Source organism: Eubalaena glacialis, chromosome 17, assembly GCF_028564815.1.
Source record: "Eubalaena glacialis isolate mEubGla1 chromosome 17, mEubGla1.1.hap2.+ XY, whole genome shotgun sequence".
NCBI classification, from domain to species: Eukaryota; Metazoa; Chordata; class Mammalia; order Artiodactyla; family Balaenidae; genus Eubalaena; species Eubalaena glacialis.
In genome coordinates this window covers 85,629,063-86,775,043 of record NC_083732.1, presented here as the reverse complement: position 1 = coordinate 86,775,043, position 1,145,981 = coordinate 85,629,063, and the positions used below count along the sequence as shown (strand labels likewise).

Here is a 1,145,981-nt window from a genome sequence, read left to right as displayed (position 1 = left end):
TAAAAGTAACTCCGGGGCTTCCCTGGTGGCACAGTGGTTAAGAATCCGCCCGCCAATGCACGGGACACGGATTAGAGCCCTGGTCCCAGAAGATCCCACATGCTGTGGAGCAACTAAGCCCGTGCGCCACAACTACTGAGCCTGTGCTCTAGAGCCCACGTGCCACAACTACCGAGCCCGCGCGCCTAGAGCCCGTGCTCTGCAACAAGAGAAGCCACCGCAATGAGAAACCTGTGCACCGCGACGAAGAGCAGCCCCCGCTCGCCGCAACTAGAGAAAGCCCGCGTGCAGCAATGAAGACCCAACGCAACCAAGAATAATAATAAAATAAATTAAAAAAAAAAAAAAACTCTATACGGGATTTATCTCAGTGCTTTTATCTTGCTCGTATTTGTGTGATATTAGTTGGTTTCTAAGTTTTTAAGCTTTGTGGCCCAGGACAGCTTTTCTAATTCACAGTGCTCCCTCTTCAGCCTGGCTCCTCCAAGACACGTCATGTGGTATCTGGAAATGTGGCCCCGCACTTTCTGAGATTTCTGAGCTTTACTCCCCTCCCTCGCCTTTCTTTGGACCTTCTCTTTCTTGTCTCTGTTGTCCCCATCCTGCTCGATTTTGACTTTGTGCCAGCAGCTTCTTACCAGTGTGGACCCTGACCTGGAGGGTGCCCTGGTAATTGTGAAGGTTCGAGGCAGCCGAGCCCTCACACCTCCCTGCAGCCCTTTGCACTCACCTGCTTTCGGATGGGTGAGACCCCTTGCAGTTCCAGCTGGTGTCCTCAGATGGCTGCACGTGCTGCCGGTGAATTCGTGTGGCGATTTGGGGCTCACCTGCTCTCAGGTCCATCAGCTGCCCAGCTGTGTCCTTCTTTCTCCTCCCATATAGATGTAGATGCCTGACATGCAAGTCTGGGGTCCTTTGGAAAGGCCTGGCCTACTCATGCCCCAGGCTGAGTCCCACCCTGAAAGTGGGGTGGGTGATGAAACTCCAGATAGATTTAGGTAAACTGAGGCCAGAGGGACCAGAACCCCCTTTCCTGGGTAGAACCTGAAAACCCTAGAATTATCCCTACCTACTCGTACTTTGGGGTTCACGGGCCAGTCTTTAGCCAAGTCTTGTCATAAACGCTGTTCTTTTTTGGGTTTTGCTAGCTAGTTATTCGCCGTGTTCAGACGCCCCTTCCATTTATTCCTCCTGGTAACCCTTGGAGGCAGGGATGATCATACCACGTGACAGGCTCCGAGGCGGAGCAACTTGCCAAGGGCCCTCAGCTGACATGTGGCCGGGTGGGATGCACCTCCTGAGATGACTTCATGGGCTGTGAAAGCACCTGGCACCACACCCGACACCTAGTGAGTCATCAGGCATCCCTAGCTTACTAAGTGCATACTACGTACCAGGCACTGTGCCAGGATGGGTGTAGGGGAGGCACCTGATTCTCTCCATAGCCCAGGCCTCGGCCCCCGCTCACCCGCTGAATCTGCACCCAGATACCTCATCGACCAGCCACTGCCCAAGTTAGGGTCTGCACCCTTTCTCCCTGGACCACCAAATCACCCCACCCCCATCCAATATCCAGGCGGTGACCACAGCGCTCCAGGGGCTCCCTACCCCCAAAAGGAATGGGACTGGCCCCTTGGTGGGGCATTCGGGCCCTCGGGAGCAGTGCCCGAGCAGTCTCTTGTCATCTTTGTCTCTCTGGCCACATCAGAGTCAGTGTTGTAAATGGGCTGATATTCTTGAGATATTAACCACTGTGGGTTTCCCCAGACTTCCTGCCACCCACAATCCTTCCCGGATCTGGCCACAGCTGGGGTGAGTGTTCAAAGCTCCTGGCCAGGGGCAGGGATGACAGAGCGACTCACAGGGAGCGGAAGAGCAGAATCAGGGCTGCTTCTCACTTCCAGGCTCGGCAGGGATACGTGGGTGACGTGTCTGCCCACCACACTCCAAGCCCGCTCCACAGCGATGCTCCAGTGGAGGGAAGGCCAGCCCTGCCCTGCCCTTCCCTGCCCCCAGCTGAGTCCCCAGTGACAACGCCCCAGAAACTCCGGAGGAAACTAGGGCAGATGGGGGCACTGCGCCTGCACTCCAGGCCTGAGGCAGCTCTGCATCTGGGTATGACAGAGCGGGGATCCCTGTGGGCCCAGGAGTGGCACAGCAGGGGGCAGGCCCACAGGGGCCTTGATGTCAAACACAGAGCACACGGCCATTCCCCACGTGGATCGATGCCCAGGGGTGACCAGAATGGGGATATCTCCGCAGATGTCAGCCCGGACAGATGAGACCCCCAGCTCCAGGCAGACCCCACAGCCTGGACCTGGGACAGAGCCTAGGACAGAGCAGTGGCCCCAAGGGACTGACAAAAGCCCGACAGTCAGGAACCACCCAGGCAGTGCTCAGCCCTAGAGCCACATGCGGCACGCAGTGTGGAGCAGCCTCCAAGAAATGTTGGCAAAACTGGAAAACCCACTAGTGTAAACAGAAGGATGGGCTTACTCGATCCGACGGATCAAGAAGCCCAGTGACTCGCCTGGATCATCCAGCAAGAACGTGGAGGCACTGGGGTCCAACCCGGCGATTCTCTGATCCGGGAGCCCAGCTTCCGCCACGTGTCCCCTGAGTGACCCACACACAGCCCCGCCTCCTGGCTGGTCCAGATGTGGCAATATGGTCTGGACAGGCCACAGGGGCTCTGAGGCCAAGACAAGGTGCCTGCTGCTACCAGGGAGGGAGCTGGGGCAGGTGTGGATTTGAGGCTGCAGGCTGCAGGGCTCAGCTTTCCAGAGTTTTCCGGAGAGGTCCTCCCCATGGACCTGGAAGAGGAAGAACCTCTCAAACCAGTTCCCTAAGGCCTGGCATGGTCCTGGGTCCCTGCTGTTTACACTCCCAGCCTGAGCCAGGTTTGATTTCCTGCTGGATGGGAGGGGACCTGGGGCTACCTGGGCCCCTCACACTCTAAATTCAAGCCCAGGCAGGCTGCCAGGGGTGCCTCGTTCATTCAGCAAATTCTGCTAGTGCATCAGCTATTTGGGGACACTGCCTGGGGGAGGGGGCAGCGGAGAGCGGGCTGCGGAGGGCCTCTGCCCTCATGGGAGAGACAGGCAACGGGACAGGGAGAGAGTCGGTATTAACGCTAACAGGTGGGTGACGTTTATAGTAAGTCTTGTCATTGTCCCAGCACCGCACTCTGGATGCACTACTGTCTCCACTCGACAGCTGGGGAGATGAGGGGCGACGTGTGGTAGCTGCCCGGGGTCACGCAGCTGGCGCATGGTTCTTATGGCCTGCCTGCTGTGTCCCCCTAAAGTCCATGCCGAAACCCTAGCCCCCATGGAATGGTATTAGGACACGGGACTTTGGGGAGGTCGCAAGTCAGGAAGGCAGAGCCTCCACCATGGAAGAGGAAGAGGAGCTGGCCTGTCCTGTGAGGACAGAACAAGAACTCTGGAAACTAGGAAGAGGGCCTCACCAAACCTGGCCACGCGGGCACTGACCTCGGACTGCCAGTCTCCAGGACCAGGCGAAATCAATGTTGTTGTTGAAGCCGCCCGGTCTGTGGCATTCTGTTACAGCAGCCCGAGCTGACCGAGATGGTGGCCAAGCCACCCTATGAACCTGGAAAGAGAGGACCCAGAGTCCATGATAAATACATGAAATAAACAGTGTGTTAGATTGTGATACATGCAGAGCAGAAAAGTAAAGCAGGAGAGAGGAGTGTTTCTATGTGCACACAAGTACGTGTGTACATACTTGTATCTGTGTGTATATGTATGTGTCTCTGTGTGTACATATATGCCTGCTTGTATGTGCATCTGTGTATACATATGTGTCTAATGTGTGTGCATGTAGGTACATCTGTGCGTGTGTGTGTATGTGTGTCTAGGTGTGGGCAGGTATGTCATGTGTATGTGCATACGTGTGGCTGCCTGTGTGTGTGCATGCATGTATGTCTGTGTGTATACACCTGTGCGTGTGTGTGTGTGTGCATGTGTGTCCGTGGGCGTGTTGGGAAGGTTGCCAGTTTTGGGAACTTGGTCTTGGGCTGACATTGGCCCTCCAGGGGACACTACTCCGTGCCCCTGCTCGTGCCTGGCGTCTCTCCCGGGCCCTTGAGGCAGGCTCTGCACGTCCTTCGTCTTTCCGAGCTCCGCCACGCCTGGTGAAGGCATCTCACAAGCTCTCCACCAGCCTTGTGCTGGAGGGGCTGCGCGGACGGCCCCCGACAGTGGGGACTGGTGCGGACAAGCATTTGTGGGACACCTGCCGGTCGCCAGGCACTGTGCTCAGGGCCTTAGGGCCGTCTCACTCAATCACCCTGAGAACCCAGGAAACCTCAGCCGGCAGCCATGGCAGCTGAGGAAGTGGAGTAACGTGACCAGGGTTGCAGAGGACAGTCTTCCGGGCCAGCGGCCACCCCACCCAGACCGGGGCACGTGGACCTGGCAGCCGGTCGTCTTCCTGCTGCGGCACAGGAGCTGAGCCCACCGAGGGCCCGCTTGTTCATTCATGCATTCATTCATTCTCCTGAGTGGTGCACCCTAAGCCCAGAGAGAGGAGACCGTGTCGCCGGGACACGGTGGGATCCCAGCTCCGCGTGTGCCTCTGTGAAGCGAAGGACCAGAACGCCTCCCTTGGAAAGTTGCATGGGATTGGGGCTGCGTCTGTCCCTCCCCCTCCCCGGGCATAATCATAACCGCACGTCCCCTTCCTGGCCGCCTTTCAAGCAGCCTGGGCGAAGGCCTTTGACCCCTCCCTCCTGCCCTCTGATATCTGCAGAGGAGCCTTGGGCCGCCCCTCACCCTCCCCGCAGGCCCGGGCAGGGGGCTGCACTGCTGTGTGCCCAGCAGCCCGCCGCATGCAAAGATGAGGTGCCCGGCCGCAGAAGAAGGTGTCCTCGGACGGGCAACGTTGGGAGGGCCCCAGGGTGGGGGACCGGGGCCTACTCACCACAGACTCACCCTGGCAGCTGGGCCTCGGCTCCGGGTCAGATGTGGGGTTGCACCTAAATGGACTTGGCAGAGAAATCTGCCATGTGGCACCCCCTCCCTACCCTTGTCTAAATGACACCCACAAGGAAGGTGCCTGGGGACGTGCCACTTTGAGATACCCCAGTGCAGGCAACCACACCATGACATACTGTCAGGTGAGGTGAATTCATGCCGGAGCCCCTCTCTGTAAATGCACATTTGTTTTGTCCGTAGTCATCCCCCTCCGGACCCGACAATGCCTGGCACATAGTAGGTCCTCACTAAATACGTGCTGAATGAATAAATAAATGAACAAAGGATTTATATCACTGAGTGGCAGTGGGATTATAGGTGATTTTATTTTTGCTTAATATTAAAAAATGTTTGCAATAATTATATAGAATTTCTAATGTGAGAAAAAACCGCAGTTATTGCAAAACCTGCACAGCTGGTGTGGCTACAGGGAAATGAAGGGACTTTTGGCTGAAGGCAGCCCTGCATCTCCCCTAAGGTCACAATGACTAATGTAACCTCCACACGTGGCCAAGATGTGGACAGGGCCCGGAAAGAACCAAGCAGAAGTGGGGCTGGGGTGGGGCTTTTCTTCTTTCTCTCTCTCTCTGATTTCCACTCTGGTTATCACATTGCTGGGCAATCAGTTCAACTCAGGAAGGAAGATGGGGTGGTAATGCAGCTGGTCACGGTGGTGTTGGGCTGTGGGGGTGTGAGGGATGCGGGGGTCCAGGGCAGCTCATTTCACCTCCAGGAGCCTCGGTTTGCTCATCTGTAAAATGGGGTGAAGGCACAGACCTCCAGCTATTATGAAAAATGATGGCTGTCCTCCCCGGACTTGGCACTCACCATGTGGGTGGCCTCGTTTTCTTCCCTTTTTCCTGACCCACTGCTCACAGAGTTAAGCAAGACTTTGCCGGTGCTGGTTTACTGGCTGCAAGATCAGCCCCTGCAGCAGCTGGCACCTGAAAAGGGCCATCACTGAAGTTGGCCCTAAGAGCAGGAGGAGAGGAGTATCCCAGAGAACAAGGGTCCTTGGCCAAGAACAGGTCTTTATCCCACAGCCCGGGGCCGGGTCTCAGCTCCGTCACTTAGCAGTGGGCACTGCACCCTCCGAAAGTGAGCACAGCAGGGCCCACCTCCCAGGGCTCTGGAGGGGGCTCACTCTTCCGATAGGGACAGCACTTGGACTGGGCACCGTGTCCTGAGACCTCACATCCCGAGGGAGGACAGTGCAGGTGAACAGGACCAACAGAAAGTCCCTTCTCCTCCCCGTACCCCAGTTCCCCCAAGTGAAAACCAAGTGCCTCCCTCCAGCTCTGAGAAGCCAGGCTCTGGCCTCCCCTTCCCAACCCTGCCCTTCCTACAGGGGGGAGTGTGCGCCCCCTGGCGGCAGTGGGGAGAAGGGGCTGGGCTGGGTCCCCGCCTGAGCTCCTGTTTGTCTTCCCAAACCTCTCTGGGGCGTTAACTTCCGAGCCTCTATGGAGGGTAAGACAGCAGCAGCTTTCACAGTCACAAATGCATGCACCCTTTGACCCTGCCATCCCACTTCTAGGAATTTCTCGTAAATGTGTCCATAGGCACATGGGCTAGGTGATACGTACGAGGTTATCATTGAATAAATAAGCAGAGTCAGATCAGCACAGTGGAAACAACGGAACGCCATGCGCTCATGTAAATGGAGCCAGCTGTGCCGCGTGGTCTTAGCTCCTGTCCCCACCAGGGCTCCCTGGGTGGCAGAGTGCTCTCAGGTGAGGTCACAGGAGGGCCCGAGCCTGATCCTGCAGGGGACTCTGGAGGGTGAATGATACCTCCTAACCCTGGGGGTAAGTTACATCCTGCCACCCACAACGCAAGGGAGCAGGGCATTTGTTCTCCTCCACCTCTCGGTCACTGGCCTGATGTCAGGGCTCCAATAACAGCTGCAGGTGTCGGCCCTTGGGAGCCTCTCACACTGCTGGTGGGGATGGCTGGTTTCACAGTGGCTGGCCTCAGGAAAAGTCAGCATAAGATGAGCTTTTGAAACCCAAGTATCTTTTTTCATTATTATTGGGGTAAAATACACGTAACATGAAATCTACTATTTTAACCATTTTTAAGTATCCAGTTCAGTGGCATTAAGTATATTCACATTGTTATTTAAAAAAAGTATATTCACATTGTTGTGCGGCCATCACCACCATCCACCTCCAGAACTTTTTCATCTTCCCAAAGTGAAACTCTGTCCGCATGAAACACTAACCCCCCCAGCCCCTCCCCCAGCCCCTGGCCTCACCCTCCTACCTTCTGTCTCTATGAACTTTACTCCAGGTCGCTCATATAAGTGGAATCACACAGCATTTGTCCTCTTGTGACTGGCTTAGCTCACTGAGCATAATGTCCTCAAAGTTCATCATGTTGTAGCATCTGCCAGAACTTCTCTCCTTTTTAAGGCTGACTAATATCCCCTTGTATGGATGGACCAACTATGTTTATCCATTCATTAGTCATTCATTCATGGACAATTGGGTTGTTTCCACCTTTGGGCTATTGTGAATAATGATGCTATGAACAGGTGTACAAATATCTGTTTGAGTTCCTGCTTTTAATTATTTTGGATGTATACTCAGAAGGAGGATCGGTAGTTCTATGTTTAATTTTTTGAGGAATTCCCATACTGTTTTCCATAGCGAAGCCCAGGCATCTAGAAGGCTTCACAGACAGGGCAGCTCTCCCTGGATATTCACAGGAGGGGAGGGGGACAGTCCTCTGGCCGGCTGGTCTCAGCTGGTCACAAACCATATGTAGGGATGAGGACCCATGAGCACGAACTTGGGCATCATGCAGACCCTGGTGCATAGCCTGCTTTGCCGCTTGGTACCAGGGGCTCCGTGGGGCTGTTTCTCTGACCTTGTGCGGCTCTGGGAGACTTAAACGAGCCAGTGTGTGTAGGGGGCCCAGCCAGGCCAGCTCCCTCACTGCCAAGCAGCAGAGCCATTGCTCAGTTTGTTGAATCCCCTTCAAAATTCAGCCAGCGAGACAAACCAACGCCCCCAAAGCAGAAGGTTTAAAAATAATCCGCCCACATGGGACACCTCCAAAGGAGCAGAAACCAAGTCATGAGATATGAACTAAAAGAGGCCACCGTCTCCAGCCACATCTCCAGGTCTGTGAACCAAGAAGAAGCAAAGGTTGTGAAAGGACACAGGTCCACAAATCAAACGTGAAAACCTTACCTTGTCCAGGCAGTTGTGTGACACAGCACACTGGCCTGGAGGTTCAGCGGGTTCAGACCTCAGCTCAGCACTTCCCAGCTGTGGGCCCTTGAGCTTTTCCTCATCTGTAACCTGGAGCAGCCACCTAGGAGGCTGTCATGAGGGTTAGATGAGATGATGCAAGTGACCGATGAGTGTGAAGGCTGCCCCTGAATCAGGGCTCAAGCCCTGGGGCTGGTATGACCCCGTCTGACCTCTCCAGGCTCCTAGCTCACCCCCCTCCCCACATGCCCCAACCCAGGGCATCAGGCCCCTCTGTGATGACCCCCTTACATCTCCAGCATCTTCACTCACCTGCTCCCTCTCCTTTGACTCTCCCCAAACTGACCCCCACTCTCTACTTCCTAAATGTGAACCAGTCTCCCCAACCTCCATACCTTTACTTACTGTTGTGGGTTGAACTGTGTCCCTTCAAAAGATACATTCATCCTAATCCCTGGTACTTGTGAATGTGACCTTATTTGGAAATAAGGTCTTTGCAGATGTAGTCAAGTTAAGATGAGGTCACACTGGAATAGGGTGGACCCTAATTCAATGACTGCTGTCCTTCTAAGGGGGGATTTGGACACACACACACACACACACACATGCACAGGAGAAGGAGAGGGAAGATGGAAGCAGAGACTGGAGTGACGGCTCCAAGGCAAGGAACGCCAAGGATCACTGGCAACATCCAGAAGCTGGGAAGAGGCCAGGAAGGATCCTCTCCCAGAGCCTTCAGAGAGAGCACAGCCATGCCAACTACTTGATTCTGGACTAGGTAATTTTCTGTTGTCCTAAGCCTCCTGGTTTGTGGTACTTTCTTGGGCAGCCCTAGGTTACTAGTACCCTTATCCTGTCCCTCCACAGCATCATTTCCCTCCAATATTTCCCCTGTCCCAATACTACACCTTCTTTCCAGGTAGTTTCAAAAGCCTCCCCTTCCTCCAAGAAGGCTTCCCTGAGCATCTTCCCCCCTCCTCCCTCCCACAGCTGTTTCTGCAAGTGTCTGCCCCACACCCAACATCCCATAGCACTTTGTATCCAGTGTCTTGCCCTAGAGTGAAATGTGCTAGGTGGCCTCCTTGAAGGGTTTCGGAAGAGGCTTCCCTCCTGGAAGAGGTGACCCTAGACAGGGTTTTGAAAGATGAGTAAGAGTTTGCCAATTGGAAAAGTGACAGCCTTGTGCCAGTCGCTGAGTACACTTACTTAGTCATATATTCATTCAACAAGCATTTATTGAGTGACTTTTGCACTGACTTGTTCACCAGAATGTGGCCCCAGAGGCAGGAGAGCACCTCGCTTATCTCTAGCCGGGCCCCCCACTCTCCGGGAGCTCCTAGCAGCCCTGGATCAGCCTGAGTTCATGCCCAGCCAAGGGGTGTGACTCAAGGGCATTTTCCAAGGTGGGTGGGGCCTTAGGGATGGACATGTTTGGCAGAAAGAAGGGAGGACAGAGGGACTCAGAGCCTCCTGGGGTAGCGAAAATGGGGACCACGCATATCGGCTGGGGAGACAGTCCTGATTCCAAATCCAGGCTCTGCTACTTTCCAGTTGAGTGACCTGGAGGCTCTAAGGCCTGGTTCTTACCTATGAAATGGGGATGACGGCGCCTGGCTGGGTTCCTGGTTCATTGGTGAGGACTCTACCTTCCGCAGTAATGGGCACTGGCCAGCAGGGGGCATCAGCCCCTGCTGCATCCAGAGAGACTGGCAGCAGGTGGGCTGCACTGGGTGGAAATCACACCTGGTTACCTTTTGGGGGTGGGGAGGGGATGGGAGGCTGAAAGGCAACTTTGGAGTCAGGTGGTCACTGAGCTGCCCTGGGAGGCCCGTTCTGCCTTGCCACTTGCGGACAGGTCCCCCAGCAGAGCTCCAGGACACAGCTGGCCTCGGGACCAGGCCCTGGGGACAGACCTGGATGAGGCCAGTGTTTCCCCCAGGGGTCACCATCCAGGAGGCGTCTCCCAGGGCCGCAGGCCGTGGGCTCTGATGGCAACGACACCTGGTGCTTTGCAGAACCGCCCACGTCCAAGCACACACTTAACGCGCTTCATCCTCCCAGCAGCGCGTGGGAGCAATCATCCTCCCATGTCTCACATGAGGAAACCGAGACACAGAGAGGTTCAGGAGCTTGCCTGAGATCCCACAGTAAGTGGCAGAGCTGGGATGTGAACCCAGGTAACGTGGCAACAGCACACTCTCACCACCCTGTCTTATACTTGGTAGGAGCGGCCCTGGCTTCTTGGCCAGGTAATGATAATGGACAAGGGGGTGAAAAGGAAAGGAAAGGAGTTCCATCAGAGGGAACTGCATGAATGGAGGCCCAGAGGCATGAGAGTATGGGCAGAGGGGCAAGTCGTTCTGAATTGCTGTCCCAGGGGGAGAGGTGCAGGAAGGAGGGTGCAGAGGCTGACAGTAGCCTGTCAAGGGGAACAGCTGGAGGGCTGAACACAGGGGAGTGAAGAGGTCAGGTTTGGGTTGGGAACCTTCCCTGTGGCCTCGGGGTGGAGAGGGACTGGAGCGGGCCGGAGAGGAGACAGGAAGGCCAGTGAGAAGGCCAGCGTCACCTCCAGGAGGGAGCCCCAGAAGGCTCGGAACCCTCCAGCTGCTGTAACCAGGCTCCTCGGTCAGGCATCTCTTGGTGACCAGCGACAGAAGTCGGCAAAGGGCAATTGAGTGAGAGGCCGCAGGGGTGCCTCCCAGGGCAGCCAGGCAGCTGGCCCGGAAACCGAGATCAGGGTGCAGAAGGCCGTGGGGACCCTCTCGTCTGCCCGGCCTGCATCTCTGCCTGCTGGCTTCCTCCCTCTCTTGCCCCACGGGTGGTCTTTCTCCTTGTGCCTAGAACTGTGCCTCCATCAGGGAGCCGGGACCAGTCAGCCCGGCCATGGCGCCATCTCTCATCAGGTTAATGCAGGAAGTCAGCTGGGTGGTTTGCAGAATCCTGAATCAATTTTCTTTTCAAGGTAAAAAAAACAAAAAAAAATCTGCCAGAGAAGCAGGCAGGCAGAAGCCAAAGAATAAATAATGGTTTTGTCATCTAAGCCACAGATAGAGCAGGAAGCGGGGGGTTCTCCACTCGAGGCCCACACCCCACTACAGCATGGCCCCGCCAAGGTCACCGGCTGGGAGGGACGGGACGGGAGAGAGCAGACGTCCGGATGCCAGGGAAGGGGGTCCCCTTGCTGGGCCCAAGGTGAGGCCTGCTCTGACCCTGGACCCCAATATTTCTGAACCTTTAATGGTTAGGCCAGGCACACATGGTTCATTTTAATCTAACTGTGCTCTTTTCCGTGGCTGAGGCAGGGTCACATTCTGCGCTGGGGGCCAGGAGGGTGAAGCCCATCAGAGCAAGGGCCACAGGGGAGGGAGCACTTACTCAGCGGTCACAGGGAAAGGAGACACGGCCTGGGCAGGTCGGAGTTCCATTTCTAGCCCCGCCCCCCTCGTGTGCCTTCTCTGTACTGCACACAGTGACCTCACCTGTAAACGGGCCGCAGCTGCTCCTCGCAGGGTGTAGAGGGATCGTGTGCGTGCCCCACCTGCCCCGAGGGCTCTCCTCATCACCGCCCCTGCCTCACCATCATCCCCCGCAGCCCAGCCAGCCCACCAGGGACTGCACAGGGTGCCCCTCCAGACCGCTTCCACTGCTTCCCTCGTCTCCTTTCCAAACTGTATTCGTCATGGTCCCAGCAGGAAACAGATGGCACGTGCAACCGATTTTCTGGAAGGACTTTGGCAGAGGGACTGTTGACAGGTGTGAGAGCAGGGCTAGGGAGCCAACAAGGGTGGTGGCACCCCAGAAACAGACCATCCAGGGTGGCCCAGGTTCAGCAGGAGCTGGAGCTGCCCTCACTCTGTGTATAAAGACGAGGCCGTCAACGGATGTTTCACCAAACACATATTTTTAGAAAGTGTATAGTCTGCTTGGGCATCTCCATTCACAGCCGCCGTGTTCAATGAGGAACCTGAAGGTCAGCTCAGACTCAATGCGCTGAAGGCTCTTCTGGGGAGCCTGGTGGCCACCTGGCATATGCACCCTTATGTCACAGGTTTTAGGGATTAGGACCTGGATATCCTTAGGGACCGTTATCCAGCCTACCAGTGTGTGAATGGCCGTGGAGCCCCCATGCCCTTGTCCCTGGCTGTCATTTACAGTGGACTGCAGCACTTTGACCACTGAGCCTGGACGCAGCCTCAGAAGCCTTCTTAACCCACCCCTCCAGGCGGCCATTACCAACAGGTCAGAGTGGGTACACATGATGAAATTTAGGGGAATTCCCCGGTGGTCCAGTGGTTAGGACTCTGCACTTTCACTGCTACGGGCCTGGGTTCGACCCCTGGTCGGGGAACTAAGATCCCACAAGCTGCTCAGTGCGGCCAAAAAAAAAAAAAAGTTGACATTTAGGTGCCTTCCCCACAGTAGGCATTTGAAATCACTTAACTAATCTGAACTGTTAAAAACTTCACTGGGCTATTTTTTCCATTGGTAAAGAGTTTTCCTTACCATAAAAATAATTTAATACATCCTTTCAGCCAAGGGTTGTGTAAAAGTAGAACTCATATCCATCCACCTCCTTGGGGAGGGTGCTCAAGCCTGGGTGTCTTAGAGCTCGTCCAACCGGACGTGCTTCACAGCAGCATGGGGGTGGGGGCCGCCGGGAGACTGGACTGACACCTCGTCACACCTGCTCAGCCCACCTCTCTCACTCAGCTGCCGGGGTGACCAGCTCTGGGCAGGCCTGGGCCACGCACCTCTTGCTCCTTCCTCCGGGTGGGAGGCCCTGGGGGACCCGCTCCACACCCAAGCATGCCAGTGCAGAAGCTCAGGGCAGTCATGCCTGTGTGGCCACCCTTGACCACTGGGCTGGGGGAGAAGCTGATGGGTAAATGCTGCCCCCGGTGGTCCCCAGGCAGCCGGGCGTGAGATGCGCTTTGCAGGCCCCTCGGGAGCTGCTGCCGGACGGAGCCCCACGTGCCTGCAACAGCAGCCTCCCTGATACCAGAGGACTGGTCCTCCCTCCATCCTAGCCCCCTGAGATCAGCCGCCCTGTGAACCCCCTGCCCCAGGTCGGTGCCTCAGGCCCTGCCTTTGATGACCACGACAAAGCAGTCTCCCAGCTGGAAGAAGCAGGGATCTTTGGAGGGGATCTTGGAGGCTGGCCACCAACGTAACAGGGACATTCATGGGACCCAGATGTCTGAATCAAATAACAAGGTGATTTCGACACAACGTGACACTCTCCTATATTTCCACCAGAACTGGATTTCATCAGATCCCTTTTCTCCGTCACTGTGAGTCCCTTCCTACATCTCTCGGGTCTGCCGTTTCTCAGCCGACACTTCTGGGGAGACACCTGGGGTGAGGACGGACAGTGCCCAGGACTGGACTCGTGCTCACGGGCTCCTGTGCCGGTAGATAAAGGGTGCCGCAGCCCCCGGGGGTCCAGATCCCTCCAGACCCGGGCAGGGGGAGTGCCTCTGATGGCCCAGGAGGTGGCTCCGCTGCCCCCTTCTCCTCTTTGTGCTTCTGGGGGTTTCTCCTGAGGAACACTGTCCTGTTTGGTTCTATAAGAAAATATATATGTGATGTTTAGAAATCACTTCAAAATTGCTTATCTATTTTGAACCTTCATTAATAAAGACTAAATACCACTATTTGTTAAATGCTTGTGATTCATTCTTTTTTTTTTTTTTTTTGGCCATGCTGCACGGCATGTGGGATCTTAGTTCTCTGACCAGGGATCGAACCCGCACCCCCTGCATTGGAAGCACGGAGTCTTGAGCACCGGACTGCCAGGGAAGTCCCTCATTCTATTTTTAAAAATTAAATGTTGGACGTGTGAACCGTCATATCTAAGAAATCCAGTTTATGGAGAGTGGCCAGATAAGGAAGTACATTCTAGAGCCCATGCATGTCTCTTCAGAAAGGCACAGTGGTGTCATGGTCACTTAGACTCAGGCACGCAGTCAGTAGGCGGTGGAGTGGGAATTCAGACCAGGTCAGCCCGAGCCCAAGCCCTTGACTTGCCCACACGCTCCCTGGACCACAGCTGCCTGGGAGAGGGGCACTCTGCAGAGAGTTTTGACCCTGGGCCCCGCCGCAGATGTTCCATCTCTAGGACTGCAGCCCTGCTCTGTACTGAGCTGCTGAGTGCCTACTGCATGCCGGACGCTGTGCCAGGCCCTGAGACAGGGAATACCTCGTCCCTGTCTTGGTGAACTTATGGGCAGCAGAGGGGCCCGCAGAAAACAAGGAAAGGCTCAGATATCTTGGGCACATTGCCATCAGGGCCTCCTGGCAGGTCCCTGGATTCTGTGAGAGGGGCTGTGAGTGGGGGGAGACAGGGCAAGGGCTTTCCAAGGAGGTGTCATGCCCGCTGGGACCTGAGGGAAACCTAGGCGTTGGTGGGGCACAGAGCAAGGGGAGCAGAGTGCCAGCAGAAGGGACAGCAGGTACAAAGGCCCTGAGGCTGAAAGACCTTGGCACAGTGGAGGGACTGGGAGAGGCCCACTGGGTTGGCACCTGGGCCCCAACCTCCCGTCTCTGACCCCAATCCCTCCAGTAAACTGGGGACAATAAACCCTCTTCTCAGGACTGCAGGTGCCCTCTGTAAGGACTCCGCAGCCCCATGGGCTCAATGATGAGCCCTATTATTAACAACGGTGGAGACGGACAGTGGAGACAGGCAGTGTAGATGGCGGGTGTGGTGCCGTCCCAGAAGGAGGAGGCCGAGTTTGGGTCCTAAGGCTGGGCTGTCCTCGCCTGCACTGAGGAGCAGTGCCCCGGGAGGCCGAGCATCTACCTTGTGCCGGGCACGGGCTCCATGTGGTCCAGACACAGCCTGCATCTGCCAGGAGAGTGGAACTCAGAGGTGGGTGCAGGAGTGGGACCCAGCTCTGGATTTCACAGGCCACCCTCGCCCAGGCCACCCCCTTCCTGCACACGAACAAAGGAGAGTATCTTTCAGGACCCAGAAGGTGGGCCACCAACACGGGGACAGCAGTGGGCCCAGGGCTGAATGGTGGACTCTGGTGGGGCTGCGGTCACGTCTCCACTGAAGGGTGAGGGGGACCCTGGCCCAGGGGAGGGGCATCCGTGCAGGAGGGGCTGGGTGTGGGGAGGTCGTGGGAAGCCAGGTTAGAACCGGGGGTGCCCCCGGTCCTCCCTAAATGAACTTGGCCCACAAGGGGCCTGGCATCCGGGAGCTGGACCCATGCCGCCCTACTGTGTGTGGGCCATGTCTCTGCCTGGCTCCACGCCCAGCTCCCCAGCTCCCCTGGCCTCCCTCCACCTAGTTCCCAAACCTCCCTGGAGAGGGCAGGAGGGAGGGAAGGAGGCCGTGGGGTGGGCCCGAGCTGCCTGTTCTTGGAGTTCCACGGGGACGAGCCAGAAACTGGGGCAGGAGCAGGGAGGGAGGCCCAGATGGAGAGGAAGGGGAGGGGAGGGGAGGGGACCAGGGGAGGGGAGGCCCGGCACCATGGAAGGGGCTGTTTCTGCACTTGCTGCCTGGGGGGTCCGGCTGAGTGACTCCAGGGAGTGGTCAGTGTGAGTGTGTATGACTGTGTGTGTAAGCGTGTGTGCGAGAGCGTGTGAGAGCGTGTGAGAGGGCGTCTACACGTGCGGGTCAGTGTGTGAGTGAGGGCAGGAGTGTGTGCGTGCGTGCAGTGTGCAGGGCGCCGAGCTGGCGGGGACCAGGGGGCCGGCTTCCCGGGGAGCCCCCAGGGCGAGGGGCCACACCCAGGGCTCTGCCTGCTCAGCCCCGGGAGCTGGGCGACCCCACGCTCTTCGTGCACCCTTTGTTCTTCCCGGGCAGAGCGCTCGCCCACCGTAGCTGCTCCTGGGCTGGAGTCGCCCCCCCGGTCCCCCCCAGCTCCCCACAGAGCCCCCAACCCCTTCACAGCCTTGTGTTACCCCATGTCACTGAGGAGGTAACTGAGGCTCCAGGAGCGTAGCCCGGTGAGGGCACAGCTGAGACGGAGTCTCACCCCATGTCACCCACCTTCTGCCCAGGAGAGGCACCCACATTTCTGAGGCCCAGGGTCACAGGGCAGGTGCTGGGGCCTGGGAGGAGCCTCCAGGGATAGGGGGAGGGAGGTCCTGGGCCATGGTGGGCAAAAGGGGAAATGACACTGCCTTGTGTGTGTGTGTGTGTGTGTGTGTGGCGGGGGGGGAGGTGGGGACAGGGACCCTCCTGGCTCAGTCCCACTTTCCTTCTGCCAGTTCCCCCCCGACTCTGACCCACTGCCACCTGAAAAAACAGACCGCAGCCCACCCTCTGGGACCCCTGATCGCCACCCTGTGGGCCCCTCCCCAGGACCCTCGCTTAACACCGGCCTGGGTCCCCCACCCAGGCTGCCCAAATGGGGCTTGTAATGGGTTGGAGTGTCCCCCCAAATTCATGATCGCCCAGAACCCCAGAATGTAATGGTATTTGGAAACAGTCTTTGCAGATGTCATTAGTTAAGATGAGGTCAGACTGGAGTAGGCTGGGCGCCGAATCCAATGACAGGTGTCCTTGTAAGAAGGGGAGGGACAGAGACATGGGAGGAGGCCACGTGGAGACAGAGGCAGAGACTCGAGTGATACAGCCACAGCCAGGGAACACGAGGCGCCACCAGAGCTGGAAGAGGCAGGAAGGACCCTCCCCTAGATCCTCTGGAGGGGGCACGGCCCTGCTGGCACCTTGATTTCAGATTCTGGCTTCCAGATCTGTGGGAGAATGTATTTCCGTTTTTATAGGCCAGTTTTGGTCATTCGTACAGTAGCCCCAGGACACAGACACAGGGCTCACCCCTCTCCTTTCCCGTCTCCTCAGCTGCTTTGCCTGAGTTCTGGAAACAGCAAGCCCTGTACTTCGGCTGGGGGGACGGGTTCGTGCATGGGGCAGCCACGAGACCCCCACTGAGACCTCCAGCCATGGGTGGCGGACTGGGACCCGGCGGCCCACCCTGAAACCCAACCCTGCGTTCACACTGCGGCCCCGTCTCCCCTGGGCTCCTGGGCGGTGACTGAGCACAGGCGGTGTGGAGGCCAGGGCAGCTCCACCCACCTCTGAGGGACCACGTGGCTCAAGGACTCCCCAGTGGCGACGGCCCCCCTCCCCCGAACGTTCAGATTGCAGAGAGGACCACCCAGGATGCTCCCTGCTGGGGCGTCTGCATCCCAGAGGACCTGGGCTGGACACTGTATTGTTACCCCCATATTTCAGACCCCAAAACTGAGGCTCAGAGATCAGGAGCGGCCCGCCCAGCCCACAGAGCTGCCCTCTTCCTCTCCCTGGGCTGGGCGGGCCAGGAGTGAGAGCAAGAGGTCTGCGCCCCAGCCCAGCCCACCCTCAGCTAGGCAGCTGCAGAGGCTCCCACCCTTGAAGGCAGCTCCCCCAGCTGCCGCCTGGTTACCATGGAGGAGGCTCAGATTCCTGAGACGCAGCCAAAAATACACACCAGCGCCCCTCCTTCCTCACCCCCTTTCTCCAACATCAAAGCCTCCTTTTGTCAGCTGAGGCCTGGGCTACTTCCTCCCAAAGCAGCCAAGGAGCAAAGGGGGTCAAGGAGGCAGAGGGTCCAGGAAGTGAGTCACGGGACCCCAGCCCAGCCTGGGGCCACTTCCTGGACCAAGTCTCCCCATCACCTGCCCACAGAGGAGAGCTGTGGGCAGTTTCCAGGCCAGGCGGGTTCTTTCCTGCCTCTGTGCCTTGGCACATGCAGTTCCCTCTACCTGGAACACCCTTTCCTCATCCTTCGGGGCCCAGCTCCGGCTTCAGTCCACTGGGAAACCTTCCCTGAGTCTTGGGGGCTCCCCCGGCATTCCACACCCGCCTCGATCACAGCTATTTTCTTGTTGCCCTTGGGGTTGTCAGTGGGCCTGACGCTCCCGTGGGGCTGGGAGGTCTTGAGGATACAAACTTCAAACTTCTCCTTTTTATCCCTGTGTCCCCAGTGCCCCAGTCAGGCAGATGCTCAGTGAATACAGACGGAAGGGAGGAAAGAAGGGAGGGAGGAGATGGGAGGGGAGGGGGGGAAGTGACGAGATGTAAGTCCACTGGGTTATCCTCCTACAGTCACACTGCACCCAGGCACGCTGTTCCTGCTTGCCTTTGCCCCTCACACTTCCCAGCACAGATCTCATCCCTTTGCGGCCTCTCAGTTTCCTGGCCTACGACAGGTTCCTGCCTGGTCCCAGCTCACTCAGCTCTGTTCTCTGAGGGTCCAGAGTGGGTGCTCAGGAAGGAAGGAAGGAAGGAAGGAGGGAGGGAGGGAGGGAGGGAGCAATAAACAGGTGATAGGCTCTCACCAGGTTCCGGAGGCTTCTAAAAAGGCACTCATTCATCAACACCTCTCAGGACTTGGAGCACATGCAGGCCTGCTGCTTCCAAGCCTGTCACAGGTCACAGGTGGGCGTGAGGTGGGAAAAGGGAGTAAAAGATGAATATTTATCAAGGTCTGAGCTGGGTGTTTATACCCAGTGCCTCAGTCAGCCCACACGACCACCCTGGAAGTCAGTCTGAGGAGTTACAGATGAAGAGACTGAGGGTCTGGGAGGCAAAGTCATGCTAAATGGGCATTACGTGTTCCCCTCGGAGGAGGCCCCTCTTGCAAGCTGGGCCCCAGCTCAAATGGGGAGAAAAACCAGTCAGACCAGTTAGGCTCCCAAAACTTTCCACTGAAGACAAATATGTCCAACAGGGGTCGCCTCTGAAGATAGAACGGGAACTGGGGTGGGGAGGAGAGGATGCCGTGCACAGCGCTCACTTTGCCCAGTTCTATGATTATCTGAATTTTTACCAAAAGTGTGTATTATATGGTTGTTTTTTTTTAACGAGAAGAAAATGAACATCCGATGATCCTGAAGTGTCTGTCTTCCCGGGAAACGTCTGCACCTTGAGACAGTCATGACAAATCTCCAGAGACTATGCCTGCAGCCAGCCCTCAACCTACCTTGGAAGCACATCCCACAAGCTAGGCCCCAGACCCAAAGTTGGCCACGCATTCATTCCTTTGGTCATTCGTTCTTTCACTACTCTGTGTTAGGCCCCTGCCCTCCGAAAGCCACTGGTCTAATGGGGAGACAGGAACAAGGACACCACAAAACAGAGCGATTGGTACTGAGGAAGAATGTGGTATAGGAGTGTGGCTGTGGGAGCAGTCAGGGAGGGCTTCACAGAGGAGGTGACCTTTGAGTGGGGCCCTGGAGAGTGAGTAGGAGTTCGTTAGATGGGAAGCGTGTGGGGAGGTTTTGCCGGCAGCAAGAAAAGTGTTGAGCACCAATGTGTTATGTGACCCAGGTGCCAGGGGGAGTTTGGGGTGAATGAAATATGGGTGTGGGGCTGAGGGGGTCAGGAGATCAGGCTGGCTGGGGGTGAAACCAAAATCACAAAGTGCCTGGATGACGAGCAAGGGCTTACAGGTGTTCCTTTGGGCTATGACTTTGGGCCTGCTCACCAAGGGCATGACTTTTTGCTCTGGGTTCTGATGCACAGGCCAGGGTTGAAAAGTTCCTGGCTGGTTCTGATGGACCCCCAAGACTGGCATCCCACTGCTGGGATCCTCCTGACCGCAGCATCTGGGCTGGGAGCAGGGCAGGGATAGGTGGCTGCAGCACACGTCACTGTGCCCATCAGCTGTGTCCCCAGCACTGAGCATCCTTCATCCCCTCCAGACCATCCTTACTCCATCTCCGTGTGTGGCAGGTGTCCGCCCGGAGCTCCCTCTGCCCCAGGCCCACCTATGCAGCTCTGGGTGGCTCTGAAATGTGTCAGCCGGGCTGGGCTGCACTACATCTCCCAGAACCCGCGTCCCTGAATGCTTCTGCAGGATGGGCCCCAAAGGCCTTTCCCGGGCGGGTGGAGGATGGAGTGGTTTCAGAGTTCACCCACGTGGTTGCTGAGCTGCTGGCCACCCCCTTGGTGTGAGGCACAGACAGGCTGCCACTGGCCCTCCATTCTCATGTCTGACTCCTGGGCTCCAGGTTCTGCAGGGCACCCACACAGATGAGGTCCCCCCACCCCCTGACCCTGAGAGCTCCAGCTCATCCTTATGGGTCTGGCTTGTTCTTTTCTTGTCTGTATCTCAGCCATCATCCCTCCCTGACTCCCTGTCCTGCGGTCTTAGGGCTCCAGCATAAGCCTCAGGACATGAGCCTCCCCCTGCTGCTGATGGGTCAACCCGTGACCCGTCCCGTGCGCATGTGCATGTGTGTGCTGTGTGCATGTTACATGTTTCTATCTATCCATCCCAGTGGGACCTGCTTCTCTGGCTGCACCCTCGATTATGGCTGACCTGGGCCGGGGGGGTGGAGACACCCCCCAACACCAACACGCACACACAAGCACACACAGCTTTGGGAACAAAAGGTAAATAGAAGCCCAACTTACCATGTTTCCAAACACAGAAAATGACCTTTGCTGCTGACTGGGTCCCTGCTGGGGGTCCTGGGCACACCCCTTAACTGCTGCCGTATTATGGAGGGGGAAACCAAGGCTCCCAGAGAACAGTGATCTACCTGAGGCCCCAGGATGAGGGGCAGAGCTGGGACTTGAACCCGGGTCGCTCTGACTGCAAGGTGACGCCCTGCTCTCGGGCCACACGCTCTCTGCTAGCACCCGGCGGGGGCTCAGTCTCGCCAATGCCCCTAATTCATACACTCACTACCTTCCAGTGCCTGTCTTTCAAAGGTGGCAGGAAGGTGTGGCTGAGCTCCCGGCTCCCGGTCCCACCTGGGGCTGCTCCTGACCTCTTCCCTTCCCCCTCTGTGCAGCCCCAGGTGCCCTCTGGGGCCTGGGGCCGGAAAAGCAAGGACTCTGGCATAAGACAGACCTGGGTTTACATCCAGGCTGCCCCACCGACTTGCATGAGGGTCTCAGGCAATCACGAGCTTCTCTGAGCCTCAGTCTCCTCGTCTGTAAGCGGAATGACACCTCTCGGAGATCCTGAGCGTGACGACCTGGGCTCCAGGCCCAGGGCGGAGTGGCGCCCGAGCAAAGCTCGCTCCCCTCCTGCCGCCTCCACGTGCTCCTGGCCACCAGCACCTTCTGTTAATCCTATTTGGAGCCAGCTCACAGGGGAGTTTCCATACCCGCAGGCCTGTGTCTGCTGCCAATTGGGACGCAAGGTAATTACATCGTGTTACAGACCTGCGCTTCCACTTCTTAGTGAGCTACGTGGGCTTAGGCAGAAAGGTCTCTATTCTCTGAAACTCAAGGACCGTACAAAGCTTCAAGGCTAACCTGGAGGAGTGGTTTTCCGCCTGTTTTCCACCCCCTTGAAACAGATGAAAACAATGAATACTAAACTAGTTGGGTTGAGGTCGGGGTGTTGAAGGGGGGCTGGGAGAAGGGCCCAGAGTCCCATTTGCCCTGCAGCTCTGGATCCTGGGGAGATGGAGTTTGGGGTTGGTTCTGGGGGTGGAATCAGGGTAGCCCCAGGACAGAGGGAGGGCACTGGGGAGACAGTCCACCACCCATATTTACCAGCTGGCACAGAAGGACTTCAGGAGCTTCAGAACTGTGTGCTCGTGCCCTTGTGGTTAGACCAATTAACTCATCTTTCATATCGAGAAGTGAGTCTATAAACAAAAATAAAAATATGTCCTTGAAAAAAGTCATAACGATGTCAACCTTTTAAATTTAGAGGAATATTTTAGGGAAAATATCTTCCCTATAGAAGAAATATTAATATGAATCCAGCAATTCTATTAACTCCCTTTTCTTTTTCTTCTGTTAAAGTCAAGTAAAATTAGATTAAAAATAGTATCCAAGATGTGATTCTTCTGGTTTTATAAAATCATTTCTACCAATCTGTCCCTTACTCATCCTTCTGGTTTCCTGTGTATTTGCAGAGTTGTCCAAAATGATGTTCACCTAATGTTAATGGTTTTTTTTTTTTTTTTTTGGCCGCACAGCACACAGGATCCTAGTTCCCCAACAAGGGATCGAACCCGTGCCCCCTGCAGTGGAAGCACAGAGTCTTAACCACTGGACCGCCAGGGAAGTCCCCTTTTTTTTGAAGAGAAGAATCCCCTGATTTTTTATTTATTTATTTTTTTAAACATCTTTATTGGAGTATAATTGCTTTACAATGGTGTGTTAGTTTCTGCTGCAAAAAAAAGTGAATCAGCCATACATATACATATATGCCCATATCCCCTCCCTCCTGCATCTGCCTCCCACCCTCCCTATCCCACCCTTCTAAGTGGTCACAAAGCACCAAGCTGATCTCCCTGTGCTATGCGGCTGCTTCCCCCTAGCTATCTATTTCACACTTGGTAGTGTGTATATGTCAATGCCACTCTCTCACTTTGTCCCAGCCCACCCTTCCCCCTCCCTGTGTCCTCAAGTCCATTCTCTACATCTGCATCTTTATTCCTGTCCTGCCACTAGGTTCATCAGAACCATCCCTCCCTTTATATTCCATATTTATGTGTTAGCATACGGCATTTGTTTTTCTCTTTCTGACTTACTTCACTCTGTATGACAGACTCTAGGTCCATCCACCTCACTACAAATAACTCAATTTCGTTTCTTTTTATGGCTGAGTAATATTCCATTGTATATATGTGCCACATCTTCTTTATCCGTTCATCTGTTGATGGGCATTTAGGTTGCTTCCATGTCCTGGCTATTGTAAATAGTGCTGCAATGAACATTGTGGTACATGACTCTTTTTAAATTATGGTTTTCTCAGGGTATATGCCCAGTAGTGGGATTGCTGTGTCGTATGGTAGTTCTATTGTTAGTTTTTTAAGGAACTTCCATACTGTTCTCCATAGTGGCTGTATCCATTTACATTCCCACCAACAGTGCAAGAGGGTTCCCTTTTCTCCACACCCTCTCCAGCATTTATTGTTTGTAGATTTTTCGATGATGGCCATTCTAGCAGGTGTGAGGTGATGCCTCATTGTAGTTTTGATTTGCATTTCTCTAGGGAAGTCCCTTTTAATGGTTATTTTTGGCTGATGGGATTTGGGTTGGTTTTTTACTTCCATCTTTGGGATTTACAACGTGTTTTGAATTCTTTATAACGAACAGGTGTCACTTCTTTTTGTTTTTTTTGTTTTTTTTTGGCTGTGTTGGGTCTTCGTTGCTGTGCACGGGTTTCTCATTGCAGTGGCTTCTGTTGTGGAGCACGGGCTCCAGGCACACAGGCTTCAGCAGTTGTGGCTCAAGGGCTCTAGAGCGCAGCCTCAGTAGTTGTGGCACATGGGCTCAGTCGCTCTGCGGCATGTGGGATCTTCCCTGACCAGGGCTCGAACCCGTGTCCCCTGCATTGGCAGGTGGATTCTCAACCACTGTGCCACCAGGGAAGCCTTGTCATTTATTTTTTAATGTGATTTTTTCTTAAAAAGAGAGGTGGGAAGGAAACTTATCAAGATAGTTAACCAGAATTAATTGTGGAAACTGAGTACTGAGACCATGGATGATTGCTATTTCTTTTTTTTCTCCTTTAATTTCTAAAAGTAAAAGAAAACAATTTTACTTTTAAAATAAGGAAGAAAGAAATCATGGAGATTGTGAAACAAAAGCAGTAACAGACAACTTGGCAATGATCTATTCATATTTATTGAACAACTTGATGCCAGGTTCCAATGTTTAGTCATTTTATTTAGGTTTTTGGTTACTACACTTGGTAAAAATTTTCTCATACACTTTCCCTGCAATTATATATGCTGCCACTAGGTAACAGTAGTCATATCAGTATTCTGGGAGGTGTGTGTTTTGCCCACGTCTCAGGTAAGAAGCCACCTATTACAGATTTATAAGTTCGCATTTTTTGAGAGCTTTAAAAAAATATATTGGGAACGTTACAATTGATAACCCAATCAAGACTGCTCAACTTCATGTCTTCTCAAATAAATACTTCAGACACGAGTCAAACAAGTGACTAAAACAAACAAACAGGACGCCTCTACACGTGAGACGGAGACAGACATAGACAGTTGCCTAGAGGTAAAGCACCCAGCTCTGGAAGCAGACAGATCTCTGAGTCCAAATTTTGGATTCACCACTCACTTGCTTCATCATCTTAGTCAAATTACATCACCTCTTTCAGCCTTAGAATCCTCTTTAAATGCTGGGGATTTAACGAGCTCACATCACAGGATTGTTGTAGGAGCTGAGCGAAGTGGTGTAGGTAAATGAATCAGGAAATAGCAGTTCTTATTATTCCTGCTGCCATGTCCACCTAGAAAACTCCTACTCATCCTTGAGGACCCAGCTCAAATACCTTCTCCTCAATGAAGCCTCTGTTAACTTCCTAGCAGCAATTAGTTGCCCATTCCTCTTTCCTATACCCCAGTCCTTAACCCATTATGTTGTCAGTTTTTTGCTTTATATCTTCTGAGTCTACGTTATCAGGTGAGTGCAAATTTAGGATTTTACATCTTACTCTTGGAATGACCCTAGTATTATTTTGAAATGTCCCTCTTTATCTCTTAAGGCCAATATTGATAACATAATCAAGTCTGCTCAACTTTTGTCTGTTACTATTTTAACTACCTTCCCTCCCTCCCTCCCTTCTGTCTTTTTTCTCTCTGTGTGTGCTTTACATAGAAGGAGAAAAAAGCTCAGAGGAAGAAGTGATTGGCCAACAAGTTAGCCGGCCTCCCCCTCCCGCCCCACCTGCAGAGACACTCCCGGGTCCTTCTGCCTGGGGCCACGTTGCTGAGAATATTATTGGCACTTATTTTGTGGCTCTCACCTGCCCCATCCTAACGGCCCCCTCAGCAGTCTCCTGGCTGCCAGGCTCCTCTCTCCTATCCAGTCTGCTGCTGGGATCCTGACCTGTCACTCCCCACGATGGTCAGAGGCCCTCCAAATGGCATTGATCTGAACTTCTCAAGGACCCCACGACTGAGCTCATTTTTCACCCTCGCCCCCTGTCATGGGCACCTTGTCCTCACAAGCACGTGACCGTGTACACTCACACACTTGAGTGTGAGCACATGCACAGACACACATGCACGTGCACAGGCCTACACAGCAATGCTCGTTCCCCTGACCTCAGTGGACCACCTCCAGTTTCCAGGGAGTCACCTGCACACGCTCCACCTTCACCCACGTACTGACTGCTGAGTTCCTCCCCAGCTCGCAGGACGGACGCAGACCCCGCTCTGTGCCCTCTCCTACCCCCCTCCTCCTCTCTGCCTCACTGAGAGCCCTGGCATCCTCCTGGGGACCACGTGCCGGGTGAAAACTCCTTTGCAGCAAGGGGTGGCCACCACCCTGCTTGGGAAGGCAACTGCGTGGGCTCCTGAGCATATGCCGTTTCTTCCTGACAGGAAGCGCTGGCTTGGCTGACCTTTTGCTTTTTGACCTTTACCGTTCCCCTTCTTCCTTCCTGGACTGCAAACCCAAAGCCTAGAGACAGAGCCACTGTCTTGCAAATGTGAGGACAAACGTCACACTCTAAAGATGGTAGAGTAGGGAGTAAGGGGCTCCTCGTCCGCGACCACCCTCCAGCCCGGGCCTGCCTCCTTCTTGTTTTGTGAGAAAGATAAACCTCTGCTGGTTAAGCCAGAGGGCAGTTGCTGGTACGGGAAGCTGATGAAAAATTTAATTGCCACAAAGACAGTTCACGGGACACCTCCTCCAGCAAGCCTTCCTGGATTCCCCTGGCAGATTCCATCCGGTGCTCTGTGTCCTTCTCACGCGGGGTTGGCGCCTACCTCACTGTCTCTCCAGAGAATCAGGTGCACCCGTCCACCACCCACAAGGAAAGACAAACTTCCAGGGGCAGGGCCCATCTTGCAGGCACGGGTATCCCCCTTATTTCTTAGCCGAGAGCCTGGCAGGATGTTTCCGTGGGTGTGGAAGAAGGAGCGGAGGACTCGGACTCCTGGAGCTTGTGTTCTAGTCCCGGCCACCATGTCCCAGCGCAGTGACCTTGAGTTCCCTCTTTAAGCAGCTGTTTCTTCATCTACAAAACTATAAAAATATCCACCTCCTGTGGATTGTGAGGGGGTTGTGAGGCTCAGATGAGGTAATCAATATGGAAAGACTTGGAGACAGAAAAGCACTGCTGTACAAATGGAAATTGTCAACGTCCATGTAAGGGTTGTGGGATCAGAGCCTTGTCGTTCACTCTGAAGCACAAACAGCAACACACACACGTCACATATATACATACACACATGCTCACACTCACACACACGCACACGCACAGAGACATGAGCACGTCTCTTTTTTTAAAAAATTAATCTATTTATTTATTTACTTTTGGCTGCGTTGAGTTCTTTGTTGCTGCGCGCGGGCTTTTTCTCTAATTGCGGCGAGCGAGGGCTACTCTTCGTTGCGGTGCGCGGGCTTCTCATTGCGGCAGCTTCTCTTGTTCCCGAGCACGGGCTCTAGGCACGCAGGCTTCAGTAGTTGCAGCTCGTGGGCTCAGTAGCTGTGGCTTGCAGGCTCTAGAGCACAGGTTCAGTAGTTGTTCCGTGGCATGTGGGATCTTCCCGGACCAGGGCTCGTACCCATGTCCCCTGCATCGTCAGGCGGATTCTTCGCCACTGCGCCACCAGGGAAGTCCCATGAGCATGTCTCTTAGGCCAAAGCAACTTGAACTGCCCTTGGAAGCTGCCCAAACCAAACTTAAGCACAAGCTAGTCCACACTCAGTGACTTGGTGCTGGTTTGAGGACCAGCCAGGCTTCTCTAGGTTGTTTTCTTTGAGCCAAACACGGTGTCATCACCTTAGCGTTTGGCACCTTGTTTCCCGCCCTGAGGCACAGGGGAGGCCTTTACATAGCTCAACAAGTGAGGAAGTGGAAACCAAAGAGCCTTCCCACCAAGGCTGCCTCGCAGGGGGTTTGGAGGAAGATGTGCTGGCCCACTGCCCGCAGCCCGGAGCGAGCAGGGGGACGCTCTCCGTCTCTCTCTCCCTCTCTTTCTCTCTCAGTCTCTGTCTCTCTCCATCCGTCTCTGTCTCTTCCCTCTCTCTCTCTGCACCCGGCACCCACCAAGAGCTGGAAAGCCAGGCCTGGCTCAGGGCTGCTCTAGGTGGGCAACCAGGATCCAGCCACTCTCCATCATGATTTGGAGCTGGTCAGGATCCAGGCTGCCTGTTCATTCAACAGACATTGCTTGAGCACCTGCTGTGTGTCAGGCCCTGGCTTGGCCCTGGGAGCACAGACTGGATGCCCAAGGTGGTGGAAGCCTGAGGAAGGAATGGAAAAGAAACAATCATGCGTTGGGTGCCCTCTCGGGTCAGGCACTGTGGTGATGCCGTCAACATTTGGTTTAATTCCTGCACCAGCCCGTGAGGTATTTACTTACTTAAATAGGTTCCACCAACTCTACCAGCTTAAGGTACAGACAAAGCCTATTTCTAATATTCAAATTATTCTCAGACCAGCAGGAAGGCCATCATATATCTGTCTGTCTGTCTCTCTCCATCTTTGTTTCTGTTGTCGTCTCTCCCTCCATTCCAGCCATCCCACTTCTGGGAACATACTCAAAAAAAGTGAAAGCAGACTCTCAAAGTTATTTGCACCCCTGTGTTCATAGCAGCATTATCCACAATAGCCAAATGGTGGAAACAACCCAAGTGCCCATGGGCCAATGAATGGATCAACAAATGAGGTCCATCCACATAGAGGAATATTCAGCCTTTAAAAGGAGGGAAATTCTGACACCTGCTACAACATGGATGAACCTTGAGGACATTATGCTCAGTGAGATAAACCAGTCACAGAAGGACAAATACTGTATGATCCCACTGATTTGAGGCACCCAGAGTCATCAAGTTCGTAGAGACAGGAAGTAGGATGGTGGGGAGGGGGCTGAGGGAGGCGGTGGGGAGTGAGTGCTTAATGGGGACAGAGTTTCAGTTTGGGGAGATGGAAAGTTCTGGAGATGGAGGGTGGGGATGGTAGCACGACAATGTGAATGTACTTAATGCCACAGAACTGTATACTTTAAAATGGTTAAGAAGGTAACTTTTATGTTATTTGTATTTTTCCACAATTAAAACAACAACAGCAACAGTGGTGTCTGTGGGTGTGGAGTCTCTGTGGGTGTGGGCTTGGGAAGGGCCACCTGGGTAGTTCTGGATGGTTCCGAGTGGTCTAGCCCCGGCGTTTTCCCTCACACCTTTATCTCCGTGAGGGCAGGAACCCCGGTTATCTCAGGGTCCCCAGCCAGTATTTGTTGACTGACTGACTGATGCTTCCACAGTGCAATCCTGACCTGGGGGCCTCTGGGAGAGCCCAGACCCTGGGCGGCTGGGCAGTAGAGGAGGCTGGGAGCCTGGGTGCAGCTCTGGAACCCAGGCCCCCTGCCAAGAAGGAAGCGCCAAACAATAGCCCCCAAGAGGCCTCCCCTCAGCCAGCCGGATTTGCACCTCCACGGACACAAGCAGGCTTCCTCTGTAGGAAGTGATACCCGAGGGAGGGGAGGGAGGGCTTCCGCTGGAGCCAGGTGGAGAAGGGGCTGGGAAGGACAGGCAGGAGGGGGAAGTCCTGGATACCACCACCCCTGGGCCTGGGCACCAAAGGCCACCGCGGGCGGCGCGCTCCCCAGGCCTCTAAGGACCAGCCCGTCCTGCGTGAAGCGCCGACTCGTGAGCCTGGAGGTCAGGGTCAGGACATGAGGGTCGGGGGATGTGCTCTTGCATCCCAGCCCTCCATTCAGGGGCTGTGTGACCGGAGCCCTGGCCGCACGCTCCCTCCCATCACACGGCGATTGCTGTGCACTCGAGATCCCAAAGCACCCAGACCCAGGCCTGCCCTCATGTACCTCATCGCTCTCCCGGGGAAAACAGACAAAAATACGCAGAGACATAAAAAGAAATGGCCGTGAATCCCTAGAGGGGTGGTTGACAGTGGTGACTACTCTCCCCCCTCCCGTCCATGCTCTGAATCAATTAAGAGTCTGCGTCAGGAGACAGATAAGGACTGGAGAGTGGAAATGAGAAGCTGTTGGAGGAGTTCTGACTCAGGACCAGATGGGCCCTTGCTCCGTCCCCTGCGTTCAAGGTAACCACCCAAGAAGGAGCCAGGCAGCTGTGGGCAGGGGCGGGCCCCCTCTCCCAGCTCCCAGCCCCCAGCCCGGGAGGAGACCCCCGCCCCAGGGCCACGGGCAGGCTGGGCCAGAGAGGAAGACAGCTGTAGACTCGGGGTCCCGCTGCCCAGGGGGTGGGGGGCAGAGTCGCTTTGCCTCCATGGAACCCTGAGGAGGGGCAGAGGCTGCCTAGGTAACAGGTGTGAGGAAGGAGCCAAGGGGACGGGGGCTGAGATCCAGAACGGGGGGCCGGGGCGGGAGGAGGTGGCTACTCAGCTGGCGGCTAGGCAGCAGGGCCTGCTGGGGCTGGGGACAGGTGCACAGACTGGGGCCGAGGTGCCTTGCTGAGGTCGAGGCAGCAGAGGGGAGACAAGCCCCAGCTCACGAGACCCTAGTGATCCTGTGGCTCTTGCCGGAGGTTCGGGCAACGGTGCTCTCCGGCCACCCTTCACTGCCATTTGGGGGGGTCCTCCCGAGAGGGTGCCCAGCAGGTGGCCACCACCCTCGGCCTGGAGCAAGAAAAGGGGGAGAGGCCAGGAAGAGGAGCCCACCCACCCGGAGAGGGCAGGGAAGCAAGGAGGAGAGGAGGGACCGGGAGATGAGCCCCGGAAGTTACAAAGGAAGGGGGGACAGTGTGGGAGAGGGGCGGGAGCTCCGGCACAGCTGTACTGCACCGCTCCCCGCCACCAGGAGCTTGCTTTCTTGCTGTGCAGAGAGGCAGGCATGGCGAGAGACGGGCAGCCCTGCGGGGCGGGCAGCCAAGCGCTTGGTGGGCGCTGGGGAGGAGGGCTGCTGCTGGGGAGGGGGAGATTGAACCCCTCACTCTGCCCCTGCAGGTGCAGGGCAGCCCTTCTGCTTCTCTGCCTCACTTCTCCTGCCCCTGCCCCCTCCCCCTCCACGAGGCTGGGTCAGATCCCTGTCCCCACGTGTAGTGGGCTGAACTGTGTCCTACCCAAAAGATATGCTCAAGCCCCAACCCCCAGTCCCTGTGAACGTGACTTTATTTGGAAAAAGCCTTTGCAGATGTAAGTTAAGGATCCTGAGATGGGATCGTGCTGGATTTGGGGTGAGACTTAGATCCAGCGATAGGTGTCCCTGTGCGAAGAGGGAAGACACAGAAGGAAGAGGGCCTGTGAAGACGGGCAGAGCCGGGAGTGACGCAGGCCAGGAGCCCACCCCAGAGCCCGAGCGCGGCTGCCCACAGTTGGTCTCGGATTCTGGCTTCCAGGTCTGCAGGGGAGCACACTCCTGCCGTCTGAGCCCCCAGTTCGAAGTAGTTTGTTATGGCAGCTTTGGAAGTGGATACCCCACGGACACCAAAGCCCACCCCTGGGTCACCAGCCTGCAAGCAAGTGACGGAACACAGGTGGCCTTGACCCTGCTTCCAGCTCCCTTCCCTGCACATCCTACCTCTGGGAAAATCACCAGGAGCCTGGTGGCCAGGGGACAGGGTTGGGGAAGTAGGAGGGGAGGCTGACAGAAGCCGGGTGGAGGTTGACACAGCTGCAGCCCAGTGAGCTGCCAGCTGCGACCCGCGCTTCCCTGGCCGCCTTAGACCTGCCGGTCTGGAGGGGAAGTAATCGCGGTGAAAGTGCTGTCTGCGGTCAGCGGCCAGAGCAAGGAGGAAGTGGGGAGATGACCCGGGCCTTGCAGCCCTCGGGGCGTGCCTCCCTGCACCTAAACCCACAACTATGCTTCTCCCAGGAGAACTACTGGCAGAGGGGAACTTGCCACATTGCCAGTGAAGCTTACCCTTCAGGGCCCCTCACTTCCAAAGACCCCTCTAAAGCCCTGTACCTGTTTTTGTATTCTTTTTGTCCAAAGGGACCCCCCTGCCCAGACTGTAAAAGCATCGGGTCCCAAACACCCTGGCTCCCTCCTTGCTGACACCTGGGCACAGCACACAATGCACAGCTGGCAGTGTGGACGCTTCCCTGGGTTTTCTGTCATCTGACCACCCAGCCAGGCCTCCGTGCCTTCAACCAAGCTGGATTACTGAGTCCCTGCCTTGGATATAATCCTTGCTCTCAGTGTTCATGCTTAGAGGCAGGGGGAGAGAGGATACAGAGAAAAATTAGAAGCAATTAAACTGGCTGCAGCATGATGAGCGTGAAGAAAGTGATGGGCCGAGAGGAGAAATCGTGGAGGGAATGGTTGTTCTACTTGGAAGTTATGACGGCCCCACCAAGGAGATGACCTCCAATTTGGGTTTTTAAGGATGAGTAGGAGTTCACCAGCTGACAAGGGAGAGGGCAGCTTAGGCAGAGGGAACTGCACGGGCAAAGGCGTGGGACAGCCCCAGGCCCTTGGGCACCAGTGTGTGTGACTTAGCCTGCCTGGCCCACAGGTGCTGTGGGATGAAAAGAGAGAGGGAAGGGCCAGGGCTGAGCAGGGAGGCCTGGGGTAGAGAGAGGAATCACGTACGAGGGCCCCCAGGGAATGTGTTGGTTTCCTGTGGCTGCCATAGCAAAGTAACCCAAACATGGCTTAAAAGGAGAGAAATTTCCTCCCTCTGAAGGCTCTAGGGAACGGTGTTTCCAGGCCTCTCCCGGCTTCTGGCTGTCGCAGCCATGCGACCCCCCGGGTCCCTGGATTTGCAGCCGCATCCCTCCAGTTGCTGCCTCTGTTGTCACATGACCTTCTCCCTGTGTGTCTCTGTGTCCCTCCTCTTCTTCTTACAAGGACACCAGTCATCGCAGAGAAGTTACTAATCAGGTAACTTGATTACATCTACAAAGACACTACATTATCTCCAAATACAGTCACATTCACAGGTACCTGGGGTTAGGGCTTCAACAAATCTTTCAACAGCCAGAAGCTGTCCCCTCAAAGCCTAGGGGTTTAGGCAGCAGGTGAGAGAAAACAATCCTTCCTGGGTTGTCTCCCTCTGTCCTGCTTCCAGCAAGTTCTGAGTTCCTAGTCTGGACCTTTAACTCCTGGGTTTTGACTTGGCCATGGGCTCATGGCTACTGGGTCCCAGTTCCCCCAGGAGGATCTGGTTGGCTGCCCCACCCACTCTTGGCACCCAGAGGTGACCCTCAGCAGACCCGCTTCCAGCTCCACACTCAAGACCCTTCCCCACCCCAGGCCCTGGTCTGTGTCTGGCTCGGGTCGGGTGGCCCGGGTGGGGTGGCCCAGGTGAGGTATCTGGACACGTCCAGGCCCTTGGGCTCCAACTTCAGGGTCATTCTCAATCCCCTGCTCCAAACCTTGATATCTAATCCGTTTCCAGGTGCTGCAGATGGGGCCTCCGAGGTGCTTCTCACGTCTGGGTGGCCTCTGCTCTGGGGCCATGTTTCCCAGCGGTTGGGGTCACAGTGCACTCACAGGTCACACACAGGTGTGGGGTTCTCTTTCCGACGTTCTCTCACCCATTTTGCATAAGAAGCTGATTGAGCCCCGGGAGCCCACACCTTCCCACCACCTTTGTCTCATCTTGCTCTGGCAGCTGGAGCAGGACTCAGGCTTGGAGAAAGGCGAAGGGGGAGACCCCCGAGTAGGTCCTGAGCTGGGCCTTGGGCTCCCGGAGAGCCACGTGTGAAAGGACAGGTGACATGATGCAGAGCAAACAGCCGCTGCTGGGAATTATGCCATTAACGCAGTCCCGCGACTCCCATCCCCAGAATGTTCGCTCCAAACCTTACAGCATGCAGTCTAAGGGTCTGCTAGACTGGACTTCAACATTCCAAGATGGCTAGACGCCTCCGTCCACTACAGGGTCCCCCACAGCACGTGGTATAAGAGGCCCTTGAAACACACACGAGAGAACTTCCGATGGGCGTTTGTACCAGTGCATCAGTCAGGCTGCCTTGACCCCATAGTGAAGGTCAAGAGTTCACACTCTGGAGCAGGGTGGACCTGCCTCAGTTCCTTCTTACCTCTCCTACCAGCTGGATGAGCCCGGGGATTTAACACCTCTCAGCATCTTTTCTCATCTTTAAAGAGAAAATAATTGTGGTACCTCCTCATAAGTTTGTTGCAAAGAGTAACTGAGATAATACATGTGAAGGGCTTATCAGAGTTCCCAGCACATGTTACTTATTCTGTAGGAAAACTATTATTGTTGCTAGAACGAAGGTCAGGCCTATGGAAACCCAAGCCCCAGACGGTTGAATTTACTGGGGCCTTTGATTCAAATATACACAGATTTTTGCCTCCATGGAAAGTAGATGAAAGTCGAAGATGGATGGGCTTGAAAATGGAATCATGGAGATAAACTAACTGGACCAATTTTTTATATGGAGAATCCCTCCCCTTGTGGATGATCCAAATTTCCCATCAGTAAAACCTACCTTGTCCCTTAGCGCAAATCTCGTCCCTGTTGGTTCCTTTTCTCAGTCACATTGGGACAGTAAGTGCACACTTTCAAGGGATTTCACGTGCACCCCCTGTTTATTCTTATGCCGCTCAAATGTCGCCTCTGCTACGTGCAAAAGTTCCCTGGATGTGAGCACTTAGATCGGGCAACATTTGGAGGGTTTGGCCCCACAGATGGTCTGCTCTCTGGGTTGGCAAATTCCAGCCTGGCTTCACGAAGTTGCCGTTGCCATGGCGTCTGTGTGTGGGCAGGAGACAATCGTGCATCTCCTCAGCTTCTGGAACACTCACCCGGAGCCTTGGAATCAGGTGGTGGGAAGTCTGCGTGCAGAGAGAAAAAAGGAGGCGAGGAGTGTGGGAAGGAGTCGATCTGGGCGACTTCACCAGTGTTAACAGAGCTGAGGAAGGGGGGGGCGATGCCTAGGCTGCCGATGAACCAGAAGAGATGGATGGAGGCGGAGGGCGCATTGGGCAGGGGTGGCTGCAAGGCATGCTGGGACCTCAGCCACACAGGCCGGTGGGGCGGGGGATCAGATGAGTGCCTTTTCTCCCGCCTCCTGCGATTCTCTGCTGCCCCTCCTTTGACAGCCACTTCCTATCACTGTCTCGAAGTCACTGTAAATGTAGCCCAGGAGTTAAATACTGCTGATTTAACACGTGCCTTTAATAAATAAATGAATAAATATTTAACGAGCTGCCTGCAATGCTCTTTTCCCCAAGTTTTACGTGGCTGGCCCATTCTCAATAGTCTGAGTTTTGCTCAAAAGAGTTATCATTTGAGAGAGACCTTTCCTGACTCCCTATCTACCCCTGCCAGAGTCCTTTGCCATTACAGGGCCCTGTTGTGTTTTCTTATAGCACTTTGTAGTGTCCGAAACCATCTACATAAGCTCCAGTAGTGCCTATGTAACGTGTGTGTAGGTCTCCATAACTAGGTCATCGTAGGCACTAATAATATTGGATAAATAAAGTAGTGAATTGGTATGTTCTGGAATATGGTAGGGTTTCAGAGCAGGTCCATTGGAGAGAGATTTATTTACTGCCATGCAACCCTGGGAGAGTCACCTAGCCTGACTTCCTCGTCTATAAAATGGAGCTAGTGTAATTATTCAGAGAAGGCAGCTCTAAAGCATCCACGGAGGTCCCTGCACAGCGCATGTGCACCCAGCACCCCTCACCTTGTTTGGAGGGAGCAGGGCTCCAGCACTGCTCAACCCCAGGGATACCACTCACACTCCCAGGGATGGAGGAATGTCTGGAGCCAAAGGCATGAGCGAGGAGGGAGTTGGTGGTCACCGGGGGGAGCGGGGAGGGCCTTGTCTGTCGGGGAGGAGCTGGGGGGCCTGTCAGGGTGAGGTCTGCCCCATGGTCTCCCTGCCCTCCCTCCTGGCCTGGTCTGCTCATTGGGTGCCTCAGGTTGCCAGGACCAGGGCCTTACTCAGGCTGCCAAGGGACTGGGGCCAGGATGGGACACGGGAAAGCCAGGAGGCGGAGGCAAGGACAGAACCTTTGGCCTTTGGGCCTGGCTTCTCCAGAACTGTCTCCCAACCATGGGCAGCAGGCGTTCCCTTGACCCCCTGCCCCCTCAGGGGCACTCAGGGTCCCTCTGTCTCCCCCCAGGGCTTCTGCTGCCATCATCCAGCTCAGCTTTGACCTCCTCCCGCCGGGTTTCCTACACCTGTCGGTTACTCACGGCTTGTCTCCCTCATCGTCCTGCCCCTCCTGCCTCAGGGCTGCTTGTGTGGAGCCTTTCAACTCTGCTCCCACCACCAACACCAGCATGGTCTCCATATCTCCAGCCCAAATTCCTGGGACAGATCAGCTGGCCAACTGGCCTGCTTGGTCAGCTCTAGGTGCAGCCAGGTTGGCAGCATGGCCAGCCCACAGGCTTGTTCCTGTGCATGAGCCTCCCACCTTGCCCTGTTCCCGCCAGCTGGGGCTTTGACAGGCACCTGCGACAGTTTCCCTCGGGGAAAGGGAAGGGTGTACAGGCACCATGATGGACGTGTCTGTATGTCCCCTCTACTCGCCTGACGCCCCAGTCCACACCTCACTCTCCCACAGTGCCCTCGCCCTCCACACCTCCACACCTTTGCTCATGGGCTGCCTTCTGCCCAGAATGCTCCCCACTCTTTCATCTCAGCTCAGAGGCCACCTCCTCCATGGGGTCCTCCCAGATCACCACTGCCAGATGTCACCTCTCCCTTCTTGGACCACTAAATCCCTTTGTCCCACTTTGAGACTTCGACTTGTTGTCATCATGAACGTGGTAGACAGTAATGATCCTCCAGAGATGTCCACGTCCTAATCCCTGGGCCCTGTGAAGATGTGACCTTACATGGCAAAAGGGACTTTGCAGATGAGATTAAGTTAAGGACCATGAGAAGGGACGATCACCCACGATTATCCAGGTGGGCCCAATGTTATCACAAGTCTTTATAAGAGGGAGGTGAGAGGGTCAGTCAGCAAAGGAGATGTGACATAGAAGCAGAGGGTGGAGGGATGCACTTGGAAGATGGAGGATGGGGCCACGAGTCAAGGACTGCAGGTGACCTCCGGAAGCTGGGAAGCCAAGGAAACAGATTCTCCCCTGCAGCCTCCAGAAGGAACCAGCACCTTGATTTTAGCCCCTGGGACTCCTATCTGACTTCCAGACCTGTAAGAGAATAAATTTGTGTTGTTTTAAGCCACTAAATGTGTGGTTCTTTGTTACAGCAGCTGTAGGCAACGAATACAGTTAACATACATGGGATTGTTCCTTTACTATAGAATATCAGCATCTCAAGGAGGGACTGTGCCTTGTACACCTTTGCACATCTGTATACATATTTTAAAACACCTATTTATGGCTGCACTGATCTATCAGTTCTCAACTGTATTGATCATTCATTCATCACCCTCCCTCTACCCTCCTCTGGGCTTCTCCCATGGGAAGAAATGTTTCCTAGAAGAAAGGAAGGTTTTTTTTCCCTGGAGCATCTGCATTACTCCGTCCCTCAATGGACGTCTTTTGAGATATTTTTATAATAAAACAAAGCATGATTCTCTTATGCAATACCATTCACATATTTGTCAGGAAACGTTATGAAACTTCAAGGAAATATCTTGCTTCAATAAAGCCACTTTGGCCTCTGTTCTTGGCTGTCTGATAAAGTTTGAGAACTGGCCAAAAAGATAAAATCCAAACTTCCGTGGCTCCTGTGCAAGGCCGTTCAGTCTGGCCCGGTCCTCCTCCACCCCGTCGGCGGCTCATCCCTGCCACGAAGCCTCATTTCTTGTCCTGCCCAGTACCCGATCCCCTGAACGCCAGGACGGCGCCAAGCATAGGAATCTTAGCACAAGTTCCTCCAGCCTAGAGACCACCTTTCTCAGTCCATTGCGGCCCTGCTCTTCCTGGAAGATTTAAGGCAATCGGCATATCCTCTGGGAGACGTCCTGCGCATGGAGATCGGTGGATGGTGGCTCCAAGCAGAGGCTGAGAATTTTGTGGGACGAGCCCCCTGGTCTTCACGCCAGGCTCTTGCCCCGCTGAGCGGCAAAGGGGCCGGGCGAGGCTCCCCTGCTGCTGGGGACAGCGCAGCTGTCGTGGCTCCTCTGTGTTGCCCCAGCCACTCTGGGGCTAAATGAAAATGGGGTGCTCCAGCCCGAGGCCGGAAGCCTCTCTCCCCTTCCCATGGGCCATCACCCCAACCCCACAGGATGTACCCTCAGCACTGGGACACATTTGGTACTTGGATCAGAGGGGCACGCTGTGGTACTGCCAGCTGAGGGCAGGGACAGCCACCACCAGGCCCCACCCTCGGGGGGTGGAGGGCAGCGGCCGTCCCAGGGAGGGGGCAGGAAGGATGAGGCTGGAAGGGGCCCAGGGCACTCAGAGGCAGTGGGGCTGGGAGGTGACAGGGGGTGGGACCATGTGTGAGCCGAGGCTCCAGGTCCGTCCCCTCGAGCGTGCTTCATTGTCCCTGGACTTCACTTACAAAACACGGATTCAAAGGTAAAATTATTAAGGATTTCAAGATGGTGACCGCAGAGCATCAAACCCCCGCCCTAGGTCCCCCCTCTGAGCACGGGGCCCTCTGGGACTCTGCCGGTCACACGCCCAGGAAGCCAGCCCTCAGCCAGCCTTCTGCCCAGACAGGGTGGGCCTGGGTCTGGCTGCCTGCCTCGTGTGGCCATGGCCCTGCCCATCCGTCAGGGTGGCAGCTGCAGGCCAGCGGCCAGTCCCCGGAGACGCTCACAACAGCCTCTGTGAGGGCTCGTCCAGCACACTCTGGGCCGTCACCCTTTCCTTGGGCCACCCTGGCTCCAGGGGAACCACCATGGAGTCTGAGGCCCTGTTGGAAATACTCCTCTTATGCCCCACCCGGTCTGACCGGATTCCATCCCACCCCTAGAACCAGCCTCTCTGGGCCGCACCCTCCAGACCTGAAGGAACAGCGTGAGTCCACAATGACGGCCGGTGTTGACCGAGAGCTGCGGTCCCACTTCAGCAGGCCCTTGGCCCCAGATGGAGAAACTGGGGTTTGGAGGTTCCAGGTCGCAAAGCCAGGGTGTGGCCGAGCTGGCCAGCCTGCACAGCTCTGCCCCCCAGGCCCATCCTCCTTCCTGGTGGGCGAGGCCACAGCACAGCTTCCTTCTTGCTGCAGAGGCTGCGGCCATTCCTCCCCGGCCATATGCATCCTTTCGCTACATTTAGATTAATTATTCAAGAGGAAAGGGGGCATGTGCTTCTGAATAGCTAATCTGTCTCCACGTGCATTAGGACTTCTGATGTGATTGGGATAGAATAGGATAATTATACAGGTAGTTGTAGAAGTCCCAGTAGGGGATTATAGGTAGAGAGGGAAACCTAGGAAACTTTGGGAGACCACTGTTAAGTTAATGATCGCTCAAGAAAGCTATCGGAACATCGTGGAATGAAGAAGTCTTGCTTAACTATAAAGCCATAAATAAAAGCACGAGATATGCCCCAGGTCATTAAGTGAAAGAAAAATGTTACCTCTCTTCTACTGATTTGAATAAGCGCTATGACAGTCCTAGTGTGACCTCATAGGGTCAGACACTCTCCTGCCCAAAAGGAAGGAGGAGCTAGTGATATAAGCCCGACGTCTACTCGAAGAAGGCAGTTCTTTTCCCCTTCCCCCCACTTTCCTTTGATTATAAAGTTGTAGCCCACTTAATCCTCGGGGCAGAGCCTCCTCGCCTGCCCGCTTGCATCTCTCACAAGCGTCCTATGTTAATGAATCTACTTCTTGCCTATCACTTTGCCTCTCACTGAATTCCTTCTGCACTGAGACACAAAAAACCTGAGGCTCAGTAAGTCCAGACACCAGCTGAGTGATGCTAATTAAAAGACCGTGGGTTCGAGTCCCAGTCAGGTTTTTGGCCGGGTTCAAGTCCCAATCTGAGGTGCACGTTTTCAAACGTGCTTTCCTTCAAGGCCGACCGCCGTCCCGGGGCTGCTGGCTCACACTGCCTGCCTGCCTTTGGTTTGTAGAGACATTTTTTCCCCTTCCTCTTTTGGTATGTTTCCATGTGTTTATTAGATTTGTTCGCAGTGGCTCATGTATTTTGATGTCCGGTTAGTAATTTCCGCCTCCAGGCATGCAGACCGGGGCGGGGGGCGGGGGAGCCGCCTCCACACGCTCCTGTGACCCCTTTCAGGCCCCACCCGTCTCCTGCTCAGTTACCCCGATCGGCGCTGATGGCAGGGTCTGCTGGACCCACAGCTCCAGGAAGCACGTGTTCCTTATCTATTTCCTCCCAGCCTCTGCTTTGTCTTAAAATAGGGATAAAGACTAATATATTTTACAGGTCAAAATGCTTGGTGGAGTGAATGAATGTTACAGAAGCCATTGACAGAAGCTACAAGTAAGGCAGCAGCGGTGAAGAGCGGGGACTTGGGAGCTCGGCCACTTATTTAGCTCTGGGCCTTGCGGCCAGCTGCCCTCTCCTGCCCTCAGTGTCCTCATGGGGGTAAAATGGGGGTAATAGTATTCAACAGTAACTACCTCATAGGGCTGTTACGGGGTGTAAATAGGTTAAGATTGGTAAGGTGTTTAGAATAGGGCCTGGCACATGTCAATGCTATCCAAGTATTTGCTAAATCAGTGACACCTTCCTCTTTCCCTCCTGAGTTCAAGACCAAATGAGAGGGACTTCCCTGGTGGCACAGTGGTTAAGAACCCGCATGCCAAGGCAGGGGATACGGGTTCAAGCCCTGGTCCGGGACGATCCCACATGCTGCGGAGCAACTAAGCCCGTGCGCCACAACTACTGAGCCTCCACTCTGGAGCTCGCGAGCCACAACTACTGAAGCCCATACGCCTAGAACCCGTGCTCCACAACAAGAGAAGCCACCGCAGTGAGAAGCCCACGCACCGCTACGGAGAGTAGCCCCCACTCGCCACAACTAGAGAAAGCCTGCGCGCGGCAACGAAGACCCAACGCAGCCAAAAATAAATGAATAAATAAATAAATTTAAATTTAAAAAAAAAAAGACCAAATGAGAAAGACACTGGGGTTTCAAATAGCAGCTTTATTGTAAATAAGGCTGAACTTGAGTAGAAGGCTTGACTCACAGCCGCTGTCATATACCCCAGTACGAATTACACTTGGCCCCTGCCCCAGGCTTGCCAGGGCCTGTCCTGTAACCCTGAGTCCACTCCTCCACCAAGGCTGTGACCAGAGGGCAGGGTGGGCCAGGCAGAGAAGGAGGGTGGGAACCGAGGCTGCTCAGTGCTGATTCCCAGTCTCCTCGCTCCCCATTCGATGAGAAAGGCTGCATAGAGGCCAGAGTCACCTTGCCCCGTCTTTCAAATGCCTGATGGAGGGTGTGGGGGGCAGGAGGGGGACGATGGGGAGTTTTCGCATCTACCAAGGACCACTCCCGGCTGTCATTTATCAAACACCTACTGTGCACATTATACGTGTTTCATTGCTCCCTCCTCGCAATGATCTTACTAATTTTTCAGGTAAAGCAACTGGGACTCAGAAACCTTAGGTGACCTGTCCAAGGTCACACAGTCAGGAAGCAGCGGAGTCGAGATGCACTCTTTCCCCTTTGCCACGCTGACTCTGGCTCCACCTGGACAGTTGTAAAGGGCTGCTCGGCTGTGGTTCTGGGAGGAGGCCGCTGGCTTCGGAACCTGGCACCCGGCACCCAGCAGCAAGAACTGGGCCTTTCCTCTGGGAGAATACGCTTTGGCATTGATGCTCTGTGGGGCGTGATGTGATGTGATGGTGTGATGGGGGTGATGGTGTTTATCCGCTGCCGCCATGCCTTAGGCGTGTCTGGGCACAGACTGGGGAGGGGCGTCCTTGTGGTGCCCTGCTGGGCTCCTGAGAGGCACAGTCCCCCCGCTGAGCCCACCAGGCCGAGTCCCAGGAGCCGTCTGCCTTGGGGACCTGGACACAGAGTGACTGTCCCTGTCCTGTGGAGGCAGGAGGAAGAGCAAGGCGAAGAGTAAGGACCCCTGAATCTACCAGGAGACGCCGTGACTCGCCAGGTGGTCAAGCTCAGAGAGGGCCTGCCATGCAGGGAGACCAGCACTGCACGGGCCGGGGGCCTGAGAGGGGGCCGGTTCTGGTCATTTGGGCACACGCAACAGAAACGGACTCTGGGTGATTTTAGCACAAAAAGAATGTACTGGACAGACATAAATTAGCCCTCGTGTCAGGGGAAGATGCAAAGACCCAGGCCAGGAACCGGGGTGGTCCTGGGGATCCAGGTGGGCAAAACCTAGGGATGAAAACAGCAGGACGGGTGAGAAAAGATTTGGGCAGTAAAAGCGACAGGGACTTGTAACGGGTTGGGTGGAGGGAGCTGGGGTGGAGGGAGGAGCCGGGGATGGGGGCCAGCGCCGTGAAGAGAGAATGTTCCAGGGGCAAGGACCGCCTGGTGGGAGTGGAGGGCTTCCTTTCGGGTTACATGGAGCTCGATATGCCTGTTGGACCCCCAGTTAGGAATTCTGAGCAAAGGGCTGGTCCAAGGTCCAGATGTGGGGGACACGCATCCAGGGTGACCGTGGAGGGTGAGTGAGAATCCACAAGGACAGCAAGAACCACAGAATGAAGGGAGAGGGGCTGGGCCTAGGGCCATGCCCCCAGGAACAGCCCTACCCCCACTCCTGCCAGCAGGCACCTCTGCAGTCCACACAGGGCTTGGGCACTGCTGGCACCTGACTTCCTTGTCCTTCCAAGGCACTTGGCCTAGCGTTCCACACATAGTAGGTGCTCAGCGAATATTTGTAGCCCTTCTCCTGTCGATGGGAAGGAGACAGCTGGATGCAGAAGTTGCTCCAGGTTTGACAGGCCTGATGCCTCCTCAGGATGACATGGAAGGTGGTGTCACAGTGGTGCGTGGGGTGCTCCCAAGTCACAGTTTCTGCTTCCCGACGCTTCAAGGCAAACAACTGTGCTTATCTGAACAAGACCCCTCAATCTGGCATATCGGTGCCTAGAAAGGAGGTACAGTGTGACACATTCCTCCAGCTCTCAAACTCTATGTTCTCTTGAGAAATACAAACAAATCCACATGTTTAAATACAGGCCGCCCACTTGCATCAGAGGGGGCGGATTCCCTGGGTGACAAGTACACACAGTTCTGGCTGGGTTTACATCAAAGCCTTTCCCACAATCCCTCATTCATGGCCTCCTTGGCCCGCCACGGTCCTAATTCAGCATCCTTTGTTCCAGATGGTCTTGTCAAGGCTGCCTTCTCGAAGGCTGATTTGGAGCTCTGGTCTAATCTGCATAAGACCTCAGCTGGTTGGTAACACCAAGTGCCTTGCAATTTGTTTGTCCTCAAAATCTGCCCACTGCCACAAGTCGCTCTATTGGAGGTGTGGGAATTTTCTTCAAGCATTGTTTTCAAGCAGGCAAAATGGCTTATGTATGGAGCACTCATTGCCGGCTTTGTGATTTGTGTGAGAGCAAGGCTGTCCTTGCCCTTGGAGAGCTCCCCGTGGGGGACTGCTAATGCCTGTCACAGACTAAATGTCACCCTTTTGTGAATTCATAGGATTTCAGAGCTAGAGGAGCCCCCTGGGGGCTCACGGAAGTCCTTGGACAGACCAGGAGCGCGAGGCTGAGGTGGGCAGAGGGGCCGCTGGGCAGAAGAGGCAACTGACGGCCCCATTTGCGAGCTCTTTCCTGAGAGGCACACGGGACCCCACGCTGACATCCCACTGGGAACCGGAGCGCTGCCTACTCGTCGGAGCTGGCCAAGGTCCCAGATCTCTTCCTGTCCCTGAGGCATAGGTGGCATTTCCACCTAGCTGAGTCACCAGGGTTTTTTCCAGGTGGAGACGGTAATTACCAACCCAGGCGAGCCCAGAGTTCCTTAGCCCTTTGTGGAGGTGGCTCCGGGCTGCCAATTTAGAAACAAGTCTCTCTGTGTAAAAACGTATCCTCAAAGCCCATTTGTAGAATGTGGTCAGAGTCCTAGACGCTGTGGATGAATTACAAACCACAGACACAGTAAGGTAAGAATGATGGCTGTTAACACTGTGCATTCCTGCATGCTACCAACAGGTATTTTAAGTGCCTCAAATCAGAGGAGTGTCGTGCAAGGGGGATGTACCATGAGGAAACCGCCAGCTCTTTCCTACAAATATATCGTCTACTCTTTACAACAACCCTAGGATGATATCGCTTATACGCGGACTCTAAAAAAAATGTACGAATGAACTTATTTACAAAACAGAAATAGAGTTGCAGACATAGAAAACAAACTTGTGGTTACCAGGGAGGAAAGTTGGGGGGAGGAGGGATAAACTGGGAGATTGGGATTGACATATACACACTACTATATATAAAATAAATAACTAATAAGGACCTACCGCATAGCACAGGGAACTCTACTCAATACTCTGTAATGGCCTATACAGGAAAAGAATCTAAAAAAGAGTGGATATATGTATATGTATAACTGAATCACTTTGCTGTACAGCAGAAACTAACACAACATTGTAAATCAATTATACTCCAATTAAAAAAAAAACAAAACAACCCAGGAGGCAGCTATGACAATGATCTCCATTATAAAAACAGAGGAATTTGATTTTAGGGAGCTCGAGTCATTTTGTTTCTTCTCCAAAGGCGTTTACAGCTTAGGCAAGTCGAGAAATACAAAGTCAGAGCACCAAAGGTAACACACTGTGTCCATAATCATGGGGAGAAGGGAGCAGTTAGGGAAACCTTCAATCAGTCATTCAGCAAACACTGGATTCAGCATGAGGTGCTCCCCATTCTTGGTTGGGTTTTGCCCATAACTCCTGTTTCCCACATGCCTCTGGAGCTAATTTGCTGATGCCCCCAGTGAGCCACAGACTTTGCCAGGCCTCAGCTTCCGTCACGGTGATCACACTAACTACCCATACTGTTGACAAGGATGTTCTAAGAACGAGGGGATGCCATCTGTGAAGTGTGTCTTCCGGGAGTGGATGCAGGCCTTACTCCTACAGGTTAGTTTTTGCTCTGGTGCTTGTGAACCCCTCCCAACCCTGATGCTGAAGTGTGTGCAATGCCTGTGGGTTGTCACACGCATGAATTATCTGGTGAAGGTTAGAGAATACCACTGACTTTGGCTCGATAACTTTAAAGAAAATGCCTTTATCACCATCACAGTTAAATGCAACAGCACAAAGCAGGAGAAGATGAAAAGGAAAAAAGCTCAAACCAAAGAATAAATGACATTTCAGAAAAAGCAGAAGAGGTAGATATGAAGACCAATTGTAATTTAAAGTGGCAACATGTCCGATGACTTAATTGCTGGCTTCTGGGTTGTTTCAGGTTAGAAAGAGGCAGGTACACACCAAGCCAGACAGGAGGCCCTGTGGCAGGGAGCAAAAGATTTGACCTTGGGCAGTCTCTCAACTTCTCTGTGCTTGTTTTCTCATCCATAAACTGGGAGAATAGTAACATCTAACTTAAAGTGATAAAAGAGAGTATGGATTCACATGCCTAGTATCTAATAGATACTCAAAAATTGTAGCCATGATCATCAAGAGTCATAGCAGAGAAAGCAGAAAGTGGGTACAGAATTGGTAGGTGCTTAGAATGAATTTCGTTTTGTTGGACTAAAATGAACCTTTGTTTTAAATGTCCCTGTCTTATTGTTTCCAAATAAAACTGTTTCCAAATAAAACTGACTATGTCACCTCATCAAATGAGACAGCATGCACACAAAGAGTGGCGTGCTGGTAAATATTCAACAACAGGCTCCCAGGAAGGGGGAGAACCTTGACTTGTAGTGTTTGCCAATTTCTATGGTGTGAATATTCCCACCATGGCCAATTTCAAACTTCCAATGTGGTGTCAGGAGACTTGACAACTACATGCAATGTGGGTTCCTACGTGGGACCCTGGAAAAGAAAAAGGACATTAGGTGAAAAATAAAGGAAATCTGAATAAATTATGGACTTCAGTTAATAACAATGCATCAGTGTTGGTTAATTAATTACAACAAATATATCATACTAATGTAAGATGCTAATGTTAGGGGAAACTGGGTGCAGGGTATATGGGAACTCTGTACTATTGTCTCGACTGTTGTGTAAATCTAAAACTGTTCTAAAAATCAGGCCTATGAAAAAGAAGAAATAATGTCCCAGGACACTTTGGGAAGAAATAATAATATTAATATCTATTATTAATTGAGAGCTTACTGTGTGCCCATAATTTTACACGTCGACTCTGGGCTTCTGTAAGGGGAGCCGGAAGGGGGCGGATGCAGCCCAGCCCCAGAACTGAAAGAGCGACGGCAGGCAGGTCAGCTGTGAGTACTCCTCCTCAGCTGGGGCTGCCTCCCTCTCTGTGGGACACCAGGGTTACATTCTGGGAGACAGCCACCTGCCCAGGAGGGAGGGGACCGTAATCCCCAGACCACGTGAAAAGTGGGCAGGGCATGTCCTGAGGGGAGAGTGGGGTCCTATTACCAGAGGAAAGGGCAGAGGAGGGGACAGCTGCTATTTTGGCTGTTCACCATCCCTTCCCTTCCCACCACCTGTAGGTTTGGTTTGGGTGAGGCTGACTTACCCTCGGTTCTGTGGCGGGCGTGGGACCCGGCAAAGCCTGGCCAGCCAGAGCCACTGAGACTTCGGTTGAAACTGGAGGAAAAGGGGCCGACTCTTCTCCAGAGTTTGTTGAGGGGGCAGGACCGGGCCACTTTGTCATCACAAGGGAAAAACTGTGTCAGACCAGACCCTGGAGCTGCAAGGTGGAGATAGGCCTCGTCAGCCTGAATCTGAAGTTTCAGAATCTGAGTCGGTCCCTCTTTTTTTTTGTAAAAAAGTACAATTCAGTGGGTTTTAGTACACTGACAGAGTTGTGCAGTCATCGCCCCTGTCTCAGCATGGTATTCCCAACGGTTGCACACGGCCGTTGAAGAATATTTTGCCATTTTCCACGATTCCTGTTACTCTAAATGTGTGGATATGTATACATGCAGAAATCATACGTATTATACGGATACAGAGGCAACACATGTGAAGAGAGACACCAATTGTTTATATTGGCGACTAGGAGAACAGGGAATATATGTATATTCTTTTTCAGGTTCTTTTCCATTATAGGTTATTGCAAGATATTGAATACAGTTCCCAGTGCTATACAGTAGGTTCTTGTTGTTTATTTTATATACAGTAGTATATATCTGTTAATCTCAAACTCCTAATTTATCCTTTCCCCCTTTCCCCTTTGGTAAACTTAAGTTTGTTTTCTGTGCCTGTGAGTCTATTTCTGTTTTGTTAGTAAGTTCATTTGTATCTTTTTTTTTTTTTTTTTAGATTCCACATATAAGTGATATCATACATTTATATTTCTCAGTCTGACTTACTTCACTTAGTATGATAATCTCTAGGTCCATCCAATTACAGTTTGTATTTAACGTTTTATTTGATAGAACTTTTGGAATAGAAATAAAACAACAGAAACAAAATGATTCTTTTATAAACATATATGAAACTATTAATTTTTTATTGTTTACATTGACTTTAAGGTATACTTTTTTGGTGAAAGCATATTCCACTGTGTGGCTTTGAATGCAATCACATTTTACTTTTTAATCTTTTACACCAATGCTGCTGACGGCGTGGTGTGTGGAACCACAGCTGGCCCGCACACTGTTACCAGTTCACGGGGAGATAAGTACAAGAATTAAGAGTTTTAGAGGCTCTCAAAGCAATTTGACAGAGCTGTTTCATGTTCTTTGAATCTAATAATAAAAAATTAGGGCTTGAATTTTGTATGTCATGGCTTTTAAAAAATTTCACTTATTTCTAATAATTTATTTATTTTTGTTGCACGTATCAGCCCACAATGGACTGGAAGAAAAAAGAGCTGGTCTCACCCTACAGGTAGTTTGGGAAGCGCTGCTCCGTATCACTGAGAATTAGTACAAGTCAAGGTCGTGATGGAAATGGAAAATATGAGAATGGAGCTCAGAAAAGGGAAAAAAAAAAAGCTGAGAAGATGAAAGACATGAGAAATCTCCAAAATGGCAGTTTGCTTAAATTTTAGAAACTGCAAATGAGGAAAGCAAGCAGACCTCTGTGCCGAGGATGACCCCCACAAAATCTGCAAAGAGGACACTGCTTTGATGAGGGTTTACTGCTGATCAAAGCAACGAAAATGATCAAGAAAGTAATTTTAGGCAATTCCACAACTAGAACAGGTCTGATGGAGACCCTTCAGCTGTGGGGTCTTCTCTAAATAAGGCTGTACTGACCAACCACTGACTGTAGAGGGAAGGCTTGTGGGCCTCACTTGGACTCACCCTGGTTGCCCTTGTGTCGGGCATAAGGACACACAGCCTTAGGAGGCAAAGAAGCTCAGTGGCTGAGAACACAACTTCGTTCGGAGCCACACAAGCTCATTTGAATCCTGCCTCTGCTGCTTACTTGCTGGGTAGACTTGAGCTGGGTAGCCATCACTTTCTGGCCTCAGTTTACCCATCTGTAAAATGCACTTAATAGGATTTATCCAAGTTGGTTGTGAAAATTAAATGAGATAATAAATAGTTTGGGGCAGAATTTCCCAGGAAACGCGGCCCTTTTCCTCTCTGGAGGCTGGTGCAGGGGCAGCAGCAGGTGCAGAGTACATGGGAGCCCTGGATGCACTCTGATTTGAGCCCTAGCTGCAAGTTCCAGACCAAAGGGGTATCTCAGGTCAGGAGGGGTGCGGGGGGTGTCCCTGGCCTGGACCTGTTCAGCACCGTACAGGGGAAGGGTGTCCCTCCTGTGTGTGTGTGTGTGCAGGGTGTGTGTGTGTGCATGTGTGTGTAGGGGGCTGGGGGTTGGGAAGTGACCATGGGGCCCAGACCCAGGAGCAGAATCCCTGGGACAGCCCCACAGGTGCAATCCTGTGCCCACTGCTTGTGGCAGGGTCCACTCACTTCCACTCATGGGGGAGGCTGGGGGGCACAGAGTGGAGGTGGGGCCTGGAAGAGGTCCAGCTCGTGCTCTGTGTATCCGAGGGACCTGGAACACCCTGGTGGGGTCTGGGGGGATGATCTGTGTGAGCTGGAGGGGCTGGGGCACCCTTAGCTTCCGCTGGGGACGCTCCTCCCACCTGGGGTGAATTGCTCCCACGTCCCCACAGGAGAGACGTGCCCATTGCAGGTCCTGCTGGTGGGCGTGACCCACCCTCGTAAGCGTTAATAGCCCCACATCCCTGCATCCCTGCATCAAGTTCCATGGAAAGTGAAATTTCAAGCATGTAGTAAAACCTGCAGAAACTGTCTAGTTATCCTGTGAGCCCAGAATGTTCCCTCCCAGGAAAGCTGCACACTGTGGTTGTGGCCCATCTGGTCTTTAGTTGGGCCAGAACGTGAAGGAGGAACTCTGTCTTCTGATCACTCGTACTGTCCCTCCCTTGGCCTGCTTCCCCTTTGGGCATCTTCCCTCGGGGCATCCCCTGACCCCTTCCCTTCTGCTCTTGCAGTCGCCCCCCCCTCCCCCACATTTTACGGATGAAGAGGTTGAGGCTCAGAGGCTGAGTGGCTGCTTAGGGCCACTGGGCTGTCCTGTGCGGGAGCTGGGATTTGAACCTAGGTCTCCCGGCCTCCTTTCTCGTTCCCCTGCTCCTGCTCACTGGTCCCTGCGTAGTCTCTGATTCTTAACACTCAAGGGCCAGCAACCCCGGTGATGTGTCAGGCCCATAGCTCCCTGGGGCACATCTTACTGGACCTAGAGGTGGCCTGGGCACCTGTCTCTTGGGTCCCACTTTCTCTCACTGCAGCTTCTCTAGGCAGATGGCAGACTGGCCAGTGGCACAATGTGGGCAGTGACCTGGGCTTCGGTCATCAGCTTCTGTGCCCTCATTACCGTGCATCCACCCCCCGCCTTAAATGTGTGTTTCTGCTTCCCCACGTGAGCAAGTTCCTCCTGGTGGCAAGCCCTCTCCAGATGAGGTAGGCGAGGGGCTCTTCAAGGGGGACCTGCTCTGAGGGTTGGTACAGCTGCTTTGCCAACACACAGGAAGCCCTTCCTGAAAGCTTCCCATGCAAGGTCAGCGCTCGGCACATCTGGTGCAGCACAGGAAGGGAGAGCCAAATGGTGTTCTGTGTTTTGTTTTTTGTACGGGGCCTGAGTGCAGCAGAGGCTCACGGGGAGAGGGAGGAGCACAGGCTTTGCAGTTGGACAGATTGTGGCTTTAAATTCCAGTCTTGTTGTCTGTCTCATTGTTTTGTTTTTTCTGAGTCACGGTTTTCACATCAATAAAATGGGGACGATGATCACAGTGTACATGGGGCAGGGCTGTTATGAGGTTGAGAGACAATGTCTAAAGGATCTGACCCACAGAGCCCGAGTACAATCAGCCTTCAGTAGCACTATGCTCTGGGTGGTCCTTTGAGTATGCCCTCCATGATCAAGATGATTAGTAATCTGTACAGTAATGCTGCAGCTAATCAAGAACTTACTGAGGGTATACTTTGCCAAGCACTCTGCTGAGTGTTTTACAGGATGGTCCATTTCCTCCCCATCCTCTATAAGTCCCATTTTACAGATGAGGAATGAATCTCAGCGACATTATGCGACCTGCCCATCATCATCAGATGCTGGTGAACAGCTGCACTTGAGTCTCAGTCGGCTCCATCCTTCCTCCATCTCCAGAGGCTGAGCACTTAAGGCACCACAGGTATGCTCCAGGGATAAGCAGGGTTTGTTAGACAACGCGCTCCTCACCTTTTACCTTTCTCCTTTTGTATCTGTTTGCCCTTCTCATTTGCATCACTTCTTCCTCTCGCCCTTTCCCTACTTTCTTCCTCTATTAAGCTAAAGAATAATCAAAGCTGCCCTTCAGGAGCATCAAGTTTAAACATAACATGGTAAAGTTGAGGAAACAAAGTATCAGTTATCTATGGCTGTGTAACAAACTACCCCAAAATGAGAGGCTTACAACCACAAGCTTTTATTTGTTCATAACTCTCTGATTTGGCAGTTTGGGCTGCGTCCAGCTAGACAGTTCTGCTGGTCTCTCTGGGTCTCAGGTGGCTGCAGTTAGCGGAAAGCTTGACTGGGGCTGGGTGGTCCAGTGCAGCCTCACTCACCTGCCTGGCGGTTGGCAGCCTGTTGGCCAGGGTGCCTCAGTGGCCACTCGCTAGGCTAGCTCGGGCTTGTTTAAGAGGGTGGAAACTGCATGGCCTCTTGAGGTTTCAGCTCAGAAGTTGTACATCACTTGAGACACATTTTATTGGTCAAAGCAAGTTACAAGATCTGTCCAAATATGTCGGGTGAAAAAGTAGATTCCATCTCTTGTTGGGAGGAGTGTCAAAGACTTGGTGCCCGTTTTTAGCCTACCACACTAAGCACAGTTCCCTCCCCCAAAGATATCCTTAATATAACCCCTTTTGTTCCTTCACTCCTCTCCCCTGACTCCCATTCCCTCCTTATACTTTCAATAATAATTCCTTACCTCACATCACCCAAAGCTTCATTTACTCACTCAACAAATATTTTATTATGTGCCAGGGACCCCGAAGTGAACAAAACAAAGTTCCTGCTCTAGTGAATCTAATGTTCTAGTGGAGGGAGCAGACAATGCAGAAATAAAGAAGCACACAGTGTAGGGCTATGGTGGACAATGGGTGCTTTGGACAACAACAGAGCAGATGAGGGGGTGGGGAGTGTGTGTGAAAGGGTGGAGGGTAGTCGGTGGTTCCTATTACATACAGAGCGATCAGTTGACATCTAATGAGGTGACATCTGAGCCTGAAGGAAGTGAGGGAGTAAGAAGGTCCAAGCAGAGGAAAAGATTTCCAGGTAGAGCAAACAGCCAGTGCAAAGGCCCTGGGGCTGACATTCAGAGACACAATTCCTTACAGTCTTAAATGTAGTTTAAAAACACCAGCCGTATGTATTTCATGAAAGAATAATAAAAGAAAATATTGAAAAATGGTAAAACTCTTGCTAAGCGAAAGCACTTTATTTTACCGGATTCTGTTATAATCGATTATAGCTCCTGAGAAGGGAACGGAGGGTCACCTCTCTGAGCTTCAGGGAGTTCACCTTTCAAAAGGAGAACTGTGTGCTTATCCTGCCTCTCACCTTGTGGTGAGGATCAAAGTGACACCATGAAAAATGAAAGTTGCTCTGCTTCTGGTTTCATTTCCTACCGCAAGGTTGCCCGTGATTTTTTTTTTTTTTAAACGCAAATCAGGTATCACTTTCGCTTAAAACCCTCAAAGGCTCACTGCTGCCTAAAGAATAAGTGCCAGGCACCTGAGCACGACTTCAGAGGGCCCTGGCCGTCTCATTTTTTACCCAGACTCCCCCCCCCCCGCCCCCGCCCCCGCCCCCGCCTCCGCCCCAACCCCATGCTCCAGTCAAAACCGGCTCTCATCTCAGCCGCTCTCTGCCTGGGATCCTCCTCTCCTTTCTCAAGCCTCAGCACCTAGGGGACCGGCGCCTTGGTGGTTAATGGACCCAGATCAGTGCCCCGCTGGCGCTCAGGTAGATAATGTGTCCACCTCTAAGCCGTTATAAAGCTCTTTCCAGACCATCTTCGAAGATCAAATCTTGGTACCGCACAGCACTAGCTAGCTATGATGCCCCTGAACAAATCCCTGAGCCTGCTTCCCTATCTGCAGAGGGGTCCGGGACACCCCTTAGGTGGGCCTGGAGAGGACACGGGCCGGCGCGGGCACACACCGGGTCCGGACATCCGTGCTTCCGACTCTGGGGCGGGGCTGTAAGGCGGCTGACCGGGGTTGGGGGGGGGGGCCTCCAGAAGAGCAGGGTCTGGGGCTCGGGGCAGCGAAGGGGTGCGAGGGCTTCCCCGTAGTCCGTCCAACCCCGCCGGCCCAGAGTGCGGCCGGAGGGAACCCCGGGACGTCCGCTCGGCGGGGCGCCGCTCCCGCCCCCGGGCAGAGCTTCCCCGCGGCCGTCGCTCGGAGCCCCAGCCACGCCCGCGCGCTGACCCCGACCGCCCGCAGCCCGGGCCTGACGTCCCGGGTACGATCCCAGGAGCAGAGCCTGGCGGCGTGGTGGGCATGCGCGGGCCGCGACGCGCGGCCCGCGCATGCCCGGTGCTCCCGGGAGGCGGAAGCTCGGAACGGGGACGCGGCCGGGCGCGCGCAGCGGAGGGAGGCGCGCGCCTCAGGAGGCCGCCGCGCACGCGCGGCCCGCGCCGACGCAGCACGGCCCCGAGGGCGCGAGCCCGCCGCCGCCGCCGCCGGGCCGGGACTGCTGTGCGCCCGCGGCGTGAGGCGTGGGAGGGAGCGCGGCCCATCAGCCGCGGCGCCGCCCGGTCGTCGTCTGCCTTCGCCTCCCGGCGCTAGCGCGGTCCGAGTGAGTGCGGGGCCGGGGCCGGGGCCGGGGCGCAGGCAGGCAGGCGGGCCGACTCCCGGAGCTGGTTGTTGGCAGGGCCGCGGCCCGAGGGTGGAGGGCCGAGCGGGGCCGGACCGGCCAGTCCCGGCGGCGGATGCGGCGGGGACCGGCCCCTCCCGCGCCGGCCGCGGCCCCGGGAGGCCGGGGACGTGGGGAGGCCGGGGGCCCGAGGAGGCCGGCGGCTTGGGGGCGGGGGGCGCTTGGAGGCCGAGGGGTTCGGGGCTGGGAGAGTCTGAGGGTCTCGAGGCCGGGGGACGTGGGGAGGCCGGGGGCTCCGGGAAGCAGGGGGCCTTGGGGGATGCGAGGAGGCCGGGGACTCAGGGAGGCTGGAGGCTCGGGGGACGCTGGGAGGCCGGGGAGCTCAGGGAAGATGGGGAGGCCGGGGGATTCGTGGCTCGGAGAGTCCGAAGGTCTGGAGGCCCGGGGCCTCGGGGAGGCCGGCCGGCCTCTGCCGGGGCGGGCCGAGTGCCTCCAAAACAAAAGGGGAGAGAGAGGAGGGAGGGGGAGGAGGGAATCCGCGGGGCCGCCGGGGGATCGGCCGGCCCGCGGGGCAGGGAAGGGTGGGCCTCGAGCCCGCGTGCGGGGCGGCGGGGCGGCTGCGTCCCCCGCGGCCCGCGCTCAAGTTTTGTGCAGACCGGAGGCTTTCTCGGCGGCAGCCCTGAAGACCTGGCAGGATTCGTTGCGCTTCCCAAGTTTCCTCCTCTTCTCGCCCCAGCCCCCAACTCCGCGGCGCCCGCCGAGCAAGCTGGAAGCACTCTGGGTCCTTTCCTGGCACCTCATTCTTTCTCAAAGGAGTGTGTGTGTGTGTGTGTGTGTGTGTGTAGGGTGTGTAGGGTGTGTGTGTGTGTATGTACGCTGTTACTTGGTTTTCTTTGATTGCCGGATTTTGTAGCTTAATGCACTAAGGGTAAAGGTTTTTGTTTTTGCCATTTCAACAGTGTCTTATTCTTGCTTAGTTAGCCTGCAGCTGGGTTTTTGGCAGTGAGACTAAGAGAATAGTAATATTGTGGTATTCATGGGAGCTGGTTGAAATACGGTCAAGTTGAAGGCGATGTAAGAGTTTGGGGGTCTGTACTTAAGACGACCATCATTGGGATTCATACTTAGGATGTAAACATCTTCGTGGTTGGAAAAACAGGCCATTATTGTTCGAAATGCAATACCAGAGCCTCACCTTTAATACTTTATTTGTAAAACGGGTAATGAAAATAGTCTCTTCATTGAAATGACACAGCCAAGCCCTCAGGTTAGTTGTCCTGTCTTTGACAATCTCTGAAAAGTGGGAGGAAAGTATGTGGATGAAGTGATTAAAGATTCACAATAAATTAGCATTCAGCGTACTTTGTTGAGGTACAGTGTAGATAATATTTTGGTCCAGTTGTACTATTGAGTTAATGTTTAAAACCCTGTAGTATTTAAACACATGAAACTTTTAAAGGAAGTTTGTGTTTCAACTTTCAACTCATAAAGACAGTATGTCTTAGTATCTTTATGAGTATATTGTTTTATATTTTTGGCTACTGTTGGAGAGGAAAAACTAGTTGAACTTACCATTAGTCTCTTCTGAACACTTGTGTACTAACTGCTGCTGAAACAGCAAGATCAAATATTATAGATTCTCCTCTGAAGAATTTCTTTCAGGTCATTATCAAATAATCCAGTTTAATAATGAGCACTGGAAAATATTGTTTAAAACACATGTTCCCTTGTAAACGCGGCCCCATAAGGCTTCAGGAAAGGACTGAATAGAAGGACTATACATCATTCAGAGGTGATGCATTGAGAAGCAAGTGCTTGGCTAAATAAAGACATTGAATCCAAAACTTAGTATTTATGATGTGGGGCAAAGAATGCTGGGACTCCTACAGGAGACCGTCTGAGGCTGTCTGTCACGGAAAGTGAGTAGTAAGTGTTAGATCAGGAGTGTTAGATCCACTAGTGCAGCGGTCGCCAAGTGTCTGGGGAAAGCGGGAGTTAGTGATGGCAGTAAGGATCATTAAAACGTTTTTAGCTAAACTCTTCTCTGTAACACTCCATGCCCTTTGTTGGAAAGTACAGAAGTTAATGTTCCAATTCTCAAAGCTGGGTTCTTGAGCTAGATAACTTCTCTTACTAGAAAGTTGGAGAAATTGTCTAAATAACAAAAGCGTATCGTTAAAGCGTTCCCTTTAAGAAAAAATACTGATGAGCTCCCTCAGAAGAAATTATTGTTATATTTTGTATATACGTATATAGTCTACGGTGTTATAAAGTGTTATGTGTAGCAAAAGATAATTTTGAAAATTACTATCTTTGCATGTTATTTTGAGTTATAGTGAGGTGGAATCTTAGTTCATATCTCTAAAGGTTTTATGGAAACCTTTTTTTCCTATATTTTAATGTGTCTTAATTTTGAGAAAAATAATTAAAAATTGTCTTAAGGGTAACAAAAGATGCAATTCAAATTGTTAATACAATATGTAAATCTTTAATTTTTTAAATTAAACATTTTCAGTTTAGACATTTTTAGATAGAATAAATCTGGTTTTAAATTTCAGTGGCATTAAAAGTTCTGTTACTTTTGATTACTGTAGCTTTATAGTATAGTCTAAAGTCAGGGAGCCTGATTCCTCCAACTCCCCTTTTCTTTCTCAAAATCTCTTTGGCTATTCGGGGTCTTTTGTGTTTCCACACGTTTTTAGATTTTTTTGTTGTTGTTGTTCTAGATCTGCAAAAATGCCATTGGTAAAAAGTTCTGTTATTTTTATCATATTTGTGAACTGAGTTTTTAAATGAGTTTTTTTTTTTTTGCTAGTAAATTAGAAAAGTTAAGTTTCTGAAGTACTTTATTTTGCTGTAAAGCTCTAGTTTAAGAACATATTTTCATTAGTTTCCTCTTACTGAAATCCCTTAAATAATTAGAAAAAATTACTGTGGGGATCTTTGAGAATTTTCACTGATGTCTGTATTTAAAATGTTAACTTAAAAAATTTGGGCAGAGTAAATGACCTTATTTGAGTCAATAGTAATCAACTCCAAGAAGTTTATGAATGCAAATAAGCATTCAAATGTTAAGTTGCTTATCAACCTTTAGAAGGATCCTTGGAATGGAGAAGGATGGAGAGCAGCTCCAGCTTGCCTTGGGTGCACCTGTGTTTCTCTAGCTCACCTGGATACATTCAGAAGTTATGGTTTTTTTCCTTCTTTTCTGTAAAACAGTGTTTAGTAGTGGATTATTTGAGCCCTTTATTGCTTTTTCTCTGTACTGACATTTTGGCAGAGTTCTTTTTTCTTCTTCATTTCATGACTACCAAAAGGCAACCCAGTGCAAGAGAAATGAAATTCATATGTACCAGTTTCTGGCATTAATTTCTAGGAATTGTGCTAAATCTTATCATTCAGAACTGCACAAATGTGTTTCTGATTGTAAATCAGCAGAGGAACCCCCTCTGTTTCTATCTGTAACAGTTGTATTGTTTTTTACTAGGCTCTGTGATGGAAATGAAATTCAGATACACATATATAGTTAAACTTTCAGTTTAAATGGAATTTTTAGCAAAACTGTTAATTATAGTCTGATTTGCATAAATAGTAAGGAAATGATTTATAGACATAGTAGGAAATAAATGTTTCCCCGAGTGGCACTATTCCCACTCTTTAGCAGTTGGAAGCCTCAGAGAAAAATACTAGTAGCATCACCACAAAGTTTACCTATTTTTAAGGACACGAAGGTGTTTCCTTACAAACTTAGTATTTAATTAAAATAATCCTACCTAAATCTTATTTATGTACATTGCTATTTACTATAAACTCATTTTTCACATCAAGAAGAATGACTGAAGTTACACATTTGAATATTTTCCAGTGGTAGGGGAAGAACATTACTGGGTACCTGTGTGGGTGCCCTGTGCTGTTGGTAGGTGTTATTACCTTTTTACAGATGAATTAAATGTGGGAGAGTCTCTATCCTGTAAGTTGCATTTGTTAAACACCATGTGCCAGGCCTGAGCTGGGTGCCATAGTGCTTTATCTCCTTTATTACTCGCTAGAACTACTGAGTTGTACTGCTGTCTGTATCCTCCTTTTGTAGATGAAACCCTGGAAGCATTGAGTTAGAGTAGCTCGCCCGGGTCCTCAGCCCACAGTGGTGGATGGCTTGGACAGACCCGAGGGACTCTGCAGTGCCAGCTCCTAACAGCCTGCCTGCGGCCTCCCTGGCTGGAAAAGCAGCAGTCTGTAAAATCTTAACCCAGTCTTCTGCAGTAGGAATAAATAGTGTGCTAGTGTAATGACCATGTCTGGGAAAGTTTAGATAATTGTATTTTCTATTTGAATCTAACACTTTCAGATCATGAAGTTCTGATCTGGCCAACATAGTATAGGTAAACATTTTAATTAATATACCAAAATTGTTTAATTATTTGAAATTAATTTAGAATTAGGTAAAGTGTATAATGCATGATGCAGTGATTGATACTTCTTATTTGTCAAGATGTGCTTTAGTAACCTCCACATTTACAGTTTTTTCATTGGTGACTTTTTTGGGGGGTTGATGTTTGAAGACGGTTTTGTGGGAAGCAAGGAGTATGTAAGGGAAAAACAAATTGCACGTTTCTCACACAGGTATGAGCCCCTTGTAGTAATCCTAGTATTTACAACCTCTGGTACATTGCTGCTCTATAAATGTTTCTGAAATGAATGTGCTCATTCTCACCAACTTAAAATTTTCCATTCTGCTTTTTTTTAAATATATTTTTAAAATTAATTAATTTATTTTTGGCTGCATTGGGTCTTTGTTGCTGCATGCGGGCTTTTCTCTAGTTGCGGTAAGCGGGGGCTACTCTTCACTGTGGTGCGTGGGCTTATTGCTGTGGCTTCTCTTGTTGCGGAGCACGGGCTCTAGGCACATGGGGTTCAGTAGTTGTGGCACGCAGACTCAATAGTTGTGGTGCACAGACTTAGTTGCTCCGTGGCATGTGGCACCTTACTGGACCAGAGCTCGAACCTGTGTCTTCTGCATTGGCAGGTGGATTCTTAACCACTGCACCACCAGGGAAGCCCCATTCTCCTTTTAAGAGTCGGCGTATACTCTGCTCCTTTATTTGGGGCCAGTGAACCGAAACCAAGGCTTAGAAGAACCTAAACAGTCGTGTCTGTGGGCTGTGTGTGCCTAGGATCTCCCTTCTGCCCCCATATTCTGTATTGAAAGTAGTCGAAGGTTCTCGTCATGTCTACTGGTGACCAAAGAACCATGCATTTGTCTTTGCTGGCCTAAAGGAAGACCTTAAATGATTTTACACATTACATATTTTTAGTGGCTTCTGTGTCTTCTCATGAGAATTTAAGCACCATGAGGGCAGAAACTTTGTTTTACACACTTTCCCATCTTCAGTACCTGACACAATATTTACTGAGTAGAAGAACCCAGGCTTATTAATTATTGGAGAACAGCTATTACATCAGTTAGCTGTCTGCTGTTTTGTTTGCCTTGGTAAAGGACCTCACTTTAAAACCACATAGGACTTGATACCAGGGAAGAATTGGATTATTGTGTTTTCACCTTTGTCTGCTTTATTTTAGATTGCCGCTGTCATCAGACTTGGGCCAGGGAAAAAATACTGCTCTGCCCCTATACAGTTTTGTTCTTTTTTTCTAGAAACTGATCCTGTATTAATTGATCTTGTGTTCTTTAGGACTCATCCTGAGTTCTGCAGACATAGAAAATTGCTCAAGGTGACACAAAATGAGCGGGACTTGTAAAAGCTCCTTCATTACTGGTCCAGAAGCTCTAACGTGTCCTTTACTAATCAGCTGGATTCATTGGCTGCTTTACAAGAGTTTTCCATTATGCCCTGAAACCATTTTAAAAAACCCATTTTCGTATTGCTGCAGTGCCAATTACATATACAACATGCCAGCTTTCCCTTGCTGTGACAGGTCATTTACCTTTACTTGGGGGAAAGTCAACATTTGGGTAAAAAAGAGCAGTTTGTTCTTCCTCAGCGAGTTCCCCCTTAGTCTTGCTGTAAGGTGTGGGGAAACAGGCACTCTCACAGAGACCAGGAAGCTTCAGGTTGTTGAATTGGTTCTCAAAGTAGCCACAGGTTAGAAGTGCAAATACTCCTGCCCCGCTTTTGACCTACTGAATCTGACTCTGGGGGCGGGGCCAGTGGTCAGTTTCAACTTGCTGTCAGGAGCTTTTGATGCATGCTAATGTTTGTGAACCACTGCTTTAGAGTGTTTTAAAAGAAACGCCAGTTGTAGCAGGCAGACATCAGTCATAAATGGCAGAGGTATGTGTATGGTCTCTTTTTGACCACTTAGATTTGCTGATGAGGTTGCCTTCATGTCAGGACTCTTAAATATGTTTCTAAGGGTTTTTAGAGTCTTGAGAAGACCTCACAACTCCTTTCGTTTAGTAGAGATTTTGAATGTTTTCTGCTGAGACCACTTAATTATTCTGAATCTTGGTGTGGATTTTAAATGAACACTCTTATGTTGAAGTGGCAGTTTGTGTGGCTCCTGGACTTGTGGCTTTTGGCAAATAACAGGAGAGTGTGTACATGTGAGTGCTTAAGACACACGTTCCCTGGTGGTTTTGTTTTGGTGCTGAAAAATTGGCTAGCTTTATACTAGAGTCAGGGTGATTGCCAAGTCTTGGGGTGACTAATGAAGCAGCATTGTGTGAATTGATTCTATGTCTAGCATTACATTCATATCTAAATTTAATGAATTTTGTTTGCCTTTTGTCCTGTCCTTTTTTTCCTAAGAAGGCGGGTAAGTAAAAGTTAGTGTACCAAATGGGATTGGTGACGTGCCTTGTGCAGAATTAGATGCATCTGTTGGTAAATAGACTATTATACGCTGAGGGACAAGGATTCTGTATTATCTTTTCCTCATGCTGCCATAGTAGATGGTCAGTCAGTGATTGATGATTGAAGAAGAGTCTTTCCTGCTGAGGTCCTGGAATTACAGAGACTAAAGCAAATGACGCTGTTGTGGGCCTTCTGTGGTAAGGGGTCTTTTAAGTGTGTGAAAGTTGATACAAAGGTAGAGAAGAAGAACTCGTCAAAGGCAGAGGGAATTAAGTGTAATGTGATCTCAAAACAGTGAGAAGGTTCTTTCCATGTGAATTTTCTCCACCCTCCCCCCCCTCCCCCCAACCACGGTCAAGCTTTCAGTTAACTGTGCAGCTGCATGAAGGCAAAAATAATAGAAATGAGCTGGTGGAAAGAACTATTTGGAACAATTTCTTTCTCCTTAAAATTGGTCAAGTGAAATTAAAGTTCTCATTAATGTGACTCCCATTAAATGTATAGCTGTCTGCCCAGTATTCGTGGGGGATTGGTTCCAAGACCCTCCTCGGATACCAAGTTCCTTGGATGTTCAAGTCCCTTACCTAAAATGACGTAGTATTTACATACATACATTTAAATGCACACCCTCCTGTATACCTTAAATCATCTCTAGATTACTTATAATACCTAACACAGTGTAATGCTACGTAAATAATTGCCAGTGTGGCAAGTTCAAGTTTTGCTATTTGGAACTTTCTGGGATTTTTTCCCCAGTATTTTGAGCCTCGAATGCGGAACCTGAGGATGCGGAGGGCAGGTGCATTTGAGTGTGCCTGGTCCAGAGCAGCTTCTCAGTGGATGTCAGTGGATGGTTCTCCTGGGACACCCCCCCTCCCTAACCATCAGGCTGCATCCCCTGAGCAGCCTTCTCTCTGATTACAGCTTCAGCTCATCCCCGTCTGTCTCTGTTCCCCTGTCCGTCTCCCCTCCCAGCGCCTTGGGGTCGTTTCTGTAGTATTATTACCACCTTGTGGTTTTATTTTATTTTTTTTAAATTTTATTTATTTATTTATGGCTGCGTTGGGTCTTCGTTGCCACGCGCAGGCTTTCTCTAGTTGCGGTGAGTGGGGGCTACACTTTGTTGCGGTGCGTGGGCTTCTCATTGCGGTGGCTTCTCTTGTTGTGGAGCACGGGCTCTAGGCGCGCGGGCTCAGTAGTTGTGGCTCGCGGGCTCTAGAGCGCAGGCTCAGTAGTTGTGGCGCACGGGCTTAGTTGCTCCGCGGCATGTGGGATCTTCCCGGACCAGGGCTCAAACCTGTGTCCCCTGCATTGGCAGGCGGATTCTTAACCACTGCGCCACCAGGGATGCCCCCCACCCTGTGGTTTTAAATAGCCTTTTCTTGGTTATAATGAGGTTGCACATCTTTTTATACATTTACTGGCCATTTGTATTCACTGGTTTGTGAAGTGCCCATATTTTTCTATTCGTTTTAAAGAAATTTATTTGTAGACGTCTGTATATTCAGAACACAGGTCCTTTGTTGGTTATATATTTTGCCACTGTCTCTTCCTGCTTTGTCATGCAGCTTCACTAGCTTGGTGGGTTGTCTTTTTTCTTTTTTGAATGAAGAGAAGTTCTTAAGTCTAATGTAGTGCAGTTTATCAGTCTTTTCCTTTATAGTTGGTGCTTTTTGTGTCTTTCCCTACCCTGAGATAATGAACTTAATTCCTTTTATTTTCTAAATGCTTTATGATTTTGCCTTTCCCCTTTAACTTTATAATTCTCTTGGAATTGGTTTTGGTGTGTAGTGTGAAGGAGGGATCCAATTTCGTTAACATGTGGACATCTTAGTTGTCCCAACACCATTTCTTAAAAAGAATAAATGCTCCTTTCCCCCAGTGCTCTGTGGTGACACTTTTGTTGTAAATGAAAGGTCCGTATATATGTGTGTGTCTGCTTTGGACTCTATTTGATCCCTCTGGTACTAAGCTGCCTACAGTATTGTAGCTTTATAATAAGTCTTATCTCCTCGTGGACCTCTTCCCACTTGGTTCTCCTTCAAGTGTGCCTTGGCTATCCTCAACCCTTTGCAGATCTGTATATGTTTTAGAATCACTTGGCAACTTCCCAAAAAATTCTTCAGGTTGTTGTTTAGGATGACATTAAATGTATAGATCAATGTGTAGAAAATTGATTCTAGATTTGGGTTATTACGGATAAAGTGTATGAATATTTTTATACGAGTCTTTTTGTGGACCCAGGCTTCTATTTTTCCTGGGAATGGTTGTTTAGGATTGTAATGGCTGGATCATATGGTAGGTGTCTGTATAGCTGTTTTTTTTTTTAACATCTTTATTGGAATATAATTGCTTTACAATGTTGTGTTAATTTCTGCTGTATAACAAAGTGAATCAGTTCTATGCATACATATATCCCCATATCCCCTCCCTCTTGTGTCTCTCTCCCCCCCTCCCTATCCCACCCCTCTAAGTGGACACAAAGCACCGAGCTGGTCTCCCCGTGCTATGCAGCTGCTTCCCACTAGCTAGCTATTTTACATTTGGTAGTGTGTATATGTCAGTGCTACTCTCTCACTTTGTCCCAGCTTACCCTTACCCCTCCCCTTGTCCTCAAGTCCATTCTCTACGTCTGCATCTTTATTCCTGTCCTGCCCCTAGGTTTGTCAGAACCATTTTTTTTTTTTTTAAGATTCCACATATATGTGTTAGCATACGGTATTTGTTTTTCTCTTTCTGACTTACTTCACTCTGTATGACAGACTCTAGGTCCATCCACCTCACTGCAAATAACTCAATTTCGTTTCTTTTTATGGCTGAATAATATTCCATTTTATATATGTACCACATCTTCTTTATCCATTCGTCTGTAGATGGACACTTAGGTTGCTTCCATGTCCTTTACATGTTGTAAATAGTGCTGCGGTGAACAGTGTGGTACATGACTCTTTTTGAATTTGTGTAGCTTTTTAAGAAAGTGCCAAACTGTGTTCTAAAGTGGCTGTACCATTTTACATTCTTAACAGCAGTGTATGAGAGTTCCAGTTGTTCTGTATCATCGGGGCAACATGATGGTTAGTCTTTTAAGTTTTTGCCATTCTAATAGGTGTGTCATGGTATTTCATTGTGGTTTTAACTTACATTTCCCAAATGCCTTAATAACACTGAGTATCTTTTTATATGTCTACTTGCCATCTGTATATCTTATTTGGTGTTCAGATCTTTTGCCCATGAAAAAACTTTTTCTTACGGGTGGATTCTTTATATATTCTGGATACAGGTCCTTTGTGAGATACTCTCAATGCTTTCCTCCCATGCTGTGGCTTGTTTTTTGCATTCTCTTAACAGTGTCTTGAAGAGCAGAAGTTATAAATTTTGATAATGTCCCATTTATCAATTTGTTGTTTTATGGATTGTGCTTTTTTGGTGTCATATTTAAGAAATCGTTGCCTAACCTAGGTCACAAAGATTTTCTCCTGTTTCTCCCCCCGCCTCTAGAATATTTATAGTTTTAGGTTTTACATTTAGGTCTGTGATTGATTTTGAGATAATTTTTGTTTGTGGTGTGGGATATGGGTCCACATTACTTGGAGGACTCTTTCGAGGCCTAGAATGAAGGTAGCTCCCTCCAGAGAACATTTGTTTCTTCTTCAGACAGTCTGGGACCACCTTAAACCAAGTCCAAGGTTTGAGGTTTTCTGGACCACACAGAGCTGTCATTCTCTTGGTGAGCTGATTCACTTCTGGCTCACTCTCATCCTGAGCTGTGTAGATTTTGAGGTCCTGCTTAGGGAGGTAGGGTTAGACACTTTGGGGGGCCTGGCTTTGATTCCTGTCCCTCTTTCCCTGCACTGTTGTGAAAAGGAAAGTCGAAAATTTCAGAATTGGCAAATGACTTCCATGCAGAGGTGGTTTCTCTGCTTGTTTCTCTCTGGGTCCCTGATTTCACTTTAATTTTGGTATTTCCTTCTTGTCCTGTCATTTTCTGGTTGCTTTTAAGATTTCTAAAGTATTTTATCCATCTTTTTAAGCCTTTTTCAGGGGAGGGTTGGACCGAACAACATAGCCTGCAGTTAAGGAGCCAAGGAAAGTTCTTTTTCATTTCACTCCAGTGTCTAGAGTCTAAACCTGGACCCGCCGTCACCTGTAGTAGCCGCTAGCCACGCGTTTAAATTAAAATGGAATCAGATTTAAAGTTCTGTCCAACAGCCAGGCTAGCCCCATTTCCAGGGCTCAGTACCCACATGTGACTAGCGGCTCCCCCTCGACGGTGCAGATGGGGAGAAGGTTTTCACGGTTGCAGGAAGTCCTGCTGGGCAGCGCTGGCTGGACCAAGAGCCTCTGCGGGGAGAGCTTCTGCGGGGCCTCGCGGCGGCGGGTCTGCCCCGGAGAACCGCTAACGGAGCTGCCCTTGCTGCTTAAGGTTGGCCATTTTCTGGAATCTGCCTGCAGCCAAACATGGCTGAGCCCCTTAAGGCTTCTGGGGAAGGCTGTCCATGAGGTGGGTGTGGGTCGCAGGCTGTGGCTGTCAGGGTGCGGATGGGGAGGGCAGGCCGCGGGGTGCTCACAGATCTGCCGATGGAACTGGCGTGGGGAGGACGCTCAGCGTGCGCTGAGCTGAGTCCCTGCCCTGAGCGGGTCGTCGTCCAGCGGCCGGGCAGCGGCAGTGCCGTGTGTAGCAGGTGCTGGGCAGAGCTGCGGGGGCTGCAGGACGCTGCCACCCCATCCCCAGGGGTCAACAGAAGGAGCCTGGCGGGGAGGGGGAGAGTGCTCTAGGTGGAAGGAAAGCACAGGCAAAGCTACATGTTGGTGGGAACGTGCAGAGGTTGGTTTACTGCACTGTACGTTGGATTCTAGCATCGAGAGAGGTAGCAGAAACCACGGATTTAAGAAAATGTCACAAAAGGATATTCCATCCATTCACTGAGTATTCGCTGTGAATTGGTAAGAGGATTATTGGTGCTGGGGCTGTGTCAGAAGCTCTCTTTGTAGCGCACAGAGCATTAGGATAAGAGCACGTGCTGCAGCAGCCCCTGCTGCCTGTTTCTGCTGCAGGGCGCCCTGGATGCTCGGCGTGATTCAAGGAACTGGGGGCATGCAGACTTAGCCGTTGTCTGTAGCCTGCTGCTCTGGGAAGAAGGGTTCAGCTGGCTCAGTAAGTGCAGCCTGGCTGCAGGGGCTCTGTCCGAAAGACAGGGTGGTAAGTGGGACTGAGGGTGGGGAGGGGAGAGGTTGGGGCCACAGACATGGGCTGGTCATGTCAGTCCTCTTCGTGGTCACCTGTGGAGTCGCCTGCCAGCCCTCCTCTACTTCATTTTGGGATCAGAGAGCAAGCAGAAGAGGTGAAAGCTCAGTTTAACTGTACCAGGGTATGTATTTGAACTGATAAACTACCTCAAAATCCAGCGTGTGCATGCTCTGTATCCGGCTTCTCAAACTTGAACAGGCACACACATCACCCAGGGATCTCGTTAGGTTTTAGGTTCTAATTCAGTCTGTCTAGGGTGGGGCATCAGATCTTGCATTTCTAGCAGGCTCCCAGGTGGTGCTGTGCTGCTGGTCCCTGGGCCCCACTTGGAGTAGCAAGGTACTGGTTTTCAAAGTATGGGTCATAAGGTGACGTTGCCTCACTTAGTTGGAACGTTGAATAACCACTGGCAGTGCAGTGGTGAAGGGCATGGCCTTGGAGTCAGACTCTGACTCTGTGGTCTTGGGCTAGTTTGTTAACTTATCTAACTCCATTTCCTTGTCCTTTAAATCGGCCAAATAATAGAACCATAGGCTGATGAGAGAACGAGGTGATACGCAGCATGTAAGGTTCAGGTGTTCACTAGTGCGTGACCTTTTGAGATGTTTCACAAAAGGTAATAACTATTAAAAGTAAACATTTACAGTAAAAGTTTGCCAGTTTTCAAAGTTCTCAGTCCTCCCTGCATCATTGCCCATTTTGTAATATTGCAGCTCAAAGAGAATGGGGGTATTTCTTTCATTTACTGCTGTATACACAGAGAACGTAGAGGCACAGCTGATACAGCTTGTTTTCCTGTGGGTGAATGTCCTTTGACTTTCTCAGCTCGTTGCTGTCAGCCTCTTCCTTTCTGCTAGGGTCAGAAGGTGCAGTGCTGTGTCTTCACATAGATTTTGTTTTTTAATTTATTTATTTAATTTATTTATTTTTGGCTGCGTTGGGTCTTCGTTGCTGCGCACGGGCTTTCTCTAGTCGTGGCGAGTGGGGGCTACTTTGTTGCGGTGCGTGGGCTTCTCATTGCGGTGGCTTCTCGTTGCGGAGCACAGGCTCTAGGCGCGCAGGCTTCAGTAGTTTTAGCACGTGGGCTTCAGTAGTTGTAGCACGCGGGCTCAGTAGTTGTGGCTCGCGGGCTCTAGAGTGCAGACTCAGCAGTTGTGGCACACGGGCTTATTTGCTCCGCAGCATGTGGGATCTTCCCGGACCAGGGCTTGAACCCGTGTCTCCTGCATTGGCAGGCGATTCTTAACCACTGTGCCACCAGGGAAGCCCCTCACATAAATTTTTAAATAAGCATTTTTTTTTTAAAGTTGCCAGTAGTAAGGGTGATGGAAAGCCATTTTATACAAAGGATTTTGAAACATGCATAAATGGGAATTGTGTGAATTTCTATTACATGGGTATTATACTTAATAATTAAAGTTAAAATATGAATCTTCAATTTTATTTTAAAACTTTGTGGAAATTTTCAGACATATGCAAAAACAGAATGTTGTAATGAACTCTCTCTGTATTCATCACCACCTTTAATGGGCATCATTAATTAATATTCACTCTAATATTATATTAATATAATATTCTAATATTCTAATAACTAATATAATATTCACTCTAATCAGAGATACTGGCTTATATTTAAAAGATGTGAAGGCACTTGCTTTGGGAACATATATGCTAATGTTGGCCAGATATTGTGGCCCTTGCTAAAATGTGACATAACAATTCATGACACATTTCTTTCAGAAGACTGGAAGGGATCAGGTGTAACTGTACAGCTTTTTTAAGTCAGTGATGCACAGAAGCATCTAATAGTCCTAATGAGCTGGGTGTTAAGCAAGGCTGTGGTTCTCTCCACAGCCTTGGAAACTGGAGTGGAAAAGTCCTCCCTCCCTCCCTCCCTCCCTCCTCCCTCCCTCCCTCCTCCGTTCCTCCTTCCCTCCCCTCCCTCCCTCCCTCCCTCCCTCCCCCCTCCCTCCCTCCTTCCCTCCCTCCCTCCTTTCCTTCTCCCTCCCTCCCTTCCTTCCCTCCCTCCCTCCTTCTCTCCCTCCCTCCCTCCTTCCTTCCCCCCTCCCTCCTTCTTTCCCTCCCTCCCTTCCTCCCTCCTTCCTTCCCTCCCTCCCTCCCTTTCTGTTTTTCTTGTACTTTAGTCAAAATAAACAGTAGCTTGCTTTGCTTTGCTGTCTTGCTTTAATGCTCCTGATAGCAGTACATATCTTGTTTTTTAAAAACTTAGTCATTAGGATGGAGAAGCAGCATGAAGCTTTAATAGAACAAGGTTCATTAGAGAAATACACTTAGTGTATTAGTCTTTTTCAAAAAATGATTTTATTAAACATTGAAGAGGTACAGAAGAACATGTGTAAGATGTGTGTGAGGTGTAGATCAAGAGTGTTCTCATCTCCCAGAGGAAGGTACCCGAGTCCGCAGAGGTGAGCTTCCTCGTACTGGCCCAGACAGGACACATTTGGGCTCTGCAGGCCACCTACAGCTTCTGTCCCCAGTACTCAGCCCTGCCATTCTGGCACAGAAGCAGCTGTGGTAAAGGAGTGAGCAGTCTGTGTTCCAGTACAATCTTATTTCTGGACCCTGAAATTTGAATTTCATGTAATTTCACATGCAACAAAATGTTATTATTCTTTTAATAATTTCTTTAATCATATGCAGTGTAAAAATCTTTCTTAGCTCATGGGCTGTACAAAAACAAGCAATGGGGCCACCCTGGTGTAGAGAAGAATAAAGCAAGCCTAGCACCTACGGCCCAGCTGCAGCAATGGAGCATCCCCACTCTGAAGGCCCGCCTGCTGCCCACCGCAGCCTGCCTCCCACATCGTGAAGCCTGCATAGCCATCCTCCCCTCAGCCCCCTTAGCTACAGCCTCCTTCTTCAAGGCCTGATATCATTTGTATTTTACTCACTTTTATTTTCTTTGTCACTTGGCTGTGACAGAAAATCTCAGGGCAAAATGTCTGTTCACTACTGTATCCCCAGCATTTAAAACAGCAGTCACTGAATGCATGTTGCGTTTATCATTTCTCATTTTTGTGTTAGTTTCGTCTGTGTTGAACTTTCTATTAGGGAATCACACTACATGTGACTTGCCTTTTCCCACTCAGCACTGTGATTGAGACCCGTAGGAGGTGCCGTACGTGATCAGTACGTTCACTTTCACTGTTGTGTAACCTGGTCTCCAGTTGATGGGCATTTGGGTGGTTTGCAGCCTTGCTCTTGCCAGCGCTGCTGACACGTCTTTGGCTGCCCACGTGTGTGGATGTGTCCAGCCTGCCCACGTGGGAGTGCGATGCCGGTTCTGGGCTGGCCAGCCTTCAGCTTGACTGCTTACTGCCAGATTGCTTTTAGAGTACCCCTGCCAATTTACATCCCACTCCTGGTTGCTCTGCATCCTTGCTAGTAGTTTATTTTGTCTCTTTTTCAGTTTTACCATTCTGGTGGTTATGTAATAATATCTTTTTGTGGCTTTAAATTGAATTTCTCTTATTACTAACTTTGTTGATACTCTTTTAATATATTGGTCATATCTTTTCTCTCTTCTGTGAAGGACCTGTGAAAACATTGACCTAATTTCTTCTTATGTTTTTCTTATTGACTTGTAGGTGTTCTTCCTATGTGTGGATTACTGTCCTTTGTCATTATAAGTTGTGAATATTTTCTTCCAGTTTCTAGTTTGTCTTTTTACTTTTGAGGTATCTTGGAACTAAAGTTCTTAATTTTAATATCGTTGACTTTATCAGTCTTTTTCTTTTTTCTTTAAAATTAATTAATTAATTTATTTTTGGCTGTGTAGGGTCTTCGTTGCTGCGCGCAGGCTTTCTCTAGTTGAGGCGAGTGGGGGCTATCTTCATTGCGGTGCGCCGGCTTCTCGCTGCGGTGGCTTCTCTTGTTGCAGAGCACGAGCTCTAGGCACGTGGGCTTCAGTAGTTGTGCCACGTGGGCTCAGTAGTTGTGGCACGCAGGCTGTAGCGCGCAGGCTCAGTAGTTGTGGCGCACGGGCTTAGCTGCTCCGCGGCATGTGGGATCTTCCCGGACCAGGGCTGGAACCCGTGTCCCCTGCATTGGCAGGTGATTCTTAACCACTGCACCACCAGGGAAGCCCCAGTCTTTTTCTTTATGATTCTTTTTTTGGGGTCTCATTTAAGGAATCTTTCTTTGCCCAAGGGCTACAATTTGATGTGAGATATTTTTATTATTTATTCATAAAACATTTATTGTTCCATTCAATAAATATGTTTAATATTTAGGTATATTTTCTTTTCTTTTGGCCACTCTGTGTGGCTGGTAGGATGTTAGTTCCCTGACCAGGGATTGAACCCGGTCCCTCGGCAGTGAAAGCATGGAGTCCTAACCACTGGCCCGTCAGGGAATTCCCCATATTTTCTAGTTTCCATTAAGATTCCTTTGATGACTTATGATTTATTTTAGTGTTTGATAAATTCCAAATGAGTGAATTTTTTTCATGTACCTTGTTGTGACTTATTTCTAAAAGGGGATTGCAGTAAGAAAATGTGTTCTGTATGGAACCACTTCTTTGAAATTGATGTTATCTTTAATAGACCCACATCCTAGTTCAGTTTGGCTGCATCTTGGTCCTGACTCAGAAACTTCTGGGCACCTAGGTACTTAAATTCCAGCTATGCATAATTTATACCTTGGTTTTGTAAAAAGATTAGATTAATAGATTAGACTAAATTTTTTTGTTTAATATAGTTTCTTATATTTCATTTCTGCCTCTGGACATACTTGTTTTATTTCCTGCCTGAAGTTGAGGTGTTAATGTACGTTCTCAGCTCTTGGACTCTGTTCTGTCCAAGCTGAAGCTTGAGGACAGGTGACTGCCTCGACTGCCAGTTTGTTTCAGCTTAGCCGATGGGCAGGGGTTCATGCTGTGCCTGCAGCTGCTTCCTTTCAGTGGCATTTGTTAATTAAGCTGTTTAATTTTACTTTCTTAAGGACTGATTGAAGAAAAGGAAAGAAAGAAAATTTCAGTTTGTGGTTATACCAGGGTCTTTTAGCCTAGTGCTTATTTTGCGTATCCATTTCATTTTTGTTTTGTTTACAAAAAGTAGCATTGACTTGAAAATTATCAAAATTAAATAATGAGTCAGAGATTAAATTTTATCCCTCCCCTAACGTCTCAGGTATTGGTAATTGAAGGGGTCTGGGAATCATGGTTTGTGTGGGGAGGCAGGTCTTTTTAAAAGAAAGAGTATCTCATCTGGGAAGCAGAAGACCTGGGTTCAGATATTGCCTCTCTGCCTTTTGTCAGGTGACTTTTGACAAGTTGTTTAGTTTCTGTGAGTCTCGGTGTCCTTACCTATAAAGTCCAGTATTTATAATCTCAGCCATTGAGGGTATTTGTGCAGCTACTGTGTAAAGTTTGGACAAATGTGAAGTGCTAGGATCAGAATCTTTACCCGACTTACGTAGTGTTTTACTACTAAAGGCTAAGTCTTTACCACTTGTGTGTTTCCCTGGTTTGTTTTTGAGCTGGTCTAGTCAGTTCATTCATTTGTTCAGCATTTATTAAACACCTGTCTTGTGCCTCATACAGTATTAAGCCCTGGTGATACAGACAGGAGGGGAGTGGGACTGGTTCAGGTCTGTGGCTGTGTCACAGCAGGGGCTCTGAGGACTGGAGAGCGCGTCCCCATTGATGGTCAAGCTCTGGTGTTGGCAGACTTTCTCTGTTAAAGGCCAGACGGTGAACACTTCAGGCTTTGCAGGCCGCATATCGCCTGTTACATTTTTTTTTCCCCCTCTTTAACCCTTTACAAAAGTAAAAAACATTCTTAGCCAAGGAACCATACAAAAACTGGTTGTGGACCAGATGCAGTGGCCTCTGCAGGTTCTAACTGTCTGAAAGGATCTGTAGAAGTCGAGTGGAAAATGGGAAGCAGGAAGGGCCTTCAAGACAGGACCCGCCCTGTGCAGCGGTGTGGAGGCGTGAGGGGCCAGGGTTTGTGGAGCTGAATGTCTCTGTCACATCTGGAGTACAGGACAGGTTGGGTAGAGGAGGAGGTGAAGTTGGCGTTATAGGCAGGATCAAAGCAGTTTGTACTTGATTCCGATATAGAACAGATTTGTACGGTTGGAGGAGGTTTGGACTGGATCAGCGTGGGCGGTGTTACAGTAAAGCAGTTGAGAAGGGGGAGGAAGCACACCTTTGTCACTCAGGAAATGGTTGCCCGGTGTCACTCGCTAGTAAAGTGACGGGCAGAGTTCAGATGGTCCAGTTCCACAGCTTGTGTTCTTTTAATCATACAATTATGTTGTACAGATAAATGAAGAAAGCCTTGATCAAGGGCATGACTGAGGAACGGGAGAGAAGGGGACTGATTTGAAGCCCGTTTCTGAGTTAATCTCCAGGCCCCGACCAGGCAAATGACGCGGCACGGCCGCGAGAGGGGTCCAGGGTAACTCTGGGACAGCTCCCAGATTTCTCCTGGGGTGACAAGTTCATGAAGCTCTCTTTGCTCTTGAGTTTACTAGGGATCACAGTTGCTTTGAGAAGGAAACATTGTTTTCTAGGTCCATGAGCCCCAGAAATGAAGTTGTAAGCAGAATTGTGTGTAAATGTGTGTTGTTTTTCCCTGGGGAGAGAACTCTAGGGCTCTTGTTGGATTATTAAAAGGGAGCCCAGCACCCAGGGGGAGTGGCTCCTTGTTGTTAGATTGTATACTTCCGGCACTCTGCAAAGGTTTAAGCTAATCATCCACATCACAGGGGTTTTACTTTAAATGTAATACATCCCAAACTGCCAGGTAAACCCCAAACACATGCAGCCCCTCCGAAGTGGAACTGTATCCCCAGCCTTTCCTCTCCTCCAGAGACAAAACAAGACACGTTTTTGGTACATAGAAGGCTGGCCAGGTGTGTGGGACTCCGACGGTCCTGGAATGTTTTCAACGTGCTATTGTACGTTAGAGCTGAAGCTTACATACTGTTAGGCATCTCTTAATAGTCACATGGCTGTGAGAGATGGACAGGTGTCACCTTTAAGTAGGATTTGCTAGCACCAAAAATGAGTGTAGTTTCTTCCTGGGAATGTGTGACCTCAGGCCCCCAGCTAAATTAAGGAGGCCTAATCAGGCAGGAGGTTCTGAGGGCTCAGAGGTGACTTCCCAGGAGCTGTGTGCGGGCAAGACCTTTCCCTGGGCAAGGTTCATGCTTTACTGCACAAAGCCTAAAGAAGTTAATTATTATTTCTGTCATTACTAGGGAGTTCAAGGAATTATTGCCTTTAGATAGAAGATATATGTTGCAGCCACACGCAGTATAATTCACCACAAAACTGAAAAATCAGAATTTCTACACCAAAGTAAAGATGTCTCCAGAAGTGTGTCATCCTTGACACCTGTCCTAATGTTTTTATAAGGGACTTGAATAAAGATCAGGAGTCATGCTGGGAGACAGCTCATTTCTAGAATCAGAATTTTAAAATATTTTGACAGGTTGTAATGAAGTGCTGAAATCAATAAGGTAAAATTAGAATTTATCAGGAATAAATGTAAAATGCAGACATAAATCAAAAAGAAGATCAACTGAGAAAGTTGAAGATGGGTGAACTATGTCTTAACTGTACCTGTGTGTAGAAGACAGGGGGATTTAGTTGACTAAAACGGATTGGCAAACATTTCTGTAAAGGCACACAGTTTCCATAAAAGGAAATATCTTAGGTTTTTCAGACTAATAGGCAAAATCAAGGATATTATGTAAATACTTCTATAATAAGAGAGAACACAGAATTTCTACAAATTTTTCATGGACAGAATTCAAATTATAACTGAGTATAATTTTTTTATAATACAGGTCCACTAATGAGAAGAATGGAATTCTCTTTTGGGGGAGGAAGGGGATAACACTTTCCTTAATTGGAGTTTTGAAGTTAATGCTCCCTGTCATTGGCGTCAATTACAGATATTCATCTCTTAATGCTGATCTGCCCAGGAGGTTTTATGTGCTTCACCTTTGAAAATGTCTTTATGCCGATAGGTACTCTCAGATCCTGATATCAGTGCAGGAGTATATCATTTTAATTGAGCATATTCATTGCTTGGAAGGCATTTATAGAATTCTATTAGGTTCTTCTTGATATTTGCCTTTTAGCATGTCATTATATTGCAGATTAATCACTTCCAATTGATGGTTAGAGGGGGGCCTCAACTGCATAGTTAAATGGATTTTGAAATATGTAAATTTTCATTATACTTGGCATCAAGGTTCAAAAAATGCTGCTGTAGCTTAAACTCAGAAATGTATCTGCTGTGAATTTGTGTGGGAATGGAAATCTCGCTTGTCGTTGTGACTTTTGATAGCACGGGGAGAGTGTAAAGAAGCGTGGTGTTACTTGTGATTCAAACATTGGCTGTCATTGAAATGACTTTACTGCAGTAGAAGTCTCTCATATAAGCACTGTTGTGCCTTGTAATTTTAGGTTGAATTCATTAAGAAATATTATCAAGTCTTTAGCAACAGCTAATTTCATTGAATATAATTTTTCGATAACCGTGATAATTGAAGGAGGGTCTTTTTCTGAAGAATTTCAGTCATGGCTCTGAGGTCAGCAAGTCACAACAGAACCGACCCCCAGTCATTAGACTGCTGTGTGGGAGGACAAGTCAGGATATTCCAGTGAAGTTCGCTGTTGATGCTGCTGGTTCAGTAACACAGAGCAGATTAAAATACTTTGCACAGAGTCCGTGCTGATGAAGAACACAATGAATAACCATAGTTTAAATAACTATGTTTAAAAGCTTTACAGGTTTTAAAAGCTGTAAATGTACAGCTTACATTTGCATAATCTTTGTAAATTTGTCCAGCCAGCCCTTCTTCTGCTTCCCATGTATTTTTTTTTTTAATATGTATTTATTTATTTGGCTGTGCCGGGTCTTAGTTGCAGCATGTGGGATCTTTAGTTGCGACATGAGAACTCTTGGTTGCGACATGCATGCGGGATCTAGTTCCCTGACCAGGGATCGAACCCGGGCCCCCTGCACTGGGAGTGTGGAGCCTTAGCCACTGGACCGCCAGGGAAGTCCCTCCCCATGTATTTTTACTGTATTCCACTTCAGGTTGTACTAAATTGGTGTTTTCTCCAGTTCTTTGAATATATTCTCACCCGTAGTTCCACATACACTATTCTTGGAGGCTAGTTCCTCAGTACCATTGGCTCCTTGAATAAATAGCCGAGCAGTGTGGGAACCATCTGTTGACGCATCAACAGCCAAGGAAAGCCACCCAGAATCATGTGCCTTGTTCTTTAATTGATTATTGATGTTGTTTCCCATGTCCTCAACTCTTGCAGCAACTGTTCTTGCTGAAAGGCTGATAGTCTTAAGCAGGTTTGTTTTCTCTCAGCACATTTCTTTGGCCGTGCAAACATCCGTGTAAACTGAGGGACTGTCTAGGATCTTGAGCAGAGAAGTGGTGCGTCTGATTGAGAGTCCGAGTCACGTGCGGCGTTGGGAACAGGCGCTGGGGTGGCCAGGGCAGGAGCAGGGAGGCCGGTGCTGCGTGGGCGCGGCTGCTGCCGTCATCTGGGTGAACGCGAGGGCGGCTCGGGTCAGCCTGGTGCCGGGGGACGTGACGCCAAGGGCAGTTTTGGGGCGTGTTTTGCAGGAAAAGCCGACAAGATTGGGTGGGGAGCGTGGGAAGGGTCGTGTCGGAAGGCCGTGCCTGAGCTTTGAGGGGTCTGCTGGGCATTTTACGCCGCTCTCTTTGGCGATGTTTCACTGCTCTGAGCGGGCTAGCAGCTGCTCCCAGCATACAGTGCATCTGTCAAGGGTTTGGTCAGGAAAACAGAAGCCACTCTAGACGTTTTTTCAATGTAGGAACTAGAATCCATCACTTCTGTTGGTATAGGGCGGGCAGGGTTGAAGGTCAAGGAAGCAGCCATTACAGTGAGTGTGTCCCAGGAGCTCATCTGGAGTCAACAGTGATCTGGACAGTTGGAGCCGCTGCTGCTGATCTCAGTGGTTGAAGCAGGTGGTTCCTGGGGTCTCCCTCTGGGGCCACTGGGAATTCTCTGTGGAAGCCACTCTCGCTCTTAGCTGCCACAGTTGGTGAATTCTTTTTTCTCCGTACGCATCAACCTGCAGCTATGCTTCTGCCCACAGCTGCCTCCTGAGAGCACTTTTCTCGTTCATCTTACCAGTCTTGCACAAGTGCCTCTTATTAGTTACCTCCAGCCCTGAGTCGTGGCAGGAGGGGGTTTTGGGAAACCCAGTTCTGGCTTCTCCTCTGTGATGCACAGGAGAAGGTGGAAGGTGGTGGCTGCGATGCAGGGTTGACAGCAGTCCGTCCAGGACAACAGCTGGGCAGCGGGTCTGAACTAGAGACACATTTTAGAGTTAGCAGGAGACAGCATTCAGAGTGAGCTTGCCTGGGAGGTAAGCACAGCTAGGAGGAGAATGGACAGAGCCCTGGGGGCTCTGGAATTGACTGGTTAGAGAGAGGAGGAGGCACCTGTGAGCTGAGACGAAAACAGGGGAAGACGGCATCCTGGGAGCCAAGAGGAGGGGAGAGGAAGTGACCTACTCTTGTCAGGTGAGGCCAGAGTACTGACCACTGGATCGAGCGGTTTGGAGATTATTGGTGATCTTGGATAGAGAAGTTTCTATGGAGGGGTGGGGACCAAAGCCTGTGGGTTTAAGAGATAAAAAGAATTTGTGATATTGAGTATATTGGGTGTGTGCTTGTTTATGGGATTATTTGTATAATAGCTGCTTTAAAGGCTTTGTGGGCTAATTCTAACACCTGTTTCATCTCAGTATTGACTTGTCTTGATTTTCTTTTCCCATGGGAATCAGAGTGTGCCTGGCTCTTCCTATGCCGAATATGTGTGGAGCACATCCTCCACATTTAGGGTATTTTGTTAGGGGCTCTTTGTCATATTTAAATCTGCTCATTTGGTGGTGGTTTGAATTCCAGTCTCCTTTCCTAATCCACCTGCTACTGTGTACTTTTCATTAAATAGCTTCTGCAGTTGCTCCATCCAGGTTTACTTTGCTGTCTCCAGGAGAGACAGGATAGAGTGTGCTTTACTCTTCCTTACCTAGACCTGGGACCCTGCACTTGCACACTGCTTCCATTGTGCAGGTAATGATGGTTTTTGGTTTCATCTGGGCCATTAATGTCCAAATGACTGTCCCTTGATCAGTTACCTCTCTCGGTCCCTACAGGAGATGCTCCTTCTAATTACTTCTTGAAATTGGTTCATAGGTCCTTCTTTTGGTGTCTCTCTCAGGTGGACAAAATGACCCTTAGATACACTGCAATAACCATTAGTTCTTTTGAGTATGATTGAAGGGTTGACTTGTCTTGAATATATTAACTGTGCCTGTTAATTAATTTGAGTAGAATAGTGTTTTGTTAATATATTTAAGCCTTTTGCACAGTAGAATTTTCTGGGGATGTTATTCACAGTGCAAAATAGAGCAGTGGTTAAGAGCATGGACTTTGGACAGATTTTACTTTGAGTCTCAGATCTGATCCTTGCTCCCTGTGTGATGGTGACCAGGTTGCTTAAACTCTAATTTTGTTATCTCATCGGTTAGGTAGAGATTATCATAACTCTCTTACAAATGTGGTATAACATAGTTCGTACATGGCTAGTCATATAAATAAATAAGGAAAGAATCAACCTGATGTTCAACAAATACAGTTCCTAACAATGTAGATATTTCTGTTGTGGGAATTTGAAGGCTAATCTTCTTTTTCTTTTTTTTAAAGATTTATTTTTGTTTATTTAATCTGCGCCAGGCCTTAGTTGCAGCACGCATGCCAGATCTAGTTCCCCCATCAGGGATCGAACCCGGGCCCCCTGCATTGGGAGCGCGGAGTCTTACCCACTGGACCGCCAGGGAAGTTCCTGAAGGATAATCTTAATCATTCTCCGATTTAGTTTGATCAGTTTCTCCAAGAACTAGAAGGCAGTTTATGTTCACCATTTACTCTGCAGGCATAATAGGCAATCTGTTACTAGTGTTGTTGTTAATATTGTTTTTTCTGAATTTAGTAACTTTACTTCTTCTTTCTTGTTAATGTATTCACTTAGTCATTAGTTTAGTACCAGGCATCTCAGAGATGCCTGAGACACTGCATCCCAACCTGTGAGCAGCACCACAGTCTCGTATTAGAATATTTTTGGCTAGAAAATTAGTTTGAAGCACAAAGAAGCTTTTGTTTGTCCAGATGATTTTCATAATCATATTCACATTCTTTATATATTTTTGGTTTTTCAGAAAGTTACTTCTGACCTAATTTTTTTTAGAATACATATTGCAGCTTGCCTAAGTACAAAACTGTTGGTAGACTGAGCTTAGAGGAAGGGCAGCCTACGTGAAATGGTTGTACATTTTGGACATTGGAGACCGTCGCAGTTAACTTAAATTGTTACGATGTTGTGGGTTAAGAAATAGTGGGTTTCGGCCTTATTTAGCACTTAACATCAAACGACCAATTCTTCTCCAGGAGTTCAGCCTACATGCTTAATTCGAGCCAGATATCTTATAATTTGTCAGTGTGTCATGTTGAATGTTACTCAGCTTTAGGAAGAGTTTTTCTGCTGTGCTTGCTTTGGAAAGCCCAGATCATGTTCATTGTTTTAACAATAATATTATCTGGTTAATTTGGGAAACCAGAATAGCATCATGATTTTAAAAGTGCTGTTAAGCTAGTGTTTGAATCCCTGATCTCTCCCTTGCTTGCTGTGTGACCTTGAAAATTTCTTAATTTCTTTCAGACTTAGCTTTCTTATGTGTAAAATGGGAACACTAATAGTAACCAGCTAGAGGCGTGAGGAGCTCGGACTTATAAAGCACTTAGGAGAAAGGCTGTCATTGTGTGATGATTAGGGTTGTTATTGAGACTTACTGAGAGATGGATGTTAGAAAGCTGGCCACGTTGGATTGTGCATTGAAATGAGAACACTATAAGCAAGGTGATGGAAGGAAATATTTTACCTGTTAATGAAACAGATTTAGAGTGTGCAACTGGTGGGACATTTTAGTTTGCATGTTAGAAAGGGAAAGGGGTTCAGAGCAGCCCAGGTGTCTATTTATACCCATCATAAAACACACCATTCATGCCCAAAATGTAGAGAGTATCCATCTTACAAATACCTTCAGGGACCTGGCAGTGTATTTTATTGTATAGTGAGACAAGCTTAGTTTCTGTTTATCTATCTGGAGCAAAATATTTTATTTATGTATTTTAATTATACAGTTTGGGAAATATCTAGTTTTCTCCTCTATTTGAACTAGTTCAAATTTCTATGCTTATATTTTATCAGTTTTGTAGTTAAAATGCATAGCTTCATATTCTTAATAAAGATAGATTGGCTCATGTGATAAACAGGAGTGCTGGAACTCAGCATGCACTGAGTCTCCCACTGCTAACATTTCAAGTGAGCAGGACTCCTGTTGCTTAAAATGAAATGTTGTTTCTTCTTGAATTCTCCTTAAAATACAATATGAAGCAAAGAGCAGTTATAAGGCACTCAGAAGCTGGTGTATCCATTCATTTATTCAGGCATTGTCACTCATGCATCAAGTATATGTTTATTGATTAAGTGCTCTAGGTGTTTGATACAGTGTATACTATTGGGTATATAGTGGTGAACAAAAACCAGACCTGGGGAATGTTTTGCCTTTCACAGCAAGAAGAAAGCCAGTTTTAAGAGACTTGCATTTCAATGAATGAAGTTTTCAGGTTTGTACTCCTGTAATAGAAAAGAGGTCAAAAACAAACAAGAAAAGAAAAGAAAAGAAAAGGCAGAGGGCCTCTAAAGAGCACATGTTACTTACCTCCTGCCACTGACTGGAGTTTTTTTGACCTTAACTTTGGTTTTATTTAGTAGTGTTTCGGTCCTGAGGCTGCAGAGCTGAAAGAGGCTGCCATTGTCCCTAGAATCTTGCTGTTTGGGTGAAGGGAGAGGCTGACAGATCGGGTCGGATTTAACATCCACTCTAGTAAGCATATTAAACCGGAAGCTACACCACAAGGGTCCTTGGGGGCAGGGCCATGTCTCTCCTGTTGACTGATGTGTATTCCAGTGCCCGGTACCATGCATAGCATGTGTCAGTCACTCCAGAGATCCCTCTGTCAGTGGTGGGTTGCTGGGGGAGTGCAGGAGGGAGGGGCGTGGCTCCCTCCAGGTGTGCATCCTGGTTCAGCCAGGGCACGAATATCCAGGTAGAGGGAGCTGCAAATGGCATAGAGGTGTGAGGGAGGGCACATGTGTTCTGTAAACTGGAAGTAGTTTACCTTTGCTGGAGTGTAGGATTCCTAGGAGACCAATGTTGAGAGATGTTAGGACTCTGGAGAGTTAGTCTGGGCTTGATCAATAAGGGCCTCATGTCATAACGTACAGGAAGCCAGATTCCCTAACACCCAGGCTGACACTTTTCATATTACACAATGCATGCCGTGTCAAAAAGCATCATCACGTCTCGGGGTACCAATCCATTAGTGATAACTTGCCTATTGAAATTCTGTAAGCCATTGGTGAACTTTTCATCTTTTGGGGAGGATGAAGATATAGAATAAATATTTGTTTTCTCAGGAATAAAAATAGTTTAAACTCTTGAAGGACAAGCAAAGTCTGTATGTCTTTGACTTCTAGTTCCCTAGAAGAATGCCAGGTATGTAGAGTAGGTACTCAGTACGTGAATAAACGCAAAAAAACCTTTGCTCTCATGTGCACTGCTGTAGCAAGCATTACACTGGGTTCTGGAAAGTGATCGCTGAGAAATGGCCCTCTACAAGGTCTCCAGGCGAGTGAGGGGCAGAGAGAAGCAAGCCATTGGTGATGGGACAGTAGGTGAGTACCTTGTAGAGAGATACACAGGGTAGTGTGATGGATAGTCACCTTCCTTTGACCAGTGAATCCCGTGTTCTTAGTTCTTTTTATGCCTGCTGCTTATTTTCCCCATACTTTCCGATAGCCTTTTAGTAAATCTTCCACAAGGTCAGTCACATACACTCTTCACATTCTCTCTCTGGGATACGATTTCCTGGAGATCTCTGTTTTCTTCTTTTCTGAACTGGTTGCTCCTTACGCCTTTTCCTGTGGTGTTGCCCCCGGACGTTCCTTTGCTCTCATCCTTTGGCTTTTCTCCAGAGTTGAGTTTCGTGTTTGTGGTATCGCTTGTGTATGTCTTTCTTGACTGACTTCGTTTGGGTGGAGCACACCATACAGAGGTGAATCACTTTAGAAAGGTGGTCCAGTGTCTTTGGGCAGGTGCGGCAGCCTTCCACGTTCCTTTCTCATGAGCCACGTTGCTCCGACTGTCCTCTCCTGGCGCACAGCTTCCGTTCTGGAATCTCCTTTCACTGTCATCCTGGAGATGCCCTCATCTCTTCATCAAAGCTCGTGTTTGTCGGTGACTTCCTCCTACTTTGTTATGCTCACATTTTGGTGGAGGACTTTCTCCAGTGGCTTCCTGAGGTAGGATGCTTAAGAGGCAGAAAGTTTGAGAGTGAGCATGATGGAGAAGGTGGTCGGGGGTGTGGCCGGTGTGGAGTTCTGTGTCGGCATCGCTCTGTTCCATTGCCTCCTGTGCACCATGTTACTGGTTTTCAGTTCAGAAGCTTATTCTAATTTTTTATTCTTTGTATGTAACTTTTTTCCTTTCCATCTTTAGAAGCTTGTAGGAATTAAAAAATTTGTCCAAGTCTTTCTAAATGTCATCATGTGTGGGTCTCTTTTCATCTACTGTTCTGCTTATTTAGTGGGGACCTTCATTCTGGTAACTTTTATCCCTCAGTTATGGGAAAACTTTTTCAAGTTATTGTGCTGAAGATTTTCTCCCTTCTGTTTCCTTGTTCTGTCCTTCTGGAAGTCTTGTTATCCACAACTTGGGTGTTGTAGACAAGTTCTGTAATTTTCTTACACTTTCACTCCAGTATACTTTTCTTCCCTCCCTCCCTCCCTCCCTCCCTCCCTCCCTTCTCCTTGCCTTCTTCCCTCCCTCCCTCCCTCCCTTCCTTTCTTCCTTCCTTTTTATTTTGCTTTCAGGGAGATGTCTTCAATTTGACTTAACCTTCTTCTTTAGTTTTTTATTTCTGTGCTCAGGTTCTTTATTATCCAAGAGTACTTTTTTTGTTCTTTTAAAAGAACATCCTGTTTTTGTTTATTGATTGCAGTGTCGTCTTATCTCTAGGTTATTGATTGTATAGTTTCTGTTTCTTTCAAGTTATTTCCCTCCTTGCTTCCTTCCCTCCCACCCTCCCACCCCTGTCCTTCCATCTGCCGTGGACTGGGCCTTTTGACTTTCACATCAGGATATTCTGGGTGGGCCATTTGTTGGGGAATCCCCAGTGTATCTTTAGGTCTTTCTCCTTGGCCTGATCGGATTCCCCAGACTCTTATCTGTAGAATTCTGACTACAGAGTTCTGGGGGCTGAGTGGGTGGGTGGTGGGAAGCTGAAGCATCCACCGTTGAGCTATGTACGCCGATGAAGTCCGCCTGTGTTAGTGCAGCTGGGCAGGGGGACTTCAGTGCAGAGACGCTCTGCTCTTTCCAGGGAGTGAACGTCCGGTCTGTGTCAGAGATGGTGTTGGGGTTCTGGCTGTGGCTTAAGCAGCTTCACCTGCTCCTCTGTGCTCAGGCCTCCACCTTCCTCACCCCCGGTTGTCTGCACTGGTGCTGCCGGTTCTGAGCCTTCTGGGATACCGATGTGTAGATGGAATTGGGTCTCAGTTTTTCCCACTGCGGGCTTAGGATCTGGCTTTCTTGGCCTGCTGAGTCATTTACTGTGCTTACAATCTTTCATAGTTTCCGTTTCCTCCAAGTTTTTTTTCTTCTTTTTTCTTTTGTGTTTTGTTTTGGTCTTTATCTTCCATGTGAGAAACTTTTCTCACAGCTTCCAGAATTCTCTTTCTTTTTCTCCTTTCAGTTCTGCCTGAGCTATGTTTTGTTTTTAAAATTTTCTTATATCTCTTTAGTATGATTTTGGTGGGAGAGGATGAAATAGATGTATATATTGTTGGTGATCTTACCCTGAACTTATTCGCTAACTTTGTGCCTCATTAATATATGCTTGTTGATATGCTTTAATAGTTTTCAGTTTTCACATGTATTTTCTTAACTGGAATGTAGGTTTGAAGACAGGGACTTGATAACATGCTTTTATCCCTCATTCCAGGTCTGGCACAGCATGCGTTGTAGGTAATGAAGCTGACTGTGAGGGGGATGAGCACAATAGAGCTTTGAAAAAGTGGTGGCGAAGGTGGTTTTATAAACGCACGTTGTCTTTTCTTGTCAGGTTCTTTCTGACTGCTATGGAAAGAGGAAAGAGAAACTAGGAGTATTTGTAAATCATCGTTTGACTTCGTCGCAGAGTTATGGTGGCCTTCTGAACTGTGAGTCTGATTCTCTTGCTACACTTGTGTCTTGGTTTTTTGTTTTGCTTTGATTTTTCTTTCCCCTGTCTGAGGGTTTCTTTGTCACACAGTAGAAACAAACAAAAGGTAGTGAATTTTGCAGAGTAAGTGAGAGAAAAAACAGGAGTTATTTAGTATCTTCTCTGTGTAGATACTATGTATATATTTTTGCTGAGAAAATGTAATAATAATGATTAACAACAACAGTAACATCGCATGCTTTAGAATAGTGCCTGGTGCCTTATAAACACCAAGTTATAGCTGCTGATGGGTCCTCACAATAACCCCGTGAGTGAGGTCGCTCCTCTCCCCTCTTTCACGTTTGCATAACTTAAGTACAGAGAGGTTAAAGGTTACTAAGCTAGTAAATGCAAAGCTGGGATTCAGACTCAGTCTGGTTCAGAGCTTGTGCCCTTTACTCTGGTACCTGATTTCTCATGGGCTCTGGATTCAGATGGCAACTTAGCTACTTACGAACTCTTTACTAGCTACCTAAACCTAGCTTTCCCATCCAACAAACGGTGTTTTGATAGCACCTCCCAGGGTGGTGAGAGGTGTGTAAGGTGCTCAGCACTCACAAATGTTAGCAGTTATCATTCCGTGGGAGTTTTCCCATTTTAATGAGAGGAAGACTGGGCTCTTTGTAATTTGTAACTTCGGAATTTGTTTCATGCTCCACCACTGGGAAGTTGTAAACTTGAGATTCTATCCCAGTTTGTCATTTCCAAAGACTGCTCTTTCTGGTTAGTTTAGTGGTAAATCAAGGACAGACAGTTGGTAGACGATTCATACATTTCTCCTGGGGTATTGGCATTGGTAAGCACTTTGTTGTACCAATATGTTGTGTCGGTAAAAGCCTCATGAACTTGGACCTCATGGATTCAGCATTCATGACAATTTATAACTGTGTTGAATTTCACTTTGGCCAGTGTCCTTGTCTTGGATGTCCAAGTGGCGGGGCCCTGGTTGTTTTTCCATTTCCTTCTGAAGGTCAGCTCACTTTCCTCCTTTGTTCTCTTTCTTCCCAAGCCACTTGTGTTTCTACAGAGGCTAGGTATTAGGGAAGGGAAATTATGTCATGCAGTTTCAATTTCCTAGCAAGGCCCGGAAGTCTTACTCCTGTTTTTCCAATTCCCCCTGCTCTTTATTGGCTGCAAGAGGAGCCTCTTCTGCATGGCTGTGCCGGGTGTGATTATGTCGCAGGTCGTGAGGTGACAACCTTGTTTCATTCCCTCCTCCCAGTCCAGATTATATGTTTCTTCCTGTAACTGTAACATTTATTTGGGTGAAAGTCTGTTTCCTAGAGTCTTCGAAATAAAAAAGATTTTATTTCACCTCTGCATCTTTTCTGCTTGACCCGTAGGTGGTTTTTGCTAAATGCTGAATGAAGGAATATTTAATGCTTGACACAAAATAAGTTCTCTTAGTAGATCCAAACAAGAGACAGAATATCAAGTGTAGCTTTTCAGCAGCATTAGTGCTTAAAAATATCTCATCTTGGTACAGCGCAAGACGGTTACATGAGGGGACAATATTTAGTAGAAGTTACTCAAAAATCTTCTTGATATAATACGCAGTGGAAGAAAAGCCTGACGGGAGGGTGGTGAGATGACAGGCCAGCTCCTGATGAACCAAGAGCCTCTTCCCCAGCTCAGTGGAGCTTTTAGCACCAGGACATAATCTACTGATTCTGCGTTGGCTCTTTTTTTTTTTCCCCCTGTATTTGAAAATATATAAGCCTAGGAAAATAACCTTCTAACCAGTGTTCCTGTAATTGTTTCCCCCAGCTCCAGACAAACGGTCAGACCACATGAGTAATTCTGGCCTCCCCCAGAGTGAGTCCAGAGCTGTGATGCTGAGGTCCAGGCCCCTGGCTCTACCTGAGTGCCCCATCTTAAGCCCCTGGCCCGCCTGAGCCCCTGCAGAATGGCTCTGCTCCCGAAGCTGCTTTGCCGGAGCTGGCTCTTGGTTCTTGCTGTGTTTTGGGGTGTTGGGCTAGAAGGCAGGGACTTGGGATGGAGGAGTTTACAACCGCAACCCTAAGAAAGCAAAGCAAAGTTTTGGAGGAGCGGAGTTGCTGAAATATGTATGGAGATCATTTTCAGGGTTAATGGTTTGTGGGAAGGTGGTAGACAGAAGGAAGGCTGCCTTGAGACCCTCTGAAGACCCCCATTTTGTGAATAAAGACATCTTTTAAGCATCTCGTTCCCCCCCCTCCTGGAGGCCCCTGGAATCCTCCGCCTTAGCCGTTTCTTTTAGCGTTTGCATCCGTGTTTCCTAACTATGTTTCTGTACTAGTCAGGAGTCACTGATGCATCAATTTTAGAAAAAGTTACATTTTCAACTTCGCTATATAGTTAAATCACAATTTTTGTTTAGACCCATATTTTAGTTTTTAATTTTTCTTGACTTTGTAAACATTGCTCACTGTTGAGCCAGTTAAGGTGGTGTGATTACATTTCCTTTTTTGTTCAACTTTTTGTTTTCCTGCTTTCTTGGACTTCTAGTGGCCACATTTTTTCCTGTTTGCTTAATATTCTTAAGTCTGGCTAAGAGTTCTCACCTTCTCTACTAGCTCTGTAAGTAAGGCTGGTCAAGTATTTTAATTCTGTCTCACCCCCGGGCACACCTGCCCTTTCCCTGCCTCATCTGGACAGATGTTCCTCCTGCCTGCTGGGAACGGTGCCCGGGTTGAAGAACATAGGGCAGATGGTGCAGGAGCAGGGAGACAAGGTAGAAATGCTGACGGAGAAAAGTATGGTGGGAAGTTCAGAGGGAGGGGAAGACTGTCTTCCTGGGGGAGCCTGCAGGGAAAGATAAGAAGGGCTGGCTGTAGCTGGGGAAGGGCATTGCAGGTAGAGAAAGCGCAAGAATAAACACAGAGATGGACCTAGATTGTACAGAGACTGTACATATTAACTGAGTTACAGACTCTACCCTTAAGAGACTTAAACAGGTTTACATGGAAAATGTGATTCAGATTGTTAAACGTCTGATGTAAATTTTTAACGTTGTCCTAAAACCTGAACATAGGAGATATCAGGACACTTGAATCCAAGTGATAATCTTAAACTGTTGATTTCATGTATTGATTCATGGAGAAAAATTCTTATAGAGCACCTGTCACAAAAACTTAATCAAATTGGCATCTGGCTGTCCAAACCAATCATTGGCGCCGGACTGTGCTGAAGCTCCGCTCCGGTTGTCAGGCAAGAACAGGGCACTTAAGAAGCTGTTCCAGAAACTGTTCCACATTTGGCTGCACTGGGAATGTGGCAAGCAGAGGGGGTGGAAAATGTCACTGAGGTGTGTAAGCACCAGTCTCATTTGTATGGCATAGCTATAGCATCCTGGAGGAAAGTAAGCCGTTCATGACGAGGTCATGTGACACCAAGGGTGATTAGATTAGATCCTTTTGCAAAGACGTGTCACTGCATTTGAAATGCTGAGGCAAAATCGTAAGAAATAAGGTCCACAGAGGCTTTCATGCTTGCCAGCTCCAGGGCACCTCTTATGTAAACACCTGGTAGTTTTCACGTGTGGTCGGGACCCTGCACCTGCGTTTAGTTCAGTGCGTCCCGTGTGTGCACGTTACCTGCTGTGTGAGCCTCCAGTTTCATACGCACAGCTCTGTGAAGAGCGCATCTTTATCTTTCCAGACTCACATTGTGATTCAGGAGCTTTGGGTGAATGTAATAGTCATAATAGCTGCCATTTATGTGTCAGTCGTGTGTGAGTTAGAATATTATTTAATTTTTTATAGTAATTCAGGAAGGTAGCATTTACTATTCACATTTTGTAGATGAAAAACGGGACTTAGAGATGTTAAGAAACTTGCCCAAGGTTTCATATGGTGGTTATCAAGTTTTCAGGTTCCTTTGCAGTAAGTCTTAGCCCTTGTGCTCCTGCATGTGGGTCATGGTTTCATAGCGAGGAGAGTCGTGCTGCCTGCTGAACTGCCCGCGGACCTTCCCTCAGTGCTGTGCTTCCTTTCTGTGCTGTCAGCCACGTGTCGACCACGATGCGTGTATTCAGCGTGTATGTGTCGCGCATGCTGACTTGCGTTACCACTGTATCTGCAGAGCTCTGCAGGTAGTTGCCAATCAGGTGTCCCTGGCTCATACTGAGGAAAGAATGTGGTTTCAGCAAATACTTGTGAAAATAGGGAAATCGGTCCATTCCTGTCCCTAGAAGTAGGGAGACAACTTTTCCTGTGGTTTTTACATTCAGAGTAAGGAGAGGAGGGGATTTTTTTTCTTTCTACCTGTTTTGGCATATCAGAGATATATTTTGGGGGGGTGGCGAGTAGGGCGTTGGGAATTGGGATGGTAGGGAAGCATTTTAGATTTTTGTCTACTCATGAATTCTAAGTGGCTCATCAAAATATGCAAACTTTTCAGCATTTCTTCTTTGATTAACTGTATGTTAAAAAGGATAGATGTCTCATTAAAAAGAACAAAAATTTGCCACTTGCAGCAACGTGAATGGACTTGGAGGGCATTATGCTAAGTGAAATAAGTCAGACAAAGAAAGACAAATACTGTATGTTATCACTTATATGTGGAACCTGAAAAAATACAACAAACTAGTGAATATAACAACAACAAAAAAGCCTCACTGATATAGAGAACAAACTAGTGATTACCACTGGGGAGAGGGATTGGGGAGGGGCAGTATAGGGGTAGGGGAGTAAGAGGTACAAACTATTAATAAAATAAGCTACGAGGATATATTGTACAACATGGGGAATATAGCCAATGCTTTATAATAACTGTAAATGGAGTATAACCTTTAAAAATTGTGAATCAGCGCTTCCCTGGTGGCGCAGTGGTTAAGAATCCGCCTGCGAATGCAGGGGACACGGGTTTGAGCCCTGGTCCGGGAAGATCCCACATGCGGCGGAGCAACTAAGCCCGTGAGCCACAACTACTGAGTCTAGGGCTCTAGAGCCCGTGAGCCACAACTACTGAAGCCCGCGTGCCTAGAGCCCATGCTCCACAGCAAGAGAAGCCCGCGCACTGCAATGAAGAGTAGCCCCTGCTCGCCGCAACTAGAGAAAGCCCATGCGCAGCAATAAAGACCCAACACAGCCAAAAATAAAATAAATAAATAAACTTTAAAAAAATTGTGAATCACTATATTGTAACCTGTAACTTATGTAATATTGTACAGCAACTATACTTCAGTTAAAAAAAAAAAGATGTCTCAGTAAAAATTTCAATTGAAAAAATGGCCAAAAGGTTTGATTAGGCATTTCATCCCTTTCATATGGATAAGAATAAGCACACAGAAAGATGCTCAGCATCATTAATCATTGGGGAAATGCAGATGACAACCACATTGAGATACCATTGCAATCCTATTAGAATGGCTAGCATTAAAACAAAACAAGACAACACAAGGTGACAGTGCCCAGTGACAAAGATGTGAAGCAGTTAGAACTCTTGCTTTGCTGGTGGGAATGCAAAGTGTTATAACCACTTTGGAAAACAATTTGGCAGTTTCTTATAAAGTTGAATATATACTTATCATACAATCCAGTAATCCTACTTGGAGGTATTTATCCAAGGGAAATGAAAATTTATGTCCATGTATATGAATGTTTATAGCAGCTTTATTCATAATCACTTAAAATGGAAAACAACTCAAATGCCCAACAGCTGGTAAATGGATGAGCAGCAGGTTGTGGTCTGCCCCTACGGTGGAATCCTGTTCAGCAATAGGAAGGAATTAACTACTGACATAGGCAGCAAAATGGGTGAGTCGCCAAAGCATTCTACCAAGTGAAAACACAAAACGCTAATATAACTGTGATTCCATTTATACAACATTTTGGTAAAGGCAGAGCTCTGAGAATAGAAATTAGGTGAGTGGTTGCCTAGGGCTGAGGGTGGGAGAGACCTGTGTACAGAAGGGCATGAGAGCACTTCTTGGGGTGATGGAAAGAGGCCATATCTTCCACGGCCATACAACTGAGTATGTTTGTCAGAACTCACTGAACTGGAGGTTCTTCTGTATGGAAATCATACACCAAACTTAAAAAGAAAAAAAGATAGGTGACTTCTGTGTATATACATACAGATATTGCACACACTTGAGCTCAGCTTTTCTTTCAAGATGGATTAAATTTTATTTTTCTGGATGAGGTATCATGGAAGTTTAAGTGAAATAGATTTTAGCATAGACACTACCTTGAAGTCCTTGGCTGATTTTTGTATGCTTATTTATTCATGACCTCTAAAGGCTTTATAATGTGGCTCGTCTTCGTATAATACAATTGTATATTACAGATGTCATGTAATTAGCATAAGTAAAAGTTGTTTTTTTTTTTTTTTTTAAACATCTTTATTGAAGTATAATTGCTTTACAATGGTGTGCTAGCTTCTGCTTTACAACAAAGTGAATCAGTTACACATATACATATGTTGCCATATCTCTTCCCTCTTGCATCTCCCTCCCTCCCACCCTCCCTATCCCACCCCTCTAGGTGGTCACAAAGCACCGAGCTGATCTCCCTGTGCTATGCGGCTGCTTCCCACTAGTTATCTATTTTACATTTGGTAGTGTATATATGTCCATGACACTCTCTCACCCTGTCACATCTCACCCCTCCCCCTCCCCATATCCTCAAGTCCATTCTCTAGTAGGTCTGTGTCTTTATTCCCATCTTGCCACTAGGTTCTTCATGACCTCTTTTTTTTTTTTTTTTTTTCCCTTAGATTCCATATATATGTGTTAGCATACTGTATTTGTTTTTCTCTTTCTGACTTACTTCACTCTGTATGACAGACTCTAACTCCATCCACCTCATTACAAACACCTCCATTTCATTTCTTTTTATGGCTGAGTAATATTCCATTGTATATATGTGCCACATCTTCTTTATCCATTGATCCGATGATGGACATCTAGGTTGCTTCCATGTCCTGGCTATTGTAAACAGAGCTGCAATGAATATTTTGGTACATGACTCTTTCTGAATTATGGTTTTCTCAGGGTATATGCCCAGTAGTGGGATTGCTGGGTCATATGGTAGTTCTATTTTTAGTTTTTTAAGGAACCTCCATACTGTTCTCCATAGTGGCTGTATCAGTTTACATTCCCACCAACAGTGCAAGAGTGTTCCCTTTTCTCCACACCCTCTCCAGCATTTATTGTTTCTAGATTTTTTGATGATGGCCATTCTGACCGGTGTGAGATGATACCTCATTGTAGTTTTGATTTGCATTTCTCTAATGATTAATGATGTTGAGCATTCTTTCATGTGTCTGTTGGCAATCTGTATCTCTTCTTTGGAGAAATGTCTCTTTAGGTCTTCTGCCCATTTTTGGATTGGGTTGTTTGTTTTTTTGTTATTGAGCTGCATGAGCTGCTTGTAAATCTTGGAGATTAATCCTTTGTCCGTTGCTTCATTTGCAAATATTTTCTCCCATTCTGAGGGTTGTCTTTTGGTCTTGTTTATGGTTTCCTTTGCTGTGCAAAAGCTTTTAAGTTTCATTAGGTCCCATTTGTTTATTTGTGTTTTTATTTCCATTTCTCTAGGACCTGGGTCAAAAAGGATCTTGCTGTGACTTATGTCATACAGTGTTCTGCCTATGTTTTCCTCTAAGAGTTTGATAGTGTCTGGCCTTACACTTAGGTCTTTAATCCATTTTGAGTTTATTTTTGTGTATGGTGTTAGGGAGTGTTCTAATTTCATACTTTTACATGTACCTGTCCAATTTTCCCAGCACCACTTATTGAAGAGGCTGTCTTTTCTCCACTGTATATGCTTGCCTCCTTTATCAAAGATAAGGTGACCATATGTGCGTGGGCTTATCTCTGGGCTTTCTGTCCTGTTCCATTGATCTATATTTCTGTTTTTGTGCCAGTACCAAACTGTCTTGATTACTGTAGCTTTGTAATATAGTCTGAAGTCAGGGAGCCTGATTCCTCCAGCTCCATTTTTCGTTCTCAAGATTGCTTTGGCTATTCGGGGTCTTTTGTGTTTCCATACAAATTGTGAAATTTTTTGTTCTAGTTCTGTGAAAAATGCCAGTGGTAGTTTGATAGGGATTGCATTGAATCTGTAGATTGCTTTGGGTAGCAGAGTCATTTTCACAATGTTTATTCTTCCAATCCAAGAACATGGTATATCTCTCCATCTATTTGTATCATCTTTAATTTCTTTCATCAGTGTCCTATAATTTTCTGCATACAGGTCTTTTGTCTCCTTAGGTAGGTTTATTCCTAGGTATTTTATTCTTTTTGTTGCAATGGTAAACGGGAGTGTTTTCTTAATTTCACTTTCAGATTTTTCATCATTAGTATACAGGAATGCAAGAGATTTCTGTGCATTAATTTTGTATCCTGCTACTTTACCAAATTCATTGATTAGCTCTAGTAGTTTTCTGGTAGCATCTTTTGGATTCTCTATGTATAGTATCATGTCATCTGCAAACAGTGACAGCTTTACTTCTTCTTTTCCGATTTGGATTCCTTTTATTTCTTTTTCGTCTCTGATTGCTGTGGCTAACACTTCCAAAACTATGTTGAATAATAGTGGTGAGAGTGGGCAACCTTGTCTTGTTCCTGATCTTAGTGGAAATTGTTTCAGTTTTTCACCATTGAGGACAATGTTGGCTGTGGGTTTGTCATATACGGCCTTTATTATGTTGAGGAAAGTTCCCTCTATGCCTACTTTCTGCAGGACTTTTATCATAAATGGGTGTTGAATTTTGTCGAAAGCTTTCTCTGCATCTATTGAGATGATCATATGGTTTTTCTCCTTCAATTTGTTAATATGATGTATCACGTTGATTGATTTGCGTATATTGAAGAATCCTTGCATTCCTGGAATAAACCCCACTTGATCATGGTGTATGATCCTTTTAATGTGCTGTTGGATTCTGTTTGCTAGTATTTTGTTGAGGATTTTTGCATCTATGTTCATCAGTGATATTGGCCTGTAGTTTTCTTTCTTTGTGACATCTTTGCCTGGTTTTGGTATCAGGGTGATGGTGGCCTCGTAGAATGAGTTGGGGAGTGTTCCTCCCTCTGCAATATTTTGGAAGAGTTTGAGAAGGATAGGTGTTAGCTCTTCTCTAAATGTTTGATAGAATTCGCCTGTGAAGCCATCTGGTCCTGGGCTTTTGTGTGTTGGAAGATTTTTAATCACAGTTTCAATTTCAGTGCTTGTGATTGGTCTGTTCATATTTTCTATTTCTTCCTGGTTCAGTCTCGGCAGGTTGTGCATTTCTAAGAATCTGTCCATTTCTTCCAGGTTGTCCATTTTATTAGCATAGAGTTGCTTGTAGTAATCTCTTATGATCGTTTGTATTTCTGCAGTGTCAGTGGTTACTTCTCCTTTTTCATTTCTAATTCTATTAATTTGAGTCTTCTCCTTTTTTCTCTTGATGAGTCTGGCTAATGGTTTATCAATTTTGTTTATCTTCTCAAAGAACCAGCTTTTAGTTTCATTGATTTTTGCTATTGTTTCCTTCATTTCTTTTTCATTTATTTCTGATCTGATCTTTATGATTTCTTTCCTTCTGCTAGCTTTGGGGTTTTTTTGTTCTTCTTTCTCTAATTGCTTTAGGTGCAAGGTTAGGTTGTTTATTCGAGATGTTTCCTGTTTCTTGATGTAGGCTTGTATTGCTATAAACTTCCCTCTTAGAACTGCTTTTGCTGCATCCCATAGGTTTTGGATCGTCGTGTCTCCATTGTCATTTGTTTCTAGGTATTTTTTGATTTCCCCTTTGATTTCTTCAGTGATCACTTCGTTATTAAGTAGTGTATTGTGTAGCCTCCATGTGTTTGTATTTTTTACAGATCTTTTCCTGTAATTGATATCTAGTCTCATAGCGTTGTGGTCGGAAAAGACACTTGATACGATTTCAATTTTTTAAAATTTACCAAGGCTTGATTTGTGACCCAAGATATGATCTATCCTGGAGAATGTTCCATGAGCACTTGAGAAAAATGTGTATTCTGTTGTTTTTGGGTGGAATGTCCTATAAATATCAATTAAGTCCATCTTGTTTAATGTATCATTTAAAGCTTGTGTTTCCTTATTTATTTTCATTTTGGATGATCTGTCCATTGGTGAAAGTGGGGTGTTAAAGTCCCCTACTATGATTGTGTTACTGTCGATTTCCCCTTTTATGGCTGTTAGTATTTGCCTTATGTATTGAGGTGCTCCTATGTTGGGTGCATAAATATTTACAATTGTTATACCTTCCTCTTGGATCGATCCCTTGATCATTATATAGTGTCCGTCTTTGTCTCTTGTAATTGTCTTTATTTTAAAGTCTATTTTGTCTGATATGAGAATTGCTACTCCAGCTTTCTTTTGATTTCCATTTGCATGGAATATCTTTTTCCATCCCCTCACTTTCAGTCTGTATGTGTCTCTAGGTCTGAAGTGGGTCTCTTGTAGACAGCATATATATGGGTCTTGTTTTTGTATCCATTCAGCCAGTCTGTGTCTTTTGGTGGGAGCATTTAATCCATTTACATTTAAGGTAATTATCGATATGTATGTTCCTATTCCCATTTTCTTAAATGTTTTGGGTTTGTTATTGTAGGTGTTTTCCTTCTCTTGTGTTTCTTGCCTAGAGAAGTTCCTTTAGCATTTGTTGTAAAGCTGGTTTGGTGGTGCTGAACTCTCTCAGCTTTTGCTTGTCTGTAAAGGTTTTAATTTCTCCATCAAATCTGAATGAGATCCTTGCTGGGTAGAGTAATCTTGGTTGTAGGTTTTTCTCCTTCATCACTTTAAGTATATCCTGCCACTCCCTTCTGGCTTGCAGCGTTTCTGCTGAAAGATCAGCTGTTAACCTTATGGGGATGCCCTTGTGTGTTATCTGTTGTTTTTCCCTTGCTGCTTTTAATATGTTTTCTTTATATTTAATTTTTGATAGTTTGATTAATATGTGTCTTGGTGTGTTTCTCCTTGGATTTATCCTGTATGGGACTCTCTGTGCTTCCAGGACTTGATTAACTATTTCCTTTCCCATATTAGGGAAGTTTTCAACTATAATCTCTTCAAATATTTTCTCAGTCCCTTTCTTTTTCTCTTCTTCTTCTGGGACCCCTATAATTCGAATGTTGGTGCGTTTAATGTTGTCCCAGAGGTCTCTGAGACTGTCCTCAGTTCTTTTCATTCTTTTTTCTTTATTCTGGTCTGCAGTAGTTATTTCCACCATTTTATCTTCCAGGTCACTTATCCGTTCTTCTGCCTCAGTTATTCTGCTATTGATCCCATCTAGAGTATTTTTAATTTCATTTATTGTGCTTGTCATCGTTTCTTGGTTCCTCTTTAGTTCTTCTACGTCCTTGTTAAATGTTTCTTGCATTTTGTCTATTCTATTTCCAAGACTTTGGATCATCCTTACTATCATTATTCTGAATTCTTTTTCAGGTAGACTACCTATTTCCTCTTCATTTGTTAGGTCTGGTGTGTTTTGACCCTGCTCCTTCATCTGCTGTGTGTTTTTCTGTCTTCTCATTTTGCTTATCTTACTGTGTTTGGGGTCTCCTTTTCACAGGCTGCAGGTTCGTAGTTCCCGTTGTTTTTGGTATCTGTCCCCAGTGGCTAAGGTTGGTTCAGTGGGTTGTGTAGGTTTCCTGGTGGAGGGAACTAGTGCCTGTGTTCTGGTGGATGAGGCTGGATGTTGTCTTTCTGGTGGGTTCGTCCACGTCTGGTGGTGTGTTTTGGGGTGTCTGTGGCCTTATTATGATTTTAGGCAGCCTCTCTGTTAATGGATGGGGCTGTGTTCCTCTCTTGCTAGTTGTTTGGCATAGGGTGTCCAGCACTGTAGCTTGCTGGTCGTTGAGTGAAGCTGGGTCTTGATGTTGAGATGGAGATCTGTGAGAGATTTTTGCCGTTTGGTATTACGTGGAGCTGGGAGGTCTCTTGTGGACCAGTGTCCTGAAGTTGGCTCTCCCACCTCAGAGGCACAGCCCTGATGCCTGGCTGGAGCACCAAGAGCCTTTCATCCACACGGCTCAGAATAAAAGGGAGAAAAAAAGGAAAGAAAGAAAAAAAGAGGATAAAATAAAATAAAATAAAGCAATTATAATAAAAAATAAGAAAAAAATTATTAAGAGTAAATTTATTAAGAAAAAAAAATTTTTTTTAATTTTTAAAAATAGATTTATTAATTTTTTATACTAAAAATAAGAAAAAAATTATTTAGAAAAAATTTATTAAGAAAAAAAATTTTTTAATTTTTTAAAATAAAAAATATGAAAAAACTTATTAAAAATTTTTTTAAAAATAGAAAATAAGGAAAAAATTATTAAGAAAACATTTATTAGGGAAAAAAAAAATTTTTAAGCCAAAAAAAAAAAAAAAAAAAAAACGGACGGACCTAACCCTAGGACTAACGGTGAGAGCAAAGCTATACAGACAAAATCTCACCCAGAAGCATACACATATACACTCACAAAAAAAGGAAAAGGGGAAAAGTTAATATATCCTGCTCCCAAAGTCCATCTCCTAAATTTGGGATGATTCGTTGTCTATTCAGGTATTCAACAGATGCAGGCACATCAAGTTGTTTGTGGAGCTTTAATCCGCTGCTTCTGAGGCTGCTGGGAGAGATTTCCCTTTCTCTTCTTTGTTCGTACAGCTCCCGGGGTTCAGCTTTGGATTTGGACCCGCCTCTGCATGTAGGTCCCCTGAGGGCGTCTGTTCCCCGCCCAGACAGAACGGGGTTAAAGGAGCAGCTGATTCGGGGGCTCTGGCTCAGTCAGGCCGGGGGGGGGGGGGGAGCGGTACGGAGGAGGCGGGGCGAGCCTGCGGAGGCAGAAGCCGGCGTGACGTTGCAGCAGCCTGAGGCGCGCCGTGCGCTCTCCCGGGGAAGTTGTCCCCGGAACGGGAGCCTGGCCGTGGCGGGCTGCACAGGCTCCCGGGAGGGGCGGTGTGGAGAATGACCTGTGCTCGCCCACAGGCTGTTTGGTGGCGGCAGCAGCAGCCTTAGCGTCTCATGCCCGTCTCTGGGGTCCGCGCTGATAGCCGCGGCTCGCGCCCGTCTCTGGAGTTCGTTTAAGTGGCGCTCTGAATCCCCTCTCCTTGCACGCCGCGAAACAAAGAGGCAAGAAAAAGTCTCCTGCCTCTTCGGCAGCTGCAGACTTTTTCTCGTGCACCCTCCCGGCTAGTTGTGGTGCGCTAGACCCTTCAGGCTGTGTTCACGCAGCCAACCCCAGTCCTCTCCCTGAGATCCGACCGAAGCCCGCGCCTCAGCTCCCAGCCCCCGCCCGCCCCGGCGGGTGAGCAGACAAGCCTCTCGGGCTGGTGAGTGCTGCTCGGCGCCGAGCCTCTGTGCGGGAATCTCTCCGTTTTTCCCTCTGCGTCCCTGTTGCTGTGGGATCCGCGCTGATAGCCACGGCTCGCGCCCGTCTCTGGAGCTCGTTTAGGCGGCGCTCTGGATCCCCTCTCCTTGCGCGCCGCGAAACAAAGAGGCAAGAAAAATTCTCTTGCCTCTTTGGCAGCTGCAGTCTTTTTCCCAGACTCCCTCCCGGCTAGCACCGAAGCCCGAGCCCCAGCTCCCAGCCCCCGCCCGCCCCGGCGGCTGAGCAGACAAGCCTCTCGGGCTGGTGAGTGCTGGTCGGCACCGCTCCTCTGTGCGGGAATCTCCGCTTTGCCCTCCGCACCACTGTGGCTGCGCTCTCCTCCGTGGCTCCGAAGCTTCCCCCCTCTGCTACCCGCAGTCTCTGCCCACGAAGGGGCTTCCTAGTGTGTGGAAACCTTTCCTCCTTCACAGCTCCCTCCCACTGGTGCAGGTCCCGTCCCTATTCTTTTGTCTCTGTTATTTCTTTTTTCTTTTGCCCTACCCAAGTACGTGGGGATTTTCTTGCCTTTTGGGAGGTCTGACGTCTTCTGCCAGCGTTCAGTGGGTGTTCTGTAGGAGCAGTTCCACGTGTAGATGTATTTCTCATGTATCTGTGGGGAGGAAGGTGATCTCCGCGTCTTACTCTTCCGCCATCTTGCCCCTCCCTCAAAAGTTGTTTTAAAAGTTAAATTATTTTAGGATTCCTTCCATGTTGTTCAAGCTCTTGTAGCTCTGGAGAAAATAGTTTTACCAGCTTTAAAAATTAATAAGAACTGTTTTCTCAGATTAATGGGACAAATTTATTTTATTTTTAAAATATTTATCTATTTGGTTGCACTGGGTCTTAGTTGCAGCAGGCGGGCTCCTTAGTTGCAGCAGGCGGGCTCCTTAGTTGCAGCTCACGGGCTTCCTCCTTAGTTGCGTCTTGCTGGCTCCTTAGTTGTGGCATGCGAACTCTTAGTTGCGGCATGCATGTGGGATCCAGCTCCCTGACCAGGGATCGAACCCGGGCCCCCTGCATTGGGAGCACAGAGTCTTAACCACTGCGCCACCAGGGAAGTCCCGGGACAAATTTAATTATGCAGTCTTCAGTTCTTTTGTTTAGTCAGCTATAATTGTAGGGTACAGTTATATTTTACACTGCTAGAAATAACAAGAACGTACACAGAAAATAATACACATTAGCTTTACTGAACTTAAGACTTAATTGTGACTGTAAATACACTTTCTTAAAAGTATGCAAGAGAGTTGCTTGTTATTACTTTGTGGTGCCTTTTGATGTCCTCCAGAGCTGTTATTTAGCACTTTTTCCCAATAGGCCCTTGCCTAGGAAAGGCTTGTATAGGGCAGGGAGGGAAATTAAAGTGGAAAGTTGTGTGTGTATGTGTGTGTTTTAATTTTTATTTAAAAATAAAAGTTTGTTTGACTTTAGAAAATAAGAAGGCCGCTCTTTTAAATGATGAGCTCTTCATAATTTTATGATGGGATTCTGTGTGGTTATAATAGAATCAGTGATAAAATGAGGCTGGTTTTTGTTCCTTTATTGCAGGTGCCCCTCTGTTTTTGAGACCCACCGTACTCTCCCCTAGAGATGTAAACCACTGGGTGCCCAGACCTGCTCACCGCAGCCCCTGCCTGCCGCCCTTTGTATGGTGAGCACACGCCAGAGATCTGCTAGTAGCCTCCTTGATAGCATATTGAGGGACAGAAGAGAGATTGGAATTGTTCTGCTTACATTTTGTTGTCTGGCTCCATCCCTGTGTTTTTCTCTGGAATCTGCACTAACTTAACCCTGGTTCTGAAGGCTGAGAACAGGGCTGGGATGCTTCTTACAGTTAACGGTGTTTCTGGGTGCTGTCAGTGGTCCGTTCGTGTGGACGCGGGAGGGCGGTTTGCCGGGTGCTCCCTCTGGTTGGGATCACGTGCTGTTGCTGCACCACACCTGTGGAGTGTAACGGCCGTGTACAGTGTCTTCTAAGCGGCTTCAGTGTGACTCACTGTTCAATTGAAAGGTTATTGTATATGCAGAAGAGAAAAAAAGTAGTGGAGTGTATACTTAAAAAAATATGTAACCATATTTATTATATTTTTCAAAAGGATACTTAACAGGTCTTCTTAAACAAAATGTACTAAAAGATATGAAACTCAGTTTTAGCTTTTCTGGGTGACTTGGGATCTGCGGTATGAACACTTGTCGATTTCAGTATGCAATAACACAACTTTTCCCTTTTTCGTCAATATCATACCACTAGGTTGGCGCCTCTGAAAGCCCCTCCAGCACCCTTTCTAGTTTGCTGCTCCTTGTTTTGTTTTTTTAATTTTTAAAAATTGAAGTATAGTTGGTTTACAATGTTTCAGGTGTATAGCATGTTTTGTTCTTTTTAATGAAAAAATTTTTTTCTTTTATGGAAAAGTTGTAGGATGTAGTATAGGGAACTCCCAAATACTGTACTTCACCTAGATTCACCAAATGTTAAATTAACATTTTGTTATATTTGCCTGCATGCCTTCCCTACCCCATCCCCGTTTTCCTCTTCTTTCCCTCCCCATCCCTCCCTATCCCTCCCTGCCCTCTCTCTCTGTCCCTCCATATATATACGTGCACATACACACACATATATTTACTTTTGTTTTTAAAGAGGTTTCTCCACATTGTTATCCTTTTTTTAAAAATTAATTAATTAATTAATTTTATTTTTGGCTGCGTTGGGTCTTCATTGCTGCGCACAGGCTTTCTCTAGTTGCGGCGAGCGGGGGCTACTCTTCGTTGTGGTGCGCAGGCTTCTCATTGCAGTGGCCTCTCCCGTTGCCGAGCACAGGCTCTAGGCGTGCAGGCTTCAGTAGTTGTGGCACTCGGGCTCAGTAGTTGTGGCTCGTGGGCTCTAGAGCACAGGCTCAGCAGTTGTGGTGCACGGGCTTATCTGCTGTGTGGCATGTGGGATCTTCCCGGACCAGGGCTCGAACCTGTGCCCCCTGCATTGGCAGGCGGATTCTTAACCACTGCGCCACCAGGAAAGTCCCCGTGTATTTACTTTTTACCAAGGCCTTTGAGAGTAGGTTGCAGCTATCACGCCCTTTATCCCCTTAAATACTTTGGTGAGTATGTGCTAAGAACAATATGACCATGATATAATTCATATAATTATCAAATTTACAAAATTTAACATTGCCTTTGCAACCCAAACACTTATCAAAATGTAGACGATTGTCGTTTTGTTGTTGAACCCAAGTGCGTGTGCCCAACTCACTGTGAGGCCAAACAAACCAAAACGTTGGAATTTGAAGAACAGAATGGTGTATTGCAGGACCAAGCAAGGAGACCAAGTGGCTCGTGCTTAAAAGACCTGAACTCTCCGATGGTTCTTGGGGAAGAGTTTTTATAGGTAAAATTCGGGGGGAGGGCTGCAGGGTGTGTAACCCTACTCTGATTGGTTGGTGGGGAGGTAATAGGGTGGTGTTCAAGGAATCTCAATCATCAGTCTTCTGCTTCCAACCGGTCTGGGGTCTGTGTGCTTCTGCTCATCCTGAAGTTAACATCCTCCACCTGGGTGGGGCCCTTAGTTCCTGTAGAAGCAGTCAGAGATCTGTATCAGATTGTTAGGTATATCTCTTGAGGAGGAACCAGGACCCTGGTTTATCGCTGCATTATTCTTTCTTTTTTTTTAATATATAAATTTATTTATTTTATTTATTTATTTTTGACTGCATTGGGTCTTCATTTCTGTGCGCGGGCTTTCTCTAGTTGCGGTGAGCAGGGGCTACTCTTCGTTGTGGTGCACGGGTTTCTCATTACGGTGGCTTCTCTTGTTGCCGAGCACGGGCTCTAGGCCTGCAGGCTTCAGTAGTTGTGGCATGCGGGCTCCGTAGTTGCGGCGCAAGGGCTCAGTTGCTCCACGGAAATGTTCGGACCAGGTATCGAACCTGTGTCTCCTGCATTGGCAGGTGGATTCTTAACCACTGCGCCACCAGGGAAACCCCTGCACTATTATTTCTTGACTGCTCTTCCTTTGTTTCTGCATTCCCTCACTCTAATTAGTAACTGTTTGAATCTGCCCTTTGGAACTCAGGGAAGGTCTAGGAGGCTGAAACCTTTTTCTTGCAAACGAGAAATGGAGGGCCCAGAAAGTTCCTTCATGCTCACAGTCTCTGTCCCAGCACCTCCCCTGCCTGCCCAGCCCGGGACAACTCCTGTTGTTCTTCCACCTCAGATCAGTTTTGCCTGTTGTAGGATTTCATGTCAACAGAATTGTACAGTATGAATGACTGTGTAAGGCATTTTTTAGCACAGTATAGTTGAGATTCATCTATGTTGTTGTGTAATTGGTTCCTTTTTATTGCTGAGTAGTATTTCATTGTATGAGTCTATCATATCTTGTCTATCCATTCTTTCTTGGTAAACACCTTCATTTTTGAAGAAATTTTTGCTGGGTGTAGAGTTCTAGGTTGACGGTGTTTACTTTCAGCTCGCTGATGAACGTGTTGTCCCTTTGTCCTCTGGCTCTTTGTGCAGATTTCTGAAACTTATTTTCTACAACTTTTTCATCTCTGATACTCTGCCTTGCAAATGTCAGCTTGACTCAGCTTCCCAAAACTTGAAATTTTCTCCCCTCAACTTACTGAAGCTGCAGTGCTCTGCTTCGATTCCCCTTACTGTACTGTCGTCCAGGGTTGCCTTCAGCCAGACAGAGGGGACAGTGGAGATCACAGGCCTGCCATGCCCGTTGTCTCAAGATCTGAAAAAAGTTGTTTCCTGGATTGTGTCCATTTTTCTATTTGTTTACCATGGGAGGACATTTTCCGTACTAGTTACCCCTTCCTGGCTGAAGTGGACATCCCTAGGTCAGTGCTTTTTAATGGCACACAGCTCATGTGCTGTACTTCTAAATTTTCTGGAAAATAATACGATAAAATTGTACTTGTTTTAATATTAAATTAGCTACTGATTTTACTACCTACAAAATCTCAAGTAATTTCCATTTTGACAGAGAGAAGCCTTTCTTTTGGCAAAACTTTCATTTATTTTGTTATTATACTGATGTAAGATATTTGGTTTATTCTGCTTTGTGTTTAATGCAAAGTAGCATTTCTTGGCTGCCTTACCAAATGCTGTGTTGTTTGTCATAAGCACAACTGTTAATCCCCACTCCTTCAAGCAGAGGTCATTTTCTTCCAGTCACTTGCCCACCGTCAGCGATGGGTGGTGTAGTGAGCAGTGGGCGAAGCTGGGACTGGTGAGCGAGCGGGAGTAGAAGGGAGATGCACGAGGGCTGATTTGTTGGTCAGCACACTGCCGAGCGCCCGCTGTGACCCAGCCCTCTGCTCTGCACTGCTGAAGGTCAGTTTTTCCCTCTGATCTTACAGATGATTGGTTGGAGATTTGGAATCATTTTTGGCTCTTCTTCTAGTTTTTGTTGTACATTTTAGTAACTCAGTCTCTCCCTTTACAAAATATTTTTGTTAATTTGTGAAATTGAGATTAATAGTACAGTGTATTTCTTTTTTTTAAAATAAATTTATTTATTTACTTTTGGCTGCTTCGGTTCTTCGTTGCTGCGCGCGGGCTTTCTGTAGTTGCGGCGAGTGGGGGCTATTCTTTGTTGCGATGCGCGGGCTTCTCATTGCGGTGGCTTCTCTTGTTGTGGAGCACGGGCTCTAGGCACACGGGCCCTAGAGTGCTCAGGCTTCAGTAATTGCGGCACGTGGGCTCAGTAGTTGTGCTGCATGGGCTTAGATGCTCTGCAGCATGTGGGATCTTCCCGGATCAGTGCTTGAACCCGTGTCCCCTGCATTGGCAGGTGGAACTCTTAACCACTGAGCCACCAGGGAAGCCCCAGTGTAAGTATTAAAATAATTTTTCTTTATGTAAGCCTTTGTGAAGTTACATATCATGAAATGAAGAAATGTGTACATACTACATAGTTTCTCTCTACTAGTGACAGCTGCTTTGAAATATAAGAGCCTGGTAGAATGATGGTGTTTGGGTGTATGTATGACATATGCTCATAACCTCTGTATGACATAGGTTAGGACATATCCTAGAACGAGGGGTGAATGTGACTTAAAGGCACCATGGCCAGACTATTTCCTTTTTTTTTTTTTTTAATTTTTAAATTTTATTTATTTTTTTATACAGCAGGTTCTTATTAGTTATCTATTTTATACATATTAGTGTATATATGTCCATCCCAATCTCCCAATTCATCCCACCACCACCCCCCGCCCCCCCCACTTTCCCCCCTTGGTGTCCATACGTTTGTTCTCTACATCTGTGTCTCTATTTCTGCCTTGCAAACTGGTTCATCTGTACCATTTTTCTAGGTTCCACATATATGCGTTAATATACGATATTTGTTTTTCTCTTTCTGACTTATTTCACTCTGTATTACAGTCTCTAGATCCATCCACATCTGTAGAAATGACTCAATTTCGTTCCTTTTTATGGCTGAGTAATATTCCATTGTATATATGTACCACAACTTCTTTATCCATTCGTCTGTTGATGGGCATTTAGGTTGCTTCCATGACCTGGCTATTGTAAATAGTGCTGCAATGAACATTCGGGTGCATGTGTCTTTTTGAATTACGGTTTTCTTTGGGTATATGCCCAGTAGTGGGATTGCTGGGTCATATGGTAATTCGATTTTTAGTTTTTTAAGGAACCTCCATATTGTTCTCCATAGTGGCTGTATCAGTTTACATTCCCACCAACAGTGCAAGAGGGTTCCCTTTTCTCCACACCCTCTCCAGCATTTGTTGTTTGTAGATTTTCTGATGATGCCCATTCTAACTGGTGTGAGGTGATACCTCATTGTAGTTTTGATTTGCATTTCTCTAATAATTAGTGATGTTGAGCATCTTTTCATGTGCTTCGTGGCCGTCTGTATGTCTTCTTTGGAGAAATGTCTATTTAGGTCTTCTGCCCATTTTTGGATTGGGGTGTTTGTTTCTTTAATATTGAGCTGAATGAGCTGTTTATATATTTTGGAGATTAATCCTTTGTCCGTTGATTCGTTTGCAAATATTTTCTCCCATTCTGAGGGTTGTCTTTTCGTCTTGTTTATGGTTTCCTTTGCTGTGCCAAAGCTTTGAAGTTTCATTAGGTCCCATTTGTTTATTTTTGTTTTTATTTCCATTACTCTAGGAGGTGGATCAAAAAAGATCTTGCTGTGATTTATGTCAAAGAGTGTTCTTCCTATGTTTTCCTCTAAGAGTTTTATAGTGTCCAGTCTTACATTTAGCTCTCTAATCCATTTTGAGTTTATTTTTGTGTATGGTGTTAGGGAGTATTCTAATTTCATTCTTTTACATGTAGCTGTCCAGTTTTCCCAGCACCACTTATTGAAGAGACTGTCTTTTCTCCATTGTATATCTTTGCCTCCTTTGTCATAGATTAGTTGACCATAGGTGCGTGGGTTTATCTCTGGGCTTTCTATCTTGTTCCATTGATCTATGTTTCTGTTTTTGTGCCAGTACCATATTGTCTTGATTACTGTAGCTTTGTAGTATAGTCTGAAGTCAGGGAGTCTGATTCCTCCAGCTCCGTTTTTTTCCCTCAAGATTGCTTTGGCTCTTCGGGGTCTTTTGTGTCTCCATACAAATTTTAAGATGATTTGTTCTAGCTCCGTAAAAAATGCCATTGGTAATTTGATAGGGATTGCATTGAATCTGTAGATTGCTTTGGGTAGTATAGTCATTTTCACAATGTTGATTCTTCCAATCCAAGAACATGGTATATCTCTCCATCTGTTGGTATCATCTTTAATTTCTTTCATCAGTGTCTTATAGTTTTCTGCATACAGGTCTTTTGTCTCCCTAGGTAGGTTTATTCCTAGGTATTTTATTCTTTTTGTTTCAATGGTAAATGGGAGTGTTTCCATAATTTCTCTTTCAGATTTTTCATCATTATTGTATAGGAATGCAAGAGATTTCTGTGCATTAAGTTTGTATCTTGCAACTTTACCATATTCATTAATTAGCTCTAGCAGTTTTCTGGTGGCAGTTTTAGGATTCTCTATGTATAGTATCATGTCATCTGCAAACAGTGACAGTTTTACTTCTTCTTTTCCAATATGTATTCCTTTTATTTCTTTTTCTTCTCTGATTGCCGTGGCTAGGACTTCCAAAACTATGTTGAATAATAGTGGTGACAGTGGACATCCTTGTCTCGTTCCTGATCTTAGAGGAAATGCTTTCAGTTTTTCACCATTGAGAATGATGTTTGCTGTGGGTTTGTCATATATGGCCTTTATTATGTTGAGGTAGGTTCCCTCTATGCCCACTTTCTGGAGAGTTTTTATCATAAATGGGTGTTGAATTTTGTCAAAAGCTTTTTCTGCATCTATTGAGATGATCATATGGTTTTTATTCTTCAATTTGTTAATATGGTGTATCACATTGATTGATTTGCGTATATTGAAGAATCCTTGCATCCCTGGGATAAATCCCACTTGATCGTGGTGTATGATCCTTTTAATGTGTTGTTGGATTCTGTTTGCTAGTATTTTGTTGAGGATTTTTGCATCTATATTCATCAGTGATATTGGTCTGTAATTTTCTTTTTTTGTAGTGTCTTTGTCTGGTTTTGGTATCAGGGTGATGGTGGCCTCATAGAATGAGTTTGGGAGTGTTCCTTCCTCTGCAATTTTTTGGAAGAGTTTGAGAAGGATAGGTGTTAGCTCTTCTCTAAATGTTTGATAGAATTCACCTGTGAAGCCATCTGGTCCTGGACTTTTGTTTGTTGGAAGATTTTTAATCACAGTTTCAATTTCATTACTTGTGATTGGTCTGTTCATATTTTCTGCTTCTTCCTGGTTCAGTCTTGGAAGGTTATACCTTTCTAAGAATTTGTCCATTTCTTCCAGGTTGTCCATTTTATTGGCATAGAGTTGCTTGTAGTAGTCTCTTAGGATGCTTTGTATTTCTGCGGTGTCTGTTGTAACTTCTCCTTTTTCATTTCTGATTTTATTGATTTGAGTCCTCTCCCTCTTTTTCTTGATGAGTCTGGCTAATGGCTTATCAATTTTGTTTATCTTCTCAAAGAACCAGCTTTTAGTTTTATTGATCTTTGCTATTGTTTTCTTTGTTTCAATTTCATTTATTTCTGCTCTGATCTTTATGATTTCTTTCCTTCTGCTAACTTTGGGTTTTGTTTGTTCTTCTTTCTCTAGTTTCTTTAGGTGTAAGGTTAGATTGTTTACTTGAGATTTTTCTTGTTTCTTGAGGTAGGCTTGTATAGCTATAAACTTCCCTCTTAGAACTGCTTTTGCTGCATCCCATACGTTTTGGGTTGTCATGTTTTCATTGTCATTTGTCTCTAGGTATTTTTTGATTTCCTCTTTGATTTCTTCAGTGATCTCTTGGTTATTTAGTAACGTATTGTTTAGCCTCCATGTGTTTGTGTTTTTTACATTTTTTCTCCTGTAATTCATTTCTAATCTCATAGCGTTGTGGTCAGAAAAGATGCTTGATATGATTTCAATTTTCTTAAATTTACTGAGGCTTGATTTGTGACCCAAGATGTGATCTATCCTGGAGAATGTTCCGTGCGCACTTGAGAAGAACGTGTAATCTGCTGTTTTTAGATGGAATGTCCTATAAATATCAATTAAATCTATCTGGTCTATTGTGTCATTTAAAGCTTCTGTTTCCTTATTTATTTTCATTTTGGATGATCTGTCCATTGGTGTAAGTGAGGTGTTAAAGTCCCCCACTATTATTGTGTTACTGTCAATTTCCTCTTTTATAGCTGTTAGCAGTTGCCTTATGTAATGAGGTGCTCCTATGTTGGGTGCATATATATTTATAATTGTTATATCTTCTTCTTGGATTGATCCCTTGATCATTATGTAGTGTCCTTCCTTGTCTCTTGTAACATTCTTTATTTTAAAGTCTATTTTATCTGATATGAGTATAGCTACTCCAGCTTTCTTTTGATTTCCATTTGCATGGAATATCTTTTTCCATCCCCTCACTTTCAGTCTGTATGTGTCCCTAGGTCTAAAGTGGGTCTCTTGTAGACAACATATATATGGGTCTTGTTTTTGTATCCATTCAGCAAGCCTGTGTCTTTTGGCTGGAGCATTTAATCCATTCACATTTAAGGTAATTATCGATATGTATGTTCCTATGACCATTTTCTTAATTGTTTTGGGTTTGTTTTTGTAGGTCCTTTTCTTCTCTTGTGTTTCCCACTTAGAGAAGTTCCTTTAACATTTGTTGTAGAGCTGGTTTGGTGGTGCTGAATTCTCTTAGCTTTTGCTTGTCTGTAAAGCTTTTGATTTCTCCATCAAATCTAAATGAGATGCTTGCCGGGTAGAGTAATCTTGGTTGTAGGTTCTTCCCTTTCATCACTTTAAGTATATCATGCCACTCCCTTCTGGCTTGTAGAGTTTCTGCTGAGAAATCAGCTGTTAACCTTATGGGAGTTCCCTTGTATGTTATTTGTCGTTTTTCCCTTGCTGCTTTCAATAATTTTTCTTTGTCTTTAATTTTTGCCACTTTGATTACTATGTGTCTTGGCGTGCTTCTCCTTGGGTTTATCCTGTATGGGACTCTCTGCGCTTCCTGGACTTGGGTGGCTATTTCCTTTCCCATGTTAGGGAAGTTTTCGACTATAATCTCTTCAAATATTTTCTCTGGTCCTTTATCTCTCTCTTCTCCTTCTGGGACCCCTATAATGCGAATGTTGTTGCATTTAATGTTGTCCCAGAGGTCTCTTAGGCTGTCTTCATTTCTTTTCATTCTTTTTTCTTTAGTCTGTTCTGCAGCAGTGAATTCCACCATTCTGTCTTCCAGATCACTTATCCGTTCTTCTGCCTCAGTTATTCTACTATTGATTCCTTCTAGTGTATTTTTCATTTCAGTTATTGTATTGGTCATCTCTGTTTGTTTGTTCTTTAATTCTTCTAGGTCTTTGTTAATCATTTCTTGCATCTTCTCAATCTTTGCCTCCATTCTTATTCCAAGGTCCTGGATCATCTTCACTATCATTATTCTGAATTCTTTTTCTGGAAGATTTTGCCTATCTCCACTTCATTTAGTTGTTTTTCTGGGGTTTTTTCTTGTTCCTTCATCTGGTATATAGCCCTCTGCCTTTTCATCTTGTCTATCTTTCTGTAAATGTGGTTTCTGTTCCACAGGCTGCAGGACTGTAGTTTTTCTTGCTTCTGCTGTCTGCCCTCTGGTGGTTGAGGCTATCTAAGAGGCTTGATGGGAGGCTCTGGAGGTGGGTAGAGCTGACTGTTGCTGTGGTGGTCAGAGCTCCGTAAAACTTTAATCCACTTGACTGTTGATGGGTGGGGCTGGGTTCCCTCCCTGTTGGTTGTTTTGCCTGAGGCAACCCAACACTGGAGCCTACCCGGGCTCTTTGGTGGGGCTAATGGCAGACTCTGGGAGGGCTCACGCCAAGGAGTACTTCCCAGAACCTCCGCTGCCAGTGTCCTTGTCCCCACGGTGAAACAGAGCCAGCCCCCGCCTCTGCAGGAGACCCCCCAACACCAGCAGTTATGTCTGGTTCAGTCTCCCCCAGGGTCACTGCTCCTTCCCCTGGGTCCCGATGCACAAACTATTTTGTGTGCGCCCTCCAAGAGTGGGGTCTCTGTTTCCCCCAGTCCTGTCGAAGTCCTGCAATCAATTCCCACTAGGCTTCAAAGTCTGATTCTCTATGAATTCCTCCTCCCGTTGCCGGACCCCCAGGTTGGGAAGCCTGACGTGGGGCTCAGAACTTTCACTCCAGTGGGTGGACTTCTGTGGTATAAGTGCTCGCCAGTCTGTGAGTCACCCACCCAGCAGTTATGGGATTTGATTTTACTCTGATTGCGCCCTTCCTACCGTCTCACTGTGGCTTCTCCTCTGTCCTTGGACGTGTGGTATCCTCCTTGGTGAAGTCCAGTGTCTTCCTGTCGATGATTGTCCAGCAGCCAGTTGTGATTCTGGTGCTCTCGCAAGAGGGAGTGAGAGCACGTCCTTCTACTCCGCCATCTTGGTTAATCCTCCTGCATCCCATAGGTTTTGGATCATCGTGTTTTCGTTGTCATTTGTCTCTAGGTATTTTTTGATTTCCTCTTTGATTTCTTCAGTAATCTCTTGGTTATTTAGTAATGTATTGTTTAGCCTCCATGTGTTTGTGTTTTTTATATTTTTTCCCCTGTAATTGATTCCTAATCTCATAGTGTTGTGGTCAGAAAAGATGCTTGATATGATTTCAGTTTTCTTAAATTTACTGAAGCTTGATTTGTGACCCAAGATGTGGTCTATCCTGGAGAATGTTCCATGTGCACTTCAGAAGAAAGTGTAATCTGCTGTTTTTGGATGGAATGTCCTATAAATATCAATTAAATCTATCTGGTCTATTGTGTCATTTAAAGCTTGTGTTTCCTTGTTAATTTTCATTTTGGATGATCTGTGCATTGGTGTAAGTGAGGTGTTAAAGTCCCCCACTATTATTGTGTTACTGTCGATTTCCTCTTTTATAGCTGTTAGCAGTTGCCTTATGTATTGAGGTGCTCCTATGTTGGGTGCATATATATTTATAATTGTTATATCTTCTCCTTGGATTGATCCCTTGATCATTATGTAGTGTCCTTCCTTGTCTCTTGTAACATTCTTTATTTTAAAGTCTATTTTATCTGATATGAGTATTGCTACTCCAGCTTTCTTTTGATTTCCATTTGCATGGAATATCTTTTTCCATCCCCTAACTTTCAGTCCGTATGTGTCCCTAGGTCTGAAGTGGGTCTTTTGTAGACAGCATATATATGGGTCTTGTTTTTGTATCCATTCAGCAAGCCTGTGTCTTTTGGTTGGAGCATTTAATCCATTCACGTTTAAGGTAATTATCGATATGTATGTTCCTGTTACCATTTTCTTAATTGTTATGGGTTTGTTTTTGTAGGTCCTTTTCTTCTCTTGTGTTTCCCACTTGGAAAAGTTCCTTTAGCATTTGTTGTAGAGCTGGTTTGGTGGTGAGGAATTCTCTTAGCTTTTGCTTGTCTGTAAAGCTTTTGATTTCTCCATCGAATCTGAATGAGATCCTTGCCGGGTAGAGTAATCTTGGTTGTAGGTTCTTCCCTTTCATCACTTTAAATATATCATGCCACTGCTTTCTGGCTTGTAGAGTTTCTGCTGAGAAAGCAGCTGTTAACCATATGGGAGTTCCCTTGTATGTTATTTGTCGTTTTTCTCTTGTTGCTTTCAATAATTTTTCTTTGTCTTTAATTTTTGCCAGTTTGATTACTATGTGTCTCGGCATGTTTCTCCTTGGGTTTATCCTGTATGGGACTCTCTGTGCTTCCTGGATCTGGGTGGCTATTTCCTTTCCCATGTTAGGGAAGTTTTCGACTATAATCTCTTCAAATATTTTCTCTGGTCCTTTATCTCTCTCTTCTCCTTCTGGGACCCCTATAATGTGAATGTTGTTGCGTTTAATGTTGTCCCAGAGGTCTCTTAGGCTGTCTGCATTCCTTTTCATTCTTTTTTCTTTGTTCTGTTCCGCGGCAGTGAATTCCACCATTCTGTCTTCCAGGTCACTTATCCGTTCTTCTGCCTCAGTTATTCTGCTATTGATTCCTTCTAGTGTATTTTTCATTTCAGTTATTGTATTGTTCATCTCTGTTTGTTTGTTCTTTAATTCTTCTAGGTGTTTGTTCTTTAATTCTTCTAGGTCTTTGTTAAACATTTCTTGCATCTTCTCGATCTTTGTCTCCATTCATTTTCCAAGGTCCTGGATCATCTTCACTATCATTATTCTGAATTCTTTTTCTGGAAGGTTGCCTATCTCCACTTCATTTAGTTGTTTTTCTGGGGTTTTATCTTGTTCCTTCATCTGGTACATAGCCCTCTGCCTTTTCATCTTGTCTGTCTTTCTGTGAATGTGGTTTTTGTTCCACAGGCTGCAGGATTGTAGTTCTTCTTGCTTCTGCTGTCTGCCCTCTGTTGGATGAGGCTATCTGAGAGGCTTGTGCAAGTTTCCTGATGGGAAACTGGTGGTGGGTAGAGCTGGGTGTTGCTCTGGTGGGCAGAGCTCAGTAAAACTTTAATCCGCTTGTCTGCTGATGGGTGGGGCTGGGTTCCCTCCCTGTTGATTGTTTGGCCTGAGGCGACCCAGCACTGGAGCCTACCGGGGCTCTTTGGTGGGCCTAATGGCCGACTCTGGGAGGGCTCATGCCAAGGAGTACTTCCCAGAACTTCTGCTGCCAGTGTCCTTGTCCTCACGGTGAGACACAGCCACCCCCCGCCTCTGCAGGAGACCTTCCAACACTAGCACGTAGTTCTGGTTCAGTCTCCTATGGGGTCACTCCTCCTTCCCCTGGGTCCCGATGCGCACACTACTTTGTGTGTGCCCTCCAAGAGTGGAGTCTCTGTTTCCCCCAGTCCTGTCGAAGTCCTGCAATCAAATCCCACTAGCCTTCAAAGTCTGATTCTCTAGGAATTCCTCCTCCCGTTGCCGGACCCCCAGGTTGGGAAGCCTGATGTGGGCCTCAGAACCTTCACTCCAGTGGGTGGACTCCTGTGGTAAAGGTGTTATCCAGTTTGTGAGTCACCCACCCAGCGGTGGGATTTGATTTTATTGTAATTGCGCCCCTCCTACCATCTCATTTCGGCTTCTCCTTTGTCTTTGGATGTGGGGTATCTTTTTTGGTGAATTCCAGTGTCTTCCTGTCGATGATTGTTCAGCAGTTAGTTGTGATTGCGGTGCTCTCGCGAGAGGGAGTCGGCCAGACTATTTCTTAAGACCTAAGTGGGAAAGATTTGGGCATCCTCAAGTGATAGTTTTGTTCTGGACGTGCAGTGTTGATGAAGGCTGCCTGTTGTGTTTATGTGGAAACTGTCGATCCTAAATTTACCCTCTTTTGGTGGACTGAGGGCAGATGAGACTTGGTTAGTCTTGGAGCTGAGTTTTCACCATTCAGGGCTGAACTTTATTGTGTCACACGTATGTCAGTAGCAGGGGTATATTTGAGAAAACTTTGATCACTTGTGTGCTTAATTTTGTCATAATTTCTGTTATAAATTTCTTGAATGAAAAATTTTGAATTAGTGAATATATAAAAGATTTTTTTAATTATTAAAAATGTATTGACTCTCTTGAGTCTGACTTTTAATCTTTAGAGTAAATCTTTAGATGTAAAGACTTGTATTTATTAGGCACTGAAGAGAATTTTCTGTGTGGTGCATACTTCTGGAAGATTAAAGAAAATGTATCCTCCTTTCTCTTTGCTCCCAAACGGCACCTTTTTCCCCCACCTTACTTTTACTCAGGTAAGAAGATGTGAACAGAGAAAAAGGCGGGGTGTAGCTTTTTTTGCAAAATATTTTGATTATGAAAATGGAGTCAGTTCTTAAGTGGATTTTAGCTGGAAGAGGAGGATAAAAAGCATGGTCAAATGTTTGCATGGCATTTATGCAATAATCATGATGGCTGTTTTTATTCTAGGGTATACTGTGGCTGCTGTTAGGAATTCTCCCAAATGGCAGTGCAGAGCAGAGGGTTTCCTTAGCTGCAGTAGCAGACTTAGTGACCGTGCCTTCTTTGTGTCGGCCTGACTCTGTGTAAGGGAGACAAAAAGTGGATTTACTGTAGATTGTGATAGATGCACACAGAGAGGAGAGTGTATTTTGTCTCTTAGATAACTGTTAGAATGAGGTGGAGATCAGCTAAGTTTGAGGATATTAAGAATGAGATTGTCCTGAGTATAGTTTTCAAAAGAAGAAGTAATTTCAGTCAACTACTGTATGGAGAGGTCATATTGTAGTAAGTATAGATTGTACCTTTGAGGTCACATGGAAACAGCTGTAAATGTACTTGGTATATTTTGGGACTAGGAATATGTAGTTACATTTTACAGGAAACTCTGCAGGTGGTAATGCTGTTATTTTTGTGTTCTCTTTTTTTCTTGTTAGATTAATTCATATTTCTATTGTTCACTTAAAGATAATATTTGATTTCCATAAAAAGTTTGGGAAATAAACATTAGGAAATTCCTGTACTCAAAGGTAGTTCTTAGGTGGTAATTCAAGGATGCCAATAAAAGGAATATGCTTTAAGCCACCTGTAGTTATATCCAGACTGTATATGTATTTATAGCAAAAAATAAACGTATGTTCTCTCATAAATAATTTAAATGCGTTTTATACAGACACATTCATTTCATAATTTTATTTTCAGCAAAATCAGATTTGGAGATATTTAAAGCCACAGCTGAAGGAAATTACAATTTCCCCAGGAAGTAACTATAAAGGTATGCAATAATGATTATAAAAAGAAAATTTAAATACTTTAGAGTATTTTTGCAGATTCTTGGCTCTTCTCCTCCCAATCACATAATGGAAAGTAAAATAAATTTTTAAAAATGTCCAGGGACTTCCCTGATGGTCCAGTGGTAAAGAATCTGCCTTCCAATGCAGGGGATGTGGGTTCGATCCCTGGTCGGGGAACTAAGATCCCACATGCTGCAGGGCAACTAAGCTCACACGCCACAACTACTGAGCTCGAGTGCCTCAATGAGAGAGCCTGCGCTCCGCAACTACAGAGCTCACTTGCCCTGGAGCCTGTGCGCCACGACTAGAGAAAAGCCCACGTGCTGCAACGAAGAGCCCGCGTGCAGCAACTAAGACCCGATGCAACCAAAAAATAAATAAAATAAATAAATATTTTTTAAAACTGTGCAAATTAGGTATATATATTTTAAGTAACCCCTGTATTGTAGGAGATCCATGTTCCTATATTTTATAATTAGATCTTGTTTTTTTTCCTGGAGTCAGAATTTGAATGTTTTCAGTTGTTCTTGTTAGTTACCTTTTCATCTGTTTTTGATGTTTAGTTTTCTGTTTTTGAATGAACAACTTTATTAGCTAAAGATGCATGCAGAGGTCATATCCCCAAAAAGCAATAGTCCATGTAACGGCTTTAATTAGCTGAAAGAAGTTTTTCCCTAAAAGATTATGTTTCTAGGAGGTTTTTAAAAAATTTTGTTCTCTCGACTATCTCATGTCTTAATGGATTGAAGAGCTGCAGGTAGAGGTAATTTTTTAGAACTTTTGTGGGATTTAATTTGAAAATTTCATATAGTGTTTAATAGATAGATAGATAGGTACTTTTGTGTTGGGCTTCTTTCACTTAGCATAATGTTTTCAGGTTTCATCCATGTTGTAGCCTGTGTCAGTACCTTTCCTTTTATTGCTGGCAGGAAATATACTACATTTGTGTTTAGGCTTTTAGCCTGCCAGAACCTCTCCTGCTTTCCTGTCCTCCAGCAGCAGTTTTCTGTGGTTGCGGAGCCCGGGGTCTCAGCCTCCTTCTTGTTTGCAGGATTAGCAAATCAATACCAAAGTTCACAGTAGCTACAGTAGATCAGCTGAGCTTTGTGGTTCCTCACGCTCTGAAGTATTAGCCCCTCTTGTTCTCACTGCCCTAGCAGCTTTCTGATTATTGTATTTTATCCACTTCTCCTGTTTTTCTAGAGGAAATGCTGTTCTACTGTCCACTGTTGGATCTGCCTTGGATTCAGAAATCTTAAAAAAAGGGGAAGGAGGAATCTTTGAATAAGTTAGCTATTTACAAACTCTCCTCTTTTCTAGGCTGTCATGCCCTGCCAGCATGGCTTGTGGATTTAAGCCGTTGCCGCTGTTATTCTGGATCTTTGGACTAGAATAAGAAGGGTTTCTGCTGTATCACAGGAGGTGCAAATAGCCATAATCAAGCATGGATTTTGCTCACACATTTTTAGGGCTTGCCTCCTTCATTTAAGGTCAGACATTTATGAATTCAAGAGTTTGCTGGTCCAATGTAAAAAATGCATTGCAACTGTTTCAAGTAAAATAGATACGCTTTGACAGTTTAGTTACTGTGTTTCTGGTCCTTGAAAAGAAGTGTTAAATAGCTTTATTGTTCTCAGAAGGGAACTTTTAAAATTTCATGATTGTATTTGACATGCCTTGGGCAGAAATGTTTCTAGTTTCACAAACCCCCTAGGTGATATGCCCTGGGTGTGGGGAGCCTTGGGGTTGAGGTGGACAGGGCCAGTGGAGTGGGGATGGGTATGTGTGGGCACGACTCTGGTGAGGCATGTCTCAGAGACCCCAGAATCTCAGTAATCAAGATAAGTAATAGTTTTTTTGTTTGTTTTTTGTTTTTTAATTTTTGGCTGCGTTGCGTCTTTGTTGCTGCACGCGGGCTTTCTGTAGTTGCAGCGAGTGGGGGCTGCTCTTCGTTGCGGTGCGTGGGCTCTAGGTGTGCAGACTTCAGTAGTTGTGGCACGTGGGCCCAGTAGTTGTGGCTCGTGGGCTCAGTAGCTGTGGCTCGTGGGCTCAGTAGTTGTGGCTCGCAGGCTCAGTAGTTGCAGTGCACGGGCTTAGTTGCTCTGCGGCATGTGGGATCTTCCTGGACCAGGGATCGAACCTGTGTGCCCTTCATTGGCAGGCGGATCCTTAACCACTGCACCACCAGGGAAGTCCACGATAAGTAGTAGTTTAATGCAGCATTTTTAAAAGTCAGGATTTAATGCAAAAAAATCCCTGATGGATGATACCAAACTTAAATGAAGACAGGATCATTATTACTCATTTTTCCTCTTGCCCCAGCACTGTTCCTTGTTCTATCTTAACTTCTACTAACTTTGGGTTTAATTTGCTAATGTTTTTCTTATTTCTTAAGGTAAAAACATAGACAACTCATGTTTTTAGCTTTTAAATATAAGTGCTTAAAGTTAAAAATTCCTTCTACGTACCCAGCACTCTTTTAGCTGCATCCTAAAGATTTCGATGTTCTGTTTTTAATTATCATTCTATTCTGAACATTTTGTCAATTTCTCCTTTGATGTGTTGTTTGACTGGGTGTTATTTAGAAAGGATTGTTTACTTGCTAAATATTGGGAACTGTACTAGACATCAGTTCTTTAAAATAGTTATTTTTTATGTTCATTTACTATTTTGAACTAAAATATACATGGTACAAAATTCAAATGGGTGGGAAATGAATCCTAACTCTCTCTCTATGTGACTCACTGTTCCCACTTGTGTAACCACCCACAGGTCCTCTGTGTGTGTACAAGGAGGTGCATGTGCATGGATCTTTCTTTTGCTTTATATCAAAATGTATTCTACATACTCTTCCATACATTTTTTTATTACTTAAAATATATATCTTGAAAATCCTTGCATTTTAAGACTGGGAGTTGCCTTAACTCTTTATAGTATATGTTGCTTTTTTTCATTAATGAGTATTTTCCAGTATGAATGAAAAATTTTCAGCAAACACAATTTTTTAATGCTTGTATAGTGACTTATTTTGACGTTCCAAACTTTATTTGCTCATTTCCCTTCTTTTGAGCATGTTCCCACTTTTTCAGTGTTGCAGATAAACCTATGAATCATTTAAGCCTCAAACTGTACAGGAGATTTACTGGGGGTTTCTTAGACCAGTCTACCAGGAGCCGGAACTGTGGGTGCTGGGACTTATGCGCTTGTCCTCTGTGAGCTCTGAGCTCCTCAGCGGCATGGGCTCTGTCCCAGTTATTTTTGGATCCCTGGTGTTTAAGTCATTGCGCCAGCACAGAAGATGCAGAGTAATGCACTGATAATGCTGTACTCTCAAAGCCCTTTGTGTTGTGAGATTTAATTGTCCTAACAACTGTGAACAGTAGATGCCATTTTAAACTTCATTTAATTGATGAGAAAACCAAGTCAGAGAGAGGACAACATTGGGCTTTCAGGCTTAAGGGGGTGGAAAAGATGAAATGATTTGGGCTTTGGAGTCACATGTGGCTTTGACTTTTACAAAGTCTGATCTTACCCCAAGTCCTTTACCTCTCTAGGCCTGTTTCCTTTTTCTTGAAAATGGTGATATTAGTAATTATCTCAAAGTTTATTAGGGGATTAATTTTTTTAAGCCACATAAAGCCCCCTTGTCCAATGCTGGACCAGTATCAGCAGTGCCGGACCAGTATCCAGCCTAGTCGAGGACCGGTTGTTGTCTCTCTTTTTCCTGCCTCTTGCACTTTGAGCTCGTTCTAATGTCTCAAGGCTTTCCCCCTTGTCTGTAAAAGTAGACATAATTGTATCATATTTGCAGTTTCGTTGTAAAATATAAGTGAGATTCACTCTTTTAAAGTGGTTTTAACATTTTAAAAAGTTTTTTATTGGCATAGACAAAAAACACAGAACATAAAATTTACCATCTTACCTATTTTTAAGTGTGTAGGTCAGTGGTGTTAAGTGTATTCACATCACTGTGAAACAGATCTCTAGGGCTTATCTTGCAAATCAGAAGCTCTGTATCCCCTTTTCCCTTCTCCCCAGCTTCTGGTAGCCACTGTTCTACTTTCTGTTCCTGCGAGCTTTACTACTTTAGATGCCTCAAGTAAGTGGAATCATACAGTATTTGCGCCTATTTCACATGTAACAGGCTTTCCTTCCTTTCAAAGGCTGAATAATATTCCACTGTAATATACACCACATTTTATTTATCCTTTCAACCATTCCACTATTGTGAATAATTGCTGTGAACATAGGTGTGCAAATCTCTTCAAGACCCTGCTTTCAGTTCTTTTGGGTGTGGAATTCCCAAAGTGGAATTGCCGGATCATATGGTAGTTCTATTTTTGATTTTTTTGAGGAACCTCCATACTCTTTTCTGTAGCAGTTGCACCATTTTACTTTCCCACCAATGGTATGCAAGGGTTCCAGTTTCTCCACATCTTCACCAGCACTTGTTATTTTCATATTTAAAAAAAAAAATAGTAATCATCCTAATAGGCGTGAGGTTGGTTTTAATAACTTTTTAAAATTGAAGTATAGTTGATTTACAATGCTGTGCCAATCTCTGCTGTCCAGCACAGTGACTCAGTTATACACAGAGACATTCTTTTTTTAATATTCTTTTCCATTATGGTTTATCACAGGATATTGAATATAGTTCCCTGTGCTATACATTAGGACCTTGTTGTTTATCCATTCTTTGTGTTGGTTTTATCAATTTAATTAATTAATTAATTAATTTATGGCTCTGTTGGGTCTTCGTTGCTACGTGCAGGCTTTCTCTAGTTGCGGCGAGCGGGGGCTACTCTTCGTTGTGGTGCGCGGGCTTCTCATTGTGGTGGCTTCTCTTGTTGCGGAGCACAGGCTCTAGGTGCACGGGCTTCAGTAGTTGCGGCTCGCGGGCTCTAGAGCGCAGGCTCAGTAGTTGTGGCGCACAGGCTTAGTTGCTCCGCGGCATGTGGGATCTTCCTGGACCAGGGCTTGAACCCGTGTCCCCTGCATTGGCAGGCGGATGCCTAACCACTGCACCACCAGGGAAGCCCTTGTTTATCCATTCTAAATGTAATAGTTTGCGTCTACCAACCCCAAACTCCCAGTCCATCCTCTCCCTCTCCCCATCCCCCTTGGTGGCAACCACAAGTCTGTTCTCTATATCTGTGAGTCTTGTTTCATAGATAGGTTCATTTGTGCCATATTTTAGATTCCACATATAAGTGATATCATATGGTATTTGTCTTTCTCTTTCTGACTTACTTCACTTAGTATGATAATCTCTAGTCACATCCATGTTGCTGCAAATGGCATTATTTCGTTCTTTTTTTATGGCTGAGTTTAATAACTTTTTTTTGAAGATTTATTTATTACTTATTTATTTTTGGCTGCGTTGGGTATTAGTTGAGGTGTGCGGGGTCTTAGTTGCAGCATGTGGGATCTTTCGTTGTGGTGCGCAGGCTCTTTGTTGCAGTGCGCAGGCTTCTCTCTAGTTGTGGCGTGCGGGTTTTCTCTTCTCTAGTTGTGGCATGCGGGTTCCAGAGCACGTGGGCTCTGTAGTTTGTGGCACGTGGGCTCTAGTTGAGGCGTGCGGGCTCAGTAGTTTGTGGCGTGCAGGCTTAGTTGCCCCACGGCATGTGGGATCTTAGTTCCCTGACCAGGGATTGAACCCCCGTCCCCTGCATTGGAAGGCGGATTCTTTACCACTGGACCACCAGAGAAGTCCCTAATAACGTTTTTTAATGATAAAAATTTTTAGGTAGAGTTGGAAAAGTGACTCCATAAATTTTTGCTAAGTTGGAATAATGTCTGTTGATACCAGTGTGACAAGACCAAAATCATAGAGGAGGCTGATTGACAAAGAAAACCAATCACTACGCAGCTGTGTTTGGGAAGAGAAGCCATCTTATTTGTGCCTCTTACTCAGAATATGATTGAAGAAAGGACAGGATCCATACTGGGTGCTTCTAATGTTTCTTGAAAATGGAGTATAGAGTCACGTTGTAGAAACACTTTCCTTTTCCAGGCCACAGTGAGGGATAATTTAAAATGTAGATGGTTGACGTCTCCCTCTTTATAGCTGAGGAATGTAGGTTGCAGAAGAGACTCATTCACCACCAGGGGTCCCCCTGGCACCAGCGCCCCTTCCAGCTATAGCTGTCTGCTTGCAACCTGCAACCACATGGCCTGATTTCTAGCAGGACCCCAGAGGTTCTCTCTGCTTCAGTTACCTAATTCGGGGAGCCAGTCTAATGTCGCTATTTGCTAAATAAGGTGAGTGGTCAAACTGTGGATAAATTGGATTTATAGGGTAAAAAAATGTATGGTGAGGAAATGATGAGGTAAGTTGGATATGTATATGCATGCCCAATACAGTAAAAGTTTCAGAGTTGATTTGAACAGTTGCAACATTAGAATAAATACTCGATTGCCTTTTGATATTTGTATCATTTTGGTCAATATAAACAGAAAACCCCTCTATAACGTACGTAGTTAGGTTGAAAATTTTGGTGTCTTGTCCCATCCTATGTTACTATACCTCTGCCACTCACTATATTTGAAAAACTAAAGAAGCATTCTTCTTACACATTTCAGGACCCTTTTTTTCCCTCTTAAACTTAATGGCGAGTAACCTCCCAACAGTTTCTAAACCTGGAATTTAGCGCTGCTCTTTTATATGGCAAAATAAACAAGAAATGCCCATGAATTAGTGTCTCTGGAAATATTCTAGTTTAGCATTGTTTTTAAAAATTAATTAATTTGGTTGCACTGGGTCTTAGTTGCGGCAGGCGGACTCCTTAGTTGCAGCTCCAGGGCTCCTTAGTTGTGGCATGTGAACTTTTAGTTGCAGCATGCATGTGGGATCTAGTTCCCTGACCAGGGATCGAACCCAGGCCCCCTGCATTGGGAGCGCGGAGTCTTATCCACTGCACCACCAGGGAAGTCCTGAGTATTGTTTAGATTAATAATAAGTACAGAATTTTCTGCCTTTTAATTTTTTTTATTTTTTGAATTTATTTATTTTTATTTATTATTTTTGGCTGTGTTGGGTCTTCGTTGCTGCGTGCAGGCTCTCTCTAGTTGCGGGGAGCGGGGGCTACTCTTCATTACCGTGCGCGGGCTTCTCTTGTTGCGGAGCACAGGCTCTAGAGCGCACGGGCTTCAGTAGATGCGGCATGTGGGCTCAGTGGTTGTGGCTTGTGGGCTCTAGAGCACAGGCTCAGCAGTTGTGGTGCACGGGCTTAGTTGCTCCATGGCCTGTGGGATCTTCCTGGAGCAGGGCTTGAACCCGTGTCCCCTGCATTGGCAGGCAGATTCTTAACCACTGCGCCACCAGGGAAGCCCTTCTGCCTTTTTAGAAGGCATTTCCCTTCTGTTTCATATATCTCAGTGTGGCTTAATCCAGTGGTATGTTTATCTCCTGGTGGTTTTGATGCATCTCTCAGGTACCAGCCGCATGTCCAGCATCTTATCTGAATTTGTTTTTGACAGGATTGCTGACACCAGGGACTATGATGGGATGTTGTGTAGGGGAGAGAGTGGCCTGTCTGTCTCGCGTTCTTTCCGTGGGCATGTTTCTTCTCTTCCTTCTTTGTCCCTTTGGTCCTCACTGTGACTCAGTCATTCTCTGTAGGCTGGGTGGGGCCTGCTTCCTGACTCTCTCTGGAAAGCTTTGCAGTCTCTGCAGGTAGCATCACTGTAGGTGGTGGTTGAAGTGTGTGTTCTGGCTGGTGTTCGAGTGCCCGTGCATATCCCAGCTCTGCCGCTGACTGGCTAGCTTGATGTTAGGTATGTTACTTAATTTCTCTGTTCCTCAGTTTGTTCACATGTCATATGTGGATTGTAATATCATCTACCTCATTGGTTGTTGTAAGTACTAATTGAGAAAATAGGTGTAAAGCACTCAGCAAATTGATGAGGAACACAGACTGTGGGGCCTGGCTGGCTGAGTTTGATTTCTAGTTTTGCACCTTAGAAGCTCTGTGACCTGGAACAAGTTATCTCTCTGTGCTCAAATTTCTTCATCTGTGCAGTGGGGGTAATAGAGTCTGCCTCGTGGGATAAGAGTACTTAGAACAGGGCTTTGTGCATAGTAAGCATTAACCTGGCATCATCATTATCATTATGTTTTCATTATTATTAGTGTTGCTGTTCTGCTCTTTTGTGATTGACACGTCATCACTGTTCAAGAGGTGATAGGTATTGTCATTGTCCTTGTTTTACAGGTGAACAGACTGAGGTTCAGGATGGTGAAATGATTCTTACTTTGTCTCACGGATAGAACTGGGGCTCCTTTGCATCTTCCAGTTGCAAATTCAGTGCCTTCCTCAGCTTCCCCAGAGTTCCTCCAGAATAACGGAAGGGAGGTATGGTAATTGTTATGAAAGTTGGCAGGGAAAGCAAGTAATACCAATACCATCACCTTTCGGAATATGTTGTGTTTTGCGATCTATTGTCTGTTTGTCTTCAGAAGGTGATTATGGCCATTGTTAAGCTTGAATTTCTTTAGTTCTTACCAAGTCATAATTTTTATTGATACTAAAATTTTCAGAAAATTTTTTTCTGTGTTTGTGGTGGAAACAGTGAGACGCAATGACACAGAAATGGTAATTCTATGAGTCTTACTGGAAGTAAGCTTGGAACAGGATACCCAGCTACAGAAGTTAGGGTATGTTGTAACTATCAGTTGCTAATGGAGGTACCATATTGTGAAAGTGTTGATTTTATTTCAATCTTTAACTTTTGATTAATGAAGATAAATTTTGAATTGTGTGTGTATAATGTGAATCATAGTTTTCTTTTACATTCCTCCTGTTGGTTGACATATAAGCATTTACCAGTGCTTTACTCTTCTAAGAAGTACTGCCCTAAAGTTTTGGTGCTAACTTAAGGCAAACAAGTAAAACCATGATAACTGTATGAGAACTGTGAAAAGTCAGAGTTGTATCTTTGTGAGCTGCTTTTGTGACATTTACAAGCAGTTTGTTTCTTAATAGTTCTTTCCCAATGACTTTCTTATTTAAGGCCAGGTTTCTGTAGGGAAGCCAGATTGGACAAAATTATACAGTGTATGAAGGGTTTTTCTGCTTACTGATCTTGCTTATGGCATTGTTTGCTAGCCTTCTAATCTCGCACATTAGTTTCATTATTGCTCTACTAAAATCTGCAGTGGAAGTTCTGATCGGAGTATCAGAATACTACAGTTGTGTGATTTATTTTTTATGTGGGATGAGGAAGGGCATTCCACATGGTTTTTGTAGAATTTATATCAATTTTTCTTTTTCCATTCTTATGGGGGAAGAAAAGCAAGGTTTACAACACGTGTAATTCACGTATTCATGCAGTAAATATTTTTCAAGCCCCTGTGCTGGGTCTTGGAGGTGAAGCAGTGCCCAAGACTGAGGCAGGCCATGCTGTCACGGAGCTTAGTGTCGGGTCCTGATACCTAGAATCTCTGATGCTTTCTCTATGGTCGTGGCCTCTAAAATAAAATAGAACTTCCCTCTGCCGTGTCCTCATTACCTACAGGGGATAGAGGAGGAATGTGTGGAATACAGCCTGTACATTTTACTGTCCGTTTTAGCAGTGAGGCCCTGGAGACGGCGTGCAGAACCGACGACGTCCTTCCCGCCATGGAGAGTGCATTGTAGTGGGGCAGCCAGACAGTGGACGAGGTGCAGAATAAGGCACGTGGTGTTGTAGAGGGGATCATGCTGTGAGGAGGTGAGGCTGGGTTAGGGTATGGGCTGTGCAATTTTAGATGAGGCGGTCAGGATAGGCCTCGTGGAGTAAGTGACATTTGAGCAAAGGCTCGGAGGAAAGGGAGTGAGCCTTGTGGTTACCTGGGGCAAGAGTGTCCAACCTAGAGGGACAGGCAGTGTCAAGGCCCTGAGGTGTCGTGCATGGCTCGTGTGGGCAAAGGGCAACAGGGAGCTCAGTGTGGTTGGAACTGAGAAGGCCCGGGGGCGGGGATGGTGGTGGTGAGGAGATGAGGGTGTAGACAGTAGGGGAGCCTCCTGGCACAGGGACTTGCAGACCACGCTCGGTGTGCAGGTCACCTGTTCAGGGGAGTTGGGGAACCTTTGGTGAGTTTTTAGCAAAGGAGTGAAATGGTGTGATTGATGTTTTGAAAGGAAGGGTCAGTTGCAGCTGCTGGCTTGAGAGTTGAGTGTGGAGCAGCAAGCCAAAAACAGTGGGGTGGGCGGTGGGGAGGCCTGTGGGTGCCAGACGGCAGCAGACGTGGGGCAGCGGGCGGGGGGAGGTCACGGCCCAGGTGTAGTCTGAAGGCAGGGATGGTGGGTTTCGCTGATGGAATGCTTTGATCTAAGAGACAGAGAAAGAAGTTGGGGTGACCAAGGCTTGGGGCCTGAGCAAATAGTAATCTTTCTATTTAAAGTAAATTTTAATTAAGAGTTTACTTGTTAAGTGGGACTTAACCAGAGTTGCTCTTAGCTAGATTGATACTATAAAGAGGTTGTTTAAATACCAAAGAGCTTTTTATATTAATATATAGAATTTCATGAATCAGAGCGTAAAGGGATTGCTTACTTTTTTCACTTTTGTTGCTATTAACTGTAGGCTCTTCCCATTCTTTTCAAGATGTCACTTGATTGGGAATTTAAAAGCATAAGTTGTTTTAATATTTAGCGAAAAGAAAATAGGAGTCGTCATATCACCACACTGGCTGGTACTCATAGTTTTTCGGCTCTTAGGCCTGAGGCAGATCGCTCCGCCTCCGAACCTCAAGATCCTCTTCTGTAGAAAAGGGGAAGGAAGTGCTTTGTTGGGATCGTGTTAAGGGTTAAACTCAGTTGTTTTATGTGTGAAAGCACCTGGCACAGTGCTGGTCCGCAGGTGCTTTTCTGCTGTGCGCCGAGCACCTGCGTCCTCTCCTGCTCTCACGCCGGCTGCTCTTTCTTTTCAGTCGCTGCAGTGGTTCTTAACTTTCTTGTAGCTGCTGCTTCCATCTGGGCTCTGCTTCGTCAGGCAGCCACTGTTCCCTGTGTCCTGGAGAAGTTTATGCTTCTCTGTATCTTTCCAGCTTTCAGACCCTCAGGACCTTGCACACCAGGAGGTAACATTTGGATATTGAAGTAAAATATAAATTAGCTTGGTGGATGGGAGAGAAAGCTGCCATCCACTGGTTACTTCATTTGGAAACTGGGCTTCTCCCCCCACTCACTTTTTCCATCCTAGAAAGCGCCCAGTTTGCCCCTCGTCCCCGCCTCCACTGCCCTGCATCAGCTCTAGCCACCCCGCCCCCCACCCCCCGCTAGCTTTTCTGCACAGCTGCTGCTGTGGCCTTCTGGGCTGTTCGTGAAGACCCCTGCTTCCCGGATATGGCTGGGCTCAGTGACACTGTGCCTCTGCCTGGTTGAATGGCCCTGTCTTTACTCATCTTTAAAAGATGTGGTGGCACTGATTCTGCTTAGAAGATGTGAAAATGAGATGTAATCAGTATCTGGTGTGTAGGATATGGTTGGTGACAAGGTAGCCTTGATTTTTTAATTTTTGAGAGTCATAGGTTCCAAGAGAGACTCACAGTTTGCTTGGGTTGTTTATACAGTCTGTTAGCTGATGGTTTCAGATTAAGCACCAAGCCGTTGTCATGGGGCTGAACCAGGTACCAGACTTGCCCACTGATGTTCCTTTCTGTCCTGGGCTCTCCTCAGTAATGGGGGAAGCTGGGGTGGTTTTCATGAATTCTGCTGGGTCTGTCTGCTTGTTTTTTCTGTTCTTTTTCTGGCTTGCTTGCCTGTGTTTTCTGGAGCCCCCTTTCTTACCAGTGTTGCCTGAGGTCAGAGTTCTCTGTGGTGAATGATGTGTTTTCACTGGGGCATATGAGGGGTCACTTGAGCTCTGCCTGCAATTAGGAGCCTGAAGGTAAAGCCTGCGGACAAAGCATTATCTAGGGGAGCTGTTAGAAACGGAACACGCTGCCCTGAGGCGTCACTGGACACAGCCTTTGTTCAGCTCTTGTTTTCAGAAGTTAGTGAATTCACAGTTAAGTAAAGTACTTGATTTTTTATTAGCTTATGGGATTTAAGTAAAGTACTTGATTTTTTATTAGCTTACGGGATTTACTACTAACAGAATCACCCATGTATTAGGAGGGCTAAACTGTGCTCAGGCAAAGGCTCCAGGAACCTAGTTACTTACTGTCTTACTGCTAAGATAATAAGTGTGGAATGTGTTCAAAGAGCTAAATTTTTTAGACGACCTTGATTATCTCTCAGTTTGAATGGAGAAAGTAAGTAGCTTTGCATCTTAAAAAAGTTGCTAGTACAGATTATTAGGGTATTTTTCTGTCCTACTTCTTCGGTATGAGTTTATTATTCACTTATATTTTGAAGCTAAAAAAAGAAATGCATCTTGGATCCCTCAGTATTCCCTAAAGCTAATTTTGAAAGTATCTGGCAACCTCAAATTCTTGTTTTTATGTGTTTTCTAGATACTTTCTATAAATTTACAAACTTACTTTTCAAGTATCAATCTGGAAAAATATTTTACCTCAAAAATATTTGGATTCCTATGGACATTTTTTACAGACTTGTTTTTAGTGTTGATCAGGATTTTTTTTTCAGAATTATTCTTATTTCATCAAGGTAATTATTTTAACTGTAAGGTCAGAATTAGGCTGGTAAAATGCCAAAAGCACGACTTTGAAAAACAACAGTGGTTTGAGCAGGCACCTACAGACATGATCTGGGTCAGACTTGATTTGCAGCTTACCCAATTCTAGAATCGTCTGTTAGTTTCGTAAACAGAAGTCTGCCAGATGAATTGAACCGAAGGGTAAGATTAGCATATTAATAAGGTTCTGGCTACCGGCCGCCTTTTTCTCCACCCTGTGTCCTCCCTCCCCTCCTTCTCGCTCTCTTTCCCTGAATGAATCTAGGAACACAGACCCTTGGGGTCACGTTACTTGCTGGTTTCTTTCTGTTCAGTAGCTTAATCTGGCCAGGAAGGTCTGTGTTTCAGGTTGCGGAAGCTTGAGAAGATTCTGTAACTGAGAGGCATTCTTCAGGCTGCTGGAAAACATTACAGAGGGAACACCTCCCAAATTTTGCTTCAAGCTCTGAAAAAAGGAGCGCAGAGGGGAAGCTTAGTCTTGCTTGTGGATCGAAGCAAATTCTGTAGGAGCGATGAACGGGGACTTGGTGTGCGGACTCCTGGCTTGATCTTTCTAGGACTGACTTTATGTTGTTGGAAGTGACGGGCCGAGGGGCCCTGGGACCCGCAGGTGCTGTCTGTATGGAGAAGAGCGGCTGTAGTCCATTTCCAGTGTGTTGGGCTAAAGGTATAAGTAGATTAAAAATCTGTTCGGTTTAAATTTTATTTAGATTCATGCTTTTGCACTAAGAAGGTGGATAAGAGTTTGTCAGAACTTATTTCAAAGAGATTCACAATTAAATTTAAGGAAAAAGGGAAATTACGTGGTATGGGTTTGCAACTATTGCATAAAACCAATTAGAGAGTGTTTCAAAAAGTAAATAAAATTATTTTTATGGAAATGCATTTAAATGAGTAAACTCTTTTTATGCTCTGTCTTATGTCTCTTGAAGTTGCATGTTTTATTTTGAGTTTTAATCAAGACGTCCTACCCATTCTGTGAGGCAGAAGTTTTTAAAGAATAAAGAGACTAAGCTTAAATAAGACTGTAGGAAAAAAGAGTAACATAGATTTTCTTATTTCAAAAATTGGTTTCCTTTCCTCACTGTAAAGACTGTATATTTAATTGGAAACTCCTTGTTACTGTAAGGTGGGCTTATCACTAAGGGTCAGCAATGCTGTGAATAAACAATTTTCCACTGTAATGTTGTTAGGAGTTTTAGTTATATAAAAATAAAAATATAAAACATAGCATTTCATTGTAACACTCAAGACGGTATTTGGGGAGCGTGTTTAGAAGTTAAAAATGCCATATAATTCACGTATGAATAAGACCAAGACAGGTAGGCTGTTTTGCTTAAAGTAGTAGTGAATTGAATATTTAACCTGGGAGGTAAAGTCCTTAATGAAGAATTTAATAAAAATATTTATTATTAAAAAATATATATTTAAATATCATCTTACTCCACTTAGGAAAGATTTTTAAAAGGAGGACTCTGCACTGGGTAAAGAGCTGCAGTATTATAAGTAAAGTTTCAGACTGATTAAATTTAGTGTTCAGGTTAAAAATTTTAGTACCACCAGGATATTTTGATGTGTTAGCACAAAATTAAATTGGTTTTCATTTGAGTTGTTGTCATTACCTATTAATTCTTTTCTAGGCTTTTTTTTTTTTTTTTTTTTTTTTAAGGCTTTTAAACATTTTTAAAACATGTGATATTAGAATCCTTTAGTATGATGAAACAAAGACTGTCATTTTATTACATAATTAGATATTAAGAGTAAAGATTTTGCAGTTAATTCAAACTCTTGAGTTTTAAAGGATGTTGGGTTTGGGAACTTCTTAAATTGCAGATTCTCACCTCAGGACTGTATAGTATAATTGAGCATGATCAGTGCTCAGTGGTGAAGAGTTCTATACTTGTTGAAAATTTTGATCTTTTCCCAGATTTGCTGGGATTCATTTATATAATACCACTTGCATTGTGTGATAGCAAATGATAGCTCTCTGTTAGCACTTATCCTTAACAATGAGGCTCTGATTTCACTCACAACGTCTAGGCTAGATTCAAGATACATGAATCCAGTGGCAATGTGATATTAAATAATCAGCTACTAAGTTTTTAAAAAATTCAAAGTGACTTTAGAACTATGAACTTTGGAAGAGAGATTGTAGTGTTTTTGTTCATCCCAAAGCAATTGATTGAAGCCACTTATTTTTCCATTATGTTTGCTGACTGCAGAGCAAATGAGTAGAGGCGTTTTTAACTGAAATATCATTTTGATAGAGGTGGGCTTGGGCACGAGGGCAGAGCTCGCATGTGTAGAAGAGGGAAAAGGTAGGGATGGTGTCAAGGTCAAAGTCAGTCTGCGTGTAGGGCTGGAACAGGCTGTCTCCTCAGATGGATCCTTCAGGAGCAGATTCTGACAACGCTGGGGAGCTTGCACCCTGTCCCCTTCTGGGGCTGAGCCCGCCGCCCCGTGAGCGCACAGGCACCATCTCAGGACAGGTCCCCTCTGCCTTCTCCGCTTACTCTCTCGCCCTTAGGTGTTTATCCTGCTTAATTTTTGCTGTGTGATAAAGACAAAGATGTTGCTGTGCAGGAATTGTCTGAATTGGTTATTTTAAAGTATAAAATTACTACTTTTAGAGAGAGACAAAGTAAAAAGCTCAAATCCAAAGAATATATATCCAAATCTCTATTTGCAGTTAGACATTCTAAACCTCACATTTGATTTTATCAGTCACATTAACCTCAAAAAACAGCCATGGCCCAATTTAAGAAGACATGTAAAATACTTACTAGAACAGGCTAAAAATAATAGAACAGACCTATATTTGTGTACTTTGAAGTGAAAACTTTTTCCTTAAAACACTCTGGAGTCTTTTCTATAATAAAGTTTATTGTACTGATGAATTTAGTTTAAAGAACCCACCTTAGATTCCACCTGCTGAAGATTGTATTTTAACATATTTAAGAGGACTGTGTTATAAATTGTGTTCAACTATATCATAATTTCCTAAGCTTAAAGACAGTTTTAATTCAGGATATTGAAGTAAGTGTAAATGTTTACAGTGCTGTTAATTGGCTGCAAGGCTACTAAGTGCAGAAAGCCCTGCTTGGAAAGTTCTTTGATTATATCAGTATGTACATTGTTTGTTTCATCTTTTTGAAAGACAGGGAAGGATTGAGAGGTGTCAGATTTGGTTGTTAGGAATAAATGTGTTGTTGATTTTTTTCTGTGTCTTTCAGTGGTAGATTGAGATTGAATATACTATTAATAGTTCATTTGTGTGATTCTGGATCCTGTGGTTGAAGTCATGCTTTTTCTGTATCAGTATTTTAAACTCCATCCATCCACCCACCCACCCACCCACCCACCCACCCACCCATCCATCCATCCATCCACCCACCCATCCATCCATCCATCCATCCACCCACCCACCCATCCACCCATCCACCCATCCACCCATCCATCCACCCACCCATCCATCCATCCGTCTCTGTGTACAGCCCATTTTCTCTTCTGTGTGTCAGACTCCAGGGGTCAGCTGCCTCTGGATACCTACATTTGTATTTTTCATAAGCATCTGATACCAGCCAGAGAGGAGCCTCTTACTTGTTACCCCTGAAATCGGTTCCTCCCCAAATCCTGTGTCTTAATAAACATGTCAAACCCCCATCCACTCAGTTGTTCGTGCCACAGACCCAGGATGCCTCTTTGACGCCTTCTTCCATGTATAAGGGATCCATCTTTTTAGCCTGATGATTCTGTCTCCATAATAGGTCTTGAATTCCTCACCTTCTCTCCCTCTCTGGGCTATGGGAGTTGCTTCCTGTTGGTCTTCCTGTTTCCTCACATGTTCATCCTTCACACACCTGCTGGAGTGATTTTGTAAAAACATAAATCTGATGTTATTCTTTTTCAAACTCCCCAGTGACTTCTCATTAGAATCGGATGGAATTGCAAATCCTTAACATGGCCTGCAGGGCTTCGTCTGATCTGGCTTCTGTCCACTGTCTCCAGCTTTGGGCCCTTGGCCTCTTGCTCATTTTGACTTTTCAGTGCCTGGGGCACCCAAAGTCTTTACTCTTAGGCCTTCTGCAGCTGCAGTTGCCTCTTGTCTCCCTTCTCTGCCCAGCTGACTCCTGCACCTTTAGGTCTCAGCTAAACTAGTTTCTCTCTGGTGTTCCCTCCTTGAGCCTTTTCTTCTGTCTTGCACAACATTTTTTTTTCTTTTTTTTTTATTTCTTGCACAACATTTACTGTTATTTATCATGGTATATTGCACTTGTTTGACCTCTTCTTTGCTAGATGGTAAACTTAACAAAGTCAGGGATTATGTCAGGTTTTTTCCTGCTTGACAAGTAATTGGCACAAATAAATATTACCTAATGAATGAACAAATTCTGTATAGAGTTAGCTAATCCTTAAAAATTGCTCAACAAAAGGAGTGAATTGGTCTTTGGGTTTCCTCTTGTAGCAGCACACATGCTACATTCGGTTCTCTCAACAGATGGGTCTGGGTCAGGCTCCAGGGTCTGATAGCTGCCCTCTGCCACGCCTGTGGGATCACAGCCATCCGATCTGACAGCTTGAGGAGCTAATTGACTTGCGGGGGAGACAGATTAAAAATATATTATTATGTAAGCATATAAACATTTCATAGTTATATTTATGTAGCTGTCTAGATACCTGTAAATTTACAGTCAAAGAAATCCGGTGCTCTCCAGAGGAGTGACTGAGTTTTATGAGCGCACAGCCCAGGGACCAGGTCATGGCGCCTCCACGTAGCGGCCTCAGTGAACGCTGAGCTGAGTTCCCGTCCACCCTCCGCCTGCCCTGCTGCTGCAGTGGTGTCCTCAGGCACTGCCCGCCTCCCCTCCGCCCTCTCCCCCCCTCCCCTCCGCCCTCTCCCCCCCTCCCCTCCGCCCTCTCCCCCCCTCCCCTCCGCCCTCTCCCCCCCTCCCCTCCGCCCTCTCCCCCCCTCCCCTCCGCCCTCTCCCCCCCTCCCCAGCTCCTGCAGGCTCCAGCCTCGCAGCACTGCGTGCACTTAGCGTTCTGAGAGGACCCTGCCGGGTTGTGCCTCGCCTGCCCCTTACGCTTTTGCTGCTCCTGTGTGGAACTTTCCTTCTTCTTCACACGTGAAGCCCTCAGGACTCTGCTCCGCGCGTGGCCCTCTGTCTCTCACCGGCCCACAGGGCTGGGCGCTGCACACACTGGCATAGCTGGCGACTCACTCAGCTCTGCTTATTTGCTTGTCTCCTGTTACCTGGTTGTCAACTTCTTACAGGCCTTATTACTTTTTAAATCCCTCTGGTCGGACATGTTGTCAGCACCCAGTAGTTTGCTGAGTGAAAAGGAAGGCTGAACTGGTAGTCTGGGCCATTTCGATTCAGGCCCAGAGGGTGGGAGGGCGCTCCGTGCTCTAGGGATTTTGCGCGTGAAGGCGCTGAGACCCGAAGGTGTTGGCGTGTCCCAGAGGATGTGGGCTTTCCCACCGACTGCAGCTTGAGTTGCATTGAGGCCGATGGAGAGGGGTGAGTAGGGAAACCTTGCCCTCCACCCTGTTTCTTCGAGGGGTAGGGGTGGGGCTCTTCTTCCTGGGACTCCCCCTGCCTCCGAAGACCGGGACTCCCCAGGTGGGTGCCAGGCCTAGTCAGGCCCCTGTGCACGGACTGGGCGCCGTCTTCCCTCTCCCTGGGAGCCTCATCCGCCGCACGGGAGGCACACCGTGTCTGCCTCTGTCCCTCACCGTCGTCTGTCAGTTCCTTGAACTCTTCCTCAGGTGGGGGATGCTTTTCCCTCCACCTGGGACACCCTTTCCCTTCACAGTTCCCTCTGTGACCCCAGCCACTCCAGCTCAGATTCCTTGATTGTCTCCTCATGGCGCTGGTCCCTTTCCTCACGTCGTAGGGAGTTAACCGTGGGTAAATGTTAGTGCAGTGTATTTGTATCCCTCGCATGGAGCAGGCATATCGAGTACATGAGTTTAGGGTAAATCGAGAATATGAAAGTAACAGGTGTCGCTATCGCTGCAGAGGCGAAGGAGAGGACAGTCAGGCAGCGCTTGAACAGAGATAAGGAGAGCAGCTAGCTGTGTGGGGTCACCGGGAGCTCCCTTTTCTCTCCTGTTTGGAATCTTGTTAGCATCCCTTCCCTCGCCCACAGAGCCGGTAGCGTGGGGATTCAGACACCTTTCTCTCTGATTCTTTCACTCGTCCTCATTGTATCTGGGGAAGAGGCCGCTAGTTCTCCCCGGGGTTCTCTCCACACGCAGTTCTAGAGCTTTAGTTGGACGCGGGGTTTTTGCTCAGATATGCCCTTGTCAGCCAGGTAGGGAAAGTGAGTGCCCCAGTTTATCCGTCTTAACACTCGCCGCCCACCCCCGAGACCCCCGCCAGCTCTCCCGGTTTGGACAATAAGCTACATGAGTGTGTCCTCCTTGGCCCCCCTGGTGAAATGGGGCCCTCCTCCTGCCACCACCATCCTCCCCGCTCCTCTGCTTTCCTTCTCTCTTGCTCTCCTCACCAGCTCACGTACTGTCTGTGGTTCACCTGTTGGGCTCGCTCGCTCTCCTGCAGTGAAGTGCACACCTCGGAGGCAAGGGGCCAGTCTGCCCTGGCTCACTACTGCGTCCGGTGCCTCGTGTGTGGCCGACTGCTGTCGTGAGCAGATGAGCGCCTTAATGGAGTGAGTCCTCTTGTCTGCCTGCAGCGGTGGCGGTCTGAGTCTCTGGAAACCAGTGAGAAGGGTGATGGAGACTTTGTTGGGAAAATTAAAAAACTGTTGAGTTCTTTCTAGCGCTTTAATGGTTAGTGATACTGATTTTTAAAAATAGTGTTCACAAATCTTTAATTTCAGATTCGTCTGTAATTGTTTAAACTGTAAATTCAACAGTTTTCTGTAATTCATAACTTTATCAGTTTTCAGTTAAAGAGAAAAAGCTAATGTTAAAATAATTAGGGACTTCCCTGGTGGTCCAGTGGGTAAGACTCCACGCTCCCAATGCAGGGGGCCCGGTTTCAACCCCTGGTCAGGGGACTAGATCCCGCATGCATGCTGCAACTAAGACCTGGTGCAACCTAAATAAATAAATATTAAAAAAAAATTATCACTGAATATTTTTGTTTTGCATTTAAGTAACATTTGTGTAAATTTACGTAATATTATTGACATGTAGCTCACATAATTTAGGTTTATGATGAGGTGTATATGTGTTATCATCTTTAACTTCTTTAACTTATATACATTTGTATTTTTATACCTTTCTTCCTGAAAGGTTGTATAAATTGAGTCATATTTTAAGTATTTTGTAGGAATTTGTTGAAAAGAAACCAATGGCAGTAAATTTTTTCTTTGAGTAAAAAGACAAACTTTAGTTTATTCTGTGGTTCATGTAGCTTTGGTTCATTTTTTTGTGTTCTTATTCTCAGATGTTGGTGAATTTTTTTGTTCTTTGGTTTTTTGCCTGTTTTCACAGTGTTCAGTTGAATTTGCAAACTTACGGATAGGAAGTTTTACCAGTTACAGCAGTTTTTGGAGTTAATTGTTTTTTTTTTTTTTCTATTCTGTTTTGATGGGGCTGTGTTGAAGCTGTAGATCAATTTCGGAGAATGCCTTATGAACAGTATTGAGATTTCTGGTGTATCTATCCAATATCATACACTAGTGTATAGTAGATCTTAGTGTGGTGGTCTGGACTTTTTTTTGATGCTATTCGGTTTTTAAGTTTATTTTTCCAATTGTTGGCCTAGTATGTAGAAATAGATTATCTTGTTAGCTTATCTTGTGGCCTTACTGTAAATTCACGTATTAGTTCTGGTGGTTTATTTTCACAAGTAGACAGTCCTAAAAAACTATAATCATGTAATCTGTAAATAAAGCTATTTTTCTCTACAATCTTGATATCTTTTGTTTCTTTGTCCTACCTTTTTGCCTACCTCAACTTGAACCTTCATCCCAGGGTTGAGTAGAAATGGCAAGAAGGGATGTCCTTGTCTTGTTCCGACCCTAAGAAGAAAGTACTCAATGCTAAATAGGATTTAGCTCAGTTTTGTCTTTTTTGTTTTTAAGATATCCTTTATCAAATCAGAAAACTTCCCTTTTAATTCCTGGTTTTCTGAGAGGTTTTTTTTTTTTAAATCATTAGAGAGTGTTGAATTTTGTCATGCTCTTTTTCTGTATCTGTTGATGTGATAATATGAATTACATTTTGATTGTTAAACCAACTTTGCATTCCTAAGATGAATCCCACCTGATGGTGATGGGTTATCCGTTACCCTATTTATACATTGCGAGATTGAAGATGTAGGATTCTGTTTAGGGTATTTGTGTCTATTTTCATGAGGGACATCGGTCTGTAATTTTTTTTTGTTGTAATCTTTTTGTAAGTTTTTCATATCAAAGTTCTCATAAAAGTTAGACAGTGTTCTCTTATGCATCCGTTTGTATGATATACAGCACAGCCAGAAAAATCATCTAGTGAAAGATGTGTGCAGTCTGTCTTACTGAGAAAATCAAGGGACAAACACAGGATCTGTTAACCAGGGTGAGGCCAGCATGTTGATCTCCCCCGAGGTCTGTTTTGTTAACCGTTTTTTTTTTAAGAGAAACAAAATTCTGCCAGAATATCATACCTTAATATGAATTTTTTTTACTGTGAAAATCTTAACTGCTTTGTAAAGTTGACAGAATTTCATTGAGAAGATAATAGTCCTGAACTGTTGACTGTTCTTCTTGTTTCAGCTTTTGTGTAGATTCACGATGGAATGGTATACCGGTGGCATGTTTTCAGTGTAAAAAATGCATAGTTGTTTTATAGGACAAGGTTTAGGGGGAAAATCTAAAGGAACACTGTGCTTAATTTGGTTATTGGATTTAACAGTACATTTCAAATATACCAGCTATTATCACGGTAAGAATGGGAATCTGTTGTTTCCTTTTTGGACAAGGATTCATGAAGCTGTGTGTGGTCATGCAGCAGTGTGACCACTAGGAACAGGGATGATGCTGATTGGGGACAGAGATGGGACTTTTGAAGTATGAGTTAAACGGGAAGGTCTTGCAAGGTTTCCACTTAGAGGACAGTCCAGCTCAGAGCTCTCCTTCTGTAGCAGCTGTCGCCTGCTGCATGCTGACTTGGGTTCGTATGTCTTGCTGAGCACTGTATGCTTATCCTCTCCCCCCATAGGGGAGGTACTGTGACTCCCACTTCACAGAGCCTGGCGCGACTGAGAGCCCCAGAGCTGTGAGTGAGCACCGGCCCTTGCAGTATTTTTCTGGCTGCGTTGTTACCAGAGAACACGTGCTACTCCTTCATCAGGATCTTGCCCAGAGGTCCTGCCGAAGCCCTTCCCTGAGACCAGCTTCTTCTGTCGGATTTCCACTTGTCTTCAGTTACAGCCCTGAGATCATACTGGGCTTCTTCTTTAAAGGGTTATTTGTGTGATTTAGGTGAGGTTTGAGCTGTTTGTAACCTCCAGGGTCTTGCCCATAGAAAGTAGGTAAGCTGTTTAAGGGAGAGAGAATTCAGTCTTGCTTCTGAGGGCTGTGCCTGACCAGGGCAGGTCTCCACAGCCATCGCTGCTGCAGTGCTCTTGTCATAATTTATTCTCCCCGTTGTGGGCTGGCTTCTGCATATATTGTTTTAAAAACTTTACTGTGGAAAATTTCTGGTAAAACGTAGTATGTTGAACGTATTCTTGCACTCAGAACGGGGGATTAAATGCAATTAGCCATGCTTTCTTTTTCCTTGATTCCCGGAATCCTGTCAGGAGGTGGAGACGTTCTCTTCTGGAGACGCTGGTCCAAGGGAAAGGCAGGTCCTGACCTTCGGGGATCTCTGGCCGAGTGGCTGCTTCCCTGCTCAGCACAGGGTCCCTGACAGACAACCAGGTATTTAAAGACAGCCTCTGCTTTCAAGATGGGAGACCAGAACAGAGAAACAAGCAGCAAACAGTCTACAGAGATGAAACAACAAGAGAAGGAAGCTGAAAGAACACGATTAAAGTCCCAGTGTCAGGTTTCCAGAGTGCTAAGAGGAGATGTCGCCTCTGTGAAAGACAAACAGAATTCTTTTAAAAAGTACATTCAAGAACAAGAAAATTAAAAGTAAGAAAGCAGAAATAAACTCAGCAGCAGCATTGGGAAGTAATGTGGAAGGTGGCTCAGAACATGGAAAGGAAAGACAAATGGGGGAGAAAAGAAGGAAAGTAGGATGATGAATTCAGAAGGTTCAGTATCCAAATAGTAAAAGTTGCAGAAAGAGAAAAAAGATAAAATCATCAAAGAAATGATGCAAGAGCATTTTCTGAACCAAAGGAGAAGGGTTTCTGGATTGAAGCTTCTCAAATGTTGAAGCCCGCCCCTGGGGCCGCCTCTCGGGCCCCCCCTCCCCCCGCCACCACCAGCGCTGAACTGGTCTTCCTCAGCCCGGCACAGCACGCGCTGCCGCTGTGATGTAATGATTCTGTGATGATTTGGGGCTTTTTCTTTACTGCTCTTACTCTAATTGTAATTTTTAAATAGTACTTGTTAAAGCTGTAATTAAATAACCACACATGTGAGTGTATGTGTATGTGCGTGTGTGTAGCTCTCTCCTAACTAGGCTGAACGCTCTTCAGGTTAGGATTATATCTTTCTGTAATCCATACTAGTCAGTCGTTGGCTCAATAAATGCCTTTAGAATTAATTACTCCAAGGGAGGTGTGGCCTACAGGGACCGGCATGAACAAATGGATGAGGCTGGCTGGCTGTGAAAGAGTGGGCAGTAGCAGTAACACCTTGCAGCTGGCTCACGGCCGAGGCCAGGACAGCATGGTGGCGACTGCAAGGACGGAGAATGGCCACTCGGTGCGTGTTGCCAGTGTTGCCATGCAGCGGCCCGCCCGCTAGTGACCGCAAATCCGGGGCAGCAGGGCTTGCTGAGCAAGGGCGTGGCCTCTGCAGCTCCTCTGCCTGCTGAGGCCCATTTACTAGGCCTGTGGCTTTGGGCCTTGGGCTTCTCTCTTCTCACATCTGTAAAGCAGGGAAAATAAGGTTGTTATGGGGATTAAATGATTTTTAATCTAAGCACACGTTTAAGTGCTTAGAATAGTCCTGGCATGGTAAATGCTGCATGAATAATTAATTAAATAAACCCCTGTGAGCCCCTGGTCTAATTCATACCTTTCTGTCTCATGAGCGGCCTTTATGATAATGAGTTCCAAACCAGACAGCCCAAATCAATCTCTGCATATTAGGAAAATCACTCTTTTTGATGCATAGCAGTTTAACGCCACATTGGGAGTCCTTGCCATTATGCCGTTTTCATTTTGCACAGTGCCCACCCACCCCCCCAAAAGAGTGGCAGTATTTTCCCAAAGGCAAATTGACTTCTCCCCCTTAGGAGTACAAAGATTCATTTGTAGCTGAGAAATTATATATGTATTTTAAAAGGCTTCAAAGAACCCAAATCAAAATGTCAGAGTCATGTGTGTCGTGCCCCGCCCCCTCCCATCCCCAGCCTGAGAGCAACTGTGGTGGCCCGAGGCTTATTCCCCTTTCCAAAGTAAATGTCCAGAAGTCAGGGCTCCCTGCTTCCCCCCGCCCCCCGCCCCGTAACTGGAGGCATGAAGTGCCTCCTTCATCTGGCTTGAGTTCAGGCATTTAGACCTGAGTTGTTCCCAGTAACAAATACCAAACTGAATTGATCCTTTTACTTCCTGCCCATCCCCCTTCCACCAACAAACAGCATCTGCCCCTCCTGTGTTCCTTATCCCAGTGGAATGGTATCGCTTTCCCACTTAGCTGCCCAAGCCAGGAAAATGACTGCTGACTCTCCTGTAGTCTTGCATACGCGAGTTGATCAATCCTGTCCTCTTGGGTTTTTTATAGCTTTCAAATCTTTCTTCTCCTCAGGCCATTTATCCTGTCTGGATTATAACAGGAACCTTCTGATTGGTCTGGATGGGCTGAATTGCTGCCCAGGTGCATATCTAACACCAGTCAGGCTCTGAACCTGCCTCTGCAGCTGGGCCTTGGCCTGCTTCCCTGCGGATGGAATTAAAGGCACGTTGGCTTTGCATTGACTCCCTGGAGCACTCTCACCTACACCAGAGACCTTATCTTTTGTTGGGTATAAGTTTTGATACCCATTCTCAGGATCCCAGCTTGGAACTCACCGTATATCGGAACCCTGACCACGTCGCGAGTCTGAGCTGGACCTTTTCTTTCCTCGCCACGCCCCTGCCCCCCCCAGCACTGTTTTTTTTTTTTTTTTTTTCCCAACTAATTAATTTATTTTTGGCTGCGTTGGGTCTTCATTGCTGCGCACGGGCTTTCTCTAGTTCTGGCGAGCGGGGGCTACTCTTAGTTGTGGTGCGCGGGCTTCTCGTCATGGTGGCGTGGCTTGTTGCGGAGCACGGGCTCTAGGCGCGCAGGCTTCAGTAGTTGTGGCACGCGGGCTCATGTGGGCTCAGTAGTTGTGGCGCGCGGGCTCCAGAGCGCAGGCTCAGTAGTTGTGGCGCACGGGCTTAGTTGGTTCACAGCATGTGGGATCTTCCCGGACCAGGGCTCGAACCCATGTCCACTGCATTGGCAGGTGGATTCTTAACCACTGCACCACCAGGGTAGTCCCCAGCGCTGTGTTCTTAGTGCATTTGTCTGTGGTGGCTTTTCTCATGAGGACCTGTTATCAACGTGTCCTGATTGCCTGGGAGAATGCCTTATACGTACGCTTCTCTAATACATTGGGGGGTTGGGGGAGGTTGAATTGATAGGTGGAAAGTAAATGATATACTAAAGAAAATTATAATATAGCTTGGTAGTTTTGATGCAGGTAGTCTACCAGACTGAACTTGCATAGGATTCACGTGGTGATCTTGGTTCGGGTTGGGTAGGTTTGTGCTGGGGCTTGCACACTCCCCGTGGTGCTGTGCTGCGGGTCGGTGGCTCATCCTTGGACTGGCCAGTATCTGGTGTGGAGGTGAACTCGTAGACATGCAGCTGTGTGATCTGGGGCAATCGCCTAACCTCTCAGTGCCTCGGTGTCCACTTGTGTAAATGAGGTGACTAACGGAACCTACCGTGCAGAGTTGCTGTGTGGATGAGATGAATCAGATGAGTGAGTGGAACCATCAGAGTGTCATGGCTTTCCTGCTGTTTGAAGGACTCCTCTTGAGTTAGTCTTTTCCTAAATAAGCACATCTTTTTGATGCTATATGAGGTACATTTAGATATAAACTTATAAGCACTAAAGTGCTGAAGAAATTATTTAATGTAGGTTTTCTACATTGATATTTAACATCTGCTTTGATAAGTTCTATTTTAATTTACATCTTTAAATATTTAATTGTAAAATAATATTACGGAAAAATACTTTAACCATGTTTCTTTCATCTGGGGGATTTATTGATACACTTAGTAAAAAAGAAGTGTTTGCGAAAGTCTATCATGATTAAGGTGTTCAGTAGTAATGAGGAGTCAGCCTGGCTCCAGGGAGATAGTCCTTAGTGTTGCCCTTCCCAGGAGACCTGTGGGGGATTGTGTCATGTGGCCCAGGTTCACCCAGGCACACATTCCATCCAGCCACACTGCCATCTGTTCTTTTTCATCATAGTAGCTGCTTATTGAATGACACCAGGAAAGACAGGGAAATAGCCTTCCTCCTATTATGGACTCCACCCATGGCCAATCAGCCCCAGAGAAGTTGCAGAAGTATCGTGACAAGATGTGGTGATGCACAAGCTTTCTCCCCGAGATTCCCTGTGCAGGAGTGGAATCTGCTTTAGACAGCGTTCTTCCTTTCATTCTTTTATTCATCGTCTCCATTTAGTGCTTGCTAGTGTTGTTGGGACTGCAGCAGTGGACAGTTGTGTGTGTACGCGCATGCTGAGAAAATGGACTGCTTCACTGAGCTTTAGGATTTTAGGGGCAGAGAATGTTGTTAGGCTGGACTTGATGGGCTCCTTGGTGTTTAGATATACAGTGTACCTGGACTGAAAGAGTTTTTCAGAGCTTCAGTCTCACTCAGTCACAATCCAACCTGGAATATAGAGTGTCTTTCATCTTAGATTTTTATACCTGCCTAACGGAGCTAGTACCACCCACCTCTAACAGTCGTGGTGAAAATGAAATGAAATGAGATCATGTATGTTTGTGCCTTGCATGTAGAGCCACTAAGTAAGTGACAATTTAGATTATTTGTAATGAATGTTGGTACCGGCTGGACTGTTGATCTCAAAGCTGGGGTCCATGTATGAGTTTTAGGGGAAAATGAACTTTGCAATCGTATACAAAAATTTGTTCTTATTAGTATCTTTGCATTTTCTGGAGGACATGTCCATGTTTTTCAATAGATTCTTGAAGGCATCTGTCATCAGTATGCATACATGTGCATGTGTATGTCCATATATCATAAATGCAGTTAAGAGCTCCTTTCATAGAAGATGATAAATTAATAGTAATTTCATATTTGCAGGCATCACACATTTTACTTGTTTTACAGAATAGCACGTGCATGTACAATTAAAAGAGCGGCAGAGGCAGAAATGCAAAAATCAAGAACAGTTGGCATTTATAAAATGTGCCCGTGTGATTTGCTTCTTTGCTGGATTTGTAACTGTGGCTCAGGCAATTAATTTTAGCCAGTGCGCTCTGGCATTGCGTGTTGCTTTTGGTTGATCAGTTGTTAGATAAGAGTCTTAAAGATGTATAACTGAAGTATAGCATCCATACTGTAAAGTGCACAAATCATATGTAGCCTGCTGCAGTTTTTACTGCCACCTTCCATGTCAGTGTTTAGAATGTTACCAGCTCCCAGCAGCCTCCCTCCTGGCCCCTTGTAGTCAGTATCCCTGAAAAGGAAACCAGAGTTGATTTCTATCACCATGACTCGGTTTTGCTTGTTTTTGAATTTTGTGTGTTGTCTTGCCTATCATAACGTCTGTGAGATTCATTCGCATTGTTGCATGTAGCACTTGCTCATCGTTTTTCATTGCTATGTGGCTTTCCATTTAAGAATACACCACAGTTTATTTTATTGATGGCTATGTGGGTTTTTCCGGTTTTGAACTATTATGAATAACGCTGCCATGAATATTGCATGTGTCTTTTGGTGAAGATGTGCGTGTGTTTCTCTTCGGCATATACTTAAGAGTGGAATGGTTGGTAATACTGTATATATCTTTTCACCTGTAGTAGAAACAGTTTCCCAGAATGCCTGTATCACATCACACTCCCGCCAGCAGTTGTATCAAAGCTCTAGGTTGTTCCACATCATTGCCAACAGTTAGCATTGTTGGTTTTTAAAAATTTGGAGCCATGGAAAAATGTACTTAAAAAAAATCAATTTTAAAAATTGAGAAAATTTATTATTTTGGAGTGTACCATTCAGTGGTTTTAATTTTACAGTTGACCTTGAACACGCTGATTTGAACTGCGCAGGTCCACTTATACGCGAAATTTTTTCAGTAAATATGTTGGAAAAATTTTTTGGAGATTTGTGACAATTTGAAAAAATTCACAGATGAATTCTGTAGCCTAGAAATATTGAAAAAATTAAGAAAAAGGTATGTCCCAAAGGCATAAAATATATGTAGATGTACATGTAACATACAAAATATGTGTTGTTTATGTTATCGGTAAGGCTTCTAGTCAACAGTGGGCTATTATCAGTTAAGTTTTAGGGAAGTCAGAAGTTACACATGGATATTCAAGTATGCGGGGGGTTGGTGCTCCAGTCCCCGCGTTGTTCAGTGGGCACCTGTGTACACAAGTTTGTGCAGCCATCACCACTCTTCAACTACATCCCCCCGAAAAGCAACCTTGTACTTGCTACCAGTCACTCCCCTGCTCCTCTCCCCTCAGCCTCTGGCAACCACTTAACCTACTTCCTGTCTCTCTGGATTTACCTGTTCCGCCTGCTCATGTAAATGGAGCCGTACAACATGTGGCCTTCTGTATGGCTGCTTTCACTGAGCATAATGTGTTCAAGGTTCATCCATGTTGCATCAATAGCATTGTCAGTACTTCATTCCTTTTTATGGCTGAATACTGTTCTGTTCTATTCTATGGAGGTGCCACATTTGTTTATCCATTCTTATTACTAAATGTTGTTATTATTCTGTTGGAATAGAGAAGATGAAAATTATTAAGCAGCATCTTTACATTTGTGTTTTAACATGATCTCTGGTTGATTGGCTCTGATTTATCAAACTTTGCCTTAGAGCACATGACGACTGTCAGGAAAGGCGGCTTCAGTTCCCTGTGGGTGAGTGTGCGTGATGTGCTGAGTTTGAATATACACAAGTAGGTTATGATACTCTGAATGCTCTTAACTTTCAGTTTGAAATACATTTATCTTATCAGCACTTTATTAATTTGGGTTTTGTAAAACAAATATGTTATATTTTGCCATTCCTGATTTCCTTAGGATTTTTTTTAAGTCTCCAAAAATTATTCACCAATGACTTACGGTCTCAGTGTTAATTAGAGATGTTAGAAATTAAAGTTGATGTTAAAGACTAATGTTGAATATTATCAGGAATATAACATTAAAAATTTTGGTGATACTTCAAATAAAGTGTCTATTTACATAATTGTCATATTATCTGAAATAAAGAAAACCATATTTTCTGTGAAGATATTAGTTGAATTGTTATACAGGTGGTCCATGTTTTGTATAGTTCCAATATGCACAAATTTCAGTTTCTGTGGTTCAGTTAAAAGTACCAGTTCCTCAACAGAGTGATTGAGAGTTTGGTTACCACGTATGTGAACTATGAGTAATTGCATAAAGTACAAACCCATTTTACCAATGACTACATAAATAACAGGTGTGAATTATAATCCATGACCGGTCATGTCACTTCTCTCAAAGTCTGTCGGTGACTGGTCAGTGCGCATCTGTTGTTCAGTTTATACACAGACAGCAGTGTGTAGTTGTGTTGCCTCCTTGTTTGCCAGTGATAAATCCGTGTGACATTTTACAAAAATAGCTAATCAAAGGAGGAAATTGGCCAAGGAGGATGAAATACAGAATTGAAACAAAAAGTGAAAACACTGGAAGTAAAACTGGGTGTAAGTGAAGATTTGAAAATATTGATAGTAACATGGTAACTTTGTAACAAAATGAGCCGGGTCGTAGATGTGCATGGAGCTGTGGTGTGAACCAGCAACTGTAATCTCATTATTCAGCCAACGGACCAAGGAGTTGTTTCAACTTTTAAAGCCTATAGACAGACTTTGGACAGGCTGTTAATGCTACAATTGGAGATTGAGCAAATGAAAAAATTCAGGCATCCTGGCAGGAAGTAACAGAGTGATAGGTGTGCAGTATGGCGGAAACTTTTACTACACTGTGGAAATAACTTTGCAAGATTCTAATTGAACGTAAATGGAGTTACAGAAAAAGCAGCCAACTCTAGGAATGTTGACTTTGCTGTTGAGCCAGACATTCTAGATGTGCAGCCAAAAGAACTTAGTAAAGGTGGTCTCATTGACATAAATGAAGAAAATAGTTGTGACCAAAAAAAGATGTCACTGAAGAAGTGACATGGCAAAAAAGTTCGCATTAGAGGAACTTTCGGAGGTATTTCATGACACTGAAAGTACAGAGGATAAAACGTAAAAGGAAGGTGACCCAAACTTAGGAAGGAATGTGACATTTTGTCAAGGCATTGAAAAGATGCTCACTCTGTCTGTATCTTTAGTTTAACAATGAGAAGAAGAAGGCAAACACTGTTCAGATGGCTTTTGGTAGTCATTTGATGTCTCCCACTCCCACTCGAAGCGAGAACCGCCTCTGCTCACGTTAGTTGAGCATATGCTCTGTCAGTTGTCTATTGATGAAAACAAGTCACCCCAGCACTTAGTGGCTTCAGATGACACGAGTTATTCGTTGTGCTCAGACGTGCAGTCTGGGCAGGGCTCAGCAGGGACACCGCGTCTCTTCCTGTGTGGCGTTGGCTGAGGCGGCACGACTGGGAGCCAGTGGGTCTACTCCAGGTGGCTCTGCCCCAGGGCTCAGAAGTTGACGCTGCCCGTCAGCTGGAAGCTTAGCTCAGGCTGTGGTTCTTGGAGCTCAGATCTTCTTGGGTTGCTTGAACTTCTGTACAGCATGGTGGTCAGGTTTGTGAGTGAGCATCCCAAGAGCGCCACGGGAACCTAGGTTCCTTTCTTTCTTTTTTTGGTGTTGCCTTTTAGGACTTAACTTAGGATGTATCTTAGCCTAGTCTGAAACCCACCCAGATTCAAGGGGAAGGAAGGTAGACTCCGCCTCTTGAAAGGAGTATCAAAGTCACACTGGAAGAAGAGAATTGGGAAAGGGGGAGTTTGGAAAATATAAACAGCCACACATTGCTATTATAATATTAAACATTTAAGTAATTTAACGTTAGCTTCTCTGTCTAGTAAAATCACTATAGGACATTTAGGATATTCAGGTTAAGATGTTTTATGAGAAAATAAACCCAAATCTTGTGTAAAAGAACAAAATTAAGGAGAAGAAAACTTTCACACTAGTCTAGTTTGTTTAAGGATTTACTTTAGGGTCATTATCAAATTCTTAAAAACTCTTCAAACCTGTTGATGTCTTAATTTTTTAAAAAATGTAGCTGCATCAATTTGCATTCTTTGTTTCTTCTCTCATATTCTGGCAAGCATCTCAAGTTTTATTAAAGGGCCGGCTTATTTCAAGCATAATGAGGTTACCCTCCTGGTGGGATCTTAGTATGTACAGTGAATATAAACTAGGCAGCTCTGGAGTAGGATGCTCGTTGTGGTCCTTGTGCTTTTCTCCCTCTTCTGTATGTGCTGTTTTATGGAGCATTTATATCGGATTGTGGGCTGAGCCCTGGGGTCAGTGCCAAGGTTTGTTAGTACCTGTTTCCTCACACCTGCCTTGGGACTGCACTCCTTGTCCCAAGAAAAGAAGAAGTTAGGCACTGAAGTTAGTATGTGAATGAAAGGGAGACCTGAAGCTGGAAGGTCAGCGGCCACCACTGACAGGCCATCTGCTTTCCCATTTCCCATTCCAGTGCACTGGCCTCTTGCTGTACCAGGCAGCCTGGTGCCCGAGCCTGGACTCGGCCAACTGTGGCCAGCAGACTGGGGTTGGTGCTGGAACTGTTAACAGTGTAGGACAAAGTAAGGGTAGAATTTGGTGTAAGCATCTAGAAACCTCTATAGCAACTTGACAGTAATTTTATGTTCATTGACTCTGATGATAGAAGTTTCGTGCTGGGCTTTTGTAGGCTTTTATTTTGAAATTTCATTTTTCTAGAAATTCCTCTTTATTGTATTTTACAAAAGTGTTGGTCTGTGACAGGTTGGAAATTAAAACTGGTCCTTTACCACAGATAGTTGGAAGAGTAGGGGTCTAAACCACGTAAATAAGCCAACTTTAAAAATCTTCTCATTTCCACGTCTTTGATAGTTATTTGAAAAAGATATTCTGTAGTATGCATAAGTAGCTGATGCCTATGACTGGTTAATCTTGAAAAGTTCTAAAAAATACAACTGGCCACAGATTACAGAGGGCTACAATTACAAAATCCTATAAAAGCCTACCTCTCTGGTAAAGGATGGGGAAGGGCTTTTATCACTTAGAGACACAGAGAGTTGGCAGCCCCAATTGTACAGCTTTAGCCATGGGTCAAAAACAAATAGAGAACCACATGAACAACAGAGAATTCTGTTAATTGTTTGGAAACAGAATAGTCAGTGTAGCAGAGAGCAACGCTTGGGACTTTTCATTCCGTAGTGGACACCATCCCACAAACTGACTAATCCACGGTTTTGTGACCCAGATGCCAGGCTCTCAGAATCTGCAAGCCCATCATAAAGACAGACTGGAACGCCACCACCAGGGGAGTGGGTGGTGGTTAACTGACACACACACGGAACTGTCCAGAAGGGTCAAGGAAGGCTCGCTGGTGGAGATGTTGCCAGTTTGAGAGTTTATAGCACAGATTGGATTTTGACACATTCTGTTTTAGGAAAACTGCTTCGCTCTGGTGACATTACAGCAATGGTTTATCTTTTAAAGAATGTTTAGGCCTACTTTTTGAAGGTTTATGAAGGATTGTTGCCATTGATTCTTAGCCACAGAGGTATATCCAGATTGTGTGTTGTTTCTGGTTTAGCTCCTCCCTTGACACGCTCACTGTTATGTGTCCTGCTGACCCTTGAGCAGCGTGGGCCCCAGGGTGCCAGCCCCCTGCGCAGTCGAAAATCTGCGTATAACTTGTGGTCAGCCCCCTGTGTAAGTGTTCCCCTGTATCTGCGGTTCCGCTGCTGGGGATTCAGCCAACCAGGGATTGTGTGGTACTGTAGTGTTTATTTACTGTTGAAACCGGTGTTGTTAAAGGGTCAGTTCAAACCGGTGGGCAGTTCAAACCGGTGTTGTTAAAGGGTCAACTGTAGTGATTTTCCGTCACTTCATCACTAGTATATCATTTCTTCTGACCACTCCGGAGGTGTGGTGTTTCTTTTCAGGAAGCAATTGATAATATATTTATTCATCCTTACCATCTCATTTGGGGAGCGAAAGAGATAACTAAGATGATCAGAAGTACAGTTGATTTTGTTATGATCCAGCAACCTTGCTAAATTCATTTATTAATTCCATTAGTTTATCTGTAGATTCTTACAAATTTTCTTCATACATAGTCATGTAGTCTGTGAGTAATGATGGTTTTATTCTTTCCTTCATACCCTATGTTTTACCTCCCTTTTTTGCCTGTGGAACCTGGTTAAGACTTCTGGAACACTGTCAAATTAGGGATGGTAATGCTGGGCATTCTTGACTTAGTCCCAGTCTTGGGGGGCGGGGCGGGGGGGAGGGACTCTTTTCCACCAGTATTAATACTTTCATTAGATTAAGGAAATATTTTCCTATTTCTGTTTTGCTAAGAGTTTTTATTATGAGTGTTTGGTAAACTTTATCAGTTGCTTTTTCTGCATATATTAAGATAACTCTGGTTCTCCTTTCTGAAAATATGGTGAATTACATTGATTGCTTTTTTAAAATTAAGACTTTATTTTTCCTAAAGCAGTTCTAAGTTCACAGCAAAATTCAGGGGAAGGTACAGAGGTTTCCCGCGTACCTCCTGCTCCGGTACGTGCACAGCCTCCGCACTGTCAGCATCCCCACCAGAGCGGTACGTGTGGTACAGCTGATGAGCCTGCAACGACACATCATAATCACCCAGAGTCCGTCACTCCCATGGCGGTTCACTCTTGGCGTTGTACGTTCTGTGGGTTTGGACACACGTATAAGGACTCATATCCATCATTATAGTGACATACGGAGTACTTTCAGCGCCCTAGAAACCCTTTGAGGGTTTGAGTTCCTTGTTTGGCTAATAAGTTACTTGAAATACATTGCTTAATTTCCAGACAGTTGGGAATTTGCTAGTTATCTTTTTGTTGGTGTCCAGCTTAATGCTAGACACAACACAGCATACTCTCAGTAATTTTAGTCCTTTGATATTTATTGAATCTTGTGCTTTCACCTAGCACGTGGTCAATTTTAGTAACTATTTCACCTGCAAAGGTGAGTTGCTGTTGGGTGTAGTATGTTATATGTCAGTTAGATCGTTTATTCATCATGCTGTTCAGATCATCTGTATGCTGCCAAAAGGTAGGAGGGTGTATATAATCAGCTGTGCCCCTCGTCCCCTCTGTGTGTCTTGAACTTCCCTCTGCTTTGGAGGTGCCCACTGGGCTTGGTTTCAGGACTGGTGGCTGTCGTCAAGGGACAAATAGCACCGTGTGTGTGTGTGTGTGTGTGTGTGTGTGTGTGTGTGTTAGTGCCTTTTCCTTAGCTCTTCAGGGTCTTGAATGCCCAGAATTGGCAAACGCCCTCTGGGGAAAGGCGGCTGTTGAGGACCTGTTCCTTCTCCATCTGTGTCACCTCCTAGTGTCTTGGGCTCCACACGTCTGGGTTGTTTTCTAATCCGGCTTCTCTGAGTTTTCTCAGTGGGAGTTGTGGTCTTGCCCGAGCTACTCCCTCACATTCAAATGGACGTCCTCCTATCACACTTTATTTATTTATTTATTTATTTTTAATAAATTTATTTATTCACCTATTTATTTTTGGCTGCATTGGGTCTTCGTTGCTGCGCATGGGCTTTCTCTAATTGCGGCAAGCGGGGCTACTCTTCATTGCAGTGCACGGGCTTCTCCTTGCAGTGGCTTCTCTTGTTGTGGAGCACGGGCTCTAGGCGCGTGGGCTTCAGTAGTTGTGGCTCGCGGGCTCAGTAGTTGTGGCTCACGGGCTCAGTAGTTGTGGCTCACGGGCTCTAGAGCGCAGGCTCAGTAGTTGTGGCGCACTGGCTTAGTTGCTCCGTGGCATGTGGGATCTTCCTGGACCAGGGCTCAAACCTGTGTCCCCTGCATTGGCAGGTAGATTCTTAACCACAGAGCCACCAGGGGAGTCCCCTATCACACTTTAAAAAACTTAGTCATATGTGCTTTTTGGTTTTGTTTTGTTTTCAGTTGTGACTGAATTTTCAGTGTATGAAGAAAAAACTTGTATTTCACATAAAAGTTTTCAAAAGTAGGCAGCGAAATTAACATATTTGGCTCTCCAGTGAGATTTTCTCACAAATTTAAAGGCTGTGATTTAAAAGGAGGGTGGTGTTAAGTTATGTTGTTTACAGATAACACAGTGATTTTTGATGGAGCTGAGATAGGGTTCCTGGCCTTTTAATAATTTGCTTAACCAATATTTATTATTCTGCTGTGAATCAGGTACTGCTCTGGGTCTGGGGGTGGCAGGGGGTAGGGGATGGAATACAGTGATTATCTTGGTAGATTAGGTCCCAGTTCTCCTCAGGCTCAACTTCTGCATATAACAAAATAGGGAGAGAATAAAGAACAGTGTTGTTATGTCAGTATCAACAAAACACATTTTAATCAGTAGATTTCAAATATTGTACACTGAAAATTTTTTTTTCCTTTTACAGAATATGACAGATACCTAGCATCTAGCAGAATAATGGCAGCTGCTTACCTTGACCCAAATTTGAATCACACACCGAATTCAAGTACCAAGACTCACCTGGGTACCGGTGTGGAACGTTCCCCTGGGGCCATGGAGCGAGTGTTGAAGGTCTTTCATTATTTTGAAAGCAACAGTGAGCCAACCACTTGGGCCAGTATTATCAGGCATGGAGATGCTACTGACGTCAGGGTAAGTACATTTTCCTAGGACACATCCTCAGTGTATATGTAGGTTAAATGTTAATGGCACATACCAAAAAAAGGCGGAGTAATAATTTTTATTCCCGTATTTCAGAGATGTTAACTTTTCTCTATAGTATTTATTGAGTTAATATGTGACGGACCAGAGTTTTGATTTACGTAATATTTCTTAGAAAAATAGTTAACTGCATCATCTTATTCATATAATGCCATTGACTTGTTTTTCTCTCCTGTTTTTAAAAAAATTCTTTGAAATATGCAAGGAAACAAAGGAATTAAAATAGTCTCTAATACTGTTGAAATAAATTATTTTCTAGAAAGTGTAATTTTGAAGGTATTTGCATGACTCCAGGTAGGATAGATTATTAAAAAAAATATGTGTATATCTTCTATATACCAGACACTTGGCAAGGTTCTGGGGATATTAAAGGTCCTGGTCATACAGCTTCCAGCCTGTTGTGGGCGAGATGCCCATGGCCTTAATTGCAGTGCGGTGCAGGCAGTGCCTCTCGGGGTGTTGCAGATGACGAGGGCCGACAGGGGTGTCACTGCGTGTGACTGTCAGAGGTGGCTGGACACACTTTCCTCTGGGTGCTGATGAGAGTGGGCGGTAGAGAATTGTGAGGGGAGCACAGTGTAGGCAGAGGTTGCTGAGAGTGAGGAGTGAGCACTATGATCTCAGAAAACTGAGTTCAAAATGTAAATTTTCAGGATGTTTACTTTGGTCAAGTGTTGAAGAAACCCCTCCTCCTTCCTGCTCTTTCACTTAGTCCCTATTCATCTTTAAGGAGGACAAGTGTCCAGCGTGTAGGACCATCAGATGTATCTCCCCTGCTTTCAGTAATAAAGAAACAAAGTAATTTGTACTCTTTGACTTATATGCCTTAACCATTTTTAAGTATAATAAAGGGATTGGTAGAGTTTAGATTTAAGGCTACATATTACATATGCATTATATATAATATTCTGTTACCTCTGTGATACTGTAATACTGACTATTCAAACGGACTAATTATTAAAAGGAGAATCATTCACTTAGGATTGAAACATGTGTTAGTATCTATCCATGTGCTACACTTGAAATATAGTAGTCTCTTTTTACAAGTTTTCTATGAAGCTTGCTGGCTTTTTCTAGTTTCTCTATAGTTCTGTTTTATATTTAACCTTATAAACACAGTCACTGGAGAGAAACCTTGTAAAGGTAACGTTTATGGGAAGGCTGTTAGGGTATGTTCTAGTTTTTATAAATTTCGGATACAATGAGAGAGGAAATTCTTTAAACCATTGCATCAGCCTTAATAAACTTCAGAGTATTTGTGCAGGAGGGGAGCCTTTCAAAGATTATGAATTTGACAAGACATTAGCAAATGTTCAGAATTTATTATATCAGAAATTTCACCTGGGAAGGACTCCGTGACAGCTGTGCCATGGTTTTAGTATCATAGGTACTGCACATGAGAGGAATCATACCACGAAGAGAACCAGTGATCACTGACACATGTCCGCCTTTAGCCAATGTTAAAATCTTACCAGACATCAAAACATTCATATTGTGAAGAAAAATTTAAACCAGATACAAATACATAAGTTATGAGAACATATTTGTTAAACTTTTATGAAGATCAATATGAGCAAATCTGTGTGGCCAAAGAGCAAGTTGTTTTATTTCACAGTAATTGATAAATGTTTGAAAATTAGCAAGTCTTAGCAGTTGATGATTGATTTTACAACATGAGGCAGAGAAACCTCTATTGGCATTGCTTGACCCCAGCCCTCTCCTGGAATAGCATGAAATCAACATAGTACTGGGTCACTGTGATGGCAGGTGGGTATTATTCATAACCCACTTCCTTCTACTGCTGTAACATTTGAAAATGCAGTATTTTCATGTAAATTAATTAATGGGTGGATCTAAAAATCAACCATTTTCTGAAAGGAGGTAGCTTATTGTTATCCAGAGTTGATGAATAATTAGATTGAGTCTCAGACTCTGTTGCTGCACTGCCCGATGTGGTAGCCATGTGCAACTGCTGAATACTTGAATGTAGCTAGTGTGAATTGATGTTTTGTAAGTGTAAAAATACAACTGGATTTCAGAGATTTAGTATGAAAAAGAATGTAAAATCTCATCAGTAATTTGTTATAATTTTGTTCTTGACATGCTAGGTTAAAGAAAATATATCATTAAAATTGAATTCACCTGTTTCTTTTTACACTTTTTTAAAGTGACTGCTAGAAATTTTGAAACAACATATGTAGCTTGCATTATATTTCTGCTGGACAGCTGTGCCCTATAGAAAGTAATTATCTGAGAGACTGCTTGACGCAGAAGAACCAGACCTTTGGAGGAGTTGAAAGGTTTATTTTCACCAGGAAAAATCTGGATTCTTGTTATAATTCATTACAGAGGTTTTATTTCTCATGCTTTAATAGATTTCACTCCTATTACATATTTGTGCTAATTATACATTAATTGTATAGAGGATGCTGAAAGGATTCACAGGACTCCACTGGGAATAGGTAGAGTATATACAGCAGCAGTAGGAAAACGGTACTCATTGAAGGGCTTTGGACATCTCAGGCATAGGCCTCGTGGCCTTGGATGCTCTCAGCCATCACTGGCCATGTGTGCAGCACCCAGGTGTGAGGAGGGCTAAGGCCTCTTTATGGTGGGATCTGTGAGATGGGCACAGAGGCACGTTCCATCTCCGTAGCCAGCCTTGCCCTGTGTAACTGCCCAAGTGCCACCAAAATCAGGTGCAAGTTGGAAATCCAGTTATGATTACTAAACAGTGGTGCAGGCTAGTTGTGTCCTGCCCCAAATAATCAGTAGCCCATGGTCGCAAACATCACTTATCTTGGCCATAGCTGAGTGTCAGTACCATGCTTCAGGCAGCTCTGGAGATAAGTGTGGGGTCAGTGCAGAAGAGCCAAGATTAACCCATGGTGGACAATGCTGAATAAGATTTGTCATCTAGAAACATTGTAGTGATACTTCAGAATAATAAGGGTATAGAGAAGATCCAGATTCTACCAGAGAAGTCTCCTACTTAGGAAAAAGAACAACATTTACATCAGACTTTAATCTGCGATGCTGGATGCAGGATAACATTGGAGCAGTGTCCTCAGAGGCTCTGGGGAACCGCTTGTACCTCTGGAGTCTATACCAGATACATTATCAGTCACAAAAAGATGGAGTGAAGGTATCTGTAGAGAAATAAGGAGGTAGGAAGTTCATACCATAGGCTCTCTTTGAAAACACGGCTAGATGACATCACAGAGCATGAAGAAGCGTGGACCCAGAGGGAAGTACTGTAGTGGGGTGCGAGAGGCTGGCTCCCTTGCTGGCCTCGTGCGTCTTCAGAGGCTCTTAAAGCCGTGGCTGTGGTTTCATGCCATGCTCTGCCTAGTCCACAACTGTACCCCGTGCTGATTTGTTTCATTTTCAGTTTAAGACCTAATGCCGCCCAGCTGCATCTGTCCCTCTCTTCTCTGTCTTTGCCTTTCTTTCTCCGAAAGAACCATCAGCGCTTCAGAGGAAGGGTTTCCCCTTCTTTTAGTTAAGTAGGGCCCTTGGCATCATCTTTTACTCCTTTTGCTTAGACCCTGCATCCAATACATTAGCTAATCCTGTCCACGTCGTCCTCAGAGTGTACCTGGAATCCCCCACCTCCTAGGACCTCAACTGCACACCTTTCTCGGAGCCACGTGGTCTCCTAACTGACATCACAACCCAGCAGCCAGAACGGTCCTGTTAACATGAGAGCCAGAGCGCATCACTCCTCCACTCGGAACCTTCCAATGCCTTCCTCTCTATTTGGAGTGAATATTCAAGTCCTTCAGGAGCCCCTAGCCCATTCCTCTCCCTGTCTTGCCCTGTGACCTTCCATCCTACCGGTCACCCACTTTTACTTTCTGCTTCCTGAACCGTTTCTCTAACATGCTGGTCTTCTAATCAGTAATTTGCTCAAAACCCCCAGTAGCTCCCCATTTCTCTCAGAGAAAAGCCACATTCCCCCAGTGGCCCACAAGGACCTACAGGGCCTGGCTCCTTGTTACCCATCCTGAGCTTCCAGCAAGCAGCACACCCTTACTGATGCCTTTGTTTTAGCCCAGTGATACCCATTTCAGACTTGTGATCTACACAACTGGAAAGTCACACATTTGTGTTATTCTGAGCCCCTAAGTTTGTGGTCATTTGTTACAGTAGCAATGAGAAACTAAGAGTGACTATAGATTGTCGAGACAAAAGTGCATGCTTTGTCTTGAGGACTGTTAGGAGGGCCCCTCGTCTGCTGCTGAACCAAGAGCAGGAGGTGATGCCCTGGCTGTTGGAGAGCAGGACTGGATTTCCGCATCTTGTTTTGGTAACTGAATGATGCTAGGCTCCTACCTCTACAGGTGTGATCAGAGAAGAATGGTAGGAACCCATTGATTCCTAAATGTAAGGAGTATCTGAAAGAGAGCACACTGAGAAGAATAACCCCTGGACAGGATAAAAGACAAATCAATTCTTAGGAGGAAGTAAAGAGACGAACAGTGTTAAGAACAATACGTGTGACCTCAGATACCTCCTCTTGTGATAAATGGAGAAATGTTGCAAACTGCTTGTGAGGAGATAGCTAAAAATATGAAATGTCCATTATCATCTCGTCCCCTGCCTTACCTTCCCCACAGATGAATTACTCTCCTGCATGCATTCACTGTCATGTCCTCCTCCTGCTCAACTCTGAGACTTCTCAGGGTCAGAATCGCATCTCATCGTCATTGGGTCGCTAGCACCAGGCGTGCAGCGGGCCTTTAGGTGGTTGCTGAACAGTTGAGGGGTGCACATTCACGAGTGAATGGATGTGAAGGACGCGGCCGTATGAGTGCTCTCCACCGGGGAGAAGGTCACTTCTTTTCAAAGCGCTGTCTAAAAGATGAGTGGCCAGGTTGAACCGAGCAAAGTCATAGCAAGAACTCTCAGAAACAAACACAATTACAGCCTCATCTCACTAGTCAGCAATCAGGGAAACGTAAATTATAACAGCAACCCCCGCCCCCGCCCCCCCCCCCCCCAATTTGGTCCATCACATTGATAAACGTTTTAAGATTGATTTCATCCATTATTGGTATGAGATGAGGGACAGTCTGTCACATTATGTGTCAAGTGTAATCGGTATAGTTTTGTTGGTGCACAGTTTGGCTGTACTTACCAAAATGTCATATTTTAAGTAGCTCTTGACCCAGCACGTCTGTTTCTAAGCAGTGCCTGTACGTATGTATGACGACAGGCTAGAAGGATGCTCCTCGCAGGATTACTTGCATTTCCACCTCCCTTTCCCCCAAAACAAGGAAACAGAAAAGAAAATAACTATCTCCCAGTAGTAAAATGGCTGAATTGCTATGTTCCTGATGAAACACAAGCACGATGCAGACACTGGCTTCTTTTATTTCCAAGTTTGAGAAGAATCCTTTACTGTGAATATCTAACATGAGAATTTAATCAGGAAAAGTGTATATTTCTAAGGCCTGGGCTGTGATATAAATGAATAAAAGGAGTTTTCAGAGTAGCTAAGTGTTGCTTTGTGTATTGTAGGACTAGATTGTCATGAGCCTTTAAAGCCAGGATGAGAAATTTAAATTTAATTTGGATACCATCAGTGGCATATTATGAACCCTTGTCCTCTTAGCTCCCTAGAGACAGTCCCTTTTCTAAATGTACATATTCCGAAATAATATACACATATACTAACGTGTGTGTGTGTGTTATATGGAAATGGTAATGTTTCCATATGGTAGCGTTGAGTTTGCATTTCTCACTAAAAATTTAGTTCTCTAAGTTATTTGTTCAGTTATTCAGAACCAAATAGTTGGTTCTCAAAATTATCAGTACTTTTTACTGAGTACTTATGTACATTTAGCATCAAATATTTAAGCACCTTGTCCACTCATAATCTTGGCTGCTATCCAGACTAAGTCCGAAGTGGCATTTATGAGAGTATTAGAGAATGAGACTGGGACGGAACTCAGTATGGAAGCATCATGGAGAAGCAAAAAGTGAAATAAAAGGGAATGCCTGTGTTTATTGCTTAATTGTTCAGTGGAGAGTGAAATTGCAACCTGGTTTAGGTACCAGGTCCTACAGTTTGGGGACTCTGGTTACGCAAACCCAGACTTGACATTATTCCGGTGTCTTCTGGCAGTGCGATCAAGTGAACTGACTAAAACTCTGTCTATTCCACAAGACTTCAAGACTAGGAACCTGCCTTCCCCCCCTAATCATCACCATGTTTTTGGACTAAGCCCCTCTAATTGATACTGCTTCTCTGCAGGTGGGCTCCTGTGTGTGCCCGTGAGTCAGAGGACATGAGGGTCACCTGTGCTGTGCGAGGGGTCATCAGGGCAGGCACCCAGCGAAGATGGGGTTTCTCCCGGGGTGTTGATGGCACATACAACTATAACGAATGGTTGTGCCCTGCCTTACACTCTACATCTGGGCATGGAGGGGTAGACAGACCAGGACACAAAGATCTGGGGGTGAGGTGGAATCGAGGGGAGATGAGCAGGGTAACTAGAGCCTGTGTGCTCTCGGGAGTGAGCTGGCAGAGCGGGGGCGAGAGACAAAGGCGCTTTTGTGGGAGTTTGAAAGAGGCGCCAGCGCCTGTCCTTTGCAGCTCAGGGATTTGGATGTTGGCAAGGAGAAGCTGCACAAGTCGCCTTTCAGAGAATTAGCAGAAAAAGATGGCCCTTCCTGTAGGCAGATCCCGCACCCCAGAGCACAAGATTTGCAGGCGAGCTTGGGGCTGGATCTGGGCTCCCACTGTCCCCTGGCAGGATGCCCTTGGGTGGTGTTCAGCCTGCACTGTCATTCATGGCGGCCCTGTCAGAAATTCAGGCCTTGAATCCAGAAGCCAAAAAAACGTTTTATGCTCATCCCAGGTACCACCCCAATCCCCCCCGCCCCCCACCCTGCCCCGGAGTTCTGTAGGCTGCAGACATGCCTCCTGTCCCAGTAAGAGTTCATCTTCTTCCTGAAGCTGTTGTCAGCTCTTCCAGCCGGGTTCTTTTTCGTGCTTTCTCTCTGGTGCCACGTTTGCTCCCTCCCTCCATCCTTCCTCTGCCGCTCTCCTGGGCTTGATGCACAGCCTTGTCCTGGGGATTGAGGAGTCAGGAAGGGTGGTCGGCATGTGCAGGTACAGGAGTGCGGCACACGTCCTGCCCGTGGTGTGGACTCGCTGGTTCTTGACAGTTTTTGAATATAGTACATGTTATTATTTATCTGTTCTTACGGGTAGGGCTGGGGACATCCTTAATTGTATTATCAACAGCATTGTGCCATAATAAATACTAGTGTGTGCAGAACTTTTAAGATGTGTCTTACATTATAAGTTATATGTTAGCTTCAGTTAATTGCTAATCTTTAAAAACCAATGATGTTTTTCTCTAGTAGATAGTTCTGATTTTCCATGATAGACATTTTCATGTTAATGTGAGAATCATTAAAAAAAAAACCTTATTAATGTCCTAAAATATTGAGAAGATTGCAATGGATGGTGATTAGCACCTGCTCACCTAAGGGTGGCAGATGGTCTCCATCGTATTCCCAAGGTGTCTTCCACGTGTGCTACCCATTTACAGACATAGACGCACGACTTACACATCTCTGTGGGCACAGGGCAAGAATCAGTTCTAATTAACACTTTTCTTTTCCACAGCCCCAGGGTAAACGCCGCCTTCTCTAGGGAGCCTTCCCTGATGCCCTCCTTCAAAGGTCACCTTCATCTCCTCTGAACTCATGGGGCACACGTGTTAGAAAAGTTGGGTTGGGGGCTATTGTGAATTGCTGCATGTTAACCTATAGAGAGCGAAGAGCAGGTGGCTAGGCCTAACTTGAAGTAGCTTTTCATATGTCATCAGTACTATCAGAAACATGGCCTTAATTATATGTTCCTAAATGTGTGTTTTTAAAAAATGATATTAAGGTTGCAGCCTGTTCTCAACAATATCGTTGGTTCAGAAAGTATAACCTTCCACAGGTCTCATTCTTAGGAAGCCACCTGAGGTGTGGCCGTGTGCTTTCATGAGTTGGGGTGACGCAGAGGTGGAGCTGCAGAAATCAATAAAGAAAGGGGAAGTGCCTCTTTTTGTGGTTTTTAAAAAACTTTTCTTTGTTCATAAAAGTACTTTTTGTGAAAAAAGATTTCTAAGTAAAATTAAGTGATTTATTTAAATTGATACTCTTACCAAAGATTTCTGATAATTAACTAAAAGAAATGAACATTGCATTAATTTTTAGCATGCAGTTTTTTGTTTATAACAGTCGTTTTTGTGGGGGGTATGTTTTAGGGCATCATTCAGAAGATAGTGGACAGTCACAAAGTAAAGCACGTGGCCTGCTATGGATTTCGCCTCAGTCACCTGCGGTCAGAGGAGGTTCACTGGCTCCATTTGGATATGGGTGTCTCCAATGTGAGGGAGAAGTATGAACTTGCACACCCACCAGAGGAGTGGAAGTAAGATTACAAACCTACTTTGGGGTGACTCGAACTTGATTTGTTTTGCATATTAGAGACACACACGAGAGGATGATTATCTATGCTTAATTTTCACACTGATTGTCATTGGGACTCCTGTAAAATAGAGCTGGCCGGTAATTATTAACTAGTGATCTCGTCTGCACTTCTGTGTAGTCCGTCTTGGGGCCCCACTGACTTGGACTTGCTCGAGCCGTCTGACTGATCTCATTCTTCTGTGATGCCCTTTCGCTCCTCACACTTCTCTTGTCAGTGCTGCTCTGTCCAGCCTCTGCTCTGAGGAGGACTCAAGCCCTGGTACTTGTACTTCCTGTTCTGCTGGCACCCTTTCGTGCAGCAGGACTCCCTGTGCCTGAGGAGACCACACCCAATTACCTTATTAATGGGCTGCAGAGTTCGCTTTATTGTGCCCAGTACAGTAATCCACAGCCCACCGAAGAGAGTCAGCGTCTCTTGGATGTTCACACATAACATTGAAATTAGGAAGTAATCTCTTAGTGAGTCATACTGACCTTAATGAAACTAAAACCATTCAAGGTCAGTTAAAAGAATTCCCTATAAATTGTCCTTTTCCTGGTTCTCTCCTAATAATTTTTTTCACGTTTAAGTAAACCAAGATGTTTGTAGGAAATTACACATCTAAAAACACGTTTGAGAGAAGTATAACTTATAGAACGGGGTTCTTCCACAGTGGTTCCCGTTTTTATAGATAATGCTGCAGAGGTAAAGATGGTTATAGAGTGAAGAGAGCATTCAAATGTCAGTAACTTTCAGTTCAAGGATCTAAGTTGAGAAGATTAGAAAGATTAAAAAGAAAAACAAACATGTTTAGGTGAGTAAATCTTTAGTTGAATAAAATCTTGACCCAATTACGGTTTATCAAAAAATATAGTTGTATTTTCAAATTTATCACATAGCTGGAACCGAGCTAACAAAATAGTCCGTGAGAGTATAGTTTGGTTGCTTTTCATCACTGGCTAGCAAAGATTTGACTTCCATCTATTTGGTCAGTTAATTAAATAAGTGTTTAAAAACTAAGAATATCTAAAAGTTACTTGAAAATACCTCCAGGTATTTTTAATCAACACAACTTTGTTACCTTCTGTGTTTATGCAGACATGTCAGAGGCAGCCTTCATTATAGCAATAGTTTTAGTGCTCAGTAAAGTGTTGAATGTAGATCCCTGTGTATACAAGCTTTGCTTTTGTTCTTTTAAGCCAACTTATTTTACCTAATTTCAAGTAAAATTGAGTAGGCTATTTTTTTTAGTGGAGCCTGGATCCTCAAAAGTAAGGAAGATTTGGCTGACCCTCTTCAAGTGAAGGGCGATGAAGATGCTACTGCTAATACTGGTGAAGATGATGACATTGACGTATTGTCACCATTGAGTGGCTGTTAAGAGCCAGGCACTGTGCCAGCTGTGTGCTATTTGTGATTCATATATTTGTAAACTGTATATTTCATTTACCCAAACCCTAGGAGGTAAAGACTTGCTATCCTTATTTTACAGATGAAAACAGAGGCACAACAAAATTGATTTAAGCTTCATTCACATAGATAGTTTGTGACACAGTTTTGATTTGGATTTAGCTATCTGACTTCACAGTGTGGGTTTTTAAAATCAACATGCCTGTCTCAATGGGAATAATGTGATCTTCAAAACTCTGAGAGTGTAGCTAGGCTTATAAGATGAGTGAAGGTGAATGGATCATCGGTAGAGGCGATGAGAGAAGAAAATGTGATCAGAGATACCATTGATACATGCGTGGTATCGTCCAGAGTGTGAGGGTTAATACAGATTGTTCTGAAGTGTCAGTGGGGAACAGGAGGCTGTTAAATAACCAAGCAGATTTGAAAAAGAACAAAACAGAAGTTCTGGAAATCATTGGATAGATAAAGCAGCAGATTAGACATAGCTGAAAACTTAGTAAACAAGAAGGTGGATCTGAGAAAATTTGCCCAAAACGTAGCACAGAGAGATGAACAGATGGAAATTATGAAAGCAGGTTTATGTAACATGGAGAATGAGAAGGTCAACGCTTTTCTAACAGGAACTCTGAAGAAGAGAATAAAAAGAATGAGGAAGAGGAAATAATCTGAAGAGAAAATAGCTGAGAACTTTCTAGAATCAGTGAGTGACGTGCGTCCTTAAATGCAGGATTAACAAAAAATCGCAAACAGGGCGAATAAAACTAGATGCATACTTTGGCAAATTATAGTAAAATAGTGTTGTACAAAAGAAAAAGAGAGGATGTTAAAAGCAAGCAGAGAAAAATTCAGACTTCTTACAGCATGATTGATGCCAAGACAATGGAGGGATTGTACGTTCAAAGTGGTGGGAAAATATAACTGGCAGCCTGTATTTGTTTGCACAGTTAAATTCCCTTAAGAACAGATATCGGCTAAATACGAGGGTAACAGCTCAAACATTAGAAATATAACTTAAATACAAGGATAACAGCTCAAACATTAGAAATATAACTTAAACCGTAGTTGGGTAAGTAGATATTAGAGAAATGTAGGGATCAAAAAGAAGGAAAGAGATAGAGAAAAGGCATGGGAAACAGGATAAGTAGAAATCACAAATAAGATGCAGGTATACTAATGGTGAATGGTCAGAGGTTATCAGAGTGTGATTAAAAAATAAATTCTAGCTCTCTGCTATTTATAGGCTGTATCCAAAACAGTGATGTTCAGACATTTTTCTTTGACTTACAGGAAGAAATGTGTTTTGCCTTGAGATTTAGTGCACGTGTACCTGTTTGTGCATCTCAGAGCTGTTTGTAAATAACGGGCCTACATATTCCATGAAACATACTCAGCCTTATTATTTACACTGAAGTCTAAGGGTTTTCTCTTCAATGTCATTCTGTTTTGTTCTACTTAAGTAAAATAAATTAATAAATAAATAGTAAAAAGAATTTTCCTACCTACTAATGAGTCCTGATTTTCAATTTGAATAACTCTCACATAAAACATGAGTGCAAGTATTCCAGACAAATAATAACCAGGAAAAAAAAAGATTAGTATTATGCTATTAGTATCCTGTGCAAAAAATTTTCAGGCAAACAAGAATTATTATGGATGTAGAGGGCAACTACATAACAATAAAAGGCTCATTTCACCAAGAATTTAATAAGTATAGAAATAGATATAACTCTTAAACTTATAAATTCCTAGACATTCCTCAAAATGTATAAAGCAAAACTAGTATTAAAAGAATAAAACTTACCTCTCCTAATAATTAAAAGGAAGAGCGCAAACAGTAGTAAGTAAACACTAGTTTTAAAATTATGTATCTAACTACTTTTTCTAATGTAGAAATATAGGATCCTGCATGCAACAGTATATTGAGCAATTTAAAAACACGTCTCTACGTAATTTACGGTTCGGGCTTCCCTGGTGGCGCAGTGGTTGAGAATCCGCCTGCCAGTGCAGGGGACCCGGGTTCGAGCCCTGGTCCGGAAAGATCCCACATGCCGCGGAGCAGCTAGGCCCGTGAGCCACAACTACTGAGCCTGCGCTCTAGAGCCCGCGAGCCACAACTACTGATCTCACATGCCACAACTGCTGAGCCTGCGCACATGGAGCCCGTGCTCCGCAACAAGAGAAGCCACCACAATGAGAAGCCCGTGCACCGCAACGAAGAGTAGCCCCCGCTCGCCGCAACCAGAGAAAAGCCCGCGCGCAGCAACAGAGACCCAACGCAGCCAGAAACAATAAATAAATAAAATAAAATAATAAAATAAATAAATTTATTTTTTTAAAATAATAATAATTTATGGTGCAAAGGAAAAGGCCCAGCCTGCTGAGGGCCCGGCTTTGATGGGGTCTGTCCCTTCGCTGTCCAGTCTACTCTCTGCGGTAGCTCACGGCCGCAGTCACGTCCTCCTGTCCACATGCAGCTGGCCCTCAGCACCCGCAGGTTCCCTGCTTCCGCAGCCATGGATTCAACCAACCGCCGATACAAAATTCTGGGGGGGAGGGGGGGAAATTCCAGAAAGTTCCAAAAAGCAAAACTTGAATTTGCTGTGCCAGCATCTATTTACATAGCACTTACATTGTATAAGGTACTATTATAAGTAATCTAGCGATGCTTTCAAGTATATGAGAGGGTGTGTGCTTCTTACATACGCAGACTGTGCCAGTTTACGTGAGCATACGAGGATTTGGGTGTCTGCAGGGGATCCTGGAACAATTCCCCTGTGGATACTGAGTGTACTTCCTTCATTTAGCCTCCTGTATACCAGACTCTTCTGGTGAAGGTTTTCCTCCTCTTTTACTGACCATCACGGTCTGTTTTCTCCTGCTTAGCCTTGACGTTTGGGGCTGCTCCAGTGACCTCTTTTCCTCTTTCTGCCCACCTTAGACCTGCCTTTGGCATTAAATTCACTCTTTATTGGATAAATGCAGGAAACCAATGGACAGGTTATTGCAGTAACCCAGGAAAAAGTCACAGAAGACGATGGCTGTGGGGAGTAGTACTTGAAGGAGTGAGAAGCAGCTGTACCGAGATATGTTTAAGGTAGAGCTCACCGCATTTGCTAACAAATCTTTTAAACTGTGAACACCCGAGGAAATGTGTAGGTCGTCCCTGCTCAGAAGCTCCCGGGAGCCCCCCGTCACCCCTGGAGCCCGCTCTCAGCTTGTGATTACTTCCTGGTCCTCGTCTCCGTCTCCTGCTCCTCCCCTTCCTCCATTTGAGCGACTCTGGTCCCTTTGAAACTTGAGTATTCTGTTTTCTTAGATACTCAGGGTAGGGTCTCATTTGATGGTCTCTTCTCTGTTGCCAGCCTTCTTGCTTGTTGAATACAGTAACGCTTCATCTCACTTCTCCTTTTGCCTTTATCTTTTCCAACTTTTCACTTGCTTGACCTTGGCCACGCTGGCGCTCTTACTGGCTCTCGAACAGACCGAGCGGATTGTTCCTGGCGCCTTTGAACGCGGTGCTGAACTGCTGTGTGTACTCGCCTGCCGTTTCCGGCCCGGCTTGGGCCTCCCTTCGCTAGGGCAGGTGCGCCACTGTCACCTCCTCCCCAGGGCCTTTTCCAGCCTTTCTGTCTACAGAGCCCACTGCCCGCCTGGTACAGTCTCTCTCCCTCAGGGACTCCGTTGTAGTCACTGCTCGGTTCTGGGCGTGCCAGGTATATAGTAGGCACCCAGTAAAAAATATTTTAAGTGGAAGTTGAATCAGTGATAATGAAATTATCAACTAGGAACTGAACAGGACTAGTTTATGTTAGTAACAGTCTTCATATTAACACGCTTCTTGCTGTGTGTCAGACATTGCCTGAGAGGCTTGATAACCTGCCCGTGGTCACACAGCTTAAACGGGTGGCAGAGTAGAAACTGGGTCCATGCACCAGCTCTTTCTTTATTCCTGTGTTAGGTATGTGACTACAAGGAACAGAACATTGACAATTTGCTGTACACCTGAAACTAACACAACATTGTAACTCAACTATACTCCATTAAAAATTTAAAAAATTGAGAAAAAAAGAAAGAGAACATTGAGACCTCCTCTCTCAGCCCATGGGTGGACATGTGACGGCAACTGCAGCTCTGGCTTTAGTTCTGAGAAGTAGGATGTTAATATTCAAATGAAAGTGCCAAGGCTCATCAGAATAATTGGATATTAGTTTCCATTCCTGTGGAGTTTTTGAACATAGATTTTTCTTTTTGGCAGTATCTGCTATAGTATCTCTTCATATTGTTGAATAAACCTGAGATCTAAACTTGTTTAATGGAGTCTTCAGTTCTCCTAAGACCTCAGTAAGCAGCTGCAGCACGCACATTCGGTCGTAACTGTCTCAGGCAGGATGGCCTTACAGAGATGTCATGACGTGTCATTGGGGAAAGGAAGGGCTGATTTGATAAATGGCTATCCTCGTAGGAAGAATAACAACAAAATTAGATCCTACCTTGAACAATACACAGAAATCCACCTGAGATGGATTAAGTTTAAAAAAAAGAGAGAGAGAAAGCTTAATGGAAAATATAGTTGAATGTGTCTTTGGCCCTAGAGTAGGAAGGTTTTCTTAATACTCCAAAAACGTTCACTCTGAAAGACGAGAATAATAAATTTGACTTTAATGAGGTGAAAACATTCTGTTTATCAAAAGATGTATTTTCAAAACTGCAGAAATGGTAATTCCCTGGCGGTCTGGTGGTTAGGACTCTGTGCTTTCACTACTGAGGGCGCGGGTTCAGTCCCTGGTCAGGGAACTAAGATCCCACAAGCCGTGAGGTACGGCCAAAAAAAAAAAAGGTGCAGAAACAAGTTGCAACTAGGAGAAGATATTCTGCTGATCAATATGAAGTCTCAAATTGGCATGAGACTTGAAGCTATTTTCATAAAAGAGAAGACAAGTTTGACTAGTAATCACAGGAAGACACTGTCATCTTTCTCAGTGCTCAGGGAAGTACGAATCTAGGCCATTAGATCCCATCTTACACTGTCTGGTTGGCAAAAAGTAAGTTGTCTGACAGAATTAATAGCAGGAGAGGTTATGGATCTGACAGGATCTTGCCTGCCCTGCTGGGGAGAATGTAAATTGGTAAAACCATTTGGGAAAATGGCATAGCGTCCTCATGACATGCCCTGCTATCCTGCTGTTCCACTTCAAGTTCTGTCCTCGAGAGACTCTTGCATTTCTCTGCTAGGCTAGAGACCCAAGAACGTTCATAGAATAGCCAGTGATGGTTAAGTGAGTTGCAGAATATTCACAGTGGAATGTTACTCTAGTCAAAATGAACGATCAGGACTTGAAACAGTGTGGATAAATCTTAGATAGCATTGTGTGACAAAAGGCAGTCCCAGGACAACTGTGTGAGTGCGCTAAATAGCAATACCATTGAGTTGCACACATCAAAGTGGTTACTTTCGGGGGTGGGGGGGTGGTGCACCACTGGCTTGCAGGATCTTAGTTCCCCAAGCAGGGATTGAACCCGGGCTCTGGCAGTGAGAGCATGGAGTCCTGACCACTGGACCGCCAGGGAATTCCCTAAAATGGTTACTTTTTATGTGAATTTTACCTCAGTTAAAAAACAAAAAGTCCCAGGAGATGACACACAGCATGATATACTTTTACAAAGTAAAAAGAAAAATAAACCTAAGAATATTGTTGGGAACACATCAGATGGGTAAGACAATATTGAACATGTAAGTAAAGGGTCGGGGGAGATGGTCGGTCTAGAGCCTGTGTGGGGAGAGCACCCTGGCCCCTCCCGTCCTCTTAAGAGCCCTCAGGGGCTTGTGTGGACTCCTCGGGTCCTGAGGCAGAGCCCGAGGCCACTGCGCCGCATGCACAGGCACGGGCCCTGCTTCCTTCCCAGTCTTCTGGGGAGCAGGCACTTGCTCATCTGTCCCTGGGGTCCTGGGAGATCTCGGTTAGGTGGATGGTGTTTGCTAGGATCTTGAGTCAGCCAAAAAAGTTTGAATTACAGTACCATACCTAGTTTATAGTGTAGCAAAAGGTATCTATCATGCAGTTTTGAGAGATTTCTACCAAACAGATGTAAACTTTAAAGTTTTGCACCTAGATAATTAAATTCTAGTTAAATTTTGATGACTAAATTTTGGTTATCTGGAATCACCTACATGGACTGGTCTGACTTCTGAGCAGGTTAATCAGGTATTAAATGACCCAGTCCTTTTGGTGTAGGATTCAGGGCTTTGAGAGCCAGGTCTGAGGGGAGGCGCTCTCGTCATTTGAGAGAGAGTTGTAGGGCTTCTGCAGAGCAAGTGGGAAAGAAAGTCCTTTTCTTCGTTATCAGATGTGGTTCACAGTCTCCTGCTCACGGCTGTTGGGCGGCTCCTTGCTCTGCAAAGGGAGGATTTTTTTTTTTCAGACCTTTGCAGGAAAAAAAAAGTCTTTTATGTAGAGGAAAGGTTTCCCTTTTCAAAGATGACAAAAGAAAATGACTAATGATAGCTTAGGAAGTTTTAGATTGTATTTTGATAGTTTTCTATGTTATCTTGAAACGACATTCCGTGTGCCTATACCTTAATTTGAAAAGCTAGTCTTTCATTATAACACTGAATTCAGCAAGAGTTCTTTAGAAGATTTAAAGCTGTAAGAGTAAATAGAGGAACATTCTGACAAGTTTGGAAGTGACCCCTTTAAAAAACAGGATGGACTTCCAAATTTGCTGATTTATTTATTGAACATTTATTGGATGCCTCTGCACCAGACACTGACAGCACAAAGATGAACAGATTTCTGGCCGGTCTGTGGCTACACAAAACTGATGTTTATTGACCAGGCTGGTTTAAAACTCGTTCTGGTGGTTATTTGTTATCACAGCTACAGAATAGTCAGTCTTAGGTATGTGAGAATTTCTTCTTATTCTCAATATGTATCAAAAGTTGCAAAAATAGTACACAGAAATCCTGTGTACCCTTCAGTCAGCTTTGCTAAATGTTAAAATCTTACTTAAACATAGTCCAGATATTGAAACCAGGAACTTAACATTGATACAGTACTATTAACTAATCTACAGACGTCATCAAATTTCACAGTTGTCTCTAATCTGGGACAGGTCCTCAGGCGGTCTTTGTCCTTGATGACCTTGACCCTTTTGAAGAACACTGGCTGGTTGTACCGTGTTCCTCAATTTGGGTTTGTCTGGTTTTTTTTTTTTTTTTTTTTTTTCATGATTATATTGAGTTTATGCATTTGGGGAAGAGCACCACAGTCAAGATGTTGGTTTTCTCACTGCATTTTAGCAGGAAGTCTTCGATGATGCTATGACTCATTTTACTGGCGGTTTTAACTTGGATCATTTGATGTAAGGTGGTGGCCAGGTTTCTCTGTTATAAAGTTATTATTGTCCCCTTTGTAGTTAAGTAATATCTTCTGGGGAAGTACAGAGACTGTGCATATACTCTGTTTCTCACTGTTATTTTCACCCACTAATCTCAGCATCATTGGTGATTCTTTTTTGCAGTATTCATTACTGTAATTTTTGCCAAATGGTGAGTTTCTATTTCTATCCTTCCTTCTAGGGTTTTTAAACTGGAAGTCTATTGTAAGAAAGAGCTGTCCACACCACATTGTTTATGAGGGTCATCTGTGTAGTTTCGTGAAATTGTACGTTTGTTTATTTCACTACTCGCAGTCTGGCTAGCTAATCCTTCTCGCTCTCAGGGTTATCAGATCTTCATCCAACTCAGCTTTTCAGAAGCATTTCCTGCTCCTCCCCATCAGTCGTCCGTTAGCATGTGGGTATCTTGGTGCTCATAGTTGGAGGTAAGACTGAGGCAGTTAGTTGTTGGTGGCATTAATGTTAATGTATTACTTAGTAGAAGCAAAAGGATGGTTTTATTTGGGGCATGTTGTAGTTAGCCGCTGCTCAGAAATCCATGGAGTGGCCTAGAGCAGAGACGTGGACATGTGTCAGGACACAGCCAGGCTCTTACAAGAGTAGCAGAAGTATGAGGAAAACGGTGAGTTTCACGGAGGAGAAGGGAGTGGCGATGCTGGTGCGAGTGGGCCGATAGGCTGTGGGCTTCAGGTGCTGCGGTTTAAGGACTGGGGTGAGGTGTTTGGACTGGAATTAAATTCGGAGGCCTTGAGCAAAGTTTCCGTAGGGTTGTGAGGGGGAATATGCTAGACGGTAGTGGGCTGAAGCAGGGACCAAAACCCTTAATACGATCTAAAGACCTTGCCCACCCCCATGACCAAGATCAACTTACATTCCTCTCTGTTTCTAAGCACAGGTGCCTTCTCTTAGTTTCATTCTGCCTCTGGGCATTCAGGCATGTTGAAGTGGGATCCCAGGTCTGCCTCCTAATAGCTGTGGGACCTTGGCAAAATTACCTAATTCCCAAAATTCTTTTCTCCCCCATCTATGAAAATTGGGTGAAATAGTAACCTGGTCACTATTTCTGGCCAGTCCCCTCCTGGCCTCCGTTTGGTCCCTGGTGTCTGCTCTACCTCGTACCACCTGGCTGGGCCTCAGTGATGTGATGTTACTGCTCTGGCCACAGTGCTCCTGGAGCTTCCTTTCTCTCTGGGATGAGCCCCACCACCATGATGAGCAGGGTCCTGTGAGGTCTGCCAGCTCCTGATCCCACCCCTCCCGGAAGCCCTTTTACTCACTGCCCTCGTCAGTGGGCTATGTCTGCATTTGCCCCCAGGCACCCTCTGGCCTCACGGCCTTTACACATTCTCCTCCCTGCACATAACTGCATAACTCCCTTCCTTACTTCCTTTAGATCTTCCTTCAGGTATCACAGAGTCAGAGTGTCCTTCACCAGTTCCCTTTATAAAATAGTACTTCATCATTTGTTACTCCCCTTATTTGGCTTATTTGCCTTATTTGCCTTTATCACATAATCTACCACCTCAAAGATACTTATGTGTTTGCTGTCTGGCTTCCACCACAAAAATAGAAACTTTTTGAAGGCTGGTACTTCGTGCCTGTTTTATTCACTAATGTCTTCCCAGCCTCTCGAATTGTGCCTGTAGATGATTGGTGCCGAAGTAAATCGTTGTTGAGTAATGACTGATGAGGTAGATAAACCGTCCAGATGGTTGTGATGATGTGCAGTGACGGCTCATTCACTTCTCCCGGCGTCCTGATGAGGAAATTGAGGCACAGAGAGGTGATGGCAGACAGTGAACAAGTGAGGGAGCCAGAATTCAGGCGCAGGCGGTCTTGATCCAGGGCCCACGTTCTCTCTGCTTCTTGTGGGGTTGTTGCTGATGAAAAGAAGTCATCTGGTTAAAATGCTTATCACAATTTCTGTCGTATCCTGAGTAGTCCCTAAACGTTAGTTGATATCGTCATCAGGATGCTAGATGTTAAGAGCGTGGAGGTGGAGCCAGGCTGCCAAATGTTTGACTTTTGGACCAGTTTTTTTTTTTTTTTTTTAATCATTAAAATGGAGTAACATTAATACCAAAGCCTCCTGCAGCCTGTTTGATCCTGGAGCTTCCAGCCTTGGAACTGGTTGCTTACTTTTGCCAGCATCGTTCTCCTGGTCTGCTGAATGTGAATAAGTACACTTTTGTTCTTTGATTATTATGTTGATTAAGAGAAATGGTGCATATAAGGTGCCTGGTAAGTCCTAAACTCAAAATAAATGAAACCTATTGTGCTTCTGTAAATAGTTGCCCAATATAAAATATCTGCAGTAAGTTATTGGAACTCCTTCAGAGAGCAAAAGTACAATGGAACCTCATTGTTTGGCAGTTGTGTATTTTAATAAGACGGACACTTAAAAATCTCAGCAGAACTTGTGTATGTGTATCTTGCATTTTTTCTACCCTTAATTGAACCAAAAGAATTGTACTGATTACTTTGCGTTATTTTCCCTGTGAGCCTAATACATTTTTAAAAGATCAGTTTATGAAACTTCTAGAAAAAATTCATATCTTTATAACCTTTGTGTAGGCAAATATTTTATAAACAAAACACTAAGATAATTTATTAAAAAGAAAAGGAATAAATAGGACTGCATAAAAATCACAAACTTTCTTCCTCAAAAGATACTGTTAAAAAGATTTTTAAAATAATTTTTAAAAGATACCATTAAAATAGTGAAAGGCAAGCCATAGAGTGGGAGAGGATATTCACTAAGCCTAACAAAGGCCTTACGTCCAGAACATGTAAAGAATACCTACAAGTCAGTGGTGGGGTGGGGGGGGATGACACAGATGACTCAGTAAAAAAGGGGCAAAAGCTTTAGCAGACACTTCACAAAAGAAGATAACCGAAAATGGTCAATTTTCAAATGAAGAAGTGCCCATCTGTGTTACTCATCAAGGAAGTACTAATTAAAACCACTGTGTGCTCTTGCTGTAAATATCAGAGGTCCTAAAATGAAAAGGTTAGAAGTACCAAGCAGAGGTGAGGAATAGTGGAACCGGAGCGCCCGTGCTGCTTGTGGGAGTGTACATTGATACTGCTCTTTACCTTTCTCTCTGGTCATATCTGCACTGCCTAAGGTGTGTGTTCGTTAGGATCCAGTGATGATGCTCCTGGTCTACATCCGGCAGAGATGTGTACATACGTTCACCAAAAGGCGTGCATGCGAGTGTTCATATGGGTGGACACACACATACACAGAATGAGGCACAGAGAGAGCATTCTGGTGAAATTCGTTTGTTTTGACCATTCTTGAAGTTTGGCTTCCTGAGCAAAATTACTTTTTTAGAGGAAGATAAAGAGTGCTCGTAACATTATTCTTAATAGCCCCAAGGTGGAAACTACTCAAACGGCCATCACAGTATTGTGGATGAATGATTGTGGTCTATCATACAGTGCAGGACTGTCAGCTGTGAGCAAACGGCAGTTACTGGATAGGGAGGAGTCTCACAAGCATATTGGTGAATGAAAGAAGCTGGACACGCGAGAGTACCTCCTGTGTGCCTCCAGGCATGCAGAGCTCGCCTCTGGGGAGTGGAAGGTGGTGCTGCCCCTGGGCAGTGGGGCTGGAGGGACTTCTGGGCACCCTCTGGGCTTCTCATCATGCTCTGTCTCCTGCAGAATCCTTGAGCTGTAGCATACCCACATGCACGTTTTTGTGCTGAAAAAGAAAACATTTACGTTGACAGATTAATTGATTATATTTTAACTTATTTTTAAAATGATATTTCAGAGTAATTGGCAGTGCCATACTCAAAATAATATTGTAGACTATGAATTGAGAAAATGACTTATTTCTAATTGCTTTATTTTGTTAATTTTTTTTAGATATGAATTGAGAATTCGTTATTTGCCAAAAGGATTTCTAAACCAGTTTACTGAAGACAAGCCAACTCTGAATTTCTTCTATCAACAGGTACAGGAGGATGCTTTAATAACACTTTTTTTCTTTGTTTCTTTGAATCCTATTTATTTCATGGTTTTATTTTAGAATTAGATTAAACCTAACATTTGGGAGAATATAAATTTGTCACCGTAGGGCAGTGAGATTCTTATAATTAGTAGGAAATTATGAATTGTTGACACTGTGAATTTTTGTATGCTTGGGCAAATCTTAAAAGATACTTCTTTTAAGTAGAGACAGGAAGTCCCAAGTGACACAACCATTGTTCTGTCTTTAATTCAAGTGTAATTATCATGCCTGAATATCAACAAATTTGTCAGATGTTTATTCAGAGCCAACTATACCCATATAATCTCAATAGCACTTTGCACAACAAAGCAGAATTGACTTTTTTACACTGAAAGGAGCTTTCTTTTTACCCCGTATTAGTTAGACAATAAATACTTGTGGCATAAATGAACCAAAACAGTTTTCCAATCAAATAAATGTTACTTGTAAGTATTTGTGAAGAGTTCAAAAAAAGTCTAATGAATATCAGCGAGACATTTGTACATACAATTTTGCAATTAAATACGCTGGGAAATTTTTTATTTTAGTAAAATTATTCATTAAATGTCTATTCGGGGTCAAGAATGCAGAAATTAATGACATAATCTGTACTTCTCAATTCCTCAGTCTAGTGGATTTCCTGTAAACAGCACCTTTGTGTTCAATCCTGTGCTGTTGGTAAGCACAAATGGTGTGGCCATGCCTGGGCAGAGGCGCTAACACAAGGGAGGTTTGGGGTCCAGGCGGCTCCCCTGCAAACTGTCCTTTAACGCAGCGGTCTCCAACATTTTTGGCACCAGGGACCGGTTTCGTGGAGGACAGTTTTTCCATGGACCGGGGAGGGGGGGATGGTTCAGGCGGTGATGTGAGGGATGGGGCGCCGCTCACCTCCTGCTGTGTGGCCCAGTTCCTAACAGGCCGTGGGCCCGTACCAGTCCGCGGCCTGGGGGTTGGGGACCCCTGCTTTAAGGAGTCTCCAGCTTTGTAGGTGAGGAAGAGAGGTACTGTAGAAAACATGGTGCATTTAAATCTGAGCTAAAATGATTTGAAAGGAAACGGGTGAGAGAGATGGGACCACATCATGTAAAGAGAGGGTTTTCGGTTTTCTCCTGCAGATAATTGGGAGCATTTATAGAATTTAATTAGCGAATGTCATGATCAGAATTTTTTTTTTAAATAAGACCGCCCTGATGTGATGGCCGTACCAGGGATGGATTGGGTCTTAAAAAGGCTGTAACCTAATGGGGGCTTGTCACCCATTTGGGCAGGAAGCTAGAAACCTGGGAGGTCCAACGGTGTGGTAGGAAGCAAATTTAGTGGATGGATTTGCTAGGACTAGAGACTGAATGAACTGGAGCATGAAAATGAAGAAGAAAGAGGCCGACGGCGTCAACCCAGGCACTCAGTGTCAGGAAGGAGAAAAGGTGGGTGGGATTCGGTAGGAGGGCCAAGTAGATGGTTTCATTTCCCTGTTGAGGTAAGTGGATATTCCTGCTTTTAAGATCCAACCTGTGAGAGCAGCATCCAGCTCTTGGGATGTTTTCTTGTCCGTGAAGTAGAAGTCATATAGGAAATGTAAGGTGTTAGGTGAGGTACTTGTGGGAACTTTTGAAGATTTATAATAATATGGAGTAGAATGGGAGACGGAATTGCGTTCAACGAAGCAGAGAGAAATCCTGTTTGGACTCCAGCTGAGCATGTGTGAGGCCTACTCATTACGGAGCGGTTTCAGTTTACAGGGTGCCTCTCTTCTACGTCCCTGCATCTGGCCCTCTAGCCGTCTGCCGAGCTTCGTATTTTGGTGAAGGAGGCGACAGAGTTTAGTTAACGGATGTATTTATATTGTATTCTTCTCTCTTGTAGATGGTCTATATCACTGGTATCTATAACTATATCTGTGACTCCTTTAGTGACATTGATTTCCAGGATGCATGAGATGGGCCTAAATAGCTCTCAGTTATTCCTTTTTATCATTTCTAGGCTAACCTAAAAGTTGGCAACTTTTATGTTCCTTTCACGCTGTTACTAGGTTGTCCTACTTTTTCCTTTCGGGAAACCTTGCTTCTATGTATATGATTAAAAGCTAGCACACGTACCAGTGTATCCCAGATTTTCTTTTACTAATAGGACGTATCTTACTGCAGTCTGTGATTCGGGTGAGTGGCCTCTATAAAGCCCGAGAAGTGTGAGGTGTCGTTAGCCCACAGACTGTTCCCGTTCTGCGTCTCACAGCTCTGTGACTCCAGGTGCCTCCCTTAGTTTCTTCACACGTAGGTATATAACACCTCCTGCATAGGGTCTTTATGTTGATTAAGTGAGGTCTGATTGTCTACCATATACCTGCCCAATAACACCTGGAATTTCAGTCTGTACGCAGTACCAGGCTTTTGAGGATTCAGCGTTTCCACTTGGGTGTCACAGTACAAACGTGAGCTGCACACTGTGGGACGGGACACACCTCTTCCTTCCCATGTGCTCTGTATGCAAACCTTCCAGCCCCTCCACCCCACCTTCTGCTTTCATCCATTTCTAGAATTTCTCTTCTTCAGCCTGTCCCCTTTTAAATTTTTTAAAATTGTTAAATCTTATGTTACAGTTTTAGAAGTCCAGAAAATATTCTAAAACATCACTTAAATTATCTCTGTCCTCATAATTACTTTCATTTTGTGTATGCTTTTATAATATCCTACCAAGTACTTGTAATTTAAAGGAAATAGAAGTGTGGTCATAGTAACACCTCTTTCCCGTGCTGATGGCCGGTGTTACTGCTTATCCAGGCCTATAACTAGTGAACTGCGGCTCTGTTCATGGGTATGGAAGTTGTGATGTTAAACGCTATTGTTTAAAACAGGCCATATAAAAAATAAAACGTGTAATATAGTTCCATTTATGTGAGAAAAATGTATATTTACCCTCATCTGACAAAGTTTTAGAAATAGTATGATTTTTGCATTGCTGCTTTGGCAAGTAATTTTATATTTATTTGACTTCTTGTGATAATCTTTCAGTGCAGAGTCTATCCTGGTCTATGCATGGAAGTTCTAGAACTAGAATTTATTTATTTATTTCTAGAACTATTAGAGGTGATCCAAACGTTATCCTACCCAGGCAGTACCCAACTTGGGAACAGATTTAATTTCAGTGTTGAAAAATCAGTTAGGAATTCAGAACTTCCTCCTGTTTAAACAAACATGCCAAAAAAAAAAGTATAAATAAAAAATTGGCCCTTCAGCTATTTATAGCCAAAGTCTTTTGAACTGAGAATGCAGCTGAAATATCTGTAAGAACTTGTGTGTGGAAATTTTCACCAAATTCTGAGAGAAATTATTTTATAAGGGCCTCAGAATTTGATGACACCCATTATTTAATTTTAAAGTTATTTAATATTTGATGCAGATATGTTAAGATGCATACACATATGCATACATATAATTTCACTGAATTCCAAGCTAAATTGATCCACTTTTAAGGGGCTCAGGTTTTGATGACATGTTTAGATTATGTAACATCTGATACATGTGTTCTTTAGTAAGGTGTGATACTTAATAATAAAATGAATACCTCTGACCCCACTGCCTAGAGGAAGAGAACATGCCTGATGTTTCCTGGTCCCATGTCCCTGTGACACCCCCCCCATCCCAACCCCTTCACTCCAGGCAGACAGCCATGGTCCTGAATTGTGTATTTATCATTCTCTTACTTTTGTTTGCTAGTTGTCACGTTTTACAGCATACGTGTGCACATCTCAATTCTGGCCTTAGGATAGAAGCTGACTCTAGCTCTCCCCTGAGCCCTCTGCATTCCGTCATTAGTCTGAGTAGGTTTTTTGGTTTGGTTTTGTTTGTTTGTTATTCAGCTCATAGAAGCTTTTCAGAAGACTTTAAAAAATATTTTATTCAGCATTTTTAGTTGTTTTCAGTGAGCACTGTGGCCAGGACATTGGGTCCACTGTGTTGGTAGAAATGGAAGTGATCACATAGGGCTTTAAAATTTTATCCCTTTTGGTTCATTTCCACAATAATTTGCACTTTGGTTCATTTGAACTCGTTCAGACTTTTTGGACTTGTTTCATCGTCTTGCATGTTGAGATTTTGCCAGGGGTTCAGCTTTGCTTGAGTGAACGTGTCTCCTCTGGCTGTGCAGTGAGCTCGGTAGATAACCATCAGTTTGAGATTGTTCATTGTGCTGTTCGCAGCTCCTGCGTCTCTGTTCTGTCTTCCTGCTTGAAGGATGGTGTTGCTGGGAGAACCGCTATTCTGCTTCAGAACCACGTGGGAGTCGTTCTCCCTCAGAACTTCGGCGGTGTTCTCTGCTGTGTACGATCCCTCTGGCTGCTGTTGAGAAATGGCTGTCGTAGTCTATTTTGTAGGTCATCTGTCTCCTCTCTCTGGGTGACTTTAAGACCCTTACTTGTCCTCAGTGTTTTGCAGTTTTATTACAAACTAGGGGGGATTCCCACTTATTTTTCCTGCTTGATCTGTGTTGTGTGGCCAGGACCTCTGGGTTCCTGTCCTTTTAATGGGTCCTGGAGATGTCTTCGTTGGCGTCTGCTCAGATACCGCCTTTTCTCCCTTCTTAGTTATTCCTCCTGAGATTTCAGTTGAGATCTCCATCAGAACTTCTCAGACTGTATCTATTGACGCCTCTTTTTTGTTCTCAACTCCTGTCTCCCTGAGATCTGGATTCACATAAATCTCTCAGATCACCAACCCTCCTCAGCTGTGGCCAATTTGATGTCTAGTGCATTTGTTGGATTTTTTTTTTTTTTAAGTTTTATCTCTCCCCCCACCCCCCGTTCTTCAGTCTGCCAGGCCATCTTTTATGGCCCTTATTATTAACTAATTTTTCTGCTCCCTCCTTTTTTTTATCATTTCCGATGGGGTTGATGTCTCTATTCTGAATCCGAATTGTAACATCTGGAGTCTGTGGGCTTTACATCTGTTAGTGGTGACCTACACTGACTCTTATTCACAGCGGCTTGTTTTCTTGCATGTTTGTTACGAGCCTAGCATTTTGTTGAACTTCATGTGTGGGAATCTTGAGGGTCTACGTTGGGGAATAGTGAATACTCCTGAGTGTTATCTGTTATTTCTGTTTTAGAAGAATCAGTATTTTTATTACTTTGGTTCTTTTATCAGGATAGAAGCAAAAGAATTATGTTTAGATTTCCTCTATACTAGTTCCATCCCATGAAAGAGAAAGAAAACCTATAATAAACTACCTTAATTTTATTATTCCTTATTTTGAAATTTCACCCAATCCCACTACTCATCATGCCCCTTGTTTGGATGGAGTCATGAGGAAAACAACATGTCAGTGGGTGTATTGAGCGTTGGGTTCCTGGTGGGAGATGATTCTGTGGATGCACATCGTTTCATTCAAAGATGTCCTAAATGTGTGACTACCAGTGTGACATGCCACAGATGACTCACTAAATGTTTTTGACCCATTTTAGAATATTCTGAAAGATATTAATCAGCACACTCTAAAAATAAACTAGAATCTTGTTATAACCCTATTCACTGTAGAGCAGGCGTCTAAAAAAATAATTTTTGATGCCAAAGCTAATGGCTTATTGTAAAGCAAGAAAAGTATGTTTTGCCTTGAAGTTGAATTTTGCCTTTGCCATATAACATTTTATTCTTCTTTATCTCTCTGATTTGTTAAAGGTGTATTTGATTGGCAACCTTTTGCAAATAGTAGTGGCCGTTAGTTTGAAGGGCTCTGTCCATGTTTAGTCAAGAAGTTGTCGTATTAACTAAATGTGCGTCGATGATGCTGAACTTGTGTAGGACCCATTTGGTACCACTGACATTTTCAGCTTCTGAGATGCCTGTGTCTGACATGAGGTTGTCACTGTTTTCTCCTACAAATATATTAGGATTTAAAATGAGTATATCCATCGGTTTGCTCTTAAAAAACATTAACTGTAACATAATTCGTGGTTTATTTGACAAAAAAAGTTCCAGTGGGAAGCTGAAGAAGACATTGAGTCCAGCACCCTAACTTTATGGTTTGGAACCTAAACTGCAGAGATGTGTGAGGGGCCAGGGCACACTTATATTTTGTTGGTCAATCTTTCTGTTATTTTACTCCAATTTTTTATTTTTACATGTTTTTATTTAGATAATTATATTATCAGAAATGATTTCTTTAACTGTAGTTTCTTGGCCATAAAGCTTTCTGTCAGTTAAAACATTTTGAAATGGAAGCTCCAAGTGGGAAAGTTTAGTTTAAAACCTGACATTTTCAATGTGGGAATTATTAGCTGTCCTTTTCCAGAAAGAAGTTAAAATTAAATATAGGTCTAAGTCTGATTCATTAGAAGATACATTTTCTGTACTTCTTTAATAGATTTAATAATGTACCTTTTTTTTCTCCTTTTCCACTCCTGTATGGTTTTGGTGATTCAAAAAGTTTTATGGTTAATGAGGACTTAGGTAAACTCTGTCATATTTATACTGTTCAACCCATAGTTTTTTGTTCATCCTTCTCTGTAAAAGACTTCAGAAATGGGAGGCAGAAATGGTCAGTCTCTCACAGTCACTCTTCCCTGCTGCTATTTTAAGTTTGCCTTTAGTCTACCTCAGGGCCTTGGGCAGATTCTTTCTTTGGTAGAAATACTGCTGTCTCAGGATCGCCAACACCACCCTCAAGTTCAGTCGTTCATCAGAAGGATTTACAGGACTCAGAGGTTGTTATATTTCTGGTTTTAGTTTATTATAGCAAAAGGATACAGAGGAAAGGCAGCAAAGGGAAGGGGTCTGCGGGGTGATGTCCAGAGGAAATTAAGTGGAAGCTACCCCGGGTCCCTCCCAGGGGAGTCCCATGGCGCAGCACGTGATATGTGACAGCAGGTGCAGAGGTTCGCCGGCCTGGGACCCTGCTGAGCTTGGGCGTTGAAGGTTTTTATCAGGCTCCATCTCCTGGGCGTACAACACCTGTGTGACCTCAGGCAGTCAGGCTCCAGGCCCCAGGGAGGAAGCAGGTGTTCATCATAATCACATTGTACATATAAATTCTCCAGTCAGACTGGTACTGTGTGGCCCGAGGCTTCAGGTGGGCAAAGGCACTCTTATCAGAACATTTCAGGAGTTCAGGTTCCAGGAGGCCAAGAGCCAGTCATAATCTTGGGAATGTGTAGGGTTTGAGCAACCCAGGCCTGCTGAGTTAACATTTTTCTGCATGACTCCTCTTTCCTTTCCTGGACTTAGATCATTTCTATTCATTTGGTAACTCTTTTTTTTTAAAATTGAAGTATAGTTGATTTACAATGTTGGGTTAGTTTCTGCTGTACAGCACCGTGATTCAGTTACATATATATATATATTCTTTTTCATATTCTTTTCCATTGTGGTTTATTACAAGATATTGAATATAGTTCCCTGTGCTATACAATAGGACTTTGTTGTTTATTTTGTATGTAGTAGTTTGTATCTGCTAATCCCAAACTCCTAATTTATGCCTCCCCCCCCCCTTTCCCCTTTGGTAACCATAAGATTGTTTTCTATGTCTGTGATTAACTCTTAATTTTAAGCAGTGTTTTCTATGTAAAGCCTTCCATGACACCTGTACATTTCTCATTTAACATCTGATTTTTTAAAATATTTTAAAATTAGTTTTACTGAGGTATAATTTTACATACAATAAGAATCACCAACTTCAGTGTACAGCTCAGTGAGTTCTGACAGATGTGTATAGTCGAGCAGTTTCTATTACAATCATGATATAGTACAATATAAAAATAGGGAAATTGACATTGACACAATACTACTAAGTAGACTACAGATCATGTTCAGATTTCACCAGTTTTTACGTGCACTCGTGTGTTTGTGTGTAAGAGTGTGTGTGTAGTTCTATGCAGTTTTATCGTAGGTACAGATGGATGTGACTACTACTGTAATGAAGACACAGAACTGTCTCACCAACACAGAGAAGCTCCCTGGTGCTGCTTGGTCACAGCCTGCCCCTCCCCTAAGCCCTGGCAGTCACGGGTCTGTTGTCTGCACGTTGTATTTCCCTGTTATTATCTGTTGCCCCCACTAATAGAGTGTGCCGTTCAGTGAGAGCAAACGTGAAGTCTGCCTTCACCATTGTGTCCACAACACAGTAAGACATGGGTTTTAGGTACCTAATTGATTCTCTCGAATGACTTATTAGTGATGATTGAGTTTTAATGCTAATGCCCTGATGTTCAAAAATTTGGATGAGATTTATTAGAAGATGTCAAAAAAATCCAAGAAACAAAGGAACTATATGCCTTTGGAATTTGAGAAATCACATTGGTTTGTGTGTGTGCGCGTGCACTCTCAGCATTAGGTCTTCTTTTTAAAAATTGATGTGATTCTTCAAGTACCTCTACTATATTTGTGGTTACTTTTCCATTATATATGGACAAGAAAAAGGAAACGATGGAAACACTTCTTGTCATACAGGTTTTCTAGCTTTGGTCATCTCCTTTTATAGTCTGTTCTCAATGTAACATCCAGAGCAGTCCTTTTCCAATCAAAATTTACCCACCATTATGTCCCTGTAAATTCCATATACAAGTTTTATTCACTGCTGTATCTTGGCACATGGTAGGCATTCAGTAAATATTTGTTGAATGAATACCTGTTAAATGCTATGTTAAATGACTTACTCAGTTGTGGAAAAAGCATTTGACTCAGTAAGATAGCATAATTCTTTAATTTATATATTTTTATAGCTCACGTACGCAAGAGAAAATCAAGGAGTTTGTTTTAATTGAGAACTGCCATTGGGTTCCTTCTGCATACAGACACTCCACTCTGTGATCTCACAGAACTCAGGGAGGAGTGCCTGCCAGTTGAGCCAACTTGGCCGACTGCCTCGGATCCCTCAGGTGGTGTATGATGTAGATGGTTATATACACATTTGTCTGCCCTCAGCCCCATTTTCTTTACACACACTATCGAGGACTTTCAGGTCTATTTGATAAATTCATGTAGCTGACAGAATATTCAGAAGAGACCAAAACAAGGCAAAAGATCTCATGTGGTAGCCAAAGCATTGACTTGGCATATGGAATAAATTATGGAGCAATTTAGGATTAGTACTTTTATTGGAGATGTGAGTGGTTTTTATATTAAAACCTGTGCTTTAGTTCTATTGCAGAATAAGGTGAAAAAACTCATGAATGTAAATACAATACTTGCCCACAGAAGGAAGTCCAGATACATCCTATTTTTTAAGCAGGAATTTGACATCAATATGGAAACAAATTAATTTAATAAAACAAAGAACAACATTCAGAGATCTTTGCTTGAAAGGCTCTTGGAAATTTGCTGGATTTGGAGTTAATAAACAGTAGTAATCCATGGTATAAAAAAGAATACAACACAATGACAGTGGTAAAACAAACTGGGGCATGCATGTGAAGCCGTCATGTTAGATCCTGGGGCTACCAGGGTTATGAGCTGTGGTCCTTACTGGTCATTAATCTTCCTTCTAGTGGAGAATGCCTACACTTTCTGAGAGTTCACAAGAAGGTATAGGAACACACTGAAGCTTGAGTTATGGGGGTCAGTGGATGGGTTTTTGAGTTTTAACTTTAACGCTTGCTGTGTGACCTTGAGTACGTTAACTTTGAGTAATTAAGCTTTCTGGTTTTTATGTATAAAAGAGGACTAAGGCCTATCTTGAAGAGTTATTGTACAGACTATAAATAATGTATCTAAAACAGCATAATACCTAACCCCTGGAATAATAAGTAGCTCCTCTGCTATCATCTTCATTCTTTTTAGGTTCTTTCTAAGGCTCTTAATTGGGGATTATAGTAGGGTCCAACTCACAGTGATGTTGTGAATATTAAATGAGAGTTATGTATAAATCTGTCTGACTTGGCAATGTGAGTATATTTACTGTAAGCAACTATATAGCTATATATACGCACACTTAAATGTTCAATAAATTGCATTTATTTCACAAATGAAAGCATGAAAGTCAGAAATGTTTTATAAAGAAATGAACACTGAGTGTTAAAAACCCTACATTTTGAAGAAAATTGCATGAGCCCAACATCAGGACGTGATGTGCACAGTGGTTCAGAGAACACCCCCTCTGGAGCCTGGGTGACAGGGACCTTGCGGGGGGGTTGCTCTCTGTCCTCACAGAGGGCAGCTGCCACAGGGTGGGGTAAGGAAGAGGGGAGGGTCTGCTGAGATGGCTGGTTCCATCGTGGATCAACACACTTGGCAGAAAACATGGATCACCGCACACAGTGAATGGGCCTCAGGCCGTAGTCGTACAGCTCTGAGTCAAGAGTAGTAGATTGTTGCTGTAAGAAAAACAATTCTCAGAACTTTTAAGTCATGTTCATAAATAAAGGGATTTTCCATAAAGATCGTTAAGTTAATTTTCTCTTTTTTTTCATTTTTGCAACTAATATGAATTTGGTTTTGATGACTGAATAAAGCATGTGATTACATTTTTCCACCTTTGAATAGTGTTTAAATATTATAGTAACTAACCTTAAGATAGTTTTGTAATGATGCATTTTCCTCAACATGTAATTGCTGTTCTGCTCTGGTTGCTTCAAAGTCTGCACCACACCATAAGCTAAGATCCACTGAATGCTTCAGTCAGAACAACTGTGGTGTTTCTCTAACTCACATAAATACAGTCTTTATTTATCTCTCCATTTTTGTGTTTAGTAATAAACCTACTTAAGATGCAAAAAAGTTTTAAAATTTGTATTTATTTTTTGCTGTAGAGGAGAAAGAGCCAATTGAAGTGTAAACAGAGTGATTCTAGAATCAAAGCTTTTTACTTAATTTAGTGGGTTGAATAATTCAGTTCTATTGAATCAGTCTTAAATGCCTGCTATATTTAAGGAATAGAAATTACTATTGCTTGTGACTCTTATGGAAAATAACATTTACACACAGAGGTATCCAAACCCTAGTTTGATGACTTTATTCTTTCATTCATTTGCTCAGTCTTCAGTCAGTCAGTGTTTATGGACCACCTAGGTAGAGGTGCTAATGCAGAAAATAGAGCAAAGGTTTCAGAGGAAATGGCGTTTAGATCAGAAATAGATCACTGCTGGCTGAGCGGGCATCGCCCCCATCCTGAGAGGAGTGAGTAGGTGAGCACACATGCCCCTCAGGTCATAGGTTCTGGTACGTTAAAGAGGGCATCCCCGTCTGAAGACTTTTATTTTCTCTGTAAGAAAGAGATGTGGCTGGTTGACTGGAGAAAGTGTGAATCAGTGTGTTGCCAAGCTTCCTAGGCAGGCATTGCTGAATTTCCAAGCAGTCTCAGGCGATCGTTTGAGGTTTGTCGTCATGAACGTAAAGCGAAGCACAGAGCAGAGTTTCTCCAGTTGCTCAGCAATAAGCGTGGAGAAGGAGGTGGGTGGCTGGTTTCAGTATTTGTTGGTCTGGCCAGGGAATTAAAATAACGGGAAGAAGGAGGTTGGGAGGTTTGGGGGTCTTTTCAAGGGAAGGTTATGAACTATCACTATAAGGTTGGCAGAGTAGTTAACTTGGGACTAGAAATCTTTTGAACAAGTGAACTGACAGGCTAGGTAGCAATAGTTGAAGAACAGGATCTGTGGAGTTTTTCCTAGGGCAGAGGTCAACATACTTTTTTTGTGAAGGACCAGAGAGTAAATATTTTAGGGTTGAGGGTCAAGAGGCCAAATGGAGGGGAGGGTATTATGAAATACTTATATAACAAGAGACAAGACAGATTTCCACGGAGTTTTGTATTGGTGAAATTCATAATGTAATAATTGAGTGCAGTTTTTTTGTAATACAGGTCTACTAATGAGAGGAGCAGAGTTCCTTTTTGGGGGAGGAGTAACATTTCACTTAATCGAGGTTCAGAATGAGTGCTCCCTGTCATCAAAATCAATTGCAGATCTTGATCTCTTGATGCTGAGCTGTGAGATTTTACATATTTCATCTTTGAAAACATCTTCACACTGATAAGTGCTCTCGGATACTGACATCAGCCCCTCACAGTCATTGGTTGGAAGGCCTTTGCGCAATTTGTTAGATCCTTCTCTTTATATCACACTTCAAGCATGTTGTCACTTTGCAGATTAATCACTTATAGTCGATGGTTAGGTGGAAGCACATCAGTTGCAGGATTAAATGGATTTTGAAATAATGTTAGTTTTCTTTGCCTTTGCATTGAGGTCCAAAAAATGGTGCTGGGACTGTAGTTTGAGTTCAGAAAATACAGCCACCGCAAATTTGCCTGGAAATGGAGATCTCCCTTCTTGTTTTCCCTTTGACAACATGGAGGGTAGAAAGCAGCTTGATGTTACTGTGATTCAGATGATGTTTAAGTGCTCATAGATCATATATGTTCTTCATAAAGGAAGACTGTTTGACTCTTTAACTATTCTTTGGTATTACTCATTTTATATCCAGCATCTAGCGTGATTATTGACACAGTGTGTATAAAGCATGTAAATGGCACCCAGTAAACATTTACTTAATGACTAAGTTTAAAACATATTCTCTTACAACAACATTATTTTACCCTTTCCTTTTTACTGTAGGTGAAGAGCGATTATATGTTGGAGATCGCTGATCAAGTGGACCAGGACATTGCTTTGAAGCTGGGTTGTCTAGAAATACGGTAAGGGGGTAACTAGACATTGAGGTCTTCATTCAACAATGTTTTCTGTTATTTTTTCTAGGTATTTTCCTTTCCTGATAAAGATTATCAATAAAATACTGAATAAAACTTGAGTAAAATTTGAAAATATTCTGAATTATGTTGACATTGCTAATTTTAGAATCTTTTTAAATATTATATTTAGAATTGAATGATTTATAAGAGTACAAGTATGTAAGCAAGTCTAAGGCTGAGCTCCCCAGTAGAACCTTCTGTGATGAAGGAAATGTTCAGTATCTGTGAGATCCCATGTGCCAGCCACTAGCCAAGGTGGATACTGAGTACTCAGATGTGCAGCGTGGTTTAAATTTGAACATAAATAGCCATATATGTCTAATGGCTGCCATTATGGGGGATGGGAAACTAAGAATGTATTTCTTATTTCTGATAACATTTGTCACCATTTGTCATATATTCTGTGCCACCATTTAAAACTTTGAGTGAAAGAAATATTTTACCTTTGTCAGGTATAATTTTAATTAAAATTTACCCCGGCTTGTGGCTTCCCTGGTGGCACAGTGGTTAAGAATCCGCCTGCCGATGCAGGGGACACGGGTTCGAGCCCTGGTCTGGGAAGATCCCACATGCCATGGAGCCACTAAGCCCGTGTGCCACAACTACTGAGCCTGTACTCTAGAGCCCGTGAGCCACAACTACTGAAGCCCCTGCACCTAGAGCCCGTGCTCCGCAACAAGAGAAGCCACCGCAATGAGAAGGCTGTGCACCGCAACAAAGAGTAGCCCCCGCTCGCTGCAACTAGAGAAAGCCTGCGGCAACAACGAAGACCCAGCGCAGCCAAAAAAAAAAAAAAAAATTTACCCCAGGCTGCTAGTTTAAGATGTGTTGGTTAAATTAGCTAAAATTTGATTACGTGTACTCAAAACAGTTAGTGATAATTTTCCCGAGAGATCACTGTTTTTTATATTATATAAGACTATCAAATAACGGTTCCTACAAGGACCCAAAGATCATTAAGTATAACTCTCAACTCTTCATTAAAATTTGTTTTCAACCTTAATTATATATCCCAGTAAAAAAAAAAAAGCCATCTCTCACTGGTCTCTTCCTGTTCCTGGCCTTTACAGTTTTTGCTTGGGAAGCAAACTTGGCACTCTTTCCTTCCCACAGACAATGCTGTGATGTATTGCTTGGAAGAGGGGTCCAGAAGCATTAGGTCCCACGCGAATGGCATGCGTGCCTCTCTGGGTTCCCCTCCCACTCTGGCCTCTCCATTTATGTTTATCCTTCTCCTCCTCTCCCCTGTTTGAGGTCACTGATTTTTGAACTCTGAAGGAAAAACTTGACAAAGTAGTCACCCGTCCAGCTACCCTTCCCAGACTCCTCCCCCACATAAATTGAAAACAGGAGAACAAATTAAGTGATCCTTTTTGGGCCCTTTAAAATTTTTTGTCGAAATCTAGTACTTTCGATTTTAAGTAGGCCAAAGAAAAAGTCAAACAAATTTAAAAAGCAAAACCCATATTCATGTTATTACAGACAAGTTTGAAACAGTCTTGTTGATTACACATTCTCCTGGGAAATCACTTCAGATGATTTGTAATATCTGTGTGTTCCAAAGCAGCTCGAGCTAGACCTTGTCCCTTTGTGAGATAACTGTGTACACGCAGAGAATCCCACCCACTTGGGGCAGATTTTGCAGAGAAAGGACTTGGTTCCAGTAAGACCTGAAATTGCTTGAACATGTAACTTGGAATAAGAGGTACAATTCAGACTGTGAACACTCCGCGAGATAGGCCGCACTTCTCTGCAGCGCCTGGCGCCCGTTACCTGGACTAGCCCACTGCGATGATCCTGCTGCGGGTCCCATACTGTTTCCGTGGTAACTGTGGGTCTTCCCAGGAGCAGGTGGGGTGCGCACCGGCCACAGGGGCAGCCTGGGGTTCCTGGCACTGTCCCTTGAGGAAAGGCCAAGTACAAGTAGCGAATGTAGCTGATCTCTTTTACAGCTGGAATCTGGTTTCTCATTTTGCAAAGAGCCAGACCTGCTTCACATCAAAAGGGAACGTGAGATTGTTCAGTAGAGATACGGTCTGTGTTAACTGATTTATGCTGCATTAGGATGTAGGAAAAATGCTGCGAATCAAATTTGTTCTTTATTCGTTGTTTATCAGAATGTTTGTGGCTTAGCCGCGTAGTAGTTAGATACCCCCCTTTCACAGTTTTTAATCATTTAACATCGCAGACATTCCCAATACCAATCTATGAGTGTGTGTATCTTCTCTGCTTTTAGGCGGTCGTACTGGGAGATGCGGGGCAACGCCCTGGAGAAGAAGTCTAACTATGAAGTATTAGAGTAAGTGCGGCACGTCCAGGCGCTGCCTGCAAGCATTCAGAGCTAAGTCACTTTTCAAACTGTAGATTTTACTGGTTTGTCTTTACTTAAAACTTAATATTAAATCTGAAACACTACTGGTTCTAAAACTTTTATATCCGGAAGAGGAAAGTTTTATTAAGAAATGAATTCTTGGTGACGTTGTGTTAGCAAACATTTAAATTTGTTGATCAATGTCGTAAGGTTAATATTCTTTGGCATGTTAACACATAAATAATAAACTTTTCTGTCTCTGTAGATTTAACCATATTGGGATGGAGTTTCACTTCTAATTTATATTGAACTATGAAATTGTTATTATTTATATTCTCTTTATAAGTTTATTAGGGTTTTTTTTCCCTTAGTTAAAAAAAAGTGGAAAGATGGGAGTTATTTGTTGCTCATGTATCAGAAAATTTAGGATAACTGAATATTTTTCCAATAGTGAAGTTAACAGTCGTTAGACTATTACATTAGAGTATTTAAAATGCATATAAGACAAAGTGGGGCTTATGTCTTGGGAGGCGGAAAGTTCTGCACTTTATCTGTTGATAATTAATTCAGCAAAAAAATCACTGATATTTGTTATTTCCAGCTTTATTTTCATTAGCAATGGTGCAACTTTTTGCCAGCACTTTTCCTGGCCATATTATTACTGAAATTCTTGTGCTATTTGGAAGATGTTAACTACAGTGAAGTAAAAGGTTGTCCATAAGTACTCTGCGATAATAGAGACTTGACATGGCTTTGGATTTTATTTGGACTTTCCGGGTCAGCCCAACTGCTGTCACACTGTGAAAGTATAATATCCCACCATTTTGAAAACAAGATTTTACAGGGGAGGTATGGTCATTTGAAAATAAAAGTAGAAGTAAATATTTGGGGGAATTAGTTATGGAGCAGGTCCGACCATTTGCACTAATAACTGGTGGTAGACGTGATAGTTATTTTGCAGTCACACAAGCCTCCTTTGTCCCAATTGTGACAAGTGAGGTAGCGCCCTGGGCAGCCTGTCTCGTTGCGGCGCGGATTCATCCCTTGATTTCTGGACCTACTGTATTAGCATAATGTAAGTTTCGTGACAGTGTGCAGCGTATAAGGCACTCACTAAATATTTGTGGTTGTGTGTTTATGGACACATCCATCACATAATGTTGTGCCTCTTAACAGATTAAATAAGGATAAAACACGGAGTTGTTAGAGTTGAATGAAAACTTTTAGAGATCAACTGGGATATCTTAGTAGGCAGAATTATTTTAAGTAGAATTTTCCCTGCCCTTCAGCTGACAGCATAGAAGCAACAATACCATTAATAACATTAAAAAAAAAAACAAAAAAAACTAACATTCACTGTGGTTTAGGTGGTTTAGGTTTTTGTTGAAAACTGCCACATTCCTCAGCCTGAAAGACTCTTCCTACTGCTTAAAATACAAATTACCAGAATCAGAGGAATCATTGAAGGTCTTGTCTCAGGTACATGCTAAGTTTGTTCTCATTTCAAATGGAGGTTTTTGAAAAATAGGAATATTTGAAAAATATCCATTTGTTTGTTTATTCGTTCATTTAACAAAGATTATTGAGCATCTACTGAGTTCTTGGCAGCTAAGTGCTAGAGATGCAGAAGTGGATAATCCAAAGTTTTCACCCTCAGGAAGCTTACAGCTGGAAGGGAGACTCTCAGACAGTAAGCAGAGTTGTAAAATAATATAGTAGGAGCTGAAGTAGAAGCTTCTAGAGGGTGTGTGTGGGGTGGTACTCCATGTCTGATGTCTGATGGGAGATGTTGTCTAGCCTGAGTGGTGGAGAAGGAGCGTGGGCAGGCGGGGGCTGCTGCTCGGGAACCAGCCAGCCCCGGGAGAGAGCGCAGCATTTGCGAAGACACAGAAACGTGGATGTCAGTTCACTGCGGGTAGAACACCTTGCCCATGGGGGAGGGCGGGGGTGTGTGTTGTAAACAGCTCCAGGCGTTCTGACACGGCCTCCAGAGGACTCGGTCCTGAGCCTGAGCCGTGATGACTCAATGAACCAGGTCCGTGACAGGAGGAGCTTTGTGATGGAGAATTCCATATTCCCAAATTGGAATGATATTAAAGAAAGTTAAAAATGGAAGTAGGGAACCCAGAAACTGTTGCATCTTTTCTTTCTCCTGGAGCAAGAATGAGGCTCTGACGTGGACTCCATAGCAGGAGCAGTGGAGGTGGGAGTTTACCAGAGTCAGGGTCTGCGGACTGGCTGCCTGGTTGGATTGGGGTGAAGGAGGCCAAGGAGGCATCTAGGGACTCTCGGTTTTCTGTCCTGGGCCAGTGGGCATGTCAGTCACAGAAACAATTTCATGTTTGAAGGGAAGGAGGGTAAGTTGGTTGGGATGTGTTGATTTTCAGTTCTGAGGGAATGTTTGTGTTATTTAAATGAAAAAGGAAACAGAAATGTTGGTTTATTTTCTATGTTATAAAATCACTAAAACCACAGCTTAAAAAAAAAATCTCTGATGGTACCCAGTGCCTAGATCTTGGTTTTTAATATCATTCTTAAATGAAAGGAAGCAGGACTCCTGATCCGAGGGGCAGGGGGAGATACATGATGAGCCTAGAGCATCTTGTAGAGCTGGAAAGGAGCAAGTGCTCAGAAAAGCAGATGGTGGGGCTCTGTCAGAGCATCAGATTGGAGTCCCACTGACCAAAGGTAGGGCATTTGGGCAACAACGAATGACTTAGTTTTGGGTTATAGCCCAGAGTATGAAATAAATATCCATGGGCCTATATGAATATAAATAATTGAATAAATAAATATATAGAGAAGTGATAAATCTCCCACATAGAAGAATTCTAAGTAATTTATATAGATACAGCCTGAGGATGCAGATCATAAAATCCCACCCTATAGTGTGGGCTCTGCTTAGTGACATGTGTCTAAAGAATACAGTGTGGAAGGGTGTGTGAGTAACCTGACAGTGGAGCCATCTGACAGGCACTACCTCAGCCAGGTGGTCAAGGTCAGCATCAACACCAACAGTTATGTTGATGGCATGTGTGCCCTTGGTGTGATCTGTTGAGAATGACACTTCGTCTCTGTGGTCTGCTTCCCCAAATCCTAAAAACCCAATCCAGACTTGCGAAAAACAGGTAATTCTCAGTTGAGGGATGTTTTACAATTACCAAACCAGTACTACTCAAAACTGTCAAGATCTTTAAAAACAAGGAAAGTCTGAGAAACTGACACAAGCCAAGAGGAACCTAAGGAGATGTGATGATTAAATTGGATCCTGTGAAACAGAAAAATGACATTAAGGAAAACACTGATGAGATCTGAAAGTGTAGGGTTTGTTAGTAATGATGTATCAGAACCGATTTATTAGTTATGACAGAGGTGCCATAGTAATGCAAGGGAAAGCCAGGTGTGGGCTATTCAAGGAACTCTCTGTACTATCTTTGCATCTTAGAGATGATCTAAACAGGTGAATCATTGTGCGAAGTTGGAGAAGGAGGGCCAGGTCAGTGGCTTGCATTGCAGCGTGCCCGGCCGTCAGAGAGTTGTCCTCAGGGCCACTGTGATGTGGACTGTGTCCCAGCCTGTCGTTGTGAGAGACCCACGTCGGAACGGGAAGGGTAACTGAGCCATGGCAGCTGGGTGAGAGCCAGAGGTGTCATGGGAATGAAGAGAACAGGTACCTGGGGGAAATCTCCGTGGATAATACATTTGCATGTTTTTGGCAACAAGAAAAGTCTGCAAAAAGAAAGAAAATGAAGAAGCAGGTATCCATCAAGATGGATTTGGAGGTATATTTGGAGAGAGGAGCGTTAAGTTCAAGATTTATTTGAAATGAGAGTCAAAAATTGCATTAAAGTTAGTGTGAATTTGGCTTATTTCTAAAAATTACAGAAATCGAGGCGGCAGGAGAACAGATATGTGGAAGAGGGCCCACTGGAGTATTTATTAATCAGTGCCTCCAGAACTTCAGAGTGTCTGTGGGGTCAGTGGCATGGGAAGTGTGGGAATCACCAGACATGAATTAGGGCCAGTGACTATTGCCAACTGCAAACAGAACAAAGCAGTACAGCGTGATTTTGTCAATTAGAGGCCTCTTTAGAGGATATTGATGAAAAACGGAATTATCTGTTATTCCAAAAATGGCCATTTTGTATTAGTTATTCTATATGTAAGATATTTAAATTAAGTAAACATGATGGTTAAGGAAAAGAAGGGGCAGTATGAGAGACTTCCAGTTCCCGGCTGTTACTGTGCTGGTTTGCTGTACCTACTTTCTGAATTCCTCTGCTTCTGCCTCGCCGTAGGGGTCCTTCATAATGGCGTAAGTTGTGTGAATTCACTGCCCCAGCTCAGTGTGAGAAGTGGGGCGATGGAGGGGGCTCTTGCAGCAGGTTGCTCCCCTGTTGGCTGGCTCTTCCACTTACTGTCCTGGATCAGTAAAGCCCTGGGTTTCTGTTTCCAAATCTGTAAAGTAGGGACCATGGTGATACCTACCTACATATTGGGTTGATGTGGGGAGTTAAGAGAGAGAATCATGTCAAGAGCTTAATATAGTGCCCAGCACTGAATAAATGTTGCCCGTAGTTATCATTGGGATCATTATCCAGAGGAGAGAGTTTAAGCACCCTCCCATTTTGGGGCCATTTTATATTCCTTTTGTAAATTGTACTTTTCATCTGTTTTCCATTATGTTTATGTTTTTTTCTTATTGAGATCTTTGTCATACTAACCCATGGTTCGTAATATTTGTTGTATATATTCTCTCCCAATTTGTCTTTTATTTATTTATTTATTTTAAATTTTTATTTATTTTTGGGTGCGTTGGGTCTTTGTTGCTGCGCGCGGGCTTTCTCTAGTTGTGGTGAGCGGGGGCTACTCTCTGTTGCAGTGTGCAGGCTTCTCATTGAGGTGGCTTTTTTTTTTCTTTTTAACATTTTTATTGGAGTATAATTGCTTTACAATGCTGTGTTAGTTTCTGCTTTATAACAAAGTGAATCAGCTATACATATACATATTTTCCCATATCTCCTCTCTCTTGCATCTCCCTCCCACCCTCCCTATCCCACCCCTCTAGGTGGTCACAAAGCACTGAGCTGATCTCCCTGTGCTATGCGGCTGCTTAAAAATATGGAACGCTTCACGAATTTGCGTGTCATCCTTGCGCAGGGGCCACGCTAATCTTCTCTGTGTCTTTCCAATTTTAGTATATGTGCTGCTGAAGCGAGCACTGCAGTGGCTTTTCTTGTTGCGGAGCACGGGCTCTAGGTGCCTGGGCTTTAGTAGTTGCAGCACGCGGGCTCAGTAGTTGTGGCTCGCGGGCTCTAGAGGGCAGGCTCAGTAGTTGCGGCGCACGGGCTTAGTCGCTCCGCGGCATGTGGGATCTTCCCAGACCAGGGGTCGAACCCGTGACCCTTGCGTTGGCAGGTGGATTCCAGGGAAGTCCCCCGTTTGTCTTTTAACTATGATTATATAGCTTTTCATCATACAGAAGTTTTTCTTTTTTAACGTGGTAAAATCTGTCCATTACTTTCATTCTGGTTTTGCGTTTCAAGACCTAATGTTTGTTCTAAAAGTTTTGTGGATTTATTTCTATTTTTACATTTCCAAATGTGTGGATATTTTTTGACTTTTTTTTTTTTTAAATAAATAAATTTATTTATTTATTTATTTATTTATTTATTTATGACTGAGTTGCGTCTTTGTTGCTGCACGCGGGCTTTCTCTAGTTGTGGCGAGCGGGGCCTACTCTTAGTTGCGGTGCGCGGGCTTCTCATTGCGGTGGCTTCTCTTGTTGCGGAGCACGGGCTCTAAGCATGCGGGCTTCAGTAGTTGTGGCTCACGGGCTTAGTTGCTCCGCGGCATGTGGGATTTTCCTGGACCAGGGCTCGAACCCGTGTCCCCTGCATTGGCAGGCGGATTCTTAACCACCGCGCCACCAGGGAAGCCCTGACTTTCTTTTTAAAATTAACTTCTAGCTTAATTGCATTATGATCAGAGAGTATGGTCTCTGTGATAAGAGCTTCTTTGGCTTTTGTTGAGACTTTCTCTGTGGACTAGTGTAAGATCATTTTTCTCCAGTCATTTATTAGAAAGAAACTATAAACATACAAAAAGTTGAAGAATCTCCTGTTTTTGGTCTTTTCTAGTTTCACCATGTCTTAGGCTTGGATTTCTTTTTTATAAGCCCAACTTGGAACAAGATGTGGTTTCCTGATTCTGTGGATTCATGTGTTTCATCTGGAAAATATATGCCATGATCTCTTTAATTGTCAACTGGATGTTTTTTCAGCCTTTATATCTCTTAACATCTTTCATATTTTTCATCTCTATTTCTTGTGGCAGTGTGTGTGTGATTTCTTTAGATTTGTCTTCTAAATCCTTAATTCCCTTTTAAGTAGTGTCTTCTTGACATACCCTGTCCGTTCGGTGTTTCACTTCACCCCTTGTAGTTTTCACTTCCGGAAGTTCAGTTTCCGGTGATGTCATCTCTATCGCTCACGTATGTGATTGTGCCGTTCATTTCTTCAAGCTTCACGCCAGCTGTTTTGTGCTCTGTGTCTGACAGTGACTCTAGGGTTGCTGGGCTGTCTCTATCTGCTGTTCCTCTGACTTCCTGAAGCTCCCAAGTGGCTTGAATCAAAGCCTGGTGGCCCGAGACTGCTGAGGGGGCCTCCGGAGTGGGCATCTGACAAGAGCCAGGGAGTGAATGGCACAACTCACCCTCCCTCAGGTCCCAGCTCAGTCCAGGTCCAGCATCCCCACCTGTGGGCGGCATTGGGTCAGCCCTCTTCACCTCCAGCACTTTGGGTGTATAGGGTGGGGTCCTGCAGGCCTACTTGTTTATTACTGTGTTGGTTAAACATTCATTGTTGTAGCTCAGCCTGTCTTCTGATAGCAGTTCCCTTTTTCTTAAAGTATATTGTTTAGAAATTCTTTTATATGTGTCTTTGGTGGTAAAATTCTGCTCTTGTCATCTTGTAGTTTTCTTTATTTCACCTTGTTCTTGGAAGGTGAAGATTCTTTACTCCTTAGCAATTCTAGTTTAATCGTGATATTTTCTCAGTACTATTCCCTGGGTTCTGTCTTCCACCGCAGCTGTTGAAAAGGCCCACCCAGGGCTGTGGACGAGGTGTGGCTGGGAAGTGGTTCTCCAAGCACACTGAGGCTGTCCTGCCCGGGGACCGGCAGCCAGGGCCTCCGGGGGGTCAGCATTGCCCTTTCCTACTGGTTTTTGCTAGTAGCCTAGAGCCACTTAGAAGTGTAAATATTTTCTCAGTATGGAAAAGAATTATACATGAATGCAGAATATTACTTGTTTCTTGTTAGTTTATTTTAGGGTTCTGGTTTTTCTTGCCAGTAAGGAGAAAAACTGTGAAATAGTCCATATAGTTGCTTAGTTTCACCAGAAAATGTATGGACAGTCTCTGTAATTTATAATGTACTGAAGAAAACTCCTTCAGCTTTACCACATTTCAGAATAACTATTTTCAATTATGCAATAAATGATCAGGCCCAACTTCGGAGAGTGGGAAAAGCACTATCTAAAAACATTTGCATTTTTTCTTTAAACCAACTAAAGAGTTAATTAGTCTCTTTTTTCTATGTCTTTCCAACCCTGGTAGGACCAAGGTGCCTTTTCTGTAGGCAGAGGGGAAGTACTGGCCGTGAATCTCCAGCCGCAGGCCCAGAATGTGGCCTCGCGGGGTCTTACCCTGCAGGGCGCACTCTGGAGTGTACTCAGGTGGCTCTTTTATTCACGCCTCTTGTAAATCAGAGACGGGAGTCAGATGAGATATGTTAAGAAAAATGTTTTAAGCTTAAAAACTGCATTGCTGACAATGACAGATGAAACCAAAATAAGCTAATAATACAGTGTTAAAATTATGGTTCCTAATGTGATATTGTAGAAGGAAGAATCTTATGTACCAATGATTCTTCTTCAACGTACAGAATTATACTGTGAAATTATTTTAAATGAATCACGTAACTTTTCAGTTCTGCTCATTTCCTTATTAAGTGGTTTGCTTTTTTTAAAAATTCATTTTTAATCATCTTTGCATTTAATGTATTTTGCTGTAGTTGTTTGTGTAACTGTGTCTCTTCTCTACTAGAGTAAGCTGTATTGATTGTAGGGACCTCCTGATATTTCCAGCACTTAGCAAAGTGTCTGATGTTTATTAGGTATTCCATCGATACTTCCTCAGTGAATAAATTTGTGATATAAAATTAGCTGAGGTTAATTCTAATTGTGCATTGTTTTCATTCATTTTTAAAATTTTTCTTTCTTGTCAATAATAATCTAGTGCTTTTTTTAGCTGCCTGTAATAATTTATCAGTGAAGGGGATGCTCACAGATTTGGCATGAATTGATTGACAGTGGCTTAACTAAGATAGAAGGTACTTTCTCTTTCACATAAAACAAGTGCTAGGCAGTCAGTGCTCCTCATCACCAGGGCACTAGGCCCCTTGAATCTTGCCACCATCATCCATAGCTGCCACCTGGTAGCCTAAGATGGCTGGTTAACCTTACCTGTCACAAGGAGGAAGAGATGGACCTTTTCTCTCTCTCCCAGCCCCCTTTAAGGACACATATGTGCATGTAGTGCTTTCCCTGAGAGGGACATTGGCTGAAACAGTGTCACATGGCCACACCTGGCTTCAGGAGAGGAAGGCAGCATCACCTGGTATACCTGGCCAAAGATGACTTCTCATTACTCAGGTTGAAGGAGAGGATCATTAAGACGCAAACAGCGATTTCCATTGAAGTTAGAGAATTTTAAGTTTTATCAGTTTTTAAGAGGCTTAAGGTATCATTTTAGAGGTTAAAGGACCTCAGTGATATTCTTAATGATACTCAATTCTTGAGAGTTTTGGGGCGAGGATAAGATAGGGATACTGTATGAAAACGTGCGTTGTAGTTTTATTTTAAAGTCGTTTTTGGTTGCCTTTTTTGCTGGGGCTTTAAATTTATGAGAGTTACGTCCACAAAGTATTAATTAGTTAAAGCCAACAGACAAGGTCTGAATCTTCTCAGAAGTAGTGTCGAAGGAGAGGTAAGTTTATACTTGACCTGAGAATTCACTTATAAGAAGCTTAATGTATGTAAATAAAGCTATTCAAGCCTCAGGCCTCCAAGGCCTGCTGTGTCATGGGTTTTGGGCGTGAACGCACGTGTGCGCAGGACAAGGCCCCAGGCTGGGAGTAGCTAGGCGGTACCCGAGTGCGCTCTAGAAAGATCATCGGGGAGCTGGTGTGGGGTGCGGACCGCTGGACAGTGCCTCTTCCCCCTGATGCGGGGAGTGGCGCCTGCTGCCTGGACCATCTGGCGGCGAGTGTGGTCAGGGGTGCAGGAGGATGGCACAGTCGTGGGGGGAAGGCAGAGCTCTGAGGTTTAACAAAAGGGAAAGAGCAAGACGGCCTCATCAGCCAGCAGTGGTCTGAACGTTTCATTAGAAGGACAGAGGTAAATTAAACGTTAACTAAGAAAATTCTGGTTTAAAATTGATCACAAATACAGTTTTAAGCCCCAGACACCCCAAATCTCAACGAGTAACTTTCCGGGCTCTGAGAGCGTGCTGTCTGATGGTGCCTGTCACGCGCTTGCACAGCTCGGGTCAGTGTCTCACCGGAGGAAGAGACCGCAGGGCAGTGACTCCCCCCTCCCCCTCCCCCCCATACCTAAAGTGATGCCCAGTGTGGGGAAGCGGGGGAGTACAACAGGCTTGCTTTCTTTGAAGCTTCAAATCAGAGTGAGTTGCATCTTAGAGAAAAGTCGGAGGAAGAGTTACTGGGAGATCCTGCTCCCGTGCACGGGCAGCCCCAGCCCAGGCTCCTGTCTGGCCCCCACTCCCTCCTGCGGGATCCGCGGTGGTCTTGCTGAGTGGGCCCCCCGGGAGTCCCGGGCGGTCGTGGTTGTCCCCGTGGGGCTGTGTGGCCGGGCCCACCGCCCTCTCTGAGGAGCCCCGGGGGCCAGGGAGCCGAGGCCGGGGGCCAGGGAGCCAAGGCCGAGATTTCATTGCTGTAAGCCCGCGCCACCATCGCAGCGCCCTAGGCTGTGAAGTGTCCTGTCCGCCCAGCCAGCGTGGGCGCCCTTAGCCCCCGTGGCTCCTGAGCACCTGAAGTGGAGCCGGTGCATCTGGGAACTAGACTGTTAACTGAATCTTAGCTAATTTAAGTGTGAATCCTTCATGGGGCTACTCTTGTGGACAGTGCGTTCTCACCTAATATTAATATCTCGTTAACTGCGCGTGTGGGTTAAGAAGGTTCCTTTGAGCTCACGTGGGAAATCTGACAGCCTGATACTGGGGTCTGGGAATTGGGGGGTGGCTGTATCCTAAAAGTTTCATGAAAGCTAGTTTTAGTCAAATGAGTTTACCTGTATTTAGGATCTACCCTTTGATAACTATTTACATAGTAAAGAATTGCCTCATTATAAAGGCCAGTAATTTTATTTTGTTTGTGCTACATCAGTAGTGTTTACTCTTTTGTTCACCTTACCTCACGGCTGTGCAGACTTTGGGCTCAAGTGAGTTTTATGTCACATAAAGCTGAGAGCTAGCCTGCTGCCCATCAGAGAGCTCATCGTAAGCCAGTGCCCGACACGGGCTGGAGGGAGGTGGCCACGTGTGAAATGGGACAGCCTGTGTGGCCCTGCCAGGCTTCCTGGAGAGTGCTGAATGCAGATGTCTCAGGAGGCTTTCCCTAAAACCGTGAGCGCAGCACCTGAGGTGTTTCCCAGTGTCCTCCACCGCCAAGCCTCATAGATGGGCTTCTTGGTAAAGTTAAATCAGAATGTGTGGAGGGTGGTGGTGGTGGTATGGAATTCTCCCAGCGATTCTGTGTTCTTTAGCCTCATTTTTATTTTCTCACTTGCCATGTGTCCCATTTTAAAGGGTTCTAATGTATGGGCAGGTGTTACAGACTCATTATTACTCAAAAGTAGTTGGAAAAACTAAACTGCATACTTGCTAAGCATTAGTTGGCCTTAGCTTTTTTTTCCTTAAATGGTGTTGTCCTCACCTTGGAAGTAAAAGTAACACCTGGTAATAGGCTTTATTTTCACACAGAAAAATTCAACCCCCTTGGTCCATCTTTAATTTTCCCATTTGTGACAAAAATGAGTATGATAAATTTTCTACTTTCCATTGAACTCTAAGAAAAATATTGGGTTGGCCAAAAAAGTTCATTTGGATTTTCTGTAATAGCTTATGGAAAAACCCGAACGAACTTTTTGGCCAACTGATAGCCGCAGAGTGGTGTTGAGTAGTGGCAGCTGATGGTCTCACCGTGGGGAAGAGGCCATCCCTGGCCCTGGTGTTCCCTGCCCCCCCATCCAAAGACTTACGTGGCCAGCTGCCTCCTTGAGATCTCCACCAGGAGGTCTCGTGCACCCTGCTCGACCCCTCGCCAGAAGCAGAAGTCCCAGGAGACACCCCCGGGCCCCCGGCCTTCCTCTTCCTGGTGCCTCAGCCTTCCGTTGTCACCTTTCATTCAGCGCTGCTGGCTCTGCGTCCAGAGCATCCCTGAGTCTCTGCTGCCCACCCCCGCTCCCACCGCCCTCCTCCGGGCTCCCGGCAGAGCCTCCCTCCCGCCTGCCTTCCAGCCTGTGTCCTCCCCTCCTCCCTACAGCATGTCTGCTCTTGGCAACATCAGGTCACGCCTCCCTCTGCTCAAGATGACGGCTAGTCAGGCCTGTAGACCAGACTCTTGCCAGACAGGAGGGGCGTCCCGGGTGTTTCCGGGGAAAGGGGAACCACCCGTGTAGAGTTCTAGGGACTTAACACATTCTCACTGTCTCCTTAGCACCGCTGTTGGCAGCAGGGATTAGCATCCCTATTTTACACGTGGGTCACTGAGGTTGACAGGCATGAAGGCATAGCCAAATCCTTCCTACGGCAAAGCCAGGATTCCAGTGCAGAGCTCCCTCTATGAAAATAAGTTCTTTTTATTATGGAATAGCTGCCTGCAAAGGAAGATAGGGAAGAAAATGCTCAGGAATAATGCCTCTAAGATTCTAGGGTGTTGGTTTATCTTTTATGTGCTTATTTTGCTACTTCCCATAGTGATTAGCACCCAAATCCTTAAAATGCAAAGTTCCTGTCTTTTTAGGAGGCAACAAAAAGTGGAAGAACTTGGGTGGACACTTTTCCCTGTTCATATCTGAAAAGATAAGGAAGGGAAGTTATAAACAGAAGTGGTTAGAAAAATAAATGGAAAACAAGGAGTTGTATGGATTTGCTGATAAGTAAAACCAGAAAACTGTGTGTCATGGGAGCTGAGGAAGGATTTTGTACGGGTGTAGTGGACATGGCCATCATCATCATCACAGAGTGAAAAAGAGTGTGAGAACTGAGACCAGGGTTTAGCAGGGAGTTCGCCGGTTTAGGTGCTAACTAGTAGAGTATGGGATAGGGGATTAAAACGTTTGGATCTAGAGTCAACCATATAAACTCTGACATGTTTTCTATGGTTTCATTAGTAATACCTGCTAACTTACAGTTACGTGTGAAGAAGTCATCCCTGCTTTATTTTTTTAATATACTTTATATTCATTTTATTTTTTTATGTAATCCTGAAAAGGTACCTGTATTTCGCTTTTCTCCTTCTTGATCCTTTTATATTTCCATGTGTCTCCTGATAATCTTTCATGTGTAGAGGCTTTATTTCATCTTACTAGCTCACGATTGCCCTCTAGTGGCCAAAAGCCTGGCTCACTTAGTACCCAAAGTAAGTAGAAAATGAGAGTGAGCCATTCTTTCCATCGGTTTTCTTGGCCGGAATGCTCTGAGGCTCTTGTTACTAATGATTGATTTTGTAGCTTGATCTAAAGAAAATGACTGGGATTTTCAGCATTTCCACACATTCAGCTTTTTGACCTTAGGCCACTCACTTAATTTCTCTTTTTTTGTTTTGTTTCCTGTGTGAAACTGAGATTATAAACATTGATTAATGTTAATCAAAAAGTTTATTTTTAAAAGCAGTCAACTTTTAGGATTAATCTAAGGTATTTAAACTTCCCTGCTATATCCCAGATCTTTCCCTAATCAGGCCAGTCTATACAAATACAGCATTACCCAGTTGGAATCGAGGTTTATAAGGCTAACCTTCAAACAATGTTCAAAGAAGCACAGTTTGTTTACATGTTGTAATTTACAAAGAGGCAATATTTTAGAGGGTTTGCAATAGTAAGGCTTAAAAAAAAAAGACTTTCTACCTAAACCAACTTGTATCGGTGTTTCCTGCACAGATCTAGAAAATTACTTGTCCCACGTGTTCCATGACTGTGCGGGTACATTGGAGCTTTATTATACTTATTTCCTTCTAGAATAACGTGTGGAAGGGTAAATAATTTAAACTGCTTTTATGTTCTTGCAACAATGTCATGTTATTCATTGATTTGGTGGTGTTATTTGTTAATACACTTCTTTTTATATTTCAGAAAAGATGTTGGTTTGAAGCGATTTTTTCCTAGGAGTTTACTGGATTCAGTCAAGGTAATTAGAGTCTGCTTTATCGTAATAGGTGACCGTGCTAGGCAAACACCTCCCCCGTGGTGTGTGGTTTTCTCCTTTACGTGTAAAAGTCATAATATAAAAAGCTGGCAGTTATTCTAGTCATACTGATGGCAAGTAGATTTTTAAAGGTGTAGCATTCTGCCAGAAAACCATGGTTTCGCTTCTTGATTGTGAGTGCACCCAGCTAAGTACAACACCAAGAAAGTTGCGTTCACAGCGGTCCTCATCACCTAAATCTTCACGGTCTCGGGTATTTTGACACACGAAGGTAAAGAAGCAGTACGTAAAAGAGCCATAGTGGCAGCTGTAGCGCGCGTGCATGCGCACGCGTGGAAGTGTGTTCTGAAGGTCTGTCTTCTCTTGTTTCGACCAAGGGCACTCCTCCCCATTAGTAACTCTTGCAGAACACCAGTTCCTGTCTCTGCCTGTAGCTCCCACTGCAGGGGAGGGCACACCGGGGACCTGAGGTGTGGTTCCTCAGCCCATCCAGAACATGGTCCAGTGTGGTGTGAGGACGCAGCTTTGGATGAAGATAGAGTCCAGCTCAGATGAGCGCTGCCATTTCCTAGCCTCATGGTTTGGGACCTGGTTTCTTATTTCCACGATGAAGAAAATGATATTTTGTAGGGTTGGTGTGGCTATTTAGCAGATGAGTGTGTGTATTTGTATAAATGACCGCCACAAGCACCTGTCACAGTGCAGTTTATAAACCGTGGCTCTTACGGCTCTGACTTTTCATCACAGAGGACATGTTCCACACTAGAGCAGCCATGTGGAAGACCGTCCCACTCACTGAGGCCCAAGTGGGATAAGACAGAACACAGGGGTTCAGAAAACTGGCTTGGAAGCCAGCCTGCCTTGGTGAAAGTTCTGACCCGATCACCTTGAATCACTTGGGACTCAGTTTGACCTGGAGAGTGAGGCCCTGGCGTGGGCGCAGAAGCCCACCCTATGCATCGGCCTGCCCTTTGCTGGGTGGACCCAAGGGGAGACGCTCACAAGTGTAAGACACCGTTCTTCAGGGCATTCACCCCATCATTGGACAGAGAAGTGCACCACCCAGGGTAAAAGTAAAAAGCAGGAAAGGATACGAAAATGGCTGTATCACATTAGCAGCACCATCGGTGCTCAAACATTAGTCCCGGCATGGCCTGAGAATTACTGCGAAGTCTCCTTAGAGCTGTGTGTAGATAAGCAGTTATCACAGGAGGTATGACTGCTGGCATTTGGGAGTCCAAGAAGTTATTCTATATTTAAAAAGGATCCTCAAACTCCAAACAAGCCACCCCAGGTCCAGGTCACAGGTGCCATGGTGTAAGTGTAGCCGAGGTGAGAAGGCCCCGGGGAGGTCCCCCATCGCCGGCTCTTCTAAAGCTCAGCCTCGGCGTCCTCTCCCGTACAGACTGCTCACCTCCCTAAGCGGGGCTGCAGAAACATCCTCTACCTTAGGGTCCTGCTCATGATCTTAATTTTTAATTTTACTTTCTCAGGCTTTAATTACTAGATATTTACTTGTTTGTACTTTGTCTGCCTGCTTCCACTATATTTTAAGATCCATGAGGACAAAGATAACATCTGCTGTGTTCTCTGCTCTAAACCCTGTGTTAGGCATAATCCCGGGCACACAGTAACATTCGGTAAATCTTATTTAAGTGAAAAAATGAATGAATAAGTTTAAGGGCCACTTGAAAGATGACTGGACTTAGAGGAGGCACTTTCCAGGTAGAGGGTACCGTGTGGAAGGAGGCATGAGAATAGCGCAGGTGATACTCCTTCACAAGATAGAAGAATCGGAAGGCTGGAGAAGCTCGTTTCCCTGGGCAGCCCGCTCTGCCCCTGCTGTCACTCCAGAAACGTCCCCCTTCCTGCACAGGACTTGTCCCCTCCAGGTGTCTTTCAGGCTGTCCCTCAGGACCCAGCCTGACCGGCCTTCCTCATCCTGACCCTGCTGCCGACCCTGATGCGCTTCTGCTGCTGTTTGAGCTCCAGCTGGCAGTCAGGTCAGCCCTGTGACCAGAGCTCAGACACTGCGGTCACCTGTGTGGACGTCAGTACTCAGATGAGAGCACGTAGGGGCCCTGGGTGTTCATGGCAGGTTTCATGGCAGGGGAGGGACATGGCCACCTTTTGGACTTTAGAACATAAACCTGACAGCAGCATGGAGGACAGATCGAAAGCAAAAACACTCCAATCAAGAAGGGTTGGAGGTGATTAAGGTAATCAAGGTGTGCAGTGTCAGCCCTGGAGGCAGTGGTAGCTGAGCCTTGTGTGTGCGCGCGGGGAGTGGAGGGGAAGGAATTGAGCCTCGGGAGCTTGAGAAAACTTCACGAGCCAAACAGATAGCACTTGTGTTTTCTGAAAGGTTCAGTTGCTGTTGATTTTGATGCAAGCAGGGAGAACAGAATTGACTTTTAGCTTCTGTTTCTTAGGTACAGATTCGTCTAGTGTTTCATTTCTCACACGCTTTCTAATATAAAGGAAATCAGTATACTTTTGTAAAACAAATTATATATATTTGGCTTCTTAAATAGCTTAATCAGTAGTTCATATCCTTATGCCAAAATTTTTTCACCTTCTATGTAAATTCTTTCAACTGATTGCCATCAGACTCTTGTGGGTATGACTGACATAAACGTATACCCATAGGTGTGTAACAGCTACAGTACAAATTAGGTTGTGTTCAGACAGTCTCCTCTTCAAAACTATTGCCAGTGAAACTTCAGCTAACAAGAAATTCACATCAGCTTCTTGTTTCTCCCGGACTAGCCCTATAGAATGGCTAGACCAATTAGTATTTGCTTTTCCAAAGGCCATTTTGTTTTATATGCCTTTTTCCCTTCATATCTAGATTTCTAGAAGATCATTTGTAGTTAATGCTCACATTGAAGGGTTGAAAGGTTACCTTATATTTGATGGAACTTAAGCTATGATTGATTGATGGCAAAACAGGATTGGGGTGTATGTGTCCGATTACTAAGAATAATTTACAAGATATTTAAATTTTCTGACTCTTTGATCTTAGTAGTGCCAGAGGCACATTTTTAAAAACACTGTACCAGTAAAACAAGTCAATCCCAACCTGAGGATAGTCTACAAAATTGACAGCTGGGCGATGGGGAGACATGAGTAAATGCAGTGTGGGGTCCTGGAGCAGTGAGAGGGCGTCAGTGGGCAAACCAGGGGGTCTGAGTAAAGTCTGAAGCTAGCAAGTACTCTTGTACCAACGTTGGTTTCTTAATTTTAACGGATGTGCCAGTGTCGTGTGAGATGTTAACTTCTGGGGCAGGGGATGGGGGGAGGTGGGCACTGGACGAAGGGCAGGAATTCCATACTGTCTTTGCAGCTCTTCTGTAAATCTCAAATTATGTTGTAAATAAAATAGCCAAATTTCAACTTATTTGAGTATAATTCACAGTAGAAATCTAATTTTAGAACTAGAGATGTTGCAAGATCAATAGTTATCAGTTTTTTGAAGTATCTGTACATCAGAGTAATAGAGTGGTTTCCTAGGGTCCTATCGGGAGCACTTAGTTTAGTCATCATTCCCATCCCTGTGGTTAGCACGGAAGTGCCCGGCTCAGCAGTCATTCAGCAACCAACCCCTGGCGTCCGCTGTGTGCCCGGGAGAATGAAGCCTGGTGTCAGCACGGAAGTGTCCGTCTGGTCTGGGCTCCTGTAAGTAGGGTGGGAAGAAAGCACGCTTCAGACGTACACACACACACACACACACACACACACACAATGGAATGTTTCTCAGCCATAAAAAGAAGGAAATCTTGCCACTTGCAGCAATGTGGATGGGCCTTGAGGACATTGTGCTCAATGAAGTTAAGTCAGACAGGGAGAGACAAATATTGTGTGACCTCACTTATATGAAAAGAAAAAAAGCCAGCTCCTAGATACAGAGAACAGCTTATGGTTGCCGGAGGTTGGAGTGGGTGAAATGGGTGCAGGGCTCAAAAGGTACAGACTCCAGTTATAAGTAAGTCCCAGGGATGTGATGTACAGCATGCTGACTGTAGTTGTCAACACTGTTTTGCATATTTGAAAGTTGCTAAGAGGATATGTCTTAAAAGTTCTCATCACAAGAAAAAGAAATGTGTCACTCTGTGAGGTGTTGGGTGTTAACTAGACTTACTGTGGCGATCATTTCACAGTATATACAAATACTGAATCATTACATTGTACACCCGAAACTAATACAACGTTATACGTCAGTTATAGCTCAGTTAAAAAACACACACTTCGCATGCACTGTTACCGTTATCTATGTTTAGCATTTGGTAGGTGGGGAGATAATTCCTCAATTAATGTTTCTTAGCCTGCTCCTCTTTTCTTGCATATTTTCTTTAGCGCTACATTATAACTTTTTCATCCAGGAGGCCCTCGGAGTCCATTGCTGCTAGCAGCATCTGATAAATATTAGGTTGATTAATATGAAATTATTTTTGTTGTTCAGAAGGCTGAATAGCAGCAATTTCCAATGATTCTTCCTAATAATACTGCCTCATTTTGAGTAGTTTTCTCTCTATATATGAATTGGTTTAAAATTGACTAGCATTCATTGATAGATGCCTTGTTTCCTAAGTCTGGGCAAACACAAAGCAGATTTTGAAACCCTATAAACAGGGAAGTGTATTGATTAATATCAAGAGATTCTAGGAAGTCAGATTTTGTGGATTTTTTTCCTTACTGAGAAAGGAGGAAAGATCTGATGCTTTCTGAGGCATCCTTCTTAGAAACGAATCTGGGGCTCCTTTCAGATAGCGAGGGTTTTCTAGTTCCTGCCCAACACTGGCTGCTGCAGGCCAGAAATCTCAGTCCTCTTGGGTGGCCACATTGAAGTAGAGACCCCGAGAAAGCTCGGGCACTCACTCCCGGCCAGGTGCGCCCGCCCTTGCCTGGCGGGGAGCCGGGGTGTGGCTGTGTCCCAGGAAGTAGCCCTGAATGGGCGCGCTCCCTCCTGCAGCTCCTGCGGCTGCCGCTTATGAGTGTGACCTCCTGTCTTAGCCGGGTGACGTGTAGGACTCGGGAGGGGCCAGGCAGAGCAGCATGCGGAAAACTGACAGAGTCAGCTGGATGACACAGAGGCGTGAAACTGTAGCTCGGGCTGTCTGTCTGCTAACACTGCACAGTTACTATTTTTAAACCTATTTGCCCAGTTACTCAGAAGTTTTCCAGCAGGTTGAGTGGTCAGGTGCACAGTTTAGTTGACCCCGTGCACACCCATTCCACGGGTGCTGGGGGTCGGGGGACAACAGCGAGGGAGGGAGACGCGGAATTGGGAGCGCCTGTGCCGTGGGCTCGATAGGAGAACGAGGATGAGCAGGGACCGTAAGGTGTTGCATTTCATTTTTACACGTACGCGTATTTACCTGTGACGTGTGAGTTACTTCTACATACTTAATAGAGAACTAACTAACTATGTATAATGCTCACATCACAGGTATTTCCATTTCCTTGTTTTTCACTAGTCTCTCTTCTACCAGAATTCTGTATCCACGGGAGACCATCAGAGAAATCAAAGCAAGAGCGGGGCTGCTGCCTGGGAAGCTTAGAGAAAAGAACATGGCTTTTGGAAAAGCACTTTGAGGACGTGGCAGTGCAGTGGGTTTTGAGAGGTGGGCGAAGGAGGTCAAGGTTGCCGCCTAGGTTTCTGTCTCTAAGCCACTGGGAGATTTGCTGAGATGAGGAGGACCAGGCCTGGAAGAAAGTCACAAGTTCTCTTGGTGGCACGCCAGGTTTCAGGTGTCTGGGAATTTCAGGTGGAAAGCTCAGGTGGGCACGTGCACGTGTGTGGGTCTAATGCTCAAGAGGAGACGCAGAGAGTGTTTGCAAAGCCTGGAGTCAGAAGAGCTGTTAAATGCCGTCTCAGCTGTGGTGAGAATGGCCTTTTTCAGTCTCTGGGCTCGTGGCCAGAGCTTGGACGGCTCTTCCCCAAACCACGCGTCCCAGACTTCTCTTTTACAGAGTGTCCAAGGCCAACCACTCATGTTGTAGGTAACATCTGATAGTCAAACCTTGCTGCCCTTGAACCCATTTTGCTTCTCTTCAGTTTAGTTCCTGTGATCTAAAACCATAACTGATTCTCTTCCAATCGCCTGTAGTTCCACACTTGCCTCACCTGTCAGAACCCCAGCCCTGGTTAAAACCAGTGTTGGCCTACCAAGCAGGCTTTGGCCCGCACTTCTTTCCTGCGGCCACTGTATTTGTGGGAGCCATCAGGCCCCATGCCTGTAATCAAGTCGGCTGGAGACCGTAACGTTCTGACCCAGCCCTGCTGTCTCCTGAGCTCGGGTCTATATCCAGCTTTATGCTCAGTGGTTCAGATCGGGAGACTTGCGGATCTCAGGCACGTTCTGAATTAACGTGACTTTATCTTCCCGGAGCCCGCCCCTTCTGTTTGCCCGCTTGTTCCACCCAAAACTCGAGTTGTGTCGACTTCCCGCTTTCCCTGCCATCTCGAGCATCATCCAGGTGGCCATGCGTGCCCGGCGCCGGTCTTTCTGCTTCCATTCTCCCCCACACCTTCTCTGCAGGAGCAGAGCCAGCTTTTGAAATAAAAGTCACCGGCCCTAGGTTATCTAGGGCCTGCTCTCTGCCCGCCGCCTCGCGCCCTGGTCTTCATCTCCAGTAACTGCAGCCCCTCTGGAACTGGATCCCACGCTGACCACAGCTCCTAGCTGTCCAGCTCACTCTGTGGTGTCCCAGATCCAGCAATCCTTTGACCACACTGGCACCTCAGGCCACTCCAGGCAGGCTGTCACTGCCCTGACCCACCAAAGTATGCCACCCCCTCCTGATTCACCTGCTCCCACTTCCCTGACTGCTGAGATGAGCAGGCCGCCATGGGATGAGGTCCTGTCCCTGCCGCTCCGATCCCCGCCCTGATCCTGTCTCCAGTCTCCTGGCATTGCGTCCTGTCTGTGTGCATCTCACACCGAGGCTCAGGCGGCCCCTGCTATTCTCTAAGACCTTCCTCCGCCTTGCTTCTCCCGGTCTTGGCCATTTCAGTTCAGTGGTAACTCTTACCTCTCAGTACATCCTGTTGATTCTGTTTTCAAAACAAGTCTGAAATTTGACTACTTCTCACTCCTTTCTGCTTCTACACTTGTGCAGCAGTGCCTGGGTCCCATCACCTCTCGCCTGGATTATTTTGGTGGCATCTCACTGGATCTCTCCTGCTCCCTTCATACTGTTCCCAACATAGCGGCCAGAGTATTCCTGTTAAAACCTATGTCAGATCACAATATTCCTATTCCAGGCTGCCCCAGGGCTTTGCATCTCACCAGGGTGGACCCAATTGCTTCCTGTGGCCTGCATCCTCTTGCCCCCTTCCCCAGACCTCATCCATCACACATCCTTTGCCCGCTGGCCCCCTCAGGCCACACTCCTCTCTCTGACACACCATGGACTGGGGAGGCTCGCCACCCTCCACCATCCAGATGCTCATGGTTTATAAATAGAAAACTCAGATAAGTGAAAAGGCACCCAGAGATCACCTGTGATCCCACTACACAGAGAAGAGAGGCATGGCTGGTTTGTCTTCACTGTGCGTTGGTGCGTGTGCCCGCCTGTGTGAGGCCCGTATCCTGTGCTCTCCTTTGAAAGGCATCTACACTACAACAGATTGCCTTGTCTTATTTTTTCATGTAGCACTGTGATACGGATTTTCATGGCAGTAAATGGGATGTGCACAGCAGTCTTAGGACATCTGGGTAGCAGACACACTGCTGCGTGCATGGCCGGTTGTGGGGTACTCTACACACTTCCGTGCTGAACCTCCTTGTTGCTGGATCTTTGCATAGTTCTTTCATCATTCCTAAAGAATAATTTCTCAAAGGTTGTGGTTTTAAAGTTTTTGATTTCTTATTGCCAAATTGCCTTCAGAAAGGGTGTGTTGACTTCCCCTCCCAGGTTGGGATGTGTGAGTGCCTTTATGTCCCCTCCTTTGCCGACTCCAGGTCACATGCGAATATAGCCCTTATATTTTTAATGCCTAACTGTTTACCACATGTTCTAATAAGCCAATTATTGCTTTACCAATTTCTGTTTAAGAAATAAAGCTCGGTACTGCTGAACTGTATACTTTAAAATGGTTGCGATGGTATATTTTATGTGTATTTTACTATAATTTTTTTTTTTAAAAAAAGAAACAAAGCTCTGATAAATACAACATTTGGTGAACGGAGGTGGTATTAAGTGGTGGCTGGACAAGAAATGTTCCTTGGTGTTGGCTGTTATTGTTGTGGTCTTTACTCATTGTTGGCTCTAAAAAGATGTTTGTAATTTTATCATGCAGGCCAAAACACTAAGAAAATTGATCCAACAAACATTTAGACAGTTTGCCAACCTTAATAGAGAAGAAAGTATTTTGAAATTCTTTGAGATCCTCTCCCCAGTGTACAGATTTGATAAAGAATGCTTCAAGTGTGCCCTTGGTGTAAGTATGGGGACTTGGAAATAGGGTGGGACTAGGTGTGATTTCTTTTGCTTTTTCTTATCCATGTATATCTAAATTTCTGATTGAAATCTAATTTGTCACATTTTTAACAACATGAGAGTATTTTACAGTGGGAAAAATACAAAAAGAAAATGTGTCAACGTGAGACTAAAACCATCCTTTTTTAATAGCATGCCTAAGATTTTTTTTTTATTCCAGCCCAGCGATTCATTGATTAACTGTGTTCTAAGGGCTAGTTTACCTATTCAGATAATCTTCCCAAAGAAACCATTGGCTTGAGGCCCACGGGCATGAGCGCAGTGTGTCCGTCACGGGCATGAGCGCAGTCTGTCCGTCACGGGCATGAGCGCAGTCTGTCCGTCACGGGCATGAGCGCAGTCTGTCCGTCTCTGCTTAGGCTCGGCAGATGCTGCACCATGAAGTTGTAAATATTTTGTGTTATTTGGTTACAAAGATCAGTAGCAAGCTAGTCCAGCCCCCCTTTGGTCCTTTAATGTGTCCATGGTTCTTTATCTAAAATATCTTTTTCCTTCTGGTACCTTTGCCGTCACCTGTTTAACCTTCAAGTCAAGCTGGATTATTTCGGTGGAGCTGGCGATTGGCCCCGAAGAAGGAATCAGTTACCTCACAGACAAGGGCTGCAACGTAAGTGTGCTTTGGACAAGTCTTGGGAGCGGCCTGTGTGGAACATACCTCCTGTCGGACCTGATTGTGGACAAAGGGGAATCAAAATAAGGAAATGAGGATTCTCTTGGAAAAGCCATTATTCTGCCATTAAAGCTTTCCGTTTCACAGCGTTTATTGCTCAAGAGAATGAAAGGAAGAGACAGCCTAGGTCGAAAGTTTTTGAAATTCTTTAGTCGGGAAGGAAAGGAATCACACAAGTTGCACATATGTTGGTGAGATCTGAAAGGGGTTGTTACAGTTTATCTGGAGAAGTTTTAGATACTAATTTCTTCATTCAGTTCTACATCTAATTTAAGTATATTTGTACTTGTATCATGTCCTTTGAAACAGCCTCTTCTGGCTCTTTCCAGGATCAAAAAAATCACTAAGAAAAGGGCAGCCAACCCAATAGAGGATGTCCAAATAGTTAAGACGTAAGTGAAATGACGTTCAGCCTCATAGTCATCAGATAAATGCACAGTGTGATACTATTACACATCTACCAGAATGGCTGAGATGAAAAAGATGTGTAATTCCAGGTGTTGGCAGGCATGTGGAACAGCTGGACGTTTCATAACACTCTGAGGGTATAAAGTGGCACGACCTCTTCAGAAAGCTCTGTGACGTTATCTGTCTTCTCTTTGATTTGTAGTCTCTCGTATTCTCTTGCAAGGTTTTCTTTGTCCTTTTGCATTTAACCCCTGTGGAATTTTGTGTATGGTACAAGGTGGGCCTGTGGTGTGTCCGGAGGATGGGCTCTGGAGTGTGCAGCCGGGGTTCCCAGTGGGTCACTCTCATGCTGGCCTTGTGACTTTGAGTCCATTTCTTCACAGCCGGATTGTGTTTCCTCGTCAGCAAAATGGCAATAATAATTACAACTCCCTAAGAGGGGTGGTAGGAGGATTAAGTGGGTACTGAGTGTGCAGTGTTGAGGTGAAGGCCTTGCACAGAGGAAGCACTTAGAGGATGCTGGCTGCTGTCATTGCCCCCTTGTTGCTCTTCTTGTCGGTATCCCAGTGAACAGCCAGCCATGTCAGCACAGTAATCGTATCTTTTACCTCTGAGTTGAATTTCTGCCATCTTTGTGATCTAATTCTGGATCCTCTGTTCTGGTCCAAGGACACAGTTCTCTCTTTCTGTACCGATTCCATCCAGATGGGATTGCTGTGGGTTGGTGCTGCATCCCTGTGTCATCTTTTTTTGGTACACTTTCTGCATATATCGTTTTTCCTTTGTACACTTTCCTGGGTGTTACTGGCTGTTTAGTCTTTCAAAACCAAAGTTATAGAATTAGCAGAAAATTCTATTGGGATTCCAACTTGTTTGTTAATTTGTGAAAGTAGATATTAGTTAGTTGTCTGTCCAAGAATATGGTATGTCTTTCTATTTGTTCAGGACTTCTTTTTTTTTTTTTTAATTATTTATTTATTTTTGGCTGCGTTGGGTCTTCTTTGCTGCACGCAGGCTTTCTCTAGTTGCGGTGAGCGGGGGCTACTCTTCGTTGCAGTGCGCGGGCTTCTCATTGTGGTGGCTTGTCTTGTTGCGGAGCATGGGCTGTAGAGCTCAGGCTCAGTAGTTGTGACGCACGGGCTTAGTTGCTCCACGGTATGTGGGATCTTCCCGGACCAGGGCTTGAACCCACGTCCCCTGCATTGGCAGGTGGACTCTTAACCACTGCGCCACCAGGGAAGCCCATTCAGGACTTCTTTTACATCCTTCAATAAGATGTCATAGTCTTTTTCGTATAGATTTTTTGTATTAAGCTAATTCATAAGTATTATAGAGTTTTTGGCCTTATTGGGAAAATTTTTTTTGGGCATTTCCAATTTAAAATTCATACTGTGAGCATAGCAGAATATACTTGATTGTTGTTTATCATATATTCAGCAACCTTGTTCATTTAATAAGTCATTTTTTATTAGAATCTTAGATTTTATAGGTATATAATCATGTAATCAGCAAAAAAAAAGAATAGTTTTAGCTTTTTCTCTAATCTATGCAGTTCTTTCCTGTTCTCATATTCACAGGCACCTTGAAGATCATGTTTAATAACGGGTGGTAGAGGATATCCCTATCTTGTTTTAGGTTTTAATTTATCAGTTAAAAGTGTGTCATAATTTAGGATAATTTTTGATGTTGGGTTTTAGTAATGTATCTTTTTTTTAAAAAAATATTTATTTGGTTGTGTGGGGTCTTAGTTGCAGCACATGGGCTCCTTAGTTGCAGCACATGGGCTCCTTAGTTGCAGCATGCGAACTCTTAGTTGCAGCATGCGTGTGGGATCTAGTTCCCTGACCAGGGATCGAACCCGGGCCCCCTGCATTGGGGGTGCAGAGTGTTATCCACTGCACCACCAGGAAAGTCCCTTTAGTAAAGTATCTTTCATGTTTCTAAATTATGCCTTTCTCTGCTTAGAATTTTTATTAAGAGTGGCAACTAAATTTAACTGAAGGCTTTTTCAGCCTTAATGATATGATCCTGGTTTTTTCTCTTTTAATTTGTTATTATTTTATATTATCTTGATTAGATGTGCTGATATTGAGCCATTTAATAACTCCTACTTGGTTATGCTATATTATTCTTTTGAAATAGTGATTTATTATATTTGCTAATATATAGAATTTTTGCAAATATTTATGTGAGATCAATCTAGTCTTTTCTTTTTATATTAGCTCTATGAGGACATGATATTAGAAGTTACACTAATTTTATCAGGCGAATTAGGGCGCTTTTCATCATTTTGTGGCCTGAAATATTTTAAGTCAAGGTAGAGTTGTGTGTTCTGTGAAGGTGGATAGAATCAATCTATGTAACCACATGGTGCCTTTTTCAATGGTGGGTGTTTAACCATTTTTTCAACCTCTCCAGTAGTAATAGATCTATTCAGGTTTTCCATTTCTTGTGTCAGATTTGGTAATTCATACTGTTAGTGTTTCATCTGCTTCTCTACATTTTTAAATTGTTGCCATGGAGTTCCATCTCGTGATACTCTTATGATCTTTCCAGTAACTTTATTTCTATATCCTTTCTCAGTCCTAAGCTTGTCTATTTGGATTTGTCTCTTCTTTTCAGATTTGCAAAGGATTTATTTCAGCTGCTTTTGAAGGACAGGCTTAGCGGTTAGGGTTATAGCATTAATCTATTTGTCTTTATTAATTTCAGTATTTATCTTCACAGATTTCCTTTTCCTAATATCTTTTGGTTATTTTTATTCTTTTCTTCTGCTGTTCCCTTTAAGTACTTCTTTAAAATTTATTCTTTTTATGTGGCCAACCTTGAGGGATAATGTCAGAATGAGGCAGAAAAACAATGGGTTAAAAGAAAGAATAAAAAATAAGTTAAATACAATAATTTCCATAACTCAACTTTCTTTTTGTGCTTTGGAAATTTTTTAAATTGTAAGATGCCAGTAATGGGAATATTTTAGTATAACCATTTACTGAAACTAATTGAGATATTTCTCATTTCATGTGTCACCACTGACTTAATGATATTTGGTCCCCAGTGTGTTAGAAGGAGCCTCAGGCCTCCTCTATGACAGTGTATGTACCTTGTGCCAGCAACTCAAACATCAGACTAGCATCGCCCTCGGTGATGTCCTTTTCCAAAGTGGTGAGCAACTCATAGTAACACTCCAAAGACAGGAAAGTGTAATATTCCCTGAATTACACCTAAGTTGCACTCCTGGAAAATTCCATGCAGAGCATACTTTGTGTTTTAAAATAGATGTGGGTTCTAGAATCAGATTTTGCACCAGTATGAATAAACACCAGGACGTTTGAAAGCCATTCAGGACACAAGACAGTTTTTCACAATGTGGGAATTTCCTGCACATTATATGGCCTCTCACAGCCCTGGTCCTCATTCATGTTCCTCATTCTTTGGTCAGCTGAAAACAACCCCCAGGGAATGGCCCTGCCCCACTGAGACCAGAGCACATCCCATCAAGACGAGGTCCTGGTGGGGAATTAGGTCAGAGAGGCAGGCAGAGGTCAGATCAGGTGGGTGTTGGATTCCTTTTGGCTAGCATTGTACCGTTTTTACAGGGGACTTAATAGGACCAGATTTACATTTTAAAGTACCTCCCTGGCTTCCGGGGGCTGTCTGTGTAGAGGACGAACACGGATGAAGGGACACTGGCTGGGAAACAATTGCAGGACGGATTCTGAGCACCATGCAAGACGGTGGCTTGTACTGGAGTGGTGGCCGTGGGGATGAGGGAAAACGCACAGATTCTGGGTGTTGGGAGCTGGGCTGGATATGGGGTAAGGGAAGGAGGGGAGTCAGTAATCATGCCTTCATACTTCCACTCAGGAACCAGGTTGAATGGTGATGCTTTTGTTGAAGTGAGGAAGACTGGAGGGGGAAGGTGTTTTGAGGGGGGGTCCCCGTGACTGTGCTGGGTGTGCAGTCAGTCTCTCTCCAATATCCACGCGGGGATGTCATGTAGGGAGTTGGATACTTGAGTCCGAGCTCAGGACTGGAGATGGTACTTGTGCCATAGGACTGGATGGTGTTCGCTGGGCAGGCCTTGCACAGCTGGGGAGAAGAACGGGGCCCAGCACAGAGCCCTGTGGCACTTGAACGTTTGTGGGGTGAGTAGGGGAGAAGCCAGGAAAAGGAAAGAGAGCCAGGGAGGGAGGAGGAAAGCCCATGAGGGCAGAGGCCACAGAGGCCGAGAGAGGGCCGGGCGTGGGGGCCGTGCTGTGTGCTGCCCAGGGGATGGAGGACTGCCCGTGGGCGTCCGTGCGGAGGGCCTGACAGAGCACAGCCGTGCCTGAGAGCAGTGCTGCAGAGACGCTTCGCTGTGAAGGGGCGCGGGGTAGGAGTCCCCTTCTGAACCATAATTCCGGCTCAGTCCCAGTGGCATAATCTGTGCTGAGTGGGGCACTTGGCAGGGAGGGGCTGATACCGGTGATGTTCTAAGAGAAAGAGGTCCTAACGAGGCCGATTGTTTTGGGTAAACCTGTCGGAATCGTCTCACGCAAACCGGTCGTTGTCATGAAATGGTAGAGGATGAAAGACAGATGGGCATATTCTGTCTGCATAAGAAAAAAGAGTTCACTCCTCTTGGGAAAGTGAACAGTGTCTCTCTTGGCCTGTCTGTGTGGGGCGGGTCCTTTGGATACCCGCCGTCTCCCTAGCACGGTTACACTCTGGAACTTGAGAACGTTTCAGAGACTTGTTCGAGCTCAGGGTGCATTGGGAGTGGGAACAGGTCCCTCCACCTGTGAGAAGCGGAGCAGGACGCTCCCCCAGGCCAGGAGTTTCACACGCCCCCCCCCCCCCCCCGGCCAGAGGGCGAGTCAGGTCCGGGACTCCCTTCTCCCCTTCTCTGTCCTGCGTCATGTGGGACTGGCGGCCGCCTGTGCAGCCCCCGAGCATGGAGTGCCCCTCGGCCAGCAGGGGCACAGAGAGCAGACACGTCCCTGACCGTGAGGTGAGCAAGGGGCCCTAGCAGGTCCCTGACCACTCCTCAGAGGGAGAAAGGCCCCCAGGCGACGGGGACAGTTGGCTTCCTCAGACATCCCGTCCCGGGAGGCGTCCTCAGGAGGATGAGGTGGGCTTGGGACCATGAGGACTGCATCTGTGGTCCAGAGTGTTTGCCTTTTCTTCCCAAAGCCCACACACCTGGCCGACTTCAATCAAGTGCAGACCATTCAGTATTCGAACAGCGAAGACAAGGACAGGAAGGGGACGCTGCAGCTGAAGGTCGCAGGAGCGCCCGAGGTAAGGAGGGCTCACGTGCGCCGTGGTGGGGAGACGAAAATGAAGCGCTGTTGTAGAAATGACGCTTGTTTCTGGATGCAGGTGAAGTATTCATGGGTCATCAGAATCACAGCTTTCTCTAATGTAATAAGCGTTACGTTACAAATAGTAATGATTAAATGCCCTCAAGAATAGGAAACAGGTTTAAAAATTAATGGAGCCTTATTGTGGAGGTGCTGGAAGATTATCATGAATTACCAAGAAGATCAACCTCTTAGAATTATATAAATTCTGTAAACTATGTTACAGTGTTATTTCCCGGACTGTGCAGTATGTGGCATTCTCTGGGGGGTAATAATTAGGAAAATAACCGCGGCAGCAGCTGGTACTTTCTGCCACGTATGTCCCCACTGTCCGACACTTGACACAGAAGCCAAGGGCAACACACGGCATCCTCAGAACCCAGCGGAAGAGGCACTTCGAGATACTTTGGTTACCCCCAGTCTGTAGATGAGGGAACCAAGGACAGGATGGTGGCCACGGTCCTAGTAGGTGGTAGACATGGAGTTCATCCCAGACAGTCTGGACCCAGAGCCTCTTCTTAATCAGCACGTGGTGTGGAAAGTAAAGGCAGGCCTGGCACGAGAAATGAACATTTGGCAAATACTGCATAAGGTGACCTTTCTGAAAGACGGACAGAGAATACTCACATACTGAAGAGTCCGCACAACCTGGCGGCACACGCAGGTTTACTCGTGGGTGAAGCCCGTTCTGGGAGCTCGCCTGGTCCCACTCGCACACCTGGGCTCTGCTCTGCTGCAGCCCCTGCTGGGATGGTTTGTTTTCAGTGCTCCTCACGTCTTCTTGCTCCTGCTGCCTTGGAATCGCAGCATTTCTAGGCTCCAGGCAGTTGATTCTCAGAATTAAACAAATGATGCCATGAAATATTGAAACCGTATTGCAAATTGAAATTTCCTGAAAATATCTCAGTAATTTCTTGTTTGCACCATGGTTTTCAGGCTGTCCTCCTTTCTGTTTGCTACCCTCAAATAATACTTAGGATAATGCAGGTGAGATAAGTTGTCCCTTTGGAAGGAGGTTATGAAGACTACATGAGTTAGGACATACTTGTGTTTGAAAGTAAAATACAGCTTTGATTATCTCCTGGATAACATTTAATGATAGGTTTTTAGGAAATTTATCATAATTGCATGTTTAATTTGAAAAGTGTGGTTTCTAAGCTCTTAGGCAGAACATGCTATGCCTGCTCAAAATAATGAAATTCCACTAATTTTCTTTAATGTCAGAAAAATTACGATGGGTGGTTGATAAAAATTTACTCCACGTTTGTCTAGTTTCTAAAATAAGCTCTACTTTAGCTTACTAATTTTCTAAATTCTTTTCTTAATTAGAGCGTGCCTAAGGGACCAGACGTTCTGAAGGGAAGTTTTTTTTTCACCTCTTTTTGTTCTAGAAAGGGAGTCTCGGTTTAAGTGATTTTTCTTTTTTTGCCTGGGTTTGCCTTCTGTCACACATTCTAGGAATAACATCCTTAAATATCAAACTTCCTTTTTCACTCAGACCTTACGACAGATCTTGTTTCGCTCCCGCTCCTCTCTGCGTTCAAGTGTATCTAGAGATCTGATGTCATAGTGCAGCTGTCCCTTTGATTACTGCAAAGAACAATAACGGCTCTCTCCGGGTCTTCTCCCCTGTCCAGCCTCTGACGGTGACAGCACCGTCCCTGACCATCGCCGAGAACATGGCCGACCTGATAGACGGGTACTGCCGGCTGGTGCACGGGGCCACACAGTCTTTCATCATCAGGCCCCAGAAAGGTGAGCTCTCCTTCTGTTCCAGCGCTCCCTCTGAATCGTTAGCCGAGCTCACCCCACAGCCTGCAGTCCTTCTAGATCGCTCTGTGAAAGTGAAGAGTGAATGAATAATTCAGCCCAGTGGATCTGTATTCTTGCTTTTCTAGGGAGGTGATCCAGCTCACAGCCTAAGAGCTGGGTTTGGACAGAGCTTAAAGGAAACATTGTGTTTAGACCCTTTTGTTTTGAGCAACATAATGTATTTTCTAGGTTAGCATTAACATTTTTAAATAAACTTTTGGGATTACGTTCTGGGTCTTTTTTTTTTTTAAGTCTCTTGTAACTCATGATAAATAAAGTCTCTTTCCTATTTTTTCTCATAGATCTCAAAAGCTTAGAGCAGTAGTTCTAAGCATGATGTGATGAACCTTAGAAACATGACTGTGTCTCTAGCCTTTCGCAAGGCAGTAAGATGGGGTGTTTCAGAGGATTTGGATTTCTGAAATAAAGCAGGAAAAAGCTTGGCTTTGGAATTGTATTGACCTATGGGTTCAAATCATGAGTGAATGCCATCTGCATAGTACTTAACTTTCTGTGCCTCAGTTCCGTCCCACAAGACACAAAGAGTGGTCCCTGTCTTGTGTAGTCGTGGGGGGACGGCCTCGTGTGTAGGTGGCTTGGGGCCGTGCTGGCACGTACAGCGTCAGAAACTTCAGTGTTGCTGTTGTTGCAGCGCTGCTGCTAGTTTCAGTGTGATCTTGACACACTGGATGAGCCTTGGCTTGGAGATTCCTCGTCCATAACGGAAGAATGGTACCTACTTTATAGCCTGGTAGGTGGGTCCACAGGATCCTTGCCAGCACTCCCCTCTGTGGGTAGGATGATCCCTGGAGGGAGTCGGGGACGACTGAGCGGTGAGCGAATGGGGAAGCGTATGTGGAGGCACAAGGGAAGCAGATGACAAAGCCCTGAGCTCCAAGTGTAGACACAGCAGAGGGCCCTGCCTGCCCAGCGGTTGAGTTCTCTGTGCTGACAGCAGGTGGAGGGCGTTGAGGGAGGGTGTGAAGCAGAGGCATCATTGGAACCTTTGTTTAAAAGTTAGTGTCAGGGTGTTGTGCTCTGAAAACAGTATCTAAAGCCATGAACCAAAAGGCCAGTAAGTGCATGGGTTCCAGGATGTGGCTAATCTAGCAAAAATGTTTTTCCCACTATGATCAGACCAATAAAGCCTCTTCATTTATTTTTTTCCTAAAATATAGTGTGTATTTATCATAGCTTTCTTTATGTGAAATATAGTAATGAAGTTGCTTTTAGAAATATCTAAAGGCTACTCTCAGTTAAAATTTTTGCATCCATGAGCTTTTGAGTTTTCATTTTGTGCTTTAAATGGGGGTATGTACCTTGCAAACATTATTTAAATGTTTTGGGAAAGTTGCTTCATATAAAGATAGTATTCTATGAAAAATGTTAAATGTGCCATATCGCCTATCTTCTTCTTAGTGAATAATTTTTAAATTTCATCCTGATTTACCAAAATGTTCTTCATCAATTTGTTGGTACACAAAAAAATAACATTCAGACATTAGTCATTAAATGTTTGAAGCTTTAACATCTTTCTGTGTTGGTTTTTAATTGGCTTTTTTTCCCCTCTAGGGAGAAACATTTTGATATCAAATCTCATGAAATGAGATGCATTAAATTTTTCATTCATATGAAAACAGCATAAATGAAAATGCTTCTCATAAAAACCTAGTAGGGCATTGGTTGTTACCAATTTTATGTTGTCTTTATAGAATTAATTATTGAGTCTGATAATTTATTTACTTTATTCTAAATCACAGCATATGTACTTATTACATGACTATTTTATAATAGATACCTAAAGTGAGGTTATATTGCCTAATTGAAATAATATTTTCAGTCAAATGTTTTAATGGATTATAGTCAGAAATACGTGGACAAGAGCACATGTGCATTTTTTAATTTAGTTTTTTTTTTAAATTTCAAATAAATGTGAAACACGTTTTCCACAACTCTAACGTACCATTTTCCTGGGATGTACTTTAAGTAACGATTATGTACGTACCCATCTGTCCTCTCTAGACTATAAACTGCTTAATGGTAAGGAGCACGTACACGTTTGCGAGTGTTAACAGTTATAGTGACGTGTAAGTTCTACACCTGAGGTCTGATGTGCCCAGATGCACTTTGTTAGCTCTGTGATCCACCATAATTGCTTTGAATTTAGAAAGTGCTTTTAAAGGTGGTATCATTGGGGCAGAAAACTAAGAGTCACAAGTCCGATGCCCTGAACCAGGTTCCAGCAGAGTCGCTGTGTGACCTTGGCCCTTATCGTGGGGAGTTATCTGACCTTTCCTTTACTTGCAAGAAAGCTCAGTAGCAATTTTTCAATCTTAGTAAAATTCAATCTTAGTAAAATTCTCCTCAGAGGAAAGAATTGTGCGAATCAGGGTCATAATTTCATCGTTCTCAAGGAGGGTTTCTGTACAGAGGATGATGGTAAATACTGCACATCGTGAGGGTGGGGCTGCTCCTAAGCCTGACACAAAACCCAGAAGGCACGGAGAGCAAATCCGTAGAGTTCATCAGTACATAAGTATGAAAGCGCTTCTACTAGTAAAAGAAATGCTTTTTAAAGCCATGACACAGAAGGGGAAACATCTGTAATACATACAGTAAAGAATTAAAATCTCTTAGTTTTCAAGTGTTCTTCTAGCTCATTGAATAAGAGGGTAAAAATGGGCACCTATAGAAGAACGGACGTACACTGTCCAGTAAGCGTATGGACACAGACAGTGACAGCTAGCATTCTGTGTCTGTTAACCTGTTGTTAGATGGGTGGAAAGACCGTGATACCCATTCTTGGTGGGGCTGTTGCGAAGTGCCCTCCACACTCCACTGTGTCGGCGTGAGTTGGGACAGTGCTTTCGGTTGCTCCTGGCACTGCCGGCCCCTCCTGGAAACAGCCCCACAGAACCACTGATGCGGCGCCCCTGCCGCACTGTCTTCGGTAGCACAAAATGTGGAACGACCCCGGTGTCTGCGGGGGTGGAGCTAGTAGCTAATAAATAAGGGAGTGTGAGATGCCATGCAGCTGTTTGAAAAGACGAGCTGGCCCTGTTTCCGTGCTGAAACCTACATGCACGTGTGTGTGTATAGCCAAACCTGTGTGTGTTTATAAGCATACAAGGAGTCTGGTAGTCTGGAACGTTAAGTGTGGACGATGAATACCCCTAAGGAAGGTGGAATTGTACGTGAAGGCGGGGGGGCTTCAACTTGTCTACATTATAGACCTTTATGATTAGATTTGTTACAGTGAATCTGTATTGATTATTTAATTAAAAAACAGTAGATAAAAACTTTTATTCAAAAATTAAAAGCCTCAGTTCTAAAAATGAAAATAAAAATGTGGGTTAATACAAAGATGTATCCTGAATCCTAAGGAATTTATTCTGAGGAATAAGAGACCACATGAATGCCATGAGAAAGCATGTGTTACTCATTCAACTGATAAATTTAAAGCAGTGTCAGAGATTAGCTCCTAGAACTGGGCGTTTTAGTTAGAACTTAGGGATTTTTATAACGCTGCTACTCACAGTGTCTGTTGCCATTTTTCTCAATATTCTGCTACGTTCTTGTTTCCTGAAAATTGACTCTCTTACGCTCCTTCAGTTGTTAATCACCTCATTTTCAGCCTTCTTCCTACTCCTGCCAAGCTTCTTATAAAGTCTGTATTAACCAAATATTTCATAATCTGGTTCCTTTTTCTCTCCAAGGAAGTAGAAATTTCAACAGAGAGAGTAAAACAGCTAGAAATCACACTGACATGCCATTTGAAAGCCCATATGATTAATTGACAGTGTTGAGTGTGGGTAAGGTGGTGGTGGTAGCATCCATGGGGTAATAAACTAATGATAGGATTTTCCAATTATTCTAAGTTTGGTCTTCATGGTATAACGTGGTTATTTTGCTTGAAATTTGGATGTGAAAAAGTCATAGTGAGGAAATTAGGATGAAATTTCTGCAGTGTATTGGGTATTATGCAGTGGCTGTGAGTGCCAGGTCCTCTGCTGGTGGTGGGGGGTGGCCTGTGGGCGGGTTAAGTCTGACCTTCTAAGTCGTCTGATACGTGGGAAGTGCTCTGCTAATGCAGCAGAAGCACAGGAAGGCCATCCAGAGCCACTTGGGGTGTTCCAGGAAGGGCTTCTTTGAGGAGGTTGAGCTTGAATTGAGCTTTGAAAGATTGAGGGATGAAGCTTCCACCAGAAGGAAGAGAATCTTTCAAGGGATGGAATGTGTGAAGGCATCATGCTGTGTTCAGGGCCATACGGCCTGCACTCACACGGGACCGGGACCGGGGCATAGGAGGAGGGACGGGAGACCTGGACAAGGGTAACCCGTGGCCTGGGGAGCGAGGGGAGTGGTGGGGTGGGTTTACCACCAGATTCATCTGATAAGAGAGATTAAAGCAGGGGCTCCATGCTTCCTGGTTCACTAATGAAGGGGAGGGAGCACATCTCTCCAGCCCCTGAGCAGAGTCCGGAGCTTCCCGGTGATGCGCTGGCCAGAGCCCAGCCGTGACGGGGCGGGGGGTCTGTCACCGTCATGGGGGCCTCAGCACCTCCCGAAGCCAAGTCCACAGGACACTTAAGGCCACGCCTCTGAGGCTGCTGGGCCCCTTGGCTGCCCCTGTTCCTGCAGGAACACAACCTGTGGGTTTGTTTCCTTTGGATTTCTGTGTGTTCCCTGCACAGGTTTTGGTGTTGCCGCAGGACGTTCAGTCTTTGGTAAAGAATGTTGGCTTTGATTATGAGAAATTCTTCATCTTCTAGAGTCTCCTGGGAAGAATATCTTTCATCAGTTTATCCCTTAGCATTTGGTTTTGATTGGCAATACCTTTTATATAGTCTGCACCTGCAGGCAGTGTATATTTGTCATAAATACTGAAAATAAAACCATGGAAACCTAAGATAGATAGGCAGTATACCAACTTCGTTTTAAAGGGTTATTGCTAAAATTCTGAAATAGGACTCATCTTCTTTCTCTGATTTCTATACATAATCTTTTCAAAAGGAATAGAAGGAATCTCATCTCTCTCTTTCTGTTTTTTCCCCAGAAGGTGAACGGGCTTTGCCATCGATACCAAAGTAAGTACTGCTTTGTGTGTCTTGTAATTCCTGTGCATTAGAAACTGGGAGGAAGTCACTATGCTTTATTATCCATTTGCCTGAGTAATCAAATTTCTACATATATGATTAGGAAACTGGAAAACAAATGTTTCCAGAAAGAAATCAAATCAATTGTAAATCATGTATTTAGGTTTAATCAAAAGTGTAGAATGAATTTTCCCTTTAAGTTCAGTAGAGAGCTGAAGAATAGTAGTGATCATATGAGGGAGGTCTGTTGTCAAACAGTCACTTTATAGTCAGTGACAATATTTATAAGAACCTGAAAATAGATACCATTCTGGCTATTTTACAAGTGAGAAAATTAAAGATATGTAGTTTATGTTAATTTTTAAATTTGTTTATGTCATGAATTTCATAGTAGATGTTTCAATCTGTACAAGTAAAAGAATGCCAAAACTTCTCTGTTCTCAGCCATTGTGCTAGGAATTGGGGACCAAATGAAAGTTACAATCTAGACATTCAGATATACAGGTAAATAAACAATTACAGCTGTGTGCTGAGCACTCAGAGAGAGATTTGAAGAGAATCCCAAGGCACCTGCAGAGAATACAGCACCTGAGAGGCCACTGCATATAGGGATGAAGAGGGTAGAACCTGGGCGTCACCTCTCTTCTGTCACTCTCTCTCTCCTCTGTCACCGGTCTACCGTCAATTCCTTCCTTTCTGCTTCCTAACTATAAGATCCATCCACTTCACATTCCCACCATCCCTCCCCGGTTTTTAGCTGTTATCACCTGTCTGGGATCCTCCAGTAGACTCCTGTGTCGAGGTCCCCAAGACTACCCCATTCAGTGATTCTCTAGAAAGAACTCCCAGGACTCAGCACGTAATCATACTCTCAGCTGTGATGTATGGCTGCCAGGGAATACAAAGCAAAATTGGCCAGGCAGAGAGCAATGGCATGAAGTCCCGAGGAAGCCAGGGGCAGGCTCCCAAGAGCCCTCTCTCAGGGACTCAGGTAGGGCACACCTGATCCTCGGGAATGAGTTGTGATGACGTGGAGTGTTGTCTACCAGGGAAGCTAGTTAGAGACTTGGTACCCCGGCTTTTATGGGGGCCTGGTCGTGTATGCACACTTTGCTTGGCATGTACCCAAATTCCAGACTCCCAGAAGGAAGGCAAGAGTTCAGCACGAACCATATTATTTGTACAAACAGTCTAAGGACAGTGAACCACACTTACTAGTTAGGGGTTGGCGGGAACCCTCCTAAACACCAGCCAAGGGCCCACCTCAGAGGATAGCAGTCTCAGGTCTTCTGGGTTCCCATTTTTCTGCACACCTCCTACCCACCTTTGCCTGTCCCGTTTTGCCTACCGTCCCATCCATTCCCTACAGCAGCAGAAGGGACCTTTCCTCGTGAACCCCTTGCGTGACTGCTGCTGCTCTTAGCTTCAGGCCACATCCTCCGCCAGCTGGCAGGAGGCTGCCCGACGGTCCCTGCCGGCCCCTCCGGCCTCCCCTCCCACTCCTCATGCTCACTCCGCAGTCGCATTGAACTTCCTTCAGTTCCTGGAATCCTCCGTCCTTCCTTCCCTCCAGCCTTGTCCTCAGCAGGGCCCTGCTCGAGTCTCATCCTGCATCCCTGCCTCTGGAAACCTCCCACCACCCCAGTCCCAGGAGCAGCCCTGTGTGTTTTCCTATAACTTATCTCACATTAAACAATTACCTCTCTGCTGCTCACACCCTGTGGCCTCATTGACGGCCCGGGTCATGTGACGTGGTAGACCTGACACTGGGCAGTATCTGGCACACAGTAGGTACACAGTAGCTGGGCAGGCGAGTGGAGGGATGGGTGAGACCAGCTTTCTCTTAGCTTTTAGGCCTTGTGTTTCACAAACTCAACAATATTTAATAGATATTTATTAATGTCCCACATCAGGCAAGGAGCTAATGCTCATTGTATCTTCAATTGTGGAAAGTCTTTAAGAGATGACTTTGAGGATTAAAACACATTGGAATCATAAACAAAGATAAAAAAGTGAGGAAGAAGGGAGTAGGTTTGAAGTGCTAAGAAATCCTAGAAAAACTGAACAAATAAAGCAAACTTTAAAAGAGCAGAATTTCCACAAATCATAGAGCAGCAGACCTGTTATTGCCACTGATCAGAGAAGGGCAGATATCCCTGAAGTTGTAAGTTGGTTTGAAGTAGCATCCCAACCCACAGCAAAGGAAGACCCCGGTGTCCTATCAACAGGATACAGAGGCAGATGGTGTAACCTGCTTATTATGAATGTGTGCACCTGTGACCTCCTGATAAACGTAGTTCAGAGATAGTGACAATAAGTCATGGAGCTGCAATAGAAGACGAGCTGGTGATTTGTTAGAAAACAACTTTGGTTAAACTTTTATAATAAAGATACCGTTTCACATATTCAGAGAATTCCATAAAAGGAACTCAGGGCTATGGCTTTGTGCTGTAACCCTTAATTATAGAGGTTATGCAGTTGCATATTGAATATTTCTAGTTCTCAATGGGGATATACTATTTTAAGCTCCCGTATTACCTAATATAAATTCTATATACTAGGAAAAATTCTTACTTAGTACTTCTAGAGTAAAGGCTTATGTAGCAGGAAAAAGTTTTCTTTTATAAAAAGAGCAAAGTAACTTTGACATCTAAAGACTATAGGGTTCTGGGCTTCCCTGGTGGCGCAGTGGTTAAGAATCCGCCTGCCAATGCAGGGGACAAGGGTTGGAGCCCTGGTCCGGGAGGATCCCACATGCCGCGGAACACCTAAGCCCGTGCGCCACAACTACTGAGCCTGCTCTAGAGCCCACGAGCCACAACTACTGAGCCCATGTGCTGCAACTACTGAAGCCCGCACGCCTAGAGCCCGTGCTCCACAATAAGAGAAGCCACCACAATGAGAAGCCTGTGCACCGCAGCAAAGAGTAGCCCCTGCTCACCGCAACTAGAGAAAGCCGTGCACAGCAACGAAGAACCAAAGCAGCCAAAAAGAAATAAATAAATTGACTTAAAAATAAATAAGTAAAAGAAATGCAACAAAAATATTTTAAAAAATAAATAAAGACTATAGGGTTCCTTTTTTCTCTGTTTTACGCTTTTCCAAAAATTTTAAACTGAACTATACTTGGATTTTTTAAAAATGTCACTGAAACCTTTGGCCAAAATGTTATTTTATGTGGGTGTGTATGTAAAACACTAACGTTGTCGAGCCGTTTCATGAAACAAATAACCGGATGCATTAAGCTTACCTTGTTTCAGTCTGTAAATAATAACAATATATGTCAATGTGCTGCCTGCTCTTGGACGTGCTCGAAATTGAAGCAGGGCCAGTCGTGTAACAGTGTTTCACATTCGCACCTCAGTCCCAGGCATCGTTCCCTCTGTGGTATAACTTCGGCTACTCCCTTGCAGTCCAGCATCTAAATTAAAGTTAATCTAAGCCAAGTACACCACTTTCAGTGGTGTTATAGTTCAGCGCTCCTTCACTTCTCTGTCTTAATTTCTGGTCTTTAAAACATTAAAGCCGTCTGGTGACTTTAAGGGCCTCAGGTGGTAGAATCCAGTATTTTACAAAATCACCCCTCTAGACTGTGCAGTCTCCCTGGGAAGTGGCACAGTCATCCTGATTCTGGGCAGCTCACGGTTTGAATGAATGCTGGCGGTGTGGTCTGAAGAGCGTGGCACTCACGGCTTTGCACCTCTGTTCCAGGCTGGCCAACAGCGAGAAGCAGGGCGTTCGGACCCATGCCGTCTCCGTGTCAGGTAAGAGGCCACACAGGCGTCAGGCAGAGGACCCCACCGCCGTGGTAAGAAATCGCCATGTGTTAGACGTCTGCTCATTTTTATTAGGATTACTTCTTTCTAGAATAGCTTATAAAAATTAAACATTAAAAATTATTAATAATTTTTAAAATTTGCATAATTTTACCATCATGAAATAGGTTTAAATATAGCTCACTGATTTTTTTTAACATGAGACATACGTGTATAATACTAGATTACTCACAGGATTGTATAGAATTCCAAGTTATTTTTCAGTTTTAATTCCATGTTAATTATATTTAGAGTGAAAATTTTTACTTTTGAAACTGCCATTATAACTTATCTTTGTAATGCAGCAGAAGTTAACATAATATACTTTATATATTTATTATTTTTTGAAGTTCAGGAAGTGTGAAACATTTTTAAACAGCTTTTGTCTTTCACAATTAACATAAAACAATGTTTGAATATTGCTTTTTTAAAAATATAGTTAAGATGTTGACATAAGCATTATCTTAACTATTTGCTGGTGTGATGAGTGTGGTGTGCTTTCCTTGATATGTTTTCAAAATACATGTGCCTTTTTTCCCCATTTAAAAATGTGGAAAATAGAGGAAAGGTGGGGAAAAAGCAAAAAGCATCATCTGTGGACCCAGGTTTGGTATCTTAAAATATTGATACATATACTATACGTGTATATTTATACATGTATGCATATACATGTATATCCATACACACCATATAATATGTTCTTATGTATGTCACATTTCTAAAATGTAGCTTCCTAAAACTCTAGTATCTGACAATCTGACTTAGAAGAAATCTAATTCCTGTTAGTTTAATTTACCTTGAGTTAATTTTTACCTAAAATTTAGTTTTGTGCTTTTGCCTCGTTGATGACTGAATTATTTTCTAGTGTTCCAGTGTACAAATAGAATTGCTTATTTTTTTTTTTATTGTCCACAAACTTCCCACAGCCCCCTTCTCAAGAAATATCTGTGCTCGTATCCATATGCTTAGCAAAGATGCTCCAGTGATGGACCGCGTGGGGCGGGTGTGTGTGGGCCGGAGTGCTGCGGCTCAGGAAACTGATCCCTTCCTGATGGGGGGAGAGGAGTGTTAAGGGCTGGAGCTGGTACTGCTGGGCAGTGCCAGACGCCCGGCAGGCTGCAGGGTTGCCGGCACGCACTCCGCCTCCACCGGGCTCTCCGAACCCCCGCGGTGACGCGGGGCCGCTAAGCGTGCTCATCTCCAGCCTGTGGCGGGAGCAGGAGGTGCAGCGGACGGAGAGCAGGCCCTCCGGCGGAGCAAGGAAGGCCACCACGTGCCAGAGTGGCGAGGTGGCACAGGGCCCTGTCAGTCGTGGGCATCAAAGGCTGTTCCGTGGCGTGTTCCATAGAAGAGGTGAGATTGAGCCAGCTTTGAGTAATTCATAAGCGCTCTGGTCCTCTCCTTGCCAGACTGGAGGCAGGCACGGGAGTGAGGCCCAGGAGGCACTGGTGGCCGTCACCGCCGTAGCTGCCGCACGCGTGCTTCACAGCTGCCCCGCGTGATACGGAGCTGACACGCCCTGTTGGGCTCATCGTGACCCCAGCTAGTGATGAAACACAACAGGCCTCACAGAAGCTTCAGGTCTTGTTCCTTCCATTTCCTGATGTCCTCAGAGTTTTTTCACAGCTGCTGCTCACAACACCTGCCGGTTTTACCTCTCCCAGCCAACCCCTCCTTTCTGAGTCCGCCTTCCTTGTTTCTCCCTGGTTATCCCTTGACTAGAAGCTCATGCTTCAGCCCCGTCTCTGCAGTAGCTGCCTGATGGCTACCGCCTTTACTGAACTTAAATAGGCGGTTCCCTGGGCGGAAACTTTCAGGAACGACTTACAGTCCATCAGACCAAGTTCCGACTCCTCGGCTCAGCCCCCAGGGGCCTCCCGTGGTCTGGGCACAGCCTGCCTCGCCGGCCCTCCCCCCGCGTTGCTCTTCAGCCAAATAAAGCCGGGTGTCCAGCCCTCAGCCCCACCTCCTTCCCTCCGTCGTTCTGCTTGAGCTGCTCCGCCGTCCGGCATGTCCTTTTCATTGTCACTTGTCAAGGTCTTTCGTTCTTTAGAGTCAGTGATGCCATTTCACACGTGACCACCACTTTGGTGGTTCACCAGGACAGGCCAGGAAGAGCTCGCAGCGTCTTGTGGATATTCAGTGACGGGCCTGACGTCTTAGATTCCTGTTGATCCTTCGTCAGCCCGCCTATGGCTTGCTCCCTTTTGTGGAAGTGGACTCACAGTGTGCTTTATTTGTGTCTTCCACAGAGACTAGAGAAGAACATCTCACCAGCCTGGCCAGCCAGGAGCTGTGCCTTGCACGTCGCCCATAAGTTATTAAGTTGACACCAAGAAAGCCGGTACTGTTGCTAAACCCCGGGGCTCTTCCTTACCTAGCAGCCTGGAGACCCGGCGGCGCGTGGTGTAGTGCTGACACTGAGCGGAGACCACCCCCGCCCGGACCCTGCAGAGCGCCGCGTCTGCTCCCCCACCGCAAGCTGATCTGTCTCCAGGCTGGTGGGGTGGTGGCTGAGGCTCAGTCTGTGTGCCGGCCGTGGTGACTTGTTTCTCTGTCAGGGTCCATCTCGTTTGGCCCCAGCAAACCCTACAAGGTGGATACTACTCCAGTTTTACATTTCCCGTTTTACGGTAATTCCGTCAACAGATACATCTGAGTGCCTGCCGTGTGCCAGGCACTGTTCCAGATGCTGGGGTACGATAGTGAACAAAGCCAGGCCCTCCCCTTGTGGAGCCAACGTTCTGTGGAGGAGACAGACGGACGCTGAGTTAAAATAAAGCAGGCAAATGGAGAGCGAGGGGTGGGACTGTTTAAGGTTGAGGTCAAGAGGAGTCTCTCTGAGCAGGTGACTAAACGCACACATTGCGCGACAGCGAGCGCTGAAGCAGCGACTTGGCAAACCCAGCGCCAGCCGGAGTGGCAGAGAGCAGGGCAGGCGAGGTCGCACACAGCTAAGAGGTGACGGGTCTCTATTAGGTTCTCAGTGTGCTGTGCACAGCGTTAGGTATTATCTCATTAATCCCTACGACGATCTCACAAGGTCTTTGTCGTCTCCCCATTTCACAGATAGGAGGAAAGAAATTCAGAGAGGTGAACACACTTGTTCAGTGTCACACAACTTGAAAATGATGGAGCTAGGATTGAACTCAGGTCATTATTGTCCTCTAGGCTATATTGCCTTTCAATAACAATTTAAGGGAGATTACCCCAGGTACAGATGAAGAATCACTTCAGAAGATGGAGAAAGTGGGACTTGTCTGATTCCCCTATTTACATTCATAACTGAAAAGTTCTTACCTGATCTTCAAGGCTGGCTTCAGATGCCGCCACCTCCTAGAAGCCTTCCCTGGCTACTCCAGGACTCTTCTTCCTCAGAGTTCTCTAGCCCACCCTATGTCTCACTATTGTCGATAGTCTTTAAATAGATGTAATGATTTTAGAAACCTTCTTGTCCACTAGACCCTGCCCCCATCATAGGCAAAGACATGTTTTATTTGTCGTTTATTGTCTGGGACATAGTGCTTAGTGATTGTCTTTAAATGAATCGGATGCCCCAGCAAGGTACCGAGAGGTGCTGGGACTTGGAGGAATGTGCTCCACGCATGGGAACAGGAGGAGGAAAGGCAGGGACCCCCCCAGAGCGAGCAGTGACCTTGAGAGTTGCTGGACTCTCAGACGCTTGCTGTGAGCTGGTCACTGTGAACTGTTCTGGACACACTCCTAGGTGGTTTTGGGTAAGGGGCATGGAGGCCAGCAAGCAGGAAGAATGGGGGTCTAGATGCCTTCAGACAGTTCTCAGCTCGTGATGACGGGGTACCAGGCCCTCCTTCCAATCTCATTGTAGGAGGAAATGTAGTTATCAGATCATCTCCAGTAGGGGCACAGTTACAGTTGATGTTGAATACATGCAGAGTTTATCTCTGAAATCTAGACAAAGTTTCTCTATGAAAATAAGTATAAGGTTAACAGATTTACAAAAATATCTAGCGGAATAGTGCATTTCCTTGGGCACATTTCTCTGAGGGCCTAGAGTAATTTTTTTTAGCCTAAGTGTAAGTTTTTAGGAAACGTGTGAGCACACGTTCTGGAGCTCAGTTAGAACTATAGTGGAGAGGTCGTTGCTTGTACTACAGACAAGGGGTCTGTAAGTGGTCAGAGAGAGGGGTGCCATGATCGGGGCGGGGTAGGGGAGGCGTGCTTGAGCCACGTTCGTGTGGGTGAAGATTCTCCAGGAATATAGGTATTTCCAAGGAAAATCAATGAATAAAGCTGAATTTTAAATATTTCAAAGGTATAAACTTTGGTTTTTGTTTGGTTGGTTTTTGTGTTTCAGGATTCTGTTTTGTTTTTTAATAACCAGGCCCTTAATCAAGCAGAAGGACCTTAAGTGTAACAGAAATACAGGTAACGCATGATGGCCACTGCACTGTGCACGTGGCTCGTCACACATCTGGGTTGTAGTAATGGGATGGAGATCAGAAGACGATTTTCTCTCTTGTGCGTCTGTCATGACAACCAGTGCAATGACCTCTTTCTTTTGTTAGAAATGTTTGGTTTGATTGCGTCTGCTGAGCCCTTGGTTGATGATGAAATGCACCACTTTGTGATGATACTTTTTCAGTATTTATTATAAATTAAAAAAAATTTTTTTTTTACTTTATAACAGATTCTTCTGGTTTAGTTAATCATACAACATCATTGCAGTTATTTAAGATTACCTTTAGGTTTCTCAAGTTAGTGACTAAAAATTGTTCTAAACGAAAACAAACTTAGCAAAATAAATGTTATTTGCGTTAAGCTGCTTCATTACAAATTCTAAAGCAGTTACTTTATTTTTTTTTTTTTGAGATTGAAGTTTCATGTTTTATTTGTTGAAAAGAAAGAGGTCATGTCAGCTAATCAGCTTCAACATACATAAATGCAATTCCCAAGCCTCTGAGTGCAGGGTTTAAAGAAGAGATTACAAAACCAACTCATTAACAAGTACTGAGGGAGGTTCCTTGAATGTCTGGGTAAAGTTGTGTTCTACTAAATACAGGCTGACCACCCAAGTGGCCCCACTATGGGGGCTTACCGGCCCATTTAGGATGGGTCCAATAGACTGATTTTGGAATATTTTACTCTAAGAGTCAGGATAGTTTAATTGCATTTATTTAAGCATTCTGTTTGTACAGTGAAAATGGGAAGTGACTCTAGGGAAAATTGTGCATTTCTATTGTCAAGCAGTTACTTTATATATGCAAAAGTAGTTTGTAAACTGTAAAGTTCTGTAAAATATGAAGTGGTATATGTATAGTCCATAATAATTATTTGCATTTTTTTCCCCCTTTTTTTCTCACAGTCTCTGAAACACTAGGTCTGTTATTCATTCATTTTTCTGCCACTGCTTTGTAAATATAAGTACTGATAGTTATTTACATGTGAATGAGGCTCAGAGATTATGCCAGGCACGTTCACAAGCACTGTCTTGTTTGAACCTCGGGACAGTCTTCCTCATGTTTCCACTTTATAGATGGGCTGAGGTGACGAGACCTGGCTCACGTAGCTAGCAGTGGCAGAGAGCCTGATGGAAACCCAGATCTGGGCTCCAAACCCATCGCCTTTCCGTTAGACCACACCGAGTCATTGGAAAGCTTGAGATGTTCGTGCGTAGAAGGGAGGAGTAGTTTTGAAAGAGTCTGAGTCTGATTTCGGGGTAGTTTTTCTCCCATTTATCAGGAATAGCATAGTCCTGACTCATTTCTGACTGTTCTGTTGGAATCCAAAAGTCTGCCCTGTTTTGAAGTTTGAAAGAGTTTCTTTTGTCTGGTTTACATCCTAGTTTCACTTGTGATAACACTGATTTAGAAGGTAGTCTCTGTCTGTGCTGAAAGCTTGATTTAAACGAAAGCTTTTAGGGATTTTTTTTTAAGCGCCCTAATAGAGTATTGTCGCCTAGTACATGTGAAGTTAATTTTTGTAAATTATATGCCTTATGAAATAATTTAATCAAATTAATGCTACTGGTGATTTTTACGTGCACCAAGTCGAACGTATTGGGGGTTTGACATGTTCATAGTACCTGGCTTACTGGAAATTCTTTTAATTCCAACAGCCACGACTAGCATTCTGTAGTCAGTCTGGCGTTAGGAGAGACATTTAGCCGTCTCTGACCGGGTAGGGGCAGGGCGGTTGATCGTGTTGCACGTGAACAAGGAAGTGATCATGAAAATACACCATCACCACCACCCCACCACCACCCCCGCCGTGCTACTCCCTTCGTCCTAGCAGCCCTTCTCGCACCATTGTCACAGCATCTGAACTCTCTTTGCCTCTTTCGAGATTTGAGGATGCTCCTTGATGATGTCCCTCACCTCTCTGGCTTCTACGGGAGTCGAGAAGAATACTCTGGAGTCACATGGATGCTGAAGCGTCTACATCATGTGTTGTGGAATAACACCCAAGAAGGACCCGGAGCCAGATGGCTTCCTGTTCCTCACCCTGGAATTGGACTGAACCTCTCAGCTGCAGGCCTGGAGACAGGCAGACACTTGTAGGACCCCCAGGGGGGAGTAGCCTGAGACACTTTCAGATGAAAAAGAGCCCGAGTGAGATCGGAGCAATCATGAGCACAACAGAAATTTAAAGAGGATATTTACTTCTGTAAACTCTTTCCAGGCCACATGGATCCGTCCTCTTAGTCCTGTGAACTTAGCGTCCAGACTAGAGTGTGACCACCCCCTCCTAATAGCCTCCGCATAGCAAGGGACAGCGCGGTGCTTCCCTCAGGAGAGCACTTTGAGCAAGGGTGCATTTTTGTCTGTATGAAAGTGTGCTTCACGGTGGCCAGTGTTTGGGTTTATTTAGCTGATGAACCATCTTAATCCTCTTGCTAAAATTATTAACACATTAATAAATAAACTTTAATAATCTTCTTAAAATTTATTACTACAAGAAGCCCAAGTATCATCTTGTTAAACATAAAAACAGATATTGCTAACATCCGAAGACCCAGTTTTTTTTTCCCCCCCCCTTCACAGAGAAAAATTTTAAAGGAAGGCTTGAAACTTTGAAAATACGAATTCTGGAATTTGACCTCACGGGTTTCTAGTAGCATGTCGTGGCTGCATCATATTGTGGAATTTGTCAAAATCAAACTGCATGAGTCAAGATAAAATGCATTTGATATTTTTACAAGCAAGAGGCCATGTGAGTGGGTGGATATCGTCATGCTTTTGAATTCTTAGCTTGTTAACTCTCTGTCATGGGAAGCTCCAGGCGCACACAGAAGCAGAGCGAGTCGATTGTGTAGCGATCCTCCGGGCTCGTCACCGGGTTCAGCAGCTGAGAACCAGCCACACCTCACCTCTGTCCCCACCCACACAGACACACACTCCCCACAGATGGTCTCAAGCGCCTCGAAGGCATATTCCTCTGTAAACATTTCTAAAAGATAAAGACTTTTTAAAAACAACATTACTACACTGTAAGAACGTTCCCAGGAATTCCTTAATACCAGCTGTCTGGTCAGTGGTGCTCGGATGCCCTGGTTAAGGCATTTTCACACTTGGTGTCGTCCCATCTGGGGTCAGACAAGCAGGGCTGGGTGAACTTGGCTGCGTCTCCTGTCTCCTCCTGTCTCTGTGCGCTGCCGCCCCCCTTTTTTTCTTGATCGCAGTTTATCTGTTGAGGAAATCGTGTCCTGTACGCTGTGCCTGACACTCTGGGTCTGGCCAAGTGCCGCTCCATGATGCTGTGTTGAGCGGGTCCCCCTCCATCCCCTGTATTCCTCCTGACTTACCTACAGGCTGGTCGTTAGGATTGAGAGGAGTTTGGTCAGATTCGGACTCAAAGATTTTGTTTTTACAAGACCACGCATAGGTGCTGTGTAACATCTGGCTTCTGTCTCTGTGACGTTAAGCCGATCCGTAGGTTCAGAGAGTCTGTGTTTCACCTCGTGGCTCTGGCAGCTACTGATGTTTGTGCAGGGATTTCATTCGGGGCCACAGCATGGCCACGGGTGCATTCATGTCATCTTCGTTTATTTCGCTGTTATACTTCTTTTTTTTTTTTTTGGCTGCTTTGGGTCTTCGTTGCCGCGCACGGGCTTTCTCTAGTTGTGGCGAGCAGGGGCTACTCTTCGTTGCGGTGCGCGGGCTTCTCACTGCTGTGGCTTCTCTTGTTGTGGAGCACGGGCTCTAGGCGCGCGGGCTTCAGTAGTTGTGGCTCGTGGGCTCAGTAGTTGTGGCTCGTGGGCTCAGTAGTTGTGGCTCGCAGGCTCCAGAGCACAGGCCCGGTAGTTGTGGCGCATGGGCTTAGTTGCTCCGCGGCATGTGGGATCTTCCCGGACCAGGGCTCGAACCCGTGTCCCCTGCATTGCCGGGTGGATTCGTCATCACTGCGCCACCAGGGAAGCCCCGCTGTTATACTTCTAAAGACAGCCTTCGCTCATCAGCTGTTCAGTTGCCCTGAGAAATGGGTGACCGATAAGTATGTTTGCCAACCCCCCCCCAACGCCCCCACCGCACCCCATCCCCGCCCGACCTCCCTGCTCTCCTTGGCCAGTGCCCCAGGCTCACCTCTGCTCTGGAAAGCTTTTAGCAAACGACTCCTTCCACATTTAGAGGTGCAGCCCCACAGGAAAACACTCCCTGTCCTGCGTCTGCTCTGAGTTTTTTCTCCATGGCACTTACATGTTGATGTACCACACAGTTTACTCACTTAATCATCTTTTCCCCAACCCAGAACGTAAGCTCAACAAGGGAAGAATTGGGGGGGCCTGTTTCACTGCTGTAGCCCCAGCACGTACACAGTGTGCTGTTAGCTCATGGTAGGTGTTCAGCAAACATAATTAAAGTAGTCATCTTGGGTAAAATAAAGGGAGGGTCCTAACACTTTTTTTTATGGTGTGGATAATATTCTTGTTATTACTCAAAAAAAGTTATGCTTATATTTTTAAAAAAGTATTTGCCTTTTAAGTTAATATGAAGAATATTCATTACCTTAGTTTAGAAATAAGATAAAAAATTGAAAGGTAGGAACAGCTTGCGTTTACGGAGCGGTTGTCCTGCGCCAGGTGCCCTGGGAGTTCATGGAATCCTCTCTGCATCTCTTTACTTGAGGAAGCTTCTGTTACTGCCTCATTTTACAAATAGGAAAACAGAAACAGAAGTTGGGTAACTTTTCTAATGTCATGGGGTGAGTAGTGGAGCCAGAATCTGAATCCAAATAGAGATTTTTGTATATTTTATTTTTCCATAATTTCACACATAGAGGATGGTCGTAAGAATAGTAAAGTGAAGTCTCATATGTTCTTTACTCAAATTCACTATGTCTATATTTTGGCCCACTTGCTTTCTCCTTCCCTCTACTTTCTTTTTCTTTTTTAAAATTTAAGTATAGTAGATTTACAATATTGTGTTAGTTTCAGGTGTAAAACAAAGTGATTCAGGGGTTTTTTTGCAGATTATTTTCTATTATAGGTTATTACAAAATAGTGAGTATAATTGCTGTGCTATACAGTAGGTCCTTGTGGCTTATCTGTTTTATATGTAGCAGTGTGTATCTGTGCATCCCGTACTCTGAACTTATCACCCCACATCCCCCTTTGATAATCATAAGTTTGTTTTCTGTGTCTGAGTCTATTTGTTTTGTAAGTAGATTCATTTATATTATTTTTTAGATCCCACATATAAGTGATATCATACAATATTTGTCTTTGTCTGACTTGCTTCATGTAGTATGATAATCTCTAGGTCCATCCATGGTGCTGCAAATGGCATTATTTCATTCTTTTTTATGGCTGAGTAATATTCCATTGTATATATGTACCACATCTTCTTTATCCATTTCTCTGTCGATGGACATTTAGGTTGCTTCCATGTCTTGCCTATTGTAAATAGTGCTGGCTATGAACATTGGGGTGCGTGTCTCTTTTCGAATTAGAGTTTTCTCCAGATATATGCCCAGGAGTGGGATTGCTGGATCATATGGTTGTTCTGTATTTTATTTTTTAAAGGAATCTCCATACTGTTCTCCATAGTGGCTGTATCAATTTACGTTCCCACCGGCAGTGTAGGAGGAGGGTTCCTTTTTCTCCACACCTTCTCCAGCGTTTATTATTTATAGACTTTTTGGTGATGGCCATTCTAGCCAGCGTGAGGTAATATACCTCACTGTAGTTTTGATTTGCATTTCTCTAGTAATTAACAATGTTGAGCATCTTTTCATGTGCCTATTGGCCATTTGTATGTCTTCTTCTTTTTTTTTTTTTTTGAAACACTTGAAAGCAAGTTGCAGACATGGTATGCCCCTTTACTTATAAATGTTTCAGTGTGCATTTCCTAAGACCAAGGACATCCTCTTAGACAGTCACAGTGTCATTACCAAAACCAGGGAATTTGACACTGATAGAATGCTCTTATCTTGTCTACAGTCCGTGTTCTTGTTTCATCTCAATGACCTCTATAGCTATTGCCCCTCCACCCCATCCGGAATTCTGTCCCGCCTGGCACAGGGCACTGTTTTCGTGTTCTTAACTGATAAAACACAGGGAGCTGCCCTCTGGAGTCATCACACAGGAAATTGAGTGTGTGCTAAGGGGGGAAGATGGAACAGTGCACATTGTTGGGATAACAGCACACCCTGTGGGAACGTGACCACGTTGTCTGTTTCAGTTCTTCTCATTTCTGTTCCTAACTGATGGCCGTAAGTTGTTGCCGTCTTCGTCCTGACCCTGCTCTCCCTGGGGCCACACCTGGAATCCTTACCTTTCTTGATGGGACCCTGTGGATCTGCAGTTAAGTTGTGCATGCCCACTGCATCTTTTCTGTCACATGGTGTCACCGCTGCATTTTAAAGGGTTATACATCCCTTGTTTTGACTCTAGTTTGACTTGTCTGCTCTTGCCCTTAGCGTACTGCAGTTGTTTCTTCTCTGTTCTACTGTCCTGGGTGCTTGTTCATCCAGCAAGTGCCTCATACAGAGAGAGTTGACTTTCAAGTGAGTTTTCAGCACATGAATGAGAGTGAATGAACAAAGGATGCTGGTAGGCGGGGGAGGGGCTTTGCAACCTATGTATTCAGATGTCCTTATGTTTTTTATGTTAAGGCAGTTTATTTAAGGTGTACACTTAAGGTCTGTGTCTTTGCTGATGATTTGGGGGAAAGTGCTTATAAAGCTCTTTCACAAATCAGGATCTGCTAGTTTTCTGCAATTTTTTTCTTTGTGGTTGAATGTTAGATGTTCACAAGAATCTTGAATTATTTATTGGTCTTCGTTGTTTGTCTCATTTCATTTTGTTTCAGTTTTGTTATTTGTAAAGGTATCTGTACCTTTACTTGGCTGGCTTTGTGGAGCTGGCTGACTCCCTTTATGTCTTGCTAAAAGTTTCTGTGTCTAGTGCTAATCTTTCCTAAGAGGGAAAATTGCATTTTAAAATATTAATATGTTTCTTAAAACTCAGTTCTATTAAGAAATCAAGTGTGCCAGTAGTCACATAAAAGCATTGCAATTTTGTCTTTGTTTTTATAGATATGCCTTAAAATATAAGTTTGCTCTTGTATTAAAATGTGTTTCTGTTTTTCTCTTTCCTCCTCCTGCCTCTTTATAAAGGAGTCAGTCACTGCCAACATAAAGTTAAGAAAGCTAGGCGCTTTCTCCCTTTGGTCTTCTGTTCCCACGAACCTCCTTCTCCTGGTACTGCACTCATCTTTGCACAGACTCTTACTAACCACAGCGCCCCAGGCAGTAGCTTAACCAGATGCTTGTAGATTATCCTGAGCGGGTGTGCCTGTATTGGGGGTCAGTGAGTGCTGTCCACTGCCCGGCAGCGGTACTGTGGGCCGCTCTCCTCCTAGAAGACTGTGTGCCCGTTTGCTGGTTTTTAAATGCATGACAGGGCGAGAAGTCTCTTCCCGGTTTCCCCTGTGGGATCTTAGTGTTTTACCAAAGGGGCCGGCAGGTACCTTTGCCTCGTGGGTTTCCTGACCTGGCATGCGATTAATGGAGAAGGATGGTCCGAGTGAGCCCCAGGGGTCTGCCTTTCCTGCCTCGGGGGCAGATACTCAGGGTGCTGCAGAGCAGAGGCCACGGGGGGAGTTTTCTAGCAAAGGGAAGATTATCTGTAACAATTGGAAGAGTCGTTTCTACAAACACTGTATAAATGTAAGTGGAAGCTCGCCAGCAGAGCCTCAGGTGCTGTACTCCTTAAGCTTCTTTGGAGAGGCTGGAATCCTGGGGAGGCTTGGTGAGGGCTGTTCCCTGCTTATTGTGTGGGGTACACATTAATGACCCATGGTTTTCATTTCTAAGAGGATACAAATTCCTTTTGAGGAAAGTAGAGTCATTTTTAACATTTAACTGTGAGAAGCAATCAAATCAGTTTTGCTTAATGCAGCAGAAACACACTTAAACTGCTATTTACTTGGGGTAACGTGTGGACGGCTTAAAACTCGCATTAATGCCCTTAAGTCAAGTAAACATGCTAACTCGTATGATCTTTCTTTTATCTTTTGAATTAGACTGGGGGGGGTAATTTTTGTGTTTTCCTTACACTTTGATTTGCTTGTCATTTTAATAGCGTTTTCCCTCTCTCCCTCCCTCCCCTCCCCTCCCCCCTCCCCTCTCTCTCTCCTCCCCCTTTCTTTGCATGCCACCCGGATCTGCAGATGAAATTAGTGGGGACGGTAATATTTATTTTCATGTTTGTGTTACTAATATAATTATTTATGGATATAAATATCATTCAGTATTTAATGCAAGGCAAAATATGGCTTAGATCCAACAAAACAAGTATGAAAAAACCATGGTGTGAGTCAGTGATCTCTTCAGAATTATTCAGGGCTTTGACATGGGAAGGGTAACTGTCAGTTTCTTTACCGCGTCTCAGTGGTAAATTCAAGTTGTATCTATTCATAGCGAATTTTAGAGGTGAAGAAAAATTGTCAAAACGGTATCATTCAGCAGTACATGGGAGAAATTTGCACACTTCTCCGCACGTACGTATATAGTGATTGTTAGTTTGGGAGTGAGGTAGTGGAAAGGAAAGAAGGAAAAGTGATTTTTAAGAGTCAAACAGACTAAAATAATTAGAGAACCATCAGCAGGAGTGATAATGAGTATTTTTCAGGCAGCCGAGGTTATCACTTTCATAAACTAGAAATTTAGAAGTCACGTGTAGTGTCTTGTTTTCCATTTCCTTTGTGTACTGCCTGCACGAAGCCTTGTACTCTTCCGATAAGGAGTAAGGTTTATAAACTAAAATGAAGGGGGGCTGCATGTTTCCTCACGATTAATGGAAGAATGCTTTCGCTGAAGAGCCCGTCTGTGCTTGCGTGTGGGTCTGCTTGACGCCTTGAGCCCCGTGAGCGGAGTGCTTGCAGTGAGACGTCTGGACTAAATGCGACTTGGAAAGCGCCTTGCCTGCGGGGACCTCCAGCTCGAAGCTCTGAGCCTCGTTTCCGGGCCGACTCCTTGGTGGTTGCTGGGTGGCCGCCCCCAACGTGCGTGCCCCTCACCAGCGAGTCTCCCGGCAGGGGTTCAGAGCATGATGGGTGTTCTCCTCCCTGTCGTGCGGGTGAGGACACTGGTGACCAGTCCAGGGCCGCTGGGTGAGTGGTCAGGTCCCAGGCTCCAGCCTCGCCCCGCCCTGTCACCAGCTGGCCAGTTGGGTGACCTGGAGCAAAGCACTTCATCTCTGGAGTCTTCATCTGTAAAAGGCCTTGATGGTCGTTGTGAGGATTACTGTGAAAGCATAAAAATTTCAACAAATGTGTATTAACAAGTGGTTATTACCACATTATTTATCTAAAGGAAACATCGTGCATTTTCCCCACATTTGAATTTCCCAATACTATGAATTAGAGTGAGTATTATTATCGCCATTTTACAGGTGAATAAGCTGAGACTTCCACAGACTAAGGCCTGTGGGCCAAATACGGCTCACCTCTGTGTTTGTATTGCTCCTTGAACTAAGAACGATTATTACAGTTCTTAATGGTTGGGGGTAAAATCAAAGAATAGTACCTGGCATCAAAACCATGTGAAATTCAAATTTCTGTGTCCATCAGTAAAGTTTTGCTGGAACATAGTGACACGTTCACTCATGACGTGTCTGCTCACCCCTGCAATCTGAACAGCAGAGTTAAGTGGTTGCAGTGGCGACTTTGTGAGTAGTGAAGTCTAAAATACCTACTGTCAGACCTTTTGCAGAAAAAGCTTGCCGACCCCGGTGCAGGTCACAGAGCACAGCGGGGCCCTTCCTGGCTTCCTGAAAGCCCTCCTGCCCCTGCCCCCACCCCCCAGCCGGTCGCCACTTCCAGGGCTCACGGCAGGGTCACGTGTGTGCAGGTGGGGTGAGAAGCTGTGATGTTGCTTGGTCCCACTGAATTGCTGAGCAATCCCGTGACTGTGCACGTGTTGCCCTGGGGGTGGTGACTCATCAGGCCTCCTGAAGGCAGCAGGGCACGGGCCAGAGGCTGTCGTCAGAAGCGTGTTGGTGTCAGGCCCCGAAGGGCAGGTGGAGGAGGTGGAGAGGGAATCACCGGGCCTGCCCCTCTTCCCCGCGGGGGCTCCTGAGAGCTTTGTGGGCCTGCAGGCTCCGGTGCACTTCCTTTTGTTTACAGCCGAGCGTCCACTGCTCTGTCCCTCTCCAGCTGGAAACTGACCCCTTCATGGTGACTCCGGAGGCTTCAGGCTCTTTGCGTGACGGAGCACGACAGGCGTGTCACTGGTTTCAGTAGTGACTTCACTAGGCCTCTTTTACCTTGTTTTAAAACGAGAACCTTGTACCTTTCTCTCCTAATTTCTGAGCTAAAGGTTTCTGCCCTTTTAACGTGTCTTCCCCTCATTTTTATTTTGCCACGTATTGAGATACCAAACCTTTCAAATTACAGTGTTATCCAAGGTTTCAGAAGTCTCCATCCATTTTTCAAGATGTTTACTTTGAAATATTTGACTCATGGTCCTAGAATTGTCTCCCAAGTGCGCAGGCCCAGATAAGCCTTCCAAGGATGCCCATGTTGGGGGTGAAGTCCCAGAACATCCTTAGGGGAACACTCCGAGGTTTCGAAGCATCAGGTATCTGGTTTCACAAATAAAAGTCCCCAGAAACGTTTTGGGAGATAATAAAGAACGAAGCACAGAACACGGCAGCCCAGGAGCTCTGCTGGAGCGCTGCTCGCCGTGCCAGCCGCCGCTGAGTGGCTGGGGACCGTGAGAAACTTAAGATGCCTCTGGGTGCCCCAGCTTCCTGCCTGGGAAACGGGGATGATGATAACAGTACCACCATGTACGACGTTCCTGAGGATTAAATGACGATATGTGTAGTTGTTTATGACAGTGTCTGGCGTTATGGTGAGCGCTCCATTAGTTGTCATCCTGGTCAAGTGGAGAATGCAGAGCTGCTTTCCTTTATTTGTGACGAGATCTTTGAACCTGTTTCCTTTTCCTTTATATTTTTCTTCTTTTATGTCATTATTTTGGGGGCCAGGTGGTTTCAGGGTGGACTCCAGTTTTTCAGGGGCCCTTGAGTATGTAAAAGTACCTCTCATCTCAGTGTCATACTGTCCCATAATCCTAAAAACCAGGAAAGAAAAAGAGAAAATAGAACCAAATCAGTATCAAGAATTCTTAGAGAAATATGCTGAGCATCCCCACTTGAAAAGCCGTATATAGAAGGTTACAATAAAACCTTTGTAGTTCCACGTGCCTTTAACAGTGTTGACCCTGCTGCATAAGAACCAACTCAAGAAGGACACAGCAGCAAAAATTCTCTGTTCACGTGACATCACGGTACCCATAGCCACACCCACGTGTCGTCATGAGTAATGCCCAGGGAGCTTGGATAATCCCCAAAGTTCTTTTGTAGAATTCACATAGCACCGAAAGAAAAAAACTGCAGGCTTTTTCTTGTGATTGTGTGAATTAATACAAGTGTATGCAACTTGGTTTTTCCCACGTCACTTTTGTGTGTTAGCCTGATACGTGAGCCGTTTTATTCTTACTCCTTGAAGCCGGTTCAGAGTTGGTATCCCTGCTGAGAGTTTTATAAGAAGAGGCAGTCCGGGAAGCCCTTACAGTCCCACCAGGAAGGCTCCTTCCAGAGGCCTCAGCAGGAGGGAACCAAGGAGCCTCCCACCTGTGTGCAGGGCCGCACCACAACTTCATGTGCATCTCTGTAATCCTCACAGCCCCACCAGGTGGACGTGCTCTCATTGGGCACGTGAGGGCACAGCTGAAGCGCAGACAGGTTCAGCGGCTTCTGGGGTGGAGCAGCGCCCAGACGCGCAGCTGTGGCTGGCCTGGCTTCCTCGCCTCCGGGTCACGGGGAGCGCCGTCCCCTCCTGCACTGTTGAAGGGCACTCCTCCCTTTCGTTCAGCAAGTGCTTACTGGGTGCCTCCTGGGCCGGCCCTGGTTTAGACGCTGAGAACACAGCAGTAAACAAGGTACATACAGCAGGGCCCACTGCCCTGGGGGCTCTGCTCTGGATGGGGGCACACGGTTGACAAGGAACCAGAGGACCGTCAGAGGGTTGGTAATGATGGGCCCTGAGCAAAACATGTCAGGCAACGTGATCGAGAGAGATGGGGGTGAGGAGGGGTCTCTGAACAGGTGACACTCAGGTGGCAGACACCATTACCCACAGAGACGGAGGGACAGACGGTCAGTGACCCCAACAGCCTTGGGAAACTTCAGTGCCCGCGGAGTCGATGGGTCCCTGATATCTCCTTAATAGAGCTGAGAGCCAGGTGCAGGGGGTGTTGAAGATTCCGGAGCAAATCTGGTAGCAGGGCGGCAGAGGCAAGAGATCTGGGCAGTTTCACTGCCAGAATCCGGCCCCTCAGGGTCAGCTAATGTGTTTGGCCTCTAAGGGTGTGTGCTTTGCGTGAAAGGGGGCAGCAAGGGTGGGTCTGTGGTTGCAGGAAATTGAGCCTTAGTTGCATGTGCTCTGAGGGAGGGGCGTGAGGGGAGCTCATCCGGCTGCAGACAGAGTGAGTGGCTGAGTGTCCGTCTGTGGGGCCTTAGGCCCGGCACATTCCCCCACTTAGCCCTTTCCTTGCCTCTGCCTTAGCACCACCTCCATCCCCAAATTGCATCTCACATTACACAAAAGCAAGGCTATCAGCCTAGGAACCATCGCTCACTCTTCCTGGTAGTCACTGAGAACAAGATAGGAGGGAGAAATGTAGCAATAAAGAATGTAAGGTTTGGGGTAGATTAAATAATTTTTTTCTTTAATCCTGAAAGTAGTATTACTTATAAACATGTAAGAATAATATAAATTATCCACCTGGCGTACAGGACTCACAAATAGGTCACATTTGCTAAATGTCTAAAGGAGAACCGATTTATTGACTTTACGTTCTGCCAGTTGAATTTGTTTTTTCTTTAATCACTTTTAATGATGATTACAAATTAAGAAATGAATTCTTGGGCTTCCCTGGTGGCTCAGTGGTTGAGAATCCACCTGCCAATGCAGGGGACACGGGTTCGAGCCCTGGTCCAGGAAGATCCCACATGCCACGGAGCAACTAAGCCCGTGTGCCACAACTACTGAGCCTGCGCTCTAGAGCCCGTGCTCCGCAACAAGAGAGGCCACCGCAATGAGAAGCCCGTGCACGGCAACAAAGAGTAGCCCCCGCTCGCCGCGGCTAGAGAAAGCCTGCGCGCAGCAACGAGGACCCAACGCAGCCAAAAATAAATAAATAAATTTAAAAAAAAAAAAAGAAGAAAGAAATGAATTCTTCCAGTTGCTCTTAGATTTGGTCTCAATTGTTACTGTAGCAGTATGTAGAAGAGTTGATGTCTAGAAACCGTAAACTATATGTAGTCTCTATTTTCTTTGGTTTCTATAATTTTAATATCTGAATGGAGTAATAATGACAGCACAGAAGAAAGAACTTTTAGTTCTTTAGCTTTTAGTTTCTCTGGTGTTAAATTTTGAAAACGATCTCTCTTCAGATGATAATTCAGGAAGTACTGCCCCTCCTTTCCTGGCCCATCAGCCTAAACCCTTGTGCATAGAGCTACTAAAGGTTTTCCTCTTTCCAGAAAGAGGAAGACAGACAAGACCTGAGTGATTTTTCAGTGTAATTGTTATCCAAGTGAGTAGGTGTTTTCTACAAAAGGGGTTTTCCCCCCACTAATATGGTGGTGGGTCTTTAAGTTGCTGCGTGACTGAAAGGAATTAGTGGAAACATTGGAACTCCTTGACATTAGGTCGGAAAAGAACTCATTTCAGTATGCTGTTTGTTCTGATTTTAGTCTCTTTGGCACATCTTTTACCCTTTTGACATTAATGCATACTGTTTAAATATCTGAGTGAAAAGTTACAAGAGAGAAATTCCTGGGTTGCTTTCACCCTGAACAAATGAAGTAAGTTAGCCCAGTTAATCTCCTCAAAAGTCAGCCTGCCGTTTTGTTTTCTAAAGGAGAACATCCAGACTGTGCTGTGGAGTCAAACTATGAATGAAATCTAAGCTGTGTTCTGGAGGTACCGGTCTTGTTTGGAGAAATCCCGGTAGACAGCGGTGTGGTTTTAAACGTGTATTTGGTGCAATTGAGGGAGAGCTTTGCAGTCAGTACCGCTTGGTGGGTTTGAATCGTGCAAACAGTTGTTTCATGTCTTTCTGTTTTCCACAAGGGCTTTCTCTGTTAGTCTCTTTGCTCTCTGAGTAACAGGTCTGTGTATTATGACATGTTGGACCATGATGTCACTTTTATTTCCATAAATGACTCACGTGTGAGCAAAAATTGAGTAATAGTGTTTTAAGAATAATGTCAGCATGGTAGGGGGTTTAGGCAGATCATTTTGCCTTTTCAAATTATATTAAAGGCCAGGGGGTTGAATATTTAACCTCTGTTTCCTTTTCTACAGAAACAGACGACTATGCTGAGATTATCGACGAAGAAGATACCTACACCATGCCCTCGAGTGAGTAGACTTCTGATTTTGTTCTCGTGCAGAGCTGACAGATATTTAACTTTTAAATATCTCGTGTTTAAACGGTTTAGGTATTTATTGTCCTTTTAGAACTACTTTTAAGACCTTATTGAGTTCATAACAGAAATATTCTTTTCAGCCTTTAGAATTCTGTATTGTATGTGCCCACTGCCAGGTCGGAAGCCTGAAACTCAAATATCTATAATAAGTCAGTTCACTTATGGGGTTTTTGTAATCTTGTTTTCTGGCTCTATGATAATATAACCTTTAATGATTAGAGCATTTCCTCTCTGTAGGAAATTAGTATTTAAAGTTAAATATGTATGCTCACACATATATACAGCTCTTTAAATACACACATTTAATGAATTGCATTTCCCCTTTGAACTTTCATTATTTTATTGCCCTTGACTAAGCAATTACAAAGAGCATCCCACATCCAGTCCGCCCAGCTCCGAGTTGGAGGTGTGGGGAGAGAAGGACTCTTCACTGACCGCCCCCCCCCAGCAGCCTAGCAGTGTCACCCTCTGCTTCTCTCTGCTGTGCAGCTTGCTGGTGACAGGAGTCTGGGAGCCCCAGCCCTTGTGGTGGGGTGTATATAGTCACAGCTCTTGAGTTGGAGACAACCTTGGAATTTCACTCAGGTTAAAAAAAAAAAGTTAACCCTACCTCTTAAAGAGGCCCAATTAGGAGTCCACCTTACAGCCTCAGAGGCCTGATAATTCAACATCTGATGTCCTGGTTTCAGTAGAGCTCCATGTATTTGTAAAATAAATGTTTCAGGTGCTTTACCCTGTTGTGTAAATATTTTAAAAGTTGTTCTCAATAGATTTACCATATACATTGAGGAGAGTTACCAAAATAAAGAGAAACAGCCCAGCCCTCTCAGGCAAACATTATCCTGGGTGGGCCCCTCCTTTCAAGAGCTCCCAGGTTAGTGATTTGAAACAGAGGCAAGAGCCGAAACTTAAATGTGTTTACTTTGACTTGCAGTAGCAATTTGGAAAAATATTTAAATTTAGGTTTAAAGTTTTAGTTAGCCATTTAGTCATTTGTACATTCCTGCAGAGTATCCAGATTTTCATTCATATATTTTCATAGTTGAGTGGTAAATGTCCAACATGGCTAACTTTTATCCAAACCCCACAAATACGGGTTATCATATAGGAATTTATGGGATAGAAATGTAAACCATTGTATATCACATTGAGTTAGCTTGAGGATATTACTTGTGTTGTTACTTGTGCTTGGTCCTCTTTTTTGACCCATGTTGGTAGTCAAAATATTTAATAAAGTAAATATTGAAACGTACTCTCCGAGTTTGTTGTTGTTAACCTAATTGCTATTAGTTATTTCTAAGCAAGGTCTTCAATTTTTTTCTCTCTTAATTGCAATACAGAAAGCTATGGAATAGATGAAGGTAACAGGATTCCTTTAAAATAACTGCATTTGCTTGCAATTGCAACCCATGGAATGATAACGGGATGTTTCAGTTTTCAGTTAACTTTTATTTTTAAATCTTTTCATTGGTTTACTCATGCTGTTAAATCAATGGAACTACTAGCTAAAGTGATTTTAAAGAGGAAAATAACCATCTAAAATTTGGGTTGAATTTTCTGCATGATTTATAATTTGACAAATTAGAAGAAATCAAAATACCCCGTAGTTAATTGGATTAGAATCATCCACTAGGTTCCTAGTGGGTATTTTCTTTCCATGTGTCTCAACAGCCTGCTAAATAATTGGTTTTGTATAAATCATAACAATTTAATACATTAATTTGAGGCACATGCTCTCAAAAATATAAAATACTCGTAATTTATTATGTGATACGTTCAACCTTGATTCCAAGTCATCTGATTTTGAAATCAGTTTTTAGAAGCTCCCTCTTTAAACTCTTTTAGCTCCGTGAATAATATAGATAGGATTATAAAAAAGTGGAAAACTCTTAAACTTATAAAGCCACTCATGAGACAATTTTTTGTTCCCTCCATATTTGCAGACTTTAGTTACTTGTAAAATAATTGCTTTAAATAACTGTTTTTTAGCCTTCATATATTAATACCTGAACTAATAGCTCATATTAATTAAACATACATAAACTTGGAGCAATTATTTAGAAAACCATCAAATAGATAATCAGCTAAATCAGACATTCAAAAATATGAAAAAAATCTACCTTGTATAAAACTCCTCATTTTGGTAATTCAAGCAGTGCTGTAACAGTTACATAAATTCCTTTAAAAATACTGTTTAAGAGAATTCCACTCTGTTTAAAGCATTTTCATAGAATGATGTGCCACCAATGAAGTTTTTACTCATGGATGATGATGAAATGAAGTGTGTCCAGTGTTTTCTACACTGGGGATGTTGCACTGAAGTATCTTCTGGTGTGTGGATCATGTTTTGCAGCCAGGGACTATGAGATTCAGAGAGAAAGAATAGAACTCGGACGGTGCATTGGAGAGGGCCAGTTTGGAGACGTGCACCAAGGCGCTTACACAAGCCCGGTGAGTCCTGTCAGACCGCCAGCAGCCCGAGCCGTCACTGCTTACGTGTAGACTGCTCCTGTTTGTCTTCATGGGTCCTTAGCTCTTCCGGGTGTTTGCAGTTGTCCTTCATAAAGCTTGTCATATATGTCAACTCACTTGCTATATCCAGAAACCAAAAACTGGCAAAATTAGCTCCTGAGAGCTGGGTCTTTTATTCATTTTAGTCTTTCATCCAGCCTCTGTCGTCAGTAATGGATTCCATAGATGATTGTTCCCTTGGGTGCAATCGACAAAGAGATAACAAATAGATGCAAAGTCAACAGCAGTTAGCCAGCATTCCCAATTACCTGCATTTTCAAGAAAAGAACATTAATTGCCCCAAGTTGCCCTCCAAAAGGGATCAGTGAATTTTTAAAATGATTTATTTAAGAATCATCTCATTGAGATATAGTTCGCATACTATGAAATTCACTCTGTTAAAGTGCACAATTCAGTGGTTCTTTAGTATATTCACAGAGTTGTACGGCCATCACCACAGTCAATTTTGGAACATTTTCTTTACCTCAAAAGAAACCCCATACCTTGGCGAGGATGTGGAGAAGAGGGAAGCCTTGTACACTGATGGTAGGAATGTAAATTGGTGCAGCCACTGTGGAAAACAGTATGGAGGTTCTTCAAAAAACTAAAAATAGAACTACCATATGATCCAGCAGTTCCACTCCCGGGTATGTATCCAAAGAAAACAAAAACACTAATTTGAAAAGATACACGCACCCCAGTGTTCATAGTAGCATTATTTACAATAGCCAAGACATAGAAGCATCCTAAGTGTCCATCAACAGATGAATGGATAAAGAAGATATGGTATGTATATGTATACAATGGAATATTACCCAGCCATAATAAAGAATGAAATTTTGCCATTTGCAACACCATGGATGGACCTGGAGGGTATTATGCTTAGTGAAATAAGTCAGAGAAAGACAAATACTGTTATGTTATCATTTATATGTGGAATCTAAAAAATAAAAGAAATGAACTAATGTAACAAAACAGAAACAGAGTCATAGACATAGAGAACAAACTAGTGGTTACCAGTGGGGAAAGCGGATGGGGGGAGGGGCACGATAGGTACGGGATTAAGCGGTGCAAACTACTATGTATAAAATAAATAAGCAACAAGAGTATATTGTACAGCACAGGGAATATAGTCAATATTATATGATAACCTTTTTTATAATAACTTTAAATGGAATATAATCTATAAAAATTTTGAATCACTATGTTGTACACCTTAAACTGATATAATATTATAAATCAACTATACTTCAGTTTGAAAGAAAGAAAAGACAAAAGAAGCCCCATACCCGTTAGCAGTCATTTCCCATTCCACCCTCTCCCCAGCCCTTGCCAATCACCAGTTTGCTTTCTCTTTCTCTAGAGTTGCCTGTTCTGGACATTTCATATAAGTGAAATCATACAGTGTGTGGCCTTGTGTGATTGGTTTCTTTCCATTAGCATAATGTTGTCAGGTTCATCCACGTGGTAGCCTGTGTCAGTACTTCATTTCTTTTTATGGCCAAATAACATCCCATTGTATGGATAGACCACTTTTTGTTTCCCCCAGTCATCAGTTGATGGTCATTTGGGTTATTACCACTTTTTGGCTGTTATGCACAATGCTGCTATGAACACTCGTGTACAAGTTTTTGTGTGAACATAGTTTTCGGTTCTCTTGAGTATGTGTGTCTAGGAGTGGAATTGCTGGGTCATCTAGCAACTGTTTAACTTTCTGCCGACCTGCTAAGCTTTTTTCCAAAGAAACTGCCCCAGTTTCAGTTCCTAGCAGCAATGTGTAAGGTTGCCCATTTCTCCACACCCCAACCAACGCTTGCTGTTGTATGTCTTTTTTTATTAGATCAGTAATTTTTAAATGACAGTTTAAAATAACAGTACATACTTGTTCAAGAAACTATTTTTAACTAGAATAATCACAGTGAACAGAGATGGCTTTAGTAGGGATATAATAGCACAGATGATTGACCTTTTGTGACCCCCTGATATGGAAACTGCAAATGGCATTTTTTCCCCCTGTGTCTCCTTATCTATCAATTTTCCATATCCTTTACACATGCACTAGGGATACACTGATCATTACTTTTATAACCAGAGGACTGTAAAAGTCTTTCCTTCGAGGAAAATAGATAATTGTTGTTAGAGATTCTGTTTTTTAAAGTTCAGTTTTGAAAGTCTTTACCCTTATTCTTATATAAAACTATATCATTTATTATATATTTTTATCCATTATCGCCTTTTCCAATTTTTCTTTTTTTTTTTTTTTTTTTTTTTTTGCTATATCTGTATTGTTTATCTTCTTAATTCTCTTAACTCTGCTTTTGAGGCAAAATGCATTAGAAAGAGCCCTGGATCTAAATTTGATCAAAAGACCTAAATCTTAGACCTGGATCTACCTGACTGTGAGATGTAAGGGAGGTGAGGCTTCTTGATCTAAATTATTGGACTTGAACCCAGTGGTCTCTGAGCTTCCTTGAATCTCTAAAATTCTTAATAAGCAAGCATTCTGAAGTTCCCGGAGTACAGGGACTTACCGGGATCACACAGCTAACAGCAGGGCTGATAGACTTTATTTCATTCACTTTTAAGTAATTCATTTTAGTTGTAAAAATACAAGAGAACAATTTTGAAAAATATCCGTAGTGTTTAGTAAGTATGTGTTGAATGAATCCCAGCCTCCAGGAAAATATCAGCGTTCACTTTTTTTGTTGAATGTCTTTCTGATACACATCATATGTGAATGCTTGTCTATTTTGTTTTTCATGTGGGAGTCTCATTTTACAGCCAGTTCGTTTCTCTAGGTTTCCATTAAAAATCCTTTTCCCAGATGGTGCTCTTTAGTGTTCTGTAAGATGTAATAACATTTTATCAGGGATTCTTAATAATTGGTCAAGTGTAACTCAGCATAGATTTCATGGGCAAGAACCCAGCACTGGTTACGTTACTTGAGATTCAGTGAATTCTTTTAGCAGTTATTTGTCAACCCAGGTGGCAGCTCGGTGGTGGGGACATTGTAATGAACAAAACGGTCAGGGTTCCTGCTCTCACAGACCTTAAATTCTATCTGAGGCACAAGGGGACAGGCAAAAGCAAACACGCTGAGTATCAAGTGGGGAATCTGTGCTCTGAGAAAAACAAAGCCTGGGCTTGGGGAGGTCAGGGCCCTCTTCCTGTGAGACGCTGACACGTGAGCAGAGACCTGAGCAAGGAGGGACAGTCCCTGAGCTCCCCGTGGGGAGTGTGCCAGGCAGGGCGGCGAACCAGTGCAGGGACCCCAGGTGGAGCCGAGCGGGGGAGGAGGAGGAGGACGAGGAGGAGGAGAAGCGAGCAGAGGGGGCCTGGGCCGGGTGCAGGGGCAGCACATGGGGCGGCAGGGCAGCCTCTCATTCTGAGAGTCACGGGCATGAGGCGTATCTGAAGGCTCCCAGCACACACTTTTTTTTCTTTCTTAGGCCCGGTTATCAGGTTTATTTTTATTATTTGAGCATCGCTGATCATTTGCACATTCTCGCATCATTATTATCCTAGTCTTAAAAACCGTGCTTTAAATCTATTTTCTCTTAATTCATCCCAGAGCAGTCCTTCTCTAGACTCACTTGTTAAGATCTTTTGACTGTCTGCTAGCTGTTACTAACTCCCAGCCTCATCACCTACCCCTCACCTCGGCCTCGTGGACACCAGGGTGGCATTTTCATTCAACATTGAAGAACTGCTCTGTCCCCCTAAACGCTGCTTGTGTTTTAAAGAAGGTAATGAAAATCGTGTCATGAGCAGTTACCTAGATGTGTTTGAATCTGCCCCCTTTTAAAGGCTTTTAGAAAACCCTCTGCTCAGTTCTGGTCTTGCTTGCTGTGGACTGACTTCTCCAGCATCAGGTCTCTGTGACCAGCCGCTCTGACAGCTCGGCACCCCCCAGGCCTCTGCAGCCTGGGGCCACTAGTCACCAGGCCTAGTCCATGGACTGATGGCCGAGCCACTTGGTCTGCTCACGTACACCCCTTTGTAGACGTGCTGCCCATGGAATCTCAGGCTTAGCATCCACTTGAAACTATGCATTTTTAGAGAGCAGTATTTTCCTTGCGTTTCTTTACTATCTTAATAAAGCACCATGTTCAATATTTGAGTTGAATTGACAGGATTTATGATGATTTATGGTCTTACAGAAGTTTCTGTTGTTATTCAGATCTCCTGTAAAATGGGCATTTTGTGTCATTTCTAAAGTATACCAGTCAGCCTTAGGTTCACATAGAGGTAGAATTCATGGTGCTGGTCCTAGAAGTTTGCTGTCTAGTTACAGAGGACAAAGACTAAGTCATTCAGAGCGGAGTGGTTTCACTGAGGTGCCCTGTGTTGCTAGTGACTCTCAGAAGGCCCCAAACTCAGACGTTTAACAGATGGGCCTCTGTGCCAGCAAGCTGCCATCCCACTGACATCTCAAGCCTGTCTTGTCCAGAGCTGGGCTTCTGATCTCCCCCTTCTCTCACCAGAAACCCGAACTCGCCCTCCCCGACACCCAGCCCGCTGTCTTCCTGCCCCCCGCCTCCGTGGCGCCTTTCCTCACCTCCCCTTCCGGGGGCCTCTCACTTAGGGTGGAAGCCACAGGGTCCGACCCCTCCCTCCGCCCTGGCCGGCATCCCCTCCCCTCCAGCAGTTCTTTGTTCTCATCCTCTCTCCTCTCCTCTCGGGGAGGTTACCTTCTAACCCGCTCCAGTCCGCGATGGATGTCTCGTTCACCGTGTTTGTCTGTATCCTCCTCTGGGACGTCAGCTGGAGTAGCACAGGGGTCGCCGGCCCTTGTTCACTGGTGCAGCCTAAGCCCCTACAGGAGTGCCGGGCGCTACGGAGAGGAAATGTCTGTGGAACAGACGAATCGCCTGCAGCGTTTTACATGCATGTCTGTTTTCTGGGGGTTTTCTACAGAGAATTTTAACTGTTCCTCTCACTCTTGAGATTGTACAATTCTGGTTCTGTCTGATCCAGAATCCAGAGTTGCAGAATAAACAGCCTGTCCTCAACATGCCCATTGATTAACATAGAGACCCTCTTGTTGCATGTGTCCCCGTCACAGGAGAATCCAGCTTTGGCGGTTGCAATTAAAACATGTAAAAACTGTACTTCGGACAGCGTGAGAGAGAAATTCCTTCAAGAAGCCTGTAAGTTTCTAGAAATGTCTGTGGAACTCCATTTGACTTTCCGTGAAATCCAAACTGTCTCTGAAGATGTAAGAAAAATAATGTTTTGACTTTTAATGGGACAACTACATTTATTACCTTGCCATGCAATTAGTATCTGTATTTGTAGAGGCACGTGTCTACAGAGTTTCCCAGGTCAGCCGTCATGTTTGGGATGTAAAGGCAGATCGATTTCCTGTCCCTTCATCCTCTGGTACCTTGTGCCATAGCCATCTTCACCCTGGCATTGGGCAGATATAGAGATGCCAGCAGGCCCTGGAGTTGGGGGTGAGCGGGACAGACACAGTCCCTGCGGGATGGAGCCCACGGATGAGTGAGGGAGAGGAAACCCTGCCCGTCCCGAGGGGGCTGCTGTGGAGAGTTGTGTGTGATGGGTCCTCTCTCCTGAGGGCAGACCCTCGGAGAGCCAGGATCTGGTCCTGCCCGTTTGCACGCATCAGGCTCTTTCCCACCTGCCCTCAAGCTGGGTCGTCTTCCTGCTTCCATTCGGCTTGTCCCTTCTGACCACATACTTAAATAGTGTCTCCTTAGGAGGCTTTGTCACAGGACCCTGCTCTTTCCCTTCCTAAGTATCCATAATTAAGTATACATTGTCTAGGGACTTCCCAGGAGGTCCAGTGGGTAAGACTCTGCTCTCCCAATGCAGAGGACCTGGGTTCCATCCCTGATCCGGGAACTAGATCCCACATGCATGCCGCAACTAAGAGTCCGCATGCTGCCACTAAAAAAAAAAAAAAAAAAAAAAAAGATCCTGCATGCCACAACAAAGATCCCACGTGCTGCAGCTAAGACCGGGTGCAGCCAAAATAAACAAACAAACAAATAAATAAATATATATATACACACACACACACACACACACATTGTTTAAGTTACTCTTGTCTCTGTCTCCCTCTAGACTTTAAGCCCCAGTGGGGCAAGGAACGTGTCTGTTCTGCTCACCGCTCAGACCCAGAGACAACATAGGGCTTAACTCATAGAAGGCACTCAGTAGCCACTGGTCATGTGAGTGAGTCTTGGTGTCCTTCATCACATGTACATTGAATTTCAAAAACATTTATCACCCAGTAGTCCAATAAGTAACAAGTCATGGAGTGAGTCATATTGTAACTTCATCAGTTAAGTCGAAGCAAATCCTAATCCTGTTCCTGGATCTTTGACTTAAGTACAAGACAAGGCCTGGTGATGACTTCTGTCTCAACTAGTTTATTTCTTCAGGGCATCTAGGCCAAGAAAACACAGAATATATATCAGCCATCATTACCTAACAGCCTGTCTGCCTTACCTTTGGTGGTAAAGTGTATTATATATTTTCAAAAATGCACATTTTTAAAATTGCTTCTCTTTCTCTAAAATTTTTATCAACAGTTATTGTATCATGATTTTTGTAGGGCTTTGGAATCACCATTACAGAAATCAACTTTAGAGTTTCATAGGCGTAGTCAGTTCAAACTAACCTTGTTCTCTTTTTGAAAGGCCGTTATTTCAGAGAAACATGATGGACGTAGTATACCTAAAATCCTGTAGGGCTTTGACAGGCTCTGTACGTAAGAGGGGAAGTAAACTTTTTCTATAAAGGACCATATAGTAAATATCTTAGGCTCTGCAGGCCAGATGGTCTCTTGTCACAGCTGCTCAGCTCTGCCATCGGGGTGTGAAAGAACCACAGACAGCACATAAAGGGCTGAGCAAGACTGTGTCCCAGTGAAATTTAGTTTGTGAAAGCAAACAGCCGCCCCTGGCCTGAGCTCCTTGCCCTGGGTGAATGAATAACAGGTCAAACAACTACACCTATTGGGTTTTAGTTCAGCAGGGATAGAGTTTCCTAGTGACCACAAGATTCTCCTCTTAGCCCTGCACTGTGTAGTATTTTTAATAATTACTTCTGTAAAGGGTAACATAAAACCAAAAATGATGGTAAGTCAATTGAAAATGAGTGAATATACTGGGTTCCTGAATGTTTATCCAAAAATATCCCATTATACTTAAGTGATGAACTGAATTGACAAGATGAAATTCAGTGATACATTTTGGATTTTGTGCCAGGTGTTTATGTGGGGGGGGGGGGCGGTTTGCTTGTTTGTTTGTTTTTAACTACCAGGTCCTATTTTTGGAATATGTAGGCAAAATTGAGGGGGAGAAAATACCTTAAGGGTTTGAATTCTCTCAAGTGAGTGTGGGGTGACTTTGCAAGAAGCCAGTGTAATCCTTGGGTGTGTTGGTAGGATATACAGTCCTCCATGTCCACAAGTTCTGCATCTGCAGATTCAACCAACTTCGGATTGAAAATATGTGGAAAAAAAATTCCAGAAAGTTCCAAAAAGCAAAAGCTTGAATTTGCTGCGCTCTGGTATCTATTTACATAGCGTTTACATTGTATTAGGTATTACAAGTAACCTAGGGATGATTTAAAGTATAAAGAGGATGTGCGTAGGTTACGTGCAAATACTCGGCCATTTTTCAGAAGGACTTGAGCATCCGCAGATTTTGGTTTCCCCCTGGGGGTTCTGGAACCAATCCCCTGTGGGTACTGAGGGACGGCTGTAGGGTGTCTAGAGTGAACACAGTGAGAGGCCTGTCTCCGCAGACGTACCCAGCGCTGAGTTGCTCCACACCGGGCTCCGCGCTCAAATGGATGCTAAAAGATATTTGCTCCTGCTGTGATTCTCATGTCCTTGCTTGGCGTCATAAAAATCAACCCTGTATTGGTCCCCAAAATTTAAAAAAATTTTTTTCATTTCAGTAGTCTGTGCAGTCCAGGTACTTTGGGGACCACTGCAGTAGGTCACATGTGAAGTCACTTCCCGTTTTGAGGTTCTGGAGTTCTGTGAAGGCTGTCCTGCTTCTCACTAATCCTAGTGAGTGTACTGTGCAGGTGACCTCCTTAGCCCTGATACTAGATATTAGAAATGTATACACACTTAAAAATACGCACCCACACGTAAGTATGTGCGTATATGTGCAGGGCCCTCTTGGTCATCTTGGGCTCAGTGAGGCAGTCAAACTCACGTGACGGCCACAGGCCACATCTGGCATCAGACTTGCTTTGAGGGGAGTACAGGACTGGAAACAGCAGGCCAGCATTTCTCCTGTAGCGAAGTCCTCACAGCAGTCCGGGAACTCGTTTGCTTAGCCCTGATAGTGATCAGGTACTGTGAGGGGATGAGGCCACAGTGGTGGACTCGAGAGCCGCTCGGGTCCGAAGTAGAAGTCTTCACAGACCTGTCGCTGTGGGCTCTGGGGCTCTGCAGGGGACACCAGCCACACCCACGCTCAGGGGAGCTCCTGCTACCCCGTCAGCAACTTACCAATCAGGGGTGGTTTTCACCATGAAGGGTATTGCTTAGAAAATGAATCACACGTTTCAACTTCATGAGATTTCCAGAGGAAAACCTAGAAAGTTAGCCCCAGGTCAGATTTGTCCGTGGAAAATAAGAGGAGGTTTTCTGAACCCTTAACCCTCACAGTATGTCCCCCTGTAAAGTTGCTCACAAGTTCACTGCAGTGGCATCTCGTGCCTCACGTGGTCTGCTTTTTTTGTGCCATTTTATGGCGACTTGTGAGCTGACCTGACTGGTGGAATTGAATTCCCAGTTTCCACATCATTAGCCTTGAGTTTTTTTTTTTTTTTTTAAAGGTTTGCATTTTTTTTTTTTTTTTTTTTTTTTATTTATGGTTGTGTTGGGTCTTCGTTTCTGTGCGAAGGCTTTCTCTAGTTGTGGCAAGCGGGGGCCAATCTTCATCGCGGTGCGCGGGCCTTCTCACCATCGCGGCCTTTCGTTGCGGAGCACAGGCTCCAGACGCACAGGCTAAGTAATTATGGCTCACGGGCCTAGTTGCTCCACGGCATGTGGGATCTTCCCAGACCAGGACTCGAACCTGTGTCCCCTGCATTGGCAGGCAGACTCTCAACCACTGCGCCACCAGGGACGCCCCCTTGAGCTTTTTTTATTCTTATTTTTTGGCTGTGCCACACAGCTTGTGGGATCTTAGTTCCCCGACCAGGGATTGAACCTGGGCCCTGGCAGTGAAAGCGCCGAGTCCTAACCACTGGACCACCAAGGAGTTCCCCATTAAAACGCCTTGAGTCTTATTTGAACTAGTCTTCAGGAAACTGAAATATTTTCAAAAGACTGACCGTGGACCACTGTTTTCCCCCAGTAACGATGCGTCAGTTTGACCACCCTCACATTGTGAAGCTGATCGGAGTCATCACAGAGAACCCCGTCTGGATCATCATGGAGCTGTGCACGCTCGGAGAGGTACCTGCCCCACCTCCGCCTCCCGCCCGCTCCGCCTGCCCCCTCGGGGAAGTGTGCGACATACACCCTAGTGCATATGAGTCGAGCGTCTTCATCAGTGAGTTCCCAAGTAATCCCCTAACTCAGTGCTGGCAGCAGTGTCTTCCCATCAAAGGATTTGTCAGGACTGGAAGCAACAGGTGACCAAGCCGTTCTTTGTTCCCTCTCTGTTGCTGTCGTCTGAAGAACAAGCCCAGGGATTTGAGAGTGAAAGAAGCAACGTTGGTGGAGTTTGGGTAAATTAAGGCTGAATTTACGTAAATCAGAACAGTTGCTTCATCTTTTTGGGCATTCACTTTTCAGTGTCTTTCAGACCAACTCATGTTAGTCACAGTTTCTTTTTAAAACGTGAGTAACAGACTGTGGGCAGATGTCCTTATTTGACTCTCTCTGGAACACAGAAGCTCTTTAGTTGGTGTATCACCACCGCCTGGACGCTGGTCCCACCCGGGCCTGCTGAGCCACGGGAGGGTGGGCAGGCCTGGGCGCCACCCTCAGTCTGTGTCCCCAGGCGGCTCTGTGGGCCCCTGCTTGGGGCAAGCACGGTGATGTCATTTCCAGATGTCTACACATGACTCTGTGGCACTGAAACCTAGTAGTTTAACCTTCTGACACATCATACACGTTACTTCTTCTTTGAAGGACACCAAACAGTCTTGCTTTTAATGAAAATGGGGGTTTTCTGTTATCAGGAACCCGAGGGTGCTTTGGGCCCGTCGTCCTCTTCGTGACGGTGTCAGCCCTGCCTTCCGAGGACAGGCCACTGCCTGGCGCCTCCCACTGCTCTCCTCTTCAGCTTGGGTAACAGAGTTGGCGAGTGAAGTATCTGAGGGCCTCTCCGGTGTCTTTCCTTCCTCTACCATGCCTTGCCAGATAAAATGGAGTGTTTACGGATATTTTTGGTTCACGTTATTTTCTGCTTTTGTTTTTGGAGAATTTGCTCATTCTTCTGGCTTAAATCATCAATATTTCTCCTTTATGTAGGAGATTTTGTAGGATTGGAGTGTTAAATTCATCTGCCTTCTTTGCTATATTATTAGCATTTAGCTGAATTAGTCATGATAGCGGTAGTAAGGACCAGAAGGCCTAGTGCGTAAATACCCAACACGGGACCATTTTATCCTTCTTCACCCAGAACTTCCTGGGGGCAGAGGGAGAACCTCTTGCCTCCCCTTCCTTTTCATCCCCTTGTGCTCAGGTCTGCCTGGGGCATGGGGAGGTCTGAGGGAGGTGGACTGACCATGGCTGTGGAGGAGGCTTGTTTGAACGGTAACTGGAGCTTTTTGTTCTCCAGCTCTCATTATCTGGCAGTATTTTATACTGTGCCTTTATTCATTCCCTGGAAGCATCTTTCTGTATTTTTTCAGAAATGTGTCTAGAATCATGAAGATTCCAATTTTGCAATTGGATCTCAAGTAAAGAATGATTAACCATAATTTCTGAGCTGATATGTTTCTTTCATTATGCTTTTTTTATTAGGGTAGAATTGAAGCCATTCTCATAAAAATGCATTTGGAAATGATCAGCATTGTTTTTGAATATAGCTCTTCTGCTGTTGATTTTTAGTCTCTGACACTAATTCTTTCTCTTTTTTCTTTTTTGGTCACTGTTCAAAAAGCTGAGGTCATTTCTGCAAGTAAGGAAATACAGTTTGGATCTAGCATCTCTGATCCTCTATGCCTATCAGCTTAGCACAGCCCTTGCGTACCTAGAGAGCAAAAGATTTGTGCACAGGTGAGACCCGGGCGTGAAGCTGGTGAGCTGCCTCTGAGCAGGAAGGAGGTGGGGAGAGGTTCTCACTGTGCCCTGAGACCTTTCGTTCCCCCAACTCTCATACACGGACGGCACTAAATGTCCTGCTGTGCGTATCCCAGCCGAGTGTGGTGCCCTGGCGTGGGAACACATGGATTTGAGGGGTTTTTCCTCACATGGAGTATGAAACAGGTCCATTATTCCTTCCACAAATACTACTGACAGCCTCTACGTGGCACTATGGACCTAAAACAGATATTGTCCTGGGACTTTCCAGGACACCATAGCGCCAGGAGTGACATCTGTTGGCCTTCTGCAGAATTTCTGTTCATAATCTGGGTCTCTTATTTGAATACAAGTTAAAGCCCTTACAACTTATTTGCCTTGCATCGTGTTAGAGTTTTGTTATCCGGCACTGAAACGGACTGCATCAGCAAAATCGTTTACAAGTGTTCCAAAGATCATTTTACTTTTATTAATGAGGTTTTTTAGTAACAGTAGAGTTACACACCCTGGTCGTGTATACTGTCTATCAGTTAATGCAGCCGGCAATGTGACTGCATGAAAACTAATAAGTGGTTTCATTATTTGAGAATATTCTTCACCATCATTCAAAATAGTAATCACCATATTAATGAGTAAATATCTGCCAAAAGGAATATATTTGAAGTAAAATAATAAAAGTATTTCTTTTTCAGTGTATAATAAAGCTCCTGTTTGTATTGTATATAAGCTGTCTTTCAAAGTACCTGTATGTCTTTATATAATATAGATGAGTTTGTGGGGTTTTTCCCTTGTATTAAAATGTATTGTCCCAAATTCTTCCTTATCAGGGACATTGCTGCTCGGAATGTTCTGGTGTCCTCAAACGATTGTGTAAAATTGGGAGACTTTGGATTATCCCGATATATGGAAGACAGTACTTACTACAAAGGTAAGAAATCAGAGCAATAAATAAGAAACAGGCTCAGGATCTTCAATGATTTCTAATTCTGAAAAAGGTACATTCTGATATGCTCAGCTGATTTTTGACAGTGGTGTACAGTCAGGTCCGTGGAGGAAAGACAGCCTTCTCAACAAAGGTGCTGGAGCAGTTGGTCATCCCTGGCCAAGAAACGACCCTCAACCTAAACTCACTCGCCATTAACTCAAATGGATCATAGACTTAAATATAAGACATAAAACTACAAGACTTTTAGGAAAAAACATAGGAGTAAAGTTTTCGGATCTAGGGCCAGGCAAAGAGTGCTTAGGCTTGACACCAAAAACATACACAAAAGGGAAAAATTGATAGCTTCTTCCTCATCAAAATTTAAAATTTTTGTTCTGCAAAAGACCAGGCAGAAGGATGAAAAGACAAACTACAGAGTGGGAGGAAGTATTTGCCAACCACATATCTAACAAAGGACTGGTATCTAGACTACAGATAGAACTCTCAAAACTCAGCAGTAAAAAAAGAAAGGACACAGGTAGAAAGTGGGCAGAAGATATGAAGAGAGATTCCACTGCAGCGGGTATTCAGGTGGCACGTAAGCACATTACCCACTAGGGAAATGCAGAGTGAGCCCACGGGGAGGTATCGTGCACACCTGTCAGGATGGCTAAAGTAACGGTAGTGACAACACAAAATGCTGACAGGCACAGAGAACGTAAATTGCTTGTGCAGATGTAAAACGGTACAGCTGCTCTGGAAAAGAGTTTTGCAGATTCTTAAAAAACTGAACATGCACCTCCCATATGACCTAGCTATTACACGCCTAGGCATTTCTCCCAGAGAAATGAAAACTCACATTTACACAAAACTGGTGTTTGTTCATTGTAGCTTTATTTCTAGTAGCCAAAAGCTGGAATGAGCCCGGATGCCCTCCACTTTGTAGACACAGCTGGCTAACCTCCCAGCAGAGCGGTGGGTGCCCTGGCTCAGTGAATGCCGCCGGACTTACAGATCTGCAGTCTGCTGCCTCCAGAGACTTTGATCCTTTAGCTTTGGAGCTGAACTCTAGCTGATGGGATTTTTTCTTTAGTTTTCCCAATCTTGGAATCAGATTGACTTGGTTCTTCAAATTATTATTAATTTTCATATTCCTGGTACTTCAGCTAAGGTTTGGATAATAAGTCCATATTATGCTTTTAGTATATTTTCTAGTTATTACTACCATTTTACAAAGGCCAGTTTCTTGCTCAGTTTGTTTGATTTTTATATTGTCGCAAAATGAGCCCTAATCTTACATACAAAATTAGTCTTTTTCATTTATACTGTAGCTGCTGACTATTCTCTGTCCAAATGCTTTCTGTATACTACAGCCTGATCCTTTGTTATGTGGAAGGAAAAGTCTGGTTGTTTATTCATTTTGATTATGTAGTCATTTAATTTAAAAACGACCAGGCCACCTTTCCACTGTTATAAAATACATTTCATATCACCTCACATCCTGACTAGTCCAAACCCTAGAATTCCACTAAAGGGCTAAACTCCAAACAGCACGGTGGCCAAGACTCTTAATCATCTAGACATCACTTAAAGTGGGCAACTGACGAGTTCACACATTGTTATCTCAGAGAGGTCCGTAAGTCTAGATCCTGCTAGGCTTCAGGAGAACAGCCCCTCGGGGTTAGGGGTTCCTCGCTCGGAGCACAGCTGGAGAGTCATTTGTTGTGAGGGAATCAGAGGCTTTGACCTCAGTTGTCATGAAGGTGCATGAAGTTAAGTGGAAGAAAATTAATGAAACAAATGTAATTGTCTTCTGATTAAAAGTCTTGAGAGGCACCCTTGCTTACAGAAGGAAGTCCAGCCCCTGACAGCTCTGCAGAGCCCGGCACCCTGCTCCGGGGCCTCTGGATCAGGGCCTGTCCCCATCTGGCGCCTGCAGCTCCTCCTGCCCCCCCCCCTCCCCCTGCAACACCCTCTCACTTCCGCTGGATTTGAGAAACTGTTTCTGCCTTTTGGAATTAGGACTCCTTGAGGGCTGGTATCTGGTGAAAGAATGTTGAGGGAGGTGGCACAGAGGAAAGATTTTAGGCCTCTAAAGAGGGCCAGTTTCAGGCTTTCCTAAGCGTGTCCTTTTCATTCTGTCGCCCCCTCCTGCTCTTCACATCCTGGTGGTGGTACAGCCCATCCTCATATTTTGTGGATTCTATTTTTGCACATGCGTCTGCTTGCTGAGACTTGTAACTTCCCGAATCCACGCTCCGATGCGTTCATAGTCAGGTGTGGATGTGCACGGGGCAGTGACAAGGTGTCTGTTTGGGCTGTTGGACAGCGAGGAGAGGGGCAGCACCTCTGGCTCTGGGCCAGTCGGGCAGGTTGGAACCCCAGCTGTGGCCCCTGTGTGCGGGGTCGGGGGGCAGGGAGCAGGGCCTCAGGCAGGTCAGCAGCACATCCATACCTCATTTTCCAAAGAAGTCAGAACCTGCCAGGATAAGTGTTTAGGATTTAAGGTTATAATCTATGTGAGGTATGAATATATATGTACACGTTTCTCCCGGGAGCAATGGTTCGGTGTTGAAAGCGACTTTATAGAGTGTAACCACCGTGAATGAGAATTGACGGTGTGTCGCTACCAGGCCGTTTCTAAAGCCAGGCCTCCAGCCTATAGATGAAGCCTGCACAACCGAGCTGGGAGCTGATGCCTCCCGGTAACCGGGGCTCCCTCCTCCCCTGCTCCCTGCCTCTCCTCTGTCACCCCCAAACGACCCAACATCAGGGAGTACAAGGCAGTTCTCCCAAAGATTTTGGTACTAAAAATCTCATCTAGCTCTAACTGTTAGATTCCTAAGCAGGTGACAGGGAAGTTTTACTTTCTAAAATTAATCTTCTAGCTTCCAAAGGAAAATTGCCTATTAAATGGATGGCTCCAGAGTCAATCAATTTTCGCCGTTTTACCTCAGCTAGTGACGTATGGATGTTTGGTGAGTATTTGAAAACTTTTGTGTTAGAATTACAGTTCACATATTCTCTGAGAGGGATTTAGCTCTGTCTGTTGTCAGAGTCTGTAGGTTGGTTTGCCTTCCCTTGCCTAGCCTCCCTCATTGCTCGCCCGTGCCCTCCTCGGTTCCTCAGATGTGGGCATGTGCCGTGCCCCCAGGCGTGGCCCGCGGGGCCCAAGGTCCTGCCTCTAGCCCCTTCTCACTCCGCCTTCCTCCCTCTCAGGGAGGTGCTATGTCCTCCCTTCTCTCCTGTCTCCACGGCCTCAGACATTCCTTTTATGTGAGTGATGTAAATGGTTAACCTGTCCGTGCGGTTCTGTGATGGCCCCCAGATCCAGCATGTCTGAGATTGCCCTTCATCTCTGTTCTGGAATCTGACCCCTTCCTGACTTGTCTCAAGTCTTGGAAGCGTGACCCTTCGTGTTCTGTAGCTGCTGCTGCTCTGGTGTCCACTGTGTCCCCTCCTTCCTGCTCCGAGTCCGTCCCTGTCGTCGTCCTCCTGCTCTGCATTCTTGCAAAGCCCCCAGTGGAGCGAGAGTGTGGCTCTCATTCACTCTGCAGTACTTACTTCCACTACCTTATCTGGATTTTTAAATCACTCACCTTTTTGGTGTGGATGACACTCCATCCCCGCCCTACTTTCCTGGTGTTACTCCTTCTTTCTGGACACCTCATCCTGACACCTTCTCCTCCAGCTGAAACTCTTTTTAACCTTCAGGAAGAGGTTGGAAAGAGTTTCTTCATTCACCTGAAATATCCGCTCTGCCACGAAGCCCCATGTAGCAGGTGTGCCATCCAGACATAGACTTCCTTTCTCTGCTTTCCCAGCACTTTCTCTCTCTGTCGAGACACTCAAGTGTAGATCTTGTGAATAGTCCTGTGTGCATATTTTCTCTGCCGGATTTTAAACTACTTCCCAGGAGATGCCCTGTTAAGTTTATGCACCTTCTTTTTCCTATAAATAAATATAACTTTATATACATGAAGTACGTGTTCTCATTTTTTCTTCTGCTTCCTTGCTGTTGACTTTCAGTAACCATTTAGTGCCCTAACTGATATTAGGTAAAGGAAGGAATTCAATAAAACAGGAAGCAGTGTGACATGATTGGAGAAGGCGCTGGAGTCCAATTGGCTTCAGATCCCAAGACCTCACCTGTCAGCTTTGTGACCCATAGAGCAGGTTACTTGTCCTCTCAAGAGGACTTCACATTTCAAAGAGTCTAAGATGCCTGTTTTTTCACATTTCTGGAAGTAGGATTTGTCACAAATCAGTGGCATTTCACAGTTGGTGTTAGTCGGGGGTGTGTGTCATGTGGGTCCTTGCCTACACTCATGTAGACTGTTTTGTTCATATTGGTGCTACTTTCTTGTCCGAATGAGTTTAAAACCGCTCTTTGGTAAGAATAAAATAATTCTAAGAGGTAACAAAGGATCACATTATAACTTAGTGGGCAGCATATCCCCCCCCCCTTTTTGGTAATATAAAATAATTGTCTCTTATAATCAGTGGCATCTCAGATTTGATAAAATACAGTTTTTAAAGAAATGTAAGGTGTGAGAATTAAGGATAGTGTAAATTTCAAGGAAAGGTGCCAGAGACATATGAAGGTCTCAAGAAATGATACCCAGTGTTGTTATTACTAATGATGTTGTCATAATTTCTGGTGAGAAAAGCAGAACTAAGGCATTATTTTTGTCATATACTCTTTACTTTGAAGTTGCTGGACTTCTGGCTAATTTCAGATCTAACTCACATTAATGTGATATAATGGCATAATGGTATGCCTTCCTCCTCTGAGGCACACAGCATCTTAGGTGCTGAAGATACAGAAAGACAGTCACCGCCCCTCTGCCCCCAGGACCCGGTGTATGGGGCACACTTGCGATGGGGTAGACGGGAGCTTCCTACGGGGCAGGGCAGGCAGGGCGGGAAACTCACAAAGGGACCTGGAAGAAGAGAACTGGTGGAGAAGAAAATGAAAGGCATCGAATCTAGAAGTCAGCACAAGCAAAGTCACGAAGGAGCGTGTTCAGGTGCAGATCTGAGTGGCCAAAGTGCCAAGTGATGGGAATCTGTAGAGGAATCTGAGTATTCTGAAAGCATAAAGCAGGTTGGACTAAAGTGGAGGGAAATCTAAAATTCATTCAGCTTTTTTTGAATTGGTTCACTAAGCTATGCTATGAAATATCACTGTACCTGGTGGGCCATTTTCTAATGTAGATTTTTTTAGAGAAATAAACCTCTTAGGAAAATAATGGGTTTTTTCTTGATAATACTATTTCATTATTCGCATCATACTAAATTAGTATTCCTGTTCTTATTTGATAACAGAGCTAACTGAATGCTGCTTTATTTGGCTGATGTGCCTGTAATCACACAGCTGGTTCTCTCGTACCAACTATGAAGTTATTCCTGAAACGTGGGAATTGCACTCTTGCTGCTAAGTTCACCGTTGTGTTTTCGTCCCCGCCTCACAGGTGTGTGTATGTGGGAGATACTGATGCACGGTGTGAAGCCCTTTCAAGGCGTGAAGAACAACGATGTGATCGGCCGCATTGAGAACGGGGAGAGGTTGCCCATGCCTCCGAACTGCCCTCCCACCCTCTACAGCCTCATGACCAAGTGCTGGGCCTACGACCCCAGCCGGCGGCCCCGCTTCACTGAGCTCAAAGCTCAGCTCAGGTAGGATGGGGGGCGGGGCCGGGGGCGGGGTGGGGGGGCGGGGCGGGCAGGCCTCTGCTGCTTCTCCCAGGCAGGTCCTTTTATCAGTACATCTGAGGCAAACCTGTTTCTTGGGCAAACGTAATTACTCCTTTATGGATTTGTATTTATTTACACATTGTTAGAACCTTAAGAAGATTATGTCTTCAAGTGTTAATAAACTTCAAATCGTGATCAAGTGTCTCTGCCCTGACTGCTGACCAACGTGGCACAGCCCACAGGCTCCGCATGGTTTAGTCCCAGCCCACTCCCCAGTCTCGCCTCACACCACCCCTTCCTCTGCTCCAGCGGCACCCGGCGCCTCTGCCTTCCCCCGCTTGCCCGCAGGGCGCTTCTCTTCAGTCTTTGGAGCCCAGCTCAGGGTTGCCTCCTGCAGGAAGCCTCCCTCATCTGCCCCACCCCCAAAGAGATAGCCCCTCCTATGGCACCTCTTCAGCGCTTCTGTTGTTATAGCTCAGACATCCACGTTACGTGTTCAGCTGCCGTTTTGTGACTCCTACTTCGTGCCAGACGCCATTAGACCCAAACCTCCAGCAGCCCCCAGTCCCCTGGAAGGAACACACGGACTTCTTAGTGTGCTGGGCCCCCCAGAGGGTCTGCGCAGAGCTGACCTGCTACTGGCCGGACTCAGAGGCCTCGACAGGTGGCCCTCATCCCGTCTTGCTCATTTCTGTAGGCCTGGGGCAGAGCTTAGGACCAGCACCTGGTCAGTGCTCAATAAACACTGGTCGAACTAAAGTCTAGATTGAGACTTAATACTTTAATCAACAAGATATTTTAGTATAATACATAACCAACCAGCCAACGCCATGGTTTAATGTGCTGTTTCATGTTTGGAGTACACTCCCCTGATTTTATTTGAGTTTTTTTATTTGCTATATTTTCGTCTTTTTTCATAAAAATTACCAAATGTCAGGGTCCAAAAGCCCCGGCAGCTGTTCTAGCCCACCCTTATCCCCCGGCGCTTGAACCCTCTCAGCCTCACCTAACCTCCGGCAGCGCCTCCTGCCTGACTGACGAGTTTCCTCCAAGGAGAGTGTTTCCGGGAAGGAGCAGGGCCTTAGTGAGAAGTGGGAGAGATTCGTCCACTCAGCAGCTGTTTTGCTAAGTGTCTCCTTTGTTCTAAGCTAGGTTCTACGGGCCCAGCAGTGAGCAAAACACAGTCCTGCCCCCGGCATTTGAAGTCTGGCCGAGGAGGTGGGGTCGGCGCCACTGGCCGCACGGTGACACCCCTGCGGCCCCCCCCTCCGGGCCTGCTTCTGGGGCCTCGCGCCTGACGGCCCCTCAGGTCTTTCAGGACAGCTTTCTTCAGGCTGGAGCTCTGCAGGTTCTTAATTCTCATGCAGCTGAGTTATACCTGCTGTCCCTGTTGGAGCTGGTTTTCGAACATGCTTCATTTCGTGTTTTGCTCATAAATTTTTTTGTTCCTCCTTGACCTTTCCTCAGAATCTGATAGATTCTGTCCATGAAACGCCCCCTCTGATACCAGTTCCACCCGCCCGCCTCCCCGGCACGTTCTTCCCCGTTACTCGGGGTATCCGCCGGCTTCTGTCCACAGCCTCCTCCCCTCCCCTCAGTACTTCTCCTTGGTTGGTTGCTTAACTGTTCCTGTGGCTTCGCTCCCCACCTCCGTCTGTCTTTAGCTTCAGTCCTGCCTTTTCTCCCAAGTCCCAGACCTGTGTCTTCAGTTGGAGGACATGGTGTTTATCCTAAAGCAAAGCCGTTACCGTCTCCTCTTGCCCCTCAGCTTGTGTAGGTTGCAGTGGGGCCTTTGTCTCCACCTGCATCTGGGAGTCGTCAGTAACTCCTCGCCCGCCTGTGCCAGCTGACCCGCTGGAGCATCCTCACCTCAGTGTCTTCAGACCCACTCCCTCCTCCCAGCTCTCCTCACCGCCCTGCCCCCGCCCCCGGCCCGCATGCTTCATCAGTCAGTCTTACCAAACCGTCGAAGTGGGAGAGTAACTCCCTCCCTCAAGACAACTTTCAGTGGGTTCCTGGCAACCCCTGTGTTAGTTTGAGGCTTCCAGAGTAGGATTTAAGGCTCCTTGAGTTACGGCCAGTGTCTTTCCATCCCTTTCTCACACTGTGGCCAAACTAACCCCACGCCTCTGCCAGGAAGGCCTCCTTCTGCACCTGCTGAAATCAGCCCTACTGTCTTCCTCAGCCTCTTTCCCTGCTCTGCCCGTGGGCTGTCCAGAACTCTTGCTTCTTCTGGCCATGCTCGCCCTGTGGGCCGCAGATGGCCGCATCCCGGTCCGGTCACCTCCACAAACACTGAGCACCACGTAGCTGGGCCTGGTGCTGGTCACTGGGCAAGAGAACCAAACACTTTTCCTGCCCTCGAGGAGCTCACAGTCTAGTACGTCTCATCCCCTACTAGACTGAAGCTCCTTGAGGACAGGGATCGTCATACTCACCTCGGTGTTGCCCACACCCCCAGGCCAGGAGCTGGGCCCAGTGAGGACCAGACAGCTGCTGAGTTCATGCTTAGCTCACACAAAACTCATGCTGACGCTGGCTGGAGGACTGTTGCATTAAGGTGGAGTAGCTCCAAAAACTGTCCCAGATGAAGTCTTAGAACTAAATATAATTATTTTATACATACACACATATAAAAACATCATGTACCTATTTATAGATGCTTTCTTGTGAACAGTTAGTACAGATTATTGACCATTAGTTTGTTCTGTCTGTTTTGTATTAGTCAGAAGTGGAGTTTAACTTTATATTTGGAACATGTAGAATATGGCTACCAAATAAGCCAAATAAAATGTAGCTTTATAGTATACTAGCTGCTTGGACATCTATATGTAACAGTGTATCACAAGTAATTAAACACATTCTTTTATATCCAAGATTCTAACAAAGTAATAAATTTTGGATAGCCCTTACCCCAGGGCAGTTAAAAATGTTCCCAAATCCCATTCTCCTTGTCTATCTAAAGAGAAAATGCTGCAAATAGACTCAGTTTATTGTGGGCTCCACTCATCTTTGGCTGGACCACGTCTTGTTTCTACTGTATCGTAAGTTAAGAAAAGTGGCTCTCGGTGACTCTTGTTAGGCAGAGGGTTGTACTGGGATGGGTCAGTCTCTGTGACCACAGGGCCTGTCCTCCTGCCATCCTGTGTCCTTATTCATAGATGTGCCTCATTGAGGAGAATGAGATTAACCTCTGGGCAGCCTAGTAGCAAGTGTGAGAAATTCCTCAATAGGAAATTTCTCATAACATGAGCTCTAGCATTTCGTACTGTGTGACTGACAGGTTATAAGAGTGCACTAAATATTTTTTGAATGAAAAGTCATTTAATCCCTAGCTAGTCAGTTAATTCTTTGGTAGATACTGTGACAAGGAGACCGCAGTAAAACCTCTTGAGTATTTGCCCCTTTGGAGTTTATGTTCAAAGACAGCGTTTCCCAGCAGTGCTCTGCGTCATTAAGGTGTTTGTTGTTTGTGCCATTATAGGAAAAGATTGTCAGTTTTATCTCAGGGAAACATTTTAAGTTAACGTGTGGCTTCTTAAATCCCTTTTAGACAAATGAGGGTAATAAATAAAATTATTGATTTAAATTTTGTACCCTAATTTTTGTATTTTTCTAACTTTCTATTGACATGCAAAGATGTGAACATATAAACATGCCAAGAAGTAAACAGCTCACTGAATTTTCACAAATTGAGCCCATTCCTGTAACCAGCATCTAGAACAAGAAAACAGCACTGCCTGCACCCCAGAGACCCATGAGAGGCCCCTTTTCCAATTACTGTTCCCCCTCCAGGGATAACCACTCACCGTAGACTGGTTCTGCCTAGTTTTGAACTTTATGTAAACGCTATCATTCAGTGTGTACTTTTTTGTTTATGGTTTATTTTGCTCAACATTTAGTTTGAGATCACCCATGTTACTCAGGTAGTTGGACTTCACTCTCGTTGCTGTATGTGTCCCATTTGTAAATATACCATAGTTTATCCCTTCTACTATTGGTGGAAATTCAGATACTTTCCATCTTGGGGCTCTCAAGACTGCTGCTGTAGGGACATAACAGAAGTGTCATTGGGTGAGCACGTGTACAAGAATGTCTGGTGGATGCGTATTGAGGCGTCCGCAGGTGTGCGCGGCTTTAGCTTTATGTACTGATAGCGCCTGTTTTCCAAAGTGGATGCACCAATGCAGTGTCCCCAGCAGTGATGAAAGCTCCTGTTGCTCCAGCCATAGTTTTTTTAAAACCTTTGGGAATCGATCCTTGTTTCTAAGCATGCCATTTTCACATATGAAGGGTAGGTTAAAGAAAGAAAAAATAACGTAAATGGTATGTAAACAATTTACCTGAGGTTTTCTATTCTAAAGATCACTGACTTAGTAGGTGTCTGCCTGGAAGGCCCTCTGACCCTGAGCGCTTAAGGAAGCCCTTTAAACCAACACCATGTTCACTAGGAGCCAGTCTCCATCCTCTGCCGTCAACCTTAGAAATTACAACATTGAAAACCAGCACTGACTGAGTGCTTTCTGTTGCCACACCTGTGCCGTGAACTTTCACACATTATTTCATCTGAATCCTCACGGTCCTGGGAGATGCAGGTAATATTGTCATCATCAGTTTACAAATGAGGAAACGGAAACTGAGGTTAGGCAGTTGAGCTGGGGTCACAGAGCTGGGATTCAAGGCACGCTCACCTGAGTCCAGGACGCAAGCTGTCAACTGTCACGCTCTACACTTTGTTTGAGCCATGGCTAGACGTTAGTAAGTACTCTGATTACGATTTTGACTAGTGGGCAAGTTGTTAATATTGTTTAGTTAAAAAGGAAAAAGAAGAAAGAAAAGGGAAAAAATACCTACTGTTACAAGGAATTCCTGCAGCTGGTTCTCTTACATTTGCTTGAGTGTCAACCAGAGAAAGTCCCCCAACAGAATGGCAGCATCTCTGGCTTCGGCACAGAGGCCCCCCACCCAAGGGTTTTGATGGGTGACATAGTTTCCACGTGTTATCGCTGTTTTGCTGTCACATCTTGAGTGTGTTGCATTTGGCTGCCGTGGCCCTCTGTAATCCCAGAGTTAGTGGCAAGCAGTTGTGGAAGTTTTCGGCGAGGCTGAGTCTCTCCAGGGGTACTTGAGGCAGCTAGAGGCAAGCCACGCCAGTGTGCGTTGGCCGGCGTCCGCACTTGCCTGCTGTGTACTCGTCCTGTACCCGTAATACATAGCCTTGTCTCCAGCTTGGGTCTGGGGGGAGTTGTGGATGTTGTTTGTTTGTTATTATAACTTGATATCATCATGTTTGCTTCTTAACTTTTATCATACAAAGCTGGCCGTAGAGAAATCTGTTTGACCTAAGTTGACTTTGGGTGAGTGACTTAGCCTCCCTGGGAGAGCAGAATCACAAATCCTACCTGTCCTCTAGGTTTCAGGATTAAATAAAATCATCTAAAATGCATTTAGTTTTCATGCTCGTGGTGGGTACACACCCTTGGTGGCTGCTCTGGTAGTAGCAGTAAAAACAAAGCTTTTTCTGAAGATCCGCAAGGGACCTGGAGGTCTTCGGTACAGAAAATGATCAGTTACTGTTTAGAAAAAAAACTGGTTCTTCAAATGTAAAAGGGGTAGCTGTTATTATCCAGATACCAAAATGCAAGGCACATCTTTTTGACATTTTGTAGATGTCTTATGGACATCTTGTACAGGTTTTTTTTTTTTTTTTGAGTCCTTTCTGATTCTTCATTTATCCTAAAATGTGAACTCTAGATTAAAAACTCTAGATTTGATTAATAACATGAGGTTACTTGTGCTTCTTCGCTGTGCTTTTAAAGTGGTTTAGTATCTGCTCCCCAAATTCCTTTCAAAGGTGGTGTCTAAATTCCTCCTTATTCATCATATCGGCATTTTCCTTCTCACTGCCGTCCTGTTGGGTCTTGGCGTCATCTAGAAGAGTAACCTGTTTCTCAATTACCCCTGTATTTACATCTTAAAATGTTTGTTTGGTTTGGGGCCTTAGTCTTCCCAGTAATAAAAAGTAAATAGTAAATCTAAATTTCATGGGAATTTAATGTAAAATTTAAATTGTTTCCACTAAAATTTATGTCATAACTGTTTCTTACCTGCAGGTAGCTCTTTTTTTTTTTTTTTTTTTAATTTATTTATTTATTTATTTATTTATGGCTGTGCTGGGTCTTCGTTTCTGTGCGAGGGCTTTCTCTAGTTGCAGCGAGCGGGGGCCACTCTTGATCGCAGCACACGGGCCTCTCACTGTCGCGGCCTCTCTTGTTGCGGAGCACAGGCTCCAGACGCGCAGGCTCAGTAGTTGTGGCTCACGGGCCTAGTTGCTCCGCGGCATGTGGGATCTTCCCAGACCAGGGCTCGAACCCGTGTCCCCTGCATTGGCAGGCAGATTCTCAACCACTGCGCCACCAGCGAAGCCCTGCGGGTAGCTCTTGCCCCTCATTGGACCCCCCCGCACACAGATGTTCAGACCTTTACAGGTGCATCTCTACTTGAGCTTCACCTCCAGATTTTGGTTTTATGTGAAGTAAACAAATTTCCGGTGAGATTTAAACTTAAATTTCATAAAAATTAGTCCTTTGTACTTACATGGCTTCACAGATCATTTTCACGTGATTACCTTACTGATTTCACAATAATTCTTAAGGGTGAGATACTGTTGCCCTTTTCACTTAAGGAACCTGAGGCTCAGAAAAACCCTATGACTTGCCCGGATTGTGCAGCTAACAAAGGGTGGATCCAAGACCCTGGGCCCTTTTCTCCGAAGTCCAGGACCACTGCTTTTCTGGGTCTCTTTACCACCATATGCCCCTCCCCACTGAATGGGTTGCTGGCTGCCTCCACCCCCTGTACTTCCCCGCGCTCTGCTCACTTCCCCTCCCTTGTCTTATTTGTAAGAGAGAACTTTGACTACATGAAGTTCACACTTCAGCTGTAATCCACATATTTACTATTTGAAGGTCGCCCTCAGAACCCACAGTGAAATCCTCAGACTCATCCGGTAGCTGCTGTAATTCCTTCCCTTCAGTCCTGTTTCTGGAACCATTTTCCTTCTCTCTCTAGTTGTTCTTAATTCCCCTTTCCTAAATTTTGTCTCCAGGGTTATTATCCCTAAAAACATGGGGGAAGAGTGGAGTAACCATGAATGTCTGTCCTCCCCTCTGGACAGTGAAGGGCCAGAGGCTGTAGGTGGCCCGTCCCTCTTCAGGTTACAGAGGGACGGGGCGGCGAGGTTGATGCAGGGATGCAGGGAACGAGTGGAGCAGCGCTGGCTCCGTCTCAGCCCGGTCTCCAGGCACCTGAGCTTAGAGGGGAGGGAGCAGCAGCCCCCGTGGCAGCGGGTCGGTTCTCATGAAGAGGGTTTGGCGCTGAGAAGCCACTGGCTTACCTTCTGCACCTCTTCCTCTCAACCCCCCAGATTTGCATTTTAGAAATACCTTTTACATTATATTTTTAGTGATTGCGCCAAGTATTACATTATACATCTTTAACCTTGCAGCGTCTACTTAGAGTTAATAATTGTATTTCACTTAAAATGTGGAAGCTTCATTTACCATCACCTTAGTCCTTTTTGCTCTAGATGTCGTGTATATTATATTCATATATGATAGTAACCTCATAAAATAAGATTACACTTTGTGTTTTTAATAGTATTTTGAGGAAAGTAAGGGGAAAATCTTTTATATTTAACCCCATACAGTGCTCTTTATTCTTTTCTAAAGATCTTTCTTCCATTTGGTTTTCCCATCTGTCTGAAGAACTTCTTTAACATTTCTTGTGGTGTGGGCCTGTTGATTAGTTTTGGGTTGTTTTTTTTTTTTTAATCTGAAAATGAATTGAACTTAATTACACTGGATATAGAACTCTGAGTTGACAGCATTTTTCCTTTTCTGTTTTTTTTTTTTTTCTTTCTTTCAGCACCTTAAAGCTTTCTTTCATTATCTTCTGGCCTCTGTTATTTCTAATGAGAAGTCACTGGCCTTTTAAATTATTACTCTTCTGTATGTAATGTGTCATTTTTTCTGGCTTCTTCCATGATTTTATCTTTGGTTTTCAGCAGTTTGTAACTAGGATGTGCTTGGGTGTGGTTTTTGTTGTATTGATCATATTTGGGCTTCACTGAACCTCTTGAATCTGTAAATGTATGTCCTTGACCATTATTTCTTCAGATATTTTTTCCACTCCATTTTCTCTCTTCTAAAACTCTAGTTCCATGTATGTTAAATCTTTTGATAGTGTCCTTCAGGTTCCAGGGGCTCTGTTCTTTTTCTGTTTTCCCCCAATCTTTTTTCTCTAAGTTCTTCAGATTGGATAATTTTATTGATTTATCTTTAATTTTCCTGACTCTTCTCTCATCTCCATCCCACTGATCATCCAATCCTGTGGAGATTTTATTTCAGATATTTTATTTTTCATTAGGAATTTTCATTTGGCTCTTTTTTATACCTTTTGTTTCTCTGCTGGCATTTCCTATCTTTTCATTAACTATGACCAAATTTTCCTTTATGTCCTTGAATATAATAATAGCTCTTCAGAGTCCTTGCTTGCTAATTACAACTTCTGAGTCACCATTGGAGTCAGCTTCCTTTAGATTTCTTTTCCTCTTGAGAGTGGATTACATTTTAATGTTTATTTGTACATCAAGTGATTTTAGATTATGTCGTGGACATTGTGACTGATAGGTTGCAGAAACTCAGGATTCAGTATTATTCCTCTGAAGAGTGGTTGGTTGGTTTGTGGTTGGTTGGTTGGGTTTAGCAGGCAGCTAACTTGGCAGGTCTCACATTGCAAACTCCCTCCGTTCTGTGAGCTCGAATCCCAATTCAGCTGAGCTCAGCCTCAGCTGGGCTGCCTGGAGCCTGCCCTATATGTGCATAGTACAGGGGTCAGCTAGTGATTCAGGCAGAATTTATACTCAGAATTTGCGGTACCCCTCCCTGGCTCTCTTCTTCCTGGGATTTCCCCCCTCACTTTCCACCAGCTGAGGCGACCCAAATTCAGTCCTCTGGTTCTTCAAACCAGTAAGACTGGGGCTGGCTTTCTGGCTAGTGGCCATTAAATTGGGGACTCACCCAGTGCCGTTCCCTTCCTCCTAGTGGCAGCTCCCTCCAGAGCCTAACTGCTTTGTGCTGTCACAGGGCTGTTTCTTCTGTCCTAGTCCGTAGTTGCTATCTGCAAGAGGATTGGTCAAATAGGAGCTTCTCGAACTTGCCAGAAATACAAAGAGGTCACCATTCTAAAGTAAGATTTTAGTAGAAATCACTTTTTTAAAATAATTTTGAGATGTGTAACACCATAACCAAACAAAAGTGCGTTATTTCCTGCAGTTTGAGATACATAATAAGTAAAGAGAGATGCAGTTTTGTTGTATTCGTGAAGCGAGGTGTTCCGTCTGCTGTGCGTGTTTATAAGAGAAGAAGGAGGGAGGCATGTGCTGCAGCACTGGTCACTGCCCGCTGCAGAGGTGCCGTCCCAGCTTTGTCTCAAGCCTTGTTTTCTGCGAAGATACCAAGGGGGGTTGTTGAAGGGTCAGCTCCATTCCTTTGTGGTGAGGCGATGTTAGGTACTTAGAAGAGATCGTGTTTCAAAGCTGGCATTCCCATGAACTTGCCAAAACAAGCCATTTCCCTCGTGGCTTTTTTTTTCATCCAGTTTGTTGCTGCTCTTTCTCTGGATGTTTTTCAAATTAGCCTAAGTAGCTATGAATCCAGACTGATTTTCTGTCCAAAGCAAATTTTGTGATGTCATCATAAAATTATTATGTTTAAGTGATCAAAGTCCAATCTTTTTTTAAAAAGTTTTTCAAGCATAGAAGAAATGTAGTTTCAAAGAAAAGAATAGTATTACTATAATCATTCTCAGGAAAAATGCTACAGAAATGAAATAGATTTAAAAAAACATGAGGCAGGTAAAAGTACAGAACTAGATAGCATTTACTTAGAAGTCTTACTGGGTTTTTTCACCGACTTTATTTCTCCATCCTAACAGTGGATAGGACAGGCAGTATCGTTCCCGTTTATGAAGGAGGACACAAGTTGAAATGGGCCCCGCTGCCCAGCTCAGTGAAGGTGCTGCTCGTAGCTGGTGCCCTTTCTGCTGGGACAGCGGGAACAGCTGGTCACCCACTCGGACTGATCGCCCCGTCCGCTCTAAATCTTGTCTGTGTTGGAGATTTGCTTCCGAATCTTAGCTTGGTACTGGAAATGAAGACGCTATTAGACCACTTTATTGCTCTCCATGAAAATACCTTAGAAGTAAAATCACGTCTTGCTGCTCCAGAACGGAAATTTAGTGAGACCTCTCCATACCAGCTTGTGGAGCCCAGGAGACCAGGTTTCACAGGGAGTGCCTCAGGCCGAGAAAAGTCGACGCGTGCTTGCAAGTTTTTATGTCCTTTACTGTGAATTGATTACTTTGATGACTTTTTCTCCTAAAGTGAGGGAAGTAGTGATAAAAAATAAAACTAACATTAAGTAAATACTCCTTTCCCCTCTTCCCAATTCTCTTCCTAGATGGGGCTCGTGGATAAACAAAGAATGATTCTTACATGTTCTAACGTTTGTTAAATGAAAAGTCTTATTAGCTCTTATAGTTTCATCTCTTGGTGAGTGTGAGACTTAGAAACCACCATCCCAGGAAGAAGCATGAGGGCTCATTGCCAGTTCACATTAGGCAGCTAAAAGCTTTCAAAACAGAATGTATTGCTACTAAAAATACTTGGACTTTGGGAAAATATGTTTAAATTTGACCCCCTTGACACTCTGCACATTCCAGTTTTTTGCTCTGGGTTCCTCAGCAGCTGTAAGGAGGAAAGTTCAGAACTGTCTCCATGGGCCCTCGCACTCCATCTATGGAAGAGCCTTCCCGTTGTAGAAACAGACACTTCATGAGTTATTTGTATTCTGCACTACTCGGAGCAACAACTCACGTTTTCTCCGAAGCGTTCTGACATGTTGTTCTTTGGAATGACACTGAGGAACTCGCTTCCCGGTTACCCCTGCGTTCCGTGTCCAGTGGTAGCAGGTGATGCAGGGCCGAGAGGGAGGATTCAGACAGTGAATCAGTGGGTCAGAGAACAGGGGACAGTGAGTGTGGGCGAAGGATCAGGGCAGGTGGAGCCCAAGAGCGTCTCCTTACGCAGGGCCTCCCATGACCTATTTGGAGGTGTTTGTGGGGAGCAGTAACCTTCAGGTCAGGGTGGCCCAGTTCACAAAACAGCCCATGTGAAATAAATTGCCTTCGTGAGACCTATTTAAAAGAGAGTTCCATTGCCTTAAAGAACATGTCACGCTTGGCCGCGTCATAGCTTGCCTTTATTTTAATGATTTGAAGAAGTTAGAAATAAGGACAGTTTTTTTTACTTGATTTTTTCCTGATTGTTATGGACTTTTCAGTTGTTTAAAACGACGCAGTTTTTGGAAATTCTGACTCGGAGTCTGTTACTTGTTTTGAGGGCCAGGTGATTGAGAGCAGGGCGCTGAAAAGCTCCTAATCGGGGGCAGCCCTCTCTCAGGCCAGGGGTCTGTCTGAACCCCTGCTCCCAGCGGCCACCCTCCCGGCAGCCTGCACCCGTCCCCTGCAAGGCACGGGGAGGTGGTGACCGGTCTTCGTCACCAGCCAGTGCCTGTTCTCGGCTGATGGCGGCTTCACTCCCCTGTCACTACTCAGGCACACTGTGGTCCAGGGTCTGTGCTAGTTCTGGGCGCGTGGAAGGGGGCAGCTCTCAGCCCAACGCGGGCAAAGGCCAAGCAAACAGGCTGTCGCACGCACTTGACCTGTGAATCGTGGGACCTGGGGCCAGGGTCCCGACGGCACTGGCTCGGCGTGCATCTGGCCAGCCTGGAGGGTGCCACCAGAGCCTGCACCGTTGTTGAAGTGTTGTGCTGTTTTCTCATGATTGTCATGAGTGATGTCATGAGCCATGATTGTCTAGATGGAGTGAGAAGAAAAATGAAATCACATTTTGAGGAGGGGGTTGCTTTTCTCTGAAGTGTTGATGTGGTCATTGAGGGAAGCATTCCCTTTCCTTAAAAAAAAACGAAACAAAACTCGCATCTGTAGTAAGGGCTTGCTGACTCAGGGCAGTTTCGAGATGAATTCTGTGTGTCCTCTGCTGCTGTAAGTTGCATGAGTGCAGCTGCGTGAGAAACAGCCTGCCCTCGCCTCCAGGCAGCAGGAATGTCTCCTGGAAACAGTCGAGCCGGATTCCCAGATTAGAAAGAAAGGCTCTGGGGCCGCTGACCTCACTCTCTCATGAGCTGCTGGCGCTGGGAGGTTCTCTGCTGCCCTCCACCAGGAGGCTGGGACTGGGAAGCCCCAGGACGCGGCGGCGGGGCGGCGGGCGGGCGGGCAGCAGAGGGCGGTGGCCGCTCCCGCGATGGCCCAGAGCCCAGGTGCGGAGCCCTGAGCAGCCCAGCGGGTAAGTAGCCGCGTGACCCGGTGCGGAGTTGCCAGTTTCAAGCCGGCAGGAGTTTCAGAAGTGCTTGTAGATACTGTTGCATTTCCTTCCTCCCTGATGAGGCAAAGTGCCGCTTAAAGTGAAAGTTGATAGGAGGTCGTGAGCCATTTGGGAAGCGTTGGGCCGGATGGCTGTTTGGTCGGTCGCTGTGCTGATGTGGCGACACTGTGAGGGCTGGTCTGTGCCGTGTGGAGCGCTGCTCGGGATTTGCTTAGGGAAACTCTGCTGCTTAAAGGAAGCCGGCGTCTGAACCGTCCATCCTGGCCCCTCTTTGGTTTCCCAGCTCCTCCTCGTGTTGCCCGCTGTCCTTCCCTTACCTGAGGCTGTGCCCCTTGCATCAAGGCTATTCTGGAACCCTTTTGTGAAGTTAGAAACCCGATCCTCTTTCCCTTTCTTTATTGGCCTCCGCCGCCACCCGCAGGGCTCCTCGGGTACGTCAGGGTGGGGTCTGGTGTGTGCGAGCTCCCCCGGTGTCAGCTCCCCTTACATACTCTGTTGTCTCTCTAGCACAATCCTGGAGGAGGAGAAGGTCCAGCAAGAAGAACGGATGAGGATGGAGTCCAGAAGGCAGGTCACAGTGTCCTGGGACTCCGGAGGGTCCGACGAAGCACCACCCAAGGTAGCAAAGGCCCCCACCCCATCTCTGGCATTATGCCTACTAACTTTTGAGGTTTATGCTGTAGGGAGGTTTATGTCTGTGGGGAGAAAACCAAATAGCAGCGGGTTATTCTAAGAGTAATCACTGCAACTTCTGTTCCTTGTTCGCCCCGCCGCATACCACCCCAACGTGCACCCGTTTCCCTAATTTTGCAGCTCTGGGCTGTTTGAAATCATGAGTGATTGGATTAGGCCTGACCTTCCAATCCACCGCCCCCCGCCCCCCGCCCCCATCATCAGACTTAAGTGAGCACGCCCGGCTCGGGGAGGTTTCTCTCTGCTGGCGTCAGGGACCGTCCTGATGATCAGATAGACTAATAACCAAGCCGAGAACGCTTTACGTTTTGCTTTATTTTGAAAGGAGTCAACTTCCACCTGACCCGGTTCCTTTTGGGTTTTGTTTTGTTTTGCTGAGAACCTGGTGCACATTTTCTGCCTTTTTCTCATCTGTGGCCAGTGGCTGGGTTGTCAGCATGGGGAGGTCTGCCAGCAGCATCGCAGCCCTGCCCTCCGGCCTTCCGGCCTTCCGGCCTTCCGCAGGCGGCCAGAGCCTTCCCCTCTTGCTCAGCTGGGCTGGGGCTGGACACAGGTGGCCCTTAAACACTCTCCTCAGGTTAGGGTTCTTTGTTCTCCTTTTGCTTTTGACAGGATGGTATTTTCACACAGTGGCTTACTTGCCATGAATAATCCAGTTCAGATCATTTTCTGGATGGTAAATAGATAATAGACTTTTTTGCAGTTAATGGTTACCTGCTACTTTATATTTGATTAGCTAAAAATATATTAAAGGAACTCTGACAATTCTTTACTTCGTTTTCTTTTTGAAAAATGTTCAGAAATCTGTTAACAAAAAGTGCTATTTAAATATTGTACCCATTTTTTAATCATGATGCCTGAAATCTGTTTTCTCGGCCATTGTTTTAAACTATTACAGTAAATATTATTACACATTGAAAGTGAACACAGGTGACTGACCCAGTTCTTCAGAATTTTAGAGGTGAAGGGTTCTGTAGTCTGGCTTCCTCCACCAGTGGGAAAACTGAGGCCCAGAGAAGGAGGAGGGCCTGTGGTCCGTTCTATCGGTGTTACTCTGAGCTGGTTAGTGCTGAGACCACAACATTTCTCTGTCTCTCCTCGTGTTACAACAACAACGAAGTCCCTAGTTACCCACCTAAAAGCTATGCACCCCAGCATCTGCGGCCTCCACCTTGTATACACGGGTTTGCCTGTTTCCTCACTAACTATTGTGGAAGGGTCCAGCACCGGAGAGTCTTGAAGTTAATTTCTCAGGCCTGGAAACCAAGTGGATCTGTTCACAGGTGGCTCTGATGAGCAGGTGGGTTACCTTCCTGTTCCCAGCCTCACTTTCCTCATCTGTGAAGTGAGGGTACTAGTGTTCCCCACCTCTTAGGGGTGTTCTGAAGACCAAATGAGATAATGCATTCACAGCACTTTTTTTAGTCACAGGAGTGTAAGGAACTCTACATAGTTGGTGATTAGCACAAATGATGCAGCATTCCCCTAAAACTCACAGAATTAACCTTTTCCATCTAAACATGATTACATATCTCAATCTGTATGATTTTTAATAATTTTCATGTGGCTGAGTTTTGAAGGCTATGATATTAAGTTCATGGGCGGAGATGGAGGTGGTTAGGCTTCTTTGTTTACAGAACAAGGGTGAGTTCTGCTTAAATTTTTAAATATCCTCACATTTCTTTCTTTAGGATGTTTTCAACGTGTATATTTTGAAGCTCTTTTCTGTAGTCAGAGATGGTTCTACCCTTCAGAATGAGTCAGCAGACTATACCCCACTGCCTGTTTCTGTTGATGAAGGTTTTATTGCATGAACTGCCCCCTTGGCTTGTGTGTTGTCCATGGCTGGGTACCCCCTACACAGACGGACTTGAGTGGTTCCATTACAGTATGGCTCAAAAAGATTAAAATATTTACTCTTTGGGAATTCCCTGGCGGTCCAGTGGTTAGGACTGCACGCTTTCACTGCTGAGGGTGCAGGTTCAATCCCTGGTCAGGGAACTAAGATCCCGCAAGCTGCACGGCGCGACCAAATAAATAAAATATTTACTCTTTGATCCCTAAATTAAAAGGTTGGCAGCCCCCAGATTTAAAAAAAATTTTTTTTTAATTTATTTATTTATTTATTTATGGCTGCATTGGGTCTTCATTGCTGCGCGCGGGCTTTCTCTAGTTGTGGTGAGTGGGGGCTACTCTTCGTCGCAGTGTACAGGCTTCTCATTGCAGTGGCTTCTCTTGTCGTGGAGCACGGGCTCTAGGCGTGCAGGCTTCAGTAGATGCGGCATGTGGGCTCAGTAGTTGTGGCTCGCGGGCTCTAGAGTGCAGGCTCAGTAGTTGTGGTGCACGGGCTTTGTTGCTCCGTGGCATGTGGGATCCTCCCGGACAAGGGCTCAAACCCGTGTCGCCTGCATTGGCAGGTGGATTCTTGACCACTGTGCCACCAGGGAAGTCCCCAGATTAAAATTTTAATGGGTAGAGGGAATTCCCTGGCAGTCCAGTGGTTAGGACTCAGGTCTTCCATCGCCGAGGGCCCAGGTTCAATCTCTGGTCAGGGAACTGAGACCCCACTAAGATCCCACAAGCCGCGCAATGCGGCCAAAAAAAAAAAAAAAAATTTAATGGGTAGAAGATCACCTACATTAGTATATATATGCAGATGCTGGATGTTTTCATTTCTAATAATGTAAATATTGGTAGATATATTCCAGATAAGCAAAGGCTTGTGGAGGCCTCAGTAATTTCTGAGAATGTAAAGGCGTCCTGAGAATAGCTGCCTCAGCATAGTGTTTCTCAGCCCTGATCAGACCCAGCATTCCATTTATATAAAAAATATTGTATAATGCCCCATTTACTAATCCTAAAATAAAATACATAGGTTATAAAATGACTTAATAATTTCAAGATACCAATACTGCCAAGAGACTGTGAACTATACAAGAGAAATAAAAGTAACTTCTAATAGCATTATGCACACACCTGTATAAAATACTCCGGTATAATTACGCTGGGAGGTGTGGTGGAGGAGCCAGGTGCCCGCACCTGTGTGTGGTAGGCTCGCCCTGGATACAGCAGCTACGCACGCAGACCCTGCAGCCACAGCTGACTGTGGATCTCATTCGTCTTGATGATGTGATTTTCTAGAAGGGTGAAAAATCTTGGTAAAGTTCAAACGAAACCAAGTAAAATTGTCCATCAGTATTCACAGTAGTTGCTCTTCCGGAAAGTTCAGTGTCTGATAAACTATGCAAAATATCATTTGTGTTTGTATGTCAGGCGGAGTTGGTTCTCGGTTCAGACTACAGGGTTCCTTGTTGTTGTTTTACCTGTGTAAGGTGGAGAAAGATCTGAACGTAGCACAGGCCCTGCTGTTCAGCCCCGCTGTCCCTCCCGCCTGCCTGCCACCCTCAGTGCCGGGCCCTGCAGGCAGCAGGAGCGCCCTCTCAGTACCCTAGGCCCCCATCGGGGGCACTGCCATCCAGCTGAGGACCACGAGTGTAGGATGTCTTGGGTTTTCCTTTTTCTTCCTCCTCACTTGGGAGGCTTTCGACAAAAACTCCCCTAGCTCCATAGTTTGCTTCATGAAAATCCAAGTTTCTGTCTTTGAGGAGGAGATGCAATCACCCTGCTAAACCTTGTACTTAGTAGCAGGTGACACGTCTGGATACCTCAGCCCAGCTCAGCTCATTCGATCTTTGTGGCAGCCATGTCCCCACTTCACTGTTGAGGCACAGTGGGCGAGTTGCCCCGGCCCGGCGCTGGCCATTTCCTGGCCTGCCCTCTTGGCCGCCACGCTGAGTCTGTGCTTGTAGAGGAGGAGAACAGAACTGTTAGCAATACATCCGTGCTCTCCACAGCGGGTGGCTAACAAAGTTCCATTTTGTGGTGTTCTTGGTGCAGTCGTTTCATCTTCTGTAAGACATGTTTTCATGTTTTTATCTGTTATCTTTATTTTGAAATGGAACCTTACAAGTGTTACCGTTTGCTACCCATGTGAGTATTTGAGCCACTGGAGGATGTTCTGTGGAGATTTTGCCATTCTTTGATCGTTCCTTTTGTAATTCCCCTTTTATTTGGTGAGTCACAGTGTGCTTGTCATAGAGTAGCAGCACAGCACAGCAGACTCTGGAGGCGGGCAGTTCTGCCATTACCAGCTGTGCAGCCTGTTCGCATCGCCTGACCTCTCTTGAGCCTCTGTTTTATCCTCTGTAAGATGGGGTGATAATACTTCTTTGTAGCATTGCTCTCAGACTTATCAGATTGTACATACAACACCTTGCTCTACACGTAGGACACATTGAGTAAAAGTTTTTATTTTTGCCTGTGTTACTTACCTGCCACCTCCAAAATGTAAGCCAGCAGACACAACTGTCCACCTGTCAGATAGCTGTGAATACTGTCCTAATTCCTGGGTCTGCACCCTCCCATACTTGGACTCCAGGAAGCCTTTGCCATACAACCATTGTAATGCATACATATTAACACACACCTTTAAAACGGCTGTTGCCACTGAAATGTCAGAGTACAGAGATAGTCAAACATTTTTGCCTCTTTTTAACCACTTGTTTAAATGAAACCTTTAAAAATATAAATCTGAAGAGTAGTCCCTAGGGCTTCATGGAACAAAATTGCCACCCTAGCACACAAGCAAAGCCCGTGACTCCCCCTTCATGCCCTTCCCTCTTTCGGGGGGTCTTGGGGATCCGTCCTCACATTTAGTTAAGTTTGGAGTAGACTGCACCTGGGGGCTGAAATGCGACAGGGCTAAAGGGGTGGGGGAGCCTTCCCACCCTCAGAGGCTGAACAGGTCCGCACCGCAGGGCGGGAGCAAGTGCAGGGCTGGCTGCAGTCCTCGTGCTCGGAGGAGAGCGGGGGTATGCTTCTGTGTCGGGAGAGGGAGGGGTGACACGGGAGACCCGGGACAGGAGGCGGCATGCATTCCAGGCAGAGGGGGTGACACTGTTTCGAGACTCAGGCTCACTCAGAACTTAGCCGAAGCGGAGTGTGTGTTCATCCAGGACCACCTGTGTCCACGGGAAAGCGACACGGGCACTGAGGCGTTTTCCTTCCTCCCCTGGGCTCGCTGGGCCCCAAGTCTATTTCCTTCAATTCTGGTCTTTATTCACCTGGAGAGCCCTGAGTTTCCACTTTGTTAAATCCCTCAGGTTTAGGAGACTTTATTGACTTATCTTCCATTTCAGACTAGACCGTTCTTTTTGCTCTGAACTTTAAATTCACGTGTCAAACAATGAGGATTTTAGAGCTGGAAGTGACTTCAGGGTCCCTCCAAGTCAACCCAGTTCTATAGATGAGGAAATAGAATCCGGCTGGTTCACCCACGTGCTCCCAGCCGGTGAGGAGCAGAAAGGAAAGCCTCCAGGTTTGCATTTCCGTGATGCTGAATGGTATTGAGCATCTTCTTATGTGCTTATTGGCCATTGGTATATCTTCTTTGGGTCTACTCAGATCTTTTGCTCACTGTTTACTTAGATTATTTGTCATTTTCTTGTTGAGTTATAAGAGTTCTTTCTCTATTCTGGATATGAATCTTATCAGATAGATGATTTGCAGATACTTTCTTCCATTCATGGGTTGTCTTTTCACTTTCTTGATGTTGTCATTTGCAACACAAAACTTTTAATTTTGATAAAGTCCAGTTTATCTTTTCTTTTGTTGACTGAGCTTTTGGCGTCCTAAGAAACCATGGCCTAACCCAGGGTCCCAAAGATTTACTCCTGTGTTTTCTTCTAAGTGTTTTATCGTTTTAGCTTTCATGTTTAGAAATGTGGTCCATGTTGAGTTAATTTCTATGTATGTTGTGAGGAAGGGGTCCAGCTTCATTTTTCGCATGTGGATATCCTGTTGTCCCAGCATTATTTGTTGAAAAGACTGTTACCGCCATGGAAATGTCTTCACACCCTTTATCATTCTTTCCAACCAAGCTCTTATAGAAAATTATCTTTTTCTATTCTTTTTAATAAAATGCGGATTTACCAAAATAATCAGAATATTTATTCATGTGATGCTCTGTTGATTTGTTCACAGCCCAGCAGACCTGGTTATCCTAGTCCGAGGTCCAGCGAAGGGTTTCATCCCAGCCCACAGCACATGGTACAGACCAATCACTACCAGGTATACCGTTCATTACCGTTATAAGATGTGTTATTTTATTCTTCAGCACATTTGGGGGTGGGGAAGTATATATTGTACATATTTATAAATTAAAACATTCATTTTTTTCATCGAACTAATGAATGATTCTCTCCCAAGCCCCACGTTTCCTTACCTTGTAAATAAGAACAGCTATGGGACATTTCCTGTAGGCCTTTTCAGCTAGAAATGCTCATTTGATCCTTTCACGTCGTTGGTGTCATATAGAAAACTGCCTTAGATCATTTGCAATCTCTTTGTTGTGAAAATTCCTAGAAGTTCTCTGGCAGTGATATATCCCTTCTGACCAAAAATAGCCGCTGATACAGCATTTTATGTTTAGTAGAGTTTTTTATTAAAATATTTTCATTCAAATAAACTGTGAGAACTCCCTGTACATCTTATTTGAAAGTTTAGTAATTACATATTGTCAGTATGGAATTTTGGTATAAATCAATGCCTAGAGACCAAACAATGCATGAAATCTTTGTTGAAGGGAATTTGGAAATGTGGATTTGGCTGTGCTTTATCTCATTTAAAAAGTAGCTGACAACCCTGGCTGCCCAGTACCAGCCTAGTGAGTTAGGGAAACAGATACTGATTCCTTGTCTCTCTTTCTCTTGATTGAGGGAGAACCATGTAAAGAAATTCCTCTCACTTTCCTTCTGCCTTGAAATTTTTCTCCATGTCCAACTAAATGTTTTTCTCTGCCTTCATCATCATTGTTAGACTGTGAAGGCCTGCCTTCTCTCACCATCCACCCTGGTTCACTAGAGGACAAGCATTTGGGGGTTTTGTTTGTTCTTTGCTGGTGGAGTAGTAGTGAGTTGGGCAGGAAAGGGACTTGTAGAGAGATGGCTTAGCCATGTTTATGGCCCATTGCTTTTACATCCGAGGATGGTCTGCTCTCAGCATTGTAATAAGTGTAAAATTCCAAAGTGAAGAATTTCTGGTTTCCTAGTGTCTATTTGCATTAGCTATCTACTGTGGCCATAACAGACGACCTTTCTCGAGGCTGCAGTTGAGAGTCCATTTCCTTGCCTTTACCGGCTTCTAGAGGCACCTGCATTCCTTGGCTCATGGCCCCTTCCTCCACTTCAAAGCCCAAGTATCTCTCTGACTGTTCTTCAGTAGCCACACCCCCTTTCTGTCCCCTTCTGCTTCCCTCTTGCATTTTTAGGGACCCTTATGATCACGTTTGGTCCACTCAGATCGTCCAGGATAATCTCCCCACCTAATGATTCCTAATTTATAATCAAATCTGCACAGTCCCTTTGGCATGTAAGCTGCCATATTCACACAGGTTCCAGGGATTAGGACGTGGACAGCCTTGAGGAGCCGTTATTCTGCTGCCACATTATTCTCTGTAATCTCAGTTACTTCCTTTCACGTGGAAAGCAGAACTGTGCAGAAGTCGTACCATGTCAGACCGTGACCTGGCCGCTTCACTCACCCACAGGTCTCTGGCTACCCTGGCTCACATGGAATCACAGCCATGGCTGGCAGCATCTACCCAGGTCAGGCACCTCTTTTGGACCAAACAGATTCGTGGAATCACAGACCACAGGAGATAGCGATGTGGCAGCCCAACGTGGAGGTAAATTGGATGTTCTTGGGCTTTGCATTGTTAACTGATGAGGCTGTGCCCAAGGTACAGGATTTCTAAACGCTAAGATTTCTCAATTTAGATGCCCTCATTCTCGGATCAGATGCTCTCGGGGTCTGTGAATCTTCTTCGCTAAACGATGGAGAGATGCTACCATCATTAGCCCATTCATTTGAAAAGCAGAGCCCTACATGAGGCCAAGGAACAAACAGCCTCCAGCTCTGCGGACCTTGTTAATTTTTACTAAATTTTCTTGGTAAAACCAAGAACCACTCCTATAATACTAAAAGTCATTTCTTTGAATCCAAGAACAACTGTAGTTGTCTGCTCTTCAAGCTCTTTTCCTTGGAGTACACATGCTTTATACTCCGTAATATGTGTGTGTCGTATTTAATCCTCCTCCCATTATTTTACTTCCAGATTGTTTCCACTTTTTCGCTCTAACTAATGATGCATTCTCTGCCTCGTATCTTGGATTACTTCTTTAGAGTAGGTCCCTGCAAGTGAACAAATGCTTTTAAAGCTGTTTCACACACGTTAACTTGTAACCCTCAGAAAAGTTTTTCCCGCCGGCAGAGTAGAAGAGACCCTACTTCCACCACGCCTGCTATTTTGCTTAATTGTTTGGAAAGACACACAGAAAGAAAAAGTAAGAGCCTCATACACAGCCTTCTGAGAGTGGACCTTTTAACTCGTCCTCCAGGACTCTGCCACACTGGACCTGCGTGGCATCGGGCAGGTGTTGCCGACCCACCTGATGGAGGAGCGGCTGATCCGGCAGCAGCAGGAGATGGAAGAGGATCAGCGCTGGCTGGAGAAGGAGGAGAGGTTTCTGGTAACTGAGTCTCAGAAAAGTCTTCTGCCCCTGAGCCTCTGGAGTCGGCTCTACTGCACATGATCGCAGACTTCCTCTTTTCCAAAGCAGGAGCCTTTGTTTTACGTCTGCTTCCTAAAACTTGCAATAGTGGGTCGTTCGCTTTTCTTGAATTACTTTTTCAAGATAAATTTCTGGGATGTCAGTAGTAGCATTATGGGCTCAGATGTAGAACCGTTTCTGTGGTTTTGTGTTACTGCCACGTTTACACAGAAACAACTCCCACTGAAGTGTCAGCTTGCACATGAGACGTTGCCTCTCGCTACTGCAGGGTACATGGCTAGACAGCCCGGGGGCCCCGGGCTTCCCTTCCTGGGCTCCTCTGGTTCGAGGTCTGAGAGATGCAGACCTCCTGCCACATGCCTCTGGGGTTGCGGGCAGCAAATGTCTTCCTGGGACAACTCTTGTCGACAGCCCCTCAGAAGTCCCTGGGGGTAGAGGAGCGGTGACAGAGTGGTCTGTGTGTGTCACGTGGTCCTCAGCCTCAGGACCCCTCCCCTGTCACCCTGCGCAGCTATTTCAGCCTTCCTGAAGTAGCATGAAGAGGAGAAAGGCTGGACGGACCCAGGACTCGGAGTGCTTCCGCAAAGCCTGTACCTGGCTGGTTCAGAGCTGGTCCCCCACGCTTTGACCATAAACATCCCGAGGCCACCTCTACGTCACCCTCTATGCTGAGGGACCAGACACTGATGAGGGGATACAATGCTGTTCAAGGCATCTCTGGGAGTCCTACAGGCACAGAAACATTAAATCAACAACCAGTGGTTTTACGAGACAGCGGTTCATCACCTGTGATCCTGATTTCACTCTTTATATGGGGCTTTCTTTTTGAAGACTGTAGTTTCAAATTAAACAAAGCAAGCTGCGCACAAGTTTGGTGAGGCGCGTTTTAACCTATCCGGGTGGCCACTGCCCTCACTGCAGGGGGCGTGAGGGCCGTCTTGGCATGAACAGGGACCTGGGAGCAGATCATATTAGGTGGAGGCACTTTCTCACCTTTCTTTTCTCTTTCTTTTAAAACTTAGGCCTGCAGACATCACACACACTCCACACTCAGTTAACTGCCAGAAAGGACTAATGCACACAGCCCCGTCACAGCTTAATGGTTAAGATCGTACAAAATACTTATCACGTGTTGGTCACCATCCTACGTATTTCTCATACAGAAAGTCATTCAGTCTTTATAACCACCCTGTGGGGAAGAGACAGGTCCAAAATATTTTATCCGAAACTCTTGAGGGTTCTATGTGCTACACTATTTTTTTGCTTTAGAAAGTTAATGAAGGGAATCCCCTGGCGGTCCAGTGGTTAGGACTCAGCGCTTTCACTGCCAGGGCCCAGGTTCAGTCCCTGGTCAGGGAACTAAGATCCTGTAAGCCTTGCAGTGCGGCCAAAAAAAACAAAAAAAGAAAGAAAGTTAATGAAATACGAAGCACATGCTGTATATTATATAAGTATTCCAATAGCATACAGAGTTAAGAGCACTAACACTCTTACAGCAAAACACAGGTGTTCACATTACCAGCTGTAAAGACAGCCCTCACATCAGTTCAGGTCAGGTTTTGCCACAAAGTTAGTTTCCTTCAAGCTTAAAAAAACAAACTTACCAGTCTTTTAGTACCTTTTAGATTTTGGAAACGAGGATAAAGGAATGTGAGCCTGTCCTTTATTACCCTCGTTTTAGAGCTGAGGAAATTGCCCGAGACCACCGGGTAGCGTTGGCTGAGCCGGGGCCTTTGGTGCCCGCCACTCTGCCAGCCGTGCTGGGTGCCCGGCTGCACACGGCTCGGCGCTGCCACAGCCTGGTGCTCCTCCGCACGTGCATTTATTGTGACGTATACAGAATGGCACTGGGCGCGCTGAACCGTTCGCTTTTGAACAAAAGTTTCATCATATCAAAATTCTAAATTATTTAAATCAGCATATCTTGAGATTATAAGGCAAGCGGCAAAAATTGGTTATTATTATTTACTAATCTGAGCGAATCTGTTTGGATATTATATCAGTTCCAAGAATACAGCTGCTGTTCCCTAGCCCTACATTTTAACCTTTTGTCCAGATAGCCTACTTTCCCACGTGGATTTGTATTTTAAAAAGACAGTGTTACAAACTCTTCAAACTCGAGTTAGTATACTTGAATACCAGTGTCTGGTGAATGATTGCCCTGAGAGTGGAGGAAGGCCGCGGCTGTGAGCCGCTCTGACAGAGCCCAGCCGGCGGCGAGAAGCAGGAAGGGGGCCTGGGGGTGCTGCTCGGAGTCGGGATGGTGTTGGCGCCCAGGCCCCGAGCTAGATTGGAATTTGCAGGGCAGACAGGCTCAGGAAGTATGCTTATGCCTTGGGAAGAGCTTGCTAGTGGGGAAGGTGATCGGCCCGGACCCAGGCTCCGTCTTCCCAGTGATGTCAAGTACTCTGAATCACAGGCTCCAGATGCTGCCGGCTCACCAGCCGTAGGGGTTGTTCCTTTTAATTGAGGTAATTTACAGACAGTGGACTGCGCAGATCTTAAGCGTACAGTTTGGTGAGTTTTTGATAAATGCATAAGTCCGTATAACCCATTCTCCATACGTAGATCATTTCTGTCACTCCAGATGGCTTCCAAGCCATGTTGAAAATCCACTGATGAAGTCGTATCATGAACTCCCCCGGGCGTCCAGTCAGTGCTGTGTCCTGTGACAGCCTCAATGTACCTGTCTCCTCAGCTTGGAACATTTCCATTTGTTCCTGACCCCTTTTGTTTCTCCCATGTAACTTTATAATTTTCTCTAAGTCCATATCTTCCCTTATTAAATTGCTGCCCATTCATTTAGAGCTTCCCGTCACTGATAATGGTATCTCATTTTCATTGAACTTTTTAGTTGTTATTTCCGTATATGCATATGCAGTTGATTTTTAGGAATTTATCTTGTATGTAACAATATTTATCCCATGAAATCTTTCTGACTGATTTCCTTGGATTTTTTTCTATTCATGCACAGTTATCACTTTTTAAAAAACATTTTCTTTCTTCATTTTCAGTTATGTATCTCATATTGCCCCTGAAGCATCTCTTGCCAACTTTTGTATTAAATAGGTTCTTGCCTGCTTTTATTTTTAAAGATAATGTCCGTAATAGTTTTCTCCATTAAGTATAATGTTGGCTCTCTATTTTAAAAATAACCTTTTTAAAGCTTTTAAAAGGCTTAACGTGATGAATTACGTGAAGCATTTTGCTTGGTTTTATGCTGGACCCGCGTTCCAGAGAGAAGTCCCCACTAAGTCGTGGTTGATGATCCTTTGAAGGTCCTGGTGTCTTTTGTTTGTGATGTCTTATTAGAATTTCCTATCGATCTTCATAAGCAAGAGTGATTTATTATTGTCATTGTTAATGGTTTCAAGATCAAAACAATGTTGATGTCCTCAGTCGAATAATCCCTGCCCCATCTGCGTTGGCCGTTGGTCAGGCAGCCGGTGTAGGTGGGGGGCTGAGAGCAAGCGAGTCGTCAGGACGGGCCCACCCCCGGCGTGAGCAACTGGGTGGGCGAGCCACAGCGCCGCTGCCAGGGGAGGGAAGGTGAGGAGGCGGGGGCAAGTAAATGTAAAGGCCGGGGCGTCGTACATGGCGCCTCTGAGATCCTGTCCCCTCCAGGCTGTGTTTCATGCCACAGCCACGGTGGCATTTCTACACCTCGGGTCTGATCCTGGCCTTCTCTGACTTAAAACCTTCCCATGGCCGCCACAGGATGACCACCCGGGCCCTCCATCCTTCCTGTCCTTGAGACGCAGCCCCTCTAAGTCAGCCCTGGTTGTGACAGAGAGGACAGAGCGCAGGGGAGGCCCAGCATGCAGGGCCGTCAGGGCAGGCTGAGCAGCTGAAGAACATGCCAGGGTGAGGGCACACCGAGTGCAGGAGCCTAGGCGCTGGAGTCAGCTAGGGGAGACTTCAAAATTCTAGTTACCGCGGCCCTACGTAAGTTGTTTAACCTCTCTGTGCTGTGCTTTGTTAGTCTGTAAAATAATTATAATTTCCTCTGTAAAACGTGAGAATGCTTTTCCGTAGGGTTGAGTGGAGGATTAAATATATAACATGTAAACAGTGGAAGGGATAAGGAATACACCATTAACTTTTCCAAGGGCTTTTAATCTCTCATTCAGTTTGTTCTCTGTAGCAGCCAGGAGGGCTGCATTGATGAGAATCTAGAATCCTAGATCGTACACGTCGCCCGGAATACCTGCAGGCAGCTCCCAACCCAAGATGAGTGTAATAGATGGGGTGAGAGATTTTAGCCAGTGTCGAAGGGATTCTGCAAAGGAGCGTCGCTGGTATCACGCAGGAGCTGGACACCCTTTCACTGGATTTATTTGTTATCAGTGAACCTTAATTCATTGTTTTTTTGTGTTTTTTGTTTCCTTTAATTCGTTTTTGCTGTTGTTAGGGCTCCCTTCGGTAGGCTATTTTTAGCAGCTGGCTAACAAGACCCTGGCTGTGTCTAACCACCGTGTTTCCCTGAGGAGGCAGCATCTGTGTGCAGGACATGGAGCCTTTTAGGCCCAGGTGCTTCGCTGTGCAGGTTTCTCAAGCTGTCAGTGAAGGAGGACCCGTTTCTATTTTTTTTTCCTAAACCATTGTAGACCTGATGCTCTAGTAAAATAAAATAAAAAGCAGTTACTAGAAAAAGGAAATTTTTAAAAAGGTATACAAACTTTTATTATGAGCTCCAACAGACCTAAAAATTACTATTTTAGACTACTCTAGAAATTTCTAAAGATGCTTATCCTCTGTTTCTGTCTCATCATGACCTGGTAACAGCAAATCATTCCTGACCCGCCCTGGTCCTCGGACTGTGCTGGGAGCAGCCATGCTGCTCCCTTCCGTGAGGTCAGCTTGTACCCGGGTGGAAGAGTCATGTTCTTACTGGAAAAATTAAAGTTGCTTTGTCCGTAGCGATTCCCAGATATTTTCTAACAGATCAGAATCGATAGCTGTTTATTGAAGCCTCCTGTTTTAGGACTTACATCATTGTGTGAGGTTACTTTTTATCGAGCACTTTGGAGAGTCAAGCATCCCTCAGATGCATCCCTCCATCGGCACACAGACGGCAGGCTCTTGCCCTGGGGCGCACAGCTGTGACCTACAGCGCAGGGTCTTTGTGGTGTCCCCACCCCCTTCTCTGATCTCAGTGCAGCCCGAGTGGTTTCTGAGTTGCCTCTGTGCCTGTGAATCCACGGCTGTGAAAGCTCTCTTGCAAACTGGCCAGAGAGAGCCGGCAGCCTTGACTAGAACCTCAGTCCATTGAGAGGACTTTCTTTCCTATTGGGTGCTGCTTAAAGAGAGAGTAACTGTGTTACTTGTTTATTTTTATTGCCATGCATACAGTCATTTTCTAATGCAGGGCTGTGCTGAAGATAGGATTTTAATTTTAAAATGAGAAAGTTTTGAGTATATAAAGCCTGCTTTGTGTCCTGAGAAAGGAAATGAATGTTTGAGCTGTTTTCCCTCTCGCAGCAGAGCCAGTCAGCAGGAATGAAAGATGAACATCAAGACGGGGTCAGAGAGTCCAAGACGGGGCCTCTGCTCTCAGCCAGGCCACATCCCTCCCTTGTGTCTTCCACAGTCCAGATTTGAAGACAGTGTAGTGCAAGGGGAAAGAACTTTGAGTTGAAAGCCTTAGGTTTGAAGTTTTCTAGAGTGATAGCAACATGGGACTAGAGATCAAGCCTGAATGGTTGGCTACTGTGTCCCCAGAACCGAAAGCAGCACCTTCAGCCCCCATCTGTTGCCTAAGAGGAGGGAATACGCATGCCCACATGGAAAAGAACTGGAGATAACCCACCTGCCCGTTAACAGCAGAACGGATGCAACAAGGGCATGTTGCACAACAGTAAAAAGGAACAAACTACTACACACAACCACAGGGCTGAGTCTTAGACACCGTGTTCACAAAAGATGCCAGACACACAAGAGTGCTTCTTACAGGACCCATTTGTATGAAGTTCAGAAACAGTCATCTGGGCTGGAAGTCAGAGGAGAGGTCCCTTTGGCGAACTGGAGCCTGCGGGTTATCTGCTCTGTGTCTTGATTGGGGTGACATGTTAGGCAGGGATACTGACCTTTACACTTAAGAACTGTGGGCTTTGTTGTATACAAGTTATACCTGAATTTGAAAAAAAGAAAGAAAATGCATACCTGATGGGGAAAATAATCAAATAGGCCCAGACATTCTTTATGTCTGTGATCCGTTTCTGTAAGATTTTAAATAGAAATTGCCTCATTTTTGTCTTTAGTATTACTGTCTTCAGATCCAGAATATTTTATTTTGAAGTATAATTGACTTAGAATATTATATTAGTTTCAGGTGTACAACATAGTGATTCAATATTTTTATATATTACAAAATGATCATCAGTGTAGGTCTAGTTACATCTGTCACCATACAAAGTTATTACAGTATTAGCCAATCCATTCCCCACACTGTACATTACATCTCATTGACCCATTTATTTTATAACTGGAAGTTTGTCCCTCTTAATCTCCCTCACCTATTTCACTCATCCCCCCCACCCCTCCCCTCTGGCAACCACCTATTCTCTGTATCTAATGAGTCCGTTTCTGTTCTGTTGTTCATTTGGTTTTGGGGAGGTTATTTGTTTTTTGTTTTTTTAGATTCTATATATAAGTGAAATCATACAGTATTTGTCTTTCTCCGATTGACTGACTTCACTTTGCATGATACCCTCTATGTTGTTGCAAATGGCAAGATTTCATTCTTTTTTACGGCCAACTAATATTCCATTGTGTGTATATGTACCACATTTCTTTATCCATTCCTCTATAAGTGAGCACTTAGGTTGCTTCCATATCTTGTAAATAATGCTGCAGTGAACGTAGGGGTGCATATATCTTTTCAAAGTAGTTTTTTGGTTTTCTTCAGAAAAATACCCAGAACTGGAATTACTGGATTATATGATAGTTCTATTTTTAACTTTTGAGGAACCTCCATACAGTTCTCCATAGTGGCTGCACCAATTTACATTCCCACGAACAGTGCATGAGGGTTCCCTTTTCTCCACATCCTCACCAACACATTATTTGTTTTGTTGATAATAGCCATTCTGACAGGTGTGAGGTGATAGCTCATTGAGCTTTGATTTGCATTTCCCTGATGATTAGTGATGTTGAGCATTTTTCTATGTGCCGGCTGGTCATCTCCATGTCTTCTTTGGAAAAATGTCTCTTCAGGTCCTCTGATCTTTTTTTGATCAGGTTGTTTGGATTTTTTTTTTTTTAATGTTAAGTTGAATGAGGTCTTCATATATCTTGGATATTAACTTCTTATCATATATATGATTTGCAAATATCTTCTCCCAGTCAGTAGGCGGCCTTTTTGTTTTGTTGACGGTTTCCTTCACTGTGCAAAAACTTTTTAGTTTGAAATAGTCCCATTTGTTTATTTTTGCTTTTGTTTCCCTTGCTTGAGGAGACAGATCCAAAAAAATACTGCTAAGATGATGTCAAAGAGCATACTGCCTGTGTTTTCTTCTGGGGGTTTTATGGTTTCAGGTCTTACATTTAAGTCTTTAAATCCATTCTGAGTTTGTTTTTATATATGGTGTGAGAAGGTAGTCCAGTTAGATTCTTTTGCATATAGCTGCCCAGTGTTCCTAACAGCATTTATTAAAGAGGCTGTCTTTTCAACCATTGTATGTACTTGCCTCCTTTGTCATTGACTAATGGATCATGTAGTTCATTTCTGGACTGTCTATTCTGTTCCACTCATCTATGTGTCTGTTTTTGTGCCAGTACTATACTGTTTTTATAACTAGCTTTGCAGTATAGTCAGTCTGAAGGCAGGGAGTCTGAAGACTGAAGTGAGTCTCTTATAGGCAGCATTTATATGGGTCTTATTTTTCTTCAATCCATTCAACCACTTTGTGTCTTTTGATTGGAGCATTTAGTTCATTTACATGTAAAGTAATTATTGATAGTATGTACTTACTGCCGTTTTGTTCAGTTTTCTGGGTTTTGTAGGGTTTTTTTTTTTTTTTTTGGCCGCATTGGGTCTTCGTTGCTGCGCGTGGGCTTTCTCTAGTTGCAGCGAGTGGGGGCTACTCTTTGTTGCAGTGCGCATGCTTCTCATTGCAATGGCTTCTCTTGTTGCTTATCACGGGCTCTAGGCACACGGGCTTCAGTAGTTGTGGCTCACGGGCTCTAGAGCGCAGGCTCAGTAGTTGTGGTGCACGGGCTTAGGTGCTCCGTGGCATGTGGGATCTTCCCGGACCAGGGCTCGAACCTGTGTCCCCTGCATTGGCAGGCGGATTCTTAACCACTGCGCCACCAGGGAAGCCCTGTAGGGTTTTATTGTTGTTGTTTTTCCTTTCTTCTTTTACTTTCTTCCCTTGTGATTTGATGACTATCTTTAGTGTTATGTTTGGATTCCTTTCTCTTTTGTGCGTGTGTAACTATTACAGATGTTTGGTTTGTAGTTACCCTGAGACGCGTATTTAACAACATGTATGTATGTTGTCATATGCATATATATGATATGTATACATTGGCGTTCTCTTAAGTTTGAACACAGTCTAACAACCCTGCGTTTTTACTCCCCTACCTCCACATTTAATGTTTTTCACATATTTTACATCTTTTTGTTTTCTGTATCCCTTAACTACTCATTGTGGATTAGATTATTTTATTACTTTTGTCTTTTCACCTTCTTACTTGCCTTATAAGTGGTTGATTTACTACCTTTACTGTATGTCTGCCTTTACCAATGGGGTTTGTTTGTTTGTTTGTTTTAATACTTTTTTTTTTTAAGGAAACTTTATTACTTTTATTTATTTATTTTTTTGGCTGCATTGGGTCTTCGTTGTTGCGTGGGCTTTCTCTAGTTGAGGCAAGCAGGGGCTACTCTTCCTTGCAGTGTGCAGGCTCACTGTGGTGGCTTCTCTTGTTGCGGAGCATGGGCTCTAGGCACTCAGGCTTCAGTAGTTGTGACACGTGGGCTCAGTAGTTGTGGCTCATGGGCTCTAGAGCGCAGGCTCAGTAGTTGTGCCACATGGGCTTAGTTGCTCAGTGGGGATCTTCCTGGACCAGGGCTCAAACCCGTGTCCCCTGCGTTGGCAGGCGGATTCTTAACCACTGCACCACCAGGGAATTCCTTTCATAATTTGTATATTTCTAGTTATGGTCTTTTCTTTTTTGATTAGAGAAGTCCCTTTAACATTTCTTGTATAGCCAGTTTGGTGGTGCTGAACTCTTACCTTTTACTTGTCTGTTAAACTCTTTATCTCTCCTTCAAAGCTGAATGATAGCCTTGCTGGGTAGAGTATTCTTGGTTGTAGGTTTTTTCCTTTCATTATTTTGAATGTATGGTTCCACTTCTTCTGGCCTGCAAAGTTTCTGTTGAAAAGTCAACTCATAGTCTTATGGCAGTTCTCTTGTACATAACGAGTTGCTTTTCTCTTACTGGTTTTAAGATTCTCTCTTTATCTTTAGTTTTTGCCATTTTAATTATGTGTCTAGTGTGGACCTCTTTGGGCTCATCTTGTTTGGGCTTCTCTGTACTTCGACTTGGATGTCTCTTTCCCTCCCCATGTTAGGGAAGTTTTCAGCTATGATTTTTTTCAAATAAGGTCTCCACCCCTTTCTCTTTTCTCCTTTTGGGACCCCTATAATTTGAATGTTAGTATGCTTGATGTTGTCCCAGAGGTCTCAAACTATCCTCTTTTTTTTTTTTTCCTTTTTTCTGTTTATCTTGGGTGATTTCCACCATTCTGCCTTCCAGTTCACTGATCCGTTCCCCATTCCTCTGTATCCAGTCTACTGTTGATTCCTTCTAGGGTATTTTTTCAGTTATTGTATTCTTCAGCTCTGTTGGGTTCTTCTTTGTATTTTCTAACTCTTTGTTAAACTCTCACTGTGTTCACCCATTCTTCTCCCAAGTTTGTTGAGCGTCTTTATGATCGTTACCTTGAACTCTTTATTCGGTAGATTGCACATCTCCACTTTGCTTAGTTCTTCTGGGGTTCTGTCTTACTCTTTTATTTGGAATTCCTCTGTCTCCTCATTCTGCCTAATTCTCTGTGTTTATCTCTGTGTATTAGGAAGGGTCAGTTACATTTTTTCAATCTTGGAGAAGTGGCCTTGTGTAAGAGACATCCCATGGAACCCAGCAGCACCCTCCCCTTTGGTCGCCAGAGCTGTATGCTTTTGTCCCATGTGTGGGTTGTGTGGGTCCTTCTGCTGTGGCTGGGCCAGCTACCATGGGCAGCTGGTAGGTGAGGCTGGCCCAGCCCTGTTGGCTGCCTGGCCCTGCCTTGTGCAGTGGCTGCCAGCCTGCTGATAGGAGGGGCTGGATCCTGGGGTGGCTGGTTTGGGTCCCAGAGGGCTAGAGATCTAGAATATTCTGTAAGGGGAAAACAGGAGAATTTAGCTTCACCCAGTAGCAGAAACAGTAATAGAATCTCTCCTTTTTGACAGGCTGTCTTTGGCTAGATTGCTCTTTAGTTCCCAGCGTGACATTTTTATTCAGACAGGCTCTGTCGACTATATGAGGAAAACGCTTAAATATTTCTATTCATGGAACACAAGTGGACTTTACATAGATAGGCCTCCTTTAAGATTGAAACTCTGTCTTTGGAAAAGTATATCATTGGGGAATTGTGCACAAAGAAAAATAAGTCATTTCATGTATTTTATATGAAAGTAAAAGTAGATAATTCACGTAAATACATGAAACCCAGCACCTTACTGTATAAGCAAACAATATATGAACTGCTTTGGTTTAAGTAAAAACGTAAATAAAATATTTTCTGCATGTAGAAGATACTCACTAAATATTTGTTGCCTGATTGAATCCAGCTCGTGTCGCCTGTAGCAACCGGTTCTGCCTTTCTAAGCTTCACGTTCCTCCTCTGTAAAATCTTTTCTCCTTTGCACTTTTATTAATGCATTCCTTCAGCACATATTTACTAACCATCTCATATGTGCACATTTCTGTGCCAAGCACTTACTTAATCCTTATAATAACTGTGTGGGTGAGGAAATGGGTTAAGAGAGGTGAACCTTGTCCAAGGCAGCTTAGCATCTGTGAGAGGAAAAACAGAGATGTTCTACTACTTAGGGAAGGGGGAGGGGCAGATTGCAACAGGTGGCATTTTGTTTATTGATTGGCTGCAAGTTTTAAGTGAAGTCCAGCAGTGCTGGGGCACAGTCCATCACGGACAGAGGCAGGAGCAGCTTGGCAGCTGATACGCTCAATTTTTTAAATGTTTAAACCCTGTGACTCAGTAATTCAATTCTTAGAAATCTGTCCCCAGGAACTAATCAGGAATTTAGTCAAAGATTTGTATACAAAGATGTTTACCCACAGCCTATTTATACAGTTGAAATTTTGAAGATGGCCCAAATGGTCAACAAACAGCAGGAGAACTGTTTATTCTACTTGACACGTACGTGGCAGTGACTCAGTACTTTGCCAATATTAACTCGTTTAATCCTGACAAGGATTGGGGTAGTGCTCGGCAGGTGCTGTTATCGCCCCATCTTAGAGATGAAGAAGCTGAGGCCTGGGTCACACAGTTGGCAAGGGTGGGAGGCTGACCTGAGCCCCGATGGCTACTGCCAGAGCCCAGGCTGTTTCCACCTTTCTCTGTATGACAACATTCATGCTCTGGAATATTGTACAGTATTCTAACGTTTTTACCAATTTCCACTATATAATATTATATGAAGGTTATGAAATTATATGACATGGTTTCACTTTTGAAAACACACATTTAAAAGAAGGGAGAGATGAAGCTTGTTTCTCCATCAACACCCCCGACAGGTGCTTGCGGATGGTGTCCTCAGTGCTGGGCCCTCCTCAGGTGTAGAAAGTACGACGAATCTGACGTCAAGACGTTCTTTGTCTAACGAGGAAGTTGTTACTGCCTGATCTCTGCCAAATAGAGGGTCTGTAAGATACAGCGGACTGGCGGAGACTAAGTGATGAGCGGTCAGCCAGTGTGCCTGGCGGGGGCAGGGGGCAGGAGTCGGCGTGGCTGCCTGGGGACTCCGTGAAATCCATGCCATCGTGGGGCAGGCTGGGGCCGCCTCACAGCATTGCTTTCACAAGTAGAAAACCTACCAAGCTCCACACCTTGACAGCATGTGGCCTACTTTGTTAATCTTATGTTAATGAAGTTCATTTACTCTTACTTATATTAAGTCAAGATTTCTCTGTTTGGTTTCTGTATTCTGGATGCAGTGCCGGGGGAAAACTTGTCACTGGACCATTTGCTGCTTTGGCAAGACAGCCAAGTACATATAAGCCTTAACCTGCCAGGAAGCAGGCATTGGTGCCTCCTCCTGGGGTGGGGATTTTCTCGGTGAAGAAAACTCGGTTTGCTGCTAGGAAGAGAGGTGAAGTGCACATCTTCATGTGTCATATGGGACTAGGGCACAGGTGCCAGTCCTGTTAGCTATGCACATGTGCGGAGAAAGGGGCTTTGCTGGGGCAGCTGACCTGGGCTTGTCACCACTGGGCTTTGAGAATTTTTGTGAAACTGGGGAACTTTTAACTCTTCTTATTCAGAGGACAATTGTGTTACAAAAGGAAGAAACTTAGTACAGAAATATGTCAGTGGTTTTCAAACCAAGAATGAAACTGTTCGGTTTGCTTTCGTTTCTCTAGAAACCTGACGTGCGGCTCTCTCGAGGCAGCATCGACAGGGAGGATGGAGGTCCTCAGGGCCCGGTAAGCAGCTGCCCACGTTCTCATCAGGATCTGGACCACTTTGTGTCCTGGGATATCCAGGCTTACTAGCATTTGTCGTATGGAACACAATAATTCATTCTATAACTAAAATCAACGTTTTACCCAAGATTATTAAAACTTACAGTACGCAGCCCGACATGCGTATTTGGCTAGAAAAATTTCTACCCCGTTACTAATACACTCTTTTCAATAGTAAGCTGAACTCTCTGTGTCCTAAAGAAATACGTACACAAATTAACTGTTGCTACAAGTTGTCATCTGCTAAATTTTTATACTCTTGTTTCGTGTTTTATGAAAGTTTCCACAGTCACAGGAAACTTGTTCAAGCAAGATTTTTTTCTTCTGGGTGTTGTAAGGGGAAGTGCCTGAAATTCTCTTTAAAGACCTAGCTTATTATCATTATTCCAAATATATTTAAAGACCTAGCTTATTATCATTATTCCAAATATATTTAAAACCTGCTAGAAATATTCCCTGGTCTTCAGGGGAGAGTAGTTAAAATTGTTAGGATTTCCATTAGCAGATACCTGGTTAAAATAAATGCAGATTTCTTTAAAACTTAAAGAAATCCCCAGTAAAAAGGGGAAACCTGCACTTGCTGGGTAACGGACTTAGGGAGATAAATCTCCATCCACCCTAATAAGGCCTATGAGTAGAAATAAACCATTTCATTTCTAGACACACATGCATACACATACATACATACATGAGACTGTGTCGTCATCCAGCTCCGAGACGCATAGTTTTCCCTAGTCTGTGCTATAAAATCCAGCTCCCCCTAAGATCTGGCCCCTAGAAGATGTGTTCAGTCGCTAGCATGTGAAGGTTTGGCATTTCCCATAAGATATGCTGGCACAATGGGCTCTACAGACAGAATATTAGGCATTCCTTAGTCCATAAGTGCAAAATCACACTGTTCCCCAGTTAACATCTCCACATGCAGTGCTCTTTCCTTATACTGGAAAGATGACATGTAGCTGAAAGCATTCCCTCTAAGATCAGGAACAAGACAAGGGTGCTGACTCTCGTGACTTTTATTCAACATAGTATTGGAAGTACTAGCCACAGCAATCAGACAAGAAAAAGAAATAAAAGGAATCCAAATTGGAAAGGAAGAAGTAAAACTGTCACTGTTTGCAGATGACATGATACTTACATAGAAAATTCTAAAAATGCCACCAGAAAACTACTAGAGCTCATCAGTGAATTCGGTAAAGTTACAGGATACAAAATTAATATACAGAAATCTGTCACATTTCTGTAGATTAAGAATGAACTATCAGAGAAAATAAGGAAACAATCCCATTTACCATCACATCAAAAAGAGTAAGATACCTAGGATTAAACCTACCTAAAGAAGTAAAAGCCCTGGGGCTTCCCTGGTGGCGCAGTGGTTAAGAATCCACCTGCCAATGCAGGGGACATGGGTTTGAGCCCTGGTCCGGGAAGATCCCACATGCCGTGGAGCAACTAAGCCCATGCGCCACAACTACTGAGCCTGCGCTCTAGAGCCTGCGAGCCACAACTACTGAGCCTGCGTGCCACAACTACTGAAGCCCGCGCGCTTAGAGCTCATGTTCCACAACAAGAGAAGCCACCGCAATTAGAAGCCCGCGCACTGCAACGAAGAGTAGCCCCCGCTCGCCGCAACTAGAGAAAGGCTGCACGCAGCAACGAAGACCCAATGCAGCCAAAATAAATAAATAATTAATTTTTTAAAAAAAAGTAAAAGCCCTGTTCTCGGAAAACTAGAAGACACTGATGAAAGAAATTGAAGAGGACACAAACGGATGGAAAGATATACTGTGTTCTTGGATTGGAAGAAGTAACACTGTTAAAATGACCATACTACCCAAGGCAATCTACAGATTCAGTGCAATCCCTATCAAAATACTAATAGCATGTTTTATAAAACTAGAACAAATAATTTTAAAATATGTATGAAAACACAAAAGAACTCAAATAGCCACAACAATCTAGAGAAAGAAGAACAGAGCTGAAAGAATCACCCTCCCTGACTTCAGACTATACTACAAAGCTATAGTAATCAAAACAGTAAGGTACTGGCACAAAAACAGACATATAGATCAATGGAACAGAATCGAGAGCCCGGAAATAAACCCACGCACTTATGATCAATTAATGTATGACAGAGGAGGCAAGAATATACAATGGAGAAAAGACAGTCTCTTCAATAAGTGGTGCTGGGACAGCTGGACAGCTACATGTAAAAGAATGAAATTAGAACATTCTCCAACACCATATGCAAAAATAAACTCAAAATGGATTAAAGACTTTAAGATCAGGAACAAAAGGAAACAAAAAAATTTTAAAAATTTTTAAAGATTTTTAAGAGACCTAAATATAAGACCAGAAACCATAAAACTCTTAGAGGAAAACATAGGCAGAACACTGTTTGACATAAATCGTAGCAATATTTTTTTGATCTGTCTCCTAAAGCAAAGGAAATAAAAGCAAATATAAAGAAATGGGACCAGTTTAAACTTAAAAGCTTTTGCACAGCAAAGGAAACCATTGACAAAATGAAAAACAACCTACTGAATGGGAGAAAATATTTGCAAATGCTATGACTGATATTGGGTTAATATACAAAATATATAAACAGCTCATACAACTCAATGTCAAAAAAAACAAAGCAACCCAATTAAAAAATGGGCAGAAGACCTGAATAGACGTTTTTCCAAAGAGGAAATGCAGATGGCCAACAGACACATGAAAAGATGCTCACCATGGCTAATCATCAGAGAAATGCAAATCAAAAGCCCAGTAAGATATCACCTCACACTGGTCAGAATGGCCATTATCGAAAAGAACGCAAATAACAAATGTTGGTGAGGATGCGGAGAAAGGGGAACCCTTGTACACTGGTGGGAATGTAAATTGGTGCAGCCACTGTGGAAAACAGTATGGAGGTGTCAAAAAACTAAAAATAGAACTGCCATATGATTCAGCAATCCCACTCCTGGGCATATATCCAAAAAAACCCAGAAACATTAATTTGAAAAGATACATGCACTCCAGTGTTCATGGCAGCATTATTTATAATTGCCAAGATATGGAAGCAACCCAAGTTCATCAACAGATGAATGGATAAAGAAGCTGTGGTGTATATATACAATGGAATACTACTCAGCCATAAAAAATGAAATTTTGCCATTTGCAGCAACATGGATGGACTTGGAGGGTATTATGCTAAGTGAATAAGACAGACAAATATTGTGTAATATCACTTACAAACTAGTGGATATAACAAAAAGACTCAGATATAGAGAACAAACTAGTGGTTAACAGTGGAGAGGGACAATACAAGGGTAGGAGATTAAGAGGTATAAACTATTTTGTATAAAATCAGCTACAATGGGAATTCCCTGGCGATGCAGTGGTTAGGACTCGGCGCTTTCACTGCCAGGGCCCGGGTTCAATCCTTTGTCAGGGAACTAAGATCCCGCAAGTCACACGGTGCGGCCAAAAAAATCAGCTGCAAGGATGTATTGTAGAACACAGCGAATATAGCCAATATTTTATAATAACTACAAATGGAGCATAACCTTTAGAAATTGTGAATCACTACACTGTACACCTGTAACTTACAGTGTGCATCAAGATTTCTTCAATTAAAAAAATGATAACATACATTGAGCAGTTGGTCCCAAATTGTTAAGAGGAAAGAGTGAGAATAAGCATGAAAGTAAACCCTATTCAAGGGCCCAGCTATTTATAACATCACTAATAGGAACATTTTTTAGAAAAGGAAAATCCTGTTTGTTCCAAGATGTGGCATGTAGAAGGTACCCAGAACGTATGTGGAGTGAGTGAATGAATGAATGAATGAATGATGAGACAGAAGGATTATTGAGAAACACTTCGTGAAACAGACAACGCATGACGGGGCCGTTTGTGATCTCATAGTACTTGCCGCACGCCAGGCCTGGGTGACAGTAGGCGCGCTTAGTCCTGATGGAGCGGGTGCTGCGCTGGGTGCTTCCCTCCTGTCACCTCATGAGTCCTCAGCACTCCTGTCAGGTCAGGCGCCGTGCCATCCACACGCCACAAATGAGTCAACTGAGGCTCGTAGGAAACTTGCCCAAGGTCGCTGGTCCTCATGCCGGACGCCGGACAGGGCACTCAGCGTGACCAAGCTCCAGCCTGCTCTGCAGGCCTCTCCCCTCCAGGGTCTGGGTTAAGCTGTGGGGCTCATAACACACGCTGACGGTTGCTGGCTTTTCCGCTTTTATCCTTTACTAAGATAACTATTTGGTTTGGCCCACTTCTCAAAGTGCTCCAACTTAACACTTTTGAAAATGGGCCCCAGTTTCAGGAAGAAACGTTTGGCTGGAAAGCAGTGTAGACTGTCAGTAGGTCTGAGCTCGTTAATAGACTCTAGTCACTGCCTCACGGAAATTGGTCCCGTCTGTGTGCATAAAAAGTAAAAATAAAAACTATTTGGGGGCTTCCCTGGTGGTGCAGTGGTTGAGAATCTGCCTGCCAATGCAGGGGACACGGGTTCGAGCCCTGGTCTGGGAAGATCCCACATGCCGCGGAGCAACTGGACCCGTGAGACACAGTTACTGAGCCTGCGCGTCTGGAGCCTGTGCTCTGCAACAAGAGAGGCCACGATAGTGAGAGGCCCGCGCACCGCGATGAAGAGTGGCCCCCGCTCGCCGCAACTGGAGAAAGCCCTCGCACAGAAACGAAGACCCAACACGGCTAAAAATAAATAAATTAATAAATGTATTAAAATTTTTAAAAAAAACATATGTCTAAAAAAAAAAAACTATTTGGATTTTCAAAATAATATGCAAGTTGGCAGCATGTTCATTTTGTGACAACCCCCCCATAGGGGGTAAGTGTCACTAGCCTCCGCGTTCAAACGGGAAAACCAAAGCCTCAAACCGGTGAGTGACTCACTCTTCCAGGGCCAGCACTGCACACGCAGCAGAACCAGAGCCCGGCCCATCCCACTGCCCAGCCCGTCAGCCTCTGCACACAGGGACATACATAACATTTGTTGAACTGATCCAGAAAGTTCTGAGGATAGGATTTTCTAATTGTCGCACTTTCTTGTTCCCTGAGTATCAGGAAATTCTTTTAAGTCTTTTTACTGCTGGCCAGTGAGCACAGCACAGCATAGCCACAGTCTGTCTCTTTGCAGGGTTTTGGCCCACTTCCCACTGTGTCAAGGAGTCCTCCTTCTTCATACCTTCCCGCTCGGAGGGTTTCTCTAGTCTTTCAAATCGGGAGTGTTCAGTGGCCTGGTGGAAGCAGCTGTGATCCTGGGCAAGGAGCAGTTGTGACTGTGTGCCGTCTCATGGTCCTTTATTTTAAAAAAGTGGATGTCTACTCAGTAAAAGTAAAGCACCTTAAAGTATATGTATTTTAGCCAGTTTATTGTTTCAAAATAAGCAAGGAAAGTCCCTCTTTTCAAAAGGATATAGTTTGAAGATACTTTTCATTCAGTCAGCCTAGGATAAGTGGCTCTAATCGTAGCAGCAGGCGTGACGCCCTAGACTAGGGCTGGTCCTATGTGGACCTGCCTTTTTTCCTGTGCCTGGGGTGGTTTGGCTTCCTGGCTTGGCCTGTGGCTTGTCCAGAACGGATGGAGGTGTCACACCAGGTTCTTCAGGTGACAGTGACAACATAGACATCCCAGTGCTAGGAAACCTCTTCTCATCGTCATTGTGCCTGATGGCACTCCTTCTTGTAATCAGAGAAGGAGGGGGTGGGGGAGAGTTTCCGGACACAGGACAGATTTCACACCCATGAAGTTGAACTGGAGACTTCCATGGGCATAATTTCTTTAAAGAAAATTTGAAATTGGTGTGACCACCCCTGACCGTGTTCCCATCGTGATTCCTTCTATCGCAGCCCTTATCCCATACCCCATTGGCATTATTTGCTTATTAGCCTAATCCCCTGTCCCCACCTGAGGCCTTGAAGGCAGGCCCCTCCCCCGTCTTGTTGGCCTTTTTTTTTTTTTTAATTTTTATTTATTTATTTACTTATTTATGGCTGTGTTGGGTCTTCGTTTCTGTGCGAGGGCTTTCTCTAGTTGCGGCAAGTGGGGGCCACTCTTCATCGCTGTGCGCGGGCCTCTCATTATCGCGGCCTCTTGCTGCGGAGCACAGGCTCCAGACGCGCAGGCTCAGTAATTGTGGCTCATGGGCCTAGTTGCTCCGCGGCATGTGGGATCTTCCCAGACCAGGGCTCGAACCCATGTCCCCTGCATTGGCAGGCAGATTCTCAACCACTGCGCCACCAGGGAAGCCCTGGTCTTTGACCCCAGCATTTAGCCCAGGGGTCAAGGGGGTGGGTGGAGAGGGTGGGCAGGGGAGGCCGTTATCCTGTTGTGCGCCCTGCTGCACTGACCCGGCTTTTTCTTTTCCCACAGACTGGAAACCAGCACATATATCAGCCTGTGGGCAAACCAGGTAAATGAAGAAATGAAAGGAGTGTCACAAGATTTGTATAATTTGGAGGGAGGGGGGTTTTGATGTATAGTTTCTTAGCTTTGAAAAACCTCTTGTTGTGTTAACACTCTTCCCCCTACAGACCATAGCAAGTATGATGTTTACCAAATTCAGCCCACGACTAGAATGTTGGAAAACAGACTTTACTGCTCTAATGCATCAGAAACACCTCTGTAGGGTGCCTTCTCCGAGATTAGCTTCTGTTGTAATAACACGAATCCGTGTTTGTTTGTTTGTGGGTTGTTTCCATTCTCTTCATTAATGTACATTACGTAATGGGACTCATTCCTTTACCAGATCCTGCAGCTCCACCAAAGAAACCACCACGTCCCGGAGCTCCCGGGCACCTGAGCAGCCTTGCCAGCCTCGGCAGCCCCGGGGACAATTACAATGAGGGTGTCAAGGTGAGCGCCAGAGCCTGTGCGCAGCCCAGGACCCCACGGAGCCTTTCGCTCTGGGCGATGACCCTGCGATGTGCAGTGGAGTCGGGGCTCGGTGGGATTGGGAGGGCTCCTTGGTCGGCTCCAGACTCCTCTGAGTCAGGACAAACTTTACTGGAGAATTCTCTTTTCTGTTTTCCTCTCATGTGATAGATTCTAGGGCCTCAGTCAGATCTTAACATTCTGAAGACATTTTCCTCTTATCAGACAGAATGTTTCTTTGAGATAAAAGTGCTGGGGTGGCTTCTGGTTTTACAAATGAATCAAACCAGGACGCCTGGGGAAAGCAAGGCCTTCTGTAGGCTCAGTGTCTCCAAGTGTGTCCGTGTGGCCTAGTGGGCGACTTCCATCCTTTGCCGTCTGGGGCCAGCGTGTGTAAAGCAGTGTGTGCTGGGGACCACAGCCACCTCCTCTGTGTGCCCATTTAAGGAGAGGGGTACACTCCACTTTCCATTAGGTCAGTTATCTCTCAAAATATGTCCTACTTCTCAATTCTGATACATTTTGTCTTCACATTTTATTTATTTATTTTATTTATTAATTTATTTATTTATCTTTGGCTGCATTGGGTCTTCGATGCTGCGTGTGGGCTTTCTCTAGTTGCGGCGAGCAGGGGCTACTCTTCATTGCGGTGCGCAGGCTTCTCATTGCAGTGGCTTCTCTTGTTGCGGAGCACGGGCTCTAGGCGCACGGGCTTCAGTAGTTGTAGCATGCGGGCTCAGTAGTTGTGGCTCACGGGCTCTAGATTGCAGGCTCAGTAGTTGTGTCGTACAGGCTTAGTTGCTCCGTGGCACGTGGGATCTTCCCAGACCAGGGATGGAACCCATGTCCCCTGCATTGGCAGGCAGATTCTTGACCACTACGCCACCAGGGAAGTCCCTGTCTTCACATTTTAATATCTCTAAAATCAAGACGGTGTGTTGATTTAACTGGCATTTTTTTCCTTCTTCGTGGTGCATAGAAAAAGGTACATCTTAGAATTCAATAGCTATGGGATCAGTTAAGATAAGCTTTGTTTCACTAATAACCACCATTCATTGAGTGCCACCTGCTGTGGCAGACCCTGCCCCATGTATTTTAAATCCTCACATCAGCCTCACGGAATTGGTGGTCTTACTATTGTTCCCACCTGTGGCATGAGGCGGCTACAGTTCCCAGAGGTTACAGGGCGTGTTCAAGGTTACGGCCTCCCCATAGCTGGACCAGCACCTAGTGGCAGACCTGGCTTTCCGCACACACACACGTGCTGCCGCTCCAGGTTTACCCCCAGAGCCAAGCGGCTGATTCCTGGATAGAAACAGGTGTAGTGCCATCTTAGCGAGTCAGAGAGGTTGTCCCCAGGCAGAGAAAATGTCATCTCCAGTTGCGAGCCATCCTACAGCTGGAGGGCGGTGACCAGTAGTGAAGCAGCTGGCACTGTCTGGGACCAGTCTGCTCCCTGCGGAGCCTAACACAGGAACCATGGCGCCAGAGGCGCCCCTGCACCAAGGGTCGGGCAGTCAGCTCCTGGAAATCAGGGTGCTGGTCCTGGGGGCTGCCTGGGGCTTGGCTCCCCCAGCTTCTGGGCCTCCAGGCCCAAGAAGCCTCCCTGCAGTTCCACTAGCACTACAGAGGAGCAAAGGAGGATACACCCTTTCCCAGTGTGGTTTCTTGACATAAATTTTAAAAGGAAAGAGAGAAATTGGGTTAATGAACTTTTTTCATTTTTCATAAGCAACAGAAGAAACTTTCAAAAGGACTTGTATTGCAATGAAAAGCCAACTTTAAAAGTGGATCAGATACCAGCTTAGAATTCTGACCTATATTCATTTTTTACATTTGAATAAATATAATTGGGAAATACCCTTATTATAGGGTATTGAGCAAGTAGAAATCTTTATGGAAAGGAATCTTTTAAGTGTGCTTACTTAAAGTACACTCAGGAGGGGACTTCCCTGGCAGTCCAGTGGTTAAGAATCCACCTTCCAATGCAGGGGACACGGGTTCGATCCCTGGTGGGGGAACTAAGATCCCACATGCTGCGGGGCATCTAAGCCTGCGCTCTAGAGCCCGCGCGCCACAACTGCTGAGCCCATGCACCACAACTAGAGAGAAGCCCGTGCGCTGCAACAAAGAGCCTGTGCACCACAATTAAGACCCCATGCAGCCAAATAAATAAATATTTTTTAAAAATACACTCAGGGGACTTCCCAGGTGGCACAGTGGTTAAGAATCCGCCTGCCAATGCAGGGGACACGGGTTCGATCCCTGGTCCGGGAAGATCCCACATGCTGTGGAGCAACTAAGCCCGTGCGCCACAACTACTGAGCCTGCACTCTAGAGCCCGCGAGCCACAGCTACTGAGCCTGCATGCTGTAACTACTGAAGCCCGCGCGCCTAGAGCCCGTGCTCCGCAACAGGAGAAGCCACGACAATGAGAAGCCCGTGCACTGCAACGAAAAGTAGCCCCCGCTTGCTGCAACTAGAGAAAAGCCTGCGCACAGCAACGAAGACCCAACATGGCCAAAAAAAAAAAAAAAAAAAAATACACTCAGTAAACATTTTTTAATAATTAGTAAGTGTGAAGTATATGTCTCTACTTTTTCATGACATGTCTGTTTGGTAGAGGTTATCAAATCCAGCCTGAAAGAACAGTACTCTTTTAATACAGAAATGCTTACCTTTACCTGGGTGTAACTGAAGTAGTTCATCCAACTCATAGCCAGAAATCAGTCTCAGTTTCTCCTTGGTGGCTTTACATTTCGGCTCTGAATTATCGGAGTCTTTGAGGACCCCCCCCCACCTCAAGTGGTTGGGACTGGCTGCGTCCCTGCGGGCAGTGGTGTGTCCTAACTGCCTGCCAAGGGGCCTCCAAGTGGTCAAGCTCCAGGAAGTAGGAAGCCAGTGACAGCTGTGTCTGCACACCAAGCTGGTGGCTTTGGGAGGGCCCCTGTGAACGGCCCCTGGAAGCTTTGTGACAGCGCTTCTGTGACAGTTGGGCACAGGGTGAACACAAAAGAGCAGAAGCTTTGAACGGGTTAGAGCAAACCACCCTCACCTCCTGGAGTCCAGAACTGTAGTTCTTCTTGATGGAGCCCCAGCTGCCGCGCCTCCTGAGGAAACGCGGCCTTTTACGTTGATCCCCTTTGAGCTGGCCCTCCTGCCCCATTCAGCATCTCAGTGCAGAAGGTAAAATGCTGACACGGCTTCTCTTGGAAGTGATGCTGCTATGAATAACCTCCCTTTTTCTAGTGCACAGAAAATAGACAGTGTGGAGAGTTGGACCTCAGAATTTAGGATTCTGCTAAACTTCTATACCAAAGGGTATACTTTTTTCAGACAATTCTAAGGAAAGGTCAAGAAATCCATATTTCTCTCAATTAACTTTGCCTATTATGTTACAGTAGAATAGGCTTGGTTTAAACTGTAGAGTAAAAAAACATTAAAATTTCTAAGTTTAAAGTAAAGGAACCCAACCATAAGAACTGGTTCAAATGAAGGGTTTTATGTTTTAGTTTTTAAAATAAGCTCCTGATATCTTTAAACACAGCCCCAAGCCAGGCATCTGTATTACAGCAGGCTGGCTAGGTCGAAGGCCATTTCCAGGGATGTTGGATGTTGGGGCCAGGCCCAGGGAGTGAGGGTGTGCAGTTTCTCCAGAATCACACAGATGTCCAATGGGCAGCTTTCCGTGAATACAAGCATAGATACACTTTCTTTCTTTTTAAAGACCCTTAATTCTTTGGATTCTTGCACGGCTGCCAGATTGTCATTCTCGGGCTTTGCATGTTGTTTTCCTCATTTATTTGTGAAAACAAGCATGGTGCATGGCAGACCCCTACTGAGTGCGCGGGTGCCCTGAACAGACGGCCCAGCGGCTACACGTTGATGGCCCGCGAACTGAGCCGACAGGCAGAAACTCTCCTCTTGTTCTGCTCATGTGTTTTTACGGGGGTTTTGTCTGCTGCCTTTATTAATATTGTTTTTCTTTTTTCCCTTTCTCTGATAAATTTCTTTAACTTGTCCTCACCTTCCGTTCAACAATAGCCGTGGAGGGTAAGCACATGGTATCTGTGTGTCTGTCCAGCTCTCTATCGCACCCCGCTCTGCATGCGACTCTGGACCAGGAATCGGGAAGCCTGGGGAGGGCGCTTTTGCTTGGTTTGTCACCAAAAGCGGCATTTGTATTTGCCCAAGAGTGAGACGTGAACATCTCCGCAGGGAGGGAACGTTCTCGTCCCTTTGTGTCTCAGGGCTCAGGGGTGGGCACCCAGAGTTGAGCACTGGCAGCAGATTGATGGATGAACAACTGTTGGGCGCCGTCATTTAGTCTTCTCCAAGTAGCCGTGTGCAGTCCTTTTCGTGCCTAGCGTGGCCAACTCGACCTTTTCAGTACGCTGAAGGTTCCCTAGAGGCCCTTGTGCAGCCTTCTGGGCTCAGGTTGTCTTGGATAACATTTGTTGAAGTCTCTCTGTGCCCGGGCCCTGGGACGGGCAGTTTTACATATGTTCACCCCCATCACAGCTGCGGGTGAGGGGGCAGTGCCCGCCCCCCACCAACAGAGCAGCACCCGCACAGCTCCCACGTCAGCAGCGTTCTGGAAGCAGATGGTGTCCGTTTAAAGAAGACTTGCATTTGCCCACTTTTCATAACCATAAAAGGAATACACGTTTCCATTTAGGTGGTTTGAAGGCAACTAAGCTGAGCCATACAGGTTTTACTGCAAAATTCAAACTAAGTGGAAATTCTTATAGTCTCAATGTAGAACACTTGACCCCTTAGCCAACTGTCTCTAAATCCTCAGAGAGATGTAAAATATCTGGATTCTTTCTCTTTTGGTGAATGATTTTGGGGGGACAATGAATCACTTCTCTGAATGAATCCGGGGCTTTTAGTATAATGTGTGTGATTCCATCTCATTTCCTTTAACTGAGCTCAAAGTTAGAAAAGTGCTTTATTTATTTGTCACTTGGATGAATTGCTTTGCTGTCATCCTCAAGCTGAACTGTGTCCCCTAAGACAAGAAGATCAGTTATGTGATCTGCTTTGATCTCTTTTAAAGACCCTTTCTAACCTAGTTGCAGTGATATGACGCCATCTGCTGGAGGATAGAAAGATAACCGGCTTCTGTGTTGACAGCTTCAGCCCCAGGAAATCAGCCCCCCTCCCACTGCCAACCTGGACCGCTCCAATGACAGGGTGTACGAGAACGTGACGGGCCTGGTGAGAGCGGTCATCGAGATGTCCAGCAGGATCCAGCCAGCCCCGCCAGAGGAGTATGTCCCCATGGTGAAGGTGAGCTCAGCCCCGTCACGTGGAGCAGGAGGCGTTCCCTGTGCCCTTCAGGCCCAGCCTGACTCTTCAGAAGGTCTGCATCATGTGGTGATCATGGCCATTCCCGACCTTGACCCCGGAATGTCCTGAGCAACAGAGTCTGTCAATAACTGCTGCTCATACATGTGATCTTGAGTGAGGAAAGATGCAGAATACTCACAGTCTGATGCCATTATGACTTAGGGGAGGTAATTACAGTGTTAAAGTGCCAAGACAGATGACACTTGGAGACCCTGCTTTCAGTTCTTTTGGGCATTTACTCAGAAGTGGAATTGCTGGATCGTATGGTAGTTCTATTCCTAATTTTTTGAGGACACACCATACTGTTTTCCACAATGGCTGCACCAATTTACATTCCCATCAGCAGTGCACAAGGGTTCTAGTTTCTCTCCATCCTCACTAACACTTTTTATTTTGTTTTTTTTTTTTTTTTTTTTTGATAGTAGCCATCCTAATGTGTGTGAGGTGGTACCTCACTGTGCTTTTGATTTGCATTTCCCTGATGATTAGTGAGGTTGAACATCTCTTTGTGTGCTTTTTTGTGTTGGCCATTTGTGTGTCATCTTTGGAGAAATGTCTGTTCAAGCCGTTTGCCCACTTTTTAATAAGGTTGTTTGGCTTTTTGTCGTTGAGTTGCAGGACTGAACACCGTTTTTAGTGTACCAATGAGCAATCTCTGGAACGGCTTCTTTTAAACCATCAATGTGGAGTAGCTGCTTGGAAGCCGTGATGTTTTGTGGGCAGCACAGTTAATCCATTCTGGTTTCTTTTTTAGGCTATACTCCCATACACTTATAACCGAAGTTCTTAAGGGTGAACTTGCGTGAACCACAGACGGGTTTTAAAAAAATACTAATAAACTCAACAATATACAAAAGCAATCAAAATTTTGTACATAATAAGACTTTTTATGGTGATTTTATAGAAGCTGCTTTTTTAACCGTATTACTTTGGCAAAATGACACTCTTTTTGTTGATCCAGTGTCAATAACTAGCATGTCCTTACTGGTCTTGTTCATACTGCATGTATAACTTAGCACCTGAGTCATTACATAGTTGACCCTCATAAAAATGACAGCGACAAACATTTTTAACTCTAACGTCATATCGTTTTTAATCACAATTGGTCCCTTTAAGCTCCGAGTGGCAGGGGGAGGGCTATTGTGCTCCGTGTACATAGTGGACGAAGCCCTGGGGTCAGAATGGCCTCCATAGCAGACTGCCACCTGTCGTTCCCACGTGTGGCAGCAGTTACATCCTTTTTGGTGGCCCACGAGGCTTTGGAAAGCACTGGGGAGAGAAGAGAGTCATGGAGCACACGTGGCCCCAGCACCGCCTTCCCCGGGCATCCTTGCGGCTTTTCTTACATGAGCCTCCATTCCCCTGTTCCCCAGACAGTAGAGCAGTGAGTATTCAGAGATCTGAATCTGGGGGAAATTGCCTCATAACTTAATGAGATCAGGCTCAGCACTGTGGAAAAGAAATACAGAAATTTTCCTAAAAAAAAAAGAAAGAAAGAAATTTTCCCTAAAGTGGTGAAAAGGAAATGAAAAATCATGTAACTGGAAGGAAACACTGTCATTGCTGGCGTGAAACTCCTTGACGTGCATCCTAACGCTGGGTGTGGTCCTGTCTGTTAGGAAGTCGGCTTGGCCCTGAGGACGCTGTTGGCCACCGTGGATGAGACCATTCCCGTCCTGCCCGCCAGCACCCACCGAGAGGTAGGGCCTCATCCAGAGGGCAGTGTGGCGGGGGGAGCACAGCGCGCGCTCTGCAGGCGTGACCTCCTGGCCGGGCCCCAGGTCGGGACTCCGGCGCCTGGCCGTCCACCTTCGGGGCCGTGTGGAGCCACCGCACCGCGTGTGGGGTCCTGGCCTGAAGGACGGGGCGTCTGTGAGGACATGTGGGGAGTGCAGGATTGGGGCTGCTGCCGCCCTGGAACCCTCCAGAGAGAGGACGGAGGCTGTGGAAACGGACCGCGAGAGGCATCCTGCCCTCCTTCCTCGAATTCCTCTGGAAAAATTTGAGTTTGCAAGTGACCTTGGTTTTCCACTTAAAGCAACGATATAAACATTCCTCGTAACTAGTAAATAGGCTTAGCGTTGGGGTCTGCACCCAGCCCTGCTCACTTCCCGCGCCTCGCCCTTCCAGCTCCAGCGTCCACTTTTCTGCTTTCTCTCTCGGGGTGCGTGATCTGTCCTTCCCCCAGCAGGCACTCTGCTTGTTTTTGTTCTCTTAGTTTTTACTGTGAAATGATTTCAAACTTGCGGAAAAGCCCTGAGAGCAGCACCGAGAGCTTGCAAGCACCCTCGCCCTGATCGCGCCGCCTTCACCGTCTGGGCCGTCTGCGGCCTCTCTCTGCACGCGCAGGCTTTACTTCTCCAGAGCCACCTGCGGCTGGTTGTGCGCATCTCGCCCTCTTACCTTTAGTGTTTGCGTTTGTGTTTTCGAATAACGGGCCGTTCTCTTACCCTGCACGGTCACCACGTCCTGGAATTTAACACTGGCCAGCGTGCTCATCTGTCAGCAGGTGGTGGTCTGGGTTCACCAGTCACCCCAGTAATGCTTCTCCCTCTGGCTGGAGACGGCCTGGGGCTCACGTGGCCCCTGACACCGCCCAGCGTGTCTGTGCGCCTCTCTCCTGGGGCAGCCCCTCAGCCCCGCGCTGTCTTCTGCGACAGAGTGTAGGCCCCCTGTGTTCCAGAGGCTCCCTGACGTGGAGCTGAGGGAAGTTCTCTAAAGGCTGATGCTTCCTCCCGGTCAGGCTGAGGTTTTACATCTGCGGTGAGGCTGCGTCCTCCTCGGAGGTCGTGTCCGAGGGCAGCACGCCCAGCAGGGTGTCTGGACACGCGGGGCCGTCGGGCACAGCTCCTGCAGCTGGTCCTGTAAGTGGCATCAGTTCACCTGCATGACACCTCTTAAATCATTTTGGAAAATGCCTCTGACTGGTGTCACCACGTAACTTAATATTTCTCTCCAGTTCGGAGATTAGCTAGTTTATCTGCTTTAGTAGAAATTTAATTGGTTTTCCACAATGAGCAAGGATTTTGCCCCCAAATGAAGACGCTCCAGGTGCCAGAGGCAAGCAAGTGGTATCCTAATGGATGGATATTTTGGCAGGACCATTTCTAACTTGCTATGTGAGCTGATAACGGCTGCAGTGACCTCTGTGTACCTGGTTCTTCTGCACGCCGTGTGCTCCTTCCTGCTCCCCTCCCGCCCTCTGGACCCAGCTGTCCCTGACCTCTCTACTGCACCCGCCCAGGGGTCACCGGAGGCCATCCCCCCACCGCCCTGACCCCTTGGCGAGACCCCTGGAGTTTCAGAGCCTTGCCCGCCCCACCCCCAGGCTTTCTTTGCTGCCCCGATGGTGGCCGCCCCCAAGGTGCTCCCCGGACTTGTGTTTTAGAGATGCCTTTTCTCCTTGGCAGGGCTCCCCACGCCCACAGATCCAGATGCTTGAGGCCCTCACCCTCTGTGCTGTGAGCAGGCCCACTCCCTGTGCCCCGGGCGCTAGCTGTCCGCGGGACGTCTGCCGCTGTAGCACATTCTGCTTGCAGGGTCAGTGGGACCAGCATGCACTCACCACCCTGCCCAGCACGAACCACACGCGCGCGCGCACACACACGTACACCGTGCCGACAGCCTGTGTCACCCATGAGTCTCAGGTCGGGCCTTGCTTCTCCATCCTCACGGCCACGTCCGCTCTTCCCTGAGGTATCACAGCAGCCTCTCAGCTGCGTACTCCACCTCTGGGCTCTCCCTGCCCTTCCGTTTACTTTCCGCACTGCCACCAGAGCCCTGTCTCGATTATGTTATTCCCCTTCCTAAAATTCCTTAGGCCTCCCCGTTGCTAAGTTCAGCAGGACCAAGGTGAACGTGGGGGGCTTACGAGGCCCTTCACGGAGGAAGCCGGCCGGCTCTCGCAGTCTCGGCCGCATGCAGGCGAGTTCTCCTCTGTGGAGTCTCCGCCCCTCTCAGAAGGAGTGAACTGCTCCTCCCCGGGCCCATTTCTGTGGCGTGATTCTCCCGTGTGTGATGGGCAGCTCTGTGCGTGCTTCCCCCACACTGGGCTGTGAGCACAGACACACTGGGTCACTCTTGCGTCCATGACTCCAAGGGCCTTGTGTACAGTAAGTGCTCGCTGACTGTTGAAAGAGCACGTGGCTAGATTGCCTCTGGTTAAGTACACAGGTCGGAGGGATCGCGAGACACCCCAAGCAAAGCTCTCCAGCCCTGTGGCTCCTTCCACCGCCCCTGCCCCCGCTTCCCACCTCTGATCCGCTTGGAAGGGTCTAGAGTTTACATCAGAGTGGAGCAAGTGTGTGGTGACATCCTTGAACCATCTCCTGCATAGCAAAGGAAGGTCTTGGAGCAGGTGCAGTAGAGAGCGTGCGGGCCTGGAGGTGAAGACCAGGTTCTGTCTTGTTTAAGGGGAAGGAAGAAAGTTTCTTCTCCTGGAGGCACCTAAGAAAAGCGCCTAAGAATGCCCTGAGTGTTGGCCGCAGGAGGCTCTCCTGACCCTCTTGTCCTTGCAGATTGAGATGGCCCAGAAGCTGCTGAACTCCGACCTGGGGGAGCTCATCAACAAGATGAAGCTGGCCCAGCAGTATGTCATGACCAGCCTGCAGCAGGAGTACAAGAAGCAGATGCTGACGGCCGCGCACGCCCTGGCCGTGGACGCCAAGAACCTGCTCGATGTCATCGACCAGGCCAGACTGAAGGCCCTGGGGCAGACGAGGCCGCACTGAGCGCCGGGGCCTGCTCCCCGCTCCGCCGCCACCAGCAGCGAGGCTCTGCCCGGCCGTGGGCGCCAGCACTCACAGCGCCAACGCTCTGGCTGAGGCTGGTTGAAAATCTCATATAAGTTTAACCGCATTTTGATGTGGGTTGTTTTGGTTTTGGTTCTTTAATCATGGTGTTCAGAAAAGTCCGGGATCCAAAATGTGGCATTTTTCTGAGAATAAAAATTGTACCTGAGAAGCTTTTAAAGAATCATGAAGAACAGATTTTGTTCACATCAGGATGTGCTTTCGTGGAAGCGGCCGAGGCAGTGATGCACTGGTTCCTGAACTGGCTGGACTGGTCCTTGGAAGAAGACAGGAGGAAGCGGAGGATTCCAGGAAACCCAAGGGGCTGAGAATCCCTTTGCCAACCGCAGACTTCCTCTCCAGGCTGGGATTTTTGTCGTTAGAACACTGTTCAGTTGCAATATGCTAATACCACTTTACAAAGAAAGAATATAAAAGCTCTATTTTGAAGACTTGAGTAATTTCAGAAAAAAACTACAACCCTCTTGTCTTTCCTGCCTTTTACTTTCATGTGAGTATGTGAAGCATTTGGTTGGAAACTAGCTGTAGAACACACTAAAAACTTTTGTCTTTTTTCACCAGAATAATGTGCCAGTTTTTTGTAGCGATGTTATTTCTCTTGGAAGCAGAAATGCTTTGTACCAGAGCACCTCCAAACTGCATTGGGAAGAAGTTCTGGAACCATCCCTGTTTTCCATTTTTATATAATTTATAAAGAAAGATTAAAGCCATGTTGACTATTTTACAGCCACTGGAGTTAACTAACCCTTCATTGTGTCTGTCTTCCCAGGAAAGAATTGGGCAAAACAGAGATGTGGTTTCCTTTTGATGTCCAGTTTTACCATCCATTCTGTTAAATAATTTTGAAAAATATGCCCTCTCTTTAGTTTGTTGGGGGATATAAATTATTCTCAGGAAGAATATAATGAACTGTACAGTTACTTTGACCTATTAAAAAGGTGTTACCAGTAAAGTGCTTGGTGTAATATCCTTTCTTTTGGTTTTGTTCCTTCAGATCATTTGAAATTTCTCAGGTGACTTGTCAGATAAACTAACATACAGGAAAGCTCTCGATAATGATTAGTTTCTTTTATTCTTTGTCTTGTTGGCAAGTCAAGAACACTCCCCGTAAGTTAACCTTCTTGTTCCATCTTCATGGTTAAATGCAGAAACCGAGCTAGGGTGATGTCGTCCCTGAAGGACTTCCCTCCACAGGCTTGGTGTCACCGCCACCTGTCCAGCCCCGGGGAACCTGTTCTCTTAAGGGAACCGTCAGCGTGACAGACCCCAGACCCAGCCTCATCTCGCTGAGCCTCTGGCGCGCAGGACTGGGGTCTGCAGCGCTGGGAACCTGGAGGGAGAAGAGCCTGGGCCCAGCCCCCAGTGGAGGGACTCGAGCGTGTCCTGCAGGAAGACGCGCGTCCCCGTGTGCAGCAGAGTCACTCCCCTCTGGGCTGCCTGGTGTCCTCTTCGTCTGAAGAGAAGGTCGGGGATGTCGCCCTTCTGAGCTTCTCTCGGGCTCTCCAGTCTCCGCTTCCTCGTCTTTAGGATGGTGATCATGAGGTTAAATAAAACGAGCGGTGTGAATGAGGAAGCGCTGCACGTGCTCCCGGGGGCTCGACTGCGGGGCTGTGAGCCACGGCCGCAGCGCGTATTCTCTGCCCCGTACCGAGAACTGCAGGTAAGTCTGGAAACGTCCTGTAAGTCAGAGGGAAAGGCATTTTGGTTGTGAGAATGGGTGGAGACAGATAGCGGATGGTGTTGGCTGGCCGGCTCGGTGGCCCCGGGGCCGTCAGAAGGGCCACCCCGTGACTCCGCCACATGCTGCTGCAGACGACAGCTACCCAGTGAGGCATTCGACCCTGTCCACGTTGGCCAGGAGAAGCAGTAAAGAAAGCGAATACGAGCCTGCTCACGACCTCACCCTCTGTCTTTCTCCAGCTCCATATATTTTAACATTATTTTAATTAAAGAGTCATTTAAATAGAGAAAAGGACACATAAATGTTGAGCTTATTGAATTTTTCACAAAGGAGCACACTCATGTCACTGGCGCCCAGACTCAGGAACAGGACAGCACCAGCACCCCAAAAGTCTGCCTGGGGTCCCTCCTAGCCACTGCTTCCCCAGAAGGGTACAGCCACCCTGCTTGCCTTTTATCAACTTTATGGAGATGTAATTCACACAGAGTAAGAACCTGCTGAGTGAACAGCTGGATGGCTTTCTTCAAACGTGTACATCCAGTTCCCCATCAGTCCCCACACCCACCGAGGCAGCCACTGGCCTGGTCTCTTGCACCGTAGATCTGGTCTTACACGCCAGGTTGCTTCTGGAACTACTGTATGCACTCTTCTGTTTCTGGCTTCTTTGACTCAGTGATGTTTTGGAATATCCGTGTTGTTGCGTCATCAGGATTTGTTCTTCTTTATTTCTGATGGTACTTCGTGGTCTCACAGCCAGTTCACCTGTCACCTGTTGGTGGATGGGACATTTGAGCTGTTTTCAATCTGGTTATCATGAATGAAGCTGCCGTGGACATTTGTGTACAAATACACGTGTTTCCATTTCTCGTGGGCAGACAACTATGAGCAAAATCTCTGGAACTTATGGTAAGTGTTCAACTTTATTAAGAACTGCCAAACCGTTTTCCAATGTAATTATACCATTTTACCCTCCAACCAACAACACATAAACCTTCCTGCTTCTCCACATTCTCACCAGTATTTGGCATTGTCAGTCTTTTATAATTTTAGACTTTCTAGTGAATATGTGTTCCATCTCATTTTAATTGTGTTTCTTAATGTACAATGATATTGAGCGTCTTTTCCTATACTTACTGGCCATTTATATATCTTTCCCGGAAGTCTCTGCTCACATATTTTGCCCTGTTTAAAATTGGGCTGTTTGGGAATTCCCTGGCAGTCCAGTGGTTAAGACTCGGCGCTTCCATTGCCGAGGGCACAGGTTCGATCCCTGGTCAGGGAACTAAGATCCCTCAAGCCATGTGGCATGGCCAAAATAAATTAATTAGTTAATTAATTAAATAAAATAAAATTGGGCTGTTCATCATTCTGTTGGGTAGATAGGAATTCCTACCCACTGGGTGGTAGGAATTCCCTCTGTGTCCCAGATACTACTCTTTGTCAGATACTTGTTTCCCACACGTTTTCTCCCAGTCTGGGGCATGGCTGTTCATTTTCTTAACTGCACCTCAGTGTAATTTTACCTGAAAAACTGGTGGAGGGATTGTTGTGATTGGAACTTCATTGGCTTTTTAGGTCAGTTTGGGGAGAACAGATATCTTCAGAATGTTGAGTCTTAAAAACATGAACTTAATATATCTCTATTTCTTTATATCTTTAATTTTAGTAATGCCGTGCTGTTTTCAGTGTAAATAAAGATCTTAAACATCTTTTGTTAGCTGTATTCCTGTTCTGTGTTTTTGATGCTATTATGTTTTAAATTTTTCTTTTTTCTTTTTTAATTTTATTTATTTTTTGCTTAACCTAGGTGTGACATACACTATTTTCTATTCTATTTTTTAATTGAATTATAGTTGATTTACATTGTTTCAGGGGTACAGCAAAGTGATTCAGTTATATATATGTAAGTATATATATTCTTTTTGTACATTCTCTTCCATTATAGGTTATTACAAGATAACGAATACAGTTGCGTGTGCTCTACAGTAGGTCCTTGTTGTTTATCTATTTTATATATAGCAGTGTGTGTATCTGTTCATCCCAATCTCCTGATTTATCCCTCCCCCCCCACACTTTCCCTTTTGGTAACCGTAAGTTTGTTTTCTAAGTCTCATTTTTTTGGATTCCACATGTAAGTGATAATCATGTGATACTTGTCTTTATCTGACTTACTTCACTTAGTATGATAACCTCTAGGTCCATTCATTGCTGCAAATGAAATTGTTCAATTGTTGGTGGCTCAGTACATAGAAGTGCAGTCATTTACACTGTGTCCTTGGTGGGTCCAGCCCTTTTCTGTCTCTGTTCACCTGCCCCAGCCTGGAGTGATGCACCCCAAACTCCGACCCCACCCAGCCCCTCGTGCTGTCCCTTCATGCAGCAGAGGGCAGGACACAGCAGCCGAAACCGAGTGCAAGTGCCGGACACTGTCAACCACCCTCAGGGGAGTCAGGCTCAGTCTCTCTATTTGGGACCCCCCTTGCTGGGTGGGGCTGACTGCCATGCTCTGAGCCCGGGTCTGACCAGGTTTGTGTACCACCAATGAGGGCTGCACATCTTTTAAAACTTTTAAATCGTACTTGACTTTAGTTTGTTATCTTGATGAATTTGACAACAAAAACAGACAATCTTTCTAGTTATTTTCCCCTCTGGGGGAAGAATGCTCTTTAAATTTACCCAAACATTTTTAGGCATTGACTTCTTTTTAAAAATTCATCTTTTTTTATTGCACAAGTGTACAAAGTGGTGCACATACACTGAAGAACATTAGAAAATACAGCCAAGTCAAAAAATTTTTTAATTGCGCCAAGATTAGGAACAAGACGAAGATGCCAGTTTCACCACTTAACGTTCAACATAGGACTGGAAGTTCCAGCCAGAGCAGTTAGGCAAGAAAGTAAATAAAGGGCGTCCACATTGGAAAGAGAGAAGTAGAGCTACTTCTATTCGCAGGTGATGTGATCTTATACACGGAAAATCCTAAAAAAATCCATAAAAACTGTTAAAGATAATTAACAAATTCAGCAAGTGAATAAGCAAGATGTGGTGTGTCCACACCGTGGAATATTATTCAGCCATGAAAAGAAATGAAGTACCGACGCACACTACAACATAGATGGCCCTTGAAAACATTAGGTTGTGAAACAAGCCAGACACAAAAGGCCACAGATTGTGTGATTCCATGTGATTTTGTGATTTATAATAAGAAACAGAAATTTGGAGTTCCTCCCATTCCTGGTACAGAGCTCTCAAAATCCTTGGAATTTCCTAGGAGATGAGAGAGACACCGGTGTCCTTTGGAATTAATTCTTAACAAGCCCCTTTCAGTGGCACCTGATTTTATGTTAATGAGGAGACTTTGGGGAAGGGGGCTGGTTGCTAGAGGAACTGCCCATGACTACAGGGTTGGGACTTTGATCAGTCGTGCCTACGCAGTGGTACCTCCATAAAAAGCCACACAGACGGGGTCCGAGCTTCCGGGTTGGTGAGCGCGCGGAGGTGCTGGGGCGTGCCCGGGACGGGCTGGCCGCTCCACGCCCCTTCCCACACACCTTGCCCTACACATCTCTTCCTTCCGGATGTTCCTGAGTTCTGTTCTTTGTAATAAACTGGTTCTTCATAATAAACTGTTCTTTACAATGAAATCTAATAAGTTAAATGTCTTCCTGAGTTGTGTGAGCTGCGCTAGCAAATTCATGGGACCTGAGGAGAGGGTCAGTCTACGGCATCAGTAGCACAGGTGATGGTGCCATCGGCACTGGAGAACAGGACAACCTGTGGCTGAGCCCTTCGCCTGAGGGGTCTGATGCTATCTCCTGGTAGATGGGGTCAGGACGGAGTTAAATTGCAGGGTACCAGCTGGTGTTGCAGAATTGCTTGGTGTGGGAAAAACACCCACACGTTGAGGGACCAGAAGTGTCAGAAGGGAAATATTGTGAGTAAAGTGTTGTAAGCAATGTAAAGTAAAACGAAAGTTTTTTCCTTTACATTCTATTTATAGGAAATGTCCAGAATAGGCAAATCCCTAAAGACAAAGCAGATCAGTGGTTGCCCGGGGCTGAGGAGGAATAGGGAGTGACTGCTTAATGGATACAGCATTTCCATCTGGGGTGATGGAAAATTTCTGGAACTAGGTAATGATGATGGTTGTACAACATGGTGAATGTACTTAATGCCACTGAATTGTACACTTTAAAAATGGTTAAAATGGTTAATTTTGTGTTGTGTGTATTTTACCACGATAATAAAAAGTATCAAATGTCTTATTAAAAAACATTAGGTACCTACTTATGTAGGAGGATGAATGGTCACCCACGGTGTCTGCAGGAGTCCAGGGGACATGTAAGTGGGGACAGGTGACAGCAGGTCCTGGGTGGTCTGCATCGCGCCGCTTCATTCCGGCTCTCCATCCCCCTCCTTATAGACCCAGTCACAAAACTACCCCCTCCCAACAGCATCTCATCCAGGGCAAAGCCTCACTCTCAATCCCTCCCCCAGATCCTTCTTTCACCCAAGAAAGAACTGACGGCTCCGCCCTTGGTTTTCTCTGAAGACATGCGGAGGTCAGCAAACTTTTTTGATATAAAGCCAGACAGTAACTATTTCAGGCTTTGCAGGTTGGATATGATCCCTGTCGCATTATCTTTTTTTTTGTTTTGACAACCCTTTAAAAATGTAAAAACATTTTTAGCTCCCTGGCCAGTAGAGTATGTTTATCTTTTTAAATTATAATCAGACCGTGTCTCTCACACACACGCACACGCACACGCACGCACACACACACACACACACCACCCCACCCCCACCCCGCTCATAACCTCCAAAGGCTTCCTGGCACTTAAAATAAAATATTAGAATTCAGGCTCCTCCAGGGCCTGGCATGGCCAGACCTGCCAGCTTCCTACCATGGCTCTCTGTCCCCCTCCACCTCAGCCACACGGGCCTAGAACATTCCGGGTCATGTGGACCCGCCAGCCTTTGCCTTGTGGCCAGCCATCACCACGGTCAACTTCAGCACACTTCATTGCTTCCAAAAGAAACCCAGCACCCCTTACCCATCCCCCTCCACCCCCAGCCTCTGGCAATCACGACTCCACTTTCAGGCTCCAGGGATTTGCCTCTTCTGGATCTTTCCATACAAATGGAATCACACAATGTGTGGTCCTCAGTGTCATAATGTTGTCAAGGGTCGTCCATGTTGTAGTATGTTTCAGTACTTCTTTCCTTTTTAAATCACTAAATAATATTCCGTTGTAGGGATAGACCACAAAATCTCATCAGCTGATGGACATTTGGGTTGTTGCTACTGTTTGGTTCTCTGTATGAATAATGCTCCTATGGAAATTTGTGTATGAGTTTTTGTGCAGACTTCTATTTTTATTTATCTTGGGTGTATACCTAGGAATGGAATTTCTGGGTCATATGCTAATTCTATGTTTAACCATTTGAGAAACTGCCAGAGTATTTTCTGAAGTGGCTGCACTATTTTACATTTTCTTTAGCAACGTATAAGAATTCCAGTTTCTCCACAGCCTTGCCAACACTTGCCGTCTTCCCTTTTCTTAGCCCTGTCCTAAGCCCCAGGGGCCCAGGAGTGAGCAAAGCAGGTAAGTAAATAGTACATCCGTGGCCCCTCTGGTCTGCTGTTGGAAAGTCCAGTCCAGACCAGAATGACATAAGCCCAGTTCATTCCAGTTGATAATCAAAATCCAAACTCTTATCTGGTTTGAAATGTTTCTCCTCCCCCAGCTTAGACTGGATGTGGAAGCCTGGAGCAGGGCAGCCCCTGACATCTGGGAGCTGGCCTGGCCCTCACAGCACGGCCTGTGTGCTGCTGAACCCCAGCAATTTCACAGGATGTGGACATCACACAGGTCAGTCTGTGACTGTGATGGACCAAGACAAAACCATGAGTTGTCCAGACAACAAAAGTGGCCAACCATTCCCCCCACCTGCCCCCTGCTGACTTGAGCAATTCCTACTGCTTTACCACCCACAGCTGCCCCTCCCTCCCGACAAGACTGATAAGATGCCCAGTCACAAAGCTACCCCCGCTTCCCAAGAGCAAACCAAGTGTAATGCGGAGCAGACCCCACTTGCTCAGCCCTCGCCCAGATGACCTCACCCCATCCCAGATTCCGTTGTGCTAGAGGCTGAATGACGGCCCCCGAGACGTCCACCCGCTGATCCCTAGAACCTGTGAGTGCTCCCTTTTATGGCAAATGGGACTTTTCGTGCGATTAAGTTAAGGGTATTGAGGTGGGTCTATTACCCTGGACTGTTGGGGTGGGCCTGGTGTAACTCACAGGGACCCTTACAAGAGGGAACGTTTGTCTACAGAAGGGGGGAAGGCAGTGTGACAATGAAGGCAGAAATTGGAGTGATGCACCCACAAGCCAAGGAATGTGGGCCGAGTCCAAAAGCTGAAAGAGTCGAGGAGTGAATTCTCCCCTAGAGCCTCCAGAAGGGGCCGGCCCTGCCAGCCTCGCCTCTAGTCCAGCAAGACTAAGTTCAGACTTTTGGCTTCAGCTGTAGGAGGAAGCATGTGTGCTGTTCTCAGCCAGTGGCGCCAGGACTCTAATGCACACATGTTAAGTCTTTTCTAAAGACGCCTCCTTGGTTCCTCAAGATGTGTGTTCTCCCTCGCTGCAGCGAGCAACAGCCCGACACGTTCAGCTGCTGCTGTGTTCTTGGTCTTGGGCTGGAGGGCGTCATCGTGGGCATGCCCAGGTGGGGGGCAAGGTGTACTGGTGTCACGGTTGTGAGCAGGCATTAGTTCTCCCACACCCGCACCCCCGGCCCCCAGGTGCAGCACAGGTCCAAAGCTAACTCTACTTGGGGGTAATTTTGCAAATTCCAAAGAGCCCTACCTAGCAGGGTCTGGGAGTCCAATTCCCCCGACACAGACCCTGCTCCTCTTCCTCTTCCAGCCACCTTGTCCCACCTGTGCCGTGAGCCCCGCCCCCGGGCTCCTCTGCCCCTCTAGTTGCCCTTGGACCAGCCTTCGCTCTTGGTGAGGGAGAGCGTGGCCCAGCCCTTCCCTCTGTCCCGCCTCCTCCAGGCCCTGTCCCAGAGGGACCAAACCTCTCCTCCCCCAAACCCTCAAGGTCCCCAGGGGTCCCCCGGGACACTCTCAGGTACTCTCGAAAGGGACCCCCTCTCTGTCCTTCATCTTCCCGTCTCGCCCTCACCTGGCCTCACAGCCCTCCGACAACTTGCCCTGATCCATCAGGGAGGGGCACTGGGCAAGCCGGCCCTCCCTCGGGGGCCTCTGCAGACCCCAGCCTCCCCGGGTCTCTCAGCCGGAACGCCTCTACCTCCCGGTTTCTCTCTTGGACACTGGCTAGTTGGTTGCCCAACCGTGGAAAGTAATCTGGAGAAATCAGCTAATGAGTAACTTCCCAGGAAATTATTACAAATCTGCTGCCACTGAGTGAGTCACAGGAAGCGGGGTGGGGGGGGGAATCACCCCCAAACACACACGTGCTTAGTCACTGCAAAGCCAGTGCCAGCGGCAAGGCACCGGCAGCTCACCGTCTGTGTCTAAACGGTGCTGTGTTGTGCTCGTGTTCTGTTTCTTTTGCACCTCTTCTCTGCTCCTAATGGAACATTTTATTGGAGTTCAAAGTCCCACACTTTTTTTTGTTTTTTTAAGTTCTTTAAGGTCAAAAAAACATTGATTTTTCTGTTTCCTTATTCTTCCATTACTTTTAGGATATCCCTCAGCTTCAGAACTCCTACTTGGAATCTTAATTTTTTAAACTCAGTGTGTCAGGTCTTTCCTGGTCTCACTGTGAACATCTTCCCAGAACCCTTCCGTTCTGGTGGTCCTGAGATGCCGTCTCCCGGAGGCTCTGGAGGCTGCTGCCGTGCCTCTCCCCACGCTGGCCCTGCTCCCAGAGGTCTTTCTCTAGGACGCCCCTAAGTGGCGGGCATCTCGGGGCAGGGGCAGGGGCCCTCCTGGGGCCTGTGGGGCACACATTCCCCCCCTCCCCTTCCTCCACTGCCCACAGCTCATCGTTTCACGTGTGGGGCTCCATCCCTGCCTGGCTTCTGGGGTCCCGCGGGGTCGGGGCCGGGTCTGGAGAGGTGAGTGTCATATGCAGCACGCACCGCTCAAAGATAGGGGCCTTAGCCACCTGGAGACTCCAGTGCACTGGGCAGACGGGACCAGACCTGCGTCCCGGCTCCTCCTGGTGAGACCAAGCCAGGCCTAGCCTGACCACGACTGTGGACACAGAACAGCCCACCCTGCTCTCACCAGGCCCAGGTTCCACTCTCAGGGACGGAAACCTTGGTTTGCAGCTTCTTGAGCCACATCAAAGCAGGAATGTCCCTGACGTTTAACACACCAGGTCTTATTAGTAACCAACACCTTAATAAGAAATGATGTGAATCCCGGGCTCCTTGGGCTGAAGGAGACCCAAGCACTCAGCCTGGATCGTTTGCCAGTGTTTACCCTCAAGGAGGCCAGAGAGAGAGACCGCAGAGCTGGGACCCAGCTGGTCCCAGCCCCAGGATGGTGCCCTCGGCCTTGCTGGAGGGGAGAGCCGGAGAGCTGGGTTCCTGGGCTTGTGACAGGGTGATGGGCTTCGGGTGCTGGGTCCCACCTTCACTTCTGCCACAGTTGCACCTGGAAGCCAACAATGGGCATGTTACCCTAGATAAAGGGAACCTCAAAATGCAGGGGATCAAAATTATGCTCAGTGGAAGGAGCCAGACACACAAGGCCACGCACTGCATGACTCCATTTGCACGAGCTGTGCCGAGTGGCAAAGCCACAGGCACAGAAAGCAGAGTAGTGGTTGCCGGGGCTGGTGCAGGGTGCTGCTGAGTACAGGCTTTCTGTCTGGGGTGATGACACGTCAAGTCTGGGACTAGAACAGACGTGGTGATAGCACAACTTTATGAATGTACTGGATTGGCCAAAAAGTTCTTTCGGTTTTAAAGTAAAAGTAAAAGGCACATTTTTCATTTTCACCAAGAACTTTATTGAACAATGTATTCACCATTTTGTTCCACTACCTTCTGCCATTTTCCAGGCAACTTCATAATTCCATCTTCCCAGAACTTTATCTTTTTTAGCAAAGAACTGTTCCAGGTGCCTTTTACAGTCTTCCAGGGAATTGACATTTTTTCCATTAAGAGAATTTTGTAAAGACCTAAATAAATGGAAATCCGAAGGTGCAATGTCTGGTGAATATGGCAGATGAATCAGAACTTCCCAGCCAATCTAACAGTTTTTGCCTGGTCATCAAAGAAACATGCGATCTTGTGTTATCCTGATGGAAGATTATCGTTTTCTGCTGACTAATTCTGGATGCTTTTTGTCAAGTGCTGCTTTCATTTGGTCTAATTGGGAGCAGTGCTTGTTGGAATTAATCGTTTGGTTTTCCAGAAGGAGCTCATAGTAGAGGACTCCATTCCGATCCCACCGTATGCACATCACCTTCTTTGGATGAAGACGAGCCTTTGATGTGGGTGGTGGTGGTTCATTTCGCTTGCCCCACAAGCTCTTCCGTTCCACATTATTGTACAGTATCCACTTTTCATCGCCCGTCACAATTTGTTTTATTTTGTTTTTATTTATTTATTTATTTATTTTTGGCTGCGTTGGGTCTTCGTTGCTGCGTGTGGGCTTTCTCTAGTTTCGACGAGCGGGGGCTACTCTTCGTTGCGGAGCACGGGCTCTAGGCACGTGGGCTTCAGTAGCTGTGGCACGTGGGCTCAGTAGTTGTGGCTCAGGGGCTCTAGAGCGCAGGCTCAGCAGTTGTGGCACACGGGCTTAGTTGCTCCGCAGCATGTGGGATCTTCCCGGACCAGGGCTCGAACCCGTGTCCCCTGCATTGGCAGGCGGATTCTTAACCACTGCGCCACCAGGGAAGTCCCCACAATTTGTTTTAAAAACGAATGTTTTCGTTACATTTAAGTAGAGAATCGCATGGGGAAATACAGTCAAGAAGTTTTTTTTGCCACTTATGTGGAACCCAAACATCAAAGCGATTAACATAACCAAGCTGGTACAAATGATTTTCAACACTTGACTTGCATATTTTGAGTATGTCGGCTCTCTCCCTCGTGGTATAATGTTGACTGTTCTCAATTAATGTCTCGATTTGATTGCTATCAAGTTCAACTGGTCTACCCGACCATGGAGCTTCGTCCAGTGCGAAGTCGCCAGCACGAAACTTCGCAAACCACTTCTGACACGTTCGATCCATCACAGCACCTTCTCCACACACTGCACAAATCTTGTTTTGCGTTTCGGTTGCATTTTTACCTTTCTTGAAATAATAAAGCATAATATGCCAAAAATGTTGCTTTTTTCTTCCACGTTCAATTACATAAAAATTCATCAATTTTGATAAGGTTTTTTAAAATGCATGCTGGTATGACAGCTGTCACATACAATCTAACAAAATTGTTTCGAATAAAGTTAAAGACAACTAAGCGCTGCTAGAGCCATCTTTCAGGAAAAAAACGAACAAACCTTTTGGCCAACCAAATACTTAATGCCACTGAACCACATACTTTAAAATGGTAGCTTTTATGTTGTGTGCGTTGTGTGTTATGTGCATTTTACCACAATAAAAAAGGAAAACAAATGTAGGGGATTGATGCTAACGATCCTTAGTGTCCCATAGGAATTAATTAGGGAACAGACCCATCTAAGCGGTCCAGACCAGGCCCCTTGTCTGTCCTGTACCATCTTGGAACCACTCGGCGTAGCTGTCCCAGCCCTTTCCTATCCTGTGGATAAAGTTGTAGGTGGAAACTTACCGGTTAAATTTCCCGAGGTGCCAATCATTGTAACACACAAGTGCCCTTTCTGCGTCTTGTGTGGAGGACACGGACCACGTTCCCTTCCCGCAGCGATGCAGGAGTGGATCGGAAGCCTGCATCTCTCGTGCGTGGCTCCGGCGTTTCCTGACTCAGGGAGCCCCGTCCAGCGTCTCCAGGTCAGTCGGTCTGAGTCCCAGAGCGTGGATGAACCATGGTCTCCGAGCTGGGGAGGAGCCCCCTGCGTCCCCACATCACCAGGGAGCATGAAGAGCTCCGAGGGTCCCTTTCCAGAGGCCCCACTTCTCCAGATGCTTCTCCCTGTGAGGAAGGAAGGCCCCTCACCTGTCCAAAGTCCACCTCAGGCCTGGACCTGAGCTTGGGAGACTATTCATGGCCAGGCCGGGACCGTGTGCCCTGGGGCCCAGGCTCTGGGCATGTTGGCTGCTGGGATGTTCTGAATTCAGGGAGTGGGGCTGGGGGAGGGGTGACCTAGACTGTTCCCCTTGTGTCCCCAATATGCATCAAAGGCCAGAGCAGCCGTGGAGTCTCATGAGAGCAAAGCAAAGACATTGATAAGAAATATTAAATACCAAAAATACCTTTTTAGATATATGCAGCAATTCTCTTTTTTTGCTAACCTCAGGACTCACCCTGGATGGCCTGTCATTAGGTGGAAAGAGAAAGCCCCTTCACAGAGCTGAAACAGTGACGGTGACAATGACAGTTCTGTGAAATCGAACTGGAGTGTTTTCTGGAACTATCCCAGTTTTCAAGATACATTGGATAAAACCCAGATGAAACTTCTGCACAGTCTCTTTCACCATGGATGAGCATTAATCAGTGAGGTAGTTAAAACCCATTTTATTAAATCATTTCAAGAACTGCTCCAATTTTGATCAGTCCTCATCTTACTTCAGCTTCTCAAATGCTTAATATTTCCCACTCCCAACAACAAACAGTAAATATGACACGTGAGCTGTCAGAGTGATTTTTTTAAGCAGTATATATGCCTTTCTCTTTAAATTCATTAAGAAAATCTGATTGTGATGTTTAACAAAAATGAATGGAATTATTTCTGATTTTTATACTTCATTCTCATTTAATTAATCTCAAAAGCCAAAAAACACACATCAGTACACACATTCACACAGATTTACCAAAGGAATACCGTGCTTCCTATCCAACCCCTTGCTTCATAAGTACCTTATCATGCTGGGTACATGCTACACTGTATTATTATAAATTAAGTAATGTTAAAGAGCATATCTATTTATTTTCTTGGTCTTGAAACACATTGTAAAATAGATACATTAATTACTTTAGACCTTTAGTTTAATTTTGACTGCTTTTAGTAATCTGTCTTACAAAATGCATTCCTTGATTTAATTCTAAGTGGATTCTATAAAATTCCTGGAAACGCGTATTAGCATTTGAATTGTAAAACGAAGTCGCCTTCTGACAGGAGCGTGTCTCTTTGGCTGACAGGTTTGACAAGGAGGACAGGCTCTACAAATCAGATTCTACGCCATATTTTTGCATAAATTGAATAAACTAAATCTGCAGCTCTAAGAGTTTGACAAAAAAATTTATTTAAAGAAGTGATAAAAACTTTCATTTTAAAAACATTTTATTGGCAAAGGTATAAATGAATGAACAATATTTTATGCCCCTTAAACCTTGAGTTAAACTTGGTGCCTCTAAGTGAAAGAATATTAGACATCAATCTCAGGAAAGTACTTTTCTGCCCCGACCACACCACCTTGATGACTGTCACTTTATAATCAGTCTTGAAGTTGCCGGTGTGAGTCATCTAACTTTGTTCTTTTTTCAAGATATTTTCTTTTTGGCTCTTCTAACTCATTTGCAGTTATATATAAATTTTGAGGGAATTCCAGTGGTTAGGACTCTGCGCTTTCACTGCCGAGGGTGCCAGTTCAATTCCTGGTTGGGGAACTAAGATCCCGCAAGCCACACGGCCAAGAAAAAAACATAAGTGAAATCAGTTTGTCAATTTCCCTTTTTAAAAAAAGCCCCTTGGGGTTTTGAATCAGCTTTCGCTGTGTAACATCGCTTACTCATTTCACTGTGCTTCTGTGCACCAGCTGGCAGCCGGCTGACCCAGCTACACTTGGACTGGAGGCTCCCCGGTCACCCAGGGTCCAGGATGAGGAAAGTTCCTCTCGGTGACATGTGTGGGCCATGGGGAGGGGGCCAAGTCCCGGGCCCAGCCCCACAACGGTATCTAAGGCCTCTTAGGGCAGCTCTGCTGACATCCTAGTGGCCTATGCAAGTCACATGGTTGAGCCCAGCGTCAAGGGATCTAGAAATAAACCGTTCCAGTGGGAGAAGAGGCAGGAGCCATGACTTTTGGGCAGCGATTGGATCCACCATGCCTTTCTTGCAGACTCTATTGGGGTCATAAAAGATCCTTGTGAAAGCCAGGTGATTTCCAGCATGGGGCTTTCATCACCCTGAAGGCAGAGCTCGTTGAAGGGTCAGCCGGTCAGCCGTCGATCATCACATGTAATTGTCAGGGGAGGTCACTATGCGACTTTGGCACGTCACTAGGAAGGGTCAGAGCTGCCGCGCTGCAGTGACACAGCCCCTTCCATTCCCACCACCACTGATGTGAACACGGCCCTCGGCACTGACATCTCCAGAAACGAGCCTTGTCTCAATCCGGCCAGCAGTCCTTCCCGGGCCCCCATTCATTACTTTAAAAGACTCATTTCCGGGCTTTCCTGGTGGCGCAGTGGTTAAGAATCCGCCTGCCAATGCAGGGGACACGGGTTCGAGCCCTGGTCCGGGAAGATCCCACATGACGCGGAGCAGCTGAGCCCGTGCGCCGCAACTACTGAGCCTGCGCTCTAGAGCCCGCGAGCCACAACTACTGAAGCCCGCGTGCCACAACTACTGAAGCCCGCGCGCCTAGAGCCCGTGCTCCGCAAGGAGAAGCCACCACAATGAGAAGCCCGTGCACCACAACAAAGAGTAGCCCCCTGATCGCTGCAACTAGAGAAAGCCCACGCACAGCAACGAAGACCCAATGCAGCCAAAAATAAATAAATAAATTTATTAAAAAAAAGAATGAATATTAAAAGATGCGTTTCCTGGGCTTCCCTGGTGGCACAGTGGTTGAGAATCTGCCTGCCAATGCAGGGAACACGGGTTCGAGCCCTGGTCTGGGAAGATCCCACATGCCGCGGAGCAACCGGGCCCGTGAGCCACAACTACTGAGCCTGCGCGTCTGGAGCCTGTGCTCCGCAACAAGAGAGGCCGCAATAGTGAGAGGCCCGCGCACCGCGATGAAGAGTGGCCCCCGCTCGCCGCAACTGGAGAAAGCCCTCGCACAGAAACGAAGACCCAACACAGCCAAAAATAAATTAATTAATTAATTAATTTTAAAAAAAAAAGATGCGTTTCCAACAGAAGTGTACTTTCATGGCTGAGAATTATTCCTCCAAATATGTCATATATTTGTGTTTTGCTCAATTGTGAACTGATAATCATAGTGATAACTAAATCCAGAAGAATTATTTTTAACACTTAGAGCATCGCAGGAAATAAAACAAAATTTCAAAATTTCAATTTATTTACACATTTTTGTTGTAGAGAAGTATGTTGTAGAGTGATCCATAAAACTTTCAAATGTAAAACTATTATTTTAGGATAAATACCTGGCAGCAGTCAAAGGAAAAGATGATTTCTGTGGGTAACAGAAAGATGTGTCTAAGCATTAGAGGTTCATCATGTACTGTTCGTAATGGATCGTGTTGGATATCAAATCGATATGGTATTTATATTCCATCTGGTTACATTTTAAAGTGATATGACAGTTTTATTTTTAAGTGTCAATATTTACAGTATGCCAGAAATTGTATTCTTTGTAGCTATTTAAACTTATGAAATATTTTAGGTGTCAACTTAATGTGTGAGGGAGATAAAACATATTTTAAATTACTTTAGGGAGTATGTGAACAAAACTGGGGACCAGCAATGCCAAGTGCATCAGTGAACTTCACAGTCAGAAGAAACCAAGAGATCAGCTGTGGAACCCTTGGTTTGACAGCCCCCCTGCGCCTGTTGGGAGGTGGCTGGTGTCGAGGTTGGGACCAAGCTGTGCGGGTTCAAAGCCAGGCTCTGTGCTCACGGGCTGTGTGGTCCCCTGCCTGTTTCCCATCTGTAGCCTGAGGACTGAATGGGGAAATACATGTGCGGTGCTGAGAACAGGCACTTGGGCCGGAGGAAGCTAACGATGCCAGTATTCACGCTCCTGCACGATCCTGGGGGGCAGGAGGTTATTCCTCTCCCGGAGCCACTCTCAGCTCTGCTTTTTCAAGAAACATAGAACGAGACTCTTCGCTTCTCAACTTGAGAGCCCAGTAAGAGGGTGGAAGCGGCAGCTCCCTCCACCCCAGACTGATTCACGTCGTTCTCTGCTGTGACTGCACTGGATCCGGATGTGTCCCGGTTCTGATCGCCCCCTGTATGCACGGCCATGGGGAAAGGACAGGATCTTGAGACAGAGGACCTCGGGTGGGTGTTGGGGCGCCATTACAGAGCGCCCGCTGGAGTACCAGGCCCCACAGTAGGAGTGAGACGTGTGTACCCTCACTGCTGACCACACCCAGCCCGGGTTGTCCCAGTGAGGATGGCACGCTAACCCCAGCAGGTGCGGGGGACACAGGACCCATCCCAGAGCAGCAAGGCTCCACCCACTGCCTCTTCAGAGAAGTGAGGCCATCTAGCTTCACCAAGATGGTGTTTATGGGACAGAAGCCCAAGCACAGCATAAGTGCTAGCTGCCCTTCCTGTCTTCCTCAACGCCCCTCGCGGGGTGCCATTCAGAAAGGCAGGTGATGTTCTAGGTGTGGGCAGAAGACAAGCATGTTGGCCTCTGACTCCCTCCACTGTGGACACCTGGGTTTACCTCTGGGTTTGCTCTCCTAACAGCCCTCAGCCCTAGGCTCAGGGCATCGTGAGGACAAGCGATGAAGGCAGCCAGGGTGGCCCGGTCCAGAGCAGGGACGGAAGGGCAGGGCTGTTCCCGAGGATGCAGGCCACACCTGGCTGTGTCTCTACCCCGCGAGCAACAGGATGGCGGGGACGTTTTTCAAGAAGTGACAGCACCTAACGTGCTTTGAAAAGAGAGGCGAGTAGACCAGAGCAGGCCGAGGGGAGCCAGCTGCGGCAGGTAGGGCAGGGGCCTTGGGGGGAGCTGGATGCTCCAAGGCGCTGAAGAGGTAATATCCACAGTCATGGGGAAGGGTTGGCAGGTGATGGAGAGGGACTTACATAAAATATTAAGGGAACTTCCTGGCGGTCTGGTGGTTAGGACTTGGTGCTTTCACTGCCACAGCCCAGGTTCGATCCCTGGTTGGGGAACTAAGATCCCGCAAGCCGTGCCGTGTGCCCAAAAAACAAAAAAAGAAAGAAAAAAGATAAGGACTCCTTTTTTATTGACATAATCAAAACACCATTATCAGAGCTTTAAAAATTTAAAAATTATTCCTTAATATCATCAAATATCCAGTCAGAATTCAAATTTTCCTAATAGTCTCAGGATTTTTTTCTAGTTTTTAAAAAATCAATTCCAAATAAGGGGCACACTTATGGTGTCTTCTGATGAAAAGAAGTTCTTAATTTAATGAAGTTCAATTTTTCTTCATGGTAGTGTTCTTTTGCCTCAGTTAAGAAATCTTTCCCTACCTTAAGGTCATGAAAACAGTCTCCTATATTGTCTTTTTTGTCTTTTTTTTGGCTGCGTTGGGTCTTCATTGCTGCGCACAAGCTTTCTCTAGTTGCGGCGAGTGGGGGCTACTCTTCGTTGGGGTGCGCGGGCTTCTCATTGTGGTGGCTTCTCTTGTTGTGGAACACGGGCTCTAGGCACACGGGCTTCAGTAGTTGTGGCACACGGGCTCAGTAGTTGTGGCACATGGGCTCAGTAGTTGTGGCTCGCGGCTCTAGAGCCCTAGACTCAGTAGTTGTGGCGCACGGGCTTAGTGGCTCTGCGGCATGTGGAATCTTCCCAGACCAGGGATCAAACCCGTGTCCCCTGCATTGGCAGGCGGATTCTTAACCACTGCGCCACCAGGGAAGCCCTCCTGTATTGTCTTATAAAGTTGTTATTGTTTTACCTTTCACGTTTAGTCTAGAATCCCCCTGGAATTGAGTTTTGATGCATTTTTCCCATATGGATACCTAATTGTCCCAGCACTACTTAGGAGAAAGCCCATCCTTTTCCCCCACTGCTCTGAGGTACTTCTTCATAAGTCAAGTGGCTGCATATGTGGGGTCACTTTCCGGCCTCTCTCTTCTCTTCCACTGGCCTCTGTCTACTGACAGGCAATGCTATTCTGTCTTAATTACTATGGCTTCATAATAAGTCCTGATCTGGCAGCGCAAGCTGTGCCACCTCGTTCTTCTTCTCAAGAGCGTCTTAGCTACTTTTGCCCTTTGTATTTTCATACAAATTGTAAAATAAGCTTGTCAAATCCCATCCCCTGCAACCACCCCACAAAATCAAACAAACAAACGTATTGGGATTGCGTTGAATCTATAGATCAATTTGGGGACAAGTGACATCTTTTACACTAGTGAGTTCAGGAACATGCTCTCTTCCTCCATTTATTTAGGTCTTATTAAATTTCTCGGTAATGCCTTATAGATTTCTGTTTTATAGATTTCTGATGTGTTTTGCACATCTTTTATTACATGAATTCTTAGATTTTTGATGTTTTACTCTTTACATTTAATTTTTAATTGTCACTAGTATATAGAATTATGGTTAATTTAAAAATATTGACCTTATAGACAAAAACCTTGCTAAATGATAGTTCATCGGTAAATTATTTCAAAGAAACATCATGCTAGATGATAAAAATGACAGTAGAAAGGAATCATTGTGGAGAGTTAAAAATGAATACTTGTTTACACTTTATATGCTTTATTCCTTTCATAAATAGTATAATGTTTACTTAATGGTTTCTCCCTATATGAAAAATAGCCTTTATTTCTTTTGACTCCAGGAAATGCTACAAGTTGCATACACCACATCCACATTCACCCCCAAGAACTTTGAGGAACATATATTTGGATGAGTTTGTAACTCTTGACCTTACAGCATAAACAAGTTCTTTGTGGCGTTGGCACGTGCTTGGTGGGGGTGGGATGGCCCTCACCCTGTGCTCCAGAAACCTGGGCTGTCCCCAGGCTGGGAACAGGGGAGGCAAGGCCACCCACACCTTGCAGGTGGGACCCCAGTTCCTTCAAAGAGGAAATGGATCTTGAGTTAAGTTTAAGGGTCATCAAGTAAGTGTGCCAGCCTGAAAGGTGGAGATCAATGCCTTTGTGGAAAATGCAGCAGTTTGAATAGAAACAGTTCATAAAACCGAAAAGGACTTACCTTGTCTGGAAAAGCAGAAGGTGTAGCCAGTATTCAGACGCGCTCACAGAGGACGGAATGTGACGTGCAGGCCCCTCTACCCCATCCCGCTAGGGGCCAGGCCATCAGGCCGGTAGAGGATGGTGGTGGCAGATCTGAAAGACGTGGCTGTCACCATGTCACCACAACACCACGTGGTCACCTCCATGGCCTTTCTGACGGCTCACCTCCAGGCTCTGTGGGGTGGATGGAGCTGGGGGCTGGGGCATGGGCAGGGGTCTGGATGGCTCCCGTCACTGCCAACCCTCTCTCCTCTGGTCAGATGATGAGGATGTCTTTTGGCTGCTTCTGTTGCCCCCTAATAAAGGCAGCAGTCATGAGAATACAGTCTGCACAGGATACTAACACCGCGTAACACCTTGGGATGCTATGTGTAAAGGCACGTGCCAAATGTCACCTGAGTCACCGAGCAACTCAGCTGCTAACGTAGTTCTTCCAGGAGAACACGGCATCCCCAGGGTGTTTCAGCTCTTCTTTTCAGATTACCAACAGTTCGCTTTTGACGGGTAATCCCATGAGATATCCAAAGTGTACATTTAATATTTCAATGACAGATGAAGGAAACAAACAAACAGGTGGCGCTTTCCCAGTGCACATCTGTTGCTAATATTTTTTTCTGACGGTCCCTGATGGTGGCGATGGAACCGTCTACTGGAGCACTGGCGGTGGAGGGGTGTGGGATTCACAGAGAACATGGAAAGTACAGGGGTCGCTGGTTGAGCTACAGCCCTCGTGCGTGAACCTGAGGGCGACCACACAGGTGAGTCTCCTCACTCACATAGCTTCAGAGGTAAGTGACCTTGGTTGGGAGGTTGGATTGTGTTGTAACTCCCTGGAAAGCAGTTTCGAACGTCCTAGGAACTGTTTTTTAGAGGTTTAAGCCTGGGACCTGACTTCTCCAGTCAGGAAAGAGACATTTCTTGCAAGGTGCATTGGCATTAATCTAATAATTCTGTCCTAGGGTGTGTGTGTCTGTTTGGGGGTGTGGTTCTGGCACACGAGAGTGTTTTGGTTTTTTTTCTTTTGAAGTATTATTAACCTGTTTGTTTTGAGATAATTGTAGATTCACATGCAGTTAAGTAAGAAATAAAATGGAGGAATCCCAGGTACCCTTTATCCAGTCTCCCCAATGGCAATATCTTGGAAAACTACCATACAATATCACAACCAGGATATTAACATTGATAAGGTCGGGACTTCCCTGGTGGCGCAGTGGTTAAGAATCCACCTGCCAATGCAGGGGACGTGGGTTTGATCTCTGGTCCGGGAAGATCCCACATGCCGTGGAGCAACTAAGCCCGTGCGCCACAACTACTGAGCCCGCGAGCTGCAACTACTGAAGCCTGCGTGCCTAGAGCCCGTGCTCCATGACAAGAGAAACCACAACAATAAGAAGCCCACGCACCACAACGAAGAGTAGCCCCTGCTCGCCGCAACTAGAGAAAGCCCGCGCACAGCAACGAAGACCCAATGCAGCCCAAAATCAATCAATCAATCAATCAATAAAAATTGAAAAAAAAACACACAACATTGATAAGGTCAAGACACAGAACTTTTCTACCACCAGGAGGGTCCTTCATGGCATCTTTTCATAGCCCACCATCTTCCCTCCCATCCACCCCCTTTCAGCCTCTGGCAGCCACTAATCTCTTCTTCATTTCTATTACTTTGTCATTCAGGAGTGGTATATAAATGCAATCGTACAGCATGTAACCTTTTGGAATTGGCTTTTTCTCCCTCTGCGTAACTCTTGAGATTCAGCCAAGTGGTTGTGTATTTCAATAGTTTGTTCCCTTACACTGCTGAGGAGTATTCCATGGTGTGGACCAACCACAGTTGGTTTAACCATTCACCCACTGAAGGACATTTGCGTTGTTTCCAGTTTGGGGTTATACAAATAAAGCTGCTATAAATATTCATGTACAGATTTATGTGTAAACACGAGTCGTCACTCCTCTGGGAGAAATGCCCAGGAGTACGATTGCTGGGTCATGTGGTAGCTATATGCTTGGTGTTTTGAGAAACTGCCAAACTGTTTTCCCTAAAGGCTGTACCGTTGGACGTTCCCACCAGCAAAGCAAGAGTGATCTAGTTTCTCCACATTCTCCTTAGCTTTGTTGCTGTCACTATTTTTTATTTTAGCCATTCTGATAGGTATGTGTTGTTATCTTATTGTGGTTTGAGTTTGCGTTTCTCTAATGATCAGTGATGTTGAACATCTTTTCATGTGCCTGTTTGCCATTGGCCTCTTCTCTATAGTGAAATGTCTCTCCGTGTCTATTGCCCATGTTCTGAACAGATTTTTTGCTCTTTTACAGTTGAATTTTGAGAGTTCTTTCTATATTCTAGATACTAGTCCTTTGTCAGATATGCGGTATGCAAATATTTTCTCCTACTCTATAGCTTGTCTTTTTATGCTTTTAATGGAGGCTTTCACAGAGCAAAAGCTTTAATTTTGATGAAGTCCAGGGTATCCACTTTTATTTTTATGGATTGTCCCTTAGAACTGTTTGCCTAGTAGCCCTAGAACCCAGAGATTTTATCCTATTATTTTTAGTTTTATAGCTTTATGTTTACATTTAAATCCTTCATCCATTTTGAGTTACTTTTTCAGTGTCAGTGGCATCTTGGCTATTCTTTCCTTATCATACGGAGGAAGGAACACACCCTAGAGTAAACTATGTCTCCTGGACATACATTAGATGCCCCCTCCCCTGCACTTCCGTGTTCCAGTGGATGACAGCCTCTGTGCACAGTGGTGTCAACGCCTCCAGGGTGGTGCAAGGAGGTGGCCCTGGTTGCTTGCATATTCAGGATTCTCCACTTAGCCTCTGTTGGGTACACAAATGACAAAGTTATTTATGTATTCAAACTAAGTGGTTTGCATTTAATGTTGGGTTCAGTGTGAAGAAATTGCTTAGGAGTGTCGTTTGTTCCTGATATGAGAGAACGTATCAGGAACATATGGGCTTTTGTCAACTCACAACCATGCTCTTGAGTTTTTAATTCAGGAAAACAGCCAATATTTTTATTCAGAGAATCTTAGAAGCTTAGAGCTGGAAGGCATCATAGAAGAGCTCTACCACAGTGTTTCCCAAAGTGTGCTCCATGGAACCTGGAGGTACCCTGTGATAAAAGGGTTCTGTGATCCAGTGGGCTGGGACACATCCAGTCTGTTCCCCTCCTTCCTCTTTGTAGAATCACAACTCTTTTTTTTTTTTTTTTTTTAATTTTTTGGCTGCCCACGCAGGGATGGAACCTGTGCCCCCTGCAGTGGAAGCACGGAGTCCTAACCACTGGACCGCCAGGGAAGTCACTGGAATCATAACTGTTAATACTGCGTTAAAGGCTCTGAGAAGGTCTTCAGCCAAAAAATCTGTTCAGTGTTGTTTAACTCAATGCTTCCCGGCTTATTTGACCTCCTAACCCCTCGTTTATCACATGCAGAAGATGTTTTTGGAAACTGTTTTATTTCAGTGCCCACATTTTAGTCTTGAAGAGACAAAGGGCCCCCAACATTGAGTGCTTTGTGGGCCCGATGACCACAGCAGCGAGCTGTGTGTTTTCCCGAGTGTCCTTTGCCTCTCCTGCAGGGTTACTGCTCTGGATCCGGTGCGCCCGACATGCAAACCTGTGGGGTCCCTGGCTGTGCTTACAGCCCTGCAGGCTTAGCAGAGCAGAGGGGCCTGTATGGGATCCAAATGCAGAGCAACGGATTGTATCCGAGAGAAGGACTGGGCCCCAGAAGCCCCAGAAGCCCCAGGAGCCCACCCCATGTGGTCAACACCCAAGTGTTGGATGAAGGCCTGGAGAAGCAGAGCAGGGAAGGGCTGGAGAAGGTTCTAGAGGCATTTCCCAGAGAACTGCGTGGACTGGATTGAGTGGGTTAAGTGAACTCACTCCCTGGGGAAGAGGCACACGGCAGAGGGGCCTGGGCTTTTCTTCGGTGGAAGGCGAATGTTGGCAGTGCTTGGGACACCGGTCAAAGAGCGGGTTGGGAGGAGGGGAGAGGAGACGTACGTGGCTTGACGTGGAAGGCCTGGAGCTCGTGGGGGACAAGGCGGGGCGCGCAGAAAGGGGGCGGGATTCCTCGACACTAGCGGTGGAGGGTGATGCCTGGGAGACGCGGGCGAAGGAGGATCCCTGGTGAGGGAGGGCGGGGGGGCGGGGCTTAGGCTAGAGCTGTCTCTGCAGAGAAGCGACGCAAGGAAGCGCTGGGTAGACAGTATCTGGCCGGACTTGCAAAGGAGCCCTTGCAACAAAGTTACCCAACACGAGCATCAAAGAAGCAGAAGGCGAGCTGAAGGGAGGCGGCAATTACAGCGCCTTCGGGGCGCTTTCTGAGGCTCGAGATTACAGGAACACACGGCAGAGCCGTGAGGCCTCCGAGTGATTCAGTGATTTGGGGCGGAAAATAGTGCGGTGGCTGTGTGAGGGAGGGGACCAGGCGGACGCAGAGCAGCCCTCGGGCGTGGAGGGTCCCAAATAGAAGAGGGATAACATTTATGATTATGATTTTTAAATGTCTTTATGGTGAAATATAGCAAAGGTACAGAAAAGTATATTTTTAAAAAATGTGCAGCTTAAGAGACTTGCAAAATGAACAGCTCTGTCATGGGAAGGAGGCTCGTGCCCCCAAAGCCCCAGGCCTCTCCGTGGTCACAGCACCCCTATACCCAGCAGTACCCACCCACCATTCTGACTGTTAGGTAGCCACCTTTTTTTCTCTTCAGCTTTTTACCACTAAATGATGCCTCCCTAAACAATGTAGTTCAATTTCGCCTGTTTCAGAAATGTTATACATGGACTCACGCAGTATGACTTCTGGCTTCTTTCACTCAACCTTGTAGAGATTCATCCACGTTGTTGTACTTTGATGAAGGGTGTTCATTTTCATCGCTAGATTCCACTTTATGAGTATATGTGGCTCTCACCGCCTATTCTAAGACTGATGGACATCTGGGTGGTACCCAGTCCCACCCTGGTGTGCCTTCTTACCCGGACTTCCTGGGTTCCTAAACACACATTACGGCTGAGTAGCTGCCTAGGGTCAAGTGCGGATTTGTGTTCCCACAGCATGAGTGTAAGGTGGAGAGGTGGTCCAGGCCTCGGTGAGGGTGGAAGTGGTGGGCAGAGGATTGGAGAGGGATGGATGGGCGTCTCTGAGGCTGATGCCATGAGACCGACTCCTGTTCATATCAGTGACTTGGTGAAGATCGAAGGCCTTTTCAGCTTCTCCCTGGAGGACAGACTGGTTCTCCTGCATTTATTTAAGAACGTCCTTGAGGACCTGCAGAGACTAGTAATAAACCTATTGGATGCTTGCAAGCAAGACTCCTGTTCATCTTCCTACCATCCTAGGCCGGAGGAACACAGAGTTACTGGCACCCAGTGTGCAGATGAAGGAATGAGATGGCAAATATGTTTAAAAGACAATGGGCAATTTGGGATTGTATTTCACCTTCTGGTTGCTAATCGCCCACCAATGAGGGGAGAAAGGAGTTGGCCTCTGGCTGGCCTCCCTGGAAAAAGCTCCAGAAAACAGCTGGATCCCAGGGGACTTGATCCATGGAGGAGGATTTGGGCTGGAGGGAGACGTTTCCGCACAAGTGGGGCAAATACCGAGAGGCACGGAGGAGCGTGAGGGGGTTGGATAAGGGCCCCACGTAAAGAAACTGGGGAGGCCCCGAGGGCTGGAATGGGGCGTGTTATTTTGATCTGATCACTGATAGCAGCTAAAATTGACCAAAAACTAAAGTTCTTTAGATGGATTATCTGGGTTCTCGGCCGGGAGGTGGCGGTGTGGTAGTGAGCGAGGACCGGGGCGCGTTCAAGTTCAAGCTCCGGGTCGGGAGGAACCTTCGCGACATTCCTGTTTCGTTAATAACTTAAAAAAGCCTGGCGGAGATGCCGGGGCGCCAGGACGCGACACCACCACGTCAACACGGTGCCCAAGTTCACCCGGTCCGGCGGGGGCTAAGGGGGGGGGAAGGGTCCGGCCCGCGAGCAGCCAGAACGGGCTCCCCGCGCGCGCCGCAGGCGGCGGGGAAACAAGGGGTGTGTTTTCTTTTCTTTCTTCCCGGCCTCCGGTGGCAGCGCCGCGCGGCCCGCTCCGCCCAGTCGGAGGAGACGTCGCTCTTCTGAGTGGCTGCGAGGGCCGCCCCCCAGGCCCCCCCGGCCCCGCGCCCGCGCCCGCGCCCCGGATCCCCTGCCCGCCTCCCCCGCCGCCGCCGCCGCCGCCGCCGCCGCGCGGACCCGCCCCGCCTCCCCTCCCCCGGCCCCTCCCTCCTCCCCCGCCCGCCTCCCGGCCGCCCTCCCCCTCCCCCGCCCGCTCTCCCTCGCCCCTCCCCCGCCCGCCCGCCCGCCCGCCCGCCGCCTCCGCCCGCCGCCCCGGCCGCGTCGGGTAAACCTGTTTGGCGGCCGCGCCGGGGCGGATCGTGCGGCCGGCGGCTCCCTCGCGGCTCGCGGCGTCGGGGCCCGTGGCGCGCGCGCGGCCGCCCCTCGGCCCCGGAGCCCCTCGGCGGCACCACCATGTACTCGGGAGCCGGCCCCGGTGAGTCCTCGCGCTCGGGGCGCCGGCCCGGCCGCTCGCGCGCTCCTCCCCGCGGCGCCGGCGGCGGTTGGCGGGCTGGGCGCGAGCGCGGCGCGGCGCGGGCAGCGGGCGGGCGCCGGGGGACCGGGGCTGGCGGGCCGGGAGGCCGGGGGTCGGGGCCGCCGGCCGTTTCCTCGGCCCCGCGGCGGACACGCAGCCCTGGCCTCCTCGGGCCCGAGTCGTCGGGGCGCCCCGCGCGGCCTGGGCCCTCCCTGCGCCGCGTTCCCGCCGCGGTCCGGCGGGCTGGGACCGGGCCGGAGCCGGGACTGGGCCGGGCGGCCCGCGTGTAGGCCCGAGGCCCGGGCGCCCGCCTGGCCCGGCCTCCTGCGCCAGGCGCCTGGGCCCTTGCGCCGCGCGGGGCCGGCGGGGCTGGCGGGGCTGGCGGGGCCGAGGCCCGGGCCGGGCTCTAAGCGCCCGAGGGCGTTGAGGCCCGGGCCGGGGGCGCCGAGCTCGGGGCGCGGGCGGCACAGGGAGGAGCGCGGCTGCTCGGCGCAGACCGAGCCGCGGCGAGCCTGGAGCGCTCTCAGTTTCGTTTTTCTTTTTGCCAGTACTTCTGCGGCCCCTTCTCTGAAGGAAAGTCTGGAAATGCTGAATTTTGGCCAGTTCGTGCTGGTAGTTAGGGCCGTAGACTGAGAGGGATAGGAAGCGGCACCCTAAAACCCTAAAACTGCGTGCGTCTCATTTTCATTCCAGACACGCCGGCTCCTTATTCAAGTACTAATTTGCCTTTTGCAATTTACTAGAGGAAGGTAAGGAGATGTGCTGATTTCCTTAGCCTCCCTTCTTACTAGTCAGCCTCTCTTTCTTTAGAAAAGTTCTAAAAAACTTAAAGCAGTAACACACTTTTTTTTTTAACTTTTTTTTTTTTTTTTTTTTGATGCAGAGTAGAAGGGCGATTAACTTGCTGGGCCAAGAAAATGGTTAAGTGTTGTTAAGCTTTCTCTCTTCTCCCGCCAGGCACGTGGCTCCTAAATTTCCCGCTGGCCCTGCCACTTGGACAGGGCATATCCCATCCCCTTTGTCCACCAGGCTCCAGCGGGCTGCAGGCCCTGCCGGCTCGGCATAGTGCTGCCTTCTCCTAGGGGCCCTAGCCCTCCCCGGCCTCCTGCTGATGGGGCCCTGGCCCGACCTGTTCCGGGCTCTCCTGGTCCATTTGGGTCCCTTGACGTTTCCCCCCACTGCTGTGTCTGTTCACAAACAGTTCTCTGCCTTGTGAATCCTTTTTTTTGATGTCCCTTAGTTAGAAAGGTTCTCCAAGGCTGAGCCTGACCAACTTTTAAATCCTTACGGGCCCTCAGCAGTTTGATAGAAGAATGGTTTTAGACGTAATGGTTTTAACCGTAATCTGGAAGGTGACTCAGCCCTGGCGGGGAAGGGCCGGGGGGCTCTGTATTCACAGTCCTGGGAGCAGACTTGGCTCCGTGAAGCCCCGGATGGGCAGCGCCCACCCGTGACATGGCAGGGTCGGCCCTCACCTCTGTGAGTGAGAATCTCCCCGCTGATCCCTGTAGAGGAGCCCAGCAAGTGTTAGCCACTATGCTCTACATTTTTTTTCACATTTTCAGTTTAAAAGTTGAAGGCCCAGAAAAAGCAAAGAACCTTGAGGAAGGTCAAACCTTTGTGTTGTGTCTGACGTTAACTAATCCATTGGACAGCTTGCTAAGTTGGTGGTGGTCATTTTGAAGATGGACAACAGAGGCTCAGAGAGGTTAAGAGCCTTGCGAAGGTCATATGGCCAGCGAGCATTAGGACGGTCTGTCTGATCCCCGCTGACTCTCCATACATTCTCCTTAGAGAAGTGGCTCTCAGTCCTTTTGACCTTGACCCCCAATAAGAAACACCTGTTACACGTAGACTGGACCCATGTCCTCGCGTTTCGGGTGGAATTGAAACTCGAGCTTCAGGAAGCACCGCTAACCCATGCTGTGTGCTGTGCACTGGGATATTTTCTGGTCTATTTCATTTTCAAAAAAGCTTTAGTTCTCCGGATCTCCAGGCTCATTTTAGGTCCTTAACGGCTCTTGGAAAAATCATGCTCTGATGTGGGCCTCTGCATTGTGGCCTGGTGGGGAGAGGGCCCCTTGTTCTCGGTTCACAGATAAACCTGCCCTGAAATCGGACAGCTTTGGTTGAAAAAATAAATGGGTCTGTAGGATAGTTCTTAGCCAATGGCAGGATGGGAATGAAACCAAATTTCAGGCTATGCACGCGTGCTGTAATTATAAGGCTGTGGTGCTGTTTAATTTTATTCTACACACTAAGGCTTTTAATTTTTAAGAGGAATTTTTGGAATAGAGTCTCTTCAATGAAACTCTTTTTAATGTATTTCCTAATTTAGAATAATAAGACATTTGATCTGGATTGTAGAAAAAATTACAAATGGTTTTGCTACTTCCCATTTTAATACAATTATTAAGTGACTTACTAAGTAAATTAATATAAAAAATAGAGTCCACAGTAAGCCTGCGTTATGCCCGTTACAAATGCTATTACATATGTGAATTGGTGTCTGGACTCTAAAGTTAGGTATGTTACTATTTCTTCGTTGTTTTTTTTTTTTTTTTTAACTATTCCAAAGAGTTAGTGGTTTAGAATGGGTGGACTCCCCAGTGACCCTGAACCTTCATAGATGATCAATCAGTTTTTTTTTTTTAACCACTTAAAGACCTTAAATGGAGTCTCAGTATTGCATGCTCCAAGGGGATTGTTTCTGTCGGTTTCACTGTGCTCAGACTCGAGTGAGTTAATTCCTCACAGCTTTGCTACAAAGTAACTTCAGCGACATCTAAGGATTATGACTCTGAGAATGACCAACTTTCACTGTGGTTTCTAGTGTCATTTAACTCCTCCTGCACCCCGCTTCTTCTCCCTCAGTTATCTCAGTGAAGATGTGACCGGTCTTCCAATAACAGTGCACTGTTGCCAAATAGCAGCCGGCCCTTTGCCCGGGTGAAGCTGCGTCAGGCTGGAGGGTGTGGCTGGGGAGTCTGCTGCCCTCTTGTTTTGTGAACACTCAAAATGTATCACTTGACTTTTAAAATAGTTTCTATTGTGAATTAATTTAAAGTACACATGAGTAGAGTGACTGGTATAATACGGCTCCCATTTATTTATCCATCACCAGCTTCAACAACTATCAAGATTTTCCACATTTGCTTCAAATCTGCCCCTTTCTCCTTTTTCTTTGAGGAAATATTCTTGAGTGAGTTCCAGATCTGTCGTTTCACCCTGAATACTTAAGTACCATGTCTGAAGGATGGGGACATTTAAAACTCAATGCTATTGTCACACTTAACAGTCCATAATCAATTTTTCTCATTATCGCAGAAGTGTGTTTACTTCCCGGTTGTTTTGGATCCTGAATTTTATTAAAAGTTCACACGTGAATTCGGTTTTATGCCTTTGAGGCTCTTTAATCTCGACTCTACAGCTAGCCCCCCCCCCCAACCCACTGACTTGTGAAGACCATGAGATCCTTAAGATCTCTTCTTCAGAGGATGTATATCTTTCCCCCCAGTTTTCTTTAATTGTTCAGGGTCCCTGTGTTTCTTTGGGGAAGGCTGATGAGACCCAGTTGTTCGTAAGTTTAATTCAGACGCACTTATGTTCAGCAATGTTTTGGGACAGGTCGCTTTGCACCTTTAATTTTCAGTGCAGTGGAATCCACTCTTTACGTGGGGCTCTGTCAGCAGAAGGACCACGGTGTGATGTGGAAAACGTGCCTGGGGCTCGTGCCTCTCGTGCAGCTTCTCTCCTTGTCCGACTCGGTGGACCCCTCCTTCCCCAGTGTGTGGTAGGGAGACGGCTCTCGGCGCCCTTCTGTCCTGTTTGCCCCCAGTCATCTCTCTCGACTTTGCGGCCTCACCCCCAGCTTAGCCGCCTCCGCCGCCAGCACCCTTGCCTCCCGGGCCGGGGTTTGGTGCTGGGGTTACAGGCCTGTCCTTTTTCTCTCTAGGCAGTGAAGAGGTCATTAAGTATTTACTATTCTAATTTTTTGTCTGCATTTTTTCCCCTCAAACTTTAAAACCCTGAAACCTCCTCACGCTTTGTGACCGGGCAGCTGTGCCCTCCTAATTTATCTTTGGACAGAGCTGTACCCTTGGCGACGCCACAGTTTATCCTCTAAACTGGGAACTTGTGCAAGTGAAACAGGGCACTCTTAATTACTTCCCTGGGACGACAGGTGTGCACGGACGGCGGCAAATCAGGGTGGATGTCTCCCTAACAGCATTCCCTAAATCTTAGCCTCGTAGACAGGCTCAGAAACAAAGGGCTTCAGCATCGCTGACTTGTCTGACTCTCCGGTGCTTGCCACTTACTAAGGTCCTCATACAACCTGAAGGTCACAGGCGCGGTCTTTGAGGGCTGCTGCTTTGTGCCGCAGGGGTGCGCTGCGTCCCCCTCCTGTGGAACTGCAGGTGGGGGAGACGGCCCAGCCCTGCCTGCTGAGAACTTGAAACCCCACCTTCCTCGCCTTCCTCTCACTTTCCTCAAGGTCATGGCTGGAGCAGTGGGCAGGCAGGGAGCCTGGTCGTGGGCTCCAGCCCTGTCCCCGTCCTGGGCCTCAGGTTCCTTGTCTGGGCCCGGCCGCCTTAGGTGTCTGCGTCTTCGTCCCGTGGTGCATTTGTTCCTCTGTGGACCTCTGATGTGACTGGAGCTGAGGAAGGAGGTAGTGGGCCCGGGGGACAGAGGGTGTGAACGCCCAGCGGCTGGTGGGCAGGTGGTAGGGGAGGCGGCACGTCCCACCAGGAAAGGCGCCATCTGCTTTGGTGGCGTGCGGAGTGTCATGTGATCGCACGGGTCCTAGGAAGGTAATTCCAGCAGCCCTGCAGGTGGAAGAGGCGGCCTTGGCAGAGCAGCATGGGGGCAGGTGTGACGGAAGAGGTGGGCAGTCAGGGCCTAAGACAGTGGACCCCGTCTGGGTGGGATGGCCATGGGTAGCGGGGTGGGTGCCCTGTGGGTATAAGCAGCCAGCAGCCGGCACTCTGGCCCTGGCCTAGCTTTGCATCTCATTGTCTGCACTTACCAGGTAGACTCCACTTGGCAGTGGCATCCGCTAGTGTCTGGGCTCCAAACCACGTCTCACCAGCTCCGTGACTTTGGCGGTTGTGTATCTTTTCTAAGCCTCGGCTTTCGCACTTCGAAAATGGGGGGGACAGCACCAACCTCAGGGTTGCTGTGCGCATGAGATGAGATGTGCTGGCCCTTCGTCTCCGGCGAGAGTGGGTGCGAGTCTGCACAGTGGTCTGGTCCTGCCTCCTCGTGGGGAGAATCAGGGGCCCGCCCAGAGCAAGAGCCCACGAGGGGGGAGTGGGGAGCTGGCCGCATCCTCGCCTTCCTGACCCCATTTGTTGAATGTTTGAACAAGAAGGTGCCGTCGCACCTGGCTTTGTGACCGGCAGAAGGGCCAGCATGCTCCGGGGAGGGGACTCGTGCGTGGCACGTGGACGTGTGGAGTTTGAGGTTCTGGAAGGCTGAGGCGGGCGCTGGAGGTGGAGGACAGGGTCTTGGGCTCAGGGGGACATGGCTTAACGGGCCCGCCCACAGCCGGTGCTCAGTGAGTGGGAACTGGGGCCCTGGGAGAATGCAGCCTGGCGCCCACCCCCGCAGCTGGTCGCAGAATCACCTGAAGGCTTTTCCCCATCTCTGCCCCTGAAGACCCAGGAAATTACATTTTGCAAATGTCCCAGGTGCTTGCTTTTTAGGAGGAGCTTGAGACCCACTGGTGTTGGGAGAGAGGGCGGGGAGAGGAAGCCGAAACGAGCCTCGTGCAGCCCCAGGGAGCAGCTCATGCCGGAAACACACCTTGGAGGGCAGCCCCCGAGAGAGGGGGGTCGCCGGTGGAGGGGAGGGGTTCTAGGTGGGAGTGTGGGTGTTCTGAAGAGGCTCTTGCGATGCACCGTAAGAAGTTAACTGTAGTTTACCTGTGGTTCCCTTCCTGAGAAAGCTTAAAGGTCTGGTTGAATGACAACCACTCCTTTTCAGTGGCTGTAGTTACGGTTCCAGGTTGCTTTGAATACAACTTGTCTACAACTTCACTTAGAACTGGGTCAGAAGGAGACTTCTAAAGGTTATTACTGGGGACTTCAGTGAATTCTCAGTGAAAAGTGTTCTGTATCCATCTGTAAGAACCCATAGCAACCAACAAACAGAACTGTAGCCTGGCTGAAACCAGCCAGCTCAAGAATCTGGGTGGCTGCTCACCTGAGTCTGTCTCGTTGCAGCTGAAGCCCATCTTGACTCTCCCTCCTGCCTCCTGGGCAGTCACTCAAGGGGGCACTGTTTTTGTGGTTTTCCACGTTATTTCTGGGTGTCTCAGCTCTGAGCTGTAGTACTTAGAGAGTTGCACATAAAAGGTCAAAATGCCGAGGTTCGTAGGTCTGAGTCATTTGAGATGTTTCGTCAGCTTTGACTCCAAGTTAAATAATACAGCCATTGAGAGTAGATTCTTACAACGCCACATTGATGCTGGTGGAGGAGCTTGAACCCGGTGGGCCCGTTCCCGCGGCCCAGGGGTAGGTGGGCGTGCTTTGTGCCCTTCGTTTGTGAGCCTGGAGAGTGGGAGGCCCCAGCACTGGGGACTTGCTCACCAGCTTCTCAGGCCCCTGCTTTAACCGAGCTCATGCAAGACGCGACCGTGGCCGGGTGTTTGGCGTGACTGGGGTGCTCTGTAGCTGGTGCCGCGTCTGAGTCTCAGAGACCGTGACCGAGGCTCCCGTCCCCGCGGCACTTGTGTTCTCAGAGTCCTTGCCGCTACTCTTGTGGAGCACGGTCCCATCCGTGCGGCGGGCTGAGCAGAACGACAGAAAACCGAGGACTTCTCCGGCCTTATGGGTAGCAGGAGGTGGCATCATTTGTTTTTTGTAGGAACAAAGGAGCTAACAGAAGTACAAGTAAAAAGTGGAGAGAAGGCAAAGGAAGATGCAGAGCGATAAAAAGGATAACTTTGGACAAAAACTGGGGTGTCAGAGAGTCTGGAGCTCCCGGGAGCTAGGTGTCGCCGTGACTCACCGGCAGACTTCCTCTCGCTGTGATGCAAACCCAGAGCGCGGGCTCCAGGTCAGGCCGACCTCGCTTGAATCCTGTCTGTGTGGCTGGGCACTCGCTCGGCCTCTCTGAACCTCATACAGAGGATGAACACCTGACGGTGGAGGTGCTCTGATCAGGTGACAGAACGCGGGCAGGTTGCTGTCACTTCCCTCTGTGCGTGGCCCCAGGAAGTGCCTGCGAGTTGCTGTGTCCCTCCCTCGGTCACTTTATCCTGCTGTTTACTCCGCACACAGTGGCTTCTCTCCGTCAGACGCGTGCTCCTCTCCTTGACCCTCCTGGCTGACCTCTGGGTCTTCACTTTGTAAGCCGTGAGGGATATGAATACATTTCACAGACCACATCCCTGATAAATACCATTTACCAGGTGCTGTGTATCCACAGCTGCCTTGTACGGCTCAGTACCAGGGAAGTGAAAGGTTGGCCTTGACGCTCGGAGCTCACGTTCCTGGCAGAGTCGTTCAGAACAGACCCAGCTGTGCTGTGCAGTGGGGACCCGCCTGGCATGATCACGTGGTGGCAGTGATGCCGGGGAGCACCAGATTCTGTCTCCAGATGATTAGCTGGCACAGCTGGGTGAACCAGAAGACAGTTTTCTACCTGTGAGTCTATGTGGTGACTGGGGGCGGGGGACATCGCTGGGGACCTTTTGTTCCCGCTGTGTGCTGCTGTTTTAACAAGTGTGCGGTTTGTTCAGTGTGAACACACGTGCCTCACTACAAGAACATCATGTTAGACTTGGAGGGCGTCTCAGTGCCAAGACTGGTAATTACAACTTAACCTTGATCTGGAGGCATGGAGAGCTTTTGGGGGTGAACAGTGGGAGCACATGTGAGGGGAGATGGAGAACCGAAACAAGTCGTGTACAGGTAATGCGGTTGTAAAGTGTGCTGGGGCACCTGTGATGGAGAAGCCAGGTGAGCAGGATCGGGGCCCTGCTGCATGGTGGTCAGTGCAGGTGCATTGAGAAGGCACCTTGGAGCAACTTGGACCAGAAGAAGGGGAGGGAGGGAGGTCATGCTGAGCTTGGAGCCTTTGGCGGGACTTTGAGCCCAGGAGGGACTGGGCAGAGGAGGGCATCAGCCGGCAGGGTTTTTACAGTGATCTCCATGGACGTGTGGAGGCGGAGAGCCGGCCTGGAGGAGGTTAGCATGGAGGGCTGAGCCGGGGGCAGCTGGAGAGCGCGAGCGGAGGGAAGAGCCTGTGTCCTGCCCCCGCCAGTCGCCACAGGCAGCCTTGTTTCATCAGGAACCCCAGTCGCAGGCCTGCCCCTTGCACTTGTCTTTTTTTATGTTTGGCCGCACTGAGCAGCATGAGGGATCTTTTTCCCCTACTAGGGATCGGACCTGCACCCCCTGCAGTGGAAGCTCGGAGTCTTAACTGCTGGACCGCCAGGGAAGTCCCTGCAGCTTGTCTTTTTTTTTTTTTTTTTAAATATTGATTTACTTATTTTGGCTGCGTCAGGTCTTAGTCGAGGCACGTGGGATCTTCGGCACGCGGGATCTTTAGTTGTGGCATGGGAACTCTTAGTTGCGGCGTTCATGCGGGATCTAGTTCCCCGACCAGGGATCGAACCTGGGCCCCCTGCCTTGGGAGCTTGGGGTCTTACCCACTGGACCACCAGGGAAGTCCCCCCTGCTCCTTGTCTTGATGCAGACCCCAGTCATCTCATTTAATTTACAGTATGTCTGAGGGTATCCCTGTGAGATAAGGATGTCTGTCTTTTCCTCCCCCTCCCCCCTCACATAACCCCTAGTTACCAGTGTCCTGGACCACACAGTTAGTCCAGATCTGCTCAGTTTCTCACATGTCATGGATTGTTAACAGCTGACTGAATCGGGATCCAGGTAAGGCCCACATTGTGATTGGCTGATGTGAGTCTTCAATATCATCTTAAAATAAGAGCTTTATTGAGATGTAACTCACGTACCACACAATTCACCATTTAAAGTGTAAAACTCTGCGTGCTTTAGTACCTTCACAGACTTGTGCAGCCATCCCCACAACCTAGTTTTGGACATTTTTGTCCCCTCCCCCCAAAGAAAGGCTGTACCCCTTAGCTGTGACTCCTCATCCCTGCCCACCCACCAGACCTAAACAACCACTATTTTTTTTTTTTAGCATCTTTATTGGAGTATAATTGCTTTACAATGTTGTGTTAGTTTCTGCTTTATAACAAAGTGAATCAGCTATGCATACATATATCCCCATATCCCCTCCCTCTTGCGTGTCCCTCCCACCCTCCCTATCCCACCCCTCTAGGTGGTCACAGAGCACCGATCTGGTCTCCCCTAAACAACCACTCTCTTAATCTCTAGTTTTTGCCTTCTTCTTTCCAACTGCTTACTGTTGGTGGGTTGAAGAACCTGGCTTGTGTGTGCTGTCACGTTTCCCCACCAACTAGATTTCGCTGATTGCATCTTCTTGGTGTAATTCAGCGTGTCTGTCTGTCCTGTGTGGATTTCCTGCAAATTAGTGGTCAGACCTAAAGGCTTGATCTGATGCAGGTTCTACTTTTTTGGGTTTTGTTGCTTTTTTTTTGGTGTGAATACTAGTTGCTGTTGATCGTTAATCATTAGGTTCCATTAATTCAATTCATTAGGGTTTGTACAACACTGATGCTCTGTATCCACAACGAAAACTTCCCCTGGGCAGCTGTTTGGGTTTGGATCTGTCTTGAAGGCAGAGGAATGTAGGTGAACAGCATGAAGGCCCGACAACCTGTTGAGAAGAGAGGCTGGTCCAGGTAGGCGGGCACTGAGCGTGATGTCGGGGGTTTGGAGGTGATGCTGTGGGTACCCGGAAGGTGAGCTGAGGGTGGGGCTTTTTTCTGTTCTGCAGGTAACGGGGACCCTCTGAGTATTTGGCAGGTGTGTGACAGGCTGGGGTGGTCTGGCCGGTGACAGGAGTCTTCACCTATGTTTGGTGGGGACGTGGTAAGGTTCCCTGTTGGTGGCAGGTCAGTGCTGAGGGGAGGAGAGTGGAGAGAGCAGGGAGGCCTGTGTCTGGGGCAGGAGGTGAAAACCACTCCTCCCAGTTGACCTGCCGGCGTCAGCGAGGCAGACCATGGGTAAGGAAGGAGCAGCAGGGGTAAGTTTTCTTTTATAGATATGCTAAATTTAAGGCGATCCTAAGAAATCCGGGAGAAGAAATCCATGGCATTCACTTTGCATCTTTATAGCACCCAGTGCATTTTGCCTGGTGGGGGCCTATTTCCTTCATTCTGTTGTAAACTCCATTTGCTCGCCGCCCAGGACCATCTTGGTTATCTTTTGTCTTTCCAGTGTCTACCGTAGTGTTTTCTTTTTACTCGATAAATCCTTATTACGTTCAATTCTTTATTGTTTAAAAGCTAAATCAATTGAGTTGAAACTTGTGTACACGTCTGAAAAGCCCTGCCCCCAGCCCGGCATGGCGCCTCTTCTCGCTTGGCCCTCCCTTACCCCTGGCGCCCTGTGGTTCTCTCCAGCTCTGCCTGGAGTCCAGGGTGCTGACTGTCGGGCAGCGTGGAGGGAAGTGGACCAGGGGGCCACTCGCCAACTGATCTACTTAGATAGGTAGTGGATGTCCGTGGGAAGGTAAACGCATGACCTCTCAAAGGGAAGGCAGTGAAGTCTTCCGCAGCACCCTGCAACCTCTCCACCGCCCTCCTGTGAGTGAATTGGCCCTCGGTGTTGGTAGGTTCAGCCCGGGCAACCCTGAGCCGGGCTGCTGCTCTGGCCGTTAGAGGCCGACTGCCTCCCTCTTGGTTTCCTAAGATCTTGTCCAAAGCCGTGCCCTCAGGAGACAGGCCTGGAAGGAGGCACCCAGCTAGAAGCTGCATGGGCACGTGGAGGGGGGAGCCTGAGAGAGCACCTGCGCCTGTTTGTAGCCAGTGTCTTCACCTGTAAAGTGGGGATAAGTGCCTCCCTTCTTGTGAGGATAAAGCACATTAATGCATGCAGGTGCACAGGGCAGGGCTGGGCAGGTGTGGTGCTGGGATGGGACTCGGGACCGAGCTGAGAGTTGTGGTTTCACCAGGTACTGGAGTCCTGTGATAAAGGGCTGGTGAGCCACCGTCTCTCAGCGATGGGATTCTAGGGGTGAGTTAAGGGAAAAATGCATGTCTTGGGTGAAAATTCTCTGAGAAATAAATGCTGTGGGCGTCCCTGGTGGTGCAGTGGTTAGACTCTGCCTGCCGATGCAGGGGACACGGGTTCGATCCCTGGTCTGAGAAGATCCCACGTGCCGCGGGGCAACTAAGCCCGTGCGCCACAACTACTGAGCCCTCATGCCACAACTACCGAAGCCCGCGCGCCTAGAGCCCGTGCTCCGCAACAAGAGAAGCCACTGCAATGAGAAGCCCGCGCACTGCAACGAAGATCCAAGGCAGCCAAAGATAATAAACAAAATAAATACATTTAAATAAATAAATAAATGCTGTGACGTAAATAGAAAAGATGGTGAGAAATTTGGTTATAAAACTGTAGGAACTCTGGGTGGCAATTTTTTTTTCTTTTGTCTTTAGAAGAGAAACAAAGAACTAGGTTGACTTTTTGAGGGATTTGAATCTCATTCCACCAGGGAAGCATCTCACCTGAGATGGTGGGCGTCCTGGGTGCCTGGAGCATCGTGTTGAGAAAGAGGCTGAGCCCCAGTCTGGGCTTATCGGAGGAGGAGGAGGGTGCCCAGATGGGTTTATCAGCGTCTGCCACGGGGCAGCGGGCCAGGGTGGTGCCCTCCTGGCTGGCCGGCGAGTCGCCATCCCAGCACGATGTACTTTAAGGATGAGACACACCCTGCTAAGCTATCCGATGGTACCTGGTGTCATTCCAACAAACGTTTATTTGAAGAGCGGTTTATATTTTATTTTTGCATGTTTTTATTGAAATAGGTGTTTTTAAGTCTGTGTCATAGAATGATGGTTGTTAAGGAATCTTGCAGAGTCACCTTTCAGGTTGGGCATGCTCAGGCTGCTGCTGTAAGGTGGGGTTTTATTCCCCTGGTCCAGGTCCCTGGCCTCCTTTGAGGCAAACCTACAGCACTTTCCCCTGCTTCTGTTACTTGTGTGGTCTATTCCAAGTGTGTCTGCACGTTAACAAAGGGAGAGAAAAAAGATCGGTGTTTCAGAGAGGCGGTGTTTTCAAAATGTCACAGCCCCCCCTTTTTTTTTTTTTTTGAGACGAAATTCACATAACATAAACCATTTTAAAGTGAACAATTCAGTGGCATTTAGTACATTCAGTGTCAGGCGACCATCACCTCTATCTAGTGCCAAAACATTTTCATCACCCCAAAAGAAAACCCTGTACCCATTAAGGAGTCACTCCCCATTCCCTACTCCCTCCATCCCTGGCAGCCACCAGTCTGCATTCTGTCTGTGGATTTGCTTCATCTGGATATTTCATGCAAATGGAATCATAAAATATATGACCTTTTACGTCTGGCTTTTTTCACTGAGCATAATGTTTTCAGGATTTGTGTCCTAGTGTGTGTCAGCACTTCATTTTTCTTTATGGTTGAATAACCCATTATGTGGCTATATCACAGTTTGTTTATCCATTCATCTGTTGTTGATGGGCATTTGAGTGGTTTCTGCCTTTTGGCTGTTGTGAATAGCGCTGCTGTGAACATTCCTATACACCATATTTGTATATGGTGTGTGGCATATGTCTTCATTTCTCTTGGGTGCATACCTAGGAGTGGAATTGCTGGGGTTTACTCTGTAACTTTGTGAAAAGCTGCTGAACTGTTTCCATGGTGGCTGCACCACTTTACGTTTCTACCAGCAGTGGTTTGTTTCTCCACGTCCTCACCGACACTGATTATTGTCATCACAGCCTTTTAGAAAGTGAAGTGAAGTTCTTAATGTAATATATCATATCTGGCATATTCTGTTACTTACCAAAGTGGAAAAAGATATTAGATTTAAGCATGTTTTGCCAAGATCTACCTAATAGTTATAAGGCATATCCATTTCTTTGTGCTAGAGTCTAGAGTATGTTTGGAACCTGGACAATTAGATAAACACAGTAAAGCTAAACATACTTTAACAGGGTGGGAAAGAATATGAGAGTCCAATACCCAGGTCAGGCCTGTGTGTCTAATGTCAAAAATGCTCACTCTTTGAGTAGATACTGAGTGCCAGCTCTGTGCTTGGCGTCTTGCTCAGTGCTCGGGGAACAATGATGGATGCAAACCCAGGTGGCTTCTGCCCCCTGAGCTCACTGACCGAGTCGTGAACACAGCCGTGCAACGCGTGGTCGCCACAAATCCATGCGAGATGGCGGGTGTTTTAGTGCAGGCGGGAGGGGGCACATTCCAGAGCGAATGTGGCAGGGACCCTGGCCTGTGGGGGGCCTGGGATCGGGCTGCACCCGGGATGGGGCTGCACGGGCCCAGGGGCAGAGGCCGCCCTGAGCACAGCGCTTTTAATCCAGAATGCTGGGGAGCAGGTGTGAGAGATGCACACATGCCTTGTGTGTTTCTGAGGAGCCCCTGGCTGCCGGGTGGAGAAGAGATGGGAAGTGGCTTGGAAGTGCTCGGGAGTGTCACACTGGAGAGGTCCTGCGGGCGGAGGATGGAGCAGGTGTGGTTTAGGGAGAGCAGAGGGTCTGGAAGATGTCTGATTGATTTGGGGCTTGGATGGGTGGTGATGCAGCGTACTAGTAGAAGTGGGCAGATTTAAGTTGAGTTTTGCAGACTTTGAAAAAAATTTTAAAGGACTTTTTAGTGAAGAAAATTTCAAATGTACATGAAAGTAGAGGGAACAATACAAGGAGCCCCCATGTGGCCGTCACTCCGCTCAGCCATTCAGTGCAGCCTTGCTCGTCTGTTTCTCCCCTGCTCCCCACCCTCCGTTACTTGAAGTATCGTGTCATTGCATTCATAAGTATTCATTTATTTTGAAATAATTTTAGACTTACAGGAAAGTAGCCAAAATAGTACTACAATAGAGTTCCCATACCAGCTCCCCCAATGTTATCATCTTATATAATTAGAGGACAGTTAGAAAACCAGGAGATTAACATTGGCATAGTACTGTTACCTCATCTAAAGATCTTACTCACATTTGGCTGTTAGTCTGACTAATGTCCATTTCCCGGACACCCCCTGTCCAGTTCTGGGCACCCATCCAGCCTCGGGGGCCTACCTTGCACGTCCCCTCACTTTCTCCAGTCTGTGACAATTCCTCGTTCTTTCTTTGTCTTTTGTGACCTTGATGTGGAGCTCTTTCAGGTTGGTGCCTCCGTCTTTTCAACACACCCCATCGTTTTCTAATTATTTCCCTTCTGGACCTACAGGGTACTCCAGTCTCTTCTTGTATTTTTCCTGCCCCAATTCATTTCGTCGAGGAGCCCTGGTTCTTTTTCTTGGAGAAATGGTGTGAGAAGCTGAGACCTGCTTGCCGAGTGTGCTCCTAGCCCCCTGGGGTGCCCTCGCTTCTGGTTCTCTCAGTGTACACGGGATATACATGTATTTGTACTCACATGCCTGTACATACACATCTGTATTTATCTCTCTGTGTATGTATTAGAAACCATGAGTTCACACTTGCATTTCTGATTCCAATCCAATATCACATGGTTTATTCTTGCTTTCTTCTTTCCTTATTTATAACTTCTTCATCAGGTAGTGAGAAGTCTGGGTCTCATTATCCACAGTGTATTTACTTATTTGTTCAGACCTAGCATACACAGAAAGTAGTTTTAGAATGACTCCCCGGCCCCTGGGAGAAACAAGCCTGCTCACTGGAGGACTGATCTGCACATGGCTCCGCAGCATTTGGCCGTGGAGTACTCGGTCAGGGTGCCGTGGAGTACTCGGTCAGGGTGCCGTGGAGTACTCGGTCAGGGTGTCGTGGAGTACTCGGTCAGGACGTCGGCTTCCGAAGTTCCTCCCTCCCTCTTGTCCACCCCCTTGGCTGGGGTTAGCACGCAGTCTTAGGGCGCCCGCTCTGCTCTCTCCTCCCTTCTCTAACAGTTACTGAGAGAGCTGTGCAGCATATGCTACGTTGCGTTATTTTATTTTTAATTTATTTTAATTAAAGTATAGTTGAGCATTGTTGTTTTGTGTCTCTTGTGTCCTTGCTCTGAGTTCTTCTAGTATATGAGAAATTCAGTTTAGGGAATTCCCTGGTAGTCCAGTGGTTAGGACTCCGTACTTTCACTGTCGAGGGCGTGGGTTCAATCCCTGGCTGGGGAACTAAGATCCCACAAGCCGTGCGGTGTGGCCAAAAAGAAAAAAAAGAAAAAAGAAATTTAGGTTAATGTTTGTGGATGGCAGTAAGCAGTCTGGTGTGAAAATGAGACTGTTATTCGTGTTGCAGTTGAAATCTGAAACAAATTGAGGCGACTCGGGACCCCAGCTCTGTTATAGGGTTGCCCTCCTAAACGTTAGGGTTGCTGCAAGTATGTGCCGGAGCCCAGGAGTAGGGACTTGGTGACAGACTTGGTGACAGTGGCCGCTGCCTGGGAGGGCTGGCTGTTTGCTCTGCGCAGATGGACTGTTGGTGCAGTTAGAAACCCAGGCACGCGTGCCGCCCGCTCACTGGCTGCCGTGGGAGCCGATCGGCTGGGGGCAGCCTTCCCGGACGAGGAACAGCAGCCGTGATCTCCAGAACAGGGGCGCCGACCCCTCCCTTCCACTCCACAGGTTTTTCTTACCGTCTGGACCGTGACCACAGGCACTGTTGCCTTTTGGTTCTAATTTAAAAAAAAAAAAATTATTCTATCCTCATGATAAAAGGAATACATGCTCATTTCAAATAATTTAGAAGATACTGAAATAAAAAGAGAAAATATCCACCGGTAATATTCCTTAGAAGAAATAGTTAATGTGTTAACAATATGTATGTGTTTGCTTCCAGACATGTTTTTCTATACATACATAGTGGGGGTTAGCCTACACTTAAAATTTTATGTTGTTTCTTTTCGCCATTATCTTGAGCATTTCTGAGTGCTGTTTATTTGTTGGGGAGGTATGTTTACAACAGTGTTTAAAGTAAATAATGATGGCAGCACACGTGTGTCAGGTGGTGGTCTCCCACGGGACACAGGTAATGAGCACGGGCAGCTGTGGCCTGATTCCTGGTTAGGTGCCACCCAGCTGTGTGACAGTTCTCATGGCCGCTGTACCAACTGGGCATGAGACCGAGGTGCGGGACGGAGAGGACGATGACGTGCCAGTAATTCCCTCAGAGAGTCAGTGTGAAGGTTCGGTGGGTTAACAGGCTCGAGCACTCCTGTAGCTGCTGGTTTCACTATCATCCTTACGTGTACTCAGAGCTCACACTCTTCCTTCAGAGCACTTTTTTACCGTCCCCAGTAAAGTGTTGAGGGATGGCTTGGTGTCCTGTCTCTCACTGACCCTAAGCTGCCAGAGGGCAGGACCACGTCTTGTGGCTGCATCCGCAGCACTGTTGCTAGTGGAGATTATGTCGTCGGTATCCATTTGGTGGAGGGTGTGTGTGTGTGTGTGTGTGTGTGTGTGTGTAGGGGAGGAGACAGGCTGCTTACTAAAAACACACAGGCACTTAGATAGAAACGGTTAGTGCCAAGACATGTCTATTCCCTAGGTGTTAATTACACATGCCCTGTGCTAATAAGCCGACTTCATGCGTAAGGTGGGCTCCGGGACACCTGCTGAGCACCCTCTGGGTGGACTCCGTATCCCAAGGCTGAGAACAGAGAAGAATGGAGCTGCTCCACCCCCTGGGGAGCTCCCCTTCTGGGGGAGCCCAAGGGAACTGGGCAGGGGCTCTGCAGCTGCGTCCTGGGTTCACAGCATCACCTCACTCGCCACGTTACTGCTGGTGCCTGTAAAAGGGGGGTGATGATAGTACCAATTTTTATTATAACTAATAACAATGTAAGATTATGTGTCAGAGCTATCAGAACATTTGTCAGCATAATGTATTTTATATATAATATAGAGATATATTTAGTTATAATAAATGTTGATTATACTTATTCATTGTAATTGTCAATGTTATATGATTGTTAGTTGCATAATAATTAATATAACTTGTTGTTACAATGATCATATTAAACAGTCATTTTATTGTGAAGGTAAAAAATGAGTTAACATGGAAAGTGCCTGCTGATGCCTAGGGCGCGCTCAATGCATGGTACTTATTATTACAGCGATGATTTTAGCGGGTGGAAGAAATGTTGTGGCTTCTTTAAGGAGTATGCCCTTCTTAGAGGAATCTGAAAATTACGCTTAGAGGGACGTTTGTGCCAGTGCTGCCTGGGGCTGGTGAGGGCTGCATGAGGCAGGTGCGGGCTTGGGGACGTCTTGGGGAGGCTCCTTTCTGGCCTGGGCCACGGGGCAGAGAAGTTGTGCAGGGCTTGGTCACAGGGGGTGCCTGTGCAAGGATGTGGACCACCCAGTGCAAACCCTCTGTAGTGCCCCCAGTACTCCACTGAGCGTGCCCTGCGTGACAGCACGTCCGTCAGTCCACAGGATCTTCCATTATATTCCAGAAAGGTGCGCCAACGGGGTGAGCTTTGGTTTAGAGATTGGAGATTACAAATTGATATAGATGAGTGAAGTAGTGTGTGTTTCTCGTAAAAAAACCTTCTTTGAATGGGAACAGCTTTTTCTTGTTCTTCTAAGTGACTGTCCTGGTCTTTGGTCCAAGATGTTTGCTTGGACATTGTCGAAGTTATTTCTAAACAAAGCCCCAGAGGAAACGAAGCAGACCCGTTAGTGCTGTAACTCAATAGTGTGTTTCAACTTGAAACAGGCAACTGCGTGGATGGGATATGTGGTGCCCGGAAGGGGAACACCTCTGCGTGTAACAAAGCTGTGTGGAGAGCTGGAACACCGACACTTCCAAGAAGCTCGTCCAGCTTTTTAAACTAGCAAAACCACTCTGAGCGTGTTAAACTTTCATTTAACTTGTGTTTATCTCCCCACAGCATGCCACAGTCCACAGAAACTACTATTTCTGACCTGATGTGTGGTGCCCTTTTATTCTGTCCCTAAAATATCAGCTGTTGATCCACTAGTGGAGAGGCCCCCTCTTCATTTGGGCTCTTTGGCTTTGTCTCTGCCACCGCTCAGCCGGCTGTTTCAGTGTGGTGAAAGCTGGGCCCTGCGCTCGGCAGACTCCCTGGGGCCAGGGCAGCAGCGAATGGCCACCTGTGGGCCCTGGAGCCTAAGAGCAGGTGTAGGCAGCTGGTGGCGGCTGACCCCTGATTGGCTGCTCCTGGGCCAGTAGGACCTGAGTCCTGTGTGGTGCCCTGTCTCCATCCACTTTATTATATTTTTGCTTATTTTATTTTATTTTAAAATATTTATTTACTTTGGCTGCGCTGGGTCTTTGTTGCGGCACACGGGATCTTTGTTGTGGCATGCGGACTTCTTATTTGCAGCATGCTGCGGGATCTAACCTGGCTTGTTCCCTGACCAGGGATCGAACGCGGGCCCCCTGCGTTGAGAACACGGAGTCCTACCCACTGGACCACCAGGGAAGTCCCATTTTTTGCTTACTTTAAAAGTGGTTTGTTTTAAATGTTTGCATTTAGCCAATCAATACCTGTATCCTTACAGCTAAAAGTGCTATTTACAGCGTGATTACAGGACTTAGGAAGCAGCTAATTGTGGACCGTGCTGAAAGCAATGAATGAGTGAATGGCGGTGACCTGCGGGGAGTGGCCGCAGGTCCGTGTGTGAGGAGGGCGTTAATGAGAATCACACACGTGAAGTTTGAGACTCGGCAAGTGGCTTCAGCTGGCAGGTGTATGAAGACTGCAGGGTGCAGGAGGTCAGTTCAGTGATGGCAGTGGCAGCTCAGTGGGTGTCCTGCTGGCTGCGTGCCACTCGGAGGGTGCTTTTTTTTTTTTTTAACATCTTTATTGGAGTATAATTGCTTTACAATGTTTTGTTAGTTTCTGCTGTATAACAAAGTGAATCAGCTATACATATACATGCATCCCCATATCTCCCTCTTGCATCCCCATATCTCCCTCCCTCCCTCCCTCCCTCCCTCCCCCACCCCTCTAGGTGGTCACAAAGCACCAAGGTGACCTCCCTCCCTGTGCTATGTGGCTGCTTCCCACTAGCTATCTATTTTACATTTGGTAGTGTGTATATGTCCATGCCACTCTCTCACTTCGTCCCAGCTTACCCTTCTCCCTCCCCGTGTCCTCAAGTCCATTCTCTACATCTGCGTCTTTGTGCCTGTCCTGCAATGGTTCTTCATAACCATTTTTTTTTTTTTTAGATTCCATCTATATGTGTTAGCATACGGTATTTGTTTTTCTCTTTCTGACTTACTTCACTCTGTATGACAGACTCTAGGTCCATCCACCTCACTACAAATAACTCAATTTCGTTTCTTTTTATGGCTGAGTAATATCCCATTGTATATATGTGCCACATCTTCTTTATCCATTCATCTGTTGATGGGCATTTAGGTTGCTTCCATGTCCTGGCTATTGTAAATAGAGCTGCAATGAACACTGTGGTACATGACTCTTTTTAAATTATGGTTTTCTCAGGGTATATGCCCAGTAGTGGGATTGCTGGGTCGTATGGTAGTTCTATTGTTAGGTTTTTAAGGAACCTCCATACTGTTCTCCATAGTGGCTGCATCAACTTACATTCCCACCAACAGTGCAAGAGGGTTCCCTTTTCTCCACACCCTCTACAGCATTTATTGTTTGTGGATTTTTTGATGATGGCCATTCTGACCGGTGTGAGGTGATACCTCATTGTAGTTTTGATTTGCATTTCTCTAACGATTAGTGATGTTGAGCATCCTTTCATGTGTTTGTTGGCAATCTGTATATCTTTGGAGAAATGTCTATTTAGGTCTTCTGCCCATGTTTGGATTGGGTTTTTGTTTTTTTGATATTGAGCTGCATGAGCTGCTTGTAAATTTTGGAGATTAATCCTTTGTCAGTTGCTTCATTTGCAAATATTTTCTCCCATTCTAAGGGTTGTCTTTTCGTCTTGTTTATGTTTTCCTTTGCTGTGCAAAAGCTTTTAAGTTTTCAGAGGGTGCTTTTCGTATTCAGGCTTGACCTTAGCGGGACCTGTCACACCCCCCATTATGGAAGTGAGGAAACTGAGGCACAGAGTGCAGGGCACACAGCAGGAAGTGCTGGATCCCCGATTTGGACCTGGGCAGCTACCTGCGGTCCTAGGACCTTGACCCCCCAGTGCCCAGACAGGTGGGTGAACTCGCTGGGGTTGATGAACGCATGGGAGGTAGCTGCAAGGCTTTGCCATTATTATGCAAATGTACAGGACTTCGTAAGGGAGTTCTTTGTAGTAGCACAAACTTCATTACAAAATAAAAGGGAAAAATTGACTTAGCTTAAGTGGGTTTGGATTTTCCAGTGTTTTGATTAAAGAACGTTCAGTTGATTTTGGTGGGGGGAGGGATGCTGTTTTGAATTAGTGAGTATTGACTGAGTTTTACTTTTGCTTTCTTTAAAACCATGGATTTCTGAGTCTGTTTCGGGCCGTGGTGCCCTCCAGTTTGCCCCAGGAGGGGATTTCCATTAACCGTCCTTTGCTGACACCCCAGGCATTTTCTTACCGCTTACTGACGTCTGATCATTTTCACATGCTTTTGTGAAGGATGATGACCAGATGGGGTGATAGCATGAAGGGCCTTGTTAAAGCCTGGCTCCTGGATCCCTGTACCATTTCCCCCCTTTTTACATCAGAATGAAAGGGGCTGCACTTGGGGAGGTGGCCCGGGGAGCCACGGCTGTGTGGCTGCTCCGTGGCCCTGTTCACGCTGCTCCCCTTGGCTTGTGAGACGGCCCTCACCGTTACCCCTTAGTCTGTGTAATCGTAGCGTGTCGCCACCTTGAGAGCCGGTTCCGTCGTGTGGCGTGTTAGTGCAGCAGTGGGGGAGGTGGGGGAGGAGGTGGGGGCCGTTGCTGCTTTTTTTTTTTCAGGTTAAACTGGAAAATAGGCAAAGGAAAGCATGCTGTGGGCTTCGAGAGTCCTCAGGTGATTTCCCCTCTCCTCTGCAGTTGTGTAACCTGTGGCGATCCCAGGGCTGGTGAGGAGCGGGTACCAGCCCGTGGCCCTCCGGCACGGTGGCCGTTGAGGATGCTGTCTGCTCCCTGAAAGTGGCGAAGAGCACCTGTTTGCTCAGATCTTGTTCCCGGTGAAATTTTATGTATTTTGAAGTGAACGATGTTTGCCGTCTCTGACTTGAGCACTTGACAAGTAGTTGTTTAAACTGAAGTAACTGGATGCACTTGGAGGTGAAGTGATGATGTGCCAAACCTGCACAGAAGGTGCACGGGGCACTCGTCCCTGTGTTACAGCGTCCTGAGAGCTCAGTACTTACGCAGACTTGGTGTGCCCACCTTCCTCCCCATCCCTGGTTGTGGGTATTAGGAGAAAACTAACTGTGTTAATTCAAAGACAGTTGTAAATCACTTAAGCATTCAGGTCTGCTGTGGATCATTTCAGTTCCTTTGGAACAAGTGCAGGCTACTGCCATGTTTACTAGTGATTGACTTTGTGTTTATCCTGGTGACATTTTCTGTGTATGTCCGCTTCCCGTTTTGGTGGGTAGTTTCCTAGAGAGAGTGGCTGTGGAGTGCAGTCTTTAATTGCTCACCTCTCATACCAGCAAGACACAGCACTGGTGGTGAAGCCGTCTCTGGTTGACTGGTCAGGCGAGCCACCAAACGGTGGCAAGAGAGCACAGTCACCGGGGATGGCCAGACCGCCCAACTCTTGTTGCTGTTCTTATCTGTTGGGAACCAGATCAGAAATGTCTGCAGTACCTCCTTTACAGTCAGAGTTTCCTTTGGGTCACTGACATTTGCCACCCTTGCCCTTATTCCTGGAGAAATGCAAGGCGGAACCACCCTGGATGGCCAGCCACACCCACAAAATGATAAATTCAGGCGGTGGTTCCGGAACCTTTTGTGACAGGACCTCTTTATATTCTCAAATTACCAAGGTCCCCACAGACCCTTTGTTTATGTGGGTTATACACTGTATAAGATCTTAAAATTGAGGGCGTTAAAAAATACTTAATGTGCTGTAATGACGAATATTTAATGTACTGACAAGAAATCTGATGTGCATTAATATATTCTTATGAAAGAATTGTTTAAAACTAAAAACGATGTAACGAGAAGAGTGGTGTTTCACATTTTTGTAACTCTCCTTTAGGTTTGGCTTAATAAACGCAGCAGTTGGTTTCTGCCTTCAGTCTGCTGGGATATGGTGTTTTGGTTGAAGTATACGTAGAAACTCTGGCCTCACACTGACCTGTGGCTGAGAGGGAGGAGTGTTAGAGGCCTTTGCAGGTTGTGGATGCTCTTCTTTGCCACCACACCAGAATGCAGCAGGTCGTAGTTTCTTACAAGCTAGTTGCCGTGCAGGGTCCAGAACCGCACCCGTTGCTGCGTGAATCGATCTGTAGCCAGGTGACTTAGTGACGTCCCGCGTCGTCATTGGAGGACATTGGTTTGCAGAGTTTTCAGGTCTTTCAAACACAGGGAAGAGTCACACTCGGGGACATCACATCACTGCTGCTCTCGCCACAAGTCTAAGTATTTGGAGGCTTTAAGCTCGTGGCGGCGAGTACAAGTTTTCCACAATTCTAATTGTCACGTTAAAGCTTGAATTTTATCATCGCAACAAATACTGGCAGCCGTGTTCTTGGAGGGGCAAGCCCACTTGGTTCAGTTTTGAGACGGTGTCTGCCCAACTCCCAGCTCCAGTCTCCGTTGAAAAAGGAGGTCAGCTCACAGCTCACACTGACAGAATCGCTCTCCCTCGGCATTCCATCGTACCTTGGGATACGAACATTTCCTGCTTCTCACACGGATAGTGAGAAGGCCTGAGAGTCAGTGTTTCATGAACGCATTCTACTGCTTTGTTAAGGACATTTCTAGGTAAACTGGGTTTTCCCCATTCTGGTGATGGATCCGGTAAGAGCACAGATCGGCACCGCTGCCTTGGTTGGTGCTGAGGCACCTGCAGTTTTACCTGCCATTGAACCATCAGTGCAGTTGTCAGCACAGAAAGGGCAAATGACATCTCAGTATTAGATGAACATAGTTTTGACCTTGGGAATCCCCTCAAAGGGTCTTAAGACCCCCCCGGAGTTCCCAGGACCGCTCGTGGAGAACTGCTGAATCAGGAGAATCCTGAGTTCTGTTCTGTTTCAATCTACCGAACGATCTGTGTGTGAATACTTAATTCCACAGTGTGTTAGAGAGATGTTCCACTTTAATTAAATTGTATCATGATTTACAAGCATGTTTTAATAAAACTACCCAAGAAGACAGTCCGATTTGGAGTTTGAATTCTTGTTTGCGTGGCCCATCTGGGACTGCAGGAGGGGTTTGGGGCTGGAACAGACCTGGATGGACTGTTCCTTGGAGCAGGTGTAGGTGGGAAGCCGTAGGATTGACTGTGGGACGGAAAAGGGACCCTCGTCTCTGCTGCGGAAGGAAATGGGGTCAGTGCTTTCTTTTGGGTTCTTGGTGAAGGAGTGTGGCTCTCCCTCAGGTCTCAGAGCTCTTTTTGAAAATCGGCAACTTAAGTGAGTGGTGTCTTTAGTTTGCCGAATTCTATTTGTGCTTTTTGTGAGGTGTTTATAAAATTTGTCCTGTTAAGAAAGCCTCTGTCTTCGCCAGCAGATGCTGATGGAATTTTCTGATAATCTGAGCACACTTTGAGTTGGGATGTTCTTCTGAGGTTATCAGTCTGGAAGTGCTTCCATTCCTGGCTGGCATCCAGAAGGAGTTTAAAACATTTCTGTGGGCCTAGAGAAAGACCCTCCCCCCTTCCCTGCCGCCTGTCCTGCTTGTTCTTTATCACCACTGTATTTAAAAATAAAGTGTATCCCCCCTCCCTCCCCAGGAAACAGCCTGGGGCCCTCTTGGAGATTTGTTGCCAGGGGTGCTGTGTGAAGCACCATCGCTTGGCTGCATCTTCGAGTGGTTTTTAGGGGCTTTTGCTCGTAGCTTCTGACCTGCTCTAGAAAAAATACGAGTGAATGGTGTGACCTACATAGAGGAAAGTGTTCTAATTGATTCCTAACGAGCAGGCAGTCACTTCCCCGTGTGTGAAAATTGTTGGTAAAGAGTTGTGCTGACTCACCTGCTGTCCTGTCACAGCCCTGGCCCAGGGACAGGGGCAGAAGCCCCCATCTATTGTCAGGACCAGGGCCGTGTCCCCCCGCTGCCCTCTGCGCCTGATTGCTGTCGCTGTACCCGCCTTCCTTCCGGGTGTGGAGCGCTGCTCTGGGGCTGGGCCCTGTCCTAGATGCTGAAGAGCAAGTGGGCCAAAGCAGGTGATTCCTGCTCTCAGGGAGCTTGGGATCTGGTGGGGGAGACGGGCAAACAGTCAGTGGGCAGAATGTATGCCGCGCTGGATTAGGGCAGGACTCTGGACAGCAGGTTCCTGCCGGAGCGGGAGCGTGCAGCCGAGGAAGAACCTGCGTGCCGAGGCCTGAGCACGGCACGGTCCTGCGGGGCTGCGGCCGGGGCCCTGCTGTGGCCACTCTGCCTACTTGGACACAACCAAAGGTTGCCAGCTATTTATAGACGGCGTTCTAAACCCTGGAGCGGGTCAGGACCGGGACCTCGCCCGCCCCGCCCGGCTCCCCTCCCTCTGCCCTCCTCGCCCGCCCCCCTGCCCCGCACTTCTGGCCACGTAGGTCCCGGCCCCCTTTCCTGCAGATGGAAACTCCTTCTTCCCAGGGTCTGCTCAAAACGGTTTTCCTGTGAAACCCTGCCGGATAGCTAAGTCAGAATGCCTTGGTGTTCCCCCACGGCCCACAGGCAGTCGGCTTGTTCCCCAGCGTCCGTCTCCTTCCCTTCAGGGTGTCCGTGACCAGCCAGCCCATCAGGGAGCTCACGGTCCCGCCAAGCTGGCACATGGTTAAGAGGGTCTGGTGGGCGTCAGTCCCTGGAGGTGGTGTTGGTGGGACCCGCAGGGAGGTCCCGGTGCAGTGGGAGGTGCCGGGTGGGCAGGAGGAGCACTGGACACTGGATGGATGGATGGGCAGGTGGACGGACAGACCTGGCAGTGGCCCGGCTCCCCTGCCGTGCTGATCCTGCGTGGGGGGACGCTCCTTGAGGCCACCGCAAAGTGCCCGTTTAGGTGTTCAGACGTCCAGAGCGCTCTGTTCTGTGACCCGGCAGGTGACCATGGTGTCACTCTTTGGAGCGACTGGAGAGCAAAAACCTGGCAGAGAAGCCCCTCCCTTACTGCTTCCATCTAGCCCCTTTAGCGTTTAGTGCTCCTGGCATTTTCTAGGTCTGGTAGATCGCTGGCCCCGAAGCACAGAAACTCTGCTGGCCGAGAGTGCAGGGCTTGGTGGTTTTCCTGGCACCCGTGCCCGCTTGGGTAGCTGCAAACAGCTCTGCTCGGGTGAGGTTTCCAAATAACACGCTGTATGCCACCAGCCATGACATTCCCCCCGCCTGTGCTGCGCCCGCCCGGCCTGCGGGCAACCCGCTGGACCTGAGCAACTCCCAGGATGGGGGGGAGACCGTCTGTTGGCGTCTCCACTGACGACTGTGGAGAGGAGGACGAAAGGGGGCACGGCCAGTGTGCCCAGGAGCTGGTGGTGTAGCACTGGAGAGAGGCGGGGCCTTACCAGCGGCCACGGCTGAGTGAGAACAGAGGTGGTGTATCAGTATTGTCAAAGAAACGTGTAAAAACCCAGGTTCCGATTGGTTATCTCTGTCTTGTATGACACTAATAGTCAAAAAAACACAACAGTTTTATTTTCTCAAGATACAGCTCACAAAGCCCCAAATTACCACTGTATTTTTATTTTATTTTATTTTATTTTTTAACATCTTTATTGGAGTATAATTGCTTTACAATGGTGTGTTAGTTTCTGCTGTATAACAAAGTGAATCAGCTATACCTATGCGTATATCCCCGTATCCCCTCCCTCTTGCGTCTCCCTCCCACCCTCCCTATCCCGCCCCTCTAGGTGGTCACAGAGCACCGGGCTGGTCTCCCTGTTTACCACAGTATTTTCATGTGTTGTTGCTGAAGATCTGAAGAATCTACTGGTGCTGATAATTCATGCAGTGAGTGTGTTCTCCACTGGAGACCCCAGGGGAAGGCCCCAGTTCCTCTCCGTGGGGCTCAGGGGCTCAGTGCCAAGAAGATACATCCAGGAAGTATGGCGTATATGTGTATGTATATATGTATATATATTTGTATATATGTAGGTAGGTGCATAAAATACATGTGACATCAAATTTACTATTTTAAAGTATACTATTCAGGGCATTAAGTACATTCACAGTGTTTGCAAACCACCACCTCTTACCTGGTTCCAGAACTTTTTCATCACCTGAAGAGAAACCCTGCACCCATAGCTGTCCCTCTCCATTCTGCGTTCTCCCAGCTGCTGGCAGCCGCTCCCCTGCTTTCTGCCTCTGTATCTGCCTGTTCTGGATGTTTCGTATGAATGGAATTATACGAGGGGTGGGCTTTTGTATTTGGCTTCTTTCGGCTAGCAGTGTTCTCAAGGTTCATCCAGGTTGTAGCAGGTGTCAGTACTTCATTCCTCTCTATGGCTGAATAATATTTCACTGTAGGGATAGACCATATTTCGTTTTATCCATTCATTTGTTGATGGAAATTTGGGGTGGTTTCCAAATATTAAAGTTTTAAATTATAAAATTCTTCATTTGCTGTGCCTTCGAGCCTTACCAGAATTAAAATGTGTGTGACTCTTTTATCAGGGGACACACAGGCCCGTCTGGCTCATCTTCCACGGTGTGCTGAGAGCGTCGGCTTTTGGAGGACGTTGCCATTGATCCCTGTTTGCCTTGTGGGAAGGGAGGGCAGTAGGTGGGAGCTACAGGTGCCTGCTTGTGTGTCTCACTGAGCCCCTTCCTTAGGGATTAGAATCTACCTGCTTCCTTCGGGCGAATTAAAACGCAGTTGATGTTCTGAAGAACAGCGTTCTTCCTCTGTGTATATTATTTTGGGGAAATCTTACCTAATTTTTAGTAAACCTTTCTGAGCTGTAAGGTTTTTGTTCGTTTTGGTTTTGGTTTTTTGGCCGCACCGTGTAGCATGTGGGATCTTAGTTCGCCGACCAGGGATTGAACCTGGGTCCCCTGCAGTGGGAGTGCAGAGTCTTAACCACTGGACCGCCAGGGAAGTCCCAGATGTAAGGTTTTTTAAGTCAAACTCAGTGAGCATGACTGAGCTATAAGCATGAAAAAGCAACAAATTCTGCATAATTTGTTTATACTATTGGTCATATTTAGTACATTTCATGACTTGAAGGCACGGAGTATTAGACAGAGTGGGGAGAACAGTTATTTCTGACACTCTGCTTCGTTTTTCAGGAGTTGATTGACATGTCCCTTTGCTGAGGACTTCCGCAAGCCCGGCAGTTTTCCCTGCACGAGGGCTCTTAACTTGCCCATCCTCACTTTGCTCCTGGGCTGACTGTGAGGCCTCTGAGCAGGCTGGTAGCTTTCCCCTCCTTTCTGGAAAAGTTCCCTTCACTTAGCTTCATCGGCCGTGTTTGGGGTCATTCATCTCCCTGTTCGCACCTGCGGTCAGGAGGAGGCTGCTGGAGGGCCTGTGAGCCTGACTCGTGTGCAAGGCTGCCACCAGCCGGTCAGCTGGCCCCGGGGTCACGGCTGACTCAGAGCCCACCGCCCTCACGCAGCAGCTCCAGCACCACCGATGAGCGCTCCGCACCCTTCCTGGGAGAATGCCCATGTGCTCGCCCACACCGTCGCGAGCGGTTCCAGGCACATGTGCCCTCTGGTTCAGAGCGGTGGCCCGGCCCTCGTGCGTCCCTGCCTGGGAGGGGGTCTTCCCTGCCTGGGGCACCGCTTCTGCAGCTGCCCTCAGCCCCACTCACTTCTTTCCTCTGGGAATCCCATCCACCGTGATCATCCCCGCATTTGCTGTTACGTGTTTCAAACTTTAAAGGTACTTTTAACTTCCTAACATGTATAAAAGGAAAGTCTAGTGGTCCCTGGGTATTCATCACTCAGCCTCAGGAAGTACCAACACGTGGCCTGTCTTACTGGTACGTTTTGAAAGAAATCCCACATCGCATCATTTATCCACACATACTTCAGTGTGTGTCTCTGAAAGATGGGGACTCCCTCTAGAAACAGGGTCACAACACTGACTCTTGAGGAACGGCCCCTCCTTCGTATCATGACGTATACAGTAAGCGCTCAGATTTCCCAAAGGCATGTTTACTGTTGGTGTGTGTGAATCAGTATTTGTGCACAGAATTAGTTGTTAATTCTACCGTACCTAAACATTTTTGCCTGTGTGATTTTCAGGTTCTTGAGAGTTAACTCCCAGCTCCCTGCCCAGCAGAGGCCGAGTCTGCTTCTGACTTTTCCCGCAGTGCAGGGCACGCGCTGGCCGCTCACGTTTTAGGATGTTTTCCATTGTTTCATTTGCCTGGTGCTCCCCCAAGCTCTGGCTTCAAACAGCGTCTCCCCTTGGCCTGAGCCTCCAGGCCCGCTGGGTGCGCCTGGGCCACCGCAGGCTGGCTGGACAGCTTTGCCACCTTGGCTGGTCCCCTCATGGGCCTGGACATCCGGCACTTTCAGCGCTGCTCCCGTCTCATTCCCCCCCCCCGCACCCCCCCCCCCGCCCGGAAGGCAGGGTCCTGGAAGAGTGAGTGGCAGAAACACACCAGCTCCTCTGACAGCCGTGTCGTTGTGGAAAGTCGATGGCAGGCCGTGCACCTGAGGTGGGAGGGACCCCAGATGCAGGCCATCAGCCCTATCTGCAGAGCTCCTTGTGGAGACAAGCTGCGACGGGGGCTGAGTCCATTTGTACGAAATTCCTGGGACAGGTGAAAGGACTGAGGCAGAGCAGATCAGTGGTTGCCAGGGGCTGAGGGTAGGAGGGAACGGGGAGGGACTGCTTAATGCGTACGTGGTTTCTTCTTGGGGTGATGAAAACGTTCTGGAAACACAGTGGCAAAGGTTGCCCAACATTGTGAATGTACTAAAAGCCACTAAATTGTACACTTTAAAATGGTTAGGATGGTAAATTTTATGTTATGTGAATTTTAATATGGTAAAAAAAAAAAAAACTGGGCTTGATCATTTCATGCATATTCATGATCCTAGATTTCCAAACTTGGCGTTGAGCTTGAAGGCGCCAGCATACTTCACTCTGAGGGATGCCTTTTTGGTTGAATCATGACCAACCAAAAATGACATTTGTGGTTCTACCTTAAGCTCAGTGAGGCCCACCAGGGTGCAGGAGACCCTGACTCTTGTCTTCACCAAGCTGCAGAGGGCACTGGGCATGCGTAGAGCTCTAGCTAATGGTGGGGCCTGGTGTGGATGGGAAAATGCCACAATTATGTCATTTCAAGATAACAGTCAGCACTCTGCATCTGGCACCATCCACAATCCAAGATGTGGGCAAGTACCATTAGATTATTTTTCAGTCTTCTGAAAAACTCAGAAACACATTTCTATTTATTTTAAATTGTGGGCTTGTTTCTCTTATAGAAGAATTGATTAAAGAGGCCCAGCAGTCCTGGGGTTTGATCTGCTTGATTTTCAACAAATTTACTCCTAATTAATTATTCTGACGCAAAAAAAATTGTACCTCTACGGGGTGCCACTATTTAGAAGTGACGTTTCAAATATCTAGTTGTACAGATTTGGGGAATTTTCCGATTTCTGTCGTTTGGTAAATTTGCTTTTAAGTATCCCCTCGGGGAGTTGCTTTCATTCCAAGTGTGGGGATTACAGTCAAATTAATGCTCAGTTGAATTGGATTGAGCCACGGGTATCGGCCACAGGAGCCTTGCTAAAGTGTGCAAGGAAATTTTACGTCTTAGAGCTAAAGCTTATTTTATTTAGTCTTTTCAGATACTTTTCTTGGTATAAGGAACATTCTGGGATCTGTTTGTTTGGTAATAGCACCATGATATTTGCTATTCAATGTGTGCCTTGTTTTAGTAACATTTAAAGTAACATTTCTTTTTAAAGTATCATGATTATAATTTAAAGTAAACATGGGAGTATTCTTATAACAAAATCTGAGTTGAAACGCTTGGTTTCTAAATATATCACTGAGGAGAGGAAGTATTTTTTTCCTTTACAATGGCAGTGTTGCAGACATGACCCTGTAGATATCCAGGCTGGGAATAGTTTGATGTGTAACAAGAAACCATGTTTACCTCAAAAAAGATATCATAAAGAGAGGCTGAAGTTTTTCCTTTGTAATGTTTATTTTTAACCTCTATTTTATTCTATTAAAAATAAAAAGACTTGGTGTTCATTGTAGAAAAACATAGTGACTACAGAAGGATGCGTTAGTTGGGGCACATGAAGCTCTTAAATAGATCTAAACATAATGGCTCCTGTAGGAATCCAAACTCATGGAGGTTTATTTTTCCTCTGTATAAATTTCCAGGGGTGTGTGGGGTTCATGCCCTGTTCCGGGAGCATCCTGAGAGCAAGGCTGAGTGCACCTCCACCCTGAAGGCGAGGGGCCTGGAGGGGAGGTCTGTGGGGTTTCCAAGGGTCCGCCCGTAGCCTACCTCCTGCCTACACACACCTAACCCACCGTTGCCTGCACAAGCCGTGTAGCTGGGCAGCACATGCCCACTTGCCATAGAGGAACAAGCAACCAGAGCACGGCAGACAGCCAGCAGACTGCCATGGTGAGGGAGCGAGAAGAAAATTAGCATCTACCTGAGCTCATTCATCACAGCCACTCACACCCGTCAGCGTGCTCTTTGCCGGGAGTTGCTCTAAGTGCTGGGGTAGAGCAGTGCACGCTGCCCTCGTCGGGTTTGCCTGGTGCAGGGAGGACTCGACGCGGAACAGGCCAGGCAGCAGGTGCTATAGAGGCAGATGGCGCACGAGGTGGCGGAAGGGCAGATGCTGTTCTTGACCAGGCGGTCGGCAGTGGTCTCTTCCAAGAAGGTGACGCGGAAACAAAGACCTGAAGGAGGGAAGCAAGCGAGCAAGCCACACAGGCCTCTGAGGAAAGCGGGTTTCGAGCAGAAGAAGTGGCAGGTGCAAAGGCCCTGGGGTGGGAGCCTGTCGGGCAGAGAGGGGAGCCGTAGGAGATGCGAGAGAGGTTGGGGCAGTGGCAGGACTCCGGCTGTTACTCTGATTGAGGTAGGGGGCCGCTGGGGGTTTGAACAGTGACGTCGTTTGCCCTCCAGTCTCTGGCTGCTGTGTGGACACAGAGGGGACCCGTTAGGAATTGTGGGGTCACCCACCAGGAGATATGACGGCTTGGACCTGTGTGCCAACGGTGGAGATGGTGGAGCTGAAGGGGTCTGCACGGTACAGGTGTTGAAAGGTGGAGGGCAGTCGGATTCAGTCGCGGGCTAGGTGTGAGATGTGAGGGACAGAGTCGGGTGACACCAGCACTTCGGCCTGAGCCGAGGACACCGGCGTGGGAGGTGTTAATAATGCAGGGTCTTAGTGACCCTGTTACGTGGGTTCAGAGGAGTCGGAGGAGCAGCCAGTGCAGAGGGGTTGGGGGGTCAGCAGAGGGTCCTGGGGAGGGTGGGGTGGGCTAGGACGCGTCAGACCCGGGGTGCCTGTTGGGCGTCCCGGCGGAGGTGTTGAGAGGGCAGCAGGGGGCTCGTGGGACATGCGAGCCAGAGAAGAGCCCAGCAGAGGTCAGGGGGCTGGCAGCGCGGGGCCGGGCGTGATCACCGGGGCGTGCTGTGGCTGGACGTGTGGGGCAGAGCTGGTGCGCAGGGCTGGGAGGGCAGGAGGGGAAGGCGGGCGGAACTGGCCCTGCACAGAGGAGGAACAGCTGGGGAGGCAGGAAGGGAAGCTGGAGGAAGCAGAGACTTGATGCAGGAGGAGCGATGGGCTGGTGGGCGGTGTGATGGGGCTGCTTGGGGCACAGGCCTGACTGGGGAGAATTAGGAGGAGAGCAGCAGGTGCAACCGGCTGATGGGTAGTTGGAGGGGGAGGTGGGAGCCCAAGATTGCTTTGTTCCTCAGGTCTGCTGAGGGCTCGCTGTCTGAGAACATCTTTGTTCTCATTCTTCAGGGAAAGTTTCTGAGTGCACGTTTATAGGTTGAGAGTTACTCTCTTTTAGCTCGTCGCTATTCTTCCTCTTTTTTGGCCATACGTTGTTGCTGTCAAAGTCGGCTCTCTGTGGGTGCTTTATAGCTGATCTGTGTTTTTCTCTCCAGTGTCTTAGAAGACCTTTTCTCTCTCTGTCTTGTTTAAGACGGGAGTCATCACAGCGTGCTTCTGTGCTGCTGGGAGTGAGCGGGCAGAGGGAGAATCGTGGCGCAGAGAGGAGGAGGGGTTGCGGGAGCGCGGGCCCCGATTTCAGCCCCTGGTCTGCCACGGGCGCGGGGTGGTTGGCCTCGGGAGCTCCCTCCTGATGGCTGTTATTCCCTCTGCGGAGAGCGGGGAGCTGGGGGCAGGGGGGCAGGAAGCAGGTGGGCAGGTGTGGGCGGGAGTGGGCCGTGGGAGTGCGCGGAGGGGTCCCGGGAGGCTGGCGGTCACAGAGGACCGGGGGCCCAATGAGCAGATTTTTTCTGTCCCCCACGGGGCTCCGGTCAGACCAGCGTTGCACAGTCCTGGATCCCAGGGGAGCCCTATTTCTCCGAGCTGACCAACTTTGTGGTTTGCTCTCTGCCCTCAGAGACGTCCTTGCCCAGCTCTCAGTCATCGCAAGGCCTGCTGCCTCCAGCCCCTCCTAGTGTCGGGCTGACTGGGCTCTGGGCACCCGGAGCCCAGACTTGTGCCATTGACCGCCACCCCCGCTTCCTTGAGTGGGGACATGACCGGCAAAGGACCCCCCTCGGACCCTGCCTCAGCTCCACGTGTGCTTCTTCGAAGACGCTCATGTTGCCTGTTTACCAGATGCTGTTTTTAACCAGGCGGTCGGCAGGACTGAGTAGGGGGTGGCACTGCTCAGAAATTGGTGTTTGTGCCTGTTGCCTGTTGCCGCCCGTGGCCTCGCTGGGTCGGGGTCCGGACCTGGCATGGAGGCTGTGGTGTCCCTGCCCCACGAGGCCGTGGCTGGGAGAGAGCGCGGTGGCTCCGGGCTGGAACCGTCTGGGGACGTCTCCACTCTCACGTCTGGCACCTGGGCTGGGGCGACGCGAAGGCCGGCCTCAGCTGGGCTGCCCGCGGGGGCCTCTCACGTGGCCCAGGCTGGGCTCCCCGAGGAAGTGTGTCAGGAGGACGTGTCTGGAGAGCAGACGTTTCCAGAGAGGGCGTGGAAGCGCCTGGTGGTTGTGACTCAGCTCACAAGTCCCGGCGTCATTTCCCCTTCGCACCCCACTGCCGGTCCGAGCCGTCACAGGCCTGTCCGGACTCAGAGGAAGGGGACGTGGACCCTGTCTCTCAACGTCGAAGGATTTGGGCAGTTTTAAAACCGCTAATGTGTTGTCCTTCCAAAAAACTTGAAACTCCGGCAGCACGGCAACACGGTTGGCTGTGTTGTTGGAGGTGGCCGTCGAATGCCAAGAATTCCTCAGTGACAGCGTGTGGGAAGCACTGACCGCACGTGCTCAGCTACACATCAGCCCACGTTGTAGCAGCTAGGAACTCCTCACCCTTCCCGACGCCCCCCCACCCCCCACCCCCCGTCCCCACTCAGCCGGCTTGGCTGGAGGAGTCCGGGTCCCGCCTGTGCTGCCGGCTGTGTGACCTCGGGCAGGTCACCTCACCCGTCAGTCTCGGCCTCTTCTGCAAAGTGGTGATAATCCCTGCCTTGCAGAGGTGTCGTGAGCGTTCCAGAAAATGTGAGGTGCCAGTGGTCCAGGCCCTGGAAGGTATTCCTGCGAATAACCTTCTCGTGCTCAGCAGGACTGTTTGCAGAGGGTTACATAGTGCACCTGTGTTGGAACGTGAGACGGCCCCCCGGAATCTGGTGTCCTTTCCTCTGAGTGAGCGCGCGCTCCCGGGGTCTTTCAGGCGGCCGTGGCGTGGGCCGGGCTCTGAGGGGAGCGGGTACTCAACCCCGAGGCTGACGGCGGAGGCTCTCGCCCAGGGCAGTGCTGCTTCCCCGAGCTGTCTTTCAAGGCAGTTTTATGCCCGCGCCTCTTTCGTGCCTTACGGTTTGACCATGTTGTTTGTAAATGGCGTCTTTGTAAATTAACTTTCCTAATTAGTAGTTGCTCACGTACAGGGGTGCAAGGGATTTCTGGAATCTTCTTTCCAGCAAGCCTGTTGAGTTCTTTTTAGTTCTAACAGCATCTGTGGATTCCGTCTTAACTTTATGTAGGTGGTCATGTCGTCTGTGTGTGGCAGTTTTGTGTCTTCATTTCCAGTCACATTGCATGTTTCTTTTTCTTTTGTTACCGCCCTTGCTCAGATCTGTTCAAGTGGTGATTCCAAGCCTCGTGGTTTGGTTCTGTCCTCAGAAGAAATGCTTTGCTGTGTGAGTGATGTTTTCAGGAGGTTTTTATTAGATGATCTTTATCAGGTCCAGGAAGTCCCTTATGCTAAGTTGGAAGGGCCTCTTGTCTGTTTTGTTTGTTTTTATTTTCTAAATCATGAGAGGATCTTGTTTTCAAACAAGTAAAAACTTACAAGCCATATAAAGAATGTCTGTATACATGCCACCTAGTTTAAAGAAATAGCTTTAAAATGGCTAGAAGCGCTAGGACCACTTTTATGTGTGTAGTAAGTGTCTCAGTTAGGGGCTGCCCAGGCCTCCAGGTCGTGGGCCTTCAGGGCCCTGCAGATGCAGGTTCCCAGGGCAGACGCAGCACCCCCAGCTGGCTGCACAGCTGAGTCCCCTTTGCTCCTGGCTGACTTTGGGGGCTGCACTGTCACTGAAGATGTGGAGCCTCAGAATCCTGCAGGCTTTTGCTTCAAAGCCCAGCATGCCTACCTTCTAACTGTGGGACCCTAATCATTAATTTCAACCCACTCCGTCTATGAAATGGAGCCAGTGATAGACCACTTTATAGAATTCTTAACACCGGTTGGGCAAATGAATGCAGTGCCCTTGTTCAGATGCAGGCTCGTCGGTGGGATTACGGACATTGTTACAGATGCTGAATTACGGTCCAGTTTCAGTGAGCGCTCACCCAGCATTGACGACCTGCCAGGCCCAACAGCGTGCTGGGGTGGCGACGTGAGTCAGCCTCAGGGTTGTGGGAAGACAGATATCTTGGCCTGTGAACTGCCAAAGCACAAGGTAGAATGGGCCCTGGCAGTGGACGCATACACAGTGCGGTAGAAACATCACAGGTGGAGAGGTCAGCTGGGGAAAGTGTTGGGTTATTATCGCTTTCCTCTAGTTGAGCAAACAGCAACAGCAGAGCCGGGGGAAGATGTGCAGTGAGGCGGGCTCGTGGGCCCAGGAGGTCTGTCTGCAGGATTTCCTGTTTTCAGGGAGGAAGTGAGGAACAACAGCTCACAGAGAGGGTGAGGGACGCGCTCAGAGCAAGGGAAGCGGAGCTGAGGCAGGGAATGAGGACGGGCTGAGCCTCGTCTTGGGTAAAATGATTTTAAAAGATAGTAGGTTAAACAGGAAGAAATGTAGAATCACTCCCGGTGAAGACTTCAGCAGTGTTTGGTTTGACAGTTGATTAGAATGAACTGCTTTGGAATGTCACACCTCTGGGGACCAACCCAAACTTCTGAATGGTTGAGTCCTCCTGCCTTGGTTGGTCCAAAATAGTTCTTTTTGTGCAGTGACTTCAAAACATCTGGCCATCACCCCCGGAAGTCATCCTTCAGGCAGGGACGGGCGCTCTGTTCCCATGAGGGTCGGATGCGGAAACCCTGGAGTTCGTCCCTCTCCCACTGGTGTTGCCGCATTGGGCGGCTGAGCTGCGTTGTGGGCACCTGGGCCTGTCCATGCTGTCCCATCTTGTTCCTTCCTCCTCCTCCTCCTCATCCTCTTGTGCTGGACCACGTAGAATAATTCACTCAGTGGTGGATGGACGCCCTGCAGCCTGGGCATCCAGGGTCACCTGTCAGTTCCCCAGGCGGGCAGATGACATGGCACCTTGGTTCTGAGTGACACGGGTGTGTGTCAGCAGCAGCCCAGCTGGTAGAAATAGACATTTACTCTTTTCAAGGCAGGCGAAAGGCTAAGACTTCATTCAGTAGCCCTGTGGGACAGAACTAAAATGTTGGTTTTTCATTCTTGATGTCGTTTTTTTTCTTCCTGATTCTCTTTCTCTTAAAATTCATCAGGCCTTACAGGTAATACTGATAGGTCAGGTTTTAGGGGATTTGCATTAGCTGGAGCTATGTGAATGCTAATTTATCCTTAGTCCATTACCGAAATTAAACTTAAGGCTTGAGGTCAGCAGGTAGTTCCCAGGGAAAAGGCCCTGGCTCAAAAGCCTGTTAGCGGCCAAGCCTTTACTGCCTGAAGAGCCATTGGGGGGGTGGGAGTGGGGCGAGGCCGCCAGCCCCTCTCCTTTGCTGCTCACCTGCTTGTGTGCAGATGGCGCTCAAGTAGTTAACAGAATGGTACCTGCCCTGAATAGGTGAGGCGCGCCCTCTGTATTGGGTTTTATTTTCCATTAAAAAAAAGAGAAAGAAATGCCATCCGTCCGTGGGTGGCCCCCTGCCGTTTGGCGTCACTGCTCCAGCGAGTCGTGGGCTTCCCGCGCGGACCTCGCCCAGCATTGGTGCAGACTCGCTCCCCCAGAGTGGGCCCTCCAGCGTCGGGCTCCCCTAGTGCTTGCACGTACAAGGCGGTGGTTTCTTGCCACCTCAGAAGATGATTCAGTGTGTGTGGAGGGAGAAGGGGGACCCCAGCCTGAGTCAGAGCTCTGGGTGGGAGCAGGCCCGCCCCGTGTGCCGAGGGCCACATTCCGACATGGGCAGAAACAGCGTCTGAGCTGCTTTTTATCTCGTGTGCAGTTCCAGTATGGGTTCCCCTTATCTGGGCTGTAAAACCCAAACTGTGGCTTTAATCTTGTGTTTCATATAACACGTGTGCAGGCAACAGTGCAGAAGCGCGTGGTGAGCTTGGGGCGAGGACATCTAGGTTTACACCCTGCCCTGGCAGGTGGGTGCCCTTTGGCGGGTCCCCAGGCACTGCCCGGCACCTAGGGTCCTTCCAGGCCTCCTGGCTGCAGAGGGAGGCGGAGGCTGCCCTGTCTTCCAGGCGATGGAGCTGGGCACCTGCTGCCTGCCATGGGCGAGGGGCTTAACCTTCTCATCTCACTCTGTTCATCTGTAAAATGCAGACGGAAGTCTTAACAGGCCTGCCACAAATCCTGAATTAGGCAAGTTTTAAAATCAGTGTGGTTATCTATTAAATGGGGGTAATGACTATGCCTATATCTTGTAGGTTTTTAAAAAATTAGCCTTATTATTATTTTTCCAATAATAGATATAATATGCCCACTTAAAAAATACAGAGGCATAAAGAAGACTAATCATAGTATGACCATTTGGGAATAATCACTGTTAATATTTTGTTTTTCATCCTTCCTTGAGTTTTCCCATTCATACATCAAGCGTGTGTGTGCGTGTGTGTGTGTGTACGCACACGTGTGTAAATAGAGGACAAATGTGATTGCATCAAACGCTATTTTGGAACTTTCTCCCACTTGGACATCTTTCCATGTAATAATTGTAGATGTGTTGTGTCAGGAAATTACTGCAATGGTTTATTTAACCAGCCCTCTACTGATGGACGTTTTTGTCATTGTCAGTCTTTTATTATGATATACTACGGTAAATGCTCTTAGGTATACGTATCTGGGTATTTTAGGATAAACACCTAGACGTTGAGTTAACTAGGTCAAAAGGCACATGATTTTAAAAGATTTCTGAAGCATACCTTCAAAACCACCTAGTTTGGATAAGCGTGATTTTTTCCCCCAAGCTCTTATAAATGCCAGCTGGGCAAAAAATTACTTACAGGTTTTTTTTGGGGGGGGTGGGGATTTCTTTGACTAAAGGCTGAATGTATTTTCTATGTTTGTTGGCTACTAGGGTTTCCTATGCACACTCTCCATTCATAGATGTTGCCCGTTTTCCAGTTGGAGTTTTTAATCCTTAGAAATTTAAACTCTATATCCAGGTTTATATTTTTAGGTTTGTGAGTTTATTATGTCAAAATTTTCTGAGTTTATCCAGTGATTAGAGAAGTCTTAAAAAATCTCATGTACTCAAGTTTGCCTCTTGTGACCTCTGCTTTTGGCTCCCACCCCATAATTATAAAAGGTTATTCAATTTTAATATATTTCTTTGGATGTTTTTGTTTCACTTAAAAATGTTTATTTACAGTTTGTATCCATTTGGAATTTTTTTTTTAATAAATTTATTTGTTTTATTTATTTATTTTTTGGCTGCACTGGGTCTTCGTTGCTGCGTGCGGGCTTTCTCTAGTTGCGGCGAGCGGGGGCTACTCTTCGTTGCGGTGCGTGGGCTTCTCATTGCAGTGGCTTCTCTTGTTGCGGAGCATGGGCTCCAGTAGTTGTGGCGCATGGGCTTCAGTAGTTGTGGCTCGCGGGCTCTAGAGCGCAGGCTCAGTAGTTGTGGCTCGCGGGCTCAGTTGCTCCGCGGCATGTGGGGTCTTCCCGGACCAGGGCTCGAACCCGTGTCCCCTGCGTTGGCGGGCAGGTTCTTAACCACTGCGCCACCAGGGAAGCCCTGGAATTTATTTTTAATAAAATATAAGGAAGCTCTCCTTAATTTTTTAATATTCAGAAAGCTGTTCTTGTCCTCCTGTCCCACTCATGGACGTGCCACCTTCGCCCACCCTGACCTGCCATAGCGGCCTGCTTCCGGCCTCTCTCTGACGTTTCTGCCCGCCCCCTTCTGAAGGTGGGCGCCCTGAGAGCAGGGGAGTCGAGGGTGCTCAGGCGATGCCCAGTGAGTGGAGTCGGAGCCGGTGTGTGGAGGTGCTCAGCGTAGGGCAGGGCATGCGGATCTCGGGGAGGGCACTGAGCGCTGTGCAGTTCGGCTTGCTAGCAAAGCTCTCGTGCTGTGAGGGCAGCAAGACCTGTGTCTGAGTCCCGGCTTTGCCTGTCACTCACCTTCTGGTCACCTCGGTTTCCCGTCTGTAAAGTGGGATCATGTTTGCCTTACCCACAGGGTGAGGACTAGACGAGATGATACGCATGATACGCAGTGTATGTGCCTGGTGCGCTAGTGGTGGCTATTACTTCCTGAATTATTATGGGAGCTCAAAATAATAATATACATATTACAAAGAGAAATCACACGTTTTCTGTAGGTACTGAGAGGTGTTCCAGGTAACTAGGATGAAGTAATTAATGTAAAAGGGCACTAAATTGAGTTTTCTGAACTTTCCCAGCTGCTTTAGAAGGATGATAGATTCCTGTATGTTTGGGGTGATGAAAAGGATCTGGGTTCTGTGGAGAAAAAGACTTTCCTGAAGTATGAGAGATGTCATGTGAACTCTTCCGTAAGGGAGGCTGGGGGAGTCGAGGGATTGCGTTGGCGGAGGGCTCAGTGGGGACTGCTTTGGTGTCGGCCCTGCGGTCGGCGGGCACGGTGCCCTCTGTGCCGCCCTGGTTCCTCACCTGTGGAGTGAAGACAGTGTCCGAGAGGGTGGACGTGAGAACGACGAGGAGGCGCCTGAAGTCTCGTGCCCGGAACGTAGCAGTTGCTTGATCAGTGCCGGCCTCTTGAGTTGAAATGGGGCAGGCTGCTCGCCCAAGACGGAATGATAGTCCTCACATGAATGCCTCATGTTTTTGCCACAAAACACTTGGCATTGAGTTATAAATCAATAAAGACGTTTCTACTAAGAGTTGGTGTGACACTGAGCTATTCTGTTTTCATCTGTGCACTTGTTTGTTCAGCCATTCATTAAACAGTTGCACCAAACCAGACCTAACCTCTGCCCTGGTGATGCTTATGTCGGTGGGAAAGGCGGTTACTAATCAGAGAGTCACAAAATAACTAAAATCAGAGCTAGTAAGTGCTGCAGAGAAATGTGTGGGAGAAATGCACATATAAGATAGTTTTCCTGTTTTCACGGGGCTTTTTTGTAAAGCGCTTCCAAACTTTCTGACAAACGCTTGAAAGAACCACTAGTCCACAATAATGTCATATCAGCCATTTGGGGGACATTTCTGTAGGAGGTAATTTGCATTTTACAAGTATTTCTTTAATCCTTCCTTGTGTTGATTATAGTATTTCTGATATCGTTGAGTAAAGACAGATGGTGAATCAGAGGGGGCATTTTTAACTTAAGAGGGAAAGTTCATTAAAACATTTTCTATGAGAAAAAAAGTTTTCTTTTTACACATCACAGGGGTGGCTTTGGGGACTGTTCCTCAAAGAAGATTGTGTTTTAAATGCTGGTGGGAGTTTCAGGTTAACCACAAAAGCCCACTTAAAAACCCATTGTAGGACTTCCCTGGTGGCGCAGTGGCCAGGAATCCACCTGCCAATGCAGGGGACACGGGTTCAAGCCCTGGTCCGGGAAGATCACACATGCCGCGGAGCAACTAAGCCCGTGCGCCACAACTACTGAGCCCACGTGCCACAACTACTGAAGCCCGCGCACCTAGAGCCCGTGCCCCGCAACAAGAGAAGCCACTGCAATGAGAAGCCCGCGCACTGCAACAAGAGTAGCCCCCGCTCACCACAACTAGAGAAAGCCTGCGCGCAGCAACGAAGACCCAACACAGCCAAAAATAAATAAATAAATAAGTAAATTTATTTTAAAAAAAAACAACCAAAAAAACCCCATCGTAGACAAAGTTCTTTGAGTTTGCAACAAAAATAGAGACTAACGTTAGTCACTGACACAAGGGTAGCTGGGTGCTTGTCTTGTAATTAATCCTCAGTGGTCCGTCTGGCTCGTGGCCTCTTCCCGTGCAAGCTGCATGCTCCCCGGGAGAAGGCTGAATATCTTCAGGGTTTCGGGTCAGCAGCTGTCCTGGCGCTGACCTGCCGGGCCTTTGGGGCCGGCTCTCACCTGGGCGCATCTGCCCCTGGGGTCAGCTCCCTGTTCAGGCCACTGTCGGGGCCCTTTCTTTGCATGTTACCAAGAACCAGGTGGGAATTTCCACCGAGAGAGGAAGACGTGAAAGGCTTACAGGAACGGTGGCCCGCGCGAGGGGGTGACACATTTACAGAGAACAGGTCTGCAGACCACGGCTGGCTGCCTTCCTTGCAGGGCCTGTCCCCATCCCCTCCCCGGTCTGGGGAGGCTGCCAGTGTGTCACCGGGCTCCGCCCAGCCCGCCCTTCCTCTTCATCTAGCGGAGTTGCTGTGCAAGCCTGCCCAAGGGCGCGAGGAGGAAGCGAAAGTCCTCTGGGTGCTGTGGGCACGGGGGAGGGGAGGCTCACGGCCTGGGCTGGGACCTGCAGGCCTGGGGGCGTCAGCGGGGCTTGATGGTCAGCCTCGTGCCGTGCGGTGTCCCCAGAGCCCCTGCGCTCTGGGCTGACGTTGACTATCCCATCGGAACGCCGGTGGCACCAGACGCTGCTGAGAGCAAGTCCTCCTGCGGTGACCGGGCCTGGGTCCTCCCTGCCCCGAGCTGACTCTGAGCTCGCGGGGCAGCGGGAGCGAGACCCGGGCCAGGCGGAGGCGTCTGTGTCTTGGCTTGGGTTCCATCCCAGCTCCGCTTGGCGGGGCACTCAGGCCGGACGTGCGTGTGGGCGAGCGTTCCTGGGTCCTTGTGTCTGGTCAGATGGTCCGTTTCTCCGGGGACTCGGCTGGGTTTGGTTTGTTTCCCTGCTCTCGGTTGGCTGTCGGACGCCCGGGTCTGACGCTGCAGTCATGTTTGACTTGATCTCCAGCTGAGAGCAGGTGTGCCTGTCTGCATTCTTAGTGCTTCGTCCTGAGGCTGCTTCCACTCACGTCACCGAAAAGGCTGCTGCAATTGTTTAATGCAGTTCAGTCAGTTTCGGTGGCCACAAGCGAGACCTGCCTGTGTAGGCAGCAGGTGGATTTGGTCAGTGGTAACCGTGTGTCCTGGCTTCAGCGGGAGAGTGCTGGTCGGTCGGCATCTGCTTTCTGGTCTGTGCCTGAAGAGCTCTTCTAGCCCATGAGGAGACACACAGACCCAGGCCTGGCCTGGGGAGCCTGACACATCACTCATCCCCGAAGCCTCCGTGTCCTCACAGCGACATCCAGAAGCATCAAGAAGCTGATGGCCACACCCGACTTGGCCCCAGGCATGGCGTGGAAGGGCTGGACAGCCCTGAGCTGTTTTTATCACTTTCTTTTGCCTTCATAGTTTCTGGCTGTGATACCCAATATAATGAAAACAGAATTCTAAAAGGAAAATAGAGGATGCATGGCTTTGAATACTAACGCTTACTTTGAGATTCTGGAAGGAGCTTTACAATGGCCTCCTGGTATCTGGGTGGCAAATCTTTGATCCCAGCCCCACTAAGACGTGGGTGCTGGTGGGCTGGGCTCACTTCCTGGAGGAGTGCCCCACCCTCCAGCCTCCCAGCAAGGCTGTGGCCCAAGTTCAAGCAGCACCGAACAGCCAGTGAGTACAGACAGGAACGTAATTTAGACTTTTCTTAAGGAACATTTCAGTCACCCAGGAGTGAACAGTCACGCAGATCTTTTTGTTCTTGAACGTCAGATAACTCACAGTAAGATGTGGTGGAAGGAGTGGTGTCGGAGCGGGGGCCGGGGACGGGGCAGGCAGCACTGTGCCCCTTCTGGGAAGTCCTGGTGCTTGCCGCTCGGTTCCTTTGCGCTGTTTCCTGGCCCTCCCCGAGACCAAGCCCCCAGACCTGCCTTGGCACTGTGGCCCCAGCACCTGCCCAGATCCGGCTCACAGTTGATGGCTTAGAGCAGGTGGGGGTGAGTTGCTGTCTCCTCTGGGTCTCCGAGGTTGTCCAGGGTGACTCCAGCCTCCAGGTTCTGTGATTTATTTCAAGTCATCCGTGGTCAGGAATGCTGTTCTCGGCCTGATGGTATAAGCTGGCACCCAGACCTTTGCGTTTGTGCTTGTAACAGCAGACCCGCCATGAAAGCTGGAGTGAAGGGGCAGGGGCGGAGGCCAAGCCCATTCCAGATCCGGGTGCCTGACCTAATGTGGTTTGCAGTTTTTTGAAAGTTCAGTTCCGTGTGCCTAAGTACTTAGAAAATAGCAGAAATGAAGAGCTTCTCTGAACAATTGTGCTTGTCCCCTTGCTCACCCCGGGACAGCTTGATTTCCACGCTGGTCATCAGGGAGTTTTGCCTTGCTTCTTCCCAGGATCCACTGCCATGGCCCTAGGTGGACAGCAGCAGAGCCGTGGGCCCTGGGGCGCTACTGTCAGGCCTCATCAAGATGTCTGATTTCTGATTCCCAGCTCAGCCGCGTAGTAGGCGGCCTGTGTGATGAGCAGAAGCCTGGAGAGCCTGTTGTCATGGCAGCTGGTAAATCGTGAGCTCACGTCACGTCAGGGATGGGTGATCGCAGGGCAGCCATGGAGACAGAGCCCCTGTTGGCCTGCAGGGCGTGGTGCTGTCTGCGGGGCTGCTCCTGGGGGAGGGACGTCAGACCTGCCCACCCTCCACACCGCCAGGAGACCACGGAGGCTTTGTGACGTTACCGGCAGCCGAACCGCCCTCCTCCCTGCTTAGAGACGAGGCCTCCCTGTCCCCATAGAGCAGGTGGTTCCCAAAAGTGTGCAGTCATGAACCTCTTTGTCAGTCTGGTGACGCTTGTGGATGGATCCCTTTCCAGAATAATGTTTTTTAAGGCAAAGAACAAAATACATAGGATGACAAAGAAAACTGGTTGTATTGAAATAGTTATCAAAATACCAAACCAAAAGGGTGACAGAGTAACAAATGGGTCCTTTACCACCTTTAATAACAAGGTCCAGCAGCAGGTCTAATATCATGATTTTGAAGGAGCTTCAGGTTTTAAACGTACATTGTGGCGTCTGTGACCGCTGTCACGTGACAAGAGAGCTCTGTGTTTTCTGCTTGTCTGGTACACAGACCTCAGTAAGTGGCAGCTATGATTATGCTCTGAAATGCTAATTGAATGAACTTGGTGAGGCTAGATTATTATGCACTGTTAGTGCATCTCTCTTATTAGTTTTGTCTGTTTTTAAATATTTATTTATTTCTCTGCGTCGGGTCTTAGTTGCGGCATGTGGGATCTTTCGTTGTAGCGCGCAGCTTCTCTAGTTGCGGTGCACAGGCTTCTCTCTAGTTGTGGCGCACGGGCTCCAGAGCGCACAGGCTCAGTAGTTGTGGCACACGGGCTCAGTAGTTGTGGCGCACGGGCTTAGTTGCTCTGCGGCATGTGGGATCTTCCCGGACCAGGGCTGGAACCGGTGTCTGCTGCATTGGCAGGCGGATTCTTAACCACTGCACCACCAGGGAAGTCCCCCGAGTGTATTTTTTAAAAATATTTATTTATTTTTTTGGCTGCATGGGGTCTTAGTTGCGACGCGCAGGCTCTTTGTTGCAGCGCGCGGGCTTCTCTCTAGCTGTGGTGCATGGGCTCAGTAGTTGTGGCGTGTGGGCTCTCTAGTTGAGGGGAGTGGGCTCTAGAGCGCGTGGGCTTAGCTGCTCCGTGGCATGTGGGATCTTAGTTCCCCAGCCAGGGATTGAACCTGCGTCCCCTGCATTGGGAAGTGGATTCTTAACCACTGGACCACCAAGGAAGTCTGTTAGTCACCTTCTGGCATAACAGATGATTTAAATTTTCTTTGTATTTTTCTACATCTTCTGTAATAAGGGTGTGTTTTGGTAATCAGAGAGAAGACTACAGTATAGGAAAGATTCACCCAGTCGCCCACGTCTACCATCATGGGTAAGGAAACAAGACGGCTTTCTTGAGTGGAAGTTACCCACAGGTGCTGCTTTAGGGAGTGCCCCATGATCTAGTCGGTGAAGAAGGGCCCCGCCGCGAGCTCTTGGATACCTGGCACATTCGGAAGGAGACCAAACTTCCTTCTCTTGGAGGGGGTCTTAGCTGACTGTGAGGTTGCCTTGTGTCTTGGGGCCCTGCCAGTGCTGGTCCGTATAGGCAGCAGTCTCAGGGTATCTCCTTGGCTCCTCGGGTGTGTGACCTGCGTCCCCAGTTCCGGGTGGGAGAGAGGAGGGGTGATTGTCTGGGTTTGCGTCCATGTGCCTCCATCCGTCGCTCAGGGGGAGGGCTGGGACGAGCGAACAGCTCTGGCGAGGGGCTGCCAAGAGATGGTGAGGGCAGGTGTCCCACAGCCCTGTTCTGGGACCTTCCTCTGACAGGCCAGCGACAGTCCAAACCTTGGGGGTGGGTTTCTGCAGGACGCCCAGTGCAATGACAGGCTCGCCTCCCGTGGAATCTCTTGAAAGCTTTCTGGTTTCTATGACCCGGTTACTCATACAGGAAGTCGATGACTCATTCACTACATGTTTCCCTTTCACTGATTGAGCTGTGGCTCTAAAGATGGAAATGCTGGATGATCAGCAGCAACTCTGCAAACACTCGGTGCCTACTTTGTCCCTGACGCTGTGCTGGATTCTCAGGCTCGGGGACTCCTGCCCACAGCACTCTGGTCAGGAACAGGGGCGGGTGGCCGAGTCACTGAAGTGCTGGGGCTGTGCTGGCAGTTGCTGTGGACGAGTCCTTTCCCGCCGTGACAGCCAGTGTTGCTGGACGAGAAAGAAGGATTTGCCTTCCCGATCCCAAAGGTTTTGCCCCGTGCAGAGGCAAACCTAACAGCGGGAAATCCATTCCAAACAGAACTGTTTGATGAGTTGCTGGGTGGGAAATGTGCTGTGTATGCTGCCTGGGGTTGGGAGGAGCGAGGCTGGGGTGTCTGCCGACAGTTTTCACAGGAAGGTCAGACCTGAATTTCTCCGTGAAGAGGGGAGGAGATGTGAGAGAGCTTGGAAGCTGGGGGATTGCTCGCTCGGCCTGCCGGCATGGCAGGAGCAGGGGAGGTGAGGTGGCATCTTAAGGGGGGTAGGCACTTGGGGCTAGGTCCCTGCTGAGCAGGCGGCCAGCGCCATGGCCAGTTGGCTCAACGCCAGCTCCGTGAACTCCTCCCCAGATGCTGCCTCTTGTTGGGCTGTTCCTTGGGCTTCCATTTATTTGTAGATGTTGGTGGCACCCGCTCCTGGGAGCCCAGGATAAGAAGGTCGACCAGGGAGCTTGTGCTCTGGGGTCTCCCCATGTCCCCTCCTCATCCTTTCCCTCCGACGCCCCGCCCGTCCGGTGCACCTGTGCGTGGCAGCCCCCATTCCTGCTGCAGTGTGAAGGGCCGCGAGCTGTGCGAGGGGAGCGCCTGGAGAGCTCACCTCTAGGTGGTGCTGGGCTGGATTTTCGGTTCCCCTGTGTCACACGCGTGTGCACGCATTCGTCCCTTCTTTTGGCCTCGGGGCCAGGAGCTGACACCTCCTCCCTCTCCCCTGTGTCCCGCGTCCCTTCCCCAGCGTGGGCGGAGCTCTGTCCTTCCACTGCTCCACTGCATCCTCTCCGGAGCTTTGTTTGTGGATCTTCCTGCTTGTTTCGGCAGTTTACACTTGGGACTCCCTGCGCATCAGAAAAATAGATCCAAGGTGTCTCAGGACTGAGGCCCGGCGCAGTTTTCATGTCCCTCGGTGGGAGAGTTTCCTTCCCGAAGGTATGAAACACAGGTCCTGGGCTTCCCTGGTGGCGCAGTGGTTAAGAATCCACCTGCCAATGCAGGGGACACGGGTTCGAGCCCTGGTCCAGGAAGATCCCACATGCCGCGGAGCAACTAAGCCCGTGTGCCACAACTTCTGAGCCTGCGCTCTGGAGCCCGCGAGCCACAACTACTGAGCCTGCGTGCCAATAGCCTGTGCTCCGCAACAAGAGAAGCCCATGCACCACAACAAAGAGTAGCCCCCGCTGAACGCAACTAGAGAAAGCCCGCGCGCAGCAACAAAGACCCAATGCAACCTAAATCAATCAATCAATCAATTTATATTAAAAAAAACCCACAAACACACAGGTCCTCACCCTGTCCCCTCTGCTTAGAGGGCTTTAACTTGTGACTTTATATTCCATACGCCTCCCCACGAACTGTCAGTATTTTCATTATTAAAAGCTAGAAGCAAGGAAGAAATATCTTATGAAATTATATATTTTATGAATAATTTACCATTGCATTTCCCCCATTGCTATTATTAATACAGGTTAGTGACGCAAACTGGTGAACTGTTCTCCTTGTTTCCCGCGGCTTATCGTGTCCAAGTGGTGGGTGTTGGGGGTATAGGAGGCGTAGGCTCAGCCTGAGAGGTGGGCCCCAGGCCTGACCCTGCCTTGCTGAGAGGTAGGTAAGGCTGGGGACCTACGGCCGGCGGGCGGGCGGGGGCGGGGGCAGCCTGGGGAGTGGGATGGAGTGGGCACGCCAGATGTGTTACTCTCTGGGCCTTGGCCAGCTTCACAGTTCACAGGCGACCCCTTTGCTCCGTAGCTGTGAGGCGCAATTAGGAAACGTGAACCAGAAGGGGCCTACTGTATAGCACAGGGAACTATACTCGGTATTATATAATAACCTATAAGGGAAAAGATTCTGAACAAGAATATACATGTGTATAAATATGTGTGTATATGTATAATGTATATATGTATGTATAAAACTGAATCACTGTGCTGTACACGTGAAACTTACATGATATTGTAAATCAACTGCAAGAAAGAAAACTGTGAAAGCACTTTGTAAGCTGGGACTCCCTTCAATGTGGATCGTGCTCCGGTTCCTGAAGTTGCCCTGGGGGCCAGATTTCTGTGGCTCTGTGGCTGGATATTTCTTGGGACACAAAGGTTTAACCTTGACTCTACATTCACAAGATTCCTCTTGCCGGGTGGGAGTCCATCTGAGGACAGAGACCTCGTGTCAGTGGGCACTCAGTGCTGAGTGCAGAGACTCTGCATCTGTCCCCAGGGAGCAAGCGGTGTCCCCTCCTTGGCGTGGTCAGGACCCTCAGTGCGAGGACCCCGTGTGACCTGCTGACTTTGGAGAAGTAAACACACTAATCCACTGGATGTCCTGCACTCAGACACTCTCCTGGGAGGTGATGTGTGAGCTGCTTGAGAACTCTGTTTAGTTTTGTATCTTTGGTCTCTGGCACGCTACCCAGCACGTAAGGGGCACCCAGGCGTGCTTGCTGAAGGGATGGGCTGCTGTGCAAGGCTGTGAATATGTCATCTATGAAGTCATGGTAGCTTAGTGGCGAGAGACCCGAAGGTCTCCAGATGGTTTAGCTCAGTGAGATTAATAACCTTTAGACCTTTTCTCATAGAAAAGGTCTAATAACCTTTTCTAAAAGGTTATTAACCTAAAAGGTTATAACCTGAAAGGTTATAACCTAAAAAATAACCTTTTCTCATAGAAAGAAACCAAAGTATAAAACAAGTAATTCAAAGACTCCCTGAGTTTTTCTATGTCAGAAATACAGTAAGAACAGCTTCTATTATTTTTTGTAGAGTACTTTTGTTTCCAGTGAGTGTCAGTAGGGATTGCAGTACATGGAATTTTTTTTTAAATGAGAACTTTTTTGAAACAAAGATATTTGAGTGAAAATTAAAGGTACACTGTTAATCGGAAATTTTTTTCATTGGTTTTTTTCCTAAAACGAGTTTGAATTTTATTAATGGAATTACTGAAAATTCGAGTTGGGACGAAGCGTTTTTTTGTTTTGTTTTGTTTTTGTTTTTCTTAACTGTCTATGGGGGGAGAAAAGCACTCCTCGATTAAGTTAATGGATTTAAGAGTCACGGAGGAGGGACAGTGTCGTGATGATCTTGGTCCCTTTAATTCCGTATGAGTCTTACCCCTTTGGCTTTGTCTCGTTTGCTGACAATTCACACTGCCCCATCTTTAATCTCTCATACGCAAAGAAAGAGAACAGAAGTGTGCATGGCAAGTATGGTAACCAAAGAGGGATTATAAAACATTTTTAAGTAACGAATTGGTTTACTGTTGAGACTCCTTTGTGGAAAGGTGATCTTGGTCTGTTGCAGAGAAGGGGGTGTTGAGTCTTGGCTTCCAGGAGAGAGATGGCCGGGGTAGTTGAGGACCATGTTGACCCAAGCACAGCTGTCGGAAGTCCCTGGAAGAGGGACTGTGGTGTAGGAAGTGGTACTCAGGGGCGCAGTGCCAAGGTCTGGGCGTGAGTGCTGGTGTTGGGAGGCTCGGCGTTCTTGACTCTTGATGTTGCAAACACCTTCCTTCGTGACTTCGGTGGTCCGTGGCAGAGGACACTTTGTGGGCGACTCTGGCAACCTTCCTTTGCCTGTGTGAGCTCGGGCTTTCCCACGTGTGAACGGATAGGCTGGCTCCAGTGCTTCCGGGCTCCTGTGCGTCAGGCGCTCCCGCAGACCTTGACCCGCAGCTGCTTGTGGTCCAGCTCGCCAGGCGGAGGGCCAAGCGTGATGACAGCGCATGGCGCGGCAGACTCGTGCTGCAAATGCGAGCAAAGGGAGCTGGACGCACGAGGGCTACAGGAGTGAATGGGTTCTGCGGGATTCTTGGGCAGGAGCTGGCATGTGCAGGGCTCTGAAGTGTGAGGCTGGTCCTTGGTGGGGAGGGTCCTTAGAGCTGCCGAAGATAAGGCCGAGACGTGAGTGCCTAAATGTCGGGGCTATGTGCTGGGGGGCCACCAAGGTATCTGGCCGGGGTGAGGTCAGCCTGTGTGGAAAGTGGGTGAGGGGCCTGGAAGCCGAGCCCCCACTAGGATGAAATGGGAACCCGAGCTGAGGCGGAGAGAGATGGATAGGAAAAGAGGCGTTAGAGAGAAAAGCGGGTAAAGTGGTGAGCATTGTTGAGCAATTGGCCGTGAAGAATGTGTGGGAAGGGTCTTGACAGTGGAGTAGACCACAGCCTCACCGATGGAGGCGCAGGCCTGGGGGAAGGACTTTGAACTGTGGGCGCAGGGCTGGAACTGTGAGCCTGTCAGAAGAAGTGAAGAGGGCCGGTGGAGAAAAGCCGAGCGAGGGGGGACCGGGGAGGGAAGAGTTTGAGCAAGGAGGGGAGGTGCAGTGTCGAGGCCGAGGTGCAGTGTCGAGGGCGAGTGGCCGAGGAGCCGAGGAGGGCCGCGCTCTGGGGGACCTTGAGCCTGGCACTGGGGGGCTCTGTGATGAGGTGGCCCCAGGCAGGGTGGGGGGTGAGTTTCAAGGGTAGGAGGAGGAGGGGGGAAGGAGGGAATGGCAGTGCCAGCAGGGCCTGTGATGGCGGGGTCCAGGGAGATGGGGAGGGCACTGTGCACGGGGCAGGTGCCAGGCCCCTCTCAGCGTGGCCCCTGGGTAACAGGCGTTCTCTTTGCCGTTTCCAGTGCTTGCCCCTCCTCCACCGCCACCGCCACCCGTCCAAGGGTATGCCTTCAAGCCTCCACCCAGACCCGACTTCGGGACCTCCGGGAGAACGATCAAGTTACAGGCCAACTTCTTTGAAATGGACATTCCAAAAATTGACATCTATCATTATGAGTTGGATATCAAGCCAGAGAAATGCCCAAGAAGAGTTAACAGGTATTCTGTTTTGTCCTTTATTTTAAAACGAATCAACCCTTCGATTCTCAGCAGATCCTTCTGACCTTTTCCCCCCAGGAAGCTTCTGTTGCATTTTTTTTTTTTTTTTAAGTGTTCTTGTATTGAGATACAAAGAAATATGCATTGTAAGTGTGCCGCTCGGTTGGTGAGTTTTGACGAATGTTTAGCCACGCCCATCGCCCCCGAAAGTTGCCAGTGCCCCCGCCCCCCACCAGCAGTGCTGGGATCCGTCCCTGGAGGCTCGTTTCCTGCCTGTGTAAATGGAGTCGCACGGCCCACGGTCCACGAGAGCCGAGAGCTGCCCCTTCATCCTGCTTCTCTCAGCATGTTTTTGAGCTTGACCTGTTCCATTGTGTGTGTTAAGAGCTTCTTATTTTTGTTGCAGAGGAATGTGTTACGATACAGTTATTTCATGGTTCATTTACTCATCCTCTCATTAGGTGCTTAGGCGCTCTGGGCTTTGCTGTTATGAATGAAGCTGCTGTGAACTGCTTGTTCAAGTCTTTTGTGAACATACGTTTTCATTACTCGTAGATAAATACCTGGGAGTGGATCAAAGGGTAGAGTAGGTTTAGCTGTATGAGACACTGCCAAGTAGTTTTCCAACGTGCTTGTACCATCTCACGCTCCCATCCCACATCCTTGTCAGCACTTGGTATGGTTAGTCTTTTTGATTTTTGCTATTTCAGTGAATGTGTAATGGTTTCTTATTGTGGTTTAATTTTCATTTCTTGATAACTAATGAGTTGAGCACCTTTTCATGCATTATTTCCTTTTTCTTTTTCCAATGAGTTGTTTGACTTTCTTCTTTTTAATTTGTTTGTTTGTTTATTTATTTATTTTTGGCTGCGTTGGGTCTTTGTTGCTGCATGTGGGCTTTCTCCAGTTGCGGCGAGAGGGGGCTACTCTTCCTTGCTGTGCGTGGGCTTCTCATTGCGGTGGCTTCTCTTGTTTCGGAGCACGGGCTGTAGGCATGCGGGCTTCGGGTAGTTGTGGCACATGGGCTTCAGTAGTTATGGCTCACGGGCTCTAGAGCGCAGGCTCAGTAGTTGTGGCACGTGGGCTTAGTTGCTCCACCGCACGTGGGATCTTCCTGGACCAGGGCTTGAACCTGTGTCCCCTGCATTGGCAGGCGGATTCTTCACCACTGCGCCACCAGGGAAGTCCCTGGAAGTGGTTATTATATTGTGTGTTCTAAGAAACCTTTGACTTCCTGAAGGTTACAAAAACACTTGTCAACTTTTGTTTTTTGAACAATTATAGTTTTAGTATAATTCCTTTTGCTACTGTTGTCATGTGTTTTACTCCTACATATGTTATAAACCCCATGGTACAATGTTGTTATTTTAAAGAAATTAAGAAAAGAGAATAGTCTGTTTACCCACATATTAACCATATCTCGTTCTCTTTATTTCTTTCTGTTGATCAGTGTTTATACCTGGCATCATTTCCCCCTCAGCCTGAAGAATATCTTTTATCCTTATTGTACAAACCTGCCAGTGATGAATTCTCCCACCATTTTTTAAAATCTGCAAATATGTTTATTTTCTCCTCATTTTTGAAAGATTTTTGCTGGATGTAGAATTTTAAATTGACAGTTTTTTCCCTAGCACCTTAAAGATGTTATTACATCGTCTTTTAATCCTCATTGTTTCTGATGAAATCTGTTTGTTGTTGTTGTTGTTTGTAGTTCTCCCGTATCTGTCTTTTTCCTTTCAAATACTTTCTAGTTAATTTTGCTTTTCAGCAGTTTGACTATGATATGCCTAGGTGGAGTTTTCTTTGTATTTTTCCTTCTTGGGATCCTTAATGTTTATATCTTTCATGTTATTTGGGTGACATACTGGCAGTCATTTCTTTAAATTTTTTTCCTGTCCCATTCCTTCCTCTACTTCCAGGATTGCAGTTATGTGTATGTCAGACCATTTGATACTGTCTTGTGATTGTGATTAAAAAAAAAAAAAATTGTTCTCCCTCTTTTCTCAGTTTGGGTAATCTTTATTGATCTCTCTTTAAGATCACTTTATCTCCCCCCCCCTCCACCTTTTTTTGGTAATATCCAGTATTCTGTGGTAACCATCCAAAATTTTTTTTCATTTATGTATTGTACTTTTTCTAGAATTTGCATTTGGTTATTTTTCATGGTTTACATTTCTGCTGAGATTTCTCATCTGTTCATTCATAGCTGCCATCTTTTTTCTTGATGACTTTGAATGTATTTATAGTAATAGCATATTTATGATAGCAGCCCGTGTCTGCTAATTACAGCAGATGGGTCATTTCAGGGTCTGTTTCTATTGGCAGGTTTTCCCTTAGATTACATGTCACCTTCCCTTGCTTATTCACATGCATAGTGAATTTTTTGTCTGTTGAACATTATGTATGTCACGTTGAGGGAGTCTGGCTTTTGCTATCTTCTCTGGTACCCTCCCCCACAAATTCCTACCTCTTCTGCCCCCGTCTCTGCAGCACAGCAAGACTGCTGCTCTCTCACACGCCTTCCCCATTTTGTGATTTGGAAAGTGTTCCCAGCGGAGTGAATGTCTGTTCTCCTTCCCTCGGTGGTCACAGTCCTAAGCTGCCTGTTTTCCAATGTCAAAAACAGCTCTCGGGTTTTCTCTAGTTTCTTTAGCTTTTTTAGGGCAGGAGGAGAAGTCTACTTACTTTGTCATGGTCAGAAACAGAATTCTGAGTTGCAGCTTGATAGTAAGTCAGATTGGTTACCCAGTCTGTGCTGGTGCTCTATGAAGTGCTCTTTGCTGTAAATCTTTTCCTGATCACAATCTTTGTATGGGAAAGAATGTTTGGGGGTTCATTTTCCTTATTTGTAAAACTAAACAGTTGGATTCACTCAGTGTGGCCAATATACATTGGTCCAGACTTTTTAGAAGGTGGCTTGGTGTATATGTTAAAATAAAAATAGCATATACCCTTTGACCCACCAATTCTACTTCTGAGTATTTATCCCCAAAAGACATGTCTCCAAAGAAACAATACTTGACAGTTATATGAGGTCCTTTAAATATGTGCTTACTAAAAAATGTGTTTGCGAACCAAAACTTTGGGCACAACTGGTTTAAACAGCTTTATTTACTAAAGGTCTTCTGAGATCTTTTAATATGCCTTATATGCTCTGAGATGCTCAATGAATGGGCTTGTTTGATTTTGAGTTTCCTTGGGACAAAATCCTGTGAGAATCTGATTTGGATATACTCTTAGAGCTGGAATGAAGGCATGAAAAAGCACATTTTCTGGGCTTTTGATTGGCATGGTGGCAGTGGGCTCTTATTATGCCATCAACCACAGTGTACAAGAAGCTTTCTTTTATGAAAATAGGCATGACTAAGGCTTTGTCATCTGGCAACAGAAAAAGGCTGATGGTGACTAAAATGCGATGTTTTTACCTGACCGTATTCCCACAGTCCTGTTGTAGTTATGACTGTAAGGTTCTAAAGTTACCCAGTGTTTAGAAATTGCCTCGTGAAACAGAAAGCAGCAAAGATGGGTCTTGAGCTGCATTTTTTTTTCAATTTATTGCTAGAATTTTATTTGGTTGTTACAAAATCTGCAAGGGTATGTATAAGCGGGGCGGGGGGGGGGGCATGAAAGGCAGCCAGAAGAGTAAGTTATCTTCAAGTTACCTAAAGTGCCAGGCTAATTTTATACTATATTTAAACCTTTCCAAGAAAGTAAAATAGCATAAGTAGGCAAAGGAATTGTTTGAGAGAGGGAAATAGAGCGAGAAGCCTAAGCCGTCATGAGGTAAGCAGACACATTCATGGGAGAAGACTTCATCCCACTTTAACTAAATTTTCATATTTCTAGAAAAAGAACCAAGGTTAGCCAGCACCAAGCTGAACATCATATAAAGAAAAACAACAGCCCTTAAATATTTAAGGGTGTTGAGCTGCATTTTGTGGCAAGGCCAGGCCGCATGCTGGCATGCCATGCTGCTCCCCTGGGTTTTGAGCCAACCTGAGAGTTGCTGCGTAGTTAAATGTGTGAACCTTCAGGGTTCTTCATTTTACTATTAATTCTGATGGACTTTGGCCTAAGGTCCAATCTCAAAATTGTAATCATTCATAATAGCTTAGAAGAATGTTGGAAGTAAAGTTTTTGTGCTAGCAAAACCCACGTGCTAAAACCTTGACTTAGTCCCTCTCAGCAACCATGCTACCAACCGGCCGACATTAATGAAACCTCCGCTGTGTGGTAGGCACTGTGCCGGCGGGCGTACGGTGGGGGACAAGGTAGACGTGGTTCCTGTCCCTAGTTGGGAAGAGAGAGTCAGAGCAGTGACTGACAGTATCGGGGCGGCGCTGGAAGAGGGGACCCGGAGTGGAAGGGGAGGTGGAGGAGCAGGCAGCTCCTGCCGCAGACTGTCCCCTGGCACTGACGCTGTCCAGACAGTCCTCGACACCCCGTCTGCTTCCACACTGCAGCCTCTGTTAAAGCAGTGTCTTAATTCTGAGTTCCCCAGACCTTGTGCAGGGCACATGGTAGATATTTAATAAATTCAACCCTGAGCCTTCGTGCAAGACTGAGAGAAAAATGCCATCTGCACACGTTCTGATGAGTCATTGTGAGTCCCGGCCCGGTGTGCCCTTAGTCTCGATCGCCATTCTGAGTGGCTTCTGTGGGAGGGGTTCAGTATAAGGCAAGGTCCCTCTTCTCAGGATGCCTCCAGTATCATCGTGGCTGCAGTTGGTCACACACAACAGCCAGTGCCCAGAGCTGGTCTAGGCTGTGCAGGCCTTACGGCCAGCGCTAGGAAACCTTGCCAACGGGTCAGAATTAGCGGTGCTGTGCTCGGAAGCGCGGGATGGGCTACTGGAAGGAAGAAGGTGTGCTCCTCACCTTTTGTCTGCACTTTCCCTCTTGTTCCTCCCGCGCTCTGTCAAGTGGCCCTAGGAGAGCACTGCACAAGTGCTCACGCTGTGCTTGGGAAGAGCGGGGCAGGGCAGCATGACTGTGTCATTTGCAGCCTGCTGCTTACGGGCGCTGTCCGCTGGAGGAAACGTACATTGGTCCAGGCTTTTCAGAAGGTGGTTTTGTGTATATATGTAAATAAAAATGATACCCCATATACCTTTGACCCACCAGTTCTACTTCTAAGTGTTTATCCCAAAGAGAGATATGTACAAGGATGTCTAATATTGTGATGGCAAAAAGCGAGAGAGGAAAGAAGTCATTTCTGTGTCAACTAATGGGGATGGTTAAGTAAACATACTGTGGAGTACTGTGAAACAATGAACAGCAATGAAATGGAGTTTCACAGTATGAATACCATGTCTGGAAACATAGACAACTGTGTGGTTTGTTAATATTACATTACAGTACATGATACAATAACATTTCTATTTCTAGACTTGATGCCACTTTGTATATAGTGACAAGGAAAGGTGTTAAACACACATCCTGGGAAAACAGCAAGCTCCAGAACCATGTGTGTTTAAAAAAATAATACACTGTATTTTTTTTATGTACCTATGTATTTATAAGTGCATAGGTTTAAAAATAATAAGGTTGCTTCTGAGAAGAGAATTGAAGTAAAGAGGTGGTCTAGGCGGACTTGGAGCATTATTCATGTTTGAAATTTACAATGAGAATGTATTAATGAAAAAATCTGTGTAATTAGAAATTACCAAAAGAATACATTAAAAAATGTTTAGTGATTTATTTATTTTATAACTGGAAGTTTGTATACCTCTCAATCTCCCTCACCTATTTCACTCATCCCCCCCTGCAACCACCTGTTTGTTCTCTATGTCTATGAGTCTCTTTCTGTTTTGTTATGTTTTTTCGCTTGTTAAGTGAAATCATACAGTATTTGTCTTTGTTTGACTTCTTTCACTTAGCATAATACCTTCTAGGTCCATCCATGTTGTTGAAAATGGCAAGATTTTGTTCATTCTTATGGTTGAGTAATACTCCAACGTATGTATGTGTGTGTGTGTGTGTGTGTGTGTGTGTGTGTATATATATATACACACACACACACACACACACACACACACACACACACACACACACACTACATCTTTATCCATTCATCTATTAGTGGACACTTAACACTTAGTTTGCTTCCATATCTTGGCTATTGTAAATAATGCCGCCATTAACATAGGGGTGCATGTATTTTTTATATTGTTTATCTAATCAGTGTTTTTGTTTTCTTCAGAAAAATATCCAGAAGTGGAATTGTTAGATTGTATGGTACTTTTTAACTTTTTGAGGAACCTCCATACTGTTTTCCATAGTGGCTGCACCAATTTACATTCCCCTCAGTAGGGCACAAGGGTTCCCTTTTTTTCCACATCCTTGCCAACACTTTTTATTTGTTGTCAGCCATTCTGATAGGCGTGAGGTTGTATCTCATTGTTTTGTTTTGCATTTCCCTGATGATTAGTGATGTTGAGCATCTATTCATGTGTCTGGCCATCTGTATACCTTCTTCGGAAAAATGTCTACTCAGGTCCTCTGCCTATTTTTAATCAGGTTGTTTGGTTTTTTGATGTTGAGTTATATGAGTTCTTTGTATATTTTGGATGTTAACCCCTTATCAGATATATTGTTTGCAAATATCTTCTCCTATTCAGTAGCTGGCCTTTTCATTTTGTTGATAATTTCCTTTGCTGTGAGAAGTTTTTTAGTTGAAAGTAGTCCCATTTGTTTATTTTTGCTTTTGTTTCCCTTGCTTAAGGAGACAGATCCAAAAAAAATACTGCTAAGATGATGTCAAAGAGCATACTGCCTATGTTTTCTTCTGGGAGTTTTATGGTTTCAGGTCTTAAATATAAGTTTTTAATCCATTTTGAGTGTATTCTTGTAAAAAAAAAGTAGTCCAGTTTGATTATTTTACATGTAGCTGTCCAGTTTTCCTAACACCATTTATTGAAGAGGCTGTCTTTTCCCCACTGTATATTCTTGCCTCCCTTGTCATAGATTAATTGATCATGTAAGTTGGGTTTATTTCTGGGCTCTATTCCGTTCCACTGATCTGTGTGTCTGTTTTTGTGCCAGTACCATACTGTTTTGATTACTGTAGCTTTGTAGTATAGTTAGAAATCAGGGCGCATGATACCTCCAGCTTTGTTCTTAAGATTGTTTTGACTGTTTGACTGTTTGGGGTCTTTTGCATTTTCATATAAATTTTAGAGTTATTTATTCTAGTTCTCTGAAAAATGCCATTGGTTTTTTGATAGGGACTGCACTGAATCTGTAGAGTGCCTTGGGTAGTATGGTCATTTTAACAATATTAATTCTTCCAATCCATGATTGTGTCTTTCCACCTGTTTGTGTTGTCTTCAGTTTCTTTCATCAGTGTCTTATAGTTTTCTGAGTACAGGTCTTTTACCTCCTTGGTAAGATTTATTCCTAGGTATTTTACTCTTTTTGATGGGATTGTTTCCTTAATTTCTCTTTGTGATAGTTCGTTATTAGTGTATAGAAATGCAATAGATTTCTGTATATTAATTTTGTATCCTGCCCCTTTACCTAATTCATGTATTAGTTCTAATAGGTTTTTGGTGGCGTCATTAAGATTTTCTATATATAGTGTCATGTCATCTGCAAACAGTGACAGTTTTACTTCTTCCTTTCCAATTTGCATTCCTTTTATTTCTTTTTCTTATCTGATTGCTGTAGCAATCAGATAAGACTATGTTGTATCAAAGTAGCAGGAGTGGACATCCTTGTCTTCTTGTTTCTCTTCTCAGAGGAAATGCTTTCAGCTGTTCACCATTGAGTGTGATGTTGGCCGTTTGTCATATTATGGCCTTTGTCATGTTGAGGTATGTTTCCTCTATACCCACTTTGTTGAGAGTTTTTAATCATAAGTAGATGTTGAATTTTATCAAACGCTTTTTCTGCATTTATTGAGGTAATGATGATTTTTATTCTTCAGTTCATTAATGTGGTATATCACATTGATTGATTTGCAGATATCGAAACATGCTTGCATCTCTGATACAAATCCCACTTTATGGTGTATGATCTTTCTAATGTATTACTGAATTTGATTTGCTTACATTTTGTTGAGGATGTTTGCATCTATGTTTATCAGATATCAGCCTATAATTTTCTGTTTTTTGTGATGTCTTTGTCTGGTTTTGGTATCATGGTGATGCTGGCCTCATCAGATGAGTTCGGAAAGCACTCCTTCCTCTTCAATTTTCTGGAATAGTTTGAAAAGAATAGGTTTAACTTTTCTTTAAATGTTTGGTAGAATTCATCTGTGAAGTCATTTGGTCTTGGACTTTTGTCTGTTGGGGTTTTTTAAGTTACAAGAATGCATTTTTTTAAAAGAGGAAACTTCTCAGAATTTTGGTAACAAGGCAAACAAGCTGCCAGGGAGCATTTCAGCCTCTCTGGATTAGCAGACATGTCCTGTTAACCACGAGGCAGTTTCACATCTGGCCACTGACACTCTCCAGTGTGTGGCTTGTGCCTCTGTGTCCTTGTGTGTAAAATGGAGGTGGTGTTGACCTCCTAGGTTACTGTGAGGACTGAATGAGTTGTTCCATGTGCAGCCTGGCAGAGAGTAGGTGCCAACACGTTTGCCATTGTCATCTTCACTCTACGTTTTAATATGTGGATCATTCTGTAAGATACTGAGCACGTAATGAGTCTCTAGAATGTGTACAGATAGTATCTGGGGGCTGTTGCCCTTTGAGTGAGGTCAGGATCATAGCTTGAGAATTAGGTTCAATAAAGGTGTTTGTCCAGGGAGCCAAACTGATGTAGTACAGGAACTTTGCTTTCCAGTGGTCAAACTTGATATGAAGAAAGAACTAAATACGGGGACTTGAGGAATGACATGTGCCCAGGTGGTTCTGCTCAGACATCTCTCAGCAGTCACTGGGGAGAATCTGGTCCAAAAAAGTCCTTGGGCCTGGAAAGGGGTGTGGGGGTGGGGAGAGTTACTGTTTAATGGGAACGGAGCTTCTCTTGGGGAATAAGAAGTAGTTCTGGGCATGGATGGTGGTAATGATTGTACAACAATGTGGATGTACTTGATGCCCCTGAACTATACATGTAAAAATGACTGATGACAAATTTTATGTTATCTGTATTTTACCACAGTTAAAACAGAGAGAGAAAGACAGGAAGGCAGTGACCAGCCTCTGGGAGTCAGTCTGGGCTGATAGAGAGAAGGGACCTTCACATTTTAGAATTAGTTGCTATCAGGTCATAAAAGTTAAGCAGTAAGATCCCTACTTACGTTTTGCAAAAGATGATACAAGGTGATCAAGTGGGCCATCGAGGCATGGGGACATCGTGTGGGTAATGAGGATGCTTTCTCTTGGTCCATGTGGTGGTCAGGGTTGTGTACCATTAGTCACCAGAGCAGGATTGCTTCGTAGTCCATCAGGGTGACTCCAGAGGTAATGACTGAACAGCCTCCTTCTTTGAACAAATATTTACTGAGCCCCTGGTGTGCCAAACTGCCAGGTGCTGGATGTTCTTGGGTAAGACGTGACTCCCACCCATAGTTTGGTGTGTAAGTGGAGCCATCATGCCAACAGTTGAATTCAGCTGAGAACAGTAAGTGTCAGTGTAGATAAACGTTTTGTGTCGCGTGGGCTCCATTTATTGCTTTGAATGCTAGATGCCTAGTTGCCTCAGCACAAGGTATTGAGAAGTATTCTCTGTCCTCTCTCTTCTCCTCCTTCTGTCATAAATGGAACGTCTGTATGTCCGTGGGTCTTTTTCTGGGCCCTCGATTCTTTCCTGAGTTCTGCTTGTCTGTTCCTCCAGCACCACACTGTCTCTGTCATGGTAGCTTTTACGTCCACCAGGTACCTTTTCCAGAGTGTGCTTACCAGCCTTTATCCTTCGTTATTTCCAAATACATTTTAGAATGAGTTTATTAAATTCCATCATTTAAAAATTAACCCCTCTGGATTTTCATTGGGATTGAAGGAATGAATTTGTTTGCAGAATTGAATATTCCTTTCCATGAATATGGTATATCAGTTTGTTGTTTTGTTTCTATGGTGTTTCCAACTCCCAAATAAAAGAGTTGTGTATGCCACTTGGAACTAGTTGTCCCCTATCCCTTATTACCTACACGCTTAACTGTGGGGCAGTCCATTTCTCATCGTAATGTACTTTACTGGTCCCTTTAGGAAGGACCACATTGGTTTGGCTGATCTACTCCAATCTTGGGGGAGAGAGGAGCAGTGGAGGGTGGGGCTTTCTCTTATTTTGTTCTGCATCTGTGTTTATAAGTGAGATTGTCCCACGATCACCTTGTTGTGTTTTGAGATAACAGTTTTTCTAGCCTCATAAAATGAGCTGGGGCATGTGCCCTCTTAATTCTGTTCATGATAAATTTGAGTTCAGTTAGCTGATTTGTTCTTTGAATGTGGGCGGAACTCCCCAGTGGAGCCATCTGGACCTTGAGTTGACTGTGAAGTCTTGACCAAGAAGATGGGGTCCTTGAAGCTTGGGGAGGAGTGGTCTGGAGACAGCATGGAGGAAGGTGGCCCAGAGTAGTGTGTGGAGCAGCAGGTGAGATTGCACCCTGGCTACTGGTCAGGGGCGGCGGGGTTGGAGGTCAGAGCTGCACTAGCTGTCCTTGAGGCTTTATACCTGCTAGGGCTGTGATCTCCCGGTTGGTATCAGAGGCCTGGTGCCTTCTTGGTGAAGCCAGCAAAGCAGAGGCTCCGTCTGTCCCAGGGACTCCCCAGGCAGTGGGTGTTTGGGGCAGGATTAGCTGGATCCCCAGAGACCCACCTCCTGCAACTAGCACAGTTGAAAGTCAGCTGGGCAAAGCCAGTTTGAATAAGCAAACCCTTCTTAGGCCCGCTTTTCTCATTCAAGGAAAAGAATGGAATGAATTTGTGGTTCTTGCGTCCTGAAAGATGACCAAGGCTGTGTCTCAGAGAAATACCCTTACGGCAACAAGGCTGAGCTCAGATGTGCCTCCCCCTCCTCTGCCCACCTCCCCTTTCCCTGCTGTCAGAATCCATCTCCCTCCTTACCACATCCCATGAGCTGCTGTTTCCTGATAATGGCTGAGATTTTGAGCCTCTAACAGTCCATTTGCTATCAGTCCTTTGCATGTTTCCCTTACGAGGACCTTCGGGGACCAGGCAGGCATCACAGCTTTTCCTATCTGTACTTTATCAGAGTCGGGTGAGTTGACGTGACATGCTGACAGAGATGTTCCAGGTGGGGCTCCCTTGGAGCAGAGAAGTGCGGAGAGGGTGGTTGGTGGGCCTGGCGCTTCCCTGGGCCTCGGGGCCCGCAGGAGAGCTGAGCTGGCCCTGGTCGTCGCGGTGTGTTTCTCTGCTGAGCCGTGGACAGATAGGCAAAACGGGGCGAGGTAGGGCCACAGGTCTGCTCGGTCCTCGGAGCCCCACAGCGGAACAGCTGCTCCGTGCTCGCCGGGCTCCTGCCGCTCCCGTTCACGCCCGAGGAGCAGACAGCCCCAGAATCTTCGTCGCTTACGGTAGCAAACCTCCACTGCACGTTCAGGGTCTTCGTGCCGGAGCCCAGACTGAAAGGGCAGCAGTACCCAGGGCGAGCTGTACAGCGAACCACAGGAGCCCGAGGCCCCGGCCGAGCCAGCCCGCGGTGTCGGCGGGGTGGGGGGCGCTCTGTGTGCAGGTCACACGTGGCAGCTGGTCTTCCGTGGATGCAGCGTGCACAGTGCTGGGCGGGGAGGGGGTTCTCCCATGCTTGAGTCACTAAATGAGGGAGCGTAAGCCCACGGAAGGTTCTACTTTGATTTCTTATAGAAGGAAGTTGAAAGTCACGTTATTAAAAGGAGCCACGGGGCTTATAAAATTGCTTAAAAACCAGTGTTGGAAGAATGTCGTCCTTGTGTGCCATTTCGCTGATTTGATTGATGTTTTGCTCGAATTCTGTCTCGTTTCAGGGAAATAGTGGAGCACATGGTTCAGCACTTTAAAGCACAGATCTTTGGGGACCGGAAGCCAGTGTTTGATGGAAGGAAGAACCTCTACACGGCGATGCCCCTTCCGATTGGGAGGGATAAGGTGAGCTCACAGAGGTGGGTTGGATCGAGCAGTGGGCGAGAAGTCAAGTCCGTTGTCCTCTTGTCACACACTGAATCACTTCACCAGGAGGAAAGAGCCGCTAATCGGTCGTGTGCTTCATCGTGAGATCCACAGAAACTGCCTTCTGTGTGCCGCGGTTTTCAGTGGCAGAGGGTTTAGTTGTCTAAGTGCAGAGAAAGACATTGAGAACTTCTTGAAACCACTAAACTTTTAAATGTAAAGCACACACGTGCACGCACATGCCCCAAACCAGCACCAGACAGGTGCCTGGATGACAAGGCGGGGCTGTAAAGACCTACGGAGAAGTATGTTTGCACAGGTGAGTGTGTGTGGGACAAAGGCGGTGAAACACAGCAATCATTCAGCCGTAACCAGTGAGTCATCTGAAGTGATGATCATGGTAATTAATCAACCTGGGAGTAGTGGTTGTTTTAAAGTGTCGCCTTTCCTTGTTGTCTTTGTCCTTACCGTGGTTTTATTTAAAAAGCAGTGAAATTTCTGCCCAGAAGCTGTTACTTCTTGGCATATCTTTCAGCCAATGGGCTGCTCTGGGATGATGGGTATTGTTTATAAGAGAGGAGGACCAAAGACGGCTTGGAAATCATTTTTACCCGTACTTTAAAAAAACCCCAAACTAGTAATTTAACAGTTATCCCAACGAGACTGTAGAAGCTGATTCCCTTCAAGAATGACCTACACAATTAGCTTCTTACCCCCAGGGTCCCCGAGAGGGAAAACAGCTCAGAGCTTAGAGGGTCTGAAACTGCTGCCCCGTGACCTGCAAGTTCTCCACAGACGTGTTTTTGCTCTTGCATTTTAATGATGATCTTAAAACCACTAAGCTCCTCTCGCCGTTCTGAATGGCCATTGGGGTCAGTGGTTTCAGCTCCCAGCAGCACAGCGGCTGGGAAGTGTGATGCTCAGATAGGAGGAGCAGTTAGGGCCGAGGGCAGGCCGGTGGTGATAAGGGCTCTGTCCTCGCAGGGCCTGGCGGTGATTCTAGGAGATAACAGTGGCGCTCCGCCCAGCCCTGCCTGGCTGCGGGGGATTGACAGGGTTTTGAACTTGAAGGAGCCCCAGGACCCGGTGCCTGTCAGCTGAGCAGTCACCCCTTGCTAATTAACATGCTCTGCATTTGAAATGTATGAGTTACAAAGTTTTGTGTTTAATTTGCACATTTGTTTTTGTTTAAAGTTCTATAAGAAAGAAAAGCATAGGGAGTTTATTCACAGTTTTGTCTGTACATATTTATAATTAGATACTAGGAGGGGCTAAGGAGTGTTCTTCCTTCCGAAGGGGTGGGGAGGGTGTATGGTGTTCAAATTTGAGACACATCGTTGTGGACGTTAACACGGGCTCTTGGGTAATAATAAGTCTGATCCGAGGCCTGGCTTCGCCCTTAACTCGTGGTGGGACCTTGGGTAAGCTGCCTCACCTGCCACCCCTATAAAACGGGGAGATGGTATAGAAACTACCTCCCAGGGTCCTTGTGACAACTGAATGGGTGAACACACCCCAAGAAAAGCTTCTCCACCTTCAGTGTGCTTCCTGCAGCCCTGGGGCCTCTGTGAAGCGCTGGCTCTGGTTCAGGGTCTGGGGTGTCTGCATCTCCAAGCCGCCCTCCTGGTGACGCCCGTAGGACACCTGGGACACGGCGCACACTTAGCAGAGGCTCACAGCTGCTGTTGCTGGTCCAAGCATTCGCATCTGTCGTCCTGACCCATGTCCGTGTGGACGCCCTGATGCCCACAGCAGCCCTTCGTACGTATTGCCAAGACTCAGTGGGCATCAGTGTCTCTTAAACTGAGTCCCACCCATGCTCATCCTTTTTTCAGGTGAGCTGAGAGGACCTAGCCAAGGCCACAGCGTTTGGTTAGCGTGGGTCTCCAGATTCCAGACCCCTCCTTCCACTCATCTTTAAGGTTCTGTCAAATATTCGTGAGATGCAGAAATTAATCTCTTCCGTTTGAGAGCTAATGTAAGATGTTAACCTTTTCTATTTCCGTATGTTCACATCTTGTAGCAAAGTGTCATCCTTTTTCTTTTTCATTTTACGTTTGCTCTCTTTTCTATACGGTACTTTTCTTTGTGTCATGGGCACTTTTGTAGTAAGAGAAGAAATCCTTTAATGTCCCAGTAACCCTGTGTCTGCTAGTGGCTGCCCGGGGGCCGCAGGTGGCTCTGGCCCAGGTCTGTGCACAGAATGTGGCCCCGGGCCCTTACTCAGGGAAGGCAGCTGTTGTGATCTACTCCTGCTTTCACACACACACACACACACACACACACACACCCCTTGAGCCCAGCCCTGCACACACACACACACACACACACACACGCACACACACACACACACACCCCCTTGAGCCCAGCCCTGCACACACACACACACACACACACCCCTTGAGCCCAGCCCTGCGCGCACGCACGCGCACACACACACACACACACACACACACACACACACCCCTTGAGCCCAGCCCTGCCATGGCTGGAAGACCCGGTGCGCCAGGCCAGCCCCCCGCCTCCCCGCGCAGGAGACTGAGGAGGCTGTGAGGGCTGCTCACAGGCTGGGGTTTAACTTCTGGATCCTCCTCAGCAGGAATGGGACGTGAGTTGCAAATGGGAATGTGTGTCATTTGTTGTCCTTGGTGCTGGGTCCAGCCCTCCCCCATCGGGTCTGCAGCTTCCTGGACCTGCAGCCTCTCTGCGTTTATTCAGGGAAGGTGTGAGCGTCTCCTGAGTAGGAAGCGTCCCGTGAGGCCAGGCGCGCACTCGGATGGGTAGCGGACCGTGCGTGCAAGGCATTCCAGCCTTCAGAGTCCCCGGCGCTCCTTCTCCCCCCGCGCCGTGCCCCGGACCGCGAGCCGGGCTGCCTGTGCCCCGCTGGCGACTGCTGACCTGGGGTGACGGGCTGCAGAGTCTGAGCAGGGTGGTGAGGCCTCTGCGCTTGGAGGGTCGGAGGTCTGAGGAGGGGCAGGAGGGTAGGGCAGAGGTGGTGGGGGCCAGGGAGCTGTCCTTGGGGCCCCCTCCTTGGCGAGCCCACAGGTGGAGGGTCTGCTCGGCCTCGTTTGCTCCTCAGGCAGTCCTGCTGCCTTCGGACTGAGGGTCCCTCCGGTGAACCTGCGGCATTTTTTTTTTTAAATAAATTTTATTTATTTATTTATTTATGGCTGTGTTGGGTCTTCGTTGTTGCGCGCGGCCTTTCTCTAGTTGCGGCGAGCGGGGGCTGCTCTTTGTTGGGGTGTGCGGGCTTCTCATTGCGGTGGCTTCTCTCGTTGGGGAGCACGGACTCTAGGCGTGCGAGCTTCAGTAGTTGTGACCTGCGGGCTCAGTAGTTGTGGCTCGCGGGCTCTAGAGCGCAGGCTCAGTAGTTGTGGTGCACGGGCTTAGCTGCTCCGCGGCACGTGGGATCTTCCTGGACCAGGGCTCAAACCCGTGTCCCCCGCATTGGCAGGCGGGTTCCTAGCCGCTGCGCCACCAGGGAGGCCCGGGCCTGCGGCATTTGTCAGCGTGCTTTGGCCCGTCGGCGGGTGGAGGTGCTCGGCAAGCGCGGCTTCCTCAGCAGCGCAGCCCCTCCCTGGACCTGTCGTTCTCCTGCCGCGGTCACTGAACTCCCGGCCGTCTCCCAACGCTTTGTCCCGGGTCATCTGGGGACAGGCTGCTCGTTGACGGGATCTGTTGCTGTGCCGGTCACAGAAGACCTGCGCTCCGAGCGCCCTGTGCGCATGGAGCCTGGCAACCCCGAGGCCCTGCCAGCGCTGTCACGCCTTCCTCAGGGACGGATGGCAGCCACATCTGGACAAGCAAAGCCCGCTGGGCGCCGTGGCTGCTGCTCCCTGGCTGCGCACGCCTCTCCCTGCTCTTGTCGGTGCTGCTTCCGAGCTGCACGGTGGCACCAAGCGGGACTCTTCCTGCCCCAGTTCCAGTCTGTCGCCCTGGTGACGTTCAGCCAGAAGGGACTGAGTGTGTGGCCGTGGTCTGCCTGGAGACGTTGACTCTCACATCTGCCTCACCGTTTTCCAGGCCTGGGGTGGCGTCCCTGCTAACGCTGTCCATATTCAAAAGCTGGCAGTGGTCGCCTTCCTGTGTCACAGCTTCTGAGCTGCCGGCGTCCTCGGTTGGCACAGGCATCTGTGTGGCGCGTGGGCCGCCCTCCTGTCCCGTATTACAGACGAGACCCAAAGGAGCCACAGAGGTTACAGAGCTGGGAGCCCGCACACTGCCCTTGGATGCTGCGTGGTTGGGACCAAGAGCTTCAGGATGCTCAGAGGTTGAAGTGTCTTGGTGTATGGAGCGAGTCCAGTGGCTGGCAGCCCAGACGGACATGAGGACTGCTCTTGGGCTCATGTCACAGCTGAAGCCCGGTGCCACCCTGCCCCTGGAGTGACATTTCTGTTGAAATCTCCATCATCCCTAAGATAATAGATGCCTGTACCAGTTGGCCTCTTGAGACGTGACTGACAGAGAATGTTGTAGAGCCTGGAGCTTATTCTGTTCCCTTTTTATGGGGGCCAAGAGGAGGCTGGTCTAGAATCTATTTAAAAATAGAGGACTTCCGTGGTGGTGCAGTAGTTAAGAATCCACCTGCCAATGCAGGGGGCACGAGTTCGAGCCCTGGTCCGGGAAGATCCCACGTGCCGCAGAGCAGCTAAGCCCGTGAGCCACAACTACAGAGCCTGTGCTCTAGAGCCCGCAAGCCACAGCTACTGAGCCCGTGTGCCTAGAGCCCATGCTCCGCAACAAGAGAAGCCACCGCAATGAGAGGCCCGCGCACCGCAACGAAGAGTAGCCCCTGCTCACCGCATCTAGAGAAAGCCTGCACACGGCAACGAAGACCCAACGCAGCCAAAAATAAATAAATTACAGAAATAAATAAATAAGTAAAGGAAGGGTGTTTTAAAAAAATAAATAAAATAAAAATGGAAGTACCTTTTGCTAAAGGAAAATACGCCCCTCTGAATCCCACTCAGTTGGATTATAGAGGCATTTTTAAAGAATGACATTGACAAGCGTCTAATTAGCTCCGGTTCACAGAGTTGGTCTTTAGATACGCCAGGCGCTGCTGGGTGGAGACGTGTGCGGTAAGCGTGAAGTGCCCGCTGTACACGTCGGTGTGTGAGATGGAAACTAGCGTGCCGTTTCCACCCACCTGTTGGCCGTGTCCTTGGTGCACCATTTCTGAATAGGTGGAAGTGCTTACCCCCTCTGCTGACGTGCGAGCAGGTCTCTGCTGGTCCACACTCAAGCCCTCCCCCATGGCCACCATCCTGATGACCTGGGTTAAATGGACCCTTTCTTGACTGGTTTTATCAGCTGTGTGTGCATCCTTAACATGTGTTTTGCCCCGAGATGAATCATACTGCAGTGTCCCTCTGTGGCTTGCCACTTTTATTCAGTATTAGATGCTTGAAATGCATCCGTTGTGAAGAACGTGTTCCTTTTTCACTGCTCTGTTCTCCCTTCGATGGACCTCGGGCCGTTTCCATTTTGGGGCCGTCAGGCTTGGTGTGTGGGCCTGTGCTGGAGCACACCTCGGACACAAGTGTGCAGGGGGCTTCAGTGCAGTCTAGTTGCTGCCCCGGTGATGTCTGAATGGGGCGTAGCAAGTGCATGAGGGAGGGAGCCCCTGAGAGTGGAGAGTGAGCAGAGGAGCCGAGCACAGGCTGCCGGGTGAGACGGGGGGAGGAGGGCGTGAATGAATGAGCGGGGCTGGTGCCAGGACCTCTCAGCCCCCGCCCCCCCCCCCCCCCCCCGCCCGGTCATCACGTGGTGAGTGGAAGGGCCTTTGACAGCAGCCCCGCTGGCTCCCAGTCCCACGTCTGCCCTTTCATGGTTGTGTGGCCTCGGGCTGGACTGTCAGTCTGAGGGTCTATGTTTTTTGTATAAAGCATGGTGAACAAGTCTCCCTGGCTGGGATTTTTGGGTGTTTAAGGATAAAGTATATAGTCTGTGCCCTACCAATAGATGTTCCATAAACATGGGGAAGTATTATCAGCAAATATCAGAATTGCTTCAGTCATCAACTGAGTGGGGTCTGTGTGTGTGACGCTCAGGATGCATTAGTCAGTCACCAAATAATAATTTAATGTTTCAGTGGTGGAGTGAAGGGACTGGGTAAAGGTGGGTCTGGGCATCATGTGGAGCAGGGTGGGTGGGCGTGATGAGGGGCGAAGGACCTACTGGGAGGCGGGGAGAGGAGTGGATTTGCTGTTCATCAAGCGTTGGCTCCAGAGGGCGCACCTTGGACCATTGTCCTGAACACCCGCCACTAGCTGCACGCGGCTATGTGCACTCAAATCTACTAGAAGTTAATAAAGCTAAAACTTTAGTTCCGCAGTCTCACCAGCCACATTTCAAGTGCTCAGTGGCCACAAGTGGCCAGTGGCTTCTGTCCTGGTCAGCTCAGGAAAAGACTGTTTCCATTATCATAGGAAGTTCTGTTGGAAAGGGCTGTTATAAACATTGAGTGCTATTGTGTAAATATTCTGAGAATTTAAATTTCTTCCCAGGAAATTCTGATTGGTCTTGTGGTAGTTGAAGCTACTTTCTCCGCCGTCTTGAACCTGGCGATGCTGGTACCGCAGCACTTTCCTGTTGCACAGATGGGCATAGACAGCCCTTGGAATAGCATCAGGGCTTGTTTGCCTGGGGAAGAGCCTGGCTTGTCCCCACTGCCCACATGCTTCATTCAGTGCCTGTGATCTGCCCACGTTTTATTGTGGACAAGTTTAATCAGACAGAAACGTCGAAGGCATTGGAGGATGCACACCCATCTAGGTTGTTGTTAGCGTTTTGCTCTGTTTTACCTCATGTCTGTTCTGAGAAGGCTTTTGTTCATGATTTACTCACTGCAAAACTAGCTCCTGGACTCTTAAGGGACCTAGAAAACAGGAACCCCCAGAGCCACTGCAGTTTTCTCAGTCCCACTGGAGAAAGAGTAACTCCCCAGGACCCCCAGTGAGCTGCCCACGTCCCGTTCCTCTGTCCCAGGAGCAGCCTAGGCTCATGCCTGCGCCCTGCTTTCCTCTTCCTGGGGTGCCCTCCTCAGAGAGGCCGACCCAGGCCCCAGCTGATCAGCTGCTGTGCAGCCTCAGGACGCCTTCTTGGCCCCTCGCCTCTCCTGGCTGCCACCATGTGCAGGATCGGGCTCGGGAAACACTAGACCTCCGTGGTGGGAAGGACTCCCGTTGTGCTTCAGTCACTGGCTGCTGGAGGAGGGGCTGAGTGCGCCACCCCCCCCACCCCCCCCCCCCACCCCCCGTGCTTGGATGAAGGACTGGCTGAACTTCCCTAGCCTGGGGGTTCTGGAAGCTGACCCACCACCCTTGACCTCCCTGTAGCTTCTTAAGAGGGAAGCGTGAGTAACTGTGCTCTGGATCCCCTCCCAGGTGGAGCTGGAGGTCACGTTGCCAGGAGAAGGGAAGGACCGCATCTTCAAGGTGTCCATCAAGTGGGTGTCCTGCGTGAGCTTACAGGCATTACACGATGCACTTTCGGGGCGGCTGCCCAGCGTCCCCTTTGAGACGATCCAGGCCCTGGACGTGGTTATGAGGCATTTGCCGTCCATGAGGTGAGGACCGTCCACGAGGTGGGAACCGAGAAGCCTGAATCCTCTGTCTGAGGAGGTTCTGGTTCTCGGGGACAGGGCGGGGACGGCCGTAGGCGTTTCTATGATGAAAGCAGTGGCGACGCCAGCTCGGGAAAAGCTGTAATGTAAAAAGAAATCGCTGGAGTTCTCCGCCAAGCACACAAAGGTTGCCTGCCTGTCTCTGGGTGCACCGTTCACTCCACCCAACGTGCGAGCTTGGTCCTGTTCCTCAGTTGCCCTCGCACTCAGGAGTCATGTTGCAGGTTCTGTGCTTGCCTGGCTTCCGCCACGAGGAGGAGCCTTTCAGGACTGCAGGAAGCACGCACACCCACACACTTCGGCTTTATTCGGTGGGATTACTTTCCACTAACCACCACACTTGAACTTGTTGAGGCAGAGGGTAGGAGGACACTTTGATAGCTTGTGATTGACCAGATGGAGGCGCAGGGCCACAACGGCTCCCCACGTGACAGCCGTGTGCGAGCCACACCCACTGCTCGGGTTTCCAGTGTGGGACGCCTCTTCCTTCCCCGGGTGTCGTGCACAGTAGGGCCTCAGGAACTCTTTGAACGATTAAGTGAAAGGAGGAGAACCTAAAACTGAAACGAACCTCCGTACTGAACTCTCCCAATACCGACCAGAACTCTAAGGTTTGAGGGGAGGGTGTAGTGTAAGAGGAGTCTCCTTGAAGGGCCGTGTTAGATTTAAAGGGGACCCTGGTGTTCTCGAAACACAGGGCAGGCTGTCACTCCTGCCAGGGTCCCCGGCCCCTGCATGTAGTCTGTCACTGCTTGGAACTGTTGATGTGAGGAAGGCAGGTGGGTGCAAAAAACCCCAGCTCTTAAGGATTGTTGCCAAAATGTCGAATCCATTCTTTAAAAGAGTGGCAGGAATTACTGTGATTTTTTTTTTTCTGAATTCCTTTGCATTAATCACCATGTTACTTTTATAATCAGGAGGAAAGTCTTTCGTTTGGGGGAAATAGAGAAAGAGGCTGGGGGAAGCAAAGAGTGTGCGTGTCCTGGTTGGTGGCTTGGCCTGTAGGCAACAGGGTCTTCCCTCGGGGAGCCTCGGTGATGCCGCGGCCGCTGCCCTGGAGAGCGTGGTGGCCTCCGTCTCTGAGGTCCATCAGTCACCCCCCCGGGAGGGCGTAGGTGCTCCCTCACGTGGACCTCGCTGCCCCCCGAGACGGGGTCCGAGCTCTGCACCCCCCTCTCCCCCCTATAGAGGAGCCGGGTGGAAAGGGAACGGGGCCTGGGTGCTTGGTCTCCGCGAGGTCCTTGGCCCTCCGTGCCAGACGCCCCGAGGCCCGGACGGGACCGGCCCGGCTGGCTGACTGTGGTCGCCCGCACCTGCACCCCTGCCCGCCCCATCCTAGAAGGAGGTGAAGTGCTGTGTGCAGACCCGAGGGCTGCGGGCGAGGCATCGCGGTGGGAGGATCGCGTGGGGAGCACGAGGTGCGACCAGACCCCTTTGTCCTCGGCTCACGGGAGGAAGTTCTCCTGCGTGCCCCCTGCGTGTTGGCCGTGGACACAGGCAGGAAGCTTGAGCGTCTGCGGGGTGTGTGCCCGCCGGCCTCCCTAGACAAGGCTCCCGTTCCAGGTACACCCCCGTGGGCCGCTCCTTCTTCACGGCGTCCGAGGGCTGCTCCAACCCGCTGGGCGGGGGCCGAGAGGTGTGGTTTGGCTTCCATCAGTCCGTCCGGCCTTCTCTGTGGAAGATGATGCTGAATATCGACGGTAAGCGGAGCCCCGGCCGCCATCGGGGGGTGAGGGGCTGCGAGGCCCCTCCACACGCGCCCGGCCCGCCGCACCGCTCGTGCACGGAGGGCAGTGGCGCTCACGCTTGACCGTCAGAGCCTCCGCGGGGCCCCCTCCACAGACACAGCCTGCGGCTCAGGGGCCGAGGGGGGTTCCCGGCTGCCCCTTTGTGTTGGACCCCGCGTGGGAACGGTAAGCTTCAGGGAGCCCGAGACCAGAAGGTGGTCAGAAAGTGCCAGAAAACCCAGGCTTGCAGTTATCACCGGCTGATGGGTTTTGTTTTTAAACCGCAGCGTTTTCCTCAGAGGGTGACTTTAGCCTCTGCCAACCCCTCCCGCTGCCCCTCGGAGTCCGCGAGCCGGGGGAGCCGGGGCGGCCGCGGGAGTGGCCTCGCCAGGCAGGCCCGGTCACGTCTCGGCTTTTGTCTCTTCTTTTCCCGCCTATAGTCTCGGCAACAGCGTTTTATAAGGCACAGCCAGTAATCGAGTTTGTGTGTGAAGTTTTGGATTTTAAAAGTATTGAAGAACAACAAAAACCTCTGACAGATTCCCAAAGGGTCAAGTTTACCAAAGAAATCAAAGGTAACTAGCTGCCCGGCGCAGTGGATGAGGGACGCGACCTGGATGGCCCCGAGTTTCCCAAGTTCTTGTTCCTTCGTGTTTCCGAGGGGAAGGGGCAGGGGGCAGCGGGAGGAGCCAGCCCTCAGAGACACATCAGCGCAGGACAAGGACACCCGCTTCCCAGAACGGGGCCGATTTCTAAATGATGACTTTCTGCGTGGGGTGGCCCGGCAGTGTCCGGGCGCGGCTATGAGGGCCAGGCAGCTGCAGCACGAGTGTAATCAATTTCTCAGGACGTTCCGGAACGTTGATTCCTTGTCATTTAACCGAGCCTGGTTTCCACTCAAGAAAACGCAGCCCAGGGTTCAGTGACCTGGCTGTGTCCTTCTGCCCGTTGTCGGAGAGCTGGCAGGCCCTGTAGGCTTGGCCCCTCTGCACCTGTCCTTCCTGGGGGGTGTTCAAAGGCCGGCAGCAGTGCTCGTTGCTAAAAATAACCCCAAAGGAAGCACGGAAGGCCGAGGCGGCTGACGGCCCGCTCTCAGCCGAGCCCACGTCGCCCCTCGTCTTTGAGAACACACCCTGCCTCTGACCCGGGCATCCCTGGGGCAGGGGGCGTCCCTGGGGGTGAGATGGCCCAGCCCGAGGGTCACCCGGAAGGCCCTCGCCGTGGGTCTGTGGGTGAGGTTCCCCTGAAAGCTGATGGGCTGACAGTGGGGCGTGCGCTGCAGGCCCAGGCGAGTCTTGATGCTGAAGCCCAGCTGCTGTGTGTTCTCAGGTCTAAAGGTGGAGATAACGCACTGTGGGCAGATGAAGAGGAAGTACCGCGTCTGCAACGTGACCCGGCGGCCCGCCAGCCACCAAACGTAAACGGCCTTCCTGTCAAACGCTTATCAGCTCTGACCTTCACTGTCACTCAGATGTCCAAACTCTGCAGCAATCACTTCTGCAAAGGATTTTCATGCTAGCTGTAAAATTCCGAAAGCACACTTCACCTCATGAAATAAAATAATGAAATTCCCCTTGTATGGGCGGGAGGGGGCGGGGCTCACCGTCAGTTTTCCTTCTTGAATATGACAGGCGAGGGAAGGTCTTTTTGGTTCATTTTCCAGTTCTCCGTGCTGAGTGGCGTCCAGGGAGGGAGTGGGGATCAGTTAGTGCTGCCTGGATCCACAAGCGTGGCCCGGCCCAGGCCAACGCTGCGGCCTCTGTCTTGAGCTCCCGTCACTTCACAGACAGTTTGGGGTCCAGGTCCGTGTAGTAAGTGTCCTGGCCGCACGGATGCAGTGCTGTCTTAGGTTGTGTGGCCCCCCCACCCCACCTTGAGGCCTCCTGGGTCCAGTGAGGACTCGTTAGTTTATTTCGCGGTCGCTCCATGGGAAGTGCCTGGTGTGTCTCTGGGTACTGGTTATACCAAGACGCCCAGGGTCCTGTGCAGCAGGAGGGGCAAGGTGAGCCTGTGTCCTTGTCCCCATGACCTCCTCCCACCGGGCAGAGCAAAGGAGTCGGCAGAGGTCCCCTACCCCTGTGCCCAGCGCCCTCGGCCCCATCCTGCATGGGGGCTGCCCCCCGTGAGTGCAGGATGCCACTGTGCTCTCCCGCCCCTGCACGTGGGCCTCTCCTGCCTCAGCCCACCACATGTGGCTGCGGAGGCCTGAGCAGACCCGGCTTGTCCCTTTCACTGTCCTGTTCTGGAAGGTTTCAGGTTTTCTGGGGCGGACACTTGGAGCACTCAGGCGGTAAACGACTTTCAGAGTCAGTGCGAGGTCGGCTGGAAAGTGCACAGGCTTTTCTTTCTGGGTTTGTCTTCATTTGTCCTGAGTCCTTTCCATGTACTCTAGATGTATGTGTCATTTGTGATTATTGCATATTGTAGGCGTGCGGGTGTTTTTTACTTCCCGACTCCAGAGATAAAACGAAAGTTTAGGGACTTGGGAATGTTCAGATAAGCCAGAGGGCATGATTTGGTTTTGAACCCCAGGGAGATGCTTTGAATCACCCTCCACCTTCTTCAACCCTAAGAAAGCAGACCCGCAAAAGCATCCCTGTGTGAGCGGGCACGTGGGTCTCGGTCACCCGTCCCCTGGGGGCCTGGGACGCTCCAGGCCTGAGCCGCCTCTTTCTTGCCCAGGTTCCCGCTGCAGCAGGAGAGCGGGCAGACGGTCGAGTGCACGGTGGCCCAGTACTTTAAGGACAGGCACAAGCTGGTCCTGCGCTACCCTCACCTCCCGTGTTTACAAGTCGGACAGGAGCAGAAACACACCTACCTTCCCCTAGAGGCAAGTCCCCCTCCCTCCATCTCTGTGGGCTGGGAGGAGAACTTCCGGGGCAGGGGCCCCGCTGGCACCCCGGGCCCAAACCTTGTTATTCCTGCCACTGTGGGACCTGGGACAGGTTAACAGATGTGGTCCAGCCTCAGTTTCTGCATTAATAAGATGGGTTTGGTAACTTACAGGATTCGTGTGAAGGTCGAGACCATATGTGTGTGCCCAGCAGGCCCCTGGCACCCAGGAAAATGTGCTCAGGAAGTCTAAAATTCACTTCTGGTTTGAAAAATCCTTGCCTGGGAAAAGATCAAATGCTGAAACAAGGACACAAGTTTTTAAGTCTTTTCTGTTAGTGTTTTAAATTCTCGGTATTTGTCCAGTTACTGAAACACCTGGCCCTTGGTTTGGCTTTTCCTGTGCTGTGTGCAGAAGGCAGACTTCCTTCCCATCACCGGCAGCTCTGTATTACACGTACCCCGTGTCTGAGGACGGGGGGTCCGCACAACCCATGGTGAGGACACAGGCCAACCCCGCCCCGCTGCTGGGTGGTCTCAGAGGCTGTGCTGCTTTTAGCGGCGCGGCTCCCGGCTCACGTTTCTGTTGTGCTGGGTTTCCTCGGGTGGTTTCTGCCTCGGACCAGAGGGCCTCCTCCCGCGTGCGGTTCCTGGTGGATCTCAGGAACAGCCTCCACACTGGCGTCTGCGTGGCGCTTCACGGTTCACTCGTGACGAATAGATGTGTCACGGGCAGAGCTGGGCGCCAGCTCCCGCGCTTGGCCTCAGACCCGTGCCCGCTCCCCAGCCCGGTGCTGACACCTGGTTCTTGCGTTTTTTCGTAGGTCTGTAACATAGTGGCGGGACAGAGATGTATAAAAAAGCTGACCGACAATCAGACCTCAACCATGATCAGAGCGACTGCCAGGTCAGCCCCCGATCGGCAGGAAGAGATTAGCAAATTGGTGAGCGTCACATCCTCAGGCCAGTCCTCGGGTGGGAACACCCTGGGGACGCCAGCTCAGGGTGCCCAGGGCAAGGCCCCATGATGCTTTGGACAGACTCGGCTTCTGGAAGGAAGCAGAGTCCACCCCTGACTCCGTGCCTTTTCTTTCTTCCCTTTTCAAGATGAGAAGTGCCAGTTTTAACACAGATCCGTATGTTCGTGAGTTTGGAATCATGGTCAAAGACGAGATGACCGATGTGACCGGGCGGGTCCTCCAGCCGCCCTCCATCCTCTATGGGGGCCGGGTAGGTAGACGGCTGGGTGGGGCGTTTTGTGGGTGTTGGGAGTATGTGTCTGAACGTCAATGCTGGGGCGCAGCACCTGACCCCCACACACACACCCTCAGAGGTGTAGACCATGGTCAAGGTAAAGAATTCTTCCTGCCCCAGTGTGAACCTGTAACAGCTCTGGGCCTTCATGAAGGACTGGTTTCCTTAACCCTTTTAAAGTTTTCTGAATCACCCCTTTTCTTTTCAAAAGGTAAACTTTATTATCTCATCAAAATTTTAAAAGCATCATTCTTTGTATGATAGATACTCTGCCAGTGACGAGTTATTCTCCAGAAGTTCATGCCGCTTTTCTGCTTTCTAACTTTTGTTTTGGAGGTATGTGGGAGCAAGTACATCAGTTTAGTCACGGGCACAGTTCTGTTTGTTTGTTTTTGCCCATTTGACCTCTGGTTCTGGTCAGTACGGTCCTGACCCTTGAGCCCCTTAGAGCTCACGAGAAGTTCTTCTCTCCTTTCCTCCTGGCACCGCCCCCTTAGCCACAGCACAGGTGGTGGGGCTCAGCTTCCAAGGTCACAGCTTTGGGAATCCCCTGGCCGTCCAGTGGTTAGGACTCGGCGCTTTTGCTGCCAGGGCCTGGGTTCAATCCCTGGTCAGGGAACTAAGGTCCTACAAGCCGCGGGGCACAGCCAAAAAAAAGAGTGAGAGAGAGAGAGAAAGAAAACAAAGGTCATGGCTTTTGTGGGTCAGTGAGCACCTGTGGGAGCCTGCGTTCTGCATGACTTGACACCTTTTTACCTGATGGAGTGGGACTCCAGTCCTCAGTGCCTGTGGCAAGCTTTAGTTTTGTTTTTTTGTTTTGTTTTGTTTTTTTGGCTGCGTTGGCTCTTTGTTGCTGCGCACGGGCTTTCTCTAGTTGCGACGAGTGGAGGCTACTCTTCCACTGCGGTGCGTGGGCTTCTCATTGCGGTGGCTTCTCTTGTTGCAGAGCACGGGCTCTAGGCACGTGGGCTTCAGTAGTTGCAGCATGCGGGCTCAGTAGTTGTGGCATGCAGGCCCTAGAGCACGCGGGCTTCAGTAGTTGTGGCTCGCGGGCTCTAGAACGCAGGCTCAGTAGTCGTGGCGCACGGGCTTAGCTGCTCCACGGCATGTGCGATCTTCCCGGACCAGGGCTTGAGCCCGTGTCCCCTGCATTGGCAGGTGGATTCTTAACCACGGCACCACCAGGGAAGTCCCTTCAGTTTTGTTTGCAGGATTTTTTCCTTTCTTATTTTAAAATATAAGTTCTATTTTTTTAAGTGTTTCAAAGTTCAAAAGATACAAAGAATTAAAGGGAAAAAAATCTCTTTCTCCTCAGATCCTGGTTACTTTCCCAGGAGGCAATTCTCCTTGTAAAATCGCTCCAGGGATGATTCACATATTTTTTTCACCCCTTCTTGTGTAAATAGCTGCATATTAAATACACGTTTGTGCCTTGCCTTTTTTTACTTAATATTTTCTCTTCGATCCCATGGAGATCTTGGAATGTGTGTGACCTCTGGCTTGTTGTTTTTGACTGTTGCATGGTATTCCTTTGTGGGGGGAGCCCCACCCTAGCCAGTGGGCACGGGGGCTGCTCCCCGTTCTCTGCAGGATGTCTTCTGAGCAAGGCCTCCTGGCTCCTTCTCAGCCCACTCGTGCACCTGGGAGCTCAGACACTGCAGACACAGCACCTTCTTAACCCTCCCTGTGGCCCTAGGAGGGGGAGGGGGATTCGCCTTCACAAGTCAGTGAGGAGATGCCCGAAGTAGTGAGACTTACCTAGTGAAACCAACATGGCATATCCAGCGTCTTTCCACCTTTTAGTAAAGACAGGAGTCATCTGGAAAACAAAGCAGCTCTTGTAATCTAACCTTGCAAGAATGTTAGAATTGTAAGGATCCAAACTTTTTAATGCTTCTAAATGAATGAATTTTTCCAGATGTCTTAAACATTGTAATGGGAGCAAACACTTCTCATCACCTGCCCTACCCATTGTCCTGTTAGACAAAACATTAAATGTCCCCCGGGGATATCCAGCAATGTCTGGAGGCTGGAATCTGATGGGCAGCGGCTGCTGGCACCCTCCAGGGCACAGGACTGCCACAGAGCAGTCAGCCAGCCACGTGTCCACGGTGGGACTGAGGCTGAGAAACACTCAGACAGTACGAGTGCATTGCAGTGTAAACTCCGTGTGTGTGTGTGTGTTTACTTACTGAGTCCGGAACACCACACTTGGCGGTGGCTCTGTCTTATAGAAGGAGGCCGGCAGGAGCTGGGTAGTAGTTTAGAAAATATAGGAAACAAAAACATTCATTTCTGTAATGTTTGATTTTTACAGTATGCTTATTTTAGTAGGAAAAACGTGTTTTTCATTAAAAAACACTTTTGCAGAGTAAATGACAGCAACTCAGGCACAGCCCTGTCCTTCAGGGCCTGCTGCCCACAGGCCTGGGATTACAGCTCTGCCCCCTCCACATGGCCCTAACTAAAAACGGAGGCCAGTGACAAAGACTTCTCTCTGACTCAGGCCCAGTCTGTGGGACTCAAGAGCTTCCTCTGTAGGGCACACAAGGGTCCAGCCAACACAGCTCCAGTCACAGTGTCCCTCCCTGACCATCCCCTGTGCTCCAGAATCACTTGAAGGCAGTTCAGAGATTCCTTCGGTGACAGTGTTGAGACCTGGTCCTTTCTGGTTGAGAGATGACAAAATTAAGTGGATGCATTATCTGCTGTTTTTTTCTTCCCAAATGGGAATAGCTTGAACAACTGCAGGCAGTGGCGTGTGGAGCGGGGCGGCAATGGGCTCGGTCCTAGCTGGCCTCTCTGCTCCCAGGCACAGGGCTGGGAAGAAACACCTTGCTCCCCTTCCCTTCCCTTCCCTGACTGTCCCACTGATAATGGATGAGCTAAAATTAACGGAAGCGTGTTTATAAGACAAGAAGCCTTCCTGTAGCGTCATGAGGCACTTCTTTTCCTCCAGGCTACCCGTGAGATTGAGTGGAGCTCTGGGCCCTCCCTGCTCAGCCTCCCGGGCCTCCCCCTGCTCCCCACAATCTACTTCACCCCTCCATCCTCCCTCCACCTCTCACCCCTCCATCCATCCGTCTGTCCGTCCTCCAACCACCCTCTGCCCACTGTTCACCCCTCCCTCCTCCACCCACCTCCTCCTCCCTCCATCCATCCTCTGTCCTTCCTCCACCCATCCATCCATCCATCCATCCATCCATCCTGCACACACCTGTGGGACCCCTGCGGTGCCAGGCAGCTCAGAGATGGGGGGTCTACACAAAGGTTCCGTTCTCAGCCTCAGGAGCTGCCATCTGGTCAGGGGACCAACAGCAGTAGGGACAGTGACAAAATCCAAGGTCAGAGGAATATGTTTTCCATTTTCTTCTCACTCTGAACTTCTCGCCGTTTGCAGAATAAAGCGATTGCCACCCCTGTCCAGGGCGTTTGGGACATGAGGAACAAGCAGTTCCACACGGGCATTGAGATCAAGGTGTGGGCCATTGCGTGCTTCGCCCCCCAGCGCCAGTGCACGGAGGTCCACCTCAAGTAAGGCCGCCCGGGAGCACAAGTACCTGGCCTTGGATGGGCAGGGGCAGAGGGGCCCCGGGGAAGGCCCGCTCCGCCAGGCTGGGCAGGGCGTGGGCTCCGTTTGGAGGGCAGGGGTTGGCAGCCTTTCCCTGTCGAAGGGCACTGCCTGGGGTGGCCGGGCCGGGGAGTGGGGGCCCCGGTGCTGCTTTGCTTCTCACACTCGCTGTTGGAGCGAGTGTGGAGAGGTGGAGCAGGTTATGTAAGAAGCAAAACAGCAAATGAAGAATAAGTGTACAAAGGAGAGGCAAAGGAGAAGACTGAGTTCAGTGAACTAAAATTATTTTTAAAAAACACTTTAGGTTCATATTTCTGTATCAGCCCAGCCTGGCCCAGTGTCAGACCCTTTGAAAGCAGCTCCATAAACATGCAGCTTGGTTGCTCATGCTTTTGTGCCAAACAGACCCAACAGGGAAAGGAAGGCTTTTGTCTCCTGCCTCTCTCGGGTGGGAGCCCGAGGGGGCCTACACAGCGGGGGAAGGTAGCAGGTGGGCGTTGCAGCAGAGAGCGGCTCCGGAGGGCTGTGGCTGTCTGGGTTCTGGAGAGGGGCAGGGCCTCTCCTCCACGCCACCAGCGGCACGAGCTGGCTTCTCCGCTGGGAGCGCGGGGTGTCGGGGGACAGAGTGGGCTAGAGTCCGACCTCGGGGTGCCTCCCCTCTCCGTGTTCTGTCCGTGGCCCCCACTTCACTTTTCCTGGAGCCAGATGGCCCCAGGGTACGTGCACGTGTGGGCGTAGGTGCAGATCCGCACTCGTGTGTCTCTTCAGCTGCGCTGACTAACGTACTGGAGGTCGGGCACTAACTGGCCGGAGCGGGTCGGCGTGTCCTTACTTTATTGTAAAAGGCGGTGATGTTTTTATTCCTGAGCTTAAAAGAGAAGCCGTGGACCTGTCTCCCCAGCCCCGCCTGTGATTTCACAGGGCCTGTCGGCCGCAGCTGTTGGTGTACCCTAACTGTGGGCTGTTTTGTTTTCTCCCGTGATTACGTCATCCAAGTCCAAGTTGTGCACACAGAAATAACGGGGGGGAAATCCAAGGGGACAGTCAGCTCACAGTTTTCCTCACCCTGACAACGCTCGGCATCCACAGGCAAGTGGGCGGCAGCTGCTCACGCACGGCTTTAAAAGGACAGCACTTGTCACTGCCCTGGGAGTGTCACAGCTGGTGAGGGGGCAGCGTGGCCACGATTTGAAGTCTCCTGTTTCATCGTGACTTTTCAGTAACCTGCGTGGTTAGCACGAATGGCCGCCTTTGTTTGTTACCGTGTTGAAAGGGCCTTGTCCAGGGCTTCAGCTGGGATTTGGATCTCAGTGAAAATGGTTTGGGGTCTGGATCTGTTAAAACTGTGCCCTTTCCTCGGGGCCTCCGGTTGGTCTGAATCACTGGCGCTCTCGGTGCTTCATGTAATGAACCTCCTCCTTCAGGTCCTTCACGGAGCAGCTCAGAAAGATCTCGAGAGACGCAGGAATGCCGATCCAGGGCCAGCCGTGCTTCTGTAAATACGCCCAGGGGGCAGATAGTGTGGAGCCCATGTTCCGGCATCTGAAGAACACGTACGCCGGCCTGCAGCTGGTGGTGGTCATCCTGCCTGGAAAAACCCCCGTCTATGGTAGGCCTCGGCGCGCACACGGCCTCTGGCCGCTGTCGGTGGCACTGTGGGTGTGCAGGGCAGCCTCGGCCCTTTGTGTCTCTGCCACACCGAGGAGCTGCCTGTCTCTGGCTCACTCGAGAGCTAGGAAAGACCAGGTGGTTTCTGATTGCGGCCGCGCACGTGCCCAGGGCCGCCCTTGGTGGTCTCGTCTGGGGCCGCGGTTCCCGGAGGCCAGCCTCCTGCGGTGGCATAGGACTCGACACGTGTGCAGTTACCTTGTCCGCCGCCCGACGCAGACGTCGGCCGGATGGAGAAGCAGTCAGGCGAGTCATCCACTCGGAGCGCCGTCCTCAGCTCCTGCCTGGGACTCACTTCTGCACTTGTGAGCTGTGCCCGCCTCAGAATCCTCTGGAAGTTGATCCGAGTCCTTTCTGCCAGAAGGGCAGTTGCACTTTCCCTCGGCTGAAAGTTACCAGGACCCTGTGATGGAGTCCCAGGCCCTGGTTCGGGAAGCTCTGGGGCGCTGGTGGTGTAGACAGGTGGCGGCGGCATGGGGAGGTGGGTGCCGGGTGCGTCTGCCGGAAGCCCCCTGGGAACCAGAGGCCCCAGTGCGGGAGGCGTGTGGGTGCCCCAGGGCAAAGGGAGCAGAGAGGCATGTCGGTGTCGCCGACCGGATCCCCCGTCTGGGCGGTGACAGAGCGCTTGCTCCACGTCCAGGGAAAGGAGGAACGAGAAAGCCCTCGGAGTTCCCATCCTACGCATCTTCTCCCAGGCCCGCCCAGGGAGCGGCTGACCAGTTGCTTCATGAAGGAAGCCAGGAGTAGAGGGAGTGTGGGCCCAGAGAGGTCTTGGATGTGGGATTTGCGTTTGCCGAGGATTTGAGAACGCCCGTGTTTATCTTTTAACGACTCGAGCATTGGCTTGCTTGCCGTCCTGAGCACTGTGACGGAGGGTGGCCTTCGGGATGCAAGCCCCGGGTTCCAGCCTGGCTCTGCCCGCACCGCCCTGCAGGCCTGGATAAGTCGCAGAAACGCTCCTGACGAGGACTGGGCTGCACCCGCCTGGCCTCCCTGGGCGAGCGGGGGACACGCCCCGCAGCTAGCGCAGGCCTGGGCGAGCGGGGGGCAGAGCTGGAACCCGGGCTCTGACCCCCTCTTGGGCCAGGCCCCTCTTCCACGGGCTTGGCTGCACGTGGGGCGGGGGAGCGCGGGGCGGGCGGAGGGGAGGCGCCGGGGAGCCATCCTGAGGGCACCGTTCCCTCCGCAGCCGAGGTCAAGCGCGTAGGAGACACGGTGCTGGGGATGGCCACACAGTGTGTGCAGATGAAGAACGTGCAGAGGACCACGCCACAGACCCTGTCCAACCTCTGCCTGAAGATCAACGTCAAACTGGGCGGCGTGAACAACATCTTGCTGCCCCAGGGGAGGTGAGGCCGGCCTTCCGCTGCGTGCGGGGCAGCTGGTGCGCGACTCCCCGGGGTGGGGCCTGCCGGGGCCGGCGTCCGCTCCCCTGGACAGTGGGTGAAGGAAGTGAGGGGGACGCGGGTCTCGGCTGCTCTCGGTCTAGGCGACCAGGGCCACCTGCAGGCCACTGAGGACCGGGTGCAGGGGCCCGAGGAGAAGGGACTTCTTACCCCACCCAGGGCCGGGGGTCCCGCACGTGAGATGTGGTGGCTGCCCTGGGAGGGGGTGGCTCTGCGATGAGGGGTCGTTGGACTCGCTCAGTTCCCTCAGCGGCAGGTTCTGTGTTTATTGAGTGCCTACTGTGTGCAGGAGTCCTAGCCCTCCAGCGCAGGCCCCGGTGAGAGGGTCCATAAATGCGCTGCCCAGGTGAGCAACAGTGACACAGCAGAAGGGGCAGGAGCTCAGAAGGGTGAGGGTTTCACAGGGGAGGTGGCACTAAGCAGACTGCAGGCACTGTGGGGGGGGGGCAGGATCATGTAGACGCCTGGGAGGAGAGCGTTCCAGAGGGCACAGGCCGTGCAAGGGCCCTGTGGTGCAGCCTGCCAGGAGTGTGGCAGGTGTTCCACTGAGAGACTGAGGGGCAGAGGGCTGCTGGGGGGCCTGGCACTCCCTCCGGGGGAGCGCATCCATGGGAGGGAGGTTCACGAGTGGAGGTGTAGCTCCAGTGACCTCGTTCTAAAAGGCGACTCCAGCTCTGGGTGGAGTGGGGACCAGGCCCTTCTGCGTTGTCCCAGGAGAGGTGCTGGGGCACGGCAGGGGCAGGATGGTCTGTGAATGGAAGAGGAGACTCGAGAGTGAGTCCAAGCCTGTGCTTCTGGAGGGTTAGGCAGCACTGGATGAGGAAGCTGGGCGGGTGCGTCAGCCTCCCAGGGGAGATACTGGGCGGGGGGGGGGGGGGGGGGGAGGAGGGGAAACAGAGGCCTGGTGTTGGTGAGGTTTGTTTAGGGATCCTCACGTGGAGGTGGTATTTAAGGTCTCTAGGCCTGAGAGAACCCCCAGGGCAGGGTGTAGATAGGAAGGATGTCCAAACCCTCAGCCCTGGGGAGTCCAGGGTTAGAAAGGTCGTGGAGGTGAGGAGCCAGCACTGGAGCCTGGTGGGGTCGGTGTTGGGGGGGGGGGGAAGAGCCAGTGTGTGGCTGTGTCACTCGGTGCCAACCAGCCAAGTGCGATGAGGTCCGAGGCTCCACCATGGGACTGGGGGACGTGTGCAGGTCGTCGGTGACCTTGCAAAGAGGAGTCTTGTTGCCATGGCAGCACGAGACCTGCTTGGGAGGCAGTAAACGGGTTCCGTTAATTCCGGGAGCTTTGCCACAAGGCGAGCAAGGGAAGCTCCCACAAGGCGAGCAAGGGAAGCGAGGGAGGGAGCTGTGGGAGGAGAGTGGAGTCCGGAGGCAGGTGTGGTTTTGCTGGTTTAAGGTGTGAGTCATAACTGCGTGTGTTATGCTGCTCCGGGATGCTCCCGGGACCAATCCAGGATTGGGGGAGGGGGCAGCAGGGAAGAGCCGCGGGGTTGGGGGGGCCAGGCGCAGGGTGGGCGGGAGAGCACACGCGGTCAGGGAAAAGAGGAGAGTGAGGCATAGAGAGAGAAAGCTCCAGAACGCACAGCCGGTGAGTCTGGGAGCCGCTGGCTGGCTCGAGAACCGTGCCCGCAACGCTGGCGCTTCAGGGTTGTGACCGCTGGAGTGCAGCCAGCGGTTAGAAGACCCAGGGAGAGAGCTTAGAGCAGTGCTTCTCAACTGGGGCGGTGTCGTAGCCCTGAGAGTGTGTGGTCATGTCTGGAGACGTAGGGGTGTCAGGACGGGGGCTGCTACTGGCCTCTAACACGTAGAGAGCAAGGATGCTCCTGGGCACCCTACAGGGCGTCTGCAGGTCCAAGGTTGGGTAACAAACCATGGGACTCTTTGTATGTATCATTATCTTGGAATTTTCAGCCGTCTACGTGGATAGAACCCTCATGTCCCTGCGCCCAGCCACAGCAGCCGTCAGAACCTCAGCACTCTCGTTCAGTCTGCACTCCACCTACACCCTCTCCCCCACCGCCTTATTCTGAAGCCGATCTCACACCAAGCAGCTTTTCACCTGCAAGGTTTTCTGTACATGTGACTGAAAGATAAGGAGTCTTTACAAACACGGCCACAGTACCCTTAGCACACAAAAGTAACGCTGGTGCCAGTACCCTGAGAGGTCCGGGCAGTGTCCCCGAGTCTTGGCCTCTGACGCTCCCGCTTCCCCTCACAGGCCGCCGGTGTTCCAGCAGCCCGTCATCTTTCTGGGGGCGGATGTCACGCACCCACCTGCCGGGGACGGGAAGAAGCCGTCCATCGCCGCCGTGAGTATCACCTCCTGCCGGGCCCCCTGTTGGTCTGTGTTCCTGCGTAATCAGCATCTCCGTACTTCTTGGCCCTTTCCTTGTCTGATAGCATGAAGAGTGCAGCAGGGTGGCCCGGTGGGGTCATGTCCCTGGCACTCGCCGTCTGGTTCCCTCTGGGTGGCACCTGCAGGCGACTGGTTTCAGGCCAGCTTGCCTTTGGGACACTCGTCGCTCTTAGGGGTCGGAATCTTGGAGTGTCGTGTGTGGAGGTGCACATGGCTTTGGGAAAACAGTGTGCTTGAAAGAATTAGGGACACTGTCACTGTCACTGTCGCCAGGTACCTTCTCTGGGCTGATGTAATTCAGCCACATCTAGTCACAAGCAGAATTAGGGGTTCAGAACAATCGTTGATTTTTTTATTAGGTCCCTCTGGCAAACTTTTATTCCTCGGAACACGTTTATAAACACTACAGCCACGCACTCAGGAGAATCGTAAAGGTGGTGGGTTTGCATGTGATGAGTCCTCTCCTGGACCCCCTTCACCCCCAGAGCGGGGGCCCTCGGGGCTCCTGCTGAACCCGCGTTGCCCCGCAGGTCGTGGGCAGCATGGACGCCCACCCGAACCGCTACTGCGCCACCGTGCGCGTCCAGCAGCACCGGCAGGAGATCATCCAGGACCTGGCGGCCATGGTGCGCGAGCTTCTCATCCAGTTCTACAAGTCCACACGCTTCAAGCCCACCCGCATCATCTTCTACCGAGACGGTGTCTCCGAGGGGCAGTTCCAGCAGGTCGGCCGTCTCCCCCCCTTTTTCCCTGCCCTCTTCTCGGTGTCTTAAACTCATCTGTTTCTCGGCAGGACAGCTTCTTGGGTTCGCTAATGAAGACAGTGGTGTGGTTTTCGTTTTGCCCCCAGGTTTATCTGGTCACCGCGTGGGCGGTAGTGATGGGCTCCGGGTTGTCAGGACCCTGCGGCAGGTGGGGCGGAGAGGCCTGTCCCGGCGGACTCGGTCCAGCACACGCCAGCCAGGGGCCCTTCCCGGCTCCAGGCTTTGCCTTGCAGGCTGTGGGGAGTCTCTGTGGGGCAGGGACACCGCTGTGGCTTGGGGGTCACCTCTGTCCGCGAAGGAGGGGGCGGGCCGGAGTGGGGAGAGCGCAGAGCAGGGTGAGGACAGTGGCCGGGAGGAGGGTAGGTGGGAGCCCTTTGGAAATAGTCAACAGGACCCAGCCACTGTTTGGATGTGGAGGGAGAGGCGGCACCTTAGGTGACGTGTGGGGCATCGCCTTGAGGAAACGTCTGGAAGGCAGGGGAGCCTCTTAGACACCGGGGCACTGGAGGCGGGGCAGGTGAGGACAAAAGAGGGTTTGTTGCTATGCTCCAGGTGAAAGCACCCGCAGCATCTCCAAGTCGAGGGGACTGTGGGCAGCAGTGAATCCATCCGAGCCTGGAACTCGGGGGATTGATGCCCTGAGTGTGTCCATATTTGGCCAGGGCTAATGCCACCTCCACCCTCTCCGCGTCTCCAGTGCACGCTTTGTCGAGAGATAGTAGCAGGGAAGGCAGAAGTATCCGATGCTGCAGGAGACCCACCCAGACGGGAAGACATCCTGAGAGGCACTCCAGCGTGTCCAAAGGCCCCAGGCCACCTTGCTAGACAGGCGGGGTGGCACGTGACAAGGCGCGGGTGCCAGTGCCTTCCTGGTCCAGAGTAGGAGCAGCTGAGGCCACAGCGGGCGAGGGGGATGGCTTCGAGGTTCCTTGACCGTCTGGTAGCTCCTGGGCAGGGCCCCTGATTCGGAGCTTCTGTGGGAACCTGGGTTGGGGGCTCCTGTGCCGCCTCTCGGGTCCAGATCCAGCGTGTGCCAGCCGACCTCGAAGCCCCTCTTATACAAAACCGTCCGGTTCCCTCCGCTGGGAGATGCTCTCCCCTCATCTGAGCGCCCGTTCACCCTCTGTCACTGGCATTCTTACTACAGAAGAGGGTTTGCATCATCCTCCGTTTTCTCTCTCTGTGAACGCACTCCACACCTTACAGAATCACCACAATGGGGTTTCTGGACCCAGAACCCAAGACATATTTTTGAGACATCGCAACACAATATTTGGTGAGGGCAGTTGCTGAAACCCTGAGGTGTGGGGTCCCTGTAGCAGCCATCACCACCCCGGGCCAGGCTGTGTGCCTGTTCATCTCTGACACAGGTGGGGGGGCAGAGACAGTGCCAGCATCCTTGTACCCTAACTCCTCGCGCTTCGCAGGTGACTTTAGTCTTCACAGCAAGCTTGCAAGGTGCAATGTTCCCATTTTAAAACTGAAAAAACTGGGGATCAGACAGGGTGCATGGCTTTCCAAAGCCACACGGTTGCTTAGTGGTAGAGCTAGGATTTGAACTCAGGTCCAGCTCCTAAGCCAGCGGTTTTTTGGTTTTTTTTGTTTTGTTTTGTTTTGTTTTTTACTAGAGTCTCTCCGTCTTCTCCAATCCAAAACTAAGTTGTTGGATTGATTTGTTCATGTATGTGTTTCCCACAGTGCCTCATGTCCACGGTGGGTGGTAGCACTTAGAACATTCCAGAGACCGTGCTCAGCCTGTTTCTCCATTATCTAACCTAAACCATTTAACCACGAAACCTGGGTATCGTTTGCTCCATGATATTAATGAAGAAACAGGCTCAGAGAGTCAGAATCACACAGGTAACAACAAGCTAGTGGAACTACAAGCCTTAACATAAATATGTATCAAACATACACATGATTATGGGATTCGTTCCAAGGTAGCAAGAGGCCTGAAAACATAATAATGATCCTCAAACGTGTTCTTCTTTCTTTCCATAGGTTCTTCACCACGAGTTACTGGCTATCCGAGAGGCATGCATTAAGCTAGAAAAAGACTACCAGCCGGGGATCACGTTCATAGTGGTCCAGAAGAGGCACCACACTCGGCTCTTCTGCACCGACAAGAATGAGCGGGTGAGTGTCCTCGACCCTGGGCTGTGCAGCCTCGAGGGACACGGGTCTCACGCCCTGCACCACCTCCCAGGCTCTTGGGAGACCCGGCCCTTCGTGGTGACCCAGCCTGAGACGTTGGAGAAGGGCTCTCCTCAGTTTGGTGAGAAGTTTGAACCTGCAAACCCCACAGGTCCGGGATAGGTCCAGGCAGATGTCATTTATCCGAAAAGGAAATTACCAAAGGTGAGGTTTCAGGGCCAGTTAGCAACCATGGTCATAGACAGCATAGTGTAAAGAATGCGGTAGAATGCAGTAAAGTGGGGAGCCCACAGGGTGGTTGGAGTGCTGGAAGAGGGCCTGGGGAGCTCACTCAGGGGTCTGGTCTGGAGAAACACTGAAAGACAGCGGTGTCCAAGCTCCTCATCCCTCTCCTGGCTGTTCCAGAACAAGAACCACGAGCATGCAGGAGACTTAAGACTTGTAGTTGTAACTGCTGAGAATTGTCCACAGTTGGAGAAAGATCAGAACCCTTAGGTTAAAAGCCCTCTCCTGTTCCCAACAGGATAAATAAAAATAAATCCATACCTAGACGCATTGTCCTAAAACTGCAGAGCGTCAAGGTAACTGCATGAGAAAAAAGACCTCCCGGAAGGGAAGGACGTTCCACCAGGCTGTCCACCGGCAGGGCTGGAAGTCGGGGGTCAGTGTCCGCGCGGTGCAGCCCGCTGATGCCACAGCGGCACCACAGCACCGAAAGTGCTTCTTGCCTAAATGGAAGGCAAAATGCAAATTGAGAGTCAATAGCAAGGAAAAGGGATACTTTGTCACGATCACCTAGAAGATATAACAGCTGTGAGCGTGGATGTACCTCACACCATGACCTAAAAATATGTGAAGCAAAAACAGACAGAATTTCAAGGAGAAATTGACAAACACACCATCAAAGAGGTCTGTTTTAACAGACCACTATCAGAAAATGAAACAGGCACAAGTTAGTAAAAACTGAAAATGGGAAGAAAGGAATGAGCCAGACCTGACAGACAGAACTCTGCCTGTGACATCTGAGCTCACGCTGAGGGCTTACATGAGCTGGCGTTGTCCCAGATCACAAAAGAGGTCTCAGGAGATTGCCAAACCTCCGTATTCTACAAACCACATTTTTTAAAAAAAATTAATTTATTTTGGAGGGCTGCATTGGGTCTTCGTTGCTGCACGCGGGCTTTCTCTAGTTGCGGCGAGCGGGGGCTACTCTTCGTTGCGGTGCGCGGGTTTCTCACTGCGGTGGCTTCTCTTGTTGTGGAGCACGGGCTCCAGGCACACGGGCCCTAGAGTGCTCAGGCTTCAGTAATTGCGGCACGTGGGCTCAGTAGTTGTGCTGCATGGGCTTAGATGCTCCGCAGCATGTGGGATCTTCCCGGATCAGTGCTTGAACCCGTGTCCCCTGCATTGGCAGGCAGATTCTTAACCACTGTGCCACCAGGGAAGTCCCCAAACCATATTTTCTGTTACGTAGGAAAAAGCGTAAGACAACTTAAAATTTTGATTTCAAGCCCACTGCAGGGCTTCCCTGGTGGCGCAGTGGTTAAGAATCTGCCTGCCAATTCAGGGGACACGGGTTCGAGCCCTGGTCCGGGAAGATCCCACATGCTGCGGAGCAGCTAAGCCCGTGCACCACAACTACTGACCCTGCACTCTAGAGCCCACAAGCCACAACTACTGAAGCCCGCGCGCCTAGAGCCCGTGCCCCGCAACAAGAGAAGCCACCGCAATGAGAAGCCCACACACCACAATGAAGAGTAGCCCCCGCTCGCCGCAACTGGAGAAAGCCCGCACGCAGCAACAAAGACCCAGCACAGCCAAAAATAAATAAATAAATGTATTTATTTAAAAAAAAAAAAAAAAGCACTGCATTAAAAATGTAAAGAGAATAATCAATTGTGAAATGATCGGAAATGAACAAAAACGAGAATTTCATATCAAACCTTGTGCAGTGCAACTAAAGCAGGCATTTACAGGTAAGAGTATAGACATAGGTGCTTTTGTTGAAAACAAGAAAGAGAGCCATGAATAAGTCTGAAGCTACAGGAAGGATGTCAGTCCCAGTGGTCAAGGGAAAGCTGAGGAGCTGGTGTGCATAGGCCCCCTGCCACCTCAGCCTGCAGACCTCTCTTGCCAGGAGTCAGGAGGGCTCAAAGTCAGCTTATTCCGGCACCCCACTTTCTCTCTCAGAATAGAAAATAGTGAACTAGAAAATGAAGAAGCAATAGAGCAGATTAACACAAGCAAAAGGTACTTCTCTGAAGATAGATAAACCCAGCAAGACTCAACAAAAAGAGAGAACACTTGTAATTGTGTTGGGAACAGAAGGGGAATGATGGCTGCAGAGGGAGTGTGTGTTATTTGAATCATAATGGAATGATAACAACTTCATGACAACACATTGGAAAACTGAGAAGAAACAAACACTTGTTTGTAGAATTACATAAGTTACCAAAATCAGCTGAGTAGGATAGTCCAATCATTGTTCCAAAAGGCATCAGGCCCAGAGAGTTTTACAGGCAAGCTTTACTAAAGCTTCAAGAATAGATTATCTTAAAGTGTGGCAGAGCATAGGAAAAAGGGGGAAACTACTTAGCTTATTTTATGAAGTTAGTCCAGAGATTTTTATAGTCAAGTTTTACCAGACCTTCGAAGAATAATCTTGTATAAAGTATTTCAGAGAATGGGAAAAGTCGGGGGGACTCACATTATGAGGTTAGCCTGATAAATACCAAATGTTGTCAAGGATGTGGGTGCCGTGATGTGGAGCAAAGGGTCTGGAGCCAGATAACCTGGCTCCAATCCATCCCCTCAGCATCCGGGCTATGTGACCACAGGCTGTCAGCCCCTCTACCTCCTGGACCACCTTCTGAGGATGTTGGGAGGGTTGGCTGAGCTAACACGCAGAGCACTTAGCACAGAGTAAATGCATTATTATGAGGAGGATTCTCCTACACTTTTGATGGGAATACAAACGGATAACCAACTTGGAACACTGTTTGGCAATTCTAGAGATCTACCCTGGAGGAACTCACACGCTTGTGTACAAGAAGACATGTATTCTATAAGAGTATTCTGGCAGTATTGTTTATAATAGCAAAAAATTAATCTGTCTGTTAACAGGAGAAAAGGTTGTAATGTATTTATATATTGGCACTTATACAGCAATGAAAAATAATAAACTCTCTCTCCCAAATGACTACATCTCAAAATTGTAATACGGAGCAAAAACAGAAAGTAGCAAATCATATAGGATACATGTATACAGTTTTTTTTTTTGGATAAATTTATTTATTTTACTCATTTATTTTTGGCTGCATTGGATCTTCGTTGCTGCGCGTGGGCTTTCTCTAGTTGCGGTGAGCAGAGGCTACTCCTCGTTGTGGTGCGCAGGCTTCTCATTGCAGTGGCTTCTCTTGTTGCGGAGCACGGGCTCTAGGTGCACGGGCTTCAGTAGTTGTGGCTCGCGGGCTCTAGAGTGCAGGCTCAGTAGTTGTGGCACACGGGCTTAGTTGCTCCGCAGCATGTGGGATCTTCCCGGACCAGCGCTCAAACCCACGTCCCCTGCATTGGCAGGCAGATTCTTAACCACTGCGCCACCAGGGAAGCCCCTACAGTTTTAAAATCTGCAAAGTAACACAATATAATGCTAACGGAGACTTAAATATGTAGCAGAGAATAAAAGTATGTGTGGGAATAATAAAGTCTAGATTTGAGACTGCAGCATGGAAGGGATACAAAGGTAGGCACTCTTTTCAAATATTTTACTTATTTTAAAAATCGGGAATTCCCTGGCGGTGCAGTGGTTAAGAGTCCGCCTGCCAGTGCAGGGGACACGGGTTCGATCCCTGGTCCAGGAATATCCCACATACCGCGGAGCAACTAAGCTCGTGCGCCGCAACTACTGAGCCTGCATGCCTAGAGCCCGTGCTCCACAACAAGAGAAGCCACTGCAGTGAGAAGCCCACGCACTGCAACAAAGAGTAGCCCCCGCTCACCGCAACTAGAGAAAGCCCACGCGCAGCAACAAAGACCCAACGGAGCCATAAATAAATAAATAAATAAATGAACAAATAAATAAATAAATAATCTGAAGGTATAAAAAAAGGTTGAGAAGAAGTAAAAACACACACACACATCTGAAGGTGCAGCGGGGTTACACTGGAGATTCTCTTTTTTGTATGTATATTTGAAATTGCACGACTAAAAAAAATCAATCAGTGACTTCGTGACTGATTGGGAGTTTTGCTGTTCCAGTAGCGTAGCTGGATGTTGGGTGGTTTTTCAATGCTAGAGTGTAAGCTGAGAGTTAAGTGGTTTGGTAGAATTTGTAGTCCTCCCACACCCCAGCTCCTTGGATGGCCTCTGGTGGAGCAACCCGCCCTCCCTGGCGGTGGTGATTGAACCCCCGGTAGAGTGGGGAAGCTCTTGACAGCTGTCAGGGTTTTCTAGCTCTTCTGCCTTCAGTATTGTGTGTGTGTGTGTGTGTGTGTGTGTGCGCGCGCATGTGTGCGCGCGTGCTGGCGCACGTGGGCAGGTGACGGCTGTCACGTGTCCGTCATCTGGTCTTAGATTTGTTATGTTGGTGACAGTTTCCATCTTGGCCTCAACAATAGTGAAGACCCTTCAGGTGGTCCACGCAGATGCTTCAGTGAAGGGAAGACTCTGCATTTCCCTCAGGGGCCTTTATGAGATGGCGAGAAATAACCCCAGCCCAAAGAGAACAGGAATTAATTTGATTTCAGTTGTTAGTACATGTTAAATTTTAATGCCATAGCACTGAGCAAATGTATTGGCCAATTTAAAGACTTCAGAGCAGAAGGCAGTGTGGCTGCGTCTTGCCTCTTGCTTGCTTTGCCCTGTTGCCCCCTGGGCGTGTCTAATGGACTCCTGTGTTGCTGAAGGTGGGGAAGAGCGGAAACATTCCAGCAGGGACGACCGTGGACACGAAAATCACCCACCCGACCGAGTTTGACTTCTACCTGTGTAGTCATGCTGGCATCCAGGTAAGGACAGAGGGTCCACTTTGCACAGTCTTGGTGTCTCTGGGGTGTCGTCCACACATTCAGCAAACACTTGCAGAGCACAAACCTTGTGCCAGGTGCTCCAGTGGGCACTGGGGACGTGGTGGTGAACGGCACGGATGGGGCTCCAGTCCATCCCGAGGGGACGCAGGCGGTTGACCAGTGAACTGTGGAGGCTGAGAACCATCAGGTGTTGGGGACGGAGGACCCACTGGGGTGCTGTGCTGGGGCGGGGGTGGGTTCCCATTTTAGCCGAGATGAGGTCCAGGAAGAAGGAGCAATGAGTGCGAAGGCCAGGCAGCCTGGCGGGGACAAGTGGCAACCCTGTGTGCTTGGAGTTTGGCGAGCTAGATGGGGTCTGAGAGGTGACAGAGGGGCGGGGTCAGCCTTGCGTGCCCACCACACACGGGCACTGGTGTACGGGGAAGGTCACCATGTGGCATTCCTTGTCCCTCCCAGCGAAGAGACCCACAGCTTGCCAAGAGTGATTCTGAGAGAATGTTGCCACCTCAGAAGTGCCATGTCCAGCGTACCTGTTGTCAGAGCTGAGCCACCAGGATCTGCGAGGCTGTGCCCCTTGGGACAGGAGGAACTTAGCTCTGGGTGCCCGTGCTGCTTCACCACAGAGGGGCTTTTGGGTGTTTCAAGTTATAAGTGAGGACTTAAATATCCATCCCCAAGGGATTTGAACCTAAACTTGGAGGGCTTACCGTAAACTTTGTACTTCTGCCACGGGAAATACACCTGCACGTCCTTCACATCACCGTGGCTCTAGAACAGGGCTTGGCAAACTGGCCTGTGGGCCGCATCCAGCCTGCAGCCTGTCGGGGTGCAGCCTTAGGGCTGAGTGGTGTTTACATTTTTAAAGGTTGTTAAAATGGAAGAAGAGGAACGTGGCTCAGAGAGGACGGAGGCTTCTGCAGTGTTTCCCGGGCACGTCTGTCCCCGTGATGGCTTCCGTGTCGGGCGGGCGCTTTTTCTGTACAGGCCACCCCGGCTTCCATCACAGTCTGTCTTTCCTGGCTTCCCTCCTGGTGGGTGGACCCCTCGCCCCCCGGGGCCTCTGGTTTGTTTAAGGGATAAACCTGTCTCCCTCCATTTTCTGCACAGGCACTTTCTAATGGGGGAAATCTCACACTGGAGACATTTAAGTGCTGTGACAAAATGGGCCTCAAGGGGTCCTGCTCTGCTGTGGTTGCCATGTCCTCGGCACACCCTCTGATACAAAATACCCCACTGCCCGCAGGCCCCCATGACAGCCACCGATTAAATGCTGAAAGGGGCGCAGAATGTGTGCTTCATCAGAGGATAAGAGCGTCTGCCGCCCGCCAGTCCCCGGGAGCCTGAACACAGACAGAGAGTCAGGAAGGGCCCGCTGGCTGGCTTGGGTTGCGTGGCAGGGAAGGCGGGTGGGGAGAAGCCAGAGAAAGGCCCTTCCCTCAAGCGCGCTCCTAGCTGACCGGTCATGGGTGCCCCGGCGAGCAGTGCAGCGGCCGTGCCGGCACCCGAGCCCCAGTGGGCACTCCGCCTGGGGCATGGGCCAGGCGACCAACCCCACCTCCTTCAGTTTTGAAAGATTCCAAACTGCATACACTGCACAAAATAAATATATGTTCAAACGCCCATTTTAAAGGCGTTAATGTGTAACTTATTAGAGATTTCTTCTTGCCTATATAAATAAAGCATTGTAGAAAACCTAGTATATACAAATGGCATTATCCTCCAGACAACCATTTCTGTATTATATCTTTCCTATGAGTTTTCTCTACACAAATAAATGTGTGTGTATAGTCTGTTATTTTACCAGTAGGGGGTCATAGAATATGTGGCTCTGATGCCTGTTTATAATGATACATAATAGGATAATATAAATACCTTCTTGTCGCTGAACGTCCTCCCACTGTATCCTCTGTGAAGGATTCTACTGTGGGGTGGAAGCACAGCTTCTCTCGGCAGCACCCTTTTGCAGGTGAGTTCTGGACTTCTCTCTTGCATGTTTACCTCTCTGACCCTCTGATCTGCTTTTAGGGAACAAGCAGGCCTTCCCACTATCACGTGCTTTGGGATGACAATCGTTTCTCTTCCGATGAGCTGCAGATTCTCACCTACCAGCTGTGTCACACCTACGTGCGCTGCACGCGCTCCGTGTCCATCCCGGCGCCAGCATACTATGCTCACCTGGTGGCCTTCCGGGCCAGGTACCACCTGGTGGATAAAGAACATGATAGGTGAGTGGCATGCCTTTCCTGGCTGGGGTCGTTTCTGCAACAGGCTTTGGCAGCTGCTTTTCTGGAATGGGAAGCAGTGGGGTCCCAGTGGCTGGAGCCGACCCTGACACAGACACCCAAAAGCTAACATCTTCGCCGCCATTTGTTAGCTGTGTGGCTGCCTCCCCAGATGGCTGGTGCGTGGTCCTAACTTAGCTATCAGTGTGCTGCCTCATGGTGCGTTAAAGGCTGCGCTCTCTCTCTCTCTCTCTCCTCTCTCTGTCTCTCTCTGTCTCTCTCTCTCTCTCTGTCCCCCATCCCCACAGTGCTGAAGGAAGCCATACCTCCGGGCAGAGTAACGGACGAGACCACCAGGCGTTGGCAAAGGCAGTCCAGGTCCATCAGGACACGCTGCGCACCATGTACTTTGCTTGACATGTTTTAGTGTTTACGATTGTGTACCGAGTTGGATTCACATGAGACCAGCTACACTCAGACCAACAAATGCCCAGCCCTTCCGTGACAGCCAGCATCGAACATGAGACGCCATTGATTTTAGTAGATTCTCCATTTTCCAGAATGCCTTCCGTCCCAGATTTCAGACTTGGATTTTGAACTGCAGACCTGTATGAGACCCCATTGTCGTAGGAAATATGGTTTGCCAAAATCTTATAAGCTGCTTATTAAAATAGAGTCCCGTGTTTCCTAAAAAATCTCCTAAAACCAGTCTATGAACTCAGGGCTTTAAAACATTTTTAATTTATTTGGTCGTTCAATTTACTTGTTTTTAACACATGATTCTATATGAAATTGATGGGCTCAAACTAGCTGTGAACGTTCTGTGAGAGTGAAAGCAACATAAAACACATTGTGGTTTTAAAGCCTTGAACATTCTGATGCTGTCACTAAAGTTTATTTCAGAGTGACACCTGTGTGCTCCTGACCTGGCTCCCACCAGCTGTCCGGGATCCGAGGGCAGGGGCCAGGCGAGGCGCCCTGGTGTCTCTCGTTCTGCCACTGCCCGCCTTTCACTCAGCCCGAAGGAAGGAGGGGTGGCAGAAGGTGGGCTGTGTGTGTTTACAACATTTATAGGTCCAGAGGGATTGGCAGACAAGTGCCATTTTAATAAAAATTTATTTAAAAAAAGAAAAAAGACAATATGCCGACAGTCTAATCATAAGATTTGTCCTATAGGACTGTGACATTTATTTTCCAAAGTTTCTAAAGAATACGGGTCTGTGGTGATAAATACAGTACAATCCTTTTTCACTGTTATGTCTTTAATGTAAGAGAAAAATATATATATCTGGTTTGCAGTATTAATGTGATAGATAGATGCTGTTTTTCATTTTACTGACTACGGGGTGCTTCTTGTGATCTGTTTAGCATATCAAGAGTGTTTTGGAGCCTGGAGCCTGGACCACCCTTGTGGTTTCTCAGTGCTTAAGTACAGGAGTATGCAATTGACTCAGTGTGCCCGCGGCCCACCCCCTCGTGTAGACCGCGCAGCCTGGACCCTCAGGAGGACCGAGTGTGCTCCCAGCGGTCACTCCCCCTCCCCGCCTCATCCCCGTGTGTCGCTCAGCCAATTAAGCACAAATGGAATGTATGTATCCTTCCACTCCTGGGAACGAGTCTGCGTATCAGCGTGCACTTCTCTCTGCGTGTGGTTTGTTAGACAAGCGTCATAGGATCTATGCACTGAAACACAGAGAAGGCTGTCGGTGGTGGCGCTCTGCGGGATGCGAGGCCAGCGTTCCGCGAAGGAGCCCAGCCCTTGGGAGGATGGCTGATGGCGAAGCCAGCAGGAGAGGCAGACCGTTCTGCTAGGATTTGCGTTCTGGGCCCCGGATGTGGGTTTGCCAGTCTAGAATCCATTGCACTAAGAATGATGCCGTGGACAGCTCGACAGGGGTAACAGCAGAGAGCTCTGTTTGTGCTAAATGGGCTTTTTGTCCTTGTAGGCGGTTTTCTAAGAATCAAATCCACATTCAGTACAGAGATTCTAGGAAGGAGATGAACCTTTCCCTAGTGCTGCTTCGTGCTCTGTAGGTTTCCTCTGGCCCTGCTGATGGCCCTCCCATCCCGGCCTGACATTTACCTCTGGCGCTGTGGTGGAGTGAGGGTCCCAACCAGGGTGCCTCGTGCTGGGGTAAGCGCCCGCCTCGGTCTTGTGTGAGGGCTCCGCGGGGGCGGGGAAGCGCCGTCATGGACACTCGGCCTGGATTTTGGCGGCAACGACAAAGGGGTGACTATTATTTGTGACAATATATACTCAAGAGTGGTGTGTGTGTGTGCGCGCGTGTGTGTGCATGTGGGTGTCTTATTAATGGCATTAGTCTCCTCTTGCTGTATCTTTTTTTTTTTTTGTCTTTTTAAATGACAGAAGCCTCTGCTCTAAGAAATGTTGCAATTCGCTGTCATTTTAGTAGCAAGTGGCACTTTCTCCTCTTCAGAAGGATACCAGTACACTCTTGGCTTAAGTTCCCGGGAGCATTCAAGCTAAGGAGGGAATCTTTTCACTAATACACTTTTAAAATCTGAACTTAGGTTAGTTTTCAGTCATTTTTAGGATCATCTAGAGCCGTGTGTCTCGAAGGTATGTTTCTACCACTTGCAACAGTATCTCGGTGGTCGGGGCGGTGGTTGGGGCATTGGCCGTAAAAACGCTGTGACTCCTGTGCTCGCTGCGGCCTCCGGGGTGGTGGCTGGGCATCTGCGTTTTACACCATCAGCTGGGGGCCCAGGGCTGCCTGGAGTCTGAGAACCTCTGATCTAGAGCCTTCTGGAGAGTGTGCTCCCTCAAGCACTGAGGGCCTGGCAGGGAGGGACTCCCCAGCAATGCAGGGGAACGTTTTCTAAGCGAATACACTGGGCAGGATCACAGGCTGGCAGAAAATGAGACCTACATTTTAAAAAAATCGTTTTGAAGGAAAAGTTTTCTTTCTAGAGGGCCAAAGTACTTTGAGAAAGGTACTTGTTACAGCCCTGTGCTTGTTTTATAAAACTTTTACTACTTAAAAGCATTCATAAACCAAACGTCTCCAGCTGGGTTAGCTGCATACCTTTGTACATGTCTGATGGTTCAGAATTCAAATGGCTGTAGTTACAATTTCTCAGGTAAAGAACTGTTTTCCCAAATTTCTACCAATCCCCCCCATTATTCGGATAAATTTTGAGACAGCGTAAAACCTCAAGGTGCAGTAGAATAAGTCCAAGCCCTGTTCACGTGGAAGCCAAGAGGGGCCCTGCCCGTTCTGTGTGGGTCACGCCCGCCCAGGGCAACCTCGTGGCCGCCCGAGAGGGGCTCCGGGCACCTCCGGCCTCTGCCTGCATTTGACAGGTTTCCTGAGGCCTGTGCAGGGCTGTGCAAATTGCAGAGGTGTCCACTCGCCGCCGGCTTTGCCCAACCCCACTAAGTAAGGTGTGCCTTGCTTTAAGCAAACTGAATGTGAAAGTTATGAAGTAGAAATCTGGATTCATTTCAAAGAAAAACTGGGATTTATCTTATCTCTTCAGAAGAGGTCTCCCAATTAGATCCTTATCCTGGTACTCTTCCTAGTATATTTTAAAATATTCACAGTAAGAAAAGTTAACATATTCCCATCCCTTCACCACTTCCTATTACGTTCGACAAGCTCTCACCCTAATAGCTAAGTGATGAAAGAAACCCGGGGGAGCTGCTTCAAGTCGCCGTTTTGTAGGAGAGCCCTTTGGCCCTGCTGAGATTCCATCCTGCTGTTTGTGTACTTATTATAATAAGCTCAGATGTTCCTAGTTCAGATAAATGTTGTAAAACTGGGCATACCTATACTTTTAGAAAGGGATTGTTTTATTTTGGTTTTGGTTTTCTGTTTTGAGAAAACTTCACATATACACTTGATACTACATTTTAGGGTCTGCTTTTTCTTTTCAAGATTGTGTTGCTTTTTGGTAGTGTTCTCACACTCCCGTGCATGAATGTTTGCACTCTAGAACCACGAGCGATCCCTGGCCACTGCGCTGGCTTCCCCAGGAGGGACTTGTTGGAAGTGGAGTGATTTCCGCGCTGTGTGAGTTTGGCCGTAAGCAGTGCTGTTGTGATGTTTACCCCAGCGTGTGCTCATTAGAAGAGACAGTTTAAGTTCAATTCCTACAGCAGGGTTGTGGGCGGGTGGGTATCGATGTTATATTGTATGTTATTTTTATTGTTGTTAAATGCAAATGTTGCTATTTATTTTTTCCTTTCTGCTCTGGTTTGATTTGGCTGATATGGATATTCCAGTGCATGTGGTACCTGATGAATATGATAGAAATTATTTTCCCCAACTTTTATAAATTACCTAATGTTTACCTTCAAGTTTGCTGGATGATTTATTTTTGAAAGCCACAAATGTAATTTTTCTGGATGAATTGTTTTTCTTATATATGCAGCAATGTAATTTAACATTGATCTGCAGGGTGACTTAAATTTTATTTTTACAAGGCAGTTTTTCAGTCAGATTATATATTTGATACAATATGTTAAGGGTAGACCAGCCAAGCGTCGTGCAGTTGGGACACCAGACTGTCTCGAGGAGGCCTCTGGAGGCTGGGACGGCTTCTTTTGGTTGCTTGGCATCATGGAAGCACTAGGCTGTTTCATGGAGCCACCCGTCAGGATCTGGATGGAGTCCTTGAGTGGGACTTTGATCTGTTGGGCAGTTCAGAGGATTTTTCATGGGCATTTTCCTACACCTAAGGCAGTTCCATTAGGAGGAGCTTTAGAAGTTGACATAATCCAGACAGTGGACAATCCCAGTGGCCCAGACAAGCCATAGAAATTTCCCCGTGACCTCTCTTTGACTCATCTCTCACGCTCATGAGAAAAGGAATGTACAGTGAATAGAAACTTCCTCAGTGTTCATACGCCTCACTTTCAGAATGCAAATACTTTGTATTTTAAGCCCTCCCCCAAAGTAACCAAGAATATTCTCTCTAGCTGCCGTGCCAGCAGTTTCGGCTGCTGTGACGTTTCTCAGTGTAGACACAGTGCACGTGTGACTTCGTAATAGGGCTGTCCGTGTTACACACACATGCTGACTTTTTTTGTAAGGAAAATTTTCAACTCGAAATAATTGCACTGATTTTTTGACAGCTTCCTTTTTATTATGTCCAACTTTGCATCTGCTGTACTTGTTTGAAATGATTGTAAATAGATTTAGGATAGCAGAAATGATGTAATACAATGCGTTGCTTTGTTTTAGTGATCCTGCCACGTTTTTCAGTATTATGTGTTAGAGCCGTGTGGGCTGGCCGCTGCCCTTCCCCCTCTACAGCCATGTGTATGTGTGTGTGTTGACCATTCATGAAGGACAGATTAGCCTCGTTGCTGTCTTTTTCTGGAAGGAAGTTTGCAGTGTATTGGAAGAAGAGTGTGCTCTCTCCTTGCGGTCTGAGGTTTAATTCTAAGAGGATTAATTGTAAATCCTTTGAATACTTCTGGTCTGTTTAATTCCTCGTTATTTGCCATGACTCCCTAAAGCATTTGCTGCTAGCTCCCTCCAGCATTTGACAGCTTGGATAGGAAGCATCTGAACGGCCAATGTTACTAGAGAGTCAGGGCCTCCCTTGCTTCTCTTTGGTCACCTGTCATTTTAAAGCCATGAGGTCGCTGTTATGTCAAAACTGTCATTTGTGGCTTAACCCATAGATGCCGGGCAGACCTGAAACGCAGTGCTGTTCCTTTAGGCCTCGTGATTTGGCCAGATGAGAAGTAGTGCTCCAGCCCACAGTGTGTAATTCTGTTTGTGATCAGGCTACACAGTATCAGACACACAAAGGAGCTTTTAAACCCAAACCAGTCATCTGAGTGTGTGTTAATGTCATGTTGATGCCATCTCGGTGCCCTCACTTAGTGCTTTTTTGGATGTTTTGCCATTTTATTGTCTAAAGTGAATGTATTGGCTTAGCCATATCACTACAGAAGGTGGTTTCTAATACCTTTTAGTTTAAAAATAAATAAATAAGCGCAGATAAAGGCTACCTCTGAATTCTTAATAGATTCATGTTTGCTTTTAAGTGTAGCTATCCACACTGAAAATAGCCAAAATGTTGCCTGAATCAACTGAATTGTGAACATCTCTCTGTTCAGTTCTGGCTTGAAAATTTGTGTGCCATACTGTGACCCACGGGCAGTCCCCTCCTCCCTCTCTGGGTGTCCGGGGTGGACCAGGGACTCCTCAGGGCTGCCCGGCTCCGAGATGTTAGGACTCTCAGTGGCCAGCAGGAAGGAAACGCAAGGGCCTTTCTGCACCGTCCTCAGGTGCAGGGCCGTGTGTGGCGGGACCTGGAAGCGACCCACTGTCCTGGCTTTTCACTTTCCTATTTGACATAAGAAAGCACTTTTTTCCTCTGCTTTACTTATGAATGGGTTGAAAGTGTCTCCTTCTACTCTCTTCTCCCTTTTTGTACACTCTGTAAGATCACAAAGGTGCTTAAACACCGACTCTCATGCAAATAGTACTTCAGTAGCTGCATGGTTTCAAAATGCAGTGCAGATGTCATTGACCTTTGACTTGGGAACCTTGAGTTACTATCACTCTATACTTTAAAGTGAGCTAAGGTTTGAAAGCAAAATGTTCTGTTCAAATCCAAGGCCCTTTGCTTGAAAGGAGCACAGGGTCCAGGGCGGCAGCGTCTTGAAGTAGGGGTTCCTGCTGCTGGCGCCCTGGACCAGGATGCCAGCCTGCGGGAAGGCTGGCCTGGGAGAGCTCGGCATCACGTGTCATGAACCACTTTGCTGTCAGAAATCTCGTCTGCCCACACACTGCTGTGGGTTGATCAGTGTCGCCCCCCTGCTCCTTCGCGTCTTTTCTTTAGGTTCCTCGTGTTCTCCCGTCTTCAGAAGGTGAGCATTTGCTCCAGATCACTTGCACTGGTTTGCTCCTAAGTTCTGGAGGGACAGTTGGGCGGTGTTGTGGTTGCAGGCGTCTGGGTGTGAGGAGGCGGCTCCGCTCTCTTCTGGACGCTCATCAGACCTTGACTTTGGCCCAGAGAGGTTCCAGGTGCACCATTACGAGGAAGTCCTTGCCTTCAACGCTGCATGCTGCGCTTTAATTCCGAAAGCGCCAAGTGTCCTTTGCAGTCTAAGAATGTGTAATTCTGCAGTCACGCTGTCCTATAGACACAGACCACCCTAAGAAGCGTGGACATTGGGGAGTGTCCGCCACGTCTGCTGACCTGCTTCTGGGGCTGCTGGGCTCTGAAGTGGCCTCGTTTTCAGCCAGAAACCCATACAGTGTTTTTCAGGGGCCGCCACGCAGCGGCCGGCTCCTCGCTTTAGTGATGTCAGCCGTTGACTCAGATCTCCCACCTGCTTTCTGCACTCATGTCCCCAGCGTCCCGACGTGGGCCTCCCCCGGCATCTCTGCGTTCATGAAAGATTATTAAAGATGAGGGAACTGAAGATTACTGGTGCTTTTGTTAACACTTTTCTGTCTTATTGGTTAATGTGAAAAATTCAGGTATGTTAGATCTTTAAACGCCCTTGGTGGTGTGACTGTAGGCTTGGATCCTCACCTCACCCCCCTCCTTTAGGCGGTTGGAGGAGGCTGAATTATCTCCTAGTTACAACTTCCTTGGCCTCAAGTAGTTCAGAGTTAAAGCTACAACACCAAATATTGACTCCCCACCCCCACCCCCAAGTGTCTCCAGGAGCTCGATGTTCAGGCCAACCTCATTCGGTACTTCTGGAATCTTCAAGGTCCTCAGAACCATGAGTTGATGCTAGGAATATGCCCCCTCACCACCCACCACCACCGACCAGGCTGGGGGGTGCGATGCGGATGGGCTGCCCGGCCCCACTGGACGGAACTGGGGGGGGCCCAGGGCTCCTCTGGACTCTGGAGATGCTGGGAATGATGCTGGGGGGTGGGAGAGGGCAGCCCCTCTGACCCAGGAGGCAGGCGGTGCCCAGGCCTCCCCTGGTCTCCAGAGGCCAGGGGTGCCAGACTGAGCGTGTTCTGGAGACCCCATCTCAGCCTCCGTGCCTTTCAAGTCCGGTCCTCAGTGTCCTTTCGAAATCACGTTGGGGCTGCGTTGTTGGGAAGGAAGCCTGGCCCGACGCACGGTCAGTCGCTGGCCCTCTGCCTTTGAAGCCGCCTCCGCTCCTCGGCTTCTGAGCACTGTCTCCTGTGGGAAATCGCTGGGTTCTGGCCGCGTGGCTCCTCCCAGGCCCTGAGCACGTCCATCCACAGGACCCCTCTCTTAGTCAGGTGCTGACGGTGACCACCGGCAAACCTGGGGGTTTTGTTCTCAAGGTCACTCAATGAGAATGTTGAGTGTAATGGAACTAGATTGTTTTCAAAAAGGAATTGGAATTGGAGTCGTGTCTTTGTAAAATGCGTGGGAAGTCCTCAGATGTCAGGTGCTATTTCAGTTGTTGGCGTGCCCCGCGTTGTTGTTGTTTTGTGACATGCTGGGAAACTGCTTCCTCGGGAGTGGTGTCACCTGGAGCTGTGCACGTAGGACTCGGGTTTCGACGTCTCAAAGATGCAGGTTTTAGCTCTGACTTTTCCAAGCCAGGTATTGAGTTGAGCAGTTTTCTTGGCTGACGGTCTAGTTAAAAGCCACCCTCCTCTGTCAGTGGATGGTTTTAAGGGGGGAAATAACCCAATGTTACTTATTTTAAACTGTCTAGAAAAGCCTTCGAGGTGGCAGCTCTTGGCCCTTCCGTCTCCCCCTACCAGGCACCGGAGGGACTGCGGGCGGCTTTGGGGGGCCGTAACACAGCAATGATGTGGGCTCCTCTTCAAAGCCAAATAGACACGTGACTAAAATCCTGGAAGTCTGCGGTTTAGCACTGAACTGAAATTCGCCTCCTGAGTTTGATAGTGGATTTTACATGTAGTTGTTGAAGGTATAAAATCATGTTTTGTAACTGTAGTGGCAAGTGAGTTTTTACTTTTTAAAAAGTTTTAAGGGAATAATTGTAAGTTTCTGTGCAGCAAAGTGGCTAATTATTCATTAAATACAAGAATGTAGTGTCTAAATCCAGATTTTTTCTTACCTCTGGTACACTTCAGATTACTTACCTAATATGTATTGAGGGGTTTTAACCCTGAGTTTTATCGACTTTTCTAGTTTTATTTTATTTTTATAAAATAATTGAAAAAAACAAAAATGAATTCAAAAGTTCCATAGGTAGATCTTGACCCTTCTTAATTTTCTCCCACAAAAAAAATTTTAGAAGACATTTTGAATCAAAATGTATTATGACCATTTAAAGTTTACTGTTTTCTAAGAAGCTGAGCAGCTAAAGGGCCTCATTTCAGGTGGTACTGCGCGTACTGTCTGCGGACTCGTTTACCTGTGCGGTGGGTCTACGTGACGATGTCTTGTGCTTGCAATATAGAAACCGTGCAGTGCTGTTGTGTACATTGACAGTTCCTGTATAAACTAGTATTTATATACATTGGCCTCTCTGTATAACTTTTCATTTGCTTACATGAATTGTAAAATTAAATATAAAATTATAGTACCTGCTAAATACAAATCTGAGGCTTCCTGTCCTTGTCTTTAGTTTAATACCATTCTGTGTGTTTTGAGGATGTCCAATGCTTGCATGATGGTAGGTGGTAATGCCACTTTAAATTAAGCCTTAATCAGATGTTAAATTTGTAAGTTTCACAGTATGCAAAAATATTAGGCAGAATGAGTTTAAACTGTTCAGATCAAGATGCTATATCATAATTCAACAAGTCTCTTCTCCGGAGTTATAAAGGGAAACTTTCAGTGATACAGATCTGTCTCTCTCTCTCTCTCTTTCTGGTCTGGCTTGGCTGTTGCCATTGCTTGATGAAAATGGACCATTGTGCATTTCTGTGGCAGTCAGTCAAAAAGACCTGTTCTAAAAGTCTTGAGACTTTTTCAGGGTTATTTTTAAATGTTTGATTTTTTTTTTTTCCCTCCAGTCTGAGATGTATTTATGGCTGATGGAGAGTATGATTTAGGCATAAATCTTTGCAAACCTGCTCATGTTCTAAGCTTTCTTCAGGTAGTGCCACCTGTCATTGCTTCTGCATATGATTAAATGGATTTTTGTTTTTGTAAAAGCATCTTAAATTTAGACATAAAATGGAGGGGACCCAGCTTTCTTTACAATGTGGATCTACCTCAGTTAAACAGTTGGGTGCTATTTACTAAGTCTGTCAAATTAAATTGGAAAAAGTAACAAAACAGTGAAATATAACTCCACACAAAGCTTGAAATCATAATTTCCGTTTATTTAATAATATCTATTTATTTTGTGCCTTTTGTGTTGAATCCTAATGCATTGAAAAAATCAGTATGAAATTAAATATTTTATATTGTACATGGGGAGAAAAAGCCCAATTGGCCATGGAATTTGATAGATCACCCCAGCCAACTAAACACTAACGTATACTGGAATCCCAACTGCCCTCTTGTGAAAAGAAACGTAGAATCATGTCCAAGAGCAAATTTGACATTTTACAAGCAAATTCCAAACTCTTCTACGCATATATTTGTAGCTATCACTTCATTTTCTGTGCCAATGAAGGGGCGACCAAAAACAACTCACAAACACTCTTGTCATTGCTTTTTCACCACACGTGCCCTCCCGGCCTTCCTCTGGCGTATTTTATAAGTTTATTTCCTAAGCAGCGAATGGACTATTGTTGATTTCATCTCTCCCACCCTCCTGGTGTGGGTGTTGGTGACCATCGACAGAGGAAGGGAGGGCCGCTGGCCGTGGGGGGGGGGGGGAGGGGAGGGGTGCTGCCTGCAGCAGCAGCCCCAGGGTTTCTGTAAGTTAGGAAAGCTTTCTGGCAGGTGAGAAAATCGGATAGATCGATGACTTTCCATGCTTTTATATTTGGCAGTTTACAAGTCTAGACTTTTCCTACTATGGCAATCTTTTTTAACTTAATTCTTTGGAGGTAACAATATTTTGGAGTCTTAAGAATTTGATTTTATACCAATAAGAAATAAAAATTAGGGATCTTTCCTGTAGTATATAGTTTTACTATTTTAAAGAGATCTCTGAACTTTACAAGAGAACCAACATTCCTTAGTGGCATAACTTTGAAAGTTGATTTGGGAGGCTTTTCGCTTCAGGATCTCAAAAAAATTGGGATGATTCTAGTTAAATGTTTTTAATTTTTAAAATTCCATCAGGTCAATACTTAAGCTATATTTTGTAAAGAGTAAATCATCCTTTAGTATGCTGCATGTAAAGATCAGCGTTGTTGCACTTTCTCAATAATAATAAATGCCCTACAATTGGCTCACCAGTAAGCATTTTGTTTTTTACCTAACAAGAGTACTTTGGGGCAGGTGATTAAATTTATATAGGTACCTCAAGAAAAAGAACCTGAATATGCTGCATTTTGTTTCTTTAGCTTTTATACGTAGCATTTTGTTCTGCTCTTATGATTTTGTTTAGATATATGCTTTTTGGACCCCAGTAGACTGTTAAAAGAGATTTTAAAGTTACTCTTGTAGGGATACAGTATCTTTTTTTTTTTTTTTAACGTACTGCAATATCTGGTTCAAAGGTTGCCCACCAGGAGATTAATACTTTACCCAAATACACCTGAGAAAAAGGATACCATGTTTATAAGCAGACAATAATGTTCCCAATCCTTTCTGTTCATGCTGCTTTCTTAATTCTTTTCTCCATATCATCAAGAGGTTGGACGACTTATTTCTAAGGTCAGACTTAAACATCATAGCATCTTAATGTTTTCAACACAGACCTCACAAAATTGCCATTGAGTAAGTAGCATGATCCTAAAGGTATTGCTGGCACTAGGCAGCCGGATCCATCTGGGCTCTGAAGAGCCGGTCTTCACACTTCTCTATTCCCCAGCACTCACCCCAAACTGAACAGACGGGGAGTGGTCTTGATTGACAAAGATTAAACTGGTGAAGAAAGCTAAAGGCTGAGACACTGAGCATCTATTGTCGTGTTTAAGCTTAGCTGGGTCCTTTAGAGTTTGTTTTACAGCTTACTAGGTTAAGTAGTTTGCACTATTTTTGCAATAAATTCATGGAAAACCTAACAGTTAACTTGTTTTGTTTCTTACTGTGTGTATATAAACTAATACTAAAAAGTTTGGCATAGTGTTTTTTTTCACCTCCTTACATAACCCTTAACATGCACAGAATGCTGTAAATCTGATACAATATGATGTGAATGATATTTTATAAAGTTATTTTGTATGGTGTCAATTTTGTTTTGCCTCATAGTATGTCAGCAAAAAATAAAATAAAATTCCTCGTATTTACAGCTGCCTCGCCCAAAGATCTTCTGTTTACTCACATATTTATTTGGGGACTTCCTTCCATACGGGTTAAGATTCCAGGCTTCTGAGGTGGAAGCACACCTTTGGTGATAGAAGTCTAGAGCCTTATTCCATATGTTGGGCCCCTGAGAATTTGGGGTCTGGGGATAAAAGCGTCAGGAATGAACTGAAGAACAAATGTGGTACCTAGGATGAGCTGGGTGTTCCTACTCTAGCAGCCATGAGAAAAGAAGAAGAAAAAAGCCATTCAGCTAAACCCCAATCGAGTGCAAAGCCCTGAGCTCCATGTTGTGTGGGAATCAAAGCTGACCATATCTGGGGTTCTGGGCCTGGTGACCTCCCTCTGGGCGGTGTTTGACTTCTGTCTGTACTTAAAGAATATGTGGTATTGGGAAAGGAAAGGAGGGTTGGGTTAAGAAAACCAAAAAAATAGCTGAAAATCCCTAGGATGCACATTGTTGCTAAAGCAGGCCAAAGTTTTTGTTTTGTTTTGTTTTGAAACAGCCAAAGCTATTTTCTGATTTTTACGGAAAATGTTTTTAAGAAAAGAGTAGGGCTTCCCTGGTGGCGCAGTGGTTAAGAATCCGCCTGCCAACGCAGGAGACACAGGTTCAAGCCCTGGTCCGGGAAGATCCCACATGCCGCGGAGCAACCAAGCCCGTGCGCCACAACTACTGAGCCTGCGCTCTAGAGCCCGTGAACCACAACTACTGAAGCCTGCGCGCCTAGAGCCCGTGCTCTGCTACAAGAGAAGCCACCACAATGAGAAGCACGCGCACCACAACGAAGAGTAGCCCCTGCTCACTGCAACTGGAGAAAGCCTGCGCGCAGCAACAAAGACCCAACGCAGCCAAAAATAAATAAAATAGAGAATAATGTGTTCATTATAGAAAATGTAAAAATTCAGATAAACATAAAGATAGAAACTGTAAATTATCTGTAATCACAACACTGAGAGGTAGTTACTCTTAGCACTCTGGTGTATTCTGTTCCAGGCTTTTTTTTTCCCCTAATAAAATCAAGATGTAGTTCTCTCTTTTTTTCTTTTCCCCTTAACGTATACAGGACCTAGTACTTCTTCCTTCTTCTTGGTATCCAAAACCACAAAGCCTCTTGGTGCCCACAGGCCCTGGGACATGCTAGCTGAAACTGAAAGAATACACACAAACTGCTGAGAGACCTACAGTATCCTTACTTCATAAATATGGCCTTACTTTGTTACATTCCCGTTATCTCACTATCATTCACTGGATGGCCAGAAGCAGTCATGATCTGACTGTGAAAACCTAAGTGTAAAAACAGAGTACGATGATGTGACGTTATGTGAATTAGGAAAAGATTTCACAAAAGAAAACAGCTCCTTTATCAGAGGATGTACAAGGGATCTTTATGCTCCATAGAGGACAAGGAGCCCATCTCAGCAGGAATGGAAGGTTCGTGTAGGAAAACAGGCTATAAAGCAGAGCAAGATCAGTGTCCAGGGCCTCGACTGCCAAGTTAAGAATTGACCCCATTGACAGTGCAGAGAAAACCACACTTTTTTAAGCTCCAGTGAAGAGTGTAGTCTGGAATTTGAATCCTAGTTCCACCACTTCCTAGGTGTGCCTTGGACTAGTTCCTTAACCTGAGCTTTCATTCTCTTCTTTGTAAAATACGGATACTTTGCAAGTTGTGAAGATTAGATGAAAGTGTGCACAGTGCACACAGAAGAGGCTCAGCCCCCAATGGCTACTCCAATATCAGCTGTTTTTAACGCTTAACAGGAAAAAAAGATTAAATCTTCATAAAATTGTTTTGATAATCTGACAGCAGCATGCAAGATGCGAAGAGGAAAGAGGCTATAAAGATGGTGAGGAAACCAGTTAGGAAGCTACTGTACTAGACTAGCATGTGGTTTAAGGAGGAACTGAGAAGGACGAAAGCTGTCTATATAATTGGATCTGAAGGACTTATGATAGGTTAAGGATGTTTCAGCTGGTTACACACAAAAACCATTTTTCCTGGGCATTTCTTAAACAGCATCACGTTACTATAGGCAGAGGTACTGAAGGCAATGCGGCATTTGAAAGATACTGACACAGGAGATCTTTGTGACTCTGGGTTTGGTGACAAGTTTTCATATACAACAAGAAAGGCATGATCCCCAAAGGAAAAAAGTGATAAAATGGACTTCCTCAAAATTAAGAATTTCTCAAAAAAATAATTTCTGTTCTTTGAACAATGCTGTTAAGAGAATGAAAAGACAAGCCACAGGCAGGTAGAAAATATTTGCAAATCACATAATCTAGCAAAGGACTTGTATTCAGAACATATAAAACTCTGAAACCCCAACAAAAGGAAAATAACCCCGGAAAAAGATGAGCAAAAGATTTGGACAGTTCAAAGAAAATATATAGACAGTAAACAAGCAAATGAAAAGATGTTCAACATTATTTGTCATTAGAAAAATGTAAATTAAAACCAACACCCACTAAAATGGCTAAAATTAAAACAAAAAAAACTGATACCAATTTTTGCAGAGGATGCAGAGCAGCTGAAGCTCTGGTTCACTGCTGGTGGGAATGCAAAATAGTACAGACACTTGAGAACACAGTTTGGTGGTTTCTGGTAAAATGAAATATGCAATTCCACTCAAGTGAAATGAAGTCGTATGGTCACACAAAACCTGTACCAAAGGCTTATAGGGCTTTATCTGTAATCATCAAAACAGGAAACAAGAAAAATTTTTGAGAGTTTTAAAAGGAAAAAAAAAAAAGAGAAAAAGAAAGAAAAAACAGGAAACAACCCAAATTGGGAATTCTCCATTCACCTGTGGAATGGATAAACAAATGGTACATCCACACAGAGGAATGCTACTCGGCAATAAAAAAGAACAGACTGCTGATGCCTGCAACAACATGGATGAACCTCAAACGCACTACGCTAAATATAAAAAAGTCAGGTTCAAAGGCTACTACTATGTGAGTCCATTTATATGACGCTTTGGAGAGATGGGTGGGCAAACCATGGTCTGTGGGTCAAATGTGGCCTGCTGTGTTTCTGTATGGCCTATAAGCTAATAATGGCTTTTACATTCTGAAATGGTTGAAAAAAAGGCAAAAGATTTCATGACACATGAAAATTATATAAAATTTAAATTTCAGTGTCCAGAAATAAAAGTTTTTTTGAAGTACAGCCACGCTCATTCCTGTATGTGTTGACTGTGGCTGCTTTTGAACTACAACAGCACAGTTGACTAGTTGTGACAGAGATTATGTAGCCCATAAAACTTCAGATATTTTCCACATGGCCCTTTCCAGAAAAAATCTGCTGACTCCTCCTCTGGGGGCAGAGAATAGCTAGATCAGTGACTGCCAAGGTAAAGGGTAGGAAGGAGTTTGACCATGAGGGAATTTGGGGGAGGTGACAGAACTGTTGTATCTTAATTGTGGTGGTGGTTACATGACACTGCATCTGTCAAAACTCAGAACTGTACACCAAAAAGTAGATTTTAAAATATTTTAAAATAAATTTTAAAAACAAGAGGGACAGAAAACATCAGTGATTGATTGCCTGGGGATAAGGGAAGGAACTAACTCCAAGCGTATACAGAGGAATATTTGGGGTGATGGAACTGTTCTATATATTGATTGCTTACACGACCAACAGTATGGACATTAAAGGGTGATTTTACTGGATGAAAATTCGAACTCAATTGGAAAAAAAAAGAAAAGGCAAAAGCCAAAATTTACCCTACGTGAAAAAAAATAGGGCTTACGGTTTTCTCTTGTGGACAGTAAAAACAATTACTATGGGTGTAAAGAAAGGAACAGTAAAATGAGAGAGATCTTCAATATACAAAATGCTTTATAATTTTTTAAGAAAAACGTGCTTACGCAGAGGTAGTATTTCTTACTGTATTTGATCTAATAATTTGACTTGAAATTTTTCTCCAGGAATAAAAGTGTTAGAAAGTGCTCATTTTTGGACCTCCCCGGCGGTCCAGTGGTTAAGACTCTGTGCTTCCACTGCAGGGAGCGCGGGTTCGATCCCTGGTTGGGGAGCTAAGATCCCACATGCCTCACAGCGCCGCCAATAAAAAGGAAAAATAAAAAGAAGAAAGTACTCATTTTTAAATTTCACAAATGTTTCCAGATAATAAGCAGGGCATTAGAATAATAGAGGGTTCTAAAACTAGTTCCATAAAACATTTCACTATAAAAATATATACAGCTTTTAAAAAAGAAAAATTTATTTCTTTACAGTTAAAAAAAAAAATGCAGTATTTGGACATATACAAAGCCAGAAATTTTCTTCAAATACGAAAATTCAAATGTAACATACTACCCAGAGACTACACATTTAGCTAAAACAGGATCTAGCTGTTCACAAGAACTAATTTCAAAATATACATATGTGAATTTACACAACTGATATTTAGACGTTCTTCAAAATCTATCCGTAAACTAGAAAGTTAAGCAAAGTTGTCTTTGCCTCTATAGCTTACACCTGCAGACTGGCTGTGTCTCACGGTACGCAGCCCTTTCTTGGTCCTCTCCCACTCCAGCTGCAGTGTGGGCCTGGGGAAGAGAAGCTGCTGTCTGGGCTCCTTTCCTTTTGGCTATTTATGGCAGAGGTACATTATGCTTGGGCTCAGCCAGGAAAGAACGTAATGTACGTGAAGTCTCTGAAGAGTGAACAGACTAATGCCTGCTCCAGAGCAAAGGTGCTGATCCATGAGGGTCCTCACCAGGCTGATCTCTAAAGCACTTCTTGGTTTAGGATTCCGCTTCATCGTCATCACTCTCATCATTGTTGTCATTCTCCTCCTCCTCCTCTTCTTCCCTCTTCTCTTTAAGTGTTTTCAGATATTTACTAGCTAAAATCTTCTTTGGTAATATATCTTAAAAACATAAAGCTAACATCAGCGATGCAAATTTCAAATGTGCTAGTTCCTGCTCTGACCTCTAAAACAGGTTCCAAGACAAGTCAAAATTCAGACTACACTTCTGAGTAAAATAGCAGGAAACCAGCACTGCCTCTGGACGAAGGCTCAACACCTGTATCTATTCCAGTGGCTGCAAACCACACTCTGCTCTGTGCTGGTACCCACTAGGAGCAGCCCTGCCCAACCCACCTGACACAGCGGCTGGCCCCAAGGATCACCGGAAGCCCTTTTTTAGCTGTGGTGCACACAGCCTGTTCCACAGCAACAACTATGGGTTTCTGCTTCCCCAGCCAAGTAAGGACGAGTCTGAGGGGGTGGGCTGCCCAGACAGCCCCGTGCAGGTGCCAACTTAATTCCTGCTCTAGGTGAACTGCATTACAAACATGCTCCAGTCAACAAAACTAAAACTCTCGCCCCACGCCAGGTAAACTCTGACACCTGGAGAAAGCAGCAAAAATGTCATCTTCAGTGAAAGCAGAAAAAGAGCAGGGAAAAAGCTGTTTTTTAACCAGAATGTTTCAAAGGCTAAGTACCTGCCAGAAACTGAAACGTTTCCGATTCCTCTGCGGTATCTGATAAATCACTGTAAGTGAGTGCTTTCTTTTCTTTTCCACTGCCATGTCTGTAGGAATAGGTGGCGAGATATTGAACAAAGAGTTCCTAAAACAAAATGAAAAAGTTAAGATGAAAGGTGTGCTTTGAAAATTTACCACAGACCTTACTTTTTAATTACATTAAGTTTAGATGATTTCAGATTATCTTGGTTCATCGAATTGCAGAAAATCACTGGAGAAAGGAGAAATACGAGGTCGGAAAGAAAGCAAGGCTGAATTAAAATTGGCAGGGCAGCAGGAATTTCCCGAAAGTTTATTTTAGATTTCTAACTTACGAAAAATATTAAAAGCCATACAACAAGGAATCGTGTTTGTTTAATGCCCAGTCTCTACAGTTAGAAAGGCGGGCAAGAGACCATGCAAAAATTCTATGCCAGGAACAGACTTTTAGTCTTGTATTTGACTACATTGTGTCTAAGGTGGTCCGCCTACAACTGTAACAGTCACTAGCTTGAAGGTAAAAAATGGTCAGTTTGCCATTCTGCCCGGACACCTTTCCGAGGGCAGCCCACCTGAGCTGAGCCCCTCTGTTTTACTTTAACTCCATCTAAATTAGTCAAGAAGGGATTAAAGAAGTGCCTGCAAAACTCTTAACTCCTTAAGACCTACAGAACGAAACTGTACAGCTATCCGAAGACCATGTGACTCCCCCCCTCCCTTAGCTCTGACCAACGCACCGCACCGGACACCGTCTACCGAACTAGCCGACCTGGGAAACAGACTCGAAGGGAAGTTAAAGCAAGTGAGACTCTGCAGCAGAAACCCGGCCCAGAGTAAGAACAGGAAGGTCTGGCCTACCTAGACCAAATTAAGAGACAAAATCATCTATCTGGACCTAAAAGGAGGCTAAAACTGAGGTCCCCGAAATTACTTCAATTCTGACCCAGGAGACTGGGAGAGGGTGGGCGAGCGGCTGGGCCGGGCCGTACCTCCTGAGGGAGCCGCCGGCCCTCTCAATGAACCGTTTGAGAAGCTGGGGCCCAAAGCCGCGAAACAGGCCGGAAGCGACAAAAGGACAGGCTTTGGGGCCCGGAGTACGGTGACTCTGGAGGAGGAGGAAGAGACACCAAAGAAGGCCCGCGCGCCTCCACACCACCGCCCAGGCCAGACCCGCGCGAGGAAGGGCGGGAGCGGAGTGGGCGTGGCGACCAGCGCGCGAGGGAGGGCGGGAGCGGAGTGGGCGCGGAGACAGGCGCGCGAGGGAGGGCGGGAGCGGAGTGGGCGGGAAGACGGGCGCGCGAGGCGCCGCATGGGCGGGGCGAAGAGCGCGCAGGGGAGCTGGGGCGCGCGCGGCGTGGGAGGGGAGTGAGGCGGCTCTCAAAAGGACGCGCGCGCGCACGCGAAGGGGACTGGGCAGCTCGGTGGGGCCCGGCGGGGCGCGATGGTTCCGGGTGGCACCCACCGCCGCCCCACGCTCCTCACTCCTCCCCGCGCTGCCCGCCTCACCGTGGCCTTGGCCGTGAGCACCAGCGCCTCCTGGTTGATGCTGGACACCTCGGGGGAGCTCTTCATGATGACCCGGATGCGGGACAGGGGCAGCGACACCAGCCGCTGCTCCCCGCACTTCTCCTTGCCCACGACCACGTCCGCCATCTCTGCGCCCCGCCCCCGCGGCGGCAGCCGCTACCCGCCGCGAGGTGGCCGGCCTACACGTTCGGTGCGGGAGCGGCGTCCCGCTGCCCCGTGGGAGTTGTAGTGTCGGGAGGCGCGGCCGCGGGACGGACTACAAGCCCCGTGATGCCGCGCGCCCCCGAGGCTGCGCAGACGGAGCGGAAGGGTGGCCAGCAGATTCGGCGGGGCGGGAGTGGGGGGCGACCGTGGGTGGGGGTTCTACCTGTGTGATGCTGAGAAGTACCATGAAGGAAAACAAAGCAGTGTAAGAAGATAGAAACAGGGGCAGTAAAGGAGAAGGCTGGGCAGCGAAGAGAGAAAACAGCCCTGTTTATGAGAAAGCGCTTTGCCGGAGAAAGGAGCGATAGGCAAAGGCCTTTCAAGAAGCTCAAAATGACCGCTGTGTGGACCAGGTGTGCTAGGTGAAGTCTGAGAGGTAGCCAGGGGCTAGGTCTTGTTGGATTTTGTTCTAAGAAAAATGGGAAGTATCAGAGGGATGATGGGCTGTGTCTTAAGTTATCGAAAGATCCCTCTGGCTGCTGAGTGTGAATAGACCAGAGGGGAGTCGTGAGGATAGGGAGGTTGTAAGGGTGGAAGCAAAGAGATTGTAGAGTAGAAGGTGATTGCAGGTGATGAATTGGATGCACAGTGTGGCTAAGGCGAAATGAGCTAGGAGAAGAATGATGAGAAGTAGCCATGGGCCAGACCAGATAGGGCCTTGTACGTCATGGAATTCTTTCCCACAGAGTTGGGAGGCCTGGGGAAGAGTAAGGTGGTCCCACTTAAGCTTTACAAGGAATACTCAGGTTGCCGTGTGTGAATAGACCGGAGAGGGGCGAGAACGGAGGCGGGCAGAGAGTGCAGTTAGGAAACTGTAACGGGGATGGAGGGAGACGATGGGTTAGACTACAGTGGAGGTGGTAGAAGTAGGGTAGGATTGGGGATCTAATTTGTAGAGCCAACGGTTGTCGACGAAAATTCAATTAACTATCAAGAAGAAAAAAAGGGATTTTATTCGAGCCAAACTGAGGATTATCACCTGGGAAGCAGATTCTCAGAAAGCTCTGAGAGCTCTTCCTCCTGTTAGAAGTCGAAGGTATAGTCTGTACATTTTTGAGACAAAGGATCGTACATCAAAATGACATACTGGGGGCTTCCCTGGTGGCGCAGTGGTTGAGAATCTGCCTGCTAATGCAGGGGACACGGGTTCGAGCCCTGGTCTGGGAGGATCCCACATGCCGCGGAGCGACTGGGCCCGTGAGCCACAACTACTGAGCCTGCGCGTCTGGAGCCTGTGCTCCGCAACAGGAGAGGCCGCGATAGTGAGAGGCCCGCGCACCGCGATGAAGAGTGGCCCCCGCTTGCCGCAACTAGAGAAAGCCCTAGCACAGAAACGAAGACCCAACATAGCAATCAATCAATCAATAAAATAAATAAATCTTTGAAAAAAAAAAAAAATGACATACTGATGTTTTACATAAAGTTCACCAAGGATACATAGTCCAGGTAAGCACGTACAAAGCGGGCAGCAAGTCACCATGACCCCCTACAGAGCTGGGAAAGAACAATGTTCTTTTAAGAAGTTACATTGCTAGCGTCAGAAGAAAGAAAAAAAAAAAAATTGATCTTTACGGTTGAGCAGGCACTCCCATCTTTGAGGAGCTCTGACGTGTAGTGCAGGTGCATACTGCACATTAGGGAGAGAGGGAGGAGGCCCAAACAAACAGAGGATTTTATGATTAATTTTTTTCCTTGTCCTGCCCTAAAATAGAAGTTTTATTTCATCAGGGTCTTGCTAATGTGATGTGGAATATGAGTGAAAGGATGGTAGTGCTGTTTACTGAGATAGGGAACCCTGTGGGAAGAGCAAATTTAGCAGAGGCGTAGTTTGGAGCAAGTTAAGTCTCAATTGCCTGTGAACACTCGTGGCAATGTTGAGAAGCCAATTGACTGTTCCAGCCTGGGCTTCAGGCTGGAGCAGTGAATTACAAGCCACCCTTGTCTAGGTGGTAATTAAAACCAAGGACCTGAATGAAAGTATCTGGGAGGAGAGTGTGGATAAAGTAGAAAGATCTAAGGACCACGAACTGGGGTACTCCAGCGTTCTGAGATGGAGCGGAGAAGGAAAAGCCAGCAAAAGAAACTGGGAAGAAGTGGCCATTGAGTAAGAGGAAAACCAAGAGATCGTGTGTCCATAAAGTCAATCGAAGAAAGTTTTTCTGAAAGGAGAAACTGATCAACTGGATTGAATACTGCTGGGAGGTGGAATAAGATCGTCCCACCATTCACAACAGCATGACCCCGGGCAAAGCAAGTACTCTCTCTGAACCGCTGTTTCCTCATTTGCAAAGATGAGACAGGAGAGTCGCACCTGTCTCGGGGTCGTTAAAAGGTGTGAACATGCCTGGCACATGAAGATTAAAGTCGTCCCCCCATCCATCCAGCACTGCCTCCCTCACAGGTCAGCAGGGAGCATCAAAGGAGCTGAGAACGAGAAAGCTCTTTGTCAACTGTACAGCACCCTGCAAAAGCCTAAACTACTATGTAAAGTCTCAGGGTTCCTGCTGCAAGGTCCTGTCACTCCAATCAACTTTGATTTCAAAGTTCATATGAAAGGAGTCTGGAAAATTAAAAATAGATCTTGTTTAACCTTTCTGATTTCCATTCTGTCCATCACTTAGGTAATGATTACAAAATATAAAATGCGTACTTGCAGAGCGTGTTTCTGCAAGTTTAGTGGGTTCTGAAAATCACTGCTCTTCAGGCTTCCTGAGGAGAGGTGCGAAGGCCAGAGAGCCCAGATGACCCAGATTGCTGACGTTTGTGGTGCCAGAAAAGTTTTCCCATCTACCTGCAGCCGTGATGACCCAGTCGTCTTAGCACCTGCTGTGTGCTTTGTCACTAGAAGTTGAAGGCCGAGAACGCAAGGACTGTCATCTTCACCATTGTGACCTCAGGTCTTGGTCCAGTAGCACCCAGTACATGTCAGGCACTTCTAGGCACAAAGGAAAGGTACAGGCAGCGAGCAAGACAGCTATGGTCCTTGCTCTCACGGAGCGTAGTTTCAGGTACAAGCAAGACAAGAAAAATAACACCTCCCGTGGTAAGTGCTATGAGGAAACAGACCAGTGTGAGAGTGATGAGACAGCCTCTCTGAGAAGTGAGATTTAAGGTCGGATCTGGAGGACATGCAGAAGGGCTGGGACAAGATGAGCACTCTGAACAGAATAGCCTGTGGGAAAACACCTGAGAAGGAAGACGCCTTGGCAAATCTGAGGAATAAAAAGGCCAGTGTGGCTGGAGCTTATTGAGTGAGGCAGAGAGCACCGGAGATGTGATGAACAAGGTAGGCGCCACCCGCTCGGGCAGGCAGGTGAGAAGCTTGGCTTTCGTTCTGAGAGCAATGGAAAGCCATAAGAGTCTTGAAGCAAGGGAGTGGATCCAACTTAAAAGCTCATCCCGCTTGCCGAGGGATGACTGAATGGCACCATGCCCTGTGCAGAGCAGAGATAGAAGGTGCTGCTTCAGCCTCCAGGATTCAGCTCCAAAGCAAAGGAGTGCCTTTCCTCCATAAGCTAGCTGTGCAAGAGGGTCCTTGGGTCCACACGAGAAGCAGGCTGACATTTTTCAATCTTTAGATGTTTTGCTTCTCGAGCAGGTTACTGCTTTTTGATCAGGTTTGTCATTCTCTTCTGGCATGTTTGAGAGCAGGATGGGTTAAGTTTAGGAAACAGGACAGAAGAGGAAGGCTCAGAAAAGAGCCAGAAGAATTCAAGGAGACAAGGAGAGTGAGAAGCTCAGGTTGCAGAACTGCCAGGGCATCTTGTTGTCATTAATCATTTTGAGAAGTAAGGAGTGCGGCAAAGACAAATCTGCAGAAAAGGGGGAAAATGCTCAGCATTCAAAAAAAAGAAGCTTCAAACCTAAGACAGTGGGAGAATGAAGGAATCTATGATCGTCAGAGCTTCCCTGCACTAGAAAAAGCACAGTGAGTTAGCAGATCATCCTGTGGTTGGTGCTCTTATCCGTCAGCCCACTTACCCTCACGACGTCTCAGGTGTGCCCATTGCTTCTGCTGCCTTCCTTGTTCCCTGCTGTATCTGTACCCGGGGTGCTGGGAGGCGGGTATCTACACTTCCCAGAATCTTCTGCCAGCTGGCTTCTGGTTAGATTCTGCCAGTGGGAGACCCAGGTGAGAGAGTGCAGTTGCGGATGGAGGAGGAGACATCGTTTTACGGTTGTGTGAAGGCATTGGCAGCACGTGGGGACTCGGGGTGGGGGGTGGTGGGGATGGGGGCGGCTACAGTGAGTCATCCGCACTGGGTGGGGGGCGTCTGCTCCGCAGCGACACCTTGGGCAGTCTAGTGGGGAGTGTGGGCCCGGCCCCCAGCCAGGAATAGTACCAGCGTCCTGATCTCCAAGCAGCGCCTCAGCACCGGCTCCCTCATGCTCCTGCAGCTTTTCACACCCTTGAAGTCAATTCTCGGCATTAAATCCCTCTCTGTTTGAACTATCTAAAGAAGTTTCTGCTTTCCTGGTTGAATGTTGAAACATGTGTACTTTGTCCCAGGAAACAGACCCACGAAAATGGGAATCTGGGGCTGGTTATCTGATCTGATTGTGCTGGTGCAGGGATGACCTCCCTGGCAGCGTGCCCTGGCCAAACAGTCACTTAAGTTGTCACCTGCCATTGCCTGGATGGACGGCTCGCTGAAGACAAGGCTGCTCCAAGTCGGTGGAGCCTTGTGGGATGGGCTTCTCGTGAGGCTGGGAGAGATTTCAGAAAGAAAATTGAAAGCTCAGACTATAAATTCTCAGATCAAGCCCTAAGCCATTCCTTATCTTTTGTAGCCTCAGGGCTAATGGGGCTAAAGGTCACACCTGCCTTTAATCTTACCTGAGGCATAATTATGACAGAAGTTGAATTCACAGCTTCACTTGGGCTCTTCTGTGAAGTTTGGCTGTTTATTGGGAAGAGAGGGGTCCTGAGAATTAGAAAAGGGATGGTTGGGAGGATACAAGCAAACTTTTAACCCCCCATCCCTCTGAGCCTCTTTGTCAGTGGAAATAGCCCCCCTGCCTGCCTGAGATCAGTCTTCTCCTGCTTGAAGTCCTATTAATGAGCTTATCTGTGCTTACCTGGCAACAGGGATGCTGAGTCTTCTCAAGACTCGCCCCCTCATTAACTCCAATCCATAACCAGAGTCAGATCCCAGCATGCCCCAGGGAAGCAACAGCAAAGCTCAATTTAGGAGATATTCACACAGTGAAAGAATTGCAGCATATTCATGCATTTATCATCAGAAACTTGGGGAGTGTGAGGTGAATGGATTCTAACGGCACCAGTCCAGGTGGACAGAGCTTAATGTAGGTTTGGGTTGAATTTATCAATATAGCCGATTTACCAGAGATTCTGGATTCGGTGTGTGTTCGCTCCAACAGCTAGGAGGGGCTTGATCAGTTTGCTTAGCTAAGCCGGCGGAGTGAGGTTTGGAGTGACCTGCGCTGGTGGCTCTCTGACTTTTAAAGACTACTTGAATATCACCTGAGTGTGCTGCTCTGACCCATTCACAAGATAACTCTGCAGATCTAGGCCAGGGTGTCTGTGGTAAGAAGTTCTGGCAGATCCCAATAACAGAGTTATAGCACAGACTCTCAGGGGCTTGGAGCAAAGATATATCTTCTGCAAATAACTATTCCCCATTTGAACCACAGCTCCAGATTTTCTGCTGGACACTGGTAGAGACCAAATGCCAGACCGCACGTGAGTGTGTGAGCTGAGCTGGGTGTGACGTGCTCCACTGAGCCACGTGCCACACTCCACCATCAAGGGGAGGTCGATGTGGACGATGCTATCAGCCTTGAGCAGGTCCCAGAAGCACAAGTAAGTCACATGACCAGGTGGCTGAGACTCCCAGGGCACCTGCTCCATCCCCCCACACCCCACAACAATGGCCTCAGTGGACTCTCTGTGGGCAGAAGAGTGAAGAAGGAAAACGCAGACCCAGTTAATAGATTGCTTTGTAAATATGCTGGCACCACGCAGACCTGGAATGCTGTGCAAAACAGCTTCCCCCAGTGTGCCCAAAAGGTAGAGGTGAAGGGGTTCCCCCAGAAGGCCACCTGCCTGGGTGGAGAGAAAGCCAGAGGTCCAGGATCTACAGCAATGCAGGGGCAGCAGCTAACAGATGGTCTGGGAACTTGGAAAGAACAAGGTTGGAGACTTAAAGACAAAAAGGTCTGGGGAAGGGGTTTGTGGATGAACTTCTCAGAATGAGGAGAGATGTGAGGGTAGGTGTAGCCAGTGTCCATACTCACCAAAGGGCTCCTACACGGGAGGCCTCTAATAAACAAGTGGCAGGATGCCTCACTTGTACACGTCATTTGTTCTCTTTCTCCAGCCACCCTCTGGCACTACCCAGTGCTTGCTCTATTGAGCTTATGTATAGTGGCCATGGCCGCATCTGGCGCTGATGCAGCAAGGATGTCATCAAAGACCTTGGGTCTTTCCATCTTTCTGCTCTGTCGTTCTTGGCATGTTGGTTTTAGGCCTCATGCTTATTGCCTCATGGTTCCAAAAAGGCCACTGCTGTTCCAGACTTCATCACTGCATTAGACAGAAACAAGGGGAAAGGGCCATAGGCAAAAGGCTCTTTCCTCATTAGGTCTCAAGCCTTTGTCTTTTTACTAAGGAAGGGGAGATCTCCTTAGCAGTCTTCCCCTTAAATCTCATTTGTCAAAATTGGGACCTGGGACCAATTACTGGCCGAAGGGAATGAGACTGCTAGGATTGCTTTATACCAATTAAGATTTATCCCCTGGGGCTATCTTCCTGAGATCAAAGGGTATCTGATCCCTACTGACAAAAATTGAGGGGGTGGGAGGTGAGGTTTGAGGCAGGGAATGGTTGTAGGTTAGACAATGACCAGTACCTGCCAAAGTTGCCAACATTTAAAATTCTGGAGATTTCACTTATAAATCTAACTGGAAGAGTGGGAGGGGCAGACAACCTGACCCCACATTGCCTCATGGCAAAGCTGGCTGTCGTCGTTAGATGAGTCACATGCTCTTGGGTTGGCCACCGTCCCCACCACTCTCTATCACTCACCTGTCTGCTTCACCATTTCCACTGCCTGCTTGGCTCCTGTGAAGATTTGAGTTTGTGACCCCCGACTTAGGACGTTGTTTTAGAAAGATCTGTTTACTTGTGTGTTTATCCCACTGGGCTGGCGCAGTGTTTGGCATGTAAGATGTAAATAAGGCCAAAAAAAGAAGCCCTTCCTAATAAGCCAAGCTATCACATTACATGAGAGGAGTGGTAAAGGCTTTGCCATCACAAAGACCTAAATTACTAAATTACTAGCTCCCGCAGTCTGACTCTCTTGTTTCTCATCTGTAAGATGAAGCTAATCACATGTGCTCCCCAGCATCACTGAGAAGCTTATATGGTATAAAGTTTATATGCATATAAAGCCCCAGGCAAAAAACATAGAAGTTCCCTGTTCCTTCTCCAAGAAGGAGGAATAACCAAAGTTGAAATGAATTTGGGATGGAATTCGGAAGGGAGATTTTTAAGAGCTGAGGCTACCTCTTATTAGGTTTGCATGGGTAGAAGTGCTTAATAAATATTTTATAATGATAATAATGATCATTTAGCTCAATAGAATATAGTTATACAAATTGTAAAAATATAATTATGCCAGGTTGTCATTATAGATAATGGCCTGAATACAGGGATAATGTGGGCAAACCAGAGCCCACCGTGGTGATGGCTGCCAGCAGGCAGGCAGCTTGCAGAGATTTTCATGTGGGGAGTGGAAGGGGAGGGGCTGGCATCTGGTGGGGGGAGCAATCTGGGCCAAGGGGAAAGGTTGCCGGGAGCCAGACTGTACAGAGCCTCAGGGTCCCGGTTGGAGTAGTGGGAAGTCATTGGAGAGTTTTCAGTGGAAAAGTGACAGATGAGAGCTGATATATGATTTTTTTGGATAAATTTTTTATGATGGCAAAATATAACAATTTATCTTTTGAACCATTTTTAAGTGTACAGTTCAGTAGCATTAAGTACATTCACACTGCTGTGCGGCCATCACCACCATCCACCTCCAGAACTTTTTCATCTTCCCAAAGTGAAACTCTGTCCCCATGAAACACTAACCCCCCCAGCCCCTCCCCCAGCCCCGGGCCCCACCCTCCTACCTTCTGTCTCTGAACTTTACTCCAGGTCGCTCATATAAGTGGAATCACACAGCATTTGTCTTCTTGTGACTGGCTTAGCTCACTGAGCATAATGACCTCAAGGTTCATCATGTCGTAGCACATGTCAGAACTTCCTTCCTTTTTTTTTTTTAGAAGGATTTCTTTTTAATTTATTTAATTAATTAATTTATTTTTGGCCGCATTGGGTCTTCATTGCTGCTCATGGGCTTTCTCTAGTTGCGGTGAGCGGGGGCTACTCTTTGTTGCAGTGCAGTGGCTTCTCTTGTTGCGGAGCATGGGCTCTAGGTGTGTGGGCTTCAGGAGCTGTGGCATGTGGCCTCAGCAGTTGTGGCTCATGGGCTCTAGAGCTGCACTCAGTAGTTGTGGCGCACGGGCTTAGTTGCTCCACGGCATGTGGGATCTTCCTGGACCAGGGCTCAAACCCGTGTCCCCTGCATTGGCAGGCGGGGTCTTAACCACTGCGCCACCAGGGAAGTCCTTCCTTCCTTTTTAAGGCTGAATAATATTCCATTGTATGGATGGACCACATTTGGTTTATCCATCCATCCATGGGTGCTTGGGTTGCTTCCGCCTTTTGACTATGGTGACTAATGCTGCTATGAACATGGGTGTACAAATATCTGTTCCAGTCTCTGCTTTTAACTGTTGGATATATATATATATACACACACACAGACCCAGAAGTGAAGTTGCTGGATCATATGGTAATTCTGTGTTTAATTTTTTGAGGAACATCCGTAGTTTTTTCCGCAGTGGCTGCACAATATTCATGTTCCTACCAGCCATGGATAAGGGTTCCAGTTTCTCCACACCCTAGCCAACATTTTTGTTTGTTTGGTTTTGATAATAGCTCTCCTAGTCGGTGTGAAGTAGTATCTCATTGTGGTTTGGATTTGCATTTCCATAATTAGTGAGGTTGAGCATCTTTTCACAGGCTTATTGGCCATTTGTATATTTTCTTTTTCTTTTTCTTTTTTTAATTTTATTGGAGTATAGTTGCTTTACAATGTTATGTTAGTTTCCACTGTACAGCAAAGTGAATCAGCTATATGTATACATATATCCCCTCATTTGTACATTTTCTTTGGAGAAAAGTCTATTTAAGTCCTTTGCCCATATTTTAATCAGTTGTTTGTTTTTTGTACTTGAGTTGTAGTTCTTTATTCTAGATATTAACCCCTTATCAGATACATGATTTGCAAATATTCTTTCCCATTCCATGCCTGCCTTTTCACTCTTGATTGTGTTCCTTGATGCACACAAATTTTTAAGTTTGATGTAGTCCAACATATTTATTTTTCACCTTTGTCACTTCTGCTTTTGGTGTCATAGCCAAGAAATCATTGCCAAGTACAATGCTATGAAGCTTTTTCCTGTTTCTTCTAAGAGTTTTATAGTTTTAACTCTTAAGTTGTGGTCTTAGGTCCATTTTGAGTTAATTTTTGTATATAATATAAGGTGAATTCAACCTCATTCTTTCTGCAGGTGGATGTTCAGTTTTCCCAACATCATTTGCTGAAAAGACTGTCCTTTCACCATTGAGTGGTCTTGGTACTCCTGCTGAAAATCATTTGACCTTGTATGCAAGGGTTTATTCCTGGGCTCTCTATTCTATTCTATTTGTTAGTGTGTCTGTCTTTATGCCAGTACCAACACTGTTTTGATTATGACAGCTTTATATTAAGTTTTGAAATGAAGAAATATGAGACTTCCAACTTTGTTCTTCTTTTTAGAGATTATTTTGGCTATTCAGAGTCCCTTGAGATTCCATATGAATTGTAGGATGAATTTTTCTGTTTCTACAAAAACAAGTCATTGGCTGATGCGTGATTTTAACTTGGGGGTGTAGTAATCATGGAAGCAGTTAAGAGGCAGTTCAGACAAGAATTGCTGGTGTCTCTGAATGGCGTGGTAGCATTGGACATACAGAAACCTGGAGGGATTTGGGAAGTGTTTGGATGGTGAAATCAATAGGATTTAGTGATAGATTGGATGTGGGTGAGGAGGGAAAAAGGAATCAAGAATGATTCCTTGGTTGTGGATTAGAGCAAACGGTGGTGCCCATTTCTGGGATGGAAAGAATGGAGAAAGAACAGGTTTGGGAACCAGGGGTGTCAAGAGTTCCTTTGAGGGCACAGATGGCTGGGAGACAGCCAGATGGAAAGAAAGGCAGCTATACCATGGACACCCAAGCTTGGGGCACAGGGGAGACTGCAGGGCTGGGGAGAGAAATATGAGTGTCAGTACTGGATGGGTGATGTGTAGAGCCCAGAGGCTGGTCAGGCGACCAAGGAAAGAGAGTAGCTGGAGAAGGGAGGTCCAAGGAGCCAGCCAACCTGGTTATTCAGTGCTTGGGACCCGGAGGAGGAGGAGTCAGCAAAGGTGGCTGCGAGCTCCTGGGGAGATTGTGCCCAAGCATGGACACACCCAGGGGCCCACCCAGGGGCCGGGCTCCTCCATGACTCTGCGTCCTGGGCCGGTGCCCTGTGGCTGCAGGGAGGCGCCCAGCATTTGAGGAGGCAGCGGGGCAGCAGGACCAACTGGGCAGCATCCTCCTTAGCCTCGGGGTTGGGAAGTCCCAGCCACCTATGAGCCCACTTCCGACCACCGCTGTCCACCAGGCCCCCCGCATGTCCCTTCTTCATGCCTCTCCACCCCCTTGAAGGCTTTCCTCACCGCCTCCCCTGTGTGCCCCCCTCTTCTGGCTGACCCCATGTGTGGCCCCTGTCCAGGCAGCTGGAGCCTGTGGAGCCCCTGCAGACAGTCAGTGTGCTTTATTCATCTTTGTTTTCCCAGTGCCCAGTATTGAGCCTGGAACATGGGTCTCGGGATGGAGAGATTAAGGGGTAATTTTAAAATTATTTTTTCACTACTGTTCTAATTTCTATACCCTGAGCATGTATTATTTGTGTAATTATTAAAAATAACAAAAGATTAAAAAACACCCAGAGGGACTTCCCTGGTGGTACAGTGGTTAAGAACCCGCCTGCCAATGCAGGGGACACGGGTTCAAGCCCTGGTCTGGGAAGATCCCACATGCCGTGGAGCAACTAAGCCCGTGAGCCACAACTACTGAAGCCTGCGCGCCTAGGGCCTTGCTCTGCAACAAGAGAAGCCACCGCAATGAGAAGCCTGCGCACCGCAACGAAGAGTAGCCCCCGCTCGCAGCAACTAGAGAAAGCCCGCGTGCAACAACGAAGACCCAACGCAGCCAAAAATAAATAAATAAATAAATAAATTTAAAAACCACCCAGAGCAGTGGAATAAACATTGGTTTGAAAATGCTAACAAAATAACAAAAGCAAAGTGCATTCACTCATGCATTCTGTAGTGATGGATTGAGTTCCTTGGTGGGCAGCACTGGGCCAGGGGCTGAGGATGTGCACTCTGCAAGAAGAGGCACGGTTGAGTGGTTCCCCGTGTTGGAGAGAGTTTAGCAACCGCCGCTCACCCACGATGCTGCTGACGAAGGAATACGGTACAGACACTGTGGAAAACAGGTTGGCAGCTCTTAAAAAGTTAGCCATATTATTACACGTGACCCAACAGTTCCAGTCCCAATATTTATCCAAAGAAACAAATGCATATGTCCACACAGATGATTGTTCCTGAATGTCCATATCAGCTTTATTCATAATGACTAAAGATGGAACCGACCCAAATGCCCACAGACAGATGGAGCCTAACAAATGGTGGCTCCTCCGTACAAGGGACTAAGCAATAAACAAAGAGCCACTGAGCCACACAGCAACCTGGCTGGAGCTCAAAAGCATTATGCTACAGAAAGGAAGCCAGACACAGAAGAGGACACGCTGCATGACTCCACCTATGTGAAATTCCAGATCAGGCAAAACGAATTCATAGTGACAGAAAACAGATCCTTGGTTGCCTGCCAGGGTGGGGACAGGGCTGGCCGCAGGGAGCATGGTGGAAACGTTGTGTATCTTGCTTGTGATGGTTGGTTACAAGGGTGTATACGTTTGCCAAAACTCATTAAACTACACTTAAAATAGATGTCTTTTATCGTATGAAATTATATCACGATGAAGTTGATTTTTTTAAAAAAGGAAAGACACTGTCCCTGCTCTGATGGAGCCAGTGGGGGTGAGAGATGTCATTCAAGTAACAGCAGAAATGCACGCAGTCACGAGCCATGATCAGCCTCCTGAAGAAAAGGCACAGGGGGCCCCGAGAAGTAAGAGGCCGAGACGCTTGGTGGGGCAAGGTGAGTTTCACAGTAGAGATGAATCTGACCTGGGACTTGGCATCCTTTTTTTTTTGGCTGCCCCGTGCCATGCGGGATCTTGGTTCCCCGACTGGGATGGAACCTGTGGCCCCTGCAGTGGAAGCGCGGCGTCCTAACCACTGGACCACCAGGGAAGTCCCACTTGGCATCCTTATCGTCATCATTACAAGTAATCTTTTTCTTTCTCAAAAGCGACACTTCTCGAGTATAGAGGAAAATGAGAGGAAGCAGTTCTGTAAAAGGAAAATGAGGTGAGACCTCGTGTGTACAGCCACCACCCTGCCTCACCCCGATTTCGGCCACTGCCCCTCCAGACCTTCCGCCTGGAGCTGGGCCTTGAAGGACAAGCAGGAAGGAGTTCCCCAGCCGCGCAGAGAGGGAAAGGCACTCCGGGCAGAAGGAACAGCCCATGTGAAGGCGGGGGTGCCAAGTAAACTCCAGGCAGAAGATCCAACTAGGAATCGTGCTCCCGAGGCCGGCTGCGTTTGCGCCCACGTTGGAGAGGACGGGAGGGACTTGCAGCTGTGGTCAGGGAGGGGGGCCCTGGGCCCAGATTCCTGATGGTCGGGGTGGCAAGGAGGTGCAAAGGGGTAAGGGTCCAGCTTTGGTGTAGAAATCTTACCATTATCCCCATGGCCCATGCCCTCCCTTGGGCTTACAGAATTTACCTCTTGATTCACAAACCATATAACTCTTCATTCCACGCGTCAGCGATTAGGCTCAGAAATAACGGGGGGGAATCAGGTCCCCCAGGCCACGCATGTGTTGCCCACATGGCCAGATTCCGCTCCAGGCGGCCCTGCTCATTCTCTGCTGGGTCACTAACACCCCTATTGTCTGTCTTCTTTTGTGTTTCTCATCAGAACCCAGCACTTTCCTGGGTCTGGGTTAAGGGCAGGCTGGAAACCTGGAGTGGCTTGGTTTGTAGGCGGGCCCTGGGGGGCCAGGAGGCAGGAGCCTGGGGTCTGTCCCGCTGAGAGCTGGCACGGGGAGGGGGAGTTGGGGGGGTTCTCCCTCAGTGAAGGTTGCGTGGAGCTTTCACGTCACAGATCAGCCTGCACTGTGAGCCTTCCGCCCCAGCTCCCGGGAACTGAGCTCCGCCCAGGCGGAGGTGTTGACAGAGCTCTCGGCCTCAGACTCAGCAACGCGCTCCGGGGTCTGCACGCCTCACAGCACAGGGTCCTCAGGGGCCCGGGCCCCGGCCCCGGCTGGGAGCACTTTTTGTCCTGCTGCTCATTTGGGTGCCCAGTTTCATTACTTCCCGGCGGAGGGGCGGGGGTTGCTTGTGTGTGTGGCACTGGGCCAGTTGCTTTGGCTCTCTGCCCACGCCCCTCCCCAGCCGTGAAAGAACAGCCCCCATTTGGCGGCTGGTGTGCGTCTCCAGCGAGCCAGCGTGAAAAGGCACTTCCCCCGTGCCTGGCACCGAGCCTGCAGTAGATCAATGTCTAACCAGCCATCCATTCATGCATTTCGCCCTGTGATTAACCAGATGAGTGTTTGCGTGTGTCCTGGTTTGCAGAGAAGGTCCTGGTTTACATCTTTTGAGCCAGAGTAGTAATTAACAAACTTTCCTTTCACTCTCAAAAGTGTCCTTATGAGGGCGACAAATGATATTGTTGCCATAGCACGAACCAACCACCTTGACCCTTTCTCATCTAGGAAGGAAAAAGGAACCATCGGAAAGCTTGTTTCATGTCATTTTACAGACTGGGAGTGAGCCAGCATCCCACAACGAGAGACAGATTCCAGATATGTTTCAGGGCTAGATTGGTTTGCCTAGAATGCACGCCAATTAGTTTACGTTTCTTATATGACAAGATGTTTAGCCTTTAGGGGGATCCTTACTTTTTAAATTTTTTTTTAAGAGGTCTTTTGTCTTTTGAGCAATAAGTTTTTGTGTGTGTGTGTGTGTAAGAAAATCTCTCTTGAGAGATTTTGCCTTAATTTCAAGACACGAGCAAACATTCAGGGAACTCCAGCTGACATAGCGGGCGCATTCAGGAAAAGCCAGTCTGGGGCAAAGAAAGCACTGTTGCCCCCACGTAGAGTCAGGGAAGGGCCACGTCAGCATCTCGAGCACTTGTGTCATCAGGTTTGCCCATCTTCCCGTGGGGTCTGAAGGAGGCTTGAGGCCCAGCACAGGGGCTGTGAACCCCGTGAAATGCCACAGACCTCCCTTCAGCCTGGAATTGTGTCGGCTCAGTGTGGTGACCCTGTGGGAGCTCCTGCTGATTGGAAGCTCTTGGGGCGATTTTCAAAGAGTCTGATTAATAAGGATGATGAGATGAAGCAGTGACTTCTTAACGAATGTGGATTGTGTGGAAGGGCTCTCAGACACACACCGCGGTGGGTGCAACTGTGCCGACTTACTGAACTGTTCTCTGGCATATGTATCTGAGGCCTTCGAGGGCCTTTGCCTTTGACCCAAGAATTCTGCCCCTGGGAATGTCTCTAAGGAAATCACCCGAAATTTGGAAAGATCATTATGTACAAAGATGTTCATTGCAGTGTTATTTATAACAGTAAAAATGGGACAATTCAGCTGTCCAATGATAGGCATTTGGTTAAGCACACAGTGGCATAACCCTGATGGGATCAAGTATAGTCATTACAAATGAGATGCAGGGCTTCCCTGGTGGCGCAGTGGTTGAGAGTCCGCCTGCCAATGCAGGGGACACTTGTTCGAGCCCTGGTCTGGGAAGATCCCATGTGCCGTGGAACAACTAAGCCTGTGCGCCACAACTACTGAGCCCGTGTGCCACAACTACTGAAGCCCACGCACGCATAGAGCCTGTGCTCCGCAACAAGAGAAGGCACCACAATGAGAAGCCCACGCACCACAACGAAGAGTGGCCCCCGCTCGCCGCAACTAGGGAGAGCCCGCATGCAGCAGCAAAGACCCAGTGCAGCCAAAAATAAATAAATAAGTAAATAAATAAATAAATCTATTTTTTTAAATAATGAGATGCATACACACAGAATGAGGCACACTTGTCCCCTGCCCTCCACTATCTCTTGTCATTAGTCTGGCTGAATTTTCTTTCTAGGGTTGTAAAGGGGGGGAGAGAATGGAGTTATTAATGTCAGGAATAAAAACTTTACATAAAGATTTTGAAAATGATCTTTATACATAACTGGCAACAGCATGAGAAATGCTTTTGTTAAACAAGAGCAGGCTATGACGTCGTACACACACTGTGATTATAACCATATTAGCTGCAAACTTGGGGTAGAAAAAGCTTCGGGGAAATAATTTTCCATGGCTATCCCAAGTTTCTTTGTGAGTTCAATATTAAGGAATCAACAAGACATATTAAAGAAAATGTCTTTACTACTGTATTTCACAGAAAACTATATTCAATATCCTATGATAAACCATAATAGAAAAGAATGTTAAAAAATAATGTATATATATGTATAACTGAATCACTTTGCTGTACAGCAGTAATTAACACAACCTTGTAAACCAACTATACTTCAATTAAAAAATAATAATAATTAAAAAAAAGAAAAATTTGGGGCTTCCCTGGTGGGGCAGTGGTTAAGAATCCGCCTGCCAATGCAGGGGGCACGGGTTCGAGCCCTGGTCCGAGAAGATCCCACATGCCGCGGAGCAACTAAGCCCGTGCGCCACAACAACTGAGCCTGCACTCTAGAGACCACGAGCCACAACTACTGAGCCCATGTGCCACAACTACTGAAGCCTGCGCACCTAGAGCCCATGCTCCACAACAAGAGAAGCCACCGCAACGAGAAGCCCGCGCACCACAACGAAGAGTAGACCCCGCTCGCCGCAACTAGAGAAAGCCCACACGCAGCAACGAAGACCCAATGCAACCAAAAATAAATTAATTAATTAACTAATTTTTAAAATGATAGTTTAAAAATTTTTTTTAAAAAAGAAAAATTTGCACATTTACAGTCATGTAATAGTAACTTCTAGTAATTTTGCATCATGGCTTAAAAAATATGTTTTTAGGGACTTCCCTGGTGGTCTAGTGGTTAAGACTGTGCTCCCAATGCAGGGGGCCCGGGCTTGATCCCTGGTCAGGGAACTAGATCCTGCGTGCCGCAACTAAAGATCCCGCACAACACAACGAAGATCCTGCGTGCCGCAGCTAAGACCCAGCACAGCCAAATAAACAAATAAATAATTTTAAAAATATACGTGTTTTTAAAAGACAAATGAAATATGTTCAGTGAATTAAAAAAAAAAATGTCTTTAAACTGAAACACACATAAGGCAAAGTTATGTACGGTGGTTATGAAAATGTGACCAGGGGTTCGCAGGAGCCTAGCCCTGTAGGTTCCAGAGGAGCAATGGCCCAGGATTTGCTAATTCAGTCTTAGCGGTGAATTAAAAAACTACCACCAATAATGAGTGTCAACTGTATTATAAAGCAAAAGGAAGCAGTGGTGGTCTGGTGGTGAAGTTGCCAAGCCCTGCTCCAGGGCCCTTCTGTGAGATGGTGACGTCTCCCACTGCCAAACGGGAGCCACTCGCCTACCCTGCAGCTGGCCATGTCCTGCCACTTCCTTGGGCACATTCCTTAACTCTGTTGCCTCTGTGTCCTCACCTGTAAAATGAGGATCACACATACTTAGTGGAGAGAGAGTTGTGTAACCACCCCCATCCCCCAGGTGCCCAGCACTTACTCGTGCTCAGTTGATGTGCCACCTACCACGGTGTCACCTCCAGAACAACGATCCTCTCTCTCTCTGTCACCAGCTGTCTTAGCCCTACTTTCTAGATGGTGACACAAAGCCTCAGAGCAGCCCTACAGCTTGCCTGGAGTCACGTAACACAGAAGAGGCGGAGTTAAGTTTCAAATTCAGGGTTCGCTGACTCCGAAGACTGGATTCTTTCTACTAGGTGAGTCTTGTTCTTTCTGCATCTTTTTTTGACTCACTCACAAGCTTCACTCTGTGAAACTTGGCCCCCAGAACACTCCCTTGTCGCATCTGAACTGCAGCTGTAAGGCCCACACCTCTACTGCGAAAGTTTGGGAATTTAAAAAAATTTTCCATATTCCTCCACTATCCCAGCCCCATGATTTTCACATGTGTAAATTCCCTCCCAAGCATTTACCACTTGCAGATATATTTCATGTGTTGCCTTCTTGCTCTTTGCCCAATTCAGCATCCTGCCTCTTTGCTTAATATTAGAGTATTTCTCTTGCTCCTTTTAATGGTTGCTCTCTTCCTTAGACTAGTAGAAGGAAATACATTTAATTGCTAGCAGTGGTTGTGTTATAGAAGTGCAATTATGGAATATTTTTCTTCTTTCTCTAATTTTTAGATTTCCCGCAATACATTTTAAGATTTAAAAATATGGCTTAAATGTCAGCCCTTGCTGTTCGGTGTATTTAATTCTTATCCACCCTTCTCAGCAGGCTCCCCTGGCTGTCCTGGCCCAAGTCACATTTGAAAGAAAACACTTGTAATCCCTCCCAGGAGGGCACCCTGGATATTTTCAATCTGAAGGGAGATAAGCATGGTCTAAGTCATACCCATGTTTAAGGGAAGGAAAAATGTCCTGAAAAAATCTCATCCCCATTTCTTTCCTGATGCATTTAACAAATGCAAGGCCACCCTTGAGTTCTGGAAGACAGGGACCATTTCTTGCTCATTTGTTTCCCCAGTGCCGGGCCTGGCACATGGTAGGTACCTAGTAAATACTCAGAGAATGGGAGTGATTCACTTAAGATTCACAGTGTCCCAGGGGGAAGGAATTTAAGGCTCATCCAGAGCGTGTTTATTTCAAGGGCCCCAAGTAGAAATCAGAAAAATAAGCCTTTCTTCTTCTTTCTTTCAATCAACAATCAAATGAAAAATGCCAGGGCCACAGTGCCTGAGAACATCCTTCTTTGAATTACTAAATTGATCCAAGCAGGGCTGCTTTCAGAAACCATCTCCTCCCATTTTATGAAATGAACTCTGTGCCTTTTAATGAGAAAACCCATTAAAAAATTCAGGGCTCGCTGACTCCGAAGACTGGGTTCTTTCTACTAGGTGGGTCTTCTTGTTCTTTCTGCATCTTTTTTTGCCAAAAAAAAACCTCAGCACTGAGACAGAAGAACACAGGGCCCAGGCTTAGCTATGAATTTTCTGTGGAAATAACACTTTTTTGAGTGTTCTCTCCTGAATCTATATTGAAGATATCGACTAAAGTAGATTTATTTCAGGAGTGAAAAAATAAGAGCATAGATCCTCCCAGACCCAGGCTTCGAAGGGCTGCAGCCCCTGCTGCTCCAGGAGGATGCAGGGTTATCTAGGTACCTGGAGGGGCCTCCAGATATAAGTGGATGTGCCTGCTACGTGTCTACTAGTTCTTCTTCACACTGTGTGGTAGGCTGAATTATGGCCTCCAAAGATATCTCCAGCCTAATCCCAGGAACCTGTGAATATGTGAGGTTGTGTGGCAAAGGGCAATTAAAGTTGCAGATTAAATTAGGGTTGCTCATCAACTGACACTAATGTAGGGAGATTATCCTATATTATCCATGTGCCCAGTGTAATCACAAGGGTCTTTAAAGGCGGAAGGAGAACTTAGAGGCAGACCACAGAGATGCTGTGGGTTCAGCTGTAGACCACTGCAATCAAGCAAATATGGCAACAAAGCGAGTCACACAAACTTTTTGGTTTCCCAGTGCATGTAAACGTTATGTTTACACTGTACGGTAAAAGTCTATTGAGTGTGCAATAGCATTATGTAAAAAAAAAGGTATCTATCTTAATTTAGAAATGCTTTATTGCTAAAAGTGCTAACTATCATCTGAGCCTTCAGCAAGTCATAATCTTTTTTGCTGGTGGAGGGTCTTGCTTGGGCGTTGACGGCTGCCGACTGATCGTGGTGATGGTTGCTGAAGGCTGGGGTGGCCATGACATTTTCTTAAAATAAGACAACAAAGAAGTTCACTGCATTGACTGACTCTTTCACAAACGATTTCTCCGTAGCAGGCAGTGCTGCTTGATAGCTTTTTACCCACAGAACTTCTTTCAAAATTGGGGTCAGTCCTCTCAAACCCTGCCACTGCTTTATCAACTGAGTTCATGTCATATTCTAAATTCTTCGTTGTCATTTCAACAACCGACTAAGTTTACCATCTTCTATGGGAGCGGTTCGTGGTGCCCCAAAACAATTACGATAGTAACACCAAAGATCACTGGTCACAGATCGCCATAATGTATATAGTAATGAAAAAGTTTGAAATATTTCGAGAATTACCAAAATGGGACACAAAGATACAAAGTAAGCAAATGCTGTTGGAAAAATGGTGCCAATAGACTTGCTCTATGCAGGGTTGCCCCAAACCTTCAATTTGTAAAAAATGCAACATCTGCAAAGCATAATAAAGAGAAGCACAATAAAAAAAAAGGTGTGCCTGTCCTCACGATCATAGACACAAGTAGTGGTGTTTGCCAGGGGCCAAGGGGGAGGAGGAATGGGGAGTTAGTGTTTAATGAGTATAGAGCTTCAGTATTGCAAGATGCGAAGAGTTCTGGATATGGACGTTGGTGATGGTTGCACAACAGTGTGAATATACTTAGTGCCACTGAATTGTACATTTAGAAATGGTTATATACTAAATGCTACTGAACTGTACACTTTAAAATGGTACATTGTATTTATGCGAATCATATCTCCATTTAAAAAAAAGAAGTCTGAGACAGAACAATCTCTTTTTCCTGTCTCTGGGTTTGATATATAAGGGTGTGAGGCCTGGAGCTGCTGCGACCAATCTTGCGGCCATGAGGGACACTGGTCACACAAAGAGAAGCCAAGCACAAAGACGGGAGGCCCCTGAAATAACTGGCCTGCACCCGACTTCTGTAATGTGATGTAGTGGAGGTCCTGACCGTGAAAGCCAGTTCCTAGGCTTTTCTGTTCTCTGTAGCAGAGAGCATCCCTCCAGAAACTCCTGAGCACCCTGTACACCATCAGGGGTCTCTCCTACCGGAGGAGCAAGTCTCACTCCCAGTGGCTGGGAGGAAGTAACATGTTCTCCTTGTTTTAATGCTGCTGTGTCTTCTCCTCTGTTGCTCCTGGCCCACCCACACTCTTCACCCACCAAGGGCCAACACTGCCTCCTTGGTTGTCCTTTCTGCACCCTCTGTGAGCCTCTGCTAAGCCCCCGATACAGCACTGGCCCCAGGGATTAGAGGTGACTAAATGTCCCTCTGCCCCCTTCCTGGGCGGCAAGGCCTGGGCCTGATTAATTAGGCCTCCTTGCAGAGCCCAACACAGGCCCCGGCACTTAGTGGATCCCCAGGAATTGCTTATTGTGTTGATCACAGAGGTGAGAGTGACTTAGTCAAAGTGCACGTGATGAGATAAAATCAGCCTTGTTAGCAGGTGGGGAGAAGAAGGTTGGGCAGTAGCAGGAGCCCCTCCTGTTCAGGCTCTAAGGCATGTAATCTCCACGGCGGCCCCTGAGGTCAGCGTTACTGTCTCTATTTTACACATGAAGCAGGGAGGCTCAGACAGCTGGGGTCACGTGCTAGCGAGCAAGCTGGGACTCAGGCACAGTTCTTGCTGACGCTGAGCTCTGAAAAAATAACAGTAACAGCTAACCCGTACGTAGTCGCCACTACTTGCCAAGCTCTGCTTTCCCTCGTTGGCCCTCCTGACAGCTCTATGAGGCGGTGGTGTCATCAGCTCCGTTGTATAGAGAGTAGAAGTCACCCAGCAGGTGGGTGGCAGAGCCAGCACTGGAGGCTGGTGGAGGCTCCAGAACCCCTGCTGTCCCCACCTGAAGTGTCCTGGTTCTAGGTCAGGACCTGGAACATTCAGAGCCTGAGCGGGAGCTGGCCATCAGGCAGCGGTGACAGTGACAGGGACAGGTTGTTGGCCAATCGTACACCCCATCCCACTGCAGGCTCTGGGGTGGGTTGTGCTGGCCTCACTGTCTAACTGTAGGCTGACATGACCCCTCTGGTCCTTGAATCCCGACAGCCCTGGGCTCTGCCTCTAACCAGCTCTGGGACCCTGGGCACACTGCTTCCGACCTCCGAGCACAGCCTCCTGGAGGTAATGTGTGCGCACAGGGCGGGGCAGGGGTCAGGAGAAAACGGGGACAGTCCAAACAAGCTCCCTGATGGTGGCTGTCAACCTGTCACTGAGTCTGCTTCTTCCTGCGGTGGGCCGAACAATGGTCCCCGTTCACATTTGCCTGTGAATACGCTACTTTACACGACAAAAGGGACTTTGCAGCCATGATAAAGTTACAGGCAGTGAGTTGCAGAGATTATCCAGGATTATCCGGGTGGGCCAATTATAATCACACTGAGCCCTTAGAAGAGGAAGAGGAAGACAGAGAGTCTGTCGGAGAACCTGGAGGACAGAAGAAGAGGCAGGAGAGACTCACAAGAGAGGGCCTCAAGCAGGCATTGCTGGCTTTGCCAATGGAGGAAGGAGCCTCTGGAAGCCGGACTTCGGTCCCAGCCGACAGCCCGCAAGGAAATGGGGGCCTCAGTCCTACGACCGCAAGGAACTGAATTCTGCCAGCAACTCAAATGAGCTGGGAAAACGGACTGGACTTCCAACTACTGTGAACTGTGAGCTAATAACTTTGTATTTAGCCTGTAAACTTGTAGTAATTCGTTATGGCAGCAATGGAAAATGATACTCTCCTCAAACTCCCTCTCCACCGGAGTGAGCATTGGTCCTCATCTCGGCCTTGAGTTGATCCTCAAGCGTGGGGCCGCCAGCCCCGGTCTCCTGAATCAACGTGCAGGATCACTTTCCGTGGTCTCCAGCTGGAAGGCAGGCAGGACGGTAGAGCCCTGCAAAGGCCAAGTTCACTTGGCTTTGTGCCCAAAATAAAGCTCTGGATATGAGTGTACTTGTTTAAAAAGAAAAAAAAAAAAAACCAAATGCTGACCCACTTTTTCCTGACTGCTCTGGCTCAGACATGTCCCTCTAAAAGGCAATTTATTTCTAGTACACGCTGTTCCCAGGGCTGACATCACCAACCTCAGTTGGAAGGAGGAGCAGTACTTACGAGAGCTCTCAGGGGCTGGCATCCAAATCTGATAATGTAGCAAAGTTCTGCAAAAAGCTGGTGTTTTTTTAAAAAAATGGAGGGGCTGGGAGTTTGGCCCTAGTTAGAATCTCCAGCCAGGAGAAATGCTCGAGGCGTCTGGTCCCTGGAGCTCCAGCCCTCCTGCACAAACCCTGGCAGACCACAAAGCAGCAGCGTGGCCTGGCTTACGGCAGGGGTGACCACCTTGCAGCCTGACATGGGGGCTGCTTTGAGGGTAGACAGCCTCCCTTGGGAGACCGGGCCTTCCCAGTGGCCACACGTCTCTGAGCCACACAATTGACTAAAACATCATAAATATATTATCTATTTTGATAATTATTAAATTAATATAAAGGTAAATTTTATTGGAAATATATCTCTTATTGAAATAAATATTTTTAAGTTATTTTATGGACCTACAAATATTGATATTTATTGTTTGCTTGAATGGGAGAGATTATGCACTAAACGTATCCCGAGTTTTAGCTTTTGTGTGTAAGTGCTGAGGCTCTTGTTCACATTAATGTAGATGGGAATAGAGAAAATTATGTTATAGCAGTGTCTCTCAATTCTCCAAACTTTTATAACAAAAATCAGATGATGACATAAGATCAAAAATCATTTTGAGTGATTTTCAACTAACAACTCAGCAGGTCTTCCTTTGATTTTGCTGAAAGAAAGTAACTGAAAGAGTTAATTTGCAAAATGATTTGTTACCAAGTTGTTAGAATCATTCATGTTCTTAATTTCTGGGCAGTACGCTAAAAGTTCAAAATTCAGGGCAGTAATACCAAGAATTAGCACATGATGCTTAAATATACTTGTTACTCTTTTGCTTAGAGGCACCTCGTTTAACCCAACATGCTCAGAAGAGGCTGGGAAAATGGAAGTATTGTTAATTCCAGTTCACCTTTGCCAAGGTAAAAAAATTAGTATACATTTACAATAGCCAATGATATTTTGGGAAATGTTAATGAAAATAATCATCTTATGAGTCTGAATAATGGTCTTGAAAATTTTTGTAAGGTAAAAGTATGTATGTCCAAACGTAACATTGATTTGTCAAAAGCAAAAGGGAATCTTTTTTTTTTTTTAAAGGAAACTTTTGATCTCTTCCTCCCTCATTGAAATCATATAAAATATGCAACTGAGTTACAGACTGAGCTGCAGGAAAGTGAAAATACTCACAAATCCTTTCTCATTGCTGAGAACAGTAAAAATGGAGGAAAAGCTTCATAGAAGATTGTTTTTTCCCAGCATGCTTTTTACACATGTCGAGGATTCTAATTGTAAGGAAAAATTGTCCAAATTTTAGATATGAGGCAGAGAGATTACTGTGTCCTGCTGAGTGTTTTGCAGGGTTAGTCTGGTGGTGTAATCTGGGGCTTTTATAAAGTTAGGCATTATATTCTAGAAAACTGATTATGATGCAAGATTCTTGAGCTATAGCAAAGCAAATGAATATTATCCTAGAGAGATGCAAATGAGAAGATTACATTCCAAGACTCATAGCTTTATTTTGTATTCATCTTACAGTCTTATTCTTATATTATTTCTTTCAGGGAATAATATATTTGCTTCTCTCTCTCATAGCTTTTTGTTTGTTTGTTTGTTGGAAACAGCTTTATTAGCCTGCTGTTTACTTCATTAAGGAGTTAAGTTTGGTACGGGTTCATTTTATATATTTATTATCAATTTTATTGAATACATTATTGCATATACTAACTGCCCATTTTAGAAGTAGAATTCAGTGAGGTTTGCTAAATGTATATACCTGTGAAACCACTGCCACAGTCAGAGTATCAACCCAACCACCGTCGACCACCATCAACCCAAAGAGTCTCGGTGCCCCTTCCGAGTCAGCTCCCGTCTGGGCCCCAGGCAACACTTGATTAGATTTGCCTTTTCTAGAGCCTCATAGAGATGAAGCCACTTACTCTTCTGTGCCAGACTTTCCTTTACCAGCATGTCTAGGAGAGTGTCAGAGCGGGTCCCTGTTCAGTGCTCTCTAGTATTCCCATCGCTCTGCTGATGGAAAAAGGGTTATTTCCTCTTTGTGACAATTATGAATGAACCGCTGTGAACATTCATGGACATACAGTTCTGTTCCTCTTCCTCAGAGGGGAATTGCTGGGTCATATAGTGCATGGATGTGTGTGGAGTGGAAACTGCCAAACCTTATTCCAAAGTGTTTATCCCATGTGACATTCCCACTAGCAATGTTTCTCTCCTTACTCCGTCTTTTGTTATGTAGAGGGCCCCAGCCGGAGAACCTAACGTGGGTAGAGGAAGATTTTTTTCCCCTCCTTTCCACGTGCACACGTGGGTGGGGAGCCCAGGAGCTCACACACAGCTTTGTGGGTTGGCTGCCGCTGGCTCTCTCCTTTCCAGTCCCCGTCCGCTCAACTCAGTGACACTGCTGGTCTTTGAGTGACTTCTCTCTGCCATGGATCAGACCTGGACTCCCGACACAAAGCTCAAGTGGTCACAGAGCTGACCTCATTTGTTTCTCTTCTGTCAGGACACAGTCCTGAGCTGGCTGTTGTCCAATGTCTGAAAACCATTTTCTTTTTCCTCCCAGTTTTCTAGTTGTTCACAGTGGGAGGGTCAATCTGGATGCTGTTCTTCTCCCTACATTTGTTTTTCACCTTTTCAAAATTATACTTTTACATAATTTTAAGGTAGATAATAGTTAAGGCATGGGGCTTTGCCGTGAAATTTGTTGTGTGGGTGAAATTAATATCTCCACTTTTGATATTATCTGCAGTTTCTCTCTTGGCTCTCACAGACTCTCCTTTAGGTGGGAAAGGAGATTCTGTGCTTCACTGCATATGGAGTCTAAGGTGGATCAGTTTTAGGAAAGACTACGTGTGGACATTGGGACTTTCGGTGGGGAAAATGAGTTCCATAAAGCAATGAGACAGTACGTATAGTTCTTAGAATAGTGTCTGTCATATTTTAAGTGCTCAATAAATGGTAGCTATTATTAGGACAATGCAATAAAGGAGGTGAGCTTTACATTAAAGACTGCCTCCTTTATAGCATGCTACTTATTCCCTTGAGGCCCCTGGGATCGTTATGTTATCCTTTTTTTTTTTTTTTTAATTAATTTGTTTATTTTTGGCTGAGTTGGGTCTTCGTTGCTGCGCGCGGGCTTTCTCTAGTTGCGGCAAACGGGCTTCTCATTGCGGCGGCTTCTCTTGTTGCGGAGCACGGGCTCTAGGTGCGCGGGCTTCAGTAGTTGTGGCTCGCGAGCTCCAGAGAGCAGGCTCAGTAGTTGTGGCGCACGGGCTTAGTTGCTCCGCGGCATGTGGGATCTTCCCGGACCAGGGCTCGAACCTGTGTCCTCTGCATTGGCAGGCGGATTCTTAACCACTGCGCCACCAGGGAAGCCCCGTTATGGTATCCTTGCCAGCCCAGGGTTCTGATCCAAGCTTGCTTTCCTGGGCTGTGGCCCATATTCCATTATCATTTCTCTTTTTACTCATACAACAGCCTTCCATTGAAGTCCTTACCCCGTCCTCGTTCCTGTGTTGGAGTTGAAACTCATAGAACCGTGAGTGGGTCAGATACGAGAATGGGGTAGGAAGTCTCAGGACAGAGAGATGCAGAGGGGGTTGAGGAAGCCCCGAGGACAAAGGAACTTCCTCTGCTTGGGGAGTCAGGGTGGCTTCGCAGAAGATGAAGGACTGAAATTAAGATTCGAAGAGCGAGTAGAAACTTGCCAGATGGGCATGGTAGGGGAGAGAAAGAGCAGAGTATCTGCAAAACTCAGAGGCATGGGAAGAGTGATGTTCAGAAAACGGTAGCAGGGCAACCTGGCCGAACCACGGCATGAGGGTGGGATCGCAGAGGGTGAAAACGGTAGCAGGGCAGCCAGGCCGAACCACGGCATGAGGGTGGGATCGCAGAGGGTGAAGCTGCACTGGCAGGCAGGAAGCAGTTTTTTTTCAACAACTTTATTGAGCTGTAAGTCACATGGCACACATTTCACCCATTTGAAGAGCACAATGCATTGGCTTTTAGTATGTTCAGAGTTGCATGCAACCATAGGAAGCAATTTTTGAAGCCTCTGTATGGTCCTATTGAAGGTGGCCTACCCAGGACTTCCCAAAGTGTCTTTTGGGGGTTGTGTGGGTGCATAAAGTCTAGGGGAAGCTGGAGCAGTGTTGGATCCAGGCAGAAAAGAAAACAGGCAGCAGTCCTTGTGCCGAGCAGAGCAGAGCTCCGTCAGGTTACCTGTGGGTCATGAGGGGGGAGAGGAGGCCCCCTGCAGGGCCCCCACCACGGACCACAGCTTCTGTAACCTGGGGCTGTGTCTTAATAGTCAGAGAAAAGGGGACCGTAAAATACTGAGAGTGTGGCCCTGGACCAGGCTGAGGCTCCCAGAAGTCCTGCTTTCCTGACAGATACCAAATGGAGGCCAGGTGCCCCAGAGCTTATTTGGGAAGTGCACTGAAATGAACACTTTTCAAGAAGTTCTTAGTTTTCTTGTTAAAGGTAGTCCTTTTTTTAATGGGAGAGAGGGACTTCCCTGGTGGCGCAGTGGTTAAGAATCCGCCTGCCAATGCAGGGGACACGGGTTCAAGCCCTGGTCTGGGAAGATCCCACATGCCGCGGAGCAACTAAGCCCATGTGCCACAACTACTGAGCCCATGTGCCACAACTACTGAAGCCTGCGCCTATAGCCCATGCTCCGCAACAAGAAAAGCCACCGCAATGAGAAGACCGCACACCGCAACGAAGAGTAGCCCCCACTCGCCGCAACTAGAGAAAGCCCGTACGCAGCAACAAAGACCCAACACAGCTAAAAATAAATAAATTACTTAATTAATAAAAAAACAAAACAGGGCTTCCGTGGTGGCACAGTGGTTGAGAATCCACCTACCAACGCGGGGGACATGGGTTTGGGCCCTGGTCTGGGAAGATCCCACATGCCGTGGAGTGGCTGGGCCTGTGTGCCACAACTGCTGAGCTTGTACTCTAGAGCCCGCGAGCCACAGCTGCTGAGCCTGTGTGCTGTAACTGCTGAAGCCCGTGCGCCTGGGGCCTGTGCTCTGCAAAGAGAGAGGCAACTGCAGTGGGAGGCCCGCTCACTGCAACGAAGAGTATCTCCCCCCTGCCCCCCCGTCGCCGCTCGCCGCAACTAGAGAGAGCCCTCATGCAGCAACAAAGACCCGATGCAGTCAAAAATAAATTAAAAAAAACAACAAAAAGGCAAAAAAAAACGGGAGAGAGTCTCCAGTTTAATGTCAGGAATGGAAAACAAACAGGTCAGAGATGGGTGGAGGCTGATTTTAACCAGTCAACTTGTAAGGAACAGTTTTTTATGAGCTGCCCCAGTGACTGTCTGGATGAACGGTTGAAAGGAAATTGGTCTGCACATACAGGCTGTTCTTCTTCTTCCCGGGCCACGGGAGTAGCTGCTTTCCAAACCTGGCTGTGTTTTCACAAACACATTTCAAGGCCACACCTCCGGTGTTCTCATTCAGTACCTTTGAGTCAGGCCAGGAAATCGTGATGTGTTTTTAACTGCTTTGACTTCTTTTGGACTTCTTTTGGAATTCTCTTTTTGATGATTTTTAAACAACTGCAAACAATTTTCAAGTACAGTACAAATACTTTATCTTCCTTAACTGCTTTAGCGTAAGTGGCTGCCCCAACACCCCTAGCTGGGTGTGGATTTTCCACAAACGAGGACCTTCCCTTGTAGCCCCACAAGGCAGCCATCCAAAGTGGGAAATTAACATCGGTACATTATTACCACCTGATCCTCAGGCTCCATTCAGCTTTCACAGCTGTTCCAATTTTTTTTTTTTTTTTTAAGCAAAATGATCAAGTCCAGAGTCACGCATGACCTTTAGTTGTCCTGTCTCATCAATATTCTTTAATCTGGAACAGTTCCACAGTCTTTCTGTGACTTGCAGGAACTGGACATGTGCTTTTGAAGATTGCAGGCCAGTTATGTTGTAGCATGTCCCTAATTTTGGTTTCTCTCTTGTTTCTTCACAGTTAAATCCAGGTCATGCATCTTTGGCAGGAGTATCACAGAAGTGGTACTTTGTTCTATTGATTGCATCCTATCAGGTGGTGCATGATTTAGATTTGTCCCATTACCATTGATTCAGTTTGACCCAAATCCTCTTTTTTTTTAATTGAGATATAATTGACATATAACATTGTATAAGTTTAAGGTGTACAACCAGTTGATTAGATACATTTCTATGTCAAAATATAACCTCTTCAGTGTTAGATAACACCTTCATCATTTCACACAATTTCATGTATTTTTGGTGGTGAGTACATTTAAGATCTAGTCTCTTAGGAACTTTGAACTATATAATACAGTATTGTTAACTATAATCACAATGCTGTGCACTAGATCCCCAGTTATTCATCTTCTAACTGCAAGTTGATACCCTGGCCAAATCTCCCCTTTCCTCCTACCTGCCAGTACCTAGTAACCACCATTCTCTTGATACTTTGTTTCTTCAGGTGATTTGAATCCTCTTTCTCTGCTTTAGAGAAAGAAGGACAGAAATGGCAAAAGTATGGATAATTGAGGTTTGAAAAAAACCCTTCCACTTAATCAATGTCATTTGAATAATTTGATCTATGTTATTTGAATAATTCAGATAAATCCTGTATCGAGTTGGCAGATAGCAGAGATTTAGTCTCAGTCTTTCCTTTTAAAAATTAGCTTTAATGCTGTAATATTTGACACACAAAAGTCATAAAGAATAACATAACTTGAATTGCAATAACTTGATATGTAATATATAATATATATTTCCAGTTGGATTATTATTTATTACTTTATATGTAACATATAAGGTATATAATGTAGTGTCATATACATAAATTGAATTCTCAAGAATTAAGTCACTGCCAATTTAGCTAAATCTCTTTTGTGAATTCCTTTCTAACATCAGTCTACTCTGAATTTGCCCAGAACTGACTGACCCAGGCTCACCTGACAAAGTGACAAAATCCCAGGTCTTGGTGAGAGTTGTTGAGGCCATCCTAATTCAGACCAGACACGGATGTTTGTTTTCCCATAGTAGCTACTTAGCTTGTTCCGGCATCTGGTGGTCACACATGGGATTGCAGCTACCCGCATGTTACCCTTCTCAGGATTTTTTTCCTTTTTGAAATTTTTTTTCCCATTTAAACTTAAATTTGAAATGTAAGATCCAGTTTTAATAAATTGGATATATTATAACTTATATTTACAAATTTCTGGCTCTACAAGTGGCCACAATGCATTGGTGAGAACTCATAATTTTTCAGTCTTTGTTTCTTGGGGTGTTTGTGTGTGTGTGTGTGTGTGTGTGTGTCTGTGTTTGGGGATGTTTTTCCTTTGTTAATTCTAAAAATTTATTGCTAATATATGGCAGGCACTGAGGTAGATGCTGGCAGGGAAAAGAATAATCTGGATGGCAAATTAACCTAGTGCTTCTGATTATACTCCATGAAACAGGAAACCTCTTGCATGTGCATTGTTTGAAATGTAGTAAATAGTAAGTTACAATCATGACTAGGCTGTTAGGTAATCATTCTGGAGATATCTGTGGATGTTAAATTCACTGGTGAAAGTTTGATGAAGAATAGGTTATTTATGCAATTTCAAAGTATCTTCAAAAGATCCACAAGTTACTTATTAATTACAATGGGAAAAAATAGTCACTTTATAGTGGAGAAACTTGGCAGACTGCACATTAACCAAGGGATCAAAGTTAACATCACAAACCAGACAAACCAACCTCATGTGCCTCCTGAGATGATACACTAAGGACTCACATCACTTCTGTGGCCTGTTTTGCAAAAAACACATAATCTGAATGTAATCATGAGAAAGCATTAGACAAACTCAGAATGAGGAACGTTCTACAAAATAACTGAACTGTATTCTTCCAACATATTAAAGTCATGAAAGAGAAAGACTGAGAAACTGTTCCAGATAAAAGGAAACTAAAAAACATATGACAACTGCAACTTGTAATCCTGGACAGGGGAAAAATAGCTATGAAGTGCACAATTGGGAACTATTTACCTAGAGAATGATAAAACCAATGAGGCAAAAATGTAAGTAATTGGTGAACATGGATAAAGTGTGTATAAGAGTTCTTGTTACAATTCGTGCCGTTTTTCTGTGTTTGAAATTACACATAAAAAAGTTAACCCCAAAAAGTGTTTCCAAAAGTAACAAGCTCTTTAATGACAAAGAACTGGTCTCTTTAAAAATGATTTATTATTTTTCACTATGAAATCAATGTATGTATGCTTTTTATTTTATTATTTTAAAATTTATTTATTTTTGGCTGCGTTGGGTCTTCGTTGCTGCACGCGGGCTTTCTCTAGTTGCGGTGAGCGGGGGCTTCTCTTTGTTGTGGTGCGCGGGCTTTTCATTGCGGTGGCTTTTGTTGCGGAGCACGGGCTCCAGGCACGCAGGCTTCAGTAGTTGTGGCACGCAGGCTCTAGAGCGCAGGCTCAGTAGTTGTGGCGCAGGGGCTTAGCTGCTCCACGGCATGTGGGATCTTCCTGGACCAGGGCTCGAACTCGTGTCCCCTGCATTGGCAGGTGGATTCTTAACCACTGCGCCACCAGGGAAGCCCTGTATGCTTTTTTTTTTTTTTTTTTTTTTTAAGGATTATAAAAGTTATATTTATTCACGATGCTACATTTATTGCATTCCCTTAGAAAAATGGAGACTATTTATGTACCCAATTTGCACATATAAAACTTTATACAAATTATGTGTAGCACATAAAGGCCTCTGGTACAGCTAAAATCCTGACACTACAATTTGGGTAATCCTGCTTCAGGGTCTCCAGTTTATCAAGTCTGTCCACAGAAAATAAAAACTGGAATTATAGTCAGTCTTGCTGCTCACACTTAGAAATTATTTTAAATATAATAAAATAAAATGTTCAATTACTCTAAAACCCAAAAAAGTAAACTGGAAGGGGATACATTTTGTTACCAATTTCATTTTAACAGTATGACAAATTCACACCTTATTTTGGCTGGGTCTTTTTTAAAAAAAAATCACCTTCGTTTTGACATTATCTTTCTAAGCTGTGGCTGCTTCAGAAGGTAATATGTCAAAAATATTTACCAAACAATTAAAAAAAGTAATAATAATATTCCTTTTACAAAATGGTACAACAACACCTTAAAGAACCAGAAAATACTAAATGTCTTTGGCTATATAACTAAAAGGCCATTCTTCCAAACAGAATAGGGCATATTCACCTCAGAACCAACTACAGAAACAGAAAGCATAACAGAAATATGCATAGAATTTAATGAGAATTTGTCTTGCCTTTTTTTCCCATTCTACCCATATAATAAGCAAGGAGAATGCAATTTACATAATCTTCCCAGATGAGACTCAATAGCACTACAAAGATACCCAAACTTCTGCAAAGGCAAAGTGAATTAAAACAATTACACAACTAAGTGAAGACTGAAGGGACAAATGTTATTTGCAATTTTCTGTTTTTTAACTTGTTTGCTTCTTTTTAAGCCTTACAAGTGTAGAAATTATAGCTGATAAACAAAAGTCACAAGCCTCACAAATGGAACTATAATATAAAAATAAATCAAATGAAACATTTATTAATAAATGAAGCCTATTTTATTACTTCAAGTGTTAATGATAAAAAAATTTCAGCACAGCTGTTGCATTTAAAAAAGTGAAACTACATACTATGTTTCTAGCTTGGTAAACAGATGAACCTGATGTCTTTGAATGACATAACAATTGAGCATTGTACAGTACATCTTATGAAGACCCGTAAATTAAAGAACTACTGGTTTAAAGTTAGTGATTATGAAACAAATATGTATTCATAGTTTCAGTTTCTTTTTTCTTCCTCGGCCATCAGGTGCTCCATCCATTTTACGTTTCTGGGTTGAAGGTTTTGGTCCTCTTTTCTTTTTCTCTGCCTTCTCCTTTTCTTCTAGTTCCATGTTTTCTCTTTCAATCAAGGTAATTAAAGTGTTACACCTCCTCTGGAGCTCCATTGCAGTTCTGGACTTTAGAAACCAGTCAAATCTGAACTGAGGAGAGTTGCGAATACACTGTCGCAATTCATCATAAACATTTTCTTTGTCAAATCCAAGCTCGTGAAGCATACAGATCAGAAAACGATCCTCTTCTTCAGTGTAGTTTTTTCCTTTGTTAGTACCATAAGATATTCTCAGCTGATGAAAAGGTGCTTTGTACCGTCCAATCTTCGTGTCAAGTGCTTTTTTGATACTAATTCTTCTTTGAATTCTTGCCTCTCCCCTTTCAATCTGAGCCATAATCTTCTCTATGTCCTGCAGCTCATTGCATCTTTCCCAGAACACAGCTGAGTATTCAATGACTTCTTCTGGAGTTTTTCCTTCTACTTCTCTTGCTATATTTTCAATATCATCACGACCCCACTTCTCATTGGCTTTGATAAACTGGTTAAAATCTCTCTTATTCCAATTGGTAAATCCCTGTGTTAGAAGCTTCTCTTTTTCCTCTAACTCTTCATCATTAAGGGGTTCAGCTTCATCAATTTTAAGCTGTTCTTCTTTTTGTGCCTGTGCTGCATTTGGTAGGTCAGGATTTCGAGGCACCTTGTACCCAATCGTTTTTCTGTAATATAGAATTTCTTTTTCCAATAATTCAAATAGACGTGGAGGAAAGAACTGGAAATCCTGAACATTAGGTTGTTTTGGAGGTCGAGGAGCCTTGGGTGCTTTAGGTTCACTGACACGAAGAGCTTCCCTGAAATAAGCATCAACAGCATAGTTGGCTTTTCTTTCTCGTTTAGGTGGTTCAATCCACTCTGTGAATGCAATCTTTTGTTTTTCTCTATAATCTTCTCCTTCAAAGTTATAAACACTCGACTCTGTATCCATTGTGAAGTTTCTAAGTGAGCTTTCACCCATCTTGGAGAGCTTTTCATTCATCTCTGCAGTCTTCTTTGCACCTCTTTCCAAAATACCATCAATATCCTCATCAGTAATCTCGCTTTCCTTTGAAGCAAATACATGTGTTGCCCCATGCCTTATCATTTGAAGCATTTCATCTTTCCCAATTTTGTTCAGATTCTGATCCACAAGTCTTCCTTGCTGGATAACTATTGAGTCCAGTCTGAGTTTCATCTCAGCACGTTCCACTATTCTTTCTTCTACAGTGTTATCCGTTATGAAGCGGAACACTCTGACTGTCTTGGTTTGTCCAATTCTATGGGCTCGATCCATAGCCTGAAGATCTACTTGGGGATTCCAATCTGAGTCATACAAAATTACTACATCAGCGGTAGCAAGATTGATGCCAAGACCACCAGCACGTGTGCTTAACATGAAAACAAACTTTGTGCTGTTTGGTTCATTGTATGCATTGATGGACTCTTGTCTCTCATCATGGGGTGTCTGCCCATCCAATCTACAGTACTCATAATTTCTCCACATGCAATAATCTTCCAAAATATCCAATACCCTCGTCATCTGACTGAAGATTAGTACTCGTGAACCTTGTTCTTTTAATTTAGGGAGCAGTTTGTCTAACACCACCATTTTGCCACTGTTGGTAACCAGATGCATGTCCGTTGTATAAGGTGGACCAGGTTCAGCTCCATCAAAGAGATATGGGTGATTACAGCATTTCCTCAACTGCATCAGGATGTTCAGTAGCCTCATTTTGTCCATCTTCCCTGCAGAGTTTAGTGTATCTATATCCTTCATTAATATCCGAGTATACCATTCCCTTTGCATTTTGCTGAGACCCACGTAGATTTTTACTTCCTTCTTTGGAGGCAAACTCCCCTGTATGCTTTTTAAAGGAGAAAAAAATATATAGAAAAGTTAAAAGAAGAAAAAGCATTAATCACCCACGGGTCTATCACAGACCAACGCTGCCTAGGAAGATTGTTTGAAAGGAGTGCAGTTTCATGGTGCAGGGATGTGCTAGATGGAGGGCATTCTGGACTGAAGGAACAATACAGAAAAGACAGGGAAGCGTGGAAAGGCATGGCTCAGGGGAAAATGAGAAGACAGCATTGGGTTTGCTTTGAGGTGGGGAAGCTGGGGCTAGAAAACGAAGATGAGTAGGTGCGGTAGGACTTCCCAGGAGGACCAGTGCTGGAGGGGGAGATCGTGCAGGTTCGATTCTCCCCCGGGCCGGGGTCCACGATGCCTGGCACATGGTTCGGGCTAATGAAGGAGTGCGCATGAGGCAGGCCCTAGGTCCCTTCCTGCCCCGTAGCGTCCCCTCGCAGCGACTCCCCCGTCTGCTCGCTGCTCGCCATCCCTACTTCGCCGCCTGCGGGCTGCTGACGCAATCGGGAAGCAGGTGCAAGGCTCGGTTTCCAGGGCAACAGCAGCCAGGCCTCCATCCTTCCGCTCGCACTCGTGCGTCACTTCCGGCCGCTAGCCGCCAGTCGCCGCCGGCCTGTGGAGTGGCTCAGGTTGGGGCTACTTCTCTTCGTCTAGTTGGGGCGTTGTGCTGGGGATGGTGTTGGCCAAAATGATTTTTCGGTTCTGCGGGAGGAGCTGGTAGGGAGGCAGGTGGAGCTTAGTTTCCGTCCCCCAACCAATCGCTTTCAAATCCGCTCCCTGAGCGCAGGGGGGAAAGGACGTCTCGTCGCTGCCAGACCTAGAGCATGCGCACTTGCACCGAGGCAGCCTCGGGTATCCTGTGTTCCGGGATTTCAGGGCAGCCGGAGGGAATCGAGGGGGCGGGGCAGCGGTGGGGGCGGGGTGGGCGAGCGAAGGCGTTGATTGGCCACTAGGAAGCTCGGCGGTGGAGCCGCCGTGGACCCCTGCGGCGGGCTCTGGAGTTTCGTTCATTCACTCACTCGCTGAATGGATAGACTCACTCAGCCTTCACGGAGAGTACGCGGAGTCTGAGCTTGTGCTAAGCGCTGGGGATTCGGATCCCACGATTTGGTTGACACTCTGCGGTGTCCCCTCCTTTCTTCCTGTGCAATCTTATCGCCTCTCCTCTCCATTCAAGCCTAGTGTGGTGTACTTCTTGCACAGGGAGGTGACACCCGGCCTCTCTTACTGCAGGCACCTTTCCTGAAGGGTCCCCATCCCTGAAAGCAGCCGCTGAACACTGGAAGGTCTGAGGTGGAGTTCTGGTTAGCGGCTCAATTACTGAGGCACTTCCACCACTTGACATTCACCTCTGAAAGAAGAGTATAGTTATTTTCGGAGGGGTTGTGAAGTTTAAAATGAGCTTTGCTGCTTATCTTGGGGTTGAATCCCTGCTTTGCCCCTGATTAGGCTGTATGACTCTGGGCCATTGCAGGGAGGCCTGTGTCCAGCACTGGCTGATACTCAGGTCTGGCTAATTTTTTATTTTTTTAATTGAAGTATACATAGTTGATTTACAATGTTGCATTAATTACTGCTGTACAGCAAAGTGATTCAGTTATACATATATACTTAAAAAATATTCTTTTCTATTATGGTTTATTATAAGATATTGAATATAGCTCTCTGTGCTATACTGTAGGGCCTTGTTGTTTATCCATTCTGTATATAAAAGCTTACATCTGCTGACCCCAACCTCCCACTCCATCCCTCCCCTAAACCCCCTCCCCCTTGGTAACCACCAGTCTGTTCTCTATGTCTGTGATTCTGTTTCTGTTTCCTAGATAGGTTCATTTGTGTCATATTTTAGATTCCACTTATAAGTGATATGGTATTTGTCTTTCTGACTTCACTTAGTTTGATCATCTCTAGTTGCATCCATGTTGCTGCAAGTTATGTTATTTCATTCTTTTTTATGGCTGAGTAATATTCCATTGTATATATGTACCACATCTTCTTTATCCATTCATCTGTTGATGGACATTTATGTTGTTTCCATGTCTTGGTTATTGTGAATAGTGCTGTTATGAGCATAGGGGTGCATGTATCTTTTTTTTTTAAATTAATTTATTTTTGGCTGCATTGGGTCTTTGTTGCTGTGCGCGGGCTTTCTCTAGTTGCGGCGAGTGGGGGGCTACTGTTCGTTGCGGTGTGCGGGCTTCTCACTGCAGTGGCTTCTCTTGTTGCGGAGCACGGGCTCTAGGCGCGTGGGCTTCAGTAGTTGTGGCTCACGGGCTCTAGAGCACAGGCTCAGTAGTTGTGGCGCAAGGGCTTAGTTGCTCCGTGGCATGTGGGATCTTCCCGGACCAGGGCTTGAACCCGTGTCCCCTGCATTGGCAGGCGGATTCTTAACCACTGCGCTACCAGGGAAGCCCTCTTTTTGAATTATAGTTTTGTCTGGATATATGCTCAGGAGTGGGATTGCTAGATCATATGGTAATTCTATTTTTAGTTTTCTGAGGAACCCTCATACTGTTTTCCACAGTGGCTACACCATCTTACATTCCCACCAGTGTAGGAGGGTTCCCAAGGCTGGCTAATTCTAAGGTGAAGGATTTAGTAAACCTAAACCAAACTTTTGGCTCCAGATCTAAAGCACCCTCTTCAACCGACATATTGGTAATAAAATTGACTTGTAAATATCCATTGTCTGATTCTTTTGTCTTATTTCTCAATTGCTCCACACTCAGGAAGAGAAAAAAGTGTTACTGCTTAGTCCCCTCCATTAGAACAACCTACCTTATAGGGCCATTGTGAAATTATATGAGAAATTAGTACCAAGCACATTGTATTTTACCTGCTGGGTAAATGGTAGCTACCATGATTTTGTTATTTTGAGGTAGTAGATGTGAAAGCCTGCTCAAGTGGCTGGTTCTTCATGGTGATAAATAAGCAAATCTGTTCCCTATTGGCTTGGGCACTAGAAAGCCCAGGTGAGACATGGCCCTATGGAGAAGTATCCAAGTGGACTGCATGGTAGAAGAGAGCCCTACAACATGGTGGATCAGAAATCCTAAGAGGTGATGGGCTTTGCCCAAAGTGGGGTGATCATATCACCCAACCAGAACACTTTTAGCCAGGACAACAGGCATAAATTGGGGTTGTCCTAGGCAAATCAGGATATATGATCACCCTATCCCAAGGCCATACAAGTAGCATTTGAAAGAATTGAGACGGAACTTAGATCTATCCCACTCTGTCTCAAAGTGCTTTCTCATACTTGCTTTTATTAATCCTGAGAGTGACCTTATGAAGTGATTATTCCCATTTTATATGTGAAGATATTTAAGTTATATAGTTAGTGAGTAATGGAGTTTATGCTCTGACCTGCACTTTTGACTGGTTTCAGTGGTAATTCTCAACCCCACCAAGCCTCTTTGGGCATTGGTCTTCATCTTTGAGATTGCATGCCTGATTGGATGTTTCAGGGAAGTAGATTTGCCTTATGAGAGAACTTTCTAACAGGGCTCTGTATCACTGTATGAAACTTTCCACCTCTGTTAGGACTTTTTATAGAGGGGTTCTGGTGTGGGTGTGAGGTTGGACTTGATGATTTTAGATGTTCCTTCCAATCCAACTTTAAGTGTCTAAAACTCCTTGAGAGCAGGTTTGGTATATTTGTTGAATTCTCAGCATTCAGAGGAGATGCTCAGGAAACGTTAAAACTATGTAAGCAACATAACTCCAGAAGCAAGATATACCTGGGACAAGTCTGGACACCTCTCTCTGATGGCTGGGGGGCTGCGGCTAGCCTTTACATTCTCTGAGCCTCAGTTTTCTCATTGGTCAGAATGCAGAGTAGTCTCCTCCCTCCCTCCCCCACAGATTTGCTGGGACAATAAAATAAATTAATGTGAGTACATTGTAAACAGAAACATGGTACAAAAATAACAATGTATCCTTTTGCCAGCTTTCAATTTTGCTTTCCAAATTGCTTCTCTTATCCATTTATAGAGAGAATGAGAACAAAGAAGGACTATGGAAAGAGCGCAGGCAACAGAGTCAGACAGCCTGGGATTTGAATCCTAAATAGCACCAGCCGCTTGTGTGCCAAGTGGAGTGTTCTTTCTGGACCTCAGCTCTAAGAATAGCTACCTTGTATTGATCTTATGAAGACACCGTGTGCTAAACAGGGAGCTCTATTCCTGGCACTTAGACCTCCATAAAGGGTGGCCTCTTTTAATGTCTGTTTTCTGTGTTCTGTAATTGTCAACCTGTGCTCTTAGCGCCACGGAGAAGCCACCTTGGGCGGCTTTTTGTAGGGTCCTGTAAGCGTTCTCTCTTAGCCTCTGGGCGCCTGTGTTGAAAATCCTTCCTGGCTGTCTGGTGTGCTGGAAATCCGTTCCACCTGTTTTGCCCTGAAGATGTGTTCTGTTTATAATTCATTCCTACTCTTTGGAAAACAATTCAATAAAAACTCATTTGGTTTTCCATTGGCCCAGGGCAGGGATGAGGGATAGCGCATTATTATTTTATAAAAAAATATAAATAATAAAGTCATAAAACACCACTGGTCACAGAGCAGAGTCAATAAATGCTTGCTGGAGTAAAGTAAAAGTGATGGCTCAAGTTTTTCCGTGGCTGCTGTATTGGCTGAACTATTCCTGTCCACCATTACACTTTTTTTTTTTTCTTACTGAAAAAGAAATACATGCATATGGTAAAAAAATTCAAACAGAACACAAAAATACACAAGGGAAAGAAGGTCTCCCTCATCCTCTGTTCTCTCAACCCTCTCTGGAGATGCCACTGTTGACAATTACTTGTGTATTTTTCAAATATGCTATGCACATTCCAACCTATGTATGTGAATTCCTTTTTAAGTTTTATTTTTTATTTTTAACCTGGATAACCCCTTCTGCCCCTACCTAGCAAGCTGGGCTCTGGAACTAAGGACAGCTGTCCCACACCAGGGGGCCTATTCGGAGCCGTAGACGGGACCCCCAGAGTCAGGAGTGGTTTTCCAAGGAGGAATGGGGACCAAGCACCAGCCCTCGGGCAGTCTGCTTGGGGCTCAGGCTCTGACCTTCTACTTCCCGGCCCCGCCCAGCCACTGTGACCTTGCACATAAGGCATGCCCTGGAGACACGCGGCCTCAGTTTCTCAGCCTGTAAAAAAGGGGAACTTCTACTCTCCCCAAGGTAGTTCAGAGCACTGGCGACAACGCCTGCGGGTGTGCGACACGAAGCCCGGCTCGGCGCGTGGGCAAGGAGCGTGATCCCGTAGGGGTTTTGCAGAGGCCTGGGCTGGAGGGCTCCACCACGGAGGTGAAATTTGAGCTGCGCGCCTTGAGGGCTTGGAAAGGCGCGCGGAGGCAGGAGTGGCATCTCTTTCGGGGTGCGCGGCCCCAGGAGCCAAAGCTTTTCTTTCCGTCTCAGCTGCTCTCCTTCCCCTTTTCTCCCTCTGGGTCCCTCCATCTCCCTCCTCCTCCCTGCCCCTCCCCGCGACCATCTAGCTCCCTACACTTTTCATCACTCCTCTCCTCCCCCTCCTCCTTCCCTCGCTTCCCCGGCGTCTCTTCCAAAACCCGGAGCGGATCGCCGGCCCGGGACGGGCCCTGCGCATGCGCAGGGGCGGTGCCGGCTCAGCCGCTAGTCGGAAGCTCCAGCTCTGAGCCGGGGGAGCGTCCGAAGAGGCTGCTCGGCCCCGCCGCCCGCCAGGCCGTTGGCTCCGGGCCCGGGGGTCCGGCTGTGTAAGTGCAAAGTGGGGGGCTCCCGGGCAGGGAGGGTGTCGAGTCAGCTGCGGGAGGGCTGTCCGTGTGTCACGGCGCCCGAGGGCGCCAGCCAGCGTGTGTCCCGCCGAGGGGCTCGCCTCAGCCCACACCTGCTCGGGCCACCTGCCCCAGCCCCGTTACCCTGCCCGGAGCCCGGCCACACCCGTCCAGGGCCGCGTCCGCACCTGCCGAGGGCCCGGCCCGCACCTGCCGCCTCTCGGGCCCGGCCCTGGCTCTCCTTAGCTCTCTGCGGTCGTCCCCTTCCCCTCTTCCGCCCGCGGGTCCCCTCCGCCCGGCCTCCCTCTCCTCGGCCCCTGCCCCCGGGCCGGCGGGTCTGGGGACCCGGCTGGGACCCGCGGCTGGGGCCGGCCTCCGGGCGGCGCTGCAGCCCGCGCCCCCGGCCGCCTTCCCCTCCCCGCGGTCCCGGGAGGCCCTCTTCTCCCTTTTCCTCCTCCTCCTCCTCTTTTGGATTCAAAGTGTCTCAGATCCCGCTCGGCGGCGGCAGGCGCTGATTCCCGGGGATGAGCGCCTCGAATTGCAAAGTCCGGCTTCTCCCGGCCGAGTCTCGGGAAGAGAGAGCACAGTGCCTGCCTTGGTCTCTTCCCCCCGCTCATTTGCCCCACGTCAATGCCCTTTAACACGGAGTTTTCTGGTGTTCGGTGGGGTGCTTGTGGATTTCACGTGTTTTTATAGAGAGAGGGATTACAGTGTTGAAAGCAGGGCTCGGTTTAGTTAAAGATGAGTTGAGGGTATGAGGCTGTGACATCCTCCATCATCTCCCCGCCCCAGTTTAAACGCGACTGGCGATTTTTAAAACGTAGTTTTATAGTCGTTTCCTAGTCCAGCCCAGCTAGTATTCCTTAACACGAAATAGCAGCACTAGAGGCATGATATTGGAGAACCAGGAATATTGCAGTCCTAAAGATGTCCTGGCAAGGTTTTTTGTGTTGTTTGTCTTAAATTGTGGGGCAGTCCAATAGTATAGAGGGAAAAATAGTTGTCAAGAAATATTTTATCAAATAACAGCGTTATTGAGATAATGTTCACATACGATAAAGTCCACCCATTTAAATTGTACATTTCAGTGGTTTTTAGTATATTCGCAGTTGTGCAACCATTATTATTCCAGAACATTTTCCTCACTTCAAAAAGAAATTCCGTACCCGTTGGCAGTCTCCCCTCCTGCAGCCCGGGGCAGCCACAGATTTACTTTCTGTCTCTAAGGAGTTGCATATTTGGGGCATTTCATGTAAATGGAATCATACAGTATGTGGCCTTTTGTGCCTGGCTTCTTTCACTTAGCATAACGTTTTCAAGGTCCACCCATGTTGTAGTAGGGTCAGTACTTTGTTCCTTTTTATGGCTGAGTAATATTCTATTGTTATGGATAGATCACATTTTGTTTATGCATTTATCAGGTGATGGACACTTGCGTTGTTTCCACTTTTTGCTTCTTAGGAATAATACTGCTATGGATGTTAGCATACTAGTTTTTGTGTGGACATGTATTTTCAAATCTCTTTGGTATATACCTAGGAGTAGAACTGCTGTTTATATGGTAACTCTATGTTTAACTTTTTGAGGAACTACCAAGTTGAAGAAATATATTCTTGATGTTTTAATATTTGTATTAGATTAGTCTCAGACACCAGAGCTGGCTCAGTGCCAGGGCTTATTTCATCAGATTCTTTCTCCCTTGAAGAAAGTAGTGGAAAAGCATGGACTCTGGAGCCTGGCTCCAGTTTACCTCTTACAGATTAGGAGACCTTGAGCAGCTGACTGAGCCTGGTTCCTCATCTGTAAGGTTGAAAATGGGAATGCTTGTTTCTTAGGATTGTTGTGAAGTCTAACTATGATAAGTTGTAAAGTGCCCAGTGCAGCCCTTTTCCTACCTTATATGAGACAAATTTCCTCCTGTGGTACTTGCATATTTTGAATCTGGGGCAAAAGTGAACAAGAAGTTTGCTAATACTGAGTTGCTTCAGGGAAAACCCTTGCCTGAGGTTGTAAGGTTTATTGAGCTGTGGCATGGATTTGATTGCTGGTCTGCTTTTCAGGGCCTAGTTGGAACTGGAAGGGACTCAGAGGGGTCTTTTAGTCCAGGGTGACTTCATTGTTTAGATTTCATAGATTGGTAAGTGCTAAAAAGCTGGAGGGCCAATCATAGGCTTGTCAATTTTTATTTTTGCCCAGATAGAATAATGGAAAAACAAGCCCCATCTCCCCCCCACCCCCCACTGTTTTATAAAAGCAAGAATGTTTGGGAATTCCCTGGCAGTCCAGTGGTTAGGACTCGGTGCTTTCACTGTGGTGGCCCGGGTTCAGTCCCTGGTCAGGGAACTAAGATCCTACAAGCCGTGGGGCGCAGCCAATTAAAAAAAAAAAAAGAATGTTTTAACAGCAAAAAATGAGACAGTTCATAACCTAAAAATAAATGATAACAATAGTAGTTAATATTTATAAAGCACTTACTAAATTTACTTTAGTTTTATGGGAAGCTTAATATACATTGTTCATATTTTTCTCATTTTACTTCAGACTAGAGAAATTGAACACCTTCTGTCCTCAACCTGTGTCAGAACCACAGGCCACCTCTGCACCTGTAACATACTTGCCTTTTTGGTGCATCAACTTTTTTGCTTATAGAAGAGGGGTGTTGGCAGGAGCAGTAGCACATAATCTCCTGATAGATGAGAAGGGCTGGGGCCAGGCCCTGAAACTAGCCAACCTGCTGAAACACGCACTGTAAGCTTTTTGAAGTTCGACCTTCTTCCTTTTTTTTTTTGATGTGGACCATTTTTAAAGTCTTTATTGAATTTGTTACAATATTGCTTCTGTGTTATGTTTTGGTTTCTTGGCTGCGAGGCATGTGGGATCATAGCTCCCTGACCAGGGATGGAACCCGCACCCCCTGCATTGGAAGGCGAAGTCTTAACCTCCAAGGAAGTCCCCCTTCTTCCTTTTTTAACTCTTATGTTAAATGTTTAACATGTATGTACAGTTTAAAGAATGGCAAAACAAGCACCTCTGGATCTACCATCTAGCTTAAGAGACAGAACATAACTACTACTTCTGAAGCCCACTGCTTCCCTTTCAAACTGCATTCCTCTTTGCCACCCAGGTAACCACTATCCAAATTTACTTTTTCTTTATAATTTTACCATATGTGTAAACAAGATATTGTTTAAGTGTTGCCTGTTTTTGAACTTCACATAAATGGAATGGTGCTGCTTGTATTAATCCACAACTTGTTTTATTTGTCCATCATGTTTTTGAGATTCATCTTTGTTCCTGCAGTGTAGCTCTAGGTCATTCATTTTCACTGTTCTAAAGTATTTCATTGTGTTAAACGACCACAGTTTAGTTACCCATTCTCCTGACCGTGGACATTTGCGTTCTCTTCAGTTCTTGCTTCAGTGAACCTGCCAGCCACATGCCAGAATACATGCCACCTGTCAAATAGGAGAGTTACCTTTGGTCTACATTTTTGCAAACATGTGGTGTTTTTATATTTAAAACATTTTGTCTTTATACCCATGTTCATAATAGTATTATTCATAGTAGCCAAAGCTAGAAACAACCCAAATGACCTTCAACGAATGAATAAATAAAATGTGGTATATATATACAATGAAATATTATTCAGCATTAAACAAGAAGGAGATTCTGATACATGCTACAACACTGACGAACCTTGAAGACATTCTGCTAAGTGAAATAAGCCAGTCACAAAAGGACAAATAGCATATGATTTCACTTATGTGATGTGCCTAGCGTGGTCAGATTCATAGAGACAGAAAGTAGATGGGGGTGTGCCGGGGGTGGGGGGATGGGGAGCTAGTGTTTCATGGGGACAGAGCTTCAGTGGTGAAGGTGAAAAAGTTCTGGAGATGGTTGCACAACAATGTAAGTGTACTTAATGCCATAGAACTCTACATTTAAAAAGGTAAGTTTTGTGTTATGTATATGTTACCACGATAATTTTTTTTTTTGGTCAATCGGGTGGGTATGAAATGGTCTATCCCTGTGGTTTTAATTTGCTATCTCCTGATCGCCATTGAGGTGGAGCGTCTTACTGTACACGTCTTGGCTGCTTGAGTTTCCTCTTCAAAGATGTCTGTTTGAGCAATTTGTCCATTTTCTGATTGGGTTATGCATCTTTTTCTTACTCATGGATTACCCATTGTGCCAGTACTACTATGGGAGAGTCTGTCTTTTCCTACTGTCCTAGAATGGCACCTCAGCTGTATTTCAAATTACCATGCATGTGTGGGTCTGGTTCTGGGCTTGATGACATTTCCATTTTTCTCTCTATCCCTGTGCCAATACTGTGCTGACTATAGGTTGTTTTTTTTTTTCCCCTACAGATTTACTGAAATATAATTCACATGCTATACAGTTCAACCATTTAAATATACAGTTCATTGGTTTTTAATGTATTCACAGAGCTGTACAACCATCACCACAATCAATTTTAGAACATTTCATCACCCCACAAAGAAACCCTATGTTCCATTAGCAGTTATATCTGGTGGGACAAATGTCCTTCCCCATTGGTCGTTCCTCGGGAGTTTCTTGGCTATTGACCATAAACTAACTTGTTACATTCCATGAAAAATCTGATAGGAATTCTAATCAGAATTGTGTTGAATCTATATATCAAAATGGGGAGAATGAACATCTTTATGATATAAACTTTTTCTACCCATGCATATATCTGGGACCCTACCTTTTCATCTGTACAGAGCCTGGCACATGGGAAGTCCTCATTAGATGTTGGGGATGTGAATGATGAGATTTTATACATCTTTAGTTTCAACCATAGCCTTGCACAAAAGAGAAAACTAACCTCAGTGAAGCTACGTGACTCACTTATGGTCACAAAGAGTGACAGCCAGTGCTGGAGCCAACCCGATGCACGTGGTGCTTGCCACGAGTTCTCTGCCGCCTACTGCTGATGGGGAGCAGCGTGCTTTTTGCGAATAATATATGCTGGTTGGCCGCTTTCAGTTTCATTGGTTCCATCTTATCTGTAGGTGTTTTTCTTCTGGTGGGCCTGTGTGTGATGTGTGACACGTTAATAAAGATCTGTGTCTGGGAGAACTCTGGGCCAGGGGCAGGGAGTGCCCACTGAGCACATGCTTGAATTGGGAAAAGCCACAGTAAAGGTTGGAATTTCTATTACGGTTCAAACTTCCTGATTTCTATGACCTATTATACCTTGATTTAGCCCACCTTAATTTTGGATGCACAAGTATGGAATAACTTGATGAAACGTCATTGTACGGTATTGTAGAGAGAGGACCTTGTATGATTTTTCTCTTTCTTTTTTCTAACACCTCTTCTCCTGGGCCTTACAGATCCTGCACAGATCCTGCACCCATTCAGCAGTGCCCAGGGCTTGCTCGGTGCTGCACTGAAGCAAAATTTGTTTATAAGGGCCTTTCCTCATCTACTCTGGGCCTCCGTTTTCTTCTCTGCACAATGAAGGCTTAGACTAGATAAGGGTTTTTCGATATCTTTGCCACCTTTTAGAAACAAAAAACTCTCAAATCCCCCCCCCCACCCATCCCAGTGCTTAAGATTTTGATACGTCCCCCAAGGGGTGACATCCCTCTTTGTTGAAAGTTGATGTGCTTTTGGTTCTTTCCAGGAGATGCAGAAAAGACTGCAGAGAATTATTGCAGGGAGGGGCCGGGGGGCAGTGTATCACACTTTACAGTGTGAGTGCCGGGGCAGGGGCTGGGGTGGGGGGTGTGCGGGAGCGCCTGCGTTTAAATACTACTGCTGACGTGGCCTCTCTGTGATCTTGCACAATGTGACAGACTTCTCTTTCCCTCAGTTTCTTCATGTGTAAAGTTGGGGTGATATTATTTAGAGGTTTTCATGAGATAATATACACAGAAGCTATTTGTGTCCTGGGTAGAAACAAGACCTGTTAGCGGGTCAGAGGTTTCTTAAAAAAAAAAAAAAAAATCTTGTCCTTGCTGCTCTGTCCAGGTGTGTTGTGAAGTTCCTGGAGGGTGAGGGTTGACTCTGAAGTCCAGCATGGGGTAGGTGGCCCCAGGATCTGCGTGCCCCAAATTGCTCCCACCTCCCTCCCCAGTCCTCTTCCTCTCAGCCCAGGATGAAATCCCTGCCATTGGACTTACTCAGAGGTCTAGTGGAAATGGCCTTTTATTTTTATTGTTTCATCTGGGAGGGCTGCTGTCATGATCTCTGTAGTCAGGTTCTGGTGACCCGAAGGCTATGCAATTTGGAGTTCCTAGTCAAGAAAAAGAAAGCACAATTACAAATACAAAATTAGATATAGGGCCATGGAAGGGGCTCTTGCAAGTGGGGGCCGTTAGCTCTGTTAGCTTCACAGTACAGCGGCCTCTGGCCGTGAGTACCCATCCCTGTACTCTGAAGTAGGAGAGACCAGTGGGGTCAGTGGAAAGATTTACTGAGTGTATCTCACGGGCTAGGCGTTTCCCTATTTGTGCGGTGTATTCCTTATTTGATACAATGAGCTCATTTAATCTCAATAGCCTCTAAAAAAAAATTAGACCTTTCATTTTGAGATGTAATGTAGATTCCCATGCAGTTGTAAGAGATAATATTGAGAGAGCTTATGGACCCTTTGCCCAGTTTCCCTTGATGGTACCGTCTTGCAAAGTTATGGTACAGTATTAAAACCAGAATATTGACTCACTAACCCTTTGAGGTTTGTGTTATTATCCACATTTTAATTCATGATAAAACTGGGGTTTAAAGAAGGACACAGGCCTGCCCCAGGTCACTGACGTTGTTAGTGTAGAGTCAGGGGTGGAACGTGGGCTTCACATTTCTGGGCAGTGCTGTTATGATGGTCTGTGGAAGGGGGCAGCATTCATTTGCTTGTTTGTTCATTCATTCAGCAAACATTTATTAACTCCTATGGGCCAGATGCTTTCCTATGGGTTATCTAATTGAATTAAACAGTACTGAGAATCAGGTAATGTTGTTTTCTTTCTTTCTTTCTTTTTTAATTTTTATCGGAGTATTGTTGATATTGCTTTCTTTTTATATCTAACAAAATTCACTCAGAGAGGTTATTAAAACTCTCCCAAGGAAACACAGCTCATAAAGGAGGGGTAGTAACCGTGTATAGCCTCTCCTTCTACGTCAGGCAGTATGCCCGGCACTTTGCATTTGCAGCCTTCCTCAATCCAGATATCTTCTTAGAAAGCAAGTTGTATTATCGCCATTATTTTTCAGTTCAGGAGCTCAAGTGGACTGGAGTTCAAGTCCAGACCATCTGATTCCACTGTGGTTCTTTTCATTCTGTTCTGCTGAGGGGCTGGGGAAGCAGTTCCTTCCGTTGTTCATTCATTTATTCAGCTTTTTGAGCACTGACTCCACATCAGTGCCTGGTGCCTGGCTAGGTGTTGGAAACAGAAAACAAGAGATGACCCCTTTTCTGCAGGAGCTCCAAGCCTGGTGCAAGAGCAGGGGATTGGGATAAGAGCGGTGATAGCCACATGCAGAACTCCGAGGACAGACTGTTCCCCACAGCTCTGCTTGGGGCTTACCCTGCCTTCCAGCTGGTGGGCGCCGGCATCACCACGTCCCCGAGTGCGCTGGCAGCCTGCAAAACCCGGTGCACCTCAAAGTCTCTTCTTCTCTCTGGGCAGGGTCTTCACCATGAGTGTCCCTGACTACATGCAGTGTGCTGAGGACCACCAGACTCTCCTCGTGGTGGTCCAGCCCGTGGGGATCGTCTCGGAGGAGAACTTCTTCAAGATCTACAAGAGGATCTCGTCCGTGAGCCAGATCAGCGTGCGCGACTCGCAGCGCGTGCTCTATATCCGCTATCGGCACCACTACCCGCCCGAGAACAACGAGTGGGGCGACTTCCAGACCCACCGCAAGGTCGTGGGCCTCATCACTATCACAGACTGCTTCTCGCCCAAGGACTGGCCGCAGACTTTCGAGAAGTTCCACGTGCAGAAGGAGATGTACGGCTCCACGCTCTACGACTCGCGGCTCTTCGTCTTCGGGCTGCAGGGGGAGGTGGCCGAGCAGCCGCGCACCGACGTGGCCTTCTACCCCGGCTACGAGGACTGCGGGACGGTGGAGAAGAGGATCGAGGACTTCATCGAGTCGCTGTTCATCGTGCTTGAGTCCAAGCGCCTGGACAGGGCCACGGACAAGTCCGGGGACAAGCTCCCGCTCCTCTGCGTCCCATTCGAGAAGAAGGACTTCGTGGGACTGGACACGGATAGCAGGTAAGTCTGTGCGGGTAGCTCTGTCACTCCTGGCCTTGGGCCCTGGGCCCTGAGTCTGTCCTCCCCGCTCTGTACAGGTCGCACGATGGTCTCCCAGGTGAGGATGGGGGACATGGCGTGGGTGCCTTAGTGCCCGCTGCAGAGCAGGTGCTCAGGGTTTCCTGAACTTACCTAAGGTCAGACCCGACTTTCTGGTTGTTGATAAGTTAGAGGAGAAGGTGTCACAGAGTTGAGGCAAAAGGTCCAGGCAGCCCTACGAGTGAGAGGCACAGAGTCCCCGAGCCACTCCTGCAGGTGGTGCCTGGCAGGGTCTGGAGGAATTTTCATTTCCTCACCCGGACACGTCTGTGTGGTCTAAGGAAAGGGTGAGGCATGTCGTACCCACGATCCGTACTTAGTTTTCGCATGACCCTGTGATCTACATGCCAGCGCTCCCCTTCTGCTCCTCGGAGCCGAGGTGGCAAGGTTTAGGAGCCCAGGCACCGCCGAGGGGCAGAGCTGCCAGCACCAGGCCCGCTCCCGGCCAGCTCCTCGCCTCACTTGTTGCCTCCTGCTGAGCCCCAGGCGTCAGGTGGGGTAGATGCCGTGGCAATCATCCCTCAAGGTGGGGCCTCACAGGCACACAGCGGCCTGCATTTCCCGCATCACGGTGCCTGCGGCCTCGGCAGGGACTGCCTTCCCCTCCCTGGACAGACTGGTGGGTGAGTGGCTGAAGCCAGGAACCCTGCCCTGACCCCATGACCAGTGCCTTATCCTTGCCAAACGAGGCACTGGTGACATTTCTGCTCATCAGCTTCTTGGCTTTGAGGTTGCAGACCCACGAGAGAAGGCCAGTTTGTTTTTGCCTTTTGAAATCTGTGCTCACAATTGGGCAGGAATAACTAGTTTCAGGATACTGTGCTTGGTGCATGGTGGCTGATCCTGTTCCCAAGTGTTTACGCAGAGTGAATGAAACCTCCCTCCTGGTGGGTCCATTCTGTTCTCGCCGGTACCATAAACGCTCAGCCATCGTATGCACTTCAGTGAGATAATGATGCCAGTGACCTCAACTCAAACACATTCTCCTCCAGTCGCTGTTCATCCCTTGTTGCTTTCACTAGTCTCAGTTATCTAATTTTTAAAGCAACAGTTAGGTGCAGGGACAGAGCCTAACTCTCCTGCGGCTCTTGGTAGGGGTGATAAAAAGTGTCCAACCTGAAATGAGATTGCATTTTGTGGCCCAAAAGGAAATGTGTAGATGTAGGTGGAGTTTTGGTTTTAGGCGCTGACAGACTCCACGGCACGTGCCGCCAACCTGAGGCCCCAGCCTTCCCAGGGGCCGTAGGTGTGGGTGGGCTTTACTGAACGTCCACGTGTGCCCCTGGCCTCATCAAAGCCCACGTCAGTTCTTGACCATGCCGTCAAAGTTATTTTTGTTCTGGTGTGTTTCTAATTTTTGCTTGTTCCTCTTTCTTTTCTTTTCCTTTGTTCTTTTTCTCTCATACCGCCCTGTGAGTATGTTGTTGGGTCTGAAAAGGTAGGCTGTGAACATGTTACATTGAAAATAGCTAGATTTCCCTCTGTGCTGCCTTCTTACCGCCTTCATCGCTTTAAAAAACAAAAACTTAACTGCTGCCTTGATCCATGTATTATCCTGGTCATCTTTTTATTTTCTAATTTTTTCGAATTTTCGCTTTTTTAGCACATAACCCACTGGTGTTTGATAGCTATTCAAACACTTGCTTTGGGGAACCTGTTTGGTCTTCCTTATATTTGGTGACAAATGAGCCCTTATTAATTTTTGTTTGTTTGTTTTGAGGAAGTGAGATGCTAATTGATTTAAGCGGCTGCCGAGGGGTTTTCACGGGATATTTTAACTTGGAAGTCAAAGTCTGCCGCACCTTGCTTGATTCTGGCTTTTAAATGAACGCATTAGGCCTGCGGTTCTTGGCTGTCGCTGGTAATGTGCATGGTGGTGCTTACTGGCCAGTGGTCACCGGTGAAGAGGTGACCGGCTTGGGGGTCTGCTGGCCGTGGAGGGACGCTGTTGGAGGAGCGGACACCAGATTTCCTTTTGCTTTCACCTTGACCATGCCATTTACTTTACTTTGTCCGAGCAACTTTCCGTCATAAAGGGGGAGAGGCTAGTCTAAAATCTATGCCACTCTTTTGCCCCCTTTATGAGGGCAGTTTTTCGAGGTATCAGAAAAATATGTCCTTCTCCTAAATAGCTAGTTCGTTTGGATCTGGTGGACACAAGGACCTCTCTAAGTGACCATGGCTTCCTCTCTGCTTTAGCCAATAAGCGTTCAGAGCCAGGTCTGTGGTTTACCTTAGCAGATGTATAGGCCCTACCTGCACCAGCCTTTACTTTTAACCCATGTTGGCAAGAAATAGCTGATTCTTTATTTGTTGAGGCTAATGTCCGCCACCGATGGGCATGTCATCAGTTTGCAACTCCATCACCCAAGGTCAGCTGTGAAGGGAGACGCTTTGGCTGACCTAGGACCTCGCGTTCTTCCCCCCGGTTCATCTCACCCTTGGGGAAGGGTTTTGCCACACCACCATGCTGGTCAGGAGGCCTTGTTTCTCCTTTAGTGCTCTGGTCCAAATGTGGGCCCTTCATCTTTCATCGAGATAGGCCAGACTTTCTGCAAGGGTCCATCACATTCTGGGGTGGGGGGACAAAACAGAAGTAAGTGTAGCAAGTGCAAGAAGTTGAGGCCATCTGGGTTGGAAAACATAGGGTGGGATCCTGTGATGGCTGGGCTGTGCCCTGGATGCAGGGCCTTTCCCATGGCTCCCTCGACTCAGAAGCTGGAGTTGGAGTGGCGTGGGAGTGGGGAGAAGATAGGGCCACACTCACCTTTGAGGGAGGGGGGAAGGCCTGGGGTGGTGTGGAGCCCTGCCGGTCCAGTGGACTGTCTTCCCCACGGACACAAGGCAGATCAGACAGGGGATCTGAGGACGGAGGGGATGGGCATTGGGAGGAGGGGCTGACATGTGGAAGGATTGTTGGATAGTTCTGGAATAGTCTTTCCCCTCAAAATAGACTTAAAAAAATCCAAATCTCTTAAGAACATTGATAGTTACTATGCAGGAAGCAGTTCTGTTTTGATCCTTCTAAGGGTAAGGCACTACACTGGTGGATACAAAGAATAGGACAGTCTATCCCAGGGGCTTGATACTTATTAGGGGGAATATGCAAGTTTATAAGGGGAGAAGGGTGGGGGAGGGAAACTAGCAAGGCTCTGTATCAGGCATCAGTCAGCCTCCCCACCTACATATTTCATTCATGCCACATCGATGCCATCTGAGGTGGGTGGTAGCAGCCCCCTTTTCCAGAGTGGGAAGCCTTCTCAGAGAGGTTAAGTCATCAGCCCAGCATCACAGGGGTAGTAAATGCTGTAGCAGGATTCAAGCACGGCCTTGTCAAGCTTTCAAGGACATGTTCTCACTACTAATTCTGTTACCACCCTGTTACATCTGGAATGGTAAAGTGGATCAGTTTTGGAGCCTTTCAGAAAAAGTCTCTGACTTAAGTGCTGCAGGTCTATTTCATGAAGCTCAGACTTGTCTGATGGTTAGGAAGCATCAGCGTGCTTTACATCCCAGAGTTGAAGGTCTTCATTTCACTCCAATGATGACATGCTTGCAAATGACGCACAGGTGCAAAATCAGACTTAGAAACTTCCGAACTTGTAATGGAAACTGTCCAGCCCTCCCTTGATCTGCTTTCCTCAGCAGAATGTAACTGTGCTGCAGGGTAGGCCTGGGCTTTCTTTATGGAGTGAAGGTTTAATATCCAACGTTAGCATAAAACAGTTCAGATGGAGGAAATCGACATTGATGATTTATTGGAAGATTTCATAAGACAAGATGCAGAATCAGTTAATGGCCCATATACCATCTGAAATTGAGTACAGAACATTGCATTTCTTATTTTCTATTTAGAGCTGTCTGACAACATAAAGTTGTCTACTTTGGAACTTCAGCTCCGCCAAAGGGGCGCCTGTCGGTGTGTTTATGCACGATGCACGTAATCTAGGTTTCCTCAGTCCATAATATGTTAGTGCAAAATCATGGGCTGTAGCTATCACTTAATTATGCAAATACCTTTAAAACTATATAATACCAAAAAGAAAAGAAAAAAGAGATTACCTTTATCAAAGTTCCTTTGGATTTTAATTGCAAACTGTTGTTGAGCAGCTCTGGTTTTCCTTTGGATTTGAATATATACATTCTTTGCATGTAAATTGGTTTTTGGATTAGAATATACCAAGCCCTTTTTTTCCACAAGCCACGTAAATAGTACCCAAATCGCACACATATGAAACATTTTCTTCTTTTATCTGATCAGAAGTCATGAGAATAATACAGCGTATATCTTTAGTTGAATTGTACTTAGTGTAAAGTGCAGTGTGAGTGCCTTCTGTGACAGTGCTTGCGGCTGTGTGTTAGGTGTTTTTGCACAGCTTCTAGAAAGGATACCTTTCCCTTTATCTGGGGAGGCTGGCAGGTCTTTGCCTGTCATTTAGTTATGACTGATTTGAAGCCATTATGACTTAGGGGTTATCGGGTCTTTAATTTTTCTATCAATCCTTATTTCCAATTCCTTTAACCCAGTGTTTATAACTTGTAAGAATAATGAAATAATGTGAGTCACTCTTTGAAGTATTTAGAGCATATTCACATTTTTGGCTAAGTTTTGTTGCTCATGGCTTTGAAATTCACCATTAGTTTTGAAATTAACAACAAATTATGGCATATTTTGAATATTTGCATTTTGTGTTAATGTTACATTTATTTGCTACTGTGGCTTCATGTTGTATTTTTCTTTGTCATACTGTTTGCTCGTATGTTTTTTTTCCTTATCCATAAGCATATTCAATGGTCACACAATGTGACAATTCTAATAATGTATATATAAGAACTCTGAACTTTTAGAGAGACTTAAAAAATGTGACATTACCATTTTCAAATGATCCGTGAAAAAAGGATCCATGTCTTTTTGGAAAAAGAATTTTGATGAGAAAGCTTATATTCTACATTCCAAAATTGGCTTAAAATATTTTAGTTTAAAGTATTTTGTAGTTTAGCTAACTACAAATCGAATTGTCTTAATTCCTTTATCTGTTTCTTACTGTGTTTTCAAAGGATTGGAACAGAATTGCTCATAATCTTGAGATGACCCAGTCTTGGGGCATATAGTACTTTGAGAGTTAAATACTTTAATTTATATAAATCTGTGGTAGAATTTTGTTTGTATGGTATTTTGGAGATTTTCTCCAAAGTATTAGGGTTCATTCTATTTTTATATAATTTAGAATATTTTATATTGTTTTGTTGAATCGTATGACCTTAATATGAAAAACTATGAGCATATTTAGCTGACTCCTTTTTGTAAAAATCTTGTATTTTCAAAACCAACTGTTTCTGATCACAATGATTGCACTTTTTATTTTTGAAAATGTTCTGGGCTATATTTTGCTACAGCAGATGTGCACCTTTGTAAGTTCATACGAAGATGTAATAATTTACTTTTTTTGGAGAGTTAAGACAGGATGCTTTAAAGCAAATTTTAGTCTAACAGGATAGGAGTAGAGTCTACTGAAAAAAAGTCTAATTCAAAATCTATTGAGTCAACATCATGGTGGTATTTGTAAACTGAGCCACGTATTAAAAGTCCACAGTCGTGGTAATGGAGGAGGAAAATGTGCATTTGGATGCTGAATTCTTTTCTGGTTAGAACAGGAGGACACAGCAAGGAAGCAGGCCAAGCACTGCCCACCTTTGGGAGGGAGAGGCCCACAGGTGCAGAGGTTGGAGGCAGGGAAGGCTTCCTTGAGAAACTGAGTTGAAATGAGCCCTAAGGTGAGTGGGAAGTAGCTAGACCGAAGGGTCAGGTGGCCCTTGCGGTCACTGGGGACCTCGGTACTACGGTAAGGCTGGGGAATGCAGGGGGCAGTGGGGGGGGGCCAGAACTGTACTGGGGAAACTTTGAAGGCGTTGAAGTGAGGGAGTGACCTAATCAGATTTGTGCTTTGGGAAGGCCACTCTGGCTGTGTGTGAGTGTGTGTGTGTGTGTGTGTGTAGCAGGGATGAAGGGGAGGGTGGTACAGGGTGGGAGGGTCATTAGAAGGCCATTAGAGGGCTGTTGAGGTTACCAGTGGGGGAGAGATGGCAGAGTGTGCTTGGGGATGGCGGGGCAGTTTAGATGCAGTATTTTCTTATCGGGAGGGCTTGTTGGCGGGGGCCATCCTAGCAGCGCCTTGTGGCTGGGAAGAAAACAGATGGAGGCCAAGCCGACTTTCCTCTTCTCTCCTTCTCTGTGTTATGTGATGATCTTAGTTCAGCGAACATTTGGAACAGAAAAGCTACATTCCAGGGTTAGATCTGATGGGATTTAAGTTTGTATTGAGATCTGTACATTCATTTAGCTAGAAACTTCACATCCTTTGGATTAACATAGGGGTTTTTATTCTTGATAAGATTGCTTTCTTGGTGAGAGGAAATTTAATACAGCTGCTGTTTTTCTTGAAAAATCTTATCTTTTAAGAAATTTAATATTCACAAGAATAGGAATATTTAAAAATGATAAAGCAAGATTTTGGTATAGTTTCTTTGGTTTCTGAGTTGATACAGAGTTAGAAGCTTTTGCATTATTTAATAGCACATCCTTGCCAATATTTAAAGAGCTGTTAGCGAGGGTCCGAGACCCCACCTCTCAAAGTATCATTAAAGCTTGCTCTGAAATAGTGACGATAAAGGTCTTGTTTGCAAAAGCCAAACAGTTGGCTTATAATATGCAGCATAGCTCTCTTTATAAAATAATAATAAGTTTGAGGTTAAGAAAGTGGAAGATAATTGATTTTTTTTAAAAGCTGAAACATAAACTTTCTTGTGCTAATGTTGTGATTGGAAAATTTGAAAAGAGAAAGCCTGCTCTAATATTATCCACGTGAAATACATGTATCCTATTAGGTTTAAAAAATAACCTTGCTCATAAACTGGCAATGATGGTGGCTGGCTTTCAACTGTGGAGCCTAAGGTTGCCTTCTTAGCTTTTTTTTGTAGTGAGGGAATTGAAAAGTGCTTATTAGCCAGTGTGCTTTTGGGGCAGAAGTCGGGCATTATCACTGATACATTTCCGTGCATTTTACTTTATAGACATTACAAGAAGCGGTGCCAAGGGCGCATGCGGAAGCATGTGGGGGATTTGTGCCTGCAGGCCGGGATGCTGCAGGACTCCCTGGTCCATTACCATATGTCCGTGGAGCAGCTTCGCTCAGTGAATGACTTTCTGTGGCTTGGAGGTAAGGTTATCTGATGAAGATGATCACATATGTAATTACAGCAACTGCTACTTGAAATAAGAGAAAACCTAGAAACAATGGCTCTAAAAACATATGGAGAGGGAGGGGAAGCAGTCAGCTGAGCTGGTTGCAGTGGGGAGTCTTCCAGGGTAACTGCCTCACCTTATCTCCTGCCACTTTCCCACCCAGCCCTGCACTGCAGTCCTGCTGAACCAAGCATGCACTTTCCTCAGAAACACACTGAATTTCCTTGTTGCTCTGTTTTTTTTTTTTTTTTTTTAAAGCACATCTTGCCCTCTGCTTAGAATGCCATTCCCCATGTTAGTCACCTCTTACACTCGTTCTTCAAAACCTCATCCATAGGTCAGATGATGAATGGATGAACAAAATGTTTCTCCATATAGTGGAACATTATTCAGACATAAAAACAAATGAGAGGGCTTCCCTGGTGGCACAGTGGTTGAGAGTCTGCCTGCCGATGCGGGGGACGCAGGTTCAAGCCCTGGTCTGGGAGGATCCCACATGCCGCGGAGCAGCTGGGTCCGTGAGCCACAACTACTGAGCCTGCGCGTTTGGAGCCTGTGCTCCGCAACAAGAGAGGCCGCGATAGTGAGAGGCCCGCGCACCGCGATGAGGAGTGGCCCCCGCTTGCCACAGCTGGAGAAAGCCCTCGCACAGAAATGAAGACCCAACACAGCCAAAAGTAAAATAAATAAATTTATTTAAAAAAAAAACAAAAAAACAAATGAGATACTGATACCACTACAACGTGGATGTACCCTGATAACATCATGTCAAGTAAAAGGAATCAGACACAAAAGGCCACATATTATATGATTCTGATTATCTGAAATGTCCAGAATAGGCAAATCTAGTGGCAAAGAGCAGATTACTGGTTGCCTGGGGCTGGGCAGAGGGGAGAATGGGGAGGGACTGCTGATGGGCATGGGGTTTCTTTGGGGTGATGAAAAGGTTCTGGAATTAGATAGTGGTAAGGGTTGCACAGCTGTCAATATACAAAAGCTCCCGAATTGTACACTTTTAAGTGGGTGAGTTTTGTGGTATGTGAATTATATCTCAATTTAAAAAACTTAAAAAAAAAGAAAACCTGCTTCAAAGGACAGCCTCTTCTGACCCCTCCACGCAGTGGGTGCCCACGGGTCTTGTACAGAATCCTGCCTGCATGGAGTTTACCCTCTGTGCTGGGACTGCCTGTTTGTGTGTTTTTCTCCTTCAGGGGCTATGTCCTGGAGGTGGGAGTGAGAGGCGTGGTCTGTGTGTGTCCATCATCTAGCATATTGTAGATGTTCTGTGAGTGCTTGTTAAATAAACGTGGCGTGAGTGAGGGCTGAAACAGGGTCCTTTCCTGGAAGAGGTTGACAGCTCAGTCAGAGGGCCCGTCAGCCACTGTGGTAAATACAAGTCAGAATGAAGTAACCAGGTTCTTCAGTGGAAGATCAACAGCGTCCTATAGGACACACAAAATATAAATTCTTAAAATGGACTTAAATTTCATAATTTGGCTTCTTAAAGAGGATAGGGAGATAAAAGTGAGGAAGAGAAGGAATAGATGGAAAAGAAACAAGAAACAGATAAAGGATTAAGTAGGAGGGGAAAGGCGAATAGGAGTTTTACTTCGTTTTCTTGAAGGAGAGGTCTATAATGACTTGCTGTGCACTGGTGGAGTAGAGCTGAAGGTTAGGTGCTTATCCGGGAAGAATGCCACCGGGCACCTGACCCACCCAGTGATAATGGGCAGGTCGGGTTCCTGTGAAGGCGGGGTGGAGTGGGTGGTGCCGGGTGCTGCCAGCTTATTTCACTCTTGGTCCCTCAGAAACGCACAGTGGGGTTTCCTGGGGGCTGCAGGACGTGTGACATCACAGCAGATTGAGGGCAGAAGCAGGTGTGAGAATCCAGCACACTTGTCTCGAGCCAGACATGAAAGAAATTTCATGTAAAATTCTAAAAATGCAAACAATGCCCCTCTTCCAGCATATTGTTTTTGTTTTGAAACGTAGTTGTTGTTCATACAAATTTAACATGGTTGGGGCTTCCCTGGTGGCGCAGTGATTGAGAATCCGCCTGCCAGTGCAGGGAACACGGGTTCGAGCCCTGGTCTGGGAACATCCCACATGCCGCGGAGCAGCTAAGCCTGTGCACCACAACTACTGAGCCTGCGCTCTAGAGCCCGCGAGCCACAACTACTGAGCCTGAGTGCTACAACTACTGAAGCCCGTGTGCCTAGAGCCTGTGCTCCGCAATAAGAGAAGCCCCAGCAATGAGAAGCCTGTGCACCGCAATGAAGAGTAGCCCCGCTTGCTGCAAGTAGAGAAAAGCCTGCACATAGCAAGGAAGACCCAACACAGCCAAAAAAAAAACCAAAAAACACCCCTTAAAAAATTTAACATGGTCAAGATGGTGTACTAGGAGGACGCGGAATTCACGTCTCCTCACAACTAGGGCACCTACCAGGCACTGGTGGGGGACCACGGACACCTAAGGGGATGGGAGGAACCCCCAGCTACCGGGTAGGATGTGGGACGTGGGGGGAGTGAAGGGGGAGGAGAAGTGGAGGTGGGACGGGACTGGAGCCCCTGAAGGGTGGCTGGGGGAGGGGAAGGGATCCCACGCCCGAAGGGGGAAATTGGGGAACCATTGGGAGGGCAGAGGATCAAAAGGGAGCGTGGCCAGGTTTCCCCTGCCCACTTGGGCCCCTGGAAACCTGCTGAGATCCTGGGCCTGATCATCTGCCCACTGAGGCCCCCTCCAGCCACATGGGTCCTGAGGGAGTTGGGGGGGGGGAAGGGGGAGGAAAAGTAAAGGCCGGACCTCTGGGACAGCACTGCTGAGGGGCGGCTGGGGGAGGGGAGGAGTTCCTACACCCAGCGGGATCCACCCACGGTTAGGGGTCCAGCGGGGACAGGGGAGACCCTGGGGGAGACAGTGGGGGAGGGGCATGAAGGAATGGAAGGGAACGAGGCCAGTGCTTTCCCTGTCCACTTAGGCACCGGGAAGCCTGTTGGGCTCCCAGGCCTAATCCTCTGCCCTCGGAGCCTCCCTCCTGCTGCGCAGAGCCCAAGCCCCGCCCCTACATCCCCACCCAGGGCCCCACCTCTACACTCGGAGACCCTCTCCAACTCGCTGGGCCTAAACCCCACCCACGCACCCGTACTCAGGGCCCCACCTCCGAACTCCTGGAACCCCACGCTCCAGAGACCCTCATTTCCACGTGCTGCCTCTCCCCTTCTGGCAGGTCCTAAGGAGAGGCCCCGCCCCACGCTTGAACATCATCCCCCACCCACCTAGGTCCCGCCCACCCTAAACCCCACCCCTGCTTAAGTTCCACCCCTGCCTAAACGCCACCCCCAGAGCCAAGAGTTTTTTTTTTTTTTCCTCTTTTAGATTGGGGTTCTGTTTTACCTTGTTGATTCATTGTTGTTGATTCTTTTATATTTTTATTTTTCCTAATAAATCTTTTATTTTTCTAATTTTATTTTATTCTTTATACTTTGTTATTTTTCTCTCCTTTTGGCTTGTTACCCCCCTTTTTTTTTTCTTCTTTTTTCTATTGTGGTTTCATTTTACCTTGTTGCAGTTGTTTCAATTATAGTTTTATTTTTCCTAATATGTTTTTTATCTTCCTAATTTTGTTTTTTATTCATTGATATTGTACTGCTTCTATATTTCTTTCTTTTTTTTTTCCTAACTGCGCCACGAAAATGGCAGGATCTTGGTTCCCAGGCCGGAGGTTGGGCCCGAGCTCATGTGGTGGGAACTCCGAGTCCAAACCACTGGACTAACAGAGAACCTCAGACCCCAGGAAATATCAGTTGGAGTGAGGCCTCCTGGAGGTCCTCATCTCAGCACCAGGACCCGGTCCTGTCCAACTGCCTGCAAACTCCAGTGCTGGATGTCTCAGGCCAAACAACCAGTAAGACAGGACTACAACACCACCCATCAAAAAAAAAAAAAGAAAAAAAGAAATGACAAAAAAATATGTTACAGACCAAGGAGCAAGGTAAAAACCTGCAAGACCAAATAAATGAAGACGAAATAGGCAAGCTACCTGAAAAAGAATTCAGAGTAATGATAGTAAAGATGATCCAAAATCTTGGAGCAGAATGGAGAAAATACAAGAAACAAATAACAAGGATCTAGAAGAACTAAAGAGCAAACAAACAGTGATGAACAACACAATTACTGAAATTAAAAATACTCTACAAGGAATCAATAGCAGAATAACTGAGGCAGAAGAACAGATAAGTGAGCTGGAAGATAAAATGGTGGAAATAACTGCCAGGGAGCAGAAAAAAGAAAAAAGAATGAAAAGAATTGAGGACAGTCTCAGAGACCTCTGGGACAATATTAAATGCACCAACATTCGAATTATAGGGGTCCCAGAAGAAGAAGAGAAAAAGAAAGGGTCTGAGAAAATATTTGAAGACATTATAGTTGAAAACTTCCCTAACATGGGAAAGCAAATAGTGATTCAAGTCCAGGAAGCACAGAGAGTACCATACAGGATAAACCCAAAGAGAAACATGCCAAGACACACATTAATCAAACTATCAAAAATTAAATACAAAGAAAAAATATTAAAAGCAGCAAGGGAAAAGCAACAAATAACATACAAGGGAATCCCCATAATGTTAACAGCTGATTTTTCAGCAGAAACTCTGCAAGCCAAAAGGGAGTGGCAGGACATATTTAAAGTGATGAAAGGGAAAAACCTACAACCAGGATTACTCTGCCCAGCAAGGATCTCATTCAGATACGACAGAGAAATTAAAACCTTTACAGATAAGCAAAAGCTAAGAGAACTCAGCACCACCAAACCAGCTTTACAACAAATGCTAAAGGAACTTCTCTAGGCAGGAAACACAAGAGAAGGAAAAGACCTACAAAAACAAACCCAAAACAATTAAGAAAATGATAATAGGAACATACATATAGATAATTACCTTAAAGGTAAATGGATTAAATGCTCCAACCAAAAGACATAGACTGGCTGAATGGATACAAAAACAAGACCCGTACATATGCTGTCTACAAGAGACCCACTTCAGACCTAGGGACACGTACGGACTGAAAGTGAGGGGATGGAAAAAGATATTCCATGCAAATGGAAATCAGAAGAAAGCTGGAGTAGCAATTCTCATATCAGACAAAATAGACTTTAAAATAAAGACTATTACAAGAGTCAAAGAAGGACACTAACGTAATGGTCAATCCAAGAAGAAGATATAACAATTGTAAATATTTATTCACTCAACATAGGAGCACCTCAATACATAAGGCAAATGCTAACAGCCATAAAAGGGGAAATCAACAGTAACACAATCATACTAGGGGACTTTAACACCCCACTTTCACCAATGGACAGATCATCCAATATGAAAATAAATAAGGAAACACAAGCTTTAAATGACACATTAAACAAGATGGGCTTAATTGATATTTATACGACATTCCATCCAAAAACAACAAAATACACTTTCTTCTCAAGTGCACATGGAACATTCTCCAGGATAGACCATATCTTGGGTCATAAATCAAGCCTTGGTAAACTTAAGAATATTGAAATCGTATCAAGTATCTTTTCCAACCACAACACTATGAGACTAGATATCAATTACAGGAAAAGATCTGTAAAAAATACAAACAGATGGAAGCTAAACAATACACTACTAAATAACCAAGAAATTACTGAAGAAATCAAAGAGGACATCAAAAAATACCTAGAAAAAAATGACAATGAAAACACGATGACCCAAAACCTTTGGGATGCAGCAAAAGCAGTTCTAAGAGGGAAGTTTATAGCAATACAGTCCTACCTCAGGAAACAAGAAAAATCTCAAACAGCCTAACCTTACACCTAAAGCAATTAGAGAAAGAAGAACAAAACACCTCCAAAGTTAGCAGAAGGAAGGAAATCATAAAGATCAGATCAGAAATAAATGAAAAAGAAATGAAGGAAACAGTAGCACAGATCAATAAAACTAAAAGCTGGTTCTTAGAGAAGATAAACAAAATTGATAAACCATTAGCCAGACTCGTCAAGGAAAAAAGGGAGAAGACTCAAATCAACAGAATTAGAAATGAAAAAGGAGAAGTAACAACTGACACTGCAGAAATACAAAGGATCATGAGAGATTATTACAAGCAACTGTATGCCAATAAAATGGACAACCTGGAAGAAATGGACAAATTCTTAGGAAAGCACAACCTTCTGAGACTGAACCAAGAAGAAATAGAAAATATAAACAGACCAGTCACAAACCCTGAAATTGAAACTGTGATTAAAAATCTTCCAACACACAAAAGCCCAGGACCAGATGGCTTCACAGGCTAATTCTATCAAACATTTAGGGAAGAGCTAACACCTATCCTTCTCAAACTCTTACAAAATATAGCTGAGGGAGGAACACATCCAAACTCATTCTACGAGGCCACCATCACCCTGATACCAAAACTAGACAAAGATGTCACAAAAAAAGAAAACTACAAGCCAATATCTCTGATGAACATAGATGCAAAACTCCTCCACAAAATACTAGCAAACAGAATCCAACAGCACATTAAAAGGATCATACACCATGATCAAGTGGGGTTTATCCCAGGAATGCAAGGATTCTTCAATACACGCAAATCAATCAATGTGATACACCATATTAACATATTGAAGGATAAAAACCATATCATCTCAATAGATGCAGAAAAAGCTTTTGACAAACTTCAACACCCATTTATGATAAAAACTCTCCAGAAAGTAGGCATAGAGGGAACCTACCTCAACATAATAGAGCCCATATATGACAAACCCACAGCCAACATTGTTCTCAATGGTGAAAAACTGAAACCATTTCCTCTAAGATCAGGAACAAGACAAGGTTGCCCACTCTCACCACTGTTATTCAACATAGTTTTGGAAGTTTTAGCCACAGCAATCAGAGAAGAAAAAGCAATAAAAGGAATCCAAATCGGAAAAGAAGAAGTAAAACTGTCACTGTTTGCAGATGACATGATACTATACATAGAGAATCCTAAAGATGCTACCAGAAAACTACTAGAGCTAATCAATGAATTTGGTAGAGAAGCAGGATACAAAATAAATGCACAGAAATTGCTTGCATTCCTATACACTAATGATGAAAAATCTGAAAGAGAAGTTAAGGAAACACTCCCATTTACCATTGCAACAAAAAGAATAAAATACCTAGGAATAAACCTACCTAAGGTTTAGACCTGCATGCAGAAAACCTCCAAAGTTAGCAGAAGGAAAGACCTGCATGCAGAAAACTATAAGACACTGATAAAAGAAATTAAAGATGATACAAACAGATGGAGAGATATACCATGTTCTTGGATTGGAAGAATCAACATTGTGAAAATGACTATACATCCCAAAGCAATCTACAGATTCAATACAATCCCTATCAAGCTACCAGTGGCATTTTCCACAGAAGTAGAATAAAAAATTGCACAATTTGTATGGAAACACAAAAGACCCTGAATAGCCAAAGCAATCTTGAGAAAGAAAAACGGAGCTGGAGGAATCAGGCTCCCGGACTTCAGATTATACTGCAAAGCTACAGTAATCAAGACAGTATGGTACTGGCACAAAAACAGAAATAGAGGTCAATGGAACAGGATAGAAAGTCCAGAGATAAACCGACACACATATGGTCACCTTATCTTTGATAAAGGAGGCAAGAATATACAATGGAGAAAAGACAGCCTCTTCTATAAGAGGGAAAACTGGACAGCTACATGTAAAAGAATGAAATTAGAACAGTCCCTAACACCATACACAAAAATAAACTCAAAATGGATTAAAGACCTAAATGTAAGGCCAGACACTATGAAATTCTTAGAGGAAAACATAGGCAGAACACTTTATGACAAAAATTACAGCAAGATCCTTTTTGACCCACCTCCTAGAGAAATGGAAATAAAAACAAAAATAAACCAATGGGACCTCATGAAACTTAAAAGCTTTTGCACAGCAAAGGAAACCAGAAAGAAGATGAAAAGACAATCCACAGAATGGGAGAAAATATTTGCAAACGAAACAACTGACAAAGGATTAATCTCTAAAATATACAAGCAGCTCATACAGCTCAATATCAAAATAACAAACAACCCCATCCAAAAATGGGCAGAAGACCTAAATAGACATTTCTCCAAAGAAGATATACAGATTGCTGGCAAACACATGAAAAGATGCTCAACATCACTAATCATTAGAGAAATGCGAATCAAAGCTACAATGAGGTATCCCCTCACACCGGTCAGAATGGCCATCATCAAAAAATCTACAAACAATAAATGCTGGAGAGGGTGTGGAGAAAAGGGAATCCTCTTGCACTGTTGGTGAGAATATAAATTGATGCAGCCACTATGGAGAACAGTATGGATGTTCCTTAAAAAACTAAAAATAGAACTACCATATGACCCAGCAATCCCACTACTGGGCATATACCCTGAGAAAACCATAATTTAAAAAGAGTCATGTACCACAGTGTTCACTACAGCACTCTTTACAATAACCAGGACATGGAAGCAACCTAAGTGTCCATTGACAGATGAGTGGATAAAGAAGGTGTGGCACATATATACAATGGAATATTACTCAACCATAAAAAGAAATGAAATTGAGTTATTTGTAGTTAGGTGGAGGAACCTAGAGTCTGTCATAGAGAGTGAAGTAAGTCAGAAAGAGAAAAAGAAATACCGTATGTTAACACACATATATGGAATCTTAAAAAAAAAAAAAAGGTTCTTATGAACCTAGGGGCAGGACAAGATAAAGACGCAGACGTAGACAGTAGACTTGAGGACATGTAGAGGGGGAAGGGTAAGCTGGGGCGAAGTGAGAGAGTAACATTGACATATATACACTACCAAATGTAAAATAGATAGCTAGTGGGAAGCAGCTGCATAGCACAGGGAGATCAGCTTGGTGCTTTGCAACCACCTAGAGGGGTGGGATAGGGAGGGTGGGAGGGAGACGCAAGAGGGAGGGGATATGGGGATATACGTATGCATATAGCTGATTCACTTTGTTAGTCAGCAGAAACTAACGCAACATTGTGAAGCAATTATACTCCAATAAAGATATTAAAAATAAAGTTTAACATGTAATGGGCTTATTATTGTTTTAAAAGGAAGGAGCACATAAATATTTAAATCCTCTTCTAGTTCTATTTTCGAATATGGTAAATATCTGTAGATGTAACCTGCACAAAAAAAGCACTCTTTATTGTGGGCCTCAGTGACTTTTCAGCATGAAGGAGTTCTAAGACCAAAAAGTTTGAGAACCACTGAGCTACTGGGTAAAGATGAACACTGCAGCACAACTTGTGAGGCGAGTAGCATAGCCCAAGGTTCTTAGGGTTTAACTGCCAGTGATAGAAGAATGAAAAGTTGCCGCAACTCAGTGTGGCTGCCTTTGAGAAGGAGACAGGCCTGCTAGGTGTTTGCTCGAAATGGGATAGATGCATTCAGGGTGAATGATGGGGATAGGTATTCTGGTCCTTCTTCCGGTGGTATGATTTTAAAAATATTTTCGATCCAGGGCACTTCTACATCGGTCTGCAGTGTCAGCATCTGGCACAGAGCCTGCCACACAGTGTGAACTAAACTGTTGGTTAAATGAATGAATGAACAGCCTGTCTCACATGTGCTCAGCCCTTCAGAGAAACGTTGAGCATCGTGAGAGTTTTCTGCGCTGCCAGCTTTGACACGGGCCTGCAAAACATAGTAGGGGCCATGTTCCTGTTTGTAACAAAACCAGTGATGTGTAGGTTTGATCTCTGTTTTGTGGAAAAATTGGCATTTCCACATCATCAAGCCGTTCAAATCATTCTTAGTCACTGCAATTTTTGCTAAGGGTGGGCCACTAACTTTATTAATTGAACTTTTATTTTAATGCCCAGCTGCCCTTGAAGGGTTATGTTCAGCTTCTGTCATCTATCACTATCCTGGTGGAACTGGTGGTAAAACTGGAGCTCGAAGGTTCCAGGGTAGCTCACTTCCTGCTGAAGCAGCCAACAGACATCGACCAGGTAAGCTCTGCTCTTGCCTCCATCCTGGACTCAGTTACAGACCTTAAGCAAGCAGGAGTAATCTATTCCTGTTCCCTCTGAGTGAAGGTTGAGTAATGTTTAAATAAAATATAAAATCTGTTGAGTCAGAAATCCTGCACGTGAGACATTGTCTTCTGATTCTATTGAATATGTATTGATCTTATTGAGTCTTATCAAATGATATTAATGGATTACAGTGATGGGTTGATTTCTGGACCACTTGCATAAAATTTCATGGTAGGCTGTCTTTGAAGTTCTCTGTCTGGGTCCTTGTCATAATTTCTGTGTATTTGGTGAAGTTAGTCCCAGATGTCAATTTTAGCAGCTAATTCAGGGCCTGGGGAGCTGTTTCTTATTTTTCTGGTTGATGAAGTTCTCTTAATGCGTGAAGTTTGATTTGCTCATGTTTGTTAGCACCTATGAAGAGTAAAAATGCATCTTTGGAGGAGCAGAACCACAGATGCTTGTTGAATGAACCTGACCCTTTTGAGCCTTAATAAATGAATTTGCCTTAAATGTTCAGGATGTAGTTGTCATACCGCATAGGTCACGAAGATGATAACAAAGAATGCAGAGATCAAGGCTATACACAAAACTACTAGGTGTTTTTTGAACCATGAGATTTTTACAGATTTTTTTCCCCCCAAAGAGAAGGCCCACGGCCGTTGATGTGTGTTGGATGGGGAAATGCCTTCAATGTCTTTTTCCCCTGAATTATACCATCCCCGTCACCAGCAAAGACTGCAGAGACCACCTCTATGAGCCAGTCAGTGTAGCCGCGCAGCCTGAATCTGGGTGCACTCTTTGTAGACCTGCTTAGATGAATCTTTGGTGGTCCTTGAAGATGTTTTATCATCCTTCAGCAGACCGTTCCTAATGGTTTTAGTGGGGTCTCAGTTATTGGAGAGGAAAGTAAAGCGGGCTGAGAAGTGATAGAGAAAGTCCTCAGACTGGAATGTCTCTGCTTCCTGCTCTCCTGGGCTTCCATTTTGACTTGAGATGCCTCCCGTCGGTGCTCACCACCTGTGTTTATCCCGTGTTGTTGTAACTGCTGTCTCTGCTATGAGATTCCAGCATTTCAAGTCCTCTTGTCGCCTCGCGCCAGCGGCCAAGTGCTAAAATAGCCAACACACAGGTGACAGCTGTTTTATCTTCTCCTTAGAAGAAAGTGCTCTCTCTCTGGGGTGCCTTTTGTTGGAGGTTGTTTTATTTTATTCTTTCCCTGCTCTTTGAAGAGTTATAATGTGTCGAGACTGTTCTACTCATGTGATTAGTGAGACTCTGGCGCCTTTTTAGGGTGATGTTTCACTTTCTCCCCTTGCTGAAGATAGGCAAAAAAGTTTTAAGCCTGAAACAGTGCTCCGTCTGCAGTAGAGAGATGTCTTTCTTTAGCTGTGCATAGTGTGAAACACTTGAGAACTTTTCACTGTTGAAGACAGTCTGCGGAGAAGGCCATCCAGTGAAGCTTGGATGAGAGCTGAAAGAGCAGCGCCGATGGCATTTAGATTGGAAATGATTTTACCACCTTCCAGGCACTAAAGGGTCCAGAGCCATGATCGGATTTGCTATCATGAGTATATATGTTGCTTCATCCTGGATATTAATTTCAAGATTAGTCAGCTTGTAGTGGCAGCCTCATCTCACATCCGGAGTTTATGGTATCCACTCTTTGAGGTGAAGACCAGACAAACTGATTATTTAACATTCTCCCTTGAATTTATATCTCAGATTCCTTTTTCACCAGCAAAATAGCAGGCTACAGATGTCATTTAATGGCGGTGTGACCTGGAACAAGTTTAATCTCTCTGTGCCTCAATTTCCTTATCTGTGAAGTGGGGGAGATAATAATTGTACTTACCTCGGAGGGTTCTTGTGAAGGCTGCATGAGATACACACATAAAGGACCTACAACAGTCCCAGCCAGTGCTGGATAAATGTTAGCAGCCATTATTATTATCAATATTATTATTGTTGATTGTCAAGTAGTTTTAAGACTTGGTAATGTGAATTCATGAATAGTGTTAAAAGACTCTAGACATCTCAGATCCCCTTTACATAGTTTTCAAGATTTCCTCTGAGAAAAGGGAATTTTCCCCCCTCTTAAAACTGAATTTAGTTTCAAAAAAGAATTCTGTACTCTCTACCTCTTTTTGCTTTAATTCTCCTTTTGTTTAAATTTTTTTTTAAAAACTTCACTTTCTTAGTATTCAGAGTATTCAGGGTTATTCAAAACTTGGTTTATTAAAAAATCAATAGGACATTCTACAATCAATCCAAAAGAAAATGCTTATTGACTTACACATGTTTCTCCTTTATGGTTATTTGTACTTTTTGGACTAGCTTAATTTATTAATAATAAGCATTATCATCCCTAATTATTGAAATAGCTATGAATGATTTGGCATCTACCCTAGGCCAGGCTGTGCTAAATGCTTTCCTTACGTTTTACCTCCTAGCAGGTGTTTGAGGGTAGTTATCAGTAACTCCTTTTTGCAGGTGAGGGATTGAGGTTTAAAGAGATGGGGTAACTTGCCCCAAATCATGCAACTGGCAGCGGCAGACTCGGGGCTGGAACCAGCCTGGGGTGACTGCACAGTATGCATCCTTAATTGCTCCTCTAATCAGCCTCCCATTGACTGGTTTCCCAAACTCCTGTGAGTTCATAAATGACCGATTTTAGTGACCTCAACCTGATGAGGCCTTAAAAGAAGAGGTGTCAGTGAGAATATGAGACAGAGTGGCATAGATTAACATTGTACATTTTCACAAATGTTTTATTCTCAGCTAATGACCTAAAAAGTTAGTATTTTTTATTTTAACTCTGGAAGCACTAAAAAGAAACGTAAAAAATGATTACAGTGCAAAAGAGAAGTGAGCTTTGAAAATCCAACCATTACTAATGACTTACTGCTTGTTTTTCTCTAGTGAGGCTTGTCGAGAGAAAAAGTTATAAAGACTGAACTGCTTTTATGTAGTCTTTAGTACGGAAGAAAAGATTAAGCCACTGAAAATTGAGAGAAAGTAAAAATCTTTACTCTTTTCTTTCCTTATGATGAATATGTTAAGTTGGTTTTTATGGTTTAAGTATATATTTCCTCATTTGTGAAATTTGAATAATGTTATTTACCTAGTCTGACTGTGAGTTAGATACCTTGCACAAAGCACCCAAGAGATTCTCGGTAAAAATTTGCTGTCACAATGACAGATAGTTTAGAAGGATCAGCTCTGAATACTGAAGAGGGTGGTTTATTTCTGATGCATATTCAGTGTGTATATACATATGATATATATGAATATCACTTAAAGTGATAAGGATTCGGTTACTTTTTTTTAGTGCAGTATGAAGTTTTGATGAGTGTCATCCTAGTAAGATAGGGACTAGCTAAATTGTCTTCAGCTGAAGAATTTGAAGAGTATGTGTACAGAATGTATATTTTTACAGCTCAGAATTCATATTGCCATGTAATCATCCACTAGAACCTTTAAATTGCTAGGAATTTGACCACAGCCTTTACGTTTAGAAAAATCAATATTGATTATTTTCAAAGAATAAGCTTATCTCTTTTGTGATTGAAGAAAGTTTTGATTTTTTTTCCTGTACCCTTAATAGGTTTTATTTATTTATTTTTTAAGAAAGAAAATGGAAAATTTTATTCAAGCCAAATTTGAGGATTTTATAAAACCTGGGAAGAGCATCTCAGAAAGCTCTGAGAACAATTCTGCCTGTTAGAAGTCAAGGCACAGGTATATGAGTCTTTTGAGACAAGAGAGCTGTACATTTAATGACGTGTTGACAGTTTACACAATCCAGATCTGAGCGTCATCATGGCAGTGGGTCATGTGTCCTCTTACGAGATAAAGACGAAATGTTATCTTTTAAGGAATTGCCTTGTTGATGCTAGGAGAATGCTGCTTTTTTTGATTGAGCAAGTATTTCTGCTGCTGGGGGAGGTAAATAATCAAAACGTTGATTTGACATCTGTCACTTTTCCTTTATAGAGGGAATAAAAGTGGAGCTCATGCTATTTTATTTATTTATTATTTTTAAATTATTTTTAAATTTTTAAAAATTTTTATTTTTTAACATCTTTATTGGAGTATAATTGCTTTACAATATTACGTTAGTTTCTGTTGCATAACAAAGTGAATCAGCTATATGTATACATATATCCCCATATCCCCTCCCTCTTTATTTTAATATATAAATAAGTGTTTTGTATTTCAACAAAATTGTATGCTTTGTAGTTAAATGCTCTTTGGGAAGTATTTTGCAAGACAGATTATCTACTGTTGGAAACATGCGGACATGAGTTTTATGAATATAGAGCTAGTACAGCCAGCTAGTGTAAAACAAAAGGACTAGGAGAGCTTTGCTGCTGATTGCTAGAAGGATGGATCCTGGGTCTCAGTCTCCCTGTCTGTAAAATGAAGAGGCTGGACTGGATTCCTTCTTCTAAGATTAGTTTCCATGAGCCTATGTCTTTTGTTTATATTCAGGAGTGTTAACAATTTCAGATTACATACTGAATACCACTCCCTTCCCTGAAGCAGAATTCAGTTATGAGCTAGATAAGCTTTTAGTTATAGGCTCTGAGCATCCTATTTTTAAAAACCTTACTGATCGTTTCTTATTATACAGGCAATTTTTGTATTGTATCTTTTACAGCAACCTGGACAGCCTTTTTGGCCATAGGTGGCACTGTTGCACCTTTTAAAAGTCTTAATTTTCCTGTTTGTGGAAGAAGACTTAACCCACGTTCCTTTAATTTGACTTCTTTGTTTAATGCTTAAGGATAGCACAATGTCCATTATGTCTGGATACCTGGACAAATTATTCTAGTTATATCTTATTTTTATTCTGTCATCTCAGTGTGAAAATTTCAGACTTGCTGTGCAAACAATGGCGAAATTGTACTTTTCTTCCAGTATTAGAAACCAGTAAGCCATGATTTTATAAAACAGATAGAAGTGGTCCCTGGAGCACCTTAAAGGTGAAAAATGTATTGAACTCCCTGAGTATTGAACCCACTGCTGTGTGTTAATTAGTGGGAGGTGATTTGGTTGCTGTACGAAGGAGCGTAGTTTTTTGATTTGGGTTTGAATGCACATGCTACCACTTAGCCATGCGAACTTGAGTCAGTTCTTTCTGAGTTTTTCCCTTGTCTGTAAAATAGGGACGCTAATATCTGCTTTGTAGAATTGTGAGAATAAGAAATTATGTAAAGTGTTTAGCACAATGGTTATCTCAAAAGAGCTCAAACCCTTAGCTATTGTTTTGTATGAAGCCATCATTTTATATAGTCTTTAGCAATTACTAAGGAATTAAAATAGAAAAAGCTGGTTTTATGACGAAAGATCCAATTAAGAAATGAGTAAAATATTTGAAGAGGGTCAGTACTTCCTGTACTCATAATTTAGCAGCAGCATCAGAATTAGGGCTGTTATACAGTCACCCTGAACGTTAAGCCACAGAATTTTTGGCTAATTAGTATATGTTGGGCCTTAAGTGGGCCCAGTAATTGCGCTCCTCTTTTCTCCACCGGCCAACTGAGAGACGAGACGAGAGAGCAGGCAGCGGGAGGTAAACGTCTCCTTTGTTACTGGTAAAGCCACGTTCTCCATGAACTTTAGGGCTTCGGGGAAATGGGTGTCTTCATACTCTATCCCGGAACTAGAGGGACTCACCCAGTCGCAGGCAGCTCTGGGCCACAGTGGGCCTTCCTATGAGGGGACCTGTCCCCGTCATGCTCAGGGCTGTCATGTCACGAAGCTGAGCGTCCTGGGTGCTTCCTGAGGGTGGCCAGCCCCCGGGGGGGAGAGAATGGTTTCCCGTGCCCCACTTGTCTCCCGGACTCCCTGAGCCCACTGCCCACTCCATTTGTGTGAGGAGGGCTAGCCGTGGGCCAGGGGTCCGGAGTGTTGAGGGAGAAGGCCTCCTCATGGCCCAGAGGAGTGGGGAGGAAGCGTCCCCTCCCTCAGTTTGAACCGGTCGTGGAGTGGAGCAGAAGGGTGCTCCCCAAGAGTTTATAAGCCGGGAAATAAGGATGTCCTCTGGGACTTAAACTAGCAGGGAAACATTGAAGATGCTTAGAAGGGAGACAGGCGGGGCGTGCTTCATAGTTAACAGTTGTTGGGCACCTAAAATGTGCTGCCTACTTTTCTAAGCACTTTGCAGAAACTAATTTAATCCTTTGATCCTCACAACAGTCAAGTGAGGTGGGTTTGATTATTTTCCCAACTTTACAGATGTGGAAATTGAGGCACAGAGAGGGTAAGTAATTTGACCAAGGTCACAGAGCTAGTAAGTGGCAGAGCTGGTATTTAAACCCTGGCAGTCTGGCTTCCAGGCTCTCAGAGATGGGCTTTGGGTTTTTAGAGATATCAGCCTGTCTGTGGATCTCTATGTACATCTGTCCATCGGTCAGCCTGGAAAGGGTGGGAAAGGGAGAGTTACACAAGTGTTCACAGCTGTGCCTTGGCCACTGTCCATGCACCGTGACCAGCATTCATTGTGGTCTAGGCAGCAGGTCTGTCCCTGTAACAGAAATTTAGTCCATCAAGTTAATCTAGGAAATCCCTCTTGCTCTGCATCTGTCCATGCTTGCCATGTGGCCTCCTGCCTGTTATTGGGCCGTTGGGGAGAAAATGTGCTGATTGTTGAACTCCGATATTTTAGTCTGATCGATAATTTTATGTCTCCTGTTACATTAATAAGTTAAATCTCTGCTTCTTTTTTTTTTTTTTTGGCCACACCCTGCGGCATGCATGATCTTAGTTCCCCGACCAGGGATCGAACCCGTGCCCCCTGCATTGGGAGCGTGGAGTCTTAACCGCTGGGCTGCCAGGGAAGTCCCAGCCTCTGATTTTTTTACGTCAGTCTCTTATGAATTTGGTTAGTGTGAAATCAGTCCATTGCAGGCTGAGGATGCTGATGATGTAATTTCTGAGCACATGGAGGTAGCCGTGTCTGTGGAGACCTGGCTGGAGGGTGCCCCTTTTTCTCACTGTGATTTCTTCAGACAGCACCAATTGTTATCTCCCCACCCCTCACACACACAATGAGGTGGGAAGCCCTCTGAGTAGGCCAGATAATCAGATAGCAAAGTCGACCAGTCAGAAGACTGTTACGTACCTAGAAGTGGGTTTAATAAAAGGAAAGGGCTTCCAGGGAGTCCAATTAGATGTTAAAGTTCACTTGGTAAAAGCTGTCCATTTTTTGTGGTTGAGCTTGTTCTTTGCTGTTCGAAAAGATTGGATTAGATGGATTAGCTTAAAAGGCAGAAAAGGATCGTTTCAGGTGGTATTAATACATCCACACCAGTGAGAAGTGCTAGTTGACCGCCTGTGTGAGGCATGAGACAGAAAGATTTTTACAAACTTCATTAAACAACCTTAAAAGCTCTGCAATCTCAGTGTACTTAGCATGGGGCCTGGTTCATCCCTGGACGCCCTAAGAGGTCGAGTAATTGATGATTGTGATTATGACTCTGAGGCATCGAAAAAGTCTCAATCATATTCCCTATTCAAAGGACATGGCACAGTATAATATATTTGACCAGGTTTTTCACTGAACAGGAAGTTTTTACCACTATCTGGAAATCTCACATTCCCCAAGGTTCCACGCAGCTCAGTGTCCCCTCAGTGCACATCTGTCAGCACTCGTCGTGGGCGTGTTGTGGAGTGTGTGATGGTGCAGCATCCCTGGCTCCGCATCCGCACTGCAGGCTTTCTCATCCCCATCTACCTTGTAGGGTTGCCCTGACAATCGCACATGATGGTTGTCAAGCATTGTGTTTGGCATATAGTCAGTATCCAATAGAAAGCACCTGTTTTTTATTATAATCGTGGCTTCTAGATTGCAGTGATTTTTAGTCTGCATTTAAAAATGGAGATTGCAATACACAAAGTAGCTCTTAAGTAGCATCATGGGACCTATTCTCTATGGACGATTGAAAACATATGCTATTTCAGTAAGAATATATGTTATTGGGACATAGCTTTCTGAATCTTGTTAACATGTTTAAAAATGATCATAGCTAATGATAAGCAGGACTCTTGGACCCAGTTCCTCTTAGGGTGTGTTTTGCCATCATGGGAAATTACATTCTATAGAGAAGGCTAATTGGGCCTCATTGATATTTGGATGGTTTAACAGATGATCAAGGCTTTCAAAAGCTTCTTGATAATAATGAAGTTAACTGTTTTGTGTCGTAAACTAACTACAGAACTACCTTCTAGAAGTTGGAAATCCTTAGCTTGTGAAATGTCCAGTAAATCAGTGTGTATGTGTGTCTGTGTCTGTGTGAATGTGTGTGTGTGTGTGTGTGCATGTGTGATTTTAGGAAGGAGAAATAAGTTCCATATAGCCTTCTGATACCTTTCTCCTCCAGGCCAAGGTGTGGGTGTATATTTACACAAATAAATTGATATTCTTCTGTCACTTGGCTTATTTGTGGGAAAAGAAATTCTCATACTTGTTTCAGAAGAGTTAGGGAGCATAAGCTTGGAAAGTGGGAAGGGAGAGAGATAGGGAAGCACTTTACAGTTTGTGCAGGATATGAGAAATAGTTTTCCTTTTCTTTTTTTCCTTCTAAAGCATAAAGGCACTGAATTTGTAACATACTGTTACTCAGAATTGCTTTTCTGATGAGGTACAAGTGTCTTAGATTTTTTTGAGGCTATGTGAATTATGAAATGTGATTTAGCAGAGTTATCTTTAAAAGTAGTTTTGATTTTCAAATAAAAGACCATAATCTGTTCTTTCTTCCAGGGGCACAAGAAGTTCTCATTGATCCAGGTACATGATCTATGTGCTTAGTTTCTTTTGGTTATTTTTTTAAGTGCTTGTTTCCTGGTGGTGTGAATGAATGGTTAAAATTTCTGGATTATGATCTTTGGAACATACTGATTTAAGTAACTTTAAATCAGAACTGTTACACACCTGATTGTTGTTTGTTCCTTGTTTCATGGGGCACCCTATTGATTTATGTTTTTTGTCGAAGAGGGAAATTCTTCCTCTAGCATGGTTAAGTGAATGATTTGCAGTGTGCCTTTAAAATTCTCTGAGTGCATTGAGCATGCCTGTCCGGTTAATTCTGAATTTACTCATAGTAATGACTTCGCTCTGATTCTGTGGCTTACGCTCCTCTCAATGTGAATTTGAATCCTCTGTTGCATTTTGTATGTGTGTTCTTAACAGGGAAAGACATTTTGCATTTTTTACAGAGGTGGGTTTTCCTTTCCCCGCTTAATGCCTTCTGTAATTAATACAGCAAAAATCTCTTTTATTGCAGTGCTTAATTATTTCGTAATGAGCTCTATTGTTTTCTGCCTTAATCGGACAATGACAAAGAATAATAATAAAAAATGAAAATCCTCCCTTCCTTTGAAGGCTGGAAATCAGATGGTCATGCTTACACATGCTTTGTGACCAACACATTTACTTTCATCTCATTGTGTATCTTGATTTTGAAATGAAATTGCTTCAGGTTTGTAGATTTTTGTTTTAACATTTGTGTTGCATTCTTTCTCTAGGCTGATGTTTCCTGATGGAGCTTGTGGAAAGTGTTTTCCTTCCTAGAGGAAGGAAAACAAATGTTTTGCTTTGATTTTAGGAGACCTGAGTTGCTGATGAGAAAGCAGTTGAGGGTGGGCTGAGGAACTGAATGATACTCCCTCACCTCCCGTCCAAAACTGATGAACGATGAAATCAATGTTAGATGTATTGGTATTCGAGCAACAGAAGTTATCCAGCCCAGACTGGCTAGTTATGCCTGATGGAAAGTACGGGGTTCACTTGCAGGAGAATTAGGTGCTTTACCAAGTAGAAGTAGCTTAGGGCTGTCAGAAAAATCAGTCATATGTTGAGATTAAAAAAAGAATATAATATTTTTTTATTTCTGAAACTTTTCAAAATAAGGTTGTATAGAGCTGAAATTGAGTTTCGAGTGCTGGGAGTAAAGTGAGGGTGATTCTGTGGGGCTGTTGTTCAGGGAGAGGGTGAGGCTGGCAGGAGAGGATGCAGAGCCAGGGTTTGGCATCCCAGGACGCCCTCTATCACCGTTCCAAGTGAGAAGCATGAAGACTCTATCTTCTTCCCCGAGGGAGAGCAAGGAGAGAGTTGAGATTCTTCCCGCCCACCACCCCCCCCACCCCGCCCTCCCCAGTTTGCCTGGAGCCCTTCTAGCCTCTGCTCACAGGGCTTGTCCCAGGACTGGCCACAGCCTTCTCTTCACTTGCCAACGTCTCATCTGCCTTTCAGACATTATAGTCTCTTCTTCTCTGCCCTTTAGACCCTGGCACATGTGTTGGTGGGGAATCACTTCACGACTCCTGGGAGCAGTGTGCTGTGACTCTCTTTAGTCTCTGCTAGTGTTCTCTCGGGGGTGGCAAAATCGTTCGGCTCTATAGAAAACCCAGCACGAAATTTTATCACTTTCATTTTATTTTTGAACTTTAAATGGATAAATTATTTGAAGCAAACTGTTTCAGAGTTTTTGCTGCCTGCTTTCCCCACAACCATTTCAAAGGCCAGAAGGAGGAGTTTGACCCGTCTTTGGCTGTTTGGTGCGGAGGTGGGGAAGAACTTCTCCCATCACTTCTAGCAGCTCAGCTTCCGAGCCCTTGATGGGCATTTGAAACAGAATGCTTCTTGGTGTCACACTGGTGTTTCTTGTCATTTCTGAATATTGCATGTACATTCAACAGCTGTTTCAAGTGAAGTGATCTTTTGTCCAGTTTCAGTTAACTCAAATTTGCTTTTCCCATTTTAATGTTGACGGGAGTTTCTTCTTCCTATAATGAAAATTAGCAATTTGCACCTACTACGTGAAGGCACTGGTCCAAGGTGCTTTTTTTTCTTAACAGTTTTAATACAATTTACCCATTAAAATATACAGAGGTTTTTACTCTATGACCAGAGTTGTGTATCACCATCAATCTTGGACATTTTCATCACCCCAGCAAGAAGCCCCGTAGAGATTATCAGTCACCACCCATTTCCCCCATCCTCCCCCAGCCCCAGGCAACCACTCTTCTGTCTCTGGATTTGCCTGTTCTGGACATTTCATATAAATGGAATCATACAACTTGTAGTCTTCTATGACCGACTTATTTCACTTAGCATAATGTTTTCAAGGTTTGTCCATGTTGTATCACGGATCACTACTTCATGTTTTGTTTTTGCTGAATAATATTTCACCATATGGATAGACCACTTTTTGTTTACCCCTTCATCAGCTGATGGACATTTGGGTTGTTTCTACTTTTTGGCTGTTATGAGTAATGGTGCTGTTAACATTCATATATGTTTTTATGTGGACATATGTTTTCAGTTCTCTTATGTATATGCCTAGGAATTAGAATTACAGGGTCATACAGTAACTAAATGTTTAACTATTTGAGGAACTGCCAGATTGTTTTCCAAAGTGGTTGTGCTATTTTACTTTCTCAGCAGCAGTGTATGAGAGTTCCAGTTTCTCTATGTCCTCATCAATGCTTGTTATTAACTTTTCTTTTTTTTGGCAGTTCTATAACTTTACTTAACAATCAACAGTTAGTTTTCATCCACATTAACTGTCTTTAGGTTTTTGATAATGGTGACAGGTACATAGGTAACCAACGTACAGAGCTTGTTTGGTGCATCTTCATCTTCATTATGTTTTCTGGACAACTGCACATGGATACAATACGGGACATTCCTTATTCCTTTGGCCCAGACAGCTTTGTTGAGCCTGGTGTCAATGCGCACATCTGGAATTCCCATCTCCTTCATGGCAAATTTCCGGATTTCTCTGAGTGCCCGAGGGGCACGCTTCTTGAAACCCACTCCAGGGATGCTCTTGTGAACATTGATAGTGTATTTTCTGGTCGCCACCTTGTTGACGGCAGACTGGCCCTTCTTCTTGCCACCCTTCTTTGCGGGAGCCATCTAAACCCAGTCGACGAGAAGGCTCAGAGTGGAGTGGGACAAAGCCAAGCCAAGTCCTCCCTCTCAGCCGGCCTCATGCAACCGCGCTCGGGGCTCCTGGAGCCCCAGGTCAGGGTGTTATCATCTTTTTGATTATAGCTGTTCTAGTGAGTGTGAAGTGGTTTCTCCTTGTAGTTTTTTTTTGTTGTCGTTTAAAATGGAAATAGAATTTTTATTTGTATTTGTAAGTATTTGTGTACATTTACTAATGTTAAAATATCATAAAAGTTTGCCATAATATATATATATTTTTCTTTTTTTAAAATTTTTATTGGAGTGTAGTTGATTTACAATGTTGTGTTAGTTTCGGGTGTACAGCAAAGTGAATCAGTTACACATATACATATATCCACTCTTTTTTTAAGATTCTTTTCCCATATAGGCCATTACGGAGTATTGAGTATAGTTCCCTGTGCTACACAGTAGGTTCTTTTTAGTTATCTATTTTATATATATAGTAGTGTGTATATGCCAATCCCAAGCTCCCAATTTATCCCTCCCCCCCAGCCCCTGGTAACCATAAGTTTGTTTTCTACATCTGTGACTCTACTTCTGTTTTGTAAATAAGTTCATTTGTACCCTTTTTTTAGATTCCACATATAAGCAATATCATATGATATTTGTCTTTCTGTGTCTGACTTTACTCAGTATCACAGTCTCTGGGTCCATCCACGTGGCTGCAAATGGCATTATTACGTTCTTTTTTTATGGCTGAGTAATATTCCATTGTCTATATGTACCATCTCTTCTTTATCCATTCTCTGTTGAGGGACATTTAGGTTGCTTCCATGTCCGGGCTATTGTAAATAGTGCAGCAATGAACATAGGGGTGCGTGTATCTTTTCAAATTATGGTTTTCTCCGCCTCCTTGTAGTTTTGATTTGATTTCCCTTATAGCTATTGATATTGAGCATCTTTTTCTTTTTTAAAAAATTATTTAATTAATTTATTTATTTCTGGCTGCGTTGGGTCTTCGTTGCTGCCCGCAGGCTTTTTCTAGCTGCGGCGAGAGGGGGCTACTCTTTGTTGCTGTACGCGGGCTTCTCATTGTGGTGGATTCTCTTGTTGAAGAGCACGGGCTCTAGGTGCGTGGGCTTCAGTAGTTGTGGCACGCAGGCTCAGTAGTTGTGGCTCAGGGACTCTAGAGTGCAGGCTCAGTAGCTGTGGCGCACGGGCTTAGTTGCTCCGCGGTGTGTGGGATCTTCCCGGACCAGGGCTTTAACCCGTGTCCCCTGCATTGCCAGGCAGATTCTTAACCACTGCGCCACCAGGGAAGCCCTTGAGCATCTTTTTCATTGTGCTTATTGGCCATTTGTACATTTTCCTTGAAAAATGTCTTTTCACATCCTTTATCCATTTTTTATTTTTTTATTTTATTTTTTTTTATTTTTTTAAAATTTATTTATTTATTTATTTATTATTTTTGGCTGTGTTGGGTCTTCGTTTCTGTGCGAGGGCTTTCTCTAGTTGCGGCGAATGGGGGCCACTCTTCATCGCGGTGCGCGGGCCTCTCACTGTCGCGGCCTCTCTTGTGGCGGAGCACAGGCTCCAGACGCGCAGGCTCAGTAGTTGTGGCTCACGGGACTAGTTGCTCCGCGGCATGTGGGATCTTCCCAGACCAGGGCGCGAACCCGTGTTCCCTGCATTGGCAGGCAGATTCTCAACCACTGCGCCACCAGGGAATCCCCTTTATCCATTTTTTAAAAAATATCTTTATTGGAGTATAATTGCTTTACAATGGTTTGTTAGTTTCTGCTATATAACAAAGGGAATCAGCTAAGTGCATACGTATATCCCCATATCTTCTCCCTCTTGCGTCTCCCTCCCACCCTCCCTGTCCAACCCCTCTAGTTGGACACAAAACACCGAGCTGATCTCCCTGTGCTATACAGCTGCTTCCCACTTACATTTGGTAGTGTATATATGTCAGTGCCACTCTCGCACTTCGTCCCAGCTTACCCTTCCCCCTCCCCATGTCCTCAAGTCCATTCTCTATGTCTGCATCTTTATTCCTGTCCTGCCCCTAGATTCTTCAGAACCTTTTTTTTTTTTTTTTTTGATTCCATATATATGTGTTAGCATACGGTATTTGTTTTTCTCTTTCTGACTTACTTCACTCTGTATGACAGACTCTAGGTCAATCCACCTCACTACAGATAACTCAATTTCGTTTCTTTTTATGGCTGAGTAATATTCCATTGTATATATGTGCCACATCTTCTTTATCCATTCATCTGTCGATGGACACTTAGGTTGCTTCCATGTCCTGGCTATTGTAAATAGAGCTGCAGTGAACATTGTGGTACATGACTCTTTTTGAATTATGGTTTTCTCAGGGTATATGCCCAGTAGTGGGAATGCTGGGTCGTATGGTAGTTCTATTTTTAGTTTTTTAAGGAACCTCCATACTGTTCTCCATAGTGGCTGTATCAATTTACATTCCCACCAACAGTGCAAGAGGGTTCCCTTTTCTCCACACCCTCTCCAGCATTTATTGTTTGTAGATTTTTGGATGACGGCCATTCTGACCGGTGTGAGGGGATACCTCATTGTAGTTTTGACTTGCATTTCTCTAATGATTAGTGATGTTGAGCATCTTTTCATGTGTTTGTTGGCAATCTGTATATCTTCTTTGGAGAAATGTCTGTTTAGGTCTTCTGCCCATTTTTGGATGGGGTTGTCTGTTTTTTTGATATTGAGCTGCATGAGCTGCTTGTATATTTTGGAGATTAATCCTTTGTCAGTTGCTTCTTTTGCAAATATTTTCTCCCATTCTGAGGATTGTCTTTTCGTCTTGTTTATGGTTTCCTTTGCTGTGCAAAAGCTTTTAAGTTTCATGAGGTCCCATTGGTTTATTTTTGTTTATATTTCCATTTCTCTAGGAGGTGGGTCAAAAAGGATCTTTCTGTGATTTATGTCATAGAGTGTTCTGCCTATGTTTTCCTCTAAGAGTTTCATAGTGTCTGGCCTTCCATTTAGGTCTTTAATCCATTTTGAGTTTATTTTTATGTATGGTGTTAGGGACTGTTCTAATTTCATTCTTTTACATATAGCTGTCCAGTTTTCCCAGCACCACTTATTGAAGAGGCTGTCTTTTCTCCATTGTATATCCTTGCCTCCTTTGTCATAGACTAGTTGACCATAAGTGCGTGGGTTTATCTCTGGGCTTTCTATCCTGTTCCATTGATCTATATTTCTGTTTTTGTGCCAGTACCATACTGTCTTGATTACTGTAGCTTTGTAGTATAGTCTGAGGTCTGGGAGCGTGATTCCTCCAGCTCCGTTTTTCTTTCTCAGGATTGCTTTGGCTATTCGGGGTCTTTTGTGTTTCCATACAAATTGTGCAATTTTCTGTTCTAGTTCTGTGAAAAATGCCATTGGTAGTTTGATAGGGATTGCACTGAATCTGTAGATTGCTTGGGGTATTAAAGTCATTTTCACAATGCTGATTCTTCCAATCCAAGAACATGGTATATCTCTCCATCTATTTGTATCATCTTTAATTTCTTTCATCAGTGTCTTATAGTTTTCTGCATGCAGGTCTTTTGTCTCCTTAGGTAGGTTTATTCCTAGGTATTTTATTCTTTTTGTTGCAGTGGTAAATGGGAGTGTTTCCTTAACTTCTCTTTCAGATTTTTCATCATTAGTGTATAGGAATGCAAGCAATTTCTGTGCATTAATTTTGTATCCTGCTACTCTACCAAACTGATTGATTAGCTCTAGTAGTTTTCTGGTAGCATCTTTAGGATTCTCTATGTATAGTATCATGTCATCTGCAAACAGTGACAGTTTTACTTCTTCTTTTCCGATTTGGATTCCTTTTATTTCTTTTTCTTCTCTGATTGCTGTGGCTAAAACTTCCAAAACTATGTTGAATAACAGTGGTGAGAGTGGGCAACCTTGTCTTGTTCCTGGTCTTAGAGGAAATGGTTTCAGTTTTTCACCATTGAGAACGATGTTGGCTGTGGGTTTGTCATATATGGCCTCTGTTATGTTGAGGTGGGTTCCCTCTATGCCTACTTCCTGGAGAGTTTTTATCATAAATGGGTGATGAAGTTTGTCAAAAGCTTTTTCTGCATCTATTGAGATGATATGGTTTTTATCCTTCAATATGTTATTATGGTGTATCACATTGATTGATTTGCGTGTATTGAAGAATCCTTGCATTCCTGGGATAAACCCCACTTGATCATGGTGTATGATCCTTTTAATGTGCTGTTGGATTCTGTTTGCTAGTATTTTGTGGAGGAGTTTTGCATCTATGTTCATCAGAGATATTGGCTTGTAGTTTTCTTCTTTTGTGACATCTTTGTCTGGTTTTGGTATCAGGGTGATGGTGGCCTCGTAGAATGAGTTTGGGCGTGTTCCTCCCTCTGCTATATTTTGTAAGAGTTTGAGAAGGATAGGTGTTAGCTCTTCTCTAAATGTTTGATAGAATTTGCCTGTGAAGGCCTCTGGTCCTGGGCTTTTTTGTTGGAAGATTTTTAATCACAGTTTCAATTTCAGTGCTTGTGATTGTTCTGTTTATATTTTCTGTTTCTTCCTGGTTCAGTCTCAGAAGGTTGTGCTTTTCTAAGAAGGTGTCCATTTCTTCCAGGTTGTCCATTTTATTGGCATATAGTTGCTTGTAGTAATCTCTCATGATCCTTTGTATTTCTGCAGTGTCAGTTGTTACTTCTCCTTTTTCATTTCTAATTCTGTTGATTTGAGTCTTCTCCATTTTTTTCTTGATGAGTCTGGCTAATGGTTTATCAATTTTGTTTATCTACTCAAAGAACCAGCTTTTAGTTTTATTGATCTTTGCTATTGTTTCCTTCATTTCTTTTTCATTTATTTCTGCTCTGATCTTTATGATTTCTTTCCTTCTGCTAACTTTGGGTTCTTTTTGTTCTTCTTTCTGTAATTGCTTTAGGTGTAAGGTTAGGTTGTTTATTTGAGATGTTTCTTGTTTCTTGAGGTAGGATTATGTGGCTATAAACTTCCCTCTTAGAACTGCTTTTGCTGCATCCCATAGGTTTTGGGTCGTCGTATTTTCATTGTCATTTGTTTCTAGGTATTTTTTGATTTCCTCTTTGATTTCTTCAGTGATCTCTTGGTTATTTAGTAGTGTATTGTTTAGCCTCCATGTGTTTGTATTTTTTACAGATTTTTTCCTGTAATTGATATCTAGTGTCATAGCGTTGTGGTTGGAAAAGATACTTGATACGAGTTCAATTTTCTTAAATTTACCAAGGCTTGATTTGTGACCCAAGATGTGATCCATACTGGAGAATGTTCCATGAGCACTTGAGAAGAAAGTGTATTTTGTTGTTTTTGGATGGGATGTCCTATAAATATCAATTAAGTCCATCTTGTTTAATGTGTCATTTAAAGCTTGTGTTTCCTTATTTATTTTCATTTTGGATGATCTGTCCATTGGTGAAAGTGGGGTGCTAAAAGTCCCCTACTATGATTGTGTTACTGTCGATTTCCCTTTTTTGGCTGTTAGCATTTGCCTTATGTATTGAGGTGCTGCTATGTTGGGTGCATAAATATTTACAATTGTTATATCTTCTTCTTGGATTGATCCCTTGATCATTATGTAGTGTCCTTCTTTGTCTCTTGTAATAGTCTTTATATTTTAAAGTCTATTTTGTCTGATATGAGAATTGCTACTCCAGCTTTCTTTTGATTTCCATTTGCATGGAATATCTTTTTCCATCCCCTCACTTTCAGTCTGTATGTGTCCCTAGGTCTGACGTGGGTCTCTTGTAGACAGCATATGTACAGGTCTTGTTTTTGTATCCATTCAGCCAGTCTATGTCTTTTGGTTGGAGCATTTAATCCATTTACCTTTAATGTAGTTATCGATATGTATGTTCCTATTACCATTTTCTTAATTGTTTTGGGTTTGTTATTGTAGGTCTTTTCCTCCTTTTGTGTTTCCTGCCTAGAGAAGTTCCTTTAGCATTTATTGTAAAGCTGGTTTGGTGGTGCTGAATTCTCTTAACTTTTGCTTGTCTGTAAACGGTTTAATTTCTCTGTCGAATCTGAATGAGATCCTTTCTGGATCACTGAAAGGTCTTTTCAGATCCTCTATCCATTTTTAATTCAGTTATTTGTCTTTTTATTATCGAGTTGTAAGATTTCTTTTTATATTGTAGATACATGTTCCTTATCAGATATATGGTTTACAAAAATTTTCTCCTATTCTGTGTGTTGTTTTTTCACTTTGTTGATGGTGTCCTTTGAAGCATAGAAGTTTTAAGTTTTGATGAAGTCCACTTTACCTAACTTTTCTTTGTTGCTTGTGCTTTTGGTGTCATATCTAGGATCTGAGGTATTTTAAAAGCAATTTAATTCTTACAACAGTTCTAGGAGATAGGTACTGTTGTTATCCCCAGTCTGTAGATGAGGGAACTGAGATGCAGAAAAGTTCATTGACTTGTCATGCGTACAGCTAGTTAGTGGTGATGTGGGAATTCACACCCACACGTTTGTCTCCAACATCTGTTCTCTTAACCACCATACTCTATTCCTTTCTATAGGAATGGTTAATTAAAAAGCCTTTACTTCTTTGATTTCTTATTAATTTTTTCTCATTAGGGACCTCATCTCTTCCTTTATAATACTTTGCAGAACTCAGTGTAGTTTTATTTTAGGTCTAATGTAGGCGGAAGCATTGCTATCAGTTAATACCGCATTACTTACCCTCCAGTGATGATTGTTGCTAATTGACCTAATAAAGTCATACTTAACTCTTTTCTGGTCATTACACTAAAAGAAGAGTCATGGCTACAGAATGCTCTAAGAAAGTATATGATTTATCTTATTTTGCTAACCAATGAAAGAAAAACCCCAGTGTTGACATACGTTGTAAATTTTCCAGAATAGGGTCATTGTCTTCCTTATATTTCATTTTGTTTGGTCACAGTGTCTAGATAGTGCCTTATTGTCTGGCAGATTAGTTAGAGCATGGTGCTCATGAATCATAGTAATGACAGAATTTTGACAACAGTATCTGTTGTTTCACAAGAAAAAAGATAATACAGAAATACTGCTGAGATTTATTTTAAAAACCTGGAATTTTGAGAAGAGTTCCACAAACCATACAAAGGTATTTTCATTAATTTTAGCTCTATCTTAGACACGTTATGGTTACATAGCAGAGTAAATTTATGAACTAGATTTGACAGGAGAAGTGTAATATTGATTATTTGTTTTAATTAAAATATTATGCCTTGGATAAAGTAATTTAGTGCCCATGAATGAACAAAAATAAGTTTGCATTTATATATGACACGGGGGCAGCCTTCCTACATATATATGTTTTGATCTGTTTTTTGGAGTATTTTTATAGCTTTTCAACAATGTTCTAACTTTACAATTCTATTCATTTTTTGTTATTATTTTTTAATATTAATTTTAAAAAATTTATTTATTTATTTATTTATTTTTGGCCACGTTGGCTCTTCATTGCTGCTTGCGGGCTTTCTCTAATTGCGGTGAACGGGGGCTACCCTTGTTATTCTCCTCTTTTTATGGTTTTGCCTTTCTTTCTCCTGCATCATTTGTCTCTGTTTTATTCCTTCTTATTTCTTTTAAATTTATTTATTTATTTTATTTATTTTTGGCTGCATTGGGTCCTTGTTGCTGCACGCGGGCTTTTCTAAGTTGCGGCGAGCTGAGGCTTCTCATTGCAGTGGCTTCTCTTGTTGAGGAGCATGGGCTCTTAGGTGCGCGGGCTTCAGTGGTTGTGGCTCACGGGCTTAGATGCTCCGCGGCATGTGGGATCTTCCTAGACCAGGGCTTGAACCTGTGCCCCCTGCATTGGCAGACGGATTCCTAACAACTGTGCCACCAGGGAAGTCCCATTCCCTCTTATTTCTGCTTCATTTTACTTTTGTTGACTTTCCAGCTTGTGCCTCCTATACAATCTTGCACATAATAGGAACTCAGTAACTTTCTCTTGAATGAATTATTAAACTGTTGTTAGACTGATACTGGGGAGCCCTTGTGATGATTTTGTTTTTTTTCAGCTTTTCCCCACTTCTTAACTATGCTCTTTCTTTTCCTTTCCTCTAGCCTGGGTTTCAGCCCGCCTGTGGCATTGATTTTTCCTGTCTATAGACTCCTTGTTTCACTGGTTCACAATAATGTTACATTGTCAAAACTTTATAGGTGTCAAGAAAGATCAAATCCATTGCATACTAGTATTTTTAGAGTGTGTTATTCTTTTATTGAGTGAAATTAAATCAGTCTGACCCACTAAGCTCTCCCGTGAGCTATGCTCTTTTTACCTTCTTACAGGTTATATTCTTCCGAGTTTCTGCATATGCTTTTTCCCCCCGGCCTCTGTACTGGAGTTAAGTAAATCATTAAGGGAACGCCCATTATCAGTGGTGTCTTTTTTTTTTTAAAGATGGAGGGAACATTTGCTCCTTCTCCCTGGTTGGGGCTTCTTGGATGAGGTGAGGTACCATAGGAAGAATGAAGAGCCCACCTCATTCTGACTCCCACTCTTTCCCTTCCATTCTCCAAGGGAAAAGAGTAAAATTCAACAATATGAAGACACATTATTAGAGCTAATGAGATAAATCAAGATAACCTATCATCTATGAAATATTATTTCATGCCAGAAACAAAGGTATTGTAAACATGAAAAACACACAAAGCAGGATAGTACTGTGGTTAAAAATATAGGCCCGGGTTCGAATCCTGCTCTGGAGCAACCGGCTCTGTAATCTGGAGAGCCAGTAGGAATGCTCAGCCTCTTTAGGACCTGTTTCCTCCCCTGCAGAAACGGGGTTCACTAGGAGTCCCCCCCGCATAGCGCTGCCATGGGTTGTAAATGAGGACACGCATGGATGTCCCCACATAGGTTCTGATTCCTCGTTAGTGCAGAATAACATAGCTTTTGCTGTGATGGCCTTATGACCACCCAGTGTAGATTCTCAGTGCTCCAAAGGGTTGCCTTGTGGCTTGGAGATGGACTTCTCAATTCTGTAAGGACCCAAGGATTGTGTCATTGGGCCTTGCTGATTTGAATCTATTCTTTAGAAAGTAAATATTTTAGATTTTTTTCAGGCATGCATGCCCTTTTCTTTTATTATTTGTAGTTCTATCCTCTTATCTCTTGCTGTGATTTTTCACAAAATCTGTAGAAACACAAAATCCTAAGCCACCTGCCTCTTCCCAGTTCTCTGTTATGGTTCTTTCTTCCCTGACTAGAAGAGGATTTTGCATAGGAAATGTTCTTTGTTCCTCCTTGCTTAGAGTCTCTCTGTCCGTCTGCCCATCTTTCACCTGTCCCTCTGTCCATTTATCTATCCACTCATTCTTCTGTCTTGTTCCAAAAAGCATTTGAGGCAGCATACAGAATAACAAAATACCAAGTGAGCAGGTGAGAAAATGGGACCAAGTTTAGACAGCAAGGTGAGGAGATGACCTTGTGTGAAGGTTGCGGGCCGTGTGAGACACACCCTTTGCCCCGTGAGTTCTAAGATCAATGGCAAATGTGTGCCTGAGTCTCCCAGTAGACATGAGGGAAACAGAATTTGTCGGAGATGCTCAGTGTCCCTGAAATAAACAAGTGGCTTAGGAGAAGCCCAGCTTTTCCTGCTGTGGGGCTTACGAGAGTATTTTTTGAGTGTTCTCTGAAATCAAAGAGTATTTCATCTTTTTTTGGTCAGAGTTCTATGTGTAGTTGGTTACATTCTATAAATGGAAATGTCTCCAGAACTCTTGCCCCTGTGAGTTTGATGGCTAGGGAATTAGGTGGTTCTGCTTATTGACAGGGGTTGGCCAGAAATAGAAAATGACAGCCTCAGAAAGGATGCCAGTATTTGTAAGTTATGTTTTTTTAGTGCTGTATAGTTCAGAAAATACTTTCACATAGTTTTTCTCCATTTGAGGGTGCAGTGTGGTTTCTTGCTAGCATTAAGAGAAGAGCTTAGTGCTGGGAGATAATGCACACTGACTGCATTGCTGTCAAGACAACTAAGCTAGTTATTATAGACATGTTACTTTTATATAATGCATTTCATGTTCTTTAATAAAAAGTTTCAACAGGGAGGAAAACTTATGCTGAGTTAATTAACATTTAATACAATGCTTTGATGGTAAGACTATTATAGGGAGTGTATAAGCTGTGAAGACTTTAAAAATGATTTCATTATTTAAATTTCAGTTGGGAATATTCAAGCTTTATCTTATTTGTGCCCTTGTTTTAAAGTAACAAAGAAACAAGACGGAAAAAGCAAAAGATTATTTCTTTTCTTCCTCTCGGTTTGCAGGTGCCCTCACCACCAATGGCATCAATCCAGATACCAGCACTGAGATTGGACGGGCTAAGAACTGCCTTAGCCCTGAAGACATAATTGACAAATACAAGGAGGCCATTTCCTATTACAGCAAGGTGATTTTACTCTGTAGATCCTTTATGTAACTGTGTTGTTTTAATCAGAAGTTCCTGTTTTACATTGTGTAATGCTGCTGCAGTATCTCCTAATTATTGGTTTCTGTAAGTATTCATGTATTATTCCCCAATGCATAAAACTATATGCCTAAAAATGGTTTTTGTTGATTAAAAATAATGTATATTTAATTTAATAAGTCTGAAAATAGGAGAAAAAGAGGCTATCATAGCCCTGCTACTCAGGGATAATGTTTAAAAAATTTTTTTAAATATTTTTTATTTAAAAATTTTTTTAATTTTTTGGCCGTGCTGCACGGCATGCGGGATCCTACTTCCCCGACCAGGGATCGAACCTGCATCCCCCCACTGCAGTGGAAGCGTGGAGTCTCAGCTACTGGACTGCCAGGGAAGTCCTCAGAGATAACATTTTTAAAAAAACGTTAATTAATTAATTTATTTATTTTTGGCTGTGTTGGGTCTTCCTTGCTGCACGTGGCCTTTCTCTAGTTGCGGCGAGCGGGGGCTACTCTTTGTTGCAGTGCGTGAGCTTCTCATTGCGGTGGCTTCTCTTGTTGCAGAGCACGGGCTCCAGGCGTGTATGGCATAGGGCTCAGTAGTTGTGGCTCGCAGGCTCTAGAGAGCAGGCTCAGTAGTTGTGGCGCACGGGTTTAGTTGCTCCGCGGCATGTGGAATCTTCCCGGACCAGGGCTCGAACCCGTGTCCCCTGCATTGGTGGGCGGATTCTTAACCACTGCACCACCAGGGAAGCCTGGAGATAACATTTTAATATCTATTTTCTGTTCTTTTTGTCAATGTATTATATCATCTAGATCATAAAATGGTGAGCATTCTGTACTTACTTACTGTGTGGAGACCTACATTTTTCATTTGGCAGATTATGTGTTTTTCTGCGTTATTGAATCTTCACTTTTTCACTCTTAGAAAAAATGTTTGAACATTCTTGTACATATATTCTTTTGTTCTTGTATGAGTATTCCTTTAGTTAAGATTTCTGGAAATTTAGTCACTGGATATGACATTTACATTTATCATAGGTTACTTTCAAGTTACTCTCCAAATTCCTTCTCCAACAGGGAATGAAAAGATGTAGAATTACTCATTTAACCAATTCTCTATTACTGAATATTATTTTCCTTCAGTTTTTTTTTCCACCATTGTAAACAGTGCTGTGATAAATGCCCTGATGGATATATCTTTTTGGACTGATTTTTTTTTAAAAAGGAAACAATTCCCAGAAGTGGACTTGAGTCAGAAAGTGTGCATATATTTTTTAGAGTTTACGTATACATTGCTGTATTGTCCTCCAAAAAGCTTTATAATAGTTTGTTCTCCCACAAACAGACACTATCCTTTTAAAATATTTGCCAATACGATGAGCGAAAGTAATTTTTCATTGTTTTAGTTTGCACTTGATGACCAGTGAGGTATTCAACATTGTTCATGTATTAGCCAATTGCATTTTTAAAATGAATTATCCGTTTTTGTCCTTTGCATACATTTAAATTAGGGAGCATTTCTTATTGCTTTGTGATAGCTCTTTGTAAATCATGGATATTAGCCTCTTTTCTGCCATCGACATATATTGCAAATCTTTTTCTTGATGTTGCTTGCCTTTTGTTTTGTTTATGAGGTTTTTCATTTTGGTTGTGGTCAAAAATGTTTTTAATATAGTAAATCTTTTCCTTATGGGTTTTCTCTTTGGTTTTATTCTTAGAAATACCTTCTTAGAGAGCTTTTCTGCTGATCTGCTGACACTTTGTAAATAAGACCTAAGAAATTACTGGCTATAAAATCCTTATTGTTATAGGTTGTCCTCGAGTTCCCTATGTGTGGGATGCTAAGGCTATATAAGGCTATATCTGAACAAAGATAGGAGGATTGTCTGTGGTGCTGGACCCTCCCTAATGGAATGGGATTTCCACCTTAGTTTTGGAGTCAGACAGACCTGAGTTCAAATCCTGCCTTCACCAATTACTAGCTTTGTGACCTTGGGCAAGAAACTTTACTTTTTGGGACCCTATTTCCCTTATCTGTAAATAAGTTCCGTATTTATTTTAGGGGTTTGTTTTAGAATTGAATGAGATAATTCCCTCATTTATTTCTAAAATATTGATTGCATAGTTCTATGCTGGTGCCTTGGTAGATGATTACTAGGGACTCAGCAGTGAAAATGGGGGCCCCTGCATCAGAGAGCTTATGTTCCAGGAGAATGCTTGTAAAAGACTAGGTATGTAGTAGACTTTTAGTAAATGTCCATTCTTTTCCTAATTCCCATTGATTCTGTATATCTTTCTACTAATATATGAACAGTTTTTTATGATTGCAATTTAAATTTCATTGTAATATTTAAAATATTTAACTATAACCAAAATATGTGAAAAAAAACCGAGTTGACTTCTATTTTCACTTCAGTAGAAGTTGTTTTAAGAGTTTTGAAGGAAAGGAAATAATTATATTTCAATGGAATCAAGTCCCTGTTAGATTCTTTTTGTTGTGTCATTAAATGGTATATAAAATTGATAGATTTTGACTTCAGTAATGGTAGTTAGGTAAGTATAGTTTCTTTTTGTGCTGTCTTTGATAAATTACATGTAATATATCACAAATTCTGTGCCTGTTACATATTGGAAATGAGGAAACAGTGGAGACCTGCTCTTTCTGGCACAGTAATTTCTTTTTCCACCTTACAAATAATTTTAGTAAGAAACATGGGCAATTGGATATTTTTGCTTCTTAATAATTGATAAGTGGGCAGACTGCATTTTCATGAGCGGTTATGCCAGGCAGGCCTTGGGGTCTCAGCAAACACTTGCTGGGGGACGGCTGACTCCGCAGCACGCTTAACGCCTCAGTGAGTGTTGGTGGGGGTCTCTCGGCCTCGGGCGCTCTTCAGGCACCAGAATACATGGATTTACCTCTAGAAGCCTCTTCCCCAGCTGCAGGAAGTCTTTTCAGATACATCAGATGAAAACCACTCCAGCTTGGGATAATTAGAAAAAAAAATAAAAAGAGCAGGGAGCATGGAGGGCTTCGAGTTGGGGCCTTGGGAGAGAGGAAGGCACAGAACAGGGGGGCCTGGGCTCCGGAACCAGCTTCTGGGCCTGTCCCCGCGCCTGAGCCACACAGCTTTCAAGTGGGCAAGGGCAGCTCTCCTGGCTGGATGTCACCTCGTGCAGAACCTTGAGAGGTGAAGGTGAGATCAGAGGAGTTCTCGCCGGGATCATTACTGAGTGGCTACGTGAAGTCCATGGTACCTTTTCTGTTCATGTATCTTCATTTGTCCTTCAGGATCTGAGAAGCAGGAACAGGTAACTCAGAGAGATAACCAGAAAGACATCAGACGTGCTGAGAGAGGACAGATATACAAGGAGCTAGAACGTTTGTAACAAAGTAACATGAATTGACAACTACTGCATCAAAGCTGCAGGTGTGAGAGAGTCTAAGAATGTTTTTGAGCATGAGATTAAGTGGACGTGAATAGCAAAGTTTCCATTGATAACATTTTGAAATTTTGTAAAATATCCAGCTACTGTTGGTTGTATTACTTGAATGAATGCAAACATATCTATATGGGCATTTATAGGTTCACTCAGTCCCACCAACCCCTTTTGCCCCCTTAAGGGATAGACTTTCTCAAACACAAACTCCCCCCCCTTGGGTGGGCGGCGCTGCAGCTCCTCGTGTGGGGACGTGCTGCTCAGTGTCACCGAGTTCCTGTGGTACAGCCTGCACGATCTGACAGAAACACCTCTCCTCTTCTCTTTTGACCCTACAGTATAAGAACGCCGGGGTGATTGAGTTAGAAGCATGTGTCAAGGCCGTCCGTGTCCTCGCCATTCAGAAGCGGAGCATGGAAGCTTCGGAATTTCTTCAGAATGCAGTCTACATCAACCTTCGACAGGTGGGTGTGTGTCCTCCTATGAGTGGAAGAATTAACGCGGTTTTCCTGGAGCTTATTCACCAAAAGACCATCTGATTTTGCTGTGCTAGCATTCAGTATGGCACGGTTAAAACTCTGGAGTCAGAACTTGAAACTTTGATTAAGGGAGTTGTTTCACCTCTTTGTATTACGGCCTTTTACCCTCAAAATTCAGAATTCTGTTCTTTCAAAATTTTTTTTGATTGGAGAAACAACTTTGCTCTCACCAGCTTTGCGACCTTGGACGACAAGCTTTATGCCTTGTCACCTTACTTTTGTCACTTGTGAAGCGATTCCATTTGTGACCCTATCTGGGTTGTTCATGTTATAAAACATGAAGTGTGTGAAAGTACTTTGTACAGCTCCTTTTACACCTAAGGCATTCCACAAATATTACTTGAATCTGGATGTGTTTTTAATAAGACAAAGTCATCAGAACATTTAGTTGCAGGTTGCTACTGCAAAATCCCCAAATCAATAATCTAGCTAAACGTCTACAATCTTTCTAATCTACCTTGGATTTTTATGGCCAGGGCAACCAAGACTCAAAAGTGAAGCAGCTTGGTTAAGGACTCAGGACTAGGGTTAGAATACAGGTTACTGTGATCGAGCAGGTCTTGACTGAGCGTGGCATTGTGCTGGGAGGGGGCGTAGAGGTGGAGAAGGCAGATTCTTCTCTCACTGAGCTGACAGTTTCGTGGCAAAGATAGACATTCACCAGGTGAAGAACTCGGAGTTTATTCTAAGAACAGTGGGTTTTAAAAGAAAGGTCTTAAAAGCATGGGAATGATGGGATCCCCTTTGTCTGGAGTAGGGTAAGCATGGTGAGGGAGGCCAGGTGGGAGGCTCTTGAGGAGTCCAGGCGGGCAGTGTAGGTGGCTTCACCTGAGTGGTGGTGGGACGGTCAATGGAAAAAAGCCAACAGATCGAAGACATGTTTAGGGGGTGAAAAGGAAGGGATTAATGACGTATGTGAGGGCAGACAGAATAACGCCCAGGTTTCTGGCTTGATTAATTAGATAAATGATGGTCATGCTGTGCTCGGAGAAGGGAAAGCTGCAGAGGGAGTTTGGGGGGAACGCTGATGGATTCAGTTGTGGATATAATGAAAAGACTTAAATATGCGGGTCTGGGAGGCTCAGGTGAGAGAGAGGGTAGTGGGTGGAGGGGAGGGGAGAGAGGCTTTACAATCATTTTGTATTTTGAACATATAAGAGAGAATGAGTAATAAGACACACATGCCTCTATTATCTAGGTTTAACATATTAACATTTTGCCATATTGACTGCAGAGGTTCTTAATTTTTAAAATAGAAATAAAGCCATGGAGTTAATGAACATCTTAGAGTTGATGTGTATGCTGCTCATACATATTTTGACACCTCATATGTTTATAACCACAATCTATAAAAAGTTAAATATTTGAGCATAAGAGTTTAGCACAGGGACTCGGAATACACACTGCTGGGGCCTGAATCTGGCTTAGCCCCTTGGGTAAATCAGCCTCTCTGTGCCTTGGTTCCCTCTTCTGTGAAGGTTGTTACTGCACCCCCCGGACCCTCCCCACAGCTAACTTCCTAGATGGGACACTGGGAGGGAGGCAGCTGAAGGGAGTGAGAAGTGGCAGCTGCCAGCCTAGTACTGAAGGGGAGACAAAAACAGAATCAAGCGAATAAACCGAGTACAAACAAATAAACCAAAAAGAGAAAAAAATCCCACAATGTTTGGAGCCATTTAGTGTAAGGGAAACAACGCTACGTGGACTCAAAGCTGCTGAGCATGGCAGTATCACGGATGGGAATGCATCATCAGGAAAGGGTTGAGAAAAGGTGTTTTGGTTTCCCTTGACGTTTCTGGTAAAGATGGGCAGGAAAAGTGAAAACCCACCACTTGACGGGGAAGCTTCAGTTTTATGGGAAACTGACCGAAGGGTGGAAACCAGCCGTCAGCAGTGCTGGCAAATGAACGGACATCTGGGTTGGATCCATCACTCACCACGATTTCCGGGTGACCTGCTGGGCGTGAGCTCTGAGCTGGGCAGTACGTTTGCAGGGATGACCAGGGTGTAATCCCTGGCTCTTAGGCTGCTGGTCCAAAGAGCAGCCCTGGGCACATGCAGACCTAGTGGGACAGCTCGGGATGCGGCCCGGGGACCTACTGTGCTGAGGGTGAGAGGAGGGCTCCCCAGAGGGGTTTCCCTGCAGAGAGCGGAAACAATCCACCTACAGGGGCTGAAGAGCCTCTGAGCAGGGACCAGGTGCGAAGGCATGACCTGGCTGGAGCACGGAGGGCTTGGGGAGCCGGAAGTCGTTTGGTGGCCTGAGCGGTTTTGTTGCTGAGGGACAGTGGACGGAAAAGGTGCTTAAAAGGCAGACCTGTTATAGGTCATGAGTGAAAGTAAAGAAACGTGGACCTGTCAGGCAGGCACGAGAGAACCCTGTGGGTGTGGGGATCCCAGCGGGGGGCGTCATGCTGGAGTGAGGAGCAGAGTCATGGGCTTGTGTGCAGACCCCGCTTTGCCAGTTATTAGCTGCGTGACCTTGAGCATAATCCTCCATATCTCTCGATATTTTCATCTGTAAAATGATGGAATAACAAACTCATGGTGATCAGGAGTAGTTCAGTTCAGCTGCTCTGTGTCTGGTCCTGTCTAGTGTTGCCCTGCAGTGACCCAGCAGCCGCTCTTCTACTCAGGCCAGAGGGCGTGGAGGGACATCTGGGGGGCAAGGGGATGCTTTTAAATTTAAAAGCATTTAAAAGCATGCTGAAGGACTGCAGGCAGTTTGGTGGAGGGCTGGGTGTGGGAGGGACTTGGAAGACTTAGTGTCCTAAGAATTGCTCGCCCTTACGGACCGGCTTTGGCTTTGCAAATTAATGTTGAACATTTAGGCTTTTGGCGAAGCTGTTTTCACAGGTGGGTATATACACAACATATTTTATAAGATCAAATGCTTTTATTTGATGTGTGGGAATTTGCAGCTGTTGGGAACAGCCCCTTCTCTGTTGGCCTGGTCTTCGTAGAACACTAGGGGTCAGCAGAGCTGCGCGGAGGGTAAGTGGCCTGCCTTGCTGCAGCGGGTGTGGGCCTTTAGAGTTCTCCCCAACTTGATGCTCTGCTGGAGTTGACTCATCTCCGTGTCTAGTTGCCAGCTGAGCAGACAGCAAAATAATGAGTTCTGGTGGGATTTTTCTTTCTTTAACTTTAATTTTTAATTTTTAAATTAAAAATTTTTTAAATTTTATTATTTTTTAATAGATCTTTATTGGAGTGTAATTGCTCCACAATACTGTGTTAGTTTCTCTTGTACCACAAAGTGAACCAGCCATATGCATACACATGTCCCCATATCCCCTCCCTCTTGAGCCTCCCTCCCCTCCTCCCTATCCCACCCCTTTAGGGTCGTCGCAAAGCACCAAGCTGATCTCCCTGTGCTATGCGGCTGCTTCCCTCTTCAGTAAGTGGTGCTGGGAAAACTGGACAGCTACATGTAAAAGAATGAAATTAGAACACTCCCTAACACCATACACAAAAATAAACTCAAAATGGATTAAACACCTAAATGTAAGACCAGACACTATAAAACTCTTAGAGGAAAACATAGGAAAAACCCTCTTTGACATAAACCACAGCAAAATCTTTTTTGACCCACCTCCTAGAGTAATGAAAATAAAAACAAAAATAAACAAATGAGACCTAATTAAACTTAAAAGCTTTTGCACAGCAAAGGAAAGCATAAACAAGACAAAAAGACAGCCCTCAGAATGGGAGAAAATATTTGCAAATGAAACAACGGACAAAGGATTAATCTCCAAAATATACAAACAGCTTATGGAGCTTAATATCGAAAAAACAATCCAATCAAAAACTGGGCAGAAGACCTAAATAGACATTTCACCAAAGAAGACATACAGATAGCCAAGAGGCACATGAAAAGATGCTCAACATCACTAATCATTAGAGAAGTGCAAATCGAAACTACAATGAGATATCACCTCACACTGGTTAGAATGGGCATAATCAGAAAATCTACAAACAACAAATGCTGGAGAGGGTGTGGAGAAAAGGGAACCCTCTTGCACTGTTGGTGGGAATGTAAATTGATACAGCCACTATGGAGAACAGTATGGAGATTCCTTAAATAACTAAGAATTCCTTAAAAAACGAACAGTATGGAGGTTCCTTAAAAAACTAAAAATAGAATTACCATATGACCCAGCAATCCCACTACTGGGCATATACCCTGAGAAAACCATAATTCAAAAAGACACTGGTGGGATTTTATAATGACAGTAACAAAGAGGGATCTATAGTTTTTCTGAACCAGGACAAGGTTTTGGTTCTTGATCAAGTGTGTTCCATTGTAGAATTGATGAGTTGTGTCTATTCTGGGACTGATTTTGGCTAATCTGGAAACTTTGAAAGGAACCAAGATGGAATTATTGCAGGTGCCTTCTGCCTTAAGAAGCCCTGTGCAAATGTAAAAAATGAAAAAGAATACGTTTGGATCTAGTGGTATTGGGAAGGGTTTCTGCACGTTGCAGGAGCATTCAAGGCAGAACTTCTCTTTGTGAGCAGGAACATGGATCCACCTGTCTTGTCTTTAGTTGTTTACGAGAGTAGTTTATGGTAATTAGCACTGACACACGGCTGCACGCATTGCATTCAACAGCTGGCTGTCTGCAGATTTGTCTGTCGAACACGTAGATTTCACAGGCACGTGGTCAGGTAGAAGTGAGAGAGAAGGAACGCGAACCTTGGCAGCCTAGATTCAGGTTTCAATCGCCGTTTCCTCTCCGTGTGACCTTGGACTGGAATGTAACCTCCCTTAGCCTGTTAGTGAATCTGTAAAATGGGAATGATAATATTCACTTCTTCCTGGATCTGTTGTAAGTTGTACCAATAAATAGTATTATAACACACGTAGAGCACTTCACACACTGCTTGGCACTTAGAAAGCGTTCACTGTCTGCCCCACTGGTGATGTGTCAGAGCAATAAAGGCAGCTCGTGTTTGTTGGACCACTAGCAGACACTTGATTAGGTTGTGAATTTGGTTATTTCCTTTAACCTTTGTAACTCTGGGTGCTAAGTGCGTTTATTCCTGTTGATAGAAGAGGAGCCTCAGGGTAAAGAAGATTTTGTAATTTGTCCCAAGTCAGACCATAACTTCGGGTGCAGGGGCCTAGTTAAAGCATGCTTGTTTGGGTTTTCCCTTCTGTACGTTCTGTACTGGAGGCCGGGTGCTAGGCCCTGGGCCCACTGTCTTGTAGCCCGAGAATATTCAGCACGCAGCCAAGCAGACAGGGTCCTGCGCTGCTTGAGCAAAACATCCGGAGGGAAACACAGGTGCTAAATAGATAAATGTAAAAACAAACGACTACAAAATGTGATCAGCTCTGTAGAGGAAAAGAACATGCCTTGCCCTGCAAAGCTGGGGAATTTTCTAGTCGGTGCTGCTCTGGTGATATTAATCTCAGTAAAACAAGTTCTGTTACCAAAGACAAAACGGCAAAGCATCTGTTCTCAGGTAAACTAAAACCCGCTGATAATACTTACTACTAATTAAGCAGCCAGCTTGTTGCCGGCGCTTACCTAGGGGTAAAAAGATTGCGGCCATAATCATCACGGCAACTGTGCTCACTGGTTTTATTGAACCCAGTTTTAGAGGTGAGGAAATCGAGGCTGGGGCGTTTGCTGCGTGCCCGTGATTACCTTGTGAATGCGACCACTGGTCTTCAGATCTAGTTTACCATGGCTCCAAAGTCTGAGCTCTGTGAACTGCGTCGTGTAGCTTCCCCCCAAACAACCCAGATGACTGAAATTAATTTTCTTCAGTAGTAGGGAATGTAAGTGACCATAAGAGAAAGAGGTCATAAGGAATTGTTTGGAAATCTAGAGAAAAGCCCAGCACTTTACCAGCTGTGGGAGCATGCTCTAGGACCAATGTATATTCAACCCAGCACTCGGCACCTCCTGCAGATATGATGTTCAGGAATGACTGAGCCATTTGATAACATTTTGGCTCATGACACTGTTGGTTAGAACCTGCGGCCTCTTTGTCCCTGGTTAATTTTCTCTTCAAAGCCATTTACATGTCCTGCGGGCTACTCCACTCAGATGTAAGAATAGCCTCTTTAAACTTCTTGATGCAGTTCCTTAATGAAGCTTGTTGCTAAGGAAACCTAGCAAAAGCCCGGTAGATATGCACATAATAATGTTAACCTCAGAACTTTGTCAATTTAAACTCAGAATCAGAGGGATGGGAGATTCAGGAAAGGCTTTCTGAGATAGAAGGGGGAAAGTGTAAGGATGCAGCCCAGGTTAGACAGAAACATCTCGGTCTTAGCCGGCAGGGTGCCTGGCTTTCAGGATGGTGTGTGGGGAATGCAGAGCTCTCACAAAGAAAGAAACGGTTGGATGGGAAGGGAGGAAAGTCAAGTTCTTTATTGGAGAAGGAAAAAGAGAGAGGGAACTGAAAACTTACTGGTTGAACAGGAGTCTGGAATATGGCTTGACATCCCTGCATTTAGGAGAGAGGAGTTTTGTGGGGACCACCGTAGGAAGGAACCTCTCTTGGTGGGAAGCCAATGCAGCAGAGAAATGGGCAGATCCAGGGGGCCCCAGCTGGGTGAGCTGCCCACCAAGCCAAGGTGTGGGGCTGCCTCCATCCTTAATCTGGAGCTTCAGGCCTGGGTTTGCAGCCCAGCACAGTGATGAGAGAGGGAGAGGGCTGGCGGGAAAGGCAAGGCAGAGGCCGGGGCACGGGCTGCGGGCATGTGCTTGTCGCATTTAACGTGGGGGGTCTGAGAATGATGCTCGATGGTGAGAAGGATGTTTTGGATTTTCTGCATGGGACGTGCCAGCAGCTGACGCAGATGTTTATCCCACAGGCGTTATGGCTCCTGTAGCTCATCATCTTTTACTTTTTGCTTCAGCTGCCAGAGATCTTAGAGCTGAATCTATAGTTGGCCTCTGTTAATTACCCCTACCTCATGGCGTTCATTTTTGTGACTTCACCTGCCCCTTGTTTCATTTAAGTATTAAATCCCCATTTTTGACCCTCATTTTTGTTTTTTTGTTTTTATTGTTGTTGTGTTTAAAAAATTGATTTAGATCCTCGTTTAGAATGAGGCCAAAAGGAAATAAATGTGTACACAGACTATATCACAGACACGGCTTTTAAAAATTCTAAGGTGTTTACCTAGTAGTTACATTGCTGGCATGTAGTCGTGATTAAACAGAAGTTGTTATTACTACATCATGGGGTGGTTGGGAAAATACGGTTAGGTTGTAGATGAAAGAAAAATTTTTGTAAGCCATGAAGTCTTAATTTAAGTCCAAGTTAGGTGTGGTTATTATTAACAGTTCTTTGTCTAGTTACCTGGTTCTATATATTTTGTGTTTTGAGAAGTTAATGTATTTGATGAAAGTTCCTGCCCAGATTCCGGTGTCTTTCCCTTTCTCTTTCCCTTCTCTGCATCTTATGTGCTAGGTAGCAAATACCTTTGTTCCAGAGAATATGGGCCTTCTTAGCAAAAGGACAGGGTGAGCTTGGAGAGATGGGGCTCAGTTGAAGGCCTTGGAGCTTCCGTGTCGGTGCTTCTCTGGATCCTGCCCTATCAGTGCACTAACTCAGCTTCCCTTTTCCTTCATGTTTCATTGGGCCTCTGTTTTATGAAAAAGCTTTTTTATGTTTCCTTTTTCACTTGTAAGATTCTTTCACATGCTTTTTACTTTCCTCTGTGTGCTTCAGCTCTCCGAGGAGGAGAAGATCCAGCGGTACAGCATCCTCTCTGAGCTCTACGAGTTGATCGGCTTCCACCGCAAGTCCGCCTTCTTCAAGCGCGTGGCCGCCATGCAGTGCGTGGCCCCGAGCATCTCAGAGCCTGGCTGGAGGGCCTGCTACAAACTCCTCCTCGAGACGCTTCCTGGCTACAGTCTGTCGCTGGATCCGCAGGACTTCAACAAAGGTACTAGAGCTGAAAGTTGCTTCAGTCCAATTAATGGTGCGTCCAATTAATGGGCCCTGCTCTGCCTGTCGGACACGATGACTGGTGCTGGCATGCAAAGGTGACTAAGCTCTCCTGCACTTGGGTACTTTTGATAGATTACAACAGAACGTAGCGGTGCTCTGCATGGGGGCTGGCGTTCTTAAATCTGTGTGCCGGTTGGAAATCTCCCCTGAGCTCACTGACGTGTGTCATCCTTGAAACATCTTAAATACCTAATGAATCCTACTTACCTCATGTGATTTAGCCAATTAGCAAAAATCAACCAATCTAGAATAAATCCTGGGGTATATGTGTACAAATACAGGTATGCATTTGGTGATAAATCCTTATCCTGCAATGTTAATGCAGGGTAGTACATGTTAAACATAAGCTCTGAGTCTAATAACAAGTGTACACAAGTGTGGTGCCCAGTGTCAGGCAAAGGGTGATTAGCAGGAGAAAAAAAATCGTTGATGACCGTTTTAGGCAGGACATGCAGAGCACTTTCCCCCAGCTCACGTCCAGAGCCAGCAGGCCTGGCCTTCTAGATGGGGAGAGAACTGAGGGGCCGTCTCCGTTCTCATCCCACCAGGGCAAAGACAGTCCTCTGGCACGTGTTTTATGCGGTCATGTGTGCCGACCTGAGGAGCCCACGGTCCGAATGATAAGTCCATTCTGCTCTTGGGTAGTTCTAATTACTAGGGCTCTCCCTGAAAGAATTAAGATTCCCCTTCCTGCTTGCTTCACCTCCCGGGGACGGTGTGTCCGCTTTCCCTTTGTGTCCACCTCCTCAATAATGATTTGTCGCTCTCTTGCCTGGTGCCATGGGATGTGTGAGGTGAGCGAGTGAAGCAGTGGGAAGAGGACAGCTCCTGCCCTCCAACGTACAAACAAGCAGTTCTCGCATGTGTCGACCTTCCAGGTATTTGCAGAGAGCTCTCGGGTCCTTCCAGAGCCTTCCTCTCCTCCTTCTCCGTTGCCCAGGTGGTTCTTGATGAATTACTCTGTCTGGACTTCCCCCCATTCTGACCTTCTCCCCAAAGCATCACTTACATTTGATAGAGTCATATGCTCAGGATGAATTCTGAAGCGCAGAGCAAGGAGTTGGCAAACTTTTTCTGTCAGGGGGCCAGGGAGTAAACATTTCAGGCTCTGGGAGCCCTCTGGCCTCTGTTGCAGCTCCTCGGCTCTGCTGCTGAGGTGTGAAAACAGCCAGGGATGAAATGTCCGCCGACAAATCTTTACTTACGGCACGGGTGGGGCCGGGTTCGGTGTGCGGACTGTAGTTTGCCATAGCCCTGGCTCAGAGCACAGCAATATCTAAGATCACTTTGGGGGGCCCAAATTACTTAAAAAATTTTGTCCAAAGTGTTTTCCAAAATCATTTAAAAGGTGGGACCTGGGGTTTGGAAGAGCAGAGGGAGACTGAGTGAGCAGCGTGGCAGGTGGCCTTTGAGGAGTGGAGGGAAGCTGGGACAGGACACAGTCCTTCATCAGCCCCCGCCTCCTGTGGAGGCCAGAGACCTGCTGCTGGGGGCTTGTCATGTGAGCACACGTGCTCAGGAGGTGTTGATAGGAACCGGGCAGCCTGGATTTTGGGCTTTAGATGTCCTGCCTCTGTGCAGCCACAGGGGGAAGATTGGTGGGCCCAGTGCTGATCGGGGCAGTCTGCATACTTCTCCTGTTTATGCAGTGTTCCCTTTCTAAAGCCATCTCACATAATAGAGCCTGGTCACATGACCTTGCCTGATCTCCCTCATCCTGTACCCTTGCTGTTGATTTTTTTAAAAAGTTAAACAAGGGGCTTGACGTTTGTCACTGCTGGATAGCATCGGTGATGGGGCTCGTACTGTTGATGGAGTGATTTTGAACCTGAACTCTGTCGCTGCCTTCTGTCCCAGCCATTGGTGATGGTATTAAGTGCAAGGGGTCAAGGGTAGAACTGGGGACCCTCTCTAGGAGGTCTTGCTATTAGCAGACGTTTCTTGGTTCTTGCTTTGTGCTGGACACCGTGCCACATGTTGAGGGTAGATGCATGGACACTCAGCCACGTCTGAATTCATTCAGTGGCACTTTCTTCCAGATCTTTCACCATCTCACCCAAACAGAGATCACGACAAATTTTTTTCATCTGCCATGTCATCTGCTCTTCCTTTCTCTAATTCCTTTTTCCTCTGTGTTCCCCCAAGAGATGGGATGGAATGTAAGGTTTGCTGAGCGCTTGTTTCACGACTGGCCCTTTTGGGTAGACTGTGAGTTCTGGGTAAATTAGTACTGGTGGTCCTGTGATTTCAGCCCCAGTGTCTCTCTGCTGCAGATAAGAACCTCAGGGCAGTGGCAGTCAGCTGCTTCCCAGAGACCGTTTTAATTTCTTCCTGGCCTCTCTTGTGGGCCTCTAACTGGCCTCTAAGGGCTGCTTCTACTCTCTCTGGACGGCTTTGCCCCAGCTGTGGTCACAGGACTGTCCTTAGTGTCCTGAAATACCGAGACCATGTGGTGTTTAACTAAAAGTCATCTTGGAGCCTGAGGACTAAAGGGACTCACAGCCAGAAATGAGAACCTTCTGGTGGGACCCGTCCCTGCAGATGGGATCCCTTGGCTGGCCTTCTGCGTGAGCTCTTTGCCCTGGGCTCCCAGCCTGTCACCTCTTGTGGGGGGGGTGGGGGGTGGGAGAGGGTGCGTGCAGTGAGGCCCGAGCATATTTGTTTGCAAAAGTCTCACATGATTCTGAGAAGACTGATCTAGCTCCTGCCCTCTCTTTACAGACGGGAAGTTGGGATCCAGAGGGGAGGGTGCACTCCACTTGGTGGTGTTTCTGCTGGGAGCTCTCACTGCTAATGGAGTCAGGAAGGGGAACCTGAGAGGGAGGCTGTAGGTCCAGGTGACCCTGGAGGGCAGAGGACAGTTAGGGAAAGAGAGGACAGGTGTGATGCGTGATTCGGGAGGTGCTGGATTCGGGGCGCCAAGGTCAGGCCGAGCCAGGATGAGGGATTCGGGATGCAGGTCACATTTGCCATTGCCCTTGCGTCTGGTGTTGCACAGGGAGCTCTCCCGGGACACAGCCAAGTGAGGAAAGCAGTGAAGAGACCACGGGGCTTGCAGGGGAGCTTGGCTCCCGGATCCTCACTGGTCTGCGTTTACTTTGCTCGTCTCCACGGAGTGAGCGGCCGCGTTCCGGGGAGGCCCTTTCTGAATTCTCGGGCTCTGTGGCTGCTCCACAGTCTAGCTGTGAGCACCCTTGCGCTTCTTGGAGGAGAGGGCAGAGAGTGCAAACCGGACAGCACTCTCAGGGCTGTGCTGCGTGCCCGGGGTTTGCTCTCAGGGTGGAGGTGCCGGGAGCTGAAAGGCTCTTCTGACACAGCTGGCGGCTTCCCTTCTCAGCTTCACTCAGCGCTTAATGGCGGAAGATTAACAGCAACAGCAAAGGAGCCCCTGGGTGGCGCTGGCGTGGCAGGGTGTCTACGTGTGTCCACACGCGAGTCACGGGAAGTGGTTCCACCAGTACGCCCGTTTACCTAGGAGCTTGGACGGTGCTTATTCTTCTAAATGGAAATCATGTGATAATGGATTTTATCACATTCCTCCTACCACCACACTTTCCCCTGTGTGATCTTATTATTATTATCTTTTAAGTAGACTTCATTAGAGCAGTTTTAGGTTCACAGCAAAATTGAGCATAGGTATTTACCGCATACCCCCATCCCCCTGCCCACCCCCAGCCTCCTCCTCATCAACATCCCCGCCGGGGTGGTGCCTTTGTTACAATGGATGAATCTACACTGACACATCATCACCCAGAATCCATAGTTTACGTTAGGATTTATTCTTGGCAGTGTCCATTCTGTGTTGTTGGGTTTTTTTTTGCCATTACCACACTGTCTTGATTTTTGTAGCTTTACAGTACATTTTGAAGTCAGGGGTGTCTTTATTTCTTTAAAAAGTTGTCCTTATATTTCCCAGTATTTTAAGTGACAAATATAGAGCAACCTCCTCGCCCGGTAGGGTCAGTGCCTGGGAGGGTTGCCCGCACAAGGGCGCTGCCCTGGGTGCTGGGTGTGGGCGAGGCCCGGAACCCAGAACCTGCTGCTCAGGCCCAGCTGTGCCCCTGGCCCAGGGCTGGAGGGTCAGGTGATGGAGCACCTCGTCTGCTTCACACGGTCTTTCTTCCAGCACACCTTGCACTTGCACTTGCCTTATGCTGCTTGTGGCCTCAGGGAGAACGGTTTCATACGTGTACCGTCATTTCTCACGGCTTGGTGAGTGGGTGCAGTGGGCCCTGTACCGCACTTGAGGGAACAGAGAACCTCCTTGGGGAGGTTAAATGCTATTCCTCAGGTCGAACAGCTAGTGAGAGGGTGACACCATTACCGACTGGCTGCGTGGCCCCCGTCAAGTCCTCTGTCCCTCATCTGTACAGGGAGGCTGCTTTTAATGTTTCACGGGAAGGTTGTTACAAGGACTGAGTGAGTCAGGCCCTAGAATGTGCTAGGACAGTGCTCAGCAGATACTGTCAGGTGAGGTCAAATTCCATCTGTCCCTCTGAGGCCACGTGGAGGCTGGAATAAAGTGCCCTGAGGGCCAGTACTTCAGGCCTGGCTCCATCGGGAAGGAGTGCGTGCTGGTGGGGTGGCCCCCTGCCTTGGCCCTGGTAGCAGTGGTTGAAGTTAAGGGCAAAATAGCTGGACAAGCCCTAGAAGCTTTCGGGGTTTACATTGGAAAGGCTGAGAGTTGCTGGTGTGAGAGACGAGATGAGACCTCCAGGCCTGTGGAGTGGACAGTTGAGCATGCAGGCTCCGTTAGGCCATATTCGGGACAAATTTTGTGGGGCAAGTTAGTGTCTGGGAAGGGGGTTTTTCGAGCGGTTACACTGTTGCTCTGCAGAGAGATGGGAAGGGGGATTGAGTTTCCATGTGCTTGGGACCGGGATCCCTGTTAGTGTGCTTCTGAGAGACTTCTGGAAAGATCGCAGTTGCCTTCCAGTGACCCCTTTTGTATCCCTCGAACATAACTGCAGGCTGGCTCCAGAGTAAATGCAAGCCTCCTGGGCTTTACGCAGTTACACTGGGCTGGCCTCAGCCTTTTCTTTCCGTGCTGGGCCAGTTGTACACGCCATCCAGGTGTCCACTGCCGGGTCTCCTCCCGGCTCTTGCGTCCTCAGGAATGCTCTTCCCTGCCCTTCACCGCTGCACCCCAGGCATCCTTCAGGTCTCCGCTGAGTGTCAGCTCTTCAAGAGGTCCCCCGTCGTCTCTCCACCTAAATGCAGTCCTTTTATTTCTCTCTTTCACGTACTCCTTTCTAAACAGCATATCCCATAATTTGTAAGTACATTAAAAAAACTGGGCAGTGATTTAGCTTCCCCCCCCCCCCACCAGGCTGTATGCCCCGTGAGAACAGAGACCCTGCCTCTCCCTGTGTCCCCTTGCTGGCACACAGCAGGCGTGCCTGTAAATATGTGTAACGTGTGCCCAAACCTGATGAGCAGCTACATGACATGTGCTCATTGCCATTTATTGAACAGAGTTTGTTTCTTGATCTTAATTTTTAAATCACATGGATGAAACATGTTTCTTTTGAAAAATGAAACAGATAAGCACACCTCCATGTGATTTGATACTTTTTACTTAGCCTTCTGTTTCGGGAGGGGACATTCACCGTCATTTTGTGAAAGAGGTGGGGAGGTAAGGTAAGAGATCAAATAAGGTAAAAATGATAAATGTCAGCTGGCTGTATTTTTAATAAGAAATAAAAGTTACTTTAAACCCCATCTCCACTGTTGCTCTGGACTACTTTAAACATTTCTCAGAGAATTAAATGGAATTCTACTAAATCCCTGTACCTGTGAATGAAAGGGAAATTGTCTGTATTCTCAGGACCTGATATTTCTATCTGTTTCTGGAAATGAACATTTTCCCTAGCTGGTTATGGAAAGTCGAGGTAGGAACACAGAAGTATACTGTGTGTGTATTTGCCAGCTTAACGGGCTACTTATTATCACTTTAATCTTACTTGTGTTCCTATATATGAAGATTTTTTGATCATACCTTTTGCTTAGTCTTTTCCTGAACGAGAGATTAAATTTTCGCCAGCAACTCTTATGAAAGAGAGAGGCAAGGCACATGAGTTTGCTAAAAGGCAGTAGTTGATGTAATAAACCCTCACATTGCTGAACTTTTTGAATACAGGAGTGTTGAAAATTTTATCACTGGCTCATATACTGCAAATCTGTCTTAAGAATAAAAAGATTCAGATTTTATAGGAGGAGCAGTTTGAATCGCATAGAAATTATGATTTGTACACTATTTGGTGTTAAGAAAATTTATACTCAGTCTTACCGTAATTGCCTGTGGTAGGAACTGGATCCTTATCTATTAAAAAAAAATCTGCAGAGTGATATATGCCCCATTCTTGGTATGGTGGGGTGGAGATTAGTTAGGTCAGGTCATTTAGAATTCTGGGCTAGGTTAGTCATGACATTGATTTCAGCCTTGTCATCCTTTTCAGAATCTCTTATTTTGTTTTGGCCTTTGGTCTTTTGACAACGTGGAAATACTGCAGGGACTTGTCCTTCCCTCCTCTCCTGTCATTTTATTTTATTTTATTTATTTATTTTTTTTAAAGATTTTTAAAAAAATTATTTATTTATTTATTTATGGCTGTGTTGGGTCTTCGTTTCTGCGCGAGGGCTTTCTCCAATTGCGGCAAGCGGGGGCCACTCCTCATCGCGGTGCACGAGCCTCTCACCATCGCGGCCTCTCTTGTTGCAGAGCACAGGCTCCAGACGCGCAGGCTCAGTAGTTGTGGCTCACAGGCCTAGTTGCTCCGCGGCATGTGGGATCCTCCCAGACGAGGGCTCGAACCCGTGTCCCCTGCATTGGCAGGCAGACTCTGAACCACTGCGCCACCAGGGAAGCCCTCTCCTGTCATTTTATGAAAAGATTTCTGTAAGATAAAACTAGTAGGATATCAAGGTTTTTGTGTGTGGGTAAGTTTGGTCAGCTCGAAGAATTTCAATTCACAATTATTAGTAATTGTTATTGTTAACAGTTTAAAAATTATTATGAAATAATTTAAGTATACACAAATCAGAGAGAATAGTACAGTAGCCCATCACCCAGATTAAGTAATTAATACGATTTTGCCATATCTGGCTTTATTCAGACCTTTCTTTTTCTTTTATTTGTTCTTTGTTGAAATATTTTACAGCAAATCCCAGAAATCATGTCATTTTACCCTATATACTTAAGTAGGCATGTCTGAAAAATAGGGGCTTTTTCTTTCATCAGGCTTTCAACTTGACCCACGAGCCTGTTAAGGACCAGCTGTGTATCAGGCATCTTACTAGGCAGTAAGGATATTTGGGTGAATAAGACACCATCCTGGCTCCCAAGGAAATTAAGGACTGATGGAAGAAACAAAGACACTAGCTTACAGGTGCCTCACTGTATGTGCCCGATAACGCCTATGGGACAAGATTTGTGCAGGATTCAGAGGAAATTCACAAAAGGGACTGGCCAGCCTTCTAGGGTGGGCAGTGAGGGAGATGGTCAGTAGGCCTATGAGAGGAGGAATCCTTTGGTCAGAGTCTTAAATCCTTTCCCCCAACCTTTCTACCAACCCCCCAGGGCCCCTGGGCACACAGCGCTGGGTGGTAACTGTTTTTGAGCCCTATTTCCACATCTTCATTAAGAATTTTAAGGTGGAAAATATTTAAAAGCAGTAACTGTTGCCAAAAGGGACTTGGAATAAATAACTCTAAAATCCTGTGATCTTAGAAAAATACTTTTCGATGGCTGTGCAACCGATTTCTTCCACCTCTAATTTCAAACACGCTAAGTTATGTTGGAGGGAGCAGCCACAGTTTTGTTGGTAACCTTTTTTCTAATTTAGCTTTCTGCTTTTCTGTTCTTATACTTTAGAGAAATGCTGTGCTTTTTAATTTTATGGCCTTGGTTGTTGATAATGAAGGCTCATCAGATATCAGTATTTTCTTGAAAAAAAAAGTATGCTGTAACTCAAATACATGCCATTGAAAACATAATCTTTTGTCATAACCTTATTATAAGTATTTCAAAGTGGGTTATTTTAAAAATTGTGTCTTTGCAGAAGAGAGAAAATATTGGGTTGGCCAAAAAGTTCGTTTGGGTTTTTCTCTAACATCTTGTGGAAAAACCCGAATGAACTTTTTGGCCAACCCCATATAATATAAAGCATTTTTTAAAAACAAAAAAAACAAAAAAACATGTGAACAAGCGTATCATGTGAGTGTTCTTCTCCAGGATAAACACAGGGGAAATGCTTTGGTTGCCCTTTGCACGTGGTGGTTGAGGCATTATCTTGAAATCACGAGTTTTACACATTAGACATGGCTCCAGAGGGCTCATGTGTTGGCCCTGCTGCCACTGCGCCCCTGAAGCCCTGCTCTGATGTTCTGTGTCTTCTGTCGCAGGCACGCACCGAGGCTGGGCTGCCGTCCAGATGCGTCTGCTTCACGAGTTGGTCTACGCGTCCCGGAGGATGGGGAACCCTGCTCTCTCTGTCAGGCACTTGTCCTTCCTGCTACAGACCATGCTGGATTTCTTGTCAGATCAAGGTGAGTGGATTCAAACTCCAGTTTTCTCCCAGGAAAGATGAATGAGTGCACTCTTGGTGCTGGCCCCCATCCACACCGGCCCAGGATCGGGTGGGTGGTGCCCCCGGCGCCCCATCCTCCATGCCCTCACCTCCCTGGGCCCCTCACTATTACTGGCCCTTCTCGCTGCTCTCAGCCTCCGGCATGGGCTCCCCTTGCCTTTGCTTACGTTTTATAAAATGTAAGTGTCAAAGTGTAACATTTATATGCAGAAGTGCACGATTCACAAGAACACTGCTCAGTGAGTTTTCACAAAGTGACCACGTGGTACCCGGCACCCAGGTCGGACACAAGACCAGAACCCCAAACACCTTTGTGCCCCTTTTGGTCACTGCTCCCCTCGTGGGCAGCATCCGTCTTGACTTTCTGAGGGATCGTGCATATCTTTGCCCACACGTCAGGGCAACTTTCTTCTAGGTCCTTGCCTCTGTCACCTTCTCTTCTCACACAGTTCCTGGGTGTCACGTGTTTTTTGGGTTTCAGTCACAATCCGTTTATCTCCAGACCAGGCCCCACCCCGAGCCCCAGGTGTTCTCCTGCTGCCTGGGTGCCGCACAGGCCCTTGGGAATCAGCCCTCCGCTGCCCCTGTCCCAGCGCCCTGTCTGCCTGTCCATCCCGCCGGGTTAGCATGTGCTGTGAGTCCCCTGGGAAGCACTCTTGGATGTGACGCATGTGCGGGGCATTTATTAGAAGTGCTCTTGGGATCGACACCCACTGAGGGGAAGAGGAGGAGGCAGGTCTGGTTGGGCAGAGGGAAGCTGGGCCTCGGTGCAGAATCTGCAGGGGCCTGGGCGGCCCCCGGGAGCCCTGGGCTGGGGTGACCCTGGAGCCGTCCTGCATCATCCCGCAGGCCGGCCTTCTGCCCCCTCACCGAAAGGTCGTACAGGTTCTCTTGGCGAGGTCCCTATCTCCTGTGGAGGGCACTGTCTGGAGAGGACGCTGCCCAGAGCCTTGGGGATGAGGCCTCAGCGGGGCCTCTGGCACTGGGATGGCCGCGCTGTGTGGTGAGGAGCTGGGTCTCTGTAATCACACACCCAGGGGCTGATGCAGCTGCTCCCAGGGAGGGGAGCACATCCCTTCCCTGAGCCGCTTCCACCTCCCCCTGCCTCACCTGCCTCGTCCTGGACTTTTTTCTCACAGATACACATCTTCTTCCCGCAGAGGGCCTTTGCTCTCACCCCTTGCCTGCACCTTGTCAGCCAACTCCCCTGGGTCTGCACTTCCTCTAGGCTGCCTTTCACAAGTCCCAGGGGACCCGTCCTCCTGCTGTTCGGTCTCTCCCCTCACGCACTTCTCACGTTGCACTGACAGAGCCGGTGTGTGTTTAGTCGGCCTGTTTTCCCTGCAGAAGCCCCAGGAGAGAAGGAACTTGGTGGTTATTTAAGGTCATATTAATTAGTGATCTGAAGACACTGGGTCTAGAAGGAGAGAAACTTGGGATATTTGACCCTGTTGAACAAACCGCTGCCTCATAAGGGCCTGTGTGTAATGGTATTTGGTTAATTGGAGTCTTCTGAGAAGAGGACTGAAGTCAGGAGGACCAAGGGTTGCTTCCACTCACCCCAACCTCTAATTACCATAACCTCAGATCAGTAATTAAATTCTTCCTGGGCCTTCATTTTCTCATTTGTACAACTAGGATATTACAGATTGTGTGGTAGTTTGTTATTATTTTAATGATAGTATTTTAATTGATTGGGTGACCTTTCTCCTGGAGAGCTCATGGTACCATTCACAGAGTTGATAATTAACATTTCTAAATATCACCGCATTGAAATGAAATACGGAAGAGAGGAGTAGCCTTCTCCTTGCACGGGAACCCGTCTGGGTGTTTGCAGATGGAGGTGGCACAGTCTGGGGGTTCTTGCCTGCCCCTCCTCCTTGGTCCCCCCACCCCCACCCCTGGTGTGTGCCAGTGCGTGGGAACTCACAAGATGGGTTCTGGGGCCAGCTGTTTTTTGGTTTTTTTTTTATGACGAATTTTATTCCAAAGTGGCTCTAGTAGTACCAGAGACATTGATGTAGAGTTTGAATATTGTTTCAGGTAAAGTGAAAATGGATAAAAGCAGTATTTCTAGTTAATATATTTTTAGATAATGGGATTTTAAATGTGTGAGTTAAAAATGTAATAAATATTAATGAACTTATTTACAAAACAGAAACAGACTCATAGACAATAGAAAACTAACCAACGGTTACCAAAAGGGAAAGGAGAGGGGAATAAATTAGATAGACAACAATGTCCCACTGTATAGCACAGGGCACTATATACTCAATATCTTGTAATAAACTATAATGGAAAAGAAATGTAATAAATATTAAAAATAGGTGTTTTACTATTTTATCTATTTTGAAAGATTTATCTATTCAGAATTATAGGGGAGATTTTTTTTTTTTTAAAGGAGAACCACTTTATTTTGAGTAGTAAACAAAACTGCATTTATAACATAATAAACAAACCTTCCTTCAATTTCTTCACAGTTAGTCCAAAGAATAAAACCTCTGACTTAATTAGAATTTACATTTAACCTTAAATATTCTAAAATCCATCCATGTCAACTTTGGAATTTTAATCTTGCCTGATACTATGAAAGAGGGCAAACCTTGATTGATGGTCAAATTCCTAATGTTTGCTGTTCAGCCACTTTTCTTGATCTTGCTCTCTGATTCCGTACATTCCAGAGTGTTCAGTGGATTTGTAATAAACTTTCAAGATGAAGCGGAATTTCTTGCTCATTGTTTGCCTGAAATCTTGGCTTGCGTTCATCTTTTTAAACAAAAAATATGCTCCAAAAATGCCCACAAGTTCAGCTAGTAAAACTCCTTTAAAGATCTTCTTTGCCAGTGGATCCAGAGTACAGGCCATCCTGAGGCACGTACTCGCGGGGCTGCTGGGACCAACTGTTGACATGAAAAGAATAGGGTGTGGGGAGGATGCCACGGTTAAGCCTACAGAGGAGTCCATAGTAAATGATGGATATGGGAGCATCGTGGGGGAATTGACAGTTCTTTTCAGAGGTGGGAGAATGGTTTGGGTAATGTTCCATGAAGGAGGTGACCTTGACCTTGAAGAACAAATTGGTGTTTGCCAGACCAGACTGAGCAGGAGGAATAGCTTCAGGTAGGAGGACTTTCTCCAGTTGTGGTGGAGTTAAGAGGGTTTGGTTTATTTGGGGAATGTTAGATACAGTGATTTGTGTGATTCTGTTGTCTGGGATTTGGGGAAGGAAAGTAGACGATCAACAGTAGTACAATACAACCCTGCAATTCCACTCCTAGGTGTATACTCAAGAGGTTTGAAAACATACACCCACATAAAAACTTGTACGTGAGTGTTCCTAGTGGCATCACGCATAATAGCCAAAAAGTGAAAGCGGCATCCATCAATGTCCATTCACTGATGGATGGATAAAGAAAGTGTGGTGTGTCCACCTGGATTTCTCATTCTCTTCCTCTCCCTCATCCCTTCTTCCTTCCCACTTTTCTTCCTTCTTTTGGCTAACATTTGTTCATCCTTCACATCTCAGTGTAGATAACCACTTCTGTTGTTTTCTACAAAGCCTTTCTTGGTCCCTCAAGACTACCTTGTGTTCCTTTGGAACATTCCCGCTGGAGTATGTGCTTACCCATCGAGCACTTTCACCCACTGTATTTCGATCGCTCAGTTAATTGACAAGCTCCCCACTCAGGCTGCAAACTCTCTGAAGGTATCTGTCTGACTTGCTGTTTTTGTTGTCCCTGTCACCTAGTGGCTTGTACTGGCATCCACATATGGCTGAATGCATTAATAATAAATGCTTTTCCTTTTTTTAAAAGTAACTTTATTGAGATTTAGTTCGCAGACCACACAATTCACCTGTTTAAAATGTGCCCTTCAGTTTTTTAGTGTATTCACAGATATGTGCACCTGTTAACCACAGTCAATTTAAAACATTCATCACTTCAAAAAGAAACCCTATTAGTGGCTAGTTAAAGCCACTGTGGCTGGTTAGTGGCACACTTCAGTACTCACATCCTGTTGAATGCATTAATAATAAATACTCTCATTTGCGTTCTTTCTTTTTTTGGTTTATTTTCGCTGTTACTGGGAATGCTATGGTGAGCCTCTTCAGCGCTTTGGCTTTTTGAGCAGGAGGGAGATGTTTGTCAGGAGAGGGATTGCTGGGTCAGCCATTTTGAACACTTTTATTGCTGTTGAAACATATTGGAAATTGCCTTCTGAAAGGATTGTTCTAATTATATCTCAGGCAGCAGTGCTGCTAATTCAGTATGTAGAAAATGTTGCCTTATTGTTTTAATTTGTATTTTCTGGGTAAGTTGCAAGTTTGGATATTTGTTCTGTGTGCCTGTTTACTAATTGTATCTCTTTTATGTGAGACTCTTTTACAGTCTTCTGATTGTTTCCCTGTAGCTTGCCTCAATTTGTTTCTCATTTCTTGGGAGGCAGAGAGCATCAGGCCACTGTGCTGAGGTCTGTCAGGCTTTGAGATGCTAATGAAGTCCTTTGCCCAAAGTCTGTCTGTTACTATGAGAGATACTCACACTCTGAAATGTATCTTGTGCCCTAACATACCTGGGTGGTGTACAGCAGGTTTGAAAGAGTTAAGACACCTCCTGAAAGTGCTTCACTTGTTTTTGAGCTAAAGCTGAAAGTAGCAGGAAAACCTGTTTTAAACATTTTATGATAGATCTCTTTAGCGTAATACGAAACTTGAAACTGTTGCTGGAACTCTGAGAAACACATTTAACATTACAGAGGATTAGCTCCGACTAACAGTGTGAATTTAACAGAGAGTATGAAGCTCACTACATTTGACGCACATTGGCCATCCTTTGGTTTCCTGAATATGTCAGGATTTTTGCTTTTTGGTGTTTTCTTGCCTCAGGACATTGGCTACACTCTGGCCCGCCTTCTACGTGGCCAGCCTTCCCGCCTTCCATTCTGGGGTGGGTCTGTGCAGGTGGCCTCCCCATCCCCGCCTTCACAGCGTCTTCTGGTCGTGTCCTGACTTTTCTTCAGGGCGGGCAGTTTTTATGGCTGACCCTCCACTTCCTCTCTTGATAAATCCCCCTCTAGGAGAGTCGGGCCCCTCAGGGACAGCAAGGCTAAGTTACGGGACGAGGGGCCGAGCTGCCTGGGAAGAGAGGGGTTTCCTCTTTTTTGCTGGGAGAAGCGTGAAGCCCCAGGAACTGCTGGTGACCACCCTGGGTCGTGTGGAGAAGAGTCTGGGAGTGGAGCGGACTCTTCCTTGTGTGGTCTTCTCCGTCCCAGCAAGCACACCGTAGTCCAATCCCTAGAGCCCTAGGGCCTCCCTAACTAGAACGTGCTTTCTAAGAAAGCAGTGACTCTGCTTGGCTCACTGTACCTTTGTAGCATCTAAAATAGTTGTAGGTGTGCCGGAAATATTTGTGGAATGAGTGAGTGATGTGTGTGGCAGTGATCGGTGACCGCTCAGGAAGTACTCCGGGAGGGGAGTTGTGGAGGGGACGTTGGAGTGCAATGCTAGGACACTTGTTTTGAAGGTGCCTTTAAATAACATTTTACCATGGCATTTGTTCATATTTTAAAAGTGATATGGAATGGCTGATAGGAATTATGAGGTGATTGATCCCTCCTGCTCACCCACCCCCTCACTCCTTGTCAGAGCCTCTGGCCATATGATTTACTTGTATGGATTTAGGGTTAAGGAAAACCCAGAAGAGGGAAGAGATGGAGTCTCCCAGGGAGGGCTGAAAAAGCTTTCATCAGGAGGTAACAGGTGCTTGAGATGCGCCCTGGAGAATGAGCAGGTATTCAGCAGGTGTGTGGCGGACACAGGTGAGGGGGAGGTGAAGGGAAGGAGTTTTTAGGGAAAGGCTTGCATGAATGAAAGAGAAGGTGCCACTGTGCTTGGGCTGAGGGATGAGGCTCAGTCCAGACCTGGGTCTTCTGCTGCTTCGGGCGTGACAGTGCCTGCCAGGTAACGCATCTCATCCGTAAAGCGGGAATGGGCGCCCGGAGGACGGCGTCCTGGCGTTCCTCCCCGGCACCCCTGCGTTCCCGTGCTGCCCGGCTGCAGAAGGCCACAGCCGAGTGAGGCCCGTTGCAGGGGTGAACACCGAGGTCCTGCCCGGTGAAGCGGCCTGTCCCAGCCCCACAGCCAGTGGCAGAACAAGCCTGGACCCCTAGCCTCTCAGCTCCTAATATGGGGGAAGGGGAGCCACTTGCCCGGACCCCTCTTGACAGAGACGTTTTCGTTTAACTGCCAAATGACTGCCTGCTTCCACGTGGCCATTCGAGTTGCTGATGGCAGATCCATTTCAGCACAGTGCTACAGCCCCCTGGCCGTGGGACGGTGATATGTGTGTATTTCCTCAGAGGAAAAAACACTCACTGAGCTTGGAAACAGTTTCAAGGCAGCCTTTGGTGCACAGAGGACCTTGTTTATGGAAAAGGATGAAGTACTGCTTTGAAAACAATGACAAAGCTGTGAAAACTGCAGTTCAGTTAGGGTTCTAGATGCACGCATGCATACGTAGTACACACATACCATTAAACATAAATTGTCCTGACACTTGTTAAAATGGCAAGGAAGACTGTTCCAGACAGTTGCAGTAGGGTCAGCTCTATTGCAGTAGGGGAGAGAGACCGAGCTCCCTCCGAATACAAGGACAAGTGGGGATTCAGAGCCAACAGCAAAGGGAGGGGGGAGTGGACAGAAAATTACTCAGAGGAGACATTGGGCTGGGGGATTCTGGCACATTTGGCCTAACAGGATTCTCGCTGAAGGCAAGCCAAGGACTTAGACGTCAAGGGGGGGTGGTGTGAGGCACTTGATCAGATATTGAGGGTGATCGGATATCAAGGGTGGGGGGGGACTCTCGCTAACCTGATTAAGTGGGATCCTTGCTGCAGCTGGGCTAGGCGGGGCGAGGACAGGGCCTAGTCCGAAGTAGGGCACTGAGGAGCCTGCATCAAGGAGAGGTTCTCTGTCATTACGCACACAGGTACATACATGCACGCGTGCTTTATGACCGGGATTTGACTGTACGCAGTGTGGGAGCTGGCTGCACAGTATGCGGAGCAGTTGCTTCTGTGTATGCTGCCGGATCCTGAAGCCCTCAGGCAGGCAGTCGGAGAGGCGGTTGGGAAGGGGAGGTGGGTGGGAAGGAAGCACAGACGAGCGGGAACTTGCGAGGCTGGGCTGGACCCCACCCCACGGGGATGGACGGGAACGTGCTGGTTTCTCAGTACCTCCCAGCCCCCAGCTTTGACGATGGGAGCCCCTGGAGGAGCGGCCACCTGGCCCAGGAGCTGGAGAAGCTGAAACAGAGGGCCTGGGGGGGCTGGAGGAGCTGCGGGAGGGATGCTGCCTCCACCCCCCACCCCAGCAGTGTCGGTGGGCATGCCTGTGCCTTCCAGGTCCCCATGCACGCTGGCTCAGAGTATGCAGGGAAGGGGCTTCTGGGAAGTGTGGCTTCAGCTTAGCTAAATGCACACACTGGTGAAGATTTGACTTTGTGGTTTGAAGTGCACGTCCCCTTTCAGGAAGCAGGAGATGAGTCCCCATTGAGAAAAAGCATTCCTATTTTATTTTGGCTTTTCTCGCTATCATAGTTGACATTTTACTTCTTGTTTTAGTACCAGGAACAACTTTTTGTTTTGATTTCTCTTTGATGAGCCCGTAGTTATACATTTAGATGGGCTAGACAGGAATAATTCCTCCCTGTTTCCTCCCCCGCTTCTTCCTTCTCTCTTTGAAAACTGTTGATCTGAGATTACGTGATGCTTTTTGAACGAGAGTGAATTGTACTGTGAAGAGAATAAGAAAAAATAGGATTGCCAATTCCTTTAAAAATTTTGGTTTTTACATGTAAAGTAGATAGGTTTTTGAGTTGTGAGTGCAATTGCAGTAGAGCCTTAAGGCTCCTGAAGGTGTATTTTAAGGGTTCTAGGAATACTGTGCAGACGATGAGGGACAAGGGAGAGGTAAACGACGACATTGGGGAGCTCTCTTTATCTCCTTTCTGAAAGTGTTTATTGATCATCTCCGTGAGTTGGACACGATGCTGGGTCCATGCAGTACCAGAGGTGACTTTTGGGCTGAGCTGGAGGCCGAGGGACAGCGGCGGCAAGGCTGTGGGGCGGGGCATTGCGGCAGCCGTGTGGGCGGGAGCGAGGCGCGAGGAGTTCGGAATGCTCCCCGTGTCTTTTGGCCGAGCAGTGTTTAGTGTAGGATGCCCGCAAAGTGTGGGGTTCAGGGATGGCGGGAGATGCAGCCAACAAGAGAGACTGGGTGGGGTGAGGAGGCCCTTGGTGCCAGTCCTGTGGGCGGGGTAAAGGGAGGCTTATCTGCACGGTTGTCACACGTCACCTCCTTCATCTAGGGGAAGGAAAGAAGGAGGGACAGGATGGAGGGGTTTCGGGAGGAACTGGAGAAACTGGGTCGGGTATTTTGGACTCAGAAACCAGCTAAAATGGAAGAAGCCAAAGCTTGTTACCTTCCACCCCAATCCCTAACCCTCCCCTAAAACAACCTGCAGGGATTTTTAGATTTTGTGGGTTCCTTAAGTAGAATGGTAAATTTATGTTCGTTACCATCTACCTTTTATCTCTGAGCATCATTTTTGGAGGGGGGGAGACCTTGGGTTCAAATGCCAGGATTATCACTTCCTGCTTTTGTTTCCTTTACACTCTCAGCCCCTTCGAGTCCCTTTGGGTTGTCCCTTTGAGTCTCCCCCTCCGCCAGGTGTGCCCAGTGCCCCTGGGCTTCAGCTGCTACCTACTTCGTCTCCCAGGGCATCCTTCATCACCCAGCCTCTGCATCTCGACCTTACCCGAGGTCCAGGCCTGCAGGTCGTCCATCGCCTTCAGACTCTCCTCTCTGTTAGCCTCTGTACTTCCAATCAGGGCTCGTTTCCCATCCCTTCCTGCTCTCATGACCTTCCGCTGTGACCTCAGGAACTCATGGTCTGTCATAGCAAAGTCCCCTGTTTCATCTCAGCCTCTTTTTTTCCCTGAATGTTCCAATAACCTTGTACTAAGGTAGTGACTCTTTACCACAGAGTTTGCAAATGTGTGGGAATGTTTCTGGTAGAACCTTGACCAAGAGGTGTCATTTGTGTTTCGCAGGAAGGAACAAGGCTGCTAAATGCAGGTGTAACGCAGGTAAATAAAGCACAGAAAGCACTGTCCTGCTCAGAATGGCGGTGGTGCTCCCACGGAGCCACAGTGGGGAGGGGGACCAGCTCATTCCTGTAGGCACTGCTTCCCCGGCCACCCCTCAAGATGCTGCTGTTTTTTCCTCCTGCGCCCCAAGTGCCTCGGGTCCTAGAGGTGGCAGAGAAGCCTTTCCTACTGCTACTTCCAGGCAGTCCTCCTTCGAAACCCCAGCTCCTTACAGCAGGTGTGCTTCTCCTTTGGCTGTGGTCACTGACGCGCTCTGGTCACTTCTCCCCGCTCCTGGCTCACCCTGTCCGGCAGCGCTGCCACTGTCTGTGTCCTCGTGGCTTCGTCATCCACATGGAGGGTCCAGTCAACACCGTCCTTATCTTCTCCGTCTATGTTTCCTCCTGGTGAACTCACAGGCCCAAGGCTCCAAGAACTCTCTGCACACATGGCTCTTGCATTTATTTCTTATACGGAGCTCCAGACCTGAACGCCTGACTGCCTTCCCATCCTTCCCTGCCCCATCTCAGCACGTGGCACCACTCTCCGTCCAGTTGCTCAGACCACAAACGGTGAAGTCAGTCTTGATCCCCTTTCCCCCCATCAGACCCCATATCTAAGTCCTCATCAGGCAGTCCTCCAGGTTTTACCTCCCAAACATCCCCATACGGCCCATTCTCCCCACCTCTGCCCTTAGAGGTGCAGTCTGAAACCACCCCCCACCCCCATCACTCAGCTGCGTGTGGATTTGGTTATTTGGTTCAAATAAGGCTTAGCCCTGGGGGAAATACATTTTGAAAGAAAGTAACGCTCAGCCAACAGTCAACTCAGAATTTACAGGCCCAGTTCCAGACCCCCACCCTGGACCCAGGAGCTTGCATTTCACAAGAACCTGGGGAGGCCAGTGCAGGAGGTGTGCTCCGTGGGCTGAGAGACGGGCTTTGATAAGAACAAGTTGTTGGTGGGGAGTTTTTCACTGGGGCCATTTCAGGGTCTTTGCCTCTTTCTGGAAAGCAGCCTCCCTTCTTTCCCCTCGGTAGCCACCATTCATTGGGTTCGGAGTAAAATGCATAGAGTCACTGTTGCTGCCCTGGCTGCCCTCAGAGGAGTTTCTGCCTTCTTTAGTGCCCCTGCTCGTGGGTAGCAGATTCGTGACTTGTGGGCCAATGAGATTTCTTATGGATTTTACAGTTATTCGTATGAAAACTCATGTAAAGCGATGTAAGTTTTGTCACATTTAGTTAGAGATGTAGTGTAACGTTTTTACTGGAAAGAAGGACCCTGAGGCTGGCGTGGAATCTGAGCTTGCTGATGCCCTGTGTGTCGGCCCGACAGCCACCTATGAGGGCGTGGAGGTGGTGACACGGCGGTGCAGCATCGGGCGCAGGACGGACCGGACAGATGGACACACCTCCTCCACATCCGCCACCCCCCTGCCCTTTCACTTACCGTCGTTCTAGACTGTTGTGAATTAAAATTACTTTTCTGGCCATTTTTTATAATCCTGGGTTTTAAAATATCTGTTCTTCACATTTTTTTGAATTTCAGTAAATTGTAAAATGGCATTGAAAATAAGAATGCATTATTTTACTAGATTTTGGTATCAGACATTATGGGTAAAATAACATGGCTATAATAATTGAAAGTCTCCTATAATATGGACCAACTTGAAAATATACAGGGTTTGGGTTTAAAGCCCTGTGTGTTGTGTCTTGTTCCCGCTATGAAGAACATACAGGCTTAGATTTGAATTTTTGTTCTTTGGCCTCATAGCAAAGCATAAAGAGCTACAGCATGAACCCTGCCCAAAGATGAAGGCCATAGTTTTTATACTGTGAAGGCAATATGTGTTATTCTGCTTCTTGCTTTCCATCCCTGACATGCTCTTTCCCCCTTGCGTTTTTTCCCCAGATGGTATATGTGGTTTCTTCTGGAGCTTTGAGTTAATATGTTCCATTTTTCACCTGGGTGGAGGCGAAGGAGGGCTGAGCACATGAACTGTTCCGTTGCGGAGTCCTGGCGGGAGCTCTTCTGTAAAGAGCTGTAATTTGTTTCCGTCGCAATTTACACAATCCCTTTTGTTTGTTCAGAAATAGCAGAGGTTGAACAAAAACCCAGCAGAAATGAAGGGAAGCTTTTGACTTCCTTTAAGTTGTGTGTTGAAGAGATAAATGCTATGTAGGGCAACATAATAAGTACCTGCTAATAAAATGCATTCTCAGTAGAGAAACCACACATGTAAAATAATGAGGTGAAGAAAAACTATCAGTATGTCAAAATCCCAAATATATTAACTGCGTTTACTAGTTATGGGAAAATACTAATTTGCCAAGTCGTAGGTGAACCAAAGTAGAGCATCCTGGGGTGGTATCAAAAAGGGCACTCTGCACCTTCTCGAAGAATTGAGTCTTGTGGGGCACCGTGGTCTAGACGGTATATGCTTTTCAGCAGTGGAGTGGGGCCTGCTTTGCTGCTCACTTGCCCACCATCTGCTGCACGAAGTGCCAGCCTGCCACTCTCTCGGGCAGGCTGCCGTTTCTGGTCCAGGATACGGCGACACATTCTAAGGACGCACCTTGTCTCTCAGGTTGTCCTTTCTCATCTCTCTTCCACACAGATTATAAAGTGATGTTCCCAAAGCAGATATTTATCCATAGCAATCTATGTGTGAAGGCTGGACAGCTGGAATTGAGACTCTTTTTTTACCCCCCAAACCCCAGCCTAGCATAAAGTCTGGCTCATAGGGGCTCAGTATGTGCTTGTTGAATCGAATTGCTTGTTTTCTCTGCGTTATTTCCTCATCAGGAAAGTGAGGATTATGTCTACCTTGCTGTGCTGGTGTAGGGAGTTGAGACGCTGTATGTAAAGAGCCGGAAGCATAATATATGCTCAACACATCGTAATTCTTATTGTTTATATTGATTTGTTTCTGACTTCTGAAGCGTTTCAACATATGCAGGTCTTAAACTGGAGAACCGTACAGTTTTCTATTTTGATGGTATGTGTGTATCATTCATGGGGTAGTTGAATGGCCTTGGACAAGATGCCAGTGTCCCTGGCCTGGGCTGCTCTGTGTGTAGAATGGAGACAGCACAACGTTGTTTCAGCAAGGAGAGCAGTGCAGGGAAATGTATGGGTTATGATCCTTGGATTGAGGCAGACCTGGGTTTGCCTCCTGTGTCTTCTACTGATTAAATGTAGCCTTTGACAATTTACTTACTTTACTAAGCCTGCTTTCAACTGTAAGGTTAAGAAGATAATGTCTGTTAATGTCTGGAGGATTATCAGAAATAATGTGTAGCAGCCACTTGGCATCCTGCCTGCAGTAGTAGAAGCTCGATAAACATTAGCATCTTCCCTTACTTCACCTACTTGGAAAGTCGGTGTTTCTCCCCGTACTGCTATACAGTTCTTTCCAGCTTAAAGAGCTTTTGGTGGATGTTATCAGAAGTGTTAGCAGCAGAGTAGCCTGTTAAAGTTATAAAAAGAGAGTTTCTCTGCAGGATTTTCATAGTTAGATGGGAACAGATGGGGGGAACCTTTTGGCTGTGTCTGACTCTAATCTTTGACCAATTTTCTCTAAAAAATGGTTATCTTGGCAGGTACTTATTTATTGCTAAGGATGACTTGAATGATTAAAATGTAGGTTTCTCTGTATCTGGAATATGTCAGAGTAAGAGAAGAGGAATTTCTGAGTATTAAATTCAAGCCAAAACGGAGCAGTACGGTTTTCACATGGAAGTATTGAGTCTGAAATTTGAAGCAACTGGGAAAGGGCGTGCAGACTACCTGGCCCAGGACCGTGGGTTTGGCGTAGATTTCCGGACAGGAATCAGCACGAGGAGTGGGGAGGGTGGTCGGATTTCCCAGGTGTGACCTTGGGCCAGTCACTCCTCTGATCCCTGGCCTTCACCTTCCTCTTTGGTAAAAAATGAAGCAGTTCGACTGAATGATCACTCATACGTGTATATTCATTTATCAGATTAGCTCTGTATTAGGTATTGCATCTCAGAATTGATTGAGAATTTTGAATCTATTAATACTTTCTGTCATTTCAAACGAGGAGTTGAAGATGTGCTCCAGTAACTTGCTGAGCACCGGAGAGGACAGCTGACCTGGAGCCCTTACAACAGTGGCCCTCAAACTTCTCGATCATGGCCCATAGTAGGAAGTACACTGCGTGTGAAAAACCACACGTTTCATGAAACGACACCCATTCTCACTGTGTGTGGGGTCCCCCTATTGGTCAGCTTGGGCCACCGTAACAAAAATACCACAGCTTGGGGGCCTCAGCAACAGACATTTATTGTCTCCCAGTCCTGGAGGCTGGAAGTCCAAGATCAAGGTGTCGGCAGGGCTGGTTCTTCCTGAGGCCTCTCCTTGGCTGGCAGGCGACCACCTTCTCCCTGTGTCTTCACGCGGTTGTCCCTCTGTGTGTGTGTTGCTGTGTCTTAATCTCCTTTTCTTATAAGGACACTGGTCATATTGGATTAGGGTCCACGCATGTGAGCTCATTTTACCTTAACTACTTCTTTAAAGGCCGTCTCTCCAGATGTAGTCGTATTCTGAGGTACTGGGTATTAGGACTTAAACAGTATGAATTTGGGGGGTGGGGAGACACAGTTTAGCCCGTAACATGGACGATGACCCATCCCCTCCCATCCCCTCCCATCCCCCCCATTCCCCCCATTCCCTCCCCTCCCCTCCCCTCCCGTACCCTCCCGTCCCCTCCCCTCCCGTCCCCTCCCGTCCCCTCCCCTCCCCTCCCGTCCCCTCCCCTCCCCTCCCCTCCCGTCCCCTCCCCTCCCCTCCCCTCCCGTCCCCTCCCCTCCCCTCCCCTCCCGTCCCCTCCCCTCCCCTCCCATCCCCTCCCCTCCCATCCCATCCCATCCCCTCCCCTCCCCTCCCCTCCCCTCCCCTCCCATCCCCTCCCCTCCCATCCCATCCCATCCCCTCCCCTACCCCTCCCCTCCCCTCCCCTCCCCTCCCCTCCCCTACCCCTCCCCTCCCCTCCCCTCCCATCCCATCCCCTCCCATCTCATCCCATCCCCTCCCATCTCATCCCCTCCCCTCCCCTCCCCTCCCCTCCCCTCCCCTCCCCTCCCCTCCCCTCCCCTCCCCTCCCCTCCCCTCCCCTCCCCTCCCCTCCCCTCCCCTCCCCTCCCCTCCCCTCCCCTCCCCTCCCATCCCATCCCATCCCATCCCATCCCATCCCATCCCCTCCCATCGTATCCCATCCCATCCCATCCGTGGGATGCTGCTCACTACCCACTAAACTGATTTTTATGACCCACAAAGAGGTCAAATAGCTTACAGTCTGTTACACCCTTACTTCTCTTTTAGAATTGGCAATGGGATTTAAATGGAATGGGCTCGTTTGAAATGAGTCACTTGCAGACTTCCCCAGTGTCCCCTGTGACCTGTGCTCCGCATTTGTTAGCTTCATTTACATGTGTCGCATGTGGACGGAATCAAGCTGTTCGGCCCGTGCAGCCATCACATCCTGCTGGTATCCTGCTTTGTTGATCTGAGAGAGAAAAAGAAGGCACCAGTTCAGGCTTTTCTGGATCTCATTTTTAAAAAGAGATTGAGATAAATTCACATTAATATTTATTAAGCAGCCTCTCAGTGGCAGAGAACTATTTTAGTGGAAGAGATGGCATATTCCTTAGCAAAATGAATGCAGAGACCCTTGGTAGGGCATTCAGGGTTTAGCTCTTTTCTGGGTGATGACCTCTACAAATAGCCCCCAGCTTTCAGGGAGGAGACCCTGGATGCAGCCCACAGAATACAGACGCCAGGGAACAGAGTGCCAGCCCCCTGGCTCCTTGGCTTTTTCTACTTGTGAACATCCCCGGGGTCTGTGTTACGTAGGCGATTTGAAGCTGTGCCGAGGCCGGACTGTTGGATGGTGCCCACCTGGACTCACGTGGCTGAAGGCCGACCCTGGCCGACTGTGGCCCCTGCACGTCGGCGAGTCTGTGTTCCTCTCTAATTGTCACTGTGTCCACGGCTCTCTTGACATATCAGTCATGTTTTATGCACGTAGGGGGGTAATTTTAGTGGCACTAGGGAAGGTACAGAGGTCCAGGGGCCTGTTTCTTCTGATTTCAAGGCTCTGCTGTCTGCATGAATAACCCCAACAGTGGGAGAAGGGACAGATCTGTGGGTGTGGGGAGAAGGGTGGTGTTTGATGTGGCTGTAGATGGATTTAGAGGAAATAAAACAACTACATAGAGGGAATTCCCTGGCGGTCCAGTGGTTAGGACTCGGCGCTTTCACTGCCATGGCCCGGGTGCAGTCCCTGGTTGGGAAACTTAAGATGCCGAAGGCTGTGCAGGGGAGGGATGCTCAGTCGTGGCTGGGCTTTCCCTCTCGTGGAGCGAAGACGGGATGGGGCCGGCGTGGCAGCAGAGGGGGCGGCACGAGCAGAAATAGCTCCTCACCTGCCCTAAGACTGACTTTGTTCATCTCTGAAGTGGGGGTGATTCAGTGATGGAATGAGCCACACTCCATACCCAGCAGAGCACCTGGCATTACAGGAAGGCAGTTAGTATTGACTCCTTCCTTACCGCTTATCTCAAGCCCCCTTTGTTCTGATGTTTTAGACTCTAGCGAGACAAGTTAACAGTATCACCAGCGGCGCCCTGCATGTTGGCTGATGACCATGTGCCTCGTGCTCATGGGACCCAAGCAGCCCCTGTGCTGCTGAGGAAGCAGGCCCGGGGCGGGGTGGGGGGGGGGGAAGGCGGGTGTCACGGGCACACACCTGTCCAGCGGGGGGCGGGGCAGAGGGAGGTTCAGATGCAGGCGTGTGAGGCTTCAATCCACGCGCCCTCCTCTCGTATGTGTTCCCACGTCTCTGATGGCCTGATCCTCAGGCTGAGCTCTCAGCTCTGCTTTCCAGATGGAAGAGTCCTCATCTTCGCATTTGAGCTGGTGCTCATATGTCACAACCCCGGACTTCCAAAGCTAGATTAGTTCATTTTCTCACTTGCCCAGCCAGTATTTGTTTTTTTAGAGTGTCTGCCTCTTATATCTTTCCTCAGTTTCAGCACCTTCAAGGTGCAGACACATGACCGGGCTTTGCCTTAACAAGGGTTTCTGGGTCCTGAGAGTGTGTGATAGTCGTTGGCGTGCACTTTCTGTACTCTGTGCCCTTACAGGGGTGAATTGCCCTAATCCTCACAATTGCCCCAAACGGGTAGCTACTGTTCTTAGGCTTATTTTACAGTGAGGCAATTGATGCATAAGGAAATTAGCTAGAATGCCTAAGGTCTGCTGTGTGGTATTTGGAGGACCTGGGACTTGGACCCTGGCCATCTGGCTCTGGAGTCCATGCTCTCGTCCGCCGCTGGCCTCGATTACCTCCTGTTGCCTGAGTGCACGCGTTGACGGTTGATCTTGTTGCCCTGCACTGTGACAAGGGGCCAAACCCGCCAAAGGTTGCATCAAGGGCCATCAGACATCACACTTCTGGTTTGTCTCTGTACCAGGGTTATCTACCAACTTAGATACAGTTGTCATTTCTTTGAAAGACAAAGATTGGATGAGATAGATAGAGAATGTTAGATTGAATTTATTCCGTTTCTCCTTCATTTTATCGCCAGCTCATTACTTTGCTGCTCAGCCCAAAGAAAATGCATTAGAAATTTGCCATTGTCAGTGTCAGAGTAGATTGAGCCTTGGCCTGGGGAAGGTGCTCTCCTGGGGGTTTCATCCTGATGGGATGGACCCTCAGACTCTGGAGCCGAAGGAGGGCAGGAAATCCGAGAAGTGATGCATTTTCCAAACACTGCCAGCACTCCTTGTTCTCACATTGCCGTTCTCTGCCTGCAGTTCCGCATCAGCTCTCACCTGCTGCAGGGCAGACAGTGGGCAGCCGGAGGAGCCTGGGACCAGGAGCCTCGCTGCACTGCAGCTGCAACCGCAAACGTTAGGAGTATCTGCAAAAGGAAATCTTTTGTTACGTTGTAACTTGCGATCGTTATGTCATAAAATCAAAAAGGTTTTTTTTTTTTTAGTTTAAATGCTGTGATACGGAAGTGCATTTATTTCATGCACATACTTCTCCTTGGGGAAGAAACCAGAGCAGCTGGAAAAGAAACTTTGCCTTAAAAAATTATGGAATTAATGTTACCCCAAAGGTAATTATTTGAGTTATGAAAAACAAGGTTATTAAAAACTAGAAATTACAAAGTGGGTCAATGAGGGTGTACATTTAAAAAATTCTGTGAAGATTTGTGGTGGGGATTTAAGAGTTAAGCTCTTGGTGTATTCAGTATGTACTTGTATTCAAAATAAAAATTTGCTCTTGATTTCACACAGTTATACATCCAGTCCTGACTTCTGAGCTTCAATTTCCAAATGAAGGTGGGATGTGTCCTTTGAATGGCCTAGGACCCTCAGTTGAATTAATTCTCTCCCTTGAGGGTGTTACTGTTTTCTTACTCTTGGAGGCTTGAAGCTTTTGGAGTCATCCTCTAATTGTCCTCCTCCTATATCCTGTGAATTGCTTGGATGTATTCCGTATCCGTTCTAATGCTTGAGCTTTTCTCCCATGGGATTCCTCCTCCCCCTTCCGCCATCACTGTCCTGGTTCAGACTTCCCTCCCTCCTTCCTTCCTTCCTTCCTTCCTCCCTCCCTCCCTTCCTTCTTTTTAATTTCTAATGTTCATTTGTTTATTTCTTTTACATCTCTTATTGTTTGGCCTGTACTGTTTTTTGTTTTTTGTTTTGTTTTAGAAAAATAGTTTTAATTGCAGAAAAGTTTTTTAATATTCATTTTTAATTAATTATTTATTTATTTATGGCTGTGTAGGGTCTTCGTTTCTGTGCGAGGGCTTTCTCCATTTGTGGCAAGTGGGAGCCACTCTTCATCGCGGTGCGCGGGCCTCTCACTATCGCGGCCTCTCTTGTTGTGGAGCACAGGCTCCAGACGCGCAGGCTCAGTAATTGTGGCTCACTGGCCTAGTTGCTCCGCGGCATGTGGGATCTTCCCAGACCAGGGCTCGAACCCGTGTGCCCTGCATCGGCAGGCAGATTCTCAACCACTGCACCACCAGGGAAGCCCTGCAGAAAAGTTTTTACATAAAAATAAAATAAGCCTCAGACAGAATAATGGCCATAGACGCAAAAATGCTGCCTAGTGAGTAGGTTAGATTTTTTTTTTTAAACATCTTTATTAAAGTATAATTGCTTTACAATGGTGTGTTAGTTTCTGTTGTATCACAAAGTGAGTCAGCTATACGTATACATATATCCCCATATCCCCTCCCTCTTGGGTCTCCCTCTCACCCTCCCTATCCCACCCCTCTAGGTGGTTGAGTAGGTTAGATTTTAAGGAGAAAATCATTCGATTCATGCCAAAGGCTACAGAAGTATCTTAAATAAAAATTTAATTAATAGAAATTTTACGAACTTTATCTCCTTGAAAACAGCTCACTTTTCCAAGCTGATTTCAGTAATACCCTCAGTGGTCTAAGATTTGCAAGATATACTGGGATAAACTGAGTTGATTCAGACTCATTCTGAATGGGTCCTTTTCTAAAATAGTATTTATTTACCCAAGTCTGCGTTTCTTTTTTCTTTAACATCTTTATTGGAGTATAATTGCTTTACAGTGTTGTGTTAGTTTCTGCTGTATAACGAAGTGAATCAGCTATATGCAAACGTATATCCCCATATCCCCTCCCTCTTGCATCTCCCTCCCACCCTCCTTATCTCACCCCTCTAGGTGGTCATAAAGCACCGAGCTGATATCCCTGTGCTATGCGGCTACTTCCCACTAGCTATCTGTTTTACATTTGGTAGTGTATATATGTCAATGACACTGTCTCACTTCGTCCCAGCTTACCCTTCCCCCTCCCCGTGTCTTCAAGTCCATTCTCTACGTCTGCGTCTTTATTCCTGTCCTGCCCTTAGGTTCATCAGAACCATTTTTTTTTTTTAGATTCCATGTATATGTGTTAGCATGCGGTATTTGTTTTTCTCTTTCTGACTTAACCTCACTCTGTATGACACACTCTAGGTCCATCCACCTCACTACAAATAACTCAATTTCGTTTCTTTTTATGGCTGAGTAATATTCCATTGTATATATGTGCCACATCTTCTTTATCCATTCATCTGTCAATGGACATTTAGGTTGCTTCCACGTCCTGGCAATGGTAAATAGAGCTGCAGTGAACATTGTGGTACATGACTCTTTTTGAATTATGGTTTTCCAGGGTATATGCCCAGTAGTGGGATTGCTGGGTCATATGGTAGTTCTATTTTTAGTTTTTTAAGGAACCTCCATACTCTTCTCCATAGTGGCTGTATCAATTTACATTCCCACCAACAGTGCAAGAGGGTTCCCTTTTCTCCACACCCTCTCCAGCATTTATTGTTTGTAGATTTTTTGATAATGGCCATTCTGACTGGTGTGAGGTGCTACCTCATTGTAGTTTTGATTGCCATTTCTCTAATGATTAGTGATGTTGAGCATGCTTTCATGTGTTTGTTGGCAATCTGTATATCTTTTTTGGAGAAATGTCTATTTAGGTCTTCTGCCCATTTTTGGATTGGGTTGTTTGTTTTTTTTGATATTGAGCTGCATGAGCTGCTTGTATATTTTGGAGATTAATCCTTTGTCAGTTGCTTCTTTTGCAAATATTTTCTCCCATTCTGAGGATTGTCTTTTCATCTTGTTTATGGTTTCCTTTGCTGTGCAAAAGCTTTTAAGTTTCATTAGGTCCCATTTGTTTACTTTTGTTTTTATTTCCATTTCTCTAGGAGGTGGGTCAAAAAGGATCTTGCTGTGATTTATGTCATAGAGTGTTCTGCCTATGTTTCCCTCTAAGAGTTTTATAGTGTCTGGCCTTCCATTTAGGTCTTTAATCCATTTTGAGTTTATTTTTGTGTATGGTGTTAGGAAGTGTTCTAATTTCATTCTTTTACATGTAGCTTTCTAGTTTTCCCAGCACCACTTACTGAAGAGGCTGTCTTTTCTCCATTGTATATTTTTGCCTCCTTTATCGAAGATAAGGTGACCATACGTGCGTGGGCTTATCTCTGGGCTTTCTATCCTGTTCCATTGATCTATATTTCTGTTTTTCTGCCAGTACCATACTGTTTTGATTACTGTAGCTTTGTAGTATAGTCTGAAGTCCAGGAGCCTGATTCCTTCAGCTCCCTTTTTCTTTCTCAAGATTGCTTTGGCTATTTGCGGTCTTTTGTGTTTCCATACAAATTGTGCAATTTTTTGTTCTAGTTCTGTGAAAAATGCCATTGGTAGTTTCATAGGGATTGCACTGAATCTGTAGATTGCTTTGGGTAGTATAGTCATTTTCACAATGTTGATTCTTCCAATCCAAGAACATGGTATATCTCTCCATCTGTTTGTATCATGTTTAATTTCTTTCATCAGTGTCTTATAGTTTTCTACATACAGGTCTTTTGTCTCCTTAGGTAGGTTTATTCCTAGGTATTTTATTCTTTTTGTTGCAGTGGTAAATGGGAGTGTTTCCTTAATTTCTCTTTCAGATTATTCATCATTAGTGTATAGGAATGCAAGAGATTTCTGTGCATTAATTTTGTATCCTGGAACTCTACCAAATTCATTGATTAGCTCTAGCAGTTTTCTGGTAGCATCTTTAGGATTCCCTATGTATAGTATCATGTCATCTGCAAACAGTGACAGCTTTACTTCTTCTTTTCCGATTTGGATTCCTTTTATTTCTTTTTCTTCTCTGATTGCTGTGGCTAAAACTTTCACAACTATGTTGAATATTAGTGGTGAGAGTGGGCAACCTTGTCTTGTTCCTGATCTCAGAGAAAATGGTTTCAGTTTTTCACCATTGAGAACAATGTTGGCTGTGGGTTTGTCATATATGGCCTCTATTAAGTTGAGGTAAGTTCTCTCTATGCCTACTTTCTGGAGAGTTTTTATCATAAATGTGTGTTGAATTTTGTCAGATGCTTTATCTGCATCTATTACGATGATCATATGGTTTTTATCCTTCAGTTGTTAACATGGTGTATCACATTGATTGATTTGCGTATATTGAAGAATCCTTGCATTCCTGGGATAAACCCCACTTGATCATGGTGTATGATCCTTTTAATGTGCTGTTGGATTCTGTTTGCTAGTATTTTGTGGAGGAGTTTTGCATCTATGTTCATCAGAGTTGTTGGCCTGTAGTTTTCTTTTTTTGTGACATCTTTGTCTGGTTTTGGTATCAGGGTGATGGTGGCTTCGTAGAATGAGTTTGGGCGTGTTCCTCTCTCTGCTATATTTTGGAATGGTTTTAGAAGGATAGTATTAGCTCTTCTCTAAATGTTTGATAGAATTCGCCTGTGAAGCCGTCTGGTCCTGGGCTTTTGTTTGTTGGAAGATTTTTAATCACAGTTTCAATTTCAGTGTTTGTGATTGGTCTGTTTATATTTCCTGTTTCTTCCTGGTTCAGTCTCGGAAGGTTGTGCTTTTCTAAGAATGTGTCCATTTCTTCCAGGTTGTCCATTTTATTGGCATGTAGTTGCTTGTAGTAATCTCTCATGATCCTTTGTATTTCTGCAGTGTCAGTTGTTACTTCTCCTTTTTCATTTCTAATTCTGTTGATTTGAGTCTTCTTTTTTTCTTGATGAGTCTGGCTAATGGTTTATCAATTTTGTTTATCTACTCTAAGAATGAGCTTTTAGTTTTATTGATTGTTGCTATTGTTTCCTTCATTTCTTTTTCATTTATTTCTGATCAGATCTTTATGATTTCTTTCCTTCTGCTAACTTTGGGTTCTTTTCGTTCTTATTTCTCTAATTGCTTTAGGTATAAGGTTTGGTTGTTTATTTGAGATGTTTCTTGTTTCTTGAGGTAGGATTATATGGCTATAAACTTCCCTCTTAGAACTGCTTTTGCTGTATCCCATAGGTTTTGGGTCGTCATATTTTCATTGTCATTTGTTTCTAGATATTTTTTGATTTCCTCTTTGATTTCTTCAGTGATCTCTTGGTTATTTAGTAGTGTATTGTTTAGCCTCCATGTGTTTGTATTTGTTTACAGTTTTTTTCCTGTAATTGATATCTAATCTCATAGCCTTCTGATCGGAAAAGATACTTGATATGATTTCAATTTTCTTAAATTTACCAAGGCTTGATTTATGACCCAAGATATGGTCTATCCTGGAGAATATTCCATGAGCACTTGAGAAGAAAGTGTAATCTGCTGTTTTTGGATGGGATGTCCTATAAATATCAATTAAGTCCGTCTTGTTTAATGTGTCTTTTAAAGGTTGTGTTTCCTTATATATTTTCCGTTTGGATGATCTGTCCATTGGTGAAAGTGGGGTGTTAAAGTCTCCTACTATGATTGTGTTACTGTTGCTTTCCCCTTTTATGGCTGTTAGCGTTTGCCTTATGTATTGAGGTGCTTCTATGTTGGGTGCATAAATATTTACAAGTGTTATATCTTCTTCTTGGATTGATCCCTTGATCATTATGTAGTGTCCTTCTTTGTCTCTTGTAATAGTCTTTATTTTAAAGTCTATTTTGTCTGATATGAGAATTGCTACTCCAGCTTTCTTTTGATTTCCATTTGCATGGAATATCTTTTTCCATCCCCTCACTTTCAGTCTGTATGTGTCCCTAGGTCTGAAGTGGGTCTCTTGTAGACGGCATATATATGGGTTTTATTTTTGTATCCATTCAGCCAGTGTATGTCTTTTGGTTGGAACATTTAATCCATTTACCTTTAAGGTAGTTATTGATATGTATGTTCCCATTACCATTTTCTTAATTGTTTTGGGTTTGTTATTGTAGGTCTTTTCGTTCCCTTGTGTTTCCTGCCTAGAGAAGTTCCTTTAGCATTTGTTGTAAAGCTGGTTTGGTGGTGCTGAGTTCTCTTAGCTTTTGCTTGTCTGTAAAGGTTTTAATTTCTCCGTCAAATCTGAATGAGATCCTTGCTGGGTAGAGTCATCTTGGTTGTAGATTTTTCGCTTTCATCACTTTAAATATGTCCTTCCACTCCCTTCTGGCTTGCAGAGTTTCTGTTGAAAAATCAGCTGTTAACCTTATGTGGATTCCGTTTTATGTTATTTGTTGCTTTTCCCTTGCTGCTTTTAATTAATTTTTTTTGTTTAATGTTTGATAGTTTTATTAATAATGTGTCTTGGCATGTTTCTCTTTGGGTTTATCCTGTATGGTACTCTCTGTGCTTCCTGGGCTTGACTATTTCTTTTCCCATGCTAGGGAAGTTTTTGACTATAATCTCTTCATATATTTTCTCAGACCCTTTCTTTTTCTCTTCTTCTTCTGGGACCCCTATAATTCGAATGTTGGTGCATTTAATGTTGTCCCAGAGGTTTCTGAGACTGTCCTCAAGTCTTTTCATCCTTTTTTCTTTATTCTGCTCTCTGGCAGTTATTTCCACCATTTTATTCTTCAACTCATTTATCCGTTCTTCTGCCTCATTTATTCTGTTTTTGATTCCTTCTAGAGTATTTTTGATTTCAGTAATTGTGTTGTTCATCATTGTTTGTTTGCTCTTTAGTTCTTCTAGATCCTTGTTAAATGTTTCTTGTATTTTCTCCATTCTGTTTCCGAGATTTTGGATCATCTTCACTATCATTTCTGTGAATTCTTTTTCAGGTAGGTTGCCTATTTCATCTTCATTTATTTGGTTTTGTAGGTTTTTACCTTGCTCCTTTGTCTGTAATATTTTTTTTGTTGTTTCATTTTTTTTTTTTTTTGGATGGGTGGTGCTGTATTCCTGTTGTACTGGTTTTTTGCCTGAGACGTCCAGTGTTGGAGTTTGCAGGCATTTGGATAGATCTGGGTCTTGGTGCTGAGATGAGGTCCTGCGGGAGGCCTCACTCCAGTTGATATTCCCTGGGGTCTGAGTTTCCCTGTTAGTCCAGCTGTTTGGACTTGGAGCTCCCACCACAGGAGCTCGGGCCTGACCTCTGGCCTGGGAACCAGGATCCCGCAGCTTGAAGACAATCTGGGCAGTTGAAGTAAGGACAGGAAATTCCTGTACTGTGTTTTTTAATCAATATTTTTTAAAGTTGAAGTATAGTTGATATACAGTGTTGTGTTAATTTCTGCTGTGCAGCAAAGTGATTCAGTTATACATATATATGCATTCTTTTTTTAATATTCTTTTCCATTATAGATTATCATAGGATATTGAATGTAGTTCTCTGTGCTCTACAGTAGGACCTTTTTATTTATCCATTCTATGTATAAAAGCTAGATTTTCAACACCTATTTCTTGGATTGGTGCAGTAGACTCCTAACATCATGTCCTGTTCCTTCCTTTGCTCCTTTGATCTATTCTTCACACTGGATCCAGAATTATCTCTCTGAAACACAAACTAAATCACATCCTTCTGCCCCTTAAGAAGCTTGCGGTGGCTACCTGTCCTCCATCTAGTAAATTCTCAACTCCATCTCAAGGATGCTCAGGATTTGATTCAAACCATCTTTTTAGCCTAATTTCATACTTTCTCTATCTACATAATCTGTATTTCATATATATTGGGACTTTTAAAATCATATGTTTTTTCATGCTGTTCTATGGTAGCTTGCTCTGTCCTTGTACTTTTCCTGTTTCCCATGTTATTAAGAGGGTAATAATTCCTTCCTCTTCACCTCCTCATTACCTTGTTTAGTTCTCAATTAAGCAGTGTTTCATTATGTCCTGAGATCAATTTCGCCATCTGGTTCCCTCACTAGATTACAGGCTCCTTGGGGATCAGACTGTGTCTTACTTATACACCTTTCATCTTTTGTCATTTTGGACAATGCTTTTACCAAGAAGATAGTCAATAAATGTGGAACTGAATTAACTTGACACTACCTTTCCTGAATTTTTTCTTAGTATGTATTTGTTGAGACCCCACCAGTTGTAGAATGAGGCTGAGGAGTTAGGAGATCTTGTTGTCCTTGAAGATGTGGGGATCCAGCTGAGTGCTTTAAGGTAGGGCTTTTCCTTTTGTAGGACGGATACTTGATATTTGTTAAAGGAATGTTGAGTGAAATATGAAATAGTTTTAGAAGAAAGGGAGCTGGCTGAGCCTGGCAACTGATTACAAATGAGAGCCTGGTGGGGAAGTGGAAGGCACACTGACCTAGAATAAAACCTTTCTAAGCTTCGGTTTGCTAACCTGTAAAACAGGGAGAGCAGGGGCACCTCTTCCTTTAGGTTTTCGGATGATTTAATGAGATAAGACGTGGAGAGTGCTTCGCACAGTGTCTGGCATGTAGTAAGTCCTCATTAAATGTCGGTCGCTGCTGCTGCTGTGGTTTCTGAGTGTTGCCAAGGACAGCTGTGGGGCTGGGAAGGGCTGTACATGTCCTTACAGTAAACACCTCTGTCAGAGTGGGGAACCTCAAAGGCTCCTTACTCCATTGATGTTGTAGGGTGCTACTTTCTTCACTCCTATGTAATGTTGATAAATAAGCCCTGATTTTTCTATAGAAAACTTTCTGAAAACTCAATTTTGAGTAGTTTTGGAATAATTGTTATTATACAAATAATGTATGTTCCTTTTAGAAGTCTTGAAATGTATAAACAGAAAGGAAAAAATCGTGTATAATCCTACATGGGCAAACACACACACTGTTAACGTTTTAGTGTATTTCTTTCGTTTCATTTTCTATTTAAAACAAATTGGATTGATTTTTGAAATTTCATTTATTTCAAAAATATTATCTTGAATTCTGATTTTCCATGTATCGTAAGACATTTTTCATATTATTGCAGACTCTATAAATGCCGTTTTTAATGATTGCATAAATTTGCATTATGTTTCTGCACCATGGCTTATCCAACCATTACTTCATAATTGGATGTGCAGATTCTTTCTAATTATTTATCAAGTGCCTATTCTTAAGATCATTTTCCCTTCTGGGAGTTATATTGAGATCTTGAGAGATATTTAAAATTTTTCTAGGTAGCGTTTTAAATAGATGGTTAAGTAAAAGCTGATGGCTTAACATCATTGCCTTTCGTTTTGGTAGAGCATGTTTATATACTTGAAAAGAACAAGGGAAAATATTTAGTCTCCTCGTCTACTTGAATGATTGCTTCTCCGGGCCTCTGAACTGTCACTATGTAAATTAAGTGAAAAACAAGTATAAAGCAACACTGATGGGAAGCAGTTAATGTGGCTCAGTGCAGGTTTATCTGATTCAGTCAGTCTCCTGTTACGGAGAGGCCTGTTTTCTTGGTACGTGACAGGGCTTATTCTGTATCTGCTGGTTTGGCAGGATCATTCATCTTTGTAGTGGTGGCACGTGACTCTTTCAACCTTTGTAGTTGGACCATTATGCTGCCTGGATATATTTGCAGAGTGAAGAAAAGCCAAGTTGATTTTTCTTGCTTGTCAGGTGCTTAACTTGCTGGATATCACGTTTCAAGATATCTGTGTTTTCTTCTGTATTTTTACATATTGAGGCAATCTGGGTGGGCAGCGCAATGAAATGGAAAAAGCAAAAAGTTTGAACTCATAGCTCTAAGTATGAATATAATTTAGCCACTTATTACTGGCATGACCCCAGGAGAGTTCACGTGACCATTCCAAGCCTCAAATTCCCTATCTGTAAAATGGGCACAGTGATGCCCAAGGAAGTCACTGTGAATGGTGGGAAGAGCACTAGGTGTGAGGACCCCGGACTTGAAATCTCAGCCTGCTCACTGGCAATGTGACCTCAGAAAAGAGATCTGGGGGACTTCCCTGGTGGTCCAGTGGTTAAGACTCTGTGCTCCCAATGCAGGGGTCCTGGGTTCGATCCCTGGTCAGGGAACTAGATCCCACACACAGCAACTAAGACCCAGCACAGCTAAATAAATAAATAAATAAATAAATAAATAACAAAGCCCAAAAAAACCAACACCACTATCACAGCAAAAAATGATAATTCTTTAATAACTCATTAAAACATTAAAAAAAAAAAAGAGAGATCTGGGATCTTGGCTCCTAAGTGTTCTCATCCTTACAGTAGGGCTAAGGGTAGCGTGTTGCTTACTGGGTAAGTGGTACTGTTGAGTGGGACGATGCAGGGGAAGCCCCTCTTGGGCACCTGGCTTTTATGCTGCTGCCTGTAGGTGCTTTAACTTGCTGCCCAGGGGACCAGCCATCGCCTACTCACTTCCCGCCTGATTCTTAATTTGTTGCTGTTGGCTTCCTGCACCGCTAGTTTCTTTTGAAGATGGCAGATGAGCATGTAACTCCCACATGTGGCGATGGGTTTTTAGTCTCATCCTAATTGACCTTTCTATCCCTTTCACCTCCATTTCCCTTCTTTCCAGAAAAACTCATCTTTTGGCTTCTTGAGTCTCATCCTGAACTTCTAGGATTGTTTCTTTTCAAACCCATTTACTAGTTCTTCTTTTCTCACTGCCCTTAACCTCTGTGCTCCCCAGAATGTTGTCCTTAGACCCTCTGCTTTCCTTCCGTCACCTTTACACTTCACATAGGAAATGTTATCTTTGCTGATTTTTGTGGTGCTTGGGATTCCATCTTGTTCTGAGTCTACTTTCCTAATCATCGTCCGACAGCTTTTTGGGTCTTTTCATCCTTCTGGGTAGTACCTGCATGCTTCACATTCGACATGTCTAAACCACTGTCTTCAGATCAGATGACCCCTGACTCTTCTCTTATCCTGGGTTTGCATCTTGGTCAATGACCCTGTCCTCCACCTGTCACTCCAGAGCCCTTCCTCTTGGTGACAGGCTTGTCTCCCACATCCTCTGCAGCTCCTGTGTCCATTCGGGCATCAAATCCTTTTTACTCTAAATCATAAATAATACGTAGAGTTAATTAGATTGTGGCATCCTTGATCGTGTCTAAATATCTCTGTATCTACAGGACCTTTTACCATGCCTGGCACATACTATTATTATTTTTTCATTGATATTTTAAAAAATTGTGGTAATATAGACATAAAATTTACCATTCTATTTTTTTTTTTTTAAGTAATTTATTTATTTTTATTTTTTTTTTCACACACACTGTATTTTATTTTTACAAGAGATAAATAGACTGACACCAAGCATTGTACATGGATGACCACAACAAAAGCAACAATGATTGCAGTTACCAAACATGAAACACACTCATACTATGTCATAATATTGACATTCAGTCCAGTAATCCTCCACTGCAACAGCTCCTTTACTTTGCAGTGAAAATTGATTTGTATATTCTTTGCCTCTGAGTTCTTGTGGGATTTTTTCTTTCTTTAAATTCAACCAGAAAGTCACAAAAATTATACTCATCCTCATCAGTTCACTCAGTCCCATGTAATTAATTTTTTTTTTTCATCTTGATCTTTTGTTAGCACTTTTATGAGCTCGTCAGTTTTTCATTAGAGTTCTGAAAATGCTTATTCATTCAGTTCAGCAGTACAGTCAGGTACCAGCAACCTGTACTTGTCAGAGTCTTTTCCATGAATTTCCTGAAGATGAAACTCTTTTATAGGAATATATTTACAAAAGCATCAGAGTACACCCAGAACTGTCTGTAAATGACAAAAGACTTAAAAATGACCACGGTTAAAGATTTGATGAAAGTTCATAATAATGCAGTTGACAAGAAAATTAGTTATTTCTGAGATATACATTTTAAAGTAATAACTAGGATTATGACTTATAACATTATACCAGAACATATAAGATTTTTAGAAATTTCATGTAATGTCTGAAACATTTACATTAACATATTTCCATACAAATAACCCAATGAAAGTTTAGTATTAGTTGTTTTGTTTGTTTGTTTATACTGCAGGTTCTTATTAGTCATCAGTTTTATACACATCAGTGTATACATGTCAATCCCAATCGCCCAATTCAGCACACCACTATCCCCACCCCACCGCAGTTTTCCCCCCTTGGTGTCCATATGTCTGTTCTCTACATCTGTGTCTCAACTTCTGCCCTGCAAACCGGCTCATCTGTACCATTTTTCTAGGTTCCACATACATGCGTTAATATACAATATTTGTTTTTCTCTTTCTGACTTACTTCACTCTGTATGACAGTCTCTAGATTCATCCACGTCTCAACAAATGACTCAATTTCGTTCCTTTTTATGGCTGAGTAATATTCCATTGTATATATGTACCACAACTTCTTTATCCATTCGTCTGTTGATGGGCATTTAGGTTGCTTCCATGACCTGGCTATTGTAAATAGTGCTGCAATGAACATTCGGGTGCATGTGTCTTTTTGAATTACAGTTTTCTCTGGGTATATGCCCAGTAGTGGGATTGCTGGGTCATATGGTAATTCTATTTTTAGTTTTTTAAGGAACCTCCATACTGTTCTCCATAGTGGCTGTATCAATTTACATTCCCACCAACAGTGCAAGAGGGTTCCCTTTTCTCCACACCCTCTCCAGCATTTGTTGTTTGTAGATTTTCTGATGATGCCCATTCTAATTGGTGTGAGGTGATACCTCATTGTAGTTTTGATTTGCATTTCTCTAATAATTAGTGATGTTGAGCATCTTTTCATGTGCTTCTTGGCCGTCTGTATGTATCCTTTGGAGAAATGTCTATTTAGGTCTTCTGCCCATTTTTGGATTGGGGTGTTTGTTTCTTTAATATTGAGCTGAATGAGCTGTTTATATATTTTGGAGATTAATCCTTTGTCCGTTGATTCGTTTGCAAATATTTTCTCCCATTCTGAGGGTTGTCTTTTCGTCTTGTTTATGGTTTCCTTTGCTGTGCAAAAGCTTTGAAGTTTCATTAGGTCCCATTTGTTTATTTTTGTTTTTATTTCCATTACTCTAGGAGGTGGATCAAAAAAGATCTTGCTGTGATTTATGTCAAAGAGTGTTCTTCCTATATTTTCCTCTAAGAGTTTTATAGTGTCCAGTCTTACACTTAGGTCTGTAATCCATTTTGAGTTTATTTTTGTGTATGGTGTTAGGGAGTATTCTAATTTCATTCTTTTACATGTAGCTGTCCAGTTTTCCCAGCACCACTTATTGAAGAGACTGTCTTTTCTCCATCGTATATCTTTGCCTCCTTTGTCATAGATTAGTTGACCATAGGTGCGTGGGTTTATCTCTGGGCTTTCTATCTTGTTCCATTGATCTATGTTTCTGTTTTTGTGCCAGTACCATATTGTCTTGATTACTGTAGCTTTGTAGTATAGTCTGAAGTCAGGGAGTCTGATTCCTCCAGCTCCGTTTTTTTCCCTCAAGACTGCTTTGGCTATTCGGGGTCTTTTGTGCCTCCATACAAATTTTAAGATGATTTTTTCTAGCTCCGTAAAAAATGCCATTGGTAATTTGATAGGGATTGCATTGAATCTGTAGATTGCTTTGGGTAGTATAGTCATTTTCACAATGTTGATTCTTCCAATCCAAGAACATGGTATATCTCTCCGTCTGTTGGTATCATCTTTAATTTCTTTCATCAGTGTCTTATAGTTTTCTGCATACAGGTCTTTTGTCTCCCTAGGTAGGTTTATTCCTAGGTATTTTATTCTTTTTGTTGCAATGGTAAATGGGAGTGTTTCCATAATTTCTCTTTCAGAGTTTTCATCATTAGTGTATAGGAATGCAAGAGATTTCTGTGCATTAATTTTGTATCCTGCAACTTTACCATATTCATTAATTAGCTCTAGCAGTTTTCTGGTGGCAGTTTTAGGATTCTCTATGTATAGTATCATGTCATCTGCAAACAGTGACAGTTTTACTTCTTCTTTTCCAATTTGTATTCCTTTTATTTCTTTTTCTTCTCTGATTGCCGTGGCTAGGACTTCCAGAACTATGTTGAATAATAGTGGTGAGAGTGGACATCCTTGTCTCGTTCCTGATCTTAGAGGAAATGCTTTCAGTTTTTCACCATTGAGAATGATGTTTGCTGTGGGTTTGTCATATATGGCCTTTATTATGTTGAGGTAGGTTCCCTCTATGCCTACTTTCTGGAGAGTTTTTATCATAAATGGGTGTTGAATTTTGTCAAAAGCTTTTTCTGCATCTATTGAGATGATCATATGGTTTTTATTCTTCAATTTGTTAATATGGTGTATCACATTGATTGATTTGCGTATATTGAAGAATCCTTGCATCCCTGGGATAAATCCCACTTGATCGTGGTGTATGATCCTTTTAATGTGTTGTAGGATTCTGTTTGCTAGTATTTTGTTGAGGATTTTTGCATCTATGTTCATCAGTGATATTGGCCTGTAGTTTTCTTTCTTTGTGACATCTTTGTCTGGTTTTGGTATCAGGGTGATGGTGGCCTCGTAGAATGAGTTTGGGAGTGTTCCTTCCTCTGCAATTTTTTGGAAGAGTTTGAGAAGGATAGGTGTTAGCTCTTCTCTAAATGTTTGATAGAATTCACCTGTGAAGCCATCTGGTCCTGGACTTTTGTTTGTTGGAAGATTTTTAATCACAGTTTCAATTTCATTACTTGTGATTGGTCTGTTCATATTTTCTGCTTCTTCCTGGTTCAGTCTTGGAAGGTTATACCTTTCTAAGAATTTGTCCATTTCTTCCAGGTTGTCCATTTTATTGGCATAAAGTTGCTTGTAGTAGTCTCTTAGGATGCTTTGTATTTCTGCGGTGTCTGTTGTAACTTCTCCTTTTTCATTTCTGATTTTATTGATTTGAGTCCTCTCCCTCTTTTTCTTGATGAGTCTGGCTAATGGCTTATCAATTTTGTTTATCTTCTCAAAGAACCAGCTTTTAGTTTTATTGATCTTTGCTATTGTTTTCTTTGTTTCTATTTCATTTATTTCCGCTCTGATCTTTATGATTTCTTTCCTTCTGCTAACTTTGGGTTTTGTTTGTTCTTCTTTCTCTAGTTTCTTTAGGTGTAAGGTTAGATTGTTTACTTGAGATTTTTCTTGTTTCTTTAGGTAGGCTTGTATAGCTATAAACTTCCCTCTTAGAACTGCTTTTGCAGCATCCCATAGGTTTTGGGTCATCGTGTTTTCATTGTCATTTGTGTCTAGGTATTTTTTGATTTCCTCTTTGATTTCTTCAGTAATCTCTTGGTTATTTAGTAACGTATTGTTTAGCCTCCATGTGTTTGTGTTTTTTACGCTTTTTCCCCTGTAATTCATTTCTAATCTCATAGCGTTGTGGTCAGAAAAGATGCTTGATATGATTTCAATTTTCTTAAATTTACTGAGGCTTGATTTGTGACCCAAGATGTGATCTATCCTGGAGAATGTTCCGTGCGCACTTGAGAAGAACGTGTAATCTGCTGTTTTTGGATGGAATGTCCTATAAATATCAATTAGATCTATCTGGTCTATTGTGTCATTTAAAGCTTCTGTTTCCTTATTTATTTTCATTTTGGATGATCTGTCCATTGGTGTAAGTGAGGTGTTAAAGTCCCCCACTATTATTGTGTTACTATCAATTTCCTCTTTTATAGCTGTTAGCAATTGCCTTATGTAATGAGGTGCTCCTATGTTGGGTGCATATATATTTATAATTGTTATATCTTCTTCTTGGATTGATCCCTTGATCATTATGTAGTGTCCTTCCTTGTCTCTTGTAACATTCATTACTTTAAAGTCTATTTTATCTGATATGAGTATAGCTACTCCAGCTTTCTTTTGATTTCCATTTGCATGGAATATCTTTTTCCATCCCCTCACTTTCAGTCTGTATGTGTCCCTAGGTCTAAGGTGGGTCTCTTGTAGACAGCATATATATGGGTCTTGTTTTTGTATCCATTCAGCAAGCCTGTGTCTTTTGGCTGGAGCATTTAATCCATTCACGTTTAAGGTAATTATCGATATGTATGTTCCTATGACCATTTTCTTAATTGTTTTGGGTTTGTTTTTGTAGGTCCTTTTCTTCTCTTGTGTTTCCCACTTAGAGAAGTTCCTTTAACATTTGTTGTAGAGATGGTTTGGTGGTGCTGAATTCTCTTAGCTTTTGCTTGTCTGTAAAGCTTTTGATTTCTCCATCAAATCTAAATGAGATCCTTGCCGGGTAGAGTAATCTTGGTTGTAGGTTCTTCCCTTTCATCACTTGAAGTATATCATGCCACTCCCTTCTGGCTTGTAGAGTTTCTGCTGAGAAATCAGCTGTTAACCTTATGGGAGTTCCCTTGTATGTTATTTGTCGTTTTTCCCTTGCTGCTTTCAATAATTTTTCTTTGTCTTTAATTTTTGCCACTTTGATTACTATGTGTCTCGGCGTGCTTCTCCTTGGGTTTATCCTGTATGGGACTCTCTGCGCTTCCTGGACTTGGGTGGCTATTTCCTTTCCCATGTTAGGGAAGTTTTCGACTATAATCTCTTCAAATATTTTCTCTGGTCCTTTCTGTCTCTCTTCTCCTTCTGGGACCCCTATAATGCGAATGTTGTTGCGTTTAATGTTGTCCCAGAGGTCTCTTAGGCTGTCTTCATTTCTTTTCATTCTTTTTTCTTTAGTCTGTTCCGCAGCAGTGAATTCCACCATTCTGTCTTCCAGGTCACTTATCCGTTCTTCTGCCTCAGTTATTCTACTATTGATTCCTTCTAGTGTAGTTTTCATTTCAGTTATTGTATTGGTCATCTCTGTTTGTTTGTTCTTTAATTCTTCTAGGTCTTTGTTAATCATTTCTTGCATCTTCTCAATCTTTGCCTCCATTCTTATTCCAAGGTCCTGGATCATCTTCACTATCATTATTCTGAATTCTTTTTCTGGAAGGTTGCCTATCTCCACTTCATTTAGTTGTTTTTCTGGGGTTTTTTCTTGTTCCTTCATCTGGTATATAGCCCTCTGCCTTTTCATCTTGTCTATCTTTCTGTAAATGTGGTTTCTGTTCCACAGGCTGCAGGACTGTAGTTTTTCTTGCTTCTGCTGTCTGCCCTCTGGTGGTTGAGGCTATCTAAGAGGCTTGATGGGAGGCTCTGGAGGTGGGTAGAGCTGACTGTTGCTGTGGCGGTCAGAGCTCTGTAAAACTTTAATCCACTTGACTGTTGCTGGGTGGGGCTGGGTTCCCTCCCTATTAGTTGTTTTGCCTGAGGCAACCCAACACTGGAGCCTACCCGGGCTCTTTGGTGGGGCTATTGGCAGACTCTGGGAGGGCTCATGCCAAGGAGTACTTCCCAGAACCTCCGCTGCCAGTGTCCTTGTCCCCACGGTGAAACAGAGCCAGCCCCCGCCTCTGCAGGAGACCCCCCAACACCAGCAGTTATGTCTGGTTCAGTCTCCCCCAGGGTCACTGCTCCTTCCCCTGGGTCCCGATGCACACACTATTTTGTGTACGCCCTCCAAGAGTGGGTTCTCTGTTTCCCCCAGTCCTGTCGAAGTCCTTCAATCAATTCCCACTAGGCTTCAAAGTCTGATTCTCTATGAATTCCTCCTCCCGTTGCCGGACCCCCAGGTTGGGAAGCCTGACGTGGGGCTCAGAACTTTCACTCCAGTGGGTGGACTTCTGTGGTATAAGTGCTCGCCAGTCTGTGAGTCACCCACCCAGCAGTTATGGGATTTGATTTTACTCTGATTGCGCCCCTCCTACCGTCTCACTGTGGCTTCTCCTCTGTCCTTGGACGTGGGGTATCCTCCTTGGTGAAGTCCAGTGTCTTCCTGTCGATGATTGTCCAGCAGCCAGTTGTGATTCTGGTGCTCTCGCAAGAGGGAATGACCATTCTATTTTTAAGTGTACAATTCATTGGCATCGAATATATTCATAATGTTGTGCAGTCATCACCACTGTCCATTTCTGGAACTTTTTAATCATCTCAAACAGTAGCTCTGTACCCACTAAACAATAACTCGCATCCCTGCTACCAGCCCCTAGTAACGTCTACTCTACTTTCTGTCTGTATGGATTTGACTGTTCTAGGTACCTTGTATAAGTAGAATCTATATAGTATTTTTTCTTTTTGTGACTAGCTTATTTCCCTTAGCATAATCTCCTTAAGGTTCATCTATGTTGGAGCGCAGATCAGAATGTTCCTCCTTTGTAAGGCTGAGTAATATTCCATTTTGTGGATATACCAAATTTTGTTTATTCATCCATTGACGGACACTTGGGCTGCTTCTACCTCTTGGCAGTTTTGAATAATGCTGCTATGGACATGGCATACAAGTATCTGTTTGAATCCCTGCTTTCAGTTCTTTTGGGTAGATCCCCAGAAGTGGAATTGCTGGATCCCATGGTAACTCAGTGCTTAACTTTTTGAGCAGCTGCCACACTGTTTTCCGCAGCGACTGCTCCATTTTACAGTAGTGCACGAGGGTCCTACAGTTGTCTTCTGCGTCACTCCATCATGTTTCTTTTTATGACCAAAAGAGAAAGTAAGTAATGCACAAAGTCATCATTAAGGATGTTTTCTGACTGAATGGAGAGAAGTTGCTGAGACGTTAGCATGTTGGGAACCGTTTGCCATGGGTGTCAGAGCATGGGGTTGGGGGACAGGCAAAGTGATCACCTGATCATAGTGGTTGAGGTGCTTCGTGATCATTGCTGCTGAGGAGGCATACGGGCCACCTGTATGTTATGTGCCCTGCCTCTGAACCAGCAAACCCAATATGACAGAGCCGAGCACCACGTGGAGGCACTGGGAAGTAATGACTGCAGTGGTCTTGAGGGCCTTCCTACATTAATCCCCACCTATTAGAAACTACCCTGATTTCTGTTTTCTATTTGTGAATCAGTGCTTCCCTCCTAGTGGCCATTGTACTGTAGAGGAATCTGAATCCAGGCCTAACCTAATCAGGGGAGTATCATTCTCCGGGCATGTTACAGTTTGGCTGGTGAAACAGGAGGACAGGCTTGCTTGGTGCTTCTGAGAGACGCTTTCTTGCCTTTTTTTTTTTTTATAAATTTATTTATTTATTTGTTTTAGCTGTGTTGGGTCTTCGTTTCTGTGCGAGGGCTTTCTCCAGTTGTGGCAAGCGGGGGCCACTCTTCATCGCGGTGCGCGGGCCTCTCACTGTCGCGGCCTTTCCCGTTGCGGAGCACAGGCTTCAGACGCGCAGGCTCGGTAGTTGTGGCTCACGGGCCCAGTTGCTCCGCGGCATGTGGGATCCTCCCAGACCAGGGCTCAAACCCGTGTCCCCTGCATTGGCAGGCAGACTCTCAACCACTGCGCCACCAGGGAAGCCCTTTCTTGCCTTTTTGAAAAAGCTTCCCAAAGCTCCCCGGGCCTCTCTCTCACACACGCCGTGGACATGCATGAGCAAGCATGTCCTTCCTGGGAGTTGTCGGCAGCCGTCTGCGTCCATGAGGAAGAGCTGACACCACTGCAAGTAGGGCGGAGAAAGGGAAAGAAACTGGGTCCTTGATGATGTCCCTGAGCTTCTGAATCAGGCTGACCCTGAAGCCTGACCTTGCGCTGGACTTACAGTTCATTGAACAAAGAAATCCCCTTATTGTTTAAGCCAATTTCAGTTACATTTCTATTACTTGCAATGTAAAAATGTGAAAATTACAGACCTTAATCTTGGTAATGTCAATTAATATGTAAAATGGATAAATGACTTGGATCTTTAAAATAGCACATTGGTGTAAATTCTATCTATGAGACCCTTTTTTTTTTTTATTTTAGTTATTAATTTTTGTCCGTGTTGGGTCTTTGTTGCTGCGCGTGGGCTTCCTCTAAATGCGGCGAGCGGGGGCTACTCTTCGTTGTGGTGTGTGTGCTTCTCATTGCAGTGGCTTCTCTTGTTGCAGAGCACGGGCTCTAGGCATGCGGGCTTCAGTAGTTGTGGCACGTGGGCTCAGTAGTTGTGGCTCGTGGGCTCTAGAGCGCAGGCTCAGTAGTTGTGGTGCACGGGCTTAGTTGCTCCGCGGCATGTGGGATCTTCCCGGACCAGGGCTCGAACCTGTGTCCCCTGCATTGGCAGGCGGATTCTTAACCACTGAATGGTGGGAAGCCCCAGTGAGACCCTATTTTTGAAGTAGGAAGGTCTGGGAAGAATTAGTGAACCTCATATCACAAGAGCAAAGGGTTTAAAAAATGTTTCCTGGGTTATGATTTTCTATACACTGATTTAAATTTACCATAACAATTATTCTTTCAGACTAACCCAGTGAATTTAATTTCAGGTTAAAGGTGTTGACATTATTTTAGACTTTTAAAAGCAATTGTATTAACTTACAAAATAATTGTGTTTGGTATTATGAATTAAAAATGTAACAAGGAGATAAGACTCAAGATGGAGACTCACAGCCATGTTACTCTCCTATCCGGTTAAAGAGTTTTGAGTTTCCACAGAATACAAAGGATTATAGCGATTTTCTGATCAATTTATTTCTTTGCTCCAGGCTTAATTTGGGTTCATTTTGTTTCCTGGGTAACTTTTAAAGCCCATCTACCACGTTACAGAACATTTGAAAGTATGCTGTGGATTGGACCTGAAAACAGCAGTTCTTTGAAGAAAAAAATGTACACCTTGTAGGTGTTCCTACCTAACTTCTCATTAAAAAGATGAGAAGATGTAAATATGGTCGTGTTTTACTGACCTTTCTGCTGTGTCTTAGCTGCTTAGATCCATGTATTGGTCTCTTAATTTAAGTCATATCTTTTATTCCTAGAATTCCTGTTTGATTATTTTTTGTAAGTATCAATTCTCTAGTGAAATTCATCATCTTATCTTTTTTTAAAAACCATATTAATTACTTATTTTAAAGTTTGTGTTCGATGACACCAATATCTGGGTCACTTCTGGGCCTGTTTCTATTATCTGTTTTTTTTTTTTTAAATTGGTCCCGTTAATTAGTACACCTAGTCATTTTTAAGTTAAATGTTGGATATTATGTGGAAAACTGCAGGGTTCTTTATGATGTCATCTTCTTTCAAAGAAGCTTTCTCTTCTCTTCTGGCAGGTAGCAGGAGGGTGGATGACTTCAGTCTAATCAGGCAGCAAACTGGCTTGAGGCTCCTTGCAGCAGTTTTTATAAGGTCTGGGCTTACCCCCCTACTCTTATTGTGCAGCCCATTGTGGGTGGTAACCGAGAACCTGGGAAGTTTCCTGGGGTCCCTTCTCCTTGGTGGGTCCCTAACTCTCTCATCTGTCTCTTTAGTTCCATGAGATTGCTGAAAATTTCATGCTGCTTCTGGTATATAATTTGATTTTCTTTTAATTGTTTGTCAGATTTTTGGTATTGGGGCTATGCTTGCTATATAACACAGGTTGGAAAGTATTCTGTTCTCTGTTTCCTGAAAGAGTTTGAAAGACTTTTTTATTTCTTTCCTAAATGTTTGATAGAATTAATGAGTGAAGCCATCTGGGATAGCAGTTTTTGTGGGATAGTTCTTGATTACAGATTCAATTTCTTTAATAAATATGGGGTTATTAAGATAGTTTTTTCTTGTGTCGTTTTTGGTTATTTTTCCCCTAAGGAACTTGTCTTTTTCATCTCAGGTGTCAAATTTGTTGGCATATGGTCATTTATGACATTCTCTTGTTATCCTCTTAGTGAATGTAGGATATGCCCCCTTCTTATTCTCCAAAATGGTGATTTATGTTTTTCTCCTTTTTTCTTGATCAGCCTTGCTAGGGGTATATAAATTCTATTAATCTTTTCAAAGAACCAACTTTTTGGATGATTTTTGAAAATCGTTCTCTGTTTTCTATTTCACTGATTATCTCCTTTCTACTGACTTGGGGTTTAATTTTGTGGTTCGTTTTTTTTCCGTAGCTTTTACATTGGAGACTTAACTTATTTTGGGCCTTTCTTCTTTTCTAATATCAGCATTTAAAGCTATTAATTTCCCTCTAAGTGCTGCTTCAGGCATATCTTACACATTTTGATAAGTTGTATTTTTATTACCATTTAGTTAGAAATATTTTAAAACATTTCCCTTGTGTTCTTTTGGACCTACGTGTATGTTGCTTAATTTTCAAGTATTTGGAACTTTGGTAGATGTGCTGTTGTCACTGATTTCTGTTTTAATGATGTGTGGTTAAAGTACATACTGTGTATGATTTCAGTGTATTTAGATTTGTTGAGAATTGCTTTATGGCCCAGCATATGGACTATCCTGATGAACTGTCTGTGAGCCCTTGAAAAGAATTTGTATTCTGCAGTTGATGGGTATAGTGTTCTATAAATGCCAATTAGGAGAAGTTGTTTGATAATTTGCTCAAATCATCTACATCTTTATTGATTGTCTGCTACTTTTAATTATTTTATTGGAGGGGTGTTAAAGCCTCCAACTGTAGAAAAATTGTGAATCTTTCTATTCCTTTAGTTCCATCAGGTCTTGCTTCATGTATTTTGAAGCTCTATTATGGAGTACATATATATTTAGTATTTTTTTAAATTGAAGTATAGTTGATTTACAATGTTGTGTTAGTTTCTGGTGTACAGCAAAGTGATTCAGTTATACAAATATATTATTTTTCATAGTCTTTTCCATTATGGTTTATTACAAGATATTGAATATAGTTCCCTGTGCTATATAGTAGGACCTTGTTGTTTATTTTATATATAGTAGTTTGTATCTGCTAATCCTAAACTCCTAATTTATCCGCCCCTCCCCTTTCCCCTTTGGTAACCATGTTTGTTTTCTATGTCTGTGAGTCTGTTTGTTTCATAAATATATTCATTTGTATCATATTTTAGATTCCACATATAAGTGATATCATACGATATTTGCCTTTCTCTGACTTCACTTAGTATGATAATCTTTAGGTCCATCCATGTTGCTGTAAATGGCGTTATTTCATTCTTTTTTATGGCTGAGCATTTAGTATTATTATACTTTCTTGATGAATTGACTCTTTTTTCCATTGTGAAGTGTACCTATTTATCCCTTTGCTTACATTGAAATCTCCTTTGTCTGATATTAATATTGCTACAGTAGATTCATTATGTTTATTTCTTGTGTTTGTGTGGTATGTCTTTTTTCCCCATTCTTTTATTTTCCCTGTATCTTCACATTTAAAGAATGTTTCATAAGAGTGTAAAGTCCATGTGGTTAGGTCTTGTTTTTTTTAATCTAAGTCTTATATGGATGAGTTTAAGTCTACCATCTTGATATTTGTTTTCTGTTTGTCTTATCTGTGTTTTCTTCTTTTTCTCCTTTTCTGCCTTTATTTAGGAGAATAAAATATTTTCTGTGTTCTATTTTGTCTTCTCTATTGACTTTAAAGCCACATCCCTATTTTTTTCTTGCTTGCTCTAGAGATTAGAGTGTGCATCTCTGACCACAGTCTACCTTCAAATAATATTATACTACTTCCCTTTTTGTACTTGGTGTATTAAAGAACAGTGGAGAGTGAGGTGAATAATACTGACCCTCAGAAAAAGGCGCTGCCTCTTCTGTCGGCTTCACTGTCGGATCCTTGCCAGTCTAATGTGTAGCTGAGCTGGGGGCAGGCTTTGCTGTGGCTCACTGATAGCTCATGGCGTTTGGAGGGTGAGGTCAGGACTAGACCTTTTACAGGGCGTGGGCTGTGGGTGCAGGGGAGACTGTGGGGGTCCCCCTGTGCTTTACAGCCAGCCGCCAGCTTTCCTACCACAGGCCATCGTTCTCTGCTCTAAGCCAGGTGGCGTGGTTGGTGGGTTTAGGGGGGCTCTCTTTGGTCTCCAGTCCCACCTCTGGCTTTCTGCATTCTGTGTGCTTCCTCTCCACCCTGCCTCAGCTTTCTGTAGGCCACTTTCTTGCACGCAGTGAATGTCCCTGGTGCCTTGGAGGGATTTCTTTCAGCTCCTCTGTCCTGCTCCGGCCTTTGATGGCCTTGGCCTTGGAGGAAGGGGTCCCCCTCATTCTCCTGCCCTGGGCTCAGCAGGCCTCTCTCCTTTTACTTGGAGAAAGTGCATCGCACCTCAGTGCACCTCTCAGCTCTCCTGGCTTGCCCAGATTTCTGCGGGCAGCTGCCTTACATCTGGGGAAGGTTCTGAGCACCTCAGGAGGGGGTCTTCCTCTCAGCCCCCAGCCTGCAGTGTGCTACATCCTCTGCGAAGGCCCAGGGGAAGGATGAGTGTGTAGACTTGCTTGGTGACTGGGCTACTGTGAGTTGGAATCCATTGTCCCCACCATGGGCAGTTGGGAGTAGTTTGTGAAAAGTTCAGCTCTTTTCTCCTTCCCTTCCTCTTTGTCTGACTCCCCATTTCCTCCTACTGCTCTGCCAGGGACGAAAGCAGCTGTGGGTCTTCTCTCCTGGGAAAGGCTTGCCACTTTCCAGAATTTAGTTCATTTACTTTCCCCTTCTGATGGGTTTTTAAAAGGCCCCTATTATAACTCATGCAGCTGTTCCCATAGTGTGGCAAGGCCATCTGGTGTCACTCTTTCCGTTTGAACTGCCCTCTCTTCTGAGTCACTTTCAGATGGATTTGGCAGCCTTCTGTCCGGCAGAGCTGATTGGAAAAAGCCCCAGGGGAACCCGTGCAGCGAGTCCGGGGACCCGGCTCCTCCCGGGCACCTGGCTCCGGGCCTGCTGGCTCGGTGACATGCAGTTGCTCTCCCTGCCCCATGAGGATGCCGCCGGCTCTGCTGGCTGCTCAGCCTCTTGGCGGTGGTTCTCTCCATGCCTAGAATCCACACACACTCCCAGGGATGAAGTGGATGCAGGAACGGGGTTCATCTTCATGAGTGTCCCTTCCCTCTGGACTCTCAAATCTTTGTTGCCTTGACAACTCTCCAGTGCCCCCTCCTCTTCTGTAATACTTTTCATTAGCTCTTTTACTTCTTGGTGGCAGTGTTGTTTGCCATGAGCTACTCCAGAAGTGGAAGTTGTCACAGTGGTGTTTGTAATGGAGATTAACTTTTTCACGGCAGTGAGGTGCTGTTGGATGAACAGGTGTAGTGTTACAGAGATCCCGGATTGAGGGTGATCCCCACCTTCCCAGACTACTAGTTTTGTGGCTTTGAGCTCATCACTTCCTCTTCCTGAAGCTCACTTATGTCTTAGTAAAATGGCATAACATACACTTATTTGTGAGTGGAGAATCATAATCTTCACAATCCCTAATGTCCCTTTCCCTTGAAGGGAACTCAGAGTGAGTGCAGGCCTCCCCACTCCATCCCTGGAAAGGTAGAATGATTTACCTGATGGCAGGATTGGTCCCAATAACCAGTGTGATCCGCTCTGCTCCGCTTCCTCTCGGGAAGTGCTTCTCTGTGCTCAGTGCTGGAGGTCAGGCCTGGCCTCCCCTGGGTGGGTGGTAGGGGCATGCCCAGTTCAGCACAGCCTGTGTCTAGGCAGGAAGGTCTATCTGCCCAATTCTTGGTGTCAGCAAAGAGTTGCACTTTCTAAGAAACCGTGTTGTGGCCTTTAGCATGGTCTGTACATGGTAATAATGGTGATATTTTAGCCTCTATCTTTTCTCTTTGTTTTGTTGTCAACTTATTTTTAGAAACGAGCTGGACAAGAGGGGTCCTGCTTACTGGGACCCTCTAAGACATCTCAGCATTATGATATGGAAAGATCAATAATATTCTTATGAAAGCAACTCAAAGACTAACTGTGTTTTTTATTTCTATAAGTGAAGGTGTCAGAATCGATCCTCAAAGTATCATTTCAGACTCTATCAGGCCATACCTGTACTTTTTCCTCTGTATTCTTTTTTTTTTTTTTTCCTCCTCTTCCCTGTATTCTTTTTTTTTTCCCCTCCTCTTCCTTTAGTTTTCTTATTTCAGATTTGGAAGAAAAAATGTACTTTTTCCTCTTATTTCTATTCTCTACCTGTTTTTAATATCATAACTGACTTAATGCGCACATGGTTGTCTCAGATTATTACTTAGAAGAGACAAGAATAGACAAACTGTAAAATCATGATGTGCTGGTTTTCATGTCAGGGTCAAGTCTTGAAATGGCAAATGGCCTATGATCAAAAGTTTTGGTGATCATATTTTCTGCTTCTATAAGGAACAATCTAGTTTGGTGGCAACTAGGCGTTTATTAAAAATGTTCTGTTTTCGTGATTTCTTCAATTTCTGGGTTGGAAAAAACTCTCAAGTGCATTAGGTGCTCTAGATGGGCTGAAATAATTGTTGGATGTTTTGTTTGGAATTGAATAAGATCTATTGATGTTATGGGCTAAATGTTTTTGTCCCCTCCAAATTCATGTATTGAAGTCCTGACTCCCAGTGTGATTGTATTTGGAGGTGGGGTCTTTGGGAGGTGATTGGGTTTAGATTAGGTCAAGCGGGTGGGACTCTCACGTTGGGATTAGTGCCCTACAGGAAGAGGAGGAGACACAGAGCTCTTTCTCCCTCTGTGCCCATGCACCTGAGGAAAGGCCAGGTGAGGACGCAGTGAGAAGTGGATGTCTGAAAACCAGGAATTGAATCCACTGGCACCTTGATCTTGGACTTCCCAGCCTCCAGAACTGTGAGAAGTAAATGTTTATCGTTTAAGCTACCATCCATGGTCTTTCGTTATGGCAGCCAGAGTAGACAAAGACAGTTGATTTTTAGTGAAATTAATTAAGGAGTCATCACTTCCCACTGACCAAATCACGTGCTTAGGAGAACGTTCATATTGATCACAGGCTTCATTCCAGTTTCACACATGGAACAAAGGTTAGCAGCCACCATGGCCTTGAGCTCTTTCATCTGTTTTGGTAGCTCCGGCTCTCTGTGGTCAGGCCTAATCTGTGGGGATGGGAAGACTCAGTCAGCTGGGATCTGAGTCTCAAATCTGTTCCTCTCTGTATGACCTCGAGCAAATCATTTCACTTCCTCAAACTCGTTAAATATTTTTACTATGAAATCATTTCAAACATAGAGGTGTAAGGAACAATAAAATGAATCTGCATGTAACAGTCACCCAGATTCGATGGTTATCAAGATCTTTATATATTTACTTCATCTCTTACTTTTTCTATTTGTTGAATTATTTTAAAGAAAATCCCAGAGGCATCATTTCATTTTACACCTTCACTCTTTAGTATGCATTGCTAAAAAAAAATGGATGTTTCCTAATATAACCACAATGTTAATGTTATACCCAAACATTAATAATTATTTTTGGTAGCATTTAGCACTATTCCACAATCAAATTTCCCAGGTTGTCCCTGAGTTCATTTTTATCACCTTTAAAAGGGAGATAATAATGCCCAAGCTCTCCCTCCAGGACAGGAATTTTGTGGGAGGGTATACCTATTTCGCATGAAAACATTTTGAAGTTCTGCTGTGTCGCAGGATCCCTTGCCTTGAAGATTTTATACTCTGGAGAGCCTAGTACGAGATTCGGTGCAGAGCACGTGCTCAGTATGTGTAATTGTGGGTAAGGACTGCAAGTATTTCTGCAGCGCTGTGTGCTAAGAACAGTGCTGGTCCCCGTGGACGTATTGTAGAAGTGAAAACTGCCTGCAGCAGATCTGAGCTTAGTCTGTCATTTTTTGTCTCTGAGTGTTTCTGCATTTCTTCCCTTGGACACGCACGAAGCCTCCTTTTCTGCCCAACAACCGTGTATTCATCATCTGTTGTCAGTAGTGAAATTTCTACAGCAACTGTCACAAGTCTCTGAGGAGTCCTATGTTCCAGAGAAGGTCCCGCATTGAAGACCTGTGTAAAGTATCAATATTTGACAGTCAGTGTACCGCAAAGCCAGTACCGTCCTTTCCCGCAGCAGTCCCCTCACCGTTCCCACGCAGGTCCCTGTGCTGCCGCACCATTCAGCCCTTGATGTCCACAGACGTTACCAGCCTTAGCCGATTCCCTCTCGCACGTGCCTCAGACAGCTTCTCTGTCAAGTTCTGTTGTGTACGTACAGCTTATAATGATATGTCCTTATTCATCCTCTGTCCGTATTTTTGTCATATTTTCCTTATAACATAGCAAAACGTCCAAATAACGCACTCATTGTTTTTGCTCTGAGTCCCAGGACCCTTGGCAAAGACCAAATGTTGCCTCTTCTATAAAACCTTCTTTGGCCAAATTACATGTCCCATGTGCTCTTCTCCCAGACTTTGATCCTGCCTCTGTAAAGTCACTGATAAGGAGTCGTAATGTCCTCTTTTGACATCGTGTGCTCTTTCAACTTGGGACACCCCAAAAGTAGAGCCTGTCGTGCTTCTGTGTGCCTGGTGCTCAATGCTGTGGGCGCATAGTAGGTGTTTGATGAAAGCTGAGTGGATGAGGGCTTGAATGAGTAAAGTCAGGTAAGGTTAAACGAAGAGGAAGGAAAACAGTAACTTGATGAGTGAAGAAAAAGTGATACAAGTAGTAGTGAGTGGTGGAATGCATCACATGATTATTTCAGCTGCTTGTTGAAGTAGAAAACACCTGGAGAAGAAGCACCTTGGTGGGGGCCACGGTCCTTAGTGTCGACACGTAGCACCCAGAGCTCCTTTGTGGTTCCCACCGCGTAAGGTGCACAAAGAAAAGGTGAGGAGGTGGTCAGCCTGCACAGCCTGGCTTCTGTTGGTGAATCAGCGGCTGTTACTCTGCACTCTGTGGACGGAGCATCTGTGTTCATTTTATTATTTTATTTTACTCTTGCCCGCAGATTGATTCTGTCCTACCTCTTTGGGTAAATGAGGCCAGCCAACTAACACATAGCTCTTTAACACCTTTTGTCATCTAAATACTCGTGACAAATTAGGGGAAAACCAAAAAAGGTGACAAGATGCTCTCCCTTTAAGGACCTTGTAGTCCAATGACCTTGATTTTTAGCTGTCAGAACTTAAACAAAATTTAAAGAAAAAATCCCAGTCTCACCACTTAAAAAATTTGGTAAGCGGACCTGTGTTTTGTCAAGACCTAGAGAGACAAGGAGAATCTGGTGGCGTTGAGCACCCAGCCTCCAGATTCTGATCTCTAAACACTGAAAGGGTCCTGCGCCCCTTGGAAAATGGATTCTAGGCCTGAGGCTGGAAATGAGCCAGAAAGATAGCAAGCTGTTGACAATCTTGGGCCTTCTCTAAAGACATAGGAACCAACCTGCAAGGGCTCCCACTGGCCGAAGATGGGACAGTTTGAACATCAAAAAAGAATGTGATGGAAGCCAAATGAAATACCAAACATATAAAAATCCACCAGTGCATAGTGATACTGAGTCATATACGACTTACTGGTCATCATTGGAGGTGGTAGGGACGCCAGTTCTCTCTCCAGTAAATGAAAGGAAAGACTCATTTGTCAGCCCTCCTTTCTGTGTCGTCTGTTTCAGGATCACCAAATGGTTGATGAGGGAAAATCCTTTTTAATTAGAGAATTAAAAAATTACCACTTTGTAATCCTTGATAAAAATAGATCTGGGCAACAACGTACAGCAGATGCTCAAATCCGTCAAGAGAGAGGTTGATGAGAACTTTCTAACGGATGGACCACACTGACAATTGAACATAAGCATTTAACCCTGGAAACCCCACTAAAGTGACAGTGAAGTTGTCAGGTAGTGGGAAAGCAGGGAAGAGGCCCCAGAAGGCAGCGGTGCTCTGGGGGTGATGTGATGAGGCCCATGGCGGTGGGAGAATTAGCTGTAAAGCATCTCATGAGTTGATTGTATCCCCAGATCTCCTTCTCTGCTCCGGAAGCAGGTGGCTGTCCCTCTGCCGTCTCCGCAGAAGATTAGTATTTCACCTGATGGAGTAAAAAGAAAGCATATGTGCTGGAGTCACAGGCACAGCTGGAGAGCAGGGCCCTGTTGAAACCGAGGGGAATAAATGCATGTGGGGTGTTGACCCCTTCACCTGGCTTCCACAGCCAGTCTTATACCCAACATGGGAAAGTCTTCCAGGGAACAGTGCCCAAAAGAAGAGGCTAAAGCACAGACACGGGAGGTTCCCAGTAGGAGATCCTGCAGTGAGGCCCATGGCTGTCTGCGTCCCCGCGTGCCCATCCTGTTCTCTGCAGCCAGCTGAGCAGGACACCCCGGGTACTGTTCCCTCTTGGGTAACTTTGCAGGTGGCATCGGGCGTCATTAATAGGTTCATTCCTTTCTTCATTTCAGCAGGGTTTACTGGGAGAGCGTAATTCAGCCTTATAATAAGGTACCTAAACCACGAGTGCTCTACCCAACATTAGGCAAATTAAGTCACTTACATGTTATCAGCGGGAGCCCCTTGGGAGATTTGTCACCTGTAAATTGAAGATGATTTGATTATTTAAAGAATTTTGTTCATGCTGCAAATTAACATTACTGTGTCATATCCAGATTAATTCTGGTTGCTTTTCTGCCCTCCTGCTCTCTAAGGAATGATGCTTAGACACAGAAGAGCCCTGTGGCGCAGTTAACCCGTTAATATATGTGCCTGAGATCTAGGCATTCTCTGCCTGGATCTTGTTTTGTATGGTCACCGGTCAGTGGAGCCTGCAGCCTCACCGAGCAGCCCTGTACCACTCTCTGTGACATCCTCGCATTCCCTGCAGGCACCGGTATGACGGTGGTGACGGTGTCATCGTTCCTCTGAGCTCAGTCTCATGTCCACCAGCCACTGTTTTTAATTCACCCTTAGAAATTCTTTAGATGGGAGGTTAAGGTTTCCCCTCAGGTGGTCACACCACGGATGGGGAAAGACCAAGCCGTGTACTGGAACCTGGTCTAACTTCATGGCCCGAAGTCTCGCCCCCATGGCTGCGCCCCTCTGTCCCTCTTCTCTCCAGGTCCTCCACCCTCCCTGCCAGCAGTGACAGGAAACAGGCCAGGAGCGAACCCCCGATTCCTGACTCCTTAATTCTTCCAAACAGTGTGGGAGTGAGGAGACCACAGGCTGAGGGCCAAACACAGGATTTTTGACACGACCTTTAACTTCAGTTGGGCTCGGTTTTCTCGTTTGCAAAATGGGCACAGTGATGCCTGCCTTCCCGAGTTACTTCGAGTTTTCCAGCAGGAAGTGCCCTTGAGCTCCGGAGTGTTACAGAGCCCGTGAGCACGTGTCTAGGGTGCGTCATGGGTGATAAGCAAACATTATTCACTATTACCTGCATCCTCTTCTCCTCCTTCCTAGTGAAAGGGATGGGGATGGGGTGGAGAAAACCAGCCTTATCTCACAAAGCTCTACTTTTACATAAAAATACTGATTTGTAATTATTTGCTTAAATATCTGTTATACAGATGGACTGTACACTCCTTGGGGACAGGGCCTGGCATTTTGCTTGGTACCTAGTAATTGCTGGAAAAATATTTATTAAGTAATAAAATATTCTCCAGTCCTGCCTGCCCATTGACCTTCTTGGAATTTGATAAGGATTCATTATCTTGGAAAATGAAATCTCCTAGAAGATGGTAACTTAATTTCCTTTTTATCCACAGGCCCTTAAATGGAGCAGCTGCTAGTGATTATTTAAATAAATTGAATAAAGCTGCTATTTTCTTTTTGTCTCTTTTGGTCACTGCCCCTTTATTTCTGCCAGAAGACTGGACTCACTGGACTGTTAAGGATTTGGGTTAAGAATTTTATTTTTGCTCAAAAAAATAAAATAGAGCAAAACAACCCCCCTCCCCCCGTTTTCTTTGGTTTAATTAACCTTTATTTTGTTTTTATTTTCTCATCAGAAAAAAAGGACGTGACGCAAAGCCTGGAGAACTATACCTCCAAGTGTCCCGGAACCATGGAGCTCATCACCCTTCCCGATGGCCTCACACTGCCCCCGGTGCCCTTCACCAAACTTCCCATCGTCAGGTAGGACAGGCTGGCTGGGGTGCGGAAGGTGAGCTTCGCTCCCAGCGTCTGTCTTTGGTCTGATCAGGGATGCAGATCTTTAGAAGAGTTCCTGGTTTGGGTTGGCTGTGTATCTGGTCCGTCATCTCGTTAAGTCGCAGCCATCGCCTGTGAAGTGTGTTTTATAGACCAGAGAATCAGGCCAGGGCCATCGGAGAACTGCCATGGTCACGTGCCTGTCTGCCGGCAGAGCCCCACAAACCCGTGTCTGCCCGGTGCCATGGCCGAGACGTGGCCCTCTGTGCAGTGGAGACCAATCAGGCCTTGTGGCGCTCGCACTTACCCGCATCCGGTAGGGCCCACTTCCCTAGACTGCTCACCCCTGCGCACAGGCCTGGGGGAGCGCCTCCACCTCGCTTGCGTTGTGTGGCTTACAAGACCATCTGCGGCCTGCTCTGTCTCCGGACTGACTGTGAGCCCCTTCCTTATTCCCCGGGACCCCAGCCCTGCACAGCCTTCTGGAATCACTGCGTAGGCAGAACGTGCGGCGGGGTTCGTTCCTCTGCTCAGGCTCTGCCTTCTGCTTGCTGTGCCTTTCCCTCCCTTGCTCTGCCTGGTGACATTCAGGCATCTTTCAAGATTTAGTTCAAGGATTATCTCCTCCATAAAGCCTTTTTCTAGAGCCACCCAGATAGAAATAATTACACCTTCTGTATAAATTACCAATTATTTCAGTGCAAAGAGTAGAAAACCTAGCAGTGGATCACAAATAAGGGGTGATTTTTCTTATTTATTAAGAACTTGGAAACAGGTGGCCTCTCTGCAACTCTGTCTTTACTTCCTGATGACCAAATGGCTGCTGCAGCTCCAGATAACACATCTACATCCAAGACAGGATGAAGGAAGAAGGGGCAGGGCCAGGGAGCCTATCTTTTGTTTACTAGGAAAGCAAAAATGATCTGGACAGATTCGTAGTAGGCTTCTGCCCCAGTCTCCTTGACCAGGAGTGCATCTCGTGGCCACCGCTAGTTGTAAGAGAGGCTGAGGAAATACATGTTTAGCTCTCCCAGTCTCTGTAATGTAGGTGGGATAGGGAGAAGGGGGTCAGAAATGGTGCTGGGCTAGCCAGCCAGCAGTATCTCTTATGTCTTTCTTCTGTTTCATTTACAGAACTTGATTGTACGATACGTCTTTGTTCTTTTTGACTGAGGGCTACCTGAAGAGGGCTTTGTCTTTGTAGCCCTTGGTTGCTCATGTGTGTTGAGCGAATGAACAGATCTATCCATCAGAATTCTTTGCATAGCAGTTGGCAGAATACCTACCTGACCCAGACTGTCTTAGACAAAAGGGAATTTATGGCACATACACCTACAAAGTCCAGGAGAGGGATTCAGGCAGGGCTGGAGCCAGGCTTCCGGCCCCTCATCAGAACCTGTCTTCTCTCCTCTCAGCTGTGCCCCCTGCAGTGAGGCTTTAGTCTCAGGCCCCGGGTGGCATCAGGGTGGCAGCAGCAGCTCCTCATCCTGCAGCATCCAGGAGAAGAGAGAGGTGACACCTGTGGGAGAAAGACGAAGCTTCTTTCTCTCAGGAGCCTCCACAAGTGCCCTTTGCTCTCCACTGCCTCTGCTGGGGTTATGGACTCAGATCTGAGTCCCTGCTCCCAGCCCTGCGTTAGCCATTTCTTCCAAGAGCCCTGGTTCTTTCAATGGAGAATGGAATTTAAGTTAGGATCTGGGTGCTGTGTGTGCTCCTTACTATCGGGGTGTTGCTGCCCGCAGTGGATAGAACTAGGCAGTATCTACTTATATACATACGTTACTCACTGCACGTTCATGTCCACGGTTATTTCTGCATCTGTTTCTGCGTATTGGAAACCGTGAGTTCATACTGATACCTCCAATTCTACCCAACATCTTAGGGGGTCCTTCTGTTTTTCTTATATCTGTAACTTCCTTCCCAGACTGGGGGAAACCTGTCTCCCATTAGCCTCAGTATGGTTACTCATTTGGTCAGTTCCCCTGCTGGTTACCAGTGGTTATCAGGTTGACCTCCCTCCCCATGGGGAGCTCTGATGGCCATGCTGTGCTGCTGCCGCAGCCCCCCACTCCGGCCAGCATGCCCTCTGCCCTGTCGCCTGCTCAGATGCGTACCTGGCTCTGCCCTCCCTAATGGACTCAGGGCTGAATTGCTGGGGCGGGAGGGAAAGGGGAAGGAAGCTTCTTTCCCATCTATTCTCATCAACAAATAAGCTTGCCCTTCAGATCTTAGTCTAGCGTGAACTGGGCTCACCCCAGAATGGTTTCAAGTAATTGTGATGCAGGTACACATTTTGCCGTGTTTTCATAAAACATTTGGGGCAGCTCATAGAAATGTTATGTTAAAAATAAAGTCACCAGAGTGAAAGGTAAGTAAGGGTCCTACATAATGGCTGAAGATGGGGAAAAGCATGATTCTGTTAATCATATGTCAATAATATAACTAACAATGGGTATAGGAGGAAATGTGATTGGTTACAAGACTCTCTGTCTCATAAGCAGACACAAACCAGTCACACTGGAGAAATACACCTCTTCACAGTAAGGAGGCTTGTGGAAACCCCTCTTGTGGGTTCTCTTAAAGAGAACGTATTGAATAGTGTCCTCAAAAATATCCCTACAAAAATCTGAAGCAGGTTCTCATGGTTGTTTTGTTCGTGGCATTCCTCAATGCAGACTACAGGCTTGATGCCAGAGGGGGTTGAGTACACCCAGCTCTCCCAGAGGACAGAGCAGTGTGGTCCAAACATGCAGCTCTGCTGTGGACTGTGTGTATGTGTTCCCCCAAAATTCATCTGCCAATGACCTAACCCCAGTGGGATGGTATTTGGAGGTGGGGCCTTTGGGGGCTGATTAGGTTTAGATGGGGTCACGAGGATGGGGCCCCCATGATGGGATTAGTGCCCTTATAAGGAGATGAAGGGACCAGAGCTCTTTCTCTTCTCCACATGAGGATACAGTGACCATGTCTGTGAGCCAGGGAGAGGGCCCTCAGCAGAACCCGATCATGCCGGCACACTGATCTCAGACTTCAGCCTCCAGACTGTGAGAAATGAGTATTGTTGTTTAAGATGCCCGGACTATGGTATTCTGTTAAAGCAGCCTGAGCTAAGATGAGCACTCTAATACAGCAGTCTGGACTGTCCCAGCCATACGTAGCGTAATGGACGGACTGTTTATACATCAAGCACTCCTTCATGAAGGTGATTTCTCGTAAGTCAGCTTTTGGCAAGAGTCAGGCAGCAGAGAATTCAAAGTTATATTCTCAGGAGAAAAAAAAGGGTGATGGTAGGTGCTCTGTGATGCTTACTGAGGATGGCAGACCCATATTACTGGTGTTCAGTCAGGACCTGGAGCAGGGTAGGTGTTGTGTGACTTTGTGTGGAATGGTTGTGTCCACACTGCGTGTGGGATTGTTCCTCTCTCACACAATCAGTGTTCCTCATCTCTCTCTGGAGAGGGCTGACACAGTACCCATGGACCTGGCCAGTGTTTTTTCTTAGAAAACTAGTCTGGGACTATTTTAATGTTCTAACCAAATGTTTCAAGGACCTATGCCTGGAAAACATGGACTTAATGTTTAAGTCAGTTTAATTCAAAAAAAAAAATCAAGTCAGGCATTGCAAGACACCCCCTGTAACTATAGGAAGGGCTTTGAAGACCGAAGCTCCTGAAAAATGTCCACATTCATGAGTAAATGATCAGACTTGCTGAATAGAATTGTTAGACATGAGCTAATTTAATGTTAGTGGTGCCTCATATTTAAACTTTTGGTTTTGGAAGAGATGAGTGGAGCCTTTTTCTCTGGTGAGGACTTTCCATGTTTTTGACAATAAAGGCATTTCATCAATTTATAGGAAAATATTTACTTGTTCTATGTAGCATGGGAGCATGAACTGGGTTCACCCAAAAACTGTGTCAAGTAATCACGATGCAATTTAATTTAAAAAAGGGCCAATATAGATCCCTGTTTTAATTCTATTCTAAAATTCAATTAATCAGGTATTTATAGAGTGCCTAAGATGTGCTTGGCTCAATGCTAAGGGCCAGGGACTCAGTGATGGTCAACATGCCAATATCCCATGTGCCAGGAGGCTGCCAAACCCATATCCGTTACTACTGTCCAGAGTTAAAGCAGAGGGAAGTTCATGTTACTCCTTACAGAATTCACAAAAACAATAATGTACACAAAAGCCACTAATGATCATGTAGATTGTTCACACACTACAAGTTGTGAATTATTAAAGAAGAAATTGGGGTAGAGTTTAGATGCCATTTACAGGAAACCAGTGGGTCTTTAATTTGGGGCGAGACAGGGGTGGGGTGGGGATGAACTGATTGTTTCTTTGATGAACTGACCTTGAGCTTCAGCCTGGCAGAGAGCCAAGGTTGATGAGGCTGCTTTAATTGATAAGGATCGAAACCCTCCAGGATGAGCTTGGAGTCATTTTGAGTGGCCTTGGTACTTTTAAAACTTCAACTTTTAAGTTAATTGTATTTGAGGAAGGATTTCAGGTGTTCATTCAAAAAGGGGCTTAGAGGCCACGCCATCAGGGCAGTTTTTCTTGGTTTGTGAAGCAGGGCAAGGCCAGCCTCCCGGATGCCGACCAGGATGCAGCTCCGTGATCTCACCTGGTTCACAGCCACGTCCTGAATCTTCTATTACACTTGGTGTAATCGCCAGGCCCACACCCTCCTTACGAATTTCTCAAACCTGAGCTTCTCGAAGAAAATGAGAAATGTGTGGTGTCGTTGGGGAGTCTGAGCGTGAAGCCTTGCACTACTGCCCTGGCTGGCGTGGTGGGTCCTCTCCAGCTGTCTCCGTCATGCCCGGACTCGGGACAGTGGGTGACCTTCACGTTGTTCCAAATGTGGACAGGTGTGGCCAGCTTTGGCCATTGCCCATCTGTGCAGAGATATCCAGGAGGTTCTTAGATATGTTTCCCCTGTGAATAAGGTTGAGGAATTAAAAACCAAGAAAGAAAAAGTGAGCTGTTTTTTCCTGTGTCATTCTTCTCACCAATGTGTATAATATCACTTTCCTAATTAGTGTTCCACCACTGCTTTGCATGGTCCTAATTAGCCACGGTATACTGAGAAGTCAGATTTTAAAATGTCAACTGTTTCCAAGTGGAATCCCTAAAAATAATCCTTGGTTTGGACACTTCATCCCTGGAATTCTTCTTTACTGTTGGCAACTTCATAAACCAAATATAATATTATTAGTTCCACAGAAATTTATGCTAAATGAATTATATTTCCTTTAGGTCAGGTGCCTTGAATGATTGTTTTTCTGGGTGCATTTTATAAACAGACGTTTGATGCTAGATTTTGAGTTATAAATGAATGCCATGACTGCTTGTCGGGTTACTTTTCTGGCTGACCACCCCCTCAAAATTCCTCTGCATATTTTAATAACCTTTTATGTGATCTGGAATTTCCGTGCTTGTGTACATGATTCCTAGAATCACAGATGACATCTCATTTTTAGGTGGCGACGGTGGCACAGAGTAGAATGTTATTTGTGTTGCAAGAAAATGGGATCATTTTTCAGATGAGTAAACTTAAAGGCTCGAGTAGGCGGTGCTGGTCTAAGGTTCCCAGGCTGCTCTCAACATCACTGGGACCAATGCTTCGTTTCTTTGTCCCGGTGCAGTGTTGTGATCTTTGCGCAGGGACTTGGCTCTCTGTGCCTGTAAACGAATGTTGTTTTAGGGAGGAAAGAGAAAGGCTTTTGTGCACCTGCTAGGTGACAGGCACTATTACAGGTGCTTGACACATATTAACTCAGTCCTCAAAGTACCCTGCGAAGGTTCGAAGGTCTCTGCTTCAGACCACTCCCCTTCTCTGCCTGAGTTTGGAATCAGCAGAAAGAAACGTCTGTCTCAGGTGGATAGCAGTGGCTCAGAGCTGTCCACCTGTTCCCCAGTCTCTGGCAGAGCCGGGTGACGGTATGGTTTTTCGTGGGACAGGCCCTGTTCCGTCTGTGCAGAGAGCAGGACTGAATACGTGCTCTCGGGAGGGCCTGAGCGGTGCACGCGCTGGTTCTCCTTCCAAATTTACCACCTCCCTTGGGGGGAGTGAGGGTGGGCAAGAGCGAGGTTAGGACCACTACCCTAAGGATGTCCCTCCTCATGGAAACATGGAACCGGGGAAAGGAGGTGTCCTCCTTCTGCAGAGCATTATCAGGTACCTATTATTTTTCCTATTTCGTAAGTGAGAGGGTTGAGGTCCAGGGAGATGAAGCCATCTGTGCCCGTTGCCCAGCTGGTAGGTCCTTCAGACTGCAGTCAGGTCTGTGTCTGTTGAAGCTGCTTCTCAGGAGCAGGCGAATCCCCCTGGGTTGGATGTGGTGGGTGTTAGATGCACATCAGACGTGGCATCTCGGCCACTGCAAGGACTTGCCCACCCTCGTCCCAGTGCAGCGCAGCTGGTATTTTTTGAATGTGCACAAAGGGCTGGGATTTGCAGCTGTTAGGGATAAACTGCGTAGCCTTAAATATACGGTTTTGGAAGATTTAGAAGCTGAGGTTGAAATCCAGCTTTTGGGAGTTCATTCATGCAACATTTATCGAGAGCTCTGCCTTGAAGTATCGCACCAGTGCTGGAGAGACAAATGAGGCCCTGGGTACCCTGGTACCCTGGCCAGCTGATCGATCCCAGCGTGGGTATCGATTAGCAGACATCCACAGCTGGGAAAGCAATTTAATAAGATACAGACTGTGCAGATGGAAGCCGACGGTGCTGCTACCCTTCACTCGTGGTACCTTTGGGTCGTACGGGTCAAGGTCTGCACTCCTCTTTGCTGCGGGCCTGCCCTTCAGGAAGCGGGGAGGCAGAGGAGGGGACCAACTTCTGCTGAGCGGTGGCCATGGTACCCAGAGCGCTTTGTTGAGTCCTCACAGTGGTTCTGTGAGGGAGGGCGCGTATCTGCATCTTACAGACCAGGAGCCTGAGTGTAGGGGAGGCAGGGCCTGTGCCCAGAGGCATGCAGCTGGCAGGTGCTGCAGTCCAGGCTTCCGCTGGCCCCTCTGGCCCCAGCGCAGTGGCCCAGGGGCGCGGCTGCTGCCCGGCCGTGGACGTCTTCTCTCCCTGGGATGGTCTGGAGGGGTCGTGTGCAGCCTCCTTCTGCTTTGTCCTGCGAAATTGAGTACTTTTCCTCCCCTCAGTTTATCTGCTGCTTGATTTACGGTCATTCTAACATCTGGTATCTGGTCGTATTTATGCTGAACCCAAGCGAACAAGCAGCTGAAGTATTTTTGTTCCCTTTGAAACCACAGGCGTGTGAAACTGTTGAACCTTCCTGCCAGCCTCCGGCCACAGAAAATGAAAAGCTTGCTGGGCCAGAGCATGTCGACCAAGAGCCCCTTCATCTACTCACCGATCATCGCACACAGCCGTGGGGAAGAGCGGAACAGGAAAATAGGTAGGCCGTTCATCCTGGCTTTCTGGCTGTGCTCTGCTGCCCAGCTCCTGGTGGCTCTTCTAGATTTTAAAGCATGAGGCTTGATTGCAGTTCATTCGTGCATGTGTGTATATACCCTCATACAGGTTTATTCAGTTTGCTACCTTAGCCAGGCCATTGCCTATAGACCTGACTTTTTGGTATCTGTTTCGTAAAAGACAGTTTTTGTGGAAGTTCTAGAAACCAGAAGACCTCTATTATCTGAGACTTATGTAAACTACAGAAGAGAGGTACTTGGAGATTAGGGTGATTTCCCAAGGCCTGGAGTAACTTCTGAATCATCAAAGGAGATTAAAGGTTGACTTACGTTCAGGACTGACTGGGGCATAAGGACATCGTAGCATTTTCCCTTTTGAGCGCCGGCAGCGCCGGTTTTGTAGTGCGCTAATGATCGCCACTTCTGAGATGCCTGGTGACTCAGCAGGGAGAGATGAGCTTGTCTCGGGGCGGACTGGGAGCAGAACGCTCGCTCCTGAGACTCTCCAGCGCGCTTTTCTATGTGCTCGGCTCCCCGGCCGCGTCCCAGCCCACGGCCGCTCCTTTCCTTCCTCACCGCGGACCCCAGGGCTCCCTCCGTGCCCTTGCCAAAGCCTGGCCGTGCTGCAGGCCTCATTCCTGGCCAGCTTTCCCCTCTTCGGGCCCCTCGCATTTTGAGATTGTGGTGCCTGCAAGTCGCAGTGACAGAGCTAAAGGACTGAGAGGCCCGTCACTGGTTGGAGTTTCAGTAGAAGACCTGCGAAGCTTTTGCAAGTCAGTGCTCGCTTCTCCTTCTGTCTTCTTTTTTCCTCCTGTAACTTCTTACCCCTGATGTAGGCGAAGGCGTCCTGACTTCATGAGGCCCCTCTTCCCAGGATGCCCGTGTCCTGTCACACCCCGTAGCCGGACGGCGGGCTCTCCTGGCAGTGCCAGCCACGCTCCTTCTGCCTTTCCCGCTCACCTCCCACCTTTCCACTCCTGCTCCTCGGCTCCAGCCACACGGCCGCTTTCTGGTCTTTGGACATGCTGTCTTGTTCCAGTCTCAGGGCTCTGCTCGCTACGCCTCTGCCTAGAGCTCAGCCCCCTGCCCACCTCGCTCAGTCTGCGGGCCCCGCTCAGAGAGGCCGCCTCTGACCCGCACCTCGCAGGCCGCTTCTCCCCACTCTCCCCTCACTGCCGGTTGCCCTTCACAGCACCTCGATGCGTCCCTCTGTTTATGTTCCCGTCCTCCCCGTCTGCCCCCTGCTAGAACAGTGTGGAGTGAATGAAGGAGTGGCGTGGATGGTGTGACCCCATTTTACAGACAAGGAAGCTGAGATTCAGGATGTGTAACTGACTCCACAGCAGAGCCTTTGCCCTGTACCGTGGAGCTCAAGGCCAAGCACAACGCACATCCCATAACCTTGGTGGAGATTCCTTACATTCACGCCAGCAGGAGAGTTTCTTGGAGTCTATAAAGATCTCATAAAAAACCTCATTCACAAGTATTAAACCACCTGAACACCTTGAAAAATGAGTGTTTCTAAGCTGTTCCCTAAGACAGAGAGCATAGTGAGGGTAAGAGCACTAAAACGACCCTGTGCTTTCTGGTAATGCTCACCATTTCTTTGATTCAAGTTGTGCTTTGTAAAATGCTGTCACATTTTAGCTCAGTTAGTTTTCGTAGTATTTTTGGAGGAAGTAATTTTTACCTCCCTTTTCCAGATGAAGAAACAAACTCAGAGAAATGAGAAACTCCCAACTTTTCAGATCAAGTGTGCTGTTCTAACCAGGGCCCTCCAGCTTTCCCTGATGTGTGCAGCATGCCTGGCATGGGCCTCAGTCAATGACAACACACAGCTGCCCACCTCCCCCATCCTCCAGGTCAGCTTCGATAGCAAGGCAGTAATACCCGGGAAGTTGAATATCCTAGCACTCTGAAACTAGGTCTGCTGCCAGCAGCACCTGGGACTCACCTGTTGAGTTTGGGGAGATCATATGCATGGGACGAGCTGAGACTTCGGAAGGCCTCCCGGAGGCTCAGGAAGCAGAGCTGGCTCTGAGGAGCAGGTGGGCTTCTAAGGTGTGGCTCGGAGGGCTCTAGTTAAAACAAGAAAATAAAGGAAGAAATGCGGGGTGATGCCCTTAAAAAATAGCATCTGATTGTAAATTCTGGTACATTTCTGAAAGCAGGCGCCCTAAGTATATAGCATCCTACAGCCTCAATGTGCGTGCATGCGTGTGTGCGTGTATGCGTGCGTGTGCACGTGCGTGTCTCTTGGTTCAGTCCTTCATTGGTTCATTGGTTCCTTCTCTCATTCATCAGTAAACTCCCCCTGAGTTTCCCTGTGTGTCAGGCATGTGGCAGCCCAGCCCTGTGGGTTCTAACGGTGAAAAGTGCAGGTGTGGTCCCTGCTGTCGTGAGGTGTAGGTAGAAGTTAGAGGGAAGTGACAAGTAGTAACTAAATATATTTAAAACGACAGGATTTTGAACTTTCTCTGATATTGTTAGAACGTTTTCCATTTGCATCCTGGGAAATGATTTTGCTCTTTTGTTCTCGCATCCGTCACGTAGGCATGGCTGCCCCTATCACTTGTCAGGCATTGTAAGGGGTGAAAAAAATCAGTGTACACAGATGTATATCGGAGGTCAGGTACTGCCTCTTAGTCCTCTGACCCCTACCCGCCATTCCCCCTGTGCTGCTTGGGCCGAACATTTCCCTGACTTCCCTGCCAGCCGGCTTCCATTAGGGTCTCCCCGGTGGGGGTGAAGGTGCAGGAGGGCAGGGGCCATTCCGCTCCTGGGGGTCCCCTGGGTGGTGGTGGTGGCGGTGGTGGGGGATGACCACAGCTGTGGCAGCCTGGGCTGCGGTGGTGGCAGCGGCAGGGGCAGCGGCCCCCTCTCCGTGGTCCAGCAAAGGACGAGCAGTAAATGTCCGTGAAAACGAGCGAGTGACCAGCTGCAGCTGTTTCCTGTTGTCAGGGGGGCAGGCCCGCAGGCACTCTGGTGTGAAGGCAAGTCTTTGACGTTCTCGTTTCAGTCTGTCGATTTTGAAAGACAGCTCCAGCCTCCCTACTGCTTCTCTGCTCTGGAGAGCGTGCTGGGGAGTCTGGGAGCAGGGGAGCCGGGGGGACGTCGTGGTTGAGCAGGGAGGGCGGGTCCCGGGCCCGCTCCAGCGCATGCTGGTGAGCAGTGCGTGTCTGCCAGCGCGGGTGCCTCCTTTGATCTCTTTGGAGGTGGGGGGGGGGGGGGCTTGTTCCAGTCCGAGTCTCACTGTTTCTCGGTGGTGGGCAGGTCACTTTCTGGGCCCCTTTTCCCCTGGGTGGACCTGGACCTGTCATTACAGAGTTAATGAGGCTCGTCTCTTAGACCTTCTAGGAGTCTCTGGCTGGTCTTTTTGGGTCTCGTTAGGGTTGATGATAAGCTTTCTCCCCTAAAGAACATGTTAGGAAACTTTCACCCATTTTGTTTAGAGAAACTTCCAGAGGCGATTTGGGGGACTGGAAGAGTGAGACTCCTTCTCAGGACCAGCTGCATGATCTGTGGGGCCCCCTTGTTAAAAAATTATGAGGAAATCGGAGACAGAGACAGCGTTAAGCAGCATGTGGGCCCCGAGCCTGGCACAGTGTGGCTGCAGGGTCACTGCCCGTGGAGCCGGCCTTTCCTCTTGATTTTCTTCCTCTCTGATCTTTAGAAACTGCTGAGGCTTCCTTTTATGAAAAGAATACCCTGCATTTGCTGCAGAGGGCTTCCACCTTACCCAGTGATTCTTATGACCGTGTGATGCTGCAAGTGTTGTGTTCCCAACTTATAGATGAGAAAATTAAGACTGAGTGATTATAAATTCCTGCCCTAGGTCAGGGAGCTAGTAAGGACAGAGCTCAGGCTGTGTCCCTGCTTTGTGACTCAAAGCCCAGGGACCTTTTCCTTTAAATACGGCTCCTCATAACAGTGAGAAGCACCTGTTCATCTGGGCTGAGGATAAATTCAGTGGATGAGGCAAGATTTTGGGGCATATAACAGAAACTTCAGCCGAAATGCATGCTATTTGTTGAAGACCCATGGGTACGAACGTGTAACTTACATTCGGGGCTTCTGATATCTTTTTAGCAGCAGACTCATCAGCGAGGACCTGCCTGGAGCTTTGAAGAATCGCATGTCTTTAACCTAGAGTCCCAATCTCTATCAATGAATCTTATAACTGGGGGAGTTATCACAGCACGGGGCACAGAATATCAGAGAAGAAGAAACCCTTGAGGGCAGTTCCTGAGACCATTTTCCACGCCAACTTGGAATAATTTACCAGTCTTTCCATCTGTGTGTTGCTAGCGTCTGTGTCGTCCGAGTTAAACTCTGCGCCGAGGTGATGGCTGTGCACGTCCTGAGCATAATTTGCGCTAGGACTTGGTGGTGGAGCTGGGCTTCTTGCCTGGGTCGACAGCTGCCCCGGAGGAGGCTTGGTGGCCTGGCCAGGCCGGAGCTGTCAGATGGCCTTGGGCTGCCGCGGGCCTCCCTGGGCTGCAGTTGTGCCGTCTGCAGAGACCGGGCGCCAGAAGCTCACTAGGAGATTCTTCTGAGGGTCAAGTGAGATAATGTTCCTAAAGTATCCAGCAGCCTTTCTCGTAAGGCTCTGAGCAGTGCTGTGTGCACTGTCCAAGGTGCTGGGGATGCAGTGAGAAATCAGGAGTGTCACCTGCCAGCTGGGTCCAGCCCGTGTGGTGGAAAGAGACGAGCTTGTCAACAAAAGCCCCCGAAAGAGGCTGTTTGTCCACAGCTAAGAACACACACGGGGGCCGTGCAATACAGTGTGGGGAGGGCCTGATACAGAAGGGTGTTTAATAGCCTTCAGTGCTGTTCCTTCGTGTGGTTTCTGGGACAAAATATCGAGGAAGGGGCCCCACCGTGTGCTTTGACACACTAAGGCTTAGGAAGGAGATGATCTCCTCTCAAACATAAATAACTATTCCTGTAATCAGGGATTTATCTTAGGTTTACCTTTAGTGACTAGGACTGTGCAAGTATAAACGATTCCTTTCAGAACCCCAGGAAAATGAATTTTGAAATGATGGTTATTTGACTGTGGTAGAGAAGACAAACAGTTCCTTCGCTATCAGGCATAGCAAGCTGTTAAAACAAATGACATTTTCATCGGCCGTGAGGAAGGGCTGGGGTGCTGGCCGCTGAGGCAGTGATGGGCTCAGTGATGCTGCTGAAGGTGGGGATGGGAGCACCATGTCTCTGCAGAAGGACTTCTGTGACCCCTCCCTCCCGCAGAGGTTCTCAGCCTGAGGCTGGGTGAAGAGAGGTGGGTTTCTGGAGCCAACGGGGGGAGAGCAGCAGCCTGGGAGCAGCAGAGGCTTTGGGGCCAGGCACACGGGAGTTGGACTCGGCTGCCTCATTCATTAGGGCCATCGATGGTGGACGGTTCCGTGTTCCTTGTTGGTGAATGAGGGTGATATGTGCTCTGCTGACCACTTCACTGTATTGTCAAGAGGCTCAAATGGGTACCTGCTTGTGCAAGCATTTTGAAAACTAACTCACCTGGTGGGCTCCTTCTTCATTGCATGCAATTTCAGGATGCCAACTCTGGGTCACACTGCATGCAATTTCAGGATGCCATAGGTTTGGTGCAACCTGTCTTAGTCTCTGTGCAGGGGACCTGGTGTGAATTGTTTGGGAAAAATGGTGTCTTTATGAAAGCTGAAGAATTCTAATCAGTAAACCTTAGTATCTACTGTAGAAAAAACCCTTTAACCACCACTGTCCAGTCTGGATACTTCTCCGAGTTCAAAGACCTGGGCTTGAATCCCTGCTGCCCCACTTACTGGCTGTCTGATTCTCAGCACATTTATTAACCTCTTTGGACCTTGAGTACCTGCCTTGTAACAGTGGGATTGTAATATCTACCTCACCAGGTCATTATGAAGAGTGAGAGACAGCCTTCCAAGGGCTGGACAGTACCTCCTGCCGAACACGTGTTACTTGGTTCTGAAGCCCCTTCCAGTTTGCCTAATGGAGAATCTTAAGGGGAGGAGAGAGCAGTGGAGTGGGGATGGGGACCGTATTAGTTTTCTTTTTGTGTAACAGATGACCACTAATTTAGTGGCTTAAAGAACACAAGTTTATTTTCTCACTGTTACTGTCATGAGTCCAGCATGTGTTAGCTGGGTCCTCTGCTCAGAGTCTTGCAGGCTGAAATCCAGGTGTCAGGTGGGGCTATGTTCTCATCTGGAGGCTCGACTGGGAAGGATCTGTTTCCAGGCTCCCTCACGTTCTTCGTCCATTCCTTGTGGTTGTAGGACTGACGTCTCTGTTCTCTTGCTGGCTGTCAGCTGGACCACTTTCAGCTCATAGCAGCTGCTCTTGGGTCCTGGCCACATGGCCTCCTCCGTACATCCTCTCATGCTTTGAATCTTTTCACTCAGGATGGGTATATTCCCTTCCAAGGGCTCACCTGAGTAGGCCAGGCTCTCCTAGGATAATCTCCCATTGATTAAGTCAAAGCCTACTGCTTGGGGGCCTTCATCACATATGGAAGCCTCCTTCCCCTTTGTTATATAACATAGCCTATCCTCATATCCACACTTGGGGGGAGAGGATGACACAGCATGTACACCAGGGGCCAGGAGTCTTGGGGGTCATCTCAGAATTTTGCCTCCCGTAGGTGTTGGACTGCAGCTGACCTGGGAGTGGACAGGGAAGAGAAGCCACCGTCTTCTCTCACAAACTTAGGGAGGGGAAAGAGAAACCACGCTATGTGCCACTTAAAATTGACCACAGTGCCATCTTCCTAAGTACCAGCCTCTGGGCCCGCAAAGGTCTGTGTGACGTATGGCTCTACACCAAGAATAGTGCTGTCTGGATTGATTCCAGTTTCGTGCAGCTGCGTTTGGCACTGAGGGAGGGAAGCATCAGTCACAAGGCATCCAAGTGGCAGGGATGATGTGCTTTGCATTGGAGAAAGCTAGCAGTAAAATAGCTTTAAACTGTGTATCTCAAGATGATCACAATGCCCACTGCTTCACTGGAAAAATAAATTGCCAGAGGAGTAAATCTGAAACCATGTGAAACATGCAAAAACACCAGCTAAAACGTGGATTCTTTTGTGTGTATGTATTTCTAGATTTCCAGTGGGTTCAAGGAGATGTGTGTGAAGTTCAGCTGATGGTATATAACCCAATGCCATTTGAACTCCGAGTTGAAAACATGGTATGTATCATGAATCATTTGACCCTTTTGGGCTAAACATCAACTTACCATTAAAGTAAGTTTTTTACTTAATATTTGAGGCATACTGCCTATAATCTATGTCTGTTTTTAATATTTGTTTTGCCAAAGATTATAATCTTTTTGTGAGTGAAGACTACGTCTTGACATTCCTGTGTCTTTAAGGCTGGGTACTCAGTGAGATGTGTGAGTCAATGAACAAAGACATCTCGGATTTGAACACACACAGAGCTTAGTTGATTGCATATAAGATTTGAAATAATTATATTGAAATTTACATGAGATTAGTGAGGTTACAAACCCTGTACTGTGCCCACCACTCAATATCACTGTTACTGCACTGCTACAAGATGATAAGATGATCAAGGCCTAAGAGAAGAGCGAGCTCTTTATTCATAAGAGAATAAATGACTGCACTGTGAATACGAAGTTTCCCTCGGGTTTGAAATCTGATGTTCTGTTTCTGTGTTTGTGTACGGCGTTAGAGGCTCACTTTTTGCAGTGCTGTCCATTGGAACTGCTCCCCTAATTCTGCAGTGAGCGGGAAGGAGATTCATATGGCTCTCCAAGCTAGACCTAGTGTTTCCAGAGCAGAGCCCTCCGCCAGCGGGTGGATTCCAGTCCTCAAGTCTTCTCTATGCTTATTATTGTATAGAACCGCTTTGTAAATTTTCGGCATTGTGCGAAGGATGGTGCTGAGCTGGGTGATGCCTTCCTTTGGGGTTTTATGACTCGTGTTCAGGGTGGGAGGCGGTCTGTCCGTACAGGTGTCCTGCTGAGTGCCCGCGCCGCACGTCAGGCCTGGCCCCTGCTGTGACCTTGGTCAGAGCCGTGGTGGGGTGCACGAGGGGCTGCAGGAGCTGCGTGGAGAGTTAGGGGAGGCCTCACTGCGGACACAGGGTGAGTGGGAGCTCAGAGGCAGACTGGGAGTTATTAAAGATGATGTTTAGGCCTCCGGCGTGAGGCATGGTTTTCCCAAATCTGTTGGACCTCTTAGAAATTCAGCTGAATATTAAGCTTACCACCCTGAGGTCACTCCAAGAATGACCTGTAAGGATGAGTGTTCCCTCCTCCTCCTGTTGCACAAGAATGTGCCAACCTTAGGTTTTAGCTCTTAGGTCAGGCCCTTTAGTGACTTTCTGTCTCTTGGCCTAAACCAGGAATAATAGTTGTTTAGAGAATTTCCCCCAAAGTGGTTAAAGTATCATATGCCTGCTGTTCTTTCTTATACATATTTTTAGTCTTAAAAAGAAGCTTTCATTTATATCTGGTTGAAAATTAATATGTGCTTTTTATGAAAAATGAGGAAGAACAAAGAATAAAATAAGTTACCACTAGGAGATAGCCCACAAATCATGTTCAGAATTTAAAAATTAAATTATGGAATATTTCAAGCATATGAAATGTTACAGGGAATAATAAGCCCTTGTATATCCACCATTCACATTTAGCAAATGCTCACAGTTGGTCGTATTTGCTTTAGCTATTTTAAAAAGAAATCAAATGCCAATATATTTTGCCTGGAGACAATAGCTATCTAATCGGTTTCTCTGCTTCCATTCTTGGCCACGACATCTGTTTCACACATGGTTAGATCATTTCATGCTTTTGCTCAGACTCTGGGCGCAGGTGTGCTCATTGTTATTGGAGAGCCTTTGCTTCTGGGTGCTTTCTGTAGACAGAGTTAGGAAAGGTCTGCATGCATGCACACATAGACACGTGCTTACACACGTACCTACGTGCATACATCTGCACGTGTATGTACATGCATATACATGTGCCCTTAGACATGCATATACACAATCCAAGTACAGACTTCATACATTCTGACTTCACAGCCATCCCTCCAATTCTAGTCGGTCTCCGTAGGGTTCTTCTCGCCTTCCTCCATTCCACATCGGCATCCTTCCCTCCAGTGTGAGAACCTGGGCTCACAGCAACATTAGCACGCTTCTTGTCTGCTTGCTCCTGGGATAGACCTAAGATAGTTTCAGGATTGCTTCGACCATAGCACTGCAGAAAACAGCCCCCGTGGGAAGAATCCAGGATCCCTCCTACATTTAGGTCTTCTTTAATGTATCTCAGCCATCTTCTGTAGATTTCAGTGCGGGAATCTCACAGACCACTCATTAGACTTATTCCAAGATAGGAGGTGTTTTTGACCTCTTGTTAATGGTATTTGTAATATTTTATTTTCTAATATGTTTTGTTTATTGCTAGATTATAGAAGTACTTTTGCTTTTTTAATGCTGACTTTGTTACTTGGCTAAGTGCTCTTGTTAGTTCAGTTTTCCTCGTAGGTTCCATAGGGTTTTCCACAGTTTTTGTGTGTGTGAATAATTGTCTTCATGCCGTTTCTTTCTTCTCTTGGCTGTTGTGCTGGATGGGGCCTCTGTTACAGTGTTGAGGAGAAGATCCTGAGCGCTGAGAGGTCCTGCAATCATGGGCAGCTCCTGGAGGCCAGGGAGCCTGTCTCATTTGCCGTCAAGCATAGGGCCTGGCGCTTAGTGAAATGAACTGATAATTCACAGGTGCACTGGTGGAAGGATATTAACTGATGATCTATTTCCACACTTCATGTTTTTCATGTTGTTTGTAAATAAAATATTTTATTTTTTCTTTTTATTTACATTCCAACTTGGTAAAACAAGAAAGCAGAACAAATATTAAAAATACATCGAGCGGGGCTAATATTAAAGATGGAATTGTTGTTCAAGCACCCACAGTGCTGTCCATTTCGAGATTGTTTTGTGTTCATCGCACTTTGAGGACATCTCTACAATTCCCTGTGGACTTTTATAAGAGCCGCTAATGAGCCTTTTCCTTCTGAGAGTCCCGGGGCTCTCCTGTGGGCGAGGCACGATGCTTGGGGGCCGATCGGGGACTGACCAAGAGCGGCGGCTTTGGGATTGGGTTAGGGCCGTGCTCATTGCCGTCCTTTGTCACCTGCTCCAGGGGCTGCTCACGAGTGGAGTGGAGTTTGAATCTCTCCCCGCGGCGCTCTCCCTCCCGGCTGAGTCTGGTCTTTACCCAGTGACGCTTGTTGGGGTCCCGCAGACGACGGGGACGATTGCTGTGAATGGTAAGCAGGTTTGGGGGCTGCTGGCTTCTGTGCCGCCCGGCATTCCGGTCTTCGCCCGTTAACAGGTCACGGATGGATGGTGGTGCTTTGGGACACGCCACGAACCATGTAGAGCATGCGGGATGTGGAGGGCACCCCCCGCGCTCCTGTCTGTCTTCCCCGGAGCCTGCAAACACGCTCCAAGGTTCTCCCACTGTGGTTAAAACCCCCTGCCACCCCCTCACCCCGAGCCTACGATTTCCTCTTGCTGTGGCCTCATCTGCTGTCTCTCCTTCCGAGCAGACCTCTTCAGAGAGCTGTCTGTACACGCTGAATCCACTCTTCCACCTCTGTGCTGGTTCTCTAACCCACCACATCCTGCGCATCCAGCCATCACCTCACCAATACTGCTGTCACTGAGGCCACTGGCAGTATTTTTCCGGCTAAATCCGGTGCCTACATTTCAGATTTTGTCCAACTCCACTGCTCAGCAGCCTTTGGCACTGCTGCCCGCCTCCTTCCTGGGTGCGCTCGCCTGGTCACCCTCGCGTCTCTGCCCCCTCTCCTGCCTGTCATTCTGGGGCAGGGTCTTCTGCAGGCACTTCTTCTTCAGCCGGACCCTTCAATCTGTGCCCAACTCTGTCCTTCCCTCCCTCCCTTCTGCTTCCCCTTGCCTCTCCTCCCTCCCCCACCCCCTCCCGCCCTTCCTCTCTCCTCCCCTCCTTTCTCCACCTGCTGTCTCTTGGCAGTCCCATCAGACTCATCTACTTTCCTGGTTTCAGGTCCCATCTCCATGCTGCTGATTCCCAGGGCCACGTCTCCTGTCCAGACCCCTTTCCTGGACCTGCACATCCAGCCGCTTCCCACCCATCTTCTTTGCTGTCTCGTGGGCACGTCACATACAGCATGTCCCAACCAGAGCCCGTCAACCTCATCCCCCAAGCTGCCTCTCCCGCTGTGGTCCCGTCCCAGTGAGGGCATTGCCGTCTGGCCAGTTGCCCTGCCCGGGCACTGGGAGTCATCCTTCCCTGCTCCTGTCTCCTCCTCACTCCCCCCTACAATACTGACTGTGTCATCAGCGCCCTCTCCACCTCCACAGCCGCTCTGGTCTGGCAGAACATGACCCTCTTCTAGAGTTTGTCACAGAAGCATCAGGACTGGTGTTTCCGCCCTCACTCTTTCCATATTGCAGCCACGTGACCTTTGCACAGGGCAGATCTGGTCCTGTCATCTCTGGACGGGAAGTCTTAGCGCCTTCACCACGCGCTTTCCATCAGGGCTGCACGCTTACCATGGCTGCGGAGCCCTGTGCGCTCGGGCCCTGCTCATCTCTGCCGGCTCATACGGCTCCTGTCCTGGAAACACGCCATGCTTTCCTTCTGTTGGTGTGCCTCCAGACTTGGTGGCTCTGGTGCTTCTCCAGTGCCTAGCCCAGTCTTCCTTTCCCCCTGGAGATCGTCCTCAGCTTCCCTCTGCTGGATCGGGCCCCTCCTTCACGTCACTGATCGCGGTGGCTTGTTGGCCTTTTCCTTGCCAGCCTCGTCTGTCTTGCCCAGCTGGATCCTCACACCTGGCACGTGGTAGCTCTTAGCTATTTGGTGGCTGAAAGAACAAACATTCACTGGGAAAGGTGCTCTCTCTCGAGCGGTGAGGCAACAACATCCTAGGTGAGGGTGTTTTGCAGGCAGTGCTGAGATGGGCCGAGCCCCGGCTTGTGGGCAGTGGGGGAGGGGTGACCCAGAACAGGAGGTGGGTGGAGAAGGACTTCTCCTGAGAAGTGACCCTGAGGTTTGGAGGCGAACTAGGGGTTATCCGAATGAGTGGGATGGGGAGTAAGAGGGATCCAGGCAGGAAGAACATCTGGTCCAGGCTCTTACCTGGTGGTAGGAGAGAACAGGGTGCAGAGGGAGCTGGAGGGGGGCTCAGAATTAACTGGTCTAAGGCAGAGGGGTGTAGTGATGAGGCTGGGAAGGCAGACAGAGGGCCGACCCAGAGGGCCTTGTAAGTCTTGCTGAGGGCAGTGTGGGCTGCTGCGTTATTTGAAGAGAGGAGGGATGTGGTCTGACGGGCGGTTCAGAGCCGCTCCAGGCTGCTGTGTTGGAGAGCGGGCTGGAGGCGGGCAGGACAGGAGGAAGGAGACCAACTAGGAAGCTCCAGCCGTAGTCCAGGGAGAAGATGTCAGACATCGGACCCCAGCTGCGGCTGGGAATAGAGCAGAGGAGACAGATGAGAGAGAAGTAGCCAGGACCGAAAGGCTTGATTCAGAGTGACACACGGCCGAGGACTAATATGTCCGCGGGTGAGTAGTGAAGCCTCGGTGACAGAGGTCCCTGGGACAGACTAGTTGGTGTCCATTGTTTGGGGAGCCTTATGTGTGAAGTATCACTGGACATAACACCCAGGATTGTCATCAGATTTTCAGTTTATTTGCAGTCACCTTCAGCAATGGGCGAGGAAAGGAAAATGATTGATTTTAATTCAGAAACTGGAAACAAAGATTGCTTAGTAGACAAAGCCACATCCTATCAGGTTTCATAGAAAGAACAGTATGACAGGGCATTGTGCCAGTTGTGGGTTTCTGGGGAGGAAAATGTTCACAAGTTAAATTAAAGGAGTCTTAGAAGGAACATACTTTAAGAAAAAGGAAATGCGGGTGCCGTGAATTGGAGTTATTTTAAGTTGAGGGGCCAGTTGGAACTGGCAGAAGGTAAAGGGGAGCCTTGATGAGGCTGTACCAGGTGCCAGCTTGCTTCTTGTTGAGTGTGTAGCCACTTAACATGAATGCAAAAGAATTGTCACCCTAGGCATTTAGCCATCGAGTATTATTTGATTTTGTTACACAGTGAATGTTGTTTATAATAATTATCTCAAAATTTCAAAAGCCATTTTAAAGCTTTGCTTAAACAATTTCAAGTGCTTATCTAACCCATGGAGGGTTTTTTTTTTCATGGAAATTTTGCTAGTCTTATATTATAGTACTTGTACACATTGAGCAGACTTGCCATATCACGTAACAGCTATAAAAACAATAATTGACTCTTGAACTTTCATCTCTCAACAGAAGATTTTGAATCATTTTTTTCAAATACTTATTAAGTTACATTATGTCCTGGAAAGGAATACAAGCTATCACTTTCATTTTAGAGATGGATAAATTTGAAAAGCAAATTAGTAAAGGGATGAGGCACTCATTATTAAGTTCTGTGAGATTTACAGTTTATACACTGTCGCTTGGACGCAGCCAGCCTTGTGAAGTGGGCACACAGGTGCTGCTGGCACCTCTGCTCAAGGAAACGGAGGGTCTTGGGGTGGAGTGTGGGAGCTGTGGGCGAGCCTGGCAGGCGACGGGGCCTAAATCTCAACTCAGGTCGGAAAGGGACCCTGCGTTCCTGTCACCCCGGGGCTGCCTTGAGGCGTGGGTGTCTCATGAAGCCTTTTCAGGTGGTGAAGCTTTGCGTTTTGTCCCCAGGTTACCACACCACGGTCTTTGGTGTCTTTAGCGACTGTTTGCTGGACAACCTCCCGGGATTAAAGACCAGCGGCTCCACGGTGGAAGTCATCCCTGCTCTGCCCAGACTGCAGATCAGCACGTCTCTGCCCAGGTAGAGCACGCGCCGCGCTGGGTCTGCTTGCTGCCAAGAGGGGCACCTAGGAGTGCTTGCTGTTCAGTACACCTTCTCCGGTGGCCCCAAGAGTCTGAGTTAACCTGTGATCCTTATGACCAGAATAGAGGCGAAGGGTTTCTTCGAGGTAACCAGTAGGCGGTGTGCTCTGCTTGCAGCAAACTGGAATATAGTTGAAGTGTTTCTTACCAAGGTCAGAACAAAATGTGAAATTAGGCTTTGGAATCATAATTTTGGTGAGAAACAGTTGAGGTTTTAGAGAACTTAAGAAAAAGTCTTATCTTCTAAAAAATAGTCATTTTTTTTTTTCCTTTAGCATTATAGGAAAGCATAAAGAAGAAAGGGAAATCTCAGAGTGAATTACTATTAGTGCTTTCTGGTGTTTCCTTCCACTGTTTATCCATTAAAAAAAATGTTTGAATAGTTGAGATCGTACTACATTTTATATACTATCATAGATTACTTCTTGCATAAACGTATAACATAAGCTAAAAATTTCTATTTTAATTGCTTAAAAAAAATTACATCATAAAGGTATCTCAAAATCTCATCACCATTCATTTCCTTGCTTTTGGAATTTGGGATTGTCTCAATTTTTGCTCATATGAATAATGCTTTAATGTTTATCCTTCGGGCTGTTTTTATAAAATGTATCTTGGTATTTTCTGAAATGTTTCAAAAACTCAGTCACTTACTTAATGGGCCCCTTCTCAGTGCCAGCCTCGTCTCATCCCAGCTCAGGGCTCTGACGGGTGGGACGCTGTGCTTTGGGACAGTCAGCGCCTGTGTCCGGGCCAGGCCTGCGGCCAGGCTACATGGTTCTCTGCTTTCTCCCTCCTCTTTTTCCCACCGTACCGGAGGGGCTGGCATCCTCTTTGCTTGAGAGGCAGAGTAATTTGTGTCGACTGTGTTTTAGTTTTCCTAAACACCTTCTCTGCAAATTCAAGTTGACTACAAACAGCTTTCACTTGAGAAGTACTACCTGCTAAAATGTGGAAAGAAGTCATTTATAGTGAGGACGGGAGTCACTTTTCCTTCCTTGACAGAGGAAGTTTATTTCTTGACTCATGAACAACTTTAAAGGTATAAAATGCAAAGGAATTCACATTGATTCTTTATGCTGTTATTTTCGGAAAATGTGGTTTGGATGCACTTTTTAACCCCACCTCCCGCACACGCACCTGCCTCGTTGTTGGCTGGCTTTCGTCCCCACTGTGCCTCTAGAGCCCTTTCCCTGTGGTCACCGGTCCCTCCTTGCCTGGAAGTGGGTTTGCTGCCTGTGGGTTGGGAAGGAGATACCAGGGTAATGAGCACTGTGGATTGAGGGACAGTCAGTAGGACTCAGGCTGGAGCTTCAGACCAGGGCTGTAGTGCTGGAGCCTCAAGGGAGTGTCAGGCGAGGCTCGGGGCCTCTGGTCCAGCACCCCAGCTGACCAGCGCTGAGGACCCGCCAGCTGCCCTGGGTCCCATCAGGAGCTGCCAGCATTGCTCGCCGATTTTACTTGTGATGTGGAGGCTGTTGTATGTGCTTTTCATTTTTCTTCATTTTCCTCCACTTCCCGTGTTATCATTTGGAATGGTTCATTTAAGTTTTCTTCTTAAATCAGTGGATTTTCCCAGGCCATTTCTGAGCATGAGATTTAAAAAAATTTCAGAGAGAGCAGCACGCTCACGGATCATTTGAATTAATTCATTGTTTCACTTTTGTCCTCACCATAATCCAATCATTAAGAATTCTTTTTGCTTCACACACGCTTGAGAAAGTAAGGCCCAGTGAGAGCGATCCCGTGGATGACAGGTCGGTGACCCAGGGCGCGTCTGCATGTAGACAGCGCTCATGATGTGGCAATTTGCCCTTGAGTTCCTGGACGCTGGGTACTGATTCCATGTTAGAGCCAAGGCTCCCTAGTCCCTGTTTCTGAAATGTTTAAGTGTGGTGATGTGAATAATTCTAAAATGCCATTGGTTTTCTTTGTTTTTTTGTGCGTTTCTAAAATTTATTGTAATTATTACTATTATTTTAGGTCTGCACATTCACTGCAACCTTCCTCTGGTGATGAAATATCCATTAACGTGTCAGTCCAGCTTTACAACGGAGAAACTCAGCACCTTGTTGTGAAACTGGAAAATATTGGGATGGAGCCACTGGAGAAACTGGAAGTCACCTCAAAAATTCTCACCACCAAAGGTAGGGAATTTAAGTAGGTTTGACCCCAGAAATGTTTATCTTTTTTATTTGCAGAAGAGACACATTAGATAACCAGTGTTCAGAAAGCCTAAAAATTTCTTCCACTTTTAATTTGACACCACTGTGAAATTTTTGTCCTAATCATGCGTGAAGAACACGCAAAGGAAAATAATGGAGCACAGGATGCACCTTTGTATCCCCTGTGCTCTTAACAGTGATCAGATCTCAGGAAGCGTATCCTGGAATGAATGAATGAAGAGAAGCATTTGCAGGTTCAGAAGCATTACCATCTAGGATCCATCCATCCAGCCCAGTGTTTTCTGTGGGTTCAACACTTAGAGCCTGTGCACTCCCTCTTAAAGACAGATGCTGTTTCCTAGTTCTAAGGCACACATAGCTTGGGTGTCATAAGACCTGTGTTAAACTTTGGCTTCACTGTTTACTCGCTGTTTGTCCTTCACATGCCTCAGCTTCCTCCTGGGTAAGCAGGGGAGGTGGTCCTTAACCATGAAAAATTGTTCTAAGAATTAAGTGAGGCAGCATGCGGCAGAGGACCTGGTCTGTTTGTGGTTAGTGAGTGGTACTGATCAAAGGGGGGATATATTGTGCGTGTGTCGGGGGGAGGGCATCGAGAGTAGTAAGTGGAAATAAACTCAGGTCATTTAACAAAGTTAGAGAAATTATACCGTCTGGGGAGACCAAAGACAAAGACAAAACAGGGAGAGCAAGCTGGTGGGATTTCGGGATGTTTACATGCTTTTGACGTAGGAGTGAGGTGAGCCAGGCAGCCAGCGGGAGCTGGGCGCACCCGGGCACTGCTGAGGACGGTGCTGTCCCGGGGCTCCTGGCACTGGTGGGCCGAGGCCGCCATCTCCGTGAGGGTCTCCAGGATCGGATGCTGGGCCGTGGGGCCACAGGCATTCGGCTTCAGAACTACTTTTCCAAAGTCCAGTTACACAGTCATCGTGTGAGAGTGACGGCTGCCCCAAGTCCCCTCTGCTCTGTGGCATCGTAGTCATTTTATCCACGGTAGCGAGGTGGGGTGTAATGCTCTAACACCAGGGTTTAATTTGCATTTCCCTGATGACCAGCGAGGTTGAACACCTTTCGTGTGGTTTTGGATACTCAGGTCCTTTGTCGTACCAGCCCTTTGTCCTTTTTTTCCCAGTGGGTGTTCTGCCTTCTCTCTGTCTCTGTTTCTCTCTGTCTCTGTGTGTCTGTCTCTTTCGCTGTCTCTGTCTGCCCCTCTCTCCTGACTTGCAGGGTGTCTTTGATCCTAAGTGTAAGTTCTTTGCTGGAACTGTGTGGTGTGAATATCCCCTCCTACTCTACCCGGCTGCCTTTACACTCTCTCAGCCATGTCCTTGGATGAACAGAAGTTCTTCATTTCAGTATGGTTCACCTAATCATTCTTTTCTTTTATGGTCATTGCGTTTTGTGTCTCTGAGTCTTTGGGGAATTTTGATGATCCTACCTTAATCGCATCCTTTCTTCCCTTTCCCTCCTGTTTTCAGGAGCAAACACATATGGATTAGGTAGAAACTGCCTCCCTGACATGAAATACCTTCATCTGGTATTCTGAAGTTAATTAAATGGTTAAAGGAGTTGGTTGATGTTTGAACAAGCGAACTAACATTGAATGACAGAAAATTGCAGACTACATAGTGGTAAAAATTTTCACATCTCCTGTGATTTACCTTGCCTTCACAGCTTAGCAACTGGAAAATATCTCTTCCTTTTCTCAAATAAACCCAAACGGTAACCACGTGTCCATTATTCATCACAAACTTGCTTCTTCTTTCCGAAGCACAGATCCTCAGGGTTCTCCTTTGGAAACCCTTGCTGTCCCTGCGCCCCAGGCCCCGTATCCCTGGCCTCTGCCCCAAGCCTCAGCTTCAGCCACCTCTCCCCTTAAACTCTCGTCACGTTGACCGTTAGGAACTAGTTTCAGTTTCCTGGATGTTCGTGCTGTCTCTCTAAACTTGAGGATAAACCATCTCCTCTCACTAGGAGCCGACTTGCTAACTTCTGTTCCTGCCTTTGCCTCCTCTTCTGCAGTTAACGTATCCTGGGGTTTCTGCTTCGTGGTCACTCTGGGAAGCCTTCCTAGACTGGGTGACTGGGGCCCCCCTTTGTTGTCTCAGAGGCCCGGGTGACTTCTCAGGAGCCCCTTTCACTCTGAGTCGTCGATTGCTTGTGTTCTGGTCTCCCTCCAACCAGGTGTAAGTCTCTCGAAGGCAGCGAGTGTGTTCCCCTACCTTTGCTGTTCTTAACGCTTTTGAACTCTTCTGGAACTTATTCTTTGTATCAGCCATTCCCTCCCTCTCCAACCTTTCATTATAAAAATATTCAAACATACAGAAGAGTGGAGAGAATTTTACAGCAAACACTGCAAACCCACCGTCTAGCTTCTATAATGTTTGGCTATCCAGCCTCCTATCCATCCATTGATCCATCTTGTTTTTTTTGCGTCGTTCAAAATAAGTTGCAGATTTCTGTGCATTTTACCCATTAATACTTTAGCATGCATATCATTAATTAGACTTCAAAGTTTGTTTACTTTTCTTTGGTAAAAAGTATATGCGGTGAAATACACAAACCTGAAGTTACCATTTGATAAGTTTTGACAAATACATGTGTCTCACCCAAACTCTTATCAAGATATATCACAGACCATTCTCATCACCTCAGAAAATCCTCTCATGGCCCTTTCCAGCCAATCCCTGCCCAACCTGAGAGGTGGCCACTCTCCGTATTTACCTGGTCAGCCCTCGGTCATCGTTTACTGGCAGTGATGCGGGAGGTTGGAAACGCTCGTGGGAACCGGGCAGAATCCCTGGAGAAGCCTCCGGGGCTGGGTCCTTGCAACACTGTCAGCAGTCACCTTCTCGCCCAGCTCTCAATTTAGCCTCTTCGAGGGCAGGGGGTCAAGCATTATTACCCTCACGCTATGGATAGGGGAGGTGAAGGCAGAAGAGGTTAAATGACGTATCTGGGATCACACAGCTGGTTCCATCATGTATAGCACGGGCTGGCCATTCAAAACAACACGTTTGCAAGTGAAAAATTAAAGCTGTCATTCTTTTTTAATTCTCATCCCGAGCTGCCATACATTTACATGTGGAATTAAATTAATGAAAATAAACCATCTGCTTCCAAAATATACAAAGGGAATAATTCCTGTCACTTATATTCTACAGTACCAAAAAGCTGTCAGTATCAATAAATGATGTAATATAAATGTGAAGATGGGAAAATGTCTTAAACCGGGAACATGAGTGAGCTCCCTGTGAAGCTCTTCCACAGGGAATTAAGCGCTCCCTCCTCCGGGACCCGTGTTATTTTCTTTGTAGTGCTGTTAGGGTTATTTTATGTCTCAGCAGTAATAATAACTTTTACTTTCTAGCACTCACCACGTGCCAGCTGAGTGGTATTTCAGGTAGTTTTTTCTCATTAAGTAATCACGACACCTGTAAGAGGTCTTTCTGGGGTAGGGGTGGTCTGTTTACCTCCCTGCTGCAGCGCCGGGGCCCGGGAACTAAGAACAGTGCTTGTCACAGAGGAGGTGCTGAGTGAACCTGGCGCGAGTCCCCACCACACAGGTTGTTGCGAGGCTGGCGTGTTAATGCAGGACACGGGAGCGCTGAGGACGACCCTGAGCACGAGGTGCCCACGTCTTGCCTGCTCCGAGGATGCTGACTGCTCTCGGTGTGTTCTGTCTGCAGGTGGTCTGCGTGCCTGGGGCCTTGGCTGCGTGGGAGGCCTGCCTGCAAGCCCCACGTCTTCTCCTCCTCTTCCTGCCCCCCGTCAGGGGCCCTCGCAGGTCTCTGGTCACACCATCACTCCCCTCTGATTGACCCCCTTTTCTTCACATAAAGAAAAGTTTCCTGTTGTGTGTGTGTTTTTTTTTTTAATGATGTTTGCTGTGGGTTTGTCATATATGGCCTTTATTATGTTGAGGTAGGTTCCCTCTACGCCCATTTTCTGGAGAGTTTTTATCATAAATCGGTGTTGAATTTTGTCAAAAGCTTTTTCTGCATCTGTTGAGATGATCATATGGTTTTTATTCTTCAATTTGTTAATATGGTGTATCACATTGATTGATTTGCGTATATTAAAGAATCCTTGCATCCCTAGGATAAATCCCACTTGATCATGGAGTATGATCCTTTTAATGTGTTGTTGGATTCTGTTTGCTAGTATTTTGTTGAGGATTTTTGCATCTATATTCATCAGTGATATTGGTCCATAATTTTCTTTTTTTGTAGCATCTTTGTCTGGTTTTGGTATCAGGGTGATGGTGGCCTCATACAGTGAGTTTGGGAGTGTTCCTTCCTCTGCAGTTTTTTGGAAGAGTTTGAGAACGATGGGTGTTAGCTCTTCTCTAAATGTTTGATAGAATTCACCTGTGAAGCCATCTGGTCGTGGACTTCTGTTGGAAGGTTTTTAATCACAGTTTCAATTTCATTACTTGTGATCCGTCTGTTCATATTTTCTGTTTCTTCCTGGTTCAGTCTTGGAAGATTATACCTTTCTAAGAATTTGTCCATTTCTTCCAGGTTGTCCATTTTATTGGCATAGAGTTGCTTGTAGTAGTCTCTTAGGATGCTTTGTATTTCTGTGGTGTCTGTTGTAACTTCTCCTTTTTCATTTCTAATTTTATTGATTTGAGTCCTCTCCCTCGTTTTCTTGATGAGTCTGGCTAATGGTTTTTCAGTTTTGTTTATCTTCTCAAAGAACCAGCTTTTCGTTTTATTGATCTTTGCTCTTGTTTTCTTTGTTTCTATTTCATTTATTTCTGCTCTGATCTTTATGATTTCTTTCCTTCTGCTAACTTTGGGTTTTGTTTGTTCTTCTTTCTCTAGTTCCTTTAGGTGTAAGGTTAGATTGTTTATTTGAGACTTTTCTTGTTTCTTGAGGTAGGCTTGTATTGCTATAAATTTCCCTCTTAGAACTGCTTTTGCTGCATCCCATAGGTTTTGGATCGTCGTGTTTTCATTGTCATTTGTCTCTAGGTATTTTCTGATTTCCTCTTTGATTTCTTCAGTGATCTCTCGGTTATTTAGTAACGTATTGTTTAGCAACCATGTGTTTGTGTTTTTTACGTTTTTTTCCCTGTAATTCATTTCTAATCTCATAGCGTTGTGGTCAGAAAAGATGCTTGATATGATTTCAATTTTCTTAAATTTACTGAGGCTTGATTTGTGACCCAAGATGTGATCTATCCTGGAGAATGTTCCATGCACACTTGAGAAGAAAGTGTAATCTGCTGTTTTTGGATGGAATGTCCTATAAATATCAATTAAATCTATCTGGTTTAATGTGTCATTTAAAGCTTGTGTTTCCTTAGTAATTTTCTGTTTGGATGATCTGTCCATTGGTGTAAGTGAGGTGTCAAAGTCCCCCACTATTATTGTGTTACTGTCGATTTCCTCTTTTATAGCTGTTAGCAGTTGCCTTATGTATTGAGGTGCTCCATGTTGGGAGCATATATATTTATAATTTTTATATCTTCTTCTTGGATTGATCCCTTGATCATTATGTAGTGTCCTTCCTTGTCTCTTGTAACATTCTTTATTTTAAAGTCTATTTTATCTGATATGAGTATTGCTACTCCAGCTTTCTTTTGATTTCCATTTGCATGGAATATCTTTTTCCATCCCCTCACTTTCAGTCTGTATGTGTCCCTAGGTCTGAAGTGGGTCTCTTGTAGACAGCATATATATGGGTTTTGTTTTTGTATCCATTCAGCAAGGCTGTGTCTTTTGGTTGGAGCATTTAATCCGTTCATGTTTAAGGTAATTATCGATACGTATGTTCCTATGACCATTTTCTTAATTGTTTTGGGTTTGTTTTCGTAGGTCCTTTTCTTCTCTTGTGTTTCCCACTTAGAGAAGTTCCTTTAGCATTTGTTGTAGAGCTGGTTTGGTGTTGCTGAATTCTCTTAGCTTTTGCTTGTCTGTAAAGCTTTTGATTTCTCCATCGAATCTGAATGAGATCCTTGCCGGGTAGAGTAATCTTGGTTGTAGCTTCTTCCCTTTCTTCACTTTAAATATGTCACGCCACTCCCTTCTGGCTTGTAGAGTTTCTGCTGAGAAATCAGCTGTTAACCTTATGGGAGTTCCCTTGTATGTTATTCGTTGTTTTTCCCTTGCTGCTTTCAATAATTTTTCTTTGTCTTTAATTTTTGCCAATTTGATTCCTATTTGTCTTGGTGTGTTTCTCCTTGGGTTCATCCTGTATGGGACTCTCTGTGCTTCCTGGACTTGGGTGGCTATTTCCTTTCCCATGTTAGGGAAGAGTTCGACTATAATCTCTTCAAATATTTTCTCAGGTCCTTTCTCTCTCTCTTCTCCTTCTGGGACCCCTATAATGCCAATGTTGTTACGTTTAATGTTGTCCCAGAGGTCTCTTAGGCTGTCTTCATTTCTTTTCATTCTTATTTCTTTATTCTGTTCCGTAGCAGTGAATTCCACCATTCTGTCTTCCAGGTCACTTATCCGTTCTTCTGCCTCAGTTATTCTGCTATTGATTCCTTCTAGTGTATTTTTCATTTCAGTTATTGTATTGTTCATCTCTGTTTGTTTGTTCTTTAATTCTTCTAGGTCTTTGTTAAACATTTCTTGCATCTTCTCGATCTTTGCCTCCATTCTTTTTCTGAGGTCCTGGATCATCTTCACTATCATTATTCTGAATTCTTTTTCTGGAAGGTTGCCTATCTCCGCTTCGTTTGGTTGTTTTTCTGGGGTTTTATCTTGTTCCTTCATCTGGTACATAGCCCTCTGCCTTTTCATCTTGTCTATCTTTCTGTGAATGTGGTTTTTGTTCCACAGGCTGCAGGATTGTAGTTCTTCTTGCTTCTGCTGTCTGCCCTCTGGTGGATGAGGCTGTCTCCCTGTTGTGTTTTTCTCCTCCATCTTCCTTGCTTTCCTGTCTTGTTCTAATCCCTGCTCTTACAGACTCACGGAGTGAAGTAAGTCAGAAAGAGGAAAACAAATACTGTATGTTAACACATATATATGGAATAAAAAACAAAAAAGGTTCTGAACAACCTAGGGGCAGGACAGGAATAAAGACGCAGACCTAGAGAATGGACTTGAGGATACGGGGAGGGGGAAGGGGAAGCTGGGACGAAGTGAGAGAGTGGCATGGACATATATACACTACCAAACGTAAAATAGATAGCTAATGGGAAGTAGCCGCATAGCACAGGGAGATCAGCTCAGTGCTTTGTGTCCACCTAGAGGGGTGGGGTAGGGAGGGTGGGAGGGAGACGCAAGAGGGAGGGGATATGGGGATATATGTATACGAATGGCTGATTCACTTTTTTATACAGCAGAAATTAACACACCATTGTAAAGCAATTATACTCCAATAAAGATGTTAAAAAAAAAAGAGAAAAAAATCCTTTTGCATTTGCAGTATATGGTAGGGATCAGGGACACTTAAGAGTCACACAGGCCTTTGTGGGCCTCTCAGGGGTCTGAGCTGCCATCTGGGCACTTATGGGGCACGTGTGTTCCCCCATCACAAGCTCCTGACCTGGAGCTGAGCATTTACAATCCACCGCATCAGGACAAGGATCATCCGCCCATGTCATGGAGTGACTCTAATGACAGTCCGTTTGTGAGCACGTCTTTATTTGTAGGTTGTCAAAGAGGCAAACTTCTGCCTTTACTTAAGTAATCATAAATTTTATTATAATTAAGCCCCAATTGAGATGAATTTCTTGTATTTGCTTTTCAACAAATCTTCTGAGATACCCGTGAGTGTGTGTACAAACACAAATATACACATACCTGTGTACATAAATACATATACACATCCCTTCATTTCTTTATACTTCCAGCTTAATTTTTTGACAAAAAGCAATGGCTCCATGTGGGTATAATGAACAGCTCCTATGTGTTTTGACTGAGGTGCCGTTCCCTGCTGCTTCCTGCTCTCATCAGCATTGTGGCAAAGTCTCTGCAATTAGAAACACAGATGAAAGGTCCTCAGATGTTGAAGGTCAGCAGCAGTAACGACTCCTCTGGTAGTGTCAGTGTCAAATAACCAGTTTCACTTGACTGCATGAAACTAAACTCTAGCATTAAAATAATGACTATTATTTCTGAAACGAAATTCCACAGGGGGGAGAATTAGTGACATATACTACTCTCTTGGTTTATGTTTATCTTGTTATTCCTGATAGTTTATCATTATATAGGATTTTGAAAGGCCCCTCTGGACATTCCATTTTGTAGCACAGTAATGAAGGAAAGAACCAGAAAGGCCCACTTTTGAGGCGTAAAAACATATTAAATCCGACAATGAAGCTATTCGGCTTTCTGTCCTGCTGCAGCTGGAGGAAAGTCCATGCGCTGTGAATTCCTTTGTGTCGTTACTTAGCTTTAAATACCTTAGTTGTTTGGCCGCAGAAGGTGAATAAGCTGTTCCCCACAAGTGGACTTGCCTGTTGTCTGAATGTGTCACTCTTAAGCCACGGAACTTAATACAGAAATAAGCAGTGCAGCTAGCACCCTTTCTGAGTATACCCTAAGCTTGGAGGCAGTGGGGTACTGAACACAGGACTTTGAACCTTATTTAGCTACTGGCCTTTTCTGGGGCTGGGGGCGGGGGTTGGGTGGCAGTTTTCAGGTCTCTTCTTGAGCTGTGCTGTTTGCCTGCGCACGTAGCGGGAGCGGCCAGCGCGGTTCCACGCGGCTTGCGTGCTGCCCTTGTCCCTTTCCTGCTGCTCTGCTGTTCCCTCTGTCAGGGCAGGTGGTAGCACGGCCTCTCTTCAGCCGGCGACTTGAGAGATGGGTTTTGGAGTCGGATGGGTTTGGCTCCCAGCCGCTTGCTGTTAGCGACCCCTGTGTGGCTGCCCTGAGCAGGCCGCTGAGTGCTTGCGGGTTAGTGTTGCAGCCTGGGCACCCCTGGCCCAGCCCTGCTCTCATCTGGTGATTCCAGAAAGAGTGGTAGTGCCTCTGGGGTGCCCAGCACAGTGCCTGGCACGTGGTGGGTGATGGGTACCTGCTAAGTTCCCTTCCCTTTAAGTGGGGAAATGAGCTGCTGCTTTTGCTTCGCGATCGCTGCACCGGGGGAGTGTCTGCAGGGCTGGGAAGCCAGCACTCAGCGTGGGCAGGGCTGACTTGAAATACACAAACTCATGCCCCGCCTGAGGCAGGCAGGTGCCTGGGTCCACGTTTCCTGGGTTGATCTCTCCTTGAGCTGTTCAGAAGCCATCTTAGCTTTCTCTTTGCTCTCAAATTTTTCCTGGAATGGTGAAATTTAACGATCCCCCAGATGAGCAAGGGTGTTCTGGCATTAAACCCTGCTCATCACACAGCGAACGAAACCAGAAGAGGTGAGATGGTGAGAAGCAGCCTGGGAGGCCGTGGGCAGCTCTGACAGTGAGGAGCTTGCTGGCTTCTCTGTCCCTGGCCACCCAGGGGAACCTGTTAGCTGATCGATTCTCAGGACCCAAGGGGCTCGGTAAGGAGCCCGCTGAAGGCCCAGGAAGGAGTTAACAGTAAGAGTTACCCTCCCTGCCGAGTTTTCTAACTTTCTCGGCCTGGTCTTTTTTCGAGTTGCTTGTGTTATGGCATTTTTATGTAATTCTTAAAAAAAACCAGAACACAAAAACACTTTGTGGCAATACAGGGCAAAACTTAAAAAATAAATCTCGTAAAAAAGCGGTTTTTTTCCTTCTTAGCACGGTCAAAGCATACAAGCGTCTTGGGGAAAACAATGTCTCCTTCAGTGTTCCTGCCACATCCCGCCTGCACGTTTGGGTGAGGACAGAAGCAGAGGAGAGCTGGGAGGAGGTGGCAGCGGCCGCACGGGGTTAGTGGGCCAGGCGCTCCCGGCAGAGGGGGCAGCACATGTGGGTGGTAGTAGGGGCACAGCGGGTGAACGTGGGGAAGGGGAGGAGGAAAGGCAGGGGTGAGCCCGGACTGTTCTTCCCAAGGCGTTTCAGTCCTGTCAGGACCCACGTATGCTGGTGCAGCAGGAGATGCGCTGAGAGCCCTCACCTAGTTTCTGCCCGTCCACAGGAACAGAGCTGAATGAGTGCCTGCGTCTTGGTGCCTGTGTTTCAGAAGTGGCCCAGTAGAAGCTTTGGGAGGGGGCCTTTGCGGGGCCTCAGTATCTTGGCCGGTATTGCCATTTCATAGAAAGGTTGGCCAGAGCTGCTGTTGCAGATGGAGAGGCTGTTTAAAGAAGTTAGCACGCACTGCTATAGTCCTGGGGCTTTGGGATCTGGGCTTCCAGCAAGCAGGGCCCAAGCGGTTTTCTGCCCTGGCTTCATGTCGCCTCATATGTCATATACCCTTCTATCCCAAATTAATCTGTGGGATTGAAAAATAAAGACAAAGAATTTATTAACCTGGTTCACACATACTTATAGAATGTGAGTTACTGGGTCATCGAGAGGATTTTGGTACCATTAGTGCTTTGGGAGGGAAGGCAGTAACTTCCGTTGTAGAGTCGGATGCTGGCAAAATACCCAGAGAGTAATATATCCAGCAGGACTAGAGGTCAGGTCAGTTTGTAAAACTTAATCAGATGAGGCTCCTGCCACATACTCAATAATTGCCAGCAAACATCTAGAATCTGTGTGTTCCATACAGTATTCATTCTATAGGAGGAGGGTGACAAGACCAGTGTGTGTGTGAGGAGTTTTGAGTGTAACGGCCATTAAATGCGTCACACGCACAGGAGGGTGTGTAGACACATACACGCCAAGTCCAGAGTCAACCCCACGGGTCCCACTACTCTTTAACCTGCCTGGCCTCTCCTCATCTTCAAGTCTGGTCTGATTAGCAGTCTCTCCCGGAGGTTTTCCCTGGATCTGTGGTTAACTGTCAGGCGCCCAAGTATCCCGGCCTACAGTGATTAATCGTTCACGTTGTCCTTAAATCTTACCTCCCAGGAACCAGCACTCTCAACAGTCCCATCATCCTTTTCCCAACTGCCCATCTGTTTTTAGATCATTCTGAAATAATGTAGTAATATCAGTCTATTAAAAAATCTGAACACCCTATAAACTAGTGGAATCGGTATTGCCACTGTGCACTGGACACTTAATTGAGCACCTATTGTATGCCAGGTCCTCTACTTCCCAGCTGGATGACCACCAGCAAGGACGTGCACTTCCTTGGTTTCCCAGGGGGATAATGACGACAACTCCGCTGGGTTACTGTGAGGATTAAGTGAGATGACTCACATGTGGAAAGTGTCTGGCACGTTCGAGGTTCGGTGTTCAGTGAATAACTAAGTAAATGAATGTGATGTGGTTTCTAAACACCTTTCAAGGATGCCACCCCTGATCTGTTCCTATTTAAGGATACCCTGAGGATAAATGTGCTCTATTAGACGTGTTCTAATTGGAGCTCAGCCAGTTCTGGAGGGAGCACACCCCGGACAGGAAGACATGAACTTATTCTGCGTTTACAGCACAGTTTGGCCTCGTGTTCTTGCAGTTAGCAAACCTCACAGGTCTTTCTTCTTCAATATATGAACCTCGATCAAGCTCTCTGTCTTCCACTGGACTCTTGCAATGTTGATTTCTGGGTCCCAAGAGGATGACTTTATTTTTTAACCCTACCTTGATGTGCCTTCATGCAGGAAGTGAATGTCATGGCTCTAGAATCATTTGGATGTAGAATTCCGGCACTTTTCCCTAGTTTTGGACCATGGGCAAGTTACTCTCTCTAGGTGTCCATTGCCTTATTCTGACGGAGGGGATTTAGCACAGAGAGTCGGTTTGTTTAAAGGGAGGTGGTAAGGTAACCCTTAGGCGGGAACAGCAGCAGGTTGCTCCCCTGTCTGGGACTGAGGGACAGCAGGAGGGGGGATTAGCGAGGCAGATTAGGGGACAGAGAAGTACAGTGGGAAGGCCTCCCGTTCACCTCGCTGGTGTGGAGGGATTCCCGCCCAAGGGCCAGGAGGATGGACACACACGTAGCGCCCGATGCTGGATGGATGGGATCACAGCCCGCCATGCAGGGGACAGAGGGAAACCAGAGGCCGTGGGGAGGCAGGCTTTGTAGTGTCAACGATGTGGGGTGCCCCCTGGTTCCCACAGGGGGCTGTGCTTGGCTGGCAGGGAACTGAAACCCACCCTCAGGGCTAAGCGGGAGCTTCGTCTGGTCCCCCGGATACGGAGGGTTGTTTGTCAGGGGACCGTATCCCCGGGAGCAGAGTCAGGAGGAGAACTTGCGGTGAGGTTGTTCCAGGCCCTCCTGGTTTCACCACGTGTCAAGGCTAATATTGGACTTGATTCTAGGCCCTAAACACCCGCTCCTCCCAGTCTGTAATGAAGCAGGGATCGTCTGGCAGGAGGGGGAGCCACACAGGTGACACAGCTGCTTCCAGATGACACAACCGGTGCCCCCCCTGCCCCCCTGGCTCCTTCCTGGGCCCCTTCCTCCTCTCAGCACATTTCAGCTTTAGTCTATACAGTGCTTTACAGACACCACCCAGTTTAATCTGTAAAACAGCCCTGTGATGTAGGAGTTGTCACCCCCATTTCATACACGAAGAAATGTTGACATGGACGAATCATCACTCCCCATCCAGCTCTAGGTGGTCAGAGTCAAAAAGGCGTCAAACCCAAGGCCGTCTGACTCCGGAGAGCTAAGGACGCCCCCCGCCCCCCAAAAGGCCCTTTCTGATTTTGTGTTCCTGTTACCTGAAGAGGGTCTCTCTCCCCCTAAACGTGGATCTGTTTCTCTTTAAGGCGATAGAACATAGAAAGTACTGGTTGAGCTCTGACTCTGTTCATGAGAACAAGAGTGCACGGCTCTTGTCGGGGAGAGAAAGCCGCTCCACGGGGGCAGTGCTCATAGACACAGGCCTTGGAACAGCCGTGATTCTGGAATTCTCTGGTACTTTGATCCATCCCATTTTAAATGGTTTGCATCTTTCTTTGCTTTTCTTTCCGAATTTTCTAGGCGGATAGCTAAGTCTCCTGCTGCCTCAGTTGCATCCTCATTATCACCTTTATTACTGTCATTGTAGAAAAATTATATGGTGACTTCCTGAGCTGGAAACTAGAAGAAACCCTTGCCCAGTTTCCCTTGCAACCTGGAAAGGTGGCCACTTTCACCGTCAGCATCAAAGTGAAGCTGGATTTCTCTTGCCAGGAGAATCTCCTCCAAGACCTCAGTGACGGTAAGTTCTTCCCCAGTTTTAATCAGCACATCGCGGTCCCCAGTCACACGGTAGCGATCCCCATGCCTCGAGCCCCGCTGCTCTCGTGGTAACGTGCTTGTCATTCATTAGCTCGAGCGGTTGAGACTTCTCCTGGGCACGTACTTAACGAGTGAGTTACTGTGCACGGGGAAAGTGATAAAAGTACTTTTCCGTTGAACGATTTCTTAATTCACACTCTTTACTATTTTGTGCTCGTTTGCCAGGAGGTCATCCTAAATTAGTGGAATGTAGGAATTACTGCATTCTTCTTCAAGCATAACTGCTGTGATCCCTTAGACGTCTCATTAGCTGTGATTATGAAGTTCTCCTTCAAAGTCTAATGATTTCTATAAGGAAATGGAGTGTGGAGAAAAATGGGAATTTATTTTTGTTATAACATTAGGACTAGCTGATTAGGGGTAAGATTTCATAGATTAATTATGTCCGATTACGCAGCATGCATCCATACTTTCATTGGGAGTCATCGTGGGGTGTGTTAGTTAGCTCAGGCTGCCACAAGAGAATACCACAGACAGCGTGGCTACAATTACAAACTTCTTTTCTCATAGTTGTGGAGGCTGGAAGTCTGAGATCAAGGTGCCAGCATGGCCACGTTCTGGTGAGGGCCCTTTCCTGGCTTGCACACAGCTGCCTTCTCACTGTGTCCTCACGCGGCAGAGCAAGCCTGGTGTCTCTTCCCCTTCTTAGAAGGACGCCAGTTTTATCAGACTAAGCCCCCACCCTGTGGCCTCATTTAACTTTTGTTACCTCCTCATGGGCCCTGTCTTCAATTATAGTCACAGTGGAGGTTAGGGCTTCAACATATGAATTTGGGGGGCCACATTCAGTCAAAGGGTGTTATTGGAGACGGTCAACAGATTCTGTTACTAGAACGTAGCAACTATGTGACTTTGACTTCTCTGTGCCTTAATCTGATAAGATGACAGTAATACCCATTTCTACAGTTGCTGTGAGGATTTGCCCTTCACCTGCAACATGGTAAGGGGTCAACAAGTGTTAGTTATATTCCCCACCCCCACCCCCCACCGCCGTCACAGATTTATGGCATTACAAGACATTTAACCACCTCTTATTAGAGACAAGCACTTGGCCGGGCTCTTGGAAAACAGAGATGAATGAGTCAAGGTCTGTCCCCTGGGCAGTAGTAATAACAGCAGCTAACATTTAAGAGGTGTGCCTAGATCAACTCACTGAACCCTCACAGCAGCCCTATGAAATAGGTGCTATTAATAGCTCCGTTTTACAAATAGGGACAGTAAGGCATAGAGAGGTTGTACAGTTTTTCCAAGGTCACACAGCTAGGAAGTGGCAAAGCTGGGTTGTGAAGCCAGGCAGCCTGACTCCAGAGTCTGTCCTCGTAACCATTCTGTGGCCTGTTGTTGCCCAGAGGGTCAGCCAGAAAAATAAATACGTGATTGGAACACCCTGAGACTCAGGGGTGTAACTGAGATGCAGCTCACTTTATCAGTAGGGTCCTGCAGGGAGGGCCTCCCAGAGCTGGTGTGTGACTTGGGCCTGAATTGGGGAGGATCCTAGAAGAAGAAAAAAGCCTGTGCTCCACAGGCCTTTCAAGGAGCAGCAGGTACAGAGGCCCGGAGATCTCTGGCCAGTGACGCAGTGGGATTCACCTCCAGAGACTAGATGGACATACGTGTAGACGCAGACCTGATTATTCAGATCTCATTTCAGTTGTCTCCCCGGTGGAGAGGCTACCTGGACCGCGTCGGCTAAGTCAGCACGCCCCGCCCACTGTCATTTTTGTCGGGTCCTCCCCGCATTATGGACTGCTCCTGTTCCCTGGAAGTGTCTTGTTTGGTTTTTCCTGTCCTGCTCCCTCCGTCCTTTACCTTAAAAGTTTCACAGGGAGAAGGACCTCATCTGTCTTACTCAGGAGGCCCTGTGTTCACAGTACCTGGATGGTGTACCTGGAGGGAGGGGAGTGGATGAGCTCCTCTTCCCCTCCCCCCTCGGTGTGGAAGCTCCTCCCTCCTGACCTCGTCTGACCCTAATGACCTCCCAAAGGCCCCGCCTCGTAGTGCTGTCACATTGGGGTTAGGGCTTCAACACAGGGATTCTGTGGGGGACACCTACTCTAAGTCCATAGTACACTCCATGAAATTTCTTCTCCTGTACTCTCTGGAGTGTTTAAATAACCATTAAATTTTTTTTTTTTATATTATTAAGGCAGGTAGGAAAATAAGTTTACTGTTGGACACACTAGAAATGGAAGATATCACGTGGATTTAACATTATACCAGAACTCAAAAAATATCAGATGAAATGGATATTCTTTTCTGTCTCTAAATGGCTTTGTACCACTGGACTGCATCTTTCTGTAAGTAGACAGAGGGTTACAGACAGAGTTTCTGACTTTTCTTTTTCCCAAGAAGGGAGTTTGGCAGAATCAGTGGTGCCTGACACCTGTCGAGGGAATGCTTGATGAGTTGTTATCCCGGGGGTATGTCTGGGCAAGTGGACGCCTAGCTGAGATCATTTGGATGTGAGACGTGAAGGAAAGCTGGTTGTTACTTGTGCTGCTGACCATTTGGGGCAGGTCACTCCTGAGAGAGAGACAATGGAAGGCCTCCAGGTGGAAGCTGAAGCTGCTTTTATTTTGGCGGCTCCTTGAGTTTATGTGTTCAATGTGGACATATTTTGTTATGTTTCCGCCTTTAGTTACAGAGTTCTGGAGGATTGTCTCTGCCCTTCTGTGCTGAAAGTAAAATTGCAATTTGGGATTTATAGTCTGAAAATACGTTCTTCTGTCTTTTAAAATAAAACCAAAGAGAGCTAGAAGTAGGTTTACCAAGTGGTTTGTAAATGAAAGGCTGGCCTAGGTTCCCGTTAGTTAGATATAGCACAGGTGTGCAATAGAGCATGGTTATAATTAATTAGATGCCCTCTTGGGCTTCCCTGGTGGCGCAGTGGTTAAGAATCTGCCTGCCAATGCAGTGGGAGACGGGTACGAACCCTGGTCGGGGAAGATCCCACATGCCGCGGAGCAACTAAGCCCGTGCGCCACAACTACTGAGCCTGCGCTCTAGAGCCCGTGCTCCACAACAGGAGAAGCCACCGCAGTGAGAAGCCCGTGCTCCGCAATGAAGAGCAGCCCCCGCTCGCCACAACTAGAGAAAGCCCGCGTGCAGCAACGAAGACCCAACGCAGCCAAAATAAAATAAATAAATAAATAAAAATTAGATGCCCTCTTTATTTATTTTTGTACTGATATATGTGTTTTTATTTTTGTAATACAGTATCATAGATAATGGCATTTGTAGTAGAACAGAATTAGAATATACTTTTTTTTAGATTTTTCTTTTTTTTGATGTGGACCATTTTTTAAAGTCTTTACTCAATTTGTTACAATATTGCTTTTGTTTTATGTTTCGGCTCTTTGGCCATGAGGCATGTGAGATCCTAGCTCCCCGACCAGGGGTCCAGGGATCAAACCCGCCTGCATTGGAAGGCGAAGTCCTAACCACTGGACTGCCAGGGAAGTCCCAGAATATACTTTTTTATTGTGTGTTAAAGTAATATACTTTTACATAAATTTGCATTAATGTATCTAGTGGTCTGGCAAATACAGTATTCTAAGTGAGATGCCCTCTCTATTGATAATGGTTAATAGACACTCTGGCTGGTCATTTACATAGCAAATCGTAGAGTTTGAGACACAGAATCTTAATGTCCACACCCAGGCAAGTTCTATAGAGGAAAGAAAAAGTTGGACACCAAGGCCCACAAAAGACTTCTGCAGAGTTTGGTCGGTGGATAATGCATTGCTCCGTGTAGTTCAGTCTGAGCAACCGGGAGCCTGTGACTTAGCCCTTATTTGGAGACAGCTGTACACTCAGTGGCAGAGGCTCATTTGTGGCCTCTTGCAACTGGGAGATGCCCCACGGGTGGCACTTGGTCCGACAGTTTCAGAACCTCCAGCCGGGGACCCCTGTGGACCCGATTGGCTTTTTAGGCAGGCACTCACATTAACTATGGTTACTGAAACTAGATGCCATTTAAAAAACTTACAGAAATAAATGTAACTGTCACGCAAAGCAGGACACTGGATCCAGTGTGGCTGTAGACAGATGGAAGAGAATTAATATTTGTTGAGCATTGTCAGATGCTGCATATCAGGTCTGGACCAGCGACTTTATTTGCATTATTTCTATTTAACCTTCCCAACAACTCTATAAAGTAGATGATTCCATTTTGTAGAGACAGGTGGGAGGACTATTCTGGATTAGAGGACATGGAAGAGATCTAACAATCAAATGCTATGTGCAATCCTTAATCGTACCCCGGATTAAAAAAAGACCCTGAAGACATTTTTGGGGCCTCAGGATGCTGGCTGGGGCAAGAGAGAATCGGGTGTCTCGGTACTCATCCCGCACAGCGGAGGAAGTACGGTGCTCGCTCCCACGTGCACCGCCCCCCGGGAGGAGCCCTGGGCTGACTCCGTCTCTCTGGGCACTGAGCTGCCGCCTTTGGGGAGGGTGACGTGGGTAGAGTCAGGCGGTGTCCCCGACCCTCTTCAGTGCATCCAGTCTCAGAGTTTTGTGTGCTGGGCCTTCTCTGTTGGACCCCTGGACCCCCCACCGAGGCCCTCTCGTGTGTGGGTGATGGTCCAAATTGGCGTTCTTTGCGGAGAACATGGCAGAAAACTCTTATTCTGCCATGATGATGATGCCACTCTCTGCAAAAGCGATTTTAAACTGTTTTCAGTGATTATTGTGGCAGAGATAGTGTTGGTATGCTGAAACTGTGTGTGAATGTGGAATTAAGTAAATGATCAATTCTGTGATAATCTAATTCTAGCATCTGAATCTGGTCCTGAACGAGGGTTCTCATTTGGAAGAGATAACTGATATAAGATGATAGAGACGAAGTAAAAACCTTGTAGTCTGGAATTTAAATAAAAGATATCAGTAAGAAATTATGGGATATTTAAAGATCTGTCTATCTATCTATCTATCTATCTGTCTATCTATCTATCTATCTACTCCAAGGCCTGGAAACCCAGCAGCCCAGCAGCAGTGAGCATTCCTAGCGCCCACATCATGGTGTTGAAAGAAACCAGGGCTTCTTGGAGAAGTGGCCACTTGCAGGTCTGGAGCAGGAATTGTCTGTAGTGAGGTGATCTGGGAACATCCTGTGAAACCTACAGCAGGGAAGCTTTCAGAGTGGATTTACTAGAGCTGTGTTAGGAGGACCCAACGTGAAGAGGCAGCCGCTGGCATTCTGAGCACCAGCAGGGGTGATACCTGCGTTTCAGCCTTGGGTGCTTAGTGCTGTTAGAAAGAACTGTCAACCTTTGGCGAATGATGGGGAACCAATTCATTATTTTAAAAATGATAGGTAATGAGTATTCTGCCTCTGCATACAGATGTACGGTCGGACAACCTAAGAGTTGATGAGGGCAGTTTCTCTTTATAGAAGTATGCCCGCTAACACTTGAGAAGGGACGATAGAATTAGAAACTCTCCACTTTGCAGCTCCTAATAGATTATGGGTTGAGACCATGAGCATCCACACAGCAGAATAAGAGACAGGCAGGCATTATGTTCTTCCTGATGGGAGAGCGCACACCTCCCATGAGTTAGCGTTGCCCCGAATCACACCTGAGGCTGATCAGCACTCCAGCTCTCACTACCAGTTCACAGGAGTTCTGCCGACAGAAAAACCTGTGAAGCTACTCCAATTCAGACTACGGTTAACTCTGCAAACAGCGTGGTTTCTTCAACAAGTAAATGGCAAGAGAATAAAAGGGATGAAGTCCTGGAGATGGATGGTAGGGATGGTTTCTAGCTGTGGGACGCTGCCATCTCTCACGGCCATTCTGAAACATCGTGTCGGGCCTGCGATGCTGCTTCTCTCCGCCGGCGGTGTGTGTCCATCCTTCGTGTGCCTGCCGATCCCCACCTTACCACTTCCTCTCTTTAGCCCTCACGGCCCCTCCCTCGTGCTCGCTCATGGCCCGTGTGTCCCCTCGACACCTCTGAATGCTGTCACAGTTTCACTTCACGTCTCTACTCCCAATACCCAGCACAGGGCCTGGCTCAGAGAAGATCCCAGTAAATATTTATTGAGTTGAGGAGATGAAAGGAATGTTGTGAAGCCAGATTGAGTGGTCCTGACCCTGAGTTCAGGGAGGGGAGAGCCGTCTGGGTGGGGACAGACAGGTGCTGGCTTCTGGATGCGGGGTCCTCGAACAGCGCCTGACTGCGGGGTGAGCTGGACGCAGTGGGCAGGGATGGAGGCAGTGGGGTTGGGTATTCAGGAGAAGGAGGGGATCCTGGTTGGAATGGTAGGTTCAGGCAGGCTGTGGAAGGCCTGAAACTCCAGGGAAGTAACTCAGACTTTATTGGAAGATACTGGAGAGTCCCTGAAAGTGTTTTGAAAAAAGGTTGATGTGATGGAGACTGTTGGGAGAAGGTGGGTGGGCAGATTGGAGGGGTAGCCCGAGATTCACCTGGTGCGGTAGGTGACAGGTGTGAGGGTTCAAGGGTGAGGCACGTAGGTCTTAAGCAGGAGAGAGCCAGGTGGGCAGGAGAGGAGGGGATTCAGAAGTCTGGCCGCTGCGTCTCTACCTGGAGGGCGTCCTTCCCGCCCTTCCCTGCGGCCGTCGCTGGAGGCCTCCGGGTGTTTGTAGCACAGGATTTAGGAGCTGGTTCAGCATTTGGTGAGCTATTGGAATTTGTTCTGCTCCCCACGGAAATGCTTCTTGCCTGAAATGTCTCTTGTTTGTTACGCTAAAGACAAACTCTGCCTGTGGGAAGTTCGATTCATTTCAGTTTCTTTGTCCAGAGTTGGAGATTTGGGTTTAAAAAAGCCATGTTTACATTTGGCATTTCATTATGTTTTGCTTCTTCATAATTTGATGATAAGAGATGCTTTGGCTTATCATTGTGGCCGGGGATTGGTTTTATTTGAGAGTCGTTGCTGTGGAATCTTCTGTGTTCTCTCTCCTACCTTGTCTCGCTCCCCGATGACTGTGCCTGAAACCAGGGCGTCACTGAGTGTCTTTGCCCTGGTCTGCCGCTCTCCTCAAAAGGAAATACTAATTTTTGGGAAACTCCGTCTTACTTTTTAAGGAACAATGACTCATCCTGAATTACCCAGAAACCAAAGACAAAGGTGGTTGGAATCTTAATGTCAGAAGATTTCTCTTTTTCTTTACAATTCCTAGATGCCCGAGGCTTTCATAAACATGTGATTTTAAAGAAGATTTTCTTGAAACCTGGGTTTTTTTCTGCGGCTACAGAGTACGGAGGCTGGAAGGAGACGAAGCTGTACTGAGTGGCCCCCGCGTTTGGGCGTGTGATGGAGGTGCTGACGGTTCTCTCTCTAGCCCTGAGAGGTGGCTGGACGGTGACCCCCGAGTTTGGGCTCTGTACCCCCAGCTCTGTGGTTCCCCTCGGCTGTACCAGCTCCCAGCTGCTGAAATGTTCTGCCTTTTTGGTCTTTCTCACCATAGCACACCCATCCTGAGGGCAGGGCCAGGGACATCTTTGTCTTTTTTTTTTTTTTTTTTTGGCCGCGCTGTGTGGTATGTGGGATTTTAGTTCCCCGGCCAGGGATTGAACCCACACCCCCTGCACTGGAAGTGCAGAGTCTTAACCACTGGACCGCCAGGGAAGTCCCCCATCTTTGTCTTTTAATTCCAGCTCCTGGCTCCCAGCCTGGAGGTTGGCTCCTCCCTCCTCATCTTGCTTTTCCTTCTTCCTCATGGCAGCTCTTGGTCAGTTCCATTTGCTGCTTCCTCCTTTCCCTCTTGACCATTACAGAGCGGAGTTGCTCAGGGCTCCAGCCAAGATCCTCGTCTTCTTTCCTTCCAAGTTTGCTCTCTCACAAGACTTTCTCATCTTCCAGATGGAGTCAGTGACTGTCTCCCGCACCCCACCCCCTGTCCAGACCTCTCCTCTGTACTCCTGGTCCGTGGATCCGACTGTGTGCTCCGAAGGCTCTCGGTTCTGGGGAAAAAGCGGCAGGTGAAGCTGGGGGGAGGTTTGCTTGGTGGCCGCCATTCCCCTCCCCCAGCCGTGGGGGGCTTCCATCCCTGTCCTCGTGCTGCAGTCTGTGCTCTTCCCCTGCAGATGAAGGCTTGGACCCCATAGGGAGAGGGGAGGGGCTGGTGTGGGGCAGTGGCTCTGGTCCCCTCCCAACCGGCCCCAAGAGGAGCCCTCAGGATCCTTCTCCTGGGGGAGAAGCCTGCATGGCGTGGACAGCAGCCCCCAGGAGACTTCCTGGTCTCATAGCCCGTGCCAGACGTTTAGCAGTCCATTAACAACGTCTAGCTGAACCTTCCGACTGGCTTTCACGGCCCACATAGGCACGTGTGCTGGGGTCCTGCTTCTCCCTGTAGGTGCCTGTCCACAGATTTCAGGTTAGTTTTCCCTGTGACTTCATTTCTCTGATCAGTTCAGGAAAAGTTAATTTCCAGTTTATCCAGCTTTTTTCTTAAGGATGGAAGCAGTGCTTTTCTCAAATCTCAACATTTCCAAGCGGTAATCAGAAGCCCACATCCTTTATTTTAAATCAGACCTCCGATCATTTTTGGACTGTGTTGGCCATTTGTCAGACTACACACTGCTTTTGTGTTCAGTGGGTTATCTGCTTTTGTTCTGAAGGAAAAGGTTAATGATGCACCTGACAGCCTGCCCATCGTTATATTTAGCCTGCATCACCCACCAGCCTTCTGACTCACAAACCGTAATTTCACAGCACGATGGCTCAGCTAAGGGAAAGGTCAGGCTGCTTCTGCTCCCTGGGGCTCTCGGGAGCATATCTGAGTGAGACAGAAAGCTGAGTTCTTGCCCCGCCATCTAATAACCTGTGGAGGGGCGCTGATCCCGTGGTCCCTGTTAGTCTGCAGGTGGGATGGTTGACTCAGCTCTGATTTAAATTCAGCTTGGAAAATAACTTGCTAAACCACCAGGAGAGAATGAAAATCCAGGTGTTTGTCATTCATCAGCAACAGGTGATCCTATTGCAGGCAACCAGGGCTGAGGTGTTCTGGATCATTGATCTCACTGTTCGCATTACTGCCTTTCCAGTCAAGCTGGTGGTGACTCACTGGGAAACAAATTAGGTAGGTGTTCAGTTGAGGTGATTTAAGAAGGTTTTCCCCCTGCAAAGAGAAAGGGGTGATTTCTGTGGATCGCCGCAGGCTGGTATACTTCGAGCTCATGCTCGTGATTGCACCGAGTCTTATCAATTTTGTTTTCTAAGTCTCTCCAGCCCTTCTCTACACATCCACCATCACTGCTCGGCTTAAAGCCCTGATAATTTCTCATCTGGACCATGCTGGGAGCCTTCTGACTGGTCTCCCAGCAGCTCATTTTGCGCCCTCTTCGCTGTCTTCCATATTTTCCCTGCAGTCCTTTCTCCAGAGCAGAATCTGTTATGTCCTTCTTCTGCCGTGCACCTTCCAAGGGCGTTCCATCGCCCTCAGATAAAGCCTCAAGTCTGGCTTGTGTGGTCTTGCCCTGGCCCGCCTGTTTGGCCTCCTTGCCCACCCGTCTCTTCTCCCTCATTTGGTTTATATTCCAGAAATACTGAATGACTTGTATTTCTGACTTGCCATGCCCTCTTAGGCTTCTTGCCTTTGAGTGTAAGCCAATAGATTCAAACTCTGCTGCACATTGGAATCAGCTGGGGATCTTTAAAAGCTCTGCCTGGCTTCCACCCTAGACCTCGTGATTTCATAGGCATGGGGTGTGACCTGGGTGTCAGGGTGTCCTAAAGTGTCCCAAATGATTCTTATAAGCATCGCAGTTTGGGAACCATTGACATAGACTGTCTTTCTCCCTAAAAAACTTACTCATTCTCTGAGTCTCCTGGCCTTCTTCAGGCAGACACAATTGCTGCTTATCTTCTGTTTCCTCTGAAAAGCTTTGCCATCTGGTGGGATTGCATCACCGTTTAGATGATTGTTCAGGAGCTTTTTGGATATTTTCTGTCCTTTGGTCTTAAATTTTAGAATCAGTTTGTCATGTTCCTCACGGTAGCCTGTTAGAATATCGATTGGGACTGCATTGAACCTGTGGATCAATTTGGGCGAAGACTGATACTTTTATGAGACTTAGTCTTCATAACTATGAATATTGCCTCTTCATATATTTGTCTTCTTTCATGTCTTTCAATAACGTTTTCTAATTTTTCTGTGATGGTCTTATAGTATTCTTCTAGAGTCATTCCTAAGTATCTTTATTATAAATGGTATTTTTGAGTCCTTTTCAATGGAAGTATAACTTATATGCAGTCATGAGCATAATCGTGTACAGCTTGATGAATTTATTTTTATTTATTTATTTAACAGATCTTTATTGGAGTATAAGTGCTTCACAATACTGTGTTACTTTCTGTTGTACAACAAAGTGAATCAGCCATGTGCATACACATGTCCCCATATGCCCTCCCTCTTGAGCCTCCCTCCCCTCCTCCCTATCCCACCCCTCTGGGTCATCGCAAAGCACCGAGCTGATCTCCCTGTGCTATGCGGCTGCTTCCCACCAGCCAACTATTTTACATTCTGTAGCGGATATACGTTGATGCTACTCTCACTTTGCCCCAGCCTCGCCCTCCCAACCCATCTTCTCAAGTCCATTTTCTATGTCTACCTCTTTATTCCTGCCCTGCAACTAGGTTTATCAGTACCATTTTTTTTTTAGATTCCATATATATGCGTTAGCATACGGTATTTGTTTTTCTCTTTCTGACTTACTTCACTCTGTATGACAGACTCTAGGTCCATCCACCTCACTATAAATAATTCAATTTCGTTTCTTTTTATGGCTGAGTAATATATTCCACTGTATATATGTGCCACATCTTCTTTATCCATTCATCTGTCGATGGACATTTAGGTTGGTTCCATGTCCTGGCTATTGTAAATAGTGCCGCAGTGAACATTGTGGTACATGTCTCTTTTTGAATTATGGTTTTCTCAGGGTATATGCCCAGTAGTGGGATTGCTGGGTCATATGGTAGTTCTATTTTTAGTTTTTTTAAGGAACCTCCATACTGTTTTCCATAGTGGTTGTATCAATTTACATTCCCACCAACAGTGCAGGAGGGTTCCCTTTTCACCACACCCTCTCCAGCATTTGTTGTTTGTAGATTTTTTGATGATGGCCATTCTGACTGGTGTGAGGTGATACCTCATTGTAGTTTTGATTTGCATTTCTCTAATAATTAGTGATGTTGAGCATCTTTTCATGTGCCTCTTGGCCGTCTGTATGTCTTCCTTGGTGAAATGTCTATTTAGGTCTTCCACCCATTTTTAAACTGAATTGTTTGTTTGTTTGTTTTTTGATATTGAGCTCCATGAGCTGTTTGTATGTTTTGGAGATTAATCCTTTGTCGTTTCATTTGCAAACATTTTCTCCCATTCTGAGGGTTGTCTTTTTGTCTTGTTTATGGTTTCCTTTGCTGTGCAAAAGCTTTTAAGTTTAATTAAGTCCCATTTGTTTATTTTTGTTTTTATTTCTGTTACTCTAGGAGGTGGGTCAAAAAAGATCTTGCTGTGGTTTATGTCAAAGAGTGTTTTTCCTATGTTTTCCTCTAAAAGTTTTATAGTGTCTGGCCTTACATTTAGGTCTTTAATCCATTTTGAGTTTATTTCTGTGTATGGTGTTAGGAAGTGTTCTAATTTCATTCTTTTACATGTAGCTGTCCAGTTTTCCCAGCACCACTTATTGAAGAGGCTGTCTTTTCTCCATTGTATGTTCTTGCCTCCTTTGTCGTAAATTAGGTTCCCATATGTGTGTGGGTTTATCTCTGGGCATTCTGTCCTGTACCGTTGAAGTCAGGGAGCCTGATTCCTCCAACTCCATTTTTCTTTCTCAAGATTGCTTTGGCTATTTGGGGTCTTCTCTGTTTCCATACAAATTGTAAGATTTTTTGTTCTATTTCTGTGAAGAATGCTATTGGTAGTTTGATAGGGATTGCACTGAATCTGTAGATTGCTTTGGGTAGTATAGTCATTTTCACAATATTGATTCTTCCAATCCAAGAACATGGTATATTTCACCATCTGTTTATGTCATCTTTGATTTCTTTCATCAGTGTTTTATAGTTTTCTAAGTACAGGTCTTTCGCCTCCTTAGGCAGGTTTATTCCTAGGTACTTGATTCTTTTTGTTGCAGTGGTAAATGGGACTGTTTCCTTAATTTCTCTTTCTGAGTTTTAGTTGTTGGTGTATAGGAATGCCAGAGATTTTTGTGCATTAATTTTGTATCCTGCAGCCTTACAAAATTCATTGATTAGTTCTGGTAGTTTTCTGGTGGCATCTTTAGGATTTTCTGTGTATAGTATCATGTCATCAGCAAACAGTACAGTTTTACTTATTCTTTTCCAATTTGTATTCCTTTTATTTCTTTTTCTTCTCTGATTGCTGTGGCTGGGACTTCCAAAACTATGTTGAATAAGAGTGGCAAGAGTGGACATCCTTGTCTTGTTCCTGATCTTAGTGGAAATGCTTTCAGTTTTTCACCATTGAGTATGATACTTGCTGTGGGTTTGTCATATATGGCCTTTATTATGTTGAGGTAGGTTCCCTCTGGGCCCATTTTCTGGAGAGTTTTTATCATAAATAGGTGTTGAATTTTGTCAAAAGCTTTTTCTGCATCTATTGAGATGATCATATGGTTTTTATTCCTTAATTTGTTAATGTGGTGTATCACATTGATTGATTTGCGTATACTGAAGAATCCTTGCATCCCTGGGATAAATCCCACTTGATCATGGTGTATGATCCTTTTAGTGTGCTCTTGGGTTCTGTTTGCTACTATTTTGTTCAGGATTTTTGCATCTGTGTTCATCAGTGATATTGGTCTGTAATTTTCTTTCTTTGTGGTATCTTTTTCTGGTTTTGGTATCAGGGTAACGGTGGCTTCATAGAATGAATTTGGGAGTGTTTCTCCCTCTGCAATCTTTTGGAAGAGTTTGAGGAGGATTGGTGTTAGCTCTTCTCTAAATGTTTGATAGAATTCGCCTGTGAAGCCACCTGGTCCTGGACTTCTGTTTGCTAGAAGATTTTTAATTATGGTTTCAATTTCATTGCTTATGATAGGTCTGTTTATGTTTTCTAATTCTTCCTGGTTCAGTCTTGGAAAATTGCACCTTTCCAAGAATTTGTCCATTTCTTCATGGTTGTCCATTTTATTGGCATATAGTTGTTTATAGTAGTCTCTTAAAATCTTTTGTATTTCTGCAGTGTCAGTTGTGATTTCTCCTTTTTCATTTCTAATTTTATTGATTTGTGTCCTCTCCCTTTTTTTCTTGATGAGTCTGGCTAAGGGTTTATCAATTTTGTTTATCTTCTCAAAGAACCAGCTTTTCGTTTTATTGATCTTTGCTATTGTTTTCTTCATTTCTATTTCATTTATTTCTGCTCTGATCTTTATGATTTCTTTCCTTCTACTGACTTTGGGTTTTCTTTGTTCTTCTTTCTCTAGTTGTTTTAAGTGTGGGGTTAGGCTGTTTATTTGAGATTTTTCTTGTTTCTTAAGGTGAGATTGTACTGCTATAAACTTCCCTCTTATAACTGCTTTTGCTGCGTGCCATAGGTTTTGGATTGTTGTGTTTTCATTGTCATTTGTTTCTATGTATTTTTTAATTTCTTCTTTGATTTCTTCATTGATCTCTCGGTTATTTAGTAGCACACTGTTTAGCCTCCATGTATTTGTATTCTTTATAGGTTTTTTTCCTGTAATTGATTTCCAGTCTCATAGTGCTGTGGTCAGAAAAGATGCTTGATATGATTTCGGTTTTCTTAAATTTTCCAAGGCTTGATTTGTTACCTAAGATGTAATCTATCCTGGATAATGTTCTGTGTGCACTTGAGAAGAAAGTGTATTCTGCCACTTTTGGGTGGAATGTTCTATAAATATCAATTAGATCTATCTGGTCTGTTGTGTCATTTAAAGCTGGTGTTTCCTTATTTATTTTCTGTTTGGATGATCTGTCCATTGGTGTAAGTGGGGTGTTAAAGTCCCCTACTATTATTGTGTTAACTGATGATTTCTCCTTTCATGGTTGTTAGCATTTGCCTTATGTATTGAGGTGCTCCTATGTTGGGTGCATAAACATTTATAATTGTTATATCTTCTTCTTGGATTGATCCTTTGATCATTATGTAGTGTCCCTCCTTATCTCTTGTAACAGTCTTTATTTTAAAGTCTATTTTATCTGATACGAGTATTGCTACTCCAGCTTTCTTTTGATTTCCACTTGCATGAAATATCTTTTTCCATCCCTTCACTTGCAGTCTGTAAATGTCCCTAGGTCTGAAGTGAGTCTCTTGTAGACAGCATATATATGGGTCTTGTTTTTGTATCCATTCAGCCAGTCTGTCTGTGTCTTTTGGTTGGGGCATTTAATCCATTTACATTCAAGGTTATTATCAATATGTATGTTCCTATTACCATTTTCTTAATTGTTTTGGGTTTGTTTTTGTGGGTCTTTTTCTTCTCTTGTGTTTGCCGCTTAGAGAAGCTTCTTTAGCATTTGTTGTGAAGCTGGTATGGTGGTGCTGAATTCTCTTACCTTTTGCTTGTCTGAAAAGCTTTTGACTTCTCCATCGAATCTGAATGAGACCTTTGCTGGGTAGAGTAATCTTGGTTGTACGTTTTTCTCTTTCATCACTTTAAGTATATTCTGCCCCTCTCTTCTGACCTGCAGAGTTTCTGCCGAGAAATCAGCTGATATCCTTATGGGGATTCCTTTGTATGTTATTTCTTGTTTTTCCCTTGCTGCTTTTAATATTTTTTCTTTGAACTTAATTTTTGTTAGTTTGATTAATAAGCGTATTGGTGTGCTTTTCCTAGGGTTTATCCTGTATGGGACTCTCTGTGCTTCCTGGACTTGGGTGACTATTTCCTTTCCCATGTTAGGGAAGTTTTCAACTCTAATCTCTTCAAATATTTTCTCAGACTCTTTCTTTTTCTCTTCTTCTGGGACCCCTATAATTCGAATGTTGGTGCGTTTAATGTTGTCCCAGAGGTCTCTGAGACTGTCCTCAATTCTTTTCATTCTTTTTTCTTTATTCTGCTCCTCGGCAGTTATTTCCACCATTTTGTCTTCCAGCTCACTTATTCGTTCTTCTGCCTCAGTTATTCTGTTATTGATTCCTTCTAGTGTATTTTTCATTTCAGTTATTGTATTGTTCATCTCTGTTTGTTTGTTCTTTAGTTCTTCTAGATCTTTGTTAACATTTCTTGTATTTTTTCAATCCGTGCCTCCATTCTATTTCCGAGATTCTGGATCATCTTTACTATAATTACTCTGAATTCTTTTTCAGGTAAATTGCCTATTTCCTCTTCATTTTTTTGGACTTATAGGTTTTTACCTTACTCCTTCATCTGTGAGATAATTTTTTGCTGTCTCTCTCTCTTTTTTTTTTTAATGAGTGGGAGTCTGTTCCTGTCTTACTGGTTGTTTGGCGTGAGGCTTCCAACACTGGAGTTGTAGGCTATAGGGTAGAGCTGGGTTTTGGTGGGTAGAGCAGGGTCTTAGTGCTGAGATGAGGAATTCCATGAGACATCACTCCAGTGAATATTCCCTGCAGTCTGAGGTTCTCTGTTAGTCCAGTGGTTCAGACTTGGAACTCCCACGTGCAGGAGCTTCAGCCCGACCCTGGGTTCGTGAACCAAGATCCTGCAAGCTGCCTGGGGCGGCAAAAAAACCAAAAAAAAACAATAACAAAGTAAATAAAATTAGACTAGGAAACTAACAGATATGTTAGGAAGAATGTAAAAATAAAAATATAGATGAATCAACAACCGGAAGGTACATGAGTACCATAATATTAAAAAAGAGGAGGAGGGAAAAGAAAAAAAAAAAAGTGGGGGGGGAGTCCTTGGCTGTGGAGCATGGGACCTAAGCAAGGGTGAGGTTTTGGTGGTGGGCGGGGCCAATGCTCAGGACCATGGGGCTGGAAAGGCCCTGGGGGCTGTGGGGGGTGGGGCTTAGGCTCAAGGAACAGAAGGGGCCCAGGCGTGCCCCCCACCCTTGGTCTCAGAGGGCGGGGGACCTCACCTGGGAGCCCAGCAGGCTCCCTGTGCCCGAGTGGGAGGGGCAATCACCCTCTGCTTCTCTCCCGCTCTTCCCGGAGAGTCCCTCCCGCCTGCCTCTCCTGATCTCCCAGCCTCCCTCCTGTGCCCCCAAGGACCTACGTGGCTTGGAGGGGGCTTTGGGGGGGTCTACCAGCCTGGGATCTCAGCAGGCTCCCCGGCCCCAGTGGGCCCGGTGATCGCCGTCCGCTCCTCTCCTGCTCCTCCCGGAGGGCCCCTCCACCTGCCTCTCCTGATCTCCCCGGCCTCAGGGGTGCCGATCCTGTCTGTCCTCCACTCCTCCTCCCCCGCTCAGTCCCCCTACATCCTACCAGTTCACTTTGGGGTTCCTCCCGTCTCCTTGGGCGTCACAGTCCCCTACTAGTGCCCAACAGATGCCCTAGTCGTGGGGAGACGCTAACTCCGCACCTTCCCACACTGCCATCTTGACTCTGCCTCCGAATTTATTTGTGTATTCATATTCACCCTTGCACCCACCACCCAGACCCAGATGGGGGTGATTTCCAGCACCCACCAGTCCTCTCCTGTCCTCTCCCTGTTGATGACCCTGCATCAAGGTAACTGTAATTGTGACATTGATCATCATAGATTAGTTTTGCCTGTTCTTGTCTTTCATATAGAAGAAATAAATACAGTATATGCTCTTTTGTGTCTTTTTTTTTTTTTGGCTTTAAACAGCACAAATTTATTCTCTTACAGTTCTGGAGATCAGAAGTCCTATGTGTCTTTTTTCCCACTCAGCATTATACCTGAGATTCATGCATGTTGTTGTGTGTTGCGTTTGTTTGTTCCTTTTTATTGGTGGGTGATATTCCACTGTGTGAAAATACTGCAGTTTATCCAATCTACTCGTGATGGACATTTGGGTTGTTTCTGCTTTTTGGCTGTTATGAATAATAAGCTTTCTTGTACAGGTATTTGGTGGACATCAGCCCACATTTTTGTTGGGTGTGTGCCCAGAAGTGGTTTTACTGGATCATAGGTTATGTGTATGTTGAGCTTTGATAGCTCTACAGTCATCCAGATTTTCAACCTGCTTATTTTGATTTACACACACCATCTGCATGAGAGTTCTCTGGTGTTCCAGATCCTCACCACCGATTGGTAGGGTCAGTCTTTTAAATTTTAGCTGTTCTTGTTCATGTGTAACCTCATTGTGTTCTAATTGGCTTTTCCCAGATAACTAATGATGTTACCCAGTAACAAACGAAGAAAATATTTTAAGAGACCCCTCACAAAAGTGTATATCCAAACAGTAAGAAATGAAAGGTGTGCAACATCATTAGTTATCTGTTTTGCAGCTTTATTGAGATAATTGACATAGAACATTGTGTAAGTTTAAGGTGTACATTGTGTTTATTTGATACATTTGTATATTGCAGAATGATTATCACCATAGCTTGGCTAAGACCACCATCACATCACTTAATTACTGTTGCTTTTTTGTGGTGAAAACACTTAAGATCTACTCTCTTAGCAACTTTCAAATATATAATACAGTGTTGTTAACTATAATCATGATGCTGTGCACTAGGTCCCCAGGACATGCTCATCTTCCAACTGCAAGTTTTTGCCCTTTGACCAACATCTCCCCATTTTGCCTGCCTCTCAGCCCCTGGTAACCACCATTCTCTCTCTGTTTCTGCAGGTATGGCTTTTTTAGATTGACATATAAGTGATACCATACAGTATTTGTCTTTCTCTGACTTATTTCACTTAGCATAATGCCCTCAGGGTCCATCCATGTTGTTGCAAATGGCAGGATTTTCTTCTTTCTCATGGCATTATATTCCATTGTGTATATATATGTATCACATCTTCTGTGTCTGTTCATCTGTAGATGTATGCTTAGGTTGTTTCCTCACCTTGGCTATTGTGAATAATGTTGTAAAAATATGGAGTGCAGATATCTCTTTGAGATCCTTTTTTCATTTCCTTTGGATATGTACTCAGAAGTGGGATTGCTGAATGATACAGTAGTTCTATTTTTTATTTTTTGAGGAATCTCCACACTGTTTCCACAGTGACTGCACCAATTTACATCCCCATCAACAGTGCACAAGGGTACACTTTTTTCTTTGTCTCCTCATGTTGCCTACACTTATCTCATGTCTTTTTGAGAACAGCCATTCTAAAGTATGTGAGATGATATCTCATTGTGGTTTTGGTTTGCATTTCCCTGATGATTAGTGATGGTTGAGCACCTTTTCATGTAGCTTTTGGCCATTTGTATGTCATCTTTGGAAAAGTATCTTACTCAGTTCCTATGCCTATTTTGAAATCAGATTTTTTTTATTGAGTTGTATGAATTCTTTATACATTTTGATATTAATCCCTTATCAGATAGATGATTTACAAATATTTGCTCCCATTCTGTAGGTTGGCTTTTCATACTGTTGATTGTTTCTTTGGCTGTGCAGAATCATTTTAGTTTGATATAGCCCCACTTGTATTTTTGTTTCTGTTGCTCAAGCTTTTGGTGTCAGACCCAAAAAATTGTTGCTAAGACCAGCGTCAAGGAGCTTTTCTCTGTTTTCTTCCAGGAGTTTCTCAGTTTCAGGTCCTATGTTTAAGTCTTCAATCTTTTGAGTTAATTTTTGTGAGTGATTTACGATAGGGGTCCAGATTTATTTTTCTGCATGTGGTTATCTAGTTTTCTCAGCACCATTTATTTAAGAGGCTGCCTTTCCCCATTGAATATTCTTGGCTCTCTTGTCAAAGATTAGTTGACCACATATGCAGCAGTTTATTTATGGGCTCTCTATTTTCCATTGGTCTGTGTGTCTATTTTTATGCTGTTTTGATTACTATATAATATTTTGATTACTATGGCTTTGTACTTGGCTCTCTTGTCAAAGATTAGTTGACCACATATGCAGCAGTTTATTTATGGGATCTCTATTTTCCATTGGTCTGTGTGTCTATTTTTATGCTGTTTTGATTACTATATAATATTTTGGTTACTATGGCTTTGTAGTATAATTTGAAATTGGGAAGTATTCAATATGATACCTCCAGCTTTGTCCTTTTGTCTTAGGATTGCTTTGGCTATTGGGGTCTTTGTGACTCCATACGAATTTTAGAATTGCTTTTACTATTTCTGTGAAAAATGCCATTGGAATTTTGATAGGGATTGCATTGAATCTATAGATGGCTTTGGGTAATATGGACGTTTTAACAATATTCTTCTGATCCACAAACACAAGATACTTCTCCATTTTTGTGTCTTCTTCAATTTCTTTCATCAAAGTCTTATAGTTTAGTGTTCAGTTCTTTCATTTCCTTGGTTAAATTCCTAACTATCTTATGTTTTTGATGCTATTGTAAATGGGATTGCTTTCTTTATTATGTTTCAGATATTTTGTTGTTAGTGTGTAGGAAAGCAACTGATTTCTGTATGTTAATGTTATATCCTGCAACTTTACTGAATTTATTGATTAGATCTTGCAGTTTTTGGTTGAGTCTAGGATTCTATATAAGATCATATAATCTGCAAATAAAGATAATTTACTTCTTCCTCTCTGATTTGGATACCTTTTAATATCTTTTTCTTGCCTGATTGCTCTGGCTAGGATTTTCAGTACTGTGTTGAATAGTGGTAAGAGTGGGCACCCTTGTCTTATTCCTGATCTTAGAGGAAAAGTTTTCAGCCTTTCACCAACTGAGTATGTTAGCTCTGGGCTTGTCATATATAGCCATTATTATGTTGAGGTATGTTCCTTTAACACCCAATTAGTTGAGGGTTTTTATCATGAAAAGATTTGGAATGTTGTCAAATGCTTTTTCTGCATCTATCAAGATGACCATATCATTTTTATCCTTCATTCTGTTAATATGTGTGTATCACATTTATTGGTTTGTGTATGTTGAACCATTCTTGCATCCCAGAGGTAAATCCCACTTGATCGTGGTATATGATGCTTTTAATGTATTGTTGAATTTGATGTGCTAATATTTTGTTGAGGATTTTTGTATCTGTATTCATCAGGGATATTGATGTGTAGTTTTCTTGTAGTTTCCTTGTCTGGCTTTGGTACTGGGGTAATGCTAACCTGGGAAAATGCGTTTGGGACTGTTCCTTCTTCCTTAATTTTTGGAAGAGTTTGAGAAGGATTGGCGTTAATTTTTTAAATGTTTGGTAGAATTCACCTGTAAAACCATTTTAGTTACCTGTTTTAATCTATAGTTTTTGAGCTAATTTTGTGTGTGTATATATTAGGTACTTGTAAGTATTTGAATGGGAGTGGATATTATAGAATATTTGAAGTTATGTCATGCAATTTTAAGTTATGGAAGTGTAACTAATTACTAGTATTCTGTTCTAATCAGGTAACAGGACTTAAATAATTTCTTTCTTCTGGGTTTTACAATGTGGTGTGTGGTGTAGTAAAGTTAGCAATTAGGGTGTGTACTTCCCCCCACAGCCCCTTCACAGATATTTATGGACTGTCTACTTTATTCCATGTACAGGCATACCTCGGAGATACTGTGGGTTCAGTTCCACACAACCACAATACAGTGAATATTGCAGTAAATCGAGTCATGATTTTTTGTTTCCCAGTGCTTATAAAAGTTGTTTACACTATACTGTAGTATATTAAGGGTGCAATAACATTATGTCTGAAAAAAGCAATGCACATACCTTAATTAAAAATACTTCATCGCTAAAAAATGCCAAAACAGACAGCTACAATAGTGACATCAAATATCACTGATCACAGATCACCATAACAAATATAATCATCAAAAAGTCTGAAATACTGTGAGAATTCCTGAAATGTGAGACAGAGACACCAAGTGAGCAAATGCTGTTAGAAAAATGGTGCCGATGGACTAGCTTCACACAGGGTTGCCACAAACCTTCAATTTGTAAAAAGTGCAGTGTCTGCGAAGTACAGTGAAACGAGGTGTGTCTGTACTGTACTTCTCTTGGGATTGTCCTGAGTAAAATGAGACGCAGTCCCTGCCCTCAAGGAGCTTAGTGTCCAGTGCAGTGGTGTCCATCAGAACTCTGTGATAGGGCAGTTCCTGTTCTGAGCCGTCCAGTAGGGTAACAGTGGGTCACTTGTGGCTTTGATCACTTGTGATGTGGATGGTGCATCTAAAGATCTCAAGTATTATTATTATTATTATTTTTTAAACATCTTTATTGAAGTATAATTGCTTTACAATGGTGTGTTACTTTCTGCTTTATAACAAAGTGAATCAGTTATACATATACATATGTTCCCATATCTCTTCCCTCTTGCATCTCCCTCCCTCCCACCCTCCCTATCCCACCCCTCTAGGTGGTCACAAAGCACCGAGCTGATCTCCCTGTGCTATGCGGCTGCTTCCCACTAGCTATCTATTTTACATTTGGTAGTGTATATATGTCCATGACACTCTCTCACCCTGTCACATCTCACCCCTCCCCCTCCCCATATCCTCAAGTCCATTCTCTAGTAGGTCTGTGTCTTTATTCCCATCTTGCCACTAGGTTCTTCATGACCTTTTTTTTTTTCCCTTAGATTCCATATATATGTGTTAGCATACTGTATTTCTTTTTCTCTTTCTGACTTACTTCACTCTGTATGACAGACTCTAACTCCATCCACCTCATTACAAATACCTCCATTTCATTTCTTTTTATGGCTGAGTAATATTCCATTGTATATATGTGCCACATCTTCTTTATCCATTCATCCGATGATGGACACCTAGGTTGCTTCCATGTCCTGGCTATTGTAAACAGAGCTGCAATGAATATTTTGGTACATGACTCTTTGTGAATTATGGTTTTCTCAGGGTATATGCCCAGTAGTGGGATTGCTGGGTCGTACGGTAGTTCTATTTTTAGTTTTTTAAGGAACCTCCATACTGTTCTCCATAGTGGCTGTATCAATTTACATTCCCACCAACAGTGCAAGAGTGTTCCCTTTTCTCCACACCCTCTCCAGCATTTATTGTTTCTAGATTTTTTGATGATGGCCATTCTGACCGGTGTGAGATGATACCTCATTGTAGTTTTGATCTGCATTTCTCTAATGATTAATGATGTTGAGCATTCTTTCATGTGTCTGTTGGCAATCTGTATATCTTCTTTGGAGAAATGTCTATTTAGGTCTTCTGCCCATTTTTGGATTGGGTTGTTTGTTTTATTGTTATTGAGCTGCATGTGCTGCTTGTAAATCTTGGAGATTAATCCTTTGTCAGTTGCTTCATCTGCAAATATTTTCTCCCATTCTGAGGGTTGTCTTTTGGTCTTGTTTATGGTTTCCTTTGCTGTGCAAAAGCTTTGAAGTTTCATTAGGTCCCATTTGTTTATTTCTGTTTTTATTTCCATTTCTCTAGGAGCTGGGTCAAAAAGGATCTTGCTGTGATTTATGTCATAGAGTGTTCTGCCTATGTTTTCCTCTAAGAGTTTGATAGTGTCTGGCCTTACACTTAGGTCTTTAATCCATTTTGAGTTTATTTTTGTGTATGGTGTCAGGGAGTGTTCTAATTTCATACTTTTACATGTACCTGTCCAATTTTCCCAGCACCACTTATTGAAGAGGCTGTCTTTTCTCCACTGTATATGCTTGCCTCCTTTATCAAAGATAAGGTGACCATATGTGCGTGGGTTTATCTCTGGGCTTTCTATCCTGTTCCATTGATCTATATTTCTGTTTTTGTGCCAGTACCAAACTGTCTTGATTACTGTAGCTTTGTAATATAATCTGAAGTCAGGGAGCCTGATTCCTCCAGCTCCATTTTTCGTTCTCAAGATTGCTTTGGCTATTCGGAGTCTTTTGTGTTTCCATACAAATTGTGAGATTTTTTGTTCTAGTTCTGTGAAAAATGCCAGTGGTAGTTTGATAGGGATTGCATTGAATCTGTAGATTGCTTTGGGTAGCAGAGTCATTTTCACAATGTTGATTCTTCCAATCCAAGAACATGGTAGATCTCTCCATCTATTTGTATCGTCTTTAATTTCTTTCATCAGTGTCCTATAATTTTCTGCATACAGGTCTTTTGTCTCCTTAGGTAGGTTTATTCCTAGATATTTTATTCTATTTGTTGCAATGGTAAACGGGAGTGTTTTCTTAATTTCACTTTCAGATTTTTCATCATTAGTATATAGGAATGCAAGAGATTTCTGTGCATTAATTTTGTATCCTGCAACTTTACCAAATTCATTGATTAGCTCTAGTAGTTTTCTGGTAGCATCTTTAGGATTCTCTATGTATAGTATCATGTCATCTGCAAACAGTGACAGCTTTACTTCTTCTTTTCCGATTTGGATTCCTTTTATTTCTTTTTCTTCTCTGATTGCTGTGGCTAACACTTCCAAAACTATGTTGAATAATAGTGGTGAGAGTGGGCAACCTTGTCTTGTTCCTGATCTTAGTGGAAATGGTTTCAGTTTTTCACCATTGAGGACAATGTTGGCTGTGGGTTTGTCATATATGGCCTTTATTATGTTGAGGAAAGTTCCCTCTTTGCCTACTTTCTGCAGGGCTTTTATCATAAATGGGTGTTGAATTTTGTCGAAAGCTTTCTCTGCATCTATTGAGATGATCATATGGTTTTTCTCCTTCAATTTGTTAATATGATGTATCGGCGGGTCGCAGCAGCTCGGGCGGCGGGAGGAGCGGCAGCGGCCAGGCAGCCCAGCTTCGCGAAGGCTCTTGGCGCGCCGCGGCCCGCAGGCACCCGGCACGCGCCCGCCCCGCCGCCACGATGCCCAAGAGGAAGGTCAGCTCCGGCGAGGGGGCGGCGAAGGAGGAGCCCAAGAGGAGATCGGCGAGGTTGTCAGCTAAACCAGCTCCTGCAAAAGTGGAAACGAAGCCAAAAAAGGCGGCAGGAAAGGATAAATCTTCCGACAAAAAAGTGCAAACAAAAGGGAAAAGGGGAGCAAAGGGAAAACAGGCTGAAGTGGCTAACCAAGAGACTAAAGAAGACTTACCTGCAGAAAATGGAGAAACTAAAAATGAGGAGAGCCCAGCTTCTGATGAGGCAGGAGAGAAAGAAGCCAAGTCTGATTAATATCACACACCTGGTCCTATCAGTGATCCCTGTTTCCCTTCTTGTACAATCCAGAGGAATATTTTTATCAACTATTTTGTAAATGCAAGTTTTTTAGTAGCTCTAGAAACATTTTTAAAAAGGAAGGAATCCCACCTCATCCCATTTTTTAAGTGTAAATGCTTTTTTTTAAGAGGTGAAATCATTTGCTGGTTGTTTATTTTTTGGTACAACCAGAAAATAGTGGGATATTGAATATGGGAGGCTTTGATTGTCTTGGGTGTCAGCTGAACATTCCACAGATGGGGGGTAGCTTTTCTATCCTATAATACAAAGCATACTAAATGGCAGTTTGGAGTCAGTTGTGCATTTAATGTCTTAAACACTTTAAATTACTTCTCTTCCCACGTTGTTTTTGGTAGAATTGTTTCCTAAAGCAAACCACTCACCCCTTGATCTTGGCTCACCTGGGCAGAATTTTGTGCACTCTGTATGTAACAACTTTGGTCGTGGTAGTCCAGTTCTTCTAGTAACTGTTAATGTGCTGTGAACGATTGACAATTTGAGTATGTAGTGTATATGATATTAAATTGTGAATTAGTGGGACTTACGATGTAACAGCATATCAATATTTGAAGATATTGGTACTTGATATCCTGCGAAGGAAAATTTGCCCCCAAATTTTAAGCTGGAAAGTCACTGGAATAACTGTTCAGAAAAGAATCACAACTACATGATTTTTTAGGTTTTTGGTACGTATGTTGAGAATTGTGTACAAATTGAAATGTCTGTGTACTGATCCTCAAAACAACCAATAAAATCTCAATTATGAAAGAAAAAAAAATATGATGTATCACGTTGATTGATTTGCGTATATTGAAGAATCCTTGCATTCCTGGAATAAACCCCACTTGATCATGGTGTATAATCCTTTTAATGTGCTGTTGGATTCTGTTTGCTAGTATTTTGTTGAGGATTTTTGCATCTATGTTCATCAGTGATATTGGCCTGTAGTTTTCTTTCTTTGTGACATCTTTGTCTGGTTTTGGTATCAGGGTGATGGTGGCCTCGTAGAATGAGTTGGGGAGTGTTCCTCCCTCTGCAATATTTTGGAAGAGTTTGAGAAGGATAGGTGTTAGCTCTTCTCTAAATGTTTGATAGAATTCGCCTGTGAAGCCATCTGGTCCTGGGCTTTTGTGTGTTGGAAGATTTTTAATCACAGTTTCAATTTCAGTGCTTGTGATTGGTCTGTTCATATTTTCTATTTCTTCCTGGTTCAGTCTTGGCAGGTTGTGCATTTCTAAGAATCTGTCCATTTCTTCCAGGTTGTCCATTTTATTGGCATAGAGTTGCTTGTAGTAATCTCTCATGATCCTTTGTATTTCTGCAGTGTCAGTGGTTACTTCTCCTTTTTCATTTCTAATTCTATTGATTTGAGTCTTCTCCCTTTTTCTCTTGATGAGTCTGGCTAATGGTTTATCAATTTTGTTTATCTTCTCAAAGAACCAGCTTTTAGTTTCATTGATTTTTGCTATTGTTTCCTTCATTTCTTTTTCATTTATTTCTGACCTGATCTTTATGATTTCTTTCCTTCTGCTAGCTTTGGGGTTTTTTTGTTCTTCTTTCTCTAATTGCTTCAGGTGCAAGGTTAGGTTGTTTATTCGAGATGTTTCCTGTTTCTTGATGTAGGCTTGTATTGCTATAAACTTCCCTCTTAGAACTGCTTTTGCTGCATCCCATAGGTTTTGGGTCGTCGTGTCTCCATTGTCATTTGTTTCTAGGTATTTTTTGATTTCCCCTTTGATTTCTTCAGTGATCACTTCGTTATTAAGTAGTGTATTGTGTAGCCTCCATGTGTTTGTATTTTTTACAGATCTTTTCCTGTAATTGATATCTAGTCTCATAGTGTTGTGGTCGGAAAAGATACTTGATACGATTTCAATTTTCTTAAATTTACCAAGGCTTGATTTGTGACCCAAGATATGATCTATCCTGGAGAATGTTCCATGAGCACTTGAGAAAAATGTGTATTCTGTTGTTTTTGGGTGGAATGTCCTATAAATATCAATTAAGTCCATCTTGTTTAATGTATCATTTAAAGCTTGTGTTTCCTTATTTATTTTCATTTTGGATGATCTGTCCATTGGTGAAAGTGGGGTGTTAAAGTCCCCTACTATGATTGTGTTACTGTCGATGTCCCCTTTTATGGCTGTTAGTATTTGCCTTATGTATTGAGGTGCTCCTATGTTGGGTGCATAAATATTTACAATTGTTATACCTTCCTCTTGGATCGATCCCTTGATCATTATGTAGTGTCCTTCTTTGTCTCTTGTAATAGTCTTTATTTTAAAGTCTATTTTGTCTGATATGAGAATTGCTACTCCAGCTTTCTTTTGATTTCCATTTGCATGGAATATCTTTTTCCATCCCCTCACTTTCAGTCTGTATGTGTCCCTAGGTCTGAAGTGGGTCTCTTGTAGACAGCATATATATGGGTCTTGTTTTTGTATCCATTCAGCCAGTCTGTGTCTTTTGGTGGGAGCATTTAATGCATTTACATTTAAGGTAATTATCGATATGTATGTTCCCATTACCATTTTCTTAAATGTTTTGGGTTTGTTATTGTAGGTGTTTTCCTTCTCTTGTGTTTCTTGCCTAGAGAAGTTCCTTTAGCATTTGTTGTAAAGCTGGTTTGGTGGTGCTGAACTCTCAGCTTTTGCTTGTCTGTAAAGGTTTTAATTTCTCCATCAAATCTGAATGAGATCCTTGCTGGGTAGAGTAATCTTGGTTGTAGGTTTTTCTCCTTCATCACTTTAAGTATATCCTGCCACTCCCTTCTGGCTTGCAGAGTTTCTGCTGAAAGATCAGCTGTTAACCTTATGGGGATGCCCTTGTGTGTTATTTGTTGTTTTTCCCTTGCTGCTTTTAGTATGTTTTCTTTATATTTAATTTTTGATAGTTTGATTAATATGTGTCTTGGTGTGTTTCTCCTTGGATTTATCCTGTATGGGACTCTCTGTGCTTCCTGGACTTGATTCACTATTTCCTTTCCCATATTAGGGAAGTTTTCAACTATAATCTCTTCAAATATTTTCTCAGTCCCTTTCTTTTTCTCTTCTTCTTCTGGGACCCCTATAATTCGAATGTTGGTGCGTTTAATGTTGTCCCAGAGGTCTCTGAGACTGTCCTCAGTTCTTTTCATTCTTTTTTCTTTATTCTGCTCTGCAGTAGTTATTTCCACCATTTTATCTTCCAGGTCACTTATCCGTTCTTCTGCCTCAGTTATTCTGCTATTGATCCCATCTAGAGTATTTTTAATTTCATTTATTGTGCTTTTCATCGTTGCTTGGTTCCTCTTTAGTTCTTCTACGTCCTTGTTAAATGTTTCTTGCATTTTGTCTATTCTATTTCCAAGATTTTGGATCATCCTTACTATCATTATTCTGAATTCTTTTTCAGGTAGACTACCTATTTCCTCTTCATTTGTTAGGTCTGGTGTGTTTTGACCCTGCTCCTTCATCTGCTGTGTGTTTTTCTGTCTTCTCATTTTGCTTATCTTACTGTGTTTGGGGTCTCCTTTTCACAGGCTGCAGGTTCGTAGTTCCCGTTGTTTTTGGTATCTGTCCCCAGTGGCTAAGGTTGGTTCAGTGGGTTGTGTAGGTTTCCTGGTGGAGGGAACTAGTGCCTGTGTTCTGGTGGATGAGGCTGGATCTTGTCTTTCTGGTGGGCACGTCCACGTCTGGTGGTGTGTTTTGGGGTGTCTGTGGCCTTACTATGATTTTAGGCAGCCTCTCTGTTAATGGATGGGGCTGTGTTCCTGTCTTGCTAGTTGTTTGGCATAGGGTGTCCAGCACTGTAGCTTGCTGGTCGTTGAGTGAAGCTGGGTCTTGATGTTGAGATGGAGATCTCTGAGAGATTTTCGCCGTTTGGTATTACGTGGAGCTGGGAGGTCTCTTGTGGACCAGTGTCCTGAAGTTGGCTCTCCCACCTCAGAGGCACAGCCCTGATGCCTGGCTGGAGCACCAAGAGCCTTTCATCCACACGGCTCAGAATAAAAGGGAGAAAAAATAGAAAGAAAGAAAGAAAGAGGATAAAATAAAATAAAATAAAGCTATTATAATAAAAAATAAGAAAAAAATTATTAAGAATAAATTTATTAAGAAAAATTTTTTTTAATTCTTAAAAATAGATTTATTAATTTTTTATAATAAAAATAAGAAAAATTATTAAGAAAAAATTTATTAAGAAAAAAATTTTTTAATTTTCTAAAATAAAAAATATGAAAAAACTTATTAAAAATTTTTTTTTAATTTTTTAAAAATAGAAAATAAGGAAAAAATTATTAAGAAAACATTTATTAGGGGAAAAATTTTTTTTTAAGTTAAAAAAAAAAAAAAAAACCACAACGGACAGACCTAACCCTAGGACTAACGGTGAGAGCAAAGCTATACAGACAAAATCTCACCCAGAAGCATACACATATACACTCACAAAAAAAGGAAAAGGGGAAAAATTAATATATCCTGCTCCCAAAGTCCACCTCCTAAATTTGGGATGATTCGTTGTCTATTCAGGTATTCAACAGATGCAGGCACATCAAGTTGTTTGTGGCGCTTTAATCCGCTACTTCTGAGGCTGCTGGGAGAGATTTCCCTTTCTCTTCTTTGTTCATACAGCTCCCAGCGTTCAGCTTTGGATTTGGACCCGCCTCTGCGTGTAGGTCGCCTGAGGGCGTCTGTTCCCCGCCCAGACAGAACGGGGTTAAAGGAGCAGCTGATTCGGGGGCTCTGGCTCAGTCAGGCCGGGGGGAGGGAGCGGTACGGAGGAGGCGGGGCGAGCCTGTGGCGGCAGAAGCCGGCGTGACGTTGCAGCAGCCTGAGGCGCGCCGTGCGCTCTCCCGGGGAAGTTGTCCCCGGATCACGGGAGCCTGGCCGTGGCGGGCTGCACTGGCTCACGGGAGGGGCGGTGCGGAGAGTGACCTGTGCTTGCACACAGGCTTTTTGGTGGCGGCAGCAGCAGCCTTAGCGTCTCATGCCCGTCACTGGGGTCCGCGCTGATAACCGCGGCTCGCCCCCGCCTCTGGGGTCCGCGCTGATAGCCGTCTCTGGAGTTCGTTTAAGCGGCGCTCTGAATCCCCTCTCCTCGCGCACCAGGAAACAAAGAGGCAAGAAAAAGTCTCTTGCCTCTTCGGCAGCTGCAGACTTTTTCTCGGGCTCCCTCCCGGCTAGCTGTGGTGCGCCAGCCCCTTCAGGCTGTGTTCACGCCGCCAACCCCAGTCCTCTCCCTGCGATCCGACCGAAGCCCGAGCCTCAGCTCCCAGCCCCCGCCCGCCCCGGCGGGTGAGCAGACAAGCCTCTCGGGCTGGTGAGTGCTGCTCGGCGCCGAGCCTCTGTGTGGGAATCTCTCCGTTTTTCCCTCTGCGCCCCTGTTGCTGTGGGATCCGCGCTGATCGCCGCGGCTCGCGCCCGTCTCTGGAGCTCGTTTAGGCGGCGCTCTGAATCCCCTCTCCTTGCGCGCCGCGAAACAAAGAAGCAGGAAAAAGTCTCTTGCCTCTTCGGCAGCTGCAGTCTTTTTCCCGGCCTCCCTCCCGGCTAGCACCGAAGCCCGAGCCCCAGCTCCCAGCCCCCGCCCGCCCCGGCGGCTGAGCAGACAAGCCTCTCGGGCTGCTGAGTGCTGCTCGGCGCCGATCCTCCGTGCGGGAATCTCTCCGCTTTGCCCTCCATACCCCTGTGGCTGCGCTCTCCTCCGTGGCTCTGAAGCTTCCCCCCTCTGCCACCTGCAGTCTCTGCCCGCGAAGGGGCTTCCTAGTGTGTGGAAACCTTTCCTCCTTCACAGCTCCCTCCCACTGGTGCAGGTCCCATCCCTATTCTTTTGTCTCTGTTATTTCTTTTTTCTTTTGCCCTACCCAAGTACGTGGGGATTTTCTTGCCTTTTGGGAAGTCCGACGTCTTCTGCCAGCGTTCAGTGGGTGTTCTGTAGGAGCAGTTCCACGTGTAGATGTATTTCTACTGTATCTGTGGGGAGGAAGGTGATCTCCGCGTCTTACTCTTCCGCCATCTTGCCCCTCGGTCTCTCGTCAAGTATTATTTGATTTTAATTACTTTAAAGGCGCACTGTCTTGCGGCCACTCTGTTAGACCACGCAATTCTAGTGGGAGAGATGGGCAATTTAATTAATAATTAAATAATTGAGATGGGCAATTTAATAATTGTCACTTAATTTAATAATTTAATAAGTGAAATGAATTTTTTCACAAATAAATGAAAAAGTGCAACTTTGCTAAGTGCTGGGTAGGAGAGGTACATGATGCTATGACTGTATCACAGGGAGTGGGGGAAGGCTTGTCTTTGGAGGTAAAATTTACAGAATGAGCGGGACCTTAGAGGATGAAAGAGGGAGGGGTGGGGAAATTAGTTTTTCATGCGTGTGTAGAAACTGTGGCAGAAAGGAAGTTCCGGGAACTTAGGTTTATTTTGTTTTTTGTTTTTTTATAAATTTATTTATTTATTTATATTTATTTTTGGCTGTGTTGGGTCTTCATTTCTGTGTAAGGGCTTTCTCTAGTTGCGTCAAGTGGGGGCCACTCTTCATTGCGGTGTGCTGGCCTTTCACTTTTGTGGCCTCTCTTGTTGCGGGGCACAGGCTCCAGATGCACGGGCTCAGTAGTTGTGGCTCACGGGCCTAGTTGCTCCGCAGCATGTGGGATCTTCCCAGACCAGGGCTCGAACCCGTGTCCCCTGCATTGGCAGGCAGATTCTCAACCACTGCGCCACCAGGGAAGCCTGGGAACTTAGGTTTTGAAAAGTGTGTGTGTGTGTGTGTGTGTGTGTGTGTGTGTGTGTGTGTGAGAGAGAGAGAGAGAGAGAGAGATTCTAACAGTTATTCCTTAAGAGAGTTTGCCCCATAAGTATCAACAACAAATTTGTTGGGGAGGAAAGGTTTTGGGGGATGATGCTGGCATGAACTTTTTCTTTAGATAATTCCTAAAATTAGTGTTCTGACTTAAAACTGTCATCTCTGTGATTTCTGTGATTTGGCTGACTCTTTAATGAAGAAATAATGACTCCCAGTCTTTTAGGGATGTGCAGTGCTTGAGGACAGCTGTGAAGAGGGTTCAGACATTCAGACTGTACTTTGAATTTCTTGTTTCTAAAAGAACAAGCATGTGTCATTACTTGACCTGGGACCATCGCTCTCCCTTTGTTATCTTGTGGAAAAGGCATCCTATTTCCAGTTTCAAATTGGCAGTACTCTGGTTTTGTTTTCCTGATTTTATCCTAAAATAACATATGCTAATTGAGCTATTTCTGTGGCTTTCTTTGGAGAATTGATGTTCATTTATTTGTGTTTCTCTTTAAGTAGAGATGGAATACTACATGTAAACAAGATATAAAAGATGTGTAAGATCCAGAGTGGAAACGTGAGAGCAGCATTTATCAGCGCTGCTGGGACCTTTCCTATTGATCAGTGATCAGTCTTTCCCAAGGCTGGGGGCGGGCGGGGGGCAGGGCCAGGGCTTTTGTCTCCACGTCCAGTGCTCCTTTAAGCAAATCGGTTCTGGACAGACAGAAGGAGCACATCTGGGATTTGAACACATGTCCTCACGTCTCTTTTGTTAAAAACTTTTTATTGAAGTATAGTTGACTTACAATGTTGTTAATTTCTGCTGTACAGCAAGGTGATTCAGTTATACATATATATACATATATATATATATATTCTTTTTCATGTTCTTTATCATGGTTTATCACAGGATATTGATTATAGTTCCCTGTGCTCTACGGTTTGTCCTCAAGTATCTTAATCCTTCACTTCCTTTGAAGATTTCCAAAGAAAAGAAGGTGCCACTTTTGGGCTCCCATTTCAGGGCTCTGTCGCTAGGGGTCCCTGAGATCCTTCAGCCAAGTGTCACCTGCTTCGGTTTCACTTGCTTCTTTTTTTCTTTTTCTTTTTCTTTTTTTTTAACATCTTTATTGGAGTATAATTGCTTTACAATGGTGTGTTAGTTTCTGCTTTATAACAAAGTGAATCAGTTATACATATACATATGTTCCCATATCTCTTTCTGCTTCTTTTTTTCTTAACCATCTTTAGAGGGGGAGAAACTCAGTAATGTCCTGAAGCTAAGAGGACCGTCAGATGGTTTAAAAGTCCACCGTAGTTGGCTTCCTGTGTGGCCAGTGACTCAAGTGGTGTCACTTTTCAGCAAAGGTGATCATCAGCAACAGGCTCCCAAACAAGATCTCATTGGAAACTGGCTCCTGCAGCACGTTGTACACCTTGTCTGCTGTGAAAAAGTATGGATTTCACACTTAGCCTTGGAGGTGACAGCTGGACGTTACTGTGAGAAAGTGTGCCTTGTACGCACAGCATTGTGGAACTAGACCTTTGTTTCTTGTCTTACCTGGGACACCAGAAGGAGATCCTGCTCTCAGATTTTAGGGCTGCAACTTCAAAACACTTTGTCTGGGTGATGCTGCCTCGTTCATAGCATAGGCTTCATGGCAGAATTTCATTCTTCTTTATGATTGAGTAATATTCCATTGTGTATATGCACCACATCTTCTTTATCCATTTGTCTGTTGATGGGCACTTGGGTTGCTTCCATGTCTTGGCTGTTGTGAGTAGCACTGCTTAAGAACATCAGGGTGCATGTATCTTTTTGAATTAGTGTTTTCGTGTCTTCTGGATATATACCCAGGAGAGTGGAATTGCTGGATCATAATGGTAGCTATATTTTTAGGTTTTTGAGGAACCTTGTACTGTTTTCCATAGTGATTGCACCAATTTACACTCCCACCAACAGCGTATGAGGGTTCCTTTTCTTGTTGAGTTCCTTTAGTGAGGATGTGTTGGTGGTAAGTTTGCTCAGCTTTTGTTCTGAAATGTCTTTATGTCACCAGTTATTTCTAAGAATAGGAAGTTGTGCTGTGTACATAATTCTAGGTTAGCAGTTAAATTTTCTTAAATACTTTGAAGATGAATTCATACTGTCTAATGGCTTCCATTGCTGTTGAAGTTAGCTGTTGGTGTAATTATTGTTCCTTTGGATACAATCTCCATTTTTCTTTTTTTTTCCCCCCTAAGTATTTATATCCTTTAATTTAAAAAAAAATGGATACAATTCACATACCATAAATTCACCCATTTAAAGTGTACAATTTAGTAACTTTTAGTATATTCAGAGTTGTGCAGTCAACCAAAATCAAAACATTTTTATCATCCCCAAAAGAAACCCCAAACCCATTAGGAGCCATTCACCATTCTCCCCTCCCCTGGTGACTAGAAATCTACTTTCTGTCTCTATGGATTTACCTATTCTGAACATTTCATATAAATGGAATCATACAATCTGTGGCCTTTTGTGTCTGGCTTCTTCTGCTTAGCATGATGTTTCAGGGGTCATCGATGTTGCAGCCTGTGTCAGCCCCTCATTCCTTTTTTTTTTTTTTGTATTGTTATTATTATTATTTTTTAACATCTTTATTGGAGTATAATTGCTTTACAATGGTGTGTTAGTTTCTGCTTTATAACAAAGTGAATCATTTATACATATACATATGTTCCCATATCTCTTCCCTCTTGTGTCTCCCTCCCTCCTCATTCCTTTTTGAGGATGAGTAATATTCTGTTGTATGGACAGACTGTTTTTTGTTTATTGGTTCGTCAGGTGATGGATCTTTGAATTGTTTCCATTCTGGCTGCTATGATTAATGCTGTTATGAGCATCTGTGTACACGTTTTTGTGTGGACATGTCCCTGTATGTTTTTTTTTTAGAATTTTATTTATTTTTTATACAGCAGGTTCTTATTAGTTATCTATTTTATACATATTAGTGTATATATATCAATCCCCTGTATGTTTTCAAAAAGATCTTTTTCTTATTTTTCGGTATTCTGCAGGTTTACTGTGTCATTTCTAGGTTTGTGTTTCTTTTTATTGGTCCCGTTGAGTTTTTTTGTGCTTTTTGAATTTGAGGATTCACATTTTTCCATTATGAAAAATGTTCAGTCTGTCTCTCTTCAGATACCAACTTTCCCCAGTTTACTCTCACCTGCTTCCCTAACTCCTGTTCACCTGTGCAGCTTCTCACTCTTCCATGGCCTCTAATGTTCTTTCACATTCCTCATCTTTCTCCATGTGCCACATTCTAGATAATTTCCACTCCTCTTTTTTCCAATTCACTAACTTTTTCTTTTTGCCTAATTTTCTGTTTGGCTCTTTAAAGAGTGTTTACATTATCCAATTTGTTTTTCACTTCAAGAGGTGATATTTTGGGAGTTCCGTGGCAGTCCAGTGGTTTGCACTCGGCTCTTTCACTGCCGTGGCCCAGGTTCAGTCCCTGGTCGGGGAACTAAGATCCCCCAAGCCATGTGATGCTGCCAAACAAAACAAAAGACAACCAAAAAACCCCAAAAGAGGTGATATTTGTTCTTAAATTGCCTGCTTAGTTTTTGATAGGCTCCTCTTCCTTATTTATTCCTTTGAATTCCTTTTTCTTGTTTGCAAGCATATTAACAGCTCATTAATAACTTTCTTGGAAAATCAAATATACACTTAGCATATGACCCAGCCAACTTATTCCTGGATATTGAACCAGGAGAACTGACAGCATGTGTCCATACAATGACTTGTACACAGATGTTCAGAGCAGCTTTATTTGTAATAACCAGAAACAACCTAAGTGATCGTCAGTAGGTGAGTGGAAAAACAAATTGTGTTATAGCCACTCACTGGAATACTGTTGAACGACAGAAAGGAGTGAACTATTGATATGCACAATAACTCAGGATGATTCCGAGATAAGTACGCTGAGTGAAAGAAGCCTGACAGAGAAGAGTAGATTAATGTACAATATGTATAATGTATAATGTGTTAACTTCTGGGAAACGCACCCTCATGTCTGGTGCCAGCAGTGGGTATCTGGCCAGGAGGGTGGCAGTGAGGATGTGCGAGGATGCACGGGGAACCTGGCAGTAGGTGGATATGTTCACCGTCTTAATTGTGTTGCTTGTTTTAGGAATGTCAGAACTCCTCCAATTGTACAGTTGAAACATCTGCAGGTTATGATATGCTAACTGTGTCTCTGTAACGACGTTAAAATGAGAAGCCCTGGTACTGGGTGAGGGTGCCTGGAATGAGAATGCGCGGAGGAGGGAGAGGCTGCAGACATCCCGGGAGGCCGTTCGTGGGGCGAGAGCAGTGAGGGACCGATTGGGCCCCGCAGGAGGGGCACTGCTCCCCCTACTTTAGCAGGAGGGAAGGCCAGGGGGATGGAGGGAGGGCTGTTTCCGTTTGAATGGTATATGAAGGCCACTGTTTCTACATGACTTATTTTTTCTTCCTAAGCATATCCCAAAGTTTCTGAATGAATAAACACACCACTTTCTCTATGGAAATTGAGGATGAGTATTGTCTAATTTCTGAGCCAAATGCTTCTACTTCTTTGGTTTTCTTGAGGATATGTTATGATAACCAGATGGGCTCTTTGGCACCCACGGACTTCATGAATAATTGAAAAAGCATCTTCAAAATATATTCTACCTGGAACAGCATACCCTGACAAACTCCCACGGGGAGATGGTTGTCTCCTTTGGCCTTTGTAAATGTATTTTATTCCAGTTTAGTTTATTTCATATACCTGTCACCAGTGAGAAAAGTGTGTATTCAGCCTTCAGCATTTGTGTCTCTTTTGAAAGTGCACAAAAATGGACACATTTCTGGAGTGGCCCCCTCACCGGAGACGGTTGCTAAGCCATTGTGAGGGGCCTCGTGGTAGGTTTCGTGGGATGGTGCACTGCAGAGCAGCCTGGCTGGGGAGGTTTCGTAAGCTCACGTTAGGGCTGAAGCATGTTGTTTGTGCCAGTTTTGCTGGGTCATCACACATCCGACAGTCCTGACTTCTAGTTCTGGCTGTGCCTCTGATGAACTACTAAGTTACTTACCTTCTCGGGATCTCAGCTTCCTCATCTGTAGAACTGATAAAACCATGCCCACCCGGCAGGGTGTGAGGAGCAGTTATATGACATGTCCTAAGTGCCCAGTGCTGTGCTGAGCATGCAGTAAACACTCAGCCTCCAGCCCTTCTTAGTTGCAGTATTTTTATTGCGACTGTGCTTTTTCTTCCCACCATACACATCCCACTTTCAGCTGTCATTTCTACCAGTTGTCACCGTGGCTGTGATAAAGCTGACTTCGAGAGACAAGTACTATTTTAGCATACAAAATTGTATTTCTGAATTGCCCACAGAGATGCTCTTAATAGAAAAATTGAGCACTATAAACAGCAACTGTGAAATTCTCTCTAAAAGCTCACTTTGATTCATGATGATCTACCAGGCTCATCCCATTCTTAAATACCCTCTGTCCTCATAAATCCACTCAACTCTGCGGTCTTCCTACGAGGCTGCCTTCGTCTGTCTGTAACTTTTTTGGTCTTGTCTTCCTATTACTTGTCATCCCAATCTGTTCTCTGTTCTATTTGTGGCAGCCTGTGTTGGCAGGAAAATTGGCCGAAATGGTTGAACAGAATTTGCTGCCCTCCACCCGCCCAGCTGGGAGCAGCCCCTTCCTTGCTCGCTCCATTGGCTCCGTCCAGCCTCTCGCCACCCTGTGTGGCGGCCTCCTCCTCTCCAGCCCTATCCTTATATGGCTGCAGTGCTCCTCTTCCGGCCTTCCCAAGGCTGGCTTCTCCCTCCCATCCCTCTGTCTCCCATGGGGACAGAGCTGCTGATATTCTGTCCCCATTTATAATTTATACATAGCTTGTCTTTTCCATTCTCAATTGGATTAGGGGGCAGAATTCTTTAATCTATAAAGAAGCCGGAGGGTAGCTATTTTAGTATATTTTTTTTTTCCTGAGCTTGAAGATTGCAGGTTTCTGAGGTTTCTTTGAGGCTTTGAAGTCATTGTCAGAAAAGGAGGCAAATTTCAGATGTAATTTTTAGCCTTTTTGGCTAAGTGCCCACATCCTAGATCCCCCCAGTTCCAAGACGTTGCAGATTTGTACTTTTCACTGATTCCCTTGAGCTGGTCCCCATTTTAGAGTCAAGAAAACTGAAGTCACAGGGTTGTGTGACTCACTCACTCTTGCAGTGTGGTGGGAAGGATGGCTGCAGGAAGGCCCAAACGTGTATCTTGAGAACATATGATTCAAAGGAAGATCCACCCCACTCGCCCCGCCCTTCGTAGACCAAATCTCAGAAAGACTCCACGAGACCCTTCTGGGGTCTCATGTTCGTCCTGTGGATCAACCACTGTTGATGGAACATTTCCATCTCTCACCACGGCTGGATTAGAGCCACCCCTGATCCCACCAGAACAACCTGGGGTGGAGAAGGAAGGAGCTGTTCCACAAGGAAGGCAGACAGACCAACCCGCTGCTCAGGACATTTCCCACTACAGCCCCGAGCCTCTGGACCCCTGCAGAAAGGAGGCCTGGAGCACTATTACAAGTGTAAAACAGGATCAGTATTTCCAAGGCAGAAAAGGACCTCAGGCCTTTGGGAGCTAGCAGCATTTGCGTAATATGCTAATGATGGAAACTTTCTCCTGGGAAGAGTGAAGTACGCTGTACTCCAGGCTGTGCGTGGGGGAACGAGAGATGGCATTTAAAATCCGTTGGGCACCTGCCTTAACTCAGCAGGGGTGACCTTGGGGCTCACTTACAGGCTCCACGTGACCTAGTTTCTAGCTGAAGAGTGTGGAGTTTGTGTTTTGCAAATGTCTGTGTTCATAATACTAGTTCCCTCACAGCAGGTACTGTGGTGTAGTGGAGAGGTTTTACAGATTATGCCCATGATGCTGGGAGAATGAGAAAAGGGAGAGAAAAACCCATCCAAATCTCACAGCTTTGGACTGACTTTTGCAAATGGGTCTTTGCACAGAGACACATGATGAAATTTTAGTTAACCATGAATTGAGTTGATTATTGAATGTGACTTTGGGATGATGGAATTTTCGTTGACCATGGTGTGTAAACTACCAAATTTGACCCTGTGATTTATTCATTTACTTAACGTTTACTGTGGGTTTATGATTTGCTAGAGCCTGTGCCAGCTACTGTGGGGGGTGTATGAGAGGGATATTGATAAGAATTCTGCCCTCAATGAGTTTATAGTCATGTAAGGAATCTGGGACGTGCATATAGGTTGCTATAATAACAATAGCTGTTTTTGCCGAATGTTTGCCAGGTACCAGGTCTTGTGACAAACACTTTATATGCCCTGACCCGTCTGAGTCCCCACCACAGCCCTGCCTCGCAGCCTGTCTTCCTGGATACGGGGCCAGCTGTAGTGAGCGCGGGTCTCAGTGTAGATGAGGTGCCCGGACTCGGAGGAAGGAGTATTTCCAGGCAGGGCGGCTGCATGGTGAAGAATTGGGGATATTAGTATCCACAAAGGTGGTTGTCAGAGGTGCACAAAGGTGAGAAGACACAGGACAGAGTAGGGGCGACAGGGAATGTGTTTTGGCAGGAGAACTGCCTGAATCCGGTTGCAGGTACTGACCTGATTCACAGTTGGGCGCTGGTCCCTGGGCGGCCGCTTTATTTCCAGTCTGTCCTTCACTTAGTGTGTCGTCCTTTCGGGTCCCACCCAAAGCCTCTAGGGCTTACCATCCACTCTTTTTAGGGGACACAGAATGTCACTGTTTTCCCACCTGAGTGTGAAAGGCTCTGCTCAGATTCTCAGCCTCTTGGTCAGTTCTTCAGGGAGCTGCAGGCACCTCTGGGGAAGTTTAATGCCAGGCCTGTGTCCCTGTATTTCCTTCTTCTGCCGGATCGTGGTCCTGGAGTTCTTCCCTGCCCTGTTAGCCCTCCAGTACCTTGTCTGCGTTCTCGAGTTGTTCTCAGCGGCTGGGTTGGTCTGAATTGTCTACCTGCTGTTATGAGAAGTAGGAGCTCCTGAAGTGCATTCGGTAACTATTCAGCGTGAGTTGCTCGTGGGCTCTTGGGGGTTTGTACTCACCTGCTTGCCTGTTGGATGATGCGTTGGCACCTGGTTTACTTGTAACTGAGTTTTGGTGTTGCTCTCTGCTGCTCGGTTGACTTTCTGTTGGGATTCTGAGGGATGCATAAACTGTCCTCTAGCCACCATCTGGAATTGTATTTTGGGTTTGCGTTTTCTCTGCTTAATGCAAGTCATTTAAAAATTAACTTTTGAGACTTCCCTGGTGGTGCAGTAGATAAGAATCTGCCTGCCAATGCAGGAGATACGGGTTCGAGCCCTGGTCTGGGAAGATCCCACGTGCCGCGGAGCAACTAAGCCCGTGCACCACAACTACTGAGCCTGCACTCTAGAGCCCGCGTGCCACAACTACTGAAGCCCGTACGCCTAGAACCCGTGCTCTGCAACAAGAGAAGCCACCGCAATGAGGAACCTGCGCACCGCAATGAAGACTAGCCCCCGCTCGACGCAACTAGAGAAAGCCCAGGTGCAGCAACGAAGACCCAATGCAGCCAAAAATAAATAAATAAATAAACAAATAAATAAATAAAATTAACTTTTCATGGCGATGTTCCTAACAAATGTTTCTTCATAATTGGTGGGCACCTCCATCTAATTTAGAAGTGGTTCTAGTTGATAATTGAGTCAGTTTCTTTTGGGGTGCAGAAGATACTTACTTACACTGTTGTCAGCAGTTTTTACGGTCTGAAAATGCGTTTTTCTTCAACCTCATGCAGCCATTGTGCTGTGCAAAGGGCCCTTGAGTAACAGGAAGCGTCCTGGGAGGGGCGTGACCTGATTTACATTTCTGTGGATGGAAACGAGCCAGAGCGGCATGGGGGGGAAGCCAGGAGGCCTTATTCTTAGTCCTGGAGGGGCTGATGGCGACCAGACCAGGCTGGTGGCCTTGAAAGCCATTTCTGGAAATACTCTGAGAGCTAACAAGAGTTCCTTTTGGATTGGATGTGGGGTGTGAGATAAAGGACTTAAGGAGGAGTCCTGGATTAGACTGACAGGTAAGATCACCAAGTAAGAAGAAGAACAGGTGGCAGTGAGTGCTCTACAGAGGTTTACATATGGTCCTGTGACACAGTAGTGGCCTCCTGAAATTGGAAGAGGAATGGGCTTTTAGACTAAGTTCAAGTGGCACGGTGAAGCCACTGCGTGAACAGAGGCTGAGGGAGCAGCTCGTACAAAGGCTGGAAGGTAAAGGCGGCTTGGCACTGTCTGAGCACAGGAAGCTGGGGGCTGGTGCAGGTGACGTGGTGCTGCGGCTGTGCCTCCTGACAGATGGTAGGCACCTGGCGTTTTTCGGAAGTGGTACGTCCTCAACTTTGATCTGTGGTAGGTGTGACTCTGCGTTCGCGGGAGATTCACCGGGCGGTTGTAGTTAACACGAGCTAGAGTAGTGAGCGCAAACGGGTGCATTACTCCAGATACTAGTGGTTTTTGAATAAAATCTCCTACATTAAAAAAAAAAATCCGGTTAACTTCTCACTTACAATTTTATTCTCATCTTTCAGATAGCATCAGTGTGAGTGGCTTTCCGCTGTGCAGCCCCTTCCGCCAGGTCGTGAGGCCCCGGGTGGAGAGCAAGCCCGTGAACCCAGCTGAGGGCAGCCGGCCTGGGGACCTGGGTCACGTGAAGGTGAGTCGGCCCCCCGGGGCAGCCCGCCAAGGGGCTTGGCGCTCTGGGTTTCTGCCGAGCCTCTGGGAGGCAGAGTGCTGAGTATTTTTCAGAAAGGAAAGGAAGCGTGTATTTGATAACAGATCTGTGTTTGTGGAAAGCTGGTTTCTCAGTATTTCTGCTTCTGTGTGAGGTTCGGGAAGCGATTACACTGAAGCTTGAGTGCCTCGTGCGGTGGTGGTCTCTTAATTTCCTGAAGTTTCGGGAATTTGTGGGTTGAATCTAGGACTGTCCTGATGAAAGTAGAACGTCGCCTGCTTTTTTCTTGTTCATTTAAAAAATTTATCTATCACATCATTATTCTTAGTGCAGATGTTTATCCCGTAAACTTTCCTTAATCCTTAGGCGACTCCTTCCACTTGTTGGTTTATGAGCACCAAGGCAGCGGAATGAACACACAAGTAACGAGTGAGTGTTGGTGCCCAGGTGCCTTGGGCCGGAGCCGGGGCGGAGACGAGCTGCCTCCTCCGAGCGCGAGGGGAGTCGGGGCAGGGCTCTCGGTCGTCAGCGACTCGTCGGCACCTGGAGAGCTTGGCTGGGACGCGCTTGCCCAGGGAGCGTGTGTAGAGCGAGAGGTCGAGAGGTCTCAGCAGCTGTGACTGGGGAGCAGGCAGCAAAGTCGCCAAAAATGACGTCAGTAGGCGTGTGTTCGGGCCCAGGCTTTTGGGGCACTGCTTACGTTCTTGGCGTTTAACAGGGTCACTGACTGATTAGACCCATCAGAAGAGCTTGGCCAAACTGGCTGTGAGTCAGTGGGACAACAAATTGTGAGCCATTGGGGCTGCGCTTGACGGAAACAAGATGACGGTGGAAGGACCTGGACGCCGTCCACCGTGAGGCTGTGGCGGAGGGAACGCGCCAACCTGGGCTGATAGAGGTTGCGTCGGTGGGTTGAAGTGCTAAGGAGCTGGGTTTCGGGGGAGAGTCTTCTCCATTGAGGGCCCTGCGGGAAAGAGGAAGGTGGCGTAGCTGGGAGTCTCCGTCACTCAGATACAGAAACTTGATGGCTGTGCATCAGGGCTGTAGTGTTGGCCAAGGGCCCTGGGATGTGGAAGAAGAGTCCCGCCAGAGGGAGCGAAGGCATAGAAGTTCCGCAAGCATAGATGCTGTTGGGGTGGATTGTTGGCAGGGAGCCATGGAGGAGAAGCTGGGAAAGGGACTTCCTCCCAGGCCCCGGATGTCACTTCCCTGCCGTCTCAGGTGTTCCTCCTCCCGAGTCAGGCCCCTCAGCATTGTTACCTTTGCCTCTGCAGTTGGCCTTGTGGCCTCCCCCTCTCCGTCTGCTGTTGATGGCAGCTGTGGCACGATTTTCTTTTTATTTATTTATTTAATTTATTTATTTTTGGCTGCGTTGGGTCTTCGTTGCTGTGCGTGCGCTTTCTCTAGTTGCGGTGAGCGGGGGCTACTCTTTGTTGTGGTGCGTGGGCTTCTCACTGGGGTGGCTTCTCTTATTGTGGAGCACGGGCTCTAGGCACGCGGGCTTCAGTAGTTGTAGCACGTGGGCTCAGTAGTTGTGGCTCGCGGGCTCTAGAGTGCAGGCTCAGTAGCTGTGGCGCACGGGCTTAGTTGCTCTGCGGCATGTGGGATCTTCCCGGACCAGGGCTTGAACCCGTGTCCTGTGCATTGACAGGTGGATTCTTTACCACTGTGCCACCAGGGAAGCCCACAATTCTCTTTTATCCGCATCCACACACACCAGTCTCCTTTTAGAGCTGTCAGGAACGCTGTCGGGTGGATGTGCTGACCTCGTGGGAGCCTTTGTGCCGAGAGGGAGTCACCCGGTTTGTCTGAGGTCTGTTGGCGAGGGGTGCAGTGAGTCCAAACCTGTGAAATGTCGCAACTCTCCCTGGTCGTCCAGATGCGTCCTCGTGGTTCAGTTGAACTTGTGAGGTTCGGCGCGGGAGTGGCGTCTGCGAGCGGCTCCTGTGCTTCTGGTGCTGTCACGTGGGAGCCTCCTGGCGCTGCCGAGCCTGTTACATCAGCCTTCTCCCCAGAGCAGGGACGGCTTTCATTGGGGACGTGCCAAACCTGGAAACCTCGCTGAGGAATGGTGTAGCCATGGAAACAAGTAATTCAGTGAAGGTGGCTTCTGGGGAGCCCCTCAAGAAGTGGGAAATGATAACATGTGTTTCTTCGGATTTCCCAGAAAGATTCCTTCCCCCGTTTGGTTCGCGGCATGTCTGTCCGCATTTATGCCCAGCTTTTCTGCACACCCTGAAGAATCTTCTAGGATTGAAAACAGATTGTGTGAAGTGGGTGCACATTAGACAGAATATTCCTGTAAGCTAGACTCCGCAGTATGGCCTCTCTGACCGTCAGTTTCTCCATCTGTAAAATGGAGTAATCATGCTCCCTTCATGGGGTTGTTGGGAGGCTTAAATAATAGAAGAGCTGGGCAGGGAGGAGAAACAAAGCTGATCAAATCAAGAACTGGTAATGGACTGGGACTTGATTCCTGTATTTTGAGAGAGAAATGAGACTTGGTGAATGAGCCCTGCTGGCTGTTACGGGGGAGCAGCCCCGGTTAGGCTGGGCACTGGGTGGCCGACCTGGAGTCTCTCGTTGACCAGTTTCTTGGCGCTGCTGAGCCAGCTCCCCAGTGACAGCAAGGCTCGGCCCTGCCTTCTGAGTTAATACCGTGTGCACAAAATGTGGCCGCGTGCCTGGAACGTGGCAGGGCTGCACTGAGAGCCTGCCCGGGAGGGGCTAAGCTCGGGGACCGCCTGTCCTGGGCTGGGGCTGCATAAATGGGGACGCATGGACGGATGGGAGGCCTCTTGCCTGTTGGCTGGGCCATGTCCCGCTCAAGGCTCGCTGCGGCTTTGCCTGATGGAGGCATCCAATTTACAGCCTCCAGAGCCAGACTACCCAGAAAGATGGGGGCTGCATGGTGCCCTGTCCTACTCGGGCCTGGAGCGTAAAGCACTCAGAGAGGGTGGAGGGCCTGTCCCACAGCCAGAGCTAAATCCAGCCAAGGCCCCTGCCATGTCCGGCTGCTAAATACACCGCAGTTTCCCTCCATCGACAGCAGTGCTCTGTAAACGCATCACACCCGCTGGTAGCCTGCCGAGAAGCACTTGGAAATCCCAACAAAACCAAAGTTCACCAGGAGGCAGGGCAGCCGGGCCTGCCCTTGGGCTCTGTGCACATGTGGTTCTGGGGAGCTTGCTGATATGTGCCCACCCTTGTCAACAACACCTTGTCTTTAAAAACATCAGGGAACAGGCCTAACAGCCTCGGCCATCAGGGTAACAGCTCCGCCCACGGGCATCTCCTGTGGGAACCAGTGTCTTGCCGGCCGCTTTCCGGATGGTGGGGGTTTGAGCTGAGGCTGTAGGTGCTCCTGCCCCTGCATGTCCTGCCGTCTCCCTGCTGCTCTGACACCTACACAGTCCATCCAGGGGCCCCAAGCACTCACTTAAAACACCCGAGCCCCAGTTTGATCACCTGCAGGTTGGGGAGAAAGTCCTTTCTCACAGGTTGTTAGTGAAGATCTATTGAAATAATACTTGGGCAGGTGTTTTATTAAAAACAATACACAAGTTGGGGAGGAGGAACAGAACTGGGGGTTGCCTGAACGGATGAGCTGAAGGGTGTGGTGAAGGCGTCCCCTGGTTACAGAGCAGGCGGAGGCCAGGCCTCGTCTCGTCCAGGCGGTGTTGCCCACCCAGCCTGGACCCTGCCTGCCTGTCCCAGATGCGCCACATGGCTGCCTGCGTCCTGTCGTGTGGCCGTGCCGGGGTTGTCGTCCCTCTCCTGCGTGCCTATTGTGTCAAAATAATAGATGATGACTGTGTCCACTAATACATGCACATATGAGAAAACTCAGAGGAATCTTCAAAATTAAGTAGTCAATCTTAAATCCAACAAGACTTTTCTAAGTAGATGTTCAGATCGTCTGTGAATAGAAAAATTTACTTCTTCCTTTCCAAGCAGGCTAACTTATTCCTTTCCCTGCTTTATTGTACTAGCCTTGTTCATGATTGTAGAGATAAACCATTCAGTCTTCCATCATTAAGTGTGATGTTAGCTGTAGATTTTTTATACCTGCCCTTTATCATATTAAGGAAGTTCCCTACAACCATTAAAAAAAAAAGTTATAGCAAATAAGCCAATGAAGGAGGTAGAAGTTGAAGCATAAATAATATTCAGTTAGTCCAAAAGAAGGAATAAAGGGAGGACAAAGGAAACAAAGGAAAATGGGACAGATAGAAGACATAGCAAGATGATGGGTGATAAACTTAACCGTATCAGTAATCAGATCAAAAGTAAGTAGTCTAAATACTCTAATTGCAGGTAGAGAATGTCAGATTGGATAAAAAAAGCAAGACCCAACTCTAGCTACTTCCAAGTAATGAATTTTAAATATAAAGACAAAAATAGCTTGAAACTAAATGGATGGAGGAAGGTATACCATGCTTACACTAATGAAAAATCTGGAGTGGCCTTATGGAGAACAGAGAAAAGTAAACTTCAGAGCAAAGAATATTACCAAGGATAAAAAGGTCTTTTCACAATGGTAAAGGGCTCCATTCCTCAAGAAAATGTAAGCCATAAATATTTATATACCTAATAAGAGCTTCAAGATACATGAAGCAAAAACTGATAGAACGGCAAGAAGACATAAATAAATTGAGAGAGTTCAGTATCCTTCAGTGATTGTTGGAGAAAGTAGACAGAAATGAGTAGAGATAGTATCGTTGAGATCTTCTCTGTCAATCAATTTGACGTGATCAACATTTATAGAACACTCTGCTCAACAACAGCTGGGTACAGAGTACATGTTCTTTTCAGGTGCGCATAGAACAGTTACCAAAGTAGACCATGTTGGGCTGTGATGGTTAGATTTCGTGTGTCAACGGGACTAGGCTGTGGTGCCCAGTTGTTTGGTCAAACACGAGTTTAGATGTTGCTGTAAAGTGATTTTGGAGATGTGATTAACATTTACCACCAGTTGATTTTAAGTGAAAGAGGTTATTCTTCATAATATGGGTAGGCCTCATCCAACCAGCTGAAGGCCTTTGAGCAAAAATTGAGAATTTTGGGGGGAGAAATTTCCAAAATCCCTTTCTCCAAAAATGGAGAAGGAATTCTGCCTCAAGGCTGTGACATAGCTCCTGACTGAGTTTCCAGCCCATCAGCCTGCCCTACAAATCTCAAACTTGCCAGCTACCACAATCACACTGGCCAGTTCCTTAAAATAAATCTCTTTGTACATGTGTACACACAAATATTGCCAACACACGTGCCCTGTTGGTTTGTGGTTCTGTTTCTCTGGAGAGCCCTGCCGGATACAGAGGGCCACAAAACAAATCTCAATAAATTTAAAAGGATTCTCATTTTATAAAGTATATTCTGACAGTAATAAAATTAAGCTAGAAACCAATAACAAAAATCTTTGAAAAACCCTCAGACATTTGGAAACAAAATGACACTTATAATTAACTCGTGGGTCAAAGAAGAAATAAAAAATTAGAAAGTATTTTGAAATGAGTGAAAATGAAATCACAGTATATCATTTGTGGGATGCCACTAAAGCAGTAGTTCTGGGGAAGTTTATAGTACTTAATGCATATGTCAGAATAGAAGAATAGCCTTCAATCAATAAACCTCAGCTTCAACGTGAAGAAAGTAGAAAAAAATGTGGAAGTTAAACCTAGAGTAGAAAAGGAAATAATAAAGACCAGAGCAGAAATCAGTGAAACTGGAAACAAAAAAACCCGATATTGACAAACCAAAAGCTTATTCTTTGAGAAAAATCAGTGAAGTCTACCAACTTCTAGTCAGATGGATCATAGAGAAAAGACATAAATTAAAAATATTAGGAATGAAAAAGGTGGCATCACTACAGGTTCTACACATATTAAATGCATAACGGATATATTATGAACAACTTTACAATAAATTTGAAAACTGAGGTGAAATGGACAAATTCATTTTTAAAAAAATTTTTATTGAAGTATAGTTGATTTACAATGTTGTGTTAATTTCTGCTGTACAGCAAAGTGACTCAGTTTTACATATATATTCTTTTTTCATATTCTTTTCAATTATGGTTTATCATAGAATATTGACTATAATTCCCTGTGCTATACAGTAGAACTTTGTTTATCCATCCTATATATAATGGTTTGCATCTGCTAATCCCATACTCCCAGTCCTTTTCTCCCCATCCTCATCCCCTTGGCAACCACAGGTCTGTTCTCTGTATCTGTGAGTCTGTTTTTGTTTTGTAGGTATGTTTATTTGTGTCATATTTTAGATTCCACATATAAATGATATCATGATATTTGTCTTTCTCTTTCTGACTTACTGAGCTTAATATGATAATCTCTAGGTCCATCCATGTTGCTGCAAATGGCATTATTTCATTCTTTTTAATGGTGACAAATTCATTGAAAGACTCAAAAGTATTAAAGCTTACTCGTAGAAGGAAGTAGATAATCTGAATAGCCTTATATCCATTAAGGAAACAGAATTTTTTGTTAAAACCATCCCACAGAGAAAATATAGGCCCAGGTGGCTCACCCATGCAGCTTACCAAACATAAAGGGAGGAATAATACAAATTTTATGTAAGCTCTACTTGCAGGAAACTTGAGAAAGAAGAAATACTGCTAATTCGTTCTATGAGGTCAGCATTACCCTGATACCAAAACCAGACAAAGATTATGAAAACAAAAACAAAGACTCCTGAACATAGATAGGAAAATTTTAAGGGAATTTTTTTACCATAATATTGACTGAGTGACATTTATCTGAGGAATGCAAGGTTGGTTTAACATTAGAAAACCAGCAAACGTAATTCTTCATATCAACAAACTAAAAAAAGAAAATGATATAAGCATCTCAGTAGACGAAGAAAAAGCATCTGACAAAGTACAATATCTATTTCTAATAAAAACTCAGCAAACTTAGAAGGGAACTTCCTCAACCTGATGAAGTGCACCCACAAAACCGCTACAGCCCCCTTTGAACTTAAAGGTGAAAAACAGGTTGTGCTTTCCCTAAGGGGAGCCACACCGGGCCATGCACCCTGGCTCCCCAGGTGGACCCTCTCACTGTGCTCTTCATTGGCACTGGCTGTTCACTTTGATTGGAGGTTCTCTCTCAGTTCCTTTGATTTCTGGCATGTTCTCCAGTCCTCCTCCAGGGCCACGCTCTGATGTTACCTTGTCTGCCAAGCTGTCAGTGGTGGTCCCGTGCCCATATCCCCGAGTTCTCCATAGCTGTGAGCTCCTCATGGCCGTGGCCTGGTCCGTGCCTCCTGGCACAGTGCTCAGCCTTTGGGAAATCTTTCTGGACCCAGATATTCCAGATAGCTAGGTCAAATATTCCCTTTCCACAGGAATTCTCCTTTCTCTAAAGAGATTCTCTCCATCAGTGAAGCAAAGCAGGGCAGTGGAGTAAGTTTCTTCTCACTCAGAGTAAAGTCTAGTTTTGAGATTCTTCAGAAGCCCAGCAACATTCAGATGATGTCTTATGTCCTATTAAATATTTTATTTTACTTTAACCTTTACAGTAGAGAACCATAGGATGTTCATGAAGTTCTTACATGCTTTTACGTTTTAATAATTGTATTTATAAATGGACCGACTGGAAGAATCTGCTAAGAAAACTTAAGAGTAAATGTATTCGAGTTAAAAACAAAAAAACCTATGTCATGGAATAGCATATTTTCTTAATCAAGCTGTGTTACTAGGGGAAAATGGTTTCATGAGCCTTTTGGTGCCTCGGGGCAGCAGAGTGAAGGTTCTCATTAGCTTGGAGGAGAAAATGTATTAGACCGTTTGTTCATTGATCATTCACATGCTCAAGGATGGCAAGCAGGTGGGCGGCCCAGGCTGGAGACTGTGCTGGCCAGAGAGGCTTGGAACGTGGCAGCAGAGAGATCGAACTTTTTAAACAGTATTTACAGGTTACGTCTCTCATGACTGCAACTTCCCAGTATTTGGGTGGGAATTACTGAACAGCTCAGAAAGATTAAGCAACATGCCCAAGGTCAAGCAGTTTCAAAGTAGAAGCTAAAATTCAAACCCAGTTAGGGCTAAATCCAAAGCTTGTATTGTTTCCACAATGTCATGCTTCCCCTCTATATATACTTTGTAAGTTTCCAAACTTATTATGGAATACAAAACATCCTCTATTGATTCAAGCCATATTTATAGAGCAGTGAATATAAGCTTTTCGCCTATCTGACCCTCAGTTTTCAATCTTTGAAATGCAGATCATAAGCCTTCCTCCTGGGCTATTGTAAGGAGGAAAGCATCTGCTATTAGCCCTGGTAGATAAGAAAAGCTTACAAAATGGCAAATCCAATTCAGTTCCAAATTATTTCTAATCTGTCCCAGTAATAGTTACAGAGACAGTTTAAACTCTACAAAGTTTAAGCATAAAGGCATCAAAAGAAACCTTTAATCTGCTCAACAATTTCAAAACTTAATAAGAAATGTAGCAGTAAGAGAAGTGGAGAGTCCACTGCATGTGGAATTCTAGACAGATGTCAGGGAGAGGGGCCAGAAGAATGCTCCTTGAGGTTCCATGACACGGTGAAGGCTTTTGTCCACCATGATGGTCACTGTTTACCTGAACCCCTGTAACATTTCATCCACTCCACCCATTCAACTAGCCCCTGGTGGACAGCCCCTGTTCAGTGCCCAGTTCTGGGAGCTGGGGCTGTAACAGAGCAGGACGACGTCCTGGAGCTCACCTTCTGGCAGAGGAGACGAACAGTAAGCACACACATGTCAACTGGTGAGAAGTGCTGTGCGGGAGGGTCAAGGAAGGAAGAGGATGGGCCCTGCTTGCCCCGTCGGCAGAGGCCTGTCTGCAGAGGCACCATGGCAGCCTGAGATGCATGTGCACACACAGTCTGTGTCAGATGGTTTCCTGTATTGAGGTAGGACGTGACTTAGAACATGACCACAGCTGCCGTAACTATTATATAAGCCAGCTTTTTCCCAGTAGAGTGTGAGTTGGTCCCAGCTAAGGATGATACCTTACTAATCTTTGCCTTTTCAGCACTTGGTACCAGGGCAGGCACATCACAGGCTCCCGGTTAAGTGTTGAATACTGAACAAGAAAGAAAAGGAAATGGCTTCTAAAGCGTTGCTATGCGCTCTCATTCCTTTCCTATTAATCATATGCTACGTTTGATCATAGCAGGACCTTAACACGTTGGTTCGTACACGGTAGCATGCATCCGAATCACCTGGGGGCTTGTTAAAACAGAGTGCTAGGCCCCATCCTCGATTTCTAATTCGGCAGGTCTGGGTGGGGGCTGAGAGTGCATTTCTAACAGCTTTCCAGCTGCTGCAGCTGGCTGTGGGCACCATGCTTTGAGGACCACTGCCTTAAGGTAGGAAATGTTTCCGATTTGTTTAGCATGTTTTACTGTCTGTAGCACTGGACTGTAGGCAGTTCTGGGCCTTTCTGCTGTGCCTCGTGACCTGTGATGTAACTCATAGGTTAGCACATGGGAAACTCTCTAAGTAGCTCAGTTTGAGGTACCTCAGTGACTGATTTATAGCACCTGGATGCCTGGGAAGGCATTTGCATAAACATTTGTGGTAAAATCTTAACATAAACATACAGTTAAGGTTAAATCTAGGCATTCAAATGCTTATTTTGGGGACAGTCAAGAAACACCTGTCTAGGAACCCATAAACCCGCCAGCCCTGCTGCAGCCCAGGGCCTTTCCACGGGATGAGCCGCATGGTGGCACCATGTGGGGTTCACAGAAGCCCTCAAACCTTTGAGCACCTGGCCCGTCATGAGAGTGCCTGGTGGCTCACCAGCAGGACTCGCGGATTCCCAGGCAGACAGTAGAGGAAAATGGGTACTTTCATTGCATTCTTGCCAAACAGGAAAATTGAGTTAGATCAGCTTTTCAGAATGACTGACAGAAAGCCAATATGTTTGCTTTGGGTGAGGAAATGGAAGTTTCACACCACAGACATATGGGGTCCAAGAGTCATTTCACAAAATGTCCTGCCATACAGATTTAGGTGATCTCATTAGTCCCTAAAAAACCCAAAACTGTTTAAATAGTGGCCACATTAAACAAAAGAATCCTGCCCCCTCTCCCAACCCGGAAACATCTACACTATTGAAACAAGCAAAATGGGGGAAACAATTACTTGTCATCAAACAGCCATGGATAAACCTCAGCGTTGTCTCAGTGGGTGGGTTACTTCACTTCATCTGTGAACGAGAGATCATCCTTAGTCCTCAGGGGAGTTCTGAGGGTGAAGCAGCTCACAGAACCCAAGTGTGGAGACCCCCCAGCTCCCTCTGCCTTCTGGTTGGCACATCCCTCTGTCATTTCTACATCGCTTGGATGGCGTTGTCGGCAGTAGGCTTGTCTGTCACCCCATGTGACCCCAAGCTCCACGAAGGCAGAAAACGCTCATGTTTCCTTATCCACGCTCTGCAGGATATCTAGCACATGTTGGGTGCCCAATCGATGACCGTTAGACTGGGAGAACCACAGAAAGCTGTGGAGGAGGCAGGCGGAAGGAGGAGCCTTCTTCTTTATTTTTTAACATCTATATTGGAGTATAATTGCTTTACAATGGTGTGTTAGTTTCTGCTGTATAACAAAGTGAATCACCTATACATATGCATATATCCCCATAACCTCTCCCTCTTCGTCTCCCTCCCCCCTCCCTCCCCCACCCCTCTAGGTGGTCACAAAGCACCGAGCTGGTCTCCCTGTGCTATGCGGCTGCTTCCCACTAGCTATCTGTTTTACATTTGGTGGTATATATAAGTCCATGCCACTCTGTCACTTCGTCCCAGCTTCCCCTTCCTCCTCCCCATGTCCTCAAGTCCATTCTCTAGTAGGTCTGCGTCTTTATTCCCGTCTTGCCCCTACGTTCTTCAGAACCTTTTTTTTTTTTTTTTTTAGATTCCATATATATGTGTTAGCATACGGTATTTGTTTTCCTCTTTCTGACTTACTTCACTCTGTATGACAGTCTCTAGGTCCATCCACCTCACTACAAATAACTCAATTTTGTTTCTTTTTATGGCTGAGTAATATTCCATTGTATATATGTGCCACACCTTCTTTATCCATTCATCTGTCGATGGACACTTAGGTTGCTTCCATATCCTGACTATTGTAAACAGAGCTGCAATGCACACTGTGGTACATGACTCTTTTTGAATTATGGTTTTCTCAGCATTTATGCTCAGTAGTAGGATTGCTGGGTCATATGGTAGTTCTGTTTTTAGTTTTCTAAGGACCCTCCATACTGTTCTCCATAGTGGCTGTATCCATTTACATTCCCACCAACAGTGCAAGAGGGTTCCCTTTTCTCCACACCCTCTCCAACATTTATTGTTTGTAGATTTTTTGATGATGACCATTCTGACCGGTGTGAGGTGATACCTCATTGTAGTTTTGATTGCCATTTCTCTAATGATTAGTGATGTTGAGCATGCTTTCATGTGTTTGTTGGCAATCTGTATATCTTCTTTGGAGAAATGTCTATTTAGGTCTTCTGCCTATTTTTGGATTGGGCTGTTTATCTTTTTGATATTGAGCTACATGAGCTGCTTGTATATTTTGGAGATTAATCCTTTGTCAGTTTCTTTGTTTGCAAATATTTTTTCCCATTCTGAGGGTTGTCTTTTCGTCTTGTTTATGGTTTCCTTTGCTGTGCAAAACCTTTTAAGTTTCATTAGGTCCCATTTGTTTTTATATCCATTTCTCTAGGAGGTGGGTCAAAAAGGATCTTGCTGTGATTTATGTCATAGAGTGTTCTGCCTATGTTTTCCTCTAAGAGTTTGATAGTGTCTGGCCTTACACTTAGGTCTTTAATCCATTTTGAGTTTATTTTTGTGTATGGTGTTAGGGAGTGTTCTAATTTCATTCTTTTACATGTAGCTGTCCAGTTTTCCCAGCACCACTTATTGAAGAGGCTGTCTTTTCTCCATTGTATGTTCTTGCCTCCTTTATCAAATATAAGGGGACCATTTGTGCATGGGTTTATCTCTGGGCTTTCTATCCTGTTCCATTGATCTATATTTCTGTTTTTCTGCCAGTACCATAGTGTCTTGATTACTGTAGCTTTGTAGTATAGTCTGAAGTCAGGGAGCGTGATTCCTCCAGCTCCATTTTTCTTTCTCAAGATTGCTTTGGCTATTCGGGGTATTTGTGTTTCCATACAGACTGTGAAATATTTTGTTCTAGTTCTGTGAAAAATGCTACTGGTAGCTTGATAGGAATTGCAGTGAAACTGTAGATTGCTTTGGGTAGTATAGTCATTTTCACAATGTTGATTCTTCCAATCCAAGAACATGGTATATCTCTCCATCTATTTGTATCATCTTTAATTTCTTTCATGAGTGTCTTATAATTTTCTGCATACAGGTCTTTTGTCTCCTTAGGTAAGTTTATTCCTAGATATTTTATTCTTTTTATTGCAATGGTAAATGAGAGTGTTTTCTTAATTTCACTTTCAGATTTTTCATCATTAGTGTATAGGAATGCAAGAGATTTCTGTGTGTTAATTTTGTATCCTGCTACTCTACCAAACTGATTGATTAGCTCTAGTAGTTTTCTGGTAGCATCTTTAGAATTCTCTATGTATAGTATCATGTCATCTGCAAACAGTGACAGCTTTCCTTCTTCTTTTCTGATTTGGATTCCTTTTATTTCTTTTTCTTCTCTGATTGCTGTGGCTAAAACTTCCAAAACTATGTTGAATGATAGTGGTGAGAGTGGGCAACCTTGTCTTGTTCCTGATCTTAGTGGAAATGGTTTCAGTTTTTCACCATTGAGGACGATGTTGGCTGTGGGTTTGTCATATATGGCCTTTATTATGTTGAGGAAAGTTCCCTCTTTGCCTACTTTCTGGAGGGTTTTTATCATAAATGGGTGTTGAATATTGTTGAAAGCTTTTTCTGCATCTATTGAGATATTCATATGGTTTTTCTCCTTCAATTTGTTAATATGGTGTATCACATTGATTGATTTGCGTATATTGAAGAATCCTTGCATTCCTGGGTTAAACCCCACTTGATCATGGTGTATGATCCTTTTAATGTGCTGTTGGATTCTGCTTGCTAGTATTTTGTTGAGGATTTTGCATCTATGTTCATCAGTGATATTGGCGTGTAGTTTTCTTTTTTTGTGACATCTTTGTCTGCTTTTGGTATCAGGGTGATGGTGGACTCGTAGAATGAGTTTGGGAGTGTTCCTCCCTCTGTTATATTTTGGAAGGGTTTGAGAAGGATAGGTGTTAGCTCTTCTCTAAATGTTTGATAGAATTCGCCTGTGAAGCCATCTGGTCCTGGGCTTTTTTGTTGGCAGATTTTTAATCACAGTCTCAATTTCAGTGCTTGTGATTGGTCTGTTCATATTTTCTATTTCTTCCTGGTTCAGTCTCAGAAGGTTGTGCTTTTTTAAGAATTTGACCATTTCTTCTGGGTTGTCCATTTTATTGGCATGTAGTTGCTTGTAGTAATCTCTCATGCTCCTTTGTGTTTCTGCAGGGTCAGTTGTTACTCCTCCTTTTTCATTTCATATTCTATTGATTTGAGTCTTCTTCCTTTTTGTCTTCGTGTTTCTGGCTAATGGTTTATCAATTTTGTTTATCTTCTCAAAGGACCAGCTTTTAGTTTTATTGATCTTTGCTATTGGTTCCTTCATTTCTTTTTCATTGATTTCCTATCTGATCTTTATGATTCCTTTCCTTCTGCTAACTTTGGATTTTTTTGGTTCTTCTTTCTCTAATTGCTTTAGGTGTAAGGTTAGGTTGTTTATTTGAGGTGTTTCTTGTTTCTTGAGGTAGGATTGTATTGCTATAAACTTCCCTCTTAGAACTGCTGTTGCTGCATCCCATAGGTTTTGGGTCATCGTGTTTTCATTGTCATTTGTTTCTAGGTATTTTTTGAGTTCCTCTTTGATTTCTTCACTGATGTCTTGGTTATTTGGTAGTGTATTGTTTAACCTCCATGTGTTTGTATTTTTTTACAGATTTTTTCCTGTAATTGATATCTAGTCTCATAGCCTTGTTGTTGGAAAAGATACTTGATATGATTTCAATTTTCTTGAATTTACCAAGGCTTGATTTGTGACCCAAGATATGAGCTATCCTGGAGAATGTTCCATGAGCACTTGAGAAGAAAGTGTATTCTGTTGTTTTTGGATGGAATGTCTTATAAATAGCAGTTAAGTCCATCTTGTTTAATGTGTCATTTAAAGCTTGTGTTTCCTTTTTTATTTTCATTTTTGATGATCTGTCCGTTGGTGAAAGTGTGGTGTTCAAGTCCCCTACTATGATTGTGTTACTTTTGATTTCCCCTTTTTATGGCTGTTAGCATTTGCCTTATGTATTGAGGTGCTCCTATGTTGGGTGCGTAAATATCTACAATTGTTATCTCTTCTTCTTAGATTGATCCCTTGATCATTATGTAGTGTCCTCCTTTGTCTCTTGTAATAGTCTTTATTTTAACATCTGTTTTGTCTGATATGAGAATTGCTACTCCAGCTTTCTTCTGATCTCCATTTGCATGGGTTATCTTTTTCCATCCCCTCACTTTCAGTCTGTATGTGTCCCTAGGTCTGAAGTGGGTCTCTTGTAGACAGCATATATATGGGTCTCGATTTTGTGTCCATTCAGACAGTCTATATCTTTTGGTTGGAACATTTAATCCATTTACATTTAAGGTAGTTATCGATATGTATGTTCCCATTACCATTTTCTTAATTGTTTTGGTTTTGTTATTGCAGGTCTTTTTCCTTCTCTTGTGTTTCCTGCTTAGAAAAGTTCCTTTAGCATTTTTGTAAAGCTGATTTGGTGGTGCTGAATTCTCTTAGCTTTTGCTTGTCTGTAAAGGCTTTAATTTCTCTGTCGAACCTGAATGAGATCCTTGCTGGGTAGAGTCATCTTGGTTGTAGGTTTTTCCCTTTCATCACTTTTAATATGTCCTGCCACTCCCTTCTGGCTTGCAGAGTTTCTGCTGAAAGTTCAGCTGTTAACCTTATGGGGATTCCATTATGTGTTATTTGTTGTTTTTCCCTTGCTGCTTTTAATATTTGTTCTTTGTATTTAATTTTTGATAGTTTAATTAGTATGTGTCTTGGCTTGTTTCTCCTTGGATTTATCCTGTATGGGACCCTCTGTTCTTCCTGGACTTGATTAACTATTTCCTTTCCCGTATTAAGGAAGTTTTCAACTATAATCTCTTCAAATATTTTCTCAGTCCCTTTCTTCTTCTCTTCTTTTTCTGGGACCCCTATAGTTTGAATGTTGGTGTGTTTAATGTTGTCCCAGAGGTCTCGGAGACAGTCTTCAATTCTTTACATTCTTTCCTCTTTATTCTGCTCTACGGTAGTTATTTCCACCATTTTATCTTCCAGGTCACTTATCCATTCTTCTGCCTCAGTTATTCTGCTATTGACTCCTTCTAGAAATTTTTTAATTTCATTTATTGTGTTGTTCATCATTGTTTGTTTGCTCTTTGGTTTTTCTAGGTCCTTGTTAAACGTATCTTGTATTTTCTCCATTCTATTTCCAAGATTTTGGATCATCTTTACTGTCATTACTCTGAATTCCTTTTCAGGTAGGCTGCCTATTTCCTCTTCATTTGTTTGGTCTGGTGGGTTTTTACCTTGCTCTTTCATCTGCTGTGTGTTTATTTGTCTTCTCATGTTGCTTAACTTACTGTGTTTGGGGTCTCCTTTTCGCAGGCTGCAGGTTCGTAGTTCTCGTTGTTTTTGGTGTCTGCCCCCAGTGGGTAAGGTTGGTTCAGTGGGTTGTGTAGGGTTCCTGGTGGAGGGAACTGGTGTCTGTGTTTTGGTGGATGAGGCTGGATCTTGTCTTTCTGGTGGGCAGGACCATGTCTGGTGGTGTGTTTTGGGGTGTCTGTGACCTTATTATGATTTTAGTCAACCTTTCTGGAAATGGGTAGGATTGTGTTCTTGTCTTGCTAGTTGTTTGGCCTAGGGTGTCCAGCACTGTAGCTTGCTGGTCGTTGAGTGGAGCTGGGTCTTATTGTTGAGATGGAGATCTCTGGGAGAGCTTTTCCCATTTGAGATTTCGTGGAGCTGGGAGGTCCCTGGTGGACCAGTGTACTGAACTGGGCTCTCCCACCTCAGAGGCTCAGGCCTGACACACGGCCGGAGCACCAAGACCCTGTCAGCCACACGGCTCAGAAGAAAAGGAAGGAAAATAAATGAATGAATGAATGAATGAATGAATGAATAAATATTATTAAAATAAAAAATAAAAAATTATTAAGAATAGAAAGTTAAAGTAATAGAAAAGAAAGGAAAGAAAGAAGAGAGCAACCAAATCAAAAAACAAATCCCCCAATGATAACAAGTGCTAAAAACTACACTAAAAAACAAAACAAAACAAAAAAAAACGGACAGACAGAACCCTAGGAGAAATGGTAAAAGTAATGCTATACAAACAAAATCACTCAAAGAAGCATACACATACACACTCACAAAAAGAGAAAATGGAAAAAAATATATATATATATAAAAAAGGAAGAGAGCAACCAAATCAATAAACAAATCTACCAATGATAATAAGCTCTAAATACTAAACTAAGATAAACATAAAACCAGAAAATAATAAGATGCAGAAAGCAAACCCTAAGTCTACAGTTGCTCCCAAAGTCCACTACCTCAATTTTGGGATGATTCATTGTATATTCAGGTATTCCAGAGATGCAGGGTACATCAAGTTGATTGTGGAGATTTAATCCGCTGCTCCTGAGGCTGCTGGGAGAGATTTCCCTTTCTCTTCTTTGTTCGCACAGCTCCTGGGGTTCAGCTTTGGGTTTGGCCCCATCTCTGCGTGTAGGTCACCTGAGGTTTTCTATTCCCGCCCAGACAGGAAGGGGTTAAAGTAGCAGCTGATTAGGGGGCTCTGGCTCACTCAGGCCGGGGGGAGGAAGGGGTACGGAATGCGGGGCGAGCCTGTGGTGGCAGAGGCCGGCGTGATATGGCACCAGCCTGAGGCGCGCCGTGTGTTCTCCCGTGGAAGTTGTCCCTGGATCATGGGACCCTGGCGGTGGCGGGCTGCACAGGCTTCCAGGAGGAGAGGTGTGGATAGTGACCTGCGCTTGCGCACAGGCTTCTTGGTGGCTGCAGCAGCAACCTTAGCGTTTCATGCCCATCTCTGGTGTTCACGCTGGTAGGTGTGGCTCGCACCCGTCTCTGGAGCTCGTTTAGGCAGTGCTCTGAATCCCGTCTCCTCGCGCACCCTGAAATAACGGTCTCTTGCCTGTTAGGCAGGTCCAGACTTTTTCCCGGACTCCCTCCTGGCTAGCTGTGGCTCACTAGCCCCCTTCAGGCTGTGTTCATGCAGCCAACCCCAGTTTTCTCCCTCGAGCATTCTTCTTGAGTGGGAAAAAGGCATTTGAAGCTGAGGGACCAGCCTAGACAACAGCCAGGAGGAATTAGCTTCTTTTACATGTGTGGAGCACTTCTGCTAAAGTATGGCAATAAAAGATGAGCTAGGAGAAGGTTAGATGAGACCGCATGGTGAAGAGTCCTGAATGCCTCTTGAAACATCCAGCCTGTCTAACTTCGGCGGTGGGGACCACTTTGAGACCGTAACAGAGCAACAGTATCGCTGTGGGCGGCCTCAACCTGAAATCGCTGGCTTTGTGAACCAGGACTTGCACCTTCTAGGTTTTGTTCCTTGCTCTGCCAGGGAAGTCAGTGTGTGGAGAATTACCTGATGGCTATCTCAGAATAGGCATAAGGTGTATATATATATATATATATATATAGATAGATAGATAGATAGATAGATAGATAGATAGATAGATAGATAGATAGATATAAGTAACAGCCCCTGAAGGAAATTGTGAGAAAAGGAAGCAACGAACAGAGTACAAGACTAGATACTTAAAAATAGTTATGAGAGGCTGTAGAAAAGGCCTTGCCTGACTTTATTTATTTATTTATTTTATTTAATTTTTTAAAATTTATTTATTTATTTTTGGCTGTGTTGGGTCTTCGTTTCTGTGCGAGGGCTCTCTCTAGTTGCGGCGAGTGGGGGCCGCTCTTCATCGCAGTGCGCGGGCCTCTCGCTATCGTGGCCTCTCTTGTGGCGGAGCACAGGCTCCAGACGCGCAGGCTCATTAGTTGTGGCTCACGGGCCCAGTTGCTCCGCAGCATGTGGGATCTTCCCAGACCAGGGCTCGAACCCGTGTCCCCTGCATTAGCAGGCAGATTCTCAACCACTGCGCCACCAGGGAAGCCCCTTGCCTGACTTTAAAAACGGTTCCATAACTTAGAGGACTATTATTTTACCGTTCTGACCCTTCTTATTCCCATTTTGTTGAGAGTCTTAAAAAAATCAGGACTTTCTCAAATGCTTTTTGTATGTGCTTTGAGTTGAACATATGGTTTTTCTTTTTTAATTTGTTAATATAGTGACTTATACCGATAGGATTTAGAATGTTAAAGCAACCGTGTGTTTTTGGGATAAGCCCCACCTAGTCTTGCTGTAGCATCCTTTTTAGCCTCAAAACATTTGAAATACTTAAGAATAAATCTGACAGATGATGTGACGGACCTGCGCCCTGAAATAGTCAATAAGGGAGATGATGAAGGTCTGACGTCAGAGGAAGTGGGGGCATGCAGGAAGGAAGGTGCCTGTGTTTCAGAGGCTCCTCCAGGGATATCAGTGCTACTTTGTGACAAGAATCAGTGTTGAGAGCGTGAGGTGAAATCACAAGACTGGCTGCGAGGTTTGGGTAGAGGGTGACTCCCTACCTGAGATGGAGCATGTAGGAGGAAAGGGAGCATGTTGTCCAGACCTACCAGAACTGCCGGGCAGGATGGCCATCAGCCAGGATCGGTCAGGACTCCTGGGCTGGGACTCCTTTTACTCATCTGTATTCTCCCCAAGCTGTTGGAGTTGTTCTCTCTGATTTTTAAGATAGGACATAGAGTGCATTCATGGTTTAAAATCTGATTTCCAGGTAGGCCGTGAAGTGGCAGTCTTAGAATTTGTTTATTTACGTTAAAGTTCTTAATCTTAGACTTCCTCTGATCATGGCATTTAAACAACATTAATTCTATATTAATGATATTTACATAACACTGTCTTTCCAAATGATGCTTTTAGTGACGAATGTTTCCCCTCTTTCTTGCTTGCATGGTTTGGGTTTGTTTTCTTGCAGGGCTAAAAATAAACGAGCGTATTTGCTAGAGCCTTCAGGACGTGACTTCGTGTGTTGTGTGATACAGCTTTTGCTTTTCAAGTGACTTACCCATGTTTTTGATAAGCTTTGTGTCTTCTGAGTACCAGTGATGTCTGATTTAACCCCTGGTGACACTAAGAATTTCTAGGCCGGATAGTTTTGACATTAGAGTTGTAGGTGACAGACTTCAGGATTGCTCCTCAATGGGATCACTTCTGCATCTGGTTTCGGTTTCCTGCATACTGACGTCTCTCTTTTCCTTTCTTTTTTTTGGTTAAACTGACATCTCCGTAGATGATTTTTGATTTCTTTAAGCAAGCTCTTCCTGTTCATTAGTTTTGTTCAGTTTCTTCTCCCTGAACTTAACCTTCTAGCATCTGGCTTAAATTCTCAACATGTTGATGAAATAGCTTTCTCTGGGATTCTCTGCGAATTTTTTTCTGTTAATGGAATCTAATTTCTTTTCACTGCCCTCATTCCTCTTCTGTCTTTTCACCAGATTTGACACTACTGGACACTATAATTTCCTTTGTGTACCTCCTGTCATTTCTACTTTGTGTGTGATAGAGGTCTTCTGATTTTCTTTTTTGTTCTTAGTCTTTGAAGCTTAATACCCTGGCCTTGTAAGTGATGCTTCCATTACCCCCAGTACCCAGCGGCCAGGAAGTCCTACAGAGTCTTCTTGATCAATGTCTCTTAGGCCTGTGTGGTCTTTTCATGACCACAAGCACCCACTACCTTAGCTGAGCCCTTCTTGCCTCCAGCCGAATCCTTTGGTCTTTTCCAAATGGGCTTGTCTGTTTCTTTGACTCTACCTTGCTCTCACCTGGTGGCTCAGCCTTCCCCCAAGCACTGATTGAGAGCCTGACATTCATCAAACGAAGTCCAAAGCCATTGGCAAGATTTGTAATGGGCCCTCACATAGGTGTGAGCGTTTAGCAGCAGCGCGGTGCTGACCAGCCCTGGGAGGTCATTGGAGCACGGGGACGTTTCAGACTGACAGACATACGTTATCATTAGAGAAGCAGTACCAGCAAAAACTGATTCAATAATGCAGTTTACACAAGCAAAAATGAAAGTGAAATTTCACTTTCCCACTGCCCAGAGGTTACCACCGTGAAACCAGAGTGAATGTTCATTCTGGGTCCCCTAGATCGAAATAATACTGTAAATATTGTTTTATAACTTGCTTTGTTCAATTAGTGCTCTTCAATTTTATATTTCAGTAAATTTTTATTGCCTTGAATATGCAGATGATACTAAAATTTCTCCCATTTGACCCCCAAATTCTATTATGACGATTAGTCCGCCTAGAGGGGTGGGATAGGGAGGGTGGGAGACACAAGAGGGAGGGGATATGGGGATATATGTATACGTATAGCTGATTCACTTTGTTATACAACAGAAACTAACACACCATTGTAAAGCAATTATACTCCAATAAAGATGTTAAAAAAAACAAAACAAAAACCAAAACAAAAAACCCCCCAAAAAAAACCAACAACAAAAAAAACATTTAGTCCGAATCAGTATATGATCTAGGACCACTCATTGCGTCTGGGCAGTGTGCCACTTAAGTTTGTTTTAATCTAGCACCATCCTTTGTTTTTTGTGTTTTTGTTTTTTTGACTCTAACTTGAAGAGACCAGGCCATTTGTCCTGTAGAATGTCTTATCTTCTGGATCTCCCTAGTTTCTGCCTCACAGTGTTATTTGTTTCTTCATCCACTGATTTCACTTAAGCTGCAGATTGTGTGTAAAGACTTGGTGGATTCAGATGAAAGGTTTTGGCTGGAATACTTCAGAGATGAAGTTGGTATTCTCGTTTCATCACATTAAAGGTGCCTGATGTCTAGCTGTCCCATCATCAGTGAGGTTAAGATTGACTGCTGGATAGGGTGGTGATGGTCTGAGCCCACCGTGCTTTTCCCCTTGCAACTAGAGACTATTCCACATGTCAGTACTTTAGCAGTATTACAGAGGCATCAATAATGCATCTAATGTTTTTTAAATCAGTTGATAATCCTTGCCTGATTCAAGTGTCATTAAAATTTTATGAAATGATTTTCTATGTCTATTATGTCTTCTGCATTTATAAAGTGGCCTTCTCCCGTAAAGTAGCACTTATAGCTCAACTGCTGGGACTATTTGATTACCCAGAATTACAACGCCTGCTAGAAAAACAGAAACAAAATGCTTTTTTTCCTTTCAATTTCTAACTTTGCATTAAGGAACTGTTTAAAAACTTCAAATGGTGAGAAATTAAGGTTGTTTTCCCTCTTCTTTCTTGAGTCCCATTTTAGTCTCGGGTTTTTATTGATTTGGTGTGTTTTGATCCCTTAAAATCGTTACTCTGGTTGCTCCACTTGTCACAGCTTTGGCCAGTGATAGCTTTCTTGTGCCCTTTTGACATGACTCATTAATCATTGAAAGATTGATTGCTTTTTGTTACAAGGAGTTGTCCCAGAGCAGGGGGATTGGACCTGTTTTATTCTTCGGGAAAATGGGGCTGAGGGAGTTGAATGACCCCCTGGAGCGGTTCTGTCTGGCGGTGACAGAGGGGGCGCTCACATCCCAGACTCTGTGCCCAGTGGGCTCTCCACTCAGCCCGTCTGTGTTTAGCCTTGATTGGACTAGTTAGTTGTCACTGCTCCCAGTCTGAATTCACTCTTTCATTTGGACCAGTTACCTGCTCCCACCTTATTCCACATCGTTCCCTAAACACGCAAGCAACTGGAGTATCATTTCTTCTCCTTGGCAAGCATGTCTGACACCAAAGTCTACGTCTACCTTTCCACGTGCTGCACCGGCTGCCACAGGGGGAGACAAAGATGACGAGGTGTGTTTCTGGCTCTTTGAGAGCTGGCAGTCTTGGAGGGAGGCAGACGGACACACAGGTCACCAGAATGCAGACCAGAGAAGGGAGGCGGAGGAGAGCTGTGTGTATTGGCTGATGGTGGCGTCAGCTTTGAGGTTCCAGACCAGAACCCTGAGGTCAAGGGGGGCATACATTTCAGATATTAATTAAATTAAATTAATTAAATTTGATAGAGTGGAAAGAGTAGGGTTTTGGGGGTCTAAAGCTGGTATGGGTCCAGGTCTTGTTCCTTATGCTTTGTGATCTTAGACATACTATTTTACCTCTCTGTTTCTTTAAACTTCAGTAGGGGAATCATAATATCTTCCCTTTTTTTTTTCCTCCTGGTGTAGTTTTGAGAATGAAGTGATATGAGAGAACTTTTAGTTTAAGGTCCCACCAAATGTAATTAGTTGTTATTCTATTTGCTAGTAATACAAATCTTATTGGGCTACAGAGAAGCAGTGGTTAGGAGCATGGCCTTTGGCTCCGTAACTTATTGGCTGTGCCACCTAGGGTAAGTTACTTAATCTCTCTGTGCCTCTGTCTTCTCATCTATAAAAGGGGGACAGCAGTAGCACCAGTCTGGTAGGATGACTGTGAGTGAAATGGAGAGCAGCGCTGAGCCCGGCACTTAGATGTAGGACGTGCTCAGCCTGCTCTTATTACTCTGAAACTCAGTGGCAACTCTGTCTCCTATGCAACCTTATCCCTTTGCTCACCTCACCTCTCTCGGTAATTCCATTTCATTTAAAAACTCTCCCAGAGGACAGCATCCGCGCTCACTCTGCTGGGCAACTCTCGGCGCCCAGAGCACTAGACGGGGGTGTGTGTGTGTGTGTGTGTGTGAGTGAGTGAAGAAATGCTGCTCCCACACTAGCGGGGTCTCTCTCAGCTGTGTGGCTTAGGACACCAGTTTGCATCTCACTAGAAGTTAGCTTAAAAGTGAGAATACAAGTGAAATTTAGAATTTCTTATGGCAACAATAGAGAACGGAAGAACCGAGACACGCCAGTGTTTTGGCGTGCTCTGGCAGCCGGTACAAACCAGCTCTCTGACATTTCCAAACACCTAGAAGCGCAGTGGAGAAAAGGTACCCTCTTTGAAACTTGTTCAAATTGTCATTTCCCCCGGGGAGCTATTAGCTGCTAAGGCTGTGGGAATTTGTTAGGCAGCAGTGGAAAATTAATCCAGCAAAGATGGTGCTGCGTGCTTCACACAGAATGCGCTCTTGACATCTTGCCAACAACCTGTAATCTGTCAGTATCTCCATTTGAAATGGGGAAACTGAGACTTAGAGCACACGCTTCCTAACAGTTGATACAGCTGATAAATCGTGTCACTGCAGGCTGGTCCAAACCAGGCTTGTCTAAGTCCACAGTCTTTACCCCCAGTGTTTTTTCCTCAGTGCCCTCCCCGCTCCACCAGCTCTGGTGGTGCTGTGTTGGGTTGGGTTAGGTGTGTGGACTCCCAGTGGACCCAGAGCACTGCTGTGGGCCTGCGTGCTGGTGTCCTTGGGGGATGCGTGCCCTCACCACGCGAGGCCATCGTCCCCTGAGCCTCACCCCATCCATGGCTGCTGCCTTTTTTCTCTTCTTCCCCTTGGATAAGCTCTTGAGTGGGAGTCAAATGCAGTGAGGAAAAATGTCACCAGCATCAAAATGACTCAAAGTATGACTGTATTTTCACAATAAATATCAAGAGCCGTCATCTGACAGAATGTATAAATGACGAGATACAATGTTTGAAATTAGAACTGTTCTGGGGAATCAGAGATCCTCTGTAACAGTATCCACAGTGGGCATTGAACAAGTGAATGGAAACTAAGTCTGATATGTTTTCTGGAAGAGGTGTAAATAAAATTTGTCAAATATCAAGTGAGTGTTCAGGGGGAAAAAAAAAAGAAATCAATGGGAGGCATCCTTACAGGAATCCAGGAGCAGTTTTGTTTTACATCAAGCCAGATTGGTGGGTCAGCAGTGTTTACCTAGAGAATGGGAGACAGGAGCCTAATGAAAGTTAGTCCTCAGCTCTCCTCTAGTTTGTGACCATTTCTCAGTCTTTCCTTGTTTTGCATGACCGTGACAGTTTTGAGGAGTGCTGGTCAGATATTTTGTAGACTGTTCCTTAATTTGGGTTCCTTTGATCTTTTTCTTATAATGAGACAGAGTTGACTTGCCCGTCTCATTGCATGTGTCACTGATGATGTTGACCTTGATTGCCTGGCTGGTGTAGCATTTGCCAGGATAGTCTCCATACTCAGTTCTCTGGAAGCGAGTCACTGAGTGCAGCTGGTGATCTAGGGGTGGAGTGGGGGGAAGGGAGGGTGGGAATTAAACTCCACCTTCTGTTGGGGGAGTCGCTCTAGAAATGATCTGGAATCCTCTGTAAGGAGGATCTCCACTGGCATGGCCTTGCTTCTAGGCCCCCTCAGCCAACAGAGCAAGGAAATGTGTGTGTGGAGCCACCCACATATCTGCATATGTCTGTAATTACTTATGTATGTATCCAGCTGTTTAAGTTAACATCTATTTAAGTTAAACAAGAGTTCTTACCAATGTCTGACTTAACCCAGGCCCACTGAGTTTGTTCTAGCTTTCCTCTTATCTGCAGCTTCCCTCCACAGTAGTGAAACATCTGGCCACACTACCATTTACTGATTTGTTTGGCCCCAGTATACATGTAAAGCAGTTAAAGCAGTTTCAGAATTGTTAACTCATACTCGTGAGAAACAGTACTCCCAACTAGAGTTCCTATGTGGTTCCTTCTGTCTGTAGTCCTACAGTTTCCAGTTAGAACAGTGTCTTCCAAAGTTACTGTCTCATCTTTTGAATATTTTTTCTTTGGATATATAGGTTGTTTCCATGTCCTGGCTATTGTAAATGGTGCTGCAGTGAACACTGGGATACATGTGTCCTTTTGAAGTATGGTTTTCTCAGGGTATATGCCCAGTAGTGAGATTGCTGGGTCATATGGTAGTTCTATTTTTAGTTTTTTAAGGAACCTCCATACTGTTCTCCATAGTGGCTGTATCAATTTGAAAGGCTTTTAAATAGTCCTGTTTGAAATGAACAGGATGTTATTGGAAGAAATGAAACCACAAGTATGAAACGAAAGCAGGCAGATTTGCAAAAGAACCAAATAGATATTATGAAAATTTTAAAATTAAAAAAACATAACTATTGAAGTAAAAAAAAAAAAAAACCAAAACACAGAGGGGACTAGATGCAACTGAAGGCTGAAGAGAGAATAAGTGAATTGGAAGATAGATCTTAAGGAACCTCCCAGAATGTGTCCCCATAAGACAAATGGAAAATGTGAAAGAGGAGTTAAGAGGCTCCAATATACGTCCAGTAGGAGTTCCAGGAATAGAGAACAGGGAAAAATCCTGGAGAGAAAAATATTCAGAGATTATGAGTGACAATTAGCTTAGGAAGCACTGAGCCCTTGATCGAACAAGTACGTCAAGTTTTTAGTTTTCAAGCTTAATGAGAATGATAAATCCTCAGATCCAAGAAGCTTAACAAACACAGGATAAACACAAAGAAAATCACATCATAATCAAATTGCTGTAAACTGGTTGTGCTGGGAGGAATCTTTAAGGCAGTTGGAGAAAAAACATACATTCCATGGAAACAAAAGTAATGATTGTAGACATTATGTAGTGTACTTAATGTAGACATTAAGTAATGAGTGTCAGAAAAGAATGCAACCAGAGACAGTGGAATTTTATCTTTCACTTGGCAAAAAGAAAATAACTGTTAACTTAGGATTTTATATCCAGCAAAAATATCCTCAAAGAAAGAAGGTGAAATAAAGATGCAGAGACACATGTTGAGAGAGCTTATCTCTATTTAAGACTTGCTCTGCACGAGTGCTTAAAGGAAGTTCTTAAGGTGGAAGAAATCAATGATTCAGATCTTGAAATGTGTTGGAAAGAGTAGAAATATTGGTAAATGTGACAGTAAATATAAAATGCTTATTCCTAGGAATTTAAAAATTTCCTTAAAAGAAAATTAACCACATTTTAAACAAAAACATCTGTTTTATTGTTTCAAAACATATATAAAATATGACAGAAATAGAGTGGAAGGGAGAAATGGGAATATACGGTGGTAAATTCTTACACTGTGTATACAAATACATAGTATTATTTGAAGATGGATTAATGTAAGTTCAGGATGCACATTGTAACCATAGAAAAACCACACAGCAAAACTAAACAGTACAAAGGGTTATAGCTAAGTCAATAATGAAGACAAAATAGAACCCTAAGAAAAATATTCAATCCTAAAATACAGCAGGAAAAGAGAAGAAAAGGAACAAAAAACAGATGAGACAAATAGCAAGATGGTAGAACTAAACCCAACCACATCCATAATTACATTAAATATAAAGAGTCGAAAAATTTCAGTTTAATGGTAGAGACTGCCATATTGGACAAAAAAATAGAGACCGAGCTATGTGCTTTTTACAGAAAATTCATTTAAAATATAAAAACAGAGTAAATATGAAAGGATTGCAGGAGATATACCACGAAAACACTTGTAAGAAAGCAGGAACAACTATATTAATAAGACAATGTAGACCAAGAATGTTATCAGGAATAAAGAGGGACATTTCATAATGATGAATAGGTAAATTCTTTAGGAAGGTGTAACATTTCTAAATGTGTAGGCACCTAAAAACAGAGCTTCTAAATATAGGAAGCAAAGAACTGACAAAATTGAAATGATAAATGGACAAATCCATAATTAAACTTGGAGATTCTACCACTCCTATCTTGGTAACTGATAGATCAACTAGAAAGAATATCAATAAAGATATACAAGACTTCAATAATGCAACCAACTTGATCGAACTAATGTTTATAGCTCATTCCACACAGCAACAAAATAATTCACATTCTTTTCAAGTACATGTTGAACATTTAGCAAGGTAGACTTTATGCAGGGCCATAAATCAAGTCTCAATAAATTTAAAAATATTTAAATCATACAAAGCATGTTTTCTGACAACAAAATTAAATCAGAAATAAATAACAATAAGATGTCTTGATTAACCCCAACATTTGGAAATTAAGTAACACATTTCTAAATAACCCCTGAGTTACATGAAGAAATTACAAGGGCGATTTGAAAACATTGTGAATTGAGTAAAAATAAAAACAAAGTATATCATAATTTCTGGATGCACCTAAAGGATTGCCTTGAGGGAAACTTGTAGCCCCCATTAGGAAAGGAAAATTGTTTGATTAATGAACTATACTCTATCTGAAGAAACTAAAAGAGAAGAAAAGAAGAATGAATTAAAGCCAAAGTAACCAGAAGGGAGAAAATAAAGACTAGAAATCAGTGAAATTAAAGACAAACAATAGAGAAAAACCAATGAAACCAAGAGCTTGGTCTTTGAAAAGATCAATAAAATGCATAAACCTCTAGCCAGACTGATCAAGAAATAGGACATAAATTATCAGTATCGGGAATGAGAGGGGGACATCAGTTTTCCCTACAGACATTACTAGGATAATAAAGGATTTTAATGTATATCTTCATGCGACTGAATTTGATAATTTAGATGAAATGGAAAAATTTCTTGAAAGACACTCTACCAAAATTGGTTCAAGATAAAATAGAATACTTAAATAGGCTCTGCCTATTAAAGAAAGTCAATTCATTGTTTTAAAATATTCCCCTAAAGAAAATGTTGGCCAGGCATCATCACTGGTCAATTTTATCACATTGTAATGAAGAAGAAATAGCAATTTTTCCAAAAACTCTCTCAGAAAATTAGAGGAGGGAACACTTCCCAGTTTATTTTATGAGAATAGCATTATCCTGATACCCAAATCAGACAAAGACATTACAAGAAAACTACAGACTAATACCCTTCATGAACACACATACAGAACCCTTAAAATTATTAGCAAGTAGAATCTAGCAATATACTTATTAAAAGAAAAAAAATCCAGCAATATATAAAATAGGTAATCATGACCTGGTGGGGTTTATTCTAAGAATGCAAGGTTAGTTACATATCCAAAGTCCAATTAGTTTAATTCACTATATTAACAGAATAAAGAATAAAAACCATGATCATATCAATAGAAATATTAAAAGAGCATTTATAAAAATCACACATTTATGATACAAAAACACCCAGTAAGCTGGATGTTAAAAATGATGGACTCTTGTTCAATTTGCTAAAGGGCATCCACAGAAAAATCTGTCCTTAATGTGATACAAAATGGTGAATGCTTTCTTCCTCAGGTTAGTAAGGTGGCAGGAATGCTTATTCTTACTGCTTTTATCTAACATTGTACTGAAAAGTCTAGCTTGTGCCATAAGGAGTGAAGAAGAGCTAAAAGTCCATAGACTGGAAATGAGGAAATAAAACTCTTTATTTCCCTGAAACATTTTTACGTACACAGAAAATCCTAAGGAATTTATAGAAAGTATACTAGAATAGTTAATTTAACAGGGTAATAGGATACAAAGTCAATATACAAAAATCAGTTTTATTTCTATATATTATTAGGCATTCAGAAAATGAAATTAAAAATACCATACCATTTATAAAAACAACAAAAAAATCATATACCTAGGAATGTATTTAAGAAAAGATGTGTAAGAACTGCACATTGAAAATTGTAAGATTTATTTTCTTTCAGAAAAACACTCAAATAGAAAGATATGGAGCTGTGCGTATTCGTGGGTAGTAATACCTAGTATTAAGATGACAGTTCTTTCCAAATTGATCTGTAGAATAAGATCCAGCAGGCTTATTTTACGAAGAAATTGATAACTGGATTCTAAAATTTATGTGGAAGTGCGTTGGACCTGACACACCCCAGACAACAAAGCTGCAATAATCAAGACAGTGTGGTGTTGGCATAAGGATAAATGCATAGATTAATGGGAACGAAATGAGCCTAGCAATAGGCCTATATATATATATGTATATATATATATATATATAAATTCAATTGATTTTGGATCAGTGTGCCAAGGTAATTGAAAGGGGAAAAGGATAAACTTTTTCAACAAATGATGCTGGAACAATTAATTATCAGTAAGCAAAAAAGTAACTTCCCCCACATATGCATAAAAATTAAATCGAAATGGATCATGGACCTGGAATATAAATGGTAAAGTGGTAAAGTTCATCGAAGAAAAACATTGGAGAAAATCTTGGTCTTGGGGTGTGCAAAAATTTCTTAGGACACAAAGCATGAAATGTAAAGGACAAAATTATAAATTAGACTTTGTGAAAATCAAAAACTCTTCAAAAGTCACTTTTATGGAAATGGAAACATAAGCTTTAGCCTTGGAGTAAGTATTTGCAAAACATACATCTGTTAAAGCACCTGTATCCAGAATATATTAAAAAACTTTTACAACTCAACAATAAGGAGACAAAGTACCTGATTTTAAAATAGGCGAGAGACTGACCCGCTAATTCATCAAAGAAGATACATGGATGGCAAATAAGCACATGGAAAGCTCAGTGTCATTTGTCAGTAGGGAAATGCAAACTAGAACCATGATGATATACCATTATACACCTATTAGATGGCTGAAATTAAGAAAATTGATTATTCCCAGTGTTGGTGAGGATGTAGGGGAGCCGGAACTCTCCTCCATTGTTAATGAGAACGTAAACTAGTACAAGTACTTTGGAGAACGATTTAGCCATTTCTTACAAAGTTACCTTTAGGACTCGGCAATTCTACTTCTAGGTATTTACCCTCGAAAAGTGAAAACATAGGTCTGCACAGAGACTTGACTGTGTTCAGAGCAGCTTTATTCATAATAGCCCCAAGCTGGAAAAAACACAACTGTCCGTGATCAGGTAAATGAATGAACAAACTCTGACATATCTGTACAATGGACTATCACTTGACTCTAAAAGGGATAAACTACTGATAGGCCCAACAAGACAGATAAATCTCAGAAACCCTCTGCTGATGAAGCCAAACACAAGAATGCATACTGTATGATTAAGGAATTCTGAGATGTGTAAAACTAAGCTGTAATGACAGGAAGCGGATCTTTGGTTGCTGAGGACTGTGAGTGGGACACACACTGGCGTTGACAGGGAGGAGGCGAGAGCTTTGAGGAGACGTGGAAATATCCTACGTGTTAATTGTGCTGGTGGTTACACCAGTAAACTCATTTATTAAAGCTGTTGTTCTGTCTACTTAATGTGGCAGCATTTTATTGCATGTTAATTATTGTCCGTAAAATTGATTAGAACAACTTTGCTGCGCTCAGAGAAGTCGTCTTTGACTTTGTTTCCTCGCCATTCATCCCGCTGTTGTGTTCGGTAGCACCCTGCATTTTTATTTATGGAATCACTCAGCTCACACTGAGTTGGAATTGCCTCCTTTCCTGCCTCCCCCACCAGGCTTTCAGCTTCTTAAGAGCAAGGAATGACTTTTATGCGTGTGCCTCCAGAGCGTAGCCCGACAGTGTTTGGCATAGGTACTTATTGCTTCATTGAAGTGTGTATTTAGTATAATAGTGTTAGTTTATTGAATGCCTCCCATGTGCCAACGATAGTGCTAAATGCCTTTCACTTATTATTTCCCATCTGTAGTATATGTTTGTTGTGCAAATGAAGAATCATCAATACATTCCAGAAGTTACAGTAGCATGGTTGCACACTATCGCGAAGTATATTCTCACAAAAAGGCCGAAGTCAAATGATTTAAATATTTGTTTAAGTTCATTCAGTTGTTTAATGGCAGTGTCATGATTAAAACCCAGGGAAGTCATTTGATTCTGTTTTTTCACATATAGATCTTCAACTATTGTCTGCATGTATTTAAGACTCCAGTTACCTCTCTGTTTCTTAGAATTGGTCTTACCAGCAAGTGGAATTTACTTTGAAGATGCGAACCTTAAATTTTCTAATCTCTTTAACATCAGTTTCTTCTGTTTGGGTGATGGATTTAAAGTAGGAGATATGCTGGAACCAACTTCCCTTCAGAGGCTAGCCAGGCATTTAAGTTGAGCAGCATTATTGCTTGCTTAATTGCATAAGAAATGAATTAATTATGCTATATAAGCCTAAAAACCACTCGTGACAACTCTGGTGCCAATTTCTGTTTGCTCCCTTTCCCTCAAGGAAAAAAATCCCTTACTCTCAGCATAATAGAAATTCATAATTCAAAAACCAGTTATTTTGGAAACTATTGGATAAATTTTCTTTGGCATCCTTTTGTTGGCTGATTTCTCCTGTTAGCTGTGTGTGCTATTTTTCCATAGACATGTGGAAAGTGGTTATCTGCTGGAAATTAATTGTGTTGGGTGGGTTCTGAGATTTGATGATTGAAACCAGGGCACCACCAGAACTACTACTGCCACGTTTTTCTTCTTCTATTAAATTCTAAAGAGATTTTTAAATGTCATTGACTTTAGATTACAGTCAAAAACAACCCCTCGCTGTATTGGAAAACAGTTTGGCAGTTCCTCAAAAAACCAAACATAAAGTTATCATATGACCCAGCAGTTCCACCGCAAGGTATATGCCCAAGAGAATTGGAAACATGCATCTGCACAGAGACTTGTCCACAAATGTTCATAGCAGCATTGTTCATGATATCCGAATAGTGGAGACAACCCAAATGTTCATCAGCTGATGAGCAGAGAACCGAACTGTTGGGTATCCACGTGATGGAATATTACTCAGCCATAAGAGAAATGAAGTTCTGATGCATGCTGTGACATGATGAATCTTGAAAATATTTGCTAAGTGAAAGAAGCTAGTCACAAAAGGTCACATGTTGTATGATTTCATTTATAGGAAATATCCAGACTAGGCAAATCCTTAGAGACAGCAGATTTGTGGTTGTCAGGGGCTTGGGGAAGGGAGAGGCAATTTGGGGTGACTGCTTAATGGGTACAGGATTTCTTTTGGGGGTGGTGACAATACCCTGAAATTAGATAGTGGTGATGGTTGCACAATTCTGTGAATACACTAAAAGCCCCTGAATTGTACAGCACTTTTTTTTTTTTTTTTGGTACAGCACTTTTGAAGGGTGAATTGTATGGCATGTGAATTACACCTCAATTTAAGAAATCCCTGAGCTAGACATTCTCTCCCCTTCTCTTGTCTTGCCCCCTGTTGCACCCCACCCCCACTCACGTCTTTTGAATAATAATTATAACAGCGGGTTGCATTTACTGGGCTCCTACCACGTCATCTGCTGTGCTAGGCGCTTCGTATTTGCCATTTTTATCTAATGCTCCCCATAACTCCATTTCACAGATGTTGATACCGTCAGAGGCTCAGAGATGCTGAGCCCCTTACCAATTTCACATAAGTAAGCAACAGAGCCAGGGTTTGAAGCATGTTCTGTCTTCTGGCCCACCATATACTCTTCTGCCTCATTCAAACATATCTTCCTGGTGTATATTCTCAGTGAGTGGATAGCTGAGTTTAAGCCCTGATCTACAGACACACCCTGGACCAGGGTTAGCAAATGCTTGCAGACAAGCAGGTTTCCTACTGCAGGTGAGTGGAAGACCGGAAGGTCTGTGCTCTGACTAAGGCATTTTAATCACTGATTTTTATAAGACAGGGAGAGGCCTAAACAGGAGATGGCTTTAATCCAAGGGCTCTAGTTCGTGGTTCTGTTTCCTCCCACTTCCCTCCTTTCTTGCAGTTAATTGTAAAGTATTAATCAAAAGTCTCATGGATTAGTGGATGGTGTAAATGTAATAAGACTGCAGACTCCATAGAATGTCGCATTATCCTTGCTTGTCCAGCGTGGGAAGTGACTTCTCAGTGTGTCCGTCTCTGCTGTCTCACACGTTAGGGCCCCATGATCTTTGGCTCTAACAATTGTGAGCCTTTTAACTGCCCCCGCCCTGGCTTTAGGTTCTCCCCTCTGGTCCATTCTCTGACCCACTTCCAGCAGGCGTAGTGGTTTGGAGGCAGTTTCTGCAGTCAGATTGTTGGACCCAACCACTTTGTAGCTGTTGACCTTGGCCTGTAATGTTAATCTCAGTTTAGTTGTCTGTAGAATTGGGAATGATAGTACTTTCCTTGTAGGTTTTTTTAAGGGGATTGGCTGTAACGATAGTAGGAGCTCACTTTGTTGCATGCTTACCATAGGCTGGAGACTTCCTAAACTCATGGAAAACAGCACAGTGCTAAGCATTTAGCTAAGTACCCAGAAAATGTCAACTGCTGTTATTATTATTGTATCTCCTATAAAACTAAAATCTAATTAGCCTATTCCTTTCTTAAATCTCCTTCCATTGTCTGCCAAAGATAGTTCAAACTGGCATCGAAGGTCTTTTTTCAATCTGATATGATTCTGGTCTCTCAGCATTATCTCTTGTGGCTGTCATTTCCTCTCTTCTTCATGGAATCCTCTCATCTCAGAATGCTGTGCTGTGTTTTGCAATTTTTCGGATGGACTCATGCTTCCAGGCCCAGCCCAATGTCACTTCCTCAACTTGCCCTTCCATTCCTGAACAAGGAAACACTTCTTCCTTTGTTTCTCCCACAGTAGTAACTGCATTGAGTTCCCATTATTTGTTCACTTGCCCTTCAGATAGTCACTCAACCTTTCTCTAAGTCTGGATTCGAGCCTTTTCCATATGGCACCTGCAGCAGTTGTCATTTTTGTTAATTTTCTGTCCTCCTGACTAAACCAGGCTCCTCTTGAAGACAGAGACCTTATATTTTGCATCTTTGATCCTTGGCACGGAGTGTCTTGGTTTGGTGTGGTCGTACTCCACACCAAAATCTCACTTTTAATGTATTACAAGGTATAGATATTGCTTCCTGCACCAGGACACAGCACAGGTGATGTCCCAGCTTGCGCCTGCAGCTCCTGGGATCCCTCTGTCCCTCCAGACGCACTTCCAGGCATTGCCAGGGTCAGGAGTTTGTGTGAGGGGCATCATGAGGGAGTGGGAGAGCCTTCCTGGTGAGGACCTCAGCTCTTTTATGTGCTGTGACTCTGGGGGTTACTTTTATGTCTGGCTATTTATGGTTCTTGCTATTAATAACTCTTAAACGATTTAACAAGACACAGCTGTAAGCATAGATAATCACAATCACCTTCAATGACTTATAAGTAAAGGTTTTTAGATCTATTCCTCCAGAGGAATTAATCTTCAGCAGTTGCCTACTTAATTTCATATATATATATATATATATGTATATGGTAAAAATACAGTGTTTTCAATGGATGGATGAATAAATGAGTAATATTACAGTCTTTATTTAGTAATTTTTCTTTATTCTTTTGAAAGAGTATTTTCCCTCTCCTATATATACTACCACCTATCTATTTATGTCTACTAGTAGTGATACAATTTTATTTGTTCCTGTAATATTTCTGTGTAAGAATGTTAAGACTGAGGAGGGCATTTTGATCGTGTAGCCAGAGGCCCAGAGTGCCCAGATGACCTGCTAATCACCTCTCCCTCCCTGCCTGAGGTCCCGAGCAGGCTGTGGAAGCACGAAGGTCCAGACGGGGCTCAAGGAGCCCACCAGTGGCTGTGGGAAGACCCCGTAAGCCACAGGATTGAACTCTTGGTACAAACAGGCTTGGGGCCCAAAGCTTGGTTAGCTGGAGGCCTCAGTTGGGTTCCCATCCTTTCTGTGCTTTCCCCCCTCCTGATTCTAAATCTTACAGCTCCCTCTGGCCCCAGCTCTGTGGAGGGGGTGGGAAACAAATGCCTGGGTCTGTAGGGTGGACCCTGGTGCGTTCCACTCTCCCAGCTGTGTTCCTGGTGGCAACAGACACACACAGAGAGTAGAAGGATGCAGTGCGACTCACCTGCCAGCACGGCCATCCGGTCCCCGCTGCAGGTGCGCACCGGTCGGGACAACTTGTCCTTTAGGAGGTGTAGGGAGGCGGTGTGCATGCTCCCTCGTGTGTGTGTGTGTGTGTGTGTGTGTGTGTGTGTGTACCTCGTGTGCCCAGGAGGGGTGTGTGTGTGTGTGTACCTCGTGTGCCCAGGAGGGCTGTGTGTGTGTGTGTACCTCGTGTGCCCAGGAGGTGTGTGTGTGTGTGTGTACCTTGTGTGCCCAGGAGGGGGGTGTGTGTGTGTGTGTGTACCTCGTGTGCCCAGGAGGGGTGTGTGTGTGTGTGTGTGTGTGTACCTCGTGTGCCCAGGAGGTGTGTGTGTGTGTGTGTGTACCTCGTGTGCCCAGGAGGGGTGTGTGTGTGTGTGTGTACCTCGTGTGCCCAGGAGGTGTTTGCTTCCACTGGCCCTGCTGTCTGCAGCTGTCTTCTCCAGTGGCTGTGTACTCATTCCGAGTCCGGATTTCTGGAGCAGGATTTTTGATGCCGTTGATGGCAGAAACCCAGCTCTAAGTGGTTTTCTCAAAAGAGGTAATTAATCGGCTCATTGCATGGAAAAGCATTGGTGTAGTTTTATTTTCAAGTTCAGACTTCATCTCTTAACTCTCTCTTCTGTTTCCTGCAAATTGGCACCGTTCTTTGCTTCTGTGGGGCAGAAACGTGGCCGACCTCACGCTGGGCCTGTGTCAAGATGAGGGAAAGAACGTGCACTTTGCTTTGTTGGCTGAGAAATCTTGTACCTGCCTCCCCAGCACCCAGTCACGTGCCCCAGATTAGCGGAGGCTGGCGTGGGCCACGGTTGGGGACGGGTCCTTCCCAGCAGGGCACGTGCATTCGGCTCCGGGGCTGGATGATTCTCCAAGGAAAATGGGGACTTCATTTTCAGAAGAGGAATGAATGGATGTTGGGCTGTAAAACAGCCCGTGTACCCCTGCTATCCTTCAAAGATTCCTTCTGAGTCTACTTTTCCAAGGTCTCTGACTGTTACCAGATTTTTCCCAGGGCTCTTTCCCCACACTCTATGCTATGTTACTGGAGCCTCTGTAACTCATTCTACTGTGCATCAAAGTTTGATGTCTGTAGGTTTCCGTAATTGGATTTTGAGTTCCTGAGGGCGAGGATTTTTTCTACCGTTTTCCCACACCCCCTGGCACGTGTCAGATGGTCTGCAAAGATTTCAGTGGGTCAGAAAGCAGGGAGCGTGGACTTGGAGGCAGACATGCCTGGCTTCCTGCTGGGGCTATTCTGTTTATTAGCTGAGTGGCTTTAGGTAGGTTATTTTGCTTCTGTGAACTCAGTTTCCTCATCTAGAGAACAGGCATAACGATGTCTCCTTTCGTAGAGTGACATGATGATACATAGAGCGTCTAGCATGACATCCAACAAAAATGAGAGACGATGGCTCTTCTACGTGTGAAGTAGAGGACAGTCACAGTGCAACTCCTGCTGTCCCTACCCCACTGCCAAAGGACAAATACCGTATGATTTCATGTATATGTGGAATCTAAAAAAGAAAACAAGCGAGCAAACAGAACAGAAACAGACTCCTAGATACAGAGAAGAAACAGGTGGTTACCAGAGGGGAGGGGGTCGGGGAGTGGGCAAAATAGGTGAAGGGGTTTAAGAGGTAGAAACTTCTAGCTATAAAATAAATAAGTCATGAGGATGTCATGTATGACATGGGGACTGTAGTTAGTAATATTGTAATAACTTTGTATGTTGACATATGGTTACTAGACTCATCTGGTGATCAGTTCATAATGTTATCAATGTTGAATCACCATATGGTACACCTGAAACTAATAGAGTATTGTATGTCAACTATACTACAATAAAAAAGAAAAAAATCACAGTATTCTGATAGGGCTTCTATTTGTTAAAACATCAAAGAGAATTCATATAGTTACTTTGTTGCTTTCAAGAAAAAGCTTGATAAAAAGTTATGTAAAATATTTGAGCCATTTTTGTTTTCAAATCTGTTGGGTTCGTTTGCTTTGTTGCTCTGTTCCCGTATGTTTCCAGAATTATGTTCTGTGCTGCTCCTTCTGTTCCTCTGCTGAAAAGGTTTCCCGGGTGCTGGTCTGAGCACTCCTTCGCCAGCATGGACGTGCACCCGTGGGCGGTGCTGTTCGCTCGGACCAGGGGCCCTTGGAAATGATGCAGGAGCAGCTGCTGCTAAGAGTTACGAGGGCTCCTGGTCGGCTCCTCGCTGCTTTCAGAGTGGAGTGCGTGTTCCTCTGTGTGGCGTTTCTTGCTCTCACGTCTGGTCCTCCCTGTAAAGCCAGGACAGATGGATTGAGGACCGGGAGAGGAGGTGCTGCCCGAGGGGAAAGCGTGTGGGGGGCCCGGCCAGCCGGCCCCTGGGTGCGTCTCTCTCCTGCTCCACCCTCTGCCCCCGCATGCTTTTTCTTCAGAGCCCTGGACTCTGCCTGTTATGTTGGAACATTTCATCATGGGTCTCCTTCACCAGAATGTAAGTTTTACCAGGGTGAGGACAAGGTTTTGTTCGCCGCTGTGCCCCAAGTGTCTTGAATGGCGCCTGGAACATTAAAAAGAGGCTTTTAATCAACACCTGTTGGATGAACTACCAGACACTGGAGATACTGATGCTCACAGCCCCCGGAGGAGATGGGCAGCTGAGCCAGCGAAGAATGAGGGCAGCACGGTGTGAGGCATGGGCCCAGAGCTGCACGCCCCTGCAGAACCTGGGAAAACTCATTCATTTTTAAGTAAGTAAAAATAACATTACTTGTTAGTGTTTTAAGGTGAATATTGATGAGACTTGCAATCAAAAATAGTTATTGAGTGCAAATCAAAACCATGGCGAGAGGGACTTCCCTGGTGGCGCAGTGGTTGAGAATCTGCCTGCCAATGCAGGGGACATGGGTTCGAGCCCTGGTCTGGGAAGATCCCACATGCCGTGGAGCAACTGGGCCCGTGAGCCACAACTACTGAGCCTGCATGTCTGGAGCCTGTGCTCCGCAACAAGAGAGGCCGCAATAGTGAGAGGCTCACGCACCGTGATGAAGAGTGGCCCCTGCTCGCCGCAACTAGAGAAAGCCCTCGCACAGAAACGAAGACCCAGCACAGCCAAATAAATAAATAAATAAATAAATAAATTTATTTAAAAAAAGAAAACCACGGTGAGAGGGACTTCCCTGGTGGTGCAGTGGTTAAGAATCTGACTGCCAATGCAGGGCACACGGGTTCGAGCCCTGGTCCGGGAAGATCCCACGTGCCACGGAACAACTAAGCCCATGCACCACAACCACTGAGCCTGTGCTCTAGAGCCCGCGACCCACAACTACTGAGCCCGAGTGCCACAACTACTGAAGCCTGTGCGCCTAGAGCCCGTGCTCAGCAACAAGAGAAGCCACCGCAATGGGAAGCCCGCGCACCACAACGAAGAATAGCCCCTGCTCGCCGCAACTAGAGAAAGCCCGCGTGCAGCAACGAAGAGCCAACACAGCCAAAAATAAAATATAAAGTAAATAAATAAATTTGTAAAAAAAAAACAGAAAAAAACCCACAGCGAGGTGCCACCTCACACCCACTAGGATGGCTATTATCAAAAACATGGAAAATGATTTTTGGGGCTAATTCCTTTTTCCTTCTTCACGATTTCATGGCTACAAGATTCAGTCTTACTGTAGATCTTAGCAACCTCAGCATGTGATTTATTTATAAATGGAGAACTTTCACCTTTTTACTTAAAGGAAGCACTTTACGGCCTCTCCCTGGCGTGTCTGAATTGCCCACATCACCACTCCTGCATTTGGGGTCATTATTAAGTAAAACAAGGGCCACTTGAACACGAGCACTGCCATAGCGATGGTCCATCTGACACCCAGGACGGCTACCAAGTCACTAACGGGCAAGATGCGCTGGACAAAGGGATGATACCCGTGGTGGGGCAGAGTGGGATGTGCGAGATTTCATCATGCTCCTCAGAACAGCACGTGATTTAAAACTTATGAATTGTCTATTTCTCGAATTTTCCATTAATATTTTTGGACTGAGGTTGACCACGGGTAATTGAAACAACGGATAAATGGGGGTGGGGACTACTGTACGTGGATGTGTCATTGCCATTGACGTAAATTTGGCATATTCATCCCCTGAACCTGAGTGTAAGTTTTGTTTTTAAGATGAGGAACTGTCACTTAGATGACTCTGTCTTGGGTGACCTGGTATCCTTGTGAAAATAAAGGCAGCTGACGGCCAGTACTTGTGTTTGGTTGGTTCAGCGGCCTGCATTTTTGTCTCAAGTGGAGACAGTGTGGAGATGGAGTGAGCGTGGCTTTTGGATTCAGATAAGCTTGAATAGCAAGTGTCGTAGCTGGGAGATTAAGCACAAGTGGCTCTCGCTCCACCTGCTGAGTGGAGGTGATGCCAGCTCCTGGCTGAGTGGGAAGGGGTTTGGGAAGCCTGTTAAGCACAGGAGTTGCACCTGGACACCCTGAGGCCTGGCCCCTGTGCCTGGAGCACAGAAGCGTGTTGTCCAAACGAGTCCAGGACTCAGGGGACAGGTCTGAGCCAGAGATGGAGACCCGGCATTGAGCGCAGGCAGAGGGAAGAGTGCCGTGGTGTTGCGGCCACCACTCAGGGTGTGACCCTGGGGGAGAAGAGCTGGGCCGAGCCAGGTTCTGCACCAGCAGTGTCCTAGGGATGATAAGGTGGATGGATGTTCACGGAAGACAATGAAGAGGCAGCAGGAGGAAGGGTGGGTCACAGAAACCAAGGGTCATCAAAACAGGTGAAACAATTGATAGCAAGGAGGTCTGGTAGGAAGAATGTGGAAAATATCCCCTGAATGTGGCAACATGGGCGTTGTGGACAACTTCAGGAAGTGATGGAGAGGTTTCGATAGCGAATGTGGGAGGAAGCCAGCCTGTGAAGGGTCGCAGAGTCACTGGGATGAAGGAAGCAGCAAGTGGAGTTACTTTTATGAAGTTTGGTTGTAAAACTTAATGAGAAATGAGTCAGGACTGAGAAGGGAGTCTTGTGCATCTTGTGTCCCCACTGCCTAGAACCCCGGGCTGGTGGGAGCTGCCTGGTGGTGTCTGCTTTTCCCCACTTGTCTCACATACTTGATGAAAGACACAATGATTTTACTCTTTCTCAGTTCTACATATCTTTTTTTGGCTGCATTGGGTCTTAGTTGCTGTACCTGGGCTTTCTCTAGTTGCGGCGAGCGGGGGCTACTCTTTGTTGCGGTGCGCGGGCTTCTCATTGCAGTGGCTTCTCTTGTTGTGGAGCACGGGCTCTAGGCGAGTGGGCTTCAGTAGTTGCAGCACACGGGCTCAGTAGTTGTGGCTCACGGGGTCTAGAGCGCAGGCTCAGTAGTTGTGGCGCATGGGCTTAGTTCCTCCGCGGCATGTGGGATCTTCCGGGACCAGGGATCAAACCCGTGTTCCCTGCATTGGCAGGTGGATTCTTAACCACTGTGCCACCAGGGAAGTCCCAGTTCTACATATCTTATCTTCATTCAAGATTTAAGTGAGCAGCTCTTTTATTATTTGAGATAACTTTAGTTATTAGGTGAGATAGTTTTAGTTTCTCAAAAAATTTCTTTTTATTTGTTAATTAATCTGGAATCTTCTTTTAAACATGATTTCTAAGTCAGTTCTCTTTTCACAAGTCTCCTTCTGGGCCCAGAGCTAATAGGCTCTTGCATTGACCTATCCATTCCTTGATGTCTGAACTGGTAATTGTATTCTGAGCTCTGTCTCTGTCTCTGTCTCTGTCTCTCTCTCCCTCTCCCTCTCCTTTCCCCATCTCCTTCTCCCTCTACTGTTGATTTTCCCTTTAAGATGCAATGTATCAAAACAGAGGCAATGAATTATTGGAAAATATTGATGTATTATATAAGAATAGTCAGATTGATGTGATTTTAAGACTCGGTTCCTAGGATGTGGGCTTCCATGTAAGATGTGCAGTGCAGCTTTGTAAACCCTCTGGCCCTGCTGCCTGCCCTCTCCATTTCTTACTGAAGTCATTCATTCAGTGCTTCATTCATTTGTCGGGTCATTCAGCACTGAGGTGGCATCAGTCTTGGATTTGATTCTCCTTATTGGGAAACAGCAACAATAGCGTCCAGGGAACTTGACACACTGTCTCTGCTGTATGTCTGGCGGCTGCTGTCCTTCTTGATTGAACACCTCCTGGGTGCAGGACTCTGCATAGGGTTCTGGGCATTGGAAGAGGTTAGTCCATCCCTTTAAGGAGCTCACAGCCTAAGTTAGATGCTGGAATGATTTGATTTTGCCTGTCGTTGTGAAATCGATCCACCTGGTGTGCAGGTGGGAGACGCTACCTGCTGAGGGTCCTGGATGGGGGGCTGCGGCTCTGGCGGGGACAGCACACCTTCCTCGTCCCTCAGCCCTGCCTCACTGCTGGGAGCAGGCAGCTCTGGTGAGCTGAGAGAGTGCAGAGCATGGACCCTGTTCTTTAAAAATAATTATTTAGTTTATAAAATTGTGGTAAAATGTATGGAACATAAAATTGACCATTTTAATCACTTTTAAGTGTACAGTTCAGAGGCTTGAAGTACATTCTCATTGTTGTACCACCATCACCCTGTCCAGCCACAGAACTTCACGCTTTTGATTCTACCCTCCTCCCGCAACTGAATTATTTTGAAGTGGTGGCCCCGCTACATAGTTTATTCTTTTATTCATTCATTAAATATTTATTGAACACCTGCTGTGCCTTATGCACTGGGCTTAGTACTGGGAAGACAGAGCACGAGATCAGTCCTGTCTCTATGGATCTCAGACTAACAAGGAGCACAGTAATAAAAACCAATCACAGACGAGGTTGGAGTGCATGGAAAAGCCTTCCACGCAGAGGGCACAGCGTCTGAAAAAGCACAGAGGACTGAAAACGGCAGGCTAGTCGGGGAGCTCTGAGGGGTTTCATGCGGCTGGGGCTGCGGGTGGGCGATGGAGCCCTAGAGCATCGTGTGGTGGCAGGTGAGGCAGGTGGCGGGCTGGGCCATTCTGCATCTTTCATTTGGGTTTTTCCCGCACCAGCAAACAGAACATTTCGATCACTGTCAATTTCACGTGGATCCTCTAGGTACAGTGGAGAACAATGAACAGGTTGTACTCAGCGGCAGGCCATGAACTTGGGGCAGGTAGACAGTGTCACACGGTGGGGCTGGCGTCATAACAGAGGGCTAGTGAGGGCTGGTGGGCAGCCCTGTGCAGAGAAGGAGGGCTGCAGTGGTGCAGAGGGCGGCGTCTCCAGGGAAAGGCCCCTCTGAACTCCGTGCTGCCGGAGCTCTCGGACTTGGCCTTGGGAGGCTGTCGTGTCAGGAATCAGGCTTCCTTTGTTGGTGTCTCTGCATTGTGGGGTTGCTCTGGACACCCTGGTGGCCTGTTGCAGCTGGACTCACATCTGCATCCCCCTTCTCCCTGTCTCTGCCCATCGGCCTTGCTTCTCGCGGGTTTAGAGCTTGAGCCCGCTGTCGAGCCTCTGTGTGGCTGCATGAAGTAGCTGAATGAACGGTTACGTCTGGAGCAGCAGGGCAGGGGTGTGTCCTGGCTCTGCTCCTTGCCAGCTGTGGCATCGTGGCCAAGCCGCTTTGCCTCTCAGAGCCGCAGCTTCTACGTCTGTAAAATTAAGATGAGATTTACTCTGAGTGTTGTGCAGAGTAGAGATCATGTTTGCAAGGTGCTTGGAGCACAGCCAGGGCTCCGTGAAGCATGCACACGATACTTTATTCTGTGTCATGAAAGGAAAGAGTGGAGGAAGGGTTAGGCCTGCTGCTTCTGATGAGGCCCATCTGGGTTCCAGGGAACTCTAGGGATCCTCAGTTATTAGCTGTGAGACCTTTCAGCAAGTCATTAACTCCTCCGAGCCTCAACTTCCTCACCTGTAAAATGCGATGATAATAGCCACGTATGACCAAATCAGACAGTGATTTAGGCCCTGGACACATAAAATGGCACATCCTGAACACTCAGTAATTGATGGCTGCTCCTAACTTGTGTTTGTAGTGATAGTACTTGCTCTTGTTTCAAAACTCAGGATAGTCTGGTTCCCTGGTATCTGCTCCTCTTCCTTGACTATTAAATAGGGTAGCAGTTTCTAGAACAGAGGCCAGGAAACTCACGTGTTAGAAGTGAACGAGGCATCTGGGCAACGTACAGCATTGCAATTGCTCTGTCTCACCACACAGGGCTGCCCTTTCTCAGCGAAGTGCTGAGCTGCACTGCTGTCCGTGGGCACCCAGACCTGAAAAGAGGATTATTTTAGAAATAGTATCGATAGTTTGATTTGGGGTTTTTTTTTGTTTTTTGTTTTTTTTTTTAACATGTAACGCTTGATTTTCTTTGGAGTTGCAGGGTGAGAGACCTGATTTCCCTCTTTACTTGAGCTGAGTGGCTAGGATGAGATTCAGAAGAACTTCTGGCATTATCCATGGAATTCTGCTTTATCTAATGGGCAGACTCTTTTCTCTTGCCTAGTATGCTTTCCTTGTGGACATGATGTGGAGGCTGATAGGAGGCAAACCTTTGCGGGGAAGATACCTGCTGCTTTCTGTGTTAAATAGAGTGGGTGGGGGACTTGCTCCCTTGCCTCCTGGTGTCGCCGCTGGGAGGGCAGCTCCACTGAGGGCAGGGACTCTGGTTCACTTCAGTGCCTGGTGATAGTAGGTGCGCTCTCAGCATTTGTTGAATAGTTAAATAAGTAATGAATCTGGGGGAGTCACTTGACCTTCTTGAGGGGTCGTTGTTGATCTGTACACTCACATTAAGTAGGTCCCTGCTTCCAAGTTCAGGAGCACAGTACTTGGCACACAGCTAGCGGGAGAGGAGACCCGGGCTCCCTCATTCCCAGCCCCGGTGCTTTTCACCTCTCCACACGTTCCTTGTAGGCCATGAGCAAAGGCATTGCCTGCTGTGGTTTCCAAGGTATGCCCTTGAACTTGCAAAGTGGTGGCTCCTCAGATAAGCTATTTTCAAGGCTTGCAAGTATCTCCAAAAAAAAGCGAGATGTCTTTTTTTGTTGTCATTATTAGAACATAGCCCCTTTTCCTGTTAGGCATTGCCAGTCAATTTGGCAACTGTTGCAAGAACCAAAGTATACACTCAATTGGTTTAGCTAGCCTGCTTTTTTGGGCATTGACACTCAGGGGTCATGTGTCAATAGATCCACAGAAATTTATCTTTTTGGACAAAGGGTTACTTATTAAAACAAATCGGACTGTCCTTTTAATTTATTATTATTTCTTGGGATCTAAGGGTCAGAAGCAATCTGAACAGTCATCTGCAGGCTCCCTGGGGGTGCTTGGTGGGTCTTCTCTGTATCTATTTCCCTTGTTCCTAGCATTCATGTAATAGGTGTCCAACAAATATTTAAAATTAAATTAATTTATTTTAAATTAAATAAATTGAATTAAAAGAAAGAATTTCAGTCCAGTCTCGACCAAATACAGGGATTTTTTCTGCAGCATGTGAGCAGTGGCTGTGAGCTCTCAGTGTGGTCACGCCCAGTGGCGGGAGCTCAGGTTCTTCCTTACATTGCCCCCCACAGGTCCCAGCCCCTGCCTTCTGGAGCCTCTACCTTAGAGGCTCCTAACAGGAAAGGGGCTCCCCCTTTTCTGAAGCTTTGTATCCTTGAGCTAAACAGTCACCATTTGGAAACCCATCTAGATCTCCTTGCCCTCGTGTTTACCAATGAGAACTTTTGCCCTTTTAAATCGTAGCACCCAGGTCTACCCGTCCAAGGAGTGAACCCTTCCATCATGAGATATTTCTTGAGCATCAGTTAAATGTCAGGGATTGTAATGAAAGAGCTTCCTACCACGTGGAACGCACAGTCCAGCAGGGGGAGATACATCAATACAGAATCCTAACAGCATAGCGGTCTAATAGCGTAGCCCGGTGCTGTGCTAGCCTTCCGACAAGGAACAGTGGAGCCTAAAGGCGGGAGGAGGTCATTTCTTCCTGAGGGTTGTGATGAGTAAAGACTTCATGTACATTTACTCACTTAGCAGATACTCAGTGAGTGCCTTCTCTGAGCCAATGTGTGCTGGACCGCAAGGCATAATGACACGGTCCTTCTCTCACAGGGTTTATAGTCTGTACAATAGCCCTCCAATTCAAATAACTGGGACAAAAGCTATGAAGAAAAGGAATGTGACTCTATGAGGTCATAGACTGACCTAGACAAGGGTGTCGGACAAGATTTTCCTGAGGAGGTGCTGAGATCCAAAGGATGAGTGGGAGCTTGGCAGAGGGATGGGGGCGGAGTGAATGTTGAAAGCAGGGGAAACAGGGCGAGGGGGTAGAGTGGTGGTCAGGGGAAGCTGGCCGTGCAGCCCGTGGGCCGCGGTGAGGTTTGGTGTTTGTTATCAGGGTAGCAGAAGCCTTTGGAGGACTGCAGGAGGGGGAGGGACAGAGAAGTGAGATGTAAGATCTGCACCCCGGCTCAAGCTTGGGGAGCAGTGTTGGAGGGGAGGCCAGCGTGGAAACGGGTCAATCAGGACACTGTTAACAGTAGTCCAAGAGAAACACAATGATGGCTTGGATAAGGTGATGGCGTAGAGCCAGAGAGAAATGGATGGATTTCAGAGATATTTGCAAACAAAAAGGCTGGCACTTGGTGGTGGAGGATATGAAGAGAGGAGATGGGGTTTCTGAGATGGGCGTTTGGATTGACAGTGGAGTTGTGGCCGAGCGGGAAAACGTGGGACAGGAAAGGAGTTCTCTTCCTTGGCAGAGGCAGGGTGGACCTGGTCATGGGTTCACGCTCAGATTCGAGGAGTGTGGGTGCCTTTGAAATAGCCAAGCAAAGTAGACAGCTGTATAAACAGATCTAGAGCTCGGAGGCGATGTTTGAGCTGACTCTTGAAAAAGGGGTTGGCTGGTTTCCAGGGGAGCAGTGGAGAAGGACATTCAGGGCAGTCCAGCGTGCAGGGTATGACCCGGCAAATGTGGGGAGGCTTGAAAGAGCTCTGGTGTTAGGGGGTCGTAATGGTTCTTGGGGGTTTAGGGAGTGGGGTGTGTAGCGGAAGATAAGAATGGAGAGATGTGGGGCTGGGGCAGGTCGAGGGGAATCTTTTATGCCACGAAGGAAGTTTGGACTTCATCCTGATGGGTATCAGCAGCTATTGAAGGGATTTCAGCAAGTGAGTATATGATCAGATTTGCACTTTAGAAAAGCCACTCTGCCAGGAAAGTTGAGGATGGGCTTAATGAATCATTCATTCATTCATCCCCCAAGGCTGCACGTTACCCGCTCTGTGCTGAGCTCTGGGTCAGATGCTGGAGGGACAGAGGTCAGTAAGGCGGAGATGGTGCTTTAAAGGGTTGGTTGTCTGTTGGGGAAGACAGGCCCATAAACATGCGGTTGTAATGTGGTGACTGTAAGGACGCACATGCACATAGAGTATTGGCAGCGTGGAATAAAGGGAGCTCGCCTAGGCTCTGCTTACAGAAGGTTTCTAAGATGCAATAAAACAAAGTTTTAAAAGAATTGCAGGGGAAATGGGTGGTCATAGAAATTGCATTCCAAACAGAAGGAAGGGAGAACAAAGTCATGGAGGGAGGAAGTAGCAGAGAGTGTTTGGTAATCTCCATCAGTTTGTTGCCAGAAGGCAAGAGCAAAGCGAAAGTGGTAAGAAATGAGGGTGGAGATGTGAGGGGGTCGGAGCTCCCGAAAGTCCTGGAGTCTGAGGAAGAGGCTGTGATAGGATGAGCTCTGCGTTTTAGGAAGATCACCCTGACATCTGTGGGGAGAAGGGATGTGCAGATGAGATTGTGAGGAACCCTTCACCATACAAAACAACCCCCCAAACACAACAACCCCCATCAGGAAGAGAGTGAGCACCCTCAGGGGTGGCTGTGAAAGGTCACTGCCGGTGTCTTCTTATGGTGAAAGTCAGGATGCTCCCCGAGACCAGGAAGGAGACACTCTTGCCGTTCCTGTTCAACGTTGTACAGGAAGCTTGAGCCAGATAATTGAGCTAGGGAATGAAATGCAAGGCCTCCAGTTTAGAAAAGAGGAAGTGAAACTACCTCTGCTGGCAGATGACGTGATCTCATGTAAGTCATTCACTAAAACACTATTAGAACTAATAAATGAGTTCGGCAAAGTTGCAGGATATTAAGAAAATAATTCTTTTAATAATGGTGTTAAAAATAATAAAATAATTAGGAATAAACTTAACATAAAGAAGTGTTAAGACTTGTGTACTGAACACTGTAAAACATCATTGAGAGAAGTTACAGAAGACCTAGATGAGGGGAAAGATGTCCCGTGTTCTTGGATCGGAAGGCTTAACTACTGTCTGCACGTGAACCTGCAGGCGGCCACCTCTGGGCCAAGGAGAGGGCTTGGGAGGAGCCAGCCCTACCCACACCTTGTTCACAGACCTGCAGCCTCCAGAACTGGGAGACAATGTATTTCTGCTGTTTCAGTCACACCCGTTTTGTTACTTTATTTTGGCAGCCCTAGCAGACTAGTCCAGAGAGGAAGGAAGGACGTTCAGTAGGAGGGATTATCCAGCAGCTGGTGGAATCCAGGCCTGTCCGCCAGCTCCGAGCACCTGAGGTCACCTAGCCCTCTGTGCAGGGGCCCCTGTGTTGGTTAACGTGACCTGAGGGCGTGTCCATCCCCTGCTGAGTGTCCTCCTGGCCCTCCTCCGTCCCGTCATCTCCGGTCAATCTCCACCTCCGCATATCTGTCCCCGTGCAGTTGATTCCTTGCAGCCTAGATGTGGGAGGTCGATGAACCTTTGCTGAACGCCATCTCACTGGTTTTGATGCCATATGTAAGCCAGTAGAAGTTGCTTAGAATTTCAGCTCTGCTGTCTCTTGTGTTTGCTCTCCCTGGAGACCGTGGTGTCCAAGGGATTGAAATAAACTTGCTTATTCTGTTCTTACTTAAGTCACTGATGGGAAAAAAGCTGTAGGAGACAGTGCCGAAGGTGAGGCACCCCAGAGCCCCAGCCATGCCCCTGGGGCCTTTCTCTTGGCTCCAGGACCCCACGACAGTCTCTGCACCCCTTCTACCCTCTTCTTCCTGTGGGGACGGCTGGGGTTTGATTACCAGCCAGTCGGTCTCAGTCTCTGTCTTGATGGTATCCTCTCCTGGTCCCAGTTACCACCTGTGGCTACTGGTGATTTGGGGGACCAGTTCCTTTGATCCGGCTGGCATCCACCCCAGTAACTCTTGGGCTTCATTTTCCTCACCTATAAAGTGAGGGCCATGATAATCATCGATTCACGTGAGGTCGTTATGATGATTAAAGTGAGGTAACAGAATGGAGAGCTTGGCAGTAGTGCCTGATACATGCTAAGCTGCAGTGTGTGTGCATCACTCCCGCTCTGCCTGGGCACGTCTTCCTCATCACACACGTCCTGCCGCACACATCGCGTGTCATGGCGTGGTGGGCTCTCCTCCTTCCTCTGGTCGTCCAGTTGGAGTCCTCTGGGATGTATGTAGTGTTACACATGCATACCTACATAGATACATGCATACTTACGTGTGTGTGTGTAGTATTATACGTGTGTGTGTATGTATATATGTGTGTGTGTTATATAGAGTCCTCTCATGTAGTTTCCTCAGGCCTCTCGGGGTTCATATTTGTGCTTCACGTACTGGGTCAAGTTGAGCAAAAACTTGGATGAGATGAGCAGGGAATTAATAAATATTTGCCCGGCACCTTGGAAGAAGATGATTTAGATACATTTTAATCAACCCAGCAACCCTGTGTGTAGATACTTTATCCCCGCTTCACAAATAAGCAATGTGAAGCCCAGGCACTAATCTGAGAGAATAATATTCTTAATCCTATTTAAGAGCCCAAGGAACCTGCACTTGCTCTTGACCTTCCTGGTCTGTTTGGGATTGGCTGGCCGTCTGGGATACACTGACCATGCTGGGGGCCCCCACTAGTCTTCGTTTGCAGGGAGACCAGAGCAGTGGGGACGAGATCAGAGGTTGACGGCACCATTACTCTCAGGAGTGGAATAATAATGATAATAATAGTTCCTGCCTCCTGGGAAGTGTTTTCATATATATTACCTTATTTAGCTTCACCAGACAACTGGTTTAGCCCAGCAAAGTACAGACTGAAAATGTAAAAGACTTAACCTGTGCACTTTTTCTGTTTTGGAGACTGTGAACTTAACTAGAAAACCACTCCCAAATGGGTCAGCTCCTTCTGGAAACATAATCAAGAGAACGTGGCTGTAAATAGTGTCTGTAAATTAACAATTTGCAGTCCTCATAAAGCACGATCAGATTGCCACAATAAATAGAAAAACTGAGCTCAAAATGAGACTAACTCTATTCATCTTGCTCATTCCGTCATTCGTCTCGTGCTCAGAACTATGAACGTACTGGTTCCCAGAACCTCTCCAGGCCTTCTGTTGCAAGGTGAGCATAAGTATTTTTGGGTATGAATCACTAAATGAATTGCCTGAAGTGTTCTCTGAATTGCTGCAAGATTGTTGGAAGGTACAGGCCTGAAAGGAAAGCCTTCTGGAGGAACCCCACGGGGTCTGAGTCAGTGTGGACACAAGGTTTTCGGCGAGGCAGGTTGGGACGGTGGGGTGGCAGGCACCCTGTGGTCCTGCCATCCTGAGCCTCCTTGTGGACAGTTTGTGGCATCGTGGTACATTGAAACGACCCTGGGCAGTACGAAGGAGATGCTAAATGGACCATCCTCAAGTTTCTTCCCAGGTAGTGAGTCCATGACAAAAACTGGGGATTCTTTTCTCTGACAGCAGAAAGCTTGTTTTAGAAGAGAATTCAGGGTAATAAGGTGGAGTCCAGAATCCAGGTGTGAAAGTCAAGTGAAAATGTGGTTGATGGCTCTGAATGGAGAAGGGACAGCATCATGACAGCATCACAAGGGCATCATTTTTATTAAGATGGTCTGAGTGTGTCAGTGCTAAGTGTGCAGGTGTCTCTGACCCCCTCCAGTGGTCTGGATGTTTTCTCCCCTCCCTGCACACACTCCCCTGGCTCTGGGCCTCACGGCTCGTTTGTACGACCACTTGAGGATAAGCTCCCCTAAGCCAAAGCCAAAGGGCAGGGCTTTGGCTGTCTTGTTCATTGCGTGCCCCTGGGACCTGAGCCAGCACCTGGCACAAAGTAGTATCTCGATAAATATTTCCTGATGAAGTGAACGAATGCACGGCTGCTTTTCTTCTGTGTTGAACGTTCTATACGAGAGGCTGTGTGTGCTTCCCTCCTGCAGCCCCCGAGCCCATGGCGCTGGGCACAAGGCGTGTGTCTGGGCCTGGGGGCCTGGGCACTGACTCCGTGTGCTTTTCCTGGATGATGGTGTCACTGTGCCTGTTCCAGCTTCACTGTCCTCTTCTGGAAATGAACTCGCTGTGGTTTGAGAATCAAGTGAAATAATACATATAAAATGCTTTTTAAAAGCAGGAAGCGTTGTTGGTGATTGAGCTGTGTCTTTCTGTCTGTCTCATCGAGCATTGTAATTATGCAGATTTAGGCCAGAGTCTGAGAGTAATGTTCACACTTAAGATAAAAATAACTCTGATAATGTTAGTAAGTTCTGCTTTATTCTTTGATTTCCCATCTTCCTGCCATGAAGTTATCCAGCTATAAATAAATATTATGACTCTTTTACGATGAAGGAAGTGCTGTTTTTCTGACACAGCCAGCTTATCTTGACAGTGTTAGCCCAACCAACTGTGTGCCTCCTCTAATTATTGATTATGCCTTGCTGTCTCAGGCCTAGAGTAAGGCATCAACCAAGACATTAAGACGTTGATGAGACGTGGACTTCTGTATGTCTGCTGAGACCATACGTGCTGCCCCCACTAAAGGAAAGAGTTCATTTACGAATACAGTGAATAAGAGGGATGTGGCATTGTGGCTGGCGTAGGGGAGGGATTCTGATGTAGACAGCTGTTGCCTGTGGAGCACTTATGCTTTATTGGATTTTCTGCTTAGGTTCATCCTAAAGTGGGTAGTTAGCTGTCCACTGCTGAAGGTAGAGTAAAGCATGGAGGACCCCAAAAAGGGAGACAGGGAGGCAATCATACAGAAAGAAAAGAGGAAGTGGGTATTTGAATAGAAATGGAAGGAAACTTGTCTTTATTGAGCACCTGTGTTACCTAACGGGTAATTTCACATACTTTATTGCATTTAGTTACCAAAATTATACTGCAACATGAGTGCTCTTATCCCCATTTTTTTTTCCTGTAAGAAAACTGAGCCCTGTAGTTATTAAGCACTTGCCCAAGGTTATGGAGTGTATTAATGACAGGGCAAGTGGTTTCAGAGCCTGCTGTGTGAGAAACTACGAGAAGCTGGTTAGTGACTATTCATTATAAAGTAGAAGAGGCATGTAATATAGGAGAGAGGCTGGCAAGAGCCATGTTATCAAGGTGGAGGTAACACTTAAAAGCTCAAATTAATGACACAATGCCACAGGGCTGGTCTTTAAAAAAATAGTTTTAAATAGAGTTGATTTCTAAGAGCATGCTTTTTTAAATATTTATTTTTTATTTATTTTCCTTTTTTTTTTTTTTTTTTTGGCTGCGTTGGGTCTTAGTTGCGGCACGCGGGATCTTTCCTTGTGGTGCGCAGTCTCTTCGTTGCGGCGCTCGTGCTTCTCTCTAGTTGTGTCATGCGGGTTTTCTCTCTCTAGCTGAGGCGCTCGGGATCAGTAGTTGTGGTGCGCAGGCTTAGCTACCCCGCGGCATGTGGGATCTTAGTCCCCCGACCAGGGATTGAACCCGCGTCCCCTGCATTGGAAGGCAGATTCTTTACCACCGGACCACCAGGGAAGTCCCTAGGAGCATGCTTTTTTAATGGGGATCCTTACATTGGCTTGACTATAAGTTGAGGGGGAAAATGTGCATATGTATATACGCACATGAACACACCTCCCCTCCCCCCGCCCCTGGATGCACAGTGCCTGTTGACATACATTCTTGGAGGTTGAATGTAGAATTTAGCCCTTCACCAAACCCTTGGAACCTGGTCTGGTAGGGGCGTGCAGACAGGTGCTTGCTGTAGCAAAGGGCGCACACGTCTCGTGGCCACACAGCTGCCCCTGTGTGTTCAGCGTTGTGTGAAGCAGAGAAGGGATTTAGGAAGTCCAGCACGTAGAAGAATTGAGTAGCTGGTGATGAATTTACTAAGTATATCCTCATAAATTCCTTAAATATGTAACATTTCCAAATTATCTGTTCTTGAAGAAAGTTGGTTTTGAAAGTTCAACTAGTGTATTGAACATTTAGCAATTTGTTAATTGGATTGAATCAACTCTGTTATTTGCTGGATACCCTACCAGGACCTTTAATATGCTTGTGCCATTTAAGGGAATAAGTACTGAATTTAGGTAAAGGTTTAGCAAAGGAGAGACAGTGAAGATGGACTTGCAGACAGGGTGTTAGTGTGGAATTCCAGGTCTGGTCAGGTCCTGCTTTGATTCATTCTTGCCAGAAAAAGAGCTTAGGCAATAACAGAAAAAAACTGAAAGGAGAAATCAAAAATACCTCTGTGAGTTAAAATATAAGATAAACATTTTAAAAAATACAAATCAAAAAATATGAAGCAGTTAGGTGTGTTCTGGGTCCCAAAGTTTCATGGGTGGCTAGGATTTTAGCACAATGCAAAAAACCAAAATAAAACATTAGCAAATCAAATTCTGCCCGCTATAAAAGGAATAAAAAGTCACGACCAAGTAGACTTTATCTTAGAAATGCGAGGATGGTTCTATGTCAGAAAAATCTCTCAATGTTACATGTCATACGAGCAAGTTAATTGAGGGAAAAACAAATAGATACAGAAAATTCAATAAAATCCAACATATATTCATAATAACAGCTCTTAGTAAACTAAGACTTGAAGGGAGCATTATTAGCTTAATTAAAGGTGTCTATGAGAAATCCATAGGAAACGTTACGCTTACCTGTGAAACTTTTGACACATTACCGTTTAAGTCAGGAGTGAGACAAGGATGTCTGCTCACTGTTTCCACTCGAAATTACCCCAGTTCTAGCTGATGCAATAAGAAAAGATAAAAACATGAGAGACATATGAATTAGAATGGAAGAAACAAACCTGTCTTTATTTGTGGATGATCGGATCATTTATAGGGAAAATTCAGGAGAACCTGCAGACAGCTGTTAGAATTGATGAAAGAGTTCAATAAGCTTTCTTGATTCAGGATAAAAAATTAATAGCATGTCTCCATACCAATAAAAAATAATTAGAAAATACAATTTAAAACATTCTTATTCACAATAGCCATAGATACTCCAAGGTACTTTGGGGGAAAAAAAATCTGCAATGTATGCAAGACCTTTATGTAGAGTACTACAAAGCTTAAAAGCAGACCTGATGAAACCATGCACTGTGTTCCATGTTCGTGGATGGGAAGACTCAATATTGTGAAGATGTCAGCTTACTCCCAGGTTTATCTGTGTTATATATCATCCCTAGCAAAATTCCTAGTTTTAAAATCAACCCGACAAGCTAATGTTAGAATTCCTATGGAGGAAGAATGAGCCAGGAATAGTCAAGACAGTTGAAGCATGTGAGCAAGTTGTGGCATCTTGCCCTGTGAGGTACTAAGGCTTATAAAACCAGAGTAATTGAAACAGTCTGATAAACTGTACAGGGACAGGTAGACATGTTTTGTAAAAGGGAATAGAAAGGTCCAAATCAGGTCCATAGGTATAGGGAAAATTGACACGCCCAGTTTCATTAATTCTAAGAAGCACCTTTGTTTTATCTCTGAAATACAGATTCATCTTACAATCTATGATGTTTTATAATTGTTGTCAGCCAGATGGCAGACCTAACACAGTTTTATAAAAACGTTCTGATAAGAATTTTAGAATTGATGGAATATGGAATGACCGGGGTCATCGTAAATCAATGGGAGAAAGTCAGAACCTTTTCATAAATGATGCTGGAACATTTGGTTATCCATGTGGAGAAAAAAAGAGAATTGGAATATGATAAACAAAATTGGTATCAGGCAGGATAAAGACACAAGTACGAAAGAACAACATGTTTACGACTTTACCATTTTAGGGAGGGTTTCTTAGGCTTGGAATATAAAGCACAGATCATAGAGGAAAAGACTGACCAGTTCGATTATGTTAAACTTATACAAAATTCTGTAAAGGAGACTGTATGAACAAAATTTAAAGCTAAGTCACATGTCATTACATGTTTTGCATCTTTTAGTGTGTATGATATACCCCAAGTAAAGAAAGAGTTAAAAACACAGAGAGCGAAAGGATCCACAGAAAGGGAGGTGTGACCAGCACACATCACCAACAGAGGACTGGTCCCCAGACTGGAGGAGGGATTTTCATGGATGTGGGAATCAATAAGAAGTTAGAGAAATGGGCTGTGGGGGTGAGCCGGCCCTTCCCAGGAGAGGAAGCCTGAGCTGGTGAGGGTCATGCTGCCGGTGCCCAACCCTGTGATTAGATTCTTAATGATGCTTTTGTAAATACTAACCAGGGAAATGCATCAGTAGCGGCTCCCTCATTCTCTCCCCTGTTGTCCTGCTTTAGTGTTCTCCATAGCACTCAGGACCCTCCTGACGTTCCATTCGTCATCTGTTTTATTTTTATTTTATTTATTTTATTTTTGGCTGCATTGGGTCTTCGTTGCTGCACACGGGCTTTCTCTCGTTGCGGCGAGCGGGGCTACTCTTCGTTGCGGTGCGCGGGCTTCTCATTGCGGTGGCTTCTCGTTGTGGAGCACGGGCTCTAGGCGCGCGGGCTTCAGTAGTTGTGGTGCACGGACTCTAGAGCGCAGGCTCAGTAGTTGTGGCGCACAGGCTTAGTTGCTCCGGGGCATGTGGGATCTTCCCGGACCAGGGCTCGAACCTGTGTCTCCTGCGTTGGCAGGCGGATTCTTAAGCACTGCGCCACCAGGGAAGCCCCATCATCTGTTTTATTTCTATGTATTGCCTGCTCCTCCAAAAGGGCAGTGATTTTGTCTGTCTTTTAACTGTGTCTTCAGTGTTTTTAGCAAAATGCTTGGCGTATGACAGTTTAAATATCTGTTGAGTAAGTGACTGGAGGGACAGATGTATGGATGTGTGGGACAGTTATAGTTTCACAGTTGTAAAATGTACCCATCAGATTGAGAAAATAAAAGCAAATTCTTTAATACCAGAAACTGTAAGGACGCAGCAAAAGAGGAACTCTCATACAGCGTTGGCCAAAGTATAAATCTGTACAATCATTTGGCATTTTTAATAAGGTTGAGGCTGCGTATATTTTTGAGCCGTTATCCCCACTCCTTGGACGATACATCAGAGAAGCTCTTGAGCAAGGAGGCAAGCACCGGGTTTCCTGCAGCACTGTCTGAATAGTGAAAATTAGAAACCCCCTGAATGTCCATTGATAGGGGGCTCTTAAATAAAATGTGTTAAATTCATATACTGAAATACCACACAGTGGTTAAGATGAACTAAATCTACATTTATCAGCATGGTTAAGTCTGGACATGATCATATATTGAGTGAAAACAGTAAGTTTCAGAATAAAGTGAGTATGATTACATTTCCATCATGTTTAAAAACATGGAAAACAGTGCTACATCTACATACATGTAGTAAGCATATAAAAATATATGTGAAGAACACACACCAACTTCACAGTAGTGGTTACCTCTGAGGAGGAAGGCAGGGGCACTGGGGGGCTTCACCTGTAAGTGAATATGGCAAAATGTTAAGATTTCTTATAGCCCCGTGGGTTTGAATGCATGGATGATGGCTGTATATTCTTTACTATTCCCCTCAGCTCATGGGTTCTTAACATTTTTACCATATTGCCAGTCGGCCTGCCTGCCCGCCCTCCTTCTGACGAAAGCAGACATCATAGGTACCGTTGAGTTAGTACAGAATACAAGGAAACCCCTGACCGTACCCCTGTCCCGCCCCCTCACGGGTGTTTGTCCTTCCAGCGCCTGTTGGGATGGCCGTTTGGTTAGCTTGTTCCGGAGGTGCAAATTGGAGGGACGTGTCTGGGAGTGCGCGTGTGCGCGTTCGTGTATGTATACGTAAAGCACACCTGTGGGCACAGTGTGCACGATCGGGGTCTGTTCACCAGGAGCTACTGCTCAGTGTCACACACGTGTGCCTGCCAAACCCGACCGCGGCTTCAGGGTGAGCTCTGCAAATCCTACACTCACCTCTGAATTCCCTTAGTGAGTTAGTTTGGTTTTGAGGTTTTAGAAGACTCTCTCCTTTATCGTTTATGTCTCCCCTTAGGATCCCATCATAAAAAGGAAAATGACCAGAACTCGCTGTATTTTCTACCCAGTCGGGGGATTGGGGGTGGTTGAAGGGATTTTAAGATACTTCTGTTTTATAGAGGAGTAGAGATGGGCAAACTTACGCAGAGTTTGTAATTTTCAGAGAGCCCCCCAAATCCGAGACATCTCTCTTCCTCTAAGGGGCAGGCGGTAGGGAAGCGAAGGCCAGCGCCTCTGGGGGTCAGGGTCCGAGTGGGGCGGGGCGACAGGCGGCATTTGTGTGCGGGCAGGGCCCTCAGCAGCTGGCAACAGTGGGAGCTGTCAGCCCCTCTAGGCCTGCGGGGACCGAATGGTGTAACCAGAGCCTTCTGAGAGCTACAGCCATGGAAGCATGGCTGGACAAGGCTCTGGGCACAGGGGTCCCAGCCCCACTGGGCTAGGGAGACACCCAGGCCCCCCTCTCACGCCCTTGGGTCTCCGGCCTGTCCTCCTTGGGCTGAGCCCAGCCAGAGAGAAGGGTTCTAGGGGTACGGCCCAAGCAGCGGGGAAAGCAGACCCAGCGCTTTCTGTGCTGCTGTATCTCAGATAGCTTCACCACACCCCTGTGAGGCAGGTCCCGTGTCTCCTTCTGAGAGAGGAGAGAGGGAGGCTTACGAACAAGGTGAGCGAAACCCGCTAGACTGAGAGTCCTCGCGTGGGTCCCCGTTTGCTGAGGGGCCTGGGGCGCGGGGCCCTCAGGTCCAGAGCTCCCTGCTGGGGCCCGAGTTGCTCTTTGAGGGCAGTGGCATATGTTGGCGCTCCCCTGTTTGTGTAAGTAGATCTTTTCCTTGCCATGTACATTCTACTGCCCACGTCCTTAGGACTGGAGCTAGAACATGGTCTCATCTCTTCCCTTTGACTCATGGGTGATTGAGGAGTTGCGACAGCTGGCAGCAGAGGGGAGTTAGCCGGGTGGCGGTGCGATTCTGTGCTTGTGTCCTCGGGGCCAGGACGGAGCTACAGTCACTCGTTCGTTCGCTCCCCACGCAGCTGCCCCTACACTGGGCACCAGGCTACGTGGATGCAGAGCTGGGGTGATGCGGTCCCTGCCTTCCGGAGGGTTGTAGTCTGTGGGAGTAGGTAAGAGAGTGAGGAACACAGGAGGAGAACTCACCAGTTGAGTGCCCCCAGGTGCTGGGCGTCTTTCTTTTACTCTCTGATTTATTCCTTAAATCTCTGGTTTAGGCGTTTCATAATCCCTCTTTATAAATGAAGAAATGAAGGTTTGGAGAGGTTGATTTATTTATGCAAGTAAACTGACAATGTGGCTGAGCTGAAATTCAAGCCTGCCACACTCTGGCTCTGAGCTCCCTGCTCCTATGTGGAAAATGACCCGTATTTTAGGAGCAATGTGGGTAAGATGTCCCTCCAGATAGAAGTAGCAGAAATTAGAGAAGACTGCACGGACGTGGCCTCTGAACCTGGGCTGGAGCAGGGGCAAGGGCGGGATACCCCTTCTCGGGAGCTGCTGTTCACGCTGCCCCGTCCTCCTGCATGCGGGCTCACTGTAGGAGCAGCCTTCCCGGTGCGCGTGACCTGTGCGGCCCGCTGGGGAGCCGCCCTGCTGCGCAGGGTGCTTGGGCGGTGGCTCCAGTCAGCTGGTGAAGCTGGAGCCCCCTTTCCGCTTTAGGGGCTGCTTTTTGGAATGTTACAGTGAAAGACAAAGGTCATAAAGTGTCACATAGTCTATTGTGTTCCTCCAGTGTTCACGTCTTGGCACTTGGGAAAAAGAAAATTGAAACTCATTCTGTGCGTGTGTGAATATGTGCACGAGACGCAGTGTTTCTGAGGACACGTCTTCAGATGCAGTCGTGTGGAGCTATTTTTAGGTATCCCTTCTCCCAGCAGCGCTGCTTAAAGATTCAGCTCAGGCTGCTAATAGGTATATTTATAACCATTCTGTCGACCGGCCCAGCATGAATGCTGCTGCAGATGATGCTATTCTTGGAAGTGGTTGCCATGGCTACCATTAACCCTTTTGCCTTGGAAGAGTCTATCAGTGGGTGTGCTTTGTTCCCCCAGGGCTCTCAGTAGCATTTGAATGCATACATGTACTCTGAAATGGAAACAAAAATTGAGTGCATTTTATGCTTAAGCAGTGAATAAACTCGATAAATGAATGGGCAGCATGAGTGATAAGTATTAGTAGAGGCTCCTCCCTTGCCCTTAAAAGAAACTAGAACAATAAAGTTAGCTTTGTAGCTATTGCTGAGCACTGGGGTGCTAAAATCATCTTTTTTTAGAATTTTTTATTTCTTTTATTTTTGGCTGCATTGGGTCTTCGTTGCGGTGCGCGGGCTTCTCGTTGCGGTGGCTTCTCTTGCTGCGGAGCATGGGCTCTAGGCATGCGGGCTTCAGTAGTTGTGGCACGCGGGCTCAGTAGCTGTGGCTCGTGGGCTCTAGAGCGCAGGCTCAGTAGTTGTGGCGCACGGGCTTAGTGGCTCCGCGGCATGTGGGATCTTCCCGGACCAGGGCTCGAACCCGTGTCCCCTGCATCGCCAGGCAGATTCTTAACCACTGCGCCACCAGGGAAGTCCCTAAAATCATCTCTTAAATTTGAATATGGACTCACACGTGTAGAGAAAGAAGACTCAGTCCCTTAAGATACATTGTTCCTGCTTCACTACCTGTCATTTCTCTAACTTTGCAACTTATTGGTTTAAACAATGCAAGTATCTCTTTATTAATATTCATTCGTTAACTGGAACACCACTACAGCAAGCTCTAAGACTGGCACCCATTGGGATATAAGTCCAGTCCTGATTTACCTAGAGGAATTCATAGGTCACTGGGTTCAATGTACATAGAGATATAATCCGATAAGTAGACTTATTCCCCCCATTTTTAACCAACCCTCATTGTGCTGTGTTAGAAATGGGGCTGCCTCTCCTACCCACAAGTAGCTTATAGTTGGAAGAGGAAGCAAGCAGTTAATTACTCCGGAGTGAAGAACAAAATCAGTGTTACAAAAAGAACAGAAATGCTCCATAGAAACAGAACAGTTGACATTTGGGCTGATCCTCAAGGATTAATGATGATTAGCATAGGTGGAGAAAAATTCTTGGCTGGGGGGAAATGTGCGACAATTCTTGGCCTGTAGGGGCAGTGGTTGTAGCATAAGTGAATCTTTGGAAGCTATCTAGTGGGAGTTGAGGCGGGAAAGATACCCTTGGCGGGACCGAGGGAGACAGAGAGTGCCAAGCTGAGGGATTGCTATTGACTGAGGACAGAAGTTGGCTTGGTCTGCCTCCTGCTTTGTGAAGACAGCTACGTGAATAATGTGGCACGATTCTGGAGGCAGAAAGATAGTGGGATGTGAGGCATTGCTGCGGAATTCTGAAATGCATTGAATTTTTCTTAATTGGCATATAAGAGCATCGTTTGTGGAAGTGACTTGTCTTTCATTCACATTTCTACGCTCTGGTTAAATGCTGGGCACAGTGGGAAGCAAGGTGTTAAGTGGACACAAACGTACACATACCAATAGGAAAAGAGAGATGATCCTCGCTAGTTAGAACTCACGACTTAATTGGAAGACACGCATCTCTGGAGGGAACAATTTAGCTGAACGAGTCAAAGGTGAAATGAGATTTGGAAGCCTGGAGTGAGTGGTTTGAGGACCTAGTGGAAGGGCCCCGGCTGGACCTGGGACGTCTGAATTCCAAGTTCTGCTCTTTGGCTTTCATTTCCTTGTGTAAAATGAAGAAAGAGAGAACAGCTGTGGGTTCAGTGAGTGGTCCGTCCGAGAGTGCAGGTCTACTTCCGGGAAGTCCTGTAGTTTCTGTCCCTCTGTGCCCGCCTCCTCGCCTGCCCAGCACTGAGCTGGTTACCTGTCCCTGCACGTGAGCGCCCCCTTGTGGTACCGCCTTCACTCGGCGTGGCCTTTACCCTTCATCGTCCCTCTCTCTCCACCCTGACTCTCCCCAGACTCTTCTTCGCCTCCTCTCCCACCCCCAACATCAGACTGTAAGTTCCTCCAGGGCAGGAACTGATCTTAGGTACATGTATTCCCCATTCCTACGGTGGAGGTTGGCTTACAGTAGGTACCAAGAATGTTGAATGAATGAACAAATGAGAATAAAACTAAGAAGTGACGGACGGTTTTTTGGTGGAGTGGGTTTTGAAAAAATTATTAGGAACTATTTGCGATATACCAAAAGGTATAAAGAGTAACGTAATGAGCAGTCGTATATCTACCGTCCAGCCAAGGGATGGATTGTTTTGATGCCTTTGAAGTCCATGTGTACGAGGACCCAGCCAGAGCCTTCCCCCTTCCATGGAGGGAAGCCACAGTCCCATGCATCTCTCTCTACTTCCACTAAAAAGGTATCGTTCACTTAACAGTATCTAACAGTGATTTGTGTGTTTTACCTTTTCGTACATTGAATTGTGTGTGTTGGAGTGAGACCAGCTTCCAGGGAACGTTGCACACACATTTGGAGGGGACACACGAGAGGCAGAGAGCTGAGTCTTGGAACCGACAGCTCACTGGCAGGAATGGGCCAGGGAAGGGAGCACAACCCAGTGTGGGTGCCCGGAGCCAGGAGGGAGGTGGCACATGTCCGTGTGGTTCAAATAGTGAGGAGCCCTGACTTGGTGCGGACTCTGGGCTGTACAAGGCACTTTCACATTCGTTTTCTCTTTTCATCTGTATTTGAGAAATAAGCATGACAGATACTCTCCTTATTCTCTTGAATGAGGAAACTGAAACTTAGGAATGTTAGTAATGCAGGAATTTCCATCAACCACACCTGAAAACATCCCAGAAAACTGAATTCCCAAGAAACTGAGGAAATGCTGGGCTTTCCTTGGACACTGACTTTGAAACATAATGCTGTAGACTCTACTTACTCATTTTTATTTGTAAATCAGTCACACGAGTCAGACTTTGCAGTATATTTTTTGTTAACCACAAAAAAAAAATAAGCGTGCTGTCCAGTATGTCTTATCATTGAACATGCTGGTGGACTGCAGCTATGGATTACAGACCTCTGGAGAAGCTTCTAGAAAATAGAAAATACAACATTGTCTTCTCAAAAATCTTTTATTTAAAGAAAGAAAAAAAAAATGTGTGCCATGAGATGGGTTTCTGTTCTCTCTTTTAAAGGATTGCCTAAATTGTTTGGTATCAGTTGCCCAGGAAGTAACCAAAATGTCAAACAAATTTCAGAAACAATCTAGCACTTTCTGACATTACATACTTTAGAAGTGGATTTTTGAATAAAGATTCCATTTAAAGAATGCCATATAGTTGGTAAAGAGACTACACTATCAATCCTTTTTTGGTGTCAGCTTGATTACCATTTCAAGGTGGATTTAGAATAAGCTCATGTGTGCCTTCCTTGTAGGGTGGTTTGGGGGCTCACCGGTTTACCGGTTTACCTAGTTTGAAGGGAGGTAGCTGGCACCGTTGGTGGGGGCATAAAGAAGCCTTTGCTTATGTCATGTCCTACACGGAACGCCCTCATGGCTGGCGGGGCTTCTCTGGCATTTAAAACTTCAAAAGAGGAGAAGGTGGAACCAATTTCTACATTAGTTGAAAATACGCTCTAACAGGGAACTATTCACTGGAGCAAGCAGGAACCCGAGGGTTGAGGCGGCTACACACTTTGGAAGATGCCCCGGGCCACTGTGTTCTCAGGGCTGTGGCTTATTGCCTGGGGTCCTGGGGAATGCAGGAGCCCTTACATTTCATTCATTCTTTCATTCATACATCCAAGGATATGTGTCTTCACCCCCTGCATTTCATCATCAGTAAAGTCGAGATGATATTAGTATTGACGTCAGAGTCATGATGAGGATTAAATGAGATACTCTAGGAAAAGGCTCTCAGCACAGTGCCTGCCCCTAACTTAGCGCTCCATCAGTCTTGGCTGTTATGTGGTCCCCACTTATTCACTGCACCATCTAGCCTGTGCTGGGTGCTGAGGACACAGAGCAGAACAGTAGGCAGGTTACGGTCTGTCAAAGAACTCATGGTCTAGTTAGTGAGGTCACTGGATAGACAGATGCTTACTGGTGTCCACAGTCTAGTGAAACTATCAAACAGGCTTTACTGTGAAAAATCCCTTGGTTTAAATTTTGGTTACTGAGTGCCGGAGGCCACCCATCACAGTGGCTCTGAGCCGCAGGTGCCCATCTGGGAGACGAACATGGCACCGACCCGGCAGGGCTGGTGGCGACGCTCGGTGAGATCATGCACGCGGGCACTCTGCCTGACCCCCCACTGTTCCGTGATATTTGCTCAGTAAACGGTAGCTGTTTTTTTTTTTTAAATGAAGTTTATATTGAATTAAAACTTAAGGTGAGAAAAATGCACAAATCATAAAGCAGCTTAATGAAATAGTGAATACCCTTGTATAACTGTGAGATTTTGAATCCTTTCATGTAGCCACTTCTAAGATCAGAAGTGGAAGACCAGCAGCGCCCAGGGAGGTCCTCGTCATGGGGGCCCTGCTCAGTCCCCACCCCCTTCTCCCCGAAAGTCACCACTATCCCAGAGTCTCATACCGTAGATTGTTTGGCCTGTTTGTGAACTTGACATAAATGACTTTGTACAATACGCGTTTTTTTTGGTATCTGGCCTTTCCTCTGCATCATGCTGGTGAGATTCATCCACGTTGTTGTGACGGTAGTTTATCCGTTTTTCGCTGGGGTGTAGCATCCTAGTGTATGAATATACGGTGACTTATTCATTCGACCGTTAATGGGCCTTTGGGTTTTTTCCTGTTCGGGGCTATTATATAAGAATGCTGGATGGATTTTCTTGTGTCTTTTTGGCGCACATATTTACGTGTTTTTTGCTGGATATAAACCTCAGAGTAGAAATGCTGGATTCTAAGCTCTGTAGCTGTTTTTGTGAGAAAATTGTTAGGAGCGCAGTGCAGTGTAAAGGTAAAACCGGTACAAGGAGGGGAGAGTACCTACCGTCCCTGGGAGGGTGTTAAGGAAAGCATCACGGAATCTGAGTGGGCCTTACGTCTGGGTCCGGGTGCACCAGGAAAGGCAGGGCCAGACCTCCCCAGCAAGGGAACAGGAGCCACCGGCACCCACCGAGCCTTGACTTGCCATCCTCCCTCAGACCCCTGTGCCTGTTGAATTCAGGAGTTCAGGGACGCTCTAGCTGTGCTGTCCTTTGCTTCTGGAACCCTTTCTTTGGCTGCCCTCTCTAGAGTGTGTGCTCCATGGACTTCTGTGCCTGACTCCTGTCCCCAGGTGTCCTGCGTGGCTGCCCCTGGTCTGTGATGCCATCGAGGCTCTGTCTGGGAGTCAGCACGCTGGGCTCCTGTGTGGTCCAGAACGGCCTGTGTGCCGACCTGTGCTCTGCATCTTCAGACATCGCACCTGGCCCTGTGCCCTGGGCTACAGCTGTCACCACCCACCTGGGTCAGGGTTGACTCTGCTGCTGTGTCTGAAACCAGTACCCCCTCCCCCTATTTTTTCTTTGAATTGTTTTGTTTTTTGTTTTATAACCACTTGTCTCTTTCTCGTTACGGCAGAGCATACTAGCTACATTCCTGTCATTCTATATTTCTGCTTGTTTAGACTCTTAGTGGACAAGGCAGGAGGTGCTTATTGTTCTGAGCTGCTGCTCTCATTCGGGGCAGCGTCAGCTGCGGGGGAGAAGCTGGTCTCTCACCCTCTGGAAGCAATCTGGACCTGAACTGAAAATTACCATTAATTCCAACAAGCACATAGAGGAGCCTGGAGATGCACTGAGAGAATGTCAGGCAGATAATAGAACCGGCGAAGGCATGGTTCTAGAAAGGGCCTTCAGGGCGTGTGGTGTCCTTTTGGCCTCTCCCAAGCTTTCCTAAAATAGCAGAGAGAGGCTGTGTGTCCAACTGGAGAAACGGCGCCTCCTGAATTGGTCTGTGCTGCCCAAGCATTAGCCGCTATTTTAATTATTGCCTTAAGAATGTGACAATGATAGTGTCATGTATATGCCAATATTTCAGGGAGATTTGGTTACACCACATGATATGCTTAAAGCACAGATTTCAGAATCAGACATACGTGGATTTGAAAGTCAACTTATTTACTATCTTGGACAAAATACATAATATCACTAAGCCTCCGTTTTTCATACTCAAAGTGGAGATGCCAGTACCTACTTCACAGGAGCTAAAAGAGATACTGCAGTGAAGCAGGTTCTTCCCAGATGTTACTGAGCATGAATCCTCTGAGGGTCCTGTTCAAAGCAGAAGATTCAGCAGGTCAGGGGTGTGGCCCAGGCTGGAGACTGCATTTCTCACAGGCTCCCAGGGGATCCCGGTGCTTCTGGTGCGTGGGCAGCGCTCTGGGTAGCCTGGGGTGAAGCACAGGGCGGGTCTGCTTGCCGTAGGCGCCCAGGAAATGTTCCGCCGTGTCTGGATCCGTGTGTGGTCCCCGCATCCATACAGCCACAGCCGAGATCCTAGCGTGGGCCCTGCGCTCTGTGCCGCCATACCCCGAATCCGAGTATGGACCCGGTGCTCTGCCGCCTCCCTGGCTGTGTGTGTGCTTCCTGCCGCTTATAATGTTCCCTTTCATCTGCACCTCGGGGTCCTACCCCCCCTTCTAGACTCAACTCAGATACTGCTTCTTCCTGAAGCCTTGGCCGCCTAGACCCTTGGCTTAGAGTTCCTGGAGTCCAGGATTAGAGTTGTGATTCATCTTGGTCCTTCCCAAAGTGCCTCACAGGTCCTTGCCCGCAGCTACTGAGCAGTCAGTGTATAGTAGGAAGCCACGATGGAGCTGTGAGCAGGCACTGAGCCCGGGTTCATCCCGCCCACGCCGCCAGGCAGCCCTGCTTTGCCCTGTCCTCCTGTGTGGGCTCCCGCTGGTCACCTGGTTTTGTGCAGCTTTGCTTTCTCTGGTGGGAACCTGATTTATCCAGACCAGGTTCCTCCCCCTATTCTCCCTTCCAACCCTGCCCAGCTGGCCTCCTAGCCACCAACCCCCCTGTGTCTTTAGGGCATGATGAGCGTAATTGCCTTCCTCTCCACGTTACAGAAACATCACAGATAGGAAGGCAGAGAAAGTGATCTGTCTCCTTTTCTTCGCCCCCATCTCCCCCCTGCAGTAATTTATAGTCTTCCTGATTGAAATTTAGTAGTTTGTCACTTTTGTTTTATTATCATGATGTATCTTTCCAAAACAGCCGATTCTGTCACTCTTCTCCTTAAAACCCTTGCTTGCAGAATGAAAGACTCCTCCCCTGCCTTCCCAGATCCCCCACCCTACCCACCCCACTGCTTACCCTGCCTGCCACTCCCACTCCAAGTGCAGCAGCTATTTAGAATTCTATTTTAAAAATTTTATTGCGCTGTATGTGTGTGTGTTTATATAGATACTTTTTTTTTGAAGTAGTACCAGATTGTTTCCCACATTGGTTGCACCATTTTAATTCCCACCAGCAACATACAAGGGTTCCAATTTCTCCACATCCTCACCAATGTTTGTTATTATTATTATTTTTTTTTTTGTTATAGCCATCCTAGTAGGTGTAAAGTGGTATCTCTGTGGTTTTGGTTTGTATTTCCCTAATGGCTAACAATGTTGATTATCTTTTCATGTGCTTATATCTTTCTTTGGAGAAATAGTTAAGTCCTTTGGCCATTTTTTAATTGGGTTGTCTTTTTGTTCTTGAGTTGTAGGAGTTCTTTATATATTCTGAGCATTAAGCCCTTATCAGATATGATTTTCAAATATTTTCTCCCATTCTGTAGGTCGTCTTTTCACTTTCTTGATAAGTCCTTTGATGCACAAGAGCTTTTATTTATTTATTTATTTATTTATTTATTTAGCTTATGCTTTTGATGTCACATCTCAGACTCCATTGCCAAATTCCGGGTCATGAGATGCTACTGAACATGTGTGCAGGTGAGTGGTTATCTTTGACCCCTGGAATGTCTGAATGGAGAGGACCACGTGGGCAACTGAGCCTGGGCGACCCAACCTCAAGACTTTGTTCCCTAAAGATTTCTGTGAAGGAGCAGTTCTTGGGTGTGATTGCTGGGAGAAGAAAAAGTCAGTTGGCTAGGAGACAAAGTTGGCTAGGACAAAAGGGCAGGAGATTTCCACCGTAGAGAGTGCAAGTCCTGTGCAGCTCCAACCCTTGCAAGCTTCGAGGCCTAGAGAAAATCACTTGATCCACTGAGCTTGACTTTCTCAATATGTAGTTAGAGGTTCACACTAATTTCTTTCCTTCCTCGGAGCATTGTTGCAGAGGCCAGATGAGCTATGTGTGTCTAGGAGAAAGCCTTCTAAGTAGCTAAGCGCTGGGCAGATGGTGATTGTGTGAAAATCCAAAGCCGTTTTTAGCAGATGCTCTCAATATAGTTTGTGTAGTATAGTTCAGTATAATGTTTCTGTGGGGCAGTTTGGCGGTCCTCCATGTATCAAGAGCCTTTAAAAAGTCTATATCCTATTACCCAATGATTCCACTTCTAATATACCCTAAGGAGAAAAAAATCCGATACGCAAAAGGCTTTGTGTGCAAAGAGGGTTATTGCAGTGTTATTTATAACAGAGGAGAAATTGGAAACAATCTGAGTGTGGTATAATAGAGGATTGATTAAGTGAATTATTGAACAACTTTATAATGGAAGAATATGCAGCCACTGAGAAAGTTGAAAAAGTATTGGTACATTATAACATATGTTTACAGTATAATTTCAGTTTATTAAAAAATCTATGCATACAAAAAAGACTGAAAAGCTGCATATGGAATTCATAGCTGTTACCTTAGTGATGGAATAATAGGCTATTTTAATTTTCTTTCCTGTTTCATAAAATTTTAATGATGAGCATTTACTATGCTTGACAAATTTTTTGTGTAGTTTTTATTTTGAAACAATCACAATCTAATAGAAGTTTATAGTACAAAGAACTTTTTTTTCTGAGCAAGTTGTCAACCTGATGCCATCACCCCTAAATTCTTGACTATGTATTTCCCACAAACAAAGACATTCTTTATATAACCACAATATAATCATCAGAATAAGGAAACCCCCAGCCCATCCTTAGACCCCATTCTCATTTTGCCAGCTGTCCCAGTAGTGGCCTTTATGACAGAGTGTCCCGCTTTGGAGCACTTGTGTCTTCAGGGTCTCCTTCCCTCCTGCAATCTGGGTTGGTTTTCCTTAGACTGTCTTTGAGTTTCATGACCTTGACGTTTTAAAAGATTATAATGCAGTGATTTTGTGGGATGTCCCTCCATTTGGGTTTGCTGTTTCCTCCTGATTAGATTCAGGTTGTGTGTCTTTGGCAGCAACGTCACAAAAATGGTGCTGTGTTCTCACTGTATCCGTCGGTGGCTCACGATCTCTCTTTGTCCCAATTCTCACGTTGTTCATCACGAATAGTTGGTTCAGGTGATGCCTGCCAGAATTCTCCACTGGGGAGCTACCTTGAAGTTCATGGGTGCTTTGCAGGGAGGTCCTGTGAGTCTGTGTAAGGACCCTGTTCCTCATCTCACCCGATCTACTCCCTCATTTATTCGCACCAGTGTGAGCTCACGGTCTCATTCTGCGCCATGCGGTATAACCCATTACTGTCACTGTTTACTTCGATGCCCACATTTTCTCAGATTTGACCAGTGGGAGCCCCTTCAAGATGCCTTTGATTTTTTGACACATGTCCATCACTTTTTGATGCTTCCTTGCTTTCTGGCATAAGATATTCCAAGCTAATGTTGTACTATCTTTGTTCCAGCTCTGTAATCGACTGTTTCTCCAGGAGCCCTGGTTCCTTAGAAGCCAAGATTTGAGAGCAAAGTGTGCCCAAGGCTATTGGCGTGTCACTGCTTTGAGGCCCTCTCAGTGGGCAGGTTATATATGTACACATGTGTGCTTATATACACACTTACCTCTATTATTATTTCTCTCTCTCTCTATTGAGAAACATGAGTTCTTGGCAGTATTGCTGGCTTTATTCCAGTTTTTTCTCTCCATATTTGTAACTTCTTTTTCTCTCCGGGAGAAGTCTGGCTCTCGTTGTCCTTTGCATATTTACTCATTGTTCAGTCCCCGTGTGTGACCTCCTCATCCCGTTTGGGTTCTTGTGCCCTGTGCCAGGCTGTCCCCGCCCCTCCTGTGGACATCCTTCTCACCCTGCCCAGGCTCCATCCCCCAGACTGCTTCACACCCAGGTGTGGACGCCCTTTGTAAACGCCCCCCTCAGCCCCTGTTCAGATGCCCCAGCCCACTTTGCCCTCCACTGGGATCCCCTCCTGTCCCAACATGGCCCTTCACACGGGGCTGCTGGGCTCCACCAACCAGGACAGACCACTCCTCCACCGAGAGCCCCTTGTACCCGCAGGCCGGCCCCACCCACGGATGTCCTCCTCATCTCCTTTGGGCTCTTACTCCTTACACTGGATGCACCTTAGTTGGTGCCACCAAGCTTGCTGCCTTTTTGGGCTCAGTCACCCCACACCCAACCTCCCTTCCTCGTGGGTGCCTGCCGTGCCCACCTCAGCCGGTAACGTCAGGACCGTACTGCTCAGGGGGAGATGGGGTGCCACTTGCTGCTGCTGCTGCTGCTAATGAAACTGGTTCAAGTGGAGAATTTGAATAAGATTTAGAGGTGACTTAGGAAGGAGGACTTGGCCTTCTGTTAACTGAAAATCCCGTGAAAATCCACCTTGCTGGCAGAGAGGCAGAGATCTACGCAGAGGGTGCTTTTGAATGGGGAGCTTGGTGGCTGTGGAGTTGCCTGCTTCCAGCACTAGCCAGTCCCCCGTGTGCACACTTCACAGGACAGCACTGACTCGTCGTCAGAAGGACTTGGTGGAGGCAGCGTGGACGGGGAAAGGGCGACGGATTTCAGACCTGTTCCCAAATCTAAGCCCTGCCATTTGTTGGCTAAATCCTGTTGGCCCCTTTGGCAAGTCACACCATCTCCTTGAGCCTCAGCGTCCTCTTGTGTAAAGTGGAACGCTGATGGTCCCTGCCTCGCAGGGTGGTTCTGAGGATTCACAGTGTGTGGCCGCAGTCAGTTTCAATTAGTGCTAGTTCCCTGCCATCACCGCTTTCAAAGAAAATGATTTTGCCTCCCCCAACTTTCAAGTTTATCATCCTTCTGGATGCAGAGGCTCCAGACTTGTGATGAGAGGATGATGGGTCGAGGCACACGTTCCCTAAGATGCTTCCTTAGCATCCCTCAGCTCTGAGGTTACTAGCCCGTGTCCCCGTCATTGGTGTTTAGCTGTGCAGCCTCAGACCCTTATTCACTGTTTCCTGAATCCCAACCACCCATTCTGGGTGAGCTCAGGGTGACAGAAGGCCCACCACGATCACTCTGAGTGCCAGCCGTCTCCTTGTGGATAGCGTGCTAATGCTGGAGCTGTGAGTGGTTTCCGTGAAAATTTTTTTTTTTTGTCCTGTTTCAAAGTAAATGAAGCCATACTTAGGCCGTCTCAGTATCAAGCATAATCTCAACTGAACTATACTATGGTGATTGGAAATAAGCAGTGACTAAAGAGCCATAGGAGAGTAAGATGAGCATTTCTTGCCTTTGATGTTGATAAAAACAAATTAAACAAATGGTGAACGCTAACCTTTTCTGTATGTCATGGTCTGTCCCATCTTTATTTCTGGCTAAAAATTCAATTTAAATCTTCACTGAGTCATTTTAGTATGTTGGGTAGATGCTATCTTTTTTGGTTTATTACTCACCCTGCAAAAAATGCAGTACTGCCTATTCTTTCATAATAATGGTGAATTTGGGCTTTAGCATTTATGACTTCAGGCTAATCTAGTGAAACTGCCTGATCTCTTATTCAAGGCCTTCAGTTTTGGCAAGAATCTGGCGAAGCAACAGACAGATATTTGTAAACTTAGACTTTTACTATCATAGTTTTAGACTTTTGCTAGTTTATGTGTAGGAGCAACCCTTGTGGATATGGTGGGTCTTTCCCATGATGGGATTGCCTTTGCCACCAAGAACTGTCTCCTTTAAATGTTCACTGATCAGAGGAAATCATTTCTGGAATATATTTTTTATCATCAGTGAAATCTGTGGCTTAAAACCTCACATTGTTAAAATGGCTCTTTAAATTGAGGCCAAAAGATTCTTCAGTTTATTTAGCTCATTGGATGTTTATTGAGTGCCTGCTGTATACCAGGTACTAGTCTGTCTGCTGGGGATATGGTCACGCATAAAACGTGGCCACTGCCCTCGAGAGGTTTACTGTCTCACTGGAGAGAGCTGCGTGATGATGTAATGACGCATTGTATAGGGTATGGCACGTCATTACGGAATTGAGTTTTTCCTTCCGGTAGCTAACTCATTGAAAATCATTTTATTTCTGCTTCTTCACTTTGTATTATATTTCGTTGTGTATGTGTGTGCTCACGGTCCTTTTCATTCGTTTGCTTGTTCATTGTTAATGTACAAATACATACGTGTTGAGCCCCTGTCTGTCACGCCGGGAAGCCAGCCACGCTGACTCAGTACACGCCCTCAAGGGGCTTCTGTCTAGACCCCCGTTTGTTCCGAAGGAGACGACTCTGACATCTGCTTTGAGAAAAGCAGCATACTAAACAGTTGTGTTTTGTTTTTTTTTTTTGCACGGTACCATCTTTCATTCTCACAGCCCGCTGGAAAGGGGTGTACCTCTCCCATGGTTTACAAATAAAGGACTGGTGGTTCCAGATGTACTTGTTAGGGAGGCACCAACGCGGCTATTGGGGAAAGGGGGCTCAGCTGCAGACCCGGCTCGGCCCGCCTGCCTTCTGGTCTGTGCGTCGCGTGGCACAGAGCCGGGCCCCCAACTCTGCAGGGCGTCCCTCACATGCTGGCGGTTGTCGGCTGGGCGACGGGGTTTGGCAAAGTTAGCCCGGCTGAGCCACTTCTCACCGCTTCTGCTCTGGCTAAATACATTGTCCTAATTAAATGTTGCTTTTTCATTTAAAATTCCACACTGCTGTAATTCAAATGAGAAAGCTGCTATTCTGACAGATGATGTCATTTAATTTGGGGATCATTGTGCTTCTTGTATTCAACCCCAGACTAAATTGGACCCTATCTTGGAGCTTTTATGTATTTATAAAACGTCACGTTTTTATGAATGTCTGCTTAGCTTGGCTTGCCGGGGTGCTGATACTTTCTGAGAGACCCCCCTCCATGCAGGTCGGGGCTTGATTACTTAATTTACTCGTTTGGAACCTGGTACCTCGCAAGTCCAGTTCTGAAATAGACCCGTAAGTTTTCACTTGTCTGGTGGCCGCAGACTGTGTCTCATGCTTAAATAAGCTCCAGGTGGGACCCACTGTTTTCCCTCCTCTGTGAGCCTTCTTCCTTCACCCCCCTTCTCCTGGCTCACACCCGACCGGGAGCCCAGGGAGGCTCTCATTTCTCTCCTCTTCCCCCGGCTGATAGCCTCCACGTCCTCCTGGCCGGCTCTTTTAAATCTCCTTCACTGCGGTGTAATTTACATACAGTACAGGAAAATGCTGGTTGAGGAGTCCAGAGGATGACTTTTGACAGTTGCATACACCCCTGGAACCACCACTGCCATCCAGATTTAGAATATTTCTCCTGCCCCCAACCCCGGGTCCCACGGCCCTGCCTGCCACTCCTCACTCTCATCCACAGACCATCGTCATTCTTTGTGTAAGCGCAGGTTACATCTGCCTTGTCTGGAGCTCTGTATGCGTGAGCCGTGATCTCTCTCCAGTCTGTTTGGGTCATCAGGTCTCTGCTGCAGTCCTGGAGGTGGGCTCACTTCGTTTCTTCCTGGGTCAGCGCCCTGGTCTCCTGTGCATCCCTCACAGCCTCTCGTGGGAGCTTTCAGAGCAGCAGCCCAGCCTTGTGATCCCCGCTTTGGACCCTCTGGGCGGCTGCCTGTTCAGCCTCAGGGAGCGTGGTGTCCTGCCCTGGGCTCCGCATGGCCTGACCCCCGTGTCAGCACCTGCCCCGGCCTCCCACTCCTGTTCCTGCTTCACGGCCCTCCCAGGCCCTGTCAGGAGGCGGCAAAGGGATACAGTCATCCAGTGGTGAGAGTAACAGTGTCAGGATTGATCTAAGAGCCCGGCTGCCGAGCAGCGAGGCCTTCCACCTTTCATCCAGGGCTGTCTTCAGCTCTAAAAATGACAAGATTCAGACCTGAGGATTCCGAACACCTTCCCTTCCAGCTCTGCAAAATATAAAACTGTGTATTCCCGAGAGCCAAATAACGGAGACAGTTTTCTCCAAGAGATCGCCCACCCTGTGGTGTCAGGCTTGGTCTTGGGATTTGTTTTGGCCTGTGTGATGGAAGGGGCTTTGTGGTAAATGGAAGAGTGTCTCCACAGAGATGCCCACGTCCTAATGCCCAGGCCCTGTGATACGCTCCCTCACACAGCTGGGGGCTGTGCAGATGTGGTTAGTTAGGGAGCCCGAGATGGGAGGTTACCCTGGATTGTCCCGCTGGGCCCAGTGTAATTGTCAAAGGGCCCTTATTAGAGGGAGGCGGGAGGTTCAGGAAGAGGAGCGGGAGATGTGACGATGGAAACAAGAGGTTGGGGTGATGCCAAGATGGGGCCCTGAGCCAAGGAGCGCAGGTGGCTCTGGAAGCTGAAACTGGCACGGAGCCAGAGTCCCCCTGGAGCTCCAGGGGGAGTGCAGCCCTGCCAACACCTTGACCTTGGGACTTCCGACCTCTGACAGGTTCATCAGTGTGTGTGGTTTCAAGCCGCTGAGTTTGTGGTCCTCTGTCACAGCAGCCACCGAGTCTAATACAGGGCGCCTGCTGCTTCTGAGCGGCAGTTGGAAGGGCCGTCATGGGGGGTGGCCTCTTCCTTGTGCCTCCGCGTGGGGCTAAGCAGTGTTCTGGGCAGGACAGCGCTTCAGCCGAGGTCCAGCGTGCAGCCCAGAGCCTGCCCCGTAGGATGTGGGCCCTGTTGGAAGCCCCTGAGGTTTGGGTCGGGGGGTTGGTCATGGGGTGACCTAGCCTCTCCTCATTGACCCACTTTCCCAGGGTACGTTACATCCCTCGCAAGAGCGAACGCCTTCCATTCAGTTAGCAAATGCCTTTCCGTGTCGTCTGATGGCCAGGCCCTGCATTAGCCCCTGGCATACAGCAGGCAACACACAGACATCATTCCTATTCTTGTGAAGCTTGTGGTCTTGTTGGGAGGACAAAAAAAATACATCAGTAGCAAATGTATGTGGAATTATACTTTCTGATGAGTGATATGACAGAAGTACGTGAGGAGTGATGACCGAAACAGTGGCGTGGTGGGGTGTGGCGAGGCCCCGTGGGAGACCACAGTGAGGCGGCCCGGCAGGAGGAGGGCAGCCCAGCTGTGTGCAGTGGGGTGGGGGAGGGCACCAAACCTGGGGCGACACGGTGAGGAGGGGGTCTGGCTGAGCACTGGGGAGGACAGGGAGAAGCGGATGCCAAAGATCCAGAGCCAGCGGGACCAGGTCACACAGGGCCCCGTCGGACGTGGGGTCAGGGGCCTGGGTTTGACTAGAAGACTGTGGACAGCAGGGAAGGGTTTTTAAGCAGGGAAGGGTTTTTAAGCAGGGAAGTCAAATTTGCAATTTTACTTAAAAAAAAAAAAATAACCGCTTTGGCTGTAGCATGGAGAAGAAGTTGAAGAGGGCAAATGGAGCTGCAGGAAGGCCAGCCTCGAGTTCGGGCAGGGGTTGGGGTGCTTTGGATGACGCTGTGATGGCAGCAGCGGGGGGACGCGGGGGCCTGCAGTCCATTTCGGGGCAGGCAGCCAGATGTGCGGCGGCATCAGGGGTGGGGGGAGGGACTGGGGCCGGTAAGCGGTGACCGGGTGGAGGGGGGCCTGGGGGGCGGTCAGATTTTTCGGGAAAATGAAAAAATTCATTTGCGGAGGCCCTAACTTTTAGATACCGGGCTGATGTACAAGGGGAGGTCAGGCCGGTGGTTGTGTAGGTGAGTCTTGCCCGGTATGTAAGATGGAAGAAAAATCCTACAGGGCTCAGGACACCTTTTCCAGGTGTGCGTGCGGCAAGCACACCGTGTGTGCAGACTGTTGAGTGACGCTGGGCTTGCTTGGCTGCAGGAGGCGGCCTCCGAAACCGGTCCTGTCCTTCCAGGCCAGCTCAGCTGCCCCTCCACACGGCTCCATTAGCAGCTGCGTTTGTGCTGGGCTGTGTGCTGTCCCCGGGGGCCGGCTCCCTCCTCTGGCACTTGCGGGGAGGGGCGGTGTTCCGTCTGTCTCTTCCTACTCAGCGCCTGGTCTTGCAGGTACAGGAGAGGCCTGGAGTGATAGTTGATTGAGTTCCTCTTTGTGTCTGATCTAGTCATACACTTCCTAAAAACTTCAATTCTCACGGAAACCCTAGCACGTAGGCATTATTTCTCCTAGAAAAGAAAGCGAGGCTCAGGGAGCTTAAGTGTCTTGTCCCAAGTCACAGAGTTGATACGTAGCAGATCTGGGAACTGACTTAGGTCTCCCTAATTCTAAGATTTTTGTTTATCCATACTGTTTATATTAGTTACCTCTTACTTGTGACAACATACCACAGACTTAGCGGCTTACAGCAGCATAGATTTATTATTACACAGTTTCTGTGGGTCAGGAGTCGGGGCCTGGCTTAGCCGGGTCCTCCCAAGGCTGAAGTCCAGGCGTTGGCCAGAGCTGCAGTCTCATCTGGGGCTCTGCTGGGGTTGGGTCATTTCCACGCTCCCTCAGGTGGTTGGCACAATCCAGTTCCTTGAGGTTGTGGGACTGGGAGCTTCCATTTTTAGCTGGCTGTCAGGTGGAGACTGCCTTCGGCTTCTAGAGGCTGCCTTGCAGGTCCTTGCCACATGGGGGTTCCCCAAAGGGCTGCTTGCTTCCCCAGAGACAGCATGGGGGAGGGGGAGAGGGGGAGAGAGCCTCCAGCAAGACAAGAGCCACAGTCTCCTGTGACGTGATCACACACAGCCCATCACCTCTGCCGTGTTCCCTTGGCCAGAAGCAGCTCACGGGTCCCACACCCGCTCAAGGGGAGGGGACCCCACAGAGTACGAGCACCAGAAGGTGGGGTCATGGGAGCCACCTGAAGCGGCTCACCTGGGGCCGTCATACCGACAGAGGACCTCGTCTTATTTATTACTTAGCCCCTGCTGGAAGGAGCACAGAGCTCTACAGAGGAGGCCTAAGTAAGTATTGGCCGAAGTGAAGCCCTTGGTTTTCCATCAGAGGACTTACAGTCGAGTCTACAGGAGGATAGGCACACAGTTTTGCCTTCGGTGATAACTTCACAGTGTGCCTATAAATAGAACACTGGCGAGAAAACTGGGGCATCTCCCTTGCGTCCATTCTGTGCTGCCGTTGCTGCACCTCCCCTGGCCCTGCCACTTCCTCCTGGGCCACTGCAACACCTCCCACGGTGGCCTTCCCTGCCTTTGGTCAGGCCTGGCCAGTTACCAGGGTATCTTCCTTCAAGGAAGATCTGACTGTGGCTTCCCCAGGGCCTCTGGAACAAACCCTGAGCTCCTTGGATAGCCAAGTCCTCTCGATCTTTCCCGTTCTTTCTTCTGCAGCCTGTCTCTCGACACCATTCCTCTTGTGTCCCAAGGTCCCACAACACCTTGGGTGCCCTCTGGTGCCCTCCAAGACGCGAGGCAAAGCTTCCTCATCAGTGGCGGCCTCCCTGGTGTCCTCGGGGGCAGCTCACCCTCTTCGCTTTACCATGCAGTGCCATGTAGACCCCCCTTCCAGGATTCCATGTGTTGTGTAGTAATTTGACTTTTAAAAAATTTGCACCTTTGTACGCTCAGAACCTTGCACAGTATTTGTTAGCGTGTGCTCCATCAATTTTGATCGGATTAATGAAAAGGATGAGTGAGTGAGTGATGGAAGAAAAGTAGTGCAGTGAAGCTGGGTAGAACTGAAAATCTTAAAAGCAAAATCTATTTGGCATTCCTTTCTGGGAGAGGCACGCTATATTGTATTAATTAACTCGGAAGCTTGCAAATCAGGGCAGTGCTAACGATCTCTTTTTCCAGTTACTGAAGAGAGGAGCTGGCAGAGTCCCTGCTTCATTCATCACTTGGAGCTTAGGTCTGGCTGTGCTTATTTTTCTGGTAAATAAGGAAAAGACATTACAGCATAGTTTGAGTTGGAGGGAGCATCTTTGGAGTCCAAATTTGCCTTAATTTCTGTTTTGTGGGTGTGTATGGATGTTACCCAGTTCAAGGTTGGGCCATGTTGCCTCCTCGTGTGGAACCCATCCTAGCACCTAGACCAGGGCTGAACATCCACGTACTGAAAACCTGGGGGTTTCCTTGAGAAACAAGTTCATGTTGATCTTCACCCACTTCCTGAACGTTTACTGAGTACTCATTACATGAAGCGAGGCATCAAGGAGTCTGAATAAGGCTCGAGCCAAGGAATTGTGTCTCCATCCATTCTGATTGGATTAATGAAAAGGATGAACGAGTGAGTGATGGAAGAAAAGTAGCGCAGTGAAGCTGGGTGGAACTGAAAATCTCACACAGGTTGCTGAGATGGGTGTGGGAAGAGGTGCAGGTAGAGCCGGCAGGGCAGGTACATCAGTTCTGCGGGAGCCCAGCTGAGAGGAAGGGGAGTTCCCATCCCGCTTAAACGAACATGGAAGGACATGACATTTGGGAGGCCTCATGACATGAGGTGAATGGATTTGGAGTCAGAAGACCTGGTTAAACACTCTGATTTATTTCTCAGCTGAGCTACCCTGGAGAAGTTACTGACCTCTTCTTACTGCAGTTTCTTAACATCTAAGACGGGAATATTCATATCTACCGAGATGTGTCTATGTGGTGATCAAATGATGTGACAGTACCTGAAGGGATTACATTCATTTAAATTACTGTGTTGGAGCTGGACCCTAGGGGTTGGGTGGGACCGTACATGAAGAAGCCAGGATATGGCAGCCAGCGGGGCAGGCTGGGGGCCGCTCTGGGGGTGGGGCCGCTCTGGGCGGGGGGGCTGAGAATGCCCAGCCTGGTGGTGGCTGTTTGGTGGGGACCCAGGGTGGAGAGGGACTGAGGAGAGACATTCTAGGGGTGATCCTGAAAGGACTCCTGTTTTGCTTTATCATGTATTGCATTTTTGCTCAGCCAATTCATCATCCTGATCAGTTTTCTTAGGCTGTGGATAAAATTAGCCTTGGTTTCCTAAACTCATTCCAAATGACAACCCTCCTGCCACGTGCTCGCTGGCTGCAGGCTGACACTGCCGGCATTGCTGGGCTGGCCTCCTTTTTGCCCTTGCCCACCCCACTGTGTGCTCTGGCTCCCCGCTTCTCCCCTGTATCTTCCAACACAGCTGTGCCCCCCTGGGTCTCCTGGAGCCCCTTAAACTTCAGACAGCTTTGGTGTGACTGCACCTGGAAGGGGCTTGTCTAAATTAAGACTCTTGATAGTAGTTAGCAAAATCGCTCTCAAGCCATTCTAAGCAAAAGAGGGAATGCACTGGGGGACAGACTTGGTGTCTCCTGGCATCCAGGGCAGGCACACTGCGGAGCTGGGCTGCAGGTGGGACCCCAGGCTGGAAAGCTCTGAGACCAGCCTGCCGGGCTTTCGGCTCCAGTGGGCCCCATCCCTCGCTCTTGCTTTCTCGGTGGTCTCTTGTCCCTCCTTGGTCTTTCTCTCTTCACCGGCTCCTCTGCTTCTCTAAACCCATGGTTCCCCGCAGTAGACGTCTAACACGCCCACAGGTGAAACCAGCAGCGCTGACTGATGATTCTCTCAGCCCCGACTCCATAATTCCAGGAGGAGGCATCTTCTTGGCCCAGCTTCTCTCACGTGACTTCCCCTGGTCCTGTCACCTGGGGCCAGTGGGGTGCAAGACTGTTAGTGACAAGCATGACTACTGGTGGCCTTGCCCACGGACAGGAATACAGATTCCCAAGAAAGGGGCGATTGTGGGCCGGGCAGAGACCGCAGACAGTATTGATGAAGGTATTGGAGGTGATCGAATCCTTGGCCTGCTGAGCTGGGGTCCCAGGACCCCTTCGGAGGCCGTAACAGTTGTAATGAAGGAAATTCATTCACCCAGCACTTACTAATCTCCTTCAGTGTCAGGTGCTGCGTGGATTCTGAGGGTAGGATGTGTGGGTTTCTTTGATCATTCTCCAGAAGCCTGGTAGAAATCTGGCTTTACCTGTACTGAAGCTTTTGTTTTGGCTCGACTTTGAACTTCATGTCCGGTGCCCACTCCTGGCTACCCTGCTATTCTGTGGACAGTCTAGCCATCAGGGTCCCGCTCCTTGGGAGAGGGGAAGCACCTCAGTGCATCACACAGGGCTTCACCTCCAGCAAATCTTAGTTCCTAATTTGTAAAATGGGATTAATAGTAACCATCTCGTGGAATTTTTGTGAGAAAATAGGTTTTTATGAATTTTGTAAGCACGGAAATTATTATGCAGATGTGATTTCAAATTACCAGTGATTTCAGGTAAATAATGTAGCTGAGTCACAAGAGATGAATTACCTACCGGTGCACGGTTGGTCTTTGTAGATCTAAAGCTTGGGAGGAATCTATTTTTTACTTTGTAGACAATGTGCATTTGATGTTGTATCTCTTAGGACAAATATAGTGCTGAATCAGAATCTATTTTCCAAATTCCTTTTAAGAGAAAAGGTATCAAGCCTACCTTTGCTACTCGCTGAGTCCTGTTAAGCGGCATGTTGGAGGCTGTTTCACTTCCTGTAGGGTTATGCTTTTCACTGCTCGGCCCTAAATAAAGCTGCCACGGTGTTGCGGCTATATGTGCCGAGCACTTCATGTGCCTCATCTCATCTGACCCTTACGCCAGCTTACAAGAACACGTTCTCTCTCGCCCCTACAGATGAGGAGACTGAGTCTAAGTGAGTAAAATGACCTGTGTAAGTTAAGTTAGTAAGACCCTCAGGCTCCAAAGACCCCCTTCTCCCCACGGTGCCACACTGCCTCACAATGTAGAATGAGGGCACATTACAGCTTCCGGCAAGAAGACAACCCACCCCCTTCTCCTTATGTGGACTCTGGCAGCATCTGAGTGACGTGGGAGAGCCCAAGCCCCGCCTGCTCAGCCCCCCTCGGCCTGTCCCACCTCCAGGGCACCCCAGGAGCCTTTGAGCACACTTGGAAGCCATGGCTCTCTTCCCCTCCCAGCCCACCAACTCACACGTTTTATATCCTGGCAGACTGAGTCCGCATCAGCCAGCAGCCCTTCCCCTGAGAGCCAGCACGCTTGTCAGCTGCTGCCAGAAGGGTGCACCCCAGATCTGAGCACAGCCTGGGGTAACTTATCCTCACAGTCACAGCAGGCACTTATTGCCTTTAAAGAACAGTAGCGTTATGAATCAATTTTTAGTGCCTGAGAGAGAGCTGCGACTCTGTAATGGCTCCCCAAATTTGTAAATTACAGGCATCAGCGTCAGTAAAATAATGACAACACCAAACCAATGACTCATCGGCTCCCTCGGGTTCAGTACAATTCTACTCTCAAAGGAAGAAAAACGAGTGTTTAGTTGGCTGCTTAACTGGATTGTCCTGAAAGTTTCACAAGGAGACAGAGAACACGTCATATGTATTTAGCTTAACCTGCCCCCAGGGGGGTGACGATCACTTTTAGGTGTGAATTTCCTGCCTCTGAAAGTTGGCCAGAGTTTCTTCCGACAGGTGCAGAGTGAACCCTCTCCGCTTTGCATCGTGGCCGGCGTAGTCTTTCTAAAACGCAGACAGGGCTGTACCTCCCCCTGCTCTAAACCCTTTCATTATTCCTCACGGCCCTTGGAATAAAAGCCCACCTCCTTCACCCGGCGGGCGTGCATTCCGCCTCTGCCTCTGCCTCTTCACCCGCCCTTGACCACATCCACTGCATGGTGGGCCACCCCTAACTCATGGTGTCTTGTCACCGCTCGTGGCCTGGCGCTTCCTGCCGCTCTGCCTAGAACCACCTTCCCCCACCTCGTGCACCCCGGGGGCTCCTTCGGATTCCAGCTCAGGTTCTCCCTGCTCCGTGGTCTTTCTTTCCCCCCCAATAATATTCATAATCTCACATTTCATGAACACCCTGTTGGTGCCCGGGGCGGGGGTGGCTTGTAAACGTGTCCAGGCACTGCCTCACCCAGCCCCACTGCCCCTGTCCCTCCAAGGGTATCCTCCGAAGGAGGCGGGGCTGAGGGGGCTGCGCGCCCTATGTCCCCGCAACCCAGAAGCGTGGGACTGGTTTTTAAACCCACCTTTGAAAACTTGATGCTCTCCTCTCCAGGCTGCTTTTCTTTCTTTTTTTTTTTAATTAAAATTTTTTAAAAAATATTTTATTTATTTATTTATTTTATTGGGGGTATAGTCGCTTTACAGTGTTGTGTTAGTTTCTGCTGTACAGTGAAGTGAATCAGCTATATGTATACATACATCCCCTCCCTCTTGGACCTCCCTCCCTCCCTCCCTCCCCCCCTCGCCCCCCCTACCCCACCCCTCTAGGTCACCCCAGAGCACCGAGCTGAGCTCCCTATGCTCTACAGCAGGTGCCCACTAACTGTTTTACACATGGTAGTGTATACACGTCAATCCCAATCTCCCAATTCATCCCCACCGCTAACCCCCGCCCCTGCCATGTCCACACGTCCGTTTTCTAGATTCCTTTTCTAACATGATTAACTAGTCCCTTCTCGGTGCAGTCCCTGTACTTTTTTTTTTAATGGATCTTTATTGGAGTATAACTGCTTTTTAAGCTACAATTAGTGCACTACCGTGTTGGGATTTGTTACTTTCACATCTGTGCTCTTGGTTAGAGTGTAAGCTTCCGGCCGTCAGGAGCTAGCCTCTCGTTCTTCTCTTTCCCTCCACCCCTAGTGCAAGTCTAGCTCCCAGGAGGCGGTCAGAAGACTCGTGGCTGAACGTAACCGAGTGGATTCCATTCAGTGGATGGGTTTTGCATCTTTTTCTTCGAGTCCTATGTATATATGGTCGCCTCACCTGGAAAACAGCCTTATTTCTGGATCATCAGCAATTCCCTCCCTTCTTCTTGCCTCTTGACTACTTTTGCTTCCCTCCTGTTCCAGAAGCTTTTTCTGTATCCACGAAGTCTTTGTGGGGGACACGGTTCTCCAGTCCCCTCCCGTATGCTTTCCTGTCCCTGGGCCTCTTATTTGCTCTCCTAATCACGACACTTCACCGCTTTCTTCCTCCTTGCTCTTTAAGGCTTGAATGTAATGACCCAGTGTGTAAAAGCAATTATGAAACGTTTTGCATTGCATTGGTGACGGATGGTCCCATTATGATTGCAGCCTGTGCTGGGATTGAAGATCTTACCGTGAAGTGCCAAGAATGACTACATTAATGTCATCTTTTTGACCAAGCTTAACTCTGATTTTTGTCAATGAGAATAGTCAAATTAATGACACCATGATAACAGATTTCTACTTTAGGCTATGTGGCCCTAAAGGACCATGTGTCTTTTGCAGTGTCAGCTGCTGGTGTTCAGAATATCTTCTTTTTTGGAAAGAGTTTTTTAATCTTTTCATCATTTTCATCCTTATAAACCCAGTGCTGGGCACGTTTCAGACACCCGTGCTTGCTGGATGCATGACCCGAGGTAGCATTCAGTTTACTCCACACATGGTCGAGGAGAATGTCCTTCTGAAGCCAATGCTGGACCAGGTGACGGGATGTGAACAGGAACGAAATACAGCCCTTGCTCCAAAGGAGGATGCATTCTATGGGGGATTCACACGACTTAGCAGCAGTACCAGCAGAGGACCATGAGGGTGCCATGGTGCTCGGGGGAGGGCCTGGGGAGGGATGTCGGAAGTGATGGTTACTGCCCGGAGACTTTAGGGCAACTCCTGTGGTCCATATGCCCAAATCAGCCAGTCTGCAAATGAACCAGAAATTCTGTAGATGAGTGGGCCTGACTTGAGGATGTGGTGGAAAGCTTGGGCTCTGGTGTGGGGTCTGGGTTTAAGCGCATTCAAAGGTAGAAATGAGTCAGGAGATGAAAATAACCCCTACATTACCAATAAAGTCGGAAGTAGAGGTTTGGCTTGGTCCTACCAGCCACATGGCCTTGCGAAGCCACCCTGCCCTGAGTTGAACTTATCCCCGAGGCCTCCTCCAAGGACCTGCCTCTTTGTGACGACTTATGGCACAGAAAACAAATGTGTGCTTCCTACCGTCAGAACTCCCAGGGGAGCAGTGAGTGGGGTCTGTACCGAACAGGCCAACCTTCCTTCTCCACTCGATGCCCACAGGACTCTCCCAGCGACGAGGGCCCCGCCGGTGTTCCTCTGTGGAGCAACCGCCACCATTTCTAGGGTGGGAGGACTTGTCTGAGGACCGTACACATGTTGGGAAGTTACTTCAAGGTTGAGGATGGAGAAGCGACAGCTCTTCTCGGCTGCAGGCTCTCAGAGGAGGCGGTGAACACGCGTGTCAGGCCGGCTCATCTGCGGACCCCGGCAGCCTGGAGAATCCCCCGACATCCAGGCTCTGCTCAGCGGCCCTCTCTATGGGCACACCCCAAACCAGGACTGTTCCGACCCGTGCATCCCCAAAGGCCCACCTTCCATGCCGCTCACCCCTGGCATTATCCTGATGTCCAGCCGGCAGTGCCCTCCGTCCCGTGCAGGCCGGGAGTGGCGTCAGCCTCCACCTGCCACGGCACACGCTGCCCGGGATGCTGCTGCTTGCCTCTTTGTTCCTAAGACCAAGCTCCTTCCGGGCAGGAGCCACGTGCTCTGTGTCGTCATGTCTCCGTGGTTCATAACTCAGTGTCAGGCCGTGGTGTTGCCTTTCCCGTCCTCCTCCCTGCTCCCCAGGTGACGCTGGGCTTACTCCCCGTCCTGCAGTGGCCTTATATATACGTATATAACATTTACTGCCTGCTCAGTAAATACCACATGAATAAATGACTAGTAAATAATGAACAGGTGAGTGGAAAATTACGTGGAAGAATGTGTCTTATTACATGTCAACACAAGAGGAACGTAAACACTGAGGATGTGTCTAAGCTACAGCAGAATGTGGTAGAGAAGAGGAGGCCTTAGGGTCAGACACCCCTGGGGGTGAGCTGTGGCTCGGCACCTGCCGCGGCGGGGCCTCGAGGCAGGATGTCTGTGCCTGTGAACGGGAGGACTTGGTGGGGGGGACAGCTGCACCCCTGCAGCTCTGACTGCGGTTCCACGTGTAAAGACTGGGGCAGCTCAGGGCCTGTTGAGAGGATTAAAGATGATGCGTGGAGGGTGTCTAGCTCAGAGCCGGGCGTGAGGCTGAGTGTGGCAGCTATGCCAGCATCCAGAATTCTCCATTCCCTCATGCCTGCGAGGCAGAACCAGCCAAAGCTTCCTGTGGCCACGTCAGTTTTATTATTACCTCTCTGTTTATAAAAATGGCCAACTTGAGGAAGGGGAGGACCACCCACAAATGTTCTTTCTAGAGAAAGCTGTGAATGTTTCATGAAACACCACCAAGTCCTCCGTGCCCTCCGCCCCTGCGGAAGGCACCTTATTAAAGTGTCCCCATGATGAAGTGTCCTGTGTGTGCGCAGGGAAGCGTGCTGCTTTTGAGCCACTTAAAGTCATAAATATTTTAAGGAGTTTTGTCTGCTCACTGTTTCTGTGTATCAGTCTATCAAATGGATCACTTTCAGGACAGAGCGCCTTGCCTTTGTTCTTATCAGGGCTTCACAGCTACTGTCGTCAGTTTCCTTCTTTCTTCTGTTTTACGGCAGTTTTGAAGTAAGTTTCCATGTTGTCCTCATCCATATGTTTGTGACCTTTAGGGAGTTCCTGTCCCGAGGGAACATGAACGTGGCTGGTCGGGTGTGTCTCGGGGCCTGTGGCTGTGTTCCTCTCCCGCGCATCGGGTCGGTTCTACTGCCGCTGAGGGCCTGTGTATCCTAGGTGCCGCCCTGGGGTGGGGAGGAGGGCAGGCTGTCCTCTAGGCTCCCCCGCTCCCCTCCTCCCTGAAATCCACGAGGCAGCCGCCAGGCAGGAACAGGGCTGGGGCTTGGCCCTGGAGCCGAGTCTGGACTGAGGCGGGCCGGGGGAACGAAGAGCTGGGGTGGCCTTTTTGAAGGCGGTGGCCTCCGAGCTTGCTGACCCCTCTGGCGCTCAGTTCCCCACCCGTGCCAGGGACCGGGAGGAGGTCCTGCAGGTCACCATGCTCACAGGTACCTGGTGCAGGGTAAGCCCAGACCGGGCCTGATTGTAAATGAAAAGGAAAGGGGCTTCCGATGGATGGATGTGTCCTCAGGGTCCCCACGCGAGGCAGGCAGTACCCTTGGGTAACTGGGGGTGGGGGGTGGAATAAAGGGAGCCTCTGTGCTCGTGTGAGTGAGTGGCAGGGCAGGGCAGGGCCTAGCAGCAGCGGGAGCCTTGAACGCTCCAGGCGGAGGGGCCAGGAGAGGGAGCCACAGCGAAGAGCTGCCCCCTGCGTGAGGGCTCCGGGGTCTTCCTGCAGGACGGGACGGCAGGAGCCCGGCAGGCGGGGTTCTCTGGCCTCACTCCCTCCGCCTGCTCATCTCCTGCTGGAGCCTCCCATCCCTGAGCCCAGCTGGAAGCTTGGGCGCGGAGCGGCCGCTGCTGTCGTGTGGGCCCACCGCGTGGAGCACGGCAGGGTGGGCAGCGGATCTGGAGGCTCCCCAGAGCGTTTCGGGCAAGAAGGGCTTCTGTGTAAGGACTTTCCCAAGGCTCTGATGTCAAGTCCACCCAACCCAGAGAGACCTTCCTCAGCACCTGTGAGACCCGGGGCAGACCGGCAGGGTGGACGTCTGGCTGTGTCTGTCTCCTGCTTCTGTGCCGTCGGGGGAGAGGTTATGGGTTGGCTCACGAGGAAGCACACTGTGGGGAGGTTGGAGAAGTTGCCCCGCGTCCCTCAGGATTTAGGATGTGGAGTCGGGGGCCCAGTGGGCCTCTCGGTGGCTTCTCACCGTGCCTGCCACCCTCTGTGCACACAGGCTGGAGTCCAGACGGAGTCCCACCACCTTTTCTTCTATAATCTGTAACCCTGTGAGGGAAGTCGCACCGCGACTAGGTGGCAGGTCTGGAGTTCACACCCGGATGTGTTGGCTCCATTGTACCGCGGGGCCTATTTTCTCATTAGCAGTTTTCTAGTGGCAGCGCATCTCGCTAGACCCTGACCCGGTTCCTGACCAGGTGATCGCCGTCCCCTATGTGGACACGTGGTAGCTTGTATTGGTTATTACTAGAGTGACCACACGCCCCAGATTGTCCGAGACAGGCCCTGTCCACTCCCACTGTCCCCTCGCAGAGCTGGCCTGGAGCCCCTCAGGCTGTCCTCCGGGCTCCCCAGTGAGGGCCCTCAGCCTTGTGTCTGTGCGGCCCTCGGACAGTCAGGGACTTGGCTGACCTCGCCTCCCCTCTGCTGGTGACGTGTCCCTTTCAGCACATAATTTTTGTAAAATTTGAACACGTATTTCGAGGCGTTTTTGGAATCACATTCGCTTCAGAACTGGAAAGGAAAAGTAAAGTATTTTGGGTAGTTATAAATTACCTCTGTTTTGGTTTTTGGAAACTCCTTTTCTATGGTGCTTTCTTTCAGTAAGTATAAAGGCTTCTTGCAATAAGGAAAAGGAAAGAACCCTACCCTCTCGATAGTTGCTTTAAATGTGTTCTTAGCGATAGGACGTTGTGTCAAGTGAGAATCCCCGAACACAGAGCAGCTGAAGCTGGAGCTGCTGTCGAAGCAGAAGTCCGCGGAATCTGGGGCTTCGTTAACTCCACACGTGTTTGTGGAGGGTCTGCCGCGAGCCGGGCGTCGTTCTAGGCCCTGGGGACACAGCAGAACAAAACAGACAAAAGCCACGGCTGGGAAGATGATGTCCTGAGGTGGGGAGAGGCTGAGAACCGCTGTTCCCCCAGACTTGCTCCCTGAGCCCGCCTTCCTGCGCGTGCACTTGGGAAGCTGAGGGGCGGGGCTGGGGGGCCGTGTGTTCTAGGTGGGGGGTGTGCAAGCGGAAAACGCTGTCGAGTCGAACCCATACATGTGCTGAAGCCCCTTCTCTGGGCCGGGCGCTGTCTCTCTCTAGAGGCTCAAGACCAAAATAGCTCATGAAAACTGAGGGAGCACTGGCCATTGACCGTGAGAAGCCGTCAGGGGTGCAGGCAGAATCCCAGAGGGCTGTGCCCCTGAGAAATTCAGGGCTGGGAATGTGCAGTCTGGGTTCGAATTCTGGTTTTGCCAATAACCAAGCATCTAATTTGGTAATTGTATAGTTGGTTATTTCTCCTCTCCAGGGTATGGTTTCCCTGTTTGGAAATAGAGGGTTGGGCTGGATAAACTCCTTACCCTCCCTTTTCCCGATTCATCCTTGTAGATTTGTGAATCAGTGATTCATCGTTGAGTTCAGAATTTACCCAGAGGATGTCTTATTTATACATACATACATACGTACGGGCACATATATGTTTCTTTTTCTTCCTGTTTTGAAAACCGAGTGCCTCACACTTGCCCTTCCTGGCCTAGACTGGGGGCGAGATGAAGAGCTCGGGCATGTCTTAGTCTTAATTTGTCTCCACAGATTCTGTACCCGCGCTGCCGCGAGGAGGCCGGTCAAAGTTATGCGTCACCCGCCCCCCGATGCACTCCCACGCCTCCTCCGGCCACGTGCTGTACAGTCCACACACTTACCTGTCTGGCAGCACGTCTCACCTGGCGGCCTCATCTCTTCTCCGGGCGACTGCGTGGCCTGGCCAGGATGAAATGATACCATTTCTCTCGCCTGTGAACTCCAGGGAGCGCTTGCCTCCTGCCTGCGGGGCCCTTCCTCTCCCCGCCCGCCCTTTGCCCTTGGTTCCCTTCTTAATTCTCCAGTGTCAGCCGAGTTGTTAGTTCCCTGAACTGAGCACCCCTCCCACCATACCGTTGGCCTCCGATGATTCCGACCCCCTGGGTGCTCCCATAGAACCCGAGGTTCCCTTGTAATGAATGTGTAATCACCACCGGGTTAGGGCAATCACCTTGAGGCCGGGGATGGCACCGTTCTACCTGCTGTTGTGGTCTCAGCGGACAGCACTGTGTCTGCCCATTGTAGGAGCCGAGGAGCTGAGTGGAATGTTCGAGTGAAGGCGGGAACGGCTGCCGGAGGGGCCCTCCAGTCCCGCCTCTGTGTGTCTGGGGGTCCATAGTCACTAAGGACTTGTGCAGACGGGAATTGCTGGAACACTTCAGAGGAGGTGGTTGAACTGACCCAGGGCTTGAAGCCTTGAGTAGAGGGGAGGAATGACTGCCTGATGGTGGTTTCACTGCCTGTGTACGGTGGCCCTTACTCTAGTCCAGGCCAGGGGTGCCTTTGCATCTCTAAGAAAAGCCATGGATCATTTCCTCAAAAACAAAACAAAACTACACACGAGGAAAATCTCCCTTATGATGTCAGGAGGATCTTGGACCCCATGGAGTTCAGGATAACAACTGTTTTGGACAGAGGCACCTATGAAACCGATCAGAACTTTTGCAAATGTTTATTAAGACTGGACTACATGCCAGGAAGACGAGTTTCTGGGGATAGAAAGATAAGTAGCACTCAAGGAGGGAAAGGGGAAAGGGATCTATTTCTTGAGAGTCTCCTTGGAGGCTGGCAAGGTCCAAGTCCTTTATATAGATTATCTCATTTAATTCTTATAACAACCCTTAGGAAGGAGGCATGGTCCTCTTTTTTTTCGTAGGAGGAAATGGAGTCTCGGAGAGGTGAGATGACTTTTCCGAGGTCATCCAGCTAGTAAGGGGAAAATTGGAGGTCACCGTTTTCTCTTGCTCCAAAGCCTGGGCTCTTCGTTCCATCTCACAACTTCCCGAGGACGTAGCTCACAGTGATGCTCTGGCTCTTTCCACTTACGGTTGCTTTGAGTAGCGATCTCAGCCCAGCTCGCCCTGCGACTTGAGTCCTGGCATCACTCACCTGTAGGCATCGCGGTGAGGCCTACCTTGGCCGCCTTTCTGCAGGACAGACATGGCACGAACAGACATGGCGCGGACCCAGGAGCCCCTGTTCAGGCGTCTTGTCTGCTCTTCTAGGTCTGACGGTTGGGAAATTCTTCTGATCTTGTGTCATCAATTTCCCAGGCACCTGTCTCTATCAGCAGCTTTTCCAGCCTTCTCTGTGAATACTGCCTGGCCCCCAAATGCAAGCCTGGGGCTCATTTTGTGGGAGCCGGAGCCTTGGCTCCGCAGGCAGCTCGGCCTTTGTCTGGGGGCCGAGAGGCTCTCATGGAAGCGCCGCTGACCTTGCCTTTGTTCTGAAGGTGGAGCGGAGCCCCGTGTGATTCATCACCCAGAACTTTGTTACGTGTGTTTCTTTTTGATCTGAGCAGCAGACATTAAAAAAAATTCATCGTTACAAAATCTGCATTCCAGTTGGTGACTGAACTTGGCTTGGCCTTTTCATTGCTCTTTCCCTTCGTTCCTGCTTCCAAAGGGAGGGGAGGGACGTGCCCTTGTGCGGCACGTGTCTGATGTCACGGGCAGCCCAGCCCTCAGGGGATGCCGCCTGCTGGCTCTCTGTCCATGGGGAGAGCCCCTCGAGGGGGCCTCTGCCTCAGATCACGTGCCGTCTGGCTCCTTCCTGGCGGGTTATGTGGCTGAGACGGACTGGAGGACAGAGGTGGCATGCGGGGAAGTCCCGGAGAGAGAGATGAGAGATGAGGAGGGACTGTCGCGGTGAAGTCTTGAAGGAGGATGGCGCACTGACCGGGTGGGTGGGGAGAGGTGGAGGGAGCAGGTCCCAGGAGGTGGACAGGCGTGGAGAGAGCGTTTGTGTACCCAGCTCTGTGTCTGTGCCAAGCCTGTATCTCTGTGAAGTGTAGCTGTAAGCTAGGGAAGCCGGATAGTTGCAAAGAAGGAAGAGCTTGTACCAGGAACAGGAGGGATTGGGCTGATCAGCGTGGGAATCACACCCAGGAACAGGACAGGGAGATGGATTCAGTACAGTCAGCCGACGTCGCAGGGAAAGAGCTGACTGTTGAGAGTAAACGACCAGTCTGCGCGACAGTTTACCACGTTCGTAGCGCATCGATTACACGCCAGGCACTGCTTCAGCACAGCCTTGAGTTGGAGCCTCTGGGTGACCCTGCTAATTATGATGCGGTGCTAGCAAAGCAGAACAAGGAAACAGGAGCCGAAGTCTTCGACTTCGTGGTCTTGAGTTGGCAAAGGGGAGGCAGTGGGTAAGGGGTGCAGAGGAGGCAAGGCGGGACTGCGTCTGGATCCGTGTAAACCTGCGTGGAGCCTCGGGGCATGGAGCCCTGACCAGGCTGCGTTGCCCTTCATGTCGCACGGGTGCTGGCCTTGCATGGCGGGCGTCAGAGGAACCGTGCACATGCCCATCCAGGCTGCGTCAGAGGCCAGGGAGTTGGAGCCCTGGGGCGTGGGTGTGCACAGGGTACTGGCTTACTGGCTCGGGGCAGGTGGGGGCAGAGTCGGCCAGCATGCCCATGACATCTCATCACCCTCCCCAAGAGGGTTAGACAGAGGCGGGGAGGCTTCGCTTCTCTGCGGTGACTCTGGGAAGCACGCTAATCACGAGAGAGATGTTTAAGAGGTACCTGTGTCAGGTGGGCTGGGCGGAGGGGACAGCCCCTCTCATGGCACCAGGAGCCCATGCTGTCATCCTCCAGCCTCAGAAACACTGTGTTTCAGTCACCAGGGCCGAAAACCCTTGGCCTTGTCCCTCTTTTTCCATAGCTGGTTCTTGTCTCCTCCCGTCCTGCTGTCATTCTTCTTGCCTATTCTTGGTGTGACCTATCCTGAGTGTTCATCTATGTATCTGACTGTCCACTAGGTGGTGAGTGTCTCAAGGATCCCAGGGTCTAAGTCACCTTTGTTCCTGATGGTCCCCCGTGCTGCTTCATGCTCACCCCCTTCCTGGAGTCTGCTCCCTCCTTTATCTGCCTAGGAAACTCCTCAGTCTTTGAGACCGGTTCAGAGAGGAAGCTTGGGTCCTTTCTGTGGCCCCCGAGCCCTATGCCTGTATGATTCTAGCTCTGGCATTGCATTTGTATTAGACTGTCATTCTTTGTTTACAGAGAGGCCTTCCCTAGACGATTTCATCCCCGTGTCTCCAGCTCAGTACAGTGCTCGGTACACAGGAGAAGTGCTAAGTAAATGTTAAGAGAAGGAATAAACGTACGGAGCGAAGGGATGGTCCAGTGCCGGAATTTAGAGGTGCAAGCTAATACGTGATTTACTCAGAGAGCTTCATTCACATGCTGAAAAGCACACATTCCTGTAGCCAAGGAGTCAGATGCTGGTGTGCACTGCCTTCCCCTCCTGGACGGGAGGGTGGGATAGTGGGGAGTGGGCTGGCTCTGCAGCTGGTTCTGTCACTTACTTGGCAAGTCATGTTGCCTTTGGGAGCTTCAGGACCTTCATCTGTAGAAAGAGAGTCGTCGTAGCACATCTCAAACTGAGCTCGCAGCTCTGGGTGTCATCAGTAACATTGTGCCGGCTATTACTTACTGCTCCTTGGTAGCGGTGAGGCACTGACGCTTCACATCAGGCTTTCTCGACAGCAGCCCCGCTGAGGTTTGCTGCTAGGTGGTTGTAGGGGCCACTTACCAGCATCCTGTCTTCCACCCTCCAGTTGCCAGGAGCAAACCCCACCCTCCCCGCCCCCAGTCAGTTGTGACAGCCCGATTGTCTCCAGATACTGCCAGACGTCCCCTGGGGAGGGCCCCAGCCTTACTGTGTCCTCTCCTGGGTCCTCACAAGTCTCTGAGGTGAGTCCTGGTACTAGTCCTGGTCTACAGAGGGGGAAACTGAGGCACAGGGAGGTTGAATAATTGCCCCCATCGTGCCGTTAGCAAAGCTTCTGCGGAAGGAGAGTTCCTAATGGTTCTTCTCGCGGCTCACCCTCCTCTGCTGCTGCTGTGCCGGCTTCTTGCCTCTCGTCACCTCGGTCCCTCTCTTCGAGGTGGGGTGGGGCGGCAGGGGCTCGGCCAGGCCCCTTCGGCCGTGGAGCCTGACGTGTAGCTTTGCTTCATTTCTTTCCTGGCTGTGTATGTGGGGCTTGCGCTCCACCCTGGCACGTCAGGTACAGTCCTGGCTCCTGGGACACGTCCAGCACAGTCGCTCCATGGAAACGGGAGCCATGGGGATGTGGAGGCCGCTGTCCAGCCCAGGCCGTGTCTGCAGGCGGATGGAGAGGTGCACGGGAGCGAGGGGATTGGAGATGGCATCAGAGGTGAACCCGGCCTGGCACCCTGAGTCCTCACCTGCGCTCTTCCCCCCCTCCCTTTGCAACTGCCCCCTAAAAGATGGCTCTGCTCCCCATCTCCATTTCCTCTCCCTCCAGCCTCCCTCAGTGAAGTGGGCAGGAAAAAACCCAAACCGAACCAAGAGTGTGTGTTTGAAAGACAGGGAAGGAGGAGAGAGGGACGGGAGACGCTGGGTCCCCGCTCGACCTTGACCTCTTAGCGTAGGAAGGTTCCAACCCAGTCCTGGTCCTCTGCTCCGTCCACACCCACTCCTTCGGTGGCCTCGCCCACACTGCAGACACTCACATTCCCTTGCCGTCTCAGCCCCTCTGCTAGACATCTCCTAGGCGTCCTAAACTCCACGTACTTGGAGGTGACCTTCCCTTCAAACCGGCTCTGCACACGTCTTAGCAGATGGCAGCTCCATCCGTCCCGTTGCTCAGACCAAACACTTTGCAGTCTTTCTTGACTTTCTCTCTTGAACTTCATACTTAATCCTTGAGTAAATTCTCTTTCTCTCTCTCTCTCTCTCTCTACCCAGTATCTGGGTACTTCCCTCCTATCCCACTGATGAAGGCACCATTAACTCTCACTTGCATCATCACAGTGATTTCCTAACCCATCTCCATGTTTCTAGCTTTTCTCCCTGTGGTCTGTTTTGAGGGGTCCTGTCCCCTGGTGCCTAAGTGAGGCACATCACTTCTCTTTAGTGGCTCCCTAGCTTCTCAGAGTAAAATCCAGAGCTCACCATCGCCTGAAAGGTAATCCATGACCTCCTCCCCCGAGCCCTGGCCCAGCCTGTTTTTGCTGTCGAAGGAACAAGGCAGGCACACTTCTGCCTTACTGCCTTCACACAGGCTGTTCCCTTTTTCTGAAATGCTCTTCCCCTGGACATCCACATGGCTAATGCCCTCACCTCCTCAAGTCTTTGCTGAAATGTAAGCTTCTCCGTGAACAAGGTGTATCCTGAGGCTTCACGGCCCTCTCCTCCTGCCCCCTGCCCCCTGCCCCCGCGGCCCACCCCCTGCTTTGCCCCACGTTCTCTTCCTTCCACGCACTTTCAGTCTCCCATGTGCTGTGTGATGTGCTTATCTGTTAGGTCTGTTGTTCACTGTTTTGCTCTCCTTGCTTGAAGTTACGTTTCTTGGGAAGGGGGGCAGCGAGTCTTCGTTTGGCGTATCACACCCTTCCGTAGGTACATCTCACAGGTGTTCCTCCTGATGAGTGTCCGGAACTTCTTTTGTGTTTGTTTTGTCTTCTTCCTTGCCGGGTAAGAAGTGCCGCAAGGTTTCTTGGGGGCCTCTCTGGAGGCCTTAAGGGGATGCCGAGCTTATAAGGAGTGGCTCCCCCTCCTCCTGCCTCTCTCCTTCCTGTCATCTCTGTTCCCTCTTTCTCTATTTGGAAACTGTTGCTTGATAAAGATACAACTTTTCATTAACGTAGCTATTTCAGGATGACAACCAGTCGTCAGATTTCTGACAGGTGCCCCGTAGAGCAGTTGGAAGAGCCTTGCCCTTCTGTCGGCTGACTTTCTGTTCTCTGCCCCGGCCTCGCCCGTTGTGCCGCATGGCCAACGCCCCTGCCAGGCACGGTGCTCAGAGCTAGAAGAGATACAGATGTTTTAAAGACCAGGTCTTGTTCTTGAGGAGTTCCCTTCCCTTCCTACACACCTGTCAGGTCACCAGCATGCACCAGGCCTGGGGACTGAGGGTGCACAGCCGAGCAAGAGGAAAGGCGAGCTGGGGGGCTCTGGGTAGGTGTCCGCCGGAGCAGCCCTTCCTTTGGGCCTCTCGGATGTGGTCGTGGTGGGAGCTGGGAGGGGAACGCTGGCTCCAGGCCTGGAGTGAGGGCGCGTGGCCTCGGAGCCAGCCTGACCTGCCCAGACTGTGTCCTCGCCCGAGCCCCGTCTGCTGCTGGTGGAGGCCGAGCCCCGCGTGTCCTCTGCGTAGCGGAGATGGCACCCCGGGGCCTGGGCCAGGCCTAGCGGTGCTGGGTGGCCGCCCCCTGCATGTAGCAAACACGCCCTGTCACGGCTCTCGGGTCACCGCGGTCCTTCCAGCTGGACAGTGCGGTGGGGAGTGACAGGCCGGTCCACAGGGTGACCTGGCCCGGAGATGACGGGCCAGAACGTGCCCAGTGGTGGGAGCGGGGATGAGCAGCTGGGCTGTGCACGAGGGGCCACGCCGAGGCCAGGTCAGTGTGGAGCCTGTGCTGGGCCGGCTTCATGGTCTGTGCAGACGTGGACTCCGGGCTGGGGGCTGTGGAGGAAAGCGGGCACGGTGAGGATGACTGAGGGTCCGGACAGGGGGTGGCGGTCCCGGTTGGGGCTCTGATTGCAGGCTTCGAGTCACTGCCAGGCGGCCTTGGGCAGGCACCTTTGTCTCTGGAGGGCGCGGTGTCCATCTCTGCCCAACGAGCAGGTGGGGTCGGCCTCCCAAGTCTGTGCAGCTTTAGTTCTTCCGTCTGAAGCCTGGTTACTGGTTGCTGGGCTTGTTCTTCAGGTAACAGTGACGTGCCGGTGAGGAAAATGGGCTAAGCTTACGGCTGACGGGGACCCAGAGCGACTTCCTGCCCAGACTCTACCTCGGGGAGTGAGAAGGACGCGGATCTATGCCGGGGCGTGTGAGAGGTGCTGCCGCAAGGACGGGGGGCGCGCTCCTCGCCCAGACTCGGGAGGTTCAGATGGGCAGGGTTTGCAGGGTCTGGGCATGGCTTGCATGTGGGCTGATGAGAGAGAAGGGTGAGCAGGGGGACGTTTGGAAAAGCTTGTTGTCTCCATGATGAAAGCAGCGGTAATTACCCGACAGATGCTGTACCAGGCAATGTAATGAGTACTGTGTGCACACCACCTAAGTTGATTTCCTGATAGTCTCGAGGTGAATGTCTTAATCCCGTTTAACAGATTAGGGAAATAAGGCTTAGGAGTTTAAGTAATCTACCCACGTTCTCATGACTGCTAAGTGGCAGAACCAAGAATTTTTGGCTCTAAATCCCTTACATTCTATGTTCATATACAAAACCAAAAACATGAAAAATATAGAAATACGTTGCAAAGTCACCATTGTTTCCAGCAGCCAGAGATGATCACATTTTGGGGTGTTTGCTCTTCGTCACCCCTCCTTTGCTGAAAGGAAGGCGGTGGTCACTTTGGGTTGGGGTGGGGTGGGGTGGGGTGGGAAAGGGACGTGCTCGTGATACTGCAGGGGTGCCCAGCCTCTCGGAGGGTGTGCGGCTCGCTTGTGGAAGGAGATCGGGGTGCTCTAGCGGACCAAGTACTGAAGAGAGTGTGGAGGAGGGGCTACTGGTAGCAGGGCCTCTGACACCGGTCAGGTGCTCGAGGAACAGTGCTCCCATTATTATCGTGGTAAAGAAGCGTTTGCTGAGTCTTGGGGGCTTGCTGAGGAGCAGGAGGCCGGAGCGGGGAGGCCCCACTAGACGGAGGAGAGGGCCGAGGCCTGGCAGGCGGGCCGCGTGGAGGCCGGCTCAGGGTCGTGGGGTGAGTCGTAGGGTAGCTCGTGGGGCTGGCAGGAGGCGGGTCTGCGGGGCAGGATGGGCCAGACCTCCGAAGGCCTTGAAAGCCACGCTGGCGGGTCGGCCTCTGTCCCGAGGCTGCGGAGGGCCACTGACAGCCGAGGAGAGACTGCCGGTCAAGCAGTCCCGGGCTGAGAGCAGTGTGTAATTCTCTGTTATTTTTGTAACTGAACCGCAGCGGGCGGGACAGCAGATCAGAACCCTTTGAAGCCGACTTCAGAGGCCCCTTGTGCCCTGCTTCACTGCGGCCTGCCTCACGTCTTTCATCTCTACGCTTATCTACATCACGGCAGTTAATTATCTCCCCCAATAGTAACTCTACCCATAACTTTATAATGCGATGTTCCACCGTCTCCCAAAGAAGACCTGCTGGTTTCTGCAGGTAACACCGTTGGTAGTAATGTTTTGGCGCCCAAAAAGCAGAGGCAGCAGAGTAGCTGCCCAGAGGCAAGTGATGCTAAAAGGGGCCTCCTTTGAGCAAACTCGGTGAGAAACTCCAGCAGACTGTCTGCCTCTATCTGCTCAGTGCCGCGGGCTCCCTCCACCCCGCTCGGCCTTGCTGGTCCGTCCTGCCATCTCCTCTCCCACGGCGTTTGTTCAGCATTGGCCCCGGGGTTGTGAAGCCGGCAGAGCTGTCGCATGTGACGGGGCGCTGACAAGTGGACAGACTCACAGGGAGGTGCAGGGCGAGTGACAGGAGAGCGAGCGCCGGGGCAGAGGGCGAGGGCCGGGCACCTGGGCCGCCACCAGGTGCTTCACTGCAATGCCTGGTCTTCAGTCGGAAGGGATGTTGGCTCTTACCTGGCATTTCAGCATTAATGACTTATCTCTGTATGTTCATGCTTTGTTCCTTCTCCCTCCGTGCTGTCTTCTATCCAGCCTTGAAGGCTGGCTCAGCTTCTCAGGCTCCGAGACTCCATCCCCTCGTCACTGGGTGAGCTGGCATCTCTGGGCAGAGCCTCACTGGCCCAGCTCTCAGAGGCCAGTGGGCTAATGCGCTGCCCAAGGGGGTTTTGTGTACACGCGCCCTTCCCCTCCCCACCCACACCGCCTGCAGGGCCCGCCCCCCACGAGCAGCTGGTGGGGAGCAGCCTGAGAGCAGAGCTGGGCCCGTGCGGTGTCTGGCTGTTGGCTCCCTGTGGGGGGGTTGTCTGCTGCGCCTTGCTCCAAGTGGACCAGACACCTGGGGGGCTGAGACAGGGCTTGGAGGGATGCTGTGGGCGTGGTCCTGGTGATCGTCCCCTCACTGTGTTTCAGAGGATCATCAGTCCCACTTGGGCTTAGCTGTATTAATCTAAAGAAAACCACCGCGACCCCAGTAGAGTGAAATTGTGTCATCTTGAACGCACTCCCTGTACAGCAGCCTCGTGTGGCTCAGTTCAGGTCCACCCTGTGTTACCCGAGAGGGGGTCTCAGGAGGTCGCCTCATTCCCCCCCTTCTTTGAGATCGCAGCAGTTTTATCCCCACTGCATCCCTGCAGAGGCGTCAGGAAGGAGCTGAACTCGGGCAGGCTCACGGCCCTTTACCCGCCGCTCCGACACCCAGAAAGGGCCCAAAGAGAGGTGTTTTCGTGAAGAGGACGCCAACCTATTGGCTGGTGAAACCTGCCCTGAATTCGTGTGAGACCTTTTAACGCCTGTCTTTCCTTCACTCAGTAGCCGACTATTTGCAGATTTTACTGCAGACTTACCGTGTCTGGTTACAGGGTGCTGCCTGGTAAATGGTGTGTGTACCCCATGGCCTTTCTAAACCTGAGAAGTCTCTGCTCCATAAAGCCCCTGGCCCCAGGGGCCCTGGACCAGTGCCTTTCTAGCTTCTGACATAGAGAAGCTGGCGCGGAAGGAAGGGGGAGCAGAGGAGAGACGGGTGATGTGGGCGAAACCCTTCAGGAGGCCATGGGGGCTGACAAGCACGCGCGGGGAGTGTGGTCTCCAAGAGCCACCGGGATGCTTCTGCCCTCCTGAGAGAGGGCAGGGCGGGCTGGGGGTTGCGGTGCAGGGGCAGAGGGGTTACTGGTGGGAAGACACGTCACTCTTGGCCTCTCCGCTCTTCGCTCCCTCTCCCTTTGTCTCTCTCCCCCAGTCTTCTCTCCCCCAGCCTTCTCTCCCCCAGCCTTCTCTCCCCCAGCTCTAAGCACTCTCTCTTCCCTTCTCCTCCTCTCTTCTCTCCCACCTTCTCTCTCCCCTCCCCCTTGCCCCCCACACTCTGAGCCCCTGTTGCGCTTTCCTGATGCGAGCGTACCTCAGAATCTGTGTGTCCCCCTCAACCCCCTTACCAGCCACCTCTCTAACACATCGTCTAAGCCATGGTTAGGTTACGGCTGAGTTTGGCTGCATCCTTTTAGTCTAAAAGCGGCGGGGAGCTCTGACAGCCTGTCAGGTCCTCTTGTGCTTCTGGCAGGGGCGTCATGGGTGAAACTGGAGTCTGAGGGTTGCCCCTGCGAGCCTGGACAGCCTTCTCTTCCAGACATTGCAGCACTTCCCAAGGCAGTGGGGGGAGGGAGCTGTAATGCAGCAGCTTTGGGAGAGAGTTCTGGTAGCACTTTGAAAAAGAAATGTTTATTTTTAACAGTGCATCAGAGGAATAAAAGGCGGTTCATTGACAGAGGCAGGCTGGGCTCCCACGTGGAGAGCGCCAGTCGGGTCATGGTTACCCAGAGCGGCTCTCTCCTCTCCGCCGTGCGGCTCGGGGTGGGTCTCAGTGGGGCCTCGTGGTGAAGGACCTACCCCTTCCCTCTCTAAGTGGACCGGGAACAGAAGAGAGACGTTTGCTTTGAAACAGAGCAGAGTTGTCACCCGGTGAAGTCAGAAGCCCTGTGCTTCCCTGGGCCTGTCTGCGTCCACGGAGTGCGTGGCGGGGTGAGCCCGTGGTGCTGCCCTGGCGCTTTCATTCAAGGGACTTGGTGATTCTCACTTTATAGCATAAAGACCTTCTGCGTGGAAGAGAAAGGATGGCTTATTTAAAGAGAGATTTTCTTAGAACGTTGAAGCTAGAAGTTGAAATTTATATTTTGTACTAATAGTACAGTCTAGTGGGTTTCATACTTAAAGAAAATCTAAACAGCAGCATCCTTTCTGCAAACAAAACATGCAGAGGGAACCTGAGATATAAACAGTCACAACTGGTGTCGCCCACTAGAGGTGGGTGTGTGGGCTGTGGAGGAGCCTTCATCACGGGGCCCCCATTGTTCTGAGACAACGCCAGCTCCACCAGACTGGGGGAGCCCCGCCTTCTAGAAGTCGCGGGACTTTGAAGGGAAACATGGCTCAGTCTCTCCGTGTCTCTCTCTGTCCGGTATCCGTGTTTTGTGGATGACTCGGCTGCAGGTCCTGCCGATGCAGAGCCAGCGCAGTGAGGAGGTGGAGAGCACGGGCTTTAGAGCCCAGCCCGGGCCTGACCCCAGCCCTGTCATCCGGGCAAGTGACAGAACCTCTCCAGGTGTCTGTTTCCTGTCTATCAAATAGGAGTAACGACCCTAATAGAGGGCTTAGCACCGCGCTTGGCTCTGAAGCATGCTTGGTGAGTGCTCCAAGGTGGGGAGGGTGTCACCCAGACCCAGTGCGCTCAGGGGGGCAGGTCGTCTGGCTGAGAACGGGCAAGAGTTCCCTGGACCCTGGGCACCAGTTGGAGCCTTATGGGGACCCAGTGCCGCCGAACAGTCAGGGAGCAGCCCCAGTAGAGCTCAGAAGGCAGGGTCAGCCCTGGTGACGTGATACATTCGGATTTGCATGTTGGCCTTTGGGAAAGGTAGGTTGGGCCAGGCATTCATGGCTTGGATGCAGTGCTGCAGGCCACTTCGGAGGCTTCTAGACCGGAAAGGAACATGATCTCAGCAAGCTCCCCACTGGAGTAGCCATCACACGGAGATTAAAGGCTGCTAAATCAGAGGAGGTCTGAAAGCAAGGGTACCAATAATACTTCTATTACCTTATCCATTTAAAGTTTTTAGTGGACAGTTTTATGTTTATGGAGATTTGTTTTCATTATAATAGCATAACAAGTTTACTCTAGAAAATGTTAAAAATATTAAAATGTTGGAGGAAAAAATCAATCATGGTTCTACCACCCAGACTCAATCACTGTTTTTTTTTTTTTCGTTCTTTTTTTTAATTAAACTTTTTATTTTGAGAGAGTTGTAGATTCACATGCAGTTGTAAGAAATAATACAAAGCGATCCGTGCATCCTTCACCCCGTCTCCCCCAGGGGTGACATATTGCAAAACTGTAGCACAGTATCACAACCTGGATACTGGCATCATGGTACAGTCAAGAGACAACAGATCCATCACCCCAAGAACCCCTCATGTTGTCCTTTTAGAGCCACACCCACCAGCTTTTCCTTAACCCCTAGAATCCACTATTCTGTTCTCCATTTCTATATTTTTTCACTTCAAGAGTGTCATATAAATACACCATACAGGCCTTTTGGATTGGCTTTTTTCAGTCACATAATTCTCTGCTGAGTCATCCAGGTTGCTGGGTTCGTTCAATAGTTCATTCCTTTTCATGGCTGACTATTATTCCACAGAATGGATGTACCACTGTTAGTTTAACCATTTACCCACTGAAGGACGTGTAGGTTGTTTCCAGTTTGGGGCTATTATGAATAAAGCTGATAGAAAATTTCATGTACAGGTTTCTGTGTGAGCAGAGGTCTTCATTTCTCTGGGGAAAATAAGCAGGAGTGCAATTGCTGGGGAATATGGTCATGGCATGTTTAGTTTACCAGCAAAAAAAACCTGTCAAAATGTTTTCCAGAGTGGCTGTACCATTTTACATTCCCCCCAGCAATCTCTGAGTGATGCAGTTTCTCCTCATCCTCATGAAAATTTGATTCCATCACCGTTTTTATTCTCTTTCCTACACACTATTGTAACAATCACAGCCACCATTTATCAAGTGCCTACTGTATGACAGATATTATTCTAAGCTTTTCATTAGAACAACTCCCAGAGAGGGTTTACTTTTCCCCATTTTACACATGTGGAATGTGAAGATCAGATAAGTTTGAGACGTTGGACCAAGCTGGCATGGCTAGTAAATGGCAGAGGTCAGATGTGAGCCCCTGCCCGTCTGTTGCTGTGGTTCTTTCTCTTTCCATTTACCAAGTTATATGGATGTTTTTGTATCCTGGCTTCTCCACTCAGTGTTAGTACCTTTTAGTCAACATCATTGTCATTGTAATTTTAATGGCTATATGATACTCTATTGCACAGTGTTACCAGAATATTCTAAATATTTTTTCCAAGCGTTGGATGTTTAGGTACTGACCATTTTATTGTTAATTTTTTAAATTGAAGTATAGTTGGTTTACAATATTGTATTAGTTTCTGGTGTACAGCAAAGTGATTCAGTTATACATATATATATTCTATTTTAGATTCTTTTCCATTATAGGTTATTACAAGATATTGAGTATAGTTCCCTGTGCTGTCCAGTAGGACCTTGTTGTTTATCTTTTTATATGTAGGGGTGTGTATCTGTTAATCCCAAACTTCTAATTTACCCCTCCCTCCCTTTCCCCTTTTGGTAGCCATAAGTTTGCCAAACTTATGGTTACCTTTTATTGTTAATTTAATAGACACTGTTGTGATAAATGTTTATCTCCTTGGAAAGATTTTTTCCGAATTCCAGATCATATTCTTAGGAGAGATTCCCAGAAGTAGAATTGCTTTGTGAAAAGGTGTGAACGTTTGAAAGTCCCTTGTTATCTGCTGTCAAATTGCTTTCCAGCAGTGCTGTCCCACTTTATCAGCACCAGCTGTATGAGAGGCTGTCTACCGTACCCCACGCTCCGTAGCAGTGGACGTTCTCGTTGTTATGACCTCAAACAAATGTGAGCTTAACTGAAACATATTTTGACCTGCGCTCATGTGATCTCAAAGCAAATCAGAGCATTTTGATTTGTTTAACAAATGCATTCTTTTTTTCCTTTTAACAGTCTTTTGCAAAAGCTTTATTTCTAGCAGAAAAGTTAATTTGAACGTCAGACTGGAAAAATATGAAGTTAATAACAGTTTGTCAAGCACCGGCCTATTCAAAGCAGTATGTTCAAGTAGAACAGTTTATAATCCTTGACTTCTTAACCCCCTTTCTTCTGTGTATCTGTCACCACCTTAATGTTAATTAGGTTGTTAAAATGCATGAAAGCATCAAGCCCTGTAACACTCTGCTCTTGGTCTCACCTATCTCCATTATTTGGCAAATCAGAACGCTCTCTCTGCCAGAGCTTTCAGGGCATCCTGTCACCACGCAGCCTGGGAGCCGCCTCCATTGAGGCATCCCTGTGTGGAGGAAAACAGTGATGCACTGGTTCATTCAGGGCATCTTTCATCCCGAGAAGACACACTGCTCTCTAATGTGACGTGTTAGATTCTTTCTTCCTTTGAATCCTGAGAAAAAGATTGCTCCTGGGACCGGGTCATAGGAACACGTGGTGTTCGTGTAGCTGTTGGGTCTGATAACAGAAACAGGAGGCTTTCATGTGAGCTGGATAAAAACTCAAATTTCAGATAAGGAAGAAATGGGTCACCAGATTTTAAAGCTTTTCCTTCCACTGACAGCATCCTTCCCTTGTTAAGCATTCTTCAGTTTCGTTTAGTTTCCAGGCTTGTTGTGAGGACGTGCTGTGCGTTAGAGAAGGCTGGGCCCTGAGAAGTACAAAGTGAACAGTGGCACCTGTGGTCCCTGGGGAGAGGCAGAGCTGTTGCCGGATACCTGGTAAATTCAGTAAGTGCTGTAAGAAACGTTGATGGAGTTCCTCCTCGGGGCCAGGCCTTGGCTTGGGTGTCAAGGATGGAGAGAAGCACGGAGATGTGCGCGGACTGGGGGTGGGCAGCTGGTCTGGCCGGTCTAATGATACGTTTATGACCCCGACCGCTTAGGATGTTTGTAGTGGACAACTTTACAGTTATTTTCATTATAATAGAACATTGACTGAACACGTGCGTATGGCCATCTTTCCCAAACCGAAAAAAAAAAAAAAAAGGGGAGGGGGGTGGGACACCCAGGAAGGAGTTTTCCCTGATTTGTGTCTTTATGTAGAATATCTTACAGCAGCATCAAGTGTGCATTTTTGAACGCGTTGATTTTCTTCTTCACCTTGACCATGTCGGAGTGAACCCAGAATAAGGGAGAGGAGGTCCGGGCAGTCTTCTCAGAGGAGGGCACTTGAGCGGGCTTTGAGGGAGGAGGAGTGAATAGCTGGCCATGTGGGTGTTGGGGGAGCGGCAGGTGGGAGCAGCCGCGCAGGGGGCCGTGCCCCGGGGGAGGCAAGCGGTCCGTCCGCTGGAGAGGCATTTGGGAACAGACGGCAAGGGACAGTTCCGTCTCGATGTTAATCTCGCTGCGCAGTTACCTTCTCTGAGAAACCCCCAGTCACACCCGCAGAGCCAACAGGTGCCTTCCTGGAGGAAGCGGCTTTCCCGGCTGGTAGCGCGCAGGAGTCTGGGATGTGACCGTGGACACAGTGGGCCCATCGCAACACCTTCCCCGTGGCCCAACGTGAGGACCTCAGGAGGTGATGGTCGTGGAGCACCTTGAACTTTCTTGTTTGGTGCCTGTTTTGTGGAGGGACTTGGGACTCTTTGCAGGGTCGACAGTCACACGCACATAACTCGTCTATCTCCGGCCACCGCACGGGAAATCACAGTCAGGCTTCCTGGTTGTTTGTATTCTTTTGTATTTTTCAGCCTGTCTGTTCTGAGTTGCACGTGGAAGGCAAGTTACTAACGTGGTTTCAAATCTTGCCAATGCTGAGTGTGGAGTGACAAGGAGAAATATTAAGGACCCGTGCTTGGCACCACTGAGGGCTGGCTCATTGTCAAAACCCTTATTTCGGACCATTTATGTACTTTATTCTCACGGATTGTCCGGCGGCACTTCCGTTTCTGGGAATTTGGCCTTTTGGTGAAATAGAATTGATCATTACAAGGAGAGACTTCTTAAAGCAAAAGTTTGACATGCAACAACATCTGACCAGATGAAAGTGGTACCTTTGTGCTGCGATGTGTGTGTAGGCTTTGTGGTTACCTGTCATGATAAAGGGGCGAGGTGGTGTATCCTCGGCCCCCTGGCCTCGGGGACAGCCTGTGATCTGAGGTCCCCGCACACAGGCTGCCGCCCCCTGGGCTCTCCTTTACGCTGGGTCTCCCTCACTTCTCTGGCGCTCCTGAGGTTGAAAAAGAGGTTAAAGAATTTGCCAAATTCACACGCCTCGTAAGGAGCAGAACCGGGGCTTGAAGCAGGTTTGGGCACGCAAAGCCTGAGCTCTTCTCAGGTTCTTTTTTGTCACTTTTGGCGTCCAAGGCTGAAGAGCTGGACGGCTGCTCCGGGGACTGTGGCGCTGACTTGAGTGTTTGGAGTGTCCTGAGCGGTCATGGGACAGGCCTCCTGCTGACTGCTGGGGGCCGGGGGCCGGGATGTGGTAGCCTATCTGGTTTAGGGCCCGGCCTCGGAACCTGGGGCTCTGTCTCGCGTGCGCCTGGAGGGCCGTCCTCTCCACACCTAGACGACCTCCGTGGGGGGCTGCGCGCTCTCCACCCTGAGCTGCTGCCTCTTAACGCGGGTTCAGTTCCTGGATCCCACCACTCTGTCCTGCGATTCAGGGCTTTGCCCAGGTGGTGACCATTCCTGGGGGAATTGCCTCTCCCCACCCGGGAAGCTCTTTCCTCTCATTGAAACCTCGCGCCAGCCGTTGTCCCACCTCCAAGCCCTCCGTGACCCCAGCCCTTCCCCCACTGAGACCTCGCCCCCATCCACTGCTGCTGTCACCCCTCCTTCCCCACCATGGCCGAGATTTGGGGTGGGGGGGTGACAGAGGGCTGGAGGGCCTGGGTGGGAGTCGAACTGGCCGGTTTTGTGCCATGCAGCCTGAGTACGAACGGTGCCTTCCCCACGGCGTCCAGGGAGCCACTGCCACGAAGGGTCTAGCACTTTTGCAGTTTTCTTCTTGCCTTTTGCTAAATATAATTGTGAAAAACTGTTTTAAAATTCCATAAAACTCTGTATTCTTGCAAGTGACCATGTAGAGAGATTTGAAAGCAAAGAAAGCAATGAGGAAACGCTTTGGAATAGGTCCTTCTTGACTGTAGGCTGATTGCGGGACAGTGTTTTTCTTTCTCTGAGAGCAGTTTCCAATTAAATGGAGAGAAACCGCATGCTTTGAAGACATTTTGTGTCAGTGTTTCGACCAGTGTTACTGGGTTTTCACATGCTTCCTATCTAGTTATTTTAACTCCATGACAGATGAGGATAAAGCATTCACTTTTCTGATGAAAACTGTGTGTTTCTGTAAGGACCATGATGATTGCACAGGTCGGGCTTTTCTCTCCCCATCCGAGGCTGTCCTGGACTGTCTCCTGTCTCTCCGGGTTTCCCTTCTTCTGGCCTTCAGTCTTACTGCAGCTCTGCTGCCTCTCAGTTTTCTGCACGGTAATTCCTCTGCCTGCCTTAGGAATTTTGACAAAATGATACATGTAACCACCACCACCAAAATTAAGATGCAGAACAGTCCCTTTTCCCTAGAAAGTCCCCTCGTGCTCCCTTGTAGGCAGGCCTGCTCCCTTTGCCACACCCTTGGCAACCACTGATCGGTTTTGTTTTTCCTGAATGTTTCCTGAGTATATGGAATCATAAAGTATGTAGCCTTTGCTGTCAGGCTTCTTTCACGTGGCATGATGCATTTGAGCTTCATTCATGTTGTTGTGTGTATTGGTAATCTGGTCCTTTTGATTGATGAATAGCGTTCCATTGTCTGGATGTACTACAGTTTGCTTAGCCATCACCAGTTGAAGAACATTTGGTTTGTTTCCGGTTTCCGGTAGTTATGAATAAAGCTGCTTATAAACTTTCTCTTATAGTTTTTGTGTGAACATGTTTTCATTTCTCTTGGGGAAATACCTAGGAGTGGGGTTGCTGGGTCACATGGCAAGTGCATGTTTATCCTATATGAGAAATTGCCCACCTGGTTTCCAGTGGCTGCACCATCTGGCATTCCCACCAGCAGCGAACGAGAGCTCTCGGGGCTCTGCACCCTTGCCAGCCCTCAGTCTTCCAAGTTCTGTTCGTTTTCCAGCGATTCTAATGGGTGCGTGGTTTTAATTTGTATTTCCCAGTTACTAATAACGTTAAACACCTTTTCATTTGCTTATTTACCACCAGTATGTCTTCTTTGGTAAGAGGTAGGTTGCTTATTTTCATATTATTGACTTTTGAGAGTTTTTGATATACTTTGGACACAGAACCTTTACCAGATGTGTGCTTTACAAATACCATCTTCCCTTCTGTTATTTGGTGTTTTTAATTTTCTTAAGTGTCTTTTAAAGATTAGAAGTCTAATATTTTGATGGAGTAAAATCTACCGATTTTTTTTTTCTTTTATGGATCATGAATTTGGGGCTGTATTCAGCAAACCTTTGCCTAATCCAAGGTAACAAACATTTTCTCTCGTGTTTTCTTCTGAAACTTTTGGAGTTCTAGGTGTTATGTGAGCACCGTGATTAATTTTGGTTTTATTTTCTCTTCTTATGGAAGGGATGAGTTGAGACTGACTGACCGGTCAGTGTATGAATGTCCAGTTGCTCCAGCAACGTTTGTTTAAAAGGCTTTTCTTTCCCTGTTGAATTGCCTCTACACCTTTGTTGAAAAGCAGTTGGCTGACGGGTGTGGGTCTGTTTCTGGACTCTCCTCTGTTCTGTTGATTTATGTGTCTCTTTCGCCATGTGTCTCGATTATAGCAGCTTTAGAGTAAGTCTGGAAACCAGGTAGTGTGAGTCTTCCAACTCCTTTCTCAAAATGTTTTTCTGTTCTCGTTCCTTTGCCTTTCCATATCATGTTTAGAATCAACTCATTGATTCCTCCCAAGCATCCTGCTGGAACTGTGATTGGGATTGCAGGCATCTGTAGATAAATTTGGGGGAAACTGACGTCTTAACTGTACCGAGTGCGTCAGTGAAAAAGGATTCTGCTTTTCCCATTGAATCACTTTGTTGTTTTTTTCAAAAATCGTGAGTTTGAATCTGGCACGATCACTTTAGTAACTGTTATCAGCTTAGAAAAGCTGCACCATCCATCTGAGCCTCAGTTGCTTCATCTGTCAACTGGAGAAAAAAAATCCTTACTTATGTTTTAGGATGGTTGTGAGGATTAAGTGGGATAATATGGGCAAGGCGGCTGGTGTAGAAGCCGGCCCCGACGGAGCCCGTGCGCTGGGACCTGCTCTGGGGCAGAAGCTCTGTTCACGTTTCTCCAGCGTGTTTGCCACTGAGGCCTGCCCATCGTTTTTAAGTCTCATTGCAATTACTAATTGTTCTGATTATTCAAAGAAAAACTCATATATCTTTGAGCCATCATTACATACGTATGTCTGTGTGTATTATGTATGTGCCTACGTATGTATGATGCATGGATTAGTCATGTATGTGTATATGTGTATATCAGGTATGTGCATATGCACACACATTAGGCATGTGCATACGTACATATGTATTATGTATGCATGTGTATGTGTATGATGTATGCATTAGGTATGTATATGTATTTTGTATGTATGCACGTGTGTATGCATAGTCTTTAAAATGTTAGGTCCAGTGCTGGCAACAGTATGTGGAGACTGGTATATTAACATGTTTCTGTTGTCAGTGTAAGTTGGTACAACCTCTTAAGAAGGCCGCCTGTCAGTACATATAATCTATGCTATGATGATGACCTTGTCTTTTGCCTCTGTCTTCACATAATTCAGAACTACGGGAAAAGGCACGCACGGAGATGTTGTCCCGAGCTTCATCTGTACTAGCAAATATGAGAGCAACTTGAATGCCCACTGACAGGGGCCGTTTTTGGTGGTTTATGGTCCATTTAGGTAATGGTATATGATGTGGGCATTAGAGGGTAGATGCATGTGAGTTACCTACGTTCACTGAGATTACGTCCATTTATAAATTGTGTGCGTGTGGACACGGCCCAGAGGGGACTAACCACAGGAGAGTAATAGTGAGGCCATTTCAGACCGCTTTGCCGAGGCTGGTGCTCTACCCATGTCCACCAAATATCCTCACCCCAGCCCTTCAAGGTGGGTAGCACGATCCTTTCTTTTCAGAGGAATGGACTGAGGCCTTGAGTTGGTAATGTGCCCTGGCTGTGTGGGCAGTGAACCTTGACGATGAGGTCTGACTTTGGATTCTGGGCCCTCTGCACCAGTGCTGTACTGGGTGGTGCTGGTAGAATAGCAAGATGGGGCTGAATTTTTATTTCTTCTGTACAATTAAGTAATTCTGCTATTATGCTCACATTCTTTAGAAGTTAAGTGAGCACAGTGGCTTCAGGAGGGGAGTCGGGTGCTCTATCTTCATAGGCATAACTGCGTTCAAAGCTTGGGGCTGGTAGGCATTCTGTGTGTGCTGGGCCTGGCCTCTGCAACGGCCAGTTGGCTTGTGCACTTCAGAAAGTAATGTTTTCCGACATCATTATAAAGTCTTGTTTTCCTTCTAGTGTTTTTTTATCCTCAATATATTGTGAATGCAAGGGAAATTCAAGGATGAATCACTTAATATAGTAACACAGATAAAATAATCATATTTGCATTGACAGTGGAAAGGTTCATGCATAATTCAGGTAGTTAATACTCGCTGATTTAATTTACTAGGCAACGCGGTATTGCTGTGCCAGACGAAGCGTCGCTATTTGTTATGAAGGATCGAACAAGTGTCCAGAGCAGCGCTGTTTGCGGTAAACTGATTAGGCTTTGATGGCTGCCTGCAAAATACAAATGGACTAATTAAGGTGTTTTGATTCAAGAGTTTCATAATACAGCTGATCACCCATTCTCATTTTATCCATTAGCCTGTTTCCATTAGGTCAGCTGAGGTTGACATGTTCTTTTGAGTGAGGAATATTGTCGATGGAAATGTCCTTGAAAGTGAAAATTATTTAATTTATAATTATGTAAAATTTCCCAGTGAAAGTCTCTTCCAAATATAAAATTTTCTGTCACTTGTGCACCTGCTCAGCAGGCTTTGCCGTGATGTGCGGTGACCGCAGCGTCTCTTGCAGTCCCCGCGGGGGTTTGAGGAGGCTCCTTCTGGTGGCATTTGGTGTCTGTGACTGCAGGGCTGCCCTCAGCCAGCAGAAAACAGGGCACAGGCTGTGTGCCTTCACTTGTGCTGTTTCTCTTGCCTGGAAAGCCACCTGTCCTCTCTCCATCCCCTGAGATGCCAGCCACCATTTCTTTCCTAAATGGCTCAAATGTCATTTCTCCGTGAAGCCTTGCCTACTTTTCCAGGCAGCTCTGTGCTATGACTGAGTGCCACATACAGCACTGGAGGTGTAAAGATGGATCTGTCACAGTCCTTGCTTGCAAGGAGCTCAGACGTAGAAGGAGGCTGACAATTCCCGTACAAGGTGGTACACACACACACACACACACACGTAATATCGGTAAGTGCCAAGTACAGGCAACCAAAAAAATAAATGAAGGAGTGCATAAACACACATTTTACTTGCCTGATGAGAAAGCTCTTCCATATGTGCACACAAATATGCCTTCTTAGACATTCTACATGTGGATCCTGGGTCTACTACTTGGTAAGTGTGATCCATGCCTCCCTCCTCTTTCCACATCCTTTAGAGCTTTGAAGATGGCGACCAAGCTTCCCTGGAATTCCCTCCTTCCTTCGTGTCAGCTTTTCCTGTTATCACATGGGTTCAGGCTTCTCACTGATTTTGTCCTTTCTCTGCATGGGCTCGGATTGGTCTGTGTCAATAGCATCTGCTTATTGAAAGAACAGAGAACTTTTACATTTTATACGCACCTCCTTTCATGTACTTATACTGTCCATTTACTTACTCTGTGACCTTGGTGAAGACACTTTTTTTCCGGATTTTCATCTGCAAAATGAAGACATTGGGAAGGATGCCCTCCACATGGCCTTCTAGCTCTTCCCGTTGCTTACATTAACCCAAAGGCCATGCCCTGTCCTCACCTCAGTGGACTGCAGTTTTCTCACGGAATTTGAGGGAAATCAGACGGGTGGTCTATTGCCAAGAGCCAAATTTGACTGTGAAAAAACTTAGAAGGTTGAGTTAGAAGAAAAAGGTCTTTCCTAAGCCACTGCATAGGAAAGCAGTGGCTTTTTTCTGAATGACTCCTACATTCTGTTGAAAGGATATGAGACTAAAATGCTTCAAGGAGAAGAAATATTTTTACACTATTCAAGGTTCCTCTTACCTGTCCTTCTAGATACATATCCCCCAGACTTCCACCTGGAGCCGTGAAGAGGGTGCCTGTCACCAGGTGGCTTGGATTGCCCGCGCAGGTGCCTTTCTTTCTCTGATAGCTTTCTTGCAAGCGCTCCATGGAGACGACAGAGCAGCCGGTCACCAGGCAAGCCCGTGTGGGAAGTCGTCGGGCATCGCCTGCCCCTGTCATGGCTCCCTTAGGTTCTCTATTCCCTTGTGTTGGTACCAGGGAGCTTTGATCTCTGTCTGCTTTTCACACTTTAAAAAAAAAACAAAAAAAAACACAAAGTGGCTGTTCCCTAGATGTTGGTTTTATATGGGCTCTGCACATAGTAGGTGTTAAGTAAATCCTTGGTAATTTAGTTGAGAATTGCACCGTGCACATAATTACTCACAGATTCATTCCCTTTTCATTGACCACCCATTCTGGTGGTAATTTTCTCAAGGAGGCCACCTGTTTTCGGAAACTCGTGGGTCTCGCCCCAGCCCATACGAGTTCAGCTCAGCTCCCTGCAGGTCAGCATGTGTTTTCTATGCAGACCACGGGGGATCACACTGAACACAGCGAGGTCACCTCATCGAGGAGCTCACAGCCGTCTGAGACCATTCCTGCCTCTTCAGTCTGTCCTCGCCTAGGCCCAGGTCTCTCGCGGTTTAAAAAATGATCCTGCCTTCCCAGTACACCCAGTTGACTCTGCCTCTGAGCTGCCCCCTATATCAGACCATTGCTCAATGAGTGCTTTCGTTTTACACTGGCTTTCTCTATTTGAAAAGGAGCCACAAGTTAAGTAATCAAAAAGCAAAGCAAGTGAACAGGAGGCAAGGAATATTAATTCAAGATGTATTAACCATTCATATATCACTTCTTTCTTTTTATCACAGGGGGACGATATCTAACTGCTGAAATCACCAACCACTGCCTTGGCACAAGGTCGTGCACATTAGAAGGGAGAGTTGACAGTTATGTAAACTAATGGGATCATTCCCTCCTGTGTGGGGAAGATGTGCTATGACTTTAGGTTCCACGGCAGACATTTCAGTGGGCTCCTATGGGTACAGGCCTTTACAGCCCTGCAGAAAGCGGGGAGTCTTCCATGTACCAGCAGGCACATCCAGACCATAATACTGTCCCTTTTCCATAATCTGATGTCCAAACCAGTCCCACTGAAACCCTTTATATAGGTCCTGTTGCCCGGGGTTCAGGTTGTTGCCAAAATACATGGAGCAGTGTTTGCAAAACTGCAGGACAAGCGTCTACAGTTTCTCTTCTCACATAGCTTCCTGCCATCCTTTTAACCGTCCAGCGTTCAGGCCTCTAGAACGTGCACGTCAGTTTTCCTGTGATCTTTCAACTCTCTCATTTTGCTGAGACCCTATGCGGAGCACAGAGGGAACTGACAAGTCAGACGTGGCTCTTGGCCTCCAGGAGCTCGGGAAGCCTGCGTGGAGAGCCCTCTGCCACAGGTAGCCTCTCATCCTGTGTCTTGTTTTCTATGAGCCTTCACTTTTCATCAACGCAAAAATGTATTCTTATCCCTCCGTATTTTTCCGCCCTTCTTATTTTGCCATTATAATTGAAATCTCCAACTCATATTACACAGAATTCTAGGTATAGATCAATAAATGTTACTTTGTAGAATGGGATAAACTAAAAGAAATGCTGACCATTTCACACAGCCCATTATTGTGCAAACACAGTGAGATGCTATTTTTTAGGAAAGGGTCATGTGGTTTAGTGTGTAATTGGCACAGGAATTTGTTACTCCTGCCAAATATATCAGTTGAGTTGGGAAAATGGGCTGTTGGATTATGTCGTAGAGAGGTCTGCTGTTAGGATATGCAGAGTCACAAAACCACACTAGAGAAATGATGACTGAAATACACAGAGAAACAGGAATTCATTTTCCCCAGGAAAGGCCTCACTGAAGGACTGCCATTTCTCCTCAAAAAAGAGTAGAACTTTGGCTGGTAGAAAAGAGGGACATGGCATTAACAGAGGTGCAGAAGCGTGAACGTGGCCCAGGACGCTGGGCTGTGCCTTGAGGGCAGGGCGTGTGAGGGTAACCCAAAGGGTGAAGCTTGGAGGGATCCGGCTCACACCCCACCCTCAGGTTGCTTCCTCTTACGATGATGTGAGATAATTCTTTGAAAGCAGAAATGTTTTTAGTTATTGTTAGTTCAGCATCCTGATGAGATAAATCTTTTATGAAGAAAGTATGCACTGAATGGTCTGAATACTACTCAGGCATCATTTTTATCCAGTATCAAAATCTAAGTGTCCTTTATGACCACTCTGCTTGTTCTGTTCATCCATCCATTCAACAGACATTTTTCCCGTACCTCCTCTGGCCGGGTAGGGTAGTTTCCCAGAGGTAAGTCACTGTAACTGACTCATGAAGGGTCTGTCGGAATTTACTAGATGGATATGTGAGGTGAGTGCGTGATAAGCAGAGAGCCACATGTACAAAAGAGTGTGAGTCAAAAATACCACATTTGGTGACTTGGAGAAGTACCTTGTTATGTTATGGCTGGGCCGCGGGGCATACATGAGGCCAGATTAGGAAGAGCCTCGAAGACCCTCCATTCATTCCTCACATGTTCACTGAGCACTGCTGCGTACCGGGCACCCACACGTGTATGTTGGGGACGGGGCAGTGCACAGGTGAGGTCCGTGTCCCCACGGCATGGCCCCTGGCCACCGCCCTCTTCCTGGCCCTCCCGCCCAGGCTCCTGGTCTAGTCAGCCTCGTATTCCTCTCGCTTTAGGCTGAGAGCACATGCCGGACGCTTCCACTTCCTTCGCCCTGCTGACGCCACCTGAGCCTTGAGAACCCAGCTCAGACACCCGTCTTCTGGGGCGGCTTCCCGGACTGGCTCCCCGGCGTGCCGCCAGCCCCTCTCGGAGCGCCCCAAGCGCTGTGCTCATCTGCTGCGGCCGTTCGCTTCTCGTTTCCCCCCCGACCGCGGGCTCCTTGAGGGCAGAGACCAGCCCTGTCTGTGTCCACAGCCCCAGCTCCTCGGGGTGACTGTGGGGCCTAGGGGTCGGGATTGAAGCTGCGGCCCCGCGCCGAGAGGGCGGCCTGGAGCCCGCAGGAGCGGACAGAACAGGCCGTCGGACCGTGTTCCTGTGGGCGACTTGCCCGTCGCTGAGCTTGGGGATGGTTGTGAATCGAGGGATTCCACCAGCTGCCAGATGCGACCGGATGGTAGCCTCGCGGTTTGTGAAATCTTTCAATGGCTCCCCAGTGCCTGTAGATCTGGTTCTCAATTCTGGCTTCAAATCAGATCTGAATCATCCGGGGATATTAAAAAAAAAAAATGCCCGCGTCTCATGCCAGGCTGACCAAATCGGAATCTGAGGTGGGGTCTGTACAGTCTCCCCAGGCAGTTTTAACGTGACTGACAAACGTTGGCCGGTACTGTGCGGCCTCTGCCTTGCGAGGCCCTGTTTCTCTGGCTGGCTGAACATTGGTGTCACCTGGTGACCTTACAAACTGCCGACACGGGCCTTCCCGTAAGTTCTGATTCAGTTGATCTGGAATGTGGCCTGTGCGTTGATTTTTTTTTTCTAAAGGCTCGCCAGGTGAACGCCAGCTTCTGCCATGATGGAGTTAATTGGTGGCAGGCTTGCCCTCCTGCTGTAAACCACTAGGAAATTGGGGAAAAAATGATTTAAATAATAGTTGTCAGACCATAGAAAGATGACAAAAAACCGGCACAGCGCTGTGTGACCCCTGAAAGAAGAGAAACAAATGAGGTGAGCCCCATGATTGCCTTGGCGTCCTGCCAAGGTGTGTGGGTAGCAGGAGCTCAAGCCAGGAATATGGCAGTTTTGCTGAGCTGAGGAGATGCAGATCAGAGTTTGGGAAGGCTGAGGTGGCTGAAACCGCAGGGCAGAGGACCAGGAAAGGATCTAGCAAAGAGAGAGCTCCAGATCTGCATAGGGGTCACCTTGAGCTCACTGCTGAACCCTAGGCCTTACCCATGGAGGCAGAGACCCCCGGGAGCCAGGACAAGAGCCACCAGGGGTGTGAGCTGGACGGCGCCACGGGCTCACTCTCGCGTGGCCGGTGGCAGTCACGATGAACACCTGCGGCTTCTCAGGTGGGGCCACCGCCAGGTGAGGGCCACCCCTCACGCCTCGGGCCAGCCCGGCTCGAGACTTGCCCGAGAGAGCTGAAAAACAAGCCTGGGAAGGAGCAGGCTGAGCTCCTTAACTGCCAGTCGAAACTGGCTCCAACACTCTTGAAAGGAAGATGAGAGAGACCCAGACATCCGGGTCTCAACACGAAACCCGCCAACACCTGAAAAGAAGGAGAAACACAGGAAGCATCACATGGAGAAGAGTCCGTGCCTTGCAACAGACTCAGAAATGATTAGGCTGTGAGCGTGTTGGCATACCCGGATGCGGCCACAGGTATTAGAGCGTGCTCAAGGATTTAATGAAAAACAGAAATAGAATGAGGAAAGAAACGAAAGAAGAAGAACAAATGGGAACTTTTATTGCTGAAAATACCATTGGAGTTGTTTCTAGAATACATAAATAAATTACATAACTTAATAAAACCACCCAATTAAAAAGGACGCAAAAATTTGGCCCACCAAAAGAAGGTATATGAATGGCCAGCACACCTGTGAAAAGATGAGGACGATCATAAATTTTCGGGGGAATTAAAGGCGAAACCACGATGAGACACACCTGCACAACCGCTGCCCTGGACGGTCAGTGAGGAGTGGAGGAAATGAGACACGTGTGCTGCTGGGGACAGCGTAAAATGGTCCAGCCACTTTGCAGGACTGTTGGCGGTTTCTTTGCAAGTTAAACCTGTAGTTCCCGTGCAAGGAAGCAGTCTTCTTACTCGGTACTTACCCAGGAGAAATGAAAACTTGTATCTCTGCAAGACTTATACATGAGTGTTCATCACATTTGTTCAGGACAACCCCAAACGGGAAATAACCCCTATGTCCAACAGCACATAAATCGATAGTTGTAGGATTGTGGAGTACTCTTGGCGATAACAGGGAACAAGCTGCAACGCACTTAGAAACAGGAATGGGTTTCATTACGACGCCAGACACAGAAAGTACATACTGTGTGATTCCACTTGTGTGAATTCTAGAATAAGCAAACCCATCTAGGGTGGTAGAAAGCAGATCTCTGTTTTCCTGACGGCTGGGAGCGCTGTGAACTGCCCGACAGGGGCAGAAAGGAACTTTGGAGGGGCAATGATGGACAAGCTTTATCTTTTTTGCTGTGTCAATTATCCGAGTGTACATTTGTCAAAACTCTTTGAACTTGACACTTGGATGGATATAATCTGTCTTCTGGAGATGATGCTTCGCTGCCATAGATTTAAAGAACAGCACCACTGCCCGCACAAACTTGTCTGGGAGTATTCGGTCTGCAGCAGAGTTTGAGAGCTACTGCCTCAAGATTACGAAGGCCCTTCGTAATCTGGCCTCCGCCTGCCTCTCCATCTCAGTTCCTCCCTCTTTTTCCATCTGTCACTCTTTCTGCTCTGGCCAGAAGCCCACCCGGTATTGCAAGCAACTCCCCGAATGGGGCATCCCGTGTTTGTTTGCTTTGCCAAATGCAGTTCCGTTTGCCTGAAAAGTCTTTTCTTCCACACCGTCTGCTTCCTCCCCAGCCCTTCGTAGAGACCCGTTGCCGTCTTGCGTGTTTCCCTAGGGCCCTTCCTGCCTGGCTTGTCTCTGTCTCTGTCTCTGTCTCTGTGGCATCTTTTCCTACCATTTTGTGAGAACTGTGGTTCCAGGCCCTGCATTTCCATCCCTGTATCCTGGTGCACAGCTGGCCCAGAGCCAGAGGTGTCTAGTGAGCAGGAGATGCTGAATGAATGAACGAACGAACGAACGAACGAATGGATGGATGGATGGATGAAGGGGTGAGGAAGCCTTCACGGAGGAAGCCGGGAAGATGGGGCTCAGAGAGGCGAGGGCAGCGTTCTGATACAGGGAAAGAGGAAAGTCGGGAGGGAGTTGCAAGGAGGTTTCATCAGTGGGTTTATATTCGCATCTATATGCTCTTGAGTTGACACTGAGCCCTGTGAATGTTTATAGGGCATTTGGAACTAGCCATAAAGTGACATCAGAGTGCACAAGCCCACCCCTCCCCGGCACCTTATATATTAAAGGTTCTGAGAAGTGACTGGGGGAAAGGAAATTAATTTTCCATTGACACTGATTTTGATCTCAGCTCATTTAAGGGCTGACCCAGGAATCTTCTACAACCAAGCAGGGCCAGCATCCTGGAGACTGGACTAGACGTGCCCTGTGAGCTGCCACATTTGCCAGGAAGTTCCCGTATGCGCTGTGCTTAGGAAGACAGAAGCTGGCACACAGTGTGATGTGAGGCCGCCCATGGCATGTGGGCCATGGACGTGGCCGCTCCAGGAGACGCGACGCCGCCCTGGACGCAGAGGGTGGGGGGAGACTCGCTTGCTGGCTCCCTCCACCCCAGCCCCCTGCCCCGCCTGTGGTTCGCTGCGCTCTTCCCAGGCGCCAGGCTAGGCTTGCTGCTGCCGCACGTGGGCTCCTAGACGTGACACCGCCGGCCCAGCATGCCAGGCCCACCTCTCCACCAGGGGAAGCTGAGGCCAGCACGGTTGAGAAGCTGACACACTGCATTCGCGTGGTGTGTGGGTGTGGAGCCCGCAGGGCCTTGCCTGCCACCTCTGATTGCATTTAAGTTGTCTTGAGTATTTGAGCGGTTGTGCTGCTTGCTTCTCTTTGCTCTTTCTGACCCAAACTCCTGCTTGAGATGATGTTGTTACCCGACAGCATTTAGAGAAATTTTTTTTTGGTAAGAGAATTCTCTCAGTCTAAATGAGGGGGGCTAGATGTGAGTGCCCAGCAGACAGTTGTGGTTGTTTGTGTGTCTCTAGGGGAAATCGTGAAATGGAGACACACCTGGCTTTGCTGGGGCAGAGGTCGTTTCCAGCTCCAGCTGCAAGGACTTCGTGCCTTGACCTTTGCAAATCTCTCTTCTCATCTATAAAAAGCAAATGTAATACAAATCTTGTAAGGCTTCATGATAATCAAGTGAAAGCATGTGCGTAACCTTCCAGCAGGTGGGTGGGCTTCACATCACACAGATGATCAGAGGGTCGTCTCCTTCCCAGCTCTGCTTTGCCCGGGTCCAGTCTTTGTGTTTTCTGCACTCCTGGGGACCTTAAGCTTTCAGCCTCACTGCGGACTGAAAGGATGACTCTTTAGTCACTTTTGTGGCCACATTTGGGCCGGTGCCAGTGCTCCCTGGCCGGGGTAAAGAGACCCCCATGATTCCCTTTGAAGGTGAGAACCGAGAGGCGAGGGGCTCGTGAATGGGCCCAGGCAGGACAAGTGCTCAGGCCTTTCCCTGCCCGCGGCTCCCAGAGCTCTCCCGCCTCCCTCAGGGCACGGCCTCACCTTGGGAAGTGCTCCAGGAGCTTTCTTCCTGAGGGCTGTGCAGGCAGAGGCCCTGGGTCACCGTCATTCACCTGTGATGGCAAAGCCAACCTGTGGTGTTACTGGTGTGGGCGCCTCTCACCTCCCCGTCCTCCTAACCCCGATCCACCGCTCGGCACCTGTGGGACCTTCCTCCCTGTGCCTCAGTCTCCTCATCTGTGAAGTGGGCACAGTAGGCTGCAGCTGGGAGTGCACAGGCTGGCGTGGGCCCCGCCATCGTGTGTTGTCAGCACTGAGAAGGTGCTCGGTGTATCATAGCTGCTGCCAAAGCTGCTCCTTGCTCACCGTTAAAACATTTTCAACTTTGTTTTTTGAACTAATTTCAGATTTACAAAAAAGTTGCCAAAATAGTACAAAGAATTTCTTCCTACCCTTTCCCTGGCTTCTCCAAGTGCTAATGTCTTACATAACCACAGTAAAATTAGTGAAGCCAGGAAAGTAACATTAATACAATACTCGTAACGTGTAACCCTGTTGTGGTTTTCCGGCCGCTTCTCTAGCTTCCATTTTCTGGGTCAGGATTCGGTGCAGGACGGGGCAGTGCGTCTGGTAGTCAGGCATCCTTCATCCCCTCTCATCCGGGATGGTCCTCAGTCCGTCTTTGTCTCCCATGGTCTTGACACGTGAGAAGAGTACCGGCCAGCTATTTTTTTTAGAATGTCCCTCAATTTGGGACTGTCTGATATTTCTTGGTGATTAAATGGGTGTGATGCATTTTGGGCAAGAATAGCTCAGAGCAATGTGTGCTTTTCTCAAGGCATCACCCAGGAGGCACTGGTGCCTTTATGTCTTGTTCCTGACGATGGCAACTTTGATCCCATGGCTAAGGAGGTACCTGTCAGGTGTCTCTGCTCAAAAGTTGCTAGTTTTCCTCTTATTGAAAACTAAATATAAATATTGGTGGGAGGTACTTTGAGACTCTCAATATGCCGCTTCTCAGCTTTCACTCACTAATTTCAGGATCCATTGATGATTCTAACCTTCAGTGTTTATTACTGTAGCGTTTGATACATGACAGTTTTTTCCAGTTCCATTGTTCCTCCTACGTTCGTTGGTGGGAATTCGTCCATAGGAAAGAGAAGTCCCTTCTCCTCCATCAACTTACTATTGTCAGTAGAGGGTCACGGATGTTTGTTTTATTCTACGAATTATAATCCGTCACTGCCATTATTTATTTTATAGATCAAATTATCTCAGACTTGACCATTTTGTTTTCCTCCCTGTTGAAGAGGTTTTTCTAAATTTCTGTCCTCTTATGATAAAGGGCTGTTTTCTCCTTTGCCAGAGAAATACTGTGTGCTAGGATAACTTTGCTATTCTGTCTTGCTACGGTGATTTTGCATCAGCATTAGAAAACCTCTGAGCTGGAGCACAGACGTCTCCGCCCTTGCTTGCCCAGTCCTGGGAGCCTTGCCTGCTCTGCCCTGGGGCCCAGGCGGTCACTCGCTGCCCTGCCACGCCAACCTTCCTCCATCACTTTGCTGGAGAAAAGCTGCAACCCTGATTACAATGAAATAAAGACTGTGGATCCATTGACACACATACTGTGATCTTTTCTTTTTTTTTAGTGTTTATTTTATATTGGAGCATAGTTGATTAACAATGTTGTGCAGGTTTCAGGCGTACAGCAGTGATTCAGTTATACATCTACATGTATCTATTCTTTTTCAAATTCTTTTCCCATTTAGGTTATTAAAGAATATTGAGCAGAGTTCCCTGCGCTATACAGTAGGTCCTTGTTGCTTGTCTATTTTAAATATAGCAGTGTGCACATGTCAGCCGCAAACTCCCAATCCATCCCTCCCCCCGACACTTCCCCCCTGGTAACCACAAGTTCATTCTCTAAGTCTGTGAGTCTGTTTCTGTTTTGTAAATAAGTTCATTTGTATCATTTTTTTTTTTTTAGATCCACATGTAAGTGATATCATATGATATTTTTCTTTCTCTGTCTGACTTGCTTCACTTAGTATGATCATCTCTAGGTCCATCCGTGTTGCTGTAAATGGCATTATCTCATTCTTTTTAATGGCTGAGTAATATTCCCTCATATATATGTACCACATCTTCTTTATCCATTCCTCTGTTGACAGACATTTAGGTTGCTTCCATTTCCTGGCTACGGTAAACAGTGCTGCAATGAGCATTGGGGTGCACGTATCCTTTCGAACCATGTTTTTCTCTCGATATACCCAAGGGTGGGATTGCTGGATCATATATGGTGGCTCCGTTTTTAGTTCTTTGAGGAACCTCCATACTGTTCTCCACAGTGGCTGCACCAGTTTACGTTACGTTATGTGAAAATTAAAAATATGTAGTCACTAATAATGAGTTTAAGTGTGGGCTCTTGTCATCGGTTTTTCCTCTGCACATGCTCCCCCAGAAGTGTCTCAGGGCCACGAAGAATCTCTCTCTCATGTTGTGGAGCAGCCATCCTAATTAAGCATCTTTACATAACTGCAAATGTCCTTCACAGGACACTTAGTGTAAAACCTTGGAGAATAAAACTTCCCCTTTCCTGAGAATACGCTGCGTTATGCTCCTAAGGAACAAGCCATACTTGGCGGTTCAGCAGGTGGAGCCAGGCAGCCTCTTTCTCCAGATCTCGGCAGAAGGCATTGGCGGGCGCCGGGCGGGCGCTGTGTCCTGTGCCTGCGCATCCGTTATGTCGGGGGACTAAGACCGGCCTGGAAGGGGAGAGGGACTGATAAGATGCCTGCTGTAGAAGCAGACAAACGTGTAACCGTCAAGGCGTCTGCATCTAGGGTGTGGGAGGGGGGTCGGGCAGTCCCACGGGAAAACCGACAGCAGAGCATGCAGGGCCTGCAGGAGCCCCTGGGTACAGACCCCAGCCTGCGCAGGCTGCCCCGCCCGCCCGGCGGCTCCCACGGGGATCACAGGTCTCGCTTTGCTCTGCACCTCCCACTTTTAAAGCCCTCACTGTCCCTTCGGCTCTCCTAGTGGGAGGGAGGGAGGGAGGGAGGGGTTCACCCAAATCTCTCCTGTAATCCTCCGGTGGTCCCGGATGCCTCGGGCAGCTAAAGGAAGTGTCTGGACTGGGAGCTCCTCCTTCTCGTCACCACATTGTACAGAGTCCCTGTGTGTGAGGCCGTGTCTTCACAACAGTTGAAGATCTGAGAATAGCAATCAATAATAGCAATACTGCAATAATCAATAGCAGTTTTCTGCACGAGCTGTTCGTATATTTTGGAGATTAATCCTTTGTTGATTCGTTTGCAAATATTTTCACCCATTCGGAGGGTTGTCTTTTCATCTTATTTATGGTTTCCTTTGCTGTGCAAAAGCTTTTAGGTTTCATTACGTCCCATTTGTTTATTTTTGTTTTTATTTCCATTACTCTAGGAGGTGGGTCAAAAAAGATCTTGCTGTGGTTTATGTTGAAGAGGGTTCTTCCTGTGTTTTCCTCTAAGAGTTTTATAGTGTCCAGTCCTACATTTAGGTCTTTAATCCATTTTGAGTTTTATTTTTGTGTACGGTGTTAGGGAGTGTTCTAATTTCATTCTTTTACAGGTAGCTGTCCAGTTTTCCCAGCACCACGTATTGAGAAGACTGTCTTTTCTCCATTGTATATCCTTGCCTCCTTTGTCATAGATTAGTTGACCATAGGTGCCTGGGTTTATATCTGGGCTTTCTATCCTGTTCCATTGATCTGCATTTCTGTTTTTGTGCCAGTACCATACTGCCTTGATTACCGTAGCTTTGTAGTATAGTCTGAAGTCATGGAGTCTGATTCCTCCAGCTCTGTTTTTCTTTCTCAAGATTGCTTTGGCTGTTCGGGGTCTTTTGTGTCTCCATACAAATTTTAAGATTTTTTTCTTCTAGTTCTGTAAAAAATGCCATTGGTAATTTAATAGAGATTGCACTGAATCTGTAGATTGCTTTGGGTAGTATAGTCATTTTCACAGTACTGATTCTTCCAATCCAAGAACATGGTATATCTCTCCATCTGTTTGTCTTATGTTTGATTTCTTTCATCAGTGTCTTATAGTTTTTTGTGTACAGGTCTTTGACCTCCTTAGGTAGGTTTATTCCTAGGTATTTTATTCTTTTTGTTGCAGTGGTGAATGGGATTGTTTCCTTAATTTCTCTTTCTGAACTTTCGTTGTTAGTGTATAGGAATGCAAGAGATTTCTGTACATTAATTTTGTATCCTGCAACTTTACCAAATTCACTGATTAGCTCTATAGTTTTCTGGTGGCATCTTTAGGATTTTCTATATACAGTATCATGTCATCTGTGAACAGTGAGACTTTTACTTATTTTTTTCCAGTTTGTATTCCTTTTACTTCTTTTTCTTCTCTGATTGCTGTGGCTAGGACTTCCAAAACTATGTTGAATAATAGTGGTGAGAGCGGCCATCCTTGTCTTATTCCTGATCTTAGATGAAATGATCTCAGTTTTTCACCATTGAGAATGATGTTTGCTGTGGGTTTGTCGTATATGGCCTTTATTATGTTGAGGTAGGTTCCCTCTATGCCCACTTTCTGGAGAGTTTTTATAATAAATGGGTGTTGACTTTTGTCAGAAGCTTTTTCTGCATCTATTGAGATGACCATATGGTATTTATTCTTCAGTTTGTTAATATGGTGTATCACATTGATTGATTTGCATATATTGAAGAATCCTTGCATCCCTGGGATAAATCCCACTTGATCATGGTGTATGATCCTTTTAATGTGTTGGATTCTGTTTGCTGGTATTCTGTTGAGGATTTTTTGCATCTATGTTCATCAGTGATATTGGTCTGTAATTTTGTTTTTTTGTAGTATCTTTGTCTGGTTTTGGTATCAGAGTAATGGTGGCTTTGTAGAATGAGTTTGGGAGTGTTCCTTCCTCTGCAATTGTTTGGAAGAGTTTGAGAAGGATGGGTGTTAGTTCTTCTCTAAATGTTTGATAGAATTCACCTGTGAAGCCATCTGGTCTTGGACTTTTGTTTGTTGGAAGATTTTTAACCACAGTTTCAATTTCATTCCTTGTGATTGGTCTGTTCATATTTTCTATTTCTTCCTGGTTCAGTCTTGGAAGGTTATACCTTTCTAAGAATTTGTCCATTTCTTCCAGGTTGTCCATTTTATTGGCATATCATTGCTTGTAATAGTCTCTTTTGATGCTTTGTATTTATGCAGTGTCTGTTGTAGCTTCTCCCTTTTCATTTCTAACTTTATTGGTTTGAGTCCTCTCCCTCTTTTTCTAGATGAGTCTAGCTATAGGTTTATCAGTTTTGTTTATCTTCTGAAAGAACCAGCTTTTAGTTTTGTTGATCTTTGGTATTGTTTTCTTTCTTTCTATTTCATTTATTTCTGCTCTGATCTTTTTGATTTTTTTTCTTCTACTAACTTTGGGTTTTGTTTGTTCTTCTTTCTCTGGTTCCTTTAGGTGTAAGGTTAGATTGTTTATTTGAAATTTTTCTTGTTTCTTTTTTTTTTTTTTTTTTAAGATTTTTAGAAATTTCATGTAATGTCTGAAACATTTATATTAACATATTTCCATACAAATAACCCAATGAAAGTTTAGTATTAGTTGTTTTGTTTGTTTGTTTATACTGCAGGTTCTTATTAGTCATCAATTTTATACACATCAGTGTATACATGTCAATCCCAATCGCCCAATTCAGCACACCACTATCCCCACCCCACCGCAGTTTTCCCCCCTTGGTGTCCATATGTCTGTTCTCTACATCTGTGTCTCAACTTCTGCCCTGCAAACCGGCTCATCTGTACCATTTTTCTAGGTTCCACATACATGCGTTAATATACAATATTTGTTTTTCTCTTTCTGACTTACTTCACTCTGTATGACAGTCTCTAGATTCATCCACGTCTCAACAAATGACTCAATTTCGTTCCTTTTTATGGCTGAGTAATATTCCATTGTATATATGTACCACAACTTCTTTATCCATTCGTCTGTTGATGGGCATTTAGGTTGCTTCCATGACCTGGCTATTGTAAATAGTGCTGCAATGAACATTCGGGTGCATGTGTCTTTTTGAATTACAGTTTTCTCTGGGTATATGCCCAGTAGTGGGATTGCTGGGTCATATGGTAATTCTATTTTTAGTTTTTTAAGGGACCTCCATATTGTTCTCCATAGTGGCTGTATCAATTTACATTCCCACCAACAGTGCAAGAGGGTTCCCTTTTCTCCACACCCTCTCCAGCATTTGTTGTTTGTAGATTTTCTGATGATGCCCATTCTAATTGGTGTGAGGTGATACCTCATTGTAGTTTTGATTTGCATTTCTCTAATAATTAGTGATGTTGAGCATCTTTTCATGTGCTTCTTGGCCGTCTGTATGTCTTCTTTGGAGAAATGTCTATTTAGGTCTTCTGCCCATTTTTGGATTGGGGTGTTTGTTTCTTTAATATCGAGCTGAATGAGCTGTTTATATATTTTGGAGATTAATCCTTTGTCCGTTGATTCGTTTGCAAATATTTTCTCCCATTCTGAGGGTTGTCTTTTCGTCTTGTTTATGGTTTCCTTTGCTGTGCAAAAGCTTTGAAGTTTCATTAGGTCCCATTTGTTTATTTTTGTTTTTATTTCCATTACTCTAGGAGGTGGATCAAAAAAGATCTTGCTGTGATTTATGTCAAAGAGTGTTCTTCCTATGTTTTCCTCTAAGAGTTTTATAGTGTCCAGTCTTACATTTAGGTCTGTAATCCATTTTGAGTTTATTTTTGTGTATGGTGTTAGGGAGTATTCTAATTTCATTCTTTTACATGTAGCTGTCCAGTTTTCCCAGCACCACTTATTGAAGAGACTGTCTTTTCTCCATCGTATATCTTTGCCTCCTTTGTCATAGATTAGTTGACCATAGGTGCGTGGGTTTATCTCTGGGCTTTCTATCTTGTTCCATTGATCTATGTTTCTGTTTTTGTGCCAGTACCATATTGTCTTGATTACTGTAGCTTTGTAGTATAGTCTGAAGTCAGGGAGTCTGATTCCTCCAGCTCCGTTTTTTTCCCTCAAGACTGCTTTGGCTATTCGGGGTCTTTTGTGCCTCCATACAAATTTTAAGATGATTTTTTCTAGCTCCGTAAAAAATGCCATTGGTAATTTGATAGGGATTGCATTGAATCTGTAGATTGCTTTGGGTAGTATAGTCATTTTCACAATGTTGATTCTTCCAATCCAAGAACATGGTATATCTCTCCATCTATTGGTATCATCTTTAATTTCTTTCATCAGTGTCTTATAGTTTTCTGCATACAGGTCTTTTGTCTCCCTAGGTAGGTTTATTCCTAGGTATTTTATTCTTTTTGTTGCAATGGTAAATGGGAGTGTTTCCATAATTTCTCTTTCAGATTTTTCATCATTAGTGTATAGGAATGCAAGAGATTTCTGTGCATTAATTTTGTATCCTGCAACTTTACCATATTCATTAATTAGCTCTAGCAGTTTTCTGGTGGCAGTTTTAGGATTCTCTATGTATAGTATCATGTCATCTGCAAACAGTGACAGTTTTACTTCTTCTTTTCCAATTTGTATTCCTTTTATTTCTTTTTCTTCTCTGATTGCCGTGGCTAGGACTTCCAGAACTATGTTGAATAATAGTGGTGAGAGTGGACATCCTTGTCTCGTTCCTGATCTTAGAGGAAATGCTTTCAGTTTTTCACCGTTGAGAATGATGTTTGCTGTGGGTTTGTCATATATGGCCTTTATTATGTTGAGGTAGGTTCCCTCTATGCCTACTTTCTGGAGAGTTTTTATCATAAATGGGTGTTGAATTTTGTCAAAAGCTTTTTCTGCATCTATTGAGATGATCATATGGTTTTTATTCTTCAATTTGTTAATATGGTGTATCACATTGATTGATTTGCGTATATTGAAGAATCCTTGCATCCCTGGGATAAATCCCACTTGATCGTGGTGTATGATCCTTTTAATGTGTTGTTGGATTCTGTTTGCTAGTATTTTGTTGAGGATTTTTGCATCTATATTCATCAGTGATATTGGTCTGTAATTTTCTTTTTTTGTAGTGTCTTTGTCTGGTTTTGGTATCAGGGTGATGGTGGCCTCATAGAATGAGTTTGGGAGTGTTCCTTCCTCTGCAATTTTTTGGAAGAGTTTGAGAAGGGTAGGTGTTAGCTCTTCTCTAAATGTTTGATAGAATTCACCTGTGAAGCCATCTGGTCCTGGACTTTTGTTTGTTGGAAGATTTTTAATCACAGTTTCAATTTCATTGCTTGTGATTGGTCTGCTCATATTTTCTGCTTCTTCCTGGTTCAGTCTTGGAAGGTTATACCTTTCTAAGAATTTGTCCATTTCTTCCAGGTTGTCCATTTTATTGGCATAAAGTTGCTTGTAGTAGTCTCTTAGGATGCTTTGTATTTCTGCGGTGTCTGTTGTAACTTCTCCTTTTTCATTTCTGATTTTATTGATTTGAGTCCTCTCCCTCTTTTTCTTGATGAGTCTGGCTAATGGCTTATCAATTTTGTTTATCTTCTCAAAGAACCAGCTTTTAGTTTTATTGATCTTTGCTATTGTTTTCTTTGTTTCTATTTCATTTATTTCTGCTCTGATCTTTATGATTTCTTTCCTTCTGCTAACTTTGGGTTTTGTTTGTTCTTCTTTCTCTAGTTTCTTTAGGTGTAAGGTTAGATTGTTTACTTGAGATTTTTCTTGTTTCTTTAGGTAGGCTTGTATAGCTATAAACTTCCCTCTTAGAACTGCTTTTGCAGCATCCCATAGGTTTTGGGTTGTCGTGTTTTCATTGTCATTTGTCTCTAGGTATTTTTTGATTTCCTCTTTGATTTCTTCAGTAATCTCTTGGTTATTTAGTAACGTATTGTTTAGCCTCCATGTGTTTGTGTTTTTTATGCTTTTTCCCCTGTAATTCATTTCTAATCTCATAGCGTTGTGGTCAGAAAAGATGCTTGATATGATTTCAATTTTCTTAAATTTACTGAGGCTTGATTTGTGACCCAAGATGTGATCTATCCTGGAGAATGTTCCGTGCGCACTTGAGAAGAACGTGTAATCTGCTGTTTTTGGATGGAATGTCCTATAAATATCAATTAAATCTATCTGGTCTATTGTGTCATTTAAAGCTTCTGTTTCCTTATTTATTTTCATTTTGGATGATCTGTCCATTGGTGTAAGTGAGGTGTTAAAGTCCCCCACTATTATTGTGTTACTATCAATTTCCTCTTTTATAGCTGTTAGCAATTGCCTTATGTAATGAGGTGCTCCTATGTTGGGTGCATATATATTTATAATTGTTATATCTTCTTCTTGGATTGATCCCTTGATCATTATGTAGTGTCCTTCCTTGTCTCTTGTAACATTCTTTATTTTAAAGTCTATTTTATCTGATATGAGTATAGCTACTCCAGCTTTCTTTTGATTTCCATTTGCATGGAATATCTTTTTCCATCCCCTCACTTTCAGTCTGTATGTGTCCCTAGGTCTAAAGTGGGTCTCTTGTAGACAGCATATATATGGGTCTTGTTTTTGTATCCATTCAGCAAGCCTGTGTCTTTTGGCTGGAGCATTTAATCCATTCACGTTTAAGGTAATTATCGATATGTATGTTCCTATGACCATTTTCTTAATTGTTTTGGGTTTGTTTTTGTAGGTCCTTTTCTTCTCTTGTGTTTCCCACTTAGAGAAGTTCCTTTAACATTTGTTGTAGAGCTGGTTTGGTGGTGCTGAATTCTCTTAGCTTTTGCTGGTCTGTAAAGCTTTTGATTTCTCCATCAAATCTAAATGAGATCCTTGCCGGGTAGAGTAATCTTGGCTGTAGGTTCTTCCCTTTCATCACTTGAAGTATATCATGCCACTCCCTTCTGGCTTGTAGAGTTTCTGCTGAGAAATCAGCTGTTAACCTTATGAGAGTTCCCTTGTATGTTATTTGTCGTTTTTCCCTTGCTGCTTTCAATAATTTTTCTTTGTCTTTAATTTTTGCCACTTTGATTACTATGTGTCTCGGCGTGCTTCTCCTTGGGTTTATCCTGTATGGGACTCTCTGCGCTTCCTGGACTTGGGTGGCTATTTCCTTTCCCATGTTAGGGAAGTTTTCGACTATAATCTCTTCAAATATTTTCTCTGGTCCTTTCTGTCTCTCTTCTCCTTCTGGGACCCCTATAATGCGAATGTTGTTGCGTTTAATGTTGTCCCAGAGGTCTCTTAGGCTGTCTTCATTTCTTTTCATTCTTTTTTCTTTAGTCTGTTCCGCAGCAGTGAATTCCACCATTCTGTCTTCCAGGTCACTTATCCGTTCTTCTGCCTCAGTTATTCTACTATTGATTCCTTCTAGTGTAGTTTTCATTTCAGTTATTGTATTGGTCATCTCTGTTTGTTTGTTCTTTAATTCTTCTAGGTCTTTGTTAATCATTTCTTGCATCTTCTCAATCTTTGCCTCCATTCTTATTCCAAGGTCCTGGATCATCTTCACTATCATTATTCTGAATTCTTTTTCTGGAAGGTTGCCTATCTCCACTTCATTTAGTTGTTTTTCTGGGGTTTTTTCTTGTTCCTTCATCTGGTATATAGCCCTCTGCCTTTTCATCTTGTCTATCTTTCTGTAAATGTGGTTTCTGTTCCACAGGCTGCAGGACTGTAGTTTTTCTTGCTTCTGCTGTCTGCCCTCTGGTGGTTGAGGCTATCTAAGAGGCTTGATGGGAGGCTCTGGAGGTGGGTAGAGCTGACTGTTGCTGTGGCGGTCAGAGCTCTGTAAAACTTTAATCCACTTGACTGTTGCTGGGTGGGGCTGGGTTCCCTCCCTGTTGGTTGTTTTGCCTGAGGCAACCCAACACTGGAGCCTACCCGGGCTCTTTGGTGGGGCTAATGGCAGACTCTGGGAGGGCTTACGCCAAGGAGTACTTCCCAGAACCTCCGCTGCCAGTGTCCTTGTCCCCACGGTGAAACAGAGCCAGCCCCCGCCTCTGCAGGAGACCCCCCAACACCAGCAGTTATGTCTGGTTCAGTCTCCCCCAGGGTCACTGCTCCTTCCCCTGGGTCCCGATGCACACACTATTTTGTGTACGCCCTCCAAGAGTGGGGTCTCTGTTTCCCCCAGTCCTGTCAAAGTCCTGCAATCAATTCCCACTAGGCTTCAAAGTCTGATTCTCTATGAATTCTTCCTCCCGTTGCCGGACCCCCAGGTTGGGAAGCCTGACGTGGGGCTCAGAACGTTCACTCCAGTGGGTGGACTTCTGTGGTATAAGTGCTCGCCAGTCTGTGAGTCACCCACCCAGCAGTTATGGGATTTGATTTTACTCTGATTGCGCCCCTCCTACCGTCTCACTGTGGCTTCTCCTCTGTCCTTGGATGTGGGGTATCCTCCTTGGTGAAGTCCAGTGTCTTCCTGTCGATGATTGTCCAGCAGCCAGTTGTGATTCTGGTGCTCTCTCAAGAGGGAGTGAGAGCACGTCCTTCTACTCCGCCATCTTTTTTTCTTGTTTCTTGAGGTAGGATTGTATTGCTATAAATTTCCCTCTTAGAACTGCTTTTGCTGCATTCCATAGATTTTGGATCATCGTGTTTCGTTGTCATTTGTGTCTAGGTATTTTTTGAATTCCTCTTTGATTTCTTCAGTGATCTCTTGGTTATTTAGTAGAGCATTGTTTATCCTCCATGTGTTTGTGTTTTTTATGGGTTTTTTCCGTGTAATTTATTTCTAATCTCATAGCTTTGTGGTCGAAAAGATGCTTGATATGATATGATTTCAGTTTTCTTAAATTTACTGAGGCTTGATTTGTGACCCAAGATGTGATCTGTCCTGGATAATGTTCCATCTGCACTTGAGAAGAAAGTGTGATCTGCTGTTTTCGGATGGAATGTCCTATAAATATCAATTAAATCTATCTGGTCTATTATGTTATTTAAAGCTTGTGTTTTCTTATTATATTATATATTTATATTATATAAATATAATAATATATATTATATTATATATTTATAATTGTTATACCTTCTTCTTGGATTGATCCCTTGGTCATTATGTAGTGTTCTTCCTTGTCTCTTGTAACATTCTTATTTTAAAGTCTGTTTTATCTGATATGAGTATTGCTACTCCAGCTTTCTTTCAATCTCCATTTGCATGGAATAACTTTTTCCATCCCCTCACTTTCAGTCTGTACATGTCCCTAGGTCTGAAGTGGGTCTCTTGTAGACAGCATATATTCAGGTCTTGTTTTTGTATCCATTCAGCCAGTCTGTGTCTTTTGGTTGGAGCATTTAATCCATTCACATTTAAGGTAATTATTGACATGTATGTTCCTATTACCATTTTCTTAATTGTTTTGGGTTTGTTTTTGTAGGTCCTTTTCTTCTCTTGTGTTTCCCATTTAGAGAAGTTCCTTTAGCATTTGTTGTAGAGCTGGTGTGGTGGTGCTGAATTCTCTTAGCTTTTGCTTGTCTGTAAAGCTTTTGATTTCTCCGTCGAATATGAATGAGATCCTTCCTGGGTAGAGTATTCTGGGTTGTAGGTTCTTCCCTTTCATCACTTTTAATATATCATGCCACTCCCTTCTGGCTTGTAGAGTTTCTGCTGAGAAATCAGCTGTTAACCTTGTGGGAGTGTGCTTGTATGTTATTTGTCATTTTTCCCTTGTTGCTTTTAATAAGTTTTCTCTGTCTTTAATTTTTGTCAGTTTGATTACTGTGTGTCTCGGCGTGTTTCTCCTTGGGTTTATCCTGCCTGGGACTCTGTGTGCTTCCTGGACTTGGGTGGCTGTTTCCTTTCCCATGTTAGGGAAGTTTTCGACTATGATCTCTTCAGATATTTTCTTGGGTCTTTTCTGTCTCTCTTCTCCTTCTGGGACCCCTATAATGCAAATGTTGGTGCGTTTAATGTTGTCCCAGAGGTCTCTTAGGCTGTCTTCATTTCTTTTCATTCTTTTTTCTTTATTCTTTTCTGCAGCAGTGAATTCCACCATTCTGTCTTCCAGGTCACTTATCCATTCTCTGCCTCAGTTATTCTGCTATTGATTCCCTCTAGTGTAGTTTTCATTTCAGTTATTGTATTGTTCATCTCTGTTTGTTTGTTCTTTAATTCTTCTAGGTCTTTGATAAATATTTCTTTCTTTTTTTTAAAAAATTTTTTATTTATTTGTTTATTTATTTATGGCTGTGTTGGGTCTTTGTTTCTGTGCGAGGGCTTTCTCTAGTTGCGGCAAGTGGGGGCCACTCTTCATCGCGGTGCGCGGGCCTCTCACTATCGCGGCCTCTCTTGTTGAGGAGCACAGGCTTCAGACACGCAGGCTCAGTAATTGTGGCTCACGGGCCTAGTCGCTCCGCGGCATGTGGATCTTCCGAGACCAGGGCTCGAACCCGTGTCCCCTGCATTGGCAGGCAGATTCTCTGCCACTGCGCCACCAAGGAAGCCCGATAAATATTTCTTGCATCTTCTCGATCCTTGCCTCCATTCTTTTTCTGAGGTCCTGGATCATTTTTTTTTAAATTATTTAATTATTTATATTTGGCTACATTGGGTCTTTGTTGCTATGTGCTGGCTTTCTCTAGTTGCAGTGAGTGGGGGCTTCTCTTCGTTGTGGTGCGCGGACTTCTCATTGCAGTGGCTTCTCTTGTTGCGGAGCACGAGCTCTAGGCACACGGGCTTCAGTAGTTGTGGCTCGCAGGCTCTAGAGCACAGGCTCAGTAATTGTGGCGCATGGGCTTAGTTGCGCCGTGGCATGTGGGATCTTCCCGGACCAGGGCTCGAACCCATGTCCCCTGCATTGGCAGGTGGATTCTTACGCTGCACCACCAGGGAAGTCCCTCCTGGATTATCTTCACTCTCATTATTCTGAATTCTTCTTCTGGAAGGTTGCCTATCCCCATTTAGTGGTTTTTCTGGTGTTTTATCTTGTTCCTTCATCTGGGACATAGTCTTCTGCCTTTTCACTTTTTCTGTCTTTCTGTGATTGTGGTTTCCCGCCCAGCTTGTGCTGGATTCTTTAGGAAGATGCAGTCAGCTCTTGGGGCTGGTGCTGTGTGAGGCCTCATTTGGGTTCTGGTTGGAGGCCTGAGGCTTTGGCTGGGTCTCTCCTAGCAGGTCAGCACATCCCTCTGGCCCTTGATGGGCCCTTTGCTTCCTGGTGTGACCCCTGCCCTCCCTGGGAGCTCAGCTGGGGACTCCTTCCCCAGTCTTTTCCTCTGCTGCCATCTGGGCAGTTACTTCCCCAGGGCACTGAGTTCCTAACTCTCCCACCTCTGTCCCTGCCTGTAGCGGAGTGATGAGGAGTGGTACGTGCCACCGTTACCGCTGGAGTCTGACTGGAGTCCAGTCCCACCTCCTGCTAGAGGTGGTGGTGGAGCCCAGTAGACAGGGCATAACTCACATGTCTACACTGAAGAGTTTTCAACACATCTGAACTGTGTCAGTGCCTCGCTCTCATGAAGAACTCGGAAAGCACAACTATTACTGATTACTGTTGTTCTCTGTGTATTTCTCAAACAGAGACTGAGGATTTGACGACCCCAAGGCAGGCACGCAGAGAATCAGGAGGAATTAAGTAACACGTTGGAGCCCCTCCAGCCCCTCTTGTCTCTTTCTTCATAAGTGGCACATTTTCTCTTTCCTTTGTCCGAAGGCAGGCACTTGTTTTGTTCTTTATTCTCTAACCTCTCATCTGGATTTGAGGTGACCCACGCCCCAGCTCTCCAGAGGCTACTTGGGCCTTGGGCAATGACTTGCATGCCCGCTGCCTTTCGGCTCTTACTCTGACCCAGGCTAGCACAATCTAATTTCAGACCTACCCGTGTGCTGGAGTGCAGGGTTCACGGGGCTCCTGTGTGTGTGTGTGGGGGGGGGGTGTGTGTGTGTGTGTGTGCGTGGGTGTGTGTGTGTGTGCGCGCGCGCGCGCGTGCTGGAGGAGGAGATACAGCACAGGTGTGTGACTCTCTGCCCTAGAGTGTGCGCAGCTATCTTTAGCTGCTTCTACGAGCCTTGCCCCTGGAAGGTCACGTGGGGGGCCCACAGGCCACCAGGCCGAGCCCTTCACGGAGGAGGTTTGGTCCATCTTTGCAGCCAGTTCTGTAGTAGAAACAAGAGCAGTTTATTGCAGATGTGACAGGACCCTTTGTAGACTTTGTCTATACACATTTCTGTCCCTCAGGACAAAAGCCTAAGAATAAGTGACATTTCCCTCATTTTAGTGCCAAAAAAAGTACAAAATGACCATCTGAAGGCTTTGTGCCCTGTGGCAGATGTGGGCCCCGCCACGTCTGAAGAGCTTCTGTGAGTTGTTTTCGGGAAGAGAGATATCAGAGACGTCTTCCAAGGCTGTGGACGGAGTGACGGGTCTCTCTGTGGTCTTGGAACAGAGGCTGGGGACGGCGAGCCAGCAAAGCAAGGACAGAAGGGGGTTCAGTGGCTGTGAGGCATCGGGGGAAGTTCCCTCTCACGCTGCCTGTGAGGAGCCGTGGGGGCGGCACGGCTCTCAGCCCGCCCACACCCGTCTTTTTAGTCTCCCCTTCCAACCCCGGGACTTCTTATCCTGGTGTTCCTTACGTAGAAGGTGGGCTTGCCCCATAATGCGGTCTGGATCCCGCCCCACATTTTAGGTAAAAACAAGCCCCGAATTCCTTTTGCTTCTCATTACAATTCTACCATTGTTTTGAAAAGGACAACCCATCTCTGGAAAGCCAGTACTGCTAGAACATTAACTATCGATACGTTCACATCGTCGGCTTGGTGATAGCTGCTTTTCACTTGTCTTGGCTAAGTAGAGTAACACTGAGTCAGAGCGGCTATTTGGAGGAAGGAAGGAGTCAGGGACACAGTGGATCTGGGGCTCCTGGCTGCGTGGCGGTTGAGCGGGCGGCGTCCTTGCGCTTGGACCGTTGGTTTCATCTCCCCAAGAGGCCGCGAGCATCTGCCTTCATCTTTGTCAGGAGGGAGATGTTCTCCCTGAGGAAGCAGAGGGAGCAGAGGCTTGTTAAACCCACCGCCCTTGTTCGTTTTCTCATTCATTGCTCACAACCGCCCAGCAGGCAGGGGGCCCTCATCGTGTCATCGCGCAGAGGAGTCCGAAGCTGGAGTGAGGCCGCCTGCCCCGGGCACCCAGCCAGCAAGTGCATGGCGGCATCTGACCACGCATGGGTCCTCGGGCTCCTGGCTGCCACCTTTCTCTTCCTCACCTGTGCCCCTGGCAGGGTGGCCAGAGGCAAGGACTCAAGTGAGGCGGGAAATCAAATGCCTTGGCGGCGGCTTGGCTTTTGTTTTGGGGGTGAAGTCCTCAGCCCTCATTGTGCATCTGTTTTGTTTTTAATACTAATGATCCTTTGCGATGACTTATTGACTGTTCACTAATCCTGGCTTACCTCTGGCTTAATGTTTTCAGCCGACACAGAATGTTACTCCTTTGTAATTTATATTATTTAGCTATTCTTAGCCTTTAGAGTGAATGCGTCTTAGGTGAGTGTAATTAGAAAGGCATATTTAACACACAAGGGATAATTTTCTCTTATGCAGCTGTGCATTAAGAAAAAAAAGCATCTGCGGGACTATAAGGTTTCCATTTATAATAGAGATTTATTCTCCCAGAGGCTAGGAAGCCATAATCCTCTGAAAGCTCTTTATATCAATGCTGAAGGTACTCCTTTCATTCATTTATTTATTTAATTGGTAAGCGATGATTGAACTCCTCCATCGGGCAGTGTGCCAGGCTGTGAGCCAGCCCTGGGGGCACCGCCGTGCCTGGAGGGACTCTCGGGGCCGGAGGGGGGAGCCTGACATTTAAGTGGGTTATAATGACTGTTTCTACAGCGGTGCCATGGCTGTCTATTACAAGGAGTTCGGAGCTGGGCAGGTGTGGCATTAAATTCTGCCTTGGACAAGCTTTGGGGCTGGCTGGACAAATCACAAATCCAAGTCACAGTTTCTTTTTTTTGAATTCTTAAGTTGTATTTATTTTTCTGTACAGCAGGTTCCTATTAGTCATCCATTTTATACACATCAGTGTATACACGTCAATCCCAATCTCCCAATTCATCACACCACCACCCCACCCCGCCACTTCCCCCCCTTGGTGCCCATACGTTTGTTCTCTACATCTCAAGTCACAGTTTCTTTATCAGCATATGGGAGGCTCTGTAGGCCAGTGGTCTTGAGAGGTGAGGTCTTCAGAGTCAGTGGCTAAGTGTAAGTCCACGTCTGGGTCTGTTGTGACTTGTTTCTGTCATTGTGGTTCAGCTGCTTGTGGCCCAGCACTCAGTCACAGGCCCTGAGGGAGCTCCGGCCAGAGCTCGGCGGCTGGCCTGCCAGGGTGCCCTGCTTGTCTCCACTGGTCCGCTTCCCATCTTTCCTGCCTTCATGCAGCTGGGGTCAAACGTCACACTGGAAAAGGGTCAGCCTGGTTTCCTCTTGTCTCCAGCCTCTTCCGGAACAGTCTGACCCCCTCCTCATGCTCTCGGCAGGGCATGCGGCATGGTGGACAGCCCAGGACGGGGCTCAGTGGACGTCTGATGGACAGTCGGGGTGGTGGCTCTCCCTGGCCTGCCGAGGAACCGTGGAAGGAGGGTGGTGTTAGACTGTCAGCCCCGGGCTGTCTTCACATGGGTAACAGAGTTTGAGAGGAGCCCAGCTAGCACCCTGCTTGCACAATCTAAGTTTGGAACATCAGAGAGGTGTGTGCAGGAGTGGCATAGTCAGCTCACCAACCCGGAGAAGCTAGGTGGGAGGGCCGGCCTGGCTGGGGCCACGTGGGCTCCCCAGCGCCTCACCGTGGAATTAGCGTGTCTACACATTCAAGGGCAGAGCTGAAGTCCATGATTCTCACCCACGGGGCCGGCTCTAGGACTCGGGCCAGCCTGCAGGGCCAGTGGAGGACAGGGAAGGGGTGGAGCCCACAAGACCCATCCTTTCCCATCTCACCAGTTAGGGAGGCTGCCCTCCTCTCCCCATCTGCACGTGGTGGCTCTCAGAGTGTGGTCTCTGGACCAGTAGCTTCAGCATCCTGGGATCTCCTTAGAAATGCAAATTCTCGGGCCCCTTCTGGACCTGCAAATCAGAAACGCTGCTGTGGGGCCCAGCACTGTGTTGAAACGAGCTCTTCTGGGGACTGACGCGAGTTCTGGGGCAGAGCTCCGCAGTCAGGAGAGGTGCCGGGCAGAGGTGGGCTATAAAATCCAACCAGAGAACCCCGGTATTGGTCTCTCAGGCCTCAGGGTGGCCAGTGGGAGTTGGGGTAGCCAGTGTTTTCCATGTGAACCAGGGCATGGAAGAGTGAGGGAGAGAGTCCTCAGGGAAAGTCCTTCACGTGGAAACAGAAGAACGGAGAACAAGCGCTCTCCGCAGAGGGGTGGTCTGGGACATGGTGCTTAATCCTCCTTAAGCCTCCTTCCCTCACCTGCAAAATGGGGCTAATGAGCTCTTCTCTGAAGGATTTTGAGGCTTAAACTACACGATGCATAAGGAAAGTGGAATTCAATGTATAGTAATAGATGGCCATTAAAATGCAGTTTTATTTCCTTAACCTCTTTTCCTATTGGCCAAGATGTTCTAGAGGATCTCAGAATGGGAGAGCAGATTATAGACCAGAAGAAGAAATTCTAGGTGCCAGAGTCAGCCTTTGCTATTGGGGACAGAAGCCCAACAGAGGGCTTACAAGGGCACCCCTCAGTCTCAGCTGCTCAGCTTTCATCCTGGGCGTGGGACCCCTGAGGTCTGGGCAGGACAGGCGGCTGTAGTCTTGGCCTGTTGTACCAACTGAGCTGGAAAAGAATTCTGTAAAGCAGCTGTTAAATTGATTCCCACTGTGAAGATAAAGGGTGAAGGTTCCAAGGGAGGTGGCATTTACCAGGGTCACCTGCTCCGAGGACCTAGAAGTGCCATTGCTGGCCAAGCAGGCAGAAAGTTTGTTTTCTATTTAAAGAAGGAAGTTTGCTGGAGTGAGAAAGGGGCAAAGGCCACAGGCTAGAAGAGTTGTTGAATAACTGAAAACATCAGCAGAAATAAATTAAATCAGGAGCAGCCCAGCTCCAGAGAAAGCAGAGCCTCGTGAGATGCAGGCTTTGCAGTGATCACTGCCTTGTATCCTGAGTAGCCTCGTCGGGCTTTGGCAGCCTCTGATTCTTGTACGTCTCTGGAGTAAAGCCATAATTTCATCTCAACCACCTGAATGAATGAATGTCCATGTTTCCAGCCCTGGTTAACAGACCACGTGGCCCCAGGCCTATCAAAGAGGCAGCATACAGCGAAGGTGGACCTGACTGTAGTTCCACACTTGAGGTTAGAATGCCATTAGGTGCTTAATGAAGGTGCAGCAGTGTGAGTCTAATGAGATCAAAGACAGACCTATTGTCACGGATTTAACGTTGGATGGGATCTTATAGTGCACTTGGCCTTGGGCCCGGAGTCTTAGAGGTGGGCTTGAGCTCTTTGTCCCGCCCATACCTATGTACCCCGCTTCCCATGAAGACCAGGTGCCAGGTCTAATGGTGGAACACCGGGCGTCCTCTCTCTGTGGGCCCTCGGCTGAGGTGGGGACAGACCCCACAAGCACTGACTTGTGTCCTATGGAGGAGGGTGCAGGATGCACCCTACGTTTCTCACATTAGAGAAGGTTGTCACAGGTGTGGGAAAATGAGAATGAATCTTGTGGTGTAAATTTGGAACTTGAGGTATCACTCTAAACTCCCTGTTTGTGTTTATTTCTGTATCTTTGTCCATATATATACTTATATCCATATCTATCTATAGCAAGATGCCAATATATATGTATGTATGTATGTATGTACAGACACATATTTCTCAGGTTTGTTCACTGGAAAAACCTTGAAGCAAGAGCATCTTAGTAGCAAAAGAAAATTGTCTTGTGTTAGAAAATTGTCAATGGATGCTAAAGCTAGTGAGTAAGAATTTAATGAGGAATAAGGTATTTATCACCTCTCAAAGCATCTCCACACAAATTGCTTGTTAATTACTAATGGAAAAATAGGAACAGAACTTGCAGACACCATTATCGTCATTATTTCATTATCTATCTATCTATGTATCTATCTATCTATCTTCTATCTCTATCTGAAGAGAGGGAATTTAAAAATGAGAGAAAATGTGAAAAGTTGTTGAATTGGGTAAAGGGGTGGTTTTTGTACTTTCCTTTCAAATTTTCTGTCACTTTGTGATAATATTGAAGTTAAAAGTTTAAAAGATAAACCTTAAAGTCATAGAGGAAAACAGGGGAGAATAATATTTTATAACCTTGGAGTGTGGAGAGTGTTTCTAATCGTGATTCAGGAGCCATGGAAAAGGTGCAAGGGACATAAAAGAAAAGACTGATGCATTAACTGCAAAAAAATTAAACATTTCTGCAAGGCAAAGAGCATCATAAATAAACCCAAAGATACTATCCAAATGTGAAAAAATATTTGCAGCTTATATCACAGGCAAGGAGTAATTTCCTTAATATATAAAACCTCCTAGATATCTGGAAGAAAAAAACCTGACAGGTCAATTAAAAAAAAAAAAAGGTCAAATGATATGAACATGTACTTCACAACAAAAAAGATGAAACGGCTGCTTTTTTTGGTACCAGAAATCAGATTTTTGACTTGGCCTTTTAACAGTCCCCAGACACATCTTCCTCCATCTGGACCTCATGTCCTGACCCTTCTCAGTCACCAAGGGACTTCCGGGCCTCTTGAAGAGGAGCTGCTTTGATGGTGTTGCGCAGATCCATTCCTACATTATTGTGGATGTACCATTTAATTTGTAGTCACTTGGCATCTTTAAGGCATAATTAACACTGAAGAAAGACTTTGGCCAAAAGTGCTAATTAACTGGAAAGTAGTGGTAAGGCTTTCATTTGTGTGTTTCATTGACCTTAAGTAAGCTGGAGGACTGGCCTCTTGGGGTATGAGCCCCAGCTGGGACCTGTGGTCCTGAACGTTTGACTTATTAAGTGAATAACATCACAGCTGTTAATCTTGTGTCGTATCATGGAAATAGAGCAGAAGGAAATCTGCAGTGACAGGTCCACTTGGGGTCTTTAAAAATTAGAGGTCTATTTCTTAGACATATAAATTAGTTATGACAGTGTCCAGGGTGATTGTTTTTCTCTGGCAATAGCCTTAGTTAGATTAGAAATCACGGAACATTAGACTAGTATTACAGAATGAACAGTAACAATTCATATGAGAACTGGTAAGAACCTCAGGCAATATCTGGCACAAGTCTCAGATTTTACAGATGAATGTATTGAGGACTAGAGAAAGGACATGACTTTTCCCAGGTCATGTGAAGTTTTAATTACAGTAAATCATAACCTCACTTCCATGACCCTGCTGCAGAACCTGGGGATCCTGAGGCTCCACATTCGTCCTCAGACATAGGCTGCCCTCCATCAGTGTGGCCCACGCTATGACTTTGGAGTCTTCTGTTTTAATGTTTGCAAGTGATTTTGTGCCTATTAAGGATCAGGATCAATTTCTAAAATCAACTTTATTAAATATAATTTGCATTCTGTAAAATGCAGCCACATTAACTGTACAGCCATCAAGATATAGAATATTCTCATTATCGCCCGACAAGTTTCCCTGATCCCTTTGCAGTCAGCCCTCTCCTGCCCCCAACCCGGGCAACAACTGATCTGCTTTTTGTCCTAAAGAGTAACCTTTTCTAGCATCTCATGTACATGCAAGCATACGGTATATATTCTTTTGTATCTAGCCTCTTTCACTCAGAATAATGTCTTGGGGATTTCTGCATGTTGTGTCTATCAGTAGTTTGCTTCATTTCGTTGCTGAGTAGTATTCCATAAAATTTGTTTGTCTAGTCACCTACCTCCTGTTGGACATTGAGGTTATTTTCAGTTTGGGATTAACCTGTACTACGAATAAAGTTTCCAGGGACATTGATATGCACGTCTTGGTATGGATATATGTTTTTATTTTTCTTGGTAGAAGTTTCATTGCTAAATAATATATTAATTCTATGTTTAAATTTATGAGGAATTGCCTAGTTGTTTTCCAAAGTGATTGTACATTTTACATTACCACTAGCAATTTCTGAGAGTTCTGGTAGATTCGTTAGGATTTTTTGGGGGCACATGACTGTCATATATGAACAGACAGTTTTACTTCTTCCTTTCTGACATGTAGGCCTTTAATTTCTTTTTCTTGCCTTATTGACTTGCCTAGGATCTCAAGTACAGTGTTTATAGCAGTAATGACAGCTAAGTCCTCGCCTTGTTCTGGATTTTAGGGGCAAAACATTGCTTATGATTAAGTATGGTTTTAACTGCAAGTTTTTCATGGGTGCACTTTGTGGATTGAGGATGTTCCTTTTTGTGCCTAGTTTGCTGAGATTTTAAAAGAAATCATAAATAGGTTTTGAATGTTGTCAATTGCATTTTCTGAAGCTATTGAGATGATCCTATGGCTTTTCTTTCTTTTTCTTTTCTTTTTTTTTTTTGTCTGTTAACGGTCTGTTAATATGGTGAATGACATTGATTGATTTCTAATGTTAGACCAAACCTTGCACTGTTAAGCTTACTTGGCCATGATGTATTACTCATTTTAAATATTACTGAATTTGACTCAGTAATAATTGTTAAGGATTTTTACATCTAAATTCAGGAGGGATATAGGCCTGTAGTTTTCTTTATGAACTCTCTGCTTTTAGCATTTGGGTAACACTGGCCTCATAAAAAGAATGGGGGTATTTTCTCCCTCTCTTTTCTGAAGGCGTTTCTGTAAACTGGTATTGTCTCTAACATTAAGTTTTGACAGAATTCAGCTGGGAGACCATCTGAGCTTGGGGTTTCTTTTAGAAGGGTGTTTTAGTTTATGAATCCAATGTCTTCGCTTAGCAGGAGGCTCTTCAGGTTTTCTATTTCTTGTTGATTTCGTTTGGTAACATGTGCCCATTTTACCTAAGTTGTTGAATCTATTGGCACTAAATTGTTTACACTCTTTCTCTACTGTCTTTTTCATGTGTGCACGATCTGTACAGATACTCGTTTTCATTCCTGATATTAGTAATTAGTTTCTCACTTCTTTTTTCCTTGATCAGCCTAACTTAGAGGATTGTCACTTTTATTGATATTTTCACAAAATAGGTTTTAGCTTAATTGATTTTTTTCTCCCATTATTTGTCCAATTTCTATTTAATAATTGCCCAATCCTCCCTTCCTTGCTGGGTTGTTGGCTCTTTGTATCCAACTCCACACCTGACACACACGGGCTTTTTTTCTCCTGTATCCTTGTATATACTAGGACGCTTCTCTGTGATGTAATATATCACAACTGTCTTAGATATCTAGGGGCTTGTGTCTTTGACTAGACCTGAGCAAGCCCTCAGAGGTGGCATTATGTCATCTGCCATAGTCCCTTACACTTAGTAGACATTCATTCAGGGTCAGTGAGTGAATGAGTGGGTGGATGAGTGAATGAATGAATGCTGCTCTGAGCAGTTTGCATACATGGAAGAGAGGGCTGTGCAGCCATGCAGCTCTGCATTTGAATCCTGGATGTGCTACTCCCTGGGTGTGTGGCATAGGCCAGTCACCTAACTGCTTGTTTGCGAAAACTGGACTTTCCTTGTAGGGCTCTTAACATTAGAGCCCATGTGTGAAGACAACTTAGCATTGCATTTGGCACTTAGTAGGTGCCCAATAAAAGGTAGCTCTTGAAAAACCTTTCATTTTAGCTCAAATAATAAATTATATTGATAGTATACCTAGAAAGTAACTTTTCTCTAATTCTTTGCCCATTTCTGATTTTTATAATAGTCTTCCCTCAAAGTAAAGACCATCGCATGTTCTAAGAAGGGAAAGTCTTATGGCAGAGTACTGCACTGTTTCTCCTCATATTTTGATTGAAATAAAGCTTGGAAATCCTGTGTCTTTTATCACCCCACTTTATGGCTTTATTAAAATATTCTAATTTTTTGGGACTGAGGTTTTTTTTTTTTTTTAATCAAGGAAGAAAGGCAGTAATACTCAATTTTAGAAAATCTTTTCTGTGCTTGATTTTCATAAATTACATATTTCCCCCCATAATTATATCTTTTCCTTGCTTCTCTACAGAGTAAATAAACAGCCAGTTCCAAGAAGATAGAAACACAGACTGTTTCTTCTTTGTTATATGGTACTTGACAGTTATCTATCTCTGTGTATTTTTTGCTCATTTCCCAGGTGATTTCTACTCTATCACTACCTGGAGACAACTTTTAAGTTTACCTTAAAAAACAAAAAAGACGGTGTGACATTTTTATTACTTCACAGATTTTGGCTTTTCAAGGCCATAATTGAGAACCTGTTTATTTCCTTGACCACCATGCTTGGAATTTGTGGAAGCTGCCATGTATGTGTTGGGTGATGGATTGGTTTTATTTGCTTATTTATCAGTTAATTTATTCAGACATTCATTGACTCAACATTTAGTGAGCTTTCTGAGATCAGGGCCCATACTGTATTCATTGTTCTAAGCACAGATCCTGGCACTCAGAAAGTACCCAGGAAGTGATTGAAAAGATGAATGAAAGAATAGACCAAACAGATGAGAGTCAGCTGGACTGAGAAAGTCGTTACAGAAAGGTTTATTTGGATGTGTGTGTGAGGGGGTCTTACCTTCTACTCACAAACAAGGGTTTTCAAAAGTATAAGACATAAAGTTGGCAATCCTTTTGAGATGACAGTACAGTGCTTTATGCTATGGGAAAAGAATTTGGGATTTTGGTGAAACCAAAATATGATCCTTGAGTATTTTTTAAAAATCCGTATTTCACGGAGTCCTTTTAAAGTAAGGCAGTATAGCCATCTTACTGGAGAAGGCATGGCTTTTGAGAGGCCATGAAGAAGGAGTAACATTTATACAGGTTGAGAGAATTAGGACCAAAATTCAAGGGAACCTGTAAACATATAGACCTTGAGGAGTGGTGGGAGGTGAGTTGGAACAATGAGCTTTTAAAATGGGACTGAGGAACTTGAATAGACATTTCTCCAAAGAAGATGTACAAATGGCCAGTAAGCATATAAAAAGGTACTCAACATCATTAGTCATTAGGCAAATGCAAATCAAAACCAAAATGAGATACCACTTCACCCCCATTAGGATGGTGATTATTAAAAAACAGACCAAGCAAACAGGAAAAAAAAAACAAGTATTGTTGAGGATGTAGAGAGATTGGAGTCCTTGTGCATTGCTGGTAGGAATGTGAATGGTGCAGCCATTGTGGAAAATGGTATAGTGATTCCTTAAAGAGATTAGATATAGAATTATCATGTGATCTAGCAGTTCCACTTCTGGGGATATGCCCAAAGGAATTGAAAGCAGGGTCTCAAACAGATATTTGTACACTCATGTTCATAGCAGCATTATTCACAATAGCCAAAAAGTGGAAGCAACGTAAGTGCTTGTTGACAGGTGAATGGATAAACAACATGTGGTATATCCATTCAGTGGAATATTATTCAGCCTTAAAAAGGAATTAAGTTCTGATATAAGCTATAGCACAGATGAACCTTGGAAACACTATGCTGAGGAAATAAGCCAGTCACAACAGGACAAAAATGCAATGATTCCACTTACATGAGGTATCTGGAGTAGTCAAATCCATGGAGACAGAAAGTAGATGGTGGGTGCCAGGAGCTGGGGGAGAGGAGAGTACATTTTTTTGTGTAATTTGTACAGAGTTTCAGTTTGGGAAGATGAAAAATTCTGGAGATGGATGGTGGTGATGGTTATACAACAATGTGCAAGTACTTAATGCCACAAAACCATACACTTAACAATGGTTAAAATGATAAATTTTATGTTACGAGTATTTAACCACGATACGAAAAATGTTAAATAAAATAAATGGCATTGAAATACATTTCACATTTCTTCCTATTTTAAGCCATGTTGCCTTAGGGTGTCAGATGGTGAGGTTGCAGAAGGAGAAGGGAACCTATTTAGTGAGTGCATATTTGTTCTGCTACTTAGTTTTCTCACCGAATCTTCATTAAAGTCCAGTGAGATAGGTGTTAATTATTGTCCCCACTTAACACTTGAGAAACCGAGGCTGAGAATGGTGAGATACTACGCCCAAGGTCTCACAGAGTGTCAGGCTGAGTTTATCTGGCCTCCATACCTGCTCTCCGTCCACTGTACCAGGCTGCCTTGCCTGTCTCTGGAATTTCTGTCCTCTGGCCTTCCCAGAGGAAAACCATTCTCCACCTAGGATGGCCTCTGACAGCATGCATACACAGGTGGTTTTCTTTAGTTCTAAATAATTGTGTAGCTGTGGCTGCCTCTTTTTTGGAGAGGGGAAACCGGTCAGTGAAATTCAGCAATGACTGAGGGCTAAATGCCGTGTCTTGCCCGGAAGGCTTATTGAAATGTGACTCTTGAAGCATAGGGAAGAGAGCAGGAGGGCAGGTGGGCAGGCACCTGCTCTGCCATTTGGGAAGTGTGGCTTCTCTTGGCTCTTGCAGGTGGGAATGTGCTTGAGTCCCCACCTTGAACACGTGGTTTTGAGGCTCCTGTCCGGCACTGTCAGCCCCAGACAATGCTCTGAGCTCACCCTCACTCTTCCTTTTCTGGAAAAGGCTTCCACTAGGGTCTTTAGTGACCAGTTCATCGCCATTAGTGTGGTGGACGCTTTCTCAGACCCTTTTTACATGGATTGGCTGCAGCAATGGACATTCTGGCCCTTCTTCCCAGAGCTCTGCCCTCCTTGGGTTTCCACGACACCAGCCTTTTTTCTCTTGTTGCTTGTGCTTTTGGTGTCATATCTACGAAACTATTCCTAATCCAAGGTCATGAAGATTTCCTCCTATGTTTTCTTCTTAGAGTTTTATCGGTAAACTTTTTATGTAAAGGACCATATAGTAAATATTTTAGCTTTGCTGGCTGCCTATGGTCTCTGTTGCATATTCTTCTTTGGTTTTGTCGTTTGTTTTGTTTTACAACCTTTTAAAAATGTGAAAACTGTTATCAGCTCCAGGGCATACAGAACCAGGCTGCGGGCCAGATCTGGCCCTTGGGCCATAGTGTGCTGACACCCGTTTTAGGACCTTACCGGGGAAGGCTGAGTCATTTTAGTGAGGAGTTGAGCTGGGTTTGAGATTTCCTGTTGCTATGGTTACTCTTGGTGCAGCACAGGCTCCAAATTGTGCTGGGGGAAGGGGAAGAAAGTAGGGGCTGCTGAGGTAGGTACCAGGGGTTTTTCCCATAATGGTCCTCCATCCTCAGCCCTAGAGCCCTCCCTGCCCACCAGCACCTGGCCGGGGTCTCTCCACACCTTCATGCCACCCCCAGAGGCTTCTTACCAGGTGCCTGCTAGGTCTGTGCCAGGAGCAGATGGGGCCCTCTTGTTCTCCTCGTGCTGCCTCAGTCCTAGGTCGGAGCCGTGCCCCTGGATCCTGCATGTGGGCTCTCGGCGTTCCTGCCCTTCCTCCAGTAGCAGCCATCCTCTGCCTGGTATAGTGGTGGGCAGTGTGTATGAATGGGTTTCCTGCCTCTGTCTCTAGTGGCATTGCTGTAGGATCCTGGCTTGGGACCGGCTCCTGGCCCTCCCAGCAGCGTCTGCCCTCCCCTCACTAGAACGGATATTTACCCCTGTCTTTGTGCCCTTGTCATTGGCTACCCCTCCTCCAGAAGCTTAAGATTTTGCTTTAGAGGAGAGAAGGGTCTGGATGGGGTTGGGATGGGGGTAGGGGATTGGAGCTGTGGTTCCGGTTTCTTTTTCTTCCTCTGGTGGCTCCTGACCCCCTCTTCCAGGCCTGTACCCCCAGGGAGGCTCCCCTGCACTCCTGCCCCTGCCCGTCCTTTTTGTAAGCCCCCAAGGAGGTCCTTGGAGAAGACCTGGAGCGGTGGGAACTGTCCTTGGGTCTGGAGAGTCCTCACTATCAACAGAGCCCCTACTCAGCCTTTAGCAGTTCATTAACGTCTGAGCTGATTCCTTCCTGCCAGCTTCTATGGTGGCTGGCTCTGCCCCTGGTGAGATGTGTCCCCACCCTGTCCCTCCTGGAAGGACCTTGTTCCTCCTTGGCCTTCTGGCTATGTGGTTGCCCTGTGACCTTATCTCTGTGGGTTCAAGGAAGTGTCATGAGTTTGTAGTTTGTCGGCCTTACTCACTGTTAGCCTGGGAACCACGTTCTAGCTCCTTGATGGAAGTCCCTCCTCCCCCCCAACCTGATCTGTGTGTTTAAGTGATGCTGATTGAAATGCGTTTTTCTCTCTGAAATGCTATATCCCGTCACAGAGTAATTCTGGAGCTCCTTTCCATTCGTGGTTCCAGGCTGAGAATTGTAGGTGTTAGATACAGGGCATCATCGGAGGAAAGATGGTACCAGATGTCAGGTGCCAGGTGACAGCCCTGGGTGAGAGCTGCCCGTGGTAATAACTTTACCAGTTGGGATAATCTTCAGCCTTATCTGAGTGAAGTCTGCTGCCTGGGGGAATGGCGATCAACTTAGGGGGTACTAACTTACCATTTTTTACATCTTTTTAGACCCTGGAAGCTATCCTGAATTTCAAATACTCCGGAGGCCCGGGCCACATTGAAGGATATTACAGGAACCTCTCCCTGGGGCTGCACGTAGAGGTTGAGCCATCTGTGTTCTTCACACGAGTCAGTACTCTGCCGGCAACCAGGTAAATGCACCTCTGCTCTTGGACCACCTTGTTCTAGAGCCTGAGGGCACTGCGTTTGGAATTCTGACCTTGGTGTTCGTTTTGGTCCCATTGTTCGCTGTGCTGAGTTATTTAACCTCCCCGGGTCTTCATCAGAAAAACAGGCAGTGTAGAGCAATGCCGCTTCTGTTAGATGGGAGTGACTGGACTTCACACCTTCTACCGTGCTGTAGTAATGTTGTTGGCGGTGCAGTATGCTTGCTTGTGGTTGTCATCCTGCAGGACACGGTTCCCGCCCGTTGTCCCGAGCCTGGAACTCACTCCAGTCTGGTTCAGCTCTCCTGCTAGCAGGGGCGCAGCAGACGGCTCCCTGTCTTGGAGACCCCTGGAGGCGTCCAGCCTATCTGTCTGTGTCACTTCGGGCGCCCCAGGAAGACTGTGCAGGCAGGGCCAGGCTGCCCAGCGTCTCAGCCCCATCTTTGCGGAGCTCCCAGCCATCTGGAGCGTGGGGTTATTTCTGCCCAGAGCACCCTACTTGCAGGAGGCTTTCTCTCTTGATCACTTCCCCAGGCCTAGTCTTCCTTTAGGGAGAAAGAAACCAGTTTGTCTACTTCAAACCCGGAAGTGGTCAGAGATACTAGAGGTTACTCCTCCCTTAGGTGGGAGAATGACAGTTTCTCACCCCCAAATTTGACCTGTGATGAACTGGGAGCTGTAGGGTCTGAAGCACTGGGTGGGGCTCCAGCCAAATGGAGACCCTCTGGGGTCAGATTCCTGCCCAGGTGGTGAGCAGCCTTTGGAAGGCAGGTCCTGACCACCCCTGGGCATGTCCACATTCTCATGTCCAGGGGCACATTACATCTCGGGGGAGGGTAGAGTGGGCTAGTGTTACTTTTTGTTGTTGTTGTTGTTAATAAATTTATTTATTTTTGGCTGCGTTGGGTCTTTGCTGCTGCGCGCGGGCTTTCTCAAGTTTCGGAGAGCGGGGGCTACGCTTCGTTGCGGTGCGCGGGCTTCTCATCGCGGTGTCTTCTTTTGTTGCGGAGCACGGGCTCTAGGTGCGTGGGCTTCAGTAGTTGTGGTATGTGGGCTCAGTAGTTGTGGCTCGCAGGCTCTAGAGGGCAGCCTCAGTAGTTGTGGCGCACGGGCTTAGTTTCTCCGCGGCATGTGGGATCTTCCCGGACCAGGGCTCCAGCCCATGACCCCTGCATTGGCAGGCAGATTCTTAACCACTGTGCCACCAGGGAAGTCCCAGTATTACTTATTTTTAATGGAGTTAAGGCTATACTTACCTGTCTATCCTTGACCGTGGGGGAGAGACCATCACATGCAGCGTCCCTCTCCCCTCCACCAGTGGGCTCTATAGTCCACACAGTATAATAGAGGGACGTTAATGTCGATATAAAACTCTCTTTAGAGTGATACAGCCCCCAGAAGTAAGGGTAGTTTCAGTTCATAGGAAAGACTGCTGTTCTCCCCAGCCATTGGAGAATGGCTTCGGCAAGAATTAATGTCTTTCCTTTGGGCTTTTCAGCCCAAGCACATTTTGATCACATTTCATCATCTATCACTTTTTCAACCCACAGAGTAATGGTCTTTCTTGCCAGCGCTTGCCTCTGTTTTGAATTTGTATAAAGCGTCAAAGCACTTGCCGGCGGGAAGCTTTGGCAAGGATGCCTGCCAGGTGCTGTGAGAGTTTTTCAGGCCCTTCCTGTGCTTTGGTCCGCTCCTGGTGTGTGTTCTTTCTCATCCCCTCATCTCCTGCTGCCACTGCTCATATAAATAGGTCTTAGAAGCAGCACAGGTTGTCACTGAGTTGGATTATTTTCGCCTTATTGATATCTGGCTTCCATGTCATGGCCCCTGCAGTTCTTAATGACAATTTAAGATGAGAAAAATGTTGCCTTGTGGTTTGGTGCACATGTACACTCAGAAGAGTTGGTGGTTAGCTGACGTGCTGTTCGGCTCCTGGTTACCCGCCTGTTGACCTCACTCTCTTTCTTTTGGCCTACGTGTTTCTTTTCCCTGCTCTTGGGATTGAGATTTGATTTCCTCTAATCCTCCCTTTCCTTTCCTGCTAAGTCTAACTGAGCCCCAAATCCTGTGGGTGGAGCTGATGTCCCTGCATTCCACTGCACGTCTTTGCCATCTTTCCTTGGGACTCTAGAAATACTTGCCTACTCAGTCCCCCTGCCTCTAACCCTGCTCCGGCATCGTCCTGTAAACACACGTGAACGTTCCCACGTCACCGTCTGGCTTAAAGACTTTCCCAGTGCCTACGGGATAAAGTTCAAAGTCCCCACTCTGATATTCAAGGTACTTAAAATTTTGATCTAGGCATTTCTCTTCAGCTGTTTGTCCCCAGTCCCGCCACACTTCATGTGAAAGACACTTTGCTTCTCACCATCACCAGGACGTGTCAGGACAGCTTACTCCAGTGTGCCTTTGCATACCTCCTTTTCTAAAACTGTTCTTTTTCTTAAACTACCATTCCTTCACTTAACCTTTTGGAAAATGTCTGTTTGCCATTGATATATGTTACATTTTTATAAAATTTTCCTGACCATGACTAGGCATAGTTGGGGTCCTTCTGTGGGTTACCCTGTACATTCTTTGTATGTCTAATAAAGCACTTAGCAGACTGTAAACCTTTAAACCAACACCTCCAATGTTTTGGGTGCTATGTGAAGCACCCACTGGGATCAGAGATGGACAGAGAACACAGTCCTTGTGTTTTATCAGCCTGGTAAAAGCTCATCAGGCAGAGATAATACCAGATGGAAACTCGGATCTACATTAAGGAATGATGACTCCCGGAAATAAAGTGAATAGGTTAGGTATGAGATTTTTTATCCTCGCTTTTTGATTTCTTTAAAAGACTACTGACTGTCTAAGAAAGAAATAATAGCATTTAATTTTGTAGTGCATATCATATAAAGAAGTAGAATATGTAAAAAAAAAAAAAAAGTCATACAAATGGAAAAAGAGGGAGAAATGGACATTTTTATATGCAAAATGTTATATTATTTGAAGTTAGAATGTGATGTTAGAGACGCATGTTGTAAAGCCTTGAGCAATGACTTAAGGTATGGATAGTATACCAGGAGAGATAAAACAGAACACTAAAAAATAACCCCCCAAAGGGGGAAAGAGGTGGCAAGAAAGGAGAAGAAAAGAACCAGGAACATATAGTTAAGTAGAAACAAATAGCAGTGTGGTAGATTTAAACCCACTGTACCAAGAATTACATTAAATGGAACTGAACTAAATGCTCCATTTAAAATCTTTGCCCCCCGAGTTACAGAGATACTCTGCCACTTTTTCTTTGAGGAGGTTTATAGTTAAAGTTTTTCCCAGAATCTGTCTCAAATGAAGTTTTGTGCATGATGTGACGTATGGATGAAAGACTTAAATAGTTGGGGAGAGATACCATGTTTATTGATTGGAAGAGTCAGTTACTGCTAGGATACCAGTTTCCCCAAATTTGATTATAAATTCAATGCAATCCCAATTAAAATCCCAACAGGAATTTTTTGGGGGGGGTGGTGGTGGAAGTTGACAAGCTGTTTTAAAAATTATTTCACAATGGAACAGATTATTGCCAATGGAATAGGCAAATGACTTGACAGAAAAACAAAGTTGGAGGACTTAGGCTATACGACTTTAAGACTTAACATAAAGTTACAGTAATCAAGAGAGAATGCTATTGTTGTAAAGATAGATCAACGGACCATAATAGATGGTCCAGAAATAGACTCACTCATGTATGATCAATTGATCATATGACCAACAAGGTATGAAAACAATTTTATGTGGAATGAAAATCTTTCCAACAAATGATGCTGGAAGAACTGGACATATATGTGGTGGGAAAAAATGTGGAAATTGTCATGCTGTATAAAAATACAAGAGCCAACTCTCTATGTTTTCTATAAGAAACTCACATTAAATATGCACAGTTTAAAAGCAAAAATATGGGGGGGGGAAAGGCATGCCATGTTAACAGTAATCGTAAGAAAGATGGCATGGATATATTATCAAATAAGTAGACTTTCAGGAGAAAAAGAGAGAGTAAGCAGATAATTTGTAATGATGGAAGGGTCAAGTCATCAAGAGTCCCTGACAATCCTAAATGCAAATGCACTTAGAAACATAACTTCAAAATAAAACCGACATCTGAAGGGAGAGATGGAAAACAGATAATTATAGTTGGATATTTCAACACTTGTATCTCAGTTTTTGACAGAACAAGGAGACAGAAAATTAGTAAAAATATAGAAAGCTTGCACAGGACTAGTAAACAACTCCAGCTAACTGATATTATAGAACACTAAATGCTTACGCTAGAAGTTGAACGGCTTAAAATCAGTGGTATAAGTGTCTATGTAAGATAAAGAAGAACCAAATGTACCCAGAATAAACTGAAGTAAAAGAAAATAATAATAAAGAGTGGATAGGAATGAAATAGAAAATGAAAAAATAATGTGTAAACTAAATGGAACCCAAAGTCGATTCTTTGAAAAGATTAATGAAATTAGTAAACTATAGCCAGGATGTTCAGAATTTAAAAAAAGAGAGTGAACACACAAATTACTAATAATGAGAATGAAAGAGGGGGGCATGGCTAAATTCTGCAGACGTTAAAAGAATAATAAGAGTGTACTGTGAGAAATCATATTCCAATAAATTTGACAACTTAAATGAAATGGAAAAAAATTTTGAAAGACATGAATTACTAAAGTTGGTACAAGAGAAAATAGAATCCCTGGGATAGTAATATCAGTTAAAGAGTTTAATTTTTAGTTTTAATTAGTTAATTAGTTTTAATTCTTAATTAAAATTTTTCCATGAAGCAAAGATTTCTCAGATGGGGTGAGAAACTACTAACCATAAAATTAAAAGTTGATAAGATGGTTTTTATCAAAATTAAAAACTTCAGCTCATCAAAAAGCAAGCTCCATATTGGGAGAAAATATTTACAATACACTTATGCAACAAAGGTCTGTATCCAACATGTACCATGAAGTCCTAAAAATAAATACCCAAGAGACCAAAAATGGGTGGAATTTAAACTCCAGAGAACCCTTTGAAGTCAGCATTGCTGTATGGAGATGTTAAGTAACTCACCCTGGTTGCACATTAATGAGAAAAAGAGATTAGATTTGAATTCTGGCCTTCTTGGCACCAAAACCCATGCTCCCTGCCACACATACTCTGAACTGGGATTCTAGAGACCTGGGTTTCCCTTGGCCCCCTGTGTCTTTGCAAGCATCTCTGTATCTCTCGCAGCTTCAGCCCTCCTGTCCCTCACTGGAGTGATCACCGGCTCTGCTCACCTCATGGGGGATAAGAGAATCAAATTAAACAGTAGAGGGCCCAGTGTTTTCTCAAAGCCAAAGCACAATATAGATGGGAGGTGGAATTCTCATTGCTTTTTTTTTTTTTTTTACCATTCTCCTTCCTTCAGGGGTGTACCTAGGTTTCAGCTGACTTTTATTTAGGAGATCAATTACCATTAAGATTCACTTTTTACACCAAGCTGCCTGGTAATGTTGTTAGGGACCAGATTGAAATGGATTGGGCCATGCCTCCCTGTCTGAGTGCCTGGCCTCCCCCACTGCAGGAGCAACTTCTTTCTAGGCTGCTAGGATAAGTGGTCCAGTCTTACACATTGCTACTCTGAGCTCTGTGGAAAATACACTCCCCTGAGCAGGGCATAAGGTGTGGGAGTTGTTACATTCTGAATGAAAATCATACAACCTGACACACCATGGCGCTTCTCCCCGGACATTTAGAAGAAAAATTCCGTTTCCCTCATGGAGTGGGACCGCTCCACGCTGTAGGGAGCCTCTGCTCACAGACATGTAATAAAGGCAGTTTCAATGTCGGATTTCATCACGGTTGATCTTTTTCAAGTTGCTGTGTTGATTTAAGTTGGTTTTAAATTTAACAACAATTTAGAATTTTAACAAGCACAGGATTCAGAACCCATTGTACCTGTATCTAATTTCAAATTTTGATCCTCCCACTTATTTGCCCTGTGGTCTTGAGCAAGTCATTCCTGTTTCTTTAAGCATCATTTTTCTTCATCTTGAAATGGAGAGAACACTGATCTTGCAGGGCTGTGGTAAGGTTTAAAGAATGCATCAATACACAGGGCGTCTAATACAGTGCCTGACACAGGTAGAAAACTGAGAAACGGCGGTTGTCAAGGGCAAGGTCAGGGACTCCCCCTCTTCCATGTGGCAGTGGCACAGGGACAGCCCAGCTGGGGACTCACGTCTGGGTGGCTGGTACGAAGACCAGGGCTGTGTTACTCAGAGGGAAGCCCTCGCCTGCCCGGCAGCTTCACCCTCTTCACAGCCGTCACTGAGGCTGGGCTGTGAGGGGCACCCTGGGGAGGACAGAGGAGGGGAGGTGGACACCTGCACCGAGACCTGCTTCTGTGATGGGCGGGGGCTGGGTCTGCCCCAGGGCTCCCATCTCTCTCTAACCCATTCATCGAATCTTTGGTGGGAGGAGCTTAATGACAACGCATTTGCTCCATCCCTTCCTGCTCCTGTTGACTTGTGTTCCCCGAAACGATGAGCACGCTTTTCATCGTCTTTCCAAGCGTTAACATAGTGTAGGTCTGCACAGGCAGGAGCTGGGACCCCGCCTCCCATGGCAGGAGCAGCTGGGCATGTTACTTAGGTTGACACAGCAGCTAACACCCTCTGGTCCCCAGTGTCACCAGTTAGGAGCTGCCCAGGCGGTGAACCATCTCCCATTTTTCTGTCTCCACTCGCACAGCTGTACCTTGAAGGGACCTATTTTACGTCTCAACCATACATATTATTAAAGTATTACAATCAATAATTTTAAGTGATCTGTATTTTATTTTGAACTGTTACATTATTGAATGTTATGTGTTAATGTTCATTTAAAAATGCTATCAATATTCATTATTTAAAGACAGATTTAAAGATTGCTCTACTTAACAAGTAATATACACTAATTATGTTAAGAAGTATGATTTGTAAACATCAATTAAAAAGGCCCATGTCATACTTGATTTAGGGATTGAGCGTATGTTAAAAGGTAGATTGTCTATCATCAACAGCTGGCCAGAGTTTTTTGTGACCTTCCATTTAGAATTTTTGCGTTTGGCATTTTCAGAGTTTTAATCATTATAGAGTTAATTGCAAATGATGCTACATGAACCATGATGTCAAGTTATTTTTAAGTACGTTTCCATCCTTTTTGAATTGGGCTTGTCTTCATTCCCAGAAAGTGAAAAGCCAAATATGACATAGTTGTCATTATATGTTATCTTTTTAACCTTGGATTTTGAGGCACAAGTGTCTTGGTGCTCATTTTTGTGCCCCTTTTAACATGTGGTCTTCATGGTTCTTTTCTCGTACCTGTGGTCCATTATGAGTGCAAAGTAGACAGTATAACAGAGAGTAAATGATGTGTTCATCACGACCACGGTGGCGCTGAGCGCTGGGCCCTGGTGAGGTGGCGCAGTGCTGTGGCTGAGCCAGGAGCGTGTTGGTCTGACCTCCACCACCCCCGGGCACTCTCGCTGCATGTACACACGAGCTGTATGGAAACATTGTTTGCATACCACACAATTCACCCACTTAAGCTGTATAATTTAGTGTTTTTAGTATAGTCACAGAGTTGTTCAACCATTGCCACCATCTAATTTTAGAACTTTTCATTCTCCCGGTAGAAACCCTGTACCCATTAGCAGTCCCTCCTCCCCCTCCCCTACACGACCACAAATCTACTTTCTGTCTCTAGATTTGCCTGTTCTAGAAATTTCATGTAAGTGGAATCATACAAAATGTGACTGGCTTCTTTCACTTAGCATAATGTTGTCAATGTTCACCCACAAGGAAGTATCAGTATGGCATATCTTTTTATGCTGAATAATATTTCACGGTGTGGATATGCTACATTTTGTTTATCCATTCATTAGTTGATGGGTTGATTCCACTTTTTGGCTGTTGGGAACGATGCTGTTATGAACATTCACATACCAGTTTTTGTGTGGACCAGTTTTCATTTCTCTTGGGTATACCTAGGAGTGGAATTATCAGATCATGTGATAACCGTTTAACCATTTAAGGAGCTGCCTGACCATTTTCCAGCTCGGCTGCACCGTCTTACATTCCCACCCAAACCTTCAAGCAGTGCTTGAAGGTTCCAATTCTGCACATCCTTGCCGATGCTTGTTATCCTATGTGTCTTTTGGATTCTAGCCGTTCCAAATTTTTTCCTCTAAAGGGAACATTTTAAAACATTATTTTAAAACGTACTCATTACTAGAAGAAAATAACAACAGTTAGTAGTAGATTCAATATCTACCATGTGCCAGGTCTACGAAGGACTTTCAACAACCCTATAAGGTAAATTCTATTGTTACTCCCATTTTATAGGTGAGAAAACTGAAGCACAGAAAGGTCAAGTAACTAATTTTTAAAGACAAATAATAATAAGTAGTAAAGACTCAAATCGAAGATGTGTCTGACTTCAGAGTCCATTCATTACCTTTCACAGTTATTATGTATGTCTAGGTGATGGGATAATGGAAGATGATTTGTTCTTTTTGTTAGTTTGATTGGTTCTTAGTAATTTCAAAATCTATTCAATAAATATGATTTGATTTTTTAACCAGGGAAAAAAGTTAGTGAAAGATAAAATTGGAAAACATGTATAAAATAATTGTTAAAGATAAATTTGCAAATCTGGTAATCCTCCATGCCGGTCATTATATTTCGTTTACCTTCATGTTGACAAAGCATTTTTTGGTATCCTTTTGCCAAAGCATGATAATCTAAGCAACTTACAATAATCTTTCTCTGCATAAATGGCAGTTTTACTTAAGGCTGCCACCAACTCCAGAACTATTACATTAAGATGATGAATCAGGAAATTTGCACAAGTAGGCTGGTGAGTTTATCATTACCTAGTAATAATGAAAAAATGTGTTCTAATTTCCCAAAAGCGCTAAGGTGAATTTTTATTTATTTAGTATTGATTTGTATAGGGAATTTTATCTGGTACTTTATGAAAGATAAATTAAGCAAGATATTTGCAAAAAAAAAAAAAAAAAAGAGTACTCATTAAAAAATCAGAAACAGAGGCCCTTCCTGCCTTCATTATGTGCAGCCCCCCAAGACCCGTCAGAGGCCAGGTTGTGTGTCAGCCGTCCACAGGGAACTGTTCCCACATTTCAGTTGGTCACCAGATCTGTCCTTTCCACTTCAGTAGCTCTGCATTGACTCAGGCGTGTCACCTTTGTCCCTTGGGCCAGCCTCTCCCTCCCTTTCTTGGACAGTTGCTACAGCCTTTCAAAGTCTCTTGCTTTCGTTTTCTCTTTCCAGTTCTTTCTCCAAATAGCTGCTGAAGTGTTTGTTCTAAAACGCAAGCATGAGTTTGTCCCTCCTTTAGGGTCCTTCCACGAGTCCCTGTCGTCTGTAAGTCATGTTTCGGTTCCAGAGCTTGGCACACAAGGCTTTGCACAGTCTGACCCAGCCTGTCTGCCTTGCCTTTTCCTTTCCCCACCCCACGCGCCTCCTCACTCCGCGGAGACCCCTGCAAGCTCCCCGCACAGTCCGTGCTGCTCCAGCCCTGTCTGCTCGCATGCTCTGCTCTGTCCGCCTGCAGGCCTGCTCTCAAGCCTTTGGTGCCTCAGCGAATGCAAGAGCCGCTTCCTTCCAGAAGCCTCCCCTGCTTGTTTCCTGTGTCTCTGTGCCACTGCCGCCCACTTGTCTTTCTCACCAGTAAGACTCAGCTTCTTCCAACCCCAGGCCCGGAGGACACCAGAGCCCTGGGCGTGACCTCCGAGGCGCTGATTCGTTGTCCCCTGCAGAGCCAGGGGATCTGTTTCAGGTGGTCCTCACATCACACTTTGGGAAACCCAGTTCTAATGGACAGTAAATCTACTGTCAGAGTCTTCAGCAAGATTTGGAAGCTCCGTAATCTGTGTGGCAGAGGTGAAGATGAGATGATATCACCCGAAGAACATTCTGATTGTTTGTTCTATTTTTTTTTTTTTGTCACTTTAGATTGAATAAGCTCCCTGGCTTTCTTAAGACTTACAAGAAAGCTCTCCATCCTGAAACTGACTACTAATTTTTCAGGAAAGAAGGCTGATTGATAACAGGCAGGCTTATGAAACTTTAAAAGACCACACGGGTTTGGCCAAAGGTGTATGTGACCGTCACTACCGGTCTGGCTGTGTCTTCACTCACTTTACCGCGCCCCTAGGATTTATGGAACGGTGATGTTTGGACCCTGCAGGGGCTGGGAGAATTCGGCCAGACTCGGAGAGAAAGAGCCCCACTTAACTTTCTGGGCATGGTGCCATGGTTTTTAGACAGACTCAGACCTTGGCGTGGGAATTTCTCATAGTCACTTTTAGCTGAGTCAGTATTGAATAATTAGCTGGGATTGCTTTGTTGGCAGGGCTGTGTGCTTTCCCTTTTGCTGCTCCAGTGACTGCAACCAAGCTAATAATAATCACCACCCCTCACATTTATGTAATATTCTGCTTGTAGTTTTACAAAGCACTTTCACTTTTTTCCCCATTGGAGCCTCCTAATAATTCCATGACATAGGCATTCTTGTCCTTGTTGGGGAAACTGAGACTCAGAGAAATTAAATGACTTACATAAGATATTATATACCCATTAAGCAACAAAACTGGTATTCTGATAAGAAATCTTCAGACTTCGAATCGTTTCCCTTGTACCAAATGCCTTATTTGCTCAGGCTGCTTTCAGATGGCTTCTTTCCTTTTGCTTTTTAAAGTTTAGTTTGATTAGGATGTCTCTGGGCATAGATTTTTAAAAATTTATGCTGCTTGGGGTTTGCTGAGCTTCCTGAATCTGTAAGTTTATGTTATTTGCCAAATTTGGGGAATTTTCAGCCATTATTTCTTCAACAGCTGTGTGTGCGTTTTGTTTTGTTTTGTTCGTCTCAAACTCCTATGACATGACTTTTAGAGCTTTTCTTGTCTCATAAGATTGTTTTTATCCCGTTTTTTTCTCCCAGCTGTTTCCATTGGATAAATTATTAATCTGTCTTCAAATATATTAGTTTAATTCCTGTGTGGTTCAAAAAAATACTTGTGTGATTTTTACTCTTTTAAAGTTGCTAGGGGTTTTTTTCATGGCCTAGAAATGGTTTATTTTGGTAAATGTTGCATATAACTTGAGAAGTATGGATATCCTACTTTTCTGGGGGGATGGAATGTTCACTAAGCATCAGTTAGATCCAGTTAGTCAATGGTATTGTTTGTTTTATATCCTTTCTCATTTTATGTCTACTCATTCCCTCAATTACTCAGATAATTCACTACCTGGTGAATTTTTCAGTTCAGTTTTTTCTTTTCTAAAGTGTCTCTTTGTTTCCTCTTTATATCTTCTATTTCTTTGCTGAGATTTTATCTTTTCATTTGTTTCAAGTGTGTTTGCCCTTACTTTGCGGAACGTATTTAAAGTCTTTTTCTGTTAAGACTTTCATCTTGAGGTTGTTGTCTGTTGATTTTATTTTCCTTTGCAAGTTGGCTTTTTCCCGGGTTCTTCCTGTGCTGAGTAGTTATAGACTATATTATGGACATTTCAAATATAATGTTGTGAGATGCTGAGGTCTTGTTTGAATCCTGCAGAGAATGCTGATATTTTTGTTCTGGTGGGTGGTCCACACCATGGTCCCGTAGTGCCTTCTGTGGGCTGTGCTGCGGTTCTGGTTTTAGAGTCTGTGGTTCTCCTTGGATCAGTCCTGTGTGTGCCACCCACTGTTCTTCCTTGGAGCTCAGTTACCAAAGCCCATGGTTTGCTCAGGATCCAGCCCCTCGTGCTTGCTCCACAGTGAGCCCAGGTCAGGTACCACTTTAGCAAATTGCTCTCTTCATCTCTCTCCTTTCCATAGTCTCCCCAGCTCTGTCCAGGGGCCTCCCTTCGCTGTCTGCCCACAGCAAAGCCAAGGTTTGAGTTCTTCCTCTGTGTGTCTCTGTGTGGGACTAATTGGTCAGAGGACAGAGAGGAAAATAAAAGTGATGGGGACTGGCCCTGTGCTTATGGGACCTCAGTCCCTTGGATCAGAGAGGTGGTTTCCTGCCCTCGGAGTTGTATGTGCCGTGCAGCCATGACTGCCATCGTGGCACTGTCGCATAGCAGTACTGCCCAGGGGCTGGGCTAGGAGAAACGGAGGAGAAAAAAGAAAAAAAGAAAAAGCCCAGAGGGCCCCCCAACACACCTTCATGGTGCCCTCTCCCACGCCTTGGACCTGGGACAGAGGCAGCTCGCGGAACTCTGCCTGTCTATACCTGATGGGCACCTCCGAGCCGCCTTTCAGGACGGGTAGGACTGAGGGAGATGGAAACTCACTCTGAAGTTCAGAGAAACTTCGATTTCAGATCTCCTTCCCAAATCCACCTTCTATAGTTTACTTTTCGAATCTTCAAATAGCTGCTCCGTGCATTATATGTACGATTTATAGTTGGGTTCAGTAGGAGAGACGCAGTGGATTATTTGTACTTAACGCCATCTTTTCCATAATAGGAACTCGTCATTGTTTTTAAAACATGAACCAATTCATGTCACTCATCTGCTTAAGACTCTAAAGATAGCTTCCCATCATACTTAGAATAAAATCCAAACTTTCTGTCACGACCTTTCCTCTGTCATTAATTTCATACCACTCTCCTCTTGGCTCGTTCTGTTCCTTGATGACACCATGCCTTAAGATTTGGCCTTCACTGCTTTCTCTGGAAAGCAGTCCTCCAAGACCTTCACATGATTGCCTTCTTGTTGTGTGGATCTGAAATGAAATGCTATTTCATCAGAGAGGCCCTCCTTTGCCGTCACATCTGAAGTCAGTTTTTAATCTCTGTTTATGATTTCAGGAGATGCACTTAATTAAAAAGAAAATTTGTTATCCACGCGTCTTGTTCTCTGCCTCAAGTCCTAGCCCACGTTTTACACCAGCCATCTCTGTGGCAGCCAGATTTATGCAGGGGTAACTTGACAGCACCTCACCTCAGCTGTGCTGTGTAGCTCTCGAGTTCTGGAATGTCTGAAAGCCTTCTCCAGGACTGCAACACAGGTGCACACGCCGCACGGTGTGGGGAGTCGGAGAATTGCCCCCTTTCGGGGGGAGCTTGACCAGGGAGGGCGGGGGCTGGTGGAGAAGTAATCCCCTCTCCTCTGCCTGAGGTGCACACTTCAAGGCACAGTCCGTGACTCTTCAGAGGGACCAGCAGGGTGAGCGCCAGCGGTCCACACGGTAGCCAGCTCAGTAAGGCACCGTGGTGCTGCGTTCTCACCGCATCCCGTGCCCCCGCCCTGCTCCCCTCAGCATCCCCTTCCCAAACACCTGCCCCACTCCAGCCCTCTTCTCAGGCTCTGCCTCCTGGGGGGAACCCCGGCTAAGACAACATTCTAAGTGACTTTAAAAATACCTCTTATAAAACATGTCTTACATCTTATAAGCAACATATAAAGAAAAGTCAAGGGGATGATAATCTATCCAACCACACAAATTTGTCAAATTTTTACATTTCACTGTATTTGCATCTGTTTTTCTAATTTAAAGAAAGAAAAATGAAACTGTTAAAACTCTTGTGTGCTCCTCTGTGACCCTATTCTCTTCCTCTCTCACCAGGAGTGACTACTACCCTACAGTTGATTATTATAAGCAATATAGAGTATTTTTAAATATTTTAAACTTGATATAAATGTGTAACTATCTCCTGCAACTTGCTATTCACTCAGCCTTATTAACATGAGACTTAACCTGTAGTGAGGTTTGTAGTTCTTAATTCATCTTCGCTTATATATAGGTTTCCAGTGTATGACTGTTACAGATTTATTTATCTGCTCTCCAGTTGGGTGCGCTTCGTTAAAAGCAGTTCTTTGATTTTATAAATGAGGCTGCAATGCACATTTTAGGAAGCATCCTTGTGCCGAACTCTGAGAGTTGGTCCAAGATACATGCCTACAAGTTGAGTCGTTATATCAAAGTTGTGCCAACCTGCCCTGTGAAGGGGTTGTACCAGTTTACACCCTTAGCAGCACTGAATGAGGATTCCCATGATTCTTGCTGATCTACATCTTGGCCAACACTTGGTCTTAGAGCACATTTTAAACATTTCCAATAGGTTGGGTGGGAAATCATACCTGAGGGTTTTCTCTCCATTTCTCTGACTACTAGTTGTATTGAGCTTCTGTTCCTATATATTGGCCATTGGATTTCCTCTGCTTTAAATTGTCCACTCTTGTTCTGTGCTCAATTTTCCATTGGATCATTTCTTTCTTATTGATTTACAGGAGTTCTTTATCAATTCAGAATTCTAACCCTTTGTCAGGTTTATGTGTTGCAAACACCTTTTCACAGCTAGCTTTTCTTTGCTTTGATTTTAATGTTTTTCCTTGTACAAAAGTGCTTCATTTCAGTGCAGCCAAACATTTCAGTCTTTTCCGTTATATATTTTTCCAGCTTGATTGAGGTAAAATTGTATATATTTAAGGTGTACAGTGTGATATATACATTGTGAAATGGTTAACACAGTCATGTCACATTTCATTTCACATTTCAAGCTCATTAATGTATCTATAACCTCTCATAGTTACCTTTTGAGTGCCTAGTGAGAACACTTAAGATCTAATCTCTTTGCAAATTTCAAGTATACAACGCAGTATTCTTAACTGCGGTCACCATGCTGAATATTAAATCTCCAGGATTTACTCATCCTGCATAACTTAAATGCGTAACTGAAACTTTGTATCCTTTGACCAACCTCTCCCCCTTTCCCCCACCCCTCTACCCCTGGTTAACCACCATTCTGCTCTCTGCTGTTATGAGTTCAACTAATTGAGATTGTACGTATAAGTGAGATCATGCAGTATTTGTCTTTCCGTGTCTGGCTCATTTCACTTAGCATAATGTTCTCTGGGTTCATCCATATCACAAATGGTGGGATTTTCTTTTTTCTCATGGCTGAATAATATTATGGTGTGTGTGTGTGTGTGTGTGTGTGTGAAAGGGGGAGAGAGAGAGAAGGGGGTAGAGAGAGAGAGAGAGAGAGAGAGAGAGAGAGAGAGAGAGATGGGTTTTTTTATTCACTCATCTGTCAATGGACACTTAGGTTTTCCCATATTTTGGCTATTATGAATAATGCTGCAGTGAATATGGGAGTGCACTTATCTCTTTGAGATACTTATTTCATTTCCTTTGGATATATACCCAGAAGTGAGATTGCCGGATCATATGGTAGTTCTATTACTAATTTTTTGAGGAAGTTATACACTGTTCTGTAATGGCTATACCAATTTACATTCCCACAAGTGCATGACAGTTCCCTTTTCTCCACATCCTCACCAACACTTATTGGTCTCTTTAATAGCCATTCTAACAGCTGTGAGGTGATATCTTATTGTGGTTTTGATTTGTATTTCCATGATGATTAGTGATGTTAAGCACCTTTTCATATAGCTGTTGGCCATCTGCACATCTTCTCTTGAGAAATGTCTATTCAGGTCTTTTGCCAACTTTTTAATTGGATGATGATGATGATTGCTATTGCTATTGAGTTGTTTGTGTTTCTTATGTATTTTGGGTATTAACCCCTTTTGAGACCTACTGTATCCAAATATTTTTTCTCATTTTGTAAGTTGCCTTTTCACTCTGTTGATTGTTTCCTTTGCTGTGCAGAAGCTTTTAGTTTGCTACAACCCCACTTAATCTGTTTTTGCTTTTGTTGCCTGTGCTTTTGGGGTTATTTCCAAAAAGTCATTGCCCAGACCTATGCCAAGAAGGTTTTCCCCTGTTTTCTTCTAGTAGTTTTACAGTTTCAGATCCTGCAGTTAAGTCTTTAATCCATTTTGAGTTGATTTTTGTATATGGTGTGAGGTAAGGGTCCAGTTTCATTCCTCTGCGTGTGAATATCCATTTTATCCAACATCATTTATTGAGGAGACTGTCCTTTTCTCATTGTGCGTTCTGGTGCCCTGGTTGAAGATCTCTTTATATTTTGTATGTCTTGTAACTCATTTGAGAAATCTTTCCCTCTTTCAAGGTCAGAAGTTGTTCACCTGTATTTTCTTCTATAGGATTTTAAATATTACTTTTTACATTTATATATTCAGTCTGTTTGGAACTTATTTTTGTTTATGGTGTGAGGTAGGGATATCATTTTCTTTCTATCTGCATAACCATTTTTCCAGCACTGTTTATTGAATCTCCTTCTTAATAATCAACACTGCTACTTTGGTCACATATCCATTACCTTATTATATTCATGGATCTGCTTCTGGGCTGTTTTTCCCTTCATTGATGTGTTTATCACTGCCCCACTGCCTTCATTTTTACAGCTCTGTGACAATTCTTGATATCTGGTTGGCCAAATGTCTTCCAAAAATTTTCCTCGTTGTTGTTTTACATGTTCTTGGCCCTTTGATCTTAGATATAAATTTTAGAATCAGTGTATCAAGTTTGACCAAAACCAGAACAATGTTGGGATTTTTTATTGAGTTGCATTAAATTTATATACATTTGGAAAGAAGTGAGTTATTTAAAAATACTGGGCTTCCCTGGTGGCGCAGTGGTTGAGAATCTGCCTGCCAATGCAGGGGACACGGGTTCGAGCCCTGGTCTGGGAGGATCCCACATGCCGCGGAGCAACTGGGCCCGTGAGCCACAACTACTGAGCCTGCGCGTCTGGAGCTTGTGCTCCGCAACAAGAGAGGCCGCGATGATGAGAGGCCCGCGCACCGCGATGAAGAGTGGCCCCCACTTGCCACAACTAGAGAAAGCCCACGCACAGAAACGAAGACCCAACACAGCCAAAAATAAATAAATAAATAAATAATTAAAAAAAAAAAAATACTGAGTTTTTCTATCCTTGAACATAATACATCTCTGCATTTATTCATCACCTTTAATGTCATTTCATAAAACTTCAGAATATTTTTCACAAACATCCTGCATATATTTTGTTAGATTTATTTCTAGGTACATTATTATTGTAAATATATTTTCTTAAAAATTATATTTTGTAATTGTTTTTAGTTGATATATAGGAATGCTGTTGTTATTGATTTTGTGTGTGGATGTGTGTCTTAACCCTGTATTTAGCAACCTTTTTGAACCTATTTTTCCTAATTTTATCAAATATGACTAAATTTTTTTCACTTTTAATTCCTCTTATCTTTCCCAGCCCTGTCCCCTCACAAGAGTGTGAGTTCCGTGAAAGCAGAGATCCTGTTTCTCTTGTTCACTTCCATATCCCAAGTGCTTAGAATAGTACCTGGCACACAACAGGTACTCAGTAGATACTTATATTTGTTGCATGAATTAATAAATAAAATTAATTGTCCTAATTCTAGGTAGGAAATAGTGCGTACTAACTATATAGATGTGGCTTCACGCGCACTGTTCGCTGTGCCTGGGCTGTGCCTCTCCTTTCCACCTGGCGGCCTCGTCTCCTCCCTCCAACTTTACTCCAGATTCTTTCCTGCTACTGGGCACCCCACCCCGCCCCCCGACCAGGCAGATGGATCTGAAGCCTTTCTCTGGTCTCAGTTCTTCTAGGAAGCTTTCCTGGGCTTCCCTGTACTTCAGAAAGATGGATCCAGAAAAACAAAAAAACAAAAATAAAACCAAAAAACAAATAAGAATTAAAAGTAAATTATATGCTCAAACACAGATTAAAACTTAAGAGAATCATCCAAAGAGGTGTGGAAACATGCACAGAGTAAATGACATGATGGTGGGCACACGGCGCTACTACAGTTTGGGAAAGGGAATTAATTTATGAATAATAGATAGAAAGCAAAGATCCACCAGCATCTCATCCTGCCAACAATTAGGAGGAACAGAAACACTGGATCAAGCGCCCCCATACGCAGACAGTGAGTCAGAAAAAACAGAGAACAAAAAAGTATTACATTCCAACGTTGTTCGTTCCTGTGCAGTTTTCTAACAACTGTATTCCGTGGGTGAAAACAACATGTATTTGAATCTTTTCTTTCCTGCTTTTAAAAATCACTTCAATTTTCTGCCTCTGATAAATGTTTTATGAATTTCCTTTTCTGGTGAGAGATTTTGCTGTGATTAAAGATTTCATCAAGTTATGACAAAGGCGGAATAGATCTTCATTCTCGAAAGCTCATTTTCCTGTGAGCTGAGTGAAGAGGCCTCTTGGAGGCAGCTGTCAGAGCTAATGAATGTTTTTCCAAGTGCTGAACCTCTGGGGAGGACACCCCGACCCACAGAACCCAGAATCAACTAAAGACGTGTCGTGCGACATCTCGTAGTGTGTAGCGGGATGATCAGGCTGCTACTTTACCATCTCCCTTGAGAGTAAGTGCATGTATGTGTTTCGAAAATCTGGTATTTCACAGATGCCCAGTGGCCTTTGGATGCTGTCAGTCTTTGTGTATGTGAGCGCGCGTGTGTGCGTGTGTGAACCCCTGGGCACGTCACTGCGCCCTCTCCACCTCAGTTCCCTTCTCTGGAAAGAACAGGGGACGCAGTTTGGATTGGAATACGCGTCTTCGTCCGCTGTGAGCACTACAGGATTTCTAGCTCTATGTCTTGAGTCTCGGTCATCTCCTGAGCCTCCCTCTCCTCTCCTGTCCATCAGTGGCTCTCGGGAGGACAACCTTGCAGGGCTTTTGTATGAAATAAGCAATGCAGGCAGCCGGCACATGTGGGTGTGAGTCCTGTCTCCTCTTTGCTTAACAACCAGCAAAATCTTCCCTCTTCACACTTTGGGAAACACACCTGAGAATTCAGATGCCCTATGGAAGGTCATGTTTTGAAGAGATGCTCAGCTGAAAGAGACCCAGAGCACAGATCCTTTTCTGAGGCTTTTTTTTTCTTCTCTGAAAGTCTCCTTACCCTGTTCCTCCAGGAAGGAGGATGGCTGCTGCCTCTGTTGCGCTCTGCTCCTGTCTTAGGTCTGGGTGTCCCGTTTTGATGAGCAGACGCTTATCCATCCGCTGTCATGCGCCAGCTGCGACACTTGGTGTTTGAGATGCTGTGTTAGTTTTAGGCAAGCATTGGACCGTAATGGGGACCTGACAAATAGCAGCTAGCACAAACGAAGCGTACGTGGCTGGAATTCTGTTTTTCACATGTAGCTAATGGGTCTGTGCCATCATTTCCCAGGGCCCCACTGTGCCCTCCACAGCCGTGGCGTTCGTCCCCATCGCCCCCTAGAGTCCCTGAGCTTCCTGGCATCCTGCTCCTCCCTGGGGAGGAAGCAAAGGGAGTCAGGAGGTGGAAGGGTGACGCCTTCCCCTCTCAAGGGCTTGTCTTCTTATTTGGCATGAAAAGTCTCCAGAAGCCGGTTATTGGCTGGAACTTTGTTCCATGGCCCTCCCCTTGGGGAAGGGGGAGGCGGGAACTTGGTTACTTCGGTTTTACTGTCTGCGGTAGAGAAGGCCAGGGAAAGGAGGTTTCAGGTGGGTGGTGAGTGACCCCACGGTGTCGCCCACAGTTCTGGGGGAGTGAGGGGTGGCCCCCATGAGGACTCTCGGTGGACATGTGCACAGACAGCATGGGCACGGCTCTCTGTGGACCCCTGCCCAGCACCTGGCCTGGCACCCGTAGAAACCCAGGGCCATGATGCGGTCACTTATTGAATGACACTGTATGCCGAGTGCTTTCCCGCTGGGTCAGGCGTCCTAGTGGTCACACGTGTGAGGCTTGGAGAACTCAAGTTACCTTCCCAAGGTCACTCAGTGTGTAAAGGGCACAGCTGGGTTATAAGCATGTGTCCCAGGACCGAGGAGGACCTCCTGTCCAAACCCACTGTGTAGAATTCACGGTTAGTCCAGAATGAGTCTTCGTAAGCCTTTGTGTCCCGGGGTACGTGACATTTTGATAAATTGTACTTCTCATGTCCTCCAGTGGTGTAAAATCTTTGGGGATGGGGGGAAGCAGAGTCACTCTACTCTTTGGCTGTCAGAAGATGCTGAACTTGGCTTTGTCTTTGCACCGCAGTACCCGGCAGTGCCACCTGCTCCTGGACGTCTTCAACTCCACGGAGCACGAGCTGACAGTCAGCGCCCGGAGCAATGAAGAGCTCATCCTGCACGCCGGCGAGTGCCAGCGGTGAGTGTCGTCACGGCCCCACGTGCTCCCTGGCCCTCCTCTCATCACCCTGCTTGGGAGGTGCTGAAACAGTCCAGCCTCGAGACCTTAGAGGGTGGGCAGTCTGGTCCCCCTTTCAGAGGCATCACAGCCCTTACTCAGGTTCAGTGACAGGATCGGTAGTGGTTGCAAATTGGAGCCAAGTGTAAAGTCAAGGTAGAAATGAATGGTTTCCATCCGAGGAAGCAGCACCTCAGCTACAGATGCTTTCAGGCACCATGTCTGAGGATGCCCAGACGTCTGGGCAAGACCTTTCACTTTTAAATTCTTAAGAAAGCTGTATCTGGGGTCACTGGGTGTTGACCTGAGGGACGCATATCAATGTCAATGGGAAGTTCCTTGGAGGAATTAACGTCACAGGAGACAGGCCAGGCAGAGGTGCCTGGAAGAGGTGCTGTGTCACCCGAGCTCAGCCCTTGGAGGGCAAAGAGAGGTGGCCCCAGTGGGCCCTGGCCAGGGTCAGCCGCAGGACATGCCCTGGTCCAGCAGAGGCGAGCAGGGAGCCAAGGTGGAAGTGAGAGCCGACCAGGAGCAGAGCCAGGGCCACAGGGGCAGGTCCGGAGGCAGGTCAAGCTCGGTGACTTTGGAAAGAAGCTCTTTGCTGTGGTGGGGATCCCTTCCCCAGGGCCTGGCCCACTCCCACTCATTTGGGCCTCTCTCCAGACCAGGAGCTGTGCCCCCAAGCGCAGCTTGGATGTTAGGGCCATACCCTTATAGGTGGAATTATAGCTGGAATAAGATATAGGTGAAATATAATTTTTATTTGTAATTGCAAAATACTTGAAACCTACAGAAAATAATTTAGATACTAGCATACCATATCTCAGATTTCAGCGTTTTGCTATATTTGCTTGAGATCTCTCCCTCTCTCTCTCCCTCTCTGTTTCTGTCTCCCTCTATCTTTCTGTCTCCTCTCTCTCTCTCAAGGAAATAAAATGTTAAAAAAAAAATAGTGGACGTTAACACCATTGGTCAGTGGGGAGGAGGGAATGCAAATTTAAATCACAATGAGACAGCACTACACACTCATGAGAATGCTTAAAATGACAGACTGACAATGTCAAGTGTCCACAAGGAGCATGCAGCAGCTGGAAGGTTCATGCCTGGGTGGGAATGTGAAACAGTGCAACCACTTTTGCAGAGGCTGCTGCAGTTTCTTACAAAACTAACCATACACGTACTCTGCCCAGCAGTTCCAACTCTAGTTATTTATTCAAGAAAAATTTAAAAACGTATGTTCACAAAAAGACCTATAAAGAATGTTCCAAGCCAAAAAATAGAGCTCAGGTGTCTGTTACAGGAGAATGAATTAACAAATGGTGGCATTTTCCTAATGGGATATTACTCAACAACAAAAACTGACAAACTCCTAATACATCACCATGGGTGAGTCTCAGGAACCTTATGCTGAGTGCGGGGAGCCTGACCCAAAATAGCATGTATCGTGTGGTTCCGTTCATCTGAGATCCCAGAACCAGCAAAACTCTTCTGTGATGGTGAAAACAGAGCATCGGTTGCTTCTGGAGAGGTTGGGATGGGCTTTGACCAGGAAGGGGCACAAGGGGATTTTCTAGGTGATGGCCATGTTGTATAACTTGATATTTGGGTGTGGGTTCCACAGGTGTTTGCCATTGTTAAAATTTAGCCAATGTGTACTTAAGATTTGTGCATTTCTTTGAGAGTCGATTTTCTATCAAAAGAAAAACTGTAAGCAGATGTTAAACTCTGCCTGTTGAAGGACTTGGGGGTGGTGTATGATATCTGCACTAGTCTTTGAAATGCCTAAAAAACTAGATTCCTGGATGGGTGGAGGGATGGGAAGATGGACAGACTGAGTTGATAAAGCAAATAGAATAAAATGCTAATTATAGAATGTACCAATGTGTATATAGAGTATCCTCTGAGGAATTCTTTCAACTCGTAAGGAAATGTTGGGAAAAAATAAGCAAATGAAAAAGCAGCGAAGCCCGACAGCCCCGCCCCCGGCCCCCGCCCCCACCTTCCTTTCTCTTCCTCCTCCAGAGTCTGTGTGTCTCGGAGGCCATGGCATCATCCGCTCCACGCTTTACTACTTTATTGTATTTATTTATAGCCACAACAAACACTATGTTCAGAGTTTTTTTTTTTTAATGACATAAGTGGTTCCATATCATATGTCTTTTTCTGCGTGTCTTTTTATAACTTTAAATCAGCATTGTGCTCTGGAGCTGAATATGAATCAGGTTTCTGCCTCCTGACTGCTCTTCGTGATTCGTTCGTGAATGCACCGTTTATCCATCTCCACGCTGATCCGCTACGAGGTTGCTTCCAGGGTGTGGCTGTTTAATGTCATTATGGATGATGACACATATGAATGCGCAGTCGTATTTGCTGTCTGGGGCTGATATTGGGAGGGCGTTTATGGCCTAACCCTTGAGAGGACGGAAACACTCCCTCTCAAGAGCTCCTTGTTGTAGGGGGTTCTTGCTGTGCGGGCGTGTGCAGGGCTCACGTGCTCGTGCACGGAGGCCGTGGCGGCCGTGCTGAGCGTTCTGGCTCCGGGGCGCGAGGACAGGCTCTTTCCTGGCCTGCTGCTGCGTCCTTGGTGCTCTAGGCCACTGGCAGCGGCCTGGGCCCCTTGCTGGTCCCCAAGCTGTGAAGGAGACCGTCTGCCCCCTGCCTTGTCTGCCTTGTCTAGATGTTTTGATGTAGCCTGGGATCCCAGAGGACATCCTTCTGGTCGTCTTATGACACCAACGTAAATTCTGCTTTAAAAAAATTACAAATTGCTGAGCTTGTTCTAGACTTGACTCACTGTCAGCCGCGGAAGTCTGAGCGATGTTCGCGGCCCCGTTCGCAAATGAGCCCAGTTCAGTCTTGTGCTTCTTCCTTGTTAAGCTTCTTGCTTAAATTCTCATTTCTTGATGCATCTAACTCGCACATTCTTTATTCATTCATAAAATATTCATTCGATAAATATTGATGCTTCGAGAACTTGCTCTGGGGTGCCTGCGTCAGGCTCCAGGAGCTACAGGATGAGTAAGCAAGGACCCCTCATGGCCGGAAGTTGGCGACACTCCCGCGGCCGGGGCGGCCCTGCCACTCCTGCCTGATGGGCCATCCTGCTGTTTTGGGGTGGGGGGTAAACCGGAGGTCGTGATGCTCCTTTCTGTCTGGGGAGTCAACTTGGGCGCTGCTCCCACTACCCCGCTAACCCAGGGGTGACCGCCGGGCATCCCAGCGTTCGCGGGGATGCAGGGAGTCACTGCGCTTCCCTTTCCAGACCTCTCCAGCCTTGCCTGGTTTGGACACACGCTCTGCCTCCATGGAGAGGGCCCAGGTCTTTGGTCTGACGGAGCAGGTCGGGGGGAGGAAGCTGCGGTGGGTGGACCTTGCCTGGCAGCCCCGGGAAGCCCCTTGAGTCCTGGGCTGCTGTCCCTGTACCTCTAGGTTCTGTCTCCTCGGAGCCCTGTGTCCTTCCGGAGTCCTGAGCTCAGCCTCCCCAAAGCCTGTCCCTCCCCCACCGGCGCCATCCGCACCACTCCTCGGGCTTCCCTAGGCGCTCACGAGGGCTGCCCTCGGCCAGGCTCGGCCACTCTGAGGAGGGCAGGGCGGGCCAGCTCTCCCCGGTGGTGAGGGCAGCGGTGGTCCTCAGACTCCAGCTGTATCTCCCAGTGCGTGGCAGGCCACCTTCCCCTGCTCCCTGGGGAGTGGCAGATGAACCATGGGTTCGGCCGGGTGACGCAGCCTCACCTTCAGTGAAAAGCCGCATTCCTGGAAGCCACGTAGCTGTGAAGCTGCTCTTCCCGGAGCCCTGGCATCCTGGGTCACAAGGCATTTGACGTCCTTTTAAGGGTGACCTGCAGTCCAGGAGAGGGACCAACTCCAATTAGACTGTTGGGGGCCTGCATCTGTCTCCCCCTCCCTCCGGGTAGAAAGGCGTGCCAAGTACAAGAGAAACGTGTCCTTGGAGTCACAGTTTCTGAGCCCCGCGTGTTTGCAGGAGGTCAGGCACTCAGTCCTCCTAGTACCCTCACACAGGAGCTTCTGTCCGCATGTTATAGACAAGCAGACTGAGTACAGAGGTCAAAGGCACTTGGTGGGACCCAGGTCTGAATGACGCCACGGCTGAGCTTGGAATGGCGATTTAAGATGGGCTGGAGATGCTAACACATATATATGGAATCTAAAAAACAAACAAAAAAATGGTCATGAAGAACCTAGGGGCAAGACGGGAACAAAGACGCAGACCTACTAGAGAATGGACTTGAGGATACGGGGAGAGGGAAGGGTAAGCTGGGACAAAGTGAGAGAGTGGCCTGGACATATATACACTACCAAACGTAAAATCGATAGCTAGTGGGAAGCAGCCGCATAGCACAGGGAGATCAGCTCGGTGCTGTGTGACCACCTAGAGGGGTGGGATAGGGAGGGAGGGTGGGAGGGAGACGCAAGAGGGAAGAGATATGGGGATATATGTATATGTATAACTGATTCACTTTGTTATAAAGCAGAAACTAACACACCATTGTAAAGCAATTATACTCCAATATAGATGTTAAAAAAAAAAGATGGGCTGGAGGGGGCGGGGGGAAGCAGGTTCTATTTTCTCCTCTTTCTGCTCTGTGCAGCCTTAGGTAAGCTGCGACCAGCACTGAAGTCCATTGTCAAGCGTACAGACCAGCAGAAGACGGGGAGGCGGAGGAGCAGGCTGGGTCTTTGGCTTGCAAGGTGTTCATGAATTCATTCAACAAGCACTTCCCGAGTGTCGAGCGAGTACCACGCCCTGCCAGGAGATGACATAGTGAGTAAGGTCCTCACTGTGTCCTCACTGCACTTATGTTGAGTGTGGAAGAAAGGCGGGGATTGTCACACAGGGTGAGGAGAATCCAAAGCTGAGAGGAAGAAACCCAACTTGGGGCTGGGAAGGCTTCCTGGAGGAAGTGGTGCTAATACAGAACAGGACACTGAGTAGGAGTGAGGTAGGGCTGGAGTGCAAGGGAGAGCAGCCCAGGTGAAGGAGCAGCACGCCCTGGAGAGGGGAGTGTGCGTGGGGTGGCGTGAAGGACTTCTTCACAGGCTGAATATTCAAGTTTTTAAACTGGAAATACCACTCTTATACCCATATTTCCTAGGGATATCTAGTTCATCTTATAATTTAAAATACAACATTTCAGCAAATGGATGTAGCAAGTACCTTTTCACCTTCCAAATCTTTTCTGTGAAAGGTCCTTTGGAAATCAGTGACTCATCTCTCTTTCTGTGGCCTGGTTGATGCATCAGTTCTGTAATTAAGCACCATTAGTTAACTTCACTTTTGCCATACACGATTTGTGATGCTTGGTCTGTGCTGATTGCATTTCCTGGGGCTCCACACCATCGCTCGTGACATTGAGAATGTCCTCCAGACTTGCAGCTAGATGCCTGAAGTAACATTCATTTTTACCCGAGGGGTGGTGTAAAGAAGAACCCACTTTCACAAGCATTTCTGCCTTTAATCCTCATCCTCAAGGTGTGGGCATTGTGCCCATCTCTGCTTACGCGTAAGAGAGCTCGAACTTGCCACGGGCCACGCAGTTAGTTGTAATTGGAACCCGGGGCTGCCCAGTTGCCACCATACCCCTCCGCGGGAGTTACCTGCACTTCTTTAGGCTATGTCCCCGGAACTGGGCATCCCCCCTCCTCCAGTTTCAAAAGATGACCAGAAACAGTAGAACGCTTTTCTGAGTGAAACAGCATGAACTTCCTTAAGAAAATACAGTGTCGCCAGCAGCAAATGTACTGGAAAAATTAAGATATGATAATTATTGTGTTTTTGCTTAATTATCAAACCATTAAAATTAAATTTCATGACAACCCTCATTTATGCACAATCTCTCTTAATTTACAGTAACAGATGCTGTCTCATCCTGTGCTTCAGGCTACCCCGCCTTGTCCCGCCCTCCCTCACAGGGAGCCACTGCCTGCTTGGCAGGCCTGGCACGTCTGGTCCAGGCGTCTCCTCGCTGGGGAGCCTCGTCGCTGGCTGGCTGAGAACAGGTCAGCCCTGTCAAGTGTCCGGATGGATAGTGCACCACACGGGTCCTAGAATGGCTGTCGAGCCAGAGGGGCAGGGACGGGCTCCAGAGCAAGCACACCTTCGGAACTCGGAGACTTTCCCCTTGACGCCGTCCGGGCCGTGGGGAGGGCCGGACCCTCACATCTGGAGGGTCCTGGCGGGGCTCTGGGGTGGGAGTGAGAAGGCCTGGGCCCTCCATGGCATTCTGGTTGTGTTTCTAGGGTTCTCCTGATGGTCTGAGTGGGGCCCAGCCTGTGGCACAGCGCTGCATTCAGCCGGCAATTTGTTTCTGTTGAGTGGCTTTAGATAAGCCTTCTCCCTCCTCTAGGTTTTAACTCCTTCCCTGGTCCTGTGAGAGGCTCAGACAATGTTTCCTGTAGGAGTGAACGAGCAAATGAAGTGATCACGTGATAAGCGATGACTTGTGATTGGTTACTTGCTGTGCTGCGTGTTCTGTCTTCAACGTGTCTTTTGAGGTCGCTATCGTGATCATCATCTCTATCTAGCAGATGAAGAAACTGAGGCTCAGAGAGGTGACCAGCCAGGTGACCACTAAGGTCCCGTCCTCCTCTCATTTTGACTTTGATCTTCTGTAAGTCCCCGCAGAGGGGTTTGGGGAGCAGCCTGTGCGTCCTCTACCCCCGCAATCATTCACCTGTGTGCAGGCGCCCTCCCCGGGAACAGTGAGCGTGTAAGCAGTGATTTCCGTGCAGGCCCGCCTCGGGGGGTGTATGCCGCTGTATCACAAATTGCTGTTTATCCGAGCCCAGAACAGCCCCAGCCCCAAATACCTAGCTCCTGCTACCAACTGTCTCCACGTTTTTCTCTTGTTCAGTTCCGTCGAGCACTTCATTGCATCCCGCGAGGAAGCCCTTGTTGTTAGGAGCCCGATGTTGTTGCCCTTTGCTGTTTAACCGCAGCTGGAATTTGCGCACGGCCTCCTTCCACGGGTGGCCTGCCCTCCTTCCACGGGTGGCCTGCCCTGCCCCCCGCAGTCCACAGGCCTGTGCCCCCAGCCCGGTGGTCTCTTCTACAGCCGTTCTGAGTCAGAAGACTTTGTGGATTTTCTTTGTTCCTTTTTCAGACTGGGAGGAAAGTGGGAGAGTCCTTCAGAAACTAAGCTTATGGAAACCAGGAGAAAGCACCTTGGTGTGTTCTTGTCCTTTCAGCTGACCGATGGGGAAACTGAGGCTCAGGTTTGCTTCGCAAGCCCCGGGCAGAATGACGTTGGTGCCGGGCTCCTCACTCCCTGGCCACAGTGTCTCCGCCACCCCACTCTGCATCCCTTCCAGTTAGCGGTTTTGCAAGTCTCCTAATAGAAACCCAGATGGCGCCAGAATCAATAGGATCCCATAATGATTCATAGGCAGCAAGAAGAGGGGTCACAGCTCAGCCTGGAGAAGCATCCAGGTGACAGAGATTCGATGCCTGGAAGATGCTGCAGTTTGCAGACTCAGACGACAGGAGAGAGTCTCTCCTCTTCGTGAGAAAAGAAAAACCAGGTCACTCGCTTGGGCTCCATATGCCGGGCAGCTTTGTGTGGCCTCTGTTGTCCTGAGCGACTGGAGCCTCCCTCCTGCAGGAGCTGGTGCCCCCTGCACCCACGCCCTGGCTGCAGGCTGGTGTTCAGGCACCCACCCCGTGGACACAGGCCTAGCGGGCGCAGACCTGGGGCCACACGGAGCCCAGGCCCGGTCTCGCTCGGCCGCTGGCTGGCTCGGCTGTCTGGGTAAGTCGCTTGGCCTTGTTGAGCTTTCAAGTAAAGTGGGGATACTGATGCCTGTCCTGCAGGTCGTTATAAGTACTAAAGTTAGTCCAGGCTGTGTGCCTAGCACTGCACGTGACCCCCGGCAGGTGCTCCATGACGGGCAGGTAATGTTATTTTCAGCTGTGAGAACGGCTCCCGCCATCCGAGCCGCCAGGCCTAGGGAAGAGCGTGCGCTTGGGGTCTTGTGCTTCCTTTCTGGGGAGATGACTATGCGGAGTTTTGCTCAAGTGCTTAGTTATGACTTGGAGCCGCATTGCCCAGGCTCCTGGGCGGTGTCTGACGTGGGGACAGAAGGTCCTCCTCTGTCAGGAGCCAGAGGCCACACAGCCGCTTCACAGGGAGGACTTACTATGAGGGCTTGTTAACGAGGCCTGACCAGGGAACTGGTAACCAGGTAACCAGAAGGGTAGAGGGCGACACTGAGGCATCCGGTGTAGCAGACCTGCCGCCCCTGGGTCTGGGAGCCGAGGTTATGGGCCGGCATCATTGCAGTTGGGAGCTGGGGGTTGGCGGGACGCCTGGGGTCTGGGGTCTTGGGGGAGGTGCACCCACGGGAATCTCAGGCAGATGACCACCCTTGGGAAGTGACAGGAAGGCCCGGAGGGAGCAAGGCCATCCCCTGGGGCCCCTCGGCCTTCGGCGCGGATGGGAGAGCAGAACATGGCCCGCAGGGTCAGCACTGGGGGACCTCAGGCCGTGACAGAGCCGCCCCGCCGGGTCCTCCCCGCTCTCCCCCTGGAGCCGTGTCCTGCTCCCCTGTGCGTCCATGGGCTCCTGGATGGTGTTTGGTATTTTCTACCTCGCGTCTCGCTCTTGCCAGACTAGAGGTTCCCAAACTTTGCCTCAAATTGTTATTACGGGGCTCCCCCCGCCCCACCATATCCTGATCTGATTGGTTGGGTGCCACCTGGGCCTCGGGACCTGTCAGTCTCCCCTGGTGACTCTAACGGGTGGCCCTGTGCGGGGACCACGGGGCTCGACTGTGGGGTCTTTGGGGGCAGCGTGTGTGTCTTGCTCAGCTCTGAACGTCCCTACCACCGTGATCCACTGTCAGGCACACAGTAGGTGCTCAGGTAATGTGCACGAGTGAGTGAGTTAGCCGTGGGCGTGCTGAGTGTCATTCACAAGCGTTCCCCTCCTCCTTAGGGGTCCTGCTCAGGGCGCTGTCAGGCACACAGTAGGTGCTCAGGTAACGTGCATGAGTGAGTGAGTGAGTTAGCCGTGGGCGTGCAGAGTGTCATTCACAAGCGTTCCCCTCCTCCTTAGGGGTCCTGCTCAGGGCGCCTCCACTCACAGCCTGACTCAGGCAGGCTTTAAGCTGACCCCCATCGGGGGACATGGTGGTGATTATCCCCCTGGTTCAGTTCACCAGGAAGAGGTGGTGGGTAGTGACACGGGTCTTGTGTTCTCTTTGGTGCTTATCCCTCACACTCCCAAGCCCAGTCTCCCCCAGCCGCAGTGCTCCGGTTGGTCTGGAGCTAGAAATTCTGGGAACTCATCGTTCCCTTCGTAGGGATTGGAGTCTGGCCGTGGAGCCCCATGCGCAGACCTCTCAGGGCCCTCAAAGGTGTCTGCCCACATGTTAGGGAAAGGGTCTCATCTTATCTGGTGGGAAGAGGAAAGTGCCCTGGACCGAGCCGAGACGTGCGCTGCAACCCCAGCTCGGCTGGTCCTTGGTCGCACCCTTGGCTGGTCCTTCACGCTCTCTGATGCTGATGCCTCATCTGTCAGATGGGCGGGGGGGAAGAAGCCCAGCCGTGCCCACCTCGGCGCTGGGCCACTTCAGCGAAGGTGCCGAAGGGAAGGGGTGTGTCGTTATTCATTCTTTTACTTAAAAACTTTATGTGGAGAATTCAAATATATACAAGAGGTGCCGTAATAGTACTTCTCACCCAGTTCTGTAACTAGTGACTCATGGCCAATCTTTTTCATCTCTCCCTCACCAACTGCCCCATTTCCTGTGTTATTTTGAAGTAAATCCAAGACGGCATATCATTTCATCTGCAAATATTTTAATAGTCAACATTGGAGCTCTTTTTAAAAACATAACCGCAATGCCATATCATGTTTTAAAATGAGCAGTTCCTCAATATCAATGTTTAAATTTCCAATGATCTCGGTGTCATGTTTTTTAAACATTTTTTGGAATCAGAATTCAAGAGGTTGATAAGTCGCACATCCGTTTTTAATCTGTAGGCTCCCTGTGCATCTCTTTTTTCTCACACTTGTTCATTGACTAAATCAGGTCCCCCAGTTGGGGATTTGGCCAGTTGGGTGCCTGTGGTGGTGGTGACCTTGCTCTTCTGACTGACTTCTCTTTCTTTATTCCTTATTAAATTGGTAGTAAGCTCTAGAGGCTTGATCATATTCAGTGATAGTTTTCTTTTCTTTTTGCAAAGAATCTCCATCAGAAGGCACTGGTGTCTGCTTATCTACTTTCTGTGATGGAGCCATTATTATTAGATCTTTTCCTTTTATCTAACCTTACACCCCAAATGCATGCCTTTTCATCCCCAACGGATGAGTAGACATTAAGAAATTCTCTAACACTTTTTCATAAGCTCAAAATGAAACACACAAGCATTTTCTGTCTGAGGTTTGGAAAATGAACAGATGAAGAAGTGAAGCCGTTTCCTGTGTCTCTCCGCTCTAAAGCATCCTGCCCGTCAGATAATTAAGGCTCATTGTTCTCAGCAGCTGCCCAGCGGGAGATATCGGGGTAACGCTGGGGCTGCTTAGGGCTCTCAGAGGCCCAGCGGGATTGGGAAACCTGCATCCACCTCTGGTAGCTGACGCAGCCCTGGAGCTGAGTGGCTCTGGGTCTGGCAGGACCAGGCTGCGGCCCACACGGGAGTGGCAGCATCCTGACTGTCCACGGGAACTGGTTTCAGGGGCTGGTGGGGAGAGGAGGGGAAGTAGAGTTCGGGATGTCTGGGTGTATTTGTCATACGTTATGCTGCTTCCTCTGAAACTAACTTAAGCTTGTGAATGTTTGTGTTTTTCCAGGGCCAGGGTTATTTTTCCCATTTGACGAACAGCTCACTGCAACTCAGGATGGGAGAGCTGGGTGTTTCCTGTGGCCCGAGTGCAGGGGTGGTGATGGGTGGACTGGTCTGGGCCAGATCTTAGCGGACCTTGGATGCCGATGAGTCTTAATACATTTTTAATGAGGGATACATTTGAAGATGTCTTTGTCTTTTGGGTTTTCCCCGTTTTCACCTTCAGGATAAATGACAGCTTCACCCTGGCTTGAAATCCTCCCGTGAGAGCCGTGGTCAAAGCCACGTCTTTGGAGGGGAAGGGGTGGTCACAAGAGAGTTCGAGGCAGGAGAGTGTCAGCTTGACCTTTTAGGAAGTGTCTGGAAGGGGTGACAGCTGGTGAGAGCCTGGGTGGTCTCAGGCAGGTCATGGCGGCTGCGCCTGGGGGCACCCTTTGGAGCAGAGAAGAAGGGTCGGGATCCGGAGACCCTCAGGAGGGAGGAAGGATAGAGGGTTGGTGGGTGTGGGCTGTGGAGAAGGAAAGGGAAGTTTCTAGTTTGGGCAGCTGGGTGGGTGGTGGTGCCATTTGCTTGCCCAGCAGATGCATGGCCAGGGCGGGGTGGTGAGGTTCTGAGGGCACCAAGGCTATGGCCGCAAGGCTGCTGTCCTCGCAGGGGCAGCCCACTTCCTGCTGCACCAGAAATGCCGCGCTGTGACCTTGGGCAAAGAGCACAGCAGTGGGAGCCGAAGGTCTGGCTTCTGGTTGCGTCTCTGCCAATGCCTGGCTCGTGCCCTTGGGCTTGTCATTCAGGCTCCCAGCAAACTGGGGGCTCGGTTAGGTCCTGTGAGGAAATAGCAGTGGAGCTGACTGAAAGCTGCAGGACACTTGGAAGACTTGACCGTTTTATTCTCCTCCCTCCTGGGAGCGAGACCTTGGGGAAAGGTGGGGCAGAGGCGTGCTCTTCCCCGTCTCCTGGAACAGGCGTTCTGTACAACCGGTGCCTTTCTCTGGGGCTCCACAAGGGATCTCAAGCTGCTGGCACCCGGTTCTCCCGGCCCTGATCGGGCTCGTAGCCAGTGAAGCTCAGAGAGGCCTGCTGGGCCCCTGCGGGACTCCGGGGGCTGCCCTTTTGTTTGGGCCCAGCTAGCCCCTCTGTTCCCCAGCTTAGGGAAGCTCTTCCCGTTCAACCCCATACACCGCCTTTGGGCCTGGGAATGGGACGCAGATCCCACCGTGGGAAGAGAAGTGAAAGAGGAGGGTTGGGATCCTCATCCCGGCCAGCAGTGTGGGGCAGCCTGAAGCCGGGCAGGCTGGTCCCAGGCCCGAGGCTGCAGGGGTCGGCAGGGCTGAGGCCAGTGCAGGGACCCTCCTCTGGCGGGGGGAGTCTGGTCCACGGCATGCTTATCAGCAGACTGACCGACGGCCCAGAAAAATCGCTGCGTCCTTTCTCGGACTGCCTTACCTAGCATCTTTCACATAAGGAAGCATTTCAGGGTTGGAATTTGGCTGGAACTTGGATAACAAGGCAGCCTCACAGCAGAGTATTAGAACCGCTGGTGGCAAAACCGAAGGGAAGTGGGTGTTGACATGATGGAGTCGTTTAATCTGTGTCAGTTCAGAAGGTCTCCACGAAGGTACATTGACTCAAAAGACCCGTTAGCCGCTGGAACCTGCCCACGATGGACACAGTAAAACCCGCGCTGGCAGAGGAGCTCCCCTCGGCTTCCAGCGCATGAGACCTTGTGCCCCTGGCCTTGGAGGGAAGGGGGCGTCCGAGGCTTCCTCCCGGACCACTTGCTGACGCCTCTGCGTTCTACACGGTCACGCTTTCTAGCCTTCCCCGTCAGCAGGAGGCTTCCGGGCCTCTCGTGTCATCCCCCCACCAGCCTGTCATCTCTGCGTGCCCGTTGAGGAGACAGGCTCAGCGGGAGCAGATGACCCGCCCCAGGTGACACTGCCCATGGGTGTCCGAGCCAGGGTTTGAAGCGGGCTCGTGAGAGGCCTCCTGTGGTGAGCTCCCTCCCGTCGGTTCCCTGGGTCGTTCTACCTGTGAGTCGAGAGCTTCCCAGGAGCCTCTCCAGGCACCAGAGATGCAGGTGTTACAGGACAGTGGATTGGAGGACCCCAGAGTGTGTCGGGAAGGAAGGGCCAGCGACTGGACGATCAGATAGATCAAGGGCAAGGCTACGTGACAGACCTGCGCAGGAGGGGTGCCATCACCGCGTATCATTCCCGAGGCCGTGACGCGGAGCATTTTAGCACGATAGCGGGCGTCCGCCCATTCAGGGCCATCTTATCAGTTGCCTTCCCTATCTTTCAACTTGAGAATGAATATATTGCATAGGTATTATATGCACACAGTATGTGCACTGTGTATATACATGTGCTCAGGTGTACTTAGACACACCTGCACACACGCATAAAACTATGAACGTTATCCTTACTATCTTCAAAATACGGTTACAGCTCCAGGGGTTTATGTGAAGTGCAGCCGTAGCTGAGAATCTCTCCACTTCAGAACTAGTGGAAAAGCCGTGGCTTCAGGGTTGCAGAGACCTGGGCCAGGTCCTGCCTCCTTGACCTCTGCCTGTGGCACGATCTCGGGCAAGTTGCGTACCCTGCCTTAGCGTCAGTGCTGACATCTGCACGCCCGGGCTGATGGCGGTACCTGCCTGGGGAGGTGGGTGAGAAGGTTGAGTGAGTAGCTCTCACGTACCTGCAACTGCTCCAAAAATGCCAATCCACTTGTATTACCTCGGAGACACGTGGAGTACTCTGCTGTGTCAGTCACAGGCCATCCTGAAGCGAGAGAGGCAAAGGCCCTGCGAGGTGAGGCTCACAGAGAGCACACCGTGCCTCCCTTCAGGAATGTCGCTTTGTTAACATACGGTATCAGTTGTCCGCCAGCTGCCGGATTCCAGAGGCCAAGTCCAGTTGCCCCCTTCTGCTGTGTCCTCCCCCCTGACATCAGGGTCGTCTTGGAAATCCCTGAGATTCAAGGAAGACTGGGCATCCCATCCTGGGAAAGAACTTAAGACTCCTGATTGTAGGAGCCTGTTTCCAGGGGTTTGTAGTGACCAGGGGGCACATAATCAGAAAACAGGCACCTGAGAGCTGTGGGAATTGTTAAGGCCATGGGGCAAAGGCTGCGAGTTTCTCCATTTAATGTATATATATAAAAAAGAGTGCGTGCATATGTCATTGTGTACCCTCCATCCACCTACACCAGCTTTTTATTAGGGAAAGTGTTTTTTGGTTGTTTTTCACTCTTGCTGTTGTATATTCTGTGGGTTTGGACAATGACGTGTACAGTGACGTGTATCCATCATTCTAAAACCCCCCGTGCTCCGCCTGTTCATCCTTCCCTCCCCTCCAGCCCCTGGTGATCACTGATCTTTTTACTGTCTCCTTAGTTTTACCTTTTCCAGAATGTCATATAGTTGGAAGCATACAGGATGTAGCCTTTTCAGGCTGACTTCTGTTATTTAGTGATACGCATTGAAGGCTCCTCCATGTCTTTTCATGGCTTGATAGCTCATTTCTTTTTAGCACTGAATAATATTCCATTGGAAGTACCACAGTTTGTTTATCTATTTACTTACTGGCGGACATCTTGGTTGCTTCCAAATTTTGGCCTTCATGAATAAAGCTGCTCTAAGTACCCATGTGCAGGATTTTGTGTGGATGTAAGTTTTCAGCTCCTTTGGGTAAACACCAAGGGACATGACAGCTGGATCGTATGGTAAGAGTTTATTTTTACCAGAATCATTGTGCATTTTAAAAAGCCAAAAACAATGCATACTTTTTTACCTCTTTCATCATCCAGTTTCCAAGTACTGTTCCATAGCAATAGGAAAAGGAAAAAAAGGAAAGAAAAAATGCTGAAGTAAAACAACACATAGCATGGTGCGGGCTTGGGGCATCCCGTTCTCTGTCTGCAGCGCCCCGCCCGACCCAGTCGGCCGCGTCATCTCCTCATCCTAGGGGACTTTGGGCTTCCCCACTCCTCCCGCCTTTCATCCACGCGTCCTCTGCATCTCATGCTAGGGTGTCCTTATTTGCTTGCATGTCTCTCTCTGCCCTGGGAGCCCCCTCTGGGCAGGGGTCACGTTCTCATTATCTCAGTGCTGGCTCCTGGCCTAGTGCCTGGCCCAGTAGGACCTGAATTGAATCACTTTCTGTATCATTCAGTTTAGGCTGAATTTCTCTGCAGTAACAAAAGACCCAGAATCTTAGTTACTTAGCACCACAGGAAGATTTGTTTCTTGCTCACGTTTTGTGTGTATCACAGGTTGGTTTAGCTCTGCTCCGTTTTGCTTCCATGCGTGGCCCGTGTCCTTGGGAGACGTCCTGGTTTTGGGGCAGAGGGAAGAGAAGGGGACAGGCCACATGATAGCTCGGGAGCATGCTGCTTGGATGTGGCCTGGATCACTTCCTGCACATTTTGTTGGTCAAAGAAGTCACAGGGCAGCCTGAGATCAAAGAGGCGAGGGTGGGCAATCCTATAGGAAGGGCACCAAGATTTGGACAGTGCTGGAGTCCAAGTACTTTCTTTGCATTTAAAGGGAAACTACCATACTTCTTTGGGTCTTCATCTTTCATTTTTTGCCATCTTTAGAGGATGGTTGCTTTTTTCCTATATGAACATATAACATTACAGTTGACTCTGCATTCTTTCGTTCTTTCCTACGTTTGTTCGGAAGGCATTACTAGAATACCCATCATGTCCTAAGCACCATGCTGGTGCTGTGTGGAGAAGGGCTCACAGACATACCCACGTAGCCTGGTGTGATGCACATGTGTGCTAGGCGTGGAAGTGAATCCCTTGTTGTTTTAACTGAGGTTTATTGAGCACCTGTCAGACTCAGGCTACTCTGGCTGGAAGCCCAATCTCTGCTCTCAGGTTTTGTTACACGAGACCAGAAAGGGACTGATGTGTGTGACACCCGGCACGTGCTGGGCACCGTGCTGCCAGCTTTATAGACTCACTTATTGAGCCTCAGCAATCTGAAGAGTGGGCAGCCTGAACCTATCCAGTAAAGGGGGAGACTTGAGACCGTGGCTGCCCCATCCCCCGTCAGAGAGATTCGGGTGGGAGGGGCCAGAGTCCTCAAGTGTCCCACCCCGCACTCCCACGAGGCCGAGTGAGGACTGGAATTTGGGGCACCTGCTCTGGGGTGGCATGGCACGGCCTCTCCTTGTGTCCAGCTCCCCTCTAGGACGAGACAGTCCAGCCAGGGACCTCATCCCCCCTGCCCAGGAACCCTCTCCCCTTATGCAGGGCCTAGCCTGGAGGAAGTGCTCCTTGGTATTGGTTGAAATCAGCTGTCTTCATCACTTCATACTAGCATCCTGTTTAAAGTTTTTGTTTGTTTGTTTGTTTTTTCAGAATTGATATGTACCAAGGACCTTTTTTCTCTTTAAAAACCTCCCTCCGAGAGAACTCGGGGTGTTGTGCTGGAAAGCCTCGTGATGGAGGCTGCACGGCCCCCAGGATGCCTGTCTGCCTTGCTTCCTTCATGGCTGTGTATTGCTGGTTAGGTTAGAGGGAATTCTTTTATTTCCAATTAATCATCTCTCGCGAACCTGTTCTGCATTCAGCACACAGCAGACTCCCTACTTAACATGTAGCTTCCTCGCTCCGGGACTCTTCTTTATTTTTTATAAGTAATTGCATTGTTTGTGTTTGCTTCTTGTGTTTTGGAGATGTTTCTGGAAGAGGGAAGCAGAGGTTATGGCTCCTGAATGCTAATGGACACCTTGAGAGGGGTGTCCAGAGACCAGGAGGTGAAGCTGCTTTGCTTTGGGAACCTTTGTTCTTGATAAGTAGTTCTGATGATAAAAAATTCATGAAGGCACTGTTTCTGCTAAACGGGACCTGAGGACCACCTTGTCAGCCTGCATTCCCAGCTCTGTGCCCAAGAGGTGTGTGCAGACCCCAGTCTGTTCAGAGGAGACAGGGCGGCGGGTGGTCTGGAGGACCTGATGCTTCTCCCCCCAGGTGTTTTGCCTGACAAAAGGCGATTTTCAAGGGTGTCATGTGGGGAGAATCTGTAACCTCGGGAAGCAGACAAGCCAGTATTGCAACTACAGAAGGCATATTTCAGACCACACGAGAATATTCTTAACAACCCTTTCTAAAGGCCCGAATGTCGGAGGCCCTGTGCTAGGTGCTGAGGGTCTGCAGACGAATAAGCCGTACACTCTGCACTGCAGTTACAGGTGGTGCAGGAGGGAGCCCAGATCTAGGGAATGAAGGCGGACAGACTGACAGTTACCGCCAGCCTGGGCAGCTCAGAACAGACATGGCCCTGGGGGGCCCTCACCCTGCCCTGCTGTCCTTGGATCAGTATAACGTGATGCTTCCTTCTGTGCTCAGTCCCGGGGAGGAAGTCAGTTGCTGTTGGGATAATTTTAGGGACAGCTTTCCTCTGCTGCTTTCACTGAATAGTCTTCTCAAGGGTGCCTATTAATAGCACTGGGGTCAAAGCTCCTTGTTAGAGATGTTTAGTATTTTAGGGAAATTAAAAATCTAGCCTCTGTCAAACATTATTTTTCCCAGAATTTGCTGAGTGCTTGAAGTTACACAGTCTTGCCATGTTTGTTTACCTTATTTAATCTCTTCGTGTTTTCTTTAATAACTATTCTTAATGTTATTTTGGAGATGCGGTTCTTCTGAATATTTGTAATGATTGTTCTGAAAAATACCTCTTAACTCCATCAAACTTTGGAACCTTGAAGTTGGAAGGGGGGTCTTTGAGATCGTCAGAGCCCTGATCCCTCATTACCGGTGGGGACCCTGAGGCCACCAAGAAGGCAAAGTGGCCTTTTCGGGATCTCACAGCTGCCTGGAGGGAGAGCCAGGCTAGACTGGGCGTCCTGGCTTCTAGATCCCAGGGCTGTGGCTTCCTAGTGGGGGGTTGAGTCAGGGTGTCTGAGCGAGGGAGCACACTCGGAATCAAGTGTAGGCCGGTGCTCTGCCCCGCACCCTTTCCCTGAGGGAACAGATTTCTCTCTTCGGTCCACCTGGAGAATGTGTCCATTCTCCCAGACCCAGTCCAGCATCCTGTCTGCCGGAGGCCTGCCTGACCTCCTGAGACACGTCCTTCTTCTCTGTGTCCCGCGGTTCCTGGCACCTGCCCTGCTGTTAGACTCCGCTGTGCCGTGACTGTGTCTACGGGTGTCTCTCCCCAGTGAGTGGTGACTCTGGGAGCAGCGGCCATGAATTCCTTGTGGTCTCGCCCCCTAGGGTCCAGGGCAGTACCAAGTGGTTGACAAGGGTTGTAGGCAGGACAGTGCCCCCCGCCTAAGAGACGTCCACGTTCCAATCCCCGGAACCTGCGGATGTGTTCCCTTACGTGGCAAAAGGAACTCTGCAGATGTGATTGAGTTAAAGACCTTGAGATGGGGAGATTTACCCTGGTGTCTTCGGGCTGCCATAACAAAGTACGACAGACTGGGTAGCTTGGAAACGATAGAAATTTCTTTCTCATAGTCCTGGCGGCGGAAGTCTGAGATCGGCTGGTTGCTCTGGGGACGGGGTTTCACACCCAGGCCTTTGTGGCGCCAAGCACTCCTGGCACCTTCCCGGCATCTGAAGCTTCCAGATGCTTCTGCTGGTCCTCACATTGCTGGAGGTTGTGCCTCACAAAGTGTGCTTTGAGGACGTTGGTCAGGGTCAACTTTTTTTCCCATTTCCTCTTTGTCCCCTGGTGGGCATGGCTCCCTGTGGTCCACAGGGATTTATGAACTTTTAGAGGAATGGGCCTCAGGTCCTGTGGGTCCCTCTCCCTTCCACGTCTGGATCTTCTGCCATGAAGTGTTAGGGTTTCCATGAACATAAACGCACCTTTGTGCTGCAGCCTGACTGCAGAGCCATTTGAGAATCTATAACAAAGAGCCTTGAAAGCTTTTGAGCCAGTGAGCGAGTCCCTCCTGGGAAGCTGTCCTGATGAAAATAAATCTAAACTACAGAGTGAGGGTTGAACACAAGGGTGTTTATTTCTATGTTATTTTTAGAAACCAATATGTCCGACCATAGGGCATGATTAGTGAATTACGGTACATTTGTATAATTGACTGTTATGCAGCCATCAGAGATTGTGTTTTTATAGAGTTTGTAATGCCGAGCTCCGTTGTCACAACGAGGATTGTGATGCCAGCAGACACAGGCAAGGGAGACACGCTGCCTAGATGAGAGTGGAGGAAACGCCACGTCTGGAGCAGGTGGCCCTGGCGCCGTGGTCCGCGAGGCTGGGATGTCCCCGAGCTGCTGCTGAGACCTGGGGCGGGGGGTTGGGGACCCCTGCCCAGGTGCTTGCCAAAGCTCTTCGGCCGTCCCTTGGGACTGTGGATCCTCCTGGCCCCAGTCACTGTACCTGACCCACTGGCTCTGTGTCTGCCTGTTCACCAGCTGGTGGGCAGCCACCGATGCTTCCACGAGGCTGGGAGAATCTGAAGTCCATTTCCCAGGATCAGGACCGATCACCCCCGCTCCAGGCCCAGACTGCAGAGGAGCTGAAGCTCATGCCTGCAGCGTGGATACATGTCCACCGCTTCATGTGTGGGGGAGACAGGACATAGACTGGTATTTGTAGTGTGATACACAGTGTGTACAAATCAACTAGCACGCTTAAGTAAGACAAGCACGGCAAGTTCATGTGACTGGAAGGGAATGCAACACAGTGTGCACGGGAAGAGAGTCGTGGGGGAATCTTTTCCTCCTGTTTTTCAGTGTTTATGATGTGCATGTAATAATATTATTCGAAATATATACAAGTTATTTTTTTAAAAATCCTCACCACATTGCATGACCAGGTGCGTTTCAGTTTTCCAGAGCCATGGTGTTCGCCTACCCATTTTATTGTTGGGTGTGCGCATTCAGACGTGCTCACTTTTTGTCCACCGGGAGTGCTGGGTGTCTCTGGGGACGTGGTGGCCTCGTGCTCTCTGGGGCAGATTTGAACTTGACGCTTACCCCCTCATCTCAGCCCCCCTTGCCCACCCAGGCACCTTCCAGAGTTCGCCGTCCTGCCAGGGCCTGCGCTGTGGGAGTCTTTGTCGGAGACCCAGGCTGCCCGTTCCTGGCCCGCAAAGAAAATCAAGCGTGTCTAGAGAAGCAGCGTTGGGGCCAGTGCTCCCTTGAGGGGAGGCTGAAGTGCTGCGGTGAGCACCCCGTGCAGCTGGTGATCTCGCTTTTTCACTCCACTTACTCCCCCTCGGCAGCTGTGGAGTCTTTTTCCCTTGCGTTTGCAGCCACCGAAGCCGTCTCCAGCATCCCAGGGTGTCGTAAGAATGTTGACTGGCTTCCTGTGTGTCATCTCCTGAAGCGTTGAGGGTTGCTTAGCCTGCGGCGGCTCCCGTCAGCGCCTTTGGTGTGTGTAGGCGGCTTTCTGCAGCGGTTTCTGTACGGCCCCGCACCTGGGGGCCAGCACCCTGCCTCACCCCTCGCCGCTGCACTGGCCTCCGGGACGTGCTCTTGTCTCCAGCCCTCCGGCCGGCCAACACGCTCACCTTTAGGCTCCTTCCTTCTGTTGGCTTCACGGGGTGCTCCTCCACCGGCTCTGCCCTCCCGTTCAGGGTCATCGTGTAGAGCCTCTCTGCCCGTGCAGTGAAGTCTAAACGCCTTCGTGTGGCTCACGAGCGCCCCACCTTCCTTCCCTCCTCCTGTCTGTTCCTCAGACACGTGTTAAGAGGGTACGAGGTGCTGTTATGGACTCAGTAACAGAAGATCCCGTCTCTGCTCTTGAGAACTTGGCCGGCTGCTAGGGGGCGGATCGATGCCAGATGTTGGGGTACAGGGTGGAAGGGTCCCCTGGCTTCATCTCTTACATCATCTTCCTTGATTCGTTCCTTGTTCATTCGTTCGTATACGTGTGTTTGCCTCCTTGCGTTTTGCATCCTAGACACACCACGGTGCATCCTATTCACACACACGCACGCGCGCGTGCACACACACACACACACACACACACGTGTGTTCCTTCTGTCCACAGCACGCGCCCTCCCCTCACCGGCGAGCTCATCTTCCTTCCTACATTCCGTGAAGTCTTTCTTCTGAGGGGCCCTGCCTGACAGTCCCAGACATAGTGCATTACTTCATCCTCCCATAACTTGTGAGCATTTTTATGTTTTGGATTTAACCTTTTACAGTCTATCCATTTGTTTCCATGTTTGCCACCTGTACCAGGCCCTAAACTTCTTGACATAGGGAACTTGAAAAGTTTTTTGTAATCTTCATATACCTGGAGCCCGCTCAGCACGTATTTGGTCCTCAGTGTATGTTCGTTGAATGGATGAAGGGACGAGACATACAGCGTATGCTTTTATACCTCTGTGCCTTTGCTTCTGCTTCTCCAGCTTATGGAACATCTGTAACTTCTATTGTGTTAGTGTTAAAATTACAGTTTCTTCTGCTCCTGATAGAGAACGAACCCCATGGTCCGTACAGTCCTTAAGTTCAGAACCTGTGTTCCCACACCTGCCTGCAGCTCCACACAGCGGGCGCAGAGTAGAAGTTTGCGGGCTGCACGTGTGTGCGCTCTTGTGTTGGTCTGTTCTGGGTTTTAGTGTGTTCCTGCTACTCTGTGACTATTTAAACGTCATCTTAAATGTATGTGAGGAAGGAGACGGACGTTCACTACTAGAATCTGATGTCCCGTAATCTGCCTTGCTTGTGTTTTTTTTTTGCTTTTCTTGCTGGTCTCTGACTCAGAAGGGCTTATAAAAGGAGGTGTTTTGCTGCTGTTGGCTTGTTTTATAGACCTTGGTTTTGGGAACAGTTGGACCCAGAAGGCAGATCTTAAAAAGTTAGGGGTTAAGCCTCCAGGCAGCCTGTACTCCTCCTGCCCACCTCAGGGCCTCACTGGTGACGGGTCTCCTTGTCACTGAGCCCCCGGGACATGCAGTCATGCAGCAGGGACAAGCAGAAGTGACAGGCTGGGCCCCAGGCCAGTGCTGGGGGTCCCGCACCGCTGCCGTCCTCTCCACAGCCCTGCATGGAAGCTGGTGTCCTCGACTTCCAGTTGAGGAAGCTGAGGTTCAGGGCCGCTGGGCAGTAAGGGAATGTGTTAGAAAGAGGCAGTCAGGATTGACACCTGGCTTTTCTGGTGCCGCGGACGGTGGCCGTGACGTCGTCTGGCCTTCGGGGAGGCCACAGACACAGGTGGTATGTGGAGCTGACCCGGTCAGGTTTAGAGGCATAAGTAGCAGATTGGCGGGAGAATCCAAGGGCAGGAGGCAGGTTCAGAACAGGTGCAGAGGTAGAGGCCTCTGCCCGCAGGATGGAAGTGGGCTCGGGGGCCAAGTTCACCCCTCGGATGGCGTCAGCAGGCAGACTCGCCCTGACGGGAGCCTCACGGAGCGTCTCACCACGTGGGTGTCCAGACCCTCAGGAGCTCGGTGGTGGTCAGAGGGGCCTCCTCAGGCGACGGGGTGGGTCACAGGCCTCCAGTGCCGGCGGCTTGCTCATCACACATGACGGGGCCAGCCAGAGTGATATTTGAATCCCAGCCCTGGCGCTTGTCTGCCACTGGTCTTGGGCAAGACACTCAGCCCCGGACGTCATGATGTGCACATCTGGAAACAATTCGTTGTGAGTAGTGCATGAGCTAACGTATATGCGTGTCTGCTGGAGTGCCTCACGTGTGCTCGGTCCGTGTCCCCTTCCACCACCATCTCCTCACCTCCGTCACCCCACAGCCCCTGCCCTTCATCCACAGGCGAGGGTCTTGGTTGTGGCTTAGCTTGGGGCTAGGCTGGGACCCCAGGTCTTGGGGGGTCTGCAGCGACGGCCGCGTGGCCTCGCTGTCCTTTTGAAGCGCTGCGTCTCGCTGGGGTGAGATCCACAAGGGGTCCCGAGCCGGCTCCTCCGTCCCTTCCCCTCTGCAAGGCAGCCATTGCGAGGTGGCGGTGGGGGACGCCACCTGACGGCCAGTACTTGTTTATTGGCTGGGGGGCTGTCTCCACTGCAGTCGTGGCTGCGGTCGTGCTCCTCCCGTGAGGTGGGGTTTCTCTCGGCGCTGCTGGTCTGTGGACACTCTGGTCGGCCTTCCCGTTCTCCTTCGTTTGTGCCTGTAGTAAAGCTTGCAGTGCCCAGGGGGCCAGGTGGGCAGGGGTGCTGGCTGTGGAACAGTGGCCATTGGTGGTGGTGTCCTGTGAGAGGGCAGGCCGGCTTTTGCCAGACAGTTCTAGGTTCAAGGCTTGGTTTCACCTCTTGCCAGCTGTGGGGCTTAGAGGAAAATCATTAACTCTCAGAGCCTCAGTTTATCTGCCATGAAATGGGGAAAACGACCTTTTTGCAAGCTCTGCCCAAAGGCCGTGGATGTGTGGAACTTGTGGCAGCCGAGAGTCCCTGACACACAGGAAGCGCTCAACGAACGCCGGGGGAAGTGGTGTTTAAAGCCCTCGGCGTGTGTCGGCGGCCTTGGACCAGGTGTTGCTCGCGGACAGGTCACCCGGCGCTCCTGACAGCCATGACCGGGATGCCCATCTGGCCTCCTCCTACAGGTGCGGTGACGACGGTTCAGTGGTTTGCTCTTGGTCACCTACCCAGCAGGTGCCTCAGCTGGGAGCCACCCCCATCTGTCACTCAGACCTGGCATCTGGCCCGTTGGGACCCTTACGGGCTGGTCACCCAGGGTCAGCTCGTCTTTTCCGTCAGGCACGTGCTCCCAGGGCAGTGGTCGTGGTGTCCAGACTGCTCCGTGTGTCCTTGCAGAGGGGAGAGGGCCCTTCCTTAGGGACGAGGACGGTTACCCTGCAGCTCCCCCCTTCCCGGGAAGGTGAGTCTGTGTGCGGGGCGCTGCTTGCCGTCTAGAACCGCCGTCTGTGGCTGTGTGACTGCCCCCTTCAGGCGCGGGGGCCTCGGAACCCGTGTGTCCCTAGTGGGGCAGCACTTTTAAAGAAGGGTCCACATCCCTTTCCTTCAGACGGGTTGAACTGGTAGCTGTGGGCTGCGGGGTGCTATCGGGGTGTCAGAGGTTGTTCAGAAGTTGGCCCTGCCCCCGTAAAGCCTGCTGTCCAGAAGAGGAGACAAAACGAGACACGTATACAAGCAGCAGAGAGAGTGACAGCTGCCTAGAAACAAGTGTTGGCAGGGACTCTGGGTTCCGCGGGGAGAGCCGTGAAGTGCTGGGAGCGAGGCCCTCGCAGGAGCCGCGTGGCGGCATCTGGGCTCGGACTCGTGGAGTGGCCGGGTTTCACCACGCGGAGACAGTGCGGGGGAGGGGGTCACGGAGTTTAAACAAAGGGGGCTGCTCAGTCGCAGGGCTACATGGGTGTCGCACAGGCACGCCCACGCCGGCTCAAGAGGTTTACGGGCAGGAAGCGGGCGTTGTGGGGAAGCTTCTGGGACGGGGAGAGCCATGCGGGCCCGCGATGGCCACTCTTCCTCCCTCTGCCTCAGGCATCCCGTCTTGGTTGCCTTCTTCCCGCCTGCTCTGTTCTCCCTGTGATGGGGTCCCTGCCAACCTGCGGCTGTTCGTGAACCCGACTTTGGCCTGCGGGGGGCTTCGGCGGCCACGGTCCTGCTCTGCTCCCCACCACAACTGTCTCGAGTCCGTGGTCGGCCACTACCTGCCACTGAGGATCTGTGTGTTCATAGGGCTCCCCTGGCAGGGCTGTGGATGGAGCTGGAAAATTGGGAAAAGCATCGGGTTCGGTGGGGAAAATAGGTCACTTTGATTGGAACGCAGGGCCTTTGGAGGGGACGATAGGAGGCACTGGGGCCTGTGGGTGGGACGGTTGGCTGGCCCTTGGGTGCCAGGCTGGCTTTGCCTGCAGATGGTTCAGCCCACGAGGACCAGAGGGGTTTGCGGTGCCTGTCGGGCTTCTCCACCAGCCTAGAAGGTGAGCGAGGGGGCAGTGTGGCTGGGACTGAGCTCCTGCTCTGAGCTGCAGCTGACACCGGGCACCTGCCGGTCCCTCTTCGTCTTCTCTCTGAGCGGGCACAGCCGGAGGGGGAGGGGGAGCATCTCATTCTCTGAGCCCCGCAGGGCATGGCCCCTGGTCACACGATATCCGTTTGTTTCTGAGGAACCGTCCGCCTAGGTCCTCGTGGTCGCTGTGGAGGAGGTCCGTGACCCCGCCTGCCAGGCTCCGAGTGCTTGCTCTCCTACACCCCGTGATGATCTCAGTTATTTTAAAAAGGAAAGGCTGACTTCGATGTTAGAGCATTAGGTCATACGCTGTTCACCTGGGACAGGTGTCTGGAGGGAGCATCTGTCAAGAGAGTCTTAGTGCCCTGCCCCCTGTCCGGCGCCCGGGGTGGCCTGAGTCCCCGGGAACCTTGCGCGTAGAGGGGCTGAGCCCTTCTTGCCCACGCACCGTCCTAGCTGTGCTGTTTCTATGGCAACCAGAGTTGCTGGTTGCTGTTGGGACTAATTGGACTTGTGTGCGCTATTTTTAGCCCTCGTGAGGGGAGTCTTTTGACTTAAGAGCGTTACAGGACGGTGTGTGTGCAGGGCGCACCGGCACCCTCGGTCGGAGCGAGTTTGCTCTCTCCGGGGAAGCGGGCTCCTGTTGCCGTCTTCTCTCACACTCAGAGGCTCGCGCCAGAAGTGCCCTTCTGTTTCCCCTGCGTCCCGTCCGCTGGCTCTTTTAGCTCGGAACCCCGCACACCTTTTCTGGGCTGACTAGAAGAGGAGGCGATCCTGCAGTGACTTGGTACAGCCCGCTGTGCCCAGCCCGTGCAGACCTGAAGACAGGGTGCTTTCCTCCCAGGGTGAGGGGCCACCCCCAACGCCCCGACGCTGGTCTCTGAGCCTGGGCCGTGTGCAGACACGGCCAGCCTGCAGGTTCCAGTGTGGGATGTCGGGGCCGCCACAGTACCGTGTGACCCCCCCTGACCCTGGGCCCCCTGTCACCGGTTAGCTGGGCACAGAGGGCGGGCCTCAGCTGAATCAGGCACCGGCCCCTGCGTTCTGTAGAGAGACTTGGAAGGATGTGAAAGCCGTGCCGGGGGTGGAGGGATGAGGCTGGAGGGGAGGACCACGTCTTTGGGGTTTCTTTTCCCCAGCCTATTCAAGAGCAGAATTTATTCTTTCTTGAACGAATAACTTACATTTTCGTTTCATGTGTTTAAGTAAACCGCAGTTCTCTGTGGGTCCTTTAGGCATGACTGATAGACTGAAGTGGTGTGGTTAGCTTCTTCACTGCCACATGTAACCCAGTTTTTGTGTCCAAAGTGGCTCATAGGGAGCCATTGGCGCCGGAGCCCACCAGGGACAGGTTCTGGTGATGCTAGGGCACCTCCCAGATCATCTGGCTCTGCTCCAGTTTGATGGCCCATGATCCAGAGTCCTATCTGTACTTACTGGTCCGACCCTCCTCTGGCCACTGGTGAGAAGGGTCCTCGAGAAAGTGCCCTCTTGGGCAGCACAGCACCCTCTGCCCGAGCTCCTGACTAAACTACAGCTGTTTCTCGCCAGGCCTCTGTGCCAGACCCCCCCGGCCCTGCCCTCGGGCTTCCCTGTGCTGCCCCCAGGGCACTCTCCCATGGCACGACGCTTGCCGTCCTGGGCGGCTCCTCCACAGCAGGTGACGATGCCCAGAGACCTGGTTCTTCTCCCCTAACCCTGCAGTGCTCTGACACGACCTTCACGTCCCTCGAGATCCCTCTGCAGAAGGCCCCGAATTCAGACCCTTCCCCTCCCAGGGCTCCTGGAGCAGCGGGTAGATGAACTGACGCTCCCCTCCTCTGCACTGTTCACAAGTGTGAGGCTCCAGCGAGCTGAACAGAGCTCACCAGGCACACGGGTCTCGGTCCTTGTCCACGGAAATGGCCTGTCCTGACCTCAGACAATGCCTGTGAGGCGCTGGCTGCACGAGGCCCCACGGTGGAGGATGGAGACACAGGTCGGGCAGAGGCCCTCGGGCCAAGGAGGTTCTGTACAAATACTAGAGTAACAAGAATCCACATGGAGTCAAATATATGAGAAGAAGGCAGGTGCTGGGGTGTGGGGGTGGGTTTGGGGTGTATGTCAAGCAAGGAGAGCCCCTCCCTCGCCTGCTCGCTCCATGTTAACCAGTGCCTTCCCTGGCGCCAAGCAACAGGAGAAGCAGAGGGGGGAGTAAGGAGGACGCAGGTGCGTCCTTTACTCCAGGTACTCAGTGCAGTGATGGAGGAGCACATGGGAGGCCACGGGACCTGGGGGACCACACCCAGAGAAGCAGTGGGACCTTGGCAAGTTAACTGACCTCTTAACCTTCCGTTTCCTCATCTCCACAGCGTGGTTAGCAACAGAGTGTACTCGTTAGGGTTGACAGAACTGATGTGATATTATATCTGATGCTCTCAGCACAGGGTCTGGTTCACAGGAGGTGCTCAGTGAATAGCAAAGGTGATGTCCTTACTGCCACCATCGCCCCGTGTGGTGGACGTCCACTGCCTCAGCTGCCCTCGGCCCCTCTCCAGTGTCCTGGCCTGTCTTGTAATATCTTGTCCTCAATGTAGTCATGCCCGAATGTTCACGACTCTCTTTTTATTTCCTCGTGTTCCATTTTCTTGGCACATTGCTCCCCCCGCCCCCCCGTTCTGTTATCTTGGCACACTCTTTGTTCACTGTTCCTAGGGAGAGCCCTCACATAATCCCAGCTGCTGGACGCCTGTAAAATCTCACCATTTTGGGTCCAGTTTTGTTTATTCTACTTTAGCCTTCCATGATTACGTCACTTATGTAACTGTTTGGCTTGTCAAGTCACTTAAACCCCCTGAGCTACTGCTGCTGCTTCTGCAGTAAGAAGAAAAAGAATGATTTCATGGGATTTTGGTGAAGGCAAGATGAGTCCAGGCATGGCGCTCCTGGCTTGGGAAGGGGAGGGAGAGGGTCAGTAATAATTATCAACTGCCTACTATATGCCAGACATTGAGGTAGGCTTTTCACATCCCTGGTCCCGTTTAGCCCCCAAATAATCCCTCAAGTAGATGCAATTATTGGCCCCATTTTACAGATGATGAAACTGAGGCTCAGAACGATGAAGTAATTCCACAGTGAGGATTCAATGGAATTGGAATAAAAATCAGGTCTACCTGACACAAATTTTGGTTGGGCCTATTCTGCTATACCAGTAGAATCTTTGGCCTCCTGTTCCCTTGAGATCATCCTTAAAAGGGTATGGGGTGGGGGTGGTTCTTGAGATGGATAAGTTGGGGAAATACTACATAGCCATTTCCCCCTCTTAGAGATTTACAATGTACAGTAGTGTCTTAAGTATTCTGAGACTTCCATTTAAAAAATAATTGAATTTTTTCAATTTTTATTATGAAAAATTTCAAATATATAGAAAAATTAAGAGAATTTTACAGTGAGTACTGGTATACCCACCACCTAGATTCTATCATTAATATTTTGCTATACTTTATCGCATATATATTTACATTTTTATCTTTTTACCAGTCTGTTAATTCATATTTTGTTCATGCATTTTAAAGTAAATTGCACACATTAGTACATTTTCCCCTAAAAACCTTGGCACATATATCATTAACTAGGGTTTAGTACATACTCTGTGTGATTTCAGTCATTTAAAATATATTGAGACTTGTTTTATGGCCCAACATACGGTTTATCTTGGTGAATGTAGTTGTGCACTTGGAAGAAATGTATATGCTGAATGTATACGCTGAAGTTGTTCGCTGTAGTGTTCTCTAAATACCGGTTAAGTGGTTGATAGTACTGTTCAACTCACTTATTTCTTCACTGATTTTTTTTTTTTTTTTTGTCTAATTGTTTGATCAATTCTGAGACATCTTAAAATGTCCAGTTATGATCGTGGAATTGTCTGTGACCCCTTTTAATTGTAGACAGTTTTTGTTTTGTGTATTTGGAAGCTCTATTATTATGCACATTTATGATGATGATGCACTGCTCATGGATTCACTTCATACCATTATGGACTTTCGTCTTTATCTCCGGTAATACTCTTTGTCTTGAAGTGTATTTTATGTGATAGTAATATAACCACTCCAGTATGGTAATATAACCACACTGTTTGCATGGGGAGGTTTTTCAATCCATTTACTTGAACCTACTATGTATTTATATTTAAATTGCATCTCTCCTAGACAACATACAGTTGAATTTTGCGTTTTTGTCTCTTATAACAATCTCTGATTTTTATCTCTCTCTCTCTCTCTATATATATATATATATGCACACACACATATAAATTAAATTGATCTGTTGACATTTTACCTATACCTCTTTATATTTTTTAGTGTAATCTAGGGATTAAGATATAGAATCTTAACTTTTCATGATCTACTTAAAGTTAAGATTGTATCATTTCATATAAAGTGAACCCATACGGGTTCATTTGCCCCACCTCTGTCCTTTATGCTATCCTTGTCACTGATATTAAATTTATATGCACTGTTAACCACACGACATTGTTAACAGTTTTTTAACTTTAAGCAGTCCTATGTATTTAAAAGAAATAAGAGGAAAAAGTATTTCATAGTTGCCCAAGTATTTAGTATTTCTGATGATGCTCACTTTTCCCTGAATAACCAGTTCCATCTGGTACTGTCTCCCTTTAACCTCAAGAACTTGCTTTAGCGTTTCTTGCAGAAGAGGTGCCAGTTTCTTAGTTTTCCTTCATCTAAAATGTTTTTATTTGTTTCATTCCTGAAGGATATTTTCACTGGGTATAGAACTTTGGCTGACAGCTCTTTTCTTTCTGTACTTTAAAAGTATTGTTCAGCACTGTGTTCTGGCTTCCATAATTTATGATGAGAAACCAGTAGTGATTTAAATTGGTGTTTCTCTGTATGTTTTTGTGTTGTTTTTCTCTGGCTGATTCCAAGATTCTCTTTATCCTTGCCCTTTAGCTGTTTGGTTACGACATGCTTTTGTGCATGCGTTTGTCCTGCTTGGGCTTCACTGAGATTCTTGAATCTGTAGATTTATGTATTTTACCAAATTAGGAAATTTTTTGGTCATTATTTCTCTCTCTCTCTCTCTCTCTCTCTCTCTCTCTCTCTCTCTCTCTGTCTCTCCCCCTCTCATACCTTATTCTCTCTTTCTTCTCCCTTTGGGGCTCTAAGGACAAGTATGTTAGAATTTTTGATACTGTTTCAAGGTCCCTGAAGCTCTAGTCTTTTTTTTTTTTTCTCATTATTTTTCTTCTTAAGATTGGATTACTTCTTTTTATTAGAGATACTTTTCAGTTTCAGCTTTTCTACTTGGTTCTTTTTTGAAATTTTTATTTCTTTGCTGAGTTTTCCTATCTATGCATTTATTGCCGTGGTATTTTCCTTAATATTCTCAAGTATAATTTTAAAAACTTTAAAAAATCCTTGTCTGTTGATTGCAATATTTGCATCTCAAGATGAATATCAATTTATTGATTGTGTTTTCTCTTGAGAATGTGTCACACTTTTTGGTTCATCAAAAGCCAATTAATTTCAGATTGTATTCTGGACATTGTAGTGTTACGTTTTGGAGTCTCTGGATTCTGTTATAGTCCTCTGAAGAGAATCTGTTGTTTTTATTATATAGCAAGTGTTTATCTTTGTTGGCCTCAAATTGAAAACTCCGTCTTCTGGGCATCTCATATCTTAGCATTTTCTTTTATAGCTGGCTGGACTGCCTTGAGTCTGCTCCATGCACATCTGTTTCAGGAGTTAGCCAAAGATTTGGGCAGAGTCCATGCACAACATTTTGGGCTCCTACTCTTTGGCTTTCTCCTTTCCTGCATCCCCCTGCTTCACTGTCCAGTTGCTGTGGTTTCCCTGTACTCTGTCTTCTGATTCGTTGGCCAAGAAAGATGTAGGTTCTCTACCAGAGTTTTAGCTTCTATGTGGTGTTGACCTGAGCTCATCCTCAGGCCAAAGCCATAAAGAAAGGGTAAAATCATGTTTTTTCCTTCTTCCAAGTGGCTGTTCTTCTCAGTGTTTGCCTGTCTTCCTTCACCTTCCAGTGGTTTCAGATTGTTGTTTTTAAAAATATTTTGTCCGGAATCTATAGTTGTTATCTATAGGAGCAGTTGGGGTTTACTGAAACATGCTAGATAGAACTTTTCTTTTCTTTAAAATTTCATGTTTCCCAATGAACAATTAGTTGCCCAAATACAGTGATCAAATTCCTGATCCAAATAGGGTCCTTTTGGGTCACTTTCTAAGCAATCAATAAATGGTAACTATTGTTTGTTCATCCCTTAATTGACCCCAGGAAGATAGGATGGCATAATGGGGGAAAACCCCAGAGTTGGGCAAACAGATAGGACCACCCTCTAAGGACTGAAGAAGGGATGCCACATGGCCAGCACTGTTGCCACCATGCAGTGTCCTCAGCCCTCTTTACTGTTTACACATCAGGGAGGCTGGTGGTTAATTAATAACAGATGAGGAACCTGAGGCACAGTGTTTCAGTGACGTGGTGGGGAGTTGGGTTCAAACCCAGGTGTGTCTGCTTCTGAAGCCCCTGCTCTTGGTGCATCCCACCTGCCCCTGTGCTTCCTGCACGCTGGTCTTCAGATTGCTTCCTTGAAACCAAGGAAATGCACCTTTAGGTCTGCTCTGGCATTTTCTCCACTTTGCTTTGGGAAGAGGTTTGCTAAGCGTCTGGCAAACCCATGCCCCGAGCCCGGGTGGGCCACAGTCCAGCCTGGTGCTGCAGAGCCACGTTCTGCCACCATCTGCCTTCCGCTCGGCCAGTCTGCCCTGTGACCTTCACTGAAGTCGTCACAGTTGGTCACATTAGGGACCACCAGCCTGATGATCTACCCCTGCTCTGATGCCTCCATCTTCACCCTGCCAGGGCCTCTATCCCTGGGACCCCAATGCATGTCCTGTCTCAGCTGGCAGCCCCCTGAGCAGGGCTGAGGGACATGGGGGATGCCCCTTTCCACCCCCCGGGGACGAACTGATAGCACCCCCTGCTGTGGGCACTGTGCTGGCCTCCGCACCCTGTCGCAGTGCCCTCCGGGGCTGAGGCCCAGACAGATGCTCCCATTCGCTGCTCCCCTGCCAAGTAGGCTGGGCCTGCCAGAAAACCAGTGATGTGAGTCCCACCTCTGTCATCTCTTGGTGAGGACAGGGATGAGAAGTGCCACCCCAGGGCCCCTTCACTTGCTGCCGTGAACACCCTGCCTGCACACTTTCCTTCTGTGGGTGCTTGGGGGCAGCCACAGCCTTGGCCCCTCAGTGGCTCCTTTGGCCTGGCTGCTCAGCTGGAGCGCAGCCTCGTGGACGTAGCACGGAGCGAGTGCCTCTGAGCACCCCGCAGCCTGGAGGCAAGAGGCTCTCTAGAGCTGTGAGGCTGGGGAAGGGAAGGGGGCCTTGTCAAGGTGCTTGCCACCCCCCTGGGCTGGTGTGGTCCTGGCTCCTTGGGTGACAGTGGAGCTGCCTCTCCTGCCCTTGGTGTGGAGGCCTGGATGGAGTGTGGTCCCGCTGTGTCCCCGCCAGCCATGCGCCCTGACGCAGCAGGGCAGACCACGGCCCCCTTAGCTCATCTGAACGCGGGTCCGCAGTTCCTCTGAGTCTGGGCTCTCCTGCATCGTCTGATTCATTCACGTTTTTTGTTTTTATTTTTTTCCCCCATTTCATTACAATGTTTCCTATCCTTCCATCTGGCACTATGAGACTTTCACAGTATGAAATGTAAAATGAAGATGATGAAGATGATAATATTGGTTGGAGTAGAAAATGGCGAAAGGCTCCCCAAGTAAAATAAACTTTAGTTTTGGTTTCTTCCCCATTTCTCTGTCCAGTGATCTGTGTCAACATACAGAGAGGTGGCAGAGGAGACGTATTAAGAAAAACATGACTGACAGAGCTGTTCAGAAATGAGAGACCTCCGGTCAGTAACCGGGCTCCCCGTGCTTTGGTGGAGCCTGCGGTGGATCCTCAGAGGGGGTCACGTGCCCACCAAGCACCCTGTCAGAGAGTCCGAGGTGGGGACCAGCAGGCCCAGTCCAGCTCACAGATCTATTTGGCCTGCCTCGTGTTAAAAAATCTTGAGCCACTGTTTTAAAAATATGGACATTTTAGATTCAGTCTAGTTTCTGATTCTCTTGACAAGTCAGGAGATCAGGCAGCACGGTGGGAGCCACGTCCTGAAGGTCACCTGTCGGCCGCTGCCCCGCTCCTGTGACGTGTTTCCTCCCAGCTCCTCGCAGGGGAGGTGGTCACCACCCTCAGTCCGCCCCTTGCTGTGACCCTGCCTCCTGGGCCTTGGGGCATCGTTGTTGCCGCACTGAACTTAGAGGTTTCTTTCCAGTTCCAGGACTTAGGACTTGAAAATATGCTGGCAATGCCGAATGAACAGTTACTAGATGTGGTCAGACTGATCTGGAATCAGGATGTGTGAGCACAGGCCCGCCAGGGGCCACGATCTGGAATCAGAGTGTGTGAGCACAGGCCCGCTAGGGGCCACGATCTGGAATCAGTGTGTGTGAGCACTGGCCCGCTAGGGGCCACGATCTGGAATCAGTGTGTGTGAGCACAGGCCCGCTAGGGGCCACGATCTGGAATCAGGGTGTGTGAGCACAGGCCCGCTGGAATCAGGGTGTGTGAGCACAGGCCCGCTAGGGGCCACGATCTGGAATCAGGGTGTGTGAGCACAGGCCCGCTAGGGGCCACTGCGGGGACGGTGGCCCCGTAAGGTTGGGGTGACGTGGGACAGATGGCTGGGGGCTCCCACACCAGCCCGAGTTAGCGGGCCTCTGTCCTCCCTACCCCTGCAGGCCCCGAGCCTGAAGAGAAGCCTCCGGGGGTGGGCAAGGCAGACCCACCCTAGGAAGGGGACTGGGAAGCTGGGTGACGGTCTTGGCTGGCACGCACTCTCCTGGCAGCCCCATCTGGCCTCCTGTTTGCCCCCCTGCTCCTGTGGCCGCTCCCGCCTGGCCCCCTGGCCGTCCTAGCACCTCCCTCCCCACTTCCCCCTGGGCTGCACTCACTCAGCTGTGTGTGCTGTCCATCCGCGGTGCCCAGCCCAGGCGTCACCTCTTCCAGGCCTCCATCTGGGCTTTGCTAATTCTCCGGCTCCCAGGACTCGTCCCCTCCACAGTGTGGCATAGTCAACTGCCCGCTTGTCCCTCCGTTTCTCTCCCCAGTCCTTTGAGCATAGAGATCATGTTTGATTGGCCTCTCTTGTCCCAGGGCCCAGAGGATGGGGGATGCTCCTTACCTGTACCTAGAGGCTGGAGGTTGCCAAGGGGTGGGGAGGGAGGAGTGGGAGTTTGGGGCGAGCAGATGCAAACTGTTATATGTAGGACAAACAACCAGGTCCTACTGTAGAGCACAGGGAGCTGTAGTCAGTATCGTATGATAAACCATCGTGGAAAAGAATATGAAGAAAGAATATGTATACGTGTATAACTGAATCACTTTGCTGTACAGCAGACATTAACACAACACTGTAAATAAACTGCACTTCAATAAAATTAAAAAGAAAAAAGAGGCTGTGGGGAGGGATGGAGGGAGGGAGGGAGGGAGGGAGGGAGGGAGGTCTGTCTGGGAGACAGGATACTTCACTCAACTGTAGTATTTCTCCTTTGGCCTCCAAAAAGTAAGGTGGGATAACACTACATGTCTCAAGGGGTTGCATATTTAAGAGCTTTCCCATAAAAATAGGCTGTTTCAAATGACCAGCTCATCTTTGGCGTCCTCCTAGGATTTCCGTGGAGGGACCACTGGATGAGGCTTGGAGGGCAGCTTTGCTCCGCTCCCCAGAGAAAGACTTGCAGGCGGCATGAGGTGGGGGAAGGGCTCCTGCTTTATTGTTTTCATTCAGGAATTCCTTTGTTGCCCTAATTGCCAATTCCACATTGTTGAGGACTTTGTCCTTTTCGTTTTTAAATGGCTGTGGCATTTTCAACCTGCAGCCAGACTGCTGAAAGATTTTTCTGGCTGAATCGATCTTCCGCAAGGTTGATTTCTGTTTTCAAATCCCCAAAGATGCACAAAGGCTCAGGAAGCCTACTTTTCTTCATGCATCTTCCGAACGTATCTTCGCCTTGTCTGCTTTCTGATCCGCACGGGCACTGAGTCAGATGCAGGGCCGCAGTGCTGACTGCAGCGCTGGCTCTGTCACCTGTGGTCAGTGGCTCCATCGCCCCACGCCACGGTCACTTAGAAAGTGTAGTGGCGGTGGGAATAATATGGGACATTTATGTTAATGTTTCCACTTCACACTCTGCCTTCTGAGTGTTTTCATCCACGGCCCTTCCCTTCTGCCTGGAGCTGTTCCAGCATTGCCTCCTTTTTCTCCTCTTCCAACCCGACCGCGTGCAGTTTTCCGCGTGGACGATGCTTGTCCCCGCTCGTTTGCACACAGGGGTCCTGTTTGCTTCGACCGTGGCCCTCATGCCAGCCCCCAGCCTGCACCGTCGCCGTCACCGTGCTCGGGGGCTCTTCCCCTCTGCTGTCATCCCACCCGCTGCCGCTCGCACCCTGCCGTCCAGCTTCCCGGGAACAGGGTTTTCTTTTGCTCTTAGAGATAGCATCCCTTACCCCCTACAAAACGAACACATGTTCATTTTAGAAAAGTCTCAAGAAGATGATTTTTAAATTGCACTCCTCCCGCCTCCCAGAGATGACACCCTCGCCACCCGCGTCCTCGTCCACAGTGATGGTTGTGTCTAGTTTACTGACACAAAACCAGGACTGCGTTGTGGCCGCTCTTTTGTAGCCTCCCCTTCCGCCACAGCGTCACAAGGGCTTGTTTTGTTACCCTTCAGGAGCACACGTTTTCACGGTCTCACAGTACCCATACGCCCGGTGTATTAAAGCAGCTCCCTGCTGGGCACCCAGCATGGTGTCATCTGAGCCTCTCCCACCTTCCCACCCGAGTGGGCCCCTGCCACTCTGCGCTCACACTGTCACTTGCCGAAGTGCCGTGAGTCCCGTGGGTGCCACAGGCTCGCCTCCCTGAGCTCGTCCTGGGGTGCCCTGCTCTTCCTGTCGGCCAGGGGGCTCCCCTCCACCTCTGGGAGGTGGGGTCTGGCGCTCAGCTCCGTTACCGCATCCGTCGCGCGTCTGCAAGTACCTGTCTGCCTCCCACTAACCATGCGCTCCTGCATGTGGGGCTGCGTTTCATCTGTCTTCGTGTCTCTGCTGTGTGGTCCAGTGCTTTTTACAGGGCTGGACCTTAGGATACATTTTACCAATGAGTAAATATACTGCCTAGGAAGCACTTTGGATTGCACATCTCTGAATCTTCCTCTAGCAGGACTGGCGAGGCCTGGTGCCAGGTGCCAGGTGGTCTGTTAGCCTGTGGCTCTCCTGGCCTCTGCCGGGTCCAGTCTCAGCAGGGCAGCATCTGGGGATTCCTGAGTCTTACATGTGAGGGACCTGAGCGTCTTGACAAGCCAGCAGCGTGCGGTGAGTGTCTGCGTTGATGGTTGTGGAGTCCCTGTTTCAGACAGATGTGAAAGTCAGAGCAGTCTTCGCTGGGGCATGTCCTCAGGGAAATTCCCCTACAGCGGGAGAAGGAAACCTGGGTCATGAGAACCGTAATGCAGGGGGAAAAAGTGATAAAGCTCACAGGTGACGGACAAGGGGCTGGGGGTCTTGAGAGGAGAAAGATGGCTCCTGGCTGGGGGATCAGGAGAGGCTTCCGGAAGTGGTGGCCTTTGCCCTGCGCCCTGCGGCTCAGCGTTCATCTACTGTGGCAGAGTGCACAGGCGTTCCGGGGGGAGAGCTGGTCAGCTTTCACGGGATCGTGCTGTGGTAACAAACTACCCCGAAGCACCACTGAATCAGAGTCAGGCGTTCCGGGGGGAAGAGCTGGTCAGCTTTCACGGGATTGTGCTGTGGTAACAAACTACCCCGAAGCACCACTGAATCAGAGTCAGGCTTGCCGTCGTGCTCACATCCCACGTGGAGGAGAGGTCAGCCGAGGCTCGGGGATGCTGCCTCCCACGCCTTTCCCACTGCAGGAATCAGAGCGCCCAGCCTCACCTGTGCTCGCGTCTGGGAAAGAGGACGGGCCGGCCACACCGTGGTCCTCGAAGCCCCTGGCCCAGCATGGACGTGTCACTGTGCACGGGGCCAGTAGCCAGGCCTGGTGGTGTGCAAGGCCCCCTGCGAAGGCCCGGGGCCACCGCCCTTGAGCTGCCCATCTGGCTCCTGTGCCTCTTGCGTGTCCAGGCAGCGCTTCCGAGCTCCAGGCCGCTGACTCCGGGGTTGCCCCAGACCCGAGCTGTGCAGCCAACCTTCTTCAGCCTTTTCTTTCGTTTTGAATCACATCGCTGCTCTTAGGTGCTCCTGTAACGCTTGACAAATTCTCTGTGAATAAAGGAAAAAATTGAAGCATAAATCATCCGGAGAGGAGCATTTTCTAATTTGGAAATGTGGCAAAACAACTCTGGGTGATTTTTTTTCTTTATTTTCAGCAGAGTTTCTCTGACGGGCCATCGTCATCTGCTGTGCAGCGATAAATCGCAATCATATTTTCCGGGTGAAGCAGGTTTCAGTTCTCACCGTTGCGTTCATGTTTCCCTTCCTCCTCTGCTTCTTGGGACTTGTAATCCTTAGCAACTCTGTGATGAGACATGATGGTCAGAGCCTCAGTCTTACACTGTGGGTAGATGAGTGATAGCGATCTGAGCGCCTCGCGTTGGCGGCCTGTGCTGAGGCTGGCGGAGGCGGTTTTGGTTTCGCCGCCGACGGGACTGTGCCGAGCCCACAGCCCCATCCAGACGAGCAGGCTCGGGGCGAGGGCACCCCCCAGACCCCGGGGCCCGGGGCTCAGGCCCGGGGCTCTGTGCAGCCTTGTGGAAGCTGGGGCTTGGGTTCGTTTAATCTGTGCAGAGAGAGGGATGTGCTTGTCCCCTTTCAGCTGTAAAATTCCACACGCTGAAGACTGGGTTGTGGGGGCGGCTGTGTGAGCCACGTGTTCGAGGGGCGAGCCGGACCCGCAGAGGAGCGTCCATCCTTCTTTCTGGGGTTCAAGCCGCACGTGGTTCCACTCGTGAAGCCTCGTGTTTGGAAACTGCCATTGTGTGCGTTTGCCCTGCCGGTAACCCCCGAGGTCCTCGGCGTCCTCCTCTGTGGAGTGGGGGGCGTGGCTGCCCAGGGCTGTGAGGTTTGGGGGCAAAGCTGACCTAGTGCAGCCGGCGTCCGGTACGTGGCAGTTCACCTACAACCGAAACCTTCACGGTCAGGTCAGAAGGCTGAGCCCGCGAGGTCGAGTTGGCTTCCAGTCATCTCATGCTTGTAATTGTAGACGTGGGGTTGGAATCGCCTCCAAGCTCTCGCCCTCACCCTGCTGGGGCGGCCCAGGAGGTGGGACAGTGAGGGTCGGGACCTCGGGCTTGCTTCCTGTGCAGGACAGCAGAGCTGTGGAGGGAGCAGGCTCGGCGCCCCAGGGCTGATGCCAGCAGGGGTTTATCCTGCCCGCGCCTCAGTCTCTGCATCTGTGCAAGGGGGGCATGTGCCTGCCGTCCGGTGAGCACTGCTGCTGTCTCCGCAGTGGTTTCATCTCAGCATAACCCTGTGTGGCCTCCTTCACTCCTGCTTCCTCTCTGAGCCTCTCCCGGGGATGTTGGGGTCTCTCAGGGACCGCCAGTCACCATGGCTGACTAAAAATGAAATCTAAGTTCCCTCCTCCACGGGGCCAAAGGTGGGAATGCCTCTTAACTGGATTTGACGGGTCTAGAAGAGTTGAAATTGTCTTTGAATGTTAATCTTGTCGCTGTTACCTTTTTGTCCTTTTAATGTCTTGGCTGGAAAAAGGAGGGTATAAATAGCTCTAGTCTGTTCCCTTAAAGGCCTGCACTGTGTTTGCTACTTGAATGCAAAGCAGGAGCTGTTTCCAAAGCTTCGATCTAATCGTTAGCTGCCTGTTTTCCAGTCTGATTCCAGCCAGCATCCACCCGACCTACCGTAGCTGCGGTTGCCGGAGAGAGCTTTTGGGGAGCTCTTAGCTGTTCTCGCCACTACTCACCTTAGCTCCGTCCTGCTCCTGGTAATGTCAACTCCAGGTGGGCTGCGGCTCCTGCCCCCGCCCCTCATGCCTGGCCCATCCCAGGAGTCGGAGCGGAGGGCGAACGCGTGTTAGGGCAGCAGGCTCTGTGGGGCCCGCCCTCCGTGAGTACCGTCCCTTCCCCGACCACGTCTGTGACGTCCAGGTGATCCCAGAATATAAGGGAAGTGAAGTTGTGCTTGTCCAGCACCTGTTACATGCCGCCCACCATGCTAAGTGTTTGTTCATGTCACCTGTGCGTACTGGAGAGGTGTAGAGACACAGGGGACCGCTCGTGGCATCGTTCACTTCCACGGCCGTCGGAGTCGAGTACTGCTCCCAGGGCTGGGGAAACCCTCCCCCTCGAGGAGGTGGTTATTCCCCCATTTTACAGGTGAGCGTGCCGTGGTTTGGACCCTCGAGGAGGTTGGAGTGGGTGAAGCAGAGAGCGCTAGGCTGGAAACGAGGCTGGAAAGGCAGCGAGAGGGTCCCAGAGCCCCCTCCTTGGCTCAGTCCGCTCTTAAACACCCTCTGCTGACCCGCGCAGCCTTGCTGGGGCCACGGTTACAGGGAGGGGCACCTCCGACCCCCGTCTCCTACTCCCCGCGTGTCAGGCCGTGGCTTTGTGTTCCCGAAGCTGCAGGCCACTTGCAGAAGCACAGTTCGAGAAGATCAGCAGAATGATGCAGGGCCACGGAAACCTGCCAATCTGGGAAGAGAAGCAGGCAGCCTGAGGCTTTAGAAGGAGGAAAACAGAGCAAGATCCAGTGGCTGCCCGAGGTGTGGAGGGGCTGAGCAGGTTTTGTCTGTTTGTTTTTTCCCTCAAATGTGAGACCAGCACCGTGTTTGAGACTGGCTGTGTCATCGAGTTATTTAAAGGCCCCTTAGCTCAGCTCATGTCTCTCAGATGTCATGCTGTGTTACGGTGACTCTAGGTTTTAAGCTTGTTCGCTTACTGGCAGGTGGCTCTGGCGAGTGGATCGTCTTGGGCTTGGCATCACTGGTTTTTGAGGATTGGTCACATTTTCCTGTTTTCTTGCATGGCAGGTATTTTACATTGTTCTTGGACACTGTGAACATTATTTCTTGTAGACTCTGACTCTGAGGGTTATTTTTTATGAGCCTCTGGAGAGCACTGATGGTTTGTTTTGGCAGGCAGCCTGTCCAGTGAGGTTCCAGTCATAAATCCTGCCTCGCCTTCCTGGGCTGGAAGTCGAGATCTCTCTTCCTTCAGCTCAGTTCCCCAAGCCTCTGCTTCGCTGGTTTGGGTCTGTCCAGCGTGACCTGCTAGGTTGTTAACAACTCATCCTGGATTGTTATGTTTGCCAGATTCTGTGGTGCAAATACTTCCCCTGCAGCCAGATTCCAGCTCCCGACGTGACCTCACTGGATGTGGGGTTGAGAAGAGAGGCCAGCAGTGGCGCCCTGGGCCGCTCGGGCTCAGGCTGGGGTGCCTGTGTCCGCTCGGAATCCCAGCCAGGCAGCCCTGCCTCTGCCCTGCCAGCTGGCGCCTGTCCTGTGCACCCACAGCTCAGGGGCGAACGGAATCTGAGGCTGGTGCGCGGGTGCGGGGGGTCAAATCCCAGGGCTGTTCTCGAGGCCTTTGCTGTGTTGGGTTAGGGGGTCCCGTGCCCTGAGATTCGCCCCCCCGCCACACACACCCACACACACCCACACACATACCCCCGCACCCCCACCCCCATACCCACACACACCCCCCACACACACACACACGCTCTGCCACCTCCAGGGACCCCCTTTCCTGGTTTTCCTGGCCAGAAAGATGGCGTTTCTATCCGAGTTGCATCCACTGGGGCTGCTGCCTGCTGCTGTCTACTGGGGGCGCCGCAGGCCGCTCCGTGGAGAAGAGAGAGGGGGACGTGGAGGCCCAGCCCCTGGGGGTGGCTAGTCCGTGTTACTCCCCATCACACCTCCCGCTGTGTTCTCCTCCCAGAGGGCTCAGGGGGCTGCCTCTGTGCTGGTCCAGGCTTTTCCTCGTAGTCAGTGGGAGGGGTGGGCTGTCCCACAAGGGTGCAGAGGGCTCCGCGTGACTTTAGTCCCTCCGTCCTACCCGCTGGGGCCACACAGAACAAAGCTGGCCGCTCATTCTCATCGCATCGTTCAGCTTATCAAAGGCAGTTTTCAGTAATTCATTCAGCAGAGTCTTGTTGAACACCTAAGTTCTAGGTCTATGAAAGATGGATAAGAATCCATAGTGAATCCACTCTGTGAATTCATAGCCGTGTGTGTGTGTGTGTGTGTGTGTGTGTAACAGGCACGTGAAGCCACCAGGGTCACGAGTGTGGTTAACCACCTATTAAACAGTGGGCACAGTGTTCAGGGTAGTGAGCGTGTACTTCTCGTGGGCCGGAGGGGGGACAGGTCAGAGTAGCCTTCACAGGGCTGATCCCTGAGTGGGAGCCAAGGCCCAGCAGCCTGACTGCACTGCAGGCCCCGGGGCAGGAGGCACGTAGGTGAGTCAGGACAGCTAAGGCCCGGAGGTGCGTGGGCTTTGGGGGCTTTGCGTGCCTTCCTAAGGAGTTTGCATGCTCCGTGCCCTCCTGGTTCCCTTCTGCTCCTCGTGGCCGGATCAGTGCCAGGGTGGGTGATGTCGATGGTGGGATATGATTCCAGGTAGCCCCGCCCTTGGAGTGCATCCTCAGTGCTCAGCACGTGGCGCGAGGCCTTTTAAACCTCACGACTATACTCTGAGGTTAGCCTCCTTATCCTTATTTTTACAGCCAGAAAATGCTTCAGAAAGCCAAATGACTTCCCGAGATGGCCCAGACATGGGGCAGAGCAAGGATGCGAGCCCAGGTCTCTGCGTCTCCGCAGCCCTGGCCCCCTCCGTGCCCTGCACTGACTCCGGGGGGTGAGAGGCTGGGCCGCACCCCTGAGCCCCCTCTCCCAAGCTGGGCACACTCGGGAGATCTGACTCCTTTCAGTCCCTGTTTGCTTTCCTCATTCACGTTAGGAAGTAGGACGTTTAACTTAGAGTTGATGAAATGTGCAATTAGATGTAAAAGCACCTTTTTACTAATGGCAGCTGACTTGGTATGATTGAGGCATTTTGTTAATAAAATGGAGGCATTTAGCTGCCTTAAAGTCCATCAGCTCATGGTTCCTTCCGGGCGGGTAACGCTTCAGTCACACGAAAGGCTTGTGGGGTGACTCTTAGTTCGGCGTACATTTTCTTCAGCCCCGACTGCGTGCCAGGCCTTGTGCCAGGCGCCAGGAAGGCGAGGACAGGCAGGCTTTGTCTCTGCCCTCCGAGCACTCTGTCAGGTGGGGCGGGAGGCCTCCAGTGTGCGCTTTACCAGGGCGGCTGCTGGAAGCACGGGGGGCTGAGGGGAGGTGGGTCCAGGGTGAGCCGAGCCGGGTGAAGGGCCGGAGGTGCAGAGTGCTGAGTGCAGCTTGGACGCGGCGTGGGGACAGTAAGGGCTTCGTGGTGCCGGCGGCAGGAGGGGGCTGGAGACTGGCGGGGCAGGTCACGGAGGCTGGTGCGGCCCCATCCACGCGGACTCCCTTCGCTGGTGTCGGGCGGCACGTGGAGGCTGCCGTCTTGGTGGACGGCTCTGGGGCGGTCACATGAAGAGGTTTATCAGAAGAGCCGGTTGTTGACGTGAGGACCCATGTAGGTACCTCTGGAATGAAGGCCAAGGCCCCCACTTCCTCCTGCCCCCAGCATCCCGCCGACTTCCTTCCACTCGGGGACCGTGGCTCACGGGCCTCCACCCTTGCTCCCTGACTGTGTCCCTCTGGAGCCCGGGGGTGGCTTAGGAGCCTCAGTTTCCGCATCAGTACAGACGGGATCATCCCCGTGCTCCTCTCAGGGGCTTCCTGGGGGTTAGATGAGAGCCGGGTCTCAGAGCGCTCAGCACAGCAGGCGGCTGTGTCTCCGTGAGCCCTGAGCGCTGAGGGGACAGAAAGGCCCAAGCACAGCACCTGGGGCAGGGAAAGGCCTCGTACGTGGTACGGGTTCTCACTGTAAAAACTGAATTCCTCCCTGGCACTTAGGCCTCTTGGAAAGAATATTGACCTTCTGGAAATGTATTCTAATTTTTATTTTCCAAAGGAATCTCCCTTAATTCTATTTCTGTGTGTATAAGTATATTCTGTAGGTACACTATTTGTTGATGGTTACAAAAATGTTATTTGCACACAGATGATAATTGGGCAATTTCCAATTTGTAAATCCCTTTGAGAATTCCATACCTTAGAAATTTTGTTCTTCTGATGGCGGTTTTGGTTTGGATTTGGGCCACTGCACTAGCTTCCACACGGGCTCGTCACCGGTCTCTTCCCCCTCCAGCCTTCCCCCCGGCTGCTGCCTTCCTTCTGCTAAACCTCCTTGGCCCCTTTGTCTAAAGAAAGCTCTAGAAGCTCTAGGAAACCACTTAGCAGGACACTGAGGTCCCTTGGATTTTGCATCCACTTTTCTTAGGCATCATCACCCTCATCCCCAGTTCTGTTCTCCGGGTGGCAGGAGCCCTTTAGAACCAGGGCAGTTTATATACACTGTGATCGAGTTCTGCACACAGGGTGCAGAGGGCAGAGAGGGGAGAGGCTGGGAGTTAGAATGACATGGCCGTCAGGTGGCCCACGCAGAAGGGGGCAGGAGGCCTGAACTAGGGCGTGGGGAGGGGGCGGGGTCAGTCCACACAGCCTGCTGCCCAGGCCTGGAGGGCAAAGGGAAGGGGGATCGCAGGCCCAGTGTGTGGGGTGATGCGGGAGTGAGACGGGCCTGGAGGGGAGCAGCTGGGAGGTGGCATGCTTCTGGTTTTGGATGTATGGAGCGCTAGGTGCTGGTGGGAGGGTATTGTGTAATAACCATGGCAATGAAAGAACTAGGATTTCTAAAAGGCTTTCTTATTAAGAATACACTGTCCAAATTAATCCACAGATCACCTCTTTTTAGCTAGATCACTTGCTCATTTTACAGATGACACACTGAGGTCACAGTGTTCAGGACGCTCTCCGGGGGTTACCTTGTCTGCTGGTGAGAGAGCAGAGTCCAGCAGAGGCGACTCACCTGCCTTTGGACTCCACCCTGGAGACTGGTTGGCATCTGCAGGGCGCCTCTGACCCTTTCTGGACACGCTGTGATGGGAGGAGGCTTTGCTCCAAGGACACAGGGCCACGTCCGCCTTCCAGAGCGCCCCACTCCTCTGCCCCCCAGGGCCACACACGGCTCTGAGGTTTCCTCTTCTGGAGGATTCGGACACTGATCGTGATAACATTTATCGCCGGGGTGGTTGTGAGAATTAAGAGACGTGATTGTAGAGAACCCAGCAAGGAACCTGGCTGTGAGCAAGGTCTCGGCAAGGGAACCACCCCCCCTCCCCAGATGCAGATTCAGTGCCAGATGCCCCGTCCCCTACCTGAGACCCTCCCTTCCTTGATCTAGTTAGGTAGAAGCAGGCACGCGTCCTGTGGAAGGTGGGAAATCTGCATCTCAACTTAGAAAGATTTCTGTCCAGAGACTGATACAACACGGTAATGTTTTGTAGGTTCAGCTCCACTTAACAGGGGCATTTTTGTACAAGGGAACTTTAATTTCTGCGGAGGATAATTGAAGTGTTATTGTCCTTCAGCACATGCAGTATATTTTCCCTTACCTTTCACACTGGCAATGTACCAGGATCCTTGCACTCCATTCTGATCGTTTTAACTGTCTGATCCATCTGTAACTGTTCTACAAAAGCTATTTTAGGGTTATTTAACTCTGTTGGTTCTTTTGCTTCTGATTAGCTTGATGAGGGAAACTGCCATGGTCTGTCTTAAACCCAGATGTCAAAAATACTTCCACGTATTTCTCTCACGTCCTTTCTTTAGCAGCATCTGCCAGGAAAAAATCTGCCAGCGATGTTCCAATTTGTTTCCCTCTTTCTCTTCATCTCCCTGGGCCTGGGGTTGAACCTGTGAGCATCCTGGCTGCGCCCCGTGTTTGCCGAGTGGAGTGGGTTTGAACCCCACCCCCCAAACAGCAGCAGCCCCCCGCCCCCACGCCTTGTGCGACCCCGGGGGATGCAACGAGGAAGGTTGCCTTCTCATTTTTGAACCCTGGACCCAGGCCCTGGGCTCTGGCTTCCCGGCAGCCTCCCTCCTGGGTGTCCCCTGGACAGGAGGGGGGAGCCAGTGCCTCACCTGTGGATGCTCCTGTGTGCACAGGAGGCCTCTGGCTGCCAGGGGCCAGTGCAGCACAGGGAGGAAGCTGCTCCGGGCTGCCATCCCCACCTGGGCTGTGGAAGGACGTTTGTGTCCAGGAAGGCCTGACCCTTGGTGACCACACCATCACCTGTGCCTCGGTTTCCTCATCTGCTTTGTGAAGACAGTAAGACCATTTGAAGGAGGGTGTGTGTGCTGACGGCAAATACTCAGTAATCGTTCTCTCCCTCTGTAGTTTCCTCTTCCTCTGCCTCCTTCAGTTTCTCCTTTTTGTACTATTTAAAAAAAAATTTTTCCTTTGTTCTTAAAACTAGCCTTTGACATTCCTTGCAGCGTGGGTCCACCTGCCTGGCGGTGTGGCCATCTACTCGGCCATAGCGAGCAGGGGATGTGCACGCACCCTGATGAGGCCATGGGAGCCTCCGTGGTCTGCCCCTGCTTACCCCTCTGGCCTCGTCCCTCCCAGGCCCCTCTGAGCAGTCGGACGGGCGTCCAGGGAGCCGAGCTAGCGTTCACGCGCCATCGCATCGTGCTCTGCCACTTGTGATGTTCCCCGCGCCTGGGATGTTCCCTCCTCACCTCACCCCGACGCCCAGCCCGAGCAGCTTCAGGGGCAGTGGACAGGCCTGGTCGTCCCCTTTCCACGCTGAGCAGCACCGAGCATCCCTGTCGCATAGCACTTGCCACAGCTCGTCACAGACCTCACAGCCCGTCTGCCCGAGGTCCCTCTCCCACGGGGAGACGGGGGCTGCTTCAGATTCGCCCATGTCCCTGAATGCCAAGCGCAGGGCCTGCGTCGTGCTGACCGTTCTCTGAGTACCATCGCGCTGGTCCCAGGTGGCTGCTCCCAGGTTCCCCTCTCAGTCTGGCCCGGCCGGCACCCCACTTGAACCCTAATGTGGCTCACAGCACATCCCACCCTGGCACGTTGGCTGGCGGAGCTGTGGAGTAAGGTGACTAGGGGACGACAGTGAGGTGTCCCATCAGCTCGTGTCCCTCGGGCGCAGTCACTGACCTGCAGCTGCCGTTCGGGATCCCGACTTCGTTTGGGGTGATGGGGTTGCCGGCCGGGACCCGGGCTGGTGCCCACACCCTTAGGTAGAGGCCGCCCCACAATGCAGCCACGTCTTCTGCAGGGTGATGGGAGTGAAGCAGGCTCCACGATGGGGACGCTGCTGCCTTAGATCTCCCTCCCTGGCCAGCACGTTACTCTGGGAGAACTCACAGGAGCCGGAGGAGCCCGGGCGTGTGTTAATGCACCCACTTTTCACTTAAGGTTGCATGGCGGCCATGGCCCACCTGCCCCGGCGGAGGCTGCCGCTCTAATCTGAGCTCTTCGGTGGCTTTCCCAGCCCACCCGAGCGGAGCACGGCCCTCGGGGAGAAGCAAGGACTCACTCACTCATACAAGGCAGAGTGGGTCCACCTGCCACTTGAAAGCAGCTCGTTTCCTACTACGGTTGGAAGCAGGCGGGAACTAACCCTGATGACGCGCCAGCTGCACCGTGGCCGGACCCTTACTTGGGTTAACTTGCGTGTCCCCCCTCCCCCCCCCAGGAAGGCCCCCCACGTCGGCCCAGGACGGAGGCTCCCAGTGGGTAACTCTCCAAAGACACAGCTGATTAGAGGCAGGCCTAGGCAGAAGCCAAGTCTTTCAGACTCTAAAAGAATAGCAGAAAACCGGGAGAGCATCTGATAGGTATTTTGATCTTCGTACAGACTTCCCCAGAGTAGTCAGTGAGGAGCATTGGAGAGAACCCCAAGCTCCCCCTTAGAGACCCAGCAAATCCAGGGAACTGTTGGCATGATTTCTGGTGCTCACCGGGGAGGGAAGGCCCTGCTTCAGCCAAGCTCGTGCTGTGCTGGGGGACCTGTGAGTCCGGCTGTGGAAAGAGAGGGAGAAAGGAGATGAGGGTAGACGGGCAGGAGCTAGTGGGGTCTCTCCACCAGCCTGTCCTGTGCGGGGCCTCTGGGAGCAGGCGGGGAGCTGTGGAGGATGCAGGGCTGAGGACACAGTGAGAGGCTCAGGTGCTTTCGTGTTAGCCTTGGTGGAATATTCTTTGTGATTACAGGATAGTGAAAAGAATAAATAAAGTACCTAGCATTTACCTGGCGTTTTTTACTTCATAAACGCCATTGTAAATGCTTTCCTGTTTTGATCTCAATCCATTCTAGAACTTTTTTTTACCTCCCCCCAAAAGTAATAGCTGTAATTTTGATCACCAATTATATGCCAGGTGGTCCAAATTCTCCACAATCCTGACTAACCCCCAGGTCAGATAGCCATTTCCTATGTGAGTTCTTAATCACCACAGGTAACTGGGCTGCCAGAGGGACCTTACAGCCCACCTTCCTGGTCACAGCACACACCCCAGAGGACAAGAAACTGTACTGTGCTCCCTGTTCATTTGGCCTAACTGCTTTGTACAGCCTCTGGCCACCAGGCTCCTAGGTGACCAAGCGTGGATTTAGAATCCAGGTCTGTGTGGCTGCAAAAAGCCCACGCTCGTTCCTCCACACAGTTCTCCGTCCCAGAGGGTACTCTGAAGTCAGGTGACCCGCCCTGGATCCCACGTCCTGTCAGGAGCAGAGTCGGGCTTGAGCCCCTGCCCGCTGGCCTGCCATCCCGCCCCTTCCCACCACACCACAGAGGCCCCAGCTGTCCCCACCTCTGCCGAACCCTGTGGCAGGGATCCAGCAGGCCGGCCAGCCCTGTTTAGATGGCAAGGCCCCCCCTGCAGGAGGCCTAGCGGAGAGAAATCAATGAAAAGTGACCCCGGAAAGCAGGGATCCAGCCCTCACTCTGCTTCCCGCAGTTTCAGGGGGGTCAGCCGGCAGCTCAATGACGTTAGGAGTAAATCTCATTTTATTAATTAAGCTCTATCTTCTGCGCCGAGGAAGGTACTTAACGGGTCCCAAAACAATTGTTCATGTACAGAAACGCAAGGTACGGGGTTGTGCTTCCACAGAAACGTTGGCTGAGATGGAAGGGGACACTCCTGATGCTTCAGAGCCAGCGCCTCTGGACATTAGAAGCATTGCTTTGTTTCTTTTTCTCTAATACAGAATAAACTCATATCAGTTTTATACAGGAGGCGTCGGCGTTTAGGGGGTGATTCGGAGGCTGTACGTATGCCTGTGGCGGAAGCAGCCCTGGGCTGGAGATGGGTCGGCAGAGCCCTGGCCGCCCTCGGGGAGGAGGAGGGCAGGACGCTGGGGACGACGGGGGCACGGTGACAGGGGGGTGCCCCAGCCGGCCTGAAAGGCAGCATGGGAGGCAGGGAGGCTTCTCAGGGAGGCTGGATCTTGGAGCGGGGGGTGGAGTTAGCTGCCTGGAGGAAGCGGTGAGGACAGGCGAGAGGCCCCAGGAGGGCAGGTCCTTGGGGGAGGAGGACTGTTTGCCCTCAGCTCCCCCCGTCTGTAAGATGGGGCAGTGCCCTGGGGTCCCCGCGTGTGGACGACGGGGGAGCACGTGTATGGGGGAGTGTGACGGGGGATGCCACGTGGGGTGACGGGGGATGCCACGTGGGGTGACGGGGGATGCCACGTGGGGTCCCTGGTCCTCTTCTCCTGCGGAACCAGCTGGTCCCTCGCCCATGATCACGCCACGCGGTCATTCTTCCGAGAAGCTGTCTCGGCAGCAAGAGGCCCTGGTCCCCACTCCAGTCCCCACCCTTGGCCTTCGCTGAACTCACAGAAACCCAGGCAAGAGGTTGGTGGGCCCTGGACAGCCTCCAACTCACAGATGAGGAACTGGAGATTCAGACAGACTGGAACCTCAGAGGCAGACTCGGCGATCAAGAGAGGCCGGGATCCTGTCTGACGCGGCATCTGCTCAGCTTTCTCCCCTCCAGGTGGATCCCAGCCTCTGCGTGATGCCAGCTAGAGGGTGGAGCCCTGGCCCCCAGGCCTGTGCTCGTGTCTGAGCTGCACTGACCCTGCCGAGCGCTCCGTCCGTTAGCTGCGTCAGCCCGGCATGTGCCCGGAGCGCGGGGAGCAGGGACACCTCTTGGGACCCCCGTCTTCGCCTGCCGCGGGCTTTGGGCCGTCCAGGCCGGGTTAAGAGTCCTCTGCCCCGTTTGCCTTCCCTGTGGCCTTGGGCAGCACGTGGGTGTGATCCCACCAGGGCTGCCGTGGGGACGGACGTAGGTGGTGGTGGTGAGGCACATGCTGGGCCCCCCGTGGCCATGGGTGCTGCCACTCTCGTGTTTGGTGCCATCCCTGATGGTGCTTTGATTTTAGAATACAGTTCTCTTCAATTAAAAATAATAATACGGAAGGTTTTGTTTTTTTTTTTTAAACCATAACTGATCTATGAGGCTTAAGGTGAAAATGATCTTCTTGGGCGTGATCCAGGTTGTCAGTGTTGATGCCATTTTCTTGTCTGCCAAAAGTTCTTCTCATTCAGGATGGATGACTCTGGAAGGTTGGCCGCTTCCCTTTCACTTGGATTGTACTTCATTATAAAACAGAGAAATAGGCTGGCGTTCTGCATAGTCAAATAGACTCCCGAAGGATGCGCCACATAAATTTAGAATACCATCTTATAACTATCAATTATCTCCCAATGAAAGTTCAATTTAATTATATGTGGATAGTCCTTCTAAATCCGACTCCTTGATTTGTATTTAAATGTCATCATTATGACTTCCCTGGCGAGGTTATCAGCTGTTCAAAGGCTGAATCATATGATATGGTATTTTAAAAACCACCGCTTTTTTATAGACTCTTCAAAAATCACAGCACCTTTTTTTAGTGCCAACTCTTGACTATTATTGTCACATTTGGCCATAAAATTAAACGTGAAAATTGGCATTCAATGGCAGTATTAATTCTCTTTCACTCCGACGCGGCAAAGATGAAGAGGATTGAATAGCGGTGGGGGCTGCACGGTTAGGAGGCTGGGGGAATCCACTAGGGCGCTGGGTCGGCACCAGTAACTGCATTCGGGTCCGAATCTCAGCTCTTCCACGAGCAGCTCAGGTTATTTCCTTAACTTCCCAGCCCCTTAGTCTCCCCATATGTAAGGTGGGATTGATCATCGTTGACAGTGGCCACTGTTTGTAGGATGCTATGTGTGTGCTGGGCACTTGCGGACCGTCTTACTTAATCTGCACAAAATCTTACAAGACGGGGCTTATTAGCCCCAGTTTGGGTGCAGGGTTTTGCACTGTGAGGCAGTGCCGCCCTTCCGGGAGGGTTTGTGCTGTGGACGAGCCTTGTGGCAGAGCTGACCTCTGATGGCATGACCATTGGCACTGAGTGAGAGCGCTGACCTCTCACCCACCCTCTAGGTCACTACTGCCGACTGCATTCCGCAGAGGTGCTCAGGGAAGTGGAGGGCCACGGCCAAGGTCGTGTTCATGTCGGGGCAGAGCTGGGGGTCCAGCCCAGGTGGTCTGCTCCCAAGCCGGGGCTCCCTGCTCTGTGCCCTCCGCTGCCTCGGTGCCCATGGGGTGGACGTGGCTGCCGTCCGGGGCCTCAGCTCCCTCCCCTCCGGGGGCCGCTGCAGTAGATGGTCTCCCTCCCTCTCCCCCTCCCCCCCTCCCCTAGGCGGCTCTGGACTTCCCGTCCTCCTCTCCACAGGGAGTCCCAGCAGCTCCTCAGTTCCTCCATAAGCGGCCCTGACGGCCGTGGGGCCGCCTCCTCTCCGAGCAGCTGGTTTGTGATGGGCTCTGGACCTGCTGCGTCACCAGGGAGCACTGCTGCCCCCAGTCAGGGTGGACCTGGAGCAAGGGTGCCTCCCAGGGCACCAGGCTGTGGCTCCCCCTGTGACAGTGCTGGCCCTCGGGACCGGTGTGCGTGTCACGCGGGCGGAGAGCTCACGTGTGGGGACTCGGCTCTGGGAGAAGTTTCCCGGCCTCGCTGCCGGCCCCTCCCTGGAGGGGAGGAAGGAGGAGGGCAGCGGGGCTTGGGACCGTGCGCAGGTCCCACGGAGAGAGAGACGTAGAGGTGGACAGCACCCCTCTGCCGTCTGGGGGAGTAGTCCTCGGGTCCTGGGGTTGCCACCCTAGCTACAGGATTTTAAGCAGGGTGCCCCTGGGTGAGTCACTCAACTTCTGGTACCTCGATTTCGTCATCTGTGGGAGAGGAGGGACACTGCCTTTGGGACACCTGCTGGCAGCACGCATCCTGGGGCCACTGGGGCAGGAGGGCTGTTGTAAGTTTGGGGGTGCGCTGGTTCTTGTGGATGGCAGGCCCGCGGTCACCGGGTCTGTGTCCCACGCCGGCTCTGAAAACAGCACGAGCAAAAACCATTACCTTTTAGGTACTCTGCCTAAGCAAGGGAGAACCAGATACGGCAAAAAACAGAGCAGCGCTGAGTCTGAGCGGCAGGCTCTTGATGGGACTGCCAGCTCTGTGACATTGGCAGGTGGCTTATGCCCACAGAGCGTCATTGCGTCTGTAAAAGGAAGCAAATCACACTCATCCTTAGGCCACAGTAATAAAAAAGATGAATGTATATTTAAAACACCTGGCCCAGGGCTGGGTATGCGATGAGCGTTCGTTGCATTTCATTTTTTTTCCTCTCCTGTTCTGTGGGCACACCTGGCTACACTTTCCTGAAGGGTGGAGATGGGTCATATAGTATGACACTTACGCAGTCAGAAATTGTTTGAAAGAGCTCCCCCGCACACGGTCACACAAATATAATCCTGGTGGCCAGTGGCCAGTGTGCGTTCTGACCCTAAGGCTGCTGAGAGCCGGGCCTCTCTCCCTTCTTGCATTCGACCAGAAGAGAGCTGGGCATTGGGATGTGTCCACACCCATCTGACAGGTGACAGTTATTAGTTCTTTTTGAGTTATCAGACGATGAGCTGAATTTGGCCTTTTTAGTGAACCTTAGGAAATATTCTGACCTCTTGTTTGAAGAGAGCACTAGTTTGCTCCGGGCTAGCTTGGAAGTAGGAAGCGCTTCTGCCGGGTGGGAAATTAGAAGCACTCCGGCTGCACTCACAGGGGAAGAAAGATAAATGGCTAATAAGCTCCTGAAAAAATGTGCAACCTCAGGAGTAATTCAGACAGACCTGCAAATTAAAGCATCAGCGAGGCAGCATTTTGCCTCTTACTAGCACAGATTAAAAATTGATCATCGTCAGTATTGGCAAGGGTGCAGAGAGAGGCGTGCCCGCCCGCACTGCTTGGGGCATGTACCTCGGGAAGAAGCTCTCTGAGAAGGAACTTGGTCCTCTGCCTCCAAACCTCAAAGGTTTTCACATCCTCAGATCAGTAATTCCGCCTCTAGAATGGAGTCTAACAGGCAGTCATAAAGGCAGAGAACAAATTTAAGCACAAAGATGGTTGTTACGATTTTTTTCACCAGTAATTTTTTAAAGAATGGAAAATACCTGAAAGTATGAAAAATAGGGGAATTGTTAAGTAAATTATGATACTGCCATATGGTAGAATATTCTGCAGACTAATTTTTAATGATGCGAAATTGCTCATCCTATATTAAGAGAAGAAAGCAAGTCTTAAAATTATGTATATATGTATGTGTGGTCACATATATTTAATACTTACATAATGACTTATATGTATGCTTATATAATGATTTAAACTACATTAAAATACAAGTGCTTAGAAAAAAGACTATAGAATTAATATATCAACCTTAGAGTATAAGATTGAGTGCTTTTTCTTTTGTATGCTTTTCTCTATTTTCCAGCTTCTTACAGTAAGCCTATCTACTTGTATAATCCGAAAAGAACAGTAAATGTAATTTTTTGAAAGTGGTCCTTGCTATGAAATGCACTGTTTCTGCACTTACACAGAAGTGCCTCTAACTCTTGAGTAGCTGACCCTTAAACGTCAAGCTCCCGGCCAAATGCTGTGGATTTACCAACGTTCCAGTAGTCCTTTCCAAGCTCTCAAGACCTCTTCCTTGGGTTTAATCTTATGTTTATACACCCTGAATACCAGTTCCTGGTTGTTGAAGAAGCTCCAAAGGCCAATTAGAGCATGCTGGGGCTCAGCAGAATATTTTGGCCACAGCACAGGCTATGAAATAAAAGAAAATGCCTACTTTTATCCGTTGAGTGACAGTCATCTTCAGGGCCTGACACGAAGGAGCCCCCCTTTCTCCCCCTCTTTCTTTATCCATCCATGTAACACATTTTTGTTGAGTACCTGCTGTATGCCTGATTTCGTGCCAAGAGGTGGGATTTCAAATGTCAGTAGGACATAGCCCCTGGCTATGTGACTGTCAGGGGCATGGGAGTGGGAGTGGAGGCAGGCTGCGGACGGTTAGCTAGAGCCCGCCTGCCTTCTAGAGACCAGGGCCTGTAGCACCTGGGGACGCAGCTGAACGTGGATACAGGTGTGCGGGCTGGGCAACAGTGGCGGTGGGCGGGAGGTAAACATTGGCCTGGGGTGTTAGGGAAGGATCTTAATTCACTCATTCATTTCTTCTCTGAACCGGTTACTACAGTGTGCCAGGCAGGCATTATTCCAGGCCTGGGAAACACTGGTAAACAAGACAAGAGGATCTCTGCCCTCAAGGAGCTGAATTTTGGTAGGATTGATAGACAGTTAACAAATCCAGAAGTAAATATTTACAGCTCATGGTAAATGCTATTGCAGAAATAGGTTGAATGCCGCAATGGAGAATGGGGCGAGGGGAGGGATGAGATGGAAAGCTGCTGTGGAGAGGTGGGCTGGGAAGGCCTTTCTTAAGCTCAAATCTAAAGGATGAAAGGCTCCAGCTGTGCCAAGGGTCAGAAGAAGAACATTCCCACGTGGGGAGCTGTGGGCACAAAGACTAAGGGAGGAAGAGCCTGGTGTGTTCTGGAAACTGCCAGAAGGTTGCGAGTGCGGGACATAGCAGCAGTGTGGGAGGCTCTGTAGAGGATGTTGTACTTGGGCCAAAACCTGAAGGGAGGGTGGGGTCCTGGGCTTATGGGCTGGAAGTGGGCGGGTGGGGAGCTGTGCGACTGGCGGGGCACGCGGCGTGTGTGAGCAAGTCCATCTGGCCAAGGGTGAAGTGCAGCACGGCAGGCAGGGCTCTGATGACAAGGCTGCAGTTCCCCCTGGGCTTTTGGGGCCCCAGGGGTAAGTGATTGCCAGGCCACCTCGCTGCGATTTTTCCCTTGCTTCCTCTCTGCCTTACCCTATTCCAGAATTCAGATTTCCTTCTGGGGTTGGACACTCTGACTGTGTCTTCTGTGCTAAACGGTGTTGAGCCAGCTCTGAAGCTGTTACTACCCTGGGAGTCAATTATTTCATTTTCTTGGAATGAATCGGTTATGAATTACTAACGATAATGATTCATTATCCTGTCTCATGCTGGCATGGGCTGCTTCTCCAGCAGCCCACAGAAGAAATTGCCCTCCTGATTAATTCTCTGCTCTGTTTCCCCGTTCTCTTAGAATGGCTATTCAAGTGGACAAGTTCAACTTTGAGAGTTTCCCAGAATCCCCTGGGGAGAAGGGGCAGTTTGCAAATTCCAAGGAGCTGGAGGAGGAGAGGCAGGAAGCCCGAGGCCTGGAGATCAACAGCAAGCTGGACATCCACTGGACCATCATATCCTTTTCCCGGTGCCCACCCCGACCTGCGGACCCCTGAGGAGGACCCCAGAGGGGTCAGCTGTTGAGCGCTAGCCACAGATAACTCAGAAATGGCATGGCAGGGAGATGCGGACCAAAGAGTGGGCATTTTCTTACCCTTCCACCACGTCCAGGGCCCCACGAGTGAAGTATGGGTTCAGGATGAGGAAAGGCCTCCTTGGGGCCGGTGCTGCTCTCACTTGGATCACGTCTTTCCTGTCAGCGTTGAGATCTGTGTGAGTGACCGGTTCTAACGGCCACCTATCAGTGCTGGGCTTGGGGTCGGGGGGTTCCACATACTGACAGCTGAACACAGGATACGATTGTTGGGGAAACTGAAATCGGGCTGTACAGCTCAGCAAGGCACGCGGATGCCATTTGGAAAAGACTGGGGTGGGGGCATTAGGAGGACTGCACTAAAGAAGACGGCTTCATAAAATAAGTGGCCCTGCCTTGAGCTTCCAATCAGTGCCTGGCTTGTGGTAGACACTCAGTTGGGTGAGTGGGACTCTGGAGAAACCTCAGGTTCACTTACCTATTTACGTGTTTTTTCCAGCAGTCTTTACTCGGTGCCTGCTTTGGGTTGGGTGTGTGGCAAGTCGCCTGAGGGACTGCAGTGCGGAGGCAGGGCCTCATGGGGTTGCCCGGTCCCGAAGAGGGTATGCATCATCTGAGGATTAAACGCACGGCTGGGGAGCAGGGACAGAGCGTTATGCCAACTGCTGTGAGGTTCGGAGGATGAAGCTGCCGGGCGCAGGGCAATCAGGGGTGGCTTCACAGAAGGGGTGTCGCCATGGTGGGCTTTTTAAGGGTGAGTAGAAGTTTATCAAGGGGACAGGGGTGGGAGATGCCCCACAGTTCGCATGGTGCGAGAGGATGGCTCGCTCAGGGTGTCTCCCAGGAAGAGGCAACTCTGATGGGAATGTCTGTTGATTACCTTGTTCACACACTGGTTCTGTGCAAGTGGGATGGTCACAGGCTGTTGTGTGGTCTCGTCGCCCTGGATCCTGGAAGCACCCTTAGGCTGCAGGAGGCGTGGCTTCCAGGACCGAGGCAAGTTCCTTTGTGCCAGCTAACGTGAATCTGGGCTTGGTAGACAAGACCCCTGTCTCCGAGGAGCTTGTGACAGGAAAAGCGCTGTAGATGGAAGGCTTTGAGAACCAGACGCCAAAAACTAGAGCGCTCAGGAGCTCACGGAGGGAGCCTGGCATGCGTGGTGGAGTTAGGCATTGGTCTTCTGTACAGAGAGAAGTGAAAAGGTGGGGGGCCGCGGGAGGGGCCCTTGGTGACCCCACTTCTCAGCAGGGTCAGGGTCCAGCCAGCTGGCGCTCGTTGAGCGAGCAGAGCGTCGCAGCACGGAGGAAGGCGGCACCCGCGCCGCGTCCCAGGCTCGCTGCATCCGTCACCTCTGTCACCTCTTCACACCTCTCTGGTCGGCACCTCTCACGGTCCGCTGGGGAAACGGGATCTCAGCAGGGTGAGCTGACTCACCTGGAGTCCAGCCAGGAAGTGGTGCAGCCAAGGGCCCACCCAGGTGGGGTGGCCGGCGGCAAAGCGCTTACCTGCCAGTCCGGGTCCCCACGGGGAGCGTGGTGAAGGTGATCATATCCTGTGGCGGGGAGGGGGGCAGGGGGCGGGGCGGTCGTGAAAGGAGGCCATTAGCGCTCAGTCCTGGCGTCTACGTCCTGACACGAGCTGGGAGGGTCCTTTCTGGGCCTTGGGTTGCGGAGGCTCCGCACCTCCTGCGTGGAGCCCATAGGGTCCCTGTGGAGCCGGAGGAGCCACGCTGGGTCCTGGAGCCTTGGCTTCACGCGGGAGCTCGTGCAGAGCCAGGCAGGCCTGGCTGGCACCCGTGGGGGAGGGGCGCTGTGCTCGGGGACCCAGTGGGAAGGGTTCATCCTTCTGAGGGGTCTCATTCTGGGACTGGGGGGCCTTGCCTCCCCAAGTTTCACGGAGACTGGGCCTCACTGGGAGCCGGGGTGCACGGCAGCACCTGCGAGTGTCATTTCCTGGGTGCTGCCCCCAGGGGTCCCACATGGTCCTCGGCACCCGCTCAACAGCTCCCAGGGCGTTTCTCCCCCCGTCTTGCTGATGCAGCTGCCTCTGAGTTCCTGCAGAGAATGGGGAGGAGCCAGCCCTGAACCCCTCAGCCTGCTTGAGCCCATGGTCCTTGCCTTCTAATGGGGTTATATTGACCATCAAAACTCTTAACGTGCTTTGAAAACTATTATTGAAAACGTACTAAAATGTCTGGGTTTCTGTCCTTTTAGCCTTGATTCTTTCAAGAAGCTGACTTCCCTATTTTGTGTTCGATTAATAATTCAGGCCGTAAATCCTTATTGAATGCCTACCATGTGCCAGGCACACCTGTCTCCCAGTTTACTGATTGGAAGACTGTCCCCAAAGGCGAATTTGAGTGAAGAGAATTAGCATTACGGACATTCCCTCCCTCCCTGCTTCCCCTCCTATCTGGTAATGACATCTGGCATGGGATGGATAGCAGACTTTTGCTATTGTAAACCTAAATTCAAGCAGATGGAAAGACCAAAGATTGAATTGGCTAATTATTTCATTATGCATTTTAATATTTTCTCAATATTTAGACTTCATAAAAAATTTGAGGCTAGTTTGACACCCATCCGTAGTAATAAAAATGGCCCGTATGTAGCACGTAAGGCTGGATAGACGTGTTTTAAAGGAGACTGTGGCTCTTGCAGTAGGTGTGTGCACACCTGTCTGGGTAATATCTGCAACATCCAGATAAGTGGCAGGGACACCGGGAGCTCCAGACCCACTCTGTACCTGGCTAACAGCCTGTACGTATTGTTTCCGTGTGCTGAGCCCTGGAGATGCCCCCAGTCTGCAGGAGGGGCAGACGCAGAGACGGGCACTCACCGTGCAGCCCGGGAGGGCTGAGACAGAGCTTTCCTGCGGTGAGGACCGGCAGGGCTGGAGTATTCTAAGCACATTCCAGAGCCTGACACGCACTGGGGACCTCAGTCGTCCCCTGTGACTGGTTGTACAGAATGCAGACTGGGGCAGCAGGGGCCAGGCGTCTCTCAGGCTGTTGTGAGGAGCCGGGCTGACCTGCCTGCCTCCTTCCCCCTTCCCCTCCTCCCCTCCTCCCCTCCTCCCCTCCTCCCCTCCTTCCCTCCTTCCCTCCTTCCCTCCTTCCCCTTCGATCTCCCGCCTCCCTTCCTGAAGACAAGGGTTAGGCTCTGTGGCCTCCTCCTTCAGGTCCTGCCCGAAGCAGCCTGTGAGCATCGACCTCCAGGGCTCTCCAGCAGAGCCCAGCCTCCCTGCAGGCCGTGAAGATTTGTCCCTCCCTCCCAATACAACCCAGCTGTGCTTTCACGTCCCTCCTCTCCTCTGACCTCCCCCCCACCCCGCTCTGTGAAAGATGCAGGGCAGGCTTTATTTTTATTTTTATTTTTTAATTTATATTTTATTGAAGTGTAGTTGATTTACAATGTTGTGTTTATTTCTGCTGTACAGCAAAGTGACTCAGTTATACACATATATTCATTCTTTATATTCTTTTCCATTATAGTTTACCCCGGGATATTGAATATAGTTCCCTGTGCTGCACAGTAGGACCTTGTTGTCTATTCATTCTGTATGTAACAGTTTGCATCTAGTAACCCCAAACTCCCAGTCCATCCCCCCCCTTGTAATCCCTCCCCCCCTTATAATAAAGGGCAGGCTTTATTACAAGGAGCCTGGTAACTGGCCGAGAGCCAACACAGTCCAAGGGTCCCCGCAGGCTGCCTGGTGGGTCAGGAGACCCACCTCTGCAGGGACAGGGTGACCTCATGTGGAGGAGGTGGTGGAGGGCACCTGGCCATCCAGGAGCGGTGAGCACCAGGGGCCTAGTGGTGTTTTCAGCCCTGGCGTTCACTAGTTCTGAGGTGGGATTTACACGCTGGCCCAGCCAAATGAGCTCACGTATTGAATACTTTTTTCCCTTAGATTTACAATACCTATCTCTCTTCTGTTTATCACTTCCATCATCATCACTGCTATGAAAACCACTGCTTGCACGGCTCCCGTGTGACAGTTACTTAGTGTGTTGTCTGTGGGGCTGGGGAAGGGATGCCGGGCAGCGGAGCTGGACATGGGACCGGCAGGCACTCTCCCCCCGCCTCACCCCTCCCCGCCAGCCGCCGGGTCTCAGCCTAACCCCTCTGTTTCCCGTTCCTCCTCGTGTAGTGGGGGGAGGTGACGGTACCACGAGGAGCCCCGTCGTGTGGCGCCTGCAGGACCAGCGCCCTCCCCGCCATCAGGCTTGCCCCCGTCACACCTGGGGCTCTCCTGTCCTTGCGCTTTGATCCTTATTCTGCCTGGGATGAAGCACTCCTCACACTCAGAAACCTGTCCTGAAGCCCGCCCTCTTCCCTTGCCTGTTCCTTGTGCCACCTCAGCCTGGTGACTTTGAAAGGGAATGTCCTCCTGAGCGCTCCCGTCTCGCAGGAGGAACTCGCCTGGGGGTGACGTCAGTGGGGCTCCTGGGGGCGGGGAGGGGCGGCCTGCACAGAAAGGCCTGTCCGTGCTTTCCGGATAAACACGCCCTTGCTTTCCATTCTTCTTCTTTTAACCTTCTTCTTCCCTCCAGCTGCCGCTGTTGGACCATTTTTACTGAAATTGGGAAACCTTAATGCAGCCGACTCTCCCGGAACTCTGTCAGTAGCAGGTAGTAGCCCCCGCACATGACCCAGTGACCGTCTGCATTTGCCTGTGGGCTGGGACCAAAGACGCTGCATCGTTGGGGGCCGGAGCCCCGGCTCCGAAGGTCTGGCTCTGCTGTCTCCTGCATCCGGCAGGCAGGTGGTGACCTGTCAGGCCCGTGTCTCCATCTGTTCAGCACCGTGAGGACACCTGCTCCGGGGTTGCCGGTTGCCGTTAGGGTCGGTTCTGACAATTGTATCTGCCCTTCTGATCCCATACCGGGTGCCAGACAGGATATTAGCATTTTCCCTCAAACCTACAAAACAAGTGATACCTACCTCTTTTTAAAAAGTAAATAAGTAAATTTTGGAAGTTAAGTAACTCACCTGAGATGGTGCCGGGAGCTGGAGAGCCAGGATCCCAGAACGCGTGTTATTTTCCTGTTGACTGAAGTCAACCTGAAGTGAGGCCTCACCCTGGTGGTTCCGTCACGGCCCCTGACCCTAGGAGGTGTCAGTACAGGGGGCACACTTCCTGCTGGAAGACCCGGTGCTGCTCAGGTGACCCGGCCTCAGATGAGGCTTCTCCTGGACGGGAGACGCTGGGCCAGACCTCCCCCACGACTGTCCCCTGGCGTCCTCACCTCCACCTCTGCTGGGGCCTGCCTGAAAGGGGCTGGGTTGGCAGTTCTGAGAATCATCCAGAGCATCTGGTTTGGGGACGTATGGAAGCTGACCATATCTGTTGTCACTTTCCACGGTAATTCAGAGAAGGAGAAACAAGCATCAGCATTGGAGCAGGTGTGGGTCGTCCTTTATGGTTGGCCTCACGTGTTCCATCTTCCACGGAGCCCTCTGCCCCCTCTGCCATCTGGCCCCGGCTGGAACCGCCCCTCCTCTGGGGTCCTGCAACTCTCAGTGCTTAACTCTTGTTTGGAATAGTGCTTACAGAGCACAGGAAGGTTTGTTTTCTTCCCAAGACTGTCTCCCTTGCCAGGCTGTGCTGTTCTTGAGGTCAGGTCGTGTCAGCAGCTATTCCCTGATGACCTACGATGTGCTGCGGTTTGCGCCCAGCACCGGGGACGCTGCGGTGAGCAAGATCGGGTGTGGACTCCGCCCGATGGAGCCCGAGCGTGTGCTCTCGTCCCCGCCCCGGTGCTGCCTGTAATCCTCCCATGTAGCTACTGAAACCTTTCGGTGAATCGGTGGTTTCCATTTGATTGATGCAGCCGATGGTCACCAGCTTGGTTGCACTACGCTGAGTGCCGTGTTGAACGTAGGAAGGGAGTTTGCAACCAGCACGATTCGTCTTAGTGGAAGCCCGTCTCCATTTCCAGGGGGCAGCCCTGCGCAGGCTGTCTGCGGTGGAAACAGATGCGGGAGACGCTCGGAGCAAGCTTGTTGTCAGCGCCCCTTCTCGCTTTCCTCGTTTTTGTTGCAAATCTCTCTTCAGAGAGCATTTCGGGGTTCGGTGAGATGCTTGCTGACCTATTAGAATCCAACCCCATATAGGTTTCCCGACAAGGACTGGGTGCCCAGTTCAGCTGGTCCCCACGAAGCTGGCGGCCTGGACCATCTGGGCTGAGTCTCTGCCAGGTGGCCTGGTCTGGTGAGCACGCGTCTCCCGCCTTCTGTCTGGAGATCGTTTGTAACCATCTGGCTGCTTTGAGGGTGAGGCAGAGGCTCAGGGACCCCAGTGGCAAAGTGGGCTTCAGGTGCCTAAGAATCAGCAGCCCAGAGTGGGGGCTGGAATGTCTTCGGGGGGGACACAGAGGGCACATAGTCCTCAATAACTGGGAAGCGGAAGGAGGCGGAGCAGTGTGGCTCTTCTCTTGAGAGCACGGCTGTGCCCCCCGGAGGGGCTGCCTTCCCAGGGCTGACCCCGGGCCGTGCCGCTGACGGTGGCATGTTTGGCCTCACAGACACCAGTGGCCCTCTATAAATCCCAGAAGCGCAACAGCGGCTGTGACATTTGTCATCAGTCTGTACTTGAGGTCAACCCTGTAAGACTCTAGGCACGACGTCCCCAGTTTGGTTGGTCACCACCAGGACAGGCAACCTGGCATACGGCCACACCTGGCTTCTCAGTTTCCGAGACCACATCCCCGCCAGTGAGGAGAATTTGCCGATAGCCAAGCCCTCCTCCTTTCATAGACTGAGGCAGAGCTTTCGCTCTTTGCACTGGATCGCCTGAGATGGCCTCTCAGCCTCTCTAACTGGCTTCTAGCTAACTCTCAAAGATGCTTCTGGTGGAGCTCTATCTTCTCATTCCCTGAGAGAAATTAAGTATTTTTAGATAAGACTCCTTTAAAACAGTGCACTAGGTTTTTCTGATAGTCATGTTAGGAGAGAGAGTTTTATCTAAATGAATTTTAATACAAGCAGCTCCCTTTATCGGTACAGCTGATTCCTTGATCATCTTCAGTAACATGCAGGGTTGCATCTTGTATTTGTCTTTAGGGAGTGAGTGTTTATAGCTGTGGGTAATCACTTGGTTCAGAGGCCTTTAATCCTCATAGTGGGGAAGCCGTGCCAGCCCAAGAGAAGCGTTGCTCCCGACCTTCGAGGATGTAAAGTTGCCCTGGCCCTTTAGCCTTCAGGGGACGGAGGGAGTGAGATGGGAGGGACACATATTTGATTCTTGACTCCCCCGAATCCAAATATGTATACCTTGAAGTTACTCTGAATGGAATCAGCGTTTGGCACACAGAGAGCATAGATTTCAGGTTTGGCCGGCTCACGAGAGTGGGGAAGGACTTTTCCCTAGTATGCAAAGCAAAGTTCCAAATCTGTGTGTGTATGTGTGTGTGAGTGAGTGAACATGCACACGAATCAACGTGCAGTGTGTTCATGTGATTGGGCTCACGCTGGGCTTTTACACATTCTGTGTACTTTTGGCGTGACAATTATTGTGAGCATGTGTATCTTATATAATAGAATCATAAAATTACAGAGCTTAAGTAACAGCTAACACCTTATGGCACTTACTAGATGCCAGCACTGTTCTGAGCAATTTACCTAGATTTGCTCACTTTTTACAAAAACCCTGTGAAGTAGTTTTTATCCACATTCCACAGATGAGAAACCTGAGGTCCTGTGAGTTTACCTAACTTGTTCCAGGTCACCCAGCTAGTAAGTGGCAGAGCTTGGATTCTCATCCAGCTGTCCGGCTTCAGAGTCTGTGCTCTTATTAGCTCTGTGTTGGGCAAAAGAGTGAAAGAGCATCTGGTCTCTGCCAAGGCCTTCAAATTATCCCCATTTTTCAGATGAAGCCAAAGAGACGTAGCGTTCCTCGGGCACGCTGCTGATTGGCACACCTACCCCACAGGGCTCTCTCCGTTTTGCCTGCCCTCCATCCTCTGACTCGACTACTCTCCCCCGGCAAGACTTGCAGCCCCGAACCGCGTGCAGACTCTCCCTGGCAGTTCGTGGCGCTGTCCAGGGAGCTGAGCCCAGACACTGGCGCCCCTGCTGGGATGAGAACAGCCCAGCATCAGCATTCTCAAAGTTCACGAAGCAAATCGGAGGACAGACTCATGGGAAAGAGGCTCATTAATCACCTAAAGCAGCCTTTCCATTAGCGTAATTTCTAGTTGTGACAATTTGCTAATTGATCTGAGCTGAAGTGGGGCTGGGCTAAGTCCCTGCACCTGGGGTTATCACTCCAGAGCTGGCACGTGGGGGCGCAGGCAGCCCATCTTCCTGGCGGGGGTGGTGCCGAGGTGCAGACCTGCTCCTCAACGAGCTCCCCACTCCGGAACACTCACCTGGGAGCCCGTTTAGAAACATCTGCATCAGCTGCCCTCACGGGCTGGGTCTCAGTAGACCACTTGTAACAACCAGGTGTTCAGAGCACGGTGCTGAACTCCCCTGTGAGAGGACCCAGGCCTGCCACCCGCCAGGCTGCATGTTCCCCAAGGGAAGAGCTGATTAAACAGTCATTTTTTCTAGAGCATCAGGCTGGGTCATGGTAAACTTCAGTCCCTTACACACAGGCAGGATCTCAAAAACTGCTCCGTGGTTTTAAACGGTCCTTTGATTGCAGCTCATGACTGAATATTTCACCACTAATGGGCTAGCAGAAAATGAAAGGGAAGGTATTTTATTAACTTACTGCATTTTCCTTGCATATGGTGGTGTTTTTAAGATTTGGAAGCAAATATCCATGGTTCCCAAGACTCGCAGAAGATTAACTGAGACAATGTGCATGAAAACATTTGTAAACAAAAAAGCTCTGCACAAATACTGATTAATTGAATGTAATTAATAATGATGGGTGACTAATAATACTGAGGTATCATCCTTGCACAATAGGCTGGGCTTCTTAAAAGTAGGAAGGATCTCACCTGGTTGGTCTTTCTTACTGGTTTGCAAAAATAAGCAGCCAAGCAGTCGTGACGGCAGAGCTGCCCACTCATCAGCCCGGCAAGTTTGAGTCGGGGATGGCAGTGGAAGTTTAAACTGAGCAAGGGCCAGCCCGCACTGCGAGGCTCGCCACCTCCGAGAGGCGTGCGTGAACTGTGGTGGCTCCGGGGAGCTCAGCTGTGGCTTTGAGGCAGGAAGTGGCAGGCGCAGAGGGCGCTGTGAGAGGAAGGCGTGGCTCCTTGGGGGGGAGCCAGAAGCTGCCTGTGGGAGGCTCCAGAGGCAGAGCGAACGTGAGTTGGATGCACTGAGCTGGGCACTTGAGTTTTCTTACGTTCCAGACGCACAGGGGTTGTCGATGATCATTACTTGTGGGTGTGGCTAGGAGACTTGCAAAGCCTGGTTGGCACCCACAGTGGTCTACATTCCCCATGCTGCAGTGTCACCACCCCTGACCTCCTAAGGGACAGGAGTCTATGTTGGGGGCAAGAACCCATCGGCTGACCTGGAAACTTAATTTGCTGCGTCCCAGGTGACTAGGAAGGGCTTGAAGGGGGAGACAGGTACTTCAGCACCACGGAGAGCTCCCCGTGGCCCTCCCTCAGGGCTGGAGGAAGGAGGCTGGCCACCACGCGCCATGCTGGGAGCAGGCGGTGACTCTGCCCCTGGCAGCGCTGGGGTCCTGGCCGGGCCCTGGCCCTGTGCACGGAGGATCCTCGTTTGTCCAGTGGGGATCACGGGTCCTGGCTTCCAGGTTTATTGTGAGGAATCGATACTGTGTTCATAGTAAAGTGTCTGAAAGTGCGGGCTGCAGTGTGGGCTCCAGGGTCAGACGGCCTCAATCCTGCCACTTCCTGGCCGTGTCTGCTTTCTTGTTATCCCCATGGGCCTGAGTTTTTTAAATCTCTGCAATGGAAATAACAGTCCCTATCTTATACCCACCACATTCTCAATTTGAAAATAGTATTAAATTGAGAAGATACATGTTAAACACTTAGCACACAGCCTCTCTCATGGGACTCACTTTGGAAATACTCTTTCTAGCAGAAGTAATGATAGGAATTATTGTCCTCATCATCATTCTTTATTGACCTCTTGCCCCAAACGCCAGAGTCCATGTGTTTAGGAAAGAGAAGCCACTGCCATGTCCACTGTCCTCACTATAACATTGTAACCTGGGCTGTAAAAGTGGCTGATGGAGCATCTGCATAGCTGACTGGTCAGCCAGGGTTGCGTTCCTGTGTCCAGGCTCAGACACAAGACTGTTCTGGTGGCTCATGGGGCTGAAGGGGAGGGGATGTGCGTGCAGGTAATTAGCTTTACTAGCTCAGCTGTATAATTTTATGGCTCATGTCCGAAAGCAAATGAATACGGAAATATGCTATTGGAATGGTTTCCAAAGCCCCAGTGCCATTTGGCAACTTTGTAATTACTCACATGCTAACTTGCTCTTCTAACTAATCATTTCAAAGGCTCCTCATCCTGGCCATGTTTGTTAGGCACTATTTCTGTTCTTCAAGCACCGGGGTGCGATCAGCCTCAAAAGCCTGGCATGATTTTTTTTTTTTTTTTTTAACAAGAGGGAGTAATATGCCATATTCTGAAGTCTTCATTTCATACAAGTGAAAATAACCCCCAGAGAGAGTCAGGAAAGAAAACAGAAAGAAACACACACACAAATGTGGCCCCTGCACCACTTACCTGGGATGTTGACTCATGCCAGCATTCATTTAGTCATCAGACAATGTTCATGGAGCAGCCACGATGATCCAGCCACTGTTCCAGGCCCCAGGATGAGGGCTCTGCCCTCACCCAGCTGACAGGCTAGCGGTGAAGCCAGACGATGGAAGACACACACATCTAGTGAGGGTTGCCGAGGGGATGCCAAGAGCCTTCGGAGCAGAGACAGTTCAGAGAGGCCTTCCTGGAGGAAGTGAGGTCTGCGGTAAGAGTTAAAGTATGAGTACAGTGAGGAGGGGGAAGAGGGCAGGGAAAAGCACTTCCAGGCAAAGAGCACAGAAGGTGGAGGGTATGGAGTTCTGAGAGAGCACGTTGTGTTTTGGAAGAACTGAAACAGGGCCAAGGCAGCCAAAGCAGGGCCCGGGGCTGGAGAGGTAGGTGGGCGCTCCTGAGCGTCCTGGACGCCAACAGCTTGGCCTGTGCCCTGGTCTGAGGCCCGTTGCCGTGTGCGGCCAGCTGGCTCTCCTGGGCAGCCCTCTTGTCGGAACAGCTTTCCGTGGATGCTCGGCTGGGCTGTTTGAGGGCTGGGCTGTCCCTCTCTGGCAGGAGGGACCCGGGAGCTCTGGTCTTCATTCCCTCGGGGCCTCGGCACCCCTCGCTCCCTGCCCCAGCCCGTTCTACTCTGCCTGTGTGGCTTTATCCCAACCCGGCTGTCCTCAGGCTGGGCAAGTGCAATGGTCTGTTCCTATATTGTCATCTTTGTTGGAATGTGAGCCTCTCAAGTTCAAGGTTCATGTCCAGTCATTTCAGTGTCCTCAGTGCTTCTCACCATGCCTGTCTTGTTTCAGACACACTCTGTGTTTGTTGAATGCAATTAACTTGCTAATGGAAGAAAGTAATGGGATTTTCCCCCACTTCCTCAGTCACTAGAGAATGTCAGGAGTGACATTCTTCCCTTTTGATTGCAACCTAAGTACTGGGGCTTTAATTTATGTAGGAAAAGGGAGAGAGGTTTATAGATCTCTCTCTGAGGACCACACTGGCTGTTTAACATTAGCGCCTTGGAGACGTCTATTTTCTGCATTTCTAAACCTAATTTCTTCCTCCACCGATACTTGCTGAGAGGCCGTATGACTTCCTCGATTATGAACTCGCATGAGTCCGTTTGTAATAATATGTGTAATTACATCAAGATGTATAACAGGGCAGACGTGAAACCAGCATGAAACTGACACGTGTAGAGAGACGCACTTGGTTGTATTGAACAGTAAGCCACAGTTTGCATCCTTTTTAGGAAAAACAACCTTCCCTCTTCTTTATTTCCCCCAGCAAGAATAGCTGTTGGATTGAAATTATCCCAGTGGATTTCCCTTCTTCACATAACAGCTCAATTTACCAGATTTGGGGGGGGAGGGGGGGGGGAGGGGGGAGGGGGGAGAGGCCCTTGACACATTTACGTACCTGTTTCCCACACACTCAGGTGAGATCTTGTGGTTGGTTAGACCATCCCTGGAGAGGAGGGGCACGTTCACCTGCCGTGGGAGGTTTCCCGTCTGGGAGTCTGTGGAGAAACTTCTAGAACTTCTCCCCCTGGCCCGGGACTTGGAGGCAGCGGAGTTTTCCTTAACGCGGCTCACCCCTCTCTGAAGCGCACAGGTGAGGCGAGTGTGGAAGGACTCCTGAGCCAGCTGGTCCTGGAGCACCTGCAGCTGGCCCCTCTCCTGTGGGGTGAGTACCACTCGTCACCTGGGGGGCGGCACGCGCTCCTTTTCTCAGAACGCGCAGGCTCGCGCTTGGCGGTGTGTGCTGACGTCACAGAGAGCCGTGGGGGGAGGGAAGCTCGCCGCCGTGCCGGCCTCTGCGTGTCTGCCGAGCTCTGCCCGGGCACAACCTCGTGAACGGGCTCGCCGCGCTCTGAGCACAGGTGTGGCAGTGACGTGGAGGTGCCCTCAGGGTCCGTTTGCTGCAGAGTCGGCCGTCCTCCGCGGGGGTGCTTGGTGTCCGCACAGGCGTGTCTCCTGCCGATGTTTCTGCATCTCCCGTGACCAGGGAGGTGGGCGGGAGCGAGGCTGCGGTTAGCCCCTCTCTCCTGGACTAGCTCTGACTTAGTTGGTTTGGTAGACACCCTAACTCAGCCTGGCGCTCAGTCCGTGAGCGATCGCCCTGAGGTGGCGCTTCGAAAAAGGTATTTGAACGTTCGCTGCCCGTTGCATCTGGAACTCTCACCCCAGTCTCTGCCTTCCTAAATAGCAGTGACAAAATTTTGTTGAGAAAACAAACTAAATGTAGAATTTTTGTTGAAGTGAGAGTGTTTATTATTCTCTGGAAATGATTCCATCCTGTAATCTGTGTTGGGTCAGATGCAAACAATCATATACATGTACCTTCTTTCTTCTCTTTGCCCCAGAAACCATTGTAAATGAGTATCTGGTATTTCCTCCACTGAATTAATTAGCTTGACCTCCCCCTTTTGCATGCTAGAGACACAGGAAAATTATCCCAGGGGTCTGAAGAGCAAAACAGGCCTTCCTTCTGGCATTCCCTCACTTCCCCTTCAGTCTGTGAGAGCCCCTGGCGCTGCACGGGGGCCGCCCACTCCGCTGGGCTCCCTGCTCCCGCGGGTGAAGGTTGTCGGGAGGCCTGTGAGGGGCGCTGACACGGCAGCTGTGACTGGACTGTGGGCTCCACCTGGGGCTCCTCCTGTGGAAGCCGCCCGCCTCGCTGGTGCAGCCCGAGGGGAAGGAGGCGGGGGTGTTTCTGCGGGATGTGTCACTGCTTGCACCTCGGGGGGTGTCCCTCGCTTTCCTAGTTTGGAATGTCTTGTCTCTTCATGACCTGGGCTCAGCCAGCTGCTTCCACCGTATGCGGCAGCTGAGGAGGATGAGACTCCCAGCCCCAACCAGCCCGAGGAAACACAGTGACACGAAGCTTGTATTAAGGCATCATGTCAGTCAGAAGAAATTCCCCAAGGCCCCAGCAGTCTGGGAGTGCGCCCTGGAGGGTCTGACTCATTCCAGAGATTGGGGGGGGGGTACATTGGGAGAGGACCCTGGGACTCTGCGGGGAGACGTGGCCCAACTCCTGCAAAACGTCATTTCATCAAACTGGGTAACATGGAGGCCTTGGTGGGGGAGACGGTTAGTTTGTTTCTAGCGTGAGATTCGTGAGGAACGATGGCAATACTTGTATCTTGGATGCGTGTGGCGCAGGCCTCCCTGGCAGGTGAGCTGCCCATGGACCCCCGCCTCCTTCCCAGGGAACTTAGCAGTGGCGCTGGGCTGTGGATTTCTCCCCCACAGGCTACGTCTCCAGACAGCTGCTCCCGGGCCAGAGTGTTAGCGCTCAGGCCCACGGACCAGGCTGGGTCTGCTGGGCCAGGTGAATCGGGTGGTTTCGGTGAGTCCCAGCGGCTGGTCAGCCTGGTCTGAGGACCCCTCCCTGTGGCCCAGCCGTGGCGAATGGCCACTGGTCTGAGGCCCAGCTGGCCCGGCAATGGGTGCAGGGAAGCCAAGGGGCTGAGTCACTGTTCCTTTGGCACCTTTACCAAATATATATATATATATATATATATATATATATATGTAAACTGATAAAATTTAAAAAAGGAAAAAAAATTTATACAGGATATAAAAAAGGAAGGAAAAAAAGTGAAAACAAAAAACCCATATACAAAGAAAAAGCCCCAGGCCACTCCTGATCCCCCGCCGGGGAATGGCCCTGTGGGATCAGCCGGTCCCCTCCTGCCCTTTCGATGGTGGGTGGCAGCCCTGCTGTGGGCCCCTCCGTGCCAGGCGTGTTCTGTGAGCTGCCCTCCCCCTCCTCGCAGCCACTGAAGGCAGGCACCACTGGCTGACTGGAGCCCCGAGAGCCTCGGCTGTGCTGGGCCCCCCGCTGCCTCAGAGCCTGTTCCTGCCCTTCTGCAGGGCCTCTCCTCTCCCCTCTCCCCTCCCACCACCCACTCCACCCTGCCCCCCATTCTTCTGTTTGGTCCCAAGCATTCTAGTTTTAAAATCACGTTTGGGAGCCTGCTTTATTGTGATAATCTTTCCCAAAAGAATAGCTGCATTTGGGGAGCACTTACTGCATGCAGCGTGTCCAGTAACTGTCACCTCGTTTATTCTTCATAACTACCTGCTGGAATAAGCATTATTCTATGTTTTATGGAAGAAACTGCTGAGTGAAGAGATTACATGATTGGTCCCCCAATCTGCTTCCTGCAACCTGGGGTCCTCCCTGCAGCCCGCCCAAGTGACCCTCCCAAATGTGACCCCGATGATGTCACTCTTAAACACTTAAAACAATTCCTTGGCTCCCGTTATCGCTGAGGATGGACTGGGGCGTCCTCAATGAGGCTTAGAAGTCCCTCCCTGACCAGCACGCCTGCCCCTCCAGCCTCCGTCCCCCGTCTCTCTGTGCTCTCCCAGCGCCATCCTCCCCGAGGTGTGCACCCCGGGCTCCCGCCACTGCTCTCCCTTCTGCCAGGAAGTTGCCCTCTCTTCCAGGCCTTTTTCCCTGTGCCCCGTGATTTCTCCTAGTCCTGTCTTTCCTTCTTCGGTCCTCCTGGAAAGCCTTGCTGCCCACACCTCCATGCTCTCACACCCCACCACCGAGCTTCATGTCCTCCTCTGTGTCCCCTCCTCAAGTTCTCGTGGCCTGTAGATGGTGTCCCCCACTCCCAGTGAGCGCCCTGGGAACAGACAGCGTTGACCGCACCCACCGGGTCTCCATGTTTGCTGACCACGTGGAAGAATTGGTGGATGAAGGCCATCCTCCTCACAGGGTCAAGGCCATCCAAGTCCTAGTCCTTAGACATCCTTCTTCCACATGACTTAAATAGTTCCATGTTGACGTGCCCAAGTGCACTTAGGCAATCCCTTCTGGCTGGTTATTAATGGTTTCCAGTTTTTCCATTCATAAGACTAAGGTGGACATTCTTGGCATCTGCCCTTCTGCCCCCGGATCAGTCCCAGAGGGCCAGTGTCCAGGGCAGGGTTACTGGTGCTTTGTGAAGGCGTTGCATGCTTGTGGCCAGCTTGGCCTCCAGGGCGGCCGTACTGATCCACACTCCCCCTGGCAAGGAGAAAACGAATTCACCACGGGTCACTCTGGATCCTCTGTGACGCAGCAGCCGGGAGGGCCAGCTCCACCCCAGGCGTGAGGGTCCAGGCTGAGTGAGGCCCAGCCCTGCCCTTGTGCTACCCCAGTGCCAAGAACCCAGGCAGCCTGAGCTGGAGTTTGCTTCTGGGGCCCAAGAGTCAGAACAGGGGTTCTGATCCTGGGCCAGAGGGTATGTCTCTCTGAGCCAGGTCCCTGGAGAAAGCTCAGGGACAAAGGACAGCATGTAGACCAGGTGGATTAAGAGTTTCCCTCAGCCCCCGGCTCCTCCCCCTGAAATCACTGTGCTGGACCCCTCAGCGCTCTGCTCAGACATCCTCCGTCCCGGCAGGAAGGCTTCGCCTCTCGAGTTCCCACCCCACGTTGTCTTTGCCTGTTCACTTGTCTGTCTTGCTCCCGAGACTGGGAGCTCCGTGTGGGCAGGTTAAAGGAGGTGCTCGGTAAGCTTCCTGCGTCCAATTGAGAGGGACCTGGCCCTGGGGGGAGCAGGTGCAGATACCAGACCTGCAGCCTCTGGCCTCGGGGACAGGGGTTGTGGGCGCCCAGGGAGGCCCACGTCTGTGACTGCCTCGGGGCCCCTTTCCTCGGAGGGAAGGTGACAGGTGGACCTGGAAGCAGTGGGGTGAGGGTGCTGTGGAGAAGGGGGTCCTGCCCAGCCCGGGAGCTGGCCGATTCCCGCCAGCTCTGTTGTGGGTGTTCATTGTTACTCTGGGCCTCCAGTGAAGGCCATGGGTGATGCTTGGTCCTCCTCTTTCTACAAAGGGGCACCGTGAGGCTTTCCATGATGGGAAAGACTACTGCCCCAAAATGGATCCTCTGTGCGGCATGCAGTCAGTGTTTGTGTGATTTGCTTATTTTGTGAAGATAAAATATGCACAAACTGTGTATTTTCCTCCTTGGGTACCACGGGAGAGCTTCCTGCCACTTTCCCTTCTTACTTAATGACATAGGCTGGATCCAGTCTCATTCCATATTGCTGCCACAGTCTTCTTAACCACAGCATAAGATGTATCGTAATTTATTTACTCTGTATCTTTTGATGGGCCCTTAGTAATCTTTTGCTATTATAAACTTCGTTGTGACAAATACCCTTGTAAGTATGCCAGTCCTCCCAGGAGTGAGTCAAGCTGGAAGATACTTATTTAAATTTAACAATCTCTTTAGAAACAAACAAACAAACAAAAACTTTGGTTTTGTATCATACTCAGACTTTCCTCATTTAGCTTACATTTTAAAAAAATTCTCTTAATGCTTTCATGGGCTTGGTTGTTTTAACATTTAAATCTTTTATTTATCTGGAATTTATTAAGGTGTGAAGAGTGAGGCATGGATCCACCTTTTCTTTTTCCAGAAAGCTATCTAGTTATCCCCAAGTCACTTAATAAATCATCTATCTTCACTAATAAGCAATGCCATTTTCTCATATGTTCAGGAAAATCTTGGGATTCTCTTCCATTAATCTGTTTATCCATGGGCCAGTATCACCCTTGTAAGTATATTATGGGTTTACAGTATATTTTAATACTTCCTTGGGTAATCCTCTTCAATGTCATTTTCTTACATTCATTCATTTGTTTATTTAAATATTGTGGTCAAAGCACATAATACAAATTTGCCATCTTAACCATTTTTTTTTTCATCTTAACCATTTTTAAGTGTACAGTTCAGTAGTGTTAACTGTATTTATATTATTATGCCAAAGATCTGTAGAATTTTTTTATCTTGTAAAATCAACCCTATGCCCATTGCACATCTTTCATATTTATTTTTATGACTTCAGAAAGAGCTTGTATAGCTCATTTTTTTAAAAAAGAAAACTTCTATAGGTATTTAACTGCCTCTTTAACAGAGGGTTTTTTCCCTGTTTTTGCTTCTTCTTTTATATAAGTTTGCTTCCTCTTCTTCTTCTTGTTTAAGTGAGCTCACACATGATCTACTTTCTTCATTAATTCTATCCCCCTTTTCTTTTCTAATTCAGTGATTCTTCTATCTTTATTAATTTCTTCTTTCTGCCTTATTTGGGCTTATTATATTATTTTTTCCCTCACTTACTGGGTTGGACATTTAATTCATTCATTTAGATTGCCCTATTATTGGTACAGTTTTATGAGGCTATGAATTTTCCTATGATTACTGCTTTAACCACATTCTGGCATTTAGATTTTTCATGTTTGATATTTTTAGGCATTCTGCGATTTTAGTTTGTTTCATCTTTATCCCAAGAGTTGTTTAAAACATAGTTTTTTGTTTGTTTTTTCTCATTTTGTTATGACTTTCTAATGTAACAGCAGTGGAATCAGTTTAGTACTATTCTCACCTCTTAGAATTTACTGAGATTTCTTTGTGGTTAGTTTTTGTTTTTTGGTTTTTTTCTTTATGACTACTCCATGGACATTTAAAAGGAAGGCATATTCCTTGTTTTAAGTGTATTGAGTTGAAATGTATCACTTAGCTATACCTTATTACTTTGCTTAGGTTTTTTAAGATCCTTACTTATTTGATCTACCCATGGACTTTGAGAAGTGAATTACAATTACTGCTAACATGGGTCCTCTTCACCCTGATGGACTTCTGTCCATCGATGTGATACTGTCTGTCCTGTAATACATGCAGTGTGAAGGCTGATGGTCTTTGGTGCATAGATGTCATAATTATTCTCACTTTGTTGTGCCTTCTACCATTTAAAGTGCCTTTCTCTGTCTCCTCTAATGTCTTTGCCCTTATTTCAATCTGATCTGATACTGTAGCTCTCATGCCTCCTTTCTTTTGGTTTGGCTGATGTACCTTTTTTTTCTTTAAACTTTGGGTTTATTTATTTATTTATTTATGGCTGTGTTGGGTCTTCGTTTCTGTGCGAGGGCTTTCTCTAGTTGCAGCAAGTGGGGGCCACTCTTCATCGCGGTGCGCGGGCCTCTCATTATCGCGGCCTCTCTTGTTGCAGAGCACAGGCTCCAGACGCGCAGGCTCAGTAATTGTGGCTCACGGGCCTAGTTGCTCCACGGCATGTGGGATCTTCCCAGACTAGGGTTCGAACCCGTGTCCCCTGCATTGGCAGGCAGATTCTCAACCACTGCGCCACCAGGGAAGCCCCTGGCTGATGTACCTTTGCCTCTTGTTTTGTTTTAAACATTTGAGAATTTTTTTTTCCCCTATGTGGTTCTCTTAGATGAAGCATAGAGTTGAGTTTTGTTTGTGATCTAACTTCAGTGTCTTTTTCATTAATTAGTGGGTTTAGACCAGCTACATTCCTTGATATGGCACATACGTTTGGTCTTATTTCTGTCATGTATTCTGTTATGCTTTTTATCTTGACTTTTGTGATCTGTGTCATCTTGGTTTTATTTTGTGTGATGATTTTATTTTTTCTTCCTTTTCCTTTCTAAGCTCTCCTGCTTCTCTTGTCTGACCTCCCCATCCCCACATCACCTTCTAAGGCCTTACCTGCTTTAGTTTTCTTCACAATTCTTATTATTCTCTGAAAGTTCATTACATATACAGGTTTTTTTCTTATTTGTCTCTCCACCCCTGCTAGAGTATAAGCTCCACAGAGAAAGAATCTGGTCTTCCCTGTATTCTCAGAACCTGGAACTGTTGCCGGAACATTTTAGTGACAGCTGAATACGTATTTGTGGAAGGAATTAATAACGTAACCTTCACAGTCTTGTCTCTGAAGTAGGTAGTGTTATTCCTGTGCTTTAGGGGAGGGAAATGCAAAGCGTATGCAGGGTTATTCAGCCTGTGAGTGGCAGAGTGAAGACTAGTGCATGGTCACTATGATTCGAAAATCCACGTTTTCCCCATTATTGTGCCTCCCAGAATCATATAATGAGCTAGTGGCCTACAGCTGGATTTGAAGCCTGGGTCTGCTGACTTCTAACCAGAAATTCCACAGTACCATAGTCTTTTAGAAGTAAAGATAAGCAAAAAGAAAAAAAGAAGGAAGTTATCGTGTTATTACTCACAGACTTGCAGGAAAGTTGCACATACAGTGGTTAGGATTTTTTCTGAGCCATTTTAGAGTCAGTGCACCATCGTCCCAAATTCTGTGTATTTCCTACAAGCAAGGACATTCCCTTATTTAACCACAACACAGCCATCAAAATCAGGAAATTAGCGTCCGTTCTACCATCCAGTACTGAGACCCCATTCAAGTTTTGCCAGTCATCCCAATAGTGTCCTTTGTTCCTAAAGGATCTAGACGTGGTTCAGAACCACTGTTGCCTTCAGTTGTTTCATGTCTCTAGTCTCAGTCGGTCTGCAACAATTCCTCAGTCTCTCTTTGACTTTTTTTACCTTGGTGCTTCCAGATGTTATCAACCAGCCATTGGTGGAGTGCCCCTCAACTTGGGGCATTTGTGTGATGTGTCCTCATAATTAGATTCAGTACCCGTGTCTCTGTCAGTAGTCACAGAGGCAGTGCTGTGTCCTTCTTTCACCTCTCAGATGGCTCGTGAGTTGTGTTTGTTCCACTACCAGTGGTGGCCACCTTGATCACTTGACAAGGTGGTGTCCGCCAGCCTTCTCTGTGATCAGGTTCCTTTGTTTCTCTTGGTAATCACTAAGTATTCTGTGGGAAGGTGCTTTGAAACTTTGTAAATACTGATTCCTCCTTAAACTTTCCTTTGTTCGTTTACTCTGAGTGGATTCGTCATTTCCTCTTTTACTCAGTGTGTTAAAGTATGTGACTGTCATTATTTATTTTGATGCACAGTGGGAGCTCTTTCAGGCCGACTTCTGTGCCTCTCGACACGTCTCCATCGTTCTCTGGACACTTCCTTGCTTTCTGGCACTAGGTGTCCCAGATTCATCATGAACTACAGCTGCGACAGCATCCATTTTCCCCAAGAAATCTTGGTTCCCTTTAGTGAAGATCATTATTTAGAAACCAAGATGCAGATGTGAGAATGGTCATTCTTACTGGGGGAGTTGCTACTCCCTGGCTTTCTCAGAGAACACAGCCAGGGAATATACATGTACATATAACTATAAATACACACACGCACACTCAACATCTCTTTCTATACGTATTGACAGCTACCAGTTCTCTCTGATACCTCTACTTCCAGACCAACACGGCAAGGGTCCTTCAGGTTTGTCCCCTATCCTCAGTTGTACCTCACTTCCTTGGCATTGAGAAATTGGCTTTTGTTATCTCTAATGTAATTACCAATTTGTCAATCCCCCCACTGTAACCAGTCTTCCATCTCTGCCCCAACCCTCCCCCACTCTCAGCACGTCAACCTCTCACACTGCGGGGGCGGATCCCACATGGGGTGGCTCTGCTGTGCAGATGCCCTTCACCTCCTCCCTGGCCCCCATGCCCCCCTGCCCCCAACCCCTCCCTCATCCCCCAGGCCCTCCTGCCCCCACCCTGTGGCCTTGGAACTGAATTTTCCAGGAGGGGTGCCTGACATGAGGCCCTGCCTTTGCCCATGGCACCCCCTTCCTTGCTGTCTTTTCACACCCTTTCCTGGCTGGTTCCCTGTCCTTGTTCTCCGGGCCCTGTTCTCCCCTCTGTCCTCCATCCCCATGGTGGCTCTTTCCGATTCCCCTATGAGGGTCTGTGCCTGTCTCTCATTCTCCATGAACTCACGGGGATGAGGTCCAAGCTAACGTCCATCTCCCTGTCTCCAGGGCCTGTTCCTTATGGGACCCAGAGGAGGCACAAGGCAAATGCTTGTTGAGTGACTGGTAAATAAACAGTAAGCCTTCAACAAACGTTTGTTCTGTGAATGAAAGAATGAATGAGAAAAGTCCGTTTCCTGAAGGAGTTCATGGGCTTGTTGGGGAGAAAGGGTGTGTTCCTACTGGACAAAAATAGATGGGCCAGAAGACTTCCACTGGGGAAAACATCTCTGTCCGTTCGTAAAGGTGCCTCTGGTTCTGGGTTCTGAGAGAAGCTTCTCAAACCTCTTCGTCATCCCCAGCACCGAGGAGCCTTAATCGTGACGATGCGCCTCCCCTCGGGCTGGGCCTGCTTGAGTTCTCTCCTAATCACAGTGAAAACTGAAATCGGGAGAATCTAGACGGCTGGTTTGAATGGATGCTAATTAGTGCAGATGTAGGTCAAGTCCAGGTCTCTGTGAGCTTCTTAGTCCCAGAGTTTCACGGGAGCTTCCAGGCAGAGCTCGCACGCGTGTTTCCTGCAGCACTTACTCCGTCGCTCCTGGACCTGTTGATGATCGGCGTCCTAGGATGCTGGTACCCACGGGCCCTCCGCTGGCTCATGTAATGACAGGCACTTCACTGCAATTGAACAACTGCTGACATAAAGCACTTTGTCCCAGTGTGTGGGACAGCCCCGGTGCGAAAGTGACCCACCTCAATCCAGGCTGCAAGGGGGGGTTCTGCTGGACTGGGTGGTCCCAGGCCCCTTCTGTTTGCTGAGATTTCACCTCCAGGATCAGGAAAAGAGCATCGGGGATCTTTCCAGTGCTGTGGGAAGATCCACTGTGTGAGGCTGGAGGTGCTCACAGCTCTGCAAGGCTTGCCCACAGCACGCCCTCTGCCACCTGCCCTACAAACACCATCTGCCTTGCCCCCCCGGGGCCCCTGGAGCAGCTGGAGGACCCTCACCTCACAGAGCCGGCGACGGGGCTCTGCAGAGACAGCAGTGGGTCTCCGGCCAGAAAGTCACAGAGCCGGCGCTTGAATCGACCACAGGATTCAGCTTCTGTCACATTGTTGTAGGTGTTTTCCGTTTCTTAAATAAGAAAGTGATTTCAAGGTATGCAACATGGTAAAAACAAGTGATGGAGGTTTCAGTCTTTCTCTAGTTTTCCCATTGTTTCTTTACAAGATAAAAACTTTAACCCCTAGGGCTTCCATCTTGCAGGAAATTTGCTCTCTGGATGCTGCACCCTTTTCAAACATAAGTTGTGGTTAGAGAGAAGAGTCGTGGAATGGGGGTCTGGATGTGGATCAGCTGGGACTCACTGTACCGGTGAATGGGATCTCTTGTTTTTCTTGATGCTTCGTCCAAAGACAGACAGCACAGCAAAGAGCCTCGGGTGCCGGCTGAGGAAACGGCTCCTTGGACGAGCCAGCCCCTGGGGCTTCTGGCCGGGAAGCTCCCTCAGGAGGAGGAGGCGTCTTCTGACTGAGTCTACAGCCAGTCGAGCTGTGGGAGCACGGCTAGCGAAGGCCGTTAGACAGGACCTGGCTGAGACCCTGGTGTTCGATGCTCTGTTAATCGGAGCCGAGGCAGCTCAGAGCTCTGGCTGGTGGAGGCCGCCTACCTGATAGGTCGCGTCACTGCTGGGCGGGGTGGCCATGGCTGCTGTGGGCTCCCCTCGGACTCGGGTCCAGGCTGGCTGGGGGCCAGCACCTCCCCCACATCCCAGCCCCGTCCCTCACCCTCTGCCGTCCATGGCAGAGGCCTCCCTGCTGGGCTGCCTGCGCCACCGCCACCCCACCGCCACCTCCTGCTCTTCCCGCCCCTCCTCCTTCTCCTCCAGTCACCGCGTTCTGTGCTGCGGCCCAAAGGTGTCCTAATAGCGGGGCCCTTCCCTGTCTCAGCTCGTCCTGCCGGCCTGCGTCACCTGGGACGAAGCCGGAACACCAGCATCTGGGGTGCAGATTCCTCCCTCCACTCACCCCGTGGCTTCCTCACGTCACGCAGGGTGCCTCGCAGCTCGCAGGCTGCTTCCCATCCGGGGGGGCTGTGGGAGTCCCCGGGGGGGGTCACGTCCACTCCCGTGGTGGCCCATCCAAGCAGCCTTGCCTGTCTTTCCTCCGCTTTTCCTCCAAGGCTCCGGTCCCCTTGTGGAACTGTCCCCCTACTGCCCGGCCACGTCACCTTTCCCCTGCACTGGCTATCCTTGGCACAAACGCAGCGAGTGCCGGCCCGTGTGCATGCGCCGAGCTCCTGTATATGTTGGCCATGCCAGCTCTGCGCCCTTGAGCTGGTGGTGCCTTATATTCTTCTTAAAGTACTCTCTGTCTCGGCATCTGGGATAGAAGCTCTTTGAGTACAGATACAGGATCAGCTTTTCTTATTTCCCCTGATTCATTTGAGAAGATGCTGGAGGGTGTACATACCTGGGTTTTCAGTTTACAAAGTGCTTGCATGTCCGTGTTGCATCAGAGCCTTGGAAAGGCCCTGCTGGGGTGATAGCGTCACTGGCCCTGCTCTACAGAGGAGAGCCCTGGGGCACACAGCCAGGCTAAGTGACTTGCCCAAGGTGTCGCGCCCAGGACATCAAATCCAGGCCTCTGACTGCCTCTGCTGTGCTCATCCACTCCCTGCAGCTGCTCCCCTGAGACCTTGTTCCTGGGCATCAGGCCTGGCGACAGCAGTGTGTCTTCTGCAGGGAGGGAGTAAGGGCGCCTGCCAAGATCTGGACTTGGGGGGTGGGGGATGCCCAGTTCCACCAGAGAAGAGCAGGTAAGTGGTCAGCATGCTTGGGCTGTCTTCACACTGAGCCGGGAGGCGGGGGGAGCCAGGGAGGAGATCCGCGGTTCCAGCCCACTCGCCTCCACCTCCCTGTGGACTTGGGAGGCAGCTGCCCTGGGCTGGAGTCCCGGCTTCGTGACCCTAGTGACTGTCTTGACCTGAGGCCTGGGAGGTGGCTGTGAAGACCAGCAGCCAACCCGTAACAAACGTCAGCCCGCCTTTCTCCCTTGGCTCCACAAGGCATCTTTTAGGAAACTAAGGCCTGTCCTTGAGTAGTTAAAATCCCAGCCCTGTGCCCCATGCAGACAGGGCGCTGTGTGTGGCCTGCTGGGGCTGTGCCTGGATGGATGGATGACTTGGGTGGCATTTCGACCCCCCTTGGCAGGCAGTGCTGTCCCCAGGGCCTCTGATGCTTGAGTCCTGGTGGGGAACTACTGGGCTTCCCGGCAATCCTGGGTAATGTCGCTGTTTCCCCAAATCCTGGATTCTGTTTCCAGCCTGCCACAGGGAGAAAGCTGCTCACTGCCCGTGCTGGCAGGCCCCTCCTTGTCTCATTGGCGGCGCACGTATTTTTAGCTGCAGCATTCAAACCAAAGCTGCAAATGAGCCAGTGCATGCGGCGTGCATGTGGTTGTGGTGGAGTGGGGTACCTCGGCCTTCTCCAGGTTGACAGGTTTGCCATCTCAGCCTTTCTCAAAGGCAAAAACATCTTTCCTAGACATGCCAGTGGAGGGCCCACTCAGAACAGGCCTGCTGCGGGAGGCATGAATGAAGGATCGGCTTGAATGGGGAGCGGCGCCTTGCCCTGCCCGCCTTCACTGGGTTGGCACTCCAGGCGTTGGGCCGGGCCCAGGTCTCAGCAAGAGCTGAAAGGGACCTTGGAAAGCATCTCATTTATTTATTCTCCCACTTTGCATTAAATTCAGCCAATTCCTGTGGCTTTTTCTCGTGGAGAAGAGGAGCCAAATGACCTTTTATCTGTGTTTTTGGAAGTGTCTGCTGAGATAAAGGTCTAGGCTTCAGGTGAGGCTTCTGGCTTCCCGGCCAGAGGAGGGGCCCTAGACCTGTGCTGCCGGCTTCCGTGCTGCTGGCGCTGCCAGCGGGGGAGGCCCCTGGCAGCCTGTCCCTGCTTGGAGGCGTCCCAGCCCAGATCAGACTGAGTTAGGTCTGCTCAGCACACCCGACTGTGGAAGGAAGGCCGGGCGGGAAGAAGGGGCCACTCCGCACGTGGTTGCATCTCAGGAGGCCGAAGGGACGGTGGGGTCACGCAGAGTTTGGTCCTCCCCGATGGGTGGGGTGGTCAGGAGGCGGAGGGTGGGAGGGAGCAGGCACTGGCCTTCCCCGTGTGCTCGAGGCCTGGCATTTGGGGACCACCCAGGGGCACAGGCATTTCCCTTTGGTGGGTGGAGAAACAGCTCATGGTTCTGACAACTCGCCCAAGATCAAGCGTCAGGAAGTAGGGCCGGATCCGGGCCCCGGGCTCACCATCCCAGCACTCCTCGTACCCTGTCCATCGGCCAGCAAAGAGATAGAAGTGCCTTTCCCTGGTGGTGGGACAGCTGGATGCCCCACACCGACTGCCTCCACGGCCTCGCCCGGAGCTGTCCACCGGTCCCTCCGTACAGCCGAGCGGACCGCAGGCCGGGCAGGTCAGGCGGCCTGACTGGGTCTCCCTCCAGTCCACGTGGCCCACGGGCGCTGGTGTCTGAGCCAGTGCCACCGCAGCCCAGGAGCCGTCAACGGTGATGGGCACGTGTCCGGACACAGGAGCTCTGGCTTCAGTTGTGGGCCTGCGTGACCTTGGATAAGTGATTCTGCCCCTGAGTGCCCACTCCCTCCTCCCTCCGACAGTCCTTCCCCGGGCCGGGCTGAGGGTGGAGTGAGGTCCCGAGTGCATGGGCCGTGACTGAGGTGATGCCCTCAAGGGGAGAGCTCATGGGAGCATGGATGTGGATGGGGCCTCCCAGGTCACCTGGCCTCCCGCATGGGGTCCTGTGTTTGCAGGACCAGAACCAGGTTCGCCTCCTTCTGGTCTGTCCCTCTCCCTCAGCCACCACCAGACAGGGCTATTGGCCTCGCTCTACTTTACCCGCCATTTTTGTGTCTTACCCACGTTATTCGGAACGTGCTAAGTGAGCACAGAGCAGATGCTTAAGGGAGAGTGTGTGAAATTAAGCTAATTTCTTAGGAAGGAGAAGAGGTCTGGAAGCAAATGTGGGTCAGCTTGGGCTGCAGTGCTAAGAGGTTTTGGGGGAAAATAACTCCTTCCCATTTGAGGAATCGACAAAGGAAGCTGTCCTTTAAAAGGTGCTGGCCTTCGGGCCACTTTGAAGCCAGACCTTGAGCCTGACAAGGCAGCTTCAAAGACTCAGCTGCTGACCTTTTCCAGGCGGCTCCTGACAACATCCTTCTCCCCGAGGCCTTGCCTGGTGATTCGTCACCGGACGGTTGATCCAGTCCAACAGCTGGAAGAAACCAGCCGAGTGACCTTCACTCTTGGAGATGTCAGTTTTGTCAGAGGATCGGCCCCTTAGCTTGAAACGAGTTCACCAGATCTCCCTTGGTGGGGGAAAATGTAAAGATCCTGGTGGAATAGAAAAATGCAGGGCACCGCCCTGTCTGCCAAAATCACAGCAGATCAGGAAGAGCATGGGCTTCGGGGCCGTGTGCCCTGGGTCCTCCTCCTCCTTGGGTCCGATGCTTTTCCTTGCAGAACCTTAGTCTCTGGATCTGTAAAGGGACCACAGTCCCAGTTTATGTGACTGAGCGGAAGGTTAAATGACACAATGTATCCCCAGCATCTGTCGAGCAGGAGAGTGTGGTGCGTTACCTTCTCAACAATAGTGAGCCGTATCGAACAAACAGATCGGCCGAGCTTAGCCATCGTGTCGAGAGCCCCTGGGAACCTAATGATAAATACACACTCGAACGAGGCTTTACGGCCCCTTTTGTTAAGAGCCGACCACTTCCTGCAGGTGTTTCACCCCTGTCCACCCAAAGCACGCTGGTTCTTGCGGAAGAACCCTGATTTCTCGAGGGTGGGGCAAAATTCCATCATAACAAGGCAGCCGAGGGCGGGGCAGCGAAGTAGACGCGATCGCTTCTCTCTATCACAGAGGAGGCCGGGGCTCAGAGGCTCAGAGCATCTGCTCACAATCCCCAGCGTGTAGGTCCCATAGGACCCAAAGCACATCCCCTCCTCTAGTTTGGAGTGGGCAGAAGCAGCCACTCCAGGCATGCGTGGAAACCAGCTCTTCCTGACAGCATATGTGGCTTGACAGGAAGTACAGGAGTGCAGCCGTGGGAAGGTGCCAGAGAGCCACTTCCTGCCAGCCTGCAAGATGCCCACTCTGCCGTAGCCACGTGGTTCCCGGGATCTGCAGGCTGTGGTGTTTATCTTATTGCAGCCTTGTCAAGAAGCAGCTCTAAACGGGGGGGGGGCCAGGTGGGGGGCAGACCCCACAGCAGGAACCTGCGGCTCTGCCAGAGGCCTGGAGAGAGGCCACCCGCCGTGCCAGGGACTGCATCAGTCAGCAGTCGCTTTCTGGGCGCATACTGTGAACCCAGCTCTGGGCCTGGAATGGGGTCCGGGGGCGTGGGCTGGTAGGAGACGCTGAAGGCCGTGGGTGTAGCCTGGCGTGATGGAAGGAGCTGGGCCTCAGGTGTCCTGAGCTCATGTCCCGGCCTAGCAGAGGACCTTGAGCGTGTCGTGAGGACTGTTGGAACCTCCGTGTGCTCGGGACACGGCAAGGCACAGGAGAGGCTCAGAGCCTGGCTTCGGGGAGCTGCCCCTCTTGTGGAGAGACAGACCCTCACTTACCTGCCTGTCACTCACGTAGCTCGGCAGTGCGATGGCACCAAGGCCTGTGGGCGATCATGGAGCAGGGCGGGAAGGCAGTAGGGGCTGGGTTTCCTGGGGAGGGGGCTGGAGGAGGTAACGTCTGGGCAGAGATAAGAAGAGGCGGGGAGCAGTGCGGGCCTAAGGATACGGTGTGCCAAGGTCGGGTGCGCTTTCCATGGGGCCGTGTGCCTGGAGCCCGGACGCTGAGGGGCAGCTGGAGACGGGCGAGCAGCAGCCCCTGCAGCCTGGACCAGGGGGCTGGTTGCTACCCTTCTCCAACTGGCTGGGTGGGAGGAGGCCAAGCCCCCACCTCAGCAGGTGCTGAGGCACCTGGAGAGTCCAGATGTGGTGGGGCGTATGTTTCGTAGCAGGAAGACACAGGGGTCCCACTTGTGGTCTGTTTTCCTTGTGAAACAGGAGGGGAGATCATGTCACAGGATAGGATTGGGGCGGTGTCGTGGGTGCTGGAAGTTTGAGGGGTACGGAAGAGTTTACCTGTAGTACAGGGCACGGAAGGAGCTTGGCCGCAGTCAGAACTCATGACGTATACGCTGAATTAATGCAGGAGGAGGAGAGGGAGGGAGGGAGGGATGTGGTCAAGAAAGGGGAGGATTCCATTTCAGGAGGGAGGATAATGTAGGGAAGGGGGAGGGAGGCGGTCCCAGCGGGAGCCGAGGCTGTTGAGTGCCACGCCTGACAGACAGAAGCTTCTTCGCCGTCCATCCAAGCTGCCAGGAGTGCATGGGCGGGGCCGGGAAGGACCAGGGAGCGGGCGGAGGGCCTGGCGCAGAGGAGTTCGCCCTGGATTGTGTTTCCAGGGGGCTGTGAACATCCGTGCCTCCAGTTCCCAATTCTCCTTCTTCCCCAAACCTGAAACCTTAGGGGGAATACAGACAGGTCAGTGCAGACTTCTCAGCGGTGTTTACAGTCAGGGAGACCGGGACACAGCTGGCATTGAGCAGGCGGGTGGACGTGTGGTTCCGAGGACAGAGGTCAGCCCAGGTATGGGGCTCCAAGATGGAGCACCGAGCAGGTGTGGGCAGAAGGGACTAGGGAAGCGGCGAGCTGATGACAAAAGCCCGGAGGAGGGGGAGGGGTCTCAGTGGACACGTGCCCCAGAGCGCTGGGATGACAAGGCGGTGCCGTGCTCTGTGGGCCCCTCTCTTCCTGTCCCTGCGCCCGTCATGCAGGTGTTCTGTGCACCAGGCTCCTCCCGGGTGGTTTCGTGGTTCCTGCTCACAGCACCTTACCCCTCCCCCTGAGAGCCCGACATCTTTCATTTTGGGTGGTAGTTACTCATGTGGGTGTTTCATCCTCCAACGTAATCTTCCTGAGGTCAGAATCCCCCCTGTCATTTGGCTCCCAACCCCTCTCTGCGACGCCTGTGGCTCTGGACACAGACTGTCACTGTCCGTGGTTTCTGAAGTGCAAGTCGGGGCCCGGGGCTGACGGGGGACCTGGTGCTTCCGGGTGTAACGGGCAGCCCGGGCACTGGAAGGCTCACTGCAGACTTGGAAGCACGGGGTCTTCTGGGCGTGGGGACAGCTATAGAAAACTGGAGCTCAGAGGTCGCCCTGATGTTTGTGAAGTGAAAGACCGGCCAGGGGTGGGGAAGGCAGGGTTGCCCTGAGTTGACATCGTGTTCTGTTGGCAGTATGTCGTGCGGGGTAGATTGGTTTGAATTACCTTGGCTGAGTTTTGTTAAAAATCCATTGGAGCTTTTGAGAACCCACAGGGAGAATGTCGCAGCCTGCATTTCACCCTGGGCGTCCTCCCCCGGCGCCCCCAGCCCCGGCCCCACGCTGGCCTTTTGTGCGAGTAGAGCTGGGGCGGCCACTCTCCTGAAGCACAGAGGCCCGTGGCGGAGCGTCGTCGGGCCACCCAAGCGCCTGGCACAGGAGCAAGCTGGCTGCCTGGGCCACGTTGCCTCCCCCACTCCTGGGAGCCTGTGACAGTCTCACCGGGACCTGGGTCTGCAGGGAGGGCGGTTCAGGAGCTTGTTCTGCGCTCAAGGAAGACGCGGACCTTTCTCTCAAGCCCGTGTGTGCTCGGTCAATGCCCATGCACAGCTAGCGGGCCGTCGGCAGTGTCACCGATTCGGTTGTTTGTTCACTCAGCAAGCATCTGTTCAGCGCTGCGGCGTGCACCAGGCGCTGGCCTAGACGCTGGAGGCACAGGGATCGCAAAAGGCTTTGTCCTCAGCTGCTCATGTTCCACTGAGCAAGTGTGTCAGCCGCGAGCTGGCGGTGAGCTGTCCTCAAACGGTGCAAAATTACACGCACTGTATGTGGGGATTCGTTTCTCTGGGAACGGGGTCTGTAGTTTTCGTCAGATTTTCAGAGGGTTTTGTGGCCCTACGGGGGGCGGGGTGTCTACTGAGAGCACTGACGCGGGGTCCCCTCCCGCCTCCCTTTGCTCTACCTGGAAAACTTAGTCCGTCCTTCAGGGCGCAGCTCAGCTGTCACCCCCTCCCGCCGCGGACCTCAGAGCTCCCTGCATGAGCTCTGGGAACGCATCCCGCACACGTGTCCCCCGTGTCCTCTGGGTCCCAGGCCCAGGCCCTGGCTGGGCTCCCCTCCGTCCCACGCGTCTTGCTGGCTGCCTGGGGGCGGTGCTGGCATCAGGACCCTTCCTGTGGGCGCGAGGCTGACCGCCACAGGCAGCACTGCCACCGGCCGGGGAGCAGAATCGCCCTCGGTCATTCTCTTTCTCAGACGCGGAACCTGCCAAGCTGTCATTAGGAGGAAGCATTAATTTCCCTGCTTTCTGAAGCTATGGCACGTTATCACCCACATGCCTTTTCTATTTCTGGAAGCGTGAACTTTATTATGCAGAAATCCAGCTTTGCTTAGTAAGCAGTAGAAAGCCCTGCTTTCCACTAAATGTCCCTGTGGGTCATGGGGACGGTGGACAGCATTGATGGCTGCTTCTAAAACTGGAAGCGCAGGACGGGCTTGATGATGGGGAGGCGGCGGCTGAAGGCGCCTGTGAGCCCCGAGCCAGGGCTCGGACGTCAGGCCACACGGCCGCGTGGGCCACCTGGGCGTCGGTTCAAGTTAGCGTCACCTCTTGAGTTTGACTCGGGCCGGCGATCGGGGCACGGGGTGGGGGAGAAGCTCCCGACCCGGGGGTTCTCATGCGGTGCTGAGAACACGGAGCAGTGCCTTGTGTGGGGCTGAGCAGGGAGAACGCGTGGAAGAAGTGGCGTGTGAGAGAGGCCTGAAAGTAGCAAGAGGATATCAGCCCGCGAATGCAGAGGGAAAGCTTTCTAGCCCGAGGCGGCAGGATGAGCAGGGCCTGGGTGGGCTGGTGAGGCGGGTCCGCGGGCCGAGGGTGCGGGGTGATGGAGGTGCAGGCTGGGTGCCCGGCGTTCCCGCCCCCGGGTCTCGGCTCCGCCGGCTGGCTCTGGCCTTGGCAAGACCACTGATCTTCCTGACTGTTCAGCGTCCAGGCCCTGCAGATACAGGGGTGTCCCAGAGGTCACACGAACGGGCTGACCTCAGTACAGTGGGTTCCCCCGTACCCCCTCCCCCACCCCACATGGGCACTTGTCTCCCGCTGTGGAGTCCCTGCCCCCGCCCGGCTGCCTGCTGTCCATGACACCTGACAGGACAGCGCAGAGAAAATGAAGAGCGACGGCAGAGTCCATCGCAAATCTTGGAGAAGGTGCAGCATTTCCTGACGTTGGTGCAATGATCCAGGAGAGCCTCCTTTGGACCCCGAGCCCTGGGCCGAGGAGGACCTGGGGGCAGAGCTGAGAGCTAAGGGTAGGGGGCGAGTGGGCCAGCGCGGGGCTCTCCAGGAGGTGCACGGAAATGACCCTCCTGTGCTGCCGCTGCTGCGTGGAGTGAAACAGCGGGCACGCTGTGCTCTCATGCGCGCTCTCAGAAAAGGACAGGAAAAGACGATCCCAGCTTGACTCTCTCTTTGCTCTTTCAAAGACTTAGTACCTCTGGCAAATATAACCTGGGTTGTATTAAGTATAACCTAAAATGAACTTGTTTTCATACTTCTTTTCATTTTATTTCCAAAGTAAAGCCTCAGTTTTACCTTATTTTCACTATTTGCCGTGACAATTTGGTCCCATTTGTAAGTGGATTCACTTAAAAGTAGCCTTCTTTCGAGCCGTTCTCCTCAGCGGCAAGGCCTCCTGTCCTCAGGACAGCTGCCTGTTCAGTGGCCGGTCGATGACGTTTGAAAGGCGGGTGGGTCCACGGGCCAGGCCACTTGGGTCCCTGGTGCCTTTGTCTCCTGCTCCCTCCACCCGCCGCGGGCTTCGTGGCAGCTGCTGGGGAGAAGCCCACGACCCCACGGCAGTGTTTCCTGGTGGGAGAAGGGCTTCACCTCTGCCTGGGAGGTAGCAGCCAGCCGAAGGGACCCCATGCCGGCTCCTGACTCTTGCGGGGAGCGGCCGGCAGGCCCCGTGGCTTCCCTGGCTGGCCTGTCGCCGTGTGTGGCCCTGGACGGGCATCGGCCGGCAGGTTGGGGTCCCTGCTGCCCGGCTCGCCCACCGTGTGGCCTTCAGTCTCCTCACCTGGCAAATGGAGGAAAGTGGGCACCATCCCTTAGGGCCACGGTCAGGATGCCGTCTGAGGTTGTGTGTGAGTTCTCTGTGGAGACACGGGCAGCGGTGGTGTTTCTCACCCTCTTCCGTGGCTAAGGTCCCGGCAGCTTCAGATGCCCGCTGGGCCCGTTGTGCTCAGAATATAGACTCCTCCCCAGCAGGGCCTGCCAGGCCCGGTCACCCCTGCTGGCCTCTGGCCTCGCCCCTCTGCCACGCTGACCTGTGTCCGAAACCTCGGGCGATCACCCCTCCGTGCCCTTTCCTTCTGCCCGGAGTGCCCTGTGCGCCTTCCTGCTCTTCTTTGAAAACGCAGCACAGGCACCGCATCCCCATCTTAGCTGGCTGCCCCTACCCTGGGTTCCAGAGCATCTTGACTGACTTTCCACTGCCCTTCCCACTTCCTCTCGAAGACTGCAAGCCCTCCTGGAGAGCAGGGGTGTGGCTGAGTCATTTGTGACCCCACGCCGCCGAGCACCGCGCCAGATCCGTGACGGTACTCGGAGAACATCTGAGTGAAAGATGAGTGAATGAACAGCCGGATGAATGCGTGAGTGGATGACGGCGCTCTCTTCCACCCGGGCCGGCTTTGCCTGCGCTTTCCCTCAGCCACCTCCCCTTTCCTCCGTCAGTCCTTTTGGGCCAGGTTTTGACACGGGAAGAAATTAATTCTGAAAGCAAGCCTGTCACATTTACAAATGGAGACCGTGCTCAGACACAGTTAATGCGGTCGCTGTTGAGAAAACAAGCCCGCCCGCCCCCCACCCCCAAGTCTGGTGCTTTGCTGTTGGCCCGCGTTACAGGGGAGCCCTGGGGAGGCCGAGGTGAGCCTCGGGAGGAGCCCTGGCTGCACAGCCTCTCTTGCTAGAGCTCAGGCTGCCGTCAGGAGTTGTGGGTCACTTCCCTGCCTCCTGGTCCCAGAGCTGGGGGGCAGAGGAGGGAGGGGGGTGCCCAGGGCTCTCTGAGGTCTGTCTCCTGGGGGAGCAGAGATGGCTTTGGGACACAGGCCCCTGGGAGGCTTGGCGTTGGTCCTGAGAACGTTCCAGGTAGAGGTGGCTATTGGAAAAGGCACGTTGAGATGAGGCTCTAGGCACATAGCTGCCCCCAAGGTAAGACTCCTCCCCACCCCCCGCCAACCCGATCTGCAGCCCTGCCCAGTGTCTGCACGCCCCTCTTCCCACAGACCTCCCCAAAGTCCCAAATCTTTATGGTGCCAAGGGTATGGTGGAAGGGATTCCCACGTTGGAGTGAGGACGGATGAGGTCACCGCTGAGAGAGGGAAGGGGCCACTGCATGTTCTGAGTCTGAACTGAGTCACTACTCCTCGTAGACACTGTCTTGTTTCATCTTTGATGTAACCCAGGGAGATGGAGAAACCATTCCCATGTTACTGGTGAAAAGACTGAAGGACGGGGACTTGGGGAGCTGGGGTCAAGTCAGACAGCGTGTTTGGACCCAGTTCTGTTGCGCTTCCACCAAGCACACCGCCTCCCAGTTCTCTGGTTCTGTAGGAGGCTGTGCTGGCTGGGCCCGGTGATGTGCAGGGGATGCTTGGAGGTCACCCGAGGGAATTGCCCGTCTTACAGGCTGTATAAACCGTGCATCAGCTGGTGGCCCCAAGGCACAGGGTCAAGCTGGGCCTTCCAGGAGGAGAGTACTGTTTTCAGGGCAGCTTCTGGGTACCCCACACCCGACGGGGCTTCTCATCAGCCATTCCCGCAGGGAGGGTGCAAGGTACTGGGTTGGCCAGTTCAGAATCACCGACCCCCTGTCTCCTAAGGCTCCTTATTTAGAAGGTCAGGAGCAGAGCCCAAGTCTGCGTGTGTAACGGACAGCCAACATGATGATTCGGATAAGCCGAGCTGGGGACCCTGCCCTTCACCGTCCTGGATCCCCACGGGACTCGCAGCTTCGAGGACGCCACTGTCATTTGAAGCTGCCAGATCCGAGGCTCAGGGAAGTGACAAGACTTGGCGAGGCACTGGAGCTGGGATGCAGACCCCGCCAGGGCCCCAGAGCCGAGGCTGGCCACCCGGTGACCCAGGGGCCCTGCAGTCACAGCTTGGGATTCTCAGCAGGATTCTCAGGCCTGGAAGGTCCAGCACCTGCTTCCCGGGTTCCGAGGAGAACCAGTACTGAACCGCTGTCTGCTCACCTCCGCGCCCAGTGGCTTCATGGTCCCGATTCAGAATCTCTGGGCCTGATTGTTTGTTTGTTTGTCTGTCTTTTGATCAGCGGCCCAGCTCCTGGTTACAGGGTAACCAGCTAGGCCCAGTGGTCTTCCAGGCATGTTTGTGGAGGAGGCAAAGTCTCCCGCCTCCCGGAGACATGAACAAATAATGGTTTAATAATTGACGCTCCTACCTCAGAACACCATGCCAGCTGCATCTGAAGATGATTATCACCCAGAGAAGGAGCCAGGTAGCCTATCCAGAGCCCGGGGGCCCCGCTGGCAAGGGGGGGAACCAGGTCGGTGTGATTTGCAGGGGGAAGGGGCAGGCCAGCGTGCTTCCCAGTGAGGGTCCCAGGGTGCCCAGCACCGGCCTCAGTGCCCACTTGGTGCCCCCTTTGCTGGGCTCTTTCAAGACCCACCACTGCCAACGAGTCTTCTGAGAGATTTGAGCAGGAGAGAGAAAGGAGAGAGCAGTTCATTAGAGCAGCGTTTGTTCCGACCTGACTATGTGCTGGGGATTATGCTGAGCCCTCCTTGTGAAGGTGCTGCTGTGATCCCTGTGACTCTCATCCCCCCGAGGCTCAGAGAGGTTACGTTCCTCTTCCAGAGCCACACAGCCGGGAAGTGGAGGAGCCAGGTTTGAGTCTTGGTGACTGGCTAGGCTACCCTTTACCAGGGGCATCCTGTACGCCGGCCGCTGTGCCAGGTGCTCCCACACATCCTCCCCACTGCCAAGGGAAGGTGCGCCAGGAGCACTCGCACCTGGGCACAGCCCAGGTCGCTGAGGGTCGAGTCACTGCCCAGATGGAACGGGACCCCAGCCAGGCCTGGACTGCACTGAGCTCCTAGCTTCTTTCTGGAACTAGAAACGTCATTAACGGCGGCGTCTGAGATCTGAGGCTCCGCGGAGCAGAGCCAGCCCTGTCGAGTCTGACTCGAAGAGAAAGAGATGATTTCGGTGTTGGATGCTCCACAGTCGTCAGGAGCGTGGAGAGACTTTTCAGGTGTTGGAAGAGCTCAGCCTGCAGAGATTTCTGAGCACAGTGAGCCTCACAAAGCCCTCCAAGGATCTGATAAGCTGGTAGAAAGTGATGAGCCTTCCACCCCAGAACGCTCAAAGACACAGCGTGGTCAGATGCGTTCATTGTCCTTGTTTATATTGTTTTATTGCAGTGAGACCATTTGCCCTGAGAATTAAAACAAAACAAAAATTCAAAACAAAACCCCAAAGAATATCTGCATATTTTGCATATTCATTGTATAGTTGTATATAATCTGTATATATGTAATAATTACATATAATTACAATAATTAGGTGGCATATATAATATTAAAATATTAAACATCTCCATATTTATTTACAAGTAAAAATAAGAAAACCAAAACAAGACCCCTCTGCCTCCTCTTGAAGGTTACCGCTGTCAGCTGGCCATCACCTTGCCACCACGTGCCCTAACCACTGAGGGCGCCTGTCCCCAGGCTCTGCCCCGGGTCCCCAGCGTCAGCGCTCTATGCCAAGTCCCATGCTCCACGCTTAGCTGTTCTCCAGGTCTGCTCCTCGCCCCTTGGGCCGGCCCTGCCTCCTCCTGTTCCTGACCGTTGCTGACCCGGAGGAAGCAGTCCCAGCGCCACGGCTTTAGAACTGACTTGCACCCTTGGGGAGACCAGTGGTTGGCGCCCCGTTCATTTGCTCGCTGTTCATTCATCTGTGTGCTCGCCCGTTGATTCAGCAGGCGTTCCGTGAGCCCCTGCCTTGTGCTCAGCGTTAACCAGGGTCTGTCCCTTTTGTCCCAGCTCTCCTAATGGTGGGGCAGACAGACTCCTGAGTCACGGAATCCACGGCCCGTGGTGAAGATCAGGAGGGAAGCCCAGGGACGCCTTCTTAGCTCTCTCCGCAGTGGAGGAGATTTGGAAGGTGCTTCTGAGGGACGGTGCGCTGATCCCTAGACTGCCCCCTGCTGTTCACCCCAGGGGACCCAGGCTGCTCAGGAAGACCGCGTGTTCCTTTTGCCCAGAAGAGGCCCCTGCCCATCCGCGTTCCTGCCACGGGGGGCTCTGTTGGTGGGTACTGAGTGTGGGGCTCGCTGACCACACAGCTGTGACGGGCAGGCCTTCCCAGGACGGAGGGTGGCGCTTCGAGGTGCTGACGGGACAGGAGTGTCACCTCGGAACATTCCACAGGATGCCTAGGTCGGAACCATTCCTGGGAAAGAAGGCACAGAGAACGCTTTGGAACTAAGAGCACGTGTGGCCTGGGCAGCAGCTCTCACAGCTGCTCGGAAGGTGGGTGTGGGCGGGGGCCTGCGGACAGCCGTGTCTCTGCTGCCTCGCCTCCGAGGATCCCTCCCCCCAGGGTCCACCCACGTTTTGAGAGATTGTGTCCCAACCTGTTCAGTGAAGGACGATGAACTCACTTTTTCGTCTCAGTAATCAAAGCCACACCGCTGTCAAGCAGAGCTGCTGCGGGCACGTGGGAACCCTTATAACCGCGCGGAGCTGCGCGCCCGAGCCCGGGGAGGAAGTGTAGGGTTTTCTTTGGTTTGTGCTGGTTTGGGGTCAGATCTCAGGGACCAGGTGTTCTGTTTCCTGGGCGCTCAGCAGCATGTTCTCCCCCAGGAGGGCCTCCAGGATGCCGGCTGTGCTTGGTAACCCAAACCAGCATCCTCTCTCCTTCACCCGCTTCACATGCACAGAGGGCGGCCGGACTGTTTGCAGCCTCCTGACCTTGGAGAGCTCTTCCTGATGCCACCGCACAGTCTCTCCAGAAATCTCACAGTAAAATTATTTTCTGCAGCCACTACATATGCTCCAAAATCATTAAGTATGAATATTTCCAATAAGTCTATAGGAAGTCCTTTCGTTTCCTGATTGGTTTGCTCATTGAATGGTCATATTCGGTTTTCTGGCACTCTCCAAGCTTCCCAGGTTGCATTACTGTGTCGAGGACCCTCTTGCTCTGCTTCCTCTGGAGATCCAGCAGTGGTGTCTGGCCAGACCGGAGCCTGGGGACCTTCTGCGGAGCCGTCCCAGGTGCCCTTCCTCCCAGGACACGTTTTCAGGAAATCTGCCGCTTTTTTTTTTTTTTTTTTTTTGAGATTTTTTTTGATGTGGACCATTTTTAAAGTTTTTATTGAATTTGTGACACTCCTGCTTCTGTTTTAATGTTTTGGTTTTTTGGCCGCGAGGCATATGGGATCTTACCTCCCCGACCAGGGATCGAACCCACACCCCCTGCATCGGAAGGCGGAGTATTAACCAGTGGACTGCCAGGGAAGTCTCGAGCTACCCTCACACAGCGCCTGGAATCAAGATGGGGGAGCAGCTGGTAGCATTTGGGGGTCAGCATTTGTACTTTCTGAGTTGCTTTGGGCCTGAGCTTCTGTTCCTATTGAAAGCAGATGGTAACATGGGACGGGTATGAGCTTTTGAATCACGCTGACTTAGGTTTGAATCAGGCCAATTTCAAATAAGGTACAGTATTCTCTTACCCTGGTACAATGTGCTCCCAGCTCCCACAGTACCTCGTTCCTACCTCCCTTTAGGACTTAGTACGTTGTTGTGTGGAAGTTCCTCTACTTACCAACAGGTCAGACCCCTGAAAGTCTGTTCACTAGCCTGTCCCAAAGTAACACCATGTGAGTGACCCATTACGTCGTCTGTTGTTTGGGGGTTGAGCTGATGTGCATTCTCTCCATTATTTAGCTTCCCTTATTCTCGTCAATGTTCGTAAAGTGAGAAGTGTGGATGGAGGAGCTTCCGCAGTTTGTTTTTACGTGCCGGGGTCCTCTTTGCGACTGAGAGTTCCTCTGAAGGAGGGAGGATATCTTATTCACCTTGGCGCTCCCGTAGCTGCCATGGTTCTTGGTGTGTGACAGGACTTCGATAGGTGATGTTCGGAGAGGTAGATGGGCCTTCGGGCGGGGGGAGACGAGTGCACAGCTGCGTGGTAAATGCTTGGATGGGCCAAGGCACCATTGGGTGAGCGGATGGGTGAAGAGTGGAGTGACTGGACTGTTGGTGGGTGGAAAGGATAAAGAGTGCCTGCCTAATGGACGGACAGATGGCTGTGTGCCTCTGTGCATGGATGGGTGAGCTGGTTGCCCAGCTCATTGACGGACCAAAAAGCCTTCCTGTGTGACTTACATCCCTTCCAACAGAAACTTTTACGGCCCAGCTTTTGCAGATGGGTTTGGGAGGTATATTAGAGTCTCGCTCTTTCTTTTCTTTGACAGTTATGGTGACTTGTGATTAAAACGTTGTCGCAAGTAACCCCGTTTCTCAGCAGGACAGAGGCAGTGCCCCTGAGGGTACTGCTTCTGGGGGCTGCAGGGAGGAGCCCCTGGGAGTCAGGAGCCCCAGGGTCCAGACTTGGCTGTGCCTCGTGAGACCTGCCCACCCTGCATGAGTCGTGAATGTGAGACGGTCGCCACTGTGATTGGCACATAGTGAGCACTCAAAAACTCTAGTTTTTCTTCCATCTTCCGCGTGTGTAATGTGTACCAGATGGGGTGACGGAGGCTGGAGCACTGTGTCAACGGTTGAGCCTCCAGGGGTTCAGGCTCCGAATAACTGGGCTTGGGGGTCACTGGGGAGCTGGTCCAGGAAGCGGGAAGCGGAGGGAAAACTGTTGGAGGCCCGGGCACTTGTGGGCGAGGAGGGGAAGGGCGCACAGGCCCTCAGGCCACGGGCTGCAGACCTTCCCAGGCCCCCTCCCCCAGAGGTCAGGGGTTGCTGGCGCTGAGCCGGGGGGAGCCAGGCGCTCTGGCAGAGCTGGCCCTTGACGCGGATGGACTCGGCGGGGGTCCCAACAGGGGACCCCGAGGAAGCTCCTTCACCTCCTGGCCTGTCCAGGAGCAGGTGGTGCCCACCTCACAGGGCAGCGTGAGGGTTCAGCGAGGCGGAGGGTGAGGGGCCCGCAGCGGGCCTCCTCGTATAGAACACGCTCAAAAATATTCATCCCCTGGGGAGGTGACCACGATCGTATTCACTGTTGTGTTGGGTTGGCCAAGAAGTTCGTTTGGGTTTTTCCATAAGGTGTTATCAGGTTATTGAATGCTATATACCGTAATATATAACTGAGACTGTATTATCTATTTAATATGACAAATAATGTGTTTGTATTATAAAATTAGAACAATTACTAGGCAGTTCCCTCGTAGTTATTAAGAAATTCTTAACGAGGAGTATAATGAAGCTGCAGAGCCGGATCAGAGCAGGGTTAGAGGAGACAGCTTGACATTCCCGTCCCTTCCTGGTTCCTGACACGCTTCTCTGACACCAGAGCAGGCAAGGCTGGCCAGCGGCGAAGATCACCAACACTCCTGGTCTGCGGTGAAGCTCTTCCCGTGATGGGAGCGGCATCCCTGGCGTGGCCTTGCGTCGTCTGCTTCCCATTTCCTCTGTGCTCCGCGTGGGGCCCCTTGAGTGTGCCCTTGGGGGCCCCAGGAGAGCTGTCTTTTCCTCAGGGATCCTAGACAAGGACAGAGGAAAGAGGCCACCCAGGAACCTCCTGCTGGAGACGGGGGCCAGTGGGCACTGTGCAGGTGCACCCTGAAGTCCCTCGTCAGAGTGGGAGGGGCACTTGCTGAGCCAAGGGAAGGCTACTTAAGGAAAAGAAAATGGCTCAGCGTGTGGTTAGTCTGGAGCACGGGCACCTGGGTCTGGACTCTTCTGAAACCTCTGATTCACCTAAGCATGTAGATTTCTATTTCAGGGGCTTGGAGCTATATAAACACATGTACGTATTTATATGGAGAGGGCTGAGTCTATACACTTCTGTGTCTACGTATAGAAAGAGATCCAACTTTAGGCGCGTGTGACATGTGGATTTTGCAGAGTTACGTGTGTGTGTGTGTGTGTGTATTCCATACAGCACATCCTACTTCTCTAACGTCAGTAGAGGATTTTCTTCTCCAGGTTATTTACTAGGTGATCGATCAATGTGTCAGTGGCCCTCTGGTGTGTGCGGGTCTGTGTGCGCACATACAGGCGTTTCACTTACCTTCTCAATTGTTAGAGGCAACGTGGGCTTCAGATCAGGGAGGCCAGATGATGATGTTTCCTGGGAGGGCTGACGGGCAGCTCGCGGAGTGGGTGCGGCCCCCGTCCCTCGCAGGATGCCTACGCGGGCCGGAGCTGCTCGCCGCCGGCAGTGCAGTGGCGGTTTGGCTGGCACCCCAGGGGCCCAGCTGCCGAGCACGCCGTCAGCTGCTCTGTTCTCATCGCCTGTTTCTGTTCTCTGCCTCCTCCCTCAAAGCCTCTTGAGAAAGCCATTTGCATTGAGTGACCTGCCTGAAAGCTTCCCGGGCAGGCCCTGTGGAGTGGCTGAACTCTCCACGGGGGGCCTTGTTCGCTTCCTGGAGACCAAAGCCCAGGCCCCTGCTTGGTGACAGGGGCCCACGCTGGTGGGCCGGGAGGGGCAGTGCTGTGTCGGTGGTGGTCTTTCGTCTGGAGGGGTCTTTAAACGTGCTTCTCTCCCCGACGCCCTTGAAGGGGCGCACGGGTACTCACTCTCCTCCCCAAGGTCGTCCGGAGCCGCTGTTTCACTTCTTTGCATTTGTATTGAAGGGTAACACAGGGCTGAGCGAACCCGACCGCTGGCTGCAGGGTCCCGTGAGTGCGCGCGCATGTCTGTGTCATCCAGACGGAATCGGTCCATTGATCCCATTCCTCGTCCAGGATGAACACTGGTTCCGCTCTTTCCTCACCTCAGCGCTTCCGGGCGTTCATGGAAGAGTGTTTGCAGTGCGTGTGTTTCTCCTTCTCAGAAACTGCTTTTTTTTTTTTTTTTTTCCGTTCACCACGAGCCACATTCGGCTTTCTTGGCAGAAGCCTCGGTTTTGGAAAAGAGGTGCATTTGCTCCTGAGGGGCCCTCTCTGGTCCACTCTGAAAGCTCTGCAGCGTCTTCCTTCCCGGTTGGGGTGGGCTGCATCCTCCCGTGTGCCCGCCAGTGACCGGCATTTGGGGACCCTGCCAGGCAGGGACAGCGGCAGGCCTGGATCCTGGCACAGAGTCGCCTGTTAATAAGTAATCATTGAGTGAATGAAACCACGAATGTTTTGATTGACTTGACCAGATAGTTTCAATAGTTTCTTAATGAATTTGGATAATCTGATAAAAATGATAAAGATTTGACGTTGTATTGGACTAACAGACTGCATCGTGTATTCAGATTTCTAACCCGCTGTGCTCACCCGTGGCCTCCCCAGCAGGAAGTGCGGGGGGCAGCCTTGGTAAGTAGCATCAAGGACCGAGTGGAAGGGGAGCTAGGAAAGTGCCCCGTCCGCGTGCTGCTCTGAGCCTGTGCACGAGGGCCCTTGGGGCTTGGTAGCCTGGAGTCTCTCAGGTGTCTGAACGCGTCAGCCAGCTTCCAGTGTGTCTGGAATTGTGTCCTAACCCAGATTCACTAGAACTCAGTGAAACAGTTACATTTTCTTTCCAAGACCATCGTAATTACGTGTGTGTAAGAGAGTTAATTTCTTTGAAGTGCTGTGTAAACATCTGTCTTCATTATTCACTGTGTTCCCACGGTCATGTGTTCATTGCACCTACTCCGCTGATCTGGGATGTGGTTCACCTTAGCCCACCAGAGTCGTGGGGCTTGGAGCCCGAGTTTTGCAGGCTGGTGAGACTTTGGTGGGGCCTGGAGCTGGGCCGTTGATTGGAAACACAGCAGCAGAGGCGACCGAGTGTCATCCCGTCACCACCCCCCTGAGGTGCCGGCTGCTGTCACGGGGATGTAACGAAGAGCTCCATTCAGTTTAGGATTGATAGTTGGCTTCTGTGGGGGGCCCAGGGTCTCATCCCTTCTTGCTGGGACTTTTACAAGACTCCTCCCGGTCTCCTCCAGCTTCAGGCCTTCAAAGACTTTCCTGAACTTTCCTTATGACTCTCAGGGCCCATCACAGCCACTCCCTCGAGGTCTCTCTGTTGGTCAGGTCCTACCTAAGCAGGTGATGCTAGTGGTTGCCATGCCTCCGCCCACCCCTTTCCCTGCATTCCCTGCTTGCCCTTTGAGCTGCTGTTGTCTCTTCCATGAAGCCTTCCCCATCCCCTGGTCCTTGGTGTGCCCTCGTCCCAGCGCTCCTTCCCCCGGCCTGCCACTCGGGGGCTGACTCAGCTGGCCCGCACACCAGCCAGCGAGCCCTAGAGAAATGGAACCGCGTCTGTGACACACAGAAACTGCAGGTTGTGTCCTGTAGTCTGAGGTTTGGCTACCGTAGCAGAAGCCCCAAAATGAGAGCGGCTTAAGTAAAGTTCACATGTCTCAGTCACGCAAAAACCTGGTGGCAGGCAGGCCACAGCTGGTGTGACGCGCTCAGTGCCAGGGACCTGGACCCCCTCCACCCCATCCTGCGTGGCTGCGGTAGTGCTGGCTGTTGCTGCTGTGGATTTCAGGGGATTTCGGCCGGCGGGAAGGAGGAGGGGAGGGAGGAGGCACTGCCGGCCCCCTTCAAGGAGACTTCCACTCTTTACATTCCACTGGCCCAAATTTACAGGAAGCTCGGAGGTATGGCTTTATTGACGGTGGCCAAAGGCCCATCTAAATCTCAGGACCCCTCACTGTAGAAGGGAACGCGGGTGTTAGGAGGCAATTAGCAATCTCTGCCCCTCGGGTGTATTTCAGATTTTCAGACTCCGCTGGATCACCCTGTACATTTACAAGGGCCTGGGGCAGGAGGAGGGGGAGCGGGCATTTGTAGACATGGGCCTCGCCGGGGCTTTCCCTCTAGATCTTCTCTACTCCTCCCCACAACCCTGCAAAGCAGGGGCAGCGTCAGCCTCATTTCTGAGACCCAGAAAAAGAGAATTTGCCCAAGTCATACAACCAGAAAGTGATAAACACCACACACTTCCTAGTTACCTCTAACTGGAGAAAATTAACTCATGCAAGACAGAGTAAGTGTCAGTTGAGTGGTGAGGCCCAAAGGAGACCACGATGAGCCTGGGTGGGACGTGCCGGAGGAAGTGATGCTCACGGGACGTCCGAGGAGACAGGGCGAGCCGGGAGCGTGCGAGAGGCTGAGGCCTTCGGACCAAGGCTGGCCAGCGGGTCACGTTAGCCACCTGGGGTTCGCGGCCAAGGCATCTGCACGTAGAACAACCCAGACCCGGTTCTGAAACAGGGGATCAAGACCTACCTGACTGGTAAATGAGGGCTCCTTGCCTTTTTCAAGATGAAATACACTGTTTTCTTCTCCAGACCATCTTCCAGAAAGCTTAAACCAGTTTACATGCAAGCTGGTCACCTGTGGGAGAGAGCCCTCCCTGAGGTGTGAACGTGGAGCTGGTGGCCGTGTGCACACAGGCAGTGCCCTCACGGCTCGTGTGGGCGTGCGTCCGGCTCCATGACTCGCCTGTCGGAAAAGTAACGGCCCCTCTAGTTTTTATGGAGGCAACAATAAAGAAGTGTGGGTGAGACGGAAATGCCTCGCCCTCCGTCTCATCCTATGATGTGTTTAAAGCCCGGTTATTTTATGTGGGGGAGAAGCGGGGAGCCGGCTCGGCTGACTCCCTCTATGCCAGGCAGTTTGCTGGGCGACGTATGGGGTTGTCAGACACAACCTTCGCAACAGCTGGGTGTGATGTTAGTTGCCCTGTGTGACAGATGGGGGAAGTGAGGCTGGCGGAGGCGCTGTGAGCCCTGCTGGGGGTAGGGTTTGTGTCTTTGAGTTCACCCTCACGGTGATGGGGTCTCCTTGCGTGCGGGCCACTTCAGGACTTTGGTGGCATGGGTGGGCCTCTGGGCAGGCGCCCATGTTGGGAGGCGGGGTTGGGGTCGGGACGCCATTGAAGCCTGCAGGACCCCAGAGGCCATGCCCTCTAGAGCTTGGGCGTGGGGATGGAGGGCAGGTGACCAAGGGGACAGTGAGGAGAGCTGTGCAGAGAGCACGTACCCAGTGCTGAGCTCTGGCTGAGGTGCTGTGTGCGTGTCCTGGGACTGCTGTAACGAGCGGCGACAAAAGTGGCTTAAAGAAACACAAATGTGTTGTCTTACAGTCCCGGAGGTCAGAAATTGAAAATGGGTCTCACTGGGCTAAGATCAAGGTGTCAGCAGGGCTGTGTTCCTTCTGGAGCCCTGAGGACAGCTCCGTTGCTCAGCTGTTCTAGTGTCCAGGGGCCGCCCACGTTCCTTGGCTCATGCCCTCTTCGCCTCCAAAGCCAGCATTGGCTGGTCCAGCCTTTCTCCTGATGCCACCTCTCCAGTTCTGACTTTTCTGCCCCTCTCGTCCACACTTGAGGACCCTGGTGATTATATTGGACTCACCTGAACAATCCGGGCTTATCTCCCTATCAGACAGTCAGCTGATTAGCAACCTTAATTACATCTGCAACCTAAATTCCCCTTTGCCATGTGATCCAGTGTATTTACAGGGTCTGGGCATCTGGGGGCGGGGCATTATGCTGCCTGCCAAGCCTGTTAAGACTTACGGAAATTTGGAGGAGTTCAACTTTACCCCATGTGCAAAATGGACGTTTTAGGACTTTTTTCACCGGAGTCTACAGGAGCCTAGAAATCAGAAAGTGGTGAACTGGAGACTGGACCCCGGGTTCTGGTCCCAGGCCTGCCACCAGCTCACTCTGCTGCCTCACTTCTCCGAGCCTCAGTTTACTCATTTGCCAAATGAGGACAACCATCTCTGCCCTGTTCACTCCACATGCTTGTTTAGATATTTGAACACTTTCAACGTGCTACTCATTCTTTCCCCGATTCAGGATTTGTTGAGTGCCCCCCCGCCATGTGCCAGGCATGGGGTTGGCCCCAGGTCTGTACCAGCAAGCAAGATAGACCACCCCGCCTCCAGCTGCCTGTAGTCCGACTGCAGGCCCAGGGCTGGGGGGTGGCTGGACCGGCCAGGATGGCCAGAAGCATCCTGGCCCAGGAGGCCCAGCCAGCACTGCCACACGTCTGTCTCTTCACCCCGAGGGCCTCAGCGTCCTCGTCCCTAAAACAAAAACGCTCACACTCACCTGCTGGGTTATAGGACGTTAGATTAGATGATGCCTCTCCCAGGTCCTGGCCCCGGCAGGCACTCCACGGGGATGCTAAGTGTAGATTACAGAGCATCACCCAGTTGACTGGGCTGCGTCCCCAGAGCACTTGTAGGGACGAGCACTTTGAAAACTGTTGACGGGCAGGACTGTGAACTACAGGACGGAGGTGGTGGTGGTGCCTCTCCGTGCTGTGTGTTGAGGACCCTGCTGCGATGGGGCAGAGCCAGCGCCCGCTGCCCCCTCGCAGGGATCAGCCCTGCGTCCTGAGCCCACCCCTGCCGGTCCCCTCCCACCTCCTGGTGCAGGGGGATCTGTGATCACGGCCCTGGGCAGGAAAGCAAGAGAAACTGTTGATTCAATTTACCAGCACGATGGATCGCCCGCTGATTGTGTTTATTGGTCAAGGCTGCAGTGAGGCTGTGTCTCGGGGGTGGTATCTGCTCTGACAGAACGAGAGGTGGGCTTGCTCTCGCCTCCAGCGCTCCCTGCTCACTTTGAGTGAGGCCGGCAGGTGGAGGCCTGGCTGGAGGGCTTCTCTCAGGACAGAGCTGGCTAGTAGCAGATTATAAAGCAGCTTGCCCCAGGCAAGACGCCCCAGGCCCAGGCAGGAGCGCTTAAAAGGGAGAGGAAGGAGCTGCCCCAAGGCCGAGTAGGAGCACTTGTTCAGTAGCCAGGAAAGTAGCTCTCCCCGCGGCTGTCCCCAGAGGCTGCAGCCTGGCCAGGTTGGTATCAGGCCAATCTTTTAAAAGCACAGTGTGGCACCTGGGGCTTAGAAGACACCCAGGAAGTGGTAGTTGAGTTTGAATTCATCTGTGGGTTTCCTGGGCTCTGGATAAAGTTCATTTGTGTTTCTCTGACCCCCCCGCTGACCGAGGCCCCAGGATCCCACCCTGGATGAGGATCCTGGTATGCCAGCCATGCCTCTGGGTTAGAGGCTGAGGGAACGAGGGCTCTGGCCCCGTGGGTGCCAGAGGAGGGCACCGTTGTCTCACAGCCTCGCCAGGGGCCTGTCCCCATGCTACAGGCCTAGAGCAATCAGGTGACTCCCCCAGGGTCACCGCCTTGTCAGGAGCACAGCCAACAGCCAGTGGAAGACTGGTTCCCAAGCTCACGTTCCTTCCGACCTCAGACAGAGCAGGAGGTGACCTGGGGTCCTTCAGCAGAAAGCAGGGTGTCAGGAGGGCCTTGAGGACCCCTCACACGGCCAGGCCGAGGTCAGCCAGGAACGGTAGTTGCTGCGAGGTCCTGCCCCAAGGGCACTCTTGGCCCAAGACCAAGGGCAGGAGGGTCGTTATCAGTTCCCAGCTGGCTCGCCGCTTGCTCTAGGGCCCTGCCGCCTTGCACCAGAAGGGCCCTCAGGGATTCCTAGGTCGGCCAGCAACACCCAGGCCCCTCAGGCATTCTTGGGGAGCCACGCCAGGTTGTCACATCAATTTTAAGAATCTGCATTCAGGTTTGCCCTGGTGCCATGACTACCACATTATATGGCATTAAAACACCTGGTAAATGATGACTAGCGTTCTCTCGATTATTCATTCAACAAATATTTATCTGGTGCTGTTTGCCAAGCCCTGAGTGTGTAGTAAGTAGTACACGGTCCCCTGGCCTTTCCATGGCCCCTGGCCTGAGGTCCTCCAGGCGAGGGATGGGGGCTGGGAGCCATTCCCAGCACTTCCGAGGGCCGTGGTGTGTGCACGTCTCTCTCTGGGCTCAGGTGGCCCAGACCAGCTGAGAATTCCATTTCCCTTGCTTTTGATGGCAAACAGCCACCCTGGGGACCAGTCACTACAGAAGCAAAGTAATTGTTAATGGCCGCACTTTCTTGGGTGCCAGAGTTTCTCAGAAAGTGGAGTCCATTGGAGACAGCACAGGGCACTGCCATGGAAGCTTTGGGCCCTGGGAGGGAGAGGCCATTTGTTTTTACCCCGTGTCTCCAGGCCTGGCACGGGGCTGGCACTTCCTGTCTCTGGAAGGCACCCCTCCCTCTCCCAGAGCACAGGCTGGCCGTGTGCTGTCCTGGGACGCTCCTTCCTTCCTCCTTATCGTGTTCACCAAACAGGGGAGACACCCAACAGAGCTGGCGGCTTCCTGGGGGAAGTGGCATTTCAGGGGGACCTGCAGGAACGAGGAGTGGGAAGAACCCCCATGGAGCGCAGCCCGCAGGGTGCAGCTGAGGGTGGGTGTGCAGAGTGAGTGACTAGTGTGAGGGGCTCAGCCTCCTCTCTGATGGGTCACTTTCAAGTGGACACAGACGTGGATCCCGTCAGCACAGGGCCTCGGTCCCTCCACTGATCTTTGCCATACCCCAGCGTCAGCCCCTTATCCCTGCGGTGGTGGTCTGTCTGGTCAATCCCTCAGTGTGGGCACCACTTGTTGAGAGCTGTCCCCAGCCCCCGGGGTGCATGGGACATGCCCTGCCCAAGCCCTGCTCTAGATGCACTCACTGCCTGGCCTGGTGTCTCAGGAGGCCAAGACCATGATGCTCACATCCCCTGATAACGTCCCCAACATCAGGCGCAGTGTCGGGCAGGTAGCAGGTGCTCCGTGTTTGCTGGATGCGTGAGAGAGCCAGTCCCCGAGGCCTTGCCTGCAGGAGTGGCAGGCAGGTGAGGATGGCAGAGCGTCTTTAGGCCAAGGTAACAACTTGAACAAAGGCCAGGGGTGGACTGCCCATCTTGTGGTGCATTTGGTATTATTTGGTAGATGATGGTACCGAATGGGCCTCCCAGTATGGGAGAAGCTGCCCCCAGAGAACCTGGCAGTGTGTATTTTTACCCGCCTGGTGTGTCAGCTCCCCTGTCGCTACAAGGCTGGCTGACCCGGGGCTGCAGCTGCCCGCCCGCCCGCTCACCCTTCAGCTGGTAAAGGTTCTGATCTCCCCATAGCAGGGCTGGAAGTGGGGGAGGAATAAGAGGAAGAAAACTGATGATCAGGTTCCCAGGCAACCCCTGGACATCAAGCCTCATCTAAAGGAACCATCGGTCAGAGGCAGCCGTAAATGTGCCTTTGATGGGGCCGAGAATGTCCAGTGGTCTCCAGCCGGGCAGCAGCTACCAGGCAGAGATTGCTGTGGATGCCTAGGTAGCAGTGACATGTCTGTCATCACAGCCAGCAGCCTGGTTCTGCAGAGTCCCGGCCCCCAAAAGAAAATAGGCTGACTTACGCCGGCCAGGACACTGGCACCGGGAGGTCTCTGAGGCCACCAAGTCCAGCGGCAGAAGGAAAAGGAGGCTGTTCCGGAGCATCTCTGAGCAGCTGCGGGAAGGAGCCTTCCGTAGCACAGGCCCTCAGGCTGGGCCCCCAGCGCCGCCCCGTGTGCCAGAGGACTCTGCCTTCCCCACGCGCTCGTCCCTGCAGATGTGGTCGCTGTGCTCACAGAGCTCCCAGCCCAGCAGAGAAGAAAGGCGACCAAGTACATAGGATGGCGACCAAGTACATAGGATATCAACCAAGTACGATAAGGGCTCAACGGGAGAGCAGGTTGAGCAGATGCGAGGGCCCGGAGACCCCTTGGAAGAGCCACGTGGTGCCGTGGGGCCCTCGGGAGGGGTCTGGGCAGCTGCACGCCCAGGAGCGGCACCCCCATCCAGCTCTCCTGACACGCCTTGGCATCCTCGTCTGGAAATGGTGACGGGACCCCCTACTTCCCCTGCCTACCTCGGGGCTGTCGCGGGGCTCCATGAATGCAGAGTGTGACACAGCCCTTCTCACTGTCACTGCCAGCAGGACACCGTACACTTACACTGTGGTGATAATAAGGACCATGGTCTGGCTGGCGACCTTGAACAGCCTTTCTGTTCTATGCAGATGTGTTATCTTGGGCTTTAAAGTTTACAGAGTATTTTTTCTGTCCACTTTCTCACTGGTTCCCTGTCCAAAGCCCACTGTTGGGTGGACACTCAGGGCCCCGCCGTGGACTCCACTGTCTTTGCTCCTTGGTCAAGGTCTCACAGCTGAGTCTGGACTTGAACCCAGGTCTCTAGGCTCCGAGTCCTCATCATTGTTTTTCTTTTTAAGGAGGAAAAAAAAAATACAGAGGCAGAAGAAGCAGTTCCCATCAGGCTTTCTGACTCCCTGGGGAGGTGGGGCTGAACCACAACCTCCTATTTTTAGTGACAGTAGCAAATGTTGGGGGTTTTAGATGATCATGTTCTTTAGTTTTCCAAATAAAATACCTCCAGTAAGAAGCACCCTCGTCAAAGAGTATTTGTTCCTTCTCAGAACAAATTACAGGTGTGCCAAGATTTCTCAGAGCCTTGGTCTCCACTCAGGGGAATTCAGCAGAATGTTCCAGGCTTTCAGGAAGCCCAGCTTCTCTCTCTTCCGGCATCCAGATGAATTGTGAGTTCTCAGCCCTTAGCTAGGTCATACGTCCTGCAGGCTGCAGCATCTCCACTGTCGAAGTGGACGGAGCAGCTCTGGGATCAGACGGCCTGGGGCTGGGTCCTGGGCCTGATCCAAACTCTGAGCCCCTCCAAGTCTGTCTGTAGGAGGGGCCTGGCGGCCTCTGGCGTGTCTGGACCTGGGGAGGATTACAGGAGCAAGTGCACGTCCAGCCCAGGGGACAGAATCAGAACGTCTTCCAGTGTCTGAGAAGGGCGAGCGTTTCTTTGTCCAGGAGCGCTTCCCTTGGTGAAAAGTACCATTTACCCAAAAATAAATACAGTTTGTCCAAGTGGCTGGCGAGATCAGGCCACCTCCCCTGCTGGAGACTGGGCAGTGGGATTAATTCTTGAGCATCACTGGCTTTTTCTGCTGCCCCGTGAGCCCTATCCTTCCTGTCACTACTTCTGTAGGCTTTCTAGGGAAACTTTTATTGGATTTTTCATCTTCAGCTTCTTATGTCTCAGCAGACCAGGGAGGCTTAGAGTCTCTTCATTTCACTCTGACAGTCTTATTAATCTCCTCCTTAATTAAAGCAAGCAGATTTGGCCACACCGCCTCTTATCTGCTGTCAGCTGGGACTCGATCCATTCACAGCAGCAGTGATTGGCCTCTCGTGCTGCCTTCCACTCGTGTCCCCAGGGTTATGAGTTAGGATGTTTCGTGGATGTAAAATAGATGCATAGATGGATGGGTGGATAGATACACACAGAGAGACAGACAGCGCACGCCAAACAGCATCAACCGCAGGAGAGAGAGGATGATAAGGACGCTTATCACAGAGCCGTGGCGTGCAGAGCCCGGAAGGGCCTGCAGGATTCTGCTCGGTGCTTTCAAAATCTGTTAATCAAATGCAGTGTGTTTGCAACCCAACATATGAAACAAATCAGCAGCCGCTCTGCTCTGGTTGTAGGGGGTGAGGAGGCCAGGGGACTGGTCAGGTGGGTGAAGACTTGCCCCACCCAACCAGTTAAAAAAAAAAACCGGTGCTCTAATGAGCGTAGGGCTCAAAGAGGGGAGATAGGCGCTCATGGGTCACGTTCACATCAGCAAACCCCCGTCCGCAAAATAGCCTCAACGCCACAGACTAGAGAGTAGACCCCTCTTCACAGGGGGTACATTTATCTTTGAAACCCTCCCCTCAGCGTCACCCTGTCCAAGTGAGCCAGCCTGGAATAAAAGAGCCCACAGCACCTGGAACGGAAACGTCCTAATGTAACGACTGCTGGGCTGCTGGGCCATCACTGGGCCTGGACCCCGGGAGAGCCAGCCCACCCAGCAGCGCTGCTCCTCGGGCCTGAGACTTACATTGTCAGAGCTGCGGTTTCACGTCTTCAAATAGGGATGCTGATGGCCAAGCCTGTGCCCGATGTGACCTACCTCGAGCTTCCGCTGCACAGACTGACCAGGAGACCTCCGTGTGTGGAACTGGCCACACCAAGGATGGGTGGGAAACATGGCACTTTGTAGCCTGCGGACCTGAGTCCGAGTTCAGGCTGTTCTACCGACTCCTGGGTCAGCCAGGCCAGCAGACCTCTCTGGCTCCTACTCCCTCAACTGGAGGCGGGGGTGACGATAGTGCCGGCTGCTCCAGGGGGTCCCCGGGGCTGGCCAGGTGGCTGGTGGATCCCCACGTGCGCCAAGGCTTTTGCTCTCCATCTTCATAAAGGAGCCACCTTGCGCTCTCAATGCGCATGGCACTTAGTGAGCACCCTCAGTCCTCCGTCACAGATTCTTAGCCCAATTATTCCCCACACAGCCCTCTGCTGTCCGTGGGGCTTTTCCCTAGGTTATGAATGTAGCATGGATTGTCCAGGGTCTCTGCTACCTGTAGATGCACGTGTACCAGGAGAAGAATAATGCCTGTTTGGGGGAGTTGCTGCTTCCTATAAGGAGGAGAATTCTTTGCTCTGCTGGGCATGTGCATGGCTGACCTCTGTTTCTAAGCCAGAGTAGTGGAGGCTGGGGATCACCGAGGAGAGAGGGTCTGAGATGGGAAGGGGAGGGGTCAGCAGCCTGCCCAGGAGCACCAAACAGTAGGAGAATGCTCTGAAGAAGATACCTGCTATTGGCAGAATCTTGAAAGCTAAGGAGAGGTCAGCCAAGAGAGCTTCAAGAAGGTTCTCTACTCGGGGTATCACCAGGCTAAAACCTAGGTGTTCGTTGGGTGGAATTCTCTCCTGGAGGCTCTGGGGAAAAGTCTGCTTCCACACTCTTTCTTGTTGTTGGCAGAATTCTGGTCCTCGTGGCTGTAGGACTGAGGTCCCTGTTTCCTTGCTGGCAGTCAGCAGGGGTCACTGTCAGCTCCTAAGGCTGCCCCCATTTCTTGACATGTGCCGCCTCCATCCCAAACCTGCAGTGGTGTATTGAATCCTTGTCATGTTTTGAAGCTCTGACTTCCTCTTCTGAGCTCAGCTGGAGAAAATTCTCTGCTTTAAAGGGCTCCCTGATTAGGTCAGGCCCACTTAAAACACCTCCCTTCTGCCAGATAACATATCCACAGGTTCTAGCCAGACTCAGGAGGGGACTGTACAAGGGTGAGTAGAATTCTGCCTCCCAGAGGGAGGGAGGGACAGCTGATCCCACTTGCAGGCCAGACTGCTTCCTAGAGGAGGCCGCCCTGGGCAGAGTCGTGAACACTGAATAGAGCCTGGTGGGTGCTCCAAGCAGGGGACGGACCCCTTTGCTCACTCCGGTTGGCCTCACTTAGGAACGTTTCCCCAGAGCATTAGGCCCACCCTTAGCCTAGAGCCCAAGTTCAAGATGGCAAAGCTGAGGACCAAGGAAGTCCGGCGTAAACGGTGAGGTCAGAGCTCCAGGCCCATTCCGGCCTCCCCGGGGCCCCCTGCCAACTTTGCATCCCAGAACTGACCAGCAGCGGCCCACGGGCAGGCACGGCAGGTCTCGCCGGCTACTCGCATCCTAGTATCTTGAGCACCTCGTCTCCGTGCGGCGTCAGTCAGACCTCGAGTATTAAAAACAGACTTCAAGCCGGATGGCAGTCAGATGTTATCATGTAAATGCTGCTATTTTTACAGGAAACCCAAGGAAGAAAGAGGCCGTTCTGCACTTTGATTAGGAAATGCGCTCGCGAAACAGCAGATTCCACCTGAGGAGACCAGGGAGTCTGGCGGGGCAGAGAGAGCCTTGCCCGAGAAGCTCTGGAGCCCCAGTGACCCTGCCCTCACCCCCTTCATAACCTGTTACTGGGTCGGGGGACGCCCGTGCCAGCCTAAAGGAAGGATGCCAGCGCGGGCACCTCTGAAGTGTAGCCAGGACGACAAAGGGCCGTTGGCAGAAACCCGATGGGCACGTCGGAGCCGTCACAGAGGCTCCTGCAGGCGAGCTGAGCATGGGCCCTGGGGCCAGAGCTGGGCCGAGACCCCTCCAGCAAGTGATTGAACCTTTGGAGCCTCAGTTTCCTTCACTAAATTGACAACATCAGTGCCTTCTCTGCCACAAACTTGCTTTGCATCAAAATGAGACTGTTTAAAGCACCTCCTGTGTCCTGCCTGGCCCCTAATCTGGCGGCCCACGCTGCCCTTTCCCCCCAGCCTCTCTCCATTCCAGACCTGCGAGTCCAAAGCCTTGTCCTCCTCCGTGCCCCTGCCCACAGTCCCCGCCCCCGGCTCTGGCAGGGCCTGTGCCGTGTGTCCGTCTAACCCAGCGCCGCTCGCCAGACTCGGCAGGCCTCTCCTGCAGGCCCCGGACCCATGAGAAGCCCCGCCCACCTTCTCTGGACCAGACCGTCTCTCACTCTCCCTTTCCACCTCTTGTCTCATCCTTTCAACCCAGTGTCCACGCTGCCACACCCCCAGCCACCCCTCCCTGGGGACCACCCCTCCCTGGGGACCACCCCTCCCTGGGGACCACCCCTCCCTGAGGTTGGCAGGCGCTTGCACAATCAGTACTCAGACTGCAGTGTGGGAGGGAGGGAGCCTGACCGGGGCCCTTCAGCCTTGAAACCCGATTCCATCTCATGGTCTTGGAGCTGCAGCTGCCCTTCACTTGGCTCCCCAGGACCCTCCATGGGGCGTATGTCGCCAACCCTGTCCTGCAGAATGCCTGACTGAAAACAAGCCGAGAAACGCAATCTCCTGGGGGTGGAAGTGACCTTTTCCTCAGAACTTATTATGGAAATTAAATTTCCATTTTCATTGGGAACGTTAATTGATCCCATAGGGATCAAGGGCAGAGATTCTGGGGACAGAGTTTCAGAGGTGCCTGTGCAGCCCCTCCCAGCTCCTGCAGCTCTGCCTTCACGGCCCAAATCCATCCTGCCAGCATGTCCAGGGACACCTCTGCAGCACTGCCCTGAGTGACGCATAGCCGGGACAGCGGCCTCAAGGGACTCGGTACCAGCCACGCCCCCCGCCGTCGCGCCTCCTTTCAGGGAGGGAATGAGCTTCTGGACCCAGCTGGGCCGTGGGCCCCAGAGGGGAGGCTGCATGTAGGAAGGCCGAGCTGCCCGCCCTGCCTGGCCCTGCAGACTGCAGGTCTCGCCTCTGGTCCTTCCAAGATCCCAGCCCTCAGTAACATCTTTCTAGTCCCTTCTCATGGGCTGCCCCATCCCATGCCCCCCACTCCCCCCTCAGCCCAGGCGACTCAGCTGGGGACACTTGTACCTGCTCCTTCACCCACCTGGCCTCACTTGGAGCTTAACAGCTGAGTTTTGCTTAGAAACAAAAGAAAAAAGAACCCCACGATCAGTGTTCAAAGTGCCTGTCTGGGATGGGGGAGCTGTGCTGTGGGCCTGGAGCTGAATTCCCGGTTCCCCAGTGAGGGTCCCTGACATCTGCAAGCCAAGGGGCGAGCCCTCACCAGACCTCAACCCTGCCAGCCCCTCAATCTTGGACTTCATCCTCCAGAACCGTGAGAAACAAATGTCCGTTGCGTAAGCCCCCCGGCCCGTGTTGTTCCAGCAGCCCCAGCAGACCAAGCCAGAGGGAAAGAGGCCTTGAACATGTTTCTGTCACCGGGGCTTCGTCTGCCTTCTCCCCGTGGGGTCACGGCAGAGCCCTGTGCCCACCCTACGGTTTCCAGTTCACACGCCTCCTCTGCGGGGCGGCCTTCTCTAACACCCATGTGGAGCCTGGCCCCTAGACGCGCCCCCTAACAGCGCCCTTCCAGCACTGCACGGTTTGTAAAGGTACACCAGCGGGGTCTCCAGGGCCCCTCTTCTCCCCCGGGCTCTGAGCTGGGACAGGCCTGAGTCTGTTTTCCCTGCGGATCCAGCACCTGGTGTTCCCTCTGGGCACATGAGTGCTTGGGCTCAACCCTCTTGTTTCACATGTGGGAGGGCTGCCCTGAGAAAGCTGTCGAGGTCAGCTCCCTGTGTGTCACTGACCCCCATGACTTGGGAGCCTCTGAGGGGCAGGGTCCCTGTGTCTCCCCATGTCTTTTTCCTCGGGGCCCAGCGCTTGGCCTGGATTATGAATAGACGGAAGAAGTCACCTCTACATCCCCAGGACCCAGCATGGGTCTGGCCCAGATCAGCTCCAGGCATGGATTTTTAGTTGAGCTGATGAACTGGCCTGTCCAGAGCCTCAAGGCTACAGAGCTGCCGGCAGCTGAGTGTGTGTGTTACGGCAGTGTTGGGGGCTTGGTCTCCTGCGTCCCACGTCCCACGTCCCACGACCCGCGTCCTGCCTGGGGCTCTGGCAGCACACGTGGCCCCTGATAGAGCCACTTTGACGAGGGGGCAGGAGTCAAAGCCCGGTGCCGGGGAAGAGCTCTCAAGTCTCTCAGCCTGATTGCTCAGCCCCGCTCGACTCATTCCCCGAGTGAGGGGCAATTTGGGACCAGCCAATAGCCGAGCACGGCGCTGCCATCCGCGCTCTCCCTTGAGCTCCGCGGGGAGGGCTCCAGCTGCTGCCTCTTTGATTCCTATTTACCAGGCTATTACAGTGCCGAGCATCCTTGATCTCTCTACTCGGAAGGCTTAACAAGCTCACGGGCCCTGTAAGCAATGATCACGCTTGGACCAATGACAAGCCTGGGCGTTGGGATTGGTTTTCAATCTAGAAAGCACTTAAAAACCATTTATTAGATTCTTTAAATTATACAAGTAATCCCTGTTCATTTTTACTAGTGAAATAATACTGAATGGTATGAAATGTATTCACCTGCCTACCTTCTCCATTCCTATCCTCCGAGGAGACACCCAGTACCAGCACCCTGATATAGATGTTTATGTCCTTTTACACGTTTCTCCAGGCTCATGTAGCTGCATACACACATGTTTAAATATGAAATGTGTTTGTTCTCCCCAGGTGGGATCCTAGTGTTGTTAGACCCCTCTAAGAACCACGTACTGGACATGTTATATGCACCCCAGCACCCTTGCCCAGAGGGCACTGCTGTAGGAGGTCACATGCCCATCTGCCCACATCCTCCTGCTTCAGCCTGACGGCTTCCGTCTGTACCCTGATGGGCAAAGCACACCATTGTTGCTCTGATTTGCTTTTCCCGGACAACTGGCGAGGTTGGGGATCTCCTCTATTTACTGATCCTGTAGATTCCTCCCCCTGAATTCCCTGTGTACTCCCTCCACCCCTTCTCCTATGAGATCCTGTGTCTCCTTCTTACCCATGCATAGGAAGCTGTAACCTGGCCGTGAGAACCGACTGTCTGCTGGATGTGCCGCGGGTACCTTTTCCTCGACTGTTGTTTCTTGTGACTTTGTCTTTGTGGCTTTTGCCATAGAGTCCCTTCATTTTCCTGTAGTTCAGTGTCCTCTTAGGAATGCCTCCCCCACTTCCTATTATATACATGTTCTTTTCGTTTCTTTTTTTCATTTAGAATGTTAATCTAACTGGAATTTATTTGTGCATGTAGAACGAGGTGGATCCCGGCTTGTCTTAGAGATGTTTAGTCGGTTATGCCAGAGCCAATTTATTTTTGAAAACCATCCTTTTCCTCTGAATTAGCGTGCCATCTATGTAATATATTTAGTTCCTTTGTAAACATGGATCTACTTCTGGATTGTCTTATCTGTAGTATTGAAAAGATTTGTCTGTTTCTGCACTAATACCATGCCCTTCTATCATAGTAGAAAAGACTGTCTGGGGCTGTGCCCGTGTAGGATAAGTTTTAATATCTGGCAAAGCATGCCTCCTTCTCACTATTCTTCTTTTACACTTTTCTTAGGAGTATGTCCGTATGAACTTTAAGAGCATTTTTGTCCAGTTAAAAGTTAACATTCTAATTAGAAATGTAACAAATTCATATATGTATATATTTGAAAATGTAAAATATTTTCTTTATTATAAAAACAGTTCTTATAATTTAAATAGTTTTCTTCTATTTTAAGAGGATTTTTGGGGGGCGAAGTTCTCTAAATTTTTTTCTATCAGATGACTTTTGGCATTTATTAATGTAATCCTAATTTTTTCCCCTTTTAAATGTTGTGGTGAGTTAGGCTGATAGATTTCTTGGTGTGACCCACCCTTAGGATAAACCATTCTTGGTCACGGTGAGCTATTTTAGTGACACACTGCTTGATTTGACTTGCTAATATTTTATCTATAGTTTTTGCATCTATAGTCATAAGTGGAATTTATTTACGGTTGTCTCCGAAGTGCTGTCTTCCGGATGTCACCTCTGTGCCCTAATGAGGTGGTCCCTGTCTTGGGGGGGCTCCCCAGGAACAGCGATGGTGCTGGGGAGTAAGTGCTGTGATTGAGACGGGTTCGAGGGGTCGAGGGGTGGGAAAACAGTGTGAGGGGCTATGCCCGAGGAGGGCAGGGACGGCTTTCTCAGGATGTCCGTGTAGGGGCCGATCCTTATAGAGTGACTGGGACGTCGCCGAGTGGCAGAAAAGACTGTCTGGGGCTGTGCCCGTGTGCCCGTGGACCCGCTCACATCTTCAGGAATTTTGTGAATTCAACTAACTTCACGTTCGTAGCTAGAAATCAGTCAGGTGGAAGTATTTACACCAGGGAAATTGGCCAGTGACAAATCAGTTTCGTTTTGCCAAACAGCAGATTGTTAAACATTTCCCAGCACACCACTTACCCTCAGCTCCTCGTCGCCACTCCTGCCCTCCACCCCGAGGGCAGGGTCCTGCCCTCCACCCCGAGGGCAGGGTCCTGCCCTCCACCCCGAGGGCAGGGTCCTGCCCTCCACCCCGAGGGCAGGGTCCTGCCCTCCACCCCGAGGGCAGGGTCCTGCCCTCCACCCCGAGGGCCGGGTCCTGCCGTTCCTCAGTCTGCGGGCCTGGCGCCCAGAGACAGGAAGTGCTGTAAAGCTTCAGAACTGGAAAAGCCTGGGGTCAGTCTCCTTCTAGCCAAGGACAAGTCACCTGAAGTCCCCAACCCCACAGCCTTGTCCATGAAATGCGAGTAATCCCCGCACGCGTGTGTAAGCAATGTATGTGGATCGCTCAGCCTGTACTAGTACAACTGGCAGAAGAAAAATAAAACGGTGAGACAGATTCTACATTGATTAATGCAGCACGTTGTTGGGATCCCCCTGTCTGCCTGTGGGGATCTCAGGCCCACCGCCGGGGCCGGATATCAGAGCTCCGTGCGTGCCGGCAGCGAGTCCAGTGCTGCTCTGGTCTGCGTTTGGCAGATGGAACGGGACCTGCAGCCTTCCGTCCTCCCTCCCCTGGCCTCACCCGCCCCGACCAGGCCGTCTGCTCCGGGCCTGGAGGGGCCCGAGGCCCCTGGCCTTCCCCTCCTCTGCTCCCCGGTCTCTGCCTCTGCATGGCCAGCCCCACAGCTCTGGACGGTGCCCCTTGTTGCTGGAGCGAATCCTCCCATCTGTCAGACCTGCTTTCCAGGGCTCAGCGTCCCCTCCTTCGGGAAGCTTCCCTGGTCAGCAGGTCTGCCCCGAGTGCCCTGCAACTTGTCCAGCGGACAGACTCCAGCCGTGACCGTTCTTGCCAGCTTGGCCAGTGGTCGGGAACCCAGGCTTGGGCTCAGATGCCAGCTGGGCCGCCCGCTGGCATCACCGGGCCCATGTTCCGGAGCCTCCCTGGCCTGTTTCTCCGTCTTGTCTCGAAGGGTGTCTGAGGCGGTTCAGTGAGGGACAGGAGTGGTTATTAATGAGAACGGGGTCCATCGTTGCCCTCACTGTGTGTCTCCTGCTGGCAGCTCCCTTGGGCCATGCGCAGCGCGGCCTCCTCCTGGGGGGGGCTTCCGGCAGGCAGCCAGCGCTCGGCCCGGGGACGTCTAGCGGGTGAATGGGTGTCGCCCGTGAGCGGAGCACTGGGTAGTCTTGGTGGTCTAGAGATGGAGAGCATTTGAATCTCGGGTCAGCTGTGTGACCTTGAGCAAGTGCTTACCTCCTCTGCGCTCCAATCTCGTCCCTGACGCGGGGTGATAATATTCGCCTCTGCGCTGGGAGAGCGAGGACCCTGGAGCCTGAGGGGCCGTCCGAGGGCTGGAAGCACGGCTGTGGACGCTCTGCCTCCTCTCACAGCTGCCTCCCCCTTCTGTCGGCGGGAAGATGAAGCCAGTTGGCAGCGCAGCTTTTGCCAGCCTGACCCTGGTTTTGAAGCTGCCCCAGGCTGAGAGGTGTGGGAGCCGCCAGCGGCAGCCGGAGCACGTGGGGTTTTGCGGCGCAAGTGGCCGGGCCGCGCCCCCCGCAGCTGCTCCCCTGCGGAAGCAGTGCCCGCTTTCTGGCTGTCTTCTGCGCCTCTCCACGTGTTCAGCGTGGGAACACTCGGAGTTCTCAGTGGCCGTTCTCTTTCTTTCTAGGCCAGCTAGCAGAGTTTAGGGGGGAGTGGAGCTTAAATTCAGATGTGGATTCAGAGTCTAGCTCTGCTACTTGTTAGCAGAAAACCCTGGAAGAGTGAGTGTTCTGAGCCTCCGTTTCATGTCTGCCTGGACCGAGACCTGGGAACTAAACACGGACGTCAAGCTCAGCTCCCGGTGAGGCTCCAAGGTCGACTTACCGCAGGTCAAACAGGTGTGAAGGCTCGTAGGCATGAGTCCCCATCCTCTGCTTTTCTGTCCTCGCCAAGCTGCGCTCCTCTTGTTGAGCAACAGAGAAGACGGCAGGAGTGAGGCCAGAGGAGGGGAGACGGCCGCCTGCCAGGGACCCGCTCTCCTGCGGTGCCACCACCCAGCAAGGGTCTGTGCAGCCAGGCACGGCAGGCCTGTGGCGCTTCCTTCCCCACTCCTCCCAGCTGGCGGGGAGAGGAGCTCATTTTGGTCCCATTTCATAGTTCACACCAGCGACAACAGGCACCCCAGGGGACAAAGCTCCCCTAAGGATCCAGACTCTAGGCTCTCATTCATGTGTTCCACAGCTCCCAGAGCAGTGCCCCTGCCGCTGGGCCCGAGGTTGCATTATCCTCGGGCGTTGTTCACCGGGCGGTTCCTGCCCATCCCTCCCCACGCTGGTCCTCCTGAACCCTCGCCTCCCATCAGCTGCTCCTTTGTCCTTGGCATCTGCGGGTCTCTGTCCACTACTCTTCACTTCTTCCCAGGACGACCGCCCGCTTCCCCCAGCTGTCATGGCCTCTTTCTGCGTGGCCTCATGCCATATCTGTTCCATCGCTGTCCTTTCCGTGGGTTTGAGGCGGCAACAGACAATCGCTTGTATTCCTCAGCCCATCTACACAGACTCTCCCACCACCCCTGTCTTTCCAGTTCCCCAGTGACTCTGCACCCAGGGCAGGTGTGCTCAGGTGCCAGGCGCACCTGCGGCAACCTCTGCTCTGGGAGTGCTGGGGGAGTGGGGGGGGGCAGGGGTCGGGGAAGGCGGGAGGGATTGGGAGGGTGCTCGGTGGTGTCTGCGGGGGAACGCGCTCGGTCAGCCTCGGGGCTGGCACGTAGGGTGTCGAGCCGCTTGTCTGTGGCTGTGCCGTGCTTGTGGAGGAGGCAGTCAGGGCTGCCGTGTGCTGGGGGCCGTGGTGGTTTCGGGTATGAGCGTGCTAGTGGGGGTGACGCTGGTGTTCTCTGGTGACAGAGGAGGGAAGCCCCAGCAGGGAAATGAGGAGGCACAGGGCTGGAACAGCAGGTGGGCTGGTTTGTGGAGGACCCCGTGTGCCCGCGGGCGAACTCAGATTTGCCCAAGACAGTGGAAGGGCGTCACAGTGGGGAAGAGACAGAAGTGTAAGGCGACGGCCCAGGATTCATTCCCCAGAGCGACCTCCGCCTGCCTGTCTCATCAGCATCGACCGACTTCACGGCCAGCCTCCCTTCTGGAGCAGGGCATCGCCCGGTGGCTCTTGGGGTGTTTAGCGCAGCTTCTCAGCTCCCGCCCTGACACTGCCAGCCTTTAGGCACACTTACGGGGTGGCCTCACTCCCCGCCCTGTGCCCGTTTCGTCAAAATGTTGCTGATGCAACGCGGGGCAAAGTGCTGAGTCCGCCTTTGGAGAAGACTGTACCGTAAAGTCAATTTTAGAAGCGGCTTCTGTACAATTCGAGGTAACACTTTTTTGCTTTGGGGGTAAATGCTAAGTGGGACAAGTTAAGTAGATTATCTGGGCTTTGCATTTGTCTCCCTGTTCTCAGAGGGTTATCAAGTTAGATGTTTTTAGTGATGAGATATTACAGTCTATGGAGATTTATTCTCGTTTTGAACTAGGTTGGGTACAGGAACACAGGGGTCTAAAGCAGGCACAGCCTCTCCTTGGCAAAGAGAAATGAAAACATATGAAGGACCAGCCAAACCCGTGCATGAGTTGTAACAGCTGAAAGTGGGAACAGCCAAGCTAGGTGTCCACCGGCGGATGGCTCAGCGACTCGGGGTCTCTGTACGATGGAACGTTGCTCGCCAGTAAGAGGAACAGAGTACTGATGTATGCTGAAACGTGGACGAGTGTTTAACATATCATGCAAAGTGAAAGAAGCCAGATGTAAAAAGTTATATATGTCTGGTTCCATTTATGTGAAACGTCCGGAATAGGGAAATCCATAGAGGCAGAAGGTAGATCAGTGGTTTTGGGGGGCGAGGGGGTGGGAGTGACAGCTAGTGGGTGTGGGGTTCCTGTTTGGGTGATGAAGTGCTCTGGAATTAGATGGTGGTGATGGGTGCACACTGTGAATGTACTAAACACTCTGGAATTATTCACCTTAAAGGGGCGAATTGTGTTGTGGGTGATGTAGGTCTCAAAGATGTTGAAAAATAATACTTTTTTTGAAGAGTCAGGCAGAACCCTGCCTTCGCCACCCTCGGGCTCTGCGACCTTAGCTAAGCTCCTTAAACTTCCTGTGTCTTGCCCTCCTCTTGTGTAAAATGAGACTCGTGACACCCACCTGTACGTGGGGCAATCCCAGCCCATCAGGGCAAAGCCAGAACTCAGTCCCCACCCGCAGGAGCCACCGACCCTGTGCCGGCACGTCTTCCACCCAGCGGTTCTGCTGTGCGCCTGCTGTGGGCTGTTCCCAGCCTGCTTGCCATCAAAGGCTTTCCTGGGCATCAGACAGAGAGAGCTGGGAGACAGGAGCCCTGCTGGGGGCACTTCACCCAATCGTGTGGGGCCCACCTCAGTCTCCGTGGAACATTCGTTCTCCAAGCCTCTGCACGGCCTGGAGTTTACAAACATTCGGGCAGGAAGGCGGCACGAGCACCGGTACTCCCACCAGCTCCACGTTCCCCAGACCCGCAGAAACTCCCAAGGGAACGCACACCTTTGGGGGGGGGGGCGTCTGCTCTGCATCTGGGCTGAGAGCCAGGAACCCTGCCCACCTGGCGAGGCCGGGGGGCGTCTCTGGAGAGTTCAGTGGGGGTTTGACAGCTTGAAGGAGGCAGGGAGAGAGCCTTGGCCTGACTCACCACCTACCCAAGTGCGTACCCAGTTAGGAGGTGCCTCTGGGCCCCCAGCATGAGAGGAGCCCTCCCTGGACGGGGTGAGGGCCTACAGGGATGCTCGGTGCGTGATGTGTGATGCGTGATGCGTGAGCTCCTGCACGGGACACGCCGGGAGCGCTACTGCTCCAGATGGGCACGAGCAGGCAGTCAGAGGAACTGGCTGCCGACCCAGCTCCTGCCGCCCGGCCGGTGGGGCTGGCCGAGACCTTTGCTGGTTGAACTTCAGGCTCCCGCCCCGCACGAGGGGTGGTCTGAGGGCTAGGGGTGTCTGTGGAGCACACGCGTGCGAGCCCTGGGCAGGAGCCGCTGCTGCCCCCGTGGGCTGGTGGTGCTCTGTTTGCTGACAGGCTCCCCGGGGAAAGGCACACAGGCACATCTTGGCTTCACAGAGGGTGAACTCGCTGACCGTTCAGACCACATGTTTGGATGGCATTTACTTCGGGTTGTTGCCCAAGCGACTGAGATAAAAATCCTCCCAGCTGCTCGGTGGGCCTTGAAACGTCCCTTCTGGGGAGAAAGGGCTTGAAGTTCTTTGGAAAACCTTCCACCAGTGAACGCGGAGGGGAATTAGCCTTTGTCGACGGGTTGAGTGTGCAAGTCACGAAGATGGCCCCTGGGAAGGGTGGGTGCTCAGCTTTTTCGGGGGGCCTCGTGTGTGACTGTGGGCCGCTAGAGGGCAGAGGCCACGTCCCCCGGTCCGAGGGCCCTCTCAGAGAGGATTTGGGGCCTGAGGGTCCCCTGCGTTGGCACCGCCTGGGGTGGGCTCCTGGGTGAGGTGGCCACGCGCTGGCCCTGCGTGTGGTCCAGCACGGATGGGGTGCCCTGGCCACCTCCCCCGGGGCAGCGGCGTTGGTCTCTGCACGAGGGGTCGGGGTCATGGGCAGAGTGTGGGCGAGGTGCGCTAAAGTTTCCTTCTGACGCTGCCTGCTAAGAGGCCATGACCTTGGTGAGAGCCTGGGAAGGGCCCTAGCGGCACACACGCACGCAGAGACACGCACCCTCACACAACACGGGTGCACAAGCACACAACAGCACGCGGACTCTCACACTCACACAGGACAGACAGATACACAAACACACACAGCAGCGCTCAGACGCTCGTACTCGCACGGAGACACAGACACACCGCTCAGACACCGCGCAGCACGGAGACAGATGCCCAGACACGCTCCACGTTCTAAACCCTCTGACACTTAGAGTGCGACGCTTCAGTTCCCAAGTCGGGGAACAGCTCCTTATTCTAGACGCAAAGACAGTCATTGTTTTCCAAACAGCATGTTCTGCTTCGAATATGTTCCCATCATCATCAGAAGTAAATACTAGTTGACATGTTGCCTGTAAGAAAGGCTGTTCCTCAGTCTCTCTCCATGGGGCTAATGGAAGCATCTTACAGGATTTGACAGCTTACACATTACTATTATATTTCTTCTTCACAGCACTCCTGTGAATGATATGAGGCCATCCCCATTTTAAAGGTGAAGAAACTGAGTCTGAGGGCCAGGGGCCGCCCGAGGCCTGGCTGGGGAGGGGTGGGAGCCGGGGCGGGGAGGGGCATCCCTCTGACCACACTTGATGTCCTGCTGCTGCCCAGCGGCCCCTCACGTGACCAGGATCTCATATCGCCCTCTTCTCCCAACAGCAGCCCCTCTCCCTGTTCCCTCCACCCCTTCCTGAGGGCCAGTCCCCTGCCTGCTGGTCCCGTCAAGCCCTAAAGCCTCCCCCAGGGCCGCCCCACAGGAGGCGTGCCCAGAAGCCAGCAGGAGGGCATCCCTGCCCTCCTGGGGTGAGCTGGGCAGTCGTGCTCCTGTTCGTGCATCTGTGCCCGGTGGGAGAATCAGCACCCGGCAGGGTGGGCGCCCAGCAAGCCCACGTGGGTCTCAGCCAGACTGTGGGGTACAGAGGGTCCCAGCAAAGGCCCAGGGCTTGGCGGGGGGGTGTCCGCGAGGCACGTCCGCAGGCCTCTGGTGCTGCCGCTGGGTCCTGCAGACCGGTGCCAGGTTGGGAGGCCGCCGAGATGCTGGTGCTCAAAGGCAGAACTGCCGCTTCCTGCTTGCATGCCCCCAAACCCCGTGTCTTAGCCAGTCGGCACTTGAAAGGTTTCAGGACACAGGACAGATGGAGGAAAGGAGGTAACGCAGCACAGCTGACGGGCTGGCTAGCGTGGATTCCTGGCGGGTCCCTCGGCCACAGCTGGTGGCTGTGCATTTGGGAACCAGAACTCCTGACTCCATGGTGCTTTCTGGGGAGGACGCCGCCTCCTGGCTCGGACCCCTACGCTGTCCCCACAGAGCTTGTCACAGCTCGCGGCGCCGTCGCTGCCCTGCCTCGTTCACCTGACGGTGGGCACAGCCCAGGCTGGGCGGGGGACGCCCCGCAGAAGCACCCCCCGCCCCGTGCACGGCATCCACGCGCTCCTGGTGTCCTGGCCACCTGGCCACGTGGGGATGTGCCTGCCTCTTACAGCCTCTTCACTACGCCAGCCAGACGTGACAGCCCGGGCTCCTGCCTCTCCTGTGAGAACATCCAGACCTTGTCCATCCAATCTTATTCAATCCCGTGGCATTAAGCGCATTCACTTTTTTGTGCAACCATCACCGCCGTCCATCTGCAGAACTTTTCATATTGTAAAATTGAAACTGTTTCTGTGAAACGGCTCCCCATTCCCCCTCCCCCAAGCCCCTGGTGAGCCCCATTCTACTTTAGGGACCTTATGTAAGTGGAGTCATATGGTATTTGTCCTTTTGTGACTGGCTTATATCTCACTTAGCCTGTTGTCTTTAAGGCTCATCCACATCATAGCCAGTGTCAGAGTTTCCTTACCTTCTAAGGCTGAATGACGTTCCCTTGTACGGATACACCGCACTTGGATGCCCATCCATCCTTCCGTGGACACCTGGGTTGCTTCTGCCTTAGTCCACACACATTGTAACAAACATGTATCAAGTGCCCACCCCTGAGCTGATGAGACTGCCTTCAGACCCTTTGGAAGCTCGGTGGACGGTGTGTGGACGGTGTGTGTGTTGATACAGGCATAAGTAACCGCCTCTGCCCCTGGACCTCTGTTACATAAGTAACAAACCTTACCCCCTGGGATGGCAAGGTGTGGCGTTTGTTAGTTATTTGGATTATTCCAGGCCGACTTGGTGCCAGCCCTGCCAGAGGGTGACTTCACAGAAGGGGAAGGACTAGGCTGCCTGCACATCCCGTGCCCACCGGGGGCCAGGCGCTGTGCGGAAGGAAAGTGGCCGTGCCCCCAGTGTTACCAGCGCGACCAAGGCCTGGGTCGGAGGGACCGGCTGGGCACACAGCCAGGCGAGGAGGGGGGGCCCTGCCTCCCCGACACCCACCCAGTGAGCGGAGTCCCTCCTCCTGGTCCTGCTGCTTATCTGGCCTCTCAGAGACAAGACGGCATGATTCCTAAATGTGAGGCTTAATCATCTGACAGCATTACTTTTATGCTCTGTTCTTTCAGTGAAAATAACGACGCGCTGAGCTTTCATCTCGGTAGTAAATCCCGCCATCATCCTCCAGCCAGGGAGCCAGCCCTGACTGCGAGTCACTCCCTGCACGTGTCCCCATGCACCGAGGATGGATACATTTTCCGTTCTTGGAGTCATTTAATTCATTCTTTTGCTGTGTATTAAACACCTACTGCGTGCCAGGGGTAGAGCAGGGAGCACGGCAGGCACAGCTCCGCCCTCCGGAGCCCACTTTCCATCGGGGAAGATGGCCCAAGACAAACGCTGGTTGGTGCCAAGAGTCAGGCGGGGGCCGGAGGCGGGTGGGCAGGGAGGGCCTCGCTGAGGGGTGACACCCACAAAGACCCCAAGGGAGGGGGGCCAAGCCAGGGGCTGTTACAGGAGGGACATTCAAGGCCGAGGAGGACGCAGTGCCAGGTGTCTGGGTGGAAACAGCCGACCACGTTCAGGGGCCAGCAGGGGACCCTTGGGCTGCAGCGGAGTCACGGGGGCTGGGGAGCAGGCCGGCCACTGAGGGCCTCTGAGAATGGGTTAGTGTTCGGTCTTTGACTGTAATTCTCCTTCAACACATCTCTAAGAGAAGAAGAAGGGGCTTTGGGGTCAGGTGTTGAGAAAGCTCAGCCAGCAGTTGCTGAGGGCCTACTGTGTGCACCAGGCTGGGGCTTCCAAGTGCGGGAGAGTTGGATGCGGCTGGGAGGGAGAGAGAAATAAAGAGACAGCGAAACAGCGCTCAGGGGCTCCGGGAGCCCAGAGAGGGTCACCGGGCAGGCCTTCCAGAAGAGGGACTCTCGGCTGCAAGGACGGATGTTGTGGGGATGAAATGAGAGGATTTTCCCAGAAGCCCCGTGTAAGCACCAGAGCTCCCTGAAGGCCTTCGGGCACGTTCTTGCCACTCGGCACCGACCACTCAGTCCACAGACAGCGGAGCAGGTGGTCACGAGAGGACAGAGGTATAGAGGGGACGAGTGACATGCTTGAGGCGCCACGGCCCATACGGGTGCAGGTGGCAGAGGGCGCTGAATAAGTGGGATTGTACCATGAGGGTGTCCCTGTGCCCTGCACAGAGCCAGTCTCAGTAAACGTTTGACAGGTGACTGCCTGAGCCCCAGCCCGTGGAACTGCAGGGCCTTCCGAGGCTGCCTGGCCCTGCTCCTTCCACTGAAAGTCCCTGCAGGAGGTTCTGGCTGCTGCTGTAAGGAAGAGCTCCCAGGAGCACCCCCAGGTCCCTCGTCCAGGGCCTCAGTGTGGATGGTGGGAGACAGAGTGGAGCTGCCATGGTGACGACATGGAACAAGGAGCACAGGTTCTGATAGTGCCCCCTGAGATTGGACAGAAATTGCAGCTGTGGGGAAATGGACCCTTTTGGAAGCCAGTGAGGGGGGTGGTTTCAGCAGATTGATGGATGTGGTTATGAGGATTCCACTTGTCTGCACACACAGCAGGGGGTAGGCTAAGAAACGGCTCTCCGGGGAATTCTCTGGTGGTCCAGTGGTTAGGACTCGGTGCGTTCACTGCTGGGGCCTGGTTTCCATCCCTGGTTGGGGAACTAAGATCCCGCAAGCCAAGCAGCGCGGCCAGGGGGAAAAAAAAAAAAAAAAAAAGCTCTCCAAAAGAGATCCAAGTTCTAATCCCCGGGAACTTGTGAATGTGACTGTACATGGCCAAATGGAGGTCTTTGTAGATGTGAGTAAGTTAAGGAACTTGAGATTATCCTGGATAATATGCATGGGCCCTAAATGCAGTCATGTGTGTTGTTATAAGAGGGAGGCCAAAGAAGATGTGACATGCAGAAGAGAAGGCCATGTGACCCCAGAGGCAGAGATTGGAGCAGTGTGGCTACAAGCCAAGGATTGCCAGCAGCCACCAAAAGCTGGAGAAAACACGGAACAGAATCTCCCCGAGGGCCTCTGGAGGGAGTGCGGCTCTGCCAGCACCTTGACTTCAGCCCAGTGATACTGATTTCAGAATTCTGGCTCCAGAACTGTAGGAGAATAAATTTCTATTGTTTTAAGCCGCTCAGTTTGCGGTAATTTGTTAAAGCAGCTGCAGGAAACTCTTCCAAGCAGTATTGCTGGGATCCCATTATGTGTTTCCATATTGGCTTGTTGAAGTGATGGCCAGGGTCCAGAGTTTCGGAAGATAACCATTTGGAGCAGCAGCTCACACAGTCTCCCATGGATCGGAGTTAATTATACCCTTTCTAGAGCACAGATCCTGATGTAGCCACACCTTGGGCAGCACCCCTCCAGGCCTCCCTACCACCCCTCTCTTTGAAGAAACCAACCAAATGAACAATCAGAAGCATCTACTGCTATAGTTCAGGTCCGCATCTTCTCCTGGGTTAGCACAACAGCCCTCTTCTGGTCTTCTGTATCTGCAGAAGCTTCTCTTTAGGATGATAAGGTAATATTTCTAAATCCTAGCTCTGATTGAAAGTCTCTGTTTCCATGCAAGATTGGTATAGCAATTATATTTCTATACACTAGCCATGAACAACCCCAAAGTGAAATTAAGAGCACAACTCCATCTATAATAGCAGCACAAAGAATGAAATATTAGGAATAAACCTAACATGAGAAGTGTATGATTTATATGCTGAAAATTACAAAATATCCTTGAAAGAAATTAAAATGTTTAAAAACCTAAATCTTTAGAAAGAAATCCTTTATTCATAGATCAGAAGACTTAATTTTGTTGAATCAGTACTCCCCAAATTGATCTACAGATTCAACACAATCCCTATCAAAATCCCAGATGGTCTCTTGGCAGAAATTGACAAGCTGATCCTAGAATTCAAATTCTAGGTCAAGGGACCCAGAATAACCAAAATAATCTTGAAGAAGGAAAAAAAAAAAAAAAAAAAAAAAAAGGAACAAAGTTGGACAACTCACACTTCCCAATTTCAAACTTACTATAACGTCACAGCAGTCAAAACAATGTGACACTGGCATAAGAATGGACATACAGATCAATGAAATAAAATTGAGTGTCCAGAAATAAACCTTCACATTAATGAACTGATTTTCAGCAAGGGTGCCAAGACAGTTCAGTAAAGAAAGAATAGTCTAATTGACCCTTGAACAACACAAAGGTTGGGGCAAGAACCCCCTGCGCAGCCAAAAATCAGCATAAAACTTCATAGTTGGCCCTCCGTATCCATGGTTCCGCATCTGTGGATTCAACCAGCCTCGGGTCATGTGGTACCGTAGCACCTATTTATTGAAGAAAATCCACATGTGAGTGGATTCAAACCCGTATTGTTCAAGGGTCAACTGTATTTTCAATAAATGTTGCTGGGACAACTGGATATCCATAAGCAAAAGAATGAAATTGGACCCCTTCTTCACACCATACGTCAAGATTAATTCCAAATGAGTCGAATACCTAAAAATAAAAGCTAAAACTATAAAACACTTAGAAGAAAAAACATAGGGGTAAATCTTTATGACCTTAGATTTGGCGATCTTTTCCTAGATAGGACACCAAGAGTACAACAATAACAGCAACAAGAAAAGATAACTGGCACTTCATCAAAATTAAAAACTTTCGTGCTCTTAAGGACTCTATCAAGAAGGTGAAAAGAGAAGCCACAGAATGGAAGAAAATATGTGCAAATAAGGGGCTGGTATCCAGAGTGTATAAAGAACTCTTACAATTCAGCAATAGAATGAATAAATAAGCCAGTTTAAAAATAGACAAAGGACTCGAGTAGACATTTCTTCAAAGAGAAATCAAATGGCCAACAGCACACGAAAAGATTTCCAACATCATTCGTTAGTCATTTGGGAAACGCAAGTCAAAATCACGATAAGATGCCACTTCTCACGCACTAGGATAGCCAGTGTTGACAATGATGTGGGGGAATTGGAACCCAGATGCACTGCAGGTAGGAGTGTAAAATGGTGCAGCTGCTTCGGAAAGCAGTCTGGCAGTTCCACAGAGTTAAACATAAGATTACTGTATGACCCAGCAGTTCCACTCTGAGATGTGTATACCCAAGGGAACTGAAAACATGTTCACACAAAAACTTGTACACGAATGTTCACGGCAGCATTTTCATAACAGCCAAAAACTGGAGACAACACAAATGTCGGTCAACTTATGAATAGATACCAATAAATGTGGATCATCCATGCAAGGGAATATTACTCAGCCGTGAAAAGGAATGGAGTCCTGATCCATGCTGCAACACGGGTGAACCTGGAGGACATCGTGCTGAATGAAAGCGGCCAGACACACGCGCTCACCTGTTGTCTAATTCCACTCATATGAGATGTCCAGAATAGGCAAATCTATAGAGACAGAAGTAGATTAGTGATTGCCTGGCCAGGGAGGGGCGGAGGGGGAGGATGGGAACAGTCTGGGAAGTGACTGCTGTCACCCAGCTCCTGAGCATGCGTCTCAGAATCGGGGTCCTGGGGCTGGAACAGACCTACCAGGTGACTGAGGTTGACTCCTCTCCCTGAGCCTCAGCATCACTGAGTGACCTGTGGCAACGCCCCAACAGTGCAGAGCTGGGCTCTGAGCACGCGGAGAAGCCCAGGGCTCTGCTCACGGGCGGACTCTGTGAATATCACCGTGAGCAGCACGGAAAGGAGAGGGGGCGTCCTGAGCAGGCCTCCTCCCCCATCCATCTCTGCTTGTACTGAGGATGTCAGGCTCTTACTGATGCAGTTTGAGCCCCACCGCCTTCTCCTGTGTTGGGTTTGCTCAGTGACTGTTCGCCACGGCTGGTGACCCTGAGCATCACATGCCGGGGCCCCTGTTCCCTCCCCGTGCTGTTTTGCGGAGGGGTCTCGAGCTGCTAATTGGCTCATGCTTGGCTCGTTTTCAATTCCAAAGGTCTGCTTCCCACCTCTTGCGTCTCCCCGGCTGGGCGAGCATCGTGATCTCTGATCGCTTCCCGACACTTCAGTTGTGTACTCTGGGTTTCAGGTTAGTCGTGGATTGTTTTTCACGTAATTGAAAAGGATGCTTTCAGATGCTTGTAAGTGCTCATCAAAGTGTCCACTTGCTGGTGGCTTCACCTCTCCCACCGCCTCCACCACACTCCTACCCAGCGTTGATCGCAGATCCTATCAGCCGCATTGCCTGGCCATGAAGCCAGGTGAGCCCCAGGGGAAAGCTATGTCTGAATCATGAAAACACGGCTACTCAAGCTAGAAGGGTCCCTGGGGAGGATCTGGCCAACTCCCCCATCTTCTAGGTAGTGTTTTGAGATCTCTGTGTCCAGGAGAAGCCTGGCGTCTCGCTGAGGGGCCCACGGAGAGGTCACTGCCGACACAGGGTGGCAGCCTGGCTCTTCCAGCTTGTCAGCAGTGGCCTTTCTCCTACTGCAAGTGTTGGGTGGGTGGAGCCATGGGCAGCATGCAAACATGGCAAAGAAGAATAGGCTCTGCACTGGAGCCAGGACACCTGGGCCCCCATCCCTGTTTCACCGTGGCCTGTGGGGACCTGGGCCGGGCCCTGAGTCTCCAGTATGAAGAGCCCGACACGATGCAAAGGATCAACTTTTGTGCCTGTCCATAGCGCTTTTCATGTCTCCCACCAAGAACCCAGCCGGTTCTTTCTTCCCAGGGCTCTGAGAGGACTAAAGGAGTTAGGGTATGAGACATGCTCGGCACATAGTAAGGGCTTCATAAATCCTGGTTCCTGTCTTTTTATTCCCTTGCTGTCTTCGCCCAGGCTTAGGAAAGGAACGATGTGCTTTCTCGGGCCGTGGGCCTGAGGTCAGATCCCTCTCGGGATGGATGCGGCCTCTGTCACATGAACAGCTTTAAAGTGCGATGAATTCCCAGCAACCGCTGCTGCTTGTTTGGAACGCGGGGTTGCGGTCAGTTTGCGGGTCTCTATTTAGCACCTGTCCCTGCCAGACCCCCCCGAGGCTCAGCCAGGGGAGCCGCCAGGCAGAAGCAGCGTCCGCCCAGCGATGTGCATGAGCATGCCCTCTGCGGCCCCAGCCCCGCCAGAGAATAGGGGGGTGAGTGCGGTCTGTGGGCCGTGGGCCAGGACCGGACTCCCCAGGCAGAAGCAGCGTCCGCCCAGCGATGTGCATGAGCGTGCCCTCTGCGGCCCCAGCCCCGCCAGAGAATAGGGGGGTGAGTGCGGTCTGTGGGCCGTGGGCCAGGACCGGGGCCGGAGAGGACTGCTGGCCATTGTCCTGCTCCTGGGGAGTGCACGGGCGTCAGGCAGCTTTCACACCGGGGGTCCCAAAGCGCGTCCCCCGGGTGGGCCTGGCCTGGAGAGCTGTGCTTGCGATGCTGCACATCGACCGAGCCCCTCTTGGGGACGCGCTGCCCCTCTGCACAGTCGTGGCTCCGAGAGGTCCCCCGTGTTACGGGTGTCGCCCTTTGGCCTTGGAACCCTCTTTTCCTGTCCGCCTGCCTGACAGCAACCTTGGGCAACAGTGCCTGGGTCATGCAGTAGTTTGGGGACCCCCTGGGTGGCGAGAGCCCCGTGGCAGCCACGCTGGTGGGAGCTGCGGGCAGCCGGGGAGGGCAGGGTGGGTTGTGGACAGGGCCTGGTGCCAGCGGGGGCGGAGCTCCTGAACCAGCCTCTGAGCCCCATCTCCGTGGCTCCCGAGCTTGAGGCCCCTCCCCTTGGCCGCTGCCTCCCTAGACGCAAGCTGACCCTCTGCCGTCTGCAGCCTTGAGGGGGAGTGCGGTCTCTTCCCTCCAGGGATCCACAGTGTGCAGACCCTGTCTGATGGGACCAGCCATAGAGTGACAAGCTTGGCAGCAGAGGGGGCTGGCTGGGCGGCAGTCAGGTGATGCCACCGCGTGGGGTCAGGGGCGCTCTGCAGAGGCGGGCACCACGCAGATGGACGTGGTAGGGATGGAGCAGAGTCGAGTTGGCTTTTAGAAAGCTCCTCTGCCCTGGAACCAGCTCTGGGCCAGGAGAGTCACCATCCAGGAGATGCTCCCCCTGTGCTGGGCCCCCTGAGCCATCGCCCCACTTCCTTAGGAGGTGGGGATTTTGTCCCATTTTAAAGGGGGAGGAAACCGAGGCTCAGAGAAGTTAAGCGTCTCGCCCAGGGCACACAGCCTAGTAAGTGGCACAGGCTGGTTTTGAACTTGGCTCCTGGGCCCCTGACAGCCTGGCTGCCTTGGACCCCCGGCTGGGCGTGCCGCACACTGCAAAGCCAGACCCAGTGAGTCATTTGGCCAGCAAGCCTGTCCTGTTGGCTCTGAGACTGCCCAGAGCTGCCCTGCCAGCAGCCAGCTCCCGTCCCCCTGACACACGACGGCCCAAGGAAGCCCTTTGTCACTCTGCTTTCCTGTGAATGATGGTTTTATTCAACTGCTGTTGATTGTCGACTCTGGACAAATAGGATTTAAAGTCCCACCAAACAGTGTCACTTTGCCGCAGAGGTGGTACAGGCAGAGGCCCACCCTCGTTGGCCTTTGGATGTCAGCTCTGCAGGGCACTGTGCAGCGGGAGGTGGGGCGCTCAGGCCTGCATCCACTGAGCTGCACCTCCCGAGTGGGTGCCGATGTGCTGAGCACTTGCCCCCTTGGGGGTCTGGAGTGGGGCATCTTCACAGGACAAGCAGGGCCCCTGCGGCCAGGCCCCGCGTCCAGGTTCCTGCCAGCAGACCGCTGCTCTGCTCAGGGGCCGTGGCACCTTGCTGTCTGTCTGACACATACACATCACCACACGTGAGCGCGTGTGCCTGTGTGCGTGTGTGCATGCGGGCTGCAGAGGGCGCCTGCGGCTGGCCAGCGGGAGACACTGACGGGCAGCCCCCGAAGGTTTGAGACCCCTTTCTCGCAGGGTGTGTTGCTGCCCTCCTCCAAGCCCCGTGTCCATCTCCTGGGGCGAGGGCTGCCCACCTGGGCGCTGTGGACGTACGGGGCCGTATGTGTCTTTGTCGGCCATCCGCGCGCTGTGGCCTCCACCCACTGGATGCCCGTGGCACCCCTCCCCCAAGTGCGACAACCGGAACTGTCTCTAGACGTTAGTGTGTCCCAGGGTGGGGGCAGGCAGAGCCGCCCCGTGTCTAGAACCCTCGCTCTGTGCTCCCCGCACCCTGGCGGCGGGGCCTGTCCACCGGTGGCGCTCGGTGAGTGTTGGCTCCTGGGCCTTTGCACCCCCTCCCCTGCTCCTTCACTCTCCCCACGTGGCACCTCTTGCTGGAGAACAAAGCAGGCCTCCTGGTGTCATTTATTCTCAGGTCACAGTTTTGAAAATCTAGGCGGTCGATTCGGAACGTCTGAATTTGATTAGCGGAGCTGAGCTCTCTCGCGTCAGCGTTAGCAGAGCTCTTGGGTTCCTGGTTCAAACAGGGCTAACCTTATCTTTGGGAAAATAGAGTGTGTTTGAGGCCTAATCATAGGCATTAAAGCCATTAATTAGTAATAAGATTCAATTTCCCAGTGTCCTTGCCCGTGTGTGTCCTGATGCAGAGATTGTGCTGCGAGCATTTTCCACAGATGCATCGACAAACACCTGCTGTCCCAGTTCAGTGGCGACACGTCGTAATGTTCCCCAGCCCGGCCAGGCCCCGAATAACCCCATTACCGAGAAAGATGATCCATACCAAATGTGCTGCCTGCAGCCGGGAGGGGCGGCAGAGGGGAGGAAGCGGGAGAAGGCCCGGGCCAAGCCCTTCTTAATCAGATTACCCATTTCAGTGTTCCAGTTGAGGCCCGTTAGCAAAATGGATAAACTCTCCCTCAACAAGGCTACCTTTCCGTCCTCCCCCATCAACACGGTTCTCTCCGTTTTGCTAACCTCTGCCACCCACCATCGCCTGCCTCCCTCTGGTTCAGGGTCAGAGGTGTGCTTGCCTTTTATCCCAGCCCCGGACACCAGGGAGCAAATAGCCAGGAGCACGTGCTGCGTCCGGCCAGGGCAGGAGGCCACGTGGACGGTCAAAAGTCGGGGAGGTCTGGGTGCCCTGGGCTTCAGGGCCATCACCCCCAACACCGCCCGCCCCCCACGCTGGGTGAGCTGTGGCGTGGTATTGACTCACCTCTCGCCTCCATCTCCAGCCAGCGAGGATGGGCACGAGGATCCTGATCCCGCAGGCGTGCTTCCAGGTCACGTGAGATGACAGACACAAAGCGCGGGGCCTCTAGGAAGCCCTCGTGAGACACACAGCCTCTCCCGTTGTAAAGTGTGGCTCAGCTGGGCTAAAATTCAAGCAGCCTGGGGATGATGAGGCCGAGTGTGAACAAGTGTGTGAGGGCAGGTCAGGTGAGCGCCCTGTGGACTGGGCAGCGTGCACAGCCCGGCCAGCCTGGGGGGCGGGCAGGGGAGACTGTGACCTCACCCCGAGCACCCCAGCTCCCTGAGGGCAGCACATTACACCTGCGGTCCTGGGCTCTCACCTCCGTGGGTCTCCCCTCCAGCTGAGGCGCCCACCTGGAGGGGAGAGAAGAGGGGAGGTATGGGGAACCAGTGCTTAAGTGAGCCCTGCACTTTCCCAGGCAAGAGCTGCAGACGTCATGTTTCTGGCACGTTTTGATCATTTCACGACTTTTGGATTAACGTCCATGCTGATGATCTTAGCTGCACTGCTCTCTTAACTCCTGGGATTTATTTGCATCTTAGTGTGTAGAAAGTTTCTCATATTAGAGACAGTCAAGTGTTTGTCTTTTGGCTCTTTTAAAACAAGGCGCCCTTCACTTGGACTTCTCTTCCAAACCTTCTGCTCTGACCCAAGACTGCTGGCAGAGGGGCCCCCAGATCTAGTTGTGTCCCTTGCAGAGCCCGGAATCAGCGCCCCCGGAAGGCAGGCAGCCTGGGTGCGACTTGTGGGTTTGTCTGCTCAGAAACGTGGTGGGTTGACCTTGGGTTGGGCGGGTGCCGTGGGCCGTGAGCTCTGCCTCTAGGCTCAGCGGTTTGAAGCTGCCCTGGGTTTCCTTCCCTCTCTTCCCACTCCCCTCTCTGCCGGGTCTGTTCTTTCCCCGGAAAGGAAGGTGGGTAGCAGACGGAGCCTAGGCCCAGGCTGGAGTGTCCACAGCCACCCCCTCTGTGTGTGGATGGCCACCCCAGGACCTTTGGGGGGAGCCAGAACCCATTTCCACAAGCTCTGGGGACCCTGGTACACGGGAGGCATCGCTACCAGTGACCACAGACCTCACAGACGGGCTGGGTTTGCGGTCACTCGGCCTCGGTCCAGCTGGGTTCCAGCCTGCCCCCAGTGTCTCTGAGCCTCTGTCTGCTCCGATGAAGGTGGGGTCCTTGTAGGCCTGTGAGGGGGAGTGAGGGAGAGCGAGGGAGAGCGAGTAAAGCATGCGCCCCTGGCCAGGCAGCACGGGGGGGAAGCGTTTGACACGGGTGGTCCTTGCTGTTACCTCCACGGTGGTGGTTGTCTGGAAGCGCCCGAGGGGTGGTCTCGGCCCCAGGACAGCGCGCTGCCCACTGGCCGCCGGGCCCAGCAGGTGTCAGCAGCGGGAGGCCCAGAGCTGGGAGTCCTCACCGCTCCTTCCCCAGCAGCCCGGCGTCTGTGCCCGGCCTGATGGTTAACAGTTCTGACAGGCCAGGCTATTTTTAGAAACCTGTTCCCACATCTTTTGCCGGTGGGAAAAGCAAAGCAAGTTAAATTTTAAATTAACCCACCACCCCGGCCCTCCTGCAGCACGCCCGGTGGCCACCCGGTGGGTGGGCCCTGCAGGAGGGGCTGGGGGGAGGGGGCGTTTGCGGAGGCTCCTCTGCCCACCAGGCTCGGTGAGGGGCACCTGCGTCCGAGATCGGGTGACGCTGTCCTGTCTGGTGCCCATGCAGCCATCACCACGGTGCGGCTCAGGGACGGGGAGCAGCTTGTCGGGTTACACGGCCGGGAGGGCCGGGGCCCGGCTGGAACTGAGCTGCCTGACTCTGAGTCCAGTGCCCTGTGTTGTACCTGGGAGTGGGTTGGCAGCAAAGGGGAACCCCGTGGGGATGGGGGGCAGTGCCCACTGCAGGTGGGTCTCCCTCTCACTTCTGAGCAGCCCTCTGTGCCTTCCAAAGCGCTTCTGCTCCCAGCTTCTGTGGTGCTGACAGTAGCCCTGGGAGCGAGGCAGTGTCCAGGTGTCATCCCCACGTTACCAGCCAACCTTAAGGCCCAGCCATGGGGTCACAGGTCACTCCCAGTCACACCCCGGAGCAGCTTTGCTGTGGGGCCCGGCCAACATACAGGGGTCCCTGGGCAGGAACTGGCGCAGGCGCAAACAAGCAGGGAAGTGTTAGATTCACAGCTTGAAATACAGCGGAATTGATTTGAAAAATAAATTTAAAGTGGACATTAAACAGTCACCAATTCTTAGGTAGTAACCTGGTAAAGATTTAGAAAAAAACTTAAGACATATATCAATGTCTTTGACTTGATCCACCTACACTGAAGTTTTCAGCAAGGCCCTTTCCTGTTTTGGGGGTTGATAGTGAGGCCCCAGGGAAGAAGTCAGCTCAGAACCAAGGTCCTCACCCTCAGAGCGGGCCCAGTAGCTCTGCTTTGGGGCTGTGATGAGATGAAAGACACTCCTGACAGCCACGTGCCCGGCGGGACCCAGCCAGCGCTGGTACCCTTCTCCCCTCTCTGCTTGGGCTGTAACACAGACGTGAAGCAGCTCAATCACTCTGAACCAGAGTTTTCCTCCTCAAACTTACATTAAGCAGTGACTAGACGTTCCCCCAGGCTGTGACTGTACTCCTCATCCCGTCACGTCAGTGCTCTGCATGGAAGAGCCATGGCCTCCCGGTGCGCCCTGGTTGAGTCAGGTTCCGGATTTTGCGCAGCTTTGTTGAGGTCTAGTTGACACACAGTAAACTAAACATATCTAAAGTGTACTCATGTACGCGCTGGTGAAGCCATCGTCCCCCCGAGTTGCCTCTTGCTCTGTAGAATGCCTCGTTTCTGGCTCACCCCCGCCCCTCACCAGCCCTCCCATCGCTGATCTGCTTTCTGTCACTGTAGGTTCGTTTTATACGAGTGGATTCTTGCACTACATACTCTCTTGTGACTGGCTTCTTTCATCCAGAAGAACCATTTCGAGATTCCTGCATGTTGTGTATATCAGTAGTTTGCTCCTTTTTGTGGCTGGGCGGCATCCCATCAGATGCACTTACGTTATACTCCTTATCTGCTCGCTTCATAGACACTTGGTTTGCTTCCAGTTTGGAGCTGTTAAAAAGAAAGCAGCCACAACCATTCCTGTAAAAGTCTTTGTATGGACGTGTGCTTTCACTTATTTGGCATCACTGCCTAGGAGTGGAGTTGTTGGGTCACGTGATAGGTGTTTGTTCATCTTTTCACCCTTCTCATTCCTGATACTGGTCATTTGCATTTTCTCTGTTTTTTCCTGATCAGTGTGGCTAGAGGTTTTCTAACTCTATTGAGCTTCTCAAAGAACCAGCTTTTGGTTTCATCGATTTTCTCTGTTGATTTCCTGTTTTCCATTTCATTGATTTCCACTTTGCTGTTTGTTTCCTTCCTTTTTTTTTTTACTTTGGATTTAATTTGTTCTTCTGTTTCTAATTTCTTAGTGTAGAAGCTGAAATCCTAAATTTGAGATTTTTCTTTTCCTCTAGTAGGTGTTTAGTGCTATAAATTTCCAGTAAGCATTGCTTTATTGACATCTCACAAATTTTGATATGTTTCCATTTTTACTCAGTTCAAAATAATTTCTAATTTCCCATTTAATTTCTTTCTTGACCTGAGGGTTATTTGGAAGTGTGTTGTTTAGTTTCTAAATAGTTGGGGATTTTCCAGATCTCTTTCTGTTATTAAATGCTAATATAATACCATTGTTGTCAGAGAATATACTTTGTATGACAGTCTTCTTAAACTTACAGTTGGGAATATGGTCTGTATTGATAAATATTTCATGTGCACTTGAAAGTAATGTATGTTCTGTTTGGGTAGTATGCTCTAGAAATGTTAATTAGGTCAAGTTATTGACGGTGTTGTTCAAGTCTTTTATGCCCTGGCTGATTTTCTGTTCACTTGTTGTATCAATTATTGAGAAAGAGGTATTGAAATACACACCTGTAATTGTGGATTTTGCTGTTTCTATTGGCAGCTCTATCAGATTTTACTTTACAAACTTTGAAGCTCTGTTACTAGGTATCAATACATAAACATTTAGGATTCTTATGTCGTTTTCATGAATTGACCCCTTTATAACTGTGAAATAACATTCATAACTTCATAATATCACTTGCACTGATATTAACATAGCCACCCCAGCCACTTTTACATTAGTGATTTCATGATATACCTTTTTCCATACTTTCAATTTCAGTGTATTTGTTTCTTTGTATTTAAGGCACATTTCTTTTAAGCAACATATGGTTAGGTCTTGTTTAGTTTGGTTTTATTTTGCTTTTATCCTGGCAATCTTTGCCTTTTATTTGGGTCCATTTACGTTTAGTCTATTAACATTTAATGTGATTATTATTAAGTTTAGCTTTAAGTCTGTGGTATTCTGTTTGCTGTCTGTCTATTCCAACTGTTCTTTGTTCCATTTTCCTATTTTACTGACTTCCTTTGGATTTGTTAAGTATTTTTTATGATTCCATTTTTAAAAGTAGACTTTATTTTTTACCACAGTTTTAGGTTCACAGCAACATTGAGTGGAAAGTACAGAGAGTTCCTATATACCCACCACCCCACAGTCTTCCCCACTGTCAATATCCCCCACCAGAGTGGTACATTCGTCACAATCAATGAACCTACACTGACACTTGAGTATTACCCAGAATCTACAGTTTACATTAGGATTCAGTTTTGGTGTGGTTCATTCTATGGATTTTGGCAAATGTATAATGACATATATCCACTGTTAGAGTATCATAGAGAAAGAGTAGTTTCAGTGCCCTAAAAATCTTCTGTGCTCCACCTATGCATCTCCCCCAAGACCTGTGACAACTACTGATGTTTTTACTGTCTCCATAGTGCTGCCTTTTCCAAAATATCATGTAGTTGGAATCATACGGTGTGTAGCCTTTTCAGATTGGCTTCTTTCACTTAGTAATATTCATTTAAGTGTCCCCCATATCTTTTCATGGCATGATAGCTCATTTCTTTTTAGTGCTAAATAATATTCCATTGTCTGGATGTACCACAGTTTATTTATGCATTCACCCACTAAAGGGCATCTTGGTTACTTCCAAGTTTTGGCCCTTGTGAATAAAGCTGCTATAAATATCCACATGCATGTTTTCTTTGGACATACGTTTTCAAATCATTTGGGTAAATAACAAAGGGCATGATTATTGGATCATATGGTAAGAGTTTACTTTTGTAAGAATTCACCAAACTGTCTTCCAAAATGATTGTACATTTTGCATTCCTATCAGCAGTGAGTGAGAGTTCCAGTTGCTCCATATTCTCATCGTCATTTGGTGTTGTCAGTGCTTTAGAATTTGGGTGTTTTAACAGGTATGTAGCTGTGTCTTATTTTAAATTGCAACTCCCTAATGACATATGATGTTGAGCATCTTTTTATACGCTTATTTGCCAAATGTTGTCTTCTTTGGTGAGATGTCGGTTCAGGTCTTTTGCACATTTTTTTTTTGAGTTGTTTGTTTTCGTATCATTGAGTTTTAAGAGTTCTTTGTATATTTTAGATAACAGTCTTCTACCAGATATGTGTTCTGCAAATATTTTATCCCAGGTTTTGTCTTCTCATTCCCTTGATGGTATCTTCTGCAGAGAGGAGTTTTTAATTTTAATGCGTTCCAGCTTACCAATTCTTTATCTTATGGATGGTGCCTTTGATGTATTTTAAAATTTATCACCATACCCAAGGTCATCTAGATTTTTCTCTTATGTTATCTTCTAGAAATTGTATAGTTTTACATTTTATATTTACATGATCCATTTTAATCTAATTTCTGTGAAGGGTATAAGGTCTGTGCCTAGATCTTTTTTTTTTTTTTTTTTTGGCATGTGGATGTCCAGTTGTTCCAGCACCATTTGTTGAAAAGACTGTCTTTTCTCCATTGTATTGCTTTTGTTCCTTTGTCAAAGATTGGTGGACTATATTTACCTGAATCTATTTCTGGGCTCTCTAGTCTTTTCATTGATCTGTTTGTCTGTTCTTTCACTGATACTACACTGTCTTAATTACTGTAGCTTTTAGTAAGTCTTGAAGTCAGGTAGTGTCAGTTCTTGAGCTTTGTTCTTTTCCTTCAATATTGTGTTGGCTATTCTGTCTTTGGGTTTTTTGTTTGTTTGTTTGTTTTTGCCACTCCGTATAAACTTTAGAATCAGTTTGCCAATGTCCAAAAAATTACCTTCTGGGATTTTGATTGCAGTGACTCTATAAATCAGGTTGGGAAAAACTGACATCTTGACAATATTGAGTCTATTCACAAACATGGAATCTCTCTCTCTATATTTATTATTACTTTGTTTACTTTTATCAGAGTTTTGTTCATTTCCTCACGTAGATCTTAAAGTATTTTGTTAGATTTCTACCGAAGTATTTCATTTTTGGGGGGTGCTAATTGACTTTTGTATGTTTACCTTGTATCCTCCAACCTAGCTATAATCACTTGGTTCCAGGAGGTTTTTTGGTTAGTTTTTTTCGATTTTCTACGTAGACCATCATGTCATCTGTGAACAAAGACAGTTTATCTCCTCTTTTGGCTAAAACTATGCCTCTTTTACTGTATTATGTTAGTGGCTGGTTTAGGGTTTATAGTATACATCTTTAACTTATCTTAAAGTGACATTATAAACTTTATATATACTTCAAGGACCTTATAACAGCATAGTTCCAATTCTCCTCTCTGAGTTTTAATACAACTATTATCATGCATCCTATTTGTATATAAATTATAAACCCCACAAAACGTTTTTATTATTTTATAGAGTTTTCAATAAAAACAAAATCTTATCTATTTACCCATGTAGTTACCTTTTCCTGTGCCTTTGTTTCTTCTTATCAATCCACGTCTCCATCTGGTGTCATTTTCTTTGTACTTGGAAGACTTTGTTTTAGCATTCTGAAAATGCAGGTCTGCTTCTGCTAAATTCTTTCTGCTTTCTGTTTTTCTGAAAAAGTCTTTGTTTCACCTTAGTTTTTGAAAAAGTTGTTTTCTGCCTGGTTTCGAATTCTAGTTTAGCAGTTCTGCACGCCACCCCATCCAGCATTTAAGATGTTGCTGCACCGTCTCCTCCTTTACATTGTTTCTGATAAGAAACCACTGTCATCCTTACCTTTGTGCCTCTATATGTAGTATTTGTTCTCTGGCTGCTTTTAAGAATTCTTTTCTTTATCACTGGGTTTGAGCAATGCGATTATAGTGTGCCTTGGTGTAGTTTACTTCATATTTCTTGTGCTTGGGGTTTGTTTGGCTTCGTGGATCTTGGAGTTTATCGTTTTTTATCAGTTTGGGGAAAAAACTGGCCATTGTTTCTCATTTGCTTTTCCTGTGTCCCTACATGCTCCTCTCCTTCAGGGGACTCCACCTGCAGATAGGTTTGGCCACTTGAAATTTTCCAAGAACTTACCGATGCTCTTCTTTCTGTAAAATTTTTAATCTGCATATTTCATTTTGGATCTTTTCTATTGCTGTGCCTTCAAGTACACTTATTTTTTTCTTCTGCAGTGTAGTCTGCTGTTAAGTCCATCCTGTTTCTTTTCATCTCAGATATTGTACATTTCACTGATAGAAGTTTGAATTGGGTCTTTTTTGTACCTTCCATGTCATTGCTTAACTTTTTGAGCATCTGGGATTATGACAATTGTTTTCATGTCCTCCTTTGCTAATTCTCGTGTTAGTTCTGGACGTGTTTTGATTGTTGGGGTTTTTTTCTTCTCATTGTGAGTCATATTTTTCTGCTTCTTTGAACGCCTAGTAATCTTCCATTGGATGGCAAACATGATCACTTTTGCCTTTTCGGGTGCAGGATATAAATACTCTTGAGATTCTGGGACACAGTTTTATTACTTAGAAAAGGTTATATCATTTAGGTTTTTGCTTTCAAGATCTTTTAGGCAAGACCAGAACAGCGTTTAGTCTAGGGCTAATTTTCCCCCACTACGAAGGCAAGAACTCTCCAACTAGGCTAACACCTTATGAATTCTGATGTTTTGTTGTCTGGCTGGTGGGAACAGGTCTTGTTCCTGGGTCTATGTGAGCAACAGACACTTTTCCCTACGAACCTTTTAGGTGCTCCTTTCCCTAGCCGTGGGTACTTTCTGGATGTCGCTGACTCCTTAGGGGCCCCTCTGGACCTCCGCAGTCTCTCGCTCGCCCTTGCTCTCTTCTCGCCAGTGTTCTGTCCGATGAGCTCCAGCTGCCTTCACCTCCCTGGACAACTCCATCTTCTCAACTCACAGAACCTTCAGGGTCCCCCTAAGGTCCCCATTCCCTGTGTCCTGACCCAGAAACCTCTCAAGGCAGTAAGCTGAGGTATCGTAGGCTCACTTCGTCTCTCAAGGGGTCACTGTACTTTGTTGCTTAATGATCAGCATGTTGAAAACCATTGTTTCATGCCTTCTGTCCAGTTTTTGTTGTGCCGCGTTGTGCTGGGGGAGGGTAAACTTGTCCCTGTTGTTCCTTGGCCGGAAGCGAAAGTCTCTTTCACTCTAGTTGTTTTCATGTGATTTTGTTTCACCAAAGTGCACGTTAATATGTGAGAAGTCTCATGGCCAGCGTGAATAACTTACTTGTTATTATCAAGGAGAAAATCATTCATTCGTTCATTTGCTCATTCAGGAAATGTTTGCCTAGTCCCTCCAAGGCCGGGAGGAGAACCCAGGAAGAAAACAGGCACACCTGTGGGGCTTATTTGGAACCACTTTTAACAACTCCCTTGGGAAAACTTAAGAAGAATAAAGCCTTCCATCATTCATTCAGCTGACATTTACTAAGTGCCTGGCATCTGCCAGACCATGTCGGTGCGGCCCCAAGGAGCACGTAGGCTGAGTGGTAGATGTACAATCGGAAAACAATCTGCTGAACGCTGAGACAGAAATCCAGAGAAAAGGTGAAGGTGCTGCTTTCGACCATGGGGTGGAAAGAGGACCTTTCCCAGAAAAGGTGGCGGTGGAACTGAACTTTGAAAGATGATCAAGGTGGGGGCGTTGGAAGGGGAAGGATCAAAGCGGCATGTTCAGGTGGCGGGAAGCAGAGCATTCGGGGCTCAGCGACGAGGCTGGTGGGGGTCACATGCAGGCTCGGGGTTGGCGCTGCGGGAGCTGCAGAGGGCCTAAGCCATACCAGATCTGTGGTTTAAGAAGAAATGATTGTATCGTCATTTCATAAGGATTCCAAGGCATGATGGACTTTTGGTTTTATTGCCAAAACCAAAACCAAAACCAAAACCAAATCATTTTTGGTTTCCCTAAAGGAACTTTATGGTAATTTCTCAAGTAAAATTTATAATTACTTTAGTTGAAGGCGGCACCGCACGTGCCTTTCCATGACACAGACATGTGCCTTTCCACGCATTCGTGCGTGCACACAGGCAGCCGGATGGGGCAGACAGGCCTGCCTGACGGAAGCCACTTTGGAGGCCGGGTTCAGGGAGAAACCTGAAGGTTTCAAGGCAGCTTGGCTGCTGCGTGGTCAGCTGCGCTTTCCTGATCAGGTGATCGATCTGGTAATTAAGATCCTATTACCTGAATAAGTGGTTATGCGTCCCCTTTCTGTAAACAAGCCGCGTTGCCGTCCTTACCTCCGTGCCACCATCCTTTCCAGTAGCCCCGCCTCTCCTTGGGCCACAGAGGGCACACTGGTCAGTGCTGTGTTGCGAAAACGGGGTGACGTCAGCTGGCAGTTTAGTTCCCCTGCTTGGCCTGCTGGCCCCGAGCAACAGGCTTTGCTTGTGCAGCTGAGTGATCGTGTACTCCGACATCTGGCCCGCCAGGCCCGGCATGGGTGTGTAGGCCAGTAGCCTCGTAGGGTAGAGAGCACTCCACCTGGGAGCCGAAGACATACGTCTGGATCCCGAGTCCCCATTGAACTGACTGTGGTCCTGCCGCGTCTCCCCAGCCTGGTCCTCTTGTACTCAGTCAGGCAGTGGCCAGGCTGGCGGCCAAAACACGCCCAAGTCCCCTGAGAGTGCCTGGTTGGGGGTGGCGGGGGCGTGTCAGGGGACCGGAGCAGCGTAACTCAGGGGGCAGGGGCCGGGATGGCTGCATGTCAGGTGCGTGTCGCCGAGACAGTGTGGTAGGGAGGGGTCAGGAAGAGACCTGCCTTTGGGTAGACCCCAAAGGCAGAGCTGAATGCCAGGGGCCTAAATGGAGAGGACGTTCCATGTGGGCCCCACCATGTCGAGGCCCAGGCTCCAGGGCCAGAAGGACAGACAGCCATGGAGGGCAAGACAGAGCACTTGGTCCTGACTGGGGCTTTATCTGGTCCCACAACGCGGGCAGGGGGACCCAGCCTGTCAGACTCACAGCCCAGGCTGTGCTCACACCCGGCTGGGGCCGGGCTGTACTGCCCTCTGGGTGACCCCCTGCCCGCGCCAGCTGCGCCCTCCCTCTAAGATGTGACCTCGGCCCTCGACCTGCCAGCACCCAGGAGGGCAGCTGGTAATTTCTAGCCTGCACGGCATGCTCAGTGCCCAGCCTGGGCCAAAGGCCCTCTTCTCAGTTTCTGGGAAAAGCAAATTTATCAGTTCATGAAAAGGGGAAATGTTTACAGGAAAGGAAGACACAAAATGAATGAATAATTGCAGCCCCATTCCTGGTCCCCAGAGACCCATATTCTAGTCTCTTGCTTTTATTAGAAAAGTGAACCAAAGAGAGAGCTCCTCTAGAGAGCTGGGAACCGACCCCCCTACTCCTGGGCTGAGGGGTGGGAAGGGGCCCTGAGGGCCTCCTGCCGGGTCCCCTCCCTGTAAGATGGGGGGCAATCCCAGCTCTCCCAGGAGTCCAACCCCAGGCGCGGCAGCCACCAAGATGCCTCTGGGCCCACTCTGGCCTTGGGTGTGTTGGGGACGAAGCCCCTGTTGGCCCTTGGATCACAGCCTTCAACCTGCCTCTTCACCAAGCATTACCCTAAGGTCGCACGATGCCATTGGGTCGTTTCCCTCCGTGCCCAGCAGACTCTGCTGTTAACTGCGTGTTCTCCGTCGCTCCCGGGGTCCCCAGAGTGTGTGCCATGGACGGGAATGGGGGTTGGGCTCTAGCAGCTGAGGTCACTTCCCAGCTCTGTCCCTCACTTGTCAGTCAGGCAAATCCCCTCCCCTTACCGAGCCTTCCGTGTCCTTATCGGGAATAATCTTCTCAATAATTAATGGTAATGAGCCGCTACTCGGGGGTTGACAGGAAGACCATGTTCCTTCGGTAAATGTTCTGAAGCATTCTGCCTGTTTCTGGCCTGGGGAGACGAGGGAGTGCAGTGCTGTCCCGAAGCGGGCAAGGTCAGGGCCCGGGGAGGGGGGGAGCACCCGCCTTGCTGACGGCCCCGGGGGGAGGCCGTGCCCAGCTGGATGGTGACATCTTTGAGTGGACATCAAAGGTCACACTGGATGGGGCCCTGTGCAGGCAAGAGGGAGAGGCACCCAGTTTGCAAACACACGTGCTCACATGTGCGCGTGCACACATGTGCGGCCCCAAGGCTGGCAGCTTTCCCAGTCGTCCCCCCCACCCCCCCGCCAAGTCCAGGCCGCCGGCATCGTGCTTCTCTTGGGCCCCTTCTAAGGCCTTCCTCTGGCCTCTTCGCATCACCGCCACCATCTCTCCTCACGGCAGCCGGGTGACCCTCTACACCCGTGCATCAGGCTGTCACTCTTCTGCTGAAACCTCCAGTCACCTCCCATCTCCCTCCAGCCCCCGTCAGGCCTCTCCGGCCGCCTCTTTCCCTCCTCTGTCCTGCCTGCCCAGGCGGGCCCTCGCCTGCCCGTCCTGCAGCCCGTCCTGCAGCTGCCCGCCCTCCCCTAGCACCCTTTCCAACACAGCCCACGTCCGTCTCCCCCCCACCCGTCCCATTTCCTTCCTAGAGCTGATCCCTCACCAACGCGGGATGTGCCAGCCCGGTGTTTCTGCCCTCCTTCCCCATGAGAACCTGTGCTTCAGGGAAGCAGTCCCTTGGTTTGCCTTTCTATTTTATTTCTTTCTAGAAATTTGTTTTCTTTCTAGAAGACTATCTGACAGGTAGGGGGAGCTGAGTGAAGGGTAATCGGAAGAATGAATGCATTAATTGGTTGGTTGCAGGCGACAGGGCTGCCATGGCCACAGGTCCACAGAGAGGGCGGGCATCCAGCCGAGTGGGTGGTGACGGGCACCTGGGGGCACTGGCACAGCTGAGCTGGGAGAGGGCAACCAAGGGGCAAAGGGATGCGTGAGCGGGAAGCTGTCGTCCCATCCCCGCCTCCGTTTCCCACTGGTGGATGGTGCCTTTTGGGTCTCTGATTCCCATCGACCTCCATCTGCTGCTTTGCCTGATGCCAGGGGGCGATTTACCCTCAGGACAAACTCCTCTGTTGTAGTCAGGGCCTCTGGCTGCCATTGGGAGCTTTATCTTCATTTACTTTAATTTGAATGATCCCAATTAGCACTAAGTACTGTCTAGCGTTTACTTTGGATTTTAGTTAAAACCTATTCAAGCCACCAGCATGTGGAAAGACAGAGGCAAGGACCTGAGTGTGCCAGGCCTGGGCTGGCATGGCCGACCTCACCACGCTGCCTGCCACGTGGGCACAGAGCGAGCGTGGGCGCTGCTGAGGGAGCCAGCGCTCCATCCAGAGCCAGACCCCGGCCCGTAGCCACAGGGCTCCTGGGACGTGCCATGCTGGGGACGCAGACTTCAGGCTGGAGGAGACGTGGTCACCTCAGCCCCGGCCCTACCTCTTGCACGACGCCACTCTGCAGAGACTCACTTGGGCTCGGCCGTGGCCCTGGGACCCCCCGAGCGTCATCGGGACGTGGGACAGATCCCAGGGGAGCTCACGGGACCCTGGGAGCCTGGGGCTGAGATGCGGTGGCCATGGAGATGGCTGGAGTGGAGGGCTTTGGGGACTGTTGGGTGGACCCGTCGTGAGGCCCCAGCCTAGGCTACCTGGCTGTCTTTCCCGACATCCTCCGCTTTCTTCTCCAGCACGACTGTAGCTCCTGGGGGCGGGGACTGCACCGCGTGCTCTGAGTCCCTGAGCCCCCCGTGGGCGCCCGATCCCTCTCCTTCGCCCACGAAGAAGGGCACCAAGGCTCCTCTGGGCCCCCGGCCCCCTTCTAGAGCCAGGAGTGGCTGCGCCGAGTCTCTCCTCCCAGAGACGGGCTGTCCACTCTTCTCCTCGGCCACTTCCTGGCAGGGCAGGAGCCTGTGGGCAGGTCTCTGAACCCTGAGCCTCCACTTCCTTGTCTATAAAACTATCAAAGCCCCTTTGCCAGGCTGGGTCCCCGTGGAGGGAGGTGACATACACGCAATGCCAGGCTCCACGAGGGCGCCCCATCGAGTCCTCTCCCCTGTCCCCTGAGTGCACAGACCTACCCGCGGCCGTGCTCACCTGTGCTCGTGCACACACACGAGGGCCATTTGGCTTGATCAACGGTCACTTTCCGTTTGGATCCCAAGTGATTTTGTGAGCAGGCTATATATAGGCCTCGGAGACTGGCAGGACAAATCAATAGCCATTAGCAACGTTCAGGCAGCCAGGGCCCCTGCTGTCCCTCCAGACCAGACTGCAGCATAATTACGTTTCCACCGACGGGGCTGTCACTGATAGCGGAGTCACCTTCCTACCCAAGCCACCCGGGCAGCCGTCTGGACTCGTGCCCGGGGGAGACTTCCCAGACCCCAGCTCTCGGCAGGCAAGGGGGCTGCGGGAACTGTGTCCCGGGACCCACCTGGCCCGGATGTTGAAGCTGCAGGGGCAGGTGCGGTCGGCCATCTGCATACACCCAGGCTGGGGTCACTCATGTGCACACGTCACGAATGTCCCGTGGTCTTCACGCTGGGCCCTGGGGTCCGAATCAGGAGACGTGTGTCCTCCTCGCCTGCCGCTCCTGAAGGGGGTACTTTGAGGCGGTCACCCCACCTCCCGGAGGCAGTGGGTGTAGGTGGTCAGCGAGGTCCCTCCCAGCTGCCCCAGTCCAGTCCTCAGTGGCCCGGGCAGAGTTCCGTTTTCTCTCGCTATGCGTTTTTTATTGGAAAGCATATACTTAAGCCCCTGTTTCAGAAGAGCGGGCACATAAGGATTGCTGCCGTGCCTCTATTGAAATCTGTTACTTTCCCACCCTAGGCGGGGCCTGTGCGTCCCTGAGGCTCAGATGAAGGATGCCCAGAAGCCCCCGGGTCCAGTATGGCCCCTGACTTCAGCCGCCTGCTGTTTCTTCAACTGGCACATAGCTTACTTCCACTGGTCATGCTGGACTGGGGCCCACCCTCAGGACCCCCTTTTAATTTAATCACCTCTTAAGGGCCATCTCCAAATAAGTCACATTCTGAGCTGCAGGTGGTAGAGTTTCAATATATGAATTTGGGGAGACACAATTTAGCCTGTAGCTTTAGATGTGGCCTACATTGGCGTACACTTAATACAGATTGTACAAAGATAAGAATTAAAGTGGGCTATGAGCTCTCTGTTCAGATAACCCTTACTGACAAATTAAACAAAAAAATGTATGCTCGTTGTAGAGAAATAACAATAATAGGTGAACACAAAGAAGTTACATGTTAGCAGTAATCCCATCATCCAGAGGTGTTAACTATTAACAAAGAGGTTTGTAGTTGTCTAGATTATTTCTTACGTACATCTTTTATAAAAATGAGATATAACTGAAAATATAGGTATATAAGTACGCTTTTCCTTAATGTATATAGTCCTGTCTTTCCGTACCAGATGTACATCTAAAACGTGACTTTTCATGGCTGCGTGATGTTCTTTTATTCCAGTGTCTCCTAACCTATGTAGCCCGTCCCCTCTGGTTTTGGACTGGAGGTAGTTTCTGGTTTCTCGGTGTTATTATTCCAAATCTACCCACACCGATAACCCCCTAGAACTGAAACCACCGAGTCATAGAGTGTGTCTGTTTGCTACTTACTTCGAGATCGCCCTGCATCCATATTACAGCTTCTAGGTGATAACCAACCGTGTATGTAAATACCCATTTCCCTTGACTCTTGCCAGCAGTGGCTTTCATTTTCCATAGAAACCTTTGCCAGCCCACTGGGTCAGCAAGGAAAGGCACCGCGGGCCTCCACTTCGCTTCTTTGATCACTGGCCAGGCTCGGCTTCTCGCTGTGTGTGCGTCAGCTGCTTGCGTTTCTTCTTGGATGAAGCCCCATCGTGTCTGCTATGTCCCTGTCTCTGTGCGGGATCTGGGCCCGGCCAGCTCATACCACCTGCCCACCTCTGCACTCGGCTCCCGCGTCTCCTCCATCTGGAAGCTTCTCCCCGTCCTCCCACCCGCACCTGCCCGAATTCCCACCTGGGTCCATCTGTCTAGCCCAGCCTTCGTCTCGTGACACCTTGCATTTCTCCCTGCTTGGAGTTGACTGACCGCACACCTCAGAACACGTGGCCGGAGTGGGGAAAGCAGGGCTATGGAATCGGGCAGAGCAGGTGTCGCTGTGTGGTTTGGTCCTGGAGCCTCTCAGAGGCTGCCTTCCATCTGTGATCTGAGGACTCGTCCTTCCCACCTCGTGCCGCTGTTGTGAGAAGTGAGACAGGTGATGTGTAAAGCCCCCGGAGGCAGTTGAGGCCGTGGTCATCACCGTGGTCCTCAGCGGCCTCAGGAGGGGCGGCAGCAGTGGGGACAGTGCTGTGACTGTGGGCAGGCTTGTGCCGGGGTCTCGCAGTCGTGTAGGGGACACACACGTGGAGTAGGGACTCAGGACATGTGACAGTGCTGAAACAACGAACGCGTGGGACGCCCAGACGAGCCGTCTCCTCTGGAGAAGAGGACGCTCCCCGAGGATGCGACGCAGGCTTGGCCTTTCCCCTTGAGGAAGGTGCTCTCGGGAGGAGCCAGGCAGGGATGCTGGGCCAGGCAGAGCCGCAGCCCTGAGACCCCTCTGTGGTCTCCTCTGGCGGGGAGCTTGGGAGCGGAGACCCCAAGAACAAACACTGTGGGTTGAGTGCCTTTGCAGGGACTAGCTTGCAAGTCCCCACACGCTGCCAGGTAAGCATGTCACAGAGAAGGAAACGGAAGTGCCCCAAAGTGGCGTGACCTCTCCAAAGTCCAGTTCTTGGTAAATGTGAGAGCCCTGTTTTGAGTGTCTGCCTGATACCAGAGGCCCTGGTCCAGGAGTCAGTACATATTTGTTGAAGGAAGCCTTTAGGTGGGACCACAGTTGGCATTTGGAGAAGAAGTTGTCACTTTGGGGACTCACGAGCATGCAGCCGTCACGCTCACCGTGGGGACGGGAGCTCAGAGGTGGGCTGGGGAGGAGGCCTGGCCCAGCCAGGGGCCGCCGGGGTGCTGCAGGTGCCAGATCCCAGTCTGGCGGGGCGGGGCCCTTAGGACTCTGGCCCCCTCTGTTCACAGCTGGGGGCGGAGCCTGAGAGGCCACCTGCCCAGGGATAACTGCCCCCCGCCCCCCGCCCCATAAGGCAGGGAAGCTCCTCCTCTTTTCCATCGCTATTCCTTGATGTTTGGGACCAAAGGGATTTGGCAGGTTCCCTGGGGCCTTGTGAAAAAGAAGAAAAAAGCAAAACATTCCGCTATTGAATTGCTTTGTGCGTTAGATGTTGTGTCTATGAAAATTGCTCCGTGATTATTTTTGTACTTGTAACCCTTTTGGGGATAAAGAGTTCTGTGTCCTTAAAGGGGGCCACTGGCAGTTTCCAGGCTCCGGATCAGATGCCGGAGAGCCCGGCTAAGCGAGTCTCCCACTCCTGGCCCTGCCAGGGTCCCTGCTGGGAGCAGTGCAGGGAGGAGTGTGATCCAGGCGGGTCGTCTTCATCCTGTGGGTACAAATTCGCTTGTGGGAAAAGAGCTCTCTTGGGTGTAATTCACAAGCAGATCGGTGTGGGCTTTGCATTTCAAGGACACGTGTCTCTTGTACCCATGCCCACAACTCTTGCATTCAGCCCCCAGAATCTCCCCCTGACTCGGCACACAGGGCCTGCCCTCACCCCTGGGGATCCCGGCTCCTCACCTTTCCCGAGGGCCTTCAGTAGCCGCCATTTCTCCTGCCAGCACTTGATGGGGATTCTGACCCATGAACGAATCTTGAGCCCTCCTTCATTTTCTTTGCCTGTCTCTTCCTCTTAACTCAGAAACTCTTTCCCTCGCCTCTCCTCCTCCTGCCTGGGTCCAGCCCATCCTTTAAGATACTGGCTGTTAACCCCTTGGGGCCCCAGAGTGTCTCAAGGATCCAATGGAAGCTTCGAACCATCTGTTCAGGAAAGTGTAAACTCACATGAGTACACACAACACGCCTGTCCTTCCAGGGCGTCCAGGACCCTGCGGAGGTGGGCTGAGCTTTCGGAAGCCCCTCCCTCCCATGGAGTCTTCCCAACTTTGCCCGGCCTTCCCTCCCTCCTGCTCCCAGAACTTGGGCATCTACCCAGGGCCTCATTGCTCCTGGCTCGCTGACCATGCTACTTCTGAGCATGGTCAGTGAGCCAGGAGCAATGGGATGGAGAACAGATGAACCAGCCGGAGGGAGGGAGGGCCGGCCGGGCACTGGGAAGTGTGCACTGGACGTGGGAGTGATGCTGCAGCAGGGATCTGCCCTCCTACAGCTCCTGGGTGCATCCGGGCTGCCCTGAGCAGGGGCTCAGTAAGTCCTCACAAGGGAACCGAGGCATTCACTGGCAGAGACTGACCACAGAGGGCACCTTTTATTACGAACAGGTGCCATTGGTCTTCCATTGCTGAAGACCCGCCATGTGCCAGGTGCTAGAGATGAGCGGGGAGAGAAGACAGAACCCCTGGAGGGGCGCCGTCTCACGGGGGAGGCAGCGGAATGCAGCTGTGGGGCCAGAACCCAGCACGCTTTCTGCCAGGCGTTGGCATCTCCTTCCCTTCACTCCGAGGTTCTTTGAGCCCATCTGAAGGATCCGACGCCCGCAGCCCTCCTGCACGAGGGAACGCGTGCCTGACGGACTCAGATCCTGCCGTCCTTCCTGCTCTCCGCACAGAACCCCAGGGGACGAGGGCTCCTCCGCAACGCCAGCCGTGGGACTGCTGTGTCCTGGGCACTTAGTCTCTGGGAAGTACACACACTGGAGGGGTGAGCAGCCCAGGCTGAGCAGGTGTCTAACCCAGTGCTGGGAAAGGGGGGGGCAGCAGCCCCAAGACAAGGGCTGTGCTCGTGCCTGTGTTTGAAGTGCGGCCGGGGGCCTGGGCAATGGGTGTCCTCTCTGAGACCCACCTCCTCACAGGGCCATCCCTCTGTGACGTGGCTCTCTCCTGCTCTGACTGCCATCCCCCTCACTGCCTGGCGTCACCCGTCCACCCCTCCCTCCCGAATCGTGCCCATCTGCAGAGATGCTGTGGCATCTGCAGTGTCATGGCCTCCTGTGACCCTCGTCCTCCTCCTTCGCAGCCGTAACTCTAACGAGCTGTCTTAGCTCACCCCTCCCTCCCTCCCCAGGCCCACTGCTAGCGTCCCCACCGCTGTCACCTCTCCTGTCACTACATTGTCACCGTTGATCATGCCCTTCTCCTGACACCTTGTCCACTTGGCTCCTGGGACACCTTGCGTCCTGGGGTCACGCCGTCCACTCCTCTGCCGTCTCTCCTCGAACCCCGCTTCCACGTGTCGTCGGGCCCCTGGGCTCTGTCCTCAGGTGCCGACGTCTGCCTGCTCTGACCTGTGCCCGGGTTCTCATCCAGTGCAGTTTCAATTCCATGCCCTCAACTTCTTTCTTAAAATGGAGATATGATTCACGTGTCATAAAATTTACCCTCTTCAAAGAGTTCGATTCAGTAGTTTTGGTGTTTTCACAAAGTCACGCAACCGTCACCGCTGTCTAGTTTCGGAACGTTTTCCTCACCCCACAAAGAGGGTCCATACCCACTAGCTGTCGCTCCCAGTCTCCTCCCACAGCCCCCGATCTGCTTCCTCTCCCCACCGTCTGTCTGTTCTGGGCAATGCATATCAATGGATCACCCAGCAGTGGCCTTTGCGGCCAGCTCTCACTGAGCGTGGCGTTTTAGAGGCCCGTCCGCACTGGGGCGCGTGTCCGTGCTCCACGCCTGTCCTCAGCCTCCTCGCACACCTCCCTGGGTGTCTCATGGGCACTTCAGCTCAACAGGCCGAGATCACGTTCTTCTTACCCCAGACTCCCTGGCACCCCGACCCGCATTTCATGGTCAGCTCTCCCAGGGCTCAGGCTCAGCACCTGGTACCTTCCCCACCGCTCCCGTGCCCCACGAAGCCTCCAGAACACGGCCAGGTCTGACTGCACCGCATCTTACATCACCACTGCTCCTTCCTCTCCCCGAGCCGCCCGCGGGAGCCTCCTGACTCACCTCCCGATTCCTCACTGCCTGCTCCCCAGCAGCCCCGGTGAGCCCGCAAAGCCGAGGCCAGCTGCCCAGTCTCTCTGCCCAAGGCCCTCCGGGGTTTCCGTCTCACCCGATGGAAAGGCCGAGCACCTCACCTCCCGGATGCAGCCCGACCCATCTCCCAGCACGTCTCTGCCTGGTCCCTCAGGCCTCCGCACCTGCCTGCTCTGCCGGCACTTGCTCTCCAGGTGTCTGTCTGGCTCCTTCAGGACTCGACTTAAATGCCACCTCGCAGAGACTGTCCGACGTAAAACAGCCTCCCATCCCGCCCTCATCCTTCACGCCTCAGGACCGCCTGCGACCGACTGAGACGTGTGTGTACGCACGCGTGTGTGTGTGTGTGTTCACTTGTTTGCTGCTTTCCTGTGGGTGCTCAGTGAGAACATCTGAGCTGGATGGATGGATGCGTGGAAGGATGGACCTAAAGGGCTCTCTGGTGCGGAAGACAGGCTGTAGCTTCCATCAGATTCTGTTTCCTCAGGAGTCTGTAAGGGCATTTCAGCGCAGTCGTTTTCCTAGATGAATCCACGATATTTCTCATTCCTCTGGAAGACCAGGCCTTAGTGTGGTTTTGGTGAAAGATCATGAGCTGTGTGCTCAGACAGAGCCATGTTTCAATCCCAGCACTACTCGATGGCTTTAATCAAATTACTTAACCTCTCTGAGCCTTGATTTTCTTCCCTCTCTCAAGCCTTGCTTACAAGGTTACTGAGAAGACAAAAGAGTTGTTTGAAATACGCCTATTGCCATAGGTCTACACCCCGTTAGTGTCAGATCAAGGCCCTCAGTAAATATTATTCTCTTTCCTATTTGATCAAGGAATGAAGAAAAGTCCCCGCCAGTCCCATTACTGAGACCCGTCCTGCTTTCAGGAAGCCAGCTGTTGGGATGGGCCCTGGTGGGCTCAGGGTTCCGCCCCAGCTGTGCAGCCCCATGACCCCAGGAGCCTGGGGCTGGGGTTTTCATCCCCATTTTCCAGGTGGGGTGCAACTCAGGCCTGCAGGGGAGGCCAAGTCCCACAGAGAAGAGGGGCCGCCCCGGGGCTTCTGGCCCCAGGGACCCTGTCCTGACTTGCCCACCCACTTCCTAAGCAAATACATGCTGCTTAGAAGGAGAAGGAGATGGTGGTGGGGATGATTAAATTATTCAAGAGAACAAACTGTTTTGAGCGCCCTGTTTTGCATACCAGATCCTAATGTGTTCATTACAACCATTCTTCTGGGTTCTCTAAAGCAACGGCCCTCCAGCCAGCCCTCAAGGGGGCTGCCCTGTGTGCAGTAGGGGTACCGCAGAGGTATCCTCAGCCGTAACCCAGCCTGTTCAGACCTGGGTCTCCCCTTCCGATTAGCGTGTGTCAGGGTGCGGCCAGGAGCCTCCCGTCTATGGCTCCTCACAGCTTTGTGCCCGCCGCAGAATCTGTTTCCCTCAGTCAGGAACCTTCATCTGAACTTGGTACCAGAGCATAGGCAGAGGGGGCGGGTAGGAAGGGGAGACAAGCAAAAGAAGCAAAGGTGCACGGTGGGGACAGGCAGGGTGGGGAGGGGAGGGCCTAGCGCTGGAAACCGCAGGGGTCATGGCCCCCGGCTTTGGAGAGGGGCCGTGGACCGTGGGAGCGAGGGCGGAGCGAGGGCGGAGCGAGGGCGGAGCGAGGGCGGAGCGAGGGCGGAGCTCGGCGGCTCTGGGTTCAGGGCCAGGGTAACTGTCGGGGGCGTCCCTGTGGAGCCGAGGGGCGGCCCCGCCCAGAGAGCAGGGGGGGATTGAGGACTGGCCAGCAAGTCACCTGGCGGAGGTACAGAGGCCCAGGATCCATGGGTCTGGACTCAGAATGGGGCTCACCAGCCCCAGAGGTGGTGGAAGGCATGGGAGGGAATGAAATCCCCTGTGAGGGTGAGCAGGGAGGAGAACCGCCAGGGTACTGGTGCTCCCACGGCATCACATCCCAGCCCGGAACTCCAAGGGGCCACAATTCTACATTTGGACTCGGCCTCCCAGCCATGATGGAGGTGTGTTTGTCACGCTAGGAGGATGAAAAGTGTCTTATGTCCTTGTTTGTTAGCTTGGTCTACGGCTCCTGAATATCTGGCCCTGCGGCAGGTGGTCGCCCCTTGTGCTCTCGTCCTGAGTCCCACAGCTCAGGACGTGGGTGGGCCCGGCTGGCTGGTCTCTCCGCAGCCTTCACCCGCAGAGGCCGCCGCGGCCAGCTCCCTCGTGTCGGAAACCTTGGTCCCCTGCCCAGGGTGCTGCTCTGTGACTGAAATTGCTTTCCTGCTAATTAAGCGGACAGCATGGCAGGCAGTCAGCTTCCAAGTTGCTTTTAAAAATTCCATTTTTCTCCTGGAAGCGATGTTGTTGGCCCAGAGAGGTACGTGCTCCTTCTCATGTGACAGTAGGAGGCTGATCAGCCAAACCGGGAGGGTGCTGGGTGGGGCAGACAGACTGATGTAACCCCCCAGTCTCCCCGACTCAGCGGTTCAAGGATCCCACACTAGCTCCTTCACATGCGTTCACTGGGCCGGAAGTCACCTCCTCCGCGCTTCCCCGAAAACCGCCCCCAAAGCCCTCCTGCCAGGGGTCCACACCCTGCACGGCCTCCTCTCCCACCGCACTTACCCCACCCCGCCCTGACCCCAGCCTGGGGGCTGCACTTACCCCCCATCATCGGGGCCTCTCGAGGTGGCGTGGAGTGGGGTTGGGTGGAGGTGGGAGTGCAGAGGAGCGTCCAGTCATGTCTGCAGGTCCATCAGACGCCCATGTGGGGCTGCCAGGGAGGCGGCGGGCTGTGTGAGCTCGAGCAGAATGGGGGGTCCTGGAAGGAACTTGGTGTGGAGGCCAGGCTTCAGAGGGGACGGGCTGAGGGGCTTACAGCCTAGAGGAGGTGGTTCTGCGAGCGCATGGCAGCCGTGTCCCTGTCTGGGGTTCAGGTGAGCATCGAGAGCCCATCCCGGAGGCCAGGTCAGACTTCCCAGAGGTGCGCTGAGTCTGATGGGCCACCGGGACTAAGCAAAGGTGTTTCGAGCACAGACTCAGGTGGGGGCCGCCCAGGGCTGTGGACCTGGTGATGTCAGCCTTTCCTTAACTTTCCCGAGCCTCAGCTTTCTCATCTGCAGAATGGCAACATTTATACCTTCTCTGCAGCACGGAGACCGGGATTAAGGGAACATGCACGATGTGCCCCCGAGTTTCTAACAGGCGCCTAGCGCAGTGGAAGTGAACGGGGAACCATACCACACTAGGAATAGCGCCAGGATAGTTGGCACATCAGCTCTGGGGTCTCCAGAACCCACAGCGAGCTCTGCAGTGCGATCACCCTGCTGAGTGCCCTCCCCGCCACCCGGGCCAATCACCAGGGCCCGGGCTCCGGGGCTCCCCAACACCCAGTGCTGAGCGAATTCGTTTCCCAGCTGCTTCCTGGTCTCTGGCCCTGTAGACAGTGAGCTGAGCCGGGAAGCACAGGGAGCTCCTTGTCTCTGGGCTTTGGGGCTGAGGGGCTGTGAGTCCGCAGACTTGCTGTTCAGGGTTGAGGGGCTCAGGCTCTGATTTCGGTGGGCCCGGCCCTGAGAGACGCCACCTACCGTCTATGGCAGACGGGGCTCCCGGGGTACCTAGGGCAGACGCGTGCGCAGAAGAGGGGAGCGCTGGGGGCGCGAGGGGGGTTGAAAGATGCAGAGAGGTTTGCTGCGTGGGCAGGGTGGGAGCTGGCGAGGCAGAGGCACCGTGGGGCCCCCCGTGGAGGGCGGCGCCCACTCCTGGGCACTGGGCCAGGGTTCTGGGGCTGAGCCGTGCGCGCCCATCCACGCTCTCGAGCACAGGGACACGTGTCCAGGACACCCATCTGGCGAGGGCTGGCATGGGGCTTTGAACCCAGGCCTGGGGTCCCCGGACCCACACCCTGAGCTTCTGGGCCCTCACACCTTGGGGCGCTTGGAGTGAGATTTAGGCCGTAGACGCCGCAGGCCCTGGTGGTGAGGGGTGAGGGAGAGAGCAAGTGACCCGGGTTTCTTCTGTGCCGACCTCGGGATGCTGGTGCCACTCGCTGAACCAGTGAACGTGGAGCTTCTCAGGCTCAGCCAGAGCTCACAAAGGGCCCCCCCGCCCCGTGCCGGCTCCCAGACCAGAGATCCCCCAGGGAGACAGGGATCTGACAGCCCCTGCAGGTGAGGTGTGACCCCCAGAGGAGACCAGTAGGAGCTCAGGGCTCTAATTAAATCTCCTGGTTGTCATCCCCCCAGCTCCCCACGGAGTAGGCTGATCCGCAAACCGCGGCCTGTCTCCCGAGCCCGATTACGGAGGGTAAGTGGCCCTGGGCAGATGGCAGCCTGGCGAGCCCCTCGCAGGCGGGCAGATGTGTACCCGCTGCTGCAGAGCAGGGAGGGCCGGTTGCTGGTCATCAGCAGGGATTTCCTGGGCACCTGCTGGGCCAGGCCCTCCCTGGGTCCCGGGGACACAGGAGCAAGCAGACCCGCTCCCGGCCTCGCTGGGCCTTTGCCGGTGGGTAGTGAAGGTTGAGGAGAGACACGGGCCGGTGCGAGGGGGCAGGGGTGGAGTCTGGGGGCGTCACACGGGCCTGGTCTTGCTCCAGCCCTGCCCCGCCCCGGCTGCAGACCCTGGCACGGGGTGTAAGGAGGTGACTGTGTCCGTGGAGTGGTTGGGACCCAGCCCCCAGGGGGCATCCGCAAGTCCCTCAGCCCCACCCCTACCCCTCCTGCATCTCTGGGGACTTTCTGTCTTTAATTTTTTATTTTCAGTTAATGAGAAACCACTGGGCAAACAACCAGTGAGGCCCTCATCAGCTTTTACCTCAGGCTCAGCCCCGTTTATTGGAGCAGAGGGCGTAGATGTAGCAACTGTACCGAGAGGCCTTCTCTAGGAGCCCCCAGCCTGGGAACGAGCAGCTTGCTCACCGCAAACTTAAATGCAGGGCCGGGGGCTAGGGAAAGGCCTGCTGCTTTCTGTGGCCGGGCCACAGCTGCAGGGGTCGCCAGCAAAAAGCTGAGAAGCACTGTGACCCGGAAGAGATTCGTGTGCTCATCCATTCCATCAGCAGGCACTGATCAAGGCCGCCTGGAGGTCTGAGCAGGGGCTGAGGGTCGGGAGCTTCCCCCCCCCGGGGGTCGCTGAGCCCAGCGTGTTCACGGTGCCCTGGCCGACCCTGGAGATGCTCACACCCTGCCTGGCGCTGAGAAAGAAACAGTCACGGCTCAGAGCTTTGTGCTCAGGGATGGGGAAGAGGGGGCTCTGGGGGCTCCTGCTCTACTTGCGCAGGTCCAGGAGGGCTTCTCGGAGGAGGGAGCAGGGGCACAGGGGCCTGCAGGGTGAGGAAGGAAACCCTCTTTGCTATGGGGCCTCTAAGGGCACCCTGGGAGCTTTGCCCGGAAGCTGGTGTCCTGTGGGTGCTGGGCCGTGGGAGCCTTCTGAGCACAAGGCCGCTGTCGTGCCTGCCTTGAGACAGATCACCCTGGGGAGGGAGGGGCCAGGCAGAGGGCGCCCCGCCCCCCGAGCCCCCACTCGGGTGGGCCCTCCCCGGGCCGTCTTCCTGCCCCCATCCTCTCTCTCCTTCCCTGTTCTTTGCTCTCTCCGTCTGATACCGCGGGGACAGAGGAGGAAAGGATCCACGTTGACCCCCAACCCCAAGCCCTGGCCCTGCCCTTCCCGCACAGGCATGGCCTCCCTTTAGCCTCAGAAGCCTCTGGAGCAGATTATGTGAACTCACCCCACACACCTGCCCACGCACACACACGTGCAGGCTTCAAGTTGTGAGGAAGGCCCGGGGTCAGCCCCGTGCAGCGTGGAGGTCCAGGTGGCCTGCACGTGCAGAGGCTGGGTTGGGATTTGGACCCCCTCCCAGCATCCCAGAGTGGCTCCGTGTCCTCTCTAGGCCTGGGGACAGCATGCATTAATCCTTCAACCAGCGTCTGCGGTGGGGACAAGAAGCTTTGTGCTGTCAAAAAATGATTCTGACACTTGTTCAAACAGTAAGGGGACTTTATTCAGGACTGTTGTGACAGGGGTTAAGCCTGTCCACTAGCAGAGAGAGGTCAGACTCTGCTGTAAATGCAGCAAAGACGGCTGGGGGTTTAGAGCCAACGAGCAGAGTGAGGGGTCAGTGGGTGGAAAGTCACTAAGAGGAGAGACATCAAGGGTGGCGGATTCTTGCTGAAGGCAGGCCAGGCGCCCGGACATCAGGGGCGGGGATTCTCGCTGAGCCGACTGGGCAGGATTCTTGCCAGAACTGGGGGATGCCGGCCAGCAAGGCCAAGTTCCGAGAGTGCTGTCCCAGCGTTCCTGCTGTCAGCAGCCCAGCACTGCCAGGGTGGCTGTCAAGGGCCTGGAGTCACGAGCCTGCAGCTGGCCTTTCGGCCTCTACCCCTCACCTTCCTCACGAAGACAGAACCCAGCTCAGATGACTGTGCGTGGCTTCCATGGGCCCAGGCATGGAGACGCCCAGTGCAGCGCCAGGAACACCATAAATACTCAGCGCTGGCCCACCATCTTTCCTTCCCTTCCCCATGCCACAGCCTGCTGCGGAGGTTTTAAAGAGCCGCCTGGGTCCAGCCTCCAGCTCTGCCACTTACTGTGCAGCCTGACAAGTGACCAACTTCTCTGCACCTCAGTTTCCTCATCTGTAAAATGAGGGCAGTAAGGGCTCGTAATGCGGAAGGTAGCTGTGAGGATTAGAACAGGGCAGGGCCCATGGAAGGTCCTGGTAAATGCAGCTGCTGTCACGGGCAGCGGCAGCTCTGTTCGCTCAGAGTCGGGGCAGGAAGAGGCCCCGCTCGAGTGCACAGCATCTCGGGTTCAGTCTCCTCCGCAGAACCCCAGGCAGTGACAGCACCACGTGCCAGGAAGCTCTCGGGCTTCATCTCACTTACTCATTGCAGCCACGCTGTCTGTGCCTAGTGCTTAAGCTCATTTTGCAGATGGGGAAGTGGAGGCTCGGAAACTCATCCAGTTTTGTAAGTGGTGCAGCCAGGGTTTAAGTCTCTCTGACCCGAAAATGAAGGCCGGTTTTTAACAGCAGGAGGCCTCTTCAGCGGGGAGGGAGGTGTACTGTTCAGCTCGCGCCACAGGTTGGGGTCCCTGGGAGACGCTCGGGTGGGGACTGGCCCTTGGCGTTCTCAGGTCAGCCCCTGTGGGAGGGAGAGGAGGGGGAGGCCGGGCTGCGACGCAGGCCCTGTGAAGGAGCTCCGGAGCAGCGGTGGCTCTTTGGGACTAGGGGTCTGGGGCTTGATGCCCTGTGTCAGCCGGTCACCGGATGTGGGCCCCCCTGGAAAGGGGCTGTGACCTTGGGCAAGGCAGCCTCTGAAGGGCTGCCCTCAGGTACTGCTCCCAGCGCCTGGGGGCCTGAGGCCTCCCTCCAGGAGCGGCCCCCCGAGCGGGCATCACAGCATCCATGGCAGACTGTCTGCACCCCTGGAGGGGTCAGTCCTGTCTCCGTTGAGGGCAGATGCGGACATCCAGGGTTTATGCCATCAACCAGTCCTTGGTGGCCTTTGCTGTTGATTAGGTGGCTGAGACTAGGCAGTCGAAGGGGAGGTCCCTGGTTTGACTGCCCCATTTTACCGAGAGGGAAACTAAGGTCCAGAGAGCGCCAGGGCAGCCTTGGCTGTCCCGGCTGAGGGTCAGGTTAACCAGAATGAACTGAGAGTATTCCAGAACATCTCTCTTCTTGCAGTTCTAGGTTCAAGGGTTCAGACCTGCCGTGATGAAGTCAGTTCAATGCAGTAAGTGTTTCCTCAATTCCTACTAAGCGCCAAGGGATGGGGTTGGGACGTGCAAACCATGATTGTGCTCCAGCCGAGGACATGGACCAGCCCACAAGGAACCGTCCTATGAGCCATAACGCAGCGTGAGGAAAGGGGACTGATGTTGTCTGACTCCCCCACGTGCCGAGGGCGGGCCCTTTACGTGTCCGTGTCCTTTAATCCTCAGTCACCATGGTCTGTATTCCAAGTGAGGATTCTGGGGCTCACGAAGTAAGTGGGTTGCCAAAGGGCAAACAGCTCATAAATGGCAGAGGTACCATTTAAGATGGCCTATTTAACTCCGGCAGCTGAGTAAAAGTTTGGTCAAGGCCCCCAGGAAGTGTGGGGAAATCTGGAAGGAATGGAAGAGGCTTGCGGTGAAGACTTTAGTGGGTTTAGGCCTCCAAGGCTGACCGAGAAGTCTGCGGGCACTGGGGCTGTCCCACCCTGAAGGAAGAACAGGGCAAATTAGCAAAGTGGGAAAAGGCAATCGAGAAACTGTATGGAAAGCGAATAGAGGGAGGGAGGGAGGGAGGGGGGCAGGGGTGGGCGGAAGGATGGGCAGGTGGTGGGTGGGAGATGAGTGGATGGATGGGCAGGTGAGTGGGTGGGTAGGTAGATACACGGATGGATGTTGGATGGGTGATGTGTAGTCCAGTGTTGGTTGAGTTTGTGACGGCAGAAGACGAAGTATCTAGATCCCTGTTCCAAGGCTGGGGCACAGGAGCCCAGATAGGTAGGCAGATTAGGAGCTGTGGGCACCACCCTTTGCCACAAAGCCAGCATCTCCAACTTGAGTAAGTGGAACGGGGGACCCTGCCCCTGTTGCCAGTGGTTACAAGCTAGGGTTGGAAGCAGGCGGGCAGTGTGCAGAGACAGAGAAATGAGTCAGGGCCAGGGCATGGCCCTGATACCTGAAGCATGGATGCCTATGGGTGACGTGGTTTCTGGAAGGGCCAGGTTTATCTGAGAGCCAAGGTAGAGGTCCATGCCAAGTGCTATGGGCTTGGCCCCTGAGCATCCCTGGCCTCTGGACCCTCACAGGGATGTATTCTGTTCAGTTCTGGCTGCTGGTCACTTCAGGGCTGCGGACTCCACTGTGATTTCCATCGAACATCTGACAGAATTGGGCCAGAGATTCAGATGTGCAGCCGGGTAGGCCGACTGGGTGGGCTGCCCTTAACCTTTCCCTGGGCTGGGCTGGGCTGGGCTTGTTTCAAAGGGCATATTGATCGGCTCAGCGGGCAGCACGGCAGGCTTCCTCAGGAGGCTCCTCCCCTCCGCCCCTCGCACTCGGCCTTCTGCAACCCGCGAGCAGGCAGCGACCTGGCCGGACTGCCTGGTGGGACGGCAGGAGCTCTTGTCCCTTGTGCTGGAGCTGCACTTGGTTTCTCCGTGTCCGCTGGGGTCATCCGTGTCCGCTGGGGTCATCCGTCCTGCCGATGTCACTTGCTGCTACTGCAGGGGACAAAGGAACTCGTGTGGAAGGAAGCAGTTAAAAGAGTGTGAGCTCTGCAGCCAAATCCCAGCTCAGGCAAGGACCCGAGCTCTGTGTACCTTGTCCATAAAATGGGGACGGTGATACCCTTTGTCATAGGGCCCTGGTGAGGAGGAACGGGACCATCCGCGCAAAGCACCGAGAGCAGTGCAGGCGCGTGGGAAGTGCTCAGGGGCGGGGAGTTAATGGTGCTGGCGCTGCTGGTGCCAGGGGTCGCTGGGAGCTGGAAGGCCCAGTGTCGCTACAGAAGGGGCCACCGCCGCTCACCCCGTGCACTGTTCAGTCACAGACACCCACTGGGCAAGACGCAGATAGACCTCAGCCCCTGCCCTCTGGGCTCCCAGCGCGTAGGGGGAGCAGCAGGGACGGGTAGTGGCAGCGCAGGGGGGTCCGGGCTGGGTACAGGCGTAGCTGCAGTTCTGAGGGCTTCCGGGAGGGTGTGCCATCCGAGCTCGCGGCACAGCGCACTCACGAGGGACATTGCAATGCTCCTGCGCCTTCTATCTTTCAGCATCCCTGCCGGGCAGGCATCACCGTCTCATCTTAAAGGTGAGAGACTGAGGCTGGGTGAGGGCCCCACGAGTTAGTGGCCCGGCAGCCCCCCCGTCCCCAGGGCCCCGTCAGCCAGCCTCCCCGCCTCGTGCCAACTCCAGTCCTGGGCCCTCGTGGTGCATCGTTCCTCCTGAGCGTTCCCCCCAAACCTGCACCTGCCTCAGGTGTCATCTGTACAGTCACAGGACGAGGGACAGCTGGGGCAGTCTTGATGTCTCTGCAGGAGGCTCAGTTTGGGAAGCCGGGTCGGCCTGGAAGGATTCTCCGTGCTTGCTCTGGGGTCAGTGCTCTCTCGCGTTGGCACTGTGTCGGTTGGGAGGACAGGAGTGCGTGACATGCAGCAGCCACCTCGTGTGTTAGGACAGGGCCCCCCCGGGGCACACTGCCCGAGTGTTGCAGGGGACAGGCACCTGGGTGACAGGTGCGGTTTGAGTGGCCCCTGGGGACTCATCCCAGGGCTCCTCGATCTGGCCCTCTCTGGCTGGAAAGTACTTTTAGAGAAGCCACCGGTCCTTGTAGAGAGGCAAGAGGCCCGGCCCCGAGAGCAGAAGGTCACGAGCCAGCTGCGGGGCCCTGGGCGGGGCCTTCTTTCCTGGCTCAGGGCTGCCCAGACAGCCCCTCAGCCTGTGCCCAGCACTGCCCCGGCGCCTTTCACACTCACCGTGCGGTGCAGGGCTGCTGCCTGGCCCCGAGCTCTTCCTCTGCAAACAGAGGACCCAGCCAATGCAACGGCAGCGGCACGAGGGCACCTGTCCCCTGTGCCGGGAGCAGCTCAGGTAGAGGGCAGCACGGAGGGCAGCAGACGGGAGCTGGCGCGGGCCCCGGGGAGGCGGCCCTCCAGGAGCTGCTCCGTCCACACTCGTTTGCAGGGAGCCCGCCTGAGTCCGGGAGAGTCTGGACTCTCGTGTGGGTCGGGCCCCCTGGAGCCTCTGCGACGCTCAAGCCCGCGTCAGAGAAGCCCAGGCGGGGGCCTCATTCAGCAGGGTCACCTCTGGTGAGGGTCTGCGGGCCCAGGGCACAGCCCGCGCCGCACGGACAGCCGGGGCCCGTTTCCCTGGGGCTGCTCTGCTCTGACGCCCTCCCGCGTCCGGCGCCCTGCGCCCAGGGTGGGTGCAGCGGGGCCGCTCCTCACTCCGTCCTGGGTTTGTGCGGGCCTCCGCCCCACCCCTGCCCCGTGCCGTGAGCTCCACCATGGGGCCTGCTGCGCGGTGCTCGCCCAGGGCAGAGGGGCCGTGAGGGGCCCCCTTACTGCATCCTCACGAGCCTCTAGCCCACCTTCCAAAGGGCCAGCGGCAAAGTCTCGGCAGGGCAGTGCTCTCTGGGGGCTCAAAGGGTGCCCTTTCTCATGGCCGGGAGTGACCCCAGTTAAGCGCAGGGCAGCGGGTTCATCACCAGCCTGTTTGTCCAGCTGCCCGGCTCCCATGGTTCGGGCGCGCGGGCCGCTCAGAAGCTTTTCTCGTGGCCCGTGTCCTTCCTGAGTGATCTGAGTGTGCTCTGGGGTGTTCCACTTCTACGGGAAGCTTCAGCTGCCACCACTTCAAGAGTCAGTTTGACGTGGTAAACGTTGACCGAGCACCAGGCAGGTGTCAGGCCCTGGGCTGTGTGTGGCGGGGTGAGGGGACGGTCCTGGCGCAGGGTCCGGACGCTGAGGGAGCCAACATGCCACCTTGGATCAGTAGAAAGAACGGTGTGAGTATGGACTTAGAGGGCAGAGCCCAGGCACGAGCACCATGAAGTAGTAGCCCGTTCTGAAATCATCCAGCTCGTTCCTCTCAAGTTATAGATGGGAAAGCAGAGGCCCAGAGAAGTTAAGTGATTTCCCTAAGGTCACACAGCAAGCCATAGTCGGGCCCTGTTCATTCGTCGGTTAGTTCAGTGAGTGAACCCTGAGCCCTGCCCTCAGAAGAGCTCACCTCTATCAGGGAGACATTTTGTCAACGGAAAATTCCGGCATGAGGCTGTACATGATATGACAGGGGACTTGTGCGGGGCTGGGTATGATTCAGGAAGTCTTCCTGGAGGAGGTGCTGCTCGGGCTGAGTTTTGGAAAGGCCTAGAGGAGCTGGCAAGGCGGAGAGTATGAGGGGCATTGTGTGTGGCTATGAGGGGGTGATGGATGGCGGGAGGGGTGTCACAGGGTGCTGGGGGAGAGTGAGCAGAGGAGAGAGGCAGATGGCCTTCAATTGGGTCTAGAAAACTCTGGAGGAGCAGTCGAGGGCACCAATTCTATATCGACATCCTTTTACATTTTCTCTCTGGAAACCCTTTTTCTTCTCCTTGGCTGTCTCCCCGCCTGGACAGACCCCGGAGTCCAGAGACCTGGCTTCTAGGCCTGGCCCCACTACCTGCCAGCAGAAGGTCTGCAAATCCTGGGGGCAGCCCCAGGTACTCAGGCCCTGCTGGGCGCCAGGGGATGGAGGGAGGAGTGCCCATGTCCCGCCCTCCGGAGTCCGTGGTGGTGGCAGGACCCCAGGTAAACGCAGGATGCCGAGTGCAGCCCCCGAGGCACCGGGGAGGGGAGGCTGAGCTAGACAGGCGGACAGGGCAGGCTCCCAGGCCCAGGCAATGAGCCGCCTGCGCAAAGGTCCAGCGGCATGAAACCAACTGCACAGCCCCTTCCCGTGTCCGCTGGGGCCCTCCCATGCTCCTTCCCCTCCGGCCCTCAGCTTCCTCATCTAGGAAAGGAGGGTCCTGAGATTCCTGCATGTCCTCCTGGTGCCAGCAGTGCCAGCCGTGTGACCTGACCCTGTGGGTGAGAAGGTCTGCGGCTGGGACGACCTTGTGTGGTGACGACCAGCCTGGACGCAGAGCCACAGGAGCAGCGGAGGGGCTGCCTGGGTGGCAGCAATCTTTATTTAGAAAGTCCTGAGTGAAGAGGAAAACTGAGAGATTGAAAACATAGGGACACTGCTCGGAGACAGAGAAGTCATTTCAAATTCTCTGCTGTTCTCAGAATGATGTCTTTGCATAATGCTACCAGCCAGCAGGCATAGCTTTCATTCTTCCGTTTTTTCCTGGTTTATCTTCAGTTGTCTGAAGTGCTTGTCCAAAAAGAGAAGGTCGAAGCAGAGGGCCTAAGAGAGGCATTGTCTCCGCTAAGCAAGGTGCTCCCTGTGCAAAAGCAGTTCTGGTCCCTTTGGGAAGGGAAGGGCACCCAGGCTCCAGTGCCCACGCCACCGCTGATTCACACCATGGTCCTGAGCACGTCAGCTCCGCACTGGGTTCCAGTGTCGCTTCTGAAAGGGAACAGTTTGGAGAGATGAGCCCCGGAGGCCGGTAAACGTCATAGCTAAATGCCGTAACAAACAGCCCCAAATTTCAGGGGCCCAACACAGCAGCCTTACTTTATGTTCTCATGGTGTTGGTAGTGGGGCCTGTCTGGAGCCCACTGGGGGACCCTGGCCCCGCCCACCCTGGGGCCGCCCATCCCCCAGCTTCCCTTATCCCACGGCTCCTCCCTGGACCCTTCTCAGCTCCTGCCTGGCAGCAGGCAGATGGGGGATTGTAGGAGGGATGTGTTTGTGGTCCAGCTTTGGGGGGATGTCATTTTCCCCCCAGCTGTCCACTGGCCGGGCCTTAGTCCTGCGTTCACGCCTCACCACTGCGGGCACTGCACTCTGGCTGTGTGCCCAGGAGGCAAGGGAATGGTCTGGTGAACACGCAGCCAGCCTCTGCCGCCAGAGCCTCCCGAGTTCAAGTGTTCCATGAGGGAAGAGCAGGGCGGGCCCCCGGGTGGAGGGGGCGCGTGAGCAGGGCCTTGAGACCTGGGGCAGGGGGACACTGCTAGGGAGAGGACAGTAGAGGGCCGGCCACCAGCATGGAACCCTCTGTCGAGACCCGGGTTCGAATGTGGCCGCCCCGAACTCAGTCTCTTCAAACTGAACCGACCTTGTAGCTCCGCCTGCACCGCTGCCTCTGGTCCCCGTCGTGAGCCCTTGCGTTTGTCGGGCACTTCTCTGCCCCGGCTCTGCACACCAGCCCTCTGGCTGCATCACCCCCTTGCAGGCGAGGAAGCAGAGGCTCTGGCTTCTCAAGGGGCTCTCCCGGAACCTGGACTTGGTCTGAGCTCCGCCACCCTGCTCGCCTGGCCCGAGAACCAGGACGACCGTGGGCAGGGGGACCCCTGACCTGGTGGGTGGTGTTGGCCGTGTGCGTCTCTCCCCGTCGTTGAAGCAGGTTTGCACGGTCCACAGGCAGCCACTGGGCCGCAGGATGCAGCCGCCGGGGGCTCCCCTCCACTGGCCTGGTCCCCGCCCGCCCCGCGGGTGCTGGCCCCCAGGTGGATGTGCCCGGGAAGCCAGAGGACATTCCACGAGTGAGCTCCAAGCCACACGCATCTCCCCTCCCACTCCAGCTCGCCTTCATTTTAATCTAATTTCCTTTAATCTTTAATGAAAAGTTGTAAAAGTAAAGTATTTACCCAAGAGAGCCAAATGGCTCCTCAGGAGCTGTTCTCGACTGGAGGGTAATTACACATGTGGGTCTCACGCGGTCTCCCTCCCCGGATGCTGGGGAAGAGGCATCCTGGCTTATGAACTAATTATCTACCTTAGTAACTGTTAAAAACGCGCGCCATTTAGCACATTGAGAGCAGGGCTCAGGCCTTGTGTGGTGCCCGCCTTGACGGGCGCCCGGCGCGGGACCCGGAGGAGCCTGGGCAGCCGAGCCGAGCTCTCAGGAGCAGTCCTTCTCCCGGCCCGTCACTCTCCTGTCGCATCCCCCGGCCTGCGCCAGCACGGCCGACAGAAAGACCCCCTTCCCCGCAGTGCGGGAGGCTCGGAAGGTGCGGGGAGGCGGGAGGCGGCTGTGGGGCTTGATGCCACCTCCCCAGATGCCCACTGCCTCTTTGCGTGTAAGACCCTTGCCCAGAACACCGTCACTCCCACCTCCGGGGCATCTCCGTGCTCCTGACCTCTTTTGCAAACTCTCTGTCAGTAAAGCAGCAAAATAAGATTTGAAACATTTGGACTAAGGGAAACCATATTTGGCACAGGTGGTCAAGACTTGGAGGAGTGGGCATGCAGGAGAGGCCGTGTGTGCGTGCGTGCGTGTGTGCACGTGTGTGTGTGTAGACTGAAATACGGCTGCTGAGGGCCCGCACGGTGCCCTAGGTTGGTACACTCTTGGCTCTGAGCTCCCTAACAGCCACAGAGAAAAGGTCAATTACTTGGCTCTCGTCGGTAGCGAGGGAAAACCTGCCGCCTTGGTTGCGTACCTAGCGACTAGCTACGTTGGCATTAGAGAAAGTTCACCACTTTTTACTGGCTAGTCGGGAACTGCAGGGTTTTCTACTGGACCTACCTGTGCCTTCTCCCAAAGGACAGCCAGCGCTGGGGGGAGTGGGCAGCACCAGCAGGCCGGGGCCCCTGGCCTTGGTTCTCTTCCGCATCCCCGAGGCTCAGCTATTGTATTTTGTTCCCACTTGAGCTTCTTTTTTGCTTCATTTAAAGGGTGACAAAGCTCCTTGATAAATTCCCGAACCTAGCCTCGCCTAAATCAAATTTGGCTCTAAAATTTAGGCCCACCCAAGATTTATGTCAACTAGAAAAATGTGTGTGTCTTGTGAAATTTGAAATTTAAATGTGCTTTAGCTGAAGCAGTCTTGGTAGAGCCTCGAAAACTTGACTCCCTCCGACTGTTTTGGAGTCTTCACCTCATTAATTCCTACTGCATTGTTCCAAGTCTTTAAAATGTTTTGTCCACAATTAGACCTAGAGTCTGCTTAGCCGTCCAGTTTTATCAAAGAAATGAAAGGCAAGGAAGGTGGAGCTCTGGGGTGATGCCGGGAGGGTGTCCTTGATGGGGGTTTGGGCTCCGGGGAAGAATAAGCCTTCCACTGCCGGCCCTGGGAGCTGTGTCCTAAAGGAGGAACGAGCCGGCCGTCCACGACTCACCCCTCTTTGCCATTGAAAAGTGACTTGCGCGTGACCTTGGCGGGGGACCTGCTGATACTTTCCGTGTTTCCTTCAGCCCCCAAGGGAACTGTGCTGTGCAGGCTCCACCCAAGATCCCACCTCACCTGTCTTCCAGTGCCTCTCAGAGCGAGACCGTGGCCTGGGACACGCACGCGTGCGTGTACACACACGCACACGTCAGAATCGACCTAGGAGGCCAGACTCCCGGGAGCCGCCAAGCAGGTCCCTTTTGAAAAGTCCACAGTGGTTTAGAACCGCTGGCCTGTCCACAGCCATTTGGCAAGTGTCTCCCAAGTGCCAGGACCGTCTGCCCGCCCCTGACCTTCACGCCCTCCCACTCCGTGGACCAGACTAGAGACGGCTGTGGAAGCCGCAGGGCCGGCCTGACCACTGGCCCATCCCTGACCTCGTCCTCAGGCTCCGATCTCTACCCGGCCCTCGTCTTGGCTCCAGAGGCCCTGCTCCCACCTGCGCCTCTGAAGTTGGGGTGCTCTGATGCTCTCTGCTGGCCTCAGACTCGCCCAGCCCCCTATTCTCTGCCGTGCACGAGGGGAGAGGAACCCACACTATGCCCCAGCCCTCTGCCCAGCCCCAGGCTCCAGGAGGACGAGTGGGGTTAGGGGCTTGGGATTCCAGAAGGTTCTCAGCCAGGGATAGATGAGTAAAGAAGACCAGACAAAAGGGCCTTTGCAGACTCCTGTCCCGGCAGGCGGAGGCGCACGTCCACCCTGTGGGGCGCTGAGGGCCGCAGCTGCCTGGCCGGGCGTGGGCACAGCAGGGAGACGCTACCGCACCCGCACTAGGATGGCTGGGACAAAGAAAGGCAGGCGCTACAAGCGCTGGGAGGGACGTGGAGAACCTGAACGCTGCGAGTAGGGCTGTGAGATAACGCAGCTGCTTCAGAACACAGCCTGGGGGTTCCTCAGCAGGTTAAACGCAGACCCACACGACCTGGCAATTCTGCCCTGAGGTGTGTGTCCTCGAGAAGTGAAAACCTGAGTCCGTACAGACACTTGTCCTGGAGTGTCCACAGCAGCACTGCTTACGACAGACAAGGGTGGAAGCACCCGAGGGCCCATCCACAAATGAAGACAAGCTGTGGTGTGGCCACACGACGGAACATCACTCCAGCGTGAAGAGGAGGGAAGTGCGGGCTCCCACAGGGCTGAACCTTGACAACGTCACGCTCAGGGAGGGAAGCCAGTCCTTAAAGACCGAATATATATGATGGTACTCATGTGAAAGTCCAGATCTGGGGCGTCTGGAGAGCTAGAAACTCGATTCGTGGCTGTTCAGGGCTGGGGGACGGGGAGAGGGGCAGGGATGGTGAAGGCGTATGGGGTTTCTTTTTGACGTGATGAAAATGCCCTCACATTGCCCGTAGTGATGGTTGCACAGATCTGGGAATCTATGGAAAGCCATGGAATTGTACACTTTAGTAGGTGAGCTGTGTTGTTTGTGAACTAAATCCCAGTAAAGCTGTTTAAAAAATAACACAAGCCCCTGTGCCCAGGGTTCGGGTGGGAGCTGGGCGCTTGGCTGGGCGCCTCTCCACACCGGGGCAGGTTCACCTGTAAAGTGGGGCAGTGACAGCGGCAGCCTGATGGGGTTGGTCTGAGGACTGTGTGAGGCAGTGCCTGTGAAGGCTTAGAACAGTGGCCAGGGTGCCACTGGGAGCTCCTGTCACCAACAAGACTAATCACAGTGAGAAGCGCAGCGGGCTAGTGCCCGCGGGGGAGGGCGAGGGGGGCGCCTGGGTGCAGAGGGCCGCGCCAGGACAGGCCCCTTCCACCGCGCTCTCCACCTGCTCCCAGGCTCACGTGGGCCCGGAACCCTCTGGAGTGCAGTGGGCATGAGAGGTTGGCAGGTCCCCAGGGCGGTGTCTGCCTGTGTCCTGGGCACCGAGAAAGGCCGGCCCCCTCCAGGCGCAGCGTGCAGTAGGGGCGGCATTTGGCGAGGCCAGGCGGGGGTCTAAACCGGCCCCGCATGGGAAAGCGGAGCTGTTGCAGCCCGTCCTGGGGCAAGAGGGGAGACCGAGGCTGGAGGACAGAGCCGCCCCCTCCAGAAGCAGGACTCCAGCCCCCATGCCGATGCCAAGCCCTGGATGACGGGCACTCCGTCGGGGCAGCGTCTGGGGCGGGCCAGAGGCCCCGGGCCCCGGCAGCCCCATCACTTCCCGGACCTCAGCCTCCCTGCTCAAAACCTGCTAAACCCGCCCCTGTTCTCTCTGCCCTCCAGGAGCACATGGGGGGCGGGGAGGGGCTTGGCCCCATGCGGGGCACCGGGGAGGGTGGGGGGGAGGGAGTGGGCAACGGAAGACTCACCTGACCTCCTGGTGGCGCCTCGGGGTGCGGGCACCGCCCCTTTCTCAGCGCACTCTCACTGCGTGAACCCCCGCCCGCTGTCCGCAGGGTGGCTGCCCTTGGCCAGAGCGGAGGCTGGCACCACCAGCTGCCTTCCTCCTCGTGCCTTCCTCGCCAGCGTGGGCCCCGCAGGCCCTTCCCTCACCGTGCCTTCTATTTATAGCATGGGTTCCTGCCAGAGCCTGTCAACGTGCTATAGCATAAACGTGGCAGCCGTTTCAGGAGCCATTCTGGGCCAGATAAAATTAAGTCCGTGACTCTGGCTGGTATTAAAAGTGAAGGAGAAGCAGGGCCGGGGGCGGCGGGAGAAGATGAACTGTGGCCCAGTTTAACGCTTTGAGGGAAGACTAATCCGCTCCCCGGAGATTTCTTACGATATGAGATTCTCCCGCATAAATAATCTCCTCCACGAAAGCTGGGTCTGCGAGTCAGGACCAGAGCCGGGCAGTGGCAGCTTGGTCCTAACGTCCTCTCTGCAGGGGCGCTTCGGGGACGTGGCCCCGTCCCCTCGAGTCCCAGGGGGCCCAAAGGGGGCAGGGCACGGCCGGGATTTGAGCCCAGGTACCCCAGCCCCAAAGCCCACTCACCTACTCCTTCATTCATCCACTCATTCACTCAACAAATATGAACTAGAAGAGTGCCTGCCTGGCCTGGGTGTTGGGGCGAGGAGGGAGGGACACACAATGGTTAAAAAACAAATGGGTAAAGAAGAACTTCAGATAAGATGTTGAGGGTCACGAGAAAATGAAGAGAGTGGAAGAGTGACGGGGCAGGAAGGCTCTTTCCTGTGTGGTCTGAGACAGCCTCCCTGAGGAGAGGGCCAAGGTGGTGAGAACAGCAGGTGCAAAGGCCCTGGGGCAGGGATGTGCTGGGCCTGCTGGCGGAACAGGGAGGAGGGAGGCAACGTGGTTGGAGTGCGTGGATGGGGGAACCTGGCTCAGGGCCGTGCAGGGCCCTGGAGACCAGGGTCAGTGGCCGTAATGTGATCAAAACACCCTTTTATTCTGGGACCGGGCAAGGGGCGAGCGAGGACCTGACAAGGTGGGACCACGGTTCACGCCGCTGTGAACCGTTGGCTGCTGTGCGGGAAGCTGGCCTGGGCTAGGATGGAGTGGGTTGGGGCGGAGATGGGGATGGCCGCCGGGCGGGCCGGTGGGCTGGGTGTGGGTGCCCGGGGAACACCTCAGTGTGACCTTCGGGCGCCAGGCGGGCCTGCCGGGTAGGGCCCCTTCTGCACGGAAAACCCTGGGGAGGCGGGGTTTCAGGGAGAAAGTGGGAGGGTTTCGTTTGGGCCAAGTTAAGGGTGAGAGCCCCCTGGACACCTGGGCGAGGAGGTCAGGGCTGCCCAGAGGAGCCGACGCCTGGTTGCGGCCCTCACTGGGTCCTGAGCCCCTCCTGCTCGGTCCTGCAGGGTGGCCACCTTTCCTGTCCAGGAGTCCCTCCCACCTGGAGCTGCTGGAGGGCAGGGCCACATCCAGGGTGTTCCACAGACGCTCGTTAAGATAACGAGTGCTGTGGCCTTGGCCTCGGGCCTTGGGTTTCAGAAACTGGGGGCTTGGGGGCAGGTCGGGCAGAAATGAACCCGAACCTTTGAGCACTTCCCTTTGGCACTTTTCACAGAGAGTGTGACACTCGCTGCGTTTCCAGGTGAGGGACGCAGGCAGGGTTCAGACCGCACGGTCCACCTGCCCTTCCCTTGGGCCTGGGAGGCGGCGGCAGGTCTTTGGTCCCTGAGAGGCTGCCAGGTTGGGCTCCTCAGCCACTCTGACAAGTGAGCGCCAGCCTAGTGGCTGAGAACAACACGAGCTACTACCCCACAGTCCTGTAGGCCGGTCTAAGAGGTGGCGGCAGGCTGGGGGCTGGGGAGACCCTGGTTCCCGCCTTCTGGGCTCCAGGGACGCCTGCACCCCTTGGCCCTGTCCTGTCTTCAAAGCCAGCCGTGCAGCTCCTCGCAGCCTCCCTCAGCCCCCATGGTCACGCAGCCTTCCAGGCGCTCTCCTGCCCCCTCTTGCCCTTATAAGGACCTTTGTGACGACATTGGGCCCACCCAGATACTCCAAGATACTTGCCGTCTCAAGGTCCTTAACTGAATGTCACCTGCAGAGTCCCTTTACTGTGTGCAGGAACACGCTGCACGGGATCCAGGGATTAGGACGTGGACATCTTTGGGGGTGTCATTCTGTCTAGCACACCACCCCCTCTGGTGGCACAGACTCAGGGTTCTGGGAGCTTCTCGGGGACAAGGCTGGACCTCACAGAGCCAGAGTTCTGTCTCTCCCGCCCACCGCTCCCGAGGAGCCCCCAGGTCGAGGTCCCCCGTGCGCAGCTCCCCGGCAGCCTGGGGGTCAGGAGATGGGCTTCCAGGCTGGGACCCCCCTCCCTGCCTCCCCGGGGGGGTGGGGGGATGCCCCTCCGCTGAGGCTGGGACATTCCAGGTCGCGATGTGGCCCACCTGCAGGTTGGCTGTGGGTCTGCATCCCTCCTGGACAGAGCGGCCAGGAGAGGCTGAAGGGACTCGTCCTGCTGCCTCGGTCCCCTCTGTCCATCACATCAGTGCCGTGCTGGTCATCTTTCCCCATCAGCATTCAGGGCCAGCCTGCGGGTGAGGAATGGCCCTGGAGAAGCTATATAAATGCAAAGTGTCCTCCTCGGCTGGGGATTAGAGCTGGTCAGGGACCTGGCCCGCCCTGCGCATTCTCCACTGCCCAGGGTGGATGTGAGCGTAATGGTGATAATGATCCAGCCGTCCCGCTGCGGCCGCTGTGTGCCCCGCCCCCTCTGCGTGCGCGTTTCCAATTCTCACAAAACCTCTTTGAGGTGGGCTTTCCTATCAGCCCTTCTAAAGGTGAGGAAACTGAGGCTCAGAGAGGGCAAGCAGGGGGGAGTGAAGGAGAAACTACTCAAAACTGCGCAGCAGCAGGGATCCCTCTACCCAAGCCTGGAGATGGGCAGGGGAGTCACCACCCCAGGAAGTGGACAGTGGCAGCGGCCTGACGGGCCGACCCTGGAGGCCAAGGGGAGCAACTAGACCCCGCACACCCGGACATCAGACCTGGGGTTCCCACGGGGGTCTTAACGAGCCCACCCTGGATGCTGCGGGAAGGCTCCCAGGGTGATTGTGAGGAATCCTCGGGGCGGGGAGGCGCCAGCTGCACGGGACACACTCGGACTGGTGTGCCCACCCCGTCCCTGCCGCTGGCCAGCCTGCTGCGGACACAGAGGGAGTGCTAACCCGCCGTCCCTGGCGGGGGCCCCGGTCTGGCGATTGAGTGGACGCGGCGCCCACCTTCCCCACCTGAGGGCGGAGGGGCCGGGCCAGGCGGCCCCCGGGGACGGTGGACGGGAAGTCGAGCTGAGCCCTGCACGTGCCACAGGGCGGCTGAACTCCTGGCCGTGCCGTGATTTAACATGTGGTTCTCATTCCTCTGGGCAATTTAGAAACGGCTCCAACACAGCTTGCCTTTGAGAAATTTTTAATTATTTCTTCCCTGCTCCTTCCTAGTGAGTTCTGTGACTCTCTGGTGGACGGCTGGGGCTTCTCCTTGCTGGTCTCAGCTGCTCCTTCCAGCCTTGCGCAGCGGGGCTTCCACGCGAGAAGGGTCCCCTCTCCCCAGCATGGGGCGCAGCTGCCCTGGTCCAGAGTCAGAGAAGCGAATTCACTACAGCAAGGGGTGTGCTGGGACATTCGTGCCGGTGGAGTTACAACCCCCGACCTGAGCACAGCCATCACGGTCACCGTCACCAGTTATCTCAGAGGCATTTTCACTAGATTTCTCGCCCAGTACCCCGTGGGTCCCAGGAGAGGCCAGCCCTGGCATCCTTTTCGATTCAGGAAGCATGTCATATTCTCGGAGAAAACGGGCCCCTGCTGTTTCCTCCCAGTGAGGGACGTGGGAAGGTTTGGTGCTCTCGGACCCAGGTTGGAGGTGCTGGAGCTGCAGGGTGGAGGGAGACAGCTGCTTGCTGAGCCCAGAAAGTCGTGAGTCTGGCGGGCAGTTACTGTGGGTGCCAGGCATGGGTGTGGCGTGACCAACTCTCCCAGTGTGCCTGGCACTGAGGGGTTCCCGGGACGCAGAAGTTTCAGGACTAAAGCCAGGATGGATGAACCATGACAGTTGGTCACCTGTGACTGGGGACACATCAGGGAGCAAGACAGGTGGGTCCTGCCCCTCTTGAGGGTCGCCCTCCTCCCCGGGGAGGCAGACGAGGAAGCAAGCAGCTCTCCCCAGACTAGGGCAGGGCAGGCCTGGCTGGGTCCTCTGTCTGCCTCTGGGTCATTACCCCGGTTTTGCAGATGAAGTGAAGGAGGCTCAGTTCGGCAGAGGGCCTCCTCCAGGATGAAGGGTTAGGGCAAAGCCAAGATCCCAGCCCGGCCTGCTGCTCAGCCAGGGCCCAGCTCCGTCCCCCATCCCTGCCACCCTGGCTTGACCTCGGGACCATGCCCCTGCCCCTCATTTAGAGAATGCCAAGGAAAGAGTCCCACTGGGAACTGTGTCCACAGCCTCATTTCCCCTCTTCGTTGCCCCAGGGGCCAAGTAGAGCTGGGCATCAGGGAAGGGTTAAACGGGCACCACCAGGTGAGCTGGGGGCTGCTCTGCAGATGAGCCATAGGCCAGTGCCTGTGGCCCACGCGGTTCTCTACAAGGGAGGACAGAGGGGGCAGAGATGCAGCGAGCCGGCCACCCTCCGCTGATTTGCAGATAATCCTGTCTTCCCCTTAATGGAACCATCAACCGAGGCTCTCCTACACCTGCTCTCTCCACACGAGGCTCAGACTTGCCTGGCTGGGTTCATTGTTGAGCACGCATTACTGGGGCCCGGCCTGAGCAGGAGAGGGACCCAGGGCTGTCATTACACCCACTTCTCAGGTTTGAAACAGGCTCAGGATAGAAGCCAGTGTCTCTTGTTCCTGATATATCCTCTCTGCACACTCACACACACACACACTCTCTCACTCCGAGCCCTGGATGTGCTATGGAAAGGTCAGCTGAAGAGATTCCAGCACTCCTCGGGGATATCCACCTGCCTTGGAGGGAGGGTCTGCATGGCCAGTCCAGGGCTGGCCACCTCCAGACCCGTGCCTTCCAGGAACCCCAGTGAGGCGCTGGCCTCCTCCCATGGGCACCAAGGCCCCATAGCTGTTGGGCAGGAGGGTCTTCTGTGCAGTCGCCTGGTGTCTAGAGCAGTATCAGTGACTTAGGGGGTGTCCCCGACTAGCCTCCAGTGCGGGATGCTGGTAATGGCGGGGTCAAGGTTGAGACACATGTGACGAGTCCTTAAACAGCAAGGTGGGCAGGCGTGAGGAAGTACACAGGTGACACTGTCACATCATTACTCCTGTCACATCATTACTCCAGATGTGACGAGGCCAGGGCTCAGGGTCGGCGCTTGGTAGCCCCACGGCCAGTACCGTGTGGTGTGAAGTCCCATTGCAGGTCTAGGACCCCCTTCCCTGGCCTCCGTGGCCGGATCAACAAGCCGGTGAACTTCTGGTGTCAGGAAGGACCCTTACTGACCGTATCAGCATCCAGCACTGCCATAGCAAATTACCACAGACTGGGGGCCTCGAGACAACAGGGCTTGACTGACTCTCTCACTGTTCTGGAGGCTGGAAGTCCAAATTCAAGGTGCGGGCGGTGCTCTGGGGGAGGATCCCCAGCTCCTGGAGCTGTGGCTGCATCACTGCAGTCTCTGCCTCTGTCTTCACCTGGGTTCCCCTCTGAGTCAGTTTTCTCCTCTTCTGCCTCTTTTAAGGACACTTGTCACTCTCAAATCCCAGCCCATGCCTCGCACCCATGCTTGAAGGCGGGTCCCCCAGACTACCCACCCTGCCATCCTGCTGGGGTGTCTGGTGGTCTGAGGAGAGTGGGGGTCACAGCACAGCCTCTCCAGTCTACCTGCCCCATCACCCCACCCCCTTGCTGCCCCTTGTTCCCTGTTCCCTGCCTGACGGGCGCTCGCCCTGCTCCGTGACTCCCAGACCTTCCCCCAGCTAGCGTCCCGCCTCTGTGGTGCCCCAGGGCCACCCCGGCCCTCACTGCGGCAATCTGGACGGGTCGGTCTGCAGGTGACTTGGTAGAGGCCCAGCCACATGCCTGTCGGCTTCTCGGCCCCGGCCTGTGCACGGTCCCCGCCAGTTCTTAGTCCCTCCCCTGGCTGTCCTCCACCTGCAGGAGCCCCTGGGGTCCGGGCCAGAGCTCAGCCCTTCCAGGCGGGGGCAGCTAGGAGGCCCTTCAGGACCCCCAGGTGACCCTGGGGCCCTCTCGGCCTCTCCAGCATGGCACAGACCCCCCTGGGGTACAGCTCCGGCCCCGACGCCTGTCTCTGCTGGCCTGCACATCGGGAGAGCAGGAACTGGGGCCCTTCATCTGTTTTCCAGGAGGCAGCCTTGGTGGGTGAAGGAGCGGGGAATGAATGAATGAATGGAGGGAGGGAGGCCGGCTGGGCGGTGCCCTGACAGTCTCGTGCCCCGTGTCCCTCACAGACGTGCTGGTGGACGGACAGCCCTGTGACCGCGAGGCGGCGGCCTGCCGGGTGGGCGACCCCGTGCGCCTGGAGGTGAGGCTGACCAACCGGAGCCCGCGCAGCGTGGGGCCCTTCGCGCTCGGCGTGGTGCCCTTCCAGGACCACCAGAACGGCGTGCACACCTACGACCTGCGCCATGCCGTCTCCTTCGTGGGCTCCGGCACCTTCTACCTGGACAAGGTGCGTGTGGCCCCCGGTCACTGTCCCCTGTCCCACCCCTCCCCCAGTGGCAGACTTAGGGGTTGGTAGACGTGGCGGCCTCTCTGCATTGACCCTCATCCCCCTGACTCGCCCTGAGACCTCAGACGAGTTCACGTCTCTGTCCCTGAGTCCTGGGAGCAGAGCTAGGATGGGGACACCGGCCCCCGAGGGTTGTTAAGGAGCCGAGACGAGTGTGTCGGGGGAGCGGCAGGGCAGCGTCAGATCTCTGCCACTGGCACTGTTGCCCTGGCCCACGTGGCCGGCTCCTCCCTGCTCGCGGTCACGGCACACAGGCCCGAGGGACTGATGGGGTCACAAGGCACAGTCCTCATTCTCCACTTACCTGTTGAGATGGCGCCTTTGCCCCAAACGCTCCCCACGCTCCCCGACCCCCAGACAGCCCAGGGAGGTAAGTGTGATTAGCGCCATCCTAGGATAGGAGCTGAGGCCCAGAGAGGTGCAGTGACTCGCCTGGGGCAGCACAGCAGGGAAGCCCTGGAGGGCCACGGGAGCAAGTCCTGGGGGCCCACCCGCCCCCGTATCTAGGTAGGTTCAGGGGTCTCCTGGAGGCTCTGGGGGTCCCTGCTGCTCCCGGCTGATGCCCCTCCTCCTCCCCTCAGGTGCAGCCGTCGGGCCAGTCAGCCTGCCTCGGGGCCCTTCTGTTCCTCTGCACGGGCGACTTCTTCCTCCGCATCCGCTTCCACGAGGACAGCTCCAGCAAGGGGCTGCCCCCCTCCTGGTTCCGCCTGCCCAGCGTGCACGTGCGCGCCCTGGGGGCCCCGGCCTGAGCTGCTGCTCCCGCGGGGAGAGGTGACCAGAGCGCCCCCGGGCAGGGGACAGGCCTTTGCTGCAACTCCTGTCCACTCCTCCCACCCCTCACCTCCCCTCCTACCTACGGCGTCCTCTCTGGGCTTTGCAGGGGCCCCCAGACTTGGCAGCCGTGCCCCTTCCCACACTGGCCATCAGGGATCCCCTGCAAGAGGCCGCTGCTAGGGTGAATGCTGACCAAACCCCAGAGTGTGGCCCTGGGTCCCTGCACCTGTTCTGTGACCTGGGGTTCACAGCCCAGCCAGCAGGAAGAAGAGGTGAGCGTGAGGGAGGGGCACAGCCGGGATGGGTCTGGGGAGCCTCCCTCGACCCCCTCGGCCCTTGGAATCCCCCGAGGGCTGGCTCTTCTCCCAGGGGCCCCGAGGCAGCCCAGCCAGGAGAGATGGCACCGTGGTTGACTCCAAGAGGAGCCACCTGCCCCCAGTGGGTAGACGGTCACCTTTGTCAGCTGTTCTGGCCCCTGGGCTGGTTCTAGGCTGGGCTCTGGGGGGCCACGGCCTTTGTGTGTGTCTGTGTGTCGGTGGCAGATTCTCCAATAAAGGGCCTGCCTCGCTTCTCTGCTGATCCGCCTGCATCCCTGTCTCTGCTGGTCCGGTGCGGTCAGGGGGCCGCCCCCCAGCTCGTCAGCCCCCAGCGCAGGTAGGGACTCCCACGACCCCACACAGCACACACGGCTGGTGGCCGGCAGGGTTGGGCCTGTGTCTGTCTGTCCCTGTGGCCCCCCCAGGCCCCTCCCATGCGTGTGCTCTTTGGGCCTCTATGCCGCCCCTCTCAGAACACCGTCTCGAGTCCCGCACCATGGTCCTCAGCCCCCGCGATGGCTCTGGCCATCTCGGCCTCTCACTTTCTCTCCTGAGGTCCACACACACTCGGGAAGATGTTTGGGGGTGACACACGCATCCAGAAGTCAAAGTGCAGATTGGAGGTGGGCGTTCCGCAGCCGCCCTCGGACCCACCTACCCACCCACCGCGAGGGCTGCCTCGCCCCTACTCCCTCCTCGCTCCCCTCCGGGTCGCCCAGCCCCCTGCCCCCCTGCAGCCTCACTCCCAGCCCTGGAGGTTCAGACCACCTCTGCCCAGGCATCCTCAGGCCCTGTCTAGTAAACTCCACCTCCTGAGCAGAGTTCTGGGGCCAGAGAGAGGGCGAGGGTCCCAAGGCACAGAGCAGGGTGCGGTAAAGCCGGAGGTGTCCAAGGCTCCCGGGTCACCCCGTTTAAACGAGGCCACCCGGGCAGCAGGCGCGTGGCCAGCCCAGACACAGGGACAGAGGAGGATGGGCAGTGAGCGGGCTGTCATGGGCCTGGGGCGCATGGCCCGTGGGATCCCCACAACTTCAGAGATGGGTGCCCTTCCACGCGTACCGGCACACCCCGATTAGAAAACATCTCAACGAAAGCTCTGGGCTCAGGGCAGCGAAGAACTTCCCAGGCCCGCCTCACGTGGGCTGCACGTGTTCCTGGCACGCCTCCCAGTGCTGGGACTTCACCCTGCTGTGCAGTCCTCAAACCCTCTGGGCCCTGGGGCACTGCCCCATCACGGGGCCTGGGGGACTGGGTCTCCAGGTGCCCGGAGCACAGAGCCAGAGGCGGCTGAGCAGAATTCCTCCCCTGGCAGGGTCACCCCAGGAGACACCTGGGAGGAGCCGCCTTCTCCCACACTCCACCTCTCTGACGATGTTTATGGCCCCTCGCAGGCTCTCAGGGCCCAAGTCCAGGCCTCATGGGCCAGGCTGCCACCCGTGGCTTTGCAGGCTGCTTGTCGCCCACAGAGAGGTCGAGTGAGGGCCAGAGCCCTGTCTTGCCCCTCGTGGGGCTGTGCCGCCTGGGTTGGGGGGGGGGTGCTTATTCAAATTGCACAAGCTGCCACGTGGCCTGGGGTAGCCCGTTCTTCCCACTCCAGCAGCCTCCACCCTCGCGGACCTTGCTTCTCCCAGAGCCCTGCCCTTAGCCGGCCCTCCCTTCTGCCCAGGGCGCACACACCTGGTTCCTCGCAGAGGCTGGCCCAGGGAGGCTCTTCGTTTGAGTGCCCCATGGCAAACCCTGAATCTGAGCACAAGTTCATCTGGGAGATGGGGGTCCCCCGCGGGGAGTGAGGGGTCGGGGCGGGGACGAGCCAGTGCGGAAGCATTGTTGGGCCCCCGGGCTGAAATCCTCGTGGGACTTGCGGGGAGCGAGAACACAGCCTCAGACTCCTGCTACCAGCGGCGAGAGCTGGCCCGCGTGTCCCCCAACCTCAGGGGTTCATTCCCGCCATGCCAGCTGTTCTCGGACCTGAACAGGTCAGATGCCAGCCTTGGGAGCCCCAGGGATGCTGGACATTCCAAGGAATCTTGGGGGCTGGGAGTGAGGGCTCGTTCACAGCCATTTTCTGGGACTGGCCGAGTGTAACACAGTAGGTATTTGGTCTCTGCCCTCAGTTCCTGACAGAGCTGTTTCATCCCTTGGAACTTCCTGGGTGACAGGAGCATCTTTTGTTCGAAAAAAGGCGGCTCTGGGTGGGCTCCTAGATGGCTTCAGGATGGGGGCTGGTCACCAGAAAGGCCCAGCATGACTGGAAGCTTGGGCCTCCCTCTCCCACCCTCATCCTCCGGGGAGGGGAGAGGGACTGGAAATTGAGTTAATTGATCATGCCTACAAGATGAAGCCCCCGTAAAATTCCCTCAGCTGTGGGGTGTGGAGAGCTTCCTGGTTGATGAACACGCCCACGAGCTGGAGGGCGTGCACCCCAACTCCACGGGGACAGAAGTTCCTGCACCCAGGATCCTCCCAGACCTCACCCTGGGCGCCTCTTCATCTGGCCATTCATCTGTATCCTTTATGACGTCATTTATCATCAATTGGTCAACATAAGCCGTAAGTAAAGTGTCTTCCTGAGTTCTGTGAGCTGCTCTAGCAAATTATCAAACCCGAGGAGGGGGTCATGGGAACCCCATGTGTTTTTTAGTTTCCAAAACAAATACAACAGTTGCCAGAGAAGTTACTGAATGCACCGAGAGAGGTCTCAAAGGGCTTCTTGGGGGAGGGGGTGTTGGAACTAACCCGGGCACCCTGAAAGGTGACCCAGGTGAGGCCTGTGTCCCGAATGCCCCCCACGGCAGAGGAGATGAGCTGCATCTGGCCCAAGGACACCCTGTGTGGACCGGGAGCATTTGGAGCTTTCTCGGAGGGTCAGCGGGAGCCCGGGAGCCGTGTAGAGCAGGGATGTTACTGTCGGCCGTGGCATGGCTGGATCGTTCCAGCGTGGAGGTGTGTGGCCGAGGCAGAGAACCCAGGCGCAGGTGTCGGGGTGACAGCTCGGCGTCCTGGTTCTTCAGGTCCCGTGCTGTCGGCTCCTGAGCACGACAGTCCTACAGCTGCTGTGTCTGCAACCCTCCTCCCCCCACAAGGCCAGAAGAGGCTAAGCCCGGAATAGACTGTGTCCTTTTCATTTCACTAGCTGAGCTGGCTTGGGTTTGCCTCCTGACATTGTTCCCTTTGGCCAGGACAGGCCTGCAATGACCCCATAATCACCCAGCCATCACACTCTTGTCATCCAAAATTCACCAAGCAGAGCCCGGATCCATGGGAGGGGGTCTGAGGAGCTGAACTCCAACTCAGCCACTTGTCAAATCTGCGACCTCAGACACGTCACTGAAGACTCCATTTCTTTTCATCCGAATAAATGGAGATAAAAATACTTATTTCATGGGCACTTTTACGCTAAGAGTTTGGTTTGATCTCCTCAACATTCCTACACATGAGGGCAACTCCTCGTGAATACTGGTTCCCTCCTCGTACCCCTCCCGTCACCTGTGTGCTCCCATCCACATCCCTGGCGTGTGCCTGGAATTCCACCATTCCCCTGGGAAGCTTAACAAGGGATATTGCTGTTTCCCATTAGACCCCTGCACAGGTTAATTTATTAGGTAACATGAAATAATATAAGGCAGGTATTTCTAATACAAATGCTCAAATGGGAAAGGGATTGTCTGACAAAGGAGTGAGCTCTGTGACTCTTTGTAGTCAAGCAAAAGCTGGAACTGTGGATGGTTTCAAAAGATGCAGGTGTCGGATGAGGCCTGTGAGCCCAGAAGCCACTGTCATTAGATGTCTTAAGAGCCAGCCTGGTCCCAGTAAGCAGAGAAGAGAGTGAGGTGCATGTGATCACCTGGCTCCTGGGCCTCTGAGCAATGTCTTAAGGGATTAAGACAAATAATAAGTAAAGATCAAGAGAGGGTGTCAACATGATGGAGTAGGGGCCCAGACTAAGCTCCTATTGAAAACGACTAAAAATGATGGTAATTATATAAAAACACATTTGTGAGTGCATCCACAAAGCTGGCAGGGGAGTAAGAAATACTCAGTCCAGTACCTGTGTGTAGGCAGAATCCAAAAAGGCAAGCAGTGAACTGATGCCAACTTTCATTTTGAGGGTTTTTGCCAAAGCAGGAGCATCAGTTTTTTGCAGTCTCACAAAACAGGAAGGAGGAAGACAAATCCTAGGACCCGTCAGGTGGGAAGTCTAATAGAAGACCACTCCCCAATAACTTGGGAGCCCTACCATACTTAGAGAGTGGAAATAAAACTACTCTGTCTCAACCCTTTGATTCCAACCCACATTGGCCTTCCCTTGAATCTGCAGTCCCAAGGCACAGTCCCTGAAAGCCGCCCCCAAACTTCAGTCATTCATTAATTTGAAAATGACCCTAAATATACACACCCCTACCACCACATACCAGACATTTTACAGAAGTAAATGCATCCTTTCTGGAGGAATCTACTCTTGTCCCAAGCTCCAAGGGTTTCTACAAGGAAAATGAATAATTCAGAGTTTCAAAAGAAAGAAAGTCATTAAATACACAAGGAAACAATGCATCACGTGTGAGAGCCAGAAGAAACAAAAGCAGCAAACTTGGGCTTGAAAAGGAATCGGACATTGGCTTTATCAAACATAGACTACAAAATAAGTATGCTTTATATGTTTTGAGAAATGAAGAAGAAGATTAAAATGGGTAAAGACCTAGAACATCATAAAATAATCAAATGGAACTCCTATAATTGGAAAATAGAGCTGAAATTAAATACTTAACAAATAAGTTGAAGAGCAGATTAAACCCAGCTTGGGAGAGAACTAGTGAATGAAAGATAGAGCTGAAGATGTTAAGGAAAAAAATGCAGCCCAGAAAAACCAAAAAATATGAAAGAGACTTAAACACAGGACAGAGTGAGACACTCTCTCATACATCTAATCAAGTTCCTGGAGAAGTGGGTAAAGAGAATAGAGAAAAGGCAGTATTTGAAGGGATAATGACTGAGAACTTCTCAGAACTGATAAAGACAAAAGTCCATATATTTTAACAAGCCTGATAAATTCCAAGTAGCATAACATTTAAAAGACACAATAGACACGTCATAATACAATTTCAAGGACCAGATACAAAGGGATGATTTAAAAGGAGCTGGAAAGAAAAGACAGATTACCTTCAAAGAAGTGGCAATTTGATTGACAGCTGACTTTCCATCAGCAAAAACAAAGTCTGGAAGTCAGTGGTATAGTATCGGAGAATGTGCTGAGTGATGCAAATATTTTTCAATAGATGAAATGATTATATTTTCATATAAACAAAAACAGGGGTTCCACCACCAAAACCTCATTAAAGGGAGTTCTGAAGAATGAATCTCAGGCAGAAAGAAAGTGATGCCAGATAGAAAGTCAGGGATGCAAGGAAGAAGGAACAACAGGTTGAGTGGTACACATGTGGATAAATCTAAACAAACATTTACTGTATAGTAATAATTATTAACTTAAAACAGAATTAACATATAGCAAAATAACACATAAGTGTTGGTAAGGGGATGATTGGAATTAAAGTATTCTAAAATGCTTTAATTTCAATTTTAAAGGTTCAGGAGGAGGGTAAAGATATTGAGTAATTTAGACTTAAGCTTTGGTGCTTTGTTTATGGAAGTTTCCATTTCTGGGATAAGCACTAAGAAAATGAGAAATAACATGAACAACTTCTAAACTAGATGCTCCAAAAAAATGGAATAAGGAAAATTAATTATTCAATCAAAAAGTAGGAAAGAAAGAAAAGAAAATGACCAAAGAAATTAATGGAAATGACAGAACAAATAGAACAAAATGACAACCATTATGGTATTATCCCCATATTACAGGTGAAAAAAATGAGGCACAGAGCAATTAAGTAACACCTAGAAGTGGTTATAAAATAAGTTGTAGAAATAAAGCATATCCATGCTTAGAGTAAATTAAACTAAATATCCCAGACAAAAGACTAGACAAAACCCACAAAATCATGTTTATGATATTTACAAGAGACACTACAACCTAAGGATATAGTAGGTTGAAATGAAATGTTGGAAAAAATGTACCAGAAAAATCCTAATTAAAAAGTAAGTCTAAAGCAAAAAATAAATTACTTTAAGAAATAAAAACAATAACATCATGATAAAAGTAATAACATCAGGAAGCCTATAATAACTCCAAATATGTATGCAACCAATAATACTGCCTTCAATACATAAAGAAAAACTTGGTAGAACTAAAAGGAGAAATAAACAAACCTCTCACAGTAACTAAAAGATCGAGAAGACAAAAATTGTTAAAGACATACAAGATTTGTAAAATTCCATCATTAAACTTGATTTAATGGATTTATATAGAATACTCAGCAGCTTAGAAAGACATTTTTATCAAGGGCATATGTTAAAGATTTGCTTTATGGCCCAGTAAGTAGTTGAAGGACTGTTATCATACAGATATGTTATCTGAACCCAATATACTTAACTTAGAAATCAGAAAAAGATGATTATAAAATTCTCATGTATTTGAAATCTAGTAAACGCTTCTAGATAACTCAGAGTTGAGAGAGGAAGTAACCATGGAAAGTAGGAAATACTGAAATTGAACAATTAATAAAAGTATATCAGAACTTGTGTGATGCACATAAATCAGTATTTAGAAGAAGGTTTTATAAACTTAAATGCTTATATTCAAAAGAAGAAAGTGTGAAAGTTAATGAACAAAGCACCATCTCCAGGAGCTAAAAAAGATGGCATAAGAAATCAAAGAAAATAGAAGAATATAATAAAGATAAGATCATAAATTAATAAAATAAGAAAGAGACACACAACAAAAAGCCAAAGGTTGTTTCTTGAAAAGGCTAATAAAATTGAGAAACCTCTGAGTAGATTAATAAAGAAAAAAGAAAAGGCACAAATAGCCACACTACAAGTAAAGAGGGGACGTCAGATACTGCAGACAATAATAGGAGACTATTATAAGAAAATTATGAAGAAATTCATAACAATAAACTTGAAAATGTAAATGAAATATAAATTTTCTAATATAACAATTAAAATTTCTGGTAATAAATAGGATGAATAATCCTAAAACCATTAAAGAAATCAAATCTGTAGTTAAAAATCTTTTCAAAAAGAAAACTCCAGGCCCAGATGGTTTTTTACCAGTGAATTCTAATTCAAGGAACAAAAAATTCTAATGCTACAAAAAATATTTCTGAACATGGGAAAAGAGGTGAGACACTCAGGTATATTTTATGAGGCTGGTATAACCTTGATATCAAACTCTAACAAACACAGCATAAGAAAAGAAAATTTTAGGCTAAATCCTAAAATTTTGCATCAACGTAGATGCAAAAAATTTGAATCTAAATGTTAGCAAACAGATTCAGTGATATGTGTAAAAGAATACCATCATCAAGTGTTTGTTGGCAATCTGTATATCTTCTTTGGAGAAATGTCTATTTAGGTCTTCCGCCCATTTTTGGATTGGGTTGTTTGTTTTTTTGATATTGAGCTGCATGAGCTGCTTGTATATTTTGGAGATTAATCCTTTGTCAGTTGCTTCGTTTTGAAAGGATGATCAGCATCACTAATCGTTAGAGAAATGCAAATCAAAACCACAATGAGGCTGAGTAATATTCCATTGTATATATGTGCCACATCTTCTTTATCCATTCATCAGGGAGATCAGCTCTGTGCTTTGCGACCACCTAGAGGGGTGGGATAAGGAAGGTGAGAGGGAGACGCAAGAGGGAGGGGATATGGGGATATATGTATGCATATAGCTGATTCACTTTGTTATACAGCAGAAACTAACACAAAACTGTAAAGCAATTATACTCCAATAAAGATGTTAAAAAAAAAACCCAAAAACCACGAGGTATCACCTCACACCTGTCAGAATGGCCATCATCAAAAAATCTACAAACAATAGATGCTGGAGAGGGTGTGGTGAAAAGGGAACCCTCTTGCCCTGTTGGTGGGAATGTAAATTGGTACAGCCGCTATGGAGAACAGTATGGAGGTTCCTTAAAAAACTAAAAATAGAACTACCATATGACCCAGCAATCCCACTACTGGGCATATATCCTGAGAAAACCATAATTCCAAAAGAGACATGTACCACAATGTTCATTGCAGCACTGTTTACAATAGCCAAGACATGGAAGCAACCTAAGTGTCCATCGACAGATGAATGGATAAAGAAGATGTGGCACATATATACAATGGAATATTACTCGGCCATAAAAAGAAATGAAACTGAGTTATTTGTAGTGAGGTGGATGGACCTAGAGTCTGTCATACAGAGTGAAGTAAGTCAGAAAGAGGAAAACAAATACTGTATGCTGACACATATATATGGGATCTTAAAAAAAAAAAAAATGGTTGTGATGAAACTAGGGACAGGACACGAATAAAGACGCAGACGTAGAGAATGGACTTGAGGACAGGGGGAGGGGGAAGGGGAAGCTGGGACAAAGTAAAAGAGTAGCATCGACCTATACACACTACCAAATGTAAAATAGACAGCTAGTGGGAAGCAGCTGCATAGCACGGGGAGATCAGCTCGGTGCTTTGCGACTACCTAGAGGGGTGGGATAGGGAGGGTGGGAGGGAGACGCAAGAGGGAGGGGATATGGGGATATATGTATACATATAACTGATTCACTTTGTTATACAGCAGAAACTAACACGACATTGTAAAGCAATTATACTCCAATAAAGATGTTAAAAAAAATAAAATAAAAATTATTTTTCACAGCAAAAAGAAAAAAAGAAGAATACTATGATCAAGCTGTATTTATTCAGAGAATACAAGGTTGATTTTACATTGGAAAAGATAGTAATGAACCCACCACTCTAACAAATTAAAGAAGAAAAATCATATCATTCTTATAGATGTGGGAAAAGTCTTCGATAAGAGTCAACATCCTTTTATGACTTTCAAAAAAACCCCAAAACCCTGCAAAAACCTCTTAGTAATCTAGGTCTAGAAGAGTTTCTTTAACCTAATAAAAGGATATCTATTAAAAGTATACATACAGAAAACATTATTCTTTTTTTTTTTTTAGGGTACTTGTTTTATTTTTAATTTTTTTAAACATCTCTATTGGAGTATAATTGCTTTACAATGGTGTGTTAGTTTCTGTTTTATAACAAAGTGAATCAGCTATACACTGATGGGAATATACATATATTCCCGTATCTCTTCCCTCTTGCATCTCCCTGCCTCCCACCCTCCCTATCCCACCCCTCTAGGTGGTCACAAAGCACCAAGCTGATCTTCCTGTGCTATGCGGCTACTTCCCACTAGCTATCTATTGTACATTTGGTAGTGTAGATATGTCCATGCCACTCTTTCACTTTGTCCCAGCTTACCCTTCCCCCTCCCCATGTCCTCAAGTCCATTCTGTAGTAGGTCTGCATCTTTATTCCCATCTTGCCCCTAGGTTATTTATGACCTTTTTTTTTTTTAATTCCATATATATGTGTTAGCATACAGTATTTGTTTTTCTCTTTCTGACTTACTTCACTCTGTATGACAGACTCTAACTCCATCCACCTCACTACAAATAACTCAATTTCATTCCTTTTTATGGCTGAGTAATATTCCATTGTATATATGTGCCACATCTTCTTTATCCATTCATCTGTCGATGGACACTTAGGTTGCTTCCATGTCCTGGCTGTTGTAAATAGAGCTGCAATGAACATTGCGGTAAAGAAAACGTTATTCTTAATGTTGAAATGTAAGCACTCTCTTTAAGATCAGGAACAAAACAAGGATGCTCATTATCTCCACTTTTATTCAACATCATATAATTGGTCCATGCCAGCACAGAAACTTAGATACAAGAGCAAATAAAAGGCATAAGGGCTGGAAAGGAAGAAGCAGAACTGTCATTATTTGCACATTATATCATCAATTACACTAAAAAATCCTAAAGAATCTTCAGGTTTATCAGAATTAGTAAGTGCTTAAGCAATGTTGTTGGATACAAAATCAATATAGAAAATCCACAGCATTTTGGTACCACAACAAAAAACAGCTAGAAAATAAAATCATAAACATTACCATTTATAGAACTACAAAAAATATAAAGAATCTGTGGTAGGCAGAATAATGACATTCCAAAGATGTCCATGTCCTAATTCCCAGAACTTGTGAAAATGATGGGTTCATGGCAAAGAGTAATTATGGGTACAGATAAAATTGAAGTTGCTAATCACCTGACTTTAAAATAGGGAGATTATCCTGGATTATCCGTGTGGGTCCAATATATTCACAAGGTTTCTTAAAAGGGAAAGAGAGAAACAAAAGAGAACCAGAGAGACGGCAGCATGAGAAGAATTTAGCCCGATGTTGCTGGCTTTGAAGATGGAGGAAGGGGCCGTGAGCCAAGAGGTGCCTCAACCTCTAGGAGCTGGAAAAGGCAAGGAAACAGATTGTCCCCCTAGAGCCTCCACAAGAACAAAGCCCTGCCCACATCTTGACTTTTGCTCAGCAAGACTCATTTTGGACTCTGACTTCAAGAACTGTAAGATAATCAGTTTGTGTTGTTTAAGCCACCAAGTCTGTAGTAACTTGTTACAGAAACAATAGGAAACAAACACAGAATCCAGGAATAAATCTTTAATGTGTAAGACCATTATGGAGGAAGTTATAAAAATTTATTGGAAGACATTAAAGGAGATCTAAGTAAATGGTTGGAAGACTCTCTTTCATAAAGATGTAACTTCTCACTAAACTGATCTATAGGTTCAATGCAACACCAGTAAAAATCTTAATTTTTTTGTGGGGCGGTGAAGCTTGGCAAGGTGATTCTAAAATTCATATATAAATGCAAAGGCCCAATAATAGCCAACATACTCTTGAAGAATAAGTCAAAATGTATTATAATGCTAAACAAGTACACACTGTGGAATAGAAGAATGGGTCAATGGAAAGCCCAGAAACAGACCTATGCATATAGAGACCTATGATGTATGAAATATTGCTGTCACATGCCAGTGGGAAGAGGATGGGCTTTTCCTTAAATAGTGCTCAGAAAGTAAGTGAGTAGCCATAGGGAAAGAGAGATACTGGGCCCTGCTACACACCATACATAAAAATTATTCTAGGTTAAGACCTAAATGTGAAAGGCAAAGTATAAAACATTTAGAAGACATTAAAGATATCTCACGATCTTGGGGTAGGGATAGATATCCTAAATAAGACACAAAAAGCACAAGCCATAAAAATGATAAATTTCACTATATTAAAACTAAGAACTTCCAGTCATCAAAAGACCATAAAGAAGATGGAAAGACAAGTCACAAACTGGGAGAAATATGAAAAGGGTCTTACACCATAATGAGATTATTCAACCTGGAAATGGCCTCGCCTGACTGCAAATGAGGCATGTCTCTTTTAGGGAGGAGGGAGGGGAGAATGAGCACCAGAAGTTTCTACCACACCTAGTGAGGTTGAACTGGTCATACCCTAGGACCCAACGATTCTACTACCATGTACATAACGTAATGAATGTACAGTGGCTTGTGTAACATGAGCTGTGTGCCAGCATGTTTATAGCAGAATTGTTCATAGCGGGAAAAAAAGGACATAAGTTCACATTCCATAGTAAGAATGGAATGTACAGATCCGTTTTAGCATATTCATATAGCAGAATAGTATACAATGATGAATATGCAACAATGTGGATCCACTTCCAAAACATAACGTTGATGGAAGAAAGCAGGCAACAGAAAAGCACACGCAATATGATTCTAATTACATGAAGTCCAAAAAGCAAATCAGTCTATTTGTTAAGGATACATACTAAGCTGTTACGAAAAAAAAAAAAAAAAAAGACAATAGAGACACGTGAGTAACTGACACAAAATTTAGCATAGATTCCCTCTGGATTCCCTCAGATCCCTCATGGGACCTGAGAGGGGAAACGGGGCTCTGGGAATCAGGTAATGTTCCATTTATTCACCTGGGCAGTGAAAACTTAGTTCTACGCCTCTCTCCAAAAATTGAGTTGTTCAATTCAGGCCCAGGTGATGAGAATTGTCAAAGACATGGCTTTCGGTAAAAAAAAGAAAGAAAGAAAGAAAGAAAGCTCCTTTGGCACAGATTCAGCAAACCAATAAAGAAATTCTTTCCTTCCACCTTTAGTTTGCCATTTCAAACATGCTGATTAATCACAGTGTGTTCCTGGCAGCCGCCCACCCAGACCAGCTCCTCTGAAAATAGGTGAAGTGGGAGCCCTCGGACAAGAGCACCTTCAGCACCACGGACAGCAACCCACGGCTGGCCCTTCTGAGACCAGCTATGTAGGGATTCAGAATGTTGCAGAAGGGTAGAGGATGAAATAGAACCCAGGTCTCCTGATACCTGATCTAGTCTTCATTCCATCGCTCCTGGCTTTGGCTAAATGAACTGCAACTCCTCCCTAAACCAAGAAGTCGCCAGGGGACTTCCACATGTGGCGTTCACATATGCCATTGAAAGCTTGGGCTTTGCCGTCAGTCTCAGCAGGGTTGAGATCTGACTCTGCCTGCATCATCTGAGTGCTCTCGGAAGTCTCTTCACCTCTCCAAGCCTCAGTGTCAATCATATCAACTCCCCACAGAGCTGCTGTGAGAATTCAGTAATATTAGATCCTGTGCTCTGGTGTGCATTTAAAACCAAGAAAATTCCCTTTCCCTCGGTGGATTTCATATAGAAAAAAAAAAAAAATTGGTTCTTTGGAACATTTAAAAGATGCTGAAACAACTAGGGGCTGTTTTGGAAATAAACCCCACAAAATCTCCATATAAAATCTTGGCATTTGCTAACAGATATTAAGGCTCCCTTGGATGTCGATGTCTTCGTTTTGTCCAGTCTGGTTCATTAGAGCCCCCTGATCGTTGCCTAATATGTCCTTACTTTGTCATGCCAAGAGACGCTCAGAGAAGAGGGGTGAAAATATGCCTACAAAATGTCCCCAAGGCTAAGGGTCCTCAACCACACACTGCTTTCCCACAATGAACCTGAAGGGTAATATATTGTTCTCTTGATTAGTCGCTAGATTCTATTTGCTAGTATTTTATTTAGAAATGTTCACCTATATGTGTGCCATCTGTCTATAGTTCCCCTTATTTTGTATTATTTGTATTAAAGATATTCTAGATGCATAGAATGAATAAGGGTATTTCTCTCCTATCCTTTTCTATGGCCTCAAATAGTTTAAACAGTATTAAAATGATTCATTCTTTAGAAATTAGATAAAACTCAGCTGTGAGCCTGATTCTGCTGTCTTTTCACTGATAGATCTCCAGTCACCTTCTAATCTCTTCTATGGTAATTGGTCTATTAAAATTTTCCATTTTTTCTTGGACTGATTTTGGTAATTTACTAGGAAATCATCCATTTCCCTGAGGTTTTCAATTTGTTATCACAGAGTTGCATGTAATATTCTCTCATAATTATTTTTATCTCTCCTGTATCTGTAGTTATATTGGTATGTCTGCCTTCTTACTCCTAATCTTGTCTAATTTTACTCTCTCTCTTCATTCTCCATAATTGGACTCACGAGGGTTTTTTCTATTTTATTAGCAATTTCAAAGAATAAGCTTTTGCATTTACATATTCTTCCCACTATTTAAATTTTTTTTCTATTTCATCAATTTCAGTTCTTTATGAATTCCCCTTTTCTTGTTTCTTTTGCTGTTTCTTTTCCTAATTGCTTGAGACAAGTACTAAAAATGATGTTATGTTTAGCCTTTGCCCCTTCGAATGAAGGCATTTAGGCTGTGTTTCTAAGCTGTTAACTTTACTCCATATGTTTTAACATGAAGCATTTTCTTTTTCTTTGTTTTCCAGATGATATATAATTTCTCCCTTGATTTTTCTCTTTGATTCAAGAGTTATGCATGAATGTTTTAAATTTGCAAGTAAAGTGTTTGGCTCCCATTTTATTATTACTTACTACTTGTATTGAATATGGCTGGAGCATGAGGCCTGTGAAAACTTCATTCTTGGGTTCTTGAATTTGGTAATGTTTTCTTGTCAGCCTATTATATACTGATTTTCCTCAGTGACATTTGGGCACATAAAAAGGGATTCACTATTTGAAAAAATATATATATATATATATATAACTATATTATATATACATTCACAGTTATTGGTTGCATTATTCAGTTCTGGTGTTATTACTTTGTTGTTTTTGAATTTCAAATATACATAAAAGCAGAGAGATAACGTATACTATACATCCATCATCAAGATTCAATAACTGTGTACATTTTGCTATGTTTGTTTTTTACTGAGGTATTTAGAATTAAATTATAGGCTTCATGGCATTCCACCCCTAGATACTTCAGTTTATCTCTTTACTAAAGAAGGATGCTTCCCTACTTAACCATGATACCATTACTGCACCTGAGAAAATAACAGTGATGCTCTATAATCTTCTAAAACTCCATTCATATCAAATTTCCCTAATTGTCCCTAAAACGGCTTTTAAAAATCTGATTTGTTCAAACTAGGATCCAATCAATGGCCATGCAATAAATTTGATTGCCTCTTAACTTCTAACAGTTTCTTAATTTCTAATACTCTTGTCCATTTCTCACAGAGATCGTGCAATGGTCTCTCACTCTAATTATATTTTTATCAGGTTCTCTTTCCTTTCCTAATAGGTTTTGCTTATATATTTAACTCTTTTTTTCTTTTTAAATACAGGCTTATGACTGTATAGCACTTCACTGTATAACATTCTAATTTATCACATATAAATATTTTAAACCTTTTTGAGATTACTATCTACCCGTCCTACTTTATTTTCATTTGCTTTATCCTTGTAGATATTTTCCCAGCAACTTATTTTATTTTATTATTATTTTTTTAATGTCTTTTCTTTAACATCTTTACTGGTGTATAATTGCTTTACAATGTTGTGTTGGACTTCCAGCCTCCAGAACTGTGAGAAACAAATATGAGTTGTGTAAGCCCCCCAGACTGTGGTATTTTGTTATGATCGCCCAAGCAGATAGACCCTAAGACTCCTTCCATTGCACTGATGGCCATTCTCTCTTCCCTGTTTGCCAGATCTCTCTACTTTGAAAATAAGATACCACCTATTCCACACAATAAGATATTCTATTTTTCCCCTGATTATTCCTCCCCAGTCTAATAAGATGACACTTCTAGACATCTTTTATTTTCTTCCTTTCCCCTCCCCCTCCAAGATGAGATCCTTGCAAAGTTTATAAATTTCCTTCCTGGCCGTAACTTGTAGCTATTGCTGAGCTATGACTTTTATAAATAGACTATCATTACAATTTTTCCTTTCAGTACGGACCTTCAATTTTAGGAACCCTCACTTAGCAGTTAGATGATACAGTGCGAGACAGGTCTATCCTTATTCATTTTTATTTAATTTACCACATAGCAACTTCCGCTGCTCACCGTTATGTCTTTCCCTTTTCATCTTTCTTCATTTCGTGGGCTCTGTTCTGTCTTCTTTATTTTCAGGTTTGGGTCTTCTCTTGAGTCTTTTCTTCAAATGAAGGATGCAGGGGATAGAAGAGAATTTGGGAAGTGTACTCTCAGAATCTTCCTTTTGCCTTCACGGGTGAGTGGGAACTTGCCTAGGGACAGAATTCTTGGGTGAAGGTCTTTGCCAGGTATGAGGGTGGACAGAAGACCCCAGGCTTGGCCATGTGGCCTGCTTTGGCCAACACAGTGCATTCAGAAGTGATGGAGGATGTTTCTGGGCAGAAGCTTTTGGGACCACGGTGAAATCTGTCAGGTTCTGTCTCCCTGTCGGGGATGGTGGAAGCCTAGGGCAGGGGAGCGTCTGTCAGCCTGGGTCTCAGGGGGCCAGTGAACAGAGCTACTATCAACTCACATGAGCAGGAAATAAGCCTTTGTAATTTGAACCACTGATTTTTTTATTTAAAAATTTTTCTGGTACTGCTATGTCTCAGTCAGCGCAGGCTGCTGTGACAAAATACTGCAGACAGTGGTGGGGATGGGGGGTGACTTAAACAACAGACATTTATTTCTCACGGTTCTGGAGGCTGGAGTGTCCAAGACTGGGCGCTGGCAGATCGGGCACCTGGCAAGAGCCCTCTTCCTGGTTTGCAGATGCCCTTTCTCACTGTGTCCTCACGTGGCCGAGAGATAGTGAGAGAGAGAGGGCTCTGATCTCTTCCTCTTACTATAAGAACCCTAATCCCATTACGGGGCCACACTCTCATGACCTCATCTAAACCTGATCACCCCCCAAAGGCCCCACCACCAAATGCCATAACACTGAGGGTTAGGGTTTCAACATATGAACGTGGGGGACACAGACATTCAGTCCATAACATGCTGTATAATCTATCCCATCCTGACTGATTCAGAAACTGATAGGATGCGGGGCATCCTCACTCTCCAGGTACAACTCTCCCCGTCGTGTCTGGCTCTGGCCCCCCCCTAGATGCCATGATTTTTCTTTGTCAGCTCTTTGGAGGCTCAGATCTGATAGCTGAGTGCCCCTGTGTTAATCTGGGTCCTCCAAGAAGCAGATGTTGAGATGCAACTAAACACACAAGAAGTTTACTAGGGAGGACACGTAAGAGAGGAAATGGGGAGGGAGCTGGGAGAGCCATCACGCCGCGATCTGACCCAAGTGAAAGAGGGAGGGAAGGAAGGATGGTAGGGTGGAAACCAAATACTCAGTTAAATTTAGCTGCCAAAAGGCTACTGCTCAGAAAAGGCAAATAGACAGGAGGTGAAGTGAGGCCTGGCCCCAGAGTCTGGCCTGACCCTTTTCCTGATGCTTTCCACGGCAGCTGAGGTGCAGGCCAGAACACAGGTCAGTATGGCCAAGCATGGGCTGCACAGGAGAGAAAGGGGTGTGGGGTGCATTTGGGACTGAATTGTGGACAGTATTGCTGATGAAGGATCATGGAAGGCAACATGTACACAGTACCTTGGTCTGTGACGTGTAAGCATCCTGACCTCACCTTTGCAGCCTCCAGGGCCTGGACCAGGAACTGGCCGAGTAGATGCTTAACAGACATTCGTGTCAAGAAAGAATGAAGACCTGTATCTCTACTCTGGTCTCAGATTCTAAGACATAGTCTGGGAGAGAGCGACTTTGGGTGGAAGCACCAAGGAGGTGTCCACCAGGACCAGAGTCAGGGAAACTTACCCTGATCGTCTCACCCCGGCCCGTCATCGCTACCCCCTTCTACCTCGTCTGCACCCCACATTCTCCCTCCTCTTTGGTTCCTGCATCTCTCCTTCTTCTCTCTGATCCCCCAGTCTCTCCACCCTTCTCTCTGGCCCTCCACTTTCCCTTTCTCTTTCCGATGTCCCAATTCTCCCGCTCCTGCCCCTGCTCTGCTGGGTTCAAAATCTCAGGACTGTTGTGCAGGAGTCACCGGTGCCCCTGCACTTGGAGAAGCACCAGTAGCTCATGAGAGAGTGAAATTCAAAGCTAGGGGCAGAGACAAACACAACCAGCTCGCCTTCCTTCAGTGCTTACCTGTGCCAGGCACTCTGCTAAGTGCAAAACACACCATGTCCCCATTTCACAGATGAGGACATTGAGACTTGGGTGAAGTGACAGGCCCAAGGTCAATCAGCCAGTATATGGTGGAGCCAGGATTCAAACCCAGGACCATCTGACTCCAAAGCCCATCTGTTTGCACTACCTCCACCCCAAGCTTGGAGACTGTGCCAGTGTGGTACCTGGCTTTTCATCCTCCCCACCATCCAATCAGCCAGGAGCCCTCATTCCACCCATTCTGCAAGGGACGGGCCTGAGGCTTGAAGTCTGGGGGTTCACCCAGGAAGTCGGTGCCCAGATCTGAGCCAGGTCGACCCTAGTGCACACGCAGACAGAGTCCTTGACCATTATGGGCCACCTCCTTGCACAAGGTGTCCCCTCCAGCCCTCCTCCACCCCCAGCATCGTGGTCCTGATGCGCCCATGCTCCAGCCGACCTTGATCCGGGGCTATTCATTTGCGCTGTGTTAGGACTGCACGGTTGTCACATACTCAAGGGACGGAATCTCTGCCTGGCTCCATCCAAGCTGCACAGCGGCAACTGAGCGTGAGGAAAACAGGAGTGCAACCTGTGATGTGGTCCTTCTCAGCTCAGCCTTCTCTCCTGGGCGTCCTCCTCTCTAACCGTATCCTCGAACCTTCTTGAACATCCATCCCCTTTGCGTTCTCACCTGCTCCCTTGCACTTGACACTTAAGGAAGGTCTTACATCAGCATCCGTGGACTTTAGGGTGTAAAAGTCAGTGTTTCCCAGGGCCGGACCCATTGCTGAAATGGTGCTAACTTCCCTGGGGAAAATCCTTAGGATTTTGTTTCTTTATATTTCTCTCTACTTTTTATATTTTATGCAAAAAGTATTGTTTGTGATCAAGAATAAATAAATTAAAAGGGTACAATGATTATAAAGAGTCAGTAATTCAACCTGCCACCATTAAAGAGATTTTAGGCATCTGAGTGGAGGTGTGGGAGGGATTTGGGGAATTGGGGTCTCTTCCTGTTGCTGCGGAAATCACACCTTGTCCACCAGGCCTGTCCTAGGTCGTTGGAGACCAGACAGCATCAGAAGCTGCAGTGATTTCACCCAACTCACCCCCGGGGCGCCTGGTCCCCTGTGAGTGGACCCCAGCCCCGACAAGAGACGCTCAGCAGTGGCCTCTGGGAGGCTGGGGCCATGGGCTGTGTGCACTGCAGGCCCAGCCCCTTCACAGTCATCAGAGTTGGAGTCGTCATTGTTTTAACTGACCACCCATTTCTGGGGGACCTTTCTTCTTCCAGGTTGGAGAGCTCCCCAGGTGCCCCGTTGTGCTGACTCTGCAGGATGTGGGTGCCCCACGCTGTCCAGTGAAGCGGATGTGCCTCCTCTCCCTCCCCACACAGTGCACGCGTGGACGTCCGTGAATGCACAAGTGAAATCCATCTTCCTCCCATGGGCTGCGAGAACCTCCGTGATCTGGCCCTGCCTCCCGTCCTCCTGGGGGGGCTCGGAACCCTGACCTCTGACCTCATCTTGTGCCAGCTTCCTCTGGGCCAGCATCCCAGCCACATTTGCCTTCTGGCTCTTCCCTGAATAAGCCAGTGTCCCTCCTCTGACCCCAGGGCCCTTGCACAGGCTGTTCCCTCTGCTTAGACACCCTTTCCTGGGTCCAAACGTGTCATTCAAGTCTCAGTTCCAGTGTCATCTCCACGGGGTGGCCATCCCTGACCACTGCAGCTCAAATCTCTCTCTTCCCAGTACACTTTTCACCGTCCCGTGTTTCTCATCTTCCTGCAATCACCTGTCTCTGGCTTTTCCCTGATGGTTAACTGGTTTGCTGTTCACTTTCCCAGCAGGACGATTGCTCCATGACAGCAGAGACATTGCTGCTGGCTCCCCAATACTCCTCGAGGCAAGGGCTGGATTGCCAAGCTATGTGGACTCCCTGGAGACCCTCTGGGGGGCCCTGGACCTGGGCTCGGGGGCCTGGGAGGTGGATGGTGTCCCAGCTCTGCAGACGATGATGACTCTGTGACCTCCCATAAGCCCCTGGACTTCTCCGGGCTGCGGTCTCCTTATTCATCAAACGAGGAAGGAGACCTAATTGCCAGTGTACCTTCTGGCCCTGTGGGAAGAGACTTAAACCCTGGATGGGGCCCTACAGTGTGTGCATCCTCAGAGTGTAGTTGTGCCTGCTTCACGCCCATAGCAACCAGAGAGCTGGGATCAGCCCATCCCACGGCCTGGGGACTGGCCAGGAAGCCCTCTGGGGTCCCGCGGTCTAGGCTGGTCTGGGCTCCCGCAGCCCCCGTGACCCACGGGTCTCCAGCTCCAGACCTGCCATGGCCATCTCCCATCTATCTTGTGTCACAAACTCCCAGCCCCCGCCTGGCACGGCGGCTCTGAGCCTGGCAAGTGATGTTGGGGCAGAGAGCAGCTCAGGGGCAGAGAAAGCCTCTCTGAAGCCCCAGACCCTTGCAGAGCTCCCATCAACTCAGTGGATGTTTCCTGATCCCTACTCTGTGCTGGGGACACAGACAGGTCGGACAGGCCCTGTCCTAGGAATCTCGAGGCCTGGACCGGAGCCGGGGATGGAGCAACAGAGCTGAGGACGGGCTGTTCGCACCGGGGCACGTGGGCCACGCCCAGACCCCACCTGGGCCAGGAGGGCTTCCAGGGGAAGGCTCCCGTGGAAGAGGAGCCTCTGGAAGCACCCCACCCTGTCTTCCCTCCCCCTGGGAGGTGACAGGCCCGTGATGATACAAACGATACACCTGCGAGTCCCCAAAATAGCAGCAGTGTGTGCAGGGATGCCGTGTCTCGCTGCAAAATCGCCGCCACCTCGGCTGCGTTTGCAAAAATACCTTCTGCCACACAAAGGTGAAAATGGCAGAGGCGAGAACCAGGCTTCTGAAAAGGAAAAGTATTTAAACACCTTCCGCGGGGATCTGTAAACTCTCGGCACAGGGACAACGATGGCGCCACGTGACCGGACTAAAGTTAGCTCCCACCCGGAGGAAGCTGGCTCCCGGGCCGGGGAGGTGGAGGGAGGAGGGCAGCGTGTCCTCCGCGGGGAGGGCGGGACGAGCTCCCGCACCGCGTGGCCCCGCCTGCGGGCCAGGCCTCCGCCCGGGAGCCGCACACGCCTCCCCGCGCTTCATCCGGATGGACGGAGAGCCCTCTTCTGCCCTTGCCAACCAACCGGTGGGGTGGGGGGCAGGGGCACGGAGCGGGTCGCGCACTCGCCCACGGTCACGCCGGGTGGAAACGACAAGCTTGGGATTTGGATCCCGGCCGCCTGACTCAGAAGCCGGTACTTATCCCACAGCCCGAGTGCCAGTCGGGGTCCGTCTGGGAGAACTGATCTGCTGGTGATGGAGAGCCTGCTCACAGCCCGTGTGCGCTTTAGGGACACGCTGCTTCGGGCGGGGGGGTGGTGGGGGTGGGGGTGGGGGTCCGCAGAGCAGCCCCCGCGCCCCGGCTCTGCCCCGCGCCCGTGCTGGACAACTTCCAGGCGTTCCTGTGCGCAGCCGCATCAACAACCGCGGGTCAGCCCGTCTCACACGCGAGTGCAAGCTTCCCCACGTCCCACATTTAGAGCGTTTTCCATAAGCTATTGTTTGTTTTCAAGAGCGGAAGATTTTTTATTTTTAATTATTCTTATTTACATCAGCATTAGTATTACAAAGGAGAAGAGCTGGGTTCAACAAATGTCCCCTCTCTATGGGCGTCTAATTATTTTACGCACTGGGTGGTGATGAGGAGGTGACTGAGAGAAAGGTCACCAATGCCATTTCCTGGCCACCGGTATGTCGTTCTTGAATCCATTTCATTAATCTAGTCAGCAAACGCCCAGGAGCCTCTGCTCTGCCAAGCCCCACATACCCAGAAGCGGAGGCTGGGGACAGGATGCCCTCCCCATGGACCAGGAGTCCCGCTGTGGGTGTGGACGTGCTGCCCTCCCATCTCCTGGGCCTGGTTTTCGAACAGCCTCCCTCAAGGGTTGGCCCTGCTGCTCCGGCCTCGGTTAATGAGACCCTCCTGGTGGGCACAGGGTTCGTGCCCCTCCAGCAGCCCCCCTCAGGAGCTGTCAGCTGGTGAAGCCTCTGCCGATGGCCTGATTGATCCTGGCAGCACTGGGGCTCCGTGGGGAACACGATGGAGCTATTTATGGATCAGGTGTGGAGCTGGGCACTGGTTCAGGCTGCGTTAAGAAGCCTGAAATCCGCTAATCATATTTCCTGCAGTAAAGCAAGGGCTTGTGTGTGTGTGTGTCGGGGGGGGGGGGAGTTGGGGGCCGCCCTTGGCTCAAAGGCGGGGCCCCTGGCCTTGCCTCTGCCCTCGTTCGCGTGTCACCCTGAGTCCCAGAGAGGGCTGGCTGGCTCCTCACCTGCTAGATGAACTTCCCACTCTTGAGTCCTCTAACTCCGGGGGCAGATCGGATCTTCCCTGAGCCTCGAATCTGCACACCGATAGTTCCTGCGACAGTTTAGAGTGTGAATCTCCCAGGCGTCTTTGCCCACGTGGTCACAATTGGAGACATCACCGCACAAGGAGAACGCTGGGGCTCAGAAATTCCAAGTAAGAACCCCCCCTTGGGCTTCACATCTCAGGGAGGAGGCCCACCCATCTGGGGCTTTGTGTTCTCACATCACCTGTTGATGGACTTTGGGGGCAGCTGGAGGTCCAGCAGCCCCAGGTCACAGGCTCTGACTGTCCACCCTATGAACTACTTCCCCTGCCCCTGACATGACATTCTGGAACCCTCTGGGCAGACTGAGCCTGGCCGGCCTCAGTTTCCCTTTTCTGGCATTGGCTCTGCCTCTTGTGTCTTGGAAGCCCTGGGCCATTTTCCTGCTTCCCTCCCCCGACTCTCACAACATCAGCCCTGGGACCAGCCTTAGCATATTTGGGATTTAATCACGGAGCCAATGAAACAACTTTTAGCACCTCCTGTGTACCAGGGGCTGGGCTGACTCTCCCTCTTCCTTCTCAGCTTTTTCGCCATCACACTGGTCCAGCCTGGTTGCCTGTGCCTGGAGAGAAGGACGCAGCCCCCCAGCTCCCACCCCGCCCCACAAAGGATCTGCAGTCATGGTCACTGTCCTAAGCTTAGAGCCTTGGCTTCATCTCCAGCCAAGGGGATGACGATGGCCTCACAGAGTCATCATGAGTGCTCAATGCCCAGCTCAGGCTGAACACCCAGCAGGTGCTCAAGAAAGGCTCACTCAGGACCGGCCCACCAGGGCGCCATACACCACCATCACGGTGCCACTTGCTCACGGCTCCCTACATCCTCTCACAATGGGTGTAAACACTTCTTTACCATCTCAGCTGGGGCCAGATTGGTGATGGCCTTGAAAGGAAACAGGTGAGCGATGAGCCCTGTGTGGACCCCTGTGTTAAAGATTCTCAGGCTGTAACACATCTCAACCAAAGACAGGGCTGGGGTTGATTAGCAATGTCTGCCGTGGGCCCAGGCCAAGGGAAGGCAGCCTGTGTGCCAATATTGGTGAGCTCACCCTTGGACCCACTCCCCTCTCCAGGCTCACTCCTCACTCCTTCCACTGTCTGAGCTCTTGTTGCTTTCCGCCCTCTCTTCCACCTCTGTGTTTCGTGTTCTTTCTCCTCCTTCTTCATTGCATTGGACCCCCAGGGACATCAGAGTCAAGGCCTAAACCTCAGAGACTCTCGGGGTCCTGGCAGGCAACCACCTTTGCCATCTGCACAGCTTTTTTTTTTTTTTTTCTCTCACTCTTCTGCATCTACCTCTTCTTGCCTTCCTTTGAGAGATCTCACTTGGGGTGATGACTTCAGATGCACTGGCATGTGAACTCAACTCTGCTCTTTAATTTTTAACAAACATTTATTGTGCACCTACTGTGTGGCAGGTCCTGCATGACCAAGTTGAGGCCGGCATGGCCCCTGCCCTCAAGGAGCTCACAGTCTGGCAGGGGAGGTGTGACTGGCACCAAAGGGGTCACAGGATAGAAGTATGTGCAGGGACACAGGCGCCTCATCCAGGCTGGGGACAGGGGAAGCTTCTGGAGGAGATGCTGCCAGAGCTGAATCTTCAAAGATGAGGAGACGGGAGCCTGAAGAGGACAGGGAAAGGTATATAGGCAGAGGGAACAGCATGAGCAAAGGCACGGAGGTGTGATGTGCTGCACTGGGTAGCTGGCCTGGACCACGGTACCTCCCTGCTTCCCGCCCGCAGCTGAGTCTTTCACAGACACATAGCGCTGATGTAGAAGCAGCACTAGACTGGGAGTGAGGTCCACTCTGACTCACTGAGGGGCCCGAATAAGCTGGTCGGCCTCTCTGGGTAACACAGGGTAGTGATTCTTAGCCCCAGGGGCTACGGACACGCCCACTGCGTGTAAAGAACCTAGCAAACAACTAGGTGGTAGATAGCGTTATAAAACCATGATGTTCTCTATTATCAGATGCATCTGTTTTTACTAAAGAAGACACTGAGGTCCAGGTAGGCCCAGGGACAGATCACTGGAGGAGCACAGACAGGCTGCCAGCTCACAGGCACCAGCAGCACCGGCCTGCTTGGGACCAACTCACAGTGGCCTAAACCAAAAAGTGAATGTATTTGCTCCCTGTAGGGGAGTGGCCTGCAGCCTCAGTACCTGCCTCCCTCCCACGCCTCCTCAAAGAAATGCTTTCCCAGGGTTCTCATTGGTTGAGAGGTGAGCCACGCCCAGCCAATCACCGTGGCTGGGGGAAACCTGGCTCTGATTGGCCACACCTGAGCTCTGAATCCACCTCTAGGCTGAGCTGGAGTTGGTGCTCCCAGACCACAGGGGCAGAGAGGGAGGTGGTCTCCCCAGACGCACTGCCACCAGCCTAGCCGCTTTCTGAACTGTCATGTGGCAGCAACCCACAGTGCCAGCCGAGCACCTGCCTTGGGGATGAGTGCTGGGGACACAGGGAAGATGTCAAGACCCAGGCTCTGCTTCAAGGAGTTCACTTCCACCTGCAGGTCAAGACCATGGAAGGAGAGTGTAGGGTGAGGAGAGTGTGGGTGCTGGATGGACAGACCAGGAAACCCTCCTTTTACCCCCCTCCCCGACCAAGAACCCTCCAGAGGCCCGGCTCCCAGGCTTGTTTCTCTTGAGTCCAAAGGCCATATTTGGGGGTGGGGGGGGAAGTAAAGGAAGAACCGGCGTTTGGGAGTGGTCTGTGGCTATTCGTGGCACTGTGAACTTGGGGTCAGAAGGCAGCTGGGTCCTTGAAGGAACGCAGGACAGAAGCCAGGAGGAGGTTCAGTGCTGGTTCTGGATCTGAATTGCCTGTGTCCCTGGGCACGTGATCCTCTCCGGTTGGAAGTGTTCCCATCTGTAAAACAAGCGGTTTGGACTAGTTTATCTCTGAGGTCCCTTCCAATACTCACACAAAGCGGCTCCGTTTTCCTGAAAGGTTGTATGTAAACTGAATAAAAGTGGCTCCCTACAAAGCCTGGAATCTGTGGGTGGAGAGCATCCCATCCCCCGCTCCCGCACCTGCCAGCGGGGACAGCTTGGACTTTCCTACGAGGGGTTGACTCAAAGCGGGGCGACCTGTGGGTCGGAGTCCAGTGCCCCCTGGTGGCGTCCCGGCGGGCAGGCTGCTTCCGGACGGCGTAGGCCCGACGGCTGTGAGTCAGGGGTGGCGCCGCTGCAGGGCGGCGGGAGGCCCGACTGGGGTTCCGTCGTGGGCCGAGCCACGGCGCAATTAATTACCAGCTGCTGGGAATCCTTGTCGCCCGCTCGCGGTGACTCACCGGGCGGCCAGGCTCATTCGCCGAGCGCGGGGGCCTCGGTTTCCAAAGTGAATTCTGGGGAGAGCGCCTGCTAGGGGTGGGGCTCCCCGCCCCCGCGGGCGAGCTCAGACCCAGTGGAGACCGGGCGGCCCAGACGTCGCCCACAGCGGGGGCCCCCTTCCCTGGTGCGCCCGGGGCGCAAGCACCCGCGAGTCCCCAAAATGTGATGGAGAGCATCCCCGCCGGGGAGCCTCCGTGGGTCCCTAGACTCGCTCGACCCAGACAGAGTCCCGTGGGCGGGGAGCCCAAGCACGGCCCGAGGGGGCGACGCAGAGGGGTCAGGGCTCCCGGAGCGAGCTGCGCGAGGGTTGAGTATAATTCCCTGGCCTACCCCTCATAGCCCATGGCTAGCCTCTGCCCCGTTTTTTAGCCCGCCGCCGGGGTGGGGCGCCCCTTTCCCCAAGTCTCCATCTGTTTCTTGGCTGGGGTCCAAGGGAGATCGCCTGACCCAGGGAAGTGGAGCCCGGGGGTCTCCGCCACTTGCGCTTGCCGCTTTCGGGCTCCATTGCTCAAGAGGCAATTAAAGGGGCCGGTGGTTGAGGGAAACGCCCTCGACGACCTGAAGGGAGATGGGGGGAAGAGGGCAAAGGAGGCTGAAATAGAAAGGGGGTAAAGCCGAGCGAGGACCCCTCTCTGGACTCAGGGAATAGCTACGCCCAGGCCGAGCCTCGGGTTTCCTCCCCAGGCTGGTCCCGAGAGGCGCCGTCGCGCGGTGCGGGGAGCAGGGGGGAGGGTCAGGGTTGAGTTCTGGGTGCACCCCGCGCCCAACCTCGGGGAACCAAGGAGTGTTTCTCGGAAAAGCAACAGGAAGCAGACAGGGAAAGGGGCATGCGGCGTCCTCCCCAGCGGCCCCGATCCCAAGAGTGGCGGCTCCTGCCATCCTCAGCGCTCTCCCTGGGAATGGCTCAGGTCGGCCGGTGCTGGGCCAACCGGCCGCCGATGCTCTCCGGGTCTGACGCGGCCCTTGGGACCCCAGCACGCGGCGAGGGGGTGCCCCAGGCCAATGACACGCACCCGCGCCCGGGCCAGGTGGCTGACCCCAGGGGAGCCGCGTGAGCCGCCGCGCTCCCGGGAGCCCACCGACCCTCCCCTCGTGCTCCCACCCTCCGCCGGATTTCCCCTCTCCCTTAAGCTGCCTGTCTGCCTTCTCCGGCTGGGCTGCATCCCGTTTCTTCTCCCAACCCCGGGTCCCTCAAACTCTCCGCCTCTCATGGTTGCATGTGCTCTCGGGGAGCTGGCCTAGAACGGCCCAAGCAGCCTCATTTATCCTCCCATCCCCCGCCAAAACCTGCTGGTGGCTCCGCCCCCCACCCCCTCTCGGGCGACACCCAGTCCTCGGCCCGCCTCCGCCCCCTCCCCGGCTGCACCGGCCGCCCCTCCCGAGCTCTCTTCGCGTGCGCCCTGCGCCGCGTTCGGTCTGCAGCGGGAGCCGCCGCGGCAGCCTCTCCAGCTGGCTGGTGACCAGGCGGGAGGTGGCGCGCCCGGGAGGCTGCGGGAGGGAGGGAAGGAGGGAGGGAGGGAGGGAGGCCGGGCCTCGGCTTAGCCCGGCCCCCGCCCCCCGTGGCCCTCCCGCTGGAGCAGGGCTGCCGCGCGCGCGCGCGCGCGCACACACACACACACACACACACACACACACGCCCGCCCGCGCGCACACACGCGCGCGTCCGCGCGCGCATACACACACACACACACACACACATATACACACACACAGGCACACATACGCACAGACACACGCACACACACTCGGGCTCCCTCCGGCGCGCACGCACGCAGCGCCCCAGGCAGAGCGGCGCTGCGGCCGCCTCCCCGGACGCCCGGACGCCGGAGGGCCCCGACCCCCGCGCGGCTGATGCGCCCGCGCCCACCCCGCATCTCCGCGAGGCCCGCGGGACCCCTCCCGCCGCCGCCTCCGCCGCGCCCGCCGCCCCCGGAGGAGCGGGCTGGGCGACCGCCGCCGCGCCGTTCCCCGGCCGCCCCCGAGGCCGCTCCGCCGCGGGCCCTGCCACCCGGGGGCCGCGCCCCGTTTCCGCGCCTCGGGGGCTGAGCCGAGCAAACTTCGTGGACCGGCCGACGCCTGGCTGGGACCCCGCCGCGTCCCGGCTCGCCCGGGTGGACGCAGCGCGCCCGGACCTTCGGACACCCGGCCGCCCCAACCGCTGCACCTGCTCGGCCCCCTCCCCGCTCGCTGGGGACTCCTGAGACGCCGCCACTTCGCAAACTTTTTCACCCCCCCTCGAAGGGGAACGCGGAGGGGTAAAAGGGGCAGGAGGTCCCGCGGAGCGCGTGCGGACCTGTGGTCTCCTAGCTGGGCGCCGCCTCCCCGGAGCCGGACCCGGAGGGGCGCGGGCCCCGGCGGCCGCGCTCCGGCTCCCGCTCCCGCCCCTGCTTTTCCGGCGGGAGCTGGGGGCGGGGTGCGGAGGGCAGCGAGGCCCGCGCGGTGCCCGGCGGGGCCGCCGTGCATGGCCCTGCGCAGTGGGGCGGGCTGTTTCGGCCGGGTCTGGCGCAGGGTGTCGGGGCTCCCGGACGCCTGGCCCCGGCGCTCGAGCAGCCTCCTGTGCCTGTCCGCCTTCTCGCCGGAGCCCGGGCCCGCGCCGCCCCTGCCCCGCCAGCCGCCTCGCGGTGGCGGCGGCTGTGGCGGCCCCGGCGGAGGGGGGCCCCCCCAGCCTCCCCGCCCCCCGCCTCCCCGCTGCTGCTGCTGCTGCTGCTGCCGCCGCCGCTTACAACTTGGAGGCGGCGGCGGCGGCGGCGGAGGAGGCGGCGGCGGCCGCCGGGCGCTGCAGTGGGACGCGCGCGGCTGCGAGCCTGCGGGACATGCCCCCCGCGCCGGCTCCTTGCTGGCGGCCATGAAGAGGCAGAACGTGCGGACTCTGTCCCTCATCGTCTGCACCTTCACCTACCTGCTGGTGGGCGCCGCCGTCTTCGACGCCCTCGAGTCGGACCACGAGATGCGCGAGGAGGAAAAACTCAAAGCCGAGGAGATCCGGATCAAGGGCAAGTACAACATCAGCAGCGAGGACTACCGGCAGCTGGAGCTGGTGATCCTGCAATCGGAGCCACACCGCGCTGGCGTCCAGTGGAAATTCGCCGGCTCCTTCTACTTTGCGATCACGGTCATCACCACCATAGGTAAGGGCTGGGCGCGCCGCCGCCCGGCTCCCCGCGTCCCGGGAGGAGTCCGGGGAGGCGGCTGAGCGCGCGGCGCAGGGCTGGGTGCGGGGCGCCGAGGGTTAAACGCAGCCTGTCGCCGGGGCCCCTCCCGCAGCGCCCCCTCCTCTCCGGGAGCCCCCGCCTCTCCTGCGCCTCCGCGCCGTCTCACCCCTCGCGGACCCCACCCGGTGCTCTCCTCCGCGCCGGTGTCTGGGCCGGGCGTGCGAGCCCGGAGCGAGCGTGCCGGAGCCTGGAGGGCGGAGGCGCCACTTTTGCGAAGAGAGTGGAGCGCTAAGAATAATCCCACAGCAGACACCCACCCACCCACCGCCCCGGCGCGGGCTGGGCTGCGCGGGCCTCCAAGCCTTACACTTACTACCTCTCCGGGAGTTGGAGAGGGCTGGCCTGGCACCTGCGGCGCGGAGACCGACTCAGGTGGCCGCGGACGGCTCTCGGAGCGAGGCAGGCGCTGACCCTCGCCAGCCTCCAGCCTTCTCCGAGCCCAGGTTTCAGTTTTCCTGCCTCCTGGCTCCTCTTCTTCCATACTGGAGCCTGGTCGTGCCAGGCCCCTGGGAGGAGAGGGTTTGCTCTTTGGTGATGGGGGGGCGGGGCGGTGGCAGCCTGGTGAGAGGCTCTAGGAGCGCGGCGGAGGGCCCGTGGGGGGGGGCAGGACCAGCCCACCCCCAGGCTGTGCCGGTGGGTAAGGCACGTGTGCGTATTGCCCAGAAGCCGGGGAAGTTCAGCTCCGGTCCGGGGAGAGAGTCCAGTTGGTACACCCTGGGGATTCCTGGGGGTCTGAGCCCAAAGGTGCTGCCCGTGAAGCAGCCTCTCGTGGGCACCTAGGGCAGGACCCCCACTGAGGCCAAGGGGTTCGGGCAACTTGCGTCCATCATACTTGGAGACCTGTGGGAAATAGAGCAGGTCACTTCATCCCAGTGGATTTGGGGCTGCCCTCCCCACGGCTGCAGGAGGCAGGGTGGTGTCTCTGTGGTGTGCACCTTGTCCCGGCGCGGCACCCGGCCTCTCATGGCCACCTCCTTGGACCTGTCAGGGCCACTGTATTGGCTTGGGGCCACCTCTAGTTTGCTCCCCTCCAGTTCTTTGTGCCCCTGTGCCCTGAGAAGAGGCCTCCTCTTCCCCATCCTTCTCTCCGTCCCTCCTGCCTGACTTCTCTGGATCTCCTTCTCTGATTTTCCCCTTGATATTTTTCCTTCTCTGGAAAGCTCTGTGTGCTGAAAAAACAGGATTTCTCAGTGCCATATGCAACAGGAAGCGCCAGCACAGGACGGCTTGTCTTTCCTTCTTGGTTGAAAAGAGTTTTTAGAGAGTCATCTTGTTTGAAATGTTTAATTCATTGGTGTAGGTTTTTATGTTTTCAGGAGGAAATTGTCCTTCTGTTGTCTGCGGAACCAGCTTTGCTCCTCTTGCCACACGCCCTTGGCCCAGGGGCCAAAACACAGTAAAGTCCTTCCTTTCCCACCCTGTGCTTCCAGCTCCTGAAAGGGCCAGCCAGTCATAACCATCGTTTCTGTTCTTTACACTTCCAGTGTGAGCTGTGGCCATGACACACATGCACGGGGCATCCATCCTGCGGGGCAGGGGCCTGCTTGCGGGAGAGCCAGAGAGCCGGGGATATGCCTCCAAAACTGACCACCCCTGGGGAGGGGAAGAACTCATCATTCCCTAAAGTGCCTTGAGTGATATAGACCCAAATCAGATGAAATCTGCGAGCATGCTGGCCACCAGTAGTGAAATGAGCACAGGAAACCTTTGGCTGGTCCCAAGAGTTGAACTGCAACATTGAAGAGACGGTTGGAGTTAAAATCAAACCCAGAGATGTTCCATTTACCTGATAAGGTTCTTATCGATTGCGTTTATTGATTCTGATTGGCAGTTCTGGGCATGTGCCTCTGACGGTTAGGACTCCAAAGAGAAAGGGTCAAGGCAGGGTGGCCAGGTGAAGCGTGTGGAGGGGCAGCTGATGACTGTGCTGACTTATTCCTCACTTCTTTTGTTGAGTTTCCAGCTGATTTTCCAGAAAGAAAGGGTGGAATATATGTGTAAGGCTAGGAAGAAAAGACTGTCCTAACTCAGCTGCCCTGCGGTGGAAAGATGCTGAACCTGGAGCCCGCTGACCGGGCTTGGAACCTGAGTCCTGTCAGACGGGAAGACCATGAAGGGGAGGGTGGTGTGCTGACTCCCATCCTGTTTCGCCACCTGTAGAAGGGGCGTGACACTGTAACCTCCCGCCAGGGTGACTCTGAAGGGCCAGTGGGATCCCTCGTGCCTGCAGCCTCCTGGTACAGTGCTGTGTGCACTTCGTAGGTGAGAATCCATGAATTTTGACATCAGCTGAGCCTCAGACTCTGCCCTAGGAAGCTGTTTAGCTCTGAAGAGCTCAGATTTACGGGAAACCAAGCACCTTTGTAGTTAATTCTGTTTGTTTTCTTCTTTTTTAATATAAATGCAAATTAAGGTGCTCCTAGGCCTAGACCAAAACCCAGCCCCAAGCCAGGCCCTCCAAGGAACCTCCTCCTATGGGGCAGTGATATTAATGAGTCAGGTGCATCTTCACGGGCGTTCTTCTTTTTAATCTAACCTTGAGTGGTTTCTTGAGCATGCGTGCTTCAACTTTGAGCTCGAGTCTCCAGGGTGGGGCAGGAGCCACCCTCACTCCCTCTGCTAGTGTACGCTGCTTCCCGGATGCAGTTAGTAGCGCACTCGGTGAACGGGATTTTAAGAACATATATAATTACCACTTTGCCTTGGATCTGTGGCCGCCGTTTTCGTCAGAGGCTTTGTTGGGCTCTCACACTGACCGCCACCCAGCTGTCCCGGGAGCCCAGGCACAGGCACCTTTGTCCTAAGGAGGGACGAGCACAGGTCCCACTGGCTCCAAGAAGGGAGATTCACTCCCATCGCTGCTCCAATTCTGGGTGCCATCCGTCCCCGCTCGCTGCTTCTGATGTCTGTGCCACTTGTAGCTGCCGCCCAGGAGATGGTATTGTTGCGTTCTAAATTTGGCGAGCCCGAGGCCTTCGGAACTCTCCATCATGTTCAAGATGAAAACTCCTTCTGCATCCCCTGCCGTGCCCATCTGATTAGCAGGCGGGTTGGAAACCCTCCCACCTGCCTTCCTGAGCTGTTGGTAGGAGTGGCGGCAGTCAGGAGTCCCGGCGGCGGCCAGGGGCTGTAGAGCGCCTGCTCTGAATTGCTCTGCTCAGGGCTAAGGCCTGGGTGGGAAGGAACCCCCAGCACACTGGGGCTCTTCCTACAGGAGGCGCTTGAGGCCAAAATTGTGTCCCGCCATCAGCGACTACTTCTGACAACAGCGGGAATCTCCAGACACTTCTCTTTCGACTCTAACATCTGTGTTCCAAGTAGTTACCACCTTCAGGATCATTAAAGAGGAAACTGTGCTTAGAATTCAGATCTCATTTGGAGGATCTAAGAGGACGATTTAAAAACTGGGCCTCACAGGGGAAGGAGGGAAAGAAGGGCCCTGGGTTTTGTTTTTGCTGCTGTTTGGAGGAGGAGCAGGCTGACGTCAGGCCCTTTGGGCCCGGCTGAAGGCGGGGTGGCTGCTCGAGGGCCCCGGCTCAGGAGGTGGGTCCCTGGCAGGGGGTGGGGCACAGTCCGAGAAGGTTCTGCGCTCCTGCGGGCTCCCTGCTCAAGGTCCCCCGCCCCAGCATGCGGTGGGGCACCCCCTTTTCTCGCTCATCCGCAGGACCTTGAAGAGACTTCTCACCAAGTGAAAAGCGTCTCCCATGTCCTCTTCTCGCGCTCTGGGGTGCAGGTTTCGATCCACGGTTTACACTCTCGCTGCGTTCCAGCCCCTGCCTGGCCTGTGTTGCCTCTGAGGCTCTGGGGACCGTCTAGATGACAAGATAAGGCCTGGCCTTGAGGCAGGAGGGGACCTGGAAACCCAAACAGTTGGGTGCAGTCCAGCGTGAAGCGTGGGGACAGCTAAACTCAGTTAACCCTTCCCGAGCCGCCGGCTGACAGCCCAGGGGCTGGGCTGCGGGGTCCCGGTGGGCCCTTGCCCTCCAGGACGGCGCGGCTTGCCCTCTGCCCCTCAGTGCCCCCTGCCCTCTGCACCTCCCCCAGCTCCAGCATTGTTGGTGCCATTTATTCTGCCCCTGGATGAACCGTGTCTCCTCCCAGCACCGGCGGGGCCCGCACAGAGCCCCGCACAGAGTGGTCACCTCCAGAAGGACCGAGGATGGAAGCACCACTTCTACGTACACGCACTCACGTCACCCCTGAGGCGGGAGGAGGTGTTGCCCCACTTTACAGATGGGGAAACTGAGGCCCAGAGGAGGCAGTGCTCACTGAGGTTGAGGGCCTGGAACTCTGCAGTCGGGATCTCCTTACCGCAGGCTCCAAGGATGGATTCCACCCAGGAGCCAGGGATGGGCCTGTGGAATGTTCCATCTGTGTCTTTCTGCTTCTCCCTTTACCTTCACGGTTCAGGAAACCTGCTCAGCCAGGCCCAGGTGAAGGACCCGGCCACCCAGCACACCGTGGGCTGGACGGGAGGGCTGGGGTCTCCTTGTGACTTTCAGTATGGCAGCTGGTCGGGTGCAGGAGCATGAGGTGCCGTGTTCAGCTCCTCCTCCCAGGCCTGCCCGGACCTGGCCTTGCTCGACGTGGCCCTGGCCCTCCAGCAAGCACGGCCTATTTATAGATGTCCTGGGGGAGGCAAAGGGGTGGGTTCCTTGACTCGGGGTGACCTGAGAGAGATGGCTCTCCCGAGGCGTATGAGACACCACGCTGAGGGCTCTGAGACGGCAGGGATCACTTGAGACCCCGTGTGCAGACACCTATTGCCTTCACCTGCTCTTTCCGGACGGCCTGAACTTTCATCTGCTAAGTCCGGGGAGGTCAGAGCGGGAGGTGAGCCAGGCTTCCGTGTACATCTCTTCCCCTGTGGACCTGCGTTCGCACCTGCACCCATCCATCCCCCACTCTGCCCCTCAGCCAGCCCTCCCCGCGCCTGTGTGTCAGGCTCCACACATCCCCGCATCCGTCCACTCTTCCCTCCGTGCTGTCGTTCACTTACTCATTCGCTCACTCCTCATTGCTCGGAGCACTCACTCAGCTCCATGCATCGTTCGTCTTTCCTCCGTCAGTGGGATGTTACCCAGTTCCTCCCATGGGCAGGTCAGGGTGGGCGCACGGTGGTGAGGAGGAGGGGCACGGCACCCCTGGCAGGGCTCAGTGAGTGTTAATGCCTCGATGGCGGGGGATCTTCAAGTTGTTCCAGGCTCATCTCCTTCCTGCCAAATGGTCAGCCGATCCCAGTCACTTTTAATTTTTAATTTTTAAGAAAGTAGAATGTTCGTATGGAGAAGCGCACGTGTCACAAGTGTATTGCTCAGTGATTCCGATAAACAAACCCTGCCATGCAACCAGCACTCAGATCAAGAAACAGAACATTACCAGCACCCGCGATCCTGCCTCATCAGCCAGCCTTTTCTTGAACGCCTCTAGTGACAGGGAGCTCATCACTTCACATGTGATGAAGTGTGTGTGCTTAGATGAATGTTGAGGTTATTGTGTGAAGTTCTGATCTGTGGGCTTCCATGTGGAAGGGGGTGTGTGTACTGGGGGGGGGTCTTCTCTTAAAGGGCTGGCCAGTCTCTATGGTGGTCACCTGAGGAGGGGCCAGAAGGTCTCCATTTAGAAAGTGGAACTCGGGGGCCCAGGCCCAGGAAAGGAGAGGGAACTCAGCACATAGAGTGCAGGTGAGTCTGGAGTGGGATGTGTGTGGAGTGGTCCAGGGTGGGATGGGCATGGGGAGCTAGGATGGACAGGTGGGCAGCCCCGGGCACCTGCCCCTGTGAGTCAGAACACAGAGCAGCCGCGCCAGAGGACCAGGGAAAATGCCGGAGGAGATGAATGTAACGCTGGTCCTGGCAGTGCTCTGGGAGGGAGTTAGGAGGCAAGGACCCTGGAATTCCCCGGTGGCGCCGTGGTTAAGAATCCGCCTGCCAATGCAGGGGGATCCGGGTTTGATCCCTGGTCCCGGAAGATCCCACATGCCGCGGAGCAACTAAGCCTGTGCGCCACAACTACTGAGCCTGCGCTCTAGAGCCCACGAGCCACAACTACTGAGCCCGCTAGCCACAAGTACTGAAGCCCGTGCGCCTAGAGCCCGTGCTCCGCAACAAGAGAAGCCACCGCAATGAGAAGCCCGCGCACAGCAACGAAGAGTAGCCCCCGGTCGCCGCAACTAGAGAAAGCCTGCGCGCAGCAATGAAGACCCAGTGCAGCCAAATAAAAAAAGAAGAGTCCATGCGCAGTGGAATCTGGGACGTGAGAGTCTGGTTGAGGGTCTTCCCCTCCGCCCCGGGGATATCCTCCTCCAGGCCACCCATGGGTGGGGGGCGGGGTCGGGGTCTGGTGTTCATTTCCTTAAGGGATTTTGTTCAAAGTTCCCTTCTCCTGCCTGTCCCAACTCTGGGACCTCCCGTCTGTAGAAGGTTCTCCCTTTTAAGCTGAAGGCACCCACCCTGTGGCTTACAGTTCTCCAGCAGAAGGGCTGAGTCGAGCTTGGTTCACTTCCTGTCCTGTAACCGGCTAGGGAATTTGGAGATGGCCCCAGGGCCCCTGAGTTTCTTTTGATAACGCCTTTGTAAGCCGGCAGCTCTCCTCTGAGCAGCTCTGGTGCACACGTGCGCTCTCCAGGTCGGGTCTGATCGCGCAGGGAGAGCACACGTGTGGGAGAGCAGAGAGTCACCTGCACTGGTCTGCACTGTACTTCTGTTCACGCTCCCAGTCAGTACCGCAGCGTTTCCGGGCAGCCCCCTCCCTGCATTGACACGTTTCGAGCTTCTGGCTCATGTGAACTTCTGTTATTCTCCGTCTTGGACTGGGGTGAATCCAGGCCCTGACGTTGATCTCGGAGCGCGAAACAACTATGTGCTGTGGACCCAGAGAAGAAGGGATGGTTGATGGAAAGATTTGCAGCAGGGGAAGATGAGAAAATTTAGGAGCGTCTGTGAGTGCATTGGCCCGGCTTGCCAGGACACTGTGAGATGTCTGCCCCGGGGCCCGGGAGAGACAGGGAGTCCCCAGCTGAGGACCGTCTGCTGCCCTCAGCCACCTCCGCAACCGTGCTCCTTCCTGGGGTCCTGAGCGATGACGGGCCTGGCCGGGAAACAGCTGCTCAAAGGCAGGGCTGCCCCATGCGGTGGGCTTGCCCTGAACTGCCCTCAACCTTGTCGTGTCCCCAGCCCTGGGAGGAGCCCTGGGTGGCAATGAGGTGAAGGATGGGGCCAGACCAGAGGCGGATGAGCTGTGGCTGGCGTGATGGTGCAGGTGCCCTTGGGTGGCAAGGGACGTGCCGGGCTGGGCGTGTGGAGAGCGGAGGGGGCCGGGGCCAGGCCCTACCGCTGGCCTTGGTCTTCCATCCGCAGGAGCGGGTCATGGCGCCGCTTGCCTCCAGAGCCTGAGTCCAAGGGACTTGGGGCCGGGGGCGGCAGGCAGATCACGGGGGTTCCCGTAGCCGTGGGCAGGACTGCTCACGTCTGCCTGTCCTGGAGGCCTGATCCTAGGCACGTCCCTTTAGCCTGGGGCTTTCTCATCTGTGAAATGGGGACGTAGAGCTTGGTGGCTCTCGAGCATCAGAGAACGTGCCAGAACAACCGTGAAAGGCCTCCTGTCACAGCCCTGGGGCTTTGCTGTGCTGACCGTGGTTGCCAGGTGCCTCGCACCTCCTTGCACTCCGCCGGCTCTTGGCAAATTGGAGCGTCGTCATTTGCAGCTTCCCAGCCCTGCTCTCCTGCCCCATCCTGGGGGACATCCCATCCCCTGCCTGTCTCCAGCCCCCACCCCTGCTGGGTCCCGTGGCCCTGACCCTCGTTGGGGGGCTGCCCCATGCCCACTCTGTACTGAGAGAGCAACCCCCGAGATGGAAAAGCTTCTGGCATCCAGCGGAAGGAGGCTCCCATGGTGGGATGCCAGGCTGGGGGCCTCGGGGGCTTCTGGGGCCGTGGGGTCCAACCCCGGGCAGTAGGTTTTCTCAACCCAGGCCTGTTGGGAAAATATGGCTCTCCGGGAGGCCGCCTTCCACCCTGCAGCCACGGTGACCTTTCTGAAGCCCATGCCACCATCTTCCTCTGCCACCGACACCCCTGCACCCCCAACTTCTCGGGTCAGAGCCAGGCCCACCACGCCTCGTGCAGGGTGCCCCGGGTGTGTGTGTGTGCCACAGCCTCCACAGGGGGCATCTGAGTCCCCAGGGCCGCTCAGGGCACCTGCCGGAGGCCGAGGTGCGTGCCCGGCCGTGAGAGCTGGGGAGACTTTGAGTGGTTTGGGGCCATCTTCCCGCTCGGATGAGCCTCGGGGCCACTGGGCAGGTGCAGGGCAGAGGCCTGGCCTTTTGAACTTCAGCTGTTGGTTGTAAGGGAGGACAGCAGGTTAGGGACCCGTCTTGCCAAATGAGGAGCTTCTCACTCCCACGCCTTAGATGTGTGATCTCGGTCCCCAAGGCCACCGCTAGTGACGGGCTCGTGTGAGTCTGTCAGGCACCTGGCGGGAAGAGACACCCACCTGTGAAACAGCCTTGGGCTGTCACCAGCCCTGCCAGACGTGAGGTACAGGAAGGCGAGAGGCTCCCAGCGGGCAGCATCACCAGGCCTTTGCCCGGGGCTGAGGCGTTCAGTGGTTGTCATGGCACCCAGCCCTCCGCCCTGCTGCGCCCTGCCTGCCCCTCCCGCCCTGTGGGCCCCCGAACCTCCCTCCCCCTCTCCCCACGCCCCCTGGGACACCGCTGCCGGGCAGTTCCCACCTGGGACCTTGCCCGTGCTGTCCCCTCCACCCAGCCTGGCTCACAAGATCCTGTACAGTCTCAGGATCTTGTGAGTTCGAGCATGAACTCACAAGATCCTGAGACTGTACTCGTGTGTGTCCTCTGGACGCTGGTCAGTAGGTGACAGCAGGGGCCTGCACTGTGCTAGGTCTGCTCGCATGAAAGGGGCTTGAGGGCTGGGGTCAGGCCTTTTATCCCAGTGTCCCGAGCACCTGGCACATACCGGGCCCCAGAAGGTGTTTGATGATTGACTGCCCGATGGCCCGTCAGGAACAAGATGTTGTACTCAGGGACCAAAATGCCAGTAAATGTGAAGCACGCGGCAGTGGTGTCTTTGGTCCCTGTTGGCCATTTGTTGGAGGCGTGCAGGGTGGCACACATCTGGGGTGCTGTGGGTTTCAGGGGCGGGTGAGGCCTGCTGGGAGTGAGGGGCAGAGCCTGGCGCCGGCAGCCACTTTGGGAGCTGCAGCCCTGAGCTGTCCAGGCTGGGCACAGCTGCTCCCTGGACCCTCCCCGTGTGCACGCCTGCCCCCCTTGCTGTCCCTCTCCCACACCTTCGAGCCGTGGTCTTCGTGCACAGGGGAGCTTGGTGAGGATCTCCCTGCTGACTCTTGGGGATTCCATTAGGTACTTCCATGGTGCCCACTGGCAGTGTCCCCACTTCCGTGGGCAGGAGACCGTGATTGCTCATGAACCACAGTGAGGATGCTGGCATGAGGGCGGCAAAGAGCGCGGGCTGTACGCAGGGCCCCGGCTCTGGTCACTGGGGGACCTCGGGCTGGGGCAGAGTTCTCCCCGTGCACCATTGACATTTGGGGCTGGATATCTCTTTGCAGTGGGGACCGTCCTGTGCATCGTAGGACACCGAGCAGCATCCCTGGTCTCCATCCTCTAGTTGCCAGTGGCAACCCCCCTCCCCTACCCAGTAGTGACAAATAAAAATGTCTCTAGACATTGCCAGATATCCCCCGAAGTGCAAAATGTCCCCTGGCCTGGTGACTTCTCTTCCCTGAGCCCCTTCTGCAGACTGGGAGAAAAAGCCACCTTCCGAATCATGGCCAGAGGGGGCCGAGCGGTGTGGTGTGTGCGTGTGCGCAGTCAGTGCCTGGGAGGTGGGTTCCTTCCCTCTACCTGCCCCCTCCTCCTGCCCAGAGGAGGCCTCACAGCCACATGTCGGGGGGGAGGTGACTCTGGCGTTGAGCCTTCAGGCACAGTCCCATGTGGATGGGGGGCGGGAGCCCAGGCGGGATTGGGATGAGTCGCTCAGGTGGGGCTGAGGCGAGCTCGCTCACTCCGGGCGGGTGGGGTGAGCTTGGAGGTGTTGGGGGGAACCGTAGGAGGGCGCTTGGCTTCCCCACCTCAAGCAGAAGCTCTAGGCAGCGTTGTTGTGTTGCAGGGAGCACGGAGGGTGTGGTTCCTGCTCCAGCCCAGCTGTGAGGCCCCAGGTATGTCTGGAGGCAGCTCGGTGTCCCACGGGCTGCACCTGCAGTGTCGGGGCCTTTTCTCTCTTGGACTCTGGTGGGAAATGACTGCTCGTGATGCAGGGTTGGCCTGGCTGGGCTCTAACCACGAGTCTCGTCTGGGCCCCAGGAAAGGGCCTCGCCCAGGGCTGCTGCAGGCTGTGGGGGAACGTTCCCTTTGAGTCTGGTCGTAATGAAGGGTTTCCCAGTGTGAGCGCCATTTCCGGGGAGATAATGACCTCTTTGACTGCGCCCCGAGTGCTGAGGGGCCCTGGCAGTTGGCACAATTGGTCTAGCATCTATTTGGGACAAGTGTTTAGGCCAGAGGGATTCGAACGCCGACGAAGTGGATGTCCAGTGTGTGTTGGTTCACAAAGTAGCTCCCACGTCACAGAAAAGGGGAAGTAGTGAGCCGTGGCAGAGATCGTTTTATAAAGAGGGGAGAAAAGTCCCCACCACTCCCCTGTGGTCTCATGGTCACGTGCAGGAATGGCTTTAGCTTTTCATGTTCCCACTCCTCGTTGCCCAACTGTGCTCACTGTTTTTATCCTTTCATCAGGATGAATCTGTAAGGGACTACGTTCTGCTGCCTGTAGCAGAGAACCCAGGTAACAGTGACCGGACCAAACAGCAATGAAGGAGTCTGGGGCAGGTAGATGGGCTGACAGGTGGCTCCATGATGCCTTCAGAGACCCAGGCTCCTTCTATCTTTCTGCTCAGCCGTCTTAGCTTGGCTTTAGTTCTTGGGCTGGTGCCTCATGGTTCCAAGATGGCTACCCTAACTCCAGCATCACCTCCGGCATCCTTTCCTGGCAGGAAAAAAGAACAAAAGACAAAGGCATGTATCAGCTGAGCCTGCTCCTTTCTAAACAGCTTGCCTACATGGTCCACCTAAGGACTTCTACTTACACGTCATTGGCCAGGACTTTGTCTTATGGTCAACCCTATCTGCAAGGAAGTCTGGGAAAATGTAGCGTGTTGCTTTTCAAGCCAAATGGGTTCTGAAGGTGAGGAAGGAGTGGAGATAGGTATTGGTAGGCCCCCATGGTGTCTAGGCATTTCGGAGTGTTTTTCTCTTTAAGTTTATATCAAACATTACCTTGTGTTTCTGCAGTCTTAAGGGAAATATATTTTCACAGCTCCATATCCACTAAATGAATGTATGATCATCTATTTAACCACTTCTCTATTTATAGTGTTTTAATGTGTCTTTCCTTTTTTTTTTTTTTTGCCAATTATAGGTAGTGCTTTATTGAATGTGTGTGTGTGTATATTCTGCTGGGTTATTACTTAAGGGTTTGCTGTGGCGGTGGGATTCCCAGGTCAGAGGGCACGAGCACCTGGGAGGGATGTGTGTTGTCTTGTAAACAGCAGCATATGGTGCAGGGCTTCTAGTCTCACTGCAATTTCAGCAGCCCTCAGCAATGTTGAAGACGTGTTTTGGATGTTCTTACTATTTTAGGACATTCTCTTAGCGGTGTTTATGTGGCCTGGACCAGGTCACGTGGGGCTAGAGGGCTGGTGTCCACAGCTGTGAGAACCCATCGTCATCCCAGACTCAGCTAGTCCAAGGGAGTCTTGCGGGGGCAGTTGACACCTGGAACCCACAATCTCCTGGAAACCCCGGAGCCAGGTGGAGGCAGGGGAGCCAGTGGGTCCTGGTCTGGCTCCCAGGGTCGGAGGTTTTGCCTGATCAGTCTGGTCCAGCCCGTTGGCTTGGTCACTGGAACTCTGAGCTGAGAAGCAGCTCCAGTGGGGAGGAGTGCTGTCATCGATTAGTCATGTGTGCCACGGGTATAGAATGGACAATGGCAGTATGCCTGCCATGTACTTGCTCACCCCAAGCTAGCGAAAGACATAACTTCAGAGGTGGAGGGCTTTTCCCTCAATATGCCTGGAGTGACATCTCTGTGGAGGACTCTATGGATATGGATGTGGTTTGTCCCCGCTGTTATCTCGTTCACAAAGCAGGGTCCCATCCACTACCATCTCTCATCCACATAACAACCCTGTGAAATAGGCATGCTTAGGATTAACTCTGTTATGCCAGCGAGGCCAGACACGTCCAGTGGCTTCCCAAGGTCACACAGTGGAGTTTGGGACTTGAACCCAGGTCTCCTGCCCTCAAGCCCAACATTCTCTTCTTTATACCACTGTTCACCTTCCTGGGATCATGGGTTGGATACGGGGCAGAAGACCTGCCTCGGTGATTATTATCTGACAGTCAAGAGGATTCAAAGGTCATCTGGTCCTACCCTTTCAGGATGGCATCGTTGCTTGACCCTCCAGTGACAGGGAGATCACTGCCTCACTAAATTAGTAGGGAAAGGCAGATGTGGGACTGATGTTAAAACAAAAGAAGACAAAAGGTGTCTCATCTGCTTGTCTTGGTCATGCTGACCAGAGCACCCCAGGACAAGCTTAATCTCTAGTCCCTGTCACAATAATAGAGCTATCACTCATGGGCTTTTGTTTTTCTACAGAAACCACCTCAATTAACTTCATCCTCTCAAAAACCCTATCAGATAGATATTTTCATGTATTCCCATTTTACAGATGTGGCAATGGAAGATCAGAGAGGTCAAGCAATTTTCCCAAGGTTACACAGCAAAATAATGTCAGAGTCAGGAGTTACACCCAGGCAGTCTGACTTCAGAGTCTGTGCTTGTTACTCTTTCGTTATATACTGCTTCTTTTGACCTTCTATATCAGTTAGCTAGTGACGTGTAACAAATCACCCACAAATATAGAGGCTTAAAACAATGACCATTTATTATTGCTCACAGACTGTGGCTCAGATGGGCTTGACCGCTCCAGAGCACTCAGCTGGGCAGCTTTTTTCTCATTGCTGGTCTGAAGCTGACGGGGCAGCTCTGTTCCAAGCCACTGTGTGTTTTCTTCTTGGTGATGGCAGAGGTGCAAGAGGGCAGTGAAAGCAAGTGAGGTGTCTTATGCCATGACCCTGCTACCGTGCTGTCATTTCTTCCACATACCGTTGTCTGAAGCAAGTCACTGACAAAGTCCAGAGCGTAAGGGCAGGAGATACACCTGCCCACGATGAGGCCAAGGCAGGGGTGAAGTCTACTCATCCTCCTGGCTGACCAACAGTTTGTCCACGCCCCTTGCTGAGCCTTTCCTGCTCTCCGTGCTTAGCTGCCTGGTGCAGTGGAGAGAGCATAGCTTTGGACTCTCATCTGGGTTCAAATGCTGCCCATTTCATAGCTCTAAGATGTGCCATTCTCTTATCTGTGAAGTAGACAGTGTATCATCTACCTCTGTATCAAGCTCAGGCTGCCATAACAAAGCACCATGGACTGGGTAGCTTAAACAACAGAAATTTATTTTTTTTGCAATTCTGGAGACCAGTAGTCTGAGATCAAGGTGTTGGCAGGTTTGGTTCCTCCTGAGGCCTCGCTCCTTGGCTTTGAGATGGCCACCTTCTCTCTGTGTCTTCGCGTGGTTGTCCCTCTATGGGTGTCTGTGTCCTAGTCTCTTCTTATAAGGACATCAGTCACACTGGATTAGGGCCACCCTACTGACCTCATGTTAACTTAATCACCACTTTAAATACCCCCATCTCCAAATTTGGTCCCATTCTGAGATGGGGGGTTGGGACTTCAACATATGAATTTGGGGGACACAATTCAGCCCATAGTATCTTCCTAGGACTGCTATGAGCAGAAAAATGGAAATGAAAGTACCTATCCAGGCCTGTCGTGCAGAATTGCCTCCGTAAATGTTGGTCTCTGCCCTATCACATGTAAGAGTGTGAGCGTATATCCCTACGGCCAAGGAGCTTTTGTTGCCCCGATGTATTAATTATCCTATCATTATTTTCAAAATCTCGTTATATGTTGGGTCAAAAGGCTGCCGCGGTAGAGCGGACCCAGCCTGGGATGTGTCATCAAGAGGCCCGAGCTCAAATCCCTGCTCCACCTCTTACTGGCTGGGAGACGGTGGGCAAACCCCTTCACTGGTCTCAGCCTCAGTGTCCCCATTTGTACACTACGGGTGATCCTTCAGCATGTTTTGGGGTATATGAGGTCTACTGTGCTTCTTTTAAACTTCTTTCTTAATTGGATTTTCTAACAGGTAGCATGTAGTACTTCCGTAATTAAACACACATACATACTAATGTTAAGTTTTTGGTGTGATTATTTTATTATGGTTATATATAATAAGTGAGTCCTTATCTTTTAGAGATATATACTGAAACGTTTAGAGATGAGATGAAATGTCTGGGATTTGCTTCAAAATTATCTGAATTGCAGGGGAAGTGGGTGGAGGTTTAGATGAAATGAGATTGGCCATAGGTTGTTAATTATTGAAGTTTGATTATTTGTGTTTGGGGGTTTATTATACTTCTAACCTCTACCTTAGTATATATTTGAACAAAATGTAAAGTAAAAGTGGAAGTCTCTCGTCACGGTGTAGCCCCTTAGCCCCACTTCCAGGTAACAGCTGCCAGCAGGTTGCTGTGTAGAAGAGGATGAAACAGTTGGCTCCTATGCAGGCTCTGGCCTGCTCACAAGTTTTCTTTGGCCCTTACATTGCTTGAAAATATTTTGAATTAGTTGCCAACATATATTGATCTTTCAAAAGAACCAGCTCTTGGTTTTATTATAGTATAGTAAGGTTATCTATCTTACTGATTTTTGCTTTTGTATTTATTAAATACTTATTTTACATTCTTTATTTTTATTTTTCTTTTCCACCCTTCACACACTGACAGTTTCTGTTTCTTAAATAAATGTATCAAAGGCTATACATGTTCCTCTGCATGCCACTTTGGCTATATCCCATAGGTCTCTCATTATCACTTATTTGTAAATAACTTGCAAATTAGTATTTTCTTTAATCCAAGAATTATTTGAAGTGTGTGTATGTGTTTTAAAATTATGCACACACACAGACACACACATAAAGTTAGCATAGTTGGTTACAAGCATAAGCTTTGGAGCCAGACTGCCTGGGTATTATTCTTTCTTGGCCATTTACTAACTGTGACCTTGGGCTTTTCCCATCTATAAAATTGAGGATAATGATAGTAATAATAGGAATAATAAATAATAATAATAATAGCCCTCAAGTAGTTGAGAAAATTGTTAGCTATTGCATTCCGGAAGTTTAAGAGAGCTAATGTTTACTGAGTGTTCACTATCTGTAGGCACATTTCTAAAGCATAATTTCTATATTCTAAGATTTACTATAATTTTTCTTTGTAGCTCAATGATTACTTTTTGTAGCGTTCCATGTATATTTGAAAAGAACTTATCTCTTTTTTGTGCATGAAGTTCTATATAAATCTAAGTCAAACTTGTTTGTTATGTTGTTCAAAGCCTTTTCAAGGGTTGAAACTAGTGATTATTGGCTAAATCAGCCTGCACACCTGTGCTTCTATACTGTTTTAAATGATCATTATTTTGTTAATTCTCATGCCTTTCATGGAGCACGTGCTCTGTCCAGTTTGCCACAGTCCCCACCATCATCACATCAGGTCACCTCACTCATTTACTTCAGCTGCCTAGCTCTACAGACATTTCTGCTTGTGCCCTTGCCTTATAATCATCTGATTGTCATTATTATTAGGTCTACTTTATTTTTGAAGGAGATTGTTAGTGTCTCTTTCAGTGCTTCGTCACTGTGGTTTGTCACTTTCTCCTTGTATTTCTGTCAATTTTAGTTTTATGTATTTTGAAGCTATCTGGTTAGATGCATAAAGGTTCGTGTTTCTCATTCCTTCTTGGTGTGGAGATAAGCTTGCCTTTATAAAACATGCTTTTTTTTTTATTGTGTTTGATATTTTTTGCCTTGAGTTCTTTTTTTCCTGATATTATTTCTGTTCCTGCTTTCTTTTATTAGCATTTGTTATATATGTGTGTGTGTGTGTATATATATATATACACACACACATGTTTTGAGCTTAGTTTTACCCTTTCTCTTCTAGGAAGATTTTGATATGGCTTATAACAAAATGCCTAAAAATAAGGTACAAAAGTCCAGGAATCTGGGCTGTGTTCATGTGTTTCACATATATTAACTCTCATGATGGCCATGATAGAAGTTCAAATTTACATGGAGTTTCCTAGGATAAAGGACAAAAAGAAAACATGTCAAATGTTATAACTCCTACTGTAGAGTGTTTGGCACTAAATTGCACAAGAAGGGCTCGCTGAGTAATGTGTTGGTGTCACGAACATCGATGGGGGCTGTGTTGAGATGTGGCTGACCTGGAGACAACCGGAGGACGTGGAGTTCCCAGGGGATGTCTGGGTGGAACATCTGGGGAGTGGCAGTGCTAGTCTCTGCGGTACTCTGTCCAGGGCCATCTGGGCTCCCAGTTCCTTTGATTTTCCTGCTTTGTCTTCTTTATGTGTTGTCATCTATACTCGTGTTGATCATATCTATGTTCCAGGCAGGAAGAAGAAGGGTGGGCCAAAGGTCAGAAGGGGTATGCCAGCTGAGATTGCCCTTTGAACAAAGTTTCCTGGAAGCCCCACCCAGCAACTTTCGCTTCTCCCTCATTGGCCAGGGGTGGATCCTGTGGCCACACTTAGACCAGTCATTGGAAGATGATGGAGAAGGGGGTGTGGCTGCGTGCCCGATTTCGCACATGCCTGAAGGCCTAGGGAACATGAAGCCCGGACTTCTGGGGTGGAAGGCACCTCCTGGCAGCCTGTTCAGAGGCCTTGCAGATTCCGCCTGTACACCCCTTGTACCAGGGACAGCTCTCTGAGCCCTCGGCCATGGTCAGATACCACATGTCCTGGTATGTGATCTGGTACCACGTGGTCAGCTCCGACCCCTCGGGCAGGTTTCCCTTCCCTGTCTGGGCTTTATCTCCTGAGTGCGAAGTGAGCCCGCAGACGAGGTTGGCTCTGAGGTCTCCGGTGGCTGGCGATGGAAACCCTTGGACCTGCTGCTGAAGACACAGGCCACTGGCTGCATTGTTTGGCGTCTCAGGGTGTCCTGAGAGTCCCATCGTAAAGGGATCAGAAGAGAAGATGCAGCTGAGATGGGGAATGCTGTCGGCAGGGGCTCACCTCACGTGGGAGGAGCAGGGGTGGGAGAGGTGAGCAGAGGAAGCTGCTGGCCGGCATGGTGATGCTTTCCCTGGCTGCCTTCTTCTCACGCCTGGTGTCCAGACACCTGCTCTCCACCTCTCTGGCAGGGGAGATGCTGGCAGGCCAGTGCCCTCCTCTTATGTCTTGCTGGGCCCATCAGTGACCTTTACAAGGTGGGGTGTTAAGTGCTGTTGGTACCTTTTACTCGCTTCTTCCTATCCAGTGGGCATTGGCCATCAGCCAGGACCTTGTCCTGTCACCGTCGCCTCCCCCAGCCCCTGATGCCCCTGGCTGAAGTCCTGCCTCCCACCAGACCCAGAAGACCCAGCCATCGGAAATGTTCTGGGTTTTTTCCTTTGGGTTTTGTTTTCCAGCTCAGCCTCAGTCTTTTCTGGGCACACAGAGGAGCCCTCTCTAATTTTTGGCTTGCTCTGGGGATGACCTAAGCATTTGTTTTTAAAGGGCTGGCGGGGGGCCACGGGGCATCATGCAACACTGCACTGAGACCACGTTACCCACTCGGCCTTGTCCCAATGCATGCATTTCTGAGATGGCTCAAGGCCTGTGCTGATATGCATCAAGCTGGCCACAGGCCATCAAATCAGATCGAGTCACTCCCCTGCTCCAAAGCTGTCGATGGCTCCCAGCTGCCTGCAGCGCACAGGCATTGCCCACCACGGCCCTTGGAGTCTGAGCTGTTGCCTACCACTCAGCGACATTCAGCATCGCACCCTGTGCCATGTAGACGGAGTCCCTAACCGCTAAAGACCGCTCCTCTCTGGCTGGTTAGGTGTCCCTCCTGTTGTCCCGGTAGCTCCAGCGCCCCCGCCAGCTCAGCCCCTGTCACCCCGTGTCATGCCCAGCTCCTCCCAAGTCTGACTTCGTCCCCTGCTCCCTGCCTTCCCGGCAGGGACTGAGGCATTTGTCCGCCAGTGTCTGGCACTGAGCAAGCCTTCGGAGAATGTTTGTTGAATGAATATAGGCATGGAAATGGAACAGCTTCCACAGGAGCTATATTTAATTGTTCTAGAATATTCTCCAAGTCTTTCAGAAAAGCAAATCCTTGAAAAACCACAGCCCACGAATCTGAATGGCAGGTGTTTGCACGAAGTGGTGGGTAGTGCAGTTGGGAGGGCAGCCCCGCTTTCCGTGGGAGTGGGGTTCTCCCTGCACCCCTCACCCTCCCGCCTCACTCTCGGGAGCCTGCTGAGTTTGCTGTTTTTCCTCCAAATCCCAGGGTACCTGCAGGGCCTGGTCTGGTTCCCTTGGGGTTGCCGGGAGCTTTTGTATGAGCAGGCCATGGGAAGGAAGAGGGCCCTCCTTCGTCCACCTGAGGCTGGGCCACTTTTCCAGGTGGCTTGAGCCCCGAGTGCAGCTCTGACCACGGGTCAGGCAAGCTGCCAGTCAGTTAAATAAATTTCTCCACAGCGTCACTCTGTGCACTGGTCCACGTGCAGACCTCTCTAAGTAGGGTGCTGGGTCTAGGCGTCCACTGCAGGTGGCCAGTGCCCCACCCCCTGACGTAGGATCGACCCACCGCCGGCCTCACCACGGAAGCCTCTGGGACTCTAGTACCTTCCAGCAAAGGGAGCAGTCAGCCTGCTGTCCCCTGTGCTGTGGGGTGAGCTTCCTAAAGCCTGTGGCCCTTGTCCCGCCCCCAAACCCTCAGGGGCTCTGGGAAGTCTGCAGGGTCAAGTCCAAACCTCGGAGATGTGTGGACCTCCCCCCACGACTCTGCCCATCTCTGCCAGCATCCTCTCTCCTTCACACTGTGGTCTGTGCCTCCTGCTTCCCACCTTTGCTCATGCTGGTCCCTCTGGCCCACATCCTTCTAGGCTGCCCTGCTGTCTCTTCATCCAGTGTGCACGCGTGAAGCAGCTTGTTAGTGAGAGGAGCCCTGCTCCGTGGTGAGAACCACTGTGGACTCAGGCTTTGTCGATGCTTGTCCTGGCCTTTCTCTTGAGCAGCTCAGTGTTTTCATATGTAAAATGGGTAGACCAGTGGCTGCTTCTGAGAGGTTTTCTGAGAATTAAGAGAAAGTGGGTAAAGTGCTTGGCCTGGTACCTGGCATGTGGTCCGTAATGGATGGACAGTGGATGCTGTGATGTTGATGTGCTGGACCCTGCCAGATGCGGTTGGCTCAGAGGTGAATGAAACAGACACGAAAGCCACATGTCTGCTCCGAGAGATAGTTGTTAAACAAGTGAAGACACAAATCTGAAGCTCCACGTCGTGGGATGTGCTGTGAAGGGCAAGAAGTGGGTGCTGGGGACTAAACTCCGATTAGGTGGTCAGGGGCAGCGTCCCCCGGAAGTGCCGTTTAAACTGAGACTTGACGTAGGGAGAAGTTACTTGCCCAGGACGAGGGAACAGCGTGGCATGTGCAAAGGCCCTGTGGCAGGAGAGGGACTGAAAGAAGGCTGGGGATGAGGCCAGAGCAAGTGCCCTGGGCTGGGTGGGTGGGGCCTGGGAGAGTTGAGGGAGGTGGCAGAGCTCTGGAATTGGAGAATTGGGCCAGTGGGGCTCAAATCCTTAACCATTTACTAGTGTGTGGCTTTCTTGCCCATGTTACTTAACCTCTGTGCCCTCGTTTTCTCAACTCCAGAGTAGGGGTCGTGAGTGTCAACCTCAAAGCGCTGTGTGTAGATTCAGAGAGAGAGTACAAGTGCCAAGCCCGGCACACAGTGAGAGCTCACCTAACTTCCAGACACTCCCTCGGCTAAATAAACCACTGCATGCACTTGAGTGCAAGGGGTTGCAAGGTGCACTTGAGAAAGACCTCTGGCTGCAGGGGAAGGGTGGGCTGCAGGGTGTGGAGGGGAGAGGGGGGAGTGGTGGGATGCAGCCTTCATGCCTTCTGGGTGCAGAGGGAGGCTCTGGGTGGGGTGGTAGCCTCAGGGAAGGGGAGAGGCAGACCTGAGATGCTGAAGTCACAGGAGGGCAGCTTCCTCCATGGGAAGGATCCCTCCCTTCTGCCCCTCCCCCAGCCCCAGGACTGTCCCCGAAGTGGCCCTCAGTGCTGTCCAACTCTAGCCCCTTGCAGGTATGCAGGGCCCAGCTGGCCTCAGGAGCTGCCACTGGAGGCCCTGGACGAGGCCCTTGCTCTGATTCCTGAGGCCAGTGAAGCAGGAGGTCAGGGTGGGCAGCTGAAGGGGAAGGCTCCTTCCTGAAGCTGGGACCTGCCCTGTCCCCTGTGACACCCCTGCAGGATTGGGCACTGGAACTTCCGGTCCCTCCACCTCTGCCGCTGCTGACCCAGTCCAGGTCAGGAGGCTGCACTTGGCTGGCCCTGGGCAGAGGCTGTGCCAGCCGGAAGAGTCTCTGCCAGCTCCCGCTGCCCTCGGGCATGACTCCCCAAGTCCCCGCAGGCATGGGTGGGCCCAGGTGGCTCGGAGGACAGGACCTAGGAGCTGGCCCCCAGGCCCCCAGGCCATGTGCCCCAGGCTCACCTCACCCCGCCGGGGTCACTGCATCACTTGGTGAATATTAACAGCTGTGACGTGACTCGAAGCGAGGCTGAGAAAGAGCCTCCGGCTGCAGGCGAAGTGTGGGTTCCAGGGCCAGAGCGGAGGTGGGAAGGTAGTGGGGCTGCGGCCTCTGTCCTTGTTTCATCCTTGTCCCCACGTCCTAACTCAGTACTTGCTTATTAACGAGTGAGTCCGCTTGGAGTCCTGCTCTGCCCCCAGGTGTGGAGCTGCTTCCCGGCTCTGGCTTCAATCTCCCCTTCTGTGAAGGAGGAAACTGGGCGTCTCTGAAAAGACCTGGGTTCAGATCCTGACCTGTGCCCTCACAGGCTGTGTGACCTTGGGCGAGTTCGTTAACCTCTCTGAGCAGTTTTCGCATCTGTAAAATGGGACTGCCAGTGTGAGGACTAATGGAGAAAAGGCTGGTGCGTGGTAAGCTCTTGGTGACTTTGGCTGGTTCCTGCTAACAATCCCTCAGTCTTATCCAGGCATGTGTGTACCCAGAGATCCTGGGTTGAATGATTGCTACCTGTGTCAGTGAGGAATGGGTTGAGTTCTTGTAAGTCTTGTAAAAATCTGACCACAGCAGCTTAACCAGTTTGGGATTTTCCCTAGAACAGGAAGTTTGGGTGTCAGCAGGCCAGCTCCTTGGGGAAGTCATCAAGGACCCAGGCCCTTCTGGCCCCCTGCGCCCCCATCTTAGGGAGCAGCTTTTATTTGCCATCCCTCATCCTGCCTCCTCGGTGGGAAGAAGGGGAGGAGTGAAGGCGGGTGTCCGTTGGGGCTGCCCTTGTGTATCGGGGACCCGGGCTCCCCCAGAGCCCTGCCTGGCAGGCGCTTCCACTGTCACTGGGCAGATCAGGGGCCCGTGCCCACCCCTGGTGTTTCTAGCTGGGCCCATGGCTGTTCCAAGTAAAACTGGGGTTCTCTCAGTGGGGAAAAAGTGGGTACAGTATGGAGCGGCCAGCCCACGTGCAGGCCCCAAATTGAATGCTTATTACTCTGAAATGGGCTTAAAAAGAAAAGACCTGCAACTGCGTCAGGGGTAGTCTTTCAGGTCAGTGTAGACCCGGGCCTCTGCAGTAGCCGCTGCGTCTCTGCCGCTGTGTGACTGTGACGCGGGGTGTAGCCGTGCCCCGTGAGGGAGGGTGCAGCTTTCTTGCCCGCTTAATGCCTGGGGAGAGGCCGTTCATTGCTGCATCTTAGAGCAAGGCCCTGGGTCCAGAACGGGAGCCCATATGTCCCTAAAGGCCCAGAGATGGCCCTCAGCCTGGCCACGAAGCCCCCAAGCCAGCAGGCCCCAGACTCCCAAAGGGAATAGTGTCTGTGTGGCGTTGGAAGTGGCCGTGCAGCTGAACCAGTGACCTTGCCAACAGCAGGCTCGGACGCCCGTGCGGACACCAGAGGACATCCCAGGTGTGTGAGGGCCCTGCTCCCCGGAACCTCATCCCAGCGGAGCTGGAGGCCCCCGTGGAAGGGCCAAGCTGGCTGCGGACTAAGATCCAGACACACTTTGAAGTGATGTGGAGAGGGGTGTCCGGAGAGCCCGGGTGAGCACGGGGCAGCGGTTCCAGAGGGACAGAGACCTGGGGGCTCTCAGCCCACAGAGGGGAGGGGGGCTTAAATTCTGAATCCAAGAGGGGAGGCCCGAGAGGCATACCTGCCAGGAGAGGCCTCTCCGCGACCCTGTGGAATCCTTCCACCTGAAAGAGGGGGGCCCACACTTGGGCGGAATCCTGCTTCCAGAACTTCCCAGGAGTTGTTGCGGCCCTGCAGAGCCTGGGGAGGAAGGTTGGGCTCTTGAGTCCAGGAGGCTCCAGGCCAAGCAGGGGGGCAGCTGGGCGGCCCTGGGCTGGCCAGGGCTCTGGGCCTCCGGGCTGGGGTGCCAGGTACTGCGCTGGACTTCGGAGCATCCCGCTTCTTTCTCTTCTTGTCAAGGGTTCCGACCCACTTTTCCGCCTTTGCTGAGTGCTCAGTGTTTAGAGGAATTATGTTCTCTCTTGACCCTGAGCTGTCTCTTGGGGTTTGAACAAACCAGCAGGCCAGGCGGGCTGGGTGATGAACGCTTCTTGGCATTTGGGGTCAGACTAGCCTGCAGGACAAATGCTGTGCACAGAGCCACAGGCCCTGGGGTTAGGCAGGCCTGCTCGTGAGCCCAGCGCTGTCTCTCCTCCCCGGCGTGACTCAGTGTCTCGGCCTCGGTTTCCCCATCTGCCACATGGGGTTTGCACACCCAGAGGTGACAGGGAAAGCATCTGACACCCGGCACAGCTGCTGCAGGGCCCGCTGCCCAGCATCAGCCTTCAGCTGGTAGATATGAGGGATAGGGCAGTGGGGTACAGGATGGCACGTGAGGGGGTGGCTGTCTCCCAGCTGGTGGGGAGAATGGCGGTGTTTCAGCAACGTGGGCTCCCTGTGTTGGTGAGAAGTGCTAGTGACATGTGCGCCCACCTTGCAAGGGATGGTGGCGTCTGTGAGGCACCTCGTGTGCGGAGTGCGGTGTCCCTTTTGGTTCCCTTCGGTCTCCGGGCCCCTGGGATAGGTTCCTCCTTCTCAAGCCCAAGTAGGCTCCTGGGCAGGGAGGCCCACTCTCGCGGGCCACCGTCCCTCTCTGATGCCTCACTTCCGCTCAGCTGGGGGACAGTGTCTGTCCCTCTTGATTCCTTTGCCCTGAGTGCCCGGAATTTGCACTCAGCTGAGCTGGGGGTGAGCAGCTCATGAGGGCAGCCCTGGGGACGATTGACCCTCGGGCCAGACTGTCACGGCCTGGATGTGTGTCCTCAGCAGGAGGTGGGGCCGGAGGGGGGACAAACGTGATGCTGGCCTGCGTCTGGGGGAAGCATGTACATTCCGGGGCCCCACGGCCTGGCTTTTATCCAGTTCTTGCAACCTGCCTGCCATGGGCCGTGGACAAGTGACTTACCTCGGTTTGGGGAAGGAGAAAGTGAACATGTACTTGGGAAGAGCTTAGGACGGTGCCTGACATGGGGCTGATCCATAGTCATTGCTTATGCTTGGAGAATCAGGCACAAGCTAAGACTGGAAGGCCCTCTGGGAACAAACTTCTCATTTTCCAGGTGATCCTATCCTGAGGAATTCTGGTGTCTTCATCAGGCAAAATTTATGATTGCCGACTCTGTACCAGCCCCAGCTAGGGAAACGGAAATGAGGAAGTGACAGGTTGTACCTCGGTCATAGACCAGGGTGGGAGACAGACAAGAACCTGGCTAGTGGTGGTGCAGAGGACCAAGGGCCAGGAGGGGGCTTGAGGAGGGAGCCACCACTGGACATCTTTGTTGTTGGAGAGGAGTTGGGGCTGTGTATTCGTCAGCATAGGCTGACTGCTATAACAGACACTCCCACGTCCCAGTGACTTAGCACAATACAAGTTTATTTTGCTCAAGTTAATGCAGGTTAGAGACTCTGCTCCACTAGGTCACTCAGGGCCCCAGGCTTCTTCCATCTTGTGGCTGTGCCTTCTTCTAGGTCCTTGGAGTGCTCTCTGTTCAGCTAGCCAATGGGGAAAGACAGCTTGGAGGTGTGTGCAGAGACAGACCTGGAATTGGTGTGTTTCATGCCTGCCCACATCCCATTGGCCAGCACACAGTCATGTGGTCCTGCCTAGCTGCAAAGAAGTCTGGGAGATGTAGTCCAGCTGTGTGCCCGGGAGGAAGTGTGTGAGGTTTGCCAGGTTTGGCGAACACCAGTGGGTCTGTCCCAAGAGGCTTCTGGGAGATGCTAAGGCTGGCCCGGGCTGTGGAAGATGCCTGGGAGTGGGGAGGGTAGACAGGCCCTCCAGGCAGGGGGGCAGCTTGGGTGAGGGCTGAGAGAGCCCAGCACATCTGGGGGAGACAGGAAGCCCAGGGGATGGGGTGCGTGGAAAGGCGTGCAGGGGATCATGGGATGTCTCCCCTCATCCCCGAGTCCCTGAGGGTTTTGGTGTTCGTTTCCAGTTGAGGCACTGCCTGTGCCCCGAGCAGGCCCCACCGTGAACATTATTACCTCATTCAGTCCTGCCGTCTCTGGTCCCTTTGGGGCTGGTGGACACCCAGGGCTCCGGGACATGAAGTCATTTTCCTATAGCTCACTCAGACAAGTAGCGTGGAGCCAGGATTCGAATCCCAGTGTGTCTGACTCCGCGGCCAGTGCTATTTCTGGTGCTCCACACCGCATCTGTGTCACCGGGCCAGGAGTGCATGCGGGCACCCAGCTTGGGGAAGCCTCTGGGCTGACATGCCAGGGGACATGGCCCTTGGGTGTGGCTTTCAGGGAAGCACGTTCTGTGCACAGGGGCCTCTGAAGGCCCCACCCTGTGCTGAATCCCCATCTGCTGCTTGGCCTCAGGGCCACCAGGTGTCTGAGCTCTTGTGACCCTGACTGCATGGGTCCCGTCACAGTGTCGTTATTCCCATGAACATGTCGGCGAAGGAGGAGGGCCTCAAGCAGAGCAGAAGTGGGGGAGGGAGGCCGTCTGGCCGGGTGGGGGGATGGCACAGGTTTCTGGGCGGAGCTGGGCCCTGGGGCATGAGGTCCTGGGTTCGAGTCCTGGCTCCCTGCTCCATAGCTGTGTGCTTTGTACGAGAAAGCGCGTCAGGCTCCTCATCTGTGAAATGGGAGTGCCGGGTCCCCTGCCTCACAGACATAGTACTGGGGGCACTGCTGTTTGTCTACCTGGCCCTGGCACCCTGTCTTGGTCAGTTCAGTGACCATAACAAAATGCCTCAAGCTGGGTGGCTTAAACAACAGAAATTCATTTCTCACAGCTCTGGAGGCTGGAAAGTCTGAGATCAAGGTGCCAGCCTGGTTGGGTGAGGGCCCCCTTCCTGGTTGGCAGATGGTCGCCTCCTCGCTATATCCTTCTGTGTTGGAGAGAGAGAGCTCTGGTCCCTTCCTCTTCCTATAAGGACATGAATCCCATCATGGGGCTCCACCCCCATGACCCCATCTATAATCAGTTACCTCCCAAAGGCCCCACCTCCAAATACCATTGCATTGGGTGTTAGGGCTTCAACATATGGACGTTGGGGAGACACAAACATTCAGTACATAACACACCCCAAACGGGCTGTGGGAAACAAGCTTGGGGTTTTGTCTCCCTGGTGGGTACGGTGGTCTAGAGCTGGAAGGATCCAAAGACAGGCCAGACAGCCGAGGCGGCAGGGAGGGCAGAGCTGCCTTGGGCTGGAGCAGTGGGGTCCAGCTTTGGGAGGAGGGCGCCCCAAATCCGGCCTTGGAGGAAGCCGGGGCACTGGGTAGGCTGTGCACTCAGTGTAATGCTGGAATGGGTTCTCTTCTCTCTGTGGGACCCTGAGGTCCCACCACCGCAGAAGGAAATGGGAGGCTGGGCCGCCTCCTGGGTGGTATCTTCACCACCTGCAGAGGTGTTTAGCCCACTGTCTCAAACGTGGACGGCTGGCGTTTCGCTTGTCTCCACGAGTTCTCTCTCCAGCCTGTGTTTGCCAGCTCTGTTGCCCTGGTGAGCTCCTGAAGCTCTCGTAACCCGACTGTCCCCACCTGAAAAGTGGGCTACTGGCGTTTAGCAGGTCAGATTATCAGGGCTGTCAAGTGAGATATTGACTGTCGAGGTGATCGGTGGAATGTTTGGCGTCCCCGCTGCTCACCTGGCATCGGCCAGGTCCAGCTAAGGTGCCCCCCCTGATTGTTGGCACAGGTCTGGCGGGGTTTTCTTTCTTCTTTGTAGCAGCTTTATTGAGATATACAGTTCATAGACCGTACAATTTCCTCATTCAAGGTGTACAATTCCATGGTTTTCAGCATATTTACAGATTGTGCAACTGTCCACGGTCACTTTTAGAGCCATTCATCGCCTCAAAAAGAAACCCTGTGCCCTTTAACCATCACGCCGTCCCCCTTCCACCAGCTCGAAGCAAGCGCTGATCGCCTTGCTGCCTCTTTCAGGCAAGGCTTTGAGCTCGTGTCTGCTGGGTGTTGGTTTGGCTGCTCAGGGGGGATTAGGTCCTGAAGCCGAGGACCCAGGGCTTCCTCGCTGTCACTCTCTGGGCCCACACCCCATTCTGCAGGGGTTGAGGCGGGGACTCTGTGGCTGGACCCATGGCTGTTTGTTTATTTCTCCCCCTTGTCGTGTCCCCCTGCTGGACTGGCCGCTGCCCACCTCACCCACCCTGTGGGGCCTGGCACCTTGCCTCGCGGGAGGTGATGCTGGGGAGCTGGGCTCGGGGGAGCTGTGAAGGCCCTGCAGGCTTGGGCAGCGTCTCTGTGGCCCGTCCCAGTCCACACGTTCTAGGCTGTTGCTGGAGCCCCAAGCTCCTAACTCACCATGTCCCTGGAGAAGACACAGGACTGGAAAGGGGGCCGGGCCCTCTGCCCCCGAGGTGTGCCGTGTCCAGGAGCGCCTGAGCCCACCTGCCCCATGGCCATACTCCTCCGGAGGCAGCCCTCAGGCGTGGGGCAGTTGCCATGGGAATTGTGTATTGGGATCTATTTTGAGACCATCTTGTAGCATGATTTTTATTACTGCCTGGTGTTGGCTGTTGGTTTTTCTCTGTTTTTCCCAAGTGAGCGGGTTTTGACCGGCCAGTAGGTTGGGCCGGGTTTGTTTCTGGCTGCGGCATTGCCCAGAGCACAGTCTGAGCAATTAGTAACAGGGGGGCAGGGGCCTTGCGAGGACCCCCTTCAGAGGACGCGACGTGGCGTCCCTCCCCCAGCCTCTGGCCAGCCGGGGCATCAGTGGGCGGGGCCCGTGCCGTGTGGGACAGATGAGGAGCCCAGGAGGGAGTCACTCCCGGGCTCTGGGAATTCGATGAGAGGCTGGGGGTGAGGGACTGGCTATGGCCGGTACCGTGATGAGTGGCTGACGTTCACGGGAGCTCCAGCTGCGGCCTGGCCTGATGCGGGGTCTCGCCCACTGCTGGCTCCCGGGGCCCCCGGCCTCCCCCGCATGGCATTCGTCGTGCATCAGAGCTTGAACTGTGAGCTGAGAGTGTATTCCCTCAACGTCTGCCTCTCCCACTGGGCTGCAGGCCCCAAGGGGAAAGCCAGGGGCCGTGCTCCTCCCGCCATCCCCGCGGTGCGCCTAGCACAAGGGAACCATGAATAAATACTTGTGAATAAGAGAATGGATGTAAGCAAGAGGCCTCAGGAAGAGGCTCGATGCTGTCCAAGCCTCTTGCCTGCGGGAGCTTCTGGTGGCATGTCACCTCCCCTGGGCAGGCTGTGGGGTCCTGCCGTTGGGGCTACAGAGCAAAGACGTGAGGACGTCGGCCAGAAGGGGTCCGGGAGGGTGACCCCTAGGAGGGATGAGCCAGGAAAGGGAGGGAGGGAGGTGCTGACCGTGGAGAGCCTGTCTTTGGGGTCAGGCCACCTGGAGCCCAGACGTTCTCTGCACATGGGCTCTCTTTGCTGCCTCTGGTTCCAGGAGGGGCCTGGCAGGTGACCTGCCTGCATGCATGCAGGCCAGCTGCTGCTCTTATCTGGATATTCTCTTACTGATGTTGTGATTAAAGCAGACATGGATCCAGGAAGGAAGCCCATGGGATGAGCAGGGGACACTCCCACTCCTGCTCCACGTGGCTGGGTGGGGGCCGGGGTCAAGGTGATGCGGCCACAGAGCCCCTGCTCGGTGATGGGGACGTCCCCGGGGCCATCATCCAGTCCCGGAGCTGGGAAGACTCTCAGTGGGAGGTCAGGCCGCCCAAACGTGTCCTGTTGCGGTGTTTCTAACTTTAAAAAGCAAAACATTATAATCAGGTCAGCAATACATGATCATTGTAAGCAACGTTAGAAAGTACAGGTGAGGAAGAAGATCTGATTTCCTACCCACTGAATCTACGGTTTCTAGTGTATTTGTCCACACTTTTCAAATACATATACAGCCGGCATGTGTTTCCTGTTCGTATTCTTATTTTTATTTATTTTGCAAGAAAACAGGATTGTACTACACTTACTTTCCTGGACCTTTGGTGTTTGCCATTTAGTGTATCCAGAACCTACTCTCATGGACATAAGTATAATAGTGGACATCTCTAGCCCTGCTTTAATGGTCCATCTGTGCGGTGGAATCTTTTTTTTAACATCTTCATTGGAGTATAATTGCTTTACAATGGTGTGTTCATTTCTGCTTTATAACAAAGTGAATCAGTTATACATATACATATGTTCCCATATCTCTTCCCTCTTGCATCTCCCTCCCTCCCACCCTCCCTATCCCACCCCTCTAGGTGGTCACAAAGCACCGAGCTGATCTCCCTGTGCTATGCGGTTGCTTCCCACTAGCTAGCTATTTTACATTTGGTAGTGTATATATGTCCATGCCACTCTCTCACTTTGTCACAGCTTACCCTTCCCCCTCCCCATATCCTCAAGTCCATTCTCTAGTAGGTCTGTGTCTTTATTCCTGTCTTGCCACTAGGTTCTTCATGACCTTTTTTTTTTTTTCCTTAGATTCCATATATATGTGTTAGCATACTGTACTTGTTTTTCTCTTTCTGACTTACTTCTGTATGACAGACTCTAACTCCATCCACCTCACTACAAATAACTCAGTTTCATTTCTTTTTTGTGCGGTGGAATCGTAACAAGCCATAATGAACTGCTCTCCGGTCTTGGAGATTCAGATCCTTTCAAGTTTTGCTGCTATAAGGAACGCTGTGATGACTGTCTTGTTCACAGCCCTTTGTACACTTGTCCAATTGTCCCCTTAGGATGCAGTCCTGTGAGTACAATTGCAGTGTCGTCATCTACAACCCACTCTGCTCCATCCTCACAAAAGCTGCCTGGGTTGTGAAGGTGGAGCCCGTGCTGGGGGGTCCTTGCTGGAGGGCGTGGATGGCGGCTGACGTGGGGGGCTCTGCACTGTGCGGGACGCCCCTCCCCCTCCCCTGGAGCTGCTAAGCCCTCTTCGCTTACACGGCAGTTATGCATGTGACCAAGAGCCTCGGGCTTCTCACCTTTGCAACGGCGATAACGCGGTTCACCTCTCTGCATCTTCCTGTAGGTGAAATCTCATGGTACTGGGTCCCTCGTGGTGTCGGGCACTGGCCTTTCTAAGGAAATGTGTGGATGGTGCCTCTGGCCGGGTGGCATCTGGGTCTTCATTCTCTCCATCCCTGGGCAGGGCGAGGTCACAGGAGAGCCGCACACGTCAGCAGGACCTACCCGGGAGTGAATCACTTCACCCTCTGGGGCCCGTGGTGTTTGGGATCGATTTTACAAAGGGACAGGATTTTGTAGGGATGACAGAACGGGGGTGGGCATGAACGGGGGGGAGCCAGCGTCCTCCTCTGCCACTTTCAGGGCCCCTTGAGTCTCCTGCAGGTTGTTTAGGGAGGAGAGGAAATGGGGTCCAGGTGAGTGATTGGCGTAATAGCTAAAAAACAGTTCCGACGTGGTGGGTCAGAGGTGTCAGACTGAGGGATGTGGTGTGTCTGGGGTCTCTGAACAGCCCCGCTTCGGGAGGGGTTGGTGGGCTGGGGGTTGTCCTGACAAAGGCTTCGTCCGTTAGCCTAGCGATTCCCGAAGAGGAGAAGGGCGTCGAGGCAGGTGGGATGTGTCCTGCAGGCGGCAGGGCTCTGTGGCTCCCACGCTCCCTCGGCCTCCCCAGCCCGTGGCTGGCGGCCCTCCACGTGATCCCGCCCCCCTCGTGAGCCTGTCTTTGGGTCCTACCTTGCCCAGAACCCAGGAAGGGGGCTCTGGGCACCAGTGGACGTTCTTGTGCCTGAGAGGGCAGTTCAGCTGTGATTTTGGGGGCCAGAACTGTTTTCAGTTGATGCCAGTTGCAGCCCTGCCTTGGGGAAGGGGTGTAAGGCAGCTTCGAGGCGATGCTGGGAGGAGGCCAGGGACCCGGGCCCGCGTCGCCTGCCTCGGTCGGTCTGCGTGCTGCTGCCCCTTGGCCCCTGACTGAATCCTTGTCCCGCTCAGGTCACGGTGCCAGGGAGGCCACCAGGAGGGCTGCAGTCAGAGACGCAGAGGGACGTTGAGGGCCATGGCGGAGGTGCTTGCGTTGGCTCCGGGCAGGGGGATGAGCGGGGAGGGGCCGTGAAGGGTCCCCAAGGGAGTGGTTTCCCTGAGCAGCTGCTCACAGGTCGCCTGGGCCTTGGTGAAAAATCCTTTTAATGGAGGTTCCGGAATGGAGCCAGTGTCTCAGGATCCAAGCAGGTGGAGCGCAGGCTGAATTTGGTCGCGTTGTCTCCCTGGATGACACCTCCAGAGCTGTCTGGGCCTCCTGGCTCCCTTCGGGGCTGTGGAGCCGGAGAGGTGACGTTAGGATCGTGCTCAGGGCCCCATGGCCATTGACTCCCGCCCGGCGCCACCTGCCACCCTCGTGATCCAGAGATGGTGCCGTCCCCACGCCCCCTACCCCAGCCCAGGCTCCTGAGGAGGAACCCGGTGGCCCAGGCGGCTGCCGCGGGTTTGCATCGGGACCGCCTCGGCTGGTGCATTGTCCAGCGGGTGTGTGTGGCCCATCAGCCTGGCACAGGCATGGGTGGTGGGACGTGATGGGCAGGAGGGCTGCCGGCCCCGCGGGGCCTCTTTGTTTTATCCATAGGTCCGGGCTGGCGTGGGGAGAGCCAGGGTCTGAGTGCTGGCTGGTCTCGGCCACCCCCTGGCTGGGTGGCCTTGTGGGCAGGACCCTCTGTGGGTCCTCGGTGTTGTCTGCAGGGAACGGAAGGGCCAGCCGGTGCCTCGTGAGACTGCAGGCTGAGAGGGGTGAGGGACACGTTTTACCCTGTGGCCCACCGCCTGCCCGCCCGCGCCCCGCTCTCCTGGAAAACTGACAGTTCCGTGAAGCAGGCAGGACGGTGCCACCCAAGCTGCGCTGGGTGCTTCTGGTCCTGCCTCTCTCTCCCTTCCCTCCCCGTCTCCCCCCTCCTCTCCCTGCCCCTCTCATCTCTTCTGTCTCTTCATTTCTTTTCCATGATCAGAAAAAGATGAGGATCACAGCCGCGAAATCGGTTCTCCGTCCACTGCCGTCGTCTGTGGGTCTCTGGTACAGGCTCTGCTGGGCCAGGCCTCTCCCCGCCCTGCCCCTCTCCCCTTCTGGATGCCCACGGAGACCCCAGCAGAACTGGGAAGACATCCTAAAGATGGGACCTTTATTAGTTTATTTTTTTAAGTCAGTGGACACTCCCTAGGGGCAGCGTCCGAAGACAGCAGGCTCTCTCCAGGGTCCTGGCCTTGACTTTGGAGTCAGGCTGCTCTGAACGCTTAGCACAGAACCTTGGACGAGCCCCTTGGCCTTGGAGGCCTCCGCTTTTCCCAGTTGTGGGGTGTGTACGGCGGCCCCGGCCTCTGGGGTCCTGGCCAGGATTCAGAGAGAGGACACACGTCCCACACGGGGTACAGTGCGGCCCTCGTTCTGGGAGCTTCCATCACCCTTGGCTGGGCTCCTGCCCCACCTCTGGCCTCTGACTCCGCCCCTGTAGGACGGAGAGCCGAGTCCTAGTGAGAGGCTGCACAGCCGGACCCCAGCCGTGTCTCCTCGCCTGCCGCCTCTGGAGCAGAGGTATTAAGTGCCTGACCCGTTGGAGACCTTCCAGAAGCTGCAGCGTGTTGCTGGTGTGGACCCGTTGCGCAGAGGTGTTTTAAGGTTTGGCGGTTGGTGTTCCGTCGGTGGACGCTTCCCCCTCTGCTGTAGATTCATCGTGTCTGAAAGTCCTCCGTCTCTGCATCAGCAGTGCGGGAACCATCGCGTGCCGGGTGTGTGCTGTGTTCTCTCTCATGTCGCAGGGCTGCTTGTGGAACGTAGGCCGGGGGCCTGACTCCCACCTCACTCAGGCGCCTCTGCGGCTGTGCGGCCTTGGCCCGAGCCAGGCCATGCGTCCCCACTGGGCCCTCGACCACCGAGCCATCGGGTGCTGGGCGGGTGGGTGTTGCGCCAGCCTCAGATGCAGCCACAGTGATGCTGCCGTGGATGGAGGTGGGGGGCCTTTGCTCAAGGGCGAGACCCAGCCCTCCAGGCCAGGGCAAGGCCACGGGCATCAATGCCCAAGGAGGCACGTGGCTGAAGGTCAAAAAACAGCTGGGGGAAACCTAAGTGGGAAGAAATAAAAACCACACTGCATGTTGGTGAAGAGGTGGTGGGCTTTCAGGTATCAGATACAGTTTGATGTGGATCTGGACTTTTCTGTGGAGCCTTTTCAGACAGCAGGCATTTGAGCACCTGCTGTATGCAATGCTGCTGTGGCTCAGAGCACAGACTCGGGCCGGCTGCCAGGTTCAAGGGCTGGCTGTGCCGCTCATCGGCCTCCAGAGCTGGCTGATGAATGGGGCCTCCCTTGCATCAGTTTCCTCATCTGTAAAATGGGATGATCCAGCTTGTAGAGATTGCCAGCGAGGAGCTGACCCATTCAAACCTGCCAACACCCAAGAGGTAGGTACTCATGTGTATATATTTATTTCGCACTTCATAGAAAGGGCATATAGCAGGGCTTAAGATACTATTGCATATTGTTTTAACCACCCTGCACAACAGGCTTTATTGCCATTTTACAGGTAGGGAAACCAAGGCTCAGGAATATTAGGAACTTGCCTCTGGTCACCCAGGCAGTACTTGGTAAAAGCAGGATTTGCACCTCTATTCCTATTAGTCACTGTTATTGGCCCCCAGTTTTCTCTGCTCTAGACTAGGGATGCCTAACTGCCACACGATGCACGGCTGGTAGCCGGGTAGCTGGGATCAGATCCCAGATGGGTCCCCGGTTCTTCCCTTGCAAGATTCAGCTTTGGGTTACGACCACTTAGTGCATCCCAGGTGTGGTGGTGATGGAGTAGAACGTGGGCATTGATGAGCTTAGCTCTGATGAGATGGGGTAGAGCCGAGATCCTCCCACTTGGCTGCGCTCAGTGTTGTCTGGGGCCAGCAGCGCTGGCCTCACTGGCAGCTGGGCGGACAGGTGAGTCTCAGCCAGACCTTCGGCATCCAAGGCTGCCTTCTGATGAGACCCCCCCCACGCCCGCCGCCAGGGGACTGTGCACGTTCAAGTTTGAGAAGCCTGGTCTGGATGGCGGGCTGGGGGTCATCCTGCCTCGGCTGTTCTGGAGTGCATCTTGGGGCAGTGCCCCTCACCCCCCTTTGCGCCTCCTCGTCCCATTTCACAAGAGGGGAAGTTGTTAGGGGAGGGGTGGGGGGAAGGAGCCAAGCTCCAGAGGACCACCTGTGAAATGTTCCAGGCGGGGTGGGCACCTGGCAGTTGCAGAATAAATGTGCCCCTCACCCAGAAACGTCCACACACCTGTGACTATGTTACCTTGCACAGCAGGGAGAATTAAGGCAGCAGGTGGAGCCGAGGTTGCTAGCCAGCTGACCCTGAGATGGGAGAGTGTCCCGGATTGTCCAGGGCCCAGGGTAATCACAGGGTCCTTGAAAGAGCGAGACAGAGGCCCAGAGTCACAGACGGCACGTCGTGATGTGAGCAGAGGTGAGAGAGGGAGAGATGGGAAGAGGCTTGGAAAGTGGAGGAAGGGGCCATGGCATCCGACAGCCTCCAGAAGGAGTGCAGTCCTGCTGATGCCTTGGCTTTAGTCTAATGAGACACAGTTCAGCATCTGACCTCTCAAACTGCAAACAAACAAATTTGTGCTGTTTTAAGCCACCAAGTTTGTGGCAATCCGTTATAGCCACCGTAAGAAGCCGATACACAGAGCAGATGTCGTCCTGATTACTTTTTTGTTGTTGTTGTTTTTTAAATTTTATTGAAGTATAGTTGATTTACAGTGTTGTGTTAATTTCTGCTGTTCAAAGTGATTCAGTTATACATATATATATTCTTTTTCATATTGTTTTCCATTATGGTTTATCCCAGAATATTGACTATAGTTCCCTGCGCTATACAGTAGGACCTTGCTGTTTATCCATTCTCTATATAATAGTTTGCGTCGGCCTGAGTACTTTGTGTAGAACTGTGCTGGTACTGGGGTCTGCCCATCCTTGTTTTGGGAAGGAAACATCCTCCAAATCCCTCAGGTAGAACTGCCGAAGACCCCTGGGCGTGGGGAGGCGGGGGCCAGCCTGGTGAGAAGCTGGGGGCAGGGGAGCTTCCTTTTAAACTCCTTACACTGAGGGGTCACCCCACCCACACTAGCTCCCAACCTATTGCCGTGGCGCCCCATCCCTGTGGTCCACTCCCGGCCTGAGGTTGGTCCCCTGGCCCCCTCTCCTCCCACTGCGCCAGCAAGGCTGTGCCCAGCCGTGTCCGGCTCAGCGTAGGCCCTCGTGAGATATTGAGTTGCTGGAACAATGGTGCCCAGTTACGGCCACCCGGGCTTGACCCTTCCTCAAGGCCAGGAGCAGCTGGGTGAGCAGGGGTTGGGGTGAGGGGGGGGCACTGGCCGAGGCCTTAAGCCAGATGTGTGCACACAGCCCCCTGGGCCTGCCTTGGTTGGAGACTCAGGGTAAGGCCATCCCTGACCGAGTGCCTGTCTCACCCAGCCACGCCTGTGCCTTTGGCCCCTCTGAGTCCTCCTCCTGCCTTCACTTGCTGAGCCCTGGGCAGGGAGGGGGGACCACCGGCCTCCCCACTCGCCCCTTCCTGCCCGCAGTGGAAACTCAGGAGCCAAGGGACTGGGGGAGGCCCCGGGCCAGCCTGAAGAGGGGAGGACACCAGACAGGCCACAGGGCGTGGGACAGCTCCGTGGTCCGGAGCCCCAGCAGTGGGGAGAGAGGGGGCTCAGAGCACGGCAGGCCCTGGGCCGGCGCTGGAGGAGGGCAAAGCCGCCCGCCCAGGCCAGCACTGTCCAGTCCTGAGCCCCTGGTAGCCTCAGCTGGGATACTCCAGACGCTGTGTCCACCCTGCCACTTGGGCAGTGAGGAATTATAAGGCGATTGTCATGGCAACGGGGAAGCAGGGTGGGGCGGGCTCCCAGAGGGCTGGAGTCTGCGGGCTCAGCCTGCCTGGGCAGTGGGGCCCAGGCCTCAGTCCCAAGGAAGACCTGGGGAGCTCTGAGCCTCAGTTTCCCCATGAAGGAAAGCGGCTGTGCCTACGTCTGGGGGCGCCCGGCAGGCCTGGGTGCTGAGGCAGCAGCCTGGTGGGGGCACTTCTGCTGAGCCCTGGTTCTGCAGAGAGCAAGTCTAACTTCTGTGTGCCTCAGTTTTCTTATCTGCAAAATGGGAGTGCTGTTAGCAGTCATCCTCATAATTGCCCCACCTGGTGCCTCCAGCAGCTCCCGCCTTGCCCGGGTGTTGGCTCCTCCGTCCTTCCAGTCGTTCAGGCTAGAAACCTCGGCTCCGTTCAACCCAACACCCAGGCTTGTGGCCTACCTGCAGAAGCGACCCAGCATCCAGCCCTCCTCCTGTCACCTTGGCCACACCCTGGACAGGCCACTGACGCTAGCCTGGCCTCCCCTCACCCTGCAGCTGCCCCGCTGGCCCTTCCATCCCCCACACCACAGCTAGACTGAGGGAGATCCGCTAAAGATGGGGTCTGATTGCATGGTTCCGGCTTTCATTTGGAAGGAGATGGAAACTTCTGGAAGGTTTGAGTCAAGTCCTCACAGTGGACCACAAAGCCTTAGGTCCCCTGCCCCACCTTGTACTAACCCCAGGAAGCAGGAGGAGAGCAGGAATTCGGTCACCCTGCTCCCTGGCACTTCATCTTTCTCCAGCAGAGATGCTGTCCCCTTGGACACCTCTACGTCCTCTGAGATCTGCTCAAAGCCCACCTGGCTGCCTGGCCGTGCTCTCTCCTAGCCCTGACACCCCTCCTGCGTTATCACCTGTGCCCTGGCCCTGCCTCACTCCGTCTCACAAACTAAATGGTCACCTCCCCTCCTCAGGGAGCTTACATTCCAGTGGGAGAGAGGCTGTCCCCAACTCACTGTCCTCAGTGGCTAGAACAGGGCTGGCACATAGTAGGAGCTCAGGGCATGTTTGTGGCATGAGTGGTCCCCGCTGTGTGGCTGGAGGCCCAGGCGTGGCTGGTGCTGTGTCGTCCACCGCCCTTGGCCCTGGCTCTGCCACGTTCTAAGTGGGGCCCCAGGAAAGTTATTTGGAGCTGAGCATTTTCATTGTATTTCTACCAAAGATGCATGGAAGGTGCTGGTGCTTGTTGGGAGCTGGGGGTTGAGGATGCCCCCCCCCGGTAGTGGGGCAACAATGGGGGTTTTGAAGCTGAGGGAACTGGGCTCCTTTTACTGACTGGCTCTGAGACCTCCTTAGGCAGATGGCTTGACCTCTCTAAGCCTTAGTTTTTCCATCTGGAATATGGGGATGGTCATAGACACAGAAAGTCTCAAAGCAGCCTGGGTGCGAGCGACTGTCTCGCGCGCTAAGCCCCTTAATGGCAAGCAGCATGTATCATTGATAATCAATAAATGTCTGTTAACTGAATGAAAAATATATCCAATATGTAGGTTTTACCCAGTCATTTTTGTGCTTTATATGAAGGAGTTGGGTCATAATAGCCCCATTCTTCCTTGTCAGCTGTTATTACCGAGTGATTGCTACCTGCGATTTGGCGGTCTAAGTGCTTTTTAGCGATTCTCACATTTCATCAATATAATAATATTACAGAGAGGCTAAGGCTCAGTTTTATTGCTAACACTAGCACCTTCGGAAATGTGTTACTCGCCCAGGGTCACATAAAAATAAATAAAACCGCTCTGACCAGCTATTTGATCCAGTAGGTAATATTGATACATTTCCATAGTTCAGATATTAAGCCAAGATACGAAGGTGTTCATTGAAATAACTCACTCCCATCCTGTTTTTTTCATCCCATCTGCATCTGTTTTTCCATGTTCTTACTAGTAAAGTAGGAATCATTTTTATTAATATCTTGTGTTTCTGATGGAGACACAAACATCTATTATTATCCCCCCTTTCTTACACAGAAGGCAGCATCTCTATCACTGTTCTGTCTCTTGCTTTCTCATAACAATAAATCCCAGAGATCTTTGCATACCAGTACGTAACTTCCTCTTTCTTTTTTTTTTTTTTTTTGACATAGGCATAGTATTCCATTGTGCGAATGTACCAGAATTCAGTGAGGCCTCTACTAATTGATGTTCTATTCCTGATAGAAAAGGACTGGAAACAACTCGTGAATGAATAACTTTGTACCAACGTCATTTCATACGTGTGCAGGTGTACCTTGAGGATAAATGTGCAGAAGTGGAATTGCAAATGCGTTTGTAAACTTGGTAGATGTAGAAATTCCCCTCCATGGGGTTGTACTATTGTGCCTGCCCACCAGCAACCTATTAGTGGGAGATGGTAGTTTGGTGTAGCTTGAGCGTGAGGTTGAGTATCTTTTCCTATGTTGAGTGGTTATTTGTGTTTTTTTTTTTCCTCAGGAAATTGTCTGTTCACGTCATTTGCCCAGACTCTCAGTTTTGACCCCCCAGGTTCAAATTCCAGCTCTCCAGAACTTGAGAAGAAATAGGGGAATAATAATAAAAAGAGGAGGGGGAACCTTTGAGAAACAGGCCCCCAGGGAAGGAACCCACCCTCTCCCCTTGCTGATGACTTGGCCACTGCTGTTGGATAGGCAGCAGGCGGGTGCCTCGAACCTGGCACCAGGGTCAGGTCTGTGCTTCCAGGGGCTTGGGGCCCAGTGCCAGAGGGTAGGACAGGGCAGCATTCTCCATTTTTAATCCATGTGCCTGAGGCAGAGAGCAAAGAGGAGAGAAACCCAGCCTGTGCCCTCAATCCTAGGCATGAGCTTTGCTTCAGAAATTTGAAGGGGACCCCTGGGACCAGTAAGGAAAACCTAGCCTGCAGCTGTGTCCCTAGGAGGCGGGGGGCCTTGGGCCAGTCCCCTATGACAGTCAGGGCCCCCATCCACATGGGGTGCCTTGGGGCACAGGCACTTTCTGGCCTGTGAACTCATTTGGTACCCACAGGGCCCCCAGTGGCTTTCCACGTGCTGTTCCTCCCCCCCCCCCCCCCGCCCCGGGAATGCCTCCCTCGGTAACTTGCCCTGCCTCAGTATTTTAATTTTTACTTTCAAATCACTTCTGATCTTGTCCCCTCGGGAAGCTTCCCAGGGCCGCCCCCTCCACAACCCCCCAGAGAACATTAGTTCTCTCCACGCTGTGTTATCCTCTGAACTTGGGGGTATCAGCACCTCGGACAGCGCCCGAGTCAGTGGGAACCTAGGGAGCTGGTCCAGGGCCCTGACAAGCCTGGGACTCTGCGGGGAGACGGAAGCTAAGTCACGCAGAGCTCCTGGAACACGGCCTTGCTAGCCGTGACCATGCCATCAGCTCCGCTTGGCAGGTGGGAGAAGGGCTGTGCTCGCAGACGCACTTGCCCCCTTCTCCTGCGGTGGACGGCAGGGAACTCATTCCCAGGCTCCCTTGCGCTCTGGTCTGGGGGATTTTCGCCCAGGGCAGGCAGCGGCAGAAGTTCAAACGGCAGGGTGATGAGAGGGTGCACACTGCACCCTCCCTTCCCCCGCATCCCTGGCAGCGGCTCCAGCTCCTGGTGGAGAGTGCCATGGCTCCTGCTCTGGCCAATGACCTGACCCTGGCCTGCCTGCTCTCACTGCCCAAGCCTGGTGGCAGCTTCTGGTCCCCACTCTCGGCTGCTTCAGCTTTCTTGTCACCCCCATGACTGGGTGGAATTCCCTCTGTTCTAAATTTTTCAAGTGGGTCCTCGTTTCCTGGTTAGACTCCTAAGTGGATTACACTCAGAGAGGCTCAGCGACCTGCCTAAGGTCACACAGCAGGTTAGGCACACCAGGATGCCTGAGTTCAGTCCTAGCTCAAACCAGCGCCTGCCTTTCCGCTGCTCAGTGCAGCCTGGCTTCCCTGGGAACACAAGGGCAGGCTTCCTGGAGGTGGTGACGTTGGAGCTGAGCCCTGGGGAGGAGCAGGACTTAGTCGGGAGGACCTAGCAGGATGGAGATGGCTGTTCCTTGGAGGACACAGCACGTGCAGTGGAGTGGAGGGGCAAGGTGGTGGGTTTAGAATGGATCCCGAGGCCAGGAAGGCTGCCGGAAGATGGGGCTGGAAGGGGGAAGCACAGGCTGTGCAGGGGTGGATCGGGGTGGGGTAGACCCCTGGCGCTGGGTGGTCGAGCAGGGCTAGGGCATGATCTGATTTGTGTTGGAGAGGACTGCTCTGGCCACTGGATGGTCCATCCCTTGTGCCAGGGACGGGGAGGCCATGAGGAGGTTGTGGCCTGTGTCCAGGTGAGAGATGATGGTGGCCTGTACCTGGCCAGTGCGTGGAGCCCAAGAGAAGCGACGGGTCTGGGAGAGGCTCATGATCATTCAGGAAGTCTCTGCGGCGGTAGACGGAGCACTGTGTGAGTTTGAGCCCCTCCAAGGTTTGGCTTAAAGGAGGAAGTAATCAACTGTTTCCGGGGAGGTGAGCGCAAGGAGGCTGGAGGCTTCCTGGAGGAGAGGCCATCTGACAAGGCTCCGTGCACCCAGCCACTTGTTTGTCTGTGTGCTCCTCGGGGCTGGGAGCCCCTTGGGGAGAACCGGCCTGAGATGGTGAGGGAGAAGTCAGTGTGGTCCCACCTGAGATGACGGTGGGGGGGAAGCATACCAAGGAGAATGGGGAAGGGTGCTTTGGGCAGGAGGAACAGCATGGGCGGAGGTCCAGAGGTGAGAACGTGCTTGTTGCCTCTGGACAGCAGGAGTGGCAGGGAGGTGTGCGCTGGAGGAGGCTGGAAGGTCAGGGTCTGGGGCCGAGCCACTTCCAGCTCCCCTCTCAGGCTGCTCCCATTTTGCTTCCTGCGCTCTTGAGGGCCAGGCTGGCGGCGGGGAGAGCTGACAGCTGCCTCTTGGCTCAGATCAGAGCCCCAGTGGCGTTCATTCACCTGCACCTGGGGGCATCAGCGGCCCCTGACCTTGGCTCCTCCGAACCTCCCTCACTGTGCCTGTGAGAAGAGTGGAGCAGAGGGGCCCTGAGTCACCTGAGTGTCCACCGAGCCATGTGGCTCATTGCCCATCAGAGGGCGGCCCTAGCTCTTTATCTGATTTGAACCTCACTCCACCTCCCTCCCAGGGTTCTTGTTCCCATTACACAGATGAGGAAGCTGAGGCTAACAAGGCTCCAGGAAGTTTCCCAAGGTCCCCCCAGCGTTGCTCTGCCTTTCATTTGCTGTAGGTTGAAATCCTCTTTTGAATCCTGTCTTCTCCTCCAGGAAGCTCTCACTGACTACCTTGCGTTGGCCTGCCACATCTGCTTTCTCCCCTCTGACTCTTTGGCAGAGCCCCTGGATGAGGAGGCTCAGGGTGTGGGGGAAGCAGGCTGGTGGAGTTAGCCACACCTGCTTGTGAGAGTTTAAGCAGTTACTTCCCTTCTCTGGGCCTCAGTTTACTTGTATGAGAAATGGGGGTCACAGTGCCTTCCTGGAAGGGTGGACTGGGGATTCTCCACGTCGTGACACCACAGCACAGGGCTTGACGCCAGTCAGCTCCCTGCTTCCCTTCTGGACCTGGTGGGAGTCCAGCCTCTCCTGCCCCTTCCCTCCCCCATCCCCAGCTCAGGGCTCTAGAAAATCTGCCTAGTCAGGTTTGAATGAGGGAGAGCCAGCCAGCCAGCGTGTCTGGGTGGCGAGAGAGGCTATTTTGGGAACGAGCGGGGAAGGAGTGTTTTGTTTTGTTTGCTCCTTGTGATTACAAGAGGTGGCAGAGTTCTGCCTCTCCTCCCCTGGACACCAAGTGAGGGCTGAGCAAGGGACGGGGAAGGGGAGGAGGGCATGGCTCTCAGCGAGATGGACTGTCAGACTTCCTGACAACTGGAGGCCACATGGGTCTGCAGCCTAGCCCCCGTCACTTGTCACTGTCATCTTGTCCCCAAGCAGTGTCTGAGAGAAAAGGAGTGGAGGAGGGGAGGGTTGAGAAAGCAGGGAACTCAGATCCTGCTACACCAGAGTTTTGTTTCCAGCTCTGCCATCTGCTCGTGCGTCCACCCATCCACCCACTGACCTGTCCATTTGCAACCAACCGTCCTCTTACCCATTCACCCCTCCACCCATTTATCTACCCCCCCATTCATCCCCCAACCATGCACCCACCCATCCATCCATTTGTCCATATGAACCATCTATTCATTGAAACAGTTATCCATCCATCCATCCATCCATCCATCCATCCATCCATCCATCCATCCATCTATCCAATCACCCACCCATCTATCCATCCATCTATCCATCTATCCATCCATCTATCCATCCATCCATCCATCCATCCATCCATCCATCCACCCACCTATCCAATCACCCACCCATCTATCCATCCATCCATTCATCCATCCATCCATCCATCCATCCACCTATCCAATCATCCATCCATCCATCCATCCACCCATCCATCCACTCACGCACCCATCCATCCATCCATCCATCCACCCATCCATCCACTCACGCATCCATCCATCCATCCATCCATCCATCCATCCATCCATCCATCCATCCATCCATCTATCCAATCACCCACCCATCCATCCATCCATCCATCCATCCATCCATCCATCCATCCATCCACCTATCCAGTCATCCATCCATCCATCCATCCACCCATCCATCCATCCATCCATCCACCCCCCACCCATCCATCCTTTTTCAGCAGATACCACAGGTGCTCCATAAATCTGTGCTTTGTCTTGTACAAGGCTCCAGGATAGAATGGTAAACAAGACACACTATTGCCACCCGCCTTCCCCACTAGAGGCCATGATTAAACAACTAACCTGGCATTTAGTGCTTATCTTTCTGGACCTTACAGTATCCCGAGGGGTCTGGAAGATTTGAACCAGGTACTGTGTGAGGGAACCACTGGGGGCCAAACTGAAAGGCTCCTGGAGGGATGGTGTCCCGGCTTCGACCCAGGCAGAGTCCAGGTGTCTGCCCAGCACACTCAGCTGAGCGGGGAGCCAGCGAGGCCCCGAGGTGGGAGGGGCTTGTTGTCAGGGAGCCAGAGGGTCTGCAGCTCAGCGAGGGAGAGGGGGAGGGGCCCTGAGGGCTGGAGAGTGTCTGTCTGGCTGGCCATCTGATATAGTCCATGGCACACCTGGACGGGCCTGGACACATGGGCACACGCTCTGAGGCCAGCTTCCTATTCAGAAACTGTCTTCTTTGATCAGGCAGAGCTGTCCCCAGATGAAGGGGGCTGGGGCAGCTGGACACTGGGGCACCCAAGCGATTTGGTGCCTTATGTTTTACAAGTAAGTCTTAAAAACCCTCCCCTGGTTTCCCTGGCTATATAAGCTGAAAATTCAGATAAACCTCAGCTATTCCTAGGTTATGCTTGGACTTAGAGTTTTCTTTTTCTTAAATGAAATCGTCTTCCTCTTTCTCATCAGGTGTGTTAACCTGGAAAGCTCTGTTCCTGAGAAAATTGAGTGGACAAGGCCTTGGGCATGGGGCTCAGCGTCCTGGCACTGGATTGCTGTGTGGGCACTGACTTGCTGTGTGGCCTTCGAGCACTCGCTTGCCCACTCTGGGCCTCCACTTCCTCCTGGCTAAAAGGAACGTGGGGATCAGAGCCTGCCACTTCTGCTCTGAGGCTCTGGGGTTGGGGGACTTGGGGGCCGTGAGGCCTTGGGCAGCATGGAGCAGACATTCTCGGGAGGGTGCTGCCAAGAGCTGAGCTGGGCTGGCGTGGGGAGGAGTGAGCTTGTGGGCCTCTGGACAGTGTGGAAGACGGATTCTTTCTGAGCCGATAATACCGCCTTGTGTTTGTAGAGTGATTTATGGATTTTGAAAGCACTTTCCCTTGTGTCATCTGAGTTGAGTTTTGAGTGTGTGCCGAACAAGTGTTTGCATGTAGTGGACAAGGGGAAGCCGGGCCCTGCGGGGCCCTGGGGATGGCTCTGCCCCCAGGGGCTCACATTCCCATGGGGGCCCCAGGCCCACCCCAGAAATCTCTGGAGAGAGCAGGAGGAAGGGTAAGTCTCTGGTGGAGGGTTCTGAGTGTGGACCACCAGAACGATGGACCCTGAGATTGGAAGGAGGGTCATCTGCGGGGAGAGGGGCAGGGGGACTAGATCAGGCAGGGTCTCGGGGTGGGAGACCTCAATTTGATTCAAAGCAAATATGACACCAAGAAAGCAGACATTTCAGGTACTCTTTTTATTATGCTAAGGTAAATCCAGTGTGTATAAAGTATGTCCAAACATTTTTTATTCCTGGCCAGGTATTTGTGATCTCTTATAATAAAATACTTTTTAGAAGAGTGGTCTCAGCTACTTGGAAACGGGTCTGGGATCAGAGGCCGACAGGGCTGGTGGCTTGTGTGATGGTTCTGCATCGCTTCCTGCAGCGAACACTGGGCGGCAGGGCACAGGCAGGCCAGCGCTTCTGCACCCCCATCGGCCACACGTGGAAGGAGGGCCCCTGCGTAGCCCCCAGGGAGCAGCCGCAAACTGCCATCACGGCCCACAGCGCACCATCCCCGGCCCCCAAGATGCCAAGTTCTGACTCCAGGAGGGAGAGTGAGGCCGCAGCCGGGGTTGGGAGCCCCTGCCTGGTCTTGGCGGCTTTGAACTCAGAGGGACCCTGGGCTGCTGCCAGCCGGGAACCAGGTGTCAGGGGCGCCCAGAGCATGCCACCTGCTGACGGGTGCTCCCGGCAGCCAGCGGCTGACAGCGCTTGGCTGCACAGCGCTTGGTGTATTTATGGACCCATAAAATATTAAATAATCATCACGCAGCACTTTTTCTCCTGAAAGCTCTTTAGGGTGCATATTTCCCCTATCTGGAAAGCAGAACAAATAACCATTTAATTAACCCCCAGCTCCCGGCACGAGAATCGTGCCTTTGGAGGACTCCAGGGCCAGCAGCCTCCACCTCTTCCCGCCCCTCACCTGATGAATATCAGAGGAAGCCTCCCCCCAGCTTTTTACAGGGAGGGGTGCTGATGCAGGCAGCAGGCCAGTGGCAGGACAGGGGCTTGAACCCTGAGCCCCTGGGACAGCCAAGGGACCAGGTAGGGAGGGCGGTTCTCCCAAATCGGCCACCCCACCTGCATGTGGTCAGCTCGCCACGCCCAGGTTGCTCAGGTGTTGGTCCTTAAATGCATTTAAGTGGAGAAGCGTTTTTCTCACAAACGAGGACCCAGAGCCCTGGAGCCGTCGTGGGCTGAGAAGTGCGTGTCGGGCTTGAAGCCAGGCGAGCTGTGGATGACTCCAACGTGGTGGTGCCTTCGGAAAATCAGGTCTGAAGCATCCTGTGTGTCTGATCCTGGGTGGTTTTGTCGCCGGTCTACTGGGAGGGCTCAGCGCCATGTGGAACCTCTGCTGTGGGTGTTTTTCATCTGCTGGCCACTAGCCTGTGCCCGCCTATCCTACCATTTCATTTAATTTTGCAAAAAGCTGGGATCATGTTACCCAGGTCACAGGGGGTTGAGAGTGAGGACATTTGAGACTCAAACTGGTGACATGGGGGGTTCACAAGATGGGGAGGTTCAGGCATAGAACGGATTTTAGGTGCTTTGGTTGGGGATCTGAGGGCTCAGGTGATGCTGTCAGAGCTAAGAGAGGAGCCCAGGTGTTTCTCTGTGAGGGGGGAGGATGCAGAGGGTGAGTGGGGCTCAAACTGCAGCCTTAGCCGGAGCGGAGACAGCATCCTTACATGCGACGCCAGGGAAAGACTCGGGCCGAGGGTGGGATGGGGCTGTGCTTGGAAGCCCCCCCGCCCCAGGACCACAGACTGGGTGTGTGTGTATGGTGGGGTGTTGATCCTGGAGGTGGACCAGATGCCTGCGTCTCTGACTGTGTGGTCGTTGGTGCCCGTTGATAGGGGCTGAGATGCGATTGCAGATGGTCCCGCATTCACACCCCCTCCAGGCCTCCCTGTGGCTCCAGCCCCTCCTCGAACGTTTGGTGAACTGCTCACGGGTCATCCAGCCTTGGCCTTGTAGCCAGGAAGAAGTGGAATGGAATTTAAAACGCATTCTCTTGACCCGCAGCCTAATCCAGAGATTCTGGAACTCTCGATATTAGTAGGAGCGGAGGTTCTTGTGGTTGGCTGGGGCTCCAAGGCCCCCACCCAGCATCACTTGCGAGGGGCGAGGGGCTGGGGGAGTCTCGGTGAGTCTCCGGGCCCAGCCCGTTGAGGGCTGATGGGAGGCTGCTTCCTTTCTCCCCTGCGACAGCACCAGCTATGGCAGGGCTGCACCCCTCATTGGGTGCAGGCCACCTCACCCACATCTTGGGCAGAGCGTTGCCTTTCCCACGGACTTCTGGTTGTTGAAATTCACTCTGGGCCAGTTGCAAACTTTCAGTCTGTATCCGGTCCGAAGCCAGTCCCTTCCTGCTATGGTCGGATGGCAAGGACCTGAGGTGGGGAGGGGACGTGGGTCCTCTGTTCACCCTCCTTCCCCTCCCTCCGGGGGGTCGCCTCTCAGTGGGGAGGACAGGGAGGAGGAGGGGGGGAGAGCAGCCACAAGCACCAGGGTGGGCACAGGGGCACCTCGGCTCAGCCCCTTCCCCTGTCCTAAGGCAGCATCTGCCTCCACTGCCCACCCTCGGGCTCTTTGGTGCCCTGTTAACAATCATAATAAGCACTGAATTAACCAGTGGTGTGTGTGCCAGGCTGCTTCAGGGTTCACGGTGAGACTTGAGGCTGGGCTGGTGGGGGGTAGTTACTGGTACTCATAGAGCTGCCACGGGGGTGACATGATTAACCAAAGGTGCCCCACCTTTGCCCTCAACAGTCTACGCTTCACACAGTAGCCAGAATGATCCACTGAAAACTGAACTCAGATTCAGGACGCTGGAGCTTATTCTGGGTGAAATGAGAAGCCGTGGGGAGTTTTGCGCCAAGCTCCTCCCATGGCCTCGGGACCTTAATTTGCCTGGGTTGGCTGCTTCTGCCCCAGGGCCTTTGTACATGCCGTTCTCTCCACCCCTCAGGTATCTGCCTGGCTTGCTCTCTCACTGCCTTTCGTAAGATGAAATAGAGGGGCCCTCCCCACACTGCCTCTTCCCCCAGTGAACAGAGAGTTTCCTCTCAGTTTCTTTGGATCCTCCGTTCTGGTGGGGAGACTTTGTTTACTGCCTCTCTGTCAGTGCTGCTTTGTTCTCTCCTGTATCCCCAGATCTTAGAACATGCTAGGTGCTCAGTGAATATTCTCTTAATGAGTGATTGAGGCAGAGAGGTTAAGTAATTTGTCCAGGGTCACACAGCTGAGAAGTGGAAGGGCTGGGATTGGAAGCCAGGCAGCGCAGCCCTGGAACCAGACCCCAGTTGCCTTGCAGGTGCTGGGGAGCCATCAAAGGTACTTGAGCAGGGGGTGCCCCCTTGGGCACAGTGCAGGAGGAGGATGGGGAGTGGGAGTTCGACCAGGGTGGGATGCAGAGTCCACGGCAGGAACCCAGGGAGCGTGGCATGTGTGTGGGACATGTTGGGGAGTGGATTTGGCCTACCCTGTGACTCTGTTTTTGCTCAGCCCACCCTCTTTCTACACCCACGATGTCCACTTGCCGCCAACCCCCAAATCCAACAGCGAGTTCATCACAGGCCTCCTGCGCCCCCAGCGCCAGCGTTTGCATAATTAAACACGCGCTTCTGACACGCCACTCTGGCCAATTTTCCAGATCGTGTCTACTTGAAAATCCTGTCATTTTCCACCAGCTGAGTTACAGTGAAAAAGGAGAATTTAACCGGAGTGCATCCATCTTCAGTGCAAGTGAGCAATTGGACCCCGTCTGCAGGTGAAGGGCCTGAAATCTGGGGTGTGGAAGGAAAGAGAACACTTCCTGGAGGGCAAACAGCAGCTCAGCCATCTTTGATTATTTTGGGGGGGACATTTCACAGAAGTGAATTATGAAAACCCATGGAAAGAATTCTTTAGGCTTCGGGAGGCTCCTTCCCTCTTATAGGCAGATGACTTCCTGCCACGGGGGAGACGTGAGGTGGAGATTGAAACTGGGAAAGATGGGCGGGGCAGCAGCAGCCCCCAGCCCAGTCCCCAGGACGGAGCTCCGGGCAGTGGGGCAGCCCGTGGGGCGTCTGTCTCTCCCATCCACCCGTAGCCCGGGGAGTGGCTCCCTGGGGGCAGGCGCCCTGTCCTTACCTGTCTGCAGGCCAGCATGTGCTTTTCACTGGTTAACCCCGTTTGTACCAGGCTCTGGGTTGAAACACGGCTGCTCTGGATGGGCTGATGCCAGCGGGTGTTTATGGTCACTAGCTGGTGACGGCGAGTTCCTGAATTTGTGTGCTGAGCTAGTGGCCGCCCCCTTGGTGGGGGGAGGGTGTAGGAGGCAGGAGCCCCAAGTCGGGGTCGATACTGCAGCCGCTACCATCTTGAGTCGGGCTTGTGTAGCCCCCATCTCCAATTAAGGTAAAATACATCCCATAAAATCAGTAATTGTCAAGTGTACAGTTCAGTGGCATTTGGTACATTCAGTGTTGTGTAATGTAACCATCACCTCTATCTGGTTCCAAAACATTTTCATCCTCCCAAAAGGACACCCCGTACCCGTTAAACACTAACTCTCCATCCCCACTCCTCCCAGCTCTCAAAACCATCAGACGGGCATAACTTGTTTTACTGTGCTTCGCAGATACTGGTTGTTGCATATTGAAGGTTTGTGACAACCCTGCATCAGGCAAGTCTATTGGTGCTATTTTTTCCAACAGCATTGGCTCACTTCGTGTCTCTGTCACATTTCGGTAATTCTCATAATATTTCAATCGTTTTCATTATTGTTATATTTGTTACAGTGATCTGTGATCAGCGATCTTTGGCGTTTCTATGATAACTGAGCATTTTTTTTTTTTGCAACAAAGTATTTTATTTTTATTTTTTTAAAATACCTTTGGTTTTTTTTTTTTTTTAGTAATTTAATTAAATTAATTAATTTATTTTTTGGCTGAATTGGGTCTTCACTGCTGCACGCGGGCTTTCTCTGGTTGTGGCGAGCGGCAGCTACTCTTCGTTGCAGTGCACGGGCTCTAGGTGCGCAGGCTTCAGTCATTGTGGCCCGTGGGCTCAGTAGTTGTGGCTCGCAGGCTCTAGAGTGCAGGCTCAGTAGTTGTGGCGCACAGGCTTAGTTGCTCTGCGGCATGTGGGATCTTCCCGGACCAGGGCTCGAACCCGTGTCCCCTGCATTGGCAGGCGGATTCTTAACCACTGTGCCACTGGGGAAGTCCAACAAAGTATTTTAAAATTAAGGTACGTCCATTTTGTTAGACATAATGCGATTGCACACTTAATAGATGACAGTATAATATAAACATAACTCTTACATGCACTGGGAAACCAAAAAGTTCATGTGACTGGCTTTATTGCCATATTTGCTTTGTTATGGTGGTCTGGAACCCAACCCACAGTCTCTCTGAGGTGTGCCTGTCATCTGCTTTCTGTTCCTATGGCTTTGCCTATTCTGGATATTTCGTGGAATCATCTAGTGCGAAGTCTTTTGTGTCTGGCCCCTTTCCCTCAGCAGAATGTTTTCGAGGTTCATCCACATTGCAGCCCGTGTCAGACCTTCATTCTCTGCAGCGTGTGTCCACGGCTGAGCCATGTGCCATTGTGAGGACATACACATTCGTGTGTTGATGGACACTTGGGTTGTCTCCACCTTTTGGCTGTTGTGAATAGCATCGCTTATGAACACGTGTTTGTCTGAGTTCTGTTGTCAGTTCTTTGGCGTACATACTTAGGAGGGGAATTGCTGGCTCATGTTGTCATTCTAGGTTTAACTTTTGGAGGAACCGCCAAACTGTACGTGGCCGCCCCATTTTATATTCTGCGGTAGCCTCTGGAGAGGGGGCAAAGGACTTGGAGACCTACCTTTTAGAGTGGAAGCCAGGGCAGAACACTGTGGGTTCAGAACCTTCTAGACCTTCCTGTGTCTGTTGGAGGAAAAACCAAAGCCCTTAAAATGGTCCACAGCCCTGCCCGTCGGGTCCCTGCGACTGCCCCTGTCATTCCCTCCTCCCCCTCACCAGCCACCCCGGCCCCTCTGCTGTCCTCCAATGGCCAGCATGCCTGTGTCTCAGGGCCTTTGCACGGCTGTCCTGTAGCCATGGGGGTTGCTGCAGAAGACAGTGACATGTGCCCTTACCACCCTCTCTCCTGTTGTATAATTTACTTATTTATTGTGTTTGGTAATCATTGTCTGTCCCCCTTCCTTCCTCTCCCCGCAAAAGAATCCAAATGTCTACAACTGTGCCTACCGGTTAAGTGCTCAGCAAATGTTTGCTGAGTGAATGAATGAAGGTGAGGACACAGATGAGCTTTTTCCTTAGACCTCCCACCAGCTTCTCGGGGCTATGGGTTTGGGGAGACCGGGACCCCTTCTTCAGACTTCTGTCCCTGGGCCCATCCCACTGTGTTAGTGCCCCCTCAAAAACCCATGCTCACCGGGACACAGCCCTAGCACTCCTTCTCGTGCCTTTGAACCTCAGACTTGCAGAGAATCCTGCTGCCAACAGAGAGTGGGAGGGGATGCTTGGTTAGGGACCTGTGTGCCCAGTGCACAGAGGGACCGATTCGCCTTTACATGCATAGCACACCTGCTATGTGGATGTGTTAGGGCTGGTGACCAGTTTCAGGGCAGTGAGCCAGGGTCCCCCTGTTAGAGATGTCAGAGATCTCTTTTGGGGCGGTCACGTCAGTTTACTGTATTCAACTAAGAGTTACCCGTTAATGTCAAGTCTATGTTTGTGCCATAAACTTAGAGCCCATTTCCGGGAATTCTTGTTTATCACGATTTATTTTATCATGTTAGGGTCAAGATTTTAAAATGCTGGAAAGATGGCCAGAACTACCATCCAAAATACCATTCATTCATTCATTCAGTTAGCAAGTGTCCCTGGAATACCTGTTATTCCCATGTCTCAGATACTGCTTGACACAAAGACATGGTACCGTCCTTGAGGGCACCCATCCATTTACAGTGGGCTGTCCCTCATTGCTCTGTCTGAGAGGCTTCTTCTGGGTCATTATCTGAGTCATTAATGAAAAATATTGCTCAGGTCAAGTCCAAGATGGAGCCCTGTGGCCAGCCACTAGAGACCTCCTTCCATGTTGACCTGGTCACCAGAATCCCTGTTGTGCTATTTTTAACAGAAGTTCAGATGCCACTGCCTCATCTGCACATGTTCACCCGTCTTCTCCACGGGTTACTGGAAGAGATTCAGAAACTGATGAATTTGGCAAAATGTCTACTGTTATTGGTCTTGGTCTTTGCAAACGGAACCAGCACTATACATCTGCAGGAGACAGCACAGGGCCGGCAGGGGAGATGCCACAAGGCGTGTGTGCCATAGGGCTGCATCTCAGCAGGGCTGCCGATGTGCCATGCTCACAGCCTTTCCCGATAGGTGCTGGCCCCAGGGGTCCTCCTGCTCGCTGGACCCAGGCAGGGCTTCCCAGGGGAGGTGACATCCACCCGGGCCTTGAACACTGGGTACAGTTCCAACCTGAGAAGGGGGCAGGAGGGATCCTTCTGGTGAGCGGCAGGGCCACGGGGTGGAGGTGTCAGAGGATGGGCAGTGGGGAAGCAGCAGGCTTTTCCCGGGAGCTCTGAGCATGCCAGGAGGGGCAGGTGGGTAAGAACTGGGAGAAGTTGGGGCGCCAGGCTAAGACGGTGGGGTGCTGAGCAGTGTTGGGGGAGTCTTTGGGATCTCCTGCAGGGGCAGGGCAGCATCTGGTCTGAGGTTCAGGAGGCCCCTCTTGCTGCCGCCGGGGTGGCGGCTGGGGCATAGGTGGAGGAGTGGGAGGCCCCAGGCAGTGATAACAAATTCCCCCGTATACCTCTCGGGGCTTCAGAAGCAGGTGCTCAAAATGGATGGCTAATTGGCTGCAGGTGATGTGAGAGAGTGTCTGGCTGAAGCTGTCCCCGAGACAAACGTGGACCAGGCTGGCAGTGGCGGGTCCCAGGTGCCAGGAGGCTGGGGGATGGGCAGGAGGGCAGAGGACTGGCTTCCCCGGAGCACCTGCTCTGGGCATCAAACGAGTCCAGTGTTTTCTGAGATACCTTCTGTTGTAACGTTTTACACACCCTGTGCGGGGGGCAGTTCAGGCCTTGATTTACAGACAGGGAAGCCCAGAACTGGGGAGGCTCCCAGCTCTTCCACTGCCTGGCTTTGCCAGCCTCCTGACCGCCCAGCCTGGACTCTGATGGCCCCTGCCCTTTCCAGTGCTGAGGGCAGGTAGGCCTGGGCGGGGAGGGGCAGGGGCTTTTGCCCTCTGCAGCCAAATCCTTGAGTGGGATGGGCCTTGGGCTTACGGGGAAGCCCCAGCCTTTGGAAGGTGAAAGAATCCTGACCTCTTCATGTAGGTGGTTCCACAAGAGCCCAGAGAGGGTGAGTGAGACACCTAAAGTCACACAGCATCAATCTTCCGCTCAACCTTGATGCTCAGGGCCCCATGAGCACCTGTGGAATGCTTCCCTGGGACCCTCTGGAGTCCTCAGGGGTAGCCCCTGCTTGGGGGGCCACGGCCCATGGTTCCCACTCCACATTCTTAATTCTGAGATGACAAAATGGCCCACGGTGTGGGGAGGGAAGCAGCCTCGTGTTTCAGTCTGGTGCCAGCCTTCTGTCTCTGCAGCCTCCTCCCGCCTGGTCTGGACCCAGGTAGGCACCCTGTGCCCGCTGGGGCCGCGGAGCAGGCCTCCCGAGCCTGTTGCCTCAGCTCCGAATCAGGGGCAATGATGCCCACGGACACATGGGAGTCTGAGCCTCTGGACCCACCTGAGTGTTCCAGCCGCTCGCTCCCAAGCCCACCCCGCCCGCCTCAGGCTGCAAAACCCTGCCCAGGAATATCATCTAAACCGTGGGCTGTGATCCATTAGTGGGTCATGAAATCAAGTTAGTGGGTCACAGCCAGCATATTAAAACACAAACTAGAATAGAAGGGAATCAAATAGTAGGATAGAGAGAGGGAGCCGCGCTGTCAGGAGGGCCTGCTCTGAGACCCAGCTTCACACGCTGGCTGCAGCCACACTGCGTTAAATACATTTCTGGCCACATCGGTTTCAGCCTGGCTGGGTCTGTTGGCCCTGCTACCTGCCAGCAGGAGATGCTGGTTAGCTCCTCCCCCTCTGTCCCTCATTGGTCGGACAGGATAATAAGGATAATGATAGTACCCGCACCCCACAGTCCCCAAAATCCCTTTATTTGCAGAACGCTTTGCGCGGCCCTGGCCCTTCCTAATGGCAAGAGTATTAAAGCTGGGATTACTGTTACTTCAGCAGCAGCTACTAGCTCCCGAACGAAGATGCCATGGGAGGGTGGGGACCACAGCCACCACCCTGCCGGGGCCCGTGTTGATGCTGAGAAGACCCCAGGCCAGGGGAGCTGGAGTCCAGGCTCACCTCTCTGCCTCCTGCATGATGCGCGGTGCCAGGTGGAGGTGTCGTCGGAATTCTCAGGGCCCCTGTGTCCCTCCTCCCTGCTAGGCCCTCTCAGTCCCTGGAGCCCCGGCTCCCCACGCGAGCCCTCCCCTCCAGTGATCTCCCTCCCTAAGCTCCCAGCTCAGGGGGCACAGGGTGTGGTCCCTGGCCCCCGCTCCCTGCCCCGGCTCTCTAGGGCCTTTCTTAGAAGCACCCGCTTGGTCTCACCCAGGTTTTGGCTCAGGCAGTCCTTCTGTCTGGGACCCAGTTCCCCCCTCTTTTCCGCCCCTCCATGTTCAGGGTTTTGTCCAGCTGCAGCTGAGTCCTGCAGGGGGACGGGTTTGAAGTCCTCTCCTCCAGGGAGCCTCTCTGGACCCCGGTCTGGGTGTGGGACACCTCCTGCCGGCTCCCAGGGTCTCCTCCTCATCTCCTGCCACAGCCCAGGGACTGACCAGGGTGGACCTTGAACCTGGCTTCCGGAGTGGGGGGCGCTGGCTCTTCCCTGATCAGCCCGACTTGTCCACCGCGAGCTCTGGGCTCCCATGAAACCCGCACACGGTGGGTGTTCAGCCGTGAGATGAATGAGTGAGGGAAGGGATGCTTCTCCCCCAGCTGCTCCAAAGTGCTTCCTGTTGGACTATCAGGAGGACTTCCTGTAAGGGGGGGGCTTTGTGGAATGGGAGCAGCTTGGAGACACAGAGGTGGAGGGGATCCGGCTTGGCTGGTTCCATGGAGTCTGAACTGTTTGCTGAGCGTGGTGCCGGCAGCAAGTCCCTGCTTTGCGGGACAGTGACAGGGTGGGATGAGGGGGCGTTAGGATCTCCACTTGCCAGATGAGAACACTTGTGACCTTGGCAAGCTGGCTCACCTGCTGCAAAGATGAGAGGTAGAGGGATGAGGCTGAGGGCGTAGGGGGGCTCTTGGAGGCCTAGCCGAGTTTGGGGCGGGTTGGGAGAGGTCTCGACTATTAGGGGTCTGGGCTTTGTTGGAGTGTCTGGGGCGTCCCTGGGGTATTTGAGCAGGGGGTGGATGGTCCCCTTTCTGACCACAGTACACAGCTCACGTTCATCAGCCATCGACCCCCAAACCTGCTCTCCTACCGGACAGAGAGGATCCTGGTGTCCCGGCGTGGATTACATACTCACCCAGGGCCCGGAGCCAGCTGGCTGGCGCCCTCTGCCCACATGGGGGTGCCACTCCAGGGGCTTAGTTTTTCTCTTTGGGGAGTGGGTATGGCAAGGAAGGAGGCTGGAGGAGGCGTCCTACTTGGTGATCTCACGGTGGGGGAAGCAGTTGGAGCTCAGGGGTTAGCATCACCATCACACAACAGATTCAGAAACCACCCCTTGGCCTCCGGGGGTCCAGGTTCTGGAATGTTCTTTGCTCTCACCCCCAGTCCCCCATCCTGTGTCCCTCAGGTGTGGGATCCAGCTTGGGGCTGCCGACCTCACCCTCGCTCCTCAAAGTCCTGTGAGGGGGTGGGTTCTACCCAGAGAAAGGAGCTTCTCCCAGGGTCCCTTCTGGGGAGCGACCTGTCGAGAACTGTCTGTGCTCCGGGCCTTTTGGCCACCAGGCTAAGCCAGGTGGGGAGAGATCCCAGTGGAGCCCAGGGAGGGCATGTTGACTTGCAAAGTCACTTGTCACTTCACAAGGCTGGGGGCTAGTTCACACCCATGGCATTCTACAAGAGCCTCACTTTAAAAAAAAAAAAACAAAAAAACTCAGACTTTTAAAAAAAAACATGCTTTTAAGCTCACTAAAATTGTTTATTGGTTTTGATTACAGCAAACGAGTGAATTAGAGTTCTTCTTTTTCAATCAATTTAATTGTTTTGGTGCTGTTCCCAATTTTTTCAGCAGGGGTTGAATCGCCTTTGTTCAAGGACCTCTGGTTCCAGCCCCGTACTTAGCATCTCCTGAGCCTGGGCGGCTGTCTCTGAAGGAGCCGCTAGATTTGCACTAAAACCTGCTCTCGGTGGGGGATGGAATTCAGTTGATTTCAGTTTTAGGTGGGGAAAGGGCTGTCCCCGAGCCATAGATGCCACTTGGGGTTATAGGAGCACCTGAGCTGGAGTAAGGACACTTCAGCGTTCCTCCTCTGATGCAGGGGTCTATTCTGGACCACCTTGGGTGAGTGGCTGTCCAGCCCTAGCTTCATACGCTCAGCCACGGGCACTTCACTGCCTCACCGGGCTATGGCTGGTCCCTGCTGCAGAGCGGCAATGGACATCTGTCTGGCAGAGTCTGGGAGGAGACCTGTTCATTGCACAGGGTGAGCCCTGCCAGCGGGACAGGTCCTCCAGTGGGCCCTTCCAGAGTTCTCATCTCTCATCTCCTGCAGCACAGGCCTTGCCCCCAGGGAGCTCCTGGTCAGGTGTGGGCTGGCTGAAGGGATGGGCGAGGAGGGGAGAGAAGCATATCACCAGGGGATCATGGCCCTGACTGGGTGCAGAGGGTGGGCACTGGGCAGAAGCGGCATCAGGAAAGTTGCGATGGATGGGCGGCCGAGGTCAGCTCGTCCTACAATAGGGGGTCAGACCAGACAGAGGGCGTGGCAGGGGCAAGGCTGCTGGTGAGAAGGGGCTTTGCCTGCTCACGGACAAGGGGCTAACGTGGTGTATTAGAATTGGGTGTGCCGCCGGGGGCAGGCTGGAGAGGTAGGTGTGGGTCAGAGTGGGTGAGGACACCATTATTTGAGGTGACCCTCACGTGCCACTCCACCTCCAGGAGAAGAGAGGTCACGATGCCCATTTCCTGGGGGCTGAGGCGGTCTGAGGAGGCCAGGGCCCAGTGTCCCTCGGGTAATCTGCAGCAGGCTGTGTGGTCCGTGCCAAGCTCGGCATGCTGACGGGTGGCCTTTCTGCCACAGGCTGGGGAAAGCCAGGTAGTTTTAGGAGACAGAAGATGGAGAGGGAAGTGTCCTGTGCCCCGAGGGCACCCTGGGGTGGGGCTGGGGTGCATCTGCAGGGAGTGGGTGAACTCTCCCTGCAGGGTGGTCCAGACATCCACTGCCACTCCCAAAAGTACAGGTCACAGGGTTCCCCAAACCACCAGGAGAGACAGAGCCCCTACCTGGTGTCAGGCCCTGGGCAGGGCGATTCCCTGGTCATCTCCCTTAATCCTCTCTAGAAACCAGTAAAACTGAAACACAGGTATGAAACTAATTTTTAAAAGTGGGTGACCCACTGATAAGTGTGCTTTCTGACCGACGCGTTCAATAACAGGGACCATGGTGGGCCCAGCGACTGCCATGAGCCCCCAGCGATGACGCACGTCTGCGATGTCTCAACATGTCCCCAACTGCACACATGGGAGGGAAACACGTCTCATTTCTGTTGACGTCACAGCAGTAGCCACTACTGACCCCTCTTTGGTTTGTTGTTCATAAGTGTAATAGAAGGAATCGCTAAATTTCAGCCAGAGGGTGGTGAAATTGAAGACGGTGTATTTTTCCACATCCAAGTTTTGGACACCCCTGAATTCTATCCACAGACCCACCCCCGCAGGGTTCAGGGTCCCTGTCCAAGGTTGTCCTCGGCAGCCCCGAGGGCAGATGGGCTCATGGTTCAAGGAGGCCCTGGTGAGCCCCGAGTGGCTCTGGGTGCAGGTCTGTGACCAGGATGAACAGCATTGAAGAAATACATCCTTCTGACTGAGGGTTCTGACCGTGGCCAGCACGGGGCTGCAGGAGCACGGGGAGGACCCCAAACCAGTTTATAAGGGCCCCGCAGATGAGCCCTGACTGCCGTCTTGGGGAAAAAGAGGTGTGAGGTGTCACAGGCTGGGGTACTAGCCCATCCATCATCCCAGTGGCTGTCAACAACTTGACTTGTTCTGGGAGTGGAAAGTGTACAGCATAGCAGGAGCTTGGCGGGTATTCTGGGGTAGAGCAAAGGAGAAAGACATTTAAGGAGGTGGGTTCGGTGACAAACAGGCTAGGGTTCAAGTCACCAGCTCGACTGCTGACATGCTCAAGCAGGGATGCTTTACAGATGCGAAGGCCATGGGCATTATTTCATTTAGGTTGCACACCGCCTCTCTGTGCTGCGTGGAGCTGAGCACAGTGCCTGGGGCCCGCTCCTAAGCGTTAGCCGAGCTTGGCTGGTTTTACTGCTCTTCTGGGGCTGGGGGGCGTGCCGAGCACAGGAGGCCCCACGATCTGCGCCTTGCCCACAAGAGCAGGAAGAGGCTGGGCTCGGGATGGATGGAGGTATGATTAGCAGGCTCAGAGGCTTCGTGACCCGCTGGAGGCTCGTGCAGGGACCAGGTGAGGCATGAGGCTGCCACTCAGCCCCGGCACAGGCAAGCTGTCCCCTGATGCCATCTCTGGCATGGATGGGGCAGAGCTGGGGTCCTTACCTCTTCTTGCAGATGTGGACGCTGACCTCAGAGAGGTTATGTCTGAGGCCCAGCTGGGCGGCCCTGCGGTCTGGCCACAGCTTGCTCGTGCAGTGCTGGCGAGCCGGGGGCTGGTTGGTTTGGGGGACTCGGCTGGGCTGGCTGCTCCACGTGGTCTCACTCCCGTAGGGAAGCTGGGGTCTTGTCACACACACGGAGGCTGGGCTTCAAAAGCAGTCAGAGAGGCCAGCCCTGAAGCAGAAGCGCTTTCCTAGCCTTTCTTAAAATAGTCCCACCTCTATGCTGTCTATAGGAGACTCTTTTTTGTTTTAAAGATTGATTGATTGATTGATTGATTGATTCCTATGTTGGGTCTTCGTTTCTGTGCTAGGGCTTTCTCTAGTTGCGGCAAGCGGGGGCCACTCTTCATCACGGTGCGCGGGCCTCTCACTATCGTGGCCTCTCTTGTTGCGGAACACAGGCTCCAGACGCGCAGGCTCAGTAGTTGTGGCTCACGGGCCCAGTTGCTCCGCGGCATGTGGGATCTTCCCAGACCAGGGCTCGAACCCGCGTCCCCCTCATCGGCAGGCAGACTCTCAACCACTGCGCCACCAGGGAAGCCCCCTTCCTAGCCTTTCTTGCATTGCATTTTCTACTGTCCCTTTGGCTAAAATGAGCCACGTGGCCAGGCCCAGATTCCACATACTCAGAGCTGTGGGGATGGAGCCACAGGCCAACGCAGGGCAAACTGCTCTGTAACTGGGTTCTCATCCTTCCCCAGTTGCTTGGCACAGGGCGTTTATTCACCCCGTGGCCTCGGGGTTCGTTGGCACTTTTGGACAGAGAAGGGAGAGTAGCTAGCATTTGTTGGTCAACTACTGTATGCCAGGCATGGTGCCAGACACACCTGCAAAATGAACAAACGCGTGTAGTCACACCGCCTGGGGTCAACCCCCAGAGTTGCTGCTTGCTACTGGCCTGGCCTCTGGTAAAGGTCCTTCACCTTCCCTGTGCCTTCGTTTCTGCTTCTGCAGAGTGGGGATAACACTAGGACCTGCTGGGGGACAATGATGAGGGTTAGTGGGCTTATCCATTTAGCATCACTTGGCATGGAAAAAAGTGTTCAGTGCATATCAGCAGCTAATATTTTATGAGAAAAGTGGAGCTCGGAGAGATGAAGTAACGTGCCCAAGGTGGCACAGCTGGCTACTAGGCTTCAAAGCTCAGGTTTCATCCTCTCCATGCCCCTCTCACTTATGTTAATTAGCAGCACATATGGGATGTGTCTATCAACCGTAGAGCTCCACGTGAATACTGGGCTTTGATATTTGGGTGCAGTTAGCTTGGGAGCAAGTGCCCAGAATACGTTGTCAGAGACAGCTGAGGCCACGGGAGGGAGCTGAGTCCCCTCCCCCTGCTCTGCCACTCACTCAAGACTGAGTCTACGAGGGGATGGGAGCAGGTGTCTTCGCCAGGCTGTGGGTCCCCTTCCATTTCTTCCTGTTCCCAGTCAGGACGCCAGCTCCATTCTGCACTGGAAGTAGAGGAGGAGACAAGATTTAAATTGAGTTTGAGATGGCACTGTAGACTTTCTTGAGATTTGAATAACTGAAAGGGACTGGACAGTTTTGGAATCTTCCCCAGGTATCCTGAAGGGTTGATGGGACAGGGTGTGGTTGACAGCAGTTGACTGGGAAAAAAATTGAACCAGTCCTTACATCAGTGAAGTTCTGTTTCGTGCATTTTGGGCCTCTGTTATTAGGTAAATATATGTTTATAATCATGATTTCTTCCTGATAGATTGAACCTTTTATGCTTCTAAAATGTCCCTCTTTGTCTCTATTAAAAATTTTTGCCTTAAAGTTTATTTGGTCTGATAGTATAGCCACACTCCAGCTCTTTTGGCAAGTTTGCATGATCTATATTTTCCATCCTTTTGCTTTAAACCTGTTTATGTCCTTGAATCTAAAGTGTGTCTTTCATAGACAGCCTATAGTTGGATCGTGTTTTTGTTCTTTGTCCATTCTGCCAATTTCTGCCTGTTAATTGTAGTATGTAGTAAATTTATATTTAATGTAGTGATTGATAACGTAGGGTTTAAGTCTATCATTTTGCTATTTGTTTTCTGTATGTATTCTTTTTTGTGCCTTGATTCCTCCATTACTGTGTTTAAATAGATATTTTCTAGTATATAATTTTGATTTCTTTGTTGTTTGTTTTACTATATATATTTTTTGAATTATTTTCTTAAGTTTCCCTGGGGATTATAATTAACATCTTAACTTTAAAAAGTCTAGTTTTAATGGATACTCACTTAATTTCAATGGTATGTAAAAACTGCTTCACTATAACTCCATTCCCTCTCTCTTCCTTTGCACTATTATTGTAAAAAAAAATTACATCTTTGGGAATTTCCTGGAGGTCCAGTGGTTAGGACTTAGCGCTTTCACTGCCAAGGGCCTGGGTTCAATCTCTGGTCGAGGAACTAAGATCCCGCAAGCTGTGCAGCCTGGCCAAAAAAAAAAAAAAAATTACATCTTTACACATTATAAGCCCTTCAACACTGTTTTATTATTATTGCTTTATTCAATTGTCTTAAATCAGATAGAAGAAAAGGGTTACAAATAAAACACATATGTACTCGTACATTTACCTATATAAAGTTGTTAACTTTACTGGCATTCTTTATTTCTTTCTGTGGATTTGAGTTACTGTCAAATGTTCTTTCATTTAATCCTGAAGGACTTCTTTTAATATTTCTTGTAGGGTAGGTCTGCTAGCAATGACTTCTTTGAGTTTTTGTTTATCTGGGAATGTCTAAATTTCTCCTTTGTTTTTGAAGGGTAGTTTTGCTGGGAATAGAATTTTTGGTTAACAGTCTTTGTCTTTCAACACTTTGAACATGTCACCAGAGCCTTCTGGCCTCCATGGTGTCAGATGAGAAGTCAGTTGTGATCTTATTGAAGATTCCCTGTACATTTTGGGTTATTCTTCTCTTGCTTCTTTCAAGAGTCTATCCTTGTTTATGACTCAATAGCTTAACTATTATGTGTCTAGGTGTGGATCTCTTTGACTTTGTCCTATTTGGGGTTTGTTAGTCTTCTTTGATGTGCAGATTAATGTTTTCATCAAATTTTGGTAGATTTGGGTCATTATTTCTTTGTATATTCTTTCTGCCCCTTTTTTCGCTTTTCCTTCCAGGACCATAATGAAATAAATGGTAGATCTTTTATTACAGTCTCATGGGTCTCTGAGGGCTCTGTTTATCTTTTTTCCATTTTTCTTTCTGTTCCTCAGACTTGGTAATCTCAATTAACCTGTCTTCAGGTTCACTGTTTTTTTCTTCTGTCAGTTCATATTTGATGTTGGACCCTCTGGAGGATTTTCCATTTCACTTACTGTACTTTTCAATCCCAGAATTTTTATTAAGGAATAATTTCTATCTCTTTACTATTTAGTGAGACATCATTCTCATGCTTTCCTTTATTTCTTTAGACATGGTTTCTTTTAGTCTTTGAACATATTTATAAAACCCGATTTAGCATCACTACTAATCTCTGGCTTCCTCAGAGACAGTGTCTATTGACTGTCCCCCCCCCCTTTTTTTTCCCTGTGTATGGGCCATACTGCCCTGTGTCTTTGTGTGTCTTGGAATTTTCTGTTGAAAACTAGATGTTTACAATGATATAATATGGAAACTCTGGAAATCAAATTGCTCCTTAACCTCCAGGATTTAATGTTGTTATTTTTTGTTGTTATTGATGCTGCTGTTTGCTGGCTTAGCAACTTTCCTGGATGAATTCTGTAAAGTCTGTATTCTTTGTCACATGTGGCCATGAAGTCTCTGCCTGGTTAGCTTAGTGGTCATCTAATTGTTGGACGGAGATTTCCTTAGATGCCTTGAGAAGATAAGTCTCCCCGTCTTTGCTGAGGGAATCTATGTGTGGGTTGGGGTACACAGTGCTCTGGCAGGCAGTTTACCACTTCATCTTAGCCTTCACTTCCTGCTTGGGTAGAGTCTCATGGTCATCCAGAAGTGGGGGATTAGGGCCATCTAAAGTGTTCCCTGGTAATGTGCACCTTCTAGATTCCCAGGAACATGTCAGAGCTTTTCAAAGTCTTCCATTCCCCAGTTTTTAAATGTTTTGGTCAGCCTCTTGTTAGCCCCAACTGGTAACTCCACTTCAGGCAGCTGCACTGTTAAAGAATTTTCCTCTGACTGTTTTCAGCAAATGCCCTGGGTATATGGTTTCTCACAGAGCAGGCTCTGAGTCAGGTCAAATAAAGACTAGCCATAGGAATGGAACTTTTCAGGAAGCTGCCAGACAGGTCAAATAGTGGCAGTTCTCTGGGTATAGGTTTTTTTGGGAGCTCCAACCCTCCTCTGCCCCCTCCCATGGCTGCTGGGATGCTGTTTTCACAGCTGTCATGATTGCTGGGCTGTTGGCTTTCAAGGCTACCATGGAGCTGGGGACAGGGAGACGGGACTAGGAAAAGTTAAAATACCATAAAGCTTTCCTTTCTTACTGTAATTTAGTCATTTTTCTTGAATAAACATCTTGAATTATTGAAAGCCTTTTGTTAATTTCCAGAATTTGAAAAAGTTGATTTTGACACTTTTCCCAGTGCTCTCATTGTTTATCTGGCGGAACAGATTTTTGGAGGTCCTTACTCTGCCATTCTGGAAGCTGGCTGTCCAGCAGTGAAGTTCTGTGACCTCAGAAAGCACATTACGGTTTGGGTTCATCAGCAGTAGGTGGGACCCACCTCTGCTGAAAGAAAAGGGCCACAGTGAGGGGAAAAGAGAGACTCTGGATCTGGCCGGGTGAGAGGCTCAGGAATTGACCCTACCCTGGGGCACAGGGCCGGCCCTGTTCATCCCAGCCTGGTTGTCTCCAGCCCTGGCTGTGACCATCAGCATGGGAATAGCTGGAACTTTGGGGTCATACTAGCCGTATGACCTGGGGCAAATCACTTGACCTCTCTAAGCATGTGTCTTCATCCAGGAAAATGGGGGTGATTGATTGTTCCTAGAAGATGGGCATGCCGTGGGAAGAAGGTTCTCATTAGACGCTGCCCTCAGGAAAGGGGACAATGAGGGATCCTTTTAAGCTTTGAGTCTCTTGCCGTGCTCAGCCCAGGTTCAGGCATTTCTTTGGTTTCTGGTCTTTTTAATGTGGTATGAATAAAATACCAAGGGCCAGAAACAGTGTGGTTTTGGCTAAAACACAAATGGTTATTAGCAACAGAGACAAACTGGAGATCAATGGATTCCCTATTTAGCCTATTTAGGTGAAGAAATTATGGCACATCTACTTGAAGTTTATGAAGAATTAAAAATGTCTATGAAAATTTTTATTGGCAATATAGTGTCATAAGCATTTTCTTATAAGTAGAAGAAAGAAGGCTACATAATTGCTTATATACAGTTTGCTCTCAGCCATGGAAGATGTATTTAGGAAAAGGCTGGAGGAGATACAACAAAGTGTTCACAGGGCTGCCTCTTGAGTGGTGGGATTGTGGGTAATTCTTTCCTGCTTCTGTAGACTTTTATTTTTTTTAACTTTGCAATGCTCTTCAGTAAGCAAGTATTATTCCTACAATCAGCAATTTACAAAATGGAAAAATCTCAAAAGTAGAAAACAAAGAGAAGTGGCTGGAAGTCCAGGAGATAAATTAAGGAGGATTAGGTCGGTGGGGAGTTTTCCATCTCTTGTTTTGCATCTCACTGTTTGACCTCTGCAAGGTTAGGTGACTTGCCCAAGGTCACACGGCTGAGACACGGAGGAGGTGGCGCCGGGACCCGGGTCTTCTCTCATAGTTATGACAGAGTGATTACGAATATAGTGCACCCCGCTCAGAGATGCCAGCCTGCTCGCCTTGCTGGTGGTGTCTGATGCTCCAGCATCAGATGGTGATGGGAATTGATGGTGACAGATTCAGGAGAGAGTCCACCCCAGTGACTGTCACCCTTGGCTTTTTCGGGAAGGGTATTAAGGGCAGTGCTCTGGGTGGGCAGGATTTTCTCCCTGTGGGGCTGGTACAGAGAAGCCTAAAACAGTGGGTATCTGCCTTTGGGGGCCCTGCGAGCATCCATCCAAGCTGCATCCAAACCCTTGGAGATCCATCCAACTTTCCACCTCACACCAGGCTCAGAAATGGGCACCAAACCCAGAGCCCAGCTCAGGTTAGGGCTGTGGCTCTCAGAACCTGGTTTGGGTAGTTCTATAAGGTAGATTCCAGGGCCTGCTCCCAGGGTCCTGATTCCATGGGTCAGGAGCAGGGCCCAGAATCTGCATTTTGACCGTTGCACTAGGGAGTCCCATGAATGGTCTGTGGCCATGCTTTGCAAAACACTGGGCTAGGGAGCACCTGAATGGTTGGTGCCTCAAAAGGAAGGGATGTGGGATTTTGCAGAAAGACACGTGGGGGGTGGCCTAGGGCTGGCTGGGAGAGAAGATGACCAGCGTTGGGACTTGTGTGTACCTGGCCCTGGGCAGGAATCACACACAATGTCCACCCCCCATTTGGGGGGTTCCTTTCCCTTTGACAGATGAGGAAATGGAGGCTCAGAGAGGCTAAGTGACTTGCTCAGTCACGTGACCCATGTGAGCACGTGCAAGTCCAACTTTAGACCAGCCAGTACAGGGCTCCCCGAATGTCACCTCCATCCTATAGGCAAAAGGTTGGACAGCTTTCCTGCTGCAATACCCACCTGGCTCTTCCAGCAGACTGTCCTGGAGGAATAGTGTTCTGGGGACAGGTTTTGATTGGGGGAACGATGGGGATGGGAAGGCGGCTAGGTTTCCACTAACATTTGTTGAGGGCCTACTGTGTGTCTGCAATGTCATTTCACGTCAACTGCGGTGTTCTCAGGAAGGTCAGTAACAGATGGTGACGTTGTGTTGTTTTTAGTGGTAATGCAGCAGTTTCTAAATACCTGGCCCTGTCCGATCAGAGTTCAAGTTACCCCACTGAGCCCTCCCAGCCACCCCAGGCAGCAGGACCAATCTTGTTCCGTGTGGCAGAGGGGAAACTGGGTCCCAGAGAGGCCAGCACTCTTCCTGTAACCTGTGCCCAGTGCTCTTCCCAGGCCTGTCCCTCGAAGGCCACCTCTCCCTGTGGCCAGCATCTGGGGATCTCCAGAGGAGTGCGGTGCAGTCAGAAGGGGACCTCACTCAGGGCAGCCTCAGAAGCGGAGCCCGTCCTCATTTTCCCTGGGGGCTGAGTGGGGTGGAGCCCATCCTGGCAGACAGCACGGCTGTGTGGGCAGGAGGATACGGGGCGGTCCTCTCTGGCTTGGCTCCCTTGGCTGAGGCTGAGTCTCCAGGCCTGCACAAGCAGCTCCAGGACACCAAGCCACTAACAAGACTGATACAGGGCCGCTCTCACGGTCCAAGGGCCATCCCTCATCCACAGACAGCTGGGCAGGCTCTTTAATTAAAAGGGCTCCATGGCTCTGGAGAGATGAATTGAGGCCAGCTTCTGTTTGTAAACGCTTCCTGCAGCAGGGCTGGAGGTTCTGGGCAGGCTCTTCTCCATGGGGATGGGTGGGTGGGTGGGTGGGTAAGCGGGTACCCTGCCCTTCTCAGATGCTGAGCCCAGGGCTGGCTTCCTCATTTACAGCCAGGGGCCGGGTGGGGGGCTTAGCATGTGAGGTCCTGGGGAAGTGACAGCGTGAACTGAGGATACAATAGACGTATCTGAGAGCCCTTCTGTCTCACATCCTTCACAACACCCTAGTGGCTACTGTGCCTTCTGTGACAATGCCACTGACTTAGAGCCTTTAGAACAGTGCCCGACACAGAGCATCTCCCCCTCATCATCCTCGTGGTGTTGCCCTCATCGTCCTCACCACTCTCATCGTCGTCATCACTAGCTTGGCCTTCCCAGTGCCTAGCACAGTGCCTGACACGTAGCGTCACCGTCATCATCGTCATCCTTGTCATCATTATCATCATATCGCTGCTGTCGTTATAATCCTCATCAGCCTCGTCTCCATCATCCTCCTCCTCCTCTTCTTCCTTCCCATCATCACCGTCACCATCATCACCATCACCATCATCATCATCATCACCATCACCATCACCATCACCACCATCACCATCACCATCACCATCACCATCACCATCACCACCATCACCATCACCATCATCACCATCACCATCATCACCATCATCACCATCATCATCACCATCTCACCATCATCATCACCATCACCATCACCATCATCATCATCACCACCATCATCATCACCATCATCACCATCACCACCATCATCACCATCACCATCATCACCATCACCATCATCACCATCACCATCATCACCATCATCACCATCACCACCATCATCACCATCACCATCATCACCATCACCATCATCACCATCACCACCATCATCACCATCACCATCATCACCATCACCATCATCACCATCATCACCATCATCATCACCATCTCACCATCATCATCACCATCATCACCATCATCATCATCACCACCATCATCATCACCATCATCACCATCACCATCATCACCATCATCACCATCATCACCATCATCACCATCATCATCACCATCATCACCATCACCATCATCATCGTTGTCATCCTTGTCATCCTTCTCCTCCTCATCACCATCATCTTCATTGTCATGGTCATTATTATCATCATAGTTGTTATCATCATCCTCATCACCACCATCCTCCTCCTCCTTTCTTCCTTATCATCACCATCATCATCGTTGTTGTCATCACTCTCTTGGCCTTCCCCATGCCCAGCACATGGTGGGTGGGTGCTCAGTAGTTACCTGTTGGATAAATGAAGGGATGAAATAAGTGCCTGCATGTCCCAGGCACTGGGAGTGCAGAGATGAAAGACACAGGCATTTCACCCGCTGAGGCAGGAAAGAAGGAGATGCTCCCACCCTGCCCTGCGGCAGTCTGTTCACATAAAGGCAGGTGTCACCCTTGGAGACTTTTGAGCCATTTGGCCCTGATGTCAGAGCCCTCAACCTTCCTCTCGTCCTCTTCGACACTCCCCACCTGCCTCTTTGCCGCCTTCCCTCCTCCTGCCCTGGCCTCCTTCCCAAGGCCCTGCCCTGTACCTCCCCATGGGACAGGGGGCACTGCTTTGTCGTATGTGGACAATCTGACCCCACCCTGGCAGCAAGGTGGCCTCAGGGACAGGGGTTTGAGGGAGCAGGGTTCTGGGTTTGAATTCCCTCTTTGCCGTGTTGACAGCTGGGTGATCCTGTGCTAGTTACTGGCCCCTGAGCCCCAGTTTGCTTGTTTAAAATATGAGTGTAGTAACTGTACCTCCTGTGGGTGTTTAGAACAGTGGCCAGCACGTGGCTGACATGTTATGTACTTGATGGTTTGTATTTGTTCACTTATTCATTCATTTCACAAATGTTTTATTGAGGTTCTGTGTACCAGACACTGGGGATACTTACGGCCGTGAATAAGATGGGCTTTAGAGAGCTGTGTGAGGGATACCGCCTGCCCCCAACTCTGCCCACAGCCTGGCCGCCCAGCCCCCTCTTCCAGGGCTCTGTATGCCGCAGGGGAATGATCTCATGGTGACCTGAGTCAGGGAGCAGCGCGAGGCTGCCCCTGCCTCCCTGGCCAGTGTTACAGGTGATTCCTACTCATCCACTGACCACCCCTGTGCCCCAGGCAGCGCCCCTCCTACAAAGTCCTTGGTAAAACACAATTCCCGTGCACACCACGAGAGGCCTGCCTGGCATGCCTCGGCCAATTTGTATCATCTGCCTTCACCCAAGGAGCCCACTGACACCCAGTGTCAGTCCTGAGTGGAATCATACCTGGAAGAGACGTACCAGAGGAGACCTCCCTCGTCTGGCCGTTCGTCATGCCAGGCCTGGTCCCGGGGCTCCAGAAAAAAGTCAGAGGCTGCCCTTGAGGTGTTCCTGCTGGTCTGGGGAGGACAGATGGTCCAGCACGGGTGAGCCGGCCCCTCCAGGGGATGGGAGGGAGTGGGAAACCTCGAGATACGGGAGAGATGGTGCCGTCCTGCAGGGCTAGTGACAGTGGACGTGCCTCCCCTGCAACCCTCGGGCTGAGGGGAGTGAGGGCTCCGGGGAGGGCACCTGGCAGACCCCTGGCACCCAGACACCAATGCCTCCTTGCCAAGAGGGTAGGGAAGACATCGATGAGGCAGAGGCTTTGCAAACGTTCGGTCTGTGCATCTGGACGCCTCCCTTTCTGCGAAGGAGGTCAGGCCCCCTGGGCTGTGACGCTGCAGAGCAGTAACTGGCTAGGGCTGCCCACATGCTCTCCCCTTCCTCAGGGTCTCCTCCCATTGACCTCTGGGACAAGTCCTGCTCCCTCGGGACTGGCACTTACCCGGTCCCTTGAGGCCACCAGCCTAAGGGAGCCATGAGGCCGGGGCACCTTGGCTCCGCACTGGGTCCCTCCGCTGAGCCATCCCAGCCTGAGGCTGAGGGCCCAGGGGTGAACCTGTAGGCAAGGTGGAGCCGAGGAGGGTGCCGGCGCCCATGGCTGGCAGCACAGCACATGCAAAGTCCCTGGGCATAAAGTAGAAGAAAGGAGACTCATGTGCGCCTGGGACAAGCTCATTTACAACGTTTGCAGGGTGTCTGGGAAACCAAAAGGCAAAAATCACAGGCCAGAAGGGTCCAGGGAGAGGCCCCTGCCCTTAGGGAGGCCAGTGCCGGTGTTTCGTGTCTGTCACCTTCTTTAATGCTCGCGGCAAGCCTTGGGGGAGGCGCGGGTTGACATCATCTCCAGGACAGACCCGGGCGCGAGGTGCTGGAGCACGTTCCCAGAGTCCTACAGACGAGCAAGCAGGCCGAGCTGGTGTGGCTCACGCCGGGCTGTTTCCACTCGACCTGGAGACACCTCGGGCTGCCGTTGTGCGAGCGAGGGTCTGGGAGAGCCGGGGTCCGGGCCGTGTGCGCGCGCGCGTGTCTTCCCGCAGGGGCTGCAGCCGCGGGAAGGAGGTGAACACAGGGTGGTCGTATGGCACCGCGGTGGCCCGCGTATTAGCTGTGTGTCCTTGGGCACGTGGCTTGGCTGGAATCCTTGAGGCCTCCCCACTCCACGAGGCTGGTGCTGTTGGTACTCTCCATTTTCCAGCAAGGGGACCGAGCACAGAGGCTGTGTGCCGAGCGCTGCCCCTCGGCTTTTGTGAGTGCTCACGTGTAGCGCACGTTCACTCTTAATAACTGGAGAGGGAGTGAGGGGCTTGCTGTGCTCCTCAGCTTTATCTCGCTGCTTTTCTGTTGCCCTCCAGTGTCTTGGGCCCCAGAGGTGCATATGTGTGTGTGTGTGTGTGCGTGTGTGGGCATGTGTGTGTGCACATATATCTGTGTACGTCTCTGTGTGTGTGCATGTGTGTGTATATGTGTGCACACATATGTGTGCGTGCATGTGTGTGTCTACATGTGCATCTCTGTGTGCCTATGTATATGTGCATATGTATCTGTGTCTGCCTGTGCGTGCACACATACATGTGTGTGCGTGTGTGTATGTGGTGTCTGCATGTGTGTGTATATCTCTGTGTGCATGTGTATGTGCATATGTATCTGTGTCTGCCTGTGCGTGCACACATACATGTGTGTGCGTGTATGTGGTGTCTGCATGTGTGTGCATCTCTGTGTGCATGTGTATGTGCATATGTATCTGTGTATGTCTGTGCGTGCACACATACATGTGTGTGCGTGTGTGTATGTGGTGTCTGCATGTGTGTGCATCTCTGTGTGCATGTGTATGTGCATATGTATCTGTGTATGTCTGTGCGTGCACACATACATGTGTGTGCGTGTGTGTATGTGGTGTCTGCATGTGTGTATCTCTGTGTGCATGTGTATGTGCATATGTATCTGTGTATGCCTGTGCGTGCACACATACATGGGTGTGTGTATGTGGTGCCTGCATGTGTGTGTATATCTCTGTGTGCATGTGTACGTGCATATGTATCTGTGTATGTCTGTGCGTGCACACATACATGTGTGTGCGTGTGTGTATGTGGTGTCTGCATGTGTGTGTATATCTCTGTGTGCATGTGTACATGCATATGTATCTGTGTCTGCCTGTGCGTGCACACATACATGTGTGTGCGTGTGTGTATGTGGTGTCTGCATGTGTGTGTATATCTCTGTGTGCATGTGTATGTGCATATGTATCTGTGTCTGCCTGTGCGTGCACACATACATGTGTGCGTGTATGTGGTGTCTGCATGTGTGTGTATCTCTGTGTGCATGTGTATGTGCATATGTATCTGTGTCTGCCTGTGCGTGCACACATACATGTGTGTGCGTGTGTGTATGTGGTGTCTGCATGTGTGTGTATATCTCTGTGTGCATGTGTATGTGCATATGTATCTGTGTATGCCTGTGCGTGCACACATACATGTGTGTGCGTGTGTGTATGTGGTGTCTGCATGTGTGTGTATCTCTGTGTGCATGTGTATGTGCATATGTATCTGTGTATGCCTGTGCGTGCACACATACATGTGTGTGCGTGTGTGTATGTGGTGTCTGCATGTGTGTGTATCTCTGTGTGCATGTGTATGTGCATATGTATCTGTGTATGCCTGTGCGTGCACACATACATGTGTGTGCGTGTGTGTATGTGGTGTCTGCATGTGTGTGTATCTCTGTGTGCATGTGTATGTGCATATGTATCTGTGTATGCCTGTGCGTGCACACATACATGTGTGCGTGTATGTGGTGTCTGCATGTGTGTGTATCTCTGTGTGCATGTGTATGTGCATATGTATCTGTGTCTGCCTGTGCGTGCACACATACATGTGTGTGCGTGTGTGTATGTGGTGTCTGCATGTGTGTGTATATCTCTGTGTGCATGTGTATGTGCATATGTATCTGTGTATGCCTGTGCGTGCACACATACATGTGTGTGCGTGTGTGTATGTGGTGTCTGCATGTGTGTGTATCTCTGTGTGCATGTGTATGTGCATATGTATCTGTGTATGCCTGTGCGTGCACACATACATGTGTGTGCGTGTGTGTATGTGGTGTCTGCATGTGTGTGTATCTCTGTGTGCATGTGTATGTGCATATGTATCTGTGTATGCCTGTGCGTGCACACATACATGTGTGTGCGTGTGTGTATGTGGTGTCTGCATGTGTGTGTATCTCTGTGTGCATGTGTATGTGCATATGTATCTGTGTATGCCTGTGCGTGCACACATACATGTGTGTGCGTGTGTGTATGTGGTGTCTGCATGTGTGTGTATATCTCTGTGTGCATGTGTATGTGCATATGTATCTGTGTATGCCTGTGCGTGCACACATACATGTGTGTGCGTGTGTGTATGTGGTGTCTGCATGTGTGTGTATCTCTGTGTGCATGTGTATGTGCATATGTATCTGTGTCTGCCTGTGCGTGCACACATACATGTGTGTGCGTGTGTGTATGTGGTGTCTGCATGTGTGTGTATCTCTGTGTGCATTTGTATGTGCATATGTATCTGTGTATGCCTGTGCGTGCACACATACATGTGTGTGCGTGTGTGTATGTGGTGTCTGCATGTGTGTATCTCTGTGTGCATGTGTATGTGCATATGTATCTGTGTATGCCTGTGCGTGCACACATACATGGGTGTGTGTATGTGGTGCCTGCATGTGTGTGTATCTGTGTGCATGTGTATGTGCATAGGTATCTGTGTATGTCTGTGCGTGCATGCGTGTGTGTGTATTTGCATACACATGCACGGGGGCTGTCAGCATCGTACAGCAGGCTGCACTGTGTATTCACGGCCATGTCCCACGCCTCGCCCCACTACATATGGGATGTCCCTAAGGTCGCATAGCTAATCATGTCCCGGAGACCAAGTTTTCTCACCTGTGAAATGGACACGGCCGTCCCTGCCTGGCCGCCCCTGGCAGATGTGGGAACAGGTACAGAAGGGCTCATCCGTGTCTGCACCCAAGTCGGGGGGATCCTGTTGGACAGCAGGGTCGGCGATGACGGCCTGTGCGTACCTGCCCCTTGAGTGTGGCCCCTGTGCTGGTAAACCCTGATCTCCACTAAGCGCTTGTTGTGAGCCGGGGGCGCAGCAAGCACCTCCCCTCATCCCCGGCTTCATGCGACCCCAGCTCCTTTACCCCTCGTGTCCCAGTCACCGGGGATCGGCAGGGCCTCTGTTGCGCACGGTCATTCAGGAACCCGGGCTCCGAACAGCCGGAGGCTCCGTCCTCCCCGAGGTCCCGGGTCGGCTCCCTGTTCAGGCAGAGCGGGGAAGAGGAAGGAGGGAGGGGACACGGGAGAGAGAACGAGAGTCCCGAGGCCGGGTTTTCGGGCCAGGCCTGGAGCCCTGCAGGAGGCCCGAGGGCCGTGTGGCCCGCCGTGCGCGGAGCAGGAGAGGGCCCACATCTGGATGGGCACCAGCGCTCTCGGCTAGAGCCCCCCCTGCTTCCGCTGCTGCTTGAGGAAGTGAGCCTCTCTCACCACGCGGAGCAAGTCTGCTGCTGTCAGACCCCCGGCGGGTGCCGAGTCGTGCATGCGACGTGAGCTCAGTTCTAACCATCACCACACACTTGGGACCAGGCCGGGTGACATCCCCTGAGGCCGGGCGCTGACCCCCTCAGCTCCGACAGGCCCCTGCTTCCCTTCAGATCCCTCCCTAGTGGTGGGAGGATCCAGGGAGCTGGAGAGAAATGCAGAGTCCCAGGCCCGGACACCCTGCCTCAGGACCTGCCCTGGAACAAGACCCCAGGGCGGCCGATCCCTGTGAGCACAGGCGGTTTGGGAAGCCGAGCTGTCTACCTTTTACCTTCACTTCAGCTCATCGTGTGTCCCAGAGGCAGAGGCGTTTGCATTTTAGCATTTTCAGCTGTGAAATTAGCGTGTCTGCCCTCAGCGGCCTGAATCATGCTCCTTTCACCGAGAGGGGAGCCAGGCTTGAAGACAGGCCACCTAACGCCGTGTCCCTTAGGTCCCTGTGTGCCCAGAGCGCCTTTGGGATTTGGGGGTGAGGAGAAGAGGGCCTCCCCGGAGGAGGTGGCCTTTGAGCCGGGCCCTGAGAGGGGGCAGAAGCTTCCGGGAGGGAAGGGCAGGCCGCACCTGGGGGGCTGGGGGCTTTGGGGAGCTGGCACTCAGAGGCTGAGTACCTTGGCATCCAGGGCTCTCTCTGTTCGGCCCCCACGGACCTTTCCTCCATGAATTCACCTGCTCCCTCCTTCTCCTGCCCTCCAGGCCCTGAAGGAGCGGCTCCACCTCAAACAGAAACAAAGCACGAGTTTGAATAGTTGTGACTTGGTTTTACTTCTTTAAAAATACAAGTATCAGTGATTACCGAATGAGTGGGTATTTTTGGGTATTAAGCCTGTCTTAAAATTGTCTTAGTCTACCCTAGACTTTTCAAAAGTCAGCCCGATTTTATATAATTTTTATGAACTTAATTTTTAAATTTAGGTTTGTTTCCCCAGATTTCCTTGCAGTTTTTGTTTTGGGATGGGGGGGCGTTATGGACCGTGGGCAGCGAGGGAAGGAGAGTAGAATGGGAGAGGGAGGAGGATTTTCTTGCAAAGGGCTGGAGGAGACAGAAGGAAAACACCTCTTCTTCAGTATGTGGCTGGCTGAGAGCAGGGAGTTAGGATGGGCACCAGCTCTGCCTGACTCTGGGGCTTCTCATCCATGCCCCCCCGAGAGAACACCACTCACTACGCAAAGGGCGTTCCCTCTCCCTGCAGAGCGAATGAGTTAAGGAACGTGAAACATGCTAGCTCGGTCCCTGGCGCAGTGCATGCCCTCTGTAGACAGTGGTGTGACCACCATCATCTATTATGTTTCATCAGTGATGCCGTTGGTTGGTGGTAACTTATGAGAAGTTCACCACACGACACACGTCCTCTGTGAAAAAGATGAATGGCTTTTCCCTGAGTCCCTGGTTCTGGATGCTGTCCCAGGGGAACCCAGGGCTGGTGGCCCATGCGGCCGAGTTCCGGCTCTGCAGTTGTCCGTGTGCCCGCCAGAGGGCGCCCTTGCATTTTGGTCGCTGACTGGCGGTCCGAGGCTCCTTAGCAAGTGGGCCTGAAAATACAGAGAGTTGTAGGCTTTAACCATCATTTCAGCCCCTTGAACTCTTTACTGGCCACATTTTATATGATCCTCTTCAAAAGCAAACTTAATTGGCGGATGGAGGGCCTTTAACCTCTTCCAGCAGTGAGGCTCCATGCCTCTGAGGGTCCAAGCTTGAGATATTTGAGGGTCTGGGGTCTGGGAGGGGGTATGCCTTGACCCAGTCCTGCTCCTGATGTCTCTCCTGTTCAGGTCAGAGCCGGGACCCCCAGAAAATGGGAAGCGTTTGGCTTTAAAAATAATGTTTTTTCCCCCCACTTCTTGAGGTACAATAGGCATAATATAAAATGAGCCATTTTCAAGTGTACAGTTCAATGGCATTTAGTGCATAAATAATTTTTGCAAACCACCACTTCAATCTAGTTCCAGGACATTTCCGTCACCCCAAAAGGAAACCCCCGACTCATCAAGCAGTCGCTGTGTTGTCCCCTCCCCCAGCCCCGGGAACCCCTAATCTGCTTTCTGTTTCTGTAGACTTGCCCATTCTGGATATTTCATACAAATGGAATCATACAGTGTTACCTGTTGTGTCTGGCTTCTTTCTCTTTGAATAATGTTTTCGAGGCTCAGCCACATTGTAATATGTGTCAGAGTTTCCTTCCTTTTAAAAACATTTTTTAATGAGATATAATTGAACCGTAACATAGTAGTTTCAGGTGTATGACATAACGATTTTATATTTGTTTATATTGTGAAATGATCACCACAATACATCCATCACCACACACAGTTACCGTTTTTTTTCTTGTGGTGAGAACTTTTAAGATCTGTTCTCGTAGCAACTTTCAAATATGCAATAGAGTGTTATGAACTACGGTTGCTGTGCTGTACATTACGTCCCCAGGACTTATTTATTTTACACCTGGAAGTTTGCTCCTTTGACCCCCTGCACCCATTTTGCCCACCGTCCCGAGTCCCACCTCCAGCAGCTGTCAATCTTTTCTCTATGAGCTTGATTTTTTTTTTTATGATTCTATATATAAGTGAGATAATACAGTATTTGTCTTTCCCAGACTCATTTTACTTAGCGTAATGTCTATTTGTGTTGTCACAAATGGCAAGATTTCCTTCTCTTTTATGGCTGAGTAATGTTCCATTGTATACATGCACTAGCTTTTCTTTTTTTAAAATTAATTAGTTTTTTAAATTGGTTTATAGCATTATATGTTTCATGTGTACAGTGTTATATTTCTACTTCTGGACACAGCACAGCATGCTCACCCCTGAAAGTTTAGTTTCCATCTGTCCCCACACTGTGGACCCCCTTTACCCATTTCGCCCTCCCCCGACCTCCATCACCCTGGTAACCACTACCCCGGTTCTCAGTATCTGTGTGCTTGTTTTCGTTTGGTTCATTCATTTTTTTTCTTTTTAAAATTTTTATTGAAGTATAGTTGATTTACAATGTTGTGTTAGTTTCAGGTGTACAGCAAAGTGATTCAGATTTTATATATATATGCATATATATATTCTTTTTTAGATTCTTTTCCATTATAGGTTATTACAAGATACTGAGTATAGTTCCCTGTGCTATACAGTAGGTCCTTGTTGGTAATCTATTTTATATATAGTAGTGTGTATATTTTAATCCCAAATTCTTAATTTATCCCTCCCCTGACACCCCTTCCCCCTTTGGTAACCATAAATTTGTTTTTGGTGTCTGTGAGTCTATTTCTGTTTTGTAAACAGGTTCATTTGTATCATTGTTTTAGATTCCACGTATAAGTGATATCATGATATTTGTCTTTGTCTAACTTACTTCACTTAGTATGATCATCTTTAGGTCCATCAGTGTTGCTGCAAATGGTATTATTTCATTCTTTTTTATGGCTGAGTAATATTCCATTGCATCAAAATACCACATCTTCTTTATCCATTCATCTGTCGACGGGCATTTAGTTTGCTTCCATGTCTTGGCTACTGTAAATAGTGCTGCAATGAACATAAGGGTGCATGTATCTTTTTGAATTACAGTTTTCTCCAGATACATGCCCAGGAGTGGGATCACTAGGTCATATAGTAACTCTATTTTTAGTTTTCTAAGGAACCTCCATACTGTTTTCCATAGTGGCTGCACCAGTTTACATTCCCACCAACAGTGCAAGAGGGCTCCCTTTTCTCCACACCCTCTCCAGAATTTATTATTCGTAGACTTTTTGATGATGGCCATTTTGACCAGCGTGAGGTGATACTTCATTGTAATTTTGATTTGCATTTCTCTGATAATTAGTGATGTTGAGCATCTTTTCATGTGCCTGTTGGCCATCTGTACGTCTTCTTTGGAGAAATGTCTATTTAGGTCTTCTGCCCATTTTTTGATTGGGTTCTTTTTTTGATATTGAGCCGTATGAGCTGCTTGTGTATTTTGGAAATTAATCCCTTGTTGGTTGAATCACGTGCAAATAGTTTCTCCCATTCCGTAGGTTGTCTTTTCATCTTGTTTATGTTTTCCTTTGCTGTGCAAAAGCTTTTGAGTTTAATTAGGTCCCACACCACGTTTTCTTTATCCATTCATCTATCAGTGGACACTTAGGTTGCTTCCATTCCTTTTTTTTTAAGGCTGAATAATATCCCATTGCAGGAATAGACCACATTTTGCTAATCCATTCATCTGCTGATGGACATTTGGGCCGTCTCCACCTTTTGGCTGTTGTGCATAGTGCTGCTATGAACATGCGTGTACGAGTATTTGAATACCTATTTTAAATTCTTTTGGCTGTATAACTAGGAGTAGAGTTGCTAAAAAGGGTTTTTAAAGGAAGTATCTTTTGTTACTTTGGTCTGCGCTAAGAGTAGAGAACAGTCTTGAGCAAACTGTAAAGTCTTGCCTTTTACTTCCCCGCTGACTTCTGGGTGGTCACCACCATCTGCTGTGGGCGTCATTCTCAGCACCCTCAGGGACCCCTGGGATGCATCTCTGCCCCCATCTGAGGGGTCTCCTGATGCCAGCCTCCCGAGGTCTTTGTGGGACTAAAGGAGAAGCACACGGGGCTGCCCAGACTCAGTTTCCTCCTCCGTAAGATAGGGATAACGACACGTGACTGGATCCCACTGGATCCTCATAACACAAAGGAAACAGGACCCAGGGAGGTGCAGCCCAGAGCTGGGAAGAGGCCCAGCTGGAGTCTGGACCAGGGTTTCTAGGAGCCCACCGTCTCATCTGCCAGGCGCTCCTGAGTGATAGCACAGACCGAGCGAGAGATGCAGTGTCCATTTAGCACAGGCGGGGGGAGTGGGTGCCAGGTTGATATGAGTGGGAAGGTCCCTGAGGCCGAGCGGGCTCTGGCCTCACCTGACACCCCTCACCCCGGCCTTCCCAGCCCTCCCAGGAAGGGGCTCACCGGGCTCTCCCCAGGGCATCCTCACATGAGGCCTCCCTCCAGACAGAAGAGAAAGACCTATCATGAGCTGTTGTTAGAAATCTGCGCCTTGTGAGCTTGCATATTTTTAAAAATATATTTTTAGGTCTTCTTTCCCTCTTAAGACATATCAAAACAATGAAGCGAAACCAAAAGGGAACGTTTCAGGAAATTAATGAGGGAATTGCTCTGTCATTAAATAAAACACCAAATCTGCCGGGTTTTCTTCCAGGGATCACAGTGCCAAACTGGTGACTGAGCAAGTCACCAGGCCTCCAGGCGCCGCTGAGAGGGGCCAGGGCTCAGGCCTTGGAATCCCCGGCCCTGGACAGAAAGCCTCAGGGTTCTCGTCTGTGAGATAGGGTCATGGTCCTGTGGGCTGAGTCCCCTTGGGGATGGTGCCCAGGATGGTCACACTCACCTGGCCATGGCTCTGCTTGCTGCTCTGAGCGGGGCAGGTGCGTCTATGGCCTTTATTTGTGCATCTGTGAAATGGAACCAGCAGATGACTCTTGCAGCAGGGACCTCACTGTGATGGGGGAAGGTGAATGGGGGGGGTGTGAGATGGGGCTCGGGGGTGGGGAGCTACGGGCCTGGCTGGCCTCTCACTGCCCCCTCCTGCTCCCTCTGCTGCCCCCGCCCTCCCTTTCCTCAAGTCCCTTCTGTCCTCTCCTCCCTCTCCTCCAGTCCTTGAGCATTGTGACTTATGCGTTGGACAAACAGATGGTCAGTTTTCTCTTACTGTGCTTGGCCTGTGCCACGTTTTAAAATGTTTCATTAGATACCAGTTAGATCCCACATTTTCAATATCCAGTGTTTCCAGCTTCTCTTTAAAAATCAGGACATTGGGTCACCCTGGCCTGCAGCCCCGGTTGCTGGGCTCGGGGAGTAGCTGCTCTTTCCGGGGACGTGGGTCTCCAGCTGGCCGCCGGCTGCCCACAGGCCTGGTTGGCCTCACCTGCCCACTTCCCCTCAGACAGACCTAGTGGCTGTAAGAGAAACCGTGTGGGGTGCAGGGGTGTGTGAATTGCAAAGTGCTTTGTTATCCATCCCAAACTGCTCTTCGTTATTTGTAGTCATGCTGAGGTGTAGGACATGTTGAGTGTTAATCCACTGCAGTCAAAACACTGGCTGAAGCCAGATTACTGGGACACAGACAGGAGTGCCTGAGAAGGGCTGACTGGAGACTGGGCTCAGACCTGGGGGTGGAGCAATAGTCCCCGTTTCTCAGGATAGTCTCCTGCATGGTTGGGCTCATCCTCATGGTGGTGAAATGACTTCAAAGGCTCCGGACATCACACTCTGGCCCCTTCAAGTCTGGCAGGAAAGAACAAAAGGCTCATTGGTTCAGGGCTTGGCCGGAGACCCAATCGGAGCCCACAGGAAGCATCATCCCCTCTCGGGGGCTGGACGGCAGTCCTGCACATTAGCCCAGGCCCCCGTGGTGGAACCCGGGAGAAATTCAGGTTCGGTTATAATGTGAGAAGAGTGGCTTGACCTGGGGCTGCCACAAGGGATGGCCCTTTCAGATGAAAGAATGAATGCAGAAAAGCTTTGCAGACTGTAGAGTGCTGTGGAACTGACTGGAAGGGACGCCTCGTTCGTCACTCCCCTCTACAGAAGAGAGTAAAGGCTTAGAGTCTAGGTGGCTTTCCCAAGGTCATGGTTGGTAAAGTAGGAGATGGAGCCAGATGTAAGTCCTTGGGACTTACTGATTTCCATCCAGGAACCTCTGGAGGACCCTTCCTGCCCACCCTCACCCCCACTCCCCAAGCCCCATGGGGCCCGTGAATCATTTTCCTTTTTGGTGTCTGCAGACACCTGGGTCTTAATAATCATGCAGAGCCCATGCGGGGGCTGGAGCTGGGTCAGCACAGTTGGAGGACAGATGAGTGGGATGCTTGTTGCAGGCTGAAGTGGGGAGCCAGCCAGAAAGCACGGGGGACTGAGGGCAGCCCCCTTCTCCGGCACCTCTCTCCACAAAGCCACGTTGAGTCATTCTTTAATGGAATTTGTGCCTATTTTAACTCGTACAGGCACAAAATCCTTGCGTGTCCTTTATAAATATTTCATTCTCTTCCAGCAGCAAATTTCCTGATGCCCAAATGCCTGGGTGGCCATCTCCTTCCCTGGGCCGGGCGGCCTCTGGGCTGGAAGAGATGCCCATGACCACTCTCACCTGGCACCTGGCCTTGATGGCCACTTCTGCTCAGTGAGCAGCAGAGTATCCCTGGGGGGTTGGGATCGCAGTGAACTTGACTGAAGAGAATGAGGAGGCCTGGGCACCCACGGTCCCTAAGGGGCGGAGTCAGGGCTTCTGATGCCAGGTTGTCCTGATGCCAGGGGCCAGCCTTGTCCCGCCCGCTGAAGTGTCCTGGAGGGGAATTCAAAGCTGGGTTGGTCGTTTCTGGCAGAGGGATCAGGGCAGGCTTCAGGGAGGGGCACTCCACGGTGGGGGAAGCTTTGCAAACTGTGAAGTGCTGTGAGAGTCTGCAAAGGGCTTTTACGGCCAACTGTTTATAGGCCTAGATTCCCAGGGAAAAGGAGGGAGCCATGGACAGTCCCGGAGTGTCAGGAGTGAGGCTGGTCTACGACCCACACTGCCCAGTTGCCTTATTTACTTCTCACAGTGAGGACAGCCCGCTGGACACTCATGACATCTTAATGAAATGCTGCCCAGGGCAGGAGCTGGGCCTGGGAACTTCTCAGACCTGGCGGTTGTCAGCTTCTGGGAAATCTAGTAGGAGCCGGGGGAGCACAGGGTGTCTTGCAAGGGAGCGATGCCTTCTAGCTGCAGCTGGCTCTTTGGGGAGCCCCCAACCCAATAGAAATGATTAGTTTTATTACCCTCCTTCCCTGCCTCATTCCCCTCCGGGAAGACAGAGCCTATTCATTTGTTTTATTTGTTAGCCAGCTGCAGTCCAGAGATGCAGGCCTCTTCTCTGCAAAGCCCCTCCCAGGGCAGATCAAATAGACCCACTAAGTATATTAAAGGGACCATGAAAATCGGGCTGGATGATGCAGTGTCTTGGGCAAAGCTGCCCTCAGCCGTGCTGGGCTTGGGGATGGGCCAGGACTTCAAGGCAGGCCTGGAAGACGGAGGTCATATGCATGGTGATGCCGCCCTCTAAATTCTGAGTGCCTGTTCCGTGCTGGGCTCTGGGGTCCACAGGGGTGAGCCAGGGGTGGGCTCTGCCCTCCTGGGAGCTCAGAGTCTGGCAAGAAGGCAGTGGAAGGGAGGGAAGGAGGGAGGGATGACCTCCAAATGTCATCTCACTGGGGGGGTAGGGCTTCAACGTATGAATTTGTGGGGGACATTTAGTCCATAGCAGGGACCTGGTGACCTGATAAGAGGTCAATTCCCATTGCATCTCTGTTTCTGCTCCCTGTCCTTGGCCCCATTTCACAGATGAGGAAACCGAGGTGTCTTTCTAGGATGCTCAGGAGTCCAGATCAGCTTTTCAATGTGGGGCTTGTTATTTGAACAGTTCTATCCCCTTTTGGGATTTGTAGGTTAGGAAGCCCATGCTGGCCTGTGGTGTGGCGCTGGGATCTGCAGCCCTTTCTGGGTGGGGAGGTCGGCCGGGCGAAGTGGAGGTTCTTTGCAAGGCTGACTTTGTGCATTCCTCTTAGCAAATAGCCTTGCAGCTCTTCGAATGCTCCATCCCTACCCCTGGGCTTAGCGCGTGGGTGCACGTGCATGGGCTGGGATGTGGGGCTGGGCTTGCGGTCTTCCTTTCTGTTCTGCTAAACCTCCTTCACCGCATATGTCCACCTGCCCTGCCCTTAGCACTCCTGGTGGGGAGGCCAGGGTCCTGGGCTCAGGCGCTAAGCAGACGCCCATATGTCCACCTGCCTCTGCCCTTAGCCTGGTCCTGGGCCCTGCCACCTGCTGACAAAGAGAACCCTGGCCCAGGGAGCACAGTGTTGGAAACGCAGCTGCCGTGTGTGCACACTGGGGGTGGCTTTTCAGGCTGTCACCGCCGTCGCCATCCATGTCAGTGGTCCCCATGGCTGGCCTCACACCCAGGGGCCTGGCCCCTTGTGGCCACCTGAGCAGCCCATCGGGGCCACGAGCAAGTCTGAGTCTCTGGCTCTGCACACATGGAAAAGTCAGCAGAAAGGGGGCGGCAGGGCTGGGTGCAGAGGGACAGTGTGAGTCAGTGTGTCCCCTGTGTGTAGGGAACTTAGCATCTGGTGGCTGGTGGTCTTCATGTTCCCCAGTTTGTGGAGGGCTGGGTGACAGTCATGTTGGTCACTGCTGGGCTCCTGCGGGGCTGGGGAAGGATGACCCTGTCTCTTGCAGAGTGGCTGTGAGCTGGTCTGATCTCCCCTTTCCAGCCTCATTTCTCACATCTGTCCAGGGAACTGAATAACTCTGCTGAGGTCACAGAGCAGCAGCCCAGAGGTTTCAGCATATCTTCTGCACCCCAAGCACACCTCCAGAGCCCCGTATAAATCAATTTTAGATGTCTCTTTGCCAAAAGGATGAATTGTTTGTGATGATGGAAGGATGAGCAGTATGGTCCTAGGTGGGATTCCTGAGGTTTTGTCAGTGGTGGAGAAACTGGCTCCCAGTGCCTGGGAAGATGGGGGGCAGGGGGAGCCCAGGATCTTAAAGGGAAAACCTGGACAGGGATGTGGCTCTGAGCTCAAGGGACTGGTCCTCACAGGTGGGGTGGGAGGCAACCCAGGAGAACAGGCACCAGCCTGGGAGTCCTCAGTGGCATTGCGACACCCATGCCCTCCACCTAAGGTCCCCTTGTCCAGGCACTGGGTGGGGCTCTGAGCACGGGCTGGCTGGTGCCCCTCTGGAGATCGGGGGAATATGAAAAGCCCCTGTGGATCCCCTGCGCCAGGCACAGGTCATGGTGCATAGTCAAGGCTGTGGATGAGTCTCAGTGGGTAACGTATGAGTAGATGCATAAATCCGGCTCCCAGCCCAGGAAGGCCAGGCTGCCTTCATTCACTCACAGATAAAAAAAAAAACAACCCACAGTCTTCTAGGATCTGAGTTGTCACACAGGTTCTCTGAGAGCATTGAAGATTTGTAGCTTGTTCTCCTCTTGGGCTCTCTGTCCTGTTCCATTGATCTTATTTCTGTTTTTGTGTCAGTACCATACTGCTTTGATTACTGTAGCTTTGTAGTATAGTCTGAGTCAGGAAGCCTGATTCCTCCAGCTCCATTTTCTTTCTCAATATTGCTTTGGCTATTCGGGGTCTTTTGTGTTTCTATACAAATTAAAATTTTTTTGTGTGCTAGTTCTCTAAAAAATACCATTGGTAATTTGACAGAGATTGCACTGAATCTGTAGATTGCCTTGGGTAGTATAGTCATTTTAACAATATTGATTTTTCCATTCCAAGAACATGGTATATCTTTCCATCTATTTGTGTCTTCAGTTTCTTTCATCAGCATCTTATAGTTTTCAGAGTGTAGTAGGTCTTTTGCCTCCTTAGGTAGCTTTATTCCTAGGTATTTTATTCTCTTTGATGTGCTGGTCAATGGGGCTGTTTCCTTAATTTCTCTTTCTGATCTTTCATTGTTATAGAAATATAACAGATTTCTGTATATTAATTCCATTCTCCTCTTGGGAAGGAGAAGCTGTCTTCTCTCGTGTGTCTGGCATATGTGTATTTTGTATGTTCTCCACTGCATATACCTGTTATCTGTAGATATCATGGATGCTATTGAGATATGGGTACGTACAATCCCTGCAGCCTATGCATACATGTGGTGCACACATCCTGTGTCTTGAGTGCACTTTCCGTGCACACGCACATCCTGCACAAAGTGTGTGACTCTGGGTGTGCGGTGGGTATACTGTAGATGCTTTGTGTGTTGGTCTAATACATAGATGGTATGTGGCTTTTGCCCACATGTTTCACATCCACATGCAGTTACTCTACCCAACACATCCATCTTTCACAAAGTTCCAAGCGTATACCATGTGTATTTGTATAAAGCATCCATGCTATGTCTGTGTGTTCCATTGATACTTTATGAATATTCTATATGTAGACTTGATATGTGTTGACCCGTTTGCATGCAGTGCCACTGTGTTGCATCATAAGGAGACCTGGGAAGCAGATCCAGTGGAGAATACACGTGGGATATCAGCCAGGGTCTTTGCAGGAGGTGGCACTCTCAACTTGAACAGTTAATTAATGGCTATTTATAGTGTGGGAGGGTGGGTAGGTTGGAGGGAAAGCAACGAGGGAAGGTGTGGTAGCCTGGGATGAGCAACTGTGGAGAGCTGTCAGTCAACATGCCTGGGATGTAGCTGCTAGCGCTTGTAGAGTTGCTCCATGGCGTGAACCTGCTGGCAGATGTAGCTCATCACCAAGGTCCTCATCTTCCTCCCTTCCTCTGACCTCCTGCTGGGGCTGTGCCTTGGATGAACTCAGCTGGACACCAGAGGGCCAAGAACCCCTTGAGGTGGCTTATGCAGACTTAGCCCCCCCAGTGGAGAGCAGGGTGGAGATGGGTGTGTCTAGATGGGGAAATTGAAGATATCCGGCCAGCCCTCCGTCTTCCTGAAAGGCTCTGCAAGTTGGGCAGCTTCTTTCTTGCTGCAATGGGAATGGTCCTGTGTCCTGGACCACTGGGGCCCCAGGAGATTTATTCTAGGGCCTGAACTTTGGAAGGCCCTGAACTTTGGGGGTGTTCCCGGCCCACACTCGCTTGTGCACGTGTCTTGCTAAGGGATGTCATTGCTGTCATGGATCAGTGAGATATACTGTGGGATGTCAAAACGATGGAGTTCTTTCTGTAGTATGACGGGCCACGGGAAAATTGACACCACCCCGGGACAGGATACACGGGCATACTGCCGTCCAGGCCCTGTGAAGGGACACCGCTTCTGATCATTTTTACTTACAGGAGGGGGGCCTGAGCACCTGGGTTTCAGCCAGCAAATGCTGTGCTGGTTTCCTCCAGTAAATATATCCCATCTGGAACCGTTAGCTAATTTACCGCCTTATTAAGTTGCCAGCAATCTACTGTCTTCCAGCATCCATCTGGGTTTTATATCAGCCACACAGGTGAGCTATATGGCGATGTCGCGGGATTCCCACCCCTGAACTTTGTATAAATATAAACCCACTTGTTTACCAAGATGCACTTCATTCTTTCCTGAAGACCTAAGTCTCCATCTGGTGCCATTTCCGTCCAGGCAGAAGATCTTCCTTAGTAGTCATGCTATGCAGAGCAGCAGGGAACAAGTTTTTAGTCTGAAAGTAGATTTTGCCTTCATTCTTAAAGAATACTTTCCCTGGATAGACAGTTCTGGGTTACGGTCTTTTTTAGAAAGTTCTTTAAAGATGTTATTCCACTGTTTCCTGGCCCCTGTTGTTTATGATTGGAAGTAAGTGCTGTTCAAATAGGTGTTTTCCTGTATGTGATACATGGTTTCTCTCTGGTGCTTTCAAGATCTTCCCTGTCTAGTTTTCAGCAGCTTGATTCCGATGTGGAATGTATGTGGTTTTCGTCGTATTTATGTATGTGGTTTTCGTCGTATTTATGTATGTGGTTTTCGTCGTATTTATGTATGTGGCTTTCGTCGTATTTATGTATGTGGTTTTCGTTGTATTTATCTTGCTTGAGGCTTACCGAGTTTCTTGAATCTGTAAATTTGTCTTCCACCAAATTTGGTTAATTTTGGCTATTATTTCTTCAATTTTTTTTGTCTCATTCTCTTTCTTCTCGGACACCTGGGGACACTGTCCTACATGTCTCTGAGGCTTTTAAAATTTATTAATTTTTGATCTTCATTCCTCTCTTCAGATTGGATAATTTCTATTGATATGCCTGTTGTCCTCTCCTTCTTGCTGTTTCCCTGTTTCTGTCCTTTCTGGCCCAACTCCAGTGTTGACCTGCCATTTCTGCTCTTTCGTAAGGGCTGTGGGGTTGCTGAGGGGTCAGAGTTCTGCACTGGTTCAGTGGGCTGAGGGCCAGAGAGGGTACAAACGTGTGATGTCATCTCTGCCGTGAAAGTGTGGCCCCCGGGGCAGGCAGGACGTGGCACAAGTTCATGCCAGGGGAGAGGCAGGCAGGCTGAACGGAAGTGATGAGTCTCTGGGAGAGAGGCCTGGGCTAGGGCAGTCAGAGTAGTCTTCCTGGGGGACGCAGTGGGCGGGGTGCGGGTCCCTCCTGAGTCCTAGGCCCTGGGCTAGCTGCTCTCTGACCTCAGCAGATCTGCACAACATCCCCACCTCAAAATTATCATCCTCCCATGTAACAGATGAGGAAACCCAGGCTGGGAGAAGTTGTCTGGGGCCCAAGGTAGCGCAGCTGGTTAAATGACCATGCGCATGTGGCTCAGGGGAGCGCCAGGGAAGCCTTTTTTGATGGGGCAGGATTTGAGATGTTGGAAGGCCATGTGCATCCTCCAAGTTCTCAGTCCAAATGCTGCCCATGATCCTGGTATTTTTCTGGGCAGTATTAGTCCCAGAACTTGAACTAGTCTTAGGTTTCTTCTGCCATGTTGTGCAGACCCTACCCTGGCTCTGACATGATCACTGACCAGCTGGGTGACGCTGGCAGGTAACTTCACCTTTCCAGCACCACTGTCCTCATTTGAATGTGAGAGTATACAGGCTCGGTTTTGCACAGTTGATGCAGGGGATCAACGAAGTGATGGTCTGTGCAGCTGCGTGAAGAGTTTCAAAAGCACTTACACACATGAGGTCTCTAAGGATTATTCGTTCCCTCGATTCTGACAAGGCCACATTCACACACTGGCATAAATTTATTCTGTCCTTTGTTAAAGCGATATTTTATGTGCTCGGTGTTTCTCTAGGTGTGAGGATACAGCAGGGAACAAAACAGGTAAAAATCTTTGCCCTCGTGGTGTTTATGCGCCACCCTGCAATGACCTCTCTCAATTCAAGACGTCTGCTTTTAAAAAAGCCTCACTCTTGGGATTTGAACCCAGAGTTTTCAGCCACCAACTCTGAAGAAACCAAGCTACCCTGCTACTAAGTAACTAACTCGGTTTCCTAGCCAGTGGTGTCAGATGCATCGTGCCTGTTTTACAGGGTTGTCAGGAGGGTAGAAGGAGGTGATGTATGACAAGGAGTCCACACAGACTAGCTGTGGGCTGGCGGATCCCCGATGCCTGAGCTGGGGGCACGGGCAGCCTGGGGCAGAAGGCAAGTCGTCTTTGCTCCATGCTGAGCTTTCTGGCACCACCGTTGAGAACGTGGAAACCGGGGTTCTTTCTCCCCTTTCCCAGCACATGCAGAAAGGACTCTAGGGGAGCCATCATCCCCTCCCACCCCGTGCACCCCTCTTACCTTCCGTGGTGTCCCCACCTCCCTGGGCAGCCCCACAGCTCCCAGCGGGGGAGGTGCCGGGAGCCACACCTCCTTGGCTGTCCGTCCGCCCACGTGTCCGCCCTACCTGGCCTTGGACGGAGCATTTATCTAAGAATAAAATCATGACGGTCAAAAACAAGAACAACAACAACAAAACCCAGTTAGCATTCTTTGACTCTTCACTCTTAATGTTGATCCATGTTGGGATATTTAATTTTCTCCCTTGGGCTGGCTACTTTTGGAGTTTTCTGCAAAATATTATGAGTGAATATGCTGCTTTTCTTTGAAAAAACTTTGTGTTACTGGAAGAGCAGTGAAATGACCCCCGAGCTCCTCTTGTGACCAAATGCCCCAGACCACCTCCCCCGTCCCCAAACTTCAAAGGGTATTTCTTCATTGATTCCTCCCTGTTCTTCGCCCCACCCCTCAGGCGCTGGCCCCGCCCCCAGCTCCATCGCAACTGCCGTGCCCACCTCCACACCCACCCCAAACCTCAGGAGACCCCAGCTGACTCCCTCTCCCTGTGCTCTCGCCTCCCCCCGCAGGTTACGGGCACGCCGCTCCCGGCACGGACGCGGGCAAGGCCTTCTGCATGTTCTACGCGGTGCTGGGCATCCCGCTGACCCTGGTCATGTTCCAGAGCCTGGGCGAGCGGATGAACACGTTCGTGCGCTACCTGCTGAAGCGCATCAAGAGGTGCTGCGGCATGCGCAACACGGAGGTGTCCATGGAGAACATGGTGACCGTGGGCTTCTTCTCCTGCATGGGGACGCTGTGCATCGGGGCGGCCGCCTTCTCCCAGTGCGAGGAGTGGAGCTTCTTCCACGCCTACTACTACTGCTTCATCACGTTGACTACCATTGGGTTTGGGGATTACGTGGCCCTGCAGACCAAGGGCGCCCTGCAAAAGAAGCCGCTCTACGTGGCCTTTAGCTTCATGTATATCCTGGTGGGGCTGACGGTCATCGGGGCCTTCCTCAACCTGGTGGTCCTCAGGTTCCTGACCATGAACAGCGAGGACGAGCGGCGGGACGCCGAGGAGCGGGCGTCCCTCGCCGGCAACCGCAACAGCATGGTCAGCCACATCCCCGAGGAGGCACGGCAGGGCCGGCCCCGGTACAAGGCGGACGTGGCGGACCTGCAGTCCGTGTGTTCCTGCACCTGCTACCGCCCGCAGGAATACGGTGGCCGCTCGGCGGCACAGCAGAACTCCTTCAGCGCCAAGCTCGCCCCCCAGTACTTCCACCCCATCTCTTACAAGATCGAGGAGATCTCACCAAGCACATTAAAAAACAGCCTCTTCCCGTCCCCTATTAGCTCCATTTCTCCCGGGTTACACAGCTTTACCGACAACCACAGGCTGATGAGACGGCGGAAGTCCATCTAGGGTCTGGGGAGGGAAATGCAAACAAACAGAAGTCATTTGTCATATCGGACGTTAAGTCTCATTGGCCCACCTTGTCTTATTTATTTATTATGGTTATCCTTTATTGTTATGATTATTGTCATCATTTTTTCTTTCTCTCCTTCCTTTTCCTTCTCGGTTTCATTTCTTCCCCACCTTTCCAGCGAGACAGAGCAGGCCAAAGGGAAAAAAGAAAGGCCCGTCTTCCTGTGAAACTCGCATCTGAGCATGAAGCATGGATTTCTTCCTTCTTCCCAGCAAAGTATGCCTTACATTTCTCCCCAGCCCGCCCCATCTCTGGGGTGGCTTTCCCAGGACAGGTGTGAGACCCAGACAAGGAGACAGAGCCCGGAGGATACCCGACCCAAAGTTGCACACGCGGCTGAGAGCCTCGAGTGCCCACCCACAGTGGTGTCTCTGACCCAACTCCTTTCTCTTTTTTCCTCCCCAAGCAGTGGGTGGCCGAATGTGTGTGGTCTGAGTGTGTGTGAATGCGTGCACACACCAGTGTGCTTCTGTGTGCTTGATGTGACAAAATGGAAAGTAT

The 1,145,981-nt window shown here is 48.2% G+C and overlaps 9 protein-coding genes and 1 non-coding gene across 27 annotated transcripts; 5 read left to right on the top strand and 5 right to left on the bottom strand.

Annotated features, from left to right (window-relative positions):
- The first annotated feature begins 52,175 nt into the window (after nucleotides 1–52,175).
- Nucleotides 52,176–314,541, top strand: PTK2 (protein tyrosine kinase 2). 12 transcript variants are annotated; one of them, XM_061172258.1, is made up of 34 exons: nucleotides 52,176–52,311; nucleotides 81,673–81,769; nucleotides 96,653–96,755; nucleotides 119,574–119,714; nucleotides 146,916–147,142; nucleotides 155,485–155,651; nucleotides 168,375–168,462; nucleotides 181,031–181,110; nucleotides 183,401–183,463; nucleotides 196,908–196,962; nucleotides 205,286–205,426; nucleotides 206,015–206,092; nucleotides 211,736–211,843; nucleotides 213,543–213,660; nucleotides 218,774–218,804; nucleotides 222,525–222,577; nucleotides 241,489–241,545; nucleotides 243,967–244,064; nucleotides 249,190–249,274; nucleotides 253,475–253,575; nucleotides 255,233–255,348; nucleotides 256,200–256,300; nucleotides 259,186–259,275; nucleotides 261,772–261,976; nucleotides 274,968–275,079; nucleotides 281,196–281,282; nucleotides 282,760–282,897; nucleotides 283,610–283,741; nucleotides 296,433–296,495; nucleotides 302,926–302,965; nucleotides 303,302–303,408; nucleotides 308,563–308,718; nucleotides 310,398–310,478; nucleotides 313,296–314,541. In XM_061172258.1, exons 5-34 carry the CDS (start codon nucleotides 146,948–146,950, stop codon nucleotides 313,506–313,508), a joined length of 3,159 nt encoding a protein of 1,052 aa, XP_061028241.1. In that variant the 5' UTR covers nucleotides 52,176–52,311; nucleotides 81,673–81,769; nucleotides 96,653–96,755; nucleotides 119,574–119,714; nucleotides 146,916–146,947; the 3' UTR covers nucleotides 313,509–314,541. The 12 variants fall into 12 exon arrangements, with proteins under 12 accessions (XP_061028241.1, XP_061028243.1, XP_061028242.1 ...); XM_061172263.1 differs by lacking the exon at nucleotides 52,176–52,311 and adding an exon at nucleotides 74,910–74,949; XM_061172262.1 differs by lacking the exon at nucleotides 52,176–52,311 and adding an exon at nucleotides 79,141–79,225.
- On the bottom strand, nucleotides 188,591–188,697 carry LOC133077473 (U6 spliceosomal RNA). Its single transcript, XR_009697748.1, has one exon. It is a non-coding gene; the product is annotated as a U6 spliceosomal RNA (small nuclear RNA).
- Nucleotides 314,542–339,954: 25,413 nt separating the features above from the next.
- AGO2 (argonaute RISC catalytic component 2) lies at nucleotides 339,955–436,332 on the top strand. Of its 4 annotated transcripts, none has more exons than XM_061172236.1 (19): nucleotides 339,955–340,049; nucleotides 390,248–390,443; nucleotides 402,352–402,472; nucleotides 409,882–410,063; nucleotides 411,684–411,820; nucleotides 412,288–412,422; nucleotides 413,177–413,264; nucleotides 414,530–414,677; nucleotides 415,504–415,623; nucleotides 415,787–415,909; nucleotides 419,334–419,467; nucleotides 420,929–421,113; nucleotides 422,362–422,521; nucleotides 424,797–424,887; nucleotides 425,465–425,659; nucleotides 427,700–427,834; nucleotides 432,757–432,858; nucleotides 434,974–435,104; nucleotides 435,410–436,332. In XM_061172236.1, exons 1-19 carry the CDS (start codon nucleotides 340,028–340,030, stop codon nucleotides 435,516–435,518), a joined length of 2,514 nt encoding a protein of 837 aa, XP_061028219.1. In that variant the 5' UTR covers nucleotides 339,955–340,027; the 3' UTR covers nucleotides 435,519–436,332. The 4 variants fall into 4 exon arrangements, with proteins under 4 accessions (XP_061028219.1, XP_061028218.1, XP_061028220.1 ...); XM_061172235.1 differs by having other exon boundaries at nucleotides 434,905–435,104; XM_061172237.1 differs by lacking the exon at nucleotides 435,410–436,332 and adding an exon at nucleotides 433,745–433,910 and having other exon boundaries at nucleotides 434,905–435,044.
- A 15,312-nt stretch (nucleotides 436,333–451,644) lies between these two features.
- Nucleotides 451,645–454,606, bottom strand: CHRAC1 (chromatin accessibility complex subunit 1). Its single transcript, XM_061171409.1, has 3 exons — nucleotides 454,358–454,606; nucleotides 452,831–452,957; nucleotides 451,645–452,252 (listed from the first exon to the last, which is right to left on the bottom strand). The coding sequence occupies exons 1-3, from the start codon at nucleotides 454,502–454,504 to the stop codon at nucleotides 452,128–452,130; spliced, it is 399 nt and encodes a 132-aa protein (XP_061027392.1). The 5' UTR covers nucleotides 454,505–454,606; the 3' UTR covers nucleotides 451,645–452,127.
- A 32,055-nt stretch (nucleotides 454,607–486,661) lies between these two features.
- On the bottom strand, nucleotides 486,662–489,387 carry LOC133077064 (SWI/SNF-related matrix-associated actin-dependent regulator of chromatin subfamily A member 5-like). Its single transcript, XM_061171735.1, has 2 exons — nucleotides 489,251–489,387; nucleotides 486,662–488,825 (listed from the first exon to the last, which is right to left on the bottom strand). The coding sequence occupies exons 1-2, from the start codon at nucleotides 489,385–489,387 to the stop codon at nucleotides 486,863–486,865; spliced, it is 2,100 nt and encodes a 699-aa protein (XP_061027718.1). The 3' UTR covers nucleotides 486,662–486,862.
- A 5,084-nt stretch (nucleotides 489,388–494,471) lies between these two features.
- Nucleotides 494,472–1,029,692, top strand: TRAPPC9 (trafficking protein particle complex subunit 9). Of its 4 annotated transcripts, XM_061171478.1 has the most exons (23): nucleotides 494,472–494,561; nucleotides 502,238–502,831; nucleotides 509,981–510,126; nucleotides 520,065–520,193; nucleotides 528,985–529,011; nucleotides 542,457–542,578; nucleotides 546,375–546,500; nucleotides 554,271–554,487; nucleotides 562,956–563,099; nucleotides 611,626–611,752; nucleotides 619,047–619,192; nucleotides 626,311–626,396; nucleotides 629,370–629,496; nucleotides 632,945–633,077; nucleotides 635,123–635,286; nucleotides 648,292–648,444; nucleotides 689,018–689,142; nucleotides 834,066–834,208; nucleotides 854,192–854,302; nucleotides 908,570–908,723; nucleotides 921,090–921,180; nucleotides 1,028,066–1,028,286; nucleotides 1,028,928–1,029,692. In XM_061171478.1, exons 2-23 carry the CDS (start codon nucleotides 502,248–502,250, stop codon nucleotides 1,029,093–1,029,095), a joined length of 3,444 nt encoding a protein of 1,147 aa, XP_061027461.1. In that variant the 5' UTR covers nucleotides 494,472–494,561; nucleotides 502,238–502,247; the 3' UTR covers nucleotides 1,029,096–1,029,692. The 4 variants fall into 4 exon arrangements, 3 of the variants coding, with proteins under 3 accessions (XP_061027461.1, XP_061027462.1, XP_061027463.1); XM_061171479.1 differs by lacking the exon at nucleotides 528,985–529,011; XR_009697631.1 differs by lacking the exons at nucleotides 908,570–908,723; nucleotides 921,090–921,180; nucleotides 1,028,066–1,028,286; nucleotides 1,028,928–1,029,692 and adding exons at nucleotides 858,952–859,124; nucleotides 860,211–860,336.
- On the bottom strand, nucleotides 531,769–532,143 carry LOC133077237 (large ribosomal subunit protein eL31-like). The gene has a single exon (XM_061171956.1). The coding sequence runs from the start codon at nucleotides 532,141–532,143 to the stop codon at nucleotides 531,769–531,771; it is 375 nt and encodes a 124-aa protein (XP_061027939.1).
- LOC133077344 (protein CEBPZOS-like) lies at nucleotides 565,763–566,017 on the bottom strand. The gene has a single exon (XM_061172081.1). The coding sequence runs from the start codon at nucleotides 566,003–566,005 to the stop codon at nucleotides 565,763–565,765; it is 243 nt and encodes an 80-aa protein (XP_061028064.1). The 5' UTR covers nucleotides 566,006–566,017.
- Nucleotides 672,202–672,588, top strand: LOC133076990 (non-histone chromosomal protein HMG-14-like). Its single transcript, XM_061171705.1, has one exon. It carries the CDS (start codon nucleotides 672,264–672,266, stop codon nucleotides 672,567–672,569), a length of 306 nt encoding a protein of 101 aa, XP_061027688.1. The 5' UTR covers nucleotides 672,202–672,263; the 3' UTR covers nucleotides 672,570–672,588.
- Nucleotides 1,029,693–1,057,218: 27,526 nt separating the features above from the next.
- KCNK9 (potassium two pore domain channel subfamily K member 9) lies at nucleotides 1,057,219–1,145,416 on the top strand. The gene is made up of 2 exons (XM_061172003.1): nucleotides 1,057,219–1,057,885; nucleotides 1,144,575–1,145,416. Exons 1-2 carry the CDS (start codon nucleotides 1,057,219–1,057,221, stop codon nucleotides 1,145,414–1,145,416), a joined length of 1,509 nt encoding a protein of 502 aa, XP_061027986.1.
- The last annotated feature ends 565 nt before the right edge of the window (nucleotides 1,145,417–1,145,981 follow it).

Bases quoted from the DNA above. Each gene is read 5' to 3' on its own strand.
- PTK2 (XM_061172269.1), top strand. From the start codon at position 124,549: ATGTTGTTGGAAGTGACGGGCCGAGGGGCCCTGGGACCCGCAGGTGCT. The intron at 218,805-222,524 runs GTAAGTACTGCT...CCTCTGTTCCAG, and splicing joins GCTTTGCCATCGATACCAAA to GCTGGCCAACAGCGAGAAGC. The intron at 249,275-253,474 runs GTAAGTTTCTAG...GTTTTCCCCCAG, and splicing joins GAAATTCCTTCAAGAAGCCT to TAACGATGCGTCAGTTTGAC.
- AGO2 (XM_061172235.1), top strand. From the start codon at position 340,028: ATGTACTCGGGAGCCGGCCCCG. The intron at 402,473-409,881 runs GTGAGCTCACAG...ATCCCCTCCCAG, and splicing joins TTCCGATTGGGAGGGATAAG to GTGGAGCTGGAGGTCACGTT. The intron at 427,835-432,756 runs GTGAGTGTCCTC...GTGTTGCTGAAG, and splicing joins GCACCGACAAGAATGAGCGG to GTGGGGAAGAGCGGAAACAT.
- CHRAC1 (XM_061171409.1), bottom strand. From the start codon at position 454,504: ATGGCGGACGTGGTCGTGGGCAAGGAGAAGTGCGGGGAGCAGCGGCTG. The intron at 452,958-454,357 runs GTGAGGCGGGCA...ATTTTGTTTTAG, and splicing joins TGCTCACGGCCAAGGCCACG to GAACTCTTTGTTCAATATCT. The intron at 452,253-452,830 runs GTACTTAGCCTT...TATGTTTTTAAG, and splicing joins AACGTTTCAGTTTCTGGCAG to ATATATTACCAAAGAAGATT.
- LOC133077064 (XM_061171735.1), bottom strand. From the start codon at position 489,387: ATGGAGGCCTGGCTGCTGTTGCCCTGGAAACCGAGCCTTGCACCTGCT. The intron at 488,826-489,250 runs GCAGGAAGGGAC...TCCTTTAAAAAG, and splicing joins CTGCGAGGGGACGCTACGGG to CATACAGGGGAGTTTGCCTC.
- TRAPPC9 (XM_061171478.1), top strand. From the start codon at position 502,248: ATGAGTGTCCCTGACTACATGCAGTGTGCTGAGGACCACCAGACTCTC. The intron at 908,724-921,089 runs ATATCCTTTTCC...AACGCGGCTCAC, and splicing joins TGGACATCCACTGGACCATC to CCCTCTCTGAAGCGCACAGG. The intron at 921,181-1,028,065 runs GTGAGTACCACT...TGTCCCTCACAG, and splicing joins GCTGGCCCCTCTCCTGTGGG to ACGTGCTGGTGGACGGACAG.
- LOC133077237 (XM_061171956.1), bottom strand. From the start codon at position 532,143: ATGGCTCCCGCAAAGAAGGGTGGCAAGAAGAAGGGCCAGTCTGCCGTC.
- LOC133077344 (XM_061172081.1), bottom strand. From the start codon at position 566,005: ATGGCCTGTACTCTGGATCCACTGGCAAAGAAGATCTTTAAAGGAGTT.
- LOC133076990 (XM_061171705.1), top strand. From the start codon at position 672,264: ATGCCCAAGAGGAAGGTCAGCTCCGGCGAGGGGGCGGCGAAGGAGGAG.
- KCNK9 (XM_061172003.1), top strand. From the start codon at position 1,057,219: ATGGCCCTGCGCAGTGGGGCGGGCTGTTTCGGCCGGGTCTGGCGCAGG. The intron at 1,057,886-1,144,574 runs GTAAGGGCTGGG...CTCCCCCCGCAG, and splicing joins CACGGTCATCACCACCATAG to GTTACGGGCACGCCGCTCCC.